Genomic DNA, 808,695 nt, shown 5'->3' on the forward strand with positions numbered 1-808,695 from the left:
CAAATGTGGAACAGGCTGCCCATCTCAAGCGAGAAAAACCTGAACAGGTTTGCAGACTACATCAAGACGAAAATGTGCAAAGCGGTTGACCTAACGTCAACGTAGGCTCCTGGGTGTTCAATATTTTACTGGGTTGGCGTATGGCTGCCTTCTTCAATGCCAAAGGGGAGTGTCTGTCATTCTTTGCCGTAACGTTGATGCGTAGATATGTCTCAGTCAATGTCACGAGATATGGCAAGGCCGAGAACTCAATCACGCATATGCAGAACGAGCAGAGTTCGATGACAGGATATTTTATAGACTTGATCTAAAGGTAAAGACAGGAAGTGGAATCAAACGATCGCCGAATCAAATCCGCCCAGAGCTATCCCATCATCGCCCAGATGTGCAGCAGCAGAAGTCTTACGAAATCCGAGAACCATTGCAGAACCACGCTTCATAGAAGAGTGAGTGCTGCTGCAGACCTAATATCAAGCGCCGTGCTCAGTTTCCCAGACTTTCTTCTCCCTTTGGAACTTGCCTAGACAGATGATAGTGTCATCGAAGAGTGGTAGATTGCACATTCCTACGGTGTTGAATTCTTCGAACTCTTCCTTTGTCATACCCGCGGAAGCTGAAACAAATCCTCGATCCATTTGGGCAACCGCGTTGGCCGTTGTCATGCAGTTGCGAAGAGTATTAGAGGTCATGACAGGGGTGTGCCGGTTGTTGGCAGGGGGCCACTCTCCCATGAGCTTCTTGTGCCTCTTCAGACAATCTTCATGGCAGCTCCTGTACGCTCCGTTGCATTGGAAAAATCGGACCTCCTCCAAAGTAGTGTTGCCAATGGATGATTGGATCGATATGGGCGTAGGGTCCCCGGCGTGGTCATCAGCGCAAACACCCAAGCACGTGCTGTAGGTATACTCGTTGTATATGTCGCCAGGGTACCGGTCCTTTTGAGCGGCGAAGGTTGCGGCTTCGAGTGCGTGCAAGGCGGCTTCTTCGTCCCCGTTGGAGTTCTGACGGGCAGCCTTACTCGAGTTAGTACGGGTATGACTTGTGGCTCAGTAAGGAAGACTAACGAGACTGGCGGGAGACGCAGTGAAGGTTGTGGGCTCGGATGCCAGAATAGGCTCCGGCTGTGAGATGAGAGTTAGTCTAAGATCACGGAAGATGGTAGAATTCCTACCTTGGCAATGGTCGAAGTAGTAGGAGCACGAGGTATCATGGCTGTTCTAGCCATGAGGCAGCCATATGCCAACCAGAAGTAGCCTAAGGCTATCATAGTTGTTCGTTGAGAGTGACAATGATGTGATAGCTGGAAATGCCAGGCGAGATGGGGTGAGACAGGTGGATTGAGTGGAGTGAGTGGAGTGAAGATGGTGTGCTGGACCTGTCTACAGGCGTGTCGCGCTCGTTTTATAACAATCAGTCCCGTAACGCAGTTCGGGCTTGAAGACCCTTGGATTAGTTGAGCGCCTCGGGTCGGTCCCCTCCTGGCTCTTGCGGTAATGTTTCGATCGATTTACACGCTCTATTTCCCCCCCTTTCCGTTGTCCGGGTATACGCCAGCCATTGCATGTAGCCACGTTGTTGGCTTACTGTTGACTCCCAGCTCAACGACTTCGGTCTTCTACGATCCAGGGCAAGTAACTCCGCACCCTTAGATCATGATGACTGGTGCTACAGCATTTTACGACAATGAAGTACCCCAGGGTCGCTTGTCCTTGTCATTCGAAGATCATAGACCACGATATCCGTGACACCCGAAGCAAGCAAAGCCGAGTTACAGCGTAATACAGTGGCGGGCCGGTCGGCTTGTGAATGCGCAGCAAGATGGTTCGGATAACTGTGTTCATCGGAATCTGCGCCGACGGGTAGGCACGTTACTGCCACACCACCCACTCTTGTATCGTGAAGGGCCGGATGTTACTTGTTTCCAACTACCTGGGCAGGTAGGCTTGGCGATGGATACCGAAAATTCTGGGGCTTTCTTGTGGTTTATCAACACGCCGTATACTGTCGACTAAAGAGTAATGGAGTCATTTCGTATCAGTGGGAGTAAGAGCACGTCAGCCTAGGGAAACCTAATCAGGTTTGCAGCCTACATCGACATAGAAAGACGCAAAGGAGGTGATCCAACGTGAATGTAGGCTCCAGGCCTATTCAGTTCTTCATTCTTGCGTAAGGTGGCAGGGCAACAGCCTAGGATGCAAGCGCTGTTTCTTGCTGGTTGCTCGTCGTTGGTAAGTCGAGTAATCGCGAATGAGGTCATCGATGGAATGCCAAGTGCCAAGAGTGGGCCGTTCCCGAATCTTCCGCGACATTTGACACTGCATCCACAACATCAATCCGGCACCTTCAAGACTGGCATTACCAAAACACACTCTCCCAACAATTGGGCTTACCCGGAATTCGGCTCTTCGCTGGCGGTACTAGGAATCACATCAGTCAACGCGATGACATCCGAATGGTTGCCGGTTACTACGTCAACACTTCCAAGACCGCTGCGCATGTACAACGCTGCATCATCATTCTTGTCTTGTGAGGGATGAAGGTATGTTATGGCATTATCGGTCTCGAATAGGAACAGATGCTTCCGCATACCCGAGCTCGGCGGTATACTGTGAATGGATGTCTTTCCCGAGAACTGACCCAAAACCCTGGATCAGCTCTTCGACCCTGCGTCCGAGACCACATGCAGGTACTCAGGGTTTCAACAACTTGGAGAGCTAACCTACCTAGGCATGCCGAGAAACGGGCACCCAACCGACATTGGGATCAGTATCTACCCTGTAATCCAACGTCTGACGAGCTGATCACATCGCCGTCCAAGTTATGCCAGTCACATCAATGTCTACTGAAGACTGTTGAGCCTCATCGTGGAGAGCAACGGCGTTTTATTCGCACAGAGACATAGGTGGGACATACATCAATACTCTGTCTACGACCAGCGTGCTTGAAACGCAAGGATCAGTCGGGAAGCTACATCATCATTGAATATGTCAATTCTCGTGTTACTAGACCGATGTATCCCTTTCTATGCATCTTGTTCTCGTGATATGAGCTTGTGACTAGTCACTGGTATTCACAGCTTGCACGCATATCTCCGACACATCATCGCTGACCGTCATCAATTCGAATCGTTGTTCATAATACGCATGGGCAGTATCGAGCCCACCCCACTCGCCTGCACAAGAAGCATCCACGATGCGAGTTCTCCGCGAGATATGTAGCGCTTTCTTATTCTTCAGGACTGCTGCTGGGTCTCCAACCCTAGGCTCCATGGCGTCGCTGAATAGTAGCTTAACGAATGTCACCTCAGAACCGCCAGAAGATCGCCGTGGGCTTGACTGTTTCAACAACCCTTATTGCAATTATACGAACGAGTCCCTTCCAAGCTGGCATACGGATTGCGATTTTCCAAGAATCAACATACGCGTGTGGAGGGAGAATCGTGTCGAAGATTCACTGTGGCTGAACCATAAGTTCATGGACTACTTATCGTTGCAAAAGAACGAGCAGGGTATAGCCACAGATGAGGAGACATTTCCTGCATACATGCTCAAGCGTTATGCCCCGAATGCGGCCCCTAGCAGCATGCTCTGCGATGGACTGGGAATGTGCAGGGTGAGTCTCTTTAAGTTTGTTTGCAATGAGTCTCGCTAACCAAATCGATAGGCTCCGAGCTGCAAAGACATCGGACAACAGCACGATCGGGTCACCAAGCGCCGAGCTATGATGTTCTTCGAATTCGTATCCGGTCTCGACCATTCCTTCCACATCATGAGCGAAGCGACGCAGGACAACTGGCGCCACATCCTTGAGGATATCGAAAATCTTGTCAAGATGTTCACGTACGCCGATGAGCAGCAGGATGCAGCGGCCAAGAAGGAAGCCAAGAAGCAGAGGCGCATAGCACAGATGGAACTGGCCTTTGGTATCATCACAGCAGTTTTCGGGTTACTTGGTGCAGGCATGAACGTTCTGAATTATGAGACCACCAACACTGCGAACGTCCTGAATCGCTTCCTTTGGGGGCAGAGGTCAGCGTCATTTTGGCAGCGCTCGATCAATACATTCACTACATTGGCACGCAACAACGGCCGACTGAGTACCTGGAGAGCGCCTCAGAAACTCTTTAACGGCGAACTCATCGGACCCTTGCAGAGTACGTAACAGCACCGCCATGAGCTTCGCATATGCTAAAATGTCACAGAGCAATGGACGATCGCCAGCGCGGCCTATCTAGGTTTGCAAGGTCTAACGAAGGAGGTCGTCAAGGAGATCAATCACAAGAAGGACATGTAAGATGAACAACACGGCTTGTGGATATCACATTACTAACGTCGACCAGTAAAGGTTTTGAGAAGACTCTCAGCGCGGTAGAAGGCGAGCTGGCGCTACTCGACACTTCCGCCACCGAAGAGGCGCAGAATGCGATGCAAATAATCACCACAGGCGGTACCACTCGAGACGGACACAATATAGTGCACCTGTACAGGTCCTTGTTCTTCTATGGTTCAAATGTTGGATTCCGAGCATGGGCATCTTTCATGATTGAGATGAGATCCTACGCAACGATCGTCAACGCTTTATGGTACGTTGGCCAGTGATCTTGAGGAGCAAATTCTGACAGTGTGCAGGAAGACAGAAGGCGTATACATCGTCGAGTCTTTGGTTAAAAGCGGGGACTGCGACAGCGACGACCGCGGGCCAGCAGACCTCAAAGTCTGCCTGCTCGAACGGCCCGAACGATCATACTGGGTTTATGCCATCTCAAACTACGACGACAAGAAGTTACGGGCCCCTCCAGGGTTGGAATACCTCAACACAACGCACCCATTCCACGGGATCTGGCTCCAAGACGTCGTCCGATCTTCCCTTTGGTGGGTTGAAGTACACAGACCTAGCTCATTGCAACCGGAGTGGGTGCATGACGCATCGTCATCATCTGATTCTGACACCGACACCGACTCTGACTCTGACTTTGACGAGTACGCTATTCCAGCCATCAACATCACTTCCTCTGCCGGAAATACCACGTACCTTGACGACTACGGGAATGTGCCAGGCACGTTTCGCATACCCATCTGCCACAGCTGGAACGGTGAGGCCATCTCGAGTATCAAGAGTAAGCACAAGGTCAACGGACCGTGTCTCTGCGATGCCATGAACCCTCAGGTGGGTAGCTTCTGGGAACAAGCAAACAATTGGACTACAGCAGCCACGAAGTTCTTTGTAAAAGAAGGTGGCTTCTTCAACTTCAACAACTATGGGAAGATCTGTGGAGGCAAGTGTGACCATGTGGGTAGCTGGGCGTCCCTACTAGGCCTTGGTAAAGACGACAAGCCAGCAAAGCACATGAAGAAGGCTTGGGGTCGCCATTGTCATGCCAAGGGGTGGAAGCACTGGCCACTGGGACCGGCACAGTTGGTAGACCCAGACTCTACAACCTCATCGAGCGCACCAGCGGCTTCGGGTACGCCTGACGACCCAGACGTAGCCCCAGAGCCGCCGTTCCAACCGACCCCCACCCGAGATCCTATCGTCCAAGCTACGACCCAGCTGCTCACTCACGAGACACGCTACCCGAAGAACACCCCCAAGAACATCACGCGACAAGGTGACTGCAACGGGCCATACTGTATCGTCGACGCCGTCTACCAGATCACAGAGCAACACTACGAATACACGGTCGACGCTTCAGTGCGACCTAACGACCAAGGTTGCTTCCTTGGCGACCTGTGGTGTTTTGAGCAGTCCGCCCACGACCTCTGCGAACAGTTCGACGATGAAGATGAGATGGCAGCCGAAGCCGAAGCCGAAGCGAATGGAGAAGAGGAAGAGGAGGTCGGCTCAGACGAGGACGAGTATGCGGACTTTATCCAGGACGACGAGACTCCCAATGGCGACGGCACTCCTGGTGGCAACAGCACTTCAGACGGCACCAACGATCCCGAACGTACCGCCATTCCGAACGGCGACAAGAATGCAAACGACCCGAAGAAGGACCCTGCATCCGAGAAGAGCGAAGGTGAGAAGGCACTTGAAGCAGAGACCGACTTGGCCAACAGACGAGCGGCGTGTTTCTGCCCTGGAGTCAACGGTACAGAGGGACAACCCGGTATCAACTGCTCTGCCGGCAAGATCACCACAAAGACAACCACGATCAAAGGCCGCATGAAGCAAACAGTCACCCCCCTGAAGCCGTTTTCTAGCAAACCGACGGCTTCCGGGGGAGCCGGTGGAGCTGCAGGTAAAGCTGCAAGTGGAGCTGCAAGCGGAAGCGGAAGTCAAGTCATTCACTGGGCCACCGTCACGGTAGAGGAGAAGCGAGATATACTGGCTGAAGTGTTGAGTCTGGCTCCGCCTACGGAAGTGCCGAGTCTTGCTATGCCCGTGGAGGTGCCGAGTGTGACTACCCCTATGGCGGCGCCTGTGTTTCTGACTGGTAGCTTCTCTTCATTCGCTGCGTTCCCGACACTGGGTATGGCCTAAGGCACCCCATTTGAGGGAAAGGCTGAACACCCTGGAGCCTACATTGACGCTACGCCTCTATATTTGCTCATCGTTGGTTCAATGTAGGCTTCAGGCCTGTTCAATCTTTTCTTTGTGTGGGGTGGAGGTGTTTTTCGAGTGAGGAGATGGCGGGGTTTGGCGTTCGGGGTGCATGGCCTTGGTGGCTTTGGTTGCGGCGTTCTTCTTTCATCGATACTCTATGGTTCTCTGTTAATGGGGAGAGTTTGAGTATACTGCTTTTCGCGCGGGTAGGAGTCTGGGAATGGGACGAAGTACTGGACTGGGACGGAGTGTGGCGTGGGGTTGTCGACTTACTCTTGATACTGATCCCTTTCTATACCAATCGAGTGTGTCTTATATCTGCTTTGCACCATGATGACTGTACCCGCTGTGACGCCTTGAAGACGATGGGAGTCAACAACATCGCAGTCGCGTGAGTGTCAGTAACGAGATGACCACAGTACCGCGATTACCCATCCACGGCCCACGACTCAGGACTTCCGACCTCCACATGACACCCACACGGTTGGGTGTTATCGAATGAGAAGTATCGCCAATGTAACGTTTATCGAGGCAGCAATACAATGAGAAGTGGAGTATATCAAGCTGATCATTATGCCATGCCGTGCCATGCAATAAGATAAAATATGAAACGCCCCAGCACTTGGCGACGTTTGATCCAAACAACCGGAAAAAGAAGAAGAGATGAGACCTTTGACCAGCAAAAGGGCTGAGTGCGAGGAATGGTAAGACGGAAGGAAAGTAGAGGGTATCATCGCTGTCGTGCATGCGCGAAGTAAGGAAATGAGGACAGAAATTACCGAGAGACATGCGGAGAGACCACCAAACGCCAGAAAATGCCGAGAATGGAAAGATGTTGCCATACCTTTCGAGGCCATAAGAGAGGATGAGAAAACGATCAATCATCCGTAGCGTTCATCTTCCCCATCTCCAACCCCACCTCATCAGTCTTCATCCTCTCGCCATCGGGCCCCCTCCGCCCACCCCCCACAAACCCCCAAAGCCCAATCGCCGCAACCCCCCAAGCAACAACCACAAAAGGAATCATAACCGCCCTTCCAGCGATCTCAATCCCGCATTGCATGCCATAATCTTCCCTTACCATACCCGCACCTTCAACACCCGCGAGCTCACAAGCCCAGGTTTCGAGATCAAAAGTACCGAAGTTGTAGCGGAAGAAGGCCGGGGATTGTTGGGTGGAGGTGGAGGTGGAGGTGGTGTCATTCATGCGGGAAGCGCGGAAGTTGACGAAGCCTTCGCGGAAGTGGGAGGTGTTTTTGTGGGTTACGTAGATGGAGACGAGGGCGAAGAGGACGAGGATGGCGTTGGTGATGTGGAGGAACATTATGTTGCGGCGGAACGCGTAGGATTGCGTCTGTACGGATGTTAGTTGGAGGGGTCTTTCGTCTTGTGTAGGAGTAGGCATACCCTGTTGCCCTTTTTCCAATCTGTTGCGACGAATCCAAGATGTGCGGCTGCGAGACATATGCTTACGGTACCGGCGATAATGGCTAGTTTTGCTGGTACTGCGTATAGCATCCGTGGTAGAGCGGCCATGATGATGGACTCGCCGGGGTCGCCATTCCTTCTTGTCGTCTGGTATTCGAATCCCGTCATACGATTGTCCTCAACGAAGCTATAGGTTAATGCCTTTAGGGCAATGACTGGGACTGCGATGATGAGTAGTAAAGAGAGCGAGATGCTGTATAGCAGCCTTGCGATGCGGTGGTGCGGACATGAGCTGGTATTGAGAGGCTGGTTGAAAACTGGTGGATCATCCTCCTGGACCTGCTTGGTGTGAAATAGCGAGGTGACCTTGTCGGCTGGCGGTGGGAGGGTGAATTTGACTTTTGTCATCTTGGCGGTAACCACGTTTCGACCCTTCACAGAAGGACGAAGTGGAGAAAGGTAAGTATGCCACGAGCGAGAGTATTAGGCGTTAATTCACTGATGTCAAGGAGACAGAAGATTAACATAACATCTGCTCACCGCCGAGACATTGGTCCCAAGAGATGCATGCTTGGATAGTCGCCCGTACCGCATCTACTCCTACCTTATGATGTCTGCTGAGAGTATATCGGCCTGTCAATGCTATCCTACCGGCATAGGGCTGCTTCGTGGCAGCTGTCAAGGATTCGCTTGAACGGTCCAGTACATTTCCGGCCTGTTGTAGATGAATCGCAATGCAACTGACAGGTGTCAAACGGCCGGTTCATCGTGTATTGGTCGTCATGATGTGTCGCGACGGGAAGTGTGTGAGATGCGCAACGCGCACGCTCCACCCACTGCACCGATGATGGTTCTCGCACGTCGCAATAATACCGGCTATTATGTGTTAGAGATATCGCTTGGGTGTTCGCGTAGTTTTCATGGCGATTGAAGCGGGTGTTGACAATATATCAAAGTTGATAGAGCTTGATCTGTCCATGGGTCGCATGGAACACGCATGGAATACCCAGCACGCTGTGTCGATCCTCCGCATAACGATTTCCATCGAGAAGACGCGTCCTGTATCTATTATTGTCTACGAGTTCAGTAATCGTCAGGCAGATGAGACGGTACAAACTGTAGGCTATAGCGGAAGGGCCCATGGAGGGTTTCGGTCGAGGGCGATACTCTGGCGAGCAGACTCTTGATGTTGCTAGACATCGGTGCATTGTGCATTCCGCATATAGAACGTGAAAGCAGAGTGGGGAGTCAGCCGTAGATGTGGGAGGTGAAGAGGAGAGTGAGGTGGCAGTGGTGAAGGATGGCGAGCGGCGGTGATGTCAGACCCTGGGCGCTAAATGTCGAGGAGTCGCGATCAGCCGTCGACGCGTCCACGAGACATTTCAACCAACAACAACAATTCCCCTCTGCGACCCACCATGGCCTTCACAGCGCTTAACAACAAGCCATCGGCACCCATTGTACCCGTGCAAGCACCTGCAGCACCTGCACCATCTGCGCCTGCCCCTGCGCCGGCAGCAGCACCGACGCCCGTTCCCCATCCACAGGAAATTGATGTCGCTTTCGCTAGCAATCATGAGCTGCGCAAGCGCGTACACGCCGCGATAGGTAGGCGATATCTGTCCAATACTCGAATTCCGCTAATGAGTCTTAAGATCAAAACCCAACACAAAGTACACTTTTCCGCGACATTTCGACATACATCCTCAACCAAACCTCGCAGCCCGCCGCTGAGCCAGCGACAAAGAAGCGCAAGATCGAAGAGAGCGTTGCCCCGCAGAACGGCGCATCAAAAACAGGAGGCAGTCTCACGAGCACTTCAACGAAAGCATTCAAGACATACCCAGCCGTCAGCGTCGCGATACCACAACGGAAGAAGTTCACTCTTGAGCTACTGGACAGGAAGGATGGCGGCATAAGAGCCATTGGCGCAAACGGCAATGTCGAATTCGCCATCGCGTGGAAGGACGTCGACCAGGTCTTCTGCCTGCCCATACCCGAGAAGGCGAAGAAACAGCATCATTTCGTCATCATACCAGTACACGGTGATGGCGTGGCACCTGTGCCTGACGAATTGAAGGGCTCACCGCCAGAGCCAATCGTATGGACATTCGAGGAGGCAACAAGAAAGAACATAATCGAAGGCGAAGACCCAGGGCCAACACCTATGGCTGAGGCGATACACCATTGCTTAATACAAGCAGGCACCGGAAAGGAGGTCATCTTCCCCGACGCTGATGAGTTCGCGAGCGCAGTACCAGAAAGCCACAGGAAGGGCGAGAAGGCGTACCACGTCAAGGCGCACAGGGGAAGCAAAGAGGGTACGCTATACCTGAACTCTACAGCACAAAGCCCCTGCTAACACAGTCTAGGCTACCTATTCTTTACCTCCGTAGGTATCCTCTACGGCTTCAAAAAGCCCCTCGCCTTCTTCGACTTCGCCTCTATCGAAAGTATATCCTACACCAATGTCCTGCGCAACACTTTCAACGTCGTCTTCACCACGCCCAACTCCGGGGACATCGAATTCAGCATGCTCGACCAAGCAGACTTCGCCGGCATAAACGAATATGTCCAGAAACACGGCTTGCAGGATGCCAGTCTGGCCGCGGACCGACGCGCAAAGAAACTCAATGTGAATAAGGTGGGCGGCAAGAAGGAGAACGGCGCAGCGGTCGAGGAGGCCGGTGGTGAGGAAGAAGAGAGCGAATTAGAAAAGGCAGAGAGGGAGTTGCAAGACCAGGAGGATGACGAGGAAGAGGATGATGACTTTGATCCTGGGAGTGAGGGCGAGAGCGAAGGTTCAGGTTCGGACAGTGAAGATGAGGATGGTGAGGGTGGTGGATATGAAGAAGGTGATACAGCGGAGGTCGAATACGACGAAGCGGACGATGACAAGATGGAAGACTAGGACTCATCCTTCAAGAGCGCCGTATTCAGAGTTATGGAAGTCGGTGTAGTAAGCTAACATTGTACTACTTCGTATACCCTTCCTTGCCAGTATTACATTCCTTTCACAGTCGCGTGATCGAGATGCCGCACTCCGCCAAGACCAATACAACGACCACTCCTCGCACCCAATGCACTCCAGCTAAACTACTGTACCCTACAATCTACTTCGGTTCAACTAAACACTTCCTTCGCACAACCGGCACAATGACATTGCCTCAGCTCTCCCCACCTGCCCATCGCAACGCACATGAAACACTTCCGACTATCCATAGCATTTACCCGGCCGCATGCGCAGACACAACGGGCGACACCCACACGTCTACATCTCAGACGTCTCTAATCTTCGATTTGCTGAGTAGCCGGTGAACATGCTCATCCCGACCTGGGGAAAATGTAGTGCGTGCCATGTGCAAGACGAGAAGGGCTCACTGTCAGTGGTTGCCTAACGTGGGTTACAGGGTGGAAACGAGCCACTTGATCATGAACACGCGCGTGAAGCGATAGCTAAGGAGCTAAGCATGAAGACGACGATTATGTTGACATGGCGCGGAAGGCTACTGATGCGAACCGGGAAGGTGCTGAGACCCGAGGTCGTGCTGATACACGTATATCGGGTTCTACGCAAGTATACAAGAGTTATGGATGACAGATGAGAGAGACTTGCGTGGTTTGGAGAGCTGAGCGGTGCGTAAGGAAGCTCGAGTTTGTGGGAAAGAATGCCAGGAGCGTCGAGGCCGCAACATGGCAGCTGCGAGCCACCACAGCACGTGGCTCCGTCTTCAAGGGCAAGAACGGCACAAACTTCACGTGTGGACTATCTCACATCACCTCAAGCCTTTTCGAGCGACACGTATCTCTCTCACCCCGACGCCCTCTTAGTTATTACTACACGAAACCTAAACAATCTACACCACACCTCCTCACGATACCTGCCTACACAACGAATCACACACCTATACGCGCCCACACACACACCAGAATCACACCCACCTACCACCCGCGCCGCCCCCAGTTTTGGTAGCAATGAGCATCCTCTTCCTAGCCTGCCTCCTAGCAATCTGTCTCCCAATCCTCTCGGTACAACTCCCCCGCCTATTCCCCCATCTCCAACCCTCCCGATTCTTCCCCCAACTCCAACTCCAACGCCCTCGCTCAGACTCCACAGAAAACCGATCCACGATACACCAACGGCCATCATCCCTACGACGGCGCCTACGACCGCGAAGGCCAGCCCCAACGCCGCGAAGTCAAGAACAACAAGGGGGAGGGCAAGCGACGGACGGTGCGGATAGTGGAGCCAGATCAGAGGAGGGACAGGAGGACGAGGGAGGGGAGACGGGAACGGGGTCAGAGGAGATCCACAGACAGCCGGAGAAGGTGTTGAAAGTGGAGGGGAGTGGGAAGGGGAAGGAGAGGGCGGATGGGAGGGAGACGGGGAGGAAACCTTGGGATCCGCCTGTGAGGGGGATGGGAATGGGACGGAGGGGATTCGGGATGGGAATGAGAGTGGGAATGGGGAGTGAGGGGTTTGATGTGCCGAGTACGCCGCCGAAGAAGACGGGGAGGGAGATGGAGGCGAAGGGTGTGGCGATTCGATTGTTTCCTCCGGATGGGCAGGGCGGGTATACGTACGACCAAGCGCCAAACGACGAGATACCCGAAGTGAATCGCGAGGCCACTCCTCGACCGACACACACCTCCTCTCGAGTCCCGCAAGATGCCGCCTACGACACCATCTCAGACCCCCCACCACAAACCAAGAAAAGCAAACGCAGACCCAGCGCCATGTCCGCCCTCTGGACATGCCTTGCCATCTTAGCAGTCCTGCTCTTCATCCTACTCTTCGCAATCCTCATCGCACACTGTCTAGCCTGGTTCCTCGTATACAAGACCGAAGCCAGATTAGGAGAAGCACGAAGAGGCATCATGCAGGGTGGAGAGATGAGGTTATGCTTATGCGCAGCATAAGTGTAAGAAATGAGATTCGCTATTGAATTGTAAATGAGGACACGCACCCGCTGTAAACGCTAGAATGGAAACACATTATCGCTACCCAGACGCATAGACTGTCTGATGTGGAGGAGACGAGGGCTAACAGCATTCGTGGCGTTCGCCGTTGGCAGCTGGTGCATGACCGGTTCGTTCTAACAGCTCTTGTTCCTTTTGTGGAGACCGCGGTGGTGTGGACTTCTCGTCGTCCTTGCTCTCCAGCATCGAATCAATGCCAAACTGTGCTTCGCCCCCAAAGTTAGAGTTAGTCCTACGTATGGCATCCGCCATGGCATGAGCCGCGACATTCGGCCGCTCAACCTGCCCAGCGTGCTCTGGATCTTCAGGCGGGTTAAACAACGCAGCCTCATGGTCGTCAAAGTCCTGACCCGGGTTGACAGTCTCGTACTCCACGAGCTTAACAATACGGTACATGCCAAACGCCAGCAGCGTACCCATCAGCGGCCCGAACCAGTAAATGTAATGGTATCCCGGGAAGTTGTGAGTAGCAACGCAGGGACCAAAGCTCCTCGCAGGGTTCAGGCTGCCACCCGTGAAGAACACGCCGACCATTTCTGCGACGAAAAGGGCGAGGCCGATGCCGATCGGGGCCAGGAAGGTGGCTTTGTGCTTCTCGGCTGCGAGCATGAAGATGGTGAAGACGAGGAGGGAGGTTAGGAACATTTCGAGGAAGACGCCGCGGGCGGCGGAGACGCCTGCGCCGAGGGTCGTGGAGACGTTGAGGGGGCCCGGGATGATGGCTTGGATTACGCCCGCGGCGGCCATGCCCGCGAGCATTTGGGAGACGAAGCAGAGGCAGGCTCGGATGGTTGGGACGGCGCCGATGAGCCAGAGGCCGAGTGTTACCTGTGGGTATTGTCAGTGTCGTTCACACGAGTTGGTTCTAGCAGGCTGGCTTACGGCAGGGTTGAAGAGTCCTCCGCTCACTCTGAAGAATACCCAGACATTTACCATCAAACTGAAGCCGAAGATCAGACTGATGTACAACAGCACACTCGTATCTGGCGCCTGTGTGATACTGTTGTTGTCTTGTCCAGAGGTAACTCGGTTGCTGTATGTCGCCGCAGTGTTGGCTACACTCGTTCCTCCAAACGCAAAGAACAGAAACATGAACGTGCCGGCAAACTCTGCTGCAGCGGCAACGAGCTCATTGCGCCATTTGTTAGGCATAAAGCTCTTTGCCTTCTGAGGACGGTGGATATGATGGGCATGACTGTGAGGAGTGCCCTGAAGCCGCGATACCGACTCCTTCTTGTGTAACGGTAAGATATTCTTGAGCGCCATCTCGACAGCCTAAACGGTTGAACAAGGTGACAGACTCAGACAGGTAGTAAGTAAGTAGTAGTACTGGTATACCAAAACAGCGAGCTATACGCTACGCAAATCCAAAAAAAGAAGATACCCCAAAAGGCTGACAAGACAGTAAAGACGAAGAACCAGATCAAGAGAAAACCAAGGTTGTGTAGCCCCCCGGACGACTGAGAGTTAAACCCAAAAACCAAACTAAAGAAACCACCCAGCCTTTCCTTAACAGACATTGACGTCCTTTCTCCAAGCCCCGACGCCATAATAGTCGTGCGGCGCTCGGGCGGGGGCGTACTGACGTAGACCCGCGCCGTACTTAGGTAGGAGTAGAAGTGAGACTGACGGTTCACCCGTGATGGCGTTGATGGCGTTACAGGCGTTCCAATAACGCAGCACGCACCGTCTCACATCTTTGCGATACTGCGCGAGGGCCGCGATCACGGTGTTCAGCACGTTCAAGCCACGCAGGTCGGTAATCAGTAATCCCTGCGTTGAAACCCTTATCCCCGATCCACCAGGTGTCTGATTTGGGTTGTTCAACTTGTAATTCGATGTGTTCAGTGTGGTAGCGAAGGCAGCTGTACCATGAGTGCTATCCCCGATCCATGGATGCTGGGGGGGCAGCCCGCAGAGGGGGTGTCGGCGCGGCCCCTGCAGTGTGAATGGCTGCGTGTTCGTGATGGCTGTAGATCTGGCGTCGGGGAGGGGGCAGTTCAGATCGTCGGCTAGAAGCGAGCGCTAGACTGGATGCGGGTCGCAAGGGACTTGAGCTAGCAGGCATGATGTCATGCGTAACTTTATTTCTCCAGATCTTCATCCCTTTGGCAGTCTGTGGGTTATGGGGGGCTGAGGGAAGCCATGCGCGTTCATCACAATTTCATCTCAATATGCAGAGGATCTACGAGTATCGAGATGAGTGCTGTTCGCCTTGCGGCCCAGCGTCCTGATTGCTACCCCATAAACACGATCGCAATGCGGGTAGGTACCAACGCCCTCGCCTATCCTATGAACCCACAAACGGAAACGCTCTTCCATCATGATCGCTTCGCACCGTGCGCAGATTTTCCAGTCCAGTCGTTAACCACCCATGTCCACCCAGAAATATCCCCCCGAGCGGAGCGGTCTCCACTAACTGTAAGCGGGCCCCGGGAGGTGTTGAGACACGGAAACGGATTAGCCCCGTCCCTGCGAACTTGTAATCGTGGAACGCTTCTGGTGCACCAGCGCGCGATGACGAAGGGACGATCTGCAAGGAATGGGAGGTGGCTAACGTCGATCGAGGGGACGGCAGGGCAGAGATGGGAGGGTTGCGGGCGAACTTTGGGATGGGTGTTCAAGGTTTGGGGTATGCACATATGTTGTCACACCGGAAAGGGATGCAATGATCGTAATGTAGGTATTGATGTGTTCTGAGTTTATCAGTCGGAATTGATTTCGCAGTCAGTTCACGGCGGTTGACTTTCCAGCTTTTCCAAGGTTGATACTTGTTTCCCAACCAAGCATGCCCGTGGTGTTCCTCGGCTTCCTCGAAGGTTTATCCTACCACAAAATTCAGGGTCTACTTCTCTCCAGGGCTTTGTTCAGCGTCGTTTGCGCCCACACGTATTACACGTGCTTCGCGATCTACTGCGACACATAGCAACATTTCCCGCTCGTTGTAGTCGAAGCTTCATTGCTACCACTGCGTTTTCTGGTTGTTGGCGATCTTCTTCACTAACTTTGTCTCGGCCACCTGCACTCCGTTCATCTTCATCAACGCATCTCCGCCTTTGGCTGCATGTATGCCTCATCTCCTGCATGTTGCTAAAAAGGTCGCATTGCATTAATACTCTAGTATTAGAGTAATATTGTCTACTACTTATTATAATTTTATTTAAATCTAATAACTTATTTCTTTATTTCTTATAGTAATATATATTATAAAATTATATTTACTAAAGCTTTTCTTATTATTATTATTTACTACTACTACTACTATTCTTAATACTAAAAGCTAAGTTTTTTTAGTATAGCTACTATTTACTTAATATTCTTTTTACTAAATAACTAATCTAAAAAAACTTTTTTTTTTTTTATTTTAATCTTAAACTTAAGCTTTTATATTAAGTTTTTTAGCTTATTATATTAGTAATTAATATAGTATCTTACTAGCGCTATATTTTTATAGTTAAGTTTAATTACTTTAAAAAGAAATTAATATTTTAGTAGTATAATTTTAAAAGCTTACTAAGTAGTTACTTAGAACTAAACTTTTTTACTATTATAATAGTTATTAAAGTTTCTTAAACTAGTAAGTATAATAGCTTTATATTTATTTTTAATTAGCTTAAAAGTATAAAAAAAGTATAGTAAAAAAAGCTTATTTTATAAGTATAAATTTATAGTTTTAATACTATTTCTTAATAAAATAATAAGCTTATAAGTATAGTTTAAAAAAGTAAAGTATATACTAATATAAAAGTAACTATTAAAAGTAGCTATTTTAAATCTTTAGAGTTAGTAAAAGTAGTATAATAAAATAAAGTACTAACTTAAAGTTTTAAGTAATAAAGTATAAAAAAAAAAGTAAAAATTAAAATAGTAGTATTTTAATATAAAGTATATTTATAAACTTTTTTTTTACTACTATAACTAAATTTTATAGCTTTAGTTATATTTTTAAGCTTAAAAGAGCTTATAAAGTTTTATAGTTTTTATTATAAAAGTATTTTTTAGTAATTTAATAATTTTTTTTATTTATAGCTTATTTTTAAGCTTAGCACTTAAAACTATTATTTAAGCTACTTATGCTTATAGATTAGTAGAGAGCTTATTTTTTTTATAAATTTAACTTATTACTAAAAGCCTTTAAAAGCTAGAAATACTTGTGTATTTAACAAAATTTAAAATTTATGTTGCCGAAAATTGTCGAGTCTTGATCTCCGACATGGCGCCGCCGTCCCGGTCGTCCAAAGTCTTTTAGATCCTCGTCTGTGTACTCCATATCGTCGATTTCGAGACTATCCCAATCGCTCAGTTCGCTATCCTCAGGCTCTGCGATTGACGTGTCAGATCCCTCGCCATCATCTGCAGGCATACATTGGTCCGCTTGACGCATTTCTTGACAAGCGAATTCGGGGCTGCGAGTCGGACTAGATCTTGTGCTTGTACTTTTGCGACACAGGCCTTGCATGATTGCTACCGATGCGTTGCAATGTGTCGGGGTTAGAGGCAGTGGCTGGGAAATCTTTCTTAGCAGTGTCGCTGGAATTTCAACAACGCATAATCATCGGTATTTCGTACGCTGTGAAATCTGCGAGGCAGCCATCATTGCTCTGTGAAGCAAGAGGACGAGACGTGGCTAAGCCACATAAATGAGTTGTGTACGTACAAGCTTCACTTTGGCTCTATAATCTTCTCATCATAGTATCGCATGCTATGTCACAAGTAAAGTAGACACTTCTCGTGGTTCATCCTGTCAACCTCTGAATATGAAGACAGTGTATTATGCGTCAATATTTTGCAGGCGCAAGTGTTATTCAAAGATCGCGAACAATTCAAATCCGTTCAACTGTTATTATTGGTAGCGCAGCCGGAATCAAGATGATCGTCACAACATGTGTTAGTAAACGCGTTCAAAACTCCCCATCATATTATTTCATGACAAGCCGACGCATGTATTGTCGTGGTATATAGAATTGAACAAGTCATGCAAAGATTACTGCGGCATTGTGTCCATTTGTGCTGACACTTTAGACCAGCGACGAATGAATACGACCTTTACATCTGCGGTTTATGTACTGGTCACTGGATCTTCTGTATACGTCCCTCCCGATACGATTACTTGCGCAGTTCTAATACCTTCAGAGCCTGCTCCGCATGATCCCAGCCTAGCAGGTCTCCACGCGTTCATCAGCGATCGTGAGTACCCTAGTCAACACCGAAACTGGATAAACAACATCTGCCCTGATGAGGCGGCTTGCACATTTAGCCATAACTTACATTGCGTTGATGCCAGTACGGTTCGGTGGAGATAATCGCGCCACTTCTTAGCGAGCTATATGTTCCTACCGTATGCTTATGGCAAATCTTTCGCCTGATCAAATTGTTGCTGATCCGATATCGAAATACGAAGATGCTTATATGTAGTTGGAGGAAAAGACAATGTGCGATCTTATGCGAGTTTCATCTTATAAAGGTAGCATAAACCATCAGCGGTTGACAAGGTCTCCAATATACGCGGCGACGCTTGAACAGCAGCCTCCGGTCGATCTAGAAGTGCGATAGATTGTGCTCTTTCCTCTGACTATACATCTCAATCGGTTCACTCTTCATCATTCGACTTGCACACAACTGCACAAAATCTGTATGCTCACAGAATCATTGCAGCGGGTCACTCCCGGTACGTGAGCTGCCAAAGGTTCGCACATGAGCAACAGTGGGCGCGTATCTGCAACTACTTGTATTACCCGTGACCGGGGTATAACGCACCGAACATTGTCCTCCGCTTGACCATATAGAATGAGAGCGGGCCGTGGAAGCCGTGGAAGCTACGTCGAATTACAGCGATGCCGGCACCCTCGGGGCATGATTGACGTGCAAACTTTGCAGCAGCGAGACGACCGTTGAGCGAGTGCCTAAGTGTTCAGATGCTTGGAGCAGAAGTCCGGCGAGACATTGTTAAGTTACTTGTCATCCGTAGTAGCTAGGTATTTCGCAAGCGCTGGGGCCGCGCTGGTATAGTAGCGATGAGCTTGGCTCTGGAGGGCGAATCCACAGGGATAGCAGAAGGTTTCAGCGAGTTTTGAATGAGTGCACATCAGCTTTATCAAAGATACTTGATGGACGGCTGCATCGTCGTGGTGCTGTATTCTGATGGAAGGCCTCGGAAGCCGAGATGGCAAGTGGGTCCTCGGCCCAACGCGGATACCACTAGGCTAAGTGGGCATTAGTCACAAGTGACGTAACGCGAAAACCAGGTCGCGACAGGATAGCATCCCAACCTCCAAACCCCCTTTGCGTACGACGCGTTCGCCGCAGCGTCCAATGACCATCGCCTCCATGCCGTAGGGCTCGAAATCTTCTCACGCCGTTCCTGATGGCACAGGCGTACTCCCTGCGGAGCTTCAGCATCCAGACCCCTTGAGACGAACCCTAGGAGCGAACGTCGCGCGACCGACCCACCAACCTACCACGACCGAGGGCCAGCTAAGGTGGACCAGAACACCAGAAATAACGATCGACTTTCCGACATAACCCCGCTGTGGTACTTCTGCGTGTGTGCGTCAGCAAACAGCTGAACACAGCCCATATCTGACGACGCGCGCAAGACGCAAAGTCTACCTCTGGTCGCCTGGAGACCTGCCCAGGGACCCGCGTTGCTTCGACTCTTCTGCGCCACCGGGACAACCGGTTATTCACAAATGCCACTCAGCACTAGAAATACAAGAGAAGGGCTTGGATCTCCGTAGCGAAGTCTCCACCAATGTCTGCACGGCGAAATTTCCCCGACACTGGAGCTTTCGGATGTGATCATGTCAAAGTGACGAAAGGCCTCCACACTGCGCCGTGCTTTCCCAGCTAGACAGCGTGTACTCGACTTGCGAATGATTCGTTTGAATGTTTCCAAATGGAGACAACATCCACCAGCCTTGACAGCTCCCGCTATGCAGTGGGGACTATGGAAGTGCCCAGCTTGGTTTACAGGTCTCGTCAGCTTCAAACCGGATCGCATCAAAATCTATCATGTTGACATGCCTGCCTTCCATACTGCTCGCCAATTCAAGCTTTCGTCCCTGGTGTAGACCATACGGGCTGGCTACGAGCATGGTACGCGGCTTTCACGTGATCTCCCCGGCTGGTCTGGCTGCCGACGTACCCCATGAATTCCAGGTCTACAGATGTCTGGGGTAAAAAGCACCACGTCGCTTATTTGCTCATCTTGCATATCAAACGACCGTAGCGGAACACTCGGCAACGGTTTGTTACTATGTTGAGTAACTTTGCTCTTTGTTGTTCACCGCCAAGGCTCATGCCAATAGTCTTAATTCTAGACGACGCCGACCTTGCCGTCGGAGCGGACTCCGCAACGCATCAAGCTCCGTCTTACTTTCGAAGAGCTCATCGTCTGCCATCTCAAGATCGGAAAGCTCACGTATAGCGATGCAGTTCATCTTGCTGACTTCCAAGTTGCAGTCACATTTGCGACCAGTCTCAACGTACAACACCAACGATACCTCTCATTGATATCCTTCTCGAGGTCGAGTGGTGTACATTGCACGGGGGAGAGCAACGTGTTCCTGTCGATCTTACCCCACAAAATCGGGTCTGGCGTACGTCGAGAACCACAGTTCCCAGAACGTCTTTTGACTTCTGGCCAATCATTGCGGTTGGTGTTACTTGAAAGCGCGACCTTTTTGAACGTTAACGCGGGCCACACGGCTACTACCAGGCAGCGGAAAGCCTCAAGCATTACAGGCTTGGATAGCAGTCTCCACAAATGCTTGTACAGGCATTCGTCTACTGATATCATCGTTCTCGAGATGACGATGAGAACCAGACGCGAGGCCTGCTAGAATCCCAACAACGTAAGCCGATGCCGCAACACTGGAAGTCGCTAGGAGTCTTTAGCAGTACCGGCTGTCATAGTCCCTGAGCCACAGGCCAGTATAAGAGGCACCCAGTTTGAACGTGTTGGAGGGCATCCTCGAATTCCACCTCATCCCACAGTCGCTCAGTTTTCCAGTATGAGATACGCTTTCGCTCCCATCGCGTTCGGCCTCGGAGCCAACGCCCTTGTCGTTCGTCAGGCTACACAGTGCTTCAAGCTTGAGGCGTCAGGCGGCGCATCAGGTGTACTTGGCCAACTCGACGACGGCCAGAACCGTGTCGGTAACGGTGGTCTGCCTACCGGCTGCTACTGCCTGGACGGCAACGGCGGCTTCACTGATTCCAATGGACGTGGTTGCATTTTGACTCCTCCCACCACCCAGTTCCAGTGCGATGTTGGTGCCACTCCCACCAACGGCTTTGCGGTCGGTCCCAACGGTGGCGTTACATACAACGGCTCCGGCAAGTTCTACGCTTGCCCCGTCAATGACAACGGCGAGTACAACGTCTACACAACACCTGCTCCTGGTCAAGAGAAGTGCGTCGAGATCTCTCTTGGCTCTGCCGGTTCTTGCGGGGCTGGCGCTACACAACCCGCTGGCTCTCAGCCTGCTGGCACACCTCCCGTAGCCACTGCGACTGGACCTGCCGGCACACCCCCTGTCGCTACCGCCACTGTACCTGCTGGTACACCTCCTGCTGGCACATACCCTGCTGGAACACCTCCCGCCGGCACACCTCCCGTCGCTACTGCTACTGTACCAGCTGGCACACCTCCTGCTGGTACACCACCCGCCGGTACACCTCCTGCTGGAAAGCCTTCTGGTATGCCTGGGAAGCCTTCTGATATGCCTGGAAAGCCTTCTGGTATGCCTGAAAAGCCCTCCGGTATGCCCGGTATGCCTTCTGGCATGCCCGAGTACCCCGGTCAACCTGGAAAGCCTCAGCAATCAGGCAAGCCGGGCTACCCTGCCATGTCCGAAGGCATGAAGCCCTCCCAGCCCGCACCTGGTGTTCCTCAAGAGTCTGAGTGCGTTCCAAGCGTCGTTACCGTCACTGTAACTGCGCCTGCTGCTCCTCCGGCGGAGACCAACCCCGCTCCCTCTGAGACCAAGCCAGCCCCGCCTGCCGAGACTCATCCCGCTCCTCCCGCTGAGACACACCCCGCTCCTCCTGCCGAGACCTACCCCGCTGCTTCCGCGACCATGCCCGCTCCTCCAGCAGGAAGCAAGCCCGCTGAGACACCAGAGAACCCAGACGACGGCATTAACAACGGCGGTGAGGGCTCATGCCCCCAGGACCTCAACGGCAACTACGAGTACCCCCACCTCATCGTACCTGTCGACTCCGAGCAGCCCGACAAGGCCCACGACACCTCCTACAACGGTATGGTCGATAGCCACACCTGCACCATCTTCAACTTCGACATCCCCGCCTCCATGGCTGGCAAGAAGTGCTCTGCCATGTTCATGCTTCCGAAGAAGGAGGACCTCGAGACCTCCGACTACACCATGTCTGGCCACGGAGAGTGCACCGTCAGCAAGCTCAAGGGCCCTGCCGATGCGATGACTACCTACAAGAACATGCCCGCCAAGGAGAAGGACGTTGCCCACATGGAAATGACCCCTGGCAACACCTACCCCGTCGAGACTGGTGACTGCGAGGCTGGCAAGACTGTCACCTACATGATCTGCGGCAGCGGCGACTTCTCCATGGACTACTTCCAGGACTACAACCCAAGCCCCCTTGGCATGTACGTCCGCCAGTGCTAGATTGTTAGCGTTGGTGGCTGAGACCTTGTTGGGATTATGGATCCTCATCAAGTGAGTCTAAAAGGTGTGTCAGATATGAACACCGCCTACTTCTTCTTCATCGTCGCTGAGACGAGCCCTTCCTTTGTAATAACAACATGATACGATACGACGACATGGCACTCCTTATGAATAGTTTGTAGACTAGATTCGATTCAATGTACATTTTACTCCTAGACGTTGATCCTGCGGATGATGCTTCTTGTGAATGTTTGACTAGACACCATTTCTTTCGCCTCTCAACTGCTAGTAGCTCATCGATCTCGTGTAGGTGCGAAATCGAAATCACCGCAGCGAGTTGAAAGAACTAGGAGACGCCGTGAAGATTGCTTCAATCATTGCCAAGACGCTAACGGCAAGGAAGTCAGCTTCCCGCCCCGACACCCGCGTCGCGTTCACTACGAGATGTCACGCGTCCAATTGCACCCCATTTCAACTCAACCAACGCGAGCGACTACGTGACTACTGCGATCTTAAAACCTCCGACACGTTGTTCTCCGAGAGGCGCTCTGCTCGACTTCGACTGTCATGCACAGCACACGCGTCGCACAGCACCATCATTTTCGTGCATTTTCGCGCTCCTTCCGCAAAACACGCCTTCAGCTAGATTCCGGGATATCTGGATAACGATATGTACCCAGGTCATGGACTGTATCGTTATGGCTATCACAACCCACTCCACGTGAAGCGCGCCTCCATCCTGAAGGAAGGCTAACTAAATTGTCAACGTTTGCATGCCACCGGGCTTTCAAGCTGTACGGCCTTCCCAATCCCAGTGCCTAAGCTCGCGATATCACTTTCGACATCTCTCCTGTGTTGGAGTTCCTGCATCGTGCGTGCAGCATCTACATCCAACTCAGCCTCAGGGTACAGCCGCTCACACACGCGCTAGAAGACGCAACGAATCTTCTGTACAGTGTCTGCAGATGGCGAGCTGCAGTCCGAAATGACACAAGAACCCCACAGTACTCTACGCGCAATATACACAGCATTAGCTTAACCACCCTGTCCAATCTGCAGGGCGCTTTTCGCGATCGCAATATCACGAGCCGGATTGCGGGGTCAATGTTTCAACGAAGCTGGGGTAGAAGCCGGGTAAACAGCTCAGATATATTGACTACCCGCAGCAGCCCCGGTAGACTTTACCTTGGCTAATTTACTGTTAACAGGACTACATACCAATCTAGGGGCGAACGACCGTTCCTTACATTCGCCAAAGAAAGCGCACGGTACGCCAACGACGAAGCACTACAGCAACGCCGCCGTGGCGCTTTGTATGCGAGATGTCAATGCTTTTTCACCAAGGACTTGGACCCTCTTGAGTGCTATGAGAATGTACAACGGGCCGACGGTACCGTTGACCAATTCTAAAGACAGTTACGCGAACGTAAGGGCAAGCCTGTACCAAGCCTGCTGAAAGAGAAGCAAATGATTGGATGGGTCTTTTCCGCGGCGCTCATTCTCATGGCATTCTATAAAAGCCCCAGGTAGTCCAGCGTACGATTCATCACCACCTCGAGTCAATCTCAAGCCTCTCGTTTCATCATGGTGCAACTCACACAATTCGTTTTGGCAACTGCCGCCTTCGCCGGTGCTGCGTCCGCAGCTCCTAAGCCACCCCCAGGCCCCAACGTCAACCCTTGGACTGGAAAAGACCGCTATGTTGTTCAGAGCTACGGCAAGAAGCTCGACCAGACCATTGCAGCCTTCACGGCTCAGAACGACACTCTCAATGCGGCGCGCACTCGCACAGTCGCCCAGAAGATCTCGACTTTCACTTGGGTCACTACACGCGATGGTCTCAGCCTCATTCCCCAAGCCATCAAGGAGGCTCGTCAGCAGAAGAAGGGCCCAAAGAAGATGATCGTAGGACTAGTTCTGTACAATCTGCCCGACCGTGATTGCTCTGCTGGCGAGTCTGCCGGTGAGCTCAGCTCAGCCAACAACGGTCTCCAGATCTACAAGAAGGAGTTCGTCGACAAGTACGCCAAGCTTGTTTCTGAGGCCAGGGACCTCGACTTCGCCATCGTTCTGGAGCCCGACAGTCTGGGCAACGCCGTCACTAACCAGGGCGTTCCTTTCTGCGCCAACGCCACTCCAATCTACGAGGAGGGTATTGCGTATGCGATCTCCAAGTTGCAGTTCCCCAACGTACATCTGTATATTGACGCTGCACACGGCGGCTGGCTCGGTTGGGCAGACAACCTGAAGCCGACTGCTGAGGTTTTCGGCAGGGTTGTTGCCATGGCCAAGAAGCTTAACCCCATGGCTAAGATCCGGGGTTTCTCCACCAACGTGTCGAACTACAACTCTTTCCAAGCTAAGGTCCGCGAAAACTACACCGAGTACTCACCATCCTGGGACGAGAGCCACTACGCCACGTCGCTCGCTCCCTACCTCGAGGCTGAGGGCCTGCCATCCCACTTCATCATCGACCAGGGTCGCGTCGCCCTTCCCGGTGCTCGTGAGGAGTGGGGTGAGTGGTGCAATGTTGAACCTGCTGGATTCGGTCCTCTACCCGGCTCCAAACAGAACAACACCAACGTCGACTCTCTGGTCTGGATCAAGCCTGGTGGTGAGAGTGACGGAAAGTGCGGTCTTACTGGCGCACCGGCTGCTGGTGCTTGGTTCGACGAGTACGTGCAGATGCTGGTCAAGAACGCTGACCCGCCTCTGGCGCCAACCTACATGAAGAAGCCTCATGGTCCCAAGGCCTAAATGTGGTGGAGTTGACCGAGTGTAAAGTACGCGGTTTCTGTTTAATGTACATATTGGATCGAATACTCAAGAATGTTATAAGACATCTATCTTTTCAAACCCTCACCGAACTTGCTACCCCATCGGGATCTGATTCACGTTCATGGTTCTACGCGCTTTGAACCCACACGTGACTCCAAGCTAACCCCACAGCTGCCTAGCCCGGGTCTGCGACTATTTAGAGAGGCGACTGTCTTGAGAGTTTGCGTCACCATAACAACGTGTTTGTAACAGATCTACGCCGAGTCCTTCCATCGAATTCTCCAACCCAATCCGATACCCGAGTCCACGATATGACGACAGCCTTCTTGGACCGCGAGAAGGCCTACAAAGAGTGGGAGGGATTGCCCAAGCGTGCAACTACGCCTGAGGAATCTGACAAGATGTAAGCCGATGAAATGAGCACGTATTTCATCCGCAGTACACTGGCTGACCGAAACAGCACCACAGCAAACCAGCTCAACTCGCCCCTACTTCGTCTACCTGGCGAGATCCGCAATCACATCTACACATACGCCTGCCGATCTACTACAGTCAAGCACGGGAAGCGCCCAGAAGTTTCCGAAAGGTCGTGTCTCTTCACCCAAACCTTCCTCCTCACCTGCAAACAATTCTACTGCGAGGCCATCGCACTCTTGTATACCCACGCGACGTTTGAGTTGTCTGGATTTGGAGGGTGGGCAGCTCACGTAAGCCTCAACCCCAAATATCGCAACCTCATTTCCTCGCTGTATATGGACGGTGGTTATCTCACCACTGCAATACGGAAGGCTCATGAATTCATATCTGGTAGAAGGGCTAAACCTGATCTACCTGGCGTTGAGAGGGTCCTTTTGAAGCAACCCGTTAGGGCGAGTGATGTATGCATCGATGCGCTGCGAGGATTGTTTGGGAAGCCGAACCTACAGGTCACCGACGAGGAGATTACAGATCCATATTGGCTCCTGAAGATGCAAAAGCGTTCAATGCAGCCTGGGACTTATCGCTGCTAAAGCATTCTTTCCAATTAAGTTTCCTTTACTCATGAGTAGCCGGATACCTAAGTACATGAGGAAGCGATTTCGCCAAGTTGGGAGCGCATGGACCTGAGAACGGTGCAGAAGTTCTGATGGATATACATCGTGCCATTTATAGCAACACATTAGAACTGGATCAAAAATAACCTCGGCCACATGCACGTGGTGATCCGGCGCGTGATCTCGAGGGTCTAGTCCCACTCTTGTAGCCACTTCACTTCCCCACGTACCCTCTGTATATAAAACACCTTGATCGCCGAAACCAGTCCTCTTCTCTTGTCTTCCCACAGATTGTTCTCGGTAAGCCACCAGGTCATACAGTCTCGTGAGCAACTACGCCGACTAGTTTGTAGCCCATAAATCCCCCAACACACGCACCTGGGTAAGCGTTCTGCACCATTGAATAACTTCCTGGGCTTCAATCCTGACCCCGCGTAGCAATATGTCACGACAGACAGTCACCTCACGTCAGCGTCGCGTGCTCACTTCCAAAGAAGCTCGCGAGATGTAAGTACCTGGACCAATCAACCCTATCGAGGCGACGGGCATCTGCTAACATGTATCCAGCACCCTTCAGAACCAGCTCGACTCACCTCTCTTACGACTGCCGCCAGAGATACGCAACAAGATCTACGCGTACGCGTGTTCCCGCACTCAGGCCGTCTTCAACAACAGTCCTCGAGCCCGCAAGTCCACAGCCATCATATCCACCTGTTCCCAAATGCACCATGAAGCCCACGCCATCTTCTTCGCGCATGCGACATTAGATCTGAGGGCGCTCCTGTTCTCGGAGTTCCCACAGACGCTTCCACATGCGGACTTCCGGCTCGTCACTTCCATCCATCTACGATCGCAGCGGATTACAAGGCTTCTACGGGAGGATGAGCAATTGGTAGCGGAACGACAGGGAGCTAAACTCTTCCCGGAACTGGAGCGAGTGTATGTCGCTGGTTGGAGTAAATCGCGCATGCCAAAGGATAGTTTGGGGGTTGACGCGCTACGAACTTGGGCGGGAAATGCGGATTTGCAAGTGGCGCACAGCTCAGCCTTCTAGGGACTTTCACGCGTGGAAGTGTCAAGGAAGGGAACAGAGAGGGTATTGATACGTCATAGACAGCCCCGCTATGAAGAAATGTAGTAGTCGCGTACTGCACGCTAGATAATGAATACTCGCTTCCCAAGCCTTCCACCTACTTCTGTGTTCCTCTCACTTCCATAATCAAAACACACCAATTCTCCTGAACACGACGTGGTTACCACTTCCTCATCAACGGCGATGGAAAGCAATAAAGCAATGTCTGACATGTCAGTCAGCCATATTCTATACACGTAATCTCCCCACTATCGCTGACACGTTATCTAGAGCAATCAAGAACCAACTCACATCCCCGCTTCTCAAACTCCCCGGAGAGATACGCAACAAGATCTACGAGTAAACATTTATCACTATCTAGATCTATATACGTATTTTAAATTTATTAAGTTAGGTATTGCAAGCAATAGTATATAGATAGAGATAAGTATAAGGTATAGAGCCTCTATAGTCTACTTATAATTAGTTAAGTTATAAATTTTATAAAGGCTTAGCGCGCTAAGCCTTTAAGCTAATATTTTAATATTTTTAATTTTTTTACTAAAGAAATACTTAAGTACTATATACTATTAATATAATACTTATTTATAAGTATCTATTAAAACCTCTATAAAAAGTTAGTACTAAGAGTACTTTAGACGTATACTAGGCGTAATAAATAAAAGTTTATAAAAGTATTTTTTTATTCTTTAATACTTACTTTACTTACTATATTAGTAAGTACTTTTTTATTTCTACTACTACTACTATATATTACTAACTAAATAGATATTTATATACTTTAATAGCTATAAAGCTTTTCTTTTAAGTTAAATTTTTAATAACTCTAACTTATTTACTTCTACTTTTTTTTTTAATAATAAGATACTTTCTTTATAGCTATAAAAAAAATTAAAAAGCTTTATATCTATAATATTAGTAGTAACTTAGCTTAAAAGTTTATAGAAAATATTACTAGTATTAAATAAAGTATAAGTACTAATAAAGTTATAGCTTAGATTAATATTAAAAAAGCTTATATTATCTTATAAACTAGCTAGCTTATTTTTAAGTAAGTTTTTTTCTTCTACTAAAGTAATAATAAAAAGAGTATATTAGAGAAGGTTATTAAGTATTAAGTTAATACTCTTACTAAGTTTTAATAATAGTGCCTTAAGTCTAATTTAGAGTTATCTTTATAGTAAAAAGATATTAAAAGATATTAAAAGATATTAAAAGATATTAACAAACTCTAAGCTAGTCTCTTTTAGAACTACTAGAATAATTTTAATATTAATTTAAAATATATTACTATTAGTAATAAGATTATTATAGTAGAATATTAATATAAAGTAGAGTAATAAAATATAGTTAGATAACTCTATATAGTAATCTTAATATAGATATATTTTCTAAATACCTTATATTTACTATAATATAGTAGTAGAAATTAATAAAACTCTCTTAGTAATATTTATTATAGATCTAGAGTGTTAATAATATACTTATAAAGTTAATAGTAATAAAAAACTATCTAGTATACTTAAGAGTAAACTTAAAGAACTTAGAAGTACTAAAAGTAAGCTATAAAGCTATAGAGTTATTAAAATTCTAGAAATATATATCTAGATAAGCTTTTAAAGCTAGGTAGATACTAATAGTAATAATAGATAGCTCTTATTAGTAGAAAAGCTAGAAATTAGAAAGTAGTATAGTATTAAGTAGAAGCCTCTCTATTAGCTATAAAACTAAGTAGATAACTATAGTTATAATACTAATATAGAGGTTAATACTATAGTTTAGAGAATAGCTACCTTATATAACTTTATATAAAGAGTTATACTTATAAGCTACTTTTTTTTATCTTATATTTTATATTTTAAAATACTTTTAAAACTAAATTCTCTAAAATACTAGTAATAATTAAAATTAACTTTTTTTCTAAACTTTTAAAGAAAGCGTCTATTCTCTTTAATACTTTAACTATAAGTAATACTAAAAATACTACTATAGTAGATCTTACTACTTATAAAAGTAGCTTAATTACTTTTAATATTAAAGTAGAGAAATATAAAATAGTTAGACTATAATATATAGATAAAAATCTTAGACTATAGCTAATATTATAACTACTTAGCTATAGACTACTCTAGATCTCTCTAGACTTTTTTAGACTACGCTAGTCTATATAAGCGTAGACTCTACTAGCGTAAAAATCTAAAGAAACTTTTTATAAGTAATAGCTCTATCTAAATTACTTAGTAGAGATTTACGTTTATATAATTTTATATTAACTTACTTTACTTTTATAATATAAATCTCTATTTATAACTATTAGTAATACTATAAATATAGTTTTATTATAATTATATAGTATAGTAGAAAACATAGCTTTCTAGATCTAGTTTAGACTAGCTAATACTTTATTAGCTCTAACTACTACTAAAAAGAAATTATAAGCTCTAATACTTACTATAGAAATACTACTAGTTAAGAAGAAAATACTTATTAATAAACTAATACTATTAACTTTTTAGTAAAAACTTAAATAGAAAGAATAGCTTTTATTAAAAGCTAAATAGTATATAAAAATTACTACTTTATATACTTAATATAAAGCTTTTAAGACTATACTTACTAGAAGTAACTTCTAGACTCTACTACTACTTATACTAATACTAGCTCTAGCTATACTTACTAAGAGTACTTTATACTAAACTAAACCTTTTAAAATTCTACTTTTAAAATCTAACTCTTTAACGTATTTTAAAAGTAAGAATAAAGTATAACTTAATAGCTAAGCTAGAGCTTATAAATACTTTTTTAAGAGTAACTCTACTTTAACTAACTTAACTATATAAGTTAACTTTATAATTAGATAGCTTAGAAACTACTAACTTAACTATTAGAAAAAAATAGCTAAAGCTATTATAGCTAATTTAGAAGCGCTAGTTCTAACTTAAGCTACTCTAAAGTTAGCTATACTAGAGTTTTTTAGCTTTTTTTTTAAATATAAGTAGATAGCTAAAGAAAAAATTAAGAATATAAGATAGTGTTATTATATCTCTACTAAGCTCTTTAACTACTTTAAGATATAATAAAAAAAGCTTAATATCTAAGCTACTCTTAATAATACTAATAAGAATTATATTTATAACTTTTACTCTACTTTTAATCTAAAAATATATAAATAACTAGATAATATTAAGTAGAAGTAGTATAGCCTTATAGTACTATAGGCTAAAGCTAACTAGTAGTATAAAGCTCTAGAATCTATACTTTAGATTAAATAGACCTAGATAGGTATAGATAATACTAGAAGAGACTAGTTACCTTTTAAGTAAATATAGTATAATACTAACTAGCGTAGCTTATTTAGCTAAGAGATAAAACTATATATACTACTTAAGAGAGAATTTATAACTACTCTAGTAGCCTAAATAAGTATAAAGAATATTAGTTAAATTAAATACTATAACTACTACTATAAAAAGTACTATAAAAAAGAGTATTCTAACTCTACTAGTACTTAGAAGAAAAAAGTATACTTTTAAACTACTTAACTTTATAGTCTAAGAGACTTATTATATACTTTAAGAGTCTTATTACTACTATAAGTAGTAAGTATAAAACTAAGCTTAAAATAGTAAACTTATCTCTAATTACTATAGAAGATACTATTTTAGCTAAATCTAAATCTATTTATATCTAAGCGCTTCTTAATAGTAGTACTAAAACTAACTTTATTAGTTAAGCTATAGCTAGTAAAGCTAGATATATACTATACTAAAATAGTATAACCTAGTTCTATAGTTTTAATAGCTAAGAACTAGCTATATTAAACTAAGTAGATATAAAGTATACTATAACTAATAGCTATAATACTACTTAAGAAAAGTAGAGAAAGTTCTATCTAGAAGACCTTAAAGAATTTAATATAATTTTAGATATACTATAGCTAGAGTAATAGTAATCTACTCTAAACTTTATTTTAAAATTTATAAGATTTATAAAGTAGACTAGATACTATAAGATTACTCTAGAAACCTCTAAATAATTTATAGCTATACTTCTTAATAAAAATAATAATAGCTTTTTACTAGTAGTAGACTAAGCTAGACTAAATAATAGTACTCTACTTTATTAGTACTATAGCTTCTAGGTAAAGGCCTTTTCTAAAGAAAACGCTACTATCTTAGCTAAATATAAGCTATATAAGATAGTAATTAACTTAGAGAAAAAAAAGAATCTACTTTATAAACTACTTTATAGTCTATTAGTAATAGAAGTAGAGATACTATATAAATATATTAATAAGAACCTAGCTAAAAAATAGATTAAGTACTCTACTTTTAAAGTAGAGGTACTAATTCTATTTATAAAAAAAAGAATAGCTTTCTCTAGTTATATATAGACTACTATAGTCTTAATATAATTACTATAAAGAACTACTATCTACTACTACTTATAGAAGAGTTTCTTAATTAACTTAGATCTATATTAATTTATACTAAACTAAACTTATAGAATACTTACTATTATATCTATATTAAAAAGAGAGATAAGTAGAAAATAGCTTTCTATACTAGGTATAGCTATTTTAAATATACTATAATACTATTTAGCTTTACTAATACCTTTATAGTATTCTAGAATTATATTAACTTAATTCTATTAGACTTACTAAATATCTACTATATTATATACTTTAATAATATTCTTATTTACTTCTAGAATAAAAAGAAATACGTTAGCTAGGTCTAAAAAGTATTATTTAGACTTATCTAGTATAGGCTATATACTAAACTCTCTAAGTATAACTTCTATACTTAGAAAGTAAGCTACTTAGGTTTTATAGTTACTTTATAAAGAGTAAAAATAAAGACTAACTATATTAATACTATTTAATTCTAGTCTATACTAGCCTTAGTTAAAAACGTCTAAATCTTTCTAAACTTTACTAACTACTACTAGCGCTTTATAGAAAGGTTCTCTAAAATAGCTACTTTTCTTTACTAAATTATCTAAAGGCTATCTAAAGTAAGTAAAAGTAACTACTAGTAATAATAAGAAGAATTATACTTAATTAAGCTAAAACTTAATACTATTAAAGCTTTTAAGATTCTTAAAGAAAGATTTACTATAAACTTTATTTTAGTTTATTTTAACTCTAGCCTACTTTATAAAGTAGAAACTAATACTTTAAACTTTATAATCTTTAAAATTCTAAACTAGTCTAGACTAGAACTTAATAGTAAAAACTTATAGTATCTAATTATATACTATTTATATAAGATAACCTCTACTAAGCGTAATTATAATATATATAATAAAAAACTTCTTATAGTAGTAGAGACTTTTAAATACTAGAGGTATTACTTTAAAAGTACTCTCTCTAGGCCTAAGAGATAGAGCCTATAGCGTACTTTTTTTAAAATTACGTAATTACGTAATTACGTAATAACGCGTTACTATGTTATCTAATAGTAAACTTAAAAATCTCTAATATAAGCCTAGATTTATAACTTATAATACTTATACTTATACTACTACTAATATAATATTTACTACACGCGTACTTATAATAGACTAACTACTTTATATTTATTATATATTACTAATAGCTATCTAAACTATTAACTAGTACTAGCACTAGCTTTATATAATTATATAATACTAAAAAGAAACTAAGTAAGTCTATTACTAGTATAAAGCCTCTAAGATAATCTAAGATACCTATATAATACTTATATAATACTTATATAAATACTAGTAATTTATATTTTATATATAATTACCTATAAGCCTAGCTATATTAGTAGCTATATTACGCTATTCTCTAGTATACTAACTATCTATTCTACTTATTATTACGCGTCTATTAGTATAGCCTAATACTATACTATATATATACTACCTTCTATAGCTAGTAAAGCGCTATCTTTCTTTAGCTAAGAAAAATATTACCTTTTATAAGCTTAATAAAGTTAAGCTTATTTTAGGTTACTAGCGTATTTACTATCTTAGCTAGCTTCTTATCTAATATACTAAGCTAGTTAAACTATTTCTTTATAATTACTAAAATATTAGAAAGAAAGTTTATTTAGAAGAGATAGTATATACCTATAATATATAAAGCTATAAGGCGTTTCTTATTACTAGTAATTACTTCTATCTACTTTATACTATTCTAATAGAAGTTCTTTTCTAGCTTTATTTTTATAGCTATATTCTATAAGTCTTTTATTAAGAACTTTCTAAAATAAACTAGAAAGTTAAATACGCTACGCGTATAACTAGCAAGAACTACTAGAGTAGCACTTTTTATTATACTAGATATTATTATTATTATTATAAGAACTAGAGCTTCTATTATAAGTATAGAAAAAGAGTTTAGTATAGAAAGTTCTTTATATTTAGTAGATATATTAGTAGATTAGAAGTATATAGAGGTTAAGAAAGATATAGAATAAAGAGAAGTATTTTTTATATACAAAGTTTTATATAATCTCTTCTAGACTACTATTCTCTATACTATAATTTAACTCTATTACTAACTAAAGTTTACTTACGCAGTACTATAGTTTAACACTACCTCTACTATAGCTTTTTATCTACTTCTATATTTAATAGAAAAGCTTTTATTTAATATTATACTACGCTTTACTTTTTACTCTTTCTACTAAAACCTTTTTATTATTACTATTAGTATCTATACTCTAAAAAGCTTATTTTTATATTAAATTCTAGAATTAAGAATATTTTAATATTTCTATAGCTTAATAGCCTTATAGCTTGCCTATTACTACCTCTAAGTCTACCTTTAAGTCTACTAGAGAAGCCTTTATTACTATTACCTCTTATAAGTATATTATTATTATTATTAAAGTACTATATTTATAGTAAATATTATAAAAAGAGTTTTTTTAATTCTTATAGTTATATATAGTAAGTATAAGGTATTTAGAAAATATACTTATATTAAGATTACTATATAGAGTTACTAACTATATTTTATTACTCTACTCTATATTAACACTTTACTATAATTACTTTAAAAGTATAGCTTATAATATTACTTTTTATATAGACTACTATAACTTATAAAAGTTTATATCTACTAAAGTACTATTATATAAGTAGACTAGATAGATAAAATAGCTAGCTACCTTTTACTTTACTATAGTCTACTACCTTAGATAGACTAACTTTACTAATAGACTATCTAGATACTTAGATTATAAGTTAAGTAAGAATATAGTAAGTTTAGCTAGTAGTAATAAGAGGTTACTAGTAGAGCTTTAGTATAAGCTATAGTTAACTAATATAAATAGCTCTAAAGAGTATATAGTTACTCTAAAAGAGATAAAAAAACTCTAGATTAAAGTAGTTATAAGTATAACTAGAGCTATTACTTTAAGCTAACTAATATTATCTACTAACTAGACTAAGCTACTATACTTTATATATAATACTATTAGAAAGAGTATACTTAGTAATAAGTATATAAACTTTACTAGAAAAGTACTATTAATACTAGATAATACTTAACTATAGTAGGTAAACTAATAAAGTATAAAATTAGATAATATACTTCTTTATAAAAGAAAACTTTATATTCTAAAAGTAGCTTATATTAAAGTTTTATAAGCTTACTATAATAACTTCTTAGTAGATTACTTTAAGTTTACTTAAACTCTAGATTTTATATTAAAAGAATTCTAGTAGCTAAAGATTTAATAAATAGTTAAGAACTACTATTAGTTTTATATAATTTACGCAAGAATAAAACTTACTAAGTATACTAAGTATAAAAAACTATAGTTACTACTTATACTAGCTAATATCTAAAAAAATATTACTATAGACTTTATTACTAAGTTACCTCTAAGTACTCTAGAAGAGTAAAAGTATAATAGTATACTTATAGTTATATACTACTTCTTTAAAATAGTATACTTTATACTATCTAAAGATAACTTAGATATACTAAAACTAGCTAAAACTTTCTATTAGAAAATTATACGCCTTTATAGTCTACTAAAGTTAGTAGTTACTAATAAAGAAGTACTATTTATATTAGTATACTAGAGCACCTTTACTTAATATTTAGAGACTAAATAACTACTATTAATAGCTTTTTACCTCTAAACTAATAGCTAAATAAAGTATATAAATTAAATTCTAGAGTAATACCTTAGAGCCTATATAAACTATAAGTAGAATAACTAGATAACTCTACTAGCTAACGCTAAGTTTACGTATAATAACTCTAAATATAACTTAACTAGTATTACTTTATTTAAGCTAGTGTATAGCTATATAATTTTATCTACACTAAAGTTAACTAGCTTAGATCTAACTAGACTATCTAAGTATATACTCTAAGACTAAAAACTATATAAAAAAGTATATAAAATAGTATAATAGAACTTAGTAAAAGTTTAAAAATACTAATAAAAGATATATAATAAAAGCTATAAGCTTAAGAAGTTTAAGATTAGTAATTAAGTTATACTAGATATACGTAATATCTATATAACTAGACCTAAAAAGAAACTAAACTATAAGTACTAGAGTCTACTTAAAGTAATAGAATAGATTAGTAAGTGTTAGAGCTAGAGACAATTAATAATTAGAGATAATTAAGTATATTATAATTAATCTACTATAAAAGAAAGTTAGAATAAAATCTCTAGCTATATATCTAAAAGCTAAGTAATTACGTATCTATAATTAAGTAATTATAACTACTCTCTAACTTTAATAGTAAGTAAGCTTACTAACTAAACTTTCTAGAAAATAGTAAAATCTACTTAGTCTTTTATATTAGTCTACTAGAGAATACTTCTAATACTAGTCTAGTCTAGAGAAACTAAAATCTACTCTATTATATTACTCTATAAGTAGGTAATAATATATATAAAGTAGATAAAATACTTAAAAAGTAAAAGATAGAAGATTTTTAGAAATACTTAGTTAAATAAATAAGCTATCTAGACTTTAATAATTAATAACTACTTTTAAAGAAAATCTTTCTTAGTACTATAAAAGTATTTAAAAAGTTTTAAAGATACTCTAACTAAAGATAATTATACTAGAGTAGGCTTAGAAAAAGCTAGATAGATCTAGACTAGCTTAGTTTAATATTCTAATAAAGTAAGCTAGAAAATATATTAGATTAAATAAATTAATAAATTTTCTAAGTATAATAGACTTTAGAATTACTTAAATCTTAATTATAAGTATAAAGAAATTAATAATTATATTTCTAGAGCTAAAGCTAATCTATACTAATCTAGACTTATCTAGACTAAATAGTAACTAATTACTATATAAAGAATAATAATAAGTAGATTAGAACTAGAAAGAACTTTAAAGAGCCTAACTTAGACTAATTTATACTAAAATATCTTAGACGTAAAACTCTATAACTAAAAAATACTAACTAAAATAAGACTACCTAAATTAACTTAAAAATAGCTTTAGATAGATCTAAACTATACTAGATTAGTTTAGAGTAGAGTAGAGTAATTAGTCTAGAGGCTATCTCTAGTAGCTTTAGATAGCTTACTCTTAATTAAGAATAGTAAGTTAACTAGACTTTTAATCTTAGCTTCTAAAGCTAAAACCTTCTTCTTAAAAGAATTTATATTCTTCTTTTTCTAAACTAAATTAAATAGGTTTAAATTAGAATAGAGAGAAAGTATACTTATATACTTACTAGAAGTTTTAGAAGCTCTATTAGTATTACTATAAAACTTAGCTTTTTAGGTAACTCTAAAATTTTTAGTATTAAACTAAATATACTTACTAAAGTATAAAAGTATATTCTTATTATTAATATATTAGATAGTATTTTTACTTAGATTAGTATAGATTAGTATAGATAACTTTAGATTACTTATATAGTAAAAGTAGTAGTCTAGACTATAATATTCTACTTTAAAGATAACTTATCTATATTAGAGGTATTTAAGATATTATAGACTAAAGTATTTAAAAGTATCTAAAAGTATATTTTATAAATCTTAGTCTATATTATAATAATACTAGAAATAGTATACTTAGATAACTAGATTAGTTTAGATTAGCTTAGATTATACTAGAATAGTATTATATACTTAAAAATAATCTTAACTAAATAAGTTATAATTAATATAGTAAAGAAAAGTTAAAGCTTTCTCTTTACTAATAGTATAAAATACTATTATAGTAGTTCTACTCTATAAAGTCTAAGTTAGTATAAATTAGTCTAGATAGCTTTAGAAAGAAGTACTAATCTATATCTTATAGTTCTTATCTAGTAGATAGTAGTAGAGTACTAGATTAGTCTACTAGTTATCTTTAATAGTAGTATATAAGACGTTACTATAGTATATATAACTATTTAAGTTATATTTAGCCTTAGTAGTTATATCTCTTAGTTACTAGACTCTAAGTACTTATATTATAACTAGATTAGTATAAATAGAACTAGATTAAAATTAAAGATAGCTAGTTATAACTAAAATACTCTAAGTAGTAAAAGATAGAGATAGATAGTATAAGATTACACTAGATTATAGTTAATAGTATTAGTTAATAGGCTTCTACACTTATTAGTAAAAGAAAAAAAAAAGTAAAGCTAAACTACGCTAGACTAGCTTAGATCTACTCTAATCTAAAGTAGTCTAGACTAATTCTAATATATAGAGATTTTAGAAATACTTACTAAATAATAAGTAAAAGTAAGAAGTCTAGATAGGTAGTCTAAAAAAAGATTTTCTAATATTAATATATAGGCTATATTTTAGTTTAGGCTTAGCGCTTATATAATTTTCTAAAATTTTTTAATTCTCTATCTTATATAAAATATACTTTTAGAAAAAAGAAAAACTTTATTATAACTACTTAGCTATAAACTACTTTAGATTTCTTTAGACTTTTCTAGACTATACTAATCTATATAAGTATAAGCTCTACTAGTATAGAAACTTAGAGAAACCTTTTATAAGTAATAGCTTTACCTAGATTATTTAGTAGAGGTTTATATTTATATAATTTTATATTAATCTACTTTACTTTTATAGCTAAAGTTCTAGTATAATAACTTTAATTTTATAAACTAGATTAACTTAGATAATAAATATATTATAGACTTAAGTATAGCTAGTATATTCTATAAGTTCTATATAAACTTTTTTAGAAATACTTACTCTATTACTAAAGAGTAGTTTAACTAAGTAAAGAGTTTAGATACTAAACTAGAGATAAATAGGCTAGTAACGCCTAATAAGTAGTTATTTATTAAAGTTACTAAGAATAATAGATATATAGAGTAGAAGTAGAAAGTACTTTATATAATCTTAGAGGTAATAAAAGTATAGTATAGTATTAGACTATAAGAATAGTTATATAATATAGTAGCTAATATAGCTAGACTTAGAGATAATTATATATAGAATATAGATTACTAGTAATTATATAGGTTTTACGTAGATATCTTAGATTATCTTAGATTATATTAAAGGCTTTATACTAGTGTTAGACTTACTTAGTTTCTTTTTAGTATTATATAATTATATAAAGCTAGTACTAGTGCTAGTTAATAGTCTAGATAGCTATTAGTATTATATTATAAATATAAAGTAGTTAGCGTATTGTAATTACGCGCGTAGTAATTATTATATTAGTAGTATAGATATAAGTATTATAAAGTTATAAGTTATAAATCTAAGCTTATATTAAAGATTTTTAAGTTTAAATTTAGAGTCTAATATAGTAACGCGTTATTACGTAATTATATAATTACGTAATTACGTAATTTTAAAAAAAGTATACTATAGACTCTATCTCTTAGACCTAAAGAGAAAGTAATAAGATTATTACTAGCTTATAGTATAGACTAACTCTATACTTACTTATATAACTTTCTTTATACTATAACTAGAAATAACTAGAAATAATATAATATATAGTAATAAGTATACTACTAATAAAACTTACTATATTTATTCTCTATTAACTATAACTATAATATTATCTTTATCTACTAATAACTATAATATAATAACTATTCTTTATACTTTTACTAGCTTTAGTAAAACTTTAATACTACTACTATTTATATAATAGTATTTACCTACTAAAGATAACTTATATATATTTTTTTATTTTTATTCTATTTCTTATTACTTTTCTTAAAAATCTCTTTTAATATAGTTTACTACTAGAAAATATAACTTTTTATTATCTTACTTAAATATAGCTTTATCTTAATTTTAATTATATATATAGTAAAATAAATATAGATAGTATCTCTACTCTAAAGAGAGTACTTAATTATTAGTATACTTAGAATAAGCCTCTTTAAAATTTTAGTAATATATAAATTTTTCGCTACTAAATAATTTATAATATTAAGATTTAGCTTATAAAAAAACTATTCTATCTTATTAATAAAATTCTTAAATATAAAGTTTTAGTAAAAAATAATAGTAAAACTTACTTACTTTAAGTACTTATAAAAAATATATATAATATAGTAGCTATTAATAGTTTTAGTAAAAACTATATTATTAGTAAAGTACGCTTTAAAAGTATAAATAATAGTAGTAGTTATAAAAATAATAAAAAAAAGTTATAAAATTTACTATAATACTATTTTTTATAATAATCTTAACAGAACTTATATAAGTAGTAATAGTAATATAATTTAGAGATAAGTAATTAAAGTAAATTAATAATAAAATAATTTAGTTAAGTATTAGTAAGATAGCGTAATATAACTAGTAATAAGATTAGTTTTAGATTAACTTATAATTACTTTAGAAACTTATAAAAAAGTTATTTAGATAGTATAGCTTTTAGTATTAGCTTTAAGTTACTATTAGTATTTTTAATATATTTTTAAAGTTCTAAAAGTTATAAAAATTTAAAAAATAGAAAAAGTGCGCTTTTACTAAGATTTTAGTATATATATTCTAACTATAAATTTTTAAAATATATTACTTTATTAGTTATAAGCTAATAAGCGTATATAATTATATTATAATTTTCTTAAAAATTAGTATTAAAATCTCTTTATAAAGTGCTTTAGTATTAAAATAGCTTTATAGCTAGTCTAAATTTAAAAGCTTTAACTTTCTTAAAAGTAGTAGCGCTAAAGCTCTAAGCTTTAGCTTATTTATTTTTAAAGTACTAAAACTTTTAGTTATATATTCTTTAGTATACTAGTAAAAGACTTTACTTTTTTAGAACTAGTTTATAAGCTATAAAATTATTAGTTTACTAATAAAAAAGTTCTAATAAAAATAAAGTATAAGAAAAATTATAAGTAAAAAGAATATAAACTTTATAAAAAAGCTATTTAGAAAAGAAAATAAAGCTTAAATAGCTAAAGTACTATATTAGTATACTTAGATTATAAGTGTAGAAATAAGTAAATAGTGTATATTACGCTAAAAATAAGTAAAAGAATATTAGTAATAGTATAGTATTAGTTATTAATTAAAATACTATTAAATAAGTGTTAATTTATCTTCTAGAGTTTCTCTTAACTAGGCGCTACTACTCTAGATCTATATACACTCTTTAAGTTCCTACTTCTACAAGAGATCTACGGCTCTCATATCAGCCTGTTCTCAACTCCGTTTCGAAGCCCGTACAATGTTCTTCGCTAGAGCGATCTACCATATCTTCGAAAGGGCCTGGGATGATATGCGGCTCCTCCGGGATATCGCTAAACTGGCGGTCTGTCAACTTATTACATCCATTCGCATACCCCGTTGGGGGGCGAATGATTTGGAAGGCACGACGATTTTGAGTTTTCCGGCTTTAGTGCGCGTTTATGTTTCCGGTATCTGGCCGCTAGATGATGTCGATGGTATACGGGAAAAGCTGCGGGTCTGGACAGAGAATACAAACTTGGAGGTCGTCTTTGAAGCCCATCCTGAGTCCGTGCGAAGAGCTTTGGAGGATGAGAGCGCGGCTTGTACGTCATAGCGTTTGCTGCTACCCAAAAGGGTAATGGCCACTAGATAGTCGCCTCCTCTACTCGAATGCAACAGTTACCCGGGGTTACACTCACATCGCTTCTCAACACACTCCAGTCCTTGTCTTTTAACTACGATCACTGCTGGCTTTCGTTACACAACATCACCTTCTTCCAGCGCAATACTCACGATGGAGAGCAATTTCGCGCGCGCAGCCTTGCCTTGCGACAGCGAATTGTCAGAAATGTAAGCACATCGCCCTCAAATGCACGCTCACAATGACTGACTCTCCGGCTAGTACGCTCAGAAACCAGCTCAACTCACCTCTTCTTCGCCTGCCTGCCGAGATCCGCAATAAGATCTACACCTTCGTCTCGCTCTCTACGACCATCAAAGTGACAGAAGCCTCCGAGAGCAGCCTTTTGAAACAAATCTTCTGCTTGAGAGCCCCAGGTCTTGTTAGAAGTTGCAAGCAGATACAGCACGAAGCCACCACGTTGCTCTACAGCCTAGCCATCTTCGACATCACCAACCACAGCGGAACCTTCTTGCTAGATAGAACATTCAATCGCAACATCTGCAGTCTCATTACCTCAATCAGGATGTCTGGTTACTTGGATTGTTCCGTAATGTCCAACTCCGATTCCGTACCACGTTCTTGGAGAATAAACAGGACACCAACTGGATGCCTGCCAAGTCTGAAGAGCTTGTATGTACAGAAGATATTCTGTGGGTGGAAGAGCATTACGGATCCAGCAGCTCTGAGAAAGTGGTTTCAAAACGAATCGCTTGAGATCATCTTCGAGGAATAAGCTGGCTGGGTCAATGGTCGCTCACAGTTCGGGTCAAGACTGTGTAGATTAAGAGGTCGACAATAATAATAGATGCATCTTACACAATGAGAATTTTGTTTCAGTTCCATGCACTGTTGATAGACCGTATACACATTCGCTGCGTTCGAAATCGTAGGCCACGAGAATGAAGCACTCAGCTATCCTCCTCGAGCAGCTCAAGTGACGCAAGGCCTGGGGAGTGACCTTAAAGGCAAATGGGCCTGATTAGTCACAAGAAGTACCTAGGAAGTCGATTTCCGCACTAGCGCCTTCCGGGATAGCGCAGTAAACCCTGCCTTCACTTCTCAATCTTTCTGTCTCCCTCCGACCCCCACCCACAACCAACGTCAAGTGCCGCCAATCTCCGCGCCCCTGCAACATGGAGGCCAACGCTTCCTCGGCGGCCTTCCTAGGCGAAGAGACTGAAGCAAACATGTAAGCTCGCTGTCTCTCACCCGGTCGCAAGTACTAACATTTGAACCAAGCACTCTCAGAAACCAGCTCGAGTCGCCGCTTCTCCGCCTGCCCGCTGAGCTACGAAATAAGATCTACGCCTACGTGGGCGTCGCTACAACCATTCAAGTCGTCACACGCCCCCAGACACATGCCAAAACATGGAAAGACAAAAAGCTACTCAAATACCCGCAACCCAACCTCCTCAACACCTGCAAGCAAGTCCGCCAAGAAGCCACTTCCCTCCTTTACAAACATGCTCTTTTCGAATTTTCCAGGTGTGGCCCCCTGGCAGTTCTGTTCCACCATTGCGAAGACAACTGCTGCGAGCGTATGACCTCCGTCAGAGTCGGATCCAGATTTCTGCAATTTGCGGTTCGAAAATTCGTTAAGAAGGACGATTTCTGGGCTGATACGTACAAGGGCACTATCAGCGTGCTGCCAAATGTGGAGATAGTCCGCCTCGTATCGAGTCCTGACAGGGAATGGTTTGAAGACAACCGTGTCAGTGCGGCACTGAGGGCCTGGTGTGGGAACAACACACCTGAAGTTATCTTCGAGGACATCTATGACGGTATTTGTTGGAAGTCAGAGTGGGAGGACATTTTGGGTAGAACCCCCTAAGATGGAGTTACTAGGATCGGACAGAACCTAGCTTAGGCTGTGCTCGTGTTCTCTTCTCGGCCGGCTCTGGGGCGACTCTTTCCTCGTGGCAATTTCACTACTTTCATCCCCCCACATAAGGCTGCACACTGTCACGTGATTTCTCAATAAGTACATAGTTTCTCCTTCCGTATTATTTAGTCGGTAGTCATTACAGTACAATACAAGATACCTCAATAGCTCACACCCACCACCCACCTCAACATATACAATATCCTCTACTTACTCAACATGGAGACCGCAAACTCACCGGCCCCTCAACCAGACAGCGTCATGTCCGAAGTGTACGTCTACCGCCATTCCCCGCACTTCCCACTGACAACCTTCCCAGTACATCCGTCAATCAAATAAACTCTCCACTCCTTCGTCTGCCCGCTGAGCTGCGAAACCAGATCTACACCTACGTCGGCCTCTCTACTATCATTAAAGCCATTCAACCTGAAGGGTCTCTCACATGCAGCTTCCAGGTTCCAGAACAACTCAAGGCGTGCAAACAAATCCGTCACGAAGCCACCTCGATAGTATACAGATCAGCTCTCTTCGATTTTACTCAGTGTCACACGGGTGCCTGGCTGAACGGCAGCTGTGACCACGGAATCGGCGAGTTCGTTACCTCGATTACGATTGGGGGTCGTGTGGCATGCCTCGTTTCCCACTATATTGGAAAAGGTAGGGGCTATGAAGGACTGCAATTTCCGACCAAATGGCTGCCGAACGTGCAGAAAATTTACATCAAGTATGACGCATGTATGCAACAGTGGGGATTTACTACAGGGACAGCACTGGAGGTGTTGTGCAAGAAGAATATCATGCAGATCATCTTTGTGTGACTGAGAGAATAGACGGTGGGCAGGTAGAGGGTACTTTAGACGTCACGAGAGCTGGCTAGTCGAAAGGGAAGCGGATTGCAGTATTAGTCCTTAGCTAGGCAGCTAGCGCAGTGTAGATAAATCGACCTCGGGAGCACTGACTCCAGACTACTTACTCAGTTCCGTCAACTACCCACTAGTCAAAATCACTATACTTTACTTCTCTGTCTGTCCAAAGAATGGAAACTTCTCCTAGAGCCATTGCATCCTCCACCGCCATGTCCCAAATGTAAGACTCGCGCCATCTACTCGACACCACCCACTAACTCACACGCCCAGCACTGTCACCAATACCCTCAAATACCCCCTCCTCCGTCTCCCTGCCGATCTGCGCAACAGAATATATACTTATCTAGCCCTCTCTACAACCGTTCGAGCAAAAGAGATCGAAAAGATAGAAGGTAGCACCCGCACCTTTATCAAGTACAGCTTCCCCCTTCCAGGCCTACTCCAAGCGTGTACGCAGACCCGATACGAAGCCACCCCACTGATATGCGCCCACGCAATATTCTATCTCAAGTTCGAGATCTACTCATTACAGTACCCGCGTTTTAGCCACGAGCTCTTGGAGCATGTCACTACAATCAAGCTTGGTTCGACTTTTGCCGATTATATCGCATGGTATCCCAGTCGGCGACGGGGTTTTACTAGAGAGTATGTACCTCCTGCTGAATGGCTGCCGAACTTGAAGAAAATCCACGTGTGGTCATGGAATGCGTACAAGCTTTGGCAAGAGGAAAAGATCAGGGCAGCTTTGAGAGCGTGGTGTGAGGACGTTACTGTAGAGGTTGTCTTTGAGTCATTAGTAGGATAAGCGGTGGGCTGGGGGAGGGTACTCTCAGATGTCGCGGGAATTGACTAGTCAAAGAGAAAGCGAATCAAAGTAGCCATATTTGGTTAACTCGCACATTACACAATACATGGATCGCTCTCTTCGAGTCCTCTACTCCATTCTGTCGACCTCAATCTCCCACAGATGCCCAGGTATCCAGATGTCTACCAATCCGTCAACATCCCCTCACGATCCCTAAACGCGACCACCAAATCCTCCTTTTTGAACCACTCCCTGAGCGCCACTCTTTTCCTCTCACATCCCGACTGAGAAGATGCCCACGTCACCTCCACCCTCTCCAGATTTGGTAGTGGGCACACAAGAGGCCTGAAACTTCTCGCGTTAACGTGTCCTGCAATGTGACTCGAAAGCACCCAGTCGATCTGCAACGTAGTACAAAACTTTGCCCCAACGCAACGCGTGGTCCAGGAGAAGTCGTTGCCATGGGTAATGTCGAAGAGGGCATATGCGTAGATGAGAGCGGTGGCTTCGCTGCGGATCTGTTTACACGTGCGCAGGAATGGGGGGATGGTGTAGAAGACTGGGTGGTGTTTAGACGTCCTTTGCCAATTGACGACTTCTATTTTGGTTGAGAGACCGATAAAGGTGTAGATGTTGTTGCGGAGCTCGGCGGGTAGGCGGAGGAACGGGGATGTGGGATGAGTGCTGGTTAGCTGGTTAGTGCAAGTTGATGGATGTATAACGGGATACGTACATCGCGGACATTGCGCTGTTGGTTTCGGAGGTTGCAGCTGTAGTCGCGGTTGTGGCTGTAGTCTTCATGGTGGGTAAGTAGAGGAGGCTGTGTATCTTGATCTCGAACCGTGGGTGGTATAACGGCAGATAAGCTAGCAGCACCGCTAGTGCTCTAACTGCGCCAGTCTGAACTATGCGAATCACAGTGAACTGTTTGTTCTTGTCAGGTTCTCTACCTTGTTCAGTCAACTACCCACTAGCCGAGATCAATACACCCTACATTCTCTAACCCACACATAATGGAGCTTCCATCTTCTACAGCTGTTGGAGTCGCCTCTACCATGTCCGAAATGTATGTCTCCGCGACCTGCGCCGTCACTAAACACCATCATCCACTCACTGACGCACGTGCCTAGCTCCCTTACCAACACACTCACATCTCCTCTCCTCCGCCTCCCCGCAGAATTGCGCAACAAGATCTACACCTACGTAGGCCAATCTAAACACATCCACATTGCCGCGACCATTACCAATTTGACCTCTTTCAAATTCACCGCGCAACTCCACCTCCCGGGCCTTCTCTCCACCTGCCAACAAACCCGCTCCGAAGCTACCGCACTCGTATACGCTCAGACTAACATCGACACGCTTCCCGGCGACACCTGGTACTGGCTCCACTCGAAATCGTCCCACCAACTCTGCGCCTACGTCACCTCGCTCCGTATCAGCGAATCGTTCGCCGACCTCATGGAGTGCGAGGTTGGTACGCGCGTGAAGAACTCGCAAGATGCTAAATGTTGTACCTTGGACTTGCTACGTCTGGAGCGTGTGCATGTTATTTGTAGGGCCTGGGCTGTGAACCTATTGGATGGCTCGTTGATGAGGGAAGCGATAGGGAAGTGGTTTGACAAAGAGTCTTTGGATATTGTCTTTGAGACAGGCCTGGATCTTCCATGTCGCCCTCCTGGCTCGCTCTTCGACGCACGTGAGCTGTTGGAGGATTAATGGCGGGATGGTATTGAAGATTGAGGGAATGGAAACGGATGAGACTGGATACAAGAGAGGGCATGGGAGCCGATCAAAAATAAGTCTGTAATTTGGTCTTCGACATACTCGATACCGCGCGTCTGGCTTCCGAGATTCGGATGAGGATTTTCTGTTAAGAAGATTTATCAACCCCTTCTACACTACGAAGAAGATAAAAACATCTATTAAAGATTGGGATATAACCTCAGTCTCATTACAATGTCATCCACAACCCCTCAAGCCAACAGCGTGATGTCAACGCTCTCTTCAAGTCCCCTCCTCAGTTCCGTCAACCACCCACTCGTCAAATTAACATACACAACAACATCATCTACTAATCTAAATACCCAACATATCAACCTCATTCACAACCAAACCCCTAGCCATCCATCACCACCCCCTCCTACCCTCCTACACCCCTCACCCTCCAAAACCACCCCCTCTCATGCGGCCCCACCCTCCAAAGCTCCAACTCATCCCTCTGCTCCCCCCACCCCGTCTCAAACTCCACTTTCACATTTTGATTCCCACACCACATCCACACCTTCTCCCTACATCTGTCTCGATTCACAATATCCTCACTCGCCCGTACGTGCAGCACGCGCAGATGCGGTAGGTATGTAGTCGGAGGCGAGATCGCTCCCGTGTAACCCCAGTGCATTACTGCCCGAATCGTAGTAAGAGAGAAGCGGGCCGAGGTGATGAGATTGCATAGCGGGTGTTTGGGGGGATGGACAGGCCAGGATACGCCGTCGGTGTAGCTGAGATCTAGTGTGGTGTGGGCGTAGATTAGGCTGGTGGCTTCGGCTCGGATTTGTTTGCATGTTGAAAGCAGCCCTGGGGGCTCGAAGGTGAAGTCGAGAGAGGTCCTATCTTGTGTTTGGATGGTTCGCTTAATAGGGACGGTGGTGGTGAGGGCTATGTGGGTGTAGATCTTGTTGCGGAGTTCTGCGGGCAGGCGGAGGAATGGAAATGTTAGCTGAGTGCTAGGTGGGTTGTTAGTGCAAGTTGATAGTTGTAAAACAGTGAGCGAGCGTACATGTTGGACATCGCGCTGTTTGTTTGGAGGGGAGGAGAAATGGGAAGTGAGGGATTTGGCTTGACGAAGGTATGGAATCACGGATTGGAGTCTGTCGGACGATCGGGGGGACTGGGAAAGACCGTGTGGCGGATGGGATAAGTCTGTGCGCACCATGGAAGCTGATTGAGACATCTGTTGAAGATTGGTATAGAACGTCGGTCACGCTAGCAAATCCCTCCCTATCATTTCTCTCACTATCCCCAGAACGCCCCACAGTTCACTAGAAAGCTAACCTAGAGACCAAACTGACTCTCCACCTCCCTCCTCTTCTGCTCCCTCTCCATCTCCTGACGAATCCGCTCAACCTCCTCCGTCATGCCCTTCTCGCCCTTCTTGCGCTGCCTCTCCTCATACAGCGCTCTCCCCTTCATAATCCTTGCCACAATCTCGGCGGCGTTTACGTTTTGGAAGTCGTGGTTAGCGATTTCGCGGTATATGTTGAGGGCCTTGGGGACGGCGTAGGGGTCGAAGGCGAGGGGCATGAAGGTGGTTTTGCCGTGGTAGACGGTGAGGGGTTGGGCGTAGGGGAGCGTGTGGAGGAAGGCTTTGGAGAGGGAGAAGGGGGCGCCGAAGATGGCTGCGTGGACGTACTGGGTGGGTGGTTAGTGGGGGGTTGGATGGGGAAGGGAGGAGGGAACGTACTTTGCACTGCAGGACGCAGAGGCCGCGCTCGAAGATGTTCATGATGGGGTAGTTTATGCCTTTCCAGTGGTTGATGACTTCGTCGTCGTGGATGCCGGCGATGAGGAAGATGGGGCCGTAGTCCTCGCCGGACTTTTCTATGCGCGCTGCCTTTGCTTCGTCGGTGTACCAGCCGCCCTCCTTTGCGGCTTCTTCTTCGGATTGTGTGACGAGGCGGAGGAACTCGATGTGACCCGAGGAGAAGAGGTCCCAGCCTCCGTCGACATATATGACCTTTTGGCCAGGCTTGACGCCCTTGCCCTTGACCAACTCGTGGAACTTGCCCTTTTCTTCCTTGACGGGTCCGAGGGCTGAGGCGGTCGAGGCCTGGCGCACGGTGCCGGGGCGCGGCGCAGTGGGTGAGGTAGGCGAGGTTACGGTGTTGCTGGTGGTTGTCCTCCGTAGCTTGACGGGTCGCGAAGCATGCCAGTACCACACGTCGCAGCCGGGCGCGCGACCTGAAGCGTCGGTCGCGTAGTCCTTGATGCGCTGAAGCATCTCCTCTCCCGTCTTTAACCGCTCCTTCTCGTCACCCGGGCCCTCGTCTCCGGACAGCCTCTTCTCCAGCGATGGTATAAAGTGCGACTTGGTGCACAGCAGCATGCGGCCCACGAGGTCGGTCGTCGAGATGCCGGGTGTGCGCTTGACCACCTTGAACCTTCCGGCTGCCTTGACGTAGCGGTAGCAGTCCTTTCCGTCGCTGTCGGAGGTGATGTCATCGCCGTGGACGACGTACTGGCAGCCGTAGTGGGTGATCCAGGGCAGCGAGGTTACGTAGGGCGCCCTCGGGACGGCTTTGGTAGCCCATCGGCAGGCTTCGACGGCGGCGACACTGATGTTGTTAGCTTTGAAGGCGGCGCATTCGTCATGGTCGTGCGCACCGTTCGTCGAGGCGCATCACCGTGGGGCCCTTGTTCTCCATGATGGACTCATCCGAGTGCACACCAACGAACAGCTCGTTGCCCAGCTGGCGCGCCTGCAGCATGGCGCCCGCATGGCCTGGTCTCTGTAAGCGCTGGATACCTCGAATGCGGCAGTCGGCATACCGTGGTGGGCAAAGTCGAAACAACCATCGACCCATATGCGCTGGTCCGAAACCTCGACGTCTTCCTGAGGATCCACGGGCCACTGTCCCTCTGTGGGAATCCACTCTCCCTGTGTTTCGTTAGTGTTGCGCGGATATGAATGTCGTGGTGGTGCGTACTCGTGCGCTCTGTCTGCGCTGCATCGTGACGTGGGGTAGTTGGCGGGGCTGGCAGCAACACACGACAGTACAGCGGAACCTGGTAGTATTGGTGTGTCTGGGAGAGAGTCGGACGGTGTCGAGTCTGAACCGCGGGACTGGGAAGCTTGGAAGCTTGTCGCTTGGAAGCAGCACCTGCCACTCTGGATTCAGCCTAACGTGCTGATAGCCGCACGTGGTCGAATGGCATAGTCAGTGAAGCTATGGCAATGTAGGGCGACAGGGGCAGAGGCGGTGGGCAGGGATGGGCCTCGGGCGGCTTGTTCCTGCGTCGGGATAGGTTCTCACGGTATCAGCTGTAGCCGCGAATCGAAACACGTTTTCGTTTTGCGCGCCAGTATCTGCCTTATAGCGTGCAGTCCCGTCTGCGCATCTCCTCACCTACATTCTAACGAAGACACTGTAGTATATTTACAAGTAGGTATAGCAATGCGGCAATGTTATCAGGGTCCGTGGTGAAACAGCCCCTGATCGCTCGGTAGCCCCACACGTCTGGGAAAGCACATGGGCTACCAGCATGGCCGACAACTCCAGCCAGGGCCTCTTCTCCCGCCGCCCCTCGTTTTTCGGCGGCAAGACCAAGGGACAAGGACACAAGCAAACAAACTCGACCCTCGCGCCGCCCCAACTCAACATCACCCCCGCGGCCAACAACGGGCTAAAGACACCCCCTCTTGAACTCGACCAATACGAGTTTCCCGCCCGCCTCGCAGCGACGCCACCACGACGCAGGCACGCCAGCAGCAGGCACAGCATCGCCTCGTCCGTCACCGATCTCGGGTCCACGCTGCGGAGGTCACGGTCCGCCTCGCTTCGCACCAACGCGTCGGCCTCGTCCTCGCATAAGAGGACCCCCTCGGCCACCCTGGCCCTCACCTACTCCCCCGAAAAGGCCCCCGTGCCTGGTAGCGTGACGAATGCCTCGCGGCCCGCCCTGTCCATATCCACCTTTTCGCGCAGCAAGCAAAAAAGCAGCGAGAACGTCAAGACCGAGGGTGGCAGTGTCCAACAGCCCCAGGCCCAGGTCTACGAGAAGAGCCCCCTCAGCGCCGTCGACAAGCCCAAGACCCCCTTCGGCAACATGGCTGTCCCCATCCCGCTGCGCCATCCGCCCTCCCAGAAGGAGATTCTCCAGGCAAACCAGCAGTCCAACCGCACATTAGCTCCTGCAGCGCCCATCCCCGTCCCCAACGGCTCCAACCCCAACCTCGTCTTCCAGCACATCCACGAGCTCGCCTCAAAACGCATATCCACCCTCGACTACCTGCGGAAGGCGTAAGTCCTCTCCTCCCACATTGTCACTACAACTAACACCCCCCAGCCACGAAGGCCGCATCTACTGGTTCAACACGCTCCTCTTCTCCAAAACAGACCTCACGCGCCTCCCCTCCTTCACAACGCGCAACCAAGCCCGGCGCGCCACCCACTACCTGCTCCTCGGCTTCTCGCTCCCCACGATCCTCGACCTAAACGCCAACTCCCCGTCCGACTACCTCAAAGCCCTCAACGCCCTGCTCCTCGAATTCGAACAATACCAATCCATCCACCCCGCCGACGGCTCCACCCCCTCGTCCCTCTCCCGCGCCCGCCTCCCCCAGATGTTCAAGCGCGCAAACATGGGCATGGGAATGGGCATGGGCATGTCAATGGGGAGTAAAGGCCGGCGGTCCAGCAGCGCAAACGGCGACTTCCCACTCCTCACTCCAAGCAACAGTTTCACTGGTTCGGAAACGAGTGGTGGCATGGGTGGCGGCTTCGACTCCCCGCCCACTACAGACGATTCTCTGCTTCCGAATGAAAGCTACACCCATCTTCAGACCCCGAGTCTGCCTTTCGACCCCGATTTCTTCAGCACGTTTGCTACGCTTTGCGATGTCTTGATTGATTGTTATACGAAGATACTTAGTATGCTTAGTACGCCTGAGAGTGTGGCGAGTGCGGGGGGTGGGGTGCCTAGTTTGGTGGGGGATCTGTTTAATAAGGCGGATGCGCGGGTGAGGAAGATTATTCTTGCGGGGGTCGTGCGCGAGTTTGAGGATAGTTGTCGGGCGGGGCTTAAGAGTGAGGTTGGGGGTGTGGGGAAGGTTGTTCTTGGGGGTTTGATGTAGGGAGATGGGGAAGATGATGATTTTATGTGGTAGGCATTATGATCTGGGCTCTTTATGATATCCAACAAGGTACACGGATGGGCGTTTTCTTTCTTCTCCTTTTTATTCTTTTAGTTGTCTACTTCCTTGTTGCATGGAGATGGAGTTGGAGATTTTAGAATATACGGTAGCATATGGCATGGTGTAGCATAGCATGAGAAGGTGAGATATGGATATACGCTGGCAAGCGTAACCCCCTTCTACAGCACAACGAATGTGCCTCCAATGAACTAATGCCAACACACCACCAATATTCTGTCCTTCTCGCCACTCGAGTATCCATCAATACCCTCATTCTAGACAGGGAACGTCCTCCCTCATCACCTCATCCCAGACCGTATCTGCTGATAAATCTCAGCAATGGCAACCCCCGCCTCCTAAGCAGCAGCCGCCTCATTCTTCTCCACAAGATCCACAACACCCTTGCCCCTACCCACCTTGACCTTAGTCTTCCTCTCCTTCTTCGCAACCTTCTTCCCTTCCTGCCCCTCACTCCCAACCGCATCCCCCTCATCAAGCCCCTCACTCCCAAAAATCTCCTCCTCCTCATCCCTCAACTGCTCCTTCAAATCCGCCAGCTCGATCCTCATACTATACGCATCCTCACCATCAGCATAGTACTTCGCTTCGATCTTGTCGACGGTGAAACCGAGGGTTTCGCGGTAGAGATGCAGGGCCGCGTTGTTGGAGACGCGGACGTGTAGGGAGACGTAGTGGGCGTTGAAGGTCTCGGCCATGGCGCGTTGGGATTGGCGCATTAGTTTCTCGGCGAGACCGAGGCGGCGATGGGTGCGCATTACGGAGAGGGAGGTTATGTGGCCGTGTTGCACGCCGTCGGTGGGTTCCTCTTCCATTTTGGCGAGGACGTAGCCTACGATCTTCGGGGGGTCGTAGGGGGTTTTGGGGGGGCGGGATACCTGCGGTGGTTTTAGTAGAGTGGAAGATTATGTTGTATCATCCAGTGTCAGAGTATAGATGAACAGTCGAATCGTCACGTGGTCCACGCAACAACTCCCCGTTGCTTAACCATTATTTCATAAACAAGTTAAGCGCAGCACTCGCGAACAACTGCAATTCTCATCCTCTAACCCCCTATCTTCACACCAGTTCCTAGCTCTTACTCATACACAAACACAAACACAAACTCAAACACAAGAAACTTACATCAACAGCCACATAGCTCAACTGCGGCCAACTCATCGCATGATACAAGTAATACTTGCAAAAGTAGTTCTCGGGCAAATTCGTAATGTTCGCAAGCTGAACATGCGGAATGTCCGATGGGCGTAGGACGCGGATATCCATTTTAGCGGTAGCGTCGTGTATGTGTGTGGTGTTTTCCTAGCTCTTTCTTCTGTAATACCGACTTTGCGATTCCTTGCGTCTTTGGTTGACGAGGGAGTACCGGTTGATTGGGATTAGGATTGGTAAAGGTGTACCTGGAGTCGCAGCGCTAATGCGAATGCGGATGGGGGGATGAGCGATGGGGCTGGGAATCTGGACTCTGAAAGGCGGTTTGGGTGAGGAAGAGGGCGAGTGCGTTATGTAAGCAGGACTTGTGGAGTCCCGAGGTCGGGGATTAGAAGTTAGCGCGGGGCTAAACGCCGACGCCCGCGACCTTACTCAGGAAGCTCAAGAACCTCATATCGCAACATGACATTAAGCCCTTAAGCTTCAAGCCTGATTCCGATTATCATTCATACACTAGTATCCCACCCCGTTCAAACCATTAAACAGCAACCACCCCATCCTCACCCACGCGCCTCCCCACAACATGCAGATCCGGCAGCCCAAACGCCTCCCTCACCTTCTCTTTTGCCTGAGCGTCCGTCAGGTTTACCTTTAGACGCCACACTTCTATTTCCAAGAGCTTGAGCGAAGCGAACCACTCCTTCAGATATGCACCCTTCATTTCATCCTGTCCCTCGATGATGGCTTTCCCATTCCCCCTTGTCAGCCACAGCCTCTCCACCCTCCCAAATCCACTTGCAGGCAGATTAGACGACGCAAAGAATCGGAGGGCGAAGTAGCTAGGGACAAAGGTACACAAAGTGAAGGACAAGGTGCTGGCTTCGATGTAGATCTGGCGGCAGGTGTAGAGGACCGCGCGGACGCTGGGGTAGCGGCCGAGCACGTCTTTTTTGGTGAGGAGCTTGTTGATGTTGATGGTGGTGTTTAGGAAGACGAGGGTGTAGATCTTGTTGCGGAGTTCGGCGGGGAGGAGGAGGAGATGTGAGGGGGGTTGGTTGGTGTGCGTGCTGGCGGGTGTTAGGAGCGAGGGTGTAGGTAGGGAGGGGTGGGTGTACGTTTTGTCTCTGTTTTGCTTCTGTGGGGAGATGGTGTTGGAGTTGCGGAGTTCGTCGTAGTCGTTGTTGAAGACGTCGTCGACGTCGCGGAGGTCCTCGTCGCGGTCATCTTTTTGGTCGGGCGGTAGGACGCGAGGTTTCATGGAACCTAAGTCGGAGAGGCGAAGCATCTTCACTGTGTGGGGAACGCGACGTCGGTTTTGTGTTGCAATGTTGGTTATGGGATCGAGATAGCAGGTAGTTGGTTGGGTAGCTGTCAGTCAATGCCGGCCGCGACGCTAGTACAGGGTCTGCATGAAGACAAACGGTGATGGTGACTGCAACTTAGCGCTAACTACATGAGGCTGCATCTCGAGGACGAGGTGACGTCCTCGCGACCCGAGACAGCCTGAAGACACGAGTGATCTTCTTGTCTCATACCAAATCTACCACCACTCCTATCTACCTGACAACGATCACACGGACAAACATATACTTTCGGAACGAACGTAGCCGTCTCACATCCCAATTTCTTCCCCATTATCCCAGCAACCCTCTGTAGTGTTTCCGTGTTTCCCTTGCGATAGTATTCATGATATTCAGCAGACACCCTCACGTAAACGTACTCCAGCCGTGGAAGCTTATACCGCCCCTCGTATTGCTCAAGCAATTCAAGCGTAGAGAATAGCATGGCAATCGACGTGATGAGTTCCCTCTTTTCACGCCCAATGTGTCCTAGGAAACGATGAAAGTCATATCGCGCATAATTGAAGCCGAAGGTTGTGTAGGAAAAGAAGAGAGACTCGGCTTCAGACCGGGTCTGACGACATGTTCGAAGGAGTGAGACGGTGGGGGACATGGGCCCGCCCGAGTTTGTTCGAGTGTGTACTGAGGCAGTCCGCCGGTCCAGCAGTGGTTCAATGGAAGAGTCGGCGAGAGCGTAGCCGTATATTTTGTTGCGCAGCTCGCCTGGGAGGCGCAGCAAGGGTGAGTTCTTGGCATTGGCTTCTGTGCTGTGCATGTCAGCGGGTCGAGCGAACATTTGCAGCGACAGTTCCAGAGACAGAACTTACATAATGTCGTGCTTTTCGACGGCCTCCTCGGGGATGGAAGGCAGAGTTGCGACGTAATTCATCCTGTGTCCGTCCATTTGAGTTTGGGGATTTCTCTGGTGGAAATCGGTTGATGGCGGTTGGTCGCACTGAATCGCAACGGCAGCTGGAACTAATGGGCGATGGCTATATAGGTCGAACTGTGAATGTCAGGACTTCAGCGAGCTATTGCTTACCCACTCTTGACCAAGACTGTAGTCGTGAACGCTTGTTCTAACCGAGTCAGCTCACAATTTGCTCCCTTTCACTAGACAGCACCCTCATGTATCAAAATACAAGCCATAACTTTCGTATATATCCAAGCAGCTTCGAACCGAAATATATGTACGTGAACAAATATGTTACCAAATCGTGCATCCAACCCCATATTTCCTTTCGTAAATGCAAAAGACATAATCTCAAAAACGCCAACGAGATGCCCTTGTTGCTTATACTCCGTTGCCAAATGCGTGATTCGAGTTTTTAGAAACCTCTGTGCTGGCTGAGAATCTCGTCAACCATGGGTTTCACGGTGGGCATGTAGCCTTGCATGACTGGGCACCATAGCGCCTTCTTCAGCCCCAGTTCTGTGGCCATGTAGTACATTAGCCGGTTTATCCATTCTCGCCGTGCCGCAATGTCTATCCTCCTGGGCTCTACCCCGTGGTCGAGTGGAGGTAGGTCTAGCGGGTGATCGTACGGGTGCGCAGGGTTGGGGTCAAAGATGTGATTCTTCTTTGCGTTTTGATCCAAGACCGGAGTGTTCGATGGCGGACTCGCGCCAGGTGATTGGTCGCTTTCCGACTTGGAGCGAATGTTGCGGAGTTCGGAGAATGGCGGTGCCGCTTCGTAGGATTCCAGGGCCGTCGACGGCTCACTCGAGGAAGACGCGTTGGAAGTGGATGTGGCCAGATGTGGTTGCGAATGGACTGGTGGTGGTGTTGGTAGATGAGTAGCGCTGTGCGGATGCTTGCCTGCATTGCTATCCGGCACAAGACCTGAGCTAAGTACTGAATCCATCGTACCCAGGGGCCATATGCAGATATAGCCCCGCATACCACATATATCTGTGGCAGATTTCGTATCTATCGGTACAGTAAAGCTGCCAAGTATAGAGGAACAGTTCTTCTCAATGACCTCGACTAGGCGAGCGGTAGCGATCGAGTGATGCATGCGGAGATTTGCATTGCTCAGAGCAGTAGGCATGGACTGCCCTGCGGCTTCTTGAGGGCGGAAAGATAAGCAAGGGTCGCGGAACCTCAACATCCAATTCAACATCTCGAGCAGATCACGTAGAACAAGTATGCGGCTCGTACGGTAGAAGCCCCAGATCCAGACGCGTTTCAAGCTCGGGTATATGTGAATCTCTTCCGGTGCGCCTGGACAACCCAAGAAAAGCTTTTGCAACTTGGCGTCGTAGGTCGACCGAGCCTCCGGTGTGTTGGGTGTCATGTGGTAGTTCCAAGCCGGTGTAACATTTGCCTCCCAAGCTTCGTAGTCGCTTTCTAGTTCGAGCGCGCTCTGTAGAAGTTCTTGCAAGGCCATGCGGTTGGTTGGTGGGTTTGGACTTTGCTTGGTTTCGTGCCATCTGGCATGTAGCATTGCCGCTCGCCAAATTAGACGAATGACAAAGGCGTTGGAGTTCTTGTATAGACTTGGAAGTAATTCGTCCACTTTGACCACATCTCTCGTAGGTATTTGCGGCCGTCTTGCTGCCTGTAAGTTGCCTAATAGCTGTCGCAAGGTTAGCCATCAGCGGGAAAAAGGTGTTCATTTGTGACGGCGATTACCAGATGTGCATAGATGACTTCGTAAAGTCGGGCTGATATGATGTCGCTGTAGAACTCCTCAACCGTCCGCAACTGAAGCATCGCATTTGCGCCTTGGTTGTGAGCCAAAAAGGTGCCTTTCCGCTGCACGCTGGTAAGATTCTGTTCATCATGTTAGAATCACGCGTACCATTAAGCTGTAACGAACGGGCGTACCTCGTAGATGCCCATCAGATGCACTGAGCAAAGCGCAACATTCGTGGCTGCCTGCTTCTTGTCCGCGATTGCCTTTGTCAACATCGGAAGGGCCCTTCCTACGCATTCCTCACCTAGTGCTTGCGCATGAGAATCATTGTATCTATTAGCGAAGTTGACGTAAGATACTGCGTCAACCGCTGTCGCGATCAATGAGTTCTCCGGTGCGTCTTGATACAAGAGCGGGATAAATGTCCACAGCGCTTCATCTGGTTGGTCGGCTGGTCGGTTCGGCGAGTCGGGCAGCACAAAGTCGTACACAAAGCGCTCAAAAGCTCTTCTACGGAAGTCCGGATTGAGCGACGGAGTAATAGTCAGCCGACTTAGATCGATGGTTGCGGACGCAACGCTTGATGATTCTTGAGCCGGGTCATCCACAGAGCCACCAGGAGAATGTACACTACCGCTGGAAGAGCGCGTGTCATCCAGATGAGGTGGTGTTGACTCGTCGCTTGGTGGCGTTTTGATATAGGTGTTATTATAGGTGTTGCTGTAGGCGTTGCTACTTTCGGCAACGGTAGCACGTTGGTTTGACTTTGATCGCTTCCGCCACGACTCTTCTGCTCTTTGCGCGGCCGATGCCGTTTGGTTCCGAAAGAGGATGTCGGCTTGGTCTCGATATTTGCATTCATGGCCTGCCTTGCTACATCGACTGCAAGCGGGTCTACCCTCATCGCACTACTCTGGCATCAGCCTTGTCTGCATGACCGTCGTTGCCTTGCGCGTGGTGCAGCATGGAAAGCAGGGCAATTCGCAGAAGTGGACAGAAGGAGATGCGTACCTTGACTTTACGGGCTCTGCAAGCCTCGCATCCCTTACTGGGTCGGCCACGATAGGACATGCTTATGCTCTGGAGGCGATGAGGCGGTAAGACGAAAGGGCGGCAAGCTCCGCGGTCGCTGCTGTTCAGGCTCAGGTAAAGTTCCTACGAAGCAAACACTAGCGCGGGCATCCGATTGCACAGAACAAAGAACGTCAAGTCTAATAACTATGTCTCCTCTCCGGTCCGCGAATGTGCTGCGTGGTCATCCGAAGGGTCCTGAGCCAGAAAAGGCGTAGCGAGGATCAGGCTGAAACCCAGGCCACGCTTTTACGAGCTTGGAATGGAGCGCCCGGTGACTGGCGGAAGATGGACCATAAGGGTTGAATGGCAGAGATCGAAGGGCATGGGGTCAGGCCCGGTGCTCGGGAAAACGGTGCTGCATAGTGGGTTGATGTGCCGTAGACTGCATAACTGCGTCACAAGCGACAGGCATCTCTCGTTGCTGACTCAGGACTTAGTGGTGTCTTGGCGCTCAGCGGCCTCCCGCTTGCCGACTGCGACGATGCTGCAACACCAGACGAGGCGTTCAACTCCATGCATGTTTCGAGGCACAGCCAGATAAGATTCAGACTTCTTAGTGTCGAAGATTTTACTCTTTCTGGTGTATCTATCCCCTCATCTATTCTGGACTCCAGTATTAGTCTGCAAGGTCGATGCAGGCCGCCTACTTTCGGAGCGCCTCAAATACGCCGACCAACAACTCCCGATACGCACCCGATCATCGCGAACACGCGATGCCAATGTTTCAACGGTCGTCTAGCAGGGAAAGATGGCATGTCATTTTCAACGGCTCCAGCGTTCGGAGGCCTAAAACCATGACATCAACTTGTCATTGGGCGTTGGCAGCAATCAGTAATCGGCCCTCTTCCAACGGGCGACTAGTAAGATTGACTGGACCGCTCCGCGAATTTAAGGTTTGGAAATCACTATGAATTGCGGAGTATTCACCCAAGTCTCTCGACAGCTCGCCTTTACTATGACGTGCCAATGCGCTTGTGTCTTGAACATTGCGAAGTTTTCTCACCGGTGCCGGAAGCATAAAGGGGTAACCGCATACATTGGAAGACTTTGTTTCACGCTACCCCGAGTTTCAATTTCGTCCACATCAACATCTGACAGGTGTCCGCACCAAAACCACAGGAGTAGCGAAGTCAACACGACGCACATGCACAGACAGTAATTTTCGACGACGCGATGCGCTCATGCTATAGCTTCGCCAACAGGTGCCGACCACCATCCTCACTTCCCAACACAATCTCCTCGCTGCGCCAGTCCGGATTGAACGTTACCTTGTTGAGCGGATTCCTGCGATGCGCCATGTCGAAAAGCTCCTCATACACCCTACCATCATTTCTGCCCAACGCACTGTTCAACAGCCAATCTGGTATCGACCAGGCGTCCACCAGCTTCACCGCATGTGGTCTCAATTCGGCCATAAGGTCGATGATCCCATCCTGCAAGGCAAAGACCGACTCGGGCGGCACGGCGGCCGTCATTGTAAATGAAGAGGCGAATTGGTCAAGGGTGTAAAGCGCGTACAGCTGGAAGCATGTGCGTAGGGCGGGCGCTTCAGGCGGAGCTGTGGAGGTGAGGCTGTTGTAGAAGTTTGTGACGAGAATTTGCTCCGAGTATGCGCGGCTGAGGTTATGAAGTTGGATCATCAGACGTGTCCACGGCTTCTTCTCAACAACACGTGCCTGATAAGCGCGGTAGGAGAGATCAGCCGCACGCCACTGGAACACGTCGACTATACCTTGGTCATCTACAACACCGTCTTTCAAGACGTTCTGAGGTAAGCGATGGTCTTTGTTGCGAAGATAAAACTGGAAGAGCTCGTCCGTTGGATCCTTGGCCGGTGAGTCTGGGTCTTTGACCGCATTCGACATCTTCTTGATGAGGTATGCAGCAACCTGTTGGGTAATCATCCAGTTGTCGCCCTCCACAGTTGGCTTGGAGAGGTAGTCACCGTTTAGCCCTACCAGCCCACTCCCACCACCGAAACCGTGGCCGCCCATTGCGCGTCGACAGGTCTCGATGCCATCCGCAGCAAGCGTCGTACACAGGCTCTTCAGTCCTGAGCTTGCGCTGTGCAACTCCGCCAAGGGTCCAAAATCGCCTTTCTCGATATCTTCTCTCGACTTGTGGTACAGCTTGTACATGTACTCGCCAGTATAATGCAACGCGAAAGTAGTCGCAAGCAGCGGCAAGATCCGTATCTGTACGGTAGGGTAGTCCAGAACCTTCATCTCGCCGTCTAAAGGGTTGGCAGAATCACGGTCTTTAAATTGTCGCCTGATAGCGCAGTATCGCACGGCGACAGTAACAGCTCGCGCAAGGACCAGCCTTGCATGCATTATGATCTGTCCGCGTACGAACGTCAGACTTCCATATACGACAGCCGGATGACCAGTCCGAATGAATGCGCCTGTCTCGTCCGAAACCTCCGCATAGCGGCTCAGCATAGCCGACTTGGGTACGCGGAAGTGGTCGAAGAGCATGTATCCATTATCCATACTTGCATACCCGTATTTCGGACCGATATCGCCTACCGCAATCCCTGGCAAAGGTTGATGGGTCTTCGCATCCCGAATCTGCAGGATGAAGGTTTGCGGCCCGTGAGAGGCATACTCGATCTTCTGGTCTTTTCGGTCGGCCTTTCCTGATCCTTCGGCTGTGGAGAACGTTTTCGGCAAGAGCAATTGTGCGACCACAATCTACGCGCGGCTACGTTAGCGAACGCCCAAGGCAGACATAAAGTTCTGGAACAGTCGCACAAGAGGGGGCTGAATACGTACTGCATGCGTGGCGGTCCTGCCCATCGACCCATTCCACCATTTGCTCGCCGTAAGAGTTGGGCTGTGAATCTCGAACTCTTTCTTCATCGGGTTCCACTTTGCGACGGTTTCCAGGCCGCGTACGTTACTTCCATGACCTAGTTCAGTTTGCGCATAGCAGCCGATGATGTCGTAGTTGAGGATCTTGGGCATCCAATACTTTTGCTGTTCTTCGGAGGCTTGCTCGCGTACCGTTGTGACTGTGCGATGCGGTGCATGTTAGCTCCCAGCGCCCCGGTGGTACGATTATGCATGACATCTTTCTCAGCTGCAACCTTCCGTTGACTCACCGAACATGCTCATATGCAAGAAGTATGGGCTCATTTCGTCAGTCAGGTATTCCGCCATCTGGTAGTCTTCATGGTCCCAGCCTTCTTGTCTCATCAATCGCTGGATGGCTTTCGCTCTTGCTAGGCCCAGGTGGTACCGCTCTGGTCGCGACAGATTGAGCTGCTGATCTTTACTGAAAAGCTTCTCCTTGCTCAACACGCGAAGGACCTTTTCTTGCCGCTTCAGGAAGTCATCACGGCCTAGAAGGTGCTGTGCGAGTTGGTGAACGTCAATGCCCGAGCCGTCGCGTTCGGCTTGGAGGGTTGCTGTGCCATCGTGTGCGGGCTTGAGATGATCGGTGAAGTCTGCCATGATGCGATTGGCTGGTCGTCAATTGTTTGCTTGACCAACAGAGTCAGTCGCAGGCGTTTCGAAGCGAGGTGGGCGAGTGCTGTTGAAGCCGACTGAGCTGGCCGCCGGGCATTGGAGACAAGCTCGCATCGTGAATCTCAACGCGCCGGCAATAACGCGGAGAAGTAAGCTGCATCACTGCCTCGGTATACGCGGATCATGTGTGGTGGGCAGAAGCCGTAGATGTCGCGCGGAGAAGGTTGATGGCGCAAAGCTGCGGGGCGTCGAAATGCGGGGTCGCAGGGCTCGGTGGCCGTGGAATGGCAGCATTGCTATCGACTAGAAACATCTGACTAACGAACAAACATCACCAAGTTTAGGTCAGGGCCACTCATTAACACTACGATGCAGATCGGAAAGCATTTTAGTATTACATGATAATGGCCAGCGTGATCATGCTACCATACGCCATCAAACCCAATCCCAATCCCAAACACAAGAAGAGCAACCATTAACGAAATCCATCCCAACTAAAGAAAACCGCCCCCCGATTTTGAGATACCACCCAATGCAAGCTAATTGTACAGGATATCAAATGCCCGACCCAAGGCGTTAACCGAAATTCAACACCAGATAATCATACCCTAAACCATCGTTTCGAAACGAAAGACCGTAAGCGTCATCAACAGATTGGTGTACCGGTGCACCAAACTCGCATTACCCAGAAGAAGGCAATCACAACATACCAACGAACGAACGATGGGGTTCACCGTTCATTCAATCACCGCGTCGGCCCAAGAGCTCAATCCGCCCTCCTCATCCAGCACGCGCGTCATGTCCTCTTCAGCAAGTCGCACGAGGATCTCAAACGGCGCCTCCTCTTGGTTTGCGGTTTGTCTCCGTCGGGGAAGGAAGATCATGCCGCCATCACCCGGACCGTAAGATCGTCTGATGAACTCGGGTCGACCAGCCAGGGAGTCCTTGCCTAGATCGGTACCAGGTATGCCCCAGCTGATATCAGCGCCGAAGTTGAGCCACGACGAGATGTATATGTCTGAGCCGAACTTCAGGGCCAGTGCGACCTCGGTGTCGGTAATCTGCTCGATTGACTTGAAGAAGGTTAAGTGGCGGTTCACCCATTCGTCGTCGACGTCGAGGATCGTGCTCTTGATGGTGTTTATGACGTTGATGATTGTCGACTTGGTTACACTGCCGTTATTTGTCAGCTGGGGTTCTCAAACTTAATCGCGTTGCTCAAGATGTGGGAGTGCAAGGTTCAGGGCGCCACACAGTGTGACATGCGATCAAACGGTGGTAGGGGCTAGACTCACCGGTCCTCTTTTGTGAGGTCTGAGACGTTCATTGTGCCTCGCGAGAACAACGCCATGTTTCCTGTGTAGTCTGTGGATACCGGAGGTCGTTGCCGTCTTCGCAAGTCCGTCGCGATCCCGATGCTAGTCTCTGTCAACTCGCACTTGGTCAAGCGACTTGCTCTAGCGCGGGTAACATGCGTCCAGACCAGGGCTGCAAGGACGTTGCACATTGTCGGAGGGGTGTTCTCGGGAAACTGGGTGCGTAAGGTTTCCCTGTACTCGCGTACTCGTGATGCTGGAATGACGAAGAGCCTCTGGGTACATTTCGTCTCTTTAGGTAAGGTTTGAAGATACCGGGGTGGGCCATCACAGTAGCAGTCTGCGCTGGCGCTGCCTTGTGGTGGCTTGATTTGTTCGTCAACGGCTCTCCGCATCTGAGACTGCTTGTCGGCGACGCTTTCCATGTCTGTATTGGTCAGTCATAGCTTGAGAATGCAGTGAGGAGTCTTACGCATGATTTTGTGTTCTTCGAAGAGTTGCTGCTTCGAAAGGCTGGAGACGTTCTCGGCGAACGTTTGCCAGAAAAGAGTAACACCGGAGAAGTCAAAGACACTGTGATGCATATACATCGAGAGCACAAGACCGCCGGGTATGAAGAAGGCTTGAGTTCTCATTGCTGGTGCATCGCTCTTGTTGAAGTCTACTTTGCCCTCGCCGTCTCTTGGAATACCAGGATACTCTGCGAGATCTTCCGGCACAAACATCGACGACTCGAAAGCACTGGGTGGCATGCCATCTCTTTTGAGTTGCCCGTAGGTGTGTGGAAAGTTCTTCTCCTGGTACGGAATCTGCTTCGATCGAAATACACGACTCAGATGCTTGCTTGTGATCTCCGCTGGATACTGGAGAGCAAGCTTACCCGCTTCTCGGTCGGCAAGTGTGAGGGTACCAGCCAGAAAGGGAAATTTGTTGAGTGTGAGGCGAAGCCCAGCACTCAAAGACTGGATAGCATCCTCGGCGAGATTCTGATCGGGAAACTGCGGATAACGTCAATTTCTGCCAACACGACAAACGATTTGGGAGAACATACAGGAAAGATGCACAGAGTCTGTATGTAAACGCGCACTACATTCTGATCTAGACATGAGAGATGAAACGACTTCATCGGTATGGGCGGAACGTGTGGTTTGGCCAGCATCTCGAGGAAGCGGGGAATGGTGCTAGTGATGGGATCAAAAAGCCGGCCGTTGCGCGATACTAGGGGTAATTCAAGGGACATGGTCGTGGCTTTTGCGTAGTCAGTATATATACCGGAGCGATGAAGAGTCACACATACGACGAATTGGGTGAGCAAACACCCAGGCATGTGAAGCACGAGATGATTTTACCCCCTTCACCGCAAAAGGCCCCATTGAGCTGCGCCTGGTGTGACGGGAGGCATTGGCCCACTACGGGCCGAGAAGGACTATGACCGCATGCGGAAACATCTGTGCGCGTAAGCCACGCTCATTCCCGCCTTCCCCGCCTGTCTGCTTATTCGTGATTCACACTCAACCCTTGACGTGCGCCAAACGTGTCTCGTGCCGTCTTCCCCGTCCGCTTTGCTCGACCGTGCCTGAGTTACCAAACCTCGCGTAACGGATGAGGTGCAGCCGATGCGGCAACGTTCAGAGAGGGTTCCCGCCGACAAACGAGATGGGCACGACTAGGACCGTTCGTATGCGTTGCTTTTCCATCTCGCCAATCCTCGCCTTTCGAGGCTGAGGTTAGCGACAATATGCAGCTCGAAAAACATCAATTTGCTATTCTGTGACGTCTATGCCCCTGGCGACAAGGGTGGGGCGCATAGAAGTTGTCCTTGTTTGTCGACTGTCAAAATCAGGCTGTCATCCACGTCCTTTGATCGTGCTGTCGCTGCGGGACTTGTCGCGGCACAGCGTGACATTCCGATCGTATCTGAAATTGCGGGTTTGGCTGCTCTCCATCCTGAATGGCCCATGTGACCAGGATGCCACGAGGCATTGTTTGATCATCGATACCAAACTAACTGCAGGCAAATCAATACACCGGAAGTGCTGCCTTTCTTTAGTCGGTGTGCGCCTCAAGCAAGGTCAAATTGCAGCCCTATGACCAGGCGCTTGGATGTTTGTGTGCCCGAACCACTTTTGCGACAGAAATGCATCCGCGTTTAGCAGGGCTGAGCGTGTCATGGCGGCCTGGAGGGATCCGCGAAACCAAGGAGCCAGCGCTAGCACATAGTTGCTTTCAACGTCCCAGTCAACGTGAACACGTTTTTCATGACTGCCTTCGACAAACCAGTCTCGCCGCAGTATTGCGAGCTCACCGAAGCTAGCTACCATGGTGACACTCCAAATAGCATCTGACAGATAGCGGTGTGATGCAGCGCCTCTGAGCAGGCTGTGAGTGTAAACAATGATGCGTCATATGATCGGTAAAGCCTTTGAGGAGACACGTCGCCGGCGGTCCTTCGGTTAGTGGGTCGTTACCAGCGCGAAATGCCAGCAAATACCATCAGCATCGCTAAGAAACAATCAAACAGAACCCTTGTCGGCAGTAAGATGACGAAGATAGATGTCGATGCGGCTGCAGCCATTGTGGCTGACTGATGCAATAAGCCCCACGTTATGTGCGACGGCGCTGCCCAATAAGCGACAAGCGCCATGCATGCAGAGCTTTCGAAAAGGAAATAGCATGCTCTTCTGATCAATCGGGCTCGTTCCAGGCAGCTGCATTGCGGAAATATTTGCAGAGCTATCGAAGGCTTCCATGCGCCTTGTAGCCTCTTGCATTGAGGGACTATCTAGGCGACACCGTAGGATTAAGGTTTGTAGGCCGTCGCACAGCGAACGGCGGTATGCAAGACCGGGTAGACGACCCGGAACAGCGTTGTACGGGACAAGACAACAAATTTGTGATTGAACGTACGGGGGCATAGGCGCCTGAGGAAGTAAAAACTGGAAATGTGGATCGAGTTGAGCTTGATACCATGCAGCCGCGTCAACCATGCGACATGTGGAATTCATCGCATCCTTCGTATAAAATGATGAGATTGTGATACGCGTATAGTGACACGCTCAGGGCCGGCGCGTAACGGAAACCCCGGAGGTCTGATGTGATGGCATTTTGAGAATTGCACGTTGAGTGGTTCTGTCCAAGAAGCCGTGCCGACCGGTCGCAAACCTCTCTGCTAGTCCATGAACGGTGAAGGAGCAATGGCCATCGGCACAACGACTCGCGTGACGGTCCTCCTTTCATGCATCGAACGCGGGCGGAATTGCCGAACGGTGTGTTGAAGCTGTGCCGCATGCAACTAATTGATGCCAACGTTATGCGAATCTGCATCGCCTTCTTATCGAGATTGCCGGTGACCTTGGGCCATCATTACGGCTGCGAGCGTGCGGCGGGGCCTTGCACAGCCATTAGCGCCGGGAGTGAAAGCGTTGCGGGGTTTCGCGGAATACTTCCCCGCGAATCTTGTGATACGATCGGCTAAGGAATTATACTCTTGATGAAACCCCGCATGCGAGTCGTTATATCCGAGCGTTTGTAGCCGGCTCATCATGTAGTACAACACCTCATTATCCAGGTACGAAGAGTGGTTACGGAGCATTGGCGGTCAAGACCCAGATGCTTGGGCAAGAACCAAGCAATACGATGATGGAAGACCGATGTTGTATGGTACCGAAGCACTCTGGGCGTAACGTGCTGCCGAATAGTGTAAGCGTATGCGCAGATATGCTCATGACGTTGTGCTGAACATATCCCAGCCTCTCTTCAGTCGGCTTCTCCGATTTGCCAACCGGAGACCTGAACGTATAGCTATTGACGATGTTCGGTTGAATATGCAGAAGACACATCTAGAATTACTCTCGGATGTGCTAGCCTTGAGAGAAAGGCTTCTCGGCACGTTGACGAGTGCGACTCGTGAGGCACTAGAAAGACGGGAAGAGGTATACATCGCCGTACTAGCACCTGGAGGTTATGAATACGCAGTAGCGGTGTTGGCGATACTTGCTCTTGGAGCTGCTGTAGTGCCACTGACTCCAGCCCTACCCGTAGAAGAGGCAGTCTACTTCATCGAAAAGTCAAGATCAGTGCTGGTTCTTGCCAGCTCATCGAATATGAGGAAATGTCGCGACCTGGAAACCCGGCTTGCATCGAGGAGTAATAAGAGCTTCCAAGCCGTAAGCATTCAGCCAACGACTTCATGTCCTACCCTCTATGCTGGAGATGTTATCATCTCTTCCGACCGTACTTTGGATGAGAATGCGCCCGCCGTGGTCATCTTCACCAGCGGAACTACTGGGCCACCCAAGGGTGCAGTCATGCGAAGATCGTTCATCTTTGATTGTGCGCTCGAAGTGGCGGATCATTACCAGCTGACGGAAGATGATGTCGCTCTCCACGTTCTTCCGGTGCATCATGCGACCGGTGTTGGCATCAACTTCTTTCCATCTCTCGTGGCTGGTAGCCGTATCGAGTTTCGCAGCGGAGGTTTTGACGAAGCGAAAATGTGGGAGCGATGGAAACAGGGCGCTTCCGACAACAAACGACGACTGACCGTCTTCTCTGGTGTACCTACTATATACATGCGGATGAGACGGTACTATCAACAACGAATAAGCAAGCTACCCGCAGATGAGATAGCGAAGTACGTCGCGGGCGCAAGACAGTTTCGAGCCTGCTTATGCGGAACATCAGCACTGCCGCAGCCACTCGATGACTTTTGGAAGCATCTAATGCAAAAGCCGATCCTGCAAAGATACGGGGCCACCGAGTTTGGAGCCATCTTCAAGATGCGCCTCGGCGACGAGAGCGTGCCAGAAGGTTCAGTTGGTGAACTCGCCAGCGGCGTTGATGTCAAGCTATCCGAAGGAGACGAGGGAGAGGTGCTCGTGAAAAGCCCAGTAAGTCCTCTATGAGTCGGGTTGATAGGTTGTGCTAACCAACTTTAGCATATGTTCTCAAAGTACCTGCGTGATCCTGAAGGCACTGCAAAAGCTCATGATCGAGATGGATACTTCCGAAGCGGCGACATTGCGCGACGTGAGGGCAAATATTACTTCATCATCGGTCGGGCGTCTCTCGACATCATCAAGTCGGGCGGATACAAGATCTCGGCTCTGGATGTCGAGCGCGAGCTGCTGAGTCTGCCATATGTAGCCGAAGCCATGGTGGTTGGTGTACCCGACGAGGAGTACGGGCAACGCGTCGCTGCACTGGTCTCGCTGCAGAATGAGGTAACGCCTTCCGCGTCCTTGAGAAACAACGACACCTTCCGACATGTCTTGACCATCGACGACTTGCGGCGAGATCTGCGCAAGAGGTTGGCTGGGTACAAGCTACCCACGCTGTTGAGAATCGTGGACAAAGAGCTGCCGAAGACGATAACGGGAAAGGTGCAGAAACAGATTCTTGGACCGCGCTTCTTCCCTGCCAATTATCGTGAGCGTCCCGAGGTACAAACATGGGTTGCGCGATCTTCAGAGAGGGCCCTGGCGAAGTTGTGAGATCGTGGACCCATCGCGCTGCAAGTTCTTTTCGCCGATGTTTTCGATCGCGCTGAATGATCATCGTATGGCTGCGATCGCGCAGATAAAGGATTCGCGTCTGGGTTCCCGCGTGGAAAAGTAATTCCATCGCACCAGCACAGCGACACTTCAATCTTTATATCGTGTCGATTGCTTGGTTGTTATGACGAGCGCATGAAGTGTGATGATGCTTCGTTGGAGCCCGCGGGCTGCATGCGGCGCTAGCGTGCACGTGATGTGAGATCGACAGGGTGGCTCCAGAGGTCGTCCTTTCCAAGATGCATTGTTTCCTCAACCACCATAGTCAACTTCTGTTCCACCTTTCCTTTCATGCTGTAGGCATCAGCGTAGCCACACGAATCAGCCACGCAGAGCGATCAATGGAAAGTCCTGAGCTTGTCAGAAATCGCGAGGTGGCGGCGTGATCGCGCGAACAGTCACATGGCCACATCATGCACACCGTATATTTGTCGGCAGTCTCCTACGTCACCACAGGCTTTGTAGTATTCAGAATCCGTCATCTACGATGGCTCGCTGCTGTCATTATATCAGGGTGTCCATCTCAGAAACGGTCCCTTCATGTCTAGCGGCATGGCTCGCCTTGCAACGACATACACATGGCATCCTACGAAGTGACTAGTCGGTTCTGTACTATAGGTCGCCGCCGGTACTTCAGCGCGTCAGGTCACCGATCATATTCAGTTCTAAGGACAGGCATGCATTCACGCGACGCGGACATCAACCGCCCTTCCACGGCGCAGCGGGTGGTCTTCCCACGGTCTATTTAATCGAAGGCAACTCCATCCTCTGCTTAGTACTACTGCCAAAGCGCTCAAAAGACAGTTTGATCTTTAGCGAAAAACCCAACAGTCTTACAGGAATTCGTAACTACCTCAACGATGGATGCCTTCGACTTTCTTCATTACATCAAACGCGAGTTTGACTGGCATATGCGACAACACAGAGGATTGGAGACATATCGTGCGCCATCTCTTACGAATCCTATTCACCCAATGTTTGCTTTGGATCGCTGGGCCACTGGTCCAGGGCAAGACACCCTAAGACTCTACCGCAGCATGCGACCTGCCTTGCAACTTGCGTCACTATGGCTCACCGAAGACATGCCCCTGCTTTGGTTCAGTCACTTGACCTTTGGACATCGTCGCCATAATCCGGCCGGTCAAGTGTACCTGGAGAGAAATCCTCATTATAAGACCCCAGCAGCCCTTGCTACTGTCAAGGCGAACCTAGTCGAATTTGGAAAAACGAACTTTTTCTTGTTCTACCATCCCAGTGTGAGAAACAACTATTACGGCTGTACATACAGTCACAAAGAACAGTTGCCTTACATTAACGAGTTCAAGTCCGCTGACTTTCCACCTGCTCTCTCTAGGAAGGGTATTCGAAAGCCTTGCATCGCCCTTACAAGGGGCTTCGTCAACGCCCTTCAATCGACTGGTGTAAGTGAAAACGAACGATACAGAACCCTTTTCATGCTCGCCACTGTTCTGTGCCATGAAGTTGCGCATGGGTACCACATGTTCCATCATATCAGTCCTGAGCCACTGTGGGCTGCAGATGAGAAAATTCCAGAACTAGGCTTCTCGTGGGAACTGAACGTGGTTGGTCATTTACCGATGCCTACCGGTAAGGGTGGGTTAGACGGCCAATTCCACGAACTACACGCGATCCGCATGCTGGAAGTTCCATCAAGCGATGATGAACGTCTTAAGGTTCTCCGCTATCTCAAGGGTAACTCACGTGCAGAATTCACGACACGAGATGCTTCCGGACACCATCGCAAATGGCCTGTTCTAAACGGCGGAAAGTTTCGTGGTGCGAAATGGACACTGAGCAGCGACGCGCAATACTTCATCGCCTCCTTTCACGACGTTCCCATGCATTGGGTAATCTCTTGGTTCCAGCAAGATGTCTGGGAAACGCTTAAGGCGCGATGGGTGCAAGCAAACAGATTTGAACCTCCTGCTCTCGGCCAAGCCTTCATGATCATCTACGAGAGAAATCCGTACGGAGTGCAGGTTCATCGACCTCTTTACCCTAATAATCGTGTAGACGCCAAAATTCTCGAGGAACATCGCGAATTAGCCCAGAAATAGGCTCTTGCGCGGATAGGAAGTGAAGATAGGTTGCAATGCAGCTGTAGCGTTCTCAAAATATATGGATAGTTATTACCTTGTCATCAATTTGTTGGCGCGGAACTGCGGTGATTCATCAGGCGCTCCAGCGAGACACCCAGAAGCCAGTCATGAGTCCGAGCTGAATATGCTCAGCCATCTTTGTGATCGCCCATGGAAAGCCTGAAGTTCCCCTAGGGCTTCTTCTTATGGGATCCTTGCGGAGGTCATGCCGCAAAGACCCTCTATACACGCTTTGATGAAAGAGTCTTAGTGCCTACTACAGCATATAGACTTGATAGGTTTGTTCAAGAAATGTCGGCAACCGGATAATAGAAAGCCTGACAGGAGCCGTTATGTAACAAAGTGTTCCGTCTTCGTCGGCGTCGCGGCGGACATCGGCGAACGAAGCTCGGGTTTAGCGATGCGCGAATGCAAATTCCGGCCCCGGCTATCGTCGTCATCGTCCTCCCACGACAACACCGGGAATCAAGTCAATGCAGTGTAACGCCCTGGTGTCATGATTGGCTCTCTCGACAGAACCGGCTAGAATGCCGGGCTATCTTCTCTGTCTTCATGCACGGAAACGGCTGAGATGATGGAGCCGACCCCACCTGGAGCTTGAACGACTTAAGGCCCTTCCACCCCGCCAAATTTCGCAGACGGCATCAAACGTCACTCCAAACCCCCTCTACATCCATCAATTCCTCTTTCAAACCTCCAATATGGCCTGCGACAACTGCAAAACCGGCTTCAAGTGGGGCGCCGAGTCTGTCGGCAAGGAAACCAAGCTCGACAACATCGACTGCTATGTTACCGGCGACAACAAGGATGCCGCTATCCTTATCATCACCGATGTCTTCGGCTGGACTCTTCCCAACATCCGCATTCTGGCAGACCACTACGCAAAGGAAGCCAATGCGACCGTCTACGTTCCCGATGTGTAAGTAGCTACGCGACGCGACGCATACATTCAGCGCAATGCAACCATGGGACTAACAGCCATCATACAGATTCGGCGGCGAAGTCGTAGACCCCGACGCGATGTCCGACCCCGAGAAGGCAAAGAAATTCGACGTCATGGCCTTCATCGGCCGCAACAACAAGGAGATCCGCTACCCCGAGATCAAGCAGCACGCCCAGACCCTCAAGTCGCAATACAAGAAGGTCGCCGCTATTGGCTTCTGCTACGGCGGATGGGCTGTCTTCAAGCTCGGCGCTGACCCCTCGCTCGTCGACGCTATCTCGACCGCCCACCCCTCCATGCTCGAGAAGTCGGAGATCGAGAACGTCAAGGTTCCCGTCCAGGTCCTTTCTCCCGAGAACGACCAGATGTACACTGAGGAGCTGAAGAAGGCTACGTTGGAGACACTGCCCAAGACTGGTGTCCAGTGGGAGTACATTTACTTCCCTGGTCTGAACCACGGCTTTGCTGCGCGTGGTAACCCCAATGACCAGAAGCAGAAGGATGGTTTGGAGAGGGCGAAGAGGAGTGCGGTGAACTTCTTCAACGAGTTCCTGCACTAGAACACATGTTATGATGGTCATATGATCCCTTAACGAATTTACATGAAATGATACCTCACACACATGATCTTGATCATCGCTACGTTGCCGTGTTGATGGATCATCTCATTTTGATCTCAATATATTCCATTCGAAGTTCGTCAGGAAGCAAAAAGGTGTAATAACTCGGAATGATACCTCAACTCTGGTTTTCCTCTTGCCATCTGGTTGTCACATGCGTAGGAAGCAAGACATCAGGCCACGAATGAGCCGATCAAGAAATTGAAGTGAATATGTGAATGAATTGCTGGTTACTGCTGCTACAATGTGTACGTTTTGTTGACGCCACGCAGAGTCCTCTTTTTAAATATATACATGAAGGTCTTTTCGACTTCTGTCAGGTACGAGACCATGATACCATCGTTTGTCTCAACTTAGGCGCCCTGGACCAAGCGTGCGAGCCTAGACCTGGTCTCCCAGCCCCAAGCGCCAACACTGCGCTTAGCCATAGCAGCAACGCTCTTAGCATAGTTGTTCGTGCCGTGGCTGGGATCAGCGTCCTTGGCCTTGCAAGAAGCGCCATCCGAAGGACCACCAAGAGGTCCCTCAACGGCAGCAAAGTGCTGCTTCTCGCTGGTCGTGCCGACCATGTTCTTCGCAGCCTCAGGAACCCAACCGTTGATGAAGTCACCGTGCGAGCACCATGCAGGTCCGCAAGCCAGCTTGAATGGCGAGGTGGTACCAGACCATCCGTTAGGCATGGCCTTGCGCATGTCGTAGCGGATGGAGAAGCGGAGCTGGGGCATGGACTTCATGCCCTTGGGGCACCAGTTGGGCGTTCCGTTGTCGCGGCTCTTGTAGCCGGTTTCGAGGGTCTCTTCGTTGACACACTGGGGGAAGAAGAGGAGTTGCTGGATGTGGGTCGAGCAGGTCTTGGTGGGGAAGCCGTTGGCATCGAGAGGGATGTCTTCGCTCTCGCAGCCCCATGAGGCCTTTGCGTTGACGTCCATAGCGTCTGGGGTCATGGCGTCGGCTTTGCCGGCAACCATCTGCAAGTCTTGTGGGATGGCGACCTCAGCAGGAGTCTCGCCCAAGTTGTAGTATGCGCTGAAGCGGAAGACGGGAACGGGCTCGTAATTCTTGCCATCCTTGGTATAAAGGAAGGTGGGCACCCAGTAGCTCGACAAGTCGTTGGGGTTCTCGGCGGTGGTGCAACCCTTTTGGAGTTCGGCGCTGGTCTTGGTGCCGGCGACAACGGCGTCGGAGCCGTAGAAAGAGTGTAGGTGGGACTTGTCAAACTCGCCGGGGTAGACAATCGGGTCGATGTTCTTCTCCATGAAAGGGGGAGGAATCTGAATGACTGTGTACGCGTTGGCGAACTGAGCGAGCAGGCCCGCAGCAAAAAGAGTGTAAAGAGACATCCTGTGCCTTAGTAACGAATGTAATAAACGATAGAAGAAGTTGAAAAGATAGTAAAGGTGGTAAGAGAATGAAGCGCGATGAAGAAACAGTAACACGAGGCGCGCTCGTGGTACTTATGCCTGAGGCTCGCGCCTCGTGCCCACCATGCCACAGCCCAGGGCATCCTTCCATCGGCGCGTCCACCCAAGTTTCAAGCCTCCTGGTGTTTTCGCCCAAGCGAGGCATCTTCGCCGTTAGGTCTAGGACTATTGTGGAGGTTAGGGACCGCGGCATGAACGACAGGAGACGTTGCCGAGGCGCTAAGCCGCTCTCGTGCTCTCTCATTGGCGGACCGCCCGTGCCAAAACACTAGTGTCCGCTGTTCCGCGTTTAACAGTTTCGAAACTGCGAAACAAACTGCCTTTGTCCTTGCTTTTCATTTCCTCCGAACAGTAATCGGCTTTCTGGATACGGATGCGTTTTGTGGCGCTATACGCTGGGGCTCTGCGATGTGGCGTGAAGAACATGATTCACTGCGATTAGAACTAGAGGGCGAACTAGTACGATTGCAGTTATGCGTGCGCGTATCTACGACATCCGAGGACTCCAGTACTGAGTGTTGAAGAGCAGACCCGTTATCATTAAGCTAACTTCCAAGGCTGTGCTTTCAAGGTCTTGTGTGCACATAACGCGCGTGGCGCATACAATATGCGGCGTCGTCAATAATTCGATTCAGGTCAACGAAGCTGCGACCCCGCATCTGCATCTCACGCCCTGCCACCGCAACCACCTCTACTGTCATCCGCAATCGCGCAACGTTCCCAGCAACCTCGCACATCCTGATAGGTAATTCGCTGTGGTTCCACAGTATGCACGACGAAAAGCGCCACGATTTGTCCCTCTAGTATCCTGCTCACGCTCACACTTTTCCCACCACCGTATCGGCGCCTTGGCCCAACGGAAGGAGGAGCTTGTTGTGTTTGAATATTGATGGAGATGCTTTGCGAAGAATGCGTACGTGTATTCTCACGCGGCGACCGCAAGCATCATTCGAGCCTTGCCTCTCTTACCAAAGCAGCAACAGCCGGATGCTACATCTGTACTCCCTTGTGGGAATCTGTAAGGCCAGAGACTGGGCACTTGAGGGACGACCTGAAAAGTCACTTCATCATCGGTCAGATTCCAGATACTTATTCTCGAATTTCCCGTTCTCTACCAGAAGAACAAATTGTTAGCTGTTCCTCTTTATCCACGTGGGGAAGAAAGAAAAGTGTTGCCCAAGGTTTTTCGAGAACGCTCGACTCGCGGAGATTTGTCGCAGTACCTACAGCGAACGTCCCAGTAAATGTCGGTACATACGGCAGATGGTCCACAATACCCATGGCAGAATCCTTACAGGCTGCGCAAAAGTGGATGAGTACTTGTCTAGACACCCATGAGCAGTGTCAGAAACACAAACAACCGCGTACATATCCGACACGGCTCCTCGAACTTGGCAGCCACAAAGTGCGTCTAGTACTACCACAGGAAGAGGAACTATCGGGCCCGTATGCTGCTTTGAGTTACTGCTGGGGCCCAAATCCTAGCTTCATCCGGCTAACGGCCGATAACATGCAAGATTTTCGGCTCGGAATACTCCATTCAGATTTACCCATTGCTTTCCAAGAGGCAATTTGCTTCGTAGAAGGGCTCGGAGTTCGCTACCTCTGGATCGATGCTCTCTGTATCATACAGTCTGGCAGGGGGAGTAGTGAAGACTGGCAGTTGGAGTGCAGTCGCATGCAAGAAGTGTACTCGAATTGCATCATCAACATTTCTTTGGTACAGGCTGCGCACCCGAACCAAAGCTGTATGGGAGGTTATAATCGTAAAGCGAATCTGCCTTTCACTACAACTATGGCTATGCGAGGAATGAGTGGGGATTTTGCCGGCACACCTCCTGCCTTCACTGTCATACCAAGCCAGTACTTCCAACATTCGCTTTATCAACAGCCCCTCGGAAGTCGCGCATGGGTCCTACAAGAACGCCTGTTGGCTACTCGCGTCTTGAGCATTGGCCATGGAGAACTTTTCTGGGACTGTGCACGGGTCCCAAACGCAAGCGAATCTCTTCCACGCGGCTTCGAACTTTGTCCTGACCCTGCGAGGGCAGTTCTGAGTGAAGCGCTGGGTCTTCAAATAACTTCCATTCCGCAGGCCTTAGACAGCCGGACTGCAGAGGATACTTGGTCCAAGATCCTTGTGGATTACAGTGCGAGGCAGCTCACATATCCCCAAGCGGACAAGTTGATTGCTATCTCGGCTATCGCAAGCTGCATGCATTACGCATTAAACGACACGTATCTTGCTGGCCATTTCTGGAAAACGCTCCCACAAAGTCTGAACTGGAGAGCAAATCGTACACCTGGACGTTCATTCCGTACTGATGAAAGGCCACCACAAAGGCTGCCCAGGTCCTCTAGCCAGATGTTGGATGGCAGCTGGGTGGTCACGCCAACATGGAGCTGGGCATCGATGAATGGCCGACTGAGAACGCGACCATTTGTTGGAGTGTCTTCGACGGTTATAGCAATCGCAGAAGAGTACAGGCTTTCTCCGCTGGATAAAAACGAGCGAACACCATTTATGGAGAAGATGATACTGCTGACCATTCGAGCCTGGTCTAGACCTATCAAATGGACGCTGGGTGGGCCGATCGGCTATGAAAACACAGAAAGTTTGAAAGAGGAGGGTTTTGAACGTCTCTATGTCACTATGGATGAGCCGAATGAGAAGCCCGAAAACGGAAGCATGTTTCTACTTGCGGCACTTGTCCATGCAGACAATATAGTGGTGGGCTTGTTGCTGAGAGAGATAAACATGTACGAAGACAGAGTATACGAGAGACTGGGGCAATTCCGGGCACCATTCGACCGCGACATTGGGACGGAATGGCAATCGTTGTTCACTGATGGAGAGCGCTCCATAACTATGTGCTGATGAGCTAAGCCGAACATTGCTATGTCAGCCCGATAATCTCACACACTGGCTATGCGTCATCACAATGTCGCCCCTGACACCTCCTCACTCTCTACAGGCCCGATACTCGTTCGATGAACAGCATTACACTGTACAGAAATCCTGATAGTCGGCCATCGGAAAAGGTTGGGAGCAACAGCGAAGACATCGAGGACTTGATGCGACCGCATCGTATATCAAGACGATGATCGCTACTCGAGTAATGATTCCAAAACAGCAATGGCTCCGTCTCAGTTCAAACACAGTGTGTGGGCATTTTGTGTCAACCTACGGTGCCTCATCACCACTTGGGGTTTGCGGTCAAGATCACATCGACAGCGTTCAATTTCTTCCAATTGCCAACCCTAGATAGGTTCGCCAAATAATCATCCGTTTCATTTTCCAACCTCTACTTATCAGCCGCATCCAACGGCTTATTCTGACCATAGTTCAGCGTCTTCTCCCTCTTCTTCGCATCCGACTCCTTCGGGTCATGCTTCATGTTGTCCTGACTCTCCGTTGTCTCTTCCGTCGCGCCTGCTCGGTCTTGCTCTGGATGGCTGACTGGGTTTTGTACTGATGCGTGGTCGCCATCGTTCTTGTCGGTCTGGCCGACTGAGGCGCTCTTGTTGATGGACTGGCTTTCGGCGCTGCTAGCTTGCGGGTTGGAGACGTTGGATGACTGGCCGGGTGCAGCGCTGCTGGCGTATGTGCGGGTGATGACTGGTGCGAGGACTGGGATGAAGTATGTTAGTGGTTGTTCCTTTTGTATTGGAGGGAGGGTAGTCACCTTCGCTTCGTTGTTGGAGTGAGCGGGTCGCGATGGACGCTGAGCGCGAAAAGCTCTGGAGGAATCTTGATGCCATTTTGTTTCTGGTGAATTTCGAGTAGATTACGGGATTACGAAAGTATCAAGTCGCAGTTTGCAGAGAGTTAAAACGAAATGTCCGCGCATGTTTATCAGACACCCTCCTTGACGTGCCTGTGATGTTGGCGAAACGTCATCATCAAGCCGCAGGGCCGATCTCTGGGGAGTCGGCATCTGCTTCCCGTACGAATCCACTCTTACTCATCTATGATACCTGTGCGAACATGCGACAATGAATGTGAGCGCGCCCATCTCCATCGTAAAGGTTTGCATGCGCCTTAGTGCGTGCGCGATCAAGGCCGCACGATGACGTATACCAAAAGTTGGGTGATAGGGAGAAGAGAGTGTAAGGGCTGTAGCAGTCGAAATCTAGGCGTGCACGTGTGCAGAGCAGAATGTAAGTATTATATAACTAAAGCGCAGTAAATAGTTTAAATAAGTTTAAATAGTATTAGGTGTACTAAAAAGCTAAAGAGTATTATAGTTATAGTTATATAGTAGTAAAAAAGTGTATAGCGTATTTAAAAGCTTAACTTTATAAAAAATAGTATTCTTAAATATTCTTAAAAGAAGAAGAAAGTAGAAAAAAGTATATAGCTTATTCCTACAATACTGCCTAAGAAGGCTAGTAAGTACTGTACATGCTACTGTAAAGTAGATGCTGATAATTATAGGGTGATAGGTATGACTTGGGCAGCATCAACTTGGGCATCTACTCACACATTATAGAACCAGACGTCGCAGCGGATAGAAATTATCGAAGATCAGAAGGTTTGGCTACACCATGGCCAGTTTTCCCTGCGCGAAGTCGATCGGCGTTCACTCACGCGCCCGCGGGCCGATGCACAGGGTCACGTGATATCCCACTCCCGCCCATCGGACTTTCCGACCCTGCCAAACGCCTTCATTCGCAACCAACCAACCCACTACACAACTTCCAACGACTTTTAGGACTACCAGCTGAACCAGGGTTGCCTGTCATGAGTGTCTTCGACGTACATTGTTGTCATCTCGGCAGCACGCGATGTTATAGGGCGCGGGGTTGAAGCACATCTGGGCACCGAATGTTACAATTACTAGCACTTTCAAGTCTATCTTACAACACTGCCTCCCCCAGACTCTATCAGATCCCTACAAGTAATCCGCATCAACCCAATTCTCCTTCTCAAAGTTCATCCCGAACACATCCGACGCCTTGATCCGCGCATCCCGCTGCGATGAAAAGTTCGCTCTTGCCTCCGGGTTTGCGCCAGGTCCATAGTTCATGTACTCCTGGTAAACAATATTGTCCACACTCTGTACATCATCCCACCTCGCCCATCCCGCTGGCTTCACCACATCGCTCAGATAGCTATCCTGGAAAACAACCCTCGAGTACGGTCTCCACGGCCTGCCAAGGAAGGTCGAGTTCGTGCCGTTGGTTCCGGAAACGTTGACCTGGTTGAAGACGTAGATGCTCGTGTTGTTGTCAGCTTCGCGACCGTTGGCGGTGACCCAACCAGGACCAATTGACTCGATATCGATCTTGTCGAACCACGCGATGGCGCGTAGACCGAAGATGAAGTCTACCGCGCCATTGACGAAAGACTTCGCGTAGATCTGGCGCCCGATGTTCGCGTAGATGGTGTCTTGGTAGCCGGTGAACTTGCAGCCGTAGAATCCTTGGTTCGTCTTCTGCGCGCTTAGTGCGAGGGCTTGGCCGTTCTTCTCCGCGGCGCCGAAGGTGTTGGCGACATTCAGATTGTAAATGCGGATGTTTGTTGTGTTCAAGCGGAGGGTGGCTGTTGCGTCGTTGTTGGCAAGTCCAGGTGTTTGGCGCGAGAGATTGTATGTCAAGGTGACTTCGTTGTCCTTGTAGCCGCGAGCGTCCTTCGTGGAACCTTGTATGGTGATAGGGCCAGCATGAGGAGGAATGTAGACTTGTTCGTTGTATATTCCAGCGACGACGAAGATCTTCTGGGCATCGGTCTTGTTATGCAGTGCGTCTACTGCGGCACTGATGCTGGGGTAGCTGCCGTTGGTTGCGCCGGAAGCATCGACGACTAACGCGCCTCGGTCGGGCTTTGTTCTTGTGTACTTGTCGGCAGACACCACGGAAAGGGCACTTGCAAATGCAAGGAACTGTATCAGACGAGACACCATGTTGATCGGCAGAGAACGAGTGACCTGGTATTCGGTACCCGTTCATCGGAACGGCCGGGTACTTATACTAGATTGACGAAATGCACCCCTTTACGCGATTACTACAGTCTGTAATTATTCCGTCGCGCTTACCTCTACGGGCCGACTATCGAACATGCGCGCTGTTTGCCATTGCCATCGTGACTTTGCGGGGAAGTGTGGAGGAAGCATTGTTGGTGTTGCATCGTGTGATTGGTGGCAGAAATCCTTCCGTGGACAACTTTACCCCAGATTGTTTAACCATCGGCAACGGAATCTGGGGAAGCAATGTTGCAGTAGATCTGATCTTGGTGTTTTGTCAAGCGGACGGATGCGAACGGGAGCGATCTCGGATTGCTTGGGTTTGAGGTACATACAAAGTAAGCCCGATTGATTACTTTGGTAGTCGCGCCGCGCGGCGACTGCCAACGTCCTTCTTGGCTTGACCTTTTTGAACGCGCATTCTTCCACTTCAATGCTCTCATGCATGCGACTATTTCCCTCTTCTTGTAGGCATGAGTCTGAGATTTTACACAATTCTGATCGCGTACCTAGGTACGGGCAGCAATAACGAACGAGCCTTGGAGTGGACGCGACGACAACCGAAGTACCACCGCGCCTTCCTCGATATACGAAACACACCCTAGCACGTTTGCCGCTACTCTCTAGATATTGTGATGGCATTATGCAGTTGTTCAAGAGCAAGGGATGAGGTCCAGTTCTGCCTGCGATGAGCTGCGATGGCCAAGCCGAGGAGACGGTGAGGGCGTTTGTAGTAAGTTTTGCCCCGAGCCCTGAGGCTATCTTCTTAAGCACCTCATGATGACTGGGTATGAACACGCCATTAGGCTAGACTATAGGTTCTCGGATCAAATGGTACACCGCATGAAGTATCTACCGCCTGGTCGCGATGATCAATAGGTCAAAAGCCGTCGCGAGCCGGACTCAGGCGATGAACCAGTCGCATTGTAGTAGTACACCGATTCGATAGGAGCTCGCATTCTACGTCAGGGCATAATAGAGTTCATGGAGAATAACTCTGCTCATAACAATATGAACGCGTTGTTCACCCCAAGATCAGACCACTATGAGCGCGCCCGTACCCCGCGTACGCAACTCGCGTTCACCGTCACATTCAACCCACCGTTTGCGCAATGACGCACCCTCCAAACAAACGAACTGAGACACGCGCCGCGACCACAACAAAGAGACGTCTCCCTTCTCTCTCAGACTCGTAGCCAGCTGCAACCTCACCGTACCTCTACACACGCATTGCATATCTCTGCAATACAGCCACTGACAAACACCAGCGCGAAAAGCACATCACACTACACACCCTCTACAAACCCCCGCGCCTCAAAACAAAATGGCCCAAAACGACTCAAAGCACCTCCTCCCCATGACCTCCATCCTCTTCGCCGACACCAATTCCTCTTCACGGCCAAACACATCCCACCACCTCGCGAACCCCACACTCGCCAACCTCAAAGACGCGCAAGACACCAGCATCACCGCGCTGCCCCAGCCTGTCACCGAAGCCGAGGTCATCGAGTCAGATGGTTTCTGGAAGAGATTGTGGGCTAAGATCAAGAATGCGCTTGGTTTCGGTGAAAGGGAAGTTGAGTATGAGGAGGAGAGGGAGATGTGCATTGGTGAGCCTTTTGGCTTCGTGCATATTGGGACTGGGGGGAATAGGCCGTTGTTGGGGCCGGGTGGGGTGCCGAGGGTTGGGGGTGGGGAGGAGGAGTGGGAGGATGTGGAGTGAGGGCGGGAGATGTTCGGGGTGGTTTGGGTGTGAGTTTGGATGATCGTGAGGGGGCGTGGAGACCGACGGAGGTGTGAGAAGTGGTGGATGTGAAGATGAACTTGGTGGTTGAAGACTACATGGGTATGATACTGGACAGAAGCAAGGGGGAATCAACCTCGAAACGACTAAGAATATACAAAATTCTCCATCTCACTTGCCCTGGCTCTCGACGCTGACATTCCAATTATTGGGTGCCCGCCACCAGCGTCCTAGCAGACTGCCTTCACTCTTGCCACTGCTACCAGTGATCATTCGATTCGCATCTGGCCTCTCAATCTTGACATCCTGCGTCTTGACAATCTGCAGCTTGACATCCTCGCTGCCATTGGTGCCAGCCTCAGGGTCATATGTAGCACGATCGCTGCTCCCAGTCCGGTATGCTTTGCCCTTTGAGCCCGAGCCCTCGTCGCTGATGATGCGTTCGAACTTGCTTTGCAGGCTGGGGTAGTAGCGGATAAGAACGGCTTTGATGCTGGGTGCGCAAGCGACGATGACAGCGAGATGGTTCTCCACAACGGCGCAAATCATAGACGCGGCGTATTGGAAGGGGAAGTCCCCCATGACGGCGAGTCGGTGGACAAAGTAGACGCGAGTTGCGCTTGCAGCGAGCACAAGTCCGCCCAAGGCGAAGAGGAAGTTAACGGCGATGCGGTGGTGGCGTCTGAGCTTAACATTCCAGGTGAAGATGACGGGGAGGATATAGAGGACGGCATCGCAGGCTACCATGAAGACCGAGTTGAAGTAGGAGAAATCGCTCAGGTTGATGCAGTAGCCCTCGATGGTTGGGTCCCACCATTTTGCCACGGGGACACATTGGAAGATGCTGGTTACGACGCAGGTGAGACCGAAGGAGAAAGCGACGATATGCATGATGAAGATGCAGCGGCGGGCCCACGGCTCGAAGGTGAGCTCGGTGTAGAAAATCAGTAGCGAGTGCTTAACGGCCCAGTTGACGGAGAAGTAGAAGATGAGGGCGGCCATGACCATCTGGGGTGTTGAGTCAGTAAGTGGAAGATAGTGATCGTGGGTTGGGTTTGATGTACCTTGAGGAGCATCTCCATGTTGGCCGGGTCGATGTCTGCCTCGTGCAGACCAGCTCCCAGACGTGTCGCATACATCTGAATGCATGATAAGACGATGGCGCAAGTCCCGGCAAAGACAGCAAGAGCTTCATGTCAGTTAGTATGATGACTCGTGTGGGAATAAGTGGACTGAGCTCACCATCATGCCAGCCAAAGCTGCTCATTATCTTGATCTTCCTCCCAACACGACAGCTGATAGCCAGTGAAGTCAACACAATCAGTGTCAAGTTGACAGCAACGGTGGGGGCGCGTAGGTCAGACATGATTGGAACAGTCAATCGAGTCACCGAGTTGAGTGGAGTTGCGATGTTTGCAGGGGTGAGAAAGGATTCGTGTGCCTTGCATGCCCTCTACATATATACCAGGTGTTTATCTTTCACAAGACGCACGGCTTATACTTTGTTTGTCGTGATATGCGCAACACCAAGATGATGAACGGCCGACGGGGTCTAACGTTAGCTGCCCCGCGCTGACGGCGCGCAATCATCCATGTCAGTACAGTGATTGTGGACTGCCGTTTCTGTCGGCTTGCAGTGAAAACCGTCAAGGGAGCGACGCGGCACTCGGGGTAGCGCCCAGTGCTCCTAGACTAGTAGGAATAATGAAAATGATGGTGTAGCACTATTGGACGGAGTTACTCTTCTTAGCCTAAACGAGTGTCGGGTATGGTCCCCAGGTGTAGAGGTTTTGCTTTGTGATGTTTGTTTTCGAGGTTAGGGTTCAAGCTAGGGGCAGCGGGGTCTTGGGATGTCGAAAAAGAAAGCACGACGTCGGTATACAGGTTGTGTCCATGCGAGCCGTAAGCGAAAACAGTAGGTTATCGAAAGTGCTCATAGGTTGAGAAGGCGACCCCGCTTTGCCCTTCGTCTCAACACATCGCATTCCGAAGCTGATGTTTTCGTTTTGTGTTGTTGCTTTTTGCTTTGAGGGTCCTGTTCGTATTGATTTTGGTGGGTATACGACAGAGACTTTGTACGTGGCGTTATCTGCCTGGCGTCTCCATCTGATCAGGATACTGCGGTACCATGTTAATGTTGGTGCTGGCTCGCATCGCATACTGCGCGTTCACATTGTTGAGTTGAGGAGTAACTTTGCAAAGTAGCCACGTCCGGTCATGTTGAGATTGATGTTGATCAGCAGCGGCGATAGATATCCCGATTACTGAGCGATGGCGACTGTAGAAGACAAAAGTAAGACTCCATTACAGAAGGGCCGATGAAAGGGTGGAAGTTGCGATGGTGGGTAGACAGACGGCCAGAGACGGGAAATTGTGAGCCAGCCACATCGTCATAAAAGGCGTGCGCCCCGCTGGGTTCTCGCGACTCGAAACAACGACATCATCTTGTCGTGGAAGAAGCTGAGGATCGATCGTGTGCGCTTGGAGCGCGACTGCACAGGTGTTTACTTCGGCGATGCATCTTGTGATGAAGCTCAATGCGCTTCCAAGATTCCCGAGACTATCCCGACTTCTCGACCTGACAGCTGACTAACACCATCCGACGCTAGGCCACATCTGATTCTCAGTAATCCTGCGCATATGATTGGGCGCCGGAGGCAATTTGCAGCTTACATGCGTATAGTAGTCGTCGCAAACCGTGTAGATTTCACAATCTTTCAAGGAATTGCGCTTAAAATTGTTCTCTTCATTCCGATACCCCCATCTCGTCTCTGCGTCCGTCCGTACTCCGATTTTCTGAAACTCAAGGTGCGATCGCTATAGTCGGAGTGAAACTTGACGCCTCGGCTGTCCGCATTTACTACGAACGCCACCTTTCCCCGACGCCAACGTCAGCGGCATTCCACTTTCTTTGCACAGGCGGGACTTGAACTTTCTGATTCCTTCACCAACCTACGAGATATTGTTGCTTTCTCTCCTCCATGTCGTTCTCCTCGCTCGTCTCAGACATCGCATACCGGAACAATTCGGAGCGGCCAGAGCGACCCGACCTGCGCTCTCAAATATCGGAAGCGCGTTCCACCCGATCCTACGCCAGCACTGCCGCGACGAGCGTGAGCATATCTGGAGATATCAAGAGCCAATTGCATGGAGGATACAGCCACCCTCTGTCGCGAGCATGGCAGGCCGAGCGACAGCTTACAAAGGTGAGAGGAATGACGCCATGAGCCTATGACGGAAGCTAACATTCAGTGCAGTCGATGCTCATCTACCCCCTCTTCATTTCCGACCAGCCTGACGAAGAGATTCTGATTCCCTCCCTACCGAACATCCATCGCCGAGGCCTGAACAAGGTCGTGCCATACCTTACCCCACTTGTCGCGAAGGGCCTGAAGTCCGTCATACTGTTCGGAGTCCCACTCGCACCCTCAGCGAAAGACGCCTTGGGCACCAACGCAGACGATCCCAAGGGCCCCGTCATCAAGGCCATCCGCCTGCTCCGACGAGCATTCCCCGACCTCTTCATCGTCGCCGACGTGTGCCTCTGCGAATACACTTCACACGGCCATTGCGGTATCCTCAAAGAGGATGGCAGCTTGAACAATGCATTGTCAGTAGAGCGAATTGCGGATGTGGCGCTGTCATATGCCAATGCCGGCGCGCATTGCGTGGCACCTTCGGACATGAACGACGGTCGCATACGCGCCATTAAGCTGAGGCTCATCGAAGCGGGCATCTCGCACCAGGTCGTGCTGATGTCGTATGCCGCCAAGTTCTCAGGATGTTTATACGGTCCCTTCCGCGACGCTGCAGGCTCAGTGCCCTCGTTTGGCGACCGAAGATGCTACCAATTACCTCCCGGCGGCCGCGGTCTGGCACGACGAGCCATTGTCAGAGATATTGGTGAGGGTGCGGACATCATCATGGTCAAGCCTGCGAGCCAGTACCTCGACATCATTAGCGACGCAAAGGAAATTGGCAAGGACATGCCCATTGCAGCGTACCAGGTGTCTGGAGAATACGCTATGATCCACGCTGCCGCAGCTGCAGGTGTGTTCGACTTGAGGCAGATGGCGGAAGAGGCTACGCAGGGCATACTCCGAGCGGGAGCCTCGATAGTGGTTAGCTACTTCACGCCAGAGTTCCTAGACTGGTTGGGTAACTAGGGAGGCTAGCATAGATGTACGGCAAAAGAAAGGGCGTAGGGGCGTTTGATATCCAGACGGCATGTCTACCAATGAATTCTCATCACCACTTCTACATCATTTCGTTTCTAGGATCTGTCGCACATGGATAACAGCCCAACATTCTCCTAAGTCGCGAATAACGTGTGAAATCTGAAGCGGGCTTACAGCCCGCCTCGTATAGTGCCAAGACCATATGCAGAAATACGCTAGCCCGAACATGCGGAGGATTGCAGCCCACCGGTGCGCCACAGCCCTCACTTCGCCATCTGCAGATGAACCAACCCCACCACATCTCAACCCTGCGGCTGCCTTGCTGCTACCTCGCTAAACTTTCGAGTCAGCGCCCTCCCTACGGTACCATGGTGGGCGTTTGACTCACCGGCTAGCCCGCACTTCACGACCGGCGTCGCCGGTTCTTCTCACCAAAGTCGGTAATGATGCGTCCGTATCCACAGCAGCATGCATCTCAGCCACTTCAGTCGCCCTTCGTGCGCAAAGGATATTCATCCTGGGATTCAAAGTGAACGCCACTCAGCCTTGCTTGGAGCCACGCTGTTTGCGCGCGAACGCTCTCATTCGACCTAGCGATGCCACTGCACTTTAGACACATGCGGTCTCCACTCACTGGACGCACCATGCAGGTGACCATTACCCCAGCGAGGAATCTTTCTCCTAACAGAGCCTTGAGAGGCTGATGTCGAAGCTGATTGCATTGGACCGGCTGCACAATATGCACAGCCACGCCTTAGCTCAGGCTGCCATCCCACCGCCCTTTTTCTCAACCTCAAGTCATAACGATGAAAGCTATTAGGTAAATCGAAATACATCATCTGGATGCCTGGTCAATTGCGCTTGCGACAAACAAGTATATCACAGGTCTCGTCTTGGACTACTACGACTTTACAACAATCATCGACATTCGCTGTGAACACATCTAATCCGGGGGCTTTGTTACGCAGCAAACGCATCGGGATTCATTCAAGACACGTCCACTTATAAAACTCCTTCGACGTGCGGATTAAGCCACCGGCCTGGTATAATCATGGAGAACCTCAAGGAATCGCTACCTCCTGGCCTCGCAGATGCAGCCATCAACATTCCCGGCTTCGGTGCTATTGTCCAGCTGGTTCTCAACAAAATTGGTTTCGATGTTGGCAGCACGATGTCGCTATACCTTTTATTATTTGGTATCTTCCAAGGAGCAATGTTCTTGTACAACAGGGGGCGTACATGGATGCAGTAAGTCCACAATTCTACCAGTCAACCGCGGTCTGCTAACAGTTCATGCAGAGATTATGGCACCTCCGCTATCCGGATAGACGACGATGATGATTTATACCCCCAGTTCATATCCTGGATATCGGAACAGCGCATGACGGAAGTCAGCAGAGACTTGAAAGCTACATCGAGGAAGCCCAAGACTCGATATAGCGCAGACTCTGATGACGAGCCCGAATCGGACGACGAAGACGTCTTGGACGAGTCTGGGATCTTTAATTACGACAAGTACAAAGGTACTAGTCCTGTATACTACGAACCTAATCTTGGCGACGACAGCTTCACCCACAATGGTCACTACTTCCAGTTCAGGAAGGATTCCCAAGAGAACAAGTATGCGGAACGTATTGAGTACTTTGTCATCATCCGTTGCATGGGTCGCAGCACGAAGCCCGTCAAGGAGTTGATAGATCATGTCAAGGAATGGTCATCGCACAAGAACAACAGCACGACTGAAATTATGCGAGCGGAGACTAAACACGGCGGTTACTGGTCTACCCAGTCCAGTCGACCTTCACGACCTATTAGCACAGTGACCTTGGATGAAGCGCAAAAGGACAAGGTCGTTGCAGACATTAACGAATACCTCCACCCAGCCACGGCTCGGTGGTACGCCGCCCGCGGTATTCCCCACAGACGAGGATATCTTTTCCACGGGCCTCCTGGTACTGGCAAAACATCCTTGAGCTTTGCAGTGGCTGGAATCTTTGGGCTTAGCGTCTACTGCGCTTCTTTGAGTGAGCGTGACATGACCGAGTCGGATCTCGCAATGCTTTTCAGTCAGCTACCAAATCGGTGCATCGTCTTGTTAGAAGACATTGACAGCGCGGGCATCCGTCGGGACAAGTCCGAGATTCCAGCACCAGAGCGCGTCTCGGAGGTGGAAGAGGAAGCCAAGTCACCTACTGAAGCCAAGGACACCGTTGCAGAGAAGGAGGAGAAGACTGAAAGCAGAGATGAGAAGCTCGAGAGCAAGGAGGAGAAGAAAGTCGAGGAGAAACAAAAGTCCATCACCGATATCGAGAAGAAGAAGTCTTTCCGCCGAAGACTTACCCAAACACTGCGCCCTCGGAAGATACCCAGACCAGATAGCGAAACCACCACCCTCGTCACAGATGATGCAGCATCATCCGTTCGAGCACCTAGCGTAAAGACGCCTAGCATAAAAGCACCCAGCGTGAAGCCCTCACCTCCGCCTCCTCCACCCCCAGTCCCCTCTCCGACCGACGAAGAGGGCAGCAAAAGCAAGATTTCCCTCGCCGGCCTCCTCAACATCATCGACGGCGCCGCATCCAGCGAAGGCCGCGTCTTGATTATGACAACGAACTACCCCGAAAAGCTCGACTCAGCACTCATCCGGCCCGGCCGCGTAGACCTGCAGATCAAATTCACACTAGCAACCAACACGCAAATACAAGAGATCTTCCGTCGCATGTATAGCCGCGAAGAGGACCTTGCGATGCAGACACAGAAGAAAAGCGATGACGAGAAAGCGAAATCTCCCTCTAAGACAAAGAAGAGGAAAGTCAGACCATCGAGTGGCACCTCCTCGCCCCTCACTAGCGGCGCTCTGCCATCAAAGCCCAACTTCGCAACGCTACCGCCAGAGAAACTTGCGGAGATGGCTAAGCAGTTTGCGGAAGCGTTGCCCGAGGGTGTGTTCTCGCCCGCGGAGATTCAAGGGTATCTACTGCAGAAGAAGGCGGATCCAGAGGGTGCGTTGGATGGGGTCAAGGAGTGGAGGGATGCGGTGCTTGAGGCAAAGAAGAAGGGGAAGAAGGTTGTTGAGTTGAAGTAGATGGGAATTTATGATATCAAGGTGTTTACTCTGATGTCTAAGTGAAGGTTCGTGAGGCATGTGCTTGGGGTCTGCCACCGTGGTGCAAAAAGAGAGGGACTCGCCGTCATCACCACCGTCGCTGCACGTGCAGGATCAAAGCACCCACGCCATGGTTTGTACGAGCGAGCCTATCAGTGTTCGACAGGCGCGTAAACCATGATGGGCAAAAAAGATGGTTTGGTTGGCAAAAACATACAACAGCGGGGATTCGCTAGTGGTCACCCACCTAACTACTAATCCGCCGGTATCATGCTTGTATATGGCTGAGCGGACGGGAAGCCTAATTTTCATGATCCTATGGTCGTATGTGAAGGAATGGGCATTCTGTAGCAATATATTATCAGTGTTGAAGCTCCTCCGATGCGTGGTTGGCACACCGTGGTGCGGAACGAACATCAGGGTCGCGCGGGCGAAATCGGCAGAGGAAACAACACTTAAATCGTTTTGCGCTTTGATGATAGAATGCGAAAGTAACTTGACCAGCTTTCTTGTGCTGACTGAATCTTAATCGGACTGGGTGGTAGTGCTGATGTCATTTACGCTTTCGGGATAGCTACTGCTCAGAAGAACACAGACCTCTTCGCCATAATCAGTGCCACCCAAGCCTCGTGTCTTCCCCTCCAACCGCACACAGCTTCGAACACTCTGGACGACGCTTTTTGTATGTTTGTAAACCAAGCTGAGTTGATGTCCATATCTGATCCATTTTATCCTCCCTCAACACTCCAGAGAGCGGTGATACTTCTTCTTGCTGCCAGTCTTTCAGGCTCGGCAGCTTCAATCTGTCCCAGATCTCCACCAATGCACTCACTAGGTGATCCTGCTGCTTGGATGTATGGGCCGGCGTTGGTGCTATTCTCAACCTTTCCTGTCCTCTCGGCACGCTTGGGGCGTTGATCGGCTGTACGTATATTTTGTACTCGTCAAACAGAATATCTGCAACCTTCTTACAGAGTACCGAGTCGCCAACCAACAGAGGTACTATATGGGATCGATTCGGCAAGACCGGGAGACCGTGCTCGCGCAGCGCCGTCTTGACACTACGAGCGTTGCGCTGAAGCTGCTTACGTGAGTCGTCATGCGAGTAGAGATGTTCAACCGCAGCTCTTGCCCCTGCCATAACGGCTGGTGGTTGCGCTGTTGTGAATATGAAGCTCCGGGCTTGCGAACGAATCATGTCGACGAGACATGCGGACCCGGCGACGTAGCCACCCATGGTGCCGAACGCTTTACCAAGCGCTCCGCTGACCAGGGTAATTCGATCCATAAGCGTGTTCTGTCCATCTCCACGAACTCCTTGGTGGATATCGTAATCGAGGTGTTCGGCCACGCCCGCCCCATGCGGCCCGTAGAGGCCGACCGCATGGACTTCGTCCAGGAAAGTGATGGCTCCGTATTTTTCGGACAGCTCAACAATCTCACGTACGGGGGCAACGGTACCTGATCGAAATTAGAATGTTGGCGATAGGGACGATGGCTACAGCGCGATTGATTTGCTTACCACACATGGAATATACGGACTCGAAGACGACAACCTTTGGCGTTTCCAAAGGTATGGACGCAAGCTTCCTCTCCAGATCTCTAACATCGTTGTGTCGCCAGACTAGCTTGGCAGCCCTAGACATCTTGATGCCTTCGATTAAGGATGAGTGATTTGATTCATCAGAAAGGAAGACACAACCGGGGAGATGTGCACCCAATACTGCCAGTGCGGACTCATTCGCAACGTATCCGGATGTGAAGGATAGCGCTGCTTCTTTTCGATGCAGCTTTGCGAGCGAAGTCTCTAAAGCTTCAGCCCATTGGTTGTGCCCGGATATGTTTCGTGAACCGCCGGAACAAGCGCCGTATTTGTCAAGCACGGTGCGCATTGCACGTAAGACACTGGGGTGACCACCCATACCAAGCTGTTCGTTGCTCTCATCAATGGGTACTCTCATCAATGGGTACTCTCATGTTGTTGGGCTGATTACTTACATAGTCGTTCGTGCACCAAACGTCCACACGCTGCTCTTCAACGTCGGAGTGTGCAAAGGGAAACTCTTGGGCCAGACGGTTGATGTTGCGGAATTGGCGATATGAGCCATCTCGATGCTTCTGGTCAATATTGGATTTGAAGAAAGCTTCATACGGGAAATGCTGAGGCGCCTCCGTTGTAGCCGTCTCGGGCTGGGCCACCGCTACAGCTGCTACTCATGGTTTAGCACCAACTTCAATCAAATCCTGGACAGAATTGGGAGGGGTCCACGCACCCGATGCAAATGACCGAGCAGACAAAAGCACTCTGGGTTTGACACCCCGCACGAAGAACTGGTAGTGTCCTACAGGACGGGACCAAGTCGCACTCGATCTCATATTGACTGGATAGAGGTACAAGAGACGGGAGAATGAAGACGTTAGGTTGACCTTTCAATTACGCTTCATTTTAGATACATTATATACTCGTTGAGTTACATTGCTTTGACCTCAGCACGCAATTCTGACTTGTCACCCCTCTCACGGACGCGGGATTCAGAACTCACAAACCATGGCCACGATGACTCCACATGTTAGACGCCTAACTGCGCCGTAAGTCTAGATATCATCAGCAATGAGACCACTCTCATTGATGTATATGATCGTACGACCTGTATGAAGAGGGCTTACGTTCAACATCGCGCACAGCATTTGCTGCATCCGTATGGCCGTGTAGGTCAATGCTAAGCAAAAGAGCTGCCCCGACTCCATTTCAGGAAGTCTGTTCGGGCGTTTTCCGTCAATGTGTCATTTTCCAGAAATGATTTCTTCCGCTGCGGGACATCAGGCCAGCGAATCGTACCGTGCCTGTGCGCGTAACGGCCGACGTCGTGTAACCACCGACCAACACCAAACTTACTACTGCAAAACTCAGGCCGTACAGCCACGAACGATAGCAATAGAGCGACCACCACAATTTTAGTGCTTATTACGTGACGGAGGTCCTGCTAGAGCTTTGCGCTTCGTATTCTCGGTGGTTTTAGGAGCTCTTCTGTTGGCTTGGGCTTCAATTCGGGCTACTCGGGCTGCTGCTTTTTCCGTTCTATTCTTCGCCCTCACTACCTTGGTTGCCTCTCCCACTGAAACGTTACACAAAGGCCTTTGAGGCTCAGCGAGAATCAACTCCGTGGGACGCAGCTATTCTCAGGCGCCGCGTGGGGTGTAACATCCGAGCGCATGGAAAGTTACCTATTTTATCGTCTCATTCGAAATGCAGGATGACAGCAGAAATACACGGTCCTGATGCAACCCCGACCCCCACTTGGTTCTATATGACATCTTCTAAGCTACTTAACAGAGTGCAGGATCCGGTCTATCAATGCCGCATTTAAGTCAACCATTGACTCTAAACATACAACGCTGGTCAGGTAGCATGGTGGCGTCGATTCCAAGCCATATGGCGTGACAGTGACACGCAGTCACATTCCGTTGGTAATCTGACACACAGCACAAGTAATGGACCTTTTCCCGACAGCATTAGTCGTGAACAAATACGACACGCCGTTGACGCCGCTTCTTATCAAGCTTCTTTCTACGTGCGCTTCAATAGATTCTCGTACGGAGCTGTGGTTTTGCAAAAATTTGCTTCCCTCACATGGCGACCATCAACAAGAGCAACGAAATACGTCAGGATGCCGAAAGGCACCCTGATACACATACCCAAGATCTGGATACTGGACTACGCACCACGTCGACAAACAACGAAAACGTCCATCCCCAACAAGATTGCAATCATGAGACCCGTATGGACGGAGGCGTAGTAGCCTGGCTTCAGGTATTTGGAAGCTGGATCCTCTTCTGGAACACCTGGTAAGTCTCGCTCATATCCTGACCCTTCTTTTACAAGAACTGATCCCTACCACCGCCAGGGGCTTGACAAACTCCTACGGAGTATTCCAAACCTACTACGTCAACTTCCTACTCCCAACATACAGCGCATCAGCAATATCCTGGATTGGATCTATCCAGCTCTTTCTCACCATGGTGGTAGGCATACCCGCTGGGATAATGCTCGATCGCGGACACCTTCGGCTTCTCATCGCACTCGGGACGCTTTTCGAAGTTGGAGGCCTCTTCGCGACGGCACAGTGCTCGAAGTATTGGCAGATCTTCCTTGCGCAAGGCGTCTGTGTAGGTCTAGGTAGTGGTTTGCTTGGCTTGACGAGTGTTGCGGTTATCCCGCTGTACTGGAAACGGAAAAAGATGATTGCAACGGGTATTGCGGCGACGGGAAGTAGTCTTGGTAAGCTGATGGCGCTAATCCTGCTTCAAGGACATATTCTGACTTGAGGTATCGCGGTTTAGCTGGTATACTCTATCCGCTCATGATGCGCCGCCTCTTTGTCACAATAGGCTTTCCTTGGGCTGTGCGTGCCCTCGCATTCCTGATCCTCGGATGCATGGCTGTGTGCTTCGCGGTTATGCGGCTGAGACCTCGAGCGCCAAGGAAAGGGTCGATATTGAACATTCAAATGCTCAAGGATAGAAGTTACACTGCATTTGTCCTTGGTTAGTCCCCTTTTTCTCTCTTATGGATCCACTCATGATTGCGAAATCCATTGAAAGCGAAAAGAGCTAACCACACTCAGCATTTACACTCATGATGGCCACCGCCTACATCCCCTTCTTCTACATTCAAGACTATGCGCTCAAGCTCTCTCTCGATACCGAGTCTGCCTTCTCCCTACTCAGCATCATGAACGCTTCCTCCCTTCTTGGTCGCCTGGCGCCTAACTACCTCGCCGACCGCTTCGGTGGCGTGAACATCATGCTGCCCTGCTGTCTTCTCTCATCCTTGGTCATCTTTCTCTTTCCACTCGCCGTAGAAAAGTCCAGTCTTATCGCTATTTCGGTTGTTTATGGGTTTATCTCCGGTGGAATGGTCAGTCTTCCTGCGCCCATTATTGCGGCGTTGACGAGCGACGTGGGGGAGCTGGGGGCGCGGATGGGAATGGCCTATTCGATTGCGGCGTTTGGGGGGTTGGTCGGGAGTCCGGTTGCGGGGGCAGCGAAGAGAGATGCAACTGTTGGTGTTTCAGGTAGAGTAGTTGAGGATGTGCGGAGGGAGTTTTGGGGCGTGTGGTTTGTGGGCGGTGGAGGGATGTTATTAGCTACAGCGTTTTTGGTGCTGACAAGATGGCTGAGGGTGTCGCGGTGGTCGTGGACACTGCGCATATAGGAAGCTTAATGCCGACCTGCTCCTACATTTATTCTAGCTATACCATTAAGTCTCTGCTACATCCCCGTACCGCTTAACAATCTTTTCAAACACCTCATCCAGAGTCGCCTTACCCACGCTGTAAAACTCCACATTCAGCTCGTCCTTCGCGCCTTCCAATGTCCTGATCAATCCCGCAAACTCATTACCCTCAGCCGGAATCTCAAATCTGACCTGACCGCCCTGCGTCTCACGACTGACGTTCGCCAAGGGAAAGGTGACAACAATCCATTCCTTCATCTTCTGCAGTTCCTGCAATGTGGTGCAAGGTGCCGAGCGCGACACGAGATGAATGTGATATTCGCTGCCTGCACGCTGCTTCAGGTCTTCGCGGTCACCAAGAGCGAGCATGCGCGACGAGACGATGCCGATGCGGTCGGCCAGAGCGTCGGCCTCCTCCATCGAGTGCGTCGTGAGTACAACGGCGCGTCGCTTTGCAATAGTTTGCAGACAGCGCCACATGACGCGCTTTGCATTTGCGTCGAGCGCTGAAGAAGGTTCATCGAGGACAAGGACACGTGGGTTTCCGACTAGTGCGACAGCCAGAGACAGTTTGCGCTTGGTGCCACCGGAGAGCTTCTGCGCCAACTGGTCAGTCCAGTCACTGAGACCGCAGGCTGCAATCACGGTTGACACGTTATGTTCCACGTCCCTGACTCCTCTTATCTTGGCAAAGAAGCGCAGCGTCTCGCGGACTGTGAGGACGTCGGCAGAGTCAAACTGCGGGCACACACCAAGACTGGAGCGTGCTGCGAGGGGACTAGTCAGGATTGGGTTGCCGGCGATGTCGATTACAGATCCTGGTGTTGAGGGTTTAATGTCGCCACGAATCATCGAGATGATGGTTGATTTGCCAGCACCGTTGGGTCCAAGTAGAGCAAAGATCTCCGATGTCTTGACACCGAACGTGACATCATCGACTGCAAGGTTCTTGCCAAAAGACCTCGTCACAGACTCGACCCGGAGGTCAATGTCAGGTGATGCCAGCCGTCTTCGTTCGGTAAGAAGATCAGCCGTGTACATGTCTGTCGCCTCTGTATCGCTGACCAGACTTTCGCGGCGCAATGAAGGCAGAGCGAAGCCACAATCCCACCAAATGAGAAGCGCGAACAAGAAAGCGATCTGCACAACCAAGAATAAGATGGGCCCGCCGTACAGAGAGAGGGATCCGTCGCTGTGGCCGTTGCACTTCAACCCAAGCTGCTGAAGACCGATGAACAGCGTCCTTTCCAAGCTCACTACTGGCGCTATGATGGCGAGACCAAAGTACAGGGCGTTCATCGTGGATTCCAGTTTTGCGTATGGTGTAGTGGCCTGGATCTCCATCACGCCAGCGAAGTAGGCGAAATAGACAATGACCTGCATCAAAGCCATCAGAAACCAAGCAGTGACCGGCTTCTTTGTAAACATGGAGAAGATGTAGCTGAGTAGCGCGCACGCAATCCCATACAGAAGGAAGATGACGAAGATCAGGTCGAGTCCATGCCAGACGGGGGTCGACATGGAAAGAAGACCTGTGGCAACAGCACTGATTATGACGACGAAGGTACCATCGAAGGCCAGATGGGAAAGCCAAAGTGGCACCGGACGGATCCCGTTGGAGTATTGCATCGAGCGGACGTTTGACAGGCGCTCATCCGTCGGGTATAAGACGAAGAACACTGGATAGCTATTATATGTCAGCTTTGTTGTGCTACTTGCGCGACTGGCTAAGACGTACCAGGCCATGATCAGACCATAATAAATGATGAACATCGTAGCATCAGAAGCCATGAGACTCGGAATGACCGTACTGGCGAACTCGTTGTAAGAACTCGAGATGCCAACACCACCAGCCATGACATTGTAGAAGTTCAGCATCTGTTGCATGGCGGCGCCTCCGCTGATGTCGCCCATGATAGTGGGGTTGGTTGAGCTATCACCCATCCAGATCCCGCCTCTGAGTTCTGTGGTGGGAAAACCACCATCAGAGATGTATCTGGGATGGGCAACTAGTTCTTTCCAGTCGTTCTGAACTGCTCGCGCGAATTCTTCGTACGTATCGACGATCAATAGCTGGTTCTCAAGCTGTAAAGAATTCGTGTACCCGGATTGATAGGTGTCAGAGTAACTCAAAGTGTGGTTGGTAGAGTAGACGTCTGCCATCAAACTAATCCTTGTTGAGTTGAGTCGATCGGAAGGCCCAGCAACGTACGACTTTCGAAGTTCGTCCGTGCCAGAATAATAGGCATTACTCTCTGTATAGAAAACACCAATGTCGTTCCGATATGCGTTATCGTCAACAAGGTCTGCTTGCACGGGGCATCCCAGCGGAGCATCGAACTTCTTGATCAGTAGAGGCGCAATACCTGCACCAACAAGAGCGAAAGCAACGGCGACAAAGTAGGGTAGCCATCGACGTTTGAGAATCTTGACTCTCTTGAGCACCAGAATCCACCACTGCTTGAGAAGAGAAACGGGCTTCCCTTCGGACAGTTCATAATCCAATTCGGTTGCGTCAACAATGATGTTTGCAGCCTTCGCTTTCACAGCATCATCTTCTCCAGTCTTCTCCTCCAAAGGTTGGATTGAATCACCGGTGATTTTGATGAATAGTTCTTCCATGGTCGGTCCGGAAAGCTGGTAGCCACCGAGGTTGTGATTGTCGAGCTCGGCCGCAACCTCTGCAGCATGAGCGGCTGTGGTGACATGGTACGTCGTCATGTGCCGCGATCGTTCCGTTCGGAGTTGCCCAGAGATGCTGATATCGACGTCTGTCTTGTAAGGCAGTTTGACAGTATAGCCATCACCAAAGCCATGTTTCAAGGACGCCGAAGTGCCTGCAGCACGAAGAGTACCTTGATACATGATGGCAATATCATCAGCAAGGTAATCGACTTCGTCGAGGAAGTGAGTCGTCATGATGATGGTGCGATTTCGCCGCTCAGTGAGTAAGATCTCCCAGATTCTTCGCCGGGAAATTGGATCGAGGCCTGTGGAGACTTCATCCACACAGCAGACTGCACTTCCACCCGCGAACATCATCGCCATCTGGAGCTTCCGCTTCTGGCCACCAGAGAGTGTCTTAGCTCTAGCTGAAAGCTTCTTGAGAAGATCGACACCTTTAGCGAGATCGTTGACGACCTCGTGGTTCGCTGCTGATAGGCATTTCAGGTCGCTGAAGATGCGGATATGTTCTTGAACCGTCAATTCAGGCCAGATGACATTGCTCTGTGGAGCGTAACCCAGTCCGCCTGTTGGATCGATAATGATGTTTCCAGACGTGACCCTCTGTTCGCCCGTGATGCAGTTCAAGGTCGTCGACTTGCCACTTCCATTAGGTCCAAGCAAGCAAAAGATTTGTCCTGGATATGCTTTGAAATCGACACCTTTGACCGCATCGACATTCTTACGACGTCGAAACAGTCGAGCAAAGAAGCCAGGCTTGTATGTTTTGCAGAAGTCTGAGACCCTGACGGTCGGATCGCCTGCGCTTGCTGGACGTTCGAAACGTCTGTGTGGAGATGCTGTTGAGAAGAGAAGATGCTCTACCAGTAAAGCTAGGATAGGAAACACGAATACGTGTAAGACCAATATGAGCCAGTGGATGTACAGCGGAAAACGCCAATGTTCGGACTCGCTCGCCTCATCGGCCCGATGCATCATGCTGACCGGTTTGCCGGCTGCTTCGAATGTTGCCATGCCAGTAATGAAGTACGTCAAGTTTGCTGAAGGGAACAAGACGCTCAGTATGGCGCAAACAGTACTCGTCTGGTTGAAAAGCACTGCTGGAAGGATGGCGGCGACTAGTGTGACGACCACCATGATGGGGCCACTCAACTGGGCTTTCTTGAAGAAAGAGGCCCCGAAGAGAGAGAATCCAGTCACTGCGAGCCCATAAAGTAGAACGAATCCCACGGGTAGATAGTTAGAAGTGACGGGCAAGATGGCGGCGGAGATGACGATGGCCACTGCCAGCCAGCCGGGAAAGTAGACCAGCGCGAACGATGCGTAAGCCGCGATTTGTCGAACGGCTATGCCCCGGAACTTGGACCCTCCCATTATCATGGTGTCGATCAAACTAGACATTCCTGGCTAACGTCAGTCCGTGTTCTGGGAATAAATGCTGTCACGTACCAATTTCGCGCTCGCGAGCAACAAATGAAGTTAGATGATCGACCACACCAATGAGTGTAAGAGTGAAGATGGGTGGAAAGGCCCATGTAACAAGGTTTAGGTACGATGCAGTCCGATCGGCTTCTAGTGCTCCCTGGTCCTGACGAGTGAACGCGATGACATTCAGTTCGGAAGGAATCTGCGATGTGTTGTCTGATTGTGACCGTTCGATAATCTCAAGCTCAAGGGCTCGCTGCAAAGGCGATGTGGCTACTTCGATGGCGTTGCTGGTGCTCGTGATGTCCATGGGACCATACGGCGTGGTCAACCCTTGGATTGTGTAGTTCCAGTATCCGGCTGACGACTCGTTGGTTCCCTCGGTTGGACTGGAGAAGAATACAATGGCGCTGTAGCATGGTGAGTTGCCTTCGTTGTCGGTTCGGCAAACTACAGCAAGGCTTCTGGTATCGTCGTATAGCTCTGGCGTTTTCCCAGCAGCGCTGATTCGTCGTGAGAGTGTATCGATGACAGCTGAGACTTCTCCTCCTTTCATACCGTTGTCGACGAAGCCTACAATGCCGTGGCCAGGACTGGCTCGTAGTCCTTCCTCAAGAGAGGGTAGCTATTCGAGTGTTAGTATTGGTTCGATTTCGTATTGGTGCCTCAAAGCTTTGGAGGCCACTAACCTGGCGAGCCGAAGACACACCCCAATGCCCCCCAGAAGCAAACCACGTCTTGCTGAAAGCGATAACAAGAATGACAACAAGCGGGATAGCGAGTGCACGGATGAAAGTAGTGATTGGTCTTCTCGAGCAGACAAGCAAAAGAGTTTTGCGCATGAGCGCCCAAATCTGGCGGAATAGCAAATCCATGGTTGCGATCAGGAAGGAGCGAAGAAAGATTCAAGAAGGCATTCAGCGAAGGCCCGGATGGAAGAAACTCGAGTTGTTGAGGTATACGAAAGGTGTTCAAGTTAGGCCTGGGTGTATGGGGTCGTTGACTGCCAAATTGCCGTAGACCTAGTTTGCACATGCCAAGTGATTCAAGCATTAACCCAGAGTGAAGGGGCTGTGCCAACGCAAGTGCGGGTGAGCTAATGTGCCTGTGCGTAGACAGCGACCGTTTTGTCGCGCATCTTATGCGAATCAAAGATGCCCGGCGGTCCCTCTCCTACTCGGGTCCACCGATGTCTCCGCTAGCCATCTTGCGCAGACGACAGAGAGATGCACGGACTGGCCAACGCGAAAGGATAGCCTGCATACTCAAATATTGAGGTCAGAACGGGCTGGAATAGATGCAGTAGGAGTAGCCGACGCGTTCGCCTGCGGACAGCGTAACACACGCTTTTGCTTGTTGCTCTCCATGCTCGTGTAACCAGCTGCTGAATCCCGAGTTCTCCTTGGCCATGTTGTTAGCTACGTGGTTTTGGATTACCTCGTGTCGTGTCATGATAAGAGATACAGCCGATCAATGTGTGTTCGCGTTTCAGTGCGAAGTGCAGCCGGACGGGAATCCAAGAGCGGCCAATGCGCAAGGCGGAGTTCGTGCTCGGGCCATCTGCGCCGTGATTGGAGCGTTCGGGTTTTCTGTGTGATGATTGGGCGGCTATGCGCTAGGCGAGGCTGAGCGGAGAATCTCAATACCCGAAGCCTTGCACCACACTAACGATCGCAAGGGCAGGCATTCTGTGTCAATGTACCTAGCTATCGTTATTGATACCTCCAGGGCGCCCTTCCGGCGTGTGGTTGAACAACGGGGCGTTGCACGACCACGGCCGCCGCGCGCACAAGTGTGTCATGACTACCGTTCCAGTCTTGTTGAACAGTGCCAATCTCCTTTCCAACTCAGGCTCGGGAAAGTGGCGTAGTTTGAATTCATCTATTTGGAGTTGCAAGCAACGGTATACATATATTGATGAGTATGAGTGCAGGGCTCCCGCAGCTTGCTCGCGATTGGATGGGTTAAATGATTGTTGGGCTCGCCGCGCCATCTCGGGAAAGTAGCAGCCTATCGACTTGCAACGAGATAGCGAAAGGGTGAGATGAGGGCGCGTATTGCATCACGCGTTCACCGTGAGGACAATAGCGACTCTACGAGCATCGCTGCGCTAACATAAAAACAAGAGGATGTTGGACTTTCTTTCCACAATCGGTAGGCAACAGGATGCTTATATACATCCGCAACCATTTTAAGGTCAGTACGGGCTGGAACAGACGCAGTAGTAGCAGCGATTATCTTGGTGACGAAGTCGCCCCAGAGAGGTCCTCACAGAAGAGGCAATGTGATCTCTGCGCGCCGCTACACAGCGCGCGCAATCACGAAGCATTAGAACAGACTTGACGCTATCATCGCTTGGCTATTGCGACGATAATGAACAGCCACTTCACTCTTTAGATGGCTGTCCCTCCATGATCGTGGGTGAGCCTTTTCAGGATACGGCGATCTGTAGATGATGGGCAGTCGCCCCGCGTCAACTTCAGCCTTATGCGTTAATTTGGCCCCCACACTTAGAGCCTGTTTAGCGATTGTCGTACAAATATTAATATAGAAAAAATATAATTAGACTCTAAAACGTAATTTGTTAGCATTCTACTGCCTTTATATCTCTTTATATAATAATTAAGAAACAGGTTTATAGAATAAATATTCTACTACTATAGCTTAATAGAATATTTAGCGCATTCTACTACTGTAGTATAATAAGATATTTATAGTACATTCTACTACTATAGTATTTGCAGTATACTTAAAGCATCTTACTACTATAGTATAATAGAATATCTAGTATATTCTACTACTACAGTATTTATAGTATACGTAAAGCATTCTACTACTGTAGTATAATAAGAGTATTCTACTACTACTTACCTATTCTAAGTTTGTAAGTATTCTACTACTACAGTATAATAAGAGCATCTTACTACTACTTACCTATTCTAAGTTTACAAGTATTTTACTGCTACAGTATAATAAGAGTATTCTACTACTACTTATCTATTTTAAGTTTGTAAGTATCTTACTACTATAGTATAATAAGAGCATTTTACTACTACTTATAAGCCTAGGCTTCTTTACATTCTACTACTATAGTATAATAAGAGTATCTTACTACTACTTATAAGTCTAGGCCTTCTTACATTCTACTACTACTTACCTATTCTAAGTTTGTAAGCATTCTACTACTACTTACCTACTCTAAGTTTATAAGCATTCTACTACTACTTATAAGCTCTTAAGGCCTTTATATATTATACTACTATAAACTTATTATAAGTAAAAAAAAAATAGTAATAGGTAAGACTTAAACTTAAATATAAAAAAAATAGCAACTTTATATATAAGAAATTACCTACCTAGTAGTTAAGTAGGTATCTTAGTTAAGAGCTAAAAGTTACTAGACTAGCAAAAGACTAATATACTAAATAGTAGTACTATGTTAAGCTATTATTAATAAAGAATAATTAGATTTAAGGCTCTATATAGTACGTAAGTATAAGAGAGCTAGTAGAAATATAAAGTTATAATAAGCAAGAACTCTGTATTAGTAGCTACAACGCTAGCTTTACTAGCATAGTAATATAGTATATAGGTGTAGAAGGTAGGTAATTAATAGAGGGTAAGAAGTAATAAGTAATAAGTAATAAGTAATAAGCAATAAATATACCTTTTTTAAGACTATAATCTTACTTATAGCTATTAAAACTTTAGCCTATAGTAATTCTATATTATATAACACCCTCTATATTAATAACAATAATAGCAGTAACTACCTTAAAATATCTACTTCTAACTCTCTTCTATTTAGCCTTCTGTTTAGCGCTTTACGTACTATAATCTTAGTGCTACTACTATAATTTGTTACGTAGTAGTAATAGCAGCAATAGCAATAGAATAAGCTTTGCTAAAGCAAGTTAAGGTCTAGCATAGTTTAGAAGCGCAGGTAAGTATAGCACTACTATTATTAGAGTTAGTAACTATATACTAATAGCAATATAGCCTACCTTAGAACTTTACTTAGCGCACTTAGCGTATAGCAGCTGTACTACTATTAATAATTACGCCTACGCCTGCGCCTACGCCTACACCTATTATTTCTACTTCTACCTCTTCTGCGCCTCTAGCGTATAATAATAATAATAATAATAATAAGAATATAGAGGTTACGCTAAGCTAGGTAGTAATTCTACTTGCTCTTGTAAGTAACCTTACGCAGTAGTAGTAAGAGTATAGTAGTAGAGGTTAGGTAGGTAGGTAGATAATAATAGATATAGAATAGCTCGCTCTCTTCTCTCTTCTACAAGGTATAAGTAAGCAGTACCTATATAGTGCTGCTACTATAACGTATAGACGTTCGCTAGCCTTAAGGCGTTTAGCTTCTATATTCTATTTTAGCTATTTAGAGTACTACTTAGAGAAATAACTTAGATATTAGGTTAGAGCAGCGTCGCAGGTTAGAGTTTAAATGCTAACTATAGTAAGAGAGTAGAGTTTAGTTAGTTAGAATTAAAGTTCTTACTACATACTTCTTTCTATATACACTATTCTGTACTCTTACTACTCTCTAAACTTCTACTAGCAATTATTAATAGATAAGCTACTAGCTATGTTCTAGAAAAAGAAATATAAGGCTAGTAGTCTTCTACTTCTTACTAATAGTAAAGAATTAGAGAAGCTAGATAACTAACTTAGAGTCTTTAGTAGAAGAGTTAGGCAAGAGAGGTATAGCGTTAGGCTTCTTTACTTCTTGCTAATAAAGAAGAATTAGATAAGCTAGGCTCTTTAGGCTAGCTTTTAACAAGATGTTAAATATAGCTTTAACTTTAATAGAGGCTGTAGGCTAACTAAGGTGTAATAGTATAGAAACTGCTAGCCTAGACGTCTAGCTACTTTAGTGCATAGTAGGCGTTACTAGTAGTAACCTTTAAGTGCTAAGAGCTATTATAGCTAATAAGAAAGCTAGTAATGTATTTAAAGTAGTACGCCTTTATAAATGTATAGTGCTTAAAGACTACTATCTAGAAGTTACGTTCTTAGTGTAGAGTTATAGAAGTATAAAGTACCTCTGTAGTAGCTAGAGTAGCAGTAGTTCTAGAGGCAAGCCTAAGTTAAGACTATTAGCGTTAGTATAGAGTTATAGAAGTATAAGGCACTCTATAGTAGCTAGAGTAGTAGTAGTTCTAGAGGCAAGCCTAAGTTAACTTATTACTAGCTTCTTAAAGGCTTTAATACTATTGTTAGTAATTGTCTTATAGAAGCGTAAGGCACCTCTACAGTAGTTCTAGAGGCAAGCCTAAGTTAACTTATTACTAGCTTCTTAAAGGCTTTAATACTATTATTAGTAATTATCTTATAGGTTAATAATAGTACTAACAACACTCTTACTAGAGAAAGTAGCAACAATAGAGTACTTACCTAATTTAGTAGTAGTGCCTTAGTATGCTACGTTTCTTATAGCTCTCTTGCTAAAGACGTAGTATTTAGTATTAGTAATCTTAACTAGAGAGTAGTTAATTACAGAATATGTAGTCTCTACAAAGGTGCGCATATTAAAGTTAAGTAGTATAGGCTTAAAAGAGGCCTAGAGGCTTATAGCTAGCGTGCTTAATAATAGCCTTACATAGTCTGTAGTTATTTACAGAACACTAGTTATAGTAGATATATATAGTAAGGTTAATAATTATAAGAGAGTTAGTAATAAAGAGAAAGTAGTTAATAATAGCTTTAGTAGCGCAGCGTACAGGCTTAAGAGGCCTAGAGGCTTATAGCTAGTGTTATTAATAATAATAATTATAAAGAGGTTAGTAATAAAGAGAAGGTAGTTAATAATAGCTTTAGCAGCGCAGCGTACAGGCTTAAGAGGCCTAGAGGCTTATAGCTAGCGTTATTAATAATAATAATTATCTAGAAGTTACGTTCTTAGTATAGAGATGCAAGAGTAGAAGGTACCTTAGTAGTAGTAGTTCTAGAGGTAAGCTAGAGTTAAGGCTGTCTAAGAGCCTATAAAGTAGAAAGCGCAGTAAACTTAATAACGTAACCTTTAATAACTCTACTAACGCTAGTTATAGGCAGAAGCTAAATAATTAAGAATATAAGTATAGCTAGTTAGACCTTCTTCTTCTATATAAGACTATTAACCTAGATACAGAATCTAAGCTTTAGGTACTATATATTATTATTGTAGTCTAAATACTATTAGTATATAATAATAGAGATATAGACGTGTAGAACTTATATCTAGCTAGCTAGAGAGAAGTAGAGCAATAGTAGAGATCTTAAGGCTAGAGATCTTAACTTAAAGATTCTTATAGGCATAAGTCTTTATAGCCTTCTTCTTCTAGTTACTACTAATAATCTTAGTTTTAAAGGTCTTCTAGTTCTATAGACTAGTGTTAAGAAATTTAAAGGTCTTCTAGTACTGCTAACAATCTTAGTTTTAAAGGTCTTCTAGTTCTACAGACTAGTGTTAAGAAATTTAAAGGTCTTCTAGTGCTACTAATAATCTTAGTTTTAAAGGTCTTCTAGTTCTATAGACTAGTGTTAAGAAATTTAAAGGTCTTCTAGTGCTGCTAATAATCTTAGTTTTAAAGGTCTTCTAGTTCTATAGACTAGTGTTAAAAAATTTAAAGGTCTTCTAGTGCTGCTAACAATCTTAGTTTTAAAGGTCTTCTAGTTCTATAGACTAGTGTTAAGAAATTTAAAGGTCTTCTAGTTCTATAGACTAGTATTAAGAAATTTAAAGGTCTTAGCTAGCGCAGAAGTAGGCTTTATTAGAGTACTAGAAGCTAATAATGCTACTAGACTAGTTCTGTAGACTAGTGTTAAGAAATTTAAAGGTCTTAACTAGCGTAGATATAGGCTTTATTAGAGTGCTAGAAGCTAATAATGCTGCTAGACTAAGCTAAACAACAGTCTCTTATCTAAGATCTCTAATCTTATACTTTTTTTCTTATAAGATCTTTCTTCTTTAAATGCTCTACAAACAATCTATACTCTACTAGAGTGCTAAGTAGCTTCTCTATCTAGAGAGAAGCAGCACTAGAAGCTTAAGACTAATATTAAGATAACTTTAAGAGGCGGAGAGGTAGCACAGCAAGAACACTAGCATAGTAGAGAAGGTATAGATAGTTATAAGGTTAGACGTATAAAGTTACTGTAAGGTCTTAAGTAGCTACGTAAAGAAACCTTTGTTATAAAATAATTAGGCTCTATACTATACTAGCTTATAGCTAAAGGCGCACTAGTCTTACTAACTTATCTTACTACTATACAGATAACTACGTTCTTCTATACTATATAGATTATTTTCTTTTATATTATTATAGGTATTATTGTAAAGAGAGACTATAGTAGATAATAGAGATAGTAATTAAAATAATAATTATAGCATTTAACTTAGTGCTTCTATTATTGCAATTGTTAGAGATTACTTCTTTAATAAGAGTAGAATTCGCTTATATATTAAAGAGAGATATTAGCCTGCTAGCTAGGCTCCTCTAAAGGCTTTTCTAAGGGGCTCTATAAGGCTGTTAGAGTAATAGATAGAAGTATAATAGACTACTATCTTAGAGCTTAAGAGCGCTGTTCTTCTCTCTATCTTTAGTTTCTAGTACCTACCTACTACTATGTAGATAGTTAGACTAATAAATAACTTAAGCGTTACTAGTAAGATATTAAGAAAGGTAGGCTAGCGCTTATTTTGCAGTTTAGGTAGGCTAATAGAGCAAGTTTATCTTTACTAGTTTCTAAGTTAGCGCTAGCTTGTCTTATAGAAGCGCAAGAGTACTTATTAGCGATAGTTCTAGACTTATAGTTAGGCGTAGATAGCAAGGCTTTGTTTGCAGATAAGTTAGAGGCGTTGCTAGTAGAATATTACTAGCGCTGTTCTCTATCTTTAGTTTCTAGTACCTGCCTACTACTATATTAATAGTTAGACTAACAAACAACTTAGGTAGTCTAGCGGGAAACGTCTTTATATTACTGCAGACGCTAGAAAGCTAAGAATTGTAACGTAGAGAGCTATATAGGCCTAAGTTCTTATAGATATTACCTTGTTGCTGTAGTCTCTAGAGCTATTAAGCTCTAAAGTGCTTTAATTAAGCTAGAAAGTAGTGTTATTGCGCTAGCGCTATAGGTTAGCGTAGACCTAGAGGCTGTTAAGCTCTAAGTGCTCTAATTAAGCTAGAAAGTAGTATTATTACGCTAGCGCTGTAGGTTAGCGTAGACCTAGAGGCTATTAAGCTCTAAGTACTCTAATTAAGCTAGAAAGTAGTATTATTGCGCTAGCGCTATACATTAGTAAGGTTATTAGGTTTATAAGCTATTTCTTAAGTTGCTTATACTAGTTCTTAAGATTACTATATTAGTTGTATTTGTAGTTAAGTAATAACTATTAAGGTCTACATTATTTGCGTCTAGTTCTATTACGTTCTAAATATACAATTGTAGATAGTAGTTCTAGCTTTTAAGAATAGTAATGTAGGTCTTCTTAGCTAGAAGACGCGCAATTGTAGGTAGTAGTTCTAGCTTTTAAAGATAGTAATGCAGGTCTTCTTAGCTAGAAGACGCGTAATTACAGGTAGTAGTTCTAGCTTTTAAGAGTAGTAATACAAGTTGTCTTCTCTATTAAGGTATAATTAGTGTTAGACTAAGAGAGGTGTATTAGCAATAGGTAGAGTTAAATAGGCTACAGCAGGCAATTGTCTAATAGAGTTTCTAACGCTAGTGTTACTAGGCTAGGTTAGGCTGTAGTAGGTAGTAGTAAGATGCATACGCTATAGTAAGTAATAGAAAGTCTCTGTATCGCGCAGCGCTAGGCTAATATAAGGTTTAGCTTATAGTAGTAGAATAAATCTATAATAGTTTATAGGTAAGAGTAGTTAGCGTTATAGTAGTAGAATATAAGAAAGCTATAGTAGTAGAATATAAAAAAGCTGTAGTAGTAAGATATAAGAAAGCTACAGCAGTAGAATATAAGAAAGCTGTAGTAGTAGAATATAAGAAAGCTGTAGTAGTAGAATACTTACTACTCTTTATAATATAATAACCTTAATAACCTAGAGAAGTTACTATAAATAAGAAGAAAGTTCTTTCTTATTTTCTTATTACGCATTCTACTACTATTAGTCTCTTATAAGTTATTACTTGTATTCTACTACTAGCCTCTTATAAACTATTACTTATATTCTACTACTAGCGTGTTTAAACTATTTCTTATATTCTACTACTATTAGCCTCTTATAAACTATTGCTTATATTCTACTACTAGCGTGTTTAAACTATTTCTTACATTCTACTACTATTAGCCTCTTATAAACTATTGCTTATATTCTACTACTAGCGTCTTAAAATTACTTCTTGTATTTTACTGCTATCTACCTCTTATAAGTTGCTTATTATATTCTACTACTATCTACCTTTTATAAGTTGTTGCTTGCATTCTACTACTAACCTAAAGTTCTGCCTATTGCATTCTATTACTAACCTAAACTTCTACCTATTGCATTCTACCGCTAACCTAAACTTCTACCTATTACATTCTACTACTAACCTAAAGTTCTACTTCTTGCGCAGTATATTAGTTATTTAGGTGTCTTTACTTAACTAGTAAGATAGAATAAAACTGCGTAGTTATAACTTAAAGAATAAAGTAGTTAGTAAGGTAATAGTGTTCTTTATTAGCCTAGCAAAGTGTAGAGTCTAATAATAGACACCTCTAGGTTGCAAACTTTCTAGAATGTAAGAATAAATTCTAGCGCTCTTTTCTACTAATACTATAAGCTATATAAAGAATACCTCTAGTTCTAAATAGTAGCTAAAGAGCAGCACTAAGCAGAGATCTAGAGAATAATTATTAGTTAGACGCATTTTCTCTTATAGCGCTCGTCTATGTTTAGTATAAAGCAAGGTACTAAGTAACTAATAGAAGTAGATAGAGTTAAACTACTATACTTGTAAAAGAAGAGCTAAGTAACTACTTCTACCTATTAAAGATAACTATTACTTAAACCTAAAGTTAATATAAGCAGGCTAGTATAACTAAAGTAAGTAGGCTAGTAAAAAACACTTAAAAGAGTATATACAAAAGACAAGATAGGTAATTAAGAGTGTTAGGTATAAGTTAACTAAGTATAAGTCTTATAGAGCCTATTAGCTAGTTGTAAGTGCTAACTTACAACTCTCTTAGAAGATAATTAGTAGACTTAGTATTATAGTTATATATTGTAAGATAATATGTAGATAACGTAGAGTGTCTATATTTCTCTCTTTTTACTAAGTATATAGCTTGTTAAGTAGAGGCTTATAGGCTTATTAAGTAGAGGCTTAAGATTAGCTCTAAGAAGGCTTAAGGTTAGGTAAAGTATAATAGAAAGTAGCCTATTTAAGACGTGCAAGGCAAAGACACTTAAACGCTAATAAGATTATAGTAAGTAGCTAGTCTTCTATAACTTTATAAGCGCCTAAGAGTTTAGCTTATAAGACTCTACTACTAGTAGCACAAAAGCTAGTACTTTCTATAGACCTAATAGTTAAGGCAGACTATACCTACTAAAGTAGGTACTAATAGGCAGAGCTCTAAAGAAGAGTAGTAAAGAGTAGGTTTACTCTGCGTTAGATTAGAAACTCTGCAAGAGATAGTAGTAGTTACTATTACTATTGCTAGTATAAAAGTGTAGAGGTAAAAGAGAGAGAGTAGTAGAGAGATAGAGTAGAGAAAGAAGAGGCCTTACTTATATATTGCTGCTACAGCTAGCGTTAACAGCAGCCTTAGTAGTAAGTAGTAAAGATAAGAGTAGTAAAGATAAGAGATATACAACAAACGTAGTAGAGGTGTTACTACGTTAAAAGGTATACTATATAATAAGATAGTAGTAGAATACAAGAAGACAGTAGAAAGTAGAGGTAGTAGAATATAGAAAGCAACTATAAGACGCTAGCAGTAGAATATAAGAAGAAAGCAAATACTTTAAGTATAATATATATAAACTCTAGCGCTATAGTTTAGTTAAATATAGAAAACTATTATTACTACACTTTATAGATATACCTATATAGAAGTTACTACTACTAGATACTACTATAAGTAAGAGAGAAGAGTATTAATGTATATTAATTAATGCAGACACTTACAAACAAGACTATAATATCTATCTTAGTGTTATTTAGAGGTAAAAGTAGCGTTTACAGAGAACTATGCGCAAGCCTTAGCACTATTATTATTATACTTATTATTACTATCTTAGCCTTTTGCTCTTTAAGAACTCTACACTACTATAGACTTACTATATATTATATACTTTTAAATACTTGCAACACTTATAAGATATACTTTGTACCTCTATACCTGCGTAATTTGTTTTTTAGTGTACCTAAGACTAGGCTTAGGTTCTTCTCTGCTCTAGCAGAATAAGCTAGTAATAACGCAGTCTAGATATAGAACTTAAGAAATAGGTTATTTCTGTACAAGAAGTACTAGAGACTTCTACTAGCGTATATTGTAAGATAGTACGTATTAATATTATGCTTACCTAAAGACAGTTACACTAATACCTTATAGAGTTCTGCTAGTGTTAGTCTACCTAGCTAGGTTTTCTGTAATAACTAGTTTAGAGATAATAACTTACGCAGCACTAGCACTGTCTATAGCACCTATCTTAGGCGTAGTATATCTACTAGTGTAGTTAGAACATAATAATAATAACAAAGAGAGAGAAGAACCTATCTAGTTTAAGAACTTAGATAAGAACCTTAAAATAGAAGAGATAATAGGTGTCTCTAACAACAACAACAATAACAGGCCTACGCCTACTTTAATAATAATAACACTAGTTAGAGGTAATTTCTAAGCACTAGCAGGCAAGAATAATTTTTTAGTAGGTAATTCTATAGTGTTACTTAAAGTCTAAGGTCTACTGCTTCTAGAAGACCTTAGGTCTTATTCTAGTAGCTAGTAAGTAAGTTTAATCTATATTATAGTAACTACTAATACGTTTAGTATAGTCTTTAACCTTGCTACTATTATTACTAGTAGTCTTGTAAGCTACTAATGCCTGCTTGCCTAAAACTCTATAGAGTTTAAGAAGTAGTTAGCAGCATCTATTTCTAACGCGTTACGCTTTATCTAAGATACTTCTATAACTCTAGCGCAAAAGTCTACTAGTATCTATATTCTATATTAGTAGGTTAGAAAGTAGTAGTATAAAGATAGCTAAGCCTTCGCTAACTGCAATAGAAAGCAAGACTAGGCTTAGTTTAACTATGTTATAAAGATTATAGAAACTAGCCTTAGCAAGATCTTAATAGGTAAGATAGCGTGTTTCTACTACCTAGGCAAAGGCGTTAACTGCTGTTGCTATAAGCTAGATATTAGAGGTATTACTATTAGCAATCTTATTATAATCTCTAGTAGTACGTACGCGCGCTATTAGTATTATAAGAAAGCCTATATTTATATAGCTTCTTCTACAAAGAATTAAGTAAAGAGAAAGATAACTATCTCTGTATTGTAAAAGCTATAGACAACGTATAGAACTAAGCCCTCTTATTAACTAGTATATTAAAGAGCCTATCTTGCTAATCTACCTATTAGTACCTAGTATACGCTACACTCTTTATTATTATACTATTAACTTTCTGTAAGTACTATATCTCTAATGCTATTGTAGAGGCTTAGAGAGATAACTATCTTTTAAGTTAGTGTTCTATTTAATATAGAGTAGATTATGCGCCTTTCTTAGAGCTTTTTAGTTATTTATTCTACTACTATAATCTTCTAGGCCTAGTGCCTTGTTAGTTACGCAGATGTAGAATATTCTAGCTAGAGGTACCTAAGAGGCGCTAATAAAAGCTCTGTTACTAGTTACTATACTTACTAGTCTAGAGAAGAGGTGTAAAGTACGCAGAGTAATAGACAAAATAATAATAATAATAACTTCTAGTAGCTCTGCTAGCTTAATATAAGGGGAATATAAACTACTATAAGTACTAAGACCTTAGTATATATTAACTAAATAGTATTAGGCTAAGTGTAATAGGCTAGATAAACTTAATACATATATACTACTTTATGCAAGATTCTATCTACGCGTAATTGTGTAGAGTTGCACTAAAAGAAGGGGTGCTTATCTTAGTAATAATATACTTATTATCTAGCTATATCTCTATAACTGTATAGGTGTAGTACTTTAACTTGTTACGCTTATCTCTTTATATTTACTTAGATATACACTTATAAGCTATAGCGTCTTTAGACTATAATATACTATCTCTAGCCTCTACTTACGCGCCTTTACGCTAGTATGTAGGTATACCTAAGTAGTATATAGATAAAATTATTAACTTTAGCTCTTCTATCTTGTAAGAAACAAAAAGGTAACCTACTAGGTCTTTCTCTAATAAGAAGATTAATACTAAAGATAAGAGAAAGAATAAGCAATTTAGTAAGACTAATAGTTAGAGTAAGAGTAAAGCTAGAGACAATAACACTACGCTATCTTAAGCACTAAAGAGAAAGCCTTTATTAATAGAAAAGCTTAGAGCAAGTATAGTAATTAGTATAAACTTATAACTACTAACTATAATGCCGCTAATAAGTATATAGCTATAAATAACAACGTATTAGATAATAGGCTCTTGCCTAAGCTGTCTAATAAAGAGAACGTACTAGATAACTATATTAATAACTCTAACGTAACTAAAGACAAGCTATTAGTTAAGCTAGAGAATAAGTAGAAAGATAAGCTAGATATTAAGCTAGAAGACAAGTAGAAAGACAAGCTAGATGTTAAGCTAGAGAACAAGCTACCTAAACACTCTTATTGCAGTAACTTTCTTACACTAACCTATTTTAGAACACGCTCTACATAGACCTCTATATCTATAGTATCTACCTCTACTACTATAACTTAAGGTAACTTATTAATACTATATAGTTACTTATTATCTATAGCTTCTACGTCTACTACGTCTATATATAGTTTCTAGTTTACACCTATATATAAAAATACAGCGCCTATAATCTTCTACTAGCTATAGTATGCACCTACATTAATCTAATCTACTACCTTCTTCTAGCGCAATAAGCTATTGCTTTATAGAACTACTACGCTATTATATAACTTTAGTAGTAGTAGAAAATTGCAGGCAATATAGAATACGTAAGACACTGTAATATAGGCAATATAGGCAACACAGGCCTTTAAGAGTTAAGCTTTAGTAAAATAAGTATAGATAGAGAATATAATTAATATTATAATTAAGATATACTATAACGCTAGACTTAATAATAATAATGCTAAGATCGCTGCGTAGATAGTAAAGAGGTTAGCCTCTATATATATGTTTAAGCTAACTTAGATTTGCGCAAAGATGCAAGAGATTAAGTAACATATATATATATAAGTAGAGCTTTTAAATAGTAATAGTAGCGTTTTCTTAGTGCTAGATAGTACACGCCTTAACTTTATAGAAGAATAGTAAGACTAGGCACCTTCTTATTATAGAACTATTAGTACCTAGTAGAAGAGAAACTCTTACTCTTAAGAGCAGATTAACCTAATTAGAGATATCTATAACTACGTTACTACTATAGAAGACTATATTAAGGCCTACTATAGCAAAGGCTAGAAGAGAAGAGTAGATTCTTTAGCTACTTAAGAAGCAGACAATATAAATAATAACAATATAGGTACTAATAAGTAAGTAAAAAATAATACTAGTAATAATAGTAATAGAGTATTCTAAGACTAAGACTTCTAGTTATACCTAATCTACACAGATATAAGTTCTTCTAAAAAGACTATAAGCTGCTAGAACAAGATACAATTAGTAGCGCTAGGCCTAGAATATACACTAGAGTTGCTTAGAGTTATTAGCAACGCTATCTATACCTGCAATTCTGCGTAGCGCTATTAGTAGGTAACTAAGCGCCTAGTAGCGTGCTATAACAACAAGAGCCTATAAGAACTATATAGACTAGAGCAATTCTTCTTCTACTATAAGAGAGCCTTTAAATACGCTACCTATAACAAAGCTAACGCTTTAGTTATTATAGTAATCTCTATACTAGAGCTTACTAGGTAGATTAATTACATAGACAACGTTAAATAATATATACTAGTATAATACCTTGTCTATATACTATATTATTGCGCTAATAGTAGTGTAAAAGTCTAGATAGAAGCTACACTCTAAAGTGTTAAGCGCTTACTAGACTACCTATAGATAGTTAATTAGAAAGTTACCTTTGCCTAGAAGCTAGTTTTTGCTCTATAGGCACTTTAGATAAGTAACTCTCTTCTACACCTATAGAAAGAGCTAGATAATAAAGCTAAAGCTACTATTATAAATAACGCAGTAACGTCTCTCTACGTACTTACTTATAACCTAAAGCACGCTACCTACTCTTACAAAGTTAAGCTTCTCTAAGAAGATAGAACACTTTAACCTTGCTACCTTAAAGAATAATAAGCGCAAATAGATAAGAGAAAAGACGTTAACGTTTCTCTATGTATATAGAGATAACAAGAACTTCTACGCGCTAAGTAATATGTCTCTTACTCTAGCTATAACAATAACTAGATTAAATTTAACCTAGATAATAACTAAATTCTGTACTAAATTCCTTTCTTAATCTTAGATAAAGAAAGAACCTTTACTAAAGAGGGGAAGTTAACTAAAAGAATATAAAATTTCTGTAATACTCTAACGTTAATTTAGTTTATAGAAAATTGCCCTCTATTATACTCTAATAAAGAAAGAACCTTAAATAAAGAGAATAAGTTAGCTCTAAGAAAAGATTAAATCTATAAAACTAAAGCGTTAGAGTAGCTTATAGAGAATTAGTAGTATACTTATTTCTATAGTAGCGTTACATTAATTTTCTATATTTTCCCTCTCTCTTTTTATCCTCTATTTACACTTGCTCTACTATATCTCTTCTATTTACAAATCTAAAAATAACCTTATATACTTGCCTATATTATGTGCCTTTACTAGACATAAGGTAGAAATAAATAAGCCTACTACAACCTTGTTGCTACTACTACCTCTATCTATAATAATATAATATATACATTTGTAGTAGTATCTACTATATACAAAGCTGCTTACGTTCTACTCTTAAGCGTATATAAAGCTACTTACGTTCTACTCTTAAGTGTTAGGTAGCTAACTTATACTTCTATATCTAACTAGCAATTACATTCTACTGCTAAGATATCTTCTTACTATTCTTAGCAGAACTAGTTATTACAGCCTCCTCTGCTAGTTACGCTACTTACTTAGCTTTAACTAGTTTAGAATTATTAGAGAGCTTATTATTAGAGTTCTTCTCTATTTCTTGCTTAATCTCTTGCTCTAGTATATTATATAGCTACTGTCTATTAATAAAGTTGTTAATACCTATTAATACTTCTACAAAGAGAATCTACTTCTTAATACTATACTCTAGCCTAGAAAGGCTTTGCTAAATACTCTAACGCTATTTAAATATGCTCTAGACTTATTTAATAGTTATGTAAAGAGAGAAGTGTTAGTAGTTAAATAATTCTTTTTTGTTTTAAGCTTCTCTTCTAGTAACTCTACTATTAAACTCTCTTAAGTAATATTAAGTATAAGAATATAGTATTATTATAATAGAGGTAAGAGAGTACCTAGAGTCTGTAAGCAGATATTTGCTATAAGGTAGCGTAAGACTATATAGATACACTGCGTAGTTAAAGATCTTTGCGTTATATACCTAGCTCTTCTACCTAGTAAGATAGTACGTAAATATAGAGTTAAAGTTATATACACTAAGAACGTTTTACGTATAGTAGTTCTTCTAACACTACTAGGCCTTTTTGTTGCTAAGGCTCTGCTGTATAAAAGCGCGCATAAAGGTACTATCTATAGCACTAATATAGTCTAAGAACTATAGATAGTAGCACGTACTAGGTCTAACCTTATCTAGAGGTGTATAGTTATTACTAGATAGTTGCATAGTCTCTTTAAATAGATAATAAAGCTCTACTAAATACTTATTAATTACGTAGTAGATAGTACTTTTAGAGTAACTCTAGAACTAAGAGCTTAACGCTATAGTTTTCTTATGCCTACAATACTTAAGAAATATTATTAACTACTTATCTAAGCGTACTATAGTATTATACTCTTACTTTAGCTAGCCTATAGTTATTTTAGCTATACACTACGCGTAGAGTCTCTAGAACACTACTTTGTCTATCTATATAGCTACGCAAAACTCTTTATTACTTCTATATATAAGATATGCAACGCGTATTTAATAGAATATTAGAAAGAGCTAAAGACTCTAGGTATCGCAATTTAGAAAGAGCATTGCCTATTCTATAATATCTATAATAGCTATAGCTATTACTTAAAAGGCCTTAACTAATAGGCTATAGACTTTAGTATTATATAGCTTCTACGCGTTATTTTTATTAACGTCTATCTCTTCTAGTTATTCTTCTGCGTTATCTTGCTCTAGTAGACTATTAGAGTCTTATAGAATAGAGTTAGACTTAGAGTTAGTGTTAAAGTCTGTGTTAAAGTTAGAATATAGCTAAGCTATAACGTAAACACAGTAGTAGTGCAATGTTATTTCTTAGAATCTCTATATATATTATAAGAATACAGGTATAGATAGGTAGTAAGCGCTAATAATAATAGCGCTAAGTATACGCGTTACTACTACGCTTCTATTTACGCCTCTACTTTACTTCTTCTCTACTATTAAAGTTAGCAGTAGAATACGTAAAACTAGCTAAACAAATACAGAACTATAGTAGTAGTATAATATACAAGACTAAACAAATATAAATAGACGCTACTACGCCTAGAGCGCGTTCTTATTATATAGACGCTATAGAGACGCCTCTACGCCTAAAGAATAGTACTCTTATTTAGTAGACGCAGCCTCTATATACGTTAGTAGTAGTAGTAGTATAATGTAAGACTATAATAATAAAAGAACTAGGTAGTAATAGTAATATAATGTAAGAGCTATATAATAATAAGAGTAGTGCTTCTCTACCTATAGCACGCAAACTAGCTATTAAGATTATTACTAATATTCTTCTCTACTTACCTCTACTAAGTCTAGTATAAGAGAGAAAGTTCTAAGTAAGATAGCATATCTAAAAGAAGGCACTAGCCTTTCTTAGCTCTACTACTAGAAGGCTCTACTTTCTAGTTTCTTAGATAAAGAGACTAAGTAGTTAGCTACAGCCTTTCTTAGCTCTACTAGCAGTAATAGTACACTACTATACTCTTACTACTATGCTCTTACTACTATGCTCTTGCTATTCTATATATACTAACTAAGGTAACTACTATTTATTAAGTAATATAGACAAGTAGCTTAGTAGTAGAGCGCTATAGATATATATTAGTAGATAAAACTTAACTTAGGTTATTTTACTTTCTTTATATACTTACTATCTAACTATAATACTTATTTATAGAGGTTCTAAGTTTAATCTCTAGTCTATCTATTCTTTCTTTTTACCTTTTTTTTCTTACCTTTTTTTGCTTATATAGAGTAGTAAAATGCCTTAATTCTAGTAGTAGTAGAATATCTATATTTTTAGGTTAAGTAAGTAGTAGTAGAATATAATAAGGGCTTAGAGGCTTGTTAGATAGTTGCTGTAGTAGTAGAATACCTATAGACTTAAGATAGGTAAGAGGTAGTAGAATGCAACGCCTTATTTCTATCTATAGTATTATTATACGCCTAGGCTGTTCTTGTAGACGTAGAATAGGTATAGAGTAGTAGAATGCAACGCCTTATTTCTATCTATAGTATTATTATGCGCCTAGGCTGTCTTAATAGAAGGCTTCTTAGAGAAAGTATAGCCTAAGTTCTGCTAAAGTAGTAGGCTTAGTAAGTAGAGAGATATAGAGAAGAGCATATACAAGGTAGTAGAATATAAGGTAGTAGAATATAAGGTAGTAAGATATAAAGTAGTAGAATATAAGGCTTTAGAGGCTAGTAAGCTAGTTATTATAGTAGTAGAATATAAGGCCTTAGAGGCTAGTAAGCTAGTTGTTATAGTAGTAAGATACAAGGCTACTAGTGTATTATAGCTATTAATAAGAGTAAAGAGAAGTATAGTATTAACAGCACTACTAGTTACTATTAAGGTAGCTTACTATGCAAGTATAGTGCTAGCTACTACAGCTATTATTATCTACGTATACTAGAACTACACAAGCAGAGTATTAAGCGTTAGTAGCACTAATAGTGCCTACTAAGGTAGCTTACTATAAGTAAAGCCTCTAGCGTTAATAGTGTCTACTAAGGCAGCTTACTATAAGTAGAGCCTTTAGCGTTAATAGTGCCTACTAAGGCAGCTTACTAAGAGCAGAGCAAAGCCTCTAGCGTTAATAGTGCCTACTAAGGTAGCTTACTAAGAGTAGAGTAGAGCATCTAGTGTTAATAGTGCCTACTAAGGCAGCTTACTATAAGCAGAGCCTCTAGCGTTATTATCTTATAGTAGAGCTGCCTTAGTTCTTATTTACTTAGTAGGTTCTAAGGTTACTATAGAATTACTTTGCTTTAAGAGAACATTCTACTTTTAAGATAGTAGCTAGTAAGCTAGCGCGTAGTAGTAGAATATGTAGAGTGCTTAGAGGCGTGTAAGTAGTAGTAAAATGCGTAGAGGTTAAGGCGTGTAAGTAGTAGTAGAATATGTAGAGGTTAGAGCGTATAAGTAGTAGTAGAATATATAGAGGTTAAGAGCCTATAAGTAGTAGTAGAATGTATAGAAGTTAGAGCGTATAAGTAGTAGTAGAATACTCTTATTATAAGTAGTAGTAGAATACAACAAGGTTAGAGCGTATAAGTAGTAGTAAAATGTATAGAGGGCTTAAGAGCGTATTAGTAGTAGTAGAATATAAAAAGACTATAGAGGCTAGTAAGCTAGTTTATAGTAGTAAGATGCCTACAGACCTAATATAAGTAAGCAGTAGTAGAATACAATAAGGCTTTAGAGCTAGTAGGCTAATTATTATAGTAGTAGAATACTTTTATTATAAGTAGTAGTAAAATATTCTTATTATACTGCGGTAGTAGAATGCTCTTATTATAAGTAGTAGTAGAATGTTCTTATTATACTACAGCAGTAGAATGCTCTTATTATACTATAGTAGTAGAATGCTCTTGTTATACTATAGTAGTAAGATACTCTTATTATACTATAGCAGTAGAATGCTCTTGTTATACTATAGTAGTAGAATGCTTTTATTATAAGTAGTAGTAGAATACTTTTGTTGTAAGTAGTAGTAGAATACTTTGTTATAAGTAGTAGTAAGATGCTTTATTATAAGTAGCAGTAGAATATAGTAAAGCTTTAATTTACTGCACATTATATAATAACAACTACCTTTTTAACTAATTTAAGCTATTCTACTACTATTATATACTTATACAGCGCCTAAAAAGCGTAGAATAATTTCTAAAATTATATAATAAAATTCTCTACTCTAATTAGACTATAATATAATATATTCTATAGCTTTTAAATATATTATATTTTGTAGAACGCATTCTACTACTATTGTATAAATTGCTTATTGCTAAACGCAGGCATATAATAGGTTATATAATGTTATATTCTTAGCGTTATATTAAATACGATAATCGCTAAATAGGCTCTTATTCTACATAGCCTCTACTATCTTATAAGATAGCGCAGCTAAGGCAATAGCTATTTAGGTCTTTTAAACATAACGATTAAAAAGTCCCTAGCTTCCTATCTTCATCCTCCTAGTTTTTGCACTCTCGTTAGTGTTTGTACAATCATGGGCAGGCTAAACCGTTGCTTCCCGAAGCTCCTCCCCACGCTAACCGGATGGAGGAGACTAGCCATCCTGAACATCGGCGCGATGACACTTCTAACACTATTACTATGCGGCTTCACCGTGGCTGCGATCCTCCAAACAGACCTCACACAGATATCAAGACGTCTCCTCAATGGCGAATACGTCCCCAATGACCGAGGAGCCGCCGTGCGCAACGGCTTCCTGTTCCACGAATCGCCCTGCCGCGAACCGACGGCGGGTAACATCAACACGGTCCTCCATCTACTTGTCAACGCCGTGTCCAGCGCGATCTTGGCGTCTTCTAGTTTCTTTTCGCAGGTACTCAGCTCACCAACGCGTGCAGAGGTGGACGTTTCGCACGCGCGGGGCAGGCCTGTCGACATCGGAGTGCTCTCATGGCGGAACGCACTGCGATTGTCTCGCTTCAAGACTGTGGCCTGGGTCGCACTGTTAATTACATCGTTGCCATTGCATTTGCTCTTCAACAGTATCATACTGCAGTCGGCCGATGCCGAGGTCTCTCTCCAGGGGGATGATGCCGCCTGTTATGTAGGTGTCTCAAATCCGCTTCTCTTGACGGTCACGTTAGCTTGTCTGGTTAAAGTAATAATCTGCGTAACGGCCGTGTGGGTTCTAGGAAACCAGGAGCCTTTGGTCACACCTGGGGATGCGATAGCTTCGTTCATCTCCATCCCGGACGCGTCTACTGCTGGCAGGTTGGACATGGTGTCGCCAGCTTCGAAGCACGGCGCTGGGAGTGGTAATATGATATTGTGGCGGTACACATCTTTAAGAAGGGCATCTTGTCTCTCACCCCGGACTTGGAAGTGTACATACATGCTAATCATCGCCTGCATCGCGGCTGGAGTTGGATTTCTTGGGAAGGAATATCACATGATACAGAAAGAGGGATGGTGAGTCATTTCCCACACGGGCATACTCATTACTTACCCGATAATTTAGGGTTCAAGGGAAATATCGCGACTCGAGCAGCGCCTACTCGATATTGCCGCCAAAATCCCCCGTTCCCTTCATCACCACGGTACTTTTGGCCAACATGCCACAGCTTTTCCTCTCGGTCTGGTATCTTGTGTACAACGCGATACTTACTCGGCTACAACTCAGCCAGGAATGGGCTCTGCTTTCCACATCATTCCGGCCTCTTCGAGTCTCGCAGCCCAGGTACTTTCTCCTTCTTCTTCTTCTTTCAACATCCATAAGTCCATGTGGTGCCAACATAATGGTAAAGCAATAAACGAAACGATAAACTGACGAAGTGTCCCATAAGAGGTCGACAGGTCGGAACCTACAGGCTCCAGCTGCCATACAAATACAGCATCCTCCTTATCAGTTTAAGTGCCATCATGCATTTCCTGCTTTCTCAAAGCTCGTTCGTGCTACTATATACGGATGGTAAGTATTCATCGAAAGATAACACACCACACCCGCACACAAACTCAACAGACATAAGCTTATGTTTCGTATCAGACGATTACAATGAAGGTAGCAGCGCCTACAAAGACGAGCAAACCCTACCCAATGACCTTTTACTTGTCTGGGGTTTGTCCCCAACATACTTAGCCGCCCTACTTGCCGTAGCCGTTGCCGCTATCCAGATCCCCTGGCTTCTGGGCTTGTTACGACTGCCCGGGCACATGCCGCCCATTGGATCAGATTCGAGGGCCATCGCGGCTGCTTGCCACGTTTCGCCATTAGCCAAAGCCCCACTCAACGAGGAGACGGGCGAAAAAGGAGAAGGCTACGAGCCTGTATCAATGGCCGACGAGGAGGGCAACAGTGCCTTGGTAGCTGTGTCGAGGAGTCTCCTCTCATGGGGCGTAGTGGAGATGCCTCAAGCTTGGTATGATGCTCACGTGGGTCAGCGAGATGGCTCAGCAAGCCGCCGAGCGGTGGGGCATTTGAGCTTTGGTACCACACTGGATGTTGTGAAAAGGCCGATCAGGGGACGTTTCTACGCATGATCACGCACCATGTAACGTCTCGGAATCGATATGTATCTTTGTATTGATCCAAACATCATCTGTTCTTTCTGCTGCGATGGCCAAGAGGCGACCCAGAGATGACGAGCCAACCACACCTCCCGTATCTCATACGACTTATCCGCGAGGAGATCGGGCATCAAGACGAAGCGCGCCAGACCCAAGTCTTCGTATAATCTCATGTCGCACGGTGGAAGGGCGAAGTGCTCTGGTACGCAGCAGACGGCTGCATGCGGAGAGAGATCTCCATACAAGAGAAGGCACGGGATGGTAAGAAAAGCTGATGACAGGTCTTTTGGATGGAGTATGAGTAAATGCATTACAGTCTAGGTATCGATGCTACATGAAGACGGGTATGAAGGCGTGAGCCTGGAAAGAGAAGAAAGATTGACGCGCGGAACGACAGCGCAAACTAAGCCTTGAGCTCAGTGGTACCAGCCTCGTCGCTGCTGCGGTTCTCCGCCTTGCGCGCGTACTCCGTACCAGTGATAGACTCATCACCCATATCCCAGTCTTGCGCAAGGTCCTCGAGCGTCCTGCGCTTGGTCTCCGGTATCAGCAGCGTAGTGAAGATACCACAGAACATGAAAGCCGAGAAGATTTGCATGACGTGGTTCAACCAGGGGTTCTTGTTCGTCGCTGTAGCGCCCCGAGTTCGAAGAGGAGAGATAGCTCCCTGAGCGATGATGGAGCCGATCTTTCCTGAACCAGCAGAAATTCCGTGGGATGTGGAACGGTAGCGGGTAGGGAAGCACTCTCCGGGGACAATGAAAGTGGTCGTGTTGGGACCCCAGTTGAAGAAGAGCTGGATAAGGACGTAGATGGCCAACATGGCATGGTGGCTGAGGTGGCTGTAGGCGAATCCCTGAGTAACAGTTAGTATGAGATTTTGACACATCCAATTGGAATGTTTACGTACCCAGACAATGAAGAGGATGGTGAGCATGACAAAACCAGCGAGTTGGAGTGTCTTGCGTCCAACCGTGTCGATAGTGGCTACTGCAAGCCAGTATCCTGGGATGGCTCCAGCGCAAACCAAGATAGCGTTACCGGCAGCAAGGTTGTACAGCTTGAGGTAGAGGTTGTCACCGTTGGCGTAGCCGATAGCTTGCAGCACAGTCGAGGAGTTAAGACCAAGTCCGTAGAATGCAACATCGAGGAGAAGCCATGACATGGCGGTACCGAATAGAATCTTGCCGTTACGGAGCTTGCCGTAGAACCTGAAGAAATCGCCGAAGGAAGCCTTGGGAACTTCTAGCTGAGCAGCGGCCTGGTTCTGGGCAACTTGGGCAATTGCATCAGGGTCGCCATTGCCATGCTTACCCGAGAGGTACTGGTTGGTGTCTGCGTTGGCCTTCTCGACGTCACGGGCGACATCGAAGGTGTATCGAGGAGTCTCGGGAATGGTGAGACGGTAGTAGAGCGCAATGCAAGCCGGGACGATACCAATTCCGATAAGGGCGCGCCACATCTTGTCAACGGCAACAGAGCACTGACCATCGCAGTCTGCGTAGCCTGTGACGCCGGAAAGCGTGTCCTTGAAGCCAGCGACGAGGCAGAGCATGACTAAAGCGCCACCGAGCTGGCCAAAACCTTGCATGGCGAAAACGGCACCCATCATGGCACCACGCCACTTGGTTGTGGCAAACTCAGATGTGATGATCGACGAGAGAGGGTAGTCACCACCAATACCTGATAGTCATTAGCTAGCCGTCGATTCATGACTTGACAATAGACTCACCAATTCCCATCAATACACGCCAGAAGATGATCAGACCGACAACTGATGTTCCGGGACCGGGGCCAGTGAGAGATTGAGCGAGTGTGGCGACGATGATGAGGATCAACTCAAGACCATACATCTTCTTACGTCCAACAATATCGGCCAGTGTACCGAATCCGACTTGTCCAAGAACAGTACCAGCTGATGTTGCAAGCTTGATAGCTGTGTCTTGTTGAGTGAGAAGAACACCCTTGTTGTCGTGCTTGTAGACGATACCCAGCATGATCGTCAAAAGAGACACGCAGAAGATGTCGTACGAATCCGTGAAAAAACCGGTACCTGCCACCAAGATGGCGCGCACATGGTACCAGCCAAAAGGCGCTTTGTCGATCTCAGCGAGGGCAAGCCGGCGTCGCTCATTGGGGTCTTCAATATGCTAAGGACAGTCAGCAAGGCTGCTACTTAAGACATCGACTGTGTTACCATACCGCGAAGTCATTGTTGAAGTTGTGGAACGCGGCGTTGCCGCCAGCTGTCTTGTGAGCCATTGTGAAGCTTTGCCGAGGCTTGTCAAGAGATTAGACGAGGCTTGAGTCCGGAAAAGACGGCTGTGGGAGCTGGAGATCACTGGTAGAGGGTGCAGGGCCAAGCTATATACCTGCACTCAAGCTTACGCCGAGTGCTGAGCATCATGCTTGTGTGCCAAACCTACAGTGCCCACGGACCAGTAAGATCATTCCATTCTGGCACGCCCGCAGATTTGCAATCTTTCCTTCGGCCTTTCCGCTGTAAGCAGCAGACTCACTCGTGAAGATGCGCCTTTGCGAGCCCAGGCCGCCACAAGGCTTGACGCGTCTTGAGGGTTATCCTTGCCGCGCATCTGGTGTGGTGAAGGGAACGCGAGGAGAGGACGTTCGATCCAATCATGTACCCCACGTGCTACGCCAAGACGCTAAAAGGGGCACGGCCAGAACGCCTTCTCCCAACATCGCCCCGATTGACCTTCGAAGGATTGGAGCTTCTTCGCACTCAAGACTCTCTTGGAAAGCTTGGGTGCATCCTTATGATCTTGTGGCTTGCCTTTAGACCCTTGATCAACACTCACGATGACATCCAACGCGTATGCCGCCGACCTACCTGATCAGTCTTGTCTCGTCTTCTCCGAGGAATGGCTCGAACTGAACCTGGTCCCGTACCCCATGCCTCGACCGACTAGTACCGGGCCCGTCAGATGGGGTTGCATGCATCAAGCAACTGTCTCCGCTAGCCTGCCGTGCGAGACCCGTATTCTGGACTGTCGGTTGATCCCGATACCAAACTACTTACCAGCACACTGGCGAATTAGCTTGCTCACTAACACCTATCCGGTTATCAGGGAGCAAAATTCTGACACTTTGAGGTGCAGGCTATCGGAGGCAATCCCGTCTAGGGTTGCTGCAATGACCGACCCGAGGTTTCATTGGAACCCCACTGACATCGATGTTTGACTGCCGCATGATTCTTACCCAATCCCATCGTTGCACGTGGGATGGCACTGCAGCGATCGAATTCATTGGTGCTATGAGCGTTTCGGTCGCTGGACCTGAGCGGCAATCGTACCACCAACCCAACAACAGGTAGATAAGCCTACATCGCAAGCGATACCTTGTCCCAGCGTCCCAAGCGTTGAGCCTTTCGCATGATGTACGGTCTTTCGTCGCGTTTTCACATGCAATTCCATCCATACCATCGACCGTGTACAATTTGGACTCACCCAAGACAGCGGTTTCAGGAGTGGGTCACTGCAAGACATGCAGGGTAGATGCAGTTGGGTGCCGCGGCCGAGCTGCTCAATCCCGCAATGCAGAATTAGAATCTTCTACTGGTCACCCTCGTCTCTGATTACAATGCGTCGCGGCCTAGCCGAGATCGAGAGGCTTTACTTCCTACCGAATGCCTCGCTTCTCACAACATCTTGATGCGAAGTTTGGTTCCTACCGGTCACTCCATCTACCGGCATATAGTCCGCGGATCTCGCACAATCGGCTTTTCACAAATCTGAACCATTCGGCGTCTCTGATCACTGCATGTTCGGTTCACATGAACTGGCCCTACGTGCCATCTACCAGGCCAGACAAGCGGCAAGTAGGCCCATTTCGATGTAGAGCACTGGATTTGAGAACCAGTCATCGTCATTCTGGACGACAGTCTTTCCGCGGATATACCATATCAGGAGAGGGTCATTCGCCATTGCACGAATGAACTCAAACGCGATCATCATCAATTGGTCATCTCTACTCTAATTCCAAATGGTCGTATGGTCTATCCTCTTCCACAGGTATTCCTTCAATCGGCGCTTGATGCTCTCATCACGATCTTCTTTTCTTTCCTCCCCCTTGGCTCCCTCAGTCATTGGGGCTGCCTGCTCTTTGGGTGGAGACGCCCTTTGTCGTCGCTTGACTATCTACTCCGTCAAATACTGAGATTTTCACACCGGAAGAAGTCGTCCCGGAACCGTTCTATCGTGCGTCCATACTCGTCTTCCAACACTTCCCTCAACAACCTTCGTTTCGGTGCTGGCTGTCTCACCCAAGGCCACCGTCGCTTGAACGTATGTGTGGTTCTAGTCGCCTGGTTGCGTTGTCGTGGTTGCTTCGGGTTATCTTTCTCCGCTTTCTTCCTCCTCGGATGGGGAACCGGGTAGCGCAAGTTGCGCAACATACAGTGCGAATTTCCAGGCTTGGAAGCGTCATCATCCTCTCCTGGACGCTCCTTCTCTGATTGAGGCAGGCCGTGAACAGTACTTCCTCCTGGCTCGCGATCCCGTGGAACATCTTGAGACGATGGTTCCTCGTTCAGCACACCACATTGTGCCCTCATAATCGACGACGGTGGCAGATCTTCATGAGAATGGTTCAGCTCCGGTGTTTTCTCTTGCTTCGTTACGCAATCCAGAGGCCAAGCTCCCGGTGGCGAAGGCCTCCATCGCGGAAAGAGGTGACCTTCAGGCCATCCCGTCCAGGGAGTCTTCTTCCTCCCCTTCCACCCTTGTTTACTTGTGTTGAAACGCTGAGCACCCTGCGTTAGTATGGACCGATAACGATCACCATACTGCGTCCGCAAGATTGGGTTGACCAATACCTCGTACGCGCGATTGATCTCCTCCATACGCTGTTGTTCGGTCATGTCTCGGGTAAATCTTGGAAGTGTATATCTCGTCTTCTACCACGCATACAGGTTGGCCGTCCTAGGAAAGAGATCGAAATGCGCTCGTAGTGCGGAGGTCGTACCGTGAAACTGCGGAAACCTTTCTGATCCTCACAGTGTGCAGGATGGTCTCAATACTTGGCCTTTGTGGTTGAACGGAATACCTTCAACAAAGAATTTTTTTATTCCTTCAGTCAACGCGACAATCTGCTTTGTCGCATTATCGCTTGTATGTCAAGCACCAAGTTTCGACAAGCATCGTCGCACCATGATGGAGGAAAGTACCGGATCCCAGGCTGTCAAAGTGCTGACAGTGTAGACTTCGCGTAAAAAGGACGGACGATTACCTCGCCAGCTTCACTTCCTATAAGGTCGCAGCCTGTGGCATCGCAAAACAGCGGTGTCGCACAGTCGTTGTTCGAGACCCCTGGAACAACCTCGGTCTTGCCACAGCGTTAGTACACGATAAGAAAGCCAAGGCGGTTGAAATGCACCGCTCATTCGACAGATGATCTCTTTCTATCGAATGGCGAAACAGCCAATTTGACTTGCCCGTATGTTGTCTTCGCCGATTCACATGCGATGTTTGCCTGGGCGGCAAGGCAACAATCTTGGTGGCTGCAACAAGCGAGTCAAGCGCACGCAAACATTGCAATGCTGAGAGAGTTTTGACAGCTTCGATGGCTCATCTCGCTTCTAGAAACCAGTTTCGAAATACGCTTCGGCGACAGAACGTTAAGATGCAACGAAATAAGCAAGCAGGGAACCGTGGTCCGTACTGGTGGAATTGCGCGCCAAGCCGATTCCCCCGTATTTTCCCCGCCGTCCGAAGAGGCGATCGAGCCTTCCAGCCACGGGAAAATCTGGGGATGCCTCTTTCCACCACTCAACACCACAAACTGCAGCCACCAGTCTAACGTTGCGCAATACCTGCTGCCGTTCCTGGGGCGGAATGCACGTCCGCCAAGATAGGCCAAGATGAAGTACAGCATCACGGTGATGGACGCAGCATGCACTTGCGCGAGTGGGAGTTTTTCGAGCCTGTACGACAATGCGCCATCAGCCATTTTGCCGGAAGAATTGCAATGATGGACGCCTCGAAGCCTGGATGCCGACTACATGGCCATTTACTGGCTCTTTGATTGCCGACGCTCGAAATGGCAGTATATAAAATGTAAGTGATGTCGCTGGTTGATCGGCATCAGATCACGCAAACTCATCTGCATCTTCTACCTCAAGATGAAGCCCTCAATTCTATCACTCCTTTCCCTCACACTATGTGCGAATGCAGCTCCTCCAGGGGCTGACTTTAGCCTCGTCGGTTTCGCCAAGGACAACCCAATTGGACCAACCACTGGTGGTGCTGGCAAACATGGCAAGAGCGTCACTGTTCGGACGGTCGCCGAGTTCATCAAAGCTGTGAACGGCAGCGAGCCAACAGTCATTTACGCCAAGGGCAACTTCAACCTCACATCAAGAGTCCAAGTAGGGTCGAACAAGTCTCTCATTGGAATGGGCAAAGGAGCTCAAATCACTGGCTCGGGTCTTAACATCTTCAACAAGACCAATGTCATCATTCGCAACATCGGATTTACAGCGATTGACGACGACTGCATGACGATTCGTAACAGCACCCGCGTATGGATCGACCATAACGAGTTCACTACTGGCAACTTTCCTGCTCTAGGCCCGGATGCGTATGACGGCCAAGTAGACATCATCCGCGCCGCAGATTGGATCACAGTCTCATGGAACTACTTCCACGACCACTGGAAGAGCTCTCTCGTTGGCAACAGCGATGCGCTCAGGGATGTCGACCAAGGTCACCTCCATGTCACCTACCACCACAACTACTGGCGCAACGAGGGCACCCGTGGCCCTGCCGGTCGTTTCGGCCACCAGCACATCTACAACAACCTCTACGTCGACTTCCTGTACCAAGCCATCCACTCACGCAGCGACAACCAGGTTCTTGTTGAAGGCAACGTCTTTAAGGGCAAGACACGCGAGGCTCTCAGCACATATGGATTGGTCATCCCAGAGGACAGCCCCAACACGAGCCCCGATGGTGACTTTGAGATTGACGGCTTTGCAAACCTTGGTGCAAAGAATGACTTTGGAAAGGCGACTGTCAATATTACTCAAGTTGGCAATTTCACCAAGGCTCCGTACAAGTACAAGCTTACTAAGCTCAAGGAAGTCGAGAAGATCGTGAAGAAGGGCGCCGGTCTTGGCAAGATCTGAGCGATGCCACGACAGCCAGAGATATTTATGAAGTAGTCGTGCTAATAGTAATGTTATTGTTTACTCCCCATGCCCCGCTTCTTCTTCTCCTTCCCTATCCTAATCCCACTGACTCATAACAACATCCCACCCCTCCGGAAACTTCCCCCTCTCCTCCTCCCGTATCCCCTTCAACTCCAGCCGCGGCACCCCACCTCCTCCCTCATCACGCCCCCTCCCAAGTAACTCAACAAAGCAATCCCTCAACTCATCCGGCATAGGCAGCACCGAAAGCACCTTATCAGGCTCACACCCAATCATCGCCGCCTCAACAGCCAAACTTCTGACCCCCGTCATCCCACTCTCCCCCAAAACCTTCATCCAATGCTCAGGCACACTATCATACTCCGCCCACCCCAACTCCCCCACATCAAACACAACCTCATCCGGCCCCGGATACCGAACCCATATCTCCACACTCTTCACCCGCGCACAATTCCCCGCTCCGATTTGTCGTTCGAACAAGGGGAGTTGGCCTGGGTGGGGGAAGTTGAAGGTGTTGGTGCCGTAGAGCGTGGAGGCTGCTTCGGCGTTGATTTGTCTGGTGGTGCGGAGAAGGGAGGGGGTTGGTGGTTTTGGGGGGTAGGGGGAGGGTGTGTGCCAGTAGCCTGGGAGGGGAAGGATGGATCCGATGGAGATGGGGACTGGGAGGGAGAGGGCGGGGGTGTTGAGTTTGGAGCGGAGTTCGCGGGGGAGGGTTAGGAATGTTGGTGGGGGGTTGGGGGTTGGTGGGGTGGGGGTGGGCGGCATGTCCGTGAGGTGGGAGTGGTATTGTGGATGGTTGCTGCTGGCAATTGAAGGGATGGTGATGGATCAGAAGGACGGTAGGTAGGTTCTTTGACGGTGAGGCTGTTTCGTTCCGGTCTGACGTCAGGCGCTCTTTCAGGCCAACCGCGAGACCGGCGTAGATTTTGCGCTAATGCCTATCAGATGCCATTGGTTGACGCATAAGACTCCGTCCAACACTCATCGAAAGCTTAGCTACGACGCACTACGGCGTTGTCAGCGCTGACGCATGAGCACGATACCGAGACACCATTTTGCATCGATGGGAAAATGGAGACCATAAGGCGGCAGAAGAGCCTTTTCGCAAACACTGGGACCGCGACCGCTCGCTCAAAAAGGAGTGAAAGTAAACGAAGTCAAGCCAACAGGAAGTCATCGCGCTTTAATGAACCCCGCGACCCGGGAATGTGGTGCTAGCGTCTGGGCACGTATATAAAGGCCTACCTTTCCTCAGCCGTCTTCTTCCTTCCATCCACATATTACCTTACTATATTCCAAAAACCTCGACGCGCACTATCATGATCTTCCGGTCTGGGGAGCTCCAAAACAATACGGATACTTTGCATGTGTCAAAGCCTCCAAAACTTCCGAACAATACTTCGATGTGTTCGCGAGGACGTAACTACAAATGTGTCTACAATCATGACATGTGATCTCCGCCATACAATCTGCAGCAGCTATCTACTGAGAGGGCCTCGTCGCATATAAAGCCCTCTTCTCACCAGCACCCTCTCTTCTCGTACCTTCACCTTCCAATTTGATAATCCAAAACACGGACTATCGAAACTTATGTCTTTCTGGTTTGGATGGTCTCAAAAACACCATTCTTCACACTGCATGCCTTCAAAAAACCTTGCAAGGATAAACTTATGTATCCGCGAAGGGTTGCTATTCTAGAAGACATTCCCAACAATACATGATCCCCACCAGGCCATTCTTTGATCATAAACGCTTAGGGATCCGAGTCATGTCGGTGCCCTAGTAGCGACTCCATTAATTTCAACTTCCCAAATTTATGCGAATCTTTATGATGCCTCTTTTCCGGCGTATATAAATATTTCGCTTCAGACTATTCTGCTCTCTCCTTACTACTTCTCCTGTCGTGACTGATTCCAAAAAGCATACGCTCTCAGGGTATGTCGGAGTCTTGTCCTCTTTTTCAAAAGCTCAGATCAAGGTAACATGGAAGCTGCCCTTCGCAGATATCAACAAAATTTGAATTTCGAAAAACTTCAATAGTCAGGATAATGGGAGTCTGGCTGAAATGAGGTCGCCGTCAATCTCCAAAAGCCAACGCGATCGCAACCGATGCTTCCGAAAAAAGGAAGTTCGCCGGAAATGACAAAGGCTGCTTTCGTATCAGCGCAATCCACAACTTCACCTGCGAGGTATAAAAAGTCTTCCTTGCGGCGTCACTCCTTGTCTCTCCTTTACCACCTTCCAAAATTCCACTTTCTCAAAATGGGTTACAGAGCTTTCGATGTGCGGCCTGCCGTCAACTTGAAAATACACCACAGTGACTGAATGTTTGCCTGCGCGGGTAAATAACTCCTGCAACTTCTACCCGATGTTTGACCCAAAATCCCGAATCCTCATCTATCATGGAGTTCCCGGCTTCTTCGGAACAAAAAACAGATAACAAGATGCAACATGAGCGTCCTGGTTCCAGTATTTTGCGTCAAAACACTAAGTGCCTCGCTACATGTGGTCCAAAAAACAACAACGAGTGAGGCATGCTGGGGTTGCTGGCATATAAATATCAGGAGCGCTGCATTGCTTCTCTCCTCGACAACTTCTCTCTCCTAGGCGAGATTTCCAAAAAGCGACACATGGTTCTGCGATGTCTTTCTTCTCCGGGCTTTCGAAAAGTACACACATTAATCTTGGATGGCTGCGAGCTACCAAAATCATTGAGAATATTTTCGAATGTGGAAGACACGACCGCGAAGATTCCTACTGAAGAAGATCTGATGCCGAGAAAAAGAATGGAAAGTTGTTCATGTTGAGACAGTGTAGTTCCGGGACGGATCAAAAATTCAACCACAGAGGTATATGTGTCGCTGTGGAGCACAGAGGAGTCAAAAGGCTTAAGGAATCTGTCCATGTCTTTGAAAGTCAGCGCGCGAAGTGTGCATGTTCCGCTCCGCCGAGCCTGGTCGTAACGAGTATAAATACCGCGGCCTCCTAGGTCTTACTCCTTCATTACACTTTCCATTTCCAAAAACCAAAGACTACGATTACTACGTATGATGTTGTTCGCCTCTTCCTCCAAAATCAGGCCATCAATTGCAAATGTTTGAGCCAACCGAAGCAATTCCACCGTACCAAAAGCCATTCCATCGGGCAATGCCATTTTGAAAACACTTGGAGACAACAAGATGTCTCGTTCTGGGTTTTGCCTTCTATCCAAACTCAATCAACAATCGTTCCGAAGTACGAAGGCGATGCAGAAATGGCTGCACGAAAGACACCAAGTCCGGTGTATGATATCAAACACGGTATGGCAGTATTGAATGTCTGTTCCCACCCAGAGCTTTGGGGTATAAAACACTCTTCCCTCCTTCCCAATTCTCAGCTTCCTATATCCCACTCGACAGGGCGCAATTACCAAAACCATACAGGCTATGTTGCGATGTTCGTCTCTTCGGAGTGGCCAAAATCCAACTCGACTTCGTCTATGGCGGTCGTGACTCTTCAGAATTCAAAGATATTCCATGATATGAGATCCGAGTTGGCAGCTGGAAACAATGAGTGCTCAGAGACATGTCTCGTGGCTCGCTTTCGCTGCTGAGATATAAAACTTTTTCTTTCCAATGCTTCTTCGTACTTCAAGCCTGGAGAAGAACCTGGCATGTTCAAAATTGTTCGTCCAACAGCTCATGCTGTCTTCTGGTGTTCGTCCAAAAAAAAAGATAGGCAAGAATGCATGACTCCTCCGCCTGAGATTGCCAAAATACACTATGGAAAGAAGGGATGAGCTGAAACAGATGCGAACTTCCGTAATGCCTTGAGAGAATCGAATTGTTGACCCTGAAAGCCTGTATGCTGTGTTCATCAATACCCTGATCATGATCAGCATCACCGCGATGCTGTCGATATCCTCCTCACACCCACACATTCCAGACTTCCGGACAGACTTGTCTCATATCCATCGAATTGTCCCGATCGTAATCGTAATCTACACAAAATATACAACATCTCCCCAACCCACACCCCTACGCATGCGCAGCCACACCCCCCATAGGCCTCATCCCCTGCGGATTATTCGGCGCACTGGGCTGAATCTCCTGCACCGCCTCATCATACTCCGCCGTACTCATGTCGGCCCCCTCACCCAACCCCTCCTCCTGCTGCCCACTAAACATCTGCGCGCGCATACTCTGCTCGTCCTCAATCTGCTGGGCCGCCCAGGCCTTCCAGTTCTCCCACGTGCGGTCTTCGAGCTCCATTCCGATTTCGAGCGGCCCTTTGCCGAAGTAGGCGCCGACGTGTAGGGCTTCTTCTTTGGCGATGCGTTGGCGGATTTCGGAGAGGTGGCGGTGTTGGTAGAATTCGCGGCGGGCGAGGTCGTAGGCGGAGGACTTGGAGAGGGAGGCATGCTTCATTAGCCACATTTGGCGTTGGACGACGCTGGGGGGGTGTTAGTATACGTGTGATGCGGTATGGTATAGTTGAGGCGGGTTGGCTACCTTTCACCGTCTAATTGCTTCCCAGGCTGGACAATCTTGCTCCAGTCGTATTTCTTGGAGTCGTTCCCGCTGTCTTCTATGACTAGCCTCGGCCGTGCCAGTTCCCATGGGTGGTCGCCGAAGAATTCTGAACGCAGCTTGTCTTCTGGGTATGCGATGGGGAGTGGTTGGAATAGTTTGCTGGCTTTCCGCGCCTTCCGCATCTTGGGTATGCGCAGGACTGGGCGGGCGAGCGTCTCGCCCGGCGGTATGTTTCCGACGACGTCGTACCATTGCGGGAGGTTGGGTTCTCGTTTCGAGTCGAAGAGGGCTTTCGCGGTCTGGCGCACCCGCATCGGGCGGAAGTCGTAGCGGCCCATGGCGGGCGGTATTTTATTTTATATATGCAGATGTGTTATCGCATCGGCGGGGGTTCCGGGGGGAGACGGAGGGTGTAGCTCGAGGTTGGGCGGCGCAATTGGTCGTGTCGTGGATATTGGGGTTCTTGCCCGCAAAGTCCGCAACTCCGCCAAGACTTCGCGACGCCGAAATCTTTGGACAGTATGACCGCGACACTCGGCACCCGCCCCAATTATCCTCCCACCCAGGCAGCTCTTCGCTGAGCTCCCCGTAATCAATTGCACCCGAAATCCCCCAAATGGACACCGTCTGAACTGGCTCCCTCTGACACAATGCTCGACCTCTCATGTCCCTCTTCCGCACCCTCGACCGGACCTCTGCAGTCTCCAATACCGCCCATGCTCGCCCCTTCCTCACCTTCCTGTACCCGAACCCCGAGAAGAATACATCGAAGAGGAGGTTCAGCAAGAAGGCGGTAGACAATGCTCCGTTACCCGATAGGCCGTCTGCTCGCATGGACACTTTCTTCATCCAGGCATTGGTGCGGGCCGGGTCGTGCACAAAGCATGCGAAACACATACATACCCCGCGCGACGTAGCATCGCCGACGCCGAAACACCACACATCACGCAGGAAGAGCACGTGGTCAAAGTCGGAGAAGAAGTTGGATATTTTCCCCGAGCGCAAAGGGCCGCTCAAGAAAGTCAAAAACTTCGCCGAGAAGGAGCTGCAGGCCTTGGTGGACTACTATGGCATGGAAATCGATACCCGGCCTGAGGCAGATGTTCCTGACGAGGGAAAGCTGGTGTGGAATGTTGGCGATGACCACGAGCCCTGGCCTCTACGCGAGCCAGCAGACGCTTTGCATATCAAGAAGTTAGAGGATTTGCTGAAGGATGATGAGTCGCCGCACGATGAGGTGTTTGATACGTACAAGAAGCTGCAGTCCCCAGGAGTCGTGTACCTTACTACCATGACTATTCGAGCGCTACTGCACCATCTCGCCATTGTCGAACGCCCCACACCCATCGCAGCGCAACGATTCCTCTCGGTCCTAGACGATATGAAGACGGCGCATATACATATAGTACGCTCAGAGTGGACATCCGCCATACATCTGACTGGACGCGCCATGGGAACAGTGTCCGACGATGACCTACAAAACACCCTCCGCATTTGGCAGGACATGGAGCACCGGGCCGGTCTAAAAGGTGGATATGTCACATTCAACGTGCTCTTCAACATTGCCGTCAAAGCGGGCAAATACACACTAGCCGAGACCTTCATGAAAGAGATGCAAGCCCGAAAGCTGCCCATGCACCGACACTACCGCGTAGCACTCCTCTACTACTACGGCGTTCTACAAAACGGAGATGCCGTCCGCAAAGCATATCTCGACCTCGTCTCCGCCGGCGACATCGTAGACACCGTCGTCATGAACGCCGTCATCGCATCTCTAATGCGCGCCGGCGAGCCCTCAGCCGCCGAACACGTCTTCGAGCGGATGAAGCGCCTCCACGCGCAGCGCAGCGCCACAGCCCGAGGCCACGTCTTCTTCAACCGCACCTGGCGCGACCGCCGCGTACTAGGCATGAAATTCCGCGACGAAGCGCGGCGCCTGAAGAAAGAAGGCGGAGACGAAGAGCTAAAACAACTTCAAGACCTCGCGCCCATCGGCCCCGATTCAAGGACTTATGGGATATTGATACGCCATCATGCAGCTGTAGCCGGCAACATCGATCGCGTGAATGAGCTTTTGCAGGAAATGAAATACAACTCCGTCTCCCTCGACGGCACGATCTTCATCGTCATATTCCATGGTTTCAACTCCTTCGGCGGCGTTAGATACTCCTCCTGGACCCTTTCCCGCCTCGAGAAGATTTGGACACAGTATCTCACAGCGCTCAACAGCGATAATATGGAGCGTACATGGCTGTCTAGTCTGGCTGTTATTGCGGCGCTCCGTGCGTTTGGGAGATGCGCGACCCCCGAACGCATACTCACAGCGTGGAACGAGATTCGTGACTTGTGGCATCCGGATGAGAGGGAGTTGGAGGCTGCGTTGGCGGTGCTGAGGAGGCTTGTTCCGAGGGGGTTGGAGGGGGGGGCGGATGAGGGGGGGAGGATGGGGTTTTTTGATGGGAGGAGGTTGGGTTGAGGGGGGGTTGTTTGGAGGAATAGGTGTGGTGGTGATGTAAGACGCGTTCTTCATCACCATGGCTTCTGTAATTCTATCAGTGCGTCCGATATGTAGAGCACGTGTAAGACTTATTTGGTATATGTCTCCGTATACCACGCTGGATTTGCGGCGGCATAAACGGAGATGGCTGTTTAGTGTATCATCAACATCATCATCATCACGCTGTACCGTTCTCGTACCCTGCCATACCTACATCCTACTCCAACACCACAATCAGACAAGATAAGATGCGCAACCCAATGAAACCCAGCATTACCCTGCCCACCTCACCCTGCCTACTATATCTAAACATGCTTCCCTTGACCTTTTCACAAGATCTCAAATCGAGCGGAATGTAACAAGGATCTTCCTGTGTCCTTAGGCCTGTCATCTCCGGTTCTTTAGAGGAGATTTCGGGTTACCTACTTGGATCTGTTGGGGCTTGGCACGGACCGGGTAGTTTGGTTAATTTGAGGATACTGCGTGGGATGGAGTGGCAATAGATTTGGGGTAATTTCGGGGGAAGGGATCTGTGGGTATGGGAATCTTGGAATGCGGTTTTTGGCGGATGGGAGATTGGGCATGGGGGTTTGCGGCTTTGACTCAGACTGGGGCCCGTTTGGGGTATGGTTTGGTCATTAAAGTTGTCCTTCGATCTACGGGAGAGTTGAGGACTGGCAGGCCGCGTTGGCCTGCATGTTTGTCGCTGTAGGGAGTAGTTTTACGGCCGAGAATCAACATCGGAGACCCTGCTCTCGCAATGAAAACTCCTGACGCAGCTCTTCCTCCGTCAACAAGCTCCACCATCGAAAAGAGTAAAAAAACGAAGCTCTCATAAATGACTTATGCGTCGGGTGCTTCATGCCAAGATCAACCATGCGCTTGTCATCCCATATGGCAAACCCATATTGGCGCCAAAACTGAAACGGGTAACAAAGCGTAAGCCTATACCCATCTAACCATCCATCGAGTGAGGACATGGCGGAATAAAAGCTGTACCCCCACAGTCCTTGAGATTCGATAGATCCGTGACCCGGAGCCCAGTTTCTGTACGAGTTGATGCGCTCTTTTTCGAACGCTTCGGTACAGCGACACTTTGATGCCGCCTCTTCGACGCAAGGTATCGTTGGCAGGCTATAAGCTTTGTGGTTAACAGCTTCCACTAAAGCAATGGTCCCAGAAGTGACTGCGCCGAGAAAGTCGCTGGCGGTCAAGATCTGCTCCCGCACACAGTTTGACACGTCGTAAAAGCCATCTGCACTGCTCTGAGACAACACGTCAACGTCCTGTCTCGACCATTTGGTGTCAAGGCTGCCTTTGTGACCGGCGCCCTGGAGTTCCAGGAAGAATTGCAATTGCCAGAATGTTAGCATCATCCGAAGCTCCTCCGCCCACGAAGGCGGGCCGGTATCCTGTGGAACATAGTCCTTCTTGAGAAACTCGGCGTTTTCGAATTCCTCCCGGCGTGTATAACCACCCCCCGATTTGATGAGCGTGGATGGCCTTAGCTGCATAGATTTTCGTATCAAATGCTCAAGGCAGGCATGGGACCAGGCATGCACATTCGCGGCGCTGGCGAGCAAAGACCGTACTGACGCGGCGGCTCGGCTTAGTCCAGACGAGCGCATTTCTTCGGTGGTCATAGTCGAGTCAGTTTCAGCAACTGTTTGAGCCTCGGATAAGGATGCCGGGAAGACTGAGAAGCGTGCTTTGAGAACCGCGCCCATCATGCGACGGATCTTTGATGTAACGGTAACCTCTAGAACCACCTCGACAATCTCGAGCGGATATTTGTCGAGTACTCTGCTCATAGCGGGCGACGCGTGGGCCAGGTTCCGTAGTGAGAAAGGGTCTGGTGAGAGTTTGAGAATCTGGATCCTGAGCTCCTCGGGGAGTTGACCGAATGGGTCTTGTTGAGTGTCCGCCGTCATAATCGTTTGTAGCGCTCTTGGTACCTAGGTATTGCTTTCAAGGAGAGAGTCTGGAGAGAAGAAGGAGCAGCGGACTCGACAGAAATATTGTGCGCCTGCTCACTCTACTTCCTTCGCCTCGCGTACTAGCCTCATTCGGTCTCACGTGCACTCGACTGTGCCGCTCAACCGCATACCTGAACAACATTCAGCAACGTCCCTCTCGACGATGCCCAAGCCCCGCCCATTAGCACTGCCAGGTCGCCGGCTTCAGTCGGTCTTCGCGCCGAGGCTTCTTCGCAACCATGCCTCTCTCCACGATTGTTCGTTTCTCCATCTCGAGACCTGCGCCTAGAATTATCAGCTTTCCTACTACGAGCATCGCCACGGGATTGAACGCTCATCGCAGTTTCCATGGGCGATTTTGCGCTACAGAGTTGCAGTCGAATGTCTTACGCAGACTTCGGTACAACCGCGATGTACAAGTACTGCTTAGAGAGCCTGCCCAACGTCGAAGCCTGCATATCTTCGTACGGGACCGAGCTTCCGTGGTTCAGTCGTTCGGTTTGTTTTCGTATTGGAATTACTACTTGCGCCTTCGGTAAGTCAGCCCATAGACCCAAGTTCGCCCACTCGAGCTGATCTTGCAGAGTTCTGCACCTATTATATGTCAGACAGGGCGATTTTCTCACCTCTGAACTACAACTCCATTACCCTCACCCAACACCAACAGAACAGGAATGTTTGGAGTGTACTTATATCGCTCTGCAGATACCTAGATCGTTCGGTATCCTGGCTTTCTTCAATGGCGCGTCTTACACTATCTCACGTGTAGATATCACCCGAATCTCGGATGCATGTTTTGCCCTGCGACACGTCAAGTCCAGCATGCGGACGTACCCATCAGATATCCTAACGCGGGTCCACCCAACGATTAGGGTAGTTCTGAGCAGCCTCGAGGGTACGCTGAGATCATACCAAGATGACCTTGCGGTAAGAGGCGAACTCGCCGATGTTGCACCTGAGGAGCTTCCCGGTCTAACCAAACAAACCCTGGAGATCGTGGTCGATCTTTCCGAGTTCTATATGGGATGCAAAACGTGGCTGGCTGCGGAACTACCAGTCTCTGATGCTACAAGAATAAACACAGCTCTGCATCGACATCTCAAAACGTGCGTTCGTTGGTTCAGATGGATGGAGGACATTGGAGCCCGTAGAGGCAATATTTCAGGACAAGCGCGAAGAAGTTCCATAGATGGAACCATCCGGGATGCTAGGGGGTGGCAGACGCGCTCTATAAAGGAAGGCCAGCAGGTACTCCGTCTCCTCGATAGATGTTCTTCGACGCCGGGAGTTGAACACGTGCGGTCTGAGGTCACTAAAATCGTGGATATGCACAAAAGATTCCTCGAGAAATATTGACAACCCCCGCATTCTTGCGCGAGAGCATAGAAACGCGATGTATCTGAACGATTGCTCAGTTCGTGAGATATAGTACTTCAGTGGGGTTTCCGCAAAGTCGTCGGGCCGCTGGGGGTTGGAACCAGCGTATCTGAATAAATGCAGCAGTGGGGAAGGGTCAAGTGGGCTGTTATCCTAGTGGGCGGGCGCGTCCTGGGTCTATGCTGGTACTGCATCGACAGCAATGATGGAAACGATTGAGAGCCGAAGCTGGCCGGCCGCACCTCATTTCTCATGGACCGAACGAGTCCGATATTGCAATAGAACGACTGTCAGTATAGACTGGTAGTGCCATCGATTTGGATGAGCATCACGTCCTTACCTTTACGATATTCTTGAAACGTCTGAAGGAAAGTAGTGTAATGGCACGTGACGAGGAGAGGTGGAAAATCGGCACGAAGTCGGTGCCTCCACATCCCGCGTCTCCGATGCCAATGCCGGTTTTGATCCTTTCCATCTCTTCAGCCTCAATATTTGCATGGCAGTCATACATCTGGTATGCATGTGAAAGTCATCTCGCCATTCTTCCTCCTTCAAGCGACCTCGGGATGCAGAATCTCGTCGCGTATCGTGGTGACGCATAGACACACGAGATTCGGCGTTGTTTCCTGCCAATCTCGTCACGGTTGCACCAGAACAACGGGGACGCCGCGTCGGAGGATCCATCGAAGGAACACGATGTCAAGTGTGTCATGTCGCGAATCCGAGGATCCTGCACCGATACATATACATAGCATTGTTGTTGACCTTGCCGATTAGTCGGGATCCCAGCACAAGAGATGAGACAGAATCCTGCGCCGATCGATTGCGATTAGCGCGACACCCAAAGAAGAACGACGAGATGAATCAGCGAGTCATCTGGCGTCGGAGGCTAACGATTGGCCCGGAAATTTCACCCTGGCCGTGTTTGAAGATCTGTGGCGGCCGTCCCTGTGTGCAGGATTAAACTGGTGATGATATCAATGGCCAGTGCTCTTTGCGAAGGATTCAAGGTTCCGCAGGGGAATGCGCCAATCCAGCCAATCTTTGCGCTTGCTTCAAAACCTCGAATGATCGCGGCTGCCTACTTGCGAGTACCTCAACCTCGAACCTGCGTTCCTCGTGCTCGGCAGACGGCAGATATTGACATGTCACTCCTGGTACCCTTGTACATATACTGGAGTCAGGGGCGATGAGGCGTAACAGCCCCGAAAAATCCGCACTGCCACGGGACGCGGGATGGAAGCGTCGAAGCAAAGAAGGGCCTCACTTTCTATCCTTTTGGAAGAACAATTACAGGAAGAGGTAACGGGGTGGTGTATGGAAGCCGGGTACCGCACACATGGATGGTCTAAAAGCAACACCAGCGCTCACCGCCGTGGAACCTTCTCTGGCGCGCCGCACGCGCAGCCCGTGGCGCGATCCCTCAGGCCAGAAATCCGGCGTCCAGAAAGCGTTTCTCCCAGCGGTACCCCTGCGTAAAGTTTGGGCGAGGACCTGTCAAATGCAAGCATCCGCTAATCGCAGTTCGCTTATCACCTAGCGTTGAGCCTCCAACACGTCTCCACCTGCGTTAGTCTTGCGTGGACGGCATGAACCCAGCTTGGCAACGGCCCTGAATCGTCAACCGTAGCCTCGTGGGAGAAGGCGGCAGACGGTATCCTGTCAGGTCATTAGGGCTTGCGTTCCCGCCCTGCGGCGTGGGTCGTTCGCCAACCTTATAGTTTCTGCATCTTTCAAAGCAGCGCCGGCGCTGGCGTTCCACTTTACTCAGGTACGACGTTCTTCACGATGTCGACATGGGAGCAGATGTACACCGATATGGTGCTGCATGCACCGGATCCAGATGAGGAGCTGCCCTTGTCGAATCGCAGGGCGACGATGTTCGGCACTACGCTCACTTTCTTGGTACGATGTCGTGATATATCTCGATGTATCATCCGCTAACCTCACAGATAGATCATAGCATGGTTTGCGGTTTTCTTTCGTCTGTATGTCCGCATCAGAGTCGTCAAGGAATTGGGCTGGGATGATGCGTTCGTGTTCCTTGCTCAGGTACGTTCATCGTTGACAGATTTTACGCGTTTGACATGAAGCTAACTCAATCTAGTCGTTGAACACGGCAGCCACCGTCGTAATGTGTCTTTGTAGGTGGTCTTCCATGCTTACGATATCATCTCAACTAATATGAGTAGCTGTCAAGCAAGGACTGGGTGAGCACATGTTGTACATTGGCTACAACCGTCTAGTAGAATATCTGAGGGTATGCTTATTCCTCAACTGTATGATGCCACTTGCTAACCAAGCCAGTTGTACTACTTCGAAATGGCCATATACGTCACCAACTGCGGCGTCATCAAGATTGCTCTCTTGCTCCAGTACCTCCGCATTTTCAAGGCTGGACTCATGCGATGGATTTGCATTGGCCTCCTCGTCGCTGTGACTCTTTGGGGTATTGCCTTTTCAATCACCGCATGGTTTCCTTGCTTTCCAGTGCGTGGGTACTGGGACCGCACTGTATCTGCGAATTGCTATGGTTTCGGACTCGGAGACCTTGACAGCTTCATCGCTACGTACAAAGCGCAAGCAGCCACCAACATGTTGTTCGATATCTCCATCTTCATTGCGCCAATGGTGTTGTTCAGAACACCAAACCTGCGATCCAAGAACGTGTTCGCAATGGCTGGCGTGTTCACTTTTGGAGCTGTGTAAGTCGCTCGTTCCACAAAACTCAAGCATACCATGCTAACATGCTCGCAGCGTTGTCGGAACATCAGTCTGGCGACTCCACGGCATCGTCGAAACCAAAGGCGCAACCTATCCCTACGTCGACTACACCTGGTGGTCACCAACTCTCATCATCCTCACCTGCCTCGAAATCGACCTCGCCATCATCTGCGCCTCCATGCCCATCTTCTGGCCCATCATCGAGAAGTCGCTCAGCGCCATCTTCGTCAGCTACGAAGTCCAGGTCGTGGAGGAGCGCGTCGACGACTACGGTCTTACCTACGAGCTGGAGCACATGAAGGGGGACGACAGGCCATGCAGCATAAAGAGCAGCGGGACGAGCACACAGGAGTTGACGAACGATGATGAGGAGTCACATCCGAGGAGACCACAATTTACGGTGGGCTTTGATCCGCTGAGTGAGGAGCAAAGAAACAATGGGTTGAGTACGAATGTTCAGTCGACAGCTCCGCAGAAATGGCAACTCTAGATGATCATGCATATACATCTCGAAACCAATAAAAACACATGCAAACAATCACACAGTCACAATACGCATACTTCACTCGTTCCAGCAATAACACTGATACCATCTTCTCAGCAGACCCTCCATCCACTCACACCAACAGCCACGCATCACGACCCTACGTCATCCCAACTCCCCTTCGGCCCGCCATCCACTTCACCTCACCTCCCGCACACCTATGCACTTTCCCCAAGGAACCTCCCTGCGACCACCACCTCACCCCACAGCCCTGAAACACAAAACCACCGAAGACATCTCTTCGGCCTCATGTGTACGTACAGTACTGTATGACCACCATGTCCACCCCACGCAGCTGTTACGGCCGAACGAAAGACAACACTACTACTGTAATTGAATCGCAAAGCGCAAATGTCAATGTCACAAAGGTATGTACCACCGGGCACAGCGACACTAGTCGCGCGTCTAGATCCGTCTGTGTCGCACGCTACATCCCCGGGTAACTTATCTGGGCAATGCATCTCCGTGGGGGGGCGCGTTGCTGTGATAGCTGCGCCAGCACGCCAGGCACATTTTCCAAGGTTAGCAAAAAATTCTCCGGGCCTTATGTGGAGTTGCTGCTTGATTGCGCGCAGTTGTGCATGAGTAGAACGTGGTCATGTGGGTGATGGGATTACGGGGGCTGGGGGCTGGATTGTCGGGGATTGTGATGCGTGTTGCATGTGAGGCTGAAGGTCCGAAAAGATGGCCATGGATAAGAGGAACTAGGTAGTGCGTTGCGTGAGACGGGAGGGGAAGGGTGGAAGGTGGGAAAGTATGGCGGTAAGCTGGGAATTGCGCTTCGGGGAGGTGAAAGTCGGTCCGATCGGAGGTTTATCGATAATGAGATGTTGGATGGATGGGCGATCTGGTGTGACGCGCAGAGCTTCAGCTGAGATGGAGAGGTGGGTGGGGAGAAGGTGTGGCGAGATTTTTTGGGTGGTGGAAAGAGTGCCCAGGTGGTGTCGGGAATAGTGAGAGGGTGCATAGGTGGGTAGGGTGGTGGTGTGCAAGATTTGCCGATAATTATGCTTCTTTTTGTGTTGTTGAACTCGCCATCGTCTACAGGTATTGGCCCTTCGCTACTTGTAGTCTCGATTGTCGCAGCCTTTGTTTCCTAGCATCTCTGAGTCTTCGAATCGTGTGTTTCCCTTCTCATTCCCGGGGTGTTTGTCCACGCAGTCGAAAATTCTCCATAGTATGTGCGTGAACTTTGACGATCTCTACGTCTCCATCACCTCATGAACATTGCGGCTGAACTCTTCCCTCCACCTACGCTGATCTTCACATGAAGAACTCAACCACTTCCCAAGATCACCACCACACATTACCCCGAAACCCAAACGTCGACGTTAGAGCAGGCTGCCTTAGGCGAGCACTTTCTGGTGCGATATCCATGTCCAGGACCAGTCAAACGTTAGTGCGTTGCGCCGTTGAGAAGCTAGTGGTTAAATAGGCGTGTAGCGGTTTGAAGAGACGATGGTTTTAGCTTTCGTTGCTTTTACCACGTGCAGCCCTGAACTTGCTTTTTGCTGATCTTGATGTGCATCACCCGCACTCCCGGCAAATGTAAAATGGCGAAGCTTATTTGCCGTATGGCGCGTTGTGGCGTGCACACCTCAGGTAGCTTTAGCCTCTAGGGCAGCTGGCGTGTTCCCGTGGAGAGGGATGCGCGCGGGGTGGTTAGGTAGTAGTGGCATGCGTACTGCATCATGAGGCTTCCTGTCGCGTTCTCGCGCCAATGCATTAATGAGTTATTAAAACGACATCGAGGTGAGGCGAGTGTGTTAGTATAGTAGTGCTTGCTGTTATGGCCGACGCGTCCACAGAGGCATGTCAGCCTAGGCAAACACAGAACTCCCTAGAGCCTACATCAGCTTCAAGTCATCTACCTTGCATGGTTTTATCTTACTGTAGTCTGCAGACCTGTCCAGTATTCTGTTGGTATGGAGTGGCGCTTTCCAAGGTTAGCTGTTTTGACGAAACGCGTGGAAGACGCGTCTTAGCGCGATCGGATTGTAAGCGGGGATCACCACTCCTGACGTCTTCTTTCCACATCGCGACGCGTCCCCAATGTCATGACGCCACCCGCGAACGCGAACGAACGAGTTGTCATAGCCGAATCTGGGGACGTATTGCTTACCCTACGCAACCCGGGCGCACCCTTCGCTGTTTGGGAACGTGAAGCCGAAGATGGCGATGCAGCCGATAAGTCTGTCATCAAAGAAGAGGGCAAGGAAGATGAGGATGCGGACCAAGACCTGAAGGTAGAAGGCCCGCCACAGAAGAGGAGAAGGATGGCAGAAAGATCGAGGCAGGGTGCAGAAATTCAAGACGATTTAGGGGACGATCCAGAACGCCCTTGCTTTGTGTATCAGGTCTCGTCTCAACACCTGATCACAGCTTCGCCAAAGTTCAAAAGCGAAATTATGTCTTGGAGCGAAAATCACAAAACAGACGATGGTTTTTACCACATGGACACCGCAGACTGGGATCCAGAAGCATTCGCTATACTTTTGAACATGCTTCATCTCCGCTTCCGCCAAGTACCCAAGATGCTGAGTCTGGAGCTGCTTGCCAAAGTCGCCAAGCTTGTGGACTATTACCAGTGCTGGGAAGCGTTCGACCTGATCGCGGACGTATGGGTCAGGCACGCTCGGGCATATCACCCAATACCAGGCACGTATAGTCGCGAGCTAATGCTATGGATACTCGTGGCTTGGGTGTTCAAAGAGCCCTTACTATTCAATAATGCTACCAAGATAGCTATACAATAAAATGACCGGTCAAACATCCGCGACATGGAGTTGGGCATCCCACCTGCGATTCTTCGTACGTATGCGTCCTCGTTCTTTGCAAATCATCAACTAACTTGAGCAGAAGCCTTAGAATCTGGCCGCATAGACACGATTGCGCAGATGATAGAAGCGTGCTACACCTGGATCGACAAGTATTGCGACCTAGATTTATGCAGAGCTGCACGGGACCGCTGCCCTTTCGAGTGTAGCTCTATGCTGCTGGGTGCGCTTATGAAGCAAATGAAGACCATGGGTCTCATGTCTCCACGACCGGCTGCGCCATTCGACGGCTTAAGCATCGATGGCCTGCGCAAGAAGACGAACGACATGAAGACACCAACTTGGTATGCACATCGTGACGCTAGCTCTCATCACGGATGTAACCTTGATTCGACGGTGCGTCACCAAGTTTATTCGATTGCAATGAGCGTTCGCGGGCTCATTCGAACTGACTTCGTGGATCGCGGTGAGATTGAGGCGGAGTAGACGCTCGATCACAACAACGACACCTGTGGTAGCTACAACTTGTGTCGCATTCTTCGAAAAATATATTGGGGTAGGAGCCTACATCATCCTCTAATCTGTGTGTTTGTTAAGATATGGTGGTATGTATACCGCAGGCTGGGGCACCACTATCAGCCCCAGAACTTGAGCTGTAGTCAACCAAGTTAGTGTTGTCAATATAGCAACCGATACTTTCACAGGTATACCGTTCGCATCCCCAAGTTCATCTCGTCCATTGGTAGGTTGCGCACAGGATCGGCTTGAGTATATACCACGAGCATATCAAAATCGGACATGATTCTCTCGAGAAGAATATGTTATGGCGCGCTGTGGGTACTTCATCAGAATGTGGCTGTTGGGACTGCGCTATGCTCACCCGCGCCGAAAGTTCTTTCTATGAATCTACCTGGAGAGTCAAGACAAGCATCTGCATTCCATACTTGACTCTGAACGCCCTCGTGGTAGTTGTGATTGTACCTATATCGACACGAGATGCGCGGTCGGCGCTTACCTCAGTGTGGGTAGAGACTAACTAAACCTTGGGATCGGTATCATGATCGACGTCGCTATGGCTACCTAGGTAGTCTTGGAGACTCTCGCGGGCTGATATTTTCTTTGAGCTGTGACCCTTGGAGTTAACAGACAAGTTCAAGGTCGATTCTGGAACCCAAAACAGCAATATATCAATACGAAACGTCTTCACTTTCACTTTCACTTCCGCGCCACAACGGAGCTCGGCGTGTCTCGCTCCGCCTAAGCGATAACCAATATTCGTCCTCTCTTCTTGTCCTCCATCACCGCACACTACCCGAAGATGGCGACTGAGGAGCCCTCATCCGCTGATAGGGTGCTTACCCCCAGGTATGTTTCACATCGTGCATCACAAAACATTACTGATCCTCGCATAGCGTCGCAACAGTCTCGGACACCACAATCGTCAAAGTTGGTGCTGAGGGCAAGAAGTACAACCTACACATCGACCTTCTCAAACATCACTCCGGCTACTTTCGTGGAGCACTTTCGGGCGCATTCAAGGAGACGGATGACGGAGTCGTTACTCTCATCGATATTGATACCGACGCGTTCGACGTCTTTGTTGACTGGATATACACCGGCGTTGTCGCTCCGATAGAGTTCCCAGCTAAGACCGTCAATCACATTGGTCCCAAGTTTCGGTCGTATATTTTGGCAGATCGACTACTGGCTCCAGGACTCAAATCGGCTATCATGGACCTCTTCGTCTGCTATCAAGGAGCCGGTCCGCTAAAAATACCCGGTTGTCACGGTATTATCTACTGCTATGCACATCTGCCCGAGAGCGACCCCTTGATTCGGCTGGTCGTGGACTTGTGGTGTTTCAAAGAAACTATGAGCTCCATGAACGATGAGGTTGTAGCTTTGCTACCCCAGCTGCCCAAGGACTTTCTTGTTCGTTATCTGGTCAGGATGAGAGATTTCAAGGCAGGAGCAGCATCGACCACATCTTTGAAGCGTGAAGATTACAACTAGGGTGCTAGGACTGGGCAGGCCGAAGCTTCATACGTTCAAGTTGTAGCATCATTCACGTGTGTCTAGCTTCAGATACTCAAGCGTTATCTGAATGAACGATATTGCCTCCAATCAACATATTACGTGTAGGTTAGAACTGAAGTTAGTATTTTAGTGCATCTAACCGTACTTTGCGATCTCTGACCAGGTAAGTGACATTGAAGAGTAAAACGAGCGGTGATAGGAAGCATCCTAGGTGAGAGAGCAGGATGGCCCTCACCTTACACAGTTCACTGCCCATCTTGCTATAAGTAGTAGGAAGCTTTGTAGATCTTCCTCCTACCTCTTCTCACCTACACCACGTTCTCCTCTAACTGTTCTTCTTGATCCTTGCAGAGTGTAGGCAACATCAGCGTCCATCCATATCAGCAAAGGACAAAGGCACTTCACATCCAAGGCGGAATCATGAAGAAGGTTGAAGCACCTCGCGCAAGGTAAGTAACTGACCGTGGAAATCGCAAAGAAGTATGTTAATCGTTTTACGTAGCGCCGCTGCCACATCAGAGACCGTCGTTGGCGTAGTCGGACCCAAGGCAAAGCGATACACTCTACACAAGCGGCTTTTGACGCACCATTCCGGATATTTTCGTCGCGTATTCGTCAACAGGTTCAATGAGTGTCATCTACGCAACGCGACAGTTGAAGGCTTCGATGTCTTCGTTGACTGGATATATGAGACAAGACTGCGCCCTTCTGTTGACACGAATGGCGATGAGGCGCGATGCATGCTCAGGGCCTACCTGGTGGCAGCGGAACTGTCAGTTGGACCATTGAAGAAGGCATTGATAGACTGGATGTTTCATTATCTCTCAAGTCACCTTCTCAGCGCTTGGGTTGTTCAATGGATGTTTGAGTCTTTGCCAAACAACGACCCCTTACTTCAGCTCATCGTTGACGCATTCTGCATCGGCAACGGCGTAAGATCGATGAGTGTCGAGTATTTTGCTGAGATCGATGACCTGCCCAAGGAGTATCTGTGTCGTATTCTCCGGAAGCTACACCAGCTGAGCCAGCTACCAGAGAAAAACCGAGTTCTTGCACGCGAAGACTACAGCACGGTGGTCTGCCTGTAGTACACGGTTCCAGGGAAAGCTTGGCATATTCGCAAGCTGGAAAGACGGCTGAAAGGAAGCATGACAACAAGGCAGGCTTGCAGTTGATCCTAACCTTGGAAGTCTTTGACGTGAGGAGGGAAAGGCGAGAGCTGGGTGACTTTGGATGGTCCCTTCGGCAGAACAAAAGTTATCACTATCTAAGAAAGCGCGGTTTTCTCAAGAAGAATGAATTCCATGTTTCAAACTCGTTTTGGTGAAAGGCTGACAATGCCATGACTGAGTGGAACAAAGGTGTTGGTCGTGAGTCTGACGCAGCTTTGCAGCTGGCCCGTGCTTACATAAGTGAGGCTCCGCTGCCTTGTTAGCGTCGCGCTACGAGCTTCCCCAGCGCCATTCGTCATTTCGTATGAGCAACATTACCTTCACCTCCGTCCGCTGCCTTTCAGCCTACACACCCTCCACCAGTCATTTACACGTCGTCGCAATCTGTGATTGATCTTATCACCGCAAAAAGGAAATTCAACCGCCCAACGGTCGCAACCTAATTACCATTCACGCCCCCGGAACATTCACGTTAGCCCGGTAAGTCGTGGACGGCCCGTTAAATGAGAGCATTTACTGACGTGGCTCCTAGACTTTCAACTACACCCAAATCATCATGTCCGACGCCGAGGTTATCGAACAGAAGCGCGAGGAGGATGAGCGCCTCGATACCGCCGAAGACCCCAACGAAGAGGTACGATACCATACACCACAACGCGCGCGTTAGACTTGTCGACGATAGCGGGCGGCTGTCGCGCATAAAAGTTCCGATATAGAAGAGCATGCTGACAGTGCAATGCAGGAAGAGATCTCAGCAATGAGGCGACGCGTACAAGAGATGGAGGAAGAAGCCCAGAAGCTACGCCAGATGCAGAGCGAGACGGACCTAGAACGCCACGAGATGCGCGAGAGCAAAGAAGACGTCGACGCGCGCAGTGTCTTTGTCGGTAACGTCGACTACGGCGCTTCCCCCGAAGAGATCCAGGCACACTTCCAGAGCATCGGAAGCATTAACCGTGTGACCATATTGCTCGACAAGTTCACGGGTCATCCTAAAGGGTCAGTACTAAGAGGAGGTTTTCCTTGAACGATTTGCGCATTTCCAAGTTTTTACTATTTGCTTTCATACATCGACAATTATGCGCGCGTACAGTCGCGTACATGTTGTTGGAGTTACAGTTGGGCGAAAGTATCTTTCGCTACCTGGCAAGAGTTTGGCAGAAAGATCGGAACGCTAATGAGCGTATGCAGGTATGCGTATGTGGAGTTCACAGAACCGCATCTGGTCAATGAGGCCTTGGTCCTTGACAACAGCCAGTTCCGCAGCCGGAATCTAAAGGTATGAGATACTAAATATCCTCCCTCGATGCGCGAACGCAAGCTGACACACGTATAGGTCGTCCCCAAGCGAACGAACCTCCCCGGTATGACACGAGGCGGACGCGGCGGCCGAGGCGGTCCTCGAGGCGGATACGGCGGACGCGGCTCACCATACGGCGGCCGTGGTGGCTACGGTGGCGGCTACGGCGGCGGCGGCGGCGCTCCACGAGGAGGCGGTTACCGTGGTGGATACCGTGGCGGAAGAGGCGGATCGGCATACCGCCCATACTAAGGCTATGACACGACACCGACACCGGCACGCGTTATACCACCAGACTTAGGTCGCCGTTTCTGTATTGCTATATTGGGTCTCTCGAGGCAAAGGTGAACAAAGGAAACAAAGGACACAAAATTGGATTGGGGAGTCGCGGTGACTATCTGTAAGATCCGAGGCTTGTACTATTAGGGATGATTGTTGGACACATGTCGTGAGGATGCGGCGAAAGGGCTGCTGGACTTCTTATCAACCGGGTTTTCTGAGGGACCGGATGGGGTTTAATATATGTTTCTTTGCTTCGTTGCGTACTGTTCTTCTTTACGTGTGGAACTCGCTTCGACCAGACGAGGCATATTATCGAGTATCCTTGACGCTACCGTTGCTTTGAGCGAGACATCACATGAGCGTTGATTCACAAAACGACAAACACGAATAATTCATGTATATTACTCCATGCGCAAAATGCCAAGGAGACTGAGAAGAAAGTCAGGTATCATAGCCACATGCGGCTTTTCTCCCACCATCTAAGCACCCATACAATGCTTGGGAACCTCGCCCGAACGCCAGGATCCGTATCTCATCAAAAGGACGTTTCCATACTAAGCGCGCCTCAACCAAGTAGTCAAAGGCAAAGAAAGAAAGAAAATGCAAGAGCATGTCTACCTCGTCTGAGCAGTATCCGCAGCGGCTGAGCAAGAGACTGCTCATATCATCCGTGGCAGCTCATCGAGGCCTGACAACACCATCCCGTACCCAACCCACACAACGGCCCTCACTCACCGTCAGTCACATATAACCAAAAGGCACCTTCACCCCACGGTACACCACCTCTCCCCCCCTCTCATCCCCGACAATATGTAGCTCTTCCCCTGGCGCTCTGACAACGTACTACGGCGCCGGGTTCTCCTTGACAATCTGCTTGACCTTGCGCTCATACGCCGCCTTGTCCTTTTTGAACAGGTTGAACGCGTCGGCTTGTGCTGGGCTCTCTGGGTTGGGTTCGTCGAGCAGCGATTGGATGCCCAGCAGGATCTCTTTGATGTTGATGGCGGGCTTCCAGCCTTCTTCTTCGTTGAGGATGGAGAGGCAGACGGTGCCCGAGGGGTAGACGTTTGGGTGGAAGAGGGGTGGGACGAATTTGCCTGTGAGTGGGTTAGCTGTTGTTAGTGTAGATGGGTTTGGGAGTTTGGCGGAGGAGAGGAATGGGCATGGGCTGAGAGATTTGTGTGGAGACGTACACTTTGGTGGCTTTGTTGGGTATTCATCTGGGAATGCGACTTCGAGCTTGAATAGACCGCCTTCCCATATCGTCTTTTCTTTTCCTGGTATGCCGCATTCCCATCGCTTCAGGTCCATCATGCCGTTGGAGCCGCGCATGGGCTTTGCGAAGAAGCCGAAGGGGTGGTCTCGTCGCCATGACTTTCTGGCTGCTGCGTTAGCGAAGATCATGTGCGATGAGACGTGTGAGCGCGTACCTCTCCTCCGAGAGCCTGTTGACGCAAAGAGACATGGTGTCGGTGTAGATGTAAGGCTGGCCGTTGCGCCTCTAGCTTGTCCTCTGGATTTCCGTGCTGATGTACCGACAGAGCGTGCGGTAAAGATATATCGAAAACTGCAAAGACGGCGTCTTATATATCGCGAGCTTGAGCGTGTGGCGTCGCGCTTGTTAACGTGCTACGAATTGCGGTAAAGGTGAGGATTGCAGACGGTAAGAGGACCAGGTGAAGTCGAGTTACGGTTGCACGTGACCTGAACAACAATTATCGGGCGCCGCAGCGTTGGGATTCGGGGCTAGATCCCGTCGCGCGAAGGTGGAAGGTGCGATGCGCGATCTGCCCCGCGCTAGGCCTTGGCTCTGGTGTGCCTGCCCCGCTTATGTGATCCAATGCGTATGCGCGGGCCGAGGCTGACATGGCATGTGTCTGGTCTAGGTAGCTACGATCTTCTTTACCTGTTCCTATCTCTGGCTCTTGGACCCTATAGAAGCTTTACCTGTATCTCGCAGTGAGATCAGACTAAGATGGCGGACACAGCCGCAAAGAAGGAAGAGCAACAACCCGCCAAACCCACACCCACAACCACTGCCCCTCCCCCCGCCGAAGTAGCCTCCGACCCCGAAGAAGACGACCTCTCCGACCTCGACGATGTCCTCGACGAATTCGCAAACACAAAGCTCGACGCCAAAGCCCCCACCGCCTCGTCAATAGAAGCAGCCTACCCCAAGTCCAGCGATGCGCCGTCGTCATCCGGGCCCGGCAGGCCAGCCTCGGACATCTCCCCCGCGGAACTCATGATGGAAGATCAAGATGCGTTCCAGGCACAGCTGCAGAAGGAGATGGAGCAGCTTCTTGGTCAGGGCGACTTCCAAAAACAGTTCGACGAGATTATGAAGGAGATGAGTGCGGAGATGGGGGGCGCGAATCCGTTGGAAGATCCTGCGCTTGGGCATGACCATGCGCATGCGCATGCGAGTGAGGGTGCGGGCGAGGCGAAGGAGAAAGCGGCGTCTGGTCCGTCTGAGAAGGCGACTGCTGCAAAGGCAGAGAAGACTTTCCAGGAAACTATCAAGAAGACGATGGAGCGCATGCAGTCATCATCCGATACCGCAACCTCCGCCGCTGCATCCTCGTCTCAAGACGACATCCTCGCGCAGATGCTCGCGTCCATGGAATCAGGCGGTTTCGGTGGTGCGGGCGAGGGTGGCGACGAGGACTTCAGCAAAGTGCTCATGGGCATGATGGAGCAGCTTACGAACAAGGATATCTTGTACGAGCCGATGAAGGAGCTAGACGATAAGTTCCCAGCGTGGATGGACAAGAACAAGGAGAAGTGTGAGAAGGACGACCTGAAGAGGTATGAGGAGCAGCAGACGCTGGTTCGGGAGATTGTGGGCAGGTTTGAGAGGAAAGGATACAGTGACGACAATGCACAGGATAGGGAGTACATTGTTGAGAGGATGCAGAAGGTATGTGATTGCTTTCTGATGTGTGATGCGACAGGTGCTAATATTAATGTAGATGCAAGCCGCTGGTTCTCCTCCGCCCGATCTGGTGGGCGATATGAATGCTGCGCAGGAGGCGCTTCAGGATATGGATCAGGGCTGCCCGACTCAGTGATCTCCTTGTGCGATAACTCGTCTGCTTCATTCTTCCCAGATACCCAATGTACATATGATGCCTTCCCCCAAGCAATCTGTTATACTGAGATGCAAGATTCCCGTCTTACAACATGTGCAGAGCTGCTATGATGTCACCACCAAGTCGCTATCTTTGGAGTGATCTCTGGTCAATCTCGAGTGTCTCCGATTTCGAATCGTTCTTCAACAATCCATCATGTCCATATCCATCACGTCCCCTCCGAACGCGTCTTGCGCGCGTTGCGGTTGCTGCTGATCGTGCCCCGCCGTCGCGCACTCAATGAATATCGAATCGTAGTCGTCGTCATCGCTACCATAGTGGTGTGACCGCGCATCCGATTCTTGCTCCATTGACGCGATCAATTGTTGCAACTCGTGTTCCTCTTGAGCAGCGACGTAGTCAGCTTCGGTCATCTCGGGATCTGATTGAGGCGCGTATTGTGGCAGTACAGGTAGCGGCGCGTCGTCCATGGTCTCTTCATCGATCTCGTCATTCTCCTGGGGTGCTTGACGCGCTTTTTCGGCTTCCCAGCGCTTCCGCTCAGATACGAAGTCTAGTTGTTGGATCTGCGTCATCAATTAGCATTGCTAGTCGCGTCTGTGTACGATTGCATCACGTACCTGTTCGCCTCGCGACTCCCACTTCTTGTCGTCCCGGTTGTTCTGTACGCGCTTGAAGAACATGTCTCTCCTGCGCTTCGTAGTGGCGTCGCGTGTCTGCATCACCGGATTGGCTTTGAACGCGCGTTGTGGCATCGCCGACTTCTCCTTGAGAGGTGACGACATGGTGAAGTCGAAGGTTCGTGGGGCTGCATTTGCGGAGCGCTCGGATAGTGGTGATGAGCGCGGTGGCGTGTATGCGGAATAGTGCGGCATTTGGTGTGAGAAGAAGGATGTCGTGAGCATCATTGTGTGGTGACGTAGTTCAGTGGTGATGGTATGAAGATAGATCGCGTGGTGGTGTGGGGTCGATATCGAGATGTGATGGGTTTTGGGTGGATGAAGTTGGGAGGGAAGGTGATGATGCGGGCGCGAAATGATGGGCAGTCGCGCTCGCGCGATGGTAGGTGCGTATCGATAAGTCACGTGCATCCCTTGATTGCAGACAGCCCTCCTGGAGGGTCTGTTCCTTCCTCCATACCGTCAACCACACTGCAATTTCTTCATTCTGACTGAGTGACTATCACCTCCGACTATATTCGTTCTTTTGGCCTTTGCATCTTCCAACCTTTAGCTACTAAACCAGATCGACGCGCTACATGCCGCATATGTGGAGGTACTGGATTTGGCGGCTGCAATGTCGCGACACGGACGTTTTTCGAGCTTGAAGCAGCTGCACCGCCTCGATGAGAGTTTCCATATAGGACGAGCAGGATTTTCAGCTCACAGCCTGCTTCTGAGCTTCGATCAGCGATAAGTTCAAGACACTGGCAAAGTCGTTTGCTCCAGTCAGGATCATGTCGGTAGGTCTTCTGAAGCGCTTCGGTCTCGATTATCATGAAGGCTGTCGGTATTTTGGAAAAGAGGAGGCAGACAAGGTCGACCCATTCGTGCTCCTTATGGGTAGCATGAATCTTTGAGAGGTTCAACTGCTCGGCACAGCTACTGAACAGATCACCCGAGTTTTGAAGTACCTGGAAGATGATGCCTCTGAACAGCTCCTCGATGGTTTGCGCGTCTGAAGACGTGCGGCCCGAAGGTAGATTCCAGAAAACGCGCTGACTTTCGGACCTCATTTCCTGGATCACCTTCGTTGCCAGTTCTTTCGCTTGCTTTTGCGCACGAATGCCGACTTGAACGACGAGAAGCGACGACCCCTTCCCGAAAGCCCATTTCAGGACAGTCTTGCGCACTCTTTGTTCATTAGGACTAGGCAAGCTTGGTGTCGTGTCCCGACGCACGAGCGACCGCACTTTGAGCAGGGCCGTCTCGGGCAATACCTTTGGTGCGAAGAATTGCATCACCCCGTTGAACTCGATACGATATACTGTCTTGCTTATACTGCAGACGTCATTGCCTATCCGCTCCGTGATGCTTTTGTGCGAAGTTGCGACCTGTAGCAGTTGGGTGATATGGGCTGCAAACTTCTTCTGCCCTTCCATAACGTCCGCCAATTTTGCATCGAGCTCCCGAATCTGCGCATGTTGCAGCATTGCTAGGGTGTGGACGTCGCGGATCTCGGCTCGAGCGCCAGCGCTGGCAAGGTCGTCCACCGCTTTCGAACACTCCTGGATATGGTTCACCAGCTCTTGGTAGCCAAGCTCGAAAGGCGTCTTGATGGCAGAACATATTCGACCCAGAGGGCTCTTCTTGTACCAGCGCACGCAGAGGCGGAGAAAGAGAATGATGTATGTGAACAGCCGTGAAAGCGCAGCTTCCATGTACTGAGTCTGGTACAGCTCTGCACTCAGATCCATCCGTGGCAGTACGTCGCCGATAGCGATGAGGGCTTGCGATAGCTTTTCGAAGAGGGTCGCTCGGTTGATCACTCCCTTTGGAGCGATATGTCAATATACCACAAGCGGTAGGGCAAGCTTGAACAAGGTACAACCTACGATCAGAACAAACTTCATGGCACCCCACACCAGAGCGACGTACTCAGGGTGATGCTGCGCCAGAGTATCCATGACTTTGCCATAGTACATGATGCGCGCAGACAGTCTCTCGAGCGACTGCCTCGTCTCAGCATGCTTCTCCTGCCTGCTCTTGTCTTCGTAATCCTTCTTGGCATTCTCCACTACGCTGAAGACATCCTTTATGGATGCTTGAAACTTGTTAGGGACTGAATCATCGAGAGAAATGCCCAGCTCATTCTTGAGGTGTTCGATGGCAGCCCGATACGCTTCCGCTGCGATGTTTCGGTTCCTACGACGTTCAGCCTTCTCTGCGCACCTTGTGATTGGTTGAGTATACTCACTCCTGGCCTGGCGCTGCTGTGTACCAGGACGAATGCGGGTCGCGCAACACTATGGCAGACATATTGACTGTGCGATAGTTTTCTGGTATATCATGCGAAGGCGCCAAATTGTTGCGAATCTAGCAATGCGCGCGGTCGCTGACCTTCCATCAAGGCAACTTGTTGGAAAGCGGGCTGTGCATGAAGGCTGAGGCTGTGCCGAGGAAAGGCTGCACGCTGCGTACACGTCGACACGCGCAGTTCTCGCACACCAGCCTGTTCTCCTGCACAAAGGCGCATCTTCCAATCCCCTTCGCAAATACCATCTTGGGATCAGGGGGCAAGTCGCGATTGCCTTCCCTCGCCACCTTTACTCTACCTCATAAAGTCGCCCAACTACGTTGTCGACGAAACCGTCGCATAGGACTGACGTTTGCGCCCACACCGCTATTTCCCGCTCGTCTTGCACAGAGACTCACCCTCCCGCAACGAAAGCCTGGTTCAAAATCGAGGAACACGCTGCACCGCCAAAATCCGCGAGTCCATCGTCTAGATTTGGATTCAGGTTAGCTCAACGAAGTCTATCTCAACGCAAGCAGCCACCCGACCGCCAGTATTGCGTGGACACATATCCCGACAGGCACCAGAATCTCGTTGGATTACTGATGCTCAGCCTGCCGACTCTTGGAGTGGAATGTCAACATTGACAGGCAGTTCCACGATGATGACCACAAGCTATCCATCCCCACCACCCCCACAACCCGGTACCACAACGTTGATCACAAGCTATCCATACGCACCACTTATCGTTCTGCGCGTTCGTCATATGAATTATATGCGATGCCATACACACCACCATCCATCAATTACCCACCTCCACCGTACCAGACCACACCGAGTGGCCTCGTGCATCCGGGGCAATCCAGACGAACAAGAGCTAAGAATAGGTCCATCAAGGCGGCAAAAGCCCCAGAACATCGAAGAGCCGTCTTGGAAGACCGCAAGAGCTCTGTCCCCCCGAAACGAAACCGCTCGCCCCCTCCCATGTCGCTCCCGTCTATGTCCGCTGAGGACGTGCTGAGTCCGCACGAGATTGATGACGAAAAAGAGAAGGAGTCATTGCCAGAAACAGCATTCCAAGCTCCACATGGGGGTTACCATGTCGATTATGCGCGACCAAAGTTCGGGATGAGGCAGGCAAGATCGACGTACCACCTTTGGAAGGAAGACAGCACCCCTACACCGCCGCGTTGGACAGGTATACCGGCAGGCTTGGGGAAAACGTCTCCAGCGGATTTCAGGAGGAGGAGAGCCTTGCCACGCGGAAATCTCAAGCGGGATCATGAGACTCTCAACCTTCCGCCCAACGGTTCCGAGGACCTCTTTCCGTATTTTCGTTCTCCAAACCCAGTAACCGAAAGGCACGAGAATGACCGTCCGAGGTTTGAGCCTCCAACCCCACCCGGCGAGATTCTCAACGCAGCTGCGCAAACAGCTGAAGTCAACAGGCAGCTCGAGCAACAACGCAAGCATCGTAAAGACTATCTCAACGATGTCTGGCAACGACCGCACGAGCCGCCGGTCCAGTCAAACCGACCTGAAACTGCCGAGGGAACCGCGTTTCCGTCATCCCAAATAATGTACCCTGCGATGTTGCAGCAGCAAAGGGCAGCCCAGCAAGCATTCATGCATCGGCAGCAGCGACAAGCTATGATTGCCCATCAGCAAGGCGGATCAGTATTACCGGATCCCATGGAAAGCTTGAACCAGGCACGGCCACAACAGCTGCAAGCAGTGAGGAATGGACAAATGGGGAAAGGACCGCTCGTTGACCTTCCTCCACACTTGATACAACAACAACAGTCGATGGGCCCGCAACACCAGGATGCCATGGCCCAGGCAGCCCAGCAACAAGCTCAACAGCTTCAACAAATGCAGGCGCAGCAACAAGCGATTGCGATGAAACATGCACAGTCTCAGTCGAGCAACCACAGCCAGGCCGTACATCACCCCCACCCTGCGAACCCACTCCCGCCCCCACACGCTTCCCCCGGTGCATGGGCCTTTCCAGGCGGCCAGCAGATTGATAGATCCAGATCACCTGAGATCCTGACCCCCACGCAGGAGGAGACTATGCGCAACCTCGGCAGCCAGCAAACGACAGCTATCCATGCATCCTCGGAAAGCGCCCGGACACAATCTATTGACGAGTTTGATAATCGGTCTCCAGCAATCACGAATGACAGGACGTTTTGCTCAGGGCATAGATTTACTCGCGGAGAATTGAAGTACACGATCTCAGAAGACCGCACGACAGACGCTTTCAAGCGCCGTAAAGTGCATTTCATAGCTTTGGGGCAGCCCAATAGCCGAGCCGCCAAAGTCGAGGCGCCCACTACCGATAGCCGTCACTTGAATAACATTGATCATTTCTTGGAGCACCTGCAAAGGACCGCCTATGAGAACCCCAAACAAGCTGCGGCTGCTGAAGTGCGGATGACAGCTTTGGAAGAGCGTAAGAACCAGGTTGGTGGGTATGCGAAAAGGCCAGCCGAGCTACGCCAGACCGCATTCAGTGACAGTTCAGGCACCCATCGAATAAGAACTAATCCTTCAATGTTCCAAGAAATGTGAGAAAGAGAGATGGCGCGCAATAAAAGATTCGAGGCAGTATCACTAGGCTCGTCTGCGGGGCTGCGAAGAATGAGTAAAACAAGCATAGCCCAAGAGGGATTGAAGAGAGAACTTTCAGCTTTCAGTACTATCTCAAATTGTTCCATTTGCTACATACCACTGCATCTCGCAAACGTAGGCGATGTAATGTTCACAGTACATAGAGGTCTTTGGTTTACGTGCAACACAACCTAGCAAGCTACATATGGCGTAACCGTATCGTGAGCGCTTCGAAACTTTTCATCGAGCGAATATTGAAACCTGTGGGCCTACCTGTGACTGCATGTGCATGTGGCTTGACGGCCTCGGCAGGCTTGACCCAGAGAGGTTTAGCCCTCAGATAAGCCACCTTCGACCGGTGAAGGTGGGATGTACATATCGATTTCAGCTGCGCTCATCCTCCGTCTCACATCAAACAAAGTCACTTTATCCATCCTATTTTCGATACCGACCCAGGACATATGGCAGCCCATTCCCAGAGAAAGCGCCCATGGAGTCCCAACGGAGTTGCAGGAGCCGGTGCCTCTAGCTCCACGCAGCAGCCGCCCGAGATCGATGCTTTCAAGCGTCCACGCCTAGCGGAGGAGGGATTGGTCGCGCGACGGCTTCTTATACATTGCGTAACGTGCTCGCATACGCGGAAGCATCACGAGAGCCACCCCTCAAGATCATATTATCTCGACACTCCAACAATGATCGCATCCGATCATCAGGCAAGAGCCTTACACGGTCAAAACCGACTGCGAGATGTGGACTACTACTTGGAGGAACGCCCCGGGTTCAGTATTGTGATCTTTATCGATTACGACTGCGAAGCTTACCACGATAACATCAAAGACGCATTCACACGAATTCCCATGCCTTCGATGCCAGAGGATATAGGAATGGACATTAAGCCATATTTCCGAGTTCTCCAGCAAGATGGACCGATAGCAAATGCGACTTCTGAGCGGCTACAGTTATCGGAAAACCTTGAGGAAGCTCTGCACACGCTGCAAGACCAGAACGCAGACATAATGGACGAGTGGTATTTCGACGAAGATCTTGATCACCCGTATCCGAAATTGGATCAATTCAAACATGTCTTTGTCGGACCCCGGGCACAAACACTAGAGTCACAACAACGGGAGGATCTCAAGGTGTTGTCTGATTATATAACTGAGCGTTTAACTCTGGATTACGGGGAGCTGGAACAGCTGTCGGATGCGGGATTGGTAAGCCGGAAACATTGGCTGATGCTTTTCCGACCAGATGATACAGTGGTCACGATGTTTGAAAGCCAGTACCGTGCCTTCAGTGTAAAATCGTGCCTTCTGCTCAGTTCAAACACAATCGAAATGGAATGCTGGTCTTGGGAGTACGATGGCAACTTCTTCCAAAAACACACTACAATGGACATCGAATGGCCATCTAGCTTAGATCAGGTGAAGATCAAGGACCTTTCAGTGTATCCTATTCGTTACGCAGGTGACGGGGTTGAATCTAGCTTGCGCGTACGCGGTAATACTTTCTGGAGTTGCCGACGGCAGAGATACGTAAATTACCAAACACCTCTGCTGGGCCTTGGGTCGCAGCTTGTAAGATCTTAATCTTAGTGGGAAAGAGCTCTGCTTACACAGCCAGGCTAATTTGCGGTATATGGTCGATGCGGAAGCTTATAAGCTGATGCATGGCCGCGATGATGACCCGACATCCAAGAGCGGACTCAGCAGTGAGGAGTTGAAGAAAGATGAACCCCCAGGTGGTGCCTTCACACTAATGCTGCCGGCAACTATGAAGGGGTACGGCTTTCACAACAAGAAGTGGAGTACGTTCATCGAATGTCTTAGTCATACGAGTGCTGATCATCAACACAGATACACTACTTGTGGAACACATTCAAGACATCAAATGGAACAGCGGTGTCTTCGATAAGCGACTAGTCCTTGAGGAAGGCAAGAAGGACCTGGTAAAAGCATTGGTTACAGTTCACATTGAGAAAAGCAGCGATATCAAGACCGATTTTATGGACGGAAAGGGTGAAGGGCTCATCATGTTACTTCATGGTGGGCCAGGAACTGGCAAGACTCTTACAGCAGAAAGTATCGCAGAGCTTGTTCATCGTCCCTTATATAGGGTGACTTGCGGCGATATCGGGACAGATGCCGAAAGCGTGGAGAAGTACCTCGAATCGGCTCTGTTCATCGGCAATACCTGGGATTGTGTCGTCCTACTGGATGAAGCAGATGTGTTTCTCGAGGAGAGAACAAAGATGGATCTTCAACGCAACGCGCTGGTCTCAGTGTTCCTGCGCGTGCTAGAGTACTACGATGGTATCTTGATCTTGACGACAAATCGCATCGGCACCTTCGATGAAGCGTTCAAGTCACGCATACAGCTCGCGCTCCACTACCCGCCGCTGAACAGAGACGGCCGTTGGGAAGTCTGGAGAAACTTTGTCAAGTCATTGTCGGAGGCTGGTGAGAGCATCAACACCGAAGAAATAACCAACAAACTCGATATCCTCGCCCGACACAAACTGAACGGCCGCCAGATCAGGAACACCATCAACACAGCTCGCCAGCTGGCGCGGTACAAAAAGGACTCATTGCGCTACGCGCATGTGGACCAGGCAGTCCGGGTCGTCAACGAGTTTGAGAAGTACGTGACCGACGTACACGGTCATGATGATGAGGAATATGCGCGAGATCAAGGCTTGAGAAACGATGATGCTTTGCAGGTAGACTGATCAATGTTTCCCGTTCAATAGTCTTTCTTTTTTGGGTAATCTCGGTGTCTCCTATCCCCCGGGGCCTAGTTACCCCAGTAGCACATTCTTTGTAAGCCGACAAAACGCAAGCCCAATGACTTCGTTGATACTGAAGTACTTATGTCACAATGTCGTTGGTCTCCCAGGTGCTGCAGTCGCAAGTTCTGCTGGGTAGCGAACGCAAGTTGCAGCCCGCGGCCTTGCGGATGACTTTGCCAAGGCGCTAACATCGAGACGCCGAAATAGCTTCGTCATTTGACGTTGTCGTTGTCCTGCCCTCCGCCCAGCACTCTTCCATCATCAGCCTTCCATCCGCAAATCGTTGTCTGAATGTCTCATATCGCGCACAAGTGCGTATCTGCATATGCCAGCCGCTTACGTTACAAATAGCCACAGCTAGCACGCTGTAGATTCGCCAGATTCGCCACATCTGCAGCCGAGTGAGATTAGCCCTCGTTAGAGGCCGATCTCGCCTGTCATTGGAGTGCACTTTGAGGGACCGAGATTGCAGATTGTCCATACACACTTCTAGATGCCCTAGGGTAAATCTAGATGCAATGGGAATGCGGCACACGCAGGTGGCCAGTGAGAAGATACCAGAGTGCATTAGCGCACCCAGGTGCGAAAAGCTACGCTAGCTCCCTGCCGACCCGCAAGTCCTATGGCCGCCTGTGTTGAGTCGGCTCGTCTCGCGTGGCGATATGCAAACTTTCACTTCATACCTCACGATGTCTGATGTTTGTTGAATGCAAGTATTTATTGTTTCTCTCTACTGTTGCAACGCCAAAGCATGGAGCCTGAGAAAGCTAGTGGACGCCTCCGACCTTTCGTGGTTTAGTCGCTGGTACTGCGCATCATGGGTCAACATTGGGACAGCCGCGAGGAGACCAAGACGGACCGCTATGGGATGAGGAGAGAACGCGACGTACTTCTCCTTTATGGCGCAGCCTTTCGCAACATCCCCCAGGTCAACAACCTGGAAAACCATGTACCTCGCCTGTCTTTAGACTCGACACTGACAGCCTTGTGTCAACTTACGGCCATCCGTATGGGAGCACAACGGTCCATGATATCGCTCATCGACGACGAACGACAACACATACTCGCAGAGGCAACTCGTGACTTACCCTTACGACCAGAAGCGCCAGGTGATGCTCCAAAAGACCTTTGGCTCGGAAATGTTAGCACTCCGCGGAGCTGGGGCATATGTGAAAAGGTCTTGGAATTGGACCGGCATGATCACCCAGTCTTTGTCATCAACGATCTTACCACAGATCAAAGAACATGTCTTCGCACCGACGTCCAAGGGAATTCCGACATGCGCTTCTACGCCAGCGTCGCGTTGATGTCTCCGAACGGCGCAGTAGTTGGAACGCTTTGTATCTTCGACAACAAGGCTCGAGAGGGTGTTTCGAAAGAGGAACTCACTTTGTTCAAGGACCTGGGCTCTACAGTCATTAATTACTTGAACACATACACGATCCGGGACAAGTACAGGCGAGGAGAGAAGTTCACCCGCGGTCTCGTCTCATTTGCTGAAGGCGCCTCTTCTCTTGCTCCGTTTGAGGGTGAATCTCGGCACAACTCGATGGCAGTCTCCCAGACATTGTGGGATCCATCATCCACATCATCGCGAGATGAGAAGGACAGAGCACCTACGGATAGAGCCAAGACTGCGCAAGAAAGAGACGAGTCGCACCAGACTGTTCCCAACCAATCACTATCAGCAAGACCGAAGGCGAGTCGTGCCAGGTCTAACCGACATCGGTCGATTCGTTCGCTACGTAAGGAACATCACCTTGCAAGTTTCTGATACAGGCACTGACTTCATGCTAAAAATGTAGAGGACTCCATCTTACCCACCGACTCAAAGTCCATGTTCTCTCGTGCTGCAAACTTATTGATGAGCTCGAGCGACCTGGATGGAGTGCTCATCCTCGATGCGAGCGTTGCGGCAAGCGGGGGACAGCGTCGTAACAACAGTGCCTCAAGGAGCGGAACTGAAGCTCCCTCCGAATCGTATCGATCTAGATCCTCCAGCGATGAAGCGAGCTCAAACAGCACTGAAGGGTATGCCCGCGGCACTTCCTCCTCAACGTCCAAAATGTGTCAGCTACTTGGAGTAGCCACCCCAAGCGACAAAGAGCCGGAATATGGGACATTGTTGGAACCTGACCTTTCCCGCCTGTTTCACGAATACCCACATGGCAAGATATTTACCTTCAGCGCTGAGGGCGATTCCTTATCCTCGAGTGAAGAAACAGTCTCGAGCCTCAAGGTCGCTGAACATCTGTCACCTACCCCGCTAACGAAGCGCAAGACCAACGATCGAACACAGCGAGGATCGGCTGCTATACAAGCGATGTTTCCGAAAGCACGCAGTATTGCTTTCATTCCCTTTTGGGACTTTGAAAGGTCCAGATGGTTCGCCGGCTGTCTGTGCTGGAGCAACGATCCATACAGATTATTGTCAGCTTCTGTGGACATGGCATATTTCAAGATTTTCAGTCACTCAATCATGAGGGAGCTCTCAAGACTAGATGCCGCAGCCTTGGATCAGGTGGGTAAACGAATAAAACGCCAATGTTGCGAGAGCTAAGAATGTGTCACAGGCCAAGTCGACGTTTATTTCGTCTATTTCACATGAGTTACGTTCGCCCCTGCACGGAATACTGGGTACATTGGAGTTCATCAAAGATACGCCGCTCGACTCATTCCAGACGAGTATGATGAACTCTTTGCACGCTTGCGGTACGACCCTTCTTGATACCATCAACCACCTCATGGACTATGCCAAGATCAGCGAAGAAAAGAAGATAGTGTCCTCGAAAAAACTGAAAAATGAGAACACAATACGGCTATCTTCGAAACCATTGAAAAGCCGGCGAAGAAAGGTCTCTGCATTTGATCTCGGGATCGCGACTGAAGAGGTAGTGGAAGCGGTGCTTTCTGGGTCATCGTATATTCCAGCCACATCCAGGCTCATGGAAGCACCCATATCGCCTACAGATGAACATGCAATGTCGTTTCCGCAACGCCGAGCACGTTTCGTCGTTTTCGACTTGGCTTACGATGACGATTGGGTCTTTTCATTTCCAATTGGATCTTGGAGAAGAATCGTGATGAATCTGTTTGGCAACGCTGTCAAATATACTGAAACGGGGTATATCCATGTTTCCCTACGATCCAGTAATCTAGCAGAAAACGCCGGTGCTCCTACAGCAATCACACTCACCATTACGGATACTGGCTCAGGTATGAGTTCTAGTTTTCTCGCAAACCGCCTCTTCCACCCATTCTCCCAGGAGAATCCTCACGCGCCAGGCACAGGCTTGGGTATGAGTATTGTGCGCCAAATAATCGACACGAACGGTGGCAAGGTTGAAGTCAGCAGTGACCGCAACGTGGGCACCAAACTCATTGTCAAACTTGCTCTCGCTAGACCGGAGGTACCTGGTACGATGACAGCGGAGCGCGCGCAGTTTCTGTCTTATCTGCCGAGGCTAGAAGGCCGGAGAATATGCATCCTTCGCAAGACGATAGAGAGACCAGTTGAAGACAACAGTCTCTCCAAGACGGACGAAGGCCTATTACGCTTCACTAACGCACTGGTCTATACCTTGGAGACGCATCTTAAGATGGAAGTCGTGAAAACGAATGAGTGGGAAGGTCATGATGCCGACATGGTCATCTGTCCGGAGTTGTCCTTTGACTACCTCGCTACGATTCGGAAACGAAGGCCCAACGGCCAGCGCGCCCCAGTGACTATCTTTGTCGGTATGGATGCACTCGAAGCAGCGACCCTGCGCTCTGACGTTCGCGTGACCAATCGGGAGTCGGTAGTAGAGATCATCACCCAGCCATGCGGACCGTATAAACTCGCTTGGGTTCTCAACCGATGTTTGGATCGTTACGAACACCCAGCTGAAAACTTGCAACCCACTGGTGTGTCCAGCCCGCCGCCGCAGCCCATGTGGCAAAGTCCGCCACGAGAGTCGCGTCCTTCAACACCAATGAAGTCGATGCAGAGTGCGATTGAGTCTCTCGATTCAGAATCACCTAGACCGATTGCTCCTTCTACAGCTGGATCCACAGTTGCGCAGGCTTCAGTTACTTCGCCTACGTCGCCTCAAGAAGACGACCCTGTGATATCGCACACACTCATCGTCGATGATAACCCATTGAATCGACGACTTCTCGTCGCGTTCATGAAGAAAAATGGTCTTCAATTCGACCAGGCATCAAACGGACAGGAAGCTGTGGACAAGTACCGAGAACGACCGCGCAAGTACGACGTTATATTAATGGACATGTCCATGCCGGTCATGGACGGCATGAGCGCTACACGAGCCATCCGCGAATACGAGCGAAACAACAAACTGGCAAGGTGTTCTATTGTCGCACTTACTGGGTTAGCATCGTCAAGCGCTAAGCTGGAAGCCTGGAGTTCGGGGATCGATCACTTCATGACGAAGCCCGTCAACTTCAAGGCGCTGGGAGACCTTCTTAAGAGTGACGAGGTGCGGAGGCATGCGAGACCAAGCGAAGGGGATAATACTGCGGCAGCAGCTGATATACCTTCTGAGGAGTGTAAGACGTGAGGCTGCAGCGGCTGCTTCGTCGACCCACTCAAGATTCGACTTCGCGCCTATAGAGTGCGGGAGGGACTACCAGCTCCGCGATCCTTGTTGGTTTTGAGTTACGACTGCGGCACTGACCATTTCTAGTACATGATCCATGGCCCCACAGTTATGAACCAACACGCCGCGTCCGAGAGAACAATAGCAGGTCAGAGATTTCCTTGACTGTAGAAACCATTACCAGCATCAACCAATCGCAAAGATCAAGTACATAGTGCAAACTGCGCATACACCTATATCGAGCCATCTACTTTACTCTTTCTCCACCGTCACAGTGAACTGTGGCTCTTCCAACCCATACAGCACCGTCCCATCCAAAACCCAATTGGACAAACAAGCCCCACATCCCGACAGCGCGCCAAAAGGATTAATCTCCACCAACTGCACACTCCCATCTTGCTGCAGCGCAACATCAAAACTAAACCCATACCTCAACAGCAACCCCATAATCTCCTCACTCAGCTCTTGCTCCCCATACGCCACAATCTCCCCCAGTACCATCTTCGCCCCCACATCAACCAACCCAACAGTCCGCTGCAATTCAAACCCCCATGGTGCTTCAAACCCCATCGGCCACCTATACTGGCTAATCGCACTAACCTCAAACTGCGCCGCGAGTGCCTCCCGTCCTATCTTCGCAGCAGGTGGCGGAACGAACACGCGAAACTCCTTTGCGGGATCCATCTCCTCATCCCACGGATTCAAAACGAGTTTAATCTGCATCTCCCTCCCTTCTTTCTTCGCATCTTCGAATTCGCGTGTCAGACAGCCGTACGCGCGCATACTGGAACATATCTTTGTGATGACGTCTTCGGCTGTGGAACTAGGTAGTTTTCCTCCCATGGGCGAGTCTTTGGGCGACATCTGATCGAGGCGGATGAACCATTTCCGTTTTCCATCGAGGAGGCCAGCGAGTTTCTTGCCTGATTTAGTGCAGTGCAGTGTTTCGACGACGTCGTTTAGCAGCGACTTATGAATCCGGTTCGTAGCTACCCACGCGCTGTGGCAACGCAACAAATCCTCGTACAGGAAACTGGGGAGGAGGATTTCGTGGTACTCGGCCAGGTTCTGGGAGGTCGCGATGTGCGGGTGCCAGAGTGTGTAGCCGTAGGGTGTCCAGGGCGGTGTTTCGTGCGTGAAGTGTGAGTTGCATGGGACGACGGGGCTGATTTCTGAGACAAGGTGGTGGGCGGTGCTGAAGCGTTGGGAGCGGGATGATGGGTTGGAGGAGTCGGTGTTGGCGGCTATGGCGGCGGTGTCGGTTAAGACGAGAGAGTAGGGGATTTTGCGGAGGTGCATTTTGGGAGTTGGGGTGGGTTGGTTTTTGGGGAGCGGAGTGTGATATGGAGGGGATAGTGTAGATGATTTGAAGGAATGAGAGTGCTGTATAGATGAGTCTTATATGGCAGGTGTGCATTGCTGATGTTGGGTGTGGAAGTTGCGTACCGTGGTTACGATGGAGTCACGACATCCACATCTGGAACGTGAAGGGCGTAACGACAGTTTGATCATGCCCCATCGTGCATTCTGCCCTTTCAAGGCAACGACGAAGCCCGATCAGGTATCTCATGTTCCTAGTCTATCCTCATTCTCATCATGCGCCCCACCGTCATCAGCTCGTAAAGTCGTCTCCACAGCCTCTCACTCCATACTCCCTCCTGCAGCTCCTTATCTCGTTTCTCCCACTTCAAAAGGACAATGACGCATTCCTGTTCACAGTAAAAGTTCTCACATCCCAAAGCAGAAGAACATACCTCATTCCAGCCTTTTCTCACGCCCCACCCCCAACCACTTTATCCATAGACTCCTCTGAACCACACACGTACCCACTCACTCACCCATCCCCCATCACGAACGAAAAGATCCACTTACCTCCTCCCTCCCACCCCGAGCCATCGGCCCCCTTCCCCCCAAACAAAGTCGCGCAAAAACAGTGGCAAAGCAAAACAAAACACAATAGATTGGCAGGCCGCCCCACACACATCTAACAAGCAACAAATTCCCCTCTCTGAAGGCTAGGTTAGCAAGTCTCCTTGTGCGGGTGGTATGCTTGTCTGTCCCCCCCAATCTAGAGGGCCCCACGCAAGGGGGGCAGGTGGATGGTTGTAAGGAAAATCGCTGGTAACTGGTACTTTGTACATCCGGGAGATATAGAGTGTATCTGCGTCCCGACGCGCAGGGAATGCGCGAAAAACATGGAAATAAAGGGGGTGGTGTAGACGAGCGAGGGGGGTGGGGGCGGGGCGGGAGGTGGAGCTGTGAGATGCTTGGTCGGGTGACTGGGTGGTTTGTTAGCATGGCGGTGGGAATGTGGGAAGATGGGAGGGAAGGGGGAGGGGTGAGTGGGTGAGTAGGTGAGTAGGTAGTTGACTGCTTGGAGGCAGGATGGAGGGAAAATTGAAGAGTTTATATATACATAGGGGACCGGGTTTGCTGTCAAGCAGCTGATGTGATCAATCATGCGCATTGAGTCTCGGTAACTTTTGTTTCTGCTCGGAGCCCTGATGTTTAGCCCACATGGTCAATACAGCTGCACCCTAGACGACGACACTAGCACAACATGCACATGTACCCCACAGTCACAGTCAACGCAAAGACTATACAGTAACAAGATTCCATTTTCCTGCCTATCCTACTCTGGAGCCTCCACAGCCCATGGTACTATATCTCTCTATACGCCAGTCCCTTGAACGCTAATGCAGGAAACCAAGAAAAAACTTCAAACACCGTGATATCGTTTGATCGAAGCACAGAGAGTACGTAGCGTGCGGCCGAGCAAATGTCGATCTGTACAGACCCAAGCACGCACGCACTGTTCTTATAGACCTCGTAATCGACGACTTGGCCTTCCGGGCGGCATACTCGCAGCCAACAAAGCTTCGATGCCCGCCGCTTTCGCCTTCTCTCTCGTCTCCGCTGTCGTCTCCGCTCTCATCTCCGCTTCTTCAGACACGGCTTGTCAGCAAAAGCGCCAACAAGTCAAACAGGAAAGAAAAAAGGAAATCCCCGAGTTACTCAGGGATTACCTCTTCTTACTTCCAGGCCTGGGCTTGCACTCGTCTCCCAGAATGGGGTGAAGTTTAATCTTGATGGGGTAGTTTTGCGTGTTGCCACCGTAGCCCTTGCTCCAGTCGTAGCTGACGGCGTAGGCGAAAATGTTTCCGTCCTTGCTGAAGCCCGTCGCGACGATGCTGCCGCCGACCTCGGGATAGCCCTTGAGACGGTGCTTGGCGTCCTTGTCCCAGAAGTGGAAGGTACCGTCGGAGCCGGCGGTGGAGAAGGTGCCGTGTTGGGGGTGGAAGGAGATGGCGTTTACGGAGTGGACCTTTGCGATGTCCCGGTTGGCGGGGTCTTGCTGGCGGTGGCACTTGAAGGAGAAGTTGAGACTGGGTATGAGTTAGATGGTTTGGTGAAATGTGTAGACGTGAAATGCTTACCTGGTGTCCTTGTCTTCGACGTATTGGATAGCGCATCGTCCTTCGATGGAGCCGACGGCGAAGCCAGTCGCATCTGTAAAGCAGCTCACGGCCCTTGTCTGCCACTTGAGAGGGCTGGTGATGGTCTTGTAGATGGTTGTGGGGTTCGAGAGGTTGACCATGTGGATGTGGCGCTCGGCGGTTGCGATGACGAGCAATTGATCCTTGATGTCCATGCTGTAGACGCGCTCCTGGCACGTCAGAGTACCGACAGGCTCGGCACCCTGGAGGTCCCAGAACTTGACGGTCTTGTCCCAGGAACCAGTCGCGACGTAGTCCTTGCCGCCGGTCTGGAACCAGCGGACGCACTTGATGCCGTTCTCGTGGGCCTTGGCTTGTTGTGCAGGGACGGTGCCGCTGGCGGGGGCAGTGCGGAAGTCGACAATGTTGAGCATGCCTGTTGAGTCGCCGGCTGCTATACGAGTGCCATCCTGATAATGTTAGTATTCGGACATGGCTGCCAAACATGTTGCTAAACGTACCTTTGACCATCCGAGACCCAGAACATGACCCTGGCATTCGAATATCCACTTTCCTTGCGCGCCATTGCCGTTGACCTCGTAGATGTAGACCTTCTTGTCCCAGCTGCCCACGGCGAGGAAGTCGTTCGTCGGCGAGAATTGGAGGTCAGATATGCTGTCGCTGGGCAGTTGGCCGGCCGGGACTTCGACGTCTTTGCTGGTGTCGCCGGTGGTAGAGCTAGCAGATGCGGCCGGTGCGGCCTGACCGAAAAGAGCCATCTCTTGTGATTACGTCCCTGTATCTGGGCGCGTTCGAAGTGCGGGTGTTGGTTGTTGCGAAGCTTTGCGCGAGGTTGCGGTGTTGATCCCAAGCTTAGACGAGAAAGTAATTCGTACGCGCTCGTACGGAACTTTCCAGACACGTGGAGGTGTTTCGAGATCGGCAGCAGTGAATAGGGTTGCTACGCGCGCAGCAGACCAGATGACTTTATGTTCTTCACCGACGACGCGCTCAGCAAAGAAACAGGCGATGCACCAAAGCTCTCCAGGCACCCTTGCAGGCGCCAGTCCGCTTCTGCCTAGCGCGCCTAGCTCGGCCCCCGGCCTCCGCCCCATGTTAAAAAGTTTCCGTCACCCACCTCTTTCTTCTTCCAACGTTCCTCGCTCGAAGAATCGCAACGAAGCTTACGCACAGAGCGCCCGCAAGGGTGTCTCGTCTCGCGCTTTGGGAGAAAGTCCCCGGACAACGATCTTTCGCGATCGCACTTTCAGCAACGAACCGCCATAGAAGCCGCGGCTTCCACTACCGACTACGACTCTTTCCGCGTCTCTTTACCCGTTCGCACTCCCTTTTAGTTGGCTTTCCGAGGTCGTTGGTGGAGGGGCTGACATCTGGATGATGATATGAGTCCGTTGGCTTCCTTGCTCACGTGCTGAGGTTCGCTGCAATACTGGGAGGAGGGGGGAGACACCGGGAAGCGCCAGGTATGGAGGGTCTTCTCGTCCAGTTTATGGTTATGCGATTGCCTTCCTGCACTTTGGTCAAACAAGGTGTCACGGATGGTAACTCAATGGGGCTTATTCTTGAGGCGAGGAACGTTCATTCACCCACACACTTTTCGGATCTGAGGGTAGACACTCTCTGACAAGGGTCGGAGTTGATGGGCTACTACGCGCTTGGTCGAACAAGCCAGATTCATCCAGCCATACACGGTTCATATGATGAGACAAATGGAAATAGAGTCAAGCTCTGAGGCTGTGTAATCCCAAAGTGGTATCACGGCCTTTGCTGAATTTTCTACGACGGTATCTGATGAACCTTGTGGCTTAGATAGTCATGAATTGAAAAAAAGAATCTTATCATAACACCTTTTGCCTCTTTGCATTCTTACTCGTTCCTGTGGTATCATCTGTGAAGCTTTTCATCTTCTCCCTGGTCTTCATGCCTCGCTACCAACAACAAACTCCTTGACCTCCTTGTACGCCTTGTCCAGATCATCGTTAATCACAATCTTGTCATGCGGCGCCTGTCCACTATGCGCAAACTCCATCTCAACCTTCGCCTGGTTGAGTCTCTTCAAGATAGCCTCCTCCTTATCCGTCGCGCGACTCCTCAATCGCTTCTCCAGAATCTCCATAGACGGCGGCTGCAAGAACAAGAACCTTGGGCGAGGGAACGTAGGGTGGTTTGCGACTTGCTTAACGCCCTACAGTAAACTCCGTCAGCAAAGATGCGCTTTGTACTAAACAGTGGGCAAAGACTTACCTCCATCTCAATATCCAAAATACAAATCTGTCCCTTCTCGGCAATGTCATTCACAGCCTTGACACTCGTGCCATAGTGGTTCCCACCAAACTGCGCATGCTCCACGAACCCCTTCTTCTCTACCAAATCCAAAAACTCTTCTTTGGTTACGAAGTAGTATTCCTTGCCGTCTTGCTCCTCTCCCCGGGGCCCGCGCGTAGTGTGCGATATGCTGAAGCCGAATTTGCCGGGGTACTCGTCGAAGAGGCGCTTTAGGATGGTGGATTTGCCTGCGCCAGAGGGCCCGGAGATGACGATGGGTTGGTTGGCGGAGAGGGCGTCTTTGGAGGCGGGGACGGGGTCGGTGGGTGCCATTGTGGAGGGGTGAGTGGTGAAGGTGCGGATGGGGAGTGTTGTGAACGTGGGTCTTGTGTGGAGGGATGGCAGCGAGGAGTGAGTCAGGCGTAGATGGGAAGGTAGCTTTAGGCTGCCGCTTCGTGACTCTTTCAACAAGATCCTGGGGAATCGCGAGAGAGTCAATGGCATGCCTAGTCGTGGATGGGGAGCTGTCGGGCGCGGCGGGGTGTGATTGGCGGTCAAGCTAGGGGTCCTCGTTGGTGTTTGGTGGGGCTCAAGTGGGATGGTCGCGTTTTCGTGTTGCCCGTACTGACGACATCGAGCTGGAATTTAGCTCTCAGCTCCAAACTCCGCGCATGTCACGATAATCGCGCCCGGAAAACAAGTCTTCAGAGCTGCAGATAAGTCAATATGGTATGCACCTTCTGTATTACCCCCAACACCATTTTAACAACCCTCAGTCGAAACAATACCTCACCCTCCACACAGTCGACTCGGCGCATCCCAAAGCAAGCGACATCTTCGCCGTAGCGCCAACCAGCACCCAGCTCCTCTCCGCCTCGGGCTCAAGCAGCATCAACGTGTACGATACCACAAACGCCGAATTCCCCGTAATACAAACACTCAACAAGGCGCACCCACTAGGCATACACCACCTAGTAACCGCACGGGAAGAGAAGGCACGACGAGCCGCGAGCGCAGGCTTCGAAGGCAAAGTCAAGATATGGAGTCAAGATGAGGATGGCTTATGGAGTGAGGATGGGGAGATTGTTGGTGGGTACGCCTCCATGCTTTCTTTGGGCTCGCAGGAAGTCGTGTTGTTGAAAGAGGGAAGGAGCTGACAAGTACTGCAGACCAGAACAAGCCAGGTGAGATATGGGCCATTGCGCTGAGTGCAGATGGCCAGTATCTAGCCAGCACCAGCATCAACGGCAAGATCAACGTCTGGAGCCTCAACAAAGAAGAAGGTATGCCACGGATACGCGAGTACGAAACAAAAGGTAGCTTCGGTCTATCTGTAGACTTGGTACGCGCTCCCTCCCTTCTCCCATCCCACCCCGTCAATCCATACTGACCTACTGACCTACCCACTCACAGTCCCGCAACGGCACATACACAGCCTCCGGCCACGAAAACGGCTCCATATACGTCTTCAACAACGAAACTGGGCGCCTCGCACACTCTCTCTCTGGTCTCGTCCACCCCGTTCGCGCCGTATCCTTCTCTCCCGCATCGAAACTACTAGCAGCAAGCGGCGACGCACGCATCATCGCTCTCTACGACGTAACATCCGGGGAGCAAGTCGCAAACTTCACTGGCCACGGCGGGTGGGTGTTGAGTCTGGATTGGAGTGATACGGGCGAGTATTTGCTATCTGGGTAAGTCGTCATCCATACCCATACCCATACACATCCCAACAACCGACCACCATGCCATCAACGCGCATTTTGAAGGTTTGCAAGACACCTAGCTAACACAACAACCTCACAGATCCCACGACTCCAAAGCAAAAGTCTGGCGCATAGAAACGCGATCCTGCGTAGCCACGCATTCCCACGGCGACAAACCGCTCTGGAGCGCAAAGTGGCTGCCGAAAGCGGCGGGCAAGAGTGAGATGTTTGCGTTGGCGGGCGGGAATAACTCGATTAGCTTTTACCGTGAGGCTGCTGGTTGAGCGGGAAGGGCTCGATACCGACAGGTGTTGAAGAAGAGAGGGGATGTGAGTGCTCTGCCGCTAAGCTCGAAGCTCGAAGGAGGATGAGATGCAGAGAAAGCGTGTGACATGCAAGGGGTGTCGAGGGATACTGGGCAGGATAGCTGGAAGCTGAGTATGGAGATGTGTGTGATGTAGTAGCATCGAGCTTAATGAATGCAATGACTCTCAAACTCTTTCCTTGGATGCGTTCCTTTTACGCAGAGTCAAATCACATCTGTATCGGTGCATTCCCAATGAAGCCCGAGAAGCAGCAATCCTCAACACAATCATGTCCCTGTAATGGTTGGTATCAATGTATCAGATTCCTCTACTCTTTTCACGACAGAAACGCTCATTTACACTATCCACTCCCAAGAAATGATAATCCCGAAAGACATATCCCCGCTAAAACATAACCGTCTCATCACCCTTTTCATAACGCCAAAACACCCTCGCCCTTACCACCAGAATAACGCCCTGTCCACTAACACAGCAGTACGAAAGCAGCCTGGTGATCTCCACTGGTACCTCACGTACTAGCAACACCGCCATTCTCCACCCCGGGCGGCGCATCAACCCTCTGTTTCTTCGCCTCGGGCCCCTCGCTCCCCACGCCCCCATTCCCATTAACACCCACATTGCTAACATCCTGCAACGCGGCTCTTTCTCTCTTCACACCCCCGGGACCACCACCAGCACCAGCAGCAGGATTGCCATTACCAGGCCCCGCACCGTTGAAGGTAGGCGGCTTGTACTGGCCACGATTCGCACTAGGACTCATAGCGTAGTTTGGCGCGCCGGGCATGCCAATGCGGCGATCAGCTTGCATGTGTGGGTTTACGACGTTGGGGCGGTTGAAGGAGCCGTTTGACGTGACGCCTGGTCGCTGGGGTGGTGGTTGAGGGGCGGGGGGTGCGCCGACGGCGTCGCGTTTGATAGGTTTGCTGGCCCCGTGGTCGACGCCGGGGGTGCGTTTTTCTTTTGGTATGGGCGAGTCGGCGTTGGGGTTGAAGGAGGGGAGGTTGGTTAGGGAGGCGGAGTCTGAGGCTTGGAGGAGCTCGGCGGCGCGGGAGGTTACGAAGCCTACGGGGGGTCGGTGGTTGGGCGGAGGTGCGTTTTGAGCGGGTGTGGTCGTTTCTTGGGCTTGTGGTGCTGGTCGTGCTTGGTTCGGTGGTTGTTGTGCTTGGGGTGGGGTTGGTCGGAGAGGTTGGTTGTTAGGAGCGGCTTGTTGGTTCTGGGGCTGCTGTCCTACGGGTCTCGAGGCAGCACCGTTTTCGATTGCTGGTGGGGCCATGCGACCGCCATTCTGCACCGATCGAGGCTGCTGTTGAACAGGAGTTTGTGGCTGTCTTCCGTTCTGCATGTGAGGGGTAGGTCTACCGGGTGCCTGGTTTGGTTGCTGTTGTTGCACACCGGGTTGGCCACGTCCGGCCTGTGGAGGTCTGCCGTTGGGCTGGCGAGGGGGTCCTGTGTTGCGAACTGGTGAGGTGCGACCAGACGATACACCATTTGGTTTCGCTGGCTGGATAGCGCGCGGCGCTGCCGTCTCCGGGGCGGACAATGTCTCTGACAATGAGAACTCGTCGCCATGGCCCTCTGAGACATCAACTCCGTCGAACAAGTTCTCGTCCGCATCGTCGTCAAAGTCAGCGCCGAACGACTCGTTGTTCAGGTGATCTGTACGCGTGCGAAGGACCTGGTTGGGTCGAACCGGTGTCTTGTGCGGCTCCTGCTTGACCACAGCTTGCTCCTCAGGTTGGGGTGGCGGTTTGAAATCGTTGTGTCGGTAGAGGTTGTCTTCCTGGAATTTGATGGGTTTGACCTTCATAACCTGGACCTTTTTGAGATACTCTTTGTCGTACAAGCAGTTACCGAGGACATTGCCAAACGTGCGTAACGAGCGCTTCAAGCCATCTGTTGCCGCCTCTTTCTTGGCCTTTTCGAATGATGCTGCTTTGCCTTTGCCGTTCTCTATTGAGCCGTAGCCAATGTCCTGACGTGGTATTAGCAAGGGTGATATTCGTAGAGCGACCTCAATACCTCGTGATATGTGCCATCCTTCAGCGTGATCCTCACTACTATTGAGAGACCCAAGCTGACCTTGCCGTTTTGAAGCTCGTCAACCTGTCTTTGTCAGTGTGCATTTGCCTCTCAGATAGACCAAAACATACGTAATCGATCTGCACCTGCCCCAGCGAGCTCGACCATCCATTGAACCCAAAGACTTCATTCGCAAGCGCTATCGCCTTGTTCCCCTCCAGGTACGCCACCTTACCACCGCCATTACCCGGCCGTTGCGATATGTATTCCGGACCGAGTTGTTTATTCAGCCGACTCTGTAATGTCGCGATTTCCTTTGCTGTGAAGCCGTTTACGACGCGTTCTTCGAAGGGGTTCTTGACGTTGCCGCCGTTGTATTGGTCGCCTGGCCTGCATCGTTGTTAGCGGACTTTGTTGATGTAGGGAAACGGTGCGTGGGGAACGCGTAGAAATTCTGTACGTACGCAGGCATTGTTGTTGTTACGATGTGGTGCGCATGGGTCGCCGCTTTGCTGAAGTCGAGGCGTCGTGGCTGAAGATGACGCGCCTTGGGACGGCAGGAACGCGGTCGCGCTAGTCCCGCACTCACGTGCTCTCAAGGCAGCATCGACCAGACCCACACTCGAGTGCAGCACTAGCAAACCTCAACCAGGCTTCAGCTGTCTGAAGTCTCCATATACTCAGTATTTGGAGGTCCACGTGAGAAGGGGCAATAACTAGTTATGCGCGTCACCATTAGACAGCCACCGTACACCAAGTATATGCTGGCAAGGCAAAGTCATGTAATTTCGGCACCCAATACGCCTGCAATGCTATAATCCTATCCTAGTATATTTGTGAAGCGCCGTTACAAACATCCCAATCTATCACGAAGCTTCCTTTCTCCTGCCCCGATCGCTCGAGCTAGCCTCCTCATCATCACTATCAACGCCCAAAGAGAACGTGGAGTCATTGTGCGACTCTCGCCCCTTCTCCGTGCCCACGCTCGCATAGCCATTTCCTGGCTTCTTTGGCACATCGTCGAGATCATCAAGCTCCCGTTCGTCGAAGTCGGCAGCTTCAAGATCTTGCCTGCGTTCTTTTCTGCGGAAGTTGTCGAGGCCCATACCGGTGAGAAGAGACTCTCGTCCTTCGTCATTGTCGGTGCTCTTGTATGCGCTGGTTGTGCGCCTGCTGCGCCACCACAAGAAGCCGCAGAGGCAGGCGACGATGACGACAACGACGAGTGCGACCTGGCCGGAGCGAGCGTAGGCCTTCCACTCTGCGGCCTTGAGCTCCTTGGTCTTGTCTTCTTCGGCTTGCGTCGAGTTGGGGTGGTCGCCAACGCTGGTCAACGGACCCTTCTCGCCATCGATGAGGCTGTCGGCAGGAGCACCACCGATGGCCTCAATGTTCACGCCCATGAAGCGATCGAGCATGTCCCGAGTGCGCCTGGGGTAATCGAAAGGAACCATGTGGCTGGAGTTGTAGAAGACAACATAGGTGAGGTTCCGCGCCTCTTGCCATGTTCCAGCGGCTTCGCCTTCGAACATCCAGTCCTGCTTTGCGTTCTGCACACCAGGGGATGCTTCGAACCCCTTTCCGCCGTTCCACTTCATGTTGCCAATCATGGCCTCTGTGCCAACGTGGTTGCAAATGAAGTCCTTGTCACCAGAGAACAGGAGAGTCGGAACCTGCTCGATGAGTTCAGGCAGAAACTTGACAGCAGGCTCGCTCTTCCTGGCACGGAAATGGCCACTGACAGCTCCGTTGCACTCCTGCCAGCCGGTCTTCTTGTCGGGGTTGATGTGAAGAGCCTGAATGACGTCCGGACGGCGGAGGTAGGGAGTGACCTGCGCAAGATCCGGGGGCCAGTTCATTCCACAGGATGAGTCGTCACGGAGACGGATGTCGTACATGTTGAGACACTGGTTCATCGTGTCGGCTTTCTTGTTCTTGGTCTCTTCCAGAATCCTGACCATGATTTGCTCGCACTCGCTCGTGTCGACGGTGTTCATGCCGCCCTCTTCGAGCTTCTTGACACATATCCTCTGTTGCTCTTCGACGCGTCTTGCCGAGTCGGTGTCAGCCCGCATGAGTCCATTCTGGTAGGCAAAGGGTATGTAGGCGAGATACTGATCGACTGGTGATATCCACCCGTTTCCGATCATGAGACCCTTGAGCGCCCATGGTGTTTTCGAGAGGTTTTCTTTGTTACGTTTGAGGATAGCGCGAGCGATGTAGGGAATGTGTTGTCCAGCGTAAGATTCACCGGCAATGTAGAACTACCATATGTCAGTATGCCGCGGGTCCACTTAGTCAAGCCACTCACATCGTCATGCTCGTATTCGGGAAATAGCGCAAACCACTTCTCCAAGAAGATAATCATGTGGTCGGCCATTTGGTCGAGTTCCGTGAGGTAGCTGTTGGTGTTGACATAGCTGAAGCCAGTGCCGACAGGCTGATCCACGAAGAGCAAGTTTGCGAACTCGTCCCATGAGCCATTGTTGTATTCGAGATTGCCGCCTTCGCGCACTCTGTATGGGCCGACTTCCATCATGGCGCCGTCCATCGAGGAACAGCCCGGCCCGCCGTTCAACCATAGTACAGTGCGCTGTTTGTCTGCGATGTGGCGGTTCTCGTAGTGCCAGAAGAAGAGGTTGCCGTTGTTCTCTGCATCGACTTCGATGTGTCTGTTTGATGAAGTCAGTACTGTCATATGTGTGCGCATGCCTCTCCCAGTCTGCTTACCCTGCGTGCATCTTAAGCAACGGCTTCGGCGCACCGGGCAGGTCGTGTATGAAGTAGTCGGCCTGCGTCTTCTCCTGCGCCATTATGCTCGGTAGCCATGATACCGTCGCTAGGAGGCCACCCAGGAGCGCCGTCCGCCATCGCAGCGGAAAATGTGAGGAGGCCATAGTGAGGCCGCGTTTCGGAGTTGAGGCCGCGGAGGTTGCGGTGCGCAGTCGCTATATCATGGGAAGTGAAGGGAAATAGGGCACAGCGAGTGCAGACAGAGTAGTGATAGGTGAATGCGCAGCCTGGCACAGTGTAGGGTATAGGCGCTGAGGTGCGAGAAGATCGGACTCCAGAGTACAGCTTAGGTGGCTACTGCGGCGGCGGCTGACGAGTCCGAGTTGGGATCCAGAACAGGGGCCTGTCAATGTAGATCGTGAGACGCAAGACACGCGAGCGATCCACAAGGGGGATGGCAATTTCAACGAGTGATCTTGTTCGTTCAACAGTCGAGAACGAGCGAAGAAAGTTAACTGATGTCAATATTATAGCGAGATGCCTGTTGAGGTACATCTTTGGGGTACCGTCCAAGCTTCGTCCCACGGCCAATCACACGCCACAGTGCCCATTCCGGCTACTGCCATCTCCGCGTCTCGAGAACGCGCATCGCGCCCCAGCATCTGACACGATGCAGCGTTCACTCATGCTTCACACATGTGTCAGCTCCGTCCTCAGGCCGCAAATCTTCCGAATGCGAACCCCAAATAAAATGTACACGCGTCCCTAGCCGCCGATGTTCGCATGCAGTTGTCAATCTCACATCCCAAGGTTCGCCGGGCTGACAATAACTCTTTGGACTACGTAGACTACCATCCCTCTAGCACCGACTCGTTATGCCGTCATTCCGCGCCAACGTGAAAGACGTTCTAGAGCACCACAGCATCCGATTCGGTCCGTCTGGTCGATGCCCCGACAGAGAGCTAGAGTCCCGCCTAGTACTACACCGCGGACCCCTTTCTAATCCTCGAAATGCTTTTTTGGAATTCCCGCAAGCGGTACATGTCAACGATCGTTGATGACTGTGTGCCACAGTGGCGCATGCTCATCTTCCGTGCTGTTGGTACGCGAAGATGCGCCCGGGATGCGAAGGCAGCCCGTGTTCAGAAGAGATCGTTCAGGCTCTTGGCTGAGTCTTTGACGATCAGCTCACGCATTCCCTGTGTATCCGATTAACATCGCGTACTGAGGCATGGCAACGTCGGACACGCTTACCTTGGGCATGATCGGTTCCCCGTTGTCGTCCTTGACGTAGCGGAACGGCATTTGCGTGCTCTCGTTCTTGTTGATCTTGAGATCAGGATGGTCGATGTACGGGATCTTGTCGACGGGTACTGCGCCTCGTCAGCAACATGCATCAGCGTCTGAATTGTTTGGCATACCCTTGTCTTGCACGCAAATCCTCGTGACACGTACTGCTGTGTCAGTCGTCATCTGTACTGGTCCCAGGCGGCGTCCTTGATATCCTTTCTTGCGCAGCTCCGAAGTACGGTCTATGAGTAGTCAGTCAACTGTGCACATGTGGAACAAGGGTGACAGTATTACACACCTCGTGGTGGGTCGTCTCCTAATCAAGAATCAGCTCTTCCATCACATTTCTTCTCTGGATGAGTGCGGATGCTTACCAAGTATACCGCCGAACAAGAAAATGTCGAAAGTCTCGCCATCTTCTGGACTCAAGTCCTTGGCTGCGGCAGGATCCAGCAGACACACTTTGTCTTTCTTGTCCGCATAGGTTTCCTCAATACCTCTTGTCTCGACATTGAGTCCCTTTGCGCCCTGTAGGTTGGCCGGTAGCTTCAACGAAGCCGGCACTGAAGACAGCAAGAACTGTGCGCCGGATGCATGTGACTCCGCCGCGATACTGGAGTACTCAAGAGATGACCATTCCTCGAGCTCAGGGTCCAGATGTTCCACCACAAAGGTCTTGCCGGTGCCAGCCATTTTCGGGATCTCTGTGATTGGAGGTGGGATGCGCTCCCGGTCTTGTGTATTTTTTGACGTGATAGTTTACTGCAGTGGTTAAGCGAATTACTCAACAGGCGGGGCTCTGTAAGATGTGTTCAGGCTCGATGTCGTGTCTTGCTTCCTGTGTTCTGGATCGATGGTGAGAACCTTGAAGCCCTGCAGTAGTATCTCGCTAATCAAAGTAGGTGGTGGTGGGGAGCATGGCTGACCTTCAGGGTTTGATAAAGTCTAGAACTAGCGCATCGAAGCAGCCTATCACGCTCGAGCAAACCGTCTATCGTGGTAAGCGGGGAAGCATCCTTTCGTAGTTGCAAGATAAAAAAAGTGCATCGTGATTCAGTCCAAGCAGTGTTCCATGTGACGTCGCCGCGCCCAAACTCCAATGGCACAAAATACCGACACGGCAAGCTCTTTCGAGCTGGGCCCTGGCGATCATGGTGGGTTCAGAGGCCAATGGTGTGCACGCGTGACGTTGTGAAGGTGCCGCGTCTGGTAAGGTCTACGGCAATCCAGCGTGCAGCGTGCATCCGACCAACGCGCGTAAGGGCCGGTTGGTTACACTTTCGCGGAAACGGCTGCTTTGCCTTGGTGTCTTTGTGCGAGTTGCGTCAATTCATCCGTTAAGTAAGCCACGTTTTGGGGATTGTTCACGTCGGCCCACTCGTCGCCTACATATGTGCTGCGTCTGCCCCTCCTTGAGTGACAACCTTGAGCGAAGCAATTGAAGAGACAGCAACGCCCAAGTCTATTACATCACCGCAACTGTTCTATACATTGCTTCTAACAAATACACCTGACCCTCTGCAACTCTCAACAGGGCCTCTTTTCTTTTTTGCTTTGTTGCTCGATTGATCTCGTGCAGCATTCCAAGCAGCTGGAACCTCGGGCGATCCAGGCTTATCGCATAGTCGAGCTGGATAGAGGGGCACTCCTCCCACTCCCACCCAAACATCGTCGCTTCAACAGCACCAGAACCACAAGCCAAGCGAGTCATAACACGTCGACGTTGTTGTGTTGTCAGGCAGCAGCAAAGACACACGCCCGAGCTTTGTCGGCACCCAATCGTCAGCGCTGGAAGCCGGATCAATCACATCTATTCACCCTGTCCCTGTCACATAACGGGTAACGGTACTCGCCCAAAGTGGTCAGCGCGAGCCAACGACAGCAACTTTTAAACAAATTGCGACCCTTGACCCTTTTCTGTGTCGGCCGTCCAACAAAGAATCCACTCGACAGACACTCTGCGCCCTTCGCGAGCAGCTGCCCCTCTGACGAACGTCACTTGCGATCCGCAACACCACAATCACCACCACCGCAACCATGAACCCGCACCAGCAGAACAAGGTCGATGTCAGCGTACGTCATAGCCGCACAGAAGCCATGCGCGACCTCTAGGAACGTGTCCAGCTAACAGCGATTCAGAAAATGTCGGAGCAGGAGGCCAAGCTCTTCCGTCTCTACGGCAAGCTGCCCAACAAGAAGGACTTGCTCCAGAACAAGCTGAAGGTATGAGAGCCTGCGAAACATTCGCGTCCGCATCCCTGCTAACCATGGCCGCAGGAGCGCAAGTACTTCGACAGCGGCGACTACGCCCTCTCCAAGGCCGGCAAAGCTGGTGACGTCGGCGTCACCCAAGTCGGCCGCGAGCACCCCAACCCCGAAAAGATCCCACACATCGCCCCGCCCACGCCCACCGGCCAGAACGGCAACGGCAATGGCAACGGCCACAGGGACAGCGTCACCGCCAACGGTCAAGGCGAGTTGGCAGGCAGCCCCGTCAAGGAACACACCTTCCTGCACCGCGAGACGAGCCTGAACCGCGAGACCTCCGCGTCAGACTTTGAGAACAACGAGAACGTCGAGGAGGGCGGCGCAGTCAAGGCATAGACGGCATACACCCGTTTGTCGCTAGCACTTCTGCGCGCTCCCCCTTTGCCTTCCTTTTGCTGCACTCATTTGGCGCAACCTTGGATGACGGGTGCCCAAAATGTATACATACGCACCCACCCTTTTTCGAACGGCCTGAACCCGGTTCTCATCGTCATTTACGGAGTCGGATGCGGCGTTCCCGGATGAAGCGAGCTTTTCCCATCACACGGCCGGCCGAGCACCTTTTTGCATCGGCACTCACAAACGCCTCATGGCTAAACATTTTTTTTTCCTTTGCATATGAAGTCGGGGAGCACAGGCACGTTCTTCACTTCTTTGTGTAGTATGTTTGATAGGGGATGAGTGGGCTTTGCAGAGACCGGAGCATGTTCCGGGTGCTCTTGCAAGGTTGCCAGACTCGGATCTTTCACGGCCGCGAGCGTGTATGCTTGTTTGAGTAGAAGATTATCGTAGCAATATGATTACTGGAAAACTCAGTTTTGGCTGTTTAATTGCATGGTGATGACTTGCGCATGTCTGAAAGGAGGATGCGCTAGTGGATATTGGAGCACGTGACTCGCTGACGCCTGCCCCATCAAGATCCATGGATATCTCAGTAAGCGCACCCACAACGAAAGCTTCTCAGCACCTTACAAGCTTCTTTTCTAAAGCTTTGACCTACTATTTCTACTTAAACCTTCTCGCTTCTAAGATTAATCACAAGCCGCTGTCCTACAGCAGCCGCAGCCCTTAGTAACACTACTACTACTAGGCCGCGCCTATCCTGGCCCGAATTAAGGGCAATTCCTAAGGATGCTAAACAAAACTATAAACACGGAACTACATACTGCCCACAGCTCTCTAAACACCTTACTAACACTATGTCTCTTCTTTAACCTGCCCGCCAAACTACGAAACTTTATCTACACCTTCTTATATAACTTACTTACAATTGAAGCCTTACTTATAAGCACTTCTTGCATTTAGTCCTTCTACGCGATCTCTAAGACAATTGTGCACAAAGGAAACGCCATTTTACAACCCCAAAAAAAGGGCCTGCTGATCTGGTTAATAACATGCACACAAATTTTAAGAGAAGGCATGAACGTACTGTTAAGAGAGTACGCATTCACCTTATACCACCCCGCCCTCGGCCTCGCCCGGAGTTTACGTCTTAGGGAACTAGCCACGGATGACGTGTTGAACAGGCTCGTCTTTGCGGCTGTCAAGACAGTAGTGTTCAATATGAGGGCGTTAAGCTATATCAAAGACGCGCACCCAGACGAGCTAGCACAAGATTCTGATACCGAAGTCACGACTGAATTAGGGCTTGCGCGGTGGCATGTAGACCCTACACTGGGCGGACAGATGGCTGTGTCGGGAGCGCGTAGGGGGCAACGGCAGAGGACGGTGGTGGTTAAACTTGGGTCTAATGATGAAGAGATGTTGAACGTCCTGCACCAGACTGGTGCAGCTGTTAAAGAGCTGCGCATGTACTGGACTTACAACGTTTTTGGCGTGTTGCCGGGTGATGAAGTGGTTCTTAGGAATGAGGCATTGGAGCGCTGGGTGGGCAGGTTGGAACGTGTGCGGATTAGAGTGGATAGTAGAGTAGATGAGTTGATGGCGAAAGAGATAGTGGCGGGATTGGGGGAACGGGCGGCGAAAAGACTCGTTGCTAGGGGGGGCGGGGGATGTGATGGAGACGGAGAGACGGTAGAGGATGGGTCGAGCGTGAGATGGAGGGAAGAGGTGAGGAATCTTGGCGATAGACCGTTTGGTTACGGCCGCATCAAGAGGTATGTTACGGTTGAAAGATCAGCTGGATGAGAGAGATCGTTCACGAAATATACAAACTTCGGGAGTAAGTTCTCGTACCGGCCACCAAAGCCTTGAAACTAAAATCTCGCCGAGTCAAGCCAGCACCTCAAATCTTCCGCTCGATCACCAACGTCGACTCCCAATCGCTGAGGTGGAGAGGACTAACCGCCGGTCTCACCTCCTTCCTAGTCCAACGCACGCCTACGTCCTCTCCTGCAGTAATACCCACGAGTCGCCGTGAGCATTTCCTAGCCGCCTTCATCATCTTTTGCGCAAAGGCCCACTCCGCTCCTCCATACGTAACATGGACGCAAACCTTACGAAACCGCCCACTCCACCTCTCATCAAAACAATCCATCAACTCTTCTTCGCCCTCCAGCCACTCCGCACCGTAATAGTGGCTTCGACACCACATACGATCCCAGTATAAGTCCAAACACGCGTTCTCTCCGAGTCCACGATAAATACAGTCGAGAAGCTCGGTGTCATCCTCTTTCGCTTTCTCGAGAAAACGTACAATCTCGCGTCGCGTGTACTTGGGACGAACAGGCCAGTGCAGTTTAAACTGCACAGTACGACCAGGCTGGAACACAACGCGATCAATGCTGGCGCTGCCACCGTAGGTCACACTGTTGAAAGCAGGTAGTGCCCGCTGTTCGTCCAACAAAGTTAAATCTTCCATCACAGGTATCGGGTCATCGAACACGAACGTACGCCATCGGCGGAACACATTCATCGCTTCGGCATGGATCTGTTTGTTGGCTAGCAACCATTTGGGTAGACCGATGATTGCATATCCGGGATAATAGCGGGAAGGAGTCGAGAAGTCGCGCACTGAAGCCTGGACGCTCGTCTCTTTGCTGGCGCTGGATGCGCGGGGGGATGGGCCGAAGACGTAGGCGTATATATTTTCTCGGAGCTCGGCTGGGAGATCGAGAAGGAGGCTATGTGATGAGATGAGGGCTGATTTAGCCGACGCGGTGGACTTGGATGTTTCGAGGTGGTCGAGGTTCGAGGTGTCCTCGATGCTGGCGCGGTTTGTGCGCGTTGAGTTCATCGCGGCTTCCGAGTTGGCAATGAGTTGATCTGAGGAAGTTAGGGGCATTGATGTAATGTGCGGTGTTCTCGACTTCTTAATCGGGTCACGAAGAGGGTGGCCCAGGCAGCATCCGTCGCGCCTTCCTTCACTACAAGAAGAGGGCCGTGCCCGCGATCACGAGAATATTTAGCGCTGGAATTCGGATGCTTTCGCATATAAAATCCGGTACTTCTGTATCTTCTAACCTACGCAGGACAGACAGTCAACGATCGACGCTCGCCCATCACCCAACTCGACCTCATAGCCCACTCATAGCTCGGGTCGACTGATACAATCGCTCCTCGCCACTCGAACCCACTGCCCACCTACGCTCAGACGACGATATGGCTCCTTCCAAGAAGGCGCCGTCCAAGAAACGCGCTTTGTCGCCGGCAAAAGGCACTCGCTCCTCGAAGCGTCTAATGACTAAAGCCCGAAAGGCTCGGCCTACTGTCTCGGAGATTCCGTCTCAAGAAGGAAGCGCCCTCTTGAATCTCCCACGCGAAATTCGAAACCAGATCTACTTGGAGTTACTTGATGGTCTGGATCTCACATTCCGCGTGGATACGCTCATCATTGTTGCAACACAGGACACCGAAGGTTACCTAGGCGTCCGGCGCTTGAAATCAACTAAGCGAGGTCTCCCACTATGGTCGCTGTCTAGCCAGCAGATTTGTTACGAGCTTCTAGACATGATCGCGCGCACCTACGCCTTCCAACCCTTTGGTCGACCAGCATCCCCCGAAAATGAGTTGCCTGGACTACCGAACTCGCTTGTCTTCACTCCTGGTGGCGTAAGAACTGTCAAGCTGGTCCCTGGATATCACGCTCCGGAATTTTGGCTTGAGAACAACAAGATCTTTTGTGATTTGACTGCTCGTTTCCTCGAGCTAATGGACAACCTACTTCTGGAGGATGCGCGTTTGGAGATGATTTGGTACCACGTCGAAACCGAGTACTACTATAGGAAGTACCAATCTCACAACCTCGCCCGTCAGTGGGAAGAAGACTGGCGAGAGAGATTTCGTAAAGTCAAGATTACTGTCGTGGTTAGGTCAGATCCTGAGAAGGGTGGCACGCCATGGACGATTATGGATGATGCGGAGAAGTGTGCAACAAGGCTTGTCGGTATGGGTGGGGCTTCATCTTGGAACGATCTGGGTCGTGTCGATGTATGGAAGCCTTGGACGCCTCATCAGCCGGACTTGGTGTGGGTGCGACATGTGACCGTTGAGCGGAAGGTGGAGGAAAACGCATCGAGGAAGATCACATAACTGTGTCTGGTACCTAGATCAAAAACAAAGGAGTTACTGAGGCTGAATCGATAGTCGACAGACGTCGGCTGCAGTTCCAGGCAATACAGTCGTCCATATCAACGCCTCGGTCTCCAACGGGGATATGACGCTAGCCACAACCAGTTAGCTCTATACCAATACGACGGCTACTTAAACTTCGATCCCACTGGTGAAGCCATGTTTTCTTCTCTCTACAACAATCCCCCATCGCGGCGTACGCTCCCGAGGTCGTCTCACACCTTACTGTCAGGTTCTCGCCAGATAGTAACACTTCTCAACATGCATCTCCGCAACGAAAAACGCTACTCACCCGACGACGGACCTTACGTCCCCCGTAAGCGCCGCCAACGCAGCACAAAAGAGGATCTTGAACGATCAAGACTCATCACCACTCAGAATGAGCAGTCATCACTCTTCACTCGCCTGCCCCGTGAATTGCGCGACATGATCTGGGGGCACGCCTTCGGCTCCGATGAAACTACCTTTCATTACCGTAACCTCGCCATCGATGCCAAAAACCGAAAGTACCCCTCGAGCTGTCTCGATGACCACTACATGGGCCTTCCCGAATGGCTACTCTCGTGCAAAACGATTCTTGGGGAAGCGCTTGAACTCTTCTACAGGACGCAGACATATGCCCCAACCACACAATATGGAAGAACAAAACGAAGAGTAAGCCTAACACCAAAAGTTCGCCGCAGAGTTTTCAGTGCGAAATCATGTTATCGTGCACCACCCAACCCGGTGGACCGCAGCGAGTATAAAAACACACTTCTCTTCAACAACAGCATCAAGAACGTCGAAATGACATGGAAAGTCACGTTGAATTGGCAAGGGGCTACAGGCGCCGCGAAAGATCTGTGGTTTGCGCCGGATGAGGTCGACACCATGTTTGTGCAATACCTGCAGCGACTCCGACCAGATCTCAAAGACGTTAAATTCGTCTGCGAAGTGGCATTCTTCTGCCATGCGTGCAGTTATGTGCGTACAGAAGCGGACCCACACGACAAGAAGAGAAGGGAAAAGCGGAGAAGGAGCCTAGATGGCAAGATAGAAGGACTTCGTGGGTGTTGCAGAGGCCTGACTGTTGAACTGCAGAGCAACGTGTGCGAGCACTGCGAATTGGACAGTTCGGATCAACTTTTCGAGGAGAAGGCGACGGTGGAAGTGTGGGCGAAGGGCATTGTTGGTAGTGATGCGGAGGTGCACGAATGTGATGATACGAGAGATGTGTCCTACTATGAAAAGGGAACAGTCTTGAGGACTATCAGGGTCTCCACGCAGAGATCATGAATGCGCGGTATTGCAGCGTCTATACTTGGGGGCCGAAAACAGCGAAGAAAGCCAGGTAATCCACCGCCAATACTAGATATCAACAAACACATCATCATACCCGTCCCGCCATCCCCCCTTCACTCCCCTCATCCGCCCCATCCCCCACACCCTGCTGTTCAGGCGCCCACTCCCCATCCTCCACACTCCTAACCAACTCATGCACATCCAGCCTCAAATCCACAATCTCTCTCCCATTAACAAGATCATTCTCATCCGCCCTCTTCCCCGCCTCCTCCTCGTCCCTCGCAATCCCCGCCTTAACATGGCGATGCACCAACCTCTTCCGCGCAACATCAAAGTCCACATCCACGAACCAAAGCTCATCCATGAGCTTCGCAGCTTCATTCCAAGGCGCCTTGTTCAACGAACAGTAGTTGCCTTCGAAGATGACGATGCGGACGGATGGCGCGATGGCGATGTCGTTTTCAACGGGGTCTTTGAGCGCGTGGTCGAAACTGGGGGCGTAGAGTGTGGAGCTCTCGGGACATATGGGGTCGCGTAGTTTTTTCACTAGGCTGTAGAAAGAGTCGCCGTCGAATGTGAATGCCGCGCCTCTTCGAGCGTGGGCGCTGTCGGGATCGGGCATTGCGTCGAGTTGTTGGCGCGAGAGGTGGAAGCCGTCCATTGGTATGAAGGCTGAGAGTGGGTTGCTATTGGCGGTACCAGGCGATTGCTGTGCATGTTTCTCGTTGAGTTTGGTTGACACGATGGCTGCTAGTGTTGTTTTGCCTGGTTGGGGTCAGCGGGTTGGAGGGGCGAGGTTCGTGCATGTGCAGTACGTACCAGACCCTGGGATACCGGATACGGCGATTAGCAAGCGCTTCGATGCAGGGACATCTTGATATTGGTCTGCAGTCTCGTCAACACGTGTCTCTTATTTCCAACTCGTAATATTATCACATACCCCAGACCTTGTTTGCGAGGCGCTCTACTTGTTCTTCCATGTTGATGTAATGTTGCAATCGCTCCAAATTTGTGCTGTGTCAGAAATCGCGTAAAAGTCTTTATATCTTGCTATCCTGGAGTCGATCGGGATCGCCAGCATCCATGGCGGGATGGCTGGCTTTTAGTTCGCTCATCCGCATTTGCAGATTGTGGGGGCTCGGCGGCGTGAGTGGACCGCTGACGTCGCGCGGGAGGTTGGCGGGTTGGAATAGCTGGCATCCTTGTTATCCTTTCAGCCCTGTGGCATGTTTTGGCGTCAAGAGTTGGTGTTATTCTGTGTAATGTGTACTACCTACGTATGTTTTGAAATGCATCCTGGAAAGGTTGAAGTTTCTGTGGCATGGAAGGTAACGAATGAATGCATTCGTAGTAACATGCGGACGACCAGTCGCTGTAACTGACCCAAAACCCATCGCAGGCGAATACAGCTGTAGATCTTTCGAACGATGAGTAAAGCGAATTGTGATTCTTATCGCGTGCGACTGATTGAAGATGGAAGTAGAGTTCTTTTGGCCATGGCGTAGCGCGCCATCCAATCACAACGCAGCAGGAACCAAGGCCGCTCTGCCTGGGCAAATATGTCCGATATAGCCGGCGCATTGCTGTCGCTGTCAGCTAAGAGCTAAGTCAACGTAGCAGAGATATGCCCCGAAGCCTCGCGCCACCGCAGTCGTCCCGAAGAGCTTGAGAGCAATTGGTCAACGCGTCGTGAAGCGCGTCGCACCCGTTCGACGTCATGATGCTCCCGCCAGCCCTCCTCGCGCTCCTCTTCACGCTTCTTCCACACGCGTCCGCCACCGACCACAAGGTGCCGACTAGCAACGAGTCGCTGCTATGGGGCCCTTATCGTCCGAATCTGTATCTGGGCCTGCGCGCCCGCATGCCCAAAAGTCTCATTGCGGGCGTCATGTGGGGGAAGCTGGAAGATGTAGAGACGAGTAAGTAGACACTATGAGGATTCGCGTACAGCGCTAACTAGTTCTATAGCACTCCGACATGACGTGAACCAGAGCGACGGCATGGCCAAATACGGTTGGATCTCATACGATACACGAGAAGGCGGCCGACAAATGATAGAAGACGTCGGAAACAAGATGAACCTCATAACCGAGTTCATAAAGCACTCTGAAGGCCAGAGCCAGGGGAATTGGGGTTTGCGCATCAAGGGCATGCCTAGGCCTGATGCGCCGAAAGATCTCAAGACTACCGTGGTCTTCTACATTGGCATGGAGGCCATGGAAGCCTGTGCCGACTGCAAGCTCGAGGCGCGTCAACAGTTTGAGGCCGATGAGAAGACGGTTCAGGCTGTGAATATGAATATTGCGCATCCGAAGTTGGGTAATGCGGGCATTCATATCCCTGTACCCATCAATACAGATGAGAAACGTGAGATAGCGTATATCAAGACGCTCAATGTCACGGAAGACAGGCTGTGGCAGGGCAAATGTAAGTACAATGAATGCCATGATATCTTCAATCCCATCTACCTGTGCTTCGAACCTCCCCATCGTGTCATGAACAACCAGCTGATGAGCATGTGCAAGAAGCTACCTTCTTGGAGTCGCTGAAAGACCAAACGAAAGACCGTACCGAGCCAGGACCAAATGATATCGTACTGCGCAACGCTCCGGGCAACGGCAATTTGCAGCTAGTGCAGATGGTGTGCCATGGGGAATTTGAGGTCAGCACCACGCTCATGTGTTTACACTGAGACTAACCTCAAGCAGTTCGACATCCTGTACTCGAGTGATACTGCGAAGCGAGCCATGACCTGTGAGTACTCACCTCCGCCATTATATACGAAGAAGTGCGTCCATGAACCAGATATGCTAATGCCGTCCAGCCGCCGGTCTTACCACCAGTCTAGAGGAAACCCTCGCATCCTTCGCCAAGAACTTCGACGCAGTGTTCACCCCGAAAACGCCCTTCACCACCGTCATGCACCGCGCCTTCTCTCGGAATACTTTCTCCAATCTGCTAGGTGGACTAGGTTACTTTACTGGCACTGCCAAGGTCGACACGTCGAAGAAGGCCATATACGCCGAAACTACTGCAAACTTCTGGCAGAAGTCGGTCGATGCGAAGAAGCATACAACACCGGAGACGAAAGGCCCGTATGAGCTTCTCACTCATACGCCATCTCGTGCAGCCTTCCCAAGGGGCTTCCTATGGGACGAAGGGTTCCATCTCCTTCTTGTCATCGAGTGGGATGCTGATCTCACTCTCGAGGTGATACGCGACTGGCTCTTGAACCTCATGGATGATGATGGCTGGATAGCAAGAGAGCAGATTCTAGGCGCGGAGGCCGAGGGTGCCACGCCTGCTGAGTTCGTCACCCAATTTCCACACATTGCGAACCCGCCAACGATGTTTCTGGTCATCTCAAAGTTCATCGATATGCTGAAAGGGACGACAAAATATCACGGTCACGAGTCCCTGTACCTTGCCAAAGCAGAGACTGGGAAAGCTTTGGTGACGAAGATGTATCCGTACCTCAAGAAGCACTACGACTGGTTCCGGAAGTCGCAATCGGGAGATGTGGAGGCCCATTCCATGCCATCGGCCAACTTGAATGAGGGCTATCGATGGCGTGGCCGGACACCAGGCACGAACTTTGCCAGTGGATTGGACGACTACCCTCGAGCGGAGCCTCCTGACATCACCGAGTTACATTTGGACGCCTTGTGCTGGGTGGGCGTAATGGCACGAACACTAGAACGCATCGCGTTCTTCACCGAAAACGCCCATGACGCGCTCACATACCAAAACCACATCCGCGGCGTCAAGACCAACATCGACACGATACACTGGTCCAAAGAACCAAACACCTACTGCGACGCCGTCGTACGCAACGACCTACACACCCACGCCTGCCACAAAGGCTACATCTCCATCTTCCCTCTCCTCACCGGCTTCACCGACCCCTCCCACCCACATCTCCCCGCCATGCTAACCCTCCTCCGCGACCCCAACCACCTCTGGACCGACTTCGGCGTCCGCAGTCTAAGCCCCGAAGACGACGCCTACGGCAAAGACGACAACTACTGGCGCTCGCCCATCTGGATAAACATCAACTACCTCCTCCTCACCAACCTCCTCGACCTCGCCCAAATCCCCGGCCCCTCACAACAACGCTGCCGCGAAATCTACATCGAACTCCGCAGCAACATCGTCCACACCGTGTTCAACTCGTATCTCCAAACGGGATATATCTGGGAGCAATACGACCCTGTTAAAGGTGCTGGACAACGTACCCAGCACTTCACGGGCTGGTCGGCGTTGGTGGTCAAGATTATGGCTATGCCTGATTTGGAGAAGGATGATGGTGTCACGGAGAAGGTGAAGGGGTATTACGAGGAGGCGAAGAAGCAGGCGGTTATGAATCAGAGGACGGGGGCGGGGAGTGTGGTGTTTGCGGTGGTGTTTATGGGGTTTGTGTATGTGACTCGGAGGAGGTTTGCGGGGACTTTGAGGGGGTTGCGGAGGGGGAAGTGAGGGGTTGGTGTGGGAGGTGGGCTGTTATTACGCTCTCTGTAGACGCTGATGGTGGTAGAGGGAAGTTATTGGACTCTGCTGCTCATGGTATATCTATATATTCTTGGGTCTACGGTCCTTATCAGGAGACAAGCGATGAGAACTACGCGGTGTATGTAGGTTGTTCAATCCGGAGCCAGGGCTTCAATCCTTCCATGGTAGAAATATATGGTAAGAGACATCACATGAGAGATGCGGCCGTACGTTACTATGTTTGCAACGGACTAAGTGAACCAAGCCGAGATTATTAGTAGGAGCTTCAATTTGCCGCACTGGTGTTGATGAGTATTGCAAGGCTGCAGTCCGAATCCCCAACATCCTCAGTGCTTCTACGCGGCATGTCTTAGCTATGTCTCTGCGCCACGCATATGGCCATGCAGTATTTTTCCTCGACATATACACGCTCGCTATTGTCATACCTTTTATGTATGCGCACCCCACCCCCTTCATTCTCGTTTTTCAATGAAAAGTGCGTGCTTCCGCCAACCAATTCCCTTGCCCATGCCTCAATCGACTGACATAGAAGAGCGAAATGTTGTTTCCTGTGCTCAAGGCTAGGTTCAGCCCAAGCGTTTGCGCTACAAAGAAGCTTATCATAGTCGTAATGATCGTGAGGGACTTTGATTTCCACGGTTATGCTTCGGCACCGTCCACGAAGCTGTTTGAATCGATCACGACGATCAGGATTCCGCATAGGGGCCTTCTTGTGCCATTCTGGTACTTTGCTTGGATCCATACGAGGTCCTTCCGGATGATAGGAGATTAACTCACAGCGTACGTCCAGTTCCCGAGGTTTCCATGACGCAAGGCACTTTAGAAATGTATCGTTGTATCCGGGATGCCAGGAGCTCGGTGAAGGAAAGTAATCTCCGACCACTTCGAGTGACTCTCTGAGTTTTATGTGACGTATGTTTTGGTTGAATACCAGGGGGTTCGTTCGGGTGGGCGAAAGTCCCTCTTGGTAACCTGGCGCAAGGTCGATATGCTCAAAGCACTGAATTCGGTGGAAGACTTCCAGTGCTTCAGACAGCATCATCTTGCTGGATAGCATCCACGTCGGAAGACCGTCTTCCCACACACAGTCCGCACGATCCCGTACGTAGATTGGCAGCATTATGATCTTCGTCTCGGCGAAACCCAAAATGCGCATCACGTCGGTACCCAGGGCATACTCGTAGATCTGGTCGCGTAATTCGCGTGGTAGACGAGCGAGCGGAGGGGGGTTACCGGAATACTGGTTGGTACATGCCGCAGTCGTTAGGCTCTGGAGCGGGTCGGATATGCCGTTGTAAGACTTGTCATTGCGGAGAAGCATGGAGAAAGTTTCGATAACAGGAGAAGATGAGGAATGTGCAGATATGATCTCTAGCGGACACTCAAACTCACTTCTGCGAGTCTAACCAGCAACAGAGATCTATGTCTATCTATGTGATTTATACCGTCGCAGGTATCAGGGCGGGTCAGGTGCTTCCACCGTTGTCTCAGCAGCAATGCCAAGCTTTGACGCAGGAGACTTCATTTTGCGATAGCACCGAGCAACGCATAGGAAAAGGGCAATGATCGCCAAAGGACCATGACCGACAAGAGACCGTGCGTCCGCATCTGGCGCTTCCGAGACCACAAGAAATGCGAGAATGTTCGATGATGGGCGCGTTTTGGAGAGGCCATGGCTCTCGGTAGGACCTCGGGACCCATCCCACACGGCACTTCGATGGCACGTGCGTGGGAATGTGCCTAGGTACACACTCACACGCCGTCCTATATTCAACTCATCGTAAGTGGTTGCTCGTTCGCTGGCAGATTCATATGTGGTACCAGCGTAGATATCGCATCTTCGTTTGATCAAGTGAGAGGCGTGTATGCTATGCAACTTTTACGACCGACCCTACACGAGTCATCGTGAAAACTGATGTACGTTGGTTGTGTTCATCGCTGCTCACCTGACCCCGGGTGTACCTAAGTATGCTCTATTAGACAACACCGCGTTTCGGCTAAAATTTGATTGCGAATCTCTGAACTTCCTAGCTCACTTCTTTGCCTTGGTAGTACCGGGCGATTTTGAGGTTGGTGTTACCCTGAACCAAAGTTATGTCGTGCACGTGACCCGCTGATGTCTGGCGATCCATCCATGGACGGATGTCCCGAACGCACTTAAGCCATCGATTCCCATCGATTTTCCATCATCATATTTTTCCATACTCATCATCATTCTACTACTACTTGGAAATCCCGCTATCATACTTCTCACGATGTCAGACCAACTGCAGTCACCTATATTCCGCCTCCCTAGGGAATTGCGCGATAACATTTACGAACACTATGCGCACGACGAAAATGGCGTTTTCTACGACTATGCCTCAAACAAGCTTCGGTACGAGAACCAGGAAAAACATCAAGAGATGACTGCGCTGACACGCTGCTGCAAGCAAGCAGCTGAGGAGATGAAGGATGCGGCCATGCGGGCGAACACGATAAGCTTTCTTCCTGCACGCTCACATAAGGATGGCGTCGAAGTTAACGATCTCGATTCCAGGGCTGGCCGCTTCGAACGCCTGCTACAGTTTTCACGCCGCATGAAGATGCACATATTACATCACGTTACGAAAAGCGGATGCGTCACGCCAGCCATACGAGATCAGGTTACGGCGCGCTTTCCCGGCATATCGCGCTACTATCGCGCCGTATACGACGCCATTGAAGACGGGCGAGACTTGTACTCATCCAGGGCACTTTTCCGCAATGATCATACCTGGCGCTGGCAGACATCGGCAACCTTATGCGAGGCCATACAATACACGTTGGATTTGGCCTCCTTGCATTCGGCATTCGAAAACGCAGCTGCTAGAGCCTTTTCTACTCCCTGGATGTGCCACAGCAGGATGCCGCCTTTCCTTCCCGGCTCTCACAAGGCTGTTCTTGCATGGAATCCAGAATGGTGGCTGATTCCTACAGAGGCTGATTTGGCACTCGAATCATGTCTTGCTGACCCATCGCATCAGGATCTAATTGGCGAAACTGATCGTGGGGAACCAATGGCGCCCGTCGCTTGGTACTTTTCTGCAGCATCCGTCGCTATTAACTTCCTAAAGGCACTACCGCGCAGCAGTCGCCTGCTCCTCCGTACGACAATCGTGATCAAAGAAGAAAAGCGAGGCGTGGCATACCCAGAGTCGCATCTGCGGGGGCTCACACCCTTTCTGCTGGAGAACCCACATCTCCATGTCGAACTGCAAGTAGGATTCTGGACTAGCTTGATGCACCCAGTATGGCTGGAACCCGTCGTTCATCACTGCCTCAACGAAAGCACCCTTCCCAAAGAGAACATGCTCCGTTCCTTTGCCGACCTTTTGGACGAACTACACGCTTTATCTGCTAACGGAGTGACCGCCCATGCTCTCAGCGTAGCGATTGAGGGCCAAAACATCGATTCAGTTCTCTTATGGGAGACGATAAAGCATGCAGCTAGCCTACAAGAGGCCCTGGCAGGATCCGATTACATCAAGCAACATCATGAGATCGACCGCAGGCTAGTACTCTCCAAGATGGAATTCGAAAACACTTTGCACGACTACGCCATGAGGGAACGCTTCCAACTACCATGCGATTTACCGCCGTGCTTTCACGACATGGTCCGCCGTATCACCTTGGGTGAGTACTTCATTCGCTTTGATGGAAACGCCGGTGAAGTCTGGGATTCTGCGACAGAGATCTCTGCCAGGAAGGACTGGACGCCACAGCAGTTCTACGAAGAATGGTATGCCTCTTTTGGAGGTCGGCATATGACACTACCAGCAGGAGGGGTACCGGCCTTCTTCGCGATGTACGAGCTTCAAGAGCTCTGGTGTGGAACACACCCATGGAAATGGGTGTCTCTGGATGGCTCGGAAACTTTTGAGTATTCACCATCTGGGTTGTCATCGTAATGGCAAACTGGCCATACCCACGCACATTTCCTTTGACTTGACTTGTTCATAGCAACATGTAGCAATGTGATCAAAATAGACCGCTTCATGTAGGAAAGACAAACATATACATCTGCATTCTTCATCTCAGCTTCATCCTCATATTGGCTAACGAATCTTTCTACCGCTGCGAAAGCTTAGGCGCCACAGGCTTCTTGTTCGGTTTGACTCGAGCAATGTGAGAATTTACTGTCCCGCTCGTTGCATAGTGCATCGACATCCATATGCATTCTACTTGAAAGTTCTGTCACTTCTTGGCAGTCGATTATCTGAGCACTCAATAGCTGATGCCACGCTTCCTGCCGATACTGCGCTGCTTCCATCAACCACCTATTTGCAAGCACCCTTATACCCATCCGCTTGAGCAGCAGCAAGATAACGACACACATTATACGTATCAGTCTCCTTGTAGTAAACCACCGCCAGCGCACCACCATTACCAGCGGGCCACTTGCTTCCCTGGCCCCACTGCGGGATCGAGACCTACAACGCAAAAACAAGACTAGTCAGCAACGCTTCACCTAACCAAGCTATAGGATCATAGTACTCACCCATTTGTACGTATCATCCGAGTTCGAAGGGCAGAGCTTCCTGTCATCAGGCGCAGTGAAGGAGCGCGATGCTTCGGGAATTTCTTGCGTAGTCGCCCAGTTCTTGACGACGATGTCTTGCAGTTGGGTTGCTGTCATGGGGATGTAGGTGCCGTCGTATTGTTGGCAGGCGATGTCGGAGAAGCCGTTGAACTTTGCGGCTATGGTTGAAGCGGCGAAGAACGCGGCGGGGAGGAGGTACTGGAGCTGCATCTTGAGGTGCTTGTTGGGGTTTGCAAGTGAGGTTTGGAGTGGTAGTGTGCGACTGTGGATCTGGACTGGGGGAGAAAGGAAGCGGAGGACGTGAAGATCTTTATGCATTCATCATTGTACCTGCGTGTTGTAGGGCCGAGACATTTAATATTTGCTCATGCGCTGTATTGCTAAGAGATGCGCGTACGTCAGATGCACTGTGCTATGCTGCGGTGCGTTAAAATCGCGGTCAGTCATTCTACCAGGTATGCCTAGATGCTAGAAACACCGAATACGCGAATATCGCATCAATCATCGTAAGATTTGGCACATGCGACAGCTCAAACGACCACTGGATTAGCGCACGAGGTAACAACACGGAGAAATTTAACGCGATGATGCACTGGACTTGGCTGACAGAACGCTTACAGAAGAGCAGATTGTGTTGCGTATTCACATGATACCCAGCCGGAGGTTTGGCGTCGGACCGAAAATATAGTGTTGTTCATTCATTGTGCTTCATAAACATCCGTAGTACGTCGCAAAGGAAGTGCTCAGACCGCTAGAAAGGTGGCTGAGCCGGCTAATCAAGCGTGGCTGGAAAGACAGGAATGCGCCGAATTGAGGCCGGTCGCGCACTAGGCGATCACACCAATCCTATCGACATCCGGCGCGTACGCACTGCCAACGCCAGAAATGGTGATTGTGTTGGTACCTGTGGTGCTGAAACCCGACAACTCGACGCCGTAGTTCTTGTATACATCTTTGTCCCAGTTGTATCCGCTCAGAGGGAAGCTAACGGTCTTTGCCGCACCCCCGTTCACGCTAACCGATGCGACGCGCTCGTTGCTGCCGCCCATGTAGTCGACCTGGCCATTGATATAGTCAAAGTACACTGTTTGTGTCGCTTTGGAGGTGCGAATGTTGGAGAGCGTTACGCGACCGTTCGACGAACCGCCCAGGTTACCGACTTTGTTGGAAGAGGTGCAGCCAGAGCATGATTGCGTGCTTGCGCCTGAAGAAAGAGAGCCTGTTGATGCGGAGACATACTTGTATGTGGGCTTGGCCGCTGTCGAGCGGCGGATGTTGGAGAGGCGGATGGCGAGAGATCCGTGCGCTTTGACTTGCTTGGACAGGGAAGCCTCGCTGACAGTCTTACCCGTCCAGAGATCTTTGATCGATGCCGATGCGATGTCGAGTTCGGAGAGCTGCAGGCTCAGCGTACGCGCAGTGTTGCTGAGGTCTACGACCAAGACGGCCATGTCTCCATTGGCTAGGTCGCCAGCCCAAAGGTCGCGGTCCCCGCTCTAACGCTGACGGAGAGTGACCGGCTTGACGGCGGAGTCTTGGTTGATCGCAATCAGGTCTTTGTTTTGCAGAACAGCGACGAGTTCGTTCGATAGAGCCGCTACATCGGTTGAGACCATGAGCGCCGACTTCAGCATAGCCCACACGGCGAAGTGCGTAGCTTGCTCGTCGAATGTCATACCAGAGTTGCCGACCATGAGCAGATCAGCATCCGCGATGTGTCCTGGAGCGACCAGACCGGATTTGGCGATGTGCACGGCTTGGTTGTAGATGCGGAACATGGACGCCCAACCTGATGTGATATCGTCCGATAGTCGGAAGGATGTCGAGATGGGCTTTGTCCACTGAGCAGGTCCCTGGAGACCAGTAGAGGTTGTGAAAGGAACGCCCCATTGACAGATCAACATCCCTGGGATGCCAACTCGTTGCAGTTCCTTCCACATGACACCAAAGCGGGTGACAAAGTCAGTTCTGGCGTTCTTGGGGGCATTCTGGCTAGCTGCAGGCCCGTCGGCATAGCAGTTGTCATCTGGGAGGTTGTCAGCTTGATGATCACAGTGCGCGACCACGTTCTTTCGGACATACACTTGACGTATTCAGTGTTCAGCGTCTTGAAGAAATCCGCGTCCGCAGCTTCATGACCTAATGAGCCCAAGACAGGGCTCGGCGCCTCTGGGTCGCACATTCTCACACCGGCATCCGAGTACATTGTCCATTTCATACCCTTTGACCTTGCAAGGTCGCTCAAAGGCTTCAGACCACCCGGAAAGGCTTTCAAGTCCACCTTCAGTGCGCCGCTAGTAGCGTTTCGTTGTCCATCTCTTGAAGCCCATCCGCAATCAATCTGGAAAAACTTGTAGCCAGCATCAACGAAACCGCGACTCGCAAGCGAGTTAATGGTGGTGGTGATCTTCTGGGTGTTGGGGCTACATGACATCTGATTGTAGGAGTTCCAACCCATAACAGGCGTCTGCTGGAACGACTGCGATGCGACATGGGTCGCTCCAGCGAGGGTCAGAAGAACAGAGTTGGTTAAGATCATGGTGTGTATGTCCTGGTCGATGTGCTTCCTACCCGTCCATACGAATATCCCGTCTCTTTATACTTCCGCATTTTGAGTTCATCATCAACACGAAGAAGCCGCGAGCGACCTTTTACCGGTGGAAGGAATGAGTTCGTGCGTACACCTCTCGTATGCCGGAAGTACTCCTCGAAGTGGAAGACCTTGCGCTCGACATGTTTGGATATGATGCGCAAATCACGGGACTATGATGCGCGACTTCAAGTTTAGTCTATTTCTTCCGTGGAATATATTGGAGGAGAGGAGTACTGCGGGGAGTTCCCGAGGCTACCTCCCTCATTCGGCACTCGCGTGGTTGAATGCCCGGGAAGAGCTTGGGCATGATATACCGGCTGTATTCCCAGCTCTGTTTCAGAGGCTCGTACAAGAATGTTAAGGTTTTGTGGCTTTCGTGTTGTGGCGTTGGACCTCAGCATCGATTTTCCCCACACTCGGCACACCTTCCTCGCTACCCCGCGCTCGCTTCACCTTCCGTACTCATCAGCCGACGCATCTTTCCGCCTTCCCTGAATTAGTATTCCGCGATGCATCGTTTCCATACGCGCAACCTCAACATCGCTGCATTGGCTTGTCCACCCTTGCGCTTTGATCACTCATTGCCTCTTTGCTCGGCTAAAACGCCGCCATCGAGTAATAGAGCTCCAGTGTGGACCGAGTGGGCCCTCGGCCTATGGGGTATCGGGTATGTGATCAGAGTCTGGGGAAGTTCAGTGGATCTGGAGTCGACCAGAGGCTTGTGAGGCTTGACAAGCTTCGCATGACGAGGATAATGATAAGCGGAGAAAGTCCCGAGCCAGGGCTCATGCCCGGTATAAAGAGTTGATCGTCGCTGCGACCCCGTTGCAGATGACAAAGTTTGGTACAGGCCCAGTGCATTGGACCGGCTATTGACATCTCTTGATTTGAGGGACTTCCTTCTTCCACGACATCTCTTACTCTGCATCCACGATCACATACTTCGTGACATCGCTAGCTGGACAGGGAGTACGCGACCATGGCACGCAAATATCTTGGAGGCTCTGGTGAGCGGCTGACAGTATGGATTTCCATCGCCGCCAGTACGGTACTCGTGTAAGCTACGATCAACACATCTTGCAACGCGATTGTCTGACACTCATCAGCTTCTACGGTTACGATCAAGGCGTCTTCGGCAATGTCATCATCTCAGAGAACTTCCTCCACACCTTTGGCTACCCATCTGCCAACATGCAAGGTGTGATGACATCCATCTACAACATCGGCTGCTTCATCGGAGCGATGAGTACCATCTGGACTGGCGACATCCTCGGACGCCCAAGGCAGATTCTCCTCGGTTCGACGATCATCGGCATCGGCGCAATCATCCAGACATGTAGTTGGACTGTAGCGAGCATGATGGTTGGGCGCATCGTGGCGGGGCTTGGTACTGGCATGAACACAGCAACGGCTGGAGTTTGGCAGGCTGAGACCAGTAAGATGAATAGTCGAGGAAAGCTCGTTATCATCCAGATGGGTATGGCATTCGCAACGTACAGTGTAATATTTTGGCTAATTCGTCAACAGCGAACTGCATCACCGGCTTCAGCATCTCGAATTGGCTTACTCTCGGCTTTTCGTTCGCACCGCGCGACATCGCATGGCGTTTCCCGCTCGCATTCCAGCTCTTCTTCACCCTGTGCATCTACGCCATGTGCCCGTTCCTACCAGACTCCCCTCGCTTGCTGATCCGCAAAGGCAAGATCGACGAAGCTTTGGAAGTTCTTGCTGCGCTCGAAGGCCATGGAGCGACCCCAGAATCACCCTCGGTTATCACGCAGTACAACATCATCAAGGACATTCTCGACCGCGAGCAAATGAACACATACACATGGACGCAGCTTCTTACCGGTAAAGGACCAAGCGGTGTACTGCGACGCATGCTTCTGGGCGCATGGATGCAGGCCATGAATCAGATCTCGGGAATCAACGTCACGAGTTACTACATGTCTTATATCTTCATTAACGCCTTGGGAATATCTGAGCTTCTATCGCGCATTCTCGCTGCTGCTGGGTCAGTCGACTATCTGATCTTTGCTTGTCTGGCATACTTCGTCATCGAGCGATATGGACGTCGCAAGGTCATGATGGTCTCGGCCGCAGCATGCTCCATCTGCTGGATCGTCATTGCAGCATCGCAGGGTCAGACCGAGAAAGGTGGCGATTCGTACAAGCTGGGCATCGTCGCTGTTGCGTTCTTCTTCGTATTCTTCGCCAGCTTTGGCATGGGCGTGCTAGGCGTGCCTTGGCTGTACCCGACCGAGATCAACGCGCTTGAGATGAGAACCAAAGGCGCTTCCCTGGCGATGGCGACTAATTGGATCTGCAATTATGGTGTTGTACAAGCAACCCTTCCCGGTATCCAGAACCTAGGCTACAAGTTCTGGATCATCTGGGCAGTCATCTGCTTCTCCTTCATCCCGATCACGTACTTCCTCTACCCAGAGACGGCGAACCGGACGCTTGAAGATATCGACCGCTTCTTTGAAACGCAACCCGGTATCTTGATCCATCGGAACAAGCTCGCTATACAGCTACATCGCCCAGCCGAATTCATCGAAGCTGATGCCAGGATTGCTGCGCATGAAGAGGAGAAGTTTGAGAAGGGGCTCAGCACGGAGCATGTTGAGACGAAAGAGGCAGTTTGATCGGCAGCAGAGATGCCATCTGGGCGCGTTCGGTGACGTCCACTTGGCATATGACAGTGTACCTGTAAACATGCAACTAGCAATGCTTTGATAAACATTGATCCATTGTTCCCGGTGAATCGCCCAATCTATCGCTGAATCCCGAAACATCGCCGCGATAATACGCGGCCTCATGTCTGTCACATCGCTTGATCATTCATCCGCGTGAAAACTTCGCTGCAAGCCTTGCACAGCAAAAGCCTTCCAAAGCGTATGCAGCGAGTTGTCTGGAAGAAGGCTCTTCCAAGCTTGGGCCACAACCACGCTAACCGAGAACGCGTCTTCAGCTCACGTCTACGACCAGCAAGCAGCCTTCGAGTGACGCGGCGCAACGATTGATACAGCCGGCGCACTATGTTTCTTCACTCTTTGCATCACTAAACACGTACTGCAATGCTGCGTAGGGCGGAAGTTGCCGTCATTACACTGCCAGACATCGCCGGCCAGACCTCTGGTAGGGCACCCATGGACAAGAATGGTTCCACAGATCTGGTGACAGTCAACTAAGAGATTGACGGGGGGTCATTGCGAGTATGGTCAGAGTCTCCAGCCACAAATTGGGGTTTCTTATTGCGACTGCGATGACGGAGTCTAAAAGCCCGAGTCAGGACTGGTAAGGAGTATATAATGCTGAAGACACCGCGACAGTTATCTCGAACACCACCTCGCTAAAACAGCTTCTCTATCTTCTACCTTCGTTTTTTTCCTACGCTCTTCTCGTTTATACATCCATCATGCGACACTCCTCCTGCGCAACGGCTGCCGCCATGGCAGTGGCCGCCAATGCAGCCTCGTTAGCTGAACTTTGCACAGTATCGAACGTGCAAGCCTCTCTTCCTTCTAACGGCACTCTTCTAGGAATCGAATTGCTACCTGGCACCGTGACTGCCAGTGCGCTCTACAATGCTACCCTCGAGAGCAGCGGCATGGGAGCGTCGACAACTGATGGTGCTACGTACTCCTACTGCAACGTCACTGTCAGCTACACCCATACTGGAAAGGGAGACGCGATTCCCCTCAGATTCGCCTTCCCTGATCCTTCGAGCTTCGCGAATCGCTTCTACCTTGCTGGTGGCGGAGGTTTCTCTCTCCAAAGCGTTGCCACCGGAGGTTTGCCATACGACGCAGCTTCTGGAGCCACATCAGCAGGCTACGACGCTTTTGACCAGAGCTATGATGAGGCAGTTCTATACGGCAACGGAACTATCAACTGGGACGCCACCTACGCCTTTGCCTACACCGCGCTCGGGGAGTTGACGAAGATTGGCAAGCCGCTCACACAGGCTTTCTATGGTCTGAACGACACCAAGGTATACACCTACTTCGAGGGCTGCTCTGATGGTGGACGCGAGGCTATGAGCCAGGTCCAGCGCTGGGGCGAGGAGTATGACGGCGTCGTAGCTGGTGCGCCTGCTTTCCGCTTTGCGCAGCAGCAGGTGCTTCATGTCTACCCTGCTACCATCAACGTTATCAACGACTATTACCCTCCACCATGCGCTTTGGCTAAGATAGTCAACGCCACTATCGCCGCCTGTGATCCTCTGGACGGACGTACTGATGGTGAGTACGAAAATCCATTCGGCCATGTGGTAATGCACTAACATTAGTCACTCTAGGTGTCATCTCTCGCACCGATCTTTGCAAACTCAACTTCAACCTCAGCTCCTTGATCGGCGAAAGCTACTACTGCGCAGCGCAGACCAGCACCTCCCTCGGCTTCGGCTTCAGCAAGCGCAGCCTCAACAAGCGCCAGATGCCGGGCGGCCAAACCAGCGCTCAGCCCGAACAGAACGGCACTATCACTGCCGACGACATCGCTGTAGCCCAGGGCGTCTACGATGGTCTACATAACTCCAAGGGCGAGCGCGCATACCTCTCTTGGCAAATCGGCTCCGAACTCAGCGATGCCGATCCGACATACAACAACGCGACCGGAAAGTGGGAGCTCAGCATCCCTTCCACCGGCGGCGAGTACGTGACCAAGTTCGTCCAACTGCTCGACCTGGACAACCTCGCCAACCTCGACAATGTCACCTACGACACCCTCGTAGAATGGATGAACATCGGCATGGTCCGCTACCTCGACAGCCTGCAAACCACTCTACCCGACCTCACTCCATTCCAATCCTCCGGCGCAAAGATGATTCATTATCACGGTGAATCTGACCCTTCTATCCCCGCTGCATCCTCCGTCCACTACTGGCAGTCTGTCCGCTCAATCATGTACCCCAACATGACCGACGCCGAGGCCCAGGAAGCCATGGCTGACTGGTACCAATTCTACCTCGTACCTGGCGCGGCGCACTGCGGTGCTAATAAGCTCCAGCCTGGTCCTTACCCGCAGGATAACATGGCTACGATCATTGATTGGGTTGAGAATGGGGTTAAGCCCAGTCGCCTCAATGCGACTGTGTCGGCGGGTGATAACGCTGGTGAAGTGCAACAGCTTTGCCAGTGGCCTGTACGACCGCTTTGGTCTGGGAACAGCACTGAATTTGAATGTGTCCAGGATGAGGCGTCTATTGAGAGCTGGACGTACACTTTTGATGCGTTCAAGATGCCTGTGTACTAAGTGTTCCCCACCGGGGTCTTTCTTTTCGTCGCCTATAAGTCGCGAAAAGAGAAGAGTGATTCAGGAGGACGATTTGAGTGGAGGGGAGGAATGGTGACGGAGTGTATGTGGAATTTGTTCTGTTCTTGAGTATTTGTCTTTTATCTTGTAATATGCCTACTCTTCAGCCCCTAGAATATACACTGGCTTTCTGTTCCAACCATTATGGCTCGTTGCAATATCCATCGATGAAATTGACAGTCAGCCTATTCCGGTTCTCCTTCAGCAGTGTTTCTCTTCCGATGTCTAAGAGCTTCGTCACATCTTGCCGGCAATCTGTATGTTGTCAGCGCCAATGTTTCAATCTTCGGAGCACGCGCTTCTTACCTAGGAAGAGCCCTCTCAACTCTTTCCCTTTTCCACTAGCCAACCATGCACAGGTCTGACCACACAGCGACGGTCCATCCTTGAACAGGTCTTTGAAGAACTCTTCATCCGTAAGGTCGCCGTACTTCTGTTTCACATCATCTGGCGCGCCAGCTACATTACGTTAGCATGCTTTTCGGCGTGGTATACAGATGAGAAGTATTTACCTCCGCCCATGTTACCTCTCACTCCACCTGGATGCAGCGCATACATGTGAATCGCTGGGTCCAGCCCATCGAGTTCCATCTCCAGTTGTAATGTGTGTGTAGCACGCATCAGAGCCGCTTTTGACGTCACATATCCCAAAGTCATGGGTACGTCTACGGTGCCGGATCGAGAGGCGATGTTGATGATGCAGCCGTGGCCGCGGTCGCGCATTTGTGGAAGGACGGCGTGGATGAGCATTAGAGGCTGAACATACATTAGTAAAGACACATTAATGTACGAAAAGACAGACTTACAGCCTTGAAGTTGACCTCGATCTGTTTCCAAAACGTGTCAAAGCTACCCATGATGAACGGCCGCTGAGTGAATATCCCCGCGTTGTTCACCAATATATCAATCGCTCCCAAGTCTTTGTCCACTTGCGCAAAAACCTCCTTCACGCGCTCCATATCTGTGACATCGCAGCCATATGCCTCGACCTTTCCTCCGAACGCTGAACATGTCTTCTTGGTTTGTGTGAGGTTGTCGGTGTTTAGGTCGAGGATGGCTAGGTGAGCTCCAGATTTTGCTAGCGATTCTGCAATGGCGGCACCGATGCCCTGTCCGGCTCCCGTTATGAGGGCTACTTTGCCGGCATTGGATCCTTCTAGGGCGGATGGGACGATTGGACCGTATGGCGCGTGGTTGAGAGGAATGGTGCTGTAGCCGAATTGCGCTGGATCCATGGTTGCGGTGTGTTGATAGTAGATCTTGGGGTATCAGTGGCTTCTTCTCTCAGACTAGAGATTGTCGCAAAGATATGATGTTTGCCATGCTGTACATGCGGGCGGCATAGTTCCGACCGGTACGTGACTGATGCGGGGCGGTCTCGGGGTAGCTCTTGCCCCACACGAGGCATGTGGGGTAATTCAAGAGCCGAATCGGTATTTCGCTGTAGGCTTGGTGGGAAAGACGAGCGTGTCTATAAACTCAGAGGTTTGATCGCTGACGGAAGTTGAGGACGGTTTGTGATACTTCGCGAAACTGACGCGTGGTGACGTCTTCGGGTGTTCCAAATTAGGCATAGTGCTGCCGCCGCCACACATGGCAGACATTGCGTCGCTGGTCGCACAATCACCCATGCTCCATCAACCGCGATACGCGACGACCATACGAAGACAGTATCCGATGCTGGCGGCCTGAAGCCACACACACTCAGTTCATAGGACCTGTGGCACGGACAGCGGTGTGCCGCACTCAAAGGGTACAGAGACCTCGACCATCAACGGTCGTCATCCACTACCACTTCATCTACGGGTCTTAACAAAAACAACATCTGGAGCAAGAAGAAATGATCCAAAGCGGCACAGCATATTGAACAATGCAAGACATCGCGTTAACAAAATGGCCTCAAAACCACTCAAACCGCCACAACAGGGGTTTAAATTAAACGCCCTTTGTTTCAAAAGCTTGAGGCGCGGCTCAAGTCATGAATACATGACTCAGCCATTGTCCACCAATTTGCATACTTCAATCGAGAGACACGCTAGAATCGATCATTGTCACGATTGGATGGCAGTAGAGCGCCTGATGGCAGCTGATACTCCTTTCATATTGGCATGGCCTCAGCCTTTGTCGCAAACTGACCAACGTAGGTATCCCTATGGGTATTCAGTTGAATCCTTCGGTTCAGGATGGATGTGCGATTGAGTCCAGTATGCGCTTGCTATAAGTAAAGGAAGCAATGTATGCAGTGTAAGTAACTCTTGACGAGTAGCTTTCTCAGTCTTTCCTGCGACTACAATGCAGCACACAACTCCATGGAAGAGACGAAGTCTCATTTCCCTCATTTCTATATTGGGTTTCCTGACATGCCCAGCCTTCGGAGAACCAGTCTGCGAAGCTTCTTCCTTCCAGAATCTGGAGCTGCCAGGCGGCGAAATTCTCGACATTGCTACAAAAACACACGCGAACTTATCATTCCAAGCTCCCGCGGAGCAAAACCATTACGCCACTGCCGTGACCGATCTGAACGCTTGTGAAGTGATCATCACATACACGCATCCCGGCTTCAATGACACTATCCACACGGTCGTTTGGCTACCCTCGCCTGGGAAGTGGACAGGAAGACTCTTGGGCGCCGGTGGTGGGGGATGGGCTGCGGGACCAGAAACCAACACCACACTCCCATGGGCGGCCAGCGAGGGTTTCGTTACCGTCGCGACAGACGGAGGTCACGTCGGGCAGGATATCAGCTGGTCGCTCACTAACTCTGGCAAGGTCGACGAGGTATTGCTAGAAGACCTTGCCTCGATCTCTCTAGATGATGCCGCGACGCTGGGAAAGGCGGTCACTCATTCTTACTATGGCAAAGCACCGAGCTACAGCTATTGGAATGGATGTTCGCAGGGCGGAAGACAAGGTTACATGATGGCGCAGAAGTACCCCAATCAATATGATGGTATCTTGGCGGCTGCACCAGCTATCTACTGGAACGAGTTGATGATGCAACTTTTCTGGCCGCAGGTTGTTATGAACGAGAATGGTCAGTACTCAAACGAAGGCTAGATATGCATGACTAACACACATCAGGATTTCCGACTCCGCAGGAATTTGAAGCTATCAACGTTGCTGTTGCCGAAGCCTGTGATGGTCTCGATGGTTTGGAGGACGGCATCATATTGGCACCTCAAGACTGCACCTTTGACCCAATGACCGTCGTTGGCAAACAATACATTTGTCCCTCCACCAACCAGAGCATGACCATCACGAATACCCTAGCCAAGGTAGCGAAGTTGATATGGCAAGGCGCAACAACTCCCGAAGGCGAGTTTCTCTGGTACCCCGGCAACATCGGGGCTTCATTCGTTGGCCTCGCATCAACAACATGCAGTAAGAACGATACATGCGTCGGCGTACCGTTTGCCGTACCTCAAACCTGGATCACCGACTTTGTCATCCGCGACCGCCAGTACGATACCGCACGAATGAACACCACGTATTTTGAGCAGCTTTTCCATGATGCTGTAGCCCGCTACGACTCTGTTATTGGAACCGCAAATACAGATCTCGACGGATTTCAGAAAGCGGGTGGCAAGCTCCTTTCGTGGCATGGGTTGGCCGATATGGCTATCGCGCCTAATGCGACTGCGCACTATGCGCAGCAGGTGCATGAGCGTGACCCGAATTCTAGTGACTACTATCGCTACTTTGAGGCGCCTGGCGTGGATCACTGCGGCGGTGGGCTAGGCTGGTATCCTGGCGATGGTCTTAAAAGCCTCATCGATTGGGTAGAGAAGGGCGCGGCGCCTGAGACGTTGGAGGCGGAGAGTACGGAGGGTAGGAAGGCGCAGCTTTGCTTATGGCCCAAGCATATGGTATATGTTGGAGGAAATCCTGACGAGGCTGCCTCATTCGAGTGTCGATGAGCTAGATTTGTGGTCGCTACCAATGCTGGACTATCATTCGCATGTTCGTAAATATGCTTGTCAGATCGCTTTCAATACAATTCCAATATACCCAAAGTAATGTAAGCTTGAGCTGACGGTGGGTGGACCAATCGGGCTTTCGTCTGACTGACCTCAGTGGGCGTAGCGTGGGGGCTGGATACTGGAACTGGTGTTCTGCGCCTCGAACTATCTAAAGCCTCGTCGAAACTTTTGCATTTGACAACACAAATCGATGGTATCTCCATTCTTGACTTCTATTTTTTCTTGTATCTGCAACTCATACAACCGCGGGTAATCTTCCCATTCGGCATTGACAGCACTTGGCTAACAAGAAGGCTTTCAGACATGCCACGAGATTAAGCTAGGCTACAACGATGGCAGAAGTCTGCGCAATCCTCGGCGGAGTGGGTTCGATATTCAGTATCGTGAATGGTATCAGTAAAGTCGTCGGTACCATCGGTGACCTTCAAACGAAGTGGGGCGAGGCTGATCTTACTTTGTTGAGTCTGGCGTCCCAGCTCATTGCTCTACGGGCTGCTTCTACAAAGATACAAGAGTGGATAGATCAAGATCTCCAAGACACCCACCACCAACTAGTCATGGACCTGGACGTGTCCGTCTCCTGTTGCAAGTTATTGATGACCGAGATCGAGAGCTTCTTTTCCGACCTTGCGCAACTAACGGAGAAACCACTCGATCTTCGCGACAAGTTCAAAGTTGTTTTCGGAAGTTACGGACCGGAGAGTGTACAGAAGCTTATCGAGCACCAGACGAGCTCACTGACTCTTTTGTTGACAGCTTGTAACTGGTAAGTATCACGCCGCACAGCAGCATGACAATGTTGACCAACATGTTTAGCAAAACTCTCTCTGAGCAGCAACGTATTCTCGGTACAAACAAGACTAGGAAAGTCTTGGATCGAGCAAAAGCAGACTCGTTATCTCTATATGTTCATCGTGACTCTGCATCTCTCACCAGCAAGATGACCGACAACATGTCAAAGATATCGCGTGTCTTCGAATTCGACTCAAACATCTTCTCTACGGGAGTATACGAACGGGCATTTCGGGGGTCGGTCAGAGATCTACTACGGCGACGACAGCAAACCCTCAGAGCTCACCCGATAGCTTCGTCGGCAGTAGAATCTACACCAACGCCCGGGAGCTTGCAGAGTATCTGCTTTCTAGGACCTGACCAAATTGGCATGGATTTGTTGATTGACACCATTCAAACTGATCAACATCACCTTCACGACGAGTGGGCCTTACACCAGTGGGAGCTACGAAAGCTCTTCCTGAGCCTTGTAATCACTATCGTCAGGACTCGTTCAGACCACTGCGATGAAGAAGACGCCGGAATTGTCATGCGATTCATGCGAACTGAAGAGTACCTAGAGCGATACTCTGAGCTGCACTCGGTATCTCATAAGGCGCTAGGAGCTTGTACGCGGATTTGGAATGATGCAGTACAATTAGCTCAAGACCCGCACATCCGTAGCGCTCCTAGAGAGAGGGTCGAGTTCGGCAAGATGGTCTTTTGGGTCCAGATCATACCTGATCGAGGGTTGAGCGTTATTAGTGGCAACTATGCAGCTAGGTCGTACGTGATATTGTACGCGCATGTGCGAGCCCTCGGCTGATTACTCTTTAGCTTCGTTCACCGCATAGAAAGTGTTCTGCCCGTAAGCTCTTCCAATCCGTTTCAAGGTACGGCCCGGCTTGCAGATCTTCTGAGAGGGGCAAGAATGGCATTCGAGGACGTTGCTTTTCAGCTTCCAATCGGCTATTCTAGTTCAGTGAGAATAGTCGATCCGAACACACTCCGCCCGGGAGATGGAACTGCATATGTTTTCTTCGTGGACCTTCAAGACTACAACCTCGGCTTCGAGCTTGAGAAAAGGGCCGCCGAACGTGTGCTCGCGTCGGCGAGCTTGCTCACAGCTCATCAGCAGCCGGTAATCGGTCTTGTTTTGAGACATTCTGGAAGGGCTATACAGCAGATGGTGACTTCAGACTCCTTGGCCCAAGTCGGAAGAACGACAAACGGTGCTGCTAAAGCAATATCGCATATCACAATGGTCTTCAAAAGTCATCTCAGAATGGAAAATTGGGACTTTTCGTTCATTTTCAACGAAACTGAAGACGTGCATTCGGCCGAGACACTTGCTCGTCTGGAGAGTATCATAAGCGGCATCACAGTGCGTACAAAACCCTTTCACGCATAGTGAACTGGTTATTCACATAGAGCCATCGGATAAATGCGTTGAGCAAATCTGCTATTTCCAATTCTTGACTGTATAGACATGATCACGCAGGGCAGAAATGCCTTGTCGTCAATGGTTCTGAGGTCCCATCGATCTATTCCAGGTGATGTGTTATGATGGTACAATACACCTGCGCATGTTCCGCGATACGGCCCGAGTCAGTCGTAGCATACAACTGTCTAGGTATTGAGTTTAGCTGCATCATCAGCCTTGTCTTGTACAGGGCAATCATTGTCAACCTCTGTTTGCACCTTTGCGTCTTCTTCCTCCACCGGTCTTAGTCCCGCAACAAAGTCACCAAATGAGTCTGGTAATACGATCCATTGAAGACTCTCGGAAGTGTTGTTCATGTCGGAGACCAATCTGCTCGCTTTTCCCTCTTCAACAATCGCCCAGACAATGGAAGTTGACATGTCGGCTGCACTGTGTAGCAAAGGATTTGGTAGACGAAGTTCTCTGCACAAGAGGTATTAGCTTTAGTGAAAGAGTCGGCACTTTGCTGAGGTTGGGCTTACTTGACAATTTCGTTGAAGATATCTGTACAGCCTTTAGTGCCATCAAACACTGCATCACCACGTCCGCGTGTTACGCATTTGTCCAGATAATTCGTCATTATCTCTGCAGCCTCTTGAATAGAAAGGCCATGAACTGCGACTATATTCTGGTCGATGAAGACAGCAGCTGTCTTCTTGTGGTGGGTCCTTTCATGAAACAAAAGGTTCATAGGTATGGCTCCGTTGTCGTCCCAATCCAGCCATAATGTTGATTGCATGTTTGGGTTAGTCATTGTGAAATACAAGGCGGTAAATATTTGCGTATTGATCGCGCTGCAGTGGCGTTGCAGCTTTTCTTGTGGGAAAAGAAATGCTGGTAACTCAGACTGAAGAAGTACACGGAACACGACAAGTGGTCCAGCTGACCAAATCTTCTTGAAGTCTTCTGGGTCCGATGTTTTCTGAGTATGCACCTTCAACTCCTTCATCAGAAAATCCAAGATGGCTTGGTTTGTAATATTGAGGAAGGTTGTGCTGCTGGGCCCGCCGTTGGAGAATAGCAGGTCAATAAGGGGGGTATTGTTGGGGCTTATCTGGCCACCTACGTGGACGGTATGTGCCTTCTTGAACCGACCATTGGTACGCGCAAGATCACTCGCTTTCATCCCGTGTGCGCGAAGCAGGCGTTGAATACACAAGTCGAGTGTTGCCGGTCTGCTACCCCTGAAGACGCTTGACTCGCCGAGCAGTGCGATTACGGTCTCCATGTCCTCCCACGTGTTTGCAAGTAACTTGTCTGCTGACTCAGCCCGGTTCGCACTGTGTGCTTGACGAAGAAAGTTGTAAAGATGCGCATATCCCAGTGTAAGTCCATCAGCGTTCTGTACAAGAAGCACCACCTCTCTCACGGCATGTAGTGCCACAAACAAGATTGTTCCAGCGAGGAATGGATTCATCCTGATCCAGTCGCCCTTATAGCGATCATAGAGTTCGTCTGGCTGGTAGTTTTCATCGAGACCTTTCGCTTTCCGCTCATGCTTCACGCGTGCTACCCAGATTGGATGATTACTCATCCAGACGAGGCTATCCCCCATTGTCAGGGGATCGCGGAAGAAGGATTTTAACTTTGATCGTTCCTTGTTGTCCAGAAAAAGCGCCGAACCCTTCACCACTTCGTGTATATACCCATGGCCAGAAGCGTGTGCCCATGTCTCAACATAATCAGCAAAGACTGACGCAACCTTTTTACGGTTGTCTTTACGATCATGTGATGGCTCGCTGGAGTCCCGGCAATCGTCTGTAATCTGTGGATCCCGATTATGGTCGCCTTCGCTACCATCTAATGGCTTGTCAGACCTCTGTTGATCATCCACGGCCTGTGGATTCCGTTCATGATCGCCTCTGCCATCTGATGGCTTGTCAGATTCCTGGTCATCATCTACAACTTGTAGTGTCCGTTCATAGTCATTGCGACCATCTGAGCGCTTGTTGAGTGGAACGAGAGGAACCAGACAATCCTGAACTCCTATGTACAGATCGGTGTACAACATCATTTCGATGGAGATGTTTGTTCCATACTGGTAGTCCTCCTTAGGTTCGAGATCGTCGTCGAAGCCTCGTTTCAAGTATCCATACCATTCCTGCGTAAAGTTATCCATGACAGGAGGTCGTTCCCGCACGTCTTTGACCATATAAAGAATGTCATCCATAGCGTACAAAAGAGATTGGTTCCTTAATGGAACATCTCTGCGACCATCAGAGCCACGTCGCTCCAAAAGAGACATGGCGGTAGGATACGCTTCAAGAAATTCCCAAACGCAGTTGTATGTGTGCAGACATCCATAGGTGAGCAGGCTATCCGAGGGTTTTACTACGCAGGACTGCGATCCTCCCATCATTGCACGAACTTTCGCTCGCACCTCGTCTGTTTGCCTCCTGAGCAATTTGCTGATCTCGGGACGATCAAGTAGCTTATGCCAGAAGCCCTCAGCGTCCTCTATCTCCGGGAACGAGGCCAAGAATTCGTGCACTAAGCTCTTTATCATCTGCATCGCTGCTTGTGTCGTTGCGGCTGCTGAGACAAAATCCACACCATCCTTACAATGGTAAAGAAACCAGATTCCTTTGACGGCACCCTTGATCTCATTGTAATCTTGTAACAACATGTTCATGGCAATCATGCGATCATCCTCTCTGTTGTCGACAGTATAATTCGTCTTTGAGGTTGTTGCTGGTCTAGCATCAAATGTCGACTGGTCACCGCTTCCCGGCTCCTGGTCTGCCAGCTCTCCAATATCAAGCTTGCTGAATCTAGTGTTTAGGCCATCGATCGGGGTCTGCGTAGCGTGGTCGCTGGGCTTAGGCGTCGCTTTGCCAGTAGTGATGAACGGCTTTAGCAAATTAAGTGTGTACTCCAAAGTTCCCGTGAAAGTAGCGTGTGCTTCGTTGCTCGCAGTGAATGTATGCTGTAAATTTGGATCTACATGTTCAGTCTGATTTTCGTGCCATTTCGTCGACTTGGTGCGCTGACGGATTGCTCGAGCTGCTGCTCTGCTGGCGTAGAGTGGCACCACGAACTTCTTGGGAGGTTTCTTTGCTATGGCATCGGCGCACGTTTTCAAATCATTGATGGTGACCTTGCGCGCTTGCGGGGATTTGGGTTCAGCCGTTCGCGCTTTCCCCTTGAGTCGGCCACCAGAAGCAGAAGTTTGCGCAGTGGCAGAAGGGACGAAGCCACAACGACTAGCCGTCTCGACAAGCCATGTAACAAAGATCTCGGTGTCGGCTTTATACTCTCGGTAGCTGTTGGCGATGTTATCCGGAAGCATTTTCGACGTGTCTGTCGGTGGATTGACGCAGTGCAATGTCACGACTCGCACCACACAGGTGTCTTATCGTTATCGTCACGTGCGCTAACGCCGCGCTACCCGTCAACCCCCTGCAAACATCGTCATAACTCCTCCCATGATCTTCGATCCGACATTCAGCCACATCACACAACTGCTATGACAACCTTTCTGTTACTTCCCAACGAGCTCACACAGCATATCGCATCTTTTCTTCCCTGCTCCTCAGCCCTCAATCTTTCAAGAACCAACCGACAATTGCGAACGATCTGCAATGACAAAATAGTATTCCGCAACATTGCAAAGTACAATTTAGGACAGCCCCTGCTCTCCAAAAATGGCATAGAACTATCGAAAACCCATTGGGCGGAAGCCGACTCCGTCTTAGCCAAAACGTCTCTCCAAGAAACGATCCGCATAGCATACGCAGCCGAGAGATGCATCGAAGCTCTGCTCGAGAACGGCGACACATGGACTTTACGCAAAGCCAAAGGAATCAATTCATATGAACTGAGTAGATGGCTACCCCATATCATGGCTCTGCACCACCCTATAGCTGCACAGCTTAAGCCCGAGACTTTCCTGGAGCTTCAAGGCCGCTTACAGGTTCACTTCCAATCAGATGAATTCTCACCCAATCTCCTCGATGTCAACTTCATCCTCAGCTACACTATCTTGAAGCAATTGCAAATTACGGGAAACGGGAAGCAAGTCAAGGCACCCTTTGACCGCTTCTTCTCCGTGAACCACATAAAGGATCCACCAATAGTGGCAAGTAACGGCGTGAGATTGGATGGAGATTCGATCAAGAGCCTTCGGCAGCGAGTGCGAGACTATGGTGCCTTCCGCAAGAGACATATGGATGGATTCGGATTGGATCAAGCTACGACTCTGCTCCCCACTTTCATTCTGGAACTGGCTGTACATGGTTCAAATCCATTGCACGATAACGCACTCCCGTCACCTACCAAAATACCCTTTAACTCATTCATGGACTTCTTGCCGACTATCTTCGCCAAGAATCCGGCACCTACTTACGAATACGACAACGAATATGACGACGTACCGTTTGGCGAGTGCCATACTCAAATGCTCTCACCTGACTTCCTTTCCTCCGGGCGATGGACGGGTTACTACTCGGACCAGCGAAGGGCATTGGGAAGAAGACGCTTCGATCCACGTATGCACAGCATCCAACTTGTTGCACGGGACACCGATACACCAAAGTGGGATGTCGGCGGCTACACCACATATACGATTATCGATTCGGAGAGCCGAGGGACTGATTCTGTCGGAGATTTCTCCCTGGAAGGCCGCGTGCGACACAACGATGGAGATATTTCCTTGACGAAACGATATCTTTCAAAAGACCTGTCATGTGAGTGGGAAGCTCGAATGACACCGTTTGGTATGGTGGGTGCATGGGGCACTGGAAGAGGTCTTGATACGAGATTTGGGGGATATTTTTGGATCTGGAAGGAGGAATGGCAAGAATTGTAATATGCATGTCAGTCCACAGCAGATACAGGAACTTCTCAGCCAAACACGCACATCATGCAAACCCACACCACGAGCAGCGAAACAGCTTCGACGATATCGTTCCATTGATCAGAAAAAGTACCCTGATCTCCCAGGACGCTACGACACATTCACGTGTCTATCAGACCTCCATAATAAGGCATGACACTGTACCGCATCGCTCCTAGTATACCACGTGAACATCATCACCTCTACCCCAGACATCCATACCCATGCATACCCTCCCTCCCCATAAATCCATGAAACACACCATCAAAAACGCCAATGTCATCCTCACAATACCACCTCACCACTCCTCGCCCATCTACGACATATCCATAGCCTCGCCCGCCCCCGCCCCAGCCTCAGCCGCGGCCCTACTCCGCTCCGCCATCTTCTCCGCCAACAGATTAGCCTTCCAACTCTGAATCTCCTCCCTGAGCTCATCATTCGGAACAACATCCTCAATCTTAAGCGACGTGCGATTAAAGGGATCATGCGGATCGCTCAGCAGATGCGCCTGAATGGTACCCCTATCGACAATCTGTTTGCTGACAGGAAGCGTGACGGGGTCTTCCATGAGCGACGCCAAAATAGGATCGAGGTACTGATCTGGAATCTCTCCGAGATCAGCTTCGACCATGTCCGCTTGCTCTTTAGCAGTTTTGATACGCTCAGACATGTTTTCCCATTGTGTCATTTGCTCGGGGGTCTTCAGTTTGAAGCGTTGGAGGATCTTGTAGGCTTCGTCCATGTATTCGGGCCGGTAGGAGCGGCCGTCTGTGGCGACGGCGTCGATGAAGGATTGCTTGGATTCGAGGTTGAGGTAGACGTCTGTGACTTCTGCGAGCATGTTGCGTGGGTTCCAGCCGTATTCCTCTGGGTTTTCGACCTTGAGTTGGGATTTCTTGGGGCCGACGAGGGCTTCGAGGTTGTAGTCTAGCATGTGGGCGAGGCGCACGACGACTTCCTTCTTGGTGAAGGAGTCGGCGAGGGCTTCGGTGAAGAGCTTCAACATGGCGACGGTTTCGTTGGTGAGTTGCATGTAGCTCTTGGCCTTGCCCTGGGCTGACGACAGCTTTTCTTCCCTCTCTTGACGCTCCGTCTGCTCCATGTTTGCTGGGGCATTCTTGAGCTCTCGTGATAGATCGTGGATCTCCTTGAAAGCGGTGAATGACTCATCCAGGACGAATGTTACATCGTTGAGGAGCAGGTTGACGAATTGAACGAAGAAGTCCAAGTTGACGCGCGCTTCAGTCGCAAGATGCTCGCGGTACACTGGGTTCGGCCAGATGCACTTGATGACCTGGAAGATCTCGTATCGAATGTTGAACTTGTCAAAGAACTGCGTATGTGTTCCGGTGCTCTCACATTCGATGTAGAACTTCATCAGTGCGTGGAGTAAGTGCTTCATGGCGAAGTCGTGTGCAAATAGCGTGTCGCCAAGCACGCCCTTTGGCTTACCGTGAATCTCCCATACTCCGTGGAACAGAATGGTGACAAGACCAGACTTTAAGTATGGGTTCTTGATGTACTCTGAGCTTCTCAGGAAGGTAATGCAGATCTTGACAATTTCCTCGCACTGAGTGGTTGTGATAATATGCGGCATGTAGCGAGTGATGAACTTGAAGTTTCCAACAATATCTTCAACGAAATATTCAGGTAGACACCTAAACTGCAGTGGTTGCTCTTCGGGTAGAGGCAGTTGCAGCTCTGACTTGGGGAAGTTGGTACCGGGCGAAGCAAGTCGTAGCAGCCACACGATGACGTATCGCATCAATTGCATAGACCGAGCTTGTGTAGTCTCATCAAGCAAGACACCTTGAATGGCCAAGATGCTACACTTGGCCTTCTCGATCTGGTCTTTCATCTTCTTGATGTGGTTGTCGAAGACGGCCAGTTGCGCCTGACTAGTCATGTACTTGGGTCGCTCGGGCTCGAGCTTAGCAAGCTCCTTCTCAAGGTACTTTACGTCCTTTTGAAGCGTACCCAACTTGGTATTGGCTGCCTCCAGACCATAGTGATGAGCGGCCACCGTCAAGAAGAAGACCTCGCTGATGAAGTTGTTGGTACCTGAGGCTTTGGTACTGTAAAACTCATCCGATGCATTCTGGTCGGCATTAATCTTTGTTTCATCTTGGATATCAACGCGGGGTGATCGGCGAAGGTAGTCAATGTCGATGCGATCGATCTTGGAAAAGGTAGCGTCCATGAAAGGCTCACAGAGACGATCTAAAATCACTGTGACATTGACCATGAAGCCGTCTGATGATACTGTTTTCCTGTCCACTTGTATCGCACGCCTCTTGTGGTTCTTGTTGACTGTAAGCGCTAACCAGTCCAACATCTTCTCGCGAGATTCCTTGTTCTTGATGAAAGTGTTCGTAATGTCCAGCAATTCTTCTTGGTGGGTTTGAAGTGTCATGCGGACAGCTCGTTGCGCGTTGACGATAAGTCCCTTGTCGACAGCCGCGGAGCCAGAGAAGTAGTTCATGGCTACGTCAGCCTGCATAGGAGATAGACGGAAGAATGGCCCTAAGAAACTATGAGTTTCGATATGTTGAGCCTCGATGTTAGCAGGCAGAAACGTCTCAGACTGTGCCATGGCGGCTACGAGCGGCGGAAATCGGACGAATACCCGCAGGATCAACATGTGCGCCTTGTAGTCTCCATTCATAGAGACCTTGGAGAGGCGCCGGCTGACATCCACCATAGCTTCCACAAGTGTGTCCTTGATGATATCGTCTTCGCCTATCCGCTGGCTCGCTTCAGTGAGGAACTCGTAGCAGATGCCGCGCTCGTCGTCAGGTCCGAGAAGTAAGCGATCAGCCAGTGCGTTCTCCGCGGGTGGCTCTTCCTGGAACATTTCTGGCATGCTAGCCGCGAAGATGCAATAGCTGAAGCACACTCGCCGGGCCTCTTTGACAACTTCGAACCGTGGACCAGTCTTATTCGCGAGGTTCTTGAGCGCTTTGGAAACGCGTTTCCAGCAACTCATCGTATATTCCAACGCATAGCCCTGGTGCTTTTCTGACGCTGCTTCCATTATGACGGAATCAAGTTGATCTGTAGTCAAGCGGATTGGCCTGCCCTGTTCCTCAAGATCGCGTCTGGCGCTTTCGGCAAAGTGTAGCTTATGTCCGTGTGCATCGTGCGTATGGCTCTCGTCCAGAGTGACCCTAAAGATGCTGCTGATTGTCCGATCCTCCCACGCTTCTATGCTCAATTCCGGCGCCTTCTGAGCGGGCTGCGGTGTGGGGCCATTGCTCGACGACTGTGCGGGTTTGATCGTGATGCGCTTTTTGGGCGGCTCGTCGGTGTTGACGCCTAATTGGGAGAAGGGATTCGCGGTCGGAGTGGGCTTCGGTGGTGGCGCCGGTGATTCAGCGGGCTTTGGGGATGAAGTGCCCGATGATGCGGCTTCGGGCGCGGTCGAGGGCGGCCGTGAAGGACCATTTGGAGTCGCAGGGCCGCCCAGCTTTGCAAGGCGCTTTGCACGGATCTGGAAGATATCCTCGTCAGCGTGTCTCTTTGACAGGCGGTCGGAAGGTGAGCTCACCTTGTCGGCGTCAGACATGGCGTCCGGCGCAGCAGCGGGTGCAGGTGCAGGTGCAGGTGCAGCATCAGGCATTGCGCTGTCTTGCTGCTCAGATGTCGCGTTGTCTGGTTGGTCGGACATGGCCTTGTCTTGGTGCTCTGGTTGCTCGGGCGGTTGGTCGGCCATGATGGCGATGTACTGGCTTCAGGCTGCAGCGAACTTCGGTGATGGGCGGCTGAGGGAGAAGTGCGGGCAGTAGAGAGGCGGTGGGGTAGATTAACGTATAAAGAGAAAGAAAGAAATAGGCCGTGGCCGTTTTGGTACAAGGACGTGGAGTGAAAGAGGCGCGAACCGTGGAGCAGTACTGCGTCAGTGCCTGTGGTTAGGTACGGGTCCCGGAGCTTCTAGTCTGCCCCGCCACTCTAGCCTGCACCCTCGCTCGCCAACTCACGTGTACCAAAGAAGCTCGACGAAGCGCGACGAAGTAGTGCATAGTCATGGACTGTATTTCCGTCCTTATCTCCGGCTTATCCAGATCTGACAGATAGCTCCAGATATGGTCGCTGCCTTGAGCCCTGCCCAACGCGGTAGCGACCATTACCACCAATTTGGTTCACATCACCACTCACTTCTCACACCTCCCTGCCATCATGAACCTCAGATTCATAATTCCCAATGCACGACATTAGATCTTGTTAAGTATCCATTCTCTAAGATCATGTATGCCTACCTTGGAATACTCTTTGTAGAATGCGACCCGGAACATGGCCACCCTTGGTGTTATATCCAAAAGGAAATTCAGAAACTATGACTTACCAGTTGGCCTGCGTAGTACTATTACCTCTCTATGATCACTCCTGGCCGAGCCGAACATTGGCATGTCTGTGTTGGAAGGCCCTGAGATGGACAAACGATCTCTACAGCTGACAAAGCAGCCAATGCGACATACTTACCTACACACATAGCTTAAAAGCAACTCCAATCTGTCATGTAATCCTCGGCCGTGTCTTCCGTATCCGCTTGTTTCCATACATCTTCTTCACCTGCGACGCCGTTTTCATCAACGTGCCAATTTCCCTTCTCAACCAGTTCACACCAGTTGGCTAGGACAGCGGCCAACGGTGTGCCATGTGTGGGTAGAAATGGGGTACACGCCCCATGCCGATACAAAGCATCTTGACCTTGGTCGCTCGGCTTCACGATAGTTCCATTGTTCTTGCGCACGTGGCCATTAGCTCCGATGGGGAAAGGCAGGAGTAGAGAAATTGAGTGTGTGTGCGTGCCATCGGGGGTCAGATACAGACCGGCGCGGTTATCAAGGGTGTGGGCATGTCCCCGTCTATCCTTCCACCGGTCACGATCAGACTCGAGAACGAGTTGGAGGCCTTGTGTCCGCCACGGGAACAAGAGAAATTTGGGTATATAGCTCATTTCATAGTCCGGAGTGGTGATGGAAGCGTCGGGGTGTAGCTCCTGTAATTTGGCACCTACACGGTGAACGAAGGCTTCGGTCGGAATGTCCAGTTGCGGAGCGATGGAAGTAAAGGTCGGCTTCTTCGCCCGAGAAAGGAATGCGCGTGCGAAAGACGGGATAGCCGGATATTTCTCCAAGATCTCAGATGATACCAAAACAGCGTCCACTTTTTCTTGCTTCTCCTCCTGGTGTGCTCCCGGGTCGTCATCTTTCCCTTGTCCCGGTAGGCGTTTAGTGATCGCGTCCACCAAACTATGCCACGCCTCCAGCGCGCCCTCCAGCTCAAGGCCAGTCCACTCGAGTATCCTCCATCCCTGCGTAGTAAGTTCATCTCCCAGGTATTCTGCATCGATGACGAATTTCCCCGACTCAACGCAGTCCCAGTAAATTTCCAGCGCATTCTGAAGATCGTCCCAATAGAGGTCTTCAGGTTCGGAATACGGAGAGGCCATGTAGCCCACTTGCTGCGTCGATAGGCTGTACAAAAGACCCCCTGCATCATATGCAGGTCCTGTGTAAAGCAGGATGTAATCCTCGCGTTCCTCGATGATGCCAAGCCACATATCGGGGATCATATGGTTAGGCGAAGGGACACCGACGAGCAAGGGATTAAAGGCCAGATGTTGATGTTGTTCGGGCACGACGATGTCGATGCCTGATAGGAAGGCTGTGAGGTCATCGTCGAATTCTTCCTCGATATCTAGGGGCAAGGGAACGGGTGAGGAAGGATCTAGTGAGTGCGCGCTGAACCAGCTGCGTTGAATCTGAGGTTGGCGGTCGGGTGGAAGGTGCGAGCAAGCGTGGGCGACGATGCGGTTGTGTAGATCTATGCACTTGTCAACCTCAAAGCCCATGGTGAACGTCGAGTCGCAAAGGTGTGTTGTGGGCGGGGGTTGTTGGTGTACACGTGTTGGTGAGTTGAGGTAGCCGGAAGGCACGGTTAAGAAGCGCCCCATTCAAGGGAAGAACTGACTCGACACCCACCTAAAGCTGTTAATCTAGAGGTATACATTGCGTTCGGGTCTTGGAAACATCCTGTTCTTCACCAATATAGTCTGCAGCGCGCCTGTCTAGTGTCTTCCTTGTGTGAGGTGGACGGGCCTTAAACATATTGAGGAACACAGAAACAGCAGGAGCAGGAACAAGAACAAGATGATGGCCTAGAACGCAGACGAAGAAGGCGTATGGATCCACGCACTAGGTCGACCCTGCCGTTCGACAGTGGTTCCTGCCTGTGGGAGACTGGTCGCGCTTGCCAGAGCACGCGCACGCAGAACAAGCTGGGGAAAGGGCAGGCGAGCTGTCAGGTCCAATCTGAAACCCTTGTCACGACCAAGACCTTGCCGGGGCAACCAGCAACACACGACGGTAACAACTGGTGCAAGGCGATTGCAGTCAAAGAACAGCCGTCTTGTGCATGAGAACAGGGCCCTCGTGTTATTGGCCGTGCTGGACATGTCAAACCGCACCGGGGGACAAGCTGCTGCCATGTGACGGCTCCGGGGCGTGTGCATGGGTAGTTTACCTTGTCGGTTAGGGCAAGGCGCTTGATGCAGATAGCTAATCGCCTTCTCCTCTTCTCTCGGCCAACCTACAGTACACGCCATCGCGACGACGCTTCACAAACCTTCTACGTGATAATCAAGTGAGCAGCTGTCCAGGTACGTCACGCTCGCTCTCATTTCGCTCCCGCTAGGCCGCAATCGCCGAAGCGCTGCGTGGCGCAAGCAGCACTCAGCCGCAGTTGTTGCAGCACGACCCCCGTTGCGGCCATGGTGCCTAGAGCCATAACACCCTGAAGCCGCTGTTCTCCAACTTCAATCACCGCCAGTCCAGCTCTCCATCCACATACTCACCACCTCCCTCACAGATCTTGCTGCCCCCACCGCCGCCTCAATAACCCATCCCCCACGACACCATGGCCGAGATTCGACGAAAGCTCGTTATTGTCGGTGACGGCGCCTGTGGAAAGACCTGTCTGCTCATGTACGTCCTCGCCCTCGCCATCACTCTTAACACTACTGCAAAACAGCTGCTAACGGTGCCGTCTGCAGCGTCTTCTCCAAGGGCACCTTCCCCGAGGTCAGTACTCGCCGCCCGCCTCGCCTGCATCCCTGAGCCGCGTCAGCCTAGCTGTTCCGCCTGCACTCGCAGCCATCGCAGCCTGCACTCCCTCGCAACGCACCCACTAACGTGCCCGCCTGCAGGTCTACGTCCCCACCGTTTTCGAGAACTACGTCGCCGATGTCGAGGTCGACGGCAAGCACGTCGAGCTCGCCCTCTGGGATACCGCCGGCCAGGAAGATTACGACCGTCTGCGCCCTCTCTCCTACCCCGACTCGCACGTTATCCTGATTTGCTTCGCCATCGATTCGCCCGATTCGCTTGACAACGTCCAGGAGAAGGTACCGCAAATGCCTCACACGCGTACAAGCAGCCGCTGACACACAACAGTGGATCTCCGAGGTTCTGCACTTCTGCCAGGGCCTTCCCATCATCCTCGTTGGATGTAAGAAGGATCTGCGCTTCGACCAGAAGACGATTGAGGAGCTACACAAGACCTCGCAGAAGCCCGTGACACCCGAGCAGGTTAGTAGCCTCACTCCACCCACCCATCACCTACTAACACACCCAGGCCGAGGATGTGCGCAAGAAGATCGGTGCCCAGAAGTACCTCGAGTGCTCAGCCAAGACGAACGAGGGCGTCCGAGAAGTATTCGAGCACGCCACCCGGGCTGCCCTGTTGACCCGGAAAGAGAAGAAGACCAAGAAGTGCTTGATCTTGTAAGCCTGGACAAGACTTTGCGACGATATAGGTCGAGAGCCGCCGCAACCGCGCGATGTTGAGCCTGGACAAGAGCAACACGGTGGCGGCTATCGGGTGTCTAATTAGTGGTCTATTTGAGAAGGAGGGCAACATGTCATGGGCCGGTAGGGGTAGCAGACAAGCCGACTCCTTCCAGTCTGCTTGCAGTCTCATCTCTGACGGCACCTATACGAGGCGTTACTGTGCTGGATCTTTTGTGTGTTTGGACCGTACATCATCTTGGGGTAGTTCATGATGGGGTTATCTTCTCAGAAAGCGTGTGGATCGAGATTGAGCAAATGGTAGGATCTTTCTAATAACCGGGTGCTTTGTTTTGCTCTTATCGTGTCTACCCATATCAATCGTTGAAGCCTGTGAACTATATAACATGACTATCTTTGGTGACTTCTATATTGTGACCCAGCTTTCTATCAAAGTAAAGCTATTGAAGTGATGGCTCAACAGCATTTACATACATGAATGATGTGCCAATCTGAAACACGCCTCCCCATCATATCATCCCATCGTGCATCCACCCTTATCTCGCACCAAACACCGCATATCTCTCGCATTATCTCCCTCCCCCTGACTCGCTCGTCACATCTCTCTCCACATACCAAGCCCATACTTATGCAACGCATGTACCAAGACTGTACCAATCCTCTCGACCCGGATGTGAGGTTCCGATGTACCGCCCCGCCTTTAATGCAGGCAGGCAGTGCGAGGCGAGGAGGAGTCTGAGGGCTGGGGCCTTGCTTAAGATGTGCTGGTGCTGGTGCTGGTGCTGGCCGGTGGGTAAGGTGTGTGGAAGGGTGGGTACGCAGTACTATGCAGTGGATAGGTGGATATGTAGAGCGGAAAGTGGAGATGCTTGGGGGATCAGGCCACCAAGCTATTGTCGGTGTCTGCACTGTTTGCTTGACGGTGCGTGGTAGATGTGAGGTGGTTTGTGATGTTGGGCAAAGTATATGTACTGTTTCTTGCCTTGGGATCTTGGGTGTTGGGCAGATGTGAATCGTTATGATGCGTGAATATATGTATTCATGTATATATCTACAAAGTGTCCGCGTAGTGTCTCTCCTCAAGACCAGATTGCTGGTTGTATGTGCAACTCCGGTAATGCTGTGTCCCTGAACGCCCGTGCTAGCAATGCTTATCCGTACCCAAATCCCGTATGCTACATGAAAATCGAAAGCGCGGTGAAGGCTCCTACGAGCGCGAAGAAGGACGTCGAAGTCGGGGATCTCGTAGCAGTACCCTCCTGGTCTTGAGGCTGCCCAGCACCCGCTGTATTCGAGCTCGCTCCCCCAGTTCCAGTCGCTGTCCTCGATGCCGAAGGAGATGCGGTACCTATAAATTTCAAGTCAGTCAATGTTACTTCAACGTCAAAGGCGCAAAAGGCCCAAACATACCAGTAGAACTCTCACTCTCAGCAACAACATCCTGCTCCTGTCCCAACACCCCCAATCCCACTCTGCTGCCCTCGAAATCAAAAACACTGTACACGTTCTTGAGAAACACGTCCCCCACCAACCACTGGTTATCGCCAAACGTCTTTCTGCCCACGATATTACTCCTGCACAACTCCGAACTGTCGTCTTTACTCCCTACCCAATCCGCCGTGGAGATGTTGTATACACGATCGTTGAAACTGAATTGTATGGCGGCGCTCGTGTCGCAGGGCACGAAGAACGTCTCGCCGTCTTGTTCGAAGCCTTGGATTTGGGAATGTAGAGCTAGGGCATCTGGTTCGGGTATGAGGATGAAGGATGTGCCTGTGTCCATGATCGCCGTTCGGTCAACTCCAGTGGTGAGGTTAGCAGACTTTCCGTCTACACCAGCGTCTTGCAATGGTATCTCCCAGAACCCTGACTCGTTGTCTACGCAGTCGATGTAGTTGATGTCGCCGGTAAACCGCTCTTTGTTCACTTCTCCCAGATTCAGTTCGCCATCCATCTTGCCATCTTCGCCCCGACTCAGATGTATACCGTAGAGTTTTGCGCCGATGAGGTTCTGGCTCGAGAGCAAGTCCATGATTTGTGGTGCGGCGATTTCATCGTCGCTTGTGCCTTGAACGCCGCGGCCGATGCCGAGGATGCCGTCCATGGGGTATGCGCGGAATTCGTCGGATACGTTCGTTGCGAGGCCGAATGTGAGGGTGGGGGAGAGGGAGGGGCCGAGGTGGAGTATGTCGGTTGCGAGGTGGCCTGACGAGGAGCCTGTGCCGTAGGTTACGCTGAAGGGGGTTGTTGCGTCGGTCTGGGTGTTGTGTTAGCATTTGTAGTCATGTGTGACCTGACGAAAGAGTTCCAGATGGAAGAAAGATAGAGATGGGAAGCACAACGTACTTTCAGCGTACTCGAATCCGCCGTCCCGAAAGTCGCATGCGTTTTACACGCTTCGCTCTCGCACTCCTCGCTCATAACCCAGGTGTTACTCGCCGCTGAATCGAGCAGCAGATGGTATTCATCCGTGCTGTCGCCGAACGTTACGGCGACCATGTAGCTGAGATCACTGCCATCTTGGTCTATGGCTACGCTGTTTTCTTGGCTGGGGTTGTTCGAATTGACGATGTTGTAGACGTTTTGGCGGGATCGTAATGAGGGTGTGCGTATGCGACGGAGCGGGAGCGTTATGGAGCGCGAGGTCCCGGCTTGGGAGGACGGTGGTTGTGGGGAGGTTCGGTGCGAGTGCGTTGATGTGGAGGCAGTTTTGCCGGAGGTATAGTGGTAAGGGTAGAATGCTGTCGCTGTAGGTAGGATTGCTACCGTTGAGAGCGCAAGCCAGGTTGGCAGGTAGGTGTGCATGGTGTTGTGACGTCGGTGTCTAGAGTCTGAGCTCTTCAGTCCTTTTGCCTTCCCGATTCCTTCGTAACGTCTTCTCAAGGAATCGTGGTATCAAAGTCGCTTTCCAGTATTCCAAATGCGATGTTGTTAACGCGTCCCGTTCGCCTTCAGCCGTGAACGAATCCAACCCAATCCAATCGCCAGAAACGAGCGTAAATAACAAGGCGCAGTAAACGTATACACACGAAGAAGAAAAGATAACGACTACGCAATACCCGCCTGAACGAATGGCACCTAGGTAGGACGTGCGGCTGAAAAGAAGGACAATGCGGGTATGATCATCCAAAAGGTACAAGTAGGTAAACAGTCCCTCAAGCTTTCTAAACGCCACAGAAAACCCAAGTTATCGTGAAAAACAGAAAGAAGACGAGCAGAAACGGAGAGCAGTCCAGACGAAAGAAAACACCAACGCCATCGCGCCATGCACCGCGCAAGCCTCACCCAACATGACGTCCTTGGCTCTCTCTCCTTCCCTATCACGATATGGATCCATCGGACGCGCAACCCGGCTAGTTGAATTTTGCGGGGCGCGCTAACGCCCATCGTGTTTACCCCTGGAACCGACGTTCGTTTGAAACAGCGAGGTCATGTCTGACAGGACCAATGACAGCTGCATGATGTAGCAATCTGCATCGGGTGTCTGGCATCTGGCATCTTCCTCGTTGGGGGCGATGACGGGTTCAAGGCTTTGATTTGCTGGTTGGCAGAGCTGATGCAGACGATCTTAGGAAGGGGAGGTGGGCTTGGCGTAATGCGATGGGCGACGGGGAGGCCGATGGGGGACGATCGGTTTGGGAGTGTCGTAAACTGATTATGCGATGGTCTTGGGCGATGGGAAAGTCTTGGTAACGCTGCGATTGACAGAACTTGAGAGGGCATCTATGACTGGTTCATTCAAATGGTTCTACGAGATCTGGCTGCGGAAGTTTTGACATCTACTATTTCGTCCCCGCCTGAATCATCTCGGGTGCTTTCTTGACACCTACCACCTTCTTTGCCTCCATAATCTCCAGCCTGCTGAGACCCATACCGCTCAGGTATTCGTTGAAGCTGCCAAGGACCTTCTCAAGACCTTGTCTGAGACATTCTCTGGCTTCATCTACTTCAGGCACTTTCCTCCTCTCCGCTTCTGGCTTGCCGTTCGTCTCCTTGTCACTCCAATGGATCGGAGCTGTGTCCATGTACTCATCGATCTTCTTCAACGCAATAGTGAATATGCGCACTATGCTTGGAATTCCTTGGTGAAAGCGTCCTAAACTGTCCTCGGCAAGAGAAAACACCGCAAGATTTGCTAGTGCAGTCGCGGCATTGCAAACTTGGGAAAGTTGGGAGTAAGGTGCGCCGAGAACGACAATGTTCGACGTCCGTTGGAAGGAATGCTGGAACAGTAGGCCGACCGGGGAAGAAACAAGCTTGTTATAATAAGTCGTGAAGAACGACTCGGCTTCCCTGGCACCTTCTTGGGCCTTCTTCATTCCTTTGTTGATGGCTTCCCGACTGTATGCTTGCTGTGCGTTTCCTGGAGCGCTGTGTGACTTTGCAATACTGGCGGTTGCTGCTTCGACATGTTCCCACCTGGTACTTGGTTGTGGTGGCGCAGCAGCAATCGGCTTGTCGTCCTTCAGCGGTTGTGCGATACGAGGAACCAGATTGATAGGTCCGGTCGGCTTGTCTTGACCTGATGCGTCGCTGGGCTGGTAGGCTGGATCGAGACCAGCACTGACGCGTTCGATAAGCCACTTGAGCTGTCCCAGACAGATATCCGTAACTTGCTGATGTGTCGGGGCCTTCTTACGATCTATCTCGCTGTAGATAGTCTTGCGGCGCTCAGGAAAGGCGTCGGTGATGAGGGCTAGCTCCCAGAATGCAATGGCCTGAATTAGTTAGCAGTGAACGTAGTAATAGTATCACTTCGTCTTACCTTGACAGTATCCTTCTTCGACTTGAGTCCGTTCAAAAGGGATCCATTGGGGTCAGTAGAGTCGTTCGTGATGGGCACATCGTTCTTCAAGGGCTCCTGTGCGAGGTACACATCGAAGGTCTTATTGACAAACTCCCAGAGCACAACGAGAAGCGTTCCTTCCGTGACGAACATGAAGCACAGAGGCAAGAATGGGGCAAGTCCTGTGGGCGTAGAAGTCTTGGACAAGCTCCAGAGGTACCGACTGAAACTGTAGTAGTAGCTCCAGATCAGGTTTCGGGTTCCGAGGTAGTAAAGACAGAAACCGGCAGCTGCAGTGACCGAAGCCAAGAAGGTCGAGTGTGTTGCAATGCCCTTGAGCGATCTCGTAAGGACATGTCTGGGCTTGGGGCCCCGTCGTGCCGGAGTGGAAGTGGTCGCGTCACCCCGCTCCTTCTTGGGCTTCATCGCCTGCAACTCAATCTTGTCATAGTCCCTCCACAAGTGTACTCCAGATTGTGCTGCTGATAGTAGGTAGAAGAGATAGCGCAGGTATAGCGGCCTCTCGTTCAGGCGGAATCGCTCGTGCATGCGGCCAGCCTCGATGAAGTTGAGCCTGGCTTGGGTGCCCCGCGACCAGATATATGTTTCGACAAATAGCATTGCAGAGAAAGCGTATGCGACAAGCGTGATCAGCGTCGCAGGACGGAAGAAGTATTTCTTGAACGTCTCGAATCGGGTCTCAGTTTGGCGGCGGCCAACATGCCACTGCGCGACGCGAAGGACGTAGATGGAAAGGGCGGAGAGAAAAAGGAGGAGGGCCCGAATGCCAGTGAGGCCTAGAGGAAACCACAGCCATAGCACTGTCTGTGTTAGTAGGTGTATGGATTTCTTTCAGTATCTCTTACTATTGTCCCATTCTCCCATCCAGCACGCGATCGCATAGCATAGCAGCAGCGTGTACCGACTGGCCTTGTTGAATCTTCGGTGCAGAGCTGGCGTCAGGTAGTCTCTGTACGGGCGCACTTGCGTTCCCAGCGGTGCGAGCGCCATGTTTGCGACAGGTCGGGGCGGAGAGAGCGTATGAGTGAGGAACTGGCTATATCATAGCAAAGAAGCAGAAGGATGGCGTCGCGCCAAGGGTAATTCGAACGCGCTGGTGCGGCAGTCTGGAGTACTGCAGCAAGGAAAGCTGCCCGACTTTGTCAAACAAACATTGTTGATCGGCGCAGCTACCACTTCGTCGCCGACAGCTGCACGCTTACCTAAGGGATCCGCTTGTGCCTTGAGCCATGTGCCCTAGCCGCGGTCCTTCGTCATCGCCGCAGGAACCACCGAGCACCAACCTCCAGGTAACCACGATTGGACTTGGGTACCAGGCTGCAACATCCCCACACACGATCGCATAGCTTCAAACATCGTCCAGACACTCTTCTAGAAGATCATCGACTGTCGCTTCTCTTATCCGGCACCATGTCGTTCCAACGCTCCAGCGCCCTCGAATCGCAACCCACGACATGGCGAAGGGACGACGATCCGTCATACGCCGATGATCCAGAGTTCCGCGACTTCGCCGACAAGCTTTCCGACGACCTCTTCGCCCTGACCCGCAACGTCGCCCGCCTGTCGCAAGAGACGGGCAAGCTAGGGACCAAGCACGAGACCGCCCGCGTGCGCGAGCGCGTGAAGACCACCGTCGAAGAGACATCGGAAAAGTTCAAAGAGCTCGGAGAGGGATTGAAGAAGATCACCACCTGGCCTGATGTCGGGGTATGGATACCTCGTTCTTGAGATGGAAGCCGATAGCTAACAGACCACAGCCCTCGCAGAAGTTCACGCAATCGAAGCTCCAGCGCGAATTCAAAGCAACACTCACCGAGTTCCAACACCTCCAGAAGCAGGCCCTAGAGAAAGAGAAGCAGTCGGCACAGGCGGCACGCACAGCCCTGCAAGACGTATCATCGCCAAGCGAAGAGCGGGGAGGAGACTTCGGGCAACAACAAGAGCAGGAGCAGCTGCGCTTGGCAAACCAGGATGAGGTCGACTTCCAGGAGTCGATGATCATTGAGCGCGAGTCTGAGATCCGTAACATCGAGCAGTCGGTTGGGGAACTCAATGAGCTATTCCGTGATGTTGCGCATATGGTGCACGAGCAGGGTGCTCAACTCGACATCATCGAGGAGAACGTCGAGGTTACGCATGACGCGTCGCGAGGTGCACATGTGAATCTCAAGCAGGCCAGCAACTACCAGAAGAGCGCGAGGAGTAAGGCGTGTATTCTGCTGCTCATTCTCGCCATTGTTTTGGTCATCATCATTCTTGCTGTCATCTTGGACTAGATGATAGCTGCGTTATCTCTATAATGGTTGGTTCTGCTTATTTCGGCGTTGCATTGTACATTTGGGGGGATCTTATACCATGGTGCATTTCATTGCAAATTTCTGTCGTTTTCGAGATGTGTTTTGCCAACTATGTCTTTTGGCTCTCCATCGTATGCTTTGCAGTGGCTTTTGTGTTAGCCAAGTCGTATCTAATCAATGTTCAACATTTTCTCTCACTGTCGTGTGTCCTTCCTGCGTTGGTTGCTCGCTCCTTCCCCCACGTGTCTCTCAGGACAGTGCTCGGCTCACTCAGAAGGCGCGTCGTCAAAACTTTCTCTCACCTCACGCCATGCCACATCACTGACTGCCACCTCACATCTTTACCTTGAGGTTGGCCGCATGTCTACGAACCTCTTCAAGAGTATCGCGGCTGCTCGGGCTGCTGCTGCTGCTACTGATAGTTCGTTCGAAATGGTCGATCACGTCATAGATCTCTCCACACCTCCGTCACGATCTAGATTCCGTCTTCTCCGCGGTGCGCAGACCGAGACCAGTCGTCAACAGAACGCCATGCCACCTCCCAATAAGCCTACATTACCTCTTCATAAGGACAAGGCTGCACCACCGCTTCACAGGTAAATGTATCTCTCTGACGAGTGTGCTATAGCTGACACTTATCCAGTGCCGCTGCAAGAAGTGGCAGTGAGGCAAACGCTATCATCGAGGTTGGCCCAGACCGCATGAAATATCACGTCCAGAAAGCGTTTCTCGTGCACCACTCGGACTATTTCCACAAGGCTCTGAGTGGTACCTGGAAAGAAGCCGAGGATGGAGTGGTGACTCTTGTCGATGTTGAGCCCGCTATCTTCAACCTGTTTGTCGAGTGGCTCTATACCCAACAACTTCCTAGTAGCCGTTCTGACTACAGGCGTGTTGCGGATGCGAATTTCTCCGAAGATGTGTGCAAGATCAGGTTATACGTGTTTGCGGACCGCTTCGCAGTACCTGCATTACGGACAGCTATGAACCGGCAGATAGTCGGCGAACGCGATGTCACTTCTGGATTGTGTTGGGGCGTTACCCAGATCGCGTACGCCTTCGACAACCTACCAACTTCGGACCCAGTATTGGACTTTCTCGTGGATCAATACTACACGGAATGGGGTGGACATTCGACTTTCGCGGAAGGATTGCCGCAGGAATTTCTACTACGTTTCTTTAGGAGGGTTGGTAGCGAGCGTGCTCAAGGCCGCGATGTGGTTGCGGAAAGTTTCAGGGTGGACTTCTGTACCTACCATGAGCATGCGACGGATGCGGACAAGAGCTCCTGTTCCCATAAGCCGAGGCTGGGTGGTGGACACTTCGTTGGATTGGAGCGGCCTGTCAGAAGCGAGACACGCTCAAGGAGCATCGTGGGTTCCAAACGTCCAGCAACTTCATCGTCTTAGCTTCTGGCTGGATAGCATTCCACTTTCTGTACGGGTATCTACAAAACTTTCTGTAATCTAGCTAGCCATCCGCTCTATGCGCTATTGATGGGTTCGCCCTTCTCATCAATCAAACTCTCTTCAGTCTTGACTGGACCTTCACCAACACCTGTCAAAATGACTCTGCTAACACCTTCCTCCAAGAATGTGATAGCGGGACCTGCGTCGAACTTGACCTTCTCAAGCGCGTCGGCGTTGGCCTGAACAGCCTGGCCCCTCTCGCCTTGCCATCCATCCTTCTCATTCAAGATCTGCTTGAACAGACCAGCAACCTCCTTCTCGTTCTCTTCAAGGTAGTACACAACAGCGTTTGGGCCCGCATCGAAGGTGTACGCCGCGATAATCTTGCCAGCCGCAGCGTTGATGCTCTCAACGACCTTGATAGCCGCACGGGAAACGTCATTGAGGTAGAAGATCGGAGGGAAGGTATCGAGGCAAGTAGCGTGGAAGGAGTTGCTGTCCATCATAGTAAGCTTGCCAAAAGCCTCGAAGTCCTTGTCCTGGATAGCCTTCTGCATTTCCTTCATGCGCTTTGGGACCGTCTCTGTAGCTCTTGACTGGAAGAGGCTAGATGTAGCAACAGTGATCTGCATACCAGAGGTACTCGACACACCCTTCTTGGCCGCGCTAACAACCAAGATAACAGCGCGCATGTTGGGCCAGTGGCTCGCAGGCGCAACCTGGAAAGCAACACTATCACTACCATCCGAGGCGGACCCTTGCTCCCAGCCTACATATCCGCCGAAAAGCGATCGGCATGCGGAGCCAGAGCCCTGCCTCGCGATACGTGAGAGGTCGGTTGGCGAAGAAGGGAGCTCGTAGAGGTTTGCAATTGCGCGGACAAGAGCAGCGAAACCGGCAGCCGAACTAGCCAGTCCAGCAGCGGTGGGGAAGTTGTTCTCGGAAACGATGCGCAGAGGTAGGTCGGCGAGTTTAGCGAGGCTAGAGTCCTTCTCCTCGAGCTGCTTCCTCAGTGCCCTCAGCTCCCTGAAGCATGCTTGTGTCCTAGCACCAGAAACATCCTGCGATTGGCCGTTCAGGAGGAGTGTGTCTTCTTTCGGGTAGGTAGACGAGCACGACGCGGTGGTGTGGGTGCGGAGGTCGGACTGCGCGAGGGTGACGCTGAGGGAGGAGTTGGTGGGGAGGTTGAGCTTGGGGTCGCGCTTTCCCCAGTATTTGATTACGGCGATGTTGACCGGGGCGGTGGTGCTGGCACGGTGGATGTCGGACATTTTGACGTTTGCTATAGGAGAAGGAGGGGAGGGAAAGAAGCAAAACACTGAGGGTAGCGGTGAAAGTCAAGGGGGCTTGGTGGGGTTTAATGTTTATATGCAGGGTCTAGTTGGATGCGGTCTAGAAAGCGCGGATCTAGGACAGTGACTCGAGACAGCGGAATTATTTGCGCGGTGAAAGGTTAGACAGGGTCAAGCTTGGAAATTGGCCGTCTACTACAGAGTATTCTCCGGTGGTAGAAAGACATACACCCTGACGCTGTCCAAAGCGGTGGAGTGCGGTAGTTGAAGGCCAGCCAATCAGACGCACCTGATTCCCGCAAAGGCCCGTGCCCAACATTTCTCGAATGGCTTCCGTCACCATCCCGAGTTTCTCGGAACCCGACAAAACCAACCTCACACATTTGCACCACAATGTCCTCGCAAGACGACCCAGCAGCCGCCTGCCCCGTCGACCACAAGACACGCGAAGCATGGCTCGCACAAGTCCGCGCCCAAAACGGCACCACACCACCAAATCCCCATAGCACACCCATCCCAACACCCGCCGCCGCGGCCGCGGCCGCCGCGCCAGCACCCTCCCAATCCGCCGTCCAGCAATCCTGCGACTCCTCCACGCTCGACCAAAGCACCACCTCCCCACCCCCAAGCAGCACAAGCATCCTCTCGCAAATACGCCTCGGCACCGACCGCGAAGTAAGCACAATACCACGCGCCCTACCAGACCAACTCGCAGCGACACCAGCACCAGATGCGCGCCCCGCCAACAACGAGCGCGACACGGGCTCCGACAAGAAAACCGGAAACTGGATCTACCCCTCCGAGCAAATGTTCTTCGACGCCATGCGCCGCAAATCCTACGACCCGTCCGCCCCAGACATGCGCACCATAGTGCCCATCCACAACGCCGTCAACGAACGCGCGTGGCACGAGATCAAGAGCTGGGAAAGCGGGCGCGGCAGCGAGAAATGCGGCGGGCCTAAACTGGCGAGTTTCTCTGGGTTGAGCACGAGTTTAACGCCGAGGGCAAGGTGGAAGAGTCTGATGGGGTATCAGCCGCCGTTTGATCGCCACGATTGGGTGGTGGATCGGTGTGGGACGAAGGTTGAGTATGTGATTGATTTTTATGCGGGCAGGGATGAGGGGAAGGTGGGGAAGGCGTTGAATTTTTATTTGGATGTTAGGCCTAAGTTGAATAGTTGGGAGGGGGTTAAGATGAGGATGGCGCGGTTTTGGGGGTTTTAGGGACGGAAGACGGGGGGGGAGATGGGGGTTGTAGGATAGATTTGTATATATGTATGATTAGTTGACTTGGAGTGGGGGAGTATAGACAGGATCTTGATGAGTATGGATAGGATGTATATATGAACGCGAACGGGAATAGAGTAATTTCGCTCAAGAAGGGAATCCTGCGCCTGTAACGCGCAGTCGACGCTACCATACGCCTCTATGCGCCATGCGTCCATCTGAGACTTAATTATATCCCTGGAACAACTCCCTCTAAGAACTTCTCCTCCCACCCTCCGACATCAAGATACGTACAGCCGAACGTACGACAAAGTCTATCCCTCATCAGAATCAGAACGGATTCATCCCAACCACCTCCTAACCTAATAAACATCCACACCCAACTTCCTCAACTTATTACAATTCTTCAACTCCATATTCCGCGCCTTATTCATAGCCTCCTGATCGACACTAAACCAGCCCTGTGCCTCTTCCATCGCCCTCCTTTGGCGCACCCTCTCATTCTGACACCTCGTATTCGTAATATGCACATATTGGTTCTCGGCTATATCATCCAACTTGCGCCATTTCTTCGGCGTGTATTCATGCACTTCCTTGGGGTCGACGTAGTAATCTATCTTTATCCGCGTGGACACGCGCTTGAGTGTGTTGGGGGAGCGCGGTGTTTCGAAGACGAGGTTGGGGCTTGCGGAGGTGGAGGTTGAGCCGGAGAAGAGGGAGGAGAGGAGGGGGAGGACGAAGAGGAAGAGGAGGGGGAGCAGGTTGGCGAAGGCGGAGGAGAGGTTTTGTTGGCCTTCGCTGCCGGGGGGGACGGCGGTGCCGGGGCGTCTGCGCGGACGGCCGCCGCCGAATTGGTGGACGCGGACGCCGGGGCCGCCGCCGAGGTTGAAGACGAAGCCTGGGCCTGTGTCCATGCCGCCTGTGGTGCGTTAGTTCGTCGTCTTTTAGTTGGTCTTGCTGTGCAGTATGAATCTTGACTTTCAAGACCGAGGTCTCCGGGCAGAGGAATACGTACCAAAAGGCCCCCCAAACGCACCCCCAAAGAACTGTCTAAACAACTCTTCAGGCGTCATCTCCTCCTCAAACCCACCCCCTCCTCTTCTCGCAAACCCATTCCCAAACGGACTCGCACCACCCCCTCCATTCGCACTCGCATGCGCCCTCGGATCAAACCGCGCATCTGGATCCCCGCCAAACTGATCGTACTTCTTCTTCTTATCCGGATCACTCAGCACCTGGAACGCCTTGCTGACCAGCTTGAACGCCTCGTCCGCGCCGTCGTACCCGTTCTTGTCCGGATGCGTGAGGAGGGAGAGCTTGCGGTACGCTTTCTTGATGTCCGAGTCTGAACAGCTGGCTTTTACTTCTTCCAGACCGAGGATCTTGTAGTAGGCGGTTGGCGCGCATGATTTGATGCGTATTACGGCGGCTTTTTGCTCGACCGTGAAGGCTCGGCCGGCGCTGCCGTCGTGGTGGTCTCGCGATTTGGCGTCGGAGCCGGAGGTCTTGCCCGACATTGTGTCGTATGCGAAAGGCGGTTTGTGGGGTATCGGTGTGTTGTGGTGGGAGATTGTGCTGCCGGGGCAGGCAGCGGTGGGGGTGGGAGGCCGATGCGCAAGTGTGGACGGCTGGTGATGATCTAGCGGTGATGGCGATGGGTGTGCGTGAATCGAATATCGTCCCGTGACGGGGTTGTGGTTGTATTAGTCGTTAAAGCGTTATCTGTTGTCTGTCGAAGTTCGCGAGTCCCGGAGGCCAGTTTCCATGTGCTGGGTTGGCACGGGCGGGCGGTCCACTTGCCGGACCAACGTCATGGTCTTCACCCAATCTCAACCCATGTACCCTTCTGCGCGCATTTGTTCCTGAGCACCGGACGTATTCACCCATCAGTCAATTCTTTAACGCACTTCGATAGCACACTCGAACTCCGCAATGCCCGAACAACCGAAAGCCTCCATGCTGCAATCGCTGAGGAATTGGGGAGGTACGTCTATCCTATCACTTCCTGATTCACCTCGTCGCACGTGCCTCACATTGTCTTGCACAAATATCGAGGCAAAGTCACTAACTCAATCATTCTTGTACAGAGAACTCCGTACCGCCAACACTCCTCGCCACCCTAATCACAGCACAACATGCTCGTCCATTCCAGTTCTTCCCCATGACGTTTACCCCCGTCTTGCTCTTCTCCTCCTACCTGAACTTGAGCAACTACAAGACCGATGCTGCCGGTATCACGGCTGCATGGAGTGGGCTGTATGCATTGCTTGCTATGCGGAGAAGTCAGGTATGTTTCAATCAATTTCCCGCGTGGAAAGATTTCTTCATCGGACTACATCGAGAGTGGCAAAATCTAACCAAAAACAGGGCATCAAGAACAAGCTCAGCGCTCGCGGTATAGTAAGAGGAGGCTCACTCGCTCTCTGCGCGATCAACGTGGCAGGTTGCGGTCTAGCCTACACATTCGGCAAGCGAGAAAAGGAAGAGAAGAAAGCATAGAGCTCGACAAACGCCGTCATTTGTAACATTATGTATCCCTAAGATTGTAATCTCTAAAACTAGTCATACGATCTTGCAATGAGATCTATCAGATGCAACCCATCTCAAAGACGCCGTCGCTATGCTGAACAATCGACATCATTTGCGAGATACCTTATCAATCCCAGGCATCACCCCAGCCTTCCTCTTCTTCATCCGCCTTCGGCTCTTCTTTCTTGACCTCTTTCCTAGGCGGCACGATGACTTTTCTCGTCGTTCCTGTCGTGCTCGACCTGCTTCCTACTGCAGGTCTGGCGGCCTTTGCTGCTGGCGTAGCTGATTTAGTGAGACCTTTTGGAAGAGCGTTCTTCGTGGGCTTCTTCGCATTCGATTGAGCTGCCAACCATCCTGCGAAGTCTGGCTCGCCCTTGTCATCGTATGACGTCGTGGATGCTGGCTTCGACACGGCTGGTGTACCCCATGGGTCCTCCTCATCTTGTGGTTTTTCCTCTTCGTCAGCGAAGCCGCCCCAGTCATTGTTGAAGTCTTCTGCCTCGTCATCAAACGCCGCTGCTGGATCTGGTGATTTGATGGCTGGAATTGAGGCGGTACTCTTCGCGCTGTGAAGAGTCATTCCGGGCTTTGTGGCTACAGGGACTGGTGGTTTGCTGGCTGTTGTAGTAGCTGGTGGTACAGAGGACGATCTTTGATCCGCTGCTCCATTGGTTACAGAGTTGGCCTGCATCTCGCCGCTTGTGGATGCTAACTTGTTTGTGAAGCTTGAAATGGCCCAGCCGGCCCACGAGGTATCGTTTGCAGGTGTCCCAATCCGTGGAGTAGGTCCCCCGCCAGCGGCGAGACCTGGTGATGGTAGCACGGTGTCCGGCATTGTGGCCGCGAACTTGCGGATCCGTGCAATGTAGATGTCAACACTCTTCTGTGCTTGGTCGCGAATGAGCTTCTCCTTGTCTACCAATGAAGGACACATGATAGGAAGGAGCTTGGTCGCACAGTCATCTTCCGTGAAGAGATCGGCTGTTGCGGCCAGTGCAAGCAGCGCCGCGTTTCGAGCGTGTACGAACGGGTCACGTAGCGAGCGAGAGAAAGCTGCTGCGAGGACTTTGGCCCGGCTCTGACAATATGTTAGTGTCTGTTTTGTTTGTCTAATGTATCAAGACGTACGCTAGCTCCCAGGTTCCGCGCAATCTTTCCTAGACAGATTGTAGTGTTGGTCCGAATACCGGGCTGTTCATCGTTTGCCGTCTTTGCTAGATGGCGAAGAAGCTCGCCATTCACTGTTCTATCTGATAACTTGGGTACCACAGTAAGAATAGCTTTCACTGTCTGTTCTCTCACTACCGGTGCGATGTCCGAGAAGCCAGTCACCTGGTGATGTTAGTATTTCGTTTAAGCAATTAAATATGCGCTTACCATTTGGGGGAAGATCTTATCGTTCACAAGCTTCTGAGGTAGATGGTCGATCATGAGCGGCAGGTTGTCTAACAAACAGACCCGTATTCCTCGATCCGGGTTTGCGAAAAGCCGTACAACAACCGGTGTAATTTGAGTTTCGTACTCGTCGTCTGAAAGCTTCTGTCCTATTTGCATGACAGTACTGAATACCTTGGCACCTCCGCCTCCAAACTCGACAGACTTCAGTAGTTCAGGAAGTACCTTCATCTTGAAGAAATCCGCTGGGAAGTCGTCCGCGACCGCATCAAGCTTCCTATGATCGGTCAGGATACTGGTTAGAAATGGATTCTGGAATCACCTACCCGAGTAGCTCATTCCGCTCGTCCTCGGCTTTCAATCCCAGATTCTCAATGTCGTCCGTCACTTGAATCAATGGTGTTTGGAAGAAGCCTCCGATCCGCTTTCCCTGATCCAGAAACTGGCCCACGCTCATACGCGACTTTGGGTTTGGGTTGAGGAGGCGTTTGTATGATTGGTGCATGCTTGGTGGAATGCTCTTCATTTGCCCTAGCTGGTCGCTACTGTTGTAGCTGCCGTTGAAGACCTCGAAGATAAGGATTCCATAGTTGTATGCATCTACAGCGTGCGTCGGATTCTGCTTAACGACCTCCCACCCTCCTTTCGAGACTTCAGGAGCCATGTACCGTCCCGCATCTGGTATGAGACCACCATAGGTCGGTATTATGGAATCGTCCTCTTTCACAGAGCTCAGCGCATCGAAGCCGCCAAGTTTCCACTCGCCGCTCTCGCTGAAGAATATAGACGCTGGGCGGATGCATCCGTGTATCGACGCAGCATCGGCATTCACGAACTTGAGCGTCTTCGCAATGTTGTGTAGCCCCCATTTCGTGGTCTCTTCTGTCAGACTCTTCCTCTTAACATGCCAGCTGAGTGGGCTTAGTCGTTCAGTCGCGATGTAGATATACGTCTCCGTCTCTACCGTGTCCAAGACCTTCACGACTCCTGGATGACGCAGGGTGCGTAGTTTGCGGAGCGCATTGCGAGCGAGGGGCAGTCGCGACTTGTTGGCGGTTATGTCGAAGGAGAAGATGCTGCATTTGGAGCCGTCTTCCTAGCAGGCGTACGTTAGCAAGTGTTCGCGCACAGGCAGACCTCCGGGCCATACTCGCTTTGTGCCGTTGTGCAGTGTCCAGATGGAGTCGTTCAAATCGACCCGATCCCCAAATGTGTAACCAAAGGCCGGGCCTTGCGATATCGCAGACGCGACCGCTGATTTGAGAAAATTCATAGCGCTGCCGTAACTTTGGTGAATCTGTACAGCAAGCACATGCAAGTGCACGCAGAGGCCAGATCCGCCTGCCCCACCGGATCATCGGCACGTGATAGCGTGATCCACGCTCAACGCACAGTCCTGGAGCCCTGGATTCTTTCCGTCCTCAACACCGGATGACACAACAATCGGCGCACTCCCGCCTTTACTTGCAGCCTCGCATCGTTCTCTCACCCACACGCATGAGAAATCACAAACTCCGCATGGCTGCTCGCAGGCTGTTCTCACATCGTCTTCTCCCGTATGTCGCGCGGAAGCGGCACCTTGTCCTAGACGCGTCTCTCCGGACTAAGCCCACTCTATTCCGAGTCGGGTCAGCGGATTGAACCACACAGCAAGTAAGTAATCAAGCACTGACAACTGACGCGGATCCCTTCTCGCATGATGACCATTGGTAAAAGGTTAGATCGCTGAGAACACTGAGATGGTTTGCCTTTGCGCCTGCTGCGTGGCCTAGCATGTCGCGGCCTTGACTGTTTGCGCGTGCTTGCCCGTTGAAGAAACAAAGCGGAAGCCTCCAGTGCAGCGAAATGCTGCCATGCAACAAACAAACTGAACAGAACGGATCCACCTCGTTCATTGTCACTTGACTCTCTTAACGATAGTTCAAAAGTACACGCTAACATTCATGGACTATTGCAGGTACTAGCTTCTACCTCCGTCCAACATTCCAGATGGAACATCATGAGAGCGAACAACAGGCGCCTTCTGAACCTCGCCTCAAGCTACCACATCATGATCGGCCTGGCGTTGTCGACAAGGAAGTCTCAGAGAAGCCTCCCACCTTGAGCCAAAGTCACGTACAGCCGCGCCGAAAGAGTGTGATATCACCGCCTCCAATGAAGCGTCAACGTACAACATCCGGCAAGCCCAATTCGACGATTCGAAAGGCAGGTCTTTCGACTGACCCTAGCGCAGTCACGCACAGGTATGGAGGATGTTCAGGAATACATAACTATACTGACGAGTACTATAGCTTTAATGAACACGTTGTAGCCACCTCGACTGCGCAAAGTAACCTGAACGCGGGCATAATACCGGTCTCCAAATCGTTCCCAGCACCAGCTGCTCCTCAACCACATGTAAACCGGAACGCCCGCGATATCTCAGGCAGGCGCCATGTATCTCAATCAAGAAAGCCCTCGAAGTCCGGTTCATTTCCTAAAGCTACCTGTCTCATCTGTGATAAATCCAGTGCCACGAGCTATAACCCGATAGTCGCATGCTCGGGATGCTCTAGATCATACCACGATAGCTGTCGAAAGCCTCCGCTCGCCCCGGGCACTAATCCGTAAGGTGCTCACACCTTTAATGATAAATAAAGGCTAAAGAAGACAGGCTACTGTGGCGATGCTCAGCATGCTTGAGTGATATTGGAACACGTAAGCCTTCCAGCGTGTCCTCAGCACCGGCCCCCGCTAGTCACTCTGTCGTGAGAGAATTGTTGAAGCCGAGATTCGCCCACCGAGTTTCAAATGCCGTGCCACCAGATCGTGTCCCAGAGGTCATTCCTGAAAAGCGTGTGGAGCCTGAGATCGCCCTAACCACTCCGAGTGCTGCCACATCTGTCAATCTCAATAAACCCAAGGATGTTTTGGGCCCATCTCAGCCACTTGAACCAAAGCTGCTCGAGCGCACAGAGATTCCGAACACACCATCACAACGATCGAGCCAGTTTGACAGTTCTATACCCGAACATTTATCAGAAAAACTCCCTAACGACCGTGTCTCCCAACAAAACACCTCTACGCAAGATGATGAGGATGCATTGGCCCTCGATGATCCGAGCCACACCCAAAACCAGGTCCCTTTCACAGCTTTGTGCTCGGGCTGTCGAAAACAGACCGCATTAGGCAAGGCCGGAGAGAAAGATGCTCAGTGGTACGTGGGTGCATATTTTATTCCAGACAAGTCTGATCGATGTATAGTCCCGGCTGTCGCACAAAATTACGTATTGCAGAAAAGGGCCAACAAGAGATACCGGAGACTCCGGATGTCGACACCGCTCGTCGTCATGCGTCACTCCTACCAACGAGCTCGGCAAATTCGATTAGTCATCAATCAGCTGCAAGACTAGGTAATCATGAAGTGGAAATGGTTTCCTCAACACATGTTCCGCCCATGTCAGAGAACAAGCCTGGGTCAACAACGGCCATAACCGGCCCCTTGTCCTGGTTCGACCCAGATCGGGCAAAGATCCTGCCGGATATAGGGAAGGTTCGTGATAATGCTCTGCCTGGCTTATCCTCCGCAGACACACCAGCTCCAGATGCCTTGATTACTTCACAAGAAACCTCACTTGAGCAGAGTGCGCCGATAGAAGTAACGTCGACTGCTGAAACTCTTGGCCAGAAGACTATGTCAAGACCCAACGAGATAAACCCGGAAAGTTCATCGTCCAACAGCGCTTCAGTACCACAGGTCAATGAGCCGCAAGAGCGCTCTGTCCAACCCGCTGAGACGCCAGATCTCGACGACTTAGCAGGAACGTCCGGTCCGCATGTTTTTCGTTCCGCCTCAACACATAGTCTAGATCTGCTAGGAGAAAACGAATATCGGAATCTGGCATCCACTGTTCCTGAACCTACCCAAGTGGGTACGCACATGTCGCCTAAGCACCCTTCTACCAATGGTTTGCCGGATCGAGCTGCCCCTGCAGCGGCCAAGGAACACGAGTCAGCGGTTTCAAAGTCGAATGAGACGGTTGAAAGAGATTCCAATATCTCTGAAAGCCTGACCGAAGCACACTCAGGTCCGTCTATACCAACGAAGCGTCACACAAACCGCGATTTAGCTAGGATAGCCTTGGTGTGTGCACAAGGCACAGGTATGACCGCGTTGGAGATGATCGACTGGCTGGCTTTGAGATTCTCCTACTTGAAAAAAGGCCAAGGTGCCTGGGAGAAGAGTCTTAAGTCAGTTCTCTCCCATCAACCTGAGTTCTACGGCGAGAAGCCTTCAGGACGGCCAAATGAACGTGTTGTGTACAACTTCACTAGCACAGCCAATAGGGCGAAATACGAGGAAGAGTACCATGAGTACCTTCCTTTGCCTTCAGTGCCGGGACCCCAGGACGGTCACCGGGAGGCCAGGAAGAGTACACCACAGCGTGCTGTAGCGGACAATGTCATGCAGCACGAGGAAATCCAGGATAAACAACCAACTCAGACCAAGAGAAGAATTACCAGAGCTATCAAGAGTGCACCAAGCCGCCGGAATGCTATGACTCACGATTCCCTACCGACACCAATGACGGAGGAGGTTACTACAGATGCTGAACCAGGATTCAACCCATTCGAGCGTGCTACTGTCTCACGTCCGACAAGGGCGCCTGTTAACGATCTCGAAGCCCAACGCGGAACGGACTTCCGGAGTGCATATTCGCCCAACATAGCGCCTTCAATTGAGACCATGACCTCGGAAGAGAAGGCTGCAAAGATTGAAGAGATCAAGGCCAGGCCATCACGGAAGCAATTCTTTGGAGCGAATTGGCGTTTGGCACACGTGCGAAAATACGGGCGGGAGGATATTCATGATGAAAGCGATGGTGCATGGATGCCTCATGACACATCGGAGAGATCGATGACGGATCGCAACTCTGCTCCGAACGATCGCGATGAGAATCAGTCTTTGTTACAGGTCTTCAATCTTCCGACCAATACTCGCCCTTTCAGTGACGGCAACGAGCTGGTTTTTCGGAATACCACGTTGGTAAGTCACCGCACCCAGTCTTTCAGGGCAATAGAACAGTGAACTGACAATCTTTACAGGTTAATGGACGACTGCCCCGGTCGCGGCAGGCATATCGAGTGGGCAAAGTGTTTGGGGGAGAACTCACTATCAACTGAACCATCGGTCCTCGGCGCACTGTATCATCTTTTACCGCATTATACCCTATCGTTCTTGGACTGCAATATGATTATCTTTCCTTACCCGTCGATTGGGCATCTGTGATGCATACATCTTCTGTGGTGACTAAACATTCTGTCTCCGGCTCTTCACAAGACTCTGCAAGCCGATCATGGTTTGATCAAGGACGAGCATGTGGAGCGCACTTGGAACAAACTTCCGTTGCTGACAGACCCTCGCTTGGCGCCCTATGTACCCGCCAGTCTCGCGCCTTCCATCTCCACTGCAAGCACCCCAAAACAACGACTCCCAGACTGTGGCGCCTCACATTGGACGGACGGGCTACCAACGATTGAAGGCCCGCTTATGTCTTGCCGCCCGCGGTGGTGCAGCCCATGGCGTGCGGATGTTTCTAGCTCTGAAACACGGCCCTTGCGGCTACGCGAGCGCGTTTCAAGGCGTCAACACCAATCATTACGCGACTGCCACACCTCGACCAAACCGCGCCTCATCGGCTGGATGCCAAAACCCCACGTTGACCCTGTACGATGCCTTGTAACAATTTCGCAGCCGAGTCTGCTCGCTGCGAAATGATTGACTGGGCCGCCCTCTCGCAGTGCCGTTCCCGCCGAGTCTAGCGGGGAGCGTTTCACATGGGCCGGTAGTACGGGCGCGACTACGGTCGCTGGAGTCGTTTGGGCCACTCGAAGGTGAGGCGACGAGCCTTTCCCAGCGCGATGGTCGATATTGGATTCTATTGTAAGGTTCGCGACTATGGGCAGGTCAGGCTAGCGGCGAATTATGTCCTGAGGCTCCCCTCCTCCTTCACCTGGAGTTCTTGCTTCTCCATTTTATCTTCAGTCTTCACGTCTCTATTGTTCGTTATTGTTACTATTGTTGAAGGCATGCTACTGCCTTGACGGCGTGGGACACTCCCTTTTACCTTTATCTTCGTAAACTTAACTTGTTCAATCTATACGCTCTCTCTCCCTTCTTTTACCCTACGCTCGACGCGACTGCTGGACAGACCAATTGTATCTCTCTACGAACCTGGACGATTCAGTATCCTACGACTCTCACTCTACACGAACAAAATGGCGCTTCTCTCAGCCGAACACCTGGCTGGTCCGGGCTACATTATCCTCAACGTCTTGCGCGGTCTGAACATCATTGCTCTCGCTTCCGTGGTCGCCAGCAGCGTGGTCATGCTGGTGAAGACCTTTATCATCTCCAAGGTACGTCTAGAAACCTACTCTTGAGACTCGCAAAAGCTCACATATGCAGTTCTTCTTCTTCGATGCCACGAGCCATGTGATCACCGCAATCGCCGGACTCTTCTTCATCGTCTCAGAATGCTCGCTATTCCGCAACTTCTACGCCCGCAACTGGCCACTTCTGAGCCCCTCGCATGGCTTCGTGACTCTAGGCTGCGCGATGATGATAGTCGGGCTCAACATGCTCGGCAACATGAACAAGGAAGCCACAAGCCAAGAGTCGCTCACCCTACCTTTCTGGCGCCTACTCGTAGCCTCTGGCATCCTAGCCATCGTCATCGGCTTCTTCAACATCGTCGCGAGCTTCGTCTTCCGCGACAAGTCCCGGCGAATCACCGCGCGCATGGTCCGCTCACGAGGCGCCATGACCCTGCACGAGGACGCCGAGACGCAATCCCAATACGACCCCAAGCACAAAGCCTTCACCATCACCACGCACCACACCGGCAGCACCTCCTCGCGCAGCGCCTTCAACAACAGCCCACCGCCCATGCGCACAGGCACCCCGCCCGTCGACTGCGGCTCCCCTCAAGTCCCCTCCCCCACAAAGGAAGACCCAAACCGCCTCTCGCAATTCGACTTCAGCCCCCTCCGCGCCTTCCGCAACGCCCGCCAGTCCTTCCTCCCTTCCTACCACAGCCAGTCACCGGCTAAACCTAGCTTCTTCTCGCACCGCCCCTCCAGCTCCATCTACTCACGCACCACGTCGGGCGAGCCTGCACGCAAGAAGTTCTGGCAGCGCCAGCGCGAGGAGCAGGAGGAGGAGACTGCGCGCATGCCGGAGATTAGCTATCCGTTGAATGTGAATCCGCAGTTTGCTCATCTTGTTAAGCCGAATTTGGCCCATCATCCTAGTGTTAGGAGGCCGGAGGCGGATTACGAGAAGTTTTAGGTGGACTGGACTGGACTTGCAGGGGTACGGGGGGATTTGTGAAGATGGAGTACGATTACTATGATACCACTTTCTTTTTTCTTCTTTTTTCTTTAAGTTGTTACATCAGCATACTGCTACACGCGGCATTGGCGTTTGGCACATTGAGACTACTATCGTTGACGCTCCATAAAGACGCCTATCTGTCGAGCGAGCTGTCCTTCATTGGAAACGCTACTTTCTTTTCTGGGGTTCTCACTAGCATATACTCCTCTCTTAGCAATATTTAGTATTGCTATTCCATGACTTTGCTCTTCATTGCATCTAAGTGATATGTGATGCGCATATATATTTACATATGGTACACAGCGTGAGAGTTCGCTGATCTTTCCTGACTTGGTGCTTTGCGAAAGTGCTTGCTACCAGCCAGGACGTGGCGAGCTGTCAGCCTTCGCATCAGCCAGTCCTCAAGTATCCACCCACTCCGCAAACCAGAGTTGCTTCTCTCTCCACAGCAGCCACAGCATCCCCGCCATCTACCTCTCCCCCTACTCCTCCACAGCAATTGCCTGGAACGGATCAATAGCATTCCCCTGTGGATCATAAAGCTCCAACCTCGTCCCATCCTCCAGCGTCAAACTATACTCCTTCGTATAATACAGCCCACCCCTGCCTCTCCTCCTGCACGTCAACCTAACCTCGCCCGCCCTCTTCGTCCCTTTAACCCAGAAGCTGATCTCGATGCGCCCATGCAACTGGTTGATCTCGCCCTTGATCCAAGGATATTTACTCGCAAAGTAGATTTCGTCGCCGAGCTGCTCGCGCACGAGCGGGTTTGTGCGTAAAGCGTAGAGGGTTGCGGTTACGACGGAGGATTCTTGCTTTTGGTAGTTGAAGAAGGCGAAGAGGCAGGCGGTCATGGCGAGGATGAAGAGGGGCATCGTTTTGAGGATTTGAGGGGATATTAGGGGTGGGACTCTGGGAGGGGGGCTTGTTAGTGGGTTGTTGCGAAGACGGAGTGTGGATGGAGGGTCAATGGGCTGAGGATGGGTGTTGTGCAAAGGTGGACATACGGTGGTAATGCGCGGTTTGGCCGGCGCTCAAGCAGTATCTCGCCATCTTTGGGTGGGGGTATGAGGTTCTCAGGTGACCAGACGCTGGTTGGTGTTTTCCAGGGTACGACGGGCTTTATGTCGCTTTGCGGTGGTGTGGTTGATGCGCGGCGGAAGGGTGCGATGCGGCGGAGACATTGGTAATTCGCTTGCGGTCGCGCGCGAAGTAGCGCTGGGGAAAGCCGTGGAGGAGGCATGGTGTTGTGGTTGAATTCCAATTCGGTGGGTTTGGAGATGGGTGGATGAGATCAGTGGATTCGGTGGTGATGATGTTTGCATGGTTTGCATCGTTGCGCTAGTGGGGCATGGTCCTCGTCGACTTCATCATCGGTTTCATCAACACCAATATATATCATACACCCTACGCGCAGGGTATCTATGAGATAACATCTCTGACGTGATACTACTCGAGAAAACCGCGAAAACACCTGGGCGCGAGCAATGGACCGTCCCTTGCCCAATTGGATTGGCTCCAGAGTACTACACAATACGCGTCTTCCCGGAATGGATCCAGTGTATTTTGACATTATATGGTACGATACACGGCTTCTTGCTTCATTGAATGCCTCTCGTCATTCTACTCGAACATGACCGTGAGGCACAGGCCTATCAAGTTGACACGGAGTACACGCCTCTATGTCTTGTCTTTTCCTTCTACAGTCGCGACATCAAAGCTCTCCTCGAATCTTTCATCTACTATCTCATCAAGTCGTCATGCTACTCTATATGTGACATACTTATACAAACGTCCTTGAGTTGTACGCAATAAGGTAAAGTCCCTACAGATATTTGCAGCGTTAAGGCATGCTCGTACCACTGTCAAATATAGCGCATGCCTTCAGCGCACTTGATACCTAGTCGTGGATTTGGGAGAACAAGGTTCACCGAAGCACCTCATACATAAAAAAAACCGAACAACTGCCTCCTAGAAGTCTACATTACCCCAAAGAATATGTGAACTTCGACCCTTATACCAACGTAGACGGCACAGTACCTGTTTAGCTTTTTCCTTGTATGAGGTGGAAGCCTCTAGTCAACTGTGCTCAGCGGTGTGGGCGTCGCTGCCCTTCGTTGTAGCCAGTCACATGAGAGCCCGTTGTTAGCGGCAACGCCAAGCATTGCTCTTTCTATCTACAGTGTTTACACACGTTCCGATTTTCACTCTGCCAGATACAATCGTCGCATCAGCAAATCGCCCACGATGCCAGGACTCACTGGCGTTAAAGCACCGGTGGTGTATTTGGTCCAAGATCATGACATTGTGCTCACGACCGAAGCCGGCTTGGTAAGCGACCTTGACCTGCATGCGATGTCTAGCTGACCTTTTGCGCAGTCTGATCTGTGCATTACCATATTCGGCACCGTTGACGACGATGGCGTCAAACACGTCACAGACCTGCTCGTCAGTCTGGATATCTGCACCAAGTCACCTTACCTGAAGGCTCTCCTCGAAGCTAGCAAGGACAAGACAGAGCTTACCTTCGGTGATGACGCCAAATCAGTTCACGATGGTGAGAACAAGGAGGGTTACCTGATCTGGCTCGCCCATCTCCATGAGCTTCCCGAACAGCGACTGGAAGAGTTGGGTCTCTTCAAGGGTAAAGTAGCCGCCACGAATAGCTCCGAAGATATCTTGCTAACTTATCACTAGTATGTAGCTCCCTTGCTATGCTTTGCCAACGCGGTTCTGAGACATCTTATTATTCGTGCTAACAGCTTGATAGGTCTCGCTTGTGGGAGTTTGGCATGCGATATCGCTGTGGGACACCCGTCAAGAAGGCAACATCAAAGAGACTTTGGGGCCTTGGTTCAACAAGTGGTACGAGAAGAACATGGCCAAAGTTGACCTGACTGTTCCGACTGCTCGAGCCCTCGCATACCCTTGCTATATCTTCGACCATGCTGTCGGCTATGCGCGCGTCACCAAGTATCTCGCCTATGAGCATGTTGGACACGTCAAGGAACGTCCGCCGAAGGGTTTCAAGGGCCCCAAGCACCTCCACATCAACGAGCGCATGTTTGTCGGTAAGTCTCTTCCTCTCTTTTTTACCCATCTACACGCATGTACCAGAAAACTCCGAATGCCAACATTGCTTAACAGGTCCTCTGAACCATGCCCGCGGAGGCCTCCGTAACTCTCTTCACAAGTCACTCTATTCGCGCGTCGGCAGAATCCTTCGTTCCGAGACTTCGTTGTGCTCCTGCTGGGATGCCACTATCGGTCGTTACCAGCTAGCCCTTACGAAGTGCGATGCTTGGCCAGTCGACGATGTCCTCAACTACTCCAGTATCGGCCAGGTCGTACGTCGCCTCAAGGCTTTCGATTACGCGTACACTGCGAAGTGTAACCGTTGCCGTAGCATCGACTGGGAGAGCACCGTCCTCAAGGCCATGTCCAACACGCTCGGATACTTCAATGGCATGTGCCTTGATTGTATGGACCGTAGCAAGCCTCGCGGAGATAACCTAGATGACGAGTATGAGAAACACAACCAGTCTGTTGGAGGTCGCTGGGACACAAAGTGCCGCATCAAGCATGGCCAACCTACCTGGTACATATCCTGGCTTGGTCGACCGGACCTCCGTGAGAAGATTCTTCGAGGTCCTGACGGCTACCGTGCGCCCGAAGAGGATTGAGAGTCTCGGGATGGGCGGATGTAGCTGACAGAGTGTTCGTACATTACGCATTCACCCAATATCTCGTGGATGTCGGTGCATAAACACGCTTATTGAGGACCTGCGAGCTGATGGGAGTACGACTAACTAGAGTTGTTCTGACCAGGGCTGAGCTCATGGAGTGCACATATAGCTGTTGATCACGATCACAATACACAGCGTTCAACACATGGATGGAACTGAAAGTGATGAAGTTGGAACTCTATGAGATTCATTAAGTGCTAAACGCTCGAACATCGGGTATCTCCATGCCTATCGTACACTCATCGTCATGCTAACAATAAAGGAAATGCTCTCGTAGCCTTCGTCAGAGAAGCTTAGTGGACACGGCGAGCGTTGCGACCGTCAGTACCGTGCATGCGGCGGGTGCCAGCAGCCTACATAATGTTAGTAAAGTACATTTCATCAAGACCAACGATTGATTACCTTGAGACCTGGCCTGCGAGTCAAAGAACCCCTCAACTTCATCATCATTCCGCTGACTTTGTCACCCATGGTAGCATGACGCTTGTGGTGGTGGACTGGGGCTGCAGTAGTAGCGTGACCGTGGCGACCACCAGTTGTGCGAGTGGTTCTGGTAGTCGTGGTGGTGGTGACGGTAGTCGCAGGTGCGCGCTTGGTGGTGCGTGTCTTGCGTCCACCCAGCAGGCGGGTCTTCAGGGACGGGCGAGCACGAGTAGTGGTGCGAGGAGCGGCGCGGCGGGCGAGCGGCATGATTGCTGAAAGGTGTTTTGGTAGGTTTAGGTTGGTTGAAGTAGAGATAGGGTTGTGATGTAGAGTCGGAAGCTCTTAGGATTAATAGCTTATAATAGATAGAATGGTGTAGTGATGTGAACACACAAAGTCGTGCTATAACCCCCCATTCTTATACCACATCCTCCCAAAGACCCCCAACCCCAGTCCACGCAATCTCCATTCCTCCCAAGTCCCTGAAATCAAGTTCTACACATGCCCAGCACCCTGCATCTGGCTGCGATCGTCTATCTCACGTCATGCAGGGACCCGGACAAGCTTGTGCCCTGGTACCAGTACATGAGTCGTGGCGCATGACGTGCCCTAACAGCTGTCTACCTTGTTACAACGGCCTTGGTGTGGCTTGTTCCATGCAAGAGCGAGTTACGATGGCCGTTGGTGCTAGGGGTCTTGGAATCGGAGTGGTCGGGCGAGGCTGGATGCGGTCATAGCGCGGCGCGGCTGGACCCTGATTTTAGGACGGGATGTACGTCATACCTCTGAATAGCTTCATCGGCGTCATCGCTGGGTTGTGAAGATTGCGAATACGGCGCCGAGGTGTTGGATGGAATGGCAGTCGGTAGTAATACGGTACTGAACTCGTCAACACAGGGTTGCGAGCACAACGCAGCCTGAGAAAGTCTTACAGGTCTGATCGACTCGATGACGTCGCGACCGACGAGCTTGGTGGGGTTGCTTCAGAAGGTGCCCCGACTGCATTTCTCGTAAGTAATCCGAGCTGCAGTCTCAATCCTCTTCTCAGCTGGAGGTTCTTTTATCCTTCAAAGAATACAGCTGTCGATCATAAGGCCGTGCGAAAGAGCGCGTCAAAACTACGGGTAAGGCTGAGGCGACGTTAGCCGTTCCCACCAGTTCGTGCCAGCATCGACACATCGACCGATGGCATTCTATCGTCAATGGGCATTTCAATAGTCCCATCCTTCGGTGATGTTCCGCCTAACCCACCACACCAGGCTCCACTCTTGCACATGAGCGTGCCGTGACAGCCTTGTGATGTCACAAGAAATCATGAACGTCAATAAAAGTTCCACTTTGAACGGCGCTGGCTTCGACAATTACACCATCCTCACACTGAGTCAAACAACTGCACTCAATTTCTTCTCTTTAGACACTTCTTTCTAATCTCGAGATACCCACAAACCACCACACAATATGTCGTCCAACAAGGGACAGTTCGAGCAGGGTAAGCACGCACTATAGCATTCGACCACTTTCCTGTACTTACTCAGTATCACAGGCTTCCAGCCCGATGTTCAGCATCAACAGGCCCCCGGTCTCGAGTCCAAGCTGGACCCCCTGCCCAAGGTCGACGAACTCCCAACACCTGAGGGAGGAGCAGAGAAGTACAAGGCGGCCGGCAAACTCAAGGGCAAGCGCGCCATCATCACCGGTGGAGACTCCGGCATTGGCCGCTCAATTGCCGTTCTCTTCGCCATGGAGGGAGCCGACAGCTTCATCGCCTACCTCCCCGAGGAAGAGAAGGACGCACAAGACACCAAGAAGATGGTCGAGGAGAAGGGACAGAAGTGCTACACCCTAGCCGTCAACCTGAAGGAGAGGGCAAACTGCCAGAAGGTTATCGACGAGGCTGTCAAGCAGATGGGTGGCATTGATATCCTTGTCAACAACCACGCTTACCAGATGATGATCAACGACATCCACGACCTTTCTGAGTACGTATCACTTCCTCCTAGTCTGCAGCTAGCATACTAACAACACACAGGGAACAATGGCTCCACACCTTCGACACAAACATCCACCCCTTCTTCTACCTCTCCAAGTACGCCCTCCCCCACATGAAGCGCGGCGCAACCATCATCAACAACGCCTCCATCAACGCCTACGTCGGCCGCCCCGACCTCCTCGACTACACCTCCACCAAGGGCGCCATTGTCGCCTTCACCCGCGGTCTCTCAAACCAGTACGTCGGACGGGGTATCCGCGTCAACGCCGTTGCACCTGGTCCTGTTTGGACTCCTCTCATTCCTGCTACCATGAACGACGAGGCTATCAAGCAGTTCACTGCCCCGATTGGCAGGCCGAGCCAGCCTAGCGAGATTGCTACTTGCTTTGTTTTCTTGGCTAGTAATGATAGCAGCTCGATTAGTGGGCAGACTATTCACGCCAACGGTGGTACTATCGTTAACGGTTGAGCAAATGTCATTGTTGCTTTGTCCGTTACCTTGACGCGGATGATGCATCTTACGAGTTTACGAACATGTAATATAGTCAAATGAATGAATCATAATGCAATTGACCCTATTTCGCACATTATGATGCATGATAACGCCGTCTGATGTCTTTCCATTCTGACTTCACGCATGCTACTTCGGAGGTTATTCATACCCATTGCTCAACTCACTTCCGTCCAAAGTAAAATAGAGTCATTGCAATCATCGTATTGAAACATCCACTATGGTATCTGGCCCTACACAAACTCATCGCATCGCATTACAATCCCATATCAAACCACATCCTCAAGGATGATTGGCAGCCCCATCCTGCCTCGGCGTAGGCCCCTCCTTCATCTTCTTCATAATATTACTCAACTTCCCACCTCCGCCACTCCTCCCCTCAATCTGCGATCCAGACACCGGCGGCCCTTGATACGCCGTCTTGCCCGGTACCGCGGATGGCCCTGCACCCGCCTGAGAAGGGGGCGGTGCAGCTCCAATCGTAGGTCCTTGTGGCTGCGGGTGTGACACCGATGTATGATTCCCCATGTGTGGTTGTTGCTGCTGCTGCTGCTGTTGTTGGGCAGCGTATTGGCGGGCGCGTGCGGCTTCGATTTCCGATCGGCCTTTGTCGATGACGGCTTGGTTTTTGGCGTGCGCGGCAGGGTTGCGGCGGTCGAATGTGTCGTTGAAGGTTCCGCGGAGGGTTTCTCCTGCGCCCTGCGAAACAGTGTTAGTATGTGTACGCATGTCGAGTGGTAGTGTGTGAGGTGCTTACGTGGATACCCGCTGCCGCAGCTTTGAGGTTTGCCATGGTGCTCTGCTTGTTCAGATCGTGACCAGCGCGGTATGGAACCGGGCGGTCTGAATCGTTGACGTTGTTGGTGTTGATGCCAGACTGTAGGCTAGGGGGTATGCTGGATGGCTGCTGGTTCGGAATGGGCGGCATACCGGACTGCTGCTGTTGGTATGCGGGCATTTGAGGAATGCTCGATCGCCGTGGTGGTTGCTGTTGTCCTGGAACTGGAGGTACGGGTGGGATGCCATCCTGGTGTTGCTGAGAGTCCATCCGCTGGTGGTCTGGATGAATGCCATTCCCAGGCACCTGGCGTGGAACTCCTTGGGGCGGTGCTCTCGCAGGGTAGGAGAAGTTCGCACGGTTTGGGCTGCTGGGAGTGACTGGGCTGACAACTTCCTCCATCGGGTTCGGCCTCTGAACTCCAGGCGATACTGAGTCCAGTTCTACTCTATGCCGTATGTTGTTCTTCGCTGGTATGGGTGGAGACGAAGGGCCGTCAGTGTTGGAGACTTGTGGAGATAGTCTGTTGCCTGGTTGGTTGTTGCTCATAGGCACTGGCGGAGTGATGTTTTGAGGTATAGCGGACTGCGCTGAAAGACCGGGGCCTTGATGGTAGTGGTTGTCCGGCTGAGGAGGAGCCGGCTGTGGTGGGCTGGGTCCAGAAGTGTGTACGCTTTGCTCAGACGGAGCAACGCTGTCGCCGCGGGGCTGCTCTACAGTAGTAGAGCCACCTGGGCCGGTTGTAGTGGTCGTCGTCGTTGTGGTGGTCGTTGTGACGGTGACGATGTTCCCCGAACCGGCATCGCGATACGTCTCTCTGCCCACATCCTCATGGCTCGACCGGCTTTGCAGAGTTTGTTGCGTTTGCGTGGGAGGTGCAAGGGTATTCTGATGTTGCACGTTCGGTGGTGTAGTGTGAGCGGGAGGTGCTTGGTTGTTCGTAGGTGGATGGTGGTACTGTTCACCGGAGATGGGACGAGCTTGGTTCTTGAAGCTCGGATCTGCGCTGCTGCGCTCGCTACTGTAATACGCCGAGTCGGCATCCCTGCGCGCCTTTTCCTTTTCTTCCTCTCTGTGAGTAGGGTTAAGACTATCTTTCGATGCCTTCTCTTTGGAAGAGAATGGATTGGACATGCGCCATTTCGATCGCTTTTCCTTCTCAGCCGACGTCATGTTGTCTGAGCCGGACATGGGTTGCGAGGAATTGGCTGCGGGTTGACCACTCAAGCCACCGGTCATCTGCTCAAGCTCCTGTCGTTCGCGACTCTTTCGCTTTTGAAGTTTGGCTGGCTGTCGGAAACCGTCATCCATTGCCAGCAGTACACCCAAACTCGGTTGACAGGTGGGACCCGATTACGATGAGCACGTGGAGAGCAGGTCTCGGGAACGGTGGTCGAAGCTCTTGACCCTGGAATAAGAAAATACTGTATGTATATCAAACAGTATGTGAGTATGTGCAAGGTGCGTTAATGTCAGTAGTGGGGAAGCCTTTGTATCGAGGACGAAACCCGAAGCAAGGCCTCTCTGCCCGCTGAAGACCCCATGATATCATACCGTGGTTCTGTGGCGCAGGAGAAGTGTGGCACCCAATTGGGACAGCCAGCGGGTGGCGATCAGTGGAAAGACGGCTGACAGGCAGGGATCTTGACGCTCGATGATGCTTGAGGGAACCTTGCGAACGGACTATCCAAGTTTGCGGTCTAAACTATGCTTCGCGCGGTTAGCCCGTCCGGATTTCTATTCGCGTTGTGGGATGTTCGCAGTGTTCTCGAGTTGAAGCGCTTAATTGATGACTGCTTGCGAAATGAGATGCGAGGCTGTTCCATCATGGGCGATGTTGGTGCAGCGCAGCTGGGCGTGCTACCCCGCGCACTCAGCCGCAACTCAGCCCGCTTAGCTCGAGGCATCAACACATTGAAGACGCTACAATCCCATTGTTGTCACCATGTTCTTGCGACGTTCGCAGCGACCAAATCTATTGTTGCCTTTTCTTGTTATGCTTAAAATCCACAACCTGTCGTAGCTGCATGCGATCCCATCATGGCGGAGGTGGTAGGCCTGGTCGCCAGTGTCGTGCAGCTAGCTGGCGCAGGCTTGAAGCTGTCCCAAACGCTGTACCAGTATGCCGATGGTGTGGCTTCTGCCGATCGCAGAATCAAGGATATCGCGAACGAAGTCAAGCTCACAAGCTTCGTTATCCAAGAGCTGGGGACCATCTTCGAGAGAGACGAGACTGCAAACCTGATTTCAAAAAATGCAGTCAGGACTGCGAACGAGACGATCAAAGAGTGTTTTGCGGTTTTCACGGAACTTGAGCTGAAAATCAACAAGGGCAAGCCAGGGAAGATGGGTCGGCTGATGTTGCCCTTCAAAGACAACAAGATCGAACTGCTCCGAAGCCAGATCGATAAGCTCAAGAGTACGCTAGAGCTGTTGATGCAGGTGCTCATACACGCTCATCAAGTCTCATCAGAAAAGTACAACCGCGAAGCTGAAGCGAAGCACCGAGAGGAGATCAAGCAATTGCTCGAGAACAAGAAGCAAGCTACACAGAAATACGAGGAGTCGCTGAGAAACTTCAGTATCAGCGATGGCAGTACTATCGTAGATGATGGCGATCGATCGCTACAGGATAAAGACGACATTGGTCCGCCGTCTGACCTCTTCAACACTGCTGGAGCTATCGGCTCAACAATCAACCCCGATACGCTTGCCACATGCGTGGGCCATGTACGGAGCTTACTTGCAGACATTGAGACACTGCAACTGGCTTTGGCCGAACAAGTAAATGGGGATGACCACTCCGATCACCATCAGAAGGCTATCGGATCTTACTTCCTCGCTCGCTCCCATCTCGACAGTGTTCTGCTTGGCAAGTCTCAACCCAATGTCACTGATGCGAAGATCCGGCAATCGATCAGCAAGAGGCGCACCAAGACTTCCATGGTATCCGATGCGGCGGCACATGTAGAGCCTCCCCGGAAATCTCGCCCCGCTCGTTTGCGGCCCGAAAGGTCAAGAGAGGAGATGGTGCAGAGCTTCGAGCTGGAGCGAAAGCGAGAACGACATAGTGCTATTTACTACCAACCTCCTGAGAGCTTGCTCGATGATGAGAGAGCACTAGCTTTGCTGGAAAGATGGGAAGTACGTCTCGAGCGCGAAAGACGAGATGAAACGACAGCCACAACAGGCTACCGTACTGCAATGCGCCCAAATAGCGACGACATATCTGTCGGCTTGTCTTCTAAGGCAGAGTATAGGTCAAGTAGTTACCGCGCGGCTTCCGCGCCTAAACTCCAAAAGACCAGCACTGGGACCGACACAGAGCCGGATGAAGCTTCAGACGGTGGACTTGTAACCGAGGTACCAGATCGAATCGATATTATACATAGAGCAGCTAGAAGGCGCTATGACCGCCTACCTGTACAGCCATCGCAGTCAGCCCGCGATGAATCCCCTTTATCGTCACACGGATATACATCTGAAGAGATAGAAAGCAGTCATTATGCATCTAGTGAACTCAATCAAGAGGCCGAACGACGTTCCAAGAAGGACAAGAACAAGAACGAACGGCTGGAAACAGGAGAACGGAGGAGGCGCCCGCGTCGCTTTCGAACAACAGCAGAATCCCTATCCGTTGGACGTCCACCCTTTAGTCAGGTCGCCCCGTTCGCAGGCTCACAAGACCCATGGAATTTGCGCAACGACGAAATTGCACCTCCTATCGACCGAGCTGAAACGAAAGCTAAAGAAGAAGAGAGAGCGGAAAGAAGCGAGAGAAGGCTAGAAGAAGCGAGAAAGAGAATCAGAGAAGTGAAGAAGAGGATGAGAGAAGAAGAACAACAAAGACAAGAGCAAGAGAAGCAAAAACGGTCGGACACGGATTCAAGTTCGACTCTTACTAGTGGTAAAGTACCCCACCGACAACGCGCGTCTTCGGCGGCATCGAGGACATGCACACCTGATCGCATCGAAGACATCCCAGAGTCAGCAGGCCCAAGAGGTCGCATCGGCGCAGCTACCAGACACCATGAACGGTCACGCTCCCGCTCCCGTGTCCTGGTCCGCGTTAGTTCTGGAGTCTGGCAGTTCCAGCACAAACCAGCAGAAGACGGTAGCGACAAGCAAGAAGAGGGTGTGGATCACGAGTCGGGGCTCAAGCAAGATGAGGAGGGGGCAAAAAAGGAACGAATGATGAAAGCGGCCTTAGGAGGTGTTATGGCCTACCAAACCGGCCACCGCAAGCTATCACCTTCTCGCTCCCCTCGTCCCCGCCCCCCTCGTTCCCGCTCTCCTCAAAACGACCGAAGCTATGATAGCGACTCTAGCAGCTATGTTAGTCCAAGCGAAAAGATCGAGCGTGAGCAAGAAAGAGATGGGATCAATCAGCTAAAAGAGGAACCGCGGCGTGATCAGGTGTTGGAGGGAGAGAACACGGGGGCGGAAAGGGAACGACGAAGGGGACCACTCTGTCTTCTCCCTTGTGCAGTTGACACAAGCAGGAAAGGCGAGCAACGTAAGTGTCATCCGAAGCTTGCAGAAACATTCATTCCTCTCCCCGAGAGTCCAATAGCAGTATTACTAATGCCTATACCCCCAGTGAAAAAACCACTCTCCGCCTTTGAACGGCGTCTTGAACGGCTGAGACAAGAGAGCACAGAGGAGTACTCATCCCCAAGTAGTCAAGAAGACACTTCAGAAAGTGAAGAGGCCGAGGATTCATGGAGTTACATTGACGAGACGGGAGAGGTGGGTCGAGTGGACGAGGTGGATGAGTTACTGAAGGAATGGACTACTCTGCTTGGATGATGTGTGGTTTTGGTATAGCAATTAATAAGCCTCACATAAGTGACATCAGCACCCCTACGTGGAAATAAGTGTAAAGGCTCATGTGTACTTAATACATCTACAGTAAGCATCACATCTGATCCGCGATGATGAAGGCAAGCGCACAGTATAACCCAAAGCGCGCACTACAACGACCACCTCCCACCTCCCACCAGCCTTACAACCATCACTCCACATCAACAATTCATCAAATCAAGCCATGAATTCATACTCTCTAAACCCATCCCTACCCCCTCCGGCCATCGCAAACCCAACCCAACATCCCCCGACATCGCCCTCCGATATCGAACCACACCGAACAAGGTAACCCATCCCACCTCACACTTTTCCGTCCCGTGCCTATCCAACGCCGACATCTTTTCCGGTGCGACGCGACACTTACGCGCCGGCATCTCATCACGGTTCGCCGTGACAATTTTTCAAGACATACCCGTACCACCGCACCCCCATCGCCCACTCACCCCCATCCCGGCGCACCATGACAAAACGCATAACATAACCCACACGCCGCGGGCTTGACTTGATTTACCCTAACCAAAACCAGTAATAAGCTATCGCGCCCCAACTCGCATTTGGCGTGTGGGCTTTTTTGCTTCTTCGACGTGGACGAGAGCAGTGGGGTCGGGATCTTGCTTTGCTTTTTTGGCGGGGCAGGGGCGCGTGGAGGGGCGCCACGCGACTGCCACCTGCTTGAGCCCTGACTAGGAAACTTTGAGCATTGCTTTTGTTGTGGTGAGTAATTTTCTGGAGGCTTGGTGACGTGATGGCGTGATGAATATTCCGAGTCGTGAAATGCTGAGGGTTGGGTTGGGATCGTGTCTAATTTAGATAGCTGTGTCTATTGAGTCTTTCGGGTGCGGCTTTCTCCGGTGTATGGTTGAAAGACGATGCGTGTGGATAACTGATTTGCCTGGTGGGCAGGTACAAGTAAATCTTGATGCGAAGAATGTGGTGAAGTATTTCATGATTCTATTTCATGTAAGGTATCTATATACAAGTGGAAGCATCCAGCTTCCGAACGCCAAGGACAATGAAGGTATCGTAAGGTATCATATACAAAAGGCAATCCGCTCAGCGGCGAAATGTTCACCACCAGTCACCCTGGTCGTGCATGGCGGCAGCAACCTTGCGGAAACCGGCGACGTTGGCACCACCGACGAGGGATGGGAACTCGCCCTCGGCAGGAGTGAAGTACTCCTTGGCAGTACCCAGGCAGTTCTCGAAGCAGTCCTTCATGATGCCCTTGAGCTTCTCGTCGACCTCCTCGGCGGTCCATGACAGACGCTGGGAGTTTTGGGCCATCTCGAGACCAGAGACGGCGACACCACCGGCGTTGGCAGCCTTTCCGGGGGCGTACCAGATAGCCTCGCCCTTCTTCTCGCGACGGTGAGCCTCGAAGACCTCAATGGCCTCCTGTGTGCAGCCCATGTTGGAACCCTCAGCAATGAACTTGGCACCAGACTCGATGAGAGCCTTGGCCTCGTCCTCGGAGACTTCGTTCTGGGTCGCTGAAGGAAGAGCAACGTCGACCTTCTTGACCTCCTTCCATGGGCGGGCACCCTCAATGTACTTGAAGCTGTGGTTCTCCAGAGCAGTAAGAGCCTTGCGCTCCAACTTGAGGGCGGCGATCTGGTTGATGATCTCCGGGGTGAAGCCCTTGTCGTCTTCGGCGATCAAAGCGCCCTTGCTGTCGCTGAGGGAGATGACGGTTCCGCCGAGCTCGATGATCTTGAGCGCAGCGTACTGGGCAACGTTTCCGGAACCAGAGAGGGCGACGCGCTTGCCCTTGAACGACTCCTTTCCGCCTGAGGCGTAGTTGATCATGTGGTCAACGTAGTATACGAGACCGTAACCGGTGGCCTCGGGACGGATCAAGCTGCCTCCCCATGAGCCACCCTTGCCGGTGAGGACGCCCTCCCAGCGGTTGCGCTCTGCTCGGTATGCGCCGAAGAGGTAACCGATCTCGCGACCACCGACGCCGATGTCGCCCGCAGGTACGTCTGTGTCAGCACCTGTGATTTACGTAAGTGAAATGTTCCTAGTGGAGAACCAAGGAAACAGCGCGAACGTCGCCGACGGGGCAGTGCCAGACAGACGGGAAGATAAGGCAAGATAGACCCGCCAGATCTCGTTGGTCTGCTGTCGGAAGAGCATGCGAACCGTTGAAGGTGCATGCCCCACTGAGGCTGAAGTGAAGGGACGCGCTAGGGTCAAGACATACCGATGTGCTTGTTGAGCTCCCTCATGAAGGCAACGCAGAACTTGCGGATCTCGTTGTCAGACTTGCCCTTGGGGTCGAAGTCGCAACCTCCCTTGCCACCGCCCATGTTGACTGTGGTGTGTTAGCTTGTTGTTTGTATGCGCTCGAGTCGGGTATGACGTACGGCCGGTGAGAGCATTCTTGAAGATCTGCTCGAAACCCAAGAACTTGAGGATAGACAGGTTGACGGTAGGGTGGAAGCGGAGACCGCCCTTGTAGGGACCGAGGGCAGAGTTGAATTGCACGCGGTATCCCTTCTGGACCTGGCACTCGCCCTTGTCGTTCTCCCAGACAACGCGGAACTGGATGATGCGCTCGGGGACGGAGACGACCTCGAGGGCCTTCTTGTATTCGGGGTTCTTGGAGAAGAGGGAGGAGGCCTCGAGGGTGGAGACGAGCTCTGCGAGGTGTTAGATGTGTTGCAGATGTGGAGGCGCAAACGTACCCTTCCTGGCTTGCTCAAACTCGGGCTCAGACATTGTGATGTTGGGTATCTTGGGGACTGAAAAAAGATGTGAGGTGATGGGAATCGACACAGTCAAGAGTCACAAGTTGATGGAGAGAAGAGGCAGGAGAGAGTGTCTGGTATATATAATTGCAGTCGGCGCAAGCTAGATAGTTCGCTGGGCCTGCGGTGACGGTGCGCGGAACAAAGTCGCACTCGATTTGAGTACGTCAGAGGCCGGGAGATTGGGGTGCTGGACCCGTCTCAGTGGTCAATGGGGTCTACTGCACGCCATGTTGATGCAAACCATGGTGTGCACTTTTTCTACTGATAAGGATCTGGCCAATGGGCGGGCGAGGACAAGTATCGCGGGGTGGTTGCACGTGAAGTAGCGGGGGCTCCGGCCACTCGAGGCTCGTGGCGGGCGGTAATAGTCGAGAGTCAAACCATGGGAGGCGACGCGATGCCGACGTCGGCGGGCGCGCGAGGGAGTCTTGTTACGTTGGGCTTTCGCCTAGTGGCGTGTCAGGGTAAAGAGAACAGGCAGGGAGAGTGGGAGAAGCCGGAATGTGGGCGTGAGCTTGGGCCACGCAAGATTGTCTTGGCGAAGCGACCTCCTGCTGCGGAGATGCCGGACATCCTCACCTTTGTATGCGACGTCGTCCCACAAGCTTAAAACCTATGCAACATGGAAATAGCTTCTTTGCGACATTGCACTGCCTCAATCTCTACCTTCGCGCCCTCCGTCATGCGCATATGCGCGCATTGCAGTCATTGAGCTGCAAGATCATGACTTGAGACTCGATGGCGGCGTCACAATATCGACATAGTCATGCATCGGAAATAGGCATAGATGAGCATGCTCCATTTCTACATTTGGTGGCATGTGAAAGAGATCGATTTCCCACCCTCCACGCGCTGACCCCCACGCCCGACATCTCTGCCTCCACACTGAGCACACTCACGGGCAATCGGTAGGGTCCCAATCTGGAGAAAAGTTGCACGTCAGCAAAAGTAGCGGGATGAGAGTATTGACATGACTGCGTATGCCAGGCACCCAAAGGAACTCACCGGTCACTAGGTATTCGTCCAACGCATCCATTGCCTCCATGTCGCCATCCTCGATTACGAAGCCTCCAATCTCTGAGTTCTCGACGATTCGCTCCTTCTTCACACTCTTGGGTAGTGGCACATAGCCGTGTTGCAGACTCCAGCGGACCAAGAGCTGGCCCGGAGTGCACGAATATTTCTTGGACAGGGCCACAATCTTCGGATGCGTCATGCGCAAGGCTCGGGCCAGCGGCGCGTATGCCTCTACGACAATGTTGTGCTGCTGGCAAAAGGAAGTAATGTCTTTCCGCCTAGTGTACAAAGTTAGCATAGTTACGCATGCAATGCAGTCCCTTCGGGGAACTCACGTATTGAACGGGTGAACTTCGATCTGGTTAACCGCTGGAGGAATCCGGGGGTTGGAGTCCAGTAGCTCTTGCAACTAGCATATCGTCAGTGATTGACCTCGGCGACGTTGAATGTTCGGTGACGCTCATGACTATACTGAAGAGTCCAATGAGGGCGACTACAACGACTTTCCTATCCTGGGTGTATGTTCGCACTAGAGACTGAATACGGGCCTTCCCGAGACAACTAAAGCAAAAAGACGGGAACCAGGGTCTACTTACATGTTTGACACCATAATTGGAGACGCCTCCAATCTTGACTTCGCCGTCGTTGATTGCGTCTTCCACCGCTCGCCAGCTGTCGAGACGCGCCTGCTTGCCGCCATATGGGGAGTGCAACAGAAATAGGTCAATGTAGCCAAGACCCGCCTCCTTGACAGATTTCTTGATGGCTTTGCGGGCCGTTTCGTATGCGGAGTTGGACGCTAGCTTCGAAGTGAAGTGGATGTCTTCGCGCCTGAGCGACTCGGTGTTTGCATCACTTGCGAGAAAGTCTGAGATGGCTTTGCCAGACTCCTTCTCGTTATGGTACATCTGAGCTGAATCGACTCTGTGTACGCGTCATCCGTCAGCCGTGTGAGAGCTTGGTCTCGTGATGCCACTCACCCTCGATAGCCAGCCTGCCGTGGTGAGCATTGTGGTTACTGATCATCAGGAACGGCAAAAGCATACCTCGAGCGCCCACCGGACGGCTTGATAAGTCTCCTTCCCGGACGTCAGATAGACGCCGAGATGAATCGTTGGCATGGACAGGCCATTGGAAAGCTGCCACTGTCAGACACGGGCGGCGTCTAGTACGGTCTCGTCGACGCACCTTAGTCCGCGACGCCAATGAGAAGGAAGATTGTGCCATATTCACTGCTGGGGGCTATGTTGTGCATACACGAAAGTAGATGTGCGATGCTGCAAGAGGCAAGCCACGATGGCAGCAGAGTTAAATGGAGTTCCTCGGCGAACTGGTTACATCATGGCCCGTCACGACCGGGGTGTGAACTCTATTGTGGAGGCCTCATCGTGACGACTCTGTCACGACTCTGACATGTCATGGCTGCGCAGCGTCCCTGGTCTGTTGCAGTTGGAGTAAGAATGCGTTGCACGCACAAAGCAAAACGGGCCATATGCGCCCGCAGGCTATAGGCTTCACCAACCCGTGGACTGCATCGTGCGGACGGTGCCTGCCGATTGGGGCGCCTGCCCCCACCTCCCGAGGTCCTCAACCTCAGCACCGTGCGCCTAGGACCCGACCATCCAGTGCCCTGTCGTACAGTGTCTCGTTAGCCACGTAGGACAGCCTCACCGAGGGCGTGCGGGCTTGGATGATCGGCGAGGAACTATTCTTCTTCGGCGGGATGCGCTCCTGAAGTTGGAGGGAACAGGCAGCGCATTGGTGGGCGCCCTGGTATTGTGGCTCTCCGGACACACGAACATCCGTTTTACATGCCATGGCAGTGGATCCCCTACCGCGATTGACGAGATCTATCGCCCGGGCGTTTGGAGGCGCCTGTCACTCTAGTCATTCTAGCCAGAGTCAAGCATGACAAAAACAACCCGGCGCGCTCAGAAGGGCTCAGTCGCAAAGCCGGCTCGATGCGCCTGCATCTCGGCCGCTCCGTCGGTCTCTGCCACTGTCTTGGGTGACCAAACGGCCATCATCGCGCAGCATATGTACAAGGAACAGCAAAAAGGGGGGCAGCGGTCGGCTGAAGCGCACGCAAGCAGCCAACGGCAGCGCAGGTAGCGCAGTCTTGACGACACTTGGTTTACTACAGAGTTTTTGAATAGACCGCCTCGGGAGCCGTCGTCCTGGCCGCCGACCCGCGAACTGCGCAGCCACCATCGCCGGCTCCACCAGGCCCTGTGCCGCCGCTCATTGGCCCGACTCGCTGAACTTACTGGTCAATGATCAAGGGAGCCGGAGTGGCTCGACTTGATCATCGCCAGGATTATTCCAAAATCGCAGCCATCTCACGGAGGCTTCAATAATTCCTCGCAAGGTTAGCAGGGCGGCGTCGACCGAAGCCACTCCATATAAGCAACTTCTCAAGCCTCAGCATCCGCATACTCAACCTGCCCATGTATAAAGCATCTTATCGCGCCCGCTATCCATGCTACCAGAACACGAAGCAACAGACACTGCAGCAGCCTTGAACTAGCCGCCCACTCGGTCGTTTCGTCATTGATCCTGTTCCTCGTCTCATCCTGCCTGAACCCTGAGACCCTGGCTCCCTTGGGCTGCTGTTAGCCAGACCCGACATTCTGCACCGGCACGTTTATTTGACATTGGTTGCACCCAGCTCGGTAAGTTGCGAGCTGCGAGTACACAAACTGGTGTTCTCCTCCAGCCAACCAACCAGCTGTGCTGACTTTTGCCGTTCCTGCAGTAGCTTGCGCTTCCCTCATCATGACAAGTTTACCCGGCTTCACCACAAACTTCCCCGCGGGATACCCGACCTTTCAGACTCGCGGTGGAACTTTTGCGCGCGGCAGCACCTCATCAGGAGGCTCGCCATCTGTGCCAACCGCCTCTTCTGAGCCACACTTCGACATCTTCGACTGGCACCCTGCATACCAAAGCTGCCAGCGCTATTTCCTCGACCATGCGCAGCACGACAACGGTGTGCAGGCAGTGTGCGCCCTCATCAACATCTGCCTGCCTTTCCAATGGACGCAGACTCCCCTCATGAACGCCTCAGGACCGCTGCCTCACTCGTCGGGCGCTGCTGCATACAACATGCCCTGGCCCCGCCAAGGTCCCGTCACCAACTCGCGAGGCCAGCCGGCGCCGGCATGGGTCTCCCTTGTGCCCTTCATTCGACGTCTTGTAATCACAGGAATGGACAGTCCAGGCATCATGCACGGCTTCTTCGGCGAGGACTGGAGGAAGGGAGTCGGCCCAATGCACGAGTGTGAGCGTCGCAACTACCTTTTCGCAGCCAAGAGCGTGGGTTGGGCAAAGGTCAAGTGCCAGTACGACATGTCACCGCACGAGTCAGTGCCTTTCCTGAAGCCATTGCAGGAGGTTCAGCTGGCCGAGATTGAGGGGGCCGAAAAGACGTGGAGTCAGTGGCTCGCCATGGAGGACTGGATGGTGGGCCCACGGGCACCGGATGCGGACGACCAGCTACAGGATGCCCGTCGCCGTCCATCTTGAAGCTTGGCGTGGAGTATGGCGTTGTCTAGTGCACGATGGTCGTCAGCACCACGACCGTAATTTGCGTCGCACCAAGACGTGTGTGTGGATTTATTTGGGTTGGCGAGGGCTGGGGTTAGCGGTCAGTCTTCAGCGATCAGCACTTCGCGCCATCGCTGCGCAATGGTTGTACATGTCCCACGACATGGGCGAGAACGCTTCTATCATCCGGTAGTAATGTAACTATTTCAATACCATTAATGTTACGCATTAAACTTGACGGCTTGTGCTCCCCGCACCATCACTTCTTTACCTCTGATTTAAGACACGAAATTCCGGTCATAAAATATAATTTGGAGAGCTTGGCGTCTTCTTCCTTTTGCTGACCAGACGCGTTGGAAGGTTCGCGGGTTCTGTGCGCTGTCCGCATCCATGGATCGTGCCTGCCAAGGAACATCGGCCAACCTCAGCTAAGCACGACCACCTTTGTTCCTCGCCGGACCACATCCCATATTCTTTTTCTTGTCAACTACCAGCCTAACGTCCAGGGCGCATTTTTTAAACTACATGGGCTATGGAGTCCATGGTCAAGGAATGGACGACTTTCTTGGACAGGTGCCTCGAGCGCCGCGTTCAGCCTGACCTGTTCGCTGCAGCCGTCGCGCAGCTGCACGCGAAGTCTCCACTGCCTGGCCGGAAGCTTGCTGCCCTTGTACTTCGACCACGCGTTGCAGGATCCAGCAATGTCGACCCGCGCTCCATCGTCTTCCTCGAGCAGCTACTAGCGCTGAAGAAGGTCGATGCTTCTGATGTTCTAACGCTGACGTTCTTGTACTCCAAGGACCGGCTTCCGGTCAAGACAGGCGACGAGAAACCGACCAAGGAGCCGCAATGGGACAATCCACCAGAACTCGAGGAAATTGTCTTCCACCGCTTACACAAGGCTTTTGCTGCCGAAGAACGGCCTATCAACAATACCGAAGGCTTGCGCACGCTTATTGTTGTAACAAGATGGATGCAGGCGATGGTCACTTCACATACCAGTGATACCATGATCCAGGCCATGGCTGGTATCCAACAACCACAACAACACTCTATCAATGTCCGGGAAGGGCTTGCTATGCTTGTGATTGGCATAATAGAAAACCCAAGAATTCTGCGGATACTGAATAATCCCAAGGGGAAAGGTAAGCGCACCTCTAATTGTTCGGATGTTTGTACGATGTTTTCGAACGGGTTTGCTCAGACTTGATAAGTACATTACTCACATGCATTAGATATACGCAAACATTTTATCCAGTCATTCTCTTCATTTATCCCATTTCTCTCCAACAACTCGGGCGGATCGCATCAGTCGTTGCAACTAGCTGAAAGACTTGAGCTCTCGCAAAAACGACACGACTTTTATGAGAAGCTTCCCAACATGAACGGAGAGGGAAACAGGAGCGCCGGTCTTGAAGTCGCTGCACTCCAGCTCGATGCCGTAATGGAGCTTCCACAGGTGAATACACGAGCTGGTCTCTACGTATTTTTGAACGCCTTGGTATGTCTTTCAGCCGACGATGTGGCACGTTGCTAACGTTTCAAGCTTGTCGCGCGGCCTCTTACCGATGATTTCATCATTATCAATTATCTCCATTCGCGATACAAGGTAGGCCTAAATCATTTGATCGCGAAGATATGCTGATCTCCGTCAGTTGGAAGCACAAAACATGGCCACAGACTTGATCACCGCCGCTTTCGATGTCCTTGCCAACGCCATGTATCGCAGTGAACCAACGCAGACAATGTTTCCCCTGAAATCATTCCTGATCAACAAAGTACCCCTACTCCTCGTGCAAATCTCCGGGTCGATATTTCCGATGACACCAGAAATGTGCATCACACAAGCACTCAGTCACGTGGATCCCCATGCTTTCCCATCTTTCTCGCAGGGGTTCGACGATATCATGGGAAGTAACAACTCTCTCTCTGATGTCAAGCAAGACTTCCTTAATGCCTGCGCGCTCCATGGGCTCATTCCGGCGGGTGCTGTAGAGCGGTTGCTTGGCGAAGCTCCTATGCAAGGTCCTCCATCGAAGAGATACGAGAGGAAGGAGTTACTAAGCCAGTGCAAGTCGAACTTCGACAAAGTCAGCGCATACATTGACGAGCTTGAGAGCCTGGATGGAAATGCCGGGGCCATCGTCGCTGCTGTTACAGATGTAAGACATGATACAAAGAATTGCGAGAGGTACCTGCTAATGTGATGACAGTTCATAGCACATCTCTGCGAAACACAAACAACCATGTACTTGAAGCAACTGTCCTCGTTGATATTCAGAAAACCGCAGGCAATGGATGTCATGCTTCAATTCACTTCGCCGGCAAGCATCCTGCGGCCACTATGCCAATTCCTCGATGAGTGGCACTATGACAGCGATCAAGGTTAGCTTTGTTAATACTGTGGAGATTCGTGACTGACGAATGTAGGTGAATACCAACCAGTCTACGACGAGTTTGGCGCAATACTTGTCCTCGTTATGGCCTTCGTATATCGCTATGATCTTACATATCACGACATTGGCATCCGGCATGATACATTTATCGCCAAGCTTATGAAACGCGGCCACCATAGCATGCTCCCCGATGAGTTGAGCGAAGAACAGGGTAAGCATCTCGGCAACTGGCTTAAAGGGCTCTATGATGCCGACAAGGAAGGGCTGAGCAATGAGGTGTTTGCATCCTGTCGGCCACAGGATTTCTATCTTATAGTTCCGACACTTTTCAGGCAGACTGTTGTGGCATGCTCGACAGGCGTACTGTCATTTGAGTCTGTCAAAGGTGGCTTGGAATGTAAGTTTACCCCAATTTTCTCGTCCAATTAAACATCACTGACTCGATTACAGATCTCGGAGAGACTTTCTTACTACCATCTTTGATTGAAGGTCTCACGTGGATGGCCTCCTACGCGCTTCTTCAAACACACAAGGACCTCGACTCAATGATACGCATTTTCAATGAAATCATACTGACGACTCCTTCTTCTGGCGATGCACAAGCTATGCACTCGACTATAATAGCGATGGTGGCTAGTCGCCTGGAGAAATGCTTCCGTACGCTACAGCGGCGCGAGCCAAATCGCACGACACTTGAGCCTTTCATCCAGGCAATCAAGGTGCATGCACACTACGAACGATCCATATACGCTAGCTTGAAGGAAGTGGACCAGTGGACGAATGCGCCGAACAGCACTTTGAACACGTCTCTACGGCATACAATACAACAACTATGTCAATGGGCTTCGACTTCTTCGTTACAGCCAAACCCACCTGGCTATACACATCGCCAAATCTACGCATCGCTGAAGATGCTTGGTGCCACCAGGACGCTACGCGCAATCATAGACGAGGTAAAAGCGCAGACAGATGCTGGCAACGGAGCCGCTGCGCTCGACATTGGCGTGTCTATCATCTGCGCCCCGACCGTTGAAGACAGTCCGATCACGATAGACTGGATGGGAAGCTCGATATCAGCGCCGCCTCAACAACGGACCCGCATGAATCTCCGCGAGATGCTCAAGCAGGAATTCGAGAGCGCAGCCAATCTGGTCGCGACAGATCCTCTGACTGCGGAGACAATAGTGCGTCTACACCGCCGAGTGGAAGCGCACTTTGCCTCCCTCAGCGAAGCCGGACTCCAAGCACCACCCATCAACATACCGAGCGTCAACATCGGGGACATGCAATCGCAAACTATATCCGATGATCTGAACCGAGCTATCGACGATGCAGCAGCCGCGACGGTGGTAGACGACATTTCCAACATGGACAACAAAGCGCTGCAACGCAGTATGGACGAACTCACTGGTGCCGAAGGCTTGGACCTGTCAAACATCGGCATGGGCAATGGCGATGCAGGCGCAGGCGATATGAGCACAGACCTGGGCAGCTTGCCTGGTATGGATCTGGGTGACATGGGTAGTATGGGCATGGATATGGATATGGACATGAACATGGATATGGGTGGTGGCGGAGGAGATGACGACTGGGGTCTGGATTTCGATAACATGTAGAGTGTGTTTGAGGAGGCTTCTTCTTCATGGAGTCTATACCTAGGCACGTAGACTGTTTTTTCAAAGGCAATGCTTGGGATAAGCGCTTAGGATGGATTGGATCGGGATGGTTGGTTATGAGGAATTATTACTATCGTATTTCAAGGCGTCTTGCAATCAAGTACAACACAAGCGGAGCAAACATCAGCCGGCTACATGCCATGTAAATGTATGACTGTACCGAGGTAACCCTACTAACCCCAAACCGGCAAGAAGTACGATAGAACCGGGGGGCGGGGGTGGTCCTTACCTGCATAAACTCCGGAAGCCATTGCCCCACCATGTTTCCCGACGGTGACGACGGTGCCGACAGTCAGCTTGTAAATAACACACGAATGAACTCTCGTTACTCTATCCCAAGCCTTTCCTACTAAAAGCTTATCTCTTCTCTCCTATTCCAAATCTACAACAGGAACCACATTGATCGCATTCTACATCTAACCCGGCCTACCTACCCAACGCACACAGAGCAGGCAGCAAAGCAGCAAACATGCCGTACGATCTCAAAGGCAGGAATGTACTTATTACAGGTGGATCAGCGTATGTATTTCATGTTTTCCTGAATGCCTTCCTCCATACATTTCACTCTATACCCGCTATGTCGTCTTCCAAATCTCAACAATGACTAACGCCCCCCATTCAGCGGCCTCGGCGAACTCCTCAGCACGACGTTTGCGAGTGAAGGCGCCAATGTGGCGATTAACTACTTCAACCGGATTGAGCCGGCGCAGAAGGTGCAGAAGGCGTGTCAGGAGCATGGGGTTAAGGCTGTTGTTGTTAAAGCGGTGAGTTGTGGTGGGTTTGGTAGTTGAGAGTTGGGAAGAAGATATACTGATACTTGCGACAGGATATGACATCCACGGATGAGGCAAGGAGAGCTGTTAAGGAGACGATTGAACAGCTGGGAGGGCTGGATATTATCATCGCCAACGCAGGCTGGACACGCTTCTCCGAGTGGAAAGATCTCGACTCCATGAGCGATGAAGAATGGGATAAGTGCTGGAATGCAAATGTCAAAGTACCCAAGGCATTACTGTCTGAGGCGAGGAGCACGTTTGACGCGAATCCTGAGGGTGGACTGATGATTACTACGGGCAGTATTGCGGTACGTTCACATTTACTCTCGTCATGACACAACTACGGACTATGGGTTTAACAATTGAGTACTGACACCGAATCACAGGGTGTCAGCCAAGGCGGCTCCAGCATGCCCTACGCCGTCACCAAAGCAGCCCAGCTCCAACTCGTCAAATGCCTTGCCGCCACCGTCGGACCCAAGATCCGCGTCAACACCGTTCTCCCAGGCTTACTGTTGACCGAATGGGTAAGGACGCAGAAGCTATCCTGACGTGCCATGCTGACAGTTACGTAGGGCCTCAAGTATAGCAAAGAGAAGATTGAGCAGCTCACGAATGCTGCAGCACTGAAGCATGTGACTTTCATGGATGACTGTGCTTCGGCGTATGTCATGTTGGCGAAGAATACTAGCATGACTGGTATGCGCATTCAGGTTGACGCTGGACTCAACATCCAGGGCGCGTAAGAGGATGGTATAGAAGTATCTACATTCGAAGACTTCAGTCTAGCAATTAATTCGATAACTGTCATTGCCTGTAAAAATGTCACTCACTGCCTCGGTGACGATTGGTCGCGGAAAAGCAAGACCTCGGCCGTGGGTGTTGGGTGACCCCACGGCGCTAATTCAAGCTGCAGGGCACCTCACGTCAATTCCCCGCGCCCGAACCTCCGCATCTCCGCAGAGCTGCTGGAAATCAACACCATGACTCCCCGAACTTCATAGCCCGAAACACGCCATGTCTTCTTCTTTGAGTACCGTTTCCAGAGCAGCCCCGCGTCTTCCGCGACGGTGTATGCGATGCGGCGAGCGGAGCGCCAATTGTCAGCCTGCACGGCGGCGCTGGATGAGCAGCGTGCGAGATGCGCCCGCTACGAGACCCAAGACTGCCATCTTCTTCCCTGGTACTTCTTTCTAGCGATCAGATATCCAGATACTACAGCATGCTAAAAAATATCAGGCCAAGGCGTACAACGCGTGGGAATGTGCACACCGTGGCTGCAGGCCTTCCCCAAGACGGCGAAACCCATCCTCGAGGAGATTGACGAGACCCTTCAACTCCCCCTTACCAAGACAATCGAGTCCGGCACGAATGCTGAACTCACACGAACCGAGAACGCGCAACCGGCCATTATGGCAACCTCGATCCTGATACTGCGGATACTGGAGAAGGAGTTTGGCTTCAAGACCAGCGAACGCGTCGACATCACACTGGGCCACTCGCTCGGCGAATTCGCAGCCCTCGTAGCAGGCGGCTACCTCACCTTCCACGACGCCCTAAAGATGGTGCGGCGACGAGCCGAAGTAATGAGCAAATGCAGCCAAGAAGCCGTCGCAGAAGAAGGCGGTGAGTTCGGCATGGTAGCCCTCGTCTGCGAATCCGAAGAGCACATGCAATCTCTCATCAACGGCATCCACGAGTTCCTCGCCCTGGGCTCCAAAGCCGATTCCCACGACCACCTCCCCGCCGTCCAGCAAGTCGCCATCGCAAACCTCAACTCGAAGAACCAGATTGTTCTGAGTGGTAGTATAACACGCATCAGCACGCTCCTGACCAACCTGCGCCAATTCGGCGGCCATGACCCGAGACATGTACGACTTAAATCTGACGCTCCCTTCCACAGCCTCCTTATGAAGCCTGCGGCCGAAACAATGAAACGCATCCTGCATAAGCCCACGGAAGACGGCCGCGATATCATAACATGGCCGGGCATCATGCCCTGCATCTCAAACGTGTCCGGCAAGCCCTTCCAAGACAAAGAGCAACTGAAAGACTTGCTAGCACGCAGTTGTGTGGAGACGGTGCAGTGGTGGAAGAGCGTCAAGTATCTGCACGAGCAAGAGAAGATTATGCGGTATGTGGGTATTGGGCCCGGGAAAGTGGGTAGGAATCTGGTGGGGAAGGAGGTGGGCATGAAGGGGGCTGTTAAGGGCGGTGGGGTTTGGGGGATTACGAGTCCGAAGGAGATGGAGGAGGTGGTTAGGGCGTTGGATGATACGGAGGATGTGGATGGGATTGAGGTGGAGTGATTAGTGGAGGTAGGATGGAGATGATCATACGATGAAGAAGGGAATTCTCGAGGTTAAAGGCATACAGATATACCCCAGTGTAGCGACTTTAGTGTTAATGGAACGTGTTCGTCAAGGTGCGTTGTTCGTTCGGCTCTGATTTGCCAAGGCATGTCTTGCTGAGTATGCCCCTTCGTCGCTCCTTCCTCGACTGATCACTCACATTCTACAAGGTTTCTTCCACCCACAACACCGCAACCTCTCACCACACACACGCACATATTACCTTTGCATACTTTATGCAATCACACAGCTATCGCAGACATATCGCATACCAAAGTACGATCTCGATGACCAACCCTGGCCCCAGTTTGAGTCAGAGGCATACTCTATTCGCGTTGATTACTTTCGCAAGATCAGTCAACATACGTCAACGAACTTCCCGGTCACGGATTTTTATACAAATACTATAGCTAATCGGAGCCACGCAATATCAACAACAGAAGCAATGCCCAGCATCCTCTATCACATGATGGCGAAAGCGATGGTCAAGAAGCGTGTTGTAGCTAATCGGGCCGCTCAGCATTGCCGATTTACGCATTGTGTCAGATCCGGAGATCCCTGGTCGTTCATCAACACCTCCTCCTCTGCGACCTCAGAGTTTAGCGCGACGCTAGTTGGTGTGATTAGGACTGTATCAGCTCCGGTATCTGCCCGACCATCTCTCCTCTTGGAATATGAATATCCTTCTCACACTGCCCGGTGTATCGGTCGATTCATTCGCACTTTCAGCACTACCTTCGCCGCATTCTCCGGCAATTCCTAGCCAACATGCTACCCGATAACATCTACAACAGCTATCTCGAATACAAAAAAGACACCAATACGTACATCAACTGGCTCTGCAGCACTGCAACACGTATAGGCTTTCCGCCGCCCTACAAGTCATCGTTAGAATCAACGGCATCGAAATCAAAGGCCCGGAAAAAGAAGAAGCTAGAAGAACGAGAAGTCAGTATTAGCGGACTAGTTGCATGTGCGGAGGCAATTGCCGAGAAACCGCCCAAGCAATTCGTCGTTCCTGTATACGCTGCTCAGTGCGCGGCACGGGCCATCAGACAACGGAAGAAGTCGTCGCAATGGCATGAGAGTCAGGTTGATGGGTTGGATGGAATTGAGAAGGTAGTGAAAGAAGAAGACAACGCCGGTCATACCTTCTTCACGGAGACGCTGGAGCATACGCTCAATATCTTACGACCGTTTATACGCAACGCGCAACACGTCAAAAAGAATGGTGACAAGGCTCAACGACATGATTCTATGGATGATATTACCAATCGCTTCAGTAAGCTTGAGATTGAGGAGTTGGCTGATCAGGAAGTCGAGAGTGCTGCGATTGCGGTCGCCGAGAAACCGCCAACGTCACGGATCACATACTTTGTCGATAACAGCGAAGAAGAGCGCCAAGTCGCTATGGAATCCCTTCTACATGATCACTTACGCATCAAACAGGCCATCCGCAAGGCATGGCAAGAATATTTGTTAGACAGAAAGCTTGACCTCATCACGACCGCGGCAACAACTCAAGCCGGGATGCAGATGCTCCGGAGTCTCGTTCACGAGTTCACGATGCAGTTCCCCGAACTTAACTCGATGGAGACATTCTGCTTGAACTATCTTCGCAAACCCAAAGACATCGAATCATGTTCCGACGAAGCTACCCCGGTAGATACGAGCGACGCGGATGTCCAGATCCCAAAACACGTGGCCGAATTCAGCTGCCTAGGCACTTTTACCACTATCCGGCATGCGTTGAGTCGTTTCTTCCAGGCTGCAAACTACGCCGGTCGATACCGAGCAATGGAGCTTGTGCTCCAGATCCGCTATTTTGACGACTACAAAACGGACATGCCTGCCCTTCAACCACTGGTCAACGCCCTGGAAGACATCTTAGGCATGGACGTCGAAGGAATGGGCAGCTTTGAAGATCCTCCCATTATGGACAACTTCACTCAACTCTGGCGAGAGTATCTCCGGACTTTGTATTCTGCTCCCAAACCGGAGGGACAAGAAAAGAGGGAACTTCCTGATCTGAGTGTGGAACTGGTCCTCTGTACGGATCTATACCTGAAGGTACAAGAGGTCGTCACACTTGCCGAGCCAAACATCATAAGAGACGACTACAAGAATAACTGGGCATACAAGAATTACTATCAGAATGACAGCGACTCTGGTCATTACCTGGAATTGTTAAAACAATACCCATTCACATCAAATCCAATCCGCAAAACGCTCACCTCTTTCTTCCGAAGCGATGCAGACACAGCAAAGATTGTAGACTGGCATACCACGGAAATGTTTTGGAGTCGACGCGCCATGATGAAAGAAAAGATAACAGGTCTCAGGATAAGTGGAAGAGAAGAATGCGTCGTTGGAGTCTTTCGTTGGGATTGGCCACGATATAACCCGTTTCTAGCTGGCCTGATAGCCTTTGTCGTCGCCCAAGCTGTTGATGAGTTCAATACGGTATTCCAGAACCACAGCGGCAGCCCGGTCGCGACGGCACATCTCTATAACTACCTACGGCAGGCTCACAGCGTGACAGCCCCATCCCCTTGCACGCCTGTGTTGACAAAGGAGTGGCCAGATATGGAAAGCTATCTCAAGATCATGGGCGACAAGAGCGTATTTGGTGGCGATCGGCCGTGGACTCTGCGACATTGTTTGCAACGTATATTTCTGGCACACGGTCGCTCCCTCGCTAGCTTCGCTCGCAATGCACACAGCGCCAACGACTGGGTAGTCAAAACCAAGACCAGACTGCAAAGCCATAACACGCCCATAATAGATGCTCTTTGTGAAGGGGGAACGCAGCGAAGAAACTTTCTCAACATCACGAACAAAACCATACAAGAGGTCATTCAGCGTGAGGCATATCGCCGTGCAACTACCTCTACAGGACCAAGTGAATTTTCCATCCAAACTCTGACCGGATATCTCACAGCTTTTCGCCGCACTCTGCAGTACGAAATACCGCGAATGCATTTCATGCACTCTATACTTGCCATAGTGGCTCACTGGCTTCACATTCAGCTAAAAGGCCCCTTGAGAGCTATCTCGGAAAATGAACATGGCTACACACCGTCCGCATGGGATAACGACGACACTATACCATTACACATTATCTGGCATGAGAGTCGCCACCAAGAGAGAACCAGCAGCCGGAATTACGAAACGAGAAAAGTGGACTCACAGCCGACGTATAAGGCGGCAGATTTTATAAGAGAATGGTTGGATAGCAATTCAAGGGCATCGCCATCTGGTTCTCTTGCTACGAGAAAGTTTGAGGAAATGGTAAAGTACGTATATCCTACTATCAATCATGGCGTGTACGCAAAAGACTAAGCTAGTTACTAACCATCTCAAAAAGGGCATTCCACTGTATAAACCCCCTCGACAAAGAGCAGGAAGAGTTTCACGGTCAACACTGGGCCGAGTGGGTACTCGCCGATGAAGAAGCGGTGCAGAAGTCTGCAGATGAGGTTCTAAACCGAGAAGGCACGACGCAATTGTGCCTGCCACCTTCGTTCCGTGAACTCATCGCCAGTCCCTCAGCAGCGGAAACCTCGCCCAACCTAGCAGACGAAGAACCCAACACGCAACCCCAGCAGAAGGAGATTTCTACACCCGACGCCAACAAAGCTGCCCTCGAAGGAATACTCCGGCTTTTGCGCCAGGCTAAAGCGGACGACGATCAGATGAAGACGCCGGAGTTGGTACAGGAAGCTTTTGCTAGGCTGGGGGCGCTTGGAGGGGATCATGTGTTGGCCCCGGAGGATCATCAGGAGATTGTTAAGGCTGCTGAGGAATTCATGGGGAAGGGGGTGGGTAAAGATGGGAAGGGCCGTGTTTACTATGTTCGTGTTGGACAGGCTGCGAAACAGTCTTAGAAGGCAAAGGCGGTAGTAGAGGTGTACAATGACGACGGCTGAAGCGTGCGCGCAGTCAAATGAAGATTACTTCATAAGTCGAGACGTAGTGCCAATCGCTGGTCGTTGTGCAAGGGGGTTCAGGAATTCTAGTTTTGTAGCACACAGTACGCATGGAAAACACATCCCATGACAAGACGCTGAAAAGTGATCGCAGCGAGTTAGTAGACAAATTGAACCCCATTCGTCCAAATTGCTCCTTGCGTCACACTCTTTGCATCACCATGATACCAACGCCCCATACACATCCATATTCAACACCAAGATGGTCTTTCAGTGAAAATGATGATTTGATCGAATCTGGGGTATGGCCCAATCTATATACCCGTGGACCCAACACCTCCCATCTACCTATTCAAACTCAACAACTCCTCAACATACCTCCTCGCATCAATCCCAATCCCCTCGGCCAACCCCTTAGGCCCCCAGCCCGCCGCACTCCCGCCCATCCTCTCATTCCGCGACGTACCCCCGCCCCCCATACCAAGCCCACTCCACATGCCACTCGCAAAGCTACTCGAGCTCTTCGCACTATGCGCCGTCGTATCCCGCGCCCTCCTCACAAGAAACGCTTCACGCAGCTCGTTGGAATTGAACTGGCCGGAGCCATGCCCTGAACCGGCGTTTTCATTCGAAGCATTGTTCTGCGCTGTGTCTTCGTTGCTGACTTGCGAGGGGGGCAGACGCATCCAGACGACCCACCAGCCACGCGAGGTTTTGCACGTGCGTTCTATTTCAGAGAGGTTGCGGCGCGTACCCGCTACCGTGGCGAGGATCTGAGAATGTACGTTCAGGGCTTCGATTCTGCTCCAGCCGAGGGAGCTCGTGCTGTTGCTGCCGAGGCCTTCGGCGAGGAGGGTGCCTGGGTCGGGGATGTTGGGGAGGCTGGAATGCACGGTGTAGGTGCGGGGGTCGTAGACGAGGTCGTAGATGGTTTGTGTGTTGGGGCCGGAGGAGGGGCCGGAGCCGCCGGTTGAGCCTTCTGTTGTGTAGTGGTTTGAGACGGCGTGGAGGCGGGCGGCGACGAGGCTGGGGGAGGTGCTTTTGTCGAGGGAGCGGTGGAGGGGCGAGAAGAAGTTGTGGATGTCGCGGTAGAAGGATGCGACGCCGAGGGAGTGGGTGCGGTGTTCGAAGAGGAAGGTGTAGACGAAGGGACGGTGCTGGGGTGGGTGTTAGTAGGGGGAGGAATCTGTTGATGGTGCGGGGACTTACTACGTAGACAACAGGTCGTAGCCGTGATAGCTTGTTGTCTGTTGTAGGCTCCACCTTCATGTCTCTCTCGTACTGCGGAGTCGAGTCCGAGTCGCCATCTTCTGTTTTCAGTGAAGCTTCTCGTCTGTCAACCTCCACATGTATGGTCCGCAGCGGTATACGGATGTTCCAGTCGCCCTCCCCATTCTCGTCGTCGATGTCTAGGTCCTGCAGATCGCCTTTGAGTCCTACAAGGAAATACCCATCGTTCTCTAGACGGATCTGCTGCTTCATTTTCTCCTCTGCTGGGTCCACATCAGGTGTAGGGTCTATGTAACGCATCGCTGCTGGTGAAGGGGTGCGTTCGCGTTCGCGTTCGCGTGCCGGTGGTGGCGGTGCTGGCGTTGGAGCAGTAGATTCCGAAGATTCGGCACTCTTCTTTCCACCCCATGCTGTCCCATAGCCAAGTGTCATGTACTTCATCCATGTCTCGGTGTCACCCAGAGACGCTAGCATTGGCTTGGACTCAGGTGCAGCAGGATCGGCTTGGGATTTGTTGTTTTGAACGGCGGCGGATGCCTTATCAAGAGAGTTCTCAGCTGCTTTGACGATAGGCGGAGGGATACCCGGTGGTAGGGAGCCATTGCTCGACGGAGGAAAACGCGGTCTTTCTTCTTGTATTGGAGGCGACGGCTCTTCTGGTTCGGGTTCGGGCTTCAGATTTCTCCTTCGCCGTTTCCTGCGATCCGATGTTGGGTTATCTCGTACGCCGTAAGCATACTCGCCGTGAGCGTAGATGGTCTCTACCCAGTGAGACAAGTCTCGTAATGACTTCCTGCTCACAGCTCCCAGGCCGGAAAAGACGACGCCATCTGCGGCATGGACGTTCTTTCCAACTCCTATCCAGGGTTCCAGCTCTGACACTTCGAGTGTCTTCGGGTCTGTGGATGTCTTGGCTTGCTGTAGAGGTGATGCTTCTCCAAAGCGAGACACCATGACATCGACGAGACCTGAGGTTCTGCGTGCGAAGTCTTCCAGGACGTCTCGTTCGCTGCTTCCCCACTCCTCCTCACCAACACCCATACCCAGCTCGCCACCAGCTGCCAGCTTCATGCCCCCGTATATGTCCACCGCAGGACTTCCATGTAGCAGCACGTCCCAGCTGCTCGCAAATCGTGACCAGTACTTGTCGAGTATGCTGCAAAACTTGGCACGGCCGTGCTTCGAGAACATGTTCTCGAGTGTGGACCCATGATGTAGCAGGAAGACGGACTGGGCGCGCACGAGTTGCTGGATCAGGAGCGCAGGCGGGCTGACTTCGCGTGACGAGTATTCGATTATGGGCTCGGTGGTATCGGTGCTCGAGTCGGTTCGTGTGAGGCCACCGGTCGGTGGGAGTTGGGTAAGATCAATGGACTGTGATGGTGTTAGTTGTAGTCATGTTGAGCACGTGGGCATACATACTGCCAATATCCACCACCCATTCTCCAGTTCACGCAGAACAATGCGCGACTTTTGTGTTTCCACAGAGTCGACGGCTTCGCCATTTGAGAAACTCCTGCACGGTATTAGCCATATACACGAAAGTACTCGCCTGCATGCGTCCTACTTCGCAAAGCCTACCATGCCCTGAGCTAGCCCGACCTGGCGAAGCTTCTCATTCTCCTGCTCGCGCAACTCTTCCTCCCTCTCTGTATCGCCATCCTTCAGCCTGGAGCGCGTCTTGGCGGCCTTTGAGTAGTAGAAGACAATCTGCTGGTGGAAAGTCTCGTCTGATGTTCCGAGCGAGGGATTGTATATAGCTAGAAAGGAGAGCTGCGCCGGGACGACCTTGGTAACCGCCGTGGAAGACATGTGTGCATTCTGCGAAGGGCCTGGTCGCGCGGCGCTTCTGGTGGATTTGGGTGATGGAAGACTACGTCACGCGTGCGGAGGAGACGCGGAGGACAAGACAGGCAGCGAACGTGCCAACGCGCAACCCCAACAACGAGCGGTCGTCGTGGCCTATTTGTATTCCATAGTCAGGCACTGCAGTCCATCGCGATGCGGCGGCCGGGCGGCAGGGATCCCTCCGATTGTCGTGTTCGAGATGCCCCACGGGATCACGATCGCAACGTCCAGACCCTGCGGCGCGGCTTTTGTCGCCGAGCTTCCTCACCTCTGAGCCATGATCTGGAGGCTGCGCAGCCCCGTCCGCTCCTTGATCGCCACTCCTCCCTGCCGATGCAGCTCGACGTCTGCTCCCGCTCGGACGTCGGAGCCACTGCGGATTCTCTTCTGTGGCTCTGACGCCTTCAGCATCGCGTCACTGCGTGCCGTAGCAGACGCGAAGCGGCATGTGCCCGGCCTCATTGAGAGCATTGATGTCATCCACCGCCCACCGAAGCCTACCGGACGGGGACTGAAGACGTTGAGAGAGGGTAGGAACGTTTGTTAGCTATAACAAAACATCAATTGACACGTTACAGTACCCATCAAGCAGGTAGCCACCGAAGAGCTTAACCTGCCCACCCATGTGATCGATACCTTCACCGGCTGGACTCCACCGAACCCCATACATGTCGTCATCGCCGTATCCTTCGGCCTCCTCGTCCCACCGCGAATCCTCAACTATGCGCAATACGGCGGTCTCAACGTGCATCCCTCGCTGCTCCCCGATCTGCGTGGCCCAGCACCCGTCTCACATGCCATACTGAAGCGGCGGCAGTACACCGGTGTCTCTGTGCAAACACTGCATCCAAGGCATTTCGACCAGGGTACTATCCTTGCCCAAACCCCCATGCCTGGCTTCGAGATTGCCATTCCTTCCGAACCGAGTCCTGAGACGGCTCAGATATTGGAGCAACGGCTTGCCGCGGCTGGAGCAGAAATGCTCGTAGACGTCTTGAAGAAACGGAGATTCGTACCTCCGCATGAGGATGTTGGATGGTATGCGCACTCCGACGGTCCTATCGACCACGCACCGAAAGTCACCAAGCAAGATCGCTATGTCGACTTCAGAAAACATACCCTGGCAGACGTCATTGCCAAACGCAACGCACTTGGCGACTTGTGGTGTCTACTACCCACCGGTGATCGTCTCATAATCCACGACATCATACCTCATAATCTGGACGAATCCCAATTTTCCACGACAGAACCTGGTCTCTTTATAGATTCGCAGACCAAGAACGTACTCCTGTTCAAAGGAGCATGTGGTGGCGTGGGACAAATTCTAGAGAGTACGTTCCAGGGGCACAAGAAAGGTCAAGGAAACGCGAAGTTGCTGTCGCTGTTCGGTCCTTCAGCGAATACAATTGTGGGAACTGATGCGCTTACGAGTACCTTATACAGAGTTATCTGACAGCTCGCTCTTCGACTTGTTTCAGGTAGACGTTGTCTGTCATCGTTCCTCGATACATGCTGTGGCACAAGAATTCGTCGAGCAGAGGCAAGATGTCTTCGACCCGCAATTGATGGGAAACACAGATCAAAGAAGCGCCGAAAGGCAATGGCTAAGTTTGTATTGTCTAAGGAAGCTGCCTTTCTCTCTACTAAGAGGCTATCGTAGCTTTCATGCAGCCATCTTGAGCCATGCGGCCCGATGCTACACCACAATGCCGATATGGCAGGCCGTTCAGGTTAACGACTTCGGCTGTGCTCCTCCCAATCTTCTTTGTCAGCCTGGAAGTCTTCAATCCCCTTTTTCACTCTCGCGCTTTTCGATACTGTCTCTACCTGATTCAGTACTGATGTGAAGCCTGCCGAGTGCGAAATGTCATAGAACAGCTGTCGCATTCTTCCTGTGCTACTTTCGACTGCCTCGTTCAGCGCCCCTAACAACGTCAAGAAACGTCTGTCTTCATCCGCCTGACTCGCTTTCGTGTCGTTGACGAAGCGAGAGAACTCATGCGTCCAGCGAGTTATCTCGTTCTTCAGCTCCTGCGTCTCCTGCTTACCGTCTACCGTCGATCGAAAGATGTGTGGTATACAGGCCTGCAGCTCCTGACTAGTGGGCGCCACACTCGTGAGGAAAGAAGGCTTCGAAACCTTCTTCGGCTGTGCGTGTCGCTGTTTGAAGGCTTTGAACTCTTTTGCTCCGAAAGCACGGCGTTCGCTGTTGAGCTGGATGGTGGCAATTGATAGATTACCATGGCCAGTCGGATATTCACGACGGAGTGCGCTCTCAGCCGTAGTTTGGCCTTTCCAAAGCGTTGCACCTCCAACCTCCTGTGTCGAGGCTTCTCCGGAGGGATCACGAGCATACGCTATTGCCCTCGATGTTCTATATGGCAAAGCAGACATCGCATGTATGCTCACTGAAGGCAACCTCCTTTCGTGTATCTCCGTTGGGCCAGATGATTCGCCAACTATCGATCCGATCAGTGAACTCGCAGTAACATTGGGCTCGTTGTAAGCCAATCCTGTACTTGGTATCGCTTCCATCTGGACTTCTTCTGGCTTTGGGCTTGGTTTGATAAGTACGGCGTGTATCTCTTGCACCATCGCTCGGAACCCAGCATCTACAGCTGGGTTGCGCAACACCTCACTCAGCAAAGAATGTGTCTTTTCGTGGTTCTTCTTGCTACTTTCGCTAGCAGAAGTAACAGTCTCCCTGCATGTATTAGTCTATATTTACTCCGGACTTGAGCTACGAAGCTTACCAGACCACTGAAGTTAAGATGAGGTTTATCGCATCGGTATGCGACTTAAGCTTCTCTCGGTATTGTTGCAGCCACTGCTTCTCGCGGTCCCATCGTACCCTCTGCCAGTTAACGCGAATACTCTTCTTGACGTCTTCCAGCGTGCGCAAGCTAGTCTTCTCTTTGCCTGCCTCCATTTCGACCAGACGATACTTCTTCGTCACAGTATCTAGCTCCTGTAACGTTGAAGCGCAAGAGCTGATCATCATACCAAGCTTCTCCATGAGCTCGTCGCCATCTGGGAGCCCTGGTCTTGTAAGCACGTCATGGGACACCTCTTTGAGGTGATCCAGAGCACATCTCAGACTAAAGAGCACCTCCTCAAGCTCTCTCAAGTCGCGCGACGCTGCTTGCCTTCCAGAGCTGACGGTCGAGTATAGGTCGTACGCTAACTGGCTAACGAGAACTAGATACTATCAGTACGTTTGCGATAAACCACGGGTACGTGCACATACTTATATCTCCTATGGAGAAACCAAAAGACATCTTTGTTGGTCCTCGTCACGATGTGAGGATGGCAGAAACGTTAGCCCAGCTGAATGCGATGAATGCGGGCGCACGCGTGCGGCTGAGATCACCCCACCTCAAAATGCATAAATGTCTCCGTCGAGCTGACTTGCAGCCAATTTAATGATCGCCCCCTCTTCTTCTTTTATTATTATCAAAAAAATCAACCGCTCTACCTACAAAATCTTGCCGCTTTCGATGAGCACCATAGCGCTCCCAGTCGTCCCCACGGACTCCCGTACAATCGAGATTGAGGGCCTAGAGAACGTACAGAATGCCGTCCGAAGAAATACAGAAGATCAATCCCGAATATCGACGTTCTCCACTGTCATGCACGAAGACGAGCTGGTTTCTGAGCTATTGAAACGAATCAAAGGTTACCCATGTAGATCCCTAAGCCAAGTACTGCATTAACGTTGGATAGACTGCGGCTTCCGCAAGCCCGACAGCCTCTTCGATGCATGCAATGACATTATCCAATATGCTGACAAACAGGTGGTGATTGATCATGACGAAGTCGTCGTGGTTGGGGCCGACCAAACGTCGACCAAGCACACGATTAGGATCACGGAATCGCTCATTTCGCATGCGAACACTTATTACGGCAAACCGATTGATTTCAACATCAATTCCTCAACCTCGTCACAGCGGATTATTGACAGCAACTGTGGGTTTCACGTATCTTTCGAGCGAACGCCCAGGATGCCAGACGATGATAAGCTCCACCAGTTGCCGGGCTCGCTGGGAAGTTACGATCTCTTCAGTGTGGAGGCATATGCCGACTATCTACCGTCCAGAATCAGAAAAGCTGGCGGCGTGTTCCTTCCAATGTGGCAAAGAGAGGCCATGTGGCTCAACTTTCCAGAAGAATGTGACGAATGTGCGGTACGAGTCTTCGTTGGCCATGTCAATGCCGTCTCTGGTTTCACAATGGAAGAGATGGGAGAGAGAGAAGATGACGAAAGGGACCAAGATTACATCGTTGTTCCTGACCAGAAGTGGCTGGACGGTATCTGTGTATCCCCTGGTATCGTTCGGCAATTTGTCGCCATGCCACGTATGTCTGCCAACCACTCTTTTTAGCAACCAGTCAGACACAGCTTCCACTGACTCAATTTAGTTGGCTCCGGCTATACTGTAGAAGGACAAAAGACTTCAGAGGAGAAGCATGGAGGACTGCAGCTTGAAGTCACACCCAGGCTCTTTCACAGACAGCGCTTATGGTCGCGCTGCGGTGATCACTATATTTGCATCGAAGGAGGTTGTTTCGAAACCTTTTACCTTTTGAACGAGCAGGAAACGCCTCAACAGCTTGGTTGCAGAGTCGGTGAAGTCTTGAGGTCATACAGCGCAGATCCTGACCGTCGGGAGTCCTTCAAAATCAAACATCTGGTAGGATCAGAGACGACTATCAAACTCACAGCTTTTCAAGCACCCGCCATGTATCAAGCACCCACCATGTACCAAGCACCCGACATGATGCAAACACTCGACCACTTCGGCACGGCCGGATCGGCACACGACCGAGTGCTGTCGGGACATTCACACGGGTCAACAGATCCTTCATATGAGTATGACTCCCCTAGTCACGCGTCATTCCCAGAAATGGGTTATGGCGGCATCTCACCGGACGGGGTCTCTCTGGAAGGTAGCCTGTGCGAAGACACATCTGCAATGGAACTCGAAGAACCTGAGACCATGAATCTCAAGGACATCAAGGCCATGGGGATAGCCGCAGGTGGGAAGCTCAGTTAGTCTCGTCACTTCTCAATGCCGCCCTTGTTGACCTATGATGCAGTTCAAGACATATACAAAGACCCGTATCCAGCCAAGATATGGAACCACGCCGCAGCCCGCATCCTCCATGTGCATATACTCGACCCAACAAGCTGCGAGAAAATAACGCACATTGTTCCAACTCCGCCTTCCACCGATGTCAAGGCTTACACAGAGGCTGGTGGCCAGTACTTCGTCGTCGAGGAAAAGGTGGATGAGCGCCTCGACGGAGGCGATTTTGACAACGTGAAGAGTGTCAGCCAAATGGACCAACACATCGGCATAAGCACGGAACCAGAATTCGACCCGACGAAGCCGAAGATGTGTACGACATGCGAATTGCGACTGTGCGATTGCATGTGGGTCACTCTCTTCTAGTCCCCATTCTCAATTCACCCTCTTTTCACTCACTATGCTCTGTTTACTAACAAATTCTTAGTATACGCCCCTGCGACCACCAATTCTGCAACATCTGCATCAAGCGCATCGAGCAAAACAGCGACGAAGATGTGGACTCGGCGCGCAGAAACCGGAAGTGCCCGACTTGCCACAGTGCTGTTTCGCACGTAGCAGGTTTCTCCGCACCGATGAATCTGCCAGGCGAAGAGCCGTTGCGCGTCAAGGTACCAGTCAATGTGCTGAAGATCGAAGATGGTAGGGTGAGATTCGAGAGTGTGCAGAGGAGTAGGGTTTAATCTATAGCTGTCGATCGCATAACAAGGTGGCTCATCTTGGTAGTGATTGAGTAACTTTCTTCTGGGAGCAAAAATACAGTAACGTCATTGAAAGCATTCTTCTGCGGAACTGTGATGTGTCGCAGTCTTAGAGCAATTACATACAGCATCGCCATGGTGTGGTGCAAAAGGATGCTCATGGGGCAAAAAGATAATCCTCCTCCGGGAAGGCTCGAACTTCCAACCTCCTGATAACTAGCTACTGTTGTAACAGTCAGACGCGCTAGCCAATTGCGCCACAGAGGATCTGTTGATGGAATGCTGGTCAATTATAAACAATATAACTACACGCAAAATTCGATGATGACGAGCGCGGGTAGCCTCTCTCGATGTTCGCGGTCAGCATGGGGTTGCAGTATGTGCGTGGAGCGTAAGTGGGGTAGCTGTAATCACTTCTGAAACCTCCGCCGTCGCATCACCGAACATATCGTGAAAGCGCTATCAACGAAGCAGAGCTTCACGATGACAAGAGCGACAAAAAGGGCGCACATTGTTCAAGGTCTGATGATACGCAATAGTTTTAGACAACTACAAGAAACGGTTTCGCGAAGCGTCTATGTTCTAAGTCCCTGTTCATATTCATGCAAAGCAGTCTAGCAGTCTATTCCTCATTCGCGTGAAGCGTTACAGTGAAAGCAAAAAGGAACGCTGAAACATCATCTCAGCGGTCGCATCTGAATATCTGCGTCCTCATCCTCTCTTCGTTCGGCATCAAAGACTGGCGACATCAAGCCCCTTTCTTCTTCGCTATCCCCTCTCCCTGTTGGCTCAGCTATCTTCTTCGGCTGCTCCTTGTTCATTGCGACGTATATGGCCGAACCCAGGATGAGCGACGACCCAACAATGGATAAGGCACTCGGCGTTGTACCCCAGATCAATTTGTCGAAACCAAGCGCGAAAAACATCTGCATGTAGAGCATGTTCGTTGCGCGAGAAGACTTCTCGTATTGTAGGCCGGCGGCTAGGAGGAATTGCTGCATCACGTTAATAGACGCGCGACGCGAGATGGTAGACCAAACTTACCATGACGAACCCACAGATACCCAAAAAGAGTAGGTAGGACCAATCTTTCACACCTTTGGGAAGTAGAAAGCCGACGCCTGGCATAACGGCCATTGCCACCACACTAACAATCGTGCACCATGTTGCGAAGTAGGTGACGGATATGAGTGGATGCGCGCGCTTGCCGATCCATCGAATGGTGGTGTATGCTCCTGTTGATCCTATCACACCCAACATCGCGACTCCTACTGCTGCTGCTCGTTGCGTGGGTGTCACATCATCGTAGTCCGCAGCGAGACGATTGGGCGAAGCTGCAGTAGTGTTTGTCGGAATTGTATCCAAGCCCCCGGAGGCAGGAGGAACCGTGTCGCTAGAATGCGATAGCGCAGAGAATAAGGAGACAGGTCTTGCGATCAAGACCACACCGAATAGCGAGATGTATGCAGCTATCTGTTCCATCCTGGTGAACGGTTCGTTGATGAAGTAGGAGCACGCCCAGCAAGCGAGCGATGGCGAGAGGAATGTGATGACGGTGGCATCGGCCAGAGGCAGATACATCAGAGAATCTATAAGAGTCAGCACCGTGTCGAGTAGGTAGGACCCATATGATGTACTGTGGAGTTCATCACAGCGATGCAGTAGCAATAACCTTCAGACGTGATCCAATATCAGACGAGCTGAGACAAGTTACTGCAAACGCATGGTCCTAAGAAGGGGGGTAAGTGACTTACAGTACATGCCAAAGACTCCGAAGAAGCCAAACAATCCTCGAGCTACCAGCAACGAGCGCACTTCCTTCATACCGAATGGGAAGTGTTCTATCTTGCGATACCACATGTAGAATAAAGCACATGCCGTGGTGATACTCATCCTTGCGAACAAGATCTGAAATGGGTGATAGCCATTACCTAAAATCTGGATCAGCACAAGCGTATAATGTTACACAAGCATCTACCTACCGCTGTTTCCCTCCATTTCCAATATCCTCGTCGTAACGTTCATCAAGTTTCCAAAGAACTGAGCGAGCAAAACGTACGCTAATCCCTTGTTCGCCGTCCAAAACAAGTCGATCTTCTCTTTGAGAGTCCGCGGAGGGGCGGATGAGCGTAAAGCATATTCTTCATGGTATACAGGAGCAAAGTCTGGATTCCGACCAAGTCGTACAACATTCGCATCGTCTATCGATATGAGTGACGGATTCGGAGAAGGTACACGGATTGCCCCGCGATGAACGCTTAGCGCCTCATCGGTTTTATCGCCGGGTTTAAGTGAGGATTCAGCCTCGATTTCGTACTCGCTGAGACGCTGCGCGGGTTTATCATCGTCTTGAGGGAACGCGGGAAAGAGCGGCTGGACCATTGTGCTTCATGAGAGGTTCATGGAGGTTTGTGAGTCGGTGACGATGACATGAAGATACGATGGAAAGCGCTCGAAAGCCCAGCCATAGGCGGCGCCACTCGTCAATGAGGAAGGCGCAACCATCTCGACGAGTCACAGGCACGCGACACTGCCCCGGATCCACACATTCGCCCCTCTTTCGCGTCGCTTCTCCCCAGACCCCGCTGGTTCATGGAAAAGTATCCATCTTGAACGCAACCACGCCGTACACGGAGCTTGAGAGACTTCCGTGAATTGTGTTGGGACTTCGGATGTGGTTTTCTCATGATGACGTTGGCACTCCACCTGCATTGGTTCACGGTAGTACCTCGGTTCCATCTTCAACGATCGTTCGATAAGTACCTAGTCCGGGAAAATGACCGGAATCACAAAGTCGGTCTTCACGTAGGATGGGGTTATCCGGGCCTTTTCCAGCCCACATCTATGCGCGACCCAGACTCTGCCTCAGACAACCACGAACATCGGTTACAGGCAAGTTTGGTGGCAGCCACCCTCGGGAACGCGGAGAACGAGCTCAATGTTGACCTGATCGCCATCTAGTCACATTGATCCACTTGATGAAGGAACCATCAGCCCACCGTTGTCATGCATGGGTCGTCGAGACAAAGTTAGAGGCGTTCACATCGGCGCGTCGCGCCCACCGAAGGTTTACCACACCGATGAACGGCAGCAGACGTCAAATGTCGTACAGGACTAGCCATGCTTGCGCGCGTGGGTGTGTGGCTCAAACAAACTTCGAATACGAAGTTCAACGGGCGAACGGGTCGCAGCCACAAGATGGCGGCCTGAGGACGTTGCCGCAAGTCTGGTGATAGGCTACCATGAGGGACGTTGGAGTGTTGCAGTGTGTTTCTCGGATCAAGGCGTCCCACACTATCTTCCATTGAGGTGTGACAACATATCACAACACCAAACCGGTGAATCCAGGCAGGGCTCCATCTTCGAGAGAATTTGTCAATATTCAATACTTCACAGCACACCACTACCGGCATCAGTAGCGCTAGTCCGCGGCCCACGAACGCGAATTGCGGCATCTCCCAGCCCGCGAAACGGCGTCCACTGCTCTAGTGCACAACATCACCGTCTGCCATCCATGGATATCGCTTGACCATCACCAACGCTACCACTCGTCACACATTGGAATTGATGCAAGCGAAGCGCTCACCCCGGCCTGTCAGTCACACGTCCGCATACGGGGATCGCGCCAGGCTACCAAAACTGGGATACCCATTGTGTTACAGATAGATGAGAACCACAGCACCACGGCTGTCAGCGATAATCTCTGAACTTACTTTACGACCTTCGGGAAAGAAGTGTGCACCATCCTTGCGTCATGTGTGGACCCATAACAGCACCAGTAAGCTGGAACGAAAAAGGAAAATGAGTGGTGGAGCGTTTCATAACGACCACCATGACTCGCAGCTATGTATGGATACTATGGGGCGGATAAGGCTGGAACACACGGCAGCACGCGCTACACTCGACGTGATATTGGTGTGATGAATGTCTTTCTCATTGTAGCGCTCATTCCCAGCGACCAATCGCTAACGGTTCCCAGGAAAGGGAACGTAATTTTCCAACACAGTGGATCTGCCTAGGTACCTCCAGGGGTCGGAAAGACTCTCTTCGCAAGACGGTGTCCGCGGCAGACAGCCTCAAACCCCCGACCTGCAAAGGGCATTCCTTTTACAAACCCTAAATGCGCATCCGAGACGAACTGCTCGCATTCGCATCTTTCTTTAATTAGTGATGCACCATTAGCCGTAGTGTGCTGTGTTGGTTTAGCGATATTCCTTTCCTCCCTTACAAACCTTGGAATGAGGCATCGGCGCGAGATTTCTCTTGCACCAAGTAGACAATCCCCAGGCGAAAACCACAGTTCACGGTGCATTACCGACGTTTCAGGCTTGCCACGAGGAGACGCAGCGTACGCACAGATCGACTGCAAATCTCCCGCTCCAAGGCGCCCCGCGGGAGCGCGCGTTAACGAAAGCCCGTCGGCTAAAAGGGATTGGATTCTCCAACCCAACGTGACCTAAGCGCGCTGTATCACCAACAACTCTTTTGCATGATAGCCTTGACAACATGAAGGCAATTGCGAATACTGCCTATTTCAAAATGGCAAGAAACAAAAATTTGCTGTTGTCATATACGCAAGGGACCTTGATATTCTGCTTCGGACAGCTGTACCGACCGCTTTGCCTGCCCACTCAACGTTACGATTAAGTTTGAGGCCGCCGTTAAGACAAGCTAGGGCATATAAGATCGAGACTATGATGGCGCGCCTCGAGCGGAACAGACGATATCCGGTCACTGGTGTGCTTTTACCGTCTCTTTTCCCCCCTCCCCACATCACGAAGGACGGCACCGCAAACCGCTTCGGAGATGGCGACATTAGCGCGCTCAAGGAAGACCCATGATGTGAAAAGCCGCAAGAACCAAGGGTGATGGAAATACAAATCCTGGCTCCTGGTCGACGTTCTATGTGGATCGGCGTGGGGTACTGGATGATACATTTTCGGGTAAGGGAAGCTAGGCGGGAAGTATTAGCAGCGAAGGTGATATAGGATAGGGTGAGGCGGGGCGGAAGCGGCATGAAAGCGAACTATCGAGTAGTTAGCCAAGAGGGATAGCTGCAAGCGAAATTCTTTTCGCTTTTAGCTGGGAATGACTGTACTGAGGGTATCATAGGACGATCAGTATTTCTTCGCCCTCATGACTATTTGCAAAGTTTATGCTGTGGGACTTGGTGGCTGGGAAGCCAAGACGTTGATGGCGAGATGAGGTGCAGCTGTGTTATACCACGCGACTCGTATTGCGACTACCGTTGCGCTGGGAAGCAAGGCCGTTGTTCCCTGGCGCCTAAGCTGGATTGGACGGCTCATTGCATGGTATGGGTATTATGAGAACACCGCGTTCGCGTTGATGGAAGAGAATGCGAGTGCAGTGCAGTGTGCATTGAGATTTGATCATGCTGTCTCGCCAAACGATACCGAAAGAAGACTGACAGCGCATATGTCGTGAGAGCCAACATCAACGTCGAGAAACCGCATGCAGTGCGATAACGGAGAATAAATGCAGTGCAACGAATATAGTCAACCTCCACAAAAGGCCACCCACCACATCCCTCCACTCTTCGCTTGCTTTGTCCCAATAGCGAATCTTGACAGCTAGTACGCACCACCTAAAGTCCCACAGACTGTTAAGATGCCCATGCCTGTAGTGCCCCATCCATCCCATCCTTCGCGTTGCTCGACACATGTCGTGCAGATACCGGTAAACCTTCCTTTCAATCCCAATGCAGATCCACCTCCACCACCACCTCATCCTGCTTCGCAGTCGCCTACGCTGGCCCCCTTCCTAGCATCGCCCTAACGCCTGACGCCGCATACTCATGCGCGACGTCTGGCGCGCCCGGCAGGCTGGGAGCGGCATACCTGCTCTGGCCGCGCAGTTGACGCCCGAAGCTCTCGTCGTCATACACGACCGAGTCGTTGGTGGCGGCAATGTGCCTTTGGTAGAGTTGCTGGGATGCTGCGTCTTGTGATGCGTTGCCTACACCGCTGAGTGTGAGGCGCTGCTCTGTGCTGCCTGATCCGAAGGACTTTTTCAGTGCGGGCACAGACAGGTAGGATGCTGTGCCGTTTTGCCAGTTGTCCACGTCTGACCCTAGGAAGGTTTGGTTGCTGTAGGGCGTCGATTGTAGACGCGTGTAGTCGAATGTCTTCCAGTCGTTTGAGAAGGCTAGGTCGCCGCGTTGATGCACGTTTTTGCTTCGCGACATGCTTGCGTTGATGCTGACGTTGCCGCCTGAGGGTGCGTTGTAGGACGATTGCACCCATAGAGGGTATTCGAAGCTTTTGGAATAATCTGTGGATGCTGTATGTGTGCCTGTTGTCGACTGACGTACGATCTGGTCGTTACCGCCGTTGCTGAGAGTTCCAACGTTGGAGTAGGTGAGCTTCTGGGTCCAGGTAACTGCTTTTGAACCCGCGGGCGTGTCGAACGTGGATTGGATTTCTAGATTGCGAGTGACTTGAATAGAGTAGTCCAGGACGGTGCCTACACTGCTGTTCGAGTATCCGCGTTTTGACGAGTGTAGTACGATACTGGAACTCGTAACAGTGGTAGGCGCGGGTCCTGTGATAGCGTTGTTGCCAGCGTCAAGCCAAACGAAGATCTTCCCAGTAACGACCCAATTCGATTCGATGGCTGTCGTAAAGTTCCCGTTCCCACGACCATCATCATCGACGCCGACAACCTGAATCTCGAAGCTATGGGGTTGGCCGTCGCTGAGCAGTGGTATGAACGGAGTGATGTCGATTTCGTCTTCTCGCAGATCAAATGCATCGATGCCTACTATGGGCCTCCAAAAGCCAGGAACAACACCACCGGTGAAGATGACGGGAAAGGGCCAGGCGACTCCAGCCAATGATCCGTCGATGAGAAGACGAAGTTCTCGGAAGGCCGAGTGACCGTATAGCGTAGTGTCGTTGCCGAATGCGTTGGTGTCTGATGACAAGACATTGCTCCACCAGAACTCCTCGGCAGCCTGGCCACATGCGGAGATGGAGAAGGCCGCCTTCTTTGCGTTCTGCGGAAGCACAACGCTGTTGACTGCTCTTGTCTCCGGTACGACGAATACGCTGGATGCATCTTGACCCGACTTCCGTGCCGAGATTGGGATGATAACATCTGCGGGCTCGATAGCATCGTCGGCAGTAAAGAAGGTGGCGGTCAGCGTGGTATACCAGGAGCCCGTGTATGTATCGTCGACGATATTACCGAGGTCGAAGATTATCTTTTGTGGCGTATTGAAAAGAGATTGGTAGCTGCTCATGTCCTTGACATATGTCCATATTATGCCGGCTTGTGTTGGCTCGGCAGTGGAAGTCCGGAACACTTCGGTATCATCAAGGAACATCACACCGAGTCGGTCAAACTGCCGGCCGGCAGAGGTAACGGTAAAGTTGAAGGTAACCCTGTTGAAGCTGCAGTCCGGCGGGTTGAATTGTCCCACGAATGGCTGTCCGTACGAGGAGGCAAATGTATGGACCATCAAGGTCTGCTGGCATGCATCAACTGGACTCAGGACTGGTGGCGCAACCTGTAGGCATTCTAGCAGAGATGATTCGTTCGTAGCACGGTTTCTCAAGGACACGGTCTGGGGGTAGGGTTGCGCAAGCGGGGTAGTCGTGAGTAAAGCGGAAGTAGATTGAGATAGCGTCATTAGTATTAAGAGCAGAGTTACGAGACACAGTCGTCCGTTGTTGGGTACCGCTCCCATAGGTGATGCCAATTCTAATAGTTCGCCGTTACGCCTTGCATGAATTCCATCGCTCTTGCGCTTCCAATCGCACACGCTAAACGCCATTTTAGCAACCGGTCAGTAGCGGTTTGCTGTGAAAAACGCCGTTACTCCGTTGGAGAGGTATCTTGCGGAAGTCCAGGTATCTTGGTACACCGATGAACGCCAAATAAGAAAGTCGATGACGATGCGATAGCCAGCTGATGGGAGTCAGTACGTGATGTGATTCGTGACAAGTAGGCGAAACTTACATCGTCAATTCAAAAATGTAGCTGTTGCCTCATTCAAGATGCGGCGGAAGGTTGCGGAAAGTAGGTGTTGTGGGCGAAGGCGTGTAAAGTTGGTTCGGAGGTAGATCGTTGTTGCTTTGCCGTTCCGTGCTTTGCTAATTCCGTGGGTCCCCGCCGTATGAGAACGAGAGCAGTTGTTTCCGGCAAGCTCTTATTGGCCGCCTTTGTGATTGTCCCAGAATCTCTTAGTAGCGTTGCGAACTATTTCGTTATCTCCGAATCGTGTGCGATAGTAGTTCATAAGCGCAAATTCGTCTGGTGGGAGGATGTAGGATTGTGGTTGGGCGTTGAGTTTTGACCAGACTACGGCAAGGCGTTTCTCAAGGAATTGGGCAAGTTGCTGGTCAACGCCTCCGTCACTGTTTTGAGCAACGTGAACAGCCTGGCCAAGAGAGAGGTAGCCGTGGCCTGCTATATATTCCGTGTTACCACCCATGGTTGCTGTGTAATGCAGGATATATTGGTTGGTGATGAGGCTAAACGAGAGAGGAAGGAGCGACGGCTGATAGTAGTATAGTAGTAGTGTTGACAAGATAAGGAGCGTGGGAGTGGAAGATAATGTCAAGAGAGCGGTGACGGGTAGTGAGACACGGTGCAGAATAGGTGAGGAAGTAGTGCGGACAGGTAGTCTATATACGAAGGCATATTAATAGGCAAGTTGAGAATGAGACGAACCCACGTGGAGAAACAGGCAGATCCTGAACAACAACTCATGCAGCAGCGCAGGGTAAGAGCTTAGTCGAAGCCTCAAACAGTTGGCTCCGGGAGCGTGCCGTTTTGGGCGCTGTCAAGTTGTGAAGCGAAGGAATGGGTGTAACACGAAAGCACAGTATCATCCCGCCGAATAATGTGAGAGACCAGGGCCCTGGTCCGCCAGGAAGTCACAAACGGCGCCGAGCTTTTGCAAGGGCATGGCGATCAACTCCAGAGTCCAGCCGAGCTAGCAGGGGGGACAGACGACGCTGGCGCCGTTCGAAGAGGAGCCCTTGTCCGGTGCTTTGGGACGTCAGAGGGCAGAGGAACGCTCGTGACCACGGGCCAATCAAGGGGCTAATGCGGCGGCAAGAGGACGATGTTAAGGCCAGGTAGATGAATAGTGGTCTCCATCACTCGTCAGCTCAGTACCCAAAGCTCAAAGTTTGAGACTGGTGCGGTTGCAGGGTTGTGGGAACGCCGAAAACTTTAAAGGATCAACTTGCAAACCTTCCCAGGCGCTCGCAGCCAGGCGCCGAGCCGTGCTGCAGGAATGTCGGCTAGAGAGTTGGACGAAAAGGAAAGGGCGAGCCAGTTAATGGCAGGTGAACGCCCACTAAAGCAGATGAGTATACTATACAGTCGTTGCAGGTTGGCGATGTCGTGATGCAGTTCGGCAGTGGGAGTGGCGCCGGGAATTGCAAACGCGTCGCCAGGCATCAGGACGAGTCGGCGACTGCAGCGCAGCGGAACCATGTGTGGAACCTTGTCAGATCGAATCAGGCTAATGTAAAACGTTGGAGACTGTTAGAGGCCGGATGCGTCCGCGAGATGCCAACGCCCTTGAGCAGACGCTCGACCATGTAAATGCAGGCAGTTGTCATACCCAAGGATGATCAGCCCCACCCACCGCCCACCCAGAGTCACCCCATGCGAGGCGAGGCGACGGGATAATGGCATGCGGTTGCGAGGAGAGTGGGTTGTGAAACGATTGTATTGACTGGACTTCTGTAACGGAGGGCACTCCTGTTCCACTACTCCTGCGCTTTCGGTACCAGCGAACAGGTTCGCATACAGAGAGAGCTGGACCCGCACGGTCGATAATAAAGCTACGCGTGGTGACCCCGCAATTTAGAATTCAAGATGCACAGTAAATACGACGCGTGAAATGCAATCCGGCACGCCATGGAGGTCCATGCTGGCGCGATGCATCTCGAGTGTGATGCCGGCTGGCAGGCGGCGGCCTAGTTACGCCACACTTCGGGCGTGCTCGACGGGCTTTTGGGACTGCAAATGACCGGCGCGCTTGCGAGACATCACACTGATGTTGCTGGCCAAGCGACGGCGAAGGAGTCGGGCGTGCGTCGCTGCAAGTGCTGCCCATGTTCCGCCCGCAAGGGGGCTTCGTGCTATGCCCTTCTGGTCATGGACTGCAACAGATGTTTGCAGGAAACACGCTTCGAGACTCCCCGAGGAAGCTCTTGGCCACGGTTGGGCTAATGCAGGCTGACGCTTCTGTCAGGCAACTCTGAGATTGTGCGCACGACACGACCCCGGCGTGCTGGCTGTGGACGAACGGCAGGGTCAGTTCGCCATGTAGAAACTGAAGGCGTTCAGGAAATGAGACAGTTCTGGCAGAGATGGGCGAAACTGTTGAGCGGCTGCTCCACCAGGGCTGCTTCACGCCATCAGTGCGCGGCGTGACATATCATCGGTAGGATCCGACATGCGACATGGCCACGACAATGACACGAGGGTTGAGGCAGCGACATTTCGGTCAGTGACTCGGTAAACTCTGGCTTCTTCATTCTAGCGCGTCCACGGCGGGATGTTGTGCGTCGTCCTTCTGCTTCGAGACGAGAACCACGAGGTGTATGGATGATGCCCGTCGCCGACGGTATGCTCCGGGCAGCGATTACTACTACAACGACTGCGTGTGGTATCTACGGGTAAAGCAGAGTCGGCAATCGCGTTAGGAAGAGTGCATGCGCGCGCGGTGCATCCACGGATGGCGCCATGGGCCCTCGTGCGGCGACGGTGAATCTGTCGGGGGGCGGGATTACCATGATCCGATGGACGGACCCTGACTAAATTATATGGCAATGGTGACGATGCACCAACGGCGGTAGCTTTGGCGAGGTTTTGAGAGTGCGACAACGAGCCTGAGTCGACCACACCGCCCCACGTGAAAGCCGATTCACCTGCCCTGCCCATCTCCGATCGTCCATGCCATGAAGCCACGAGTCGCCCGTCTGTGGCCTGCCACGCTGCCGTTTGGCGGTGCCGCCAGTGGTGCCGCCTCACGCCCATCGGCGCCCTTCCTCCGCAACTTCTTCACCTCTGCCCAACCCGCCGCCCGGCCCAGCCTAGGACGCAAGTCGCTGCACCACGGCGCCCTGCTGCTGTTCCGCTACCAACGATCTGCCCTCGGCCGCCGCTTCCGCTCGCTGCGCTTCAAGAGCGACAAACCGCCCGTCCAGTCGCACAACCCCACGCCACACCTTGGCAGTCCCGAACCTGCGCCCTCGGTATCGCAGCGCCTCAAGAAGCTTTCTCGCGAATATGGCTGGACGGCAGTGGGCGTCTACCTGGGCCTGTCCCTCATCGACTTTCCCCTCTGCTTCATGGCAGTGCGGCTACTGGGCACGGACCGGATAGGTCACTACGAGCATGTGCTGAAAAATGCGCTCTGGAGTGTCGTGCGTGTCGTTATTCCCGACGCTGGCAAGAAGCCCGCAGAGGCCGAAGCCGACGAGACGACTGCCGAGGCCACCGCGAGGGAAGGCTACGTCGAGGCTGGAAAGGCGGTTGGACACGACGGAGGGTCAAACGCATGTACGCAAGACGTCTGCCTCTGCTGCTGTATACACTGCTAACAACCACCACAGCCATCTGGTCACAGCTCGGCCTAGCCTACCTCGTCCACAAATCACTGATCTTCTTCCGTGTGCCACTTACCGCAGCCGTCCTCCCCAAGGTGGTCAAAACATTAAGGAGCTGGGGCTACAACATCGGCAAGAGGAAGCCCAAGACGCCGCCAGTCTAATTGCGAACAGACTTTCACCACCCGCCCACGGGCCATCGAAACCACTCCTTGTACATTCATGCATTACGACTTTGTAACAACATACACCTGTAGGATACGCATGTCAGACGAGCACCTCTGTTACATTCTACTAGTAGCGCACCAGCACATCTAGCGTCTCTCGACGTTGACCGCAATGTATATTCTCGGTCCTTGCAGCGGCATGTCTTGACATTAGACAGCAATCACCGATACATCTAATTCCTCTTTCAATACATTCACCTATACAGCGAATCCCTGTGGTGGTTCTCTTGAATTTGACATCTTCCATTCATTCCCGCGCGTCTACTCTTCAATGCCGAGGACGGCACCTCAGGACAAGGAGCGTTTCAGGCCTCCCCCACGATCGCTCGCCAAACCTTGTCGGTCCAGACGAGCCGCGGAGTGCTCTCCGCAGATTGTGCTCAAACCTAGCGCAATAACCCCGCTGCTGGGAATGTTGCTAGAAGAACTTCAATCGTTGGCAAAACCGCGCTTACACAAGGAGCACCCTGTGCTCACGAGGGTACCAGCCGTGCGAACAGCAGCCGTAATGTTATGCATAACATACAAGGCGTGCAGGGGAGCGTGGCCTTGTTCTCGACCGCACCCTCGCGTTGCTGTTGCCGGCCCTGGACGTTGGGAATAGTAGTAGCAATACCAAGCCGAACTACCATCGACTTCGGACCTTCGGACCTTCACCGTATATCGGACTTCTTTTTCGAGCTTTCCCGGAACGCGGTATCAAGACTGCAAATCTTCGCCCAAGTTGCAGAGTTTTGCCGCATGGGACATGGTGTTCTCATCCGAGCTTTACCCAGTCACCAAGTTCCACCTCGTTGGACTATCCCTATTGCGCATCGGGCCTTCTTGTGTGGAAAGTTTCCCTACCTTCGGGATTTCCCCTACACTCTAAATCTACTCGCTTACCCAATTCGTACCCTGAAGCCGTTCACACCGATGTATCTTTTAGCCTCGGGGGCATCTTTTTGAAACCTTGCAGTCTCCTAATCGATAAACCATGTGAACCATGTGCTGCTCTGGCAGCGATTAGTCTTCTCCATACTTGGCATCCATCATAATCGTACGATGGGCCTCGAGGCTTATATGTACATCAGTCTTATATGTCGCTCTCGATTATTCTGAAGCCCAAACTATCGACCTTTTGACCGAAGGTTGATCAAGATGACCAAATACATGCTCCGGAGGAAGGCTGCACGCGCGTCGACGCTCATCACATTAAAATCTTGGATCACGATGTGATGCCAATACGCACACTGCGGTAACTTGTTTCCGATGAAACGCGTTACAAGCATCCACTCTGTATTTTGACAACGATGGCAGCCTCGCTTCGTGCCGCCGACAAGGCATCAGCCGCGAACCTGCAATTGTGACCAACTGCCGAATTGAGGCGTCGCGGAGATGATGTGTCTCAACGGTACAACAGCATTGACGGGAGCTAAAAGCTTAAAGATGTAGCTAAGCCGTCACATCGCAAGTACGCGGAGAAAGTCCCAAACAGGTAAGCAATGATTCATCTATCGATGATCACTTCTTGGTCGCCGTATACGGGTCAAGACACTGCCGTCGACCATCTACCAGATTGGTAATATACGGAATATACGGAGATGAGATCAGTCATATGGAAATGCTAAGATAATGTGAGGCGTTCTTGCACGTCCCAGGATACCCTTTCGAGAAATGCATGAGGCTGATTTCAAGTGTCGCTATCCCTATAACTTTCCCCGCTGTCGTCCGTAACTACCGCCAAGGCTTCCCCGTCGTTACAAGGGCAGAGAGTACGCGGTGTCCGTATCATCATGTCGACGGGTAGGGGCACCGGTAGACCCATATAACAACCGCTCAACACGTCTCGACAGCCGTAGTGCTGCCGGAACCCGACATTCCAGATGCTTCCAAATAGTACAGCATCCTCGTAAAACAACGCAAGGCAACGTGGTTGAACAAGGTATGTATGAACGCAATGAGACCCGAGTAGCCACATGGTAAGGCAGCCAGGTCAATTAAACGCTCACGGGGTCGTTCTTGGAACATTCTTAGAGGGCTTGTATCGAAGTTGTAGCTGTTCGAGCAAGCGTGACAAATTGGTTCCTGATTCTACAAAAATTTGAAAATCGTGATGTACGGACGGGTACGGGTGAGGTTCGCGGGCGCGTATATCCTGGTGGACCTCAGTCGTTTCAAACTCTGGAAACGACATAAGCATCTCATCGTAGGCAATGATGTGCGCCATGCCCAACATACACGACGTACACGCGTCAATCCTGTGCGACGTGCTGCCGAAGAAACTGCGCATCGTGCGCGAGCGTAGCTGTAGAGGAGAGAGAGAAAAATTCACCGACCGCGATTTTCTTCCAAACCACGCCTGCACGTGTCTGCGCTAAACCCGATGTCACAACCCTGCATGTGCCCCTAACCCCTTTGATCCACAACCAACCCGAGCAAGCCTCACCCACGCAACGCAACCACCAACGCGCATCCCCAACACCCACCCTAAATACCCCACCCCACATGACTTCCTCCAATCTCGCGCCGCATTCCCTACGATGAAAGATCGCGATCCTCAAATCCCATTGTACACCGGCATACCATGCCCCGCCTTCCGCTGCGCCTCTTCCGCCTGCCGACAACGCGAGCGAAGCGCCGTCGACGCATGTACACCATGTTCTTCCTGCTGTTTGTGATGGTGGCTTTTGTGCTGCCTTTTTACGTCATTTACAAGCCGCCGAATGCGTTGGTACGGTATTTTCAGCGGAGGTGGCCCGATGTGCTTTGGCACGTGCCTTTGGCAAAAACAGCGGGAGGAGAGAAAGTTGTTGCTTTGACGATTGACGATGCGCCGTCGGAGTACACAAGAGAGATTCTGCAGGTACTAGAAGAATACGATGCGCATGCAACGTTCTTTGTTATTGGAGGCCAAGTCCCAGGAAGACAAGATGCACTCGAGGCTCTCGTGGAAAACGGCATGGAACTTGGAAACCACGCCATGCACGACGAGCCATCCCGTTCCCTCAGCCCTGAAACCCTCACTGCAGAAGTAACCCAAGTAGAAGGTTACATCAACGGCACCTACGACGCAGTGGGGAAACCGCACCCGCCACGTTACTTCCGCCCTGGCTCGGGTTTCTTCAGCACGAGGATGAGGGCGCAGATTAGGGAGATGGGGTATCAGATGGTGCTGGGTAGTGTGTATCCTCATGATCCGCAGATTGCCCACCCGGCGGTTAATGCGCGGCATGTGCTTAGTATGGTGAGGGAAGGCAGTATTGTTATTTGTCATGATCGGAGGGGGTGGACGGCGCCGATGTTGAGGAAGGTGTTGCCGGTGTTGAAGAGGAGGGGGTATAGGGTTACGACTGTGTCGGGGTTGTTGGAGGCGGCGGGGAGGGGGTGAGGTGTGGAAAAGCAATGAGATTGCAATAGTAGGAAGAGCTGCGGCGGAGCATGAGGTGTCGACATCGAGGAGATGGCGATCGTATGGGAATTGCGTTCATCCGTCCAAACGATGATAAGATAACGTAGCATCGCGGCCGCATCTGGAAGTCCTCCCAGATGATTTGTTCCGGTCGATGGCGTGTCTGCTCTATGCTGAGACCACAGTGCAGACTGCCACAAAATATCGTTCTTCTCAATGTTACAAGCAGGACCAACACCGAAAGAATTATTAGCGGCCGTCCATACACCAGGAGTACACCTAGATACTGTATCGGTACAGCAGATCTTATATCAAAGGAATCGGTCGACACACGGGTAGCAAGTCGACAGAAGCAGTACATCATCCCTAAGGAATGATCATTATCTTCAAAAGCTTTGTTTCTTCTCTGTGATCTTGTATTGACCAAGATTTTTGCGCGTAAATCCCAATCTTTCGAACTACAACTCAGCCAGTTCTCCGTTCGTGTTCAGCAGACAGTGTTTATCCTAAACCACAATGAAACATATCATCACGAGTCTAACAACCAACACCACCGCAGACATCGGAAGCCTCTTCCTAGCCGTGTTGATATCCCACTCATCTCAGCTATAATTCTCTCTTCGTTACCGGTACAAGCATTCATAAAAACTCCGCTCATAACATGATGACACCCACACATACATACACATTCTCCTATATGCAATCTACACCTGCGGTCTTGATAAGCAAGCCTTAGTCGTCTTTGCAGCTGCATGCAGCGAAGCATATCTAGGTGAGGTATCCGGGAAGACTTCCGGGTAGCTCATGGCACGAAGTTGTTCAACGTCATAGTTGTCATGGTTCGACATCACCATCACGCCTTCGCGGCAAAGACAAAAGTTAATGTCGTCAATGCTGTGTAAAGCAAGTTGGATGGATTTTTTGCATCACAGCTTGTCTTCGGTTACTAAGAGTCTTCTAAGTTTTGTTGTTGTGTAGTGCGAGGATATAGGAATGACAGAGGTTGTGCTAGAATTTATCAACGTCTCCATGCTGAAGCGAGTTCAAAAGAAAGACCTGTGGCAGCTCAAAGAATGAGTCTGAGCAATGTTCGTGTGTCAGGATAGGTGTTAGATATTACCAAGCCTCAAGGACATTACCTCATGGATGTGTATGACTTTCAAGCACGTTGATCAAAACACGAACAAAACAACATCACCATTGCATAATCAAGACGATTGCATGAATTATTTCCTTCATTGAGGTATATTACATCGTAAGCAAGCCCTTTATCAAGCTTTTTGCTAGCTCATATCATCTGCATCATTCGCTGACTGTAGCATCAATCTAAACCGCCAAAGATGAGAATCCCTAAACTCCTCTGCCGTTATAGGGCGAGACGCTTAGTCGAAGGGGTTGGTGCGGGTTCCCCAGTAGGTGAGGAACATGCTGAGACCGACGGTCTCGAGGACGCGGGCAAGGGCACCAATGGCGATGGTGTCCATGGGGCGCTTCTCGGTGACGACCTGGGAGACAATCTGTTTACCTGTTAGTGGATAATTGTGGAGTTTGGTTGACACGTGGGATGACGTACGGAGGGAGCGGCGGAGGCGAAGAAGATCAGGGAGCCGAGGTAAGCAGCACCCTTGTAGGTGAGAGTTCCGGTAGCGTTGATCAGAGCACCGACACCGTAGGCCTGGATACCAGAGCCGAGGACGGAGCTACCCCACGATGCGGCGGCGGTAGCGGCCTCCTTGCTGTGGAAGTACTCCTCCTTGGAGTTGGCCTGCTGTGCGCGGCGGTATGCGTCACCGAAGACGGGGCCGAGGACAGCGAGGGAGACGGCGTGGTTGAAGGCCGTGCCGAGGGCGATGGCAGAGGGCTTGACGGGAGGGAGGTCTGAGATGAATTGTTAGTCAGATTCTTCAATTGCGATGCGGAAGCTGCCAGACATTGCGCAATTGCTCGTCCAAGTGCGGGCAGCAGCTACAACGTGGAGTGAATGAATACTTACAGTGTAGGGAGGCCATTGTGATGGTGGTATGTGGTTTGGGATGAGGTTATGGGGAGAGTAAAGTGAGTTTGCTTGTGGTGATGGTTTGCAGGAGACCAGGAAGACGAGCTCTTTTGTAGTCGCAGCCGCAGCGAGGGCCTGCACCTGACATTCGTATGACGTAGATGCCAAGGCCCCACTCAATCGTGGACAATCGAGCCAGAACCTGGCTCAGCCCGTCCCAATTGATGCAAGTCCCATCCACTTGCCCTCGTGCGGGTCTGGACTGTACGCCATAGCAACTTTAGCATGGCCACAGCACGGCCAAAGACTGGCTTTTCGACTTTCGACGTGCTTCCTTCGCGCGTCTCTCACTCAGGTACGTCACTTGGGAAGTGGAGTGAGCAGGGAGCTCGGACCCACTACCCCATCTGCCAGCAATTTGCGGCTGCGGGTTGTGTGCTTCCAGGATTTAGCGCTCGCATCCCCCTCGGTTCGTCGACAGGTACACCTTGCCTTTGCGTCGGGGAGGGGGATGATTTTCCCTCTATCCTTGTCGCACCTCTGCCAATGCGCTTCCGCTGCTGTCCTGCAGCAAAGTGCGCGCATAGATTTGCTTTTGAATTGAACCACTGCCAACTTCACGCGCTCCACGGAGCTATCTCCTAGCGGCATGATGATACCAAAGAAGGCCTTCGGCCTCGTTGTTTGCCTGCTTCTCGCGACAGGCCTCATACTTTTCTCGCGGACGGTGGGACATTCGCTCGCCGAGTACTTCTTCGGGCCGTATGGGCCAGTCATACCCTACACCACGCATATCGTGTTGTTCCAGTTCAAAGACGGCACCAGCAAGTTCGCTGTCAAGGAGGTCAGACGCGCAAGACCCACGCTGATGAGCGACGCTGAGACCACTTCTTAGGTGATTGCGCAATTCTTTGGGCTGAAGAAAACATGCATACATCCAACTACGCTCAGGCCGTACATTGTTTCGATCTCGGGAGGGAAGGATATCTCGACTGAGAATCTGCAGGTATTCAGCGCCGATCGAAGTTTGGAGATCGTCAACCATCTGACCTTCTCGAACAGAACGGCATCAGCCACGCTTTTGTCCTGCAGTTCCATTCCATCGAAGACCGTGATTACTACGTCAATGATGATCCAGTTCACAAGACATTCAAAGAGGCGGCAGCATCGGCACTCGAGAAGGCGATTGTCGTCGACTATCAGAATGGGGTTTTTACAAGTGTGTAATTCTAAGAAAAGCAGTCTATCTTGCGTTCGGAAGAACAACGCGTCCGAATGCCCTCGTCAAAAAGGCCTTTCCTTCGTCGATATACCATTATCCGCCAATTGGAAATACAAAATAATCAATCAACTCCGATACTCCAAGTTATTACTCTCGCCGACTAAACCTCCACGCCATGAAACACCTTGCAACTCCAGCTCATTCGATCGTCGTTTTCAGGAACCCACCAAAGCTTCTCTCGATCCTCAATCCTCCGTCATCTCCCTCGCCTGCTCTTCCATCTCTCGCCTATTCTCACATGTCTCCCTCTCTTCAGTCGTTGCATGACCATGATAGTCGCATAATTCAGGCTCCTTGACGTCTTCCATACCATAGTCGCGGAAATCGCTAAGATGTTTCATAAGCTTTGCTATGAAAGGAAACGGCAAATTCTGGATCTGTTCAGTCTCCCAGCACTCACCGTTACCGTGGTAGCAGAAGCCGTCGATAATCATGCGAAGAAGCGGATCCTCATCGTTCAAATTCTTGACCGCGTAGGCAACGTCGTTTAGATTCGGCAGTTTATACGCAGTTTCATCCCCGAGATGCTCGAAGAGCGCGTCCAGGCAATCTCGTTTCAGCTTAGGGACGTTGTACTTGTCGGAGAACACGTAGAGTTTCATCAGCTTAGCGGATTGGAAGTAGGGGTATTCGTCGCCGCCGTTGTAAAGTGCGAGTAGTCGGGGAGAGTCTCCCTCCGTAGGAAAGCGTTGACGATAAAGCCAGTGGACGAACAGCTCGAAGATGTTCGCTTCAGTGTCAGGCAGGGTGACGATTTTGTCTTTGGCTTCTTTGAAAGATCCTTTCAGAGCAGCGAGGAAGAAGGGCGAGTAGTAGACGATGCGATTGAGCTGCACAGTGAAGCGTTTTGCCTTGGGTCCAACAACGATCTCAGCCATGGCGGTGTTAGGTGCTCTATCAAGGTCAGTACCTTGGGTAGTATGGGACTTGGGTATAATGACTTACGATATTCGGGGTTGAGTCTGTGCTCCCTGTTGCTGATTGGTGGACGACATATTGTTACTGAGAAGTTGATGTATAGTGGATAAAGGAGAGAGGAAGGCAGACAAGCGCGCGAAAGTCGGCTTTATATACACCTAGGTAGCCTGATCTGGGAGTTGATATCGTGGTCACTGCGGCGTTAAGCCCAGTGAGGGGATCCTTCACTACGACGCATCAGACTTCGTGATCTGGGTCACCTCGACATCTCGAGCGCGTATACGAGCAAATTACAAACGGGGCGAGGCAGTTGCACTGAGATTCCCGAAGGACTTGTGATCACCCGTCCTGTATTAAAGACGTACGCTGCGTCACAAAGCTTGCTCGAAAGTTGCTTGATCAATCCGCGTGGAAGTCGTATTGAACGTCTGTTTGTTGTACATTTACACATTTGCTACAGAGGCTTCGCGAGACGGCGCCCTCGCGTTCAAAGTGACATCTCACGCCTTGACCTTCTTCATCTTCTCCATCTTGTCCTTATGCGCCCTTGTGCGCTCCTCCTTCTCTTGCTGTAACCTTCGGCTCCTTTCTACCATGTACTTCTGCTTTGCTGGTCCGACGACCTTGTTCGGGGCCTTGCCCATATCCACCTCCTCAGGGTAATGCATGGTCCTCTTCATCTCAATCTCTGGGTACACCTTCTTAGGCGCGGGCAATGTCCTCTTGTCCAGACCTGTGGAGTGTAGTATCCGTAACCTCTCTACCATATCCCGCAAGCCGTCTACACCGTCCTTGCGGAATTGTGTGACCTTCTTGACGTGCGTTGTGATTCCTGGTGTCAGGCCTAAGTTTGCTGGTCTCCTTGCTAGTGTCTTTGCGGTCATAGCGAAGCGCATGTCTCGTGGCCCGTCTACGAGTTCGAGGATGGCGGATTCGGCTTGGTCTTCTTTCATGGGCTCGACGCGGAGGACTCGGGTGTAGCCGCCGGGTCTGGATTCGTAGCGCTCTCTTATGGGGCCAAACAGCTTGGGTACCATTTCATTTGGTTCCTGATATTATCAGTATGCGCTCTTGGATATGCCATTGGGGTTCGTACATAGAAGATCTGTGTCGCTCTCCGCCGCGTCGCCTCGGTGTTCTTCTTTCCGAGGGTAATCAGCTTCTCCGCTAACCGCTGTGCCTCCTTCGCCTTGTGCCATGTTGTCGCTATTGTCTCGTGCTTGAAGAGCGATGTGACGAGATTCCGCAGGAGCGCTTGACGATGCGACGACGACCGACTGAGGTGGCGATATTTCATGTGACCGCCTGCCATGACGGGCAATTGGTTCTGTATAGGCCGGGAAGGGCGTGGAGGGCGTCTTGATGTTGCTGCACTACCTCAGCCTCTTGCACGCCGCGATACTGTCGCCCGCGAAAAGTTCGGGCATCGGCGGTCGCTTCCCCGACTCCACATCCCTGCCACGCCTGCTCTGCTTATGCAAGCAGCCACTTTAGCACTAAACGGATCCGTGACCCAAGCAACGCGACGGGACGCGTTTCTTCTCTTTACGCGTTATAAGTGTCCCTGCGTCCACCCACCCCTCACTCCTGCACTCTCCTCAATACACCCTCTTCACGATACCCACACAGATACCCCCACTACTTTTCTAATTCAACATGTTCGTCCTCAAGCGTGGTATGTACTGCTTTGCCTTCACCGCCTCAAATCTTCACCACTAACGATGGACTTCAGATGGACGCAAGGAACGCGTACAGTTCGACAAGATCACAGCACGAGTCTCAAGGCTGTGTTACGGCCTCGACCCAGACCATGTTGACCCCGCCGCCATTACCATGAAGGTCATTTCTGGTGTCTACCAGGGTGTCAACACCGTCCAGCTGGACGACTTGGTACGGCTTTCGATGAGTTCAATGTCTTCCCAGTGGCTAACAGACGACAGGCCGCCGAGACAGCAGCATACATGACCACCACACATCCCGACTACGCCATCCTCGCTGCGCGTATCGCCGTATCAAATCTTCACAAGCAGACACAGAAGCAATTCTCTGTAGTTGTAGAAGAGCTGTACAACTATGTCAACCCCAAGAACAACACCCGCCAACCCATGATCTCTGATTACATCTACAAGATCATCATGGACAACGCCGACGAGCTCAACTCGGCCATAGTGTACGACCGCGACTTCAACTACCAGTTCTTCGGCTTCAAGACGCTTGAGCGCTCATATCTCCTCCGCATCAACGGCAAGGTCGCCGAGCGCCCACAACACATGCTTATGCGTGTCGCTGTCGGTATTCACGGAGCCGACATCGAGAAGGCCATCGAGACCTACGACTACATGTCTCAAAAGTACTTCACACACGCCTCGCCGACACTGTTCAACGCGGGTACGCCATCGCCACAAATGTCGTCATGCTTCCTTATCGACATGAAGGAGGACAGCATTGACGGTATCTACGACACACTGAAGACATGTGCGTTGATCTCCAAGACTGCCGGCGGTATTGGTCTCAACGTCCACCGCATTCGTGCTACTGGCTCATACATCGGTGGCACCAACGGAACATCCAACGGTCTCATCCCTATGCTCCGTGTGTACAACAACACTGCTCGCTATGTCGACCAAGGTGGCAACAAGCGTCCCGGTGCTTTCGCCATCTACCTCGAGCCGTGGCACGCCGACGTCTTCGGCTTCCTCGACCTGCGCAAGAACCACGGCAAAGAGGAGGTCCGTGCTCGTGACCTTTTCTACGCTCTATGGATTCCCGACCTGTTCATGAAGCGTGTCCAAGACAATGGGAACTGGACACTCATGTGCCCCAACGAGTGCCCCGGCCTTGCCGATGTCTATGGTGATGAGTTTGAGGCTCTGTACGAGAGCTACGAGAAGCAGAACAAGGGTCGTGAGACTGTCCGCGCCCAGAAGCTCTGGTACGCCATCCTTGAGGCTCAGACCGAGACTGGTAACCCCTTCATGCTTTACAAGGATGCTTGCAACCGCAAGAGCAACCAGAAGAACCTCGGTACCATCCGCAGCTCCAACCTGTGCACCGAAATCGTCGAGTACACTGCTCCTGATGAGGTTGCCGTCTGCAACTTGGCTTCTCTTGCCCTGCCTTCCTTCGTCGACTACAAGCGTGGCGAGTTTGACTTCAAGAAGCTCCACGAAGTCACACAGGTCGTCACCCGCAACCTGAACAAGATCATCGAGGTCAACCACTACCCAGTCGAAGAGGCACGCCGCAGCAACTTCCGCCACCGACCCATCGGTATGGGTGTCCAGGGTCTCGCTGATGCCTTCCTTGCCCTCCGCATGCCTTTCGAGTCCAATGAAGCGAGAAAGCTCAATATTCAGATCTTCGAGACCATCTACCACGCTGCTCTCACTTCCTCATGCGATATTGCAAAGGAACTTGGTCCCTACGAGACCTACCCGGGATCTCCCGTCTCTCAGGGTCAACTGCAGTATGACATGTGGGGTGTCGAACCTACGGACCTTTGGGACTGGGCTGCCTTGAAGGCAAAGATCGCTGAGCACGGTGTACGCAACTCTCTACTCATCGCGCCCATGCCAACTGCCTCTACTTCGCAGATTCTGGGCAACAACGAGTGCTTCGAGCCATACACATCCAACATCTACTCTCGCCGAGTGCTCGCGGGTGAGTTCCAGGTCGTCAACCCATGGTTGCTCAAGGACCTCGTCGACATGGGCCTCTGGTCTGAGAACATGAAGAACCGTATCATCGCTGATGGCGGTTCAATTGCCAGGATTCCCAACATCCCCGAGGAGACCAAGACGCTCTACAAGACCGTGTGGGAGATCTCGCAGAAGAGGATCATTGAGATGGCCGCTGACCGTGGTGCATTCATTGACCAGTCCCAATCTCTCAACATCCACATGAAGGAGCCTACCATGGGTAAGATCACTTCCATGCACTTTGCTGGCTGGAAGGCTGGTCTCAAGACTGGCATGTACTACCTCCGTACCATGGCTGCTTCAGCACCTATCCAGTTCACTGTCGACCAAGAGGCCCTCAACGTCGTAGACACCAACGTGGCTCGTGCTCTGCCCAAGGTACGAAAGCAACCGGGCTTCCAGCCTGAGGCTATCCGACACTCACCTGTCACTGCTTCGCAAACCCCATCTTCGGCACCTCGTCCAATGTATGCCACCAAACCTACCAACGGCGAGGAGAAGAAGGAGGAGGAAAACGGTGTTCCCACCCCAGATGCTACCCCAGATGCTACTCCAACGCCTGTCACGGAGACCCGCAACGCTCTCGCAAGCAAGCCTTTCAAGGCCGATGTGGAGGAGGGCGCGAGCCCAAAGATGGTAGCTGCTGATGCAGCCGTCAAGCCGGACGAGGAGATCACCAGGAAGGACAAACAAGATGAGGACTCCAAGGATGACAGCGAGGACCGGGATGGTGACATCTATGCTGAAGCCGCCCTCGCTTGCTCGATAGAGAACCCTGAGTCCTGCGTCATGTGCAGCGGTTAAGTACTGCAATGTACTTTTCCAGGACGGGTTTAGGTAAGAGCAGCGCTCTTACGCATATGGTCTTTCCGAATGTTTTCGGCGTTGGTGGTCTTTACGCGTAGGTACGCTTGGATTAACGCAAGGAGGTATGAGCTCATGAGTTGGATGTGTTTATTGTCAAGTCATAATGTATGTAGCGAACACAACGTTCTTTCAAACACACTTTTCCCACACATGCACATGTGTGTCCACCGTGATGTCCTCAATCTTCCCACGCTCCAACACTAGCGTGGCACGTTCCGAAAGCCGCGGCTTAATTCCGAACAGGAAGCTACATCTTCCCCACATTGCGCCCTACAACAGTACAACCAACACGCGCCCTTGCAAGTACACACTACTCGGCGTACCTCTATAAACACATTTGAAGTACTGCATACCGTACGTATCTTTCTCCACTCAATTCTCTCTCCCAAGGGCAAGGAGCTAACACACGCACCTTCTCGTAGCTCTCCCAAGCTCAAGCTCTCATAGCCGCAGCCCCACACGCCCGCCTACTTGCTACGACATCGGACACATACATATGTTCGCTCTCCGCACCTTCCGTCCCGCCATCGCATCTACGCTCGCAACAACATCATCGAGATACGCACCGCTGTTTCAACACCGCACAATGGCATCGTCTACCGCTGCTCCACTACAAGAATGGCTCATCATCGTGCCTGATCATAAGGATGCGTTGCAGAAACGGATTGCGGCTCGTCCGAAACATCTCGAGGGGTTGAAGGCGGATAGGGAGGATATGTGGTTGTGGGGTGGTATGTTTACCTTCCCTCCCTTGTACGAGAGAGAGGATAAAGCTAATGCTACATGTTCGTAGGAGCCATGCTCGAAGAACCCATTAAGGAAGGCGACACGGGCCCACCCAAGATGAAGGGCTCAGCGTGCCTTATTGGTGCTAAGACGAGAGAGGAGGTTGTGGAGAGGTTGAAGCAGGATGTTTATGTTAAGGAGGGTGTGTGGAATTTGGAGGATATGCAGATTATTCCTTTTAAGAGTGCGGTTAGGAAGGCGTTGTAGGAGTTTATTGAAGACATGTGAGTGTGTTCATGTCTGGGGCGGGCTGCGAGCTGCTCTTGACAACGCTGTGGCTGCCAATCAAACGTGGGCATCTCAATCTAGCCGCTCACTTCACATCTCCAAGGCCGCTATAGATATCTGCCGGCACATTAACTGCTTGAATTATGTCTTCATTGTGGCAATGCATTCATTATGCCGCAACACGTCAATTCGTCGTCCCCTAGTCGAGTTCGGAACTCTGCATACAATCTCCATCGTATGGCTATTGGCGATGCATCTCAGTGGCGTTGTGTAACGCGAGCCTCCAATGATACATCTCTTCCGTTATTCTGGCGCTGAAAAGCAAACACAACGCTGCACGACTCCGCACTGATAGCTGATCCTGCATGTACTATTGGACATGATGCACAGGTTAATGTAATGAATGCGCAGTGTGCTGAAGCGACATGTAGGTCTCTGCCTACTTTGGTTCCCGACCGAAGGCTGAACATCTTCTTTCTCAAGCATTCCGCGTGATATCTAGCTCGCAAGGCCGCTGTCTTGTGCGGTGGGTACACTTTCTCTGACCTCGTTGCATGCCCTTGTATACCAGTCATGGCACCCATCATCCACATCATCGACCCGGATCCGGATACGGTCATAGTGCTCAAGAACCCGTGTACGATCTTCGCGCGTTGGGAGCCAGAACGGGGACAACCAAATGATCTCGACGACTGGGGTTCCTGGGGAGCTGTGATTCCCGGCAAGAAGAAGAAGGAGACGATGAAGGAAAAGAGGGCGAGGATGAAGGCGGAGAAGGCGAAGAAAGCTGTTCTAATTTTCGAGAGCGCTGAGAGCAGCGATGTGTTTGCTTTGGACGACGGTTCTACCGCGCCTGCAGAGGCTTCATCTGCCATCCAGCATTCGTCGCCACCAATTGCACCGGAAGAGCCCGGAGAGCCTGAAGAGCAGTCAATCCACTATCACGTGTCCTCACGCCACTTGATGCTCGCATCCTCCACCTTCAAGCGAATGCTGGCACAAGACGGCTTCGCCGAGTCTGTGCGCAACGAAGTCGATGGCCTTTACCACATAATGGCCCACGATTGGGACCCTGAAGCATTTCTCATCGTCTTGCGGATTATCCATGGACGCAACAAGCAGGTTCCACGGGAGATAACGCTCGAAATGCTGGCCAAGATTGCTGTTCTGGAGGACTACTACGACTTCGGAGAGGCTCTCGATGTGTTCACTGAAGTATGGGTCCAATCCCTCCCAAAGACCTCTATACCTACGACGTATTGCGGAGATTTGGTGTTATGGGTTTGGGTCGCATGGGTTTTCGATATTGAACAACCATTCGCCCTGGCCACCTATACTGTTATCAGAGAAAGTACCGAATCCCTTCAAACCTTGGATCTTCCTATTCCTACGATAGTGTCAGGTATGTGTGTTCGACTGTCAACGGCAACATGATATCTGATGCAATACAGATGAACTCGACTGTAAGCGATATCAAGCAATTGAATCTGTCGTTACAGAGCTCTACCAGCACCTTGACAAGTATCGTCGGACCGACTATGCTTGTCCGTACGATTCTACTCTCTCTTTCCAGTGCGGGTCCTTTCTTCTTGGAAGTATGATGAAGGAAATGAGTCGCCTAGGTCTATATGAGCCTCGACCCGAGGTGCCATTCCTCGATGTCAGCTTTTCTGCGCTTTGTGAGCAGGTGCAAGGCATGCAATCCCCTTCCTGGATGAATCAAGGAGCATATTATGAGCATCGATGTAACCTCACGATGGTAACGGCGACCCTCATAGCAGATGTGTCAAAGACAGTTGGAGGTTTGAGCTTGAGCGAACTCAAACATAGATAGTACGACTATGTAGTGCAGCGCAAAGCCCAGAAGATCTACAAGGATGATGTTCTATTGCTCAGCTATATCCACCCCACAATTCTCGCCGGAAGTGACGATGAGCACTAAGCCACATACGATCTAGTGGCGAAACAGGGGTCCAATGTCCGATGTCAGAAGTCGGGAGTGACATGTCAACGATCATTTCAGCTGCAAACCTCCCTGAACTTCGACAATGCCACGATGAGCGAAAGCCAGAAGCTCCTGCATGAGCATCCTTCCGACAGCGACTCAGAACCCGAACACGAGCGCAAACCAAGTCCGCGACACCTGTCTCCATCGCCCTCGTCATCGCGAACCACCTCCGCGTCTCCAGCACCACCGGGGTCACGTCCAAATGGCAACATTAAGCGCCAGTCGTCGTTTGCACAAGCTCGGCCTGATGGAGCACCGAGAACGCCCAATCGGGTGCGCTTCGAGGAACCCAGGAGGAGCATGAATGGAGACAACAATGGCGGCGACTGGCTCGAGCTGGATGGGGACGACTACTTGGATGGCGGCGATGGACGAGAAAGAACGCAGCGACTTCCTCTACTTACTGGAATCGAGGCGCCGAGTGTCACAGTCGCCGAAGAATCCTTCAACCCGGAAGACCATCTCGAGAATGCGCGACCACGGAGCGGGATGCGGAGCGCGTTCATGAACATGGCAAACAGTATAATGTATGCCGGACAACACGAATACATTGAGGGGAGCTGACATAAAACAGAGGAGCTGGTATCATCGGCCAACCATACGCTGTTCGCAACGCCGGCCTCGTGACAGGCACCGCCCTCCTCATCGGCCTTACCATCGTGGTAGACTGGACCATACGGCTCATCGTCATAAACTCCAAGCTCAGCGGCACCGACTCGTTTCAAGCCACGGTACAACACTGCTTCGGCAAATCGGGGTTAATAGCGATATCTCTCGCGCAATGGCTCTTGTATGTTCACCTTCCGACATGTGGAAGCAAGGGTATTGACAGCATACAGCGCTTTTGGTGGCATGGTCGCGTTCTGCGTCGTAGTTGGAGATACAATACCAAGGGTCTTGGATTCGATGTTCCCTTCCTTAGCAGACATGCCGTTTCTCTGGCTACTGACTAATAGACGGGCCATCATGATCCTGCTCATTCTTGGCATATCCTTTCCACTGTCGCTCTATCGGGATATATCCAAGGTACGCGATCCGCGGTTTCGCCTCATATTTGCGCTGACAATTCGTAGCTGGCCAAAGCAAGTGGTCTAGCACTGGTCAGCATGACCATCATCATAGTGACCGTAGTCACGCAAGCCTTCCGCGTACCCGCCGAACTGAAGGGCCAACTCCGCGGCAACCTCATCATCCGCCCCGGCATCTTCGAAGCAATTGGCGTAATCGCTTTCGCCTTCGTCTGCCACCACAACAGCCTCCTCATCTACGGCTCCCTCCGCAAACCTACGATCGATCGATTTACACGCGTTACACACTACAGCACCAGTATATCTTTAGTCGCATGTCTTGTCATGGCTCTAACAGGCTACTTGACCTTCGGAGACAAAACCCTCGGCAACGTGCTGAATAACTTTCCGAATGATAACCTCATGGTCAATATTGCGCGACTGTGTTTCGGCCTCAACATGCTTACTACGCTTCCGCTCGAAGCCTTTGTATGTCGAGAAGTCATGACCAACTATTGGTTTCCAGACGAGCCGTACCACCCGAACCGCCATCTCATCTTCACGACTTCGCTCGTCGTCTCCGCCCTCACACTCTCCCTCCTCACCTGCGATCTCGGTATAGTGTTCGAACTGTTCGGCGCAACTTCTGCATGCGCATTGGCGTTCATCCTGCCGCCTCTGTGCTACATGAAGCTAAGCCAAAGAAGCTGGAAGACGTACTTGGCTGGGGCTGTTGCGGCATTTGGAGGTATCGTTATGGTCATCAGCATCATTAAGACGACGAGCAAAACGATGATGGGTAACAGTGAAGGGGCCAAATGTAGTTGATCTATATTGTATCATATATATAGCGAGCATTGGGTGGCGTTCTGGTATACACGTTGCATGTGCATGGCGCTGAAGGCTGGTGGTGGTCACCGACCTTGTTAGACAGAATCTTGGAATACATTGTGATCATTCGCTGCCAACGAGCACATGCATTGTCGCATCGCCGAAAGTAAGGCTTCACGAAGACTATTCTTGTCTTCCTCGGTTCAATCGGCACCCAATTCCTTGAAGTTGGAGTCTCGTTAAGCTCACTAGCTTTCCTCAAGTCCGGTACACCAAGTGCCTCCGGCACCACATCCGGCGCAAGACGCGTACTCACAGACCCACAACAAACTTCAACACCACGCTAAGCTTCAATTCACAATATCGCGATGAACGTTTCGCGATGACCGTTTTTCCTGGTCCCCAATTCATCTCGTAGATTAGCGATGACGATGCGGCTGCTTTCTGTGATGTTGGAGGCGCAGATCATCCCCTGCTTTGGGGCATTGACGTCACGCAATGCAGGTTCCCGAACCCTGCTTTCGCGACCTTGACAGACAGCTGGGAAGACACGACGAAGGAGCGCTATGACAGGGAGGACTTCACATATAAGACCCGGCATGTGCGTTCCGAATCTTCAACTCTAACTCTCCAGACTTTATCATCTCCAGCGTCTAGCCAAGCACGCATCTCGCAGTCCAGATCTCCTGTCGATTATCTTGAAGCTTCTCATAACTCCTATAACCCAACCACCAACATGCCTCTTTTCGGATCCAAGCGGGAGCCCAGCCCTCCTCCTGCTCCTCCTCAGAAACACTCCATGTTCTCTAGGCGTCGCTCTTCTTCCCCTTCGTACAGGGATTCGCGCCATAGCAGCTCCACTAGCCGCACCACCACGACATACACCTCGTCCCCTAAGCGCACATCTGGCATGTTCAGCCGTGGCTCCGGAGACCCTAGCATTGCGACTGCGAAGCAGAGTCTGATGACTGCTGAGGCTGCGGAGAGGGACGCTGACCGTGCGCTCTTTGTTGCCAAGAATGCTGTGAGGGAGGCGCGGGAGCATGTTCATCGTTTGGAGCGTGAGGCTGCTGAGGAGTAAGTACTACCCTGGACAACGAGTATCATATTATGTGGTTACTGACAACTATACAGGGCGAGACTTGCGAAGATCAAGCAGGGTGAGGCCAAGGCTCTCGGCAAGAAGGGCAAGCTGCTCGGAAGACACGACCATGTCTAGATCGACCCAATGCGCCACCCTTTGGAACAACCATCGATACGGCGGGTCGAGCTGGTTCTCATTTTCTTTTATCATAATGTTGAATGATGTGAAGCGCGGAGTTGTTGGATTTCCTATGTCGCCATGAGCGCTTGTATAATACCCCTGATGTCTCTATGCATATCCAATTCTGTTTGTCCACCGTGTATCTCACCTTATGCGTCAATTTGAGTGATCACGTCAGCCTGACAAACGTCATTCCATTGTCTGGGTTCACATGCTCTACCACGCCTGATAGAAGATGGCAAACAGACCGGCGGTCTCGTGGATACGAGCATATTTTACAAACACTTTCTCTCTACTACTTATACCACAGGGAGACCCTCCTACATAGAATAAGGCAGGCAACTCATGGACTGCTCCATCAGCAGTAAGTCTTCATATATCCCCGTCGCCGTTGTGCAGCAGACTAATCTGATAGTAGAGACTGAGCGCGACCACTCGATGCGAAAGACCATACACTGAATCTCCCGCAGGCGGTGGTCATGTGAAAGCCAAAGCAAAACACTAGACGACGGAAAAACTAGGAGGCCTTCCGTTCGCCAAAATGAAAGGGCTTCTCGACAAACGCACAAACTCCCTCAGCGCCCACACACCACCGATATTCCCACCCCACCAACACAACTCTACCTCAATTCTTTATACCCCTCCCTCTTACACGTATAACACCTTTCTATACACTCTCTTCTTTCATTCAAGATGGCCCGCACCAAGCGCGAAGCCCGCCGAGCGCCCAACTCCATCGCTCAACATCGTCGCGACATCGCGGCCTACTACGCGGGGCTTGTCCAGGACAAGAACACACCGGCTCGTCGCCATGCACTCGCGTACTCCTCGCTGCCTGAGGAGACGCCCATTCCAGTCGGTTTCGTAAGTTACCGTTACCTCAATTCAAGGATAAGCAACCGCTAACTTCAACCCCTCTTCAGATGGGCCAGGTCATCAAGGAAGCGCAGAAGTCACCGCAGACGCGCGAACTAGATGAGTTCAACCGTCTCGTCGCCGCTCGCCTGGAGAACAGGGAGACATCGGTTGAACGGGCCTTGTTGAATCTCCTCCTCGACCGCGAAGCCAAGATAGAGCAAGAAAAGCTCGAGCAGGCGGCTGCGACTGAGGCAAAGAAGCAGCAGTGGGTCCTCGACGGACAACGTCGTCACCAGGGCATCTTGTCCGCTGGCGGCGACCCTGTCTGGACTAGACGTCATCTCAACAGGGCCTTTCTGGGCTACGGCGACAAGTCAGATTCCGACTCTGACAGCGTCTTGAGTCCTTCTGAGAGCGACATCGACGACCCCGACTCGGGTCGTATTCGGAAAGACCCTCCGGTCGCGGGCAAACAGCCTGCTGTCGGTGATACGTCGACTCCCACTCCTGAGGTGGTCAAAGAAGAGGTAAGCCCGTCCATCCCATCACATGTACCATCATTACTAACATGAGCCAGGCCAAGACCAAGATCGCCGACGCCATCTCGACCCTCACGTTCGAGAAGGGATCAGACTGCCCCCTGTGGATCGGCCACCTCGAAAAGCCGCTCCCACACCCCTCTCTGACACCGCTTCAGAACGAACACGTTCTGAAGCGTCTGTACCACGACGAGATCGCGCGTCTGAGCGCCCTCCGCGACACCCGTGGCCCTCCCGCTGGACACCCTCCGGGCGGAGACTGGATGTATACATCCTTGTATGGTGAGACGAAGCAGGTCAAGGAGGAGGCGGCTGGAAGTCACCGGGCTGCTGCGAGAGGCTGGTGGACGTATAGTGTAGATGGTGAGGATTTGGAGGAGGTTTGGGAGAAGTGGCCGGTTGGCCTTGATGGGACGCCGGTGGGCTGGAGGAGGGTGAATTGGAAGGATGGGACGGTGGGGACTTCTCTGGTGAGGAACTGGTTGGAGAGGGAGTTGTGGGCGATGCCCGAGGAGGATGCGATGGAAGGAGTTGAGTTTGAGTAGGCGGGTGGCTGACTTGCGTGTCTTCCTGACTAAGTACGGACGATGCGAGGGTATGTAGTTGTGTCAAGATACCATAATGGATACATCTGAAAGACCATGATCTCACTCAGTTGATGATACCACATTGGTTCAAGTAAAGTCTCTTACACCGACCACGAGGGAGCCTGTCGTAGACAAAGGATTTCAGTAACTGCGACCATGACACCCCCAAGGTCATGTCGTCTCTACTACACATGTCGGCCTTGCCTACAACCTTCAGTATCCCCATGTATAACCCTGGGGATCATGGCACCCATATCTTGATCATCAGACTCGGATTGTAGACTCCTTGCTGCCCTTGTCAACAGCCTCGTAAGGAGTCCATTCGCCGACTCGGTACTCGATCTTTGTAGAATTATGTATAGCTCTGCAGTACCCTCGACCCATACAGTGCAACTCGCTGATCCTGCTCGTGCTTGCGTGCATCCACGTAGACATTGTGACCCATCCACGTATGATACCTGTTGAAGCCTCTACTGTTTGCATTCGTGAACCTTGACTTGCGAAAGCCGTATGACGTCTCAGCTCTACGTTGTAGTACCCCAGCCATCTTGATATGGTCCTCTTCGTAAACCCAAAGCCGTTCGCCGTCCTCATGTCTGTCTCTACAGGACCCTGGACCCTCAGCCGCCGACATGTCTCCCACAAGGTGAGGTGACATCGACATGCTGCTGGCCTTCAATATGCGTCCCAGGATGTAGCTGATCCGAGGCTGTACTGTCGATCGCGGGTTCGGGCTCTATGGTGGGATGAATTTGCGGTGAATCGTCGTGGGCTGTTCGCGTTCTCGAGGCAGCAGCTCTACAGTAGCATAAGCAATCTGACCCAGGGAAGACGGAGGGTATAGGTATCGATGTAGGCAAGCCCGGGGGCGTTCGATGTTCGGTAGCTGCTCATGGGCGCGACGCCGCAGGCGGGCGCTGTGGTCTTGGTGTTGCACCGCCCGCCACCTCCGCGGCCAACTCGATGTTCTCAAATCCGCAAGGCAGTGATTTGCCCCCAAGTCTCGAGGGTTCCTCCGTGTCCGAGCTGCGGTTCCACAACCACATTGTCAATTCTGTCCAAAAAAGTGTCAGGAGAAAGATATGGTTCAGGGCTTCGCTGCTGTGCTCTGTCGACCCTTATAGACATCTGCTGCCGTGTTGCATGAGCCTGCCAGCTCCCCCATGTGAAGCTCCCAGCGAAAAGTTTGGTGTTCCTTTGCTCCCTCAGCTGGGTTTTGCGGAGGACTCTCGGGCAACCCACTCCCTCCACGCTGTATCTTCACCACCACCAGACCAAAAAATATCTGGGGAGTGCCAAAAGGAGCGCAGAGCTCACGATATCCTCCTCCAACTTTTCTGGTGTTTCTTTCTCGACGTGGTGGAGTTGCACTCCCACATTTACACCCTTGGGGTGAGCCTCCGCCACCGCGCACGGTCGCAACTGCTTCTCTGCTTCACCCCTAGTGCTATCTGGAAGCTCAGGGTCCAGGTTATTGAGTCTCCCCTCAAGCCTGTCTATACCTTAACACCCCTCCTCCCCAGAGCCCGAAGGGCAGTACGACAAGCACCGTGAAGCCCGTCGCAAGCTCCTCCAACTTTCCTGGTGTCGATACGACGTCAGGGGCATCTTGAGCGTCCATTGATGCGAAGTGATGGTGAGCGTGAGGCCGCGAGCCTTAGCTGCGAGCCTGGCGGCCTGGCCAGGGCTGCCATATAAGCTCGTCCACCGACCTCCCCCTCCAACTCTTCAACCACCCACCACCACAGCTATATGCAAACTTTTGAGCTCGACAGGAGTGGCTTCCTATCGGAGCGCAGCAAAGTGCTGCACATGAGCGGTCTGCCCCACGATACGTAAGTCAAACCTTCGCTCCGCTCTAAGTCTCTTCGTGCACTCTCTGACAACCTCATCAGCGCCGGCGGGTGAACGCAAGGCTTTTTCGAGCCTGATACGTGCACTCATGCACGCTTGTGCGCCACCTCCTCGATGACGACGTACCTGGTAAGTCATATTGACACTGCTTGCCTGCTTGAGCGCTGTACTCTCTTCGCGCTCTGTACTGTGGATCGCGCGATATACCCATCCTGCCCCAAGTCGCTGCGAGGCGCCTTCAACCCCGCCTTTGGCAACGTCTTGCTCTCTCCCCTCCAGTACTCTTTTGACTCTTCTTTTATAACCTTGCTCCATCTCTTGCATACTAACATACCATTCAGTCTCGCTTTCGGGCAGGTCCCTCCGCACTCCTGACCAGCACAAGCCCACCGGAACTGGGTTTGCCATCTTCTCGTCCCATGAAGAGGTATGTACCGCATTAGCAATCTACCTGCTTTTGCTAATATTGAATAGGCTGCGGAATCGCTCTGCATGAACGGACGGCTCATCAACGCCACACGCTTCGCTATGAGGTGGAGTCGGAGTAGTTCGTCTCTCGCCAATTCCAGGCAGTCGCTCTCCAAGTTTTCTACGAAGAGAACTACTTCGACTTCACCTCCAAGACATCATTTCGGGCGTCGCTCAAGGTATGTGCTGCGTTAGCAATCTCCGCACTAGAATCTACTAACACAGCTCAAGGACAAGCATGCCCGCATTGTGGACCTCAGCAAGAACGGTGATGTCTTCGGGATGCGGTGCATGTGGTCCCGCGCCTGAGCAAGAACGAAGCGTACCCGCAGCCTAATTTGAAGATATCATGGCTAACATGCATGGCCAACATGCATGGCCCGAATCTCTCAACCTCCAGGGCGTGAGCGACTTCGACCCCAACGATCCCCTCTACTGGGCAATGGAGCACTGCCAGTCAGAACGACCCAAACCAGCAACTACATGGAAAACGGCCGCTGGTATCATGGCTTCCGGAGAGGCCTCTACATGTACCCGTGCGACGAGCCCGAGAACGACCGCATGGACATCTACCACCAATTCTTTGCCGTCGCACGGAGAGGGCAGCTGCACCAGTCGCCGCACGCAAACGTCAAGCTCCCCGAGGCCGTTCGCAAATGTTGAGTGCGACGATATGGCGCTATTTCGATATATACGCCCTCTTGGGCGTCACGCTCTCCGTCGGCACCTGCCGACCCTGCACCGCCAGAGCCGCAGACCAACAAGAAGCGAAAGGCTGAGAAAGAGCCCGAGGTTAATACCGTCTTAGTCTTCTAGATCACTCGCTGACATGATGCAGCCGAACAAGAAAGCCTGTGCCGAACCTCTTTGTGATGTTCCTCAGAAAAGGACTTGCCCTCCTCAGCCTCGAATCAATATGTACAAAGACGAGGAGGGCAAGTTCAACGGCAAAGTCGTGCGAAGAGGTACGTCTGTCCGATCCAATGCCGACCTCAAGCGCTAACTCAACAACAGCTGCATCGCGAGTCGGTCCTCGTGAAGCCCGTCAACACGAGAATACCCCATCAAGAAGTTCGATACCAGAAGAGAACTCGTGTTGGCGGGTCGTCACACCGGAAACGACCACGGCATGGGTGGCGGACACATGCGTGGAGGCGCCGGCGCTGTACCCTTTAGGGCTGGGCCCCCCTCAACACCACATGGGTCATGGCCACGGCCACGGAATGGGTGGCGGACATATGCGCGGTGGCACCGGCGCTGTGCCCTTTAGGGCTGGAGACTGGAAGTGCGGAGAGAATGGCTGTGGATACCACAAGGCCACCCCGACGTCTTGACCAAGCCGATGGACGCTCGCGCCGACGTTCGCGCTTTCTTGTCAGAGCGAAGCAAGGTTCTGCACACGAGCGGCCTCCCCCACGACACTACCCAGTCAGAACTAGAGAGCTGGTTCACTCAATTCGGCGAACGTCCAATTGCGTTCTGGACTTGCAAGCAGTAAGTCGCCTTCCCCTAATGGGGTCGGCGCACCGACAACACGCCATGCAGCTGCCCTGATGACCTCCGCGAAAGCTTCCTGCATCATGTAGGACGCAGAGAAGTTTGTGGCCTGGAAATTCGGCGGCCAGAGATACGACGGACGCGATCAAGTGCTTCTGCTTGCCGAGGACAAGCCACGCTTCAAGAAGTCTGGCCGTGGCGATATTCCTGACAGCGATTCAGAGTAACCACCTGTCAAAGCCAAGGATCGACGTATAGCTTTGGACACGAGTAGGATACGGGATGGAGGTTGATACGCAGGCTTAGATGCTTGAACGGGGAATGATACCATCGCCCTGGTCGTGTAAAGAGAGAGACGGCAGCTACCACAACTTCGCGAAGAACACCGCCTGTCTCCGCTGTGGTGCGAGCCGCGCATGTGCAGCTGTTGTTGCCGATTTGGAGATCAGAGTCCCTCCGGCAAGAAGAAGCGCAAGGCGCGGAAGAAGCCACTCGTGAGTACTTTTCGCATACTCTCGTCCAACTACTGACAAGCATAGTCTGATGAAGAGTTCAAAGTTACGAACGCCGAGTATCATCAAGGACGTCCCAAGTTATTCGGTTGGGGGCGACTGGATATGGGCGAGGTCGGGGCCCTATCCACCATCGGCATTGAACTCGTTGCGCAGAGTTGTTCGTTCGTAAAAGCTTCTAGCCTTGGTCTTCGTGGGAAATCGTAAGACGCTGACATCATTCGGCGCGGTGACGGAGACCGTGGCAACCCTCACATGGGACCAAGTCCGCAACGCCGGTTCCATCCGTGGGTGTCGTAGAGCGCTTGAGCAACTTCTACAACGAGCACATTGGTCCCAAGAACCTCGAGTTCGCCTTTGTAGACTCGTGGGACGAATGTGTTCGTTATGGGAGGATCGCTCGCGCCTATGCCATCCACGGAACATTCTAGCATGGCACCGCAGCGGTACGTCCAAACAACATCCTATCCAAACCGCAGATAAGACATGAGCTAACTTTGCTAGGCTTCGGCCGGTGTAAGCCGCCTTCACACCCATCGGGTCCCCCGGTGGGTGGTTGGCGCCTCAGGTCGCCTGCGACCTGATGCAGAATACTGCCGTCGGGCTCGGTACTGAGCGCCGTATGGAGTGTTCTGTGTTGGGTTCGCATGGCACCTCTGCGGCGCCGCTCCCAACGCTGTGTCGAAAAGAAACGAAAAGGCCAGCCTCACAATGCAGCAAACAAACGTCAGCGCAAGTAGTTGTATGTTGTGAGGCTGGCCGGCCGTGGAAGAAAGAAGGATCCGACGAGGACGAGGACCGGGTTTCGCCACCCATTACGCCACTATGGACGACCTCGCGCGCTCCATGGCCAAGGACATCCGCGATATCCAACCGTACGAAGGCCAGATGTTCTTGTCAATGTTCATCGACGCGAACCCCAAGCACGCTGTGTGGGAGTTCACCAACGACGGCTATGAGGACATCAAGAACCAGGTCGACCTCATCTCTAGGGGGTTGGATCGGTGAACCCTGCAACGTCGTCCATGTCGACACCATCCAGGAAAAGGACAAAGACCTCGGCTTCCTGGCCGACAGGACATCGTCACCGCCCTCGCACAAGAGAAGTGCATCTGCGAGAACGTCATGTGCTCGGCGTGGCAGATCCGCATGTTCGTCAACGCACCTAAGGCGTATTCCAAGCGGAGGGATATTCCAGATGTAAGGATCAGAACCGGGAGGTATCCTGCCACTGACCCGACTATCGAGCTGGTTCGAACGCGATCGCAACCGCAACGTAGAGCGCATCTACAACGCGATCGCAACCGAAACGTAGAGCGCATCTACAACGCGATGGTCAGCGGCGATCATGCTAGAGACAACCCCAAATCAACCGCGCGGAAGAGATGGATCGAAGAGCCACATTACCAGTCCGACTTGTGGGAAATAGCAAGAGGCCGAACGCGAAAGGTCACAGTGTATGAATGGTAAAGGGTGGGAGATGTCGTCGGAACCCCCGGCGCGGTGTGTTGGAAGTTTGTGGCGGCTTGTGGAAACGGATTTGGCGATGGGATATGAGCAACGTCTTGGTTTCGAGTTGAGGTTCAAATGCGCATGAAGTTCTCCAATCTATCTCCAAGAAACCACATGTCTCCGTTAGCCCGCGGGCCTCATGCATCGCGTCGTGAGCGAATGAGTGTTGCCACCCTCGCAGCGGTATGTAACCCCCCTCTTCATCATCGGATGTTTGCTGACGTTTGACTGCTCTGGCCCTTACCAGAACATGCCTGCCATGGATGGCAACGATGCTGACGCATTTTGGAGATGCCAGATCGCCCGTGAGGATGGCAAGGGATGGTCTGCGGCTGCACGTCGACGGTGGCTGGGCGGAAGATGGCGACCCACATTCGCTTCCGCGCGTCATCCTTCCCGGACTTCCGACCGCATGTCTTCGCTCCTTCTTCGCAAACTTCATCGAGAAGCTCGCCAACCCATCTTCCATCGTTTCGTAATACGCGGTGTATCGTTGTTCATCTCGCTGGCGATAGAAAGAGCTAGGAAAATACCTTCGCGGCATGCACCTGGAAGGCTGTGCGCCATGGTCTTCGGATTTCCGTTGTGAGGGCGTCGAATGGCGTGGAAGATGCCCTGTGAACAGCATCACGCTGCGCAAACTATTCGTGTCTCGTCGCGGCATGCTCAACCATATTGTAGCTATGGCTATGCGCAGCCCCGATGATATTCCCATCGCCGCTCCGAGCTCATGAGGGAACTCAGCCCGAAGACATCGCTTCCGAAAGCCCAATCTTGACCACCTACCGAGAGTATGGCTGGCTATGCGATGCCTGACATCGAAAGCGCCCATATTGGCTGTCTTGTGTTATGATGAACACGTTCCGACGCTGTCCAGCGTTCCAGATGTCGCGTCGATTCTGCGGCTCCTTGGTCCTTGCCGAAGACTCTCAGCACGGTCGGCTGGATGCTCGATCGCTGAGGATGCGCAGAGAGAATAGCCTTGTTCTGTCGTGCGAGGTTTACGGGCGAAAGGTCGCATTGTCTTGCGCGCGTTCTCCTATTCCAACTTGCTGAGGCTCGTGCCCTCGTGTGCTGCTGGGCGTCTCAAGCTTGAGGCTGTCCGCAGTCGATGGTGTACCACGCGCAATTCGAGCAAACCGGTCGCGATTCGTTGGTCGCATTCCCCGGTTGAAGTGTGCATGCGGGAGAAGCAGACATGCCGCTTGAATGTCGCTGTGGCTCGTCGCCGGTATCTGTCGTGTTTGGAGCCTTCGCCGCCGTCTCGTCGAGCTGCCGTTCATCCAAGGGGTGCCTCTTCTATCTCGCTGTTGTCTGGCCCATTGTCGCTCTCGCATTCGGTATGCAGCCCATCCAAGCCTTGTGTTTGGTCTGCGATCAAGGCACATCGGCGGTATCGGTCGAAGCGGAGGCGCTCTGCGGCTTCGTGGGAAGTTGTGCGCGAGGAGGGCGGGGATTCGGAATGGTCGCAGGGCGTGCCCAAGGTTTGCTCTAGATCACTGTATCCTTTGTCAGTCGCTCTTGGATCTTCTACATCGGCCTCAGATCTGCTGTGTCCAGTCGCCGTCTTGGGCAGCAAAAGTCTTCAAGCTCGTTCTCAACGCCGCGGAGGAGCCCGCCACCACGGGAGTGATCAAGCCGGCCATGGGCGTATCATACCGCTACTGCTCGCTGTCAAGAAGCCGATCTTCCGTCAATCACCAGTAAAAGTCGCGCAGTAGCTTGCCGTTCCGTCGACGGCCTTCGCCTTGGGGTGAGTGAGCTCCCCCCATCAGGGGTGAGGGGATCTTAGCCACGCCCTCGAAGAGACGTCGCGCGACCGTGTCTATCATCGACGATGCCCTATGTCGGAGAAGCTCGCAGGAAGCCTCTATCGTCGGCCTGGGCGTCGAGGGGCTCGTGGCGCGATGTTGTGGGTCGTTGCCGTGAAAGGATGGTGAACGAGCCTGCTGTCGCGGGGCATGATGCCTTTCGAGAAAGCCGTTGCAGTAGAGGGTTTCGCGCCTGACAAGGCTCTGGTCAAGGTTTGGCGAGTAGCCGCATTCCTATGATGGCGTTTTGGTCGTGTGTGTGGTGAAGCTGAGGCGGCGGTCAGCGGAGCGATACGAAGCACGATATCAGCCCCACCACGATGCAGCCCGCCCTTCATCAAAGCTGAGGAGTCGCGTCAAGCATAGAGTAACGGGGAGGCCATCATGCCCGAGGAGGCGAAGTTCCAGGATGCGCCCAAGCACAGCTGGGAGTCGCGCCTTGCACAGCCAAAGCAGGCCTGCATTCCAAACCCTACTGGCCTTCTGCGGAGCGGCTAGAGGAAGACTTCCATGATCCGGCTATGTCTAAACAGCGCCCATCGCGATAGCATGTCTGCGTCCAACTCTCAAACAGTGCCAAAATGTATGCAACGCGCTCCTGAGTAGCTTGCACTATAAACATCAGGGATCGTCTCACACGATGTCAAGCATGAAGGTCAAGCATGAAGATCAAGCATGAAGATCAAGCACGAAGTGTTCAAGACATGCGATCGACCGCTCTGATTGCCTGCGGCTGCCACATGCTAGATACATGATGGTCATGGTCTCAAGAGCCTCCTACGTGGGCTCATGGTATCCCCTTGGCTCGTCGTCCTGCCGCTGCTGCCCTACTTCTATGCTTGCTCAAGTCGTCCTCGCCTTTCCTGCCGCCTCCGTCTACGTATATCAGGACCGCGTATCCCCCTGGCCTCCCTCCTGCTCGCCTATCGCCTTGCCTCGTACCCATCGTGGCTTTCTTGTGCTGGCTTCGGTTTGATGTAGGCTATAGATTGGGGAGTCTGGAATTGGACGTTGTCCTAGCAGGTCGGTCGCCGTCAGAGGTTCATAACACTGCTGTCGGTGAAAGATATCCCGGACAGGACTGATCAGTATACTTTCTTGGGATGCTACGTCAACAATACCAATGACCTTCGGTGGTCTCTCATCATACCCCGCTTACCCTCACCGTCAATGGGAGTCACAGAACCCCAGCAGAATCCCGGCGCTAGTGGGTCACCCAAATGGTCAACAGCACTTCACGCAGACAATAGAGGTGCTGCACGCCCTGGAAAAGCTTGCAATTGCTTGAGCTGGTTGCTACGTAGCCATTGAACAATAGTATCCCCTTACTGGGTCTCAATAAAGGGTCGTCGTCGAGTACAGGTCACCGTCGCTCTCGTCTTGGCGCGGGAGCTGGGGCCTCAGGGCGCCGACTATATAAACAAGCGATTTTGGGGATCCCTCTTCTGCTCTTTGGCAACCACATCACTCTGCCCAGTTACAGAATTGTTTACAATTCTGAAAAGTCTCTTCCCTCCTCCCTCAACAACAACAACACCAACACCAACAAGACCTTTCGGCAACCCCCCACCATCCTACATCACCAAGTCCGGAACATCACCGGCAAATACGTCACCATGTGGCGTTGCTTTGCACAAGTTGGGCCTGAGGCCGATGGAGAGGAAGTCCCTCCCCCCGCCAACGCCGGTTTCGCCCTCGAGGGACGGCGGATCCCGCCTTGGATCGAGCCACCGGCGCCGCCTCGCCCAGCAGGTGGCTTCCCTCCTCCTCCGCCGCCGCCTCCGCCACCGCCTCCCCCGCCCCCTCCACCCCCTCGGGTCTTTACCCAGTGGGAGTTGCACGGGATCCGGGGCATGGCGCTCCACAACTTCTTCGCCTCCCTCTCGCTGGCCGACCAGTACCGCTGGCGAGCCCTCCAACACAACTGAGGACGACGTGGCGGTGGACGACGACGACGACGACATGACGGGTGCGGTGTGGCCTCCTGGGTGGGCTTTTGGGTTGGGTTTGGGGAGTTTGGGCTGGGGTTGTAGCCTCCTGGGTGTCTTTTCGGCGCGCTCTGGTCGCGTATATAGTTGAATGGAGTCTCCTCGCTGCCTGCTTGTTTGCCGGTAGCGTCTTCCCCCTCACACTGTATTCTGCAAACATGTTCTGTGATGTCTGTATTTGCTGTGATATATCTCTACTCAAAACGACTATGTCCATTTTATCCCTTTCACTCAAGCACCCCCCTCCCTCTTAGCATACTCATCCTGCATCCTCTCCTCATATTCCCTCTCCTTGACCTTAGCGTCCTCCTCTTCCGTCACATCCTGAATCCGCTTCGCATCTGCATGTCTGTGATCTTCCAACTGTCTTCCTGAAGCATCTGTTTCGAATCGCTCAACGCGCGGCGCTTCACCTGAAGCTTGATGTGTACGCTCGACACGGGTACCGCTGGGGTCTGTGAAGGTGTGTTCAGACTTTGAGGTTGTTTGGCCGTTGATGGTTGTGCTGGATGAGGAGGTGCTGAAGGATTGGAAGGTTGAGCTGGACATTGTGGGGGTGGTTGGTGGGTTGTGTACTTTGAATGGTTGATGGATATGTGGCGGTAGGTAGTTTGAAGTTGTTGGTGTAAGTGTTTGAGTTGTGAGGTTGTTGGGTTGTTAAACCTATTCATGGACCGAGGTCGTGTGTTACGCGTTGTGATCTCATGAGTGACGTCATAGGGTCCAGCAACTCGAAACGACAACCAACCACTTCACGACTCGACGCGACTGATCTGTCGCGTGCCCCTTTCGCATCAAGGAACGTCGCAAACAGTTCCGTCATCTCGACTAGCATAGGTATGTAGCTAAGCGTCTGAGCCACCGACTCTACAGGAAACCCAGGAACAACGCCGATGACTACACGAGCGACGCCGGTACAGACCGCAATCGTGAAAGACAGCAGGGTCGAGAACGCAAGATACGGAGACGGAGGAGTGGCTGAGATCTAATGCCACGCAGAAGTCGTAACGCACTTTGCAGGTTGTGTGGAAAGATCTCAGGCTACTCGATTGATGCGACAAAATACCAACTCACATCAGATATTGACACACGAGACATTGGCCTTTCTTCAATCTCCAACCCCCAGCCTTCAGATTTTGCCATAGTGACTCGACCACTTCGATCGTCCTCCTCGTTATATCAGGAAATAGTATCATGTGCCCGTCAATAAATCTCGAGGGGTCGCGGTACTCTACGAAACGGTATCAAAGGTTTCGTTGATGCTGGTTCGGGGTCGAATTTCACGAGATCGCCATCGATTCCATGCAACCTCTCTTCTTCTTTGTCAGTCTCTTCAAATCTGGGCGCACCAAATAGGTCGCAAGCTGCTTTCGAATTAAGCATGCGAACATTGAAGATGGTTGTGCGATGTGGCTGCCATCCGATAGATGGATAAGTGTCGAGTTTGAGCAGGCGAGAGCGTAGGTGTCCGCCGCGGTGATCCGGTACTACTGTGTAATTCTATGAATGACATTTAGCGTGATCTTCGTCGCGAAGAGACGTTAAGACGTACAGAAAGATTCTCGCAATCAGCAAATAACAAAGTGTCTACGATTAAGTCAGCTTGTGTTACATCACATGATCGCTCTTCATACCGTCGACCTGTTCCCCTTGACTGGTAAGTCTAGCCGAGATAACAGTACCGTCTTCGAATTGAAGCTCGTACTTCCTCGTGAAGTCCCTGACAGTCATGCTGGGTAACGTCACCACAGCTTGGCAAAGTTCTTCACCCTCAACACCCACATCGATTACTGTTAGTACGTTAGTGTTCGTAGATGGCGTTACCTCGAAGCGTATGGTCTGGGCGTCTTGCTGTGTATAATTGGCCGCATACCGTGGACGGCGAAACTGTGTTGTTAACGCATTGATGTTGGATTTGTATCCATTGAGGAAGGCCTGATCGGGCACGATGACATAATCTTGCTGGCCTTGTACTTGCGAGGTTTGGCCTGTCGCCACGTTCACATTGTCGACGTAGATACGGATCACGTACAGTCTGTCTGCGTCAAACTTGATCCACATGGCTTCACTCTCTGCAGTTGCCCCATGGTTAGCTCAGCGGGTAAAGTTGCTGATATATGACTCACGCTGCATATGTAGATAAAGCCCCCTACATTTCGCCTCATCAAACTGCTGCCGATTGCTATCTCTTTGCAGAAAATGCAGAGGAAATATACCGTCGTCAGGAAGCAGATCGGCCAGATTTCGGTTGGGATCGATAGATGTCCGGTGGAATTCAATCTCCAGGTGATCGTCGACTCTAATGATGTTCCCACTACGTCGCTCACAGGAAAGCTGCGCCATGATCGCGGTGGAAGAAGAAGGGAGTAGCAGAGAGGATATCATTGAGTAGACATATGTTCGACATGGTTTGATAGCAAATAGAAAGGAACCGCCGCGAAGAAGACAGCGCTTATAGCAACCACGCTTGATGTGAGCAGAAGATAGCAACTGCTGGACATAGAGGAAGGATTCGTTCTACAGAGGTGGGATGTCAATGGCTCGCTCGAGTAGGCTTCCTGTGGCAGGGCATAGTCGCGTTAGCAACAGACCTCAGTGGTATTAGTACACTCCATGGGACATGGGAACATAATGATGGCATCGGCGTCAACATCAATATCCTCCGGCGCTCCATGTCGGAGGTGGCAGAGAAGTTTGGCGGGGAACCAGCGTTCGTGCCTCATGATCGCCGGCTAATCGCGCGACACCCCTGCAAGGCTCCGCCACGCTACGCCCCTGACAGCGGCGCAGCGACGAGCGCCAGGCACCTGCCCTCAATCATTCCACCACCAGCCCACCATGCTGCTGTCCGGTATCGCGCTGCTGGCCGGCCTTCTGTCCTCGGCCTATGCGGCAGATATTCCCGAAGTACTCGACTGCGACCTAGATGGAAGAGGAAAAGTGCCTGAAGGGTGCGAGGCGCCCATTGCACCGGTCGCAGCCGTGGTACCCGGATCGTCCTACATCGCGAAGATAGAATGCAAGGACTGCCCTTATGAGGACCCTGAAGATCACGAGGTCATAACTGGTGATAATGTGCTTGTATGTATAAGTGTCCAGCCTAAGTCCAGCATGTGCCTAAAGAGCGGTGCTAACCAGCCTGAGCGCTATAGCTTCTCAACGTAACCCTCACGCACGATAATCGCACAGTCCTCCTCAACGATCGCCCGCTATATCCCTTACCGACCATACCCACACCCTCCACCTTCCTCGTTACACGATACCGCTCAAACCTCTCCCACGCGGAACTGTACTGGGGCCTAAACTCCGAAGACCCGTATTGTCGAGAAAGCTGGAGTGACAGAGGACGATGGTGCCACGAAGTGCCTTTGACACATGCCCCGCGAATGTATATCGATTATTTATACATCACAAACCCGAGCGATAATCAAGAAGGCGATGCCGCGGATGCGGAATACTGGAGCGTTGCGCTGGACGTGATTGGAAAGTCGCGGTACCCTGACGACCCTCTTTGGAAGTTCAACAATCCGGAGCAGAAGATGCTGTGGATGCGCGTCAAAGGAACACCTCTGAAAAGAGGAGACAAAGGAGGACCAGCCAAGGTCGCCGACCCGTTCGGTCAATCTACTACGGACGACCAGATCTACGAGTACCAAATCGTCGATGTGCGCCTAGTAGCTCGAGCCTACACCTTTCCCCTCAAGAAGTCTTTGACGATTTGGGGCACGATAGGTCACTTCCTTGGCAGCGACGTCTGGGAACTAGAGGGGAGTCGCTTCCTCTACCGCAAAGAAGAATGGGGATACTTCGGCAAGAAAGGAACGCTTCGCGACATGTTTGGCGAATTCGTTCACTGGGAATGGTGGGGCTTGTTCTGGGTCATTTTCAGCAGCGTCGTTGGCGGCCTATTTACCATCTTTCTCTTATGGAAGATGTATTGGTGGATCGTTGCGCAGCGCGAGCTCATGAAGTGGGACGGCATGGAGGATGTCTGGGAGAATATGAGGAGGGATAGGGTGGCTGAAGAGGAGGGCGCACTGCTAAATGCTCACGGCGCGTACCGCGATGATCCGGATGAAGGCAGCTCCTCGAGACCACCAGCATATGAAGATGCATTGAAGCCGCTGCCGAGTAAACCTCTGCCCGAGAAGCCTTTACCGGCGGTACCGTTGATCGATGCTTGAGCATTTCGATGTTTCGCTGCCATGTATTTGACATTTACTTACGGATATCCATCTATTCACCATTCACGGTCTTTGTCACTTCTCCTGTTTTTCCAAACTTATCTACATTCTCATTCTCAAACCTGGAGGGCCAATCTATCGTCTCGCAGTACTTCACAAAGGCGTTTCCATTCGCCGCACTGTGCATTTTGAAGTCAACTAAGATCAACAGTCAACGTTTACCAAGCAACACAATACGTTGGGTCGTGCAGCATCGCGCTCTGGTGGCAGCTCGCATGAGATCGCATCAACATTGGTAGAGAGCGCTCAGCCCAGTCACAACTTCTCATGCAATCGGTATGCGTCGAGCATCACAAAAAATACTCAAACATCAATGATATCGCGATAGCCGAGATCGTAGCTCCAGAACTTGAGGTTTTGTGACACGAGTCAGAACCATGCCGTCATCCGCCGAAGACAGGCCTTCGCAGCGAAAATTGCGGGGGCTCAGAGCGGAGCGATAGATAGCGGCCGTTGGAGATACAAAAGCAGGGAGCATGTAATCCGTAGCGCTTACAGTTGAATCCTTCGACATCAAAAGAGCGAGACAGAATCACGTGCAATCATGGTCAAGATCGCAGTCGCAGGCGGCACCGGAAGTATGCTTCCTCTCCATCTACATATGCTTACCCCGCCTCTATTGAGACACCAGATGGCACTCCTCCGTTGCTAGAAACATGAACATACCGTACCTTACTAACGCTGTCCAAAGACGTCGCAACCAACCTGCTCAAATCCACAATCGCCTCCGGCAAGCACGACATCACCATCTTCACGCGGTCCGCCCCAACTAAACCGCATCCATCCCGCAAAGTGTCCTACAAGCAAGTCGACTACACCGACCTAAATGGCCTCACCACAGCTCTCCAGGGCTTCCACACCCTCATATCCTTCTTCGTCGTCCACCTCGATACCGACAACGTCGCCCAGAAGAATCTAATCCACGCCGCCATCTCCGCAGGCGTCTCCCGCTTCGCACCCAGCGAATGGGGCATCGCAAACCACGCCGGCGTCCCCAGCTACGACAACAAGGACTACATCCGGAAGTACCTCGAAGATCTAGACGCCAAGGGTGAACTGGGAAACATGCAATACTGCCTCTTCCAACCCTCCATCTTCATGGACTACTTCGCGCATCCATACCCGCTCGAACGCGATCTTTACACCTGGCCTTTCTTCCTCGACTTCGAGAACCGGCGTGCCATGGTACTAGATGACGGAAACCAACCCATCGTCATCACCGCCATCCAAGACGACTGCGAGATCCTCGCTCGCGCCCTCGACGACACGCGCCCGTGGCCGAAGATCGGTGGTATCAGGGGATGCCGTACTTCCATCAACGAACTGCTTGCTCTGGGCAAGAAGATCAGAGGCGGAGACTGGCTCGTCGAGTATGTCAAGAGTGAGGATCTAGCCAAGGGGGACTTGAAAGCGAGTTGGTTGCCGTTGATCAGCCATCCTACTGTTACGGATGAAGTGAGGGAGGGTTTCAGCAAGCAGTTTGTTATCATGTTCTTTGAGGCGATTAGGAGGGGGGCTTGGGATGTTAGTGATGAGTTTAATCAGCGGTTCCCCGAGTACAAGTTTATGAGTGCGGAGGAGTATTTGGGTAGGGCTTGGGAGGGGCAGCCTTAGATGGGGGCTGTTGGATACAAGATGGTGTGTATCAGGGTGAGCAGGAATGGTAGCGAATGAAGGCTTCTTTGTATAAATATTTACAAGAAGAAAAGAGCAAAGTATATACAACCAACCTCCGACTCAACTCACCCCACGAGCCCTACCCATCTACAAGAAGTAACTCTTAATCTTGGGCAAAATCCCCGTCCAAGCAACTCCCGTCGTAGGCTCCATGTTATAAATATAATCCGCCCACCACGGCCCAGCCGCCCACCAAATCCCTCCCAGCCAAACATCGCTATTCTCACCCATATACTTCAGCCCGTCCTGCAACGCCGAAATACACTGCGCGTTGTTCCCGCCCGCAAACTCACCAATAACACCCTGCTTCTTATTATCCTTAAGCCACTTAGTCGCAGCCTGGAGTCTCTCTTTGAAAATCGTTGCGCTGACACACGTGGCCGAAGTACCAGAGCCGTCAGTATCGAGATACTGGTGCATTTGGTACACGAGTTTATTCTCTGGATCCTTCAGGTTAACCATGCTGGCGCCATTGCCGGAGGAAATCCATGTCCACGCGCCGGTCCAGCTGTTGCCCTCGGGGGTGATGTATTGTTTTGTGGCGCCGGCTGCGCGGACGCCGTCGATGGCGGCTTGGTTTAGGTCGAAGACGAGCTGTTGGTCCATGTCGTGGTATTCGTTGTTTGTGTCGAAGACGACGAGGTCGTTGTCTTTGTATTCGGCGGCCACGTTGGTCCACCAGGTTTTGAAGGCGGCGGTGTCGGTGATGATGTTCCCAAGGAAGCGCCCGTAATTATGGGGTTGGATCATGGCATACGAGCCTTTGGAGGTTATGTGGTTTATTTGCTCCGTGAGGTTGCCAAGGTAGAGGGGGTCGAAGGCGCCGGTGAGGGAGTTGGGGGTTAGGCGCTCCATCACTGGGTAATGTTAGGTCGGGGTTTTGAGGATTCTGGGTTACGGAGGTATGACTTACGGAAGTTCAAACGGAACATGTTCATTCCCTCGTCCATGAACTTGTCGATGGTGTTGAGATCGTACCAGGTGTATTCTTTTCCGTAGACACCTGTGAAGTTCTTCTCGCCAAATTCGGCACCAGACTCGTTGATTCCGAACCACTTCATCTTGCGGGAAGTTTGGCGTTTTTCAGCAGGAGCCGCGAAAGCGGTGCTGGCCAGAGCGGCCGCCGCCAAAAGAGTCTTGAATAGCATGGTGTAGAGATGCGAAGGATACTTCCACAGTCCTATGTTTCACCTGCTGGGCAAACATTACTCTTATACCGCGAATAGTTCGCATGCCAATGATTCAATGCCCCACAAATGGACGGGCTCTGCCTTCCGTTTCTTCCATGGCAATGAGTGGGCCTTCATCTGATGCCAATATGAAAGTGATGGATGTGGCATCATAGTTCTGAAGCTTTGAAGCCGCGGTGCCTGATAGATTGCTTGGCCATATTAAGGGAAGCTTCAATGACCGGGATCGTGGGTCATGCGCGGTGGCTTTGCGGGGACGCAGGGGTTACGATTCGTGGGGAGGTTACAACGGCCTGTCGGCAAAGAAAAACGCTAAGATGAAACCATCGCGCCGTCTGTCGAAGTTCTGCAACAGGGAGGATAAGTAATCAGGTGCGTATGTGACACAATAAGCTGCGCATGATACTCCGCCAATGAATGTCATCGAAAACCGGCATTGGCCCTTGCATGCCGAGGAAGCTTCGTTGCATAGTCCTCGCATATTAAACCTCCTTGATCCTTACCGCATTCGTCTTAGCTTCCCATCTGCCGGCTGTCTACCCACATGTGAGTCGAATCGACAGACTCCGTGTTCAGAGAGGGAAGGCGTGGGCGTGCTAAGCATCATGGGGCAAACTCTTGATTGAACGCGATGCGTGACAGCAAATCCGCTCACTGCGATGGCTTTTGATCGTCGCATCGAACGGTCTGCGGAACGCGGTGCGCATCTCCGTTTTGCATGCTGCAGTCGTAGTCATAAAGGGGTGTTCAACAGTTGAGCATATAGACGAGGTTGACGCTGATCGTACCTAAAATTTTGTCTTGCAGGAGTAGCTCACAGATAAAAATCGCTGATAGCAGAACTGGAAATCTAATCATTTCTTTGTCCGGTCATACACACGCCGAATCGCCATGCGACAATGGCCATTCATGAAGCCAAGTGCTCTAATTGACTATTCGGTAGGAAAAGAAACGCATAGGTTGCCTTTACCGTCTAACATTGCGCCGACCAGCGCTGGGGAAGACAGTCCTCAAAGGCGCAGCATAATTGTTCCCAGCAACACTACTGAAAGCATTACGGCTACTCCTGACGCCCGCTCGCTGCAGGTTCTCCCATTGAGGTTGGACCCGGGCAGGTAGACGGCTTGGAACAATGGAAGGCATGATAGAGGGCACCTGACCGATGCGGGAACGACTTGGGCGATATGCGGGCGGTACATCGACCACTGCTTGGGAATAATTGAGCGCGTCTCTATTGTAAAGTTCTCGGTTTTGGGAAGAGCCATAGGCACTGTCGCTGGTATACGGTGAGCGTCCCTCTTCCGGGCGTATGATGAAGCCACGTGAATTAAGATGACGTCTTTGATGCTGATGTGAGTATGGCGTTGGTGCTAGCTCTACCAATCTACGGCGGTGGTCCACCTCAATAGGCTCGTTCCTAGAATCGACGGGCGAATCGAAGAATGAGAGGCCGTTTAGACTGCGAGCCTCAACCCAGCCGGCCTGAGGTTGGTTCGTCCTTGACCTTCGTGACCGATAATCGCCGGAATGATCGGAACTATCCTGAAGTTCAGCGGCCGGGCGATGGATGGACTCGGGCCTGATTATGACCGGTTCGGAAATAGGGACTTACTACACTCTCGATCTGATGGCCGGGATTTTGTTGGCGCCTCGGTGCTGGCGTAGTGGGGCCAAGATCCGGCATGCCGTGAGCTCTGTTTGTGCATTCGTTAGTCTGGTGGTCGCTAGAAGGATATTGACGCGCATCGACAGAGGCAGGAGATCTGTGGGGTGACTGGTGCATGAACGGATGTCCAAGATCCAAAGGCCTCCGGTAATCAGCTCGTTCGGCGTGGTGCTCATGTCGATAAGCAGGTAGTACTTGCCTATTCCTGCCATCGTTACGATAGTCCGTGCTAGTCTGCTCGCGAGGATCTTTCAGACCGAGCTCCATCCCATTGTCGCGCGACAAACCATCCATAAGACGAATGTATGAAGGCTCAGTAGGCAAATGAACCGGACGATGGCCACTGCTTTGCTTGTCCATCTTGACTGGAGACGATGCTCGGAATGTGAAGTCTGGCCGGTTGTCTTTGAGGCCTACACTAGCAAGTAGCTGCGATCCTCGAACGTCAGAGGCTTGATGGGGCTGTTCTACGGGCAGCGCTCCCGACATGTACGGTGTCTCGTCGCGGAAGTCATCGCGTCCCGGGTGACGACTGACTTCAACATCTTGCCAGTGTCCGTTATCATACATTTGCACGTCTGCATCGTCCTCGAAGGATCCATCTGCTGCGGACCTGGAGCGGTCACTGGAGAACTTCTTTCGCAGGCTCGGAAACATCTTGCGCATGGATTGCATCCTGGACATCGGCTTTGGCGGAGGTGGCATGGCATCTCGGCTCGAAGGATGGCCGGCTTGGGTGTTGGTGGGAAGGGGTGAATCGAGGCGTTGCCGCTTCATGGGTCGCGGGACAAAGGACCCTGAAGATGCTGTTCCCAACCGCCCAGTTGTATGAGCCGATCTACCGGCGGTATGGCTTGAGGCAGTCGTTCGCAGCTTGCCGTCCGATCGGCCGCTGCGCTCAGGCGAAGCTTCGTCGCTATCGAATGCGTGAGGGTCAATGCCTTTGAAGTTAGGTACAGGTTCTAGTGCCATTGCAAAGCCGAGTTGGGCAAGTCGCTTCTGCATCCTCTCGTTTTGACTGGAGCGGTTAGCAAATGCCTCGTAGCATGGCGTATTCGGCCTACTCGACTAGCATAGGCACAAGCTTCAAGTAATGGCGAATTGCTGACTTGTTTGCCAGGAATGTTGCGAGGTCCTTTGGGTTGACATCGCGAAAATGCGCAACCTCTTCATCGAGACCCTGGAGTCGCTGAACCTCGGCTCTCATGGCTTGAAACTGATCCTTCTGCAGTCGTAGTCGCTCGTTCTCTTGCTGGAGTGTAACGACTTTCGCGTGTTCCTTGGAGGCAAGATCCTGCGCACTAGCCAGTTTCTTCTCCACATTGGTTAAGGCGTCTTGAAGGGGCTTGCGGGTCGCATAGGTGTTCTGGCAGTATCGAATAAGCGCAATATACTGGAACTGATTATCGTTAGCTGGTGTCATGACCTGTGGGTGGCATGACGTACGCGCAATGCCTCCATCTCTTTTCCGCTACCATCGAGGCGGATGGGAGGTGCGGTGAACCATGCGAGCGGAATGTTAGGATCGTATTCATCTTTCTTGAAGCCGCGTATCGAGAAGAGATCGCGCGGCTCACTGTCGCCTTTCTCTTTGATACAGACGGGACAGGGTGATTGGGGTCGCTGTCCGGCTGTATGGAAAGGCGGTCCTGTCGTGGCTGTCAGCAGCTGCCTAATGTGCGGTCGCGCTTCACTTACCGCCGCCCTCCAAATGACTGCTGCAGAAGACATGACAGCAACTGGCGAGGAACAGGCGCGTCACAAGGCGCTCTTTCGGGTTGATACCATCTGACAGGCCACGAACTGTCTCGTTGTGGCCTTCGTAGACATCCGCGAAGGAGGCGCAACACACCGAGCAGGCGTAGATGAAGTTGAGGGGATCAGCGCCCAGCTCTGTTGGTCCCTTCTCCGACACAGCGCTCATGACTGCGGTTGCGACGATGTGGAAAGAGGACAGGAGCGACGCGGGGGTGGATGGTGGGGGCAGTTGAGATATGGAAGTGACGGCGAGGCAGTCGCTGTCAACAGCGCCAAGACATCAACACACGTCGTGCTTTCCTTTCTCGACGCGGTGACGGACGATAAGGAACAACAGAGGATGCGAGGTGAAGAATCGACACAAACGCACGGTGAGACACAAGAGACATGGATCAGACATTCGGACACGTGCGCTCCACCTACAACACTCCCACGCGCTCATGACAAGGGGTGTCATGAAAGTTCACTGATGGCTACACGGAAAGCATGGAAGAAATGTCTCCATATATACAGAAAACGGATCATCTTTCTCTACCTACCCAGTTCATCTTGTACTCTAAGCAAACGTCCGGCATGGGTATCTGTATCGCATTAGTGTCGCTCCTGCAAGATCAGATGAGAAGACCTACGCTGTGCCATATGACTGCTCGTTCTCCAGCTCGTATCGCTTGTGTCCGCCAGCAAGGGTGTTGTGCAGCCCGCTTGGTAGCGGAGGCATACCACCAGGTCCCAGCACATCCTTTGCAAGTCCAGTGTTCTTCTCAAACGCGACCGCCAGTCCCTTGGCGCCTTCCTCTTTCGCCGCGACCAGCGACTTTGTGCCTGCCTCGCCAATCAGCTCCTGCTTGGGTGCTGCCGCGCTTCCAACTTCGAGCAGCGCAACCGCGTCGGACTGGGTGACTGTCGAGAGCCTGGGGTATCGTCGTCGCACGTCGCGCTTCCAGTATGGGTTCTCGGCGATATCAGCGGCAGGGAGAGTGACAGGGTCGTCGTAAGAGTTGGGGTCGAGACCGCCTGGGGGTGGGTTGCGGAATTGCGGGTTCATGGGGATACCCGTGGAGCGCTTGGGGTCGAGCGCGAAGAGCCTGTTAATCGCGGCATAGATTCCGGTGGGCTGGACGGTGTATTTCTACAGGTCTACAGTCAGTACCCGTGTTCGCAATGGTTAATGGCTGAAGAGGGGCGGCGAGGTAAAGGCATTCGAGATCGGTTCGGGCTGCGTACCGAAAAGACAGTAGTCTTCACATTCTTAGCGACAGACATCTTGAGGGATTGGCCTTCCAGACAGACTGCAAGGGTGTCAATGGGTCAATGGGCCGGTGCCGTGCTGTTGCGCGTTTGGGTCGACTATCGTGACGCTTGGTGATGTTCGCGAAGCTCGATGGATGCCAAGACGGCACTACCCGCTTTGATACTCGCGCCATTTCATTCGTCAGGTCTGTCGCAAACATCAAGAACCGCGACTACACTCGCGATCTTTCGCCTTCGCTCTGATCTCAATTATACACCAGCCTGCAGTCATTGCCTCCAGCCGAACGCTCGTACCACGAGGTACTGGTGCTTCACGGTCAACGTGGCAGGCGATGAGAGCGTTAGCGATACATCTCGATTACCCGCCTCTGAATGCTGAGTCTATAATCTTTGCCGGATCTGAGAAAGCATTCAGCTAGAAGCGTTGATAGTAGATGGCTTGCAGCTCCAGCTTATCACTGCCCAGGTGCTTTCTACCACCCCCTTAGCCGCAGTGAACTTATTGTGTGCTTGCTAGTCCAAGATGATTTGAACCAGCGTCTGTGCATGCACGTGCGTCGTTGACTATGCATGAGGCAAAATCGTTCCTACCCCACTGCCGTTGCAACCGTGATTGTTGCCAGGCTTACGCGCACGATATCCGCGCCCTTCCAATCCCGAAAAAGGTGGGATGGCACGGGTAGCCGCACTAGTGTCCTCGCTTGCTGTGATATCCGCTGCACGTGATTGCGACACGGCGTTCTGCATCGATATCCGACATTAGCCGTGACACGCCGCTACGTATACCCAAGACACCCGCTCGCCGATTCTGCGATGAGAAGGGCACGAGACTACTCCACAACGCTGTTAATCTTTGTCATCGCGATGGAGCTGGGATCAGGGAGGGTATTGCGGGAGCTGCGGATGGTGGTGGAGGGTGAATGAGTACTTATGTACCTTTATCTGCACAGGATCTTGTTGGTGAAACGATTTTGGTACTCTCCTTCGCGCACACGAATTGTACAACTGCACGCGTGTTTGTGGCAATGATCTTTGTTCGATACCAATAACACCACACCCATTCAACTCGCCTTGAGCTGTCGCAAATATGGCAATTCTATTCCTACTGGCCTCCATCTTCGGAGCGCTGGTTCTCTACGTACGTTGCTCCCCGTTCTCATGGCATTAAAAGCTAACACCATGCTCAGATCTTCGGAGTGATCGTTTACCGCCTGACATTCCATCCTCTTGCATCATACCCAGGCCCTTTTCTCGCAAAGATCACAGATATCTATCTGGCGTACTACGCCTACAAGGGCTCTCGACATCTCGCTTTCCACCGCGCGCACGAGCAATATGGACCGTACGTCCGTCTTGGGCCGAATCTACTTTCTGTCAACACCGCCACTGGTCTTAAGACCATCTATGGATTCCGATCAAACGTCAAGAAGGCGTCGTTCTACGAAGCGTTTCCCAGTACACCCAAAGCGGTCAGCGTCCATAGTTCTATCGACAAGATGCAGCATGCACGCAAGAGACGTGTAATGAGCCACGCTTTCAGCGACTCGGCCATCAAGAGTCTCGAGAAGTACATCCTGGCAAATGTACGTGTTGGCTGCGAACTGCTCGGACGCAAGAGCAACAACTGGTCCGCCGAGAAGAGTCTCGCTGATGAGAAGGATGGTGGCTGGAACGACGCTTGGAACGCCGCACATTGGTGCGAGTGGCTCGTTTTCGACATCATGGGTGATCTGGTATTTGGAAAGGCTTTTGGCATGTTGGAAAGCCCTACCAATCGCTTCGCAACTCAGCTGGTTGGCAACGCAGCACACCGACATCTCATCTGCGGAACGCACCTTACCATCCACAACTGGCACCTGGACAAGCTCTTCTTCCGCAAGATTGCAGGCCAGCGGGCGCAGTACATGCAGTACAGCAAGGGCCAGGCTATGGAGCGAACGAAGTTGGGCGTCGACGTTGATCGTAAAGATTTCTTCTACTACCTGCTCAACGCGAAGGACCCAGAAACCGGCAAGGGCTTCAGCATGGATGAGCTTTGGGGCGAATCAAACTTGCTGATCATCGCCGGTTCCGATACAACTTCAACGGCCATGGCTGGTGCCTTCTTCTACCTCGCACATAACCCCGCAGCGATGCAGAAAGTCTGCAAAGAGATCCGGGAAACATTCAATGATGTTGAGGAAATCGTAACCGGACCCAAGCTCAGCGGCTGCTCATTCCTACGCGCTTGCATCGACGAGACCATGCGCATGACACCCCCAGTCGCCGGTGCTCTTCCTCGAGAAGTCCTTGCCGGTGGTTTGGATATCGATGGTCGCCACATTCCTGCCGGCTGCGACGTGGGCGTCCCGATCTACGCCATTCACCACAACGCCGATTACTTCCCTCAACCGTTCGACTACATTCCTGAGCGATGGCTATCTGATCCATCCGCGAACCCGCTTCATAGCAGTCTCCAGGCAGCGCAGTCGGCGTACAACCCCTTCAGCATCGGTCCTCGTGGATGCATTGGCAAGGGTCTCGCGTATGTTGAGCTGTCGGTAACGATTGCCAGGGTACTTTATCTGTACGATCTGAGACTGGCGCCGGGCACGACATTGGGTGCTGGAAGCAAGGACTTGGAAGTCGGTAGGACAAGGGCGTCTGAATATCAGATCCAGGACGTCTTTGCGAGCAAGAAAGACGGGCCAGTCTTACAGTTTAGGGCTAGATGATCTCTAAGTAGCTTGATCCATGAACTATCTTGATAAATTTCCCTCAAGCGTTTGATAGAATATTTTTTGCTGTGCCAATATATCCAGTGGGCGAAAGCTTGGTCGAGCTATTCGTTGAAAAGGACTGAACGGTGTGGCGGTTGCAGTTTCGCTGCTTTCGTGACAGTGTTATCGATAAGCCAGGTCTTGGCAAGCCAAGGAACTTTCTCTGCTTAGCGCGATATTGGCTGGCGTCTTTTCGAGTCGACGCGATCATTCGCCATCATCGATTGCGGATGCACATACCATCACCTTCGGACTAACACAATTAATTATGGCTGTACCCAGGATACTCTCTCGTGGGCGCTGCCTCTTTGCTCGGACAACGCCTTCCGTACGCGTTGCTCAGTCAGCTGTTCCGTTGATCAGAACATCGATTACGAAGCGAGAGTTCGCTGCCAGCCAACTGAGGCGGGAGAATATCATCGAGACACCGTCGAGAGGACCAGAGATTGCACTCACTGATGCGCGCGCTCCGACATCAAGCCCATCATCAGGGGTTGCTTTCTTGGGTATACCAAAACGACTGACAAGAGGAGAGATGGAAGATCTACTACGATCAAAAGGATGCACCGTGTACGTCTTATAACATCCCTTTGGAGATTTCACAAACAGGGTTTCGAGCTAATGATCACCCAGCAAGAGATTGCAGATGCGTCTTGATCGCTACACTTTCCAGAACGACACCAGGTGTTTCGCGGAACTTGGAAGCGAAGCAGAGGCTGCCAAGGTCATTGCAGAGCTTAATGACGCAGAGCTACAGCGCAAGAAGCTTATCGTCAGGCCTCTCAAAGACGACTTCATTTGGGGCCCCGTGCAGGACAAGCGAGACCACAAGTACGCTACTCGCTACTTCTTTGACGAGGGCCCCGCCGCTGCACTCGAAGCTGTACACCCATTGCTCGAAGGTCGTCGCTTGATGGTTAGAGTTCAGACACCCGGTTGGACGTCCAATACCAGCATCGGCAAACAGAAACAGAACGCGCTGCGGATACTTGACGAGCAGTTCGCCAAACATGGTACCATCGAACGCATCAGTGACTTCGCGCCATTCTACGGCGATAAGAAAAAAGAACCGCGCATTCTTTGCTTCATCGATTTCGCAACCAAAGAGGGTGCAGACAAAGCGATCGAGAACATTCATGATACGGAAATCGAGGGTCGTTTGACGTGGCTGACGCGTTCTGAGACCAATCAATACAGGAGCCACCAAATTGGGAAGGTAGCCCCAGAGGCGCTCAAACAACTACAAGAACGTGGTGTGGCACCTAAAGACGAAGAGCTTCACGAGGACAAGTTTGTCAATCCGCTACCCAAGAAGGAGTAGGAAAAGCCACAATGGCGGAACGTGTGTGACATGGACTGAGATATTGCTATCAGCAACGTGTCGTAGACACAGGCATTTGACGGCCTTTGTACATTAGAGAGAATTTCAACATTATACAAAGACGATGACAAAGAGGGGCGGTCCGCAGATAGGCAGTGCGCACCAAATCAAAATTGCCCCGGATGGCTTGCACCTTATCTCGCACCCACCACAAGTCTTCCATTCTTCCGTTGTACCTGATGTTTTGGTACAGACGCTACGCGTTCGCAAACCCCTACACTCACAACGTGCAGGTAGCAAAGAAGTTTACGCAACACGCATGTGTTTGGGCGGGCGCTTGCCCTTATATTACCAGCTTATATTTTCCAGCTCTTTGGCGTCGCTTTCCTCCCAAGGAAACAATTGCTCTGAAGCCTTGATCAGCCGCTCATGTTCCTCCGATCGCGGTTTGATCGAACAACGGTATGGCACAGGGTGACTGATCGCTCCCGGCTCAAACTTCACCTCCGGCTCCACAACGCGACCATCTCCATCAACGAACTTGGTAATGTCAAACACCGCGAGAGTCTGGGCGATGGTGATGAAGAGCGCGTTATCCGCCACGTATCGGCCCGGGCAGATGCGGCGACCGTATCCGAAGATGAAGTTTCTAGGATCGGGCTCACTTTTATGAGTGGGTGTTTCGAGGAAACGCTCTGGTCTGAAGACCATCGGATCGGGATAGACTTCGGGGTCGTGCGTAAAATGCCAGTTGTTTGGTAGAAGGATAGAGCCTTTCGGAATGCGATAGCCGCGGCAGGTGTCTTCTTCGGTGCTGCAATGTGGAAGGCACATTGGTAAGACGAGGTGCCAGCGGTGGGTCTCTTTCATGGTGGCTTCGATATAAGGAAGCTTCTCTTTGTCTTTACTAACTGGTAGTCGGCTTCCGCTGATGACGCGGTCTAGCTCTTCTTGGGCCTTCTTTTGGACTTCGGGGAAGACAGTCATGGCAAGGAAGAAGGTCATGATGGAGGACACGGTCTATTGGTTGAGTCAGTAAAGCGATAGAGGCGTCGATATCTGCCCACAAGCTTACCGTATCAGCACCGCCGAGGTAGAGCGCCAACGCCGCCCATTTGTGAACGAACTCCATCTCAGCATCCGAACCGAGACCTTCGATGCACTGCGACAAGAAAGATGGCGAATGCCTTTGCTCTTTCATCTGCTTTTTCACGAACTCATACGGCTGGTTAGTGCATTGGCGAAGCTGCGCCTCCATTCGTCTCGCCGTGTCTTTGAACCCCGTGCCTGGCAGCCATGCTGGCAAGTACCGCACTAGCTGACGTCAAAAGCCATATGAATCATCAGGAAGCGATACTCACGGAACGGGAACATATCTACCGACCACTTCCCGGGAACTGTAGCATCGGCGAACTGCTCCATGGTTTTAGCAGCCATATCGACGAAAGGATCGTTGCCGCTGGCTACAGTGTTGTAGCCATATGTGATCTTCAGAATAACACTGCCTGCCTCTTTTCGTATATGGTCAAAGAGCTTGTCGGGCGACTCCAGTAAGTTGAGCAAGAAGTGCGCGGCTTCTGTCTCTTGCACTTTATCGAATACTGATACGGAAATGTTCGTGCTCGCGATCTTGGTAATATTCTTGCGTTGGATCTTCCATTCAGCGGAGTACGGAGTCATCGCAGTGGCATGCCGCCATCCTACCCTGTTCGCGTGGTCAACAAGTGGCCGATCATACAGTACCACGTAGCTATTGCGAGCCATTGACGTACATATCACCGCTGAAGGTTTGGCTAGGTCTCGAAGAATGAATCGCCGAGCGATCGCGCAACAGCTCAAACGCAATCTCAGGGTCGTTAATGATGATGAAGGTCTGCCCTAGCACTGTGACGGAACTGATGGGGCCGTAAACTTCCTTGTGCTGCAACCAATGGTGACACTCAAGCATGCCAGATTTGGGCATATCGTTGACATTTCCAAGAAGTGGGAGGCCCTTTGGGCCCGGGGGAAGAGGTAGAGCATTCTTTCTCCCTAGATGCCAACGGGTTGCGTAAATTATGGCAAATGTAGCGAACGCAATGCCAATCGTGGCGGATAGCACGATAGCCATGGTGATGAAAGTGATGAGGAAAAGCAATTGCCGGGATTGTAACATAATCGAGATACCTGTGCTGCCAAGCCAGATCCTTCGCCGTATTAGGATCTTGCTGCGTGATAACGGTTCGCTTAGAACGACTGCGCCGCATTGGTGCAGATACAAATTGCTCGGGAAACTTCTCCGCCAGTGAGATAAAGTGCAGTAATTCCCGCGGGATTTGGGCCGTGCCGAAAGGGTAAATCCGTCAAGTTATGAACGTCGATTTTGTTGGTTGCGGCACCGACCTGCCAGAAAAGGGCAAGCCCTGGAGCCTACCAGTGATCGTCTCCCATTGCGCGCGTATCTTCCACGGCATGGTAGTTTGATGGGGCGACTGAAACCACGCCCATAATCCTTCGGATCCTGCGAGCCGTCAAACGCTCAAGGAGGTAATCCCCTTAACGGATCGTCGCTGACCTGAGCTATAGATCATGCGTCATGTTGGACATATACCCCAAATGCTTCCTTCGTAGCAGATGTTGCGCCGCTACACATCTTTTCACTCGACCATCGTCGCGATGAAGATCTTCCGGTGCTTTGCAGCACTCGCCATCTTCGTGCTACCTATACTCGCGCAAGACGATTTCCTGCGAAAACTACCGACTTGTGCAGTTAGTTGATGATTGAGATTTCGTAGCATTGATGACTAAGAACCGCAGGTAAAGTGTTTCCAAGCTCTTGTACCCTCGAGCAGTTGCAAACCAGATGACTTCGGTTGTCTGTGTGCCGACACGGCCTTCCAGACAAAATTTGCGAATTGCAATGCTGCAAATTGCACTGTGCCCGCATCACTTAGTGCGACTAACCAAAGCTACGCAGCTTGTGGCATACCGATCAGGGATGAGAGCGAGACAATGATCGCTGTCACGGCCTCTATTGGCGCTCTTGCTGTACTAATGGTTGTCTTGCGACTGACAGACCGGTTCTTTTCAGCCAAAGCCAAGCTTGGCCTAGACGACCTACTCATCGGGCTATCTGGAGTAAGTCATGAACGTTGAGCGTGCGGGGTGCTAGAGCTGACGGAAGGTAGTTGGCCTCGTTGTTTCAGAACGTCCCTGTCATCGTCGGTAAATCACTCCCAACATTCCATTTAGAGATGCAACGGTCAACTGATGGGTCTCCTAGCGGGTCGTCTCGGATTCGGAAGAGACATGTGGGGGATATCGCCAGCGGCGATAACAAATAGCTTCAAGGTAAGCCTCGCCTTGAGCGCCCGTTCTGAAGCTAAATTCTGCTGCAGTGGTTGTACGTTACCTATTTCATGTACCAAATCGCAGAAGCCTTCTGTCAACTGTCCATCCTGGCCTTTTACCTGCGGATCGCAACCTCGCCAAAACTACGGACAACCACGTATATCCTGATGGGGATTGTTACCGGCTTCGGTATCGGCAATACAGGAGCCATGATGTTTCAATGCCAACCTATCTCATTCTTCTGGGACGGGTGGAAAGGCGAAACAAGTGGCCTATGCACCGTCGATGTTCGGCTATTTGGATTCATTCGCGGCGCCATTGAAATCATGCTCGACGTGGCAATCCTATCGCTACCATTGCCCATGTTAGCGAGACTCCAGATGTCCTGGAAGAAGAAGGTCCAGATTATCTCTATGTTCGCTGTGGGCTTCATCATCTTCATCGTCAGCTGCCTTCGCTTATGGGCTCTCGTCCGATTCGATCAGAGCTCAAATCCGACTTGTGAGTACTGCTCCTCCTGTTGGCTGCACAATGACTGACGGCGCAATCATAGACGACAACGTATCCGGTGTTTACTGGTGTGTAACCGAAGCCAACCTCTTTATCGTAGTCGCATGCATGCCTGCCATGCATGCGATATACCAGCATACAATTTCAAGGATATGCAGCATATCCTCAGGCTCCGGGAAGAGCAGCTACGTCTCTAGTGACGATCGCTATCGTATGCGGAGATCAGGACATCGACTGTCTATGGGTGGTATCTCGAAGGCTATCGATATCCAAGTCAAGCGCGAGGATTTCTCGGAGTCGGATGTCGAACTCGTGGGCCGGACAAACTATCAATGATGCTTTCGGTGGCGGAAGGGCGCGTGTGGGGTTGCGAGCGACGCATCGGGCGTGTAGCGAAGACTGGCGACATCTCTGTTCTCGTTGACATGTAGACAGCCTGACTAGTCGCCGAGAAGTTCGTTCTGGCAATGCTAAAGCTTCCGCGCTGCACATGTCTGCTGAGTTGTGGGATGGTAGAAGCTGCATTATCTAGAGGTAGCAGCCAATGACGTCATTACCTACCTGCGAAGCACCTAGCCTGTTCGGGCAGAGCATGAAGACTGAAGGGCAATACTTCCGTCCGTTTTCGTTCCTCTAATGGCGCCCACTTCGTGAACATAACAACTACGCTTCAATACAGTGACGACTGCATCATGGCGCTCAATCCCGAGTCGACTGGTCTGACGATTACAACAGGCGACCAGATGTAAGCTCGCATCTCCACCTTGAAGGCTAACGCGTACAATACTGTTCAAGACATGGGTATATGATCGCTAACTGGAATAGTGCGCGGGTCAACCAACTTACATCGCCTCTTCTACGACTTCCTGCAGAACTCCGTAACCTCATCTATCTATTCACGTTCACAGATTCTATGATACGTATGCATCCGCAGAAAGGCGAGCAAAGCGCGACAAACCCTATCGGTCTCGTTTGCTGCTGTCGGCAGCTCCACCGTGAAGCCAACTCACTCTTCTATACTACAGCGACCTTCGAAATGGAAATGGCCCTGCCTTATAGCCACGAAGCCGCTATCATCGCCATTGGAGCTGAGCGGTGTGCGCGGATCACCTCGATTCAAATCTCTATGTTGTCGGTAGAATTCCAATATGTACACTGGGCCTACCCGGCCAAATGGTTCCAGGAAGAGGTTGAACTTCAAGGGAGGGCTAACGCAAACGCGTTCCCGGCTTTGAACACGGTTCACGTCAAAGGTTCGAGGCTAAAATTGTCACTCCTCAGTTCCGATACTAGGGCTGACCTTGTGCGCGCATTTCGCCTTGTTTATGGAAAGCCAGCCATCGAGATTGTATTTGAGGCAGGACTGGAGGGTATCCTGAGAGCTGCCGATGATGGGCAACCGTGAAGGCGAGCCGATTCTGGTCATTGTCAGTTGCCAGTGACTTACTCCGTTTTCACAACGTATGTATCGGGTCGATTGCAGGTCGTCAAGGCACAAGGGTGAATGGAAAATCGTATGTTCCCGGAAAGCTTGAGCTGAGGCACGGCCATTAAACTCCCACGCGCTCTTAAACCCGCAGTTACATCTAAACATCTACACTCTCTCAGTATTCTTTTCCAGTGTCCAACTTCAAACATCACCATGTCCTCAACACTTGCTTCAGAGATGCAGGATTGGAATACGGCTCCCAATAGAGTTAAAGCCATGTAAGCGGTCTTGCATGTTTGTTGATCAATCGCTAATAGGCATAGTACAAAGAGAAATCGGCTTACCTCAGCTCTTCTTCGGCTTCCTGGTGAGCTGCGTAATAAGATCTGGGAATACAGCTGTCTAGGCAAAAAGATCAAGTCGGTTTCGTCCACATACGAAGGTGCGCCAATCTCTAACCGCGAGCCTGTTGGCCTCCTCTTCGCATGTAAGCAAATGCGCTGTGAAGCGACTCCACTCTTCTACCGCTTGTCCACCTTCGATATTGGAGACTTCAAGAGGTGGGAAGACCTAACGTCTATTCTGTCCACGCCGCAAAACCGGACGATTGCCACGATTTGGTTCAAACCTGTGTGTCGCCTGGTTCCACATTCTCAACGCGCGCCCCAGCATGCCATTAAGCGTATCGGCCTCCGGAATGTCAAGTCTGAATCGTGGCGCCTGTTTTGGGACACTGCTTTACAGGCATACTTCCATGGACATGAACTGGATGTCATACCTCTAGGATGGATGAAGACTTCGAAAAGGTACCTTCGCCCAACCCAGAAAAATAAGATAGGTCGTAACTGTAATCGCTTGATGGATGGGCACATGATAGTCTGTAGTGATGCCGAAAGTTACGAGCGACAGCCCGATTCTTTGGATAAAAAAAGTCTATTGACTGCCACCGGAAGCTGAGTCGGGGATCGCGTGATCGGAACTGTGCTAGTGTGAGGCACAGGCAATGACCAGGCGGAGCAGGAACTGGATAGATGGCGGCTTTAGCATGTGTGCCAGCGATTTAGATAGTCGGACAACGAGAAGGATGATCAGAATGCAACGGTCTTTAGGATAATCTCCACCGGTGCAGTCGCGAACTAGGAACATTATGATTGCTGACAGTGACGTAAGCTGAGATGGAATGCGGGGGGTGTTCGGCCGAAGCGGTTAGCCTCGGCATCGGAGATGATGGCCGCCCCGAAGGCATCTTCGTAACAACGCGAGTTGTGCCCTTACGCCTTGTTTTGACCCACTGTGATACTACCACTCGAGATGAGCGCGGATGGTCAGACGCCGAGATTGGTACCTCCAAGTCGACGAAGAGACAAGCCCATCTTGAGTTGCACCCTTTGTCGACGACGCAAGTAAACAATCAGCTTACCTGCCCAAAAGAATTGCATGCTAATTGACTGGAGGTTGAAATGTGATCGACAGCAGCCATGCAAGACATGTGTCGATCGCGGACTCTCGCTGTCGTGCGTCTATGTTCGCAACCCACCAGTGCATAAGGAACCCAAAATCCCAACCAGCGTCCATGACAGGATTGATCAACTCGAGAAGCTCGTCACCAATCTCATCGGTGGAAACGCGGTTGATACAGCTAATCCCGCGCAATTCAGCCCATCACAAGTGCGGCAACATCATAACGGAGGCAACAATGGTGACTTGCCTGGCACGCCAGATCGCGTAAATCTCAGCTGCGATGCAACAAGCTATACGAACAGTGGACATTGGACAAGCATACTTGATAGCGTACGTGAAACCTCTCACAGAGACTCTTACCTCTCTAATATCAGCCCAGATATCTGAGCTGCGCGAACATCTCGACCAGGTGCCCGTATCGCCCGACCCGGATGACGAAGTGGCGAATGAAGTACCCGGTCCGGAGCTGCTGTTTGGACGTAATCTCCATGCGACTAGAGAAGAGTTGCTCGCCGCTCTTCCTCCACGGCCAGAAGCGGATCGACTCATTGATACATTCTTCATATCAATGGAATCTCATCCAAGTATGTTCACTACCTCGATTGAAGAGCGCCCACTGATATCTCCAGCCCTCATCCACAAGCCAACCTTTCTTAAACAGGTGAGATCATATGTCTATTTCTACCTCAGGTAGCTAATAATCATACAGTACAATGAGCTGTGGACACAACCATTCGAAACTTCAACTATGTGGTTGGGTGTTCTCTACGCTGCACTGGCACTTGGCTTTCGTTTCCAAGCCGGGGTGAACGCTCATCAACCTGACGATACTAGACTGGCTCCTGATCTGGTGCAAATCGGCTTTTATCGCGAGAAGGCTGCGCAATGTAAGCAGGACCTGAGTACAAACTACATGTGACGCAATTGCTAAGTCCGTACGTCAATATCTAGGTATGATTCTTGCAAACTATACCAAAACACCGCCATACACGATCGAAGCGTTCTTGTTGTATTTTGGCACCGAATTTCTACGCTCAAGCGATAGCCAGTTCAGCATCTACATGCTAGTTGGCATGCTTGTACGTCTTTGTTTCCGAATGGGATACCACAGAGATCCGTCGAGATTTCCGAACATCTCGCCTCACGAAGGTGAGCTGAGACGTCGTAAATGGCTCGTAGTCATGTCGCTAGATTTTACCACCTCTTCTCAAGCCGGACTGCCACGGACGATCATGCCGTCTACGTACGACACTCAAGAGCCTCGCAATTTAAGTGAAGATGACCTTCACGAAGATATGCTAGAACTACCACCGTCAAGGCCCGAAACTGAGTTGACGCAACTACTTTACTCCATCGTTCTCACAAGGTTGAGAAGCGTGCAGGCCAGAATTGTAGATCTCGTCAATGCTACATCGCTGCCACCGTACGGAGAGATCACCGAGATGGACGCCACACTAAGAGATGTCTTCGAAAAAATACCACAGTCGCCCACATCAAACACCTTCGACGATCCTAATACCGACTTATCACCAGACTTCATGCGCTACACGTATTTGAACGTAGCCTTCTTGAAGGCCGAGCTTATGTTGCATCGACCCTACTTCGTCCTCGGCCGAACCGATAGCAGATATGCATACTCTCGCAGGGTCTGCTTGAACGCTGCTATAGAGATGCTTCGCTTTCAGAGCAAGCTTGACGCTGAGGTCCAACCAGGAGGTAGACTAACTTCACCAGGGTGGCGTCTCTCTACCTTGAGCTTGTACATGTCTTCCATCATTGCGCAAGACTTCTTACTCGCGACTACCGTCTTGGTAGTCGAGCTTGATGAAGACCTCATTGCTCCCATCCCACCGGCTTCTGAGCTCATGGAAAGCGGGGTGCAACTGGACCATGCGTCCCCGACGCAAGAGGAAATCATCGCGTCGTTGCGCTCCGCTTATCACATCTGGATCAGGGCTAGCAAGAGATCGCAGGAGGCACGGAAGGTTGCTACAGCCGTGAAGCTTGTTCTCTCTAAAGTTCACGGCAGTGGGGTACAGGCTACCGACTCGGCGCACGGTGAGCGGCATCTTATTTACTACCCGCTTACATCTACTAACGTCATCGAAAGCGGCGCACATAGGTGCCCAACCTGATTTGACTTCCCCATCCCAGATTTTCGACACCAACAATCTTGGATTTGCTGTTCCCGACTCGGATGCTTTTGACATGGGCAATAGTGCTTTTGGTCACCCGTTCGATTTTGGCTTCATGCCAATGGATCTGGACCAGTATACCTTACCTCTCGATTGGGTACGTCTAGCTCGGCTCATCAGGTGCTGTTGTACTAACCCATGTTTAGGGTGATGCGTTTCCCAACCTCCAGCCGCAGTCTCTTGGACAATATCCCCCAGGATCGTTCTTCTAGCAGTAGAACAACTGCGCGTTCAGATATTTTACCAACTCTCGGTCACTCTTCGACAACCAAAAGGCTTTGGCACATGTACCCGAGCGACGTGGTATCGCTCAAGCATTATGTGGAGAGGTCACGATCGTCGCCCCTAAAGTTCGGCGTTTCAGTCGCACTAGTGAAGCGCTCCCCGTTTCTGCGGGAGCTACCACCTCGCATTCGCGAACTTCACGACCGCTCTCAGTTCGGCACGATGCGTACCCCCAATGCGTGGGCCCGGCCATGCGCAAGTTGTTTGGATGCCGACGAAACATCTCAGACCCCATCCATCTGAAGCTGGTTGTTGCTCAATGCCACGCTTTGGCCACGTCCTGCGACGCCGAAACAGGAACGCTGATCGCCGAATTCGCACATTCATCGCGATCTGGCGACTAGCAGGTTGTTTGAAACCACCGGTCTATCCCCGCGCAAGGCTATATGTGCCGTATCCGCGACGGTATATAGCAGGTCTATCATGCAACACTATGATTATGCGACAAGTCTACCACGTACATCCATGCTTCCCAGACATCGAGATTGAAGATTCCCGATAACCAGGAACAGTTGCGTCATGCTGCACGCATGTTGAAGCGCCTTACTTATCATCTCTGCGACAGTGCATATGTCTTCTGCTATGGACATCATACACCCATCCTTATGTACTGACATCCGTCAGCACTGTCAGTCTCGCCGCTAGCGCCTTTCAACCACACAGTGTGTCGACGAGCAAGATGGATCACATAGAAGAGACCTTCTACACGGGGAAAGAGATCGCAATTGAGCCCGATCTTGGAGACTTGCGGAAGTCTACCGACAAGGCCCTGCCGGCGCCGCCCAAGACACCGAAAAGGGTGTTGATGAAGTACCGGTTCTCTGCAATCCTTTCGATCGCATTCGCGGTCGCAAGCTTCGTCTTCACGCTGGTACTGGTACTGGCGGGGAGCGATGAGCATATGTTTGGTGGACAGTACATCGTGGCAGTACGTATGCCGACCTCGGTGAAATGAAGACGAATGTTGACAAACCGCAGCTGAATACAAGTACGATGGCCCGAGAGAGCTCGCAGTCAGATGCAACATCGCAACGGTCGGAAGGCATGGACGGCGAGGCCCTAGCAGACGTCTACTATCTCTACCTCAGGACAGTTTGTTCAGGCTCTATTTCGGATGCTCAAGATCATGCTTCCGATATCGTTGTCGTAGAATTATGCGAAAGCTACAGCGAGGCCAGTGACAGTGAGTAACACAATTCCGAACGCGTTTGGGGTTTGACTGACCATACTTCTGTAGGGCTATTAACACTGACAACGCCAACTGACGGGTCTCAAGACCCACTCTCCCCAATCATCCTAGTATCAACACTCCTTAGGACTATGGCTACCGTATTGGCCGGCGTGCGATACACCGTCTTCGCTTCCTTACTCGTCTCGCTCGTCGGTGCTGGCTTCTCCGCCGTCTCCGCCATCCCAGCCATCATCTTTCCCCACTCAAAGCTTCTCGCCTACTTCAACATCTTCTGGCCATTCCTTGCGAGCGCATTCGCATTTGTCGCCGCCGTGTTGCTCACGGTGTTGATATCTGGGGTTTTCTCGGTGGCTGGTGACATCATCGACGTCGCTGGGGGGAAGCTGAATCAAGGTACATCCGTGCTTCTGATCGTATGGCTGGCATATGTACTAGTGTCGTTGTCGGTCGCTTACTGGGGCGTGGTATGGCTCGTGGAAGTCAGGCGATCAGGCCTCACCAGGAGAAAGAGAAGTGATGAAGAGGTCGGAAACTGGAAGAATATCGGGAAAGAGATATGGAATGACGTAAAAGGAACGAAAAGATTATGATACCCCGCTCATATGTCGTACGCGGCACATCATAGCAAAAGCATCCAGGTTGACTGTGCGTTACATTCCTGAGTATCTCGTACTATGGTGAACGCGCACACACCCGACTTGTGCCTGTGCTGATCGGTACTTGCTCGCATGTTTTCCAGCATATTCAGTCAGATCAGAGTCATGTGTCGAGAGTGTCCATCTTGGGGTGTGATCCAAGGCTCGTGCGGCGTGGAGAGTCACTTTCTGAGTTGTGTCAAAGCTCTGAGTTTCTTTGTGTCGAGTTGGCCCTCAACGGCACGCGCCAACGATTGGATGTCACGGATACTCGCTTCCGTTAGAGTCATATCGATTCCTGTATCGTAGCACAAAAAGGTTCAGTAAAACCACGAGCCGCTGCTGGGTACACTAAAGGTGACTCGCCAGCCGTATCTGACACCACAGACCACTCAGCCAGACTCACTCCTTCTTCCGCCATGATGCTCGTTATGAGTTGAGTCATTTGGATAGCACTATAAAAGGCCTTCTCTGGTCAACAGTCTCTTACCTTAACGCTACCGAACCAGCATTCAAGAATCCAACGATTAATCCAGCAAGCCATACGTATCAACGGCAAGCCGATCAGCATCAACTACAGCGATCAACTCTAAACGTATCACCTTCAATTCTATCTACGACTGAAGATGTCCGCTTCTTCTGCCATGAATCCGCCCCCGGATCCGCCCCCGCTTGACCTGAGCAAAAACACCCGCTTCACACTCGCCAACCTCCGCCACAAGACCAATACGAACGGGTGTTACCCATACTCGGGATATATCGAATACCATCCAAATCTTCTTGATTCTCAGTTCTGGCTTACAGATGGCTCTATTTCCGAACGAAAGCGCCTTGGATACGCTGTTCAGGCAGACATCACGGTGCTTGAAGGAAAACGACTCAAGGGCACGTTACCGGAATACGACGATTACTGGAACGAGGAGCTGTTAAACCACCTTCTGGGTGCTGGAGGCCGCATCCGCAATATTGTGGCAATGGATCTTGGTAGCCTTTGCTGCAGCGAAGAAGGATCAGAGTACGAAAGTGTAGCGCGGGCACATATGTTCGTTCGCAGTGTCTTCAAAGTATTGTCAGACGCGGAGGACGAATTCGTAAAGACACAAAGTGTGAGTCTACTTCTACCGATGGAGCCATGCTGTGAGATGCTAACGGTAGTGTGTTCGTTCCAGCCCCGTCCTAATGCACCGCCAGCAGGGTTCAGACTTATCTTCGAAGATTGTCACTACAGACAGGAAGATTACAACTTCCTGGTAAACACATTCCTTAATGACCCCAAAGAAAGATGGATTGATTGGAACCGTATCAAGCGAGTGGTGAACAACAATGGGTCAGGTTGGGATGGCACTCTAGGGACGAACGGAGACTACATGTTCATCACCTTCAATCCAAAGAATCCCATCCGACAGGTTCTGGCCTCCCTCCTCTATACCGCCGAACATTTGAATGTAAAGACAGTCCCCGAAGATAAGTTTATCATGCCTCGCGCAATCATCTGTCGAAAGGCAGAGGAGGAAGGCGAACCCAAAGACAAAACGGATGCTCGTGTCGAGGACTGGTTCAAGAGATTCTATGAAAACGTTCATGAGTTTAAGGAGAACGACAATGATAAGCCATTCGGAGGAGATATCTGTCTTTACATCCTAAAACCGGAGTTTAGACGTACTGGCTCTCTGACTCAGGGTGGTGGACAAAGCTCGGCTTAGGAGCACTCGGGGAGTCTGTAGAGATGTAATGATACAAGGATGTGGTAGCATACTACGGTGTGGGACGGTGGATGCATGGCTTCCAAGGTTGTGTAATTAGATGTAGGCAGTCCATAGAATGACACTGTAGTAGCATTTTTTGTGTTTGAAATTCCCGTTTATTAGGCCACTACAGATGGATGAGAATATTGCAGCACAATACTTAACTAGGATTTGAGTCGTTCTAGGTGTAAAATAAGGCTTATAGCTTTCGCCATCATAGTAAAAGACTGTTAGAAAAAATCTGATATACCAGGCATTTAACCCACTATGTGTAGTGTACCGTAGGTTTCGAAAGATTCTGAAAGAAGACTTCTAGACAGATATCTCTTGTGCAAGCGCTCTGTCCCTATGCTGACGCACGTTCCATGCATAATAAATGTAGAGTTTAATAAGATCATTTGTACAATGGCATGCAGTCACTGCCTTTGAGAGATACTTTCGCAACAAGAGCTGATAGATAGTGATGCATGCCAAATAGAACATTGGTTGTACAAGATCCGAGCATCTGCCATAGCTACATTCCTCGTATGTTACGCCCAGAGGTTGCATCATTGTGCGACGTTCTTCGAGTCGTTGCGAACTACGCAACCACCTCAGATACCCGAAAATGGCACTTGCACGGTTGCCTGCAAGCGACATTCCTGCTACCAGAGCCGAGCAGATCGCTTTGAGTGGCCAAGCCTATAGCAAAAATCACCTTGTATGAGTCAAGGTATTACTGCACTCATGGAAAGTGGCACCAGATGGTTCGTGGGCCGTTTTAGCCGTCTTAGTATCTCCCGGAGGTGAGTTCTACGTTTCACTGAACAGTCATAAATGTGTAGATATAACTGTAGTATTGAGCAATTCGATATTAGAGTCATAGACTGAGGAGTATAAAAGGCAGCTCTCGTACGTTTCTTCTTTTGCAACCACCGAATTCATACATACATTCCCACGACACAAGCTCAACAATCCACGAAGACAAGTCCATCATCATGCAGGCACCACAGCAAGCCCAATCGTCAGCAACAACCAACCGTATACCTGACGCACAAAAGGCTATGATTAGGGCTGCCATCACACAGGTGCCTGACAACGAAAGCGGACCATGGAGAGATTACGACGAAGTCGCTCACGTCGGACACACGGGTATAGGAAGGCACGCTACCACTCAAGAGCTCGCCGAAGGGAGTCCGCCTTGGATCAAAGAAACACGTTCTGAATTCGCTCTAGTTTGGTATGCGCCAGACATCAGGCCATATTGGTACCATAACCTTGGCGCCCCGGTAGCATCCCTGATGTTGCCGAAGATCGGCTACACTGGTCTAAAGCGTCCCGACTCCACCATAGACCGACCCAAGCCAGAACGATTTGGATACGATGATGAGTTGGGAAACATATTATATACACGAACAACCATCCGAAGAGTGTTAGTAATGGGCCTGGGCACGATGAACAGAGCTGTAATGGGAGAGGAGTCCGATGAGTTCGTTCAAGCCCTCAGAGCCCATCTTTTGGCGCGCGTGGTAATCTGCGCTCTGCTCCACAAAGCAAGATTGGCCAATTCGTAAGTCTGAACCATCGTTATGAATATAAACTAACACAATATTCCAAGGCCTGATGCTCTTCCGTTAGAGATCATCTTCGAGGATCCATACTACACAGAGTGGGACATCAAATTCTTACGAGAGGAATTCATGGTCAACCCTCCCGAACCTCACAGCCCACTCGTGCATGTCCGCGCGAGTAATAACGGAAGTGGATGGAACGGAATAAGGCAAGATGAGAATGCGTACGCGTTCATTACGTTAAATCTGACCACTCCGCTTCGACAAGTCCTCGCTGGACACACTTGGGGCGAGGGGACACCTCACGCTGAATCCGCAAATACTCCACGATCGAAGAAACCCAGTCTCATCATTTGCCGACCCCCAAATCAACAATTCAGCAAGGACCAGAGTGATACTCGTTTTATGGATTGGCTAGAGAAGTATTCTCCCGGGATGAAACTATTCCCGGGCAATATAGAGGGCGTGGGAAGTCAGTGGGCCTTTTACTTGCAGTCGGACGACTGAAGGCTGGTGAAAGTGGCGCATAGTGGCGAGTGGTACAGTGAGGCTAGCAGTCTATCAATGCAGAGGAATTGAAGATGAAACTGCCCATCAGACATCTCTTCTACACGTGAACTGGTGAGCTCAGCATGGTCTAAATTGGTGTTCTAGAAGGCAAGCTTATCGTTCCTGCGCTAGCGGGGTGGCGAACGGAGCTTGATCATCAGCCAATCATGGCGTGAGATCGCCCCACCGCCTCCACTAGCGCCAAGCTCAGGGTCAAGTACTCCACAAACTTCGAGAGCTGGACCCCTCTGCCCTTCACACACTCTGCAATTGTTCTTTACGACTGCCCAACATGCGGTCTTCAGTCTCTACCGCGACAGTGCCGTCCAAGGAGCCTGTTCCTCGAAGCTTTACTGTCAAAGGGGAGAAACAGCAGGAGCCAAAAGCCAAGAATGAACACGACCACTTTTTCTGGACATACACCGAGGAGCCCCATAGGACACGGCGGATGGCCATTATCAAGGCACATCCAGAGGTACAAGTCTCATGATAGCATTGCAATTGAGCATAATCTAATCGTATACAGGTAACGAAGCTCTGTGGCCCTGAGCCTCTCACCAAATACGTCGTCCTACTCGTCGTCTCGATCCAAATCCTCTGCGCATACCTCCTCCGCAATACGCCCGTCATATCATGGACATTCTTCCTTACCGCATATGTAATCGGTGCTACGGCAAACCAGAACCTTTTCCTCGCCATTCACGAGATATCGCACAACTTGGCTTTCCGATCGCCTCAGGCAAACAGGATCTTTGCCGTGTTTGCGAACCTGCCAATTGGCATTCCATACAGCGCCTCCTTCAGGCCCTACCATCTGACACATCACAAGTCGCTGGGTGTCAATGGTCTGGATACCGATCTGCCAACTGCTTTTGAGGCTATCTTCCTTGACTCAGTCGCTGGCAAGGCTTTCTTCGCGACCTTCCAGATCCTCTTCTACGCCCTCCGACCTATGTTCGTCTACGCCCTGCCAATGACCAAGATTCACCTCTTCAATGTCGTTGTGCAGCTCGCATTCGACTTCGCGCTCGTTCGATTTGCAGGAGGAAGGGCATTGGGCTACCTGATCATGAGCAGCTTCCTTGCCGGATCTCTACACCCGTGCGCAGGTCACTTTATCGCCGAGCACTACGTTTTCGAGAAGCCCAAGAAGGACCCGTCGAACCCCGCCAACAAGATCCCCCTCCCCGAGACCTACTCGTACTACGGACCTCTCAACTTCTTCACCTACAACGTCGGTCTGCACAACGAGCACCACGACTTCCCTGCGATCCCCTGGACGCGCCTCCACGCGTTAAACCGTATCGCGCACGACTTCTACAAAGACTTGCCGCAACACAAGAGCTGGGTATACGTTATTTGGCAGTTCATCTGGGACAAGGACATCAGTCTCTGGTGCAGGATCAAGAGAGAGGAGGGCGGCCGCAAGGTTGGCGCTGGAAGTGGATGGAACGAGGAAGAGTTGGGCTCCAACGAGAAGAAAGGACCCATCCCTGGTGTCCTATAGATCATTTTTAGATGGTTTGCATATTTGGCGTTCTGAGCGGCCTGGTTTCATAAGAGCATAGAATCAAGAAGTATTATTCGTTATCAACAAACTCACTATTCAATGCAGTCCATCCTTGCAGTAGCAGCGACCTCTTCTATTACCTCACATGCTGACAGCATATAGCACGACCAACACACCTCCAATCTAGCATCACACTTCTGCCATCCAGCTCAAACATGACCCACAGCAGCAAGCTGCCAAAACGTCTTCCCCTCCCTCTTCACCTCCTGACAATAGGACTGCCTCGTCATACCCACAAACACCATCTCCCCAAATATCCTCACCAACTCTGCCGCCGGCGACCCCATCGGAAAAGGTCCCTTCGTCGGTGGCGTCGACCCATTCACATCTACAGTATCCACAGGATACTGCGGATAAAACATCAAGTGCGTTGCCCTCAATGCCTTGTAGAACGGAACCAGGAAGCCCATATCTATATCCCATGTCCACATCCATGACTGCTTGACCGATGGTGGTATGGTACTACCCGGCACTTCACCAATCCCCGCCAGCGTAATCCAAAGATCTATACCATCTTTCCTCTCGGCGAAGATGGAACTGACTGCTACACTCCGGTTGTCAGGTGTAGATTCAACGGTTAGCACGATGTCTTTGATGAAGACGGTGGCGGGGGTGGTGCTCGTTCGGCGGAGGCGGAACTTTATCGCAATCATGTCTTTCGTTTCTTCGCCCAGGGAAGGCAGTGTGGGAGCCAGGGTCCATTCGTACTTTTTCGAGACGCCGATACTGAAAGCCCATTTGTCGTTGTTGGAGTAGGTGAGGATTGTGCGTTCGGGCGTTTCTGTTACCGGGGCGTGGAAGTAGGGGGTAGGTGGAGGGCATGTGGCTGGGTTGCCGGCGGTGAAGGGGTGGGGAGTTTGGGGTGGTGTTTGCGTTGCGTTGCTTTGTGGAGGTTCCTTTGGGTTACCAAAGTAATGGAACTTCGGAGGCTGAAACGGATCAGTCCCCCTCGATGTGGTTCGGGGCGGCGGAGGCCTTTTGAAGCCTGGTGCATCGGATGCAGGCGCCGGAGGAGGTCGCGCTGGAGGAGGTCGCGCAGAAGGAGGTCTCGCTGAGGGAGGTCGCGCTGTTGGTGCACTGGATGGCTTCACTGTCCGCGCTAGTGTCTTATTGTAGCTCTTTCTCTTCGCGGAATCGAGCAGAACTTCCTGCGCAGTCGTCGCTAACTTGAAAACTTGTGTTCGCTGCTCGATTTCTGCTGTTGACAAGTGCAGGGTCTTGTCGGGATGGTTCGCGAGCGCAACCCGCCTATATGCCTTTTTGATCACGGCGTCATTAGCTTGGATATCGATCCCGAGGACCTGATAGTGGTTCGCCTTAGCCATGATCAAATGCAAACAACACAGATGAAAGTCAAGAGGTGGCGTTGGCGGTGGTGTGTTCGTTCAGCAAATCCGATTTTTCTAGTACGACAGAGAACTAAGCGCTGTGATGGTGAAAGTGAGTATACTAGATAAAGCGCACGCTGTGAAAAGACATCAAGTAAATCTCCCCCTCTCATGATCCCCGATTCCGCATCCTAGTTCTGCCGTCGCTCATTCCCCCCCTGTTCTTCTACTACAGTCGCCCAAGAGTGGTTGCATATCGGTATGTAAACACCTGCTCTTTCACAGCTCCTCAATCCTCTCAACCCTTCGTTCCTTATCCAACACCACCCTAACCATCCTACCCTTATCATCAAATAGTCCTTCGCGTAGGCGCTCTAGATATATCTCATAGCTCGGCATATACCCATCAATGAACGCGCGAACTTGCTCATCCGACATTCCCGACCCCTTGACCTCAATCATCTTGTGCTCTTGTTGCAGCCGCCACGTGTACACGTTCCTCAGATCATCCGTATCGATATGAATGAAGAAGTCAAAGTGCTGGGGCCCCATGAATGCATCACAGTAACGCTTGAGGTTGTCGTTGACTTCGAACAAATGAGGCAGCTGATGATTTGCAGGGGTGTTGACGGCGAGCTTTCCGGCTTTTGCCAGCGAATGTCGTTCTTCGATGAATGACAGCGGAACTGGCTGGAAGCCGACGCACCAGCCTTCGAAGACAACAACGTCAGGCTTTTGTGAGATTGTTGGCCATTCTGATTCGGGTGCTCGGTCACCTTCGCCGTTGTACTTGCTCTTGTCGAAGCTGGGTATCTTGAGATCGCCTTTTCCGGTGTACTCTTTCAAATCGCCGAAGAACTTTTGAGCTAGCTGTTCGTCATGTGTACCAGGCTGTCCACGAGTACGGTAGAGCTTGTTGTTTGGATCACGATCCCGCTGGGCCACTAGCTCATCATGCGTCTTGTAAAAATCGTCCAGTGAAACAGTTATCGTATGGAGGCCATGATCTTTCGACAGAATCTTGACCAGCTCTGATGCCCATGTCGATTTGCCTGAGCCTTGCAGACCGGTGATACCAAGTATGATAGGTTTTGACGACTCCTCATGTTGCGACTTGATCTTGGGAAGTAGGACTTCGAGTGTCCTGCGGATGTTGTCTGGTAGGCTAGACATGACGTAAACTTTCCGGTGAGTGTAGTCCTTCAATCTTGAGGTACGACCAGTTTTGGCTCTCGTCTAGCCCTGGCTGTCATCCGAAGTATATATTAGCGGACATGTATAGTCCGGAGTGAAGTCATTCGTACCCGCCGCATCGATGTCGGCCCGAGCGCACCCCGCACTTTCCACGAGCTGTCAGAGTACCGTCTGTCACCAACCCAAAGACAAGGCTGCAAACCGAGGATCTGAAGATGTGACCTCCCATGCAGAGCCATGCGCTTACGGTCGTACAAACCGTTATCGCCCCTGCCGTTATATTGCCTATTCCCTCGCTACCGGCAACAACCACCTAGCACGACACCGCCGTGTCAAATTTCCACAACACCCAAACCAATAAGCTACGCAGCGGCACAACACCAAGCAAATTACCGCTGCGGCCTCGCTACCACGATCTAAAGCCAGGGCGAGCAGAAGACGAGTTACAAAGTTACTGCGTTAGGAAAGAAAAGAGGAAAAGTGTGGATTGTGGCATGCGTTTTCACGGTTCCGACTGTGACAGTTCACCGCCTCTTACGCTCGTGAACCACTGCAGGTGACGGGGTCGAAATTGCGGTCGCGCAAGCGTCCCAGACATGATTACGGAAAGTTGTGCGCTGTTCGTGTTTTTCTTGTGGTTCTGCGTGCTATTTTTGGTAGCTAAGGGAAAGGAAAGGGACGGTTCAAGTGCGCGAGTCATGCAAGTACGAACTCCTTTCCTCATATAACCGCGATGGCAGGTGCGGGATTCATACTTGTTAGTTTCTCGAGTCTTTCCGCTGTCACCTGGTACACGTCTGGCAATCCCGTCGCGCCCCAGTCTTCACCATTCATGAGCTTCACCAAGCCAGGCGCTGCTGTGAAGATTCGCGCCATCCCACTGTCCCGATGTTAGCCTCGCACTTCTTCGTGGACTATTGAACCTACTGTCCATGATGGCCAGCACAAATGTATTGACCAGGCTTTCCGGGCAGCTCTCCGACGAACGGCACACCATCCGCACTCAGCCCGATGATGCCGCTCCAACTATACTCAAAGCCTTCCCCTGGACCTGTAGGGGCGTCTTTCCAACCTTCGAATTCGGATGCTGCAAGCTTTCTGACATGCTTTGTCACACCCTCTAGGTTCGCAAGTCCATCATTGATGCAGTTCTCTGGATTCTTCTCAACCCATGCATCCAGTTCCTTTTGGCCTGGATTGGAGCCACCAAACATAATGTTGCCATCTGAAGACGAACGCGGGTTGATACTGAATAATGCGCCATCCGGTAGCAGAACACCATAGGAGTTGCTGATAGCCTTTGATCCGCTGAAGGCTTGCGGTGGAACTACTCTGTTGCACATATGCGGCTTGGGCGTGATGATACCGCGAAGTGATGGCTCGAGGGCTGCACTGTATGCATTCGTAGCGTGCACGACGGTGTCACATGCGATGTCTCCTCGCTCCGTGTGGACGACCCATTTCCTAGATCCGTTTCCGTCAGAGATAGACCTCGCAGTAGTGCGAGTCTGTAGGTTGGCGCCCTTGCTTATGTTATCGCGCATGATGTGTGCAGTCAGCTTCCACGGTTGGAGGGTCGATGTCTGCCATGCGTAGCAAGCTTTCGCACTCCTGATCCGAGACTTTTGCGCCGCTTCGACAGGATCGTGGGTAACTTGAATATGGTCGACCTTTCCACCTGCTTCCGCGTACCTCTCGAATATTTCTTTAGCTATCTTCGCAACTTCTTCGTCCAGGGGAACGTCTAGGGTCTCTCCAACCCAGAGATCGCAATCCACGTTGTTCTCTTTGACGTATGCTACCAACGCTTCCCACGTAGCTTGCTCGTTGTCCAAGATCTTGACCGCCTGCTCGTGGCCGTACGCTTTGGCGTGTTTCCCGTAACCCCACCACTGATCAGGTTTGCAGTGGCCCGCGTTGCGACCTGTTGCGCCGGAGCAGAACTCTCTCGCTTCGAGAATGACCACTTTCTTTCCGGGAAACGTCTCGAGATGGTGCTTAGCAACGAGCGTTCCTGTGATGCCTGAACCAATGATAACCGTATCGGCTTCTTGTGGTAGCTCATCGGTAGTGCGGTGATCTAGGAGTGGATCGCATCGAACTTGCTGTAACCAATACGAAAGCGACTGTCCACCTTGTTTTGGGAAACCTGTGCGACCGTGACTTTGTGGTTGTGATGCAAATTCTTCTACATTTAGAGATGCTGAAGTTTCTGGGAGAGTGACGCTCGGTGCACCACCCATTCTTGGGTCTTCTGAGTCGACTTGCTTCATGTTGGAGTGCCAGGAGTGTGTAGAGGATGCGGCTCTAGAAGGGGCTAAATACGTTAACAAGAGTAATGCTTCAGGCCCTCTTTGATAGTATCACGGCGGGTTCGCACATCTTTACGCCACCCGCTTACTTACTCTCCGCTGCAGTGGACCTTCGTGGCTGCGTGTGAATCTGGCGTGGAGTATTGGGCGCGCAGCCCGGAGATAAGCTGTCAGTCGCACCTTGCCCCACATGCTCGTCACTTGCTGCTGCTACATCATCAGACTTGCGGTATTCCAGCCACCTCGACAAACTCTCTGAATGCTTTCGCCCATCTTCTTCTTATGGTCATTACTACACAGTCTGAAGCAGTCGCTAATCTCTGCCTTCCAAATGTCGACACATTGCGACTCAAGAAGTAGCTGCGCACGAAGCCCATGTCATCCCACGAGTTACCGCCTGAGTCGCTGCATCATACCCCTGACTAGTCGATGTCTCCTTCGTTTTCGGCAGGCGGGCGCCTTGTTTCTCTGATGCTATCTAGAGAGCATTTCGTAAAGATGCAAGACACGCGTAGACCAAGGAAATCAAGCCAGGCGTTGATGCCGACCGTCACATGATTTTGGTGTTCCTTTAACCAGGATCAATAACTTTCACTAGCGCAAAAGATGACCCGGATTAGGAAATTTTCCACCAGGACAAATAACTTTTTGACCCGGATCAATAACTTTTTGACGCGGATCATTATACTCATTTCCCGGAGACGGTGACACGGCAAAAAATGAACACGCGTCCCCTATAGTCGCTCCGAGACAGCTCCCGCTTCTCATGGCATTGTCTCAACGTATCTCTGCGCAACGCGCGTGATCATCTCGGACATCCTGACGCGACGCGTCACAACTGCATCTTCAGAAATCACAATATATTACCATCACGTCCACGTCCTACGGAATCGAAAGCGGCATGGAAGCACCACGTAAACGCCAGCGCGTCGACACCGACCAATGTCCAATCGCGCAGCCAACGTTCGCCGACCTTTTCGCCGACTATTACGCCAAAGCTGATCTTCAGCATTGCATCGAACTGCTGCTGTATGCAGACGACGATGGCGAGCTCACCAAGCAAATACTTCTGAAGGCAGCTCTAGCTACACCACAGATCGCCGCAACCCTGCGCAATCACAAAGAGGAATACATTGAGCGAGAGCGTCACAAGGTCATCAGTTTCAGCAGTCACGCCGATAAAGTGATTTATTCAATCGAAGACCGTTACATGGATCTGAGCGGTTCCGAGCAATATGACGCCGCTTCCGACGTCATACGACAAATAGAAGAAGCGTTTACACTCATTGTCGAACAAGCCACTCAGGAGTATGCTTCTCTCGGAACGAAGATAAACGCGCTTATAGCTCTGCGCTGCATTGCAGTGTCGATATGTGGAGGCCAAGAGGAGATCGGTAAACAAATCCGTAATCATTTCCAGGTGGATGACTCTTTGGAAAGCTCAATGAACGACGTCATTGACGAGATGAGCGTGGAGGAATGCGAGAGGGTGTGTGCCCTAGAATATTCGGGTAGGCCGTTCCTAAAAGCAATGGAGCAACTCAAGGAGCTTGCCGACGATCATTGCGTTTTCGAGGGGCTCCAAGACGTGATCGCAAATCTTACTTGTGAGGATGAGACGGAGGAGGATGGGGAAGGCGAAGAGGAAGCATGAGGAGGAAATGAGGAGCGAAGTCCTACTGCAGCGTCCCTCAAACCGACGCGATGAACCGATGGATATCGGCCGAACACAAGAAGAAGATAGCGAGAAGATGCTGATCTGTAATCCCGAGTTTGGGCTGACTTCTTGTCATTATCCAGGTGATGTTAGGACTTCCTATCACCGACAGCTTCTAGTACCCTTGTCTAGTATCTCAATGTCAAGTCGTGTACGCCGCCAGCATCTGCGTAGCCACCAGCTGAGCACCACTTCCAAATCTTTGCGTTGCAGGAGGCTCTCAACTGCGTTTGGATTGACCCCTAAGCCGCCTAATGTGGACCCACTAGTGGGTGGGGCGGCCAATGAGAGGGCTCGTAATTGGGCTTCGAACGTCGATGTGAGTGAAGGCCATTGAGAGCTGCAAGAACTTTGACTTTTCCGGACGGAACAGAGATCACGATCCAGTAGAGATGCTCCACTTATTAAGATGACCTTCTTGTTTTCGCCGTGGAATTTGCCGGATCGCATAACCTCGCGACGCTGTCGCGACAATACGTCGACTCTTCCTCGCCTTTGCGCAAAACGCGAGTTGCACCACGCTCATAATCTATCTGCTGAACAAAATGACGGAGCCATCACTCAAGCGACAGCGCGCTGAGAGCGACATAAATCCCCCCATAATAGCCAAACCACCTACAACACCGAACCCGAATATACCGATTTACGACCTTTGGACGGCATTAAGTGCCCTCGACAAGTCACAAACAGATCATACTTTCAGCCAAACAATGCTCGTCAAACTAAATCTCCGCGACCCTTCGATCGGAGCCCAAATCCGCCAAGAGTACCATTCCCACCTGCAACGGCAAAAAGAGATGCAGACAGAACGAGAGCAGCGCAAAGACTTCTCATACTGTGTTGACGCGCTCAAAGAAGTTATACATCATGAAGAAGCAAAGCCAGCGCACCTACCAAGAAATCCAGAACGAATCGCAAACTGCTTCATCACAAAGATGCGCGAAATTTGGCGCCAAACATACGACTATTCGTCGTTTGAGACGAAGAGGTCGGCGCTGGACACGCTTAGACGAATGGCATTTGCATGGCTTGATACACGGGACAAAGGATTGCAAAAGCAGCTTCCAGGGTGGATTACCGTGGACCAATCCGATGAGTACTGTCTTGGCATGCTTGGGATTCTCAGAGACATGTCTGGACAGGAGCGCAAAGAACTGGCCAATATGCCAGTGGACGGGGCGACGGTGGCGACTACGGGGGAAATGCGTCGAGGAGGGAACCGGTTCATGGATAAGATGCAGGAGTTGAGGGAGCGTATCTTCGAAACACAGTTGCTTTGTGGCATGCATTTGTATGGTTTTAGTGAGGAATTGTTTTGGTGGGGTCGTGGGAATGAGGATGGGAGTGATGATGGAAGTGATGATGGGAGTAATGGCGAGGACGGTTTCGAGGATGAGTATGGTACGCCACCATATTGGGAGGACCCCACTGAGTAGGAGCATGGAGCATGGAGCATACTTAGAGTGGCTGTACGCACGGAGATTCTGCTATGGGGAAAGAAAAAGGCGTCAGCTAGCTAACGACGAAAGCGAAGCTATTAAAAGTGTTTTATGGAACAGAACATGCATGAAAGCGCGTTGTGAGATACCACGAACCCATTTTGAACGTTCAAAACCAACACTTTGAGTGAGATGCAAGGATGCGAGCTGTAGGGATGTATGTGTGTGTGTTCGGAGGACAGGACGAGAACGTCACGCACAAACATCCCTACAGCTCGCATCCCTGCATCTCACTAAGACTCCACTCGCCATGAAGCACTCACTCCCGCAGCCCGTTCTTCAAAAGTACTCTCCTACCCACACCCTAGATACCATCCTCATAATCCGCCTCCATGGCTAACTCCGGATCGAAATCAGAGCCATCCTCCTCAATGTCCTCCGGCCATATCTCCAGCGGCCGCACGAAAGGAGCGAAGTTGATCTCAAAGCCCGCATCGAGTAAATCCCGTTCTTTCAGCTCAAGGAACTTAGTATGAAACGTCCCTCTCCAACATCCAGTCTCATCTACTGTAACTCTGGCTCCATCTACTGCCATCCTGCACACCAGTTCGCGCTCTTCATAAGTCAAGGAGTGTACGATGTCTGCCATGCTGGGGGCGACTCTGCCCCCATCTTCGGTGTTGATATGATCTACGACCGCGGCCCGCAATTTCTTGTCTGGGATCTGGACTATCAAGACGAGCAGCTTCCTCAGCGCATCCAAAGCGTTTTTCTTGGTGCCGAAAGACGAGAATTCGTATGTTCGACCGCAAATTCTGCTCACACTGGTGAAAAACGTCGATTCGATTTTCGAGGAAACACTAGGGATCTCTGCCGGTGTTGTGGCACCGGCGCTTGTGCTAGGGATGGCATAGTCAAGCTTTTTGATGTCCTTTTGGAAGTCAACGACCATGTTCTTTTCCTTTTCCAAGTAGGCGTCGTAGGCTTCGTTGATTCTGGCTGCGACTGCGGGATCCTCGGCGGCTAGCTTGTGGAGGAGGCGGTGGCTGAAGGGCTTGAAATCGTTGTTGTCGGCAGATGCTGAATCAAGGGCCTCGATTCTTTTGAACATGTCGGGGGGAAATCTGGTGCCGAGTGCTGTAGCAGATGACTCTACAGTCGGGGGCGGATCTGCATTTGATGTGGTAGTAGGCAAATGTGAGGGTACGGTGTCGGCGCTGTCAGCACGCTGGCGCTTGAGAGGTGGTTCCATGCCGTTGAAGTTCTATCAAGGGATGCTATGTATCAAAGGATTCCGCAGTCTGCGCAGGGAAGTGGATAATAGACGACATTGTCGCGCGGAAAGAGCGAGACTTTACGCGTTGCGAGACGGTCCGAAATGACGTACCTAGGTAGTTTGGGCTTGGACGCGGCAAGGAGAACTATTGCTTTTTTTCGGAGTCTCTGCCGTATGGATCGTAAACCTTATCGAGAGATAAGGTGATTGTTCCATTGCTCCTCTTATGTATTGCAGGCCATGCCACGAACACGAATTCATGTAGCGCGGATACAGATTATGCCTTCCTCTTACGCGTCGATCGACGCACAGACCACATCCCTCAAATGTCGCTACTGCGATATGGCTACTTCCGCACGTAGCATCATCTTGCAACAAAGTAAGGTTATCAACAGTCTTTCATTCGAAAGAACTCAATGCGCAAACATCCGTCGTCACTTGAGCAAACCCCTAACAATCTCGCGTTGCGATGCATCATCCATCCCAAACACTTCAGTTACCTCCATTCTCGGTGCATGCAGTACATGTTCCACCCGCTGAAAAGCTCACTCCCCGCCTAATCCACGACGAGCAAGAATCCTCGACTTCTTCCTCTCAATCACCATCTTCGTCTTCATCAACACCCTCCTCTCTACCACCCCTTCGTTCTTATCTTCCCCCTTCTCCTCCAAACATCCACCAACATCATCAACAATAACAGAAGTGTCGGGCTCGTCAACCGCAACCTCTCCAATAACATCCTCAACGTTATCTTCGTCTTCCTCTCCGTCTCCATATTCATACTCCTCCCCATGATCCTCTCCCACCTCCCCATCCCCAAACTCATGGCCCTCTTTCATCATCCTCGACATGCCCGCCACATGATCAATAATCAAAGCAGCACGCACCCGTTCCTCCACAGACAACCAATTCGAACTGTTGAGTGCGCATCTGACTTCTTCAGCCGTCTGTTGCAGTTGCTTGAACACCGACGCTACCAATTTTTGACGTTTCCGACATGGATCGTCGTGATCGTTGATGCTGGAGGTGCTGCGGCGGCGCTTGAGGGGGCGGTGTTGCATGGCTGTGGAGGGATATGAATGGTTGGGTTATAGATGGAGATTGTTGAAGTTGATGGAGGGCGTGTATGCGCATTGGAAGGGGAACTCTTGACTTTGGGGTAGTGTGCATAGTGTATTACAAGTACATGCCATCACGTCCCTGTCTACCAGAGTTGTGATGGCATCCTCACTTTTGGTTGAACGGTCGACCCAAACTCATCTCGCACGTCGATATCCACACCAACAACAAGCCAATCTCGATGATAATCCTTCATTTGATTACTCAAAATATCTAATAATGCTTCTTTGTATATGGGTTCGTCTCTATCGTGTATATAATGCATAATGGCGTCTAATATGCAGTGAAAAGGGTATCTGCGCCTCTCCCATGCTTTTGATAACGCCGTTGAAGTGCACTCTTTGCAGAAAAAATCAAAGGAAGGTTCCCACCCAGGTATGAAGAACGCTTGAATGGTGTTGAAACGGCAGAGTCGAGATGGATGGGAAAAGATCGAGCGGAGTGGACCGAAGGACCGTGTGGTGATGTTGGACGGAAAATTCGCAGCGCTTGCGAGTCGGATTGTCAACTCGAGATGTTGCGGATTGTTGTTCTTCATCCTTATATCTTGGCCTGGCGAAGGATCCGGCTGTCCTGCTGCGCTTGTTGCAGCGCGAGAATCTCTCTTTGCTCCTGGAACACCTGGCGCGCGCGCTCAAGCACCATCTCGAAGCCCTCCTTGCCCTTGGCAGCGTTTTGCTGGAAGCGCTCAACGGTGAACTGCTCAATGCTGTTCTTGATTTTCTGCCAGCCACCGCACAGCGCGGTGATCTCGGCGCGCTGGGTGAAGGCGGTCTTATCGGGCGATGAGGCGACGGGGTGGTATATGCAGGTCTCGCGCACGTTGAGCAGGTCGGACCATGTCATGTTCATGGAGCAGAGTGTGAGCTTCTTGGCAACGGGGTCGACGTAGGAGGTCTCGTAGACCATGGACGTGTCCTGGCCGCCGAGTATGGTCTGTATCCATTTGGGTGTGGATTGCTGGCATGTGATGAGACGTTCGGTGCGGAGCTGCGGTGTGTTAGTTTTCTGTTCGGTGAGGCTGGTGGGGCGCGCCGAATTGACATGTGAAAGAAGGAGTCACTTACAATTCCTGTCGCTGGGTCGACGGAGCGGCTTAATGTGTCGACGGCGATGACATGCGGTGTCTTCTCGTTCCAGGGGCCGTATTTGCGCCAGTTGCTCGTCGAGACCTCCTCCCATGTGTAGTCGAAGTCGACTGTCTGCTGGAAGTACTTCATCGTGTGGTCGTGTGCGCTGTCGTGTGGGTCGGGTAAGGTTCGTTGTCGCTTCGATGTGACGTGTTCGCAGTGATTTGGACCCGAGAATCCGATGATATGTATTGATGAGCTGTGATAGCTGTATTGTGGAGTTGAGGTGGATTGTGAAATGTGAAGGGTGCAAAAGGTTTGGAGACGGGTGGGCAGAGGCCGAAAAGCAGGCCGTGCGCTGGCGATAAACGATCGTCGGGGAAAGCGGGAAGTGCTCAACGCTTTTCACCGCTCGTGCCCTGTATCTTTGTTTCTTGTTTCTCCGCAAAGTCGTGCCGATTAAAGTGCGGTGTAAGGAGTTGGAGACAGATGCGTTGTCAAACAATCAAAAAGCAAGAAAGTCGCGATGTTCTGGTTCGTTGGTAAGAAAGCAATGTGAAACGAGTGTACGAGAGCCTTCTATCCGACCTCACGTCTTGCGGATCTACAAAATCTTCGCCACGGACAGCCGCCTTTCCACTTTTCCAGCCAATCACAGCCGAGACGCTGACAGCCGCGGGTACGAGTCGTGTGCCATTCTAAGCGGCGTCTGGCCCAGTCATCCCGACTCTCCCCGTATGACGTCTCGACCCGAATTGGCCAGGTCTCGTTGGTGGACTTCTTCTAGACTTGACGCAGGGCGTGGAGTACCTGAAGCTTGCACCGAAGATCTAGCTGCGCATTTGGCTCGCGCAACAAGCTAAGAATCAGGGTCTTCCGGCTGTCGTGTGCGCAAGGCGGTTATTGGCTTGGGATGGTGGTCCACGACGTGTGTAGTGGGATGGAAGTCCTCGGTTATGCGTGTCTCCAGTGCGTTGACGATGGTATCACACATCAATGACGAATAGAATTCATGATGATTACTTCAATTTTGTACGTTTGCTGCAACGAAGCAAACATTGTGATAACCCCAATACAAACGAGTGAAGGCCCTAAGGCTGCAATTCAGACATACACAAAACATATCGCAAGAAGAGAGCAAGTCATTGTCGTCTTTCAACGGCTAATCATGTATTTTCATGATTCATCTAACCAAGTGTATCGTTGGTATCATAACTTTTGTATGAAAGCGCCAGAACGCCAACCATGCATATGCAAAGTGTAAGCAACTTTCGTTGCTTCATGTGATACACTCAACTGAGTGTCCATGTCGTTCCATCGTAACCATCTACAACTCCAATGCCTTCTTCGCCATTGCGAGCGCACCATCGAATGTCTTGTTTCCTCCAATGAACCCAGCGGCATGTACAAAGACACAGCCTGGGATACCAGAGACCTGGTCGAGCTGCTCGTCGCGCACACCCTTCCACGCATCGGGCAGGTCCTTGCGGTTCTCGAAGCCACCGTTCTCCTTGCTGACGGCACGGATGCGCCACTTGCCTTCGGGCTTGTCTTCGGGGAACAGGACGTAGAGAACCTGAGGGGCAACGCCTTGTGGCTGTTGTGCCTCCTTCTCGAAATTGTAGAGGTGGTCGGCCCACGGCATGCCTTCGGGAAGGACCAGGATGCGTCCCTGAGGATCGTACTGGAGACGGGCGTCGTAGGCCTGCTTGACCTGGTGACGAGCGGGGAGCCACGACCGGGCGCGGTCGAGGAGTTCCCAGCGGAACTGCTCGCCTACGAAGCGTGATGCGTTGGTAAACCGGAAGTCCTCGTCAGCCTGCTTGGCCTCTGGGGTCTTGGTCTCGTCTGCAGTTGGCGACTTGTTGCCATAGTTGTAGCGGTTCACTACGCTGGCGATGCTGAAGCCGCGGTCCTCAAACTTCTTCTCCAATCCTGCCTTCTCCAGGTCCTTGGGCGCGAGGACGTTGATGCCGTTGTCGTTGGCGTCGAAGGCCTCAATGAAGTCGGTGTAGATCTTCTCGTACAGAAGATCACGGTCGGCGCCTTCTAGACCAGTCACAGCGGTGATGATGTCTTTTCCGTAGTGCATGTAAACGAGACCAGCGGAGGAGAGCTTCGTGGTGTGGCCGGGGAAGACGACCTCGAAGCCGCGCTGGTGGTGATCATAGCGTTTCTTGTCGTCCTCGTACTCGCCGCCTACGTCGACAACGGTGTGGCATTCGGCGAGGACGGCGGGGTCACGGGTGCGGATGAGCTGAGCGTCGCGGTAGGTGGGCAGCTCCTTCAGCATGGAGACGGCAAGGGCCTCGTCGGCGTGGAAGTGGCCATTGTGCGTGCCAATGACAGGCACGTCCGTCTTGAGCTTCTTGGTGGGGCTTTCGGCCATGGTGCGGGCGTAGTTTGCAGAGAAGTTGGCAAAGTAGTTTGGTGTGGGTGGCTTGTATGTGTTCCAGGCGATTCGCGACGGTCTGGCAAACAAAGGTCGTAGTTTGAACATGCAATTGCTGCTAATAGAAGTTTCGCATAAGAAGACGGTCCCGCGGCGGGCACCTGGGCTTGGCAAGACCCGCGGGCGCTAGTAGGTGGGATACGCAAAAGCAAGCACGGCAAGCTCGTCACAGTCGGAGGCAGCAAGAGCAGGGCAGGAGGATTCAAGACACTGTCTGACGGCAGACGCAGGACGGCCAGGCCTAGACTCGCGCCGTCGCCATCATCATCGTGCGCTGTTCCCCGAGTGCGCACGCGAGCACGCATCCATCCGTAGCCCCAAGTCGTGCCTACTCGCACAGAGCAGCTTCAATATCGTATCGATAGCAATACCAAAGCTCTCCTGCACCGCTCCTCGCCCTGCAGCCTGCTCCCCGCCGAGCGACCTCACCCCCAGCCGCCGGCCAGCCCAAGCCCAGTGCAGCCCGCTCCGCGACGCTCGAGCATCGCACTTAGCGAGATTGACACGTGAAGATAATCGATAGCCAGGCCGCTGCTCGCGAATCTTCAACCACGTCTCCCGCACGCCCACTCCCCCTCGAGTGACTCCCACCAGCTTCTCCCGCGCTGCCTGCGCGTCCATCGCGCTTCAATCCCCTCGCACCTCCCCCGCCGCCCCGCTCAGACGCCACGCTCGTCGCTGCACGAGCTTGGCGACGACGGCGTCCGCATGTGGGCTACAGCATCGCGGGTAGTCTCGTCGACAACCTTCCTCGGCGCCATCATCTTCACCATACCCCTCGCCTTCGACATTGGCGGCCGCACCTGTGGCCTCGCCTTTTCCCTCTCCCTCAGCGCCTACTACTTCGTCTACTCGATACTGCGCCTGGCCACGCCAGACTCTTCGCGCTTCAGATGGTTCCTGTGTAATGTAATAGCTTGGGCGCAGTGGCTGGCCATACCCACCCTCTTGATCTGGAGCCTCAACAAGTTCTCCATCGATGCCGACGCCAATTCGGGCTGGGTGGAACGCACCTTTGGCGGCAAGCGAGCCGACTTCGAGAGTGTTCAGGAATGGATCTTTGGGAGTGAAGGACTGCTGCAGAGTGCATCGATAGGCGCCTGGGACAAGACTCTGCGATACAGCACACCCGTCTTCCAGATCGCCGAGGGCTTCTGCAGTCTTCTGGTCATTCAAGCCGCAGGCCAGATTACCAAATGGGTTGTAAACAAGGAACGTGGTGACAGCTGGATGGTACGACTTTTCTCTCTGTGCTCGGAACAATATACTGACATCCTCAGATCGGCCTTCTCATCACCTCCGCGTCGATCATCTCGACCTCTGTCTACTTCCTCTGGCGCATCACCACCTTTCCCGAGATCAGCAACGTCGACGCCATTCTGATTGGTGTCGCTATCACAACCGCAATTTTCCTCGGCGGATGGGGCATCGTCAGTGCTAGGGGCAACCCGGTCGAATCTTCGCTTTTGGTGAGTCTGGCCTTCAGCAACTACGTTCTTTGCTAATGCTTGCAGTTCGCCTATGTTACTCTCTGCATCTACCAGATCTTCACCGACTACCAGCCATCGCCAGGCTCGCTCGCCGAGTCGAGCGCTCCTTCAGATCCAGCCCTTCCACCGCTACCACCGATTATCATGGCTTCATACACTACACTTCTCCATGCGCTAGGCTCTTTGCCTACCATTGCCCATACCGGATTCAACCTCATGGTCGGTGCCGTTATGACCATCACGCCTTCCGTAATCATCTCCCTCGCCTACCGCGTCTTCGTCATGTACGCCGCGGCGCGTATCATTCCTGCCATCAGAGAAAGCGGCGCTCGCGCACTATCGCAAGAACCCAGTCTAGACGATGACGACGAGACATCGAAGATTCTGGGCTTCCTAACCTGGTTCAGCCCCAGCATCATCATCGCCGTCTACACCAGTCTGCTGATGCAGCACTTTGCCAGCGGAAACGGCGGCGACGGCAGCGCCGTTACAGGCGAGTGGTGGACGAACCAAGGCGGTGATGCCGGCGGCAACTTCTGGAGATGGATTAATCTGGGTATCACGATGGGTCTCTACGCCATCGAACTGAAGATCTCGAACGCAGATGACGACGGCCGGTTAACAAGTCACTGGAAGACGGACTAGAGTTTGCATTTAGATGGCGGAACCAGCAGATCACCCGATTCGGGTACATCGGCACGAAGAATGAAGGAACAGGGAGAGAAGAGCAGCAGAGACCAAAGCTGCAACATCAAGGAACGAGGTCAACCATGCCAAAGAGCATGTACACCCACAACTAAGCACACACACGGATGACAAGTGTGCAAAGACAGATAGAGAGAACGAATGGGCAGGATCGGAGGGCTTTCACTTCTCTTTTTGTTCTTTTACCCCCCAAAGCAAACAAGAGCGCGCATTTTTCTGATACCCCCCAAATTTGGATCTTTGTGGGAAACCTATTTTGTAAGACGGTTGGTTGTATATTATGTGGGTTGGTGGAAAGCAGATGGTAGGAATGGATTGGAAGGCGAGAGAGTGGAGTAAATAGCATCGAATGGCATATTGACTAAGAGTTTTTGAATGGAGAGTTGATTTGTGTTGTTGGAATTTCGAGTTTGTGGTGAGAAGTACAGAAGTGCGCTCAAACAGTACAATGTTATGTTTGTCTGCGTTGGAATGTAAGCTGATTGAGGAGGAAATTCAGAATAGTAATGAATGGGGAGTGCAGTGAGAGACTGATAGCATGATACCCTAACTCGGGTGTTGAGAGGATGGCATAATATTTTCGATCGACTTGTGCGTTGCAAAGGTAGAGCGACATCTGTTGTGGAAGTAGCAAGCTTTTTGTAACCTCACATAATACCACTGTAGGAGAGTAGAGCCCGGTCTTGTCTTGAATGCGATTCTAAGCCAATGGAAGCATATTTGATTCATAGGTAAGCAGGGTGTCAAAGTCCTTCTCGAGAGCAAGGAACTGCCATAGGGCGACAAGATGATTAATACCTAGCATGTGAGTAATCGATCAGAGAGTTTCGGGTGCCAGACTAAAGCAGTTGGCGTTTCAAAATACGTTGTTAAAGCGATGTGAAAAGCCTGATCACAGGGTGTCGATAGTAAACTTGCGCATGACCCTTTTAGGAGAATTCCTCGAACCATCTGACTAATGGTATGGTGTTCCCGACAATGAGTCGGGCCTTGACATTGGAGAACGGACTACTTGGCTTGCGATTACCGTTGCGTTCTATATTAAGCTACGCCGTTAGTGTTGTCCAGGATTTACACAGTTAGCTGCAACACGGCATATACTAATTGCCTATCTGATGATCGTCTCCACACCTCCCAAGTGTCCGGTGACAATACTCTGTCTTTGGCGGTGTGACGAGTAATGGCGTGTCATATTTGGGTACCAACAGATGTTGGGAGCCTGCATCGCGTCTGTATCGTACGTCTATCGCATCTGTAATCAGATTTCGGACCGACTCTCTTATGTTAGGATATCCCTTGAAGTCAGCATATGCTAAACAGTGAACACGCAGCTTTGAACCTTTCGCTGAGGACAGAATCCCGATCCCAAAAAATTCCAACCTTAAGTGACATTTCGGATGCTCGGTATGACGGCGACACCAACGATCAATACCCGGAACGTAGAATGGTAGAATCGGACGTCCTTCCTATTTGATTGGACGATCGATACGCGGGTGAGATCTCACATTATGCGGATCCGTCACACCGCGTGTCGCCAGAGTGAGGATGTCGGTTCAAAGCGGCCGGCAGTTGTCTACGCATCTTGTGAAACCTTAAGCGCTTCGGTAAGCGCTGACTCGCCCACGTCAAGCGGCGCATAGAGACTATGACGTTTTATCGTAGTCGAAGCTGGTCGTGTAATTGATGTTTCAATAATCTTCCTTTTGGGTGTCAAATTGGCATTGTCCAAATCGAGTAGGCAAGGTGAATGCTAAAGTATGCTCGTCTCCACAGTGCATCACCGCATGTCCCGACAGCTTGGTACATGCGGCACGGACAGGGCGTAAATAACCCCTTACATATCTCGATAGGCTTTGCTTATCCGGGAGCCTGGCGTGCTGTTCACCTGCCGGGCGTAAACATTGGAAGGGCTCGTTTGGCTGCAAAAGGGCGGACTTCGGAGTAATCGTCGTGTACTAGCGCGCGATCCTGCAATCAGCATCCAGTACGTTACACCAGTTTGCTCCGAATCCGTTCGCTAGAAACGCAGTTTTCAGTAGTCGTTGTCTGATGCGAAAGTTGCGGAATCGGTTGAAGCGAACAGTCGGTACCATGTTGTCGGGAAACGATGAGTTCACCAGTAGTTCCCTCGCCAGTACATCAAAATTCTTGATCGATCCCAACAACTCACGCCGGGGAGGTGCGTTGGTAATCCGTCTGGTCTATGCATCCTGCCAACGCCGCATACGTAATCGGAATTGCTCACGAACTGTGCCGCAGCCCGGCATGCTCGCATCCCGAGCTGCAATGGCCAAATGGGTAGATTGCGCGAAGCACCGTTGCTGGACTACATGTCCAACGTGGCAATCGAGTATCGGTTTGTGGTTTGAAAATCTTAGTGTAGGAAGGTTGCTGGTGTCGTGAAGCTGTCAAGCTTGAGCATAGCACACTACACAAAAACTGGACCACATTCGACTCATGCCGCAACACTTTACCGAAGAGGAATCCTTCGGATCCTGTCGGTGAGGCCGTGTCTGGAGAACTGCCGGATCTCTTCGGCGAAAAGAGCGCGAGTACCGCGGTGAGCAGTCTTGAGCTGTTGCATGTTGTTAATGCTCGTGATGGGTTAGTGCGACCGTGGGTATTTGTTTTGGGACCCAGCGACGACGTCAACAGCAGGCGTGATCATGTGAGTTTGCATAATAGGTCCAGATGAATGCATAATCCGGTGCGGCATCATTGCAGTCAGGTTGGTCACGGAAGGTGGCGCTCCACAATCAATATGAATGGAGAATCGAGATTTGGCACGGAGGTGGGCGGCGTATGTAGACGTTGGTGACAAGCGCGCTGTTCCGCGCTTCCCGTCGCTACTCGAGTCATATAGCGGAAGGATGAGGCGAGGCTGAGAGAGAGCAGACGTCAGCTCCGTGAGCACCATGGCAAGGGCTGAGCCGTTCTTGGAATCCAGCGGATTGGAAATCCAGCGGGCGGCACAGCTGTGAGGACAATGCCGTACGGCCTGCGGCGCAGGTCCAGGTCTTTGTCTGATCGCTAGCGGGAACGGAACGCGCCGCGAGAACCAGCGAGACGGACTGATGGAATTGTGAACAAGCTGCGCACGCATAACACGCACCACATTTGCTGTGCGTTACAACGACAAGTCGCAGCCGACAAACGGCCGCGCTTAACGAGGCGTTATTTCGTGTGCAATGCGTGGCGAAACTGGTGAGGTGCTATTGGCTGACGCACCGGGGTTGCTCAGACGCATGACCGATCGTCGAGCAACGCGTGAGAGTCAGACAGTGCTCCGTACAGCATACAACGGGTAAGTTGCGCACCTGCCAATTAGCCGAGGACAGACATCGCGGCTCTTGACGTATGTAGTGGTGGAGGTTTGACCATATTGAGCGGGCGGGTTCCTGGCGAGCAAAGTTTGCACGCGAAGCGCCCATAGATGAAGGTGTACGAGACGGGCCGGGCAGCCAACCATGGAGGGTATCACGCAGCAGACAGTGGCACTCGCGACTTGGACATGGAGCGCAGCACAAGCATTAGGCCTATGGCAGTGCCGCAGCCGAGCATATTGATGATGCTAAGGGCATAGGACGGGTGGGCGTGGTGGGAAGGTGTGCGGCGTGGATCTGATAAATGAAACACGGCGAGACCCATGAGCGCCTTCTTGTTTGGTGCTGGCCTTGAAACCGGCGGAGGCAGGCACCCAGCAGGCCTCTGAGCAGGCGGTTAGGAGGAGGCAGTGCCGATGGGCCATGACGGCACCCCTTGATGGAAGCGCGCGGGAGGCCGGGCGATACGCAGCGCGTGGTGGTGAGTCGGGAGTGATTCGCAGCCGTCATCGCAGGCGTCGCGGGCGCCGTCAGGCGGGGGCTGCCATTGTTTTGTGTGCTCGCTATGTGTCGGGCAGGCTGCGGTGCCGCGGTCTGGTGAAGAGTTTGGTGGTGCGCGGGCGTGCAGCGCGGCTACTGCGTTTGGCGATGGAGCAGGTGGATAAGCTAAGGTTTGGGCAGCGCCAATAACAACGACACAGCACTTTAATGTGAGGTTTCCGCGTTGGCTTGCATCCTTCTAACGATTCCTGGTCGATCAACCTCGCATGCCAGCACGCCGGGAGCGCTGGTCGCACGCAGCCGTCTGTGCCATCCTGGAGGCCTCTCCGCCCACTCTACCCTCCTTCACACCCAGAAAACGGCTGTAGGGCTGTAGACGCGACTTTTCCGCCAAAAAAACGTGGCAGCGGCCAAAATGCAGGGTCTATTATGTAGATAGTCGAAGGAACCGCGTCTGTGGTCCTTCTACGAGGTGTTCGGTGATGGTTCTGTGCCAGCCCGGGTGGGACAGATAAACGCGGGGGGCAGGGGCCGCCTGCAGCTCGGGCCAATGAGGAAGGGACGACATGGGTGGCCGCCCGGGATGTGTAGAGCCCATGTGTGCGCCAGCAGAAGGAGCGAACAGCCGCCCTCCGTTGAATCCTGTTGCTCATCCGTGGCCAGCGTCTGGCGTCGGGTCGCCCCTCCCACATTCGTCGCGCCATATACTGTCTTCCCGCCATATACAGCCCCCGCCGTGGAGAGGCGGCTTCGCTGGCATCGCATCGCCCGAACGACACCACGCCCGCGCTGCCAACCCCGGGATCCTCCCTCAACGCACACACTGACTCTGAAGAGCACAGACGACTCCCGGGCCACCAGTCGTCGAGTCCCGCACGGTGCCTGACCTGACCGTTGAACTCATCTTACTCCGAGTACGCTACAGTGTAACCACGACATCGCCCCCGGCATCACTCAAGATCGTCACTGCAAAGAATATCACGACCCCAACGAGACACAAAGATTATGGTCGCTGGACACCCTCCCCATAGCCCGCCGTAGATTCGACTTGACTCCGTAGACTATCCAGCCTTGACCCCCAGCTCTGATATCCCGCCTTGGACATGTCGACCATACTGCATATGCCCGCCTTTAATTCCGCTCCCCATGGCCCTGCGTTTACTTCCGTCAATGGTCGATTGTCTCTGAGCCCGCCCGACGAGAAGAAGCCAGCCGTTGCCGCCAAACCTTCTGCCTGGAGTCCCGTCTCCCCAGATCTTGAGCCCAAACATCACTCCCGCTCCCCAGAGAGCGACACGAGTTCGTCCACTGTTGGCAGTGGAGATCGATCTCCTGATAGTTCAGACAAGACAAGGTCTTCTCCTGAACACCCAAATAAGAGAAGACGCTCCGGCTCCGAAGAAGACGCCTACGGCCAACACAGCCCTGATCAGAGGACCGCTGGCCCCAGGCAACTTCCACTTCCATACCAGCCCTTGAACCGCAACACAACCATGAGCATGGAAGCCCCTCCACTACCGACTCTGCCTCCACTAGGTCGTCCAGACGCTGAACGACGCTGGCAAACCGAGCCCCGTGAATTGCCTCACGCAGCCCACCAGCATTTCCAACGCCATGAATCACGTCCTATCGAGCACACCCGCACCAATGAAATGTCTCCTGATTCGCAGTCTCTTAGCCGTGACATGATCGAAGAGACTGAGTTCACGCGGGCTGGTGTACAGGTCGAGCTCAAGAAGCGGAAACGGGTATGTACCCTGAGCCTAACCCCTGACCAATACTAACCTCCACAGCAATTTGCCAACCGCACCAAGACTGGCTGTGGAACATGCCGTAGGAGGAAGAAGAAGTGCGACGAGGCCAAACCAGAATGTACGTTTGAAAAATGGCTTCCTGTTCTGACCAAGTCTGACCTCTAGCAGGCAACAACTGCACACGCGGTGGCTTTGTCTGTGAAGGCTATGCCAACAAGGTACCTTGGCCGAAGAATGGACCCGCCAAACCACCTGCACTGATAGCCAAGGACAAGCTCGCTGCCTACCCTACGTGCCCAACTTGTCAAGAAACGCATACACCTCACTGCAGACCACCTCATAGCTCTGAAGTGTCATACACACCCTCTGAGATGCATTCAACCAACAGCATCGATCGCAAGTCATGGAAACCCTGGAGTGACTCTGCGCCTGCACCGCCACCAGTCCGAGCTGCCTACCAGCCAGAGCCGCCGCCACCACCACCATCAGTACAGTACATGCAACCTGCGGTCAACCACTATGAAAGGCCTTCAAGCCTGGACCATAGACCTGTACCTCAACAGCAACAGCAGCCACACCACAGTTCACGTGGTTATCACCATGCTCCGCCAAGCACGACTCATCTCGCTATCAACACTGCTGTCCCTACCACCATGTGAGTATTTTCTTCTGATTGGGAACCGACCGAATTGTCAACAACTTTTCAACATCGGATCATGTCTATCTCGTGTGTTTGATCTTTGACCTCAAATTTGGATGCACTCGGGCTTCATCAGCTAACACATTCTAGGGCCGCCAAGCCTATTCAGCAGCTGCATGTGGCACCACAGCACCAGCCTCCTCCCCCACCGCCAACATCCTTGCCACCTACGCGGTCACCGACACGCTACTCCTCGTCGTCTACATCGACCATGTACAGGTCCGAAAAAGACAAGATGCTTGCTGGAGAGCCATTCAACCCCTTTGACAAGGCCCTGATGAAAGAGCGCCATTTGAGCGCGCTAGCACAATCTTATTTCAACGGAAATATTAACCCCTCCAATGGTCTATCTAGTCAAACGGTCGACCACTTTTTCAAACAAATCCTAAACGCGGGTAAGAGAGGTGAAGAAGCCAGACGAATCGAAACTCATATGGGTGACAACTGTCATGTTGCTGCGCCCTTTGCTTGCGATTACGGCTACCACCTGAGTTTCGGCGAAAACATCGCCATCGGCCCTGATTGTCGTTTTCATGACTCCGCGAGGATTGCCATTGGAAGGAACTGCAAGATTGGGGCCCGAGTTACTATACAGACTCTGAAGACACCTACCGACACCAAATCTCTGAAGGGCAGCAACGGCACAGAGGTTGCGCAAGAGGTCCTTATTGGGGAGAACGTGTACATTGGTGATAACTGCATAATCGCGGCTGGCGTCCAGATCGGCCCTAACACCATAGTACGTCCAGGTTCTGTGGTTTTAAGCGTAAGTTCATCACCCCCATATCAGCTTACGCACGTTTATACTAACCTCGCGTAGTCTGTCCTCGCCAATTCCATCATGCAAGGGAACCCCGCCACCAATATACTCTAAGCTGTTCAGTGTGACAATATCTTGCGCCTCTACTGTCTTTCAGGACGTTTTGTTGCGCTGAGGAGATGAGGGGTTGAGTTAACCTATTTGATATGGGTCATGTATGTCATATTAAGCGCCACTGTGTGGTGCAGGAGTTTCGGTGTTTCTACAACTGGAGGATACCCATTGCTAAAATTTCTTGCTATTTATGGAGAGGAGAGAGGAACCAGTATATAGTGGTACGTTGAGCACGGGTGGTATCTGACTTGTATAGTCTCCTTGTATCTTGGTACCTTGCGCCTGCTGGACATGGCTCTAAAAGCTCAAAAACATAACATCTCCTACACGCGGTCGCTTCCATCCATAACTGCGTTTCGTTGAAGAGATGTGCTGAATTTGCCTGCTCGCGGGTAGACATGCATGTTCCAAATTTGCGATTACCCCGCCATGACCTACTAGAGTGCATTGAGCCTAGCTCATGTTCTGACCGTGAACAGGACTACACGTGCGCCGCATGGCCCGTGCACCGAATCTGAGCTTCAGACCGGGAATCTCAAAATATCCGCGGCGAACAAGCCAGCGCCGCATCTCCAACGCAACAACACCACGCCCATAATGCCGCCAAAAGCGCCGCTCAATTGGGGCTTACTACCGCCGTCCTTCCTCCTCCCCTCATCAGCGCGCTGCCTCCTCCAGCAAAATGCGCAACAAATCTCCTCAAGACCCGCCATCGCATACACATCGATCCGAACCATAAAGTCTACCTTCGGTCCCAAACCCGACCGTTTCGCACATCACCCCGCGCGAGAAGCCCTCACCAGCACATCGACGGCAGCGCTCGAGCGAAAAGCCCACAGCACGCCCTTGCGAACCGGTCTTCTCGCTTTGAAAAAGGGCATGACATCTATCTACGAGCCCGAAACAGGAAAGCGCACAGCATGCACAGTTTTGCAACTCGACCGCAATGAAGTCGTGGCGCATAAGCGGAGAGATGTAAACGGGTACTGGGCTGTTCAGATCGGGGCTGGGCAGAAAGAAGCGCGGAATGTGACAAGGCCTATGTTGGGGCATTTTGCGGGTGCGGGCGTGAGTCCTAAGAGGTGGGTTGTTGAGTTCAAGGTGAGAGATGAGGAGGGCTTGGGCGTGAGTGTAGGGGAGATGGTGGGTGCGGGGTGGTTTACAAAGGGACAATGGGTGGATGTTAAGGCGATAAGTAGGGGCATGGGATTCGCTGGTGTAAGTTCTGGATCTCTATCTGTTCATGAGGATAGGTGATGTCAGTTGGGATGGAATGCTAACGGGTGATTTGTGCAGGGCATGAAACGACACGGCTTCGGTGGTCAACCAGCTTCTCACGGTCAATCGCTCATGCATCGTGGTATGGGTTCTGCCGGAGGTTCCCAAGGTTCGGGTTCTCGTGTGTTGCCTGGAAAGCGTATGGCGGGTAACATGGGAAACGAGAGTGTGACGGTCAAGAACTTGAGGGTGTTGCAGGTTGACGAGCCAAATGGTATTGTGGTTGTTCAAGGTATGGGATGCATAGTACGATTACATTGGTGGGTGCTAACGTCGTGTGTGTAGGCTGTGTTCCTGGACCAAAGAACCAGATTATCCGTGTTCAGGATGCGAGGGGGAAGCCATGGCCCAAGGGACCCATGTCGACGGCTGAATTGAAGCCAGAGCAAATCTTGGCTGAAGCGGGCGTACCGGATGCTACGGAGGCGACGACAGTGACTGCTTAAAGACACATGAACGAGAGGAAGGATGAGGCATTGTATCATATGAAAGAGTGAGGTACCTTGGATTATCTGGCTACCAGCATGCATTAGGCGGAGCAAGGCAATTGTACGATTGTGTATACGACGTGAATCCGTATTGATGAACGAGATGTTACTGCAATGGTCGTGGTGTCGTTCCACCACACCTAGGAAAGGAATAGGAAAGGACCGTCATATTACCAAGTCGTTACACATTTACATCGTTTCGTCAAGCGTAATCTGTCATCTCATCATCCTCGAGCGCATCCTTCCCATCATCATTACCACATCTTCCCATGCGCCCTCCCACCAGCACCTCCTCTCTCAACACGAGCAACCCTAGCACCCCAAGTATCCTTCTCACAAACATCACTCCGCCCATCATCGCTAGAAGCATAGTCACTCCCCTCCGCCACGCCATTACCACCCCCACTAATCCGCTCATCATCCTCGCTATCACTAGGAAGGTAGTCGCTCCCCTCCGCTACACCATTATCATCACTGTCACTCCTATACCTCCCAATCCCCCTCCCTTTTCTAACAGGTGTACTGCGAACAGGGGATGACATGTAAGGACTCCGGTTTCTTCCGCCCCTTACTGGCTCATAGGGACTTCGACTTCGACTTCTGCTCACGCTGCGGAAGGCGCCGGGCATGGGGGCGTAGTCACTGCCGCTGTCCCGATGCCGTCGGAATAGAGGCGGTGGCGAAGGTACTGCAGGGGGTGGGGAATGGTAGTCTTCTGAGTCTACGGCTGTGGGGACGCGGGAGAGGCGGTCGGAGTGGGAGGAGCTGGGTCGAGATGCTATGTCTGACAATGCGGCTGTGCGGGCGCCGGGTCTGTGGTCGGAGTAAGTGGCATGGTCGTCATCGTCTGAGTATGTTGAACCGCGTCGGTGGCGGGAGTGGTCTACATGTCTTGGAGGAGGAGGCGGAGCAGAGAAGCTGCTGGCCTGATGGAAGGAGCTGTCCGGGCGGTGTAGACTGGGCCGGACAGATCGGGGATCTAGATTCCTTGTACGAGGCTCACGATGGTTGCGGCGGTTTTCCACCTCAAATCGGTGGTAAGATTCTTCTTCATCCCTCCAACGAGTACGTTCGCTATGGTGTCTTTCTCGGTAATTGTGTGGACTTGGCGCGTAGTCATCTTCATCATCTCGCTCAGGGTCTGGGTATCGCCCGGAAAATCTAGCTTGGCGATTGACTGGGTTGCGATTCGCCGGGCTGCCATCGCTGTAGGATTCGGTGTCGGACCGATCCGTTGTATGAGTGTGGAGCTGTTGGAAGCGGTCGAGAAATTGCTTTGCTTCGCGGTAGTTCTCGTGTTCCCTAGGGTTTAGGCGGGGCGGTTGGCTGAAGGAATCACTATTGCCCCAGCCTGCTTTTCCCCTCCGATCTTCGGACTTGGCTTTGGGATGAGGAGCGTAGTCTGAGGGGGGACTATCACTGTAGTTCTCAGGAGGAGGGTGGCGGATTGGTGAGCCATTGCCCAGGGAATCGTCCGTGGAACGATCATCCAGAGAGTAGCGAGACCCACGATTTTTCCACGCATCTTTCTTTACTTCAGGCGTAGCTATGTAATCTTCGTCAGACTGAGAGTCTTGTGCGATGCAGTCTGGATCTGAAGACTGAGCCCGATACTGTGGCCGTCCAGATGGCCGTGGTTGATGCCTTGGGCGAGGCTGTGAGGAACCGTACACATCCCGTGGTTCTCTTGTCTGCGTAGCGTATTCGGATGCCATAGCCCGATTCACATGTCGCCTATGATTGGGGGGTAAATCTTCGTAGTATCCACGGCGTGGGGTGTCGTAGTCCGAGCTCGAATCCGTGGGCGACGAGACGTAGTTTTCTGAATGCTGGGTATCCCGGTAACTACGCGGGACTTGGCTACTATATCTCGGTGCTGCACGGTGTGAGCTGCTCTGCTTCTGACGGCTTCGGCTGCTCTTGTGTGGTTGGTCCCACATGCTGTTGGGAAACGCGTGGAAGCACCACGATCTAGTGATTAGTCGACGTTGAGCTGCGTAATTGGGTTATGCAGTCTCGCAGAGGAGAGGTTCAGGCTGCGAGTCGCTTCATTTCGTTGTCGTGGCTAGCTACTGGAGAGTAGGGAAAGGCGTCATGCAGAACCACGTGGTGGGCGTCTAACCGCAAGTAAAACGCGCTAGTGTCGCATCGGACCAAGCCTCACCAGTCCGCCATCTTCGATGCTTCAACACCATCACCATCACAACCCGTCCGTGCGATGTTGTCTCCCACCACCCGTTCTATAGCCGGGAAGTAAACTTAAAGATGGAAAGTTGCGCGTCCACCAACCCGGGAATCTTTGGTGGATGGCGCGCTTGCTAACCGTGACAGCTGACAGCGCTAACTGATCGCGTCACCACTGCAACCAACGACATTCGCAATGATGAAGAACGATTCAGGCAATGCTTGATTAGTCTTGTCTTCTCCTCTTGTTCATCACATTTCATCTCTCCTCCGCCTTGCGCTCTCGGACAAACCTGGTTGCTGTTGCAGATTCCACCTATCGGAACAATCACTCCTACAGAACCCTGGGATTTCGCAAAGCTCAGCCTCATGAGCCACAGACCAGGTCTTCTACCCTCCCGCAAGGGGCAGTCCTGTCATCTTATGTCGGATAAGCTTAATCAATATGTTTCCGTCGAGTCTGGCCCGGGCACGGTTTTGTGGAGCTAGTGGCTGCCCTGTTATGTTCATGAAACGACAACAGCGGGACTGCCGGGACTAGACTCGTTGCGAAGCTACTTCCGCAACGCCATTCTGTTTGTAAACGCCCGTCAAGCAACCTATCCATGGATGCATGAGCACCAAACTACGCACTGTCGACATGTTCATGACTCTTTGGTGGTGGAAGTATCTTTCCGCCCGCTCCAGGCACTGGTATGCGCGTCCTGGCTTCTAGTAGCGATTCGAATTGTCCGATACCCACTGCCGTCGGTGATGAACGGCGTCAAGGGTTCAGGTGCATGCTCGAAAGGAACATACCCCCGTAGGTAGAGTGAGTGGGGCGTGCTTCAAACACCAGCCAAGAATCCTACGAGATATAAAGGAACGGGTCAGCCACCGGATATCATATCATCCAGTTCTTAGCATCATTCTCTCATTCTCTCATTCATCACCTGTCATTCTTTTCAGCAAACTGTGTTTGCTATCCATTCTTTATCTTCGACTCGATAACTTTCCACTATGAAGTACCAACTCTTCGCCGCCGTTGTCGCGGCTTTCGCTTCCAGCGTCAACGCTGCTGATGCCGTCAAGGGCGCTGCTGAGGGTTTCGCAAAGGGTAAGCATTTGGTGCCATTTTCATCACCGCTCTATGCTAACACATTCCAGGTGTAACTGGTGGTGGCAACGCCGCACCTGTCTACCCGACCAGCACCGCTCAGCTCATCAGCTACCTCGGCGACGACACCCCTCGCACCATCGTCCTCACCAAGACCTTCGACTTCACTGGCACCGAGGGCAAGGCTACCTCCTCCGGTTGCCGCCCATGGGGTACCGGCTCCGGCTGCCAGATCGCCATCAACCAGAACGGATGGTGCGACAACTACCAGGCCAGCGCTCCCAAGGTTGGCAGCATCACCTACGACAAGGCTGGTGTACTAGGAATCACCGTCAAGAGCAACAAGTCTATCATCGGCCAAGGCACCAAGGGTGTTATGAAGGGCAAGGGTCTCCGCATGACTGGCGGCGTCAAGAACATCATCATCCAGAACATCCGCATTACTGAGATCAACCCTCAATACGTCTGGGGTGGTGATGCCATCACCGTCGACGGCGCCGACATGATCTGGATTGACCACGTCACCACCGACTTGATCGCCCGTCAGCACATTGTCCTCGGTAACACTGCTTCCGGCAAGGTCTCCATCACCAACAACGAGATCAACGGTGCCACCGCCTGGTCTGCCACCTGCGACAGCCACCACTACTGGGGCATGTACTTCACCGGTGCCAACGACATGGTCACCCTCAAGGGCAACTACATCCACCACACCTCCGGCCGCTCGCCCAAGGTTGCTGGTAACACCCTCCTCCACGCCGTCAACAACTACTTCTACGCCAACTCCCAGCACGCTTTCGAGGCCGACTCTGGCGCCAAGATCATCGCTGAGGGCAACGTCTTCCAGAACGTCAAGGAGCCTGCTCAGTCTGGTCTTCCCGGCAAGGTCTTCGCTGTCGGCAACAACGGCGCTGCCTGCAAGTCTGCCATGGGTCGCAACTGCGAGCCCAACGTCTACGGCAGCTCTGGTACTCTTGCTGGCTCTGACACCAGCATCCTTGCTGGCATGAAGGGCAAGAACATTGCCGCTGCCGGCACTGCTGCCAGCGCTAAGAACGTCCAGCAATCTGCTGGTTACGGAAAGATCTAAGCGAGTCTGATAGAGTCAGCTGTTGCTTAGGGGAGTGTGGATTCATCTGTTCTTGTAAATATCTTCTATTACTTCGTGTATATCCTTTTGAATTGGAGATTTATTTTCTCTCCACTGTTGAAATGTCTTTGTGCCTCCTTTGTGACTTTCGCGTTGGTCAGCATTGTGTGGCTGGAAACCTTCTGCGACGTTGCGCTGTTAAGCGTTTGTTCCACGCGCAGGTGAAGGCCAAAGTGAAGGCTAAATTCATGTTCGCAATTGGCGTGAAATGGCATTGTGAGGCGGGTCAGCTGTGGCTATCAATGTCTTGACGTGACTACTCTGCGAGCAATCTTTGCTTCCTCCACCACACGACAGCTCTACTCAAGAACCACAATTATATAACAGGAACCCAGTCATACCGGCCTGATATCATGTCGTTCCCGGGCCATCGTACCCCGTCTGTCCCGCTTCTGCGTTATGGCGAAGATTGCAACATCATGTAAGATATCCCGAAGATATACCTGTCCAGCTGCTAACACCAAATAAGTGCTAGACGCAACCAGTTAGTGTCCCCGCTCTTGAAACTTCCAGTCGAGCTTCGAGTCAAGATTTACGAGTACACATTCACCGACTCCACCGTCCACATCTCGCTATACGAACCCAGTGGCACTCCTCGGCGACCCCCACCTAAATCTGCAGCTCTACTCTACGTGTCACGTCAGATCAAGTACGAAGCCTTTTCTGTATTCATTAGTACCTGCACCTTCGATATCACCTCTTGTTGGTTCTGGGATAGGCTTGTGAAGATTGTGGGAGCTCACAACCTCAAGCTCATGACCTCGCTGTTGGCCATGCCAGGTTGTTTGCTCAGTCTCATAGAGCACATAGATAAGGCTGATTGGGAGTTGCTCCAATCGCTACGGCATGTGCGTGTGCTTGTTGACCCGCAATATGAAAAGAGTTCGCAGATCTTACTCCGAGGAATACGTTGTCACTTTTCGAGGGAGATGCCGTGTGTCACTATTCAGGAGGTCGAATCAAGTGCGAATTGACATCGTTCTCAAGAACGCACGTAGGGTTGAGATCAAAGAGCAGATTCGAGAGTGGAAGTAACCGGTTCGTCAAGGAGCCTAGACCCAAAGTTTGTGGTTGCTTGGTCATAATCTAGCTAGCGGAGGAAAGCTCGAGTGGTAAGGGGTGGCTGTGTTATGTGTCAAGTCCGGCGAGATTGATTATCCGGGGCAAGTGGATTCCAGGAGCCGTGGGTCGACGATACCGACCTCGGGATGCAAGAGGTACTCAATAGATGCGATCAATGTCATGTTCACGGTAGTGTGAGACACCTGTCACTCAACACGCATTGTATGGAAATGATATTACGATGCAAGTGCAAAAGATGGAGTTGGCTCGCGGATGTAGCGCCGCCTAGACCATGAAGCACGTGCACTCACTGCGTCATCAACGATACAAACATCTCGAGGCTGGTCGTGCCAACCACCCAACCCCAGTTTCCCCGCTGCGTACCTGCATTTAACGTTGAGCCAAAAGTGGTGATGTATGTGCGCAATGGGCCATGGTGTCGGATAGGCCGGCAAATCAGCAAGTACGTGAGTCTTGGCAATACCATCCACGGAACTCGGCTCGCTCCCTCACGGGGCTATGATGACGTTGTTCAACTTCAACTAGAGCTGCGTCCATGGGAACATTGCCAATCATAGTTGAATCTTCTTTACGCCCAGCCAGGCGACCAGCGGCGCGGACATGGAGCGCGTCTTTTCAGTTGTCAGAGGTTTCGGAGTCACTGCCGATTATGCGGTGAGTCCCGTGGCGCGAGTGGCTGGGACGCTATACAGACACGGCAGATACATCAGGCACTCTTCACGGCGCAGGCGGCGAGGGCCTCTGAAAGACAATCGTGCGACAGGAATGTTCTCATAATATCCAGTCGTTCTAAGTATTGCTATTGTCACGTCGATCACGCATAGCGCAGCCTAATACTGTCTGACATGGCGGTGCCAAAGGCGGGTCATGATGAGCGCCGAGCCCCGGACAAGCTTTTAGACATCCGCGCTGGTAGTTGGAACGGCGCAGCAGGGAACGGACGAGCGTCGCGCCTTATTTTAGGTAGGGCCATGCCCATGTCTTTACGGGCTGCCATTCCGCTTTCTGGAATCCGGCGATCACTTTCAGCGTCCTTCCCCGGTGTAGGACCGACTCCCAAACGACAACATGCTACGATATGACAATATCCTCAAATTCGCCCTCGTTCCGTCGATCGTCTTCCTCCTTCTCTCGGTAGTCTCGGTGGCGTTGACAACGCATTACTGGATCCTTACAGACTGGGTTATTCCTCGAGGTCTCAAAGTAGTAACAAGCGAGTTCAATGACCGGCTGCAACAATATGTCGTCGATGACACGATTGTCTATTTCAGAGAGTCGCCGACAGATGCCACTATTGTATCCGGATGCTTGAACCTGACGGCAGCCGTGGTGGCTCTTATTGCCTGGAGTACTCTGCGCAAACCAGACATGGACTCGCAATTCAATAGCGTATGTAACAACGATCTCAACCCGAAGAACTCACATTAATGTCCAGTAGAGCACACGTCGCTTCTGGATGCTCAGCATTGTCGTCACCACTATTGCTGGTTCCGCCACGGCTATCGCAGCTGTCGTGCTTCACTACACCGAGCGAGGCGACGATAAGTGGGGCTGCACTTCCGAAAGGCTCATGATGAGTGGTCAAATGAACACCAACGTGTACTGTACGCGCGAGATGGCAACATGCAACTACCAACCGGGCTTTATCCCGAGGGGAGACCGTGAAAATGCCAGCGTAGCATGTGCCGAGGCGGTCAGTTACAAACAAGTACGTTGCGACACAACTCACTAACGTCATCACAGGTTACCGTCAAGTGGTTGCAGATCGTAATGACCGTCAACGCGCTGATATTGCTGGTAATGTTCTCTCTGCAAGCATTCTTACGAAGAAAGTCACGGCAAGCACGATTGAATGAACCAGTACCGGAGGAAAAGATGGAGGAAAGCAGCTAACATCCTGTTACCCGTTCGACACTTACGATATGATTACGAAGCTTCATGACACATTCTTTTACTATTCATTCTCACTCAAGCGTTGCATCATTGGAGTTTGGGCTACCGCCTGGGAACATTCTTTTGTAGCGGACAACAGCATCTAGGATGGGACAGGCGGCTACATGACGTCAGCGTCTCGCGCAGTCTGCTGCCAGGATGGCTGTTCAGATATACATACGCTTATACACTGTGGGTTTCGTATATCATAATATACCCTGGTCATACACAGACGCCTATACGATTTGGTTTATGCATATCAAAAGTGTACCCTGGAGGTATACGCTGCGCTACAAATGTTTCTGTAAGAGATGGAAAGGCACTGTATACCTTCAGAGTGGACTTTGGTGTGACGTTTAGTGAAAGAGGAGCGGCGCTTGTAAGCTACACGTTAACCGGATGAAAGGTCAAACAGATAGATGAAGTGAGCGGTGAAGACGGTGAGGCCAGTGTCGCGTCGTGCCTTCCTCTTGGGCATGAAGCACGTGGCTGCTTACGTACTCACTGCTCCTTCCCCAGCAACACCGTTTGTTTGGACGCAGAGCGCGACTTAGGTAGAGTTTTTCTTCTGACTCTTCTTCACCACAGCCGAACCTCTCGTCATGGCCCCCCATCCCCTCTTCCCCAAACTCGAGGCGGCCGTCCTCGTGGACGGTCGCCCCGTCAAAGAACATGCTGACCGTGAAGATACTAATGCCGAGTCCAAGGTAGTCTACATCGAGGCCGAAGCGGGCGAGCAGTTTGGCGTCCGATTCTTCATCCCCGGCTACGTCTTCGACCGCCACTCCATCAAGGTCATTGTCAACATCGACGGTGTTGACATGCGCAAGTTCATCTTCGAGCGGCACAAGTACGATCTATACGGCATCACAAGACAGGTCAACGACAGCAGCGCGCTCATCGGTCACAAGTACCTCGGCCAGCGCTTCCGCTTCGCTGATCTCAACACCCGTAAGTCTAGCCAGTGAGCATTGGTGCCATGCCGCTAACAGATCCAGATGATGACAACTACGAGATTGACCACGCGCTTTGGAAGCAGCTGAAATGGACTGGCAACATCTCAATCACCTTTCACCGGGTCACTAACGTACGCTTCGCCCGCGCGTGGAAGGACGTGCCGTCCATGCGAGAGTACGACGAGGTCCCCGAGAAGGCACTGAAAGGCTCGTCCGTCTCGCACAAGACAACGTATGTATGGCATCACCTCCTCTCTGTGAAGCGCTAACAGTTCTGGAAGCCTCGACCCGCTGCACCGCATTGCACCCGTTACATTCATGGAGGCAGACTATGTCGACAACCCTTCTCGCCCTCTTGCTGAGATCGAGTTCCGATACCGGTCCAAGGAAGCTCTCAAGTACCTGTCCATAATCCCCCGCACACCTAGCCCAGAGCCCTTCAAGGAAGATCTGTCGGAGGAGAAGGTGCAGAAGATCTACGTAAGTGTTCTTCATTACATCTTGTCAAGACGCAAGCTTACAGAACACCGCAGCTCAAGCACGAGAAGACCCAGTCTCGTAAGCGCGACCACCCCGATGACGACCATAACTACGAAGACGTGGAGATGGTAGAGGAGCGACCCGCGAAGCGACGCTGCTTCCCCACCAGCACCGACGAAGTCATCTCGCTCGACTGAGGACACTTCAAAGACACGTTGTGGCATCGTACAGCAGGCAGCGCGCATGGAATGCTGAATACGGAGCGTTAACTGGATACAAGGTTTTCACTGGAATAGTACCGTGAACTACAAGCAGGCTCATCTACCGCCCGGGTTCATGTTCACTAGCATAGCATCGGATACTGAGAGTCTCATACTGAACTGATTCTCCTATCTACCATATCTGGTGTTCTTCTTGGTGTCGTTCTATGTCCCCATTCTACCGTGCCATCCCCCTATAAAGAGCCAGAGCTCAGGGCGCCGCAGTAGCCCCAGCCCCAGCCTCAGCATCTACATACGGCACCAATGTCTCCCTAACATTCGTCAACCGCTCTAGCACATGCCCCACCCTAACCACATCCTCATCTTTCGTCGCCCGCCCAAAGATATACGCTGAAAACGGTATCCCAGGCGCCACATTAACCAACCCATTCCTCGCGTCCTTCTCCACTGGCACATCTCGCGGAAAAACACCCATAGGCACACTCATGACTGGACTGCCCGCTTTCGCAGCAAAGCTCTGCATGGCAACACTCAACGTAGGCACGAGCATGACATCGCAACACTTCCTACACAACGCGGCGTCGATACCGCCTTCACCCGTGTAGTACTCGTCTCTCGCCAGCATGTTCTCGTAAAGCAGATTACTCGGATCAGAAGCCTGCGCTCTTTCCAGACCTTCGACATTCCGTTGCGGGTACTGCTCTGCTGGGTGTCCTTGTGTGAACGCGATGAGGTCTTCGAGGTTACGCACGTTATTCGGGTTTGTGGCGAGGGAGGAGAGGTAGTCGTTTATTGCGACTTTCATATCTGTGTTTAGGACGATGTCTTTTGCTTCTTGCGGCAGGGCTTCCCAGCCCTTTGCGCCGGTGACGGTGACGTTGTGGACGATAGTTGCGCCGGCGCTTTCTAACAGGTTGAGCGTTCTTTCGAAGGCTGTCTTCTTGCAAGTAGGTAGATTTTGCATGTCGGACAGGGAGCTAGGGATACCGACTCGAATGCCATAGAGGTGAGGAATTGAATTTGCAGTGCTGAGGTCTTGGACTATTTTTTGTTTCGTCTGGGCGGGGAGGTGATCGCTGTGCTGAACCAGACCGATGAGGAGGAGCGCAGCATCCGAGACTGTTCGCGTAAGGACGCCCACCGTATCCAGTCTCTTAGACGCATGTATGAGACCTTCAGAGGAGAGCAGACCACGCGTCGGCTTGAACCCCACAATCCCAGATCTCTCAGCCGGAGAAACAATCGAGTAGCAAGTCTCCGTTCCCAACGCCGCAAAACACATCCCCAGCGCAACAGCCACCGCACAACCCCCCGAACTCCCACTCGCTTTCATACCAGGGTAGTAGATCCCCGTTGTCTGACCTCCCCTTCCACTCCAGCCTGAACACCCGCTCGTCGAACGGAATCCAGCCCACTCGGCCATGTTTCCTTTGCCCAGGATTACCATTCCTGCTTTTCGCACTGCGCTTACGACGTCAGCTTCGTGCGAGGGTTTGGCGCCGATCAAAGCCATGCTGCCGCATGTTGTGGATGTGGCGTCGAGAGTGGGTATGTTGTCTTTTAGCAGGATGGGTATGCCGTGGAGGGGGCCGAGGGGGCCTTTTGAGAGGCGCTCGGCATCGAGGTGTTGGGCGAGGGATGTAGCGTCGGGGTTTACTTCTGCTATGGCGTAGAATGTTGGGTTTGTTTCGCGGATTCTAGTTAGACAGGCTGATGTTAGGTCGACGGCTGTGAAGAGGCGGTTTTGGTAGCCGTGCTGGATTGTGGGGAGCGTCAGTTGGTCCAGACGTGGGATATTGGGTTGGGTGTTGGTGGGTGTGCTGGCAGACCTGCTGGCCGGTATGTTGATGTATGGGGTCACCATTTTGGGGTTATTCTAAACCTGGTTCTATACAAGGTGTTTCAGTATTGCGGACGTGGTGGGGACGTTATGTATTCAGGTCATTCGCTGTGCGCTCTACTACAGTCTTACTGGCCCCAAAGGTCTGGTTGTGGCTCCTTTGTCGGATATATACTGTGTAATGCTACAGCGTTCTTGAATCTCGGTGGACATTGACACCAGTCAATCACCATCAGAACCGGTCTAAGTGACTGACAAAGAAGAGTCGATGTCGATATATGCGTGCGTGAAGTTGAGGTTATGACATGATTTAGATTCTTGAATGACCCTTACATAATTGACATGTCGACCGTCGATATATTTTTCACAGTCCTTAGTCCAACACAATGACTTCAGTTTCATCGCTTGGCATCTGTCTGACACGTTCAAGCTTCCTCTTCTTGCGCAGATCAACCGAACGTATCTCTATGAAGTCGTCGTCGCAAGCTATAACTCGACTATCGACGTTGTGGTCGTCGCCTGCCACGGTAGAGGTATCGGAAAGCTCGCGCTTCATGCGTACGCGGGTCTCTTCTTGATCCTAGTGGATGTCAGCATGTACATTGGTAGGGTGTGCAATGGGGATCATCTTACTCTGAAGCGGCGGACGATAGACTCTAGTTGTTCCCTGTTCAACTGCCCGAGCACCATATCATCGCTGTCGAGAACGTCGACTGGATCAGGCGTACGTTCAATGATGTGAAGGTCTTTGAGCGCAGCTATAACATCAATAGTTAGTGTTTGCTTTCTGTTGACCCATATCTACAAAGCTTACCAAGGGAGCGATAGTAGAAGTGGAATGTCGCAAACGGTTCTCCACCATCAGCATAGTCCGCATCGTAGTACTGGATCTCTTCCGTGGGCTCTGTATCTCCAAGACTGCGCACAAATTAGCTCGTAGGGATATCCTGGTTGAGTCATACATACACTGCCTGATGCGACAGCGACTCGCCCTTGATAGCCTTCTCGTTGACCGTATCCAGCTTCTCCAACTCCTTCTGTACAAAGACCATCTTCGGATTGCGTCTCGCGTTGTCGAGGAAGTAGAACTCGCAAGTTATGATGCCGATAGGCTGTAGTTTGCTCTGCATGTCTTCTGGGATGCGCCCCTCACTGTACTCTCCTGCGATTCTCTTAGCATATCATCACTTTGTAGGAGGTGAAGATGACTTACTGATATCAAGCGGCGAAAAGCGATAGTGCTGCATGAACCAGTCCTGACCATTGTTCGATATCGGTCCAGAGCTGACGTGACCATTTGCGTCGTAAAGCTCGTCCGGGCGAATAAGCGGCTCGTCAACATCCTTGCCGTCGATGGTTACGATCATAGACACCGGGCGGTCGATAGGGAATGGCGCCTTGAAAGAGTAGTGGATTTCGAATGTTGAGTCTGACTTTGCTTCGATGTAGCTTTCGGAAATAGCTTCCGATACGGTGGTGTGGCGGTCGATGTACTCGCGAAGCGGGTTGCCATCCGCTTGGACATGAACTTCGAGCCCAGGGGCCTCATCGACGACTGCCATTGCGGAAGGTACGACGGTATTGAGATATGAGAGAATCAATGATGGTAAGAGGAAGCCGCGATAGGTCTACGATGCGTAGAGTATGTTGAAGGTGTGTTCTAGTAAGAAGACTTCACCTCGACTGAAGATGTCGGTGCTGGAGCGCAGAAGCCGAGGTGAAGGCGAGTATTGGCAGGTGAGAGAAGGTGGCCCAATATCTCTCGGCTCCGACGCGTCACGAAAATCACGCGCTCGGATATGTGAGGTGAACGTGGCTGTCGCGTTGGTGGCTCTTTCCCTTCAAGTGAACTCAGATTTGGCGTAGATTCCTAGCGCCCCAAATGAACGACGGGGGTAGAGTGAGCAAGCAGGATGAGAAATTACGCATGAATAGATGCATACGAAATAGAAAATCGTCCGATAATGCTACCAGCATTGTCCCCAACGATAGCGACCAAGCGATGGTTCCCAAGTCTCTACGCCAGAAGCACCCGCATCGCCCCGAAAGTGCTTCATAAACCAGTTCTTCGACTCGAAGAATGAATGCGCTCAATCATCCAAAGTCACTACCTCATCACCAGGTCTAGGATGACAACGCGGCTTCTTTGCGGGCTTGCTCTTCGCGGGACGGCTCTCGAGCCACTCGACTTTATCATCAACTAGTGTGTCCTCACTGCCCTCTCGCTCCTCCTCACGTTCACGCTTGATCTTCTTTGCTTCCCGGTTTTTCTCCTGCTTAGTGATTAGTACAAGACCGACGATTCGCATGCTCTCGAGATAGGTTGGCACTTACTTGCATACGGTCATACGCGGCCCTCACCTCCTCGTTGGTCATGTCGTCTGAATTCCTGTTGTCATCCTCTGACTCTGGCTCCGGAGATGGACTTGGGGTACGTGGTATGACACCGATCGATTTGAGCGCATCTGTGTTCTTGTTAGCTGTTGATCTGACTTGATCGCATGTGTTAGTGACATACCAGTTGATCTGTAGTAGAAAGTGAACGTTGCGAAAGGCTCGTTCTCAGTCGTTTTGACTTCGTTGTAAGTGATTGTGTCACGTTGCTCGGGTACAGTGAGACTGGTAGTAATGTTAGCGATCACTCAACCTCAAGCTGCTTGGGAAGGGTATACCTGGTCTGATGAGACAATTGATCGCCATGCATGGCAGCCGCCTTGTGCAACACCTTCTCACTGAGCACATCGAGCTCGTTGCTATCAAGCCGAGGCACTTCCACTGGTCTCACTGCCTCCAGATGCTCGATGAAGTAGAAGTAAAGCACAATGCGCCCAATCTGTGACAGACGATCCGTGAGGTCCTTGCTCATTGGGGTGTTAGTCTCGTCTGTGAGTTGTCAGTGATTCTTAACACTTAGCTAGACATGAGAGCTTACCGGTCCTCAGCTCAGCAAATCGGAAGCCCTGAGTGAAGCTGTGTCCACCAGCCGACGAAGTGGATCGCGAGCAAAGGTATCCCTCGCAATTTTCCTTACCACCCCACTCGACGAAGGGAGCTTGCACATAGTCACCGTCTAGCAACACATCCATCTGGATCGCCGATGGTGGGGTGAAGGGCGGGCGGAACAGATAACGGATGGCGAAGCCGGTGGCCGGTGGTGCTTCGATGTACCTGGATGCAGAGGTCGAAACCTCATCATCTTCGATGACTCCGTGTTGGTACTCCGGTAATGCTACCGTGTCCACCTCGATAGTGACTTCAAAACCTGGGATACCCGTTGCGATGGCCATGACGTTCGATTGCAAAGGGAAGAGGAAGACCGCGAGCGACTGAGGAAAGTATGTTTCTGCGTCAAGGATAAAGAAGCAAGCTACAAGGAGCGCACTCACTTGAGGCTCGCAGCTGCTCAGGTGAGAGAGATAACCCGAGCGAAAGGCGCACAAAGCAAACGAAAAAGATGCTGAAATGAGGGACATTGAACTAACTCTTGCTAATGCTCAAGGTGACTACGATGAGATTACACCACGATATCTAGCGCTGGAGTAAATCGGAAACGCCTTGTGTGTACGCCAGCCACCAGAACAGCGCCGCATATGGCTAGAGGATCTTTTACAACCCGAATACGAGCCAAACTGTACCACGACCATAGCATAGGCAAGACCTTCCTCTATGTCAGATCGATGATCTCGACGCCGTTCTCGTTGAGAGTGACCGGAAGCCGTCTACGCTTGGCGGATACGAAAGAGACATCGTCCTCGTCTTGACCCCCTCCGGTAATGGTGCTGCTTCGTTCTCGTTTGATACCTTCTTGCTTGATGACTGCAGTGGCATCGCCTCGTGCACGCTGGATTCGAATGAGTTCGCGGGATTCCTCCAAGGTAAGACTGTTGACGTCGCGTTCTTCGAGGGGTACCGGACTAGGGGTTCGTGGGATGATCAAGAGGGATTTCAGAGCATCTAGATGGTTCGATGTTAGTGACTATCTGACGAGCACGAAAGACGTACGCACCTCTCGAGCGATACTTGAACGTGAACTCAGCGAAAGGGCTCTGATACAACTTGGTGGCCGCACACTGTTTATGCGCGATATCAGCTTCTCGCGGACCATAGCTAGTAAAAAGGTAAGCATGTGTAAGTATCGATACAGAAGATTGCTGACCCAGCCTGGTGTGATAACGCGCTGCCCTTCAGGGCTTTCTCTGGGACAACACTGAGAGTCTCGGTCTTGAGCAGTCTGGTAGTTGGTGCTGATACCACGCTGGCCGTTACCCAGAAGAAGCGCACAGATATGACACCCACTTTGCAAAGCTTTTTCTCCAGAGTGTCTTCAAACGTACGTGGATCACCGTCATCTGTAGAAGTAAGAAACTGGTCGAACAGATAGATGGAGAAAGTATGGCTTACTGATTTCGAGTTGCGAGAAACGGAACTTCCTCAAGAAGTGGTTGCCACCGTCGAATTCTCGCGAACCTGTGAAGCCGTACACTTGGTACCAACGCACAGGACAGCCGGGGGAGTAGACACCGCCATCCGCATATTCCCCGTCAATCTCCAGTTCCAGGAGGATGCTGTGACGAATGCTGAATCCAGGAGTGAAGCAGTATCTGATCTCGAAATTGTCACCGGACGAGGCTTCGACATACTTGGTGACCTCGCCATGAGATGCTTGATCATCGTCATCGACGTACTCCTGAAGCGGGATGCCCTTGGCGTACACTTGGACTTTGAGGTTGGGAAGTCCCTTGGCGATAGCCATCTCGACGTGACGGCGTGGCGGATGCGGCACAAGCGATACGAGCGGTGGATGCTGGAGGTACAAAGAGACGTTGAGCGGCGGTCGTGGCCGCGAGTTAATTGTAAAGTAAAAGTGAGGGTGAGCCGTAACGAGCGTAGCGAGCTGAAAGTGGAGGTGCGGCCTCAGGAAAAAGTCGTGATTACCGCCGTGGATGAGAGGGCGCAGCGCTAGCGCGCGTTGCCACGTGAAAGTGCCAAACAATGCTTTCAGGTGGAAAGAGCATCCCGATACACCATAATCAGCAACATCCAAGTAACGCGAAGATTGCATCAGGGAAACAGTCAGTATATACACAAAAAAGTCTATTCATCTCCATACTCCAGTCCAGTCCAGCTTTCCACCCACCTATATACCATCCATCCATTCCCATCCGCTCTCTCAGTACCGAGCATGGTATCATTCCTCCCTGCCCCAAGTAACAAAGTGAAAGGAAAGAGTGCAATCCGTCGCCGCACAGTAACCCCTAAATCGGGTACATGACTTGTAATAATGACAAAACATTACGCCCCCAAAACAGGCGAGAACAGGAATGCACAAAAGATCAGAGGTTTGGGGTCTTCTTTGTGGTGGATGTCGCAACCGGTACGCCAATGCAATGATGGAACCGCCCTGCCATATGCTGTTGTTGTACGTGAATAAAGACTGAAAGGAAACGCTATGCAGTCGTTATCATGGGAATATGCCTCCATGCAATGATATCATTCGCGGGTATGGATTAGGCCGTAATTGTTGGAAGATCACCATGGTAGTAATGCTGTGATGAATGGGGACTGTGGTGTGGCGAAATGGTGATGACGGTCGATGTTCAAAGGGCGTTGCTGTGTCGATCTACCATGCGCCTATGCTTGCGGGAGAGCCAGTTCCGTAGTTTCCGCTCAGCAGCTGCTGGCGGATGGACATGGCATCATTGGACCCGCCGGCGGCGGGATTGGGGGTCTCTGCGCCCATCCAGCCGAGTCCTCCACGCAACTCGTTGACTGCCTCCTGCATCTTTCCGCCCGAGATCTCATTGTGTTTCGCAATCTTCTCGTCCCATCCGCCGTATTGGAGCTGTATTCCACCCGCCTTCTTTGCTGCCTCCTGGATGACCATCGCCCACGCCTTGGCCATCTCCTCGTACGCCTCTTGCTTGTGACGGTTGTGTTGGTACGTATCCCAGTTGGGTAGCCGATGGATGATCTCGGTGGCGCCGTCGAGGAAGGCGAGCGATGTGGCGGGCTGATGTTCGTGCGGCGGGAGGAAGTGAGGTGTGAAGTCTTTGAGGGAGTCGAGCAGTTCATCGAGTTGTTGCCGCACCCTATTGTATGCATAGTCTGATGACGCACGGCCGCCAAAGGGGAAGGCTGCCTGGAACGCGGCCTCGTACTTTGACAGGACTTCCAGCGTTGACTGTATGCTTGGCCGGGGCGCGGTTGTGACGACTTCGTTGCCGATGTCCGGGTGGCGCTGGCAGATGGACTGCAGCAGGTTGCGCATCTCGTCGGGGCTGAGCGTCTCGAGGAGGCGAGGGAGCGGGAGTGGGCGGCCGGAGATGTTGGTTCGCATGCGCTTCATGCCTCGTGGCGCGGGTCGTGGGAGTACGGCGGAGGATGTGGTGGGCGATGCACTCATGCGGTCGTCGTCGCCGGCGCTGCCATCGTCCTCGGCTTTCCGCTTGCGGCCAGTCATGGCGGCGGAAGGGGCGTAGGCTGCGTGAGGGTGAAAGTTAGTGGCTGACATGGAGTTGAGGTGTTGCGAGCAGCGAGTGGACGTACGGTTGCGGGAGGGAGAGCGGCGGTTGTTGTTCAAGAGATGAGGGGGCGTGAATGTCTGCTGGTACTGCACACTCATGACGAGAAAGGGCCCGCAAACGCAGTGATTTCGCACGCCTGCTTTGTTGGGAGCCGGATAGCGATGTCTGGGTGGTGATGCAATGGGCGGGCTCTCGTTGCGTGGGCCGTGGGCGGTGTCGGGTGTTGTGTTGTTGCTGTGGTGGAGACAGCAGAGCCATACGAAGGCCCAAGAATATGCTAACAACCGGCAAGTCCGTGCACCCAACCAATCACGTCACATGTCACCGATGTCAACCACGATAATTGCCCTTTCATCTGGGGTTGAGGGTGGGTTCTCTCGCCACTTTTGCTTTTTCCATAAAAATCGCCCCTTCATGCCCTGCCTTCAGGTGGTCCCTCATCACAAAAGAAACCGCAGCGGCTAAGGCGGCACTATCTATATCGCATCACATATCACCATGCATGTCTGGAAAAATGTACGTGGGGGATCCTCAGCCATGGTGCAAGCCCACAACATCAGATCTAGTGAATTTCTATTCAGGACGCATTAACGCTGTGCCCCTTCTTGAGGTGCACAGCGTCGATAGCTCCTTGCGTGCGCCTGAGACAATGGCATGTCCGGTGGCGTTTTCATTCAACCGCATAAAGGAGAACGCCCTGTGAGTGCCATACTTACCTGCTGAACGATGATGCTACCAAATACTCCCACCAATACCATAATATACAAGACATGCTTCACGCATTACAGGTACAGGGACTGGGCGGCGACCAAATCCCTGCGGACGAGCTCAAGTGCTGCAGTGAACTTTTGCTCAAGCTCTTCGCTTCCCATGACCTTGGAGGCCTGGGCCATTTGTCGGAGCAACTCTTCTAATCGTCTGAACAGACGAATCAGACTTCCCTCGTACACATCGGTCATTTTGCTGCTCGAAGTTAGTTGCCGTTTAATGCGACGGTAGCAAAGCGAACATACCAAATTTGTGCAAACGTCGCACCCTTCGACCAGGCGAAGACGACCTCCATCAGCTCGTATTTGAACGACTTGAGGTACTCCTCCTCGTTGACTGTCAGCTTGCTCTCTTGTGACATCTTCGCGATAACCCTAGCTTGCTGTTGGATTTCGCGGTATGGCTTGGCAAGCTCTTCTTTGAGCGCTGGCACTTCTTGCGTCTTCTCCTCGAAGATGAAACAGCTAAGACAAGCGACGCACTGCTCTGGCGTCAACTCATTAAAGAAACGGTTGAAGAGCAGCTCGCTAAGCACGAGCTCGTCACCAGTGCTGATTTCGCAAGCGACACGGGCCTTTAGCTGCACGACATCGGCTTCGTCGATGAAGCCGAGGCGTCGCAACACACGTTTCCTGCTCTTCAACTCGTCTAACTGAATGACCGATAAAGCGTTCGCAATCTCTTTCCTGATGTTCTTGATCTTCTCACCAATCGCAATCTTCTGCGCATATTGGCTGTACAATTCGGGTAGCCTAGGCGAGTTGTGGAGAGGGTTCGAGAGAAGACGGGACTCCAGTACTTCGATTTTCTGCACAATATTAGACAACAATGCAGATTCTTGATCGTGAAACTTACCCTTAGCAGCCTCTTGAAGCTGTCGTCTTTAATGCCCATGTTCTCGATTGGGTCCAAGATAGCAATTCCGTCAGGGAAGCGCTTCTTGACCTCGCTCAGTGCTTTGCGAACATTGTTCCGTTGCTCTGTCGACTTAAGCTCGTTGGGGAGGAAGACACGGAGATGACCAATAGATTCGATGCAGTTCAGAACCACAGGGACAACCTCCATCTTGCCCTTGTCTCCCGCCGCAGGTGGGCGCACACCAGGCGGTAGGCCGTCGTTCACCGCTGGTACAAACTTAGTGTCGCTGCTGACCGGTAGTAGAACGTCGACAATGTAGGATTCTTCAGGTGGCAGAACTTCGCCCTTATTAGCCTTGCGAGCCGTGTACGCTACAACAGCACCCCAGCCGAAATCATAGTCCTTGAACTTGATCTTGACCATTCGGCCACCCTGCAAGAACTGCAAGCAGTAGTTCGGCTGCATGATCACGTCACGCATGTCCTTAGTGTGGTTGTCCAGTTGCTGTCGCAGATTGTAGTAGTCCTTGATAGCCGGCTCGTCAACAATGTTGGTGTTTGCCTTTTCTTCTTCAAGCTTCTCAAGTTGCTTCTCCAGGTTGGAGACACCTGCCGTGCTCTGGAACTGGAAGAAACACCTCTCCAGCATGAACTCGGGGGAAATGCCTTCCACTCGCATGAGGTTGAGAATCATGTTGTATCCCAAATGGAAAGCTGAGTTGAGGTTATCCTGTTGACCGCGGACAATCTCCTTAGCCACAGCAGGCTCCATCTGCTCGCCAATCATCATGATGACAATACCACGGTCATCGAGACCACGACGCCCAGCTCGGCCAGACATTTGGATGAACTCAGAAGGCGTGACCCATCGCTGCGATACTCCGTCAAACTTGCGCACACTGGTAAAAACGACTGTCTTGGCCGGCATGTTCAATCCGATAGAGAAGGTTTCGGTCGCGAAGAGAACCTTGATCAGTCCTTCCTGGAACAAGATTTCGATGGTCTCCTTCAAGATAGGCAGAAGACCGGAGTGATGAACACCAATGCCTCTCCGGAGAAGGGGGAGAATGTGCTGAATCTGGGGTAGTTGTCGGTCCTCCTCTGACAACATCTCGATGGCGCTGTTGAAGACCTTGGTCACCATGGCCTTTTCGGAATCGTCGTTGAACGCGAGCGAGCTCATAGAAAGCGCGTAGTTCTCGCATTCCCTCTTGCTAAAACTGAAGACGATGACCGGGTTGTAGCTCTTGACCATGATCATCTTGACAATCTTGTAGATATCCGTCTGGTCCTTGTTGCCGCCCGTGTTGGTCTTCTTGTCCTTGCCCTTGCCTTTACGCTTCGCCATGAAGTCCTTGGCCTCGCTTCCGCCCTTGTCCGCGATGGAAGACATGGCTTTCTGGAAGTTCTCTTCGCGGAACACACCCTTTTCATCAACCACCAAATGTATACCGTCGGCACCAGCGGGGAAGAAATAGTGTTGTAGCGGCGTCGGACGGAAATCGGTGTAAACAACGTGACACGGCTGGCTATGAGTTTTGGTGATCCACTCGGCGAACTGCATGGCGTTGGGAATGGTGGCGGAGAGGAAGACGTAGCGGACCTTGTCTGGCAGAAGAATGATAGTCTCTTCCCAGACGACACCTCTTGACTTGTCGCGCAGGTAGTGAACTTCGTCGAATACGACCCAAGCTACTTCGCGCATAATCTCGGAACCCCTGTACAACATAGAGCGCAGAATCTGGATATGTTAGTCTTCATCCTCCCCCAAAGCGTTGCGTACATACCTCCGTCGTCATGACCAAACAGGTTGCAGTGGGGTTGATGGTGACATCACCAGTCATCAGACCGACGTCGCCAAACTCTGCCATGAACTCTCGGTACTTCTGGTTGCTAAGCGCCTTGATAGGACTGGTGTAGATGACTCGCTGGTTGTTCTTGAGACATTGCGCGATGGCGTATTCTGCCACAACTGTCTTTCCGGCAGAGGTATGCGCTGACACCAGAACGCTTTCGTTTCGCTGTATCGAGGCGATGGAGACCTGCTGGAAGGGATCTAGGGTAAAAGGCCACTCGCGCGCGGGCTCTGCGGGGGCCTTGTGCTCAGAGATGGGGACGTAGTCGTAGTCCGGAGGGAGCGCGACTTGATGGCGGACCTGATGCGAAAGCACCACTGCCTGACCCTCTTGCGACTGCGCTTGAAGACCCGCTGCGGCAGCCATTTCGCGCGTCTGTTCTGTCTCGAAATCGTCGGTAACTATAGGCTCGGGCTCGTCGCGCTTCTGCTTCTTCTTCAGAGCCTGCGCGCTACTGTTGTCGTTCGCGGTCCCAGCTGGCTCTGCAGACGCATCCGCCATAGCAGTGTCAGCGACGGGTTCAGGCGACTTGACGGTGCCATTCGCCTGGCGCTTCTTGTTCTTCCGGGGCGCGGTGTCCGTGGATGGGCCGCCCTCGAAGACGTCGAACATGTCGTCGTCCATGGTGGGTGGTTGGTTTCACTCCGTGCGCGGTTGAGTGCGTTTGTCTCGGGGGGTTGCGTGGTGGACCAGACAGGCAGTTTTGACCTGTCGCGAAAGATTATCGAAGGCGAGCGCAACTGAGATCGAGAAACTTTGATGGGCCTTACTAAGCGGGTCGTTGCCAAGACATGGCAGCCGTGGAAGCTGCAACTCATCGAACCACCGCGACCAGAACTCCGCAACCTCTCCACTCTACACCACAGACAAAGTACGCCCCAACTCCACGTCAATTGCAACCCCAGCTGACCTCCGAAGATGCTTGCCCGTGCTACCTTCCGCGCCGCCTCGGCCCCAACTCTCGTCGCCCGCCGCGGCTTCCAATCCACCCGCGCCCAGTTCGCCAGCCCATACCACTACCCCGAGGGCCCGCGCAGCAACTTGCCATTTGATCCGCTGAAGAAGGGCTTTGCCTTCAAGTACTGGGGATTTATGGGTACGCACTGGCGCGTCGCAATCACTGGGTTGTGCTAACATTCGCAGCCACCGGATTCTCCCTGCCATTCCTCCTTGCTGGTGAGGCGCCCGACTCGCTGATATCTACTATGAGAACTTATCTAACAGAATCTCTACAACAGTCTGGCAGACGAAGAAGAACAAATAGATGCAGTCATTCGGAGCGTGGGCACGATACTGGACTATGGGAAGGACACGGGATTTGTAGAATATCGGAGGGTCGCTCGGAGACCCGTATAGACACCACAGCATCAATTTCATTGTCTGTCTTCCATCATGATCCAATGCATGCAGATTACAAGTCCTAATGATACTTGTTGGATACCTCGGTGGGCAAGAGCCGTCTCTTTAACTTCGAAACGAGGTTCTGCAATTCTCCTCTACCATGAACCAGCACTATTGAGAAGTAGCATTTTCTGAGCAAATGCGAACCAGGGGATGGACGGTGAGCGAACGTGGTTCAATTGCAACACCTTGATGACGATGAGATGCGTTGCGTTACCCTTCGGTAGAAGCTCGGCGCTAGCATCACCAAAAATTCGGAAGCGCGATTCTGCCAACGGGGCTAGTGACCAGTCATTCGAGCAACAGGACGCAACATTGCCACGAACACAGTCCATGATCCTTCGGCAATGCGAAATCTAAAGATAGTAGGCAGGTCGCTCCTGCGATTTTCCGGAGACGAGCCACTACCGTTAACGGCGACTGCATGGGACGCCGCATCAAATGCGCTGGTATGCGCCTTCGGCCCTTCGGAATCACGTGCGACTATCGAACTCAAGAGACTGCATCATACTCGCAACGGCGTCGAGGAAAAGCTTGAAAGCATCGCATCGTGGGATGCGCCGTGCCCGCTGCCCTCGCTTACCCATGACTCAATCTTGAGCCTGCACCATTTCGCCGACACTTCGACATCATGTTTAATTTTGGCCGGAGGAGACATCGTGCTCGTGCGAGAGGACCCATCATCTACAGAAGAGCTAGTTGAGATCGTGGGCTCAGTCGATGCCGGTATCTCTGCTGCGGCGTGGTCACCAGATGAAGAACTTCTCGCCATCACCACACAGGCGGACACTTTACTATTGATGAGCCGCGATATCGAAAACATTGCGAGTATCAATCTCACTCCCGAAGATGTCAACGTCTCCAGTCATGTCTCTGTGGGGTGGGGAAAGAAAGAGACACAGTTCAAGGGCAAACGAGCCAGAGCACTGCAAGATCCAACAGTGCCAGAAAGTATCGACGAGGGTGTACTGAGCCCATTCGACGATCGCTCTGTCACGATAAGCTGGAGAGGTGACGGCGCATGGTTTGCAGTAAGCAAGGTCGAGGAAGAACGCCGTCGCATGATCCGTGTCTACTCCCGGGAAGGACAGCTGGACAGTGTGAGCGAGCCCGTGGACGGCCTTGAAGGAGCTCTCAGTTGGCGACCATCGGGTAATCTGATTGCGAGTACCCGTCGCACCAAAGATAAGATTGAAGTGGTATTCTTCGAGCGCAATGGTCTTCGCCACGGCCAGTTCGATCTTCGATTTACACCGGAAGAGCTTGCAGCCCTCTCGATTCCGTTAACACTCAAGTGGAATAGCGACTCCAACGTCTTAGCTGTGTCATATCCTGACAAAGTACAACTTTGGACAATGAGTAACTACCACTACTATCTCAAGCAAGAACTTCGATTTCCGGACGCCGCTCCTCGAACAGTCATATGTAGCTGGCATGCTGAGCGTCCGCTTGTGGTAGCTTTGTCAACTCCAGGTAAGTTGGCCCTCGTCAACACGAGGTTAATATGACTAAGTACAGTCCAGATGCGCTTCAAGTGCTTGAGTACGCGTCCACAATCTCGGCTGGCTCAGTCGCCCCGCCGAACGATTTTGGCATGGTCGCATCAATAGATGGATGTGAGTGATGCACTCTATGTGCGTGATTTGTCTGATACTGATTACTGCAAGTATCCCTGAAACTCACACCACTTCGCATCGCGAATGTGCCACCTCCCATGTCACTTCACACTCTGGCTCTCGACTCAAAACCCATGGACGTAGCGCTTTCAAAATCTGGCAATCGCTTGGCAGTGCTCTCCGACGTCGACCTTGCCGTATACGCTCTCGATCTCAACAAGCGGCCTATACCCAAGCCTAGTCTCATCTGGCGCAGTGATGCGATAAGTCATGGCTCACCACGTCACGTCACGTTCTTTGGTGAGGATCAGATCTTCGTACTATCAGACAGCTGGGACGAAGAGGAAAGCTCGCTCTGGCAGTCCGAAGGCGATGTGTTACTACCTCAAGGACACATAATGGAGACCGAGAACGCGTCCATACTTCTTTCCAACGTTCATCAAGAAACGCCGTACATCGAGTTTCAGAATGGTGCCTTACATCAGGTCGTTGTAGATGAGCTGAGATCGGATTGTGCTCCCCTAACGCCTTTTGTGCATAAGTTTCCTTCGTTTGCGCCCGAGGTTCAAGTGATCAATGTTGAAGGCCAGGTACGCAAACACACTCTCCGCGAGGTCGCATCAGCTGGCTAACACGGCCAGACATTGGCATTTGGATTGACAAAGAGTGGAGTGCTATACGCCAATGAGCGCATTCTGGTCCGCAACTGCACTTCTTTCGTGGTTACTACTGCGCATCTTATTTTCACAACGACACAACATCTACTCAAGTTCGTGCATCTCGCTAGTGCAGATGGTAAGTCCGCCTTATGGTATGAGAACAGGGAGCATGTTCTGACATTACCCAGAGCTCGAAGTACCCGCGGATGAACCCCAAAAGGATGAGAGATGCAGAAGCATCGAGAGAGGAGCTAAGATCGTGACGGTGATGCCAACGACATACTCAGTCGTGTTGCAGATGCCAAGAGGTAATCTTGAGACGATCTATCCGCGAGCGCTTGTGCTTGCTGCTATCCGTCGCCACATCGAGGCAGAGCGTTACGATGAAGCCTTCTTTGCTTGTCGTAATCAGCGAGTTGATCTGAACATACTTCATGACCACGACCCGGAGCGGTTCATGGCGAGCCTGGAAAAGATCATTTCACAGATCAAGAAGATCGAACACATTGACTTGCTCCTGGCGCAGCTCCGGTAAGCGATTAACCACATATCTTAGGAGATGGTTGCTAACTGTTTAAGTAACGAGGACGTGTCGGAGACCATGTATAAGGAAACATTGAAGACGAAAGATCTGGCTACGAAGCCAAAGCTCTCCCAAGACCAAGTTGAGAACAAAGTAAACCGGATATGCGACGCTTTCCTGGCCGTATTAGAGAAGTCTCAGTATAAGGACGCGCACCTGCAAAACATCATCACAGCCCATGTCTCCAAGACACCACCAGCTCTAGAAACAGGTCTTGCTATGATAGGTCGCCTACAAGGTGAGTCTTATACATTTGCGTTTTCCGCAGTTCTAACATGTCACAGCATCTAGCGATTCCCTCACTGATAAGGCCGCCGAACACATATGCTTCCTTGCAGACGTCAACCAACTATACGACACATCTTTGGGACTGTACAACCTTGACCTCGCCCTGCTCATCGCTCAACAGTCACAAAAGGTATGCTGATCGAATGCATGGGTCGCATTAGTAGCTGACCCTCAATAGGATCCGCGAGAGTATCTGCCACACCTGCAGTCTCTGCAAGATCTGCCCGAAACTCGTCGCAAGTTCAAGATCGACGACCAGCTCGGACGAAGAGCGAAAGCGCTCACGCATCTCAAAGATCTTCAAGCCTACGATGAGGTACAAGACTATGTGCAAAAGCACGATCTCTACCCTGAAGCCTTGAGCATGTACCAATACGACAGCACCCGTCTGAAGGAAATCATGAGGTTGTACGCAGACTTCCTGAGTGCCAACAACAAGAACAAAGAAGCTGCATTGGCGTACGAATACCTCAACGACCATGCCTCAGCTTGGCCATGCTACCGTTCAGCCAACCTCTGGCGTGAGGCTTTGTCGTCGGCCATTCTCGCCGATGTAAGAGCGGATGAACTCTCAAGCATTGCGACAGATCTTGCAGAAGGTCTCACAGAATCCAAAGACTACCTGTCAGCTTCATCAATAACACTCGACTACCTCTCCGACCTTGCGTCCGCGGCACGTCTCTTATGCCGAGGCTGCCACTTCGCCGAAGCAATTCGCATCGTCACACTCCGCCGCGAGCCCTCTCTCATCACCGAAATCATCGACCCCGGCCTCGTTGAGCGCAGCGCAGACATGACAGAATTCCTCGCCGACATGAAGGGTCAACTGCAAGCACAAGTACCTCGACTCAAGGAACTTAGGGCCAAGAAAGCAGAGGATCCGCTGGCCTTCTACGAGGGTATGATCGACGGTCCTGCCGATGCCAATATCCCCGACAATATCTCTTTGGCGCCCACAGATACAACGAGTGGTGGCACATTCATGACCAGGTACACAAACCAGACTGGCACGGTCAACACAACAACGACGCGCAAGACAAGCAAGAACAAGCGGAGAGAAGAGAGGAAGCGTGCGCGCGGTAAAAAGGGCACAGTATACGAAGAAGAGTATCTCACCAACTCCATCGAACGCCTCATCGAGCGCATCAACAGCATGCAAGAAGAGATTCAACGTCTTGTTGAGGGTCTGGTTAGGCGGGGTATGAGAGAGCGTGCTGACGCCGTGTCCAACGCTGTTAACGAGGTTATGGAACGGTGTCAAGATGCTATCAAGGAGATGTATCCACCTGCGGCTGTTGGAAGCCCTGAGGCTGCCAATGGGGCACCGATTGGAGTTGAGGGCGAGGTGATGAAGCCTACGGGTGGGGATGCGACGCTTTGGGATAGCTTGCAGGAGGTTGGGAAGAAGAGGGAGGCGCCTGTGGTGAAGATGTTTGAGAGGCTTAGCCTTTTGGGATAGGCAGGCTGTGGTCTTTCAAGGGTAGCTATGCTTGAGACTCCTGAAGCTACAATTCTATGTGTCTCGGAAATTACTACTTGGACGGTATTGCGCTAGTGTCATTACCCCTGATGGTCTATTCGGATCTTGGGGGGTTCTTCGCAATTATTTCTACACTATTCTAGAAGCGTTTCTATACTAAAATTATCTTAGAGGCAAAACGTATATAACATTATTTTGCCCCTAAAATTTAAAAAGAACAAAATAATCTATAAGTAAAAATTAATTTCGCTAGGAAATAAACAGAAATAGAGATAATTAAAAAATAGTAGTAAAAAAGAAAGCCTAAAAAGCTTACTTGCGGTTACCTACTTAACGTTTAGCTACTTATAGTTAGTAGACTGTATTACTAGCTTTTTCTAGTAATTTTAATATAGATCTTTAGAATTAAGTAGTAAATATACACTACGTACGCTAACAATTATTTCTTAGGAAAATTATTTTTAGCTATAAGTATTTCTGCGTAGCAAATATTCTTATATATGCTTATTTTCTTAGCATTTCCTATACAAATTTACTATATATAGGAATAGCTTTTACGCGCAATAACTGCAACTAAAATAATCTATTCATTGTTGCTACTAGAAAACCATCCCATGTCGATTTTCGATTACCCCCCTAGGGCCGTATGGGTGAATCCATGGCGGATGGATGACGTAACTAGCGTCCGTTGGGCATCTCCGGCAGTCGCGTCATTACTCCTCGAATGCACCTGGGCATACTCACGCCAAATACGCGTCAACACCACGCGATTCAAAGCACTGCTTCGCGATGTCTTGCCCAAGCGCACCCATGCGACTCAATTGTGCAACTGAAGATCACGCTTTTGTTCATTCATGCTATACTGACGTTTGCAATCCCGTAATCGATCTGCCATGATACAACCTCCCGTAACCCTCACGAACGCGCCGACGCCGTACCAGACCCATGATCGTCCGCCCTATCTGAAGCTGGGCATTTAGCTCTCCAAATGACAGACCTCCACACCTTGCTCCGCGCAAGCGACCTGGAAATCGAACAGCGCCTTCGCACCACCCTCGTCCTCCTCCGCAACCTCAGTCTTCACGAAGATCTTCCACTGCTCGCGACCAGAGTGCTTGCCGATCGTAGCCACCAGTCGCTGCAGGCTGCATACTATACCTTTCGCAAGCTTGTCATGGTCAGGCTCATGGGTGTCGGAATGGAAGAACAGCCAGTCGAGATACTCTCCATACCGCGAATCTAGCTGGGACTTCTCGTTGAAAGGGAGCATTTGCTGGAAGAAGCTGCCGAGGTTCAGGTGTACCGATTTCGAAGCGACATGGTCCTTGTCTTGCTCCTTGCACAGCAGGGTTACGATACATACTAGACGATCGATAAAGGCGTACGGATTGCCGTATTGCAGCAGGTCTTCCGAGAGGTCGATCTTGATGGTACGGAACTGGTTGGCTGTCTTCCAGATTGCGCTCTTGCATGTAGTAGGCTTCCTGTAGCCGATGACCTTGCGGAGAGTACGCGGGCGGGGGAGGGTGGTGTAGTACTTGCTTATACTGCCCTCTGTATTGAGGAAAAGAGGGGTTTTGGCGAAGACGACCCACATCGCCTCCGTTCTGATCGCTTTGGAGACCTGCAGGGTGTTAAAACGACCTGCTCCAGCTTTAGCCTTGGCGCCATGCTTGGGACACAGCTCGAGCATCCGCTTGGTTGTTCCAGGGTGGCAGCACTCCTTGACTACGACAGGCTCATCGATATCGAACGCGAGGCTGTATACGTCTTGTCGTAACTCCATGGGGATCCTATCGAGGGCTCCGAAGCCACCTTGCTCCTGCCCATCTGATGCGCTCGAAATGGCTTGGCACTGCTTGGGAGAAGCGTAGGCGTTGTACTCAGGGACCGGGCTTGGAGATCTTGATAGTGTGGTCAGCTCCGAGATGTCCGTCAGTGCTGGCGATGCAGCTCGATGTCTAGCGGAACAGTCAGTTTCCATGCTTTCGGTCATGTTTTCCCTGGTGCCTGCAAAAGAGGTTCGCGGCAATGAGGTTGTGGTAGGGAAAGAGAACGGAGGCAGCAGCAAGTAAAAGAGCAATGGGAAGACATGTGATGCAGGGTCGATGCTCTGGTAATCTGCCTTCACCGCGACAGGAGAACGTTGCTTCTTCAGGTGATCGACAGCTGGTCACAAGATCGCGGTTCACCCAGGAGTTTCATGCTCGTGGCAATGCTTCAGTCCACGGGCTCAATGTGATTGGCTATCAAGATGGTAATCGTAGCCAGAAGGACACGATGTAAGGACGTAGTTTCCCTGTCATTGTCATCCTGTCATATCTCAGCCGCCTTCTCCAAATTATACTCGCCGCTCTTTGCAAGGTCTCCTTCTCAGACTAAGTAGCCTTGTTTGATCGCTCATTCTCCACGTTGTCTTGTCGACGTCATCAACGCGTCCCCGTCCGTTTGCCAGGCAACCATCTGGTAACACCGCGCTAGTCGCAAACGCTCTTGTTGTTCTGATCTCCAGTGCTGCGTATTCATTTTTTTCGATCAGTCACAACCGCTACGAGACCAGTAAGTACTACTTTCCCCATGGAGTTAATGAATCGAGCGTTCTTTCATTTGCGGTACTTTTCAATCAAGCGTTTCAGATTTTGGTTTGCGACAGCGAACGCCAGGAACTGTTCTGTAGCGGAGTGGGAGTCGATGTTTACTAATTTATTCTGTGCTAACGTAGGACAAACCTCTTACGATCAGGCTATGGTTTACTCACATGCAGATCATAGAAACCAACCTCTTCGTAATGCGCGCACACAAGCTGACACTGATCAAGATCGACGCTCAAGATGGCGGAGCTCTCCGATGACACCACTTCAGTCATGTACGCTCAAACACAGAGTCCGCTGTTCCAGTTGCCCGGAGAAATCCGCAACAGGATCTACTACTACGCACTTGACATGTGCTTCATACACTCTTCACGCCGATCGGCACAAAGCACCTCCACGCCCGGCTCCATAAATCTACAAGGACATCTGGAGCGCCGCCAATCGTCTACGAACCTCTTGCTCGCCTGCAAAGCAATATGCCGAGAGGCTGAATCTCTATTCGCTGAACTCACTCCCGCGGAAGTCGACCTTCAAGTAACGAAGCGACTCAGCCGAACTGCAAAACGCACATTAAACTCGTTCATGCGGGTCGTCATTCAGTACCCTGTCGAGAATGAGAGAAGGAGGCGAGAAGGCAGAAGCTCGGCGAAGGTGACCACCAGACAGTTGGGTTGGGAGCTGTTCAAAGCCCTCAAGCTATATACACGCGCATCGGCAAATCTTTGTCAAAACCGAGATATGCGTCGAGAGGCTACAGTCCAATATGGATTGCGCTGGCCAAGTCGCTTCCAATTCGCCGGGTTCATCAAGAGAATGGCGAAGGACAGGTATACGTACTGGGCGGTCGAAATCCAGTACGAGTACTACGACATTGGAGATCTTGCAGAACTTCAAGAACTGCGCTACATTGCTTGGGCGAGAGATGAGGTAGAGAAACTGGGCAAGCGGATTCGGTTCTTCGTCACGATCTTTCATGGTGGCCCTGCGAAGAGGACTTTCCCTCTGCTAGAGGCGGTTCTTGGCCGTCGAGGCATCGAGGAGGGTGAGATGTTGGATTCTGTGTTGGTGGGTCAGAATTGGTGGTCTGTGGAGTTGAGTCTGTGAGTTTGAGGCTGGAGCATACGTGGTCAGAACACCTTGACCAGGCTGTACATATAATGAAGATGTATGCACCAAGTGCTCGGTTTGGATATGTGATATGAAAGAGGTGAACTACATGTATGCAGCAAACACACTACTTAGGTGTCCCTGGGCCGTCGAACCATAATTGTAGTCCATACAGGTACTCGACAAGTTCTGCTGACGTGATGGTAGTGTTACGTACTCAGCTGATCATACTACGCTAGTCGCAGGACGAGAACTTATCACGTGAAAGATCAAGACTAGTCTATGCTCCTTTTGGTGCGTTTGGAGAAGATGGCTGATCAAGGTATTTACTGGGAAAGGATAGTGAAGGAGCTGATAAGGGGTCAGTGCATAGTAAAGTCACAAGACGGGCCAGCCACACCAAATCATATGGCGTTGCAGTTGGCTTATAGTAGGTATTATTCATGGATAAATAACGGTATAAACTCATCTGTAAAGGATAAAAGGTCCACGTCAAAGTCGTCAGGTGGACGTTAGCCCCTGGGTCAATCACGAGATCCTCCCCCGCTCCACCCCTTTGGGAGATCGTCCTCCCTGTGCTATGTATTCCTCCTTTACTACATCTGACTCCCTCTTCCTTGTGTATCCTTCCTGTCATATCTTTGTACTGTATAGCTTATACTACCATATCCTAGACTTCGTCTCCCCTATACTTCAGCTCAACCGATTGAACGGCTAGAAGCGATGAAGTTCCTCTACTCTAGCTTATTTGCAGCGTTCGCGTTGGCTACTGGTGCTCTAGCTCATCCAAGTACATCAGATTCGGCTTCCTCTTCGCCTGAAGTCCAAGTCAACTTGGAAATGGCGGGCAACACCAATGTCAAGATCTCGATCAAGAACACCGGATCAGAGTCTTTACGCCTAGTCAAAGTTGATGGTCTTCTAAGCGACTTGGCCGTCAACAAGGTCACTGTCGTGAAGGATGGTAGGTCGCTTCCGATGCACGGCGGAGTAGATACTAATGCATTGTACAGGCAACAAGCTCCCTTTCTACGGTATCCACGTTGACATCGACCTCACTGCGCTTGCAGACTCCTCATTCCAGACCTTGTCACCCTCAGAGACAGTCGACAAGCACTTCGATATCGCCCATGTTTACGATCTTGGGGCTGGCGGTATGATCGATTTAGTGTCGCAAGGCACCTTCCTCTATGCGACCGCTGGATCATTGGTTGTAGAGACCATCTCCTTCATCTCGAACACTCTCACCGTCAACGTCGACGGATCTCAAGCAGCCGCGACCCGTCAGACTTGGCTGTCGAGCGTATGGAATGCGGAATTCAACCTCCAAGGCGGTTGCACCCACGAACAGTACGACATTCTAGACCAATGTCGCAGTCTGTGCTCTGATCGCGCCTATTCCGCCTGGCAGAACTCGCTTTCCGACGCTGGCAATCACACGAGGATCATGGAGTTCTTCAAGGACGACACTGAGCAGATTCGCAAGAAGCTCAACGACGGCTTTCTCGCAATGGGATCTGAATGTCGGAACATGAATGAGGGTCGTGTCAAGATCTTTTGCAACAACCTCGATGGCTGTGGACCGGGTGTATTGGGGATGACTGTGTGGGCTGGTGAGGAACTTCACGTCAGGTTCTGCCCGTTTTGGTTCGATGCGTGGTACCAGATTGATCATCCAGAATGTCATGAAGGCGACAAGACAAAGACGATGACGCATGAGCTCTCTCATGCATTGTTCAGCGTCGGAGATGTCAAATATGGATACGACAACTTCATCACGCTCAACTCCACGGATAACCTCAACAACGCGGACACTTATGCATTCTTTGCCAAGGGTAAGCTCTCTCACAAAAGCTCTCTCTTGAAATATTGAACGGACTAATGACCTGATCTGCAGCTTCACACAACAATTGTTGAGTTTGGTCGATCTTCACATTCGCGGCTTGTTAGAAAAAGAGTAGAATGTGATGATACAGATGGGGTTACGAGAAGTCCAGTTGTATGAGCGTTTACTAGTAATATTCGCACGGCGGTGTGAGAATTGGTATAATAGGGTCTCTACGTAGCCTATAACTCATGACAAGGATCTTAGACCTTAATCTTACCTAGCGCCTCAACGTCGGTGAATGCATTGACCAGGTCAAAGTACACCCCGCTTTGTGTTTTGATCACTCACCATTGCGGAGACTATAGAGACCAACAGCTGCAGATATCTCGTGCTTGCGGTCTGCACCTCGCCACACACAAGATTGGCGAGTCAACAAGTCTTTCGGTATAACCCTCGCCATTGCTGCACTTCGCAACCGGAAGTAGCCCGCCATGGAGCTGCTCGATCTTCCAACCGAAATCTTCGAATGCGTCATAGCGCACTACGTCAAGGCGGAGGGCATCCGACGAGCCTGGCTTCGTCGCAGTGTGTGCCGTAATCGATTATGTCACTACTCATGACGGACAGCATTGCTAACGACTACAGGAACTTTCTGCGAGCACATCAAAACAGAAGTGCTTGCCAAGCAGCCTGCCTCAGCCTATTGGAACTTGGGTAAGCGCGAGTCGGCGTTTTTACGAAACATACTCAGACTCTTCCTCGAGCACCGAGTGGTCGCACTGTACGGCGCCAATCACGTTCTCCCCACGCATATCAACAAGATTGTCGACGTTCTCGTTAACGTCAGCGGTGATACCTCGCCTGACAAGCGCTCTGTTTGGGTCCGCGGTGTCATCGGCGCTCTGATCAAAACCCCGAATATCTGCAAGCTCGCCTATAACCCGAGTGACAAGAGCAGGAGCAGGGTAATGTCGTCATCGGGGCGTCAAGAGGCTCTGAGTGTCGCGGTCATCATGGGGGAGAGGAACACTGTCTGCGCACTCACTACCGAACAGGGTGCCATGTGGACAAAGTTATCGACAGGATCTGAGCTGGGTTGTGCGCTGGAGTTGGCCGTGCAAAACGATGACATCGATCTTGTTGAGGTCCTACTATCCCATACTCAGCGATCGACTGTGAGTAAGGTCATGAAAGTACAAACCATGACGGTCGTAAGCGGCATTATGCTTGCTGTCCGGAACAATGAGCCCATCGCGCTAGTTTTGCTGGAATGGTACATCTCAAATGCCAAGCACAAGGAGATAAACTACCTCAAGGACTGGTTCGAAGAAGCCTGCGCATCTGAATTGATGGGCTTCCTAGGTAGGCTGATTGCACTATCCACGCCAGGTATGCGAAAAGAATTCAGACGGAGCTTCCTCACGATAGCCGAACCGTCTTCTAGCGTGTATGGATATGGCAGACGCCTTCGTTTCGATCCTCAGCTCTTCCGTGTTCTCGTATCCTTCTTGTTGGATGCCGGTTTGTTTGACCGTAGCAACATGAACTCATCCGAATGGACAGAGCGCGCTCAATTCCACGGTTTGATCAACACTGCGGTACGGAGAGGAGACTTGAATGCACTTGAGCGCGTCATGGCGGCCGGCGCAAATTCTGATCGCCTACGTCCCGATGCTAAGGGTCTGTCGACTTCTCTGCGCCTCGCTGCTCAACAATGCCGTTTCGATCTCTGCAAGTTGTTGATAGATCACGGCGCCGATCCTGATCTCGATCCTGGACTCAACGTTGGTATGCAAGACCCGAGATAGATTCGTCTTTCGAAATTCGGTAAGTTTCGCTTTTCTTTGCTCAGAGCAGTTCAGTCTCAGGATATGGCGTGCCTGAATCGATTATTTCGTATTACTTTGACGTTCCATGCTTACCAGTGGTAATACAGCGAAGAGACTCCTACATTCAAGTGGTGGATACGGGTAAAATGGCTGTGGAGAAGTCGGCTGCGGGTAAACGAAAGAACGATGGACATGTGCCCAGGTGTGGCCAGATTCGCAGGGTCCAGGAACGAGGCCTTTGCCTACTACGTGTAACCTGGGTAGATGACGAATTACAATCGAAATGATCAAAGAGCCGTCTGAACTCCTGCGCGCTTCTAGTTGAATGCGATGATGATGGCGTTGGGCGCGTTGAGGAGTGAGATTTGTCCGTTGATGTGACTTTGGAAGGAAAGCCCGCAGCGGAGCCGTCGCGACCGAAGCTAACCTGATTGGTGTTGAGCACGTGATAATCTCGAACATCGGGTCGTGTGGAGGCTACGTAGTGTGCGCTCTCGCCATGTATTCGACCCTTGGTTTGTGTCCAAGAAACTGAAGTCGTATCCAACAGGTGTGTTGGCATCCCTGGGTGCAATCTTTGAAGGGTTGCGGGCCGATGCGCTGTTGTGAAATTGAGCTAATGGGGCGCCTAACCTGGGCTTTCCCTGCCACCCTGCGTCAGTTGCTCCTTAGTCACTCTGACTGCAACATCACTTCGGGAACGCAACCTGGGCAGGCTACGGTTCAAAGCTCAACGTATGGGGAGGAAATCAGCAGAGCACAGAAGTCAAGTCGGCAAGTATCCTTGTTCATTATTCATCTTTCCAACATCGGTACGCTGTGTCTCTGGTATATCGCCCTTCACTTGCCCGCCTTCACAGATCCCAACCACAACTTCTTCGACACTGTTGAACCAACCGAATTGGTTCGATCAGCAGCCACCGTCATTAGGGTCAGACCTACAATCCCACGGCATTAGCTCTCGTCCTCTTCGCACAGTTCGTAACATATGTGCACAGCCACTTACTTGAAAAACCAGTCAGCGACCGTCTGAGTGCCGCCCAATGGACAGTTGTTGATGTTTTCTTTGAGTCGCCTTTGGCAGTCTGCTACAGCCAAGGTATGTCCTCCGCTGCTACCCTTCCATCCCACCTCGTAGTTCATCTTGATGCCATTGCACCTGGCCGGGGCGCATGCTTTCTTCGTTTGGCGATAGTTGAAATATCCCGCGAGGGTTAGTGATTTGCACAGGTCGTCAGCAGCATCAAGAAACGAATTCTTGTTGCAGTCGTTGAGGTAGGGCTTGCCGCTGCCATAGCAGCCGGCCATGGTGCTGGTGGCCGAAGCCAAAGCGATGAGAGGAATAGAGAGCTTCATCGTGGAGAGTTTGATGAGAAGAGAGGCAAATTCGAGTGTGGTGGTGTTGTTGTTGTTATTGACTTGAGGAGGATAAAGAGAGATAGAACAAAGAAGAAAAGCTGCTGGCTTTATACGCCGTGTGACTGACTTCGACTGGAACGTGCGGTTCTTACCTGTCTTTCACTCGGATTGCGCGCGTATCGACCGTCGCAAGAGCGAGGCTGGAATCCTGCCTGGTCGTGATCCTACACGGGAAGATGTAGATTGCGGGAAGTATGAGCCAATCCGCGTACGGGCAACTCTTGTGAAGGATTGCACTAATCGTGGGCGTACGAGAGAACTGGGACTGTAGGATTGGAAAAAGACTTGTCCTCCGATGAATGCTTCTAAGCCAAGTATCGGGCGTAAGATAGTTCATTACACCAAGGTGTAGCTGTGGGCCAAATTACGCCCTGGTGGAGTAACCTCCACCTAGAATCCTTTCCAACCCGCTATATCCGACTGTTAAATGTGTAAACACGAGAGACCTGCTTAATGCGGGAAGAACCGACGCTACGAGAGGCTGAAGAGCAAGGATGTGAATAAACGAGCCGGGTTTTACCAGTATAGGCTATATCTCCACGAGGCGGACCTGCAGACTTTTGCACCAACCTGATGGCCAGGTAGCATTCTACCAATTGACTTCTGGACCCTGGAGGTTACATTAGCGCAATTTCTGCCTGGATGGGAGGACATTGAGTGTCGCGTAGCTGTCGCCAACGTGCAGACTTACGCTGATTTACCGGTTTCGCGGCTTGAACACCTCCATCAAGTTTGACTTCTGTAATGCTCGGCGCATCGGTTTAGTGGAGCATACGGGCTATGCATATGAATATCATTCAGAAGAGATGTCTTCATATCAGTAATCGCTAAGCGGTTCTCAGCGCAGGACGCCTGAAGCTACGATCATGCGCTTTTTTGCATCTAGCCGGAGTCGAGAAATCCGCTCAGAACTTCCAAGCCGCTCGTAGCGCTACATTCGACTTGGAGATAGCGCGTGAGCTGCTGTGAGCTTGGTCTGACACATTGAGATTGATGTTCTCTGAGTCGCATTGTGCCTGCATCGAAAGGGCCAGTAAGACTTTGCTTTTACTCCTGGTATCGTCGTGGTGGTCTTCCAAAGACTTTGGGTGCCTCTGAATGGATTATTGAGATGGTCGCCTAACCGCGTCGGTAAGAAGAAATTCTTCATCGGAAGTTGATGAGTGACCAAGTCTGCAGCATCTTGACCTGAATGAAATGCGGTGACCACCTCCTCCTCTTACTGTGCTCTTTTCCATTTCCGGACATCTTTATGATCATGTAGAGTGGGCCTGGAGGAGCGACAGAGGACCACCCTTACTTCGACGCCGGAACACAGATACCTTGCCCTATCCCGAGATTCCCACAATCCACACCCTGATTCCCTCTTAAGCCCAGCAAACCATCAACACTCAACCCATTCGCCTCCGCAATCGCCCAACACGTATCCCCCTTCTCAACCCGCAACTGGCGCTCCCCATCCCCACAGCCAGCAACAACTGTATCAGCCCCATCACTCCTATTCACAAGCTTAAAAACCAGGAACAGAAATACCAGCACCAGCAGCGCAAACGGCAACATCATACGCACAGCGCTCCTATTGCCTTCTTCTATCATCTCATCCTGCTCGCGTCGTTGTTCGTCGGACGGGGGCTGCGAGTGCTCGCCCGTTGCACGCAGTTCGCCGTATCGGTTTCCGGGCTCGGATTCGTAGATAAGGCCGGATGCGTCGCGGAAGGTGTAGGTTTGGGTGTCGGCGTCGTAGCCTATGCGCTCGAAGCCGGAGGGGAGGCGCTCGGCGTCCTGGGGGTTGTGTTAGTGGTCTGGCAGGAGATGAGGTATAGAAGGTAACTTACGCTGTCCATGTCTGTCCAGCGACCCATCTTGAGAGGGCTGGGCTAGGTAGGGTAAGTTGTGAGGGTAAGTAAGATGCTGATTGCGATATGCTAGGGAGGTTGGTGGTTCTCTAGAAGATTACGAATGCGCGGTTACGATGTCGCTAGTTGTAGGATCGCTACAAGAATCCAGGTATCATGTGACACTGTTGCTTTTACAGCCAGTTGCGCAGGAAGCGAAGTTAGACGCAGGAGGGTACGTCGTACGCTGTGACGCGTGGCGGCGGCGCGGAAGAGACGTGACGACGCGGGATGTGGGGCCTTTCCGTGGCGTCCACAGGTGGATCTACAGCGTGCATCGGGCTGGGCTAATGGGCGGCCGTGACTGCTTTACACACATCGCAGCCATCTTACGGTAGATAATGTCAGTACAAGCTCACAGGATCAATCATGGCATGATGCTTATCTGAAGCAGACTTTTTGCTGTATTCTACATGCACCTTTTTGACTAGATAGCAAGAGGCAGCTGCTACGGCGAGTCGCATGCCTATAGGATGACGAACGCGCACACCCACTAGTATGTACCATCAACCTTGACCTTCACTTACATCTTTCTTGCTCATCCCAGATGTTCTGAAGCAGTCTTGCCGTCTTCACACTGTGATTCGCAGCCATATTCCAAATGCCATTGCGCTCAGGGCTCCTCATCGGCACCACAGCACCATAAGCCAGCAATAGCACCACCATATCGATGTGTCCTCCCTTGAGTGCATACCACAGCAATGGTGTAGTTGGGACCCAGCCTTCCTTTCCTTGTGTGATCTGTACACCACTGCGGACGAGCAGCCTGGTAGCCACAAGCCAGCCATTCTCCACCGCCACAGTAAGACCCTCCCATAGTTGGTTAGAGCCGATGTAACCCTGTTCATAATTACGAATTGCGTATTTCAGGGTGGGATCGACTTGGAGCAGGTATTGGATGATGTGCGCGTGGCCGTATCGACAGGCTGAGTGGAAGGGCGTTGGCTCCAATCGGCGTATGTAATTGATTGCATCCTCAGGATAGTAACTGAATCGTAGTACGTCCATTTCACCATTCCGAACTGCCCAGTCGATCCAGCCCCGCTTTGCTTCCCTGATCAATTTTCCAGAGTAGCAATACTTCAGGTACCAGGACATGAGTGTAGGAAGTATAGCAGTACTATGCTCGAACATGCATGCGTTGATCGCGTTGTGCAGTTGTTTGCGCTTGTAGAAGCGTTTTTCCATACGCTCATAAATGAAAGAAGCGGAGTAAAGATGCCCATTGACCGCGGCGGCGGTAAGCGGCGTGCCGTACAGCTCGCTACGTAGACCTACGTCGTATACCTTGCCAACAAGGAAACGAAGGGCAGGTTCACTATTGACAGCAGCGGCAGCAGCGAGCATTCCCACCGTATCTGCGCGGCCCATATTCTTCCTGACCTTGACCGAGTCATCGAATGGTCCCTGGCAGAGATATGCGAGAATGTCGTCTACCGAGAGTGCCGCTAACATGGCGTTACAGAGGGCCAGGCGGTAGCGTTCGCGCTGCGCTTGCGATTGATAATATGAGAATTCCATGAGGAAATTGACCGTGGCTTCCATGTGATCAAGAATGTACGTCGAGCGGCAGCGGGTGGGGCCCATCTTGGAGAGGACAGTGTACATATTTGGTGCGAGTAGACGCTGCTTGCGGTCGTCACTGAAGCTGCGGTAGAAACTTGCGGAGTATCGACCAAACATATCGTCGTGTATTGCGACCGCGAAGGCTTTGCAGACATATCGTGCTCGAACTGCCACAGCCCATCCGCGACCATTATATAGGTAGCCGTGCAGGTAGTTGTGTATGATAGCAGCGAAAATTTCTGCTGGGAGATCAAGTAAGTTCATGATGGTATCCGAAGGTGGAAAGCACATGGTGCAATGCTTTGCGACTGAGTTGTACTCATATCTCTGCGCTGCCAAGCAATTTGCGCGTTTGCAATCCATGGGTATCAAGTCGCGTAGTCATCTGACTCCAAGTGCAGGATTGACGCGTTATTGCTGCGATCAGCTTTCAACCTTTGATCTTGCACTCGAAGAATGTCCACAGAGATGCCATGTGGACTAGTATCTCGAGTAGTATCGCCAGAGCGAGTATGTCTTCCAAGTGAACTACCAGAGGGTCTTCATGGTAGCGAGACCCACAGGCAGATATTGGTACAGAAATCTCCGAATCAACAGGTTCGTATTGAAGAAGTCAATTGCGTCCATTGCAAAAATTGCGTCAGTTAGGGCATCATAGAACTGATGGCAATAGCTCCAAGGATTACCTCAAGCTTTTGTTGTTGCGTGCCCAGGTAGTACAAGAACGCTAAGCGTTCGGGGAAAAGGGACGTGACAAACGGTCTGCGTTGGCGAGGCTATCAGGCTCGGCATGATCCCTGCATCGTGAGGCGTCGTGTGCAGTCTAGACTGGGAGCCTGCACGTTCTGATGGCAGAGTGGATGTTAGGAGGCGCGGCGCTGTGTGATTGATGTCAACGATCAGCGGCGTCTGTATTGACGATGATGACCGTGCGGGGAAAAGCCGACGTTGGCGGCTTCCTAGTCGTCGCCTCGCGCTTTCCAATTCCCAGAACGTGTCAGGGATGCTACGATAACGCGTGGTAGGCGCACCTTCCCATCTAAGTTTCCTCGATTCCATGTCACGACAGAGAGACCCTATGCAGGACGCGTTTGATGATTGCATCTTTCAGCCACCTTCTAGACTTGTCGCGCGCAAACAAGAACCTGAGCAAGCCATAGCGCGCCACTGAGGCTGTGCGCGCCGTCCACGTGTAGCAGCCAATCTGGCTGATCGACGTCATTCGCTCGACTTCCGGTATCCACCTGCATACTAAGCACGTACCAAGCCGGGTCAAGCTTGCCGAGCATTGATAAGGAAGGCGGTGGCCGCGCCTCACTTACTTGGCCACACTTCTACCACCGCCCCAAGTACATCTTTGTACTCAACCACCCCCAAACTCTACACCACCAAAACCGATGGGAGAACCCGACGACCCCTCTATACGCAGCTTCAAGTCTAAGGCAGCATCTGCACTTGGCTTGGGACGCAAGAAAGACACGCAGACCGACGTCCTTCCGACCCACAACCCCCACTCGACCGCCCATCCTGGCCTAGATGGCAGCAACCCGTCGCGTAGTGCACATGGCACCAGCGACCACAGCGAGAAGCCAGTTGCCAGCGATAATAGCTCCACAGACATCGATAATGGCAGCGTCAATACCGCGCCCGATGGAACGACGCCTCCCGCCATAGGATCCGAGAAGCGTCCGTTCTACTCGCTCGTGCGTGTCAAGAACGGAAGCCTCCGATTCATATCCCACACCAAGAATGCCATCACACACAGCTGGATCAACCTCCTGCTCGTCTTCGTGCCTCTTGGTATTGTAGTCAAGCTCGTGCACCTGAAGCCCGAAATTGTCTTCTCCATGAACGCCATCGCCATCATTCCGCTGGCTGGCCTGCTCGCGCACGCGACCGAAGTGGTCGCTGCCCGTGTCGGAGATGCGCTCGGTGCACTGCTTAACGTATCCTTTGGAAACGCTGTCGAGTTGATTCTCTTCATCATCTTGCTCGCCTCTGACCAGATCGAGGTCGTGCAGGCGTCTCTACTTGGATCCATTCTTGCCAACCTGCTTCTCATTTTGGGCATGGCATTCTTACTCGGTGGTTTGAAGTACCAGGAGCAGGTCTACAACAATACCGTCACTCAGATGAGCGGTGTTATGCTGGCCCTTGCCGTAATGAGCCTTCTGCTACCCACTGCCTTCCACGCTGCTTTCGAGAACAACGCCATCGCCGACCACGAGACATTGTCCGTCAGTCGTGGAACCAGTGTCATCCTCCTACTAGTATACGGCCTGTACCTCGTCTTCCAGCTCAAGAGTCATCGTTATCTCTACGCTAGCACTCCCCAACATATCATTGATGAAGAGTCACATCCCGGTGTCCTTGCCGGTGCTTTCGACTCGTCCAGCTCCGACTCTTCATCCAGCTCCAGCAGTAGCGACAGCGACAGCTCCTCCAAGAACTCTGATGGCACCATGAAAAAGAAGGCCAAGCGTATGGTGAAGAGGCTTCGCCGCAAGTCCAGCGCTAGCTCCAAAGATGCAGATGCGCTCTCGGCCCTCAATTCGCCAGAGGGTGAGCTACACCAGAGTCCTTTCGATTCGGAGAGAACCAATAGCGTCGCCACTGCCAACAACGCAGCTCCTATTACTTCTCGCCGACACTCATTCGACGTCATGAGCGGTGACGAGGCCGATAACGATCAATACGTCCCAGTCGTTCGTGACTTCGAAGCCGCTTCGCAAACTTCGCGCTCGGTGACGAAGAAGGAAAAACGTAGGCACAAGAAGAGCAAGAAGGACCGCCGTGATCGCAACAAGGTCGACACCATTCCCGAAAAGGAGGTCGTGCCGAATGAGCCCACGCCCAAGGTTACCTTCGCTGAGGAAGTACAGAACGATAGTGCCACTACTATGAATTCGAACCCTCGCAGATACAACCGGCCTGCTCTTCCTTCGCTACTTTCCAATAATGTTTTCTCGAACCCTCAGAACCTCGCTCCACTTGGCGGTCCCGCGCCCAATATTCGTATGGCAGCACCTCGCGACAACACGGCTCTGCGTGCGCCCCTTCGTCGATCCAAGTCCCTCCCGGATCAAATTGGCCGCGCCGACTCCACTGGCAACGCAGTCAAACATCCTGCTGTCTCTCCACAAGCTGCCATGGCCCTCAACGAGGATGACGAAGACGATGAAGCACCTGACATGTCCATCAAAGCTGCTATCTTCATGCTTCTGATCAGCACTGGTCTCGTTGCTGTCTGCGCCGACTTCATGAGTGAAGCTATCGAGCCCATGGTTGAGAGTTCTGGTATCAGCCAAGCGTTTATCGGTCTTATCATTCTTCCCATCGTTGGCAACGCTGCAGAGCACGTCACTGCAGTCACTGTCGCGATGAAGAACAAAATGGATCTTTCTATTGGTATTGCTGTCGGCTCTTCCATCCAGATCGCTATCTTCATCACACCTGTCATTGTTATCCTTGGTTGGATCATGGGCAAGGAGATGACACTGTACTTCAACATCTTCGAGACTGTCGCACTATTCGTCACAGTCCTGGTGGTGAACTTCTTGGTACTGGATGGTCGCAGTAACTATCTCGAGGGTAGTTTGCTGATCGCTGCCTATATCATCATTGCGCTGGCCAGTTTCTTCTACCCTGACGGCTGTGAGGCCAGTGCCATTGGTGGCAACGAGGACCGCTGCAGCAATGGCGAGGTTGCTCGATTGGCGCAAGGTATGGTCAAAAGGATGATTGGCATGTAGGGCCAACATCGATAGTCAAGAACCCTGAAGCCTGAGTAACATCAGATTTCAGTATGAGTTCTTGGTCTTTGCTATTGCTTTGCGATCACACGGTTGAGTGGCATGGTGTGATGTCCGCTCCCGTATAGAGACTTTCCAGTGTGTCTCATTTCTTTCTATTACGATAGCATACAGTCCTTACAGACACCTAATAGCTCATCACCTCCGAGGTCCTCAAATTGACACATAAGATTGGCTCCTCAAGCGCAGCCTGCCTCACATTCTTGCCTGTGTTATTTTTGCGTGTGATGGAAACTGCTTGTTCGTGGCATTCGTTGATTTGATGTACTCGTTCCTGATGTGAGGAAAGCCAATGATGCCTCTTGCTAGTCGAGGGGTCATCTTCCGGCGCCCTGCCAAGAGGTTTGGCGTCTGCCTAGCCCGCTCCTTCGACATACGGGGAACACTTCGCGAACTCAGCCACCAAGCTTCGACGCCCTCTGCCCTTTTCGCTGCTGATCCTTCAATATGAATATCGTGCATTCCGTCTATCTAGGATCGAACCAACGCCCAAATTCATCCTCCCACCACGCCACGTATCGCGACACATCCTGTCTACAAGACTCCTGCTTTCCCGCATGTTGAAGAGTCGATACAGCGCGTTCTTTTCCTTTTGTATACATAGCACAACATGGTCAGTCGGGGTGGTCGATCAAAAGGTTGTGCTAATTGTCGTCGCCGGCGTGTGAAATGCGGTATGTCCATTCACCCGGTCAACCTTTGCAGAGACCTGCTGCATGTGCTGACGTGACAAGACGAAAACCGCCCTGAATGTGGACAATGCATCAAGCGTGGACTCAAATGTCAAGGGCCCAAAGACCTTACTTGGATCCATGAGAGTGTCACGTTTGAAAGCAAGCCTGCAAACACAACCCAGAACGCAATTGTCAGGATAGCTACTCCAAACCAGCTATCTCTCGCAGCCTTCGAAGATGATATCTGCTTAGCATATACGCGAAAGAACTTGCTACGCGGGGGACCTGTTGAGATTGCCTGCAACATGATCGAGAGCCATGCCGCATCTATGAGAGGCGACGATCCTGGTCTTGATTTATTGCGAAAAGGCATAGTGAGCCTGTCGACCACCTTCTTCGGTAGCCAGCATCGACAGGGCGATATCACGACCAAAGGCTATCAACAGTATGGTCAGGTGCTGCGGCAGCTCAATTCACATCTTGCTCGTACAGAGCTTCAGACGACGAACGAAACATTACTTACGTCACTGTCTTGTATGCTTCTCGAGATCTTTTTACCTACTGGACCAACGAACTTTCTGAAACACCTGCGAGGTCTCGACGCCATTGCGATGCTAAGAGGCCCGCCCAGGGAGTCTGAAGGTACCAACGCTATCATCTTCCGGGGCCTGCGCATCCTTTCCATCGTTGGGGCACTTGCGGAATCCAGGCCCTCTATATACGCGACCGAGGAATGGAAGCGGATTCCGTCTGCACATTCCAACGAGTCGGGACTCTTCCAACACCACGTTTTCTCCATCTTGGCTGACTGCACCCGCCTCATCAGCCAGCGGAATGCTCTAATGCGCTCAAAAGCATGTCCAGAGAGCTTTGAATCTTTGCTTACCGAAGTGGAGGATGTGCTTAATAACTTGGAAGGGCTACACCCGTTCTGGGAGGTCTTGAACCGGAATCAACTAGCTGGAACGACTGAGCGATCTGACATGGCGAAGACACTAGGAGTGGCCAACCACGTTTCTGCAACAGCATTGATGCTTTACAACACCGCATACATATGCGTCATTCAGATCAAAGATTCATTGTCTCCATCGCCTGTCAACACCGCACTGCGAAACGCCGCCGCGATGAAAATCGCCAAATGCCTAGAGTTGAAAGAGTACGAGCAGCGGGAAGGTGCACCTCAATCCAATACCATAGCCTTTGTAGCTATCAAGGTAGCCTGGCAAGCTTTGGGTGGGTTCAACTCACCGGAAGGACAGCGCTTAGCACATACTGTCAAATCTGCCACCAATTCGGTCTTCGCACGAGGATCTACGCTTTCTGATGCGTCGCACTTTGCCCATTATGTTGAAGAGTCGCTATTCACCAAATTCCTTGGTAGGATACCTCTTATAGCACCGGATGGCGCGGCGTGTGTTGGCAACGAGTTCGGCTTGTGGCCTGATGGGCCTCCAGGGGTCATCGAGTTCAGCATGCAACAGCTAAGCACGCCCTCCGAGTTCTTTTCAGAGACCACACTCGCGCCGCTCTAGTGTGGCGCAGCTACTGTATGTAACCGGTTCGAGATTAGCAGCGGTCGACAGGAATCCCTCTTTAAGATGCGACGTCGCAGTACATTACACAGACACGCCACTCCTAATCTACATCAGAAGACTTCTTCCACCGCCTTCTGGACCTCTATATTAATTTCGCGGATTGTCACGCGGCTCCACATGGCGTGTTTCCAAGCTTCCCCGGATTTAGACTTTAGCCGGCGGGAATCTGAGAAATGAGACGCGGCGAATTTACATCTGAACGCGCTCCGGGCGAACGGCACATCTTCATTGATGTGATGTCAATCCAAGAGGATCTTGAGCGATGTTCAACACAGACGGCTGTGGTTCCCTGGGTGTTTGCATTAACACAGAGTCCATGCCTCACTTCGCTTGGCCAGAACATCGGCACACTGACAGGTGTCACCAAACATCCGAGCTTCTACTATAGCAACTACCGGACAGGGTTTCTCGCCGCCTCCGATGACCCGGTTCAAGCAGTTTAAGCATGTCGTCTACCATAAACGAGCCAAGAGCCCCTAAGCTTCACGGGAATGACCTCAGGACAGCGGGCGGGGCCTTGGCGTTTATACATAAGATGGAGGGCATTGGCCTACAATGTGAGCAGTTCGAAACATCAGTCGTTCAAACAGTCGTTCTTTCATCAACATGGGTGTCAAGTCTTTCATTGTCGCGGCCTTTGCTGCGGTTGCCATCGCTGGACCGATTCCCGAGCCTCTCGACATGATGAAGCGGGCTGGGCCTGCTGCCGGACAAGTCATCACCAAGTGCGCCAACCCTGGTCAAATCGCTCTTGCCTACGATGACGGCCCATCGCAATACACCCAGAAGCTTGTCGACACCCTGACTGCTGGTGGAGCTAAGGGTACTTTCTTCGTCACTGGATCGCTCTACGGTATGTATATGCTTCATTTACTACAAGCTGAAACCACCATCTAACATCAACAGGCTGCATCTACAACCAAAAGAGCGCCCTCCAAAACGCGCACAAAGCGGGCCACCAGATCGCATCGCACACCTGGTCGCACCCCTCGAACTTCGGTTCCCTCTCCACCAACGACCTCACGTCGCAAATGACGCGCCTCGAGCAAGCCCTCGTCAACATCATCGGCGTAAAGCCCACCTACATGCGCCCGCCTTACCTCGCCACCGGTGGCAACGTGCTCCCCACGATGAAGACCCTAGGCTACCGCGTCATCACCGACGACGTCGACTCCGGCGACTGGAACGGCAAGACGCCCCAGCAGAGCCAGCAGGTGTTCCAACAGGCGGGCACCAGTGGCAATGGCCACATTCCTCTCATGCACGAGACTTATGCCAGCACGGTCAACACGCTCACCCCGTGGTTGATTAACTGGGCTAAGAACAATGGGCTTAAGATGGTTACTGTTGCGGAGTGCCTTGGTGATGCTCAGGGCGCGTATAAGAGTGGCACTCCCAACGGTCAGGGTACCTGCTAGAGTCGTTGAATTGAGGAGGAGCTGCTATGCTGCATGTACTTCTCGCATTGCTGAATGCGGAATGAATGGCCGGTAGGAGAGGATGTTGAAGAACTTTGATTAGTGTACATATTTACTTCTAGAAAGACTCTTTTGCGAGAACAGGATTTCTGCTTCAACCACATGTTTATAATCTTGAGCTTCGTGTCTGACAGATCACGTGCCCTGACGGTGCCTTCCAAGGCTCCTTCCCTAGGTGAGTAGGGTGCGTCACCGCTCTCCGTGCATGCTCTTCTCCCCACCAACGAGTGCGACTTCATCGACGAACGATCATTATATCTTCATCTTTTCCACATGTTGCATACGCTCCCACTTTCCCGATCACTCCTCTGGTGCTGCGAAACGCGCTTCCACATGGCTTTGAACGCACTGCACAGCCTGATGTCTCGCCATGCGCGGCATGATATCCAGCAAACCTCACTTTGCCTCTATTACCTATAATCTCCAGTATCATCATCTTGTTCCGACTCACTCTCACCTTGGACTCTCTTACCCACTAGCGCTCTTGCCGAAGTTAGCTTTTGAACGACTTCATGCCTCGCATATAAGACTTCATTTCCTCAACGCTATCTCTAGATCTCTACACCCCACTGGGATAACTTCGACTAGCCCTTCAACGACTACCCTCCCAGCAAGATCATGATGGATCTGTTGGATCTACCGCCGGAAATATTCCAGAAGATCATCGCGAGCTACGTCCATAAAGTTGGAGTCAGCGAGGCATGGGAACGACGCGATGTCTGCAGTGAGTGCCATCCGATGATCTCCCGACGTGAACTTATTCGCTCTAGGAACATTTGCCGCCTTCATCTCCGAAGAGTGCTTCGGCAGACAGCCCATGATCAGATACGCGCAGCCGGCAGCCAAACGACTTTTCCTCCGACACGTAAAGCTGTTCCTTACATACCGGTGCAAAAGCTTGTACGGGGCTCCGACACTACTGCCTAGTCTCGTCCGTAAAGTCGTTGAGCACTTCATGACGACTACATCACAGACATCGGAGACAGTTCGCGAGGCCTATACGGACCGAGTTTGCCACGCCATCGTCAATCACCTTCCTGAAGGCAAGCTATTCAAACTCGCCACCAGACCCACCCTCCTCATGTGTAACAAAGCCGCCAGCAATCCGGTCGAAACCTATTGCTTAACGATCGCCATATTGATGGAAGACAAGGAGCTTATCACCCACTACCTCTCTCAGAGCGTCTCTGTGTGGAACGGAACCGAAGTCTTTGAGATACCTCTCAAGGTCGCCGCACAATCTGGAGCTATTGAGTTCGTGGCTCAGCTCTTGGAGAACGCAAAGAGCAGCCTTACTAAGTCAGCTAAGGCCAAGCCGACGATGCATCTGAGCACCATCATCGATCGCACTATTCGGTCTGGACACTGGAATGTTGCCATCATCGTCATAGACTGGTGGTTTCAGCATCTTCGTAAGCCCCTACCAGCGTCCGTAGAAGATTGGGTCATAGCAGCTGCTGGTATTCCTACGACTAAGTTTCTACACCGGATACTGGACTATGATCATACACCCGCCGCAAAAGCTAGACTAGTGGAATGCCTCTACTATTCTCACTCTACTTGGGGCGTTGGTCGCATGAACCGTCTTGCTAGGGCTTTGATCAATCGAAACATTTTAGACCCGTCAAAGTTCTACAGTCATGTACTCGCACTCTCCGGCTCTCTCTTAGCCCTCGCGGTTGAAAAGGGTGATTTCCAACTCGCCACGAGATACCTGAAGCTTGGTCTGAGTCCAAATGGTCTGCAAAACCCAGAGGGCAACCTCGAGTATCCGCTGGTCCGAGCCGTGAAGAAACGCGACGAGACTATGGTTAGGCTTCTACTTGATCATGACGCCGATCCAGAGCCAGCACAACGCTGGGTCTCCAAGGCTCCTGACGAGCCAGATGAAAGGCCCTTCAAGCGCTTATCAGAAGAAATACGCTGTGACTGGCGGAAAGAATGGGACACCACAGAGAGCATTGAAGCACTGATACGCCAGGCGGCCGAAGCCAAAGATCGGAGAGAGAAAGAGACCTTCACTGACGCTTAGTCGTGTGCGATATCATCCACAGCACTCATATACTGTGTGCTGGCTTGGCGATCCATGACTGCGGCAAAAGTTCTTCCGTTACGACTTCTCCTCCATGTTCTTGGATGTCTCTGACATCTCAAAAGCTCTCTTCCTCTTCTGACATCCTTGCCCTTCTTTCTCAGCATGCGAATCCACCAAACAATCACACTCAGCAAAAGTACTTGCTTTCTTCTTTTCTTTGTCTATGCGCAACGGGCTTCAGCTCTCACTCTCCATAAGTTTCATCAATGCAATACACCATCCACCTTTAACGAACACTGAGCTACCAATTGCGCTATTGTGACCCACAATCCAGTTAAAGCACCCTATTCATGTGAAAAGCTGAACATCGTGAGGCCTGAATCAATGCTACATCTTCTCAGTCGCATGTTTTTGGCCTGATGTAGGCTGCACACGGCCTGCCTATCCAGTGCTTTCCTTGCATGAGGCGGCAGCCAACCCGAAGTGCAGGACGCAAATTGTCGACGAAAGGTACACACCCATGTCACAACAACTTTATAGAGAACTAAAGTTTTGAACTTTAGAACTTTAGAATGGATATTTCCGTCGCCGACCCACTCTTGCAGACCAGGCGAACAATACTGTTACAAAGCCAATGCGCACTTGTCTATGCTACAAAAGCCACGACACCATACGCATGCTTACGTCTAGAGTGGAATAAAACCCTTTGAATCATCGCCAAGCACTCCTCCATGTCATAAACCATGCCACAATGCACCTTGGAAAGAAAGAAACGAGATCGATAAAACTACATCTTCAGCCACCATCACCTCCTAGCGTCCAGGTCCTTGAAAGTCGCTGGGCTGGGAGGTACCAATGGGCCCTTGACACCATCGTTGCCTTGCGGCTCGATGTACCCAGGCGCCTTGCCGTACTCACCAGAGAAGTACTTGTGGAAATCTTGGCTGTCTTCGAAAGGACGGGGTCCGAGTAGCCTGATCATGTCTTCGCGGCCGAGCATCTCCTTCTTGAGGAGCTCCTCTGCTACGAGGCCGACTTCGTGCTTCTTCTCGGTGAGGAGGTCCTTGCATTGCTTGTAGGCTTCGTCGACGATGCGCTTGACCTCCATGTCGATGTTCTTGGCAGTATCTTCGGAGAAGGGCTTGGTGAGTTGTTGGCCCTCGCCGTCTTCGAAGTAGATGTATCCGATCTTCTTGCTCATGCCCCACTTGCTGACCATGGCGGTGGCCATGGCGGTCACCTTGCGGAAGTCGTCGGATGCGCCCGAGGTGACGGTGTCGAAGTGGAGCTCTTCGGATACACGGCCTCCTAGAGTCATGGCCATGCGGTCCATCAGCTGGTTGACGTTCATGAGGTATGTGTCGCCGTTGGGGAGGTACTGGGCGTATCCAAGAGCGCCTTGGCCACGGGGAATGATGGAGACCTTCAGGAGAGGGTCGGCCCACTTGAAGTACCAGCCGCAGATAGCGTGGCCGGCCTCGTGGTAGGCGACGGTCTTCTTCTCCTCGGGCTTCAGGACAAGGGACTTCTTCTCGAGACCTCCGATGACACGCTCGATGGCTTGCTCGAAGTGTACCATGGCAACAGTCTCGGCATTAGCACGGGCGGCTGCAAGTTGTTAGTGCATGTGCAGTCAAGAGGGTCATAAATACGTACCGATCAGAGCAGCTTCGTTAACACAGTTGGCAATGTCGGCACCGGAAAAGCCCGGCGTCAAAGCTGCTAGCCTGCCCTTCAAGAACTCCATGTCCTCGTTGGTGACGATCTTCGCCAGATGAACACCGAAAATCTGTCCTCGTCCGTCCATGGTGGGCTTGTCGATGCTGATGTGCCTGTCGAAACGACCAGGTCTCATAAGCGCTTTGTCCAATACGTCGGGTCGGTTAGTACCAGCCAACACAACGACTTGCTCAGTGGTGTTGAATCCGTCCATCTCTGTCAGGATCTGGTTGAGAGTAGCCTCGCGCTCGTCGTTGCCACCGCCGAAGTTCTGCTTCGATCGGGCACGACCAATAGCGTCAATTTCGTCAATGAAGATGATGCAAGGCGTGCTCTTGCGCGCATTGGCGAACAAGTCGCGGACACGCGATGCACCAACACCGACGAACATCTCGACGAACTCAGAACCACTGACACTGAAGAACGGGACGCCCGACTCTCCTGCGGTCGCCTTGGCAAGAAGCGTCTTACCAGTACCGGGGGATCCAGATAGAATAGCACCACGAGGGATCTTGGCGCCGAGCTTCTGGAATCGACTTGGGTCTTTGAGGAAAGAGACGAACTCCATGATCTCTAGCTTGGCCTCGTCCATACCGGCGACATCTGAGAACTTGACCTTGACATCCGTCTCGTGGTTGAACTTCTTGGCGCGACTCTTACCCATGCCGAACACACCACCGCCTCCGCCAGCGCCGCCTCCCGCACGTCTGGTGAAGTAGAAGAGCGCACCAAGGACGAGGATGGTGGGACCGAAGGACAAGAAGGTGCCGAACCAGGAGATCTCGCTCGAGTATGCCACTGGTATGCGTTCGGAGCTTGGGATGCCCAGCTCATACTGCGCGTCGTCCATCTTGCGCTCAAAGGCCTCGACGGAACCGATTGTGAAGTAGTAGTAGAAGTTCTGGTTGACGGAAGGCGAGTCGGGATACATGGACGATACGGCCTCGCGGTGCAGGTAGACCTTCGCTCTGTTGCCGTTCAGAATGACGATCTTCTCGACCAAACCCTTGTCCAGGAAGGTCGTTCGGAACTCCTGCCATGTTATTTCCTTGGAGTTCTCGCTCGGGAAGATGGTCTTGTATGTGAGGTATGCGAGGAAGGCGCTGATGAGGATCGTGTTGGTGTCCATACCGCCGCCGAACATGGGCCCCACTGGTCCACCAGCTCCGCCAGCGCCACCCTTGGATCCCTTGCCTGGGCCCGGGTCATGTGCGCCCGACTTCTGCTGTGGTTCCTCGGAGCCGTCCTTGAACTTCTGCTGATGTTGGTCCGCCGCCTTGCGTGCCATGTTGGTTGTTAACCGCGAGATCTTGGCCGCGGTGGCCAGGTCCAGCTTCTCGCCTCTCTCCAGCTTGTCCATCTCCTGTCGCAGCTCTGGTGGTATTCCAGTGCGCTTAATCTCGTCCATTGCTTCCTTGATGTTCTGCTTCTGTGACTTGGGGACGCCCATGGACACGAATGAGACTAGTTGATCCAGCATCTTCTCCTCCTCTGGCGTAAGTTTGGACATTTGAGGCTCTCCCTCCTTCTTTCCAGACAATCTGAACTCAGGCTTGTGAGGCGTGCCGTCCTTCTTCGCTGGCTCGTCATCCTTCTTCTCCTTGGGCTCCTCCGGGGGCCCGGTCGCAAATCTCCGCACTCGTTGCTGGGTATATATACATTGTGGTATCGGTGCTCGTGTGCGTAATGTGCGTGGTGCCCTCGTGGCAGCGTTGAGGCAGGGTCGGGATAGGCGCGCTAGGTTGCCTGAGCGGCGGAGGAGTGTCGACATGGCGGCGGAACAGAGGTGCCGGGACTGCGGGGTGGGGTATAATATAACAATGGAAGGGGGTGTGTGACAAGTAAAGAAGAGTGACTGTATTACCGCGCCTGTTCACTGCCTCGGGCTGGCAGTAGAAGAATGTCTTGTGGCGGGTGCGCTTCGATGGCGAAAGCTAGGATATGACAGAATCATCGAAGTTCTACCCATGCCACCGACACGCCGACTGCCTTACTAAGCGGGGCTGCCTGCCCGCATTACGCGTGAACATGTGCCAGAGTCTAGAACCACGCCTTGACTCGACTGTTTCTTTTGCTTTTGATCCTCTTATATTTTCGCCTCAATGCTCTGCAAGAACATGCGGTACGTGTAGACACCAATTGCCTCCGATTAGAGTAGGTTCCCTGCCTCGGTCCGACCGCCACGCGTATTCATCTCCATGACCAAGAGACGCGCAAGTAGGAATTCAATTGATGAAACAGTAAAGTCTCTGATCAGCGCACTACAATACATGTGACATCCAGATCTCATGTAAAGTTCGCACCCGAACAACTCCGTCAAACCACTGCATGTAGATCATGCAGGTGCACGATACATGCACCGACCGACTAGTTCCATCATCCATCCTGGTCCGGGGCGATTACCATGGGTCGTCAGCCCGCAGCTATAGCGCACGAAAGTACCAACCTTATTCACACGCAGTCAGCGCCATGTTTATTCATCCGGGCCGGTATAATAGATACTTAAGGTCTTCGAACTGCCAAAGACTTCCATTTCCCAATCAATCCCACCATAGCAATGCGTCACTCTGTCATAGCCTTCGCTGCGCTCACGTTCTCCTCTCTCATATCCGCACAAGCACCCAATGCTTCAGACGCTACCTACCTGACTGCACCTGCTTTAGTCACCACAACTGAGAACACCACCACCATTCAATGCTGGTGCCTGAAATACCCTTTCACAGTATCTACAACAGCAGGGACCGCGGGAAGCCGTGCCATAGCATTAGGCAATGTGACGAGTCTAGGCTATGTCATCCAGCCACCGCGATTTGACGGCGGATTGCATAATGCGCCTACAACACAGTGAGTAGATTGGCTGTACGCTGAGCTGCGCTGACACTTTCAAGAATCGTACACTTCCTATCTGGACTCGCGCGTATCACTTTACCCCAGGACCCATCTCAGGAGCTGTGGTTGCCTGGGGGTAAGGGCGGTCTGGTGGTCGCTGCGGATGTAACGGGCGAGGGACACATAACAACGTATCCGAGTGACCAAGACACGGTCGCCATTACTGCACCTTTTGACGATGGTGTGGTTCCACAGTATGAAGTGATCAACGAAGGGCCGTGTATGGGGCGACAGACGTTCATCTAGTAGACTAGAAATGCGATTTGAATGGAAAGAAGGTGCATGTTGGTTGTACAGTCTATTCGTTGGCTCGATGCAAAGAGAATTGTGGTGTTCCGCTTCCTTCCTCCAACTCCTGGTGCTATACACCTTCATTCATCTCTTATTATACAGCCACTTACTCCTCGTCGGCGAACAGGGCACGGCCAGTCTTGGAGTTGAGGAACTCGTTCCTGATGTCATTGTCAGCGTGCCATTCAACGCATCTTTGCCCATATGTGATCCTGCTGTTCCTGGTAACATCCATTGACTCACCTCTCGATAGCCCACTGCATGGTGCCGTATGCGATAGCCAGAGGGGGGATGAAGTAGAGGACTTGGTTCCTTGAGCGGCGCATGACGTTCCAGAAGCCCTTGCCGATGAAGGTAGCCATGGGGCGCTGTCGGTTGGGGCTCAAGGCGTAGGTGACGACGCCCTTGCCGGGGCGGCCACCGCCCTCGTAGGGGTTACCCCATGAGCCGATGTGCCAACTATGCCACTGTCAGCATGATCTCCTTCCTACTCCGATGGGTGTGCGATGCGAGGCGGGTCGAAGAACGGATTCTTTCGGGGAAGGTGGCCGGGGCTGCGTGCGGGTGGAGCGCGGACGTACGTGGTCTTGGTCTTTGCGAGGGTTTCAGACGGTCCCATAGCCATTTTGACGGTGTGAGAGTTGCGTGTGGAGGTGCAATGCGTGGGCGGCGGCGTTCGCGTTGCTGTCAGAAAGCTGCGAGCGGTGCTGGAATGCCAAGCCTTTTCTGCTAGCACCAATTGCGGCAAGGCGCGGCAAGAGCGAATAACACCAACCTGATTGGCCGCTCACCCCCGATACAACTCTCTCGAACATTCACCTTCCGACGACCGGACTGGAGGAGCTTTCACATGACGGCGACTACCTCGTGATGTATGGACACTTACCCAAGCCTTCAATCACGCCGGCTGCGAATGTTCATACGCGTCTATCGGCCTGGACTGTCGAGGTAACATCGTAAACTCAAACCTGAGTGACATCACAAAAGACAACGGAAACCCTGGCTTGAACTGCGCATCTGGACCTTGAGACTAAGCTGTAGCTGTATCCGACCACAGTTCCGAAAGATCGGCTATCATTGCGTCAGCGACGGCATACCCGCGTTGCAGCACGCTACGAAACAAATCCAAGACCTCGTGCATGTCATGAGCATCCCGGACACGCGCTCCTGCGACTCTCAAAGGAAAAAACAGTAGCACACCCGCAACCCCGTTAGCCAGCAACTCGCGACTCAGGCACAGGATTTGACGCATGTGCCACTCGATCTGGGAGCGAGCTAGGATCGGCGCACATGGTGCCATTGGCTTGGTCCAATGTACGTGGTAGTCGTAAGTACCCGAAAGGTAGATGCTAATGGCGTTGTAGTATATGTGAGCAACAAGAAGTTCTGGGTCTGATGCACCTGATGCATGCTGCCAGCAGTTGCTCACCTCCCACCATTCGTGCAAGGATTGCTGAAGTAGTAAGCCTTCAGCAGCAAGGTATCGTGCACGCTCAGCTTGTACTTCCTCTCGCAGATGCTCTGCTTCAAATTCACAGAATTGGATAGTACGTATGCTCAACTCAGAAACGCTGGGTAACATGTCGAAGAGTGCTTCTTTCGGGTGCCAGAGTGCTGCACCTTCGCCAGTCCAGAGCTCTGCTAGTGCGGTAGTCCACACAGGCTGACTGAGAAAAGTTGGTTCAGAGTAGATCAAGGCCCTCGATATTTCGAATATACGGGCTGAAAGGAAGAAGTTACGCTTCTGTGTATTCCTTTGGTCAGGAAGAGCAAGGCATGAAGGTGGTTGGAGCCGCAGGATTGCGCAAGTCCCGTGCAAGAAGTGCGAGAGCCAGTTGGTCCCGCTGGCATCGCACATTAGCTAAGCCATGTTAGCCGTTGTCACCTCCTATATGGGATTGACGCTTACCTCGAAAAGGCCGAGCAGAAAGGTCGTCCACAGTGTTGATGGATCGTCCGCAATTTTGTTGTGGGTAATGCGGGCTTGGACACTTCTCACGGATCTTACGTAAAGCTGCATCGCGCCCTGGCGTCCTTCAGGGTCTTTGGTCCCCAAAACTTCCCATTGAACCCGTTGGCATCGGTGCAAGGCTGCTACTGCACAGAGAGCATCCCTCAAAGCGACCGAAGAATGCATCATGCTTTGCAACTCCTTTTGCAGTAGTAGACCACCACTGGAAAGAACATTCATCGGTAGGAAGGAGCCGAAAAAGTAAGCCATGTTTTCCTCAGCTCTCCCTGGGCTAATTGGCGATCGTGGCTGAAGCTGCTTCTCGGCTCCTGGGTTGACGAAGACAAAGCTCGAAACTGCCGACCTCGTGGGCACCACACACTCTTGTCTTCTCCCTTTGCAGTAATCGCAAGGAACGCCGCCATTACACTATAACCAATTAGTGCTGCCAGACTTGGTAGGGCTGGATCACTTGCTTTGATCTTGCGCTTAACACAGGCTTCGCACCTTTTCCGTCTAGCCTTACGACCATCATACGGCCCAATGCTGGGTGACATGCGTGGCGCTCGTGCGAAGGTACGTTGTGTAGCGACAAAGGCAGATTGCTAATGCAAGGCAAGCGATGAGGCGTCGTCTATTACAGTATCGGAGATTTGCAGGATGTCGTCAAAAGATGCTTCAGGAAGTGGTATCGCGTCGCCAAAGGACGAAGCATACGAGCAACGGGCCCACTAGAGGCGGTGCCAGCTAACTTGACCGTTTTAGGAAACGAATAAACGCGTCTAGACTTTCTTGGGACTAGATACCAATGGCACCGACAAGCCGCCGGGGAAGATCTCCTCCACTACCCATGTCGGTCGAAAATGCGGCTCTGCTGCACTAGCAAAGACACCAGCGTATAGTCGAATCCACTGTGATGTCCGCTTTTGGTCACGATAGAGCGCCGGAAGAGGGTCGAGCATTCTCATGCACGTAGATGCTTACACCCAGCCAGAACTATAGATACCACTCATACACTCGAAGAACTTGATTTTCAGCACCTTCCTCTGCATTCGCTTCCAACTCTCAGAGATCTCACTTACTATCTCCACCGTCATCGACTACCGAAGTCATGGGACTTCGCACCTCAGTTCTGCTGGTACTTTTGGCATCTTCGCCTGGCCTTACATTTGCCAAAGCTACACTCCCAATCGTCGCCTCTCATCATCAAGATGTGATGATTGCTTCCGCCTCGCTGACCGACCATGCTCGCTCGGATCCGTACGCCAACGACGCCCGGCCTCGATCTATCATGGTATCCGGCTTCTACCCCACTACCCAATGCCGTCGCAAGAAGATCAAACCCTACATGCCTCCCGTGACGGCATCGTTCATGGACACCAAGTTCGGCGCATACGGTCTTCCCAATGGCAGTTTCCAATCACTGAGCCTCGAGACCTGCATGCCTCCGGCCAAACGAGGCGGTTGCTCGAAAGACCTGCCAGTCGTTCTCTTCTCAGGCGCACTCGCTACATCTCGACATCTATACAACGCCATACTCCAGAACATCGCGGCTACTGGTTATGTGGTACTCTCCATTGACCACCCTTACGATGCGGACATGGTGGAGTTCCCGGACGGTACCATAGTGACGGGCGTTGATATCGAGAGCGATGCCGAGATTGAGCTTGCACTCAACACACGAGTTGCAGACATTGAGTTTGTCTCCAAGCAAATGAAGAACGCCTCAGCTATCAAAGAGCTACTTCCAGGATACGCGGGCGCCAAGAATGCACCCAAGATGGCTGTCATCGGACACTCCCTAGGAGGTGCAGCAGCAGCCAGTGCGATGATGTCAATAACCTCACTCAAGGGCGGAGTCAACCTCGACGGCTCCATGTTCGGTTCCGTATTGACAACCGGCTTCAACAGCCCCTTCATGCTAATGGGCCACGAGAACAAAACACAAGAAACAGATCCGTCTTGGAAGACCATCTGGCCAAACCTCACTGGCTGGAAGAAGGAGTTTGAAGTCAAACACTCAGCACACTACAGCTTCTCGGATCTTCCTCTGGTCATCTCTGCGTTGGGTCTGGATGGGAAGTTGCCAGCGCAGGTAGGAGAGCTGCTGGGTTCTATTGAGGGTCGTAGGATGACGGGCCTTACGACTACGTATGTTGCAGCTTTCTTGGATATGGTGTTGAAGGGTGGGAAGGAAGGTGCTTTTGCTAAGGCTGGCGGTCGGTTCACTGAGGTTGAGGAGGTGGCTTAGGCGATGAGGAGGATGTCGCGATTGGAGTTGTGCCTTGGTGTTGGAGGTACAAGGGACGATGTTAGTATTCTATAGTTATGTCGATAGTCCTTAATCATTAAACTGTAGTGGCTTACCGTATCCTGGTATTACATTAGTCCCGACATCAAGTCCTTAAACTCCATGATTCAACATCTTGTGTCGTAACTCCTTACTCCTGTCAATGGCGTCTAGCGTTTGCCTAATTTGGTGTTAGCGCCGTTGCCGTGCACGAATCCCCAGCCGGTCTTCGGCAGAACTTCTTTCACACCACTCGTCTCTAACAGCAACAGCGCCCACCAGCTCACCTCCATAATGAGGCTGCCAAAACCAACCACAAAGCAGCTCAATTCTGGTGCGCGCGTGCCTACTCCAACGACGCATCCGTCCTCCGTCCCCGCTCGCAGCGGATTTGGGAAGAAAAATGCCCAAAGGCACCAAAGGTTGCGTACTTTCGACGATAGACCGCCGCCGTCAAGTCTGGATAGCCAGAAACAAGAACACTTTGACAATGCATCATTCCAGCTGTATTTCGAAGAACGACTGGAAGAGCTAGGAGAAGACCTCAAAGCTTTGACACGCAACTCTCCATACTCACTGCTTGCAAGCTTTTACCGCGACACTAATCCCCTTTGGAACTATAATTGGAAAGATTTGCCCGAAAAGCCTTGGATTTCGGGAACGACATCCGGGGAGACAACTCGTTCTTTATGCCGAGGCCAGTATCACAAGATGGTAAAGGATAAATATCTGCATAGTCGTAGAGACATCGAACAGAAATGCCCTAAGCTACACAGATACCTGGTAGAGTATCATGGCAGTACACGGCAAGCTATCCTTAGCACATTACCACTACGGATAGCTACGGGTGACGCATTGACGACTGCACACCTCCTCGCACACCGGAAATTTGTGAAACGAGCTCTAGACTTGCGCACGACGGCCAAGAACATTTTTCATACTGCGATGTTCATGAACAAGATGCTCAAAGAACTGGAGAATAATCGCGTAGTATCGGCAGCATCACTATTTGACATGGACTACTTCCAGATCAAGGTACAATTTCATTGTAAGAGGGAAAGCCAACGAGAAGCTTTGCGAAATGTGCGTAGGTCAACGCAACATGTACGGTCGACTGTCGAGCCATCCATTTCAGACTCTGGACTTGGCCTGTGGAAACGTATCTCTGCCTTGCCATCACGGTTTCATGGTAGCCATTGGCTTCAGTTGATTCTCAATCCTCGGGAGACTCAAACATCTCAGCCAAGGCACAACTCCGCTTCGACAGAATACAACCGAGCTGGTGCGGCTCGGGTCAAGCCTATTCACCATTTCTACGACCATTTTGCTTTCCTTGACAAGCATTCTCAATTATGGCCAGCTTCTATTCTACGTCTCATGCATTACGAGATGAACAAGATGTTGGGCCGACTGTATGGGCAACGAATACCGAATTTCTTAAACGAACATTATAGGATGACGAAGGCGAGGGCTCATCAAATACCTGTCCCTGTTGTTCACGCGCGTGTCGCGCACTGGATTACAATACGGAAGTTGCAGGCCCAGATTAACATGACTGCAAAGGAGCTGGAGGATATGGTTGACGACCTCTTCGACTTTCAAATCTTCCAATATACCAACACATCTGTCCGGGTATCGCAGGGTTTGATTGACAAGAGTCGTGCTATAGGAATGGAGATGCTGGAACGCGAAGAATCGTGAAGACACTAGGTACATGGAGAAGGCTGCGATCCGAGTTTAACAGGCGGTTTGAGCGCTACAAGAAAGATGTCAAATTTCTACAAATCAGCACATGCATCAACTCCATCTGCTAGAACGAGAACCGCCCTCGTCAGCGTACGTTCTACCGAAGTACTATACACTGTCATGTCGCAGTCTCACCTGGGCATACTAGAGCCCTATATCCTGCGTAGATTCTTGTTCTAGGGCCGCCTACCAAGACATACACATCATTGAGACCGTCATAGCACGTATCAAATGTGACAGTCCATGCCACCTCATGACCGTTGGCGCGTGGTAAGTGTCAAAGACGACTGATCAGAAACGACATGGCCGGATCTTACCGAGATCGTGGGGCACAATCGCATGTACCTGTACTAGCGCAAGCGTATCCACAAAGCTGGCGTTCTCTCCTCATTATATGTCACTGTACCGCACCATATCCATGGACGTGAAGAATGACATACGGAGAGGAGCACGCGCTGTGCCGATGCGAACTGTAAGCAGTGCGGCTACGCGGCACGCCACCAATTTGCTAACCAGCCTCTTGCAGAATACATCGACATTTGAAATCATTAATAAGAACAACAGGAGCGAAAGTGACGTTCGAGGTGCACCACCAGGAGGGCTAGATCCGAGGCTTGCCGTGCGATTAAACGTTCTTCCAGTGGTCCCGATGTTTCTAGCGTGATGACGTCACCCGCAGCTGTCGCGCTACATCTATGATATGGAGTGTATCAGCATCAAGCATCAGAAGGGACCCCAAACAACTTGAGCACTTACTCAAAATCTCAATCATTTCAATCATGGCACCTAAGATCTTCCTGTATGTATATACATTGCAAAGCTGATCCACCTTACTGACGCTTCTTTCCATGCAGCACCGGCGCGACCGGGTACATTGGAGGCGACACCCTCTTTGCGCTGTATGACAAGCACTCTGATTACGAGATTGCGGCTCTTGTGCGGACAGGTACCTATCACCCTCCTCATGATGAATGGGGCATTATGTTGACATTGGTGAAGAGGAAAAAGCAAAGACTGTCACCGAAGCGTTCCCCAAGGTGCGGATCGTCATCGGTGGCTTGGACGACTCCAAAACTCTGGAAGAAGAGGCAGCAAAGGCAGATGTAGTCATTCGTGAGTCACCCATAACCTCCTCAGCCATAGAGTCAACACTAACAATCGCAGACACCGCAGATGCATCCGACCACGAAGGCGCCGCAAAGGCCATCGCAAAGGGCCTAGCATCCGGCCACTCCAAAGAAAAGCCCGGCTTCTGGCTGCACACCGGCGGCACCGGCATTCTCTGCTGGGAAACCATGCGTGACGACAACAAGCTAGGCGAATGGTCAGAACGCGAATACAACGACTGGACCGCCGTACAAGACCTAACCGGCCTACCCAAAGACGCCTTCCACAAGAACGTCGACGACCTCGTACTTTCGGCCGGATCCGAATCAGTCAAGACAGCTATCCTCTGTCCACCAACTATCTACGGACGCGGACGAGGGCCGTCTAACACCAGGAGTCGACAAGCGTATGAACTTGCGCACTTGATCTTGACCGGCGAATACATCCCCATCATCGGCCAAGGAAAAGCACGCTGGAACAACGTCCACGTCTCCGACCTCGCACAGCTCTTCGTTCTACTCACTGAAGCCGCGGTGAACAACAACACCGACGCTAAGCTCTGGAACGAACAGGGTTACTACCTCGTTGAGAACGGTGAGCATCTCTGGGCTGATCTTGCGCGTCTCATGGGCAAGAAGGCAACTGAGCTGGGCCTTGTTAGCAAGAAAGAGTTGAAAGAGCAACAGCTGGGTAAGGATAAGGCGATTGAGCAGGCGGGTTTCGAGGCTGTGAGTTGGGGGTTCAACAGTAGGGGTAAGGCGGAGAGGGCGAAGAAGTTGGTGGGCTGGCAGCCCAAGGGACCGAGTATTGAGGATACTGTGGAGGAGATATTGAAGGATGAGAAGGGGAGGTTGGAGAAGAAATGAGAGGCGTAGTAGCTTATCGATGTAGATTAATCCTTATCTGGCAAAGCATCAATATGCATGCAATCACGGCTCAGTGAGGCGAACTTCCGCATATCTTGGCCGCATTGATAGGATGTTCAGGCTGCGCCACACAATCTTCAGGCCTGATGTTTCACACGCCAGGCAGCAGCATTTGCACCTGATTGCAGGATTGGGTACCAAGATTACAAGGTACAACAGTATCCCGTTTGATTTTACGTAGAATACTAGCAAACACGAGCCCTTTTTCTACTTACTGAATTTGTTGAGGCCAGCAACTCCCTCGATTGACAAACTCTACCAATATGGCGAGCATTGAAAGCCGCCCCCTTGGGCAGCAGGCTCTTCGTGGCTTTGGCATCTTCCAAGCCATCGTTTCGATACCCACGATGGTCATCTTGGGGTTCTTCGCATGGGACCAGATGGTATTTGCCTATGAAGAGAACTATTACTACTTCTTGTGAGCATGGCCTCTTGCCCCGGATCATATCACAGCATGCTTCTCGTGCGCAGATAGGCTAATGTTTACAGCGCATCTTCCATAACGGCGCTCATGTCCGCCGGCATTGTGTTCATCGTGTACGTCCAGCGCAAGGCCATTGCGACACCGTTCCAGACGTTCATGTTTGAGATCGCCAAGTCGGTCCTTGCTACAGGACTATGGCTTTGGCTTATACTGGACTCTGCTTTTGGCCCACATCGAGGTTACTATACAGAACCGGAAGTTGTTAGGAGACGGGTCCAGCGTGATGCTCTCGCTAGCCTCTTGTTGTTGTGAGTGTGCAACTTGTGCGACGAATGTAATCGAGAGCTAACGCCGTGCAGTGTCTTCTTCTATCCGCCGCTTGGGTATGCGTATGTTGTTTGGAGGACGAAGAGTAGCCATGGAGACGTTGAGCGCGTGATCGACGAGGAGGAAGGAGTGGATCGAGCGGAACGATCACCGCTGCTGTCGCGAAACAGCGGGAGAGTCCTAGGTTAGCGCTTTGGTGTTAGCTGTACATCTTGAACACGTCTGTGAACAGACTCTGAGGGCTAGATGTCAGATTTGGAGAGGCAACCAATCCTGATCGTTGGCCAGTCCTTGCAAGTTGTTGTATGTGCGACCAAATAGCGTAAAGTAAAGGTATTTCTTTTTTGGGGTATGTGACATGTGCCATTCAAATGCTGAGTCTTCCATGTAACCACTCACTGCTCGCACGCTACGTTCACGTACGGCTACCACAGCGAGCGTACGTGACCACGGTGTGACATGTCCTTCCTTGGGACTGTGTGCTGATCATGTATCGATAAGTCGTCCCTCATCGTGATGTGAAATAGGCCGTTCGCCTTCCCTTTATTCACTCTTCATTGCGAAGGTATCCGCGTCCGTATGCCTCCACAAATTTCAATCAAGCCTGTTGTTCGGAGCTGACTCCAGTGCTTCAAAAGTCGTTGGGCCAGCACTTCTCCTTGGGCCATGTTGTGGCGTCGTGGCTCGCGGCGTGGGCCTCAAGCTGCGCCTTGTTGGTGTTGACGATTTCGCGGCGGCAGTTCTGGCACTGTATTGAATCGGGTGGTCAGCTATGCGCTATGATGCCGTGCAATGCAAGGGCATCAGGTGAGAAGCGCGAGAGTGCCTACGATGGACGTCGGCTTCGGCGCCTTGACGGGCAGGCCGTTTGCCTTGACTGGCGCGCGGGTGCCAGCCTTGTCGGCTTTCTTGTGCTCGCGCTGAATCTTGGATGCTGTCAGTAAATCCCATACTATGTAGATAGCCTGATTATTCAACGTACCCTGTCCTTCTTGGAGATAGGCATGGTGGTGGATCGAGTGGATATGTTGGTGTAAAAGCGAGGGGAAATGTTCTGCAAATAGCGCGGGAGAGCGCGATCACTTTGATCAGGGTCTCGCTTAGCGCGTAGTCTGACAGATAAGCCCCGCTTATCGCCGCCTTGCCTCGCGTCACGAGCCATATTACCTTCACACCATTGACATCGCTTTCAAGCTTTCGAAAGCTCAACTCGCAAAAATACAGCAAGTTCTCGAGCAAGAGAATTCCCGTCCGCAAATCTCGGTGTGCACTTGTCCCTAATCACGATACGTCTTGTCCGCTTGAACATGTCACGGATAGGTCGTGAATCTGGACTTCATTGCTACCTAGGTAGGAGTAATAGTCTTTTATGATGCAACGAAAGATGGCAATGTTTGCTGACTATGAAAACTCTATGTCTTCTAGCGACACTCCGCGTTTTAGCAGCTCTGATTTCGTCAACCTCGGATCATGTTCTGTCCATGCGTCTGGTGCACTCTCATGGCTAAACTGTTGCCAAAATTGTCCTTGTGCATCAGTTCTTCGACGCCATCCCGATGGCAATTCAGTGTTCAATCTCGGATCTTCGACTTGAATCTTACCGGTCTCCGTATGTAGAAAGGCCCAGGAGTACATCCCTAATTCCGCGTCATAATGTAACACCTCCTTAGATGCACTTGGTAAGGGACCCAAGAATGCTTCGTTGTTTCCGAGTCCAGACGTATAGCTTTCTCCAATGATCTTATACCTCCCATTTGAATCTGCGCGAATGACCATGGGAACGTTACACCCAAGCAGGACGCATATGTGGTCGCCTTCGCGCGCACCTAATGGGCCTATGCCGAGATGGTGGGATGATGTTCTGAAGAACACTCGTCGATCGCAGAATTTGGACACGTGAACTGATAACAGACGCTCTCCTTGGTACATGTCGACCTCGCCGTCCCTGAGCGTTACAGTGTCCTGAAGAAACGCTAGCATTGACTCTAAACTTGGAGCCGTCTTCAAAGGTGGCACTAACAGATCCGATACGACACCTCCACAGATACCAAGACAAAACGCTTCGTCCATGGATTTGCCATTGACGTAATCAGAATCCATATCAAGGCCTTTTGCCCACCGTCGGATATTGGAATTGCAATCTTCGCGTGACCTATCAAAACTATCTGCGCTGGTGATCCTACCCAGCCTCGATCCCGTCACTCTCAACACCCTGTCTTGTAAAAACGCTACCTCGCACGCGGAATTTCCGGAAGCGTGCGATTGCGTCATGGTGCTTATAGCCAAGGTCCTGAGATCAGGTGTCCACGAGGGCCAGTCTCCCATTGTTTCATCATATTGGCAGAGGCGCAATATGTCAAGGCGATTCGACATGTTTGTATAATGCATCATCAGTTCCATGTATAGATCTATCACTGGTTTCTCGTAATCAGGTCGTATATCTATCCGCGTTCCCGTTTTGGATGATAGTCCCAAAATGCCGTATACACGATCTCGCGGATCAATGCATCGAGAATGTCGCATATACATAAACAAATCTAAAAGCCGTTTCTCAAATGCACTTGCAAGACGAAAGCAAAGATTCAAGAGTGTTACGGCGTCTTCCGATTCGGCGTCTTCCGATTCGGCGTCTTCCGATTCCCAGATTCTCCATGGAATCACACTTCTCTTGTAGGCGATACAGCACAGCAGGACTTGGAGCTTTGCCCAATGCATTGTTTCGGCGCCGCACATTATCATTGCGTTTGGTTTAGCCAGTTGGATCTCCTGCCATATCCAGAGTCGTTGGAACCATGGTCGCCTCGAAAATGTTACAATCGACTGCCAGGTTGCTACGTCATAGGGAAGCTGTTCTGTTACGTCGCTCCAATGGGCATCATGTGCTTGATCGGACAGACTTCTCAAATCCCCCTTTTCATGATCGACCTCGACCTTCGTAGCGAGAAACTCGCATGTTTCCATGACTGTCTTGCTGTCGCCATCGTCCAGCCCTAGCCAAACAATAACTCTTTCTGCTAAGCTGAATATGTCAGCCATCCGCTGGACCTGCTGACCTCTCTCACTCAGGTCTTTCTGATTGATCGCAATAGCGTCTATCCATAGTCTTCTGGGTACAACAGGATCGCGAAGATACGGCAAAGCTTCCGCAAGGTTTTCTGTAACGTCGATGCTATGATCGCTGCTCGACGAAACTCGTAGCCTGCATGGAGATTCTGCTGAACCCCAGGTGTATGAGAGCGCTTCATACTGTGGGACGTCTTCTTCTGTGAGCCGAACGATGTTAAGGTCGCAGATCACTTCGCTATCTCGATCGGCCGCGGGTAGTAGAGTGATGAGACGGATCTCATCGTTGCTTTCGTCCAGTGGCTGGTAGACATATTGAGCCATTTCTTTTGTCATCGCAGCTATCGAGCTGCCATGTCCGAATGCAATAAGCGGCAGGCGGGTATCGCAAGTAGAGGTTGTAAACGTGTATGACGACCGAAACGATTTAGGGTGTACTGCATGCGGTGGCCGACAGTAGAAGAAATCAGCTGAAAGGATGCATGAAGAGAATGTCCAGCCTTCTTATACAGTTGGTGGCGCGTCTTATCTGCACAATATCAGCGCGCATGACGAGGTGCACCACGGCTTGTAATGTCAGCCTTCAGCCTTGTGCGGGGTGCTCAGCATGTTGCAGTGGCTACTGCTGCAGTGATTCGCTGGGCAACTGAGAGTGTGAAAATCCTCATGTTTGGCGCTTCCTATCCATACACTGTAGCTGATTTATGGGATGCGAGTGCGTAGTGAGGAGGCATTGCGGTGTCATGACACCTAAATTGTCCCTCTATTGCCGGCGGCAGGAGCAAACGACATACGCGGAGCGAAGAAGATTACATCCATCAAACACAGTCTTCGGTGCGACAACGGAATATGACAGCGAAAGTAATCAACGATCTCGATAAAGAAGAGAGATCGTGAAGGGCGCCGCACGTGGCGAAGAAGCCCCGAATCGCGGCTTCCACTTTCCACGTTCTGGCCCTTGCCCCAATTGGCCAGCGGAAACAAACAACGCGCTATTTTTATCAGAACTTCCGCCGCGCTGACTACCCAAACCTCTAATTCCTCAGCACGCCCTCAAGAAATACCCTAATCCGCAACAGCCTGTACGCCCGGCACAGAACGCCAACAAGACTGCCTTGGACAATTTTTGGTCGATTTTCTACTACAAAGACAACGAAATGGCGCGTGGCAATCAGCGCGACAAGGCTAGGGAGAAGAACCTCAAGGAGCAGGCTGGAAAGGTATGTTTGACCCACCACGAACAACGGTTATATCAGCCGTTGTTCTCTCAAAGAAACATCGCGCTAACTTAATAAATAGAAAGGCAAGAACACTGTATGTGTATCCGGGAGAGAGACTGGCGATAAAGGCCTCGAGGGGTGTTGGCTAACCACAGGCTGCAGCAATCCGGTACCGAATTCGCGCGCACCAAAGAGAACGTAGCAGAGATCATGCGCGCTAAGCAAGCTGCTGGTACGTTGTATTTCTCTTATCTTGATCACCCAGATCTCAGAAAGGCCATGCGATACTCTCGAGACGGCGACGCTGACTGCCTGTGTAGCTGAGGCAAAGAGGGCCGCTGAGGGCGCTAAGAAATGAGCGGTCAGACAAGATGCGCAACACGACAAACGACAACATCTTGACGCCACCACCGCCGTCACAGTCAAGCTGTTTAGAAGCCTATCATCATGAAGCGGAGTTTCCTGGGTTTGGATTAGAAGGCGAAGGAGTGTGCTTGGATTGATTCTTGGATATACCGAATACACCGATTTCTGATTTCGAACGCCGTGAGGAGCCCATTGCGCCCTTTTCCCATGCAACACACGAGTCTTTTCCACGATTACAACGCAAACACACAAAGCACTAACAGCAGTTTTGCGAGGCGGGAAAGATTGTGAAAGTGCGATCTCTTGGATCTAGCTCTAATACTAAAGGTTTTTTACAACGTTACAATCCAGTCTTTAACTCAAACAGCACCACCGCGCGGCTACCATCGCAGCATGTGGATTACGGTATAATGCGAAACGCCCCAGCAAATGATAAAAATGGTATAAGGATCCGGGGGGAACAAATGCTAAACCAGAAGCTTTCTTGCCCGAACCCGTCGTAAGAATGTTTGTTTCTCGACCACCACCTCTCCCAAAGACCAACCAAGCGCATACACCTAGTCGATCCATCCCCCTCCTACTCATTACACCGTTTCTCCAAGTTTATATTCGTGAAGGCGTCTATGCGATCATGCCGGGGAAACCGCCGAAGTTGTTGATGGCGGCGGTCTCGGGGAAGGAGGCCATGCCGCAGAGGCATTGGCAGGAGCAGGTCTGGCCGGCACCGTCGGTTCCTTGTCCAGCGACGACGGTGGCGGAGGCGAGGGCACCGGTGCCAGTACCAGTTGCGGCGGCACCTCCAGCCTCGACGGTGACGGTGGTAGGGGCGGCAGCGGCGCCGGGGTCAACGGACTGGAGGTCTCCGGCGACGAGGCCGGTGCCGTTGGTCTTGATGGCTAGGCCCTTGAAGTCGGCCATGGTCTTGTCGCCAGTCTCGGCGGCGTTGATGCTGAAGACCATGCCCTTTCCGCAGTGGATGCCGTTTTGTTGCTTGCAGTAGAACCCTTGATGATGTTAGCTGTCGTTCATGTCATCACTAAATGTAGAAAACTCACAGAGCGGCTCTGTCGTCTCGACGGTCATGTTCCATGTGACACCAGCCTTGCCCTCGGGGTTGGGCATGAAGCCGGAGTCCATGCCTCCCTCCATCTTTTTGCAGGGCTCGGCGAAAGTTGATTGAGTGGCAGTGTGGTTCTTCTGCATGAATTCAAAGACGACCATGTCGCCGACAGCGGCCTTGATGGACTCGGGGTTGTATCCTAGTACGGGTGCCATACCAGTCTCGACGGGCTTGACTCCACCAACGACGACCTGTTGTATGTCAGACTGAGTTCAAGAGTAAGTAGTATGAGTGTACTTACAGTGTGCGTCATCGCGCCAGCTGCGACCTCGGGGGCAAGGCTCATAACCTGCATCTCGGCGGAGGCAAGTACGGCCGCTAGGGGTAGTGCTGTGAAGTACTTCATTATGACTAGATTGCGTATCGTGTAAAAGTGTCGTAAAAGTGAACGTAAGCCTGCGCTGCAAGCACTAGAATATACGATAGAAGGTTTGAAGGATTGAAAGGGCACTACGAGGGCCGGCTCGGACAGTAAGAAGCAGATGAAGTAAGAGAAAGAGACAGTGAAGCACTGGTATTATGAGGCAAGAGCGATGAGATGAGGAGAAAGTTTATGCCTGGGGATTGTCTATTCCTTAAATCCACGCATGAAATTGTTGGATTTGGAAGGCGTGCAGGCCGTTGCGCACATGGCGAAACACCAGCCCCTTGCGCTCGGCATGGCATGGGGGAAACGTTGATCGGTTGCAAGAATGGCGAGATTTTGGTGATGCGCACTTGCTTGGGCGCAACGGCGGGGGGTGTTTGGGACTTGAACCGTTGGAGGTGGGTTCGAGACTGTCGCGGTGGTGTCGCAGATCCGTCTCGCTTCTCGCCAGACAAGCCCAATGCGGTAATCTAAGAACCACCAAGGCTATAGGCGCAGGGACAGAACTAATCAGGATGCCTGGACTATGGGGCTGGGAACTCGTGAGCCGCATGGAACTGTGCAGAGCTTTCATCTCGCAGCCTGTGTTCCCGAGGAGTTGAGGCACGAACTGTGTAGGTCGTCAGTCGCGTGCAGGGACTAGACCATGGCATTCCTCACCCCATTGGTTCAAAACAACGACTTTCAAGCCTCAATATGTCTGCTTCGTCTTCTAAACTCGCTCGGCAGCCACAGTGTGATGCGCACTGCCTCCAAAATGCGTCATTCTCTGGATCCGCTACTGAGTCGCTGGGGGCTCTTTGCGAGCCTGCTGTTGGCCAGCATGCAGACCTGTGTAGTAACCAGCATAGTACCAGGACATCATAATGTTCTTCATATTCTCGTCTTGCACTGTTCAGAGTTAGCAGCATGTCACCAACTGTCAAACTTCCACACCATCCGGAAGTAACGGCTGTCAAAATCACGACTTACCGGTTCCAAGGATAGCCTGCGGCATGACATCTGCAAGAGTGCCGGCAGCATGTGGCACCGGAGGAGCCTCAGCACTTGGCGATTGGATCTGCGGTTCTTGCTTCCCGGAGAGATCTGGTTCCTGGTTCTCGTAAGACAGGGTTCGGTACTGGACTGTTTCATATGTACACGTACCTGCTGCGGCGACGGACCGCTTTGAGCAACGCCATTGGTTTCTGACAGCGGCGTGTCTACATCTTCATGATCCGCGACACCGCTGGTCTCTGCTGTTGCCGATACGGCCTCCGCTTCATCCATCAGGTCCCCGTATTCCCTAGAAACGTTAGTATCGTGATGTAAAGGCTTGGAGAGCTGCTTACCCCCGTGCTTCCTTTAGCTCTTCCTCCGTCAGGACGTCTTCAAGTTTCTTGCCTGATTGGTGGATACTGTGGTATTTCTGTTCTGTTTAGTCGATATCCTCGCGGAAACTACGAAAACGACGCGTGTAGAAACGTACCTTGTACTCATTCACCGCCTCATCCCAGGAATCGATCAGCAGAGAATCATCCCACGCGTTCTTGTCGCTCATGTCTACAACGGGTGCCATGTTGAACTTTGGATCTTCGGCGATGTACAGAGCAGGTTGAGTTGCTAGCCTGGTAAAATGCTGTGAGGGCGTTCACTTTTTCTTTTCGGTTTCAAGTATTTCGCTTGGTGTGAGGTGAGTATCTGGAGTTGTAGGTTAATGGTGAGGGCTGGGGACTATCTTGGCAAGTGTCCATTAGCGCGACTGCCACGAAAAAAGTTCCCGCGTCTGAGCTCTCCTCCGAACTTTTGCGCGTAACAACATTCGCGACCACACAGACCCCACGCCATTACACCAAATCACAATGGCTGTCCAAGACACCACAGGAAAGAAGCGCAAGGGTGAGCGATTGCGACGTTAATAATTCCCGATCACGGTCGCTAACTTGTCTCAGGCGCATCAGAGGCGGCGCCCAAAGCGAAGAAGCCGAGAAAGTCGGACGATGTCACGCCTGTCGAGGCCAAGCCAACGCGGAAATCTGCGCGCAAGCAAGCCGCCGACTTCATGGACATCGAAGAGGAAGCTGCGCCCGTCGCCGTTGCCGAGCCTGTCAAGCCGAAGAAGGGCAAGAAGAGCAAGGCCGCTGCCGACGTCGATGCCGAGATGGCCGAGCCCGTCGCGGAGGTAGTCGAGGTTGCTGAAGTACAGGAGAAGCCTAAGAAGCAAGCAAAGAAGGGCAAGGCCGCCGCCAAGGTCAACACAGAGGTCGCTGAGCCTGTCGCTTCCGTCGTAGAGGTCACTGAAGTGCAAGAAAAGCCCAAGAAGGGTGGCAAGAAGGGCAAGGCTGTAGTCGCAGAGGAGGCCGTCGTAGCAGAGGCCCCCAAGGAGAAGGCTAAGAAGTCTAAGAAGGGAAAGGCTGCAGAGGCTGAACCCGTTGAGGACGCTGTCGCTGTAGTAGGGAAGACTACCACAGTCGCAAAGCCAAAGAAGGCAAAGGGAGGAAAGAAGCAGGAGGCGACCGAACCCGAGATCGAGGTCACCGAGGTCACAGCAGTGGAAGACGACGCAGACGATGCTGCCGAAGACGACCAGACGGCAGCTCTCCTCGCTGGCTTCAGCGACTCCGACTCAGACGACGCCGATGAGGACGTCAACTTTGACGAAGAAGCGAAGGTTCCCAAGCTCAGCGCCAAGCAGCGGAAAGCGATCAAGCAGGCGGAGGCGGCACCCAAGTCCAACCAGCCTGGTGTCCTCTACGTCGGGTATGTGGACCAATCCATTATATACTACATATTGCTAACAATGCGTTTAGTCGTGTGCCCCGCGGTTTCTTCGAGCCTCAGATGAAGCAGTACTTCTCGCAATTCGGCAAGGTCAACCGGTTACGCTTGTCACGCAACAAGAAGACTGGTGCTTCCAAGCACTTCGCTTTCGTCGAGTTCCAGTCCGAAGAAGTCGCTGACATCGTCGCACGAACAATGAACAACTACCTACTGTTCGGTCACATCCTTAAGGTCCACCTTATTCCTGCTGAGCAGGTACACCCCGACCTCTTCAAGGGTGCCAATGAGCGGTTCAAGGTCGACCCTCGCAACAAGAAGGCCGGTCTCGAGATGGAGCGCGGTGTAGAGCGTGCGCAATGGGAGAAGCGCGTGGAGAACGAGAACAAGAGGAGGACAAGCAAGGCTAAGCAACTCAAGGAAGTCTTTGACTACGAGTTCGAAGCACCAGCGCTCAAGACTGTCGACAGCGTCCCTAAGCATACCACCATCACTACGCTCGAGGCCGCAAAGCCCCAAGAGCTTCTTACCGAGACGGCTACTGAGGAGACCACAGCTGTTGAGCTCCCCAAGGCCAAGAAGGGCAAAAAGGGCGCCAAGGCTCAAGCAGCAGCACCACCTGCAGAGGTTGCTGAGGTCACAGAGGTAGTCGAGGCTGTCTCGCCTGCGCCAGCAAAGAAGGGCAAGAAGGGTGCCAAGGCCAAGCCTGTTGAGGCAGCTGAGGTCGTTGTGGAGGAGGTTGCCGCGCCTGCCCCAGAGAAGAAGACCAGGAAGCGCAAGTCCGATGTCACAGTCGAGACTACTACCGTTGCTGAGGAGACCGTCCCAGAGGTAACGCCCAGGAGCAAGCGAGCCAAGAAGGAGAAGGTCGTCGTCGAGCCCATTGTCGAGGAGGTCGAGGAGAAGAAGACTGCTGCCAAGCCGAAGAAGGCCAAGAAGGCGAAGGCCTAAACGCGCTGATATCAGCTCTGACAGCAGTCAGCTTCGTTGTACATGTTTAATGGCCGCGGCAGTTTACGACTTTCTGCACTCGACCACCTGCACCATTCTTCATCGATGAGCCGGCGTTACGTAGACAAAACGTGGTTTTAGCGTATCCATACCAATGCAGCATTCAACCATCCACTTTCGTTTCCCATCACACGTTGTGTGTTTTTCACGAGCCATCCACTTGATTTGACGTGTTCCCTCTCAGGTGGGCACTTCAACCCCGGTCTCTGCTCCACCTTTAAACCTCAAATAGAAGGAGCACGAAGAATATTCGCGCTTACACTAGCTACCTTTCCGGATGTAGAAAGTTTCCGTAGAGTGGACTTTGCGTCTAGTAGGCACGGGGAATAGTTGTCGTATAAGATGACCAGGCATCCTACGCCAAGATTTCCATTACCTCTACATTGCTAACACACTGTAAAGAGTTCCTCTTTGTCTATCCCTCATCATATCCATCTCCCCATCAGATTCAACACTTCACAATGGCAGAGAACGACGCGCGCCTCGCGGCATCGCAAATGTACGAGTCCGTTACATCCTTACCCCCAGCGAAACGCCACATCATCACCCACAACGCAGAGGGCAAAAGCACTGTTCACTCAAGCCCGACATTGCAGTACTACGGATACCCCGGTATCGGTGGAACATCTCGATCATGTAGGTCTTACCTATACCACTCATCCACTGGAGAAAGCAAAACGACTTTACACACTATCGCCATGCCCATCAAGTAGACATACTAACACGAACCCCCCAAACTAGACGCCACATCCTCCATCCCCGCCTCCCTCCAAAACGACGAGGACATCTCAGCCTACACATCGCAAGAAGGAGAATCAAGCTACACCGGTCGCAGCATCGTAGCCAATGGATCTGGCTCCCACCTCATCGTCTGCGATCTCGCTCCTGGTCAGGCTAGTATGATGCACCGCACTGTATCTATCGACTACGTGATCTGCACCCATGGCGATGTCCGTATGGAGACTGCGACTGGGGAGATGGTGGAATTGAAACCTGGTGTATGTACTCCTTCTCTTTTTTCCCTTTCCTCCTTACTTTCTTCGGTTTGGTGTCCTTTGGGATCGGTGAAGAAGGACGTGGGTTTATGTCGTAACGGTACTAATGGATTGGGAATAGGATCATGTTATCCAGCGAGGCACGATGCACAAGTGGCATAATGCGTCGGAGACTGAGCCCGCAAGGTTCATTGCTATCACGTTGCCTGCGGAGCCGTTTCAGGTTCCGGGTACGGGGGAGATGTTGGCGGAGGAGCATGTTAAGGGGAGTGAGGCTAAAGACTGGGATGTTAGTAAGATGTAGCCGATTAGATGGCAGATTCGGTGAACGAGGGAGAGGTCGCTAGATTATAGAAGATAACATAACGGCAACACACGAAGATGTTGAAGCAGAGACTACTACGAATGTGGAGAGTTCATCCACGATGAGATCACCATAGGTCGCACCCCAAGTCATATGACGTTGAAGGATTTCATTTCGCTAATGATGTAACACAAAGACCACACATACAACCCTTATTTTGCCTCGCCGCTGCATTATCGATGACAACTAAGCTTACAAGGTACAACGAATCTAGCCTGTGCCCGATACTGCGAGCTTCATAAGATGGTCCATGAAAGTCTGCAGACTGACGTCGTCGGTGAAGATGGTCTGAGCTGTCGCAGCACCGCCATAGCTGTTGGTTTGATGTGTGGTCGAAGGGTTGAGCTTGCTGAGCAGGAAACGAGCTTGTGAACCGCCGGCATCACAGACGATGAATCGAGGCAATGGGAAACGATCCTGGATGAGCTCCTTGGCATCTTCCTTCGGTGCCTCCAGAAGTTCCCTGAAGTTCTCATAACCCTCTTGCTCTTGGTATCCAGCCTTCCGCCACTCGGCCATTGTTTCGCCGTGGAAGATGAGAATGTGGAAGAATGTGTCGAGCAGTAGCACGGTTTCGTTCTGGATGGAGCTAGAGTCGAGCAGGACAGGCTGACCGCCTTCGTGGTCGAAACCGTAGCTGTCTAGTGTTGGCTGAATCATGATGAGGGAGTTGCTAACGTCCTCGTGGTTCAAGACGTGACGGTAGAAGGCGGTTTCGTCAGGCGAGTTGTTGAAAACTTGCAAGAACTGCGATCGACGAAGATGGAACATGAATTGCGGGTATAGTGTGAAGTTCTTCTCGAGCCTGGTCCAGTAGTTAGTATATGAAATTCAAGTGAGGATCACATGTTCCAGAGTGTTGAAAGTCTTACCTGAATGACGACGGGTCATCTTTCCTGTACTCAGCGAAGCGGGCGCATAGTCGGATAAGCATACGATCGACCCATCGGAGAACGTCAGGGCCATCGTCGACCTCAGCCTTGAAGACCGCTATCCTCGACATGAGGACAGCTGCAGCTTCTTGGTCAAAGGACTGGGCAATGGCAGGGTCGCCAGATGGACCGCTCATGGGTCGGGCCACAGTGGTAACTGTGAATATTTAGTATGCGTGCTTAGTTTAGACACGTTTCAGGGGGGACATACCTCTCAAGTGATACTGGCCAGCGGAGTGCTGATAGTATGTGAGGAACTGAATAAGAGCCTGTTGCTGCGAAGAGGTCACGTTGGACCCGCCTTGGTTGGCAATCTCGAAATAGATCGAGTATGAGGCTTCAGGGTCGATACCGCACATTTTCCAGGCACATGTGTTTCCGATACCGCATTCCGTCTCACCAACAGAGACAGACTTCTTGTTCTGCGACACAGCGTGTCCAATAAGACCAGTGATCTTCAACTCTCTGGTTGTCAGCACCTCAAACTCGGCATTGAATCCCATAAGGAGGTTGTCGTCCGCATCCTTGTTGAAAACGCGCACGAAGGACTGCTTGTACATGGACGAGGTGAAGCTATCCGTCAGGATCATGTGTCCACCAGTGTTGTTTGCAAGACCCCTCATCTCAAGAAGACCGACCTGATCCAGACATCCGGCAAAGATGTCAACAATATGGCCGTTGTGGGAAATGCGCTTCGCAAGGCCCTCGTAGAACTTCAGTGCCTTCTTGTAGTACTTGATGTTGTCGCGGTCGATGTCGTGGTGCGACCGGATGGGCTCGCGCAGCTCCGGGCCAACAACCATACCAGGTCCCTCGGTGGCTGGACCACCGCTAAACAACATGATGCGGGCGGCACTGTTCATGAAGCTCGTCTCCAGGAGTCCAGCAGCGACGCTGAGCGCCACGCCGGTACACCTCAAGGGACGCTTATCGTTCGCGACAGGCCAGGGGTCCCGTTGGATTGATTCGAGAGCGTTGGTCAACTGCAATTCGCACTGCGATACGGGTAGGATGAAGCGCGTGCCAACGCCACCTGGAGCGCCCATAGGTGGTCGTCCAGGCTGCTGTGGGACACCGGGTCGAGGAGCCATCTGGCTAAGGCCTAGCATCTCGTGCACCTGCTTGGTGGAGTAGTCCTTGCTTCCGCGGAAGACGTACGACTTGGCGCATTCGGTGTAGCCCAGCTCATGTACTTGTGTCTATGGCTGTCAGCTCATAATACTCATTGTAGCTTCCTGTACCTACCATTGTACCGTAAGTGACCAGACCAACGAGCGCGTATGCTGGGAGCAGGCTCAAAGCCATGATGATCGAGTCCTTCAGCGCCTTCAAGCTGTCTTCCTCTTGACATGTGTCTACCACGAAAATGAAGATGGGCGGGCTCGGTATGGGTCGGGGAAGGCGGTATTCGATCGTGGTACTGTTCGGGTGCATCTCTGGGGGCATCTGCTGGTTGGAGATGTCCTTGTAGTGCGGGGGGAGGTGGTTGCGGTTCAAGCAGAAGGGGCATATCCATTGGTTGGCGCGCATGTCAATTTGACTGTCTCAATGTCAGCTTGAAATCAGTTGCAAGAGACTATGCCATGCATACCAGTAGGGGTTGAGGATAGCTTTGCATGGCGCCCTGCAGCTGACAGGCTCGTACTGGAGGAGCGGAGTGTCCGTCTTCTCCTTGAGAGGCGTGTAGTGTGCACCAATGGGAACGACTAGGCGAGAAGCTTCCTATATATGGCATCAGTACGTTGCGCCCCTCGCGCCGGCGTTGTCTATCGTACCATGCGCGTGCTGGGAAACGTGTTCCAGCTGAGACGGACGCCATCCCTGTCTTCAATGTCGCTCCACTGGTCCTTGAGCGCCTCGAAGTCGGCCATGCTGGGCGGGTGCAGCTATCTGGGCTGCGCGAGGAGGTCTGGGGTGGGTGAGGGTTGTCGAAGGTTGGTGGTGGAGGGACCGAGGGCGCCCACGATGGGAGATTTGGCGGGGCGGTGTGAAGTGTAGCAGGCGCGAGACGGGGAGCTGTAGTTGTATGCAGCAGAATGTACCGAGACGTGTCAAGTGTTCCTCCTTCAAGGCAACAACTGCACTAGATAATGCAACGTCGTAGGAAGCTCACGCACTTGAACTTGCGTGGATACCTCAGTTGGCGATGCGGCCAGATGTTCTTGCCCTAGCGCTCCCAATCCGGCCTAGCACCACCGAAGCTCCGCTCCGCCCCAGCCTCAAAACCGCGATTTTCCTCGCCGTCGCTCTCTTTCTCTTCATCATCGCCAGCAACAAATACACTACGTAATGACAGACTCTCATTTCTCTAATGAATGAGCCTGTTTTCGCGCTGCGCGAAGAAGAGACTTAGACCCATGGCTGGGCGCCCGATCTGGAAAACTCATTCTGAGTATACTGATAGGTTGGGAATCAGCAGAGGTCACATTCCATCATCGTGCAGTCTTCGTCATTAGAATCTTGTGGGCCTTCCGTCTGGTCTTAAGGAAGCCTTCAAGGCAGGCATCTTCAATCCGCATTGTCACGCAACGTGTTCTTTGTACCGTACATATTGTTGACCATGAGCCAGAGTCTTGCTGAAAGCAACGTCAACTGGATCACTGTAGCCTTCAGGCAATCGTACACGTCACTTCTGATGTTCAGACCCATCCTTCTCTCAAGAGAGCCTACGCTTGTTAGTAGCCAGACGATATGATGACATCCAAGGGCTTCCTCTCTCGACGACGCATTTATACAGCAATTTCATGTCCTTGCGCAGGGGCAAAAGCCGCAATCATTATGTTCCTGTTGAAGCGGCTCGTTGCGATACGAGCATGGCCGTCTTGATTATGTCAGAAGCGCCCGATGGATATGGAGCATTTGGACTTCATGTAACTTATACAACGACACCCACGTCGACCGCGATCATCCAACGCCTTCTACGGCACCAATTACACATTGACGGAGACACGTCCGATGTTCCCGCTGGAGCCTCCAGATCTGCAGCTGTGTTTGGACGTATGCGAACTCCTGATATATTAACAATCTGAGTCCGATCGGGTAAATGCATCGCAATACACTAGCCTCATCACCTGCCAGTGTACTGTACGACGCATCAGAAGCTGGGTATATATGTATTTGTGATATGTGTAGCATCTCTTGTTGCGTTCTGTATTCTCCAAATATAGTCAATGCTACAGTCCATGATCATGGCTCGCACCTCTGCACTTCTCCTCTCGCTTCTTGCAGGTCAAGCCTGCGCCCATACCTTCATCTGGGTATGCCCAGCCAACCTTAACTCCCCAGTCCCTATACTAACACCCCCAGGGCGTCTTCGTCAACGGCATAGACCAAGGAACCTTCAAAGGCGTCCGCATCCCCGCCTACAACGGCCAAAATGGAAAAGGCGGCTACAACAACTCGCCCGTCAAAGACCTCGACTCCATCGACATGCGCTGCAACGTCATGGGCGACATCCAAGCCCACGACACCATCAAAGTGCAACCTGGCGACAACCTGACCTTCGACTGGCACCACGATTACCGCAACGACAAGGACGATGTCATCGCGAACTCGCACCATGGCCCTTCGCTCATCTACATCTCGCCTGACCCGCCGACGGAGAACTCTTTTGTCAAGATTTGGCACGAGGGGAAGTTTGAAAGTAATCCGTTTCCGCAGGCGGGCAAGTGGAGTACCACTGGTGATATTGCGATGAACTACGGTCATATGAATGTTAGGGTGCCGGAGGGGCTGAAGGCAGGACACTATATCATTCGTGCGGAGATGGTTGGTCTGCACGAGGGCGATGTGAGCTATCTCGCGAACCCAAAGAGAGGCGCACAGTTCTACCCCGACTGTGTTCAGATCGAGGTTGAGGGCGATGGCGAGGTTGAGTTGCCCAAGGGTGTGAGCTTCCCTGGAGCGTACTCCTACGAGGACCCTGGTGTTGTGCACAACGTGAGTCTCCTCTTCCTAAGTACTGGGGCGTAGCTCGCTCACTGACATGACGCAGGTGTACTGCTCCACCGAAACCAAGAAGCCAAAGACTTCCACTACCCCCTGCGTTACCGACTACGTTATCCCAGGTCCTACTGTGTGGTCTGGTGCTTGGGCTGAGACTACCGCTGTTCCAGTCGGACCCGTCGATGGTGTTACGACTGCGACGGCATGGAGCACATGGATTGGCACCGATAGTGTTGTTACGAGCGCTACGTTTGCGGATGTGAAGAGTCAGACGATCGTTGGAAGTTCAAAGTACACTGCGAGTTGGAGCGACACGTATGCTACGCCTACTGCTACGGCTGCGCGTTGGTAGATCGGGGTCGACAGAATGTGGGCAGTGGCTCTACGCAAATCCAAACGCATTCATTCGCTAATCTTCGTATTCAGTTCGCTTTTTGAGACCTTTCCGTCTCGTGTTCCTTTGAAGAAGACGTTGAGTCAAGTCTTTTCGAAATACTCTTCATCATTTTCACATCTCTTCCCAGACTCCAGACCGCAAAGCAAAGCTTTTTCCACACGGTGCCACATGCATGCAAAGTCGCAGCCTGCTCATCTGACCGACAGCCATATCGCTCAGTCATCTAAGACTATGACTTCAGGCTTGCGCTTCTTTATCTGTCTGCGTACGTCGTCGTCGTCCACCGGCTCGCGCTTGATAGTCGTACGCTCCGTCTCATCATTCTGTCTTGTGTTAATACAACTGGAAACTCAATTCTTCAGAATACTTACTCGGTAGGAGCTGAGTAGGATAGCCAGTTCCTTCTCCGGAAGACCTTCCAAACCCTCGCTGCTACCGCGATAATGCTTGATGAGGATGAGCATATCTTTTTTGGTGAGCTTGGACTGGTCGCAGTCAGTATGTAGGGTGAGGCTCCGCTGCAGTGGAGCTGGAGTGGCACTAGCACTGGCGCTCTTGGGTCGTGGGGTAGCAGAAGATGATCTGGCACTTGAGGGGACATTCGGAATCGACTCGGGTAGCTCTTCTTTCTTGATCAAGTCTGGTTGTGGAGTTGGAGAGGGACTGGGAGAGCGTGGTATGAGTCCGAGAGATTTCAATGCAGCTGTTCTTTGTGAGTCTCATGATCGTGTCCCTTTGCGAATGACTTACCGATAGAGCGATATTTGAACTGAAATGTGACTAACGACTCCTTAGCTAGTCTTGACTTAAATCCCACGGGGGCCTCCAGGGCTCTATCTGGCGCAAGTCTCATCTTTCATCAGCAGGTCTTTGTCCATGCTAGAGTAGGTAATCACCTTATTGTATGGGATCGTACGTCGCCCTTGAAAGCGTCTTCAGACACTAGTCCAACATCCCTCAATGTTACCTTCCTTCCCCTTGGCCTTGACTTTGTCCGATAGCCCAGGACTTCTGTAAGCGTTACAGATATGTTGCCCACCGAACAAAGGGTATCCGGATTTTCTTTGGCGAGGGTTCCATCAGTATCTTCAACTTTAAAGCGGGTCAGTGAATGATCGTAGTTGATAGCTATAATTGAAACTAACGCACCGATACTGAGGTCCGAGAAAAGGAATCTGGATGCCCGCCACTTCGCTTCATCCTTCCACGCGGTTTCGTCTTGGATATAGGTCGATTCGAGCAGCTCGTGCTTCTTTGCAAGCTTTCCATGTACCGGTATCCCATCTACACTACACCAAACGGCTATGTCTGCAGGGGTGAAAGGCGCATTAAAGCTCGTCTTTATCGCAAATTCCGCACCCGACCGGCATTCAACGTATCGCGTGGTGGTCTTAGGCACATCTTCCTCTTCCTCGTTCTCGTATTCCTCAAGTGGTTTGCCGTCGACGTATATCTCAACCGTCAGGCCTGGGTAGTCGGCATGGATCGCCATGCTGATGTCGTAAACCGATTCGGGTGACGGTGAGAAAAGTGGAAAGTAGATGGTAGCAGAGGAGATTCGGTGTCTCGCTTGTGGCAGGCAACAAGGCGCTTGGACACTGGACACTCTCAAAGTGAGGGTGAGCGAGGAAAATCTTGCTGCTTAGGTACTAATGCGGTAAGAGCGAGGACGACTCAAATTGGAAGGAGCAACGAACTGAGAGATGAGGTGAGTGACCATAACACGAGTAACAAGCATCGGGCTTTGCTGTGGTCTTCTTAGGATAAGTTGGCAACTAGTCGAGGCTGCTGCTGCAAAGTAACATGAGCGTTCATCAGACATTCAATTGAAATCTGTCTAGAGTCTCCAGTTCATATGTGTGTGTCCATCCGACATGAACTTTTGCACGACCAAAACACACTTCTAGTCCAGCACGATAACCTCCTCATTCGTACCACGGTGACGCTTCCGGTCTCTAGACCTCACAACCGTGACCTCCTCGCCATCGCTGGCTTCGACAACCTCATCGACCCGCTTGCGCTTGTCGACGGCTTCTTTCTTGACCTTGACTGCAGCTGCGTCGCGATCCTACGATAGTGAGTATGTAATATCGTAAGCCTGTACCATCAAACTACCTTGAATTGCTTGACGAGTTGGCGTAGCTCATCCGGGGTGAGCTCATCTTCAGGTCGCTCTTCCAGAGGTAGCGGAGTGGGCTCGCGTGGGATGAGACCCAGAATTCGGAGAGCATCTACACGAATCAGCTAGTGACACGACGTCGCGAAACTACTTCGACTTACTTAGGGAGCGATACTTGAACTTGAAGGTAGCGAACGGAGACTTCGTTACATAGTCCCAATGCCAGAATGTTGAACGTGCATGCGCAACAGGCTCGGACATGCTATACATATCAGCGTTACCTCCACAAGGTGGGGGTTAACATACCCAGCTCCATGAGTGAAGGTACGCCCTTTCAGTGCCTTCTCAGAAACCTGTTTCGATGCTGAGATGCTCTCGACGATGTGAGTAGGGGATACCTGCCCCAGATTTTTTATGTACGTCAAGCCGACAGTGATGGTTCCAAGTGAGGTCAGATCAGGGAGGGATGCGCTACCTTCAACTTCAGAGTTGTTAGCTCGTTTCTAATATCAAAATATTTCAAGACACATAATGAGTTCTTCGTGGTAAGCTTACCGATTTCCAATTCGGCAAAGCAAAACTTCTGGATTTTGGAATGTTCGCCGATCTGGGAGTTAAGCCCCTCGAAGAGACGTTCCTCAAAGAACCAGGCTTCGCAGATGAGTTTGCCTACCACAGCTCGGCCATCAAGGCTGATCTTAGCTTCCATGTCACCTTTTGGGAAAGGATATCCTTTGGTAACCGAGACTTTGATCGCGAAATTAGCCCCAGATGTTGCTTCGACATATCTCGTGATCGTCGTCGGCGACGCGGGAGTGTCGCTATCGTCGTTGTACTCGGGGAGTGGAGCGTCGTTGACGATGATCTCGACGGCAAGGCCGGGCAAGAAGGGAAGAACAGCCATGGTGCAGTGGGCTATCTGGAAGTGAGTCGTATTACTGGTGGGAAGGAAAGGATGAGAGACCTCAAAAGTAGACCGCTGGAAGTTATTAAATACCGACAACTGATGAAGCGTAGTGAGAGAGGTAGAGTAGACGTGAGCGAAGCTAGCGCACGGTGCTGGGGGGAGTAAAGGCAACTATCGTATCAACAGGTGCTGGCATGTTGTAATTACATGAGCTGTGACTAACTTCCCGAATGGCTATCTCTAAGCATTCCTAGGTATGTAGAAAAACGTATTCTCCCATGGCGTATTAGCCTAACCGTGCATACATACCCCTAGAGGCGGTTGCATGCATCAATACTTCGGCAGCCTACTTCCATGCGTGAAATGAGAGTTGGCCCAGGATTCAGAGTTCACTCCCACTTCGAGGTAGGCTATCTTTGGACGTTTTTACACCACCTTGGGCTCAGCGCCGTGAAGACGGAGTAGATATTCCTTCAGTCTATCACGATAACCTCTTGCTCCACGTGCGGACGTTTGCGCTGTCGCGTCTCGACAAAGGTCACTTCATCATCGTCGTTAATCGCCCTCTCGCGCTTAACGCTCGTAGTAGCTTCGGCTTCTTGCTTGATGGAAGCACTCTCTGATTCTCGCTACATATATGTCAGTATCAACAACAGCGATTTACAGCGCATACATACCCTCCGTACGCGCCGTAGCAGCTCTCTCAGCTCAGCAGGTGTAAGCTCTTCTTCGGGCCTCTCTTCCAGAGGAACGGAGGGAGGATCGTTGACTGTAACAAGCCGAAGTGCCCTGAGGCTCTCTGAAGAGACCCTGTTATCAGTCAATATTACAGTGTGAGCGTGAACATGACTCACCAAGTGACCGATATTTGAAGTGGAAGGTTGCGAATGGCTCCTCGTCTAGAAATTTATACTGCCTGTGGGTACGTTCAGAACGTCTCGGACGGCATTTTTGAGGCTCTGAAAAGCTTCCAAAGGGTTAGTTCTTCGTTGAGTGGCAGATTTGTCCGTTCTGACGTACAGTATTTGGTGCGATAATGCGTCGCCTTTGAGCGCCTTCTCAGGTATTTCCCTCAGAGCTGCAAGTCTAGTGTGCGAACCGGACGGTACATGTTCCATCACTTTTTCTTTGAAACTCTTGATGAGTTGAAAGGATAAAGTGATGCACCCAGTGGTGCTGAGACTTTGCTTCAGAGCAGCGACATTAGGAATGGATTCACGGGCCTCTTCGACTGCAAAACCCTATCAGCATACGAAATCAGACGGTATCCAGGGTACTTACCAATGTTCAGCTTAGCAAAAGAGAACTTTTGCTTGACCCATTGTTCACCTTCTCGCCGGCGAATGCCCGTATTCTCGAAAGGTTTCTTGAAGAGGTCCTCTCGCAAGCAGAGCGCTTTGTCCATGCCGGTTCCGTCAATACATAGTGACGACCTAACATGATACTGGGTTGGGAATGGTGGCTTGAACTCAGTCACGATCGAGAAATGACTGTCTGAGCGCGCTTCAATATACTTTGTAGTTGTTTTCGGTGCCGGGTCCTCGTCTTCGTCCTCGTACTCAGGCAAAGGCTGGCCATCAACGCATATCGTGACTTCCAGACCGGGATGATCAGGATCAATGGCCATCTTACTCCGCTTTTGAGTGGGTTTAGCTGGAGTCGTGGTCGGATCCGCGGCGAGCTAGGGTGCCAGAACGAAGATGCGCTACTCGTGGTGCATTCGGAGAAGCGTCGACGTGAGATACAAGACCGCTACCCCGTCTTCGAACGTAGCGGGTGCAGGTGAACGCGATCCGCAACGGTGCGGCTGTGGCAGGATTGGAGGGGAAGGAGGTGCCCAAGGCCCGATGCTCAATGTTTGCTCTATACCAAACATGGTAAGGCGCTCCTGCTAGCGCGCCCTTGCGGCACTTTAAAGGACACAGCGTATGTAAGCAGGAGCGTCCGCTTCAGCACGCTTGACTGTTCCGTATTCATGATGTTACAGTTTTGTGAGAAGTACTGACTTTACTATCCATTCAGGCGCCATCCTGCGCATTCGCTGAGGCGGAAGCCCGAACTCACCACGCGTCCAGCATGCCATTGATGCAAGTCCTGAGAACCCAAATGCGAAGAGGCACTACTTGCAAAGTTGTCGGGATCAAAGCATTTAGCTCTTATCCCACACGACGCGTCGCATTTCTCCGTGGAAGGATGGCGAAAATGTCATCAAAGAATATAGCCTCGTGGCACGGGTTCTACTAATAAAGAGCGGTCTCGAACAACAAGCATGCGATTAGCAAACTAGATATCTATCTTGAGTCAGCTGCTTAATCACATTAGACTTGGAATACATCAAGCTCCTAGTTGTAGCTAGCAAAGCGGTGACTGACTACGTAGCATTTGGGTTTTGGAATACCTACCTAGGCTGGTAATCGACTGCATGAAGAATCAGGAAATGATGTTGCCAGAAACGAAGAGAATCCGTACCATGTTGAGCGCATAGGTAAGGCTATTGGTAAAGACCCTGCTCTCAAGGTCTTTGATATATCTGATCATCTACACAGGTAGATTTTCAGCACACAGCTAGTCGTCTACAATCAGTGCTAACATTGACCGAGAAGTTTATAGCCTTGGAAGAGACACGTCTGCTTCCCATTCACAAATCAAGATGTTCATGTGGCCTTGGAAGATCCAGGTCGTAACCACAAAGATGGCGATAAGTTTGATCAGAGGGGAAGAGGCACAGAGTGCGGGGCCGTTAAAGCAGCCGCACTAGATGAATGATGTGCACCATAGACCATCCAACTCTGAACATCACATGTATACAAAAGCTCTCTATATCTCAGAACTCTCCACATGCTTGCGAAGACCAAGATCGCTGCTAAGGCATCAACAGTGTTGACGCTAATGCCCATGTACACGTGGAATCCAGTTCCACGGTACATTTTCGCCGACAGACATCCAGCATACCTAGGCAACCTTACATACAGCCCAAAAGCTTACACCTACATCAAGGATCAAGGCTTGCGAGGCTGACATGCAGGTGGCCAAAGCCTACGCGGCCCCAAACGAGCAGCGCTGACAGTGTCGCCATGTGGAGACACACTACTGATCGCAGATTAGCGAGAGAACAAGATCTGAGAAAGCGCAACCCACAGACAGAGGGCTTAGCGCACAAACACCCGTATTGAGACCCGCGTTGAGCGTACCGTTGCCTGAACCATCGTAAGCTAACTTGCTTACCATCATCAGCCTCGCAAGAGGCTCGTAACGTGGACTAGCTGCCTGCACCCGGCTATTTTGCGCCGATGGTGTATAGGATTCTCGTATGCAGTGCGTATGGGTTTACTTCGGAGCAACGACGGACCTTCAACCGACTGCGACAAAGATTCATGATCTGTCAGCGCTGAGTAACGCATGAATAATTTGCAAAGGGTCGCGTGGAATCCGGAGATAACGCAACTCCGCGCGTATTTCGCGCTTGAAGTGTGTCTCGGCGTAAAGTCGCTTTATGGTGCGGCCGAGGTGATGCCACCGGTTAACGAAAGAGGAAGCAGGAATGCTTTTGCAGTGTTGAGGGCCAACAGATTGCGGAGAATGCAGTCAGCGCAGAGGGTGTGGTGAGATTTGACTCGGCAGATCTCCGAACTCGACCGACCGAACGACCGGATGAACTCCGCATCGTGGTATTGGTGTCGCAGGATCCGCTAGATCAGGTCGCATCTCCAGTGACAAAGAAGCAATTATCTTGGTGATGCATCAGTCAGGAGAGCGGTTGTGACTGAGCGCATGACGGATGACGTTGCAAACCAGGTCCCGAATGCCATGAGGCACAAAACCGGAAACGGTCGACGCCCTGTTACATTTCCAAGCCTCACGAACCCCAAAAGAACCGTTGGGTGGAAGAACATCGGAAGGCGCTTGCCCTGCATATGCGAGCAGGACTTGTGAAATTCTTATCCCGGCAGATGGAGAACAGATAAGAGCATAGGAATAGAAATCCCTGGGCGAGCAGTGCTATGCTATCCATACATACTTGAAGATGTATAGTGACCGGTGCATCGAATATGTCACAGCTGCGTTGTGAGTGGAGAAGTCCCCAAACACGCGACTATCAGGCCTCAGGCGTCATGATCGGCAGTCATGCTTCCTGTCATAGCAGGTGGACCGGCAGAAACTTTGTCGAAAACAAGCAGACGCAGGGTCTCATCATCCCGCGCTCGCGGATTGGCGGGCACAAGGGCTAGGGATGGTGCCCGCTCAGCCGTTGGCGATCGATGACCACATCGGGCGAGCTTCGAGAAGTGATGGGCAGTTTCAATGACCAGCAGGTTGTCGACTAAGACGTCAGGGAAAGGATATTCATTGGGGACATATTGCTTCGCAAAAATAGAAGCGCAAAGCAGGAGTTCTGCACGGCAGTCGTTTGGGATGGATGGTGAGGGAAGGGATGGTGAGGAGACTTCGGAGAGATGATGTCATGGACCCTCGTAAGCGATGAAATAGCATTCGTTCGGACCGACGGAGATGGACGCAATACGAATGCGACTGCAAGGACACAGTATTCCCCATGGCATGAGAATGCAAAATATGGAAGAAGAACTCGGGTTGTGGCATAGAAGGATACAGAAGCCTCGGGTGGCAGGGCGCCGGCTTAGAAATGTGGCTAGTAACTTCGACGCGCGAATGAACGGTCCAGATCGCCTCGCGGCCGCCGGAACAGTTACATTGTCCGTGCATACGATAGGGCTGCACTGCCACATGGTGATGCGATGGACCCTGCATTTGTGTCCTTCTCCACCGATCTTACCCGTTCGAGGCCGTCGATGCGATGCCACGTTGGTTTTAGGGCTGCATTGCAACTCCACAGGATGCTTGCAGCACGTTGCATATGCCGTTTATTCAGCAGGGAGAGTCTCAGTGAAGAGTTTTCCTTGTGCAACCTTGGCTGTACTCGACCTGTGGCTGTCGGGATGTTGCACGGCAGTGCCGTTGTTGAGTAGAGGATGCTGCCAGTGCCGAAGCGGAAGTGGAGGTTCCACCTGCAGGATAGACGGTATCTGAGCTGACATCGGATGCTAGTAGTATCGCAGCTGGTAGGTGCACATCCCAGTTTATTGGTTCGTGGATCGATCTCCAGTTTCAGCATCTCTTGAAGAGATGTGCATTGTGCTAGCCAGCAGAGTGGTCCTCGGGAGCCGTTTGGCCACCAGATCCAGCTATCAATAGTACAGAGTATGGGGTAGGCTATTGACGGTTATCTCCAAACGATACCGCGTGGCCTCGCGTCCAATACACGCGAGCTGAAAGCAGTATCATATCACGGTCTTGGGCCCAGTAACTCAAATGCCACAGGGCAGCTTTGAGTCACGCGTGAGGACATGTGACCACTGTAGACGCTGGCCGAGGTGTGGCTGGTGCCCGTCGCGTACTCCATCTGGTATTCGTAATCCACATGCGCTGTCGAGTAGGTTGTGCATGGAACGATGCTGCTCAGCCCGTCTTGGAGCATCGTAGTCCCAGCGAGCCTAAACGGCCAGCTGTTAGACCAGATACGGGCGTGTCACCATGGACAGACCTTTGGAATTGGTCCGTCGCACGATGCCCTACAAGCTACATGCCGACTGCACACTAGAGCGACTGGCACAGCGATGAGTAACGGTTCGGTTCGTAGGGCTCCGTTTCACGTGGAGAGCATGCCTGCAGAGATCGCCTAGATGGGCACAAGCGATTGCACAGTATTTTGGGAGCAAGTCATGGACGCTGGGGGAAGGCCTCTCGGCTGGTATCCGAAGGCATGTGGAAAATTCTGTATGGTAGACAGTCGTCTGCCGGGTTCTGCACAGCCTTCGGTCGGACAGGGCCCGCGGCGGCCGTATGCAGGGTGCGTGAGGGTGGTGTCGATCGCGCCGCTTTTGCGCGTTGGCGTCATGTTAGCGTAGACACCCCTGCAACGCCCAACATGGGTTGCGTCATAGGATGAGGTATGAAAGGAAACCGATTCCGCGTACTCAGCAGCCCAAGCCGTTTAAACTGTCGCTCAGCAATTTGCAATCTCTTACGACACACACATACACCTTAATCCCGACACTCCGAGCACAGCCGACGCAGACTCTGAATTCTTCCAACGTCTTCGACCGCGTGCTGCCCAGATCACCTCATCAAGTGGTCTTTCACTCAAATCGGCGAAGACTAACCGAGTCATCGGCCGGTAGCCCACTAGTATAAAGCAACTTGCCACCCGCGCTGGTCCCTTACTTTTCCTCCCGACCATTATGTTAGCGCTACCCACACAACGTCACCACCTTTCAACCATACCGTCACCACCGTCTTCACACTCTTCCTATCAACACCTGCCCCAGCAGTTTGCCGCACAACACCTCTACGACCAGAAGCTCCTCAACGACTACCTCGAGTCCCAGCAGCAGCAGTACGGCACTTCATCCAGCAGTGCACCCAACTCGTACATGACGAGCGCATACACCGACTTCGCGAACCCGGCCATCCGAATCCAGCAGTCGACACCCACACCGCAGCTTCCCCAGGGCTTCGCACAACCGCCTATGCTCTCGGCCAGCAACACCAGCACGGGACTTGAGTCCTGGAACTATGGTAACGTGCAGGGCCAATCGCTCCAGACACCACACCAGAACCAGAACCGCGGCCACCAGCGCGCATCGTCATCGTCTTCCGTAGGCTCAAGTGCCTCGCAATATCAGGCCGTTGGACCTTCCGCGGGCTACCAGTACGTCTCTCCCCCCGAATACCCGCCTTCGCACGAAGCTGCGTTGGCTTACTCATCGAACGTGGCTGACATATATCCAAGGCCGTTCCAGAACCATCTCCCTACACCCACACATACACCTACCCAGGACTCGTTCATGAGCGGAAACAACTTCAACAGCAATTACACACCAAACATGGACCACACCATGTCCGCACACATGTCGATGAAGCAAGCGCTCATGGAGCAGAGTGATGACGTACCAGACTACGCACACTCGGCCGGTCAATCAGTATCAAGCTACGGCCACGACTCTCCTGCCACGCCACACACTGCACAGGACGACATCGACTTCAAGATGCCTGCCAATGGTGAGAACCTCTGCAGGATAGACTCCTGGCTTTTCAATCAGTTTTGTACTTACGATGACCCAGACGCCCGCCCCATCCCCAAGTTCGAAAGGACCTACACCGACATTGCTGCCGACACTGGCTTCTATGAACCCAGTGCCTCCGCCCAGGCGGTGTCTTCCAAGCCAGCTCAGTCGTCTCTGCTGTCGCCATACCGCAGCAGCGACCAGAACGTTCAGCGTGCGCTCCAGGCAGCACAGTACGCTCGCTCACAGTCGCCAAGCAGCACTGCCTCAAGAAGTGACTCACCCTTCCGCAAGAGCTCACCCTACCGTCAGCCTAGCAACACGTTCAACTCGGCTATGAACACTGCTGTTGCGGCACGTGAGCAGACCCGCCAGGCTGATGCGGCTTACGCTATGAAGTCTCAGATGCAGCCCAGCGACGATTCTGAGCCAAAGACCATCTCGCCCAAGGACGCTCTATTAGACTACCGGGAATCCGATGAAGAATCCAAAGTTCCATTGTTCCCGGACAGTGGCGCTAGCGAGTACGACAGCCAATACACCGGTGGCGACCAATATAGGACTGCCACCCAATCCAGCTTTGACACTCCATCATCACAGTCTTACCGTCGCGACAGCTGGGTACCGCAACAGTTCTCACCAAACTTCTCCACTGCCTCCGCGCCATCATTACCACAGTCATCGAGCTTCACCTTCGCCACTCCATCAATACAGAACATGCACAGCATGCCTATGAACGCGCCATCTCAGTATCGATCAACACCCAACACTATGTCGTCGGGCGTCGACCAGACACCTGAGTTCCCTGCCCACCTGACTTCAATGGAGTCAAGTGCGAGCGAAGCTGAGCCACCAAGCGGCAGCCAGAACAGCGTCCTTTCAGACCGCTACATTACGAAGCCAACATCGACGGGCGCCGAGTCTGGTACCTACTCATGCACGTATCATGGCTGCTCCCAGCGTTTCGAGACCCCACAAAAGCTTCAGAAGCATAAGCGTGAGGGTCATCGAAGTGCCAATCTCAGCCAGGCTATGACGTCGGCGGCTATTTTGGAGCGCAATTCGCAGGCGGGACCCCACAAGTGTGAGCGCATCAACCCCACGACCGGCAAGCCCTGCAACACTGTATTTTCGCGGCCCTATGACCTCACCCGTCACGAGGACACGATACACAATGCGCGCAAGCAAAAGGTCCGCTGCGCACTCTGTGTCGAGGAGAAGACTTTTTCGCGCAACGACGCATTGACACGCCACATGCGTGTCGTGCATCCTGAGGTCGACTTCCCCGGAAAGCACCGCAGGCGCGGAGGTAACCACGACTGAGCATGACCCGATGGCATGCGCGGTCGTGTTCCGCGGAGGCCGTGCCTCTGCCGCGCTATCGCGCACCTTCCAGAACAGCCGCGACCGCTCCATGGCATGCACCTGATCATTTCACGGATCCAATGCGACGCACCAAGGCTCTCTCTGAGACCGGGCGATGTTGATACCCATGCCTCTTGCATTTGCGGTCACGCGGTCACATTGCATTCAGTTGTCGCTGGTCCGAACTGAATCACCCGGCGTTCTGGTCACTTTTCTTCGACTGTACAGTATTCTGCTTTGATTTTCCAGCACATTCCTACGGACATGACTTTGAGCGACGAACCAGCGGGCGCATGGTACGATGATTTGACGAAAGAGATGGCTTCTGTATGTGCAACAAAAAAGCGATGATTTCCATAGACGACTTCGCTGGCTCCAGTGGGCTTTGGTTTCGCCTGCGATTAGATTTCCTTACCTATTTTTCGATACACCCGGCTCCACTGGGAGCATTATTAATTTGTACAACACTTCACTATTCCTCAAATTGCGAAAGCCAGTTCTTCGTCTTTACATCGTACTCAGCAAAGTTTTGACCGCAAGAGGAGGGAAAACATAAGCGGATGTACTATATGCATTGTAGCTAGCAATGATACCCCAGATTAATATCAGCATCAAGTAATGTTCTATCTCAGCACCCAATATCTCTAGTGAACCCTCGTTCTTCTGTGACAGTTCTCCGGTGGTCGCCATGGCGTACATGTTCAGCTACCACCTGTTCGACATGCTATACCCAGCAACGGCGACGCCGGTCTCAACCAGAATGCCTCCCTCTGCCATCGCCCTACTGCAAGCATCGTACGTCTTCTTACACCACAGCATGAACAACACAAGCTGACACCACATCAAAGTCTCACACTCTAGATTCAGCCTCTCGACCCATGTGCAACCTCATCGGCTCTGCATACCACAAACAAAAGCACAAACGTCTGCACGGGCAGCAAGTAGTTCCCACACCCAGCACCTGTCAGCACCTTAATCCCCTGCCACCACCACCACATCAACCAAGCATACATCCGACTTTGTTCCCGCGGAGACGACTCTCCGACGCACAAATGCGGGCTGAAAAGCACATAAGCGGCAGAATGGGAGCGCCGTGAGATCTGGACCCAGTAGATGCCGGTGCCGCCCGCGTCGGCCACGCTAGTGGGGTGCAGTAACACAGCCCTCAGCCTCTTTCTTATTTTTTTTCGAGTATGCATCTCCTATCAAACCTCGAGGAAGAATTTTCGGGTCATTCTAGAAGCCTTTTTTTTTTTCTTGGGTAGATGTGTTGCACAAGGGTTTGGCATTTCAAAGCAAAAGAACAGTGGGAAATCGGACCGAGGCTCGGGGATAGCGATGAATGCGTCTATCTACAATGTAGTATGTGCGTGTGCCTAGATAGACTCCCTGCTCCTACTCCTGTGTAAGGATGCAAGTAAATGCATCTATGATTCCATGGTTGCGTGACAAACACCACCCGTCACCGTCAAAAGAAGAAGGAAAATGTGGATAGAGCAAGTATTACAATGGTATCATAACCCGGCACCAACCATTTTCAACCCCCCGGCAGAACCAAATTCATCAGCTTGCATATACAGACCACATGGTTTGACATGAATATGAATGGCGTGGTTCCCATTCCGCTCGGTACACTTTCACCGAGCAGACGTGACCCAACGCATGTGGGCTCCACCGAAAAACGTCGGATCTGGGCCTTGCCTACCACGAACGACGAGGTGCAGTGCGTCCGGGCCCTGGCTTGTGGGTGCGTGTGTACCACAGTGATTCGACCTATCGGAATTGCGCTGGAGAGTTATGTGGGACGCACGTTAGGTGGGTTTTTGGCGTGCTGGGGGAACCGGCCGATGCGGTTGGACTGCAGGACGTCATGTAGGGCTGAGAAGGGCGCTGGGGATCGCGCAGAAGCGATTTGGTAGTAGTATCGATAGTAACGGCTTTGACGGCAGGAACGAACTTCACACATTTCTCGCTGGTGCGGCTGTAGAGTTCGCATGGCTTGTTTCAGAAAACCAAGGTCCGCGTTATTGTTGGCGCTGGCGTTGGTGTTGGTTGGACCTGACAAGATACTACGGCTGTTGACGTCGTCTGTGTGTTTAGAGTTCTGGGGAAATCCGGTTCGGGACCTGTCGACGTCAGAGTGTCAGATTGCGAGGAACATCTTTGACGGAAATGGTTCATGCGTCCAAGACGTGTGTGCCGCGGAAGGTTTTACTCGCCCTGGAAAGAAGGTGTCATTGTTCTTACGCTAGAAGATCGTCACGTCCATGGGTACGTGGGTTAAGCGGTGACCCTTTCAAGGTTTGTTCGGCTCCACGCGCATGACGCCCGTTATCCACTGTTTGGCTTTGACTACATCCGATGTTCCGCGGAGCGTGCTGCATGTTGTTTTGGGTAAATATCTCGTTGCGAGTTTATGCGCGAGGGTTATATGGTGTGAAGTCATCAGAAGGGAATTGTCGCGTCAGTGTTTACTGATCATGATGCGCTGCTTGTTCATGGTCGTGAACGATTGGTTCGAGTTGTTATTATGGATGCGCGCGTGCATGATTATTCCGCGGTGCAGATATATTGCACGCATGTAGTTTGACGGAAGACGTTTGGAGATCTGAATGAGTGATACTGGACTGCGATTGTGAGCCTTCTGAGCTGTAACAAATGTGCCGCCTATTCCCAGATATTCGGGTCTTTAACAACGAGGTCATTAAGGCTTTATGCAAGATGCGCTTTCGTTTGGATGGGCTATAGCATGGGGGTCACTTACTGGAAAGCTAGTCCTACATATTGCTACTTCGCGGTTTCAAGATGGTCGTTAAAATACATACTGAGTAACCCATCATTGACATATGCAAAGGCTGAGTATATACCATACAAGGTGTGTGCTACTGACTTATCGTCTACAGGTCCAACAGCGGTATCTCAGGATCGATAACATGAATATACATCTACTGGTTTCCCAGAAGTGATTTCCCAGAATGACATTGCAGGTTAAGCATAACCACATTGCAGCACACATGAGAGCGAGCTCTTATCCGCGTCTTCTAGATATGGGGTAACAGGTCCGACCATTCCACACTACGGTAGCTACTTGCAGGAAGTGCTCTGAGTCCAGCAAATCCTTCCACAATGATGAAGGTTCTTGCGAGACCGTATGCTCCCATATGAAACATAACGAGCAGGTACTGAAAGAAAGGGTGTATCTGATCGATAAACTCTGTCACAGTGTTGGTTTGCGGGATACCTGCCCACCGACAGAGGTTAGGTAATTGCCAAGTGATCAAGAGCCAAAGAATGCCAAAGGTAAAGCCAACTGCGAAGAGAACAACGCATGCACCACGCGAGAGATCTCGTTCTAACACTGTGGGGAAGTGGAAATTCCACGCAAAAAAGTGTATGCCAATGAATGAGAATGCCAAAGCGGAAGCAACCAGCCCTTCGGATATGACAACCTTTCCAGGATTCATACGTGCGGTATTCTTGAATCGTGTTATTGGTACATGCTTGGCATCGTTACCGAGGCGGAACAAGTGCTCAAATCCCCACACGATGGGATCGAGTACCTGCAAGGGATCTGAAGGTGGGTTGGCAAAATCGAGCGGAGTTTGCTTGAAAGGCTGCTTGGCTGCAACTGGGTCCGCCAACGCCAATACATCAGCCAGTCTAAGTGATCCCACGAGTTTCAGCGTCACCGGCGTATCAACATCCAATGGCTTGTGAAACAAATAGTAATGTGTTGGGAACGTGCAAAGCACGATGGCAACCACATCTAGCTCGAGCATGGAAATCGCCAAGTGTTGCGCGGCGCGACCAATGCATTGAAGGGCGAACCAGAGTACCTGGACTGAGGTAAGGATACGGACAAAAGCGTCGGCCTTGTTCTTGTCCTTGATGGCGTCGCGGTGAATCTTGGGAAAATCGACGAAGCCGTGCTCTACGAGATAATGAACCTGATGGGCGTTGACAGGGAAGCGGGGGTAATCTGGAGGTTCCAGTACGAAACCCCCCATGTCGGCAAAAAAGGCGTGCGTTATAGTCCAGTCAGTGTATCCGGACTTATGGAACCTGGATACCGAATGCCGTGCGGACAGGTATTGAACCTGGGCGAATGATGCAAGGAGCTCCGGGAAGAAGATGGTAAAGGCAACCCACGGTAGCTTCGTTGACATGTAAGATCGGAAGTCGTTCTTGTCGGGTACGTTCAGGAATAAAGAAGACCAGCTGCACAAGAAGACAGTGACAATGCAGCTCCAAAGGATGTCGATTGTTCCGCGTTCATTTGGCGAGCTAACCCAGCCGTGAACCAGTGTCGTGTTCATCTGGTATAGCGACGTATGTGCGGATCTCTGAATCTCGGGGTAATATGAATGATGGGATCTATTGCCCGAGAAGCCTCTTTATGGCCCTCGTTATCATCAACGTCGGGCTAATTTTAGAAGATGGTGCCCTCTTAACAGCATTCACTTGGCAGAGGTGTCTCATTGTTGTACAGATCGGTCAAACCGCAGTACCTCTGCATCATGAACCATCCGATATGGCTAAGTGAACTGATCTGAGTCTGGGATTGACAGCCACGCGATAATCACCAGATTGTCTGATTAGTTGCGATGAGGAAGGAGCAAGGCTGAACCGCGCGAGGCTGTGTGGGGGCGGAGATGGCGGGACTTGCAGCAGATGAAGGGCGGAAAGATGAGCTAGGAGAGGCCGCTCTGCCAATACCTTAGGGGCTGGATCGCTGGTAGTGGTTAGCTTTGGTATTGGTAACATGCTGGGGTTGGATCAGACAGTTAGCATGCTGATACCTTACCGCAGAGGATGTTTCGGTTCTAGACATAATGACAGTATGTCCACATCGGTACTGAACAATTTGCCGGGCGTGATTCATCTGTCGGTGCTGAATGGGTTGCCGGTATGGTAAACACATGAGCGGTGGGAAGTGACGGGGCTGATACATTTGACGAGCGTGGACGTTTGACGGGGTTGAATAGCTTGCCGGTATGATAAACATGCCGCGCGTGAATGTGTCGTTGCTGAATAGGCTGTCAGTATAGCAAGTTGCCGCGCGTGATTAATCTGCCGGTGCTGAATGGTTTGCCGGTATGGTAAAGATGCCGGGCGTGAACACTTATCGATATGGCAAGATCTATCGGTATGGTAAACTGCCGGGCGTGAATCCTTTGCCGATATGGTAAACATGCCGCTGCTGAATACTTTGCCGGGCGTGAAGTTTGTCGTGCGTGAATGGACTGCCGCGCGTGAATCACTATCGATAGCGAGCAATTTTGTCGGTATGGAAAGAACTGTCGGGCGTGAATCATTCGCCGGTATGGTAATCTCACCGTGCTGAATCAACTTAGCATTTCCAACTGCAAATGCTTGAATCAAGCATCCGCTCAGATACATGACCAGGAGACAAAGACGCAATCGCCCATCTCTGGAGATACACTTAGCGTAATGCCATGCTTCATTCAAATACACAAACGCTAACCCACCAACCCGTTATCGCAACGCCATATCCTACAGCTCACATACAAGAGCGTTTCACCGAGCCAGGTAAAGTATGCCTTTTGTTCCCTATCTCCTGTCATATCATCGCGCCCGCCGGAAACGAAACAAGTTGTGTGTAATCGACGGCGATTCTAGGTAAGCTTCTGCTTGATGAAGAAAGCTCGCAAATGCGATAGTTGCCAGACGCATGTCACACCCAGAATAACGAGTTGGATGAGTGTCCAGCGGACGACGCGCGAGTTGGTGTGTTCTGACTGGTCGCGGAATTCGGCCTCGCGTTCCTGCAACAGATGTTAGCCGGTGTCTTCCTATTGTTTTCCCAGGGATGAGTAGACGCCAAACATACTCTCTGGAAGACCTGTTCCCTCCTGACGTCCTGCAACCTCGAGTTCAAGTCCTTGACTTTCTGCACCAGCGTCTGGACCTTGTCCTTGTCCGTGCTCTCGATCCTGCTTGTCTCTCCGATCGCCATGTCCAGCGTAAACTTGACGGTGCCGTGTACGCCTGAGCTCAACCAGCCACCGCCGCTGCTGGGTACGTTTTGGGGTGTCACACAGATCCTATGTTGACCGCTGTCGGCAGCGCTGAAGGTGAAGCGTCCGTTCGAGCTACCCCGTTGGGCAACGATGCGGTGGTTGTTGTCGAAGGTCTCCTCCACGGTGACGAAGACGCCGACGTCGGGCTTGGTTTGGTAGGTCTTGGTTGCGTCGTCCCATGCTTCGGCGTGGTAGTGGCCTGGTGTTTGTTAGCTGTGGGTTCTTCCGCTGACTCTACGACATTTCTGGGCCGAGAGACTCAATCATGAGGAAGTGCCGTACCAACAACCAGCGTGTCCTTGGGCAATTCCTCGTAGAAGCACTTCTGGACCGCTCCGTCCATGAAGAAGTGCAGCGCTTGTGACGGCACCGCCAGCGCGGCTGCGAGCAGTAGTGTTGGTTTCCACATATCTGCGATCTTAATCCCGCGCGGAGGACTGATTGTAGCGCGGAGTTTGAGTGGTGGGTGAGCTGGTCACTTGGGAATCTTGAAGCTCGTATGCTCGAGATCGCGAAACTCCAGGTGTACGTTCCGAAAGCGGTTAGACCTCCGACACGTGCCCGCGTCGCTCCCTCCCGGGCGTCTTGAGACCACAGCACCGCGACTTCACTCGCACTTCTCTACTATCCTCCCTTTCGATGCTCAAGGCTTCAACAGAGCTGTCAGGTTATGGCGATACATGAATTCCGGAAACTCGACACGACAACTGTAAAGGGCTGCTGCAGTTGCTGATGGCAGACCAAAGTACTGTCGTCGTAGTGTGAAGAGAATATAGTATGCTACTACATACGGGTGGATAGATGCGAGCTCACGTAAGACTATCTTCATTCATCCAGTCGAGTCAGCGGCGATTATACCAGGAGTCGACTCAATCCAGACACCTCCGAGGCCAACCCCGCAACTACAACATATAACCTAGGTAAACAGATCGTGTTCATATTTCCAGCCGCATCGACCAAACTCTTCTCTTTTCGCAGTATTTCAATCTCTTTATTCAAAGACACACAACCTGATCTCTTTGAATCCGCTATCTTCACAAAATTGCACCTATCACCAAGCACACCGACAACCCTCTATCAAGCCGTGGATCAGCCAAATCCACATCAACCCAACAATGACACTCTTCACGCCCTCCCCCTCCGCCCTCAAAACCCTCTCCAGCACCCCAAAAACCATCCTCATAACCGGCGGCTCCTCCGGCATCGGTCTCGCAACAGCAACCCTCCTCTCATCCCTAAACCCATCCCACAACCTCATCCTGCTCGATCTCCAACCCCCACCTCCATCTTTCAAGCACGCACCTTCCAACCTGCTCACCCACACCTGCGACATCACCTCCTGGCCCTCGCAACGCGCCGGTTTCGCCGCAGGCTACGCGCGCTTCGGCCGTATAGACTGTGTATTCGTCAACGCAGGGATAGCCGAACACGGCGACCAATTCTTCAACGACGCGCTGGATGATGATGGTGAACTGGCGGAACCAGATCACCGAACGCTGACGCTGGACATGAATGCCGCGGCTGCGACGACTAAACTCGCCATCTACTACCTGCGGAAAAACGGGGCCGAGGGCGGTTCAATTGTGTTGACAGCGAGTTTAGCAGGGTATCTAGCTTCAGCGGGTGCGCCGTTGTATTCTGCGGCGAAACATGGGGTGGTGGGCTTGATGAGGGCGTTGAAGCAGGAATGTGCGAAACTGGGGCTTAGCATTTCGGTTGTTGCGCCTGCGATTACGGTTACGCCTATCTTGATGGCGAATAACACTAAGTTGGCTATGCAGCCTGATGTGTACGCGAAGCAGATGGCGGAGGCAGGTGTGCCGATCAATCGACCTGAAGCCGTGGCGCTGGCGGTGTGTTGGTTGTTCAATGAGGGCAGCAAGGCGAATGGTGCGGGCGTGTTTATCCAAGCGGATCGATTTGCGGATTTGGAGACAGGTTTGGCGAAGAGCAGGCAGGCGTGGATGGGTAAAGAGATGTTGGATCTGTTTCGTGGGGGAAGAAACGCGCCGTTGTTTGCAAGGCTGGAACAGGATGAGGTCAAGGCGAAGATATAAGTAGTTCCATGAGGTAGGATGTTGTACATTCTGCGTTATGCAGTGGATAGTGATGCATCGTAGCTAACAATACCAACAGGGTTGTCCCAGTCCCTATCCATATCCATATCCGTATCATATTCCCAATGACGAATGTTTTCCCATCTTCTTGCCAATCCAATCCCAACGCCATCGCTATGCTATCAAAAGCAGAAGTCAAAAGTAGAAACCACCCTCCTAGTCAAAGCCAGCCCCATCATTTCCTCGCCCGTTTGCTACTGACTTCACTGCCTTGAGAAAAGACACTGGCGCTCCTCTTATGGCTTTGTCCCGTCGCGCCTTGACTGGTCGCTCGAGACTGCTGTTTACTACTCTCATCTTCGCCTTCTGCATCCACGTCGCCGTCGTCTTCTTCGCCGTTGAAACCACCCTCGTCTTCCTCGCCTTCGGCGTCATCGTCGGGGTTATCAGCGTCGTTGTTGTCTTCGCGGTCGTCCCTATCGGCTTCGGCATCATCGCCGTAGTTTTTATTGACGTCATCTTCGTCTTCCTCGTCGTCGTTCTCCCCGTCGGCGTCGTCCTCCCCACCGGGTGTTTGTTGTTGTGAATCGGGGACTTCTTGTTTTGGTTGTCCTTCGCCCCCTTCACCGCCGCCGTCTCGTCGAGCCTTCATGGCTAGCAAGACCTTGCACTCCCCCTCCTCCTTCTCTCGGACCTTACGCACGTCGAGTAGCTTGCTAACTTTTGATACAAGATTCTCAAAGACTTCGCCGACCTTACTCGTTGGTATGCTGACAATGTCACTAACGCCCAACGCCGCGAGCATTTGGCCGATCTTTTGAGTCTGGACGTTGCTCTTTGCTTGTCGCATCTTGAGCAGCTTGTCCGAGCCAAATGTGACACCCGAGGTAAGTCTCTCGTGTGTTGAGACGTTGAAACGGTGTTCTTGATGTGGAGAGAGGTGCTTGACAGGCGTCTGGGCGGTAGGTTGTTGATTCTGTGCCATACTTTGCCGCCGATTCGCTGCCGAGAGCTGTTGCTGTGCTGAACCAGGAGTGTGTACCATGTCGTTGGCGGAGAGGCTGAGTCTACCAGGTCCTGTTCCACCGCCAGATGCACGTTTCTTACTACGATCCTGCTGGAACAGCTGTTGGAAGAGGGCCTGGAGGGCTTGTGATGATGTAAAGGCTTGTAGACCTGCGGAGACGGCCTGGTTCTGCGGCGGTGCGTCCAGTCGTGCCCGGAGTTCTTCGCGCTCGGCATCGAGCCGGTTGGCTGCCATGTTGATGCGCTGGAGCTCGGTGAGCAAGAACTCCTCCTCTTTGACCTCGTCCATTGTGCGATTGATGAGCGCCGTGGCCAACATCTTTCGATTCCGCTCCATAACCGGATCGAACTTTGTGAGCATCTCGTACAGGCTGTATTGGTCGGCGTCCATGGAGACTTCTGGTATGCGCTGCTTCATGAGCTTGGCTGAGATATCGTAGAAGCGTGCTTTCAGGTCCTCTAGGGACCGCTTCTTCGACGGCGCAAAGGGCATGGTGGCTAGCGCTTGGTCCTCGCTGTTTGCAGGCTCCGACGGGCGTGGTTGTGTCGGCTTGTAGTCGTAGCGATCCCATATCACAGGCCAGCGATACGAGTAGTCTTTTACTACTTCGAATAAGTAGTCTGTCTCCTCGCGACTCCAGTCATCGCTCCGCAGGTACTGGTTGTATTCCTCGTCTGTGAAGCCCGGCATGTCTACTTTGATGTCGTACTTGGCGTAGTCGGCGCACGTCTCGATGTAGTTGTCGGCGGTGTCGCTTTCCTGCATCGGCGCGTCGTCGGCTTCCTGCACGGGTGGTGCGGTCGTGGGCTTGCGCCGCCAGTGCTTGAGGACGAGGCCATCGTTGCGCGCCGGATTCATAAACGGCTGCTGTACCCTAGAAGCGCGAATTAGCCAATCCTCCGCAGTGCGTCGCGCGTACATACCATCTCTTTGCAGGGCCAGTGCTCTGTCTCTTCGCCCGATACGCCTTCTTCTCCTCGTAGACGGCGACAGGCGGCGGCCGTTCGCCATATAGCGCAGCAACCTCGCGCGCAACACCCTCTGGTCGAATGAGAGTCAGTCTCGACCTTTTGACGATTTCCCAAGGAAAGACGTAAGGACTGCCAAACGTACGTATCTTCCTGCTCCCTCCTGCAGGCTTTGAGCGCTTCTGAGTCTGCGCTGCCACGGCTGCTGGACCTACTGCCTTTGGCGCATCACCGCCGGCAGCAGGCAGCCCGAGCATATCGCGCACATCGCGTCCCGACGCCATCGCAACTTTCGCAAGGCGCCGCTGATCGATGAGCCGGTAGTAGGAGAGGGTGCGGGTGATGGAATCGCAGGGCCCCGGGGTGGACGAGCTTAATTTCGTTGTTGGGAAGTCGCGTTGGACCCTGCGCGGGTACCTCACGTGTGGGAATATTGGAATGGCGAAGGAAAAAGTCAAAATGGGCGGATACCTAAATCCAAAAGAATGCGCAAGGGTTTTCGAAGAGATTCAAGTGCAAATCAAGCTACAAGTCAAGTTCTTGCGCTATAGGCACGCACAGCTATGGAGTCATGGATTGCCGCTGTTACGGCACCTTCCAATCGCATACGCAAAGAGGCCATAGCTCCCTGGTGCCCTCCCATGACCGACCCCTCAGATCGCCGCTACCAAGAATGCCAGACAGACATCCATGGATCATCAATGATGTTGACCATGGCAAACGTCACTACTGGACAAAGATGAAATTGGTGTAGTAAGTGCGTCTATTCGCCCGACTACTCTACCTGAACTAGAACGAGATCCGTCTGTCGCCCTGTACACGCGATGGGCCGTCAGAAGAGACTCCTTTACATGCTATATTTTCCTCGTGCCAAAATGAATAATGAAAATGAGATGTCACAAGTGCGAGCCTCCCCAAGCACACCGCAACGCCGCAAGCGCCCAATGGAAAATCGCTCCCACACTACTGCCAGCTGATGTAGTCTCGCAACGCGGGAGCGCAGAGGTGAAGGAGAGGGTGGTGATGATGTTTTTCGGCGCTGATGAGGAATCCAGGCTGGTGTGGGAGGCGGTTCGGTCGCTCGGTCGTAACTATTACCGTGGAAGGAGATTTTCGATCCCGTCTATCAATCATTACAAGATACCTATACAGGAAGAAAACGTGACCGGGAACACTATCGCTCAAAGAACGGACTCCAGGATGCAACGCAAAGGGAAGGAAACCAAGCTTGGCGACCGCGATTACTACTTGCTGGCGCCGCAGCACAGGGCATTCGCCAGTTTTTGCATGAAGCTGGGCTTTTCGGGACTCTGTCGCGTCGGTTGCGGGTTCGGACTGCTGGCAGGCGCAGCACGGTTGTTCTGTGCCAGGTTGGGCTGGCTGTGTTGGAATTGGGCCTGCGTCGAGGCACCCTCGGGCGGCGCAAGCTCGCCCATGCTCTTCCGCTTGATTTGCGAATCACGGTTCATAGTCTCGCGTGGGCTCCTTCCGGGCTGAGCGCGGGTCGCGCCAGGCTTTGGCAGAGGCTCGTTGAGACGGTGGTGGTCGATAGGCAGGTGGGTCTTTTGTTGCCTGTGTTGCTGGCCTTGCATGTTCACAGCCATGGATGAGTTGGGGTTGGCGTTGGAGTGGTGCATCGCCTGCGCAGCCGATGGGTGCGACTTGAGGACCTCCCAGCCCTTGCCGTTGTTCAGCTTCATCCAGTCGTACTCGCCGTCCTCGACCTCTCCGGTGCTCTTGAGAGCCTGAGTGAACAGCTCCCGTAGGTAGTCGTAGTCGGGTGTGTCCTCGAAGCCAAGGTTACGCACGTAGCTGAGGTACTTGTTGAATTCCTCTGCGCATTGTTAGTAGTGATAGAATTAGTGAGTACAGCCAACGTACCAGGGAAGCCATCGCACAGATCCTTTATGGGGGTGGTCTGCTTCTTCTCGCCAATCTTCTCGTACTTCTGCTTGTTGGTGGCAGCCTTGAGACCTTGCCATGGCAGTCCACCGCGCAGGAAGTACATGAAGACGTGACCGAGCGCCTCGAGATCGTCGCGACGGGATTGTTCGCGCCCGAGATGGGTGTTGATGCTCATGTATCGAGCGGTACCGGAGAGAGACTTGCGTTCCCTGTACGGGATGTGCTGCTTCGTCTTGGGGTCACGGTACTGCTTCGCCATACCGAAGTCGACGACGTGGATGACATTGGCGCTCTTTGAGCCAGGGCGGCCGATGAGGAAGTTGTCGGGCTTGATGTCGCGGTAGATGAGGTTCTTCTCGTGGATGGTCTGAACCCGTGACAGCTAGATGAGGTGTAAGCAGAGGAGAGTGCAATGATGCTGTCGGAACGTACCATCTGCTTGGCTACCATGACGACCGTCTTGATGGAGAACTTCCTGTTGCAGTGGTCGAACAGGTCCTCCAAGCTCGGGCCGAGGAGGTCGATGACCAGAATGTTGTGTAGGCCCTCCTGGCCGAAATAATAGACATTAGGGATCCCGGCTGCAGATGGTTAGCCACCTAGTCGAGGTGCATACATGCGTTGATATACAGGGTGGTGTCGATCACGAGCACCAAAACAAGCGGTAAAGGGGAAGCGAGGTCGGTACTTACGGCAGCCCACGAGGATCTTGTATGTGCGGTACTCATCGCGCAATTGAGGAGCGTCGCTCTTGCGCGGCTCGAATTTGATGGCGACCTGCTGCTGGTTGAGTAGGTTGGTGCCCTCGAAGATGACGCCGAAGCTGCCCTCGCCAATCTTCTTGCCGACGCGGTAGTGCACGCCGACGACGTTGGAGCTCGTGCTGCCGCTCGCCATGGTGTCGATGGAGTCCGGATAACGGAGGGAGGGAGAAGGGAGGTGGACGGGAGTGGCAGAGAGGTGCGTGGCTTGGTGGTTGTGACAGCAGCGAGACAGGGCCGCAGCCGTAGGCCGGGAACGAGGCTATGCAACCGGCGAACGCGACTCGGCGTTGCTGAGACGGCGGGTCGAGGGCGAGGCGGGAGCGACCTGTGGTGCTGCAACGAGCAGCGTGCGAGGGGACGGGGAGGTCAGAGGAAGGCACGTAGGACAGGCACGTATAGTGAAGAAAGAGCGACCGACTCTCGACGCGGAAAAGACGTGGAGAAGGGGAAGGAGCGACTGGGCATGGGGCGTGCACTAGCAACCTATCAACCGACCCTTCGCTAGACTCTTAGTAGCACCCAATTCACTGAGAGCACGGGACTGCCACCGTGAGCTATTTACACCCGCCTGCATAGAGACGGAAGTGCACGCTGGCCGTCGTCGTGGGCGCGGGCGTGGGCAGCCCGATGCAGCGGCTCAATTCTGGCTTTCATGCATTCCGCAGCCCATCCCAGGTTGCTCGCGGCGCAGCCGTCCTTTCCCCACTGAGCTGTCACTTTGTTGTTGTACCTGCAGCACAGTCCACACCAGAACTAGCATCCTCCGAGCAAAAGCAGCCCTGGGACGCCCTCGGAAATTCGACGCATCCTTTCCCAGCCAACAAGCGCGCCCGCGCGAAGGGAAGCCTGGTCAGCGGATTCGCGACGGCAATCAGCAGGGTGAAGACTCTGTCCTCCGTCATCGCCATCGACATCGACATCTCCATCGCCATCGCCGTCGCAGCTCGACGATCTTTGCTGCTGTAGAGCCGCAACAGTACCGGCACGGCTAGCACGTATTGGCCGGTCGTGTGTCCTGTCCAGCCTCACCGCTGCTGTGCCTCATGCTGTTCATGCATGCCGCCTACGTCAAGTCGGTGGCTTCGCCTCACGGCATGGCCAACGGTTTTGGTGCGACAAGAAAGAAGCAAAGGTAGTCCTCTTGACATGTACTCCATCGACATCTCCCGCCTCTCATCTCAACGCGCAGCACCACTTTTTCACAACCCGGCCTCAAGTCACCCAACGGCTGTTACCGAGTCAGGTCATTGGTGCGCGTCGGCTTCCGCGCCCTCTCGCTCGCGCCACACTCGGTTCCCTGACACGGCTGGGTACCCACCGCGCAAATGAACGCTTGTCGTCGCTTGACTCCACAGAACAGAGTCGAGACCCTTGCCGATAGGCGGTTATGCATGTCACTATTCATGGCTCTCCCCTAGGACTTCATGCATTACCCAGATAGTCACTTTTATACATTGGGTTCCAACTCTAATCATCCTCTTTCTCGTCTCTAGTCAGGTACTGACATGGGACGAGATAGGACGCCTGTCGTCTGCAAAACCATCGCTAGAAATACACTTGATGACAAAAAAGAAAATGAACGCTGTCCGCGTCTGCAGAGTACACGTTTCAAACGCCGTGCCCAATGCTTGATACGCGCCTGTCCTGAATGCACTGCGCCCGATGAAACCCCGAATACGGTCACGACTTCTCATGAATCCTGCATCACCACGTCTTCCTGCTGTGCGCTCTCGTCGTCTCCGTCAAACGTCTCCGACCCAGCAGCGTCCTGCTCCGCCTCGTCCTCTACTTCTTCCTCCGCCATTTGAGGGGCTGCTGGCATAGACCGAGGAGGAACCTTGCCCTGCAGTGCCAGCTCGCGGGCGTACATGGTCTTGCCCGTGTTCCAGGCTGCCTTGAACCAATCGGTGAGCCTGTTTTTGCTGACCTGCTCGCGAAGGATATCGTCATCTAAGAGGTTGTCCTTGATGATCGGGTTGCGAAGGTCTTCGGCAGCAAAGCGAACACAAAGCTCTCCATGCGTTCCTCCAGCACCTAGAAGGTCCCGAAGGTTCTTAGGCCATAGGGTCCGGATGAAAGAATTGCCGACTGCAACTTGTTAGTGGTGAACAAACATATGGTACTAGACATCAACTTACTGCACATGGCGGACAAGGCGCGGAATGTCCATGCCATCACTGTGCCTTGCAACACGTCGTGGATTTTGGCATCAGGCACCTCCTTTTCATTATTGATCAAAGCCCAGTTGTCCTTGATGCACAATCGCTTCCAGAAAAGCTTTAGCAAGCCATCGCGAGTTGTCCGGTGGATATTGTTCCAGTTGACTGTCAAGACTTTGAAAGCGTAGATGAACTCGTCATTCCCAAGCAAAGTAACACCTTCCTCGCTGTCGTCTGCATTCATGAGCGTGAGAATGTCAACCATGAGCGCAGGGTCGATAACCCTGTGGTGAACCAGAGCCTCGAAACCCTCTTTGAGGATGGTCTGGTGTGCTGGTCGATCCTTCAAACGACCTTGCCCAAACTCGGCCATAAGGAGTTCAACAGCAGAGTCTTCATCCAGAGCTCCGGTGATGATGGGTAGCAAGCGCTCATAAACCTCCTCTTGGATCTTGGTGTACTCCAGTTGTTGCTCGATGCTTTGGTACATGGCTGCGCGGACCTTCAGCGCCTTAGGGTTTTCCCTGCGTGGGTCGACTACTGCTTGGTTGTCGCCATGCTTTGCCTCCTTCTTGCAGAGCAGGGCAAGCTTGGCCATGGAGAGCTCAACGCGCTGGCACCACGCGTTTGTCTCCTGCTTCGAGCCAGCCTCAAAGAGAACTTCAGCAGCAGTTTCGTAGTCTTTCTCGCCGCAGACTTCATTGATCCATGCTAGCCTGGCGCGCGACGGCTCGGCTCGCAGGAACTTTGTGAGTGCCGGCTGGTTGAGATACTCCTTCATGAAGAGTTGTCCAGCTTGGTTTTCGTTGATGTACTTGGAGTAGAATGCTCCAGCCCAGTCATCACCATAGACGTCGAAGTAGCGCGCAATGCGCTCTTTTATCCGGTTGAGCTTGACTGTGCTCTCCGCCTGCTCCATCTTGCTGCGGGTGTTCGCCTTCTCCGTCTCGAGCCAGTTGGACTCTTCCCAGATCAAGTTGACGAGAGTCGACATATCGTGATACTGCTCGGCCAGTTCCATTCCTTCTGTAGGGAGTCCAATCTCCATCAAGCCCATGATGTGCGATGGTCGGACGTTGTTGTTCCACTCATCCTTGAGGCTGCGGCCCATGGCTCGTGTCTTCTCATCGCTCTGGGCGAGAGCCCACTCAAATCGTTCAATGTGAGTCTGACATCCAAGCTTCACCAAGCGAGGGTTGTCCTTGCCGATCTTTTGTGCCAGGAGTTCTTGGTAGCCTTCCTCGTAGTTGTCCACTGCTAGGTTGCGGCCAACGTCAATGAGGCTTCGAATTGAGCTGACGATGTTGTGAGACGACGTCCAGAACGGAGGTAGCATATCGTAGCCATAGTCCGGTTTGAGGATGCTGTCGTCCAGGCAATCAGGGTCGAGACCGTATACTTCTACGTTTGCTTGACGGAACTCAAAAGCTGTTTCCAAAGCGACAAGCATGACATCGGTACCTTCACTAAGCCTCTGCATGATGGACGGTGTTTGCTTTAGTCCCTCTTTCATATAGAAGGTCCTCAGGTAGAACCAGCCCCAAGGTATCAGCGTGTGAAGGCTGTCAACGTCCTTAACGAAGAATTGTCGAATAGTGTCGTTCTCGCCTAGCTCAGAATCGAGGCCGCTCTTGTAGCGCTCATTCAAGGCTCTGATAATGTCGCTCATCAGAATCTTCTCTGGGTAGGTATCCGGGTGTGCTTGTTGGTCCTGCAGCTTGTCTTGGTACCAGAGCCAGAGCTTGTGTGCAGCCGCGAGCTTCTCGGCATGCCACAATAGCCGCCACCTTGTCTGGAAAGATACGGGGGGATAATCGGTTTGTAGTTGAGTGATCAGGGTACGGAGGGCGAAGGAGCGCTGCTGGAATTGGTCGTCCAAGTTCGAAACTCCCTTCTCCAAGTAGTCGTACGAGGAGCTCAAGATGCCGGCACTGATAGCAAGTGCAGCTTCCGCAGTCTCCTCCTCTGCGAACGAAAAGCGTGATTTGACAGAGAAGTCTATGATGTTGGAGGGAATGGTACTGAAGAAGGTGGCCTGCTCGAGTTTGCTGCGTGCGGTCACTTTCACGCGCTCTCTATCCTGATCGTCTGTGGTAGGAGGCAACGCGCTGATCTGTAAAAGGCCGAATTGCTGGACGAAGACGAGAGCAGTCGATTTCTTGTCCTTCCGTATCGCGGTCTCCAGGGCAGTGCCTGCAAGAGTCACTTCTGGGCGGAAATATACGGTGTCCTGGAAGGGTAAACTAGAACGGCCTGAGTCTGCGAGCAGTTGTGCCTCTGGGCTCTCCTCTGGTTGAGCGAGGGATGCGACGAAGACTGCTCCTGGAAACTGGACGTAGGCTGTGTGTCCAGGCTGTGGCAGGAGAAGCGTTCCGGTCGGCTCCTTGGTAAGCTGCGGCTGATGAAAGTTGCGGACTGGTATCGCCCTGCTAATGGTACCGGCTGTCCTCGACAGATCCACCTCCACGAGGAAGTAGTCCATTGAGTCCCGGCCAGACAGTGCCACCAAAACCAGAAGATTGACAGCATCCTGACCCTGTTGTTGTTCCATAATGGCAAAATCCAGCACGTGGACATCCTGCTGGTTGCGTACTTCTGGAACGGTGTCTGTTTGAACTGCCGACAGGATCGCATCGTATACGTCTACGTCTCGTTGGTGGCTGTTTTGTCCTGACCAGCTCAAGTCCCAGGTCTGAAAGAGGCCGTTTCGCGTCGCCGAGATGACTTCCATGTGGCCCTTGGATTGCGATGTCCGGGCCTTGACGGAGGCGATGGTCTTCCGGATGGATCCTCCGAGAAGGCCTTTGAAGCTGAAGAAGCTACCTCCCGAGCCATTTGGTGCGCTCAAGACTGTTGTCGCAACGCTTGGTCGACCCTGAGAATCGCGCAGAGTCAGCTGAGCGAGTCTGCCGCTGCTGAAGACCAGGACGTAGCCCGCGTGCTCGACATCGACCAGGCCGGTTATGGTTTCCCCAGAGTACAGCTTCACAAAGCCATCCACCCCTTGCTGGCGCTGGGGGTATAGGCTTCGAGTGTCTGCGCTGTCGATGTTCTCCCAGAAGCTGATCTTGCCTATCGAAGGCGCGAGCGCGACGATGCCGTAGTCGTTGGTGGGGCCGTTGCGGACGATGGCGCCGAGCGGTAGAGGTTCAGTTGGTCTGAGGCCGAAGTTCAGGTTTAGAGAGACGACCTTGGAAGGGCCGTTCGGGGCGCTGTAATCCCAGACGAGGGCTCGATCTGATGTCAGGGCAAGCGCGAGACCGGCGGAGGGAAGGGCGGTGGCATATATCGGAGCTAGAGATGTGTGTCAGCAGGCGCGCATTGCGGTGGGTGACGATGTGTATGCCGTACTCGATGGGCGGAGGAGCGCTGACGGGAAGCCAGGCAGTTTCTTGACACTGTAGTTTGCGTTCTTGGTCTACAGTCTCATATTAGCAGTGCCGTCTCGCGTAGATGCGCATCTACTCACAAGATACGTGCCCGTGTCCTCCTTGGGCGCGCGCTTCGGTGCCGTCTTCTTCTCCCGAATGCTCAAGGGCATGTCAACCACAACAACTGAGTGGTCGACACTCTGTACCGCGTGACCATTTGTCGAGGCACTTCCGTTTCCGTTGATGTGAGCGTCGGCAGGGTCCTTGAAGGTCGCGTCGTTGAGTTTACTGCGCTTTCTGCTTCGTAGGCTCTCAGATTCCGGCCGCGGTCTGCGTCGGGGGTTGCGCAAAGAGCTGCGCGCGCTCGCGATGGACGCCTCGGGCGAAAACATGATGCGAGAGTTTGGAGATGGCGGTTGAGAACGCGAAGGAGCGCGCCGGTGATGATGTTGCTCGCTGAGTTGTTCTGTTTTGGCAGGGATTCAACCAACGCTAGCGCCCGGAGTTTGGAGCCAGCTCCAGGGCTGCTAGTGAGTCGCCAGGCACGCACCATCATCTGGCAATTCACTGCACTACGCCCGTACCTAGGTACTCTAACAACAGATCTGATATACACGAGGAAATCAGTGCAACCGCTTGGTCATTCTATGAATCTGCTATTCATCACACAATTCTACTCGCAATCTACCATGCTGTCTATTCAGGTGAGAGCGCCATCTTTCTAGAGTCACACATAGCAAAAGTTCCAAGTGCTTTGTATTTGTGTTTCATTTATCATTTATCATACTCGTTACAGTTGTCAGAAAACGCCATGTGGTCAACTTCCGACCATACATGCCCTTGTGAACTTGCATGGCCGTACTAGAGAACGAAATACTTTCCAGAGAAACATGGTACATGTGTGAGCATATCAGTCTAAAAAGACGACGATATCTGCTCTATCAAATTGTTCGCGGTAAGCGATGGCTTCCCACATGCCGACTAGCCAGTCGACATGCAGCCATACCACTATCCGTAGGCTCCACGCTCAGCCTTTACATCTTCTTGTCGTGTTCCTCCTCAGCGATGCTGTTCTCCGTCGAAGTGGTGCTCTGCTTCTCGAGCTCTTCACCAAGAGGGCCGTGGAGCTCTTCTTCGAAGACGGGCTCGGTCTCGATGGTCTCGAACTTGGTCTTGAAGTCCTTCATGTTGTGCGTGGAGGAATTGCTTCGACGGCGGGCGTAGGCCATATTGGGCCTGATGTCTTCGACCTCGTCACCAGCGGCGCCCCTAAGACGGTGTTGTCAGTCATGGGTTCTATGATACAACCACTCATGAAGGAAGAGCTGTCTCGCGAGGTGCGACTGTCTCTCGAGTGGGTAGTAAGGAAGCAGATGGACTGTACTCACCAATTGCCCTTGCCGCTACCACCCTTCTTTGTCTTGGTCGGGTCGGTGTCGGCATGGCCGGACTTGGCGAAGTATTTGGGAAGTCGCGTCTCACGCTCGGCAGTGCCATCAGCAATGCCGGCGTGGTCGCGATCAGTGAACTTGTGAGAGCGAGTCACTTCAGATGTCAGTACGATGTACGAACAAGTTTGTGTTGCTCCAGAGCCTCCTGCCGTCTTACGCCGAGGAGCCATTGAGGTCATATCAACCTCAGAGACTCAATGCAAAGAAGGCAAGAGCGCCGGTAGACAAGATGAAAGGCAGCACTTACTGTTTGATGTCTTGAGTCGATGGATTGACTAGAGGTTGTTTGTGATGTGATGGAAGAAAGTCAGAATGGATTGAAGTATCCTGCAACGGCGGGCTCGGAGCTACTGTGACTGTAAGAAGCTCAAGCGGGTCAGTACATGGTCTCGTGATGGGAGCTTTGACCCGATGGCGTCGTCTTGCGTGAAGCAACGCGGCCAGATGCGTACCTTGCAGATCTGTGGACAAGTGGCAGCAATGTGTTAGTGAAGACGAGGTTAGCAGAGACGATATGGTGGCTGGTTTGATAAAGGAAGGCGCAATGCATCTCACGCGACTGGCGTTGGAAGGCGGGGAAGCTGGGAGGAGCTCCTGCCTTTATATCGCAACCAAGATGGGCCCTGGAACGACGCGCCTCTAGAAGATTCGTCCTCAGCTGCCCAGCTCCGGCTACTGCAGTTGTGCTCATAGCTTCTACCTGTATACAGCAACTGGACACACATTGTTGTCGGTCGGATCTCGGTGACCCTGAGCTTTTGAGGAAGCAACGAGGGGAAGGGTACGTCACTGGTACCTGAATCCCTCCGGCGGTGTCGCGTGGGCGACGATTGATTGAGACACAGCACCACGGCCATGCGCAAAATTGGTCTATGAGACAATTGCAGGTCAACGATGCTATCGAGGAAGAACAATCTCCAAGATTTGTCTATAATGGCCTCCTGCGTGCCATGGCTTCAGCGCAACGGTGATTACCCCAGATTCTAGATGTTTGTCCCTCGCACGCTAATGCGCTGGATCCACTCGCACACACATGCCGCCATCCCACTTGATCCGGAATCACGTGTTCCGGTCAGCTCGTAATCAGCCCAGGGTGGTATGACCAATCGCCGCGGATTTCTCAGTGATTGCATCAGCAGCGCTTTCTCCGCCTCCGAGGCCGCAGACCAGAAAAGTTTCCCGGGACGCGCCTTTCGTTGAAACACGCCTTTCTTCTCTCACGCTTCTGCACACTGTTCGCAGAGTTCATACCTCGATACACTTTGGTTTTGCAACACCCATCTACCCCTCCATCGACACACAGCGCCACGATACCCCACCATGGCCCCGCGATGCCTTCTGATCGGCACGCCGTCGATTGCGGCGCACCCAGAGCGACTTGACCAAGTTTACGAGATCCACGATCGCAACTCGACCGACCTGCAGATGCTCGACCGTATCGCCGCTGGTGTGGTCAATCTTCCCGCGTCCACATACGATGTTGTTCTCCTCCTCGCCGACGCCGACGGTACCACACGCGAAAGTCACAAGTTATTGGCACGCGATGTCATGAACAAAGTAGTCAGCGCATTGAAGGTTGGGGGAGTTCTTAAGAGCCAGGCAGGCGCCTTTGAAGGCGCAGAGAAGACAGAGGCTATCCTGGCAGGACTCACAGAGACAGCCGACGGCATGACCAAGCCCGAACAAGAGGAGCCGGTGTCGATACCGCTGAAGTTCGGCAAGAAGGCAAATGGCGCGAATGGAACAAACGGAACGAACGGCGCAAATGGCACAGTCAACCCGCATGGTTCAGTCCCACTCAACCTTCGCAAGCGCAACCAGCCTGAGCCCGTCAAACCAGCAGCAGGCGTGGGCTTCGTCGATTTCAGTGATGATCTCGACGATCCAATCATCACGGGCGAGGATGACGATCTGATTGACGAGGACGACCTCATTACAGAGGCAGATATGGCTCGTCCAGTTCTTCAACGTACGTCAATTCTTCTTACTGTCTCAAGTGACTCTGCTAACACGAATCCAGCACTCGAATGCCAACCCAAACCCGGCAAGCGACGACGCGCATGCAAAGACTGCACCTGCGGCATGAAGGAGAAGCTCGAAGCCGAAGACGCCGCCAAACGTACCTCCGCCGATAAAGCATTGAACTCGCTCAAGTTGGACGCCGACGACCTCGACGAGGTAGACTTTACAGTACAAGGAAAGGTTGGCAGCTGCGGGAACTGCGCACTGGGCGACGCGTTCAGATGTGACGGATGCCCGTACATCGGTCTGCCGGCGTTCAAGCCCGGTGAGGAAGTAAGGTTGCTGAACAACGATATTCAGTTGTAGGCGGCGACAGAACGACTATTGCATGGTATGGCGTATGGTGCAGGACCTTGGACAATCTTCCTATAGATAACGTTGCTACATAGCTTTTTCTGGAGTTTTGGATGGTAAATGACGAAATAGATGAAAGGACCGTCATGTCCTGCTCTCGAATGAATATCCAGTTACACATCCCACCCTGATACCAGTATTCACCTTCGCTGGAACTGAGCTGCAGATAGCCTCTTCGATTCCAATTCCAGGTTTTTTGGTCGTGTTCAGTCGTCGAGTGACATCTCAAGCTTCAAGGCCGTTCGTCCCGGTCCATAATAATCAGGCCGGCAATCCGCCTGCTGGAATCCACACGACGCATACAATGCTCTAGCAGGAGCACGACTCTCGTCCACCCACAAAAAGACCGTACTACAGCCCCCCTTCTCCATTTGACACCGAAAACAGTAGATGAGAGCTCTACCAAGCCCTCTCCCTCTTTCTGGCTCGATGACGCAGAGTTTATGTAGCCAAGCCAATCTCTTTATTCGTTGGTAGACGAGGTATCCGATCAGCTCGTCAGCATCGTCCTCCTTGAAGATCAAGAGGAGCCCGGTGTTCTTTTTCTTGAGCTCAACGTCGTAGTTGAAATGCTCGATTGCTGGAAAGACTTTTCTTTCAAGTTTGGCTACTTTGTCGGCGATGGAGAGGCGAATCTTTGGTGGAAAGGTAGAGTAGTCTTTGATTACGAAACCGGGTGGAGGTTGCGCTGGAGCGTTTGGCTCAGACATGATGCTGCTAGTGAGAGCATTGAGAGGTGGAGATGGGTGTTTGCGACAAGCCCGTGGTAGGTAATCTATACAGGTATCTTAGCCATTTCGCGAAACGGCTCCCTATGCACTCGCAGAAGTAGGTTCTACAGTCGACAAATGGTGGGGGAGGTAGTCGCTGGAGTCAATGGAATCTTTCTGTGCCCAGGTGGGGCCTCACGTGCTAGCGCGATTGACCACGTGCGCGACCTCGCGTCGCTCTTGCTCTTGCAAGCCATGGACTTAGCACGACTTCCTAGGTTCCTCATACCAGTTGACTCTGATCCGGCCGAATCAACATGGGCCTTCGCCTTCCACTAAAGCCACTGCTACAACCACACGGGCGGTGAAAAGCCTGGATCCAATCCTTCGACCCTGCCATCTGTGTGTTTCTCTCTTCTTCACATCGCGAGTCATGCCTGCCAAAAGGAAACGACCGTATTCGAATCTTGATTTTACGCTCAGGAAGGTGTTCAAGAAAGCAAGCTTCCGGTATGCCATTCTCCTCGTTATGTTTTGCATCTACTGATGTCCTTCACAGGCCACTACAACGAGAGGTCGTCACAGCTACGTTGGAGGGTGAAGATGTCTTCCTGCAGGCAGCGACCTCTTTTGGAAAGAGTTTATGCTATCAGCTCCCGGCAGTAGTCGACTTTGGCAGTATGTTCAAATCAACATAGAGCCGCCATCGTCGCTAATCTTGCTAGTCACTATTGTGATATCTCCCTTGCTAGCACTGATGGTACGTCTCCACGCTATCTCATCTCCAGAATCAATGCTCATTAGTCACCAGAACAACCAAGTCGCCTCTCTGCGCAATGCCAACATCAGAGTCGAGACGATCAACAGCACCACACCACAGGTGGACAAGAAACGGATCATAGCTGACCTTCAATGCGGCCATCCCCTAACTCGCCTGCTCTACGTGACACCAGAGTTCTGCCAGGGCGACAACTTCCGCAAGATCCTTCGAGTCATCTACTCTCAAGGAGAACTGGCTCGCATCGCTGTCGATGAAGCCCATTGTGTCAGCGAATGGGGACACGACTTCCGCCCTTCATTCCAGCAACTGTCATTCTTCAAGAAGGAGTTTCCTGACGTACCGGTCATATGTCTGACAGCCACTGCAACAGCGCGTGTAAGAGACGACATCATCACCACGCTCGCCTTGGACCCGAAGAAGCTGAAGATGTTCCGCATGAGCACCAGCAGACCAAACCTCCACTACGAAGTGCGTTTTAAATCGGACGCAGAAGACCACTACGACGACTTCATCAAGTTTCTAAAATCCATCCACGCCCGTCGTGCTGCAAATCCTGAGCGCGCCTCTCAACTAGCATCTCAGAACCAGCGCTCAGACAACGTCCCAGGCATTATCTACACGCTATTCCGCAAAGACTGTGAGTCCCTCGCAGCACGCCTCCGCTCAGACGGCATAGGTGCAAAACCCTACCACGCAGGCCTCTCCGTCTCAGACCGCGCAGACGCGCTATCAGGCTGGGTAGCCAACAAAGCTGGGTACGACGTCGTTGTCGCAACAACAGCCTTCGGCATGGGAATCGACAAAGAAAACGTACGTTTTGTAGTACATTGGCAGATCCCCAAATCCTTCGAAGGGTTCTACCAAGAAGCCGGTCGCGCAGGTCGAGATGGCAAAGCATCGATTTGCATCTTATACTACGGCCGCGAAGATCGCGATCGAGCTGCGCATTCACTATCGAGGGATATTGCTCGTCAGCCTAAAGCAGGTGCAGGATTACAGGCTCAACAGCAGCAGATGACGCATCGAGCGAAGAGTCTAGAGGCACTCGTGGGTTACTGTGAGACCACAAGTAAATGTCGGCATAAGCTCATTGCTAAGTATTTTGCGGATGAGGAAACGCCAGAGTGTGACTTTGCGTGTGATTGGTGTAAGGATGCGGAGGCGTTGGTGAGGAGGAAGGAGGGTGGGCTGGCGAGTGAGGAGTGGTGTAGTACGCAGAGGGAGGCGGGGAGGTATGACATTGATGAATATGATTGAGCTGTTGTATACACGGGGAACGAGTATGGGGTTTGGACGAGCATTAGTAGGCGTTGGAACATGTCAATATATTTGCCTCTGTAGTCCGTAAATCTCATGTTTCATTCATCGTGACTTCATCTACGGTCTGGCTTACTGCCGCCGACATACGTCAACGCTACCATATGCATCCCTCTGTGGGTATCTACCACCTGCACCACCTCAACGCCGCCCTATGCATCCTCAGAAGCATCTACACAATACGTCTTCGAAGCCTCGGCTTCTACCCGACGATCAAAGCCGCGCTGGGCACCATACCCGCCTCCTTGAGCGTCATGCCAAAGTCGCTCCGATCATATATCTTCTTGGGGAAGTTGGTCGTGAAAGTCGACACAGTCATGCCATCCTGCTCCAGCGCATGCGCAACCTCGAACAGCGTAGTCTCAACCGGGAAGTTCTTCATGACCCTTCCACTGGGTGTCTGCAGCGCCAGACGCGCCTCGGTGTATGCGCTCGCAGGCTTGCTGGTAGTAGGACCGGAGGATGTAGCGAGAGGCGCCTGTACAGGGGCGGGAGGAGGAGCCTGACCAGCGCGCTTCGCCTTCTCGATCTCAGCTTTACGCTTGCGCTCCTGCTTGTCGGCTTCGAGCTTGGCTAGCACGCGTTTCCTTGCGTCTTCGTCTGCCTTCTTCTCTGCGCGCTTGGCGGCGGCTTCCTTTAAGCGTTCCTTCTTTTGTAGCTCTTCGCGGAGATCTTGCGATTCCTTTGTGGCCTTCATGCGGATCTGCTCGTTCCTCTTGTGGTCTTCTTTGTCTTGCTCCGACTGCGTTGCGCGCTTGGCGGCGAGCTTCTCGCGTAGTTCTTGGAGGCGCTGTGCCTTTTGTTCCTCTGTGAGGGGCGCGATCTCCTCGGTGGACTCTGAGAACTGCTCGTGGCCGGTCTTCTCGCCGTGGAACTGGGCTTGGTTGACGGAGCGGAATCTCTTGCCGCACTCATCGCAGACGAGCGACTTGGCTTCTTCGCCGGGCTGGAGGGCAGGTGGCTCGTCTGAGGCGTTGGCGGCGGCGGTGGCTTGCTCTTGCTTGATCTCGTCGACGGATTTGTCCTGATTGGTCTCGAGCCAATCGATGGCAGACTGGAGGCCGCCGGTGGCTTTGACGGCGAGCTCTGCGCGTTCGCGGGGGAAGCCCATGTCGATGAGGGTATCTAGATCTCCGGCCATGGTGAATGTGGCGGTGGTGACGGTCGTATATGGGAACTTGTGGGTTATTTGGTGATGGGTCTGGGCGTTTGGATCGCGCGTTGTAGTTTAGTAGCGGATCAAAGTGAGAAGTGAGTGTAGTGGAGGAGTCTAGCTTTATACGTGGGATGTGGGTGTAAGGCGGTAGCGGTGGAACCACAGAGAAGGTGGACCGTGGATGAGGCGCGTGAGATCCTCGGACGGTTGTCTTGGTACAGTGATCTTCACTATGAATATGTTTGTGGAATACGTCTGTCACTGCAGCCTATTTCAGCGAGAGGAGTGATGGTGGTCGTCGCCTTGGGAGTGTCTACGTGGGTGGGCACTAGAGGCAGCTCGCGATCGAGAATCAAGAGGCGTCGCTGCACGTCATAGCAACTTGTCCTTACCATCTGCCTTCCTCTCCCTACTATCCGCACCCACCCCAATCCACACCCGCTGCGATACCCACGCCGTTTGCGCACCCCATCTCCAGATTACTCAGCTTCTCAATACATTATACGCGCCCGTCTCTCTTCCCCTGGTTCCCGAGGTTCGTCGCGACCCTGCCTAGGTACCCCGTAACCGCGGATCCGATTACCAACCCTGGAAGACACGACCACCACCCCATACCCGCAACCCACACGCGCCCGCCATGTCCGTCGAGCTCGACCCCGTAGAGCTTGGTTTCAAGCGTAAGCTTCGTTCGTGGCATTGAGCCGACAAACATACTGAGATGGCTAGGACCCTTCCAGCACGAGGTGTCGCAGACCCTCCGCTTGAAGAACCCGCACTCTGACCCCATTGCTTTCAAGGTAAGCACGCTTCTCTGTGGACTTCTGGAAGTCATGTGGAATTTGGACATGCAGCTGACACAGTCAAGGTGAAAACAACGGCTCCCAAGCAGTACGACGCCCGCGATACCTCTCCCCACAACCACTGATGACGGGTTTAGATACTGTGTGAGGCCGAACAGCGGACGCATCGAGCCTGGGAAAGATGTCGAAGTTCAGAGTATGCATGCCCTCCATGCGCGCACCCACAGGTCTCAGCAAACTAACGCATGCGCCCAGTTCTCCTCCAAGCCATGAAGGAAGACCCACCGCCAGATGCGAAGTGCCGCGACAAGTTCCTTGTGCAATCTGTCCTCGTCACCGCCGACAAGGAGTTCACCAACGTTGGGTCTTTGGTATGTCACAATATTGGGATATTAGGATTGGATGCGTGCTAATAGGTGCTTGTAGTGGTCGCACATCGAGCAGACCGCCAAGTCTTCCATCCAAGAGAAGAAGATCAGAGTCCTCTTCCTCGCACCCGACGATGCCTCCAGCGCAACTCCTGCGAGAACCAACGGTGTTAGCCGCGATTCGATGCTTTCCTCTCCATCCCCCGAGGCCGTGACTCCTCAGCGCGGCGTATCAGACGCTTCTGGGCCTGTCTCCGTTCCCTCGGAGCGCCCATCGGGAAGCAAAGACTTGGGCGAGATCAGGAACGAGACCTACAACCCCGCATCGAGTGGTAATATGGGGTCGAGCTTCAGCTCTGCCGCTGGAACTGTCGCTAGTGCCATGCCATCTTCAAGCGACGTGGAGGCCCAGCTTGCTGAAGCCAAGGCCCAGATTGCGCGATTGACACAGCAGGTCAGCGAGGCCACTGGTCTTCGCCAGCGAAAGACAGGATCCGCCCAGGACTCGAAGCAAGGAGTTTCGACCTCCATGGACACACGGCAAGCTCCCGCAGGCGGCGTGTCTGTCCAGATCACCGCCCTTCTATGCCTCATCAGCTTCCTGATTGCTTATTTCCTCTTCTGAGCGTCCTCCCACCATACCTGGCACCGGAAGGCCAGTGAAGCACCGTGCGCCAACCGCGACCCCGGATCTACATTGTGCGGAGACGGCGCGAAGTTGGGCGACATCTTTCAACACACGGAGACGAAGGGATAGGGTGGTAGTAGGGCGCAGGACGACAGGATGGACAGGTGCTTTTCTCTTTCATGTGGGTATTTCTTGCTTGGATGGAACTGGGGCTGTTTGTTGGTTACACATACGAAGTGGCAGCTGCTAGGGAGGCATGACCACATTTGTGTGCAAGCGTCCATGTATCAACAGCTACATAATTCGGAGTTGCAAAGTTGCGAAATTGATTAACAAAAATAATGTCTACGTATACTTGTATTGGCTTATGCCTTGACTGTGTCGCGTGGTGAATGGCCGATTACGGCGATGTTCTGAATGGGCGCATCCCCCAGGCGTTCGAGCATCTCCGCGTACGCGAAACGAAAGCGAGGTGCAAGAACAGTCAACACTCCACAAGTTTCATCGACGTCAGACTTCATCCTTGCAGATTGTGGATACTCCCAGCTGCCAACCCCGAACTTATCTTGCCGCGGCGGTCTTCGGTCATGGAAATGACTTTAGTGGGGCAGGCCGACCTCGCTAGGATTTTGTGACTCTAAGATAGCAGCTTACCCTTCCTCTTGCGCTTGAATCCGACTCTATCTTCCTTCATCCAATTCACCTTCGCCCAGTATGTGTGGGATATTCGCGTGTCATAAGTAAGTTTCGACCGTTGCGCGCGCGCATCCACCGAATTAGCACTACTCCAGATGATTTGCGCCCATGTTGATACGCGGCTAACAACTTCTCCAAAAAGGCATCCTGATGTGCAGACCTTCAAGCCTACGGCCCTGAAGGTAAGTTCCGACTGTATCGACTGCATAGGAGCACATTCTAACAAATTGTAGATGGGAAAGGCCGTTCGGTGCGTGATTCCTCGAAACCCCTCCATTCAGCGACTACATCAAGAGAACCTCTGTGCTGACTGATAGATAAGCCATCGAGGTCCAGATTGGTGTAAGCATTCTTTGTGACTATTTATGCGCCAACAATCACAATGACTGACACTTTACAGCTGGTAACCATGTTGCGAACAACACCAGTGAGGCACTCTTGGAACACTGAGTCACACACAGTACTAAAGACGGACAGTCCTGGTTCACGAGCGCTTGAGCATTGTCGGCGTCGGTAAGATATCACTAGCCATATATTACTTTTGGCGGAAGCTTACACGGGTCAGAATCTGGCGCTCAGCCACTCGTCAACGATGAGGGAACCGTTTCCCTGGCCGTCAACGGCGAGATCTACAACCACCGAATCCTCCGCAAGTCCCTCAAGAACCCGTACAACTTCAAGACACACTCAGATTGCGAGGTTATCATTCCTCTGGTAATATTGGGCACATTTCTTGTACGGCATAGAGGCTGACGCATGGCAGTATCTCGAACATGACATCGATGCTCCCCGGAAACTCGACGGCATGTTCTCGTGGGTCCTTCACGACAAGGCTCAAGATCGTGTCATCGCAGCACGCGACCCGATCGGTATCACCACCTTCTACATGGGCCGATCCAGCACAGCACCAGGCGCGGTTTTCTTCGCTTCCGAGCTGAAATGCTTACACCCCGTCTGCGACAACATCATCTCCTTCCCTCCCGGGCACGTCTACGACTCGAAGACGGATTCGCTCACGCGATACTACGACCCCAAGTGGCTGGTCGAGCCCGAGAACATCCCTACACAACCCGTAAACTACAAGGAATTGAGGGCATCGTTTGAGCGATCAGTGCGGAAACGCATGATGGCGGAAGTTCCCTTTGGTGTACTTCTCTCTGGTGGTCTTGACTCGAGTCTGGTCGCATCAATTGCGCAACGGGAAACCCTGCGCTTGAACGAGCTCACGAGGAAGAAGGCTGCAGCGTCTTCGGGCAACGCGAGCGAGCAGCAGAACCAACTTGTTGGTATTGATGACTCCAACGAGCTCCAGACAGATCTCCTCCTTGGACAGCTCAACTCCTTCTCAATTGGTCTGCCCAACGCACCCGATGCCATCGCTGCGCAGGAGGTAGCCAACTTCCTCGGAACCAAGCACCACACCTTTACCTTCACCATTGAGGACGGCCTCAACGCACTCACAGATGTCATCTTCCACCTCGAGACCTTCGACGTAACGACCATCCGCGCCTCAACACCCATGTTCTTGCTGAGCAGAAAGATCAAGGCTATGGGAGTCAAGATGGTGCTCTCGGGAGAAGGAAGTGACGAGATCTTCGGTGGATACCTCTACTTCCACAACGCACCCGACAAGGCCGCTTTCCACCAAGAATGCATTCGCCGCGTCAAGAACCTCCATCTTGCCGACTGCCTTCGCGCCAACAAGTCAACATCCGCGTGGGGTGTTGAGGCGCGTGTGCCTTTCTTGGACAAGGACTTCCTCAACACCGCCATGAACATCGATCCTGCCGACAAGCTCATTGACAGGGAAGCCGGCCGCATCGAGAAGTACATTCTGCGCAAGGCTTTCGACACCACCGATGAGCCAGAAACTCAGCCCTACCTTCCCGAGAAGATCCTCTGGAGACAGAAGGAGCAGTTCTCTGATGGTGTTGGCTACGGATGGATTGACGCGCTCAAGGACACTGCTGAGCTACACGTGACCGATGAGATGATGAAGAACCCGAAGCCGGAGTGGGGCAACGACATCCCGGATACCAAGGAGGCGTACTGGTACAGGTGTATGTTTGACGAGCACTTCCCCAGCTACTGCGCCGACACCGTCATGCGATGGACACCCACTTGGAGCAACCAGACGGATCCTTCTGGACGGTAAGTCTCCCCTTTTGAGTTATCATTCAGACAAAAAGCTAATTCGGTATAGTGCCATCGGCGTTCACGAGCAGAAGTACGCTCATGCTAAGTAGACTGTTCTTTCGGTATGAGTGGGCAAGGCTGGTACGGTAGAAACTACGGATCTCATTCTCAGGTCTCTTATGGCGCTTATAGACTGCTTAAGGGGAGATATACCCCACGGGAAATCTGTCAAAGGGTTCGGTCTTTAGCACACTAATGCACCATGTTGCGTGAAATTGATGATCTCAGAGCACGATGCATTTGTTGACGTTCCGAAGAAGTAGCTATGTCTCACGGTGTGGAACCAGTAGACGCCAAACATGTGGTTTATCATTACTTCTGTCATGCATGCAACTCTTTCTATCGAGCCATAGGTTTCACCCACCCAATCGCGAGCAGGCTGCGGGGGCCCTGCACCTCATACTTGTTCCCATATATATATATATACCGTTGCTTGCAACACAAACTCGATGAATTCAAATTACGAGCCATAGGTTTCAATAGAGGCTGCGCCAGCATTACTTCGGCCATCTCCAGGTATTGAGTGAGTCCTGCGACATCCTTATTCGGGTCTATTCGAAGAGTTTCCTTGGGCATCTCATCGTAAAGATCCCGCGCGCGCTGCGCATGTTCAACGTAACCTTGAATCAAGTTAGAACAAATTGTAATCAAGGTGAAGGTGTGTACATGCAATCGTCTGAGTTGCCAAGGAGAAGATGGAAGCCATCTTGGTGCCATTTGCCCACGGCTGGGTCAGCAAGAAGATCCCGACAGATGATGTAGGCTTCCTCGCGACTGCCAGATTTTCAGAGATCGACTGCTCGCAAATAATCGTTCCTGTACATTTGGCCGATAGGGCTGAGGGAACGATTGGACTCAGATGGGGACATGGCGCTTGCGATTTGGCTGCGTAGACAATTTCTGCGATTCTTTGAGTCGTATCGTACTGCGCTTCTTACGCAAATGAGTTGTAGGCTGATCATAAGTAAACGACGTGTATCTCCAGGTGCTTCACAGATACAAGTCGCTTTCGAGGACCACGAACAGGGTGGGTGCGCACTAGGGCAGCTTGATGTCAAGTTTCAAGATTGATATGCCAAATCTATTCTCATAATACAACATTACCTCGCCGCCGGCGCCCAAACATAGGTTCATCTTTTTTTCGACTGGGTATCGTAGACCAGTGATACAAATACATACACACAAACTTTTGGAGCAGATCATATCGTCGCTCTGCGGTAGATATCAAAACGCCAGACGTATCCAATACAGATCATTTTTATAAACACAGCTGAGCGCATCACGCCTCGAGGGCTGAAGATGCCTCGCCGTTGCCGAACACGCGGAATTGGATAAAGATGGTTATGTCCTCGACCATTGTGCCGAGGGAGCCGATGAGCCAGGGGAGGTTCGTGAGTATGTACTCTTTCTCCTGCGAGTGGAAGATAATCTGGCAGATGTTAGTCGCCGTGACTTCCAGCAAAGTGTGGATGTGACTTACCCCTGCACCATACGTAGCATTGCCCAAAAGACTCAACATGAAGAACAGCAGCGACAAGCCCTCGCAGGACTTCTCCCTCTGGTTCTTAATGATCTGAGGAATGCGCGCTCCAAGATAAGCCACGGCGCTCGCGTATCCCAAGATCATGGCACCAACAGGGTTGTCCGTGGTGTCCTCCGTATTATGCTGAGGCTGCGGAACCCACACACCAGTCTTCCACGCGATAGCCCAGCCTGCAGCACCAACGACACAGACACCCACGATGCTAAGCGCATTCTTAACCCACTCGCTCGCGCCATCGCCCACATCCGGAATCGTAGGTAGCGAACTCGCGCGCCGCCTGCGACTAGCTGCAGAATCGCGCCTGTGGCTTCCCGGCAGACCGACGTTGCTGCTATCGCGTCTGCCCAGCAGGGGCGCCTCAACGCTGTTTGTAGACTGCACGGAGGTTTTGCGCTCCCCGCGGCGCGAGTTCTTCATGTTGTAGTAGACGCATTGCGAGATGAGGACGAGGTCTGCGAAGCAGAAGTAGATTGCGAGGGCGATGACGGTGGGGACGAGGCCTGCCCAGAGGGCGCCGGCAAGGTTGGTTATGTCGCCGACGAACCAGACGACGAGGAAGGCGAGGGAGATGCCATCAGCGGAGGATGACTTGTAGTTTTCGATTAGTTGCGGGACCTGCGCGGTGTGTTAGGATGCGATTTGGTGATGTATGCCCAGGTGATGTCGCGTGCTGCAGCTCCAGTCGCGGTTCTATGAATAGCGCAGGTGGTATCAGAGATACATGAACATTGCAGGACGACGTGTCAAGGTCCCTGTACGTCCGCGAAAGCATAGGAAATGAAGAACAACAGCGTCGTCGTATCAAGTTGTTTACTCACCAACAGAAAGATCCACGAAGCCAGCGAGATTGAGCCGAAGACACCGGAAAGCGCCTCGTGAGTTGTCAGCGACACGCTGTGCGACATGACAGCTGCGAGCATGGTTGCGTTGCGTGATGAACAACGGGGGTTGGACGGGTAAGGGTGTAGCCCACACAGCGCGTGCGGCTACAGGTAATAATGATTTCTTGCTTCTGTTACTCCGTACAAGGGCATGCAAAGAAATCGCAGGGCTTGATGACGCACGTCCAAGACGGAGAGATTGCCGTAACTAGCCTGTCCAGCCGAGGGAGCCGCGAAATGGGGCCGCTGCAGAAACGGATTTAGAAGCAGCAAAAGTTGTAAAGATTGGCGGGTTGGACGAATGGGAAGGGAGGTTTTGCTAAGGTACGATGCGCGTCGAGCAATGCAGCGGGACGTCGAACTAAAAAAGCAGAGGTGGGCTAGTAGGGCAGTAAAAGACTACTAGTCTCTCGGGTCATCTGTGTGCAAATCTCCCTGGTGTTTCTGTTGAGGGACAGAATTTTTGTTCGAGCTGTCAAGCCTTCCAGGCGCATATGCAGGGCAGTGAAAGGTCCCGGGCGCTTTTTATAAACAACGTCTGTACTTCAACAACTGATGCAGTGCGTTTGGGGGCGCGTTGAAGTACCGTGGTACAGTATACGATGGCCAGATACGGAACGAGGACAGAAAACCTTCGTTATGCGTACCTAGGTACAGCCACGCGACACACCACAATAGAACGAATGCTGTTGGTTGGTTATGCAAAACCTTCGAAGCAAGATTGACTCAATGACTGTGACTGACCACCGTTTTGTATGGCCAGTGCTGGTGAGCCCCTGTGGATGGGTCTGGACTGCCCCGGCGGCTGATGTGTAAAATTAGGTATCACGTGACCATGTGTCGCAGTCTTGGAAGAGTGAAGCCGACCCTAAACTCTCCTGGGCTTTCTCCTCTTGATCACCTGTCATTCAACTCGGCACCTTCACTGGCTTCCGGCTAACATTCGCTACACTATTCTCTTGCCTCTACCCGTTCACTCGTTTGATCCATCCACATAGCTCATAGGCGACGAGATTCACCTCTATCGCCCTTAATATAACCTTGGCTGTTCGTGAAACGCGCGTCAGTCAGCTCCATCGTAAAAACGCTACCAGTCCTCCTGCTACCAACAACAACCGCCCACCATGTTGCCCAAGGCCTGGCTCTCCGTTTTTGTCTTGACTGTCGCATCGTCGGCCTTTACCCTCGAGGATCTACACATGGACGGTATCAACCAGTACCTCCATCAGGGCAAGAGGCAAGACGCCGAAGGCACTGGCGGCTCATCACCATCCGCCACGCCCGCGCAATCCTCAGCAGCACCTCCAGCGTCCTCCGCCGCACCACCTGCCACATCGTCGGCCGCACCTCCAGCAACATCCGCGACTCCCGAGCCAGAACCCTCAACCACCAACAACCCACCGCCGTCGAACGATCCCACATCCGACGCTCCCGCACCTTCGACTACCGCTGCCGCACCCACTTCCGATGGCGGCAATAATAACAATAACAATAACAACAACAGCAACAACAACAACGACGCTTCAACAACCGCGGCGGGCACGAGTCGCACTGGTGGAGGTGGCGGCGCCGCTAACTCACCGACGGCCACTGAAGATGGCAGCTCTTCCGTAAGAACGACCGCGATTGTCAGGACTTCCGCTCTCTTCGCTACCTCGGTGTTCGAGTATACCACGACTCTCGACACGACCCTGAGCGATGGCAGAGTAACCAAAGCGACTTCGACAGGCACCAGCACTTCCGTCTCCTCCACCGGTGAAGCCGTCGTCACCGACCCGCCCACCGCACAAGCAGGTGACAGCGACAATGGCGGTGGCATTAGTGACTCCAACAAGAAAGTTATCGGAGGTGTAGTTGGTGGCGTTGGTGGAGCCCTACTCCTCGGTGGCATCGCCCTCGTCTTCTGGCGCATGAAGAAGCGCCAAGCACGTGTCCACGAAGACGACGACGACCTCATGGCCGGCACTGGCTCAGCCCTCGGCGACAAGCCTCAGAACGGCACCGGTTCATCGCCCTTCCAGTCGAACCTGGAGCAGTACCACAACCCAGGAGGACGCCCCAACGCAGCTGCCAACTTCTAGGCGAAGCGCAGCCCAACCAAAGTACATAGGCCCATGAGGGCCCATTACGATACCAACGACTATCTGCGGAATTTGTCTGAGCTAGAAGCGATTTTGAGAGACGACAGCACGGCGGAGGATGTATATATTTGCAATCGCGGCTATAATGCACGAATGGCCTCTCTGTGAGTTTGCATCCCAGGCGCTGATTCCGCGATGTTAGATTCGTGTATACCGTCACCATCGTGGTCAGTCAGTCCCACAAGGACTGCGCACAATGTAGATTTAGACGTATACCATCACGTTGAAGAAGAGGCACCACAACCACTTTCGTCCGATCACTCCCCATCATCCTGTCTGTGTACGTTGCGCTTTGCATCGTTACACCTGTTTTAAGTCAGTTGTAATAGAGCGTCATTGCCTTTCTTGTTTGTTTTAGCATAGTCATACCCCAATCCATAGCGCGAAATATCGAAATCAGCATAGCCAAAAAGTGTCTACTGTCCGATTCCTTCTATTACATCACCATCTTCATGCTCTCCTTTTCTCCCTCACACTCGAACAAGGCCGTTCTTCTGCCCGCCTCGTCCTTCTTACGTGTGCAGCGTGCACATGTTTATGCGTTGCCAGGGGTCGAGTCAAGGATCGTGTTTCAGCACCGTCGCAAGCAACCAACGTGTCGACTTGCCCAAACAAGCTTTGTGACCGCTGGGCCCCAAACTCGTTTGGCGTGAGATAATGCATGTTCGGCGCTTCCACGCCATGTGGAGGCGTTTGGCGTTGGGGGCAGTAGGTTATACTTAGATGCGGTTGGCCCCGGGTGGGCGTTTGGAACGGGGATTTGCGTCTTTTGCTCTCTGGAGAGATTGCGATATTTACATTCGTTTGGTGCGATTGAGTCGATTATTTTCAAAGGCTGTGCCTACATACGTTCGGAGGATATTGGCCATCGTGGTATTGAGGTTTTACGCACGAGGTTGATTCACACGCGGCACTTTTCGTCTTTCACGCACGGCATATATTCAGCACCGGCAACGATTCACGCCCGTCAGGTCTTACTACACCGGCATCTTTCACGCACGTCAAAATATTATCATACCGGCATCTTTCAGCAGCGGCAAGATTCACGCACGGCAAACTTCTACGCCCGGCATCGTCTTTCACGCACGGCAGGAGCTTTCACGCGCGGCAAATCTTTACATACCGGCACTCTTCACGCGCGGCATCTTTCACGCACGACACCTTCCACGACCGGCAAAATCATTTCATACCGGCATCGATTCACGCCCGGCACTTTCTAACACCGACAATCGTCTCTGTCGACAAGTCGTCCCTACACAGCCATGTTCCTTCCCACAGCCCTCCTAGCTCTAATCCATCTCGCCCTCCCCGCCCTATCCCACGCCTCGCCACAACCAGCCTTAGTCTCCTCAGACTGGGAGATGTCACTAGTCCCTCGCCACACCCTCTTCCTACGACAAGTATCCGATCTGCAGACCTTTGACGGCAACCTCGGCGGAACGCGTGCATCACCCATTACAAACTCAGGCGACAAAGAACGACCATTCCAGGTCGACGGGGACACATTCACCAGTTTCGATTCTGCGGCGCAGAGAAGTTGCGATAATCAGTTTCAAGGGTGCAGTAACACTGCGAATAGTAATGGAGGAGGTGGAGGTAGGGGGAAGAAGGGGAAGAAGAGGCAGGATGGGGGGTTGAGTGTTAATGACTGTGATGAGCAGAAGAGTGAGTCATCCTTCCTCCCTTACTTTCTAGATATTGGGACGGATTGCTAACAGACTCGATAGGCAAGTGCAACGATGCGCAGAAGAGCGCACAGGTCAAGGACTTCAATAGTGCGGTTGCGAGTACGAACATTGGCCCTGATCCCGACTTTCCGGATTTCGATCTGATTTGCGAGGGGTAGTCGAGGGGAAGAAGTATTTGGTGACTTCCAAGTTTGGTATGGACTATGGACGTGAAGAGACGTGAAGAGGCCTTGGGATGGAGATTAACGCAGCGTTAATAGCATGCGTGCAAAGAATATAATAACGATACATCAACTAAGTACGTCTGAGATTTCATATTTTGACATGAACCATCTATTTGAACTCGAGGGTTGTGATGTCAACGGCTGCATCACGTGCGTGCTCCACGCTAAGTCGGGACGTGTTTACCTCGACTTTTCGTCAACTCTCCACCCAAAAATTTATCCACGAACACGTCTTCGCACACCAAAGCTGAGGTTTGATAAGATGACTACAATCTATTGAGTTGCCACTGCTCATCTTGCATGGTCCTTTCAACGCGCCACAATTCACAATGCCTCCGGCGCTTCTCTTCGCTCGTGCTAAGTCAATAGCACTTCTTTTCTTCGATCAATTTGCATCCTAGACTGCCAGAAACCCTAAAAAAAAGGCCGATAGCTTCAATGGCACCCAAACCTCGTACCGTGACAGCTAAGGCGCTGCAATCTCTACTTGTACACATCGGCGCACCATCCTCAGGAACAAAAGCAGTACTACAGGAACGATTCCGACGCGATATCGGAATATCTCATCTCTCCAAAAGTCGACCGACATGGCCGAAATCTGGAGCTGCAAACAAGAAGCTCCGAATTATGAGCATCGACATGGGAATCAAGAACCTGGCGTTTTGCGAGGCGGAGGTATCTTACCCATCGAAGGATAGCCTGGATGCGGAAATGAAAGTCTTGAGATGGGAAAAGATTAACCTCACGGAAGCCCCAGGGGACGAGATACAGAGCGAAAAGAAATCTTCACGAAAGGACAAGACCGCGAAGCAAAGTGCGGAGGGTGCTGACGAAGCATCGGACATGTACTCTGCGGATTCTTTGTCCAAGACAGCTTACAGCTTAATCAAAAACACGATTCTAGCAGGCTCGCCAGACATCATCTTGATCGAAAAGCAGAGATGGAGATCTGGCGGTGGAAGCGCGGTGCAACAGTGGACTTTGCGGGTCAACACCTTGGAAGGCATGTTATGGGCTGTACTTCAAACCATACACGCCCAAAGACTAGAGAACGGAGCTTCAGCATCGACTACAGCAAAGCTTTACGAAGTCTTCAGTGCAGATCCCAAACGCGTAGGACAGTACTGGCTCACCCGAGCTGCTGGACGCCTTGCAGAAGGAGACGAAGAAGTCGCTAAACCAAGCGAGAGCAACGAAGACGAAGCGGCGACTCCCAAAAAGACTCTGAGTCGATCCAAAGCAGAAAAGAAGGTCAAAATCGCTCTCCTCCGCTCTTGGCTCACCGCAACACCCGCGTCCACGGCATCGGTAACACAGAACACTGTACCAGGCATAACGTTCAGTTTCGCGCCAGATGCAGAGAGTACCCGTCAAGCGCTCCTATCGATCTCAACATCCAAACGACGTAAGAAAGCCAAGGATGAATCAGACGACGTGCTTCCAGCTGCAGCAGTCGCAGGCTCTGCGCTTAAGAAGCTGGATGATGTTACGGACTGTTTCCTTCAGGCTGCTGCGTGGGTCAGCTGGGAGTCGAATCGTCTGCAGCTGCGGCAAGTGTGGAAGCGGAATAAGAGCGGTGATGGAGGGGTGGAGGAATTGACGGATGAAGTTATGTTGGAGATGATTGAGAAGATTGAGGAGGTTTGATGTGGACTTTCTCTATCGTTGCTCTAGCCATGAATATGCGATGGATGGGACGAACACAAGAAGATACCTAACACACGCGCATGGTTAGCTGCTCATGAGCTGTTAGCATGGGCATACTGCGTCGAGGTACCGCGACTTCGCAGGACAGCGTGTGAAGTACCCTTCGAGAATTAGGCACGAAATCTTCACATGAATTACCCAAGCAATAACATCGGTGTCTTCCTTAATCACCCCAGTCTGGTGTTGCTCAGCCCACACCCGGTGTCAAACAAAGAAACGAACCATGTCTGCACACCCCCACTTCGCGCCTCTGACGTGGCACCCTTCACGTTTTCACATGCAAACCTCAATCAGTCATTCCCTCATGCAGCACACAGCCTTCTCAATCATCATATTCTTTTCGAACATGCGGTATATTTTTTGATAGATTTCGAAAATTCCCAGAAGTCTCTATTTCCGCTTGACGGTCTCGGTGGCGCAATGGTAGCGCGTTGGACTTCTACTAACTGTATCCATGGTTAATCCAAAGGCTGCGGGTTCGAGCCCCGCCCGAGATGCTTTTTGCTTCCTTTTTGCTGCTATCCACTCATGTACAGTACAGTGTGATTGTTTGGATGGATGGAGGGTTGGTTTGGTTGCGCGCGGATGAAGCTTGCCAGACATTTTTTTTAGGCTTGGTGGGGAAGGGCCGAACATCAAAACTACACTGCCATTCTTTACGTCGGTTTAATTGTAGGTAATTCATGTGTATTCATTTGACTGGGAATAGTCTATTGCTAGGATGATTTATGCGCCGTGACACCAATAGCGCCGTAGATGCTCACTTTTGCCTGCTTATACAAAATTGACTCAATCAGTCAGCTCCGCACTCCGGGTGACCTCCTCCTTCATCTCCCTGCCTTTCGCAGCTAGAAGGTTGAGCGCACTGCCAGCCATCACAAATCCACATTGATCGTGCGAGAGTGTGTGTTTGGTCTTGACGACCTTCTCGCTACCGTCCTTCTTCTTGAGGACAAGCTCGACTTCGCCCTTGCCGCCGCTCTTCAGCACGTCCAACAGTCCCCGTGTCGCGACCTGGTCACATGCTTCGAAGGCGTCGTAGTCGGCTTCGTTGGCGAAGGTGAGTGGGACGATACCTTGCTTCTTGAGGTTGGTCTCGTGGATACGGGCGAACGACTTGGCTAGGATGATGCGGCCACCGAGGTATCGGGGCTGTAGGGCTGCGTGTTCACGGGCAGAGCCCTCGCCGTAGTTGTGCTCTGCGACGACTAGCCACTCGATGCCCTGGTCGCGCCACCTCTTTGCTAGTTCTGGGATACCGGACGTCTTACCGTCGAAGTCGTAGGCAACGTTGACTTCATCGGTCTGTGCGTTGACTGCACCGATGAGTGTGTTCTCGGAGATGTTGGGGAGATGGCCCTTGTACTTGAGCCATGGACCGGCAGCCGAGATGGTGTCTGTTGTGCATTGTCCCTTGACCTTGTAGAGTACTCGCAGGCCTGTAAACTCCGAGCCAGGGAATGCTGGGAAAGGATCAAGGAGTGCCAGACGGGTGGATGTAGGCGAGACAATGACATCCACGCTGGCGTCGGGGACACCTGGCGTAGGCATGAAGTCTGGGTTACCGTCTGCGAAACCAGCGGTAGGGAGGTCAGAGCCCTTTGGCGGCGCGAACTTGAAAGGCTTGCCGTCAGGTGTCGGGATGCTGTCGGTCATTGGGTTGAAGGTCGTAGAGCCAGAGTACGACATGGCAGTAATGAGTTCGGGAGAAGCGAGGAAGTTCATGGTAGCTCGGTTGCCATCGTTGCGGCCGGGGAAGTTGCGGTTGTAGGAGGTAAGGATAGCGTTGGATTCGCCCTTCTTTACATCGTCGGTACGCTTCCATTGCCCAATGCAGGGACGTCGAGGTTGTCAGTACTTGGAATCAATCAGGATAATCTGGAAACTCACCCGCAAGCGTTTGCCAGTACAGTGCCACCAGCAGCAGTAAACGTTTGAAGGGTTTCATCCCGTTCTAACGTTGCTCGGATCTGTTCACTTCCTGGGGTAATGAAGAAGTCCGCCTTGGGCTTGAGACCCGCTGCTAGTGCCTGCTTCACAATCTCTTCTGACCGAGTCATGTCCTGGTATGAGCTGTTTGTGCAGCTACCAATTAGGCCCGCACCGAATGTTTGTGGCCATCCCTTCTCTTCAACTACAGACTTGAACTTGGATAGAGGTGTTGACAGGTCAGGGGTGAATGGTCCGTTGATGTGAGGCTCGAGTTCCGAAAGGTTGATCTCGATAACTTTATCATAGGCGGCTTCTGGGTCAGGTCGAAGTAGGTTTTGCTGCATTGGTGAACCGGCGATCTTGGCAGCGGCTTCAGCGATCGGTCCGCGATGTGTGGCTTGGAGGTAGGGGATATGCGCAGGAGAGAAGGGGAAGAGCGAGGTAGTTGCGCCGACTTCAGCGCCCATGTTGCTATATCGTATTAGTACTTGTCCACGAGTTGAACTATGTAAGGGTCTCACCAGATAGTCGCCATGCCTGTGCAGCTCAAAGACTGCACACCAGGGCCAAAATATTCAATGATGAAGCCAGTACCACCCTGCACATACGTTAGCCAGAAGTACTTCACAATGTTCAAGATGACATACGCGGACGGTCAGCTCGCCAGCCAGTTTCAGGATCACATCCTTTGGCGATGCCCATCCGCTGAGTTCTCCAGTAAGTTTCACACCCAAAATCTTGGGGGCCTTCAGCTCCCATGGTGCATCCACCAGAGCATCCACTGCGTCCGCGCCACCAACACCAATGGTAATCGATCCCAGACCTCCAGCATTCGGTGAGTGACTGTCTGTACCCAAGATCATGAGCCCAGGAGCACTGTAGTTTTCCAGGACAGACTGATGAATGATGCCAGCGCCGGGTGGCCAGAACTCGATTCCGTACTTCTTCGCTGCCGACTCAAGGAAATCGAAAACCTCCTTGTTGCCCGCTATCGATTGTGGAAGGTCGGTATCGGCGCCCTTCTCTCCTACGATCATATGATCGCAGTGAATACTAGCAGGCACAGCCGTACTCGGCAACCCACAGCTCATAAACTGCAACAGCGCCATCTGCGCACTCGCATCCTGCATCGCCACGCGATCCGGCTTCAACTTGAGATTCGCCTGGCCCCGAATATCCCTTCCTCCATTGGTGTTGCTCAACAAAGACTCCTCAGGACTCTCAAGATGCGAATAGAGGATCTTCTCTGCCAAAGTCAATTGGCGAGACGAGCCCAGTACGCGCCGGACTTGTTCGAGCCGCGAGAGAAGTTTGGCGTACGGTGGGGTGCGCGAGCCGAGGTCGACGTTGCGCGCGGAGGGCGGCGAGTGCGATGTGGCTAGGCATCTGAGCGGTTGGCGGAGGGAGGAGAGATGAGGCTGTAGAAGGGGTGTCAGCGTCTTTGTGCCACTTAGAGGTGTAGTAGAGAAGCGCGATGACGATGACTATTGCGGAAGTCGCATGGGGTTTGGAGAGATGTTGGGCGGCCAATGGTATGTGTAGACTCACCCTGCAGTTGGCTGCTTGACCAGCACGAAGTATTTGCGACCGCATCTTTTCGTAGGTTGTCCGTGGCGGCGACGCGGTGCGAGCACGTCAAAAATGGTGCCTTCAGAATATACCGAGCCGACTGCGGAGATGCACGCGAGTCATATGTACCGCGGAGAAGGAAACTCTCTGACCCAATCACAGCACGCGTCAAAGTAATCTGAGAGATGACGCGATGGGCAATACCATTCTTAAATTTAAGCTATAGCAATGGCACTGGTATCCTAACTAAAATGACAACTCCAGATTGGCAGACTATTACCGTGACTGAGACGATGCTCCGTACCTGTAACTAAACGTGCCGAAGCGTAGAGAAACCCTCAAAACCAATCCGCCACACCCGCCGTCAGTCAATATGCAAAGGCAAATCGGACTAGTTTCGATCAATCAAGTCAAGTTGAAAGGCTGTCGTAAGCGCGAAATCATAGTCGTTGCTTCGGACTTACAAACCGGGAGGTGGAGGGACGGCGCCATAGTTGGAAGGCGATGCAGCCGGTGGAGGCGGCGGTGGAGCAGCGTAGCCGGATGGCTCTGAAGGCGGCGGCGGTGGTGGTGCAGCCGCGCCAGCGCCAGGAGCAGGCGACTGTGTCTGGCCATAACCGTTCTGAGCATAGTACGCGGCATACTGCTGTTGCTGAAGTGCGAGGTACGCTGCATATCCACCGTACGCCGCATAAGGATCAGCCTCTGGGTTCTGCTGGTAGTAGGCAATCCATGCTTGTGCCGCATTCGCATCGTAGGCTTGGTTGTTAGCATCAGCAGTCGGCGTTGCAGCAGCAGGAGACATGATTGTGTCCTGGCCGCCGTAACCGTTCTGACCCTGAGCGCCGTAGCCACCGTAGCCGCCGCCTCCTCCGTTTCCTCCACCGTACCCGTAGCTCTGGCTGCGACCATCACGGTCACCGCGATCTCCACGGTCGCCACGATCGCCGTATCCCGGTCGTCCACCGCCATAGCCATCTCGGTCGCCGTAACGGTTCGGTGGAGGGCGTTCCTTGTAAGCGTGGTAATCCGACTTTACCTTGTCGAGGAGCTCGTCGCAAAGTTGCTTGGCTTGGGCTACGCCTTCGGGACGGGGTCCACTACGATCTGTCAGTAATTGGAGGGTAGGAATGGCGGGGTATACGAACGCGATGTGGAGGTACATGGGCTCGTCGCTCTCTTGTCCGCTGTTTGGCTCCATGAAGCCGGAACCGCGGCCTTTGATCTGAACTTTGCAGCCTGTCTCCTGTTGAATGAACTTGACGTTGTCGCCACCGCGACCGACAACCTGTGCGCGCAAGTTAAAGCCGCTGATAGGCTCGAGACCTACGGAAATCTTCTCTTCGGGCCACTTGCGCTGGGAAGAGTTAGCAACATGTTGGATGACAGACAGGGTGACATACTCTGCCAAATTCGTCGCGCTCGAAGTTCTCAGGCTCTCTACGACGGAAACGACGTTCGTCTACAAGGTTAGGAAGGTCCTCCTTCATCATCTCTTCGATCATCTCGACAGCCTTGTCCAGGCCTTCTTTGGAGGTGCTAGTGATGCGGAGGTACAGCGGCGGGTTCTGTTCCCGTTAGCTTTGTCGACGAGACTCTGTGTGTTCACCTACAGTAGCAGTTGCCATGTTCTTGTCAGGGTAGTATTCTCCGCGAGTAGTGACATCTTGCATGTATAAGCAGGTATTCTAAAGGTTAATGGTTGTAATCGGGGATGCGTACCGGCGCCAGTCTCGTCTTTGATCTAGATGGCACATGGAGGTTAGCATTTGATAAATGGGGTGGGGTGCTAGATCAAGTAAGCTCTGACTCTCATTGAGAGATGCGCAAACAGAGACCAACTCCAGCCCCGCAGCACACGCACCAGGTGCAGCGCAGCAGAGCATGGAGAAGGCATGATCCTACATGATCAGTGGACAGCAAAAACAGTTATTTACCCTCTTTTGTGTAGCTCCTTTAGTCAGTGTATAGCGATTACGGAGATCATTGATCTCAATGTCTTTGATGTAGTCACCATCCTGCTGGTACGTCTCGTTGTTTATGGCCGCGGCGGAGTTTGAGGCGGGCGACTTGGCGACTGGAGGAGTAGCGGCCTGGGTCGTTAGTTTTGTCCTGCTTGGAAAGATATGGGTGAACTTACAGAGCGAATCGGTGGCACGTCGACATGCTGGATGCCCTTCTTCGCCTGAATCTGCGCGTTGATCCTCGCAGCCGCTGCCGCCGCCTTTGCTGCCGCCTCGTTCTTGAAGTTGGACGATGCAGGGCTGTCTGTGCCTTCACGGGCGATCGGGCTACGGGCGCGATGCGACTCGGATTCCCTCCGCGACGGCGACCTGGAGCGACGATCTGAGTCGAAGCGCGAGCGGACGGGGCGCTCGGCATCGTCGCTATCAAAGCGCGATCGGGGGCGGCGTTCTTCAGACATGATGCGAGTGGCCGTAGCGATAGTTGTCGGTTTGCGGTTGGGTGAGGCTCGAGTTGGTGTTTGTCGATGAATCTTAGGCTCTGGCAGGAGCGACTCGCTTATTAGCGTGCCGCGGCTGAACCTGCCTGTTCGTGGCCTGGTGGCTCCTCCGACAATCGGCCGGGGATTCTATTTCACTTTCTGGGGCAGTTTGACGTGAAGCCCATCCACATCCGCAGTCACTCCTCGCCTCCTCGCCTTCACCGCGACCTCTGCCCGCCATGGCTTCCCGGAGAGCAATGCTGCCGCTGCGCAGTCTGCTCAACAGGCAATGCGCCGCCTCCCTCCGCCAGCAGCAAAGAGCATCCAGCTCCTCGTCGACCCAGGCGCTGGCTTACAAGGCCCTTCACCGTCGCATCGCGCCCCTTCCCACCGAAGACCGTCCCCCGGCGTGGTCGGCGCCCGCTGCCGTCAGCAACATCCTCTACGAAACCCCACTGCCATCCCAAGCTCCGCCCAAGAGCCACATCCTCAACTGTTTGGTACAGAACGAGCCCGGTGTGCTGTCCCGCGTATCCGGCATCCTGGCTGCCCGCGGCTTCAACATCGACAGTTTGGTCGTCTGCAACACCGAGGTGGACGACCTCTCCCGCATGACAATTGTGCTGCAAGGACAGGATGGTGTCATAGAACAAGCCCGCCGCCAGCTCGAGGACCTGGTCCCAGTATGGGCTGTGCTTGACTACACCCAGTCGCCCCTCGTCCAGCGCGAACTGCTCCTCGCCAAGGTCTCGATTCTCGGCCCGGAGTACTTTGAGGAGCTGCTTGCGCACCACCGAGAAATGGCCCAGACCCCGGAGATGGAGGAGCAATACGAACCAGACATGACAGACGAGGAGCGCAACGCAATGGCACAGGAGGCTGCTCGCGAGTCGTTGCGGAAAGACTATCACCCGACAAACCTGCCCGTCAGCCAGGCGCTCCGACACAAGCACGAACATCTTCGCGCGATTACCTTCATGACTCATCAATTCGGTGGAAAGGTGCTCGACATCAGCACAAACAACTGCATAGTAGAGGTTTCCGCGAAGCCTACCAGGATTGACTCCTTCATGAAGCTAATTGCTCCATTCGGTATCCTGGAGTCCGCAAGAACTGGTAAGCACCGTGGGTTGTTCACGCATGGCCGATTTGCTAACCACACACAGGCCTCATGGCTCTACCGCGCTCCCCGCTACACAACAGTGCCGACGTGGAGGAAATGGAGGCGCAGGATGTTGTCGACAACAGTCTGCTCCCTCCAGGTTAAACGTCTTGAAATGCGGGCGGTACCAAGTTTGTTCAGTGTCAACATATGCGGGCGTTTAATCTACGTGTATAGTATGGCGTTCAATCAAGGCAGAAGACGGCATTCCAAGTCGGAGCGCTTCATTCATTTGAGACCAAACACCCTCTTCTTCGACACAACGTGAGACGTACTACGCGTGATGTATACATGTCATGCACGGCCTACCCCAGGTCCTGCCCCACAACAGAATCCAGTCGTTCAAGCATGTTACAGCGTATGGCAGGTGAACGGGTACCGCTGCGGGGCCCGCGGAAGCCTCGTACGAGTGAGCAACCGGTCGGATGAAGCTAGCGACGTCTAATACCTACCGTAATACACGTTGCCCAGCCGGCTCATAATGTAGAGAACTTCGGACCGGAGCATTGAAAATTCGGACCGACCCCATCAACTACTAGTATACTGCCAAAAGTCCATCTACCTCCATCTGCACCAACACCCACAATATTTTCCCGAAGCCTACATTCAACTCGTGAGAACCTCTTATTAGCAGCACAATGTCGCAAATCCCCGTTCCCGCTGGTCTCATAGAAGACACGCTAGACCACACGATCGAAATTCTCGCCAAGCAATTCGAACCCGACGCTTTTCAGCGCTATATCCTCCTGGATGAAATGCAGGGTTCTGGCAAGACGGATATTGGAGAGGAGATGAACAAGGAGGTTTTTGCGTTTATCGTGCCGGATTTCATCAAGGCGGGAGCGAGGTGTATGACGGTTCCTGGGAGTGGGGTGGCTAGTGTTTGGTAAGTACAAGATATATCATCATGAGATATTTCTCTTTCGAGAAAGGTAGCATTTGAGAAGAAGGATATTGGCAGGTTTTTGAGGTTGGAACATACTAACGATGTGTTATGCAGGACACTAGAAGAAGTAACAGAAAACTACACCGAAGAACCACACAACCCACCCGCCGTAACAGAACTAAACTCCCTCGCTCATCACGTCCGGAAACGCTTCATCCCTCCCCAGACAACTCACATGCTACATCTAGTCCTCTTAGCAAACGACCGCACTCACCCCTCTACCTCAAACCCGGCTAAAGTCAGTGACCTCATTCGCCCTGTCCTTGATATGGCGAGGGAGAAGGGGTGGCCGGTGGTTCTGGAATCCACGTCCCCGAGGAGTAGGGATGTGTATACGCATTTGGGGTTTCAGTTGTTGGAGGAGATTGTTGTGGGGAAGGGGAAGGTTGATGCGGAAGGGAGGGGGCAGGAGGGGGGTGAAGGTGTGAAGCTTTGGGCGATGATGAAGTGCTGAGATTTGCTCAGCGTAGTTGTTCTGGGAAGTGCGCTGGACTGTTACTGTGCGTATATCGCTTACTGTTTCAAGACTGCTCAAGTGTTCTGACCTATACGTAGGGTTATTGCACCATGGATTTTGGACGCAAAGAGCCATTGGACTCAAATCTGTTGAAGCACAGGCTATTATATCATCATTATCAAGACATTTCAGCGATCGCCAAGTCATCTGTGACCGCATCACCAAGACCAATCGTATATGTAACCGATATCTAAGCAACTCGTCCTTCACATGAAGCAGCAAGAAGCAAGCAAGCAAGCGAAGCGCCCCACAAACCTCAATTCTGAGTCGATTTCAACCCCTACCACCGGCAGTATTACATCTCGAATCCTCACAATTACTCGAACCGACATACCACGTTGAAGCCCTGAAAACCACACCGATCACCCACGTGGGCAACACACGCGTCGCAAGTGGCAGAAACGTTCCAAACGTCTGGGTCTGGATCATGCAAGCGCGATGTCATATACGGCGTTCTAGCGATCCTACATATGCAGCACCCCTGCTCGTCATAGCGGAGCCGGTATAGGCAGGTGAGCACGCGACCTTTCAAGACGCAGTACTAACAGCATGGAATGGAGACGCGCAGACGTGCATGCAGATGTTGATACAAGCATCGCCAATGTGGCGGACAAGTGCCGTAGCTCCGTGGAACTCGGGTATGCATATCGATCCTTTGAGAGGATATGGATTGGTTTGGCGGATTTATTTGCAGAAACCTCATCTCGATGGTCAAATTCGTGTACTTGGATATGTGGGATTGCCACTCATTTCCTTCAGGACTTGTGATTTGGAAAAAAGGTAGACTTAGTGACGAAACTAACGGCTGCCTTCATCCTTCGCTCTCGTATATCAAGTTCATAATGTTTGGTCTGACTCACTTCGTCTCCATCGTCTAGCACGTCCAGAGTCGTGTAGCTCCTCGGAGGCGCTCAATTGAGCCAGCACTACCGCGGCTCCACGGGATGGGCATGATGAAGCTCCACTTCGGCAATGGTCCAGGTCCCTGCGACGGGTGGCCGGCGGCCGCAAGTGCTATCGTGTGGGGACGGTTGATGAGTATTCATCGCTGTTGTCTCTCATTGACCAGATAGATGCGGGGACATGTTGTTATCGTACTGAAGAGAGGGTTGTGTGCAAGGAATAATCATGCGACAAATTTCTTCCGCGGCTCCAATTATGTAGACATGTCTTGTGTGGTGTAGAGAGCATCCCTGGTTCGTCTCGCAACAGGCAAGTGGAGGTTCGTTAAGCTGCACGTCTATCCTTGTCTAGATGCAAGCTTTTCTTCTCCAATTTTCTCCAGATACTTGCATTGGCCAATCGCATTGGTGTAGTGACATTCTGTCGTCTTTCCTGGCAATACATCCTGCTGCTTGACGATCTAGATTGACTGTAATGGCAGCCACAGCTGAGGCTTCGTCTCGATGTTCAACGTGCCGGCACTGCGCGGTACATGCCGGTTGCCGCTTTGAACTGTGGATCGTGATGCTTCTCTGCAACACGGCAGACGGCTAATGTCGTTTGGCCAATTCGAATCGATTATGGCGTGCGGGAGGTCAACAAGTTCTCTCGTGAAAATGTTACCTAGGTAGACCATGAAGATGCTGGGTTGTTAGTAGTGGTTGGTCACACGTTGAGGCTGTACTGTAGACACTCTGGGCTGACCCTTGAAGAATGATAAGCTTACCTTAGCAACCGAGGTTGAACACCAGGGAACACGTTCAGTCGTTCCCTCCCCGTCATACGATAACATTGGGTGTTGAGTGGAGATGATATCCCGGCTGCATGGGATGTGGGCCCTTGCGCACGTACAAGGATGCATGCGTAGCACCGGAGAAGGGTTCCAAGGTTCCATCATAGCGTGGATCGAAGCTATCGAGGAACACCTGCGCTCGATCGATAAGTACATACACCCTTCATAGCGCCATGTCGTTCTGGCACTTTCACTCTAGGTTTCCGCACTCGTCTCACATTTAAATTTCACATACTCGGCTAGCAGCGCGTCATAAGCCGGATATCTTGGCATGACGACGGCGGAGGTGTTATCTTGATTCACCCAGTTGAAACCAACGGTACGTAGTCCGGCTGGCGCCCTGTCTCGGCGGTTCAACGGTCCAACGGCTCAATTGCTGCTCTGACTGTGTGAACGTGCAACGCTCGCACGTATATTGCACGACCGTGCAATCATGAACCCTCGAGGGCTTATCTGACCGTGCCAGTTTATCGCTTTCATAATTCATAACAAACCCGTACGACGCAACCAATTGGGCCTATTTCCACCACCCCACTTATCAATTTGTTGGAATGAAGTACGGCGACACTCTCAGACAGAGGTCCATACCAGAATGGGGCCATTGTGAGTACCACGCCCGCACGCTACGGCGCGACACGGAGAGCGTTCCGCTGACAGACGCGCCTACAGATAACATCGACTACGACTATCTCAAAGACCTTATCAAGCACCAGACGACGCCCGGCACGAACAAGGCCGTATCCATCCCAGGCCAGGGCGAGAGCACCGAGCGCGCATTCGGCGACACCTTCTTCAATGTTTTGGCACAACAACATGACCGCATCAACCTCTTCGTGCGCAGCAAGAGCGGCGAGATCGAGCGCAGGCTGGAACACATCAGCAAGACGCTAGACCAGCTGCGCGCACGACGCAATCCGGCGAGCGGGCGTCTCCCCGCGCGGATCGTGGAGAGATATGCGAAGATAGATGCAGACGTCGCAAGGTAGGCGGGATGCGCCGGAACACGCGTAGAGAGAACGCCCGCTAACACAACCGCAGGACCGGAGAGGAGATCAGGTCGCTCTCGCGATTCCAAGTCACGCAACGGACGGGCTTCATTAAGATCCTCAAGAAATACAAGCGCTGGACAAAGGACAGGGAACTCAGTCATGTGTTTAAGCAGGAGATCAGTAGCCGGCCGGATAGCCTGTTCCAGCTGGATCTGGGCTATCTCCTGGACCAATACATCGATGTGCTCGACGCGCTCCGCTCCGCTTTTGATGCCGATGGCACGTCTACGTCGCATGCCGAGAACACCAACGGTCAGTCGTCCGCGGCACACATATCTAGAAGCATTGAGAAGGGCGGGGATCTCGACTTTGACTTGGTGATGAACACGGTGCCTTTGGGCTCCAAGGGCAACAAGGCAACGTACTGGATACATCCAGACCATATCGTCGAGGCACAGGTCCTGTTGCTCCAACATACGCGCCTGTACGTCAGCAAGGCCAGACGGCACGCATCAGGCAAAGGAACGCCTCTTCGCCGCCATTCCTCCACAACCAACCTCGATCCGTACCTTGGCAGCGAAGACACCACTGGGGTAGTTGTCTTGGACCACCCTGAAGCTTTCGCGTTCAAGCAAAACGCAAGTACGATTGGAGCGACGGAAGAACTGCAGGGAAGCATCGGCATTAAGGCCGCTGGTCAAGTGCGGTGTTGCGCATCTGGCGAAGCCGCGGTTGTTGTATGCACAGAGGCGGATGCGCAGGGGCAGTCACCGGTAGCCGTCAAGACAGCCAAGATGGAGCGCAAGCGTCTGCAAAGCTTTCTCGACACTTCCGTAAGAGAGGACAACATGAAGCATTCTGAGAATGGATCGGCTAAAGACGATGCACCGGCGGTTCGACAGTGGCTTGCTGAGCACCAATCCACCAAGCCTATCACTGGTGCGGTTTCCAAACGCACACGATTCACCGGACTTCACAACAACTCAACAGGAGGCATATGGGCGACACTGGATAAAGACATCTGTCTGAAAGATTCATTATACAAAGATTTAGCAGATGACGACTGGACTTCGGCTGCTCGAGCAGAATCAGCAAAGAAGTTCCCTCATGCGGTTCTAGAGATTCGGCGTGAAGGCAACCAAGCAATGGCGCTCATCCAGACCCTTGACCGCAGTCATTTGGTACGTCGATATCCAGGATTACATACAATCAGTATACTAACTATCGCAGGTTGAACGCGTTCGAGGTTTCTCATTAGAAGCACATGCTGTCTGGACTTGCTGCAAACCCAGCGCCATGTCCGCCCCCTTCTGGATCTCCCTCCTCGAGAAGGATATCCGCAAACTGCCAGAGCCGGTGAAGAAGCGGAGTCGCAGAGGCCGGGAGAGCGCAACTGGCTCGCAAGTTGGACTATCGCCTCCAGCAACTTCGACATCCAACACCTCATACGATGGACAATCCAGCCCACTGGCTTCTCGTTATGAGGAGTCCTCTGCGACTTCAGTGCACGAGTTTGTCGATCCGCCACCACTACAAGCTTTCCGGAAGAAGAGCCGAAAGCCCTACTCTGATTATCCTCCACCAATGAGCCGGACCGAGCCAGAGCCGGAAGTGCAACAGAGATACTGGAACGAGTACGACCACCCCGAAGACGAGGAAACTGGCTACTACATCTACGTCGACCCTGACGCGCCCATCAAATACCCAGGCCAAGATTTCGTCGAAGCACTAGCAAGAAAGACAAAGAAGCTCTTTGGCAGGAACGACAAAGCTGATGAGGCATCACTCTCCGCTGCCGAAGACTCAGATGACGATACGATCGACTCGTCCCCCATACTACACGCCGCAAACTACGGAACAACAGACACCCACGGGCAGTCATCGAACCGCGATGGCTACTTCAGTACGCTCTTCCGCTCCCTCCGCGACCCACGCCACGATGCCGACCTCTTCAATGAGCGTCGCGCACTGCTCGGCCAGGTAGAAACGCATCAACATAAGATCGAAATGACTAAACTGCGCTTCTACTCTACCGCACTGGGTGCAGCTGTTGTCATGGACCTCATCTTGGGGCTCATGACGATGACGAGTCGGAAGAAGGAAAGAGGTGTTGTTGATGCGGCTGTCCTGTTAGGCACTATTAGTACACTGGTGCTTTGCGTTGTCGCGGTCATCAGCATGCGGACAAGGCAGGAGCGTCTGGGTGCGGTGCATCAGGGGGCTGTGCTGAGTATTGCTGCTGCGGTTGTGGCGTTGGATGTTTTGTTGTTGTTGTGGGTGTTGAGGATATGATGGGATGGGGTGGAGTAATGGTTTGGATGCGTCTTTGCATGTGTGGTGTTGTGTTTGGGTAGCTAGGCGTTTCGGTGTTTGAGAAGTCTACCGCTGTGCTATGGGCAGGGAAGTGTAGACGATGGAGCTGCTGGCGCTTAATTAGTTGTACGTAGGTTCGGAATATACCCTGTTGTTACACATTGGCCTTGCTATACTGTGGTATGGATGTGATGCTGTCCCGTTCTGGTGTCTGGGCTCGAGCTCCAGTAATCGATAAGCTGATCCTAGACGACAACGCCCGGCATGCCCAACATGGTCTACCGTTTCCAACGGCCCACAACACGCCCGACTCTCGAACAATCAGCCAACTATGCCCGCGACAGGTCATTGGATGGATTACTCGGAATTCCAACCTGCGTATTCCGCCGGAAGCAATACACACGGCTTCTCCAAGGGGAATCCGCCATGGCGGTGGGTCGATGCTGCCCGAATAGAGTACTCTTGATGAGCCGGTTCTCCTTCGGTCACTCTTCCTTGATGATTGTCGAGCGACCTCGGGGTATCACAGATCGCTCCAGGGATCATGCGGACGTTGGGTATGGATCTCGACCAGGCGGTCACCTTTCGAGAAGCGCACTCTTCACGTCAACGATCTGGTACCTTACAAAAGCTCATGGATGATTTCGGAACTCCAGAAGAACTCTCTGATGCCAATCTTGCGTTAGAAGACTTGGAGCTGCGTTTCAGACGACCGTCACCGATTGATGGGAATACGTCGCCAGTCTACCTGAAGCGGATAGGACCGCAACACAGGACACACCGACAAGTTTATAGGGCTGTCATACCTCGTGTAGCCATACCTGAGTGTACGGTGAAAGGGGTGAGGCGTCCAAGAGAAGACGGGATCGTCGCCAACATGCTCAACAAAAGTCAATGCTTCCGACACATGTCAAGCTTGTCCCCACATAGCATGAGATCATCATGAGGCTCTGCTCTTGGCAAACCGGGGGCTGGGACGTTGGGGGTGTGCCGCACCCGCCGAATCTGTGATGGGAGCGGAAGCCCTCTTCCTAGTGGCAGCTAGCTGCATGTCGACTCTGTGCATTTATCTTGTCTACATGAGCGGCCTTGAGGTTTGGAAGATGCGCGGCCGCGAGGAAAAGTTGCCATGCCACGCGCTGCTTTGGTAGGACATCAAGGCACGACCCCGCCGCATTATCTCGGCGTGATGATGCACAGACGCGTGGAAATCGGCTGGAGATGAGCCGCCAGAGTTTATGGAGGAGAAAGTGGACCGCAGTCGCCGCGAACTCCACCTGTCGTCATCCGAAGCGTATGATAATCAGATTTTGCAGCTCCCAATTGCCCATTTGTCCTACATCCTAAACCTACGGAATAATTTATACTCAGCGCCATGGTCGCCATGCCATTGTAACTCGTTTTTGAGGTGAGTTGAATTCCGCGCCTACACCCAACGTTATCTCCGATGCGCGGGCGCGCTGACAGTCGATGAAGCCTCCCAGGCTCAGCACATCTTTATAGCATTTCCATCGACGCATTTGTACATTAGACCAACACCGCCTGGAGCGACTGCATCTCCAGACCTTATACCCCACCCATAAAGCATCATGGCTGCCCGACGAGGAAGCCGCTTCATCAAGCCGCTGCTTTACACAGCTGGTGCTGGAGCAGTCGGTGCATCCGCCCTCTACGTTACCCTACGACCTCGCGATATCCCCGGCTCAGAAGCCGCCGCAGTCCCACCACCCACATATGGCGAGGGCGGTGTCTTTCGACCACCGTCATTCCCCTCTGCCAAGAGCCGCGATGAGCAGATTGCGCAATTGAAGCGCAGCGCAGGTGTCGTCTCGCAGGTCGCCGAGAAGGCAAAGAAGTGGCTTGGTGGAAGTGGCTCTACAGCGGCAGCAGCTGAGAAGGCTGAAGAAGAGCCATATGACCTGTTGGTCATTGGTGGTGGCGCAACTGGAGCCGGTATTGCGCTTGACGCTGTTACAAGAGGTCTGAAGGTTGCGCTCGTCGAGCGCGACGACTTCAGCAGTGGTACTAGCAGTAAGAGTACAAAGCTGGTACACGGTGGTGTACGATACCTAGAGAAGGCTGTCTGGAACCTCGACTACAACCAGTAAGTTGCCCCAGAATGTTATCCATGCGATTTCTGACTTCGTTTAGATATGCTCTCGTCGTTGAAGCTCTCCGTGAGCGTCGTTACTTCTTGGACACCGCGCCTCATCTTTCACAATGGCTCCCGATTATGATTCCGATCCAGAAGTGGTGGCAAGCGCCCTACTTCTGGGCTGGTACCAAGTTCTACGATTTCCTCGCTGGTTCAGAGAACATTGAGAGCTCGTACTACATGACAAAGAGCAAGGCTCTGGATGCGTTCCCTATGTTGAAGAAGGAAGGCCTTGTCGGAGCCCTTGTTTACTACGGTACGTTTAACGATCACTCATTTTGCGGCAGGAACTGACGTCACTAGATGGTGCACACAACGACTCCCGCATGAACGTTTCGATCGCCATGACCGCTGCGCTGTACGGCGCAACTGTTGTCAACCATCTCGAAGTCACTGAGCTTGAGAAGGATGCCAATGGTCGTCTGTGCGGAGCAAAGGCCAGGGACTGCATTGCTGAGCGCGATGGCAAGAAGTCTGAATCGTTCTCCATCAAGGCCAAGGGTATCATCAACGCTACCGGTCCCTTCACCGACTCCATCCGTAAGATGGACGACCAAGAGGTTCAGGAAATCGTCGCCCCTAGTTCCGGTGTTCACGTCATTCTCCCTGGTTACTACAGTCCTTCAAACATGGGTCTTATTGACCCTAACACTTCCGACGGCCGTGTCATCTTCTTCTTGCCATGGCAGGGCAACACCATCGCCGGTACAACAGACACTGCTTGTGATATTAAGCAAGATCCTGTTGCTGGCGAGGAAGAGATTGACTGGATTCTCAAGGAGGTTAAGCGCTATCTGCAGCCTGAGATCAACGTTCGCCGCGGCGACGTCCTCGCTGCCTGGTCCGGTATCCGTCCTCTCGTCCGTGACCCCAACGCGAGCGCGACTGAGGGTCTTGTCCGCAACCACTTGGTTACCACCTCTCCTTCCGGCCTGATGACTTGCTCCGGTGGCAAGTGGACTACCTACCGCCAGATGGCCGAAGAGACTGTCGACGAGGCGATTAAGGAGTACGGCCTGAAGACTCAACCGCTTGTGAACCCCACTCTCGTTAGTGGTACTGAGGTCAAGGACGAAGCTCCTCTTGACGGCACCTGCCAGACCCACCGTGTTCGACTTGTTGGTGCTCACGGCTTCTCCAAGACCCTGTTCATCAACCTCATCCAGCACTACGGCATTGAGACTGACGTAGCCAAATACCTTTGCCAGGCTTACGGTGATCGTGCATGGACCGTCGCAGCTCTCGCATCGCCCACTGAGCAGCGATTCCCTGTCCGCGGCGTCAAGATGGCCGAGCTCTACCCATACATCGATGGTGAGGTCCGCTACTGCGTCCGTCACGAGTACGCTCAGACGGCCACCGACGTAATCGCGCGCCGCATGCGCCTGGCTTTCCTGAACGCCCAGGCTGCTCTGGAAGCTCTCCCCAAGGTTATTGACATCATGGCCGAGGAGCTAAAGTGGGACAACAAGCGTAAGGACGTTGAGTGGAAGAACTCTGTCACTTACCTCGGCTCCATGGGTCTGCCCAAGAACAAGCTCTCGCTCACCCGAAAGGATGTCGAGAGCGGCCACGTCGGCAAGTACACAGATGAGGACTACCACCTCTACGCTCGTCACGGTACGTCACACTCCGACGAGGAAGCTTGTGCAAACCTCTTTGCATTTGGAATTCGGCTAAATGAAGTATTTGCAGATAAACCCGACGAGCTGCTTCAGTCCGACAGCAAGTTCGCAAGCGGTCAGAACCCCGTTATCGGCCGCGAGTCAAAGGTCAACAAATAAGCGTACAGCTACGCACTCACAAATCTGACATTGGGGCGGAGGACCTGTCACATCCTCTCCCCCAATACACATCACTCGCATACTGTACCATCCTACTCGGCGCGGAGGCGTATTCGAGTCGACTTGCATCATATTGTTGGCGCTCGATACCATCCGCATGACTGGCGTCCTTGTCTCCATATCGCGATATGTATATAATCGTCTACTCTTAGCGTTACCTGAAAGAATTGAGTTGACTTTGTTGCGCTCTCGATATGCTACAGTTCTGTCGTTGCTATCTATCTTTTTGCCGAGGCTGGCTGCTCTCACCGCTCGCTAGTTTCTTCTGTCTCCACTGATACCCACATTCCGCTCCTCTACTGCGATATCTTCCAAGAGCGTGGTCCATTATCTTTACAAATGACCTTGAGTGGGTTTGGTTGTCTGTGGTCTTATCTTGTTCAATCTTGAGGTTTGTCATCACTGGTATCAGCGATACCAACTCTTCTTCAGTAGTATAGTGGTCAGTATTTCCGCTTGTCACCAGTATTGGCAACTCGCGGGAGACCGGGGTTCAATTCCCCGCTGGAGAGTACTGTCGCTCGTTTTTTGTTCTTTTGTGGGGATTGGTATAGAACTTCGATCGGGTTGAGCTTTTTTTTTGGCCTGCCATTATTAAGCTATCCTTGCTCAGACAGAGCTCACGTGGGATGCGGCCTGGAAGCTCCATGCTGTCGCTTGGTTTTTCAGTGCTGCTACTGCGACAGTGAGCTGCCTGTCGAAAAGGCCGCCTAGCTAATCAGTGAAGCCCGACGCAGTTTTTTCGACATACTACTGCCCGTTCGCCCAGTTATCCCAGGCCTTCCATCCCAAGTCCGGAAGGTGCATATGCTTTCTTAGTTGTTGAATGGGCTAGGGGTAAGTGTACAATTCTTACTCAACCGACACTCAGCCTGGACTGATAACATGGCAGTTACATCGAGGACTATGGGTCAGACCGGAAGTCTCGCCTTGATCTGATGAAGAACTTGGAACCGACTTTGTGTAGGATATCGCAGCCATGCAGAACAGGCATCAGGACACAGGGCAAAACATGTTTATGCTCTTTGCCTGACTTAGTCTCTTCCGGGTTTCTAGGATGATGTCTCGTTCAAGGATCTTCGCCCACGTGCTGTCAGCCCCAGGTTTCCCGTTTTACGTAGCGTCAGGCTGGACGCGAGTCAGATTATGCTTTACTGGGAAGAGAAGAATTCTGGCAGTCTGCACGGTGAAATTCCGCGTTCCCGTCGTGGCCTACGGCTCCTCATGGTTACCCTGGTAGAGCCATAGTATTCTCTACATGGCCATGACAGGGCTGTGCATGAGTTATCATACTCTGGATCGCTCAGTCTACTCCAAATCGTAAAGTGGACTGAGTATGACGACGGACTTGCACGCCGAGCAAGTAGCATGCACCATCAAGCAGAACTCCATCGAGATCTCAAGGTTCATGCGTTGTAGTGCGACACCATGGTCTTGTAGCCCATGCTGCACTCGTTCATTCCATTGAGCCGGTTCTTGACGGCGTCGACCTACGCAACTGTTCAGCATGACCTGATACGCTCTTCGTCACGCTCTCTCCAGCGTGGGGGCAACTCTCGCAAACAGCTGGAACTTGCCTCGGCAGGCTTCAAGTTCTAAGACAGGTCGTCATTTCAAGCGTGCAGCAGACGGAATGGACCGTGATGAGAGTTTGGTGATCGGGTTCGAAAGGCTTGGAAATTCTTGGATCCGGGATCAAGTCCACAACATTGGGTTGAGAGAAATTGCAGCCTGTGAGTTGATCGATATTCCTGTTCGGAGATTTATGAACACTGCGGGAGCAGGCATTCCAAAAAAGGAATCCATCGGTGTCTTTCGCCGCGCAACAGATCTTACCTAGTTTTGGGCTATTGTTCTACCACTCAATCCTCAAACCAGGTCTGAATACCCCTTGGTCAGATCTTGGGCCTCAGAGCATCGTCACGCATGGCTTCTCGGCGACTTGATTCGCACTTGCCGGCAACCTCCACGTACCGACGCACACGAGAAGCGACGTTGAGCCAATGTAGCCTCTGATATGGCAATGCCCGCCCGTTCCCACGTCAATTACGTCTTTGCAACTTCTACTTCAGCCTATAGATCTTGCGGCATTGAAACAGCTGCCTCGGTATTATTGCGATCATAGTAGTTCTTGTCGATCTTTTCTTGAGAGTATGCAACATGACCACAGTCTGGCGGGAATAGGCCATGCGTCATTGGATACTTGCTTTCCCCGCAATCCATCCGCATGGGACCTTGTGAGCGCAAACAGCTTCTTTGGGGAAATGATCGACGCACCAAGCTAGTTTAGGCAAGAGACGTGAACTAGTCCGTGCGGAGCGTAAACCTTCCGTCCAGGTGCAACGCCACTGCCAGATGAAGAGCTACCAAGCAGGTACGCATCAATAGTCCCATAGCAGATGCGAACTCGCTTTCGGAAATGGCTCCTAACTACCTGTCTTGCCCCGCCTAGACCTCAGAACATCGCCGCCGATCGACTCCGGGGTATGTCGATCATCTACTACACACTGCGAAGTCAGGGGTGGAAGCAGTGTCTCAGCCAATCGAGGTGCACGGATATTGGAGACTTGCTGGCGGAGATGTAGGGTTTTGACAGCGTGCAAGGAAGTTGCCTCGGTCCCGATCTACGTCTCTCGATCGAGAAACAGAAGTTGGATAGGAGATGATGGCAAAAGATTATAAGTAGAAGACTCAGACGACAGAAAGAAGATCATCCTCTCAGGTCACCTCGAGTAAACCAAAACAGTATACTTCGGGATTACTATTCGTCATGCATACTCTTTCTCTTCTCCTCCTCCAGGCCTCAGGTGCCATGAGCTACGGCTGGGTCGCTGGCCAACCTGGTGTCAACTCCAGGTTGTTCGCACGCAACGCCGAAGTCAAGCGCCAGGCCAACTGCCCTTTCAACCCTGTTCACAAGGGCGCTGCTCCATACGTTGCTCCTTACACTTACTCTGGAGCTAAGAACGGTGTTCCCGGTAGCCAGAAGGGTGGTATCAAGGTGCCAGCAGACGGCGACAAGGCTCACGCCTACACTGCTCCTGGATCCAACGACATCCGTGGACCCTGCCCAGGATTGAACGCCGCAGCCAACGTAAGTAGCATCCACTGCGAGTACTATATATTTGCTAATTGAAGGCAGCACAACTTCCTTTCACACGATGGTATTACCAACTTCCAGGAGTTGGTCGACGCCCAGCAGAATGTCTACAACGTAGGATACGACCTTTCCGTCCTCCTCGCTGTCCTCGGTATTGAAGCTGGTGGTGATGTGCTCTCCGGACGTCTCAGTATCGGATGCGATGCTACGTCTCGCACTGCCACACTCCCTCTTCTGGGCAGCCAGCCCGGTCTTGATGGCCACAACAAGTTCGAGGCCGATTCTTCGCTCACACGCAACGACTTCTTCCTTGCCAACGGAGACAACTACAGCTTCAACGGCACTTTGTTCGCGCAGATGAAGGCGGTCGCCGACACCACTTCCGGTGGAAAGTTCGATCGTGAGGCCCTCGCCAAGTACCGCAGCAACCGGTACGACGACTCTGTCGCAGAGAACCCCAACTTCTACTTCGGTCCCCTCTCGCTTCTCCTCTACGGAGCCGCATCCTTCCTTTACGAGCTCTTCCCCAGCTACGGTGATAAGGGTGTCCCAGATCTCGCAACCATGAAGTCCTTCTTCGGTGCCGTTGAGGACTCTTCTGCCCCAGGTGGCTGGCGTCACGTCCCCGAGCGCATTCCCGAGAACTGGTTCTCGCGTGTCGAGCCCTACAAGAACATGGATGTCACCAACGAGATTCTTGCCCAGTACGTCAAGTACCCCAAGCTATTCGGTGGCAACGTTGGCAAGGGCAACTTCGACGGTCTCTCTACTCCATTCGATATCATCGTCGACGGAAAGCTGCCCAGCGATGCTACCGCTGCTCAGCTTACTTGCCTGCTTTACCAGCTGGCTGTCAACCTCATCCCCAGCACCGTCAGCAGCGTTACCGACCTCACAGATGCGTTGATCGACTTCTCCGCCGGAAAGTTGAACCCTATCTTCAAGGATGCTGGATGCCCCTTGATGGTCAGCAAGTAAACCACGCTTCACTGTTGAGCATGCCAGCAGCTGTTACAGCGCAGGCTGAGCTCCAGTTGAGGAACAGTCCTTAGTGAACCATGATGTTTGAGAGCGAGGCTTAACCTCATGGCACTAAGGACATCAAGTCCTTGGGTGTAGTAAATAGTAAAACTAATTGCAATCCATCACATCTTATCAATTATCTGAAATGACCCGAGTGATGCAGCATCGATGTAAACTAATCCCGAAAGTTTACGAATTCCAAATGAAAAGTGTCTCGGGTTTACTTCCGTGGCCAAGCGTGTAAGATGGCGGACTACCTATCTAGGTAAGTAGCTTAGCGGTGTTGACGTCATGCACCTTCGAAGACCAGCCTCAAATCTCGAGTCTATGCATCATGCTTCGCAACACATTTCCTATCCGGTGCGTGAAGCGATTCTGCTCTAATACAACGCGTGCGATGTGATGAGCGCAGTGATCTCTTGTTGTGAGTTTTGCTGAGCTTTCCATGGATACACTTGAGAACATGGCTTTCGGTTCCAGAGACTGGGTACATCCAAAGAGCAACTTTGCAGCAATTCTGAGGCGCACATTCTTTCCCATCGAGTTTGTAACTCAGGTACCACTATGGTGAAAGAACAGGTTGGTGGTGCACTTTGATCAAAAGACGAAAAGTGGAGGTTTGTAAATTCGCACAAAGGCAGAGTAATGCACTGAATTAACACCGCGGGTGCTTTGGCAATAACCAGAACACCTCACGAACAACCGTTCTTGTACCTATAGCCGGAAAACACATCACCGTTGCATATCGATATGGTCTCTCAATTCTAATTCCCCGTCTTATACGCCTCGCCTCATCGTCATTGCATGATTGGTAATGATTTCGCCGTCCGTATGAAAGATGAGAAGTTACACCCAGGAAACTGTCGAGACGGGTTAGAAGATTGACACAAAAGATGCAAGATACTGGCATCCTGCCCTCCTACGTGATCAAGACATCCACGTGGGCACTGCATCAGACCAAACGACAAAGCGCCACATCAAGTATAAGAGACAGTCACTGATCTCATCTCATTCAGTCATTCTCCACACGTACACCAGAAGCATGGCCCTTCAACTGTTGTCCACAGATACGCACGAGCAACAACTCGCAAAGTACATCCACGCTATCGACAATCTCACACGAAGATGCACATTCGACGGTGTAGAGATATCCTACCTCCCACGCAGCGCTGTGAATACCCTCACAAGTCGTCAAGACCTCACCGTATTCATAACTAAGAGCACTTACCCACGGGAAGAAGTGTCCTCTGTTCATGATGCTATCGCTCTTATAGATCTAATCGAATGGAAGAGTAAGAAACTCTTCCTTCTCGCCATCAAGCTAGGACTCAGTCTGGAATTCCTCTCTACACTCTTAGATGAGATGGATGATGATGATCTTCCTATTGCGCAGGAAAAACACTACAAGATAAGCGAAAATTATCGGATCAGCATGTTCGAATTTCTTCGAAACCAAGCACTGGTATGTGCGTCAGTACTTGATACAGAGAAATTTGATCAAGTGGTTCCATACCTATCTTGCATCCCGTTTTCAGCGGTGCACGTCGTTCGGGAACGAAGTGTTTATGATGTGTCATTCGATCTGGAGCATCTCAGGCAAGGGGATGAGAAAGTGTGGAGAATGGAAGTCTTTGGGAGTGCAGAAGAGGCAAATGTGCAGAGGCCTCGATTCCAATGGGGCTTTATATGTGAGGGAAGGTGGTATTTCTTTCGTGAAAAGCCGAACGGAGATGTCGATGAAGATTACGAAGATGATCGTGAAGGGGGCGAGGGCGACACACCCGAGGTTATGGATGTGCCGGACGCAAAAAATTTGCCAGGATATGTTTCTCGCTGGCAGTGAATGAGCACGCAAATTTGCTGACGGCTTGAGCGTGATCAGTTTGTGTAATAACAATCATGAGCTCTAACTATCTGATCTTCTCACTGGAGTTTAAATAACTCTAGACTACATCGGCCTAGTCGCTCAAGCTCTCATCTGTTAACTTCAAGAGAACAATGTCATCGTCAATAATCATACCAACGACCATACCTTATACCTCTCAATACATCCTCATCCAACACTCCATACATCAAAATACCATAAAGTGCACCCTCTTTGGCGAAGAAAACTCCTTCCTTCCCTCAGCCGCCATAAAAGCTCTTGCCACGCACGAAAACATCAGAGAAGTAGTGAATCACGATCTCGATCTTAAAAAGATATACTTCCCCGATCACAGCCGCTCGTTTCTCGCCTATCGAGTTTATAAGCATGCACAGAAGCTATTTGTAGTCGCCGTCGCAGAGGACTTAGGCATGCTTTTCCTGCGCGACTTACTACGAGGGGAGCGTGCAGTAGATGAATATTTACCTCTCGATATGAACACTCATGTCCGAGACGAAAACGACGTGTCCTGGTCCGACGTTGATACGCAGGGATTTCTAAGCAGGCAGAAACTCGTTTGCGCACCGATCTTTAATATGGGCTCGTACAAGCAGATGGTTGGTTGTCAGTTCGGTCTACCAATCGTCGAGGCGAGAAGGGTAGCCGGGAGGGAGGACGAGGAGAGAGAGGTATATGAGGTCAAGTTCCATGACGAGTATTTCAGGCCTTCGGAATCTGCAGAGCCCGGTGAAGAGTTGGTGCCGGGGAGTTTGTTTTTGATGAGACGTTTTGCAAATATAGGTGAGGCAACGAGCGATGAGAGTTTTGATCAGGCTGTGTTTGGGTTCAGATGGAAAGGAAAGTACTATCTAGTAGGCAACCCTTAATCTTCAGCGCCATAGGAGAGCGAGAGAACTGAACTACGTGGATCAAGAGACTTGGTCGACGATGGCACATTTACAACAGTCGAGCTGACTTGATACCGTGTGACCATAAGCTGACATGCGGAACAGATACGAAATATACCAACTTCCGGTACGACCTCGTATGACATGAAGCTGAACGCCTTGGCTCCTGCGTCAAATTCTTACGAATCTATTGCCAATAGTTTTGTGGCCAGCAGAAAGAGGAAGATTCTCCGCTTGAATGCTCATTGGATATAGCGTATTTGTAGCAATCGGGAATGATGCAGTACGAAGACGAGCAAGACGCTACGGGAAGCCAACGACAGATAGCCATCTTGTCAGATAGACTCTTGAAACCAATAATACATGGGTCTGGAAAGATAAGCCCAAGATAAAAGCCGCAACAGAGACATCCATGAGTTCCTAGACTGCGATTATGATCGAAGTCTCACACGTACTGTGCTCCATACACAATCTGAACTCAACTACCAGCCGATGGCGTATTCATCATCGGTACATCTTCTGTTTCGCACACCTGCACGCTGCACAGATTTCTGCCGTTACTCAACGCCTACAATCTCTTCTCATCATCGGTAAGCTGGAGAAGTTTTCTCGGCTAGTTGTCCAGATGCTAATGTCGCACAACCACACCTCAGCTAGCGTAGTCTGTTAGCATACAGCGTCTATCCGAGTAGTCCGATGTGTGTGTAGGAGCAATGCAACATTGATCGAGATCGCGTGCATACAAGCAACGAAGATCACTTGTTGGAATGTCGATCGGATCAGGATCGGCCGCGGCAACGTTGTGATCTGTTGCTGGGGGTTTGATCCTTCACACATACGTTCTTGGTACGCATACCGTTGGCGAGAAACTTGCCGCTGCCTTTGAACGATGACGATGTATTGCAGGCTGGGCGGACGGCAAAAGCATCTCGACGTCTTCTAGTGTACCATAAGCAAGCTTGACGTCGGATACGCACAGAGGTCAACGCATGAGCCTTCTACCGAACATGTAATCCCAGATGCCGACACAGGTCTGTTGGCACGTAAGAGCGAAGGTGTCTGCAATCTAGAACAATGCGGTAATCCTCGGTCCTGGGCGATCCACCATGTTTGGTAGACTTGCTCAAGCCAAACCTGGCGAACCATAGGAACTGGAAAAGCAGCGCATCAGAAGTGCCGTAGCGCCAACTCCTGTTCTGCGGCTTTCCCCGTCAAACCGGAATCTCTCTCCAAGTGATCTCGAGAAGCAAGTCGTTTAGTGGTGACGAAATCAAGGTTCTCATATTGCGCACAAGAAACAACCCAGGCCCCTGTGAAGACGCGCGGTCGGGCAGGACGGGTGAACGTCAGAGTTGTTCGATGAGCATGCTGCCGAGAAGCGAACGATGAAAACTCTTTTGCTACCCAAGAGCGAGACTGAGTTACTCACCACACACATGTGATAGGTCGCGATGGGATGGGTGTGGAGATGGATAGGTATCGCAATCGATAAGTGGATAAGGTAGGGCGCAAATTCTCGCACATGGCTGCCGCGCGGAACCAGTGCCGCCCAGTAGGACAACGCCGAAGGTGCAGCAGCCCCACAATTCATTTCCAGCGCATGCTGACGGCTTGTGAATGCCATCATCACAAAGTCCAGAAGCTGTGGAGTTGGCAGCGTGCAGAACAAAGCGAGCGAACGACAGCTTTCGTTGAGACGGTCCGGCAGAGGAACCGCAGGAGGATATGTCACCTTGACGCTGTGACGGCTCGCCAACCGGTCCCACGTTGCGAATCGGCGCACAGCAAGTTGGAGCTGGCGCTGGCAGGCAGTGGAGCGTACGCAGCCAATGGTGAGTACGGAGAGGCAAAGTCTGAATAACGAGAGCGTGTCCACATAGCCACGCGCCGCCGTCGCCATACCGCTTCTGCGTTCTAGCCCATCTGCTGTCAGTCCAGGGAGACATGGCGCGACTCCTTGCGATACACGTGTGTAGCATTTCCCCGAGACAGGTTCAGTCAAAGCGGTCGGTGCCTCATCTGCGATGATGACATGTGCCCGAACGAGGCGCAGACACGCTGTGCCTGGGATGTTTCGTTTACCGGCTTCAGCTCCAGCCATGCCCCTGGCGGAAGAGGGCGCGAAGAGCTCCGCGATGCAGTGATCGTCAGGCACATCGTTGTGATTGGCTGACTGTGTCCGTCGCCATGCCACTTGCGGAAGCATGAAACCCGTCAGCTTGCGATATTTTGAGCTTGCCCATATTTAGCTGGAAACCAGCGCACTGTCAGTGTAAGGAAAAAGAAGGCAATCGATAGAGGTGGGAGGGCCCTTGGCAAGCGCATGCACATGAACACAAGGAAAAGGAAGTCTCGAGTTCGTTGCGGTGGAGATGAGCGCCGACAATTTCGATGGAGCGACGGCCATGGGCGAATGAGCGTGGCAGTGGGGCGACGACTCGAGCTTGTCTGCGGTGTTGTTGAGGCCGCCATGGCACGCCGTTCCACCAGCAGCCGGCCCGGAGTGGCAGGCCCCCCGATGACAGAAGCAGGCTAGATGCGTCGTGGTGAGCGGAGGATGCGATGCACAAGCGATGGCACCAGGCACGTTGCCAGGGGCCGGCCTAGTGCCGACCCTAGCGTAAAAGCTCGTGGGAATCCACTCTGCCCACCTTTCCTTCACTCACTAACCCACACCATCACCCACACACTCTTTCTATATTTCAACCTGCTCCCTCCCTCCTGTAACACTCATTCTACAGGCTCGAGGTCTTCTTGTTCATTCATTCACTCCCTAAAGACATTCTGTCTTCAACACTGTCATTCCTGACACAATACATTGTCAACGCGACAACTCACAATACCACTCATTCGAACTGCTAGTCGGTTCTGTCACTCCTGCAAATCCCAAACAAACACACATAGCACCATTCCTTCAGCTATCCAACACTACCAACCGTCAAAATGAAGACATCCGCTGTCCTCGCTTCTATCCTTTTCGGCTCCTACGCCGTGGCTGCGCCTTTCGACAGGCGCGCCCTTGTCTACAAGACCGAGGTCGTCACTGAGACCGTCGTTGTCTACACCACCGTCTGGGACGACGAGACGACCGCTCAGCCAACTACCACCAGCGCTGGCGAATTCTACGAGCAGCCCAGCAAGCCTTCCACCACCAGCACTGTAGTCGTGCCCTCGTCTTCTGCTGTGGTCACTCCCCAGGCTGCTCCTACCAAGGCCGCCCCCACCTCCTCCAAGGCCGCCCCCCCAGCCTACACTCCAGTTGTTCCCGAGAAGCCCTCCAGCGTCTACACTCCTCCTGTGGAGACCCCTACTTCCGTCTACACTCCTCCTGCTCCCACCACCACCACTCCTGCTCCTGCCCCAGTCTCCTCGTACGTCGCGCCTCCTCCTGCGCCTGAGCCAACCACTACCGCAGCCCCCGAGCCAGTCTACTCTCAAGCTCCTGCTCCTGCTCCCTCAAGCGCAGCCCCTAGCTACGGCTCTGGTGGCGTAACTTCCGGTGAATCTTTCGACGATGTCGAGATTACCGTCTACGACATGAACGTCGGCGACCTTGGTGCTTGCGGTGAGCTCCAGACCGATGATTCCAAGGTTGTCGCCATCAGCATCGGTGCCTGGAACGCCATGGGCGGAAGCATCCACGACGTCATGACCGGCGAGTCTTCCAACCCATGGTGCGGAAAGCAAATCGAGATTGAATACCAAGGCAAGACTGCCACAGCCAAGATCATGGACATGTGCCCTGGCTGCGTCAACAAGTACGACATCGATCTCTCCCGCTCTGTCTGGTCTGAGCTTGGCCTGTCTGAGACTACCCGCTACCACGGCGTCAACTGGAAGATCATCTAAACGTCTTCCTCAGCCACGCCACGATCCATATACCCAAGATTCTGATATCTCGCTAGCGCAGGCAGGGTCAGCGCTTTGCACGACCAAGTTACGACTCATTTTTTCACGCATCAGTCAGGGACCGGTGACCGGAGTATACGGAAAGGGAACCGTCAGATACCGCGGTTCTTGTTCAGCTTTGCTCTTCTATATTTCGCCTTGCCATCTTGTTGCATAGCAGATCCCATGATGTATATGGGGATACTTTGCGCATTGGAGGGCTCATTCTCACATTTCTTGTCGCTCTTTGACTACAGCGGGCTTGCCCTGCTTTTTTTCACTTCCTTGTATAAGACTTTAGGGCTGGTGTATGGGAGAACATCTTAGATACCCATACAAGTTGGACATCGGAGGTTCACATCTACCAAAAGAAAATACATGACGCATTGCGCAACTTCAAAATCATCCTCTTACTGCATTAACGTGAATGGTTATGATAGTCGCATTGTCTGTGCTAACCTCCTTCTACGGCATCGGCAGAACGCTTCACAGTGGCTAATACGACATCCCCTGATAATACGAGCTGAGCTGTTAACGAACGCGCAAGCACTCGACTCATGCCGATGCGACGATGTGGCTGCGCCTCACGCCTAGCCACCGTGCGTACTTTGCCAAAAGGAAGCGCCGATGTCTCCGAAAATACAACGCTGGGCCGCAATGCATGCTACCTTCATCCCTCCATCACACTCTCCTAAGCAAGGCTACTCAGCCACAGATCCCAGATGCAGAACAACCTTGTGAAATTTCGATCCGCAAAAGAAATGAGACTTCTGGCCATTTGCGAAAACTATGTCGCGACGCGCACACAAAGAAAACACTGAACGCCTGACGTCCAAACAACGCTTGCGGCTCGTTTCAGAAGGAACCAAGTTGCGATGTGCGAGGTGTTTGCCCCTTGGTAATTTCATAATGCGCCGGGGGAGGGTCTAGCACGGGGTGTTGGTGCTTTGCTGGGCTCCACATGTTGGCTGTTTCAATCGTGAACACTAGTTTGGTTTTCTCAGTCAGGAGTTTTGTGCGTGTTGAAGTCTCTTGTAGACCGACGTTGTTCCGGCTGAGAACATGACTAAAGGATAACCGCTGCGTTGATCATGTTTTGTTCGCGGTTGATGGACAACGCAACTGCCCCCTTGAGAGTGCCAGCAAGGATGACATCATCGTGACCGTGGACCAACACAGCAATGACCAACAGTAAGGAATGAACGGAGAGATGTTTGCAATGCGCATCCAACACAAGTCAACTGCGTACCAACGTTTCTGAAAACTAAACCCACAGTCGCAACAACTTGTCCAGAATGGCGAACCGCCTTTCTCACTCTCTCGATGAGATTGAAGCGCACACTCCCGCGATCAAGTCCCAAGATGCGGACACCGATGTCACCTCCAAGAACGGCGAGCAGATAAAAGAAGGCGACCATGTATACACGCGGATAAGAGGTGGAAGGCACGAGGGCGATGTACGCTATCCATGCCTGCATCTGCAGCACGTAAGCCTCACAGGCTAGAGCTGACATCATGAGAAGGTAGACAAGATGGTGGCCAACCAAGAAGAAGCTGATGCAGAGGGCGTAAAGCACCCACCAAAGGTACGTCTCCTGATCCTGCGAAGGGGAGAAGTAGCGACGACAAGACACTGATTTGATTGACTAGGTGCTATTCACAGACCAGAAGGGGAAAGCTGTAGCGCACAATCCAGGTACACTCGATGTGACGGATAAAGCCTAACGAAACGGTTCTTTTCAAAGTCCCAGACTATATCCGCAGGCAATATAGGACAAAGGTCTTGTCTCCAGATGTTCCTCACCGCAGGCAAACTTGGGATCAGAAAGAGAAGCGGCTCTAGAGTAAAGCAGAGCGCAGCGATTTCCATATATGATACCTACATTCCATATCCTAAATCTCCAGCATCCGTCTCCAATCCATACCCCCAAAATACCTCCCTGTCCATCTGCACAACGTTTACCCGCCTCCCCAAACCTAACCCTCAGCGCACCCACGCAAAACACCCATCTTTTAACCGCCGGGAGACGCAGCATTCCACAGCTCGCTTCTTTCCTACCGAAACCGGTAGCTGAGCTGATGCACCCGGGTGTGAGTTTTACCAGCACTCATCCGGTGGTCAAAAGAAAGTTTCTTTGTGCGCGCGCTGGTTCGCGTGGGAAAAGGCGAGGCGCGGTGGTGCCATGCGTTGTCCTTATCGAGCGCTATCTCACGTGCGCGCCTTGTGCCAACGTGGTTAGGCACGTGGAGGGCTGCTGTTGGCGAGCCGAGGCTGTGGGTTGCCAGCTGTCGGTGGCGTGGTGGGTTGTTGCGCCCGAGATTCCTCCGTTGGAGCCCGCGTTGGCAGCGAGGAATAAGCAAACATCTCCCACGCTGAATACGAGAATTTTTTGGTAGTGTTGGAGGAAGTAGCTGGGTTGTGACGTATTGGCGGGGTGTTGGTGGGTTTGTTGAGCATGCAGGGTAAGTAGTAATGGACGGCTGCGATGCCAAAAGTAAAGTAAAAGCTGAAAGACTACTGCATACCGTTCGTTGCATATGTCTCGAAGTGGTTAAGGTAAACGCTTCAAGAGGCTCCCGACACTTGAATGTGTTCGTAAAGAATGTCTATTGTGAAGAATTTGCAGGCTGCAGGCACGCCTACGTTAGATTGCTCGTCATAGACGCTCGTTCTTTGCGGCAAGAGAATGTAGTTGTCCCTCAGAATATAGTTGTGTTATCAATTGTTTGTGAATTTGTCTCGAATTACAAACGTAGTTGTCCGTATCGCCATACAGTAACCTCATACAGTGCCAGCCGATGGCAGTCTCCCAAATCTTCATCTCGTCCCGAGCATCGATCTTGATGGGTATAGAAGGAAAGTAATACCAGTACTTGTCGCTTTTGCCCAAACCTATTGTCCCAATCTCATAAAGTAAATCATCGCAGTCCGCATGCTGTGCGCCTCCAGGCGCGTGTGGGTATATATGTACACCAGCTCATCCGGCGTATCCGAGTCCGAGCCTCCCTTTATCGTCGCTTCATCGTGCCTTCTTGATCTATGCGAATGCGCTGGCACCACCAGACTCGAGCAGTTCGATCTCGGCCATGGTCATGGACGGGCTCTGGAAGCGTGCGGGCAGCTCGGAGCGGTCGAAGTATAGGCCCTTGCCTGCCTCAATGGGGCCCAGGTTCCTGCCGGCTGCGCCGCCAATGTGACCACCAACAAAGGCGCTGGGAATGTGGTTGAGTGGGCCGTGTTGCTGCGCCTTCTTGCGGTAGGACGCGAAGGATGAGGGAAGCTCGCTCATCGGAGAGGCAGGGTGGACGTGCGGGGTGTGGTCAACCTCTGAAACGCAACGTTAGCTATTTATTATGACGCCGTGTGATGGCAATGCGTACTCTGAGGAGTGCTGCGCTTGCCCAGGAAGCGGATCATGGGCTGGCGAGCGAGGGCGCGTGTAGCGTTCATTGTGAAAGAGATGAGGTGGGGTTGTTGGTGGTGGTGTGATGTGCAGGTTGCGATTGGGGCTGGAATCACTGAAAAGCTTGCGCAGAAGACTTCAGATGAGGTTTTGTATTAGAGAAGCGAAGCAAGGCGATCTCGGGACAGATGCTGGTGGACGGGCGGTTTGTTGAGTTATTGAGGAGCAGGTAGGTTGAGGGGAGCCGCATAAATGTTGTTCGCATTTGCGGAAGGAAGACTAGGTTGCGCCGAAGGCCGCTCCATGATTGCAAACCAACAACCCTCCCACTCACACGTGAGCGGCATCTCCCCACACTCGAATGAGCAAATGTCAGAGCAATGGATATTTCTAAGCCATTTCCAGCGCAAGCCTCGGCGTTTGTGGGCTTACGCGCAACACTTGGAGTCGTTCTTGAACGTTCGCGGTCATAGCTCCCATGCCGCCCCGGTTGTCTTTTCCAAACTTTTACAAGTGCATCGCTCGCCGCCAATGACAACGCTGCACACGCCCGCTCGCCTTATCACCCCGCCGCCTTCTCCAGATCCTGACCAGCGGGAATTGCATATTGATATTCGCTTCTCCGACTGCGGTGCGGACGTGCGGACCCGACCTGCTCACCATGCACGAGTTGAGCCTCTACGGCCAGGTCACCTTTGCGCGCTATGAACAGGTTCTGAACATCCTGGCGGGGGTTGCCATGATGCAGCCCCAGCGCGTCTTTGAGCGCCATGTCGTCTACAAGCCCACGCGCGAGCCTGAAGAGCCGGGCTCCAATCTTGGCCGTCGCGGCGGTACCCAGACTGTCGCGCAGAAGCAGGCCAAACAAGCTGCTCCCGTCGTCCTCTACCACACCCGGCTGGTCCAAAAGCTGTCGGAAGACGACTTTGCTGCTGAGGATGGCGTGCCGGAGGAGAGCACAAAGGTCCTGTCCGCTGATGTAGACGATGGGGAAGAGCCAACATGGTCCTTCGTCTTCAGGGATGTACCGGATACTGGTGATAGAGGTGTCTCCATCCGCTTCACCAACACCACTGATTTGCTGTCTGGCGATCCACATGCCTTCATGATCGCCTCGGGACCCAACCAGTGAGATCTTCTCCCTGTCACTGCCTTCACCTCTAACCCCAGCGCAGGTTTGTGACCGAGTTCTACGTCGAGGGCTACCGTTTCGTGCTCGGTAACGTCGTCATATTCCTCCACCGCATCCTCCACGAGCCCGGCATCCGCAACGTCCAGAAAAGCCCCAAGGCCACACTACCGACATGGAAAGGTCTGAAGCTCCTCGACCCAAGTGGCGTATACATACTTCAAGCTACGGTTCGTATCGAAGACTTCAACAACGCAGCCGTACTCGAGGAAGGGGTGAACGAGTTGAAGAAGTTCCAGGCGCAAATGAAGGGTTGCGTGAATTTGGACTTGCCAGATCGGCTCGCATTAGACCCCCGTGTCAAGTACAAGGCTCCTGCAGCTCCTGCTACCCAAGCACGGCCTAGGTGATGAACGGTCTCTCGCTGACGGAGAGCAATGGATATGGACTGGGTATTCTCCAGATAGTAGTCACCACACAAAGGCTGAGGTTAGATACATGTGTCTGGTTCCGCTCTATGGAATGATCAGCGAAAATAATCAACGCCAGGGCATCAAATCAGCCTAGAGACAAAAGCATCGCGATGAGATTGCGCGTCGGATCAGGAAGCTGAGCAGGATCGATCTTCTGCTGTGTATGTGGTCTCAGACGAGTGAGTAAAATAATAAATATGAATCGCCCATATTCAAGCGGCGGAGGTAGCAAGGGTATAGATGCAAGCAGTGTGCCGTAATGGATAGAGTACTGTAATGTATGTGGCATGATCGTTGACCAAGAAGTTCGTTCGATGGTGTCGTGACAGTGAGTTCAGTCCAGGCACGTGCTCGCGTGAGTTCGCGTTTCGCGCCGAAGGAAAGCGCAAGCGAGCAACCTCACCGAGTTGCTTTGTCAACAGAGATCAACCTTCATCGCCATGCACCCATCCTGGCAATAACACAAACTGCACAATGTCCACTCGACCTGGTTTGAGCAAGCGACCGAGCTCTAACGGAAAAGACGTGTCGCCACCTCCATCGAAGCGGCGGCAACAGTCGACTACAACAAGTTCGTCAGCCATTCCTCGATGTCCGTCTTTGCTGACATGACCCAGGCAAGGCAGTCGCCAATTTCTTCGCACCTGCCTCGAAGAAAGAGCCAGAGAAGATGACCTGGCGGATAGTCAAAGACAGCTTGCTAGTCGGACGTTTTGGCGCGGCAGCGCAGTCGGCAACGAAGGGCAGGCGCAGAATAGCAGCCTTTGACTTTGACTCCACACTTGTCACATCTGCATCGGGGAAAACATTTGCTCGTGATGCAAATGACTGGAAGTGGTGGGATAGTAGCGTTCCAGGACGGCTGAAAGAGCTGCATGCAGAAGGCTTCCTCGTCGCCATCATCAGCAATCAAGGTGGAATCAGTCTAAAGCCGGATCCCAAGACCGTGAAGTCAGATCAGAAGCGACTAGCGGACTTCAAGACCAAGGTGACAGCAGTCTTCAACCATCTCGACTTTCCGATATCGATATACGCTGCGACGAGTCGTGACCGGTACAGGAAGCCCAGGACCGGGATGTGGGACGAGCTACTGGAGGACTATGATCTTGAGAATGCAGAATCAATCGATCTAGAGAACTCTGTATTCGTTGGGGATGCTGGTGGTCGCGAGGCGGTGGCTGGCGGTGTAAAGGACCACTCGTGTGTCGACAGGTTCGTGAAGATCCCGGATCGTGCATTCATGATTACCAGGATACTAACTCTATGTAGAGACTTTGCTGCTAATGTCGGTATACCATTTTATACGCCTGAAGAGTACTTCCGCCATGAAGATCCCCGACCATTCATCAGGGCTTTTGACCCGACCGCTTACACGGGAGTGCGTGCTGAAGGCTCAACACCTGCACGTAAGTCTGATATGCAACCTCTCAGCCGTCTCCCCGTCGTCCGTGTGCTAACTTTATCTGCAGCAAACGCCTTTGCACAAACGGAAAGCCCCGAGATCGTCATGTTCTGCGGCAGTCCGGGCTCAGGTAAATCATCGTTCTATTGGAAACATCTGCAGCCACTCGGATACGGGCGTGTGAATCAAGACATCCTGAAGACTGTACGTTGCTGACTGAGTCATCCTGCCGCACGTGTCGTGCGACCCTTCTATACTCCGAGTAACACTCTGAAACAGCGCGAGAAGTGTGTAAAGGCTGCTACTGCACTCATCGAAGAAGGCACGAGCGCGGTTATCGGTATGTTCATGTTGATCTGGGGCCCCAATACATTCCGCATACTAAGCTAACCTGTTCAGACAATACCAATGCCGATCCAGAAACACGCGCTGTGTGGGTTATGTTGGCGCAGAAGCTGAAAGTTCCCATCCGCTGCGTACTTTTTACTGCGACACCGAAGCTGTGCGAGCACAACGATACGTTCCGCGCATTGAACCTTGGTCCAGAAGTAAGTTTAGCTACTGAGCCTCTTCCCGTGCGTGAGTGCCGGAAGATAGACTTTACGATCGCTTCAAACCTATTACCACACTATCCGATGTGGAAATTGGTTGTGCGGAACATCCGGAATGCTTGAAATCCCATTACCACACGGAGAAACTCCCATGCTAACATCGGATCTCCACCCACAGACGAACCGCGAATCTCGTACTATCCTGCCGCACGTTGCGTTCAGTGGCTTCGCTTCCAGATACCGTGAGCCTAAGCTTTCGGAAGGTTTCAAAGACATAATCAAGAATGATTTCGAGGTACGCGTAACCCAAGACTTTCCACGCAGGCTGGGCTGCAGGAATGTAACATGGACTAACCAAAGCATGCATTGCGTAGTTTGAAGGCTCCGAGGAGCAGAAACTACTATGGAGCAGATACTGGATCTGACCTCGTCATAATCGAGAACGCGAATGCGAGCGAAAGCGAATCATGTGACTAAGAAATGTCCCCAATCGCAACAATCATTGGCAGCTACGTAGCCTCGAACGCGTCTTCATCGACCACTGCTGTGTGGGCAGAAAGTCCGAAATGCTGTGATTGGGTGAGAAGAGAATGTTGCTGAGGGGCCGTCCCCCGAGCGCAGGTTCGCAGCTCTAGTCTACGCCTTCTTCCTTTTCTACGCCGTTGAGCGCGTGGCTCCCGTGCTAATCGAAAAACGGCAGTTCACACGCACAGATTCTTGATTTCCAGTGTGAAATTACTTACTTTTCTTCCAAGTTTCTGCAGGTATACCACGATTGTACATGGACATCGCTGTAATGATACTCCGTACTGCCGACAAGAAGAAAAGCGCGCAACAGCATTGACATGGAGGAATATTACATCATCGTTTCCACAAAGTCGTGTGCTGATTCATCTCGTGCGTCTAGCTAAAATGATCCCCGTAGATGGACTTCCACGTTCGTCGTTACCCCCATGTCCCATGTCCAAGCCGCGGCATTGTACTGTCGGTGGAGTGCCACGTTAGTCTAGGGAATCATCCGGTGAAATTGAGAGATCAGCAACACCAGACCGGTCTCGCCCAAATCCTGCGACGAACCGTCGGAATGATTGCGCGCACCTCCACAGCAAAGCAGTTCAATATGGGAAAATGCAGTCTTTGGATGTGAGCAAAGTGCGCGCGCGCATGTCAATATGAGCCCGCCACGTGTTTGTCCAGAACACGCAAAATTTTCAGGTACAGAATTCCTTCTTCCGTGTGCAGTCAGCTTTAAGACTGAACTGGCTGTTCTTTCATGCACGTTGAGCGTTGCCGGCCGGTGTGGATGGGTGGACTGGCAACGGTATTCTCCCGCTTCTGCATGTCCGTGCCGTCCGGTCGTCTGGCCAAGGAGAGAGACGAGCGAAGAAGGCGGGGCGCCTGCCGACCTGAGACCGGAACCAGCTGCTTTTTCTCCCTGTCGTCATGCTGCGAGGTCCCGAGAGCCTGGAACAGAATAGTCCTGCTCCGGTTTTTCTTCTGCTGGGCTCGATCGTGAGGGACAGCACGGCGATCAAACCGCGCGATTCTCTTCGAATTGAAACACCCTGATTACATAGCATCGTCAGTCGCGAAGTACATGTCGGCAAGGTTGCCGGCCGCTACGAGAAACGCCATACGGGCGGACGTTCAGCTAGACAATGCGCTGGCGGTGTGAGGCTTGCTCAGCGTGCGAACAGGGAGTCGAGCCAAGCGACAGCAAGGCACCGGGGAGAAGGAATGGAAGATAGTGCGTCAGGGGCTTGAACGCCAATGAGCAACGGCCCAACGGTCTAGCGCTTCCATCATGTTCCCCGATTTGTCTGGAGGATTTTCATTGGGCTGAGAGGCTGTCCCAACCTCCTCTGGGAAAGTTCCGGGAATCCTGTCAGGTACCGCCCACACCGAGTTGTGTTGTCGCGCCTTGTTTTGTCGCAGAACGTTGTGATCGACCGCTTGACTCGTCAATGAGGCATCGTGTTTGAGACACGGACTGAGTTGGATCAGTCAGTGTTTTGAAGATCGTGAGGCTTTGTTTGTTTGTTTTCACGGTTACATGCCACAGCCTCCTTGGCCCATTTTGACGATTCAGAGTGGGCCAATCGGTGGATGGGCGTGACACGGGATAGAGGCGGGAGAAACGACATGGAAGGGACTTTACTAGAAGATGCCTGTCGATGTCACTGCTGCGAGACGGCAAAGGGCCAGAAGAACGGCGCAAGAAGAACGGCGGGAGAGGGCAGAAGGGCCTGGCGAACCACGCCGGTTCCTTTGCACCGCCCGATAAACGAGTCTGTCAAGTGGCAGCCACGGTTGCGCTCACAGTAGTTGAGTGGTAGACAGCGGATGACAACCACAGCGCTGGTGGTACGGCACTTTGCAATACAGACGAGGCACCGTTCAACACCACGAGTCGTCGATCGGTCAAGGTTGGAGAGGACGATGTGACTGAGCGTTTGTTCCTGCATAGTTTGCTCAGAGGCTTTTCCACGACGACAAAGTTTAAAGTGCGTGAGTGGGAACGGCCAGGGATGATTTGTTGCGCCTCCACCAACGACATATCGCATAATTAGGTTGGGCAGGTGAAAATTCAACACCGAGGCAGGCCCCGTACTGTTGAGTAGGGTTTGATTCAAGCCACCTGCTGTGGTCAGGCTGTAGCGACACGGACGCGGTGGTCTAAACGGCGGATTGAAGGCTGGGGGACCTTGAAGCGACGGCGCCCTGGCGTGCTGGCTGCGCGGAGACAGTCCAGGGCTGGTGTGAGTGTCACGGCCTCGTGTACCGGGCTATCTGAGTCGCGCGGAAGCAGTCGACATGCCGGGCGGCCATGCCCAATCGAGCCAGGCGCAAGGTCAGGCATGAGTTGCACCGTAGCAGTGGAACCCGTGCGGTCGCTGTCCACACAGAAATGCTCGACTATCCCACACCCCGTCCACCGCCCGTTTCTCTTGCTTGCCCACGTCACACTCTCTCGCCATTCAAGTCGACGCCTTATCGCTGCGCTGTCTCTCGCTTGCACTCGCAAATCCGGTTGCAGTCTGATCATCTCGCGCGCCTCGGTGAGTTGTGCCAATCCGAGCCCACCGCGCTCACGTGCCGTCCGCATTAGGCGCTGACTTTGCATCCAGCCCCAGAGACGTCTCTGCTGCAGCATAAACAGGCCGAAGAGTACATAGCGACATACGTGGTCGGCTATCGTGGCATCCTCTCAAACATTGCCCGACCGCCTCTCCGTCCCAAAGCAGCGCGCCGCGACCCCGACGTGCTGGCGTACTGTCGCGCCCGCGCATAGCTGCTTGAGAAAGCTGGTGATGTGATCCTGGTCGCTCGCGCCCATTCACGTCACGTCCCGACCGCCAAAAGAACCAACAACCACCATGCACGACCTTAAACCTCTCCAGCTTCCCCAGCTTATCGCTGCCCGCAAGTCTTCCAAAAGCTCACTCAACATGTACGACGACCCGACTGCGTCCATCTACTCCAATGCCGACTCTGGTTTCTACTCGGCATCGGAGTGCTCGACACCGCCCACGCCAAGTCAGTACACCCGGGGCCACTTTCGCTTTCCCAGCTCGGCTTCGTCATTGTCGTCGAGCCCGCCAACCTACGAGCCCACCGAGGCCCCTAACGCCTCAGGCAAGCTGCCCAAGCTTACCGAAGAGCCTCTTGAGCGTGAATACGACTATGGCAGTGAGGACCCGTACCGCTGCTCTTGTAAGTACCACGCGCGATTCGTCCGTGTTCGCCATACTAATCCACGTCTAGGTGACGTCGGAGGCACCTACAGCCACGCGCAAGACTGCAGGATATCCCAAGCCTACGAGCCTCAGGACGAGTACTTCACCACTTGCGACTCGGAACTGCGATTGGCCAAGCGCCGACGGTCCTTGGAGGCTTCCGCGCACAGCATCGCCGGCAAGCTCGAGAGGCGCTTTCCCTCGTTGTCGCGCAGAGTGCGCGACCGCAGCTCGACCCTCAGCAGAGTTTCACGCAGCGCAACCCCCTCAAGGGTCCCGTCTACGCGATCCTCGTCGCTCGCTGGTTCTATCCACCATGTCTCAACCGTCGATCTTCCAGAAGACTACGCGTCGCCAACTTCTACGCCTGCGCTGGCAAGCAAGGAACAACTGAGCGATGATGCGCCTACGCCAATGGCCATCGACGTCAACAAGGCCAATGCCATGGAAATCGACCCTGAGGAGGTGGAACGGGAGCGCTATGCCACGACGCCACTATTACCGCCGCTGCTTGTAAACTGCCGGAACGATGACCTACCAGCGTCGTCGCCACTGCAGTCGCCAGCAGTCGCAGATGCAGCCCAATCTGTGGGCCCTACCCCGGCCGGCACCCCGCCAATGCGCACTTACCCTACGCCCCCTCTGTCCTCAAAGACATCCTTTGCCTCAATCCGAGGACCGAATGCCGGGTACATGGTTCCCTCGTCCGACATACCCCGTCTCATGCTCGCCGACCCAAAGGACAAGTGGGCCATCGAATTGGGTCATGCGAACTTCACCATCCTACCCGAGCCCTACGTCCCTGAGGTGTGCACTGCCGCGTCCATCGAAGAGCACCTTGCCGAATGGGCGCAAGCACGTCGCAACTACGCGAAGCACCAAGTGCGAACCGCGGAACACTATGGAGTGACATCCAGGCACTACCTTCTTACCGAGCAAAAGTGGGCTGAAATCGACGCCGAATGGAAGAAGAACCACGATCTGGCCAAGTCGCATGCGGCTGCCACCGGCCAGGAGCTCGCTCCATATTCGCCCACGGAGCCAGGGCCTCTAAGCAAGATGCCAACGCTACACGACCCCAAGAGCGAGGGAAAATTCCCCCAACTCGGCGATGAAGACATTGTCGGTCCCATGCAACAGGCGGCCGCATTACTCCCGAAAACGCCTTCGCGCAAGCGTGCCTTTTTCAAATTCCTTAGCGACCTACGGTTCCCTGGTACCCTTCTCGGTCGTTCATCGGGTGGCGTCCGGGGCCACTAAACCCCAACCTCCAACAAAACGGGCAACCCTTTTCCTTTCTCCCCTGTCGATAATTGCGTGCGAGTAATGTCTTTCTATCCTGCGCACAAACCTGTACCCTTACTATTCCTCCCCTTGCGCTTGTCGGGCCCAAGGGGCATGTTCTACGAAAGTGTACGACTGTATGACAACCAGATCTCGGCCCTTCATTGGAGCCACGACCACTACGACTCTCATCACAGAGTCACGAATTTCCTATGTTGATACAACAATTATTAGAGAGGCTTTTCTTGTCTTGCGCAGTACAGTGGTCTGTCTGTACTGCGCTTTCCCTTCACTGGGATTACTTGTTTGGTGTTTGGGCGGTTCCAAAAAAGGTCTGCGGCGATAAAAGCGAGCGTCATCATCACATCATGATTCACGCAGCGGTGGCTCTTCAGCCAAGTCTCTTTTTACAATCTCTGTACTCTTTTCCTTGCGTTCAAAACCAACTCTTTGGTTTCGGCGGCTATACCTTTACTCGTCCTTGTCTGGGACTCGAGGGGGCAAGCGCAGTCGTGGGTCTTTGTTACCCTTTTTGGTAGTAGTAGAAGGAAGGATTAAGCTTCTTCGGACATGTTTCAGTATTGATACTTTGTAATTGGTCTACGGAGGTGGTACGGATGGGGGGTTAATGGTGTGTTGTACCAACAGCCTTAGTTTAGCGTGTCCTCGAGAGAAGAAGATGCAACAAGCGCTCAACATCAATTCAAACACCTAGCCAAGCACACATACTTTGTTCAAACTTGATTGTAGTGTCCTCTTTCTTCTTCTTCGTCGTCGTCTGTGGTAGTAGCCACCGCGCGCCTTCCGCCGGGAAGCAACCGGCAGCAAACTGCGCGCAAACAACCTCTCCTCCCGGTCAAGCCATTACACCGCCCAGCCCGGCACATGACGACGCCTTTTCCTTCCTGCAAAGTCCCCGACGCACAATGATGCACAGCTCTGCACCTCATACCCCGTTCCAGCACGCCATTGCATCTGCACAAACAAGCCTCTTTCACTCAACGCGCAACACCTTCTTCCCCAAGTTTCCCTCACTGTCTCATTACTAACCCATCCCACACATCGACCACAAAACAGCATCTGGTACCCCACCATGTTCCGCATTCCTAGCGCGGCAGATGACCCTCGAGGCCGTACCTAATGGCGGTGGCTGGCTGTACCAGGCAGTCGTCTGTACAACATCTGCATGGTGCGGGCAACGTAGGGCTATCCGTCTTTCGCTGCGCAGCCCGCGCTTACTCGTATCCGGCTTCTGGAACGGCAGGACGTTGTGTCACCACGGGAGCTTTTGCAAGCGAAAGATGGGCGGGACCGGTTGTACCACACACACACTTTCTCTCCCTTGCGTCACAGTGGGGATCTTTGCTGGCTGCGGTTGTGCGATAGGGGGAAGCGAGTGTTACTCAGATTGGGGGAAGCGAAATGGTAGAGATGGTGGGACGGGGGGAGGGTGTGCAAGGTTACTGGCGAGTCTAAAGTGTCATCTGTCAGTCAGTGTTGGAATGCGGTTTGGTGTGGTATGGTATTTGGGAGGGCTGTGCATTTGGGCGTTTCCACATGTTAGATGCTGGTCATCGTCCATACTTCCCCTCCGTCTCGTTACGCGCCCAAGTCAGCTGTAGGATGCGCGACTGTACATGCATGCTGAAGGTCAGGCATATGTTGCGGAAGACTCTCCCTTCGGTTCAGGCAGTCCCGAGGACGATCTTCCGATCGGAGAATGCGCAACGCAGGTCTGATGACGAACAGTGATTGTTTACATGAGACATTGCATATGCGGCGAAGATGAATCTCGGAAGATCGTGCATACGAGAGGGCGGGCGTGTATGTAGGTCATTCTATCTTGGGTGCATGACGGCTCTCCCGGCCGGCAGCTGAGACGTGGCGTCCGCGGAAGGCGGTGATGGGTGTTGGTGTTTCGAGTTGACTACGGTTTCTGTCACTTGACACCTTCCCTCGAGATTCTAGATCGTTGTCGAGAAGAGACGTTGGTATAGTGTTGTCTATATTTCCCCATACACGGCCTGACATCTTCCCCAGCTCATAGCGTGGTGCCGCAACGCCATGACTACTGCAGTGCCAACAAGCTACGGCTCGTGCCGCATCGCATTACAACCCACAACATTCCTCACCGCAGTAGTTCTCCCTCTGACAACAGCGGCAGCAGTGTGAGTTCTCTAGTCACATCTCCAAACTCTATTCATCTGACACGTCGCCAAACACATGCCTTTCCGACCCTCCTTCACCACTCGCTTTCAATATTCAACATCTGCACATGCCGCATCGCCTTCGTGATAGCGGTTAGGAATACGATCATGTGTCAGCACCGTCTTTTCATCGCCCCCACTGAACGGCGTGGTACGGCATATGGCTCGGCCTTCCTCCACCGCATGTCGAGACACGGCGGTTGTGTAAAACGCCAGCGATGTCGGTTCCGAGACCCCGGATTCAGTGGCATTTGGTCGTTGATGCAGGCGTAGGCGAGGAAGCGTGGCTCTGCAGGTGCTCTTAATCGATCGATCCTGGTGCTTATCTCACGCTTCCCCGCTCGCCTCTCGAAGCCTGGTCATGTTGTAGGATATGTTGTGTGACAGGGCTGAAACTTGTTGATGTCTTGGGCGCGGGGTTGGAATGGCTGGGTGGACTTGGGAGAAGGATGTGTATTGTGAGTATGTAGCCCTCGTAGGCACTGAATCGATGTGTATCCCGACGAAGCGTTCCCTACTGCGAAAAAGTCACAGTTCGCTTGATGGGCTGTACCAGATCTGGACTTTGCGACATTATCGCTCTTCATACAAAAAACGACCCCTGCACCTCATGGTTCTCTAATTCTGTCTGGAGGCTACGTGCTCTTTCGAGCTCTTCAAGTGCTTGATCCGCTACTGCGTATCCAGCAGATAGCAGGTCTACTACGTCTTGATGTTTCTCTTCTCTCGCATAGTCTAATGCGGTCATGCCCACGCAGTCCTTGGCTTTAATGTCAAACCTCGTCTTGTGCGCCAGTAATTGCTCGCAGATGTTGAACAAGCCCTTCACAGCTGCGTAGTGTAAGGGAAGGCTGCCGAATATGGTCGTGAGCCCAGGGTCTGCTTCCTCTTCCAGTAACCGTCCCACTATTCCCGTCCATGCTTCTTGACATGCTATTATCAAAGCCGTTCTTCCGAGGATGTCCTGCCTATCTTTCAGCTCGAAGATCTCATGATCGCATTTGAACAAGAGTGCGAGAAGATCGAAATTCCCACACTCTACAAGGAGATGCAGCTGAGATCTCATTAGGCAATCTGTGAGATCATGAAATGTGTCGGGTGAATGCCAGGCAAATGTATCGGGATGAAAGACGCCAACGCTCTCTGCCCACTCCGCGCCTTCTCTTGATCCATGAGACGCGAAAATCTCACTTGCCCGCTTCCGTACTTCATGTGATAAATGTACATGTGATCGCCAAGATTTCTCATCCTCATCTTGATCCTCGTCGTCATGAGAATGATGTAATAAGATGCGATGTTGAAGTAACAATAGTTCACCACAAAAATCCCCAGAACCTTCCATTTCACTAGCTCTCGATCGTGAATGTGCAGGGAAGCAGTCGGAGCATGCGAAGTTATTATTCGATCCAATGCCACATGAATATTGGTTGAGATGGGTGGTTAAAAACCAGCCTGGAAGATTCTGTGATGTCGGTTCTAGAGTAAAGAGCCTCGTGGCATATCCAGCAAGAACGGTGGGAAGACAGCTCTCGGTAAACCACGAAAAGTGAGAATACGAGTCTGATCCAGTCTTTTTGGTAACATGACGTAGTAAAGGGAAGAGAGAAATTAAACTTTTCTCCAGCTCTTCAAGCCGATCCTTAGCCGCCAGCATCATCTTGCGATAACTCAAGAGAAAGCACCTGCGAAAAGCAAATTAACTTTGTATTCTCTCGATCTTACATTATAGTCCCTGCACAAAGGTACACTTACCATTGCTTGAGTCGCTCTTCAAAAGAGGCAGAAGTGGTTGATGGAGAAATTGTGTTCATCGGTGAGGGTGTTGTGGCGGGTGCATGCTTAGTCGAGCGAACTATTCTCTTGCTTTCTGAACAAGAAAAGCCTTTCTTGATGCAGAGATCACACTTCGTCGGCCAGACTCGATCCACGGGGAGACACTGTTGTTCGGTCGTTAGTATTTATTTGGAGATATTCAGGTGAGATATAGTAAGAGCTATACGTCTTTGTTGTATTCAAAAGCTGCACTGGTGTATACAGTGATAAGGATAGGGAGACAACACACCTTCTTTTTATCCAACCTACATCGTTCGCATTTGTTCATGTTCAAACTGCGCTTGCTCTGTACGCCTGTTTCCACTTGTCGTTGCTTCTCGGTCGGCTGTGGCCGTGATTGTAACTGTAGCTCTTGCTGATGCTCCTCCTCTTCGGCGTTGTGGCTCATCTCATGTTCTTGATCTCTCCCGAATGTGGCTAGCACCGTTCCCAGATTCCCATTCCCATCCTCTCTGTTCATGTCTTCATATCGCTGTTGGATAAGCCCCGGGTGAGGAAACAGAAGGAGCGGATCGTCGACAGGACATCTTGTACATATAGTGTGGTCGCACTCAGTACAAGAGAGCAAGGCGTGGGGTGTCGAGTATATCTTAGCACAATTGCAGCAACGTTGGACACGAATTTGATGGTGATCTTCTGGGCTTCGCGCTCGAGCTTGAAGTCTGTTCCCGACTGATTCCTGGACCCTTCGTTTCGCGTATGTAACCTCAGAGGGGCTAGCTGGTCGTTTACGGTAGGAAGTCGACATCTCAGTACCTGACGTGGAGATAGGCGTGCGAGAGATATTGTGAGAGGCAAGTTGCAGGTGAAAGTGGAGAGGTGATCGTACGTACTGAATCGCTTTCGCCTGGTCAAAAGACCATGCTTCAGTAAGAGTCTCTGCCGAATCGATAGCTTAGAAAGCGCGATAAAGTGCGAACAGGCCAACGTAAATGTTCTGCGACGAAGTGCGACGGCGGGAGCGACTCGCAGCCATGTTGCGTTGGCGTTGCGAGCTTATGCAGCTCGCTTCATGGCTGACGACTTGGTGGAACAGCGGCTCGATCGGCTATTGGCTGTCGCACTTTGTCGCATGTCTGCTGATGGGCTGTGTAGTAAAGATGTGTATTCAGACGCGCTCTGCAGCGCGCCTGGCCCCACTTGGGTCGAAAAGCAACTCACTCCTTGTTGCCTGCCGCTAACTTTGGTCATCTTGATTGGTAGTCGCACTTTATCGCATTGGCAGAGCCTCCCAGGGACTGAGCCGAAGACCCCAACCCTTGTCGAACTTCGTGGACGCCGTCCATATCTGGCCATGAGCGTCACATACGTCGGTGCTCTTGGTGGGTCTATCGCACTTGGTCGCAGTTCTCCTACGCGTGAGAACGGCTGCGCATGCGCCGCACTGACAAGGCTGACCGCAATGCCATCTTCTCATTCGCGGTCGCAGTTCATCGCACCTCGTGTCTTGTTGAATTGACGTCTACAACCAGAGAAAGCCACACCGGTTGACAGCTGTCGCACCTTTACACATGGTCTTTGTGCCGAGATGAGTGCTTTCTGCCAACATGAGCGCACTTGGTCGCATCTTGGAAAGTGCAATGCGCAAGGTGGCGTATGTGACTCGCTTCTCGCCATGAGCATAAGAGGACATGGAGTCCACTCAGACTTCACGTCCCCCATACTCAAACCCTCTTGCTCCCTACATCCAGTCAACTACACTCACCAGATCATTCTTCTCTGTACCGTATTCTCCTGGACCCACTCAAGATCATCCGGTTACTGTTTCGATAGCAGTTGTCGTCGGCAGATATGTTCATCGCAAACACGACTTCCCCTGGTTCGACGTTGTCGGTGCCAACACTACCCGTCTTCGAATCTTCCAATACGAAACCTTCAGCAATCTCAGTGTCTCATTCCGAGGAAGACTCGCTCAGTCTGACAATAGTCTTCGGCGTACTTGGACTACTTGTCGCAGTTGTTGGCATATCGATCGCCGTTCTTCAACTTCGGCATATGCTACGTCGGACGAAGACGGTAGAGATATTTGAACTTCCTTGTAAGAGCAAGATGTGCCCGGTCGTAAAGCAATACACTGACTCGTTCACAGAATGGTTGGGATTGAGTACGAAACGTCTCGAAAAGCGTCGCAGGCAGGACAAAGTGTCTGGATGACGGATCCACGAACGAATTACGGCGCGCGCGGCTCTGGGTAGGAGAGAATTCAGATTGCTCGAAGCGTTCAAGCGACAGGCATCGCGGAGAGGTATACACGAGTACCTACCTAGGCAGGTACCGATGGATCGATATCACGTGACATCCGATATGGAGGCCGCTGTGATGCATAGGACCTTGCAGTATTTCTGAAATATAGTGTTAGTATAGCGCGTGTACCATTTTCCAGCCTGCCTTGTCTTTTCAGAGTTTTCCCAAGGTCAGCGACCAAGCAAGACGCGAGTTTAGACACCACCTAGGTAGTATTTCGAGGTCTGATGTGACGTGGACATCCTGCCCTTGGGTATACAGGCTGGAGAGAACCACAGACGATCGTCTCTAGCGCACAAAAAGGCCGACTGGACGACGAACGAGGCGGACACTGTCGGTAAGGCTGAGAGTGGAGACGTGGATTGCATCGAGGATCTTCGCGGTTCGATTAACTTCGGCAGCTCAGCCGCTACCAGGTCTTGGCAGTATGCGGCCTCACTTCGTCATATGCTGTATTCCGGTCAGGCAGGTGATTCATGGACCCTTCCCCAGCCACCAATATCACCTTCTTCTGCATGCGACAGAGGCCGTCGCGCGCAACTACTCTGCTACAATAACGACCGTGTATACATTGCAGTGCGCACGGTGCCCACCTTCAGGCGTTCTCGGGGCACTACAGCTTATCAATCATCCATCAATACAACTCGTCCGGTGACCACGCTCCCCACGGACATCTGCACCTTTCGTTCCCGTTCCCATCTTTGACTCTTGCGCGAAGATACTCGCTATTACTTACTGCGTCCGCCTGTGGCTTGTTACACTAAAAAGCATCACCGAGACCGTGCTTTGTTTCACATCTCAGGAAACACCCTCCACGGCTGTCTCCCCAAGGGACCCGACACACGCGCGACTCCTGAGCTAGAGAGCGGCGTCGCATTCATACACCATGTCCCTCACCGACTCCGAACTGGAGCTGGTCAGCTCGCAGCTTCAGCGGGAGAACGACGACATCCCCGAGGAGCCTGACATGATCCTCTCATCAGACGCCGAGAACGGCCAGTCGTTTGCTCCACCACCACGCATCGCCGCCCGCTTCTATCGCCATGCCAGCAATCGTCGCAAGTCATCGGCCACCTCGTCCCGCCGAAACTCGCTGTCGTCGACACACTCGCACACGTCCAATCGATCGTTTCGCAACAGCTGCCAGAGCCACCATGTTGCCCAGCATCTCCGCCGTGCTTCTATACTCGAGGATCGCAAAGCGCGACTAGCAGACCGCGCCGCGCATGCTGAGCAGGTCAGGCTGCGCGCGGCGTTGGCCAAGGCGACCCCACGTGGCTCGAACAGTGAAGAGAGGGCGTTGGCAGCGCAGCAGGCCCGCGAGAAGCATCTGGCACAGGTCGCGGCTTCCTGTGCTGAGGAAGTGAGGAGAGCCAAGAAGATTGCTGAAGACATGAAGGAGCGCAAGGCCGCCGAGGAACGACGATACCGCACCGAGATGGAGGAGAAGCTTGCAGAGGCCGAGAAACGCAGGCTGGAGTACAAGCGCAACCCCAGACGGCCACGGACTGCTAGTTCACCCCCAGCCGACGTCAAGATACGAACCGAGCGCCCTATCGTGTCGACCGAGGACGCTGCGAAGAGGATCCAAGCTGCTTGGAGGGGTAAAGTTAGGCACAACATCGTCGCAGCATGGCTACAACTTGGCTTGTCAATCGAGATGGTCCAGGAGACCAGCTTCGAAGTCATCACCGGCATGCTCGCAGACGAGAAGTTACTCAAGACAACAGATAGAATCATGACACTGTTTGTGCTACTGCCCGACGCAGACCCAGCCTCCCGCAGCGCAGCCGTCAGAACCTTCCTTTCCTCATACCTCATCCTGGGACACCCCACACACGTCTTCAGTCGAGACGGAGACCAAGAACAGGATCTCATCACCAAAGCCAAGGACCTTGTTATCAGCTTCGAGTCTGCTTTGGCCAAGCTGACGAAGCTCAACTCATACACTCCCTCCCCCACACGTACCGAGACCGTATTGCTAGCCCATAGCGCATTCGTTACCGCTTTCAACGACTGGAAAGCCCGCGATTCCTCCGCGCTCGTCGAGACAATGGTGGCTTCATTCGTCAGCCTCGACGAGATATGGCAAAGCGTCAAGGACGCGACAGTGGATGAGGTCGCAAACGAGTACAGGAATGGTATTAGGGATAACCAGGCTATTCTACTTAGTAGAATTAAGAAGCTGGCAGGGCCTGACAAGGCTCTTACCTTGATCAGGAAGGCCATTCGCGAAAGTCGGAGGTCAAGGCCGAAGAAGAGGCTGGCCGGAGACACTGTTCGACCGCGCGTTGCGAGCGAGTCAACACCCGAGTCCCCGCTCTCAGCCGATAGTGCGGCCAAGCAGGCTGAGGCCGCTTCGGAACTTGCAGCTTCTGGACAAGCTGAGATTCAAGACTCCACGGCTCAGGGTCATCAGGCACAGTCGCTCTCGAAGGTCTTTACCGTTGTGCCAGATAATCGCATTCTCGTCCACGAGCTCTCTATCGACAAAGACTATCGTATCGATCCTTCACCAACGGCCGACCTACGCGATGCTCTCAACCGTGAGCTCTGCGACGCGATGCGACGGGGCTTTGAGGAGGGCGACAGCACGAACTGGACTGCCGCCATGGCAGAGAACATACGGGGCAAGCTGTTGCGTCTTCTCAAACCTGGCAACTCAATGCACACACTCATTTCCGAGACCTTAGACCCTGAGCATGTCGGCAGGCAGTGCAGTCAAGGTGTTTTCTCTTACGGGAAATTTTTCGACTTCATTGCTAGCATTCTTCCCAAGCTTTGCGCTCCCTTCCGAGACACTGAGGTTCAATTGCTTGCTGAGGAGCTACAAGAAGAGGGTGAGCTTTCAAGCATGATCGAGAAGCTCTTCAAGATCCTGCACGTCATCGACCTCTTGTCGTTAGACTACTCCAACTTCCTGTTAATGAACGCCGCCCCGACCCTCATCAAGGAGGCTGTTGGTTACGAGCAGCGCATGTTCACCCAGGATCTGGAAGAACACAACCTCACTCTCGACCGCACACGCCGATGGTGGCGCAGTGCAGCAGTCAACATGCACACTGAAGCGGATCGTCGCGATCCTTGGAGTCAGGCCAACCCGATCAACCGCCCTACAGCACACAAGATCTACGCTCGCGGTCTTGTCGACCTCGCAATCGCTACACCACCGCTGCGAAAGTCCGAGCTACCAGAGACCCTCGAATTAGATCGCGCACGTATCTCCCGCATCCGCGAAGACGCGCTTCGCATCACAACAATCGGCGGTATCCTGCTCACAGCAAAGAACCTGCTGAAGCGCGACGTGCGCGCGCAATGGAAGTCCGAAGCCAACAAGATGTGGCTCGTGTTGAAGGAAAACGGCTACATGTCCGACCCCACCACTCCTTCCAAGATCTCCTCTCTCCTCGAGTCATCCCGCAACATGCCACCCTCCACACGTTCCCAGCTCTCCTCCACCATCACTCGTCTCCTCACCCAAGCCGAAGCAGGCAAACTCTCCGACCCCGTTATGAAAGTCCTCTTCCAGCGCCTTAAGACCCACATCTTCAACCGCGTCAGCGCTAGCAGTTCCGGCGAGCGCGTCAAAGCTGCCAGTACGGCTACGGAGGGCCTTGCTACTACCGGTCTACCTGAGTTCGTATCCCAGGTTGCGGATATCTGTGAGCAGCTGGGTAAGGTTGGTGAGGTGGACCGCAAGTGCCACGGCAAGTGGTACGAAGAGATCGCTGAAGAGATGGAGAGACTGGGTCTCGAGGGCGGCGAGGGCGGTGAGGAACTTACAAGGAGTTCTAGTGCTGAGAGTGAGGCTGTTGCTTCGACGAGCTCCGAGGGCTCTGTGTAAGATGTCAGGATGATAGACTTCGTTGCCGTTTTGCGTTTACATGGGAGTGATAACCGGCGTTATCCTTTCTTTGTATTCTTCTGGGCGCGGATACCAGTCTGCTCATATTTCTTCTCTTTCTCTTTGGCGTTCATGTTGTTCTACTGTCGTTTACTGCATGGCGCTGGGGTGTTTTATAGTTTTTTTTTGTGTTGGGTCTGGTACAAGCCTACGGGTTATGAGCACATACGAAGCAAGATAGCTTCTTCATTTTTGGGGTATGCGGGGCGATTACATCGGGCGTTCTGATCAATACACTTCACTTCTTCTATACTTGCATTGCTTTCACTCGCCGCCAATTCTAAGATTCTTGTGCTGTGGTGTTGTTGCGAAAGTTCGATGGAGATGTTGGAGGCCATAATGGAAGATTTGAGCTACAAGTGTTCGTATGAAAGCCTGGGCAAGACTCAAGAACGTGTGAGCCGGACAGCTGTGGTTTGAGACCATCCGCATGCCCTCACTGCGGCAGCTCATACTGGGTGACTGTGAACTCAAACATGCAGCAGTGCGAGACTGATTCTACTATCTCCTAGTGGTGGGTTGGTTGTCTATCTCATATCTTACTGGCTGTCATAACAGCGAGTCTACATAGAACGAATGTCAGAGGAGTTCGATCAGCACATGTCTACGAGGGGGTGCTGAAGCGCGTTTTTCTTGTGTTTGATATGAGCATCGTCTGAGCCATCGTCCAAAGAGGGAAAACTCTAGAAGTAAACCGAATGTTGAGACGTTGTTGTGGTAGGGGCGTGTCATGTCATGTCATCAAGAAAGATGGTTCACGTGTCACAGTGACGGAGTTTGAAAAAGCTGATAGGCGAACTGATCAGGGTACAAGCACTTCTGGCGTGGTCTAGGTTACTTGACTCATAGCTATCATGAGATGTGGAGTGAAGGACTTTGATGACATAGTATCACTAATTCATTCGCTATGAATCATAGCACATTGATACCCCTCGGGCGGCGTACCCTTGCTCTGGTCGTAGGTTTCGTAATGGCTGGGGGCTTTTGGATCGGTTGGTAGCAATCCATCGATCAATCATGCTTACTGCCCGTTGCCTGTCGCTGACCGGCTAGTGCTATATCCGATCGGAGCAGCACCTCACCATCGACGTCGTGGTGTTGAGTGGATCGGAGGTGTATCCATCTTGAGTACATGATCAAGGCACAGGCCGCCGGTGAAGACGCTAAGTACGAGCCGCATTTCCATCTCGCCGAGCAGAACGTGGCAACCTCATCCAACCATCTCATAGGTTCTCCTTTGCCTGAGCTGCCCCCAACGGAGGCGCACCTGATGCTCCCGGCGGCCGACGGATGCCAAAGTTTGCTTTCCGTGCTTCGTCGATTCGACCCTTGGCTAGGCTGATACCGGGGACGACCCACTCTGAGCAACTACATTGCATGCCCTGCCAGGCATACTTGCCTACGTTGGTGTGACACTTTGGACACTCGAGTCGGCCTTCCAACTTGCCTTGTTCGAGCTCGGGGCGCATCCAGGACAGGGGATCTAGGAAGTAGTGGGAACAGTTTTGCGAAGAGGCTTTCTTAGCTTCTGGTGTCTCATCGCTGACGGCGGAAGCTGACCCATGCGATAGTAGATACGTTGACGTTGCTAATGCTCGTCTGAAATTTTGTAAGCGCTGAGCAAGACGGGCGGCAACAGGCAGTAGGGTGACATCAATCTGCTCTCGCACAGCTCCACTTACCTGCATTTACGACATCTCAATTCGAAGCCGGAAGCTTCATCGGTGACATGTTCGTCTTCGAAGCGGATCTTGTCCGCCTCGGGAGCTTGGCCACACGCGCGGCTCAGCTCGATCTCGCGTTGGTAGACCCAGCGCTGATAGGCCGGGGTGTCTTCGACGTTCTCTGGTGTCTGCATCTCACCGTATAGCTCGAGCTGTTTCATGAAGCCCTCGTTTGGTTCGCAGATGGATCGCGCTTGCCGAACGTGCGACAGAGCTTCCGATGGGCTGATGTTGTGCTCTTGCATCAAATACGCGATGACGACGGTAGCCGATCGTGACTTGCCCATAGCACTAGAACAGAGGTTGTGGTTGGCATATTGATACGGGTGGCTGAGGGCAAATAGAGTGGCGACAGGGCGGTGTAGTTCGGAGAAAAAAACGCGGAAAACGGAAGGCGAGAAAAGATGGAAAAGAGGATGCAGGACGCGCGGAAAGCAAAATCAGGCTGCATGACTTGCATGCTGGTGACGACGCCCAGGGGCTGTCGTCTTTTGTGAAGATGGCAAAATTGCCAAGCAGGGCAGTCGTCGGCGGCGATCCAGAGTTGTTGGAATATGCAAGTGCAAGGCTTCATTCAGCTCGACCGGGATGTTGACTTACCAATGCACCAAGACTCCGCCACCTCCCTGGAGCCCCTCCTGGATGAAGCGGTTTGTAGCAGGGAAATGCTCCAATAGATTCTCGTCGTCGACATCGTCGACCTCGACAACCATGTGCTTGAAGGGGCCAAACAAGTCTTGATCTAGTGGTGTACGCAATACCGACAAGACGTGCGTGATATTGGCTTGCTGGAGGGCTTCGCGCCGTCGCAGCGTGAACATGCTACGCAACACTGGTTAGACAGTAGTCTGGTGACCCCAGACCTGGGCCATGGGGTAGATGCGAAACGATGGTCGACCGTCGACATTACGTACCCACCAATGTACAGGTTCAGGTCCCCGGGCACTCTGTCGATGAGCGCCATGATAGGCAAAGGAAGGGCTCCGAGAACAATCGGACGCCGGAGATGAGGGTATGACGATCAATAAACTTGGAAGAGGCGCGAGTTGTTGGAGGTGTGCGAGAAGAGGGTCTAATTTTGGCCGAGGGTCCTGGGTTTCTGATCGCGCTTGCCCGCCAAAATTGCGGACCACCCGTAATTGCATCAGATAAGTGGTTTGTTAAATTTGGAGATGCTGCAACACGCTCGATTGACTGCTACATAGTGTGTTCACTTTCAAAATCCTTGCATCAACGTATGAGTTTCCAAAGTTGCATGCCAGAGGGCACGGCCAAGCATCGCAGTGAAGACACCACCAGCTTCAATTACGTTGCCGAGCTAGTAGTTCATAGCCTTATAGGTGCATGGACTATGTTCCACGCCTTGCCCGTACTGACCCGTAGTTCACAGTCTTTAGTGAAGCCCTTTGCAATAAGAACTGTCATGGAGAGAGTCATGCGTCGTTGCAGTCAGCGGTATTTTCCGCAAGACCGCGGGGCTACACACAGTGGATCAGGGACTGCATACCATTAACATGGATGAGTCTATAGCTCGAATCGAGAAATTCCAGTTCTATGAAGGGCTAAGACCGTTGTTGCTGCGCCCCCAGCGTATTTGAGTTGCCCGAGCAGCCGGAATTCTGGACAGCGGTCAATGAATGCCATGTTTTGTCTCGTGTCGGTGGTGTGGTGTTGCTGGCATCGTGAGACAGGCAATATTGCAGCCGCTACCGAGAGACAGAAATAGCGAATTGCTTGTACTCCCCGGCCTCTCGCAAGGCTGGCGGTGCCGCCTCGTCCCGCATCTCGGCGAATCGCATCAGACTCCTCTGGCAAACGGGTAGAGGAGCGGTAGTTGCAATTTGATATTCCATGTCGCCGACGAGGGTTACAAAGTCGCTGACATCACGCACGCGTTGCTGGTTCGCGCTGTCTCAAAGCAGCTGGAGCGCCGCTTACCTGACCACAGGGCAGGACCCACTCGCCGGTGAATGCTACGAGGTACCACTGTCGCCCTCCGACTGCAATAGTAGGTTCGGCTTGGGGCCGATACCCCGGAGTAATACGCGTGACAGCACGAGGTACCCTGGATGCAGCAGCGAGCAGGGACAGTGCAGGCGATGCCAATCGAGATAGGGCCCCAGATAGAGGGTGCCGTTCTCGGCCTGTATGTACGACGAGTGCAGGTACCAAAAATACCATGGTGCACCAGACAGAGTGCATAGTGTGTACGCCCCGCAGTGATGGAGACAGGCCATGGACGACGGATCAGCAGATCAGCGTGTCTGGGTGACAGCCGTCTCAGCCTGACTGATGCCCAGAGAGTCGAGTGTAAGGCTGCGAGGGGCTTACGGTGTTGGAACTGCTCAGCATCCGTGCACTGGCCTCCCGCTACCCGCCGTCGAGTCTAACCCACACGGTTGAATCTGACGCTGTGCCGTCTGCACCGCAGTCCCCCATGCCCATCGAGGCGAAGCGCAACGTCTGCATGTTGGACAGTCTGGTCAGATTCCAGGCATGCTGCCCTCGTCAGCCAGCGGGCCTGCGCCGTCGGCAGCCTCTGCGCCTGCCCTACCAGCCCTCTCACCGTTGCACCGGCCTGACGTCTACGCACGGCGGCTCTACTTGGTCTGCGTAGAGCGGGCGCCAATCCCCGATTGATTGTTCTGGTTCGCCTGCGCGCGCGCCCACGCTGCTGGGAGGTCGTCGCCCGTCACTGCAATCTACGAGTCGACGTCGGGGCGCTAATGGCAAGCCCTATGCACGAGACGAGCGTCGCGGCGTGGACCTTGAAGCTTCGAGAAAGCGAGAGCCCTCCTCCGACCGCCTAAGGGTTGCATCTCACCCCTGCTGGAGCTCCACTGCGCTCCGTGCCAGGAGCAACCAAGGCATGGCCAATCACCGACATTCGAGCGTATGCTTTATGCTAACCGCACTCCCCGGTGGAGGGCGTTTCTTCTGCTCCGTCTGCCAACTGCTGCTGCTGCTGCTGCTGTCCAGCGGCGCCTCTGTTCTGCACAAACATCGACGCGACGGAACAGACGACGCCGGCGGCCGAGCACGCTTCCTTTTCCATTCTACTCCACTCGCCTCGACGCTAGGGACCCTACCGCATTCCCGCGCCATCTTGTTCGCTGCCGTGTAGCAGGAACTGTGCGCTTCCGGGGCCCTGACGACTCTTCGCTGCATTGCTCGCACCAGACTGGTCATATGACGACTGCTTTCGGGTGAAAAGAAGCAATATCTTTGTGTGGCGGTGCTGGCCAGAACCCTCCCGTTCAGCTGAAGGACCCTCCTCCCTCGTAGGGCTGAACTTTCAACAGCCGCAAGCGCTAGCGCCCCCGCTTTCGCTTTTGTAAGCCTCGCCGTCGAGAAGCCATCCCAACGACGCGTACGTCCCCTCGACCGACCGCACAGGTACGTTGCACGTTAGTACGCAATCGCGCGAGCTCAGCTGCCTCTGCCCGCCCTCCTGCTCCCATTCCCTGCCTGTTTCGGCCAGTCCGTGTACATTCCGGCTAACCATTCTACTCCAGGGTCCGTGCTTGCATACACTATCCAGTAGCGAGCATACTCACTCTTGCTCGTCGCGCTCGCCACATTTGCGCTGCTCGCGTGCTGCGCGAGTACGCTTCAGCTGCACCTTAGTGGCGGGCTCCCGGCGACCTCATCTTCCACGCGAGCCATGTCCTCCACACCGAGTATTCGCGTATATGATTCTCAGCGTGAATCCCACCACTACCAACTACCACACCACCGCCGACCGTCGATACCAACCCCGGCTGTCGCAATGGCCATCCCGAGAGTATGTCAGCTTGTGCTCCAGCTATTGGATACAACGGAGAGGTCTAGAGCACTTTGTGGCTTCATCACGCCTGAAATAGCTCCTGATTGAGTCGCAAAGCACTTCAGCCTCATCCGAGACACAATACGTCATATGAATCCCTCACTGACTGTACCGCTTTTACAGGCACGCGAACAGCCACCTCCTCCCTTGCCTCCTCCACGTCACATCGAAGTCAGAGGTGGTCAAGACCCTGGTTGGCAATGGGGTAACACAAACAGCCCAAGGGACACCGGCTTTGGCGGAAATCGGCTCGCGACAGTTAAACCTGGCTCGAGCTTATACGGTGGAGCCACAGGCGGCCACCCGCGGGAACCTTCGCTCGATATGTTTAACCACGGCCGCGAACCGTCCCTCTCAAGATCCATCGACGGTATGAGCGAACACAGCACCAGCGAAGACGACCGTAGTAGCAAAGCTCGGCCCTCTCTCGGGAACCACAGGTACGGAACACGCTAGCACATCTCCCTTCATATCATAGAGCAAGTACTATCAAGGCTCTTGCAAGGCCCTGCAGCACTTGAGTGTCTTTGGTTAAGATGCGGTGTTGTCATTTCTTTGGCAGATCCCGGTCTTTTGGAGGATTCCCACGCTTTTCGATTGGTCCAGAACTTGTCAAGGGTTGCTTGTATCCCTTGTGCATACAAATGGCTGGCTTTTTCATTTCAGTCGTCTTGCGTGCCAGTTGAGTAACTAACAATGGGCGACAGGTTTACGAGTGAGCGACAACTCGGTCAGAAAGCCCTCCAGAACTCATCGCAAGCCTACGACAAACAACTGCTTTCGAAAATTGGCGGCCCGAATACACCCACACGGACGACTGCACCACCACTCCCCTCTGGCAACTCCCAAGACCCCGCCGCCGATACACACGCTTCTTCACATAAGCTCAACGGCCAACTGAAGCCACTGACTGTACCGGCTACATCACCTGGCTACAGCGGCTGGCGAAGTCCCGGCTTCGACTCAGCGGATTCATACAGGTCACGTTACGGCAGCATCTCGACGCCAGGTCCTTTGGACGAAACTTCTTCACAACATCGTGGTAGCTACGATCATAGCATATTCTCGGACCCTGAGTTTGTTGGCATGGAAGAGAATGGAATGCGCGATTTGAACATCAACGAGCGCAGCCCTGCCGAGTCAGAGGACTATCAGTTAGGCCCAAAGGGTGGCCTGAAACGGCGGGCCTCGTCCCCGCCCTCTGAAGCCGCGCGCGATGACCGTCCCATTCCGACTGGCCATAACGACCTCTACCACCGTCGCTCCCAGCAAATGCTCGTCAACCGGAACTGCACAGCTTCGCGTTTTCAGTCAACCCAAAACTCACTGTCCTCTGCTGGGTCCGCAAGTCAACGTAGTGGCTCGATTGGCTCCTCATTTGGGTTTTCAACCGCTCCAAGTAGCATGGCAAGTTATTGCGGAGATCAGCGCCTATCGCCCAGTGCGTTGTCGCCTTTGGGCGAAACAGAGTTAGGCGCAGTCTCGCCATATGCAGCTAATAGGTCGTTGGACCCTAGTCCCCGCGGGTCGTTGTCACGACCTCCGCATCAACGGGGTTTCTCAGAGGCCGAGCATCCGCAGATACGAAAAATGTCCACGGAGAGCATGCTACACTCGCGTCAGAATTCAATCGCAAGCCGCATACCGGGGGCTTATATTTGCGAATGCTGCCCTAAGAAACCCAAGAAATTCGACAGTGAAGATGAGTTACGGTAAGTGCATGGATCCTCGCTTGCCCACCGCCATTTGGTCTGCCCACCCTTGATTAATCACGCTGACCCTGACAATAGAGCACACGAACTAGAGAAGCAGTACACTTGCCTGTATTGTCCCAATCGCTTCAAGAATAAGAACGAGGCGGAGCGCCATCAGAATTCCCTTCATCTACGCCGTCATTCTTGGTCGTGCGCCACTCTCGTCAAGATCGAGGCAGCTTTCCATCCATCACCTACTCGTCCAGCCGTGGCAGACGTGTGTGGATATTGCGGTGAAGAATTTTCCAACCCCGCCGACTGGGAAGCGCGATCTGAGCATCTTAATCACGTGCACAAGTTTGGTGAATGCAACCAAGCCAAGAAATTCTTCCGCGCAGACCATTTCAGACAGCACTTGAAGCATAGCCATGCTGGAACCAGTGGAAAATGGACCAACATGCTAGAAAACGCCTGCATGAGAGACGAGCCCCCACCACAAGAGCGTGTTGGCTCGATGGGCTCTATATCCGGCCCCTCGAGCCTAGCATCCAAGCCAGGTGTTATTAACGAAGCACACGACGAGGCATGATTTCGAAAAACTTGATACTACTGGCCTGGAGCCATGTACAGCGCTGCCGGATGTTGGAGATTATTCAAGATCCGTAGCAACGAACCCTGTGGCTTATCCGAGCAGCTTTTACCTGTCGAACCGGACCCTTCAGCAACATCCCCCGGTCGAGCCGACACTAGCACTATCTTCACATTAGTATTCGTCCCATAGAGCGGCACTCAGACATTGCCTCATTTTTACGAAAAGTTTTCACGCCCGCAGACTGCTTCGCAATTTCTTTTGCCTCGGCGGCGAAACCGGGGCACTTTGGTATAACGACACTGATGACGGCATTCGGTCTTACACATTAGAGATATATCTACGCGGCCCATGACGTTTCTGGTGCCACTCAGAGCGGCACATCTGTTGCATTTCAAGGATGTTTTATCGTTTCAGCGGGCGTTGATAGGACAGGAAGTCCAGGATTATTGTTTCAAGCGAAGACGTCCAAACAGTCTTTTTACCTACTATACAGCATGTGTGTCACGCCAATGCATGAAGAAAATCTTTCCACCGTCTCATTGACCTGAAGCCTCGCCGGCGAGGCCGAATGCAACACTAGAACCACAGTCTTGGCAAGCGGGATCGTTATTTCCGGGCTTCTAATACCCGTTTGAGCCGCGAGCCCCCGTACGGCGGATTCAGTTATCTGACATCATCAATAATTCGAAAGAATTTTCCTGCTGGCGCACTGCCAAGGGGCAAAGCAAGTTCAGCTGTCAGTCGGCGTTCAGCACTTGGCCTTGGCACGCCACCACCACCATCAGCCAACAGTCGTTACCCCCTTTACACAGTACATCAGCTACGCCGACACTGACTCCCTTCATGGACAGAATTTTACATGATTTCATGTCAGCTGTATGTGGCGGATCGATACTCGCCAAGGTCTGAAGCACGTACCCAAAAATCAGAATATGTGGGCAGAGGCGTGCGCGTCCTGTCAGCGAGGAGATGCTCGCATGATACCACATTGAAAGAGCGAGTATGGCTCCTAGATAATGGCACATCATTTCCAATATATAGGGAGTGTACAGCAAGCTGAGTATATGATATCATCTGCTTGCAGGTGCATGCTCGTACAACGAGCTTGTGCCTAGCAACTTGGAAGGGCAAATCACCGTGCATTTGCGTTCTAAAAGATGCTCTCTATTTGATTGTACGCTGAAATAGAAGGCTAAGATATCGAAGAAATATCCGTGGTAGCTTCATGTACTCTGTCCAAGCTCTTACCTGAGTTATCTCGCCTCAACCCATGCCATCATCAAGAGCAAGAAACCCTCAATTCCTTCACATAAATCTCCTGCACCAGCACAATACTTTTCACCACCTACCACACTCTCCCCCAACCCATCACACCAACTCTACCATCCACCCCACACAAAAACCGATCACCGACCCAGACACGCGTATTTCCCCCTCTACAGTACACGGACCAAAACACACGCGTTCAGACGGAACCTGACACGTGCGGCTCGTTAGTGCTTACGCTGTCCCCGTCCATCCATGGCTCGGTTCCCCTCTCGCCATCATCCCACGCTTCGTTGGTAATTTCTCCGAAAAGGAGCACGGATCATGCCTTGTTTCGGATGTCGGTTTTCTGTGACAGGACGGGATTGAGCGGGACGGGTGATGCAGAGGGTGGGGGGAGGGTGTTTCGGGGGAGATGAGGTTAAGTGGTGGGTGGTTTGGAGGGAGGGAGGGAGTGGTAGGGGAGTGAGGGAGTAAGGGAAGGAGTGCTGGGGTGGTGTGGGTGGTGGGTGGAGGTGTATAGCAAATGTTGTAGAGGATTTGGTGTTTCGAAGGGTTTTCTCTTGTTAGTACGAAGTGCGGATTGGAGAACTCGAAGTCGCTTCTTACTTCAGACTTGCTCTTGCAATGTAGGTTCCAAGGGGACGGATTGTGCATGTGAGGTATGGCATTAGTAGCATTAACTCAAGGAATGGCTACGTCTTGATTGAGGTTTCCGTCAGGTGGTTAAGTCATGATGCTTGTGTATGTTTCGATGTGTCCTACATCTAGGTCTGATATTCGCCATGGCTACTTTTGAGACGGACTCACTTTGTAGGCAAGGTGTGAGTTTTGGAATTTCGAGTGGCTCGTCATTGTGTCATCGTTGTATTAAGGAATAGAGTGGGCTTTACCGAGGCATCATACCACGTTTAAATCATGAACTAGAGGGGAGAACGAATATGAAAGGGTCATATCGCTGTGCTTTTCATGTATCCCCTCTCTACTGCATTTGTTCAGGTAATGAAAAGCCTTAATAATCTATTAGCAACTAAATTATATGAAACTCTACAGTGTTCACCGCACACAGTCGCGTCGACAGCTATGACTGGGTCTTAAAGTCAAGACACCAACTACCTGGGCTAGTACAAGCAGCGACCTCAAAATCTCAGCCTTAACGACAATTAGCGCCAACCACCGCCTCTGGGAGCCGGAATATCGCTTAAAGACAGATCGCTACCTCGGGATATTTTGATCTACGCATAGATCCAAGTTGAGTTCCTGGGCTCTCGGACAGGGCTTGTGGAAATGTGTATGACACATTTTGAGGACAGTGTGAAGAAGGACAACGGGAAGATGAGTAATCCGTTTCAGTGTGTTCGTCCGCCAGATGATATGTGCTTTTTCTGGTCTCCAAGCAGCGCTATAGCTTTACTGTATAGCATGCCCGATGAGACGCCCTGATTCGAGTCCTTGTTGCCAGTGCTACTGCTGTTGAAAGGCATACTGTTAAGTTTCGTCCACTGCGAATCCGTGATTGCGTGACGTGCGACGCTAACACCAACATGTCCTAAGTTAATATATTACACGTAACTATACATTGTCACCCGTCACTGAAATCCACATCTCGGTTTTGCATGCACGTCTTGATCTCCGATACTAGACCTCGCAAGATCTGCAACTGCATAACATGGCATCCCACATACTTCAATATCAATGAAGACCAACAAGAAAGTCTTTCAACATCATCGGGAACTGAGTTCGCGAAACACTGCACTCAGTCAAGTGCTTACGCTGACATCGATCCCAGGTCGCAGGATCGGTCCACTCTCGCAAAAGCTTTTCCCTAGGACGCCTGAACAGACTAAAGCAGCGGACACCCGATGAGCTAGCAGCATTGTGGCTGCAGGATCGTGGGATCGCCCAAAGAGGTGAACAGGTGTCACAAGATGCGTGTCGACATTACGCCCTACGCATCCAACAGACTACGCTGCAAAGGGCGTCTGCGCCGTCATGGATTCCACCATAAGGGAAGATATAAGCGATTCCAATAAACAAAAAACAAAGCAAGACAAATCGAACGGAAAATTAAGCTGCTAGCATGCATGTGATGCAGTACGTGATGTGTCGCTGAGTAGATGCGCGGGACGATGCTGACGCGCGCAGATCGGAAGCGAGGCTTACTGTTACCGTTTAGTCTGCTGCTTGAGGCAGGGTTTGAGATTTGTTCGCGTGATTGCCCGTTCGTGCTCACCCATCGGTATTGTAAAGAAGAGGCTGGCTGGAGGGCGCGTTTAGTGGCGGCAGTTGGACGGCCTGTACCGTAGTCTCAGCGGATATCTGAAAATGCAGTAAAAGGCTAAGACATGAACGGGTGAGCGTTTGAGGAGATAATGTAGGACTGGATAGACTGCATTGCGTAGCGGCGGAGCGTAGATGGCATGCAGTGCCAAGCGCTGGATAGCATCAGCGCTTCCGGGAGTTGGAGAAGTTGGAGACAACGCATGGCTCTTGACTGCTGTATAGTATCATACTCGAAACGGCGTACTTTTGAGCAATGTTCCTCATTGCATACACACCCAAGTGGCCAAGCCGTTGCGATGCTTGGCACGGCGGGTGTCGTTGAGAAGGGCATCCTTCCTGAGATAGCACATCGCCAAGACTCCTATCGTGTCACCACCCGCGCAGATATGAGATGACTCAGTAGACGCGATGTGGTGACAAATGGTATAAGCGAAAGGGTGAACAGGCGGGGTGCGCCATTGCGTGGTAACAACGAGCTGTGTGCCCTTGTCACTTCCTCTCTGCCCCATAGAGATCGGTCACAGTGCCATTACTGTCGGATTGACTGTAGATCGTTCGATTACAGTATAGCTTGTCCTTGTTTAGGCTTGCGTAGCGAGGATTTGTACCTGTCACGACGCGTGCCGGTCTCGGAAGTGATTGGATACACAACGTTGGTTGTTATACCAAGATCTCGGGGTACCACGACTTGCTGAACGTACTGATAAGCAACTCTGGCATAGATGAAGGGTCATGACACAGCATGTGGGTTCGTGTACGGCTGGAACGGGACAGCTGAGTGAGCTGATCATTGCCTCCTCATCATGAGCGCACCAAATCCGAGAGCCACAAGTTATTATCTGGCCCCAAAACTTTGACGATGAATGCAGCGAACTAGAACCCCACTTCAACGGGGAGTAGCCAAGACCAGATATAAAAACTTGCATGAAGACAGCTTAGATCGGTATAGGAGTTACTGCCGTCTTACAGGCTCCCAAGCCACTTCCGCACGATGTCTGCACAAGCGAAGTGTGACAGGCTAGATCCTGCGAGTACATCTGCAGTGTGTGAGCGTTGTTGACTGAAAGTAGCACCTGTCGAACGGATGAATGTATCCGACTATTCCCGTCACACTGGTAGCGATTAACGTCCCTAGGCGGAAAGTACCGAAGGGCGAAAGATCTGGTTTGACCGTAACTATAAACAGATGATATGCGTGACACGTATGACATTCGGTAAGCATGGCCTTTGAACCGGCCGCTAAAAGCTGACTGCATCGTCTTCGAAGGATCTAAGGCCGGCGGCCGTGGGGTCCATCGCTGTTCGCATAAGCCGATCCTGCCTGCTGCCGGGCGAAATGCGGGTATGAATTCCTCCAAGGTGACGGGAGCAACGACTGGTCTGTGACATTGACCATTGTCGATATTAGGACGCGCTCTGCGTCTAAGGATTTCCGCTAGGCACGGACGGAAAGTTTGCAGGGTTGTTCAGTCGTTCGCGATTCCGTTTGGCAATCTCAGCATTCCGCAGCTTGTCTAGACGCATTTGATAGAAGTTCCTGTGCAGGGTCAGTATGTAGCTGGAGCAAGGAGTGTGTAAATGCGGCCCCACTTGTTGAGTTGGTATATGCGCGGGCCAAGTTCAGCCTGGGCTTGATCCTTGGTTTTGGAGAGCTCCTTGATCTGCATAGAGAGTTAGCACAGTGATGATGTGAAGGTGCACATCACATGCTTTGTCGTCTTTGGCTTTCTCATCCTGCTTGTCCTCCTCTGCTTCTTTGCCTTTGGCCTCCTTCTCTTTCTCTTTGTCTTTTTCCTTATCTTTCCCTTTTCGCTTTTCCCGCTTGAGCTTCTGCTTCTCCTCGTACTCTTTCTTCACAGCTTCGATCTCACGATCCAGCTCTTCTTGCTTCTTCTGGTCTGCGACTCGTTTGGCTTCATCCGCTTCCGGTTGACAGAATCCACGGTCAACCAAGTGTCCAGGACATATGTAAAAGAAGTCCTTCAAATAAATCAGTATGGTTGAAGTACAGCCTACCATTCGTCGTTTCGCACCTTGTTGGTAGGAGTAATCAGAACACTGGTAGATGGCTTGTAGCAGATCCAGCAAGCCTTTGCGGCGTTGTCCGCCACACGGCGAAGATGCCACAGATTCTCCATCGAGATTCCAAATTGTTTTCGCGGTTGTTGTCTACGTCGGCAACAGAAGCGCGCGAGTGCGCAAAGTACCTAGGTATCTAAGATGACGCAGAATGCAGTAAAACAGCAACAGACTAGTCTCCAGGTTACTCTAAGGTCTATATTACTCCAGAAATCAACCGAGTGATATGAATGCTTGATGCAGTCTTGGTTTGTAGTGACGAAAAAGGGCGTAGAGGTTAGTAGTTGTGATGAAGGGTGGCTGTGCGAGAGATGCCAGCATTGAAACTAGGCTTGAAGCGGCTTAGTCAGAGTCACTTTGAGGCAACAACGATCAATCCAACGAATAGATTCCCACCATCAGTGTCATCGATGTTTCTGAGGTCCTCTCGAACTCTGAGGCTCTGCAATTCCAGCCTCAAAATCTATCCGGCTCTTAATCTGCGCCCTTTCAGCCCCATCGGAGCTCTGTCTAGCAATTTTGCAAGTGCGTCATCACGTTTTCCGTCTTGAAAGAGAACATCTCAACTTATATATTCCGTACTAATACATATCCTAGCCATAAGACCATTCAGCGGGAATTCAAAACTAAATATACCCAACATGGCAACAGAAGCCAATCAACTCAAATACATCGATGTCGGTCCGCATCCCCCACCGCACCTCATCCACCACTAACCCACCCCAGATCGGCATCAACTTCACAGACCCCATCTACCGAGGAGAATACCACGGCACCAAACGGCACGAAGATGACTTTGAAGACGTGATCCAACGCGCCGTAGATGCCGGCTGCAAAAAGTTCATGGTAACAGGTTCCGACCTCTCTGAATCCAAACACGCCGTTGAAATCGCCAAAGCGCACCCAGGACAATGCTACGCAACCGTCGGTGTACATCCATGCTCCGCAAAACACTTCGATACGCATCCTGGAGGCCCATCTGAACTGCTATCTGCGCTGAAGAGTCTGGCGCTTGAGGCTAAAGAAGCGGGCCATGCGGTGGCGTTTGGCGAGATAGGACTTGATTACGATCGACTGTTCTTGACGGCGAAGGAGCCACAGTTGAAGTACTTTGAGGCACAGTTGGACATCGCGATTGACGTACAGCTACCACTCTTCCTGCATTCACGGGCTGCGAGTGAGGACTTTGAGAAGATTCTCACGGCGAAATTGGAGAAGTTGCCGAAACGAGGGCTGGTGCATAGTTTTACTGGAACGGCAGAGGAGATGAAACGGCTTGTTGGTTTGGGGTTTGATATCGGGGTTAACGGGTGCAGCATGAAGAGTGAGTCTTTTTGAGCTCGCCGCGACCGCATGTTTGGCTGACTTGGCTTTCTAGCCGATGAGAACATCGAAGTCGTCAAGCAAATACCACTTGACCGTCTGCAGATCGAGACGGATGGCCCATGGTGCGAAATGCGACCTAGTCATGCATCAGCCAAGTATCTGCAAGACGCACCGCCACTACCCAAGGCGGTCAAGAAGGAGAAGTTCACCAAGGGTATGATGGTCAAGGGTCGGAATGAGCCAGCCACGATACCACATGTGGCACATGCGATTGCAAAGATCAAGGAGATCACCGTGGAGGAGGTTTGCGATGCGTAAGTTTATCCTATCCCTTCTGATATGTACAAGAGGAAGATGCTAATCATTACCTAGAGCATGGAAGAACTCGATCAAGATGTTTGGACTTGGTGAGACAGCGTAACCCCATCACACCTTACTTGGTATAGACTATGCATATAGAAGATCGATTTGTACAAGAGGAATCTGCTCCCTCAAAACTCGCAGATAAAACGACCAATGACTAGACCGCACATCCCAAAACACACTCTACTTCCTGTACCACATCCTGGTGATCTTGGTATGTCTCATCTTCTTCTGCAGTTGGAAGATTCCGTACATAAGCGCCTCGGCAGTAGGCGGGCAGCCGGGTACGTAGATGTCTACTGGCACGATCCTGTCGCATCCTCTTGTGACCGAGTAGCTGTAGTGGTAGTATCCTCCTCCGTTGGCGCAGCTGCCCATGGAAATAACCCATCGTGGGTCAGGCATCTGGTCGTAGACCTGTCGCAGCGCTGGCGCCATCTTGTTTGTGAGGGTTCCGGCTACAATCATGACGTCCGACTGTCGGGGCGAGGCACGGAAAATGATACCGAGACGATCCTGATCGTATCGTGGGGTGGACAAGTGCATCATCTCGACGGCGCAGCATGCGAGACCGAAAGTCATGGGCCATAGGGAGCTCTGGCGGGCCCAGTTGGCTACTTGGTCGAGGGTGGTCCTGTTGCCGCACGTTAGCCTGTGCCTTTGTACATCCCATCCTGTCGCCCTGTCTCATGCTCCGGGGCCTTTTCAAGATATCACATACAATGCGTATTGCATAGCACCCTTCTTTCCCTCCTGACTCGGCAATGGCACCTCAACTCGCGCGGACTTCATCGGTGGTGGCGCTCCAGGGTTGCCGGGAATCGTCGCGGGCGTCTTCATGGTCGTCGCCCTATCCGAAGAGCTCGACGAGAGGAAAGCAGCGCTTCCGGCGCGGAAGGGCATGAGCGCCGTCGCGGGTTTGGCTGTCCACACTGTCAGTCCCGGTCGGCGGCGAGCTTTCGGGGTGGCGGGGACAAACCTCGCAGAGCCATTGAGGCCGCAGACCGTGTTGTCGAGAACATGATTGCGACAGACACAAGGGAAGGTCGGGAGGGAAGGAGTGGAGAGGCGAGATGTGGGGTGGCGGTCGAGGAGTCGCGAAGTTGTGTCGATGAGGTAGGTGCAGCAAAGTGCTTGGCGGAAATCGATTAGTCGTCGATTTTGGTGGCGTCTGATAGGTTAGCCGGCGATCGCTCCTCCCTCCATCACCCTTTCGGTCTACGTCGGCCAGCCTACTCCGCATACTCCCAGATCCACCAAACCTATCCAAGCCTGTGATATCGTTCCAACATGTCAGGCCGGGTAAGAGTGAAAGTTCCAAGGACTTGGGGTATGCGCTGATGACTGTCCCAGGTCCCGTCCATTGCGTGCATCGGCGTAATTGGCAAGCATGTTAGTACACGTGGTATACATCTCCAACCTAGATAGAATTAACCCTTTTGATAGAACAACCCTCTTCACATATCACTTTTCCCAGCAGAAGAGAGGGCGCCACTGGAATTCCAGTTCCTTCTTTCGTCATGTCTAGACATCTTCGAAGCCCGCCTACCACACAAAACAGCAGATCAAGACTTTGGCCTTCTCCAGGCCGTCGATGAGAGGTTAGCAATGTATGGATGGCTCACCAACACCGGAGTCAAGTTTGTCATTGTGGTCGACATGGAAGGAAGGCCAGCTACTGCGCTTGACAGCAAGAATACGACTGCCGTTGGGCTGCGAGATGCAGATATGAAACCCGTAAGCTTGAAGCTATCGAGATAACCGTCATTTTATAACATCTATTAGGCGTTTAGGGCGTTGCAGACAGCTTACATCAAGCTGTTAAGAAACCCGTAAGACTCCAGGACGATGCTCGGTTGAGACGCATACTGACTTTGGTGCCACTATGTAGGTTCTACGACCCAGATGAGCACTCTCCAGTCACAGCAAATGCCGAGCAAAGGATCGGCTCGACTCAAATCACAAGTCGCAAGTTCATACAAGAAGTCAAGAAGATAGCCGACGCATGGTCTCCAGGCGTTACCAGCATTTGATTCAACCTTATACCAAGCACGATACCATGTTGCATCAGGCCGGCGTTTATAGCAAATATTCGATTTCCACGTTCTGATTGCCAGCCTCTCTTCGTTCAATGCCGCGTACCACGTCGATAAAATATCGGGACTTCCCAAAAGCGCTAGCGCCGATTGCAGTCTAGTCCAATGTCATGGCAGATCACCTCGGCCATATCGAACACTCAAACATCATGCCACATAGACTTTGACTCTTCCAACCAATGACTACCAATGCCTTCCACCGGTGTTACCATCACCAACCCCTTGGTGCTCTATCGCAGTCTCATTGCTACACAGAAGATCCGACCTGATCCTGCGCAGCATCGCCTGGGTATGACGTCTACCATTTAGACGAAACTAGTGTGAGGATGTACTAACATGAATTACAGCATTACATTTACAAAAGCTCTACGACCGTTTGATTGACTATGAACCGAGTGTAGAGTATTCCAAGAGACTCCAACAACTTACCAGAGCTGTCGATGCGGGTCAAGATGCATCATCATCAACGGATACCCATGTCAACCGCTTCGGTAGAAGGGGCGTGTGGACATCTCTCCTTGCGCAAAAGGATAAAAGAGACTCTGTAGCACTGACGCGCGTCCTAACCAGCCACGACGAAGCCATGCAACTGCAAAGTCCAAAGGGCCTCATGCTCCACGGCGAAGTCGGAACGGGAAAATCCATGCTCATAGACCTGTTCCAAGACTGTCTACCGAACCGTAAGAAGCGACGCTGGCACTTCAACACCTTCATGCTCGACACCATCTCGCGCCTAGAACAGCTCCGCATGTCGAGATCACTAGTCGCTGGCCCGGGAGCTACTCACGATGAGTATTCCCTACTCCTCGTCGCACGCGACCTCATTGAGAAGTCACCCATCCTCTTCCTGGACGAATTCCAACTCCCAGATCGTGCGGCTAGCAAGATTTTGTCTAACCTCATGACGTCGTTCTTCCAGCTTGGGGGCGTCCTTATTGCGACTAGTAACCGTATGCCGGAAGAGCTAGCCAAAGCCGCAGGAATGGAGTTTTCACGCCCAGTAAACCGCCTCAGTCGCCTGGGATGGAGTATGAGCAAGAGCACTTATACGCGCAGAGACGATGGAGCGGGCCAGATGGGAGAGTTCGCCGCGTTCTTGGAGGTACTCAGGGCGCGGTGCGAGGTTTGGGAGATGGAGGGGAAGAAGGACTACCGGAAGATTGAGAGAGAGGAAGAGGAGGAGAGGAGGGATAGTGTGCAGATGCCTGCATCCGAAGCTCTCGCCAGCACCACGTCAACTTCACCTCCAGTAGCTGGGGCGACGGGTACCGCAGAAGTCTCCGACGCACCAACAGATTCGACCACCCCATCAACCTACCTCCCTAAGAACTACCTCATCCAGCCCACCACGGCCGAAACCTTGATCGAATTCGGAGAATCTTTCAACACCATTGTCGAGTCCGCAACCAACCACTCCTACCCCATCCCCTGGGAACCCGCAACACTCACCGTGTACAACCGGCCCTTAGAGATCCCCGCGCAATACAACGGGGTAGCATTCTTCACCTTCGCGGAACTATGCGGCGCAGTTCTCGGCCCCGCAGACTACATCACGCTGGCATCCACCTACCACACGTTCATCGTAACCGACGTGCCAGTCATGGGTCTGCTAATGAAGAGCGAAGCACGACGCTTCATCACACTCCTCGACGCCATGTACGAAGCCCGCTGCAGACTAATAATCACTGCAGCCGCCGGCCCGGACGGAATCTTCTTCCCCGCTAAGATCCCCTCCGCATCCAGCGAACCAGGCCAAGAAACCCTAGACTCCGACGCCGTGTACCCAGAAACCTATTCCGAAATTTATCAAGATCTCAACTCGCCCTTCCGACCAAACATCTCTTCCTACTCTTCCGACACGCTGGCTGAAGACGCACTCGAAGACGACCCGCCGAACCGGTCACGCCAGGCGGGCACGTCGTTCACGGACGAACGCAAGTTTGGGCCTGGCAGCCCTGACTTTGCGAATATAGGGGGGTTGACGGGTGAGGATGAGAAGTTTGCGGTTAAGAGGGCCGAGAGTAGGATTTGGGAGATGTGTTCGAAGAAGTGGTGGGAGAGGTTTGCTGCTGCTTCGTCTGCATCGGCGACGGGTATGGAGAGTGGAGACGGGACTGGATGGTGGAGACCGTTGCCGGTGGAGTCGAGACATTGGGAGAAGCCTTTTTCTGCTGTTGCATCTCGTCCTGCTCCTGCTGCTACTCCTGCGCCGGCCCCAGATTCGCTACCGCCGAATACGAAGATTCTGTCAAGAGATGAGCTGGAAAAAGACCGACAGAGGGAAATGGAGGATATGTTCAAGCATGGTGCGAGTCCGTTCCGGACGCATCCCGATGCCCCGCCGAAGTTTAGCTGGACGCATGCTTGGGGCATGATGACGTGGGGGAAGAAGGCTGGGGCTTGGGGAAAGGGTGTTGAGGGGTTAAATGAGAGGAAGGATGGAGATGAAGTGAATGGTAAAGAAGGGAAGGAGGCTGGCGAGGAGAAGGAGAAGAAGAGGGAGTGAGGTGGACATGGAGTTGAATAGTTGATTGGGTAGTTGTATATTTTCATCGTAGATGTGAAGATCAAAGTTCGTATAATTTTCTCTCATTCGAACCACGGATCTAGTCACTGAATATTCCCCTTGTTTACTACGAACGCTTCCAGCGCGGAGATGGCAGCCCATAACCTGTTCTCCGCCTCCTTGAACACAACACTCCTGGGTCCGTAAAAGACCTCATCGGCAACCTCCTCAGGATGCCTGGGCAAGCAGTGCATGAAGCTCCAGTTGTCCTTGGCACCACCCCGTTTCGCCAGCTTGGATGTGATCTGGAAGCCCGAAAAGGCTTTGAGGCGTTTGGCGGTTTCCTCTTCCTGGCCCATAGACACCCATGTATCTGTCACGAGAATGTCGGCGTTCTTGATGGCTTCTTCGGGTGTGTTTGTCTCGAGCAGTTTTCCCGGGTGGGGAGAGGTTTGCGCAGCGTGGGAGATGACTTCGCGCATGGCTTGGGGGATCTCGTAGCCAGCGGGGGTTGCGACGGCGATGTCGATGCCGAGTTTTGTTGCGCCGATGGCTAGATCGAAGAGGACGTTGTTGGCGTCTCCTATCCATGCAATCTTCAGGCCTTCGAGACCGAGAGAGGTGGAGGATGTGGAGGGGTAGATCTCGGCCATGGTGAGCAGGTCGGCGATGATCTGGAGGGGGTGGTACAGGTCAGATAGGGCGTTTATGACGGGCACGCTCGAGTGCTTTGCGAGGTCGGCTACGTCGGAGTGAGGGCCTACGCGGGCTACGATGGCGGCGGTCATGCTGGAGAGGACGAGCGAGGTGTCGTAGAGAGACTCGTTGACCTGGGATGCCATGTCAGCGGGCAGTCGGGATGTGAAAGGAACGACCGTACACCAAGTTGAATATCGTCCTTGCCGAGAAACATGGGAGAGCCACCAAATGCCGCGATGGCGCCTTCTGTCGATACCCTCGTGCGCGTGCTCCGCTTGCTGAAGGTCATTGCGACGGTCCTGCCTGCCAATGCCCCGCGCATCGAATGCGGCACCTCGCCTGTCTGCTTGATGGTCGTCTTATGTTGGTGTGCATTTTGGACGAGCGTGGTCAGCTCCGCAGGCGTGAGGTCTGCTATGGAGAGGAGATGTCGAGGTGCGAATGGCGATGTCTGCGGTGTCGCTGGTGAGGTAGAGTAGCAGCGGCGCAAGCTCCGCAGAGCAGCGGGCGAGGGACGGAAAGCGGGCATGTTGCTTCAATGGCGTATCTGAAGCTAGACTGAGTGAACCCAAAATATTTATGTCGTCCCAACAGCAGGCAATTGAGTCACACACACCAACCTGTCAGCAGTGAATTATTGTGAAAGCGCACTAAGGTGACGCATGTTTGTGGAGACGCTGGGGTCGGGGCTAGCGGCCGCGGCAGGCACGGGCATACGTCGCTCCTGGGCGTCTTATCCGGCCCAGGCAGTGGCTGAGTTCATGACGAGACGATGAACAAGACCCTCCACCACCCGTCAACCGCCCTGTTTCCTTTCTTCCCTTCACCTCGACCCCTCCATCTCTCCGCATGTCATGTCCCTCGCCTGGACGCCCCTCCGTCTGAAGATGGACAACCCCGAAGAGGAGCAGTGGGGCTCCGCCGCCAACACCCGCAACTCTAGTTCGCGCCCGGCCTCGCACAAGTCCGCCCGCTCGTCGCGCTCAGCACGCTCGCAGCAGTCGAGTCGCACCACCGAACAGACGCCGCTCCTGTCGCAGGAGGACCGCGATGAGCACGAAAGACCAGACGACGCGGAAGCCACGCCCGCGACACGCTCGTTGCTGCGCTCGCTCAGTGGCTCCTCAGATAAGAGCGGCAGTGGCAAAGTCCCGCTGTGGAAGAAGCGATGGCCGAGCATACTGGCTCTGATCCTGCTATGTCTGCTCGTCGTCTTCATCATGCTCGGCTTCCTCGCCAAGGAGAGCATCGAGGAATACTCGATGCAGGCCGCCGACTTCAAGCCCACCAAGCTTTCCATGGACGGCCTGACGGAACACGGCGCCAAGGTGCACATAGAAGGCGACTTTACCATGGACGCGAACAAAGTGAAGAAGCAGAGCGTGCGCAACCTCGGCCGCTTCGGCACCTGGATTGCGCACGAAGCTGAGACGGGGCCCTTCGATGCCGACGTCTACCTGCCCGAGTACGGCAACGTCTTGATTGGCACGGCCAAGATACCTGGCTTGAAGGTAAACATCAGGAACGGCCACACGACTCACGTCTCATTTATTGCGACCGTCCAGCCTGGCTCGCCCGACGGTATCCGCAGCGTCGCCAACGACTGGATCGATGGCCGACTGGGGCAGATAAGGCTCAAGGGCAAGGCTTCAGTCCCTCTCAAGTCTGGATTGATCAACATTGGCGAGCAGCTTGTCGAGCAGTCCATGGTCTTCCAGAGCGGCGACATCCCTACTCTTCCTCACTACAACATTACGAAACTCAACCTCGGCGAGGCCAAGCATGGGCAAAAGGGTCTCGGTGCCGACGCCTCTATCGTCGTGCAGAACGACTTCCCTGTCCAGATCACGCTGCCTCCAGTAGCTGTCGACGTGGGCATTGAGGGCTGCTCGGCATCTGACAAGCACATCATGCTGGGAACCGCTCAGACTGGGCAACTCGAAATCAAGCCCAACTCAGACGTCAAGGTCGATGTCACTGGCAACGTCGACAAGCTCTCAGATCGCATGACTGAAGTCTGCCCCAATTCGGCCAAGTCTCCGCTCGACGCCTTCTTAGGCGACTACATGAAGGGCCAAGACGCGACCATCTACATCAACTGCTGCAAGTTCCCTGATCCAGCTACACCCGACTGGGCCCGTGAGCTGCTCAAGGACATTACCGTTCCGGTTCCGTTTGCCGGAAAGTCCATGGGAAGCCTCATCAAAAACTTCTCTCTTGCCGACATGCACTTCAGTTTGCCCAACCCTTTCGCCGAGCCTGGCACACCTGAAGCTCGTCCCAAGATCTCTGGTATCGTCAATGTCGATATCGGACTGCCCCACGAGATGAACTTCCCCGTTGATGTCACCCAAGTCAAAGCTGATGCAGATATCTACTACCACAAGAAGAAGCTCGGAAAGATGAACCTTGAAAAGTGGCAAAAGGCAAATTCCACCCGCATTGAAGGTCATGGCTCCGAAGGACCCTCCCTCCTTGTTCAATCCGTTATCAAGAACGCACCCATCGAGATTCTTGACGATGACCTCTTCAGTGAAGTCGTGCAAGCTCTGCTCTTCGGCGGTAAATCTATTCTGATGGACCTCAAGGCTGCAGTCAGCGTTGGCGTGGATACGCCCATGGGCAAACTTGCAGTGCGAGGCATTCCGGCGCAAGGTGTCGTACCAGTCAAACGTTCGTAACCAGTTCGTGATCCAAGTTTGGCCGCGATTCCTGCAATTAGCTAACTTTTGGCGTTCAGCGATTCGTGGCGGCAAAGACGCTCAGCCCGGTGACGGTAAAGACGAAGCGAGCAAGATCAATGTGCAGGTTGGTAATCTAGCCATTGTCGAAACTTCGCCCACATCCCTTACCATCACGGCCCTCGTCAACTTTACGAATCCTTCGAAATACTCTGCTACGGTCCCTTACTTTAACATCAACATCCTAGCCAATGGCTCTCACATTGGCAGTGCGACGGTTAAGGATATGGAGGTTTCTCCTGGTAACAACACGAACAAGCTTGCCTCTGTCCTATGGGATCCCTACACCTACGGGGGTGACAAGGGCAAGAAGATTGGAGCAGAACTACTCTCGCAATACATCTCAGGTACGTCCATAACTGCCAACACCACGCATCCAATCACTGACTCATCCACCAGGCTATAACACGACGATAACCGTACAAGCTCACGAAAAGTCTGTCCCAGCCGTTCCCTTCATCGGCCGCTTCCTCTCGCAATTCCCCATCGAACGCCCCATGCCGCACATGTCCACCCCCAAGAAACCCGACGACGGCTCCAACCCCGACCCAGACGATGATGGCAGATCTCACTTCATCCGCGGCACCACCATGCACCTCATCACCAGCACTGCCGTCTTCACCCTCGCCTCCCCCTTTCGCTCCACAACCATGTACATCACCAGCATGGACGCAACCGCCTACTACGAAGGCCACACTGCGGGCAAAATCGTCTACGACTTGCCTTTTGCTGTCCCGCCTGGCCTGTCGGAATCACCTCGCCTGCCCGTGGACTGGTCATTTGGTAGTCTCGGGTATGAGGCTATCAAGAGGGCGCTGGGTGGGCAGTTGAAACTTAGTGCTTTTGCGTATGTGGGTGTGAGGATTGGGGAGTGGAGAGAAGATATCTGGTTCAAGGGTGGGAAGATCGGTGCGAATGTTAGGCTCTGAGGGATGGATAGTTGAGGACGTTGTATTCGTTGTGTATACTTGGATGGGTTGGACTGTATACGCCTGGTCGCGTTGGTTGGGTTACATCTATAAAGGCAGGAACGGCGTTGAGGTTCTCCAAATTGGCTACTATAACGCTGTTGACGTATCATTAACACATATTTCTATTTTGTTAATATCTGTGTTCCGGCTTCTGGATGTTCTTCACTTTACGAGTACACCTTCTCGTGTTGTCTTTTGCATTGGGGACTTGGTCTGCATGAACAATCGCTTCTCATTCTCAGCGTCATGGCAGCTAGCGCCATATATTCCGTTACGACTTCTGCCAGCGAACTGGAAACCCATCTCTTGCCACGAACCAGGCAGCCAGCCCTCATTGTAGACATTAAGACCCGTGTCGTATGTGTGCGCCATATCATTCCGACCTAACCAGAGGCTCGACCAAATCCATCATTCCAGCCGACCATTTGATCAAAAGCAACCTTCCATCCAGCTCCATCAAGACCAAAGACAAGAAAACGCCCAGTATGCAATAGAAAAAAGATTGATCCCGACCTGTCTCAAACACCATGTCCGATATGCAAGCCCGAGTATGCCCGTCCGTTGCCAAAGGAAGAAAGAGTGAAATCCGGACAAACGCCGTCGCTAATAGTATGCAATACAAAGCAAAAAAGATCATTCTGGCAAGTACAAGTATAGGAAGCAGTAGAGTAAAAGAGAGAATACGTACTTACGTTGCTGTGCCTCAGCATGACTGGTGTAGGCGAAGTCATGAGTACGTTACGGCCCATTAAAATGGAAAAGTTTAGGCCCACGCATTGTGGAATCACACACGTCGACTTGTCTGGCTGAGCAAGCGATCAGCCCGCTCGAAGACGTTGAGCGTGTTGGAAGGTTGAGAGACGCGAGGCGTGTTTGGGACAGTCGCTTGAGCAGCTGCTCCTAGGGCGGCACTGAGGGGTGTCGCCGGAACGGGTGTGCCGTACCCACCCGAGCCTTGCGACCCGAAGCTTGCATTAGAGTATGGCTGCGCGGAGAAGACGGAAGCCATCGCCGGAATAGATGTGTTGATAGGGCCTGGGAACGAAGGTCCGCCGCTCGAAGACATCGTCCCGTTGGGTTGTTTCATGAACCTAGGTGGTTGGACGCGTGAAGTAATCGACGACAAGCTCGGTGGACCCATCAACCCCGTATTGCTGCTAGTGAGATGCGACCATGGGCTGTCGTTGATAGCCAGAGTGGCTTCCTTAACCATCTTGTGCAGTGGCCGCATAAGCTGTTTGATCTCTCCAGAGAGCAGCTTGTGTTCTCGGCCCTGCTGGGTATACGCCGCGGCAAGTTCTTGCCAAGCCTGAAACAAACGTAAGTCAACATCCAGTTCGCGAAACTTCGATTCGAAACAAGACATGGATCAACGTACCCTGATGAAACCCATGCATTGCTGCCAGAACTCGGGTTGGTTCCTAGTGTAGCTGTCTTTGAGCTGCATCTGTGACAGGCGGGCGGCAAGAGGATTTGTCATCTGCTGGACATCATTGCTCTTATCAATGAGGTTCGCTAGCGCCTTTATTCGGGGATCCTCGTTGTCAAGATCGCGTCGCAGACCGTCAAACTGTTCTCGCATCATGCGTGTGATCTGTGGCATGGATTGCCTGCAGCTGTCGGATGCATTCCTGAGTTTCGAATAGACTCGGTCGAATTGAGCATCTTCATCTGCTTCGTCGAAACTGCTGGTCAGTGTGTTCGATCGGGTCATGGACGGCGCTAGTGTTGAGAACGACTCTCCGGAACGCGGCGTGGCGGCACTGATGCTCGTCAAAGTGTTTGATCGACTGTTGTCATTGCTGTGCAGTATGACTGGCGGAGGCATCTGATAGCCACCGTTGCGCTGGGGCGGTGATGCCTGGAATCGACGATTCACCCTCGATGGGCGTGCGCGCACTGTAGCTACTGGATCAGGATTGCTGGGCTTGCGCAAAGTAACCGAAGTGTCCTTGAATTGCGCGCCCAGGATCGAACAAGCGTTCCTCATCTCGATCATGCTTGCTTGCTGGAGAAACAAGAAAGTCCGCATAATGTGTACATTTGCATTCTGGGTAATCTCGACGCGGTTCTCGGCGATTGAGAGGCTGATGGACATGAAAGATTCGAGACACCTTAGCGCATACATGTACACGCTTCGGGAGAGCTTCTGGGCATCTTCTTCGTCCTCTTCGACTAGCCTGTCAAACTTGTGCAGAACCTCGTTCAGCGCTCGGATGTTCAGGTATGTAGTTGAGTACCTGCGGTAGAAGTCTTCCTTGCGACGCAGGCTTTCTTTCGTCTTGGCCGTCAGCTTGATTGAGCGTACCATGTGTGAGACGCAATCGTGCAGCTGAGAGATGGCATAGAGGAAGTTTTTGGCAGCTTCGACGACAATGTCCGGCGCACGCGAGTTCCGCCTGTGTTCTCGTACGTCGGATAGTGGACGGTTCGCGAGGGACCTGACGGTACCGGTATCTCCATAGACACCAGCGGTCGCAGGACCTGACAGGCCATTCGCTGCGGAGTGAGCAGGAACAACGATTCCCTGGCTGAAGCCGCGGAAGTGACTTGTCCGCCGCAGCTCGTCGACGGAACCCAGCTCAGACGTCTTGTTGGTGTATATGCCCATCCGCTTCTGGCGGTGCGACGAAGGCCCTGAACCCTCACTCTGACTTCGATTACGCTCGTTATTCCCGTTTGTTAAGACCAGCGGCGAAACCGGAGGCTTCTTCGAAACGACAATGCCCGCGCCATTGCCGTTGCTCGTTGTAGAACCAACGCGGTAGTGGGATCGAACCGGGATAGGCGGGACAGGCAGGCCAGGAGAGTCTGCCTTCGCGTCGGAGAAGCCATCGATGTTGCCTACACTGGGCCTGACGGGGAAGCGCCCCCCGTTGGCTCGCTTCGACGGACGGGGTGTCTCCGGGTTGCTTTCGGTCCAGCTCTCGTCCCCAGAAGACTCGACACGCAGTCTTTCCAAATCGGACCGCTGGCGCTCCTTTGCAATGTGTTGTCGCATGAAGCGTTTGACTTGTGTGGCTATGACGGCATCGCGCTCGTTTTCGTTTGCGGGTGAAGGGGCGTTGTCCTTGATGGTGCACACGTCGGGCGGGGGGAAGACCAGCTGGTTGCCGTCTAGCTTAAGGACCTGCAAGCTGTTGATCTCGCCCAGGCACACGGGCAATTCCTCAATCTTGTTCTTTGCGATTGCCAGCACCTTCAAAGACGTCAAGTTTGCAATTTTGGGCGGGATGATCCTGATCTTGTTCCTGCTCACGTCGAGGATTTCCAGCGAGGTCATCTCGAGGATCTGAGGCGGTGTCAGTGGGTCTTGCCGGCGGAGGGTACTGCGGGGGCCAACATACGGCATTGGGAATCTCGCGCATGGCATTGTAGCGCACGTTGAGGTAGCGGAGGCGCCTGCATTCGATGAGGCGCGAGGGGAGGGTCGAGAGGAGGTTGTGGGAAAGAGCGAGCCTAACAGGTCAGTAGGTCTTCTCTACCGCCGACTACAGGCATAGCAGGCGCGGGCGGCAAGGCCGTGTACCTTTCAATCTCGGCCCGGATGACATCGATAACCTCGTCAGGCAGGCGGGCGATGTTCTTGTGGCCCAGGTCAATCGTAATGCCGGGCTGCTGCTGCTGCAGTTCCCGGGGCGTCTCGGCGGCGGCGCGGTGGTTGATGTCCTGGCGGGAGTGCTCAAAGGCCGCCTTGGTGAGGGCCACGACCTCGTCGTCCGAGATGGGCGTGGGCGCGTCGTTGCTCATGGCGAGCGGGCACTTGTCGTGCGCGGCGGGGGTGCTAGAGTCGTGGTGGTGGCATACATGCTGTTCGCGTGCACAGCGACCGTGAAGCTCAAGTAAGTAAGGAGCCACCTGCGGTTGGTTGGTCGTCGCCTAGCCCCTTTCGGCCGTAGCGGCCTGGGCCTGTCAGGTCCCGCTCAAGTCGAAACATCACTGATCAGCTCGGAGCCACCGCAGCGCCCCATCCATGTCCCAGCCCGCTGCTGACACGTCTTGGGCGCTTGAAACGCGTTTTGACTTTGCGCCTGCTTCGAGTGACGCCGAACACCTTCCCCAGCACAGGCAAGAACGCCGCCTGCCCACGTGACTGGCGAGACCGTTGGCACGGCTGGCCAGTCTCCAACGGCCAAAACGGCCGAAAACCTTAGCCACCCGCGTAATCGACAGGATTCCTGCCGTCCGTCTCCGCATCCCATTCGGCCTTTCTGCAGATGGGAAGACTGTCTACACATTCCTGGACACTCGTATATAGAAGCTGACGAGCTGTAATCAGCGTGCGTCTCTACATCTGCGCTAATGCTCAACACCAGATCTGATCTGACATGTCGACGGATCCCATCGTGAACGCTATGCAAGGTACAGGCATCCTCCGATCACGCTAACCCACGCCATAGGATTCTGGCAGCCCGTTCTGCGTCATGATTGAACGTATTTTGGCTGGTTGGGCGGGGACGTGAAGGCTGGGTATCGGGGTATTTTCACATCCTATTTTCCTTTTTGCAGATGCCATGATCCAACCTCACACAACCTGCGATGGACATTGACGACGCCCTACCGCCTGCCATCCGTCGTTCGCCGAGAGCTGCCCTCGAGGCGCAGAAGCAGTACAGAGACCACCGAACTTTTGATTTTGACGAGTCCGACGAAGACCTGGATGAAGCAGCCCCACCCCCAATAGCGCGCAGTCGATCTGCTTCAATTGACGGCCAAGCGACATCTCGTCCTGCCTCAGCAGGCCTCAATCCACTCCGAGCGCATCCAGTCGATGCGCCACCGCCAAAGAATCCAGCCCGCCAGTTTTCTCGTCCATTTCGAAATGAAGAACCTCAACCTGTGCGGTCAGCCGAACCGGATCCCCAACTTGAGCCGCAATCCACGCGACGACATCCACGCGGGCTCATATCGTATCGCAATAACAAGAGGGAAATCAGTAACATCAAGCGCTTTCCTCCCCATCTGCGACGCCAGACTTCACTGGAAACTATCAACTCGGTAAACACGACAGCTTCTGATGATCAGAGCATCTACGGCCATGATCCACCTGAAGTTGAGGCTCCTTCGCCGGATTGGTTTACCTTGGAAGATGATCCGCCGACCAATCCTCCGCCCAGTGTCATGTCCAAAGCCTCTTCAATGAATTCATCAAGTGGAAGCTCGAGGCGAACGTCCACGCCCGTAGAGACACCCCTGGAGTATGGGAGTCTTGATCACCACACACCGCAGTCACTATTCCGGAAAATGATGCCTCGGCGGTTGACAGACAAGTCGCAAGATCCTCCTCCCAGCCCTACTCGCCTAGTCATAGCAAAGTCAACTTCGGTTGATCGGACGTCCGCCCACATCTCCAGCTTTTCAAGATCAACAACATCCATATCAGAAGAGCAACGGTCTATGCCCGAGGAACGTTCCCTTCAGTCTGTACTAGACAACGTGGAGCGAAGTCGATCTGGCTCAAAGTCAAGCGGAAGCAGTAAATGGAGTGCGAGCGACTTCGACACAACTACTCTGTCCGAAGCTGAACTCAAGAGGTGTAAGAAGAAAGGCATCAACCCAGCCCTGTACGCTGAGATGCGGGCGGCGAAGAAGGGAAAGTGGACTAGTCCCATTGCTGGCAATACCTTCCTTTAGTGTTCATGGCTCGGAGTTACGATACACGTCCGCTGATGCGCCCGACCCTCTGGGAGGTAGGATCCCCCTTACGTACCGGCAACCGAGACGACTTCTATACACTTGCTGCTTTTACAAATTCCGAGACCATGGCGCGTGGCTTGAGCCCAGCAGCGAGTACACCGTACAAGTCCTCCTTCGGTTGGAAACCTTATCCTCGTGTCAAAGCTTGGCGACCCAATCCCAGACATGTGACGTCCTTCATTCCACCGCCCACGCCTCACTTAGACACCAACCGCGCGCATCGTGCCGTTCCACGGACCTTCTCGGACGGCGACTATCGGTGAAAGGGATGACATCTCGCCGTCCTCGGGTGAAGCCCTCCACATCGGCGAGAAGGTGTACGGCGAGGTGGTGTACGCAAATTGCTACCAATGCATTTTGAGACTTGGGTGCATCGTCAATGTGTTGGTGTACGGTGTATCATGTTCTAGATACGTTGACCTGGATATTGTGTGCAAGCTCATGCAGATGTCCTTGCAGTTTTTCTGTCGCCGCTGCATTACGAGCGCATCGTCCGAGCTCCGTGCTTCTCATATGTCATCGGATGGTTTTGAGCTTATGGTGTATTATATATCTCTTTCATATGTCCAAGGGGCGCATAACGGGAACTGGTAATGGTATTAAGCGATGGAGTCTCGGTTCGTTTCACCATCTACAGATACCAATAGTAATACATCTTGTCAAGATCGACTATCGCGAGGTCTTCCCTGAACGTGAGAGATATTCAATCAACATCTGCTCACTCGAGCAGAAGTAGCCGTATCGATATACATAGCTTGGACTCTATCAACATGTAATCAATATCTACCTTGATTGTTTGAGAAATGTTCCGTGCCCGTCATGTTCATGACGACTCACATTCTCCTTCCCATTTGTTGCGACTATTATGTTCACAAGCAACAAACAGGACATGGCCGAGAACGCAACTCTGATCGCCGAGGAGATGGCCAGCGACAACTTCGACGAAAGTACAGATGAAGGGATTCCGACAATGACAACGGGAGTGACAGCGACAGCGCACTTGAAAACGAAGTAGGGGCGATACCAAGCGAAGACCTCGAGCGCCTACACTGGTCGATTCTCGAAGACACATCTCGTATCCAAGTACACTCCGATGCATCCGCAAGGCCTACCACTATACACACACCCTTCCCAGACCATCCCATCGCCAAACAGTCCGTTATTTCACCACCCTGCCGCAAGATCGCCTTCGACCTCCCTGTGGTGGCCTACATCGAAACGACCAGCTGCAAGCGACTGCGTCATTTGATCATTACCAATCCAGATAACGGCATGATCACCGTTGCCGATACAGTTGAGTAGCTCTCGCTCTACGTTAACGAAAACAGACACGACATATCTCAAGTCGTAGGGTTCAGCATGAACTTGAACCCCCCCATCACTTATATAGATGACGCACCGTTGAATACCAAACTCCTCTTCGTAGGGGCCTCAGACAATGTTTTTGACGGGGAATACTACGATATAGGCGTAGATGAATGATAGGACATGAATGCAAACACTGAAAACCAAAAGAACAAAGAAACACAATCCCCAACGGTCTCTTGAAGACCAGGGGAAGCGAGATAGGGCACTCCCGCATCATGCAAGAACCATTCCACTCTAACAGAAACCACACCCAGACGGATGCTCACCTTCTAGAACCCGCGACACAGATTGCGCGAGCATACGTTGAGCTCAGCCAAATCTGACACATGGTCATTGTCGTCTATCGACGTCCATGTGGTTTACCGGGGAACAAGGGAAACAGTAAGCAAAATAGATTAGAGCCCTACTATATGGAAATAACTCGACACACGCGCCCAGACGGCACCATGGCAGTCCACGGCCGGCCCGGATCGGTCAGTCAATGTGGAGTTTTAGGGTCTAACCTTCTGCGAGAAACCGAACACTGACAGGGACGTGGATGTCGAACAAACGTTCTGCGACGGACGCAGCGAGGAAGGCGCGAGTACGGATTAAATGGCGTGCTTTCACGTGCCTTGATATATGTATGTGAGTGCATGTGGCATCGTGAGAAACCTACAGGACCGATAACCCATGGTGTTGGGTATTCTGTCCATCAATGTTCGTCAGCCTCATCGTCGATCGCAGGGAAGAATGTATCGTGGGAACCTTCCTATTGCAGAGAGCCGTGAGAGCAGGCCCGAAGGAGGAGGGCGCGGCGCAAGTTGATTAATCTGCTCGGTTTGGAAGGTCTAGAATATTGTTGGGGGTAAGGAAGTAGGGGGTGATGCCTCATCTCCATGATGTTGTGCTGGTGCTCCACGCGCAAAAGTGCGATCACGATCCACGATCACTGCTGCTCGATCACGATGCGGCATGGGGGTGACGCGGTGTAACGTGCCGCCTTGTCTAGGCTCTTGACATGGTATACACAGATTGTACATGTATGAATGCACTAGCGACCCGTGTGTGCAGTAGTACGGGCGGAACTTCGAGTTTACATCATGCCGTTTTTTTGCTGGACATGGTGAGGTTAGTGCAGACAACTCCCCTACCGATCGTGAGTTTAAGCGGGGCTGAAAAGTGTAAGCAGAGGCATAAGCTATCCGGAATACATCCCATATACATACTCCTACACCGATACACGTACCTAGTAAGAGAGGCCCCAAAGTATTGGCCAAGCAACGACCAGAGCGAATCGCTTAGTCGGTTATTGTGATGCTATTCATACCAATATCGCCATCATCGATTACTTGCAAGCATGCAAGGCACCATCACAACCTGTCCCTTCTCCATTCCGACATGTGCTCCGATGAATCCCACCACACGCACACCAAGATCAACAAACTGCAGTGGCTGTGAGAGCCCACTATCCTAACGGCAGTTACTGCTTAGCGCCGCTCGTCACACACGATCATGTCTCATGGCGCATGCGATCAGCGGCGTGCTGCTTTTGGCCCTGCTTCCTGCCCCTCACTAGTGTCTTGATCCGCTGACACAGCTGTCTATCTTGACCTCAACGGGAAGGCGACGATCAGTGTGCGCTGCTTTTGCTACGTCCTTCGCGCTAACGGGATAAGGAGAGCTGGCGGGAAAGGTAGAATGCTGCACGCGGGTTGGACGACCACTTTGCATGCTTGGGCCATATTGCGTCGATTGGTTTGCTTGAAGATTTGTGTCATTACAAACTCGCGATTTCGATGTTCGACATGCAATGGCGTCGGCGGTTCAGCTGCGCCCCCTTTAACGTTCGTGCGGGGTCGGGAATGCTAAGACAAACTCCTTTGCCTTCCGCCAGTTCCCCATCTTCCTATTCGCGAGGACGCGCAGGGAGATTGGACATGCTCCGACCATGTCTTACGTGAAAATAGATGGGTAGCATCTCCACTGGGTAACGAGCGAAAGATCAGCGGGCTTTTGGTACTCCACAACGCTGCTGTTGTATCTCTAGGTGATCGTCGAGACTAGGTGACGATTAAACCTTCGACGTCACATCGTGTGGCTTATCTCCAGCGAACAAGATATGCTTTCTAGAAGGCTTCGAGAAGTTTTGCCACTCTCGTGTTTGCTTTTGTGCGAAACCCCTCTCTTGGCCCAGGTCCATGTGTTCCACGCTGGTGGGTGCGATGATGGAAGAGAGATGAGGGGTAAATCGCACAAAGCGGCCAGGGTAAACAGGTCTATTACGTTGCGCAGACTTCGTCATCGTGCCTGCGCGAATTTCGACGTCGTTGGTAATAGCTATGCAATTGAGAGACTGGTTGTACGTTTAGCTGGTAAGATCCAGTTAGCCCGGTGGAGTGATTTTTCGCAGTTTACAAGTCCGTCGATAACGATGTTACCTGCACATTGACGAATCACGGCTTTACCTCCCCTTTCTGCTCCGCGGAGGGCATCTTGCATCGGCGAACGGGTGTTGCCGTCAAGTGGTTAGTCGGTCGGTCTTGGTATTTTGTAGTCCGGCTTGGAACGTAATGATTACTGGTAGGTTTGGACGGCGTGCTGCGCTGCTGGCAAGTCTGTCTGCAATGCAATGGCCGCGCGGGAGGCTGTGCGCTGGGTACAAGTGCCGGGCAGGCTTGGGTGGATGGGGAAGGAGACAGGACAATCTCAGTGTGCGCGCGGGAATAAAGCGATAGAGTTGCGGGAATGGGAGATTGCGATACTGTGAATAGATTCTTAAATTGATTGAGGCTGAAGAACTGCAGACGAATACTTGCAGCGCTCATTTTCTTGGTTGGTGTGTGCGCGATACCTGACGAGAGGGCAGCCGTTGAAAGCGATAAAATCTAGTCATGTAGCGTACCTCATACCTAGGTATCTTTCCATTGTGACCTGATGAACCTTCAACTCGGATATACATATACGCAGCGACGTCGCTAGCTTGTACAGTTGATCAGCAACGCGAAAAGCTCCATGACTCTGCGCTGTCGAGATCTTCCGCCCCAAGCGTCAAGGTCCTGAAGTTGAGGTCGTGCTTCAGCACAAGCCATCACAATATCAAATACCTCCACGAACAACACCTTTCAACAAGACAAGACATCCCAGAGGCCGTCGAGTCATATCTTCCACCAGTGTCCAAGTGAAACTTGTCACGCCTGAACATCGATTCAACGTCCCATCTTTGAAACGAGTTTACCCGCATGGTACCTCGAGCCGCCGTAAGCGCTGAACGACAACAATATCAAGGAAGTTATGGTATAGCACATTACGGATATCGTTGATGCCGTAGATACTACCTGGCCCGGGCACATTGTATAGGAGATTTGTAGATGCTGGCCGTATACCGTATACATTCAGCAATGTAACTCCCCTTAGACATCACATCGTCGTCCCAGGAGAGCGATTACCTCATCCACCCCAGCACAACGGGGTCCCGAAACCACGTTCGCGGCAATGCAAATGCACGCCAACTCCACGTGCTGCCTCGCTCAAGGGCCCACCTAAAAAGAGAATAGAACAAAACCAAACGTTCGTGCACGAGGGAGGAACCAGGAATTGTGCATAGCGTTTTGTGATGTACACTTTCCCTTTACGCCACCACCAACATTACTCGCTCTCGCATCCTTTGGCGTGCGGCACAGTTGCAGGAAAGGAGGACTTCGGGCTTGGCAACGACATGTGAACGGCGTTCTGGACACGAAGGGCGGATTCCGCGAGCATGGGATTGGTAATGTGCCATGTTCCTGAAGTTTGGGGTCGGCGAGCGGGCTGGCGCGCTCGGTTACACGTCGTTGGTGCTGCGTGGTTGAGCTGGAGCGCGAGGCTGATCGGTGTGCTCATGTATGTGATATAGGGATAGAGTTTGGGTTCATTGGGATGATGTGAGAAAGAGATCCGCGGAGGCGGCCTATCGTTACGCCTTGGTTGGTGTGCTCGTATGGTGTGTGGTTCGGATCCGGATAGGAAGGGGAGAGGCGTGTGAGAAAATAGCAAGAGCCATCTGAACCAGTATCGTGCACGCCTGAAATGTGGCAACTATCGACCGACTCATAGCACGTGGCCTAAGACGCCACCCCGTGATGGGACAACTGCCATGACAAAGTCTCCGCCTACTCATCCTTCCACCCCAATTTCAAGTTCACCACCCAACACATTGGTCTACGCTTCACACGTCACGCATCTTCCTTCGGCGATTGCCCTCGCACCGGGCACCTCGGGCACCGCATCCCTTACCCAACCCGTGGCCATGGGTAGCACATCAATGGCGTAGCTGAAAGTACACGATGGAAAGAAGGGCTTTCCCAATCCAGCAGCTCATTCGCCCGGGTCCTCGGCGACCGTCTCCAGCCCAGCGGAGAGAAGTAGGGGCGGAAAGGATCCAAGGGATACCGCGGAGTCGGTGTTCAAGGAGTGGAAAGGAGATTGCTATTAGTGGTGTGTCCCATATGACCACCGATGGGCGTCCCGGTTATACGGCGAAAGGGATTGATTGAGGATATCCCTTTGCTTTGCGTTCGGCGATTCCTTGCGTAGCCTATGCGCACGAGAAGATCTACATGCTGTCCCGGACGAAAGAGCGCCCGATGCAAGGCATCAGGTTGGTGGGCGCTGTGTAAGATGCGATTTGTTGATGTGGAGGCAGTGGAGTTCCGATATGTTGGTACAGAAAGGGAGTCGGAGGTACCACGGCGATGGCGTAGACAACCTGTATCCGACATTGCCTGTTTGAGTAAGAACGTCACAGCAAGGGAACGGCATTGAAACAGTTTTTGTGTGTTGTTGACCAACAATGGTAAACAGTCGTGATTCTAGCGCTTCATGCGCTTTGGTATCTACTCCAATCCGAACCCCATCCATGCCTATGAACAGTCAATGCGCCTCGGAAACAAATCCGAAGCACGCCCGCTTTGGGGCAAAGTGAAAAGTAGCCGTAATGATACAGAAAAAATATTCAAAACCGTCCGCCCAGTAGGTCATTCGTGATATGCTCTTGATAGATGGAAACGTCAAATGTAACGCCTGGGCCTAGCCACTGCAAGTGGATATAGGAAGTGTGGCCGCCAAGTTTCGCAACGCCGTTTCGCAAAATGTCTAGTAGTTTGAAGTTGAGAAGGAAGTGGAAATGCCGAAAACAACCTCGCCGGGTCGTGTGAGCCAGTTGCGCCTTCGCATGCCCGTGGACTCGGGTGGGGAAATCAGTTACGCCGGTGTTTATGCAACCCAGTATGCAAGGTCAAGGTGATGCAAATCGCTCTGATTGCATCTTCGTAATCGTGTCGCTTTTGAATGACGGAATGTCGGTGTGATGGTAAAGAATGTAGGAGGTGAGTGGGTAGCTTAGAATAGACCACCCTCGACAACGCCTGGTTCGTCGTCTCGGAGCTGGCCGCCGCTCTTCTTCTTGGGCCAGAGCTTGCTGCTTACTCGCTTCCAGCTATCCCGGGTAGCGCTGGCGAGGCCATTGTGCTCTCCTCGGCTGTTGCGAGGGCTGGGTGTGCCGCTATTTGAGCCAGTGTCGTAGTAGGCTTGATGGAAGTCGGCCATGGGGTAGTCGCTCATGGGCGGTGTGCCGGGGGGTGTAAGCGGGTCGCTCATGCCCGATGGGCTACTGGCACTGCCAGAGTCATCGGTCAATGCATCGCTGCCACTAGTGTAGCCAGATGTAACACGGGTGTGTGCTTGACCGGAAGAGGTCGGCTGAGAGTGGAACCGAGAGTGTGAGAAGGGTCTCGAGGCCATGAAGCCAGACGTCAGTGACGACGGTGCCGATGCTCGTTGGTGGGCAGGCACGGGCGGCTGTGACGAGCGGGAGAGCATACTCCGCTCCTCGTAGCTGCGGGTCGATGAACGCGAGATGTTGCTACCAGCGTAGCTCTCGTGGCTGGCGGGGTGAGCGCTCTGTGGGCTGACCGAGTTGAGGAACGAGACCAGTACGCTCTCCTCCATGAGCTCGTTGATCTTGGCCACGGCACTGTCTAATGCCGATGGGTGGGGCGGGACGTATGAGTCGGAGAGGCTTAGTAGAGTGTCGCGGACTTCGGCGGGAAGGTTGACCTGCGGCTGTTAGTGGAGGTTCGGTGTGTAGGATTGAAAGAACGTACTTCTCGTGGGCCGGACTCGCGGATGTAGGCGTCAATCAATCGACGCCAGAGCATCAGCACGTAGCCGCACTCTTCGGACAATGGCGAGATGGGGCTGCCCGGATGGCGGTTGACCATCTTGGAGTAGTGCTTGCGGTAGCGGGAGGCGTCCATGGTGAATTCGAGGTTCTCGAGGCAGTGGTTCTGGGACAGGAAGGCCATGAAGGAGGTGAGGGTGTAGGGCGGCGGGGCGGTGTTGCTGAGGATCTCTTGTAGGTTGGGTTTCCGGCATTGCGGGCTGGGGATGTTCTTGGGTATCGAGACGGTCAGCGGGGCGGGCTGGCAGTCGGACAGGGCCATCTTGACGTCGCGGGCATCAAAGTCTTGCAGCGAGGGCGTGGGCGAGGACGAGGCGGTCGAGTCGGTGCGGATGGACAGGGCGTGGCTTCCGGATTTGCGTGTGACCATGACGCTGCGCCAGAACTGCTTGTAAACACGGCGGGCGTCCTTCCTGCTCTGCTCGTCGAAGCCTTCACAGGAACAGAGTTGCAGTTGTTGCGCCAGCTTGGCGTTGGCGGCACGAGGTTCGGGCGAACCTAGTGTCTTGGGCGGTGGTGGGAAGTTATCGCTCCGGCGGCGGCAGCATCGGGGGTGGGTGGGAGTGGTAGGCGGGTGCTGTATATACGTTGGTGTGGGTAGGCGTGTGGTGAGACCGAAGTGCGTCAGGACGTGGCTATGGACAGCAGGCTATGGACAGGTGCGGCTCAGCGTGGTTTTGAGCAAGCGGCAGTGGAGAGTCAGGGAGTCTTGGGTCAATGCTTGGGCGGAAAGCTCAGTCAGGACGCACACGCCAGGGCCCACCAGCGGTTTGGCCATCACGAAGGATCGAGGGCCCATGGCTGAGGGCTCGCTGCCGTAAAAGCGGCGGCACGCGCTACCTGGGCATTGGCCGCCCATGTCTTCTGGAAGACGCACGCCCGCATCATCATCCTGGCCGAAACCGCCCCCTGCTGCTCAGTGTTGCCACGCCGATGGGTGCTGATGGCCGTCTGCCCTGCCCGACCTGGCCGCCTGCTGTGACAGACTGCGACACTGCACACTGCGACATCAGCGCCGCCGACGAACGACGCGTCGCTTTCCGAGGGCGTGGGAGGTCGCACCGCAGACAGCCAGCACGGTCGCTCTCTCTATCTCACCAGCCATGCCCGTCTGGTTGCGACGCCCGGCACTAGCTGCGTGCATAGATTACCTTGGCCCCCCAGCCTTGTGCGTCGCCGCAGCCCTCTCTAGCAGCCGACTGGGCGTAGCCTGCCCCAAACGGCCCTTTTAGACGATAAAGACCACCCTTCTCCAGTTTCCGTCGCCTTTCCTTACCAGTCCGTACGAGTTGCGAGACGGATGGCAATCGAGTGCACAGTGGAGGTCCCAGGGACGTGGAATGCGCAGCCTGAGCACCTCCCAGCACGCCGCAAACGACGGCGGAGCCCACTAATCCACCCTATGACTCTGCCTACGCAACAAAGGAAAGTAGATCGATCGCACGCCCGCCCATGTCTCTTGCTTGCTTTGTCACAGCATGTACAGCCCACATTGAACTACACCATGCCCAGTGTCACCTGCTGCCGCGTGATGTGCACGCGCAACGGTACTTGATCAAGTCGTCCTCGCCAATCACGCTCCTGATGTCTTACACCACGCCCGCCCGCACGGCCACACGCTTGGCCCTCGCCCTACGCCTGGGGTCAGACTCGTCCTCCAAGTGCTCCCCAATCTCGCCCATTACTGACGCAAACCCGCCCTCAGCCAACCGCCCTCCACTTGGGATGCGCCGGCGCCTCTCTAGCCTTCTAGCACCCTTCTTAGCAAACACTCCCACACCGTGCATGAGTACACCGTGCCAACGACTGTAGGTGTATACTCACGCATGCTCTTTCTTTTGTGCCCGCTGCTCTATCCACCCGGCTACACAATCCTGCCCTGCTATCCTGCCAGCTATCCCGCCAGCGTCTCGCTGTCTCAAACGAGGGAATGCTGACGTTCCACCAGCGCTACCATCAGGCCACCCACCCCCAAATCCCTGCCCCATCGCACTTTCTTTCACCGTGCCACCGAAGAAATCTTCTAGAACGATTTCATCCTTCTAGAAATTTACCCGAACCTGCCTAGTGCTTCCACACCTGCCCTGCGCGTCGATCCAGGATCTCCGTCAACCTCCTGCATGTCCAGCGAAACGCCTGTAACACTTCACCCTCGAAGCCTTCACCTCGGAAATCGCTCACCCATTCGATGTAGCGCTGCCACCTGTTGAGGGCGCCTTCGGGCTTTCTCCAAGCGCTGACCCTGCCGTGCTTCGTGAAGATGCAAATGTGGCGCTTCTAGAAGGACTGCTGTGTCGTTGCAGCACCGCCAGTAGCCGGCTAACGACTCAGCTCGCGCCGACGCGCACCCAAATTCATTCCGCACCGAAAATTTTGAGCCGCCAACAAAAAAAGCTCGGAGCCTCAGGAACACAGCATGACGCAGCCAGTGGGCCATTTTTTGTTCGCGTAGTCGTGATTCACCCGCTTCACCGCTTCGTGGGGTTTCGTTTTTTAGCCGCATCCCACGCTCCGTCGGAGCACCGCGATCGCTGAAACTACACGCTGACCTTGGCGGAGTCTCTGCTGTTCGAGCCTCAGTCAAGTCGGAACGACATGTCCTCTCCTTGCATGGTGGCGTCCATAATGTGCGCCTTTTTGCTTGTTAGAGCCCCAACGACCACGCCCTCGGTACCAGCTTCCCGACGTTGAGTTGAAGAAATCCTCACTACCAAGGCCATGTTGGCCCTGTGTCATGATTTCGAGCAATCACGAGATTCATGGCATTTAGCCTTAGTTTCCATTCTTTGCACAGCATTGCCTGTCCACACTCCACATTGTGGTGTTGAGCTTGGACTCAAGCATTGATTGCTTCGGAACCGGCGACCGCCCACCGAAGAGACGCCAGGTGTACATGAAACCGGACCGATGTGGACCGTAACCACTGTTTGAGCGATGCACTGATGCGTCTGCGCTGGCACACACAGTGAGCAGAAAAAGGAAAGAGGTAAAAGACATGCTGGTGGTTATCAAACTGCTTCAAACATAGGGCCAGCCGTACATGCTGGTGCCGATCCTATGCCGTTGCCGATGAGTCAATCGGCTGACGTCGTTACCAAGCGACGTTGGTTACGTTTGCCCTGGATCCCACGACAGCCTGCAACACGCGAGTGCTTCGATCGGGTTACCTGTCTCCCCAACAAGACGCCCGTCTAGGTAACTCCTTGGTGTTTTTCACGTCGTTCGTTTCACGGCTCTTGACAAGGCAGTTGAGGTCCATGCTACATCGTCATCCCACTTTCTGCATGTCCATCTGCAACCGTGTCCCGGCTTGCGTCTCGAGCGCAGCGACATCTAGATCCCATCCCTTCCCCCTCATCTCGTCCCCATATTTTTCAAACGTCGCCCGGACGTCCTCCAACGTCTGCCTCAACTCAGCCTCCAGGCGATCCTTGGTCGGAGGTAGTGCTTCATTGGGCTGATCACCCGAGTGCCCATTCCCATCTCGGGCCCTCTTCGCAAGCAACAGTGCGTGAGCCCATGCTTTGAGATGATCCGTCGGTCCACACTCTGCTTTCAGTGCAATGGAGATATAAGATGCGGATGCAGCGGGACACATGATGTATGCCTCGCTGGCGAAGACGGTTAGTAGTTCGGAGATTTGTATAGTCCGCAGAGCGAGCGAGCCCGTTTGCCTATTTTCTTCCCCTATCCGGCCTAGCATATCCTGGAGAGATACGCCAATCTTACACTGGCCGAGCACTTCGTCGTCGGACCAGCGCAATACGTCACCTCTGTGGAAGATGCGCTCGCGCTTAGACACTTCGGTCGGACTCAGCACGACGTCGTGCTGGAACATGTTGCTGAACAGGATGTTGGCGCGCTGCCTGTTGAGGGATGCGATGCTGACGGCCCTCACAGCGGCATAGTTGGTCGCTAGATGTATTCCTAGCAGGAAGATGAGTGTGCTCCATGTCGCAAAGGGTGAGGTGATGTAGGATACTACCAGGCTGCCTGCCTAGCCGGCGTATTAGTAATCACATCAGCACTGTGTAAGCTCGGCGGTACTTACAAGCATACCCATTAGAGAGATGACTGTCTCTTGGCTCGAGTCTTTCTAAGCATTAGTCAGTAACGGTCATGTGTACCCAACCTACACTGTGCCCCACAGCATAAGTCGTAAGCCATCTATGCAGATCTGTGTATTGGGCATGATAGCACATGGCTCAACACCCATTGTACTCGGAGTAAGACACGTGCTTGTAGTCGTCCGATTACTTTTCTGCTCGCTGTTTCATAGTGAAGAAGAAAAGAAAACAGCAAACTCACAGCGTTCACCTCCCCCAAATTCCCTTTCTTCGCAAAATGCGCACTCAAACTCGCTTTCGCACTTCCTGCACAAACCCCACATAGGGCTCTCAGACAGCTCGAGAAGCTCAACACAGCCACGCGGATGGGTTTGGGGAAGGCGGGCGATAAGCAGTCGAGCACCATGGCTGTGTCGTTGAAGACATCGGCGGCTAGTCGGTACATTTTGCATTCAGGCTCGAGGGCTGTGCCGAGACGGTGCGCGAAGAGGATCGTAGCGATGCGGCCGGTGGACTCTTGGAGGACGGAGAGGAGGAGGGCGGAGGTGGGGGAGGCGGTTGAGTCGCCGACGCCGACGCCTGGGTGGGTGGTTAGATGGGTGGTGGTGGGATTTGCTGTTGGGTGTCATCGTGATGGAGTGTCTCCATGTTAGGTGCTTGTGATGTACAGTCCTTTCTCTTGAAAACCTTGTTGACCACGCAGAGTACCTGCTTTACCCAAGGATGGGGGAATCATATGCTGAGTATACTTCATACCGCACATGAAAACATACCTTCCAGAACAGCTCTCGAAGCCAACATCCCCGCAATCGACGACGAAAACGCTTGAAGCGAGTCCTACATCAACATATCTTCATCAGCTTTCCTGTGTCCCTGATATTCCAACCATCGTGCATCAGAAGAGGAAAGGTCTCACTGAAACATACATAGATCTGATAATGGATATAATCCTCCGTCACACTCTGCGGATATCCCGCTGGCAGAAAGACATCAAGAAGGCGTTGCGCATAGCTCTTTGCTTCTTTGGGGTACTAAAATGGTGGAGATGTTATGTCAGTGACCGTACACACATCTTCCACCAACGCGTCTCTGTAGTCAGACTTGCAGTACAAACACCGAGATATCAAACGCAAGTAAACCAAATAACTCATATCGAAGTAAGACGAGACGTGCATACAACGTACAATCACATCAACCCTCTTGCCTTCCGCAGAAGTAACGTACTGCGCCACCAGATTCCCCGCCTCGTCTTTCTCGGCTATCTCCAGCGCCATCGATACGCATGCAGGCAGTCGAGTGGTGTGAGAACGGTGTGACTCGTGCCCGCGTAAAACGCCCAAGGCCGGTACAGGTGGCTTCGAAATATCGCGCTAGTGTCTTGTCTCCGTAAACGGTTTGGTGGAATTGGTGGAGTGGAAGTACGCGGGGAGGGGAAGGATCGATGGGGGGAAGAGGGGCTGGAACGAACGGAACCCGTGTGTAGATCCATCGCGCTTACCTACCTCCCACGATCGACCACTTTTTGTTGGTTTCCATCAGCTTTCATCTCATGTACAATCAGCTTACTTATTATGCTTGCTATCACACTCCTTTGTATGTAGCAAGCACACTGCTGCTTATAGGCAGCTTCCATCTCATGTTAGATGAATCAATACACTCATTTCTCCATCCAACACTTTTGCACATCAAACACATTTCTCCACGATTTGACGAACATCTCACTCCACTTTCTGCGGTATTCTTTCCACGACCCCCGTTCGTTTGCGACGGTGTGGAAAGTGATGCGCCGCTTTACCATTTCCCCTCCTACCGGCCATGGAAAGCGTGGGACTGTGATCTATGCACCCCAGCTGTATGAAGCTAGCTCCAGCTCTTCATCTATCGCGGAGTATCCTCGTTTGATTGCCTTGTATAGCTATCCCAACAAAAACCCTCTTTGCTGCACTGTATTTCATGTTCCCACAAACGGCTTTCCCTGCAACGAGGTGAGCCCGTCCGTGTTGGGTCTTGTTGTTGAGACCGGAGAGTGCTATACGGATACGACATGAGATGGCTGCGTGAGCCGGCTGTCTACATGCACTATAAAATGATGTGAGATTTCGGAGGTATTATTCTGGGCATGCGTGTCTTGGGGTGCGTGATGTGCTTGATATGTGTTAGAAGCGTTCTTGGAGGCTTTTAGGGAACGAGACCGATTGGTACACGTACTGGCGCAGGGAGGAATGGGTGAAGCGGGATGAGGCGGAGGAGTTGTATGTGTCATCTTTGCTTATGTGCATGGTGACTGATCGGTCAGCCGTGTTATCGGTAGTCTGTCTTAAGGTTGTACCTAACGTATGTTTCCTTAAACAGTTACTCATCGTAATGGAAATTTTAGTGTTTCGTGGCGTGTGAATACCAGAAGACATGCTCGTATTAAGGCAGGTACGATCAGAGCATAGTATTTCTTCTTGTATCTAGCAGTAAACGATGAGCTCTCAAGCCAAATATGGTGTGGAATATAGTAGTCGTCGTGACAAAGATGCACTACATACCTAGGTACCTTCCAACGAACCCACTAATATCACGTGTTGCGACATTGCTCCTCCAGAACAGCGGACTTCCCGAGGTCGTGTACCTAGGTATCTTCGTATCAACGCAAGCAATTAGACTTTTGGAGAGACTATGCGTGATACAGCCTATCATGGGCGATCAACTCCAGAGTCGTGGGAAGTGTGATGATGGCTGAAAGTCAAAATCCAGGCGACATCGTTCTCGATTTCTTTAAAGTGCTTCGGAGAAGTCTGGTAGACAGAAGTTTTGATTCGGTCAGATGCAGCGAGTTGGCTCTCTTTACTTTACAGTTACGATTGATGCTGCGACAGAGGAGATGTACACTGCATGCTACAGTCTCTATCGTCCAACACTACGTAAACTCTACGGCTTGTGATTAGAGTAACATACGATTGAGTGCCTGCCGTCTGAATCCGTCTCTTTGCACTCATGAGCATACATGGCTGCAGCTGGAGAACAAACAATTGAAGTATATATTACATTGAACTGTCTTCTTGCAGTGCATCACTGCCGTCTATCCGCAACCCTGCGCAATAAGAGCGCGACCCCCTAAACTAACAATAACCTGGGTATCTAATCGTGTATCCGAATGTTAAGTGGCGGTACGCAATTCCGCTGCATCGTGCCCAAGATATTGTGTACCATGCAGCGTGTACCAGCCACGCTCTGCAACCATCCCTCCCCACCTTGTAAAATACCGTGAACTCCAAACATTATGTATACCCAAAGTACGAGACTGAGCTCGTATGCGAAGGCCGTAATTCGAAGAAAGATCCGAGAAGCCAAAGTCGACCTTTGAGAGTCATGGTCGCCCATCGTGCGATCCCCAGTGCCTGTCATGACGCCGTTATGACCACTCGGCGTTACTACAAAAGTATCACGCCACCGCTCAAGCATCCCCATCCTCCCTTTTCCTAACCCCCGCCCTTCCAAACCTCATCTTGCCTCCTAGTCTCTCTACCTCTTCGACGGCTGCATCTCGTTGTCGCTCCAACTCTTTAATGTAGTCGATGGCCACTGCCAGCACCATGCTCTTACTGGGCTTCACTGCGCCTGTATCCGTGGCATCACTCTGCGGTAACATGGGCACAGCCCGACGTAGTCGCTCTAGCTCTGCATTGAGCTTTTCGCGGTACTTGCGCTCGACTTCGGTGTGGGGCATGCATTGTGTCCGGGCGATTTTGGCGGTAGTAGTCGCGGTCGGCTCAGAGGCGGGGCGGTGGATGCGAGGTCGGCCTCGTTTGCGTGGAGCAGGTGGCTTGAGTGAGGTGTCCTCGGGAGAGATGCCGTGGTGTGCGGTGGGCGATAGGGATATTGGGCTGCCGTGGCCAGTGGGCGGCGTCGGTAAGGGAGAGGGGTTGGACGGATAGCCGTTGGGGAAGTCGGTTGCAGTGTAGGCGTGTTGGAAATCGGCTGGGCAGCTCAAGGGCGTTGAGCTGTAATTCGGCCATGCGTTCAGAGGAGCTTCACCGCCTGCGCTCGTTGCACTGACAAGTGATGGTGTGCTGACGTAGCTGCTGGGTGCCGGTGCACTCCAATTGACATCTCGGGCCCCTGGCGTGATGGATCGGTTGAAGCACTGGCCGCTCCTGCTGTCGTAGGTATTGAAACCATAGTCGGAAAGTGCGGGATATGACTCCGTGAGGTAAGCGTCGATTTCGTCTGGTGATGGGAAGGCATCGCTGTTGGGAGAGTACATTGGGTTATTCGCGGCCACAGGGAAGGCAGGCAGATTAGAGAAGTCCATCTGGGTGTCTGGATGCCGCGGAGTTGTGTGGGAGGGCGATTATTCCTAGTCACTCAGGTTCGGCGAAGTCTTATGGCAGTATATATTCAAGGGCTATTCGTCCTGTCGTCACTCTGTCATCAGCCTTCTCTTGGTATCCTGGCTAGTGATGGTGCCGGTGATCGGGTTGAAGCAGAATATCGAACGATCAACGGGCAACACACCGGCTTTTGCCAGCTCCCAGAGACTGCGGTAGGCTTGATTGCGCTGCGCCTAGAAGATTCCGAGCTCGGGCGCGCAGCGAAGACGGCGGAGAAGCAACCCGCTGAACTACTGTCACACCAAAACCTCAGCTCCAACCAAACCCCGGTGACAAGACTTTTTTCATGGCCTTCTTGCAGCCATGATAACCGCCACTTGAATGGCCAAACTGCTGGTAATCTCGCAGCGCCCAGTTTTATCATACGATCTGCGCCAGGGTTGCGAGTCTAGAATGGTCTATTCAGTACAGTTGTAGTACGCGATGCCCGCCTCCTCACGGTGTGAGACGCAGCTGTCGTTCCCATGTTGCAGAGTGCCGTGACGTCGATGCAGGTGCTCTGCGAAGTTCGACGCGGGGAAGAAATTCTAGCCGGACAACCCTCCCACATCGAATCACAGCCAGCGAGCTGATACACTATGCCCAATCAATTCCAGGCGGTGACATCCGGTAATACTTTCCTCAGCACCTGGATCTATTCAGCATATGGTCATCGCCGTCTGCTTTGTCCTTCCAGCAGCTTCCACTTCGCTTACCATGGGCATGCGACTTGGCAACGAGCGGGCTCGGTATGTTCCGGTTAGTAACCCTGGAGGACGTTCACGTGGCTCGATTCAGATCGAGATCAAACTGGCAGTGAATTCCAGAACAGTCGACTCTCGGGAGGGGGCGTATGTTGGTCCTCTGGACCACTTCTGAACATCTGCAGCAGTGATGCCGTTATTATGTTCTACGGTGAACATCATGTCATCTCGAAACACCTGGGCCCCAAGTCACGACCAACAGGTACAGGTGCATCACCAACGCTCTTGCATTCCTATCACTTATCAGCTGGCGCATCATACGATGGATGCTTTGAGGGTTTTACGACCTCAGCTCGCCTTGGAGTGAGCAGGTATATCTTAGATCCTTGGCCCCTGTGCCAGGTCATACTAAACCGCTAGCGCATTTTCGAGATGTTGAAGAGCAGTTAGCTGAACACCCCCTTGATCATTTGCACTGCGGAATTCATGACTGCGCAAAGCTTGATTTCTTGGCTTTTGGTTGAAACAATGTACTCCCAAACAATTTGCAGGATTCTGTTACGGCGTAACAAGCAGATGCGACACGGCGCCTTCCTGCGTATTGTCTGATTCGAAACATGCAAAACCACAAACTTTTCTGTACATAGGCCATCCCCCACTTGGGGTGGTCGCAGAGTTCTAGGTGATTACTATACGCACAACCCCTCAATCTAGCGTACAATCATGCCCCAGTATGCCGAAGTATGCCGATATGCTCAACATCGTACTCACATCAAATGAACTCACGTAGATGCCGAGATCGAGACTGGCGAATTTGTTGTTGAGTAGAAACCGGGGGTTGAGACTTGTTCGGATACAGCCTGGATGTTTGTTCTGGCGTTCATAGATCGGTTGGTTTGTGTTTTGTCGTGTCTCCGAGTTAGGTAGGAAAAGCCGTGTTCTTCCATCTCTGCAACTATCATGCTGACCTTCCATTTCTCAGAGGCAGTAAGCTGTCGGTCAAAGACCGGGACCTACAGGCAGCCTACTCCGTAAAGAGGATATTGTGAGCATCTGTGGTGAGAAACCGTATACCCGGACCTGCTGATAGTGACCACAGCCTCCAAGACACACTGAAAAGGTCGAGGCAACAAGATGCGAGTGACTCCATTGTAAGCTACTGATTCAGACGTTTCCTGCGCCGCCTGTCTCCTCACCCAAATGCTCTCTTAAGATTCATCTGTGGCAGTGAAGTGTTTCGATGGTAGTTCAAGGCTCATGGCAATGTACAACACTGGCAAGACCTCACACTTTCCGCCCTTTCGAAACAGGTGGTGGTGGCATGATAAGCGGTCTCTTACACGCCGTGAATCCTCTTGGTGCTGGGTACTTTCTGTCCAGCCAGAGATTCCATAGCATGACAGAGGCTGTACTCGACGACCAGTACAGCATCAGTGCGGCAGGTAGATGCTGACACATGGGGCCGATCAATAGAGCCACCCAGAGTAAAGTCCTTCGAAGTATACCGGGCCACCTCCGATTTTTAGTGCTTTCGACACTATTCTTCGAGGTGTAGATGTTTGCGAACATGATGGCTGATGCAATGAATGGGAGGGCACCTGTAGGATCTGGAACAAGTAGATCCTGGAACCAGAGTACCCCCTCTGTTGCCAGCGAAGGCTCAAAATATGCAGAAGGCGTTACACGCGCAACGGTTTCCCCGAGCTCGTTTGTCATCGTTGTGCCTTCGCCTTTGACGGCTGCGACCACCATACCTACCAGACCATCATGAGCGCCGCATTTCTGCCGTATGACCTCGGCCATGGCGATGAATATAGGTAGTTGCCCAACCGTCCACATGATTTGGCCACTCAAGCTGACGTTCCATCTCTTATCAATCGCCGACGTGACTTCCTTTATCTCTTTACTCGCAGTTACTATGCCCTGTTTTATCGTTCTGAAACCGCCGCGCTTCAATACCTCGTCACGTTTCTTGTAAGCAAGTGCTTCTCGGAGCGGTTGGAGACCAATGTATCGGGCCGCGAGAGCGCGCGACCGAGTTCCGAATGTCGTAACAAGAAGACCGCGGGTGATGAAGGCGGTGATTGGTATGGCGGCATACCATGGTACGGCGGTGTGGACGAGCGACATCAGCTCGTGGGGAAGGTACAGGATGGCATCGACGAGGGGATCCTGTCGCGGGGTCGAAGCGTGGAAGGCGCGAGCCGATGGTCGGCATATCGAAGATGTAGACGTGGTGGAGATTCTCGGAAGCAATTGGCATGCTGGCTGCCGCAGGAGGCGCGACGACAGCATCTTGCTGTAATTTTGGTGTTGCAGCTGGATATCAAAATGTCCGATTCCCGAGAGGAAGAGGCTCCCACTAGCGCGTCAGGGTCCCACGCTCTCGGGCCGGCGCCAGGAACGAACCGATGTCATCCCACCTGAACAGCTGTCGCTTTGCCCAAACATTTGCCCATGGCTGAATGAGTCTTCGCTGTCTGCCTCTCCCCACTGTGCCTCCGTCCGGCGTTGTTCCACGATGGGTCTCTTGCCCATCTTCCTCTCGCTACTGCTACCCGCACTTTTGGCTACCGTCCTTCTTCCCAAGACCCTGCGCTTCGCTGCGGAAATAGTGGGACAACATCTCCGACGATCCTCCCGTACACGACGAGAGTTACTACTGGCTAGGGTAGCAAGCGAGACCAAGACATTCGAGGCGCAGCAAAAGAACAAGAAGAGAGAGTACGATGACTGGGAACAGGTCGGGAATATACCTCCTGGCAGTGCAGTGAAGGATGGACCGGCAGATAGCGAATGGGACGGCATAGTGGGCTTCTTCCACCCTTTCTGGTAGGAATAGCATGCTCTTGGACTAAGAGTTGTCGCTGACAGGCTGTTCTTATAGTAATGCAGGAGGCGGCGGCGAACGAGTCCTTTGGGCTGCGATCCGAGCAAACCAGAAGCGCTGGCCAAAAGCTACTTGCATAGTCTACACTGGCGACCACGACGTCGACAAAGCCGCCATTTTGAAGCGTGTCAAAGACCGCTTCAACATCCAACTATACCCGCCGACTGTCCACTTCCTCTACCTTACGACTCGCGACTGGGTACTCGCGAGCACATGGCCGCGATTCACACTACTGGGCCAATCTCTCGGCTCTCTCATTCTCGCCTATGATGCCTTCAGTCTTCTCGTGCCCGACATATTCATCGACACCATGGGTTACGCCTTCGCCCTCGGCCTATCGTCCTTCCTCTTCCCGACCGTGCCGACCGGCGCATACGTACACTATCCGACTATTTCCACCGACATGCTAGATTCGCTACAGGTTGGAGGCCAGGGCATAAATGCAGGAACAGGCGCAGGATATCGAGGCATAGCAAAGAAGAAGTACTGGCAACTCTTTGCTAAGTTATACAGCAAAGTCGGCAGCACCATTGACGTAGTAATGACCAACTCTACATGGACGCAAAGTCACATCAAGTCTCTCTGGGAACCATACCGTATCAAACGAAGCAAGGCAATCGACATCGACGTCGTCTTCCCGCCCGTCGCAGTCGAAGAAGTCATAGAAGCCGTTCCAGTCTCTGAGTCTAGCGAGAAAGACCGCGGCCCCTACCTCCTCTACATCGCGCAGTTCCGACCAGAAAAGAACCACCGACTGATCCTCGAGGCCTTTGCATCCTTCCTGCACTCCAAACCCGACCTCCCAGCGTACCCCAACGATACCCCGAAGCTCGTTCTGATAGGTTCAGTACGAAACTCGCATGACGATGCGAAGCGCGTCTACGAACTGAGGCTCCTAGCACACGAGCTACATATCAAGGACAACGTCGAGTTCATCTGCGATGCGCCGTGGCCGCAGATGCTCGAGTGGATGCGCAAAGCCAGTGTGGGAGTGAACGCCATGTGGAATGAGCATTTCGGAATTGGAGTGGTGGAATACCAAGCTGCTGGCATGATCTCTGTAGTCAACAACTCTGGTGGGCCCAAGCTGGACATTGTGATTGAGGTCGACGGAAAACCTACTGGTAAGTCTAAGCACTTCGCAATACCACATTCAGAACACTACTAACCCTTCACCAGGCTTCCATGCTACAACCGCAGAACAGTACGCCGACGGCTTCCGCAAAGCCCTCACACTTTCCCCCGAAGACACGCTGGACATGCGAAAGCGGGCTCGCCGGTCAGCGGAGCGCTTTACCGATCAAGTATTCGCAGAGAGGTGGCTGAAGAACACCGAGAAGCTCGTTGCCCTGCAAATCGAGCGCACAGCAGAATGAGGAGCGATTCACAAGACTGGGAGCATGGCGTTATACTGGGAATTTTCGATACCACACGTGAGCGTTGGGACGGTTGCATACCACTTAGGAGTCTAGCATCCGATATGAATTCAACTTCTTGCAATATGTACATCACGGAGCACGTGGGTAGAAGTGATGAGTGATTTGCGTATGTGCTGGCTGAGCTTTTTTGTATTCTGTCCCTTCTTCGGGGGATGTTAACTAGCTATGTAAAGATACAAATATCTCTATCCAGGAGTCGTTGACGTAAGCTCGATCTAATCGATCTAAACAGGTCGTCGTCCTTACTACCATAACTTTTCGTAAGACGAGCATTAAGCGGCTAAAAGCCAATCGGTGAATGAATACAGCGCAAACAGCATGATAGCAGCAGAAGAGAAACAACCAAAGTGGCGGGACCAGCCAAGCCAACCTAAGGATACAGAAGCAACAAGCCAGATCAAAATCGCTCAAGTTCCTGGAAGCGCTCGACGGGGTCAGCAAAAGATCGCGTCAAGCCAACCGATGCCCAAAAGTCGTCACTGACATCTTCCCTGCGCGCGAGACGCTCCAGCAACGACCGCGCATCACGGAGCTCCTGATCGAGTGGTGGCGGTTGCGGCGACTCCGCGGGTATGAGTGGAGGCATACCCTCGTAGTCATTGGCGCTCACGGATTCCTCTGCTGGTCCATCGAGCTGGGGGATTTGCGGTCTCTGCGGCGCTTCCGTCTCGGCGTCCCGCCAGATGCCGGAGTTGTAGAAGCTGTGAACGACCTCGCTGGCGTCGCGGGATCGGTCGATTACGCGGAGTCCGTAGCGTTCGGTATCGCGCGCAGGAGGTTCGCTGGAGAAGTACGATGGGCGCATTCTTCGGCGAGGGGCGGTCGAGTCTGAAATGTTCAAGCGGTTCCTGCGGGCCTCTGTGCCGGTACGACGGCGTATGCTGCCGCGTACGTCCATCTCTTCTTCTTCGGTGTCGGAGGCTGAGTCGTCCTCCGAGGTATCGCATGCCCGCATGAATTGCTCGTTTTGTGGAGGGGAAGGACGTCGTGATGGCACTGTAAGGTGGGTATGCGACGATGCGGCCGAGTTGGCACTTCCTGCTCGTGAGCTGGGATGCGAATTTGTGAATGAGGCTGCGGCTGCGGCTGATGCGAATGATGACCCCGCACTTGGTGCGACGGGGTCGTCCACGACGGTGGTGAGGAAGCTGTCCCATTGCAACTGATCTTCAAAGGGACTGACGCTGCGATTCCGGTCGCCTAAGCCATCCAGCGCACCAGCTGGACTCCAGGACTCGCGCAGAGAGCTGGCAGGTAGCGGTCCGTCAGCAATGGTGCGGCGACCCATTCTACGCAGCGGAGGAAATGCTACAGCGTGATTCTCGCCTGTCTCGTGGCTCTCCTCGGGCGCATTCACACTATCGCCTCGCGTCGATCGGTCAGCACGGGGGCTCTGAGAACGCGTTGATCGTCTGGTAGTGCGACGGTATGATCTGTATTCGCGCAGGCGTGAAAATGGGTCTTGCGCATCGCGTTGTGCTTCCGTTTCGGGCGTTCGCGACGCTGCCGCTGGCGCAAATCCCGGGGTGAAAGCGGGCAAGGGGCGGTCATGGTCGGGAGTCGCGCGCGTCTCATACGCGCGCATGTAGCCATCGAGGCGATTGCGCGATCGGCGCACGCTGCTCTCGTCGCGTTGTAGAGTAGGTGGGTGTCTCGAAGGCTCGTTGCTGCGGTATTCGGTCCTCGACACTTCGGGGACGGGTGGCGGTGCCAGACGCGCGCGATGCGACGAGCGAGGAATCCATTCAATATGCGGACCGGAGATGAGGAAATCCGTGTCGAGGGCGCTGTGAGGGCGCGGTGACCTGTTGGGTCTGACGCGGCGGCGGATGGGTGAGCGTGAGCCGGCAATGTCAGCCCTCAGTGCGTCTTTCTTCGCGTCTTCTTCGCGATTAATGTTCCATCCGATCGGGATACCCATTGCGCCAAATGTGTGATCTGCTTCGTTCCAAAAAAGATGGGTGAGGTGCGGTGTTGATGGTGACGCGCCGGATGATGCTAATGGGATGGGTCGGAGAAGGAACTAGGGCGGCAGAGCGGCGCACGTCGCAGCCGCCTAAACCAGGACAGTGAGGCTGAAGGGTCCGGGGGAGGCGCAGAACTTCAAGTGGGATGACAGCGCTGACACTTGTCTCCCAACATTCATATAGCAAACGTCTTTGGTCTAGATTATCACCTCTGAATAGCTTGTCTCAGCTTCACTTTACTGTGTATCGCAGTTCCATGTTCCCACAGCAAACGACCCATCGTCTTCGCCAGGCGCGACCGCGATCGCCAAGCCTCAGTTACCCAATGCAGCAAGGTCGCACCTGTCCGCAGCTTTTGGTCCACTCGCCCCAATGAGTCAACTTAACCTGCAGGTACATCGTTTCAGAACATTCCGCGTCTGCCTGGACCCATAGTTGCCTATGCTACTGTAAACTACTCGTCTCGTGGTCATGATCCAGCCTGGCTTGGAACGGATCAGTCTGCTTCTGAAGAATGTCCACTTTCCGTGGAAATCGATACATGTCGCTGGCACAAACGGCAAAGGATCCATTTGCCACTATGCCTCGAGGCTCCTTTCCAAGCGACTCACAATTGGCAAATTCACATCTCCACATCTCATAGACAGGTACGCACGCTGTCACGTGAGCTAGTTCTCATCTAACTTTTCCAGATGGGACTGTATAAGCATCAACCATAAGCCCGTGGAAGAGGCCCTCTTTCGCAAGATCGAGAAGCACTATCTGGACCTGAGTATAAGAGATGGCATCAGTGCTTCAAATTTCGAAATATTGACCGCCACTGCTTTCCACATCTTCAACGAAGCCAAAATTGACATTGGCATCGTTGAAGTGGGCATGGGCGGAAAGCTCGACGCTACCAATATATTGAACAACCAAGCGGTTTCAGTCATTGCAAAGATAGCGCGAGACCACGAAGGCTTTTTAGGTGATACCCTAGAAGAGATCGCACTCCACAAAGCTGGCATCCTCAGGCCGGATGTGCCCTACCTTGTCAATCCTAAAAATGAGGGAAACGTCAAAGAGGTCATTGAGGAACATGCTCGCAGCATTGGGGCAGGACCTTGTTTGGAATATGACCCCCCGGGCTTTTCGAAGATGCTGTTTGCGAACGAAGACCGGCCACCAAAACCGACCGATCAACGAGAAAATATTGTCCTCGCAGCAAGGGCTACGATGGCAGCAATGGAGAGCCTCGGCAAAGAGATGAAACCGTTTGTGATGCAACAAACCTTGCACGGCGCAAGGAACATTCCATACCCAGGACGACTAGAGCCGGTTCGAGTACCGCCTATCTTTGGTGGGCCAAGCACGGATGGCACGACTGGAGTCAGTCAAAAAGGAGAGTTCATCCTGGTAGATGGAGCTCATAACGCTGACGCTGCCACACTGCTGAGTGGCCACGTCGGACGGAATCTGCGGGTAAGGAAGAAGGTTCCTGGTGTTCAAAGGCCACGCAGGGGATGGCCTATCACATGGGTACTTGCAATGACCGATGGGAAAGATGCACATAAATTCCTGAGAAACATACTACACCGAGGAGACAACGTCGTCACTACATCCTTTGGTCCGGTGGATGGTATGCCTTGGGTGAAACCAATGCATCCAAAACGACTCCTCGCCATAGCAAAATCGATCGAGCCCACTATCACAGGGCTAGCTGTGGAAGAAGGCGGGCCGCTCCGAGCGCTTTGTACAGCAAAATACCTTCGAGAACCCGAAGGACCGATCGTCCTGACAGGTAGTCTGTACCTTGTTGGTGACCTTCATCGTGATTTGCGGGCGAATTATGGAAAGGACTACTGGAACAGACCACATTTTGAGGAGACCAGGAAGAAGTTTGCAGCGATGCTAGAGGAGGAGAAGCACAGAGCCAACTGGCTGCTCGGCGGACCCATCGACCCCTTTGATCAACCTCTTGATTTCAATGTCAGAAAAGGCGAAGAAAGCGACGAGTGGAAAAGGCAGCAAGCAAACCGCGAAAAGCGGAGGGCCATGCAAGAAGAGATCGAGGCTCTTGACCGGGAGATGGAGCTTCTCACAGCCGAAGAGCAGCGTCTCACAAAAGGGCGCACGTCGGCTACAAATAACGACACACCGGCTACAGATCAGCGATCAAATCCACCCCGTATCCACAACCCAGCGATCACTTTGTTAGAGGAAGGCGCACCCCTCCCCAGCAAATACAAGACGAAGAGCCTTGAAAGCGGGGCGAAGATCAGATATCACAAAACAGTGTCGTCGTCACTGGATGAGGAAAAACGGGTGGAGCCTTCTCCTCCTATATATAGGGCACCCCTCAAGGCCGATGAATACAGCCCGACCACCTTGGATAATGGCGGAAGGATAAGATTCCACAAAGTAGAGTAAGTTGCTCAGCCAACAAGAGCGAAGGGCCTACCGAAACTGACCAGTGAATAGGAGCAGGAGTGGCACGCTGGTGGTCAACTTGGGTCACCGTCGGGAGTAGACATTTGATCGGCGCTTGGAGGTCGAAATCCTAACCTGTACGATATGATTGTGTATGAACGTTGCGGTAGCAGTGGATTGCAGTTCGATGGTGACGTGGTATGTGCAGGGAGACACCACTGTGCAAATGTCATTATATCTTCTAGGTTCTTCATGTGTATACTATTGTCGAACTTATCCTGGGGGTTTCTAGTGCATTACACAAGTAAAAGTGCTTCAGTCCCTATCGTACGCTCTTGACTCCAAGCTCTGTCCCAAAGAGCACAAGAGCGCACGTGCAGAAGCAAGCAGCCGCTCTCCGGCGATACAGCATCTAGCGGTCACAGATCTGATCAGCTCGCAAACCCCACTTTTTACTAGTGAAACTACCGCATGCGGCATCTTTGGCAGTAAAACCGTGGATTATGGCGATCTCTTGGCACAGCGAAACGTCGCGATCAGTTCTGAGGGCTGCCCCCGCGGCGGTGGCGCCGGCAAGGTTAGCGGCCAGCACAGACCACCCCACACAATATTCGATTTCGACGGTCGAGCATCGTGACCCCGACAAGCCTACGCACGCCCGATTCAACACCGCCGACAACAAGTCAATACTGTCAGTAGCCCTTTTTGAAGCCGTCGCAGAGGCTTTCGTAAATGTACAATTTCAACTGACTTGGAAATAGCAAGCGACAATCCCCCGTCCAAAACCCTCCAACCACACATCATGTCTCACGAGTCGGTCTGGTATTCGCGCCCTAGGACTTACGGCAAGGGCTCCCGCGAGTGGTACGTTTGAATCCAAAATTTCGATACACTAGATGGAGGAGGGGGAAGAGGCGCCGATTATATACGCGGCTGGGGCCAGGGCGAGCGCACCGTGTTGGTCTGCGCGAGGGGAGGGATTGGATGCACCTGATGCAACGGGCCAGGATACCAGTACGCGATGGCTAACACAGTACTCACAGCCGCGTCTGCACCCACCCCGCTGGTCTGATCCGCAAGTACGGCCTCAACATCTGCCGTCAGTGCTTCCGCGAGAAGAGCTCCGACATTGGCTTCGTCAAGGTACGTCTTCTGTACCTTACTTCTACAATGATGTACGCATACTCACATCGCAACAGCACCGATAGATTTTCTCTCTACCGTACGCTTCGAGGGCTGGAGTAGAAGGCGCATGTGACGATGATTACCTGACGATACGATACAACAATGTTACCTCGACCCGACCGCCCCACACGATCAAGCAAGAGGACGGATATGGGTCTGAGATAAAAGGAAAAGCAAGCTGAGAGAGTGGGCTTTGTAGTCGGGTGGGGATGGTTCTGCATGGCGTATTTCCTCATACTGTGTTTACGGGCAATGGGGGATACCCGGCCTTGCATGCAATGAGAAATCAATCCTGAATTCACAATGCGGCTCTTACTCGTGGTGTGAAGACATGGATTATTGGTGCACTGATGTAACAGAGGGGCGTCTTTCGAACTCAGCACACATGATGCAGGCTGTCATCGACAGCTGGGACCCAAGGCTCGTCACCCCGACAAGATATCTCATCATCGACAGCCCAGTTTTGTTCTTAGTCCTACTATACCACAGTCATGGACAGGGCAAGCGCTCATCTTCCTCGTCATCTCACAGAACCCGTCAAGTAGCAGATGATACAATATTGCCAGCACAAGCGAACAGCAGATATACGTTGAGGACAAGGCAGAAGCATCCAATCTCATTCATACACAGGTATATACGTCGACCTCTTGATATCAAATGCGCGCGAACGAAAGCAACAAAACAAGACGTAAGAGACATGTACAAATTACAACCTTGGCTCATGACAATCCGACAACCAACTGTTCAAGAAGACGAGAGCACGAGCATCCGTCATTCACCCATCCATCACCGCTATGCCCTTTCATTCATCGCCCTTGATTGCCATGAAGAAACGGACAAGGAGACATTATCTCCCCTTCTCTTAATTCCACAAACACACGTGTTGCTTACTCCGCCTGGGGCATACTCTCCACCTCTTCACTCAACGCCCGCCAGTTATCCGCCTGCAGCTCCGCATACTTGACACGTTCCTGCGCCCACTCCTGATGCAGTCTGCTAACGTGGTATTGCGACTTTTGGAAGAAGAGTAGTTCGTCGCGGATGCATTCCTGGATGAAGACGCCGCGGGCGTGTTGTTGGACGATGGATTCCTTGTCCTAGTATTACGCGTTAGAAGATGACCTCATTGTATAAAGGGGATTGGAAACTAACCTTGAAAATGGCATCCTCCACCTTCTCCGCCTCACCGGGCTTGATCTGCTCGGCGGGTTTCTGGCGGATGTTGTGGAGCTTGGTTTCGTTGTTTGCGATGCGCTTTTCCAGTTGGGGGATGTTGTCGCGGGCGTACTTGTCTCGGCGGTCGAACATGTCGCGTACGCTGACTAGAGTGTCTCTCTGTCTCTTCAGGTCTTCGAGAACACCTTCTTCCCATCCTCTTGATTCGTCTTCTAGCAATTGTCTGCTGGAGTCGAGGTGTCGCGCTGTAGCGTTCATGCCCTCGTTCAACAATGGCACGTCGTTTGTGTCGACTGCGTATGTTTCTTGACTTGACTCTGTGAGTCCGCTGAGAGCAGAGGAGAAACGTGCGTATTCGGCTGCCATTCCTTCGTTTCGGCGGGAGAGGCGCTCCATCATGCTGCAGAGGGTGATGTAGGTTTCTGCGCTGCGTCGGACGCCAGATCGGACGGTGTCAAAGAGCTCAGGGAGGGTCTTCGGGAGGGAGTCTTCGAGATCCGGTGGTAGGGGTTTGCCGGTGAATTCTTCCTGAACGGAGAGGTTGGCTTGTTTGCGCCATACTGCGAGTTCCTGTTCCAATTAGTGCATGCTAGGCAGTCTCCAAACATATTAAACCTACCGTGGGTACTGTCAGGAACATGACTACCAGCTGCTCCTGGTTCAGAACTGGATGCCGTACGAGCGCGTTGGTGAAGCGCGCAAGGCCCTTTCTTCGCTTCTCGAGGAAAGTGGCATCTGCAGCTATTGGGTTGCCGTTGACTAAGAAATCTCAATACGTATCAAGGCTACAGCAGGATGAGTACTTACTACCGACCCTCTTTGGGGGCAACAATGGCAATTGTCTGAAGGGATACCGCTTGTGCAAACAGTCCAGCAGCCAGACGAAATCACTGTATCGGCGCACGACCTTTGTGGTGCGTTTCGAGCTGGCAACTTCGTAGTTGCGGTGCTGGAACATGAACATGCCCTCTTTCTCTGAGAGCGCAGTAATGGTAATGACCTCTTCGTTCCCACTGCCGCCTGGATTCAGTCGCCCAATGGATCTGCCCAACTCTGGTGTCGCATTGGAGCCACCCTCTCCTCCTGCGGGTGCGCCAAAGCCTTCTTCGCCCAAGCCAGGGGCAGCGAATGGCTGGCTCGCTCCGCCATTGTATCCGCCCCAGCCACCTTCACTGCTCAAAGAACTTGGCTGGACGGGCTGCGGGATGTTGGAGGAAGCGGCGGTCGATTGTGTTGTAAACTGACTCGTCGTTCGTGCGGTTGGGGGTAAGCTCGAGCCGTTGGTGTGCGGTTGGGAGCTTGTATAGCTCGCGTGGCTGTGGCCTCTGTGCAGGTCAGGGCTGCCCCAAGGATCCGCCTCTGGGTCGCCAAAGGATTGCTTGCGCATAGGCGCGCTCGACTTGCTTGAAGGAGACGGTTGTTGCGCAGACGGCTGGCGTTGCGGCGCGGGAGGGGTCGGGGGCTGGGCTTGTTGGGGAGGAGGTGATGGTTCGCGGGCCTTGGTGGACTGTGGCAGCGTCACGGTTGGGACGGGAAGATCTGGCGGGGCGTCAATATCGTTCTTTCGCGGTATGCGCGACGATGCTAACACTCACTCCTTTTCCTCTCGTCGACGCTGTCTAGGGTGATGTCCTCATGCTCTTGCGCCAACCCAATCAGGGCGAAGACAACATTGAACTCGTTCCTGCCCAGTTCGGCGCTGCCACCAGACGGTAGCACAATCTCGAGGATCTTGGACTGCGCGTGACCGGGGATGTCGCTCTCGGCCAGTAGCTTCTTGACACCCTCGACGCTGACCCCATTGCCTTCGCGGTCGCCAGCATCTAGCAGTGCGTCGAAAGCGTCAATGTACGAGTCGGGCACGTCCGAGGCAGGCAGCAGCGACTTGACGAGAGCTTCGCGTCCGGCTTTCTTGGGCGTGGGGAAGCCCCAGGGCGAGTCGTTGGCGTCGAGGTCGTCTGCGAACAAGCTGTTGCCCGTCTTGCCCGCGGGCTTGGGATCGTCATCGAAGAGCGACGATGACTGCTTCGCGCGCTGCGGCGGGTCATCGTCACCGAATAAAGACATTGTCGTCTGGAGAAGATGCGCAGCCGACTAATTATTTCTAAGCTGCACGTCGTCGATGGACAGAATGCAGGGCCACAGCTTAGACTGGAGGTGCTACACGCGATGATAACATGGAGCTATGATGCGGCGGTGCAAGGAACCGGGCTCCACTAACGCCCGTCCCATGCCCTACCAGATCGTCACAGCCTTATCAATGCCTTGGCACACCTGCTTGACTTTGGACAACTGTAAACGTAGGAGTTACTGACAAGTGCGAATGTATGATTTACTGATTTATTGATATTTTGCTGTGCATGCTATAGCGCTTAATAGATCGCAGTATCCACTGCTCCCCCTGTCGTCGCAGGCTTGCGCCATTCCACCTAAATCAAAGAGCCTGACCTTATGGCCGGCGGGTATCCATCCCTCATACAAACACCAAAGATTTTTTAAGTTCCAATTGCGCCATTCCATGCCAATGCTGTGTGGGGTTTCCACTGTCCTCAATCCATGCCACCAATGCGCCGTTCAATGTGGGGGTATATACGTGTTATCAACGTTCGAAATATAAACAGAAACATGCGAGAGAAGATGGTGCGCCGACAAGCTACCTGTTGTGATCTGTCCGAGTGTGGTTTTCGGGCCTGCTAAAGTCGATGGTTGAAGTCGACTCGTCTTGTGGCAACGGTGAACTCGGTGCAGACGGCGGTTGTCGCAACTCTGTCCCAAGACCACCAGTGTTGTGTTGGCGGCCAAGCGGGGCTGCCGGCGAGAACCGGATACGGGGAGTGCGTGTGGAGTTTGGCGAGGCCGACAGGTTGACGACCTCGCTTGAATTAGTCCCTCCATGAGATTGATCATGTTCGCTCGGAGTTGGCGCACTCGCTTGCTGCGTACCCGCACTGGCAGAGGACTCGTCCTGTTGAGCTTGTTGCTGCTGGCGGATGATGTCTGGAGACCAGGTTTGGCCCCGAGGTTGAGCTGGAATGATCGTGACAGGCAGAGTCGTTTCGTGCTGTGACCCAGGTTTCTTCTTCGACCTGAGCTTCTCGCCTTGCTGTGCAGCAAAGGTTCCCAGCCGATCGGCTAGAGCTAGCCCGTTGTAGTTGCGAGGGGGTATGTTGGCTGCGACGTCGTCTACCGCGAGTGGTTCGATGACCTGCCCCCTCTGGAGTTCCTTTGGCGGGGTCCGTCCTTTTCGTCGGAATGGGTTTCCTAAAGCTTGCCATTGGAATCTACTCCGGCTGGTAACAGGTTCCAGTTCTCCTCCCTTTTCAGGATCCTCAGGATCAGCTGGTTGAGCCCGAGGTTCCTGTGATGAGTCTTGTGTTTGTGGCTGTGCTTCACGATTTCCTGGTCGATCGTCTGCCGGTGCGTGCCGGGGATTCACAGGTGTATCGCTTATGGGATGATAGCGGACTGTGTATACAGTCGAGTCAGCACTGGTGGTGTCTGTCCTGCTGACCGGTGATGCGATGACTGGTACTGGAGGCGGAGTCTGCACTCGTACATAGGCCCGCGAGTTGCGGTCTCCACGTGCAGCAGATGCGGACCTTCGCACAACCGGAGGTGGTGCAGGAATGTGGATGGTGCGCTTCTTTCGTGCTTCTGCTCGTGGTGATTCGGTCATCTTGCGTCCAAACCTCTGAGCAAGGTCGTTGAAGCGGCCGGCATGTGCTGATGTGAACGCGCCGACGCCGAAGCCGCCTGAGCTTCCCCCACTCTTCTTCTCATCTTTTTCTGATAGCTGGCCCTTGCGTTTCGAAGGCCATTTGGAGTCGGACGGGGTGTTGTCGAGCATATCGTCTCCATCGTATATTTCTCTCCCCAAAATTCCGTCTTTTCTCTCTTCTCTTTCCAGCGCTTCAATGCGCTCCACCCACTCCCAAACGATGACACTGGCAGCGGCAGCCCCTACCCAGCGGAAGTAGTCTCCCCATCCGGCAATGGTGTAGTTGGCGATATCGGTAATGAAAAATACGACGGGCGTGAGGATAGCGATGATAGATAGCAGGGCAACGACGCTCATGTTCCACATCATGGAGTGGTAGAAGGCGTATCGTCTCTTGGTGATGGCGTAGTACATAACCCAGGCGGCGTAGAGCATGCTGAGTGATAGTTGGAATAGGTAGCTGAGGGCGGGGATCGCGGTGTCGAAGTGTGCGGGGCGGCGTTGGTTCTCATAGGGACCGAAGCTGTTCAGACAGCTGAATGCAATGTCGAGCAAGATGAGAGCGAATCCGACCCATTTGATGATGACCTTCTCTTTGTGGCGCGGGAATAGGCGTATCAGGGTCTGTACTTGTGCGAGCCAGAGGAAGATGTCGGAAACAACGCGCGAAACCTTGATTTCCATGCCAGCCACGACCTGGTCGCGCAGCTCCATGGCGTCGATGAAGCCCTCCTCGTACTGGCGTTCGGCGATCTTGAACGTGTCGGCGGTGGCGAGCGTCAGGGAAATGGCGACGGTCAGGGCCGCGGCCTTCTGCAGCCATGGACGGCTTCCGACTCCGATGATGGATCCGCTCCCTGTTGCGCCGCTGATCATGCCGCGTCGTCCCATGAGCCCTGAGCGTCCCGAAGCGTTGCCGACGAAGAAGGTGCGTGGTGTGATGATGAGCATGATGACGAGCATCCAGGCGATGACGGTCGCGGCGCCTGTCGCGTAGGCCTGGGGCGTGATGGAGGCGTGGAAGGGGTCGCGCATGTCGGCGACGCTGGTGATGCCCCCCGTGCCGTCGTCGATGTTGCCCTGTTGGGTGGCCGTGTTGGTGCAGAGCGGGCGGAAGACGGCATTCTGGTCGAGCGTGATGGTGTTGCCGGGCGAAATTTCGATGGTACCGTGGGCAGGCAGCTTGTACGAGGGACAGTGCTGGTAGCGGTCGTCAGTCGCGTGCGTGGAGGGCGTCGCGGTCGTGATACTCACGTAGGGTCGGGTGGCATCGGGCGCGCGACGGTCCAGGAGAGGCGCTCCATGCCGCCAGGACTCGGCCTCCCACATGGTCGGTCGGCGGTTATACTGGTCCAGCAGCAGTTCGTGTCCGGTAGAAGAAGCCCATGGAGATTCAGACGAGCGACATGGCCTGTGTGTGGTGTTGAGGTCGAGGGTCGCCGTCGTGGGTTAAGCGTCAAGGCCAAGTGGGAGGTGTCTGGGCGAAGCTTGAGGGAATGCAGGCGGTCCCGGTGGCACCTGCCGTTCCAGACTGCCACTGCCCGCCGCTGATTGGCGCGTCTTTCGGCCCTTCCAAACAGAAAGTCAGAAACTACCACCAGCCGCGGAGCCCCCAGTCACTCCGCAGCCCGAAACGTCGCAGACTGAAGCCAGCAGAGTGGGCCGCGTGTGCAACTCCAAACTGCTTCACGCGCGCTCTGGGCTTTCTCGCCCGTATCAATCGCGAACACTGTGCAGCCTCCTCAGGGTGAGTCTCGTCCGCGCATGAACCAATCTCGTCGGCGCAGGGTGGCAGGGCGCGCGCAGCCTCGGATCATATCGGGGAGACATGGGGGACCCTCTTTTCGCGACTGGGGAAGCTGGATGCCTTCCCCAGCACTGACAACAAAATCTAACCACCTGGCCGCTACTGCACCGCCAAATCAATACGTTCATGCGATGTTGAACAGGTAGAGAATATGGTTTGCCCGTTCCCTGCTCACGCTTCAAACGACAGCTCGTGGCTAAGATTCACTACTGCTACTGCGTCTATCCCAGCCCAGGCCTGAGGCTCACAGATGGCGTGATCTCGGTGACAGCTGCACCATGACTGAAGCCCAGTCCGCACAACAACATCGATATTCTTAGTTCAACGTCGACTTCATCCCAAAACCGGATTCTGCGTCCTCGTAATGCACCAGCGAACACATCATCACGAGTGGTCTGTATACCAGCCGTTGTAGCCGGGCATCGTCCGAAAAACACTTCGAGTCGACCACGTGCATGCGCTTCGCTTAATTGAAGAAAGCGCATTCAGTCATTCGACATACGAATCGAGCTGTCTCGATCTGTTCAACCTTGGAGAACACCAACCTCAAGAGGCAATCGGGACAAGCTGCTTCGTGCGGGCGAACATCCGGGAAAGCTTGAACACGCCCGCGTTCTGGCCATGCGCGTCTAGAACCACCAACACAGTTCAGCCTGGTCTGACGCGCTTGATCCTTCCGTGAACACCTCTGCAGCTGTTCGCCAAGGGACACTACATGCTGCCGACTTCCGATCCTGACGCCGCTCGTAGCCTGCAGTCAGTGTCGCGCGACATGACGAACCTGTGGAACGTGCTGTCAGCCAAACTCTCTTGTCAGCTCTCACCGCTTGCGATGATTTGGGACTATGTATACAGCGAACAGGTATCACCCAAACCGTCATCTCCACGTTTATCCGCTGGAGCTCGACAAAAAGATACTCGAGTCTCAAGTCGAGCGTGGACTCCTGAACACCGCATGCAACTCATTTGTATGTCTGCGTGACATGTCGGTCCAAACTGCCTTTCCAACACGCGCCCTCTTCTATTCTACACTTCCCCTACAGTATCTTACGCTTTGCTCTCTGTATCTTGGCGCAGCGTAGCTTTTCTAAGGATTAGAAATGTTCATGTGTAAATATGGGATCTAAAGCCTTCTAGGTGCACAGAGATATCAGAATCGGGTAGCTTGGTGCCATGAAGCTCGTCGATCGAGGGTACCGTCGCCTTTGAGGGAATCGAGCAGGTTTGTAGCATTGAGTTATGAAATGTCTTGTGGAAAGCTGGGTATGTGAGTCTGTAGGTAAAGATTGGAACTGTTTGTCATACATACTCCATTACCAGACATGTATGTGAAGCCACATTCAATGCAACGAACGCGTTTTCACACAGGAGTATGTGAACCTAGTTGATGTGCTAGGTATAAGTATCCCTCGACATAGCCATCCTTGCGTTGCTTCTTTAGAACACGCATTATACTATCGACAACTACATATACCTTTCAACTTACTCATCACTTCAATCAGTATTCGCCAGGAGCGAACATCAGCATATCAACCAACCACGTTTCCTCCAGTCACGCAAAATCACAAAGAGACTGTTACAACGCCTCCTAGCTATATTACGCTTGATATCCCATCGATAACCCCACTTCTTGGAGTAGCATCTGTCCACGCAGGAAGTGGTATATTCAAGATCTTTAGAACACGATGAAAGACCTAGTGTTGGCACCAAAGAGCAAGATCGAGACGAACATATACCGCCAAGATCTCAAAGCTTTGGAAGCACTGCGGGCCGGAAAACCAGAACCCAATTTCAACAAAAAGAAGCGCCTTGCGCCCCCAGATGAGGGAAAGGGCATGTATGACCCAGTGTTGGCACCAAAGAGCAAAATCGAGATGAAGAACTATCGCCAACAGGTCAAAGCCTTGGAAGCTCTGCGTGCCGGAGAGCCAGAACCCAAATTCAAGAAGAAGTGGGTTGAGCCCCCAGATGACGGAAAGGGCCTACCACCTGCAGTCATAAGAAAGGGTACCGTGGAGAAGAGAAAAAATAGCTACTGGGGGAACGGCTGGGACGAGCAGATAAAAGCTGAGCGTCTTGAACACAAACAAAAGCAGGCGGAAAAGTTTCACTCGAAAAATAAGGAGAAACAGTTGAGATCTAACATGATTCAGAACAAAAGGAGGAAATATATACTTGATGAGAGCAAAAACAGGCATCACGAAATGTTCATGCTCACCCCGCATGTGGACCATAAGGAAGTATTCAAACGGAGCGAACAAGAGGAATACGATAAGGCCCGTGACCTCAAAACGTTCAAAGTATCAGCAAGGAAGACGGTATCAAAATGGGGTGCAGAGTACGACAAGATGGAGGGCCCCCTAGTTTCAAATCACATACAGCAGAGTGCGATAGCTATTCCTCCAGCCGCTGGCGCACGAGCTCGTAGATTGAGCTTCCACGACAAGACCGAGCTGGGCAAAGCAGTGCAAAAGAAACCGATCGACGACAAGAAGCACTTGGTTATTGACAAGAAGCCAGTCAACCAGCGCCCACACCGCGAGATCTCACCGGGCTCTTCGGCTCAGCCTTTGGCTCGTAGGGGTAGTTGGCACGGTCGTGTAGAAGATGATGGATCCGGGGTATTGCAACGAACGCGAGATCCCGCAAAGAAGAAGGATGACAGCGCATATTACGAACGGTTGATTCACGGACTTGCAATTGATTTGAATTATGGATCTTTCGATGAAGCTTACCTTGATATAGAGAGATCGATGAAAACTGGGGAAACGATCGACGTCAAACAGCGATCTGATGATATGTGGGCGAAGCGCTGGCGGGATTTCGACCGAGATATGATCAGAGAGGGCGTCGATCCTGCATACTTCAAGTCAAGTTTCTAATTAGAGAGATTCGCTATGTAGCGTCGAGAGGAGGTGGAGTTTTGAGACGAGTAGGATTTATGTAAAAGAGCTTCAAGAAGACGTGTACCATGGGATGTATCGCCTTATGATATGACCGGCTGTGACGCCGCTGGCGCCGCCATATCTACAACGTTTCTTTTGACGATTAACATTAATTGGACAACAGAAGAATAAGTATTTGACTCAGGTTAGGGTCTGCTCTTGGTTTGGGCCGGTCGCTGAGATGGTACCTCGGTATATAGTCGGACCCTCGAGGTCATCCATGGATGTAGTATCAAAAGAGTCTCAACACCAAGCTTTTACAACGGAAAGAAACGATAGAGTGACACCCGGTGAAAGGAATTCGATTTGTGTAAACGTTGTTTGAAGATCTGTATTACGAATTCGGTATGTGCAGTTGCCATATGGGCTGTTGGAGCTCGCGTAGACACATTACGCTAGCGCACGTGCTCGCGCGCCTGCCTGAATCGCCGGGTCCTTGCAGATGCGCACTCTTTCTGCCGCCCCACCGTCATCGAAAGGAAGACGCATTGTTGCCGTCTTGGAGCACTCTATACAAACTTTTGAACAATATAATAGTCGCGCATTCATCCTCGGGAGTTTGCGACACTCGCACATCTACAGCGACGTTTTCGCAACGCGATTGTCCGACGCGACGGCGCTGCGCAAGATAGAATCTGGGCCGACACTTCAGTGAGAGACATCCATAGTGAAGCAGACTCCAAGACTGGACACGCCAAGATGGCACCCAAGAAAGCGCGCGATCGCAAACGGCAGACCAAAATCAACTTTTCACCTGCCTCCCATTCCTCACCTGCGACTAAATCGACTGCCGCTACGACTATGGGAACCTCGCCGTCGCGGCCGAACCTCACGGCTACGACACCGACAAGACGAGCGCCTAGCAGAGTTTCCAACAAGAGCAAGAACAACAAGCATGATTCTTCAAGCGAGGACGAGTTGGTAGTGGGAACAAACAAGGCGATGCGGTTAGGGATGCCAGTCGGGGGCACAGCGCGTGGTATGTTCGATGGATCGAACAATGGCTCTGCCAGCTCAGAGACGTCGGAAGAGGAGGACGAAGTAAAGGTGGAGCAACCGAAGTCGCGAAAGCGGAGACGAGCAGCGACGCCCAGCGAATCTGAAGACGAGGAACCGACAGTCACGGTCATTCCGCGCAAACGACAACGCCGTGTTATCGAGATCGGATCTGATACATCGGAGAAACCAAAGAGCAAGAAGAAGGAAGAGAAAAAGAAGACTGAGTCTTCGAAGGCCAGCAAACGGCGAGGGAGGAAGGAGAGTACACCAGAGGAGCAAGAGTTGCGGCCTGCGCCTCGCAGCAGCCGAAGAAAGACTGAGAAGAAGGCCTCGACACCAGACGAAGAGGACGACGAGGACGAACCCCTTACCCCAGCACCGAGCTCGAGGCGGAAGATCGTCCGCAGACGTTCCCCATCCGCTGAAGAAGAAGAGCAGAGCCCACCTCGAAGCACGAGGCGTAGACTGAAGAGACGAAAGTCACTTTCAGAAGATGAGGAAGAGCCGTCAGCCACGCCCCAACTTACAAATCGTGGGGATTCTGCGTCAGACGATGAAGATGAGGACAAGGGCGAGGGAAGCGCAAACAATGACGAGGACGACGAGGAGCAAGACGAATTGAAAGAGGAACTTGCGTTTCTGCGATCCTCTCCATTACCAGATCGCGGCAGACTGAGAAGCACGCAAGGCAAGCCCAAAAACAAACGCCAGGAAGCTCTAGAGGCATTGAAAAGGCGACGTGCTGGTACCAATGAACCGCCCTCTTCTGCGACACCTGGGCGCAAAAGAGCGTTTGTGGTGGAAACAGACTCCGAGTCTGAACTCGAGGTTATCAAGGAAGAGCCAGACAGTGATCTTGAGATCTTGGAACAGGATGACATCGAGGACGACGAGCAAGAGTCAGACCGCGATGCCAACGCCCTTGACATGTTTCAAGAAGACCAAGAAGATGAGCATTTCATCGACGACGATCCGGATAATGTGATCGGAGAACCGTCTGTCAATGACGATCTCGATGAAATGCGTCTGGCGTTCAGTCTGTCGCGCGCGAAAACACGGGATCTGTTCAAACACGCTGTCGAGTGGATGGTCATGAAGAAGATTCATCCAGCTTTCGATGCGGAGAAGAACGTCTACGTGCTGACTTTCCGCAAACTGGACGATGAAGTGAAGGGTCTCGCAGGTTCCAAGTACACATCCTCAGCCTGGACAGCAGACTTTACCAGAGCTATTCGCGCAAGACCGTTGCTCTTGATGAACGAGCTCAGCGCTGCCGAAAGGGCCGTAATGTCACCACATTGCGAAGCATGCAACCGAACCAACCACACAGCTAGCTTCGAGGTCCTCTTCCAAGGCCAGCCCTACCACCCGGAGACACTGGAACCTCTCGCCAATGCCTCAGACGACAGCGATAGCGACAGTGACTCCGCCTTATCCGCCGACTCTGAAACCCACCTCAACGGCGAAAAGCCAACCTTCAACTACCAAGGGGACCGGATACCACCAGAGTCCCACCGCTTCCCACTCGGCTCAACATGCAAAGCTAATGCCCAAGTTGCGCATACATTGTACCACTGGCGCTACAATCTCTACCAATGGGTCAAAGACTACCTCAAGGATGAGGGACACCTGACAGCGGAGAAGTTAGTCAAGAGAGATGGACGAAGCGATCGCAAGAGGGAGAAGGAGGCACGAAAGATTGTGGATACGATGGAGGAGAATGGGCGCATCAGGCAACTCTACCACTCCTACAAGGATCAGCTTAGGGCAGCGGTGGAGGCAGACAATGACTATGCAAATGGATGGGGTAGGAGGGGTTGATGATTTGTGCATCTGTTTCGAGGGACAGGGCGGTACTAGCAGCCTGGGTTTCTTTGTTATTGACGAAGGAGCTGGCTTGTATATCAGCACATCATTTCGACCGATAATGAGCGTGGGCGTTGAAATGACGATGACGAGAAGTCCAACGTATCAATTCGTAACTTTTTGGGTATCATATGCTTCGTGACTTTTGTGTTCGAGCCTTCTTTCTTTCTCGCTCTACCTCAAAGCATCTCCTCTTCCTCCACAGGCGCCGGAACGCTCTGCGCAATCTCAACATCCACCTCCTTGCCGTCGCCCTTGACCTCACCATCTTTGACCTCAGCACCGTCCTCGGCCGCCGCCTCATCCTCGTCCATATCCTCATCACTAACCCACTCCCTTTCCTTCCTCTTCTCCTCCGCCTCCAACTGCTCAAGCGCAACTTGCTTCTTCGTCTTCTTCGTGCCATCGCCATTGACGTCCTCCCATTGCTTGGCCCTATCCTTGATCTTCTGTTCTTTGCCCACACTCTTCATCCGCTTCTTCTCGAGCTTCTCCATATTCTCCTCCGCACGGTCGAGGCCCTTCTCGTAGCGTAACCGTTGTGCGCGGGTCATGTTTGTGCCTTTCTTACGCTTCTTCTGGATGCCGGCATCTTTTGCGGCGAGGGCGTGGGGGTTTACTTTGGAGGGCCGCGATGGCGAGGCGGAGTCGCGGGTCGTGTGGGCGGGTTTTTGGGCGGCTTTGTCGAGGTTGAGGGAGGGAGAGACGGCGCGACGGGCGGTGCGGGAGTGGATGCTCACCGCTGTGTGGTTGTTAGGAGTTGTTCATGAGGATGGTGTATTCGTGGTACATACGGCGCTTCTTGACCTTTGCTGTCTTTGCCATTGTGTTGGTTTCTTGTTGTCGCTACAGAGTTCCAGTGGTGTGAAGGGATTGAGCAAAGACGCGCGATTCAGTATTCGAATCGCGGTACGTGGTATACTCTCTAGTGAAATCTCGTGTGCAGTCGAAAGAAGTCTCAACTGGAGCCAAAATCGTCTCCAAAAGTCCCCACTAGCTCGTGAACGCGAACCCAAAATTCGGGATCCACTTGAGCCGCTAGCGCGCTCCCGCACCTTCCCCGATGACCCTTCAGATGCCTCGCCCTTGGCCTAGATATTCACGCCGTTCCGCCACCACCGCCGTCGCCCCGACTGTCGCACCCAGTCTCTCGCCCATGTCGCAGACAAACACACCGCCGCGTTTGCTCTGTCTGACCACAACCACAACCACATCCATGCGCTGGCCCGAAGGTTGAAAGACCCACCATTTGCGCCTGCAAGCGTTACCCAACTCCTAGTTCAACCTGGAAAAGCCTTTCGCTACCGCCGCTCCCACAGCCTGCCTGTAGCAGCCTAGCGTTTCAAATTTATTCCTACCTTGCACCCAGCTATGAGCTACGCAGAGTACCCCGAATTCGAGGCCTATCAACAACGCTGGAACACAACCCAGTCGCATACCACCATCACGTCCGCTCTGCTCGGCGCTATCATCGGCCTATACGTCCTCTTCAAAGCCTTGGACGTACTTGGATTTCCCGTCTGGGATTTCATACAGCGCTTTCTCGAGATGGCGACCGACGTCCTGCGTATGCGCAGCGCCTCCTTGAGCTCAACAACCTCCAACACCAGCGACGACGACACCACACAACAGGGCGGCATGTTCGGTAGCCTCTTTGGCATGAGTCCGGGAAATCTACTACAAAAGGGGGTACGAGGTGTTGCGAACGCCTTCTCGCATGGCCCCAGTGACGTGCCGCCAGGCCTGGGCAATATCAGCAACTCTTGTTACCAGAACAGCGTTATCCAAGGCCTCGCCTCCCTTCCATCGCTACGCGACCACCTTTCCAAGACGACCTCCGCACACCCCGCGCTTACCTCGGAGAGCACAAATGGCGCGCTATTCGATATCATCACTAAGCTCAACGACCCTGCGAATACAGGTCAGCATTTCTGGATCCGTGGCAAGTTGAAGTCGATGAGCACTTTCGAGCAGCAGGACGCGCAGGAATATTATAGCAAGATATTGGATGCACTTGATGAGGAGGTCAAGAAGACTGCGAGCAGTAAGAGGCGATCGTCTGTCTCGTGGCTTGAAGTCACGAAGAGCCTCAGTGACTATAAGGACCTGGATGAGAAAGCGCAAGAAGGAATAAAAAACGGCTCGGACGCGACGGAAACATCACCTCAGATTCCATCGAACCCGCTCGAGGGACGCCTCGCCCAGCGCGTTGGCTGCACATCTTGCGGCTACTCTGAAGGCCTCACGCTCATTCCGTTCAACTGCATCACCGTATCCCTTGGCAGGAACTACAACTACGACGTCCGTGAATGTTTAGACGAGTACACCACGCTAGAATTCATCGATGGCGTCGAATGCGCCAAATGCACGCTGCTTAAGTTGGAGAAAACACTCGCGCCCCTGGTTGCTGGCAAGCCGGAATCGCCGCTGAAGGCAAGACTAGACGCTGTACAGGAAGCACTTGAAAAAGAAGATTTCGAAGACAAGACACTGCTGAAGACTCTGAACGTGCCGAAGAAGAACTGGGTGCAGAGCACAAAGTCGAAACAGGCAGTCGTTGCGCGAGCACCCCAATCGTTAGTCCTTCACGTCAACCGAAGCAGCTTTAACGAGTATACTGGTATGCCATTCAAGAACACTGCAGGCGTCGCATACCCATCAGTGTTGGATCTTGGGAACTGGTGCTTGGGTGGCATTCCTCATGGTTCACAAAAGCCCGCTGCATCGGAAGAGGAGTGGCCAAAGGATCCTAGACAGTCGATGCTAGCAAGGGATGAGCCCATGACAGACTCGCCTTTCCAATACCGATTGCGCGCCGCTGTCACACACTATGGTTCGCATGGTAACGGTCACTACGTCTGCTACCGCTCGCACCCTAAACCTGCGCCTAAGCCCAAGAGCGATGAAGACGCTGAAGTGTCATCAACAAAAGACGAGGAGGCCGAAGACGTTGCGATGGAGGATTCACAAGAAGACTCGTCGGCATCACAGCCAGAACAGTGGTGGCGCTTCAGTGATGACAGCGTATATCCAGTATCTGAGGAAGAAGCGCACCAAGGCAACGTCTTCATGCTCTTCTACGAGCGCATCGACGAAAACACTCCTTCAACGCCAGACGCCAGAGTAGAGTCTATGCCCGCAGCAGAAGAGGCGCCCTTGCCACCAGCTGATCTTCCCATCGACGCATCTACAGTTTTGGACGATGAAGCCATCAAGGTCGCCCTACCCGAAGACAACGACGACGATCTCCTCGACACCCTCCCCACACCAACACGACCAGCCTCAGAGCCCGCCTCCCTCTCCCTCACAACCAGCACCCCCACTGAACCCACCCACCCGATCATCCACCACGACCCCGAAACCGAAGCCAGCGACGCAGAATCCGAAGACGCGCCTTCCACCCAACTCACCTCGGATTACGAGTCTGAAACTGATGTTTCGACGCCGCCGAAATCTACGCCTCTTGTGCCAAAGGCTAGTCCGCATCTTATGCGCACGGCAGGGAATGCGTCGAGTAGAGGGGATAGCGGGAGGCAGAGTTTGCCGTTGGTGTCGGCTACGTAGTTTGGCAGCGGCGCGAAACGGATTAAGCTGGAGGGTGCGTGGTGTGGTGTTTTGTAGACCAGGGAGGATAGTGGAGAGTTGAGGATAGTGCTGGCGCGTGGATGAAAATGAGGGTGTTGAATGTTTTACATGGGACTTGGCGTTGAGGTTACCTGTTTGCCCGACAGGGTCAGGTTGGCGTTTTTGACTCATCTTTTCCGTGTGGGTATCGTATAGCTAGTTTTCTGAGGTCATTGCTATTCTTGACTGCTATGCTATCAATTCTTCAAACACAGTACTTTTAGTCTTCTTCAAACGTATTGTGAGGTAGTCATATTCTTAGTCGGGCTTTCTATGTACTCATCTATGCTAATATCCCGTACTTCGCTCCCAAAAATGCAATGCCAAACGCTCCTATACATCATGCATCTATATACATTATACATCAACCAGATCTTGATCTCACGCCTGAGAACCCTGCATCACAACATCCCCATCCCCATCATCAACTCCCTCCTGCGTCCCCGCCAGACTCGCCGTACCCTCCTCCCCACTCTCTTCAGTCCAATTCTCGCCTCTCCAACCCAAGCCTGCCCACTCCCTACCCGCGGTGCGCATGACAGCGTCGAAATCTACATCAGCATCGAACCACCTATCCTTCCTCTTTGTTTCCCTAACACCTCCTTCGAGTGCCACACGACTTGCTCGCGTGGTCCGACCTCTTTTGCCTCCTATTCCGCCAGTACTAATCAGTAAGCTTGACATGCGGACACGTTGTTCTTCGAGGATCTGCTCGTGGGCTACAATGCTGCGGACGTAGGGTGCTAGGTCGAGCGTGATGATGCTGAATGTGCGGTCGAATGAGGATGGTGTGAGAGTGAATGAAGTGCGCTCGGGGAGGAGTTGGTCTGGTGGCGCGGCGAGAGGGTCGAGGGCTCCTGCAAAGTCAAGACGTGTGAGGGTGGTGTCTGCGTTTTGGTTTCTGCGATGCTGGAGTATGGCTTTTGCGTAGTCGGTTTCTGTGCGCAGATGGGAGGTTGTTGATAGGCTATGGCTTTGGGAGAGGTCCGGGTATGTACGCTGGATGAGCAGATGCGTTTGTGTGGAGAAGGCGGTGTCGAGACTCAAGAAGTCTGAGCTATGATCGACTTGGAGTAGAGGTGCGGCAAGCGTATAGCTAAGGCGTGCTTTGTCGGTAATCAGTGGCTGGGTGGAGTCGGTAGGCTGGTGAGAGCTGGACTCATATGTGGGTAGGTCGACGCGACAGAACACGTCGGCAGCACTGAGTGAGTCGGTGTAATCCTCCAGACGCGCGAGCTCTTTCAGTTGATCAGTCCGATCCGTATTGGGTGTTTCGGATGACTGTGCACCGGTTGCTTCAGAGGCTCCCCATGCTGACGGACTGATACCCCAATCAGCCCAGACTTCCTGCAAAAGCTCCTCTTCATTATCAAACGCCGGATTGCCCTGCGTTTCGAAGAGGTTGTGTGATAGCCAACCCATGCCAGATGTATATGTGCCTTCACTGGCAACTCTCAAGGTTTGACCGTGTTCGTCCAAGTCTTTACCAGGTGGCCAACGCTGGTACATCCACTCGAGGCCTCCCTTCCTATCGCCTACAGACATCTGGCACCAGAAGTCAAGTTCCATGATACTAGCTCGTAGGTCGTGGTCCTTCGATTCATACATTTCTGTTACAGTCTGCCGCTCCAAGATGTGACCTTCCCTGCCAGCAAGAACAAGCAAGTAATCTGTAGCCAGGTCCACGGGAGGGGGTGATAGCCGAAGGACAGCTGCAAGGGGCAAGTCTTGCATGGGTATCTGTCGCTCATCGTTGCAAGTGATGACGATGGGACGCTTGGACAAAGATGCAATCTTTGTGATCTGCGCCCAGAACTGCTGATCTTCCTCGAAGAGTATATCAGCCTCTTCGATGAGGATCAGCGATTGCTTCTGCGAGTTACGCGAGGCTTGTGCCATGGGTAGTGTAGCTTGAGCTACGAGTGCAGGGCCTTTGCTGACTTCTGGTTCATTTGCTTTGACTTTCGATTTGACCGCTCCGGCTCCGGTCTTGACTTGGAAAAAGGAGGTCATTGTCCCTTGTCGGCCACTATTGATGTCCTCTTCTAGAGCAGTGTCTCTGTCGGCATCATTCGCGTCGTCGGCCGCTTGAGCAGTCTCTTGCACGGACGGTGCGTTGCGTTTGTGATTTACGAGGTGATTCCCGGTCATATCACCGACCTTATCTTGTATGTCCTTCCCTGAACGGCGCATACCGGCGTGAATCTCGAATACTTCGAAGCCCATTTCCTTTGCGACGGCATGCACAGTCGCGCTTTTCCCGCAGCCGTGAGGACCGCTGATAAGTACGACGTTCTTGTTACGCGTCCACTGCGGTTGTCTGTAAGATCTCGGGTGTGTGAAGCTGGTCCCTTCCGCAGCTGGAAGCATGACCATGTCCTCCTCATCCTCTTCATCGTCCGCTACAATAAAATCGTCTAGAGCTTTCTTCCGCTTCTTCCGCGGCGGCTGCTTGACATCCAGCGTTGTAGCGACTTTGGCTGCGCCGCTTACAGCCATGACGGTCAGACTCTGTAACCAGTCTTTGAGAACCACTGCGTCAATGCCAGTTTGCAGAACGTGCGATGTACTCTTCGGGCAGTACTTTAGAGTCCAAGGTTGGGACTCGCATTTGGCTTCGTCAAATGGCGTGAGACAATGCTCGATTTCTCGGAACAGATCTTTGACAGCGGGGTGAGACGGCTTCTCTGGAAGCTCTGAAGAAGGTAACTGAGCCAGCAGTTGTTCACGTACCAGGCGCTGGATCTCCGACCCAGTAGTGAGTAGCCTTTTGGGCAGACGAACATCTTCAGGAGGCTCAAACTCGGAAACTGATCGACTCTCGCTCCTACTGCAACCCTGAAGGCCTCGCGCCAGCCTCGCGACCACGTTCTCGTGTTCCGGTAGTATCACCACAGCTTGCTTCAGCTTGCGAGGTCTGAGTGGCAATTGCATGCATGTGGCATTGTCCAGACACGGCGATGGGTATTCCAGGTTGCGGACATGCGCGTTCTCACAAGTGGGCCAGCAGACTTCGTTAAGACCAGATTGTTTTCCCGCATTACTTGTCTGCAATCCTCGCCTGAAAACCGGTGGGCCCTCAGGCGATGGATCTCGTCGAGTCTCGGCGCGCAGCTTTCCCGGAGTCACAGCGCTCTTCCTTGGGGTTGGAGGTGGCAATTGTGCGACGACTTTTGCTGGGAGAGCGTCATTCGGGGCTTTGCCGAGAAAGAAGGGATGTGTGCTCTTGGCCGGCCCAGCTGGTTTCGATGTCGCCTTCTTTTGAGCCGCGGGACGCGTTGCCAGCTTCTTCTTTGCGTTCAGAATTTCCTCAATCTTCTGGCCCAGAGCAGATCGGCTTGCTGCATCGGTTCCGTATCGTATGACTGTCACGGTGGGAAGTATCTTTGGTTTTGCGCGCGGGCGACCTCTTCTTTTCTTCGGTGAGGCTACGGTATCGAACGCTGGTTTTGGTGGGCTGGAGACTAGTCTGCCGCTCTTGGTAACTCTTATCTGCTTCTTCGGGGTTGTTTTCTGAGGTTCGTCTGCGACAGGACCGGATGGAAAGGCGGCTGTATCCAAGTCTGGCAGAGGCTGTGTGCCAGGCGCGACAGCTTGTTCTTGTATTGCATCTACCACCATATCACCTGTCTGAAACGCTGTTTCTGGTAACCCTTGCATCTCAATCGGCCGCGCAGCCTCCACCTGCAGTTGCTGGTGCCAATTGAATGCATTGGGCTCGGATTGCGCCGAAGTTGGTGGAATGGAAGGCTCTGGAGACGCGGTCTTCTGCCTCTTCCTCCGCTCGTGGTTTGGGTCGACCTCTAGTGAAGCCTCTACGGGTATGTTCGCGTTGCCCGAGCTGGCTCGATCATTGTTTTGTATCGTCGGAGGGCGAGTGAATTGGTCTAGAGAGGCTTGGTTCTTCGCGTGAGAAGCTACCTTTTTGCTCTTTGGGTCGGCCTTTCGCGTCCTCTTCTTCTGTCCTTGGGTGGAATTGGCATCGGCCTCGGTGGTCTCTGGATCGTCGAGTGCGTGATCGATGGGAGTTGCGTTTGCGATTGCGGTTGGCGATGGATCTGGTACGTGGCCGTCTAGGAATTAGGTAAGCGCGGGATTTGCGAGTAGTATGGTGGCATACTGGTAGCTTTGGTAAAGAATGGATGCACGTTCTTGCCCTCTAGATTCATTGCAGGTTGTACTGCTGCGAGGGCCATTTACAGATTGTAAGATTATGCGAGTAGTCCAGACATGGGTGAGAGCCAAATATAGTAGTGACAGGGCGTGGCAGGTGATTGCAATAGCCGGAGGTGCAGGGTGAAGGCGTGTGGTCGTCGTCGCCGTCAACGATGATCGAAGACACTTCCGGGGACACGCGACGTGACGCGCCGACGCGCTAAGGGCGCCACTAAGAGCCACACTTTAGCCTCCGCCAAGATTTCGCACCGCCTGCCTTTCTGCCGGAGCTCCAATCTTTTTTTCGACAGAGACTCGACCGCGCAACCACAGCACGCGCCTCACCCTACGGTTCACGCAGACTTCAGCTTAATCGACACCCGGGTCTGGCAAACATCATGTCGTTCGACCAACCGATTGGCGCTCCATTTACATTGGCCTCGCTGTCCAGGCCCATCGGCTCCACCAACGGCCATGTTCACGCTGCTGGAGTATGCAGCATTAGCGGCATAAAGAAGAGGAAGCGCACCGAAATCGCAGTCGGTGTCGATGGAGAGGGTGTATCCATATACAGCGTAGGTACTTTTATATCGCGACATGAGATATGCGCTCAAAACTTTTCAGCTCCAAAATCCTCAACTCGTCACTTCCTATGCGCTACCGCCGAGCGCAACCTTCGCGGCCGCCCCATACTCGATCTATCGCAAGGGCTCCTCGAAGACTTCGACACAACGCTTTACCTACGTTTCCTTAGCCGCGTCGTCACCAGCCGAGAAGCCCTCACTCGTGTGCTTCCACGACAAGTCTTCTGGCGACCACACCGAGACCAGCAAGACCTCGTATACGCCCTCCGATGTTGCGCGCGTCTCGTCACTCGACTCGCTCCCTGTCGCACCTGGCGGCTCAACCAATGATGCGACGCACGATATACTGGCGACTTTCGACAATGGAGATGTCATGTCTTTGTCGGCCGATCTCCAGGACGTCCGCTGGGCCGTAAACCTGAAGGTCCTCCTGCCGTCCAGAGGCACCGACGTGGATATCGAGCACATTACCCTCGCCAGTGCCAGGTCGGTCATACGAGGGCTCCTGCGCAGCCGACAAGACATCGCTACCATCTTGGATCCCACTCCAGACGAAACCTCGGATCTTCTCGACCTTGTTCAGGTTCTCTGCATCGTCGAACGTAAAGCAGACAAAACGAGGACACTCACCCTTGTTCAAGTACAGCCAAGATCCGTCGATCTTACTACGAACCAGCTCTCGCCGCTGAAACACCTAGTTTCGTTGGACCTACCGCAACCAAGGGCCTCAGCCGCACGGGTTCCTACATCTCAGATCGCTCTATACCCTTCCAGTGGTGCCCTTCACATCTTCGCCAATGGGAACTTGCTATCTTACGACTTGTCTGGAACCGTACCAAAGCTCCAGTCGGAATTTGCGCTTCCCGGGTCGGCTGTCGACTCTTTCCTCAGAACTTCCCAAGATGTCATCTTCACCACGTCACAAAACACATGCCGAGTGTTCGATGTCAAGTACAACTCTTTGCAAGCTGTGCAATCCATGAGCGCTAGTCCGTCCACATCAGAGTCTCTTAGCCCATCGAAGAAGAGGAAGCATACGCAGCCCGAGAGCGATGAGCAGAAGGTTTCACCATGCAGCCTCGTGGCGTACTACGCTGACACCGGACTGATTGTTGCTGCTCGAGAGGACGAGATATTTGGTATGCAGTTTGGTGGAGCAGGATCGCGCAAACGGACCAAGACCGAAGGTACTCTTCTCATCGACGCTCTCGGTAAGGGGATCGCACCAGAATCGACTCTCAGCACAGGCGACGCTCAGAAATGGCAGGAGCGAAAATGGAAGCTCAACAAGTACGCCACAAGGGGTAAGATTGCAAAATTCGAGCGATCCTTTGCGACGGACCTGGGTATCGACGTTGAGTCTGCCGATGCAGCTCAGAAGCATGAGAATGAGGTAAATGGCGGACCCTTGACGAACGGAGGGGGCCCAAGTCTTCCTGACGAGGATGCCATGGTCGTTGACAAACTCGACGATGAAACTTCCAAGGATGACCTGCCCCGATGGACAATCCCCAAAACCATTCCAGGACACCAACGACAGCAATACCGTCAGTATGCACTATATGCATTGAGTAAGATTTTCTACTGGGTAGATGCCACCGAAGAGGAATCACAAGGACAGTTGAGAGTCGGCTTCTTCCCGCCCAACGTTTTCCAGTGGCTCCTACAGATTGGACATCTTACCAAGGAGTCCATCCGCAGATCCCTTTTTGATGGAACAAACGAGCAAATGCAGTCAGCTTCCGCTATCGTGGATGGGGATATCGTCAAGGCTTTGGTCGAATATGACCCCGATCTGCACATCCTCTCGGCGGTACTCAATCACACTCAGTTCCTCCCAGTGGGCGAGGTCGTTCAAGCTATCAAGCTTCTCATCCAAAGTATAGATGACGAGCCAAAGGACAACGAAGCAACTAAGCTTTTGACGAATGGCACCAATCCATCAGACGATGACATGGACCTGGACTTTGCTACCGAGCTCGAAGCAGCCTCGCACGAAATCGATCATGCCTTGTCGGTGCTTGACCATGGTCTGTTGACGCGCAGCCACACACTGCGACCCGCTCTGATCCGGCTCCATACCTTCTCAGCACCAATAGTCAGTGCAACTCTTCGCTCAATGTTGCCGCGGCGAGACCTCGAATCGCTGATTCGCCTTCTGCATCTGGAGTTGAAGAACGGTGGGTGGTCTTCGCCACTGGGCTTTGTAGAGACAGAGTCGCCTCATGCTGAGAACTCAGGCGATGACCCTGACGACCATGCAGTCGCCATCATTGCTTCTCTTCTCTCTACCACTCTCGACGCCATTGGCGCAGGAGCTTGGTTGGCTTCTGTCGGTACAATCTCCGCCTCAGAGACCGGGGAAGACATGCTCAAATCATTAAACCGGGACGCGTCTGTAGCACTCAGTGGTTTCTTCGAAGCTCATTTCATACGTGGTCTACTTTCAGAGTTCCTACGCTACGCTTCCACCGTACCGACCTCGAAGAAGCCTTCTAACAAGACTTTGGAGGTACAAGGCAAACCATTCGGTGTCGCCAGCAAGCTTAGTGGAGAGGAAGATTTGCCTATGCTGCCGCTTGGAGCCAAGGCAGACCAGGGCGTGGAGAAGATGAAGAGCGGCAAGGGAGGAAAGAAGGAGCCGCGAAGCAAGAGAGAGATGGGTATGCTGATCAGTAAACGCGTGCCGAAGTACAGCTTCGAGCGCATTGTTGTATAGGCATTGCTTTTGAAGTTTGTATATAGCAGCATATACCACAGATCGTACGAACTACCAAGCATCTTCTTTTCGGCGTTACCAATACAGATAGACCGGACGAGTCTGATAAACCTTCGTGTGCCCATGCCGCATCCCGACATTGCGACATTGCAATTCATGCGGATGATGACCCGACCGAAGGCCCGAATGGCTGGGATGTCCCTGTGACTAAACTTTAGATCTGTCTTAGCGCGCTGCTTGGCCACTCACATCACGGACCATGACGTCGACCGCGCGTGTGAAAAATACCGAACGCGGCGCGACTGTCGGGTGCGGAGGATCGGTGGCCCCTATGGGGATTCGTTGGGCGATCTAGCCCTGAAGGACTCTCAATAATGTCTTAACTGTTACTCGATTCATCTCTCGCTACCTGCTCATCTACCTGGGTAGTCGATTGAACTCACAGCGCCACAATGGCGTCTACCGCGACGGGCCGGAATGTTGCGGATAAGGAAGAGGTGGATTCCACGAACACAGCAGGGGAATCACCACGCGGCGAGCAGGGGCAGTCGAACGATTACCACCAAGATGCGACACTCACGGAGGACAGAGCAGATGGAGAGAAGAAAGAGAAGAAGCCGTCAAAACTCAAAGCAGCGTGGACTAAACTCGGTCTCGATCCGGGCACGCTCATGATGATGGGCAAGGCGGCACTGCCTCCGACAATTTGCCTTGCGATGTATCAGGCGACGCCCGTTGCGCAATACTTCACTACGTTGGGCTACCTGACTGCTATTATCAGTATCCTAGGGTTCTGCATCATGCCGCGCGCAAAGTTCATTCAGACGATGACGATGAACATATTGGCGACGTGTGTTGGTTCGGCTCTCGCTATGCTCATGGTTTGGTCGGGAGTCAAAGCCCGACAACATACGACTGTACCTGGAGCACCACCACAACGTTACAACTCTTCGCAGTCGGCAGTCCTTGGAGTGTGGCTTTTCTTCCAAATCTATGTTATCAATGCTATGAAGGCGAAGTTTCCCCAACTGGCTTTTCCGGCAATCATTTACGCAATTCAGGTCAATGTTGCAGCGACTAATGGCTTCTTGTTTCAAACAGTACCGCAATGCGAGTCCTTCATCAGAAGACTGCTAGTGGCATTCTTGACTGGTTTCGCCATCGCAACCGGAGTGGCCCTATTCATCTTCCCTGTTACATCGCGCAAGGTGGTGATGAAGGAAGCAGCAGGATACATTGGCTTGTTGCGAGGGACTCTGGGCGCGCACAAGAACTACATCCACAGCCTGGAAACAAGCGACATGTTCGGCGAGAAGTACGTGCCAGAGGACGGAGATGGGAAGAAGAAGGCGAAACCCAGGCCGGAAGTAGCGGCTATCAAGAAGATGACTGGTTCACTGCAGGCGTTGCACGGCAAGCTTACTGCGGACTTACCGTTTGCAAAGCGCGAGATCGCATATGGAAAATTAACGCCAGACGACCTCGAGGGCATGTTCAAGAACCTGAGGGCGATCATGCTGCCAATCTTGGGTCTCGGCTCGGTTATGGATCTTTTTGAGCGGGCGGCTGAAATCAACCACTGGGATGGACAAGAAGACGAACATGACGAGGAGATCAGAAGGCAAACCGTTCAGGAATGGAACAACATGTTTCAATTTGTTCATGAGCCGTTCAACAACATCTTCCAGGCTCTCGATGATGGACTTACACACGTTATGTTTAAGTTGCAGCTGGCCAAGCCGCCGAAAAAGAAGAAGGGCCAGAACCAGGACGACGCTGAGGCGAAGGGTGACGCTATCAAACCAGGAGAACCGGGCTTCGCAGAGTACATGCAGAAGCAAGCCGACGCTTTCTTCAGCAGGAAGGAACCTACTTTGCGCCATTGGGTCGAAACCAAGGGCATCAAGCTTCGCGACGATTACTTCTCGTCTCCGTCAGCACTTGACGAAGAAACCCTGAAGCTCATGCCCAGCATCACCACACGAAACCGGGATCAACGACAGCTCTTCATGGTACTCTACGTCATGTTCCTACTCAACTCCATAAGTCGGTCCGTGATCGAATTCGTCAAATTCGCAGATGAGCGCGATCAAGCGACTTTGAAAAGCAAGTTTATCTGGCCTGGTGGACGGCGTTTCAAGAAATGGGCGAAGAGCATCTTCGCGAGCCAGGACTCCACCTCCGACGACGAGACGACAGTTGCGGGTTTCGACAGGAGCAACACCACTGTTTACATGGGCGAAGCCTACCAGGAGAAGAAAGATCCCGAGCATCTGCCACCCACAAACGCATGGCAGAAGTTTGGCAATGGTGTACGTGGCATCTCACGTTTCCTGCGGAGTGATGAGTCGGCTTTTGGTTTCCGTGCTGCGTGTGCGACGATGAGTATAGCCGTCGTCGCTTTCCTCCGTCCAACGCAACAGTTTTTCGTTGAACAACGCTTAGTCTGGGCTTTGATCATGGTGGCCATCTCTATGACTCCGACAGCTGGTCAATCAATTTTCCAGTTCATACTCAGAATCGCAGGTACAGCCGTCGCAATGATCGTAGCCTGGCTCATTTGGTACATTCCTGGGCAACAAACTGCGGGTATCCTGGTTTTCCTTTGGTTCTTCGTCGCAATCGGCTTCTACATCCCGTTAAAACGCATGGACCTCGTCATCGTTGGAATGATCAGTGTGGTCACTGCTACTATGATTGTTGGTTATGAACTACAAGTTCGCAAGATTGGAGAACAAGCCGCGACAGCAACGACAGGTCAGCCTGCATACCCGATCTATACACTCGGCCCCTACCGTCTTGCCACCGTAGTGGGTGGTCTAGCTGTCGCCTTCTTCTGGACTATCTTTCCTTACCCCATCACCGAGCACTCTGCGCTCCGACAGAAACTTGGTGGCGCGCTATACCTTTCCGCAAACATGTACAGCATCATGCACGAACAGGTCATGGGCCGCATCCGCGGTGAGCTAGGCGGCGACGAAGAGACTGACAAAGAGAGTCCAGGCTACCAGCTCGTCAAGGCTCGGAATAAGGTCTTCGCCAAACAGATGCTCACCCTGCAAGGGCTGAAGATGCATGCCGGATTCGTCAAGTGGGAGTTCCCACTTGGAGGCAAGTTTCCCAAAGAAGAGTACGAGAAGATTATTGGTTATGTCGAGAAGTACGTATCAGCCCTAACATGCAGCGATGTCATAGATTGAACGTGACTAACAACACACATCAGCATCGTAAACTACACGGCCCTCCTAGGCTACGCCTCCCAAGCCTTCACCCACCCCTCCCTTAACCACCAATCCGCCGACCCCACATCCCCTGAAACAGAAGAAGCCGCCTTCCCCGACCACCACTCCGCGCAATGGTTCAACGACTTCCGCCGCGTCATCCTCTCCGCAAAAGTAACTTCGCATGAGATTACCTCATTACTCGCAATGCTCTCTTCCAGCGTCACAAACGCACAGCCCTTGCCTCCTTATCTACACGCCCCACCAGGTGGGCAGCTCAGCCGGAAACTAGAAATGGTAGACCCAGAGATCTTGAGCTTGAGACACATCGCCGAGCCAGGATACGCGGCGTTCGCGGTCATGAGCATAAGTACGAGATGCATACACATGGATATTGAACGGTTGTTGAAGGCCGTCAAGGGACTGGTGGGCGAGTTGGACTTCTCGTTCCATGTCGTTAGCACGAAGGATGCTGCGAGTTCGGATGAGACGCTTGTTAAGAGGGGTTCGAGGAAGCAGGACTAGACATGTTATAGATTGTACAGCTTTTGTAATGTTTGGTAATAGGAAAGAGATTCACACGATTGTACATAAGGTTGGGCAACGTCGGTTATGACAAAAGTGTAATAGTAAGAGGGGGCGTCCCCATCCATACGAAGAATCTAGCTAAAGAGCGACGAGGAGATTTCATCGCCAACCGTGTTACACCACATCACCTCTTTCTCTCGTCAGCGGGCACTGGAGTGTTGGACCCGGCGCCGCTGACTCAAGAATTCCGAACATCGACCAGAGAGCACTAAACCATTCTCGCAGAAACGCTTGCCACATCATCCTCAAGTTTGGGCAAGAATTTACTGGCAAGTACCAACAGCCCTCGCGGAGAAGATGGGCTTGTTAGGACCGAAAGTACCGCAACGACCAGTCACGTCGTAGACGATGCTGTTGACGCTCGAGCAAGTGTTGTCAGAGTATGCAACGACTAGCACGATCAAATTAGTTCTCATCATCCCGAAACCAATTACTTCATTTCAGGTAACTCACGAGTGCAACCAGCAGGCAGCGCCGGCAAGTCGGTAGGGAGGATCAACGCGGAGTCTGTGTTTCCGCTAAAGATGGGCGAGGTAGGGAAGCAGGAGCCATCGGCGGGGATGTAGGCGGTCGTCACGGCGATGCCGCTGTTGCAGCCTGGGCCAGAGTAGAACTTGAGAGGGATTGTGTCGAGGCGCTTGCTCATCTCCGTTGGGGCGGCGTTGATGCTGACGGCAGCGATGAGGAGGGCGATGGTGGTGGTGAACTGCATTTTGAAGGGTGTGTGGAGTTGGTTTGGTTGAGTGAAGTGTAGTGGAAGGTGTTAATGATACTGTTATGATGGAGACTAGATGATGGGTAGATGCTGCAATATTTATACTTTGTCGTGAGGCTCATTTCCTGGGCAAGGTATGCCTAGCTGTTCACAAAGTTTCGTTAGCCTACTTCTGCTGACACGAAGGATGCCTCTTCGCACGGACGTCTCAACGAAGCTTGCATGGCCTATGGATCTCTTGAAGATGTTGGTGTGAATAGATACGAGGGCTGACGTCTGGCGATGTCGGCCTACGGCGCAGGTATCAAGATGCATCAAGCTCCCACATCCGACCCTGCGAGAGATCATTGGTCGTCCACTGGATAGGATTCTAGGAGATCTAGCTCCAGGCCAAAAGAGGCATTATTTCCAACACCTATGCGACTAGGCTGATGCTTTCGCGATGCTGTTGAGAGCTTGGGATGCACACTTTCGCCTCACCGCCAGTAGTCGGTAGTGTTGGTGGTGAACCAAACTTGTTCCTCCTTCTCTTCTAGAAGGCTGATTCACCCTCGTGGGTAGGTCGTATCGTTCTTAGCGCATCTTACTGTGCAATAGTTGTGTGACCTATAGGTACATGCTACTGCTCAGCTCACTCAGAGAGCGCAACACCAATTGTGAACACGTAACAGCACTCGGGTTAAGGCCGGGATGAGTCGAACGGATCGTTGGGTCGACTGGTACCTGTTGGATGTAATACGACAGTATGCAGATGGGAGCCGCCAAGGTTGAGGAGAATGAAAAGGTATGCATCGTCTGCATGATCCTGCTGCACCGCATCGTCGGATATGTGGACCTTGTATTCCTTGATGCCATTACAATCTTCGCAGCGAGATGCTTTGTGAGCAACGTATGAGTACGTAGATAAGGTGACAGACGCTGCGGAAACCGACGTTCTCGTTGCTAAGAAAAGGCTGTGAGCTCTCCGATCCGATGTGTTGCTCGATCTCCCGTAAGCATAACCCGACCTGACACTGGATGTGGCGCATTCCGAGTGAAGCTGACATGCAAGTGATGTGACCAACCTGCATTTCCAAGCAGAAGTTCTGACGTTCGTTTGCCTGACACCAGCCATCGAATCGATCATATGTTTCTTTTCTCGTATGAACCTGGTCTGCTACCCTGGTAGGCGATCCTGCGAGGCTGGACGTCCCGTGCCGCTGACAGGGTCTAGGCTTTCCGAAGGGGCCGCATGGTAGCGGAAGCGCTAGGTTCCTTGGTGAGCCATACGGAAGCGATGTTGGTGAGATGGGCTAAGCGTGAACGATGGCCTGCAGGAGGTGGTGCAGATAGGTGTAGATGAACTGTAGTAGGGAGGGCACAGTGCGAATTGAGACCGATCACCGAGATACTATCTCATCTGCGTCTCTTCTGTACATCAACATCATCGCCCTGGCAGTGTTCGTTTGCATCCAAGCACCAGTCGTAGAAAGTCCCATTGTATTATCTTACCACTCAGATCAGCTATTGCCACCCAGTGACTATAGGCTAAATGCGATGCGATGGCCCACGGACTTCCTCGCTTCGAAACTGCAGCTCGGAGATGCTAACGCGAACCGATGACTTCGTACCACGGACTTTTGTTGGTCGAGAGGTGAGCATCATGCCCGGTGACGCCAGAAGAACAGATGGTGGCTTCAAGCCATCGTTCCATTGGCAGTTTCTATCCACATTGCTCCAGGGTCGAGCGAAGTGGAAACAAACAGCAGAAGGCTTGCGAGACGCCAACGCCCTGCTGTCTGGTTGCTTTGAAAACAAGGTTGACTTTGCGCGATGAGGTGGGAGATGAAGGTCCAAGTGGCAGATGTGGAAACGAGGCAATCTCGCTGCTTAGTCATCTTCCAGCGGCGGGGCTGCGCCTGCCGTTAAGGTTCGCTTTCGACTACGCACCTGACTCCTAACACCAGCCCGTAACATCGTCATAACGAGATACTTGACACCTTTCTAGCACTTCTATTTGCTCCCAATCTGCATGAACACCATAAGCACCGCCGCGTACGCCGCAGTCGCTGCCACCACCTCGAAAGGTTTATTGATGGTCGCGCCTGTCCCTAGTAAAGTGAAGAGAATCACGAACCCCGTAATAATACCCAGCCGATCGTCGTCATCAGAAATATTCTGCATCCACCATAAAGGCGCAAGTAGCATAGAAAGTCCTAAGGCTATTATGCTGAGTGTGGTGAAGCTCTCGAAGGCATGGTCGCTAGAGTAGGATGTAGCGTCCGATTGGACATGCAGGTCCTCTACAAACTTCGCCTTGAAGATTCGCCATGTGTGTAGGGAACGACACGCCTCTAGCCATCGGCCTAGTGGTGGACGAACTCTCTCATTGATCGATATCAAATCGCTCTTGTGTTTGACGAAACGTGTTTCTGACGCGGTGATGGCACCACGCTTCAGCCAGTTTTCGGCATAGTCCACTTGACGGGATTCTGCTCGTGGGCGTTTACGTATCTTGGAGAATGCGTCGATAGATCGATCTGTCGCGGTTAGTATTGTCGCGATGTAGAACCTTTCGGTACTTACTGTAATGTAGGAGTAGACATGAGAGTTCGTTCATGATTTGGAAGCGATCCGGTTGATATTTCTCATCCCATTTGAAGCTGGAGTTTTTCCCCTTTTCGTCCTGCTCATTCGCCTCATGAATCTCCTCCAATGTTCGTTCGAGCTCCGAGATCCGGTACTGCAAATACGCTATTGTTGTCGCATTTAGACTCTCAAAGCGCCGAAACACGAAAAAGTCGTCGTCTGAAGCCATCCACTTTCCAAACTCTTTGTAGCCCTCATACTTCCAAGCTTTCAAGAACTTTTCCTTATCGGTTACCGATGCGTTACTAAGGGTACTTGCCGCTGGAGCGAGGTTCTGCATAGGAACCTGGGAAAACGTAGTGGGTATGTGTGCACCAGGACCTGGCAGTATAGGATCGCGAGCGCGAAATATATTTGCCATGATGCCCGTGTGTCGCTGTTGTCGACTGCCCGGGCCAACACATTACTTATTTGTTTGATGACGGTGACACAAGGCCGGGCTGAGCTGCACACCCCGCCCGTCCAGGCAGTGCCATGTTACATACTACAGGTGTTATTGGCCGCCACCTAAGTCAAGACATGCACAGCCGCAAACGGAAAGCTGAAGAGGAGCCCACATCAAATATGCAGCGCGTGCATACACTGTTCGTGTCATTCGTCTTGTGCTTGACCGGAACACAACGCCACTGGTTCGCGCGTGCCGTCTCTGCGCCACATCTCTCCAGCACCGGGAAAGCTCACTTTCCAGAGCCTCACTGGAAGCGATCTCTTAATTTAATATGCATCTGACTTGCTGCCTCGCGGGGCAGATAAGAGCCCTCCTCCAGCATCGCTCAGCCCTGCTTGGAACACTTCGTCACGATTTACCTGACCGGAAATTATCACGATCGCATCGACTCAGACTTTATTGATCGCCCTGATAAGCTCAGCTGGTCTCAATCACATAGCCCGTTCACACGGCCCGCTCCGTCTGCCAATAACAAGTCATGAACCCGTGGAAGTCTAGCAAGACCAAACTTGAAGCTGTCCAGGCATTTCGGCACGCCGACCAGAGGCATGATAGTAGATACGCCCCACAAGCGGAACCAGAAGATCCACCCGACCGAGATCTTGCTCCTGTTCGACCTGGTGAAGGGCAGAATTCGTCTTATTACGGCGGCTGGCAACCTCAACCACCGATGTCAGCGCAGGGCTATCACGCAAACCCTACGCCAGGCCGTCCATATCTAGGCTACCATCAATCACCACAGGCCCCAACACAGAGCCTTGGTACACAACAGCAGTATGGGCCACCGCAGCAGGGTTATGAAAGCCAACAGCAAGGCTACAGCAGTCCTCAGCAGCCATCCTCGCCTCCACAAGGTCAGGCCTCCTTCGCGCCCTTGAATGCAGACAGGAGTTCGTACCAGGATAACCAAAGCTACAACTATAACAGTAATTACGGGCCGCCGCCTGCACTGAACGCCTCACCGGAGGCAGGTTTCCAGTCGTCGCCACCAATGCACAGTAATCCAGAGCCACCCGAACAAGCTTACACTCGCCTACCACAACGTAGCTTAACATACGACAATCCATACGAGCAGCCATTTGCACCGCCCCAGCGCATACAAACTGAGCCTCCCCAAGTAGCCCGACATGACTGTAATGACTATGGTCTCGCGTGAGTAGAGAGTTCACTATGTTAATCCTCAGTGCTAATATGCGGCATGCAGGATCCTTGGGAAGTGTACGCGTTGTGGATATAGGTCATAGTAATTTACTGTGTTGTTACGAGAGAAAAGATTTGTACTACAACCATACCATATGCTAAATGCCATGCTTGATTGTCAGTGAGATCACTTAAGGGAATATCAACGGCTTCGAGGGTCCCCGAGCAGGCCTTCTGCTATATTGAAATTTCCGGAGGGAAGATTTCCCTCGGCATGAACAATTCATGAAGGGCAAGCCCAAGAGACATGTTACGAGAGCGGGAATTTGTTGTTACCAAGACGCGTCCTAGAACAGGCAGCAAAATGCAGCCACCCGATGTGTGACCATAGCAAAGTATGCTCCCGTCTCATCACGGAACTTCGGCAATCGTGCTTGCGACATCCGCCCAAGTTCGCAAATATCATCAAGCGATCGATGCGCCAGCTGTCGTATTTGTGCTGATCCGTTGATTGCTGAGTGCTGGATGTATACTTGTCCAAATTCCCCGGTAATGGAAGCTGAGACAATGCGCAAGTTCTTCTCGAAACGCAAATCAGCTCCAGGTCGTGTAGATCTCCGCGGCGGTGAGCAAGACATTTCGGCGGCGCCAGCACCCACTGAGCAAGCATTGGTGTTATCGTCAGCAATAGAGACAAGGTGAGTGACATTGCTGTTTATTCGACACAGCCCTGACGATACAGTATGCCAACTGAAGCAGCCAAGGCCTACGGGCCACTGGTACTGAGCGACCCCGAGAAGGCTACAGTGGAGTAAGTGCTGAAGCCTTGGCTACTACCAGAGATCCTGCTAATTTCTGATAGTATCGTCCTCATCCATGGTCTTGGTGGAGATCGAACAGTGACCTGGACAGAGCGTACGGCGAATGCCGAACGGACACCCTGTTTCTGGCCCAAAGACCTGCTTCCCATCGACCTTCCCGACGCACGCATAATCACATGGGGCTATGCCGCAGCAACGATCAAGACGTTGGATGTCGTATCGATTGCAAACCCAACGCAACACGCGGAGAAGCTCTGCTCAGAACTAGCAAGTCTCCGAGTCGGTGTCGTCGATCGCCCAATCCTTTTCATCGCTCATAGCATGGGAGGTATAGTAGCTAAGAAAGCCCTTCTCAATTCGCAAGACTCCAATGTCGACAGTATCGCGCCGTTAGTACACGATACGTGCGGCATCATCTTCATGGGTACACCTCATTGTGGCTCAGAGTTCGCGAATGCGGCTTCTTTCCTCACCAAGATCGTCGGCATCTTCCACACAGTCAACTCTTCGATGCTCGAAGGGCTTCAAAGTCAGAATGCGCAGCTGCAAGAAATCGATCGACGCTTCCATCAACTTCTCGCCAAGCGCGTAGGGACCGATAAGGCCGTAGAAGTACGCTGCTTCTGCGAGAGCGTGCCTTTTCCCGGAATCGGCATCGTTGTTCCAGATTTCTCGGCCGGCCCACCAGGGTATGAGCGTATCGTCGTGGATGCGAACCATATTGAGATGACCAAGTTCTCTAAGAGAGAGGACCAGACATATCAGAACGTCTTGGCTGAGCTGAGACGGATGATCAAGCTGGCGAAAGAGCAGCGTAGAGACGAGAGTGACCCCAGCATGCAAAAAGGCGAAGTTACCCACGTTGGTAACAACGATCGAGGTGCCTTGGCCAACTACGGAAGTCAGACCATCGGTACGGGTGATGGAGGCTCAACCCATTACGGTAAGTGATTCTTGTGCCATGATTGGTTGTTGCGCTGATGAATCCAGGAAATATCAACGACTTCCGGGGTTCCTGAGCCGGGTTTTGGTTTCCGTTGGTGGGAAGTAAAGCATGTGTTTCGGCGTGTCGTAAGGCGTTGGTGTGTAGTCGTATAGCGCATTCGAAATGGTCACACCAGCTCGATATCCACAAGCTGATCTTTGACATCTTTCCACACCTCTCCTTGCATAACCCCATGTACATATGCATCGCCCACCACCTCCCATGCCCTTCCAGTCTCTTCATCGGCAGTGTGCCGCTTTGACTCCCGTAAGACATAAGGAACATTGGCACCCTGCAACAGCCATATTGTGTCTTCGCGTTCACAGCTAGTCGGCACCAGACCCAAGAAGCCATTCTTGGTCCTAGCCAAGCGCCGAAACTGACCACTTCGATTGATTGCACCACCGAATTTGTGGTCTTGCCAGTCACGCTCAATTTCTGCCTCGCTAGCTGTGGGCCCGAGGCGGGCTATGCGATCGCTAATGGAAGACAGAGAGGAATCTGGGCGATGAAAATCGGCGATGTAAGGACATTTGGAATTGAATGGAAGACGGCGCAGATATATGCGGCTGGTGTCCATTTGTGTCAGGTTCGCTCCGCATGTGCAGCTTTGCTGCTCCGTATGTCGGACGTCAGCCCGAGATATCGCGAAGCCAGAACTATCGCCTTCGGAGAGCATGTCTATGTCGCGGAGGATTGGAGAAGCTATATTTTCGTAACCAGTTGTCGTCTCTTCATTATTAGGATAGTAGAGCAAGCGATGGAGACAGCGGACGACCGAAGCGCACGTTAGTCGCTTCACCACGTGTTTGAAACGGTCCATGTCGGGTTGGTGGTCAAGAGGCAGATGACCAATGTCATTGGCGACTAGTGTGGTGGTTAATGCCTCGCATCGTGTTCGTCCTGTAGACCGATATAATTTCGGAAGGTTCAATGTAAGCGCGCTCCACCGAGGATCGAATTGCAAGCGCTTTCCATGCCATGCCCATGATCCGGCAAGCTCCACAATACAGTCAATCTTGAATCCACGAGCTCCGAGCACGCGGTCATCCGAAGGCACAATCGTCAAGGCGTCCAATCTCGACCCCGAAGTGGCATTGTAGCCCACGCTTGCGGAGGCGAGCTCTGATTGATAGGCCTTGTCTTCAAATTCTCCGACCCAAGTTGGAAATCTCGGAAACTTTCGTACCGATATGTCGGTAACCCAACTCAGGCAGTTGAGGTTCTTCGTCTCATTAATGAGACAACGCAGCGCTTCCATATAAACCTGCTCTGGGCTCTTACGGTAATCTGCAGTTAGCCCGAAAGCCCCGCGAGGTACTATTCCTAATAATGCGAAGACCTTGTCTTTGGGATTTTCGCACCCGGTCATGCGAGTCAAAGCCAGGAGTTGCGCAAAAGTGAAAGGCAGTGTCCTCTCTTGCGTTGTAGGCGGGTTGAGCAATCGACACCGATTGTGGAATAGCTCCAGAATGGCCTTTTCATGGTCGTAGTGACGATTGTTTTTGATGGGAAGAGTCAGTGCTTGCCCAACCGTTTCGTGAAATCGATGTTTCTTGATCCATGCAACCAGTAGCGCGACTCTTTGAAGTTCTGAAAAGTCCAAGATGTCCGGACCACACAACATACGGATGTATCGAGCAAGCATGACTTCCTGAAGTACCCAGCAGCGAAAGAAATACTTTCTTGCGAGAAAACGAGTCAAGCTTTCAAAATCTTTGGCAGAGATCGAGTCGACTTTTGCTTTGTCGTCATCTTCCAACGCCTTCTTCATGAAGTCTGTGTAAATTGAGCATTGCTGATCCTCTTCCATATCGTTGAAACATTGCAGTTTGTTGAGGCGCTGCATGATTGGTATAGCTTGCTCACTATCCTCATCCGCGGGGCCCAGCCACGATATGACCAATGAAGCGTTGCTGTAGATCTGAGCCATCAAGCCAACCTGCGTATTTCGCTCTTGAACATCGTCTTGATTGACACATAATTTGTCCTAGCGATCAGCGTCTACAGTTAGTCGGGATACCATATTTGCTTCGCACGGGGGGTTACGAACAATCCAGAGGAATTGCCCTTGGCAGTCGACTTCCTGACACTTTACGCTCACCTTGCAGATAGCCCTGAGCGCGCACTCCAAGTTGGCCGTAACATTCACGCGCAGTCCATTGCAGATGATGATCACTTCCTGCACCCATGTTGTGGACTTTCCTTCGTCGAACCAGTACCGATACAGTGGGTCGCCCCAAGTGTAAGACAACGCGTGGAACTTCGGGGTATTGTGCTCAAGATCAGTCAGGTGGAGTGTGCATGTGATAGGTTGGTGGTCGTTCTGTACTGGGTGAAGCTCGATGACGCGGATCGATGTCGCTGTCGGCAAGGGAGTGTACAGGTCTAGATGTCGCGACAGTGGCGCGTCCATGGTGCACATGTGGGGCTGCGAACTAGCTCTAGTTTCGCTGGAGCACAATCGGCCCGACAGCACTATATAGCATCAGTAGTAACCTTGGCATAAAACAGCAGTAGAATACCTTGAAGAGGACTTATGGATCTCGTTCCATGGTTGTCGTGTCATTTGGAGCAAAGTTGAATTTGTAATTGAACCTTGGAAAGATCCAAAGTGAGGCAACGCATTATCGTGCTGACCAAGACGCTAACCACATTGGATAACCCATGCTCCGTTGGGCAGCCGCGAGTGGAAACGAAGAACTGCACTCTGCGAGAAGCACCGCGACGTGGCACGAGTGAATGAATATCAACGAAGAAATAGATTATATCGTCCAACATAATGCTACAGGCTTTTCATCAGACTGCGCCAGAAACACCCATCGATGCAATGCGAGTTTTTCCCTCTTATCTACGCACCTACGCATCATCACCCTTCTCCGCCTTCTTCTCCCTCCACTGCTCCTCAAGTGCCTTGACCTTCTCTACACCCTTCTTGTTACCAACACTGCTCTCCCACTCAGCCCACTTCTTGAACACACTCCGTATCCTCGAGGCCTTTCCGACCTTAGTCATACGCTCGAACAGATCCCGGACGTTCTCTGCGCTGCCGTGGCTCTGCTCCAACATGATGTACATGTCCCAGACATCGCCCTTCTTGGAGAAGGTGTCGACAAGGCCTTCAAAGATGGTGCGGCCGCGTTCGGCGTCACCATTGGGGCTCTTGAACTCGAGCGCGGCGAACTTTTGTGTCAGGTAGCGGTGTTGCGTTGATGCAACGGATTGGGTGGCGCGTTGAAGGAGAGCGCGAGCTCGTGTGGGGGAAGGTGGCTGTACGACGTCCATCAGGAAGGCTGCATATGAGAGCCAGAATTGGGGGTCGGGTGTGAACGACTTGTTCTTCATCATGGATTGGTAGAGGCTGTCCGCTTTCTGTTCTGGTGTTAGCAAACTTCGCAAGGGTATGGGGATACAGCGGTACTTACGTCGATCTTGCCTGATGAGATGTAGATCTTGATCATGCGCTCATGCACTTCGCGGGCATCGTTGTTCTGGCACGCCTCTTTGAAGACTGAGTCCATAGCATCGTCGCTAGCGAAGTCGTTCTCAAGATGGAGAAGAGCGGTCCACACGTCAAGCTTCTCTTTCTCTTCCCTAGGGTTGATGGTCGCCAGTGCGCGACGGGCGACCTGGCGTGCCTTCTCGATCTCGTTGAGTTCGCGTTGGAAAACCATGTATCGAACCCACATTTCCGCGCTGTTGGGCTGTCCCAGGAGCAAGCGCTCGTAGTCGGCAACGGATTGCGGTCCATAGGCATCGAGATCACCAGTGCGGTCCTCTTTGATGGTAGCCTTCTTGCTCTTCTTCTTCTTCTTGGGGGCCTCGTCGTCGGAATCAGGCTCTGCGGCACCCTTTTGCTCATCGAAGTCAAGAGTAGCACCTGTCCAGTCGAAGCCAGAAGTGCTAAGTCCTTGTGTTGCCGCTTTTGGTGCATCATCGTCAGACTCGTCGTCTGATACTCCTGCGTCTGCAAGCTCGATATCATCGTCGCTATCAGCACTCTTGACGCTCCTCATGTCTACGTCATCGAGCTCGATACCGCCGTCTGAGTCACTTCCTTCTAAGGCCTCAACATCCGAGGCATCCTCCATGTCTTCATCCTCGTCTTCGTCGTCACCCTTGACTTCAGAGTATTTCAAGCTGAAGCTGATCTTTCGGGTTTTTGAATCGACCTTCAAAACCTTGGCTTTCACGGCGTCATCTTTCTTGTACATTTCCTTGACCTTGTCCTTGTCGACAGTAGTGTCGGCTAACTGAGAGATGTGACAAAGACCGCTGACGTTGTTCGAGTCGTCAACCACCAGGAAGACCCCAAAGTCTTCTACATGCCGGACCTTAGCAGCAACAACCTGACCAGCCTTCAGATCGCTGAACTCGACCGGCTCGGTGTAGGTTCCTTGGACGTGAGAGGCCTTCAAGCTCAGCTGTGGATTGCGTTGGTCTGGCTTGTTCGAAATGACCTTGCCAGTGACGAGTTGGTCGACATGGAAAGCAGACTTCCAATCCTTGATGTACTCGTCTGAGAGGTGGCTGACACGAACGTAGGCTTCAACATGCGGCCCTAGACGAACGTAGATACCATTGTTGGCGACGTGCTTGATGAATCCACGGACAACCTGATGCACTTTGAGCTGATCCCTGTCCTTGATCTCGGGGTCTTTGATCGGTAGTGAAGAGCTCAATACCCTAGATGGCCGAATAGACAATCCCAGCTTCTTGTTTGGAAGGTCGATGTCGATTACGCACACGCGCAAGACGTCGCCGACTTTGAACTCGCTAGGCTTGGCCTTGTCGTAGTCGTCTGCCAACTGCTCTTGGAATATGGGTGCAGCAATGTTGTCGTTGATCTGAACAACGATGGATGTGTCGTGTAGCTTTGTGACACGTGCAGGCAAGATGTGACCTACCTTCAAGTCTTGAAGGGTCAATGACTTGCCAGTCACATTGGTCGCAGCTGTTAGATCCAACTTTCCAGCTGCAACGTCGACCGCCTTGACGCGAACCTTCAGAGCAGAGCCAACGGGGAAATTCTCTGCAACGTCCGAAAGCTTCTCCAGGTCGTCAGTCAGATCAAAGTAATCGATGCGACCGCGAACGTTGGCGGAAATGTTCACCCAGACGTAACGCTCGGCAATGTTGTTGATGAAGGCGACATGAGATGATCCGGGGGTGATTTTGTCAAGGCTCAACACGTCGGCTTCAGTCTTAACTTTGTCGGTGTTTGCGGTCATCTCGAAAGTGGGCGTCTTATTGTTTGATCGGGAAGTGATGGGGAGGAAACGGAAGTTGCGGGCATCGTGCCTTCCGAGAACCCTGGCCTGGATCTTGTCGTTCATCTTGAAATGTGCTGTCGGGTGCTTCTTGTCTGGGATGCTATCCCACCCATCGAACAATTCTGAAACCGAGATACGTCCTGGAACATTTGCCGCAAGCTCAACGTTGAGCTGTGTGTCTTTGACCGATCGAATGCGAACTGTTGCTAGGGCGCCGAATTTGATATCGTCGGTAGATGTGATCTTGGGGTCGACAGGCTCTACTAAGGCCTCCCCTTTCGAAGCTGGAGCATCAACGACGTTGGCCGCTTCCGGATCAGATTCACTCTTCATCGACAGCCAAAAGAATCCTTTCCCAGCGTCCACGTGTGTGACACGAGCTGTGACAGACTGATCCTTACGAAGACCAAAGTTTGGCGCTGAAAGCATGTCTTCCGGTAGTTGCGACTTGAACAGAACACCACTTATGCCGTTGCCAAGCTCGATGAAGATCTTGTCGGGAAGAATGCCGCGCACAAAGCCATGTACCGTCTCGCCAGCTTGGAGATCTTCAATGCTGATTGCCAATTTTGAAGCCTGAGCATCCTTTCGAAGACTAGGCTTGTTCGAGACTGTTGCTGTCCTAGACTTGCCATGCTTTGTCAAGACCACAAGGTCCTCGAGAGTTCCACCTACCCGAATCTTCTTCATGGTCGAAATGTCCTTCTTCTCCGATCCGTCGGTTAGGTGACCTATACGAAGGGTAGCCTTGACACCATGGCCAATGTCCAGAGTAGCGGTTTCATCGGACTTCTCGATGACAGTTCCCTTGACAATGCCACCAGGGTTCAGTGCGTTGAAAGCAGCCTCTTTGTTGATATCAACGGCAGCGGGATCCTTGCAGGATACCAAGAGCTGGTTCTCCTTTGCGTCTACAGAGACAATACGGACGTTGACGACCTGACCGGCCGAGAAGTGTCGCGTGGCATCCTCGATGTATGCTTCGCTCATCTCCGCAGCTGGGAGCCATGCCTTGACATCGCCGTAGAAGCGTACGGTGGCACCATTCTTGCGAACGCTGACCAGGATACCAGGGCCAGTAGCGCCCTTGGAGAGCATGGAGTAGTTTGTCCATGGCTTAACATCTGAGTTGACGAGAGACTTCTTTAGGGTGAGTTGGATCTGATGTCTGGCGGGTTCCGTGTAAAGCACACGGGCTGTGACAGGCAGACCTTCCCTAAACTTGCGCTCCGGATGTTGTAGACGGACGTCGGCCAGATGCATCTCTGGAACTAAACCGGTGATGCCCTCGGCAAGGTGAACAAGAACGGCGGTAGCTCCCTTCTTGTCAGCAATGAGCTTGTGCACCTTGCCCTTGACAACTTCACCAGCCTTGATATCCTCAATGCGAAGGAAGGGCTGGTCAAGAATCTTCTGCTCGAGCGAAAGTTGGAAGAGTCCGTCCAAAGCATTGTAGCCTACGATACGTGCTTTGTGCTTTGAGTCAAGCTTGTATGCGCCAGCCTCTTCGGAGAGAACGTCGACCTTGTCGTCAGAAAGTCTCGAAACGTGCGCGAAACCGACAACATCTTTGATCCCGAGGTCAAAGAAAGCACCGTGGCTTGGCGCTACTTTGATAACTTTCGCGCTGTCGACGATGGTGGATATGGGTAGGAGCTCGATCGGAGGCTTGCGCTCCTTGGGTTTGCCAGACATGCGGGTAGACAGACTAACCACATGGTCTAGCAATGATACACCGACTTTCCTGGGCTCGGAGTCTGGACATGTGAACAGGACACGGGCCTTGACTTTGGAGCCGATCTTGTGCTTGGTGGAGATATCGGCAGCCTTCTCAGTCGCTCCAGAATGGTATGCGTCGGCAGTGGCGTCTATGAGACCGAGGATCTTACCAGTCAGCGTGTTGGATGTAGTGTCGGTAACAAGTACATCGACGGCGGTTCCTGGGAGGAAAATATCGACAGTGGGCGCTTCAGTCAGCGTGTTGCCCTTGGTCAAGTTCCCTGCTTTGGTGTGGTCTGCGGAGAGCTTGACAATGCGCCCATCCGAGTTAAGGCCGGTAACCAAGCACATGAAGACGGCGCCTTCTTGTACCTTGGCATGCTGCACTTTGGGACCTAGTTCGCCCTTTGGCAGGAAGCCCTTCAGGCTGCTATCGTCGAGGCCGAGGTCCATGACCAAGCCGTGGTCCTCATTGCTGACTACGGAAGCCTGCACCATGCTGTTTACGGGTATCTTGCGCTTGCTGAGGCCCTTGTTGACCAGCTTGGGATCGATGGATAGCTCCAGCCTCTTTCGTGCTCTTGCACTGGCGTCGCTTGTCGCTGTGATGCATGCGCGGACATACTGTCCTACCGAGAACATATCCTCTAGGTGCACATCTTCGAAGTCTTCATCGTCGCTTCCTTCTTGCTTGTCCGCCTCCTCCTCCTTGAGGAGTTTCTCTAGCCTCTCGTTGAGCTTGTCGGACACGGCGGTGAGCGGAACGTAACCAACGAGGTTGTTCGGGAGCGCGAGGACGATGTCTTGGTGAGATATGTCTGTGATTTGGCCGAGAATGATGGTTCCAGGCGACAATTTCTGCTATCGTTAGCATGGTACTCGCATTGCGCAGAGACTGGCGTACCTTGTAGCTCAGACCCTCTGCCCTCACGGTGTCGTCCTTCTCTCCACTGTCATGCGACTTTTTGCTCTTCTTGAGCAGCGGCTTCTTCTTGGACTTGGCGGCGGATCTTTCCTCGTCCTCGGATCCCATGTCGCTGAATCCATCGTCGCCGCCGCTGGGTCGCTTTTCGCCAGACTGCTCGAAAAGAACATCCTGGTTCGCCTTGATCGAGATCTGCTTGTGCTCAAGCGGCGTCAAGACGCTGGCGCCTCCTCTGGGGAACGACTTCTCCTCATCTTTGAAGACACTGGGCTTGGGTGCGGCGCTCTCAGGCTTCGACTTGGCCGGTGATGGCTGCTCGGCATCGGATTTCCGTCGCTTCGCTGATCGGTCGGTGGATGCGCCCTTTGCCTTTTTCGATGGCGCGGCGCCTTGCTCTGCTTTTCGTTTAATTGCGCCCATGATGCGCAAGTTCTCCGGTTGTGGAGAGGGTGGTGGTACTCAGGTTTGCGCCAAGAGTTCGAGAGTCGCATATGCTCTTCGACTTTTTTGGTGGGTCCATGCGCGCAGATTCTCCGACCCCCGACAACAGGGAAGCCGCGGCTGGCACGTGAGCTAGAGTGGCAGGGCAACGCGCGCGAAAGAGAGTGACTTCTCGATGCAACAGCTTTCACGAGTTGTAGGAAATCCTAGACCACAAAATGAAATGACATTTGCATCCACGGTGTTTTCTGCGGCAATTCAGGAACTTTTAGCTATGCTGTACGGCAAACGGAAGGATATCTCGAGGGAAGGCCATGGCCATTAACGCCCAGAACGGCATAGTGCAGCACGTCGGTCGCGCCAGCTCTTCGCGACGTGCTTTGGCCGTGCGCCTTCCTCTCCAACCTCGCCGTCATTTATGGGCATTCGTCTTCTATTCCTATCGGCATCTTCAATTACTCGCGTGTCTTCGCTTGATCGTTTGTTGGTGTTGCTTGTATATGTGTGCTGCTAAAAAGGAACATGTCTTCTCCATGCGCCCCTCGAAGTCTGCTGCTCCAAGAGCCCACGCCTGAGCTCTTTTCATCACCACCTCCACCCTCCTCCGCGACTGTTTGCTCTCGCAAACCCAAACGGCCACCGCCTATCACGCCCAAGCGCTTTACACGCTTCTTCACCCCGCGAAACTCCAAAGATGTCTCATCACGCACTACCCTCACGAGGTCGGGTCGCCAACTACAAGACATCACACGATCTGCTCTCAATCGCAGCCGGGAGACGCGGAGCACCCCACGCAAGACAGTCAACTTCGTCGACATCGAGAACCCAATGCGAACCCCCCAGAGCAGCGCGCGGAAGCGGAAGATACCCTACCTGTCGCCCGCTAGCTCACCAGCCCAGTCGTCACCGTCGAAGCGATCGCGTTACGTCACTCCACCTGAAATCGATATACTTCAAGACGAGCTCGACTTGGATGATGAGGAGCCTGCCATATACCCTGTGCCTATCCGAAGGTTAACAACACTGGGTCGGCCGTCGAGAACACTGCAGCGGTCGTTCGGTGGAATACTGGGTGTAGGAAGAGGGTTTCGACGAGACCATGGCGCCTCATGGCAAGACCAGGCAGCCAATTTCTACAGTGGCGCAGACGACCTACATCAGTTGTCGCAGGGCGCGCCGCCCTTCTGCACGGCCAGTTGCAACAGTATGTCATTCACTCATTACCCTACGTCATCACGATACTGACAACCCCTAGCCAACTCTATGCTCGCAATAGGCGATGAAGACGGATACATCCACCTACAAGACTCCGAAGGTGACTTCTCCAAACCCCATGTGTCATGGAAAGCCCACTCCAACGCCATCATGGACGTGCAGTTCTCCTCGGACGACCTACACCTCGCCGCCGGTTCTGGAGATCAGACTGCGCAGATTGTCGATGTTCGCACCCAACAAACTCTTGCTGTGCTGGCGAAACACAAGTCGTCAGTAAAGCAAGTCCGCTTCCAGCCCGGCGACGACAAGATGGTAGCGACGTCAAGTCGAGACGGTGCAGTACAGATTTGGGATCTCCGATGCAAGGGCAACCAAGGCTCAATACACTCAGCCTGGGGCTCTGATGCACCATATGCCAGTGTTGTACGCACTCTGGCTTCAGCGCACGCGGATATTAGTCTCCCGACATCCACATCGTCGGCCACCCGATCACTCTCCAACAGCAAAACCGAAAACATCAGCCGACGGAACGACATTTCGGTGACAGCGCTTTCGTTCATGCCCGCAGGCCGCGAACACCTCCTCCTGACCGCGTCAGACGCATCGACATGCGTTAAGCTCTGGGATATCAGAGGCCGATACTCCCTGCGAGGGCCAGCCATCCCCATCGCAACCACCCGCCATCCCGAATCCCACAACCGCCACCGACACTTTGCCATTAACTCTTTGACTCTTAGTGGCGATGCATCACGACTGTACGCCCTCAGCAAAGACAACACCGTCTACGCCTACTCCACAAGCCACCTCATCCTCGGCGTAGCACCAGAGCTCTCCACAACCTCCTCCTCAAAACAGAAATACTGCGGTGTAGGCCAAGAAGGTCTGGGACCTATCTACGGTTTCCGACACCAGAACTTTCATGCCGGCTCCTTCTACGTCAAGGCATCCTTACGCAAAGCGTGCGAAGACCGCACCGAGATGCTCGCAGTAGGCAGCACAGACGGCTGCCCCGTGTTGTTCCCCACCGACGAAAACTTCCTCAAACGCGAAATAAGACAAGAAGACGACGCAGACGACCTCCCTGATATCACTACCATTGCAGCGAAATCCACACGACCCACGCTTTCCCGCACATCGACAAACAGCCGCTGCCTAGACACCATCCCCATATACGAACATGGCACAGCTCTCATACGAGGACACGACGCAGAAGTCACGAGCGTATCGTGGGCGCGCAACGGCAGCTTGATCAGCGTGAGCGACGACTTCCGCGTCCGACGTTGGAAAGAAGGAAGTCAAGCTAGAGACCTCCGCATGGGTGGTGAGAGCGAGGGAAGGAGATGGCAGTGCGGATGGGCCGCTGTAGGCGACGGATATGATGATGATGAATAGGATCGTCCGCCAGTTTTTGTACGACGTTGTTTATTATACCCCAGCTATTGATTGTGTAGGAATACGAATGAAGACAGGATGATGATTGTTGAATTTGACTTGCTTGCCGGTGCCTATCATGTGTCTCTTCAAACCATTTGACTATGTACCTTGCTGCTGTGGAATGACAACACAAGGCCTGTGACACAACACTTGGAGCCAGCCACTCTTGAACCTTTCCGGTCTTGCCTATCAGACTAGATATCAACCCACCTACCCCTTCCTTAGCCAAGGTCTTCCTTCGACCTTGTCATGATTGGCATCTCGATCTTCTTCTCCATCACCGTCACTCTGCTTCTCGCCAGCCTCACAGAAGCTTCCTGGTAACAGCCTATACGTCCGCTCATCAAATCGGTCCGCCTGTGTACTTTCGAAACTACCAAAAGACTCTGATATCACCCTGCGAGCTCCGCATAGCATGGTGCCAAGGAAGCTTGTTGGTGTAGAGGGCGGAGGAGTGACGGGTTGTACCTGGGATTTCGATAGATCTGACCGCGGTGAGGTGGACGTAGTGTCCGTCGTCTGAACCGCCTCCATTCGGTGTACACGTGCTGGCAACGGCTTGATGGGCCGATCGAAGCTGCCAGACATACCTGTACCCGTACCTCCATGCTCTAAAATTGTCTTCGACAAAGACTTGTACTCCAAGGGTGCAGCAGGGAAATCCGCTTCTTGAGACGGCCGCACCGGGAAGTTCTCCCATTGCGACGCTGTAGGTGTAGATGGAAATGAGGTATCGTATCTCGTTGGCAGTGAAGGGTATGAAATCGTACTGTCGGAGTATGTACTCTGCGGTAGGTCTCGTGTTGGCGTAGAAGCAGCAGTAGAGGTAGAGCTAGAAGAAGACGTCGAGTTCCGCAGGGAATCAAATCGCTGTTCCAACACTTTTCCCTGCCCGTCCGGGCCACCACGCTTCCTCTTCTTACCCCACACCTCTTCGTCTCGCTGTTTCCTCTTGACCTTGTCGTTTACATCGGCGTAGATAGTGCCGTTGAACGATTTCCACACTTCGACGCCTTTGCCGAATACGGTTTCGACTTTTCGATTAGTGTCGTCGGTCATCTTGTTGAGATACTCTTGCGCCTCGTCCTCGTTGTCTTCTTCGTCGGTTTCGGAGCCGTGCGTTGTGTCCATTATGCCGGTGTTGGAGGTGGTTATGAAGGAGGTGGAACTTCCCCCGTTTCGCCCGCGGAAGGTGTCGAAGAGTGACATTTTCCGTCGCTTTTGCGCTGGGGCGGAGGGTGGAGGGTTGGGTACATTGTTCATGTTGTTGGATGGTGTGTTTGTGGCGCAATTCAGGGAATAATGGACGGGGTGGAATGCACTCGTGACAATCGGGCTGTGCTAGCGAGTTGATAGATGCGTTCGCGAGTTAAGAATTGGTCGATTTAGCGGATGTTCACATGAAGTTGGAGCCTAGATCTGGGTGTTTGAGACCTACGATAATTACTTTCACTGTGGTATCGAGTTGAATTCGGAGACATTGATCAGCTGACACCTCCAGGGCTGTATCGCTTGCCATAATGTGTCATGTTTCCTGCAATGTTCACAGATCGTGCCTATGCGTCCTAGTGTCGCCCTTTCGGCGTGTTCATCCAGTGTCTTTGCCCAGATAAACCCCCATTTCTGATACCTACGACGTTCATTTTGCGGAGCGTTTGTGATGTTTGTCGGCATCGGCCTTCGGACGAGAGATGCAAGCAGCTTTCACGGGTAAACTCTTCTAATTTGGCTACGATGAGCGAGGTTTCGAATCCAATTGAGAGCCCTCTCTCTCTGGTGGTCCAGAAAGAAGGCAACTGGACATGACATAGCCAAACCATGAACATACAGATGATAATTGTCCAGAAGGTGAAGAGAGTCTGGATTTGAAGACGCCCGGGCGGTACCTTAGTACCTACCCTGAAAACGCGCCTCGAAGGCGTCCACTGCATCTGTACTTGGCTGATAAAGTAGCGGAATACTGTTTAAAGAGTGAGCTTGTTCATAGGCTCGCGACGCTGCGTTGATGGGTCGGTGGTCGGGAGTTCCGTGGAGGGTCCGGAGGTCGGAACCACTGCACGTGACGACCGACGATCGCTGACGAAACCGGCCTGCCTCCGCGGACCTTGAACTTCATGATCGCGCGACTGCGAACCGCGGTCCAAGCCGTCAGGAAGCATCCCACGAACGTCCAGCCGCCGCCGTGCCTCCCGACCGCATAAGTGCGTGCCGAAAGGATGCCACCCCTATCTCGATGAAGCATTCGATCGATCCGATGTATGAGGGTGGCACAGTCGATCGCAGCTTACTCGCCATCACTCATCCTGCAGCGCAAGCACCATCCTCTTACCCCAAGTAAGCTCGGCATGCACTGATCGCCGCTAAAAAAGCCTTCGGGACAGAGCCGTCACACGTCAATCCTTTTAGTGGCTGTCAGAACATCCAACGAGGATGCTTTCAATCGCAAACGGCAACTTGCCCTTACAGATCTTCTGCAAGCCATCATTGCGACAACGCATAAGGCTATAGCATCGCCGACTTGTACTCGCTTGAGATGTCTGCAGGTCATGGGACTGTGTCATACCTAGCGAAGTGCGGCTCTACAATATAAAAGATGGATGGCGATGTGTGTTTTCGCTGTGTCAGAGGTACTTCGTTGAGCACCACAACCCAACAAGATGCGCGTATCCGCAACGACAGTCAGTCTCTTGGCCTCTTTGGTCTCAGCCGACCTTGACGGTCCAAGCTTACTACAGCAATTCTACGCTCCTGGGCGGTTACTTGGTAACTCCTTCGGAAACCCTGGCGTTAACGCGACGTACGACTATGTCGTCGTTGGAGCTGGCTTGGCCGGCGCTCTCACGGCATCCCGGATCGCAGAGGCGTTGCCGAACATGACCGTCGCAGTCATTGAAGCGGGCTCTTTCTATGAGATATCGAACGGTAACTACAGTCAGATGTGAGTAAATGCGAAACGGTTTATCAGGCGTACATACTGACCGTGGAGACAGTCCATACTATTCGACTAAGTACGTTGGTCCAAATCCCGAAGATTACCAGCCGTTGATCGATTGGGGCATCTTCACCGAGCCTATACCCGGTGCCAACGGAAGACGCTTTCATTATGCGCAAGGGAAGACACTTGGGGTATGTTCTGATCTTGAACAAGTGAAGCTGTTCAAGAAACTGACTCTGGGCAAATGTGTAGGGTAGTTCGGCACGGAACCAAGAGATTTATCACAGGTAAATATCTTCCATACGTACTTGCACTGCACAGTCTGACTGAGCTCCACAGAGCGACTAAAGGCTGGTATGAGTCGTTCGCAAACCTCACTGGAGATCCCGCCTATCTATGGGAAAACATGTATCCCTTCATGAAGAAAAGCTTCTCGTTCACGCCCCCAGATGCGCGTTTCCGCGCGAAGAACGCAAGCAACGTCAACTACACGCTTTCTGCTTTCGATGCCCCGGGAGGCCCTGTTCATTTAAGTTTGCCCAAGTACGCGCAGGCCATATCTTCGTACGGCCCAAAAGGATACGCAGCCGCTGGAATGAATGCGGCGAATGGCTTCCTAGATGGAAATCTCTTAGGGTATGGCTACTGGCCGTTTACCCTGAGGCCCGAGGACAGTACGAGAAGTAGTACCGAGTCTGCTTTTCTTTCTCCGACAGCTGCAAAGACATCCTTGAAGATCTACCAGTCCTGCATGGTGCGTAAGCTCCTCTTCGATGAGTCTAAGCGCGCCATAGGTGTGAACGTCACCGTCGCTGGGATGAAGCCGTTCATCGTTCATGCCCGGAAAGAGGTCATCGTCTCGAGTGGTTTTATTCATACTCCCCAACTACTCATGGTTTCTGGAGTCGGGCCGCGCGAGGTGCTCGAGCGACACAATATAAACGTTCTGTCAGAACTTAGCGGCGTAGGCCAGAATCTCCGAGACACCCCCGCTATTGGTGGCGTCGTCCATCGCACGAACGTTCCTGGAAGAAGTGCCTGGGAGCGCCAGTCATTATCTTTCGAAGCTGCTGTTGAGCAATACTTGACGAACGGATCTGGCCCGCTCAGTAGTCCCGCGAGCGATTTCGCCGCCTGGGAAAGGTTCCCCGAGCGCTTTACGACGAATATGAGCCAATCAACTCTCGACTTTTTGCGAAATCTACCAAGCGATTGGCCGAACGTGGAGTATGTTTTGCAAGCTTCAGAACGCATTCTGTCCTCGGCCCAGACTGCTAGCGACACGGGTGTCATTGGCACAATCTTGACTTCGACCACAAGCCAGGGAAATGTTACTATCCAGTCCGCTGACAATGCTGTTGCACCCGTCGTCTACGTCGGCTGGCTTGATTCGCTCGAAGACCAGGAACTTGCTGTAGCGGCATACAGACGCGCGCGCACGATTGCAGCCAGCATATCCGCGTTTGGAGAAGAGATAGCGCCTGGGGCGAACATCACGACCGATGCGCAGATCTTACAGTATATCAGGACGAAGGGTATGGGCGCTATTCATCACGGCGCGGCGACGTGTGCGATGGGAAGAGATGCATCGAGCGGGGCGGTCGTAGACTCCAAAGCTAGGGTGTTCGGCGTGAGTGGCCTGAGGGTTGTGGATGCGAGTTCTCTGCCGTTCTCGGCACCAGGGCACACGCAAGGTGTCACTTATGCGCATGCGGAGAAGCTCGCCCAGGATATCATTGATGCAGCAAATGATATCTAGACTAATATAACGAGAGAAATAACACCAACGCACTCGCAGCATGCGATCACACACGAGTCTGCGATAAGATCAGCGTCATGTAATCTTGCGTTGTAGATTATCTTACTATGACTATGACCGTCCAGAATAGCGTCAAATAGAAAAAGTACCACTCCAGACAGTGACGAAGGTGGCCACACCATGACATGGGTTCGCGCTTGCCCGACAGTTTGTCGAGCAGGGGCATGGTGAAGAAGGCGTGTAGCGGGGCAACAATAAACATGAAAGCCTGGAGGTGGAGTTCGTACGGCTCTGCTCCTGCTGTGAAGAAACGTAGGAGCAGCGGAACGCGGAGGGTCTCAGCTCCAAAGCGTGACAGTACGACTGCCAGGTGGTACATCGTAAGTTGGAACCTGGCCACGGCCACTTCGAAAGACGACATTTGAGGTGACGGCTGGTGGTATCAAGAAAGTAAGAACGGAAATAGTGCAGAGCGATGGTCAGGAAAACGCGGACTAAAGTTTGCGTGTTGAAATACGGTCTCGCAGCGTTAGTTACACGCCATTCAGTGGTTACCATCCACTGGGTCTCGGAACCTAGGTAGCGAGCTGCGAGCCACTCATACGCCTCCATATCGCGTTCACATTGGACTAGTGAGGATCTAGGTGTATGTGACGATGATAGATACTTTTGATGTTGAGACTTACATACTCTTCAAGTAGTAGTCCGAGGTAATGCCGGCGGGTTCCTTGCGCCCTGAACAGTCTGAACTCTTCACATCGTAATCCTTCGTAACCTTGATAGCGCCAATGTCGCCCTCCTGTGCCAAGTGCCCTGTCTGTGATGTCGCTCCGCCGTTCCGACACAGCTCTTCTTCCGACTCAGTAGCTGTGACGCCTTGTTCCAACCGTGTGATGCTCCCTCTGCGAGCCTTCTTCCCCCATCTCGCTCCCCGCGATCCCTTTGCTTCAGAACCGATAGTTACAATCTGGCCAAGCGATGAGAGCTTATAGCCTTTTTGGGTTGAGCTGCCTCCGCCAGGCCCCGATCCAGATGAACTTCCACCCCCGAATTTTGTCCACAGTGCCTTGAGGCTCGGCAGGTTGACCGCGATGATCGCAAATTGTATTTCGAGTGCCGCGACAATGACCATCTTTCCCAGCACCCATGATGTGTCCGGTGAGTCGTTGAGCTCGAGGAGTGGCATGAGTCGGAAACATGCGATGATGACGGAACTGCTGCCAAAGACCATAACGCCCAGAACTGCAGCTTTGCGTCGAAGCGACATTTGGAGATTCATGACGGTATATATAGGGAGGATGAGGATGTAAAAGTCTTCCAAGATGTTCTGCAACATGATCAGTAATTCGTTCTTCGAAAAGGCAGGCCTGGGCTTACGAGGATGGAAGGCCCTATGAGAAGGACGAGTTTGCTGATGCAGACAGCATCTGGATGCGTGCCTGGGTGGAGGATCTCATCAAAGGGAACGCATTGGAAGCATGCCAATAGACTGCGGTGAGGGTCAGAACGGACTGCGCAGCGGTACTCAGAACAGCTTTTGGTGCTGACGGCTGAGGTATTACACACATGTTGATAATCAGGATGGCACCGTTCAAAGCGCCGCCAATGTATACCGCTATTCGAAAAGTAGGGCTTGGCGAAAGACGGAGGTAGAAAAGGAGGAAAGCTGATTTGATCACCCAGTGAACCGAGTAGTAAACCACTTCTTCAATGAACAGCCACTTGATACTAGTCAGAACGGTCCGGAGGGAGTGTCAAGCTTAGGTCATACTTTGAGGATCTCCAGCTGCTGAACAACGCTGAGGGTATCCATGTGCCTGCGCCAATGGTAAGTGATAGATCGTCAGGGAGTAATCGAAGTGGTCGTACAGTCCGCATCCCCAATATATGAACATGTGCAGGACGACTTGTTGTCCAACACTGAAGAGCTACAAGCTTGTTAGGCGTACGAATATCGACGTATTGAGATCTGGGACACCTACGAGGATCAAGATCGCGAAATTGTCATCCCATCCTCTAGTGCGCAGCACAAAGTGCCGGCAATAAAAACGAAGGAATATGGAAACCGTTCCAAAGAAGAAAGAAACGTATGCCACAGCATAAGCCAGTGGCTGGAGAGTCGTCAGTCCCATGGCCACAACAGTATTCTCTCGAATACGTCAACTCTCAACCTGAGCGGAAGCTCGACGATTCAAGAAGTACCCGTAGGAGATGAATGCTCACAAAAAGAAGTCCTCGTTACGCCCCGTTTACGAACGGTTTCAAGGCCTGGCACCAACACCCTGCCCTTCCCACCCCCACGGGCTCGAGATAAATATCCCCGATGCATCAAACCGAATGCGATGCATGCATTGCCACGATCGGTAAGTGATGTCCATATTTGAGCTTTGTTTTTAAAGCATTCCTGTCGGATCCTCCGCATCCTCCAGGATAAGTTGTGCTTCCAGGCCGCTATGCATGATTATAATTGTGCTTCATAGCGTCAAGCCGGCGCCTAGGGAGCGGGCAGGTTGGCCGCGTGTGGGTTCGCGGCTCGACCCTCAACCTAATCTAGTGCGAGGGCTGCCCCGAGCCGGCGACAAGCACAAGCTAGGAATGCGTTTGGAACAGGTGAACATAAGAAGCTGCTTGAAATCTCCACGAAGATGCCAGCATGCTTCCGCAAAGCCATGCGCGCAGGAAACGAGGGAAGAGCACGGCAGGATCCCCAGCCCGAAGACTCTACCTGGGCAGCTGAAGGAGGCCCGATTGTTGGAAAGGATGTGCGTATATGGGTGGCCTGGCATGAATCGCGAGAAGCGAAGGATCCTTCGTGCTGCGCAATTGCCGCAACAAGACGTGGTTCCCGTTGGTCGAGTCGCCCGGCGTCAACGCGTGGTCCCCAGGGGAGCGGGTGAAGACAACAGCCGTGGCTGCAGGCGAGCCGCTTCCGCGCCCCGCTAGCAGAGCCGTGCTGCCAGGTGGCACGTCCACCACAACAGCCGTTAGCTTCACTGCAACAAGAGCCCAAGTGGGACACCCGACGCTCCTGAATAGTATGTAGACGCATACAAGCATCCACTGAAAGAGCATATTGGCCGCTCGAGTCCAGGTGCTGTGCAGCTGCGTTATCGTTGCGAGAATCGAGCCCCGGGCTCAACACGCAGACCACGCAGTCACTGCCAAAGAGTCGGAAAATTCGAGACGTGGGCTGTACAGGGCATGCTGCAGCTAGCAAGGCTCGCCTGGAGTATCTCGGGCCTATCAGAGGTCGCTCAATGGCGTTGAACCATTCTGAGTTTAGGTAAATCAAACCCCCTCGAAGGATGCGCGCTACTCCTGCATCTTCATCATGGGGATTTTCGGACCGTGGAGAAGATACCAGCCGTCTTCAAAAGTCGCGGAGGTTTACTGGAAACGATCAAGTGGGCGAATAGCGCGTGTTGGCTGGGACGCCTATATTCGAAGCCATGCACCTTGGATTCTGTCTCCGAGCTGAAGCCCTGCCCGTTTCCTCGACATCTTGAATCCCACTGGAGAGCTCTGCTCAAATCTCGGAGCTTCCACGATGACGATGGAACTGTTTCGAGATGCCGCTCAGCGCAGCGTGTCGCAAGGTGTCGCAGCTGCTGTTCTGTGTGGCATCGTTTTCCACTTCTCAATTCGACCGTTCGAGTTTGAGCTGGTCATGTTCCACTTCATGGCAGCTTTCACTTTGAGCTTCTTCGGGATGTTCTACGTCTTTGGATTGGCGAAAGCTTTACTCTTTGCGACCAGTTTCAGCACCGGATTGCTTGCCAGTATTGCCATGTACCGAGTATTCTTCCACCGGTGTCGAAAATTCCCAGGGCCGTTCGCAGCAAAAGTCTCCAAGTTCCACGCTGCAAGTCTCGCGGCGAAGGATGTCAAATACTTCAGAGAGCTGGAAAAGATGCACGAGCAGTACGGTGACTTCGTGCGCACAGGTGAGCGAACAACCAACTGAGGCTTTGCACGAGCAGATGTTAATAGTCATCAAAGGTCCCCGAGAGATCAGTGTTCTACGCAAGCCAGCTGTTCCGATTCTTTATGGGCCCAACTCGGAATGTTTGAAGTCAACATGGTACGGCCAAACCGGGAACGACCCAAAGAAATGTTCCATACACATGACGCGTGACTTCAACGGCCACCGCCTTCGTCGCCGAGCATGGGATCGCGGGTTTTCCATCAAAGGTGTGTATAGGCTCACGAGTTACACGAGTACCTCTAACTTTACAAGCGCTCAACACCTACGAACCACGCATCAAGGCAAAGGCGGACTTGTTCAAGTCCCAACTGGCAACCAAAGGAGCAACGTCAATGGATGTGTCCACCTGGTCAATGTTCTTCAGCTTCGACGTGATGGGTGAGGTCGGCTTCGGCAAAGACTTTAACAATCTTACGAGCGGTATCGAGCACCCTGCTATCAAGGGAGTGCATGCCCACATGACCATGCTGGGAATTATGAGCACGGTTCCGTGGCTCCTGAACGTTCTGGGCTCTATTCCTGGAGCGGCGGCCGGCTATTCGGACTTCTTCTCCTTCTGCGCAGGCCAGATTCGCGAAAAGCATAAGGTATGTGTTGTGATCGTTTTACCGGGGACAAACAATTAACGGAATACAGACCTGGGATGGCGAGAAGTATCCTCAGGACGTCGTATCCTGGTTACTCAAGGCCGTCAAAGAGAACGACGTCTCCGCCTCGCCAAGCCCAGAAGCCTTGGAGGACGATTCAAGAGTGATGATTATTGCCGGAAGGTAGGCAATTGTGATGTACAAACCCAAAGACACTGCTGACGATATGAAGTGAAACTACAGCCACAACGCTCGCAGGAGCTCTTTACTACCTCGCCAAATGCCCCGACAAACAGAAAAGGCTGCAGCAATTCCTCGACCAAGCAATGCCGGGTGGATACAGCCAGTGGTCGTACGAAAAGGTCAAGTCGATCTCCTATCTGGATGATTTCCTCAGCGAGACACTGCGACTTCGTCCGGCGCTATTGACAGGTGGAGCGCGCGAAACACCAGCAAAGGGCATCCAAATCGACGACACGTACATTCCCGGCAACACGAACGTTGTGGTTCCAGTCTCGCTCATCCAAAGAGACCCTCGATGGTGGCAGCAGGCTGAAGACTTCGTCCCAGAGCGCTTTGGTGAGAAGAGGTTAGAGATGGAGACTGATCAGGCTCCATACCTGCCTTTCTCTCTGGGTAAGTCCTTCCATACGGTCGTCGTTCTAGACTCGCAGTCAGCAGCTAACATTCTCGTAGGCGCATATAGCTGCCCCGGCAAGAACCTGGCCCAAATGAGCTTGCGTATCTCGCTTTCGATGATCGCGCAGAACTTCGACGTCTCCTTCGCGCCTGGAGAGGATGGAGAGGCATTTGAGAAGGAGATAATGGACACATTCACCGTGACGCTTCCGGCTCTTCAGCTACGATTCACTCCGCGCAAGAGTGCTTGAGTTTTGGGTGAAGGATGCTGTTGAGCATGCATCTTGGATGTGCCTCCAGTTGGGCCTGTGAAGGATGAAAGCTTGCGCATATCCGTATTCCAACTGTGGGAGTTGGCAGCAGGACGCTGAGGGTGTGTGGTAGTACCGAATTCAATGGGAGGGGTTGTGAATCCTCCAGCTGTCATACGCAGCTATCCAAACTGGTTTTCTGATCGCTAGTGGTGGTGTTCCACGATGATGGTGCGCACGGACGTCGAACTAGTAGCTCTTTCGCGCAACCCGTTTTCCAAGCGGGCTTGGTGTTGTCTAGATCTTAAAAGTATTCTGGTAACGCGACGCGCAAAGCATTGGGACGAGAGCGGAACAACAGCCCGCTCCTCAGCACAAGATGAAATTCGGGGAAAAGGCTCGATCTACAGGCGTTCAACGTTGTTAGTCCGGTATTGGTGTTTTGTGCGCGCACTTGTTCGGAAAGATCTCGTCATGGTCGACGACGACGTTTTGTATTGGAATGGAATATTCGCAAAAGCCTATGCTCAAGGAAGTATCGCATCGCTCTGCCAAGTCAGAGTTCATGAGATCACAAGGTACAGATGCGTACATCGTCATCAAGCCCCCAATACTTAAAACAAAAACTCGGCTAAAGTTCCAGCTCAAACGTCCATTAGCGCTCAGGCCCAGAGACCAAAAGACGGCACGGATTCTATAGCGCACGCAGGCGGTACTTAAATTCGGCTCCAAACGGCTGTCTCCAGAGATAGGGGCTCGATGCGCACTCACACCCAAGTAATCACAGGGAAGCTTGCCAATTTGGCCTCGGCTCTTCGGGACATCTGAAGCCTCCAAATAAAGTATAATTCGTGGCTTCGAGCTTTGACCACCTGAAAAGCATCTCACGCTCGCTGAGTGTTCGTATAACAGAAGCCAATGTTTCGTAGGCAGATGCAGCCGAGCGAGGGGCCTGGATTAAAAAGCTTGTCGGGTGATCTTCCGTTCAAAGTAGCTAGGTATCCTTACTCTAGACCTACTTGAGCTCAGCCTCTTATCGCGCCATGCCCTCCAAACCAGGTCTGGGGGTCTTGTAGTTTGCGACTGCTCCAACTTAACGTAGTGTCCAAGATCGCAGAAAAGCCATAGTTTGTGGTTGAGCCCGACATGCGGATCTCACTAGCATTGCCCAGGACTTGGAAGGAGCGAAAGCGCGTATATAGAAAAGATGATTGCCAGGTTTAATATGGTATCATCAGGACACTGCGTCTTCTTGATCTTCCAGCCCCCGTCATCATGCGCACTTCACTGTCACTCGTTACTTTGTTAGTTTCTCTGGTCTCTGCTGTACCAGTTGCTGAGCACGAAAAGAGACAGAATGCTGAATTCGACTATGTCATTATCGGTGTAAGTTGTCGCTCATCCGGCCTGCGCCAGCCTGTAAAGAGTTGGTTGCGCTAACACGTAGCAAAGGGGGGTACCGCGGGCCTTACCCTTGCGAATCGTTTGTCTGAAGACAGCGCCATGAAGGTCGCTGTCATTGAGGCCGGCGCTCTCTATCAGATCGCGAATCCGCTTTTGTCGTCGACTCCAGCTGGAGATGTTCTGTGGTCGGGCTCCAGCCCATTAGATCAGAACCTTCTCGTGGATTGGAACTTCATTACCGCCCCTCAAGCCGGCGCGAATGGTAGGCGAGTCAAGTACGCGCGAGGAAAGTGCCTGGGTGGAAGCTCAGCCCGAAACTTCATGATCTACCAGCGGGGCGATCGCGGCTCGTACCAACGCTGGGCAGATGAAGTGGGAGACGACTCGTACACTTTTGACAACCTGATGCCGTATTTCAAGAAGTCCGTCAAGTTTACACCACCCAACACCAAACTTCGTGCAAGCAACGGCTCGGCCGAATACGTCGCAAGTGCCTTCGATGCCAGCGGCGGGCCTCTAGATGTCTCCTACGCGAACTACGCTGGACCTTTCTCGAGCTACATGGAAGGAGGCATGAACGGCATTGGTATCCAGACTAGGCCTGACTTCAACTCTGGGGAACTCATGGGAGCTCAGTACTGTAGCTCGACGATCACGCCCGGCAACCAGAAGCGCGCGTCAAGCCAAACAACCTTTCTTGAGGCTGCGAAGAGTCGTCCAAATCTCAAGGTTTACACTCTGACTCGCGCTGAGAAGATCATCTTCAATAGCGAGAAGCGTGCCACTGGTGTCCAGTTACCCCTTGGAATCGTCCTTACCGCAAAGCGTGAAGTGATCCTTTCGGCTGGTGCTTTTCAGTCTCCTCAGCTGCTCATGGTCTCTGGAGTTGGGCCTGCTGCACAGCTCAAGAAGTTCAACATTCCCGTCCTTGCTGACCGCCGGGGTGTTGGTCAGAATATGCAAGATCATATTTTCTTCGGTCCAACCTACCGCTACAAAGTCCAGACGCTCACGAAACTCGCCAATGACCTTCTTTATGTCGGCACTCAATTTGCATTCGATTATGGCCTGCTCAAGAAGGGTCCCCTCACTAACCCCGTCTGCGACTTCCTAGCCTGGGAGAAGGCACCTCGCAACCTTATCTCTTCAGAAGCTGCCGCAGCGCTGGACCAATTCCCTGCTTCCTGGCCCGAGATCGAATATCTCTCCGCACCCGGCTATATTGGTGATTTCTCCAATCTCTTCGCAAGCCAGCCCAAGGACGGCTACCAATACGCGTCCATTCTCGGCGCTCTTGTTGCGCCCCTCTCCCGTGGTTCAGTGACCATCACAAGCTCTAGCACAGCCCAGCTCCCCTCAATCGACCCGGGCTGGTTGACTGACCCCACCGATCAAGCCCTTGCAGTTGCCGCCTACAAGCGCATGCGTCAAGCCTTTGCTACGGACGCCATGAAGGCTGGCCTTGCGGACACGAAAGAATACTTCCCTGGGCCTAAGGTTGAGACCGATGAGCAAATCCTCAACACCGTTCGCGATACTGTAAGTCTGCCAAGTCTATCGAACGTGCAGGTACTAACGATGGCAGTTAATGACTGTGTGGCACGCTTCTTGCACGTGCAAGATGGGAAAGAACGATGATCCAGATGCGGTTGTGGATAGCAAGACTAAGGTTATTGGTGTGACCGGTTTGAGGGTTGTCGATGCTAGTTCATTCGCACTGTTGCCTCCCGGGCATCCACAGGTATGTCATCTTATTCCGCCTCATCGGTGCATCACTGATTTTCCACCAGAGTACGATATACGCGTTGGCAGAGAAGATTGCCGACGACATCAAGCGCAGCCGGTAGGTCGCGCGCGCAGAAGTCGTACTAGACAGCGCCATCGTGTTAATTGAGAGATTCAAACCCAAGTGCAACATGCTGGCCGCTATCATTACTTCTCACTGTGAAGTCACCTTTTCTGCAAGTTCGGGCAGCGTTGCAGCAACAACGTCCATCTTGCCAAACACATCGTCTAATGCCTCCTTCTCCAAAACCAAACAATATGCTGTCTTGAACCCGGCCCTTCCCGCTGCGCTCACATCCCAGCCATGTGCAGCCGCAAACCAGAGATCACCAGCTTTACTGTCAACACCAATCTTTTCTTTCAGCTTCGCGTACGCCTTGAGATCAGGTTTTCCCACACCAACATCGTCGCACGTCACAATATGCTCATTATCGATGTCGATGTTGCCTCTTTCGAAGTAGCCCATGACTCTTGGACGGTCTCCACTAGTGAACGCTCAGACTGTCCAGCCAGCCTTCTTCATCGTGTCCACACATTCCTTTGCGCCCGGTCGGACTTTACACTTCCTATACTCTTGTATAAATACTTTACATCTTCCTCGGTCGCTACGCCAGCAAAATGCAGGATGCGGAAAAAGATGGATTCGAAGACCTTCGCGAAGGGTACGTAAGAGCCCGAAATCGAGAGGTAAGTGTACTCACGCTCCGCGCTTTCTAACCAAGCGAAACCAAGGAGACGTGCGGAGATGTTGTTGGCCTGAAGTTTGGGGCCCAGGCGTTGGTCAATGACGGCATAGAAATGCTCGTGCGACACAAGCGTGCCAACTATATCGAAAACGATGTGTTTCGCTCCGGACATGGTACCAGACTTGGCTGATGCGGATACTTTGATTGTGATGCCTCGCTGAGATGTCAAGTCTTCGTCGTGATGAGGCTCTACATACATGCGAGGAACGTTAAGCACACCCCGCGCACCATCAGGGTGCGTTTTGCTCACTGATTACGTCATCACATAACGTGACATTCGCCATGCTTGGGATCGCACACATGGCATTCTGCGTATTGCGACTAAGACGATGGTGATTTCTCATCATTTCTCCATAATGACCACATGTAATTGTGTGACGCCGGGAAGAGCTCCACAAGGATGAGTGCATCGTAACGGTTGACTCGGTCCCGTGAAATGGAGCTCTCGTCATAGAATATCGATGCCTTCATCTTTAGTCAAAGAACCGTCACCATACTAATCACTCAACTTATTCATGTGCCATCATCAGCTCATCTGAACCATCATTGTTATCGCATCGTTCACAGCCCAAGCGGCTATCTCAAGTAGCACCAATGCATCCGATTGGTCGACGCACAATCTTTCCCAAATAGGACCGAAACACCGTGCGATATCAAACGTCCGTTAACGGCGATGCAGATCTGGCATGCGACGCGCGAGTGCGTTCATGTGGGGAAGAGGATGGATAGAGATACTGATACGTCATGCTAAAGGAAGAGGCAGACAGGGTCAAAGCTATACCCGCAAATGCGTGTCACCAAGAAGAGCCAAAGACAATGTGTAGTAAAGGCATAAAGATGGATTCTACATCGAGAAAGGGAGGGAATAGATGCGCTATGAAAATCATCGCTAAGAGTCATTACAAAGAATGCTGGCAAACGACAAACCCCAAAGTACGAGTTCAAAGCCTCAAGTACTCATAACACCCAAACACCAAGGCCATGCATCATGAATCGTGATAGTCAAGACTTTGCTTACCACGCAAGGTCGCTCTTCTCGTTGTCGTTGCCGCAAGCAAGACCCTCGCAGAAGTCCTCCATCTCTTTGCTGATGGCCGAGGCACCAGTGGGCTCGAGTTGCTGCTTAGCAGGCCAGATCTTCTGACCGGCCTTCTTCTCCTTCGCGCCGTGCTCCATGACGATCTCGCGACATCGCTTCTGGAAGAAGAGTGGGCCCTTCTCCATGTGTGGGTGCAGCTCACCGTTGACAAAGATGCCAGCCTCGATGTTCTTCTGCGCACGCTCACATAGAACCTTGTCCTCGCCCATGACGCGCTTGTAGGTGTCGCTAATGAGGTTGAAGTCCTCGTCGTTCGAGTGCTTGTTGCGCCAGACCTCGTAGTACATGACTGACTCGGTAGGTGACTTGGGCATGAACTTCTGCATGAAGAGGAAGTGTTTTGTGACGGTGAAGGAGGCGTTGGGGAAGCAGTACGTGGAGCAGATCTCTTGGCCGAGGTCCTTGCGGTCTTGAGGGGTCTTGGGGTCGTGCTGGATGTGGTCTGCCGAGCAGTAGACGTCGTAGCTCTCGAGGTCGATCAAACCTGTTGTGAGATCGGGGTGTGTGCTCTTGCAGTGGTAGCACTCGTTGAAGTTGTCGGCGAGAATCTTCCAGTTGAATGGGCCGTCGAGGTTCCAGGTGTGGTCAAACTCGTAGTCGTCAAAGTTGAACTGACCAAAGCGCGCCTGTTCGTCGACGTGGTCGAACTGTGACTCCCATGACACCTCGGGCTCCTTCTTCGCATCCATGTTGATCCAGACAAAGCCATTGCGGTCGATGCGTGTGTGAATGGGGAAGAGACCGTTCTTGGCCTTCTCGAAGTTCTGGAGCTCCTGGTATCCGGGCGCCTTCGCGAGCTTGCCGTTGAGGCCATACGACCAGCCGTGGTACTTGCAGGAGAAGATCTTAGCATTGCCACCATCCTTCTCAACTACGGGATACGCGCGGTGTCTGCATACGTTGTGGAATGCGTTGATCTCACCGGACCGGTCCTTGGAGACGACGATGTCGTAGTTGGCGACGTTGTAGCGGAGGAAGTCGCCAGGGTTGGCGAGTCGCGACTTGTGGGTAAGAATGAGCCATCTTCGGGTGAAGATGGCGCGTCGCTCGAGTTGGTACATCTCTTCAGAGGTATACCAGTTGGCGGGGAGGGCCCGTACGGGCTGGTTCTCTGGTGGAGCCTGGGCGGCGGCTGAGCCGCCAAAGCCAAGGTAGCTCAGGAGTGACCCGACCATTGTGAAGGATGCGTGTTGAAATGTGGTGTTATGCTTGTTGTAGGATAGTGGAGTGCTAAAGGTAACTGGAAGCGACCACGATTGTGTGTTGTACAAGTCTGATAAAGAGGATGGACGTCAGGTTGAGGATGTCGCAGGCGTTATTATACCCTCTTCTCGAGGTTCTTAACTCCTCACTCTTATCAAGTAAGACAAACAACTAAGTCCCCATGGGGTTATGGCTTCCATTCGTGCCCGAGGAGCGATAACCAGTGGGACGTGGGAACGTAATTCGGCTGCAGGTGACCGTCAAGCGCCACACAACCTGACTATTTTTGACGTCTCTCCGTTACCGCACGTTCTGCCATCGTGATCAATTCAACATTCTAGAATGCTGTGCTAGAGCTCAACGGCGTCATATGACTGGGCAGCGTCGTATTACCCCAGAGTAGTTTCATTGACTGTGCATACAATGCAGGAGAAAATCATGGTGACTGAACGTATAGACCGTTCTCGTCATTGCCCCTCATGTTGGCACGGACTTGAATGGATCTGATTTCCAAATGCGGACAACGGACGCCAGCCCAAGGCGCGATCAGACTGCGACCACCAAGTTCTGGCGGGACTATTACGGTCGCATTATCCAAGTGCTATCGCGCTCTTATCGAAAATCTTCACTGAAGATGTTGATCGCAGCTGTTATCGTCGAGATATCGAGATAGCGATGCTATCTTGATGAGCTGTCGGGCTTGGATGTAGTACCGCAGCTGATAACGTCTGCTGGACTATAGCCCATGATACTCTGATCGAGGGTATAGAGCGAACGTCGGAGCACACGTACCGTTGAGCGCGTTGTCATTGAGTGCGAATGACGCCACACGAGTCGCGCAACGCATACGACAGCAAAGCGTCACTGGTCTCGATGGAAGCGCCTCTGTTCGTGGATGGTTACCGCAGCAGCTCGCGTGTCACTACCCCTCCTGACGATATGGAGAGTAATCGGGAGGGTTTGGGTGCTTTTGGCAATCGCAGTCGTGAATTTGCCGGCTGGTGCTGACAGCGCAGCAACGTGTTACGTTGGGCATGCCCTAACACTGTAGGCGTCTGGGGTGATTTGGCGATATAAGCTGTCGTTTGTCTCGCAGCATCGACTCATCGATGAACGCAACCAGAGACAACTTCAAGGTGAGTCCATTGCGAAGACTGCTCAGGGCGTGACTCAGTGATCGAGGGCATGCGATGTGGGTGACACCACACGGGTCGGCATCATGGTCCAGATGGGTCTGCCTTTCTGCACGTGGTACTGTGCAGTTGCCGATTAAAAGGGGGTTGTGCTCTCGAGAAGCCCCGTAGGATCGAGGCTGGGTCCGGGAGGGTGATTGTCGCATGGCTTTTATTGCCACGCTTCCAAGGCCTAGTGTCTTTCACACCGGCTTTGTGGTCGCGATGGGTTGGCGCAAGGTTTGATGGCGGAAAGTCACCCTCAATGTTGAAGCAACGCTTATCCTTGTTACAATGATATATTGTAGCGAGCAAGATCGGTGAATCTTTGCGGCACGACAGCCGCATTAGGTTCGATTGACGGGAAAAGCATGCTAAGCTCTCCATACTATGCATACTTACCTGAAATCCAGGTCTGATATCAGACGAGACGAATTTTGGGTTGGAGTAAAGATCGTGAGAAAGACGGGATGGTGTTGCGCACACGCGAGGCGGGGTTGTTGCAGGCTATTGTAGTCCCGAGACGATTTGCCTCTATGCGTCCGCACCATAATCACTAATCCCAAAATGGACATCAGGACCCTACGTCCACGACTGGCATCTTCCCCACCAATGTCGTAAGTATCGCATGCGGGGCGGTGGGCTGCTTCCGTGCATCACTCTGCCGTTGGCCACACCGTGGGAATTATTTTGCCAATTGAAGTTTGCGCTGCGCTTAGTTTCGGCTTCTATGATGGCAGAGCGTAGTGAAATGGTCCGTTATCGCGAGTGCAAGCAGCTTTAAGAGGAGTTCGTCCTACAGCCTTGAGCAACCAACTGCCCAATTCCATACTTTTCAACTCTTTTGCAATGGCGACCTCCCAGCGCGTTGTCATTATCGGCGCCGGCGTTGTCGGCACTAACCTCGCTGACGAGCTGGTTTCACGAGGATGGAACAACATCACCGTCGTTGAGCAGGGTCCATTGAGCATGCCCGGTGGCTCAACATCGCATGCGCCCGGCCTAGTCTTCCAGACCAATCCCTCCAAAACGATGACCTTACTCGCGAAGTACACAGTCGAAAAGCTACAAGCGCTCGAGAAAGACGGACAGAACTGCTTCAACCAGTTGGGTGGCTTGGAAATTGCGACGACTCCAGAACGACTGGAGGAGCTCAAGCGCAAACACGGATATGCGCAATCATGGGGTATCGAGGCAAACTTGATCAGTCCCGATGAATGTCTCGAGAGGTACCCTCTCCTTAACAAGGACATGGTGCTAGGTGGTCTTCACATTCCAAGCGATGGCCTAGCGCTAGCAGCTCGTGCGACACAGATCCTCATCGAAAATACGCGCAACGCCGGCGTCAAGTACCTCGAGCACACCGTCGTTACCGGAATCGAGCAAGCGGACGGCCGTGTCACCGGTGTGACGACCAACAACGGTTCTGTACCAGCGGATATAGTTGTATCGTGTGCTGGATTCTGGGGCGTAGAGATTGGAGCTATGATTGGGCTCAAGGTTCCTCTCCTTCCTCTAGGGCACCAGTACGCGAAGACTACAGCTGTCCCCGGTCTCGAGAATCGCGAAGTCAACAAGAAGATCAACGCCATGAACGCCGAGCTGCCGATCCTACGACACCAGGACCAAGACCTATACTACCGAGAGCATGGCGAACAGTTTGGTATTGGGTACTATGGCCACCGTCCAATGCCCGTCAAGGCTTCAGACTTGGGCGTGACACCCAAACATGTCGATGAGAAGCACATGCCTTCTCGTTTGGACTTCACACCCGAAGACTTTGAGCCTGCCTGGAAGGCCACCAAGGAGCTGCTTCCGGTACTGCGCAACACTGAGATCGCAGATGGTTTCAACGGTATCTTCTCTTTCACGCCAGACGGTGGATCCGTCGTTGGACAAGCTCCCAATCTCGACAACTTCTGGGTCGCTGAAGCCGTGTGGGTGACACACTCGGCCGGTGTGGCTCGAGCTGTGGCAGAGACCCTTACAGAGGGCCGTTCAACTATCGACATTGCTGAGTGTGAATTGACACGATTCGAGGAAGTCCAGCTGAGCCCGGAATACGTCAGCGAAACCTCGCAACAGAACTTCGTCGAGATTTACGACATCATCCACCCTCTCGCGCCGAAAGAGAACCCTCGCAACCTTCGTGTCAGCCCCTTCTACGCACGACAACAAGAACAAGGCGCCTTCTTCTTGGAGGTAGGAGGCTGGGAGCGTCCACACTGGTACGAAGCGAACGCAGGCTTGGTCAACACCCTACCGGAAGAGTGGAAGCCTGTTGATCGGGACGCCTGGTCGTCCAAGTTCTACTCACCGATTGCCGCGGCGGAGGCCTGGAAGACACGGAATGCAGTAGCGTTGTACGACATGACAACCTTCCACAGGTTCGAGGTGTCAGGTCCTGGTGCCGTGCACTTGCTCCAGAGGTTGACGACCAGTGACGTTTCTAAGCAACCCGGCGCCATCACCCATACACTGCTCGTCAACGGCCACGGTGGCGTACTGAGTGACATTTTCGTTTCGAGAATCGAGGAGGCCCTCTTCCAAGTAGGTGCAAACACAGCGACCGATCTTGCCTACCTCACGCGCGAAGCTCGCCGTCAACACAAGCACACGTCCGGTCAGTGGGCTCAGGTGCGAGACATCACTGGAAGCACATGTTGCCTTGGTCTTTGGGGTCCCCGCGCACGCGACGTCATTCGCACGGTGAGCTCCGATGACTACAGCAACAAAGGCTTGCCGTACATGGGTGTGAAGAAGACAAGCATAGCTGGAGTTCCCGTCACCATGTTCCGAAAGTCGTTCGTCGGAGAGTTTGGTTGGGAGATTCAGACCACACCTGAGTATGGCCAGCGGCTTTGGGACATATTGTGGGAGTCGGGCAAGCCCCACGGTCTAGTCGCTGCTGGTCGCGCTGCCTTCAACGGACTGCGAATCGAGAAGGGCATCCGAGCCTCGGGTTCCGACATGACCTCCGAGCACAACCCTTGGGAGGCCGGCGTGACGTACGCGATCCAGATGGACAAGAAGGCGGACTACGTTGGCAAGGCTGCGCTGGAGCAGCTTTCGAGGAAGGCAGCGTCTAAGCGACTTCGATGCTTGACGGTCGACGACGGTCGTTCGGTGGTTCTGGGTAAGGAGCCTGTCTTCGTGGAAGGCCAAAGAGCCGGCTATGTTACCAGCGCCGCTTTCGGCTACACGGTACGCAAGCCTGTCGCGTACGCATGGCTACCCAGCACTGTGAGTGAAGGGAAGACCGTGGAGATTGAGTACTTTGGCAAGAAGATCAAGGCCACAGTGACTCGCGATCCATTGCACGATCCTCAGGAGCAGCGCTTGAGGGGTGAAGGATCATCGGAGAAGCCGGAGCTGCAGAAGAGGCTGAAGGCGCTGCTGTAGTTGGGACGTTGTAATGTTGGACGATTGTTATGACTGTACATGAGCATCGAAATGGCGTGGCTGGGTTTGGTTTAGGTGTTTGTCAGGCGTATGGGTACCATTAGTTCCATGGTAGATACTGTATTGAAAGATCTCCTCGTTGAAACGCGTCGTGCCTGATCGCTTGTTGTGAAAAAGAAGATGTGCCGCATGCCGCGCCATTTAGGATGCATCGTGTCTTTGAGGTGAACGCGTCCGGCACAGCTCGACGCGTTTGGAAGTGGGCCGCTTCTCACGTGACAATGTCTTATCGATAATGAGCGATAACGTCATCATCACCTCGGCCTTCGCAGAGCTCCATGGCCTCCTCAACTCTACGCCAATTTCTGTTCGGTGTCTTCCTCATGAGCATGTTTACTGCAACCATCAAACGATACTCTCTAGCATCAATCTCTCGCACTTTTACCAAGGTAAGCGCGAGCAATTGCTTCCACAATCTCGAATCGGAAGTTGACGCCAAGCAGCCATCGTCTCCAGCTGCACGCGCCATGCACATCCAATCAATCCCCATGTGTACGAGCACCCTGATGGAGCATCTCGAATCGTCAGGCACACTCTAACTCACTAATCAGGGGAGGGTTCGGGCAATAACTATGCCTACCTAGTCTCAGACGACAAGACCAAAGAAGCCGTTATCATTGACCCTGCCAACCCTCCAGAGTACGTCGGAGACATAGGGAAGAAGGTGCCTAGCTGACTTGACTGTAGAGTTCTACCCGTGTTGCGGGAACAGACTACCACTGGAGGTCTCAAGCTGACCAAGATCATCAACACTCACCAGTAGGGCAACCGCGCTACACAATGTGACTTCGCTGACGTATCGGATAGCCATGGAGACCATGCAGGAGGCAACGTGGATACAGTAAGTTTAGGAAGAAGCAAGCAGGGTGGGAAATCATCAGCTAACCGTCCTCCCAGATCAAGGCATTCGGCCTACCTGTAATTGGCGGTCGTGACTGCGACAAAGTCTCCGAAACCCCCAGCCACAACAGTACCTTCAAGATCGGTTCCATCAACGTCAAAGCGCTCCACACACCATGCCATACACAAGACAGCATATGCTTCTACTTCGAAGACGGCAACGACCGCGCCGTTTTTACCGGAGACACACTGTTCATCGGCGGTTGCGGCCGATTCTTCGAAGGCACCCCAGAACAGATGCACAAGGCTCTGAATGAGACCCTAGCGGCTCTTCCTGACGATACAAAGGTCTACCCTGGGCATGAATACACGAAGGGCAATGTCAAGTTTGCCAAGAGTGTGCTGAACAATGATGCCATCAAGAAGCTCGACACATTCTCACAAGAGAATAAGCAGACGCAGGGTAAGTTCACGATCGGCGACGAGAAGAAGCACAACGTCTTCATGCGCGTCGACGATCCTGAACTCCAGAAGGTTACTGGCAAGACTCAGCCAATCGATGTCATGGGAGCGCTGCGAGCCATGAAGGATAAGTCATAAGACGGAAGATTTGCACAAATAAAATGACATCAGAGCATCCTGCTATGCTGCTTGGACTAGATGCTTACTTGCAGAATATCTCCGTGAATGATCTACGTTCATCTGTGCTTGTCTAGATGGGAAGCCAACAGCGCCAGTAGCAAAAGAAGTATAACTGCGGGGAAATTATGTTAACAAATTGCGAGTGCAGGTTCGGGCTCGTGTCTCTGGTATTTGATGAGACCAGTGATAGGGCGCCTGAGGGCAGATGTTCGCGAAGGATGCAGTGCTTGACTCACAAGCGATGACTGGACTCGCGGTTCGTAACTTTAAGAACATCGTCACATCTGAAAGCACGAAACAACTTCAAATCATCTTCTTCAGCCATTATCCATACTTTCGTTTTCGTCTCACGAACAAACAAATCCTAAAGACATAAATATCTGTCGTGATGGCTACCATCGACGTCACCACGAAGGCGCCCAAGCAACGTATGAGACCGAACCAGCAGGAGACGCTACCACCCCACAAGTACTACGAAAACCGCTGTACCTTAGTACAGAGTCTACGTCAGAATACACGTGAGAATGGCATTTATTCTTCCTTCATCTCCAATCTCCTGGACCTTGGCGCATTCCGCGCTCGACACGAATCTATAACGACTGGCCACCAGCTCAAAGACGTAGAGTACGCAATACGTGGGCGCATCGTCACTATTCGTAGTGCAGGAGAGCGTTTGCGCTTCTACGAAGTTCAATCGGGCGAGGACAAGATACAGGTCGTGTGCCAGGCGACTGAACGAGATGACATCGAAGTATACAAGCAGCAACAAGAACACCTTGCGAGAGGCGACCAAATCGGTGTGATCGGTCACCCAGGGCGAACAGCACCACGAAACCGGCCTGTAGGCGAGCTCTCGCTCTTCGCGCACAAGGTCATCTTGCTAGCACCCAGCCTGCACATGCTGCCCAAGACGCTCACTGACGCCGAAACGCGACACCGCGACCGACCCCTCGACTTCATTACGAATCGACGCAGCCGCGACATGCTGCGCACCTGGGACGCGATGGAAGCCTACATCACCACGTTCCTGCGCAGCCGCGGATACATCTCAGTCGTAACACCAATCCTCTGCCAGCAAGCCGGCGGTGCAGCAGCCAAGCCCTTCATCACCCACCACAACGATCTCAAGCGAGACATGTACCTCCGGACGGCTACGGAACTCCATCTCAAGCCCTTAGTCGTTGGTGGCATTGATCGCGTGTTCGAAATCGGACGTGTGTTTCGCAATGAAGATATGGATCTGACTCATAATCCTGAATTTACGAGCTGCGAGTTTTATCAGGCGGATGCTGATTACGAGGTGATGATGCAGCTGACGCAGGATATGATTTCTGGTTTGGTGAAGAGTGTGACTGGGTCTTATGTGACCAGGTTCAAGAGTCAGACTGGTGACGAGTGCGAGATCAACTGGGAGGGGCCATGGGAGCGCATTGACATGATACCAGCTCTTGAAGCTGCCTGTGCTATCAGCTTTCCTCCTCCATCTGAACTTCACACTGAGGAAAGTCGACAGTTCCTACTAAGCCTCTTGCATGACCGCAACATCGTCTGTTCGCCCCCGCATACAAACGCCCGTCTGCTCGACAAGCTCGTGGGCTTCTACATCGAATCGCGCATTACAAATCCCACGTACATCATCCACCACCCGAAGCTCATGTCTCCACTAGCCAAGACGCATCGCGCAATCCCTGGTCTGACAGAACGCGCTGAAGCCTTTGTCTGCGGCCAGGAAATTTGTAACCTGTATTCCGAACTCAACGATCCGTTCGAGCAGCGCGAGCGCTTCCTAGAGCAGGCTCGGCAGAAGGCTCAAGGTGACGACGAAGTGCAGAGCATTGATGAAGCGTTCATCAAAGCGCTGGAGTATGGGATGCCGCCCACGGCTGGGTGCGGGCCTGGGCTCGATCGCATCATGATGTTCTTGACGAACAATTACTCAATCAAGGAAGTTTTGGCGTTCCCAATGATGAGGGAGGAGATGAAGAGGGGTGGAGGTGGGCCTGCGAATACTCAGACTGATCAGGTGGTTGAGAAGGGAGAGCGGGTTCGGGCACTGAGGGCCCAAATGGCAGCGCTTGAAGCTGAGATCGCGGGGCTGTCCATTGAGAATTTAGAATGAGGTTTTGTAGCTAGGTAGTCAGGTTTAGCATTTTCTCCTTTGGGATCGAGGAGGTGAGACTGGAAGTGCGCAAAATCGTTGGCGTGGGACGTTGATTCCTTCGTAACATCATACCTCGTATGCTATCTTACTCGTAGAAATACCAAAAATACCGCCACTGTGAATACCTCCGAAATCGCGAATCCCCTGACACATCTCAATGGAATCCTACCAGCCCGAAGCTTGACGAACGCCCCTCTTAGTAGGCATCGTCTCCTGCTCTTCAGTTCCTGAAAGTCCAATGTTAGCACTTGCTATAGGAAGTACCCTGAATACAAAAAGAAAACGCTGGACAGGATTATATGTTCGTACTCAGTCGGTGGACCACGGGGACCGAGCTTGGTGGCAAGCTGCCGTATTCGGTGATGACCATGTTGATGTACTGCGCGGGCGTGACGTCGTAGAGCACTTGGAGATGATGCAGGTTTTTGGCATCGTCAATCCATTTCAGAACGTCTGTGGTATCGGCAGGCGCCTCTTCCGATGACGACTTGTCGTCGCTCTTCGAAGCCGTAAATCGTGACTTGAGAGGAAGGAGCTCGCGGCGCTCAGCCTCGGAGAGGATTTCCTCGGCAGGGGCGACTTCATTTCCGACGATGGAGTCCAGCGCTACCTTCTCAGTGAACTTCACTGATTGGCAGAGTACAATGACGGGCAATGAGTGGGAGTAGGCAAGCATGGAAACCAGAGCTGTGCCAACGCGCGAGTAGAGGCGACCGTTTGACATCATCGCGTGGGCACCCAGGAAGACCTTCGTCGCGTCCTTGACAGCATGCGAAGCTCCTGTGATGAGATAGTAGCGTACTGAGATGCCGTGGTTTGCGAGTTTCCGAGCTAGCTGCTTGCCCTCGAATAACGGCTTTGAGTCCACGACGATGACTGAGAAAGGTTTACCAGACTGGTGAGCATGTATAATGGTCTGTTCGACTATCGAAGATGCCGCGTAGATCAGGATGACGTCGCCAGCTTGGATCTTGGTAGCTGCCAGGTCACGGATGAGTCGGTCAGCAGCTGTAACACGTTCGCGGATGAATATGTCGATTTCCTCGATGAGGTCTCGCTTCGCCTCATTCTCCGGAGTTGAAGGATCTATCTTGATGATGACTGGAAGATGTCAGTATCTCTTCAGACGTTCTCTAGACACCCCGTTGCTCAATTAAGTCATGTCTGCTCTATCAGGTCAATGTGAAACTCCAACTTACTGTCCTTAAGCCATCGAATGGCGTTTCCCATACTGATGCTGAGCGGTCGACAGCTCTTCAGGAACTCGATCTGAGGACCAAGGTGATGACTGGTCAAATGTCGGGCCAAACTGTTTCCTGGGGGTGTTTGATAGGCCTCGATCACTGTCTTGAACACCAAGAGCATGGCCACCATGCGTGCCGTACTACCACAGATGGCGTAGCTGCTATACTGTAGGCCCAGCGCGAGAACCGCAGGATGTACATCTTTGGACGCGCCGACAAGAGATTGTTGCTTTGGCTGGCTGTAAAGATGACCAAAGAACAGACCAGTCTGGTTTGGTTCTTTCCCCTTCTTCGTCTTTCTCTCTGGGTCTTTCACGACTGGTGCGTTGGCTTGCGATGATTGCCGCCATGGTGGCTGTGGTCTTGACTTGTCGTCTTTTGGTGTCTGCTTCGATTCTTTTTGCTGTTTCTGGCTGTCCTTTGGAGGTCCTTGCTGTTGGTTTGGTGCGCCAGACGCAGCCTTGGCTTGGGCTCGCTTTGCTTGCTTCTCGGCCGCCTTTTGCTTTTTCAACTCCGCTGGTGAGAGCTTTTTGGGCCCGTCTGTGGCATCGCCGTTTGGTGTTGCAGGTGCGCCTTCTTGAGGTGGTACTACTGCCGCAGCGGGTGCAGGCGCTGCCTCTGCAGCGGGTGTCTCAGACATGGCGATGCGACTCTTCTGTTCTCGTCGTCCTTTTAGAATTGGAATGTGGCCAGTCAGGTGTAAAACGATCAGGCGTGGTGGGGCAAAATTAAGTGTCGTGGCGTGAAGTTGGTCCCAAATTCAGTATCTCCAAGCCTGGAGATTTTCGTGGGTCGGTTCTATTAGGTAGAGTAGTGCAGCGCGTGTATGGTCAAGCGTGGCTGGGCAGGCGGAAATTTGATAGAGATGCGTGAATTGAGTCAGAAGTTTGGTCGCCGCTTCTGGTTAGCGCCAAAACGGAAATGTCCCGCAATGATCCCCGCGCTCCCTGCGTCATTGGGCAGGCATCCATCGCGCCTTCTCCAACAGCACAAACATCTTGTTTACTCACACGTCGTCATTGCCACATGGAGCAGGCTTCATTACTTCAACGTTGAACAGCGACACCACCTTCAAGATACTCCTACTTTACATTCGACGCGCCGAAAAGGTGTCCAGACGCAACGCCAAAATGGCCGATACCATCAGCTCCATCACCGACCTCCCCCTCGACATCCTCGTACTCGTATTCCCATACCTCGACGCCAAGAGCTTCCTCGCCCTTTGCAGCACGTGCAAAGCCTTCCAGCAACCGTCGATTCGATTAGACCCAGCGTACTGGAGTTATCTCGCTCGAACGACCTTCCGCGTACCGAACCAGCCAGTCGTACAACATGACGGCGACCGCTGGCAGAAGATGTATCGCCGCATGCTCACCCAGAGCCGCGTATACACATGGGGCCATAACTCGCACAACCGCTTGGGGCATGCTTCAGACCCGGAGGACCACGCACATGGTCGGACGCCTCGAATGAGAGGAATGAGAGCTGGCATGATGCGGCCAGGCAGGCGCATGTACAACGCCCATCAAGCCTTCCCGACGGAGATGGACAAGACACGAGAACTAGGAGTCATTGCCGACATGCAATGTGGTGGCTGGTCCACGACTTTGCTCACCTCCAAAGGTACCCTCTACACTGCTGGCGCCCTTGATGGCCAGAGGATACTCATTGCTAGCGGGCCTCTGCAACCACTCCGCTTCCCAGAAGGCTATCCTTCAAATACCTCCGAGGCCCAATACGAAGAGCCGACTGTCGCCATCCGGCAGTTCTCCTCCGGTCGTGCACACATACTTGGACTCTCCGACAGCGGCCGAATCTGGTCGTGGTACGATGTCAAGAAGCCTGCGCTCCAAGTCAAGTTCGCTACTCTGCAGCTGAACGAACTCTCCTTGAACGACAAGTCGAACGCGACCTCCAACTTCGGACAAGTAAAACAAGTGGTAGCAGGATGGAGCCGCAGCTCGGCCTATGTTCATGGCGTTGGCATCGTCGTCTGGGACCCCGTTGAGCGAGACCATGGCGATGAAGGTACAGACACTATGCTTGTCCTGGAACATGCTGAAGTTCCCAAGACCAGCTACCAGCATGTCAAGGGCAACCGCGATTCAGATGAGCAGAGAGTTCTGCGTCAAGAGGTTGGAGCAGTACTGAACTACGTTATACTGGAGCACTTTGTGCTGTTCAGCACAGACCTGGGTAAGGTGTTCTGTGGAAGATTCGAGGAAAAGAATCGTGTCGAGGATATTGTTGAGCTCCAAACTCTGCGTCACGACCAGGGAGCTCCTCTTGACGTTCAGGGCTCTTTCCGCAACTTTGCCATCTTCAGGGACGATGAAGTAATTACCGGCGACCAGAACTACCTCGAATCATGTTGGAGCAATCGTCACAGTCCAGGGGATGTGCAAGGGCTGAAGAAAATTCCGGCCTTGCAGAACAGTAACGTCATCTCGATTGCTTTCGGCGACTATCACTACCTGGCACTCCACTCGGATGGCAAGATAACTTCATACGGTACCGAGAACTCCGCCTGTGGCGCACTGGGGTTAGGCTCGAACGGTGACAACCTAGTCGGGAACGCACGAGGTATCGTGTATGACCGATTCAATGGCAACGGACAACTTGCCCCTCAAGCCCACACACGCGGTCGTCAGATCTGGTTCGACGCGAGAAAAAACGAATGGCTCAAGCAAGCGGTTCATGACGAAGCACACGCAGAAGAGAGCCAAGAGCGCAGGGAGATGTTCAGGACCGACCCCAACGTCCAAGGCGAGGTCAGTGAGTGGTTCGAGCAGGAAGGAAGAGCCTGGGATCAGGACCGTGGTGAAGACGGTCTTGGTGCCTATTTCGCTCTTCGGGTGAGTGCTGCAGGATGGCACTCGGGCGCTTTGGTTCTGGTCAACGAAGAGTTGGCCCAGAAGGAGCCCACATACAACCGCGAGGATGTACATTTTCCCAGACTCAAGCTCTCTGATGGCAGAGAGATGCCCGGTCAGAAAGATTTTGACGAGTGGAGAGAGGGCCGGCCTACGCCAACCTAGGAAAAAGCTGGACAGCCTGGAGCCTACGTTGACGTTGGGTCACCTACTTTGCAAGGTTTTAGCTTAATGTAGCCTGCAGACCTGTTCGGTTTTTTTTCTTGTATGAGGTGGGCCCAAGCTTCAGCTCAACACATAGGCTAGAGGACTCAGCGCTACTCAGGAGGCACTTGCTACAAATTCTGCCATCAGTTTTACAAATACTACATGCTCCTATCGCATCTCCCCAAGTAACCCACTATCTTGGCATAGATCTGCGCGTTATCGTTCAGGCTTGCAAAAGTTCCTCTGATGCCTGCATGTACTGCCGACGTGGTGGCAACGTACCATGCAGACTTTCCGCGAATGAACGAGGCGGTAGCTGACCGGTCGGAAGCGGGGTGCACGTTGTGTGATGTGTTGCTCAGCCTCAAGTAACCCCACAATTGGTGCGATCATCCTACACCAGCCTGAGGAGGTCATCAAATTAAAGCTCGATTACTTCCGATATGGCGTCTGCTACCTCCTGTTTCTTCGATCTTCTACTCGTCGTTCTGAAACTACTGGAGATCACGTGTCTGTTACTCAAACTCACTGCTGGGACTTTCCTGCGTCGTTTGACTGGCCGACATGATGCAGAACCCGTTCAAATTCCTAGCGTGGCCTCTGTTACTTTCAACGAGCTTTGTGCAACCTGTCAGGGTATCGTCGATATTATCAGCCATCCGGGATGGCATAAAGATCTTGTCCATCACGAATCACTCGCATCTCTTGAGAACTCTTCCGAGCAGTTCTGCGGGATATGTTCGGAAACTCTCGGATACATACAAAGGGAGTTCGCTGAATCCTCGGAGACATTGTTTCCAATCAAATGCGAATCTGATACTTCGTCGGCAAGTTGGCAAAGCGCTTTCGAGTGGAAGTTGACATCGGATGGTGTGAACAACTTTAGTCTGGGTTTCACATTTGAGGTCATTGAGACGCTTCGAAGTAAGCCTTGTCTGGAAGCATCTATCAATTGGATTGAGTACTCACTTTCGAACACAGGCGAACACGCGGCGTACAAACCCGCTTCGTCGACATCTTCTCCCGAGAGCTGGAATTTAATCGAACGCTGGATGGATGAGTGTACTCAAAAGCATATTCGTTGTAACGCAACTATTCCCGAACGCTGGTTCCCAACGCGGGTCCTGGATGTCGGCACTTCCGATGAAGATCGCGTACGATTACTGCATCGTGAAGACATCCCCCCTGGGCAGCCTTACGCAACTCTCTCTCATTGTTGGGGAAAAGTTGTTATGCCGCATACGAACTCGTGGTCTTTATCTCGATTGAGGACCGGCATTGATTCATCATACTTCACGAGAACGTTCTTGGATGCATTTAGCATCACTCGAAAATTGGGCCTTCGATATCTCTGGATTGATGCTTTTTGTATCATACAGGACGACCAGGACGATTGGAACAATGAAGCCAGTCTCATGAGCCTTGTGTATAGGTACGGCTTTATCAATATAGCCGCCACAGGGTCACAGAACTCCAATGGAGGTTGCTTCTGGGACAGAAACCCACGAGCTGTATTGCCAACCGAGTTAAGTATACCCTGGGTCGGTTGCAAAAGGGTTGCAACGAAGAGGTACCTTACCGTATGCGAATCTAACGTGTGGGCTCAGAAGCTCACACGTGAACCGCTAAATCAACGTGGCTGGGTACTTCAGGAGCGTATCCTTTCGCGACGTGTTCTTCACTTCGGGCGAGGGCAGCTTTTCTGGGAATGCAGGCACTTTGCTGCCTGCGAGACTTACCACCAAGGTCTTCCGGATAGTGTGCGTGGACACACATCTATCAACATCAAAAGACTACAACTCGGCGATGAGACAAGAGACGACCGCTGGCCTGCAAAACACATTTCGCAAATTCCACCGGGTATCAGCCCTTCGAGAAGGATCTTGAACGCTATCAGAGCAACCTTGGCGCCTATTTCCATTCAGCAGGTTATCATGCACGCTACTACGAAATCTGCGGCGGTGTTCCAAGATTGGGACGCGATTATTGAATTATACACCGCGTTGCATATCAGCTTTGATTCTGACAAACTCCCAGCTGTGGCAGGTCTTGCTAGCAGTGTGTCTGTTGTGGAACCGGGCGCACCTGGGGACGGCTATCTCGCAGGCCTGTGGCAGTCTTCTTTGCCTGCATACTTCCTATGGAAAACTACAAAAAACGAATTGTCGCGCGCCTTACCGACGCGCCCGGAGGGACGACTGATCGCGCCGACATGGTCCTGGGCCTCAATCAGAAGCAAGATCTCACTCGCATCTTGCCAACACAACTACAACTCCGACGACTACCTGACAGTTCTTCAGGAGGCAGTAGTGACTGACCTAGACGGTTATCGCTTCGGTCAAGTGATTGATGGGTACGTTAAACTTCTTGGCCCGTTAGCCTCGGTATGTTGGACAGCCAACCCCAACACCCACTCCTCACCTGAGCTCAAAACCGGCAAGATAACCCAGATCTTCCCACAAGAACTCGGCAGCCATGTTCCGGTATCGGTTACACCAGACAGTTCGTCTGGTCCTGAAATCTTTTTTGACACAGCAGTAAGCGGCACGCCATCTATAGGAAGGTTAGAATGCATCGATACTACTTCAGAGGACCAAGTACTCACGCTCCTGCCCATCGTTGGGGTCAAGAAGAGAATTGCGTACGAAAGCGAAACAGTCATTGGATTGGTGTTGATACCAGCCAGGCATGGGACGGGGAAATACGAGCGAGTCGGCATGTTCTATACTATGAGACTGCAGGTCAGGCGGATTCTTGCAAACATGCCCCGGCAATCTATCACGATTATCTAAGATTATTTGTTTATGGAATCTCACTCAGTTATGTGACCACCGGCCCAATCTGGAAGCGTTAGTGTAAGGGCTAGTCACGTGCTCACGTGGCGACGGCATCGCCGTGAGGAGTAAACTAGGGCAGCTGGACGTTGCGTAAGATCGACGGGACCACCAACATGCCACTACCATCGATGCATCCCCATTGTTACACTCAGGGGTTTACCCAAGCTCCCGCGCGTTTGATGATGACCCGGTGCTCCTGCTTCGAAGCCGCTGGTATTAATCTCGGATTCGCTAGACGTAGATCTTCTCGCATCCACGGCGTCTCCGAAATTGAGGCAACTGTTCGCGAGAGGCGTGCTCGATCTACGCAAGGATTACAAAATTACTAGAATGTGGATACTGGGCAAGCTGCTGGAAGCCTGAATACGCGAGGACAATCGAAGCCTGGGGGATGTGATATCGTGCGCGGCCAGTAAAAGCCGCCGATCTGACGATAGGGAAGTGGCTTCTGTGTATCAGGTTCGAGCTCATGGATGAAAGCGATCGCGTCTCGGTAGTTCCTACACCGTACGCCATACATTCGGTATCTTCCAGGTTCTATCCATAACATCCAGCTGACAGACAGCCAACCTCGCCGTTGTTCGATGCGCGCTCGCTACCGAGAACCTGTTTTTGAGGTTTGCCCAGCTTCTACAATATCGCGTGGTGTTGTGGGGATCGCACGAGGTACTCCAGATCGTGGATATTCCACGAATGGCGGTCGGAGACGCGACGGATCGACTCATGTTCCGACAGCCACATACAACGGTTGAGTTTGGTAAAGATCGAGACGTGATAACAGCCCACTAAGCCAGCATCGCGTACCAGCCGCCTCTCACGCGATGTGGTTCTTTGGGGTTGAAAAAGGGTACCGCCCCGCAAAAAAGCACATGTGTGGCGGTTGTTTCCCTGAATATACTGATGCTCGTGCTTCAACTGCGAGTCTTTGTTTAGCCGCCTCTCTTACATATTGCTTAAGTTGTTTCCCGACGTATCATGAGCGCCTGCCCTTCGGTTGGCGTTCCTGCAGAAGCTGAAACCGATCCGTCACGGGACGCCTTACTCACCCACCACACCTCGCTCTAACGCCCGTAATGGCGCAACTGCATCGTTCCAACTGGCGGCCCCTTCATCCGCGCAAAGGTCTCGCCAGACGTGTCAAGCCAGCTCGCCGTTGTTCTTGCGCGCAGGATCAGATCTCGGGTCACCCCTGCCGATTAGGCCAGTGAACCAGTGGCGTTAGCCACAACAAACGCCACCATCGCAAACTCAGCTGAGATACCACCAGCCAAGACACGAGGACACTGGTCGTCCTGCTGAGGCCACGCACCAAACCATGCCTACCCCAGCAGAATCCGTGATGTATGCCTTCCACGGGCGCTATTCGTCACAGCTGAACACGATCAGTTTGTTGCCTTTTGCTTGATTTGCGCATCGTGGGCTTACGCTTCACTTTGCCCACCAGCTTTCGTCACCAGGACTACGCCGCGCTAGCTCGCCGATATCTCGATGTTTCAACCGCATCTGGGCGTGCTGATGTCGCCGTCGAAGCATATACGTAGACCAGGATGGCGCGTTCCGCAGAGATTGATGCCCCAGGAACAAACCTGACTCTCACATGCGATATCCTTATTTATACGTAGACCCCAGTGCCAATCCTACAGGAACGAGACAATAACCGTACCCGAGTATTATTACCTGTCTACTATACAACGGAGGATTCCGATTTTAGTGCTTATGCTAACAGTCATTCCCGTTCTTACTCGAAGTAAGTTGTATGAAAGCGGTTGCTTCCCCGTCTTCTTGACTGACGCAGTGGCTAGTTCATCTAGGACCTGCATCATCCCACGCTTCTCATAGTCTGAGTGGATCCCACCAAGCCTCACCTGTCTTCCGTCGGCGTCATTTTGTACCTATGCCTCCACTTCTCAACCCAACGGATTCGCTCAGTACAGAAAGGCGGCTCCCGCTCGTCAGTCTACGGCATCTTTTTGAAGTGTTCTTATTATTGGCGCTCTTTTCGACAGCTTTGAGATCGGCTTTCCTTGCACGGAGACGAAGAACGATGACTAGTTCGGGTATGGGTCAAAGTGACTTGCCCGTCAATCAAGAAAAGAAGTTGGCCATTCACCAAAGAAAAGATTCATATCAAGAGGAAGTGCATCTTAAAGGAGAAAACGTAGAGACTGTCGGCACAACTTTAGAAGAGAAGTCAAGCATAGAACGACAGAACGATGTCTTTCTTCGTCGGCCATCGCTCGACCGGGAACCAAACCAGTACCTCCATTCGCTCCAACAAGAGACACTCCAGCCAATACTGTCTCCAATCTATCCTTGGATATCAGCGCCGCAGAACCTACCAGGACCATACGACGCGCCCTACTACCCAGTGCCATTACCGACTATCAAGACCGAAGAGTCACTTCACGACAGAACTCAGTCGACTATTATCAAGGCCGAGCCACCCTCGGAAGACGTACCCGAAGAACTATCAACTATCTCATACACCCGCCGCGTCTCGCCAAACAGTATTCCAGACCAAGAGTCACTCCTCGAGGGTACAGTCACGGTCTCAACCAAAGGCTGGCGACGCACTCAATGGACCGTCACCGCAGGTTGAGCCTCCTCTGCCACCTATTCACCGCATGATCAATCCAAGCTAGGGGAATGTCGGAAAGCAAGTGCGATCGCACGCTCGCACAACATGCCTTCTTCCGTACAGCGATACCTTACCTCCCACGACAACGCACACTGCCTGGACACAAGCCACCATCGCTCGATCGTGGTCGCATGACCTCAGCAGATGTGGATACTGAGGCTCAACGTTAAAGTGCTGAAGCGGACCAGTTTGAGCATGGAGTGTTGTGGCTTGCGTAGTTTCCACGCTTACTAGCTGAGGAAAGTGGAGTGAAAGTGGGGCGGGTAGACGAGACTTGTCGACACGATGTATGTATTGTTACTGTTTGCGAGGCTTAAACTACAGCCGGCATGGGTAGATCCGGTTGCTTATCATGTTTTTCTTGCTTTTCCTGGACCCGCGGTAGGTATTTGTCATGTTGGTATTTCGAGACGAAAGGTTCGGGGGATGTACCCGATCGTCTTCATGTTTCGGTGTACTCTAGCATTTGTTTTGTAATCTAGGCAACCGTAATTTCCTGGACGTTCTTCAAGTAATCGGTCTGAATCAAGCTGCAACCTATTCTCCAAGTATAAATCGGTACTGCTTCTACTTCACATGCCGAGCGCATACCAAAGTCCCCGAGCGCCCAGACGACGCGTTACTAGTTCCCGCTACCTAAACCTAGTAGCCGTACTTTCGTATCGGAAGTCCCTTGGGATCGAATGACGTGATCTCGACAGCTTTACCACGGTCCGTTCTAAGCGCCAGACAAATGTGCCCATCTGAGTTTTGCCTAACAACTCATATGCTAAGCGCCAAAAGCACTTTTTGCACATCTCACTGCAGGCTTCGTAACGATGATCGTTTGAACTGCGTAAAGAGTACGTACCGCATGCAACACAGTCAGCAGGAAGTCGCATGTAGAGGTCAAGTTAGCGGACGATCCAGGTCGCTTGTATGAACCGTACCCGGACAAGACGGAATATCGTCGATCTTCCTCGTCTATGACTGCTCAGTCTGAGATGCTGCGTTGGCGATCAGTGGACTGCGTAATCGAGAAGTGTTGTGGAGAGCTGAAGTTGAAACACAGTCGCGGACCCACGTGCGTGTGGCGGGCTGTGTCGGGCTCGCTGACGTTGTCGGGAACTACGCCGATCTTGGACAGTCAAGTTGGAGAGATGTAGATGATGTGTCGGTAGTATACTCCATTGCGAATACATGATGCGTTCGCGCTCTCCAATATAGGTATCTCGTCCCAAATCAAACCGAACGCCAGAATAGATATTTTCACACAGCCTTCTTACGCCAATGTACAACAAGCCACATCTGTTCCAACCCATACCGCGCTATACAGTCTATCTCTTCCCCTTCCAATCATACTTCTCGCTAACAGTATAAAACCTGATCAAACTCCTGGCCCCAACATCGTCGTTTGTCCTGAATAGCTGCGCAACATCCACATTCAGCGGGCTGTCTGGCTCAGCGCTAGTGAGTAGTTGGTGTATACTCGTCAGAGTCGAAGAGATAGTATACGCGGGTGTCCAAGCGGTCTTGAGTAGATCGAGGCAGATCTCGCCCGTCTTGAAGTCGACGTTGGGGTGGCAGATGGGCGTTACGAAGCGGATAGTGGGCGGGGTGAGGGGGTAAGTGGAGGGGATAGCGATGGAGAGGAGCCAGCAGCCGTCTGTGAAGTGTTAGTAGGTGAACGTGGTGATCCTGTAGGCGGTGTAGGTGAAGTATGCGCCGGGTTCTGCGTACCTTCATATGCCGTTCCCTCTACACCCTTCATAACCGCTCTCCATTGCATCACATCATCGTCTGTAGGTCCGAGTTCGTACAGCGCGTCGTTGGAGTCGTGTTGGTATGTTTGCAGTTCGGTCATGAGGCGCTTGATGGGCGATGCGTTGCGCGACGAGCCTGCCATGGTGTCTATATATGTTTGGGATAGGTTCTGATATTGGTATTGATCTTATAATGGGTGGAGATGATGCGCTGTATGTCTATGGCGGTGAAAATGCAAGTGGAGGCTGGCGGACAGCTCAATTGTCGCATTGGCAAGGATATCGGATTCGGATGGCTGAGCTGGCCGCGGTGATGCGCCGAGGTCTGAAGCTTGAGCCACAGGCTGGGCTGAGCGCCATCCCCACCAAAACTTTTGGAGATGGCATATCGTCACTGAGGTGCAGAAGCGCATCTTAGAGCACGCACCCCTTCGTCCAATTTCTGCGCATTACAGTCCTTCAACTCGACGCGTCTGCTGGCTTACTCAACAATCTGATCCTATCGCACACCTCCTCCCACCACCTACACAGTTGACAGTACGGAGAGTCGAACTCTTCATTCACGACGCGCATACGAATCTGGTCACGAAATCATGGTCGCACCTACAGTTATCCTCACGCATTTGAACCGCGCCGACGGTTCTGCGACATATACCCACAATGGCTACTCCATCATTGGCGCCGTCAATGGTCCAATCGAAGTACAGCGACGCGATGAACTACCCGAGGAAGCAGCGATCGAGGTGAACGTCAGACCCGCTATGGGAGTTGGAAGTATGTGTTTACGCTTGTTGGGGTAGTGATTGATATACTGACGGGTATCCAGGTCCAAGGGAACGACATCTCGAAACACTGGTACACAACACACTGCGCAGTGTAATTCTGACCCGAGCGATACCGCGAACACTTGTACAAATCACACTCCAAGTCAGGAGTTTACCGGAAGAAGATAGTACAGCAGGCGTCAATACCGTATGTCCAGTTGTGATACCGTCTCTCATGACCACCAATCGCTAACAGCCCCAGTCTCTGACCCTCCTCCCACACCTTCTTCACACCGCGCTCCTCGCGCTCCTCTCCGCATCGATACCCCTCCGCACAGTCCTCACTTCCGTGATGATCGCACAACCCGCCTCGCCGTCTACGAACTCCTTCCCACCCCTACTCTCGCCCACCGCAAACGAACTACTACGCGCAAAGCCCATACGATCGGTACACGTCTTCGCATTCTCTGGCGACAGGAAAATGCTGCTGAGCGAAAGCGAGGGAAACTTCAGCTACGAGGAGTGGAACGAGGCATGCCAGATGGCAGAAGATGCATGCTGTGGAGACGAAGACGAAGAAGAGGAGGGTGGTGTGAGATTGGAGGCTGAAGGCGAGGCTATGGATGTCGATGCGCAGGTTGAAGGAGAGAATCTGGAAAAGTGGTTGAGGAGTGTAGTAAGGAGGAAGGTGGAATTTGAGCAGCGGTGGAAGAGCGCTACCTGAAGTCTGGTCGCGCAGATGCAATGATGACTGCAAGATGGAGGCTGAGGCTCTCCGCTGTTGGGTTCTTTGTCAGCCAGCAGGAGCGACACAAAACCAGTGACTCGAGAGGATAGTCATAGATCGGGGAGAGCCCATTCCTGGGCTCGTCGGTCTCCTCGCTCTGTACTCATGGTTCCCATCCTACGAGGTTACTCGGAGTTGCCAAGCCGCTGTGAGTCTGGAGCTGAGCACGGTGTGTCCAGGTGTCATGCCACGAACATGAGTCTGCGTTATTTAGACGCAGCGTTGCGCTGGCTATATATGACTGCGCAAAATTAAGGCTATTCAACGCTAGAAGCACCGGTTTTGACAAGCATTGATCGCGGTGAGGTGATGTCTGCGTTGGTGAGAAGTGGTGACTGGTGCGAATGGCGAGCTTTGTATAAATACTGCTGTGTGTATTTTTTCTGCTATGTGAAAAATGCTATAGATACATGAACGCTCAAAGCGCTAACGATGCGAGACGTGTAAATGAAAGCTTGATGTAGGATTCCAGTGTTGTAGGATGGTACAAGATGATGGCAGCGCTGCCGTCGCGGTGAAGTCGTCGTTCTCAGTCGTAAATCGTAAGTCGTAGAATGAGCGCTCGTCGTAGAAAAATTTTCGTTGTATGATGGTTAGTTTGTCGTGCCCCAGCGCTATGCATAACCCCAAAATGAATGTCCATGAAGCCCGATGAAACTGGTCAAGCTGATTCGACCTTCTGTCTAATGAGTTTTTTCTGGCGTCCCGCATGCTCAGCCAGCAGTCTCCCCAGAGAACCCTGTGCGTCCCATTCGGGGACCTCCCACATTGTCTTGCCTCTCGACTTCTCCTCGTCTTCAACCGTTTGGAAGTCTTCACTACATGCCTTTGCCTCTAGGAGCCATTCGTGCCAGGCCTCGGTATCAGGACAAGCATCGCTCATTTTAACCCATCCAATGTTTTTGCTGACACAAATGGCCCTCCACAGAGCTTGTGTGAACGTGTCGTTTTCCGAAGGGTATCCTTTCTTGTCCAAGTCGGAGTCAGAGAGGCATTCGTTTTCGACTTTATAACACGAGGTGTCCCAGTGCAACTTGCTGTGCAAGGCAGCGACAACCCAGTACGAAGCGCCCAGTAACATGTAGGAACCGGCCCAGGCGATCTGAACCTGAATCTGAGCATTGGCGAGACAGATGACGCCTCCCATAAGCATCATAGTGCCCACCAGGCTCAGAATTCGGTATGCCGGACCGTGCGTCAAGAGGTAATTGATGTTCTCCGGTGCGAAGTAGAGTTCTCGGGCCACGTCCTCCTCGCAACGCACGATCAGGAAAGACCCCTTTGGATATCGAATGACAACGTCTCCCCCCGGTACCTCTGTCTTTTTGTATTTCCGCGAGGGTAGTTCCAGTTCCCACTTGTTACCCAGTCCGATCAGACTGGAAAGAAGCGAGAGTAGTACCGTCGCTACCACCGACATGCCATCGTCCTGCCATATCGATAGCGCAAGTAGGAGAGCAGAGAGGGCGAAGCCGATGAAGTTTACGATTGTGAGTGGGCCAAAGGTCTTGGCCTTGAGCGGTCGGTCGTGGACGCGTTTGATTTCGACAACCCGTACGGAGAAGGGCTTCAGGTTGTTCGCGTCACTAGTACTTTGTTAGTATGGCACGCTTATGCTATGGTTGTATATTGGTACGTGTGATGTCTAGTGCAATGGTGACTCCGGTCCACGGTTGACGTGTGGGAAAGTACCTCGTGGCAGCTGGCGGCTACCGAGTTTGACCGAGAAGATGCACTTACCAGACGATGTTTCCAATATGATTGATGTGATCCCTGTGGTTTCCCGAGACGATGCCGGTTACGTGACCTCGGGAAGGCTCTAGTTGAAATGGTCTCGTCGGCCTCATCAGGGCTTGAGGTGCCGGGATCAACCGTGGTAGGAATATCCATTTCGAAAGCGTCGAAACCTGAGCATTGGCGAGCACGGAACCCTCGCCCAAGATGGCGAGAAAACCAACGATATCTAGTTGTAGTTCATTGAGTGATATCTTCCCGTTCTCATCTGCGGGCAGCCAATACATGTCGCTAAGATACACGCGATCTTCAAGACTCAGTGCAAACTGATGGCCGAAGCTGAATGTGATGGGAACGATGCATAAATCTGAATCGACGCGCTATGATGCAGTGACAAAAGGGCCGCAAGCGTATATACAACAGAGCCAGGATTGAGGCGAAAAAAAGGCATGTATGATGAAGACGAAGCCCCAGCGTGGAGCAGGAAAAGGCGCGCGTACAGCGTAGACGCTGGGGGCCAAAACATGCGTGCAGCGCCCACCGGATCTGCGTGTGGCACCTCATTCCACTCCGGTCAAGGAGGCACAGGAGGCACAGGCGCTGTCTCGAGGACACGGGAGTTTGTGCAATCCCACAGCCCCCATGGATTGGGGCTTGTGCAGCTATTGGGTGCCTCAGGCTGAAGAAGTGAGGGGCAACATGGCTGACAGGGCCAGTGGCTAGGCTCCAGGGTTATCCGGCGTATGGCAGAATGCATGAGGCTTTTGCATAGCCTCCTTCATCGTGTGAGCGATGGGCTGTCCTGCCCAGCTTCAGCTTGACTTCCAACTTCTTTCTAGTAACTGATCCGCTTGTCGCAACGACATCGCGAAAGTTTGGATCGCTGCGCCCCGACTGCGAGTGGAGCTTGAACTCGTCTGTGATCGCCATCTTCGCCTGCTGCTCGCAACACCAGAACAGGCGCACGCACCAGGCTGACATCCCCGTGACACGATCCGATAGCGACAACTGTACGAAACGTCGAGGTTTGCGCTGAAAAGACGTGAAAAGCGGTGTCGCATTCACTCGAGCTGTCAAGAGAAGGAAGAATTGAACGCAAAAAAGCGTGCGCTGATGTATGTGGTTGCTCCTTCCTTCTGTCTTGCGTGTCCTCAGGCACGCGATAGTGCTGGTGGCATCGCTCCTTCCCAGTCATCAGAATTTATGAGCGCAAGAAACGTCATCGTCTAGTCAGGGCAAACGTCGCCGTTTTCTTCCTCTCCTCACGCTTTCTTTTGATCCTGCCGCTACGACATATGTACTTGGTCGTGGCCATCGCTCCAGGCATCACTCGTCTCCCAGCCTCGCGCATTTCCTTAGCCGCGGGGTATGAGGCGCAGCGAACAAACCACAGCCGCGACTACCTTGTGAATTCCAATACTAACCCAGTTCGCTACGTGCAATAGGCCGACAAGTGGGACAGCGGTACTTGAATTTGGTACACCATATCAATCGCCTGGTTAGAGTACTATCTAGTCACGGGGTGTGCCTTGAACCAACCTCGTTTCACGGGATCTAAGGATTGTGTTGGATATCCGAATCATACACAGCCCAAACCGGTCAATCGAGAAAGGTCACCGAGAGCGGCGTGAACCAGTCGTGTCGCTTCATATCATTGTACCTGCAGTCTTTTCGCAGGTGGCATGAGCAGCCGGTGATAGACGCTTCTTCATTCCATCGTCATCGGCATGCCCACTGACGCCGAACCCAAAACTTCGAGTGAGTCCCACAGAACCCGTCCGGGGTTGTTGGCAACGTGTGGTATTGTCATCCCCACATTGTGAGTCTCCAAGTCAAGGCTCATGTTTATCGCGGCTGTGTTGACTTTTGGATGCAGCTTTGTACGTGACAGGCACAACTCTCCAGGAGACTCAAACCGACCAGTTATGACTGTAGCTGACTCACCAAAGAAGAGAAAGAGGGCCCTCAGCCCGCAACCTACTAGGAAGATACCACTACATTCAGGAGAACCAAAGACCGTCGAGATGTCTTCCCCAAACGCTGAGGACCTGACCGAGTTTCAGAAGAGGGCGGAGATCCAGTTCAAAGCCGTTCTGGAAGGTATTGATCAAGTAGCCACTGCTCACGAGAAAAAGACACAGGATCTCGTGAAAGCAGAGAACGAGAGTGCTTGGGATCGACCAGTGAGACCCAAGGATAAATCCAGATCCAAAGACGACAAGGTTGAGGAAAGGGCTGCTGCCATCATCCGAGCGATTCGCGAGTATGAGCGGGTTGTTACTTTCGGTAACCGACCGTCTGAAGCGCTGCCTTTAGAAAACGATCGCGACATGGGCGGGCAATATCTTACCAACAAGGACCGCATAGACAACGAAAGCAAGCTATACCAGATCGCCAGGATCGTTCCAAAGGGCGCTTTGTTACATCTTCACTTCAATGCCGAATTGCATCCTGAGATACTTCTTGTCCGAGCGCGCAAGATGAAGAACATGTACATTCGCAGCATCATACCAATCACAAAGAAGGAGCATCTTGGGGAGACTGAGATGATTTTCAATGTCTGCGACCCAACAACCGTCGATCCTGGCGTCAACATCTTCTCGGACTCTTATCCCAAACTAATGGATCAGGAAAACCCCAAGGCTGAGAGCTATCTGAAGACTACCTGGATGCCATGGTCAGACTTCCAGGAGGAATTTGAAAGACAGTTCCCAGGTGAATACCAAGACGAAGAACCTGAGACTTTTCAAGCTGGACAGCCACAACACTGTGGACAGACAAAGCCTACCAAGCTTCGTCCCGCTGAGAATTGGTTAAGATCGAAGATGGTTCTTAGCCTTGACGAAGCCTATGGGCCTACACAGACTGTGAATGGGTATGTGTTGCTCCTACATCATCGCGGTACTCACTAACGTATACACAGAGTATGGGCTCGCTTCAACCAAGCTACCAGGGCTTTCAAAGGCTTACTAAACTATGAGAGCGTCTACAAAGAATACATAGGCGATGCTATTGACCGTATGATCGAGGAGAACGTCATGTACGCCGAACTACGACCAATGCTTTTGGACAAGTTCATTCCTGCCGACAGCGGCATTCACGAGAAGCGCATCAAGAACCACGAACAGATGCGACTCATTGTAGATGGAATGAAGGAAAAGAGGAAAATGCTTACAGAGCAGCATGGCAACGATGACAAGTTCCCATTTGGACTCAAGATCATATATTGCACACCACGGTCTATTCCCATACCGCTTATGCAAAAGGAAATGAGAGATTGCATAGCGCTCAAGATGGAATTCCCGGATCTTATTTGTGGTAAGCAGCACCTAGCATTCCAAGCGTAACCGTTTCTAACATCCCTAGGTTTCGATCTCGTGGGCGCGGAGGACCGGCCCAACCACATTGGGTTTTATAGGAAAGAGCTCGTTACATTCCAGGAAACGTGTAAGAAACTGAAACTGGACATACCTTTCATGTTCCACGCCGGTGAGACACTGCTCGACACGGGCGGCTCCTCCGATCCGGAGAACTCCAACCTCTACGACGCAGTGGCGCTGGAATCGAAGCGCATTGGCCACGGATACGCGCTCATGAAGCATACCCATCTCATTGAGAAATTCAAGAAGACGAAGACCAGCAAAGGTATCTGCATTGAGCTTTGTCCCATCTCGAATGAGCTTTTGCACCTTTGCAGAAACGTCAAAGAACACCCATACCCAGAACTGCTGGCTGCGGGCATACCTTGTACAGTCAACTCAGACAACCCATCACTCTTCAGGTAAGGGATGCCGCCCATGCAAACCTTTTGCGTCGCGCACGAGTTCGGTACTAACAATGCGCACAGCAACTCAATGTCACACGAGTTCTACCAGATCATGGTCGGCGACCCCACCATGTCCCTTTGGAGCTGGAAGCAACTGGCAAAATGGAGTATTGAATACAGCTGCCTCGACACCAAAGAACAGGATCGGGGGCAACAAATCTTGAGCAGAGGTTGGAAGGACTTTTGCCAGACCGTGGTTCGAGACTATGGTCCTCTCATGGAAGACGACGCTTCAGTCAACATCAATCCCTATAGGGCAGAGGCATCGTATTCTGTGCGCGACGACAAGACTCATCCCGTTATCGAGAAGGCAATGTCGGACATGAAGATGGCAGCGAAGAAGTCTCCAGGGCAAGAGCATCCAGATGTGGTCAAGATAGAGAGGGAGAAAGCGAGGTTGTGGATGGAGTCTTTGGCTAGCAGCAACGTCCTCAAGCGGAACCCTTGATATTGCGATACACGAACCGTCAAGGGGAAATATTCTCAATCTACCTCGACAGGGGAGGAGAGTCGAATTCCAACATGGGCTGGCTGACTGGCTCGAGTCTGCTTTCGGAATACAACTGCAATATGCAACGCAACCATTACATGATGACTTATATGGACTAGATTACGGCCGTCACGTAGATTCCCAAGGCCACGGCCAACCCAATACAATATTTCTGACTCTCTAAGTTTTTCACTAAGCCGCGTCCCCGACAGCACCTAGGACCCTCTTATCACTACCCGTGACCGTCTGCCCTTTGGCCTGCGCGAAGTTCGCGCTCCGCTCGTGCGCCGGGTTAGGACTGTAAAACTCATCGACAATGGGATGAATCATGACCGTCTGCTTCGATATAGTAAGCGTACTATTCGTGGGAACCGTAACCCAGTTATCTGTTCTCATTAGCACACGATGCACCAGAAAGGACGTGAAGAACAACATACCCCTCTCAAACGTCAACGGCTCACTAGCCACAAGCACGATGTCACTCCCCTTGTCCCTACGTTCCATAACGTAGTCCCTCTCTCTCTCCTCGTCATCGACAGAAACACCAGCATCAGAGTCCTGGGACTGAGCATTGAGTTCGCGCCAACTAGTTCCACTGCTGAAGAAGAGGCTCGCTGCCTCGTCTGTCTTACTGCTCACGTACCGCGAGCAAACCACGCTAACACCATCCGTCACAGCGAAGTTGAGCAGACTCCTGCTATCCTCCTCGCCGACACCTTGTTCGCCCACGACATCTTTGATGAAGCCATTGAGCCGCTCAATCGTCTTCAGTATCGCTTTGCGCAGCACCGTATGTCCGAAGCCTACACCTGGCTCAACATCTTTATCAGGTGAAATACCAGCTTTATCGAGACAATCGAGGAAGGTAGCGAACGCCCACTCGCTATCCGTACTCCCGCCTACAACGTTGAACCACTTCTCGTCCAGACTCATAGCTAGTCTGCGCTTGATCTGTTTCCAGCATCCAATACCGCCGTTGTGCATGAACATGAGGCTCTTGTAGCTGAAAGGGTGGCAGTTGCTGTCGCTGAGGTTACCCTCGGTTGTAGCGCGGACGTGGGCGAAGATGAGGCTCGACGTGGTTTTGGACGCGATGCGCGAGAGGTTTATGCAGTTCCATGCTGGGATTGTGGAGGTGAAGACGCAGGGCGTGGGACCGAGGGATGGGCACGTGTAGTAGCCGATGCCGAAACCGTCGCCGTTGTGTGGGCGCCGTCTGTCCTGGTGGTGGTTAGTGGAAGGGGTGATGTGGGCGGTGGATGGTAACGTACTAGGCGGAGGCGCGAGTCGAAGGATTGTGTAAGGATAGAATGCGAAGGGTTTAGAATGAGCTCGGAGAGGAGGATCTCATCCTTGCCTTTGTAGACCTGTGGGTGTTAGCTGCGTACTGCGCGGGTCTATGGTGCTCTGCTTACCATAAACCTACACATGCTGAGTATCTGTTGTTGTGTAGTCAAACTTCAGCGTCTCATATCACGAAGAAGTAGTGATCCTGGTGCCGAATGTGTGGAATGGCAGTTGTGTCAAGATGGTGGTGCGCTGGCTGCGAGTTCGGGGCGGCGGTGTGTTCGCGATGATTGCGCCATCGGTCCAGGGCGTTGCTTGGGATATCATTGGATTCTGCACAGATTGCAGAGACGTCGCGTAGGCGCGCACGCGATTTTACGGATTTCATCCTGAGACACGCGACATGCTATCACGAAGCGAGCGAGCAAAGATAGCTAACCCCACGCGTGGTTCGCGGAGGCATGCCGGGGCGGGGTGATCAGGGTTCCGCGGATGACGCACGTGTTACTTTCCCAGCTAGCGGCACTGTTAGTTCAACAATCACATGCAACTTCATTCATGTCGACCAGGCTATGTTGTAAGCCGATTACTCGGCGATTTATTCAGCTATCTGGCTGGCGCGGCTGGACTGCGAGCGCATGTTGCCCTTGCACCCAATTGTGTAGAGCGCCATTCCAGAGCAGACCGCCCAGTCCAACCATTCCGATCTTCAGACAAGCTAGACAAACACGCAACGCCGGGGATATGATGCGGTTATTGAACATGGGTGGGGTACAAGACGGTGTATCTTTAAGGCTTCATTGAAATCATGGCGAAGTGATAGCTGGAAAGGATGGGGGTATTGCTAAGGAAACACAAAGGTCCTCGCAATCATAGCACTTCCGTGGATCATGTATCATATCGTGTATGATCTCCGTGTTCGTCCAGGATACTGCAAACACTACTAGTCGTGCTCTCGTGGCTGGCTAGCGTGGTGGAAGGGCTGCACTGAAATGCAACGTTTCAACTTCGGACTCGTCGCGGACCTAGACCCGCTTACATGTCCATGGAGTCACCTCCGTTGGCGAAGTTGAAGTTTTGTTGTTGCTGCTGACCAGCGGCGCCGAAGCCGAACTGACCGTCCTGGTTGACCTGGGGTCCGGCCTCGCCCATGTTCTCCGCCTCACCCTCCTCGTCGGCGAAGTACTTCTCGATGATGTTGTAGGCCTTCATGTAGATCTCCTCGTTGGCGTTGTTCTGGCACTCGTGGATCTTCTCCATGCCGCCGACCTCTTCGATGAAGAGAGCGTAGCGGTTGATGGGCTCGCCGCCAGCACCACCCTCGCTGGCCTCCTTGTCCATCTCGCCGACCTTGAGAATGTTCTCAAGACCATCGAGGGCAACCTGGATGATCTTGTTGTCGGGGCAGGCGAGGAGATCGCAGAGGGGCTTGATGCAGCCGCTCTGGACGAGGTAGCGGATCTGAGCAGGCTTCTGCAGACCACCGCTGGTGGCGTTGGAGATGGCCCAGCAGGCCTCCTTGCGCGTCTTGAAGTCGCCGTTCTGGAGGAGGTGGATCAGAGGGGGGATGATGTTAGCATCGATGACGGCCTGGATCTGGGTCGAGTTGCCGGCGGTGATGTTGGAGATGGTCCAGCAAGCCTCCTTGCGGATTCCGTCCTTGGTGGAGCTGAGGAGGGACAGCAGCGCGGGGAGCGAGCCGCAGTTGATGATGACCTGGGTCTGGACGTCGTCGCCAGTCACGATGTTGCCGACGGAGCGCAGGGCGGGGGTCTGGACGGAGGTCGAGGCGTGCATGAGCAGCTCCACGAGGCGGCGGGGGATGCCAGCCTCGATGACGGCCTGGATCTTGTCGTTGGAGCCATCGGAGAGGTACGAGATGGCCCAGCAGGCGTCGATGAGGACCTCGTCGTCGAGCGAGTATACGAGCTTGGCGAGCACGGGCAGGGCAGGCTGGATCTGCTGGACAATTAGTACTTCGAGTTAAGTGGGGCAGCGAGCAGAACTCACAGTTTGCCAGTCGGGCTGAGGGGTCTTGCCGCGGCAGAAGTTGCTCAGGGTCCAGGTGGCATTGCGCAGCATGCTGAGCTTGCGGCTGTCGCCCAGCAGGGCCAGCAGCGGGCGGAGAGCACCGGCCTGCAGGACAAAGTCGCGGCAGGCGGGGCTGTCACCGGCAATGTTGCCCAGGGCCCAGACGGCCTGCTCCCGGACGTCTGGCTCGTGGCTGCTGAGCAGCTCGACGAAGATGGGCACGGCGCCCGCCTCAATGACGACCTGTGTCTGTTGCGCCGAGCCCGACGCGATGTTGGTGAGGGCCCAGGCGGCCTCGAACTGCACCAGCGTGTGCGGGGAGCGCAGGAACTCGACGAAGCGGCTCACGACGCCAGTCTCGATAACGCGCTCGATCGGGGGGTTGCGCTCCTTGGACAGCAGCTTGCGGAACTTGGTCGTCGCCTGGATCTGCTCGTCGATCTGTTCTGAGAAGACGCCCTTTACCATCTGGGGGAGCTCCTCGTTAAGCTACATCGCGTTATGTCAGCCTGCTACTCTCTCTCTCTGTGCTCGCTGAGGCACGGGATGGTGGGGTATAAACGCACCTGGCTCTCGATGTTGCCGCCCTCATCGTCGCTGTCGGGGGCAGCGCCGAGCGAGGCGCCCGGCTGGTCCCGTCCAGCGATACCGCGGCGCTTTGCGAGGTTCTCCTCACGCTTCGCCCGGCGGATCTCGACCTGTTGCTCTTCACGGCGGCGGCGGAGTTCGTCTGGCTTGAAGGCGCTCTTCGCCTTGAACGTCGTGCGACGGTGCTCGGGGATGTACTTGTCGGCCATGCTAGCGACTCTGGTGGGCGTGCAGTGTGGGAGTCGGACAAGATTTGGGTGCGGCTGTTTGTTTGTAAAGGGGAGTAAACTTTCCTACCAGAGGGGTGATTTTGAAAGCGGAAGCGGCGAAGCGGGTATTGGCGCTAGTAGCTTGGCTCGAGCGCTCTACCTAAGCAACCACCACGACGCGTCGCGACTGTCGCAGTGATATGCCCCCGCCACCCTGCAGCTGTTTGTCACACCTGCACGCCCGTATTGCGAGACCACTACGACAGACAAAGGCCTAGTCTCAGCCACTTCGCCTCTCCTGCAATTGCTTCTCCTTTGACGGCCTTGCAGTCCACGCTAACCGCTTTCGGCCATCTCCAGCTGCAATGCCGCTGCAGCTGCCCAACGGCTTCACGGCTATCAAAGATGCCACCGAGGCGAAGTCCACGGTCAGTCTAATCGGCGTGCTGGTCAGTCTTGATCTTCCCAAAACAACGCGAAGACAGGACATGGCCCTAAACTTCACTATTCAAGATGACTTCACGTCTGGTGAGGTTGGAGGTGAATCAAGCATCACCTGCCGATTGTTCAGACCAACCGAAGACAAGTTTCCCAAGACCGTTGGCGATGTCGTCATACTCCGAAGGTGGCAGCTGCAAGAGTACCAGTTTCGCATGGACGCCATTGGTTCTAGGACCTGCCACATCGTCGTCTTCCCAAGCCACAGGATTCCCGTTCCGGGGCTGAGCGAGGCGTTTCAGGCCGGCAGTCAAAAGCTGCCTCACGAAAGGACTGGGGGCCCTCCCCCGACGATTCCAGAGCAGATGGCTGTCATACATCTAAAGCATGCATCCAAGGGCGCAGCACCACAAGTGAAGCAGCATGCGGCCATTAGTGCTTCCAAAGCCAAGACAGCAAGGAAGAAGTCTTTAATCAAGGATCTGCAACTTGATACCTTCTACGATGTTTGTGCACAGGTTGTCGACTTCTACTATACTCAGTTAGGTGACCGAGTCGACTTGAAAGTGACCGACTATACTCCGAATGAACAAATGCTCTACTACCCAGATCCAGACTCGGAAAAAGATTTCCCGGTCAGAGAAAGGCGCTGGAGTAGTCCATTTGGTCACATGGTCCTCAACATCACCGTGTATGGAGCAAATGCGGCTTGGATACAGGAAAACCTTGGCCAGGGTGACTTCGTCTTTGTAAGAAACATGCGAGCCAAGCTGGCTACCAATGGCAAGTTGGAGGGTGCTCTACATGAGGACAAAATGAACGATTCAAAAGTCGATATTATGCTCCTGAAGAGCGAGGGCGAGATCGAAGCAATTAACAAACGGCGGGAAGAGTACGAAAAGGAACGCGAGACCAAAACAGCTTTTCAGGCGTTGCAGAATGAACCGAAGCAGCCTTCTGCCAAATCTGCAAAAGAGAAAAGAGAGGCCAAGAAACTGAAGGCGCGAGCAGACAAGGACGCCGAACTAGAAGAGCTCCAGCGAACAGAACGAGAATGGGAAAAGGGTCGTGGTGGTATTAACACAAACGGTAAGACTGCCCGGCCTCTTTCTTCTTCCACACTGACTTTCCTCAGTCACCGCCGCTTTCCCCCACATGAAACTATCCACAATTTCCGAAATCATACACAACCCTCACCGGACCGTGACGACAACAGAAAAGTACACCACATTTGAACTTCCATTCATCAACTGCAGACATCGATCTCGCGTGCGCATAGTCGATGTTTATCCTCCTGAAATCAAGCTCTTCGCGCATAGTACAAGAGACAGGAAGTGGAACAAGCATCCCAAGCGCCAGAGCTCGAATGGTGCCCATGCGAACGAGAAGTGGGAATGGGGATTCGTTCTCCTACTCGAAGATGCCAACGTCCCTCGCGATACAGTGGCTGAGAAACTGCGCGTGGTCGTCAACAATGAAGCTGCGCAGTTTCTGCTAAAGATGAACGCTGTTGAGTGAGCAAGCCTGTTCCTTCACGATTACTACCTTACTAATACTTTCGCAGTCTCACGAATCAGCCCAAGGTTCTCAAGAAACTCGAGGAGAAGCTCTTCATCTTGTGGGGTAACCTGATGGAGCTCAAGACCGAGCTGCGAGATCGAGGAAACGATCTGCCGCTACCGCCGGGAGACAACCGCCTACAGAACAAGCCCTTTGACGCTTGCATTGAAGAGTATGGCTGCGAGGTACCCCCGACAAAAGACCAGCATCAATTTGGCTATCAACGCATGTATAGGCTCGCGCAGACGGCGATTGTGGAATAAGCCCTTTCTTTACGACAATTCGGTTGACCTGCATACCTTGTATGCCTCTCATTTTATTTGATACCCTCTGTGTCATTGTACTCGGTCTCTCTTTTGGCAAGGCGTAAGGGATGCGCAAGGGCTGGATATCCACGTGGCGATTTCAAAGGATGACCGAGACGGGAAACCTGGCAGGCGAGACACGTCCACTTTCCTCGGTCTTTTGCAACGTGTGATAATCGATATGGAAAGAGGGAAAGCTTGAATTTCAAAATTTGGACCTGGCCTTCATCTGCGCTCTTTTCCGAATGTCGCTAGGATCATGGCTCACTGCAGATGCAGCCAGGGTATACATGGAATTGTACGTAACCGGCCAACGAACCAATCAGCCCCATCTTTCTCCACGTGTTAGAGCGTACAGTCGCTCCTACCCTTCAACAGACCGACCTTGTTGCGTGTGCTGATCTTGGAGGGCCTAGTATCGTATTCGTCAGATTGCGTGATCAAACGTGCTTGTAGCGAAAGGTCACCCATCTGTCACCGCGCCTTCGTAGAGCCGAGCTCGGCCTCCTACTACTGCCTATTCGAATCCGCGACACAACTACATTCGTCTTGTATTCCACCAATTAATGTCAAATTGTAGGCTGTCATCGTTGCAATACTCACCAAGACCGATGCTGTGTAAGAGCTAGGAGTAGTACGCAGTGGAAGATACTTCGTGCAACATCTCGGTACCGGATATCTACATACAACAGATCCCCCAAATCGTGCCCACAAGTGCAATTTACATTATGGCTTTGGAGGTCACTTCGATGATGATACAGACTCCTGGCGCCAACATCGCCGTCCCAACTCCTTTGTCACCACACGAGGTTTCCATGGAGCTACCAGCGATACCGCCCATTCTGGACGCCACGCAAATCCATGGCCTGCTCGACCCAAGATCTATATCCACCGACTTCGACAAACTGCGTTTCGAGGCCGCGGCACATGAGCAACTCACACTTCGCAACGAGCAGTCCAACAAGACCGCCTTACGAGCTGAACAGCCATCCTCCACTCTCCTGATCTCCTCCCCGTACAACATCCCAGGCCATTACCTCGATCTTTCCTCTCAGCACCTGACCACCGCTTCCAGGCTGCTCGCATTAGCTCTTACAGTCCTGAAACCAGCAACACCCGCATACGCAACCGCCTCCTACACCCAGGCCCTGAACTTCGACTCTGTCCTGACCGCTCTGCGCGATCTGATCGCAAGGGAAAACTTTACCTGGAGAGAAACCAGTTTCTACGTTGTGGTCTTCCGCTCACAGCTCAAGGAAGGAATCGACGAGGAGTATCTGTATCGACTCGACGCAGAATCTCATCGGGAGGCGTGTGAGAGTGGGGGGCTGTTGAAGTATTGGTTCGGAAAGGCAGATGGAGAGAGGAGAAATCTTGCTACTTGTACGTTGTTATTCCCTTCTTTCCCATACCCAAAGTGAAGTGGTTTAGGATGGGCTCCGCTGACCATGGTGGTAGGCTTCTGGCACAGCAGGGAAGATGCGTACAAAGGAGGGCTGGGGCCGTGGCATAGAAAGGCGAGGGCTGCTGGACGCGAGCTGTATGAGAGTATCGTGTTCAGTACCTACAGGTTCACAGTGGCGGATGGAGCGGAGGAGTACAAGTTTGAGGAGTGGGTCAAGTGAGGTGGGGGTGGACATGGGCAAGATTTGCCATAACCTTAAGACACGCAAGAAGGAGAAGAAATGGTAGGACCTGAGAAGATGACGAAGGCAGTATCAATAGCAGGGAGGGAGTATATGATATGATAGAGAAAGTGTAGGTGGGTGTAGCTGGAAGAAATCGTGCAGCGGTTGTGGAAAAGTACAGCGTTCAATTGCCCAAAATGATCTATACCATGCCCTACTGTACAGCGCATCGTCCGCATGCAAAGTTCGAATTACATAGAATAGTTCCGATCCATCTCGTTCGTGGAGATTAGTTGGCTTATGGTCGGATAATGCGGAGGCCGTCTTTCGGGGGTGATGCTGCGCGCTTGAAGGACTGTTCCTCTGTCAGTATTCGGTCTCTTATGCCAGTTCCAAGACTAATTGTATCTTACGTTGTCGCACTCTTCCCAGGCCCTTCCGGCACCGAAACCGAGACCGGTGAATGCGGGCCATGCGCGGCGCTTGAAGAGAAGTACGGAGAAGACGACGCCGAATGACAGGCCGAGGCCGGAGCGGATGAGCATTGAAGAGAGGCAGCGGTCCCACTGGGATCATGTTAGCATGACTGTCCGATGGCGTTCCAACATTCTTGTCTCGGCGTATGATCGAACGGAAGTTGGCAGTAGTCGCGTGAGGCGGGCCAAGACTGCCATTATTCGACTACCCCGCTTCTGGCATATCTTGACGCCTCTTTCAAGATGTGCAGATGTTTTTGCCATGCCTCAGAGGCCTCTTTCCCGGGGATTGTACCTTTTCGTTGAGGAGAGCTTCGCTCATGGGACGTGTGGTGCGCGAGATGGGAGCGACGGGCTGGGGGGTGTTGTCGGCCATGGCGGGCGTGTTTGCGAGTGCAATTGGGCGGTTCAAGGGCGCACTCGGTGTGCTGGGGGTGATGGACAGCGGTTCGACGTGGTGTTGATGGGCGCTGGGCGGAGCTCCAAGCGGAACTTTGACGTCGCCGGCACTTGGCAGGGCAGGCACGACTATGATGGCTGGTCCGTGCCCAAACTTTTTCCGCATACCAGGCCTTTGCGATCTGTTCCCGTTCTTGCATTCACAACGGGAACGAGGTGACAAGATGGCACCAATCAAGCCAGTAGGATTTCTTCATACTCATAGGTATATACATAGCTGACAACATAGCAGGCCTCCAAGAACGACCCTGCGTCGACCCGACCGCGGCTGCAAGCCATCAACCAAGACTTCTCCGACCTCGACGAACAGATCCGCCAAGCTGCGCATATTATAGGCCTTCCCGAAGACTGGAGTACCATACAGGACCACGACACAAGATCAGAAATCATACGACGACTTGTGCGCGCAAGAGCGGAATGGGTTCTGCGATGGATCCTCGACAAGTTGAAAGACGAGACGGAAACCGGGCGGACAGCGCGAACAAATGCCAGCGCGTGGCAGCTTCTCGACTGGATGATACATGTCTTGCCCGTCTCAAGAAGCGCACCGCATCTACGCGATGCCGCCTTCCCCAGTATCTTGGAGAGAACCCTCGTTGAGAACTTCAACACAGACGCAGTCCTACAGTCGACGGCCACTTCAGAAGACGTTCACATGAAAGATGACTCCGAGTCGAGCGCGACCGTCCGCGAAGGAACCAAACCATCCAAGAAGCGCAAACGAGGAACCGCTGAGGCATCATCGGCAGCATCGACAGCAGCCGGCCCTGTAAACCTGGACCGTCTTTTCGGCGTGGTCAGGACTGTGGTCAACTCTATCGCTCGCTTAGCCGGAAGCGACCAGAGCGACGACACTACCCAGGCTGAGCTGATGAAGATGGTTTTGAGGACGGACAGCGCAGAAGCCTCGCGCATCCTAAGGTTCTGGCTTACTGCTGTCCGGATATTGTGCGCGACTCCTCCATCCACTTCCGAGGATACTTCTTTGGACGAATACCTGAACCTGTCGCTTGCGCTCGACATGTGGGACCTGCGGACCGCTGAGGTCAAAGACGAGACTGGGGCATCCGCCGAGGAGTTCAACACCGAGTGCCTTGTACCTATCTTGACATTGCTGGAACTTCTCAAAACGATGCGTAGCGATGGTACAACAAGAGGCTCTCAGAGAACCCTTGATCGCGCAATCGCAGCGCTCGACAAGCTTCTGGCGAGACACCTGCTCGCACCTTCAAGAGCAGCTTTCTTTGCAGATGTCAGTGTCGCTACAGGCTCTAACGATGTTGGTCCGAACGCCCGAGATACCACAGTCCTTGCAAGTAACCTGGAACCGCTCCGCGCAAAGCTCCTCCAGGCTGCGCAGATTGAAGATGGTGGCGACGCGCTACCCACAGAGCTCGCATCTCTTTTCAACACAGTCCCTCATGTGCTCGATCTAGCAATCCGCGCCTCTCCATCACGGACGCCCAGGAGCAGGGCGATGGAGAAGCCTTGGATACAAGCTGTCTTTTCAGCGCTTGCTGAGTGTGCTGGGTGCTCGCTAACAACACCTCCGAAGTTTATCACACGGCCGACGGCCGTTACTGCGCTTAGCGGTGCTATCCACGCTCTGCAAGCGCATGAAGTAAGCCTTTCTGCAGACCTTGTCAAAAAGATCTTCTGGTATCACTGTGGTGTGAAGTACCCCGAACGCCAGGAGAAGCAGGTGCATTGGTCCCTCATCGCATCTCTGATTCAGCTCGACTCATCGGTCTTTGTGGAGTCGAAGTTGGGAGCCAAAGTCACGCAAGAGCGTCAGACTGACCTTACTGAGTTCTTGTTCGAGAAGATAACGGCTTCAGAGTTGGAGGGCACAGGCTTTACCGACAAGCAGACAGCCATTGCCTCTAAAGAAAAGCGACATACTGCATCCAACAACGAGGCTGGTGCTCCTTTAGGTCGCGCTGAAATTCTGGAGAGGATCATCAACCCACTGATGCTGGCGTTTGTGCGCCACAGGAATCTACTCGGCTTCATCCGGAGATGGGATGAGCAGTTGGTCAAGAGCTACAGGCACGGCAAGCGCAATTCTCTCAAGGACGGACAGGAAATCATTTGGGAAGATCGCGCCCTGCACAATGCTCTAGCGGAGTCTCTCGAACCATCCTTGACCCAGAACCAGATAACAACACTGATTCAGGAGCATGCGGAGCGCCTGGCGCAGCTTGCTGTGGCAATCGAGACCTCCGCCGAAGAGAACGTCAAGGTTAGGAAACTCGCCGCTTACAAGAATGCAGCAAGCAGTGCTGTCCTGCTGCCGGCTCTTCTCCAATCAATCCAGTCCGAGAACACGATCGAAGCACTTAAATCTGAGCTTCATGCTTTGTTCCTCACATACAAGACATGGGTTCAGGAACTCAATTACAGCCGTTACACCAAGGCCCACCTCTCCTGGTTCACACTGTGCCAGCTACTAGAGAAGTTGTGGCCCATCGAGCTTCACGCATCATCCCCGCTGCAACATGAGCTACTCTACCCGCTGCTCGAACAAGCTCTGAAAGTCAAGTCAGCAGGGCGCCGAGACGCCGGCGAAGGCGCAGATGCATCTGCAAGAGCTGCTGCAACATTGTTCTGGCTTAACACTTGTGATCGTCTTCAGACCCTGTCCGGTTCGGAGGATATTATTCGCAGTGGTTTAGGCAAGGCGATCAGCTCACTGACTTCCGACCAGCTAGAACCCGACGCACAGCAGAAGATGATCCAAGTTTTCTGCGCATACTCTATCAGTCTCCTCGAGCACGCAGATAAGGATACATGCCGCCAATCTTTGCATGCCTTACTATCGAAGCTACCTCAATTCGATGGCGTTACCAGGGATCTCATCTGTCAATCACTTTCTCAGTCCATCCTCGAGCATGGAAACTCCGTCATACAAGACGCATACTGTGCAGCTCTTGTGGAGGCTCTCGGTCAGGGAGCCGGAAACAAGATGCCTGCTGTGGTCGGCGAAGCAATACTTCATATTCAACCTTCGGCTTTGTCCCGCGAGCAAAGACAAGCCATACTGGACCGCACGACCGAACTCCTCGACCTCGGACAGAGCGACACAGTAGTACCCTTAAGCGTCATGGCACATCTCCAATATGTTCCAAATGCAACAGCCAAAGTTTCTACCGACGCAGACGTGATATTCGACGTCGCAGAACAGCTGCATCGTCAAAATCTCGAAACAGATGCAGCATTGCAGCTCCTGCGAGAGCTCGTCCAAAGAACCCTTGGCCATATCATTCCGAATCAGGCTCAAGCCCAAAACAAAGAGTTCTTCATCGCCTACGCAGGACGGCTGCTATCCATTGCAAAAGCCACCAATAAGTGCACGCTAGCAAGGCTCTCGGTCTTGCGAGCGACGTCGGTTTCCCAAAAGCAAAACTCATTGCTTCACATCGAGCGCTATGTCGACCTGCTCAAGCAATGTCTTGGTAGTGAGGATATTGCACTGCTTCAAGGGTCGTTGGACGCTTTCAACGAGCTGTCCATAGACGCCTTGAAAGAAGTGAAACAGCTTGGCCGCGTGCAGGCATGGCTCCGCACATGGCTCAAGGACGCCATTGACCTCGAGCAATACATCGATTCATCGGTTCTCATCCCGAGCGAAGTTATAGACTACTTCGCACGAGTATACACATTGATCGCCAAATACGAGATCTACCCAGACGTCAAGTGGCTGATCAGCCTGGCGCTCACCGTCCTCAGAAGTAGCCCAGTTCGCATACAAGATAACGTGTATACAACACTGCGCAATACGCTCAGCCCGCTTGCCTTCCACGAGAAGCTAGACTTGGTTCCAACAATGACTGTTGATCAAAAACAGCCAAACCTTGCCGCGTCCTACCGCATCCTCGACGATCTTATCAAGACCGTGGACGACCAGCTGGAGTCCAACGCCGAGCTCAAGCAGAGGCAGCTTGCACTCCTACCTAGGATATGCGTTCTGCTTGCCGAGAGCCCCGACTATGATTCTTTCAACGCTCTGATCGGCTGCATTGACACGATTCTAAACGATAAACCCTCGCTTGCTTCACAACACAGTATCGAATGCGTCTTCAGCGTACTCGTAAAGCTCACATCCCGAAGCAGCCCCGTACTGTCATCTCAGTATGCTCCTGAGATCTTCTCAAGGCTCTGCCATACGAGTCGCCTCACCCTACTCGTACACCGTGGCCGCCTAGGGGGACGCTTCCACCTCCTCTTACCACTTCTGCAAGGCCTGCTGTTCTGCCTCTTCATCCCGAATGCTAGTCGCAGTGGCGCTCTGCCTTCGTGGCTACGTACCGTCACAGCTACGGAGCCAGTGCGTCTCACACCCGCAAATGCAGCGCAATTCACGCGTCTTCTCTCGACTCTGTGCAACCCACCGCAATCTTCTATCACAAAGGCACACCAGCATCATCAGTCACGTAACTCCAAAGACCTCAATGACCCTATCAAGGCAGCCCGCGACAAGGCTAGCAAATTCCTGTACCCTCTCCTCGCATCGTTCTGCCGCTTCCAGCTCAACGGACGATTAGATCAGGAGGTGAGGGAGAAGTTGATGCCAGGCATCTGGGAAGTCATTGGCACGGCTAGCTTACACAGGGATGGGCTAGACGCTATGTTCGCCGGTCTAGGCAGGAGTGAGAGAGACATTTGGAAGGGGCTTTGGGAGCAGTGGGAGGGTGTACATGGGAGGAGGCAGATCGTTGGTCACGGAGAGTAAGGCAATATATTGTGAGAGGGCAGCAAGGATTGTTTGTGACTATTGCAAACGCTCCGCCTACTATTCGCTACATCTAGTTCGCGACTTCGTCTCTCACATCCCTGCCAAGAATTCCGCCTTCACTTCGCCCTCTTTGCTGTCGTATTGTCGTCGCAGTATTCTCATCTAGCTATTGTTATCGTAGATACAATAGAGCAGCAGGGTAGTACGGCTCTGGGCACCCTTATATCAAGCAGTTCTGGCCTCTCCCACTTTCTCCCAGCAACCTCTACCCCAAATCCTCTTACCAATCCCAATTTCAAGCCACTTCTTCATACAATCTTCAAATCTCTTCTCACACCAGCCACCATGACTTCCACCATCACCGAGCAAGCCACTTCTGGAAGCGCTGGCGCTTCCCCTCCAATTTCCGGCATCTGCACCTGCAACACCTACCTCACACCCATAATTGGGTGCGTCAACCGCCGATGCCGCCCCCGGTACTACCATCTCAGCTGTGTAGGGCTGGAAGATCGCCCTGCGCATTGGTCTTGTCCGTCCTGCTCGCCGCCCTCCAACAAGCGCAAGTCAGATGACTCTGACGACGACATGCCGCGCAAGAGGCGCAAGATGGCTGAGCTCGTAGCCTTTGCCGCCGACGTTCCCCTTGCTGTCGTCGAGCAGCTGCTCGCTGAGGAGCCTGGCGCCGACAATGACGCAGAGAGTGAGGAGGCTGAGGAGGCTAAGGGCGATGTAGTCGTCGGGCTTCCAGCTGTTGGTGCCAGTGGAGATACACCAAACCTGGTTGCCGACGACGAGGATGGTTCCGCCTCTGTTTCTGAGGACGGTTTCGAGGATGGCGGCGACGATGAGCCGGAGGCGGAGTCAAGCCACTACTGTTTCCCAGCTTGTCGGCGTGAGACTGGTGGGATGGTGGCGTGTGATGGGGAGGATTGCGCGGGCGAGTGGTTCCACTTCGCGTGCATTGGGATGACGTCGAAGACGGTTCCGGAAGGAGAGTGGTTTTGCGATGATTGTGCTGGGGAGTGAGAAGGAGTGTTAACTTGTATCACGGGAAAGTCACAAGTTGTTTTACGGGTTGTTATCATTAGCTAGTTATGTCTACAGCGCAAGCAGTCAAGACACCATCAGCCCGCACAGTCAAATCCAATTCTCTTGTTAACGCCAGACTCCGCGCTAAGTCCAGCGAATTTCCAAAGCACAAGAAAGTTAGATGCACCTCTACTACTCACTCTAGTGGTCTGGGTAGATAGTATAGGTCTTCATAGGCACATCCGTAGGACCAGTGTACACGTAGTTCTCGTCAATCGTGATAGTGAGCATTGGCTCAGCCGTGACAGCAGGGTCCAGGCTGCGCTTGCCATCGTAGGTGGGTGTCTCAGCGTCATCAATGGTGATAGTCGTGGTCTCTGCGGGTAGGGTGTTGGGGATAGTGGTAGTTACGGTCACTACGCCAGACGTGTTAATGATGGTCGTGGTCGTAGTGTCAACGTATGTAGGTTCTCCTTCCTCAGTGACGGTGACGTACTCAGCAGGCGCAGTATACGGCTCGGCGCGCTTGTCGTAGTAGGATGTGACGGTTGTGTAGATGACAGACTGGAACTGGGAGGGCGTTGCGCCTGCGCCCTGCGACCTGGTCCGAGTAACGGTTGTAGTGCCAGCATGTGCAGTCGGGTTTGCCGAACGGGTAACAGTGACCGTACCAACGTAAGACGCAGGATTTGCCGACCGAGTGACAGTGACAACACCAGCCGGGGTCCCAACAGCCACAGACTTGGACTTTGCAGAACGAGTGTGTGTGACGGTAGTAGTCATGTTGATTGTTCGATCACCATTGTCAATAGTAGTGGCGATGTCTCTCCGTGAAATATCACTTCTTGAGACAAGCCTGGTGAAGGTCGTGTGCATGTGGTGGGTAGTGGTGACAGTCACGGTGACTTCCTTGACAGCGATCTTGTTGTATGCTGCGTACACTGATTAGTTTTGAGCTCGTACGTAGATGTATAGGCGAAGAACGTACCGTTGGAGCTGCGCATAGCAGTTTTGAACGCCTCACCGTTGGCATCGACGGGGCCAATGTGCTGACCGAAGTTTGTGCAAGAAGATGCCTCCTCCGGCAGGGAGTAGAGGGCACATTGGGCGACGGCAATGGGAGCCGGATTGGGGCAGGCTGGCCCAGGAATCTGAGACGGGCTACGCTGGATGTAGATGTTGACTATACGAAAGGAGACGATTAGCTTTGCCGTAGGGAACTGTGATGCCGAAAGGTATAACTTACAGGAGTCGCAGCCTTCGTGGTTGTTGCAAAGTTCGGCGCAAGCCTCCGGGTTGTATGAGTCCAGTTGAACGTACAGCATGTACCTGTTGGACGAGAAGGCACAGTTTGCGTTTTTCATGGTGGCAGTGTAGCCGGCAGGGATCGGGGCCGTCAAGGCCAACTCGTCGTACTTCTCGTCATCTGTGAAAGCTGAGAGAGCGTTGGAGGATGGCTCCGGGGCAGTGCTGTCACCGAGAGGCGCACAGAGGGGTTCGGAACGGGGGACAGGTGTGGCAAAGATTTCGGATGCGGCAGAGGTGACGAAAGGGGGGACGACAGCGGCGAAGACCGCACCGGAGAAGAAGAAGAAGAACATGGTGATGATGGAAGAGGACTTCATCATCTTGTATGTTGCTTGACCCTTAGGTCAGAATGAAGGATGAGAAAAAGATGTTAGAGAAGAAACTCTGAATCTTGTGGATGTAAAGATGTTGGTTGTTGCTATGTTAGAATGGGGAGTCACCTTCTTATACTGAAGGATGAGCTCTCATATCAAGCAGGAAGCATTGATGATATTGCATGAAGGGGACATGGTGCCACAGACTACATCTTGATCATGATGAGATATATTCGATGTATTGAGCCCAGAAGGAGGGTTTGCATTACATGGTGATACTTTACCCCGCTCGAATACATCCATTAAGATACTCTGAAGCTCTGTTGTCCACCGCATTCTTCCCTCGACATTCGGAACGGGTGATTCGTGTGGTTTACCATTGTCATCGCGGGCGATGATCGACGCCCACAACGGGCTAGATCGGAGCATATGACATGGGTATACGGGCAAGAATGCGCAATTGAACCCTTTGACTCTGTTGAGAAGGGCCTCGCAATTTTTAAGAACGGCGCGGACGATCGAATAACACGCGATTATTGAAGGGCTGTATGAAGAAGGGTCTATGTTGTGATGAGGCGTACGCGTCCAGAGCTGCCGGCTGTCCGGCGTCGGAGAGCGCTAGCGTGCCGAATGGGCAGGAGCCGCTCTTCCACGTGAGGGACCCTTTCACACTCAGGCACGCTTTCTGAATCGTTATCCCATAGGTTTCCTTGCACTCTCTTAGCTGGAAGGGGCTGTGTACCCCGCTCCTCCCGAGGTCAACGAAACAACCTCAGCTCAGCTCAGCTCACTTGGGTAAGGCCGCGACCAACAGCGTCCGCAAACATCGCTCCTACATCACTCCGGCCTGCCTTGTAGCTGTGATGGTCACCATGATGCCTGCGCTAAATCTACCTCCCGAATCCAAGGTTCCGCCACGTCTAGGCTCTGATCCCTTGCCGCAAGATGGACAATTCCGCGTCCCTACTCTGCGACCTTGGGACCGCGGGTCTCACCACCCCACCTACACCATGGACCTTGCCATCCGGTCCATGAACATCAGTACCCTAGCCGATCTTCATGGTCTAACTGTTATCCCGCAATTATACCAAATGCTCTTCCATCGTACCCGCGAATTTGCCGCGACCGTGCACAAGCTGGTGGACGTCGCGCCAGCGTCGTGGGCAGAGGCGGCATGCTCACTGGTGTATTGGGGCGTCAACATTCTGCGACACAAGGACGTCGGACTGGAGCGGTTCCTACACAGTCAACGCGAGAGTCTGTATTGGATCCTGGATGATGCGCTGTTGACGATCTGTGTGGATCAGTGGGATCCACCATCCTCGCATTCTACCCAACCGCGCACATCTTCATCATCAACCCCCAAACTCATTGCTTGGGACAAAGCTACGGCACCGGTAACGCTAGCGTTGTCAAGGGCCAGTGATCTACTCCCCATATGGGCCGCGCAAGATCTGCAAGATTGGGAGAGGTGGGGATTTGCCCGCTCGTACACTGTGGCTCAGCACATGACCGCTGGCTGGTTCCGTCGATCCACAAAGTTCCTGCACGAAAGCAGCAGGATATACGAGATTTGGAGGACTATGAGGCGATGGGGCGGTGGCCAGCTTCCTACTGAGCTGGCGACTGTCATTATGGAAGATGTAGCAAAGTCTGAGAAGCTTCCGATGGGTGACCTGCGGTTGCATTATTTCCCCAAGGGCAAGTCGAGAGCGCAGCTGATATAAGCGAGTGTTACGTTTGTTCTACCTAGAGCGTGTTCTACATCGGTGCGCCTCCTTCCAGTCCTCCATCCTCGGTACCTTGGGCATTTGCTGAAGCCAAGATAGCCAGCACATCCTCCTTCTCGCCCATACCTTCCATCGCTCCGAACACGTCGGTCATGGTGCGCTCCGCTACTTTCTCAATTTCCTTTTGCTCCGTAACACCTACTTCGTTCAGCGTACTCGGCAACCCAAGGCTTCTCACAAAGTTGGCCACCGCATCCGCAAGGCTTGGCTCGTCGCTTTCAAGGACCTTGTTCCAGATTCCCAGCACGCGTTGCTGTACCTCTCTCTGCTTCTCCAACTTCGAGGCATTGTACCGTAGAACAGGGGCGAGCATGACACAAGACGTGACGCCGTGCATAACGCCGCATACACTTCCCAGCTGATGTCCAATGGCGTGCGAAAGCCCCATCGGAACGCTCCACAGTATGAGACCCATCATCGCGTTCCTAGAACCTATCTGGCAATTTCCGACTCCATCGAGCAGCTCGGATCGGTTGCTGTCGCTTTCGCCGTTTTTGTAGTTTCTCAGCCCTTTCAATAGGACTGCAAGCGCATCTTCCATATGGTGAAAAACCTCTCGGGTGCACTTGGCGTTGAGCATCTGTTGATGACACAGTGTCAATACAGTCTCTACCTTGCGAAACTCCGAGGGCAGTACATACCGTTTCGACGCAATGATCTATCGCGCGCATCCCGCTCGACAGCCACAACTTCCGAGGCGATGTGGACGCTACTTCAGGATCCAGGAGGATGAGGTCTGGTGCTGCATGCTCACTTGCGAAATGCTGCTTCTTTTTTGTTTGAGGGTTCGTTGCAGATGAGTTGTTGTTCCACTCGCTTGCGGACAGACTCGTCGGTACGAGGATGAGTCTTGTCATGGGGTCTTTCAGATCAACTGCACTGCCCTTCTTTTGATCTACCAAGGATTCCATGGCCTCAACTGTGAGGTTGTCTGGAGCAAGATTTGCGTGCATCAAGCGAGCGATCTTGCTTGCATCCGAGTAGCTGCTACTTCCTATACTGATCAGACAATCCGCGTTCTTTTCGTGGAATAGTCTCGCGATCTCCAGTACGTCTTCGTATGGAGAATGAGCGCCCACACCCGACTTTGTCCCTACAACAAACGATCCCAGTTTTTCTTTCAGCTTCTCGACAATATCCGTGTTCTCATGGAGCGCCTTCGAGTGCGCTATGAGAATGCGTTGGCAGCTCCACGTACCAATCGCGTCGACAATATCGTCCAAGTAGTTGGAGTTGAGAATGGCATTGTGACCCTTCCGAGCGGGGACTGGAAGTTGCTGAATCGTTCGCCTTTTGCAACAATAATCGCTGTAGTCGGACATATTGTTAAAAATGATGAGAACGCCGTTTCTTCTATTGTATCAAGCAGTCCAAGCAGTGAATAGGTGTTATTCGAGCTGAAAGCCTTTGAGGCGTCGCATGTTGTTCCCTGACGAGCGTCTTACCTCATACCTGCTCAACCCCGCCGTCATAATGTGCAACCCCACTTGTTACTACGATGCTCACGCAGCATGTATACTGCATTGGATGAAGATTGCGTGCTTCAATGCCTCTACCTTTCTGGATTGGTCGGTGGCCTTCAATCGAGATCCAATGCTTGCTGGGCCTGCGGCGGATTGCTCCGCCAATGGTGCCCAGGTGGACTGATCTTCCGGTACGAAGAGACTCGCTTTCAGGAATCCTTGGCAGAGCAAATGAGATACACCTTCCAGCTGTACACGGGGCGAAACAGCGAATACTCATGATACTTGGAGTTGCTCGTACTCGCAGGACCCCATTGTGGTGGTCATAGCTCCACCCGGCGATGAAGGCTCGCGACAGGGGGCAGTGCCGCTGTCGGGATCGCAAATCCTCCTGTGGAGGGGCGTATCGAATCGCATCGGTATCTTCGAGACCAAGAAAGTTGCGAGCGGCATAAATTTGATCTACCTAGGTATGCTCTGACAGAGGTCACCACAGAGTGTTGGTGATGATGTCCTGGTGGGGGATCAGAGGTGTCGAGGAGGGAAGCCGCGACCACGACACGCTAGGACGCGGTGGGTTTTACGCGCATCGGTTGCAACGCCACGTCGGTCTTGACAATGAACATGGACAGTCTTTATATCCTTCTTCCAATGATCCTCAGATCTTGCATTATCAGCGCGAGGTGTACATGTCGAACTGGGCTCCGCGGATCGGGCTTGCACAGCTTGCGCGATTTTGAAATCCTCCTAGCGGTGTCAAGTGCGCGAATCGGAAACCACATTACGCTCTGCTTTTCTGGCTACACCAACCTCTTATCAACCTACAACATTGGGTATCGGATCATGCTTGATTAGCACAAATCTAGCATCGCATGTTTGTCGCTGATGTAAGTCCTCTAGAAGGCACTAATGAGTCGAAGAGTCGTTTTGAGCAGGTTATGATGTACACACATCTGTACTACGACTATAAGATGTTTCTGACCCCTCGCGTCGCCAAACAGGCAGCCTAGAACACAAAGCTCATCAAGCCTGGCTCACGAGCTCCAGAGGCTGTGTGCGTCTGAGACAGCTGCTCATTGCAGCTGACAATCGTGCTCGCAGAGGGCCGCATTACCAACGAACCCCACGATCATCTTCATTCATCACTAACTTTCATAACCAGTTTCGGATTGCTTACAGTATACTTAGTCTGAAGTATTGCTCCGTTCTACTCCCAGAATGATGAGGTAGCAGGTTATTGTTAACGAAGCTCCAGGAAGGCGCGATCGTGTTCGTGCCATCTCAGAAGTGTCGTGTCCAATCAGCCGGATACCATCGAGCAAGCCACCGACAGCTTGCATTTCTCCTCAAATACACGGTGTACACTCGAAGTAAGGTACCCGTCGCATCCCTTCTTCATGCTGAGTCGCAAGCCCATACGCCCCTGATATGCCGCTGCGACACGGCCAACAAAACAAGGAAGCAGGCACACCTCATCTCGCCAAAACGTCGAATTGCCCTTTTTTCTACATCTACGCGTCACCTCCATTCTAGTCACCGCGGAGCGACAGTATTGACTTCTAGCGCGCGGCGTTATCATACTTCGCTTAGCACCCCGCATCCATCGAGTCTTGACATCACGCTCGACGACCCGCCATCTCGGACCAAGACGACCATCTCTGCCAGCCTCTCCACATGCTGATGTCAGGCACGGTCCTGCAATGCACCCCAGACAGCGCTAATGCGGACCGGGCGAATATCCGAACGTTTGCTGGCCTGTAAAAGGCTTGTTTGCAAGGTTTCGCTGCAGACTCCGCTGCATTTCAAGCTTTCGCCAATCTCATGATCGGCAATAGCTGCGTATTGCCGCGAGGCAAGCGACGAGCAGCTAACGGCACGATTTATCCGTTGGCACAGCACAGATGGGGCTTGTTGAATGCATTGAGGCGGCTGGAATGCGCACGCGAGGGCATGCTGGCTCTGTTGTTGCGGCGGAGGAATGAGCCGTGTTAGCTCGGCTGGAAGCGTCCATGAGATGGGTGTTGTTGGTGGAGGAAGCGAAGGATATGACAGTTACTGATGTCATCTTGGTGACAAGCTCAGGGGTGTCTATTGGGAGGAGGGCTAACGTATTGTTTGCATGCCTGACGAGGCGTGTGTTGATCATTGAATTGGTATAAGAGACGAAAGGATAGTCTCTGTCACCTGCAGTCAAGCACCTGCACCTTCAACACCTTCGCTCCTCAGACACCAATCGCCAGACTACAAGATGCTGTCCAAGTCTTTCTCCCTTCTCGCCTTTGGCGCTCTTGCATACGCCCAGGAGCAGGTCCAAGAGGGTGCTCCTGCGCCTGTCGTCCTCGCAACCGCAAAGTCTGGTGTCATTCCCGCCACTCCCACCGCCACTCCATTCACTGGCGTCGACACAATCCAGGGAGCCATCGTGTCTCCCCTCCCGCCTGCGCCTGGCTACCTCCCAGGTGAGACCGGTGGTCTCGAGGGTACTGCGACCGCGTCTTCCAACCAGCCCTCAGCCACCTACCGCGCCACCATGCCAGAGGTGCAATACAACCCCTTCGTGGGCAGCACCATCTCTGGTTCCATCCAAGCTGTGGGTGGTGCAGGCGGTGTCAACTTCACCGTCGACCTGACCGACCTGCCCGACCAAGCACAATTCGGCCCATTCGCCTGGCACATCCACGCCATGCCCGTTTCCGCCGATGGAAACTGCACAGCAACTATGGGCCACTTGGACCCCACGAACCGCGGCGAGCTCGTCATGTGCGACTCTGCGCAGCCTGAGACGTGCCAGGTTGGTGACTTGGCTGGCAAGCACGGCGGCAAGATCATGACGGAAGGAAGCTTCTCTACTAGCTTTGTCGACCCATACCTCAGTGTTGAGCAGGGCAGTGCTGGATTCTTCGGAGGGTTGGCGTTTGTCTTGCACACTGGCAACACCACGAGGATTACTTGCGCAAACTTTGAGATGGTTGGCGGAAATGGTACTTCGCCCAATGGCACCATGGGCATGCCCAGCCCCACTAGCAGCGACCCAGCTGAGTACACCGGTGCTGCTACCAAGCTTGGTGGAGGTGCTGCTGCTCTTGCGGCCGGCGTCTTTGCCGCGATGATGCTGTAGATAGTGGTACTATTTGATTGTTCATCCATAGAACTATACCAATAATGTAATACATGTCCCACACAAACGAATGCATGATGTCGTGACATGTATCCTGTTGTGAACGAGGTTAGAGAGCATTGCGCCATGTTGTACAAGAAAGAACTTAGCTAGATGATTGACGGAAGTATATAGTGATGCATATCCGTAGGTATTTCCATTAGGCAATAGCCTCCCCAGTAACGCCGGCATCTGTCTTGCTGCCCCATGCTGGGTGTATAGTACTTTTGCACTCTTTGTTGCAACTGTATCGCTCACATACCCAGTATCTGGGACCACTCCCCAGCCTCCTACCACATTCCAACATTGCGCACGTCTTCCACTCTCCTCCATCGCTTTTCAATCCCTTCTTCAGCAACCTCACCGCACTTTCTGCCTTTCGCATGGCAAGTTCTTCACTGTCCACCTGACTGCAAGTACGACAGAGTCGCGTAGTGGTCTGAGATAGCCTCATCTCCGTGTAGTACGCGTGTCTGTTGAAAAATCCCCAAAACGCTCTTCGTTGTCGAATAGAAGTGCGCTTTACACAGACGCAGGCTGGGTTTCCCTTCGCTCGACTTCTACGATTGCGAGAATTGCGAACGATGTGTGTATGGTAGCACGATGCGCAGTATGGGACGCAATCCTCGAGATGATGAAGTGCAGGCGCATGTGGCATATAAGAATACTCTTGACACCCTTCACATATCTGATTCGTGCAGCCCCAGCAGGTGTTCTTCTCGCCAGGGCCGCACGTGTAGCGCCTGAAGATACCAAGTCGGCTTGAGACATCGTTCGAAGGTAGGACTGATTCGCGGACTGATTTTGAGACTGATGATAGGCTGGCGATATCGGTGTAGTGCAGATCTTTGGCGACCATGATCAACATGTCGTAGACAGCCAGAAATCGTGAAAGCTCGTTTTGAGTACCCCCGCTACCTTGACATGGTAGAACAGTATCACCGCCGTTACTCGCGTGCTTTATGCGCTCCTTCAACATCATTTCGATCTTTTGTTCCGCCCCTATCGTAGCCTTCGTGGCGTACCGACGGGCTGATCGCACCGGGGCTTTGAAGTCCATCGGTAGGTAACGGAAGAACAAGATCGGGGTGTAGACCAGAATACCATACACCAAGAGCGCTGGCCACTTGAACATGCAAGCGAAGCAGCCCCGGTGCATTTTAAGGATTTCTTTTACCATGTCGAGGATGGAATCGTCGTTCTTTCTAATCTCTAAAATAGCACCGGGGAATGCAAGAATTCCGATGAACGACAAGAGGGCGTAGAAAAAGCTGTGGTAGTCAGCAAGACCCATCTATCCACGAATATACGGCTTACGTTAGCGCAACACCATATTGTGCCTCTTTCACAAATTCCAAGCACATGGCAGTCGAACTCGCCGTTGTCTCGTTGAGTCTTCCGGCAGCAGCAAAAAAGCTCTCATTCGTGCCAGCGGGTCGCTGCAATTCGAGGCCCGCTTTGTCATGACAAGCTTTCAGATTAAGAGGTATGTATCCAACCTGGTAGTTTGTAGCCATCGCCAGAAAGACGGTGATCGTAGTGTCGACAATCGTGAAAGGTAAGTTCAGTGGAGGGAAGCATACCAGCGCAGGCCACCAACAGGCCACGTTCCAGATCCATAAGATTAGGCCCCATTTGTCCCCAAGCCTTTCGCCAGCTAGCATGGACGTGCCGTAGATACCGTCGTGAAGTTCGGGATTGATCCTGATAAACTCGTGGTGGTCTGACGCGGCGACCCAGTAAATTATCGCGGGTGAGAACAGGGCAAAACGAATAACGGCAATGAACACGTTCGCGTTCCAAAAGTAAGAGTTCACTGCCATAGTGAGGAAACGAAAAGTTGATGTTGAGGGTGGCTTGGTGGGTGTAATCGCGAATCCGTAGCCGGAAGTTCACGACAATTCAATCATTGGAGCCATCGCGAGTTATAAGGTAGATGGTGCCTGGCGCACAAGGCTGAGCGGCTGAGTCTCTGACAGACCTCGGGACGCAAGCCACCACGGCAGTTTCTTCTAGAGGTGTGCATGAAACTGCGGGAAAGAGGTTTGGCGTCGGAGGCTTGTACTGCGAAGCTCTGAATTTCGCGAAGAAGCAGCTGCGGTCAGCCATAATGGCATAGTCGGAAGGCTGCCAAGGTCCGGTGAACAGCAACACCATGACGGGCAAGGCTGTGATTCGGTCATTTGCACGCATGCTCGTATTCGTCACCCCTTGCGAGCGACATCGCAACAGCCTTACTCTCATTCAGACGTGCGAGGCATTCCACGCATGGCGAGTAGTGAATGCGAGTCGCGAATGACGTAGTTGCACCTGCGGGACCAAGCCGGTGCAGAGTTCTCAGTGGCTTTGACCGCAGGTTGCCCGTCACGATGCCGCTGTCATTTTGCTAGCAGAAACTATGCGCATATTCAAGGGTGTAGTAAACGGTTGTCGACAAGGTAAGGGTGTCGCGCAAGATGAGGTGTTGAGTTGTGGTAGTGCTTCCCTGGCCAGGCTAGTAGTGCACGGCTCGAACCGCCGCCGGTGGGTCGCGATTTCCATGGCAACGGCGGGTGTTTATCGATGCCACCAGGCTCTCCCACGCCAACTGTCGGCCAGCTCAAGAAGGTCCAAGCCTGAATCTTGCGGCCCACAGGCGTAGAATATTGCTTACTCCGCACTTTAGACCTCTTAGCTGCATGTATGTAACCCCCCCTCCCGCCTTCCCCTACCGCCTTCTGCACCTCCAACGCTTGATCTCAACAACATCTGGACTGCATCCTTAGTCGCAGCATATATTAACACTGGTTGATAGAGCCGTCGCTACTGTTTTTGCACCGGTAAATCCAGATCAATTTCACAATGGAGGCTCTACTCTCCCTCGCATTCGACAACATAGCGTCCAAGGATACGCAGAAGATTCGCAAAGGGTTGCGCCAGATCGAGGGCATGTTGGCGCAAATATGTCTTTCAAGCGGCAAGCCACGAAACTCACCACCGGGTCACCGACGGAACGCCTCTGCGCTCAATCTGGGAGATCAACAACAACCAACGCCGAAGAAGCTGGGGCAGCTATCAGACGATCTTGCCTTTCGCGAGTTCTTTCGGCTGCAAGAGGGATTCGAGTGGAATGGTGAGTTGGGAACATCCAACAATGCGAGTACACACTAACTAACAATTATAGTTGTAACACGGGTAGCCGACTGTCTGGATCGACTGTTGGGCATGGGAAGCAGTAAGGGTAAGAGGCCCGACTAGAAAATGCCGAACACCAGCTAACCAACTACCGATAGATGGCCAAAACGATATCCTGATCCTCTCCTCGTTATCGAACATTCAAGGTCTTCTCCTGCTGCATCCACCGTCGCGCATCATCTTCGGTCGCGAAGTTTACATGAACGTCCTCCTCGACCTGCTCGACCCCTACAACTGCCCCGCCATCCAATCCCAAGCCCTCCTCGTCCTAGTCACCGCGCTTCTTGCGACACCACAAAATACGCGAGTGTTTGAGCATATGGACGGCCTGCTCACCGTGACCAGCCTGTTCAAGGACGAAGAGACGACACAAAACGTCAAAGTCAAGCTGCTAGAATTTCTATACTTCTATCTCATGCCCGAGATCCCAGGTTCTGGCCCGCATCGGAGTCCTAGCAAGCTGACTAGTGCTTTCGAGCGGCGGGGTAGCACTGCGACTGGCGACGATGGCGGAGGTTCGACCAGAAAGCACATTCGGTCCCAAGAGGAGAAGCAGAATATGCTGGGACGGTACCTCCCCAACGTGGATGACCTTGTCGAGGACCTCCAAGAGACCGCACCGTTCAACAGCGTCGCGTGCTGAGAGTCCCATCAGCGCCACCAGTTATCGCCGTTGATGACTACACACATTTCCTTTGTCCGCCAATTTGGCCTGTCCATATACTGTTACCACTATACCTTCCCTTACTGTTTTGTTCTGTTCAGCGAGGCGTCAAGGAAACTTGGGATTATTGTAACCATGCGTCTCCTACCCACAGCTAACGCTGGTCTCCTTTTGTGTTTGGCATTGTTGCAAATTGGAAAGACTTGTCGCTTCATTGCGTATCGCAGCCGATACATTCGCTGTACATCATGTTCGCCATGCATTGCATGGTACTCGGGCGTCTCTGGTAGGCCATTGTTCGTCTCAGAGTGGTCGTTAAGACGGACTACACTCCAGTCCGGCTCTCATTAAATTCAGTAATATCAGAACGTTACATCTGATTTCATATGTTCGACGTCTAGCGTTGCGTTGAGCCATTGTGGGTTTAGACCAGTGGGGTGGTCAAGGTCTGTGGGGTGCGCCGCTTGCTTACATGCATTTCAGTACGGTATGCTAATGCACGATGTTCCCAAGTTCGTGCGGCTTGTATAACACAAGGACAGGAGCAGTAAATGCTAATGCCGTGATTAATCTGTCAGGTCCACGCTACAACGAGCTAGGAAGCTGACAAAGAGAGCGCATTATTTGCAGCTCCTGTACTCATTACTTGTACGACTGATCTGGCTCAAAGAAGGCATCCAGCGATGAGTAACCAATATCTTCAGCCTCAGATATGCAGACTTCGACTAACCAGAGCTAATTGCAAGATGAGAGCATTCGTATTTGGACCACTGTCACATGCCGATTGCACAATACGAACTACTTCGGCGATTTTGAGTGGTTACACCACATGAGTCTTCGAACCGTGTCAATACTTTCTGCTTGCACGAACAAGGTAATCGTGAGATGATGCCGTATTGCTAATGCATGGTTCTGCACTGCAAGCAGAATCCCGTGGATCACAACATCTACGCGGATCAGTATAAAACATCATCTCTCTTCCTGCAAAACATCCAGCATCAAACTCTACAGATCCCTTTGGTCCTCTTCAGACAAGAATCAACACGCACAATGCAGTTCCTCTACGCCCTCCTCCCTCTCATCCCCCTCGCAGCCGCAAACGGCCGAATCCGCTTCACCTCCTTCGACCACCCTGGCTGCGCAGGTTTCGAGGAGACGTACGATCTCAATCCTGCACCGGTGAAGGGAAACTTCCCAGGTAAAGACCCAACACTCAAGCAGTGATTACACGTTCTAAGATCTTCCAAGGACCTCGCGGGTCTATCAGTATGATAGTTACGTCTGCAGGATGCCATCTCACGCTTTACACCGGCCCCAACCAGTCGTCGCCCAATGGCAGCCCTATTAGGTTCGACACTGGTGCTGCGGTTTGCTGGTCGAATGGGGGTGGGTTTGAGGATTACCTTAGCTTCGGCTACTACTGCGATTAGATGATGGCGAGACGAAGAGATGAGGACGCGGATGGGTGGGGATCGTAGTTTTGCTGAGCCGCTCTTTTTCCGGTAGATTGGATCTGGGGAAAGGAGGAATGTAGAGTAGTAGAAGCCGAGATCGGGACAATGCATCTCTGTTGAGCTTCGAATGATTTGCTTCAGACTTGAAAGGTCATGTAGGCTCTCCGGACCTGTGGCCTGATTAGGCTGTGTTCTCCCGTTCTCTTTGATATGTAAAGATGATCCCTTTTACGAAGGGTGTTGGCTGCCTAGGTTCTCTGCGCGGGTCTGTTCATGCGCTCATGCTCTCCAATATGGCTTCCGCAAACTCCTGATCAATGCTGACGCAAGTGAGTCGCAAGCATACCTAGGCATTGCTCGGGTGTAATTCGCTGCTATGGTTTGTGAGAACCTTGGGAGAACGACGTGCTGCGGAGACCGTGCAGCATAATGGCGGTAGAGTTCTATACGTGAACGCTATACAAGAAACTGTTTCAACAGTATACGGAGCATCCGGGGGCAGATGGAGGCGGCAGGATGCCCAGGTGTGGATGATTCGTCGAGACCGTGGACTACACACCACACAGCTGCGGTGAAGATAGTGCAGTCCAGAAACGATGAGTGCCAATGCATTCTCGTACCTCGTACTCGCGCGTAAGCGTATCGGCACCGGCAAGACGCGAGACTCCGTACCCACTACGGGAGATTATCTTGATCGAAATCGAAGATTATGCGCATCTACGAAAGCGGCTTAGCGCCGGTACTGGGCGGAAGCTAAGCCTATGGACGACAGTCGCGTGTTCATGTGAGACCGACCACGATATTCCGCAACCAACAGGACTCCGCCGCGCGAAGGTGTCAATCGTCGCCCATGATGCGCGCATTACAACTTGGACGAAGTTTTGCTGGTCGACGCATTCTTACCGTCCGCGGGCGCGATAAGTATCTGGGACCGAGCATTGCTGTCAAAACTCTGAAATGTCAATGACGCAACTGGCAGCAAATGATGTGCGAGCACGCGACACTAAGCAAGCAGTCACATCGGAAGGCCGGCTCCTTCTGCACCCAGCAGGGCCACGCCGCACCAAATGCCATGGCAGCGCAGCTTCGTCCGAACGTCCGCTGCCCTGTCCGTGGCTGCTGTGGCTGTTTAGTCACTCTGCGCATGCCGTGCGTTCCGCTGACTTCACTACGCGCCATGCGCCCTGCCTTTAGTGTAGGATGTAGTCCTCGGCATCGGCCAGTCTTCTTGCCTGTTCCTTGATGCGAAGACTTCTGGGCTTGTCATAGCTAACATTTTTATTCTTGAAACACCCACGAGTTCCTCACTTCTACCCTTCAAGTCAGAGCAGAAGGTACGATACAGCGCTGCGTCAGGACCTCTGCGCATAGATTCCCGGATCGACCGGCTAGCCAAACACTACCGCCATCCCTACAAATATACTCAGTTCCTCTGGGTTATCGTATTGGAGTTGAATCCCCGGGAAGCATACTATTGCTCAAACATCGCGCGACCGCCCATACCACCTATACATCGCCGCCTCGCGCGTAGTCCCCCACCATGGGCGCTGGAGCCTTCATAGAACCACTTGTGGTAGTTACCCTGCTCTTCGGAGGTACATGGGTAAACCGAAACACCGAATACCGCCTTATTGGTCGGCGGAGAGTATACCAAAACTCGCCGCGGTCAAGTTCTCCAGATTCCGGTCGATCTAGTCCGTCGTCGAGCGCGTCGCTTCTCGCCAATGTCGACGAGGAACCCAAATGGAGGAAACGAGAGGTGGTAGTCCTGGGTATGAAGAAGGAGGTCATGAGCCCGAATACCAAGAGGTTCCAGGATTACTTCCTCAGTCGGCTGCTGAAGAAGTTTCCCTTCCTTGTGGAGGCCTGGTATTGGGCGCTTATCTACTGGGTAAGCAAACGCGCGAGTACTATACATCTTCTCTGCAGAGATGCTGACTTTCTTCAGGTGTACCAACTAGGTCGCGCATTCTCCGCAGTAACCATGGTCGAAGGCACCGTTAACGTCGCTCGCCGCCACGCCCTCCAAATCATCCACCTCGAACAGAAACTACACATCTTCCTTGAACTCGACGTTCAAGCGTGGTTCCTGAAGCACCCCTTCCTTCTCCACTGGACGAACCGCACATACTCCTTCATCCACATTCCAGGCACAATCCTGTTCCTGGTATGGCTTTTCTACTACACTACGACGCGCAACCGAATCGATCTTCCCCTCCACAACAAGCCAATGGGCGAGGCGGATGGCAGCCCTGCAGGACCAATGCTGTATGCTGCCAGGCGCAGAACGATGGCCACTTGCAATCTGATTGCATTCATCGTTTTCACCCTCTGGCCATGCATGCCGCCGCGTCTGCTCTCCGACCCCGAGGTTCCCGGCTCCGTAGGCAAAGAGGCGCGTAGCTACGGTTTCGTCGATACTGTTCACGGCGCCGAGGGCGAAAGCAGCGTATGGACGCAAAACAAATTCTGCAACCAATACGCTGCCATGCCTTCCCTGCATTTCGGGTACTCGCTCCTCATCGGCCTAACCATCATGTCGATTCCTCTTGCTCCTCAGCACAACCGATCCCGCACCGTTGCTCTCACCATGGGTCTGCGCATGCGTCTCCCGTCGGCCCGCCGCATGCTCTGCATCTTCTTGGGTGTCGCATACCCTGCTATCATCCTGGTCGCCATTGTTGCTACCGCGAACCACTTCATCCTCGATGCCGTGGCGGGTGCCATGGTCTGTGGACTGGCATGGACTGGCAACAGGGTGCTCTTGAATTTGCTACCACTAGAGGACTACTTCCTATGGTGCGTGCGCATTCACAAGCCTGCGCGCAAGGCTGTCCACTGGGACGGTGACGAAGATGAGAATGACTATGGCCATAAGAGGTTTGGCGCTAAGGGCGTCATCGTCGATTAAAGGCTGCGGACGTGAGAGTGTGGAGGTAATGCATTAGTAATGTCAAGCATTGGGTATCGGCGTCTGACCTGGGTCGGGTACTTGGGTAACGAGGTGGCATGTTCACTTATGACTCTCTCCATTTTTTGGGTAAACAGAATAGTTTGATACCCTTGGCTAATAATCATGTTGTAATTCGATACTTGTTTGTTGGAGTCCAGTGTCATGAATGAAGCGTGGTTTCTCATGTCACTGATTGTTTTTGGTCCCTTCCGTCACCTTCGTACCATCACATGTGACGAAGTGCTCTAGCCAACCTCTGCCGCGGCCCCTCGTTCAATGTTCAGAACCCAGCTGCCATGCTCTCTGCCCGGTTCGAAAGAATGATGGAATCAGGATGCGCCCTCAGGAGGAGCGATGGGATGGCCCGTAAGCTTACTTCTCCACCCCATAATGAACGAGCAATTCATAATCTTTTTCTACAATCACGCCACAATTAGCAAAATCGACTTCTAAGACGCGGCACATCCAAAAAAAAAAAAGAGAACCACTTACCCTAGTCTTCTCTCCGCCTCCATTACAATCAAGCTTCGGCGCACTCCACAAACCCGTCCTGCACTCGCCACACCTCTTCCACGACTCGCTGTCGTTCCAATCGCAGTGGAAATCATCGCCGTTGTCGTACGTGAAGTGTAGGATACTATTTTTGTAATCGAACGGTTCGATCAGGAACGTAAAAGGGTATCCCCCGATGCCGTGGTCAACCTGGACAGTACGGCCCTTGGCTAGAGTGTAGGCCCACACGTAATCCATATTCTTGTATACACCGCGGGCTTGGATGCTGTTGTCCGGGAGACAGTTCTCAATGACCTGGAAGTAGAAGGGGAGGATGACGATGGGTTCGGGGTCGCCGGGGCGCGAGGTTCTGTGAGGAAAGGGGCGAAGTTAGCAAGTGTCTCATATCAGTTTGTACGTGGGTGTGACGTGCTCGGTTACTAAGGGGATTTTGTCGCGGGCGTTTTGGTAGTTGTCTTCAGTAGTTGCAGTGGATTCTGAGGTCGTGACAGTGGGGACTGGGTCGGCGTCTGAGTAGAGGGGTATATAGGAATTGTCAACGCCGAGGGCGACGATGTGGGATGGCGACGTGGGCTGCCGAGGTGCAACGACGGCAGCGGCAATGGCGCTGAGGGCGAGCGACAAGGTGATGAGGAGCTTCATGATGGGAAGAGATACCGTCGTGCTGCGGTATTCTGAGGGCTTTGAAGCAAGGTATACTACAATTGCTGCTGGGGGTTGAACGCGAACGCAATAAGCATGGAAACAGAGTGAAAATCACTAGAATTTATATGGGTGAGCATATGCCAGACGCTCACACGAGAAGTTTGTGTGAATACGGATAGAAGGAAGCACACAGACGTTCGACTAGCAAATAGTCGTGGTCGTTTATTAGGTAGTATAATTGCGGGTACAACATGAAGGAATGATTCCATTGGTGCCCATCAGATCCAGGCACACGCTGTTGCAGGGACGAAGCGTCCTGGGTCCACACGTGAACGTGATAGAGCCTGATAAACAAACGAAAAGAGGATTGGAATCCGGGTCTTACATCGGAGATATTACAAAGAGTATACATAATATTGTTGTGTACATGCAAGAGCACTTAGGGTATAGTTTTAAAGAGAGTACGAGCAACCACCAACGCCAAATGCGCAATGCACAATGCATGAAATGCAGCAGTGGTCTAGCAACAGGACTGGCATGCTGTAATAGGAAACGACGCTATGAAAGGAGACATAAGGAAATACTCATCAACGTCTGCTGCTCCTAGTGTTGTTGCGACTAGGCCTGTCGTCCCGGCGCGATCTTTGGGGTTGGTTGTCGTACCGTCCACCCATTTCTTCGTCGTGAACACGCCCTCCACCGTAGGAACGTTGAGGGTGGCGAACATCGTCATGGTCATTCTCAAAGGTGTTGCGTCGCTCATCAATCTCATCGTCAAAGTCGACGTAGACAGAAGCAGGGCGCGGTCGTCGTTCTCTGGGGAGCTTGGAATCTCTGTCTGCGAGCTCCTTGGGCTTATAGAGCTTGTCGAGATGCTCTTCGAGAAGGCGCACGTTCTTGCCGTTGGCTTTGACAGCCGCGTCGGCAAGATCGCCGATGAAGGGAACAAGACCGATGAGGAAGTCAAAGGCGACATTGAACAGCATCATGATAAGAACGCTGGCTGGCAGTCCGCCTTCCACTTTGCACATGTTGCGAACCAGGTTCAAGGCCAAGGCGGAACCTGCGGCGTCACCCACGGCTGGGGCGAGGCCAATGACAGAAGACCAGCCAAATCGGATTCCCATAAAGGTAAAGAGAGCGTAGTCGAGCCTGTATGCGGACTTGCGGGCTTTGGCTAAGACAACGCAATCATTCTCGGGAATGTAGCTGGGGATGTCCTTCTTGACTTTCTTCATCTTGTGGGGCCTCTTTGGGTCTGGCTGCAGTGCGTAGTAGGGGTCCTGGGGTACAATGAGTTTGCGCACGTCGAAATGATAGAAGATTCACTTACGTAGGGACCAGAGACGTCCTTGGACTTGTACTTTTCCATCTCCTTGCCCAACGCCTTCTTCATGGCGTACTTAGCGACCATGCCTGCCATGTTGGGTGGTGTTGCTGAGGTAGTTCGTGATGTAAGGGGAGTTGTATGAATACAGCTATATGAGACCGTCCACGAGGCCTTATAAGTTCCTGTTGTTCGAACGGTGTCGCTTTACAGTGCGCGGTGGTGCGGCTGTCTCAAAGCGCGCGTGTTGTGTGGTTGGCCAGCGGCGCTTCTCCTGGGAAAATGTGAAACGGGCGCGTCGCTGCCCTATGTATAGCTGGCGGGCGACTGGCAACGAACAAAGTATGATTGAGCTGTGAAGAACAAGAAGCAGCGGCAGAGCGAAGACGACGGGCCTACTTATCGCATCGAGGTGCGCTGGCGGTGAGTCGCTGTAGCTGCCCAGGTCCAGGTGCCCTGATTCTGTGACGCGATCCCAGACAGGAACGTCATGGCCTGGGTCGGCCGCTCCTTCTTTCGCCTGCGCGCACAGCCACAGCCGCCACACTTATGTCGATCGCGCCTGCCGACAGCCACAGCCCAACTCTCCGATAGGCCTTTGACAACACATCAACAACACGTCCACCCGCTCCCCCCACATTCTTCGCCATTCTTTGCGGCTGTGCAGCCTCGCAGCAAACAACCTCTCACTCATCCAGACCCTCTCGCTACTGCCCGCCGCCCGCGACGCGCGATAGCTGGCTGACTGGCGCCCGAGCGCTCCCCACCACTCTCTGCGACGCAAGCTCAACGCGGCATGCTCGACACGGGCCAGACACACACCCACCATGACAAACACAAACAGATCACTAGTTGACTGGCTGGACGACCTCTGCGTGCGCTTCATCGTCAACCTGCCCAATGAAGAACTCCAGTCGGTGGAGCGAATATGCTTCCAGATCGAGGAAGCCCAGTGGTTCTACGAAGACTTCATCCGTCCGCTCGACCCCAACAACCTGCCCTCGATGCACCTGCGCAAGTTCTCCCAGCTCATGTTCCAGCACTGCCCGCTCTTCTCCGCCTACTCGGAGGAGCTGCACCAGCAGGCCTACGAGCAGTTCCTCGCCTACAAGACCCGCGTCCCGGTGCGCGGCGCCATCATGCTCAACGAGGACATGACACACGCCGTGCTGGTCAAGGGCTGGAAGAAGGGCGCCAAATGGAGTTTCCCGCGCGGAAAGATCAACAAGGAAGAGACGGATCTCGACTGCGCCGTGCGCGAAGTCTGGGAGGAGACCGGCTACGATCTGCGCGAGGCTGATTTGGTCGAGCCCGACGAGCACATGAAGAAGATCACCGTCACGATGCGCGAACAGAGTATGATGCTGTACGTCTTCCGCGGCGTGCCCATGGACACATACTTCGAGCCGCGGACCAGGAAGGAAATCTCCAAGATCGACTGGTACAAGCTCACGGATCTGCCTACTCTGAGGCGGAAGAACCAGGTGCAGCAACAACAGGGAAACGGAAATGACCTGATCAAGGAGAGCAACTTCTACATGGTCGCGCCGTTCTTGGGACCTCTGAGGCAATGGATAAAGCAGCAGCACAGGCTTGGGAGGCAGAGGCAACGGAACAGTGCGCACGTTGCTCCGGCACCTGTGGCAGGGACTGATGACGAAGACATTCAGAACACACTCTACGAGACTACGGTCAATCAGGCAGCGCCCGTCGCCGACGCCCAGGTGGCCGACAACTTTGCGGAGATGGTGGCCCGGTTAGGTCGCGGACACCGCCCGAGCGACTCATTACCAGAGTTATCAAACGAGCATCAGGCACCGCAACAGAGTCAAGACCCAGCGGAGGCACTCAAGCGTCTCCTTAGTGTGGGCATGCAGTCACCGCCGGTGGAGGCCCCCAGCCAACCACCACCCCAAGGAAACCCACTCTTGGCTCTATTCAAGCAGGGCAACAACCAGCATGCAGGAAACCAACAACCTCGAACGCCCTTTGAGCAGATGATGCCCCCACCCATGCAGCCGTCAAGTCCCCATGGCCAGCATGGTCCACGACCACCGCAGATGGGCAACATGGGGCCTCCACCGCCCTTCTTCTCACCACACCAAGGTATGCCTTTCCGAGGGCATCCAGGTCACATGAACGGAATGCAACCACCACCGCCACACATGTCGCCTCATTTCATGCACCAACAACCACAGCCGCAGCAGCAGCAGTCCATGTTTCCACCTCAGCCTCCAAACATGCAGCAAGCGTTTGATCAGCACAATCTGCGGCCCCAATTCCAGGAGATGGGGGATTCACAGTTCGCAGGCGGGAACGGAAGGCCAGCGATACCATCGGCGTCCAATTTGCCCGCACCAAATCTGAATGCGCATGCACTCGGATTGCTGAATTCATTCAAGAACGAGAATCAGCAACCCACTTTCCCACCGTCGCCTCAGACCACAATCGCCGCTCCATTGCACCGAAGCTCGCAAACAACGCCCAGGATACAGCATCCGCTACCTCAACATAGACCGCATGGGCTCGTATCGCCACAAGCACAATTCGCTCCGAGTCCGCCGCAGTTTCAATCACCACCCATCAGCTCGGCTTTCGAACCCGAACAACCAAAGCCAAGAAACGCTCATCAAGATTCATTGTTGAATCTGTTCCGGCCTACCCCGCCACTGGCAAGCCCGGATCCCGCACCTGCAGAGCTGTCTGCGCTCCCCACAACACCCGGCTATGTGTCCGCGCAACCTGTCGCAAACCCGTCTAGACAGCCCAATGCCGCTCTTCTTGCCGTCTTCAATGCTCCGTCTAGCAAGGCCAATATGACGTCCGCTACTGTGAGTGGGCCAGTGAACGCGCCAGACTTCGACACCATGAAGAAGAACAGGCAGCCGACGAACAGCAGTTCACGCGGACCCTCGCCAGCCACGAACATGCCTTTCATGCCTCAGCAGATACTCAAACGTGCGCCGCAAGCTTCGCCTCAACCTGCACCACCGGCCGAGGTCTCTGGATCACCGCGAATTGCTTTCCAGCCTCAGATTCTGAAGAGACCTCAACAACAGTCAAAAGCGCCAGGACCAGCAGGTACGTTCATCCCCCCGTGCTTGCCTGTTTCTGGCAGAATGACGGGACCTGTAAATGAGACTAACAACTGTTTAGGTACAGGAGAGAAGACGACACCGCATGCACAAGGCTTGCTAGACATGTTCAAGGGCTCATCACCGAAGCCTCCGCCGACCCTACCAGCAGTCTTGCCGTCTCGCTCACCCGTCCCTCCGCCCATTTCTGGCATGGACCGTCGCGAATCCGTTCCCTCGGAGCAGAAGAACGCATTGCTCTCGCTCTTCGGCAACAAACCATCTCCATCTCCGAAACCCCAAACGCAGAGCCCAATACCACCGGCCCGATCACCTCTCCCGCCGACTCCAAAGACGTCCATGTCCGGCCTCGTCAGCCCTGTCAGTCCACTACCAGCGAACGGCAGTGTGAGTGCAACCAGTCCAGAAGGAATGGCGAACAGAAGTCGCATCAGCAGCATCGGAGACGGAAAAGCGCCTAGCATTGTAATACCGCCAATTAGTCACCCAGCCGACGCGGGCATCAGTCTAGAGCAGAACGATGGTGTCAGTCTAGCCGGGCTGGGTGCCGGTCAATCTAGAGCGGGAAGCGCAAGCGGAGGCAAGAGTCCCGTTGATAAGAGTTTCCTGCTGGGCTTCTTGGAAGATGTGGCTAGACGTGGGCGCTAAACGGTGTCCTCTGTCTAATTATTGCATTGTTCTGGGCGTTTTTGCATTTCGAGGCGGATTATGAGTTATTCAGGGTTAGCTGACCGGACAGCAATTGGGATTATGCGTCAAGATCAATCGGGTTATGATCTTTTGAGATGGCTTGGACATTATTTGCTTAGTAAAAGTATGTATGGCTAGCAAAACACAAGTACGAATCCTAAGGACGCTCTCAAAACTGTCGGAATAATGTCCGAACAGATCTATCCCTTGTTCCCAGTCTCGTGGTTTCCGTCAAATGCATCTGCCACCCGCACTTCTCCTCACAACCCCAACGCAACCGCCCAACCTTCCCGTCCGCGGCCTTGTCGTCCGCACAGCAGTAACAGCCCGCGGACTCCATTTCCGCTTTCCACGGCAATGATCTCATGAACCCCAGACACACCTGAAACGCGTCCCGCTTTGTCAACCTACCGACTGGACGTCATGCTATTCCATGCTAACGCCCTCCATGTCAGCAAGACGCGTCTCAGCTAGTCAAATACCCTCGGCATATCGGTAAACCGGTTATCTGATCGGCGTGACGTCCCTACCACTACCCTGGTCGTCGGCTTGGTAAATGCGAGATCGTGCCAAGTCGGAGGTTATGAGCTTATTTTTCGGGAGGTGGAGGTGGGAGTGAAAGGGCACGGGTGTCTTCTTGACCTGGTACAGTGATATACGAGCCTGGTATGCTGTCAGCGTGCTATTTGTGACGATGGTGAGGATTTAGTTGGGATGGGCTACGTCACGCATACACGAATGCACTCGAGCACAGACACGGGAACGAAACATGGCAATGGGTTCTTCAGATGAAGAAGAAACCCCGAATTTGTTGGTTATTACTAAGTAGATGGCGAGAGGAAGATGACTCTACGGGATATTTCGATAGCTCAAGCTAAAAAGGCGGACAAAGTTGCAATGTACAAAAGGATAGACAGATGGGTGAATAGCGCAGAAGAACTTGGCTGGGAACAAAGTTGGGTGGAAACAAGAAGTCTGTTATAGTTGGATGGTTCCTGGTTTCCGGTGGTGAACTGCTTGTTTGTTTGTTTTCCATCCCGTTTTTGTCCCGAACCCCCAAGTCCCCATGATGCCGCGCTCGGAAATGCAAGAAAACATGCTGATGCTGGAGAAGTGACGACGCTGACGGGGTACTGGTAAGGAGATATGACTTGATTGTACAGGTTAGACACGAAGTGGTTGACAACAGTGGCTCAGTGGTGCTCATAGGGCGACATTATCCCGTCCCCTATCCAAGATCTCAGAAGGAACAGCGCTGCGTGTGCTGAAGCGCACTTCCGTGCCTGGGTGTGCCTTGAAGATTGGGGCCGTCGTCTGGGTATCGTGTCTCTGGTGCTTGATGTCCCTTCCTACTAGACCGCTCTTGCTGCCATTGCGGCTTAGACCCGCAGCACTCGGTTGCCTGGTTATGCCGCTTGCGTTCTTGGGAACGGAGGACGGTAGAGCTGGCATCTCGGGAACCTCGTCTTCAGAGTATGTGGTAGACTGTGTCATGCGGAACTGTTGCTTGAGCTTTTGTTCCTCGACGCGGTTGGATTGCTGGTTCACCCAGGAGTCGACAGTGCGGAAACGAGGAACGGAAGATCGCGTTGTCATGAAGCTATCACGGCCAAGAGGCTGGGTAGCAGTGTCGCGAGAGGGGTCATGCGGGGTTTGAGGAGCTTGGGAGTTTGTCCAGCTGAATCTGCTGGCCATGCCACCACCGGCGGCTGCGGCTGCTGCGGATGCACCGCCGAAACCGGGTCGTTGAGAGATTGAAGGACGGTTCGACAAGAACTGACGGAAAGATGGAGGAGGAGGCAGGTTTCTAGTCTGCTCCTGAGGTTCAGGGTATCGCAGCGACTCTTCGTCACCATCCAAAGATCTGGTGTTGCGAGTCGAGTTACTCTGCCGTCGCCCCTCTATGGGCAAAAGCGGTGATGAGGGTGTTGCACTGTCATTTCGACGATGCGAGTTTGCACGCGACGGTGTGTCATCGTAGAAGCTCATGTTTCCATCCCGAGTCGGAGGCTGGTTGAAGCTGTCGCTTCGCTCGAGGTCTCGCAATCGTTTCTGCGAAGACAGCGAACTAGATCGTACAGGTGCGACTGTCGGTTGAGGCGCGCGGAAAGAGTCGTTCATGCCATACGCGTATCCATCATCGAACTGCTTCTTATCCTGACCGTATCTCGATGGTGGTGGAGGTGGGGGTCCGCGACGGAGCTGCTGCTTGCCTTGCTGAATTACGTCCTTGAATGTAAGACCTCGTTTCTTCATGGTGTACATGGCGAGAACGACCATGACAATGATGATAGTCGCACCTGGAGTATGTCAGTATACATTTCAAGAAGCACCATGACTTCAACGTACCGATTGAACCAGCAGCTATGAGCAGGTGCTCAGTCGTCTGGGAGATGGGACGGTCATGATGGGGTCTGGGCGGTGGCATGGCAATCACGATGGTCTCCGTGGGGTCGCTCTCAGCCAAGGCAGGTGTCGTAGCCTCTGGCTCCAGACCACTGAGAGTCATTGTGACCAACATCTGCGCTTGTTAGCCAAGTCCATATTTTGGCGCGACGCTGCTTACTGCTGCACTTCCGGACGGTATCATAAGCGAAGGTGTTGTCATAGGCGTCATGGTCGGGTTCTCGGGGTAGTCATCGTCGTCAGAGTCGCTGTCGTAGTCTCCATCTGTAGGGCTTGGCTCCTGACGTCTTGCTCGTGATAGTCGGTTCAGCGTGGGCGTAGGCTCGTCTTCCACCAACTCAATCTCGTTCTCAACACCGTCTCTTTCCACTACAACATAATCCACCTTGTCGTAAACTCCACGGCGCCATGGAGCGGGCATTGCGTTCGGTATGCGATGGCGTCAAATAGGGAAAGCCCCTCTCAATCTTCCAGCGTCTCGATTTCTCCACCAGACATAATCCGCAAACTCGTCCAGCGATGTAAGGTTGTCGTGATCGAAGGTGGTGTTTGAGTCGAAAGCCTGTAGGACCGCGACCAGCGTAGTCGATAGGAAAGGGTGATGAGCGAATGTATGTAAGTGATTAGCAACAAGCCGGCCTGCGGAACGAAGGACAGAAGGGAAAGCAAAGTCAGCAAAGGTGCAACGAAAGGCTGGGCGAACGCTCAAGACGAGACACGTTCATGCGAATAGCGGGAGGGGTGGGATATGAGCGCGCATGAATGACACTAGCAGTGAGTCGCTGCTGGTCCCATGTCAGTTTGGGGAGACGCGAAGATGTGGATGCGCCGCTATGATCATTACGGAGCGTTTAGCAGCAATTGCGATGCCGGCAGTGATCCAAATGGCGAGATTCCATAGCCCTGAATGCGCTTAATTACCCTCAATGGGGTAAGATGTGCCATGATCGAGAACAAAATGCTCGTGCAAGGTTTGGGGGGCTGTCTTAAAGTCGTCTCAGGGCGCCATGGTCAGGTTTCAGCTCCCGTTTCCGGGGACGATCAAACGCCACAGGGGTTGAGTCGTGAGACCGACGACCGACGTACAGATATTGGATGTCGAAAGCCCAATGTGAGGTTTAGTAGAGCTTAATCCCTTTGATAATTCCCCGCATATTACAAGATGCTCTGGGATTCGGCGAAATGCGCGATGTCGTACAGCCTGCATACGACGACGCCACACTTAGTCCGCGGACTGCAGAGACTGCTGCGCCTCGGATGGCGTGGATTGCTGTTGGGCTCCACAATGTGCCTTTTCCGGTAGCGCGATGCGGCGGTGCTGGGGACCAGGCTTTCGCGAGAATCCGGCCGAGGCCAATTTCTTGGGTGGACAAGAGGCACACAGTGTTTCGCAAGAAGGTTTGGTGGGCTTGCGGAAGAGAGTGTTTCCTGAGGCTAGCCAAGCCTGCCTTGCCGCGATCGCTCTCTAGGATGGTCAGTACATCTCGATTGGAAACAATAAAAGGCAAGTCGCATTACGTCAACGTGCGCGGCGCTCGAATTGCGCACCGCTAAGAATTGCACGACGGATGATGCGGCGTTGAGTCGCGGGCGGTTCGCTTGCGCCGAACTGGCCGTGGCTGCCGGACGAGCTTGACCTCTGGGTGGCTGAGGCTGAGTGCAGCTCCGCCCCCAAAGACGCGATGAATTGTTCAGTCATCGGATCTGGTAGTCAGCAGATCTTGATGGGTGCTGCGGCAGTTGGTGGCAGTAGATATAAGACTCTGATGTTCCTGTTGTGACGCTCTTGCCTCATTCACACATCAACCCGTACCCCGTATTCCGTACTCGCCCCCAATCTTACGTCAACCACCCCTCAATCGACCCCTCATCAGCGCAACACCAACGTCTACTCACCTTTCCTGTCCTACAAACACACACACGCATCATGTCCGGCCCTTACGATCAATACAACCAGGGCTACCAGCAATACCCGCCTCAAGGCCAATACCCTCAACAAGGCTACGGACAACAGGGTGGCTACCAGCAACAAGGCTACCCGCCGCAACAAGGCCAGGGCTACTACGACCAGCAACAGCAGGGCTACCAACAGCAAGGCTATAACCAGCAGTATGGTGCGCCTGCTCACGGCGGCTTCCAGCACGGCCAACAAGTAGCGCCATACGACCAGCAGCAGCAAGGGTAAGAGAGTATGCTTTACAATGCAGTTGTCTCTGTACTAATTCGATCACAGATACGGCCAGCAACAACAATACCCTCCACAAGGCCAATACCCTGGTCAAGCACCATCAGGACAGTTCCCTCAGCAGGGCGCATACGCTGCAGACCAGTACCCACAGGGCCACAACGCGTACGGCCAGCCGCAGCAAGGACAGCAATACGGCGCCACAGACCCCAATATGCAGGCTGAAGGCGACCGAGGCCTCATGGGTGCTCTAGGTGGCGGTGCAGCTGGCTACTTCGGAGGCAACAAGATGGGCGGTCACGGCATTATTGGAGCCATAGCGGGCTCCATCCTTGGTTCAAAGCTCGAGGACAAGCACAAGAAGCCGAAGCACGGCAACGGCTACCACTAGAAGGGGAAGACAAGGACGAAGTCTTTGGGTTAATGACTTTTGTTTTGGTTCCGCAATGGGTGGCTTGCTCTGTTCCACGGCGTTTTGGATGACCGTCACGACTTTGGGTATTGGGTATGAATGGGCATCTCTAGAATGAACGGTAGTCACGAATCAATACGTTTCTAATAAACGCTATGATCTCTCCACTCGTACATTAAAGCGAAACAATCTTGGACGCTCCAGTGAACGTCATGTCTAGAACTGTGATCTTATGGACGGGAGATTACATCGAGCGGGCGTTGAAACACGCCAACGTGCGAAACAACCTCACCCAGCCAGGCTGCATATTTGGGGCATTTTTCAACGGCCCGATAGACAAACAGCCCCAGCCGGCGTATAATGTTTGATGGACGCGCAACAATCTCGACATGGTGTATCGACTTCAGCCATTGTTCGGCAAATGTTTCCGATCTGCGCGTTCATCGTGAGATGGTGGTTGTAAACACGCAAGGCATAGAACATCTTGGCCTCTGTTCGGGATTGGAAACAGCGGAGATTTCGATGGGATCTGAGATGCTGGATGTCCGAATGTCCGAGGGGGTTGAAGGGTGGGATCGTGTTGTTCTTCAGCCACGTGATGGTCTTTGGGAAAACCTCGGGGCTCGACACGCCTAGGAAGGTGCTATGGGTTATCAACTTCTAAGGTTGGTAGCGACTGCCACTTGACCACGTGCCTTCTATTAACGATAGTCGGCTCTTCTAACGTATTGCTTGAGCATATACCTCCGTTTTGTTGTGGACAGTATCGGTTGGTACATCCTACTCCCATTGCACGCTACTCCCAGTGCACGCGATCAGCCTGTAGCTTGTACCATACGAAACTCCTAAGCATGTAGAACGATTTCGGCGTGGGCAAAATGTACTACCATGCGACTCCCACACTCAGCACGGCGTCGCCGAAACCACCTAGGCTGATGCGAGCCATCGAAAAGCTCGAAGAGGTATACGAGTCCGGGAAAAATCGAGGCTGGCGCGATGCCTTCAGCGCGCAAGAGGCATGTACAAGCGCATGACCATGCAAGTTGTTGCCAACGGTAGTGGGATTGGCAAGCCGAAGCTCACAGCTGAGCCTTGAGGCAGGGAAGCTGGCGGTTGAGGTATGTTATAAGCAGCCCGACGGTTTACTCGATGTCATCGAGTAAACTGGACATGGCGGCCGCTGAGTGGCTGGGGCGGCGCCCCGTTATACCCCACATTGCCTTTATCTCCCTACCGCAGAACCGCTATCCCTTCCCTGCCATAGCACCCCAGCTAACCATCCCAAGCGAACGCAGAGACGCAACCTCGAACCATCATGGCGTCGGATGCTGCAAGATAGAGAGTTTCTCCGGGCCCAGGGACGTGGTGACATGTTTCTATCGAGTCAAAGAGTAGCGAAATTTCTGTCCGCAGGGCTCCTATCGCGGAGATAGCTGTGCAGACGTGCATGGTCCCCAAGACATCTGTACACACCCTGGATGGGCACGCGATACCGTTGTTACGATGGCGCTGCGTCATCCGCGGAAATCCACCCACTTGTCTTGCCATCCTTCACACGCCCAGAACCCAAATTCTGCAAAGTCTGCATCTTCATCCTCGGAGACTATGCAGGGTGCAGATGCGAATCACACGGGGCTGGTCGTCGGGAGTTTTCGTGGCGCAATTGCAGCGAGCATCTTGGTGGAGCTCACCGCGTGGGCTATCGCAACTCGAAGATAAGGCTACCGGAACGGGCCTACCAGTCAACCACCACAACCATGAAGCGTTCCGATGCGGAGGCACTTTAGCACCTAGGCGTGGAGTGGACCCAGGGTAGATCTTGAGGTGCGCGAAGTCGTTCCTGATATTTAAGATGGGGCGTGCCCCAGATGGGAGCCTCAGCATCGTCAACATTCGCTCATGCAGTAGTGCGCCTATCTAATCACCTCTTTCATAACTCACAACTACTCTCAGACGCCACCCATCGTGGATCCTGAACGTCAGCCACTCCTCCACCAACAACCCTCACCAAGACCAGGCGTACCAAGACCTTCACTCGCTTCTGACAGCACCCCACGTCATCCGAGCGGGGATCTTGAATCCTACCAAGCAGCGGCTTCGAGCAGCCGAAGCGAAAGCTTCATAAGGCCTGTTGCAACCTCGACACTACATCATTCCAGCGACGAAGGTTTCTTCTCCTACAGCCTGATCATGGAGAAAGTCAAGAACTCAAAGGTCGCATACTGGGCCGATAAGCTCGCCGTGGAGAGCGAACCCAACCTCACCACAGCGCAGCTTATGCTCTTCAACCACGATTTGAAGCCTGTCGAGCCGGAGCGTCGTCAATGGGGTGCTTGGAATTTCGTGGGCTTTTGGGTCGGTACGTCGAACATTTTCCCAAGCAACGACAGACTTAGGCTAATACTGCGCAGCCGACTCCTTCAACATCAACACCTGGATGATCTCGTCCGCAAACATCGTTGACGGTCTTTCATGGTGGCAATCTTGGATATGTGTCTGGGTATGGAAATCGATATCAACTAGACCGGCATTCGCTGATTTGACTGATAGCTTGGCTACTCCATCGCTGCCTGCTTTGTCTGCATGACTGGCCGTATCGGCGCAACATACCACATCTCTTTCCCCGTTGTCAACCGTTCATCTTTCGGTATCTGGGGAGCATTATGGCCCGTTTTCAACCGTGCAGCCATGGCCAGTATCTGGTACGGCGTACAAGCATGGATTGGCGGTACTTGTGTTCGCCTCATGATTCGCGCCATCTGGAACAACTGGAGAGACTCTGAGGGCCCCGGTACAGGTGGCATCACCAACGGCATCCCCAGCTCCGGCACGACCACCGTCGCCTTTGTGTCCTTCTTCCTGTTTTGGGCTGGATCGCTACCCTTCATCTACCCGCCAGTACACAAGATCCGCCACCTGTTTACCGTAAAGGCCTATGTTGTTCCGACTGCTGGCGTCGCCTTCTTCATCTGGGCCGTCGTTCGTGCGAAGGGATTGGGCCCGATTGTTCACCAACAAGGTACACTCAGCGGATCTGCGCTTGGTTGGATGATGGTCCGCGGAATCATGAGTGCCATTGCGAACTTCGCTACCTTGATCGTCAATGACCCTGATTTCGCCCGTTTTGCGAAGAAGCCATCGAACGCCTTCCTTCCGCAACTGCTCACTATCCCCATTGGATTTGCCATCACCTCGTTCATCGGTATCATCGTCTCATCGTCGTCCACTGTGATTTTCGGCGAGGCTATCTGGGATCCTTTGAAGTTGCTCGAGTCTTTCCTGGATGAGGGGGGCTCAGCGCAACGTTTCGGTGTCTTCTGCATCGCCGCAGCCTTCGCGCTCGCCCAACTCGGAACCAACATCGCAGCGAACTCCATCAGTGCCGGAACTGACATGACAGCACTTGCACCCCGATGGATCAGTATCAGACGTGGTGGATACATCTGTGCGCTCGTCGGCCTCGTCATGTGCCCATGGAACCTCCTCTCCGACACCAACAACTTCACAACCTACCTCTCTGCCTACTCCGTCTTCCTTTCCTCCATTGCGGGTGTCATGATCTGTGACTACTACATCGTCCGAAAAGGCTACCTCCAGATCAAGGACCTATACTCTGGAAAGAAGACTGGTCCTTACTACTACACCCTTGGATTCCACTGGCGCGGCTACGCAGCTTACATTGCTGGTATCCTCATCAACGTCGTCGGGTTTGCAGGAGCTATCGGTCGCGACGTACCCATTGGTGCGAAGCGCATCTATGACCTCAACTTCTTTGCTGGCTTCTTGGTCGCAAGCATTACATACTGGGCGCTGTGCAAGATCAGCCCTATCCCGGCGACCAGCGACGTCTGGATGGAAGTCGGCGACGAGATCACGGACATCAGTGTCGCCTACACCGATAGCGATGCTGATCGTTACGATGAAGAAATCATGCACGGAGCAGACGGAAAGGGGGTTGAAGCGTCGAAGAACTTTTAGATCATCTGTTGTTAGTACGCTGGAGGTGCTTATGTTTTTCCTTGCAAAATTTGGACAGGGTGAGAGATACCAGACCACGCCTTGGGTCACAGTCGTTTTCGCAATGAATTCCCACTTTATGATCTTGCTCTTTGCACTCTCTGTGTCATGTGGAGTTGATGAAACTCGCGGAGTGCTAAGAAAGGCCCGTTAGCAGGTGCGCCCAGCTAGCGTGAAGGCTAGCGCCTCCGCCTGGTGCTTGTGCTGACACCTGCAGTGCTCTTTCATGACTTCCATCACTTTTAACATCGCTTCCATGATGTCATCGGGGGTCCTTGCTAGGTACTCCACAGATGGCAGGTCGCATTCAACCACGCCTCGCTGTTACGAAGTGCACCCAGACGCATCCTGCACGTGGCATTCACACCTCAGGCAGGTGCCGGTCCTTAGCACGATTGCGCAGCCAACATCAACCTCGCCATCTAAGGTAACTAGGAAGATGCTTCTTATCTTATAGTGTAACCTCTTTCGCATCTCTTCTATATTTAATAGATAGATTTAGTTATTATATATTTTATATATATTATAAAAGTTATAAGTAGCTTATTATTAATAAGTTATTATAGTACTATAAAATAGAATAAAATAAAACTAAAGTTTAAAATTTTTATATATACTATATAAGTTAAAGAAGAGTATAAAAGCTTTATCTTTATAACTTTACTTCTTCTCTTATATATAATATATAAGATAGTATATTTTACTTTCTAGTTTATTACTTTTTTTATTTAAAACTTAAATAATCTAACTATAGCTATAATTACTTTTACTATTTTCTTTAATATTATTACTACTACTTTTTTAGCTAAAAATACTACTTTTAAGTAATTAGCTATTTTATAAGCTCTTTAGTATTACCTTTACTAAAAGCTAAATATAAAGCTTTTATATAACTTAAAGATATATACTTACTATATAAATACTTAATAAAGTAAGTACTTACTATATTTTATATAAGTTCTACTAATGTTTTAGAACTTATACTAGTAGTTTAAGCCTTTATCTAAAATAAGTAAGTAATAGTATATAAGCTACTAATAAAAATAATACTCTTTATATACTAGCTTACTCTAAAAGAGTTAGCTTTTATATATTAAGTATTTTTTTTTAGTAACGTTAAATAATAAATAAGAATAAACTATATACTTACTTTATATAATATATAAGTACTAATATAGATAAATATATAAAGCTACTTAAAGAATAGTACTAAGAATATAATATTAGATAGATAATAGATAATAGAATATATAAATATTTGTATTATAGATAAAGCGTTTAGAGCGTGTGTAACGTGTATTCTTATAGTGTAAGGCTCACCCGACAAAAATTTCTTACAAACAAAGCCAATACGCCATTGTACGAGTACTGGCTGGGTGCTTAGATCATTCGTCGCTGCACTCATTCGCAGCGAGCACCTGAAGCGACATCCCTATTAAAACTTCTCTCCACTGCCACCGACGCCTCTTCCGCTTCCCATGTGGCTTGCTTCTGCATATTCCAGAACATCGTCGCTTACACGACAAAACATGCGCCATTCACCTTGTGCCTCATCACGCCGTACATCCCCACCTTCGCGTGCAAATTAAACATCCGGGGTACCGCTCGCGGTCCCATCATCTTCTCGATCTGGCTCGGGACCCAAGAGCCGACATGGAGGCTCGCTCGCTAGCGAAGCACGTATAGTGTTGTGCAGCCAATGGTGTTTAACCGGTCCGGGCACAGCATCTTTGTATATTACGTGGATATTGAGGTAGTACTATCGCGTTTATGTGAAGTGGGCGCGACAAGACTTGTCAGGAAGAGGTGAGTGGTGGGCTGTAGTAATGTGATCATGAGGGATATTGGACGGTGGAGGTGGGCGTAGAGGTAGGGCGATGCTGCAACGACGCGAGTATATAAGGCTGGGGTGCAGACGGGATGGAGATCATATCTCACCTCGAAACATACGTTTTTTTGCCTTCAATATGCTGTTCTCAAACGTCTTCTTACCCACAGCGCTCCTCGCAGCCCAAGCCGCAGCCCACGGCGCCGTTACCAGCTATGTCATCGACGGAGTGACATATCCAGGGTAAGCCATCCCTCAACTTCAGCACTACCACCAAGACTAGTACCTAACCTTCACCTCAGATACGAAGGCTTCTCGCCTTCCTCCTCACCCAAGACCATCCAACGCCAATGGTCTGACTACAACCCCACCATGAGCGTCAACGACAAGAAGGTTATGTGCAACGGCGGCACCTCAGCCGATCTCTCCGCCAAGGTAGCAGCCGGCGGGAAGATCCGCGCAAACTGGAAGCAATGGACCCACGAGCAAGGCCCCGTCATGGTGTGGATGTATAAGTGCTCTGGCGACTTTAAGAGCTGTGACGGTTCTGGAAAGAAGTGGTTCAAGGTACACATCTTATCGAGTCTGATATTCACAAGTCTCCTACTAACGACGCTGGCTAGATCGACCAAGAAGGCATGACCGCACCTCCCCTCTCGGGCCGCAGCTGGGGCACCGCCAAGGTCCTCAAGAACCTGTACTGGGAGTCCAAGGTCCCCGCGTCCCTCGCACCGGGCAACTACCTCGTTCGCCACGAGCTTCTTGCTCTTCACCAGGCCAACTCACCTCAGTTCTATGCTGAGTGCGCACAAATTGAAGTCACGGGTTCTGGCAGTGCTTCGCCGAGTGGTGATTTCCTTGCGAACATTCCCGGATACGCGGCGCAGAGTGACCCAGGAATTATGGTTGATACATATGGTAGCAAGGCTACTACGTATACTTGCCCTGGACCCAATGTGTGGACTGGATAGATTGTTGGTAGAACATGTGAGGTGTAAGGAAGGGATATGTGGACGGCGGAGGATGAAATCCAACTGGTGGTTTGGTATGTATATAGCTATAAGTCTTCAATGCACACTATATCCAACACCAACATCTCAGTCCTCTCTACAAACCCCCTTGTTCTCTCACGGGCCGACCCATCTCTCGCCCATCTCTTTCCTCTCCTTAATAATCCTCCCAACTTCCATCGCAATGGACTTGAACAAGCCCTTGGCCATTTTCCCATGTTCGCCAGCTTGTCCTTCGACCAACACCTTATTCTCGTGCACTAGGAGCATGGCATACTGATCATGACCCCGCAGAGAGGTCAACACGTCGATCTTTGCATAGTCCTTCAGCGAAAGGCTGGGAGGGAAGCGATTGTTTACGGCGAGAAAAGATAGGTTCTCTGGCTTTCGTGTTAGCTGGTCGTGTTGAGGGAAGTACACAGTGCCACGGCATAGCGGGATGTGAGTCGGAATGGGGCGGGAGTTTGCGCACCTATGCTCTTTTCCAGCCACACATCACCATCATCTTCGTCATCATCATCGTCGTCGTCGTAGATGATAAAATAACGTGAGAATGCCGATTTGAGTTCGACTGCGACTTGCGATTGTGCGAAAGTGGGCTTCGGGCGGGAATCTATCACTCCCAGCAGCACTCTCAATTCTGATACCAAGGACCTTGGAGATGATGGTCGATTGGGATCTGCAGTTGGGCCTGTAGTGAGGGCGCTTTCGCCGGGTGTTATGGCTTTGCCGTTCGTCATGTTGGAGTTTTGATGAGATTTCGGGATCAGCTTTGAGCCTCAGGAACGTGTGCGGCGGTGCGACTTGCAGATTTTTAGCTGGATTATCGAGGTGTTGGTGCGGGCGGGTGTTTTTAGATGCTTTTTTCGAAGGGTTAGAAGCGTAATGTGACTGAGATACGTGAACCTTGGGACACTGGGAAGAAGTTTGTAGAGTTCCCATGCTTATCATTCGAGACCATATAATTGTTCATGGGTCGTATGAATTGCGGAAGGTGTGGTTGGCCCGTCGTCTCTGGGGCGTGGAAGACATAACCTGGCTACTCTCGCTTCCTGAACATCTCTCCCAAGGTTCGCATAGCGACAGCCAGACATCAAGCGCTGGATGTTATATATAAGCGAAGTGTGCACTCACCATCAGCCCTCGCTTTTTTGAAACCAACAAGCCTTCTGGTGCATCAATCTACAACACCAAGCTATGATTTTAACTACGATATGCGTCTTGTGTATGCTCCCTCCCACGACCATGCTGGGATACGTCGCCCTCTCCATGGGTATTGGAAAAGAAGAGAAACCCTCGGAATCCATGAAAAGCCCACTGAAGTCGCCATCTGCTTCAACCGAGTCAGCGGAGGAAGTCGCAGAGCGCGAAGATACTAGGCTATGGCATGCCCACGGTACGTTGGTTCCAACTCCACTTTAATGAGAGCGAAATCAACTAACAAGATACAGATCGCAAATATCTGTCGCTACAAGACATCTCCATTGGATTCAACGAGCTCTTGCTTCGGGTCTCCAAGTCCGATGTTAGCTTGACCAGTGAGTATTTCCCTCCTTACCATGACCCGCGCATTCAATTCCCTCGCTTTTCGCTTGATCGGCCGTATTCAAATATTGTGTATGTTTACTGACCTCTTGAGTAGCGAATATGGCCTGGCTATATAAGCAAGGCTACTTCCCTCAGCTGGATATCAGATCGGACGTGTATTTTCGTGTGCGGAAGATGGGTAGTCGCCCTGCGCGCGACAGCACATACGTCATGTATCTTGTCGTTGATGATAAGATTGTACTTGAGGGCAGGGGTATAGGGAAAGAGGAAGCGTTTCGTGATCTGTATTTGGAGGTTTCGCAGATGGTGACTGAAGCTGTGGACAGGATTGGGGAGTCGGAAACAGCATAGGAAGAGGATGATCGTTTGGAGTAGAAATATACGAAATTCCTGGGATGTTAATGCGAGCCTGTTTGCTGTCAATTCTCTGTAGTCTCCCTCGCAAGTACGACGATTTCGATGGCTGGTACGCGCAAAGTGAGATTTTGACTGAAGTCTCGCATTTCATGTTGAAGTGTGCGCCTAGGTGCCTGTATCCCATGCATCCATCCCTCCCCCAAACTGCTTCCCGCACATCTACTCTTCAGTAAATTCGGCGTACTCCTCCTTGGTCATGGTCTTGCCGCTTGGCTCTCCAGACACGGTGATCTTGGCGATCCACGCCTCGCCCTCGGGGTCCTTGTTGACATTGCCTGGAGTCTGCTCCAGCGCTGAGTTGACTTCCGCGACGGTGCCAGAGATGGGTGTGAGGATGTCTGAGGCAGACTTGACTGACTCGACAGCGCCAATGGCGTCGCCTTCGCTAACATCCATTTCGATCTGGGGGAGCTCGATGTAGACGACGTCGCCGAGGGCCTTTGCAGCATATTCGGAGATGCCTAGGGTGCCTACGCGATGTGTCAGTCACAGAACGCTTGGACAGTAAGGGCGTATGGGGATGTGGGGATGTGGGGGAGGGTGCGCATACATGTCTTGCCGTCTGCAGACATCTCAATCCACTCATGGTCCTCGGTATACTTCTTCTCCTTCACTGCGCTCAGTCAGCACCCATGCCCGCCTCTCAATTGCTTCTCAGAGCTTCAGATGTGCGTACGTGCGGCAGATACCGAGAATAACCGTGGCTTCTGAGTCGCCTGCTGCCACCTCTGGCAGACGAATGGTGATGGCCTCTTCGCGGCGACGGAGGTAAATTGGCGCGCAGCGCGTGCGATTGAAGTCCGGGCAGCCATTGTAGCAGAATGTGTGTGGGTGTGAAGCTTCAAGTTGCGGGCGCTGGAGAGGTGATAACACGCGCCAAGACATTGGTGGAGCTCCTCCGCGATTACGGAAAGGTTGGCCGCATTCGAACACTTTTCGCGACGGAAGGCACCACGGCAGCAACACCACGGCGCAAACGAGGCAAGATGCTGTACGAGATGATCGGAGTGGTAGGAGGAGCGTCGCATTGATCACAAGAGTACATGCTAACAGGTGCAGGTACGGCCCGGCCGCCTCTCTGAAGTTAAAGAGTAAATTCGCCCTCCAACACCCCCAGCCAAACGCTGACCCGATATGCTCCAGAATCGCCAAAACCGCCGGAAAGATTGTCCTCGATCAACAGGGCGTAGTCCGCGGCGTCTCCAACTGGGGCACCTTCCTCCTCCCCAAGCCAGCGAAGAAGCTGCAAACCACACACCACTACGGCCACCACTTCATTATGCGCTTCGATGCGAGCGCCCGCGCACAGCACGCTTTACGGCGAACCATGAGCTTGGACCCTCGGTTGATAAGATACAGCGTCGTGAAGATGGGCACCAAGTTTGAGGAGATCAAGGACGTGCCAGGAACAGCCAACTTCAGGTGATGGCATCATGAGCGGGTGTACAGAAGAGACGGATGGTTTACAATGACGGAATGTATCATATGGTGTACATGGGTCTCTATCCTTATACAGGCTGCATTGTTACGGCGTTTGGGCTATCTACGATACACTAGAGACGTCATGCCGGTTGAGGTGTGTTGGCATGCGAATCAATTGTTCAACCGACACTGTCTCGGTCAATCTTCGTGCATTTTGCACTTGCACGCATTGCCACAGAGACAACGCAGTGCTCTATGCATCGGTCTTGTTTGGCACAGCGGTGTCGCTAGTCTCACTTCGTTCATCGCGGCTCATGGTCGAGCGCTCTCCCTGCCGGTTCCTCTTGGCGAAATGTGTGGGGTCCATGGTTCGCTCCTTCGTTAGTTATCCATCATCACTCACCCATCTCATCAGAACAATCAACCTATCCCGCAACCCATCACCACTTACAACATTGCCATGATGGGGTTTTTCGATCTGCCTCGAGAGTTACGGGATGAGATTTATACCCACTATGCTGCCCAGGATGGCGGCTATCTCTATAATCAGCGCACGCGCAGGCTACGCACAGCCAACGGCGACCCGATCGATCTCTCATTCATGCAAACCTGCAGTCAAGTAGCCCACGAGTTAAGACCCGTCATCTTTGAAAAGAATACCGTCACTTTTCGGACGGGCTGGGTCGACCGTGAGACGAGCGATAGAGCCGCGTCCTTTGCAATCGCTCTCAAATGGATTCATATAAAGACCGCCTACCAACTCTACAAGGTTCGTAAAGCCATCACCGAAGATATGATTGAGCATGCCGGAGTCGACTTTCCCCAATGTCTCTCGCTGCTTCACCGCCTTCGCGGAGGTCATGAAACGATTGCACCGACCCCCCTGCAAATGGTGGTTGACTGGAGACTTTGGCGTCATCCACCTTCCACTCATCGTGGATTCGTCAAGTTCATGCTGTCCCGGGGAAAGGGGACAAGAAGGTGGTGGGAGTTTTGGAAAGATGATCAAGTCCTTGGGCAGCGGCCTGAACAGCCAAATGTAGCATCACTGCTCGCTGGGACCCCTGACCCTTGGATGATACCCAACCCAGCAGAAATCGCCTCGCTGAAAGAACAATGCATCTCCTCGAGTTCATCAAAGAGTGATAGCCCCATATATGAGGACGGTCCCATTAAGCGCTACTTCTCCGCAGCTGCGCTTGCCATACAATTTCTCAACGGTCTAGACCCGAGCGTTCTATCCGCTGTTCGCAAGATTGTACTCGATGAAGCCCACGCCAGCATAGCATATTCGGAGTGCCATGGCCTGGGTCTGGTCAGCATTTTGCAACAGTATCCCCGCATCAGTATTCGTCGCCAAGTGGATACAAAGACTATGGCCATCACGAGTAAGATCGGTCAGCCCTATTTCGAGCAACTCGTAGATCAATACCACGATGGTCAAGTCTGGGACATCGACGGAGAGATAGAACGAGTGCGCGTATCTCAGGCCTTCATGCGGTGGTTTGAGGAAGCCGTGGCTCTTTCATCGAGATTGTCTCCCGATCGCTTGTCTTTGATCTTCCACTCCAGAAACACTGCAAGCACGCTCGCTCTCCTTGAGCAAATGCTCGAAGATGCCAGGTGGCAAAGAACACTCGAATCGCTCGCTCCACGTCCCATAAGCCCGCTTAGCCTCCTGGACAGTTGCTGTTTCTTTTCTGAATCGTTCACACGCGTTATGCGAGGGATACAACAAGGCGAGGGAAATGTTCGTTTCGACATAGGCGACTTGAGCGTCTGTGATAGCAACACGGCAATCCCAGTCGACCGGGAAAGCACGCCGGCGCGAGTAGGAGAGAATTGGATGGCACATTTCCAGGGCACGTATGTCGAGCCGTCGCCGTACGCCGGCCGCAAGGACCTGCTGCAGGAGTACATGGAGGACGAGGTGCAGGACTGACCATTGCACATCACCTGCCAGTTCACTGGCTACTTGGGCTTACCCGGACAGCTGTACGGGACGTGTATATATCACTGCTACCTTTACCTGGGTACCTTGCTACCCACCGAGACGACTCTCTTACCAAGAGTACAACCACTACGCTAGCGCCAGACTAGAGCAGTATATCTAGCACGGCAACTACTGTACTCCTCTTCCAACTTTCTCTTCATCCTCATTTCCCCGACTTGTTCACTGAGGCGATCTTAACGCGGGGATATCACCATGAAGCGCGCAAAAGCAAGTATACAGACTACAAAGGTACCACAGCGGCCTTAATCTCTTATAAGAAGCTAACGTCAGCACCTCGCAGGCTAGAAGCACCAAAGATTTATCGTCGATACCGTCTGCTACAATGCCGCTCTTAGATTTCCCACCGGAAGTGTTTGAGAATGTCGCCCACGAGCTGGTTTCTATCGCTGGTATCGGCAAAGCCTGGAAGCTCCGTGGGGTCTGTCGTGAGTACAACGGTGGTGAGGTCTCATATTCCGAGCGCAAGCTGACCGAGTAAAGGCACATTCAAGGCAGCTATAACGTTCGACATCTTCGCAAAACAGTCCATCGAAGCCTTCCGTCCTTGGCGTTCACTACACACGATCTTTTCTCGGAATCTTGGTCTCTATCTCTACTACCGCAGCAAGGATCCTCTGGAGGCCCAGCCTTATCTACCCGACAGAATCAATGACATGGTCGATTACCTTGCAGAAGAGCTAGAAATCACCAAGAAGAGTGAGAAAGAAGTATTAAGGCGGGATCTCTGCGATAAACTAGGTCACCCCACCTCGGCTAGCACGGTCTTTTGTGCTCTGATTGATGAACATGCATACTACGGGGATTTCCTCTCTCACATACCATTTGGAGAAATGGACAAGCTTATAGCTGCGTCAAGCCTTGGACATCATGATCTTGTTGGAACTGTGATGAAATCACTCAGCAACTACGACCCTCATCCTGTTTTCGGAAGTCCACTTGAGCGAGCGAGCACAGATCGACAGATTCCCGTTCTCAAAGCTATGCTACATCATCTTGGCACTGCTCTGAAGGACCCAAAACAAACGGAAGAAGTGCAAGAGCTTCTGAAGGCACATCCGTTTCGTTGGCGGTATAAGAAGAAGAACGGATTTCGTCTCATGGAGGTGATATTTCGTGTTCTCGAACGTTCCGACTTGGAGATACTTACCATTCTTGTTACCTGGTATAAAGAAGAAGGGCTCACTTTCTCAAAGGCTATGTACAACCTTTTGCTCGAGCAAGCCATCCGCGAGTCGACTCTGATCGTCTTTCAGTACGTGTTGGACACAGCATACACATCATGCGATAGGAACCGGTCCGCAGCCCGCATCACCTTCGCTCAGTACTCTATCGCATGTACGCATGGACGTGAGGACATCGTCGAGTTGTTCTTCGATAGAGGCTACATCGATCCCTTGCAGACGAAAACAACAGCTTCTGCTATGATTGAGGGCGTTCGCTCGGACTGTATCGAGATCGTCGAGTTACTTTTGAAAGCTGGAGCCAGCGTGAACACTAAGTCGAAGTTCAACCGTCAAGACATGCTTCCGATTGAACTCGCGATATTCAAGAAGAATCCGATCATAACTCAGCGTCTGATCGATGCAGGCGCACGTCTGCCCAACATGAAGGGCTGGCCAATGCATGAGGCTACGTACGAGGTGCTGCGACAAGCAAAGATCAGCCAAGATGGAGGCAAACATGTCCTAAAGTATAAGCGCTTCAAGAGAATGAGCGAGGAAGATATCGAGAAATATCAGGCGCAGCACAAGGTTGGAGCCATCATCTAGCCCATACGATTGGACGACCATACTAGATCATTTGCGATGACGGCGGGCAGCTCCCTTTGGACACGTTCTTTTACTATTTTACTTATGGGATCTGCGGGCGCTGGGGTTCGTACTGTACCTATCTTAGAAGTCATTATTTTCTGCTCAAAATCATGGCTGCCTGGTACCTATGACGGCCTATTTCGTCATCAAAGTCGCGCTCGCCTCGAATTGCAGTTGCCAGGGCTATACATAAGTCGAGGTGATCGACGGTTGCGACTACCTTTACCTCTGCCTGGACCAGGAAAGCTTGGCACACAGGCCCTTTCCCTGTTGAGGCAGCCCACTCTGCTTCCTTCCTTCCTCCACCACACTGTGTCGCGATTGCAAGGACTGAAAGCCCTACGTAAATAATCCCCGTCGGCTTGATTGCAATATGTACTAACATAAGACAGATTCGAGAAGTGACGAGCTTGGAGTTACGACTTCAGTCACAGCGATGGACTTGCTCGACTTCCCGCCTGAGATCTTCAGGCACATCATCAACTGCCTGGTCAGTGATTTTGGTATCCTATGTGCTTGGAAACTGCGAAGCGTATGCCGTAAGACTCTCATTCCCGTGGTCGCGCAAATGCTCAGGGCTGATAATTTCATAGGAACCTTTGATCAGGAGATCAGCGCAAACATTCTAGCCGTACAACCTAGACAGGCGTTTCGCGGCTACTATGCCTTGTCCCTACTCACCCGCAAAGACAACATGAAGCACTACCTCGCATATCACGTCAAGAGTCCACGCGATGTCTTACCGGAGCTTCCCGCCAAGATACAGAAAATGGTGGAGTATGTCACCAAGGAGCTCACCGCAACAGACAATCTCGACGGCCGTAACATTCTCCTGGAGGTTTGTGCAGGCGTTGCGCAGACATGTCCGTTTCTTACTACCTTTCTCTGGCTGAATGACTCAACCTCGCTCGTGAGCGAGAAAAGATACAAGAAACTGCGCCAACCGCTGAGCAAGGATATCACCTATCATGACCAGCTCATCGCGGCGATAAGTGTAGGTGCTTACGACGTAGTCGCAAGACTACTACGCCAAGCTCCTACCTCACTCTCGCGGGATGTGTTTGAAGAGCCAATGCTAGCTGCTGTTCTACAAGATGATCACAAGATGATCACTCTAATGATGACAGTCCTGGACGAACAAAAGTCCAAGAGGTTCAAAAGGAGTCAGGTAATGAATGTCGGTTCTCCATACAGTATGCTTGGCTCCATGCAACCAGCTATCGTAGATGACAACGTCGACATGGTAAAGCTACTGCTTGGCTACCTTCGTCGCTACCTGACTCTTCCCGACAAAACCTATTATCGTCAGTGGATTGATCGTGCTATTCTCTCACGAAGCAACAACGTCCTCAGAACTCTTCTCCAAGCCGCACCCGACACCAAGCCCTTCCATATCAACACTACTATCTTCGAACGGGGCGTTAAGACCGGAGACTCAGCTATCGTTACCACTCTCATCAACTACGGAAGCATTCAGCTAGACTCTAGTAGCGCCCAGATGTCAGCCCTGGCGGCTTCCATAAGAGCTGGTGTTGTTGCGGTAATTCGCGCAGTCGTCGAAGCTGGTGCAGACATTAATTTGGTTATAACAACCCATCGTCTGAAGCATTGCGATGCCATTACACCACTGGAGTATGCTATTTATCTGAACCACTTCGACGCGGTGTACTACTTGATCAAATGCGGAGCCAGCGTTCCTGCTACCTATACTTGGCACCTCTCAAAGAAGATGCAAGCCGTCCTTCAGAATGCGGCAGTCTCCCAGAAGCAATCGACGAAGCAAAAGCATTAAAGAGACCTTGCTGCCTTCAAATCTCTGTTGCATCTGTGGGGAAATACACGGCTACTGATAACTGCAGCATGGAAAGCAGGAAATCTTGTTACTGGTGGACGGCAAGTATGGTGATGGTATGCGTTGGGCCAAGGTGCTAGGAGTATACTTTGGTCCTTTAAGTTGCAGATGGGCAGGCTATGCGAGTACATATGGTGCAAGCGTATCTAGTTGGTAAGGCTTGATGTAACGAGAGCTATACACCTACCATCATCGCTGAAGGCCTAGCACAGAATTACCCCAAGAGCTATTTCGTTTCATTTCCACCACGGTACAGACCATCGTTCCCATATCCTGACACCTGGCATGCCTAGTAGAAGGATACGCTTTCTTGGAAGCTGTTTAATTGTTAAGATCTGATATCATGTATGCAGCAAACCCTACCTATGGGGCACGAATTCGAGCCACTTCTCGTGATGGTGGCAGTGAATGTGACCAAACTCTTCAGCGCTTAGGCCTACCCTAGGCGGGGCGAAGGCCTTTCACACGAACACCTTAATATGGCACTAGCGCGCTGTTTAGCGTATTTGACAAAGCACCCCCCAGCCACTAGCTCCTCCACATATAACTCTCCATCTTCCAACGACCCAGTCGCCGTATACGACATCAACCGAGCGCAAGAACAACTCAACATGGCGCAACTTCTGGATCTACCCACGGAGATATTCCAAAACATTATCCACTCGCTCAACTCTGATAGCCCCAGGGCCACTTGGAAACTTCGAAGCGTTTGTCACACTTTCGCTGGCGAAATCAAGCATGACCTGCTCAGCAATCAGCCCAAGCATATCGTTGGATTGATCCCGGGAGTCATCACTGCCAACATCACAACGTATATACTTGCCCATCTGAACAAGCCCGCCGATGTCGACAACCGGCTACTCAATACGATCCACCGAATGATTGGCTATTTGGTTTCGGAACTCTCAGTCCCGAAAGGACAGCGGAAGGAGACTGAGACCCGCATGGTTGAAGGTCTTGTCCGAGTCACTGGTCCTGACGAAGTAATGTATATGATGATGAATTGGAGGCGTTCCTACCGCCACCCAGCCATTCAGTTGAGGAACAATCCAGAAAACGGCGCCGACATTCACCACTGGGAGAAGATCGTAGCGGCTATGTCGACTCAGGCGATTGACTTGATTCGCCCTCTGCTAGCGCAAATGCCTCCCGCGATTTGGTCTCCTTACACGACCTTCGGCGAAGGCCCTCTGGTGATGGCTGTGACTTCGAAACACGACGAGCTTTTCGATGCAGTCTTACACCACCTGATTAACCTCAAGAAGTCGGTCAAACGTGATACTCTAGGTTCTTACGACTACAACTTTGGAGAAGCAATTTGCTCCGCTATCCGGGCTGGCAATACACGCTTCGTGGATGAGCTTGTCAAGTTCCGCCAGACAATCTTTCGCAGGGTTGAGAAGCGCACGTACAACGGGTGGCTCGAGATGGGCATCGAGCACGGAAACACAGACGTAGTAGAGTCTATCCTGCGCCTGAATCCATCAGGCAGCCTGGTCAATAATCGCCTCTTCACAATTGCATGTCGTACCGGTAATGTTGACATGGTCAACTTGCTTCTGGACGACGAAGAGTTGGAAATCAACGACGGAACCCTTTTCACCAACTTCCTCTGCTGCGCCATCAAGGTCAGCGACATCCCGATCGTCGCCGCGGTTCTGGATGCAGGTGCAGATGTTAATGGCGCCTTTCCTAGATATCAGAGGTCCACAAAGACGGTTTCGCCGATGGAAGTTGCTCTCAACCGAAACAGCAAGGAGTTACTGGAATTGCTCATGAGCAGGGGAGCCACAATGCCGCCTCGGGCGCGCTGGCCCAAGACCAAGATGCTATACACCATGATCCGCGAGGTCGCGATTGCGAACGGGGCAACAGACATTCCTGCATACAGCATTTCACTGAGGCGAGGTCTCGATGAGATTTGATGGAGCTGTTCATGAGATGCGAGCGATAGATCTGTTGTGAGGTGGGTGGTATGAGAGGCAGCTCAGAGACGATCGAATGGAAGGTTTGCTGGTCCCGCAATGTTATCGTGCGATGGATGGCTTGTCATAGGATGAAATTGATGCGAAATTTATCCAAAACATTGACGAAGCTAATGCCGCCGTGTCCTGAACGCCTGTACCAAAGGGTTTGTCGCATACGACGCGTGTAATTTCAGTGGACGCGCAATCGTACACGGAAAATTCTCACGCAAAATGATAAGTAGGCATAGCGCATCTCATACAGGCAAAGATGTGAAGGATGAGGACCGCATGGCGTCGTTGCTGCGTGTAGTGTGCGCGTGGCGGAGCCGCGAAATGGAGGAGGTGCGATGCGTCGAGAAGGCCCGGGGCGATGTACCTCGGTACTTCATCGAATCATACGATACATTGACCCCTGCAGTAGCGAGCGACAGGAAGCTGCCGGTTACATTCTCAGTTCCTCTGTTGCAGCTCTATAGTTGAATATTCGTGACTGCAATGCTGCGACAGCTGGGCTCACTCACCGCGCGATGGATCGAGCCGGGCCTAGTGGTATCCATCGATGCAAGGCACGAAACGCGCGTGGTTGGAACGGCGCCGGCGCGGACGGGTCTGACGTCACAAGGGGACGAAACGCCGGCAAAACGGCAGCAATGATCGCAAACTCTCTGACGCCGCAGAAGGAACGTTAGGGATGCGGAGCAGGACGTCCGTGATAGGCTGAAGATAAGACGATGGAAGCTGCTGGACAATGCCCAGCGATGAAGGCTGTTGGAAGGGATAGCTTCGGGGGTCTGCGCATACACCCCGCTTCTGTCCATCTCGTCTACTTTGAGCCGAAACCTCTTTTTCCACTTCATCCAACGTCCCATTCATTGCTCTATTGGGTTATTATATCTTACAACTCGTTCCTTAATACCACATGTGCTGGAAGGGTTGCAACGCATAGTATCTCCTACTGACGTACTGCAACTGGCAACGTGGAACGCTCGATTTTTGTCAAGAAGCGACTGCAGCCAGCCATCCACCATGTCGTTCAAGAGGGAGCGCGAGGAGACTCCGGACCTCCTCTCAAGACAAGATTCACTGTCGCCGGACAACAAGCGCGTGAAAGTTGAGGTCTATCAGCTCGATTTCGGAGAACACAAAGGCCGCACCCTTGAGGACCTCTCCGACGAAGACTTAGCAAGAATAGCAGACGACGATGCCTTGGTGAACTCAAAACCTGGTCTACGTGAGGCTCTCATTCATTGGGCGAATAACATCTACAAGATCGATAGTGAATTTGGCGGCTATTACAACGGTTGCAAACTTGGTGAAGCACCGATTTCATGGATCAATTCCTGGATCTACGCCACCGGTGGGCACAAACACACTTACACCCGGATAGCTCTCAAATTTCACTTCCTCGATAGAGAGCCAGAAATGCCAGGCTCAAAGTGGGTCTTCACCTATGGAAAGCACGTTGGAAAAAGCTTCGACGAGATCGATGACGACTATCTACCTGTACCATACGACCAATGGACCAAGGACCAAGGGATAGGAACCAAGCAAAATCCCAAAGACTTCGACCCCAGAAATCCCTGCAGGGAAGACGGCACAAGGATCTTTGACAATCGCGGCAAAGACGATGTAGCCGACGCGCTGGTGTATAATGAGCGTATGAAGCTGAGAAAGCTTCTTCGAGATCATCCCAATGCTCCTAATTATCGCATGCCATGGTATCAGAACTACTGCAGAGGCCAACACATCAGAGACGTTGATCTCGACGAGGTTCTGCGCATCCATAACAGGCTCGACAACAAGCGAGTCTGGGGTGATGAGTACGACAAAGATCTCTGGGCTGCAGTGAAATGGCGCGTCATTAAGCACCACCTCGTTAGATGGAACTGGAGAGGACATTGCGAGAGGGTAAACGGGAGATGCGTCTGGATTCCAGAAGATCTAGGTCCATACTTGTACCCGTCTACTGAGATTGAAGTTTCAGACGAGCCCTATATACCCCGGTTCTAGGTACCTAGTCACATTGGGAACAAAACGGCCAAGTCATTTCAGATTGGACGCGACATCAAAAGATGAGCATGGAATACGTTGCGCTACCACCTCATACGAGGGAAAAGCTGAACAGGTCTGCAGACTACACTAACATGTGTACATGCAAAGTGGGTGTGTTAACGTCGATGTAGACCCCAGGGTGTTCACTTTTTCCCTAGGTTGACGTGCTACAAGCGGACGCGGGCGGTGTGTCGCCGCCGTATCACGTGCCTGACACCGGCGTTTGCAGCACGCTCATTGGTTGCCTAGGTTGTCAATGAATACACCAACTTGATAAAGCTGGAAAGTTTACCGCGAACCTTCCAACTGTCGTCACAAGCCTTTGTTACCCGCCATCCTGGCGTAACTTCGAAGAGAAGTAAGTCACCCCATGCACGTCAGTTCATCGTACGCCTTGGCTAACTGCTTTAGCAATTTGACATCGCCAACGGAACCCGCCCGAGACTTTTGTCGCGATGGATCTTCCGCCGACAGTGATCGAGGAGAAGCTGAGAGAAGTGGTCAGCGAGCTGCCCCCGAATATCCTTCGACCTGACCTCCACTCCATCAACGACCTCCCCGACGAGCTGCTGCTTGAGATAGCCAAACACCTTGAGGGCGACAACCCGACGCTTGGCAACCTGAATCGGACATCGCGTCGCTTCAAAGCCATCGGTGATGAGCTCTTATATCGGACTATCAGCTTGCCTCGTACTCGAGGTGACAGTGTCATGTACCTCGTGCGCACCATCGTTGAGAGACCGGAATTGAGAAGCAAGATCCGTCAACTGACGCTTTCCACGACTAGCTGGCGTATCGACATCAATGGTGACACTGTGGTAGTCGGAAGCATATTTACCAAAACACGTCCAGCGACATCTCGCGACGAGCTCGGAGCTTTGTTGATACAAATATCTCAGAGCCTCAATAGTCTGAGCATTCTCGGGTCGGGGGGACCGTTTCAGAGTATGGAAGAGATAGATTGGCGGTGCACTCTCTTACTCGGTCGGCTGAGCTCGCTAGCTGGACTGCTTCTGGCTCTTTGCGACAATCTTGACATGCTTTGTATGGGCATGTATCACAGGGACGATCTGGACATACCTGCTCTCGACGTCGTTCACTCGCTTTACGGTCTCCACAGCAACTTTATGCAGCAACCGCCAAGTCGCTGGTCGGGCTTCAAGCAATTCCACAACGTCAAGCGCCTGAGAGTCTCCGGTTTGAACATGGACATGCTGAGATTCCCATTCATGTCCCTCCAAGTCCTCGAGATCGACCTCTCGCGGGAGTACTTCAGTGAGGATCTGCCAACTCCGGAGCATGTCTTCTTCGGCAACAAATCCACTCGGTGCCTTTCACCCCGCTGTGCGAACCTCGACACACTCATCATACGAAGCGATTGGAATGAGCTAAACGACCAAGCCCATCTAAGTCACGGCTATCAGCTGCCAATTCTGCTGCAAGACTTCGCTGGACCGTCCATCACCCGTCTAGAGATACTTTTCATGAGGAGCCCGACTGTTGTTAAGCAGTGGCTGGGTACTTTCGAGCATATTGCGCGTGCTCTGGGTGAGGACACAGACGTATCTGCAAGCTTGGAATCCATGAAGATCGACTATGAGGAGTCTGATCACTTCGATCCCAGGCGTTGTTTCGGTGGTTGTACGAACCTGCACAGCTTCAGCTCGTTCCGCAAGTTGACGAAGATGGAGGTTCTGCAAGGTGTACTTGTATTCGAGGCCCGCAATACGTTCGGTGAGTTGCACTACTGTAGCGGTGTTATACCTCCTCCAAGCCTCGAGTCACTCACCGTAATATGTCCTACCAAGGCTATTCTTACATGGTTCAACATGATAGTCGAGCGCAAGACGGAGGTGCCAGCCCTGAATAAGATCGTGCTTTTGTGCAGGTGTGGCTACGGTGTTGGACCTAAGGAGTTCGAAGACGACGTCTCGACATGCGTTTTCGCGCAGCTGAACGACCTTGGTATCGATGTGCGTGTGGTTGAAGAGACACCAGGAGCATTCGCGGCTCTAGCTCGGAAGGAAGGCTCAGTGTGGGAGGCGGACTGGGCCGAAGATGGATGGGTGGATGGATTATTCGGTCAGGATCAGGGTTGAAGAACTAGCCTTCGACACTGGTTTGTGATATTGGTGTCGCATCGCGCACACTTGTTTCTTATCCGGGTAAACACGCAGCAGACCTGAATTCTCTTTTTAGAATGTCTGAAATCTCACGATACCTTTACAAGCTCGATCGTCGCTGCGCTCCGCACCGTAGGTGTCAAGCATGTTTTACTGAGTCGTGCGGCCAGCAAATTTGCAAGTGTAGTGCTCATTCGTTGGGTGATCACCGGGGTTTATAGCAGTCTAGATGTATTGTAACCCCATAACGTCGTATTGCGACTACCTGCCCACCTTCTCCACGGTCAGTCATCCTCAAAAGTAACATAGATAAATCCACAGTCACTACTTTAATACTTGCTGCATCAGCCTGACTAACTCGTGTTGACAATCGTATAGTTCATTAAAATGAGTATATAAGAGCAAGTGGGTATCGTGAAGAAATCGTCTAAGTCTAGTGTAGCCCTCTACCAGTATCAAAAAGGTCATAAAACAAAAGGAATGCAGTATATCCTCGGCAGTATGGGGAAGCTCGGAACAAGCCTCGCGGCTCAGCACCCCCGGGTTGTGTAGTGTATTGGCGTCAATGGTCGTCAAGTAATGGCCTTTTGCCCTCGTCCCGTCCGCATGTGTTCAACACATCGCCCCGCTATCCCTCCCGTACAGCACCCTTGCACTTCTCTCGCTCCGAGTATCCGGCTCGACGCTGATCTGGATATCCGTCTTCTTCATTACATTCCCCATCGGTAGCGCTGTTGTACCATTCTCGTCCATGCGGAGATGCGCCGAGTGACCGAATCGAGAATTCCGTGTAAGATCTCCTGTGTCGTCCTTCAAGGCCGCGCTTCCGGATATATCGTGCGATTCAGCATGCGCATCGAAGCCCCTCGTTGCGAATGCGATAAGTTGATTGAGGACCTCGAATTCGAGCTTGAGCTTGATGGCGTATGCGAGTGTCTTCCAGCTCGTTTGGATTTCGTACAGGCCTATGTACTGTAGGACCAGGATCGTGACGTCGAGCAAGATGACCACCGTGTTGACGATGATAAGATGGTTGAAGACCCGCTTGGCGTGTGGACCTCGGAAGGCGGCCGAGCTGCGCATGAGAGCGAAGGTGCGATAGATGTAGAGGCCGCTTATGAGGCACTCTTGGAAGACGAACCAGGTGACCTGGAAGATCTCCCACTTCTCGTAAATCTGTAGCCACCTCTTGGGATTCGGTGAATTCGAGCCAGCAAAAAGCGCAGTCGCCCCTCCTTGCACGATTATGCAGGCTGCTATGATCATGCATAGCAACCACCAATCTCTCTTTCCAGAACTGATGAGGTGTAGCCGTGACCAGAGTACGATGGATTGGCCAGTGATCATGAGCATACCCCCACCACACGCCAAGGCGATCTCCAGCGGGGCCGAGTCGGATATCCCATAGTTGCGGATGAAGTACCCAAAGGCATGTATGGCGATACCGACCGAGGCTGCGATGAGCGTGTAAAAGTACACGCCGTGGTAGGTGCGAAAGAGGCGGAAGATCTTGACGAAGACCTCGAGGGTATGGGAGACGGCGAGGGCGAGGAAGACGATGACGACAAGAGAGGTTTTGTGAGACAGCGTATGGTTCGTGGTCATACCCTCCACCCGGTCGGACATTTGTTGGGAAGCCATTGTCGGCGTTGGATGAGATATTGTCCTGTGATGTGGTTGGCTTCAGTTACGAGGTCGCCGAACGCCAGTTGCGAGCAGGGAACGGCGCGCAGTCTCCTCTTCAAGGGACGTAAGATCACTCTTCCTGGAGCTGACGCCACAAGTAGTCTGCCTCATTTTACAGTCAACCACCCGCCAAGAAACTCTGCACCTCTCAATTCACTACCCTGCATCCTGGTTCCTGGTTAGGCAATAATCCTCACTGGTCGCAAACGCGATCTACGTCAACTCGGCAGGGCACAGACATCCAGAAACGTGTCCCCGTGACCCAAATGAAGAGACTAAAACGCAGCCTTGTTTCCGAAGAGCGGTAGGGAACGTGGCGGGCTGCAAGAATTGTCGGGGCTGGCCCCGCGGGGGAGATGTCACCCTGCTAAAGGAAATGAGACAGAGGCCTAAAACTGCGTATATCCTTGTAGCCGTAGAGCAACGGCAACGTTATACCGCTCGCGTCAGGTGAACGTTGCTTGACATCGCGCGCAATCGGATGGTGTTGTTGTTAAGGTTGAATGAGCTTGAAGACACAGACCTCGAATGCGTTCTCCGGCAAAGGGTTTCTATGATGTTGTTCACGTCGCGCTAGATGACAAGCCTGGCGAGCAGCGCTCTGATCAGGTCGGGCGGGTTGAGAATGCGATGTGAATAACTTTGAGCCCAGGTTTACCGCGTGATGGAGTATTGCGAGTCAAAGATACGCTCGCACGACGTGAATGGAAGGGTTGGTGGTGAAAGAGCGCCGCTCGGTAGATGGGCGGAAAGTGGCCGCGCCACGTTTTCGTGAGGGCTGGAAAGTCGAGCTAGGCACGTCATCGAGAGCACGTGCGCACGCGTTTCCGACCGGGCGAGGCCACATACCGGGCCCCGCTTAAACACCACTGGACGTCTCATCTCCCCCATCCTTAATTGTCATCAAGCGCACTTCTTTGAGAACTTTCGTTACCCGTACCATCAGCCACGCATCGATATATGGCTTTCGATCGGTTCCGTTTGAAAACTTCCGATCTTCACGCGTAAGTCCTTTGCTGGGCACAAAGACCGACGAGTTTCATCCGGCTCATTCATGAGACAGCTCATAAGCTCTAGTTAAGAATGGTCCACGCGTGTGGCCAGAACAGAAGACCGTGCCGCTGTGTTAATCGCATTTGCGAAGCTGAGTACCTCTGGATGCGATGGCCGTCGCGCATCGTAGCCGCGGTAGCTTCCATGAACACCAATCTCGTCCACGCAGGCATCATCTCCATGTCGAGTGATGCAGTACACAACAGTGAAAGCTGGAATGCAGAGTTTCGTCTCCATGGTAACGAGTCTGCTACGCAAATGAGACCGCCCAGCGCCATCGAGGACCAGATCGTTGGTCTCTACATCATCATTCACCATCAGAGCCCAGACTCCCATATGCGCGTAGTGATCTGGGTTGATTCACCCCGCTCTACCCACTGATGATCTCTGCGAGAGTACTAGATTTTATTCACTCACATCCGATAGTTTCACACTCTTTTCAGGCACGAGTCACTGGCAGCGATAGGACACTGTTGTAGGTTTACAAGTCGTCTAGACGATCATTTAACCCTTCTCTCTTGCTCTCCATCGTATTGACACCACTTGCAACTTCAGCAACATTAAGCTTCAACATCCGATTTGACAAGAGCTCACTCAATACAAGCCACCGCGATGTCTACTACTTCAGAACAGTCCAAGGGCAGCCGCCCTATGAAGAGCAATAACTTCCGTCGCCGTAACGTCCCCAAGACAAGGGCCTACGTCAATACCCTCTCGCCCGCCGGCCAAGTCAACAAAGTCTTAACAGACATGGCAAACCTAAACGGCGGCTACCACCTCCGCAACTGGTCAGCTTCCGCACGCAAGGAGCTAGCCCCTAACATCACCATCAAAGTGGAGGTTTTAGACCCCAACGGCAACAAAGTGAACGTCAACATGCCCAAGCTAGCCTTCTTCGCTGCTTCATCGGCTTTCCGCCAGCACTTAGAGGCTAACCCAGATGATACCTGGGTCAAATTCTGCCACAAGGACGTCTCTCTCAATTCCATGCGGACGATCGCGAAGTGGCTGCGGACAATCTGTACTGACCAGCAGTACACTGATATCCCCGTACCCAGCGACGTCAAGAAGAGTCTAGAGCTGCGTCTTGCTGCGCAGGTGCTGGGAATGACGCAATACACGTCTCAGATCATCAAAGGTTACATATGCGGCCTCATCTACCGTCCCGTGGAGGCACAGGAATTGGTCCTGGTGGCTGAGCTAACGCGCAAGGAAACGGTAGAAGATCCTATCGTAGACGCTTTGGCTAACTACGTCGCTTATCTGTGTCGGTACCATCTGGTCAGCAGGGACATAGAAGACCAATATCTGGCCGCGCTTGCCGGGGGCAAATGTGCGAAGCTGTTGGACGCCGTGAAAGACCACAAGGTCCGAGCTATCGCGCAGAACGGATGGAAGGCTATATGCCCTCGGCCACTGGCAGAGCCCGAGACTCATAATTAAATTCGTCGTAGTAGCCTTAGCTTAGTTTGATACAGCTTCTGTTTTCGTTACCACTGACGGTACATTCGTAATGAAGACATGCCAATCAGCGTGATAACGCCAGGCGATAATAAGTGTGAGCGATGACCAGTGTTTCGAAAGATTGAGCAAGCACCCATATTCTTCACAGTGTACCGCGTTGTCACGATCAAGATAGTTTTTCGATTACAGTACTATTAGACTGACGAACTTAGACCTTGTTCAGCCAAATGAGCTTACTCTGGTAGTCACCCATTGGCCACGCGATGTTGAGCCCGCCGTTCATGTAAGTAGCCCCGCTATAGGTGGCATTGTCCAGATCGTTACTATACCTCGCCTTAGGATCCAAGCCCTGTAGTCTAAGCGGGGGTGCTGCCGGCTTGATCATGTACTGTTGCTGGAACGCAAAGACTATGCTCTGGTTTCCTTCTGCACTGACGAATTGCACACCAGGCCAGTTGCTGCTGTCGGGATGCGCAAGGCGGTAGAAATCACCGGAGATGACAACGGGGTTCACAGCCTTGGCTTGGGCCATGATGGAAGGCACGGCAGAAGCTTCCTCTGGGGAGAGTTCGGAGGGGTTGAGTTCGAGACCGAAGGAGCCGCACATCATGGCGACGTGACCACGGTATTCGATGCTGATGTTGCGATGGGTGAGACCGTTGGGAACTGCAGATATGTGGCAACCCATTGCGGAGGGCGGGTAGACCAGTGATGTGCCCATCTGGATCGTGAGACGGTTTGAAGCATCAGTGTTATCACTGGTCCAGTGCTGAGGCCAGTAGTGTAGAAGACCAGGATCAAATCGGCCTCCACCTGATGCACAACCCTCCCAGAGTACATCAGGATAGCTTGTTGTGAGATTGTCGATAACGCGGTATAGACCGAGGATGTAAGTGTAGTCATCAGATGGGCGGGCAAGCTCATGCATGCCACGGTTGTTGTCCCATTTGACGTATTGGACGTTGGCGGAATCGAGTACACGAGAAATCGAGCTGATGATGTAGTCCTGGACTTCCGGCAGCCCTACGTTCAGAACCAACTGGTTTCGTGTCAACGTCCTTTGGTGCTTTCCAGCATGCAAGACCCAGTCGGGGTGCTCATGGTACAAGGTGGAATTGGGGTTTACCATCTCTGGTTCCACCCAAATACCAAATTGTAAAGGCGTGGACGACGCATTCAACACTGTAAAGTTATTGACTTGCTCCACATACGGGCCAAGACCGTCGGGGAACTTTGCTGGGTTGGGTGTCCAGTCTCCGAGACCCATAGTGTCATTGTTGCGTGGGTATTCGACACCAAACCAGCCATCGTCCATCACGAACAGTTCAATTCCAAGTTCTTCCGCCTCGCCGGCCAGGCTGACCAGAGACGTTTCGTTGATGTCGAAACTCAGCCCCTCCCACGAGTTGAGCAGAATGGGGCGGGTTTGGTCCGTGAACTTGTGTCGAGAGAGGTGATTGCGATAGAGATCATGGAACGAGCGCGACACGCCACCAACACCCTGAGAGGAGTACACACCGACAGCTTCGGGAGACTGGAACATCTCCCCTGGTGCCACGCGAATGCTGGAATGAAGCGGGTTAAGGCCCATGAGAACTCGCACATAGCCGTTGGAAAAGCGCTGTGCTGTAGCTTCAAAGCTACCAGTCCACACTAGACTGATGCCCCAAGCCTCTCCGCTAGATTCGGTGGTGGTTGGCGAAACCAACGCGAAGAAAGGGTTGTGAAGATGAGATGCATATCCTGCGGTACTTCGGAATCTGATAGATGTCAGTATTTATACAGCAACGCCTAGGCATGTCGACTCACGAAGTCTCGCCATAATCGATCTTCCTCCTCACGGTCTGGAACTCATGCGACCAATCACCGTGGGGCTCAATCATCTCGAGGTCGAGATTGGGGAAGTCGGTGCTAAAGCTCGACGCTCTCTCGATGACGATATCAGCAGTACCGTTGTTCGCAATGCTGAAGCTACGTGCAATAGCGTTGTACTTGGGGAAGATTGAGTACATCAATGCAGCGGAAACATCCGACACGTTGTCGTACATGTGCACGGTTACCGTCGTGACATCGCTAGCTTCTCCATAAGTCGCAGGTAGTCCTGGCAGAGAAGGCTTTCCCTGCACAATGTCGTGGGATTCGTAGCGGAAAGCGGATATCGTGTCGCCATCGGCGTGTTCGATATGAATAGCTGGTAAACGGAAGTCACCGCGGCCAATATCGGGAAACTCGCGACGTTCGTTGCCTATCTCGCCAGCTACCCATCCGGATGGTAGGATGTAGGCTGGTGGTGTGAAGTCGTCGGTTGGTCCTCCAAAGTGATCTGAGATGAGGTCGCCAGACTCGGTATCAACGTGGAACAGGTATGACATGCCGTCGGCGGTAAGTGTGAAGTTTGTGCCAGATGCCTGAATAGCTGCCTCGAATTAGGGACTGCCTCTATTGTAACCTATAGCCATATCTTACCATCTTGCGCCACGACAGCGCTGGCCAAAAGGCTCAACGCGAGACCCTTCATTCCAATCATTGCTAGATCTTACAGGTGAGCAATGCATCACGAAAATTCGTCAAGGTACCTGCTTAAGTACACTCCCAACCACCCTGGTCGCATGCCTAGCTTACATCGGAGATGCAGTGGACTGATCATCGTGAGGGGAAGTGGGGAGGGTCCGGGGTCGACAGACAAGCTCTTCTGCCATGGAACTCTGCGTAAATTGCAGTGATTGGGCCAGCTGCGGAAGTCGGCGGATAGGATGCCGGATGGAGAAGGGACGGTGCAACTCTGGGTCGGTGCGACGTTTAGCCGCGGTTGATGTCGTCAACGGTCCCATAGAAGGCTGCAGCTGCCATCGCTCATCAGGTACACTAGCACAACGTTGAGCGGAAAACTACAGGAAAACGATGTGGGTGCCGTAGAAAAGCCGTTCAAGTAGCGCCAGCACCTCGTTCAAGGAAAACTCTGGACGCCCTAGAGACTACATTAACGGGGAAAGCTGCAAAGTACACGGCCCAAGGTCAACGTAGACTCCAGTGTATCCAGTTTTTCCTTGAATGAGGTGCCAGCTGCTGGAGAACATGGCACGGGTGCAAATCTCGGGATGTATGCTCGAGGCTAGAGCGCCCAGCTGTCAGTGCTACTGTACAATGGCCAAAGTCGTGATGCATGCTATTAAACTATACTGACGCTGAATAAGCTTTTGCTCAAACGCTTGACTCGTCAACCCATAAACCCGTCTTGCGGTCTGTGGCATCTCCACTCTCAGCTTGGGATCTGTCGCTGCTATGCCTTCCGCAAGACGAAAGCCATCACCCATAGCTCGATTCGTAGCTACGGTTCTCATACACCAGGCATACCCAACCACGCTCTGACCTGTGGGACACCTCTTGGAAGGAAGTAAACAGTCCACAGCGCTGCAAAGGCGACCAAAAGGCCCGTGAACTTCTCAAACCAAGTGTGAAAGTAGGCGGCCGTCATGAGGAGCATCCACCACATCAGCGCGGCGACACCAAGCGCGAACTTGACGCCACGCGCAGTAGCCTCGCCCTCAGACTTGACGAGGTCTTTCTCCACTGCAACGCTCGCAACTTTGCCATCGGGCAAGGTGATGAGCCTTCCATCCCTCAGTCCCTCTACACGCGTCAACGCAGGCAGAAACTCCAGCCACAGGAGTGACGAGCCAAGTATGAGTAAGAAGACGTGTCCAGAGATATCGTGTCCGCCCTTCCATGTTCCACCAACTGCCTTGCACGTCGCCGCGGTAATGTACTCTCTCGTGGTGCTCATTTCTTCCCTCGCCTCCGGGTCCCTGATGATTTCGCATTGGCCTCCCGTGAACCTGAACCCGCGGTCAATCAGCGGCGGTCCAAAGCACCACTGCGTCATGAAGCACCACCATGTTGTCACGACGCCATATCGCATCACCGCTCGGATGCGTCTTGCGCTGGCACCCTGACCGAATCCAGGGTGGAAGGTGACGAAGACGGCGAACGCGAGTGTCGTCCAGAACCAGCCTTGCTTGACAAAGTATACGTTGAAGATGTTCTTCTTCTGCGCAAAGTACGAGGGCGCGAATTCGGCGGGGTGGGACTGGAGGACGGCGGAGTAGGGCGCACTGCGGTTTGAGGGCGATATTATGCTGAACACGCTACCCATGAGGAGCGTCAATGGGTAGATGGCGATGAGCTGCGCTTCGAGGCGGGTGGGGAGGAAGGGCGAGCGTCGCACGGACGGAGAGCGGACGGTACCGCTGGGCATGCCGGCTGTGATGGGAACCCCATTGCTGATGTCGGTGTCGGCTTTTCGACGCGTTGCCATGGTTGTTGTGGACGGGGGAAGGGCTCTGTTGAGCTGGAGGGTAAGGGCGTGGCAGTTCCCACCTGGGCACGAAGCGAAACTCGCGAACAATGACGTTATTTGGTTTTGGCGGCTGAGCCAGGCGCGACACCCTAGCCCTATTCGGCCTGCCACCGCCAGCCTCCACAATGACAGCACTCATGCAAGAAAAAAACCTGAATAGGTCTGCAGACTACATTAACATGAGAACTTGCGAAGTAGCTGAGCTCAACCCAATGTAGGCTCCAGGGTGTTCAGGTTTTACATTGGTTGACGTGGGTCTCTTGCCTATCCCCAGGGCTTCCCAGGCTCGGTTAAAAGACATCAGCACAGCAAGAGCTCACTACCGGGAGACGGCATAGCACAGACTCAAGTTCGTGTCTTTCAGGTGGTATACGAGCTGGACAGGGAGCCATCAACTCTCAATAAATCTCGGCGGATCGGTGACAGGGGCGTGCAGTAATCAACTACTGGCGAACCGAGTGACATGCTCAATTAGAATACACCGAGCCCTGGCAATCTGATAGTAAGTCAAGTCGTCGAAATGTTGAACTACGTAGGTAAACTAGACAAGGCGAAATTCACCGTGAAACACCTCCACGATCACATTTCACTGTAGTTGCCTAGTTCCGCTCACCGCATGTCACTTTATGGCTCTCTCGAAGGTCAGTCCATTGCCCCCACTTCCTTCAAGTCGCCCACATGGAGTCAGTAGTCGCCGTCCACACGAACGAGGGCAGCCCAGAAGCGCAATCTGCTCTGGCCGCGCTCGCAGCCACTCTGAACATCAATGAGAACGCGCTAAAGACGGCTCTCAATGGCGCGTTCGATCTACTGCCCGCGGCCGCAGGTAATACAATGCTTGCGCTGCAAATGAGCTTCCAACGGCTGTCGTACCACATTGACAGCAAGGCTTTGGTCGAGATCATCATGACATTTCGACGACGATTCGGCGGCGCTCTGAGTATGGAACGAGGTCAGTGTTACAGAGAGTCCAATATAGTTGCACGCTGACAGAACTTCTCAGTCAAGTATGCGACACCCGCCCGGGCAACTTACAGTCAAGTCCATGGGCCGTATTCAGATCAAAACGTGCATATCGGTCCTCCGCGGTACTCTGCCCCCGGTTTTCGATCATCCGGCGAGCCTGTTGGCCAACACTATAGCTTCCCGGTAGCGGCACACTACCAAACTCAGAACTATCCACTGCCGTGGGGCTCAGACTATAATGATAACGCCCTAAGGAACGCGTCACAGCCAGGTGTGATGTCGACGAACCACATATCTCCTGTCTCCCCAGGTTACCAAGGTCCTATAATGGCTAGCCAGAGGAACGAGGCGCTCTCGGTACTTCCAGGCGGTCCATATTTCGGTCGGTATCAGTGAGTGATACGAGAGTTTGGCCCATTCGTGCAAGACGTAGCGGAAGGCTGGTTTTGATGAAACATTCGTGGTATTTTATACGAACAAGCTAGTCGGGTTGCAATGTTTCATGATTTCTTCGCCTTTGGTCGGTAGGATGCCTAGCTCTTGATTCCTTAGCCATAATACCGACCTTGAATGTGACTTCATTCCAAGGTTACCAGCGTTTAGTATAGCCTAAACAATAGTTAGCTTGCTCAAAGGATAAGTGATCAACTTCCATCTCCGTGCGGAACAAGCAAACGTACTCGTATTGTTGCATAAAGAAGGAGTATACACGCGTGAGTCGAGGAACAATAAGGTCATGTCGTCTTTGAATAGCTCGGGGATGTTTGACTCAACTTCTCCTGCCTTCACCTGGTATATACACACAGAAGAATGTCGTGCTCACGGTCGATTCTGCCTTACTTCCCATACCTTCAGTGTTTATAAGTTCTCTTTCCTACCATCGTCTTCCCTCTGCATCCTCAAACCTATAAAGAATAATCATCATATACAGTATCATGGCCAATAACTCGGACTCCAACAGCCCCAATCACGGAGAACCTTCTGGTGGTGCTGGATATCGCCCCCTGAAATACCTGGACGAATCTCTGTTCCCCAACAACGACGGGGACTTCGCACCTTCATTCATGCAGCCACGTGGACCAGCCAGTCGCCTACACTCTCGACGTAAGCTATTATGACGATACTGTAGTCTTTAATCTAATTTTCATGCGTAGCCCCAGCGGCGAATCCACCCCCATGGGAAGACCCGGCTCAGGCTTGGCGGTACGTGGATGACGACAGGGTATGGACCGGCGAGGCCTTCGTGGTTTCTCGTCGTACTCACCCAGATACAAGGACAGGCAGGGCCAATCCGCAGGCCTCTGGGGTTTTAACTGCAGCTGCAGCTCCACAAGACCCTAGGCAAAACCAAGTACCGAGGGGCCTACATAGTCCTGGTGTCTTCAACTTCACTGGACAGCCGCAAGCTCCAGTAGATCTTCAGAAGCGTGAGCCAGGCAGTAAGATGACTCAAAACACCTTGGTAGTCTTCCCGCTAAATCATTATTTCGCAGCCTTCCCGATTCCAGTTCCTAGTAGCCGTGATAGTGCCATGCGAGGTACACCTGTGGCTCCTCGAAAGACCGTGAAAGCCCCATCACCTAGCAGCAATGGTGAATTCGTGTTCACCGGCTGGAACGACGAAGCCAAGCGAGAGCTCTTCATGTGGAAAGTAAAGCGCAAGAAGGGCTACCCTTTCTTTTTGCATCTCTTTCCTGGTGAGACTGCGGATTCACTACACGAGGCGTTCAAGTTGTACAAAAATGAAGGAGAGCGTTTGTTGAACGGATAAGAGTGCGCAGGACCGGTGGTGTTTGGATTTGGGTAGGACGTATACGTATTCGTTGGACGAATGGAGGGCATTGATTCGATCTGGGATGCTGGCTTCACGTCAGTGAAATTGTTGGATTGAATGGTAATATAGCGCTGTGCCCCGTCAGGCCATAGTATGAGGATACGTCTGAAAGGCGATAATGTTTTGCATATCGTCGCGTCCGAACAGGAAATGACTCCAAGCCCAAGTCCGCGACGCAGATACGTAATGAGCATTGAATGAGTAGTCGGAATGAATCGACTGGAAAGAATGACGAGTCATCGTGACGTGAGGCGCGTGTTGCGCGGGATTAGTCATCGACATTAGCGCGTCAATCTCGCGTGGCCGCCAGTCGTCATCGCCATTGTCCTCTCACCAAACGCATCTCATCCCATCTCCTTTCGGGCACATTCTCCTCACTTCGCTTCATGCTTTTCGCGAATAACATGCGTTCATCCGTGTTATAGAGGCAGTCACAAGATGGATATGTGGAGCTCCTGATCATGTCCGTCCACACGTGGTCTTGCTTCGCTAGACAGACCTCGGGATCCCGCGATGCACGCAGCAATACCGCGAGGCTCTCTGACAACCGAGAAACTCGTACGACAACTAGTTTCTGTTCTGATTCGAAACCCAGCAGTCAACACACCGTACACAAATGTCAGCATCCCATTCAAATCCGGTCTTGGCTTTCATGGCACTACACACAAGACAGCACTTGGAATGCTTAACCATGGGGCTAGCTCTTATCTGGGCTTTCGAAGACGGCTTCATCTGAGGCCGAAAATTCCGAGAAGTCGAAGATCATGGCCCTGACGGGAGCTGCGACGCTTTTGCGACATGAAGAACCCCAGCATCCTAGCAAGCGGTCGGCCCCGCCGCGCACTGGCGTTTGACACACTGTTCCGACCACTCTCGATCGCCAAGCTGGCCTGTAAACGTTGTGAAAGCGTTCCATCATGTATTTCGGCAATGCCAACGACGGGTGGCTGAGGGAAGCAGATGTCACTGAGACTCATGGGCCTGAGAAGCATTTATTCGCAGTAGGCCTCAAGAGGTGCACCTGATGAGCTCGCTAGTACCATCGCTTCACTTCACAGTCGTCTGTTCATCTTGCTGCCGGACAGCTCTTCCCTGTTTACATCTTCTTTCGATCCGCTAATCAATAAACTCTCTCGATATGAAGCTCTCTCTGGAATTGACTCTCGGTCTACTGGCCGTATCATGCGTCGATGCATTCGTCGTTCCCCCTCGCACGCTATGGGCAGTATGTTGATCCGATGCACCATCTTGGCTACTCAACACGTTATCTCTCTTGTTAAAGCCTGTCACTCACTGCGTATGCTGACACTCATGCTAGACTAAAGCAAACCTTGCCTCTCGCTCGTATCGCGCACACCCTGTCAGACGTGACGCAGACTTCCAGAGCTTGGACTCGTTGACCCATGGAGGAAGTCGCCGCCGCGAGGCTCAAAAGCAAGGTGGCGGAGGAGGTGGTCTCACGATCGGAGGCCTCACTCTAGGCGGCTCAGGCGGTGGTATTACTGGCAACGGTCTCAAGCTCGGCGGAAATCAGCAGGGCAATGGTACTGCGGCAGCCGCAGAGGAGCCCAAGTCTTCAGCAGCAGAGGGCGAGAAGTCCGCCACCGCCGGTGAAAAGCCTGCTGTCGCCGCCGAGCAAGAGTCAGAAGAAGGTGCGGCTGGTGCTAGCGCTGGTACGGAGAACCAGCCCGGACGCGCCGAAGGAGAAGCAGCAAGGAAAGAAGCTGAACAGGAAGCTCAAGAGGCCGAGGGTGAGAAGTCAAACGGCGTCAAGGCTACTGAAGAGTCTGAGAAGTTCTCTGAGGAATCTGGTATCACCCTCGGCGAGGACGGTGCCGCGGCGAACCTCGGTGGAAACCTGGGCATCACGCAGGGCTCCGACGGCAGCAAGTCAATCGGCGGGTCAAACGGTATCAACATCGCCGCCAATGGAGAAGCGGCTCTAGCAGGTAATGAGTGAGAATTGGCCGCCTGCCAACACAAGGATGTGTCAACCCTTTCTGTTCATGTCCTTTGTATTTCTCGCTTGTTTATGAATCTCTGTACAATGATCAGATGTCTGCAGCTCACTCTTCAAGAAATACCCTAGTTGCTTGCTTGAAAGGGCTGGGTCTCTCACCAGCGCGAATAGACGGCGTGAGCAAACGGCCATCATCCTGTCGCGTGGCTTGGAAAGCGTCAAAGCTTGTCGCGAACCTCACAGGTTAACCTCTTATAGAGGCCAGCCATTGTCATTTTGATCTTCCACTTTCTCTTCTGTAGTTCACTGCTCATCGCTCATATCTGCGCCTGGTGTGGCTTCCTCCCGGTTGAGGACGCTCCGCCAAGCATGGACCCTGCTGTGCATATCAGGTAGGTACGACCCAAGCTCACACCCCATCGCCACAACGCACACACGAGGTGACCATATTAAAAAAACCATGGCTTCCGCGGCTTTCGAGAACGATGATTCCGGCGGTCATCCAGCACGGCAGCAGCAGCCCACAACCCTCTCCAACAGCTCGGTTACCTCAGTAAACAACGGCTCCGACAGCGACGATGAGAAAGATCTCTTCAAACTGAGTCTACAGCTGCTTGTTGCAGACCGCAAGAACAGCGATCTGGAGCGCGAGCTTCAGCGCTCACAACATGCAGTCGCCATGGTCAGGGCTTCAAACAGGAATCTGCAGCAGACGAATGCGCTCAACGTCGTTGCGGCCTCCGAAGCAGAGGCACTTCGCGCGAAAGTTGAAGCACTCGAGACTTCTGCCGCAGAGAAGGATCCGGAGTTGGAAGCCACGCGACATGATGTGACCGTTGCGGTACAGGATGCGGAGAACACTCACGCCCGGCTGCGTTCGTCCCAGGACCACAACAGTCGACTCGAGCGCAAAGTACGATCCCTTGAGAGCGAATTGTCCGAAGCCAACATTCGCTCAAACAAGGCCCAAGCGGAGGTCGACGATCTGCGAACGCAGCTTGCCCAGCACTCAAGTCAGAATCTACAATATGCTCAGAGGGTGCAAATGAGCACAACCGATGCAGAGCGCCTGAAGACACAGATTGACGGTCAGAAGAGAGAGCTAGACGACGTTCAAGCCAAGCTTGCCGCGGCCGAGTCATCGCGAGATTGGTATGTCTTTCAATATCCCCCTTCCCGACTCTCGATAGACCCTGGAGACATTCAGTGTATTGCCAGCGCTCCTATGAATCCTGAGACTGCTGTGAATTCCTCCAGGCCTCCCCAAGAGCTGCTAATCGGGTTTCCCTTTACCGAACATGTCGCTAACATGTCTACAGGCACCGTGATGAGCACACTCAGATCTTGGCAGTCCGTAACACAATCAATGCCGGACGTGCGCCCGAGATCGACCGCTTGAAGACTGAGGTCACCAAGCTGAGTAAAGAGGTGAAAGGCAAGAAGGACCAAGTACCTAGGTTGAAGCGCGACATAGCCTACTATATCGCTCACCTCGACCTGGCATATAGAGATGCCCGAGTCTACACCTGCGGTCACAATAACCTTAACAACATCGTCCAAGACACGAACGAGACCCGTCAGTGGGACGAAGCTTCAGTAGCCGAAGAGTTCTTCCGAGATTGGGAGGAGGATGCCGAGTTCGTGGTGGAGTACAACAGCGCTAGACAACACATCATCAATCATCATCGTGCGCATGAGAGCATGAAGCGCGGTCGGGGAGATGGGTCTGGGTGGATTCGGGACGAATTCCTCCACGTTGATTCCAAACGTAGGGTCAACGTCACCTACGACTGATGTTATGACGGGATGGACGGAGCGGATATACGGGTCTATGATGACTACATAACGAGTACTGCTCGCGGAACGCATGATGACGATGGAGGCGGGAGGTGTACGGTGTGATGTGTGTGGTTTGTATGAAAGACGCTGATATCGCGAGGATAACCACGCGCTACTCTAACCAGACGTAAATGTACATAGAAAGATCTCCAAACGAGCCTGGCCATTGCCTATATCCCTTTGTGTCTCACGGTCTGGAGTGTGGTACTTCCGCATTGCTACATATTGTGAAGGGAGCGAGCGAATGACGTAATGCGCACTAAAATACTGTGCAAACTGCCTAACACCAATATCCTACAACATCCTCATCCCGTTTAAGATCTCAACACCAACATTTCATTTTACAGGGATAATAGTATTCCAACAAATGCCGGCTTTCACGCCAACTCTTCTTCCTGTATCAGATGAGCCCTGTGCCAATTTAAGCTACAATCATTTCCACCAGCATTTGATCTTAGGTCGTCTTTTGCGACTTTGGGAAGGCGAATACAACAACTATTTGGACACATCCTGGGAAAGAGATTGAAAAGTTCATTGGTGGAACAAAGGGCTCACTAAGACGGCTTTTAAACGCTGCCTTTCTTTCTGCGCCAGCATCCCCGAGCCAGCCAACAAACCCAACCTATACACATTATGCAACAACCGCCCTCCAGACGCGGCCGTCCAAACCGGCAACCGCCTTCTTCAGAATCATCAAGAGGTACCCACACGAGCCGCGGTCGCGGCCGCGGCGACTCCAACCCCATCTCAGACCGAGGACGAGGACGAGGAGCATCTAGGGGCAGAGGACAAGGCCGCGGTCGCGGCAGACCCAACTTCAGATCGGACCCCGACGAACCCCCTGTCCCCTCATTCGCATATATCCACCCCGGAACAAGCGTCTCAATCATTCTCAAACAGGATCAACCCACCGGACACCAAGTCCGCGGTATCGTCGCCGATCTGCTAACGCGGGGTGATCATCCGCGAGGTGTGAAAGTGAGGTTACGAGATGGAAGGGTGGGGAGGGTGCAGAAGCTTGTCAGTGAGAGCGAGGGACAGCAGGGTGAGGCTGTTGTTGGGGGCGCTGGGGCGGGGCTGGGTAGGGACGGTGAGGGTGAGGGTGGCGGAGGTATGAGAAGAGCAGGTGGGAGGATGGTTGGAGGCAGGGTAGAGAGAGATATTAGGGATGAGGACGAGTATCTTTATGACGAAGGCAGGACTCGGAGGCAGCCGGCTGACGTGGGACTTTTTGCGGCGTTAGAAGAGGCGGATCGGAGACATCAGGGTGGGGATGCAGATATGAGGGGGGTGGAGGTGGAGATGGCGACGTGCCCAGTTTGCGGGGAATTCGAGGGCGACGAGGCGGCGGTTGCGCATCATGTCGAGGAGCATTTTGGGGGATGAGGTACGTGGGAATGGAGGTCTTGATGTGCTCGCCATACAAGTATGCTCTCGTGACACAATCACCATCATTGAAGACCAATCACGAGGAAATATCATATGGGCAAAGACGCTTCCTTCTTGATCGTTAACTTTTGAAATTTCGTTCTACACTACTTCTTCCAATAAGTCACAAACGGCAGTCATTTCCTCAAGCAGATCTCGTGCATAAGATAATAATGAGAGACGCCAGGCAATGCTCAAATCCCTCGAAGGCCAATGTGAAAATCAATGCTTCGCACCCAAATACAGGAGAGCGATCCAAACGACCGTCTATGCATCTACTGCTCGCGCATCTCCTGTATCCAACGCCATGAATGAAATCTGTCGGAAATGTTCTGCCAAGGGTATACACACGAATCAAAGGTCGGATGATGTGTTTGAAACGGAGCGTGGTGGTGGTTGTCGTTACGTGGGTATGATGGGGGCGTTTAGAAGGGGAAGCCACCGGGCGGTCCTCCTCTTCGGCCACCGCTGGGCATGCCGCCCATACCGCCAAACGGACTTCCACCACCGCCGGAGCTGAAGTGGAAACCACCTCCGCCGCCACGGCCACCTCCCATACCTCCGCCCATGCCGCCGAACATTTGCATGACTGTGAATCGCATTAGTCGTGTACTTTCTTTCATAGTTATGAGAATACTTACGGATCTCTGGGTCAATGCCGCCACCCATGCCACCCATGCCTCCTCCCATGCCTCCGCCGCCGAACATGTCGTTGGGATCGACAAGATCAGCGCCGGAGTCGTATCTCTCGCGCTTTTGTGGGTCGCTCAGAGTCTCATGTGCTTCTTGAATCTCCTTGAACCTGTCCGCAGCATCCGCGTCGTCTGGGTTCTTGTCGGGGTGGTGGACAATGGCCAGCTTTCGGTATGCCTTCTTGATCTGTGTCTCTGTGGCGTCCTTCTCGATACCGAGAATCTTGTAGTAGTCCTTCCTCTTGCTCTTCTTAAGCTCCATCTCGGCATCGCGGATTTCTTTGGCAATGCCAGGCTCCGATGGGTTCTCTTCCTGGATAGCCTTGAGATCACGTACTGCCTCCTCCCAGTTGCCGTTCTCTCCCAGGGCCTTCGCCCGGGTCTTCCGTGCCTTTGTGTAGCTGGGATCGAGCTCGAGGGCCTTCTCGCAGTCTGCAATGGCTTGTTTCCAGCTCTTTTGCCGGCTGTGGCACAGGGCTCGGTTCTGTAGGATCTTGGAGTTTGTGCCCTTGTTCGAGGGGTCGACTGCGAGTGCCTGCGTGTAGGTGTCGATGGCTTCTTGGTACCTGCCGGACTTAAAGGCAGCGTTGCCCTCTTGCTTCATGCGGTCCAGCTTTTGCACCATTCGCAGGTACTTGACAGCGGCCTTAAAGTCGGGGTCGCATGCCAGTGCTTGTCTAAAGTGCTGTACAGCCTTGTCGTTCTCGCCCTGGGCGTATAGGATGCGGCCGCGCAGTACGAGGGCGTCAGGATCCTGGTTGTTGTACCGTAGTAGCGACATGGCTACGTTTTGTGCCTCTCCAAGTGCATTGGCGTTGCCCATGCGCAGATGTGCCTCTCCCCGCATGAGCTGCCACTTCCGCGGCTTGTCTACACCAACGCCGAGACCCTTCTCAGCCTCGTTGAGGGCGTATATGACCATGGAACCCGAGCCCTCGTTCCGTGATGTGTCTTCGGCCATGCGGAGGTGCTTCTGCATTGTCAACGCAGGCTGCTTGTCTTTGGCCGTGGCATTGATGGAGTCGTACACCTGCACAGCCTCGTCCGGCCGTCCCAGACTGGTGTATACTCTGCCTAGCCGCAGGAGGATCTTCATGTTGTTGGGGTCCAGCTCGTCGGCCATCTTGCAGTCCTCCATGGCCTCGTAGAACTTGTTGGCGGAGATGTAGGCGGCGGCCCGGTTCGAGTAGTAGGTGGCATTTTTGGGGTCGGCTTCGATCGCTGCGGATTGGTTAGCCAGAAGCTCTCCCGGTGTACTGTAGTGCAAAGCGTCGGCTAGAGCATGGCCAGTGTCACTACGCACCTTTTGAGTATTCCTCGATGGCCCGCGGGTAGTCTTTGATCTTGAAGAACTTGTTGCCGGCCGCCTTGTACTCCTCGGCGTCTATCGTCGGGGGCTCAGCGGGCGGGGTGGCAGCCTCGGGGGTCGCGGCGTAGTTTGCAGTGGGCGGCGGCGGGCTCTTGGTGTAGCGGTGTGGTGGAGGAGCAGGCCCGTCGGGGGCGCCGTTGGCGCCGTTCGTCTTGGGCGTGTCGGCGACGGGGCTCGAGGGGGCGGGCGAGGACGAGTGGTCCCGGTCCACGTCCATTGGCTGGGGCGTGGGCTGGTCCATGGCGGACATCTGCGAGGACAGGCGCTGGCGCTCCTCGGGCGGGAGGTTTAGCGGGTGGGAGTCGCGGTCGTACTTGGACGAGCGCTTGGACGAGTAGGAGCTCGAGCGGCGGCTGGAGGAGCGTTCCCGGTCCTTGACCTTGGAGTGGGTGTGCTTGTCAGGCGAGGCCGGAGGGGTGCCTGAGTTAGCCTGGGGGGAGGGTCGGGGGGCAAGGTTGGGGATATCTCTGGTCTTGGACGACTTCTTTGAGGATGCGAAGAAGGAGGGAAGAACCATGGGGGCGAGCTGCGGAAGGATAGCGGCCTGGACGGTGTCACTAGAAAATTAGTCTGGCTGCAGCGACTGTTGGTTGAGATCCAGGGCGGATAAAAATTAAGCTGGGATTTTGGTCCTAAAAACGTTGCTAGAATGTTCCATATCAGCGAGGTTAAGCCCGCTAGCACTTCTGCCACAGAGTCAAGCCGCAGCGGACGTGCATCGGAAGGCTGGGCTGATAGTCGCCTACCACGCCAATCGCCCTGCATGCGGCACCGACTTACTGCCCGTTGTCACGTCGCGGAAGCGGTAAACGCCCTGCAATTACCTTTCTCTCACTCTCGACACGCGACTATACGCTGTGGGACTCCAGGACTACCTCGAGTGGGGCATCCGACTCGCCCAATCCGCGGAGAGAGGCTGGGGCGCGCAGTATCAACAGACGACAACAATACCTTGCATAGAGGATGCGATAGTCTGTCCACTACCAACGCTCATCGTTCTTTTTATCGTCGATGCGCTGGCCTCTCAACCACCAGCCGGCTTCTTTGTGTGCCAATGTAAAACGCTCTCTGTTTGCAGGTGCATGCACACACTCGGCCATGGCAACAACAACACCGAGAAGATGACTTGAGGTAGACAAGCGCTTATACGATGACTCGCCGTTGCGGAGAGACGTTCAAAGGCAGGAAGACCGACAATGATCTCCAGACAGGCAAATTGGCGTGGCTGTGGTTTGTCACAGGGTGTCTGTCAATGATCTGATGCAGGAGATGCTTTCCATTTAGTCGACTGTTCATGTTCTCGGTTCTCATTGACACGACTGTATCCGGACTACCTGGGTATTCCAGCTCAGCGTGCCCTCACGTGCGTCACCAGCTGACTACACACCATCTCACCATGCACTAGCTCTGTAGCTGTCAGGCTCCCATGGAACTCGTTACCTGGTTCCACAAAGTCACAGCACATGCCACATAGATATCCGTAGAGCATCCGATCTCATCCCATATAGCAACCCTGCCCAAGTGTTTACCCGGCTGTGCCCCTCGCCTTCGTCATCCCGCCCACCTGACGCGCACGTGCCAGCAGGGACCGCGCCGTCACCTCCAGGTCCAAAGCTTCACTCCACATCCCAAGATAGCAATCGCGCTTGGGCGCAACAGCGGGAGCCACAACCATCGGCCCCTCAAACGCTTCACCGCTAGCTCCCCGCCACCTTTCTCCCCTTGCACCCGCGCCAACAGCACGTATGACCGGCGGCGACCAACAACGAGTGGCCACTTCTGACTACCGCTCTGATTACCGCCACGGTTTCGACACAACTCCCACGCCGCAGCAGCCCTCGATTCACGCGTCGGATCGCCTGTCTATCACTATGGGCCTCACGTACAACATCTACCTCAACTCGACCACGTCGCGCATCTACGGCTGCAAGAACTGCAAGACGCATCTCTCCAACCACGACGACATACTCAGCAGGGTGAGCACATCCTGAACTCCCACACGTAGCCATATCGCTAACCGTTATGAGAACTTCCGCGGTCAACACGGCAAGGCGTACCTCTTCGATACCGTCGTCAACATCACCGAGTCGGACCCCAACGAGCGCAATATGACCACGGGACGTCACATAGTACGCGACATCCACTGCCGCCAATGCAAGGAGACTGTCGGCTGGAAATACGATAAGGCGTATGAAGCCAGTGAAAAGTACAAGGAGGGCAAGTTCATCTTGGAGGAAGAGCTTCTGTGCACCGTCACCTGAAGACGGAACCCTACTACGCAGCATCGACGTCATATTGAAAGGCATTTGCTGGGAGTTTTGGATTGGATACTGCGATACGGCTTGTTTACCCGGATGGTGTTTACACGCTTGGATTTTGGTGAGCTTTGGACAAGGCGTTCATGTGGATTCACATGGTATGTTGCACTCTATAGCGTTGTTGCAATTTCCTATCGCTATACTGAAGTACTGGTGCGGAAGGAGACGGAGAGCTACGTCGAGCTTCAAGCTTGTCGGAGTCCGTCGCGAACCGGGGCCGACAGCAACCCAAGACGCGGGTCGAAACATTCCTTGATCAACCTCTCAGGATTCGCGTACCATCTTAGCGATTTTTATCTAAGCTACTATACACGCTTGCAGCCAATGTGCTCTCACTGCCCATCCTCTCTACCCCGCAGTCGAACCTCGGCGGGGTTGGAGCTACCACACCACATCATCACCGAGGAGCATTTCGCGCCTCCGATGTCGTCAGGGCGTGCGCCCTGTACTTAGTCCACAAGCTCCACTTGGTTGCAGGCAGTTTTTCGAAATACATCTGCTTTCCTCCTGAATCTCCTGATCACAATCTTTTCTTTTGACTTTCAATAACCATAATTACTCCTGACAACATACCAAGAGGCACGGCATGAAAGCAGTCGTATTCAAGGGACCGGGGAAGGTGGTGATTGAAGACAGACCAATTCCGAAGATTCAAGATGCAGGAGATGTTATCGTGAAAGTTGAAAAGGCACGTACGCTGATCAATACCATCACCTCCAACTAATTCTTATTCTTCACAGACGGCATTATGCGGCAGGTACTGAAAGTCACCAACTATAACAACAGCATCTCTGACATTTACTCCAAGCGAATTACACGTATTCCGCGGTCATCAGCCATCTGCTACCGACTTTGTGATGGGCCATGAGTTTACCGGTCACGTTCACGAAGTAGGCTCATCGGTAAAGACCTTGAAAGTTGGCGACCATGTCGTCTCTCCCTTCACAACATGCTGTGGCGAGTGCTTTTACTGCACTCACGGCTTCTCCTCGCGATGCGTCAAATGCCAGCTTTTTGGATGTCCTGCCCTAGACGGTGGCCAGGCAGAATACGTCCGGATTCCGCTCGCAGACTCTACAGCCGTCAAGGCACCACCTGGCATCAAAGACGAGGCACTGGTTCTTATGGCAGACATCTTCCCAACAGGCATGTTTGCAGCTAAGAACGGCTTCCAATATTCCACTCCCGAGGAGATCAAGGACAGTGTCGTTGTGCTTATTGGCTGCGGTCCTGTAGCTCTCTGCGCGCTCTGCAATATCACCGACTACAAGCCAAAGCACATTCTCGCTGTTGACTCAGTACCTTCGCGCCTCGAACTTGCCAAGTCACTGGGTGCGGAACCCTGGAACTTCCAGACTGATCGCGAGGGTCTCGATAAGCGCGTCAAGGAGCTCACAGACGGCCGTGGAGCAGACATCGTCATCGAGGTGGTCGGTCTCTCTCCTGCGCTTCGAATGGGATACGAGTTGATCCGACCCTGGGGCGTCATCAGCTCGGTCGGAGTCCACAACGGCGAGATACCCTGGTCTGGAAATGAGGCCTACGGAAAGAACGTGAGAGTTCAGATGGGAAGGTGCCCTGTGAGAAGTGTGTTTGAAGAAGCACTTGACAGCTTGAAGAGGCATCAGGATAAGCTTGGGTGAGTTTGATAATAATGCAGGAGTGCAAGTCGCTGACTAACATGTGACAGCTTTATGGCTGATAAAGTCATGCCGTTGAGCGACGCCATTGAGGGCTACGAGTTGTTCGACAAGATGAAGGTGCAGAAGGTCGTTTTCGAGGCGCAAAAGTAGGGCGCATGCAGGTTGACTGCATTGAGTGGTGTTGAGGCGGTGTGAGGCTATGATACGGCGTTTGAGAGAGTGGATAAAGCACGAGCTGGCGTTGGTTGATGTGTGAGCGTGCATTGGGTGGTGTTGGGAGGCCGCTGCATACGTAGGCGTGGTGAAGGTCTAGTCTCAATCGAACAATGGAAGGCAGAAAACCCGCGCATCTCAGCCAATCATGGAATTCAGCGGCACGATACATTCACATTCTAGTCGTGGCTAGCCAGTACCCTGAAAATGCTGGATTTAGCTGCATCTTCGCGGGGCCTTGGCCGTTTTCGGGGCTCGTGCACGCGGGGTCTATTCTGTTCTGTGTTCGGTGATGGGGCGCGCGAGAGTTGCGAACAGCTTGATGCATTCACGCCGGCATGCAGGCCATGCATGGTGATTGCTCCCGTAGATTCAGTGCCGCCTGCGGCACGAGGACAGCGATTGCGCCGAATCCCCTGCAGTGTCTCCCAGCACCTGCAATGTTTGTGAATAGGGCAAGGCTCGTCCGTCTCGCTAAGGAAAGCTACATCCTGCCGCCCTAATATTGCGCAGACCCAGGGCTTCGTCTCCCCTCCGTCACCTTACCTCCACTCTATCTGCACGCTCAAAGAGGTTCCGCCAACACGCCTCTTCTCTTCTCCCACGCGTCCCCCAATCCTCCTCTCCGCTCCCTCCCACCTACCCTTGCTCCCTCCCCCTCTTACCTATCTGTCCGCTATCCCGCACCGACCACCTCCCCCGCCACTTCCGTAGTCGCCAGTGAGTAGCTTCCATGCACACTCCCAAACACGAGCCTTTGACACAATTGCTGATACGTAGCACGATAGCCGCCTCGACACTTTCGACTCGTCCTCTCCTACCCCTCCGCCGCAGCACACCCAGCTCTCTTCTCTGTCTCCGCGACCCACCTTCTTCTCTTGTAAGTATCGCGATAGTGCGCGCGTCGCAAAACTACGTCACTGACCGCAGCTGCAGCCCGTCCCTAGGCCATCCCCACAACATGTCCTCAGAAGAGCCCCAACCCGGCCCCGGTCAGGATGCTAGCCGCGTCGCCGACCAGCTGGACCGCCTCAACATGGACGGCGAGGGCGAAGTAGTCCCGCGCACCGAAGAGGAATACGCAGAGTCGCAGCTTACCCTCCGAGCCATTGTTTCGTCCAAGGAGGCCGGAGTCATCATAGGCAAGGCGGGCAAGAACGTCGCTGACCTGCGCGACGAGACTGGTGTGCGCGCCGGTGTCAGCAAGGTCGTCCAAGGTGTCCACGACCGCGTCCTCTCCGTCACCGGTAGCCTCTCTGGCATCTCCAAGGCATATGGCCTAGTCGCCAAAGGCCTGCTCGAGGGCGCCCCCGCTATGGGCATGGGCGGCGTTATCCGCACCGACGGCACTCATCGTACGTACAATTGCGACACCCCGGCGCTTCCTAGCGACATGGCTGCGTACAAGCGCTGATACCAAGCTAACTTCTGTAGCCATCCGCCTGCTCATCTCGCACAACCAAATGGGTACCATCATTGGTCGCCAGGGCCTGAAGATCAAGCAGATCCAGGATGCCTCTGGCGTACGCATGGTCGCACAAAAGGAAATGCTCCCCCAGTCTACCGAGCGCATCGTCGAAGTCCAGGGCTCGCCCGGCGGTATCGAGAAAGCTATCTGGGAGATTGGCAAGTGCCTCATCGACGACCACGAGCGCGGCTACGGCACTGTCCTCTACAACCCCGCCGTCAGGGTTCAGCCTGGTGCTGGTCCGGTCCCTCTGTCCAACGGCGGTGGCGCACCCGCCGGTGGTATGGGCGGACGCTCGTACAACCGCACTGGTCACGGCGCTGACTTCAGTGACTCGCCTCCTGCCTTTTCTCGACGATCTGGCTCCGATGCCGCCAGCAGGCCCCCGCCCCCAACGCACACCGAGGATGGCGAAGAGATGCAGACCCAGAACATCAGCATCCCGTCTGACATGGTCGGCTGTATCATCGGACGCGGCGGTAGCAAGATCAGCGAGATCCGCAAGACGTCCAACGCCCGCATCTCCATCGCCAAGGCACCTCACGATGACACCGGCGAGCGCATGTTCACCATCACTGGTAGTGCCAGTGCCAATGAGAAGGCGCTCTATCTGCTGTACGAGAACTTGGAGGCCGAGAAGATGCGCCGCAGCCAGGCCCAGGAGTAGACCGCTCTCTAGCGCATCTGCTACCCAACGTCGGCGCCGTTGGGTATTGCCAACCCTCTTGGGAGGTGCAAGATAGCTTGAGGCCGTGCAGGCCTCGCTATCAGTCGCCAGCTCTTCACGTCCGTCGCCATCTGCATTCACGTCTCCCGAAACGGAGACCACGAAAACCGACAACAAAAGCATGGAATTGCTGAATTTCTTACTTGCTGTTACTGATGGATACCACGGATTGTCTGGAGCATTATTTACTTTTCTTACTATTGTCGAGAGAGAACTGAGTGCACGCTGAGCGGCTCACGAATGTCATGACGTTATGGCCTTTGATATCCGGATAGTACATCTGCTCAAGGGTAGCAGCTCTGACATCCATCTTTGGGTTTTCTTGGCGAAGAAGAGTTGGGAAGAAGTGAGAAGCTTCTCACCACGTCCCGAGCTCTCCTCCGACACTCCGATGTACCTTCCTAATCACTCCCTCACTCCTTACCCGAATCCCTTCCCTCTCCCTTGCTCCCCTACCGACACTCCAATACAAACAAACAACATCTACTACCAATATTTAGAATTCTATGATGATAGTGTCTAGACTGCGAACTACTCCTAACGTGATGTGGTACTTGCGAACGTTTGATGATGGTGCTGCCCAAGGGGAAATGAGTGCAGAATTGCACGTGCAGAACGAGGCTGCCCAGATGTTCCGAACCGTTGGACCCTCCAATCGGGAATACGTCATTAGTGTCACGCTCGGACGCTGAGCATCTGAGCACGATGTCTTCGCCACAACAACTGAGATTTCCACAGAGAGCTCCAGCCGTGAAAGGTAGGTGGTCCGCCAAAGAAGTCCTTGCAGCAGCACAAGCTCGAACGACAAACGCTGCAGGCGCGGGATGCTCGCCCACGGTGAGGTTCGGCAGGCAGGCTTCGTGTGCCTCGCTAATCCTTCCAGGATCGCCCAGACGCCAGACGCGGGCAGGCGGTAGACTAGGGCAGAGACAGATTTGGCACCCCGACTGATTTCCGAAGGCTGGGTAGTAGCTGTTTCTTTTCAGGAGCTAGCTCTTCTAGGAAGGGGTGCATGATGGTTAAAGATGATTTCTTGACCGCATATTCCCTCTCTGCCTCGCTTCTGCTCCTCCACAATATTCCTTACTCCATCCGCAACTTCCCTACCAGACGACACCATACGGATTCACGGTTTGAAGCCTACGAGACTTGACACCGCCTACAAAGCACACACCACAATCAACTGAGCACCACCACTATCATGGCGCCCATCCAAACGCAGACGATTACCCCTCACCAATTCAGCAACCCAGTCACTGTCATTCGAGCATCAGGACGCATATCAAAGCCACCAGCGCGATCAACGCGTACGCAAACCAAGGCACTGTTGTCTCATTCGCCACAAATACCTACCGCCCACCCAGACATCGACATCAGTCTGCTCCGTAACAAGTTGCTTCTTCAGTGCCGCCAGTACATCCCTTCAGAGCTTCTTCACGAAGCACTGGCAGACGGCATCTACTCACGCGCAACACACTGGATCACACCCTCCTCCAACGCTGCGTCAAAGTTCGGCAAGCGGAAGCGCTACTACGTCTTGCATAGCGCGAACTTTACGTTTCAATCCATGGGCAGCGCGTGGGAAGCGCGGATTCTATCTAGAGGCAGCCAGCCTATCGATGCAGGAAACGGAGTAGTCGTCTTCGTCAAGGAGAGGAAAGAATGGGACGCATTCATGGCGGGGTACAGAAGGCAAGGAAAGCGAGCGGGGCAGCTGATGAGGCTCAAGCAAAAGGATACGGAGCGAGGGTGGAGAGATGCGTGGAAGAGGAAGTGCGGGATGGAGGAGGGCGGCGGCAAGGAAGTCAACGCTGGGCCAATGTGGGTGCTGGTCAAGAGCGCTGTTTCGAAGATTGTCAGAGGTGAGGCGTGAGCTTGCCTTCTGGGCCCCGGAACAGAGTGGGGGCTGCATCTGCTGGCGTTTGGCCTTGGATCTTCTTTTTTAGCGAGCATATTTTCACGACCTTATGAACGGCTGGAGCGGTAAGCGCGGAGAACGCTTTGATGCCTTTTCCAGACTATACGTAGATATCTTCTCCCACAATAAATGACACAATCTCATGAAAACTCAGTCGGCAGATTGGCGCCCTTTGCATCGTGTGTGTGCTCCTCCAGCTCGCAGTGAAGCGGCGCTCCACACACTAGCGAGTGGGTGGCGCGCCCCGGTCGAGTCGATCCCTGAGGCTCAAACACGGCCCGTGCTCGCTTCTAACTCCGTCTTAGCCCCGGCCCGGCCACTGATGCCACGGTTGAAGCTTAGATGCCTATGGCGCAGGTGTAATCTAAACCTAGGGCCAGGTGTACACTTTCCACTGACCCGCAGTCGCTCGAGAAACACTGTTCCTCTGTATCCCTCGCGCATCATCATCGCGCGGTCCACTCCTTTACACACAGCGCGACACGCCACAACACGAACGCGGCGCGCGCCTTCCTCAATCAACTCCCACGACGTCACTAGCGATACCCACCATACAGCACGTACAATGGCGGAACCCTCTCGGCGCAAGGTCAATGAGACGAATGGAAACGCGAAGGGAGATGTGCACCAACTGGATGGCGCCCACCAATTGGACGGCGCGGTGCATTCGATCGAGCAGAAGCTGGAAGAGCAAGCAGAGCTCCATGCGCGGAACCCTCAGGAGCAAAAGGAAGCAGGGCTGTTCCAGCTGGTAATCTGTGTCGCTGGTATATATGGAAGTTTGTAAGTCACCATAGAGCCTACGTTGACGTTACGTCGCCTACTTTGTACGTTTTTACGTCAATGTAGGCTGCAGACCTGTTCAGCTTTTTTCGTGTATGAGGCGGTCACAATGTACAACAGTACATTGGAAACATAGCTAACACAGGATAGTATGACCTGGGCATGGATCCAAGAGCGATTGACAACCACCACCCACGGCCCCAACAACCAGCGCTTCACGTACTCCATCTTCCTCAACACCGTCCAATCCGCCTTCGCTGCCATCACCGGCCTCCTCTACCTCAACCTCTCCGCGAAGAAAGACCCCAAGACCGGCGTGCGCAAGGTGCTACCCATCTTCCCCTCGAAGGACATCCTCATGCCGCTCCTCGGAATCGCCGTCACATCGTCGCTCGCGTCCCCCTTCGGATACGCAAGTCTCAAGCACATTGACTACGTCACCTTCATCCTAGCCAAGAGCTGCAAACTGCTCCCGGTCATGTTCCTCCACATCTCGCTCTTCCAGAAGCGATACCCAATGTACAAGTACGCCGTCGTCGGTTTCGTGACTCTCGGTGTCGCAGTCTTTACACTACACAGCCCGTCCACGGCGAAGAAGGCCGCGAAGAAGGGTGTCAGCGCAGACGCCTCGCAAACTATTGGTCTAATTCTGCTCGGGGTAAATCTTCTCTTCGACGGCCTTACGAACACGGTCCAAGATCACATCTTCAGCAGTTTCAAAGGTTTCACCGGACCCCAGATGATGTGCGCCCAGAACATCATGTCGACAGCCCTGACAGTGTCGTACCTCCTCATCACACCTCTCCTTGCATCCACGCCCCTCGCTGGCTGGATCGGCCTTGACCCACGCTCCTCATCCGGTGAACTCTCCGACGCGCTCTCGTTCATAACCACATACCCCGCTGTTGGCTGGGACGTCCTCATGTTCTCCGCCTGTGGCGCTATAGGCCAGGTCTTTATCTTCCACACCCTAGCCCACTTTAGCTCGTTGCTGCTTGTTACAGTGACGGTTACGAGGAAGATGCTGACCATGGTTTGGAGTGTGTGGTGGTTCGGTCATGAGATTACTGGCATGCAGTGGCTAGGTGTTGGACTGGTGTTTGGTGGTATCGGTGCGGAAGCAGCGGTGGGGAGGAGGGAGAAGGCGAAGAAGGCTGCGGCTAAGAAGTTGGAGGAGGAGAAGAGGAAGAGGTAGATTATGTGAGTTGGGGCACTGGTTTTTGAGAGTACTAGAGGATAATCTGACTTCACAAAGCGATAGACGATTCTTGTGCAGTTGATAGAGAATACCATTTTTCTTAGACGAGCTTCAATTCATGAGCTCGGACAGCAGTCAAGCTGAGCCTTACTCATCTGTACCACCACGCCCCAATTACCCCACTTCCTCTTTGAGAGCTCCAACACAAACCGCGCACTCTCTCTATTAGCAGCAAGTATCAGGACATACGCAGTACACACTCCAAACCATGTCACAAGAACCTCTCCTGCCTTCCTACGGCGCAGCTACCCAGCGCCCCCGCTCAAGCGAATACCGTCTTGTTGCAAAGCACACCAATGCCGCTCGCGCACTGATGGATACTCTCTTCGTGTTTGTCTCATGTGTAAGCGCTATCTTTGCGACCATCTGGGCAAGTCGAAGCAGTGGTGCAAAAGCGGATCTTGTAAGTAATCAGCCAGATTTGATGGTCCTATATTAACGTCTCACGCAGCCTCACACCCCACACACCGGCACTGCGCCCCTCCTTCCGTATTTCGCATCCATCTCTCTCGTAGTATCAACGTGCTTCTGGATCGCCTATCTCGTGTTCATCGCGCATGACAATGAAAGCGGCTCGGTTCTCAAGCGCAAGATCACTATCGGTGTTGCGATTGCTGGGAAGGCGGTGCTCGCAGCGGCTCACGTGGCGATCTGGCAGGCATACAAGATGTGGTGTGGAGGGCTTGAGACACCGAATTGGGCAGTAGTGTTCATGGCGGCGCAGGCTTGGTTCGATGTGGTGTTCGTGGGGATTCACGGGTGGGTGATGTGAACGCTTATGGTGACAAGAAGGGTCATGTTGCGATGAAGGCGTCGATGCAACAGCTTCGTATGGTTCAGCTCAGTTGTCTGGAGATCAACGCTCTTCCAAGCTCATTGTGATTACGGAAGTCACACGTCCAGTTGGGTTAGCAGCTCTCGCTGAATACTCAGCGATCGTGGAATTGGAAGCTACGTGCCAGTATCCATCTCCCACACTCCCGGCGACATCACTTCCCGATAATAAGAGGCTACCTCGAATATGTATACTTTCTGACTACACCTCCGTAAAACATTTCAATTGAGGCGGCAACACAGGATTGTTCTTGTCTGGCGCCCTAATTCCGGTCACCTGCACTGCTACCTGTGCCATCGTCGTATTCCTGGCCAGCGTGTTCATTACCTTCAACTCCTTGGTTGTTGCCACCAGATCCCTGGTCATTCTTCTTCTTCGATGCGAGATGGGCTACCATGATTAGTTTCTGCTCCTCAGCACGTACAACCGCCGCAGGCAATCGTAGAGACATCTGGGCGTTAGCATACGCATCGGCAAATGGGCCTGTGCGTCCGTCTCTTTGACTCTCAGTAGCTATCACGTCTGCTAGACCGTTGTAGACGAACAAGTACTCCAGGTTGCTGAGTATCGTGCTTGTGTTACCGGAGGCAGTGGCGACTGGGTCGTTCGACGACATGCTGTGGTTGGTGGATGCGGTCGAGATTGAGGGTGACTGATGACGGATGGGTGGAGTTAGCTATAGAATCGGTGAGTTGAATGTCTTCTTATTCCCATTACGTTCTCAGTATCGATTGCTTTCGTATCCGCATGGCTTCGCCATGTGATCCATACGTCACGCGCGGTACGCACACAGGTATCACTGACGGCAATGAAGGGATGTACTATTCATTCTACAGATATTAGGAGACTTGGGATGTTCATAGAGTTACGGGAAGCTTTGAGTACTCCCACCAGCTGTTGAGATTCCCACTACCCTTGTACTGCTTTTCCTTGATCTGCCAATGCCATCTGCTTCGCTTTCCTTTCCTTAGCCGTCAGCCTTTTCTTAGCTGTCAAATGCGCAATCTCGATCAGGATACCTGGTTCCGGAAACTTTTTCGCGGCTTCTCGAAAGTCTGGGAAGTTCTCACTAGCAATATCCTTGAAAGTCTTGTTGACGCCCTCGTACAGCCTTATCAGGTCCTCGTCATCTGCTTCATTCCAATTATCGTTGCACTTCTGTTGCATCTTGCTCCACTTATTGCTGAACTTCTTGCTGTCCTGATTCAAGAAGAAGAGATTCAATTCGCCGGGCACAACATCGGGGTGTCGTATGATCATGTGTCGCATGATACAGAGCAGTGCATAGAGATCGCGGGTATCGAACGACTCATTCATGGCCCTCATTGCCTGTGAGCCACCTTTACAAAGAGTTACCGGCCAACCTGTCTGATTCAAATCCTTACGTAATTCATCTTTCTCTTCTTGGTCAAGGTATAAGGAGTCGAGCGCTCGGTTGCGTCGTGCGACCAGATCTCGGGTTTTCTCGATATCATTTAGCGCTTGGTTACCAGGTGGTTGTGTTGTGGGCGCCACAGTTGGGCCTGGTGCGGGAACATCTGCACTAGATGAGGTGGAGGCCATGATAGGTATCAGTCAGGAATTGCACGAGGGTTGGCTTATCAGCATTATATAATACTCACTGTTTGCTGACGTACAAACTTGATGCGATATCAGTCAGTAGGACGGGGTCATGCTTGCCACGACGTATCATTGCGACCCAAGATATTACGTTGACGTAGGACTCATATTGGTGTTTACCTAGGTACTCTTTCGTTTGTAGGGGGGCACGTGGTATTGAGATCGTACCGGCACTTCCGGTGACCCTCAACAGAGCGTGAGATCCTCAGCGAAGGGTTATAACGACAGTATCTTGCCAATTCAGCTAATTCAGTGTGTATACAGCGAAACTGTACACATATTCTAAACCCCCCTCTTATTCCGTTGTCAGAGAATTATACTGGTCACGACACTGACTGACTCGCATACCAATGAAAACGTACTCTGCTATCTTGTTCATTCCCAGCAGTTTCTCGTCCCCCAGCCTCACGAGCAGGTCATTGTCCACATCTTGCCAAGTCCATGTAGGACCATCTCCGCAGCCCTCGATTGAGTCAAGAGACTGCCAGACTGTTGGCCAACCGTACTTTTCAAACAGCCCGCGTATCTGGCTCTGAACTTCCTCTGATACAGGCAGCTTGGAGAGGACAAAACCTTTGTACTGTTCCAGTAGCTGTGTTGCAGATGCATCAGAATCGTTCAATGAGTCAGCTGATCAGCATTAAGCAGAATAGCGAGGGATATTTACCTGCATCCTCATCTCCCTGTCCGGCCCTAGCTTCGACCTCAGCCTGTGAAATAGCCGCGGGCAGTCGCTTGGAAACTTCTGAATCGGTATATGCTTTAACCTCTGCGAATTTAGGATCGCCTTTAAACCTTCCCACACGCCCGTCAGCAGCATTCTCAGCGGCAACCTCGTCCTGAACTCTGTTGTGAATGGCTTGAGCCTCGGTATCGCTGAGTATCTCGCTCGTGTTGATGAAAGCTCCGTCAGGTGAAAACATGATGGATCGATTAAGAGTAATTGACATCTGAGTCAGTACCGCAGGCTCATTTAGTTCCTTTTCAATGGAGAAGCAGCACCGATTGCTTCCCTCACCACACTGCTTCACCATGTGCTCAGATTTCACGCGTGGTGCAGACACATGACTCTGCATCTGTGTTTGCGACCGAGAGGCCCGATAGAGGAGGTGTGATGTGTTTTCATAAGCACAGCTACTCTACACTGCCCTTCCTCGCCCACTCCCTAAGGACATTCTTCTGTATCTTTCCCGTGCTCGTCTTGGGCAGTTCCTTGACCACCACGACCTCCCTGGGCACCATGAAGCGACTGATGTTGCTGTTCTCCTTGGCCCACTGAATCACCTCATCGCCCAACGTGTCGCTGTCTGTGCCGTCCTTTGTGGTAACAAAAGCCTTGGGCCGCTCGCCCCAGTGTGAGTCCGGCACGGCGCAGACGCCGACTTCGAGGATAGAGGGGTGCGTGGAAAGCATGGCTTCGAGCGCTACGCTGGAGATGTTCTCGCCGCCTGTGAGCCCTTCGGTTAGCAGGTCGCGTCAAAAGAGTGAGGCTCGGAAAGTCAACAACATACCACTGATGATGATGTCCTTCGCACGATCCAAGATCTGGATTGCTCCATCTGGATGCCAAACGGCTAGATCGCCTGTATGCAACCAGCCACCCTCCCACAACTTGCGCGTCGCTTCGGCATCTTTGTAGTAGCCCTTTGCGCAGATGTTGCCTTCGAAGATGACTTCTCCAATCTCTTTGCCGTTTCTTTCCACGTCAGTGAGGACGCCTTCCGGCTGCTCCGTCTTGATGACTCGCGTCGCTTTGCCCATGATAAAGCCGTGGCCTTGTCGTGCCATACGATCGTATTTCGTCTTCTCGGGGAGCGTTTCCCATTCGGGCATGTGGTAGCCTTTCGTGATCGGACCGTACGTTTCCGTAAGACCGTAGACGTGGACGGGGTGTAGGTTCAAGTTGGACATCTGTTCGAAGAGCCATGCGCTCGGTGGGCTTGCGGCTACGGTGACTCTGACTGGCTGGGGTAGGCGCTCTGCTTCCTTCGCTGCGCAGAGTAAGGTGTTGACGGTTGGTGCGGCGTTGAAATGCGTGATGCCTTCCTCCTTGAGCAGGCGCCAGATCTCTGCGTAGTCGATCTTGCGGAGGCAATAATGCGTTCCTCGGACGGCGGTGACTGACCACGGGAATGTCCAGCCCGTCGCGTGGAACATTGGCAGAGTCCAGAGGTACTTTGCGCGGCCGGTATGATAGTTCAGCCCAGACTCGATGACATTGCCCATGGCAGCAAGGTAGACGCCGCGATGTGTGTATTCGACCCCCTTCGGCCGTGCTGTTGTTCCGCTGGTGTATGCGAGTGCCATGACGTCTTCCTCGTCCTTCGCCTGCGACTCCAGATCTGCCCAGCCCTTGCCTCCTTGCTCAATATCGTACTTCAATCCCTCGAGTACTGCATCGTCGAAAGGGCCCGAGAGTTCGCCTTCTGTCGCATCGGTGTCTGTGTCAATCAGTATGGGTACGTTTGGTCTTTCCTTCTTGTATTCGTCCAACAAGCCCACAAACTCAGCATCGGCAATGATCATGTCCACGTCTGAGTGCTGGAAGATGTAACTGATGTCATCGTGCTTCAACCGGTAGTTGATAGCGACATTGACACCTCCTGCCGCCGCGATACCGAATGTGCTCTCCAGGAATGCTGGTGTGTTTGTCGCCAATATGCCTACTCTCTTATACCCGTGTTTCCTCAGGTAGTATGCCAGCCCTCGTGCGCGGTCCGCAGCTTCAGCGTAGGAGCGCCGTAGGATCTTGCCGTTCGCCGTCTTGTGGTATATTGCCATGGCGTCTGGCTCGATCTGCGCCGCGCGCCAGAGAAACCATGTTGGGCTGAGGGTGTGGAAATTGTGTCGATGATGGTATTCGTGGCTGTCGCCGGGATGGATGGGCGGTGGCCCAGGGACAGGGTTGGCGGACGTGAAATGCGACGCGAGTTGCTTGAGACGATCTTTAGCACCTTCCATTGTATCTGCACGAGGATCTAGTTGATCAACGTTCTAACAGCAGCTTATATACACGCGACGGAAATATTGATCTACGGTTTGGCCCAGCTGAGCTGAAGCTACAGACGCCAGAGTGCGGAGTAGCTCCGCTGTGGGACGAGATGCGAGAGATGTCCGAGGTCTTGAGCGATGAGAGGGCTGCAGGACGCGATTTTTGACAGGGGTGCGCGACGGCGGAAAGAATGATGTCGCGACACTCTGAACAACGTGGTCTAATACGTTTCTTACAGGGCGCAATGGCTGACAGCCGACCCTGAAGCTCCCAGCCATGGGGAAATCTGGGGAAGGGTACCGGTTCCGGTGCGGCACGACGTCACAGCCGAGGTTAAGCGCCAGTAGGCATACCCTATCCTCCCGACCGCGTCGGATAGCAGACACATTGGACTACGAGGCTGTTATGCAAGGTACCTGTCCAGTTCGTCACGGCAGGGTGGATGCAAAGCATAAAGGGAATCGTGAGTGAATTAACATAACCACAAGTCTATTGCTGAA

The 808,695-nt window shown here is 51.9% G+C and overlaps 281 protein-coding genes and 3 non-coding genes across 284 annotated transcripts; 156 read left to right on the top strand and 128 right to left on the bottom strand.

The window, feature by feature from the left end:
• Positions 1-470: 470 nt before the first annotated feature.
• Positions 471-1,267, bottom strand: J4E87_003355 (uncharacterized protein; the record flags this gene model as incomplete). The annotated part of the gene is made up of 3 exons (XM_049374983.1): positions 471-1,017; positions 1,081-1,121; positions 1,172-1,267. 3 exons carry the CDS (start codon positions 1,265-1,267, stop codon positions 471-473), a joined length of 684 nt encoding a protein of 227 aa, XP_049234905.1.
• Positions 1,268-3,603: 2,336 nt separating this feature from the next.
• Positions 3,604-6,483, top strand: J4E87_003356 (uncharacterized protein; the record flags this gene model as incomplete). The annotated part of the gene is made up of 5 exons (XM_049374984.1): positions 3,604-3,612; positions 3,664-4,153; positions 4,202-4,289; positions 4,340-4,582; positions 4,629-6,483. 5 exons carry the CDS (start codon positions 3,604-3,606, stop codon positions 6,481-6,483), a joined length of 2,685 nt encoding a protein of 894 aa, XP_049234906.1.
• A 940-nt stretch (positions 6,484-7,423) lies between these two features.
• J4E87_003357 (uncharacterized protein) lies at positions 7,424-8,382 on the bottom strand (the record flags this gene model as incomplete). Its single annotated transcript, XM_049374985.1, has 2 exons — positions 7,424-7,900; positions 7,954-8,382. The coding sequence occupies 2 exons, from the start codon at positions 8,380-8,382 to the stop codon at positions 7,424-7,426; spliced, it is 906 nt and encodes a 301-aa protein (XP_049234907.1).
• A 1,010-nt stretch (positions 8,383-9,392) lies between these two features.
• Positions 9,393-10,885, top strand: J4E87_003358 (uncharacterized protein; the record flags this gene model as incomplete). The annotated part of the gene is made up of 3 exons (XM_049374986.1): positions 9,393-9,582; positions 9,630-10,295; positions 10,347-10,885. The coding sequence occupies 3 exons, from the start codon at positions 9,393-9,395 to the stop codon at positions 10,883-10,885; spliced, it is 1,395 nt and encodes a 464-aa protein (XP_049234908.1).
• A 2,132-nt stretch (positions 10,886-13,017) lies between these two features.
• Positions 13,018-14,220, bottom strand: J4E87_003359 (uncharacterized protein; the record flags this gene model as incomplete). Its single annotated transcript, XM_049374987.1, has 2 exons — positions 13,018-13,782; positions 13,837-14,220. The coding sequence occupies 2 exons, from the start codon at positions 14,218-14,220 to the stop codon at positions 13,018-13,020; spliced, it is 1,149 nt and encodes a 382-aa protein (XP_049234909.1).
• Positions 14,221-20,966: 6,746 nt separating this feature from the next.
• Positions 20,967-22,601, top strand: J4E87_003360 (uncharacterized protein; the record flags this gene model as incomplete). The annotated part of the gene is made up of 1 exon (XM_049374988.1): positions 20,967-22,601. The coding sequence occupies one exon, from the start codon at positions 20,967-20,969 to the stop codon at positions 22,599-22,601; it is 1,635 nt and encodes a 544-aa protein (XP_049234910.1).
• A 1,584-nt stretch (positions 22,602-24,185) lies between these two features.
• J4E87_003361 (uncharacterized protein) lies at positions 24,186-25,358 on the top strand (the record flags this gene model as incomplete). The annotated part of the gene is made up of 1 exon (XM_049374989.1): positions 24,186-25,358. The coding sequence occupies one exon, from the start codon at positions 24,186-24,188 to the stop codon at positions 25,356-25,358; it is 1,173 nt and encodes a 390-aa protein (XP_049234911.1).
• A 332-nt stretch (positions 25,359-25,690) lies between these two features.
• Positions 25,691-26,389, top strand: J4E87_003362 (uncharacterized protein; the record flags this gene model as incomplete). The annotated part of the gene is made up of 2 exons (XM_049374990.1): positions 25,691-25,782; positions 25,840-26,389. 2 exons carry the CDS (start codon positions 25,691-25,693, stop codon positions 26,387-26,389), a joined length of 642 nt encoding a protein of 213 aa, XP_049234912.1.
• Positions 26,390-26,855: 466 nt separating this feature from the next.
• Positions 26,856-27,467, top strand: J4E87_003363 (uncharacterized protein; the record flags this gene model as incomplete). The annotated part of the gene is made up of 2 exons (XM_049374991.1): positions 26,856-26,920; positions 26,981-27,467. The coding sequence occupies 2 exons, from the start codon at positions 26,856-26,858 to the stop codon at positions 27,465-27,467; spliced, it is 552 nt and encodes a 183-aa protein (XP_049234913.1).
• Positions 27,468-42,673: 15,206 nt separating this feature from the next.
• J4E87_003364 (uncharacterized protein) lies at positions 42,674-43,371 on the top strand (the record flags this gene model as incomplete). Its single annotated transcript, XM_049374992.1, has 2 exons — positions 42,674-42,729; positions 42,780-43,371. 2 exons carry the CDS (start codon positions 42,674-42,676, stop codon positions 43,369-43,371), a joined length of 648 nt encoding a protein of 215 aa, XP_049234914.1.
• A 2,735-nt stretch (positions 43,372-46,106) lies between these two features.
• Positions 46,107-46,812, top strand: J4E87_003365 (uncharacterized protein; the record flags this gene model as incomplete). Its single annotated transcript, XM_049374993.1, has 2 exons — positions 46,107-46,159; positions 46,224-46,812. 2 exons carry the CDS (start codon positions 46,107-46,109, stop codon positions 46,810-46,812), a joined length of 642 nt encoding a protein of 213 aa, XP_049234915.1.
• Positions 46,813-48,147: 1,335 nt separating this feature from the next.
• Positions 48,148-49,823, bottom strand: J4E87_003366 (uncharacterized protein; the record flags this gene model as incomplete). Its single annotated transcript, XM_049374994.1, has 5 exons — positions 48,148-48,504; positions 48,557-49,427; positions 49,477-49,594; positions 49,642-49,750; positions 49,800-49,823. 5 exons carry the CDS (start codon positions 49,821-49,823, stop codon positions 48,148-48,150), a joined length of 1,479 nt encoding a protein of 492 aa, XP_049234916.1.
• A 532-nt stretch (positions 49,824-50,355) lies between these two features.
• Positions 50,356-51,946, top strand: J4E87_003367 (uncharacterized protein; the record flags this gene model as incomplete). Its single annotated transcript, XM_049374995.1, has 2 exons — positions 50,356-51,113; positions 51,160-51,946. The coding sequence occupies 2 exons, from the start codon at positions 50,356-50,358 to the stop codon at positions 51,944-51,946; spliced, it is 1,545 nt and encodes a 514-aa protein (XP_049234917.1).
• A 416-nt stretch (positions 51,947-52,362) lies between these two features.
• On the bottom strand, positions 52,363-53,290 carry ARD1 (N-terminal acetyltransferase A complex catalytic subunit ard1; the record flags this gene model as incomplete). The annotated part of the gene is made up of 2 exons (XM_049374996.1): positions 52,363-52,902; positions 53,150-53,290. 2 exons carry the CDS (start codon positions 53,288-53,290, stop codon positions 52,363-52,365), a joined length of 681 nt encoding a protein of 226 aa, XP_049234918.1.
• A 424-nt stretch (positions 53,291-53,714) lies between these two features.
• Positions 53,715-55,420, bottom strand: J4E87_003369 (uncharacterized protein; the record flags this gene model as incomplete). The annotated part of the gene is made up of 4 exons (XM_049374997.1): positions 53,715-54,243; positions 54,292-54,466; positions 54,793-55,283; positions 55,344-55,420. The coding sequence occupies 4 exons, from the start codon at positions 55,418-55,420 to the stop codon at positions 53,715-53,717; spliced, it is 1,272 nt and encodes a 423-aa protein (XP_049234919.1).
• A 424-nt stretch (positions 55,421-55,844) lies between these two features.
• Positions 55,845-57,430, bottom strand: J4E87_003370 (uncharacterized protein; the record flags this gene model as incomplete). Its single annotated transcript, XM_049374998.1, has 3 exons — positions 55,845-57,077; positions 57,152-57,292; positions 57,347-57,430. The coding sequence occupies 3 exons, from the start codon at positions 57,428-57,430 to the stop codon at positions 55,845-55,847; spliced, it is 1,458 nt and encodes a 485-aa protein (XP_049234920.1).
• A 1,983-nt stretch (positions 57,431-59,413) lies between these two features.
• On the bottom strand, positions 59,414-61,684 carry J4E87_003371 (uncharacterized protein; the record flags this gene model as incomplete). Its single annotated transcript, XM_049374999.1, has 3 exons — positions 59,414-60,922; positions 61,004-61,242; positions 61,333-61,684. 3 exons carry the CDS (start codon positions 61,682-61,684, stop codon positions 59,414-59,416), a joined length of 2,100 nt encoding a protein of 699 aa, XP_049234921.1.
• A 752-nt stretch (positions 61,685-62,436) lies between these two features.
• On the bottom strand, positions 62,437-64,255 carry J4E87_003372 (uncharacterized protein; the record flags this gene model as incomplete). Its single annotated transcript, XM_049375000.1, has 4 exons — positions 62,437-62,872; positions 62,995-63,442; positions 63,488-64,013; positions 64,067-64,255. 4 exons carry the CDS (start codon positions 64,253-64,255, stop codon positions 62,437-62,439), a joined length of 1,599 nt encoding a protein of 532 aa, XP_049234922.1.
• A 2,396-nt stretch (positions 64,256-66,651) lies between these two features.
• Positions 66,652-68,507, top strand: J4E87_003373 (uncharacterized protein; the record flags this gene model as incomplete). Its single annotated transcript, XM_049375001.1, has 3 exons — positions 66,652-66,714; positions 66,765-67,904; positions 67,953-68,507. 3 exons carry the CDS (start codon positions 66,652-66,654, stop codon positions 68,505-68,507), a joined length of 1,758 nt encoding a protein of 585 aa, XP_049234923.1.
• A 1,559-nt stretch (positions 68,508-70,066) lies between these two features.
• J4E87_003374 (uncharacterized protein) lies at positions 70,067-70,645 on the top strand (the record flags this gene model as incomplete). Its single annotated transcript, XM_049375002.1, has 1 exon — positions 70,067-70,645. One exon carries the CDS (start codon positions 70,067-70,069, stop codon positions 70,643-70,645), a length of 579 nt encoding a protein of 192 aa, XP_049234924.1.
• Positions 70,646-71,388: 743 nt separating this feature from the next.
• Positions 71,389-72,190, top strand: J4E87_003375 (uncharacterized protein; the record flags this gene model as incomplete). Its single annotated transcript, XM_049375003.1, has 2 exons — positions 71,389-71,606; positions 71,677-72,190. The coding sequence occupies 2 exons, from the start codon at positions 71,389-71,391 to the stop codon at positions 72,188-72,190; spliced, it is 732 nt and encodes a 243-aa protein (XP_049234925.1).
• Positions 72,191-72,603: 413 nt separating this feature from the next.
• On the bottom strand, positions 72,604-73,590 carry J4E87_003376 (uncharacterized protein; the record flags this gene model as incomplete). Its single annotated transcript, XM_049375004.1, has 1 exon — positions 72,604-73,590. One exon carries the CDS (start codon positions 73,588-73,590, stop codon positions 72,604-72,606), a length of 987 nt encoding a protein of 328 aa, XP_049234926.1.
• A 3,386-nt stretch (positions 73,591-76,976) lies between these two features.
• On the bottom strand, positions 76,977-77,433 carry J4E87_003377 (uncharacterized protein; the record flags this gene model as incomplete). Its single annotated transcript, XM_049375005.1, has 2 exons — positions 76,977-77,302; positions 77,358-77,433. The coding sequence occupies 2 exons, from the start codon at positions 77,431-77,433 to the stop codon at positions 76,977-76,979; spliced, it is 402 nt and encodes a 133-aa protein (XP_049234927.1).
• A 1,133-nt stretch (positions 77,434-78,566) lies between these two features.
• On the bottom strand, positions 78,567-79,577 carry J4E87_003378 (uncharacterized protein; the record flags this gene model as incomplete). The annotated part of the gene is made up of 1 exon (XM_049375006.1): positions 78,567-79,577. One exon carries the CDS (start codon positions 79,575-79,577, stop codon positions 78,567-78,569), a length of 1,011 nt encoding a protein of 336 aa, XP_049234928.1.
• Positions 79,578-80,961: 1,384 nt separating this feature from the next.
• Positions 80,962-81,360, top strand: J4E87_003379 (uncharacterized protein; the record flags this gene model as incomplete). The annotated part of the gene is made up of 1 exon (XM_049375007.1): positions 80,962-81,360. One exon carries the CDS (start codon positions 80,962-80,964, stop codon positions 81,358-81,360), a length of 399 nt encoding a protein of 132 aa, XP_049234929.1.
• A 192-nt stretch (positions 81,361-81,552) lies between these two features.
• Positions 81,553-82,747, bottom strand: J4E87_003380 (uncharacterized protein; the record flags this gene model as incomplete). The annotated part of the gene is made up of 3 exons (XM_049375008.1): positions 81,553-82,389; positions 82,446-82,570; positions 82,624-82,747. The coding sequence occupies 3 exons, from the start codon at positions 82,745-82,747 to the stop codon at positions 81,553-81,555; spliced, it is 1,086 nt and encodes a 361-aa protein (XP_049234930.1).
• Positions 82,748-84,362: 1,615 nt separating this feature from the next.
• On the top strand, positions 84,363-85,547 carry HEM2 (Aminolevulinate dehydratase; the record flags this gene model as incomplete). Its single annotated transcript, XM_049375009.1, has 2 exons — positions 84,363-84,587; positions 84,639-85,547. 2 exons carry the CDS (start codon positions 84,363-84,365, stop codon positions 85,545-85,547), a joined length of 1,134 nt encoding a protein of 377 aa, XP_049234931.1.
• Positions 85,548-86,610: 1,063 nt separating this feature from the next.
• Positions 86,611-88,644, top strand: J4E87_003382 (uncharacterized protein; the record flags this gene model as incomplete). The annotated part of the gene is made up of 2 exons (XM_049375010.1): positions 86,611-86,807; positions 86,859-88,644. 2 exons carry the CDS (start codon positions 86,611-86,613, stop codon positions 88,642-88,644), a joined length of 1,983 nt encoding a protein of 660 aa, XP_049234932.1.
• Positions 88,645-89,393: 749 nt separating this feature from the next.
• Positions 89,394-90,626, bottom strand: J4E87_003383 (uncharacterized protein; the record flags this gene model as incomplete). Its single annotated transcript, XM_049375011.1, has 3 exons — positions 89,394-89,587; positions 89,638-90,126; positions 90,188-90,626. The coding sequence occupies 3 exons, from the start codon at positions 90,624-90,626 to the stop codon at positions 89,394-89,396; spliced, it is 1,122 nt and encodes a 373-aa protein (XP_049234933.1).
• Positions 90,627-93,925: 3,299 nt separating this feature from the next.
• On the bottom strand, positions 93,926-98,886 carry J4E87_003384 (uncharacterized protein; the record flags this gene model as incomplete). The annotated part of the gene is made up of 4 exons (XM_049375012.1): positions 93,926-95,588; positions 95,640-97,989; positions 98,036-98,636; positions 98,701-98,886. 4 exons carry the CDS (start codon positions 98,884-98,886, stop codon positions 93,926-93,928), a joined length of 4,800 nt encoding a protein of 1,599 aa, XP_049234934.1.
• A 22,360-nt stretch (positions 98,887-121,246) lies between these two features.
• On the bottom strand, positions 121,247-123,105 carry PHO5 (acid phosphatase pho5; the record flags this gene model as incomplete). Its single annotated transcript, XM_049375013.1, has 4 exons — positions 121,247-121,699; positions 121,754-122,526; positions 122,576-122,993; positions 123,046-123,105. The coding sequence occupies 4 exons, from the start codon at positions 123,103-123,105 to the stop codon at positions 121,247-121,249; spliced, it is 1,704 nt and encodes a 567-aa protein (XP_049234935.1).
• A 3,877-nt stretch (positions 123,106-126,982) lies between these two features.
• J4E87_003386 (uncharacterized protein) lies at positions 126,983-127,987 on the top strand (the record flags this gene model as incomplete). Its single annotated transcript, XM_049375014.1, has 1 exon — positions 126,983-127,987. The coding sequence occupies one exon, from the start codon at positions 126,983-126,985 to the stop codon at positions 127,985-127,987; it is 1,005 nt and encodes a 334-aa protein (XP_049234936.1).
• A 4,040-nt stretch (positions 127,988-132,027) lies between these two features.
• Positions 132,028-132,860, bottom strand: RSM25 (mitochondrial ribosomal small subunit component; the record flags this gene model as incomplete). The annotated part of the gene is made up of 2 exons (XM_049375015.1): positions 132,028-132,442; positions 132,502-132,860. The coding sequence occupies 2 exons, from the start codon at positions 132,858-132,860 to the stop codon at positions 132,028-132,030; spliced, it is 774 nt and encodes a 257-aa protein (XP_049234937.1).
• A 326-nt stretch (positions 132,861-133,186) lies between these two features.
• J4E87_003388 (uncharacterized protein) lies at positions 133,187-134,998 on the top strand (the record flags this gene model as incomplete). Its single annotated transcript, XM_049375016.1, has 1 exon — positions 133,187-134,998. One exon carries the CDS (start codon positions 133,187-133,189, stop codon positions 134,996-134,998), a length of 1,812 nt encoding a protein of 603 aa, XP_049234938.1.
• A 5,252-nt stretch (positions 134,999-140,250) lies between these two features.
• On the top strand, positions 140,251-141,586 carry J4E87_003389 (uncharacterized protein; the record flags this gene model as incomplete). The annotated part of the gene is made up of 6 exons (XM_049375017.1): positions 140,251-140,277; positions 140,329-140,424; positions 140,480-140,516; positions 140,565-140,632; positions 140,680-141,077; positions 141,130-141,586. The coding sequence occupies 6 exons, from the start codon at positions 140,251-140,253 to the stop codon at positions 141,584-141,586; spliced, it is 1,083 nt and encodes a 360-aa protein (XP_049234939.1).
• A 2,111-nt stretch (positions 141,587-143,697) lies between these two features.
• On the top strand, positions 143,698-144,396 carry J4E87_003390 (uncharacterized protein; the record flags this gene model as incomplete). The annotated part of the gene is made up of 1 exon (XM_049375018.1): positions 143,698-144,396. One exon carries the CDS (start codon positions 143,698-143,700, stop codon positions 144,394-144,396), a length of 699 nt encoding a protein of 232 aa, XP_049234940.1.
• Positions 144,397-145,735: 1,339 nt separating this feature from the next.
• J4E87_003391 (uncharacterized protein) lies at positions 145,736-146,430 on the top strand (the record flags this gene model as incomplete). The annotated part of the gene is made up of 2 exons (XM_049375019.1): positions 145,736-145,782; positions 145,830-146,430. The coding sequence occupies 2 exons, from the start codon at positions 145,736-145,738 to the stop codon at positions 146,428-146,430; spliced, it is 648 nt and encodes a 215-aa protein (XP_049234941.1).
• A 444-nt stretch (positions 146,431-146,874) lies between these two features.
• On the top strand, positions 146,875-149,178 carry J4E87_003392 (uncharacterized protein; the record flags this gene model as incomplete). Its single annotated transcript, XM_049375020.1, has 6 exons — positions 146,875-146,903; positions 146,957-147,530; positions 148,159-148,260; positions 148,369-148,625; positions 148,818-148,905; positions 148,963-149,178. The coding sequence occupies 6 exons, from the start codon at positions 146,875-146,877 to the stop codon at positions 149,176-149,178; spliced, it is 1,266 nt and encodes a 421-aa protein (XP_049234942.1).
• Positions 149,179-150,051: 873 nt separating this feature from the next.
• HUS5 (SUMO conjugating enzyme Hus5) lies at positions 150,052-150,673 on the bottom strand (the record flags this gene model as incomplete). Its single annotated transcript, XM_049375021.1, has 3 exons — positions 150,052-150,305; positions 150,402-150,586; positions 150,639-150,673. The coding sequence occupies 3 exons, from the start codon at positions 150,671-150,673 to the stop codon at positions 150,052-150,054; spliced, it is 474 nt and encodes a 157-aa protein (XP_049234943.1).
• A 510-nt stretch (positions 150,674-151,183) lies between these two features.
• Positions 151,184-152,279, top strand: J4E87_003394 (uncharacterized protein; the record flags this gene model as incomplete). The annotated part of the gene is made up of 2 exons (XM_049375022.1): positions 151,184-152,128; positions 152,181-152,279. The coding sequence occupies 2 exons, from the start codon at positions 151,184-151,186 to the stop codon at positions 152,277-152,279; spliced, it is 1,044 nt and encodes a 347-aa protein (XP_049234944.1).
• Positions 152,280-152,482: 203 nt separating this feature from the next.
• J4E87_003395 (uncharacterized protein) lies at positions 152,483-153,208 on the bottom strand (the record flags this gene model as incomplete). Its single annotated transcript, XM_049375023.1, has 2 exons — positions 152,483-152,866; positions 152,921-153,208. The coding sequence occupies 2 exons, from the start codon at positions 153,206-153,208 to the stop codon at positions 152,483-152,485; spliced, it is 672 nt and encodes a 223-aa protein (XP_049234945.1).
• A 284-nt stretch (positions 153,209-153,492) lies between these two features.
• Positions 153,493-155,278, bottom strand: J4E87_003396 (uncharacterized protein; the record flags this gene model as incomplete). Its single annotated transcript, XM_049375024.1, has 3 exons — positions 153,493-154,791; positions 154,855-155,164; positions 155,217-155,278. The coding sequence occupies 3 exons, from the start codon at positions 155,276-155,278 to the stop codon at positions 153,493-153,495; spliced, it is 1,671 nt and encodes a 556-aa protein (XP_049234946.1).
• A 3,447-nt stretch (positions 155,279-158,725) lies between these two features.
• Positions 158,726-160,596, top strand: J4E87_003397 (uncharacterized protein; the record flags this gene model as incomplete). The annotated part of the gene is made up of 3 exons (XM_049375025.1): positions 158,726-159,315; positions 159,488-159,675; positions 159,725-160,596. The coding sequence occupies 3 exons, from the start codon at positions 158,726-158,728 to the stop codon at positions 160,594-160,596; spliced, it is 1,650 nt and encodes a 549-aa protein (XP_049234947.1).
• Positions 160,597-161,473: 877 nt separating this feature from the next.
• On the top strand, positions 161,474-165,218 carry J4E87_003398 (uncharacterized protein; the record flags this gene model as incomplete). The annotated part of the gene is made up of 3 exons (XM_049375026.1): positions 161,474-162,322; positions 162,464-163,052; positions 163,816-165,218. 3 exons carry the CDS (start codon positions 161,474-161,476, stop codon positions 165,216-165,218), a joined length of 2,841 nt encoding a protein of 946 aa, XP_049234948.1.
• Positions 165,219-165,509: 291 nt separating this feature from the next.
• J4E87_003399 (uncharacterized protein) lies at positions 165,510-166,556 on the bottom strand (the record flags this gene model as incomplete). The annotated part of the gene is made up of 1 exon (XM_049375027.1): positions 165,510-166,556. The coding sequence occupies one exon, from the start codon at positions 166,554-166,556 to the stop codon at positions 165,510-165,512; it is 1,047 nt and encodes a 348-aa protein (XP_049234949.1).
• Positions 166,557-168,279: 1,723 nt separating this feature from the next.
• On the bottom strand, positions 168,280-169,473 carry GLE2 (RNA export factor gle2; the record flags this gene model as incomplete). The annotated part of the gene is made up of 3 exons (XM_049375028.1): positions 168,280-168,643; positions 168,695-169,164; positions 169,216-169,473. The coding sequence occupies 3 exons, from the start codon at positions 169,471-169,473 to the stop codon at positions 168,280-168,282; spliced, it is 1,092 nt and encodes a 363-aa protein (XP_049234950.1).
• Positions 169,474-170,633: 1,160 nt separating this feature from the next.
• Positions 170,634-171,313, bottom strand: J4E87_003401 (uncharacterized protein; the record flags this gene model as incomplete). The annotated part of the gene is made up of 2 exons (XM_049375029.1): positions 170,634-170,900; positions 170,960-171,313. 2 exons carry the CDS (start codon positions 171,311-171,313, stop codon positions 170,634-170,636), a joined length of 621 nt encoding a protein of 206 aa, XP_049234951.1.
• Positions 171,314-171,706: 393 nt separating this feature from the next.
• On the top strand, positions 171,707-172,970 carry J4E87_003402 (uncharacterized protein; the record flags this gene model as incomplete). The annotated part of the gene is made up of 5 exons (XM_049375030.1): positions 171,707-171,709; positions 171,757-172,069; positions 172,150-172,322; positions 172,394-172,674; positions 172,787-172,970. 5 exons carry the CDS (start codon positions 171,707-171,709, stop codon positions 172,968-172,970), a joined length of 954 nt encoding a protein of 317 aa, XP_049234952.1.
• Positions 172,971-173,520: 550 nt separating this feature from the next.
• Positions 173,521-175,503, bottom strand: J4E87_003403 (uncharacterized protein; the record flags this gene model as incomplete). Its single annotated transcript, XM_049375031.1, has 4 exons — positions 173,521-174,984; positions 175,032-175,115; positions 175,163-175,421; positions 175,496-175,503. 4 exons carry the CDS (start codon positions 175,501-175,503, stop codon positions 173,521-173,523), a joined length of 1,815 nt encoding a protein of 604 aa, XP_049234953.1.
• A 394-nt stretch (positions 175,504-175,897) lies between these two features.
• On the bottom strand, positions 175,898-177,928 carry KEX1 (Cell death protease; the record flags this gene model as incomplete). The annotated part of the gene is made up of 3 exons (XM_049375032.1): positions 175,898-177,295; positions 177,343-177,703; positions 177,762-177,928. The coding sequence occupies 3 exons, from the start codon at positions 177,926-177,928 to the stop codon at positions 175,898-175,900; spliced, it is 1,926 nt and encodes a 641-aa protein (XP_049234954.1).
• Positions 177,929-178,906: 978 nt separating this feature from the next.
• J4E87_003405 (uncharacterized protein) lies at positions 178,907-179,747 on the bottom strand (the record flags this gene model as incomplete). The annotated part of the gene is made up of 5 exons (XM_049375033.1): positions 178,907-178,963; positions 179,019-179,137; positions 179,186-179,296; positions 179,353-179,370; positions 179,429-179,747. 5 exons carry the CDS (start codon positions 179,745-179,747, stop codon positions 178,907-178,909), a joined length of 624 nt encoding a protein of 207 aa, XP_049234955.1.
• Positions 179,748-181,091: 1,344 nt separating this feature from the next.
• On the top strand, positions 181,092-181,658 carry J4E87_003406 (uncharacterized protein; the record flags this gene model as incomplete). Its single annotated transcript, XM_049375034.1, has 3 exons — positions 181,092-181,127; positions 181,194-181,277; positions 181,332-181,658. The coding sequence occupies 3 exons, from the start codon at positions 181,092-181,094 to the stop codon at positions 181,656-181,658; spliced, it is 447 nt and encodes a 148-aa protein (XP_049234956.1).
• Positions 181,659-183,622: 1,964 nt separating this feature from the next.
• J4E87_003407 (uncharacterized protein) lies at positions 183,623-184,566 on the bottom strand (the record flags this gene model as incomplete). The annotated part of the gene is made up of 2 exons (XM_049375035.1): positions 183,623-183,646; positions 183,979-184,566. The coding sequence occupies 2 exons, from the start codon at positions 184,564-184,566 to the stop codon at positions 183,623-183,625; spliced, it is 612 nt and encodes a 203-aa protein (XP_049234957.1).
• Positions 184,567-184,883: 317 nt separating this feature from the next.
• J4E87_003408 (uncharacterized protein) lies at positions 184,884-185,813 on the top strand (the record flags this gene model as incomplete). The annotated part of the gene is made up of 1 exon (XM_049375036.1): positions 184,884-185,813. One exon carries the CDS (start codon positions 184,884-184,886, stop codon positions 185,811-185,813), a length of 930 nt encoding a protein of 309 aa, XP_049234958.1.
• A 1,408-nt stretch (positions 185,814-187,221) lies between these two features.
• On the bottom strand, positions 187,222-188,113 carry J4E87_003409 (uncharacterized protein; the record flags this gene model as incomplete). The annotated part of the gene is made up of 3 exons (XM_049375037.1): positions 187,222-187,898; positions 187,953-188,018; positions 188,074-188,113. 3 exons carry the CDS (start codon positions 188,111-188,113, stop codon positions 187,222-187,224), a joined length of 783 nt encoding a protein of 260 aa, XP_049234959.1.
• A 737-nt stretch (positions 188,114-188,850) lies between these two features.
• J4E87_003410 (uncharacterized protein) lies at positions 188,851-191,609 on the top strand (the record flags this gene model as incomplete). The annotated part of the gene is made up of 5 exons (XM_049375038.1): positions 188,851-189,052; positions 189,102-189,560; positions 189,641-189,795; positions 189,842-189,887; positions 189,958-191,609. 5 exons carry the CDS (start codon positions 188,851-188,853, stop codon positions 191,607-191,609), a joined length of 2,514 nt encoding a protein of 837 aa, XP_049234960.1.
• Positions 191,610-193,897: 2,288 nt separating this feature from the next.
• J4E87_003411 (uncharacterized protein) lies at positions 193,898-195,571 on the top strand (the record flags this gene model as incomplete). The annotated part of the gene is made up of 1 exon (XM_049375039.1): positions 193,898-195,571. The coding sequence occupies one exon, from the start codon at positions 193,898-193,900 to the stop codon at positions 195,569-195,571; it is 1,674 nt and encodes a 557-aa protein (XP_049234961.1).
• Positions 195,572-196,140: 569 nt separating this feature from the next.
• Positions 196,141-198,742, bottom strand: J4E87_003412 (uncharacterized protein; the record flags this gene model as incomplete). The annotated part of the gene is made up of 4 exons (XM_049375040.1): positions 196,141-196,465; positions 197,032-197,699; positions 197,721-198,229; positions 198,286-198,742. 4 exons carry the CDS (start codon positions 198,740-198,742, stop codon positions 196,141-196,143), a joined length of 1,959 nt encoding a protein of 652 aa, XP_049234962.1.
• A 1,077-nt stretch (positions 198,743-199,819) lies between these two features.
• On the top strand, positions 199,820-201,444 carry J4E87_003413 (uncharacterized protein; the record flags this gene model as incomplete). Its single annotated transcript, XM_049375041.1, has 2 exons — positions 199,820-200,273; positions 200,324-201,444. The coding sequence occupies 2 exons, from the start codon at positions 199,820-199,822 to the stop codon at positions 201,442-201,444; spliced, it is 1,575 nt and encodes a 524-aa protein (XP_049234963.1).
• An 806-nt stretch (positions 201,445-202,250) lies between these two features.
• Positions 202,251-204,055, top strand: J4E87_003414 (uncharacterized protein; the record flags this gene model as incomplete). Its single annotated transcript, XM_049375042.1, has 2 exons — positions 202,251-203,043; positions 203,100-204,055. 2 exons carry the CDS (start codon positions 202,251-202,253, stop codon positions 204,053-204,055), a joined length of 1,749 nt encoding a protein of 582 aa, XP_049234964.1.
• A 202-nt stretch (positions 204,056-204,257) lies between these two features.
• Positions 204,258-205,350, bottom strand: J4E87_003415 (uncharacterized protein; the record flags this gene model as incomplete). Its single annotated transcript, XM_049375043.1, has 4 exons — positions 204,258-204,370; positions 204,422-204,574; positions 204,628-204,871; positions 204,922-205,350. 4 exons carry the CDS (start codon positions 205,348-205,350, stop codon positions 204,258-204,260), a joined length of 939 nt encoding a protein of 312 aa, XP_049234965.1.
• A 1,057-nt stretch (positions 205,351-206,407) lies between these two features.
• J4E87_003416 (uncharacterized protein) lies at positions 206,408-209,621 on the top strand (the record flags this gene model as incomplete). The annotated part of the gene is made up of 5 exons (XM_049375044.1): positions 206,408-207,149; positions 207,197-207,943; positions 208,435-208,861; positions 208,912-209,470; positions 209,529-209,621. The coding sequence occupies 5 exons, from the start codon at positions 206,408-206,410 to the stop codon at positions 209,619-209,621; spliced, it is 2,568 nt and encodes an 855-aa protein (XP_049234966.1).
• An 874-nt stretch (positions 209,622-210,495) lies between these two features.
• Positions 210,496-213,638, bottom strand: J4E87_003417 (uncharacterized protein; the record flags this gene model as incomplete). Its single annotated transcript, XM_049375045.1, has 2 exons — positions 210,496-210,739; positions 211,192-213,638. 2 exons carry the CDS (start codon positions 213,636-213,638, stop codon positions 210,496-210,498), a joined length of 2,691 nt encoding a protein of 896 aa, XP_049234967.1.
• Positions 213,639-215,499: 1,861 nt separating this feature from the next.
• J4E87_003418 (uncharacterized protein) lies at positions 215,500-218,898 on the bottom strand (the record flags this gene model as incomplete). Its single annotated transcript, XM_049375046.1, has 2 exons — positions 215,500-218,676; positions 218,734-218,898. 2 exons carry the CDS (start codon positions 218,896-218,898, stop codon positions 215,500-215,502), a joined length of 3,342 nt encoding a protein of 1,113 aa, XP_049234968.1.
• Positions 218,899-219,678: 780 nt separating this feature from the next.
• On the bottom strand, positions 219,679-221,040 carry J4E87_003419 (uncharacterized protein; the record flags this gene model as incomplete). The annotated part of the gene is made up of 1 exon (XM_049375047.1): positions 219,679-221,040. The coding sequence occupies one exon, from the start codon at positions 221,038-221,040 to the stop codon at positions 219,679-219,681; it is 1,362 nt and encodes a 453-aa protein (XP_049234969.1).
• A 1,064-nt stretch (positions 221,041-222,104) lies between these two features.
• On the top strand, positions 222,105-222,974 carry J4E87_003420 (uncharacterized protein; the record flags this gene model as incomplete). Its single annotated transcript, XM_049375048.1, has 5 exons — positions 222,105-222,172; positions 222,241-222,268; positions 222,394-222,591; positions 222,641-222,775; positions 222,822-222,974. 5 exons carry the CDS (start codon positions 222,105-222,107, stop codon positions 222,972-222,974), a joined length of 582 nt encoding a protein of 193 aa, XP_049234970.1.
• Positions 222,975-224,169: 1,195 nt separating this feature from the next.
• On the bottom strand, positions 224,170-225,799 carry J4E87_003421 (uncharacterized protein; the record flags this gene model as incomplete). Its single annotated transcript, XM_049375049.1, has 3 exons — positions 224,170-224,342; positions 224,405-225,251; positions 225,341-225,799. The coding sequence occupies 3 exons, from the start codon at positions 225,797-225,799 to the stop codon at positions 224,170-224,172; spliced, it is 1,479 nt and encodes a 492-aa protein (XP_049234971.1).
• A 977-nt stretch (positions 225,800-226,776) lies between these two features.
• Positions 226,777-228,791, bottom strand: J4E87_003422 (uncharacterized protein; the record flags this gene model as incomplete). The annotated part of the gene is made up of 3 exons (XM_049375050.1): positions 226,777-227,712; positions 227,760-228,601; positions 228,647-228,791. 3 exons carry the CDS (start codon positions 228,789-228,791, stop codon positions 226,777-226,779), a joined length of 1,923 nt encoding a protein of 640 aa, XP_049234972.1.
• A 420-nt stretch (positions 228,792-229,211) lies between these two features.
• Positions 229,212-230,077, top strand: J4E87_003423 (uncharacterized protein; the record flags this gene model as incomplete). The annotated part of the gene is made up of 2 exons (XM_049375051.1): positions 229,212-229,508; positions 229,559-230,077. The coding sequence occupies 2 exons, from the start codon at positions 229,212-229,214 to the stop codon at positions 230,075-230,077; spliced, it is 816 nt and encodes a 271-aa protein (XP_049234973.1).
• A 552-nt stretch (positions 230,078-230,629) lies between these two features.
• Positions 230,630-231,507, top strand: J4E87_003424 (uncharacterized protein; the record flags this gene model as incomplete). The annotated part of the gene is made up of 2 exons (XM_049375052.1): positions 230,630-230,694; positions 230,742-231,507. The coding sequence occupies 2 exons, from the start codon at positions 230,630-230,632 to the stop codon at positions 231,505-231,507; spliced, it is 831 nt and encodes a 276-aa protein (XP_049234974.1).
• A 74-nt stretch (positions 231,508-231,581) lies between these two features.
• Positions 231,582-232,778, bottom strand: J4E87_003425 (uncharacterized protein; the record flags this gene model as incomplete). The annotated part of the gene is made up of 1 exon (XM_049375053.1): positions 231,582-232,778. The coding sequence occupies one exon, from the start codon at positions 232,776-232,778 to the stop codon at positions 231,582-231,584; it is 1,197 nt and encodes a 398-aa protein (XP_049234975.1).
• A 414-nt stretch (positions 232,779-233,192) lies between these two features.
• On the top strand, positions 233,193-234,023 carry J4E87_003426 (uncharacterized protein; the record flags this gene model as incomplete). The annotated part of the gene is made up of 1 exon (XM_049375054.1): positions 233,193-234,023. The coding sequence occupies one exon, from the start codon at positions 233,193-233,195 to the stop codon at positions 234,021-234,023; it is 831 nt and encodes a 276-aa protein (XP_049234976.1).
• A 365-nt stretch (positions 234,024-234,388) lies between these two features.
• Positions 234,389-235,543, bottom strand: J4E87_003427 (uncharacterized protein; the record flags this gene model as incomplete). The annotated part of the gene is made up of 2 exons (XM_049375055.1): positions 234,389-234,945; positions 235,042-235,543. 2 exons carry the CDS (start codon positions 235,541-235,543, stop codon positions 234,389-234,391), a joined length of 1,059 nt encoding a protein of 352 aa, XP_049234977.1.
• Positions 235,544-235,958: 415 nt separating this feature from the next.
• J4E87_003428 (uncharacterized protein) lies at positions 235,959-236,525 on the top strand (the record flags this gene model as incomplete). The annotated part of the gene is made up of 3 exons (XM_049375056.1): positions 235,959-236,010; positions 236,114-236,313; positions 236,394-236,525. The coding sequence occupies 3 exons, from the start codon at positions 235,959-235,961 to the stop codon at positions 236,523-236,525; spliced, it is 384 nt and encodes a 127-aa protein (XP_049234978.1).
• Positions 236,526-236,682: 157 nt separating this feature from the next.
• Positions 236,683-239,226, bottom strand: J4E87_003429 (uncharacterized protein; the record flags this gene model as incomplete). Its single annotated transcript, XM_049375057.1, has 5 exons — positions 236,683-237,636; positions 237,687-237,890; positions 237,936-238,230; positions 238,280-239,049; positions 239,104-239,226. 5 exons carry the CDS (start codon positions 239,224-239,226, stop codon positions 236,683-236,685), a joined length of 2,346 nt encoding a protein of 781 aa, XP_049234979.1.
• A 1,401-nt stretch (positions 239,227-240,627) lies between these two features.
• On the top strand, positions 240,628-243,116 carry J4E87_003430 (uncharacterized protein; the record flags this gene model as incomplete). The annotated part of the gene is made up of 4 exons (XM_049375058.1): positions 240,628-240,635; positions 240,664-241,149; positions 241,197-242,979; positions 243,039-243,116. 4 exons carry the CDS (start codon positions 240,628-240,630, stop codon positions 243,114-243,116), a joined length of 2,355 nt encoding a protein of 784 aa, XP_049234980.1.
• Positions 243,117-244,211: 1,095 nt separating this feature from the next.
• Positions 244,212-245,283, top strand: J4E87_003431 (uncharacterized protein; the record flags this gene model as incomplete). The annotated part of the gene is made up of 2 exons (XM_049375059.1): positions 244,212-244,352; positions 244,402-245,283. The coding sequence occupies 2 exons, from the start codon at positions 244,212-244,214 to the stop codon at positions 245,281-245,283; spliced, it is 1,023 nt and encodes a 340-aa protein (XP_049234981.1).
• Positions 245,284-245,810: 527 nt separating this feature from the next.
• J4E87_003432 (uncharacterized protein) lies at positions 245,811-246,571 on the bottom strand (the record flags this gene model as incomplete). The annotated part of the gene is made up of 2 exons (XM_049375060.1): positions 245,811-246,240; positions 246,336-246,571. 2 exons carry the CDS (start codon positions 246,569-246,571, stop codon positions 245,811-245,813), a joined length of 666 nt encoding a protein of 221 aa, XP_049234982.1.
• A 1,004-nt stretch (positions 246,572-247,575) lies between these two features.
• Positions 247,576-249,011, top strand: J4E87_003433 (uncharacterized protein; the record flags this gene model as incomplete). Its single annotated transcript, XM_049375061.1, has 4 exons — positions 247,576-247,659; positions 247,708-247,977; positions 248,099-248,399; positions 248,476-249,011. The coding sequence occupies 4 exons, from the start codon at positions 247,576-247,578 to the stop codon at positions 249,009-249,011; spliced, it is 1,191 nt and encodes a 396-aa protein (XP_049234983.1).
• Positions 249,012-250,955: 1,944 nt separating this feature from the next.
• On the top strand, positions 250,956-251,956 carry J4E87_003434 (uncharacterized protein; the record flags this gene model as incomplete). The annotated part of the gene is made up of 3 exons (XM_049375062.1): positions 250,956-250,986; positions 251,041-251,476; positions 251,527-251,956. 3 exons carry the CDS (start codon positions 250,956-250,958, stop codon positions 251,954-251,956), a joined length of 897 nt encoding a protein of 298 aa, XP_049234984.1.
• A 324-nt stretch (positions 251,957-252,280) lies between these two features.
• J4E87_003435 (uncharacterized protein) lies at positions 252,281-254,087 on the bottom strand (the record flags this gene model as incomplete). Its single annotated transcript, XM_049375063.1, has 2 exons — positions 252,281-252,697; positions 252,756-254,087. The coding sequence occupies 2 exons, from the start codon at positions 254,085-254,087 to the stop codon at positions 252,281-252,283; spliced, it is 1,749 nt and encodes a 582-aa protein (XP_049234985.1).
• Positions 254,088-254,816: 729 nt separating this feature from the next.
• Positions 254,817-257,585, top strand: J4E87_003436 (uncharacterized protein; the record flags this gene model as incomplete). Its single annotated transcript, XM_049375064.1, has 1 exon — positions 254,817-257,585. One exon carries the CDS (start codon positions 254,817-254,819, stop codon positions 257,583-257,585), a length of 2,769 nt encoding a protein of 922 aa, XP_049234986.1.
• A 1,125-nt stretch (positions 257,586-258,710) lies between these two features.
• Positions 258,711-260,363, bottom strand: J4E87_003437 (uncharacterized protein; the record flags this gene model as incomplete). Its single annotated transcript, XM_049375065.1, has 4 exons — positions 258,711-259,636; positions 259,846-259,956; positions 260,009-260,284; positions 260,330-260,363. 4 exons carry the CDS (start codon positions 260,361-260,363, stop codon positions 258,711-258,713), a joined length of 1,347 nt encoding a protein of 448 aa, XP_049234987.1.
• Positions 260,364-261,290: 927 nt separating this feature from the next.
• J4E87_003438 (uncharacterized protein) lies at positions 261,291-262,438 on the bottom strand (the record flags this gene model as incomplete). The annotated part of the gene is made up of 5 exons (XM_049375066.1): positions 261,291-261,316; positions 261,401-261,690; positions 261,748-261,821; positions 262,009-262,325; positions 262,432-262,438. The coding sequence occupies 5 exons, from the start codon at positions 262,436-262,438 to the stop codon at positions 261,291-261,293; spliced, it is 714 nt and encodes a 237-aa protein (XP_049234988.1).
• A 1,749-nt stretch (positions 262,439-264,187) lies between these two features.
• On the top strand, positions 264,188-264,937 carry J4E87_003439 (uncharacterized protein; the record flags this gene model as incomplete). Its single annotated transcript, XM_049375067.1, has 1 exon — positions 264,188-264,937. The coding sequence occupies one exon, from the start codon at positions 264,188-264,190 to the stop codon at positions 264,935-264,937; it is 750 nt and encodes a 249-aa protein (XP_049234989.1).
• Positions 264,938-265,490: 553 nt separating this feature from the next.
• NUT1 (mediator complex subunit) lies at positions 265,491-268,970 on the top strand (the record flags this gene model as incomplete). Its single annotated transcript, XM_049375068.1, has 7 exons — positions 265,491-266,103; positions 266,194-266,459; positions 266,505-266,567; positions 266,614-267,120; positions 267,172-267,343; positions 267,389-267,751; positions 267,805-268,970. 7 exons carry the CDS (start codon positions 265,491-265,493, stop codon positions 268,968-268,970), a joined length of 3,150 nt encoding a protein of 1,049 aa, XP_049234990.1.
• A 529-nt stretch (positions 268,971-269,499) lies between these two features.
• Positions 269,500-276,044, top strand: J4E87_003441 (uncharacterized protein; the record flags this gene model as incomplete). The annotated part of the gene is made up of 8 exons (XM_049375069.1): positions 269,500-269,549; positions 269,653-269,794; positions 269,857-270,114; positions 270,193-270,333; positions 270,382-270,505; positions 271,046-271,940; positions 272,952-274,343; positions 275,525-276,044. The coding sequence occupies 8 exons, from the start codon at positions 269,500-269,502 to the stop codon at positions 276,042-276,044; spliced, it is 3,522 nt and encodes a 1,173-aa protein (XP_049234991.1).
• A 386-nt stretch (positions 276,045-276,430) lies between these two features.
• J4E87_003442 (uncharacterized protein) lies at positions 276,431-279,128 on the bottom strand (the record flags this gene model as incomplete). Its single annotated transcript, XM_049375070.1, has 4 exons — positions 276,431-277,243; positions 277,296-278,690; positions 278,739-278,832; positions 278,884-279,128. The coding sequence occupies 4 exons, from the start codon at positions 279,126-279,128 to the stop codon at positions 276,431-276,433; spliced, it is 2,547 nt and encodes an 848-aa protein (XP_049234992.1).
• A 313-nt stretch (positions 279,129-279,441) lies between these two features.
• On the top strand, positions 279,442-280,617 carry J4E87_003443 (uncharacterized protein; the record flags this gene model as incomplete). Its single annotated transcript, XM_049375071.1, has 2 exons — positions 279,442-279,694; positions 279,743-280,617. 2 exons carry the CDS (start codon positions 279,442-279,444, stop codon positions 280,615-280,617), a joined length of 1,128 nt encoding a protein of 375 aa, XP_049234993.1.
• Positions 280,618-280,895: 278 nt separating this feature from the next.
• On the bottom strand, positions 280,896-282,442 carry J4E87_003444 (uncharacterized protein; the record flags this gene model as incomplete). Its single annotated transcript, XM_049375072.1, has 3 exons — positions 280,896-281,868; positions 281,918-282,362; positions 282,412-282,442. The coding sequence occupies 3 exons, from the start codon at positions 282,440-282,442 to the stop codon at positions 280,896-280,898; spliced, it is 1,449 nt and encodes a 482-aa protein (XP_049234994.1).
• A 1,071-nt stretch (positions 282,443-283,513) lies between these two features.
• J4E87_003445 (uncharacterized protein) lies at positions 283,514-284,934 on the top strand (the record flags this gene model as incomplete). Its single annotated transcript, XM_049375073.1, has 4 exons — positions 283,514-283,520; positions 283,860-284,213; positions 284,262-284,564; positions 284,813-284,934. The coding sequence occupies 4 exons, from the start codon at positions 283,514-283,516 to the stop codon at positions 284,932-284,934; spliced, it is 786 nt and encodes a 261-aa protein (XP_049234995.1).
• Positions 284,935-285,130: 196 nt separating this feature from the next.
• J4E87_003446 lies at positions 285,131-285,219 on the bottom strand. The gene has a single exon. It is a non-coding gene; the product is annotated as a tRNA-Asn (tRNA).
• A 410-nt stretch (positions 285,220-285,629) lies between these two features.
• J4E87_003447 (uncharacterized protein) lies at positions 285,630-287,334 on the bottom strand (the record flags this gene model as incomplete). The annotated part of the gene is made up of 4 exons (XM_049375074.1): positions 285,630-285,947; positions 285,997-286,541; positions 286,707-286,883; positions 286,935-287,334. The coding sequence occupies 4 exons, from the start codon at positions 287,332-287,334 to the stop codon at positions 285,630-285,632; spliced, it is 1,440 nt and encodes a 479-aa protein (XP_049234996.1).
• A 3,382-nt stretch (positions 287,335-290,716) lies between these two features.
• Positions 290,717-292,660, bottom strand: J4E87_003448 (uncharacterized protein; the record flags this gene model as incomplete). The annotated part of the gene is made up of 2 exons (XM_049375075.1): positions 290,717-292,480; positions 292,652-292,660. The coding sequence occupies 2 exons, from the start codon at positions 292,658-292,660 to the stop codon at positions 290,717-290,719; spliced, it is 1,773 nt and encodes a 590-aa protein (XP_049234997.1).
• Positions 292,661-295,895: 3,235 nt separating this feature from the next.
• Positions 295,896-296,710, top strand: J4E87_003449 (uncharacterized protein; the record flags this gene model as incomplete). The annotated part of the gene is made up of 2 exons (XM_049375076.1): positions 295,896-296,499; positions 296,553-296,710. The coding sequence occupies 2 exons, from the start codon at positions 295,896-295,898 to the stop codon at positions 296,708-296,710; spliced, it is 762 nt and encodes a 253-aa protein (XP_049234998.1).
• Positions 296,711-301,546: 4,836 nt separating this feature from the next.
• On the bottom strand, positions 301,547-302,173 carry J4E87_003450 (uncharacterized protein; the record flags this gene model as incomplete). Its single annotated transcript, XM_049375077.1, has 3 exons — positions 301,547-301,681; positions 301,738-302,042; positions 302,158-302,173. The coding sequence occupies 3 exons, from the start codon at positions 302,171-302,173 to the stop codon at positions 301,547-301,549; spliced, it is 456 nt and encodes a 151-aa protein (XP_049234999.1).
• A 639-nt stretch (positions 302,174-302,812) lies between these two features.
• On the top strand, positions 302,813-303,387 carry J4E87_003451 (uncharacterized protein; the record flags this gene model as incomplete). The annotated part of the gene is made up of 3 exons (XM_049375078.1): positions 302,813-303,004; positions 303,056-303,166; positions 303,223-303,387. The coding sequence occupies 3 exons, from the start codon at positions 302,813-302,815 to the stop codon at positions 303,385-303,387; spliced, it is 468 nt and encodes a 155-aa protein (XP_049235000.1).
• A 240-nt stretch (positions 303,388-303,627) lies between these two features.
• Positions 303,628-304,437, bottom strand: J4E87_003452 (uncharacterized protein; the record flags this gene model as incomplete). The annotated part of the gene is made up of 2 exons (XM_049375079.1): positions 303,628-304,336; positions 304,388-304,437. 2 exons carry the CDS (start codon positions 304,435-304,437, stop codon positions 303,628-303,630), a joined length of 759 nt encoding a protein of 252 aa, XP_049235001.1.
• A 423-nt stretch (positions 304,438-304,860) lies between these two features.
• On the bottom strand, positions 304,861-305,672 carry J4E87_003453 (uncharacterized protein; the record flags this gene model as incomplete). Its single annotated transcript, XM_049375080.1, has 2 exons — positions 304,861-305,409; positions 305,457-305,672. The coding sequence occupies 2 exons, from the start codon at positions 305,670-305,672 to the stop codon at positions 304,861-304,863; spliced, it is 765 nt and encodes a 254-aa protein (XP_049235002.1).
• Positions 305,673-306,016: 344 nt separating this feature from the next.
• RNR1 (ribonucleotide-diphosphate reductase subunit rnr1) lies at positions 306,017-308,862 on the top strand (the record flags this gene model as incomplete). Its single annotated transcript, XM_049375081.1, has 3 exons — positions 306,017-306,035; positions 306,093-306,250; positions 306,301-308,862. 3 exons carry the CDS (start codon positions 306,017-306,019, stop codon positions 308,860-308,862), a joined length of 2,739 nt encoding a protein of 912 aa, XP_049235003.1.
• A 649-nt stretch (positions 308,863-309,511) lies between these two features.
• Positions 309,512-309,918, top strand: J4E87_003455 (uncharacterized protein; the record flags this gene model as incomplete). Its single annotated transcript, XM_049375082.1, has 2 exons — positions 309,512-309,656; positions 309,719-309,918. The coding sequence occupies 2 exons, from the start codon at positions 309,512-309,514 to the stop codon at positions 309,916-309,918; spliced, it is 345 nt and encodes a 114-aa protein (XP_049235004.1).
• A 424-nt stretch (positions 309,919-310,342) lies between these two features.
• On the top strand, positions 310,343-313,782 carry J4E87_003456 (uncharacterized protein; the record flags this gene model as incomplete). The annotated part of the gene is made up of 7 exons (XM_049375083.1): positions 310,343-310,349; positions 310,511-311,154; positions 311,391-311,402; positions 311,963-312,474; positions 312,522-312,737; positions 312,904-312,973; positions 313,021-313,782. 7 exons carry the CDS (start codon positions 310,343-310,345, stop codon positions 313,780-313,782), a joined length of 2,223 nt encoding a protein of 740 aa, XP_049235005.1.
• Positions 313,783-314,521: 739 nt separating this feature from the next.
• Positions 314,522-315,004, top strand: J4E87_003457 (uncharacterized protein; the record flags this gene model as incomplete). The annotated part of the gene is made up of 2 exons (XM_049375084.1): positions 314,522-314,862; positions 314,920-315,004. 2 exons carry the CDS (start codon positions 314,522-314,524, stop codon positions 315,002-315,004), a joined length of 426 nt encoding a protein of 141 aa, XP_049235006.1.
• Positions 315,005-315,742: 738 nt separating this feature from the next.
• Positions 315,743-316,991, top strand: J4E87_003458 (uncharacterized protein; the record flags this gene model as incomplete). The annotated part of the gene is made up of 3 exons (XM_049375085.1): positions 315,743-315,913; positions 315,973-316,434; positions 316,485-316,991. The coding sequence occupies 3 exons, from the start codon at positions 315,743-315,745 to the stop codon at positions 316,989-316,991; spliced, it is 1,140 nt and encodes a 379-aa protein (XP_049235007.1).
• Positions 316,992-319,001: 2,010 nt separating this feature from the next.
• Positions 319,002-319,664, top strand: J4E87_003459 (uncharacterized protein; the record flags this gene model as incomplete). Its single annotated transcript, XM_049375086.1, has 5 exons — positions 319,002-319,009; positions 319,245-319,314; positions 319,362-319,431; positions 319,485-319,534; positions 319,587-319,664. The coding sequence occupies 5 exons, from the start codon at positions 319,002-319,004 to the stop codon at positions 319,662-319,664; spliced, it is 276 nt and encodes a 91-aa protein (XP_049235008.1).
• A 174-nt stretch (positions 319,665-319,838) lies between these two features.
• LAE1_1 (Secondary metabolism regulator lae1) lies at positions 319,839-320,171 on the top strand (the record flags this gene model as incomplete). Its single annotated transcript, XM_049375087.1, has 2 exons — positions 319,839-320,003; positions 320,112-320,171. The coding sequence occupies 2 exons, from the start codon at positions 319,839-319,841 to the stop codon at positions 320,169-320,171; spliced, it is 225 nt and encodes a 74-aa protein (XP_049235009.1).
• Positions 320,172-320,271: 100 nt separating this feature from the next.
• Positions 320,272-321,795, top strand: J4E87_003461 (uncharacterized protein; the record flags this gene model as incomplete). The annotated part of the gene is made up of 5 exons (XM_049375088.1): positions 320,272-320,320; positions 320,949-321,075; positions 321,304-321,346; positions 321,392-321,532; positions 321,631-321,795. 5 exons carry the CDS (start codon positions 320,272-320,274, stop codon positions 321,793-321,795), a joined length of 525 nt encoding a protein of 174 aa, XP_049235010.1.
• A 5,111-nt stretch (positions 321,796-326,906) lies between these two features.
• Positions 326,907-327,224, bottom strand: J4E87_003462 (uncharacterized protein; the record flags this gene model as incomplete). Its single annotated transcript, XM_049375089.1, has 1 exon — positions 326,907-327,224. One exon carries the CDS (start codon positions 327,222-327,224, stop codon positions 326,907-326,909), a length of 318 nt encoding a protein of 105 aa, XP_049235011.1.
• Positions 327,225-328,283: 1,059 nt separating this feature from the next.
• On the bottom strand, positions 328,284-328,808 carry J4E87_003463 (uncharacterized protein; the record flags this gene model as incomplete). The annotated part of the gene is made up of 2 exons (XM_049375090.1): positions 328,284-328,747; positions 328,802-328,808. 2 exons carry the CDS (start codon positions 328,806-328,808, stop codon positions 328,284-328,286), a joined length of 471 nt encoding a protein of 156 aa, XP_049235012.1.
• A 705-nt stretch (positions 328,809-329,513) lies between these two features.
• On the top strand, positions 329,514-330,859 carry J4E87_003464 (uncharacterized protein; the record flags this gene model as incomplete). The annotated part of the gene is made up of 2 exons (XM_049375091.1): positions 329,514-329,756; positions 329,828-330,859. The coding sequence occupies 2 exons, from the start codon at positions 329,514-329,516 to the stop codon at positions 330,857-330,859; spliced, it is 1,275 nt and encodes a 424-aa protein (XP_049235013.1).
• Positions 330,860-331,463: 604 nt separating this feature from the next.
• On the top strand, positions 331,464-332,533 carry J4E87_003465 (uncharacterized protein; the record flags this gene model as incomplete). Its single annotated transcript, XM_049375092.1, has 2 exons — positions 331,464-331,497; positions 331,611-332,533. 2 exons carry the CDS (start codon positions 331,464-331,466, stop codon positions 332,531-332,533), a joined length of 957 nt encoding a protein of 318 aa, XP_049235014.1.
• A 150-nt stretch (positions 332,534-332,683) lies between these two features.
• Positions 332,684-333,744, bottom strand: J4E87_003466 (uncharacterized protein; the record flags this gene model as incomplete). The annotated part of the gene is made up of 2 exons (XM_049375093.1): positions 332,684-333,453; positions 333,510-333,744. 2 exons carry the CDS (start codon positions 333,742-333,744, stop codon positions 332,684-332,686), a joined length of 1,005 nt encoding a protein of 334 aa, XP_049235015.1.
• Positions 333,745-335,335: 1,591 nt separating this feature from the next.
• On the bottom strand, positions 335,336-337,376 carry J4E87_003467 (uncharacterized protein; the record flags this gene model as incomplete). The annotated part of the gene is made up of 4 exons (XM_049375094.1): positions 335,336-336,470; positions 336,562-336,851; positions 336,899-337,101; positions 337,151-337,376. 4 exons carry the CDS (start codon positions 337,374-337,376, stop codon positions 335,336-335,338), a joined length of 1,854 nt encoding a protein of 617 aa, XP_049235016.1.
• A 390-nt stretch (positions 337,377-337,766) lies between these two features.
• J4E87_003468 (uncharacterized protein) lies at positions 337,767-338,473 on the bottom strand (the record flags this gene model as incomplete). The annotated part of the gene is made up of 3 exons (XM_049375095.1): positions 337,767-337,791; positions 337,840-338,339; positions 338,435-338,473. 3 exons carry the CDS (start codon positions 338,471-338,473, stop codon positions 337,767-337,769), a joined length of 564 nt encoding a protein of 187 aa, XP_049235017.1.
• A 1,075-nt stretch (positions 338,474-339,548) lies between these two features.
• J4E87_003469 (uncharacterized protein) lies at positions 339,549-341,175 on the top strand (the record flags this gene model as incomplete). The annotated part of the gene is made up of 2 exons (XM_049375096.1): positions 339,549-339,599; positions 339,649-341,175. The coding sequence occupies 2 exons, from the start codon at positions 339,549-339,551 to the stop codon at positions 341,173-341,175; spliced, it is 1,578 nt and encodes a 525-aa protein (XP_049235018.1).
• A 606-nt stretch (positions 341,176-341,781) lies between these two features.
• Positions 341,782-342,541, top strand: J4E87_003470 (uncharacterized protein; the record flags this gene model as incomplete). The annotated part of the gene is made up of 2 exons (XM_049375097.1): positions 341,782-341,790; positions 341,867-342,541. 2 exons carry the CDS (start codon positions 341,782-341,784, stop codon positions 342,539-342,541), a joined length of 684 nt encoding a protein of 227 aa, XP_049235019.1.
• Positions 342,542-342,889: 348 nt separating this feature from the next.
• J4E87_003471 (uncharacterized protein) lies at positions 342,890-344,651 on the bottom strand (the record flags this gene model as incomplete). Its single annotated transcript, XM_049375098.1, has 4 exons — positions 342,890-343,561; positions 343,617-343,855; positions 343,903-344,246; positions 344,314-344,651. 4 exons carry the CDS (start codon positions 344,649-344,651, stop codon positions 342,890-342,892), a joined length of 1,593 nt encoding a protein of 530 aa, XP_049235020.1.
• Positions 344,652-349,551: 4,900 nt separating this feature from the next.
• J4E87_003472 (uncharacterized protein) lies at positions 349,552-351,678 on the top strand (the record flags this gene model as incomplete). Its single annotated transcript, XM_049375099.1, has 6 exons — positions 349,552-349,855; positions 349,901-349,932; positions 349,981-350,158; positions 350,667-351,329; positions 351,394-351,563; positions 351,613-351,678. 6 exons carry the CDS (start codon positions 349,552-349,554, stop codon positions 351,676-351,678), a joined length of 1,413 nt encoding a protein of 470 aa, XP_049235021.1.
• Positions 351,679-352,430: 752 nt separating this feature from the next.
• On the top strand, positions 352,431-353,533 carry J4E87_003473 (uncharacterized protein; the record flags this gene model as incomplete). Its single annotated transcript, XM_049375100.1, has 3 exons — positions 352,431-352,679; positions 352,730-352,934; positions 353,028-353,533. 3 exons carry the CDS (start codon positions 352,431-352,433, stop codon positions 353,531-353,533), a joined length of 960 nt encoding a protein of 319 aa, XP_049235022.1.
• Positions 353,534-354,222: 689 nt separating this feature from the next.
• J4E87_003474 (uncharacterized protein) lies at positions 354,223-355,281 on the top strand (the record flags this gene model as incomplete). Its single annotated transcript, XM_049375101.1, has 2 exons — positions 354,223-354,684; positions 354,748-355,281. The coding sequence occupies 2 exons, from the start codon at positions 354,223-354,225 to the stop codon at positions 355,279-355,281; spliced, it is 996 nt and encodes a 331-aa protein (XP_049235023.1).
• A 2,433-nt stretch (positions 355,282-357,714) lies between these two features.
• On the top strand, positions 357,715-358,929 carry J4E87_003475 (uncharacterized protein; the record flags this gene model as incomplete). Its single annotated transcript, XM_049375102.1, has 2 exons — positions 357,715-357,897; positions 357,949-358,929. The coding sequence occupies 2 exons, from the start codon at positions 357,715-357,717 to the stop codon at positions 358,927-358,929; spliced, it is 1,164 nt and encodes a 387-aa protein (XP_049235024.1).
• A 1,670-nt stretch (positions 358,930-360,599) lies between these two features.
• J4E87_003476 (uncharacterized protein) lies at positions 360,600-361,493 on the bottom strand (the record flags this gene model as incomplete). The annotated part of the gene is made up of 1 exon (XM_049375103.1): positions 360,600-361,493. The coding sequence occupies one exon, from the start codon at positions 361,491-361,493 to the stop codon at positions 360,600-360,602; it is 894 nt and encodes a 297-aa protein (XP_049235025.1).
• Positions 361,494-362,234: 741 nt separating this feature from the next.
• Positions 362,235-363,787, bottom strand: J4E87_003477 (uncharacterized protein; the record flags this gene model as incomplete). Its single annotated transcript, XM_049375104.1, has 2 exons — positions 362,235-362,394; positions 362,442-363,787. 2 exons carry the CDS (start codon positions 363,785-363,787, stop codon positions 362,235-362,237), a joined length of 1,506 nt encoding a protein of 501 aa, XP_049235026.1.
• A 940-nt stretch (positions 363,788-364,727) lies between these two features.
• On the top strand, positions 364,728-365,480 carry J4E87_003478 (uncharacterized protein; the record flags this gene model as incomplete). Its single annotated transcript, XM_049375105.1, has 1 exon — positions 364,728-365,480. The coding sequence occupies one exon, from the start codon at positions 364,728-364,730 to the stop codon at positions 365,478-365,480; it is 753 nt and encodes a 250-aa protein (XP_049235027.1).
• Positions 365,481-367,346: 1,866 nt separating this feature from the next.
• Positions 367,347-368,234, bottom strand: J4E87_003479 (uncharacterized protein; the record flags this gene model as incomplete). Its single annotated transcript, XM_049375106.1, has 1 exon — positions 367,347-368,234. One exon carries the CDS (start codon positions 368,232-368,234, stop codon positions 367,347-367,349), a length of 888 nt encoding a protein of 295 aa, XP_049235028.1.
• Positions 368,235-369,917: 1,683 nt separating this feature from the next.
• Positions 369,918-370,597, bottom strand: J4E87_003480 (uncharacterized protein; the record flags this gene model as incomplete). Its single annotated transcript, XM_049375107.1, has 2 exons — positions 369,918-370,367; positions 370,445-370,597. 2 exons carry the CDS (start codon positions 370,595-370,597, stop codon positions 369,918-369,920), a joined length of 603 nt encoding a protein of 200 aa, XP_049235029.1.
• A 1,177-nt stretch (positions 370,598-371,774) lies between these two features.
• On the bottom strand, positions 371,775-372,947 carry J4E87_003481 (uncharacterized protein; the record flags this gene model as incomplete). The annotated part of the gene is made up of 1 exon (XM_049375108.1): positions 371,775-372,947. The coding sequence occupies one exon, from the start codon at positions 372,945-372,947 to the stop codon at positions 371,775-371,777; it is 1,173 nt and encodes a 390-aa protein (XP_049235030.1).
• Positions 372,948-373,607: 660 nt separating this feature from the next.
• J4E87_003482 (uncharacterized protein) lies at positions 373,608-375,034 on the top strand (the record flags this gene model as incomplete). The annotated part of the gene is made up of 3 exons (XM_049375109.1): positions 373,608-374,132; positions 374,180-374,368; positions 374,414-375,034. The coding sequence occupies 3 exons, from the start codon at positions 373,608-373,610 to the stop codon at positions 375,032-375,034; spliced, it is 1,335 nt and encodes a 444-aa protein (XP_049235031.1).
• Positions 375,035-380,532: 5,498 nt separating this feature from the next.
• J4E87_003483 (uncharacterized protein) lies at positions 380,533-382,246 on the top strand (the record flags this gene model as incomplete). Its single annotated transcript, XM_049375110.1, has 7 exons — positions 380,533-380,541; positions 380,589-380,666; positions 380,712-380,790; positions 380,841-380,964; positions 381,016-381,327; positions 381,463-382,138; positions 382,193-382,246. The coding sequence occupies 7 exons, from the start codon at positions 380,533-380,535 to the stop codon at positions 382,244-382,246; spliced, it is 1,332 nt and encodes a 443-aa protein (XP_049235032.1).
• A 597-nt stretch (positions 382,247-382,843) lies between these two features.
• On the top strand, positions 382,844-383,970 carry J4E87_003484 (uncharacterized protein; the record flags this gene model as incomplete). Its single annotated transcript, XM_049375111.1, has 3 exons — positions 382,844-383,464; positions 383,543-383,756; positions 383,810-383,970. 3 exons carry the CDS (start codon positions 382,844-382,846, stop codon positions 383,968-383,970), a joined length of 996 nt encoding a protein of 331 aa, XP_049235033.1.
• A 3,225-nt stretch (positions 383,971-387,195) lies between these two features.
• On the top strand, positions 387,196-388,382 carry J4E87_003485 (uncharacterized protein; the record flags this gene model as incomplete). Its single annotated transcript, XM_049375112.1, has 2 exons — positions 387,196-387,292; positions 387,343-388,382. 2 exons carry the CDS (start codon positions 387,196-387,198, stop codon positions 388,380-388,382), a joined length of 1,137 nt encoding a protein of 378 aa, XP_049235034.1.
• Positions 388,383-392,059: 3,677 nt separating this feature from the next.
• On the top strand, positions 392,060-393,090 carry J4E87_003486 (uncharacterized protein; the record flags this gene model as incomplete). The annotated part of the gene is made up of 4 exons (XM_049375113.1): positions 392,060-392,408; positions 392,456-392,645; positions 392,695-392,893; positions 392,947-393,090. The coding sequence occupies 4 exons, from the start codon at positions 392,060-392,062 to the stop codon at positions 393,088-393,090; spliced, it is 882 nt and encodes a 293-aa protein (XP_049235035.1).
• A 274-nt stretch (positions 393,091-393,364) lies between these two features.
• J4E87_003487 (uncharacterized protein) lies at positions 393,365-394,978 on the bottom strand (the record flags this gene model as incomplete). The annotated part of the gene is made up of 1 exon (XM_049375114.1): positions 393,365-394,978. The coding sequence occupies one exon, from the start codon at positions 394,976-394,978 to the stop codon at positions 393,365-393,367; it is 1,614 nt and encodes a 537-aa protein (XP_049235036.1).
• Positions 394,979-395,327: 349 nt separating this feature from the next.
• J4E87_003488 (uncharacterized protein) lies at positions 395,328-396,516 on the bottom strand (the record flags this gene model as incomplete). The annotated part of the gene is made up of 5 exons (XM_049375115.1): positions 395,328-395,534; positions 395,588-395,712; positions 395,769-395,872; positions 395,921-396,116; positions 396,168-396,516. The coding sequence occupies 5 exons, from the start codon at positions 396,514-396,516 to the stop codon at positions 395,328-395,330; spliced, it is 981 nt and encodes a 326-aa protein (XP_049235037.1).
• Positions 396,517-397,044: 528 nt separating this feature from the next.
• Positions 397,045-398,598, bottom strand: J4E87_003489 (uncharacterized protein; the record flags this gene model as incomplete). The annotated part of the gene is made up of 6 exons (XM_049375116.1): positions 397,045-397,227; positions 397,289-397,419; positions 397,473-397,573; positions 397,627-397,837; positions 397,887-398,280; positions 398,590-398,598. 6 exons carry the CDS (start codon positions 398,596-398,598, stop codon positions 397,045-397,047), a joined length of 1,029 nt encoding a protein of 342 aa, XP_049235038.1.
• A 20-nt stretch (positions 398,599-398,618) lies between these two features.
• On the bottom strand, positions 398,619-399,707 carry J4E87_003490 (uncharacterized protein; the record flags this gene model as incomplete). Its single annotated transcript, XM_049375117.1, has 4 exons — positions 398,619-398,908; positions 398,961-399,061; positions 399,111-399,303; positions 399,356-399,707. The coding sequence occupies 4 exons, from the start codon at positions 399,705-399,707 to the stop codon at positions 398,619-398,621; spliced, it is 936 nt and encodes a 311-aa protein (XP_049235039.1).
• An 867-nt stretch (positions 399,708-400,574) lies between these two features.
• On the bottom strand, positions 400,575-401,576 carry STS1 (Tethering factor for nuclear proteasome sts1; the record flags this gene model as incomplete). Its single annotated transcript, XM_049375118.1, has 2 exons — positions 400,575-401,434; positions 401,501-401,576. The coding sequence occupies 2 exons, from the start codon at positions 401,574-401,576 to the stop codon at positions 400,575-400,577; spliced, it is 936 nt and encodes a 311-aa protein (XP_049235040.1).
• Positions 401,577-402,260: 684 nt separating this feature from the next.
• MTR4 (ATP-dependent RNA helicase mtr4) lies at positions 402,261-405,583 on the bottom strand (the record flags this gene model as incomplete). The annotated part of the gene is made up of 4 exons (XM_049375119.1): positions 402,261-402,441; positions 402,492-403,054; positions 403,102-404,844; positions 404,891-405,583. 4 exons carry the CDS (start codon positions 405,581-405,583, stop codon positions 402,261-402,263), a joined length of 3,180 nt encoding a protein of 1,059 aa, XP_049235041.1.
• Positions 405,584-405,877: 294 nt separating this feature from the next.
• J4E87_003493 (uncharacterized protein) lies at positions 405,878-406,223 on the top strand (the record flags this gene model as incomplete). Its single annotated transcript, XM_049375120.1, has 3 exons — positions 405,878-406,055; positions 406,103-406,135; positions 406,198-406,223. 3 exons carry the CDS (start codon positions 405,878-405,880, stop codon positions 406,221-406,223), a joined length of 237 nt encoding a protein of 78 aa, XP_049235042.1.
• A 484-nt stretch (positions 406,224-406,707) lies between these two features.
• On the top strand, positions 406,708-410,965 carry J4E87_003494 (uncharacterized protein; the record flags this gene model as incomplete). Its single annotated transcript, XM_049375121.1, has 8 exons — positions 406,708-407,833; positions 407,884-407,976; positions 408,028-408,566; positions 408,618-408,771; positions 408,824-409,166; positions 409,215-409,456; positions 409,503-409,636; positions 409,685-410,965. 8 exons carry the CDS (start codon positions 406,708-406,710, stop codon positions 410,963-410,965), a joined length of 3,912 nt encoding a protein of 1,303 aa, XP_049235043.1.
• Positions 410,966-411,962: 997 nt separating this feature from the next.
• Positions 411,963-412,970, bottom strand: J4E87_003495 (uncharacterized protein; the record flags this gene model as incomplete). Its single annotated transcript, XM_049375122.1, has 1 exon — positions 411,963-412,970. One exon carries the CDS (start codon positions 412,968-412,970, stop codon positions 411,963-411,965), a length of 1,008 nt encoding a protein of 335 aa, XP_049235044.1.
• An 880-nt stretch (positions 412,971-413,850) lies between these two features.
• J4E87_003496 (uncharacterized protein) lies at positions 413,851-418,320 on the top strand (the record flags this gene model as incomplete). Its single annotated transcript, XM_049375123.1, has 4 exons — positions 413,851-414,677; positions 415,359-415,648; positions 415,698-416,519; positions 417,158-418,320. The coding sequence occupies 4 exons, from the start codon at positions 413,851-413,853 to the stop codon at positions 418,318-418,320; spliced, it is 3,102 nt and encodes a 1,033-aa protein (XP_049235045.1).
• A 2,932-nt stretch (positions 418,321-421,252) lies between these two features.
• J4E87_003497 (uncharacterized protein) lies at positions 421,253-421,622 on the bottom strand (the record flags this gene model as incomplete). Its single annotated transcript, XM_049375124.1, has 3 exons — positions 421,253-421,258; positions 421,330-421,542; positions 421,596-421,622. 3 exons carry the CDS (start codon positions 421,620-421,622, stop codon positions 421,253-421,255), a joined length of 246 nt encoding a protein of 81 aa, XP_049235046.1.
• Positions 421,623-422,174: 552 nt separating this feature from the next.
• On the bottom strand, positions 422,175-423,485 carry J4E87_003498 (uncharacterized protein; the record flags this gene model as incomplete). Its single annotated transcript, XM_049375125.1, has 1 exon — positions 422,175-423,485. One exon carries the CDS (start codon positions 423,483-423,485, stop codon positions 422,175-422,177), a length of 1,311 nt encoding a protein of 436 aa, XP_049235047.1.
• Positions 423,486-424,618: 1,133 nt separating this feature from the next.
• J4E87_003499 (uncharacterized protein) lies at positions 424,619-426,973 on the top strand (the record flags this gene model as incomplete). The annotated part of the gene is made up of 1 exon (XM_049375126.1): positions 424,619-426,973. One exon carries the CDS (start codon positions 424,619-424,621, stop codon positions 426,971-426,973), a length of 2,355 nt encoding a protein of 784 aa, XP_049235048.1.
• A 1,039-nt stretch (positions 426,974-428,012) lies between these two features.
• J4E87_003500 (uncharacterized protein) lies at positions 428,013-429,239 on the top strand (the record flags this gene model as incomplete). The annotated part of the gene is made up of 1 exon (XM_049375127.1): positions 428,013-429,239. The coding sequence occupies one exon, from the start codon at positions 428,013-428,015 to the stop codon at positions 429,237-429,239; it is 1,227 nt and encodes a 408-aa protein (XP_049235049.1).
• Positions 429,240-429,908: 669 nt separating this feature from the next.
• J4E87_003501 (uncharacterized protein) lies at positions 429,909-430,720 on the top strand (the record flags this gene model as incomplete). The annotated part of the gene is made up of 2 exons (XM_049375128.1): positions 429,909-430,155; positions 430,209-430,720. The coding sequence occupies 2 exons, from the start codon at positions 429,909-429,911 to the stop codon at positions 430,718-430,720; spliced, it is 759 nt and encodes a 252-aa protein (XP_049235050.1).
• A 678-nt stretch (positions 430,721-431,398) lies between these two features.
• Positions 431,399-432,812, top strand: J4E87_003502 (uncharacterized protein; the record flags this gene model as incomplete). The annotated part of the gene is made up of 2 exons (XM_049375129.1): positions 431,399-431,504; positions 431,551-432,812. The coding sequence occupies 2 exons, from the start codon at positions 431,399-431,401 to the stop codon at positions 432,810-432,812; spliced, it is 1,368 nt and encodes a 455-aa protein (XP_049235051.1).
• Positions 432,813-433,620: 808 nt separating this feature from the next.
• On the bottom strand, positions 433,621-436,305 carry YTA12 (Mitochondrial inner membrane m-AAA protease component; the record flags this gene model as incomplete). Its single annotated transcript, XM_049375130.1, has 2 exons — positions 433,621-434,423; positions 434,472-436,305. 2 exons carry the CDS (start codon positions 436,303-436,305, stop codon positions 433,621-433,623), a joined length of 2,637 nt encoding a protein of 878 aa, XP_049235052.1.
• Positions 436,306-437,820: 1,515 nt separating this feature from the next.
• J4E87_003504 (uncharacterized protein) lies at positions 437,821-438,339 on the bottom strand (the record flags this gene model as incomplete). Its single annotated transcript, XM_049375131.1, has 3 exons — positions 437,821-437,875; positions 437,958-438,173; positions 438,296-438,339. 3 exons carry the CDS (start codon positions 438,337-438,339, stop codon positions 437,821-437,823), a joined length of 315 nt encoding a protein of 104 aa, XP_049235053.1.
• Positions 438,340-440,776: 2,437 nt separating this feature from the next.
• On the top strand, positions 440,777-441,916 carry J4E87_003505 (uncharacterized protein; the record flags this gene model as incomplete). The annotated part of the gene is made up of 1 exon (XM_049375132.1): positions 440,777-441,916. One exon carries the CDS (start codon positions 440,777-440,779, stop codon positions 441,914-441,916), a length of 1,140 nt encoding a protein of 379 aa, XP_049235054.1.
• A 2,564-nt stretch (positions 441,917-444,480) lies between these two features.
• On the top strand, positions 444,481-445,674 carry J4E87_003506 (uncharacterized protein; the record flags this gene model as incomplete). The annotated part of the gene is made up of 4 exons (XM_049375133.1): positions 444,481-444,500; positions 444,556-444,647; positions 444,701-444,814; positions 444,866-445,674. The coding sequence occupies 4 exons, from the start codon at positions 444,481-444,483 to the stop codon at positions 445,672-445,674; spliced, it is 1,035 nt and encodes a 344-aa protein (XP_049235055.1).
• Positions 445,675-447,116: 1,442 nt separating this feature from the next.
• On the bottom strand, positions 447,117-447,491 carry J4E87_003507 (uncharacterized protein; the record flags this gene model as incomplete). Its single annotated transcript, XM_049375134.1, has 3 exons — positions 447,117-447,233; positions 447,316-447,411; positions 447,468-447,491. The coding sequence occupies 3 exons, from the start codon at positions 447,489-447,491 to the stop codon at positions 447,117-447,119; spliced, it is 237 nt and encodes a 78-aa protein (XP_049235056.1).
• A 4,264-nt stretch (positions 447,492-451,755) lies between these two features.
• J4E87_003508 (uncharacterized protein) lies at positions 451,756-452,600 on the bottom strand (the record flags this gene model as incomplete). Its single annotated transcript, XM_049375135.1, has 3 exons — positions 451,756-452,138; positions 452,190-452,445; positions 452,496-452,600. The coding sequence occupies 3 exons, from the start codon at positions 452,598-452,600 to the stop codon at positions 451,756-451,758; spliced, it is 744 nt and encodes a 247-aa protein (XP_049235057.1).
• Positions 452,601-453,399: 799 nt separating this feature from the next.
• Positions 453,400-454,179, bottom strand: J4E87_003509 (uncharacterized protein; the record flags this gene model as incomplete). Its single annotated transcript, XM_049375136.1, has 5 exons — positions 453,400-453,512; positions 453,594-453,741; positions 453,768-453,906; positions 453,953-454,029; positions 454,090-454,179. 5 exons carry the CDS (start codon positions 454,177-454,179, stop codon positions 453,400-453,402), a joined length of 567 nt encoding a protein of 188 aa, XP_049235058.1.
• Positions 454,180-454,462: 283 nt separating this feature from the next.
• J4E87_003510 (uncharacterized protein) lies at positions 454,463-456,329 on the top strand (the record flags this gene model as incomplete). The annotated part of the gene is made up of 3 exons (XM_049375137.1): positions 454,463-454,499; positions 454,553-455,360; positions 455,411-456,329. The coding sequence occupies 3 exons, from the start codon at positions 454,463-454,465 to the stop codon at positions 456,327-456,329; spliced, it is 1,764 nt and encodes a 587-aa protein (XP_049235059.1).
• Positions 456,330-456,850: 521 nt separating this feature from the next.
• Positions 456,851-457,688, top strand: J4E87_003511 (uncharacterized protein; the record flags this gene model as incomplete). The annotated part of the gene is made up of 3 exons (XM_049375138.1): positions 456,851-457,025; positions 457,131-457,387; positions 457,506-457,688. The coding sequence occupies 3 exons, from the start codon at positions 456,851-456,853 to the stop codon at positions 457,686-457,688; spliced, it is 615 nt and encodes a 204-aa protein (XP_049235060.1).
• A 270-nt stretch (positions 457,689-457,958) lies between these two features.
• Positions 457,959-460,551, bottom strand: SEC23 (GTPase-activating protein S23; the record flags this gene model as incomplete). Its single annotated transcript, XM_049375139.1, has 6 exons — positions 457,959-458,553; positions 458,621-458,837; positions 458,892-459,879; positions 459,926-460,220; positions 460,272-460,402; positions 460,456-460,551. 6 exons carry the CDS (start codon positions 460,549-460,551, stop codon positions 457,959-457,961), a joined length of 2,322 nt encoding a protein of 773 aa, XP_049235061.1.
• A 1,317-nt stretch (positions 460,552-461,868) lies between these two features.
• On the top strand, positions 461,869-462,977 carry J4E87_003513 (uncharacterized protein; the record flags this gene model as incomplete). The annotated part of the gene is made up of 3 exons (XM_049375140.1): positions 461,869-461,937; positions 461,987-462,619; positions 462,675-462,977. 3 exons carry the CDS (start codon positions 461,869-461,871, stop codon positions 462,975-462,977), a joined length of 1,005 nt encoding a protein of 334 aa, XP_049235062.1.
• Positions 462,978-463,237: 260 nt separating this feature from the next.
• J4E87_003514 (uncharacterized protein) lies at positions 463,238-464,514 on the bottom strand (the record flags this gene model as incomplete). The annotated part of the gene is made up of 3 exons (XM_049375141.1): positions 463,238-463,345; positions 463,394-463,725; positions 464,382-464,514. The coding sequence occupies 3 exons, from the start codon at positions 464,512-464,514 to the stop codon at positions 463,238-463,240; spliced, it is 573 nt and encodes a 190-aa protein (XP_049235063.1).
• A 411-nt stretch (positions 464,515-464,925) lies between these two features.
• On the bottom strand, positions 464,926-466,045 carry J4E87_003515 (uncharacterized protein; the record flags this gene model as incomplete). The annotated part of the gene is made up of 5 exons (XM_049375142.1): positions 464,926-465,090; positions 465,138-465,253; positions 465,303-465,403; positions 465,448-465,622; positions 465,697-466,045. 5 exons carry the CDS (start codon positions 466,043-466,045, stop codon positions 464,926-464,928), a joined length of 906 nt encoding a protein of 301 aa, XP_049235064.1.
• A 476-nt stretch (positions 466,046-466,521) lies between these two features.
• J4E87_003516 (uncharacterized protein) lies at positions 466,522-467,675 on the bottom strand (the record flags this gene model as incomplete). Its single annotated transcript, XM_049375143.1, has 5 exons — positions 466,522-466,677; positions 466,726-466,858; positions 466,911-466,964; positions 467,069-467,279; positions 467,330-467,675. The coding sequence occupies 5 exons, from the start codon at positions 467,673-467,675 to the stop codon at positions 466,522-466,524; spliced, it is 900 nt and encodes a 299-aa protein (XP_049235065.1).
• A 4,630-nt stretch (positions 467,676-472,305) lies between these two features.
• J4E87_003517 (uncharacterized protein) lies at positions 472,306-474,453 on the top strand (the record flags this gene model as incomplete). Its single annotated transcript, XM_049375144.1, has 1 exon — positions 472,306-474,453. The coding sequence occupies one exon, from the start codon at positions 472,306-472,308 to the stop codon at positions 474,451-474,453; it is 2,148 nt and encodes a 715-aa protein (XP_049235066.1).
• Positions 474,454-477,536: 3,083 nt separating this feature from the next.
• Positions 477,537-478,811, bottom strand: J4E87_003518 (uncharacterized protein; the record flags this gene model as incomplete). The annotated part of the gene is made up of 1 exon (XM_049375145.1): positions 477,537-478,811. One exon carries the CDS (start codon positions 478,809-478,811, stop codon positions 477,537-477,539), a length of 1,275 nt encoding a protein of 424 aa, XP_049235067.1.
• A 1,320-nt stretch (positions 478,812-480,131) lies between these two features.
• On the bottom strand, positions 480,132-480,945 carry J4E87_003519 (uncharacterized protein; the record flags this gene model as incomplete). The annotated part of the gene is made up of 3 exons (XM_049375146.1): positions 480,132-480,281; positions 480,347-480,735; positions 480,819-480,945. 3 exons carry the CDS (start codon positions 480,943-480,945, stop codon positions 480,132-480,134), a joined length of 666 nt encoding a protein of 221 aa, XP_049235068.1.
• A 706-nt stretch (positions 480,946-481,651) lies between these two features.
• J4E87_003520 (uncharacterized protein) lies at positions 481,652-482,593 on the top strand (the record flags this gene model as incomplete). The annotated part of the gene is made up of 1 exon (XM_049375147.1): positions 481,652-482,593. One exon carries the CDS (start codon positions 481,652-481,654, stop codon positions 482,591-482,593), a length of 942 nt encoding a protein of 313 aa, XP_049235069.1.
• A 235-nt stretch (positions 482,594-482,828) lies between these two features.
• On the bottom strand, positions 482,829-484,872 carry J4E87_003521 (uncharacterized protein; the record flags this gene model as incomplete). The annotated part of the gene is made up of 2 exons (XM_049375148.1): positions 482,829-484,494; positions 484,544-484,872. 2 exons carry the CDS (start codon positions 484,870-484,872, stop codon positions 482,829-482,831), a joined length of 1,995 nt encoding a protein of 664 aa, XP_049235070.1.
• Positions 484,873-485,832: 960 nt separating this feature from the next.
• CKI1 (bifunctional choline kinase/ethanolamine kinase cki1) lies at positions 485,833-487,390 on the bottom strand (the record flags this gene model as incomplete). Its single annotated transcript, XM_049375149.1, has 4 exons — positions 485,833-486,422; positions 486,470-486,875; positions 486,926-487,074; positions 487,186-487,390. The coding sequence occupies 4 exons, from the start codon at positions 487,388-487,390 to the stop codon at positions 485,833-485,835; spliced, it is 1,350 nt and encodes a 449-aa protein (XP_049235071.1).
• Positions 487,391-488,947: 1,557 nt separating this feature from the next.
• J4E87_003523 (uncharacterized protein) lies at positions 488,948-493,179 on the bottom strand (the record flags this gene model as incomplete). Its single annotated transcript, XM_049375150.1, has 4 exons — positions 488,948-489,345; positions 489,396-492,710; positions 492,768-492,834; positions 492,886-493,179. The coding sequence occupies 4 exons, from the start codon at positions 493,177-493,179 to the stop codon at positions 488,948-488,950; spliced, it is 4,074 nt and encodes a 1,357-aa protein (XP_049235072.1).
• A 642-nt stretch (positions 493,180-493,821) lies between these two features.
• Positions 493,822-494,408, bottom strand: J4E87_003524 (uncharacterized protein; the record flags this gene model as incomplete). The annotated part of the gene is made up of 2 exons (XM_049375151.1): positions 493,822-494,056; positions 494,176-494,408. 2 exons carry the CDS (start codon positions 494,406-494,408, stop codon positions 493,822-493,824), a joined length of 468 nt encoding a protein of 155 aa, XP_049235073.1.
• A 1,150-nt stretch (positions 494,409-495,558) lies between these two features.
• On the top strand, positions 495,559-496,566 carry DRE2 (electron carrier; the record flags this gene model as incomplete). The annotated part of the gene is made up of 2 exons (XM_049375152.1): positions 495,559-496,207; positions 496,259-496,566. 2 exons carry the CDS (start codon positions 495,559-495,561, stop codon positions 496,564-496,566), a joined length of 957 nt encoding a protein of 318 aa, XP_049235074.1.
• A 3,058-nt stretch (positions 496,567-499,624) lies between these two features.
• Positions 499,625-500,563, bottom strand: J4E87_003526 (uncharacterized protein; the record flags this gene model as incomplete). The annotated part of the gene is made up of 1 exon (XM_049375153.1): positions 499,625-500,563. The coding sequence occupies one exon, from the start codon at positions 500,561-500,563 to the stop codon at positions 499,625-499,627; it is 939 nt and encodes a 312-aa protein (XP_049235075.1).
• Positions 500,564-501,215: 652 nt separating this feature from the next.
• Positions 501,216-502,371, top strand: J4E87_003527 (uncharacterized protein; the record flags this gene model as incomplete). Its single annotated transcript, XM_049375154.1, has 4 exons — positions 501,216-501,255; positions 501,305-501,375; positions 501,654-501,749; positions 501,805-502,371. The coding sequence occupies 4 exons, from the start codon at positions 501,216-501,218 to the stop codon at positions 502,369-502,371; spliced, it is 774 nt and encodes a 257-aa protein (XP_049235076.1).
• Positions 502,372-503,088: 717 nt separating this feature from the next.
• ASN2 (Asparagine synthetase) lies at positions 503,089-505,316 on the top strand (the record flags this gene model as incomplete). Its single annotated transcript, XM_049375155.1, has 9 exons — positions 503,089-503,114; positions 503,213-503,252; positions 503,304-503,320; positions 503,393-503,412; positions 503,471-503,497; positions 503,548-503,583; positions 503,636-503,784; positions 503,834-505,221; positions 505,274-505,316. 9 exons carry the CDS (start codon positions 503,089-503,091, stop codon positions 505,314-505,316), a joined length of 1,746 nt encoding a protein of 581 aa, XP_049235077.1.
• A 1,229-nt stretch (positions 505,317-506,545) lies between these two features.
• Positions 506,546-507,729, bottom strand: J4E87_003529 (uncharacterized protein; the record flags this gene model as incomplete). Its single annotated transcript, XM_049375156.1, has 3 exons — positions 506,546-506,695; positions 506,747-507,424; positions 507,628-507,729. 3 exons carry the CDS (start codon positions 507,727-507,729, stop codon positions 506,546-506,548), a joined length of 930 nt encoding a protein of 309 aa, XP_049235078.1.
• Positions 507,730-508,814: 1,085 nt separating this feature from the next.
• On the top strand, positions 508,815-509,771 carry J4E87_003530 (uncharacterized protein; the record flags this gene model as incomplete). Its single annotated transcript, XM_049375157.1, has 1 exon — positions 508,815-509,771. The coding sequence occupies one exon, from the start codon at positions 508,815-508,817 to the stop codon at positions 509,769-509,771; it is 957 nt and encodes a 318-aa protein (XP_049235079.1).
• A 1,322-nt stretch (positions 509,772-511,093) lies between these two features.
• Positions 511,094-511,677, top strand: J4E87_003531 (uncharacterized protein; the record flags this gene model as incomplete). The annotated part of the gene is made up of 2 exons (XM_049375158.1): positions 511,094-511,496; positions 511,559-511,677. 2 exons carry the CDS (start codon positions 511,094-511,096, stop codon positions 511,675-511,677), a joined length of 522 nt encoding a protein of 173 aa, XP_049235080.1.
• Positions 511,678-512,181: 504 nt separating this feature from the next.
• J4E87_003532 (uncharacterized protein) lies at positions 512,182-513,390 on the top strand (the record flags this gene model as incomplete). Its single annotated transcript, XM_049375159.1, has 1 exon — positions 512,182-513,390. The coding sequence occupies one exon, from the start codon at positions 512,182-512,184 to the stop codon at positions 513,388-513,390; it is 1,209 nt and encodes a 402-aa protein (XP_049235081.1).
• A 466-nt stretch (positions 513,391-513,856) lies between these two features.
• J4E87_003533 lies at positions 513,857-513,947 on the top strand. Its single transcript has one exon. It is a non-coding gene; the product is annotated as a tRNA-Arg (tRNA).
• Positions 513,948-514,239: 292 nt separating this feature from the next.
• Positions 514,240-516,975, bottom strand: J4E87_003534 (uncharacterized protein; the record flags this gene model as incomplete). Its single annotated transcript, XM_049375160.1, has 5 exons — positions 514,240-515,268; positions 515,361-515,853; positions 515,904-515,980; positions 516,030-516,800; positions 516,931-516,975. The coding sequence occupies 5 exons, from the start codon at positions 516,973-516,975 to the stop codon at positions 514,240-514,242; spliced, it is 2,415 nt and encodes an 804-aa protein (XP_049235082.1).
• Positions 516,976-517,411: 436 nt separating this feature from the next.
• J4E87_003535 (uncharacterized protein) lies at positions 517,412-519,376 on the bottom strand (the record flags this gene model as incomplete). Its single annotated transcript, XM_049375161.1, has 6 exons — positions 517,412-518,308; positions 518,355-518,519; positions 518,565-518,617; positions 518,674-518,695; positions 518,889-519,044; positions 519,092-519,376. 6 exons carry the CDS (start codon positions 519,374-519,376, stop codon positions 517,412-517,414), a joined length of 1,578 nt encoding a protein of 525 aa, XP_049235083.1.
• Positions 519,377-519,636: 260 nt separating this feature from the next.
• On the top strand, positions 519,637-520,664 carry ILV6 (acetolactate synthase, regulatory subunit; the record flags this gene model as incomplete). The annotated part of the gene is made up of 2 exons (XM_049375162.1): positions 519,637-520,513; positions 520,564-520,664. 2 exons carry the CDS (start codon positions 519,637-519,639, stop codon positions 520,662-520,664), a joined length of 978 nt encoding a protein of 325 aa, XP_049235084.1.
• Positions 520,665-521,197: 533 nt separating this feature from the next.
• Positions 521,198-521,959, top strand: J4E87_003537 (uncharacterized protein; the record flags this gene model as incomplete). Its single annotated transcript, XM_049375163.1, has 2 exons — positions 521,198-521,445; positions 521,560-521,959. The coding sequence occupies 2 exons, from the start codon at positions 521,198-521,200 to the stop codon at positions 521,957-521,959; spliced, it is 648 nt and encodes a 215-aa protein (XP_049235085.1).
• A 2,349-nt stretch (positions 521,960-524,308) lies between these two features.
• J4E87_003538 (uncharacterized protein) lies at positions 524,309-527,038 on the top strand (the record flags this gene model as incomplete). Its single annotated transcript, XM_049375164.1, has 4 exons — positions 524,309-524,360; positions 524,427-524,739; positions 524,796-525,927; positions 525,977-527,038. The coding sequence occupies 4 exons, from the start codon at positions 524,309-524,311 to the stop codon at positions 527,036-527,038; spliced, it is 2,559 nt and encodes an 852-aa protein (XP_049235086.1).
• A 1,610-nt stretch (positions 527,039-528,648) lies between these two features.
• On the top strand, positions 528,649-530,998 carry J4E87_003539 (uncharacterized protein; the record flags this gene model as incomplete). The annotated part of the gene is made up of 4 exons (XM_049375165.1): positions 528,649-529,163; positions 529,211-529,470; positions 529,518-530,834; positions 530,910-530,998. 4 exons carry the CDS (start codon positions 528,649-528,651, stop codon positions 530,996-530,998), a joined length of 2,181 nt encoding a protein of 726 aa, XP_049235087.1.
• A 485-nt stretch (positions 530,999-531,483) lies between these two features.
• J4E87_003540 lies at positions 531,484-531,570 on the top strand. Its single transcript has one exon. It is a non-coding gene; the product is annotated as a tRNA-Asp (tRNA).
• A 1,843-nt stretch (positions 531,571-533,413) lies between these two features.
• Positions 533,414-535,136, top strand: J4E87_003541 (uncharacterized protein; the record flags this gene model as incomplete). Its single annotated transcript, XM_049375166.1, has 4 exons — positions 533,414-533,432; positions 533,511-533,542; positions 533,859-534,152; positions 534,201-535,136. 4 exons carry the CDS (start codon positions 533,414-533,416, stop codon positions 535,134-535,136), a joined length of 1,281 nt encoding a protein of 426 aa, XP_049235088.1.
• A 5,760-nt stretch (positions 535,137-540,896) lies between these two features.
• On the top strand, positions 540,897-541,802 carry J4E87_003542 (uncharacterized protein; the record flags this gene model as incomplete). The annotated part of the gene is made up of 1 exon (XM_049375167.1): positions 540,897-541,802. One exon carries the CDS (start codon positions 540,897-540,899, stop codon positions 541,800-541,802), a length of 906 nt encoding a protein of 301 aa, XP_049235089.1.
• A 1,334-nt stretch (positions 541,803-543,136) lies between these two features.
• J4E87_003543 (uncharacterized protein) lies at positions 543,137-543,478 on the top strand (the record flags this gene model as incomplete). Its single annotated transcript, XM_049375168.1, has 2 exons — positions 543,137-543,298; positions 543,362-543,478. 2 exons carry the CDS (start codon positions 543,137-543,139, stop codon positions 543,476-543,478), a joined length of 279 nt encoding a protein of 92 aa, XP_049235090.1.
• Positions 543,479-544,879: 1,401 nt separating this feature from the next.
• J4E87_003544 (uncharacterized protein) lies at positions 544,880-545,292 on the bottom strand (the record flags this gene model as incomplete). The annotated part of the gene is made up of 2 exons (XM_049375169.1): positions 544,880-545,169; positions 545,223-545,292. 2 exons carry the CDS (start codon positions 545,290-545,292, stop codon positions 544,880-544,882), a joined length of 360 nt encoding a protein of 119 aa, XP_049235091.1.
• A 614-nt stretch (positions 545,293-545,906) lies between these two features.
• Positions 545,907-546,784, top strand: J4E87_003545 (uncharacterized protein; the record flags this gene model as incomplete). The annotated part of the gene is made up of 2 exons (XM_049375170.1): positions 545,907-546,373; positions 546,421-546,784. The coding sequence occupies 2 exons, from the start codon at positions 545,907-545,909 to the stop codon at positions 546,782-546,784; spliced, it is 831 nt and encodes a 276-aa protein (XP_049235092.1).
• A 537-nt stretch (positions 546,785-547,321) lies between these two features.
• J4E87_003546 (uncharacterized protein) lies at positions 547,322-549,225 on the top strand (the record flags this gene model as incomplete). Its single annotated transcript, XM_049375171.1, has 8 exons — positions 547,322-547,418; positions 547,465-548,059; positions 548,117-548,253; positions 548,317-548,453; positions 548,529-548,589; positions 548,649-548,797; positions 548,979-549,095; positions 549,175-549,225. 8 exons carry the CDS (start codon positions 547,322-547,324, stop codon positions 549,223-549,225), a joined length of 1,344 nt encoding a protein of 447 aa, XP_049235093.1.
• Positions 549,226-552,177: 2,952 nt separating this feature from the next.
• J4E87_003547 (uncharacterized protein) lies at positions 552,178-553,797 on the top strand (the record flags this gene model as incomplete). The annotated part of the gene is made up of 2 exons (XM_049375172.1): positions 552,178-552,514; positions 552,566-553,797. 2 exons carry the CDS (start codon positions 552,178-552,180, stop codon positions 553,795-553,797), a joined length of 1,569 nt encoding a protein of 522 aa, XP_049235094.1.
• Positions 553,798-560,991: 7,194 nt separating this feature from the next.
• On the top strand, positions 560,992-563,949 carry J4E87_003548 (uncharacterized protein; the record flags this gene model as incomplete). Its single annotated transcript, XM_049375173.1, has 1 exon — positions 560,992-563,949. One exon carries the CDS (start codon positions 560,992-560,994, stop codon positions 563,947-563,949), a length of 2,958 nt encoding a protein of 985 aa, XP_049235095.1.
• A 1,283-nt stretch (positions 563,950-565,232) lies between these two features.
• Positions 565,233-566,697, bottom strand: J4E87_003549 (uncharacterized protein; the record flags this gene model as incomplete). The annotated part of the gene is made up of 4 exons (XM_049375174.1): positions 565,233-565,608; positions 565,692-566,024; positions 566,334-566,555; positions 566,648-566,697. 4 exons carry the CDS (start codon positions 566,695-566,697, stop codon positions 565,233-565,235), a joined length of 981 nt encoding a protein of 326 aa, XP_049235096.1.
• A 2,985-nt stretch (positions 566,698-569,682) lies between these two features.
• J4E87_003550 (uncharacterized protein) lies at positions 569,683-571,842 on the top strand (the record flags this gene model as incomplete). The annotated part of the gene is made up of 3 exons (XM_049375175.1): positions 569,683-569,999; positions 570,267-571,271; positions 571,350-571,842. Coding segments are annotated over 3 exons (1,815 nt in total), but the record flags the coding sequence as incomplete, so codon positions are not given.
• Positions 571,843-576,816: 4,974 nt separating this feature from the next.
• On the bottom strand, positions 576,817-577,532 carry J4E87_003551 (uncharacterized protein; the record flags this gene model as incomplete). The annotated part of the gene is made up of 4 exons (XM_049375176.1): positions 576,817-576,931; positions 576,985-577,055; positions 577,105-577,374; positions 577,428-577,532. The coding sequence occupies 4 exons, from the start codon at positions 577,530-577,532 to the stop codon at positions 576,817-576,819; spliced, it is 561 nt and encodes a 186-aa protein (XP_049235098.1).
• A 582-nt stretch (positions 577,533-578,114) lies between these two features.
• On the top strand, positions 578,115-579,220 carry J4E87_003552 (uncharacterized protein; the record flags this gene model as incomplete). The annotated part of the gene is made up of 4 exons (XM_049375177.1): positions 578,115-578,150; positions 578,200-578,797; positions 578,852-579,113; positions 579,172-579,220. 4 exons carry the CDS (start codon positions 578,115-578,117, stop codon positions 579,218-579,220), a joined length of 945 nt encoding a protein of 314 aa, XP_049235099.1.
• Positions 579,221-579,345: 125 nt separating this feature from the next.
• On the bottom strand, positions 579,346-580,184 carry J4E87_003553 (uncharacterized protein; the record flags this gene model as incomplete). Its single annotated transcript, XM_049375178.1, has 3 exons — positions 579,346-579,796; positions 579,884-580,085; positions 580,142-580,184. The coding sequence occupies 3 exons, from the start codon at positions 580,182-580,184 to the stop codon at positions 579,346-579,348; spliced, it is 696 nt and encodes a 231-aa protein (XP_049235100.1).
• Positions 580,185-580,452: 268 nt separating this feature from the next.
• J4E87_003554 (uncharacterized protein) lies at positions 580,453-581,195 on the top strand (the record flags this gene model as incomplete). The annotated part of the gene is made up of 5 exons (XM_049375179.1): positions 580,453-580,464; positions 580,516-580,554; positions 580,609-580,899; positions 580,948-580,994; positions 581,054-581,195. The coding sequence occupies 5 exons, from the start codon at positions 580,453-580,455 to the stop codon at positions 581,193-581,195; spliced, it is 531 nt and encodes a 176-aa protein (XP_049235101.1).
• Positions 581,196-581,549: 354 nt separating this feature from the next.
• Positions 581,550-583,764, top strand: J4E87_003555 (uncharacterized protein; the record flags this gene model as incomplete). The annotated part of the gene is made up of 2 exons (XM_049375180.1): positions 581,550-581,554; positions 581,691-583,764. 2 exons carry the CDS (start codon positions 581,550-581,552, stop codon positions 583,762-583,764), a joined length of 2,079 nt encoding a protein of 692 aa, XP_049235102.1.
• A 104-nt stretch (positions 583,765-583,868) lies between these two features.
• On the bottom strand, positions 583,869-584,992 carry J4E87_003556 (uncharacterized protein; the record flags this gene model as incomplete). Its single annotated transcript, XM_049375181.1, has 2 exons — positions 583,869-584,594; positions 584,645-584,992. 2 exons carry the CDS (start codon positions 584,990-584,992, stop codon positions 583,869-583,871), a joined length of 1,074 nt encoding a protein of 357 aa, XP_049235103.1.
• Positions 584,993-585,317: 325 nt separating this feature from the next.
• On the top strand, positions 585,318-588,133 carry J4E87_003557 (uncharacterized protein; the record flags this gene model as incomplete). The annotated part of the gene is made up of 3 exons (XM_049375182.1): positions 585,318-587,136; positions 587,204-587,551; positions 587,604-588,133. The coding sequence occupies 3 exons, from the start codon at positions 585,318-585,320 to the stop codon at positions 588,131-588,133; spliced, it is 2,697 nt and encodes an 898-aa protein (XP_049235104.1).
• Positions 588,134-588,959: 826 nt separating this feature from the next.
• J4E87_003558 (uncharacterized protein) lies at positions 588,960-591,925 on the bottom strand (the record flags this gene model as incomplete). The annotated part of the gene is made up of 4 exons (XM_049375183.1): positions 588,960-589,484; positions 589,554-591,467; positions 591,523-591,634; positions 591,705-591,925. 4 exons carry the CDS (start codon positions 591,923-591,925, stop codon positions 588,960-588,962), a joined length of 2,772 nt encoding a protein of 923 aa, XP_049235105.1.
• A 789-nt stretch (positions 591,926-592,714) lies between these two features.
• J4E87_003559 (uncharacterized protein) lies at positions 592,715-593,809 on the top strand (the record flags this gene model as incomplete). The annotated part of the gene is made up of 1 exon (XM_049375184.1): positions 592,715-593,809. One exon carries the CDS (start codon positions 592,715-592,717, stop codon positions 593,807-593,809), a length of 1,095 nt encoding a protein of 364 aa, XP_049235106.1.
• Positions 593,810-600,598: 6,789 nt separating this feature from the next.
• On the bottom strand, positions 600,599-601,809 carry J4E87_003560 (uncharacterized protein; the record flags this gene model as incomplete). Its single annotated transcript, XM_049375185.1, has 2 exons — positions 600,599-601,315; positions 601,363-601,809. The coding sequence occupies 2 exons, from the start codon at positions 601,807-601,809 to the stop codon at positions 600,599-600,601; spliced, it is 1,164 nt and encodes a 387-aa protein (XP_049235107.1).
• A 2,898-nt stretch (positions 601,810-604,707) lies between these two features.
• Positions 604,708-606,307, bottom strand: J4E87_003561 (uncharacterized protein; the record flags this gene model as incomplete). Its single annotated transcript, XM_049375186.1, has 4 exons — positions 604,708-605,436; positions 605,491-605,535; positions 605,748-606,085; positions 606,280-606,307. 4 exons carry the CDS (start codon positions 606,305-606,307, stop codon positions 604,708-604,710), a joined length of 1,140 nt encoding a protein of 379 aa, XP_049235108.1.
• Positions 606,308-608,948: 2,641 nt separating this feature from the next.
• Positions 608,949-609,806, bottom strand: J4E87_003562 (uncharacterized protein; the record flags this gene model as incomplete). The annotated part of the gene is made up of 1 exon (XM_049375187.1): positions 608,949-609,806. One exon carries the CDS (start codon positions 609,804-609,806, stop codon positions 608,949-608,951), a length of 858 nt encoding a protein of 285 aa, XP_049235109.1.
• Positions 609,807-611,852: 2,046 nt separating this feature from the next.
• Positions 611,853-612,863, bottom strand: J4E87_003563 (uncharacterized protein; the record flags this gene model as incomplete). The annotated part of the gene is made up of 1 exon (XM_049375188.1): positions 611,853-612,863. One exon carries the CDS (start codon positions 612,861-612,863, stop codon positions 611,853-611,855), a length of 1,011 nt encoding a protein of 336 aa, XP_049235110.1.
• Positions 612,864-613,089: 226 nt separating this feature from the next.
• Positions 613,090-614,834, top strand: ALG11 (asparagine-linked glycosylation protein; the record flags this gene model as incomplete). The annotated part of the gene is made up of 3 exons (XM_049375189.1): positions 613,090-613,400; positions 613,456-614,582; positions 614,638-614,834. The coding sequence occupies 3 exons, from the start codon at positions 613,090-613,092 to the stop codon at positions 614,832-614,834; spliced, it is 1,635 nt and encodes a 544-aa protein (XP_049235111.1).
• Positions 614,835-615,294: 460 nt separating this feature from the next.
• J4E87_003565 (uncharacterized protein) lies at positions 615,295-616,818 on the bottom strand (the record flags this gene model as incomplete). Its single annotated transcript, XM_049375190.1, has 1 exon — positions 615,295-616,818. The coding sequence occupies one exon, from the start codon at positions 616,816-616,818 to the stop codon at positions 615,295-615,297; it is 1,524 nt and encodes a 507-aa protein (XP_049235112.1).
• A 517-nt stretch (positions 616,819-617,335) lies between these two features.
• On the top strand, positions 617,336-620,481 carry J4E87_003566 (uncharacterized protein; the record flags this gene model as incomplete). Its single annotated transcript, XM_049375191.1, has 7 exons — positions 617,336-617,511; positions 617,557-619,269; positions 619,814-619,850; positions 619,903-619,964; positions 620,111-620,137; positions 620,317-620,416; positions 620,473-620,481. The coding sequence occupies 7 exons, from the start codon at positions 617,336-617,338 to the stop codon at positions 620,479-620,481; spliced, it is 2,124 nt and encodes a 707-aa protein (XP_049235113.1).
• An 864-nt stretch (positions 620,482-621,345) lies between these two features.
• J4E87_003567 (uncharacterized protein) lies at positions 621,346-623,701 on the bottom strand (the record flags this gene model as incomplete). The annotated part of the gene is made up of 5 exons (XM_049375192.1): positions 621,346-621,555; positions 621,611-622,204; positions 622,254-622,393; positions 622,442-623,173; positions 623,230-623,701. 5 exons carry the CDS (start codon positions 623,699-623,701, stop codon positions 621,346-621,348), a joined length of 2,148 nt encoding a protein of 715 aa, XP_049235114.1.
• Positions 623,702-624,287: 586 nt separating this feature from the next.
• Positions 624,288-626,681, bottom strand: J4E87_003568 (uncharacterized protein; the record flags this gene model as incomplete). The annotated part of the gene is made up of 1 exon (XM_049375193.1): positions 624,288-626,681. One exon carries the CDS (start codon positions 626,679-626,681, stop codon positions 624,288-624,290), a length of 2,394 nt encoding a protein of 797 aa, XP_049235115.1.
• Positions 626,682-628,844: 2,163 nt separating this feature from the next.
• On the top strand, positions 628,845-630,041 carry J4E87_003569 (uncharacterized protein; the record flags this gene model as incomplete). Its single annotated transcript, XM_049375194.1, has 1 exon — positions 628,845-630,041. The coding sequence occupies one exon, from the start codon at positions 628,845-628,847 to the stop codon at positions 630,039-630,041; it is 1,197 nt and encodes a 398-aa protein (XP_049235116.1).
• A 762-nt stretch (positions 630,042-630,803) lies between these two features.
• Positions 630,804-632,924, top strand: J4E87_003570 (uncharacterized protein; the record flags this gene model as incomplete). The annotated part of the gene is made up of 1 exon (XM_049375195.1): positions 630,804-632,924. The coding sequence occupies one exon, from the start codon at positions 630,804-630,806 to the stop codon at positions 632,922-632,924; it is 2,121 nt and encodes a 706-aa protein (XP_049235117.1).
• A 224-nt stretch (positions 632,925-633,148) lies between these two features.
• Positions 633,149-633,794, bottom strand: J4E87_003571 (uncharacterized protein; the record flags this gene model as incomplete). Its single annotated transcript, XM_049375196.1, has 2 exons — positions 633,149-633,711; positions 633,764-633,794. 2 exons carry the CDS (start codon positions 633,792-633,794, stop codon positions 633,149-633,151), a joined length of 594 nt encoding a protein of 197 aa, XP_049235118.1.
• Positions 633,795-634,340: 546 nt separating this feature from the next.
• J4E87_003572 (uncharacterized protein) lies at positions 634,341-636,533 on the top strand (the record flags this gene model as incomplete). The annotated part of the gene is made up of 1 exon (XM_049375197.1): positions 634,341-636,533. One exon carries the CDS (start codon positions 634,341-634,343, stop codon positions 636,531-636,533), a length of 2,193 nt encoding a protein of 730 aa, XP_049235119.1.
• Positions 636,534-636,974: 441 nt separating this feature from the next.
• Positions 636,975-640,762, bottom strand: J4E87_003573 (uncharacterized protein; the record flags this gene model as incomplete). Its single annotated transcript, XM_049375198.1, has 2 exons — positions 636,975-640,666; positions 640,714-640,762. 2 exons carry the CDS (start codon positions 640,760-640,762, stop codon positions 636,975-636,977), a joined length of 3,741 nt encoding a protein of 1,246 aa, XP_049235120.1.
• Positions 640,763-641,146: 384 nt separating this feature from the next.
• On the top strand, positions 641,147-644,051 carry J4E87_003574 (uncharacterized protein; the record flags this gene model as incomplete). Its single annotated transcript, XM_049375199.1, has 2 exons — positions 641,147-641,323; positions 641,373-644,051. 2 exons carry the CDS (start codon positions 641,147-641,149, stop codon positions 644,049-644,051), a joined length of 2,856 nt encoding a protein of 951 aa, XP_049235121.1.
• A 452-nt stretch (positions 644,052-644,503) lies between these two features.
• J4E87_003575 (uncharacterized protein) lies at positions 644,504-647,797 on the top strand (the record flags this gene model as incomplete). The annotated part of the gene is made up of 2 exons (XM_049375200.1): positions 644,504-647,211; positions 647,275-647,797. 2 exons carry the CDS (start codon positions 644,504-644,506, stop codon positions 647,795-647,797), a joined length of 3,231 nt encoding a protein of 1,076 aa, XP_049235122.1.
• A 326-nt stretch (positions 647,798-648,123) lies between these two features.
• Positions 648,124-648,572, bottom strand: J4E87_003576 (uncharacterized protein; the record flags this gene model as incomplete). Its single annotated transcript, XM_049375201.1, has 2 exons — positions 648,124-648,220; positions 648,295-648,572. 2 exons carry the CDS (start codon positions 648,570-648,572, stop codon positions 648,124-648,126), a joined length of 375 nt encoding a protein of 124 aa, XP_049235123.1.
• A 1,995-nt stretch (positions 648,573-650,567) lies between these two features.
• Positions 650,568-651,564, bottom strand: J4E87_003577 (uncharacterized protein; the record flags this gene model as incomplete). Its single annotated transcript, XM_049375202.1, has 2 exons — positions 650,568-651,094; positions 651,141-651,564. The coding sequence occupies 2 exons, from the start codon at positions 651,562-651,564 to the stop codon at positions 650,568-650,570; spliced, it is 951 nt and encodes a 316-aa protein (XP_049235124.1).
• Positions 651,565-653,358: 1,794 nt separating this feature from the next.
• J4E87_003578 (uncharacterized protein) lies at positions 653,359-654,563 on the top strand (the record flags this gene model as incomplete). Its single annotated transcript, XM_049375203.1, has 3 exons — positions 653,359-653,366; positions 653,534-653,602; positions 653,654-654,563. The coding sequence occupies 3 exons, from the start codon at positions 653,359-653,361 to the stop codon at positions 654,561-654,563; spliced, it is 987 nt and encodes a 328-aa protein (XP_049235125.1).
• A 2,893-nt stretch (positions 654,564-657,456) lies between these two features.
• On the bottom strand, positions 657,457-662,934 carry J4E87_003579 (uncharacterized protein; the record flags this gene model as incomplete). The annotated part of the gene is made up of 3 exons (XM_049375204.1): positions 657,457-657,969; positions 658,023-662,447; positions 662,494-662,934. The coding sequence occupies 3 exons, from the start codon at positions 662,932-662,934 to the stop codon at positions 657,457-657,459; spliced, it is 5,379 nt and encodes a 1,792-aa protein (XP_049235126.1).
• A 2,880-nt stretch (positions 662,935-665,814) lies between these two features.
• J4E87_003580 (uncharacterized protein) lies at positions 665,815-666,867 on the bottom strand (the record flags this gene model as incomplete). The annotated part of the gene is made up of 2 exons (XM_049375205.1): positions 665,815-666,822; positions 666,859-666,867. The coding sequence occupies 2 exons, from the start codon at positions 666,865-666,867 to the stop codon at positions 665,815-665,817; spliced, it is 1,017 nt and encodes a 338-aa protein (XP_049235127.1).
• Positions 666,868-668,261: 1,394 nt separating this feature from the next.
• On the top strand, positions 668,262-670,298 carry J4E87_003581 (uncharacterized protein; the record flags this gene model as incomplete). Its single annotated transcript, XM_049375206.1, has 4 exons — positions 668,262-668,542; positions 668,595-668,730; positions 668,792-668,826; positions 668,879-670,298. The coding sequence occupies 4 exons, from the start codon at positions 668,262-668,264 to the stop codon at positions 670,296-670,298; spliced, it is 1,872 nt and encodes a 623-aa protein (XP_049235128.1).
• Positions 670,299-670,980: 682 nt separating this feature from the next.
• On the bottom strand, positions 670,981-671,634 carry J4E87_003582 (uncharacterized protein; the record flags this gene model as incomplete). The annotated part of the gene is made up of 1 exon (XM_049375207.1): positions 670,981-671,634. The coding sequence occupies one exon, from the start codon at positions 671,632-671,634 to the stop codon at positions 670,981-670,983; it is 654 nt and encodes a 217-aa protein (XP_049235129.1).
• Positions 671,635-673,851: 2,217 nt separating this feature from the next.
• Positions 673,852-675,760, top strand: J4E87_003583 (uncharacterized protein; the record flags this gene model as incomplete). Its single annotated transcript, XM_049375208.1, has 6 exons — positions 673,852-674,242; positions 674,298-674,489; positions 674,536-674,870; positions 674,920-675,053; positions 675,103-675,506; positions 675,567-675,760. 6 exons carry the CDS (start codon positions 673,852-673,854, stop codon positions 675,758-675,760), a joined length of 1,650 nt encoding a protein of 549 aa, XP_049235130.1.
• Positions 675,761-677,035: 1,275 nt separating this feature from the next.
• On the top strand, positions 677,036-679,011 carry J4E87_003584 (uncharacterized protein; the record flags this gene model as incomplete). Its single annotated transcript, XM_049375209.1, has 4 exons — positions 677,036-677,146; positions 677,213-678,703; positions 678,750-678,905; positions 678,955-679,011. The coding sequence occupies 4 exons, from the start codon at positions 677,036-677,038 to the stop codon at positions 679,009-679,011; spliced, it is 1,815 nt and encodes a 604-aa protein (XP_049235131.1).
• A 1,698-nt stretch (positions 679,012-680,709) lies between these two features.
• J4E87_003585 (uncharacterized protein) lies at positions 680,710-681,969 on the bottom strand (the record flags this gene model as incomplete). Its single annotated transcript, XM_049375210.1, has 1 exon — positions 680,710-681,969. The coding sequence occupies one exon, from the start codon at positions 681,967-681,969 to the stop codon at positions 680,710-680,712; it is 1,260 nt and encodes a 419-aa protein (XP_049235132.1).
• Positions 681,970-684,018: 2,049 nt separating this feature from the next.
• Positions 684,019-686,571, top strand: J4E87_003586 (uncharacterized protein; the record flags this gene model as incomplete). Its single annotated transcript, XM_049375211.1, has 1 exon — positions 684,019-686,571. One exon carries the CDS (start codon positions 684,019-684,021, stop codon positions 686,569-686,571), a length of 2,553 nt encoding a protein of 850 aa, XP_049235133.1.
• A 527-nt stretch (positions 686,572-687,098) lies between these two features.
• J4E87_003587 (uncharacterized protein) lies at positions 687,099-688,071 on the top strand (the record flags this gene model as incomplete). Its single annotated transcript, XM_049375212.1, has 5 exons — positions 687,099-687,123; positions 687,183-687,270; positions 687,319-687,390; positions 687,439-687,472; positions 687,529-688,071. 5 exons carry the CDS (start codon positions 687,099-687,101, stop codon positions 688,069-688,071), a joined length of 762 nt encoding a protein of 253 aa, XP_049235134.1.
• Positions 688,072-688,501: 430 nt separating this feature from the next.
• On the top strand, positions 688,502-690,232 carry J4E87_003588 (uncharacterized protein; the record flags this gene model as incomplete). Its single annotated transcript, XM_049375213.1, has 1 exon — positions 688,502-690,232. One exon carries the CDS (start codon positions 688,502-688,504, stop codon positions 690,230-690,232), a length of 1,731 nt encoding a protein of 576 aa, XP_049235135.1.
• Positions 690,233-690,569: 337 nt separating this feature from the next.
• On the bottom strand, positions 690,570-692,158 carry J4E87_003589 (uncharacterized protein; the record flags this gene model as incomplete). Its single annotated transcript, XM_049375214.1, has 2 exons — positions 690,570-691,375; positions 691,474-692,158. The coding sequence occupies 2 exons, from the start codon at positions 692,156-692,158 to the stop codon at positions 690,570-690,572; spliced, it is 1,491 nt and encodes a 496-aa protein (XP_049235136.1).
• Positions 692,159-692,648: 490 nt separating this feature from the next.
• Positions 692,649-694,556, top strand: J4E87_003590 (uncharacterized protein; the record flags this gene model as incomplete). The annotated part of the gene is made up of 1 exon (XM_049375215.1): positions 692,649-694,556. One exon carries the CDS (start codon positions 692,649-692,651, stop codon positions 694,554-694,556), a length of 1,908 nt encoding a protein of 635 aa, XP_049235137.1.
• A 4,938-nt stretch (positions 694,557-699,494) lies between these two features.
• Positions 699,495-700,034, top strand: J4E87_003591 (uncharacterized protein; the record flags this gene model as incomplete). Its single annotated transcript, XM_049375216.1, has 1 exon — positions 699,495-700,034. One exon carries the CDS (start codon positions 699,495-699,497, stop codon positions 700,032-700,034), a length of 540 nt encoding a protein of 179 aa, XP_049235138.1.
• A 1,355-nt stretch (positions 700,035-701,389) lies between these two features.
• On the bottom strand, positions 701,390-701,958 carry J4E87_003592 (uncharacterized protein; the record flags this gene model as incomplete). Its single annotated transcript, XM_049375217.1, has 2 exons — positions 701,390-701,718; positions 701,793-701,958. 2 exons carry the CDS (start codon positions 701,956-701,958, stop codon positions 701,390-701,392), a joined length of 495 nt encoding a protein of 164 aa, XP_049235139.1.
• Positions 701,959-702,408: 450 nt separating this feature from the next.
• J4E87_003593 (uncharacterized protein) lies at positions 702,409-703,303 on the top strand (the record flags this gene model as incomplete). The annotated part of the gene is made up of 3 exons (XM_049375218.1): positions 702,409-702,589; positions 702,642-702,787; positions 702,842-703,303. 3 exons carry the CDS (start codon positions 702,409-702,411, stop codon positions 703,301-703,303), a joined length of 789 nt encoding a protein of 262 aa, XP_049235140.1.
• A 724-nt stretch (positions 703,304-704,027) lies between these two features.
• Positions 704,028-705,387, bottom strand: J4E87_003594 (uncharacterized protein; the record flags this gene model as incomplete). Its single annotated transcript, XM_049375219.1, has 2 exons — positions 704,028-704,952; positions 705,107-705,387. The coding sequence occupies 2 exons, from the start codon at positions 705,385-705,387 to the stop codon at positions 704,028-704,030; spliced, it is 1,206 nt and encodes a 401-aa protein (XP_049235141.1).
• Positions 705,388-707,025: 1,638 nt separating this feature from the next.
• J4E87_003595 (uncharacterized protein) lies at positions 707,026-709,374 on the top strand (the record flags this gene model as incomplete). Its single annotated transcript, XM_049375220.1, has 4 exons — positions 707,026-707,975; positions 708,024-708,418; positions 708,467-708,881; positions 708,948-709,374. The coding sequence occupies 4 exons, from the start codon at positions 707,026-707,028 to the stop codon at positions 709,372-709,374; spliced, it is 2,187 nt and encodes a 728-aa protein (XP_049235142.1).
• Positions 709,375-709,608: 234 nt separating this feature from the next.
• J4E87_003596 (uncharacterized protein) lies at positions 709,609-713,531 on the bottom strand (the record flags this gene model as incomplete). The annotated part of the gene is made up of 7 exons (XM_049375221.1): positions 709,609-709,802; positions 709,854-710,637; positions 710,688-710,783; positions 710,832-710,847; positions 711,743-712,662; positions 712,714-713,223; positions 713,301-713,531. The coding sequence occupies 7 exons, from the start codon at positions 713,529-713,531 to the stop codon at positions 709,609-709,611; spliced, it is 2,751 nt and encodes a 916-aa protein (XP_049235143.1).
• A 365-nt stretch (positions 713,532-713,896) lies between these two features.
• J4E87_003597 (uncharacterized protein) lies at positions 713,897-715,792 on the top strand (the record flags this gene model as incomplete). Its single annotated transcript, XM_049375222.1, has 3 exons — positions 713,897-715,058; positions 715,249-715,483; positions 715,534-715,792. 3 exons carry the CDS (start codon positions 713,897-713,899, stop codon positions 715,790-715,792), a joined length of 1,656 nt encoding a protein of 551 aa, XP_049235144.1.
• Positions 715,793-716,445: 653 nt separating this feature from the next.
• J4E87_003598 (uncharacterized protein) lies at positions 716,446-717,459 on the top strand (the record flags this gene model as incomplete). Its single annotated transcript, XM_049375223.1, has 3 exons — positions 716,446-716,452; positions 716,477-717,217; positions 717,293-717,459. 3 exons carry the CDS (start codon positions 716,446-716,448, stop codon positions 717,457-717,459), a joined length of 915 nt encoding a protein of 304 aa, XP_049235145.1.
• Positions 717,460-717,760: 301 nt separating this feature from the next.
• Positions 717,761-718,314, bottom strand: MIC10 (Mitochondrial inner membrane organizing system component; the record flags this gene model as incomplete). The annotated part of the gene is made up of 3 exons (XM_049375224.1): positions 717,761-717,817; positions 717,876-718,028; positions 718,234-718,314. The coding sequence occupies 3 exons, from the start codon at positions 718,312-718,314 to the stop codon at positions 717,761-717,763; spliced, it is 291 nt and encodes a 96-aa protein (XP_049235146.1).
• Positions 718,315-718,471: 157 nt separating this feature from the next.
• On the top strand, positions 718,472-723,129 carry J4E87_003600 (uncharacterized protein; the record flags this gene model as incomplete). Its single annotated transcript, XM_049375225.1, has 3 exons — positions 718,472-718,478; positions 718,509-718,579; positions 718,630-723,129. The coding sequence occupies 3 exons, from the start codon at positions 718,472-718,474 to the stop codon at positions 723,127-723,129; spliced, it is 4,578 nt and encodes a 1,525-aa protein (XP_049235147.1).
• A 348-nt stretch (positions 723,130-723,477) lies between these two features.
• Positions 723,478-724,158, top strand: J4E87_003601 (uncharacterized protein; the record flags this gene model as incomplete). The annotated part of the gene is made up of 2 exons (XM_049375226.1): positions 723,478-723,581; positions 723,624-724,158. 2 exons carry the CDS (start codon positions 723,478-723,480, stop codon positions 724,156-724,158), a joined length of 639 nt encoding a protein of 212 aa, XP_049235148.1.
• A 204-nt stretch (positions 724,159-724,362) lies between these two features.
• J4E87_003602 (uncharacterized protein) lies at positions 724,363-725,789 on the bottom strand (the record flags this gene model as incomplete). Its single annotated transcript, XM_049375227.1, has 3 exons — positions 724,363-725,093; positions 725,150-725,344; positions 725,408-725,789. The coding sequence occupies 3 exons, from the start codon at positions 725,787-725,789 to the stop codon at positions 724,363-724,365; spliced, it is 1,308 nt and encodes a 435-aa protein (XP_049235149.1).
• A 1,004-nt stretch (positions 725,790-726,793) lies between these two features.
• Positions 726,794-727,510, top strand: J4E87_003603 (uncharacterized protein; the record flags this gene model as incomplete). Its single annotated transcript, XM_049375228.1, has 1 exon — positions 726,794-727,510. One exon carries the CDS (start codon positions 726,794-726,796, stop codon positions 727,508-727,510), a length of 717 nt encoding a protein of 238 aa, XP_049235150.1.
• A 34-nt stretch (positions 727,511-727,544) lies between these two features.
• Positions 727,545-728,895, bottom strand: J4E87_003604 (uncharacterized protein; the record flags this gene model as incomplete). Its single annotated transcript, XM_049375229.1, has 2 exons — positions 727,545-728,153; positions 728,215-728,895. The coding sequence occupies 2 exons, from the start codon at positions 728,893-728,895 to the stop codon at positions 727,545-727,547; spliced, it is 1,290 nt and encodes a 429-aa protein (XP_049235151.1).
• Positions 728,896-731,284: 2,389 nt separating this feature from the next.
• J4E87_003605 (uncharacterized protein) lies at positions 731,285-732,154 on the top strand (the record flags this gene model as incomplete). The annotated part of the gene is made up of 1 exon (XM_049375230.1): positions 731,285-732,154. One exon carries the CDS (start codon positions 731,285-731,287, stop codon positions 732,152-732,154), a length of 870 nt encoding a protein of 289 aa, XP_049235152.1.
• A 2,880-nt stretch (positions 732,155-735,034) lies between these two features.
• J4E87_003606 (uncharacterized protein) lies at positions 735,035-736,010 on the top strand (the record flags this gene model as incomplete). The annotated part of the gene is made up of 3 exons (XM_049375231.1): positions 735,035-735,305; positions 735,357-735,413; positions 735,466-736,010. The coding sequence occupies 3 exons, from the start codon at positions 735,035-735,037 to the stop codon at positions 736,008-736,010; spliced, it is 873 nt and encodes a 290-aa protein (XP_049235153.1).
• Positions 736,011-739,025: 3,015 nt separating this feature from the next.
• Positions 739,026-740,396, top strand: J4E87_003607 (uncharacterized protein; the record flags this gene model as incomplete). Its single annotated transcript, XM_049375232.1, has 2 exons — positions 739,026-739,376; positions 739,434-740,396. The coding sequence occupies 2 exons, from the start codon at positions 739,026-739,028 to the stop codon at positions 740,394-740,396; spliced, it is 1,314 nt and encodes a 437-aa protein (XP_049235154.1).
• A 535-nt stretch (positions 740,397-740,931) lies between these two features.
• On the bottom strand, positions 740,932-741,593 carry J4E87_003608 (uncharacterized protein; the record flags this gene model as incomplete). Its single annotated transcript, XM_049375233.1, has 3 exons — positions 740,932-740,947; positions 741,004-741,300; positions 741,349-741,593. 3 exons carry the CDS (start codon positions 741,591-741,593, stop codon positions 740,932-740,934), a joined length of 558 nt encoding a protein of 185 aa, XP_049235155.1.
• A 590-nt stretch (positions 741,594-742,183) lies between these two features.
• J4E87_003609 (uncharacterized protein) lies at positions 742,184-743,019 on the bottom strand (the record flags this gene model as incomplete). Its single annotated transcript, XM_049375234.1, has 2 exons — positions 742,184-742,879; positions 742,930-743,019. 2 exons carry the CDS (start codon positions 743,017-743,019, stop codon positions 742,184-742,186), a joined length of 786 nt encoding a protein of 261 aa, XP_049235156.1.
• Positions 743,020-743,750: 731 nt separating this feature from the next.
• J4E87_003610 (uncharacterized protein) lies at positions 743,751-746,666 on the top strand (the record flags this gene model as incomplete). Its single annotated transcript, XM_049375235.1, has 2 exons — positions 743,751-746,004; positions 746,086-746,666. 2 exons carry the CDS (start codon positions 743,751-743,753, stop codon positions 746,664-746,666), a joined length of 2,835 nt encoding a protein of 944 aa, XP_049235157.1.
• A 1,245-nt stretch (positions 746,667-747,911) lies between these two features.
• Positions 747,912-749,535, bottom strand: J4E87_003611 (uncharacterized protein; the record flags this gene model as incomplete). Its single annotated transcript, XM_049375236.1, has 3 exons — positions 747,912-749,008; positions 749,058-749,229; positions 749,275-749,535. 3 exons carry the CDS (start codon positions 749,533-749,535, stop codon positions 747,912-747,914), a joined length of 1,530 nt encoding a protein of 509 aa, XP_049235158.1.
• Positions 749,536-751,041: 1,506 nt separating this feature from the next.
• Positions 751,042-751,690, top strand: J4E87_003612 (uncharacterized protein; the record flags this gene model as incomplete). Its single annotated transcript, XM_049375237.1, has 2 exons — positions 751,042-751,295; positions 751,348-751,690. 2 exons carry the CDS (start codon positions 751,042-751,044, stop codon positions 751,688-751,690), a joined length of 597 nt encoding a protein of 198 aa, XP_049235159.1.
• A 2,211-nt stretch (positions 751,691-753,901) lies between these two features.
• Positions 753,902-755,689, top strand: J4E87_003613 (uncharacterized protein; the record flags this gene model as incomplete). Its single annotated transcript, XM_049375238.1, has 3 exons — positions 753,902-754,070; positions 754,123-754,211; positions 754,262-755,689. The coding sequence occupies 3 exons, from the start codon at positions 753,902-753,904 to the stop codon at positions 755,687-755,689; spliced, it is 1,686 nt and encodes a 561-aa protein (XP_049235160.1).
• A 2,006-nt stretch (positions 755,690-757,695) lies between these two features.
• Positions 757,696-758,527, top strand: J4E87_003614 (uncharacterized protein; the record flags this gene model as incomplete). The annotated part of the gene is made up of 3 exons (XM_049375239.1): positions 757,696-757,799; positions 757,859-758,123; positions 758,180-758,527. 3 exons carry the CDS (start codon positions 757,696-757,698, stop codon positions 758,525-758,527), a joined length of 717 nt encoding a protein of 238 aa, XP_049235161.1.
• A 1,284-nt stretch (positions 758,528-759,811) lies between these two features.
• J4E87_003615 (uncharacterized protein) lies at positions 759,812-760,196 on the top strand (the record flags this gene model as incomplete). The annotated part of the gene is made up of 2 exons (XM_049375240.1): positions 759,812-759,962; positions 760,018-760,196. 2 exons carry the CDS (start codon positions 759,812-759,814, stop codon positions 760,194-760,196), a joined length of 330 nt encoding a protein of 109 aa, XP_049235162.1.
• Positions 760,197-760,690: 494 nt separating this feature from the next.
• On the bottom strand, positions 760,691-761,343 carry J4E87_003616 (uncharacterized protein; the record flags this gene model as incomplete). The annotated part of the gene is made up of 3 exons (XM_049375241.1): positions 760,691-761,001; positions 761,082-761,144; positions 761,208-761,343. The coding sequence occupies 3 exons, from the start codon at positions 761,341-761,343 to the stop codon at positions 760,691-760,693; spliced, it is 510 nt and encodes a 169-aa protein (XP_049235163.1).
• Positions 761,344-761,517: 174 nt separating this feature from the next.
• Positions 761,518-761,957, top strand: J4E87_003617 (uncharacterized protein; the record flags this gene model as incomplete). The annotated part of the gene is made up of 3 exons (XM_049375242.1): positions 761,518-761,541; positions 761,591-761,622; positions 761,675-761,957. 3 exons carry the CDS (start codon positions 761,518-761,520, stop codon positions 761,955-761,957), a joined length of 339 nt encoding a protein of 112 aa, XP_049235164.1.
• A 459-nt stretch (positions 761,958-762,416) lies between these two features.
• Positions 762,417-763,895, top strand: J4E87_003618 (uncharacterized protein; the record flags this gene model as incomplete). The annotated part of the gene is made up of 1 exon (XM_049375243.1): positions 762,417-763,895. The coding sequence occupies one exon, from the start codon at positions 762,417-762,419 to the stop codon at positions 763,893-763,895; it is 1,479 nt and encodes a 492-aa protein (XP_049235165.1).
• A 394-nt stretch (positions 763,896-764,289) lies between these two features.
• J4E87_003619 (uncharacterized protein) lies at positions 764,290-765,736 on the top strand (the record flags this gene model as incomplete). The annotated part of the gene is made up of 2 exons (XM_049375244.1): positions 764,290-764,392; positions 764,448-765,736. The coding sequence occupies 2 exons, from the start codon at positions 764,290-764,292 to the stop codon at positions 765,734-765,736; spliced, it is 1,392 nt and encodes a 463-aa protein (XP_049235166.1).
• A 478-nt stretch (positions 765,737-766,214) lies between these two features.
• Positions 766,215-767,570, top strand: J4E87_003620 (uncharacterized protein; the record flags this gene model as incomplete). Its single annotated transcript, XM_049375245.1, has 1 exon — positions 766,215-767,570. One exon carries the CDS (start codon positions 766,215-766,217, stop codon positions 767,568-767,570), a length of 1,356 nt encoding a protein of 451 aa, XP_049235167.1.
• A 539-nt stretch (positions 767,571-768,109) lies between these two features.
• On the top strand, positions 768,110-769,555 carry J4E87_003621 (uncharacterized protein; the record flags this gene model as incomplete). Its single annotated transcript, XM_049375246.1, has 1 exon — positions 768,110-769,555. One exon carries the CDS (start codon positions 768,110-768,112, stop codon positions 769,553-769,555), a length of 1,446 nt encoding a protein of 481 aa, XP_049235168.1.
• A 1,068-nt stretch (positions 769,556-770,623) lies between these two features.
• Positions 770,624-771,607, top strand: J4E87_003622 (uncharacterized protein; the record flags this gene model as incomplete). Its single annotated transcript, XM_049375247.1, has 1 exon — positions 770,624-771,607. The coding sequence occupies one exon, from the start codon at positions 770,624-770,626 to the stop codon at positions 771,605-771,607; it is 984 nt and encodes a 327-aa protein (XP_049235169.1).
• Positions 771,608-772,104: 497 nt separating this feature from the next.
• Positions 772,105-773,748, top strand: J4E87_003623 (uncharacterized protein; the record flags this gene model as incomplete). Its single annotated transcript, XM_049375248.1, has 1 exon — positions 772,105-773,748. The coding sequence occupies one exon, from the start codon at positions 772,105-772,107 to the stop codon at positions 773,746-773,748; it is 1,644 nt and encodes a 547-aa protein (XP_049235170.1).
• Positions 773,749-774,384: 636 nt separating this feature from the next.
• Positions 774,385-775,413, bottom strand: J4E87_003624 (uncharacterized protein; the record flags this gene model as incomplete). Its single annotated transcript, XM_049375249.1, has 1 exon — positions 774,385-775,413. One exon carries the CDS (start codon positions 775,411-775,413, stop codon positions 774,385-774,387), a length of 1,029 nt encoding a protein of 342 aa, XP_049235171.1.
• Positions 775,414-777,123: 1,710 nt separating this feature from the next.
• Positions 777,124-777,954, top strand: J4E87_003625 (uncharacterized protein; the record flags this gene model as incomplete). The annotated part of the gene is made up of 1 exon (XM_049375250.1): positions 777,124-777,954. The coding sequence occupies one exon, from the start codon at positions 777,124-777,126 to the stop codon at positions 777,952-777,954; it is 831 nt and encodes a 276-aa protein (XP_049235172.1).
• A 229-nt stretch (positions 777,955-778,183) lies between these two features.
• On the bottom strand, positions 778,184-780,502 carry J4E87_003626 (uncharacterized protein; the record flags this gene model as incomplete). The annotated part of the gene is made up of 3 exons (XM_049375251.1): positions 778,184-779,735; positions 779,785-780,391; positions 780,442-780,502. 3 exons carry the CDS (start codon positions 780,500-780,502, stop codon positions 778,184-778,186), a joined length of 2,220 nt encoding a protein of 739 aa, XP_049235173.1.
• Positions 780,503-781,312: 810 nt separating this feature from the next.
• On the bottom strand, positions 781,313-782,290 carry J4E87_003627 (uncharacterized protein; the record flags this gene model as incomplete). Its single annotated transcript, XM_049375252.1, has 1 exon — positions 781,313-782,290. The coding sequence occupies one exon, from the start codon at positions 782,288-782,290 to the stop codon at positions 781,313-781,315; it is 978 nt and encodes a 325-aa protein (XP_049235174.1).
• Positions 782,291-783,010: 720 nt separating this feature from the next.
• J4E87_003628 (uncharacterized protein) lies at positions 783,011-785,069 on the top strand (the record flags this gene model as incomplete). The annotated part of the gene is made up of 6 exons (XM_049375253.1): positions 783,011-783,284; positions 783,609-783,690; positions 784,230-784,402; positions 784,453-784,501; positions 784,670-784,737; positions 784,792-785,069. The coding sequence occupies 6 exons, from the start codon at positions 783,011-783,013 to the stop codon at positions 785,067-785,069; spliced, it is 924 nt and encodes a 307-aa protein (XP_049235175.1).
• A 1,201-nt stretch (positions 785,070-786,270) lies between these two features.
• On the top strand, positions 786,271-788,886 carry J4E87_003629 (uncharacterized protein; the record flags this gene model as incomplete). The annotated part of the gene is made up of 4 exons (XM_049375254.1): positions 786,271-786,357; positions 786,451-787,081; positions 787,485-788,244; positions 788,412-788,886. The coding sequence occupies 4 exons, from the start codon at positions 786,271-786,273 to the stop codon at positions 788,884-788,886; spliced, it is 1,953 nt and encodes a 650-aa protein (XP_049235176.1).
• Positions 788,887-790,784: 1,898 nt separating this feature from the next.
• On the bottom strand, positions 790,785-792,937 carry J4E87_003630 (uncharacterized protein; the record flags this gene model as incomplete). The annotated part of the gene is made up of 3 exons (XM_049375255.1): positions 790,785-790,948; positions 791,001-792,272; positions 792,355-792,937. 3 exons carry the CDS (start codon positions 792,935-792,937, stop codon positions 790,785-790,787), a joined length of 2,019 nt encoding a protein of 672 aa, XP_049235177.1.
• Positions 792,938-794,165: 1,228 nt separating this feature from the next.
• Positions 794,166-794,681, top strand: J4E87_003631 (uncharacterized protein; the record flags this gene model as incomplete). Its single annotated transcript, XM_049375256.1, has 2 exons — positions 794,166-794,396; positions 794,448-794,681. The coding sequence occupies 2 exons, from the start codon at positions 794,166-794,168 to the stop codon at positions 794,679-794,681; spliced, it is 465 nt and encodes a 154-aa protein (XP_049235178.1).
• A 914-nt stretch (positions 794,682-795,595) lies between these two features.
• On the top strand, positions 795,596-796,531 carry J4E87_003632 (uncharacterized protein; the record flags this gene model as incomplete). The annotated part of the gene is made up of 2 exons (XM_049375257.1): positions 795,596-796,377; positions 796,429-796,531. 2 exons carry the CDS (start codon positions 795,596-795,598, stop codon positions 796,529-796,531), a joined length of 885 nt encoding a protein of 294 aa, XP_049235179.1.
• A 1,024-nt stretch (positions 796,532-797,555) lies between these two features.
• Positions 797,556-798,729, top strand: J4E87_003633 (uncharacterized protein; the record flags this gene model as incomplete). The annotated part of the gene is made up of 2 exons (XM_049375258.1): positions 797,556-797,949; positions 798,029-798,729. 2 exons carry the CDS (start codon positions 797,556-797,558, stop codon positions 798,727-798,729), a joined length of 1,095 nt encoding a protein of 364 aa, XP_049235180.1.
• A 1,261-nt stretch (positions 798,730-799,990) lies between these two features.
• Positions 799,991-800,662, top strand: J4E87_003634 (uncharacterized protein; the record flags this gene model as incomplete). Its single annotated transcript, XM_049375259.1, has 1 exon — positions 799,991-800,662. The coding sequence occupies one exon, from the start codon at positions 799,991-799,993 to the stop codon at positions 800,660-800,662; it is 672 nt and encodes a 223-aa protein (XP_049235181.1).
• A 610-nt stretch (positions 800,663-801,272) lies between these two features.
• Positions 801,273-802,685, top strand: J4E87_003635 (uncharacterized protein; the record flags this gene model as incomplete). The annotated part of the gene is made up of 2 exons (XM_049375260.1): positions 801,273-801,490; positions 801,641-802,685. 2 exons carry the CDS (start codon positions 801,273-801,275, stop codon positions 802,683-802,685), a joined length of 1,263 nt encoding a protein of 420 aa, XP_049235182.1.
• Positions 802,686-803,845: 1,160 nt separating this feature from the next.
• Positions 803,846-805,146, bottom strand: J4E87_003636 (uncharacterized protein; the record flags this gene model as incomplete). Its single annotated transcript, XM_049375261.1, has 2 exons — positions 803,846-804,200; positions 804,497-805,146. The coding sequence occupies 2 exons, from the start codon at positions 805,144-805,146 to the stop codon at positions 803,846-803,848; spliced, it is 1,005 nt and encodes a 334-aa protein (XP_049235183.1).
• Positions 805,147-805,498: 352 nt separating this feature from the next.
• On the bottom strand, positions 805,499-806,126 carry J4E87_003637 (uncharacterized protein; the record flags this gene model as incomplete). Its single annotated transcript, XM_049375262.1, has 2 exons — positions 805,499-805,833; positions 805,871-806,126. 2 exons carry the CDS (start codon positions 806,124-806,126, stop codon positions 805,499-805,501), a joined length of 591 nt encoding a protein of 196 aa, XP_049235184.1.
• Positions 806,127-806,337: 211 nt separating this feature from the next.
• Positions 806,338-808,164, bottom strand: J4E87_003638 (uncharacterized protein; the record flags this gene model as incomplete). The annotated part of the gene is made up of 2 exons (XM_049375263.1): positions 806,338-806,651; positions 806,715-808,164. 2 exons carry the CDS (start codon positions 808,162-808,164, stop codon positions 806,338-806,340), a joined length of 1,764 nt encoding a protein of 587 aa, XP_049235185.1.
• Positions 808,165-808,695: the final 531 nt, after the last annotated feature.

This window comes from Alternaria ethzedia (genome assembly GCF_023757985.1).
Source record: "Alternaria ethzedia strain BMP 0044 chromosome Unknown scaffold_6, whole genome shotgun sequence".
Classification (NCBI taxonomy): Eukaryota; Fungi; Ascomycota; class Dothideomycetes; order Pleosporales; family Pleosporaceae; genus Alternaria; species Alternaria ethzedia.